General features: G+C 39.0%; 5 protein-coding genes and 1 non-coding gene across 16 annotated transcripts; 3 read left to right on the forward strand and 3 right to left on the reverse strand.

Annotated features, from left to right (window-relative positions):
- Nucleotides 1-1,064: 1,064 nt before the first annotated feature.
- LOC136873790 (aprataxin) lies at nucleotides 1,065-90,141 on the reverse strand. Of its 2 annotated transcripts, XM_067147022.2 has the most exons (4): nucleotides 89,868-90,141; nucleotides 67,300-67,439; nucleotides 40,672-40,805; nucleotides 1,065-2,271 (listed from the first exon to the last, which is right to left on the reverse strand). In XM_067147022.2, exons 1-4 carry the CDS (start codon nucleotides 90,024-90,026, stop codon nucleotides 2,111-2,113), a joined length of 594 nt encoding a protein of 197 aa, XP_067003123.1. In that variant the 5' UTR covers nucleotides 90,027-90,141; the 3' UTR covers nucleotides 1,065-2,110. The 2 variants fall into 2 exon arrangements, with proteins under 2 accessions (XP_067003123.1, XP_067003124.2); XM_067147023.2 differs by lacking the exons at nucleotides 1,065-2,271; nucleotides 40,672-40,805 and adding an exon at nucleotides 54,197-54,506.
- Nucleotides 90,142-209,141: 119,000 nt separating this feature from the next.
- Nucleotides 209,142-437,512, forward strand: LOC136873791 (U3 small nucleolar RNA-associated protein 6 homolog). 2 transcript variants are annotated; one of them, XM_067147025.2, is made up of 12 exons: nucleotides 209,142-209,355; nucleotides 231,980-232,106; nucleotides 234,498-234,638; nucleotides 269,305-269,487; nucleotides 280,627-280,821; nucleotides 297,646-297,782; nucleotides 305,648-305,848; nucleotides 318,953-319,148; nucleotides 345,916-346,258; nucleotides 353,037-353,207; nucleotides 374,682-374,862; nucleotides 437,376-437,512. In XM_067147025.2, exons 1-11 carry the CDS (start codon nucleotides 209,264-209,266, stop codon nucleotides 374,852-374,854), a joined length of 1,959 nt encoding a protein of 652 aa, XP_067003126.1. In that variant the 5' UTR covers nucleotides 209,142-209,263; the 3' UTR covers nucleotides 374,855-374,862; nucleotides 437,376-437,512. The 2 variants fall into 2 exon arrangements, with proteins under 2 accessions (XP_067003126.1, XP_067003125.1); XM_067147024.2 differs by lacking the exon at nucleotides 437,376-437,512 and adding an exon at nucleotides 384,760-387,328.
- A 1,112-nt stretch (nucleotides 437,513-438,624) lies between these two features.
- On the reverse strand, nucleotides 438,625-712,058 carry LOC136873792 (kelch-like protein diablo). Of its 4 annotated transcripts, XM_067147027.2 has the most exons (12): nucleotides 711,661-712,058; nucleotides 698,955-699,077; nucleotides 691,566-691,867; nucleotides 645,516-645,687; nucleotides 606,561-606,758; nucleotides 576,006-576,118; nucleotides 563,612-563,766; nucleotides 556,221-556,397; nucleotides 530,578-530,724; nucleotides 518,928-519,035; nucleotides 487,748-487,908; nucleotides 438,625-438,754 (listed from the first exon to the last, which is right to left on the reverse strand). In XM_067147027.2, exons 1-12 carry the CDS (start codon nucleotides 711,844-711,846, stop codon nucleotides 438,722-438,724), a joined length of 1,875 nt encoding a protein of 624 aa, XP_067003128.1. In that variant the 5' UTR covers nucleotides 711,847-712,058; the 3' UTR covers nucleotides 438,625-438,721. The 4 variants fall into 4 exon arrangements, 3 of the variants coding, with proteins under 3 accessions (XP_067003128.1, XP_067003127.1, XP_067003129.1); XM_067147026.2 differs by lacking the exon at nucleotides 438,625-438,754 and having other exon boundaries at nucleotides 487,572-487,908; XM_067147028.2 differs by lacking the exons at nucleotides 438,625-438,754; nucleotides 556,221-556,397 and having other exon boundaries at nucleotides 487,572-487,908.
- A 6,664-nt stretch (nucleotides 712,059-718,722) lies between these two features.
- LOC136875186 (5S ribosomal RNA) lies at nucleotides 718,723-718,841 on the forward strand. Its single transcript, XR_011018351.1, has one exon. It is a non-coding gene; the product is annotated as a 5S ribosomal RNA (ribosomal RNA).
- Nucleotides 718,842-820,508: 101,667 nt separating this feature from the next.
- On the reverse strand, nucleotides 820,509-1,022,623 carry AlaRS-m (alanine--tRNA ligase, mitochondrial). Of its 6 annotated transcripts, XR_011018257.1 has the most exons (16): nucleotides 1,012,110-1,012,484; nucleotides 988,133-988,394; nucleotides 975,595-975,768; nucleotides 970,621-970,766; nucleotides 962,032-962,226; nucleotides 938,448-938,592; nucleotides 934,517-934,653; nucleotides 920,579-920,726; nucleotides 912,626-913,310; nucleotides 895,719-896,109; nucleotides 870,632-870,842; nucleotides 863,650-863,801; nucleotides 847,700-847,904; nucleotides 833,207-833,444; nucleotides 832,564-833,077; nucleotides 820,509-820,680 (listed from the first exon to the last, which is right to left on the reverse strand). XR_011018257.1 is itself a non-coding variant. In XM_067147031.2 (15 exons), the coding sequence occupies exons 2-14, from the start codon at nucleotides 988,361-988,363 to the stop codon at nucleotides 833,238-833,240; spliced, it is 3,027 nt and encodes a 1,008-aa protein (XP_067003132.2). In that variant the 5' UTR covers nucleotides 988,364-988,394; nucleotides 1,021,848-1,022,623; the 3' UTR covers nucleotides 820,509-820,680; nucleotides 833,207-833,237. The 6 variants fall into 6 exon arrangements, 5 of the variants coding, with proteins under 5 accessions (XP_067003132.2, XP_067003131.2, XP_067003130.2 ...); XM_067147031.2 differs by lacking the exons at nucleotides 832,564-833,077; nucleotides 1,012,110-1,012,484 and adding an exon at nucleotides 1,021,848-1,022,623; XM_067147030.2 differs by lacking the exons at nucleotides 832,564-833,077; nucleotides 1,012,110-1,012,484 and adding an exon at nucleotides 1,021,421-1,022,623.
- A 1,376-nt stretch (nucleotides 1,022,624-1,023,999) lies between these two features.
- Gip (hydroxypyruvate isomerase-like protein Gip) lies at nucleotides 1,024,000-1,072,436 on the forward strand. The gene is made up of 5 exons (XM_067147034.2): nucleotides 1,024,000-1,024,379; nucleotides 1,026,304-1,026,415; nucleotides 1,039,754-1,039,926; nucleotides 1,062,111-1,062,230; nucleotides 1,070,457-1,072,436. Exons 1-5 carry the CDS (start codon nucleotides 1,024,184-1,024,186, stop codon nucleotides 1,070,642-1,070,644), a joined length of 789 nt encoding a protein of 262 aa, XP_067003135.1. The 5' UTR covers nucleotides 1,024,000-1,024,183; the 3' UTR covers nucleotides 1,070,645-1,072,436.
- The last annotated feature ends 80,997 nt before the right edge of the window (nucleotides 1,072,437-1,153,433 follow it).

Raw genomic sequence — 1,153,433 nt, forward strand, 5'->3', positions numbered from 1 at the left:
GGTCATCTTTCTCCGATGTTGCTCTTCTCGGGCCTGATCCTGGTCTCCTTGCAAAGCCTCCAGTTCCCCTTCGTACGGTTCTGGAAATTGTAGAAGGTGTAGTACTCAACACTTCTGCAACGTAATGCATGCTGCGACCATCTTCCACCAAAGCAATAACTTTCGCAACTTGTTCAAGGCTTAACGGCATGTTTACTCCAGAAAGCTGATTAAGAGAATCGCAGAAAGATCCTACAAACACGTGTGGTTGAAAGGGGAACAATTAAAGGTACAACAATAAGTGCTACAACAGCGGGAAAACACAATTGAGGCTAGTGCAATAAGCAATCAACATTTCATTGTTTACTCGTAAAGCAACGCCAATAGCATATCCCGTCTAAAAACAATGGTTGAAGTGCTTCACTTCGATTAAATAGATAATTACACATCATTTATTGGTGTTGCGTTTTTTGTGCCGCTCAGTGTATTTTATGATGGATTTGAAATATAATTATTTAAAATATTAACAGTTCCTTTTGCCTGTTGGAATTTAACATATTTCAGATAACTTATTTGTGAAAAACGTATTAACACAAAATTATTATTTATTGATCAAATAAATGAAAATTAACATAAAGTAATTCCTTTTTTCCTCATGATGAAGAAAGTTGATATAAGTTTTCTCCACTTAGAATACAACGCACACAGGTCACAGGACAATGCTTCTTGGACAAATTAATCATAATTCAAGAAAAAAGTTACTTAGTTCCTTTCTCCACCTACCAATTCAATTACAGCACAGTCCCAGCATTTTTTCTGGTGCGAAAATGGTAAACCATCTTCAGGGCTGTCGACAGTGGGGTTCGAACCACTATTTCCTGAATACAAGCTGATAGTTAAGAGACCCAAACCGCGCAGCCACTTGGTCGGTTTCCAGGAATGTAAAAGCATTACTATATTTAGGTTGTGGCGAGTAGATTTTCCTTTTCATGAAGGTTTTCTTTGCTAATATTAACTTATATTTTACACCCTGCTTGCTTCTTGCAATTACTAGTTATCTTACTTCCTAGGTAGCAAAAATCCTGTACTTCCTTAATGATTTATTTTCCTAGACATACATTACAGATTACTACATTCCATCATTTTTGCTTTGGATTTGTTTATTTTCATTCGGCACTCTGTTTTCAAAACTATATCCATTCCATTCAATATTCATGGTAAAAAATAAGCAGTGATGAGGAAAGTAATTGGGATGAATCACAATTACCTAAGAAATATTTGACTCAATTACAAAAAAATTACAATTACTGGTATTTCAAAGAATGCCAGTCATAAGGGAATCACCAATATCCCTGTTTTTTTCTTTTTTGCACGGGGCTGGAATGATACAAAAGCGTGCAAGGGGAAAAAAAAAATTTTTTTTTGCATTGAGACAGTAAGTGGTTACCAGCGACTTTTTGCATTTCACGAAATTTTCCATTTACTTCACAAAATAACTAGTTCTTAAAATTCTCATTACAAAACTCAACCTCTTGGAGTTAAGTACACCTTTGTATTTGCTGTAAAGACACTACACAGACACTTAAGAAATACAGTATCTCATTTTAAGAACATCCCCAGCAGTGATGGATATTGTAGGATAAATTTGATGTCTTTGGAAATGATGGAGAGAAAAGCACTAGTGAAGCTACTCGTTCTGCTGTAGTATAACTGAAAATGTTACCATCAGCGTCAGTCTCTTCCCGTTTCTGCTTCCATGCAACGTATATAGATTACTAGAATGTAACTATTACAATTTTATCTCAAGAAGTAAATTACAAATAAAAATTATTTTGTAAAAATAAAAAATAATGATTACATATAAAAGATGACTAAAAATTATTCATTACTAGTAAATTGATTACTTCCCAACTCTGCAAATATGTAAGTATAATACTTGTTCTCAATCTAGAGTATATCCCTCAGAAATGCAATGGGAATGGACATGGTTCAGGTAAAGTAAAAGGCTCACAAAATGGCTTCTTTTTATTTACATTAGGCTCCACACAAATGATAATTTCACTCAGTGTGCCATAGGAGTCAAGCCTGATGTAAGGAGAACCAGTCCCCAGTGATTGAGGAACAACAGTCTTCATTTCTTGTAATGAGTTTGTATATGAAGCTTCAACTTTGGCATGTTTGGGGGCTGGAAATCACATTTATGACATTTTAAAGGAGTATCTAACAATTTCTTGGCTGCTTCACTTGTGATCTGGAACACCCTTCCTGTTTTTTCAACTTCAGCTATTATATCTGAAATCAAAAGTATGCAAATCTAGTTTAAAAAAAAAAATACAGTAAAATCTCCATTACAAGGTTAGGGTTGCTACAAACGTGAAAGTCAGGGGTCTTAAAAAAAAGGCAGAAAGTCAGGGAAATTAAAGAAAATTGATCAAAAGTCAGGGAAAATGTGTGTGTGCCAATACATTTTACAAATGAAGATACACAGTTCAAAAAAATTAGGGGAACATGTTTTGTTCAGTCTGGTATGTGAACGTTAATTTGGTAGATGGGGTTCCAATGGTCATACAGCATACCTTGAGACCTTAGCTACTCAGGGTATGTCAAATCAAAGTTATACTCCATCTGTAGGCATAGCCATTCATTAAACTGTCAGGTGACCCCTCAAAACAAAGTGAATAGTGGTGCGTTCGTGTGTCGTGAGGTACACCGACTACTGTGGTCATCTGAGCATGTTTTACAAAAACCAGCACATCCCATGAGACATCTTAATGAGGCTCAAGTCACAAGAGCCATCACTTTGATCCAGGAAGGATGGACTTTTCGTTGTGTTGCTGTGGCTCTCAATGTCTCTCCATCAGTTATTCAACGCTTGTGGAACGGCTACAATGAGACAGGCCAGTTCACAAGGAGGGTTGGACAAAGTCGAGGACGCATGACAATCTGACAGGATGGCGAAACATGTCTCATGTGGAAATGAAGATAAATTCCTAATTGTTTAAAAATTTTAATGTATTGAATAGGTGATGATATAAACTAATTAGCATCCTACACAAGACCTATCTGTTGGTGCAACGGAAAACAAATATAGATAACTGTAGACCCTCTGAGCTGTGGTCGTTTATGGGCTTAACAAGCATGAATAGCCATGAAGCCTTAGATTTCCTTTTGATAGCATTTTAGCTTTCTCTCCGTTTTGTTCTGCTCTTAGTATGTTTCTTTTCTCTTCAGTGAATAATTATACAAATGATCTTTTTTGTTTGTGATATTTATGAAATGTTTTGCTAAGGACAAACTTCTGAAACATTAATTCAATGGCATGAAAAATTCATATTTTTAATGAGCAATGGCTAAACCCTTCTATTTCTGATTTTTCTGGATGGCTAGGAAGGGACCTGAACAAAACTGATGCATACCCCATCTGTGTAAAGATATTTAGACTTCCCAACGTGGGTTGTCAATCAGTAGTCTGTTATGCAAAGGGGAAAGGCCATACGAATTTAGTTGGATGAAAATCTACTCAAACTTAAAATGAAGTGGTTGTTAGGTTCAAATACTGCTGCAACTGGACCATCAAGTCAAGAACCAAAGCCCTCTTTATCGGCTTCTGTTTCTAACTCTGTACTTACCACAATTCCTCCCAGTACAACCATATCCTCTTCTTCAGCACGCGAAGTTACCAAAGCAGAAATACCCTGACCGGCAAAATTAATGGATCACTTGAATTTTCAAAGGAAAAAGCATGTTAAATTGTGACACATTTGTTTTATTATTTACACTGATTATTTTCATGAAAAAATTATCTAAGTAATGTTACTTGATATTTTTTTGTAAAATATTTTGATGTAAACAAAAATGGAGTTCACCCCCTGTATTATAACAGTACATTTTTAGGAAAAGCATCCTGCAGGTGTCAATTGGATGGGCTGAATGAAAGTCTTAGCTTTATGAGGAAACTTGAAGAAGAAATACACAATCTGGTAAAAAAAAAAGGACCACTTCGTATTTTAACAATATGTATTTATTTATCTGAAAACTTGCTTTTCAAATGATTACACAACACACTGCATTGAGTGTGCCCTGTGCACATTATTTTCTTTTTACAATATTTTATGATAGTTTTAAAAAAGTTGCAAAGGTTTGCAATTTCACTGAATAAAATTAAAGGAACATTGGCTTATCTTAATTCACGATCTTGCAATCTAACATTCTCTTGCTGTTACTGACCACCTTCCTCACTCTAATATTGTGCTTTTCTACCCCTGGCGATGATAAACTCTATATGCTGCAAGAGGCTACTGACAAGGTTCTGGATCGTTTCCTAGGGGATGTGCACCCACTTCCCCAATATTGCTTGGTCTTACTTCATTCAGGGTGTCAAAATTTCAATGTTGGATATTCTGCCCAAGCATATCCCGTAGATGTTCATGTTCTGTTACCACCTCTTCAATGTATCGGTGTGCATTCCAACCACCGCCATCAATAACAGGCTCAGTTTGAGCCTCAAAGCTGATACCATCCCCCAAACGATAACGGAGGCACCTCAAATAACGCCCACTTGGAGATATTGTAGGGTGAATATCGCTCCCCAGTACTTCTCCATACTCTTTCCCTACTGGCAAGTAACTGAAGACAATACTGTAACTCATCTGTGAAGAGCACCATTGATGACTCGTCCACAGTCCAGTTCAAGTACTGATCCGCAAATTCTAATCGTACACAGTGCTAAGAAGTATGTTGAACATCAGCGGTGGGTCTTTTTGACTTCAGGTTGGCTTCCAGAAGTTTTCGCATTACAAACCTAACAGCAATGTTTCTTATTGCTTTGATAAGATTTCTGGTGTGGACCACAACTCGCCGTTAGGCAGCATGAAACATTTTCCTGCCCCTGGTCTAAATGAAAGCACGTTAGCTTCCCATCCAGAGGACTTTGATTTGATTTCTTATTGTGGCAATCTCTCAAGACCTAAGTCATCCCTAGCAGTTGTATACTTCCAGTGGCCTGATTCACATTGTGTCTAATAGGTACCGAATTCACAGAATCTTCTCGGAGCACAATGAATACTTCCAAATGATGTTCCATTCAGATTAGTGGCATATTGAATGCTTTGCCCATCCTTGGTTAACGTGACAGCTCTCACAGAGTCTTTTTGGCTAAGACACATCTTTACTCAATAAATGTGAGGGAAAAACTGAAGAAATTTTGTTATTTGTGACAAAAATTACTGGTAGATTTGGTAATAATGAATATCATATTTGAAATACCTAATAGAAGAATTTTTATTATGGTATCAGATATTAAATAGATTATATTCTTGAAGACAAGGTACAGGAATCAGGTGACGTCATGTCAAAACTACCCTAGTTTGGTCATTGATAGGGATCATAGGGTGATGATGCTTGTTGTTTAAAGGTGCCTAACATTAGGTCATCAGCCCCTAGAGTGGGGGATCACATTCCACTTTTAGTAAAATGTTGAATCATGCAAGAGATTGAGAAAGTCGAGAGGAAATAAGTGGAATTTAGGAAAATTAAACAATCCAACAACACAACATTTTCCACAATGATAACAATTAGACTGGGACACCATGAAATCTTCTGTTAAAGCAGCAGTGGATGAAGCACTTGGAAAAAAGATGCTAGAACTTCAAAAACAGTGGATGACAGAAGATATATTCTCATTCAGGAAAGAAATAAACAGCACAGTACAAATACTCTAAAAGGACAAACAAACTACAAGAAACTAAAAAATCTAGTCACAGAGAAATGTAGAAAGGAAAAAGAAAAATGGATGAATGATGTAAGCTAAAAGCGTATAGAATGATATGAAAATTAGGAATGCTTAACAATCAAGTAAGAAGATTACAATTCAAGGATAGAACAAAATCCTGTCAAATAAAAGATAAAGATGATGATGATGCTGATGATGCTTGTTGTTTAAAGGGGCCTAACATCTAGGTCAAACCCACCAACCTGGGCCCAATGTTTGGGAAGCCAGGCTCTGCCTGTCACAAGTCAGGACAAAGGGCGAGTGATAGAGGAGTAACACCTCTTTAAAAAACCTTGGTCCAGCTGACCCGGCTGGTAGTCCCATGTAAGGGTCCCTTGCCAGGGTCATGGTGAAGACCTCAACGGCAGTGAAGGCGGAGAAGATGGACTTTGGAATGGTGGAACTGACGGACGAGGCAACCCTCCTATTCGGGGAAAATAGAACAGGAACTGCTGCCTTGTAGTCAGAAGTGGGAACTTCAAAGGCTAAGGGAAGAAACCCCGACAGAAAATCAGTAGGCCTGGCTACTTAGAAGGCAGCCCCTTCACCAGGCTTTGGGTGCTGAAGGCCAATAACCTACACGCCCGAGATTAACCTGTTACAGAAACATCAATGAATAGAAGCCGGATGGATAAAATGGATTTGACTTTTAGCATGAAATCGGACACGAGAAGTGGAATGTGGAATGTACAGACAATGTGGCAGGCAGGAAGATTGGCTGAAGTATCTAGGGAGATGAAGCGATACAGGTTGGACATACTAGGCTTGAGTGAGACGAGACGGACTGGGTTCAGTGAGATAAAGACCCAGGAAGGGGACACGCTGCTGTACTCAGGAAGAGAAGAACATAGAGGGGGTGTTGGATTACTGATCACTCAAAAGACAAGGAAGAGTTTGACAGAATGGTACCCAGTCTCAGAAAGGATTGTAGTAGCTCGATTTGCATCAAGAGTAAGACCAATTACAGTGGTGCAGTGCTATGCACCAACAGAGGCAGGAGAAGAAGAAGAAAAAGCAGTTTTATGGTCAGCTACATCGAACCCTGTTAAAGGCAATGAAAAGGGATATTATGGTCATGATGGGAGACCTGAATGCGAAAAATGGCAATGATAACCAAGGAGTAAAAAATATAATGGGAAAACATGGTATAGGTAATAGAAATGAGAATGGTGAAAGACTTATTGAATTTTGTAGTAACCACAGGTTGATGATAAGAGGCACTATCTTCCCTCATAAGAATTGCCATAAAGTGACGTGGGTTTCCCCTGACCATAGAACGGAGAATCAGATCGACCATTTCACTATCAGCAAGACATGGCGAACCTCCCTTTTGGATGTGAGGAACAAGAGGGGGGCAGATGTGGGAAGTGACCATCACTTAGTAGTAGCTATGCTCTGACTGAAGATTGCAAGTACTAGGCACATTCATCAGAAGAGGAGGATAAAGTATAACTGGGATAAACTAAAGGATAAGGAGGCCCAACAATATTTTTCACTAGAATTGGGTAACTGATTCCAACAGCTAAGAGAGGAAGGACAGGATATTGAACATAATTGGAAGAGCATAGAGAGTACCTACATTAATACCTGTAAAAAGGTCTTAGGCAAAAGGGAGAGAGGAAGAGAGGAATGGATTACTTCTGAGACATGGGAAGCCGTGAATCAAAGGAAGGAATGTAAGAAAAGACTCAATACCGCAAGAACACAAGAAGAGAAGGCACGAGCTAGAACTGACTTTAATGAACTTAACAAAATAGTGAAGAGGAGATTTCGACGTGACAAAAGAGCATTTATCAATAATCTTGCAACACAAGCTGAGACGGCAGCACAAAACAATGATAGTAAGACCCTTTACACATTACCAAGAGATTAACAGGAAAGTTTTCTAGGTCTGACAGGCCGGTGAAAGCCAAAGATGGGAGATTATTGTCCACACAAAAAGAACAGCTAGAAAGATGGAGAGAACACATTCTGGAGATCTTGAATTGCAAAACAATCGAGGAAGAGGAGACAGAGGAGATGACCGTAGAAGAGCAGGAAGATGTTGCTATCAGTACAGAACCGCCATCAAGACCAGAGATACAAAGGGCCATTAAACAACTAAAGAATGGCAAAGAGGCAGGTATGGACAATATCACACCGGAGGCCTTGAAAGTGGATGTGGGTACTTCAGTCGAGATTCTGTTCCCACTTTTCAAGAAGGTTTGGGAAGAAGAGAAGATCCCTACAGATTGGAAGAAAGGATTGTTGATTAAGCTTCCGAAGAAAGGAGATTTATTAGAATGCGATAACTGGAGATGGATTACCCTCCTTTCGATACCAAGTAAGGTACTCTCATGAATAATTTTAGAAAGGATCAAAAAGCGAGTTAACTCAGGGATGAGGAAAGTACAAGCAGGATTTAGAGAAGATTACTCTTGTACAGACCAGATCAACACACTGTGCATAATTATAGAACAATCCACGGAGCTGCAGTCGTCTTTGTATCTACTATTTGTAGACTTTGAAAAGGCATTTGATAGTGTAATGAGGAAGAAGATGTGGAAAGCCATGAAAGAGTTTGGGATTCCAAAGAAAATTATAAAGATAACCCAAAAAATGTATGAGAACTACACATGCCAAGTTTTACATCAGGGGATGTTGTCTGAGCCCATCCCAGTAAACACAAGAGTTAAGCAAGGATGTTTGCTGTCACCTATACTATTTCTGATGGTGCTGGATCTTATGATGAAGAAGGCAATGAATCGCCGAAGAGGAATTCAATGGGGACTGACAGACAGGTTGGAGGTCTTGGACTTTGCGGATGAGTCTAGTGTCAGACCTAAGACGAAATACTGGTTAATAGAGCAAACGCCTGAAAAGCCTTACATCTGATATGTTTTTGACATGCTCTATTGGTGAAAAATATCTAATTCCCTCCATGGGAATTTAGAATTTTCCATTCGGAATTGCTAGGCGGGCAATAATTCTATGGTGGAGATTTATCTCCCGTATGCAGTTATTAGACTGTGCCTCTTATAAGGGCTTCTGATAAGTTCACCTGCATACACCCCAGCATCAGTGGGTGGGGTCTGACACATCCCACTCTGATGAGTCTAGTGTCAGACCTAAGATGAAATGCTGGTTAATAGAGCAAATGCCTGAAAAGCCTTGCATCTGATATGTTTTTGACTTGTGTTTGCTAGCCAACGGTTTTAAGGATATGTAAGCAAAGCTGAATGATTTAAAAACCGAAGCATCAGAGGTGGGATTGAAGATAAATGGAAAAAAACCCAAGGAGATGCGCTATAATAACCGAAACAAGACACTATTATTTTTAGGAAACCAAGAGATCGAACAAGTCAACCAGTTTTGCTACCTGGGAAGTATAGTCACCCCTGAGGGAGGAACTATAGAGGATATAGGAAACAGAATAAATAAGGCTAAAGGAGCATTTGCAATGCTGAGACCAATCTGGAAATCAAGGGAACTTAACACCTATACCAGACTACGCATCTTCAATACAAATGTCAAGTCAGTACTGCTCTATGGGTGTGAAACATGGAAGACTAATAAACAACTGATTAGCAGACTTCAAACATTTGTGAACAGAAGTTTGAGGAATATCCTGAGGATATGGTGGCCACAAGTAATCTCCAATGAAGAACTGTGGAAAAAAACCCATCAAACACCCATTGATATTGAGATGCGTCGTAGGAAATGGAAGTGGATCGGGCATACATTATGGTGAGATAAAGACAACATAGCAAGACAAGCCCTGGAATGGAACCCACAAGGTAGCAGGAGAAGAGGCAGACCAAGAAACACATGGAGGAGTGTAATAGCAGAAGGGATGGAGAAAGGAGGGAAGACCTGGACAGAGATCAGGACGATGGCGCAGAACAGAGTCCGGTGGCTGAAGTTCATTGATGCCCTATGCTCCACGTAGGAGATACAGGAAATAAGACAAGTAAGTGAACATCTACGTCATCGGCCCCTAATGGTACGAAATGAGATGAAATGCAATGACAATTTAAAAATCCAAAATTCATCCACTGATTAAAATTTTAAATGTGATGATTAAGAATGAAAGGATAAATATGAATTTAAAATAATCAGCGGAGCCAACGCACAATACTGAAAGTTAAAAATAATTCCAAAATCGATCCACTGGCTAGAATTCAAACATGATGATCAACAAGGATTATCAACTTAAAATAGTATTTGATTATGGTATCAGATATTAAGTAGATCATATTCTTTATTTCTTGTGCTTGCAAAGCACAATTCTGAATTGATGATTCTTGTTGCCCAAAGGGGTCCAAAATCCAAGTCAATGGACTCTCATAATGGTACTTATCACTAGTAAAGTAGAACCATGGTATTTTTCAAGTTGCGGTATTAATCAAGACTAGCGAACACTCACGGTGTTCCAAACATTATGGTACTACTCACAAGTATTGTACGTTGCACAAGTAATGCCGACCTATGGTGTTTCTCAGATAATGGTGCCACTCGCAGGCAACGCAAACCCACGGTGTCGCTCATATAGTGCTACTAATCACAGGCAACGTAAGCCGATGGTGTTCCACATATAGTGGTATTAATCACGGGTACTGTAAACCCATAGTGAGCCACCCACTACTGCTACTAATCACAAAACTATTGAGTACCTAACATAAGGCAACCCATGGTATTCCCCGTGTGATGGCTAATCGCAAGTAGTTTCATGGTTCTGATTTGATCAACCCTCGGTCGCCCATTTTAATCGCCTCTTATGACAGGCAGGGGATACCGTGGGTGTAATTTACATCTGTGTCCCCCACTCACGGGGAGGGAGGTAGACAGAGAGAAAAAAGAAGGGATTCGTCACTTCGAAAAATGAAGTAACGGACGAAGAAAGATATGGGCCATGAAGGGTGTGAAAATGAAAGGCTCCATAGGCCTCGAATGCTCTAATACCATCAGGGATGGAAAAGAACAAGAGTTGACCAAGGGAGGTCGAACAAGATAAGATGAAAGTGAGGAGCCTGGCACAAGTGGAAGCAATGCCAGGGCTCACCTAAGGGCCCCATGGTCGTCAACCTACGCTCCCAAGTTGAGCTCATGGGGCCCCTTTTAGTCATCTCTTGTGACAGTGGGTGTATTCTTCATTTGCATCCCCCACCCACAAGGGAGTAAAAGATAAAGAAGGAAATCTATTAATGGAAGATGAGCAGGTAGTAAAGAGATGAAAAGAATATTTCGAGGAACTGCGGAGATCAATAATAATAATAATAATAATAATAATAATAATAATAATAATAATAATAATAATAATAGAATTTGCTTTACGTCACACTAACTACTTTTACGGTTTTTGGAGATGTCGATGAGCCAAAATTTAGTCTCGCTGGAGTTCTTTTATGTGCAAGTAAATGTACTGACATGAGACTGGCATATTTGAGCACCTTCAAATATCACCAGACTGAGCCAGGATCGAACCTGCCAAGTTGAGGTTAGAATGCCAGCGTCTCAATCGTCTGAGCCATTCAGTCTGGCCTGCGGAGATTACTAACGTGTCTGAGTATATAGAAAAATGTGAACTACCCCTAACAGATAAATTAGGTCCTCTTATCATGAGAAGTGAATCTTAAGCAGCATTGAAACAGCTGAGTAGCACAAAAAGCACCAGGACTCAACGAAATACTAGGTGAACTATGGAAAAACTTGAGAATGAAACTCAAGGATGAACTGTACAAGATCATAGAGCAATGCTAAATGTGAAACTGGAAATGTGCCAGACGATTTTGAAAAAGGCAAAGCAGTACTATAACACAAAAAAACGAGATGCATCAGAATGCTCAAATGATAGTATATTGTCTTATTTCACATGTATAATAAAATACAGAGGAGCCTCAGTGGCTCAGACAGCAGCGCATCGGCCTCTCACCGCTGGATACCATGGTTCAAATCCCGGTCACTCCATGTGAGATTTGTGCTGGACAAAGTGGAGGCGGGACAGGTTTTTCTCCGGGTACTCCGGTTTTCCCTGTCATCTTTCATTCCAGCAACGCTCTCCATTCTCATTTCATATCATTTATCAGTCATTAATATATCACTTTGGGAGTGGCGACCCCATCGTACTAATAGCCTATATCTGCTTCATTCATCACATCCCTGACCCGATCAATGACTGGAAAACAGGTTGTAGGTTTTCATTTTAATTTTCAATAAAAGATAGAATCAAGAGGAAAAGTGAGCAAAACTTGGAGGCTGACCAGTACGGCCCGCATGTTTATGATCTAAAAATGTTAGAAATATGCAAGCATTTATGACCTAAAAATGTAATAAAATATGACAATAAATACGACTTAAAAGTTTTTTGGTCACATTTTCAAAACCTTCAAAATTTTTCCACTGTTTAAATTAACATTCTACTGAAAATATACTTTTAAAGTCCAGAACATTCAATAATAATAAATAATAATACTATAATTTCAATTTATTTAATTACTCATTCCAGAGGTCTCTCTCGATTCTGCACAGAATAAAATAAATGTCACATTTTGATGGGCGATTAGAAAGAATTACAATAGCAAATTACATATATTTTGAAGTTTTCTAATGGGAATGATCTATTTTTCACGCAACATTGACTTGTAAAATGGGAAAAAGACCGCTCAACATCGCAGGATGTTATTGGGACATATTTGAAATATTGTAAATCATTAGAGTTCAATTGAGGCTCATCTTTCTGTCGCTTTGTATGCATCTGTCTCTTTCTATACAGTTTACCCTCCTAGTTCCCGTAAATATATATTTCTAAGAAATTACAGACAACAATCAGGAGATGTGAAAAATCCGTCTTTGAGATGAATGAATTCAGGTCAAACTAAGAAACAATGTTAGGTTTTGATCCACCCAATCAATACACATCACTTTACAAGTGAACTATTTAATTAAAATAATATTAAAAATATTTAGGGACAGTTTAGTCTCTGAGACTTTATCAGCCATAACATCACATGGTAGATTACAAAATGATCAACTCCATCATCTCCTTTTCATCTCCAAATGGAAGAACGTCCACTATAGCTTTTAAAACTCTCAACAAAGCATACACAGTTGTTAACTTCCATGCACCTACTAATGACACCAACAGGAAAGATATTGAAAATGTGGAAACCTTTTGGAGGGTACTCGAAGAGACAATGGACCGGATCCCAAAACACCACATAACTATTTTAATGGGAGACTTTAACGCCCAGATTGGCAAAGAGAGAAAATTCAAGAACATAGTTGGAGATTACCCAGCCCACAAGAGGACCAACAGGAATGGGGAAAGACTAATTGATCTGTGCAGAAATTACAACTTAGTCCTCAAATCTACAGCTTTCAAACGCCTTCCTAGGAAAGCCATGACTTGGAGATGTCCTAACCCAATGCTTGGGGAATTCCAGCTGGACCACGTAGCCATCAGTAGAAGCAACAGCAAAGAAGTGCTGAATGTCAAAGTATTGAGAAGCGCAAACATTGATTCAGACCACTATCTTTCTTTGATCAAAACAAATTTCATCCCTCTTAAAAGCAGCAGGGAAAACCACTGCATCAAGTCACGAATTCCAAGGTTCAATCCAGCCAGGCTGAAAGATAACAATAACTTCACAGAGACCCTGGCTAAAAACAAAGACAAAAAAGATTGGCCCCAACTACAGAAGGCACTAATAGATGCAGCGACAACCACCATCCCGGCAGTCAGAAAGAACAAACATCCATGGTGGAGAACTACTTGTGACAAAGCAATAGAAGAGAGAAAGCAAGCATGGCTAAAATGGAACCGTAACAAAAGTCTGGAAAACCATAAAAACTTCTTAGAAGTTAGGAAAACTGCAACTAAAATTATCAGGAACACCAAGAGGCAGTACAATAAAAATATCATTGAACAAGCAGAGAGGGATTTTGAAAGAAACAACACTAGAGACTTCTACCAAACTTTTAAATCTCAAATAACACCCTACTCAGCCCCTACACTTCACCTTCGGGGAGCTGACGGAAATCTGAAAATGAACAATGAAGAGTGCACCACAGTTCTAGCAGAGTATTTCAACAACCTTCTAAATTCAAGGGAACCCAAGGAGAAACTGCATTTCGAACCTCAGAATGTTACTAAGTCAGACTCTCTCCCACCAACAAAGGGGGAGATCAAGAAAGCCATTTCAGAATTGAAATGTAACAAAGCAGCGGGCGAGGATGGAATCATAGCAGAGCTCTGGAAATACGCTGATGAGGAGTCAATCCAAAGTATCCATGAAATCATATCAAACATCTGGGTGACAGAAGCGTTACCTAGCGACTGGACTTCAGCTATCATCCACCCGTTACACAAAAAAGGCGACAAATCATATCTCAACAACTACAGAGGGATTTCCCTTGTATCAGTGACGTATAAGATACTCTCCAAAGTATTACTCACAAGAGTAGAGGCTCAACTAGACTCCTGCATCGGAGAGTACCAGGCTGGGTTTCGCAAGTCAAGGTCATGCGCCGAACAAATCCTGAACCTCAAAACCATCATCACTTACAAAAACCTAAGCGCCTCACCCTACGTGGCAACATTTGTTGACTTTCAGAAGGCCTATGATTCAGTAGATAGAGAGTCACACTTCCAGGCACTCGCTGAACTGGGACTAGATAAGAAAACCTTGAATCTAGTGAAAGCAACTCTTACCAACACTACTGCCAGAATCAAATTCAGAGGGGAACTGTCCCAGAGATTTGAGATCAAAACAGGTGTTAGACAAGGGGATGGCCTATCTCCAATCCTCTTTAATTGCCTACTTGAAAAAGTCATTCGTGAGTGGACGAAAATGCTACAGGATGACTCTGGATTGAGAATTGGCTACAAGAAAGACAAGTTAACAGTCAACTGTTTAGCCTTCGCAGACGACCTTACACTCCTGGCATCCAGTGTGGAGGAAGCTATCCATCAACTATCCTCTCTCGACCACATAGCAGCTAAAGTAGGGCTGAAGATCGCCATCAACAAAACACAGTTTATCACCAACATCAAAGATGCACCCAAATCAATCCCACTGGGGGACAAAACAATACAAAGGACTAACTCCTTCAAATACCTAGGAGAATGGATAACCCCAAACATGAATGAAGATCAGGCCATGAACAGCAGATGCATCAAATTGGAAAATGCCTACCACCTATGTAAGAGTATGTACAAATCCAAATCCCTCTCCCTTAACCTCAAAATCGGGCATTACACTACTGTAGTGAGACCGTCAGTACTATATGCCTCAGAATGCCTAAACATGGTAAGAAAAGGGCAACTTAGAAAACTGGAGCTGAAGGAAAGGAAGATCCTGAGAAAAATCATGGGCCCCATTAAAGAAGAAGGCAAGTACAGAATCAGGCACAACAACGAACTGTACCAACAATTGGAGAGCATTACAACATCTATGAGGAAGAGGAGATTGAACTTCTACGGTCATGTCATGAGAATGGACAATCAGAGGCTCACCTCCAGAATCTTTCACACCATCTCTAGAGGGAAAGCGACTAATGCCAAGTGGGCAAGACTCGTCAGAAAAGACCTTCAAGAATTGGACATTGCTCCCAGTGAAATTTATGACAGGAATAGGTACAGAACGTTGATCAGAACATCAAACTCTCTCCAGTCACTAACAGAAAAAACAGTACGTCCGGGAGGAGGTGTGAAATGGACTCAGGAGCGAAAAGACATTCACAGTGCAAGAATGAAGGAGTACTGGTCAAAGAAGAAAGCTGCTAGAGATAAGAACCACGTGGTCCATAGCAGGCCCAAACGGAACTAAAAAAAAAAAAAAAAAAATAAATAAAAAATGGAAGAACCCAATGTCTTTTCAAGGACTATTTGGGAAATGCAAAATATATAAACATTATTTACACAAATTGACCTCACTTCTTGTAAAAACTTTTGTCTTCAATGTTAAAAAATGAAATTAACTTGAAATATTGACAAGCCTGCCACGTCGTCTCGTACGGAATCAATGTTCATTGTTGCTGTCCGTATTTGAAATGGAAGTTCCCTTTTTCCCAAATAGTCCTCAAAAAGACATTGGGTTCTTCCATTTTTTTTTCAGTTTCTGATTTGAGTTTTGTAATCTACCATGTGATTTTATGGCTGATGTCTCAAATAGGGACGAAACATGTCCCTAAATATTTTAAATATGTTTTTAATTAAATAGTTCACTTGTAAAGTGATGTGTACTGATTGGGTGGACCAAAACCTAACATTGTTTCTTAGTTTAAACTGTATTAATACGGATCTACACGATGAAGTTTGTAAATGTACTGAAAGCAGGTATGCGAAAATGGAATAAAAAGATGCGAGAAGTGTACGTGTACCCAGCGAGCAGCAAGGTGACAAGCTTCTAGAACAGTCGCAACCAATTACAAGGGACCTTCAACCAATGATCGTCTTCAGAAACGACATGTCCCCCCCCCCGAGCTAAAGCTATAAAACCTCGTGTTTGCATTAAATCCTTCTCTGTTCTGCTGCCCTGATCTCCGTGGATTCCTGATTATTCTGTGCTGTGCTACGGGACCATGTGGAAATAAATTCAGCCGTATAGACGGAAAGCTACTCTGATAACTTCCTAAAGTGATTTACGATAAAGCTTACGAAGTGTACTGCGAAATTAATGGATCTAAGTTAAGTTCATTTCTCCACGAGAATATTAAACATTCCGACTGGTGTGTGCAAATTTTAATATTTATTGTCTCAGTTGAAGCCTAACATTACTGGCACGTTACCAGTCATCACTTTCATTTTTAGTCCTATTGAAAATAGCGATCTCGCTTAATTTACAAAAGGTATACATTTTTTATTCAACCTATTCAATACATACAGTACAGTAAATTAAGCAAGATTACTGGCACGTGGCGAAGAATCAACCCATCAGATCGTCGTGGTGAACTTTGTAGAAGATGGATCCTTCCTCTACAAGATTCAAGCGTAATTTCATCGTGGGACGTCTACTGGTGTGTCTCCATGACTTACTAAACATGTAAGGCATTTCTGGCTGGAGAAGGTGACCGATGGGAAAATGCCGGAATGACAGACCTCAACCTGGAATCGAACTGCAGCTAACAATTGAGTACCATTCTTAATTATCTGATATCTTTCTCATCTATGTAAAACTAGATGATCTTTCTTCCCTAGATCATAGTTCTATTAGTTTTTGCAGTAGTTTGAGTTATTTCAATTTTCATTCTCAGTCGAGTTACATGGGTGTGACTAAAATTTGAGATCTATTAGACTAGTTGTAGTAGTAGTTCTTTGAATGAATTCTCAAATGTAGGATTTAGACATGTTAAAAATCACTGATCACGCATTAAACTTCTTTGGCTTACATGTGGTAGTTGAATTTTCATGATATGGAGTTGTACTTAATTTTGTGAAATAGTGTCGAATTGAGTGTCATCTAATTTCACTTGCAATTCTTTAGGATCGTGTCATCTAATTTCATGGTATATCAGAAGGACTGATAGACCTAATAATCACTAAAATATTAATAAACTAAAATAGAAGACCGGGTTAAAAATGTAATTAATGGTCGTGAGCTATAAATTGACTTAGAATATTCTTATATGATATTTGAAGTGTTCTGCTCATATTTGCGCCTGGAATATTGGTAATCCTGCGCGATATTATTTGAGTAATTTGTTGCTTGTGTCTTTGGAACAGTATGAATTATAATAAAGGTGGAGCACGTGTTGAATATATTTCATGAGTAGGGAATAATAATAAAAGTGATTTAGGCTCACGAATGCTAGACTTGTGATCTGTAACCCATGTGATGGTGATGATTATTGAATTCTATTAGAATCTTCCAGTTAATCTCTGAAATTTAAATGGATCTCCGTTGTTATTTAAAGATTATTTCAATCAAAGTGATTACACTAATTCAATCACTAACCACTAACTGAGTCGTTAATGTTACCGGACATGAGTTCATCTGCCGAATTTGATTGACGCGACCATGTAAAAATAATTGATTAATTCATTAAGGCAGGATTCATTATAAATATTGTACACATAAAATACGTGTTACCCTTGTGTGAATGTGATGTGTGTGATGTAGTTAAAAATATGTTCATGTTTCAAGTGTTCATTGTGTTTTAATCTGGTCGTGCGTTCATCGCAACGACACAGATTATCTCAGCGTTGATTTGCCGCCTTGATAATTTGTTTGGTGAAATTTAAGGAACAATTTGCTGACAATAACGTCAAGTAAGACTAGATTAGGATTTAATTTTTATTTAATACTGATTTAGATGAAAGATTGTCTAGTTCATTTTCAGCAAGGGTAAGCAATTTATTAATAAGTCCTCACTTATTCACACGTGGATATAATAAATTTTTCACTGCATTTATAATTAATTTTCTGAAAAATTTCTAACTGATTTCTAAACTTTAAAGTACTGTGCAAGTAAAGATTAAATGTCTACAAACGAGATAATTAATTTAAGCTAAGGAGGTAACGAGTAACAATGATAATAATTAAATAATTAATTAATTAATTTGACAAGTGTGTCATGATCAGAGTGAGAGTTATTTGATGGAATACAAGAGTTTGTGAACACGATCGGGTGATAATTGAAGTAAATGTTACCTAGATAATTTACTGAAAATTAACAATAATAATTAATTAATTAATTACGACTTTGGAGTTGACTCAGATTTAATAGTAGAGTTTCTACATGTCTTTAGCGAATGTTACCTACCTTAAGCAACGTAACTGATTATTAGCAAACAGTTACCACGTGTTGAACTTCTAATGAATCAAAAGGAAGACTTTAGTTTAATTTTTGTTTGTTCCTGAAATAATAGACAACTGCCAGCTGATTTCTTTTGTAAATGCAATTATAAAATATAGGAGGCTCAAGCTATACTTTCATTTAACAATTTTTAAAGGCAGTAAAGGCCTAATCCTTATCATATGACTTGATTTCAGAGCCCAACCATTGTGATTGGAAGGACGAAGATTAATTTTGTTGTTATAGGTAATTTAATACTGGAAGACAAGACAACATGAAAGAAATAATGTATTCAACACCAGCAAGGATATTTTGTTTGTTTAATGAATGCTTACGTTAATAAATATCAGAATGTAGTTTTAAATATTTTTTTGTCCGGTCGTCATCCCTATTACCTTAAATGCCTCTAGAAAACAGAAAGCCATGAACGAACGGTCCCCCTTGGGATCTCTTGCTCACTGGCTGGGCTAAGCTTGGCAATAAAGGGGGCAATAAGACCCGTGAAAATTGCATCATTTCAGTCACTGTAGATAAAAGCATGCTTAACTTGTATTTTCCATGGACATGTCATAAACATCTAGGCACTACTGATCAGTTTAGATTCAGGACAGGTGTAGAGACTAAAACCGTCATTGCACTGAAAACCATCTTGGAGAGGAGATCAGAGCTGAATCAAAATACCTAAATAGCTTTCGTTGACCTAGAAATAGCTTTTGTCAATGTCCAATGGAAAAAAACTCTTCAGAATGATGAAACATGTCAACTTGGACTGGAAAGACAGAAGAGCAATATTAAACCTCTATATTAACCAGAAGATAAACATAAAAAATAATGAAACAATTTCATCACCCTCCTCCTTTCCCCTTATCCAGCTCCTACCAGGTAGGGGCATTTATGGCACTTCTCCTCCTTCCTCTCTCTTCCAACATTCCTTTTCTAACATTTTGTCCCAGTCCTGGTTTTCTCTTCTTCTTCAACTCCTTTTTCTTGAATCAATGTGCTTTGTTCTAGGTCTCCCTCTCAGCTCTCTTTTCCTTAAACTTCATCTCCACCATCTGTTTTGGTATTCTATTCTCCTCCATCCTATACATTAAAGCTGCCATTAAAAGTGTTTAAGTCACAAACACCTGGAATAAAACTAAATGGAGCAACTATACATTTTAAAAATTCATAAATATATTTTATACAATTTGCATTACATCTCAGTGACACAGGTAGATCATATGGCAATGATGGAATAGGAAAGACCTAGGAAGAGGAAGGAAGCTACCATGGCCTTAATTAAGGTACACACCGGGCGAGTTGGCCGTGCGCGTAGAGGCGCGCGGCTGTGAGCTTGCATCCGGGAGATAGTAGGTTTGAATCCCACTATCAGCAGCCCTGAAAATGGTTTTCCGTGGTTTCCCATTTTCACACCAGGCAAATGCTGGGGCTGTACCTTAATTAAGGCCATGGCCGCTTCCTTCCAACTCCTAGGCCTTTCCTATCCCATCGTCGCCATAAGACCTATCTGTGTCGGTGCGACATAAAGCCCGTAGCAAAAAAAAATAATTAAGGTACAGCCCCAGCATTTGTCTGGCATAAAAGTGGAAAATGATGAAAGAATATGCAGATTATGCTGAATAAACTAACAACCATCTTAAAAATTTTAAACTGAATTTTAATGTGATAAAAATAAACACTAATGTTAGGGTTGTAAGTAAATTAAAAGAAAAGACAACAACACATCTCAAAATACAGCAAGTGCATAATTTATGCTACCTACAGTCAGTTATTATGGATAACAACAGATGTATTACAGAAATAACAAGAAGGATAGCATCATGTAAAAAAGACCTTTCAAGACACGAAACAGCTATTAGTGGATAAATTGTTAAGCAATGAATGAAAGAAAAAGTTCATTAAGACATTAAATTGGAGCGTCCTACTCTACGGCTGTAATCCACCAATAGCTTCTTGAAGGAAGATGATGAGAAACCGTTAAAGGTGGCGGAAAATGTGGCCAGATGGACCAACAGGAAAACCAATGGTGAAGTGTTTAAAGAAATAAAACATTCTGAGGTTTTTTCTGGCAACAGTAAAGAAGAGGAAAACATCGGTATTTGGTCATCTTCTTCGGCAAAATAAGTTCCTGCAGAACACATCTGAAGGCAATGTACTGGGTAAGAAGGGCACAGGAAAACCATGCACGAAGATCCCAGAAGGCGAAGCGGAGATCATGGAGTACCAAGGTTACGTACATATGAAATGAATTGCAGAGAAAAGAGATAAATGGTTGCAGCAATAAGGAAAATAATGATGAAGATTGATAATCCACCAATAGCTTCTGCTCTCGTATTGCAAAAGCTTTTAACTCTTAAGGTTTTATTGCCAGTGGATGCAATAAAATCAGTGCCTAGCACTTAGGATTGAAAAGTGGCTTATGGAGTCGCACTCACGATCTCTTATCTCTAAAACTGTTGAATCCATGTCTCTTAATTCAAAAATCACCCTCTGCCTCTGTTGGTGTTTGTTTCCAATTTTTTATTACAAAGTGATCTACTTTTCCTGCCATTCAGTATAATTTCCTTTGTCAAAATGTACCACTAAATATTGGAGCGTGGTGTTTACATGTTGTTCATGGTGCCATTAGGAATGGAATGTGGAATGGAAGCTACACCCTGGAATATGATAGATAATTAGAGACTGGATTTTAAAGGGAAGTTTTTTTTTCCATTTCATAAACATGAAATAATCAAGACCACTGGTAAACGTATGCTATTTCCAAATTAAAAAGTGAATTTAATTCCCTTTTCTGGCTTGTGTTTCATTTAATAGCTGGATTTTCCCTTGATAGACCATTATTAACAAACTTTTCAAAAAATAAAAAAAATACACAAATTTCCCATGCATAACATTACATTAAATATTAAAAAAATAGTTTGTACGTATTGCGCTCCACTCAGAGAAGTGTGTGCACACGGTTGGCTTATACAAATATGCGACTCCTCTCCCGATGACTTGAAACTTGGACTCATCCACCTGCTTGGCATACACAAGTAATGAACCTCCCACCCCGACTTGAATGTTTGAAACTTGGACTCATCCAGTGAGACTTGCGGGACATGTAATTATCACAGAGGTAGTCGCAACTTATCTAGTACAAAAGTAGGACGTCAAACATTTGAAATTCTGGTGTGAATTTCTTTAAGAGTTTAAATTTTGCTGTATGTGTCTGTGATTGGCAATACTTATTATCACCAGTATTAACAAAAATAGATATTTTTTTTACAAGTTGCTTTATGTCCCACCCACACACATAGGTCCTATGGCGACAATGGAACAGGAAAGGGTCAAGAGTGGGAAGGAAGCATCTGTGGCCTTTATTAAGGCAAAGCCCCAGTATTTGCCTGGTGTTAAAATGGGAAAGCACGGAGACCATCTTCAGGGCTGCCGACAGTGGGGTTCGAACCCACTATCTCCCGAATACTGGATACCACTATCAATATCATAGGTTAGAGAAAGGTCCACCAATTCAATACCATTAATACGAAGGTTGATCAAATATAAACAGGATTTTTATTCCTGAACATCAACAGTTGGTAGGACTGGCCCGCGCTTCTGCTATGCTTAGGTAGGACCATTAGGAGTGGGGAGAACGTGCTGTCACATAATTCCCGCCATTTCGTCAGTAACGCTCACCACGTCGGAACAACAGGTGCACCCCTCCCCTGCGCAACGCATAATTATATAATTTCTTCCTCATGAAGGAGTTACAGCGGCAGAAATTTGCCAGAGAGTGACTGCACAGTTCGGTGATCAAACATTGTCAAGGACGTGTGTGTGTAAGGAGTGGCGGAGGAAAGGGGAGGCAACACCCGTGAAAGCCAAGACTCGACTGTCAGCTGGCAAGGTTCTTGCAACTGTTTTTCTTCGATCGGCGTGGCATTTTGCCGATTGATTTTTTTGCATGAGCGATGTACAATCAATGCTGCTTACTACTGCGAGCTGTTGAACAGGGCCAGGGTTGCATATTACTGCAAAAGACGAGACCAACCGATTCGACAATGCACGGTCCCATACTGCAGCTCTGTCTCCAAGTTACAGAAAATGCACTGGACTCCACTTGATCATCCTCCTTACAGCCCGGACTTATCGCCCTGCGATTTCCATTTGTTTGGACCGCTTAAAGAAGCTCTAGGAGAACGATTTGAAGATGACGAGAGTGTGGAAAACTTCGTGCACAACTGGCTGGTGACAGGACCCTGTTCTTTTAACGATGAGGGCCTCAAAAAGCTGCCCAACGCTGGAACAAATGCATTTCCAAAGCAGGAAGCTATGTGGAAAAAGTAAATTGCAATTGCCCTGTGTTTTTCAATAAACAAATTGAAATAAAAAATAAAATCCCGTTTATATTTGATCCCCCCTCGTAACTTATGAGTACTGGATACTGACCACACTTAAACAACTGCAGCTATTGAGCTTGGTGACAAAAATAGGACAAACTTACTATGAACTTTTGGTATGTACCTTTTATGTAATTCAAACTTTGCTGTGTGCCTGTGACTGACAGTATTTAATATCAGTGTTGACAAAAATAGAACGTATATACTTTGAACATTTTAAGTAGTTCAAATTTCACTGTGTCTGTGACTGATAGTATTTAGTATCAGTGTTGATGAAAATAGAACGTACATACTTTGACTTTCATTGTGAATATTTTAAACAGTTTAAACTTTGTTATGTGTCTGTGATTAAAAGTATTTAAAATCAATGTTGATGAAATGGCAAAACCATGTTCTAGTAGCAAGCTACAGAATGCAGCGAGCAGTTTCAAGGAAGATTCCACTGAGACAGATGGTAAGATTATTTGCTGCTCCTTATGCAATGTTAATATTAAGGTAGATGAAAAAAAAATATCAGGAGGAAGCTTTGAAAACAGGCTTTCATTCAGGCATCCTTTCAAAAGGCAGGGAATAAAATGCCTTTTTTTAAACTGATATCACAATTACTTTTGCACAATGCAGTATCCCCTTTCATAAAGTAAACAATCCTGCAACAAAGAGTTTTTTTGGAAGAATACACACACACAGATCTATCCCGGACGAAAGCATGCGTAGAAAGAATTATTTGCAACCAGTTTGTTTCATTTTGGATTAAACATCAGACTCTCTTTCAAGGGCTGGTGTGAATATTCTTATGCTACCTTTGGCAGGAAATCCATCAAAATCAATGCTGTTTGCAATGTATGAATTGGAAAAAAGTCAACAGAAAAATCATCATGCAAAGCTTTAATGACTGTTACTGTAAACTCTGGTCTTTGGGGATTCAGTAGTATGGCAAGTTGTTACTAACCTGACACCATACATGATTTCAACATTTTCACAGCTGAAACCTATGTATTCTAATTTACATCACATAACCTGTGTCGCACATGCTTTGCACGAGGTATGCGAAGCAAGCAGAGTTGAATACTACATGGCAAATGACTTCATAGCTGAACTTAAGAAGACTCTGACAAAGGGTCCCAGTAGAATGTACTGTTACAAGGAGATCACAGGCTTACCGTTACCCAACCTCCCCGTTATAAGCACTTTCTTCCTTTTGAAAATAATTCTCCTTTTTGTCCTTTTTAATTAAAATTGTCCTCCTTTAAAATCTGGTCTTGAATGATAATTTACCTTCCGGACTTGAACTACACATTGCACGATACACCTGCTATAGAGCGTTCCAACCTTAAGTTGCAGTACAGCGACATAAAGATCACGCTCGAGTGTGACTCAAACAGGGCGTCACAGTTCCACATTTTTCGTTTGTAATTTTGTAATTTTAAGTTCATTCATTCATAAATTAATATTTGTAGGATAGTAAAATAAATACAATATACCTTAATCACTGGCGTTGCTCTCAGACCTTGAACGTACACCTTCTAACATTTCTGCAAGGCCTGATGTTCCCGCTTTGGATGAAACGGGTTCGGAGAGGATGATCCGGACGATGAAGAAAGTCATATTAAAAACTTTTCATCATCGACATCGTCCTGTAATTCGTCTGTTTTCCACAAAACTCTTTCATTTTTCTTTACTTCGTTCACATAATTTGCCTAAATGTCTTATGTTTGTATGGCGTAACAATTTTAGTTCAGCATTTGGAACAAAACCATGTTCATTACCCGCGTAGACAAAGGCAAATTACGGTCCTTGGCTTTTCGGTGGCCTAAGTCCCGAACTCACCCCTTCAAAAGCGGCCTGCCGTGCACTTTTCACTGTCGTATCCTTCCATTCTATTGTCACTGTCTGCCCAATATTTACCCACGATTCATCTGTGTAAATTATAGCTTTATTTTGTGCCCTCAAACGTTTTATCTCCCTGAGATACCTGTGCCTCCAATTAATAATTTCATCGGTTTCAGTGAAAGCTGCTTTATTACCCCGTCTTAAATAACAGAAGCCTATATCATGTAAGAAGCGATAGAACGTAGTTTTGGAAAATCGTGGCAAAGAATCTTCTCCATTTACACGACTCAAAATCACGTTCAATGTCGGTGGTATGTTAGCAAATAAAAGAGAGTGAACCACCCGACGCATCCACTTCTAACAATTTCATCATATTTAATTTTTCTGCCGTCCTCTTTTTTTTTTCTCGAGAGTTTGCAAAGGACCATGTGTGTGTTCCTTCCTTATAGCATAGATTGTTCTTTCGGAACAACTTGTAGCTTTAGCTGTTTCACTGATTGGGCTGCTCATATTCATAGTCTTTAAAAAATAATCCAGGACACTCATTATAATATTGCGTTCTTTTCCCCTGAGTTTACCTACAGAACGTTTCTTTTTAATTTGACGATCCATTATACATCCTTCTGCGCTTTTTCTTCGAATTAAGAACTATACATACGAGCACGAACTGACAACTACACAGACTACACAAACACAATCCACTTTTCCTCAAGAACTATACATTTATCACTGATCTTGTCCCGCTCCATGGCTAAATGGTTAGCGTGCTGGCCTTTGGTCCAGAGGGCCCGGGTTCAATTCCCGGCTGGGTCGGGGATTTTAACCTTCATTGGTTAATTCCAATGGCTCGGGGACTGGGTGTGTGTGTGTGCCGTCTTCAGCATTAGAATTCATCACAGGTAGAGGCCCCATTCTTAGACGCGCAGGTCGCCTATGCGGCGTCAACACTGGAAAGACCTGCACTCGGCCTCTTTGGAGGACACATGCCATTAAATATTTTATATATATATATATATATATATATCACTGATCTTCATTTAATCAATCTTATAATACTGATTAAATGAACACCACTGCACATATTTAAAAGCTCAGTCAGCCGAGTCAGCCGAGTCAGCCGAGTCACTCGTGAAACGTAAACAAACGAGACGTTCTCCCTGTCATAAATTAAGAGATAACGAGATAGGGACTTGAGGTATGATTTAGAAATAACTTCCATATTTGAAGAGCGTTTGCTTTGCTTTAACCACGCCATGATCCTTCTGCACATTTTCTTCGAAATTAGATCCCCACGCACGACCACGAACTACGCAAACGAAATACAGTTTCCTCAAGAATTGTACATATGTCACTGATATGTATTTAATCACTATTATACATACTACTGACGAAGTGAGCACTGCACTGCATGCGACTGTCTGAAAATGTTAAAAGCACATGTTTGGGAGATCACTACCGGTACTTCAGCCAGCCAGACAGCCGAGTCACGCGCGAAACCAAAATTCAAGGAGATATTCTTCCTGTCACAAATTAATAATTATGCCAGATAGGAACTTCGGGATTGTTTTAAAAATAACTTCCATATCTGAAGACCATTTGCCTCGCTTTGACCCCCCCATGCAAATTCGATAGGAAAGACGCTGGCCCGCGAGTGACTTTTTCGTGCCTACACATAAAATTCCCTGAACATGACTGAAAATAAACGCATATACTGCATTTTGTTATCATTTAAATTTAAAAATAAACTTATCTACATCGAGCTGAAATGTTTCTTTACCAGCAGTGAATATAAAATAGGAGTTATGTCATGATAAGTTCTATACAATGAAGATTTTGCATTTGGCGAAACTTTCCATTATATTACCATTTTCACACTAAATTATTTTTTTACATTTTTTTGTTAACAGCATCAAATGCGCCTTGAAATTCTGCACATAACACGATATTCACCCATTTTAATCGATAACATTTTGATTCACGGATATTTGGCAAATCCGCTGCATTAGAGTAGGACAGCGCTACCCGCAAAACATGGGAGAAGGAAAGAGACGGAACTATCCCATTACTGCTGTACTGCAATTTAAGGTTGGAACGCTCTATAGACGTGCAGAGTATACATCAACGTGTACAGGAAGTACACGTTTCCCACGGAAATACTGCTGTAGAAGATAGCTCGAAAGCGTTCAATGTATAGACAGGCCATTACATATATTGGATGACATAATAAAGTACAGCCAAACTAGTACATACCACTACCTCCACTTTAATTCATTCAGGCATCACTCATTCATTCAGACATCTTTTCAAAAGGTAGGGAATTAAATGCCTTTCTTACTGATATCACAATTACTTTTGCACAATGCAGTATCCCCCTTCATAAAGTAAACAATCCTGCAACAAAGAGTTTCTTGAAAAAAAAAAAAAAAACCCTCAGAGAGATCTATCCCAGATGAAAACATGGTTAGAAAGAATTATTTGCAACCAGTTTGTTTAATTTTGGATTAAACATGAGACTCTCTTTCAAGGGCTGTTCTGAATATTCTTGTGCTACGTTTGACAGGAAATCCATCAAAATCAATGTTGTTTGCAATGTATGAATTGGAAAAAAAGTCACCACAAATGTAAAAATCATTGCCCACAATGAGCAATAAACAGGTACTCCTTAAGAGTACCGTGTGTCATTGGTGGCACAAGCACAGAAATGCCATACGTTAAAAATATACTCGATATATCATCATTTGTTGGTTTAAAATTATCGGCAGGTACCCAGAAATTTCTTCTTTGAATGGAAACCTGGCTCTTACTTAATGCTTTAAACCACTGCATCATTTGATGACCCTAGCTCACAAAAGTCATTTGTGGCATATGAATAAAATGACTAGCTCAGCTCGCGGCAATGCACCTCTGTATATCAATACATGTAGGTCAGTTACTAACCCAGAAATGCCACATGCCAATTGCATGAATTCTGAGCTGAAGTTTAGACATGAAGCTCGGTTATTTCCTTTGCACACTTCTGGAAAAAGAGATAAAAGAACCTTTGTTCATATTATTTCGCTCACGTCAGTTGGTATCATGGCATCAAGCAGATGTGTTGGTGCTGATGAAGACGTAATACAAAAGCTAATAGTGTTCTAGAGTGTCATATTGAAGGCAGTGATGTATGTGAAAATGAATTAGACCCTGAAGGTCTTAGTTCGAGTTCTAATTATGCGTGTAATAGTGCTGACTGCAAGGAAAGTGATACAAACGATTAAGGTGGGCCAAATCTTTTGAAACCTGTTTGCACCTTGCCACAGACTAAGTTAACTGACTGGAACTGGACAAAAAGTGACAATAACCCAGTCGTATATATGTTTAGCAAATTCAGCGAAGTTAGTGGCAACTTGCTGAAAATGTTTGATACACAGCCGCTATCTGAACTCTCAGTTTTTTGTGAATACATGAACCCTTTGTTTGACAAAATATCTGACAAGACAAATGCGTATGCAGCAAGCCAGTTGAGCAATCATGACAGAAAAAAGGTGAGACAACGACAAATGGTTTGAAACTACACCTGACGAAATGAAGGCATATTTTGCATTAGTTGTACTAATATCACAAGTGCAAAAATCAAGAATTCAGTTACACTGGAATAAAAACAAGATGTATACACACTCCCATTTTTTATGAAACCATGGGCAGGAGAATATTCATTATAATTTCATGATTTTTATATTATGTTGACTATGAATGAATCGATAGTAGTGACAAACTAACCAAGACTAGACCTATAATACAACATTTCTGTCCCAAATTTTCTTAATTATATTTACCTTTACAAGACATTGCTTTAGATGAAAGTCTAATGAAGTTCAGAGGTCATCTTTCATATGTCCAGTGCAATAGGTCTAAGCGTTCAAGGTATGGAATAAAAATTTAGAAATTTTGTGAATCTAGTTCTGGCTACTATTTGTCCTTCACAATTAATGTGCAGGTGATGATGTAATGGATCAAAGTCTGCAAGCTAGGTCAAGGGCATACATTGTTTGTAGATAAATGGTATTCAGTGGCGTATTCTGAGGGCAAGGCTATCAGTGAAGCCCAAACCTCACCTGAGAATGAAACACATTGTAATGTAATCATCTGACACATTGTTCCATTTACAAAACTTGAAAGCAGTGAGAAAAAATGTCGAACGTATTTCTGCAAGCAAGGCTTCGGAGACTGATATCGCAGCCCAGGCTCTCGCCCCACGTGTCTAGCTGCTGTATATTGGATAGGAGTGGGGACTGGGATGATAGGTGTGGTAGGCTTCAGTCTATCAGATCGCCGCTGCTAACTATCAACCATGCGTTACTCATCGTATGTACTTCCTTACCTCATACTTCTGAATTAATGATATAGATAACAGAGTGCTGGTATTCCACTCCCGCTTACTTCTACATCCTTGTAGAAAGACACTGCAGGGCTGCTGTTATAGGAGCAATATAGTTTTCTTTTTATTGGTAGATCTGCTAAAATGAAATGTAATCTTTCAGGTTTAGTCTTCTTTTTGTTGATTATAATCGAACCCGTGATAATGGGTCGGACACCACCACTGATCTCCCGAGGAAGCTAAATAAGCAGTGAACGATGGGTACGACCGCTGTAAAAGCCAACATTTTAATTTAATAATAATAATAATAATAATAATAATAATAATAATAATAATAATAATAATGGTGGTGACCTAATAAGGATAAAATGAATGGCGAAGCCATCATAAACACCCAGTCCCCAAGCCAGGGGAATTAACAGTATGACAGGGTTGACAGGTTGATTCTGAAAATTTAACCGGGGCCATCGGACCAAAGGCAAGAATTCTACCCATTTAAACACAAAGCCGGACTTTAATTTGCTAAACATTAGGCTACTACTATGTCCACCGATCAGTAGCTTGTGAAGCAGCTTCGACAACACAACAGGCTTCTTCACTGGTTCTTCGCTGCAGCTCAAAACGCTGAAGGCTTGACGTTCACTAAACCAATCATCAAGAAGGGTAACCTAAGTCTAGTGGTAGCCTAGTCTTGATCCCAGAATACACCACTGCTGGTATTCCTCCCCAGATTTATTCAAAAGGCTACATGACATGCAGACAAATGTAACTGGAACTGTTAGACAGGACCACAAAGACATGCCTTGCAATATCAGTAAAACTAAACTAAAACGTGGAGAGTATGAGACATGGACTGCTATTTTTACCTTCTACAATACAATGAATGCATTTTCAATTCTCTCAAATTCGTCACAAGATTGCTGCTAACAGAAAGACGAGCTCCCATGACTTCAGAACTGGCATTGCACAGCAGCTACTAGACTGTTCAGTTGCCGGAGTACTCTGTTCGGGGTCGACCTTCAGCGAACACCACCTCTTATCAGATTACAAGCTAAATCATGGACCCATTTTCCCATGCATATTCCAGCTACAGAGAAAAAACCAAAAAAGTCACGAAAAGGTGTGTTGTGTGCCAAAGCCAGGGTAAAAGAAGTGAAAGCTGCTGGCAGTACAAGAAGAGTGGCATCGGTAAGCTTATTCTTTCATTATCATGCATGCAAATTTTCAGAAAGGAAACTTTACTGGTGGGTATTGTACGATTTTCTAAATAATATTGTGCTGACGACAGCTGTAGAGTGGCATTTAAATGTGATTTCTCAGTGAACTGCTACAGTATTTAAATGTGATGCGAATGGGTTGAGAATGTGAGCAGGCTGGGTGTGCTACCAATCCTGCTCTGGGATTGAATGGTCTTGCCATAGATAGGAATTCCATTACGGCTTACCACAACAGACTTTCTGAGAAAAGATTTGCAACATTGGACAAAGAAGGTTGATAATGAACAGCTTAAAAGAAGCATATTGTTTCCGGTTTTGAACTTCAGTCCTGTCTGTTTGTCCTGTGTGCGCAAGTTTCTACGACAAACAAATTAACAACTAAGCGTGAAAGAAAAGTGAGAAGTGTGTGCTTATAAAGAACAGTGTCCTTCGGTTAGTCAGCTGAACACTGAAAATCATTTTTCATTGTTGTGGGGGTAAAAACCATAAGCAGTGTTGGAGACATTCTAAGTGCAAAATGTAAGTGGACGGATGAAATGCCATCAATCAGCCAAGAATATCAGCCAAGTGTGAGAAGCTAGAAGCAGCTTTGATTATTTGGACATCCCAAGTAAATGAAAATAAAAAGCGACCAATGAAGTGATTAAGGAACAAGCTGAGTTTACTGGTGATAAATTAGGTGTTACGTACAGGTATACAGTAATGGTTGGCTATTTCATTTCAACAATATCATGGGCTGACACAGCATGTGAAGCATAGTGAGATAGCAGGAGCTGACCTGGCAGTTGAGAAGGAGGCTGCAAAAACCTTTCAGCAATAATTATGAATTACAATACAAGACATGTGTACAAAATGGATGAAACTGCTTTATTTTATTGCATGCAACCTGATAAAACAACCTCAAATGTCCCTCTAAGGAGATGCAAAAAAACAAAGAACAGTGACTAACCCTCAGAGTTTCAAAAATGTTGACTCATGAACAATAAAAAGGCCTGGATAAGCGTTGTTAAATTTGATGAATGGATGAGAACAAAGAGAATTTCTGTTATGCATCCTTGACAACATGCCTTGTCACTAAATTCCTTCGTCATCAACACACTGGATATTTTCAGCCTTTGGATGCAGGAATAATAAAAAGTTTTAAGGCACATTATAGGTGGCATCAAGTGAGAAAACTCATTCAACAGATCAACGATGTCAATTCTACTATCAGTTTGTTGTTAAAGGATGGCCCGTCCTACATCCGAGTTTCATGGGGAGAAATTTCAGCTACAACAAGGAACTGCTGGTCCCACACTGGAATGACTGGAGGGGTTGATGCATGTGAAGATCAAAGGTTTTCTCTAAAAATCAGACTGATTTATCTTCTTCCCAACATACCATATGGAGCAATTATCAGAGTTGAACAACTCGCAGCAATGGACCAAGAAGAGCCAGCGTTTTAGGAACTTTCCACTAACTTAGGTGAAATTACCAGAAAGTTCAAGAGACAGTGAAAATGAAATTTCTGAGCCAGAGAATTAACCTCTTAACCGGAGATTTCCACTGAGAAACAAACAATCGTAGTGGGGAATATATACATATATATATTTTGACAATGTTTTACGTCACACCAACAGAGATAGTCTTATGGTGACAATGGGATGGGAAAAGCCTAGGAGTGGGAAGGATTAATAATGGTACAGCCCCAACATTTGCCTGGTGTGAAAATGGAAAACCATCTTTTTTGACTGAAAAAGAGTTAATTTGTCACACCCATTACTCTTCCATGAATGACGAAAGAACTCATCCCGCACATTATGCGCTTCTGAGAATGACGAAGCAACTCGTCCCACCCATTATGCGTGCATGTCTCCACAGAAGACGAACTATCCAGTCCTACCCGTTTCGACATAAATATTATATCTTATGGCTGGTGGACATCTGAAAATTTGCGTTACGGAAGTTAGTGTCACAAAATGTGTAACAGTGTAACCCTAGCAAACGTGCAGGGCGTGGTGTAACACATGGATCGAGGGTCAGATAGTGTTACCTAGAACCGTGCAGGCTATGTCTTATGACTCGTAGTCATCTGAAATTAACAGCTATTGATGGATAGCCGTGACCGGCAGACATATTTATGTTCATTTGATTTTTGCAAAGGGAAAAGTGGTTTCTTTTGATTTGCATTTGGTAACTCAACACTGCATTAGACTTTTTGCAGCTACACTACAATACTACGTCTGATACTAAATAACAACCACCGAGCACAGATAACAACCGATAAAACAATGCCACTTTTCTAATGGAGTATTATTATTATTACAATATAGGAATTTGGCTTATATACCAATATAGCAAGAAAAGCAGTGAAATATAAAAGTATTGTACTGTGCATGATGTTACAAAAAAGAATTCTAAAGCGATCTTCAAAATCATTTTTCTTCAATGAGTCTATTTATAATGGTACAGAAGCAAGCTCACTGAGTTTCACCACTTATTATCCTCCCTATCCAAAGAGCTGTCCTGTAATTCGATTTTTGAATCAATGAGATGAAGAATAGTTTCATCATCCAAACGAACACGCTTAGCAATTATGTACAGAAGAAAATGCAATGAAATATTGGGGGGCCGTGTGGTGTAGCAAGTCTGGAACCTATTGACTTCTATAAAGCGATCATAGAACTACACTCAGCAACAAAGAGTGACGAGGTAACACGTCCCCAACAAGCAGATAACAGTGTTCGAAGGCTCTAGACGAGTTAACTCGTCATTACCCGAACGAGTAACAATTACTGGTAGACGAATTAACTCGTCGCAACTGGCTAACAGGTTAAAAGATCACTATTAAAGCAGCTGAAGTGTACGCAAACCACTTGCATGATTATTTTGAACTGTATATCAAATACTATATTCTGTTGAAATCATTTTCAAATTTGAATCAATGTACTTTACTGTGTGTATGGTAACTGAATAAAATTTGCATGAAGGTAACACCTGATAAAGAATTGAAAAAAGAAAAAAATGACAACCCAGTTTTAAATTAAATGTTGAATAATACAATTCCAGAAAATTCCTGTATGAAATATCACTATGCAGTTCCTTCAGTCATTCAAATTTAATTTTTTTTTAATATAGTGACCTGCCTCTGGGCTGATGACCTAACAGACAGACATAGTGACCTCGATTTAATGCCACCCTCTGTATTGTACTAACAGGTGCTCTAAACAATGGCATTATGGTGAGATGGAAAGGGATAACGGTATGTTAATATAAAGCAAAGCCCAGGCACAGCAAATCATATCAATCAATTTAAGAGTACAGAACAATTTTTTAATTTTTTAAAGTGTGAATTATTTTTCTTTAGAATAACAGCTTCAGAGTGCAAAACATTCTTGAGAAGATTTCAGAGTTCCTCACCTCTTGCTCTCTTCCTTTATTCCAGTTTAATAGAGTTGAAGGGGCTGATGACCTAGATGTTAGGCCCCTCTAAACAACAAGCATCACCATCATCATCATCATCATCATCATCATCATCATCATCATCATCAACAGAGTTGAAGAAATCAAAGACATGTTGTATGAATTATGAAGCTGCACAAACTGAGAGCAAGTTTATTTCTATTCATCTTTCAAAACCTGAGAACTTACTTGAACCAAAAGTCCACCTGGTAGCTATGGTGTCTTTATAGTCTGACACCACGGTTTGAATCCTGATGGTGGGAAGAAAAAAAATCACCATCAGAATGTTGGCCAAGAGGGTAGGGGAACTGGTGGTATATAATTTCCAGTTTCTAAATTGCATGCCAAATGTCTGGATTCAATTACAAATCTCTCTGCAGTGTTCATATGGAGTGAGGACATACGATGCTGTTGATGGCGATTCATCACTCAGATAGCGATGTTAAGCACTGGTGTTATTCGACACGAGTAGACTGTGCCAACACTGTGTTTCACCCTCTCCCTATCTTATCATGAATTTATTTATTACACATGCCTGTAATAGAGTTGTACTCCAGTTACAACAGTCATTACAAAGTGCATTATTTCAGTAAAAAACATGAGAAAAATGACAAAACTTTAAGGATAGATTTAGAAAAATGTTTGATATATTCAGATCAGGTTTAGATTCTACATAAGTTTACAATAATTGGATACTAATTCTGTAAGTGAGAAATATCAAAATATTTATGTGCAGCATAGGCATATAAGGTGCATGATTAATTGTATAAGAATAGAGTTCCAAAATTTACAGATAACTGATGTCCATTTGAATTGCTGTCCAAGAATTCCATTTCCTTTTACAAAATTTCTTTTTGTAAAGACTATGTACATTTGCTGAAGTAATTTAGTATGCATTTTTTTACTCTACAATTTTGATAGGGACTTTGAGAGATCTATGTCAGGGTTCTTGAATAAGTCATTAAACGCAGTGAATATCCTTAATATTGGAGTATTTTTGTGAAATGATGTGTTGGATAAGGGTTTGTGAAAGTATGTCTGAGTATGTAAGTTTGATTAGCTTATGTTAGGTGCCTCTGTAGATCAGTGGTAGTGTTGGCCTCCAGATCCCAAGAGAGTGGGTTCAAACCCGGCAGAGGTAGTCGGATTTTTGAAGGGTGGAAGAAAGTCCATTTGACACTCCATGCCGTATGTGGGCAAGTAAAAGATCTCTGGTGACAAATTTGGTGTTTACCCGACAAAAGTAATTAAATCTCAGCCATAGACACCCAAGAGAGTTTTGGTTTACTCGGTCTGCCATCTAGCAGGCCTACAAGGTAAAACAGAACGTCGAAATTGACGAGCAGACAGCCAGATGGCGTCAAATTGAAATGCCTGCACACAGTAGCTGAGGCCATACGATTATTATTATTATTTGCTTATGTTGAAATGTATTCTGATAAGCAAATCACTACTATCTATAAAGCTATTTATAATTTTGTGCAGGAATAGTTGTTGATATAATTCTCACAATCAAAGGTAGGGAAGGTCCACCTATTCAATACAATTAATTTGATGTTCATATATTTTATTAATATTGGTACTAGTTTTGACCTCTCTTACTTAGGTCATCTTCAGCCATATATACTAAAATGGAAACAATATGAAGGCAAAAACATTCACAAAAATATATAACTTAACCAAACTTGGCATGTCTTAAATTTGTTGTCAAAGAAACATGTTCAAAAGCACAGTAAGTCTTAACCAGGCTAATGTTGAACAACTAGTGAATACAAACTCTAATGGGACACAAATAATCACACAAGCCTCATTAACCGAGGGAAGTTAAAATCCCTGACCTGTCCGGGAATCGAACCTGGGATCCCTTGGACCAAAGGCCAACATACTAACCATTCAGCCATGGAGCCAGACTATAAAATCTATGATAACCAATCATGCCGAGACGGAAAGCGAACAGACATCGTAGCACACTGCATTCGAGAAAAGTGCATTTATCACTAACAATGAAACTGACCAATAAAAAGATTCTCGATTGTCACAGGAGAGGGAATGACAGAGGGAATAATCTTTAAATTCACTGCCCAGGTTCAAGTGTAAATTACTCGGTTGACACAGCAGTCAGTGAAAAAGCTGTTCATTACCCTACACAATTTCAAAATTCTTTAACTCCATCTGACTTGCCACCACACAAGCTGATTTTGAAAGTAGGGGTGCCTACACCCACTAAAGTTATGCAATAGGATGAGATTGGGGTGAAAACTTTGAAATACAGTTTGACTAAAGCTAATATTTTAACTGGCTATGACATAGGAGGAACTGTCTTAATAGTAACAATACCTATAATTCCTTCAGATTTGCCTTTTGATTTCAAATGAGTTCAATTCCCAGCAAGAGTTTGGTTTGGCATGACAATAAACAAAGCACAGGGTCAGACACTGAGTTTGGCTGGAGTTGATCTCAGTGGAGAACGTTTTTCTGCTGGTCCACTTTACGTGTCCCTCCCGTGTGTTACATCAAAACGAAATCTTTTCGTGTTCACCATCGGAAGAAAAACCACTAATGTCACATAAAAGGAAATATTATATGTCCCTGGTTAAAAGTAGTCTATCGCCTTAAATTCATAACTGCTCCCGTGTGCACGCACGCACACACACACACAATAAAACCTTTCTATAACGGACACCTCTGGGACTGAAATTGTCCGGTAGGAAGGGGTGTCCACCCGGGAGAGGTTATGAAACCGGTACCATTAAATGTAAGTTGGACCACAATAACCCATGTACTGTATGTGTTAAAATCTCACAAATACTATTGTACAATATACTGTACTCAAATGAGAAATTTGTAGATGCGCTGCTGCAGCTGCAATGTATCGAAGAGACAAAAACACTTCTATGGAGACCTCTGCTGAGCAAACTGTACATTATTACGCACACTACACTTCTCACGTTTATGATACGTCTATTATGCCTACCTTTTCTTTTACAGTTAAAAACTTTCTCTGAGCCATGTTAAAATACACCAACTTACTAATGTAAAACTGAACACGTCAAAAGCCCATGAATCAATTAAAGGTAACCTAACAGTGAAAATACGAATTCCAGCGCTGTTGAGCATGTCAGATCACACAACTTCTGGGAGTGACAGTATAGCTTAGTGTTGCCTTCCAAGAATGTGTACGACCTGCACCGCAAATTACGGTGTCTGTAATTCTTGTGCAAAAGTAAGCAAATACTGCGCAGGACACAAATATATATATTTTCTAAAGTCTGTCAGGAGAGGTTTAATTGGAGTTTCTAGTGGCTAGTCCATGATCGTAATAGAAGGTGCCCATATAAGAGGGGTAAGTTACTCAATTACAACATAATTATGGACCTAGAAAATCATCCGCTAAGAAGGGGTGTCTGCCAGTGAGAGGTGTCCATTAAGGCAGGTTATACTGTGTATATATATATTTTACAGATATGGACGAACAGTAAGGACCTTCAATTGCATCAGAAACTGGTCCTGTAAATGAAACACATCTGAACGTTCCTTAACAAACTATTTTACAATACAGAGGTAATATTTCTTTTAAATGGTGTTAGCTTTAGTAATTCATGACAGTTTTGATTTAAAATAGTATTACTGTATCATATCTTGAGAGCTAAAGTAATTTGGTTACAGATACCTTACAACCCCAAGGAGCAGTATCAAAAGCAGAAGTCTTACTTTATTCCTGGGAAAGATCAAATTGAAATGCTGACTTACCTAGAGGAAGGAAAAAATGAAGGCAACCAGAAAAGCACAAGTTTATTAGGAAGTACAAATGTAATCAGGGCAAAGAGTAGTTACCAATCACTGAAAAGGTGGTACAAAAACAAATACAGTAAATAACAGTGTACCTTTGATCTATGTGGTTGCCTGCTACAGTGTGCTTAACTTATTTCTGTAAGAAGACAGCAAACTTTTAATGGTTCCTACCAAATAAGCTGGCCTTTAAAAAATTAAATTTCTTAGTGGCCAAGTACATAGACTCCAGGAGGAGAATGGTGAAGATAAGGCAGAAAGCAAAAAATTTTTTCAGGGAACACTGACAATTTGTGATGGTATGTACTAATGTTCTTAAAATGAAACGAGCCAGAGGCAAACCAGAAAGTGACAAAAGAGGCAAACACACAACAAAACTAGACTTGCTGAGGAGACAAGAGAAAGTGACTTTATAAGTAAATTTCCAACTTACGAGAGTCACTATCACCATTGAGACAGTTCACAAAAATATTTATCCCCACAGATGAATTCGGGGGCAGCCTGTGTGGTAATGGCGGTGTGCCATGGCACCACTAATGTGTCAAGCCAGATGTCACTGGTTGGTAAGATTATGAAGCTCAGACAAACATACTTTCGCCATGTTATGCGGTCGGGTTCCTTGGAAAAAGCAGTCATGGTTGGGATGATCAGCAGAACAAGAAGACCAGGGCACCGTGGGGACACGTTGGATAAACACCATTAAAGCTGATGCCACCCTCACCCTGGGACAACTAAAGGAAGGAGTGTGCAAAAAAACAAGTTGGAGAACTGTAATTTATAGAATTGTCCGTCAGACTCCATTGAATGGAAACCACCACCACTCTAGACCACTCAATGAGCTTTCTATGGCACCTTGATGAACATTCATGATGCAACGGACGAGGCAGTGAAGTGAATTATTGATCTGGAGATCCGAAATTCAGTATTTGTACATACAGAACCTCCCAAAACAGATGGAGGGGAGAGGTGGAGGTGTTAATCATTGTTTTAAGAGGAAGTACAACTAGGCAACCATCCTCTACGTAACACCAATCCGAAAGAAAAAAATAGAAGGGATCCGACACTTTGAAAAATGAAGGTATCTGCCAAAGAAAGACAAGGGCCACGAAGGGCGTGAAAATGAAAGACTCCCTAGGCCTCAAGGGATCTAATACAGTTGGTGTCGGAAAAGAACAAGAGTTGACCAAGGGAGGTCGGATAGGATAGATGAAAGTGAGGAGCCTGACACAAGTATGTGGAAGCAATACCAGGATTCAGTTAAGGGCCTCATGGTCGCCAACCCACTCTCCTAAGTACAGAGTCCCTGGGGGCCTGTTTAGTCACCTCTTGCGACAGGCAAGGAATACCATGGGTGTTATTCTACTGCCTCCACCCATAGGGGGATGGAGGGGAGAGGCCAAAGGAGACACATGTTGGAGCGCCCAGAATTTCAAGAGGCCTGGAAGATTAAGGGATTGATTATATTATCAGAAGCCCAATCAAAGCACTCGCATATGGCATTTAGCCTAATATATCATTACAATCTCTCAATCTCTACTTGATAATTCTTGATTGTTTGCAGTCATCTTTGACAATTTAAACTGCCAGATCAGCTGTTTTGGTTCAGCCTTGATATAATTCTGTTTCTGTGGAAAGGTGACTTGTAATATTGTGACAGTCAATGCCACCAATATTGAATATATAATACTATATCAGTATGCAATTAGATGTGAATCCTGTCTTTTAAACCTGCAATGGGACAATGGAAAATATTCAGGATACCATATTCAGACTTATAAAATTAGTATTCAATATTAATATTCAGCAATAATTTTCATATCTCACTTGTTTGAATAATGAAATTGTATTTCTGATTAAAAAGCATCAATATGCACCTGTGCATGTCCAATCATATTCAGATACACCCTAAGTAAAGTGAAAAATAAAAAGAAAATACAATGATAGCGGCGGATTTACGGATGTTGTTGTCTTTCAGTTCCTATATTGTATATGGATTTGTTTCATACACCTTACTTTTCAAGTGTCCGCAAAGAAATCACAGTTTGTTAGATCCGGAGAATGTGGTGGCCACAAATTTTTGCTAACCATTCGTTCTTCAGAGATGATGACTTGCTGCAGAGATACATTTAATGTGTGGCACGTTGTCCATCTTACTGCTTTATCTTTCATCTTCAGTGACTTGATAAAAAAAAATCTATGAAAAATATCCACATAGACAACAGTGTTGAATGAAAAAATATGGTCCTATGACACGTGTTCCTAACACATCACACCGAACAACAATCTTTTCCAATATGGAGTGACGGCTAATATCAATGTTTGGGTTCTTCGTTGCCCAGTACCAAGTGTTCTGTAAAAGATGAAATCATGCCTCATCACTCATTATGAACTGGAAAGGGTCTAACAGACCTGCACTGATGCTATTTAGAAGGCAGGTGGAGTAATCTACAGTACATGACTGTGACTGTCAGCCACAATTGTGGCATATCTGCCATACAATATGGTTAAAAATCTAGGCTCTTTAATATACGTTGGCAAGTCCTTCTCCTTACACTTGTCTGTTGCGCCAACTCACTTCTTACGACTCTGAATAATCTTTTAGCGAATATCCTCAATAACTTCTGGTGTGCGAACTAAGGACTCTTTGTGTTTGGACACTGTGCACATATCCTGTAATATGCCATTTATTAACCAAAGCCTGTATTGCTCTTTGCTGGTTATCATCTACCCAGAAACTTGACCCTGAAAATCTTGTGGGTTTCCTGAACAATCTGTTCTCGCATATGCTTCCACAATTTCCACTCTTTCTTGTATCAAGCAAGTCATTTTGCAGAATGAGAACAGACACCTGTAATTTAACTGGTGAAATAAAATGAAACGCTGACAAGAAAAATGCCAACAATCTATTGCAGATTTAATTCAATAGGATATGATAATAGAATTTCAAGCAGTCGAAAAATCACATTTATATACAACTGAGAGGAGGGCTAATTTTTCATGCAACACCCTGTATTTCAGATGTGTTCTTGGTAACAGGCTATTTCTTTGGCCATCATATACTAAATGAAGAGTGTTTACTGTTCTACAAAAGAAGTTTTACCAGCATTCGAAATCCTCTACAGTACATACCTTCGGAAGGGATAAAGAATTTTGTTGTGAATGAATTCCAGTGCTTTTTGCTCTTGAGACAAGGGGAATCAAAATCCTGGCTGATCACATGAAGATGAAGGCGGGCCATGCTAGCCACAGCATGGTAGCCTAATCTGAAAGGAAACGCACACACTGTAACACAATAATAAAATATGTTACAAGGTAAAAATGTAAATTAAGTACATTATTAGGCAATCAGTACTTTAGACCGTAAAAAGAAGATAAAAAATTTAAAAAATAAGTTCCCAGACAGCAAACATAATTTAATTTGACGGAGGAAAGGAAAAGGTAGGAAAGGGAAATGTAGAACAGAGGATAGAAAAATACAGGTAGAACAGGGTCATGGGAGGGAGAAAAGGGAAGAGGAAGTAGCTTCTGCAGTAGTAAGGAAAGATAGTGCTGAGCAGGAGGGGAGGGGATCAACTGACGTGGGTAGGGTTGAGGCTCTGGTCATGGCAAATTCCATTGTTAGACATGTGGGGAAAGTGTGTGGAGAAAAGTGAACCAGGGTAGTGTTATCCAGGAATTAGGTCGAGGCAGATGTTGAGGAAAGTAGAAAAGAAGGATGAGAGAAAAGAGAAGGTGGTAGTGTTTCACGTTGGTACCAACAACGTAAGGCAAGCAGGTATAAGTACCAACATAGCTGGGGATGTGTGGGATCTGCTAAATCAGCAAGGGCAAAGTTTAAGGAAGCGGAGATTGTTATTAGTGGAATACTGTGTAGGAGGGATACTGACTGGAAGGTGACTGAGGATTGAAATGAGACTATGGAATGGGTATTTGGGAAACTGGGAGCGAGATTTCTAGATCATAATGCGAGGGTAGGAGATAGGGATCTGCGCTCAGATGGCCTTTACTTAAATTGCAGTGGTAAGTATAAGTTAGGAAATTTGTTTAGAAGGGTTATAGGGAGGTACATTCAGGGAAACGGGGTGGCCTAGGGAGCAGTGATAAGGGTACAGGGATCTGGAAGTCAAGTAGGGATGACATAAAAATGTTAGTGTTGAACTGCGGAAGTATTTTAAAGAAAGGAATAGATATATATTTACTAGAGCTGAATCATGGCTGAGAAATGATATAATGGATGCAGAAATATTCTCTTGGAACTGGAGGGTGTATCATAGAGATAGGATAGGAATGGTAGGAGGGGGAGTATTCATTCTGGTGAAAGAAGAATTTGTAAGCTATGAAAAAGTTAAAGATGACAAACATGAAATTCTAGGTATAAGGCTCATCTCTAAAGATGATAGGCAACTTGATGTCTTTGGAGTGTATAGACCAGGAAAGGGTAGTGCTGACACTGATACAGAATTATTTGATACGATAATCAGCTATGTGAGAAACTACACAGAAAGTAATGTGATTGTAGCGGGTGATCTCAATTTGATATAGATGTTGATTCCCATAGGGAATTTGTCCCGAATGAGTAAATTTATAATACCAGTATAAATTTATAATACCAATATAAATATATTCATTCGGGAAAAATATTTCAGATTTCCTACGGGAATCAACATCTATATCATCTGATGGCCAAGCACGCATCAATTTTCGGTAATGAGACAAAGTCTCAAGTGCATTGGCACTGCCGGTGGCTCCAAGTAGCCTACGCAGTGGCCTCTATGGTATGCACTACCCATGCGTCTTGGTAGGTGTGCTAGGTACCAACTGATGAGCCCAACCTAGCACATGGGGGCGAAACGCTGGCAACCAGGAATGAGTTAGCTGGAAAATTTATAATGTCCAATAACGGACCATTTATATTGGTATTATAAAGTTACTCATTCGGGACAAATATTTCAGATTCCCTACGGGAATAAACATCTATATCATCTGATGGCCAAGCACGCATCAATTTTCGGTAATGAGACAAAGTCTCAAGTGCATTGGCACTGCCGGTGGCTCCAAGTAGCCTACGCAGTGGCCTCAACGGTATGCACTTGGTAGGTGTGCTAGGTACCAACTGATGACCTCAACATAGCACACGGGAGCAAAACGCTGGCAACCAGGAATGAGTTAGCTGGAAAATTTATAATGTCCAATAACTGACCATTTTGTATTGGTATGATCTCAATTTACCAAATGTCAATTGGGAAGGTAAAGTGAACGACAGGAAGCATGACCAACAAATGGCAAATAAATAATCTGGGAACGACAGCTGATTCAGAAAGTGATGGAACCAACTAGAAGGAAGAATATTCTGGATGTGGTGCTGGTAAAACTGGATGAGCTCTATGGAGAATCCAAAGTAACAGATGGTATTAGTGATCACGAAGCTGTTTTTGTCATAGTTAAAAATAAATGTGATAGAACGGAAAGTCTTAAAAGTAGGACTATTAGGCAGTATCATATAGCTGATAAAACAGGCATGAGGGAGTTTTTAAAAAGTAACTATGATCGGTGGAAAACGGTAAATAAAAATGTAAACAGACTCTGGGATGGGTTTAAAGGAACTGTTGAGGAATGTGAAAACAGGTTTGTAGTACCTTTAAAGATGGTAAGGAATGGTATAGACGCACTATATTATAATAGAGAAGTAAAGAGACTAAGGAGGTGTAGGTTGGAAAGAAATAGTTAGAAATGGCTGTGGAAGTAAGGAGAAATTGAAGGAACTTGCTAGGATAATGAATCTAGCAAAGAAGTCAGCTAAGGATAACATGATGGCAAGCATAATTGGCAGTCATACAAATTTTAGTGAAAAATGGAAGGGTATGTATAGGTTCTTTAAGGCAGAAACAGGTTCCAAGGAGGACATTCCAGGAATCTTTAATGGACAAGGGGAGTGTGTATGCGAGGATCTTCAGAAGGCAAAAGTATTCAGTCAGCAGTATGTAAAGATTGTGGGTTACAAGGATAATGTCCAGATAGAGGAGGTGACTAATACTAAAGAAGTATTAAAATTTACCTATGATAACAATGACATTTACAGTAAGATACAAAAGTTGAAAACTAGAAAATGGTACAAGGCAGGAGTGAAAATAAGCAAAATAACAAGTTTTACGGCATCCTTCAGGTTGAATGTGTTAGAATATGTTGCGAGAAATGGATTGACCTATCTAAGGCATGTGATAGGGTAGATCATGGGAGACTACTGGCAAAAATGAGTGCAATTGGACTAGACAACAGTGACAGAATGGATGGCTATATTTCTAGAAAATTAATCTCAGAGAATTAGAGTAGGCGAAGCTTTATCTGACCCTGTAATAATTAAGAGGGGAATTCCTCAAGGCAGTAATACTGGACCTTTATGTTATATGTTTATATATGAATGATATGAGTAAAGTAGTGGCATCAGAGATAAGTTTTTTTTGCAGATGATGTTATTCTGTACAGAGTAATAAATAAGTTAAGATTGTGAGAAACTGGAAAATTACCTTGATAAATTTGTGAGATGGACAGTAGGCAATGGTGTGATGATAAAAAGGGTTAAAAGTCAGGCCAATCCAAAGGTTGTGCAGAAGCGTGGGTTTTACCATTAACTGAAATTATAAACTTACTGCCTGGTCACTTGAAAAAAAATTTTTGATTATTTTTTCCTCTGAAAATACCGTAGTCAAAAATTAGGTGGGGGCTGCATGTTATAGGCGAGTAAATAAGGTACGTTCAATATTGCTTTTACAACTGAAGCAGGAAGCAAAAACTGATCTGAGCGCCAGATGCTGTTGTAATGTTGCAACAGCAAGCAAAAGCTGGGTCAACACAAGTCTTTACGAAGAGCAAAATTCCCTTTAGCATATGTACACTTTTCTTATTAAGTTGAAATTAGTCCCTTTTAGGTTCTGATGGTAGAAGATTACCTACAGAACTGGTTTTAAGAGTGAAAATAGACACAAGTATAGGTGTATATTTTACAATGGACTGCAGCTCAATTGAAGTTACAGACAGCGCAATTAACACATTGGAGATGCCGCTCGTAGAAACTACGGGCATGCTAATTCATTGCTGCTGACGGAGCTCGGAGAATCTACAGGCACGATTTCACTGTAGCTAAAAAATTGTAGCTGCCGTTTCAGCGAGCTGTGACTTCAGTAGGATACTGCCGAATGCTTCTATAAGCATAAAATATACCAATTATGAGCGTAAGTCGAGAGCTCTTCTTTCAAGGCATTGAAAACACAGCCACGTCCCTACATAACCTAAGGCTGCGTCGTCGTTGACTCTCAGCTGTAAAATAGGCGGGAAAGTACGTAGGTACATATGGACAGGAAGAGTGTGTGTTCAAAAGGCAGGCTTGTTTGTGTAATTCTTGTGAATATTTAGCATGTCTAATTCAAGTGTACGAAATTTCGACAACGAATCCATAAAGGATGTGCTTATGGAAGACAAGACTTCTGAAAATGAGGATGCGGATAACAATTACACACTAAGTAAACATGATGATTCTGGCACTTCAGGCTAGTAAATGCAGAAAATGAGCTAATTTCAAATTGATGTGAAGTGTAACGTAGTTTTATATCGCTTCCTTGAAGTGGCTCCTGTAATATTGTCTTATACCGCTTCCTAAAAATGTGGGTGTTTCCCGTGTACCTGTAGCAACTCGATGCAACCCCGTAGTCAAACAAAGAACAGTGGGAATGAAAATTCCTGGTTGTAAACAAGGATACAGGTGCCAATTGACCAATTAGGTTAGAATCTGTATTAGTGTGTTTCAGTAGATGTGCCCACAAAGTCAAATTTCAAAATATTAACCGAAGTGGCATCCATAGCTGCATCAGTTTTTTTCTTGTTTGTAAAACATATTATATTCATAAATTTATATTTAAAAATTGCTGCACCATCATGATAATTAAAAATTAATTTCTGTGTAGAGGAAAGTGTGATCTTTCTATGCATTCCAAGAGCTGTTATAATCATGGCTTACCCTAGCATTGAAAATTTTTTAAAAACTATTAAAAATCCTGCGATTTCTGGAGGGTAGCACATTTAAATATGGCCGTTTCCAATGTGTTAATGTTCCAGATAGCATACAACAATAATGTTATTTGCTTTATGTCCCACTAACTACTTTTACGGTTTTCGGAGATGCCGAGGTGCCGGAATTTTGTCTTGTGGGAGTTCTTTTACGTGCCAGTAAATTTACTGACACGAGACTGACGTATTTGTGCACCTTCAAATACCACCAGACTGAGCCAGGATCGAACCTGCCAAATTGGGGTCAGAAGGCCAGTGCCTCAACTGTCAGAGCCACTCAGCCTGGCGATAGCATACAACAAGCTCTGGGTACAGTACTCAGCAGGGATGAATAATCCTGACAGGAGACCTAAATTGCCCAATAAGACAAGCATGAAAAATGAATTAGTATTCACCTACCTACTTGAAGAGGCACTGAGCCTACTGCATTAAACATGATGTTATTGACTACGTCCCACTAACTAAGTTTTTTTGCAGTTTTCGAAGACATTGAGGTGCCAGAATTTTGTCCCGCAGTAGTTCTTTTACATGCCAGTAAATCTATCGACACAAGGCTGAGTTATACGAGCACCTTCAAATACCACCAGACTGAGCCAGGATTTAACTTGCCGTATTGGGGTCAGAAAACCAGCGCCCCAAGCGTCTGAGCCACTCGGCCTGGCAGTGTGAAAACATATTTCTGCCGTATTAGAGGACGCACTTGAACTTCTGTTTGTGCAGAGGTTAGAAGTGAAAGAACAAACACTGCTTGTGAGAACAGAAAGTGCGCTGATGAAGACGCACAGGGCAGTCATTACAAACATGTGCTGTAAAAAACAATGGAGTGATAATGTCAAAATTATATGAAGGGATGGAAAGAAATCTAAGGCACTAATATACTACAGGAAAATCCAGAGAAGTTGTCAACACATGCTTCAGGAAATCAGAGTGTGGTGGTGATTATTGTTTTAAGAGGAAGTACAACTAGGCAACCATCCTCTATATAACAGTAACCAGAGAGAAAAAAATGGAAGGGATCCGACACTTTGAAAAATGAAGGTAACTGTCAAAGGAAGAAGGGCGTGTAAATGAAAGACTCCCTAGGCCTCGGAACCTACTAATATTGTCGGGGTCAGAAAAGAAAAAGTGTTGACCAAGGGAGGTCAGATAGGATACAGGAAAGTAAGGGGAAGCAATGCTAGGACTCAGCTCAGGGCCCTGTGTTCACCAACTCATGCTCCCAATATGAGAGCTCCTTTTCAGTCTCCTCTTTACAACAGGCAGGGGATACTGTGGGTGTTATTTTACCGCCCTCACGCACAGGGGGAAGGAAATCAGAGAAGGCAAAATTGATGAGGCATTGGTCCTCACAGAAGATTATATTTAAGAGAAGTGGCTATTATTATGTCTGGTAACCGTAGAGCTAAGGAGCTAAGACAGGCAACACTGAACAAATGACAAAAAGTCACGCAGAGAATGGACAGTACCAACCTTGTGGAGTATCAATCTGCAAGAAAAATTTCTTGAAGAAAAAGGGTTGAACACGTACAGACAAAATCAAGAGTTGATAGAGGAAGTTTGAAAGGACCTGCACTGGGCATTCTGTACCAACAACCATGATATTCAACAGAGATAGAGGAAAAGTACATGGAGAGGATATTATGCAAAATGGATACACGGCTAGCACCAGGTGTTGAAAAGGAAACTGCACCTTGTGCTATACTTACGCAGGAAGATGTGAAGAGGGCAACTGTAAGTACGAAATATCAAAGAGCAGCAGGGATGGACGGCATTTACAATCGACATCTGAAAACATCCTGTGCCTATCTGGAAAATGCGTGGACAACTAATAAATGGGAAAAATCCAAGGAAAATGGAGAAAGTCAGCCATCAAGATTCTCTACAAGGAAAGGGAGAAGTAAACAAACCCAAATCATACCGATAGATACCACTGGAATCAGTAGCCTTAACGCTACTCACAACACTGGTGACAAGAAGAATCAACGTGTTAGTGGGCCCATGCTCCCAGAAGGACAGTATGGCTTCAGAGCCAGGAGGTGTGATGGGATTCACAAAAGTTTAAGACATTTCTAGTACAACTGGTGAGAAACGCGACAAAATGTACGTAATTTTTGTTGACTAATAGGTCAAAGCTGCTCAGTAAATTGAAGGGGACTTGGTAGCCAAAAAACATGTGATATGAGACAACCTCAGGAGTCAAAAGTGGACATACCAAACTAATGGGGTATTAAAGGCGACCTAAGCCCTCTGCTGTTTAACATTTGCATGCACAACGTGACCAAAGAAATGGACAGACATACTCAAAAGGTGAATACATACATATATGCAGACAAGATTATGACTTTTGGACACTCCTCATTCATATAAAACTTGCCTTTGACTAGAGTTCTTAACTGGCACCAATTTTTGAAATCCTCTGCTTGTAGTATACTTTTGATAACATTTAAGGTTTTTATAGTTGGAATCTGAGACTGACTGCTGATGCCCAGTTCTTGAATACATATTTCTCTGTCTCTCTTCAGGTCATTAACTGCTTTTATGTATTCATTATTGATAATAATGTTATTTTTACATCCCACAAATTACTTTGACAGTCTTCGCAGATGCCACGGTGCCAGAATTTTGTCCTGCAGTTTTTAGGTGCCGGTAAATCTATCGACACGAGGCTGATGTATTAGCACCTTCAAATACCACCAGACTGAGCCAGGATTGAACCTACCAAGCTGGGGTAAAAAAGCCAGCACCTCAACCGTCTGAGCCACTCAGCCCGGCATTATTACTCATTATTTGATCTCTTGAGGATGTTACAAGCATTAAACTGCTGGTTCAATGATACCTGCAACACATTACACAAACCTTTAAATTGTTTGGATGTATATAACATGGCATCTGGTGTGTCAATTGGAAGCAGCAGAATTCTTTACAGGTGGGTTTTAACATTTTATCACAAAAGTTTTATGAATTTTAAGTTTTTTGGCATTTTAGAAATGGTAAACGAGTGATGGTAAGATAAACGGGTCAATCACAGAATGTTTGTTCAGCTTTTAGAAGAGGGCTGCCTGCATGTAGGTTCAAATTTTCTTTAGTTAACTGCCCATTTTTTTTCATCAAAGAGTAGGTTATCCCAAGGTAATGAAAACACTTCTTTGGGTGCATAAAATGAATATGGCTTTCGGGATGAAATAATTTCTCCTTTCTCTATATTTATCACAAGAGATTTACTGGTATTCAAAGACAGACCTAACTCTTGAAAGTGCTGCATTGCCATGTTCATAACAGATGGAGCACACACTCTGCTTTTTGCAAATATGACTATCACAAGCAAAACCTAATAACATTTGATAAGCCATTAAAAAATTGGGAACAAACTATGAACACCATTAGAGTGCTGTATTAGATTCTATGAAGCTTCAGTTAGGGTTATATATACGTTGACAGGTGGCAGTACTACTGTCCAAGTCAATGATCTGTGATTTTCCCGAATATCATTTTAGATTATCTCCGAAATGACTGCAATGTGATGTGCTAGATGCAAAGGTAATTTTGGACATTTTATGCAATGTTAGTGCTTTGTCATTAAAAATAACATGTTCTGCTCCATTTAACTGGTAATTTGTTTGGTTTTTACAACAAAAACATGAATAACAATCATTGCTTGATAGTTTGTTTTGTTTAAATGAAAATAGGGTCATTATTTTTAAAATTAAGAAAATAACCAGTGCAAGCTGTGTTCAACATTTATATAAAAATTAAAGCTCCCTCAGTAGATCAGTGATAGAGTGTTAGCCTCCAGTCCCAAGATAGCGGGTTCAAACCGAGGTAATTGGAGTTTTGAAGGGTGAAAATCATTACACACTCCATGTTCTACACTGTCGGCATGTACAATATGAGTGATTGGTACAGATTTCGAAAGACAGTTCTAGTAGGGGACTGGTTGAAAGGTGGTGGTGATTTTGTTCTAAGAGGAAGTACAAATGGGCTACCATCCTCTATTAACACTAATCAGAGAGAATGGAAGAGACCCGACACTTCAAAAAATGAAGGTATCAGCCAAAGAATGACAAGGGCCACAAAGGGCATGAAAATAAAAGATACCCTAGCCCTTGGAACTTAATGTCAGGGTCGGAAAAGAACAGAAGTTGACCAAGGGAGGTAGGATAGGATAGATGAAAGTGAGGAGCCTGGCACAAGTAAGTGGAAGCAATGCCAGAAATCAGCTAAGGGTACCGTGGTCGCCAATCCACGCTCCCAAGTTGAGAGCCCCTAAGGCCCCTTTTAGTCGCCTCTTATAACAGGCAGGGGATACCGTAGGTGTTATTCTACCATCCCCAACTGCAGGGCATGGACTGGTGAAATTCCTACATTTTTTATCTTCAGAAGTTTCTGACTTTCAGCTTGTTCAATATTAAAATATAACAGAACATGTTGATTAAATGTTAACACACGTGTTATGGTTCTCCTATCAGCATTTTGAAATTTTAAAATAAGTGAGTGTTATTTATATATAGATATATATATATCCTCCCTCACCTTCTAATATTTGGTAACGGAGAACTGGTTATTTATTTCTGTCTATTTCTTCATTCTAGTCAGGAGGAACGCAATTCTGCTGTTACCAGTAATAAAATAATTCTCTTGAAAGTGCAGAAACAATATAATTTTCATGAAAGTATTGTGTTTTTTAGTGTTTTATATATAAAGTTTTGTCTGCACACTGCTCAGAATTTAAAAAGAATGGTATTTCTGTATCAGTCATGTCCTCAGTAACAAAGAAATGCACTTTTTACTTTTCCGTAATTTCTGTCTGTCTGTATGTATGTATACACATCACGAGAAAACGGCTGAAGAGAATTCAATGAAAATCGGTATGTAAAGTCAATGGATGAGCCACTACAATCTAGGCTATAAATCATTTTATTCACGCTGAGTGAAATGGTAGTTTAGGGGAAGGCCTAAAATTTAATTTTCAAATACCTATGTTAAGTACTACAAAACAAAAGTTATAGAGAATACAATTGCCTATCATTTATGTTTTATTCAGGTCCACCGTACAGACTATGATACGAGTGGTATTTCAGAGTCAGAAGAAAACTAAATGTGAAGGTCTACAATATCGAAAGCGTACAACATTGATCAACAATAAAATACTGCACAAGTTATATAGAATTAAATTTCCAATCATTTATGTCGTACATATTTTTACCATACCGGTTATGATAACACAGATATTCATTAATTTTTTTTTTTTGTTGCCAAGTCCATATCAACGCGAGCCACGAGAAAATGGGTAAACAAAATTTAATGAAAGTCGGTATATAGAGTCGGTGAATAAGAAATTACAGTCTAAGCTATACACAATTTTATTCACCCTAGATAAAATTGTAGTTTAGGGGAAGGCGCCTAAAATTTAATTTTCAAATACCTATGTTAAGTACTACAAAACAAAAGTTATAGAGAATACAATTTCCAATCATTTATGTTTTATTCAGGTTCACCGTACCGACTATGATACGAGTGGTATTTCAGAGTCGAAAGAAAACTAAATGTGAAGGTCTACAATATCGAAAGCGTACAACATTGATCAACAATAACATTACACTGACTATTGTTTGTTGTGATGTTCTTTGCCTCTAGCTGCCACTCAACTCTGACAGAGGGGCTTACTGCTGCGTACCGAGTATAACAGCCTGACAGAATATTGGCGGGAAATAGGTGGGGAGTTAGAAAACTTTCCTCTTTAGCATGCCGTTTCTCTGGTTCATACATTTCCTGATACTGCTGGTACATAACACACTGGTTCATCATAGATTTCCATCCCTACTCTGACGCGCTGCTTTGAATGAGCAGTGTGCACACTTAGGCCTAAGGCAGAGGCTCACTTAGTAGTAGTATGACCTGGTCTAGAATTACAATTTAGACCTATTCCAAATTATAGCACCACAATTCAACAAATAACTCAAAATTCAACTCTGAAAAGAACCCTTTCTCGAGAAAAACTTCTTCCTGATTCACTTTCATTAAATTCTACATTAATTTTATTCCAAATTAGCAGTGAAGAGGGGGTTTCTCCTCTGGCTTGGAGGAAAAATTTGCCTCCAAGTCAAACAGATATTTCCGCCACCAGTGTAGTGAAGTGAGATTTTCTGACCCATCGGGTACTCCTAGGAAACAGATTAGTAAAAGGAGTAGTTTTTGCCCTGGGACTCTCCACTATTCGAACCCCCCCGCCGTAAAGAGACGAACAGTGTTCACGTATCACGGCTGTCTACTCTGCCCAGCTCTGGGACATTGGACTGTTAGATTGGCGGCGTAGTACTGTTTGTTAAAAGTGAGAAAATGAGTGGTTTTTCATTTGATCGAGTATTTCATTGTAATGACCTATGTTCATTTCACCGGGCGAGTTGGCCGTGCGCGTAGAGGCGCGCGGCTGTGAGCTTGCATCCGGGAGATAGTAGGTTCGAATCCCACTATCGGCAGCCCTGAAGATGGTTTTCAGTGGTTTCCCATTTTCACACCAGGCAAATGCTGGGGCTGTACCTTAATTAAGGCCACGGCCGCTTCCTTCCAACGCCTTTCCCATCCCATTGTCTCCATAAGACCTATCTGTGTCGGTGCGACGTAAAGCCCTTAGCAAAAAAAAAAATGTTCATTTCAGTTGGGAAACCTACTAAAACAGTCTTTCTGAAGATGTATAAAGGCAGGTGGAGAGTGAGTGTCTGCCATTATAATGGAAACTTCCCAACCTGATTGTGACTGATGGTAGGCAAGTGGGCCTAACTCAGTCTTCAAATGAGAAAAGACGTTTGGTGGCTTCCCCGTCGCTTTTCTAGGGTAATGTTAAGAGAGCTATGGAATTTAATACAAACTTACAATGTGTACACTACCTAACCTAGAATTCTGTATACAATGTAGAATTCCATAGCAAAGCATGGGTTCATCAGCTAGTGTACCATAAACATGTCTCTGAGAAAACCAAGTACAAGACTGGTAACACAGATAGAAGATAGAAAGTGATTCTATGTAGTCTGGTTTGAATTTTTTTATGTGAACAAATGCTTAAAAAATGCTCTTGTGAAGAATGCAGAGCAAAACTTGATTTATCCAAGAGTTAAATTTTCATAGCTAAAGCTTGTGGTGAAATGAAATCCCTTGTTTCATATATGTCAGAGACCAAGAAGTCAAACCTGCCAGGTAGTTCCATTGGATTAAACTGGAAAGGTATGCTGTGTTTAATAATGTATGATAATTCACCTTGCACAGCGTTGCTTGCAGTTCCTATGGATAGTGTGACTGTAGCAGTGAGTATTGTTTTAAAGGGAAGTACAACTAAGCATGCTTGAGGTACATTTTCTACTTTTTTTTTAAAACAAAATCTGGTACAAATGAAGCAAAGCTTCAATGAAATTCAGGCACAAAATATCAAATTTTGTTACATACAACAATGTTAACAGTCTTGCTGCAGATTTTAATATTTTAGTACTAAATTGTAGAAAAGTTAGCCTAATTATTGATCATCATCATCATCACAGAATCCCTCCGGCATGCTGGGTAGGGTGGTACTGAACGAGTCTTCACCAGAAATGCCCTCTCTCTCGCCACTGCTTCCCAATTCCCTCTTCTTCTCTCCACATCTTCTCTCACCTGGAGTAGCCATCTCTTCTTAGGTCTTCCCACTGGCCTTCTTCCTTCAACCCTTCTTTCTAGACATGCACGAGGTGTTCTTATGCCAGGTATTTGATTTACATGTCCATACCATGTTAATCTCGAAGTCCTTAGATTCTCTTCTATCGAGTCCACTTCCAGTTGCATTTTGATATCATCGTTCCTTAACATGTTTCTTGCAGGCTTTTTTGAGGCTTGTTCATAGAAACTTAATTTCACATGCTTGCAATTTACTAACATCTCTCTCTTTCAGTGTACATCTTTCCAGATCGTACGTGAGAATAGGCATGAAGTATGACTTGTACAGAGTTATCTTGGTTCTCATGGGCACTCTCTTGTCCTGAAAGTAGAGATCTTACGATGTTGCAGAAGTTGGAACTGCTAGCCACTCTGTTTACTATTTCTTTATCTGCATTACCTCTGCTGGAAATCATACTCCTGAGGTATTTGAATACCTGTACACAATGAATGTTTTCACCTTCAAGCTTGATGTGGGAGCCAGTATCTTACCTACTCATTTTCTGTGCAACAGTTTTTGTTGTGCTAACTCTCATATGAAACTGTTTGAACATTGCTAACCATTCATCCAGCCTAGTTTGTACCTCTACCTCTCCCCAGATGGCTACATCGTCAACAAACACCAAAGTATGTAGTTCTCTATCTCATTCTTTTTTCAGATTTTTAAGAATACTGTCCATGACAGTAATGAATAGCAATGCTGAGAGTATGCTCCCTTGTTGGACACTCTGTGTGGTATTAAACCATTCTGAATGGCCATGCCCAACATGCACATAACTGCTACAGTTGTGGTACAGCATCTGGATCTTGCCTATGAGATATTCAGGCACCCCCAGTTCTCTGAGGCACTTCCATATGACTGGTCTAGGCACCCTATCGGATGCCTTTTCTAAGAATATACTACACTTGGGTCTTTCCCTCTCTCCCACTACTGTTCCATTAACATTCTTAGAGTGAAGATCAAGTCTGTTGTTCTTCCATTGGTTCTAAATCCATGCTGTTTTTCTCCCAGGACACGTTCTATTACTGCTTGCAATCTGGTTTCAATAATTATTTTCAGATCATAGGAGAGAAGTGTGATACCCCTATAATTGGCACACTTTCTTCTGCATCCTTTTTTAAATAAAGGGAGAATAGTACCTTTCGTCCAGTCCTCTGGAACCCGATTTTCACACCATATTGCTTTTAAAGTTCTGTATAGCCACTGCACTCCAGGTATAACCCTTGAAGAAGAAAGAAAAATTCATGGTTTTACATAGATTGAAATAGTCGATTAACACCATCATAAATCGCCTATGACGTACGAGGATTGCGGCAAAAGTCATGGCAACTATTTTTTTTCTTGTAGATGTGAATGGATCACAAACGTACGTGTCGTGTGGAAGTTCTGCAGGCATAGTGTGTATGCAGAACAACAGATGGCTCTGCGATAGCTGGTAGTAGCGCAGCGAGGGTTGTGAAATCAGTTAGTTGGTGAGTGTCGTGCGAGATGGAAGTAACCTGTGTTGAGCAGCGCACTTACATCAAAATAGGTTTCTCCGAGGGACAAATGCGATGGAATGTCGCAGTGAATTACAGACATGGCCAAATTATTAGAATAAAGTTAAATTTCAGTCTAATGGTGCCTAAAATGGCTGAATATGTCCATAAGTAGATAAGTGGTGGATTAATTCTGATAGGCATAACGGTACTTGATATATTTTGTACCTCTGGGATACTTTTGCTCGACAACAGTTGGCAAGAATGAAGAACAAATGAATGATGAAGTGCACATGTTGTTCAGCTGAGATTTCCCGCCTTGTGACTACTGCCGAGTGTTCATAGCTTTTGTGTTTCTGTTGTTTTGCACTGTAATTTAATCATTGTTTTTGTGTAATACAGTTCAACTAAAAGGTATTTTGAAGTATTCAAAGTGTGTTCTAACCCTGATGAGTCAGTGGTGTTCCATTATTGTGTGAGTGAAATATTTTGAGGTTATGGGGAAAAAGTGTGACTTTTCCCCAAGAAAAATTGGCATAGTAAGGACTTTACTTGCTGAAAAGAGTTACACACAACAAGCAATAGTCCAGAAATTAGGTATTTCACAAACTTCAGTGAATAGAATTAAAAAACATGAAAATGGTGGACAAATATACGCTCAGGACCGAGCACTCAAGTGTGGACGGAGCAAGATTTTGAGCCCCAGAAGCACGAGAAAACTTAAGAATCTTGTGATTAGTTATCGCAAACTTACAAGTACTGAATGAGCAAGAAAATGGAGCAGTGTGGGGTTAATATATCCCCCAGATCTGTACGAAGAGAGTTGTTCAACTGCGGCTTGAAAGCAAAGAGACCACGAAAGAAGGCTAAGATTACACCTTCTATGGCTTTCCGGCGACTTCAATGGGCCAAGATTCATCAAAACTGCTCGGCGGATGACTGAAAGAAGGTACGTAGTATTTCAAAGGTTTTATAATCATTTTGTGAGCTAAAAGCTGCTAATATATTCAATTCACTTTTATGATTACATGGAATACAAAAGTACCTGCCATTGTTTGCTACATTTTACAACACCGTAATGGACCAGTTATTAGAGGAAGCTTTATTTCTTTCATCAGGTATGCTTCAGCGATGAAAGTATCTTCTCCATCGGAGAAGAGACCAGTCAATATGCGAGACGAAGGGAGGGAGAGGCGTTCAAGGTCGACTGTATACAGCAATAAATTATTAAAATTAAAAAACCACCTTTCCAATACACAAAATCCTTATAATTAGGATGAAACCATTTTGATTACAAATTGGACATGTTTCGCTCAATCTTAGTGAGCATCATCAGCAATAGGTAACATAAATCATTGGTGCGACAGGGCCCCTGATCCTGTCGTATATCACAAAAGAATGTTTAATATACATTGATAAAAATATATGAATTTAACACTTTTAAAAATAATCAATAAGATTATTTGTGTCTGTTAAAACAAAAATTGATCATTAAAACTGCTTGAAATGTAAAAATGGAATGGATGACTTGAAATGTTAAAAGTAATATATAGTAATTAGATGTTCTTAAAAATCGTTATCCACTGTATCTACGCTCGATTGTATTAGACTGTTTATGATAAAATCAGTTTTTCACATCAGGGTGAGCTCTTATTATAAACTATGATGCTGTTTTTTAAGAATAAACATGATGATAAACGTTGAAAATCACGTATGATGGTTGAAAAACGAAGTTCAGTGGTGGTAAAACATCGCCTAGATCGGCGTAAATTAGCCTTTATGGGATTCCTTGCGTTGTGTTTTAGTTATCATTTGTGCAGTAGAGTGTTGACATTGTTCTCCTAACGGAGAATTACTGATCTAGTATGTGAAATTTAAAACGAATGTATCCTGTAAAAGAAGAAATGGGGGAATAATATGAGTGTCAGGTATTGGAAATTTAAAGACTGTAGCACTGTAAAGAGATGATAACGGAACATGCTTACCCGTGTGTGGACTGGTCTCTTGGTTGTTTATTGAGGTTCGATGGTAAATGACTTACTGCTGCATGTGTTGTATGAATGCGGTCGTGGAGACGGGGAAGGTAGCGGTGAGGGGAAGGGAGGCGGGACATTGCGCGAGTTGTCGGCCAATAGGGAGGATGCAATGGTAGGAGGCGTTGTGGGTGTGGCTGCTGTTGCTATGGGAGGATTGAAAGCATGTTTATAATGGAAAATCTTCATGAAATTATTAGCATTAATTCCGAATTTAGCAATTAGTTTGGGGATTTGCTCAATTATGGGGCTGTTAATGTCCGAGACTTCATTTAAATTACTATTTTTATTAAAGTATTGGTCCAAGGAAATGTAAGCATTTTCATACCCGGTCATTAAACTGCTTTTATTTACGTATTTGATTATTTGCACATCTTGATCGATAGTACTGAAATTATGCCCTGTGTCCCTCATATGAATACTCATAGCGGAATGCTTTTTGTGTTTCAGGGCATTATAAAGTTCTAAATACCTTATTCTAAAACTGCGGCCAGTTTGGCCTATATAAGAAAAATTGCACTGTGTGCATTTAAGTCTATATATTCCCGAGTTTGAGAATTTGTCGTAAAATGTAGACGGAATTGGAATTAAAAAAGATGTTACGGTTGGTGTTAAAGGTTCGGTATGCAATGTTAATATTATGCTTATTTAATGGTTTAGTGACATTGTAAATAGCTGGGTTGGTGAAAGTAAAAATAGCAGAATTTGTTTTTTTGGTTTTTTCGGGAACTAGTGTAGTTGAACTCTTTAATCTAATTTTACCTATGATTCTGGTGATCATATCAGGTTTAAAACCATTCATCATGGCTAGTTCTTTGATGAAACATATTTCTTTTTCTCGATTAGCTTTAGAAAGGGATGCAATGTTAATATTATGCTTATTTAATGGTTTAGTGACATTGTAAATAGCTGGGTTGGTGAAAGTAAAAATAGCAGAATTTGTTTTTTTGGTTTTTTCGGGAACTAGTGTAGTTGAACTCTTTAATCTAATTTTACCTATGATTCTGGTGATCATATCAGGTTTAAAACCATTCATCATGGCTAGTTCTTTGATGAAACATATTTCTTTTTCTCGATTAGCTTTAGAAAGGGGGATGTTCATGGCCCTGTGAATCAAGCTGTAAAATGTAGCTTGCTTATGGGAGTGAGGGTGCAAAGATTCGTTTTTTATAGTTATAGGGGCGGCAGATAGTTTCCTGTAAATTTGGTAAGTGAACTTATCTTTATCTCTAGTAAAAATTAAATCTAAAAAGTTTAAGGAGTTGTTGATCTCGTCCTCTTTAGTAAACTGAATACTAGGGTTAAGGTTGTTAAGAAGCCTAAGTACGTTGTCACTATTATTCAATTGTGTATCTATGATTACAAATGTATCATCCACAAATCTCAGCCAGAGATTTACGCCGTTAATTTTATTAATTATTAATGTGGTTTCCATATCGTCCATAAAAATGTTGGCGAGAATGCCGGAAATTGGGTCGCCCATTGCTAATCCTTTTTCATGATATATTTTATTATTGAATGTGAAATAGTTATTGTTAAGTACAAATTTCAATAAATTAATGAAATCGTTTATTTCGTATCTGCTTAGAATGCTATGTTTCATAAGGTTAGATTTTGTAATGTTAATTGTGTCAAATACGGGTATGTTCGAATACATGTTAGTGATATCATAAGATACCATAACGTGATTATCTGCTAGTTTGAATGTGGACAATTTGTTACAGAAATCGACAGAATTCTTTATGTAGGCTTTATTGTTGAATTTATAATGCTTGTAGAGGAAACGATGCAAAAATTTTGAAACGTTATATGTGGGGCTATTTCTACAATTTATAATGGGGCGCATTGGAATCCCTTGTTTATGTATTTTTGGTAAAGCCCTGGCTGTGGGTAATTTAGGGTTCATTATGGTAAGTTTTTGTTGTTCGTACTCTTGTAAAAGAAAAGAAGATTCCTTTAACAAGTTCTTAAGGTCTCTTTGGATTTTTAATGTAGGGTCTTTTTCCACTATATTATAGGTTTCAGTGGAAAAGAAGTTTTCGGTTTTGCTAATGTATTCTTCTTTATTCATTAGTACTGTTGTGGGACCTTTGTCTGCTTTTGTGACTATGATATTGTTGTTATTAATTTTACACTTAAGTCCGGTTATCTGCTTGTTAAAGTTTGATATTGACTTGGAATTCAATTCTTTAACTAAAGAGGGGAGGTTCTTCTTTACTTCATATTTCACGTCATTTCGCTGTTCGATTGGGAGTTTTAAAATACTAGATTCAGCCTCGGCAATACTGGTAATGATGTCGTCAGACTTATTGGGATTGGGCCAGTTGAATTTCATGCCTTTATTCAAGAGGTCCATTTCACTGCTGGAGAGTGTGGTGTTAGATAGATTGACAGTGGGGGGAATGTTGTTTAACTGGGGCGCATGTGAATTATTCATTCTGTGAGAGTTGACGGATTTTATTTGTGAATCCTTGAGAAATTTTAGGAGAACAATGTCAACACTCTACTGCACAAATGATAACTGAAACACAACGCAAGGAATCCCATAAAGGCTAATTTACGCCGATCTAGACGATGTTTTACCACCACTGAACTTCGTTTTTCAACCATCATACGTGATTTTCAACGCTTATCATCATGTTTATTCTTAAAAAATAGCAACATAGTTTATAATAAGAGCTCACCCTGATGTGAAAAACTGATTTTATCATAAACAGTCTAATACAATCGAGCGTAGATACAGTGGATAACGATTTTTAAGAACATCTAATTACTATATATTACTTTTAACATTTCAAGTCATCCATTCCATTTTTACATTTCAAGCAGTTTTAATGATCAATTTTTGTTTTAACAGACACAAATAATCTTATTGATTATTTTTAAAAGTGTTAAATTCATATATTTTTATCAATGTATATTAAACATTCTTTTGTGATATACGACAGGATCAGGGGCCCTGACGCACCAATGATTTATGTTACCTATTGCTGATGATGCTCACTAAGATTGAGCGAAACATGTCCAATTTGTAATCAAAATGGTTTCATCCTAATTATAAGGATTTTGTGTATTGGAAAGGTGGTTTTTTAATTTTAATAATTTATTACTCTGAACTCCAATACGGTTGTAAAATGAGATTTATAACTTGTAATGTATACAGCAAACCGTGAAACATCCTACGGCAATTATGGTGTGGAGTGTCATGTCATGGCATAGTTGCGGGGAAATGTACATTGTTGAAGGGACAATGAAACACGACCAGTACATAAAAGTGCTGAAAAACAAGCTGATACCGCAAATGGACCAATGATATGGGGGAGAAGACTGCATCTTTATGCAGGATGGTGCCCCATGTCACAGAGCAAAAGAAGTCATGGATTTTTTTGAACAGAAGGGCATAGATTTACTGGATTGGCCTGGAAATAGCCCAGATATTAACCCCATTGAAAATCTATGGGCTATTGTCAAGAAAAAATTGAGAAAGACCAAAATAACAACAAGGGATGAGTTCATTGCTAAGGTCCAAGACATCTGGTTTAAGGACGATGACGTCAGAAATGCGTGCCAAACAATGATTAATGGGATGCCAAGGTGAATCAAGGCCCTCATTCAGTCTAAAGGGTGGCATACAAAGTAAAACAACAATCTCCTTAATTTGTCAATGTAACAAAAATTTATGTCAATAAATTCTGAAAATTCAATTTTATTCTAATAATTTGGCCACTTCTGTAGTGGATGCCCTTGGGAATAATGCCCTACCATATCGTACAGTAGCACGGTGGGTAGGAAAGTTTCAGCAAGGACGTATGTCAACCAGTGATGAGCACCGTTCGGGATGACCTGTTAGTGTGCAGACCGACGTGGCACGTGCCACTATCGAGCAGCTCCTGGATGAAGATAGACGATGGATGCTACTGGAGTTAGAGAGGGCAAGTGGCATCGAGAAACACATCATCCACAGGATATAGTGTAATGAGCTGCAACTGCACAAAATCGCATCGGGATGGGTACCGCGTGCACTGACGGAAGTTCAAAGGTGGGTGCGCTATGCAATATGCTCCGACCACCTTGCACGCTGGCAACAAGACTGTGATCAATTCTTGTCATGAATAATCGCCATCGATGAATTTTGGGCCAGGGCATACGAACCAGAACTGAAACGTCAGTCTGCGGAGTGGCGACATGCTGGATCACCAAGGATGCAGAAGGTCCGTCAGAATCCTTCCCTAGTCAAGTCACATTGATGGTGATCGTCGCGTATGACGTCAGGGGTGTCCTTGTTTGCCACTTTGTTCCAGATGGCAGAACAGTGATCGCACAGTACTACAGGGACTTCCTGGTGCGACAAGTATGACGTGGCGATCGGGAGAAACGTCCAGATCTTGTGGACAGTGCAATAATCCTGCACGACAATGCAAAACCACATAAAGCAGAGTGTATAGGGCAGCTACTGCGACGTTGGGGATGGGAAGAATTGGAGCACCCACCGTACTCTCCCGACATTTCGCCCTGTGACTTTGATCTCATTCAAAAGACTAAGGAACCACTACATGGTAGGCGGTTTGCAACACACGAGGACAATGCTAATGCTGCGCGCTAACAGGTGACCCGATTCACACATGGTGCGGCAAACGCTGAGGCAGATGGTATTCAGTGCCTCCCACATTGTTGCCAGCATGTGGTGTCAGTAGCAGATGACTACTTTGAGGGTCTTTACGCCCAGGTTTGTCATGTCAACTTTATGTGTACTGTGTTGTCATTCTTTTGCACCGGGAAGGCCATATTGCCCTGTATACTACCGTAATAAATTAGTGTTTTACGATATTTCAGTGCTATTCATTGTTCACACATGTAGTTAACACCTTGTCCTTTTGTCTATATATGTCACATTTTCCAACTGGACTGGTATCTTCAAGAGGAAAAAAAAAAGGTTGCCATGACTTTTGCCCCAACCCTCGTATTATGCACATGACGTAAAGATATCCTAAGGCACTGCGTCTGCATCAAGTACATAACCTGAGAACCTGGCTCAACAATGCAGCATGCTATTCGAGTAGCTATTGGCCATTGTTCACAACACTTTAGGTTTGATGCCAAGTATAAGAATGGAGGACAAACAAAAAAAAAGGAAGAATGGATCCCAACGAGTTAATATAACTTATGGACAGGAACACACAAGTGTCCAAGCAAGTCATGTATAGAGAGATAGGAACTTGACAAGGAACACACAATAGGATAAAAACGCATGGCAGATCAATGTGGGAAGGGGCACCTACAGAAAGAGGACTTTTTATGTTATTGCTTTTACATCTCACTAACTAACTACCTTTACGGTCTTTGGAGACACCAAAATTCTGTCCTGCAGTAGTTCTTTTACGTGCCAGTAAATCTACCGACATATTTGAGCACCATAATATAAGGGAAACTGAGAAGTTTCCACCTTATCAATACATTAATTTATTTACTCTTACTTACTTACTTACTTACTTACTGGTCGGCGCTACAGTCCTTGTAGGTCCTTGGCCTCCTTTATCACCTGCCTCCATTCATCTCGGTCCTCAGCTTTTCTTCTCCAACGTTTAACTCCTAACTTTCTAAGGTCATCCTCAACATCATCAATCCATCTTTTCCTGGGTCTTCCTCTCCTCCTCCTTCCATCAAGTTTCCCTATAAACACCTTTTTAACGGTGAAGGTTTCTGCCATTCTCTGAACATGACCGGCCAATCTAATTCTTCCTTGCTTAATTTTAGTAACAATATCTGGCTGGCCAAACAGTCCTTGCAGCTCTACATTTGTCCTCATTCTCCACCCATCCTGCTCTCTTACTGCACCGAATATCTTTCTCAATATCTTCCTTTCCCACCGTAACAGCCACTATTCTTCTCTGGAGGTCATCACCCAGCATTCTGATCCATACATAACTATTGGTCTTAGTACTGTTGTATATATTTTAATTTTTGTATTCCTGATGACATTCCTGGATTTAAACATATTTTGCAAGGCGTAAAAGCATCGGTTTCCACTTGTTATCCTCTCCTGTATTTCCACGGAGGTTTTATTGTCCTCTGTTATTATAGAGCCTAGATATTTGAAAGATGTGACTCTTTGATATTCCTTCCCATTTAATCTTACTGGGGTCCTTCCTCTTACTCCCTCTGTATCTCCCATCTTCATATATTTTGTTTTGTTTATATTCACTTCTAGTCCTAGGTTCCGTGCTTTCTCTTCTAATACTGAGTAGCTCTCTTCAAGAGCTCTTTCATTTCTTGCAATTATTGCTACATCATCAGCATATGCTATCACTTGTACTAATCTGTTCAAAATGGTTCCCCCTGGGTTGATGGGCAATTGACGGATTACTTTTTCCAATGCTAGGTTAAAAAGCAGTGTGGAAAGTACATCTCCCTGTCTTAGTCCTCTCTCCACTAAAAACTCCTCTGACAGATCTTGCTCCACTCTCACCTTGCATACTGTTGTTTTCAAAGTCATTTCTGTTAATCTAATCAATTTCCTTGGGATTCCAAATTCTTTCATAATCTTGTAAATTTTACTCCTATCTAGACTGTCATATGCCTGTTTAAAATCCACATACAGCTGATGTAGCTGTTTGTCATATTCATAAAATTTCTCTAGCACTTGTCGTAATATAAATATCTGATCCAGAGTAGAGCGATGTTTTCTAAAACCTGCTTGGTAATCCCCTAATATTCTTTCCATCCACAATTCCAATCTTAAGGCTAGTACCTTACTAAAAACCTTGTACGTTCCATCCAGCAAGGTGATCCCTCGATAATTTCCACATACTGCCTTGTCTCCCTTTTTATGTATTGGGTAAATTATACCCAATGTCCAATCCTTGGGTATTTCCTCCTTTGTCCAAACCTCCTTAATCAATTCATAAACAGCCTTTTCTATTCCCTCTCCCCCATATCTCAACAGCTCTGACTCCATTCCATCTTCACCTGGGGCTCTGTTATTCTTTAATGCATTAATTGCAGCTTTGATCTCTTCTAAGTCTGGCTGTTTTACTGATTCCTCTTCCAATTCTCTTTCTTCCCCATCAACATTTATATTTTCCTCCTCTCTATCATCTTCATTATTTCCATTGAGTAACTCGTAAGAATACTCCTGCCATCTTCCAAGCACTTTGCTTTTATCACCCAGAAGGTTTCCATCTTTATCCTTGAAGAAAACAGCTCTTAGTTGAAATCCTCTCTTAAGGTCTTTTGTTCTTTCATAGAACTTTTGTACCTCGTTTCTATCCTTCATTTCATCCAGTTCTTCGATTCTCTTTCTTTCAAAAGCTCTTTTCTTATATCTACATATCTCATCTGCTCTTCTTCGTTTCTCTCTATACTCTTCTACTGTTTGTCTTGTTCTCCTTTGAAGCATTCTGTTCCTAACATCATTCCTCTCTTGGATTAATGTTGAACATTCCTCATCAAACCATTCTGTCTCTTTACCAATTTCTTCTTTCCCAGGGTACTATCTGCAACTTCACTGATAGTTGTTTTCAGTATCTCCCATTTATCTTCCACTTCTCCTTTCTCCCAAAATTCCCTTTTTATTTCCAAAGATTCAGCCATTTTATTTTTGTATTTCTCTTGCAATTCCTCATTTTTTAGACCTTCAATATTGTGCTTTGCCTTTCTTGTTACTTTTTCCATTCTTGCCAAATCTATTTTTTGTCCGTACTTGACTCTAACAAGATAGTGGTCTGTATCTGCATCAGCACCTCTGCAGCTTCTAACATCCATAATATCTGATGCATGTCGACTGTCTATGATAACATGGTCTATTTGATTTCTTGTCACACCATCTGGTGAAATCCAGGTCTCCTTGTGAATGTTTTTCCTAGGATGCCAAGTACTTTTAATCATCATCTGCTTTCCACTCACAAAATCAATCAATCTCAATCCATTATCATTACTTACTTCATGCAGGCTTTCTTTCCCTACTAAGCGTTTGTACACCTCTTCTCTTCCAATTTTTGCATTTAAATCTCCAAGGATAATTTTCACATCATGCCTTTGAACTTTATTAATTTCTTCCTCCAATTTAGTATAGAATGCATCTTTCTTCTCATCTTCTGCCTCCTCAGTAGGGGCGTACACACAAAACACAGTTACGTTGAAGAATTTTGCCCTAATTCTCACAGAGCACATCCTATCATTGATTGGAGTAAAGTTGATCACGCTTTGCTTTACCGACTTATGTATGAGGAATCCTGTGCCATTACTGCCTGCTTTTTCTCCACTGTACATCAAGATATGTTGTCCAGACATCATCATCCCTTGCCCTTTCCATCTCAGTTCCTGTAGAGCTGCTATTTTCACTCCATACTTATCCATTTCATTCCTTAATTCTTTCAACTTGCCAGGTCTCTTCAATGTCTTAACATTCCACGTTGCTAATATAATATCCTTTTTCCTTCTCTTTAGCCGTTTTTCTTGCCGGTTCGTCACCAAGTTTTCCAGTCCTGCTTTATTCATTCTTAAGGTATCCGTAACAGTTGTTTTTTTACGAGGTAGGGGAGTTAACCCTATGCTCAACCCCCAACCTGGAGGACCAGGGTATCACTCTTAGTCTGGATCATCACCTTAGACCTGTCCGGCTTGGGTGGCCCTACCAGGAGCAGATGCTCCCGCCGGCATAGCTCTAAGGATCATTTGACCACGCAAGCCTCCAATAAACACCCGACAAAATATATTTTGCCTTCGTCAAGGTGGTGATACCTTTGGGAGGAATTTATTTACTCTAAAGTGGTAAAATCATTCAATACCGGTTTCGATCCCTATGGGATCATCCTCAGTTGACACACAATGAAATATTTATAAAAACATCACATGTAAAAGATTGTATCTGGTAAGACTAGTTCAATTAAATTAAATATGAAAGTTGTTAGGTTGTTAGTGAGAAAGTATTTGTATGTGTGTGGCACGTGACCACACTATGTCTAGGCTGATATACACTGAGGAGATCTAACATTTGTTCTCAATCATTGTTTAGGATGTTACATTCAGTATAGTTATTTCATATTGATTAAAACATTAAAAATTGCTTGTAAAAGAATGTGTCTATCTTTGGTTTGAATAGCACTGATTGGTTTGAACCTTAACGTCACATGACACATATTACAGAACATAAAGTAATTTTTTTATATTTTAATATACACATTATTAATTGCGAGTCTATTATGAAGTCTTAAAAATATTTTATTGCTTGAGGTATCTCACTTCATTGTATCTGTTTTTATAAAATGTCAGTAGGACTGTTTGCACTTTTTAGATGTTTGAGGTATTTCACTTTTATAAATAAGTCCAATTGGAAACAAACATGAAAAAGCTTGTTAAAATGATACCTTTTTGACTAGAAACTTTACTTTATGTTCTGTAATATAGGTGTCATGTGACGTTAAGGTTCAAACCAATTAGTGCTATTCAAACCAAAGATAGACACATTCTTTTACAAGCAATTTTTAATGTTTTAATCAATATGAAACAACTATACTGAATGTAACATCCTAAACAATGATTGAGAACAAATGTAAGATCTCCTCAATGTATATCAGCCTAGACATAGTGTGGTCACGTGCAACACACATACAAATACTTTCTCACTAACAACCTAACAACTTTCACATTTAATTTAATTGAACTAGTCTTACCAGATATAATCTTTTACATGAGATGTTTTTATAAATATTTCATTGTGTGTCAACTGAGGATGATCCCATAGGGATCGAAACCGGTATTGAACGATTTTACCACTTTAGAGTAAATAAATTAATGTATTGATAAGGTGGAAACTTCTCAATTTCAAAAGAATGTGTCTATCTTTGGTTTGAATATTTCAATATTTCAATTATATTATAGTACCAATCAATACGGAAATGAAGATAACAGATTATGATATTTGAGCACCTTCAATTCCACTGGACTGAACCAGGATCGAACCTGCCAACTTGGACTGAAAGTCAGCACCTTAGCCATCTGAGGCCACTCAGTCTGGCGACACGAGGACAAACAAAACAGAAAAGGACAATCTCCAAATATTCATACACTGTTGTCTTCAAACAGATGGGCTCTCGCCCCTATCCGTCAGAGCTTTTCAAAAACCACATTTCTTCTCAGTCCCTGATGAACTTGCTTCTGCTTCACAGCTTAACCAGGGTGGGTATCAAAACTCATTCAACAGATATTTTAAGAAGGGGAAGTGTTGGATAAGAAGAAAGTCAGGTACACAGGAAAAGGGATGAGTCATAAGATAAAGATCAATACAGGTGGTAGAAGATTCGAAACATGTATAAGAAAGAACACACGATGAGGGAGCCCATCTATTTGATATTTTTTTTTTGGGTATAAAGATGTGGAGATTGTACTAGTCCTTTTGTGGTTTCATGTCCTACCTTTCCTCCTCTTTCTACATTGACCTGTCACTGTTTTTCCTGTTTTGTGTTCCTCTTTATATACTACACGAAAGGTAAGCTAACCACATTACCTCATCTCTGCTTCGGGATGTTTCTCTGCCATCTTCACACCAACATCGTGCATGTGCTGCAGAAGAGGAAGATGGCTCTTGGTCACTTTATTTAAGCTTGATATGTCTTCCTTGGGCAGCACAAGATAGTGATACTTGGCCTACAGAGAAAAGACAAAAGTGAAGATTACAGGAACTGGAAATCTGATCAAAAGTATCTGGACTTCTACTCAAAACTATGCTGTAAGTGTTTCTCGGATATACTGTCCAATGGGGTAGGGCCCCACCCTTGGCCTGTTACCTTGAACTCTGCAGGGGAGACTGTCTACTAGGTTTCAGAACTCTTCCAGGCTACTAGGTTTCAGAACTCTTCCAGGCAGTGAGGAAGGTCATTCTTCCTACAGTGCTGATTTACAATTGGCTTTATGTCACACAGAAACAAATAGGTCTTATGGTGAAAATGGAATAGGAAGGGCTAGGAGTTGGAAGTGGCCCCCGCCTTAATTAACGTACAGTCCCAACATTTGCCTGGTGTGAAAATGGGAAACCACGGAAAACCATCTTCAAGGCTGCCGACAGTGGTTTTCGAACCCACTATCTCATGAATGCAAGCTCACAGCTGCGCGCCCCTAACCGCAAGGCTAACTCCTTCGGTTTACAGTGTTGAAGCAGGCGTATTTAGTGATGTGGGTCATTAGGGTCTGGAGCAAAATCGCTATTCTAGTTCATTCCTGAGGCGTTTGATAGAACTGAAGTCGGGACTCTGTGCTAGGCAGTCCATTTCCGGAACCTTATTGTCTACAGATCATTTGTGAACAGATTTGCTTTATGACAGGGAGGATTATTATGCTGACACACAGTGATCTTCTCTGATTAGTCTTCAACTGTAACCCACATGCAGCTGATGGAAATGTTCTTATAGCCTTCTGCCTTTAAAGCTCTGTAGTATTACGAGAGGATTAAGTCCCTTCCATGAAACGCACTCCCAATACTATCACTCCACCTTTGGCAAATTTAAATGTGGGCACTGTACAAGCTAGCATGTATTGCTTACCTAGCATCTGCCACACCCAAACCTGCCCATCTGTCACATGGTATACATCACTTCAAATCACACATCTCAAGTCGTCTGCGGACCAGTTCTTTAAGCCACCAAATGTGGTGTTTAGCATTCATAGGTGAAATGTACGATTTATGGACAGGTGCCCGAGCAATGAACCTGAGGCTTCCGATCTCCATGTGCATAGTCATGGTGCTAGCTGCACAATTAGCAGCACTACAGAATTTACAAGTGATGGCATCTCATGATGTCATGCCTGATTGTCCCTTTGCCACTCATGTGGGCTATGTGACAGTAGTTTTGTTATGATTGTATCTTTCTATTTACACTTCAAAATCATGTCTTTGACATTTGAATCCAGTAGCTTGGGACAGGCAGAAATGGTCCCGACTAATTGCTTACTGATGTGGTAATGAATAACCATCCATCTTTGAAGTCACTAAGCTCCCTTGCTTCATCCATTCTGCAGGTATATCGTAGCACTGAACAACATTGAGTCTTCGGCAGCCTTTTAAAACAGCAGTGATCATAGTTACATCTAGGCTCTAGTTTTCATCGAAAGTGGGGTGTATGGACACTTTTGTTCAGATAATGTAGTTTGACTCACTATATTGCAGACGAAAAGAGCAACTGTTTTGCAAATAAATTGTTCCTGAAATGTTGCAGAATGTATCTAAAGTAATTTCAAAACCTCCAGAAATAAATAGGAAAGGGCAATGTACTAAACCTGGAACAGTAGCCTCTCTTCAAACCTGAGAATGGAAGATTTGAGTAAACTTTGTAGTATCCTCATCTAAGCAATGTGTAACTCGTTGGTTAATAGTTTGAATGCTGTGTGTTAAGTCTCAATTGAAGGCCTGTTCTGGTGTATTTGTAATTAATTTAGAAACTGGAATGCCAAGGAAGCGGTGACAGTAGCAGAAGGTTCATGGGCCTATATCTCAAATGTCCAAGTCAACTACAATAACACACAAATTTCAATGGTCTAAAGAAAAGATATTTTCTTTAATGCGCATTAGGATGTTTTTTCACAGGCTTGCCATGTCCAATGAAAAATATGCAGTTTCTGGCAGCTCGTAAGCCTTAAAATAATAGGAGCTTACTTCCGGTGCCGGACTTCCAACCCCCGGAGGCCTGATGTACAAATTATACACGAATAAGAAGCTCCAATTTAATTTAAACCATAATAACATCATGTTACAACTGGAAGATATTAGGTTAATGAGTCAGTATGAAACATAGTCCAATGACGAACAAACTGAAACATAAAAGGAAAAACCAACTTAGAATAAGAAATTTGTGGCAACTGGAAAAAACTGTGAATTCTGTATGCAATAGGTTTAAGCACAATGAAAGACCAAAGTAGTTGTCAAAAAACTCCTGAAGTACCTGCTGCCAGTGATGGAAACATCCAAAAGCAACTCAGGTATGGTATTATAATGGATGAAACCTCTATATACAAAGTAAAATCTGAAGAATATTAAGAAAAATACTCTCTATATTAGCAACTAATCAAAACTGCGGGGTCTGAAGATGTGATGACGGCAAAGGGAAGAACTTATCCACAAGGTAACAATTTTACAAGACAGTCGTACAAATAAAAGGTTTTTTCTTTTTGTCTCATTTTGTTGTCAACTTGGATTAGATATACTAAATTCAAATGTAGGTTTTTAATTTGGTGATTATGCTTGCTGTTTAAAGGGGCCTAACATCTAGGTCATCAGCCCCTAATGGTACGAAAGGTAATGGCAATTTAAAATTCAAAAATTCATCCGACCAGAATTCAGAACTTGATGATGAATATGAATGTAAAATAATCAGCAGATCCAACTCACAATAGGTTATTAAAAGTTAATGGTTTATACTGACCTAGAGGCTGCTTCCACAGTACAATTCTGAATCGATGATGCTTGTTGTCTAAAGGGGTCCAAAATCCAAATCAACGGCCCCTCATAATGGTACTAATCACAAGTAACGTAGCCTCACGGTGTTCCTCACATTGTAGAACCACTCGCAGGTAATGTACTATGCACAGGTACCGAAGACCTATGGTCCCACTCATCAGCAATGCAAACCCATGGGGATCCTCACAGACTGGTACTAATCGCAAGAAAAGTCAACTTATGGTGTTCCTCGCATGATGGTACTAATCACAGGTAATCTCATGGTTCAAAATTCAGCATCCCTTGGTTGCTCCTTTCAGTTGTCTCTTACGACAGGCAGGGGATACCGTGAGTGTATTCTTCATCTGCGCCCCCCATCCACAGGGAGTTGTGTGTTTAGTCCGTGAGAGATAGTTTATTTCGCTCAAAGTCGGCTGGAAAGTTGGTTAGGACCCCCCATCCGCCACCTGGGACGTACCACGCGGGAGTATCACCTCTCCCCCTGCTGCGACAGTGTAGTAGGTTTGTAGTTAGTTTAATTTTTGTCCACCTGTTACATCAAGGGAAAATGGCTCAACAGAATTTCTCTAACCTCTGTATTTTTTGTTCCTTTCCACTGCTTGTATTGACCCATTGGGTTCCTCTTCTTCTCGTATGTTTGTACTATGTTTCTAGTCTTACCATCTATATCACTGGATTTTTAAATTAAAAAAAAAATTTTTTTTTCACACCACCCCCCTGGTGGCCATTTCATTATCATTAAAGCGTTAAGTCTATAGGGTCTGATACTGTGGTTAGCTGCTCTAAGTCCAATCTTGATGGTGATTTGCCTGTCGGATGGAGACATTAAGCCTTGAGCGACTCCTTTGTGCTATTTGACAGCAGTAGACTATGTGCAGGCATCTGGTTTCACCTTGTCCGTTGCTACTATCACACAACACATCATTCATTTCATCTCATTAACTCCTCTGATGAGGTTGACTTCAGGAAGGGCATCCAGTCATAAAAACTTACTACCTACAAAGATACATCTCACTTCATACCTTACACCAAAGAAAAACATAAGAAGGGGTGGACATACATTCATCTTTGTTTTTCTGTGTTTGTCTGGCTTTCTTCTTATCCACACTTCCAACATCGAGACTGAAGATGTGTCACAACTGCCCTTCAATGAGTGTTGAAGTCAGCTAGTCTGTTGAAAGCTACAAAAACTGAAATTCTCAAACCAGGGAAAGAACCAAAGGACCCAAAAAGCTACAGTCCCATTTCCTTGCTGTGTCCCCTATACAAGATCTATAATGGACGATCCTCAGCAGAGTCATCTCATGGATTCTTTTCTCATTGCAGAGCAAGATGGTTTCCAAAGTGGGAAAAATTCCACATCAATGATTATATATTTGGCACAATAAATTGAAGACTGTTATGATAACCAGAAAATCACAGGAGTGGCCTTCATTGAATTAACTGTGGTATATGGCATGGTTAACCACTGTATGCTGTTAGTTAAACTCGCTAACATAAGAAAGGCTGTAAGATAATTCAAAATTGTAAGTAGTCTTCAAAATCATAGTTTCAATTCCAAGGCCAGTGTAGTCCCTGGAAGAAATAAAAGAATAACCTATCTTGAGGCAGTGCTCTTAACCTGATTCTCTTCAATATTTATACAAAGGATCAGCCTCTACCAGATGGTACAAGAAGCTTTAACTTTTATATGCAGATGATTGAGCCATTGCAACTCGGGTACTTTTGAATTGATAGAAGAAAAATTCTCAGAAACACTAGCTAAACTTGCACACTACTACCTACAGAGAATATCAGTTGAAGCCTAATATTTTGAAAGCTCAAGAGTGTGCCTCCCACCTGAAAAAGAGGCAGACTTCAAAGAAATTGAAAGTAATTTAGGAGCAATTTGACTGCTACCCATCACTTAATACTTCAGTGTAACGTTGGATCATTTTTTCACTTTTGAAAGGCGTTGTACGTACAACAAACAGAAGGAATTGGCTAGAAATAATGTACTTCATAAACTGTCTGGAAACAACCAAAGATGCTGTGAACTACTGCCTTGGTTCCATGCTACTCTGCTTGTGAGAATGCTCACTCTTTTTGGAACAAACTGAGCCATGCCAAACAAGACTACATTTCTCTCAATGAAACATGACGATTTATCACTGGCTGTTTGAGAACACCATTACGCGATAAAGCTAGTGTAACTGTCTAGTGGGTATCCCTACACCTGATATCAGAAGAGAACTAGCGACCAGGAACAAGAGATTCAAAGCAGTTGTTTCAGATGTGCACCCATTATATGGATATCAACTTGCCTATAAACAGCTGAAGTTGAGGATGAGTTTCCTTCACAGAACCGAAAAACCTAAATGAATCACCTCTGGTAGCAAGTTTAAGATTACAGAGGACAAGAAACACTCATAATGTAAGTAGGATGTTACCACTGAACAACTCTATTTTATATACTTAGTTTCAGGGCTAGGAATGTCCAATGGCATGTTAAAGAACATTGGATTACCTGGAAATCTGGCAGATCCAGAACAAGTATGATAAAGTGGGGCTTTCCTAATTCACCCAAACTTTGTGAACGTGTAGAAGCCTTGAGCAGACTTCTTTGTGCTATTTGACAGCAGTAGACTATGTGCCGGCACCTGGTTTCACCTTGTCCGTTGCTACTATCACATAACACATCATTAATTTCATCTCATTAACTCCTCTGATGAGGTTGACTTCAGGAAGGGCATCCAGTCATAAAAACTTACTACCTACAAACCAGTCCATTTCAAGAATTGCAACAAGCATCCGTTAATGTATGTGATGGAAGACTTGATGGCTGCGACACCTAATGCTTGTGATTTGGTGAAATTCTATGCAGACTCCCATCTGATGTTCTATGCTTGTTTAGTATTCATTAGTTGTTAAATTAAGTACTATTATGTTACACACCAGTAATTTAAAAAAACTTTATTATAGTGTTTGCTCCCAATACGAATGATACAGCGGCTATGCTGTTAGAATAATTTATCAAGCGGTGCCCAAGAAATTGTCACCTAGAGATGATCAAGAAAGAGATGGTGTGTTACTGCGATAGTGTTAGTTTCCTGCCGTTTTCTACGGCTGAATTGCCTTGACACAATTTCACCCTAACACTGATGGCACCAACTGCTGCTGTTGTGTGAAACGCCTCTCCAGTAAATCTCGTTAATTAGCAAGATTAACAGCCAACAAGTGCCATTTGTGACTTTCTCAGTGTAACTAAACTGTCATTGACCTGAAGCATCTTTCAGTATGTCCGCAAAAGAAGCTATTCGCCGTGCAGCGTCTATTGAAGATGTTATGAAAGACTTCCAAGGCCGCTTGGAACACGTCGCAAGCTGCACCTGCCGCGCGGATGAGCTGCAGCGGCTAAAGGCTCAGTTCTCCCAGTTCCAAGTAAAGGTATCTAGTGAGCTGAAAGACATAACAAAAAAAAAAAAAAAAAAAAAAAAGGAATTTACTGAACAGCGCCTCGAACAACAGGCCGAACTGCTTGATGAAGCTGAACAGTACAGCCGGCGGAACTGCTTAGTGCTGCATGGTATTCCAGAGGAGCCGGCAGAGAACGTTTACGATAAAGTTTTCAACACGATGAAGGGCAAGTTAAATGTAGATATAACTATGTCTGATATAGATCGTTGCCATCGTTTAGGGGTGTTAAAACGAACCACAGCTCAGGTTGTTGCTACGGGTAAGCGCCCTATAATTATAAAGTTTGTGCGTTATCATGACCGGGACAGAGTTTGGAAGGCCAAGCGGCTGTTAAAAGGAACTGGCCTTCTACTGACAGAATCCCTGACAGGTATCAGAAAAACTATTCTAAACAGGGCACGTGATCACTTCGGACTCTGACGGGTGTGGACACAGGACGGCCGCATTGTTGTTTTGAAAGACAATGGACAGAAAATGTTTGTTAGCAGCATGGCACAATTAATAAGCCTTATGTGAGCAACGAGATTGACTAGGAAAAACAATGAGTGATATAATAGCGTATAATGTTTGTGTATGTGAATGTGATAGTGTGTGCGAGAGTGATTGTGTAAATATTTCTGGAGGTGCTTATGAAACAACTAGGGTGAGTAGTTTGAATTTTTCTGTTGACAATGGCTAACGTAAACGAGTCAATTATTTATACCGAACAGTATGTCCGTGATGTCATTGACCCTAACCCTCTTCATTGTCGTCCGCCTTCACCCTTACCTTCCCCTTCACCAGCTGTGGCAGGAGACATTCTTAAGGAAAGGTTAGCTCCCCACCAACAATATTTTCAGTGTTGTCATATCAATGCACAATTGCTTCTTTGTCACTTTGACGAAGTACAGGCTCTATTTAGTAACAGTAACTTCCATTGTATTTGTGTAACAGAGACATGGTTACAACAGTCACTCAAATCTGATCTCGTAAAGCTGAATAACATGACGTTACATCGTCTAGATCGTTTAAATCATGTACGGGGTGGTTGCGCTATATATTGCTGTAGCGACTTAAAAAGTAAAATAATTATGACCTCAGATCCTAAGACTCCATTTCGACCTGAATTCATGTTTGTTGAACTCTTGGTTAATAATCAAAAACTACTGATCGGAGTGGTATACAAGGCGCCGGACATACAACATATATCTGACCTAGAAGTGGCATTATTGAAGTTAACTCCGCTGTACGAAAACATAATCATTCTTGGTGACTTCAATACTAATCTCCTAGTTACAAGTAACGAATCAACATACTTACAAAACTTATTCCATGGCATGGATTACAATATACTGACACTAGACGCGACTAACCATGTTCACAGAATAAACCACACGTCTCACACACTGATTGACCTTATTATAACAAACAATCCGCAGAAAGTGGTAAAACATGGACAGCTTGCTGTACCAGGTATTTCGACCCATGATACGTTACTCTCTCAAGGCACCAAAGTACAAAACCAGGTACATAATGTGAAGAGACTTCAAGCATTTTAATACTGAGATAATACGAAATGAAGCATATCAAATGCCGTGGAATGACATTCTACTGACTAATGACATTGATGATAAGGTTGACAGACTGAACTCTTTAATATTAGGACTGTATGACAAACAGGCTCCGAAGAAGCAAATTCGAGTTTCTCACCCTTCGTCTCCTTGGCTAACAAATGAAATTAAGTCGGTCATGGCAAATCGTGATGCATGGCATGGGCGATTTAGGCGAACTGAAAGCACTAGCGATTTCGAAAATTACCGTATTCTTCGAAATCAAGTTAAGAAATTAATTCGTAACAGCAAGTATAAATATATTCAAGAGATAACAAACAGACGAAATTCAGCACTAATATGGAAACATTTGCATCAGATGGGTATAGGTCGCAGCCTGACCATGCAGACACCCAGTATACCACTTGATGATCTAAATTCTCATTTTACGAAAGCAGCATACACTAATAATGATATTACTGACAATAATGACTATGATGCTAACTATCCTAATAATGATAATAATAATCATCATCAACCAGTTGATGACCTAACTGATGATGATATTAACGCCATAAATGCTCATTCCCAAGTAAATCAAGTAAAATTCACTTTCAAAAAAGTTGGTGCGAACGATGTGAAGCGCGTAATTTACTCCCTCAAGTCTGATGCTCCGGGTAATGACAACATACCATTATCTTTCATAAAAAATATTATTGGTGCCACATTACCTATTCTGACGCATATATTTAATCATTGCCTTGTACAGGGAGTATTCCCAACTGTGTGGAAGCACGGTATCGTCATTCCTATTCCTAAGAAGAATTCTCCTAGTTTACCATCAGATTATCGCCTTATATCCATTCTCCCACCCCTTTCCAAAGTACTAGAACGCTTGGTACATGAACAAGTCCTCACTTACTTGACTAACTTCTCACTGCTTGACCCTTACCAATCTGGTTTCAAGAAAGGACACAGCACAACGACTGCCCTACTGAAAGTAACTGATGATATCCGACAGGCAATGGACACTCGACAAGTGACTGTACTGGTTCTACTTGATTTTTCTAGTGCTTTTGATACTGTTGTTCCTCAACTGCTACTTTCAAAATTGGATTTATTAAATTTCAGCAAGACGGCAATAAACTTTTTCAGTTCGTACCTCAAAAATCGCTGTCAGTGTGTCAAAGTATATAATAGCAGATCTGAGTGGCTTAACAAACCCCTCGGTGTCCCCCAAGGGTCTGTACTTGGACCATTGCTGTTTGCAATTTACTTACACGATGTTGCCAAATCGATTACACATTGCAAGCATAATTTATGCTGATGATCTGCAGATCTACTACCACTCAAGAACTGATAAAATTCAGAGTGCTGTAGAAAAAGTTAATGCTGATTTAAGTCTCATAAGTAATTTTCCATTGAGTAACAATCTCAAAATGAATCTTCTTAAAACGCAAGCAATAATCATTGGTACTTCAAAAAACTTACACGTCTTAAAACAATACAAAATTCCTCCTGTAGCACTAAACAATACCATTATTCCATTTTGTGAAACAGTTATGAATCTTGGTGTGGCTATAAGCGAAACATTGAACTGGTCGCAACATGTGATGAAAGTGTGCCAAAAGGTATATCAAAGCCTGCATCCTCTGAAGCGGTTTAAAAATATATTTCCTTGGTCCTTGAAAATAAAGCTCATTCAATCACTCTTGTTTCCAATTCTCGAATACTGTGATACAGTTTTTATTGATATCAATAACGAGCAAAGCATGAGACTGCAACGTGCCCAAAATGCATGCATCAGGTATATGCATTCGACATACAACCATACGCCCATGTATCTCCGTTCTATACACAATTATCTTGGTTACGACTGAATGGCAGATGTAGACTCCACGCAACTACTTTGGTGTATCAAGTGCTTTCTGAAAACACTCCTCCTTACCTATCCACCAGATTTCGCTACCTTAGTTCCCTGCACCTGTTCAATACCCGGTCAGGCTGTACGCTAGAAATTCCTGTGCATCGAACCGCAACCTACAACAGATCGTTCACGATCACCGCCACGAGCTGGTGGAATGAACTCCCCAATGACATCAGGGAAGCTAAATCTAAGACAAAATTTAAAATCCTTTGCCAGCGTCATCTTTTAAACACTCGCAGTCTTTCTTGAGTGTGAATGGGATGCATGAATGAGAGTGAATATGGTTGTTTATTGCAATGTGTTCCTGTATATAATTTAGTTATACTTTACTCACCTTAGTTTAGTTAGTGATACTTTAGTTTCTTTAGTTATACTTTAGGTTGTAAAGATTTCATATGTTTAAATTTTATGTAAAATATACATTGTATATACATGAAGTGGTTAAGTGTAAGAAAGGGCCGGGAGCCCTAACTTCGCCACAATAAAGACGTAATAATAATAATAATAATAATAATAATAATGTAAAATTGTGGCAGTAAAAAGAAATCACATATACTTCTGAGGTATGGGAATTAACGACATAATGCTTTTCAAACAGCTGAAATACTCTGCTATGAAGCACTCTACTTCATTTATCATTTACCTTCAAAAGCTAAAAATGTCTTAAAAGTAGTCACAATTTGACCTTCATTTACCAGTAAAGAAAGATATGAACATGAAAAGGAACACGCAACAGGATTCCATAAAGAATGAATAAGAGTGCAAGTGTAGGTACTGTGGGTGTGGCGAGGCATTTAGGGGTATGAGGGAGGAGTTGGCGAGTTTGAGAGAGATAATTAGGATTCTCACAGAAGACAGGAAGGAATATAGGACTCCCTCAAATGATATACAGGTTACAGTATGTGTACAAGAGGGAGGGGAAGGAAAGGGGGGAACTGTAGAAGACAGGTGGTCTAATGTTCTAAGGGGAAGGAGATTGCAGGCTAAGGGCTCTATTCAGGATCAGAATTCAGGACAGGTGTCTGTGAGAAATCGGTACGAGCCACTCCAGGTAGGGCAACAGAGGGAAGATGAGGAACAAGGGACTGTTGCTGAGATGTGTGGAAGTAGGAGGAAGGGAAAAGGTAGGAAAGGAAAATGTAGAGTGGGGGATGGGAAGGGACAGGTGGAACAGGGTCATGGGAGGGAGAAAAAGGAGGAGGAGTAGCTTCTGCAGCTATCAGGAAAGATAGGGGTGACCAGGAGGGGAGGGGATCAAAGGAGGTGGCTGGGGTTGAGGCTCTGGTCATGGGGAATTCCATCGTTGGGCACATGGGGAGGGTGTGTAGGGGGAGAACCAGGGTAGAGTGTTGTCCAGGAGTTGGGTTGAGGCGGACGCTGAGGAAAGTAGAAGAGAAGGAGGAGGGGAAGGTGGTGGTTTTTCACGTTGGTACCAACAACGTAAGGCAAGCTAATATAAGTACCAACATAGTTGGGGATGTGTGGGATCTGGTAAATGCAGCACGGGTGAGGTTTAAGAAAGTGGAGATTGTTATCAGTAGAATGCTGTGTAGGAGGAATGCTGACTGAAGGGTGATTGGGGATGTGGACGAGACTGTGGAGTGGGTATGTGGGAAACTGGGAGTGAGATTTCTAGATCCTGGTGGGTGGATGGGAGATAGGGATCTGCGCTCAGATGGCCTTCACTTGAATCACAGTGGTATGCATAAGTTAGGAAATTTGTTTAGAAGGGTAATAGGGGAGTACATTCAGGGAAACGGTGTTGTCTAGGAAGTGGTGATTAGGGTACAGAGACCTGGAAGTCAAGTAGGGATGACATTAAAATGTTAGTGTTGAACTGTAGAAGTATTGTAAAGAAAGGAATAGAATTAAGTAACTTAATAGATATATATTTACCAGATATTGTAATAGGAGTTGAATCATGGCTGAAAAATGATATAATGGATGCAGAAATTTTCTCACGGAACTGGAGTGTGTATTGTAGAGATAGGAATGGTGGGAGGGGGAGTATTCATTCTGGTGAAGGAAGAATTTGTAAGCTACAAAAAAGTTAAAGATGAGAAACATGAAATTTGAGGTGTAAGGCTCATTTCTAAAGATAATAGGCAACTTGATGTCTTTGGAGTGTACAGACCAGGAAAGGGTAGTGCTGACACGGATTCAGAATTATTTGATAAGATAATCAGCTATGTGGGAAATGACATGGAAAGGAATGTGATTGTAGCAGGAGGTCTTTATTTTCCAAATGTCAATTGATAAGGAAATGCGAACGACAGGAAGCATTGCCAACAAATGGCAAACAAATAATATGGGAAGGACAGCGGATTCAGAAAGTGACGGAACCGACTAGAGGGAAAAATATCCTGGACGTCGTGCTGCTAAAACTAGATGAGCTCTATAGAGAAACCGAAGTAATAGATGGTATTAGTGATCACGAAGCTGTTTTTGTCGTAGTTAAAAATAAATGTGACAGAAAGGAAGGTTTTAAAAGTAGGACTATTAGGCAGTACCATATGGCTGATAAAGCACGCATGAGGCAGTTTTTAAAAAGTAATTATGATCGGTGGAAAACAGTAAATAATAATGTCAACAGACGCTGGGATGGGTTTAAAGAAATTGTTGAGGAATGTGAATACAGGTTTGTATTAAAGGTGGTAAGAAATGGTAAAAACCCACCTTATTATAATAGAGATTGTTGATGGCCATGGAATAACGTGTTATAAGAGCAGTGAAGGAATTTCAACGAAAAACTTCGAATTAAATAAGATATAAAGTATACTTTATATAATAATACTAAAAGTATAGTGTCTAGAAATCATCACAACTGTAAACCCCTAGTGTACAGGTAATTTAGCTTGAATTTCGCATCTTATCAAATACGCATTTCGGGAATAGATCACGATCTATAGGAGCCGCCATCTTACCAAAGGTACAGCAGGCAGCATGGCGAGTATACAAGAGGTTCGGTTAGATACTACTGCTCCATGCGGAGAATGTGGGAAATCGACCATGGAAGCGGATGTAGCTGTCGAATGTGATGGCAGCTGTAAAAGATGGTATCACAAAGAATGTGCAGGTATCAGTGCAGGTGAGTTCGCTGTTATTAAGAAAGCAAAATGTTCGCTCATTTGGTTATGCAAAGAGTGTAAAGATGACTTTGCCATGATGAAGAATGGGAAAGAAGAGCTGAAGGCAATTTGGGAAGAAATCCGTAACATGAAAGATATTATAAAACAGACAGTCTCAGAGGAAATTAGGAACGTTTTACCGCAATTAAAGCAGAGAGATATGAGTGAAATTTCGAGCCACTCAAAGGTTCCAGCATACAATGACAGACAAAAGGAAAGTCTGACCAAGAAGAAAACTGCGCCTAAACCACCTGCTCTACAGCTCAATAATCAAACATCAAATGACCTTGAGTCAAGGTTTGATGCCTCATCTGTCAAGCCGGATCACTCCCAGGCATCCGATACCAACATCCAGTTCACTGCTCCGTTAATCAATGACGGGGAAGATGACGAAAAGAAAGATAAGGAGTGTGAAGTTTGGTCGGAGGTAGTTAAACGCAATCGTACGAGTATACCATTTATTAGAGGATCTAAACAAACTCAAGGTAACAAACTTCAAGCGGCAGCCAGGGTTGCTTGGTTATATGTTGGTAGTTTACATCCAGAGACAGAGTCAGAGGACCTCATGAATTATCTACAAGACAATGGGATTAACTGTAACATATCTTGTTCTCAACTGAACACCAAAGGGGCAAACAAAGCTTTTCGTGTTGGATTAGATTTTAACTTCTTAGACACGGTTAACTGTTCAAATTTCTGGCCTAAAGATGTGCTGGTTAGGCGATTTTCTTTTCGCTCCATTAGGAAAACCAGTACGCATTTCGATACACGCAATTAAGCGACAGGATGACCCCTCCCCTCAAGAAATTAAGCTGCTATCTTGGAACACTGAAGGACTACTAGGTATAGCTTATTCAATTCGAGCAATGCTGCAGACGTGTGATGTTGCAATATTTGTGGAAACTTTTTTAACATCGGAATGGAATGTTAATAGTCACTACTCAGCGCATGTTCTAGCTGACAAAGGACCTACCGGAAGACCTAAAGGAGGAATTTCTTGTTTTTTCTCAGATAAATTCTCGCCTTTCGTTGTACAGCGAAAGTCCAAGAATGCTCTTGTAGTGCGCACTAGACTCTGTGTTCTCATTGGTGTTTATTTTCAACCTTACGCCAGTTCAACGGATATTATTGATGAAATTAGCCGCTGTTTGCAAGTGACAAAAAGAGAGGATACAGTAGTCCTGGCGGGAGATCTTAACTGCCGTATAGACATTCCACTTCAGAAAACAAAAGAGGTCAGTAGTTACTTAGAGGAGGAGGGTTTTCATCTACTCAATAATAAGGATCAGAGGACATATATTTGCTACAATGGCATGAGTACGATAGACCTTGTATTCATTAACTCAAAATTAACTCTAATCAGTCAAGTAGTCAGAGCAGAAACAGAGAAAAAACATTTACCAGTTGAGACGAGATTGAAACTAGTTAACTTTTACTCGTGCCCAGAAGTACTACCAACTCAAGTGAGCAGGCGGATTGATTTGTCCTTAATTGGTGACTCAGAAAATAGGATAATTATTGAAGAACTACAAAGTGGCACTCTGTCAGAGGCAGCAACAAAATTAGAAAAGATCATTAAAAAGGCTGTCATCTCCAACGACATTCGCCAAAGAAAAGCGAAGCCTTGGTTTACTATGGCGTGTTTCAATGCAAGGAAAATTGCTTTACAAGCCTTACAGGATGCAAAAGTGCAACGGACAAAGGAACGGTTAGCAGTTTACGCTAGGTTAAGAAGAGATTATAAAGTCATTGTCGCAGAAGCTAAGAAACAGTTCAGAGAGAAGGAAGAGAGACTACTAATTGAGGAAGCGAAACAGAATCCATATAAAGCCCTTCGCCCAAGGCAACCATCATTCCCAAAGAATATACCGATGAGTGTATGGGAGACACATCTAACTGCAATCCTACAGGAGAGAGATACGCGGCCGGTTAACTTTCATTTAGCCCACACGGAGGCTAGCGTCCATTACGAGGAATTCACACTTGATGAAATATCAGATACCATCTATAACCTGAAAGACAAGAAAGCATGTGGCCCTGATCTCTTATTCAACGAACATTTGAAAGCTACTTTCCCAGTATTACAGAACTCGATATCACTACTACTAAACGAATGTATGCGTCAAGGTAGAGTACCAGAAAGTTGGAAACGATCGACAATTAAGATGTTATATAAAGGGAAAGGTGATACAGCAGATCCCAATTCTTATAGAGGTATCGCACTGGAGTGTATTCTCTTAAAGACCTTGACTGCTTTAGTTCATAAACGCATTACAGAGTTCATTGCGGACAAACTCCCAGATTCTCAATTTGGTTTCAGGAGTGGTAGGTCAACACTTCAGGCAGTTCAGTGCCTTCAACGGGACATAGAGGAAGCCTTGGATCAACCTAGAGGAAAACTTCATGCCATCTTCATTGATTATTCAAAGGCTTTTGACACGATTGACAGAACTATTCTATTAGAGAAGTTACAAAATATCACCGACCATAGTTTCTATCTTCTTCCACTAATCAAAGATCTGCTCACCAGCAATTGGATAGAAATCAGTGATGGCATTACCAAATCAGGTCCCATTTTACAAACTATTGGTGTACTCCAAGGTGACCCGTTGAGCCCTTTGCTCTTCATTATTGCAACGGCAGACATTACAAAATCGATAACGTCTAGTAATGTCAAATTACTCATGTATGCAGATGACATGGCCTTAACGTCCATCTCAGAGTCTGACCTGCAAAGTAATTTTAACAAAGTGAGTAAATGGGCAGAAGATACTAAGCTGAGACTGAATGAGGATAAGACCGTCTCGATGACTTTTAGGAGAGGAGGCAAGAATGGAACATTTTACTACGGAGACCGGCAGTTAAGATCAGTATCAAGTTTCCGGTACTTGGGAATAACATTTCAATCGGCTGGAAAACAATTTTCCCTTCATGTCAAAGAAAGACTAAACGCGGCCATTAAAGCAATGGGTGACATCAAACTTCTCAGCAGCTTGTCACTGACGACGGCCATAGAGTTGTTTCATCTCAAAGTCAGTCCAGTTGCGTCCTACGGAATAGAAAACATATGGGTGCATCTTACCAAGGCACAATTGCAAAGTTTAGAGAGTGTAAAATCAGCATTTCTTAAAAGAGTACTTTGTCTATCCAAGTACACTCCTTCGCGCCTCGTTTACGTACTGACAAGAGAACTGTTCTATGTAGAAGAGCTGCGTCTGAAGTTCCTGCTTCCCACCACCGCGGCGTATAAGGCACTACTGCAGGAACTTCCTCAAAAGAGGAACAACATATCGGACGATTTTTACCTCAGTGACGCAATGATTAATTTAGAGTGGATGCAAGGAGGTTATAAATTAAGACATATATCAACAAGGCTCGCCGTGCATGGATTTCACCATAAACTGTGTGAATCCATGCAATTTCATGACCCCTGCCATGACTGTAAGTGCAGAAGATGTGGTGAACTCTGTGAGAGATACCATGTACTAAGGTGCAAATTGAGAACAGAATCTCTGAGACACTTTTGTGAATCAGTGTAATACTTGTATTCATGCACATTGTGCGCAATTAAATATTTATTATAATAGAGAAATAAAGAGACTAAGGAGGAGGTGCAGATTGGAAAGAAATAGAGTTAGAAATGGCTGTGGAAGTAAGGAGAAATTGAAGGAACTTACTAGGAAATTGAATCTAGCAAAGAAGGCAGCTAAGGATAACATGATGGCAAGCATAATTGGCAGTCATACAAATTTTAGTGAAAAATGGAAGGGTATGTATAGGTATTTTAAGGCAGAAACAGGTTCCAAGAAGGACATTCCAGGAATAATTAATGAACAAGAAGAGTGTGTATGTGAGAATCTTCAAAAGGCAGAAGTATTCAGTCAGCAGTATGTAAAGATTGTTGATTACAAGGAAAATGTCCAGATAGAGGTGGTGACTATATAATGCTAAAGAAGTATTAAAATTTACATAAGATAACAATGATATTTACAATAAAATACAAAAGTTGAAAACTAGAAAAGCAGCTGGAATTGATAAGATTTCTAGGGATATACTCAAGACAATGGGTTGGGATATAGTACCATATCTGAAGTACTTATTTGATTATTGTTTGGTTGAAGAAGCTATACCAAAAGAATGGAGAGTTGCTATAGTAGCTCTTGTATATAAAGGAAAGGGTGATAGACATAAAGCTGAAAATTACAGGCCAGTAAGTTTGACGTGCATTGCATGTAAGCTTTGGGAAGGCATTCTTTCTGATTACATTACACATATTTGCAAAATTAATAACTGGTTCGATAGAAGGCAATTCGGTTTTAGGAAACGTTATTCCACTGAAGCTCAACTTGTAGGATTCCAGCAAGATATAGCAGATATTTTGGATTCAGGAGGTCAAATGGACTGTATCGCGATTGACCTGTCTAAAGCATTTGATAGGGTGATCATAGGAGACTACTGGCAAAACTGAGTGCAATTGGACCAGACAAAAGAGTGACTGAATAGGTTGCTATATTTGAAAATAGATCTCAGAGAATTAGAGTAGGCAAAGCTTTATCTGACCCTGTAATAATTAAGAGGGGAATTTCTCAAGGCAGTATTATTTTCTTATATACATAAATGATACGAGTAAAGGAGTGGAATCAGAGGTAAGGCTTTTTTCGGATGATGTTATTCTGTATAGAGTAATAAACAAGTTACAAGATTGTGAGCAACTGCAAAATGACCTTGATAATGTTGTGAGATGGACAGTAGGCAATGGTATGATGATAAACAGGGTTAAAAGTCAGGTTGTGAGTTTCACAAATACGAAAAGTCCTCTGAGTTTTAATTACTGCGTTGATGGGGTGAAAGTCCTTTTTGGGGATCATTATAAGTATCTGGGCATTAATATAAGGAAAGATCTTCATTGGGGTAATCACATAAATGGGATTGTAAATAAAGGATACAGATCTCTGCACATGGTTATGAGGGTGTTTAGGGGTTGTAATAAGGATGTAAAGGAGAGGGCTTACAAGTCTCTGGTAAGACCCCAACTAGAGTATGGTTCCAGTGTATAGGACCCTCACCAGGATTTCTTGATTCAAGAACTGGAAAAAAACAAAACAAAGAAAAGCAGCTCGATTTGTCTGGGTGATTTCCGACAAAAGAGTAGCGTTACAAAAAATTGTTGCAAAGTTTGGGCTGGGAAGACTTGGGAGAAAGGAGACTAGCTGCTCGACTGAGTGATATGTGATATAGATGTTGATTCCCATAGGGAATCTGACATATTTGTCCCGAATGAGTAAATTTATAATACCAATATAAATGGTCCGTTACTGGACATAAATTTTCCAGCTAACTCATTCCTCGTTGCCAGCGTTTCGCCCTCGTGTACTAGGTTGGGCTCATCAGTTGGTACCTAGCACACCTACCAAGACTCTGGCTAGTCAATCTATTGTCATCTGATAGCCAAGCAGGCATCAATTTTTGGTAAAGAGACAAAGCACACGAGGGCGAAACGCTGGCAACCAGGAATGAGTGAAATGGAAAATTTATAATGTCCAATAACGGACCATTTATATTGGTATTGAGAGGTATGTTCCGAGCTGTCAGTGGAGAAATGTTGTGGAATGACATTAGTAGAAGGATAAGTTTGAGTGGCGTCTTTAAAAGTAGGAAAGATCACAATATGAAAATAAAGTTGGAATACAAGAGGACAAATTGGGGCAAATATTCATTTATAGGAAGGGGAGTTAGGGATTGGAATAACTTACCAAGGGAGATGTTCAATAAATTTCCAATGTCATTGAAATCATTTAGGAAAAGGCTAGGAAAACAACAGATAGGGAATCTGCCACCCGGGCGACTGCCCTAAATGCAGATCAGTACCCAAGGAGCACGGAGAGGTCAAAGAAGACGGCAGCGAATTATAATAGGGTCTTTGGTTGAAGAAAAACGACTCCATTCAAGCAGGAGGAAGAACGGCATGGCTCTATGTCAGGAGACTAGCAAGACAAGTCACAACTGTAAAACTCCAAGCTACCTCTACAAAAAAGGAATAACAAATAATATAGAATGTGAAGAACTGATCACTTGAGGAAGGCCTTCAAGATAGGTTTCCCGATGGCACACCTCAGGGAAACTGAAAGAGCAGATTTCTGGCCTCAAGGAGTGGTAGTAAGACCTTTTCGTTTCTCACGCCGTTATTCAAACGGACAGAACAAGAATGTCAACCTGAACTCACATATGTAAAGAAAATACGCCAATGAACATAAAGAGAACAATTCATAAACGTAAAACGAATCTCCAAAAAGAGTCTGTGAGAATATTATTATGGAATTCTGAAGGAATTAGAAACGCCGTCCAACTCGTCCCACGAGACCTCCTAAAGACATACAACGTAGTGATACTAAATGAAACTTTCCTCACATCAGAATGGAGCCACGGAAAGTTTTATTCCGTACACTCTTTTGCGAAACAAGGCGATCAAGGAAGGCCAAAAGGTGGCATAACAACTAGCTCCCTTTAAAGTGATTCTAAGAACAGATAATATTTTAGCTGTAGAAACAAAATCATATAAAATTATAGGTGCATATTTTCAACCAGAATATAAAGAGGAGGATATAATAGATGAACTAGCAACCGCCTACTATATGTTATCCAGTACAAACACAGTCATACTAGCCAGAGATATGAACTGCAGAATCGATTTAGTGCAAATAAAATCAGAACCAGTAATAAATGATATAAATGCGGAAGGACTAACTTTAATTAATGAACGCAACGAAAAAACTTATATAGGAGTAAACGGCACCAGTACAATAGATCTGGTCTTTAGCAACGCAAGTATAGCTCAACAAAACATCATCACGAATGTAGGTGCGAGAAAACATCTGCCTGTGGATACTACTATAAATCTGCCAAGCATACAACAAGTAAATGTCCAAAAGGAAAAGACGAAACTCAGCAGAAGAATAGACACGGATGCAATTGCCCTCATCGACCCGCACTACATACAGCAGGAAATACGGATGGGGAAGTTGAACTCAGCAATAGCAAATGTGGAAAAGCTCATCAAATATAACACCGTTGACATTTCTCAACGAAAATGGATGAAAAATCCGTGGTTCAACAAAAAATGCACCCAAGCAAAGAAAGAGGCCTTAACAGCGCTACACAGAGCTATAAAACAACCCAATGCTATTCATTTACAGCATTACAACGATGCCAGGAAACAATACAGAGAAAACGTGAAAAGGGCAAAAGAAGAATTCAAAAAACGCGACGAACAGAAGATGATAGAAAAAGCAACAGAGAAGTGGTACAAGGCACTAAACACAAAACAGCCTCATTTCCCAAAAGATATACCAATGAATGTATGGGAAGACCATTTTAAAAAAGTACTTCAAGCATGTGAAACACGACCAAAAGTGACAAATGTTATGGAAGTGCAGTTTGAACCTTTCACTCGAACAGAAATAGATAAAGCAATTAAGAACATTCAGAACAATAAAGCATGTGGACCAGATGGAATTTACTATGAACATATCAGAAGCACGGCACCATACCGTACTTTTTAGACCTATGGAAGGACATCTTTAACGAATGCCTGAAACAAGGTACAGTGCCAAAAATCTGGCGGCAAGCCACGCTGAAGCTGTTGTATAAAGGTAAAGGAGATATTGAAGATCCGAATGCATACAGGGGCATAGCATTAGAATGTACAGCCTTCAAAAGCCTAACGAGTCTCCTGAATAACCACATATACAAGATGATAGAGAAATTCATCCCTGAAGAGCAGTTCGGTTTCACCAAATCGACTTTACACGCTGTGAAATGTCTTATGGACAAAATCGAGGAAGCCCTGAGGAATCCAAGAGGAAAGCTCCAGGTTACCTTCGTGGACTACACCAAGGCATTTGACCTCATAAGCAGATCCATGATAATAGAAAAGCTGGAAGGGTACATGGGGGAAAATTACATCACAAGAATTATTAGGAATATACTTGGGCATAACCTGGTACAGACAGACGACAGTGTTGACTGCTAGAACAGAAAAATGGTGTGCTACAAGGAGATCCACTTAGCCCATTATTGTTCAATATAGCCACATCAGATATCACCAAATGCATCAAAGCGGACGTCAAATTACTGGTCTATGCCGACGATATGGCTCTTATGTCACCCGAGATAACAAAACTTCAAGAAGCCTTTGACCAACTGGAAAAGTGGGGCACCAGAAATGAAATGCAACTTAACAAAAAGAAAACCATGACAATGACGTTCAGGAAAGGAGGCAGATCAGCAGCCAATGACAAGTTCACATACAAGAATGAGCGACTATCATTCGTCCCTCACTTTAAATACCTAGGGATCACCTTGCAGACATATGGAACTGTTTTCATGATACATGTCAAAGAAAGAATAACAGCCACAACCTTAGCCATGACTGGTATAAAAAAATCTACCAAAGATCTTGCTGAAAACTGCAATGGAAATATTCAAATTGAAAATTACCCCTGTAATAACATATGGCATGGCATTAATTTGGGAGTATCTTACCAAAAACAATCTAGCATATATATAAAAAGTGAAAGCCAAATTCTTAAAAAAAGTTTTATGTGTATCAAAGTACACCCGATTGCGCCTGGTATATGTGCTGGCAGTATAAGTCCAGGATCCGCCGGTGCTGGCAAGAGAAACTTTTTTCATAGAAGATCTCTGCCTACAACTTCAACTACTCTCTACACCGGCATACCAGAATTTGCTCATAGACCTTCAGAGAAAAAGGGAAGAAATATGGCTGGAGTTCTACTCTACAGACGCTATGTTAAACAGTGAATGGAAAACCCCCGGATATGAACTTGGACATGTAATGATGCGATTTGCTGTTTATGAATTTCACCACCGGATATGCAGCAGAGTCAACTGCCATGAACCAAACGAATTACAGTGTTTATGTAAATTGTGTGGGAAAAGCTGTGAGAGGTACCACGCAATGTCATGCTGGAAAAGATTAGTGTCACTGACTACATTCTGCCTTAATGAAAATGAGAACTAAAATTATTTTCTTTGCACATTGTGCGAATCTTTTCTAATAAATAAGTATTGATTGATTGATACACACAATGACAGGTGTGTGGAAATAAGGAGCAACAGAACGATGAAACAAAGACAATGCACGGTTCCTTATGCACTATGTCAAGAAACCTGATAGTGGCCTGGATCACTGAAAAATCTTTGGAATACCCACACCGCATACTTTCCCGAATTCAAGGACAGTTAGGATATAGTCTATGCAGTCTATTACACATATGGTACACACACCTTCCTGAAGAAGTTGAGAAGACGAAAGCGTCAGTTGGGGACTCAACAGAGGATGCATGTAAAATTATTTGTTTTGCTCTAAATCTTTCATCTATGTAGTTCCCGCTACGTCTGTGGTACAAATTACTTAAGGATTATACGAACATGGTAAAACGGTAGGACATAAGAAATTTTGTGAAAGGAAAGCATAGGCTAGCATACGTATGTTAATATTCGAAGTTGTTACCTGCCAGAATGCGATGAAAAAACCGTACAGCAGTTAATAACGAACCAACTTACCTTTGCATATTTATCTTTTATAACCACTACCTCTTCATCCTCTTCTATAATTAAATTGGGGTCTTTCATTGCCGATATAAGTCCTAAAGCCCAAAATCCTGTCGATTTTTTCGAGCTACTGTCCTTTCCCTCATCTTCATACTGCCTCTTAGTTCCCATTATAATCGTCAAGCTACAGGGACGATTTTCTTTTCTAGTTATGATCTGTTGACAATACAGTCAACGCTTCATACTTCCTTCGAAAGTTGTTCTTGTTCTTGTTGTTGTTCTTAAAGTTGATGTGGGCTCGTTATTTCACCCAGACACAATACTTTATTATATTTGCACTAGTTCGACACTCGCACACAATTCGATAAATAAGGACACCAATGCAGTTCGCAATATTCTCTGATTGAGAAGTACTTGAAGATTGAGTAAAGTAGATCGTGCAGTGGACGCACAAAATGGTTTCAAAGTACTTGAAATAGTTCATTAGAAGACGTAGCACATAGACAAATGAGAGTGATTAAATTATGTACACAATACTACGACATATAGGAGAATCACAGGGACACAAGGTATACTAATCTTCACGCTAGAGTGGCCGATCTCAGCAACTTCTACACACCATACAACACCGGACCAACATATGAGGGATAAGTAGGAGAGGGCAGTGGAACCAAATACAGTAGAGACAATACACGACACTTACGGATTTCGCCTTGCTAAAATGGGAGACAATTCGACGGTGGCGCTCCTAGTGACTTGACCTGAACAAATCGCGCTAAATTCAAATATCAATGGAAATGTATAAACGGAAATGGATAAATAAATTACGTCTAGAAAGAAAGTGGTATTGAGATATTAACTTCGAAGTTGCTAAAGCAATTCTGGATAAATGAATGAAGAATTATTTAAAAGGTTATTATTCAAAGACTGAAATTAGACATATAAACAAGGTGTGAAATGGACTGCTGTGAAATGGCTTGATCTTTCATTTATGCATTACTTTTTTAGCTTTAGCATACCTGCCTGAAATCTTACGGTTGGATTTGTCTGTTTTCCTCATTTAAAAACAATGTATCATCATATTAAGACATTTGTCAATAAAAATATCGGAACATTCCTTACACATATGATGCAATGAATTAACATTTAATAGCTGGACAATTTTCCTCTTAACATGAAGCCTACTAACAGAAAGAAAATCTATAAAATCCCGGCTTTAATCTGAGAAGAGGGATAAAAGAAAGAAAAGTTTGAAAATGTTGTCGATAGTGATGCTTTGAGGAATATTTACGTACAATTAGAGTAAAAATGTAACATACCCTTGGCTGTACAGTCGAGGACTTTTAAAGTCGCTGGCCTGGAAATGATCTGAACAGATCTTATAATTCTTATACAAGCGTAACGTCCCTTCTTTCTTGTACACTTTATCCAAATCGCTTCTGTGACATTTCAAAACCCACAGATCACACCTACAACAACACATCGGTATTGAAGGTTAACTGCTGCACTATACAATAAAATATGCAGTGGCGGCCGGTCAGTACGTGCTACCGGGCTCCAGCACGTAGCTTGGAACTGTAAGGAATATTATTCATGTACAGTACAATTATCCTGGTGCCTTTTCGTTGTTTTGAGTACGATATGAATTTGTGTTTTGTGCAAATCAGGACGAGATCTGTCGAACACCTAGCGCCGTTCTCCCGGGGAACGAGGCTCGTGCTCATGTGAAGTGAGCCCTTGCCTGTAGCCTGAAGGAAGCAATACGCAGGCGCAGCCAAGCTTGCAACACTCCCCCTAGCCGGCGGAGTATACCATAAACCGGGATCAACTTTCACTGATCCCGTCTATAGTTACTTCCTCTCCCGCAAGGGGGTAGAAGTACTCGATGCCTCCTGCTACCCGGAGCGCAGCGAGGGATCCAGTCGGCCGTGCTTATATTGAACGTGGTAAGCGAATCTGCCACTAGAGAGTAGCATCGTCTGGGTTCGAAAGTAAAGCGTAAGTGGAGGCAATCCATCTCACACATGCTTATTAAAATATCCATCTTCCTTTTGTGTCAAAAATAAGGAATTCGTAGGTGAGTCAAAGAATCTTTGACTGACCCTAAATGTTATCCCGCATTACAATGTAATTTACTCTGGTGAAATGAAATAGCGTATGGCTTTTAGTGCCGGAAGTATCCGAGGACATGTTCGACTCGCCAGATGCAGATCTTTTGGTTTGACGCCCGTAGGCGACCTGAGAGTCGTGATGAGGATGAAATGATGATGACGACAACACGTACACGTGGTTAAAATTCCAGACCCTGCCGGGAATCGAACCCGGGATCCCTGTGACCAAAGGCCAGCGCGCTAACCATTTAGCCATGGAGCCGGACATTTACTCTGGTAATAGGGGAGGTCTCAATGAATCAGTTGGCAGCTCTTTCAGTTGCTTTGTGCGGTTTTTAATCTCGCAGTTATATTACTGGTGCGTGTTTTTTTCTGTCATTGTGTTAGTGCTAAAGTTTATACGAAGATTTATCAAATTATTTATCCACTGCAGTGTATATAAAGTGAAATTAAATTAGTGTTCTTAGTGGGGATCTATATTTCCACGATTCTATTTGCACTGATGTAAGTTGCGCCATTAGGTTAGTAAAAACAATATTTCTCCAATGAATTATTTATCTCGTAGACAGTTGTCGAAGAATTCATCTGCTTCCAAATTAATGTTGTTTTTGTTTGTTCTGAGTTATAAATTGTGAGAAAAGTTGTATTATTATTATTATTATTATTATTATTATTATTATTATTATTATTATTATTATTATTATTATTATTATTAGTAGTAGTAGTAGTAGTAGTAGTAGTATTACCAAGTTTGAAGTATGCGTTGTTCATCATGGCAATATGCAGATTTAAAACAGCGTATTTAGCTTGTTTTTTGTAGCACGTAGGATGATTTTTTCACGAGCCGCCACTGAAAATATGCGTATTATATTTTAAGCCCGTTAAAACATGGGTCGAGCAGGTCAGAAGATTATGAAGTACTATAAAAATCTCTGTCACTGGAAGAATATATATGCAAACACAATATTACTTACATGTTCTTGTCACGAGGGAACCTGAAGAACGAGCGCGCATTTTTCTCTACTTCGTAATTACTGCAGCCAAACACAGCACATACCTTTCCCCTCATGTTGACAGGAGATATCAAGGAATGGCACACGCTACTATTTAATTATGTCAACTCACTGAAAACGCATAATTAACACCAAAAACTTCACACAAAAATGCACGTGCTCTTATGACAGAATCAGTACCGTTCAGGTCTATCCGCTAGAGTGTGCTCCAATAGCTGTCCCTCGATATCTCGCTCAGTGTCGTGTATTGTCTCTACTGTATTTGGTGGAACTACGGAGGGGTGAATATATGTAAGAGTGTGGGACTTTGGACAGAGGGAAATTAATATCTGATCAACGTATTTTGGGGATTTAGAGAGCGGAAAATGTTATTGAGATCGTAAACAAAAAATTAAGAGGGGTGACATTGTGATGATATGTCGCCAATGAAAATGTACACGCGATCGGTGGAGGGGGACAGATGACAATATACCAAGGACCAAGGGGGAAGTTTTCATTCCCCTTCACGAAGGGAAGGGACGGGCCACCTAGAAGGTAACGCCTTCTCTCTGGCCAGGAGATTTGGCGGGGTTTAGGGATTTTGGTGGGATTTGATGATAGAAGGAGGGAGTTTTTATTTGGTGATGTGATGGTGGGGCCTCTTGGCTAAGGGTGCAGTTCTGCTCTTTGCTTTTTATTGATTTTAAGTACAGAGGTTACATACATTCATTACAATTATGGTTTACAAAACATTATGGGTTTACAATTTAAGTTATTGTTGAAGGTCAGGGAGAAGGAATTGGGTGATTTGATGATATAGGCTGGAGAAGTTGAGTAGTGATGTGAGTAGGACTTGAAGTAGGTAGGTTCTGTTTTGGAAGTTTAGATGGTGGGATTGGGGATTGGGAAGCCGGGCGCGGTTGTGAGATGTAGAAGGGCGCGCGGGGGGGGGGGGGGGGTTGCGGGGGAGATCGAGATGGCTCCACACGGTGTTGGCGGCCGAATAGTCTTATCCCCTGCTGTATCAGTCGTTGGGCTTCTTTTGCTGTCTGTAGTTGGAGCCTCAACATAAAGGTGGGTCCGGCTTCGTTGAATATTCTGGATACTCGGTGGAGGTGGATTCCGGCCTGTCGTAGTTCTTGGTTGATGAGGTGCTGTGGTATGCCTGTGTTTACTCCTTTCACGACGCAGCTGGGTTTGTACTCGGGCGGTGGTGGTGGCTGAGATGTTTCGTTGCATTCGGGCGCTGGTGGAGATGGTTGTCTGGTGGTTTCCATTGCTTCCTCTGGTTCCTCATCGGGTGGCCGGGCCGTAGTATTGGGTGGGGTGGCTGGAATGGGAGACATCATTATGGGGGAGGTGTGGGTCGAAACTGTGGTGGTTATGGGGGTCTTAGGTGAGGTAGGGGTAGAATACGTAGCGGTAGTGGTGGTGATAGTGGTGGTCGGAGTTGTGTAAGTGTAGGACGGGGGCTGTTGCGGTGGGATGTAATGAGGTGGCTGGGTGCATGGTTTCGGTGTCGGTGGGGGGGATATACTCAGGCTGCCGGGTACCCGGTTTCGGTTCAAAATCATTCTCCATGTGTTGAGGACATGGGTCTACGTAGAACTGTCGTCCGTGAATGAATATTCCAAATTTCAGTGCTTGCTGGACGTCGTGAGTTGTGGCCAGTTGGATCAAAAATTTATCCGTAGGGATATAGTTTTCTAGGATTCTGGAAGCATTTGTGGCTGGTACGCCGCTGTTTCGGAGTGAACGGAGGAGACCTCCGTCCGTCACAGAGAGATCAACGCCTTTAAGGACACAATTAGGCATGATTGGGGAGGCCGACTTCCTTCTTGGCGTCTGGCCTAATTATGCTAATTAGCACGGCAGGGTACAGAATTAAAGATGTGGTGTTCCCCTGCCGTAATAAAATACAGGCGTGATCGATTTCCGAGTTTGGAGGGACAATATACGGTAGCCATGTGGCTTGGTTTAAAAGCAGGCGGTAGGGACGACGTGAGATGGCTTGGTTTAAAAGCAGGCGGTAGGGACGACGTGAGTCAAATGAGAATATTATGAAATAAGTAAGTGATGTTAATGTATTGTGGTAATCAGGGATTATAGTTGTAAATTAGAGTGATCTAAGAACTGATTTAATATATTGATTATTGTGTGAGAGGGCTTGTATACCAGACATGCAATTGACGTGGGGAGGGGAAAATTGAAATGTATTAAGCTTGAGTACTAGTGGTGGGAAAAGAGCGGTTCGGTTCGGAGCAAGTACTGTGACGTCATTACTCGGTTAAACCGAGTACAGAACCGAGTACAAATTTATAGCGGTGAATTTAAAATTTATATTGACCTTCTAAGCTACAGTTTACATTCATAAAGAAGATTATCAATTATTATCAGTGGTACAATGCTCCGTACTATCTGTTATTGGTTATTTGCACAATTTTTATAATGTAATGTAAATTTAACAGATAACGTAACAAACAGTGTAATCAGTGGCGGCCGGTCAGTACGTGCTACCGGGCTCCAGCACGTAGCTTGGAACTGTAAGGAATATTATTTATGTACAGTACAATTATCCTGGTGCCTTTTCGTGTTTTGAGTACGATATGAATTTGTGTTTTATGCAAATCAGGACGAGATCTGTCGAACACCTAGCGCCGTTCTCCCGGGGAACAAGGCTCGTGCTCATGTGAAGTGAGCCCTTGCCTGTAGCCTGAAGGAAGCAATACGCAGGCGCAGCCAAGCTTGCAACACTCCCCCTAGCCGGCGGAGTATACCGTAAACCGGGATCAACTTTCACTGATCCCGTTTATAGTTACTTCCTCTCCCGCAAGGGGGTAGAATTACTCAATGTCTCCTGCTACCCGGAGCGCAGCGAGGGATCCAGTCGGCCGTGCTTATGTTGAATGTGGTAAGCGAATCTGCCACTAGAGAGTAGCATCGTCTGAGTTCGAAAGTAAAGCGTAAGTGGAGGCAATCTATCTCACACATGCTTATTAAAATATCCATCTTCCTTTTGTGTCAAAAATAAGGAATTCGTAGGTGAGTCAAAGAATCTTTGACTGACCCTAAATGTTATCCCGCATTACAATGTAATTTACTCTGGTGAAATGAAATAGCGTATGGCTTTTAGTGCCGGTAGTATCCGAGGACATGTTCGACTCGCCAGATGCAGATCTTTTGATTTGACGCCCGTAGGTGACATGCGAGTCGTGATGAGGATAAAATGATGATGACGACAACACGTACATCCAATTATGGTTAAAATTGCAGACCCTGCCGGGAATCGAACCCGGGATCCCTGTGACCAAAGGCCAGCGCGCTAACCATTTAGCCATGGAGCCGGACATTTACTCTGGTAATAGGGGAGGTCTCAATGAATCAGTTGGCAGCTCTTTCAGTTGCTTTGTGCGGTTTTTAATCTCGCAGTTATATTACTGGTGCGTGTTTTTTCTGTCATTGTGTTAGTGCTAAAGTTTATACGAAGATTTATCAAATTATTTATTAACTGCAGTGTATATAAAGTGAAATTAAATTAGTGTTCTTAGTGGGGATCTATATTCCCACGATTCTATTTGCACTGATGTAAGTTGCGCCATTAGGTTAGTAAAAACAATATTTCTCGAATGAATTATTTATCTCGTAGACAGTTGTCGAAGAATTCATCTGCTTCCAAATTAATGTTGTTTTTGTTTGTTCTGAGTTATAAATTGTGAGAAAAGTTGTATTATTATTATTATTATTATTATTAGTAGTAGTAGTAGTAGTATCAAGTTTGAAGTATGCGTTATTCATCATGGCAATATGCAGATTTAAAACAGCGTATTTAGCTTGTTTTTTTTTTGTAGCACGTAGGATGATTTTTTCACGAGCCGCCACTGAGTGTAATTACAACCCTGTGCTTAATATGAGGCATATCAAGTAGACATAAATAAAGAAATAAACATACAAATGAATAAATAAATACCGTACAATAAATATAAATACATATGGATAAACGTACCGTATTCCATAATGTGATAATTGAAGAAACGAAATCTAGTGCTTTGAAATGTGCCTAAACTCATATAGTGTCAAACATTTCATTTATAACTATGTGGTAAAGAGTTAAATGAAAAATCTGTTAAGATAACATCAATAATGGAAATAAGTAAAGTATACAAATTAACTCAATTCTTTATCTTGTGACAAGCATTAAAATCAAGACACGATACGTTGTACACAGACAGTATGGGAGGTAGGCCTACCGTTAGTGTTCTGTATTTCATGGAACATGTGTTATATAGGAGGAATTTCCATTAAGAAATATCAGAGTTTCAGCTCGTTCTGCAGAAAGCGACGACCTTCGGTCTGAACGAATTTGTCCAGCACATGCAAAACACCTCCAATGCGGGCACAGATGTAGCAGGTACGCTAAGGTAAGCAAGAGCAAGTTCACTTAAGGGTAAATGAATATTGAAATTTCACGACCGCATTGTAATCGAAATCGACTTTCAACCTATTAGGTCGTGTTGCATACATCTAGTGCGTGTCGAAGAGATGTTAAGTACAGGAAAAAATGGCCAATCGGACACCAGTGGGATCCGAACCTACAACCTCCCGAGTTCGCGTTGGTAGCTCTACCAATTGAGCTATGGTGGCCTCGTTCTTTTTTGCTCTGTTGAAAAGGATCTAAGATACAGGTCTGGCTCTATCCTCTACAACCCTCAGTGACTGCTTGTCTTCGCATACAAAAGTAGCCAAACTCCCATGCAACTTAATTTTTTTCCTGCACTGTCTCATCCATACGTAGGGATGGGATTACTTTCACGATGTGCAACTGTATTTGTACCATGTCCTTGCGATACGCCCGTTTTATCTGATTCCATAAATTTGACGTCCCTCCACATGTACAATAGATTTGATTGCAAATTTTAGAAGTAGCGGATTTTCTACCAGGACTGCTAGTAAAATACTGCCATGCTTGGGAGGACTGTCATGGCATTATTGCTTCTTTCTTATTACAAATATCGGTAGAAAATATAGCGCAACAACTTTAAACAAAGACATATGTAGTATAAGGAAACACAAATAGAACAGACGTCTCAGTCTGGAGTCTGAACAACAGCACAGTGGTGTTGCGAGTCTAGCCTGGCTGGAAGGTTTACTGAAACACCCGCAGCGCTATACGGAGTATTCGAGTTGAATCGGTGCTCCGCTGTGACGTCACGAAAACCTGAAGAACCGAGTTACTCTCCAGTTCTACTCGCTCCGTCCCCACCTCTATTGAGTACAGGCAGCGTCTAGAGGAGTCATACAACGGACACTGAAAACAGAGATGATTGATATCGGCAGCTACGGATCCACAATGACATAGGGGTTCATCATCATCATCATCATCATCATCATCATCATCATCATCATCATCATCATCATCATCATCATCTGTTTACCCTCCAGGTTCGGTTTTTCCCTCGGAGCGAGCGAGGGATCCCACCTCTACCGCCTCAAGGGCAGTGTCCTGTAGCTTCAGACTCTTGGTCGGGGGATACAACTGGGAAGTATGACCAGTACCTCGCCCAGGCGGCCTCACCTGCTATGCTGAACAGGGGCCTTGTGGAGGGATGGGAAGATTGGAAGGGATAGGCAAGGAACCGGGAAGGAAGCGGCCGTGGCCTTAAGTTAGGTACCATCCCGGCATTCGCCTGGAGGAGAAATGGGAAACCACGGAAAACCACTTCCAGGATGGCTGAGGTGGGAATCGAACCCACCTCTACTCAGTTGACCTCCCGAGGCTGAGTGGACCCCGTTCCAGCCCTCGTACCACTTTTCAAATTTCGTGGCAGAGCCGGGAATCGAACCCGGGCCTCCGGGGGTGGCAGCTAATCACGCTAACCACTACACCACAGAGGCGGACGACATATGGGATGCTGTTGTAAATTAAAGCGAAATTTATATAGAGGCGTAAGAGCATGATTAAAGCGAAGGCGTAAGATATTGATAATATGCCGACGAGTGTAGGTTGCGTGTTGATACCAGAAAGTAGTAATAGTGGTTGTAGACTATGATAGAAATTGCCCTTCTGACGTGCAGATGTTGTCCATATGTGTTGCCATGATTGTTTTTGTTGTGATTTTAAGAGAGATATGAAATCTGTGGCGGGAATAGAAAATGTAGCTGGGTTTATAGATAATAGTGAAGCCTCTTTCGCTAATCGATCAGCCTGTTCATTACCTGGTATGTTTTTATGTGCCGGTATCCAAATGAGTGTAACTTAGACACCTAATTTATTTAAAGTAAATAGGATGTGCTTTACGTTATATACATACCAATTCAGAGTAAACTTGGTAGATTTTAGTGTTTGGAGCACGGAGAGAGAGTAAATATATTAGCAGATTGTATGGATGAATTTTTTATGTACAGTAACGTTAGTCGTATTGCAAGGAGTTCGGCAGAAAGAATGGAAAAGTGTGACGATAAATGAAACAATTCAGCATACTGAGTTTGTTCGTAGTAAAAAGCAGCTCCAACGCCACAAGAATTTTTGGATCCATCGGTATAAAAGTTGGTACATGCATTAGTGGGTGAGACACGAACTTTTTTAGAATATAGAGGAAAATATGAAAGCCGGTAAGGGAGCATAGCAAAGGATGATTCTTTAGAATAAATAATAGTAGGAGTATATTGAATCACGTCATATGGCACAGAATAGTATGGTAACACCTGACTACGAATAATATTAGGTTTAAATGGGGAGGCAGACTCTAATGCCCAAATTAAGGCAGGGGCTTGGCATTTTTGTGTGAGAGGGGATGGAAATGATTGAGCGAGTAGTTGTAGTTTTGGGAGAAGGTTATTGGAGATCACTAGAAGTCTTTTGAGAAGATACTTAGATGCTAGAAATCTGCGTCGAAGGAGAAGAGGAGGGTCACCAGTTTCTACTAATAACGCATTAGTAGGAGTGGTAGATAATGCACCAAAACAAACTCGCAGCGCTTGATTTTGTGTCGTATTGAGGGATTGAAGGGAGGATGGTGAAGCAAGATCAATGATATGTGCATTGTAGTCGAAACGAGCACGGATGGTGGAGCAGTATACTAATTTTGCTGCAACAGGATCAGCTCCCCAGGAAGGACGTGTTATAGCTTTTAATAGGTTAATATATGTGGCAGTACTGTTTCGTAGGTGTTGTATATGGTGGGAGAAGTGTAATTTACGATCAAGCATAATGCCAAGATATTTATGGTGCGAACGTATGGGAATTTCATATCTATCGAGCAGTAAAGGCTCTGAATTATAAACACGCTTGGTAGTAAAAATTACCGCAGAGCATTTTCCAGGAGATAAGGATAACCCATGAGTGTGTAACCAAGACTGGACTTTAAGCAGGAGCTGTGTTATGCATTTGCGGGCAACATCTATATCTTTATGGGAAAAATAGAGAACTATGTCGTCAGCATACATAAGAATTCTGGCAGATTGGAGGGCAAGTTGCTCAAGGTCGGATAAATATAAAGCAAAGAGTATTCCACTGAATATATCACCTTGAGGGATGCCGACAGTAGCCTGACGAGGGGATTGTGTAGTGTGGGGAGGTTTGAAGATGAGAGTGCGATATATTAACAGATGACGTAGAAGAGTTATGAAAGTAGTCGGAATTCCTTTTTGTAATAACACATCCCATAATATATTCAGGGGGACTGAATCAGAGGCACCTTGTATGTCTAGGAAGACAGCAATAGTGTGCTGTTTCCTCGATTTAGCTAATAATATGTCAATAATAAGCATATTGATCGCATCATGAGCATTTCGACCTTTACAGTAAGCATACTGATACTTGGGAAGAAGGGAATAATACTCTAAGTACCACAGAAACCTTTGGAGCATGGTTTTGAGAAATAGTTTGCGTAGGCAAGATGGCAATATTATTCCCCTTATATTGTGAGGGGTGGTCATTGGACGACGAGGCTTTGGAACGGGGACTAGGAGAAAAGTATTCCATTCCGGAGGAGGAGTCGTAGCGGTTAATACAAAATTAAAGTATTGAACAAGCACTTGTAGGGCTTTGATCGGCAATTGTTGTAACATAGCATAAGAGATATAATCAGGACCTGGGGTGGACGATTTGCAGGAGTTAAGAATGGACGTGAGCTCTGGGAGAGTGATGGGACGAGAAAGGACTGAAGACCGACGAATGGAAGCAGTCATAGCTGGGGTATAAGGTGGAAGTACATAATCTGGAGTGAGGGACGTTAGAAATTGATTCAGAATGTTCGATGTGATTTGAGGGCGTGGGACATGAGTGGAAGCCCGAGTGAGAGCACAGATAGCATTCCATAACTGAGATGCAGAAATATGGGTATGGAAAGAGGATATAAAAGTTTTCCAGGCTTGTCGTCGTTTTTGATTGAATACACGTCTGATATGAGCAATATGATGTTTGAGATGAAAGTAGTGTGAAGGGGTTAAAGTTTTACGATATATTTTGAAGAGTCTCTTGCGTTTAAGGATTAATTGGTGACATTCAGTGTCCCACCACTTTAATTTAGAGGTACTAGTTGTTATGGAGTTTGATGGTGCTTTAAAAGGATGGTAGAGATCCAGATACTGTGTTATTATTTTGAGAATTGATTGATAGGATAATTCTGTTACAGGGAATGTCTCTAATTGGGTTACCATGAAGGACTTAAAGCATGAAGCATTGAAATGTTTCATGGAACGAATTTGAGCGGTATAATGGTGGTTAAGAGGGTTTTTAGTAATATACCCATGTCCATAAGTAGTGAGGATATGAATGTGATCACTTGTATGAGTGTCACTTAGTACTCGCCACGTAGTTATAGAGACGATAGTGTTGCGGCAAAGGGATAAATCTACTGCGCTAGGCAACGAACCAGAAGGAGTGAGCCTGGTAGGGGAACCATCATTAAGAATCAAGAGATTATGTTGAGTTACAGCATGTAAGAACTGTGTGCCTTGAGAGGTGTCGAGCGGGGCTCCCCACTGAGTATGATGTATATTGACATCTCCCAAAAAAAAGGAGTTGTGTATCAGATGGAAACTGATTAAAACATTTGAACCACTGGGCGAAGGAGATGTAATTATCAGGAGGATTATATAAGTTTATAACATATGTGTTATTATATATAAGGCCGAGGGAATAGCTATTTGGTATTATGTATTGTTAGATGTAATGGAGTGTACGATAACGAGTTATGTATCATAAGTGCGACACCATCAAATCCTGGTCCGTAATGGCGTTCAATAGAATAACTTGGAAAATAAATTTGGTTTTATGAGAAAACCAAGTTTCTTGCAGAGCGACCAAATGAGGAGATGTTTCGTGCATTAGAATTTTGAATTCGTATTGTTTATTTTGTAGGCTCCTAGCATTCCATTGAAGGATGCGTACTACCATTATTAAAGATAAGGTGTAAACTTTCTCGAAGTTGACTAATAACTGGTAAGATATTGGGGTGATCTCCAATTAGTCGAGTAAGCTGCATGAGAAGGTTGAGAACACACTGTTGATCATGTTCTCGCTGTGGGAGTGTAGCGGGAGTGTAGTAGCTGTTTGGTGATGTTGTGCGGGTTGCAGAGGGATTGACGGGCTCGATGTTGAGGGAGTTGTCAGACTGGGTTGAATGGGGTATTGATAACTCAGAGCTGGAGAGGGGCGAGAGGATGTAGTGGATTGCACTAGCTGGAGATATCCAGCTCTATCATATCCGGGAGAAGGCTTAGGTGGCAAATCCTTGACAATCACTTGTGTGAATTTGCGTTTGCGAGGGATTTCTGTATTGGAGAAGGATGTTGAGAGGGTAGGGGAGGAAATTGTTGAGTGTTATTATACTCAGAATAAGTAGGTGGAAATAGTCGAGTAGAAGCTTCTGAGAAGGAGATGTTATCAGTGCACATGAGTTTTTTGATTTCCACTTGTTTCTGATGAACAGCACAATCAGATGAGCCCGTTTCGTGTTCCCGATTGCAATGTACACATAATTTGACATTAGCAAGGCAGTCTGAGGTAGCATGATTCAAACCACAGTTGCGACAGCGAAAGTTAGTGGACTGGCAATTGCGTATGGTGTGACCATAACGCTGGCATTTGGAACAAATAATGGGGTAGAATATAAAGGGATTGACTTCTAACATTACGTGATAGATTGAAACATATTTGGGCGAAGTTTTAGAGCAAAAAACAATATTTACGCAGCCGGTAGGTAGATATACTGCCTGACCATCTTGGAGGGTTTTACGACGTAGGCGATGAACAGAATTAACTTTGACGTCACTCTTAAGTAAAGTAAGAATATCTGATTCAGTTAGATCTTTCTCAACACCGCGTATAATGCCTACTCGGAAGATATTGGAGTGAGGAATAAAGCCATGCAACTTGTGTGTATCAAGGAACTTATTCTGCAAAAAATCATTAGCATGATTAGGAGGGTGAAAGTTTACCTGAATTCTGTTACGGCCTTTATACTGGATGGATTTAACAGGAAAGTTTCTTTCATGGAATAAACGCCCAATAGCCATAGGCTGCAGGTTGCCAATGTTACTACCTTGTTTGGATGAAACAAAAACAACATATGGTCCTGGGTGGTTTAATGGGTATAAATTACATGCAATAGTATTAGGATGTTGAGCAGGAAGGGGAGGGTTATTATTGCATTGGGTCGAAGTTTGCAATGAAGGGGGTAGTAGGAGAACTATCAGTCACGATTGTATCCATTTTTACCTCTTCTTCCCGTTCAACATTACTATTTGACGCGGAATGAAAGTCCCGAGTAAATCCACTATCAGAACTCATGCCACCACTTCACAATCACACGCAAGCTAGCACTCGAATGCAGGAGCAAGTTCTAGAAACTACAGACACCGAACATGAAACCTCGAACACTACCAACCGTACAGTACGATGTCGCGGACGAGACTAATCCTTCGAAAGTTCTTCTTCTTTTACTTCATAATCTTCTTCCCCTTGAAAAGTTGTGTTGGGCTCCCTGTAATTTTCGGCCAGTCTTCTTCTTCTTCTTGTTGTACTGTTTTTTGGGCACCTTACGTAATAATTTTTGCCCAGTCAATATTCTTATGTAGTTAGCAAGAACTATATAAATAAATAAACTTGCTTAACACTAAACGAGACACACGACAGTAAACACAATATACACTTGAAAAAATCATATAGCGGGAACAATTACTCAAAGAAGGCCTAAATTTCATGTAGAGGGTAGTAAGCCAGGTTCTTCTTCTCTTGAACGATGTTGCAGCTCCGTATTTAAAATTTGTCGCTCAGACAATGTTCGCATGAAATTAGCAAAAAAGATAGAAAGAAATAAACATGCGTAGCACTGAATAAGACACATAACATCCAGCAAATATACAGCAAACCTTCAGTTCTTGTCATAGTAGTATAATACAGGGATTCGGCAGCCTCCTCCTCCTCCCGAGGGGAAATTTGAATTTTGGCGGGAAATTTGAATTCTGGCGGGAAATTTGAATTTTGGCGCGAGATTTGAATTTGTAAACAAAGCCACGTGCTTTTTGACAGCTGTCATCGACAACAACGCATCGCTAACCTCACTGCTGCCATCTTGACGGGCCTAAACATCAGTGGTACCAACTTAACGTAACTAGCGCGAGATTTGAATTTGTAAACAAAGCCACGTGTTTTCTTGACAGCCACGTGCTTTTTGACAGTCAACAAGGTATCGCTAACCTCTCTGATGCCATATAAACGGGCCTAATCCTCAGTGGTACCAACTTAATCTAACTAGCGCGAGATTTGAATCGGTAAACAAACCCAGGTGTTTTTTGACAGCCACGTGATTTTTGACAGACAACAACGCATCGCTAACCTCACTGCAGCCATCTTGACGGGCCTAAACCTCAGTGGTACCAACTTAACCTTACTAGCGCCAGATTTGAATTTGTAAACAAATCCACGTGTTTTTTGACAGCCACGTGCTTTTTGACAGACAACAACGCAACGCAAACCTCACTGCTGCCATCTTGACGGGCCTAAACCTCAGTGCTGCCAACTTAACCTCACTAGGGCGAGATTTGATTTTGTAAACAAATCCACGTGCTTTTTGGCAGCTGTCATCCGCCATCTTTCAACTACAGAGCACCGTGCTGCCCTCTTTATCGCAGTAGCTGCAAATTCGTTGCCTGTCATCCGCAGTGCTGCCATCTTGGCGGGCCTAAACCTCAGTGCTACCAACTTAACCTCACTAGCGTGAGATTTGAATCGGTAAACAAAGCCACGTGCTTTTTTTGACAGCTGTCATCCGCCATCTTTAATCAATCGAGCGCCGTGCTGCACTCTATGTGGTAGCGGCAAATTCGAAGTGCTTTACAAACTCACGTGCTTTTACTATTTACCATCTTTAATCCAGAGTGGACCGTGGTGCCCTCTTTGTGGCGGTGGCAAATTCCACGTGGTCTTGCTTGGAAACAAACCCACGTGCTTTTTTGACAGCTGTCATCCACCATCTTCAACCTATAGAGCAGAGTGCTGCCCTCTTTAGCTACTTACGTTTGAAATGTGGTGACGGATAATTTGAAAAATGCTTTTTAACAGCAGATATCTTTGAGCACCGTACTGCCCTCTTTAGCTAGATACCATTGAAATGTAGTGGCAGGCAATTCCACGTGACTGCAGCCATCTTTGAGCACAGTGCTGCCCACTTTGTGGTGGCGGCAAATTCCAAGTGCTCTTGTTTGGAAACAAACCTATGTGCTTTTCTCACAGCTACCATCCGCCATCTTTAATCAACAGAGCACCGTGCTGCACTCTATGTGATGGCGGCAAATTCCACGTGCTCTTGTTTGGAAACAAAGCCACATGCTTTTTGTCATCCGCCATTTTTAATCTACTGAGCACCCTGCTGCCCTCTTGCGTCAGCTGACATCCGCCATCTTTAAACTACAGAGCACTATGCAGCTCTCTGTAATACCGGGTAATTTGAAAAGTTCTGTCAGCTATCATCCGCCATCTTTAATCTAGAGAGCACCGTGCTGCCATCTTTTTGGTGGTGATAAATTCCACGTGCTCTTGTTTGGAAACAAACTCACGTGCTTTTTTTGACAGCTGTCATCCGCCATATTTAATCTACAGAGCTCCGCGCTGCTCTCTGTGGTGGCAGGCAATTTGAAAAGCTGCTAAGAGAGCATCGTGTTGGCATCATTATTCTTTGACATGTGGTGCCGGCCACGTGCTTTTTGTCATCCGGCATCTTTAATCTAGAGAGCACCGTGCTAACCTCTTGCGTCAGCTGACATCCGCCATCTTTAAACTACAGAGCACTATGCTGCTCTCTGTAGTAACGGGTAATTTGAAAAGTTCTGGCAGCTATCATCCGCCATCTTTAATCTAGGGAGCACCGTGCTGCCACCTTTGTGGTAATGGCGAATTCCACGTGATTTACAAACCCACGTGCTTTTTTGACAGCTGTCATCCACCATCTTTAATGAAAAGACCATCGTGCTGCTATCATGTGGGCAATTTGAAAAGCTGCCAAGAGAGCATCGTGTTGGCATCTTTATTCTTCGACATGTGGTGGCGGCAAATTCCACATCCGCCATCTGAGAGTACCGTGCTGCGCTCTTGATCGTAGTAGCGGACAATTTAAAAAGAAGCGATTAAGAATATAATCGAACACTGTACTCGATACAACATATGATCAGAACATCGATTTGTTCTAAGAGAAAACAAGACTACAGTTTTGAATAGCTTGCGTAAGATAGCGATTATTTGCTTAGCTTCAACATGTGATTAGAAAATTAAAACATAGCAATACTAGAATTGAACACTGCACTCGATATTGTTAACCCTAAGATGTGATCAGAACATTAATTGATGTGTTCAAAACACTAGATACGTGATCAAGACTAGAATAGAACACGATACGAGATGTTTGAGAATACCTTTATACATATCGCGTAACTGGAGTGATGCATGTTTAGACTTGAACACATACTGCTGTTTAAAACCTATTACCACTAGAATCGCGTACTATAGTTCGATGTTACAGAACACAGCATTGCGAGACTAGAATCAAGCACTGTTTAGAAAAACAAAAAATCTCTTCTCAACATACTTCCTAAGCTGCTCTTCCTGCTCAGTCAAGGTACATCTCTATCGAACGTGCATTGCAAAAGCAAGATTGTAAAACATAACAAGACTAGAATCGTACACTGCACTCGATGTTAACTTCAACATGTGATTAGAACATTAAATCAGGTTCAAACATAGCAAGACTAGAATCGAACTCTTCCTACTCTTTCAAGATACACCTCTATCGAACATGCATTGCAAAAAACAAGATTGTAAAACATAACAAGACTAGAATCAAACACTGCACTCGATGTTGTTAACTTCAACATGTGATTAGAACATGAAATGAGATTAAAACATAGCAAGACTAGAATCGGACACTGCACTCGATGTTGTTAACCTTAACATGTAATCAGAACATTAATTGATGTGCTCAAAACACTAGATAAGTGATCAAGACTAGATTCGAACACTGCACTCGATGTTGTTAACCTTAACATGTGATCAGAACATTAATTGATGTGTTCAAAACAATAGATGAGTGATCAAGACTAGATTCGAACACTGTACTCGATACAACATGTATTTAGAACATGTTAGGGGATACCTTTGTTCTAAGAAAATCAGATTGAAACATAACAAGACTAGAATCGAACACTGCACTCGATGTTGTTAACTTTAACATTTGATCAGAACATTAATTGATGTGTATAACTTCCTTTACCTTTACTTACTCTGCCAAGGTACATCTTTATCTAACACGCATTGCAAAAGCGAGAGTGTGCAAGTTTAGACTTGAACACATACTACCGTTCAAAGGAAAACATATATATATACATACTATAGTGCGATGTTGTAGTACACTGCATTGCAAGACTAGAATCAAGCACTGTTTAGAAAAAAATCTCTTCTCAACATACTTACTGTGCTAGACGGTGACATACTTACGAATTTAATCAACACCTTCTTTCTTGCTCTTATTCTTCTTCGAGAGGAAGGAGTAGGAGGAGAAGGTAATACCTAATCTAAAATAAAAGAATATGCCAATTCTAGAGTATTTATTTACATCTTGTATGTACTAGTTTTATCATGAATGATTTTACTTGTAGTGATGTTTGCGTACTTTTGCTTTCTCGATGTAATTCTTGTATGTACATGCTTTTACGCGTCAATAAAACTAATAACACAAGATTCGTTCTCTATCCCGCGATATACAGTTAAACCTGCTTTATACGTAACTCTGTTTTACGTAATTCGTATTTGTACGTAATTTCCTTTAGGTCCCGGCAAAATATAATTTAAAAGTGTGTTAATTAAATCTTATTTATACGTAATCCGTTTATACGTAATTCGCTGTTATACGTATTAAGTGCCAGTGAAATATAACTGAGTTTTGCGTAATTGCAATGAGAATGTGCTTTTTTAAAATAAACTACTGTATTTACGAAGTTCCCTCTTTGTCGGCGTAAGCGGAAATAGAGCGATCGGGTTTCGGTGCTGAAACAGAACCGAGAGTTTCGCCGAGTCACATTGTTGACCCTTTTTTACTGGCGGCTTAACAAAGACGATCCCCATTCGCTCCTTCTCTACCTTCGTCGTTTTTAACACGCCGCCAAAGATTAAGGTACATTGTAAGCAAAATGGGCGGTTTCGGTGCGTAAACAAAAGAAAACAGTATATTTGTTTGAGAATTTCTTTCGTGGGAACAACGGAGAATAAAATGTCCACGATGCCGGTATCTGGTGTTTACTGTTGAACAGTAGTTGCTTTTGATTTGCCATGGAGAACAGAAAAGGGAAAAGTTATACGAGAATTGGACGCTAATACACACAAAACGAAAACTGAAATCGCTTCAGACTTAGGCATTGCTTATACCACGCTATGTACAGTCATCAGTAAAAGAAACCCTATTTTGGATGAGTTCTTAAATCTGGGTTCGAAATCAGCAAAGCGCAGCCGTCAGCAAGAAGAATGGTACGTAGATTTGGAGAAAGCACTTTTCACATGGTTCCAGCAAAAGCGGGCTGCAGCTTTACTAATTAGTGCAGACATGCTGAAGGCAAAGGCGATAGATTTAGCTAAAATGATGAGTATCACTGCTGCTTTCAAGGCTTCATCGGGATGGTTGCAAGGATTTAAATATCGTCATGGAATTACAGGGAGAACAATTTGCGGTGATTCAAAATCTGCAGACGACGTCACGGTGCAACACTGGAAAGAGGAGGTTCTGCCGGGTATCGTAAGCGATTATCAGCCTCCAAACATCTACAACTGTGATGAGACCAGCCTATTCTACAATCTCCTTCCTAATAAGACATTAGCTGAAAAAGGTGATTCATGCCACGGAGGGAAGAAAAGTAAAATTCGTGTAACAGTACTTCTCGCCACCGATGCAGGTGGATCTGACAAACTTCTCCACTCGTGATAAGAAAATCGAAGAATCCGAGGTGTTTTAAGGGTGCGAAAACAAAACCTAAGGAAGTTCAATCCCACGGAACAGTGGTTGAAAAACTGGACATTAAAATGAAAAAGAAACCGAAGCAGATCCTTCATCTTATGGATCGATGTGCAGTACATCCACCTCAAATCGTTCTGGAGAATGTCCGAATGGAATTTTTCCCTCCTAACTGTACCAGCGTTCTACAACCGCTTGATTTGGGCATCATTGTAAATTTCAAAGTGCATTATAGAAAAATGCTGGTTCAACATTTTATAACACTGAGTGATGCAGGAAATGAACCTCTCTCCATTAATTTGCTACAAGCCATGAACTTTATTTCGGCTGCCTGGAAGCAGGTGTCATCCTCCACAATCAGCAACCGTTCCTGCAAAACTGGTGTCTTACGAGAAGAGGCTGCCTCTAATTATGATGTGATTATGAGGACGAAGTTTTGTCTGGTAATGAGCTAACGCTACCGGTGGGTGTATAAAAAATAGAATTCGATCCTTTTGTGCATTTCGATGACAATCTGGCTGTATGTGGAGAACTACCGGATGAAGACATTATTGCTGATGTCTGCCAACAACACGGCGGTGATGGACTAGCTACAGGCGATAGTGACATTGGAGATGGAGATAACGACTTGAATCTTAACACCTGAACTGAGTGAAGTGTTAAAGTGCAATCGAAGTGTGTAGGCGTTACATCAGTGCGAAAAGTTGAAGTGAAAATGCTTTGAATGCATTAGCAAGTTTGCTAAAGGAGGTTTATATTCTTAATGCAAGAAAAGTGAAACAAGCCAAACTATCTGATTTCTTTAAGGTCGAGCCAAGTTCAAAATAATATTTTCTGTCGTAATGTATTTATTATTTGCGAGGATTTACACATGTAGGTCTATTCCATTGGTTTTTCAGTAAATATGTGATGTATTGCTTAAGTCTGATTTCTAAGTAATTCTGAGTTACAAGTAGTTTTTTCTCTTCCCCTTGATATACGTATAACTCAGGTTCAACTGTATAATGAAAATAGAACGTTGCTTTAGTTCTTCTATTTCTAAATCAGCACGCTAAATCTATTAGCTAAAAAAACATGAAAGTCTTTGCAGACGCATAAAATCCTTTCTCCAAATTTCGTTTTTAATCTTCGTAGTGAAATTACTTTGAATTGCTCATTTAGCGGTAGACTTGTTAGCAGCTTGGTAGTTGGAGTTGAAATATGACCTAGCTGGTTAATCCTCTCCATGGTTTTTCTAAAAATAACAAATATATAAATGTATCTTTAGCACTTGCATCACACATAGTAATAATAGGATATAAGAGGGTAAGTGTGCTAGCCTAGAGTTACGACGTTCGGAAGAAACCAAGTTTCAACCTATAGATGTCAGACATTGCTGTATGTTTGAAATTATAAGATTAACCAGCATGAGGATTGAATAGAACAATTATTTATCATTAGACTAATGTTACGACGTTCGGAAGAAACCAAGTTTCAACCTATAGAGGTTAGACATTGCTGTAAGTTTGAAATTATGAGATTAACCTCTTCTATGGCATGTGGATTGAAGAGAGTAACTATTTATCAATAGACTAAAGTTACGATGTTCGGAAGAAACAAAGTTTCATCCTATAGAGGTCAGACATGGCTGTGAGTTCGAAATTATAAGATTAACCTCTTCTATAGCATGCGGATAGAAGAGGGAAACTATTTACCAATAGACTAAAGTTACGATGTTCGGAAGAAACGAAGGTTCAACCTATAGAGGTCAGACATGGCCGTAAGTTTGAAATTCTAAGAGTATCCTCTTCTATGGCATGCAAATTAAAGAAAATAACTATTTATCAATAGACTAAAGTTACGATGTTGGGAAGAAACCAAGTTTGAACCTGTACAGGTCAGACATTGCTGTAATTTTGAAATTATAAGATTAACATCGTCTATAGCATGCGGATAGAAGAGGGAAACTATTTACTAATAGACTAAAGTTACGATGTTCGGAAGAAACCAACTTTCAACCTATAGGGGTCAGACATAGCTGTGAGTTTGAAATTATAAGATTAACCTCTTCTATAGCATGAGGATTGAAGAGAACAACTATTTATCATTAGACTAATGTTACGACGTTCGGAAGAAACCAAGTTTCAACCTATAGAGGTTAGACATTGCTGTAAGTTTGAAATTATAAGATTAACCTCTTCTATGGCATGCAGATTAAAGAAAATAACTATTTACCAATAGACTAAAGTTACGATGTTCGGAAGAAACCAAGTTTGAACCTGTACAGGTCAGACATTGCTGTGAGTTTGAAATTATAAGATTAACATCTTCTATAGCATGTGGATTAAAGCGAACAACTATTTATCATTAGACTAAAGGTGCGATGTTCGGAAGAAACCAAGTTTGAACCTGTACAGGTCAGACATTGCTGTGAGTTTGAAATTATAAGATTAACATCTTCTATAGTATGTGGATTAAAGCGAACAACTATTTATCATTAGACTAAAGTTACGATGTTCAGAAGAAACCAATTTTCAACCTATAGAGGTGAGACATTTCTGTAAGTTTGAAATTATAAGATTAACATCTTCTATAGCATGCGGATAGAAGAGGGAAACTATTTACCAATAGACTAAATATACGATGTACGGAAGAAACCAAGTTTCAACCTATAGAGGTCAGACATGGCTGCAAATTTGAAATTATAAGATTAACCTCTTCTACAGAATGTGGATTGAAGAGAATAACTATTTATCAATAGACTGAAGTTATGATGTACGGAAGAAACCAAGTTTCAACCTATAGAGGTCGGACATGGCTGTGAGTTTGAAATTATAAGATTAACCTCTTCTATAGCATGAGGATTGAGGAGAATAACTATTTATCAATAGACTAAACTTATGATGTTCGGAAGAAACCACGTTTCAACCTGTACAGGTCAGACTGCTGTAAGTTTGAAATTATAAGATTAACATCTTCTATAGCATGAGGATTAAAGAGAGCAACCTGTTATCATTAGACTAATGTTACGACGTACGGAAGAAACCAAGTTTTTACCTATAGAGGTTAGACATTGCAGTAAATTTGAAATTATAGGATTAACCTCTTCTATAGCATGTGGATTGAAGAGAATAAATATTTATCAATAGCCTAAAGTTACGATGTTCGGAAGAAAGCAAGTTTCAATCTATAGAGGTCGGACATGGCTGTGAGTTTGAAATTATAAGATTAACCTCTTCTATAGCATGAGGATTGAAGAGAATAACTATTTATCAATAGACTAAAGTTATGATGTTCGGAAGAAACCAAGTTTCAACCTATAGAGGGCAGAGATGGCTGTAAGTTTGAAATTATAATTTATCCTCTTCTATGGCATGCAGATTAAAGAAAATAACTATTTATCATTAGACTAAAGTTACGATGTTCGGAAGAAACCATGTTTGAACCTGTACACGTCAGACATTGCTGTAAGTTTGAAATTATAAGATTAACATCTTCTATAGCATGCGGATAGAAGAGGGAAAGTATTTACTAATAGACTAAAGGTACGCTGTTCGGAAGAAACCAAGTTTTAACCTATAGAGGTCAGACATAGCTGTGAGTTTGAAATTATAAGATTAAACTCTTCTATAGCATGAGGAATGAAGAGAACAACTATTTACCAATAGACTAAAGTTACGATGTTCGGAAGAAACCAAGTTTCATCCTATAGAGTTCAGACATGGCTGTAAGTTTGAAATTATAATGTTAACATCTTCAACAGCATGTGGATTGAAGAAAATAACTATTTATCAATAGACTAAAGTTATGATGTTCGGAAGAAACCAAGTTTCAATCTATAGAGGTCGGACATGGCTGTGAGTTTGAAATTATAAGATTAACCTCTTCTATAGCATGAGGATTGAAGAGAATAACTATTTATCAATAGACTAAAATTATGATGTTCGGAAGAAACCAAGTTTTAACCTATAGAGGTCAGACATTGTTGTAAGTTTGAAATTATAAGATTAACATCTTCTATAGCATGCGGATAGAAGAGGGAAACTATTTACTGATAGACTAAAATTACGATATTCAGAAGAAACCAAGTTTCAACCTATAGAGGTCAGACATGGCTGCGAGTTTGAAATTATAAGATTAACCTCTTCTATAGCACGAGGATTGAAGAGAACAACTATTTATCATTAGACTAATGTTACGACGTTCGAAGAAACCAAGTTTCAACCTATAGAGGTTAGACATTGCTGTGAGTTTGAAATTATAAGATTAACATCTTCTATAGTATGTGGATTAAAGCGAACAACTATTTATCATTAGACTAAAGTTACGATGTTCAGAAGAAACCAAGTTTCAACCTATAGAGTTCAGACATTTCTGTAAGTTTGAAATTATAAGATTAACATCTTCTATAGCATGCGGATAGAAGAGGGAAACTATTTACCAATAGACTAAAGATACGATGTACGGAAGAGACCAAGTTTCAACCTATAGAGGTCAGACATGGCTGTAAGTTTGAAATTATAAGATTAACCTCTTCTATAGCATGAGGATTGAAGAGAACAACTATTTATCATTAGACTAATGTTACGACGTTCGAAGAAACCAAGTTTCAACCTATAGAGGTTAGACATTGCTGTAACTTTGAAATTATAAGATTATCCTCTTCTATGGCATGCATATTAAAGAAAATAACTATTTATCCATAGACTAAAGTTACGATGTTCGGAAGAAACCAAGTTTGAACCTGTACAGGTCAGACATTGCTGTAATTTTGAAATTATAAGATTAACATCTTCTATAGCATGTGGATTAAAGCGAAGAACTATTTATCATTAGACTAAAGTTACGATGTTCGGAAGAAACCAAGTTTAACCTGTACAAGTCAGACATTGCTGTGAGTTTGAAATTATAAGATTAACATCTTCTATAGCATGTGGATTAAAGCGAAGAACTATTTATCATTAGACTAAAATTACGATATTCGGAAGAAACCAAGTTTCAACCTATAGAGGTCAGACATTGCTGTAAGTTTGAAATTATAAGATTAATATTTTCTATAGCATGCGGATAGAAGGGGAACTATTTACCAATAGACTAAGGTTACGATGTTCGGAAGAAACCACGTTTCAACCTATAGAGGTCAGACATGGCTATAAGTTTGAAATTATAAGATTAAACTCTTCTACAGCATGTGGATAGAAGAGAATGACTATTTATCAATAGACTAAAGTTATGATATTCAGAAGAAACCAAGTTTCAACGTATAGAGGTCGGACATTGCTGTGAGTTTGAAATTATAAGATTAACCTCTTCCATAGCATGAGGATTGAGGAGAACAACTATTTATCAATAGACTAAAGTTGCTATGTTCGGAAGAAACCAAGTTTGATCCTTTAGAGGTCAGACATAGCTGTGAGTTTGAAATTATAAGATTAACATCTTCTACAGCATGTAGATTGAAGAGAACAACTATTTATCAATAGACTAAAGTTACGATGTTAGGAAGAAACCAACTAACAGTTCAGGCTTACCTTAAGTTGAAGGTTGAAGAATAATATTCGCAGCAGACAGTACTTAGACGGGGATGTGCACGCAATAAACACACACAAAGAACTGTGAGCGCTTCACGCAGACTGCAGCGAGTAAATATGCTCCTTGTTACGAAGCGGATATCAGAGTCGCTGACAACTGCAGTACAGTTGGAACTAAATTTTTATGCAAGAAGAGCTCTCCTGTGAGTCTTACGCTGAGTTCTGCAGGCTGACGTATTTAAGCCGGGATCTAACCTGCTGTTGATGCCGTGGTGTCAGAATTTAAGAGTTCTGCAGCGGATCGAGCCTTGGAAATTTAGCGCGCGATCCTCTACCTCTGGACTAAACGGGAGGGTACTAAGCTAAGCAAGAAGCCGACATCCGCGGTATTCCTCACCTGTAGGCACTTAAAGTATTGAGCTAAGACCGCATCCGGCTAGATCTTGTAATTATACGTTATGACTATCGCGCAGGTCCCTCGCCTAGCATTTGCTATTTTTCCGGCTTCCAACAGTAGTGGTTCGTACCCGCTATCTCCCGAAGTAGCGAGAATGATTGCGGGTACAAGAGTGTTGAGGGTGATTCATCTGTCGGATGGAGGCGATCCCACTGTTGCGTAATAAATTTTCAGGTAGTTTCGAATAACCAGAGGGCGTGCAAAAAGCCAGCATTAAGTAAGGGCATATAACGCTGTTGATAGGGAAGTTAAACCTTGTGCAGGCTCCTTCGAAAATGATTGTTAGTACAAGATGTTGATGGTGATTCATCTGTCGGATGGAGGCGATGAGCTATCTGCAGGCTTCTTCGGTAGGAGTAGGCTATGTGCCGGCACCGGCTTTTACCCTCTCCCTTCTGTTGTATATTACATTCTCAGGCAGTTTCGAATAACCAGAGGGTGTGCAAAAAGCCAGCATTTAGTAAGGGTATATAACACTGTTGATGGGGACGTTAAACCTTGTGCAGACTCCTTCGAAAATGATTGTGAGTACAAGATGTTGATGGTGATTCATCTGTCGGTTGGAGGCGATAAGCTGTGTGCAGGCTTCATCGGTAGGAGTAGGCTATGTACCGGCACCGGGTTTTACCCTCTCCCAACTATTGTATATTACATTCTTAGCCAGTTTCGAACAACCAGAGGGTGTGCAAAAAGCCAGCATTAAGTAAGGGTACATAACGCTGTTGATGGGGACGTTAAACCTTGTGCAGACTCGTTCGAAAATGATTGTGAGTACAAGATGTTGATGGTGATTTATCTGTCGGATGGAGGCGATAAGCTGTGTGCAGGCTTCATCGGTAGGAGTAGGCTATGTACCGGCACCGGGTTTTACCCTCTCCCTACTATTGTATATTACATTCTTAGGCAGTTTCGAATAACCAGAGCGTGTGCAAAAAGCCAGTATTAAGTAAGGGTATATAACGCTGTTGATGGGGACGTTAAACCTTGTGCAGTCTCCTTCGAAAATGATTGTGAGTACAAGATGTTGATGGTGATTCATCTGTCGTATGGAGGCGATAAGCTATGTGCAGGCTTCATCGGTAGGAGTAGGGTATGTACCGGCACCGGGTTTTACCCTCTCCCTACTGTTGTATATTACATTCTTAGGCAGTTTCGAATAACCAGAGGGTGTGCAAAAAGCCAGCATTAAGTAAGGGTAGATAACGCTATTGATGGGGACGTCAAACCTTGTAGAGGCTCCTTCAACAGGAGTAGCCTATATGCCGGTACCGTGCAGGCTCTTTCAATAGGAGTAGGCTATGTGCTAGCACAAGGTTATACCCTCTCCGTACAATCATAATATTTTATCTTAAGAACTTACACCAGAAGGAATTACTAACACGATTTAGAAAATGTTCCGTGAGTTACAAGTAGCTTATCATGCACTCACTGTCCTCGCTGAAGGTTGCTACAGCCGGAAGACTAGCGTACAATTTCAGTCAACGCATGCATTCCGCACCTCACTCTGACTGACTGCGCTGATACAACTTCAAAGACAGTGTTCTAAGCAGCGGAACAAAAATCGAACAACGAATGATGTAACCCGATGTGAGCACATAGCCTGTTCCTAAAGCTTAACACTGTAAATGTTAGGAGCTCATTTTACAGCTAGATGCGGTTCCTTACGTAACAGGACCGGGATTAAAAATCTATTTTACAGCCGAGTGCCCCCTCCTGACGCAAGATTTTAAATCGCAAGAATCTGTTTTACGGCTAGATGCCCTTCCTGGCGCTGAAAGACCAGGATTTAGCCAGTTACCCTTCCTGATGTAACAAGACTAGAATTTATTTTTAGGCTGCACTTGGCTAGAAATAGCCACACGAAATTCTTCTTCTTCTTCTTCTTCTTATATAGAAAGAGAATTGCCGGCTCCTACGGTTTTGTATAGTGTGCTTGCCTCTCACCCGGCAGTCTCGGGTCCGATTCTCTTAGAACGAAGGTGCACCCCAAACAAGTCAATCAATGTTCTGATCATATGTTGTATCGAGTACAGTGTTCGATTATACTCTTAATCACTTCTTTTGTAATATAATCTTCAAGTATTCGAAAAAGCTATACCTTAACAGAGCAGGGAAAAGGAGGTTATAACAATCGCTATCTTACGCAAGCCTTTCAGAACAGTAGTCGTTTCTTCTCCTAGAACAAAGGTATTCCTTGACATGTTCTTTTAAATTGTCCGCTACTACGATCAAGAGAACAGCACGGTGCTCTCAGATGGCGGATGTGGAATTTGCCGCCACCACATGTCGAAGAATAAAGATGCCAACACGATGCTCTCTTGGCAGCTTTTCAAATTGCCCGCATGATAGCAGCACGATGCTCTCTTGATTAAAGATGGTGGATGACAGCTGTCAAAAAAGCACGTGGGTTTGTAAAGCACGTGGAATTCGCCACCACCAAAAGATGGCAGCACGGTGCTCTCTAGATTAAAGATGGCGGATGATAGCTGACAGAACTTTTCAAATTACCCACTACTACAGAGGACAGCACGGTGCTCTGTAGTTTAAAGATGGCGGATGTCAGCTGACGCAAGAGGGCAGCGCGGTGCTCTCTGGATTAAAGATCAATCAATCAATACAATCAATACTGATCTGCATTTAGGGCAGTCGCCCAGGTGGCAGATTCCCTATCTGTTGCTTTCCTAGCCTTTTCCGAAATGATTTCAAAGAAATTGGAAATTTATTGAACATCTCCCTTGGTAAGTTATTCCAATCCCTAACTCCCCTTCCTATAAATGAATATTTGCCCCAGTTTGTCCTCTTGAATTCCAACTTTATCTTCATATTGTGATCTTTCCTACTTTTATAGACGCCATTCAAACCTATTCGTCTACTAATGTCATTCCACGCCATCTCTCCGCTGACAGCTCGGAACATACCACTTAGTCGAGCAGCTCTTCTTCTTTCTCTCAATTCTTCCCAACCCAAACATTGCAACATTGCTACTCTTTTGTCTTTTGTCGGAAATCTCCCAGAACAAATCGAGCTGCTTTTCTTTGGATTTTTTCCAGTTCTTGAATCAGATAATCCTGGAACCATACTCTATTTGGGGTCTTACCAGAGACTTATATGCACTCTCCTTTACATCCTTACTACAACCCCTAAACACCCTCATAACCATGTGCAGAGATCGGTACCCTTTATTTACAATCCCATTTATGTGATTACCCCAGTGAAGATCTTTCCTTATATTAACACCTAGATACTTACAATGATCCCCAAAAGGAACTTTCACCCCATCAACGCAGTAATTAAAACTGAGAGGACTTTTCCTATTTGTAAAACTCACAACCTGACTTTTAGCCCCGTTTATCAACATACCATTGCCTGCTGTCCATCTCACAATATTTTCGAGGTCACGTTGCAGTTGCGGGCCGCTACCACAAAGAGTGCGGGACTGCGCTCTCTTGATTAAAGATGGCGGATGACAGCTGTCAAAAAGCACGTAGCTTTGTTTCCAAACAAGAGAACGTGGAATTTGCCGCCACCACATTTCAAAGGTATCTAGCTAAAGATGGCAGCACGGCGCTCTCTGTATTAAAGATGGCGGAAGACAGCTGTCAGAAAAAAGCACGTGAGTTTGTTTCCAAACAAGAGCACGTGGAATTTGCCACCACCACAAAGAGGGCAGCACGGTTCTCTCTGGATTAAGGATGGCGGATGACAAAAGCACGTGAATTTGTAAAGCACTTCGAATTTGCCGCCACCACACAGAGTGCAGCACGGCGCTCTCTTGATTAAAGATGGCGGATGACAGCTGTCAAAATTTCACGTGTTTTTTTACAAATTCAAATCTCGCGCTAGTGAGGTTAAGTTGGTAGCACTAAGGTTTAGGCCCGTTAAGATAGGAGCACTGCGGATGACAGGTGACGAATTTGCAGCTACTGCGATAAAGAGGGCAGCACGGTGCTCTGTAGTTTAAAGATGGCGGATGACCGCTGTCAAAAGCACGTGGATTTGTTTACAAATTCAAATCTCGCGCTAGTGAGGTTAAGTTGTTACCACTAAAGTTTAGGTCCGTCAAGATGGCTGCACTGAGGTTTGCGATACGTTGTTGGTTGTCTGTCAAAAAGCACGTGGCTTTGTTTACAAATTCAAATCTCGCGCTAGTTAGGTTAAGTTTGTACCACTGAGGTTTAGGCCCGTCAAGATGGCAGCAGTGAGGTTAGCGATGCGTTGTTGTCTGTCAAAAAGCACGTGGCTTTGTTTACAAATTTAAATCTCGGGCCAAAATTCAAATCTCGCGCCCAAATTCAAATTTCCTGCCAAAATTCAAATTTCCCGCGGGAGGAGGAGGCCGCCGAATCCCTGTATTATACTACTTGTCATACTTTTAATGGACAAAGGTTTAACAGGTTATATTGTCCTCTGATTTACGGCAGGTTTATCAGCTGCTACGGAAACAGCCATTTTCTTCTTTGCCAGTCTCAGTTTGGCTTCTTGTTTTTTCGTAGCAATCTCTTCTGGAGTACACTGACGAGGTTGGGAACTGGAGATGCTTCCAGATTCAGAAGAATCCTCTTTAGGATATAAGTTGCCCCTGTCATTATAGAACGAGAACATAGAATGTACACTATCTTGCAACATGTGAAGAACATGAGATACCTGTTGATTATCACCCAATAACTGGAGTAATTGGGAAAGTTTACTACTAATATCCCGTTGTAAATGTAGACGTTACCGTTGGATATTATTTACTGACGGGGGCTGGGATACATTGCCTAACACTGATTGGTTACTGGAAGTGGCAGGTACCGATGAGACCGTGACATGGCGAGTAGAGACCTCAGAAAGGGGTTGGAAATCTGGTGCCGGGGGTGTACGAATAAGATTTAAGTAACCAGCGTGATCATATCCGGGTGCAGGTACCGGGCGAGGGTTATGAGTAATAATTTGGGTAAATTTTCGCTTTCTTGGAAGCGTAGGAGTCATAGGAGTTACAGGTTGTGTTAAAGGTGGAAATTGTTGCGGGTTCCGATCTGGAAATTAACTGAGAGGGTGAAGTTTAGACATGGCGTCATGAAAAGAGATGTTTACAGTGCTCATAAGTTTTTTGATCTGGATTTGATGCTGTTGTTCGGGGCATGAATCAGAACGAGTCAAATGGGGCCCACTACAATGAACACATTTGAGAATTTTTTTTTGACAGTCTGCAGTAGCATGATTCAGAGGGCATCGACCACATCTATTAGTATTTGCCCTGCAATTTTCATCTCGATGACCATATCTATGACATTTACGGCAAAGTATAGGAAGAAAAATAAACGGATCCACCTCCATATACACACTATAGAGTGAGGCAATGCCTGTCCTCGAAATGTTACTTTGACAGAACCTGTAGGTAAATAGTCCGTTTTATCTTGTTGTACGACACGTCGATTGAGACCTTTAACAGATTTGACTGGTACTGAAGATTTTAAGTTTTTGAGAATCTCCTCTTCCGTGATTGATTTGTCAACATCACGAATAATTCCCACACGCATAATGTTAGAACTGGGTATGAATGCCTTAATTTTTAAAGTATTAAGGAGAGGATTAGTTAAGAACTCATTTGCCTGTACTGCAGAGGAAAATTCAAGTTGAAGGCGGTTCCGCCCCTTACGCATGATAGACTTAACAGGAAGATTTGTGTCATGAAATTTGCGCCCCAAGGCCATTGGGTGCAAATGACTGAGGTTTTGCGAATTAATAGACTCCACAAACACAATATAGGGTCCATAATGAGTAGTAGAATATTTTTCGATGATAACAGACGAAGGAGAATCCGAATTGGGTGGGTTAGTCGACGCGTCCGTATTTTGAGAAGAATCACTATTCTGCAACGCAGAAAGAAGTATTGAATCATCTTCATCCATACGAATGACTACTTCACGTTCAACCGGTAACTTTAATGGATCGGGTGATTCATCACCCCCACTGAACTCTGCCATTTCACTCACACGGCAGTATGGCACTCACACTACACCACACGCGCCCGTATGTAACTCTCCAACCGGACACACTAAGCAAGACAACCGAACTGGTTCGCTGCAAGGCAGCAACTGTTCGGCCAGTCAATATTCTTTCTTTTCTTTCTTGAGGAGTTTGTTTGGGATTGAAGTGTTCTTTTCCCAGTCTCAGGCCTTACTTAGTATTTCACTCAATGATATTATTCAATTTGCTATGCACACGCATCATTATTAATTTTATTTGCACACGAATAACCAAGCGTGATATTAAATATTAGGAACCATTGCAGGACTATCAATATGAGATAAGATCCTAACTAAGCACTTAAAAGACCCTGTAGGAGTGTCATTTCCATGAACGTAGTGAACAAAAAATGAATGAAATATGATTACAACCGTAGTTGAGTAGAATCAAGAAATTAGTTAATAAGAGTGATTATATGTGGTGATGGTTCTAACAACAATACTGAAACACGTGTTGGCAGAGGTACGTGGAGACTTAATTTCTGAATTAGTAATAGTTGTTGGAAGGCATATTGTGGGCACTGGAAAAATAGGTGATCACTATCTGCATTTCTGTGACCACAAGTACAAGATGGATGATTAGAAATATGAAACCTATATTTGTAGGCTGGGGTTAAGGAGTGATTAAAACGTAAACGTATTATATTGATAATGTGCCGGCGCGTGTACGTACCTTTGAAAAAACATGGTTGTATCGGGATATTGGGTTGTAATTGATAATAGTATTTTCCCTTCGTACCTGCAGATAGTCGCCATAATGTTTGCCAAGCTTGATTAGCGTATTGCTTAATGCGAGAAAAGAGATTAGAAATCGGAATTTTGATTTGTAATGGGTTTATGCGTGACTTGCCTCCTTGGCTGCAGAATCGGCTTGATCATTACCGAAATGATTAGTATTCCCTTTTATCCAGATCAACGTAATATAGACGCCTGACTTCTCAAGTTGATAAAGCAAGTCTTTAACCTCGTATAAATACATATTGTGGGATTGTGAAAAGGACTGTAAAGCCTGGAGAAAACTTTGAGAATCTGTGAAGATATTTATCTTCCGGAAACCAAGACGTTGCTTGATAGATCGCATATAGTTCTGCTGTGAATATAGTCATAATATTCGGTAGAGGATATTTAATGTGTGCCTGAGAGTCAAAGGAAGCTGCTCCTACACCACTAGGGGATTTTGCCCCATCGGTAAATATATTATAATCTTGTGGGTTTAATGATCCTTTAAATTTTTTGTGAGTGAGCTTATTAGATTCTGTCCCTCGGGAAGATTGGGCTGATGGGAAGGAAGAAGGTATAATTATTGACGGTTTGAAAGTGAGAATATCATAATTGTATGAATACATAATTAAGCGAGGTGTTCGTAGAATCGAGTCTTGAAAATTCTGCATGTCAACATATGCCATGTATATCGCTGGGTATCGTCTATTTGTTGGGGGTTGCTGCTGGTAATATTCGTACAATAATTTCAGTTTAGGAATTATAATGGAATTCGATCGAGCTATATGTTTGAGAATACATTATTTTGCTAGTTTTAACCTACGAATGTGAAGAGGAGGTTCTGTGGCTTCAACTAACAGAGCATTGGTAGGTGTAGTTTCGAGAGCACCAGTACTTATACGACCGAGCTCGATAGCTGCAGTCGCTTAAGTGCGGCTAGTATCCAGTATTCGGGAGATAATGGGTTCGAACTCCACTGTCGGCAGCCCTGAAGATGGTTTTCCGTTGTTTCCCATTTTCACACCAGGCAAATGCTGGGGCTGTACCTTATTAAGGCCACGGCCGCTTCCTTCCCACTCCTAGCCCTTCCCTGTCCCATCGCCGCCATAAGACCTATCTGTGTCGATGCGACGTAAAGCAGCTAGCAAAAAAATGTTCTTATACGTAAGGCAGAATATTGTATTTTATCTAATTTTAAGAGAGTTTGTTTAGGTGCTAAGTCAATTATTTGCGCACTGTAATCCAGTGTAGATTGAATTGTAGCTCGATACAACTGTAAAACTGAGGAAGGGTCAGCACCCCAATTACGCCTAGTTACTGTTTTCAGGATGTAAATATAACCTTCTGACTTTCGATATAACCGCTGAAGCTGAAAATTCCAATTAAGATTTTGATCCATACAAATACCTAAATACGTGTGTTGGGGGGCAAAGGGGATACTATAGCCATCAAAATTGATAGGAATTTTATCAAACACGCGCTTGATAGTGAAAACCATTGCTGCACACTTAGGAAGTGAAAGGTGGAGGCCATGGGGAGTTAGCCACTGATAAACAAGACTCATGACTTGCGATATTGTTTTCCTACACGTCAATGTTAGTATGGGAAAAATAAATTACGTAGTCATCGGCAAAATCTAATATGTGTGCGTAAGGGGTTACAATAGATTCTAGATCTTTCATATATAAAGCGAATAATATTCCACTCAATATGGACCCTTGTGGTAAGCCATGTGATGTTTGACGACTGTCAATTTGGTATTGAGAACATTTTAGTGTTATTGTACGGTTTGTGAATAATTGATACAAAATAGATATATTAAGGGGAAATCCATGACTAGATAATTTTGCCCATAAAATATGCAGTAAGACTGAATCGTAAGCGCCTTTGATGTCCAAGAAAATGGCGATAGTAGTTTGCTTTCCCCATCGAGCTAATAAGATATCAAGGATCAATATTATAATAGGATGTTGTTTACTGCGTCCTCGCATAAAAGCAAATTGATACTTAGGAAACATGTTATAGTACTCCACCGTCTACACAAGTCTTCGAAGTAAAATTTTGCAAAATGTTTTGCGGATGCATGAACCTAAAACTATTCCACGAAAATTTTCTGGAACGTTTGGACGTTTATAGGGTTTTAATATTGGAGTTATAAAAAAGTATTCCATTGGGTTGGCACTTGAACGGAATTGAGGATATCATTATAATACTGCATAAATAAAACCTGAGCTTGAGAGGGGAGTAATTTAATCATGTTATACGTAATGGCATCCGGTTCTGGTGATGAACTATTTACATAGGATATTACTATTTGAATTTCATTATAGGTTATTGGTTGTAGCAATGTAGGAAATTGACGAGGATCATGGTCTGACGAGGGTATAAATGGGGTTAATGCCGAGGCCGGGGTGATCGACTGTAGAAATTCTTTTAATACCGTGCGAGGAAAAGAATATTGGGTTTGATATTGGAAAGTTCGTGTAATCATACGAATTGCGTTCCATAATTGTGCAGAAGGTAGGTGAGGGGTTAAACAGGAGAGAAATGTTTGCCATGCCTTACGTTTATTGGAATTAAAAATTAGTTTTGTTTTCGCGATATGCTAACGTAATTGCAGATAATTATATTGAGTCATGGTCTTACGATATAATTTGAATAACAGTTTGCGCCGAGATATAAGATCGTGACAGTCATTATCCCACCATTTGATTGCGGAAACTGGGGGAGATCTAAATGCCTTGATGGGTCTGCAAGGGTGAAAGGTATTTAAATAGTGGGTCAAAAAGGCAAATAAGGACGGAAAAGTTATGTTGTTACCACGCTCACGTTGCAGAACTTGATTAACGTATTCACGATAAGCTTTGGGATTACATTTTTTATATGAACGGACGTTACTTACTGTTGGCAATGATAATGATGTCGGGACACATTTACTAAGACCATACGTGATGATGATAGGGAAATGATCGCTAGTGTGAGTATCTGCCAAAGTATGCCATGTGGTAACTGGAACCATGTTCGTATGGCAAAGTGTTAGATCGACCGCGCTAGGTGGGGAACCGGGAGGTGAAATACGAGTTGGAGAGCCGTCATTTAGAATATAATAATCGTGTCTATTGGACATTAATAATAAATTAACACTTTTGTGTATCTGTTGAACTTCCCCATTTGGTATGATGACAACTGAAGTCTCCTACAACGAAGATGTGTTGAAATTGTTCAAATTGAGAAAAAACTTGCGCCCATTGTCCTTGGGTAATATATATTTGCGGAGGATAATATATATTTAGAAAACAAATATTATTATAAATAAGTCCAACTGCATAAGTGTGCGGTATCAGATATAGAACAGATAACGTAGTATAACTTAAAGAATTCTGAATGCACGTGCTACCACGTCATAACCGTCACCATCGTGTCTTTTTATCTGATAGCCGAATAATCGAAAACAAGTGTAAGGTTTAAACCACGTTTCTTGTAAAAATATGAGATTAGCCTGAGTCACGTGTATTAGTAATTGTAATTTATGTCGCTTAGAAATGACACTTCTATTGTTCCATTGAAATAGTCTGATCATGGACTGATAGTCATGATATGATCCCTTAATTTACAAAGTACATTACTAAGTTGGGGTTCGTGACCCAAGTGTTGTATTAACGTTACCAGGATGCGTTGTATTTCTTGGTGAAGGTATTCCTTCGTTGGAGAATAATTTTGGGCGTGAGAGGCTGAAATGTTTCTCTGCCCTCGGTGTTGGGGCGTAGGTTGAGTATGCAACACTGATTCAGCTGCCGCTGATGTAGTCGGTAGCGGAGTTAGTCGCTCTGAAGGTACATTTCCGTTGCGGAGAATGGCTAAATAACCCTGTTTGTCATAACATGGCTCAGCTGCTGAGGGCTGAGATTGCAGAACAACCTGAGTAAACTTTCGCTTCCGTGGATTTTCAATCGGAGGTGATCTATTTTCTTGCGATAATGGGGGAAACTGATTCGGTTTTTGGTCAGGGTAATAAACCGGAAGTGCTACCCGAGCTTTTGCCTCAGGAAATGAAAGGTATTCCGTACTCATGAGTTTTTTAATTCGAACTTGGTATTTATGCTCGGGACAGTCTAGTGATCCCGTGAGATGGTTTTTTTGCAATAGGCACATTGAATAAATTGTTCAGTACACTCGTTAGTTGCGTGTAACTGGGAACATTTACCACATCGGAAATTTTTTGCTTGACAATGCTTTTCGGTGTGGCCGTATCGTTGACACTTTCTGCAACGAATAGGTGAAAAGATGAAAGGTTCTACATCCATATATACTTTATACAAAGTCATCTGTTGAGGAAGCGTTTGTGAACGAAAAATAATCTTAACCGATCCGGTTGGAAGATACGCTGTTACACCATCCTGTACGACTTTGCGATTAAGCCGCTGAACGGACTTCACCGGTACTACAGTATCCAGATGGTTATGTATTTCCTCATGTGAAAAGTCCTTATCAACACCACGTATTATTCCCACTCGCAATACCTGTGATGAGGGAATACACGCCTTGATTTTTAATGTTTCTAAAATAGAGTTACGCAAAAACGCATCAGCTTGCATGGCAAGGTCACTTGGATCCTGTTCCTGCTCTTTCGTTGAATTGATTTGACGTTTAAGTCCTGTTCATAAAAACGGCGACCAAGGGCCATGGGGTGTAATCTACCGACATTCTTATCTACAGTGGATTCTACGAAAACTATATAGGGACCATGGTGGAATTTATTATAATACTCAGGTGCAGTAACGACTTGCTGTACTGTTGATTGTTGGTCGGGCTGGCATTCAGTAGAACGAAGTTGAGTTCCTATAGCTGGACTTCGTTGATCACTATTGATTGAATTGGGTAGCGGAGGTTGCTCAGAATCGGAAGATTTATCAGAGATGGAATCCCCGTCCATTAGAACTTCCATTTCACGCTCCACTAATATCTTATCACCCGACACTGGCGATGCCCCTCCACTGGAGGCAGCCATGGCGTACCGTCCACTCATTACACACACACACAAAAGGAAAATTAGTCACCAACGCCGTGCACGTATAAGACTCACTCACGAGCTATCGTACCGCACGGCGAACAAACACAAACTGTAGTCAATATTCTTATGAGAGTTATAAAACACCGTATAGATATGTGTATAAATATAAATAAAGAAACAAATGGGAGTACTGTATTATCACACGACAGAAAACACTGGGGGTTTGGAAAAAAGGGGTGCGCATTACAGACTTGATTAACTCATAGAGAAGTAGGGCCTAACGGTATCGTATGCAAGGGGTAAGCTTCATCAAATACAGTAGAGACAATGTGCGACACTCAGCGAGATATCGAGGGACAGCTATTAGGGCTCTCTCTGGCGGATTGACCTGAGAACTACTGATTCTGTCATAAGAGCACGTGTATTTGTCTGTGAAGTTTTTTGTGTTATTTATGCGTTTTCAGTGAGTTGACATAATTAAATAGTAGCGTGTGTCTTTCCTTGATATCTTCTCTCAACATGAGGGGAAAGGTATGTGCTGTGTTTGGCTGCAGTAACTATGAAGTAGAGAAGAATGCGCGGTCTTTCTTCAGTTTCCCTCGTGACAAGAAAATGTAAGTAATATTGTGTTTGCATATATATTCTTCCAGTGAAACGAGATTTTTATAGTACTTCATAATCTTCTGACCTGCTCGACCCATATTTTAACTAGCTTAGAATACAATACGCATATTTTATTGTATAGTGCAGCAGTTAACCATTAATATCGATGTGTTGTTGTAGGTGTGATCAGTGGGTTTGATTTAATTCCGGAAAATATATATGTATAGGAGTGTGGCTGGTTGTGTTCCAAGTTACCCCATTTGGAATGCCGTAATGCGTTGTCAAGCAATTAAGAAAATATGGGTGATTTAATAAATGTAGGTACATATATTGTTGAAACAATATAATGCAAATTTGCTTTACCCTAATGTAATGGCATTATTGCAAGTATTGCTTATAGGGAAAGTTTGAATGTTTTTGAGGCTCAATTTATAGATTTTCTTTCTCTTAGTAGGCTTCAAGTTAAAATGAAAATTGTCCAGTCCTTAAATGTAAATTCATTGAATCATGTGTGTAAGGAATGTGCCGATATTTTTGTTGACATGTATTTTAATATGATGAAACAATGCTTTTAAATGAGAAAAAAAGAAAAATTTAGCCGTGAACGTTCAGGCAGAAATTCTAAAGCTAAAAAAGTAATGCATAAATAAAAGATCAAGCGCTTTCACAGCAGTCCATTTCACATCTTGATTATATGTCTAATTTCAGTCTTTAAATAATAACCTGTTAAATAATTCTTCATTCATTTATCCAGAATTGCTTTAGCAATCGAAGGCTTCATACAGATGGTAGTAATAAGACCGACACCAATCCTCAGACTTTAATGCTACTCTCGATCGTTCAAAGATGGCGAATCGAGTAGCCGGAATTGTGGGAAATGTGGGTTTGTTGTTATCATATGTAATCGGTGTAATTTTATGAAAGGTGACGATAAATGTTAGTGTCCTTGTAGAATAAAAGTGTATGAGTGTATTTATATGAGTCAGCGGGCAGTAATGTGAGATTGTGCTTGTTTTGATCGTGTTTTTACCCATTAAAGAACATGAGTGTACTAGGTGGGCCAGGATTTAGTCTAACAACGACAATGCCTCTCATACAACTATTCTTAAGTTTCCTACGGAATACAGCATTAAGAGAGAAATGGATTAGGAATATACATCGTGATTATTTTGAAGTCCATGACGAAACTGTAGCGTGCATCCATCATTATGAGAATAAGTCCGAGGTTAGGGAGAACATTTATCTTTTTCCAAACTATTCGTGTCCCTCGAAAAATATTAATTTAGATAGAATATATTTGTTACTGTGATATTCCGTCAGTGTCTATGTGCTTCAAAGTGTCAAGTGATTTAGATGCAAGTGTATTTTACAATAATCTGCTCTTTGCCTGCGGAAATGTAGGCTCTATCTTGGAGTATAACAAAACTTATAAGTGTGGCAGATGGAGCAATCAGTATACTGTTACACAGAATAAATAGTGAGTTAGAGGGATTAGTTGGGTTTGTAACGTAGGGTTTTACACTACCAACACTTCCGATTCATGCTGTGGTTGCTTATTATCAAGCAGACCGCGCCGAACTGAAGCTCGCCCATGTGATTGTTTAGTCAATAGAGTTCTTGCACTCGTGTTCTTTAATGGGTAAAAATCCATTAGGTATATCTTTAGTCCCTGAACGTTTCATTACTAAGGTTACCATCATTGTGTGAAGTGCTGCTATGCCATATGTCAACATTATGTTAACATTACCAGGGCCGTTCATTGGGTTAACATAATCACTTCAGGTGTACTGGGGATGACTGGCTCAGACGGTTAAGACGCTGGCCTTCTGACCCCAAGTTGGCAGATTCGACCCTGGCTCAGTCCGGAGGTATTTGAAGGTGCTCAAATACGTCAGCCACGTGTCGATAGATTTACTAGCACGTAAAAGAACTATTGCAGGACTAAATTCCGGTACATCGACGTCTCCAAAAACCGTAAAAATGTAGTTAGTGGGACGTAAAGCCAATTACATTTTTATTACGGGTGTACTTCCCTTTCATTGGTTGCCGAATTTGAGAAATTATCCACCACTTCAAAACTAAGGCAACAAATTGTGTTTCATAGTTCTCACGAGAGCGAATAAATAGAGGAATTTCGCACCTAAATTTACTTTGAAACATTTAAAATCTTAGAAATATAATTTTAACAGTTTCATCGCGTATTTTCATCTACCCATCGAGATGAAATCTAAGAGAAAACGTTATTTGACGAATTGACATTTCTGAAAAATCAGCTTCTTGTTCTCTTTTCCAATAGAATATAATATGTGATTCTAGTTTATTACATGTGGTGCGTACTTGTTGGCGAAACGTTTTTATACGTGTAAAAGTTATTTTCCCTAAGATGTTACATGTATCATGTTAAATGACCGTCGTTTTATGTACGTGATATTTTTCGTGTTAGCCAATACCAGCAATCCGGCTACTTCGGCCGCCATGTTTTTCTTATATTACGGACTGAGGATTAGAGTTGGTCTTGGTAGTAAGCAGCTTCAGTAACAAAATAGAAGAGAAAACTGAGAATGAAGAAATAGTCACCACAAAAACAAACGCTCAGGTTATACACACAAAGGAAGCCTGGGACATAATAACAATGAAAGAATAATATGACATCAAGTTCTAAAGTGAGGTTGGAGTCACCAAGAAAAGTGGTAATTAGTGAAATTGCAGTGGGTGTCAGATTATAGAGTAAACAAGAAATACTGGTAGGCAATGAAAATTTTTGTGCTGGACATGGCGGTGTAAAAACGTCGGCGAGCTGAACGATATAAAGGACATTAGAAAAAGATATGATTAGCATCTCCGTCGGGGTAACCACATTTACAAAAGGGGTGATTTGTCAAATGAAATCGATATTTATAGAGCGGAGTAAGGATATGATTAAATCTTAGACGGATGATAGTAGTAATATGTCGTCTAGAACACTGGCCTGTTATGAACCACGGTTGTAGGGGTATAAGAGGTTGTATTTGGTTGTACGATCTACCTTTGTACTTGGCAGTATCATGCAATTCTGATTGCCGATCTGAGCGAGCCTTGTTTTTGACATGTATGAAATAATCAGTGGGTGGAATGGTTATAGTGGAGGCGGGAAGCGGAAGACGTGCTGCTTGCTTTATATAAGTATCGGCTCGTTCATTTCCATAAATTCCAATATGCGCTGGCACCCAGACGAAAGTTAGGTAGACGTTTGATTATTCGAGGGTATAAATAAGGATATAGGGGGATGTTTTCATTCCCCTTCCCGAAGGGAAGTGGAAGGCCACCTAGAGGGCGACGCCCTCTCTCTGGTCATGAGAGGTGACGGGGTTGTAATGGTTTGCTGGAGTTGGGGGATGGGTAAAGTGGAGATTTTGCAAGGGTGATATGGAGATGAGGCCTCTTGGCTAAGGGGAGTAGGTCTGCTCTTGTGCTTATTACTGGGAATTTTTACATACATATAGACAGTTTTTACAGAGACAGATATGCTTACATATATAGCGCTGGTACAATGCAAGTTCGGTGTGGTGGTTTAGTAGGGAGTACTAGGATAGGGTTGCGATGTGAGGAAGTGGAGGGTTGCTGTGATATTGGCAATGGAGGTGGCTAGGAGGCGAAGCAGGTCCAGTATCGAGAGGGGTGGTAGAAGAGGCTAGTTTGGGTAGCAGATAGGTAAACGGCTTGCGGGGGTGGGGTGGGTGGAGAGGTTGGCCGGGGGCGACCATGGGAATTGTTGGGAGGGGAGCGTACGGTATGGGTGGGGAGCGAGAATGCTCAACTCTGTAGTGCTAATTGTGGATACGGACGCCGGGTTTAACAAGGTGATGAACCTCGTCTGCGGTGTATAGAAGTGAAAGTGTATACACGAGCACTAGGCTAGGATGTTGAGACGATTATAGAATAAGATTACTGTATGTACATAATTGCAGTAAAAGGGAAATAAAACCAGGTGGGAAATTCTTAGCAGACAGACAATCTCATAACATATGTAACGGAATACAGTCATATGCGCTTTGAATATCAGGAAACGCAGCTATGGTACTGTGGCGACGTGCCTTGGCCAAAATGAGCTCGAGTACAAAGGTGTTTATAGCATCTTGAGTGCTGCGGCCCTTAAGAAACGCACATTGACTTTTTGGGACCAGGTTACCTTTGAAAGTTTGAAATGGAGAAACATATGTGTGTGTTTTAGTGTGCGTGTTTCGGGTTGGCCAAACTCTATACAAAAATATACTCATTTACATTCAAATTTCCCGTCACTTTACCCAAAATTACTCCATATGACCAGCGTTGCCAACTTCTTCGTGTGGGAATTGCAGCACGAAACGGTGTGTATAGGACGGCAAGTTCAGTCTAGGAAGGTCAAGACACGAATTTTACTTATGAAGCCGCCATGTTGATACTTTAAGTGAGCATAACTAAAGTCAAGTGTATTGGAATATACAGGATTTAGGTCCCATAAACTGGAATAAAAAATAAAAACAACTATTTTTCATGTCGAATTCAATTGGACATCTATTGTTCATGTATATATTCTGTATAACTCATAAATGACATTAATACATTCACAATTATCTGAGCAGGAAAATAATTAACAGAATCTAAGTTCAATGTTTAAGAGACCAGAATCAGCTGAGGTGCTCCTAGGTGACTACGATTTTGTAACTGTTTCTCTTCCTGTAAAGTATTAATTTACCTTTCTTTCTAGTCACCACAGTAGTGTGGGATTAGCCACTGTATCATCGGGCCACAAGCCCAAGTAGAGTTTTAAAACTTTGTTTTCAAGGGGCGCAATTGTACGCCTCCATACATTTTTGAATTTGGGCCAGTAATTTGATCTGTTCTTCCTTTTCACGAAGGCCCAGTAGTATGGGTACAAGATACCCCTGTATCAACTAAATTGTAAATTGTAGGTTGTGCCTAGAGAGGCCAGAGATTGTAAGGTTCTGTGTAAAGTTGCCTTGAGTAGGCTGTAAGAAATTGGGAGCCAGTCTCATTGGTTGAATTCGGAGAGCATGTAAGCACTTTTCTGGTAGTTGTATGATGTTGAGCGGTGCCTTTGGAAGGCCGTAAATTGTTACTGTTGGAGCCAAGTGCTCTTGAAGATTGTGTCTGAGGAGATATCTCTCCTTATCTAACTAAACGCAACATTTGCGACGTTGTAACCTTGTAAATTGGGAACTCGAAGCTCAAAAACTTGTAAATTACCTATCTTTGGGTTTTCTATTCTAGCATCAAAATTGTCATTATACCAGATACCTTGTTCTGTCACAAAGTGAAGAATTTTGTTTGTTAAAAATTTAATTTTCTGAAAAGAAATATAACCTTTTTTTCAAAGTTTTAAATGAATATTTGACTTTCGTGGATAGACTCATTCAGCCCGCACCTTCTTTCACCCCGCTGCGTTCCACAGATAACCCCGGAACATAATAATAATAATAATATTATTATTAATAATAATAATAATAATAATAATAATAATAATAATCATACTGTAATAATATTTACTACGTCCCACTAACTACTTTTTGAAGGATTTCGGAGACGCCGAGGTGCCGGAACTTTTTTCCGCAGGAGTTCTTTTACGTGCCAGTAAATATACCAACACGAATCTGACGTATTTGAGCACCTTCAAATACCACCGGACTGCAGGCTTTCCTAGAGTGTTTTAAAGACTTGGGTGGATTAGGAACATTTTCGGAATGGAATACCACTTGAGTGTTTCCGACCATCTAGGCATCTATCCTCTTCTGTTCAAACTGCGATTTATCAAAATGATATCAGAAGAAAATTTATAAAGGAACCAGTCGATACAAAAATCGTTCATATAAGTTAAGTGTATAATTCTTCAAGAATAATTTCATTGTAATAACTTATTAACTTCGAACAAGACGGAATTACAGTATATGCGAGTTGCCATCATCATGACCGCAATTTGGTACCGGACGCACTGAGCTCACCATTGCTTATCACTGGAAAGCGAAAAGCTCTAATCCCACCAGTTAACTTATTCTGACAATTTGGTGTAGCGCACTATCCCATTTTCCTTAAAAATGGCAACGTATTTCACATGATCACATCGGACTAGCCCACATAATAACGGTACTTAAGACTCAATACGGCCGTCTCCCCAAAGGATTGTGGTAGCCTGTCCAGACCATCCTAGATTGACCTTGCAGGATGGCTAAGATCGACGCGACATCTTGCACTTAAATTTGTTATTTTCAGCTGTGAAATGTCGGTAAGGGACGTGTTTTTGAACAGCTGTTTTCTAGCCGTGTACTTATAAAACTCACCATGATAAAGACGTGAAATTATATATTTCCATGCTTGATACAATGAAATTGTTCTAAATTATGTACGGTAATCAAATTGTTTAAAAATCGTATTCCGAACTCTTGGTCGTACAAAATATGTTTATACCTTCTTTTGAATTAGTGCAGATATTTTGTGCGAGGAGAGGAGATTAGGTTAAATGGGATATAACTAATGTTTCTTTCTTTTTACCAATAGAGTATTTAATAACATTTATTGAAATTGACATACTGTTTAGAAAAACGTCAATTTAGGCTATATGTACAGTGCCGATAATTAATGACTTTATTTAAAATAAGAACACTGTACAGAAACCCGTCCATGCAAGCTAGATATACAGTATTTAATAAGACGATTCATTGATATAAATAACTAAATCAATAAATAATAAATAAATTAAGAATAAATAAATGGTGTGTGGCCTCTGGACAGGCCTCCTGAATTTCCTTGGATTTGACGCCTAATAGGTTACCTGCACGTCTGTGCGAATGGGCCCTACCTATCATGAATTCGAATGCTCAAGACAGCACACACACCCAGACCCCGAACCATCAGATTTAACCAATGAAGGTTAAAAAATCCCATACCCGACCGGGAATCAAACCCGTGACATCTTGGGCCAAAGGTAAGTACGCTAACCATTTATCCATGTAGATGGTTATTCAGTGAAATCAGCACACTGCATAGAAACACGTCAATTTAAGCTAGATGTACAGTATTGAATACCATTTGTTGATATTACCACACTGTGCAGAAAATTCCCTGTGGTTGGGGGCGGTAGAATTAACACCCACAGTATCTCCTGCCTGTCGTAAGAGGCTACAAACGATGGCACTAGTGGCTTTTAACTTGAGAGCAAGGGTTGGCGACGACGGTCCCCTTAGCCGAATCCTCACATTGCTTCTATTCGCTTGTGACAGACTACATTGACAATTTCCTGTACGGTCTGGTGATTTCAATTAATGTGTTGATATCAGTGAATGTTATTAACTACTGCGCATATAGACTACAATGATGCCCGCCTGGTGGCCATGAAAGCTAAGGCGCTGAAATGTGAACAGTCTGACACCATAGTCAGAGTGTTGGCCGGTAGATTGCGTGCCAATAGCCCCGATTGAATTCCAAAATTCTCCGAAGTGCTCATATGGAGTGAGAGCGTTTGCCGCTCTTGATAGTAACTCGTCCGTCAGATGGAGACGTTAAGCCTTAAGTAGATCCCTTGATGCAATTCGACAGGAGAGGGCTATGTGCCAGCACTGAATTTCAATCTCTCCCTTCCTGCTATCTTATATCATGTCAATCATTTCAACTCATTAAATCCTCTGATGAGGTTGACGTCAGGAAGGGCATACGGTCATAAAAACCCGCCACGATAGATTCATCTCACCTCATACTCGACCCCGTAAGGGAAACGGGACAAGAGTTGGACTAACGGACATATAAACTACATTGAAAATTTCCTGTACACTTTGGTGATTGCAATTAATATACTGATTTCAATGAGCCTTATTAAGACTGTACATATACAGTGGCTTAGAGAAGTGTAAGGACACTTCCTTATAATTGTTGATGGTGATATGCCTTTATACTTTTCTAATATCAAATATTGTGATTAGTTTGGTGTTATTTGTATTAAAACTGAATTGTGTTGGTGAAAACTAGAACTCTCTAGGACTTAAAGATAAAAGTTATTGATTATTTTGTGTTTTACTGTGTGCATAAAATGAACAAAGTATTTTAATATAAAAAGTAAATAACTTGCCAACCAATGGGGATACCATTTTCGTTTTTGGTAAAAAAAATGAAGCTCTACCAGAAAGATTTCAGTATTAGAGGACAAGTATATTCTAGAACTAGTTCTACTTGACCCAGCTGGTTTGGAACTTCTCAGTTTGAAAGATAAAATTAAGCAAAACACATAAATTTGTCCACGGTCTTAAAATAATTGAAATTTCCCGCCTCTTTGACTTGCGAGTGCACAGCCCTATTCACAATGTTTCTTCGCGCCTACCCAACAGTTGGAAACAACTATGAACTTTCAATAGTCCGTCAGTGAGTCACTATTCCTGAAAGTGTGAAGAGGGTTATTATTAGCATGCATGAAGCTGGTCAGTCTCTTAAGAGCATAGGAAAGGAGTTAAATAGAGCAAAATTTGCGCGGAACGAATCGTAATGAAATTTAAAGCGACCGACAGTTGAAGCTAATGATCACAGTTCTGGAACGACCCAAGAGAACTTCACCACGGCAGGACAGAGCTTTGATACTCAAAAGCAAAACAAACCATACGGCTACTTTGCCTGAATTGTGTGCGGATATGAGAAGAGATTTTGGTGTGGTAATCAGCACTTTTACTGCATCAAACCGACTCCAAGAGGCTGGATTGTTGTTTTGTGCTGCTTTACGTAAAGAACTACTGAGCAACCTGTACAAGGAAAGGCGTCTGAAATGGTGTAGAGAACAAAAGAACTGGGTGACGTAGAGTTGTATTTTCCGATGAAAGTCGTTTTGAACTGTACCCGCTAGAGCGGAGAACAAAAACCGAGAAATTTCTGTCTGCTTGCCTAGCTCTTTCCGTTCACTATGGTGGCGAAGCTGTGATGATTTTGAGGCTGTATCACCAGTGAGGGCCCAGGAAAGGTTAGGTTTGTTGATGGAACCACGAATTCCACTCAATATTGTGATAATATGGAAGTGGTAGTGTTACCATCAGTTAATGGACTAATGCGTGAGAATTTCTTGTTCCAACAAGATAACGCATCATGTCACAAGTCCAAGGCTACGATGGCATGGTTCCAAAAACATAACGCCGAAGTTATACCCTGGCCTGCTAGGTTCCTCGACCTAAACCCGATGCAGAAATTGTGGAACTGCATGACAGCCAGATTTCAGAAAAAGAAGCCCAAGAACAAGGAGGATATGAAGCATCAACTTGTTGATATCTGGCGTATCATTTCTAGTGATCAATGCCGAGGCATGATTGACAGTATGCCACAACGTGTTGACGCTTGCAGGAAGGATCGTGGTGTTCACATTAACTACTGAGAGTATAGGGAAATCTATGTAACATTTTCGGGACTTTTTGTAATTTCTTTGTAATAACATTTCTATGTAATGTGAAAAAAGCCATTTTTGCTTTGTGTCCTTATACTTTTCTAAGCCCGCTGTACACTATAGTGGCAGTTTGCTGTACAGTGCGGTGATTTCAACTAATGTCTCGATTTCAATGAATATTAAGGTCGCCTGCAGAGACTACCTGCTGAGGACAGCTGACTGAATTGTTGAAGCATGAGTGAGTGCCTGCCTGAAGATTAGCCGTTTCTAAGAGTTTTTAATATTAGTTTTAATATTTAAACTTAATTAATAAATTAATATATTTAATATTTTAAAATTTACTTTCAATTCCATTAATTTATGTAGATTTTAAGTATCTCAGTATTTTATTTAACATTTTGATTACTATGTGGTTAGGTGTACGAGAGGGCCTCCAACCCTAACTTCGCCAATATAGAAAAGGCACTAATAAATAAATAAATAAATAAATAAATAAATAAATAAATAAATAAATAAATAAATAAATAAATAAATAAATAAATAAATAAATAAATAAATATAGAATGTAAAGGGATGGGTATAGATATTTTGTTAGTTTGTAAACAAAAATACACGTCACAACATATGCTAGGTAGGGTTTACCTTGTCCTATTAGTTTTTCCTCGCGATTAAGGCGGCGCAGCTGTGAGCTCGCATCCGGGAGATAGTGGATTCGAACACCACTGCCGGCAGCCCTGAAAATGGTTTTCAGTGGTTTCCCATTTTCACACCAAGCAAATGCTGGGACTGAAACACAATTAAGGCTACGGCCGCTTCCTTCCCACTCCTAGGCCTTTCCTATCCCACCATCGCCATAAGACCTATCTGTGTCGGTGCGACGTAAAGCAAATTTTGTTAACTATTTTCTCTCGCAAGTCTGGGAAACAGAATATAGTAGTATAAAGTTCCAGTTTTATAACGCAAATATTCGTACGTATAATTCTTATTAACGTGCCAGAAACCAACGACATACAGCTGTTGCCATTTCAACACTGTTTTAAGGGCCACCGACCGAAGCCGGGATTTGAACCTGCGAACTCGGACTCAGGACAGCGAATCAAACAACTGAGCTACATGAAAAGGAGGCGTTTGTGATTATAGTTATAAATAGATGAAGTTAGTATTTTTTACAAAGGTTTTATGAGGAGTATTTATTAAGGCGTACGTTTTCCAACTGTACTAAATACCCGAGACCAGACGGAAAAACTAGGTGGAAGCTAAGGAGCCTTGCAGGGATGTCACTTCCTTCTCTGATCACTTTTCCAAACCAAACTCCATGGCGTAACAGCCACAAAGGGCCATCGCCTACCAAGCGACTGCTGTTCATCCAGAAGGCCTGCAGATTACGAAGTGTCGTGTGGTCAGCACGACGAATCCTCTCCACCGTTATCCTTGGCCTTCTAGACGGGAGCCGCCATCTCACCGTCAGATAGCTCTCAGACGCGGCTTCATAATACGATCTGCAGAACTGCAGAACCACCACAATGAAAGATATGCAGTAATATATAGCGATTAGGGATCCCATCCTTCATATTGAGTGTTTATATCGAGCCAAAGACCGATACCCATACAGCTGCTGGTGATGTGGCAACCCTGTTTAGATCTGTGAACGACAGAACATTAGGAGAGCACATTTAACCACAGCTTTCTTCCGATAGGTGGCTAAGGGTCGCCCATAAGATTCTGTATGAACTGCACGTCTTGCAGTACGTCTGACCTATGCCCGTGACCATACAGTTAGTTTAATAATACACTAGACAGGGCCACCGTACGCGAGAGAATCGCTGCAGCGAGCGAGCATGTTAAAATCTCAGCTGTTTGCAAAAAGCACCCTCTATTGTACTCATCAGTGTAAATAGAGAACTTATAAAAGTGTGTTGATATTGATATGGTTTAAAATTCTTACATGTCAACATTCTCAGATACTACAGTATAGTTGTGATGCTGCTGTTCAGTTGAAAGGAAGCCCGAATAGCTTAAATACAGGATAAATGCGTGATAAAGGAGGATGGTTGTGATTAAGTAGCACAAAATCTATGTATTTTCCATGTTAAGACTTCAAACAACGTACCGTACATTACGATTAGGGTTATGTATATTTTTCTATCTTTGGTGTATATGACCAGGACTTCAGAAAAATTCTATCCAATGACCGAAAACATTCTCTCTCGTGTGAAGCGAATGAGCGAGTTCTTATGCCTACAAGTAATCATGATTATGTTTCCCCGTAATTGTAGTGATTTCTTCCGAGTTAGTTAGTCATGAAAATGAAAACGGAAATGCTAGTACCATCAGATGATGTTCCCACTCCATTAAGAAAGCCGGCTGCCAAAGATGTATGCAAGTCTCGGAACATTCGTAAATACGAATGTGCCGATAGGTCAACATTTTTTTCGATAAGCGGAAGAGGACTTTACTTTATGTAACTTTATATTGTTGTTTTTTGTACAAGTCAGTTTTATATTGTCGATTTCCCTAGAAATCGGGGTCCTATCAATTGAGATAAACGTCTACCTGTATTATTTCGGAACATTTTCGAGAACTTCACACTGATAGGACATGGAGAAATGCGTTTCCGCGGGGTTGGAGGACGGATTCACACGAGCTCAGCTGACACCTTCCGTATGCAATACGAATTTTGATTTGTCAATTACACTTACTGCAATGGACTGGGCGTCACAGAGCAGAACCACCAACATAATTCTGCACGAGCCGCCACTGGATAGCTCCTCAATTATAAGCACGTGGACTGAGTGTACCTCGAACCAGCCCTCAGATCCAGGTAAAAATCGCTGACCTGGCTGGGAACAGAACCCGTGGCCTACGGTAAGAGGCAGGCACGCTAGCCTTATACCGCTGGGCCGGCTGGTTACTTTTAGGTCTCCTTATTTTAGAATTTGACTTAAGGCATCCTGCATTCGATTCCCGGCAATGACAGAGTTAAAAAAGGCAATGGATGGGGAATATACAGTCTTGTTTGTGGGTGCAGTAGAGTTGGCCTTGAGTGTTACGTAATCGAAATATCTGCGACCTGGAAGATAGTCACCTTCACGGGGCGTAGTACCAAAGTGGTTCCTTTTTTAAGAGGACAAATGAAATGAAGATTCTTCTTCCTCACAAATTTCCAATTTGTTTGAAATCATTTAGGAAAAGGCTAGGAAAGCAACAGATAGGCAATCTGCCACCTGGGCGACTGCCCTAAATGCAGATCAGTATTCATTCATTCATTCATTCATTCATTCATTCATTCATTCATTCATTCAAACGAAGAACTATATATTATGAATTTTAAGAACAGCTTCTATAATTCAGCCGGCTTATGTTAAGAGTACAGTATCTATGATTGTACATGTTAACAATCAAAACCATCAATATCTACATAAGTTCCGACAATGCACTCGGTAGGACGGGCTTTCTTTTCATATCTACCGGGAAAGTTGGCCGAGCGGTTAAGGGCGCACAGCTGTGAGCTTGGATCCGGGAGATAGGGAGTTCGAACCCAACTGTCGGCAGCCATAAAGATGGTTTTCAGTGGTTTCCCATTTTCATACCAGGCCAATGCTGGGGCTGTACCTTAATTAAGGCCACGGCCATTTCCTTCTCACTCTAGCCCTTTCCTTTCCCATCGTCGCCATAAGACCTAGGTGTGACGTAAAGAAAATTCTATCTAAAAATAAAAAATTACAACCCCTTCCAAGGAAATTGTATCCACGCTACTGGCCTGGGCTTATACCCCACCCACTGAAAGTAATTACTTTGTTGGTACGCCACTGTATTCACTCACCATTTAAGGTACAATGTAAGACCGAAGAATGGTTGGATACTCAAAATACACCACCACCAATGATGCGGTTATGTTTCAAACGTACTAAAGAAAGTAAGGGACGAGATCTAGCGTTTTATGTAGACTCCGAATCAATAGAATGTGACTTCTCATTTTAAAAATGTTTCATTATCGACTGTGATTCAAGCCTCGGCTGTCTTAATGAGAAAACAGAACCATTGTAACTGAGTTATCACGCCCGCTAATTTCAAAATATTTACCCGCCATTTGAGGTTCCAATGAGGACCCGGGCATTTGAAAAATATATAGGCCTACCTATAGAACTTAGACAAGCATCCGCGACCTGTCTTGCTAGTGTTAGAATACAAATATTTTTTTATAACTTACCGAGGATGGACATAGTTTTGGCTTCTTACTTATATGGCACAAAATGAGGAACTAACGTGCAGCTCACAATCCTGTCGCAGTCTTCCCAACGCCGCAACTTAAACACAGCACGTCTCTCAACCACGCTACAACCTCAGGATAGCTAGGATATTGTTGTCTCCTGGAACCGATGTGCAAAAGCTGACATGACTTTATAAGCTTGCAACTGTTTTTGGCCGTGACCCCCGTTATCTTGGTGGTCACGTTCCGGCCCCCTACTGAGTAATCCCTTGCTAGTGCCCTTTGCACCATCTCTTGACATTTGTCAACAAATGGTTACACTCCCAATACCGTGGCCTCTACAGGGAAATATCCCCGTGCATCACAAACCTAAGTGTTTTCCTATCATTCAAGCAGTACTAATATGGAGAATTATGTGTGGGCCTACTGAGCCTTGCTAGTAGATTATTTGTCGCTACGTTAATTTAACATTTCGGCGTAAGTTTTTAAGTTGTTCGTACCGTACGTAAAACAACGGCTGATCCTCACTCTAGTTTCAGGAAACATTTCGGGAGGTGTCCGACCGTCCTGGTTTCTCCCGTTGGTTACGCCAGTGCTTCTCGTTACTATGCCTTCATCACTTTTACTTTCTTTCACCACAGTTCCTTTAAACTCAAGCTTCTCCCTTTAATCATCTTTCCTCTTACTTCTGCTTCCTCCCTCAAACCATTATTTTCCCTATGCGTGTGTCCACTTTCCATTTCTTGTGTTTTTCCGTCCACCGGGACTTCCTGCATCTTCATTTCTTTTCCCGCACTGCCCTCCAAACCCAGTTATTATCCTGCTTCTCTGATTCCTCCTAAAACCGCTTCTATAATGTCACTGTTACTCGGTGCTCCTCCATTTATATTATGCACGTCCTATCCGGCCCTAATTTACTCATTTCTTCCTGCTTAAGACTCTCTTCCAAAGCCTGAAGTTTCCTCACTGTCCAACCTCGAGTCCATTTCCCGTTGGTCACGACCAGTTTCTGGCCCCTAATATGCGCCATCAACACTTGCAGTCTCTATCTCACTAGATGTTTCTTTAAAATTTTGAAATTCTGATTTCCATCTCTTCCCATATCCCTCTTAATCCAATTTCTTCACTCTGCAGATTGCTGGTGTTTCTTGTCACTATGTCCGCCATCAATGTGGATAGCAGCGCCACTTTTATAGATCTGTGCCCTCTTTCCTTACCTACTCTTTCAGCATCATCTATATCGACCTCACTGACATTCATTTTCATTTTATTTTGAATGACATCTACCACTTTATTAATAATGTCCACTTTAGCTTTTGCCTTTACTTCCTGCACACCGCAAATAAATATGGATTTCTTCCTGCGTTCTTAACTGCTGACTTCTATTTCTTTCTGCAGATTCAACACCTCCTTTTCCATATTTTTTTTACATTTTCTCCCTTAGTACCTCAATTTCTCACTCACTGTTTTCCATTATAACCTTAGTTTCTTTCGTGTTTTCCTGAATCCACTACCTCGTCTTTTCGTGCTCCTTAACTTGCTCCTGTATAATATTTTTTAACTGTTCAAACGTCCGGCGCCATGGCTAGAAGGTTAGCGTCCTGGTCTTTGGTCACAGGGGTCCCGGGTTCGATTCCCGGCAGGTTCGGGAATTTTAAGCATCATTGGTTAATTTCGCTGGCATGGGGCTGGGTGTATGTGTCGTCTTCATCATCATTTCATCAACATCACGACGCGCATGTCGCCTACGGCAGTCAAATCAAAAGACGTGCACCTGGCGAGCCGAACATGTCCTCGGGCACTCCCGGCTCTAAGAGCCATACGCCATTTCATTTGCTGTTCAAACGGGCAAAACTCTTCCACTACCTCCTTCACCATCTTCCTTATGACTTCTACGTCCTATCAGCTCAGGTTGCCACTGTTCTGCGGGCTTGGATTTACTTCCACGCCACCAATAACCAGCCGCAGAGTGTCCACCGCTGCCACCAACAGCATCTCACGCTTCAATCCCATCTCCACTGTACCTTCCTTTCTTTTGGTAGTTCCTTCTTCATTCTTCCCTGCAATCTTCAGGCAACGACCCGATATTGCTCTATACGATCATCTTCCTCGTCACACTCCACTTGTCCCGTCCACTCCTCCCCTCTTACTCCACTCCACTCAACCGGCACACTCAACTCGGCAAGTCAGTTCCCGTTGCTTGCTTAGGATAGACTATTATTTTACTTGAAATTTGCCACTAAGGCCAATACCTCCATTTGCAAATAAAGCATCCACCTTGACTAATGAACTGATTTACTTTCTGTTGTCTAGAAACACTTTCAAACTTTTCAAGGTGTAAGGTTAATTATATTTTGGTAATCCGCCGAACCCCTTCTCCTGAAGAATGTTCACACCCAATGCTGCTGATGATCATCGACATTTCCCCCCTGAAAACGCTCCCTGGAGCCGCTCCTGGCATAAGCATGGTCCGGAATTCCCTCGCTGACTCATCGTTTCCGCTCTCCTTACCTCATAATCCACGTCCTCTGAGCTCACGCGGGAGCAGTAGCTTGCAGTTGACGGCTATGTTACGGACGGTTTTCCTTGGGGCACCACAGTCGAATTTCCGTGACGTTAAACAGTTCCACTTGTAGAGGTAATCCCTGAATATTCCATGGCAGTGTCTTCGTGTAAATTAGCCTTACGCGTCACAAATCCAATTCACTCATGCGCATTAAAATAAAAACCAGTTTCAGAATTTAGGTCCTCCGCAAGCGGGTCGACGTTTTTAAGCGAAGGGAGTTTGAAACCGGATGCACATCAAACAGTTCTGCAGTCGGTTTGCAATCGATCGATGTTCTCCGTCCGCACACGAACGCGACTGAATCTGGATCAGTCGACACTTTCGTTGTCATGTCTTTCCTGGAGTACCCAGAGAGAAAATAATTATAATGCACTTCACATTTTTCCACCTCTTCAAAGAATTTTATATTGCACGGCTGATCATTCATTTCAGATATCGACAAGCAGCACTTCCAAATGTTAAGAAAATAACCTATAACAACACTGCAATTACACGTCCTCAACAATCAAAAAATACAACCGTTCAACTGAAACAATTTCACGACTCTGCAAACACGCTTATACGTGACCAGTTGCAAACTGATTTTGAAACCGATTCCGTTACTGTCGACCTATGTTCCACTATTCAGTATCCTGCACGTGGCAGCAAATACTTTGCGAGATATCGCAAGACATTCATTGCCAGCGCACCTAGCGGGACGACCTTAAACTGAATGTAGTAGTTACACCAATCAGCTTAGGGAGTGTGAAATTTTGATCTTGGATTAGCCTTAAGAAGATGATTTCCGTGAAAAGTAATTTATCCGGTGACAAAAGTTTTAAAATTTTGTGCAGTTTTTGGCTGCAATATCACTGAACTTGTTCAGCTATAGAAATCTTTCTTCCGCTTTCCTCGAGACAAAACATGGTAAATAAGCCCGAATATTGTAAAATATTAGTGTGCACATCACATTAGGTTTAACATTTAGTTGTCAGGTATTACATGAATTCTATTAAAATAAATTACATAAAACAAAAATACTTCTTTTTATACCGCTTTCCACAGATCTGTGCGGTCACGGGTGCCAGCTGTGTAGATCATGTGGATTTGGCTCTATTTTACGGCCGGATGCCCTTCCTCACTCCGACGCTTTATGGAGTGAAGTAATCACTAGACCTCGGAATTTAGGGAAAAGCCTATTTTGTTCTTGAAGACAGAACTGAAAATGAAGTAGTATTTATACGTTTCATGCATTTATGATGTTAGAAACGGTAATTCTATAGTGCCTAAGAGTGCCTGAATTGAATTTTCCTATATTCCTATAGTTACTATTTTTATACCTAAATCGATAACATGCTTTTAATATATTTAGGAAAAATACAATATTTGCTGACTAGTTTTCTGTATCTTAAACAAAATTTTGAAATAGGAAATCTGTTAACCACACACCCCGCAAAACCTTAAGAATCTCTCGCAGTGAACATTTCCTTAGTTTGTCACGAGGCTGGAGAGAGTATCCATTGAAAATCTCCATTTAATTGTGTAAGAATATTTCGCGTTTGTTCAGTGTGCGAATTATGCCGAAAGTATCCGGTTCCAAGTCGCCTTTAATTAAAAAATTACATGAGTTTCACCATTTCACATTGGATGTTAAAATTATACTCCATGACGTTTGCAGCAAAGATGTGAAGAGGTGAGGGAAACTTGTTTTATATTCCTCCTCAACGAGTTATTATCAATTTAGCAAAATAAACATGGCATTTTTATTGACGCCTATTAAAATACGTAAAATTGAAGCTGACAAAAATATTTTAGAACCTACTTGACGGCTTATTTAGGCGCTAAATAACATTTAGCACCTAAAATTCCGAGGTCTAGTTATCATTATTGCATGTTTCTGTGGAGGTTATAAATGTAGTGTGTTGTTTGAATATGAAGAGAAATTGTTGAAACAAACAAAAATACCCAGTCCCCGAACCAGAAAAATTAATTAGACGCGATTAAATTCTCTGATCACGCCGGGAATCGAATCCTTGTTCTTCTGAATAGAAGGCCTCAACGCTGACCATTCACCCAAGAATTCGGACAAAACGAAACCATTATTGAGTTTAATTATTTCTGTCAGAATTAACATTTAACTTTCGTAGTAGAATAACGCAAACATGATTATTTCGTTTCATTATTTGTATCGGTTTGAACATGCACCTTACAATCTTACCACCTGATGTTTAAGGTCAGGCCGCCAGGTACGCCACTGTCAACATGTCTTGCAGTTTAGTATGGGGGAATGCGGAAGTATCCAGTATTGTCTACAGTGAATTTGGTGGAAGGCTACCAAACGGTTGTATGTGTAACCGGTTTCAAACTCGCGCTGAAAAACAGTCGATGCGTGTGCGGAGGGCCATTGTGTCCTCGTGTAAATTAGTGTTTTATGGTAAAAATCTAAAAAAAAACCCAGAGAAGAATCTATCGTTGACTATCGACATCAAACGATGGTCTTCGCTATCAATAAATACTAATGGCATTATCGATAGCTTTCCGTCTCTTCCTACTGCCCAGCCAAGACCGTTTCAAATTCTCAGACATTAATGCTACTCTCGATCGTCAGAGGTGGCGAATCGGGTAGCTGTACATGTTGGAAATGTGGATTTGTTTTGGTTTGTCCTTGTCGTATGTAGTCGGTGTAATTTCGTGGAAGTTGGCGATAAATGTTAGTTTATTTGTAGAATATAAGTGTGCAAAGTGTATTTATATGAGTCAGTGGACACTTAGGATCTGTAATTATACGCAGTGATGTGGGAATGTGTTTGTTTAAATTGTGTTGTGATCCAGATTTAAGTATAAGTATGGCAATGCCTCTCATACAACTATTCTTAAGTCTTCTACGGAATAAATCATTAAGGGAGAAATATATTAGGAATACACATCGTGATTATTTTGAAGTCGATGACAAAACTGTAGTGTGCATACATTATTTTGAGAATAATTGTGAGGTTAAGGACGACTTTTCTCTAATTTCAAACGGTGAAAAACCTATTCGTATTCCTCGAAAAATATTAATTTAGATATAATATAATTTATATTTTTATATTCCGTCAGTGTCTATGTGCTTCGAAGTGGCGAGTGATTTAGTTGCAAGTGTATTTTAAAATAATGTGTGCTGTCCGACTCGTTGGCTGAACGGTCAGCGTACTGGCCTTCGGTTCAGAAGGTCCCGGGTTCGATTCCCGGCCGGGTCGGGGATTTTAACCTTAATTGGTTAATTCCAATGGCACGGGGATGGGTGTATGTGTTGTCTTCATCATCATTTCATCCTCATCACGACGCGCAGGTCGCCTACGGGAGTCAAATAGAAAGACCTGCACCTGGCGAGCTGAACCCGTCCTGGGATATCCCGGCACTAAAAGCCATACGACATTTCATTTCATTTCATGTGTGCTTGTTTGCGGAAATGTTTGGCTAGATCTCGGAGTATAACAAAACTTATAAGAGTGACAGATGGAGCAATCTGTACATTGTCACACAGAAGAAATAGTGACTTGGAGGGATTAGCTGGGTTTGTAACACGTGGTTTTACACTACCATCACCTTCCGATTCATGCTGTGGTTATCTGTTATCAAGCAGACTACACCGAACTGAAGCTCGTCCACGTAGGTTAAATATCAATGTTGAGATTCAATAGAGTTTTTGCACTCATGTTCTTTATTGGGTAAAAACCTGTTACATTTTTAGTGTCTGAACGTTTCATTACTAATGTTACCATCATTGTGTGAAGTGCTGCTGTGCCACGTGATGTTAGCATAACCCTGACCGTTCATTGGGTTAACATAATCATTTCGGGTGAACTTGGCTGAGTGGCTGAGGCGGTTAAGGCGCTGGCCTTCTGACCTCCAAGTTGGCAGATTCGATCCAGGCTCAGTCCGGTGGTATTCGAAGGTGCTCAAATACATCATCCTCGTTTCGGTAGATTTATTGGCACGGAAAGGGTCTCATGCGGGACTAAATTCCGCCACTTCGATGTCTCCGAAAACCGTAAATTTGTAGTTTGGGGGACGTAAAGCCAATAGCATTATTATTTCGAGTGTACTTCCCTTTTATTGGGTGCTGACTATAAGAAATCGTCCACCACTTCAAAACTAAGGCAAGAAATGTTATTTTATAGTTCTCATGAGAGCGAATAATTGACGATTTTCGCACCTTAATTTCATTTGAAACTATCAAAATGATGTAATAAATATCATTTTAACAGTATTATAATGGATTTTTCAGCCATCCAGCGAAGTGAAATCTAAGAGAAAACGTTATTTGACTAATTGAAATTTGTAAATAATCAGCTTGTTGTTCTCTTTTCTAGTAGAATATACGTGATTCTACTTGATTATATGTGGCGCGTACTTGTTAGCAAAGTGTTTTCATACGTGAAAACGTGATTTTCGTCGTAATGTTGCATTTATCATGTTAAATTACCGCCGTTGGTAAAATATGTACGTGATATTTTCGTGTTAGCCAATACCAAGACCGACTCCAGTCCTCAGACCGTAATATAAAAAACATGGCGGCCGAAGTAGGCGGATTGCTGGTATTGGCTAACACGAAATTATCACGTACATATTATATAAACGGCGGTAAATTAACATGACAAATGTAACATCATAGGGAAAACCACTTTTACAGGTATAAAAACGTTTCGCCAACAAGATTCACATATATTCTACTAGAAAAGAGGCCAACAAGCTGATTATTTAGAAATTTCAATTCGTCAAATAACGCTTTTTCTTAGATTTCACTTCTCGGGATAGTTGAAAATACATAATGAAACTGTTAAAATGATACTACTAACATAATTTTGAATGTTTCAAAATAAATTAAGGTACGAAATTCCTCGATATATTCGCTCTCATGAGAAACGTGAAACACAATTCGTTGCCTTAGTTTTGAAATGGTGGATAATTTCTTAAATTCAGCACCCAACGAATAGGAAGTACACCAGAAATAATAATGTTATTGGCTTTACATTCCACTAACTACCTTTGTTACGGTTTTCGGAGACGTCGAAGTACCGAAACTTAGTCCTGCAGTAGTTCTTTTACATGCCAATAAATTTACCGACACGAGGCTGACGTATTTTAGCACCTTCAAATACCACCGGACTGAGCCAGGATCGAACCTGCCAAGTTGGTGTCAGAAGGCCAGCGCCTTAACCCTCTGAGTCACTCAGCCCAAGTACACCCGAAATGATTATGTTAACCCAATGAGCGGCCTTGGTAATGTTAACATATGGCAAAACAGCACTTCACACAATGATAGTAACTTTAGTAATGAAACGTTCAGACACTACAGATATAATAGGTTTTTACTCATTAAAGAACATGAGTGCAGAAACTCTATTGATTAAATATTGATATTTAACCACATGCACGATTTTCAGTTCGGCGCAGTCTCCTTGATAACAGATAACCACAGCATGAATCGGAATGTGTTGGTAGTTTAAAACCCTACGTTACAAACCCAGCTAATCCCCCTAAGTATCTACTTCTTCTGTGTAATAGTATACAAATTGCTCCAACTGTCACACTTATAAGTTTTGTTATACTCCAAGATCCAGCCAAACATTTCCTCAGGCAAAGTACAGATTAAAAAAAATACTTGCATATAAATCACTCGACACTTTGAAGCTCATAGGCACTGACGGAATAACACAATATCAATTATATTCTATCTAAATTTATATTTTTTCGAGGAACACGAATAGTTTGGAAAAAGAGAAATGTTCTCCCTAACCTCAGACTTATTCTCAAAATGATGTATGCACGCTACAGTTTTGTCATGGACTTCAACATAATCACGATGTATATTCCTAATCCATTTCATTCTTAATGTTGTATTCCGTAGGAAACTTAAGAATAGTTGTATGAGAGGCATTGCCATACTTAGCCTAAAACCTGGTCCACCTAGTATTCTTTAATGGGTAAGAACACGATCAAAACACACATATTCTCAAGTTACTGGGTATAATTACAGATCGTATGTGTCCACTGACTCATATACATACTCTCGCACCCTTATATTCTACAAAGAAACTAACATTTATCGTCAACTTTCATAAAATTACATAGACTTCATACGATAACAACAAACCAAAACAAACCCAGATTTCCAACAATTCCGGCTACTCGATTCGCAATCTTTGAACGATCGAGAGTAGCATTAAGGTCTGAGGATTGGAGTCGGTCTTGCCAATACCAGCAGTCCGTCTACCATGTTTTTAAAGTATTACGGTGTGAGGATTGGAGACGATCTTGGCCCAGCATCTAGGGATGGAGGGAATCTTTTAAATACCTATATAATGATATTGCGATATATTGGAAACCTATTTTCCAAGACCAACTACAATTACATCAGACCGTAATCCAGAAAAAAACATGGCGGACATCGGTAGATGATATGAGAGTTTCAGGGAATGTTATGCATGTTTATTCCGAGTCACCTAAAGAAAAGATCACAAGTCGAACGTCATGAAATTCAACTCACTAACTCAAAATATGAATGAATAAATAAATAAATACCAAAAGTAGCGTTATCGAGTATTGTTAGTCTAAAAATGTAATTTCAGAGGGTAAAATAACGAAGGGGAATTATTGTATCAACGTCAGGTTGAAACAGACACAGATTATAAAAATATTTCACATATAAAACTCCGGTCAGCAAATAAGATATATAGATGTCAAAAAAGAACATTATGAACCTTACATGAAACACTATGCAACGCCAACATTAACCACTGCCGGTTATGTAAAACACGCAAACAAAGTTCTATAACATAATTTCAATCCTCTAGAATCCACCTGTATTGTTGAGTAGGTACAAGCTATATTTGTATGTTACACTTGACCATCTAGAGCACTCGACACCTTAAAACTCACCAGGATCGATGGCACAATATTGTATTTTATGTAAAAAGAACGTAATCCTCATGTTCACTCACCGGAATTGGGGATAGGTTTAGTTTACGCACATTCATTGTAAGACGTTAAAAATTAATTACATTATCCTTGTACCGCCGTTTACTATTAAATTAGTCTCTAAATCAAAAATATTGGTCATAATTTTCCTCATCTTTGCGGGAATGAATTACTCTTAGTAGTAAGGTACGTTGGCTGATAGGGCAAATGCTAAGATATGCGTCATCAGTTGCAATTTCGGGAGTTTGCGCGGCACTCGAATTAGATTAGCACTTTGCATGGGTATATAATATCCTACTCAAAATCTCTTTATTTGCAAATGAGGTGTCTACCTGGTGGCAAATGGTACACTAAAATACATGATTGTCAAGCACTAAATATTAAATTAACAAGAGAAGGAAATTTTCCTATAATACGATATTATACAATTTACCCTAACAATTTTTCTATTAAACGCACAGATCATCCATAATAAATTTATATTGTTTACAAAATTCTATTTATAATATCTCCTGTATTTACAAACATGGTCAACTGATATACAGTATGTGGAATTACTTCAAATAATACTATACAACTGGTATAAGATTAAAATTTACATTGCATTTATTTACTTTTTTTACCCATTCAGGATCCTAAGTAGCATAACGACCTGCTGCGTCTTAACCAGAGCCCATTTTGCCACCACTTTTCAGAGTTCCTGAAGGGCCTTCACAGCTACCGAAGCGGTACCAGGTCCCTCGAAGTCCCCACTGTACTTCACCCTTACAGACAGTCCCCTACTTTTGCTGTCCAAACTTCTTAGACCAGGGGATGGAATTATTTTATTCACACAAATTTTTTATTTACATTAACCTGCACTGGTCGAATGCCCTCTAACATTTATTTGCTCTGTTGCTGTTTATTCTCTTCTTGAATATCTGTACAGATTTTGGAAAAGGATCAAACACTATCCCTGGTAAACTGTTCCACTCCTTCACACCCTTCCCAATGAATGAAAATTTACCCCAATCACTTCTGCTAAAATTCCTTCTAATTTATATTTGTGGTCAGTCCTGCCGATATAATTATTTTCCAATTGAAGCCTCTCACGGATATCTCCCCATGCTTCTTCTCCTGTATAGGCTCTATATAACCCTATAAGTCTAGTTTTCTCCCTTCTCTTACTTCAATTTTCCCACCCAAGTTCATTTAACATTTCTGATACACTACTCTTTCTCCTGAAATCCCCTGTTACAAATCTTGCTGCTTTCCTCTGCACACTATCTATTTCTTTTATTAGGTATTCTTGGTGAGGATCCCAAACACTGTTTGCATATTCCAATAATGGACGAACCATACTTAAGTAACTTTTCTCTTTTAATTCTTTGTTGCATCCTGTAAGTAGCCTCATTATGACATATCACGATCTGTATGCTTTCCCAACAATGTCATCAACATGACCCTTCCAGTGCAAATTACTTTACAATCTTACACCTAAGTATTTGCACTTGCCATCTTTAGGGATAACTACCTCATCCAAAGTATATTCAAATTCAGTTTTAAAGCTCCTGTTTGTAAATGTTGTAACAGTTGATTTGCTTCCAATAACCTTCATATTATTCTCTTCAACCCATTGTTGGATATCTCAAGGTCCCTTTGTAATTCTGAACAATCCTCAATGTTATTTATTTCCCTATAAACAATTATGTCATCTGCATAAATCTTATTTTCGATGTTATATTATTCCCTAAAAGAGCCTCCGTGGCACAGACGACAGCGCGTCGGCCTCTCACCGCTGGATACCGTGGTTCAAATTCCGGTCACTCCATGTGAGATTTGTGCTGGACAAAGCGGAGGCGGGACGGTTTTTCTCCGGATACTCCGGTTTTCCCTGTCATCTTTCATTCCAGCAACACTCTCCAATATCATTTCATAGCATGTATCACTCATTAATAAAATCACCTTGGGAGTGGCGACCCCATTGTAATAACAGCCTATACATGTTTCATTCATTCCATCCCTGACGCGGTCAATGACTGGAAAACAGGTTGTAGGTTTTCATTATTCCCTAAATCATTTACGTATATTAAGAAAAGTAACGGATCGATTATACTACCCAGTGCAATTCCCTTCCAAACTTTCTCTTCTTGCTATACATTATTTCCTACTTTGACTTTCTGAACCCTTGAATTTAGAAATGTTTTTATCCAACGTGTAACCCTTACGTCCAATCCTATTCTCTCCAATTTCTTTAATAATATTCCATGTTCCACTCTATCAAAGGCTTTGGAAAATCTATGGCTATGCAATCTAACTGGCTTCCTGATTCCAACCGATATGTCCTGCTGAAATCTCACCAGTTGTGCCTCACAAGAATTTTTTTTCTAAATCCATACTGGCCCATCATGAACCAATTTTTATCATCACATATCCCTCTGATGTACTTTGATATTAAACTCTCCAGTATTTTACAAACTATACTGATCAGGCTGATTGGTCTGTAATTCTCTGGTTTCCTTTTATCATCCTTTTCTTTATAAATTGGTATTATTATAGATTCCTTCCATTCCTTTGGTATTACACTATTATATATGACATAGTCAAAGAGAAATTTTAAATAAGACACTATGTACCACCCCATTGTCTTTAACACCTCCCCAGTAATTTGATCACTTGCTGCTGCTTTTCCTTGCTGAAGCAGTTGTATTTCTCTGAAAATATCTTCATTTGTGAATGAGGAGCTTCTTGTTTCCCTCTGTGTCTCTCCCGCTCTATCTTCTGTTTCGGTTTCCAACTCCTGACAATCATCTTCTGAATCTCTGAATTCCCTACTAGATAGGTTTGCTTTCTCAGTATCTGTTAAATAGTGTTCACCCCCTTCTCTCACCATTGTAGGAATTTGGATTTCTTTTCCTTTTTGATTCCTGATATATGAATACAGCTTTTTCCATTTCCCTTTGTGGTCATTACCCTTTTGAAGTATGCCATTCATATAATTCTCTTCTGCTTCCTTTTTCACTATATTCCGTTCCCTCATTAGTTGTTTTCGAGTTTCTCTACTCTCCCTACCGATTTTCCTGTTTACTATTGTACATTTTCTTTTTAATTTTCTTATTTCCCTTGTATAATAAAGAGGGTCTGAAGTCATTTTACCCTTCTTAACATGTACAAATCTCTTCTCTCCTTCCCAAATGATCCCTTTAAATTTGGCCCAAAGTGTATACACATTACTCCCTTCACTTATCCAACAACTGAATTGTGATTTAAGGTAAAGGCCGGTCTCCACTGATTAACAATTAACAACAACATGTTAAGTGTTAAAAGTGTTGAATGTTAACTGGTGAACCATCAACAAGTTAAATGTTGAATACTGTTTCATTTAACATGGTGTCCACACTTAATGAACATGTTGAACTTGAGTTTTCTTTGTTTATATATATGTAGTTCATCATATCAATTTGCGGTAATACATTTAGGTGGTGTCTAGTATTTTCAAACAAGGTAAATGGACTCAGATGAAGAGGATTAGGCCTTTGTTATTACCACTGTTGCTTCTTGTTATGATTTAGAAATGCAGTTATTAGATACATTTCCTCCCCTCATCCTGCTCATTGCTTCAAAAGCAATCCTTTTTGAAGTATAAACTTCGTCCGCTCCCGCCCCCCGACTTCCGAATTTTTCTGATTTTTTTGCAGTACTCGACTCTACTGGGAGCGGAGGGACGCTAGTTTTTTATGCACTCGCACGAATAAGTATAGATAATTTGGAGTTCCTGGAAACTGTTGGCTTTGTTCGCTTTATCTCTGTATTCCTTTGATGAGACATCCCACAAACAAGCCCTTTCTATTATGTCTTTAATTAAGTCCAAAGTAATATTGCTCCACTTCATTTCTGACTATAAATTTTAGGATAGTGCAGAGAGAACGACACACGTGCGCGTACCGTTACCGGTACTGTATTTGTAGCTTGTAACAAAGAGAAAGTGTGTTGCGGAGTGTTGTAACTATAATCCTACTTCACGAGAAGCACGTCGTTTGCGTCGTTTGGCAATATGTTGACATGGAAAAGGCAAGGAAGTTGCCGAAGCTGTGCCAACATCTCAAGGACAACGAATTGACTTGACATGTTTCCACTTGGAGCGGAAAACACGCCAACATGTTAAAAGTGTTAACCTCAACATTCTGAGTTAACATGCAAAGTCAATTGGAAGACACAATCACAATATACATGTCAATTGTAACATGTTAAATTTAACATGTTGGTGTTAAATGTTAATCCGTGGAGACCGGCCTTAAGTCCCAAATTCATCAACTTTAATTTTTCTGTACAATTTCTTGTCTTGTATGACCCTCTTATTAAGCCTTTTTTGTACCAGTCCTACATCCATTACTACAGCCTTATGGTCACCTCTTCCTTCAATTACCTCAGTTTTATCAACAATTTCCTATGGTTTAACCAAGAATACAATTGAGACGAGTCGGTTCTTGTACTACTTGTGTAACGCCTCCCTCTCAAAGTAACTTATTTGCCAGTTTCTGTTCATGGGCTTCACTTGCAGCTCCATTCCATTAAACTTCGGGCAAGTTTAGATCTCCCAGTTATTACCATATCATTATTATTGTTTTTATGAGTATAATGCACCATCCTGCGGGGAATCGTTTTCTTGCATCATCGTGGGCTACCTATCAAATGCTCCGACTATTTTCCCCTCCTCTGACTATCATCTCTTCGGATCAACTGAATGGATCAATGCATTTAATAAAACGATGCTAAGTGTCGGTAGCAATTCTTGCTTCTGCTAATCAGTCAATAAATAACTCGCTGCCCGAAAAATAAGTTTCAAATAACGCAGCTCTCTCCATTCCACGTGTTACATTTCCCGTCGAAATACCCTCCAAATTGCCACACGACACCTCTCAGGAATATCTAACATGCATCTGTAAAGATAATTTTTTAACGTGAGTTCAACGGTGAACCCGCATTTCCTTCGCATAATTTACCAGCAATATCATTCATCCATAGGAACCGATGCTAAGTCATCATCCACATCCATACATTCAAAAGAAGGAAGAAAAAATATATTTTTATATCTCAAGATAAACTTATCTGCTATACTTACGCAAATTAATTCAAAAAAATGCTATGTTAATTATATAAATCCCCACTTTTATTCATGATTCATGAGTCATAAAAATATATATTATAACACTCATTGATATCAATCGTCTTTCTTTTCTTTCTTTTGAAAATATAAACCAAAACTATTTATGATTTGACTCAATTAGTCTTCTTGTCAAATAATTATGTTATCCGCAACATAAAAGCAAAGAAAAATTCTCATAACTTCATAAGACGTAGTGCCCCCTTCTTATCGGGCTGCTCAGCCGGAGAGCGAGAGTCTCAGACGTAGACCGTTCGCTTTCAGGCTATGCAAATATTTTTAAGGACAGGGATAGCTTAAGAACTAGCGACAAATGAAAGGAACACTAAAATAGGTTTTAACATTTATTACAACTAGCACTCTCCACAAACAAATTATATTTTTACAAAATCTTGGTATTCTCTGATTATTTTCTTCTCCGCTAGTTTTCATTAATCAAGATTTTCTTCTCAATAACTGCAGATATGCGACTCTGCAAATACATAGACAGAAATTAGCCTACATTTAACTTGGTAAAATAATCAACGTGGTTTTGAGAACACCTTTCTCTAATGAAAGTTTTTAAATTAATTTAAAACTGCATTAATTTCTTCTGTATCTCATTTGTGACTAATAATTGAATTATCACTTTCTCTCTTTAAGGGAAAAATTAAATAAAAATTCCACTGATGAAGTTATCCTCAAATTATCTTTCACAGATTTTAAATTTTTCAACTGGAATATTTCTACAATTATTCTTTTAAAGTTCTCCTCAATAATTGCATAAATTGACACCGCGTCAAATCTCAATAATACTCATTGACTCAGAATTAATAGTTTTGCAAGGTTTACGATAATCCTTCTGTGATTCATATCCACGGACATGGCCCTTACTTATTCATTTTTTCTAAAGACATAAAATCATATTCTACCTTATTTTGCCATAAAATTTACTAAAGGTTCACATTTGAATAAATCATGGCCACAACAAAATGACATTAAATCGACCCAAGATACGCGTGCAGCGGAAAGAAGATATCGACGAATGTCGACAAGAAAAATATCACAACCCACAAAATATTACTACAACACACACCACACTCACACTAGGATCCAGGGCGATATTAAAAAAATATTTACAACGAATACTAGTCCTTGATTTTTTAATTTAAGTCAAAATCGTGGAAAATTTTCTGATGACGGTATCGGCTAAAATTATTATTGCGACAGATCGAAAGGTGATGGTGTCAGGATTATCACTTTAATGATGAAATTAAGTTCACAACGATGTCCAAGGGAATATTAGTGATAGATATAATCCAAAAAATATCCTACGAAAAGGCCATAACGCAGGTCAAGATTAAACATACGCGCTTACGGTCCATGAGTTGCGACACTATTATTATTCTCCTAATATTATGGCTCTCAATATGCACTTCACACTAGACTCAATTAATGGATTCACAAAACAATCGCCTAATAATAGATCCATTTCCAAAATCCAAAATTATATTACAAAGCAGTAAATGTAATGAATGATCCGTCAAGATACAGCCATGTTCCAGGCTCACATTTACCTAATCTGAGCACATATTAATCTCATACAAGAACAAATAACATTTACACTCATGACCTTATTTATACTTTTAACCCGTAATAAGGTGGAATTACTTTTATTCATCTCTGAAGAGGCGTACTACCTCACTCCTCATTTCCCTAGTACGCCTCTTCAGTGATGCCTAGGCCATTTATGACAACTGATGGCGGAGCTGTTGAGGATCCAACCAGCCTTCGGGCTGAGGACTAAACATACATACATATTATTATTATCAAACGTACGTGGTCACATCCGCGTGGATTGCAGTACGATAAAATTACAGATGACTCTAACACATCTTAAATCCATCAAAATATCGCAATATCACTGAGGGAAAATCTAACGTAATGAAATGCGCCAATATTCAGTCCCATCTGACTTCAATTAAATTATAATATCATTTTAAATCAAATCTAGATTATCGGAGAGGTCAAATTGATCTGAATATTCCTATTATGCTGGATTGGGACATTCAGAGTACATCTCGAAGACATCCACTCCAACTAACTAACTAATAGAATCCAATACACATTCATACAACATCACTAACTACCTTGCACCACAGAAAGAAGGAATGAAAAGTCTAACTACTGAAAATGAATAAGAAAATACAATGTTTACAATAAGTTTACAAAGATTGATAGATAATAAAATGATCATGTGGTACTCAAGTGAATGTTGAAACTGGATTTTTGGCGGATGATCAGGACATGGGTTGAATCACCCACCATCGGACTACGTCCCCTTCCATGTCTGAAGATGCCTCACATGCTTAGAAATTCATTGAAGCAGCGAGGACGGACAAGGAATAGCAGTGGACTACAGCTTGCTGGTGTATGGGCATCTTGAAATATTTTCGCACTCCAGGTGGTCTTCCTCTTCTGTTTTTCCAATAAAATAAGCTGAAACTAACAAAAAAGCCTTAAAATGTGTCCCATACACACACACGATGGTTACTATTTTGGGTGAAATACGTATCTTTTCAATAATTCTCCGTAATTTTGTAGACTGATTTTATAATAATTCTGAACTGCCGAATGCTCAGTATTCAGGGAGGTTTGCGAAATAAAATTCCCCAGCGAAGTCAAAATGCAGCTGTCAGAAGAAGCAGCCAGAATAAAAATGAAGAGTTCCTTCGGAAATACCGTTATCTCATTGTCTTGAGACAGAGGTGTGTCGTCTTAATCGATCTTGATTGGTTGATCGCTTGCGCTCCGGCAGGTGTTATACTTTTATTGGCTGATACATTTAGACGTACAGCGGCCTTGAGTTTATCGATCGGCCAGATTGATTCTCACCTCATGTCACGCGGTACGCAGCTGACTGAAGGACACATGGAAAAGAAATTCCCAGCTCTCTCCTCTTGCTCGCTCGACCGGGAAAATCCAGCCCCAATGATGAAATTCCCGTCCTGGCTGTTGAAATACACTGACTGACAGAGCAAATGCAACACCAAGAAGGAGTGGTTCGAAAGGGATGAAAGTTGGGGAAAAAACAGAGACGGCACGGACGAATAATTGATGTTTATTTCAAACCGATATGCCGGTTACACAATGCGCACGGCATCGACTCAGTAGGATGTAGGACCACCGCGAGCGGCGATGCACACAGAAACACGTCGAGGTACAGAGTCAATAAGAGTGCGGATGGTGTCCTGAGGGATGGTTCTCCATTCTCTGTCAACCATTTGCCACAGTTGGTCGTCCGTACGAGGCTGGGGCAGAGTTTGCAAACGGCGTCCAATGAGATCCCACACGTGTTCGATTGGTGAGAGATCCGGAGAGTACGCTGGCCACGGAAGCATCTGTACACCTCGTAGAGCCTGTTGGGAGATGCGAGCAGTGTGTGGGCGGGCATTATCCTGCTGAAACAGAGCATTGGGCAGCCCCTGAAGGTACGGGAGTGCCACCGGCCGCAGCACATGCTGCACGTAGCGGTGGGCATTTAACCTGCATTGAATACGCACTAGAGGTGACGTGGAATCATACGTAATAGCGCCCCAAACCATGATGCCGCGTTGTCTAGCGGTAGGGCGCTCCACAGTTACTGCCGGATTTGACCTTTCTCCACGCCGACGCCACACTCGTCTGCGGTGACTATCACTGACAGAACAGAAGCGTGACTCATCGGAGAACACGACGATCCGCCATTCCCTCATCCAAGTCGCTCTAGCCCGGCACCATGCCAGGCGTGCACGTCTATGCTGTGGAGTCAATGGTAGTCTTCTGAGCGGACGCCGGGAGTGCAGGCCTCCTTCAACCAATCGACGGGAAATTGTTCTGGTCGATATTGGAATAACCAGGGTCTCTTGCACATGCTGAAGAATGGCGGTTGACGTGGCGTGCGGGGCTGCCACCGCTTGGCGGCGGATGCGCCGATCGTCGCGTGCTGACGTCACTCGGGCTGCGCCTGGACCCCTCGCACGTGCCACATGTCCCTGCGCCAACCATCTTCGCCACAGGCGCTGCACCGTGGACACATCCCTATGGGTATCGGCTGCGATTTGACGAAGCGACCAACCTGCCCTTCTCAGCCCGATCACCATACCCCTCGTAAAGTCGTCTGTCTGCTGGAAATGCCTCCTGGCATTCTTAGCTATACACGTGTCCTGTGGCACACGACAACACGTTCTACAATGACTGTCGGCTGAGAAATCACGGTACGAAGTGGGCCATTCGCCAACGCCGTGTCCCATTTATCGTTTGCTACGTGCGCATCACAGCGGCGCATTTCACATCATGAGCATACCTCAGTGACGTCAGTCTACCCTGCAATTGGCATAAAGTTCTGACCACTCCTTCTTGGTGTTGCATTTGCTCTGTCAGTCAGTGTACTATCCTAGCTCACTGACAATAATAAAATATTCTTTCTGAATAAAATATAGCAAAATTTGAAGGGCACAGTAGATATCAGTCACATTTGATAAAGATCTTGTCAGATATTCGTTGAAATTAAGTATCACATTAGTTGAAATGATAACAAGTTAATAAGCAAATAAATTAACATTTGTTAAAAAATCAAAGTCCCTAAACCTTAGGAAATGTAAAGTAAATGTGCTTAATTAATGTCCCTTGGCTTTTGTTAATAAAAATGCTTATTTTCCAAAATTGTAACGTCAGCAGTGCAAGTGAAGCTCCAAATATAATATCTCTAATTGGCTACTTTGAATATATTTTGATCGTTCAAATAAAAATATCGATCATTTTCACCAAGTCATTTGATAAATATAACCACATTACATCCTAAAAAGAATGTAGGTATCGTCTAATGATCAGTTATTATCATTATTCTATCAGGAATTATATTTATCGTGATTAGTGATTGCATCTATGTTCGTTCAAATACCATAAAATTCTTAGGAATATATTTGGTGATACTATTTATTTAATTATGGCAGAGATTTAAATTGAGAAGTCGTTTTTATGCATCAAAATATGGCTTTGAGACCAAACATCAAACAATACTCATTACAATGTTGGAAATTCTCCAAGACGATATGAAGTTTACCCTTATTTATTCCTCATTTGGGGATTTTAATCTGAAGACTGTATACGGCTACCAATCTACGAATTCTGTGACGCATTTCACTTTATAAATGAATGATTAACCCAACATATCTCATATTGCTATTTAAAAATCATGCCGCACACGTCAAATAACATTAATGGTTAGTAACACATCGTATTTACTACAAATAATTCATATGTATATCTATCTCTCTATATTCCAATATTAAACGTTATAATATAGCGTCATTCATAACCATAAATATATCTCAACGAATATTTATACATATAATCTCATCAACATGTCGTTCAAATCCTTACTTTCCTACATAAATATTAATCACTTCCACCTACGCGGAAGATCATGTCAACATTTCATTAACAAACTACAACGGTGCTCTTTTGGTTTAAATTTCACTCGTAATATACATGATCACATTATTCTGAAAAAGGAAACACATGTATAAGCAAAATAAGTTCATATTTACTCCCATGTAGTCGTAGTTTAGCGGTAACCAAGTCTTAATAATTCAGAAAAAAATATCTTCTTTCTGCATTGCAGCTGGATTATATTATATTAAGTACGTCGTTTTACTTTGATAATCGTTGGAAACATCATCTCACCATAATTAACTTTAAGCATTTATACGTCATCGCATTGATTTACATATTTGAAGATTACCTACTTCCGTGTTTATAAATCAACTAGAATAATCTCATTGCGAAGATACTACCAATTGTAATTTAATCATGAAGACCTTTGTAACAACCCTCACACAGAAATTTTATCGCTAATATTTATGTACTACATCTAAAATTCATAAATACCGTGAATATAAAATAAGTCTTGGAACGTGACTTGCAACTGTTGATGTTACTGGACTGGGCTAGGCTTCGGTGTGGTCATCTATGGTCTGCTGGCTGGCCTCCAAGCATCTGCTGCGTCATCCATAGGCAGTAGTATCCAGATATGGGCTAGCAGAATCAGCTGATCGGTTTCCATCGGATGACAGCCCCATGTCCGACTTAGTCTCTCATGTTGTAGCGGTTGATTACATGTGAAAGAAACATTTCCAGCATCGTCATTAGTATCACGAACATGGCCTTCAAAATATACTATACTGTATCTAAATTATGGTTCTGTGGCAGGTTATTCTAGCAGAGATTCAATGCTAATTCTTCGTAACAGACTTATAAATAAATAATCTAGCTAGCTCTTAGTTTTTCGTTCAAATATTCCACGTATGGGATGTCTTATTTCATTTTACGTTTCGCGACGACTTTCATTTTGTGCTTCGGCTACTGACCAAATATTTTCAATTTCTTTTGCTTATCCGCCTCGATATTAGGTTGGATATAGGCGTAATCTTTAAAATTCCTCGATGTACTGAATCTTCAGCTCTTGCTCCGTATATAACTCCTTTCTTTATCTCTTGACGACTTCTAATTAGTGGATAATCTTGCTTCGATGTTTAGCGTAAAATTGTTATTGTTCACTTGCCCTTCTTAACAATTTAGAGACTTTCTACTTTTTTATCACGGCCGCATGGATCCTACATGCCTGTATGTGTAACTTCGTGACCAAGGCTTATTTGATTCGCCAAATTAGTATCCTTACCGACATATACATAGCTTCTTTGACTTTATGCGTCTGTATTTTTATTATTATGAAATCACGGCCTATTTAACTCGATATATCCGTATCTTTTTCGGATGTATGGCTCAATTATATAATCTCTGTAATCTCATTACCGTGCATGGCAAATATAAATATTGTAATACCTCGTTTTTCTCGTGATCGGGTCAATGGAACGGTACAATAATCTATTATTTTCTCAAATATTTCGATGTCTCTTTCCTCTCTTCCATGCCTGTATGTTCCTATAATTCCCACCTCCTTGATATTATCACAAACCAATTTTATCCCTAATATTTCATCCCTTTCATCGGTAAACTATTCATGTGAACAATAAGTTTCCTTCGCCCGATTAAATACCCCCTCCCTTTTCCCTCTGTCACTACGATAGACTGTATACCCTTCGGGAAATATTTCTCCATCACCCACCCCTTCTCTCAACCACAATTCCACTCCCATCACCACATCAGTCTCATAAGATTCCATCAATGTACCGAATTTTAATTGTTTATTTACTACACTCTGACAGTTTAACAAGAACAATCTCAGACCCCCTTCCTCCCTATAACTTGACTGTTTTAATTGGGTAACTTGAAATTCCTTACTTTCCTGAGATTCATTTTCTAGTTGACTGAGCCAGCTTTAAGTACAGCTGGCTTTTTCTACTAATTTTCCTGGTCAGTATTATAACTGAAGGGAGTTGCCTTTTTACGGCACATATCTTAATAAAATCTAGAACAATATTTGCTATCTTTCGTTTACATGAATTGTTTAGATGAAGGCCATGCTTTGTGTAACAGTGTCTCTCGAAACTCCTGCTATCAATTACCTGTGTATTACGAAAATGTTTACAAATTTTAACCATATCTGTATTAACTTTGTCCACTTCAATGTTCACACACGGGTCTCTAATCAAATCATGCCTGTGGGGCACGTTCACTACAAAGGTGTTAGTGTGAGTCAGCTTACCTAGTGTTCATTTAAGTTGAGAAATAACATTCTTAGCGTCATTGTGAGCTACGTCGTTCGTCCCGCCGATGATCACTACTCCATCACGACTTCCGATATTTCTTGCTGCCTGCTCCATGTTTTCCAATACCTTCTTGATTGGGGCCCCAGGATAGATGACGGCCGATGCTGCAATATCTTCATTGTTCATTTTCTTCGCAATTCCCCTCGCCTGGCTCTCACCAAATATAAGAATAATCGACACTTTCGCCGGTGCACTGTGTGGGATTTTAGGCCTAACTTTGCCGCTTCTCGTAACGGATTTTGGGCTATACGTATGACTGCTTCCCATACGGAATATTCCTTGCGTATCGCTTACTTCCCTCAGGGCTGAAAATCTAACAATACATTTGATTTCAAAAAAAAAATTGTTTAATGCGCACAACATTATTAGGCCTATCATTCGGTTCTAAGTTTTCCTTACGAATACTCTTAACCCAATTTTGCCTTAACACTAGGTCTTTTGGAAACGGGCAAACTGAAGATTGTGCCGCATCGCTTCCTTACATACAAGCGCACAGCATATTAAACTATAAACACATTGCTTAGGCAACTAGAAATAAAGAAAATTCTTTCAGAGAAGAACACGAGAATCAAGATTATCCTAATCGCCACCGATATTGTTGGAATAAATAAGCTCTTTGAGAACAAACAGCTTCCTACGGCACTGGAAAATGATCTATAACCTTCTTAAGACTGTAAATAAATATAATGTACGATTAATAATATTCAAATTTCCGTCAATATTTCGTAACAACACGACTTACACAAATCAAAACATACGCATTCTAGCACTCAGCTGCCGGCATTATGGACCGTTTCGATAGGTCGGTTATGGTCTGAGGTATTGTAGTTGTCTTGTATTTTAGGTAATCGATACACATTGCACGTAATATGTCGGAATATTCAAACGATATCGATATATCGCTAAAGATAAAGATAAGCCAGGACCAAGACCAACTACAATATCATCAGACCTAAATGCATAAATCGGTACGTGACAGAATGACCACCATATTGGGCGAATGGCTATGTTAACATTCAGTTTGTTTGATTCATTCTACCTACGCACGGTCTGGTTGGTTGAGTTCATCTTGCTACTGGAATTCGTGGTTTAATTATTCATCGAATATTAGTATATGTATTTTGAGTTTTTCAAACATTTGGGCCATCTTGGGTATAAAAGCTTCGTCGAAATGGTTAGAAATCATCCTTGTTGTACTGCATACAAGAAAGGCTAAATCCAGAAGCTCACCATGGTTAAACATGTATTAAATATTTAAGTGCTATGGTATTCTTTCTCAGATTTATGCAGCCTATTATTTTAGGAAGTGTAAATAAATAAAACATAGCCTTTCAATGTTCTTTTATTGGATATGTAGTTACTGTATTGTTGATGTGTTATAATAATAATAATAATAATAATAATAATAATAATAATAATAATAATAATAATAATAATAATAATAATAATAATAATAATAATAATAATAATAATAATAGTAATTGTACCGGTTGGTTCACCTCTACGCCGCACCTTTGAATTTTCCGCCTTAAAGTACTCCCCTACCGCAGAAACTCTGAACTTTAAAAACTGAATTATCTCAACAATTTCTCAGAAGATGTCACTGTGTTAATTTCGAACTGCTTTTGTTTACTAATGATCAAGAAGTGTGGACATTCTCTGATAGATGTCTCTACAAAACTATGACCATGCACCATGGTGCGAAGTGGTAGAACTTTATTGGAAGAAATTTTGTATTCCTAAGTTTATTCTTTACTAAATTTCCTTCTTTCATTTGTGGGTTGGGAATATAAATCTTTTCTTTCCGCCAGTTTTGAAGTTAGCCAATCAATAATTTCTGTCATTAATTTTCAGCCAATCGTGTCTTTCTTCTCCAATTTTGATGTGTAAATTTTAGTCAGCCAATAAACGCCTGTGGGTGTGTCTTAATTATTCATGAAAATTATCGAATCTTGTACGAGGGGATAAAACTGATGATTTTCACGGCTCTTCGCCACCTAAACAGCATCTAGCTTAGTGTATGGAAGTATAGCATGGGGCGTGTAGGGCCTCTTCCTGTGGGCAGCAGCTCTTCAACAATGGTAATGGCCGTTTAACATCTTTATTTCTTGCTAGCTCAGCAGTTTAACCCTCAGGGAAAGTCCGAAACCTTTTCAATGTAATGTCTAAAAATGTAACTTAGTGCCGGCTTATGTAAAATTTTCTTATTACTTTAACTGTAAATCGGGGATAGAGTGTGCTTTACACTCTCGAGCTCCCCTTCATTTTTGATTTGAGGTGACTACGTTTTCATAACCGATTTTCTTCTCTTAATGTGTTAATTTTTTTCTTATACGAGACACCCCCGTAGTTTGGGAATAGCCCCTGTGTCATCGGCCTAGTGCCCCTTTGGTTTTATAAGGTTTCATGTAGGAGTGCAAGCAACGCCTCGATTCATCTTGGTATTTTGGGCCATTTACTTAATCTGTTCTTTTCCACTGAGGCCCAGTAGGTTTTGTTCGAGATACCCCCGTTTCCTTTGATGTAAGCGGTGCCTTGATGGCAATTTAGTGTAATAGTCTGTTATTGCATTCAATAGGCTAGAAAAATTGAGAGCGGCTCAGCTTTTTCTTGTGTTTGAAAAGTGCCTCTGGGAGGCTGGAGGTTAAAAGGTGGGAGCAAGTGCTCCATGCAGTAAAGGGATTTTTGCCCTTTGGTAATATGTGGTCCTGAGCTGAGAGCTCAGGAATTGTAAAAGGTGGGGCTCGAAGCCCAGATCGTTAAAATATCTCTAAATATTGGCTTTCCTGGTCTTGTACCTGATTTGTTAACTTGTTGTTATTTGCTGTATGTTCAAATTCCATATCAAATCTGTTAAGTTTGGCTGTGTTGAAAATATAACTTTTAATGAAATTTTAATTCGTTTCTCGGTTTTGTAGTTAGACCCATTCCAGCCCGCACCTTCTTTCACCTCTGCTGTTCCACGGGTAACCCCGTAATAATAATAATAATAATAATAATAATAATAATAATAATAATAATAATAATAATAATAATAATAATAATAATAATAATAATAATAATAATAATAATAATAATAATAATAATAATAATAATAATAATAATAATAATAATAATAATAATTGTACTGGGAGGTACACCTCTACTCCGCACATTCAGAAGAAGCGCCTTAATGAAGTCTATCTATCCAACAAAACGTGAAACTGCTTCTGCAGGAAGCTGGGACTGTAATCAGAAGATGTAACTACTGAATAATTGAGAAGTTTGTCATTTCTACGTTTCCTAAATTGATTGGATTTATTTTGTTTTGTTTTGGTGTACTTCAAGAAGTTTAAACTTTCCTCCATAGATGTCATTACAAAAAAACTCTGGTTATGCACTCTGGTGCAAGGTAGAAGATTTTGTAATTTAAAGAAGTTTTGTGTTTCTAGGGTTTCATTACTGAATCAATGTTCATTTATTTTTGGGTTGGCAACACTTCTTTTTCATTCCGCCAGTTTTGAATCTGACCAATTAGAAATTTCTGTAAATATTTTTCAGCCTATCATAGGCTTCTTGTCGCTTTTTGTATTGTTCAATAAATATGGAGTGGATGTGTCTGGATTTGTCCAGAATCCTCTCGAATCTTCCCTTCGGGTAGCTGCGGATCTTCTGGCTACGTTGTCTATTGATCGTCGTCTTTCTGAGTGTGTGTGTTAAGGCAGGAGGCGGGGCGCCTCATTTTTCGCAAGGCAGACTAGCAGCCATTATAATGTCCACCAGACTTATTTTTCTGTAGCTACATCCGCAGACTTACACGAGGGGAAGTTCCTAATTTCTAACCTGTAACCAACATTTTCTAAAATGTAAATTTTTTCAGCCAATGTAAAATTTCATAAAGTCCTTAACTGTAGATCGGGGATAGAGAGTGCGTTAACGTCTCGAGGTCCCCTTCAACTTAGTATGAGGTGACTACGATTTAGTAACCGCTTTTTTCTTTCCTGTAATGTATTAAATTAACCTTCATTCGAGTCACCTCAGTAGCTTGGGATTAGCCCCTGTATCATCGGGTCGAGAGCCCAGTTAGGATTTTATTCTTCACTATCTAGAAGAGCATGTGTACGCGTCAATTCATTCTGTCATGTTGCTATATTCACTCAGTGAAAAAAATTTGTTAAGTTTGCAATTCTGAAAATAAAATAACATTTGTTAAAGTTTTAAATCAATTTCTGATATCGTAGTTAGACCCATTCAACGCCCGCATCTTCTTTCACCTCTTTCTTCTCCACGGATAACCCCGGAATAATAATAATAATAATAATAATAATAATGATAATAATCGTTTAAGGAAAGTAGGTTATTTCGAAGAGTTCTGGACCAGCGCTGCCTGAGAAGAGTTCTGGACCAGCCGCAGCCACTGCGCATGCCCGTGCGCTTCCCTCCCTGTAGGGGCCTCTTACTTGCTAAGGCACGTGCGGAGGGCGCCTCTCGCTGTCAAGGCTACACACAAGTGTGGAATGTCGCTCCTTGCGGTAGCTATATACTGCTATGCCTCGGTGGGTGGGCGTGATAGATAACATCGTTTGTTATAGTGCGTAATTGAGTATCTTTTACTGAAAGGTATTGTGAGAGCAAAACAAGTTCACTATTAACCTTACTCTCCTAGTAGAGATTTAAAAAGGACCTCTTTTGAGTTTAATTAACTGCTTAGTTCAAATACCAAAAAAAAAAAAATCTACCCTACTTGCCTATGTGATTAGCTCTTAAATTGTTTATGTTGGTGACAGGAAGGACATTTAGACATAAATCATCATGTTAGAAATAATCACATTGTTTACTAAATTTATATTTTTTTGCAGAGGTCTTTTAATTGCTAGGGCGCATGTAGGAAATGTTAACTACACTTACCTTGAGGTCTTTATCTAAGAGGTAAATATTTCTTGAAAGGTGTTGGGGCAAGGTCCTGTGAGTAGATTTGCTTCTAAAAGTTACTTGCTGGAGTTCCTCTCACTGCTCAAGGTTACTTGCTGGCGAAAGATGAAAAGGACGTGAGTTTTTGTAAAAAAGAATCGCCCCTCTCCCCCCTACTGTGAGTAAGTGGAAAAAAACACTTAGGTGTGTTTCTAGTGTGGTTGTTGCTACGCAAGATTTGCTTTGCTGTCTGTTGAAGGTTACCTCTCTCATGAAAGTTGAAACAGGATGTTCATGCCAGGTTGTAATTTTAAGTGAAGGTCACTAACGACTCTAGCCAACTGGTGAGCAGTGAATGTCGAGACAAAAAGTTCCTCGACTACTTAACTTTAATTATTTATTAATTTTTAATTAATTATTTTTCGACAGGAAACACATCTAGCTGTAAAATCTTGACGTTAGATACACGCACTGTTTACTAACCTTACATCAATAAATGTTATCTATGAAATATCACTGTACTAGTTAAAAACTAATTTAAAAAAACCTCGGATAAAGTCTGAAATCAGAGGTTGATTAACCCACGAGGACTGGCGCATGGGTGTTTCTGACTCGAGACTTAAATATTAGCCTATAATTCTGATTGGGTTACCCCTCGTTTCCTGTTCCCTTCAATACCTTCCTTCCTGACCTTGAACTAAATCCTGATGAAGTTCACATGTTATAACTTTGTCATCACCCGAGTTATTAGTGTGTTACTCTCTGGCGGGTCAGATTTACCCAAGGCGCCAGTCCTCGCGTGACTTTTCGGTCAAATCAATGCTTATCTTGATAGCTGCGTTGATGGATTGGAATAAGGAACAAGAACGTTTAAAACCAGTAATTGACGAAGTATTTAAAGAATATGAAGAGGAAGAAGGAATCGGTGGACTGGCAAGTGAAGATGAAGATGACTTTGTTTAAGATAGTGTGCTTAGCTTGCTGAACAATCATCGGTTTACTTTAGTCGGAACGATACATAAGAATAAAAAGAAATTCCTCCTAGTTTTTTACATCACAAAAACAGACCACAGTATTCAAGTAAATTTGTATTTGATAATCAAGTGACTTTGGTATCATACGTTCCGAGGAAAGGAACGACCGTGCTGCTCCTATCAACAATGCACCATGACGCAACCATTGATGGAGAAACTGGTGACAAATATAAGCTGGAGATTAACACATTTTACAACTGCACAATATCTGGCGTTGATGTTGTTGACGAGCTTTGTGCAACATACATTGGACGTGTGAGTAACTGCTGGCCACTAACGGTATTTTATGCCAATCTGAATGTAGCTGGCATAAACACTCTCATTGCCTACCAATCAAAGAGACATCATAAGATAGTTACACGAGCTTTCCTCAAGCAACTGTCTCAGGAAATGGTCCACGAACATGAAAGCCCAGCCGTAATGGAGAACCTTCTTTGTTCACTGAGGTCGAACATAGCTGGATATGTAGGCATTGGAACTTAGATGATTGGACCTCCAGCTAAGACAAGTCGAACAAGATTTGGGTATTGCCCTTCCAGTGCTGACAGGAAGACGAAACCTCAGTGCAACAATCATTGTGGAATAATGATTTGTGGTCAACGCACCACTCCCATGCGTCTCCAGTGTACGGGTATCACTACTAGCCAGCCTGAACAAAAGGGCACATTTTGGACAGCCATAAACTCTTGAGGAATACCGGTAACGATTTGAGAGTGATTGAAAACGTTTATTGAGACTTGTGCTATATATTAATGTAACTATTTCTTTGAATTGTTGATCCCAAGTGACTGAAATTTAAGATAATTACTTCCCTGCCGATATTAAGGCCTATTTTACTATTAATGAAATTATTGTAATTATTTTCCATGTTATATTGAATACATTTTTTAAAATCACGTTAAACTATATAGAATGGTCCATCAACACATTGCGGACCGGTCCCGAGAAAACTCGTGTTTGCCTAGCCGAGCGTTGCGGACCGGTCCCGAGTTATCTCGTGTTAGCAGCAGACTCAGCAGACTGAACTTTAGTGCTATCTTTTGAGATGTACGGGAACTATTTGGAGGTCAAGGGTGATAGAACTCTGTTACGTATGGTTCTACACAATCGATAGTCGCATTTGATTTCGAGTATTCTTCATATCGTAGAGTTTCTTTGCATTTCTTGACAACATGTTTACAAAGTTCGAAGAGCCATGCAAGATGGCAGCGCCTAGCGATCGCACGTGTTTACACAAAGATGAAATTATTCGCGAATTATGTGCTGATACAGGCTCCGAATATTAAGTGATGCTGAGTATTTAGAGTTCGACGATGAAATATCTTCTAACGGAAATGTTTCAAGTGATGACGAGGCAAGGTGTGGAACTCACGTAGCGCAGAACGAGTCGTAAGTTATATTTGTGTTACGGGTGTAAATATTCTAAATATGGTAAATAATGCAGTGTTTTATGACGACTGGGTTATGGACAACAGTGAACCTAGGTTAGAGGATTTTGTAGGTGCTCCTGGTATAAAGTTATGGCCTAATGAATCTGGAAACATACGACAAGTAGCAGGACTTATGTTTGGTGAGGAATTTTTTCAGTATGTAGCTGAAAAGACAAACTTACACTATGAGCAGAAATCACATTCTCATAACTTATCCCCTAAAACACTAAAGTGGACTAATGTCACTAGCAGGGAAATTAAAATATTAATCCTCTGTGTATATTGATACGGCAGGTGAAGAAATCATGTCTGAAAGATTACTGGCCAACCGATCCCCTAATAAAAAGACCAATATTTCCGAAAACTATGAGCCGAAATAGATTTCAAGAAATACCCTGCATTTCAACAATTATTCAGGAAGGCCAATAGAAAAATACACAATAGTCCTTCAAAAGCTATTGAAGTTCTGATAGTTTATTTGTATGCATGCACTCCAGCTTAGATGTAGTTAGAAAGTGGCCGGGAACAGGGCTGTGCATGGGGAGAACGGCACCCGGTCCGCAATGTGTTAAGGCCTATTTTACTATTAATGAAATTATTGTAATTATTTTCCATGTTATATTGAATACATTTTTTAAAATCACGTTAAACTATATAGAATGGTCCATCAAAATAGTCCAGATGCAAATTCATTTCGTTCGTAGTGCATGATGGCTAAAAGTAGATTTTTAAAATCCGGGTCAAATACACGCATACGCCAGTTTTCGCGCTATATTTCTTCGCGCCAGTCCTCAAGGGTTAAGAAATTCCGTTGTTACGAACGCGATAGTATTAATTTTTACATACGGAATAAAACAAAAACAGCTTGCCATTTTTGTTGGATACGTCGTCAACTGTTTGTACTCTTCGAGGTCAAACAGCCCATACATGAGAGTGTCATGTCTGTGATTTCTTATTATCCTTGTCCAAGATGGCTAACACAAATATTTTTTTGTTTAAAAAATGCATTATGATCTCTGAACTAATAAATTAGTTAGGCTAACACATGATGTGCTATCTCATCAAAAATTATATCGAATATATATGTTTAGCACGGAAGATGAAATAATAAATCGTCTAATGAATCAGTTAAGGGCACGTGAATTCACCGCAAAGAACAACAGCAAAGAACTTCAGTGAACAAAGACATCAAACACGACAGTGTTTTAACAAAACAAAAGAACGTGCTGTCACGTAGCCGAAATATTGGTTGAAAAAAACTGTAAAGCATTGTTTCTTTTAAAATAAAATATTACGTATTATTTCTTAATCAACCTCTGAATTGAGACAGTGTGTGAGTGAAAGCTATAATTTGTCACACCTACACAGGTTGGTGATTTGATGATCGAAAAATAAAATCTGGTAAAGGATTCAAGGTTATAGCATTTGGTTAGTGTAAAAACAAAAAAAGATATGTGTATGCATATATAGGTTAGGATGAATTATTCAAGCAACTCGAATAATAAGTGGAACATCACACTGTTTTATTTACCTGTTAGTTCAAAATACATGATTAAATTCTTTCTTGCATGCCTCACAGTCCTTAATCATTGGATTAGGGCTGTCAAAATCGTCGACTTCATCTTGTCCTCTGTAACAATAATGTCTGACACATCGCCTGCACACCGCGATTTCCAGTTTCGATCTTGTATAGAAGGGAAGTCTCTCCCATGCTTCATCTAAATCTTTAGCAGCATATATTGAGAGAAACCCAGATGGTAAATAGTGAATTAGATGTTGTGGCATTCGAAGTAAACTGCCATGTGTATAGTATGATGTAATAGCCTCACTTACTAGTGAGAAATATATTGTACGTAAAGGATCAGGTTTAATATTTGGTGTACAAAGTTCACATTTACACAGGATGTTACTGTTACGGTTTCTCTTCTCACCAAACTCATTCTTTACTTGTTGCTCCATGATTGATGACACGCACACACTGTTGCCAACAAAGACAATACCTTAATATTTATTCACACACTTTTTTAAATAGTGTGCTACAGTTAACATTACGTCACACTGGCATAGCGTATAGTCCAGTCAGCTTTAAGGTACACTTCCCTTAGCAGTTGCCTAGTGTGAAAATAGTGAACTAGAGATAATTATTTTATAATTGCCAACGAGGAGGATCGAACTTGCACTCTTCTAGCTAGCTAACTAAAAATGTGAGCGAATTCACTTGTTTTATATAAAAATTTTAATGCTAGGTGTAAGATAATCTCACATTATATTACCAGACGCGACTTTATTGTGTGTAATATTATTATTTTGTAGACATGTTTGAAGCATAACGTTGCTTTGTAGTGAATATCTACCCCGGATGTTTCATGCAAGCAGTTTTCGCATAAACCGGTTAACGGCTTACTTCTTTCGCGGTCATTTCTGGTCATGGCCGTGCTTGGACCACGGTTTCGTCCCCTCAGGCTACAAAAAAGGATGCGTAAACTGAAGTCCGGGACGCCACGCAGCTTACTAGCAGATGTATCCAAGCAGGTTTTTTGAAATTAGTTTTTTTTCAAATTACATGTCGCGTTAGAACGGGTATATATACTGCGAATCGCTTGCTGTAGGTACGTTAAAGTTTCGAAATGTCTGCAGTACAACGTAGCCTTTTTGAAAAAATAGTAGCGCTGCGGGATATAATTAGACTAAAAGAAGAATGTGAATCAAATAATATTGTGGAAGTAGAGGGTGCATTTGAACGCGCTGTCGGGAATAGAATGAGGGAGTTCATTGACGAAGAGTTTCAGCACTTTATTAGGGTGTACTCCAACATTATATCACGGCGCCATAGCCATTATTTCCACCTATTTTTAATTCACAAATTTAATTACTTTCTCTGCTGCGCATTATTAGCTGAGCTAAGAGCGATGATAGATGAAAGTAACGATGATGATATTGGTGAGTTTCAACTTTTTTTTAATTTTAAGAAATTTGTTTATTGTAGGATCGCGAAAGATTTTAATTTTACATTATCCTTTTCTTTTTAAATATAGTAGAAGAACAAGAAGTAGGAGAGCCTGTAAGAGAAGAAGAATTTAATTTATTTGAACCGATATAGGTGAGTGTAAAAAAATATTTTTCTTGCTTTCTTTTTTTTCCTCTTAGGAAGATAAACTTATTAAAGAGAATGTTTTTTACGTCACAAAACACAGATACGTAAAGGAGTAGGAAGAAAAGAAGAACCGTAGCTATATGTATATATTTAGGAAAGAAAGAAGGGAGTCTATTCTTTAGGAAGAAAAAAGAGGTTATCTTTAGTTAAATTTTGTTTAATATAATTTATTAAGATACATGTCACATAAATGTTTCGAATTAATTATGCAGAGTTGAGGAGAAAATATCTTCTTGCTTGAGGTAATGTCCAACGTTGTCATCATCTAAACAAACAGCACCGTTTCTTCAGCAAGGGAAGTCTGCAACAATAGAGAGAGGACACTATAAGATAGTAAATCTATTAGACATTAGAGTAAAAAATTAAAAATTATATATATTATACTAGCGTACTTACTATCGATTTTTTAGAATACATATTCCTTCGGAATCCATGAATTATGCGTAGCGTCGAAACCTTGCCATGATACGAAAACCTTGTCATTCTTTCTACGTAAAATTTTATCAATTAGGTATATTTTAGGATGTTTTGTCTTCTGCAGTTCTTGTTCATAGAACGCCCCATATATTGGTTTATTTTGATAGTCGTGAAGCAAGTAAGTTCTCTTTTACTTTTCATTACTCCAATTGGGAGTATACCCCTTTGTAAAATATCGCTTAATTTTACTTATTCGTACTGTGTCGCCTACTTTAAATTTTGGTGGATAAGGAGACTTCTTTTTATTCATTTCCTGTAATTTGTACACAGTTGCAAGTTGATGTGCATTATTTGTAACGTCTATAGGTTTCATACCAATCGTACGATGTTTTCGATTATTATATTCATCTAATAGTTTTGGTAGCATACGAAGCCAGTTGTATGATCCACATGCTGAGAATTTCCTCCACATCCACTGCTTCAGTGTTCGATTGAAGCGTTCAACTACGCTTGCCTTCAAGCTGCTCCCTGTCGAATAGTGTTTAATTTTTCTTTTTTGTAATCCACTGTTGAAAAATCTTATTATAAATTTCTTTTCCCCTGTCAGTTTGAAGATGTTTTCGATAGCGTTTACATTTTGAATTGATGCGTTCCATATTCTCCACTACTTCGTTTCCTGTTGTTGTTTTAAGTGGAACTGCCCAGCCATACTTTGAATAAACATCAATAACAGTTAACATGTATTTATATCCACTATTAACTTTCGAAAACAGTGACGTATCAACAAGATCAGCTTGATGTAAATCATCTCTCCCCCGGCTAATAACGCTCCGTCTTTCAAAATTCTTTCGCACTGGAGCGTGGAGTTCTTTCGCTATTTCTTCTCTGATTTTGTTCATAAAGTATGGGTAAAAGAATTCGTTCTGTGCCGTCTATTCGTTTCTTGAATCTGATTCGATCTATAGCTAGTTGTTGCCAGATTACTGAAATATCCTTTGAGAATCTAACCGCTTTAAATATATTTGCGAACGGAAGTTCGTCCCACCCCGCAGTGTTCATTTATTCCATAAACTTCGATTTTCGAAGTTCTTCTTCGATTGACAAGATTTCGTTTTCGTGTGACGAATGACCAGCACTTCTAGATGCTATTAACTTTTTCAGTCTCTCCACTAGATTGTTTGGATCATTCCAATGAACTAATTCGATCATTTTTCTTTGTTCATTTTCCACTTAGCTACTTTTGATCCTCTTCCTGTACGTTTGTATTTGAGCGCACTCACGAATTTTGGTGTGTTCCTTCCTTTTTCACTTTTGCATCTTCTACTAATGCCTTGATAATTTTTTGTAATTTGAGCGATTTTGTGCCCCTCATTTGCTTGCTAGCGTCATACTGTTTCCTGTGCACGTTAGTGTAATTTAATATATGACTGTAAGCTGACAGATCCTTATCATCATACAGCTGTGCGTCCGGATCTTTCTGAAATATTAATTCAAGGATACCTTCAGTTAAAGGATAGTTAATATTGTCAATTATAAGGTTGTTATCTCGAAACAGTACTTTTTTACTCCCTAAATAGTGTTCTCCATGAACTACTCGAACCCCAAATATTCTATCAACTTTTTTGTCTCAATTGTGGGTTAAGATAATTTTGCAGGAGAGTCGTAACCTTTCTGTCCAGAGCTTCTTCTTCTTCTTCTTCTTCTTCTTCACTTATATAACTATTAAATTTTCGATTTTTCTTTGCATTTAATCCATTCGAGTTAACTGTAAACTGCTGTAGTTTATTTAATGGTACAGTTGTTGGTTTAAATGTTTCTTCTAACTTTAGTTGGTTTAAAGCCATATCTGCTTTAAGAGAGTTATATTTTTTTACATCTTTTCTTAATTTTGCTAGTTTATCCTTTACACGACTTTTTTCCACTATGTTCGCCTGCATTTTTTAAACTGAAGTGTAACGTCTATTGTTTTGGTCATATATAGTATATTCAAAGAGTATATAGAGCGGAAGATCGTTAGTATTCCATTGTTCTGGATTTTTTAGGCGGAATTGAATTTCATCACTTTCCTTTACAGCAATTGGTCTACCTACTTCTAATTCTAATTCGATTGGATTGTCCACGTGATTAATCATCGCATATACCAGAGAACCACGTGAAACTGTTAACGGTGTAAGTGTACACGTGTAGGGAAGCTAATACATAAGTCGACAATTTTGTAGCATATATATTGGTGACTGATTTGACGGTAGACTGTTAATTTGAAAAAGAGCTTTTCTTGGTTTATTGTGCAGTTCCTTTTTCATCACTTCAAACTCTTCTTTTGCAGTAGCAAACGTTTCTAAATACTGTTTGTTAACAGCATCTTGCTCGTGGATAGGTGAATCAACATTTGTAATTCGTTTGTTCTTCATATTTAATTCTCCGTTAGAATCTACTGGTAGATAATGTTTCTGAAGTTTAGATATGACAAGTTTTAACTCGTCAGATTCTCTCCGCGCAGCTGCATACTGTTCTACAAAGATTTCATTTGCAAAATCTTTCTCATTTAACGGATTATGTACGTTAATAATTCGCTTATTTTCCATACTCAACGTACCACCCACATCAACGCTTAGTTTCTGTTGATTGCTTATTTCATTCTTCAGTTTTTCGTGTTCTTCACGCGCTGCTGAATGTTTTTCTAGGTATGCTTTATTAATCGCATCCGTAGAATGAATAGGTTTGCCGATGTTTGTTACTCGTTTATTTTGCATATCTATCGATCCATCGTCATTCAGTTGTAGTAGTCTACCTTTTGTATGCTTTTCTAAAAATTAAAGCGAAATTGCATCTTGTTCCTCTTCAGGATCTGCCACACCTGATATTCTCTTGTTGTTCATGTTGAGGTTATTGTTAGTTAAAGGTAGGTGATCATCCACAATATCACGTAAAAGAGAATCAACATATTCTATGCGTGCAGAAACGTCGTTGACTCGTTTCTCCAAATTTCTCTGCACATGGTTAGTGTGCGTACGCATTGTGTCAAGCGAAACTGCTTCGTTTCCATTCATCGCTGGAACTATTCCTTTCAGCCTATTGTTCTTAAAATCAACTGCATCCTCTTCTAGTTCACATATGTCATGTATTTCATTTTGAAGATCTAAAATGTCACGTTGTATTTCTTCTTTATTAATACTGTCCTTAACGGTTTTTAACACATAATTTTTATTACAAGCATCCTCCATGTTTATAGGATTGCCGACGTTCTTTAAACGTTTACCATGAATACTTAAGTTTCCGTCAGATGTTGATGTTACCTAATTTGTATTAACCAACATTTTCCATCTACATATGATTTAGTAGCAATATCATGTGATGATGGTCGCGTTACATACATGTTACTGGTTCTGTTGTTTGATGCCATCGTGATGTTCTTTCTATACTCAACAATTCGAAAATGAGTTCGTTAATGTATACACTGTCGTATTTATATCGCATAAAATATATCGAATTCATTTCGATATCGACCTTTGCTTATTTCGCTATCCTTATCGATAACGAGAAAGCTGAATTTCGACTGCGACCAACAACGATAACATAAATCAGTGAACTGGTTGTAACTCATATAGGTGTTCACGTGATCGTCGTAGACATGACGAAGATTTCTTGCATCTTGTTTAAACAGAATAATGAAATTAGCGTTGTCTCTAATAAGTTGTTTGGGAATGCAGGAATAGTTCTGACATTAGTAAAAAACATCCACGATATGGTGTCGACCTCTACTAAAGTAGTCTTTCATGTGCTGCTGTTTGTCGCTTGCTACATCGTCAAAAATAAAAACGGAATTTCTTTGAGCTTTTTCTGGCTGTATTACTTGCTCACGATCAGAGTAAAACTCGCATTTTATTTCTTTAACAGATTTTAAAAGCCTCTCTAGCTCAATATATTTCTTCTGCGACAATGATTTTGAGTAAACATACACATTCGTAAATCGTAACCCGTTCGGTTGCAATAACAAATTAATCATTACATTAGTCTTCCCTGCATTCGATGGACCGCATATGATACCGCGTATTGTGTCCGGCAACAGTTTACTATGTTTATTTTTCTTTCTTACTAAACGTTTTGTGTCGTTCAGATTTGCAACAGGTAAAGATAACGATTGTTTTATTTCCTTTACCATCACTTTCTTTTGATGATAATAATTTTCAACGATCGAGTGCACAGGAGCAACACGTACAGTGGATTTCTTTTTCTCAAAGTTATTGTTGATTATTAAATAAACATGAACTTTTTTTACCTTCTGTTTTACTTATCTAGTTCCAAAATGGTTCGTGCATCACACTACACGTAGTATTAAGAAGTGCTGGAAGAGCTGTTCTGTTATAGTGATCTAATTATATGTTGCCAACTTCACAACCCCTCATATACCAACAAGAATGTGACCATTTTCTGTGTTCTGTTAACGGATCATCATCTTTTTCCCACGAAAATAATTCGATTCCGCAAAAAATACATTTAAATGCGTCTACGTATCCCGTGTAGTAAAATCCAGCTTTAGCTAAACTTACGGGGTCTGTCCACGGTACACACCATCTAGCGAAAGTCCTTAACCGATCTACCTTAGATTTTAAATTTAACGGACGAGGAATGTACGCCATGTCGTTGTAAAATGAGGAGAGCAGAAAAATATCTCTCTTATTTATATAAATATCTTCCTACCTTCAAAAAATAATAAAAATAAACTTACACACCTTTTAGTACTCAACAGTTGCACATCGTGTACAAATGTACTTCGTATATAATAACACGCTTGCTAGCAGGAGCTCTTATTTGAGTATGCTGCGTCGAAGACGCAACGTTGTAGCAGCTCCATGTAAACGAGTAGGGAAAGGAGGAATAATAGGCAAAGTTCTTAATAAAGCTATAGATAATTTACCAGTAGAATTGCACATACCAGGTTATGAATTTTGTGGACCTGGGATAAAGTTAGAAAAACGACTTAAGTGTGATGATCAAGGAATAAATCTATTAGATAAGGCATGTAAAGAACACAATATCGCTTATGCTACATACAAAGACCAGAACAGAAGGAAAGAAGCAGATGAAATCTTAGCCTCTAAGGCTTGGTCTCGTGTAAACTCTCAGGACGCATCATTAGGAGAAAGAGCAGCTGCACTAGCAGTTACGGGTATTATGAAAGCGAAATCTGAAGTAGGTGGGGGTAGACGAAGAAGAAAATAAAATCAACGAAGAGAACGTGTAAAACCAAAAAAGACAGCATGCTGTAAAAAAAGAAAGCTGGTTTTCTTCCACTCCTTCCGATATTTGCAGCCTTGCCGGGCTTGGGCGGTCTAGCAAGTGGAGCTGCGGGCATAGCATCGGCTATAAACAAGGCGAAAGCCGCACAGGAAGAATTAAAAGAAATGAAACGCCACAATCGAATGCTAGAAGCGATGCGTGGGAAAGGGCTTTCTACTCGAAACAAAGGAAAGGGCATTTACTTAAATCCTCCATCATACAAAAGATAATGGAAGGCCTGCCGAATAGAGCATTATCTAACATAGATCTATATCGTTACGCATTTCGTTTAAAAATTCCCTACTTTAGAGGTGTGTTTATGCGAGATACGTTGCCGAAAATTTCTCGTAAAAATGAGAGTTGTATATTGAATTTAGATCCGATAAGTAAATCTGGTTCACACTGGGTTGCGTTCAGTAAACGAGGTGCGTATGTGTACTACTTCGATACTTTTGGTAATTTACGCCCCCCTAAAGAGGTATTAGAATATTTAAAAGACTGTTACATTCGGTATAATTTTCATTGTTAACAAACTTTTAATTCATCAATTTGTGGTTATCTGTGTTTACTATTTTTATACCGTATAAATACAGCACGACCTTAGTATTTGTGTTCAGTGTGCACGATGCCATATGAAAGACCGATTACACTCGAGGGTAGAGGCTCGAAATTGATGTCTTATTAGAAACCCCGATTTATTTGAATAAAGCTTCCTTCTATGAAATAGGACTTGCCGCACTGTTTACATCTAATAGTACTCGAAATGTCACTAGTAATAATAATAAGTTTGCTATATATTTGAATGGTAAAAAATTATTTTGAGTGTGGCAGAAGGTATTTATGAATTCGAAGATCTCGTGGCAATAATAGAAAGTTTGCTAACTAATAAAAATGTAAAACTATTTCTGCAGGAGTACACTCCAAAACTTAGTTTTATTTTCTCGACTATTAACAACAAACCTACTATGCATTTTCCGTTTGACATTGATTTCAATGTATCGAACAGTGTTGGTAGTAGCTTAGGTTATCTGTTAAATGTATATGAGAAATATGCTAACCATGAATCGCAGCTGAATTAAATAGGTAACGTGAGCGTTAATAGCACAAATAACCAGACTGGTATTAAAATGAAGGGAGACAAAACAACTGTACTCACATTACCGGAAGGTAGTTACACATTTTCAGAAATAGGAGCTCTAGTTCAAGAAGCAATAATTAACAACTTTCCTATTCTCGAAGAGGAGAATGACCCTCTAGATGGAGATAGTAAACTTATTACTATTACTTATGAAAAGACTTATCTTCGCTGTAAAATGTCTTCAAACCTAGACGTAGACTTTGATGTTTCCGACTCAATTGCTGATTTGTTAGGATTTTCACGACAAAAATATGAAGATAATAAATTACATATTTCAGGGGAGATTATTAAAATTAATAACGTGAACTCGATTCGCGTATGTTGTAATCTCGTGTTAGGTTCCGGTTCCTACCTCAACGGTAAACAAACACATTCGTTATACAATTTTAAACCGCTTGTTCCAGCAGGCTATCCTATCGTAGTTCAACCGTCAACTATAAGCTTCTTACCGGTAAACACTAGTGTTATTCAACATATATCCGTCGTACTCGAAGATCAGTTCGAAAACCCAATCGACTTACAAAATGAGGATGTAACAGTCGAGATAATTATTCGTCCAGTAAAAATACAGTAATCATATAAAACATAAAGCGTACTCTTATGTACTGTCATTCGAGTAAGGAACAGTTGAACAACAACATCATGGTGGTAATTTACAACAACCAGTCAAAAAACCGAGGATTAAAAGAGGAAGCAGCTAGAGTAGTAAAATATAGAGTAAAGCTAAAAAAACAATCTCATCGTGTACGCGACAAGAACAAATTGACCGCAAAAAATAAAGACTTTTTACAATCGCTAGGCTACCGACTACTATAAGTTCTATTTCTCCTACGGAAACTACTTTACTCTCTTTTCGTGTGTAATCAAGGTAACATTACTCTCTTTTCGTGTGTAATTACTTTACAATGCTACCGACTGCCACAGGATAAAGCATATAAATTCTAATTCTCTACCAAAAGCTACTTTAGTCTCTTTTAGTGTACAATCACGCTAACATCAAGGAGAAATATGTTCAACGTAACGGACAAAGTTATATTTGACAACAGAGTTGCCAGGCGGGAAGTAAGGAGCTATCATCCATATGCAGGCACGAAATATGAAAACAACGACGAAATTCGAGTTCCTGTACACAAACAGGAACATATCTTTTTACCCTCTGAATCTGATGTTCACATCGAAGGTGAACCAGTTAGATCAAGCGCAGATAATACACCTTCACCAACGGCCGCTCCCGATTAAAACTTTGCAGCAAATCTCTTCGATGAAATTCGTGTTGAATTGAATGGGAAAGAGATTGAAAGAACTCGACGTGTAGGTACGACTAGTGCTATAAAAACTTTCGCCTCTTATTCTAAAAATGAAATGCTAGCGCTGCAAAATGCCGGCTATTTTCTATCAATTTCTACACCACCAAACGAAGCTAATATTGCCCAAACAACTACAAAGCTGTTCCATGCAATTATCCCACTGCTTGTTCTTTGCGGATTATTTGAAAACTACAGGAAACCATTCATAAACTGTAAACTTGAATTTATCGTCGCCATAAGACCTATCTGTGTCGGTGCGACGTAAAGCAACTAGCAAAAAAACTTGACTTTATCTTTATTCTTTCTAGAGATGACAAATGTGCACTGTTTTTAGCCAACGCGGAAGATACAGCTAAGGTCAAAGTACGAAAAATGTATATAAAGCTACCAACTCTAATACCGTCCGACGAGGAAGAAGTTAAACGCATAAAGTTAATCCAAAAAAATCCTTCTATTCCTGTAGCATTTCGATCGTGGAGTTATCACGAGTTACCTACTATTCCAAATTCAACGAAAATTAATTGGACTGTTATGACTACGTCACAAATAGAAAAACCGAGAGTTTTTATGCTTGCTTTCCAAACCGATCGTAAGAAAATTAATGCTTCTTCTTCTCTGTTCGATCACTGTAATATGCGACCCGTTGCCGTATTCTTAAATTCAAACGTTTATCCCTATGAAAAGGCTGTAGCTAATTTTAACAATGGCGACTGCAGTGAATTGTATGATATGTTCATCAAGTTACGTAATGCGTACTATCAGCTTGATGATAATCTTTCCGAACCGAATATATCACGAAGTTATTTTCAATCGCATTGTCCTATTATTGTTATTAATTGCATGGAACAGGTAGAATCGATAAAATCTTCCTCTGTAGATGTTCGCGTTGAAATTGAAACAAACGAACCTATTCCAGCCAACACTACTCTGCATTGCATTATTATTCATGACCGCATAATAAATTATAAACCACTAAAGAATGAAGTATTTTTCTTCCAATAATGTTGCGCGAGTTCTTCTTCCTTTTTTCTAATAGTGTATATAAACGAGAGAGTGAGGATTCTCTGCTTCAGTTCTTCGATATCAAGCACACCATGAGTGCAAAACCCAGAGGAGTGATAGTTGACATTCAGAGGTTACCTACTGGAGGTTACGAGATAGCCTGTTGTGAGATAGATTCGTCTACAAATGTGTTATCTACTGCTCTGTTAGGTATGAGTGTACCTAATTTAGATTTTACGCTTACGTCGTTTTTCAATCTTCTTAGTGAACAACAATACCAATATCTGGTTGTGTGCAACTGTGTTAATGAGTTACGTCTATTAGCACTGCGAGAGTATCCTCGTACATGCATAATTGACTTGAAGACTATAGAAGGTGTACCGGATTTAAGAACAATGCGTAACGAGTGTTTTCCCCATTGACTGTCCGCGCCATTTACCACATGTTGCAAGACATTCAGGCAGCTGTGCTATGTTCAACGTTCACGCAGTTCATAGTTGGTTAGAATCGTCAGATGGTGTGATGAGAATAGTGTGTTCAGTGATAAACAAATTTAAGAAAGAAGGTGTGAGCAGATTGAATAAATTTGAGTGGGCTTTCTTCCCTGAAAACATATTATCTATTTACGAACAACATCAGTTAAGTGCGCTCTGGCAGTTTCTACCAGATCATCTGTGGCGAACTTTCACCATGCTTGTCAGGATTCAGGAGCTAACAACAACGACATCGTCCGAGCTTGATATCAGCTACTAATACATCAATTAGTAAGGTGAAGAAAACAAAATAGATATAATAGCATCCTTTTTTCCTTGCTTGCTTTTTCGGTTTTATTCAGCTACTAATTTATTTCATTCTCCTCTGCAGGTCTCTACTCATAGTGGCAACAACAACAACAACAACAACGTCCGAGCTTGATATTAGTTACTATTTCATCAATTATTAAGGTAAAGAAAAAAATATTAGTTTCCTTTTTCTTGCTTCTTTTTCTGTTTTATGCTGCTATCAACTAATTTTTCTTTCTTTTTTTCCGCCTCTGCAGGTCTCTCCTCTGGTGGCAGTCGAAGATTCAGTCTCTGCAGATCTCTCCTCGTGGTTGCAGTTATAAATTCAATCGAAATTTAATATTTTAGAAACCTCTGTAGTTTCCCATTCAATAAACTTGATTGTAAAAAAGAAATATATTCTCTTTTTTTCATTCTCCTACTCCTTAGTTAGAGTACAAGGAATAAAAGGAGAGGTTCTCCTACTCTTACTTTAGTTAGAGTACAAGGAATAAAAGGAGAGATAGCGCAGGATAGTTGAAAGAAAAACAACTTTTTCATCAACTAGTGTAGAGTTTTATCTTTTTCGAAAAAGAGAAAAGATTAAATAAAGGTTTACAATGCACTTTAATATATGATAGAAAGTTAACTTACAGTACAATAGTATACAATGTACTTTATAAGAGAAAGTATAAATACATTGCAATAAAAGAAACAGCGAGTGAAATTCTATAAGATTACATTTTTTCATAATTAATTAAACTGAATAGTATACAATGTACTTTAAAAGTATAAATACAGTACAATACATTGAATAAAAGAAACGGCGAGTGAAATGTTTTTTCTAGTTTGAAATTCTATAAGATCACATTTTTTCTTTAATTTAATACAGAAGAAACAAAAGTTTCTAAAATAAAATGATTAAAGTAATCACAGGAGCTTCTCCACTTATTACTTAATATTCACCTTCAGAGTAAATTACATTATTTTTCATACAGAAGGGTAAACTGATGACGAAGTGGAGGGGGTGCTCATAAAAAAAAGCAAACCTACTTTGCAAGATAGCTATACATTAGTTATACTTCTTTTCTATGCAAGACTGTAATGTCCAAATGGTAATGTATTAATTTTGTTATCTGTGATGTACCTTTTTTCATCATTAGCTGTGAGTGCTAGTTTGTATTGACGAACCGTGAACACAGAATGAGAATTGGAAGTAATGCACACTTGTAGTTTGGTCACTTGTTCACCTTCATACAGACAACGTCTATACTGATCAATTGTAAGGTGATCGACAACATTTTTTGACACCCTTAGCTTTACATGTAGGTTTCTCTTTTTCACACAACTTAATAGCATACATCTTTGGTCGCAAACTTACAAATTCTTCAACAATACTTCCACCGTTTTCATCCTTCATCAAACCTATTTCACCTGAATTTTTTCTTTCAATTTGGAAAGGATTAGTTTCAACATAATTTCCTGTATCAAACAAAACTGAATTTTCCTTCATAAACTCATATATATCAAATGAAAAATTGTATATCAAACTGTCGATGTCAGTGTATAGTAGTTGTGAATTTGAATCTGTGTTTCTCAAATAACGTTGTAGTGAAAATCGTTCATTTTCATTTTTGACAAATCTAAAATTGTAGCACCGAGGTAAACCGGTTGATTGTGAAGAATTTGAAGTTTCCTCATTTCGATAATCATACACTGTTCGTCTACTATAATACGACATTTGAAGTTTGCTCTTGAGATCAACGTACGTGCACCAGAACGACCCTCCCACTGTGTGACCCATCTGACGTCGCGCAGCTTCCTTACGTTCATTAATGAACGACCAAAAATTGCGTTATTCATTAATTTATAGAAACATTTCTCGAACTCATTTTTTGCTAACTTTCGTTTATCTGTGTTCAAATCAATGTAGCATTTTAACCATGCGCTCTGATTAAACTGAATCGCTCTGTAAATGCGAGCTACTTTCATACCTAATTCTACAGGCTGTTTTAATAGCCTATAAGGAAGAACATACCGTTCCTTGTTGTAAAGAGTGTTCACTAGTTTCGTAGATTTTTCAGGACACAATGGATAATCGGCATATTTATCATGAAGTTCTGGCGGGCAGATTAAATCAACTTCTACCCTAAACCCAACATCTGCTTCATCTCCTACATTCATAATGTCTAAATTCTCAACGTTTTCGACCCATTGAAAGCCGCCCGTTGGAAGAAACTGTTGCATAGCGAATCCATACAAATTGTTCACGTCAAAGTACATTATGTATGATTCCGGTTTGGACTCATGGTATGTTAACATGTACTTGTTATTTGCTACTACTGCATGCCGCGTAACGCATTGCACATTACCACCGCGTATAGAGCGTTCGAAAAACTGCAGCATGTCGACATCTTGAAGTTATTCTAGCTGGACAGCTGTTATTTTCTTCATAGCACTCCATGCCATAGACGGTACCGTGTAGAAATGAGCGGCATCAATACCATGTGTCTCTTTTCCACTCAATCTAAAGTTTTCAAATACATCGGCCAAGAGTAAAGTATCGATTTTCAAGTAAAGATCAAAATATTCACCCAACGATTTACAATTAAACTTATTCCAAATAAGGTGAGCAAACGCGTAGTTTTCTTCCGAAACAGTTTCACCCTTTAAAGAGCTAAAGAATGAACTCCTTGACGGTAAACTAGTGTCGTCTAACACCTCCATACTAGTAACATATTCGTTTGGAAATATCCCTTTCCGAGAAGCGAGTTTAAACTGTAAATCATCGGTGAAATACCGTCTCGTTACACGCTTTGACTCGTCACTAAGTAATAGGGACATTTTGTCCAGCGAAAAAGGAATAAAGTTGTAAGTGTCTATAAATCTTAGTTCAACACATTGTCTTTGGTTATAACGTATAAAGTTTGAAAATCCTTTGTATCGTTCCATTTTCACTGCTAATAGTTTAATGTTCGTTCTGAGATTTGTCACAACATTCCCTCCCTTCCTATGCAGTTCTCTAATTATGAAATGACCATCATAGGCTGTCAAATTACGGAATGCTACCGGCAAGATAGAAATTTTACGATACTGTAAGTTACACAATTTATGTGCTGATCCCCTGTAAACACCCGTTAAATGACAATGATCGCGAACTTTAATTTCATTATCTGCAATTTCCTTCTCACATATGTGACATAATGTAGACGAGAGAAATTCATTTTATTGCTCAACAGCTAATGGTAACATCGGTTTCGTTTCAAAATAATAGGGCGCAAGCGTGTCCACCAAGTTATACATCTCATCTACGAACCATTTAACACAATCACTACCTCGATAGAGTTTGAAAGAGCACAAATCTCTGTCAAAAATACAGTGTAAATAATATGCTACTCTGTATGGCACATCCTCGTGAATTGGAGTTGAATGTGACGTGTTATCATTTGGAAAACAAGTAGACACAGGTTTCAGTATGCATTCTGTGTCAGCATACACAATAAAAGGCACTGTCTCTTTAACCTTATACTCTGCAAAGTACACTAGCCGTTCCCTATCCGAAGGCATTATACTTTTGTCCACCGGAAATTGTATACAGTTATTAGTATGCAAAGCTAATTATTCCTTATTGTAAAAGTAAGACAAACACCGTCTGCAAATATAAATTCTATTATGGTTCTTCGTAAGAGATGAGTGCACAAGACGTGGAAGATTCTTAATCAAACAAAAATGATACTTCTCACTGTCGCCAATCTGAAGCATTAGAAGATCTACGATATTTTCACACGTTTTATGTGAAATGTACAAATGTACAAGAGTAAACTCTTTTTTGTCATCATTCTGTCCTATGCACACCCAGCTGTTCTCGTCATACTGCGCTCCGAATACATTCACGGAGATTTCGTTTTGTTCTTCAAATTTTCTCATGTATCTAATTTGCATCGGGGTTGGTATGTCTTTTAAATTTAAAATTGCATTATAATGTGGAAAAGAAGAAATGCGATCTACATGATGTTTACCTGGAACTAAGTCAGCAACTACACTCCACGCAAAGCAAGCATCTCGTGTGTTCTGCAGATTAATAACTGCTTTCTTGTTTCTAATTGCTGTAGGCAACGTTAGACTAGTTGGCGACTTGCCCACGTGAAAACCTACATTTTTATTAATGTTTATCCGCAATTCGCGAATTCGTAGCAGAGACCATCCCGAATCACGAGCCTCGAACTCTGATAATTTTTTCAGAATCGGTTTCGTTACATGTTCGTTGTACCATTCTCTTAAATTAGTACCTTCAGTAATTTCAGCGTTCCTTGAATGAAAATAATTGTTATCGATTTTATCGTGAAGGACATGTTGTGTGCAAAGAACGGTATTTACTTTTAATGCTTGTGTCTTAAGTGCTTCCTTCACGTATTTATTAAAACACACGTAAGATTTATCTAAGAACTCTTCGGGGAGTAAGAAATTATTGTTAACATTTACCACCGCTAGTGTGTACACTCTGCGCCGAAAAGCTTCCTCGATTTGTTTACACTGGAAAGCAGACAAATCTTCTATCTGAAAAGTTAGTCCATTAACAGCGCGAGCGTGAAAATAAATTTCTAACATCCGATTACGCATTTCCTCTACCCTCGTTAAGATTTTCAATCAGCTCGAACTGAGCTTCTTTTCGCTCCTCGCTAGGTTCGAACCGATATGAAATTAGTATTGATCCATTTACCTCCCTCATAAACTCGCGAATGCGTTCAAATGCTCTATCAAAATGAGCTTGCATTCTTCCGTCATCTTCATCTGTCTGTAAATTAATGTCTAGTTTTCTATGTTTGCTCGCAGGATACTCCATGACTACAAAAAAATTACGTTTTGGTGCTAAATTTTTCTGCGTTCTCAAGACAAGTCCAGCAGTTGCTGTAGCAACGACTTATAAAGAATGTATTATCCGTCATCATCCAGCATAACCAACGAGCTAGCTCACTCCCTGCTACATCTAGTGAACAGTGAACAGCTTCGCTTGGAAACTCGTCCTGAAGCTTCCCTAACAATGTATTCCGGTAATGGGAAATTTTATTCGATTCTTGTGAAGAAAAAGAAAATTCAATCTTGTATGTATTATGGCCTACAAATAGTAAAAAATGTTCATTACTTGAGAATTCACTTAAAATAAATCGCACTACAGCAGCTGTCACCTCCTGCTGGCTTTCATATGCTTTACACAGGTTCGTCACATGTACTGTAAAATGAAAAAGTGCACACCCTCTGTTCCATAGTTCAATACAATTAGCACTTGCTTCTTGTTGTTGTTGTGCGCTCAGTTGTCCCGCTTCATCTTCAACAGGCTGTGAAGTAGCGACCACTTCCTCTTCTCGATGTGATTGCAGACGCCGGCTCTGTATGCATGGATATGCTTGATGTTCAGTTCCTGGCTTAATCTCAACTTTATTCCACTTCATCATAGCAACATCTCGGACCTGAAAAGAAGCAGCACATACTACTTTCAATTAACAAAACAATTATACAAATACGGTGAAAAAAAAGTTACATTAAGAACGAAAATACACTCTGCATACTTACTTAGTTAAAATAGATATCGTAACTGTTGAAATTCTACTGTAGGAAGCACATTTGATGGTAGCCCCTCTCCATGCCTTTGTACATCATTTTCAAGTTGTTTTTTAAAGAATTTATTTCTTCTATTTCTTCTGCTGTAAATTTTGCGAATTGCGCAACACTCACAGTCTCCTCATCTTCTCCTTCTATATCAACGATTATTTTCCTCCCAAATCTTGTTTCTACCGCTCTCAGCACTTTAACCTTAAATGGATGGTTAAGTTCCAACTCGCTTAGTTTTCTATTATGAAATTGTGATGCCTTTGCAGTTTTGTTTAATTTCATTCACATATCCATTCTGTTGAAGCTGCTATATCTTTTTAAAATTAAAAAACTAAATAAACTTACACTTACTGAAGAGGAAAGAAAAGTAGTAGTAGTAGTAGTAGTAGTAGTAGTAGTAGTAGTAGTAGAGAACTCTTCCAACTAAATTATAGTTTTCATGTCGTGCTCTGTTCCTTAAATACTCCCTGCCACCACCTTCACTCCTCACCAGTGGGCTAGACTTGTCACTGGTTCACCTTCACTCGAAATTACAACCTACAATAAACATCCTGTTCGTGATGGAGATAAACTTCAACAAGTTAGAAAGCGGATCTTGCCTAGTAACAGCTGCACTGTAGCACTCCTTAGTGTTTCCCCCTCACCCACAGTAAGAGAGGAGGGAGGGATCATTTTTTTTACATAAACTAACATCCTGTTTAGCTTTCACCAGCAAGTGACCTATTAAAGCAAATCCTGTACCTTGCCCCACAACAGTAACCTTTTGAGAAAATTAATTACCTCTGACATAATGACCTCTGAGTGTAGTGTTCTCATTCCACATGTAGTTGACCCCCTTAGCCAGTGAAAGCCACTTCAGCAAGTTACCTTTTAAAGCAAATCCAGTCACAGCACCTTGCCCCACACCTTTCAAGAATTAATTACCTCTTACATAAAGACCTCCGAGTATGTGTAGTTAACATTCCACACACGCCTTAGCAAGTAAGAGGCCCCTTCAGGGAGGGAAGCGCACGCGCATGCGCAGTGGCTGCGGCTGGTCCAGAACTCTTCTCAGGCAGCGCTGGTCCAGAACTCTTCGAAATAACGTACTAAGGAACCTAAAGATAATAAAGCACCAGGGGAAGGTAATATATTTGCTGAATTGTGGAAATAATCTAGTGATGATACGATACCATGTTTAACAGATATCTTCGTAGAAATCCGGACAATGGGCACTTTACCAGCAGGATGGACATCAGCATTAATACATCCGCTACATAAAGATGGACATAAATCAGTCCCGAACAACTATAAGGGAATTTCCGTTTTAGTAATTACCGGTACATATATTATTTTGTCCAAGGCACTCTTAAAAAGAGCTGAAGAAATAGTAGACCCACAATTAGGAGAGTATCAAGCAGGACTTAGAGAAGAAAGGTCATGTTCAGAACAGATTTTAAACCTAAAGAACATAATAGCTGTGGGGAATATCAGAAACTCTAAATTTGTAATCAATTTTCTAGACTTTAAAAAGGTCTATGATTCATTTGATAGAAATAGTCTATTTGATGTTTTAAAGGTATTTGACCTAGGTAATAAAATAATTGAAACAATTAAAGTAACATTAACAAACACAACATCCAAAGTAAGTTTTTTGGAGAACTCTCAATACCATTTGTAATATGATCAGGTATACGACAGGGAGATCGTTTGTCAACTCTACTCTTCAATTGTGCTTTAGATAAAGTATTTCGTGAATGGAGGAAAGCCATCAATACTAAAGGTGTTCGACTAGGAATAAATCCAATAAAATCATTATAGATTGTTTAGCTTTCGCAGATGACACGTCGTTAATTACAGACTTATTAGATAATGCTCAAGAAAAATACGATAATTACAGAAACAAGCGGCCATAATAGGACTGCAAATATCATTTGAAAACCAAAGTTCATGACAAACATTATTAATGCCCCTCAAAACGTCACAATTAGCAATAGCATAATATCTCGGACAGATACCTTTAAATACCTGGGAGATTGTATAACAAACAACACAAAAGAAAAGGTAGCTATAGGTATAAGAGTAAACAAGATAGAAAGGATGTTTCATATGACAACAAATATCTGCAATAAGACATCTATATCCTGGAACTTGAAATTAAGACATTATCAAACAGTGGCCCGGCCAGAAATTTTATATGCAGCAGAAACTCTTAAACTTACAAGAATTGGGGATCTTGAAAGATTAGAACAATTGATAGAAGAATTTTGAGAAAGATATTGGGACCTATAACAAACAGCAATGCCGAATTTAGACTACGATCAAACAGAGAGCTATATTTAAAAGTTGAAAAACTGACAACTCTAATGAGGAAAGGAATACTTCAGATTTTTGATACATTAATAGAACGAATAAGAATAGGCTAACTAAACAAATCTTCAACTTATTAAACAGTTACAAATCCAAGCCAACGTGGTTCATTGAAGATGAAAGGGATATAAAAACGCTGGAATTAAAATAGATACGATAGAAAACAGAACACGTTTCAGAGAAGTAACACGAAAGGCAGGATTTCAGGAGAGAAAGAAATTAACTGGAAGAAAATGGACTCAAGAGGAAAATGAACAACATTCTCAGAAAATGAAGGAAGTTTGGAAACGAAGAAAGTTAAATTCAAAGAAAAGTAACTAAAGTTGAATTATCGTACCCTCAAAAGGTTTATGCGAATCGTATTGCCTCTGCCACCGCGTGCAGACTTGCTTGCTTGCTTGCTGATGCTTATGGGCTGTGTCTACGACATTTCACCCAGTCAATACTCGCTTACTCATGTAAACACACTAGTATAAATGAAAACCTCAGTTCAATAATTGATGCTTGAGCTTGCAAGTAGAAAAACACAAAACACTGAAATTCACTATATCACATAACAACCATATTTTGCTAGAATAGACTGTTGTCATACGGGAAACTTCCAATCTTGCAATCACACTGCGTCTAAAGCTTCACCCACACGAAGAATCCAAAATAGCACTCACAAGTAATACACTGATGATATGAGGAATCACTCAAATAGAACCTTCAAAAGCATGATCAATTCTCACCCTATATTACAGACAGAATTATAACACGATATTGGCTTCATCTAGAAACAAATTTAGCACTCGAATAATCTCGACTGTAGGATTACAGAGCAAACAAGAAACACTGGTAGGAAAAACCTGCTTGAGTCGCGTAAGTTTACTCATACGTTTTTTACGAGGGTTAGCATATAAAGAACATTCAAATAAAATGTGGTTGGAATCGCCATTACGGATATTTGTACCACACAAACAGTTTGTATCCTGCGTTAAATAGAATCGGGATCGATATTGTGGTGTAAGGGCATGATTAAACCGTAACCGAATGATGTTAATAATATGTCGTCTAGTATAAGATCCTCGTATAAACCAAGGTTTAACTAAAAGTGTTGGTTGTAAATGATAATAGAAGTTACCTTTGACTTGTGCAGTCTGGCGGTAGAAATTCTGCCAGTCTTGAAGCCCCTCCTGTCGGATAACAACTACATAATCAGAAGCTGGAACAATATTGTTAGTATTCGGAACAGGAAGACGAGAAGCTTGTTTTGCAAAACAATCTGCTTTTTCATTACCGTCGATACCCACATGACCTGGTACCCATACTAAAGTTATGGAAATACCGACGTTGTCCAGCATATAAAGGAGACTCTTGACATTGTATATATACCAATTATAGGATAACTCATACGAAACCAAAGATTGTAATGCACTCAGCGAATTCGTATAGATTGTAGCTCGCGTATATCCCTGTCGCTAAACAAAAAGTAAAGCTTGCTGTATGGCGAATAGCTCCGCCGTAAAAATCGAACAGTCACTAGGCAAACCATATTGTTCTTTAACATTTAGAGAAGGTATATAATAAGCGGAACCAACTCCATTAATGTTCTTTGCCCCATCTGTAAAAATGTTTATGCTTCGTGGAATATGAGAAAATTTCACTCTTTTAACAGGACATATCTCGGTCCCCTGCAGACAAGGAACGTTAGTAGAGCCATTACGCATAGGCCAAATTATTTGAGGCTTAAAATAAGAAACCTGATAGGGTAAGGTATAGGGTAGTAAAGTAACACTGTGTATTAAGGTACACTGTTTCGACTTCAATGTATTAAAAGCATGAAACAGTACAGGCAATCTGCGTAAACCCTGGCGCCGAACGGAATAATACTCCGAGAGTAACTGTAACTTCGGAATTAAAGGATGACTTGTTAAAGAAAACTTTTTAAGTAAATATTTCGTCGCAAGTATTTTTCTACGTACTTGTAAGGGAGCTTCGCAGGCTTCAACTAAAAGTGCATTGGTAGGTGTGGACTTTAAAGCTCCAATACAGGAGCGGATTGCTTTATATTGACAAGTGTTAAGAATATTCAAGTTAGTAGAAGATGCTACGTCAAAAATATGTGATCCGTAGTCCAATATCGTCCTAATAGTGGTTTTGTACAAAGATAGCACTACAACGGGATCTGCCCCCCATTGCCTACGGGTTACGGCCTGTATTACCTGAATATACCGTTCACTCTTCGAACGCAAATATAAAAAATGATGTTTCCATGTAAGTTTTTGATCGATAAATAACCCAAGATATTTATGGTGACTAACCACTGGTATTTCATACTGATCAAAAGCAAGTGGCGATCGGTCATAGGTTCGGTGATGTGTAAATATCATTGCTCGACATTTCGCTATGGAAAGATTTAACCCATGGGCCTCTAACCATGTTCTAGCTTCATGAAGCGTGAAACTAATATGTTGTCTACAGAGCTGTAAATCTTCATGTGTACAATAAAGCAAAAAATCGTCAGCATACGCCTGTAGTCGAGCATGACGTAAAATGACCGCTTCAAAATCTTTCATAAAAAGAGCGAAAAGAATACCACTCAGAATATCGCCCTGTGGCAACCCATTACTTACCTGCCGGGGCTGGATTGTACAAGGTGTCGATTTAAATCGGAGTGTTCGATAAGTCAGAAGTTGTCTGAGAATGCTAATAAATCCCTCAGGAATCTTAAGAGTTGCAAGTTTTTCCCATAATATGTTCAAAGGTACGGAATCATAAGCCCGTTGAATATCAAGAAAAACCGCTATGGTACTATGTTTTCTATGACGAGCTAATAGTAAATCGATAACAAAACTATTAAATGCATCAGATGTACTGCGTCCCTTAAAAAAGGAATATTGATAACGAGGCGTCAAGCTATAGTATTCTAATACCCATAGGATTCTTCGAAGTAAGATCTTTAGAAAGACTTTACGGAGGCACGAACCGAGGACTATACCGCGATAATTACTTACCTCAGTGGGTAACTGCTTATTTTTAAGAATGGGAATTAGGAAAAATTCATTCCAACTAACCGGTGTACTGTGATTGCGAAAAATATCATTATACCTATTTAGTAATGCCTTCTTTGCTCTAATAGGTAATAATTGGAGCATTTGATATGATACATTATCTGGACCTGGGGAAGAATTTGAGCATGATTGGAGTACTGCCTCTAATTCCTGATAATCGCAGGGTTGTAGCAATACGGAAAAACGTGCGTCTAGTGGGTCTTGGGAATGAACATACTGTGGCACAACAAAATCTGGCGTCTCTCTAACAAGAAAATCTGATAATACTTGACCTGGGATGGTCTTGGCAGGGGAGTGCTGCGTAACTCTTGTGATTGCCCTGATGGCATTCCACAAGTCTGCAATTGGAACCTGACGCGTGAAGGACGATATAAACTCCCTCCAAGCGACACGACGTTTTTGATGGAAAATTCGGCGGGTTTGTGCCATGTGTCGTTTGAGCCGGAAGTAATTTTCATGTGTTGCGTGCAGCCTATATTGTCGAAAAAGTACTTTACGGGTTTGAATCAGCAAATGACATTCGTCATCCCACCACTTAACATGCACAGGTTTCCTAGAAGATAAAGGGGGTGAAGCGCTGATGGGGTGGTGAAGGTTAATATAAGCTGTTAAAATCTGCAGTAAAGTTTGATATGAAAAAGTATTTTCCGGTATTTTTTGTAACGCATCCTCAATGTAAGCGGTATATATTTGTGGTTTAAATCTCCTCAAAGTTCGAATCATGTTATGTTGAAATGTGTGGTGCGGTGGAGAAAAGGGTCTGCCTACACCATAAGAAATAACAATAGGGAAATGATCACTGGAATAAGTATCACTCAAAGTATGCCATGTAGTGGTAGACACCATATTTCGCTTACACAATGTTAAATCTACTGCGCGAGGAGGGGCAGAAGGCGCAGTCAAACGCGTAGGAGAGCCATCATTCAAAATAGCAAAAGCATGGTTATTTACTTCATTAAGGAACTGTGTACCTTGAAGTGTATCCAAATTTCCTCCCCACAGTGTGTGATGAAGATTAAAGTCCCCAAAGATAAAAACATATGGTTCGGTAGTAAATTGTTGAAAGAATTGGTTCCATTGTCTCTCAGTAATGGAAAATTCAGGAGGACAGTAGATATTCACAAGTAAAAAGTGCATATAATATAATCCTATAACATATGTATGTGGTATGGCCTGAATATTCGAATGAATGCGATATGTCACGGACGAGTGGACCAAAAAGGCAACCACACCGTAACCGGGTCCGTCATTACGTAAAACTTTGTATTTAGGATACTTAATGCGAGTCTCTAGATTAAACCAAGTTTCTTGTATAGCTAAAAAGTGAGGTACTGTTTCCTGTATTAATTTAAATAGCTCATGACGCTTGTTCATGAGACTTCTAGCGTTCCATTGAGTGATTCTAATCATAGAATTGAATAAAACTACAAATCCTGTCCCTTAACTGGAATACATTGTGAGCTAACGCGGGGTGATCACCCAATAATTGTACCAATTGCTGAATAGATTGATAAATACCACTTTGAAGATATTCTCTTTGCCTATGAAATGACGAAAGCGGTTGCGCCATTGAGGCGCTACTCGTGGCAACAGGTTCGTCCAAAGGTGCCTCCATCCGACGGCTTGCGCCTTCGTAAACAGGTGTAACTCTTGAAGCTGCCATCTCCATGCGGGGAATCTCTCGAACCAAATTTTGATAACCTTCCTTATCATATCCTGGGGCTGGTACTGGCCTCGGTGATTTTAAAATTACTTGTGTGAATTTTCTCTTACGGGGATTCGACTGTGTAGGAGTCTGCCCCTCCCCTGTTAAAGGGGGAAAATTTTGGGAATTGTCCACTAGATTATATTCACTAGGTTGGACTTTTCGTACAGCGTCCTTGAAAGATAAGTTCTGATGGCTCATGATCTTTTTAATGTGGACTTGCTGTTGGTGAGTTGGACAGTCAACATCGCCAGTTGAATGGGTGCTCCGACAATGCACGCATTGCAGGAAAGTTTCCGTACAGTTCGCCGTAGTATGGTGCAATGCACATTTCCCACACCTGGGACTTGTTGCTCTGCAATGCTTATCAACGTGACCGTACCGTTGGCATTTTTTACAGATGATGGGAGCAAAAACATATGGCTCCACCTCTAAATGCACCTGATATAATGACACGTACTATGGAAGTTTCTGCGCACGAAAAACCACTTTTATAGATCCAGTAGGTACATACTGTGTGCCTTCTTCGTTAACAATTCTACGGTTCAAACGCTTTACAGATTTTATAGTAGCAGGAGACTTTAAGTGCTTTAATATAGCATCCTCTGTCAAGGTCTTCTCTACTCCCCTGATAACTCCTACCCGCAATACATTAGAGCTAGGTATGTATGCCCGTAACTTAAGCTCAACTAATATAGGGTGTTTCAAAAATGAATTTGCCTGTACGGCATATACAAATTCTATTTGTACCCTATTTCGTCCCTTGCGGGCTACTGATTTTATGCCTGGAATATTTTTCTCATAGAAAATTCTTCCCAGGGTCATAGGATGCATGTTACCGACATTGCCTGTTGCTGTGGACTCCACAAAAATAATGAAAGGTCCATAATGAGTACTAGGATAAAGTTCCTGCGACTCCGTCTTCGAAATCGAAGCATCAGTCTCTTTATTCACCACCTCATTGGGTGTAATCGATGTACTCACTGTACTACTATGCTCACTTAGACTATCATCCTCATCCTGGTCCATTTGAACTGTCTCTTCCCGAGCAACTGTGAGGGTTGAAGGATCAGGAGACTCCTCACCACCACTTTGCTCCCCCATAACGTACGGATTACACTCGTAGAATCACTACTCTATACCGTCCACGCTACCTCGTCACAGCGACTGTCAACTCAACTGCACACGAGCACTGCTAAGAGGGAACTGAGAGTGCCGCGTGCAGACGTTTGAATTTGAAGTCATCTATCTGTCTGCTCGTTGATTTCCACATTCAGTTTTACTATAGACTTTCTAGATGGCAGAGTAAACCCAAATACAGTAGAGATAATATGCGACACTTACGGATTTATCCATGTTAAAGTGGGAGACAAGTCGCAAGTGGCTCTCCTAGTGGCGTGACTTAAAATTAGCGCTAAATTCAAGTATCAATGGAGATATATATACGGAATTGGATAAATATATTACGTCTAAATAGGAAATGTTACTAAGATATTAACTTCAAAGTTGCTAAAGTAATTCTGGATAAAGGAATGAAGAATTATTTAACATGTTATTATTTAAAGACTGAAATTAGACATATAATCAAGATGTGAAATGGACTGCTGTGAAAGGGCTTGTTCTTTCATTTATGCATTACATTTTTAGCTTTAGAATTCCTGCCTGAACGTTCACGGTTAAATTTTTCTTTTTTCTCATTTAAAAGTATTGTTTCATCATATTAAAATACATGTCAACAAAAATATGGCACATTCCTTACACACATGATTCAATAAATTTACGTTTAAGGGATGGACAATTTTCGTTTTAACTTGAAGTCTACTAAGAGAAAGAAAATCTATAAATCGAGCCTCAAAAACATTCAAACTTTCCCTATAAGCAGTACTTGCCATAATGCCATTACATTAGGGTGAAGCAAATTTGCATCATATTGTTTCAATAATATATGTACCTACATATCTTAAATCACCCATATTTCCTTCAGTGCTTGACAACGCATTGCGGCATTCCAAACGGGGTAACTTGGAATACAACCAGCCACACTCATATGCATATGTATTTTCCTGAATTAAATCAAACCCACAGATCATACTTACAACACATCTGTATTGAACGTAAACTGCTGCACTATACAATAAAATAAGCTTATTATATTTTAAGCCAGTTAAAATGTCGGTCGCACATTTCAGAAGTTTAGCAAGTACTATAAAAATCTCTTTGTAACTGGAAGAATATATATGCAAACACAATACTTACTTACATTTTCTTGTCACGAGGGAAACGGATGAGAGAGACCGCGAATCCTTCTGCACTTCATAGTTATTGCAGCCAAACACAGCACATATCTTTCCACTCATAATGAGAGGAGATATAAAGGAATTGCACACGCTAGTATTTACTTATGTCAACTTAATGCAAGCGCATAAATAACGCCAAAAATTTCACTAACAAATACACGTGCTCTTAGGACAGAATCAGTAACTCTCAGGGCACTCTGCTAGAGAAAGCTCTAATCTCTGTCCTTCGATATCTTGCAGAGTGTCGCGTATTGCCTCTACTGTATTTGGTAACTCGAATCACTCTTGGGCGTCTACTGCTGACTCTTAATTAATTTTGTCGGGAAACACCAAATATGTCACCAGAGATTTCTTACGTGCGGACATCGTAAGACATGGAATGAGTGTCACAATGACTTTCTTCAGCCCTTCAGACAACCGACTACCTCTGCTGGATTTGAATCCACTACCTAGGATCCAGATGTTGACACTAGATCCACAGTGTCTCAGAGTGTAACAATGCTTTAAACATGTCACATTCATCGAAGATACAACACATTTTATATCAAGATTTGACACAAAATACTTGATCATTATACTTGATTCTCTTAATTATCTTTCTTTTCTTGGAACTGCCGTGATCCCAGTTTCACAGAACCGTAAAATGGGGTGAATAGGGACAGTTTCTTCGGTTTTTGTTTAGTAACTTTTGATGGAATTAGTTAACTTTAATGGGGTATTTTTTCTATTAAAAAGGTACTCGCGTGTTTTTATTTTATACATAAAGAAAATTCTCCTGTAGTTGTAGAACTGTATATATTATTTTGAAAGGTTGTCCCTATTCACCACAGTGATGGGGTCAATAGGGACACTCGGTATTTTTAAATGGATTTCCCTATTCTAACCGGTGTTTGGGACATAATGTATGCTTCTAAATTGCTTTTAATTTACTTATTGTGGGTGCAGAATTTACATGTTTGCCACGACAAACAAACAGAAATCTTTACAATTCACTGAAAATATATCTTCCCATTCTTACAACCGATGGCTTCAGAATGTTGTCACCTGTGTCTGCTCAAACTCAAACTCATCAGTTACATTTGGGAACAGATAAATAGCAGACACTTTCGTAGACTGTCTGACAAATGTTCCTAGGTAATTTCGTCCTGGGTTTATCACTTTCAGTACCTTTCCTACAAAGACCTTTTCCACGCCTCGATCGTATAAAAACTTCACTTTCACCCAGCTTCCTTCCCGTATTCCTTGTTCTACAACATGTCAGAATACACTCTACCAATTCCTCCTCGAAATCATGTGATAAAATCGTTTGCCCACCTTTCTTCTTCATGGACACTACGGCTCCATCTGTGTTAGCAACATATCATTGTAAAGTAGATTTTGAAATGCCGTATTTCTCCCGGCTGAACGTATTAACATGCCACTTTTCACCTTCAAAACAGCTTTTTCGACTATTTCAGCATCCACAGGTGAATGATTTTTGAATTGATTTTTCTTCCTATTGACCGTCTTCAGCCCACTTTCAAGTTATACGGTACAAGTCTCTAAAAAAGATTAAATAATGCACAGTTTAGTCACAGGAATCTTCTAGAAACTTCAGAAGTAGTTCAAAGAATATCACCGAATGTAATTATAATCCTAACACACTGTTTCAGCCTCTGAAATTAGCTCACCGACTAATGTTTTCCTGAACCAAAAATTGGCGCCAAAACATCAGCTGCCTTACAGGCTGGCAACCCTGACAAAAATTTGTTTTCGTATAAATCCTTAGACTTTCTGAAAAGGTAAAAGAATGAAGAACACTTCAATTTCCCTTAAATGAAAATAATATCTTTAGTTGGCATTTTGAAGAATAAAATTTTTTTTCCTTTTTGTCCATATTCACCCCATTTTACGGAACTTCAATATAATTCCAAATCCTTGTATTTTGGAAAAAATATTTGATATTGATAATCACCATTTCTGGTCCATTTTCTTTGTCTTCCAATAGCTTCTATTCATCTTTACACTGTCCACTAACTGATACCTCTTCAGTCTCCCTTGTATCTTCCTTCCAATGCTTCGGTTATTAAACAATTTCGTCGCATGCAGTGGCCTAACCAATTTTTCTTTCGTCTTTGAATGCATTCCAATATCTTTCTCCTTCCTTCACCCACTCTTTTTAATACTTCCTCATTCTTTACTTTTTCCTGTCAGCTGATTTTCTTCATCTTCCACCAGATCCACATTTCAAATGCTTCTAGTCTTGCTTCTTCCTGTTTTCTCAATGTCCAAGTCTCAGCCCCATAAATCGCCACACTCCACACAAAGCACTTCACTAACCTCTTCTTAAGGTCCCTATTTAGTGGCCCACTCATCAGTGTTTTTGTTTCAAAAATGCTTCCTTGGCATATATATTTTTTGTTTTAATAAGCTCGTCATGTCTGCTACTTTAATTAAGTATCGATATTGAATGAAATATCGATATATGTGAACGTCCCTAGGTGCTGCATATTCCACTGTTTGTATTCGAATTGTAGCTTAGCCTATCAGAGACTCAGCGCAAGGTATTGATTAGATTGGATATTTCCAGGTTGCAAATCCACCTTCACTAGCACCATCTCTCACATAATTATCGGATTTCTCTAGGGCGGATGTTGTTAATGATAATAATAACAAATACAGTAGAGACAATACGCGACACTTACGGATTTAGCCTTGTTAAAATGGGAGACAATTCCACAGTGGTGCCTCTAGTGACTTGACCTGAAAAGTCGCGCTAAATTCAAATATCAATGGAAATGCATATAAGAAAATGGATAGATAAATTACGTCTAGAAAGAAAGTATTATTGAGATATTAACTTCGAAGTTGCTGAAGCAATTCTGGATACATGAATGAAGAATTATTTAAAAGGTTTTTATTTTAAGACTGAAATTAGACGTATAAACAAGATGTGAAATGGACTGCTATGAAATGGCTTGATATTTCGTTTATGTATTACTTTTTTTTGCTTTAGCATTCCTGTCTGCACTTTTACGGTTAGATTTGTCTTTTTTCTCATTTAAAAGCATTGTATCATCACATTAAGACATTTGTCAATAAAAGTAACGGCACTTTCCTTGCACACATGATGCAATGAATTAACATTTAAAAGCTGGACAATTTTCCTCTTAACATGAAGCCTACTGACAGAAAGAAAGTCTATAAAATCCCGGCTTTAATCTGAGAATAAAAGAAATGAAAGTATGCAAATGTTGTCGATAGTGATGCTTTGAGGAATATTTACGCACAGTTAGAGTAAAAATGTAACATACCCTTGGCTGTATAGTCGAGGATTTCTAAAGTCGCTGGCCTGGAAATGATCTGAACAGATCTTATAATTCTCATATATATGTGTAACGTCCCTTCTTTCTTGTACACCTTATCGAAATCACTTCTGTGACATTTTAAAACCCACAGATCCCATCTACAATAACAAATCGGTATTGAAGGTTAACTGCTGCACTATACAATAAAATATGCGTATTATATTTTAAGCCAGTTAAAATATGGGTCGAGCAGGTCAGAGGATTATGAAGTGCTATACAATTCTCTTTGTCACTGGAGGAATATATATGCGAACACAATATTACTTACATTTTCTTGTCACGAGGCAAACGGAAGTAAGACCGCGCATTCCTCTGTAATTCATACTTACTGCAGCCAAACACAGCACATACCTTTCCCCTCATGTTGAGAGGAGATATCAAGGAATGGCACACGCTACTATTTAATTATGTCAACTCACTGAAAACGCATACGTAACACCAAAAACTTCACACATAAATACACGTGCTCTTATGACAGAATCAGTAGTTCTCATGTCAACCCGCTAGAGAGAGCTCTAATTGTTGTCCCTCGATATATCGCCGAGTGTCACGTATTGTTTCTACTGTATTTGATAGTAATTCACAGAAAAACTATACACTTATGGAGAAACGATCTATTATGCGATAAATCATCGCCCTCTACTATGACTGCGCTAATACGCCTTCTCATTCGACCAGTCACACATGTAAATGAGCGAACACGGCGTAGTTACCAGTTCAGGCGCTTGGAGCTCTGAGAAGCTGGCATTAGTCTGCTTGACGAGACACACTCGGTGATCATTGCTGGGAGTGCCAGTGTAAATTGAGCCTGTGTTTACCTTATTTGGATTGTTTCTTTAGTCGTGAACCGTCTTAATGTGTATGTACATAATATTGTTTACTGCTGTGTACCTTAATGCAACATGAAAAGCAGATCAAGAAGTGGGATTTAGTTTCATGAATTCCCTCTCAACAAGCAACATCATAACTGGCTAAATGTTATTTCAAGAGAGGATTTCTCACCGAATTTCAGTTCGAGGTCATCAAAACGATATGTTTGCCACACCTAATAAATCCACACTTTCACGCTACGTAGGAGATATAAACTGCGAGACTGGAATAACACTGTTAGTAAAGGAGCGCCTCTTAGCAGAAAGTTAGTACCGGTACCTAAATGAAGCAGAGAGATTGTGACTGTTGGCAATCCATCGAACAGGAGATGTTATATGACAAGAAACTCGACACCTTCTTTCATCAGAGAGACGCTTCATTTCAGGTTGAGCGAATAAAATCTACTCAAGATGACTGTCATGCAAACGAAAGTAGAAATCGAATTACCCTTGTCAATAACATTTTCTGTTTTATAGTTTCTTCTGTGACTAAAAAATAAAGGTTACAGCAGCATTTTTCTTCTTAAGAGGCTTTTAGGTACAGAGCTACATACTTTAACACTCAAGACAATAAAGGAAGTCGAAACTTGCTGTTTTTCGTGTTGCGCACTGTGAGTGATAATCATAAGACTATTGTTAGCGGGATAAGAAGGATGTCTTCTTCAAAACCCCTTAAACCGAAGATCTGTCATCCTGTTGATAATGAAATGCCTCTTCTTGCTTTCGACAAATGGCATATTCTGAAAAGTAATAAACTATTTACTCAAAAATCTATGTTTTATGATTACAAGTATATAAAAGGTGATTTTATCAAGAAACTGTATCAGATGCAATCAAATGGAACTGTGAAACCGGTTCATTTTTCTTACATGCAAAAACATTGTGCCGTCTAAATTTTAGAAAATGAATGTGCGGCGCCCGAAAGATATTTTCGCAACTGAAGTAATAACAGCCCTAGAATATTTAAAAGACCACTCGTATACAGATATGCACGATTTTTTAATGCAGGTACCACTGTCTAATATAATTATATTATCGATAAAAATTTGATTCGACATACGTGTCAGTAGCACAAATGTAGCAACATTGCAGCCGGACAAGATGCTTGATTCTTTTGACAAGGCCAAGGTGTTCAACAGTGTTAATGGACATGATTTATAAAGGAGATAAAAACAGCAGGCTGCAGTACCCATCTGATTTGCCACTGCGGATTTTGAAAGTTATTTATGATTTTGTATTGAAAGCACAACCATTTTTGCATGAAAATCCTGTTGCGTCTATGAGTGACTATTTAGTGCCTGTGTTGCGTGATTTTCCTCACTTCAGTTGTCCTGAAATGGGATATTCATAGTTATTGAGTGAAGTTATTTGCGAGTGTGCTGTTCCTTTATTCTTAAATAATATAGCCACATAAATAACATAGATCTTTGAAAGATTTGAGTGCGAGAATGTGAAACTCTTAAACACAAATATGTGTGAAATTATTTATTTTCTACAGTACCATATTTACTACCGCTACCTACCGTTAACATTATTTTGTACGGTTTTTTGCTGCAGTGTTATGTTCTTCACTGAATATCTTTATTAAGGTGCAAGATGTGATTTAAATATGTTTATTGAGTGATTGACTATATATTTGAGCAGAAATATTCAAAACTCTTAACGTGTGCTGTAATGAACAATCCTTTTTCAATGCCAGCGAAGCAGCACTCGGTCAGGACGAATAGAAATGAATAGTGTGACGACTCCCTCTGAATCACATGTTAACAGACACGGTGTACATGTTCTCCGCCACCTGCAGCGCTGCTGTCGATAAAAGGTCCAAGTACGCGCGCTTTTCGTCGTCTTACTGTGGAAGTGTGCAAACAGTTTGTGGTCTTTTCAGTAGTTTTATACATCCTCCAGTTGTATAAGTGCAAAATAGCTGGCATTAACTTTTCATGAACTGAAAAGTGAAAAAGATTATGCATTTGAGAAGTAGGACGTATACTTTGACATATGCTTCAATTTACTACCGCATGTGGATATGCCAACTTGCAATGTCCCGGATTGTAATTCGGGTTACAATAAACATTCGAATTATAAGCGTCATTTTTGTTTCACCCCCAAAAGATCCCACTCTGTTCTCAAAGTGGTCGACCGGGCGAGTTGGCCGTGCGCGTAGAGGCGCGCGGCTGTAAACTTGCATCCGGGAGATAGTAGGTTCGAATCCCACTATCGGCAGCCCTGAAGATGGTTTTCCGTGGTTTCCCATTTTCACACCAGGCAAATGCTGGGGCTGTACCTTAATTAAGGCCACGGCCGCTTCCTTCCAACTCCTAGGCCTTTCCCATCCCATCGTCGCCATAAGACCTATCTGTGTCGGTGCGACGTAAAGCCGATAGCAAAGTGGTCGAAGGCTATCCCACGTCAACATCTGCTTTTAAAGTGATAGTACCCTTAACATAATTTTTCAGTCAGATTAGAGCCATGGCAAAAGCTGTTGTCAAAGAGAATGCCAAAATCACAAATACAGCTCAGGAAAAAAATTGCAACACGCTTACCTTTGATCAGCCACAATTATCTTTTTTCATTTTTTGCTAGTTGCTTTACGTCACACCGATACAGGTAGGTCTTATAGGAACGATAGGATAGGAAAGGCCTAGGAGTTGGAAGGAAGCGACCGTGGCCTTAATTAAGGTACAGCCCCAGAATTTGCCTGGTGGGAAAATGGGAAACTATGGAAAACCATCTTCAGGGCTGCCGACAGTGGGATTCGAACCCACTATCTCCCGGATGCAAGCTCACAGCCGCGTGCCCCTAACCGCACGGCCAACTAGCTCGGTCCACCATTATCAAGTTGGGAAGATGAACAAATAGCTCCTTTCACCAGTTCAAAAATTAATGTCATTCATCAGTTCTGTGGGTGTATTGTTAAACATGCAAGCGAAGTGATAGGCTGTACAGCATGTATTGGTTCTATGCAAAACAATACAGAGGAGGACCTAAAGTCTAGAAGAATATTTTAACGCATCCAACTATCTTATTTATCCATCGAGTTTTAATGTGTTTATATTACGCAGCATGTACACTAACAGTCGAACATGTGTTTTTTAAAGGTTATAGCTGATAATTGCAACTGAACTTGATTTTGTGGTGAATTAATGAAATAGGTCTATACACACATACCCGTTTGACATATTCGTTAAGACACCGACGAACCAATTTCAGAAGTAATGTCATTAAATCATTACTAAATGTAAAATATTTCCTATGAATTTGTCACATATTACTTTCAAAACAAGGAACACTATAATCTTAATTTGCACGAAATACAGATCGCACATAAACACAGTCAACGGTCAGTAAAGAGAATGCACACTCCTGAAACATAACAATAATAAACACACGGTTTTAAATAATTTATTTAAAAGATAAATTCCGAATTAAGTCACATCAGATCTCATTTAAAATCACATGTTCAGGGACAGCTGATCCCTGTTTACCTACACCAGCGCCGCGTAGTGTAGGAACATATCAAACAGCAGAAGTCGTCACACTATGTACTTCTATTCGTCCTGACTCGGTGGTAAAAATGGGATTAGGCCCATATCGCTCACCGCCGTCTCGATTCTCCTATACTGCCTGCTCTATGCGAGCCATTTTGCGACTACGCTGCGACGTAATTTCTCCGCTAGATGGCATACATAGACGCACAATGTTCTAATCTTATTCTAATGACGACAGCCTACAAAACACTATGCAGTATGGTCATATGTTCACTGAAGCTCGTAAATTATATCAGTAATATTAAATATCGGTAAAATTACCTGTATGAAGTCGCAGTTGGCCTCTTCATGCACAATTTAAAGATTTTCCTGGACGAAGGCTTGGAGTGGTACCGTACTTTTTGTGTTCTTGCCAACGCAATATAAAAAAAATAGATGTCTAACGAACTTGGTTAGAATAATATCACTAACAGTTTGCTGATGTTCTTTGACCTCACACTGTAACAAAACGCATCCTGAAAGGTTTTCTTTTCTTGCTGGTTGTTTTACGTCGCATCGACACAGATAGGTCTTATGGCGGCGATGGGATAGGAAAGGCCTACGAATGGGAAGGAAGCGGCCGTGGCCTTAATTAAGGTACAGCCTCAGAATGTGCCTGGTGTGAAAATGGGAAACCACGGAAAACCATCTTCAGGGCTGCCGACAGTGGGATTCGAACCCACTATCTCCCGGACGAAGGCTCACAGCTGCGCGTTCCTAACTGCACTGCCAACTCGCCCGGTATTCTAAAAGCGAAGACGTCGCAAGTCCTCGTATTACGCGCGTACGTTTGAAGGACGTCGACAATAGGGCACAGCAGCTTAAGCGAACTCCTGCAGATGCTTCACCAGAGCAACAAAACTAGGTTTTGGCTATCGAACTCCTCCTCTGCTCTGATGCATAATGAGTTCCATTTAGCGTTGTCGAAGGTCTAGGCAGTGAGATGTTGCTGACACAAATGTCACAGTCCATCCTCTCTTCAACAACACGAACCTAGTACCCGCGAATTAGGATTTGATTTCCTGTTTCTAGTTTGACTGGAATATTACCGACTGGATATCTGAGGTTGTCCAAAATGTCTAAACATGAAGACGTTTCTTTTGTGATTGTCCGTCACAGTTCTTATCACAAGGAATCCACTATCTTCACGGCTTTATTCACCTTCTGAATCCGCAGCCTGTTTCCAGTCATTCGACCGGGTCAGGAATGGAATGAATAAAGCCCGCACCTAGCAGCGAAGATAGGAATTGTTCCGGCTGCCGAAGCCTGTCGCACTCCTCCGGGGCAATGATTAATGAATGGCAGATGAAATGAAATGATATTCGAAAGTGGTGCTGGAATGAAATATGTCAGGGAAAACCAGAGTATCCGGAGAAAAACCTGCCCCACCTCCGCTTTGTCCAGCACAAATCTCACATGGACTGACCGGGATTTGAACCACTGAACTCAGCGGTGAGTTGCCGGCGCACTGCCGCCTAAGCCGCGGAGGCTCCGTCACCTTCTGAAATATGGTGTAAAGGCACAGATGCGAGAGTAATCTGAGTATATCTAATTTCTTCCTTTATTAGGTCCTTGCCTAGATAAAGCCGACAGCCGTTTTTCTCTTAATTCCCTTCTAGACTGTATTTCATGGTGTCGTATCTTTTCTGGCTGCGAACCACCTTGCCGATATTGGCAAAATGGTACACAAGAGTTGAATATTTTGGGGAGAGAATCTAAAGTTTCAGTTCTACGAAAAATATATCTTACACAAACGGAAAGAAACAAGTACCAACACCTTAAAATCACCTTTGAAATATCTATAAGCATAACATGATTAATTCATTTCACAGTTCTATTCAAAATATCTCTTGTACGAACGAAAGTGACCAGACACGATTACTCATTGTACGAAATAACTCAGGTTTTCACACACATTCATACACGAATAACACAGTGCTACACCCACTGACAGCGAAGATTGTGCTTCTACTGCTGCACTCTTACGGTTACTTGGAGAAATGTCGGTAGTCGCGCCTTCCTGTGTTAAACTAGTGGTATAGAGCAGGCTGTATAGGAGGATCGAGACGGCGGTGATATCGCTCATGTTGCTGTATTGGGAAGGCGTATTGGCGCAGTCGTAGTAGAGGGCGATGGTAAAATTGAATCAAAAATTTGGTATCGATATATCGATAAATCGAAAGGATCGTTCCCATCCCTACCACACCAGCATCTGGTCGGTGTTTGGTCGGTTTGGTTGTGGAAGAGTGGTGTTGTGTGTGTTACTGTGTTTGTGTTGTACATAGTAATTGCATTTTGGTTTATAATAAATTTGTTGAACTGTTAACACCATGGCTGAATTTGTTGAATTTCGGAGTGAGGAGATGATTCCTGAATTGGAACAGATGGAAAGAATCCGTCTGTTCGACAAGGGTGATATTCGGTGAGTAAGACTTGCAGTTTGAATGTTGCAAGATGTCGTTACCATTCTCTTGTCACTGACAGGTCTCATTGATAATGTTGACAGTTATTTCTTTTCTAAACAATAGTTATTCATAGCACACGAATATCATTCAATGCACTTCATATATTTTCCCCTGTGTTTTGATGCGAGTCCTTCGGATACGGTAGCCTATCTTTTTATTACATACGATTGTCAAAATTCGATTACAAGCATACGAATAACATAGAATGTACTTCACCACGTATTTTCTCGTGTGATTTGATGCGAGCTCTCTGGATAGGTTGTTCTCTATACCTACCTACCGAGCTGCTATCTCCTTCAGGGACACTTCATTTCTTTCCTTGGTAGAAATTCAGTAAGGGTTACATTACATTTATAGCATTCTAAGGATGCAATATGTTGGAAATGTTAAGTAGAATACCTTGTGGAGGAGCGATGTGTTCACTGCGACAGTTAAGAACCCACCCACCGTCCCCCAGAAGTAGTTTTGCTTTTATAACCTAATAGAAGTTATCACGCGCCATTGTACATCGCCTAACTACGTACCAGCATTTCCATTGGGTGAGACACTGTGGGATATGACGTCACGCCTAGCAATGAAGTAAGTGAATTCCGTTACCAACCCGCGCACAAGAAATACACAACTGCACAATAAATACACAGGTGAATGCAATCTGTAAAGAAAGAATTCTATTTAACTCACCTTAATGTAGGGGAGGGTACAGCACGCTTGCAGCTTTAAAAAACTCGTGCACCCTCGTCTCAGCAGGGAAGTTCGTCTTAAACAAGAACTCTGCCAAGTAGCCGGCAAAGTGCGCTTTCCTTCTCCCGAAGCCAGGAATGGAGTACGACCCGTGCTTGAGGTGCCTCCACCTGTTCTCGATATTTTGCGTGTGTACCGGCGGTCTATTCCTTGGCATCACCCTCCTATTACCCCTGTTCACATGACCACTTCTCCTGCTATCAATGAATTGAATTGAATGGTTGACACGAAGGTGCACGAATCCTTCGTGTTCCAGACAGTCGTAGGACTTCCAACAGTCCGAAATTATTATAGTATCTGGCAACACCCACTCTTTAATTACTGCGAGTAATGTCTCCTTATCCCTTCTCTCGACAGGAGCAACGAAAAAGTTTTTGTGGTTCTCTCTCTCTACACCTCCAAATAACCACTGTCCTTCCGTACGCCTTCCTCTATTGTACTTCGATTTCCCGAATTTGCTTTCGTCTATCTCTATTACAACGTCAGGACCACCAATTTTTTTTTTTATTAGCGTCCACCCACGCCACACAAACTTCTCTACAAAAGTTACACCAATCTACGAAAGTAGCTTGGGAAAAACCTAACTCCAACTTGATAGTCGGGCCCAGAGGTTTAGGCAGTATGCACCACAGAACACAGAAGTAACCTATTTCAAACAGGGATAACTTCGACTCAGAAAAGTACGTATTTTTACGCGCACTCACGTGCCAAGGGCACTTGGCACCCTCTTCGTTCTTCCGACGACAGCTGAAAACTATCTGATTGTTTCTCTTAAGTACAGACAATTTAACGTCACAACCACACTTCTCACACACTCTCTCCCTAGAAAGCAAGTCGTGCTGCTGATAAAATTCGAGTAAATCACTAAATTTCTTGTAATAATTGCACGCAAAAGCACGAATACTAACGACACATCCACCGCACGAAGCCATAACAATAACAACGGAGTTAGTGACAAAATAATCGACAGTCATTGGCGGGCTGACGTCACCATTGGCTTTGTCACTGACCAATGGCCTAACCAATCCAGACCAATGGCTTTGTCACGCGGGATACTAGAGGCCTAGGGCCGCTTCGCGGCTTCTAACCTGGGGGCTTACGCCCCCAGACCCCCTTTGCTTGATCCAGACCAATGGTCTAACCAGTCCAGACCAATGGCTTTGTCACTGACCAATGGTCTAACCAATCCAGACCAATGGCTTTGTCACTGACCAATGGTCTAACCTATCCAAACCAATAGCTTTGTCACGCGGGATACTAGAGGCCTAGGGCCGCTTCGCGGCTTCTAACCTGGGAGCTTACGCCCCCAGACCCCCTTTGCTTAATCCAGACCAATGGTCTAACCAGTCCAGACCAATGGCTTTGTCACTGACCAATGGTCTAACCAATCCAGACCAATGGCTTTGTCACGTGGGATACTAGAGGCCTAGGGCCGCTTCGCGGCTTCTAACCTGGGGGCTTGATCCAGCCCAATGGCCTAACCAATCCAGACCAATGGCTTCGAGGTTCGTAAATTCAAACGTAGCGCCGCTCCACTAGGACTAGTTCTATATATGAACAGTTGGCAGCACTGTCCACCGCACGATCAAGTCCTTCGCGAGAAGCGAGCGAGAGACAAACAAATGACAGTGCAATCGCACCTGAGTGCGTAGCGCTAGAAAATGTAACCTGTTCTGAACTTTTGCCCTTTCCTTCTGTGCAAATTCCATGCAAATGATCATGTTACATTTCCTAAAACATCTAAACAAATGCCATTTAAACCCAAAACTGGAATACCCAAATGCTATTTTGCCCGAGGGTGGGTGCTCTAGAATGATATGCACAGTATCCCCTGCCTGTTGTAGAAGTTGAGTGAAAGGTGCCCCAGGGGCTCTTAATTTGGGAGCGTGGTTTGACGACCACGGGGCCCGTAACGGAGTCCTGGTCTGCTTAGTTGTGCCAGGCTCCTCACGTTCTTCTATCCTATTTGAACTTCCTCGGTCAATTCTTGATCTTTTCCGACAGTAGAAATACTATCCGCACCCACCAACCTTAGCAGCATTATTAGGAAGTAGAATTTAAGCAGATCTTACTTGAAATTCCTTTCAGAGGAAAGACTTGTTGATTGCGCTGTCCTGGAACCCACTCACCTCAAAAACTATATTTACTTTTATAACCCAAGGAAGAGGAGCACTCGCAATTGTTCATTGCTAAACTACAAACTTGCATTCCAATTGGCCACCATAAAGTCACATGACGTCATTCACGTCAATCATAATAACTAGATTGTATTACGAACCCCGGCAGAATAAAAACGCAAAGAAACAGGACATATAAAGGAAACAATGCTGAATACAGGATAGAAATGATTTTATATCAAACTTACCTTAATGCAGAGGAGTGTAAAGTGCTGCAGCGGCAGTAAGGAATTTGTGCACTTTATTCCAGAGGGAAGGAGCTCTTGTAAAGGGAACTAGAGGCATAGCCTGGGGGCTTACGCCCGCAGACCCCCTTTGCTTCTCCTCAAATCGGTCTTGTCCATCCCTTCCCTAGCCTATCCAGACCAATGGTTTTGTCTACCCCTACCCTAACCAATCCAGAACAATGATCATGTCCAGGCCAATGGTGCTTTCCTAAAACATTTAGACAATTGCCATTTAAACCTAAAACAGGATACCTAAATGGTATTTCGCCTAAAGGTGGGAGCTGTATAATAATATCCACGGTATCCCCTGCCTGTTGAAAAAGGCTACTGAAAGGAACCCCAGGGGCTGTTAATGCCACAGGTGCTTTGCAGCAGCTCTAACCTGGAGGCTTACGCCCCCAGACCCCCTTTGCTAGTCCCCAAATTACTTGTTTTTTCCACCCCTACCCTAACCTATCCAGACCACTGATCTTGTCCATGCCAGTGGTGTTTACATGGGAAACTGGAGTCCTAATGCTGTTTTGCAGCGGCGTTAACCTGGGGGCTTACGCCCCCAGAACCCCTTTGTAGTTCTTAACTAGAGAGGTTCGCCCTGACCACGTCTTCTGCAAGAAAGCAGTGAGACGTAAACAAAAGACGATCACTGCAGATGGAGCCGAGGCACTAATATTGGTGAGCACGGATGGTAGTATTGATTTTTCGACTCTGACTGTATTAGGTGTGGAAGTCTTGACTTTCATTTTCACACCCTTCGTCTTTCTTTGACCGATACCTTCATTTTTGAAAGTGTCTCGACACCTTCAATTTTTGTTTGGTAAAAATGTACACCATGTACCTCAAGCTTTGTAGCATTATTAGGAAGTAGAATTTATGCAAATCATACTTGGAATTCCTTTTAGAGAAGATTGCGATGTCCAGGAACCCACCATCCCATCCTCAGAAGTATATTTACTTTTATAACCATTGCTGAAGTAGCTACGTGTATTTCTATTGGCCATCTCAAAGTCGGATGTGATTTAATTCCCGTCGGTCAAAATAATTAGATTCTATTACTAACCCGGGCAGAATAAAAGCACAAAGAAATAGAACATATAAGGGAAAGAATATGAAATACAGGATAGGAATAATTTTATTTGGAACTTACCTTAATGTTTTGGACGGTACAGCGCTGCAGCAGCATTAAAAAATTCGTGCATCTAAGGGGAAGGAGCTCATAAACGGGGATTCGCCTAGATATCCCACGAAGTGGTGTTTCCTCCTGCCGTATCCTGGAACGGAGTCGCTGCCGTGCTTAAAATGTCGCCACCTGTTTTCTATATTCTGCGTGTGCATGGCAGGGTGATCGTGGGCATTGTAATTCAACTTTTCACCACTAGCCCATATAGAATGTGCTGCTATGCCTACCCTAACCAGTGCGGGCCAATGCTGTTTGGACAGGGGAAACTAGAGGCCTAAGGCCGCTTTGCATTTCTAACCTGGTATTCTTACGCCCCCAGACGCCCTTTGCTTGTCCCCATATCACTGGTCTTGTCCAGCTCTACCGTGCTCCCCCTGTGGATGGGGGCGGTAGAATAACACACACTGTATCCTCGGCCTGTTGTAAGAGGCGACTAAAAGAGGCCCCAGGGGGTCTGAACTTGGGAGCGTGGGTTGGTGGCCACGGTGCCCTTAGCTGAGTCCTGACATTGCTTCCACTTGCTTATGCAGGCTCCTCACTTTCATCTATCCTATCCAACCTCTCTTGGTCAACTCTTGTTATTTTCCGACCCTGACGCTATTAGGTTTGCTAGGGCTAGGGAGTCTTTCATTTTAACGCCCTTCATGGCCCTTGTCTTCCTTTGACCGATACCTTCATTTTTCAAAGTGTCAGTCCCTTCCATTTTTTCTCTCTGATTAGTGTTATGTAGAGGTTGGTTGCCTAGTTGTACTTCCTCTTAAAACAATAATCACCACCACCACTACCCTACCCTGCCCTAATCTGTCCAGACCAATGGTCTTGTCCAGCCTGTACCGTAAGCATTCCAGACCAATGGTCTTGTCCAGGCCCTACCCTACCAGTCCAAACCAATGGTGGCCTAAGGTTGCTTCTCTGCTCTACCCTGGGGGCTCATGTCCGCAGCCTCCTCATTTTAGTTCGTAATTAAAGACCACGTCCTCTGCTAGAAGTAAGCAAAAGACAGTCATTCCGCACGTAGATGTCAGTGATATAAGACATGACTCAAGGTGTTAATGTTGGGGCACGCAGTATAAAGTATAAATTACTTTTCCCGTCTGATTAGTGTTCATAGAGGATGGTTGCCCAATTGTCCTTCCTCGTCAAACAGTAACAACCTTCACCACCACCACCACCACCACCACCACCGCACCACCTTGATCTTTTCCATCCCCGAGCCCCAGGGGCTTGTACTATGTGAGCATAAGTTGGCGACCATGGGGCCCTTAGCAGAGTTCTGGCATTGCTTCCGCGTACTTGTGCAATGCTTCTCACTTTCATTTATCCTATCCGACCTCCCGTGATGAACTCTCGTTCTTTCACTACCCTGATAGTATTAGGTTGCGATACCTCGGGACTCTTTCATTTCCACACCATTCTTGGCCCTTCTCTTTCTTTGGCTGATATACAGTAGGCCTATTCATTTTTCGAAGTGTCCGACCTCTTCCATTTCTTCTCTTCGATTAGTGTTATATAAAGTATGGTTGCCTAGTTGTACTTACTCTGAAAAGGGAGGTGGATAGATTAAAGTTAGATTTAGTTGGTATAAGTGAAGTACATTGGCAGGAAGAGCAAGGATTTTTGGTTGGGCGACTACAGAATTATCAACACAAAATCAAACGGGAAATGCAGGCGTTGGTTTAATAATGGATAAGAAAATAGGACAGCGGATGATGAAGAAATCAAAAGAATATATGAAGAGATAGAAGATTTAATATACTATGGAAATGGTGACGAGAATCTAATTGTGATGGGAGGATGTAATGCAGTGGTAGGCCAAGGAAGAGAATGTAAAACAGTAGATTTCTGATTGGGACAAAAGAATGAAAGAGGAAGTTGGCTGGTTGAATTCTGCACCAATCATAATTTAGTCCTTGGTAATACTCAAACACCACAAACGACAGCTGTATATGTGGATGAGTCCTGGATATACTGGAAGGTAGACCTATCAAATAGACTTCATTATGATTAGGCAGAGTAAGCCTCCATGGCTCAGATGGCAGCGCGTCGGCCTCTCACCGATAGATACCGTGGTTCAAAAACCGGTCATTCCATGTGAGATTTGTGCTGGACAAAGCGGAGGCGGGACAGGTTTTTCTCCGGGTACTCCGGTTTTCCCTGTCATCTTTCATTCCAGCAACACTCTCCATTCTCATTTCGTAGCATCTATCATTCATTAATATATCACTTTGGGAGTGGCGACCCCATCGTAATAACAGCCTATATAAGATTCATTCATTACATCCCTGACCCAGTCACTGACTGGAAAACAGGTTGTAGGTTTTCATTTTCATATGATTAGGCAGAGATTCAGAAACGTGTTTTTGTGTAAGACTTTCCCTGGAGCAGACGTGGACTCTGACCACTTGTTAAGAAGATGTACAATATTATAGGGAAGGATCCACCTTTCAATACTCCGTAGTAAAAAGTAGTTACAACCTGTTTATTGGGACCGGTTTCAACACATTTCAAGTGTCATCATCAGCCAATTAGCGAAGATCTTAAAACAACTAATATATTGAACACAGGCAAAATATTAACATTGTATCATATCGTAGCAATTCAGTTAATGTTCAAAACACAATGATCACAGTCAAGAGAGTAAACAGAACATCACTATCTTGCGCCGAAAACAAATATATTTGAAGTTCATAAGCAGATCAAGTATGCACTTATGTAAAGTCGTTGCTAGGCAGGTCTTGTAGGCATTTGTTTCTCCGGCCGAAGAGTAAAAGGTGACGTGAATGAAGTCTTAGGAAAACAGTATAGGATTTAATTTCGTCAAAATCAAAGTGGATATATAGGTTTTAAAATAATTTAAAACGTTAAAAAAGAATAAAGCCAAATAAAAATATATTAAAAACTGGGAAGAAATAATGAAAGAAATACGAGGTTCAACTCGAAACAACTTGCCGTAGTAATTGATAAAGAAATGATAAATAGAGAAAGGGGGTGGGGAACGTTTATTAGAGGGTGGTGATGGTGGTTATTGTTATTAGAGGAAATACAATTGGGCAACAATCCTTTATATAACACTAATTCGAGGAAAAAAGAGGAAGAGAACCGACACTTCGAAAAATGAAGATATCGGTTAAAGGAAGACAAGGGCCACGAAGGGCGTGAAAATGAAAGACTCCCTAGCCCTCGCAAACCTAATAGCATCGGGGTCGGAAAAGAACAAGAGTTGACCAAGGGAGGTCGGACAGGATAGATGAAAGTGAGGAGCCTGGCACAAGTAAGTGGAAGCAATGCCAGGACTCAGCTAAGGGCCCCGTGGTCGCCAACCCACGCTCCGAAGTTCAGAGCCCCTGGGGGATGGAGGGTGGGAAGGAAAGAAAAATGGAAGGGATCCGATACTTCGAAAAATGTCGGTTCTCTTCCTCTTTTTTCCTCGAATTAGTGTTATATAAAGGATTGTTGCCCAATTGTATTTCCTCTAATAACAATAACCACCATCACCACCCTCTAATAAACGTTCCCCACCCCCTTTCTCTATTTATCATTTCTTTATCAATTACTACGGCAAGTTGTTTCGAGTTGAACCTCGTATTTCTTTCATTATTTCTTCCCAGTTTTTAATATATTTTTATTTGGCTTTATTCTTTTTTAACGTTTTAAATTATTTTAAAACCTATATATCCACTTTGATTTTGACGAAATTAAATCCTACACTGTTTTCCTAAGACTTCATTCACGTCACCTTTTACTCTTCGGCCGGAGAAACAAATGCCTACAAGACCTGCCTAGCAACGACTTTACATAAGTGCATACTTGATCTGCTTATGAACTTCAAATATATTTGTTTTCGGCGCAAGATAGTGATGTTCTGTTTACTCTCTTGACTGTGATCATTGTGTTTTGAACATTAACTGAATTGCTACGATATGATACAATGTTAATATTTTGCCTGTGTTCAATATATTAGTTGTTTTAAGATCTTCGCTAATTGGCTGATGATGACACTTGAAATGTGTTGAAACCGGTCCCAATAAACAGGTTGTAACTACTTTTTACTACGGAGTATTGAAAGGTGGATCCTTCCCTATAATATTGTACATCTTCTTATTTCTCTATTCAATACGGAACAATCATTAAGTTTTTAACTTTAAATCACAACTTGTTAGTCATGGAGTGCCACCTGAAGTTGAAGAAATTGAAGAAAGGAAGGAATGCAAGAAGATGGGTTGTAGACAAGTTCAAAGAAAAGTGTGTGAAGGATTGTTTCATGTAACGTGTTGCAGAAGGACTAAATGAAAAGGCTGAAGGAAACACATTAGAGGAAGAATGGACAGTTATGAAAGATGAGGTCACTAGGGCTGCTGAAGAAATGTTAGGAAGAAACGAAAGAGCAATTAAGAATCAATAGATAACTCGGGACATACTAGACCTGATTGATGAACGACGGAAGTACAAGAAAACAAAATATTAGGAGAGCAGAAAAGAGTACAGGCGGTTAAAGAATAAAGTAGATAGAAAGCGCAGGACAGCTGAGGAAGAATGGCTGAAAGAGAAGTGCAAGAATGTTGAAGGTTATATGGTTGTTGGAAAGATAGATGCTACATACAGGAAATTCAAGGAAAACTAGGTGTATGAATAGACATGATATAGGCTTTTGGGCTTATGCCGTGTTGAGAAAATAAGATGAAATTCTTTACGTTTCACAGAGAACTTTGCTCTGTGTCTTCAGAAGAATATCTCGACTATTCATGAGAAAGGCTCCTCAAGGAATGAGGTGTAAATTTAGATGTTATAATAGAAGTGGAAGTGGTACATTCATTCGTCGCCAGATGGCTCACCGGACGCAGTACAGCGCTAGCGTTCGAAGCGAAAGCTGAGGGAACCATCAGAATCAGTCTGAGAGGGAGTCACATAACATAACAGGAGTACACACATATGAAAGTATGACGTAGACACAAGTTGGGAATGAAACATCTGGTGATGAGGAACATATGAATTTGGAAAACATCAAAACGAAATTACAGTAGTGAAGGGACAGGGAATGGAACTACCTACGTAAATCCTTAATGGCTGGCAACCACGTATTACTTAATTGATAGCCAGAGATCCTGTTGAAATTGTTAGGATTTCTACGTATTTCCACAGCTTTGTCCAATATCATGTATAATTTATTAAAAACCACCTATTCAGTACATTGTAAAGTTCTTATAATTAAGATTTGGGCCGATGACCTTCGATGTTAGGCCCCTTAAAACAACAAGCATCATCATCATAATTACGATTTTCATCTTGTCATAATATCATTACATGTAATTTCCACAGCTTTCCTTATAATCCTGGACCTGTAGTGTCTAGTGTGGGTAAGAGCTCGAGCATCTTGGTGGACACACTCTGTCACGTTCAAGGATAATGGTTACAGCGATTTGCAGATTCTTAGAGTCCTGCATCCCAGAGAACGACCAAGCAAAGCTCACAGAAGGAAGAAGTGAAGGGAACTGTCTACCTGCCTTACATTCACAATACCACAGATCGAATTGCCAAGGTCCTCTGCAGAACACAATATAAAAACAGTGTTTGGCACTGTCATTAAAATTGCTCACAGTCTGGGTAAAACCAAGGACAAATTGTCCCCAATGTTACATCCTGGGGTATATGAAATCCCTGTACTTGCGACAAGGTATTCATTAGTATACAATAATAAAGTTTTATTATGAATCCACCTGTTCAATACATTATAATGTTGTTACATTAAAATAACTTCATTAGTTAAAAAGTTATATATGGGACATGTTTCGCTCCCTTATAGAGCATCATCAGCCAAATCCGAATCTCAAACAATTGTTATTTACGTAACAAAGACTTAAGAACCATTAGAACACTTTTGACAAACTTAAAACTTATTCTATTCAAAAATCATAAAATATAAAATCCTTGTATACATGGCTCAATTACATGTGCTTAATAGGAACATACATTAAAATTATGGAAGAGAGAGAACTAAAATATAAAATAAATAATATATATATCATGTCCAAAATCCTAGAAAGATGTGAAGATCAATCTTAGGAGCCAATTTGTGGATCTTCTTAGTAATGAGATCTGGTAAAAAAGTTATTTATCCCTTGTGGATAAGAGTCTATAAAGATTCAAAATTTATCGTCAAATTTGATGATTGAACTTATAACAGGATAAATGTTGGTCTTCAAGAAATTTAAATGCTTGTCATGTGACCTCGGCGAATGCTGTTGGAAAGATATGTTCTTATAGTTGTCAATGACCGTTCGTTGAACTAATGGATTTTATAAAGATGATTGAAAGGGACGTAAATCAACGTTTGTATTGAAAGCTGCTGCTTGGTTTATCTTGTTGAATGTCTGTAACAAGAAAAGGAATCTTGTAAGTAATCGGAATTTGTGTTGCTAGTTAAGAGTGTGTTTCTAGAAACTTCACTTAGACATTAGACACTAGACACTAAGACATTACAAATTTAACAACGAATCAACAATCAAAAATTCAATAGAATTTTGTAATAAACTAAGAAAATTCAATTTACAACCACAACATAAAATGGTTTCATTCGACGTAACCAACATGTATCCAAACATACCGGTTAAAGAAACCATCAATATCATCAAACACAATCTTCTTACATACAGCAAATTAAGTAGATGTGAAATAGACGAATTCGTAAACCTACTGAAATTTGTATTAAACAATAATTACTTCACATTTAATAAAAAGATTTATCACCAAACATGCCTAGCAATGGGAGACCCCACGTCGGGCATACTGGCAGACATATATATGGATCATTTGGAGCAAAACAAAATAAACACAAAAATAAATGGACTTTGCCTTTGGATCAGGTATGTAGACGACACCTTTGTCATAATAGATAGCCAAAAAAATGATAGTGAAAAAATCCTAAGTTTCTTAAATAATATTGACCAAAATATAAAATTCACGAAAGAAGATGAAACTAACAACTCAATAAACTTCCTGGATATTAATGTAACACGAATAAGAGATAGTTTTGAATTTCAAATATTTAGAAAACCATCATATGCCCCTCTAACGATAAAAAATGATTCTCTTCACCCAAAATCACATAAACAGGCGGCTTTTTACAGTTTAGTTTATAGAGCTTTCAAAATCCCCCTTTCAGAGAGTAACTTAAAAAAGGAACTCAATTTTATAAAAGATCTGGCCTCAATTAATGGATATAAAATAAATACAGTCAATCGGATCATCAATAAAGTAAAACAAAAGTTAGTAACTAATCTTACTCCCGAAAAAACTAAGCAGTCCAAATTCGCAACATTTACATTCACCAATCCAGCCATTTTTCAAATAACTAATCCTATCAAAAAACGAGATGTAAATGTAGCATTCAAAACACAAAATACAAACAGAAACATTTTTTTCAACCACAATAGTATAAATTCCAACAAGAACCCTTATCTAAGCTCTGGCATCTATAGATTAACATGTGTAGAATGTAAATGTTCATATGTTGGCCAAACTGGCCGTAACTTTCTCACAAGATACTTAGAACACGTTAATGCTACAAAGCACAACAAACATTCTGCGATGAGTGCTCACATGAGAGAGTCAGGCCACCAATTTACAACCATAGAGAAAGACCTAAAAATTATAAAGAAGATAGAAAAAGGTAAACTAATGACAGAATTAGAAAATATTTATATCCACTTAGACCAGTATTTCAATAAGGAAAAAAATTTAAATGACGAAATTGAAATAAGAAATCCGTTGCACGAACAATTACCGAAACTCTTAAAGACGCTTAATCTAGAAAAAAGTAATTTTGCCAAAGTTTTCATTCCCAAAATAACTAATAAAAATCCAACATTAAAAAACTCAACCCCTCCCTGCGCTCCTACTAGACATTCCCCTTCCAAAACCACACCCACAAACATTTCTCCTCCTACCCCTACTCCCTCCCCTCAACCCCCACCACCTCACTCTTACAACACAAGGAGTAGACACAGAACAGACAGTCACCACATAACCTCGGACAACACCAAACCGACAAACAGCAATTGGAGGGGTAAGTGAAGTTTCTAGAAACACACTCTTAACTAGCAACACAAATTCCGATTACTTACAAGATTCCTTTTCTTGTTACAGACATTCAACAAGATAAACCAAGCAGCAGCTTTCAATACAAACGTTGATTTACGTCCCTTTCAATCATCTTTATAAAATCCATTAGTTCAACGAACGGTCATTGACAACTATAAGAACATATCTTTCCAACAGCATTCGCCGAGGTCACATGACAAGCATTTAAATTTCTTGAAGACCAACATTTATCCTGTTATAAGTTCAATCATCAAATTTGACGATAAATTTTGAATCTTTATAGACTCTTATCCACAAGGGATAAATAACTTTTTTACCAGATCTCATTACTAAGAAGATCCACAAATTGGCTCCTAAGATTGATCTTCACATCTTTCTAGGATTTTGGACATGATATATATATTATTTATTTTATATTTTAGTTCTCTCTCTTCCATAATTTTAATGTATGTACCTATTAAGCACATGTAATTGAGCCATGTATACAAGGATTTTATATTTTATGATTTTTGAATAGAATAAGTTTTAAGTTTGTCAAAAGTGTTCTAATGGTTCTTAAGTCTTTGTTACGTAAATAACAATTGTTTGAGATTCGGATTTGGCTGATGATGCTCTATAAGGGAGCGAAACATGTCCCATATATAACTTTTTAACTAATGAAGTTATTTTAATGTAACAACATTATAATGTATTGAACAGGTGGATTCATAATAAAACTTTATTATTGTATACTAACAGATTTCAATACGGATTAAAACATGAGATTAGTCACTTGCAAGGTATTCATTGGTCAAACATACCGGTCCATTGGTACTCGTATCAAGGAACATGAACGAAATGTTCTTCTCAACCAGCGAGACAAATCGGCAATAGCTGAGCATGTTCTATCATCTGGTCATGATACCGTGTTCCAAGATGCTCGAGCTCTTACCCACACTAAACACTACAGGTCCAGGATTGTACGGGAAGCTGTGGAAATATGTAGAAATCCTAACAATTTCAACAGGGACACTGGCTATCAATTAATACGTGGTTGTCAGCCATTAAGGATTTACATAGGTAGTTCCATTCCCTGTCCCTTCACTATTGTTATTTCATTTTGGTGTTTTCCAAATTCGTACGTTCCTCATCGTCAGATGTTTCATTCCAGACTTGTGTCTGTCATAATTTCATGTGTGTGTACTCCTGTTACGTTATGTGACTCCTTAGACTGATTCTGATGGTTCCATCAGTTTCTGCCTCGAACGCTAGCGCTGTACCACGTCCGGTGAACCATCTGGTGATGAATGAACGTACCACTTCCTCTTCTATTACGTCTAAATTCAAACCTCATTCTTTGAGAAGCCTTTCTCGTGAACAGTGTCCGGCTCCATGGCTAAATGGTTAGCGTGCTGGCCTTTGGTAATGGGGTCCCGGGTTCGATTCCTGGCAGGGTCGGGAATTTTAACCATCATTGGTTAATTTCTCTGTCATGGAAGGAATGATTCAAGGTAAAAGAGGAAGAGGAAGACCTAGACTGCAATATTCAAGACAGATCAGAGATGACGTAGGAACAGGCTCATGTGGAAATGAAGAGATTAGCAGATTACAGAGAAGAGTGGAAAAGACGAATTGCTGCCACCCAATCTTAGGATTGAGAATTGAGAAGAGGGAGAGAGAGAAGACGACGTGCAGGTCGCCTTCCGGCGTCAAGTCAAAAGACCTGCACCTGGCAAGCCGAACTTGTCCTCGGACACTCCCGGCACTGAAAGCCATACACCATTTCATTTTTTTTTTTTGGTACTCGTGAACAGTCAAGATTTTCTTCTGAAGACGCAGAGCAAAGTCCTCTGCGAAACGTAAAGAATTTCACCTTATTTTCTTCACATGGCATAGGTCCAAAAGCCCACATCATGTCTATAGTTACGGGCCATGAAAGCATCAATGGCAACATAGGTGTGTGAATATTAAGAGCTCACGTGAATAGCCACTTCTAGGGAAAGAAGACAAGGCAGAAATTGGAATGAATGTATCCAACAGATGTATCAAGGTAAAGAAATACATGATAGGGTTCTGGAACAAGAAGAAGCTGTTGATACTGATGCAATGGGAGACCCAATTTTGAGGTGAGACAGAGCTTTGAGAGACCTAAATAGGAGCAAGGCACCTGCAATTAACTATTGTATGAGAAACCAGCATGGTGAGATTATTCTGTTTAGTGTGTAAGATGTACGGTACAGGAGAAGTTCCATCCGATTTTCGGCAGAATGTTGTACCTATTCCCAAGAAAGCCGGTGCTGACAACTGTGAAAACTGCCACACCCTTAGTTTAATATCTTATGCCTGCAAATTTAGCACACATTATTTACATAAGAATGGAAAGGCAAGTTGAAACTGAGTTAGAAATGTAGGAACATGTTTACCAATCTTGACTTAACGTTTGATATTAGAGGACCGACTTAAGAAGGACAAGCCCCCGTATATGACGTTCACAGATCTAGAAAATGCTTTCAGTAATGTTGATTGTACCAAGCTGTTTGAGATTTTGAAGGTGATCGAGATCAGATACCGAGAAAGAAGAATTATCTACAATGTGTATAAAAATCAGTCTGCAGTGATAATAATGTACGGCTGTGAAAATGAAGTAGCAATCCAGAAAAGAGTGAGGTAAGGCTGCAGTTTATCCCCTCCCCCTCCTTTTCAGTGTTGATATAGAACATGCGGTTCGCGAAATCAAAGAGGAATTTGGAAAGGGAATCACAATCCAAGGAGAGAAAAACAAAACGCTGAAATTTGCCAATGATATTGTGATTTTCTCTGAGTCTGGAGAAATTGCTGAATGGTATGGACGGAGTCTTGGGGAAGGAGTACAAGATGAAAATAAATAAGTCCAAAACAAAAGTAATGGAGTGCAGTCGAACGAAGGCAGGTGATGCAGGAAGTATTAGATTAAGGAATGAAGTAGAGGAATATTGTTACTTGGGTAGTAAAATAACTGAGGATGGCAGAAAATAAGGAGGACATAAAATGCAGACTAGGACAAGCAAGGAAGGTCTTTCTTAAGAAAAGACATTTTCTCAATTCAAACATTGATATAGGAATTAGAAAGATGTTTTTGAAGACTTTCGTCTGGACCATGGCATTGTACGGTGGTGAAACATGGACGATAACTAGCTTAGAAAGAGAATAGAAGCTTTTGAAATGTTGTGTTATAGAAGGATGCTGAAGCGAGATGGGTAGATCAAATAACAAATGAAGAGATACTAAAACAAATTGGTGAGAGGAGATCGATTTGGATAAACTTGCAAGTGACAACTCTCATGATTGGTCCATATTAACGCTGACTATAAGCAAAATTATCATATAAATAATTTATTTATTATCACCACCCATTCAATATGTGTCACTTGTTACGTGGTTGAAATTTACATAATACTATATAAACTTCTCAGGGACATGTTTTGCCCGTTCTTAAGGACATCATCAGCCTGCAAGCAACCTTAAGGTCAACTGTCTGAAACCTTATCTATCCAATGAAAGGTCCATTACACATTAATTGCCTCTTAAATTTAATATGATACAATTATACTATAGTAAGATGCCACATTACACTGTATGAGTGTCAAGAATTAATGGTATCTTACATTACATGTAACAAGCTTTAACACCTTCGTTTCTAATAATAATAATAATAATAATCCTGGATTGTCTATATATCAAATAGTGAATTTTTAAGATAAACTTAAATATTAAAACAAGTGTCCGCCTATTCAATACAATTTATAATTTATTTTATTAGTACATGTTTCGTCCCCTAAGGGATATCATCAGCAATAATGAAATGGAAATGGCGTATGGCTTTTAGTGCCGGGAGTGTCCGAGGACAAGTTCGGCTTACCAGGTGCAGGTTTTTTGATTTGACGCCCGAAGGCGACCTGCATGTCGTCTTCTCTCTCTCTCTCTCTTCTCAATTCTCAATCCTAAGATTGGTTGGCAGCAGTTCGTCTTTTCCACTCTTCTCTGTGATCTGCTAATCTCTTCATTTCCACATACGAGTCTGTTCCTACGTCATCTCTGATCTGTCTTGAATATTGCAGTCTAGGTCTTCCTCTTCCTCTTTTACCTTGAATCATTCCTTCCATGACATTAACTATGAAACCATTGTGCCTATAGAGATGGCCAATTAATTGGTCTCTTCTCTTTCTTATTGTTGCTAAAAAGGATCTTTTTTCACCTATTCGTCTAAGAACTTCTTCATTGGTGAGTTTTGCTGTCCATGAGATCTTTTTCATCCTCCTCCAGCACCACATCTCAAATGCTTCCAGACATTTCTTATCACCTGCACTAATAGTCCACGTTTCTAAATCATACAACGCCACACTCCAGACAAAGCAGTTAATAAATCTCTTCTTGGTCTCCACATTTAAATTCCTTGATGTAAGTAGTATCCTTTTCTTGTAAAAAGCAATCTTTGCTTGGGAAATTCTGCTCTTTATGTTGACTGAACTTTTGCCATCTGGAGTGATTTTACTTCCTAAGTAGGTAAAGACATTTACTTGCCTTAGTTACATATAATTAATTCTGATGTCGACTGCAATATGCTGGCGTTTTCATACCATAATTTCGGTCTTTTTTGTATTAATTTTCATGTTATACTTATCTCTCAATATCTTATTCATTCTTATTAATGCATTTTGTAGTTTCTCTTTGTTCTGAGGATGAAATGATGATGAAGACGACACATTCACCCAGCCCCCGTGCCGGCAAAATTAACCAATTATGGTTGAAATTCGCGACCCTGCTGGGAATCGAACCCAGGACTTCTGTGACCAAAGGCCAGCACTCTAACCATTTAGCTACCTAGCTGGACATAAACTATAACAAATTAATATTAATATATCAGAATACAAAATAAATATTATTAAAATTGGTAAGACACATTATAAAACATTGATGTATGGTAAGACATTCAAAATACAATCTTAGCAAATTTTGTCAAAATTATAAGTCATATGATCGATAAAAACAGTTGAATTGTCCATTAAACTCTTGATAATGTTCTTGGGAATAACAGTTGTGCTTTATCAAATCTTAAATGATCACTGTTGTGAATAGCACTCTTGATTTAAAGTATTTCTTGATGAAAGATTGTTAGGCCTTTGATATGCATTTCTTAAATAGTATATACATTGAATGCTTCAGAATTTAAAGTCAACTTGGGGCCGTAGTGGTAAAGCTCTTCGTAGTAATCAATGTTATTTTGTTCCTCATTTTTGGCCCTGATGTGCAGAGGACGACTTCTACTGAGGTAAGTGTAATACACGGTATGTAATGCACACTCCTGTTTGGGGTGCGGTCACTAAGGTAACCGCTAAGACTGGAGGGTTCATTATTCCACCACATTAATGTCATCAAGGGAACCCTGTAGAGCACCATGGATGTGAAACGGCATGTGTGTACGATAGTTCATACCAAAGTTGTGATAAGTTTGTCACCGGTATATATAAGTTTGTAAGGGATATCCACTCCACCCTAGATGATTACACACAAAAGTAATTTAACAACATTATTCATAAACACACAAACACCAGAGAAATGATATTACATTTTATGCTTGCATTCTTGTAGGTAAAGGTAACTTTGTTGCCAATGTACTTTAATGAAACAGAGCAAAATTCCCATATTGTTACATTACAAAGAGAGAAAAATTTCTGTCACTAACATGAGGAACAAAAATTTGCTAGGTGTCTGTTTTAATACGAGAGAAATGAAGTATATCTTCTTGTTAAAAGATGTTTAATAAATTGTCAGGCACAGTGACAAAATCACTATATTGGTAATGCTGGGTGTTATCCACATTGTGCATGCTGTATGCTGTGCTCTAGTGGTTGAAATACAAAGCAGTTTTGACTTATGCTTGTTTATATGCTTCACTCTGCTGGATGAAATTTAAGTGTTGCATCACACGGTCATTGGCACTCCGTTAGTCCTTAACACATTCAACCCCAAGCTAGCAAACAGTCTTTTGTACAGTGTCTTATACTTGGAAGCAGTACCCGTGATATCTAGCGCTGACACTATCACGCACTGCCAGAGTGCATGCCAGTTTGCATACTCATTCATATGAAGGCAGAGTAATATGTGCATACAATTTCTTGACATTTAAATTTAATATGTAGGCAAGTCAATAAGTATCTGCAATTTTGCTCTAATTGTCTTTAGATTGGCTCTGACATTGTGTGCTCACCAGCCACTAGATGGCACCGTTGTCTACGTCTGTGGTAGGTTTCAGCGTTATCAGATCAGTACAGCTTGCGCTGTTGCGACATAAAGAGGGCCGCGCCACTCTCTGTTTGCACCCATGAAGAACAGCGTTCCATGATCATTTTTTTGTGGTCTAAGGATGTGCCAGGAGGGGAAATTCATAGAAGACTTTCAGCACAGTACGGGGACAGTGTTTTGCCACAGCAAAGTGTTTACCAGTGGACTGAACAGTTCAAAAGGGGTCGCATGAGCGTGAAGGATGAGGGAAGATCTGGGCGTCTATCTGCAACCATAACTGATGCCAATATTGAACAAGTGCATGATAATGTATGATCCTGAATAACAGACAAGTGACTGTTGATGACGTGGCAAACCATATGCACATTAGGCATGGTTCTGCACATGAAATCATGCATCACAGGCTTAACTTTCAAAGTCTGTTCGAGGTGGGTTCGAAAACAACTCAGTGAGGAGCAGAAGTGCAATCGTGTGAGAATCTGTCAGCACTTACTGGACCGTTATGCTAATGAAGGTGAAACATTTCTGAAACGGATCATCACTGGAGATGAAACATGGGTTCACCACTTAGAACCAGAGAGCAAACTTCAGAGCATGGAATGGAAGTATTCCGGATCCCCAGTCAAGAAGAAATTCAAGAGGGAACCTCCTGCAGGAAAAGTGATGCTCACAGTGTTTTGGGATTCTCAAGGGCCAGTGCTAGAACATTACCAGGGAAAGGGGGAAACGGTAAACATTAGTGACATGCTGGTAAACAAGCTGAAACCTGCAATTCACAACAAACGCAGAGGTCGATTGTTGGAAGTTCTTTTGTTGCATGCACGTCCACATACCGCCGCCCCCACCGCTCAAACTCTTCAGATGTTGCGTTTCGAGGTGTTGGAGCATCCTGCCTACAGTCCTGATCTCACCCAGTTGGATTACCATTTGTTTGGTCCATTTAAAAGTGCTCTACGAGGCTGTCATTTCAGCTCCGATCAACAGGTAAAGGAAGCGGTGCATACGTGGCTTGCTGCGCAACCAGAAACCTTTTTTGCAGATGGTATCAGGAAGCTTGTGAAACGGTGGACCATGTGCATTGAAAAGCAGGGTGACTATGTTGAAAAATGATATCAATAAAAATGTGTACTCTTTTTGTAATAAATTATAAAAATTGATTACAGATATTCTCGACTTGCCCTCGTATAAACTGTTCATTGAGAGGAAAAAATCTCCTATTCTTTCTTTATTACATTGGTAGTGCCGTGGTACACTGGCATTACCTCATGAGCCACCCCTACCTGAACTTACGAGCACATTTTTAAACACTTCCTCCAAAATTGTACTTAAAATCTGATTTTAAAAAATGTAATGCGTTTACTTAGAAGTATTTCATTTAATTGTCTATCATTTATTAGATTGCCATTATGACAAAGCATAATGTACAAGTCACCGAGCTCGATAGCTGCAGTCGCTTAAGTGCGGCCAGTATTCGGGAGATAGTAGGTTTGAACCCCGCTGTCAGCAGCCATGAAAATGGTTTTCCGTGGTTTCCCATTTTCACACCAGGCAAACGCTGGGGCTGTACCTTAATTAAGGCCACGGCCGCTTCCTTCCCACTCCTGGCCCTTCCCTGTCCCATCGTCGCCATAAGACCTCTCTGTATCGGTGCGACGTAAAGCAAGTAGCAAAAAAAAAAAAAAAAAAAAAAAAAAAAAAAAAAAAAAAAAAAAAGTACAAGTCTTTGCATCTGTAGTATTATACATAAATTTACCTATTAAAAAAATTGACATCCACTTCAAAATTGATCCATGAACAATCTAAATTAATGGGGATTGTTTTTATGATATGCTGAAAGGCATAAGTCTAGAACGAAGGTGTGTGTGAGTGTATTAATGATATCGTAGAATATGAAGGGAGGTTTTTAGAGTCAATGAGGCAACCTCCTGACTTATTTCTTCAGTATATAATAACAAATTTCAACTTGTACATTTGGGAAGTGGTGGAAAGGTGGAACTTCCCAAACGTACAAGTTGGAATTTATGTATAATAACTCCACCTCAGATCAAGATGAAATTTATTACCGGTACTTGTAATAATTTCTTCAGACCAAAATTTCCACAAAAGTCACAGAATATTTTTGGAATGTGCCTCTACAGTTCTACACCCTACCAGCAGCTCTATAACCATTACATTGTTGAGATCATAGAAGGTCTTTCTGTCAATTGACTGTCATTGGCTGATCTCTGTCAGATTCAAACCGTATGGTGGAATCAATAATAAATCCTGATCTAGGTTCCTATTGATTGTTATATGAAACTATGGAGAAGCGATTATCAGACTTTGATTACTTGCTGAAAAGATAATTAAAGAAAATCTTGCAGAAACTTTTTGTTAGTACCAATATGTACATTTCTCTGTTTGGAAAACAACTTATGTTCTTAATGTAGTAAGCATTAAATTCGCTGTGTTTGTTGCAAATAGTTGTTATAGAAATATGATATCATTTACAGAAGCTTGCAGGTTGAATATTGAACAGCCTGTCTGAATTCGTGTGTATTGTTGAAGTTAACCTTTCACTCTCTTAACTGTATTTTGTCTATAATATTGTTCTTTCCTAGCTGGGGGCTAGTTACATTTGAGTACTTTGACTTGCATTAGTGTCAGTATTGAGTAGTTAAAAAAAGTAGAAAGACTGGATTTTACATACATTATATTAGAATTTTTGTACATTCATCCACCAGAATTTGGTTACTATTTGAGATATGAGGCCTGTTCAAAAAGAACTTAAAAAAAAAAAACTCTTCAGAGGGTTTATCTGCAGCCTTGTGTCCTTCAAAGTACTGTACTCTTCTGTTGATACAACACTCCCAGTGCCATTTCCACTTATGGAAGCAGTCCTGGTAGGCAGTATGAAGGATTGTGCAACAGTTTTATCTGCAATTTCAGTCTGATCTCTTCAGTTAACTGTTGTCCTTTCAGCATGAATTTCGGTTTGGAGAATAGAAAAAAGCCAGCCAGTCTTTGTGTTCGTCAAAAATTTATGAATCGACAGTGGTGCGTGTTGTCATGGTAGAGGCTCTTCACAAGCATGTTTTTCCCCCTCCTGTTATTTTCTACCAATCCTCTCAAGACTTCAATATAATACCAGTGGTTCACTGTTTGATCCTCAGATGGGAACTCCTGGTGTACAACACTGTTCATGTAAAAAAAAAAAAAAAAAAACCTGGACAACACTTCTCGTTCGACCTGACCTGCTGCACTTTGATCTCGGTATATTGCCATAAACTGTCCTCATTTTGTACATGTTTGTAAATGTTTCCCAGAAACAAATGTGGCATGCTGCCTGTAATATTCAGACGTCTTGACTTTTGCAACACATACTCGACATAGTCTCAAACTAACGGGAGCAGAGTGATAACTAATTGTTTCAGAAATGCATGGGAAATGGATAGTTACCAAGGAAGGATAACACTATACACCACCACTAAGTTTAAAACCACTAACACATTGCATTTATGCAGTATTTTCAAAGTTTTTTTTTTAACAGGCCTTATACTTCAAGGGAAGGTGGTCAGTTGAAGTCAACTTTTCTTGCCGAGAATGTTTTGTTCTTCCCTACAGGTGGTCAGTTGAAGTCAACTTTTCTTGCCGAGAATGTTTTGTTCTTCCCTACAGGTGGTCAGTTGAAGTCAACTTTTCTTGCCGAGAATGTTTTGTTCTTCCCTACAAGCTGTATGATTGATTAGGGTTGCAAGAAAGAAAAATGGTACCCTATTGGAAATCTACATATCTCTTACTATGAGATTCTAAGAGTTTTCACCAAGACTTCTTAGAGTGTGTTCACAATTATTTATGAACCATTTTTATAAATGGTGTTTTCCTGACGTCAGATGTTAATATCATGTCTATTCACTTTCAGTTTGATAGCCAAAAGAAGAAAAGAGTTTGAATATAAAATACAGCGCAGAACTAAGTGTAAAGAAGATTATTTGAGATACATCCAGTATGAAATGGATCTCTTGAAACTTATTCGAGTAAAGAGGGAGGTATGTACACTTCACTGTTTCTTCATAAACTGTGCGATTGCATTGTTGCTACATATCTACATCACATGTAACTGTTTATGCAATGTTGGAGATTCCTCTCTGACTACACACATTGCTTTTCTGTTGATAATACTGCTTCATCCATTTTTACTGTGATATCTGTGTAAGATTATAATTTTTTCAGATTTCTTTCTCATACCTTGGTTTTTGGTTTGGGTATACTAAGTCTTAAAGTTCATTTCAATTTGTGTGTGCAACATGACATTACTGCTGAAGGGATTATGAAGCCATGTTTTCTGCAATTATCACATCTGATCTGTATAAGGTATAAGAGCAGCCAGTTTTGTATATTTTATGCATCTGGAATGTTCTGTCCTTATCTTCAATTAGAGACATGTTATTTTTCAAAGATCCCTGGTTTCTCTTGTTGAGAAAACAGAGTGCAAGTCTTGAGTCTAGCGCATCACATGCAGCTCCTCTCTTACCCTACCACCCCTTCCAGCAGTCTACTGCAGATTCTGGACTGCTCAGAACTGTCCACAGAAGAGTCTGTGGGGCGATCGCCATGAAATACTGTATTTTTTAAAAATAATGGTCGGCATGTATTATATGTAATAAAAAATAGGCATATACAATGAAATAAGTATAACAATGTCCAAAATCCAGACTAAAATGTTCTTGTTACTAATCCAGTTCTTCAGTCTCGCTCATCTCTGTCTCATAAGTCTTGCGTAGACTCATCACTGTTACTGTCGCCATTTACTCTGAAACATAAGACACCAAGTTTCTGGCTCCAGTAATCCTTCACATAGTGTGAATTCCTGCTCAATTTGTTTTAGATGTTGACACACTGGACCCCATTCTGCTTTACCTATTTAGAAAAATTTCTGTTCACAAAGCTGCCACACTTCTTTATGCTGGAAAGTGATTAGGTTACACTTGGCATCCCCTATGTTTAACGTCATCCCAAAGTCTTTTCTTTGGCATTGAGATCTGGTTAATAAGCTGGTAAACAAAGTACAGTGTGACCATACTTGTTTGAAATCCTGTCTTAACATGCACTTCTTAATCTTCAGTTTGTGAAGCTTTATTAGCTCATAAGGTTAATGTTTATAAATTTCATTTGTAAAAGGAATGTTATTTTGCAGCAACCAATCCTGCATTTCTGATATCTTGTTGCTGGATGTTTTAGACTGTGATAAGATCTTTAATGAAGACTATTGGGGAGGGGGGCAAAATTAGTAGGAACAACCTTTTTCCTTTCCAACGCTGGTTGCTCGAAGAGTTCATCTTGCTGTGATATTCTCCTGCTTTTATACTGGATTTAAAGATCAGAAGTGCGTTTGGAATGAAACCGGTCCCATTTCCAGCGTGTACAATGATCAGACGTTCCTTAGAAACAGGACTTATGAGGCTTTCGCTGCTGTCATCAGCCCATGCTATTGTTGTGGTATGTCAGCTATGTTTCATCAGTGTACGCAGCTGATCTACCCTCTTGCCTAAATATTGTGATAGCAATGAAGTAAGGAATCCTTGAGTTTTTGATGTAATTTCTCTCAGCATGCGTCTTATGTTTCCAGTCATCTTCCACTGAAATACAACTTTCTTAAAAACGTCAGGCTAGATTGTGATCCTTTGTTCTAGATTATTTCATGCTGTTGAGGAAGTACATTTTTTACTGTTGACATGTTCTTCCCCTTAATATAAAATTCAGTTATTGTTCTCCTTATCACACTCATGTTGAAGTGATCAAAGTCTGTACATGGTCTATGCTTAAATTTTGTTTTTATTGGTATTCTGAAACTCTTTGAAGTTCAGTTCAGCATATCTCTCCCTTTTTTTTTACTTTAATTATGGGCACAGAAACATCACATGCAGCAGAGGAGCATTCCTACTTTTTTTTTTTGACAGGAATAGTAAAGCCATATTATCCTTGCCTTCTTTTTCATATATGTTAAAACCTTGACAGTAACTTCCTTTGTTTGTCCTTGGATAATGGTGCTATAAAGGTTTGATTATGCAGGAGCCATCTCCTTCCAGAAAACAATTCAAACAACCTACTTGGTATACTGACTGCGAAATTAATGGATCACTTGAATTTTCAAAGGAAAAAGCGTATTAAATTGATTGGTTTGAAATGCACAGGTGAGGTAAGCTGACAGACTAAGGGCTGAGCATCTCGCTTCATGCAACACTACCCCTTCCCTTATCCTCCATTTTCCTAGGTTCATGCACTTTCTTGGAGGTGTTACGGAATTAATTTACCTCTACTCGCAAGCCAGGTGTACTATTTTTAGCTTCTATTTTGTTATATTCTGTGTGTGTTGTGCTTCTGCTAAACTATAGCTTTAAAATTATAAAATGATTCTTCTTCTTCTTTTTTGTGTGCAGAAATTAGGCCTGATACAAAAGAAGGCTGAGATTGACTACTCCATCGCCAATAGAGTAAACAAGTTGTTTAAACAGGCAGTGTTTCGTTTTCAAGATGATGTTAGAATCTGGCTGGCCTATTATAGGTTTTGCAAACAAGTGGTGAGTATTAGAATCTATGTGAATCCTGTAGAACTTGTTTATGAAGAACAGGCTTTGGATAATTATGTTCTTGAAAATGCTAAAATATGCATGCAAATTTGCAGTAAAAAGTGTCAACATATGCAGTAAAAATTTTGAAAAATGCATTTAAAAGAAACATATAGCCTATCTGATATCAATGAGCATTTTATATTATAAGAAATGAATGTTACACTTTAAACTTTGCCAAAATAAAAAAGAATTACATACCGTACCACAGTAAAATGCTTCAAATTCAAATGTCTTGATTACACTTTATCACTGCATGATGTAATAGGTTTTGAAACATAAACTTGCACCTATGTTCGCTTGAAATGACTTTGTACTTCGAGAACACACTCTCCACATCACATGCCACAATTTGAGCATACTCCAACTTGACAAAATCTGAGATTTCTAATATCGATGTACCATTAAATTTATCTTTGTTTTAAAGTTTGAGGAGACCTGAGTTCTTTGAAACTACACTATGCAATTTTTCATAGAAAACTTGATTAGTTAGGTTCATTAGGGATCGTTCGACTTCTTTAAAAATTCCATTACTAATGTGAAGAGGCAGTCCTTTTTCTTCCTATTTCTTGATGGCTGAAGGTATGCAATGCAAATTAGAACAAATAAATATAAGTTGCTCACGAACACCATCTTTGCTCAAGACTTATTGAGCTTTGTTAATAGAAGCAGCTTCTTCAGAATCAAGATCTTCACCTCCCTTTTTTACTACCTCAAACTAATCGGCATAATAAAATAACAGCCACGAGAACATGATTGTAAAGAATGCCTGATGGCCACAAACAAGAAAATGCATCATTGAAAAATGTAGCAACTGTTGAGTGATTCACCTTAGGTAACACAGCATACACAAGCGTCAGTAAGTTTGGACTTACCTACGAAAATAAATAATTTTCTTAAATAATTGTTTTCTGTGTGATGATAAGTGGTACTTTAGTTCTGTTATGTATGGATGCTTTCAGCACTTTCATAAAGCTATTTCAGTGCATATTGCAAGATATTACTTTATCTTTTCAAAGAAGTTGACAGACTTGTGGTCCCCAGCTCTTACTGCCTGCTTCTACCTGGATAACTTCCGGCTCTTTACCAGGTAATAAACATGCCTCTCTCATGTGATTACTTGTCCTTCTTGTTTCCTCGCTGTCTCGGAAGTCGACAGTTAGCCTTCAGAAGTTAATCAGAGCAGTTGTATGTTACCGGGCGAGTTGGCCATGCAGTTAGAGGCGCGCGGCTGTGAGCTTGTATCCGGGAGATAGTGGGTTCGAATCCCACGGTCGCAGCCCTGAAGATGGTTTTCCGTGGTTCCCATTTTCATACCAGGCAAATGCTGGGGCTGTACCTTAATTAAGGCCACGCCCGCTTCCTTCCAACTTCTAGGCCTTTCCTTTTTGCCATACGACCTATCTGTGTGAGTGCGACATAAAACCACTAGAAAAAAATGTTGTATGTTTATCTCCGTACCAGATTGTTTATTTTCTACATTGTTGTTATCTGGGCATAACTACAGTAACAACACACATCAAACAATCAAATATGAGGAAGAAGGCTAATATAACTCAAGAAAACAGAGGCAAGGCTTGTACTTATAAAGAAATTGGGTGGTCGAACCGAAAAATTGCAGAAAAATTGAAAATTTCAGAGTGCACCGTTCACAGAGCAGTGGTAGTCATGAGGATCGACCACGCAGTGGACATCCAAGGAAGACTTCTAACATTGAAGATAACCGTATTTTAATCCTCAGCAAGCGTGAGGGAAGGTGTACAGCGATAGATATTTGCTCAGAGATAAATAAAACAAGAGAACAGCCTGTGTCTGTGACAACAGTGAAAAACTGTGTGCTTGAGGCGGGATATATTTGGTCGCGTAGCAGCACAGAAACCATTGTCGAAAACTGTACACAAGCAGAATAGGCTACAGTGGGCCAAAATGCACGCTAACTGTACCGCTGAACAGTGGAAAAGGGTGCTTTGGACGAATTAATCTAAATTTGAAAAATTCGGTTCCAATCCTCGCCAATACGTTCGTTGCCGCCCTGGCAAAGGGTTATTTAATTGTGCATAATTCCATCTGTGAAGCATGGAGAAGGAAATGTGATGGTGTGGGGATGTCTTGGAAATAATCAGGTTGGTGATTTGGTGAAAGTAGAGGGAATACTGGTAAAGAAACAATATCACCGTATCCTTTCGCGCAATGCCGTGCCATCTGGAATGAAGTTGATTGGTGAAGGATTTGTTCTGCAGCAGGACAATGATCATAAACACACCTCTCATTCGTGCAAGCACTATCTGGAAAGGAAACAAGCTGAAGGAAAATTGGAATTAATTGTCTGGCCTCCTCAATCACCTGATCTGTCACCTATTAAACTTTTGTGGGAAGAACTTGACAGGAAAGTGAAAGAAAAGGCGCCAGGCAGTGTGGATGGGTTGTGGCAATGTCTGTTAGAAACCTGGGGACGTATAAATATCGAGACTTTGGAAAAATTAACAGCTAGACTGCCACGCATCTGTAAAGCTGTAATCAAAGCAAAGGGTGGACACATTGATGAACAGGCAGTGTGATTGCTTAAGATGATGTGATTGTGTTTCTAGCTCCCTGTGACTGATCAGTGTAAAGGAAAATCTAGTGAAATGTGTAATAAAACTAGTTAGTTCTAAAAACACAAGCATTTCCATGTTGATTTACAACAAATAGCCCCTAACTTTTGTGGTAAGTGAAAATTCATGGGTGAGTTTAAACTTTCTGACACTAATGTATTTAGTAGATATGACGTTTCGCTCTCTTCTTCCTCCCCTAAAATTCCAAACACAAAGTTAGCTACATATCTTTGATCCAAGTCCATTGTTTCGTCTAGTGAGACCCAAATATATTTTTCCATCAGCTTTTTCCTTAGTTTACCTATCATTACTTTATAAAGTTCAGGAACTTAATTATTCGTAATTGTTGATTCATCTGGGACTGGTTGTTTCGTATACTCCTGCAGAAACTGAACTGACTTCTTATTGTTTAGCTTAGCCGATGGGATGTTTATCGAGACAGATGCTTCATAAAGATCTTCATTGAATTTACTTTGTGTTGGTCCAGGTTTAATTAAAGCAGTGGTTACAAGAGGCTTGTATTTTGTTTCAAGCTTACCTCTTTCAATTTACTCTCTGTCGTTGTTTGAAGATGTTGAATTTGATACTTTTAGTTGCAGTTATGACTGTGCTACATTATTTGCAAAACAACACACTTCCGTCAGTTGAAAAGTCTTGAAACTCGCATATATATGCTTTCAATACTTCAGTAACAGTTCTCTTCTGCCCATTATAAATTAAGTAGCAAGAATACAGCTATTTAATGTACAGTACTATAAACCACAATCTGTTTCAACTCAACCAGAGTAAGGCTGACAAGATCTATTTGTGCATGAAAGATAACTATTTGCGAAATGAGGAAAAGACAGCCCTGCTATAAGGGAAATTCCAAAAATCAGTACCCACCTAATTGCATTGCAGGTAGACAAAAGCCATGGCCAGATGTTGAGCTGGTATTGTTAAATTTAACGCTTCAATTATCTCAAATACATGTCAAATTTTCCATTAGTGTCCTGCAGAAGCTGATAACTACACTCAAGATGAAAAATACTTTTGAAATATGTCATAACTGGAAGAAAATCCAAAAATATGCACTGTTAAGATAAAACTGCTCCTAATATGAAGTTGTAAATGCAATATGCAAAAGCATAACTATTAGAAAAGTGACAGAACAAAATTTAATTACGCTTATTTTAAATTGTGCATATTTACTTGTAAGCCTGACTTATAAGTGCAGAATTGAAGTTCGTATAACTTAAATTCATAAAAGAGTTTTAGATTGTACAATTAAACATACAACTACAGTACTTGCTGAAGTTCTTTTAGAAATAATAATGAGAAATGTTAGTCTTCTCCTGCTCGCCCAATGCACACTTTATAATTTATGTTCATAATTTGTCATGATTTCATTGCACATTGCCCTAGTTTTGTAGAACATATTGTAACAGGAAAAAAAAAAGTCTTTGGCCGCAGATACTAGCTTTAAGAGCATGGAATGTTTCTAAGGGGGTGGTACGTAAACATTGGAGTTGGTACTGAGAGGGGTATTAGTTCATTGAATTTATATTCTTTTGAAAATCTGGTTTTATTGTTCATTTGAAACAATGGAGGATGTAGAAGTTCTCAAATTTCTAAGTGCACATGTTGCAGGGTTCGATCTCACACGAGAATACTGAGAGGCGAGGCATGACGAGCACACAAGTCTCCCGTATGGTATTCAACTCACTTGTATCACTGTCAAATAAATTAATTTTTGCTTTAAACACTGCATCGATTCATTATAAGTGGGATATGTCAAATGTTAATGAAATAGACACTTGATTCTTTGACTCAAACACCTTGTTGAATCACAAAGGTTCATGAAATTAACACTTGAAAAACATTTGAACTGAGTAACTGATCACATGTTGCATGTCAGCTGAATTGATACCTAGGAAAATTATGTAGAAATCGACAAGGTCAAGTTCGCGACGTAAGTCCGCTGATATTGGCACGACAGTCTAAAATATTCTGTTAGATCGCTAACATGTATTATCACTGTTCCTAACTGACTGGCTTCGTCAATTTTGTGATTGGAACACAACGTTGGATGGAATATTTACAGTTCGTGGAGTTCAGGACATATTAGCATGTTTGTTATAAATTAACAAGTTGAATGGCACCTGGAGAATGTTCTACTTTGTCTGTAAATAATTAATGCACTCAAAGACTGTTTAACACTGTCTGTGAATAATTATTACGAAGTAGAATCTATAAATTTAAATGTGGCACTGAAAAATTCTATGTTCTCTCGGAACTTCACGAGAAGAAAACACAAGTTCAAATATGGCATTAATATTCTGTTCCCACAGTTTGTTACAAAAACACAAGTTCAATATGACACTAGGAAAAATTGTAACACTTGGAAAAAAATTCTATGTTCCTTTGGAACGGCACTGTTTGTAAAGAAAACACGTCCTAATATGGCACTTGAAGAAAACTACCATGTTCCACTTCCACTGGAACCGAGCACTAGAGAGTCAGAGTATCGTCCCACCGAAATACAGAATCCTGACTGGACATAGGTTCGGTCTGCCGCACTTGAAAGCTCTACCCATCGCTCGTATCGCTGAGACGGTGGAGTATTACTGTCCTAATAGCCTAGATCGCCTTGCTTTTATACCTGGAGCCGATGAAGCATCTCGAAACATGGACATTATCCACCTGTATAACGCCTAAAGTACATAGTAGATTTGCTCAAGAATTTGATAGTTTGCAGATGTTATTATGGCCTCAACGTTGGCGGTGCAAAAATAATTTTAACTCCAAATAGACTTTTAGACTTTACAGATGGGTCAGAACATCACCAAATATGGTCATGCTCGCCGCGTGGAGCCGGCCCGAGGCGGCCACGTCACTGCAGTGTACGTCAGCCGAGTTCGGCAGGCTTGCCTATCCTTCACCTCGCGCGAAGTTTAACTCTCATAGTTCGAACTTGCTTTCACGTAGCGGTGTTTCTGGTAAAATATTCACAAATTGTTTGGATGTCTAGTACTAATCAGACCAAATTGACAGCACACGTCAGCCTTCTTGCTTCAATTTTCAATTTCACGTATCACTAACATTTTCTTCCAAAGTTAAAACTTCTCTTTTTTGAGGCCATTCTAAACCAGTTTGTAGCCAGATAAGTTTTTAGTACATGGACTGAAGATTTATACATAGAAATGTTGAATGTGGACTCTTACTCATCTAAATATGAACTGAAATTGTTTTATTCTTTTAGGTCCTATGAAAACACACGAGTCGAACCCACTAAGAACTTGCTTGGTTTTGAGGTTATGAGACTAGCCAGAAATTTTGACAGGCAACACCTTTTTACACATGTACTTTGTATATAGTTATAAGTGAGCATTTTCACGTGAATAGTGGTTATTGTTCCCTTTCATAAGGAGAATATTTTGTTTGCAGAACATGTAACTAAATCATATAACCAACACTAGAGTTCAGATTCGCTCATGGTAAGTTGTAAAACAAGTATCAGAAAGAATAAACTCACACCTTGCACATGCTTTCATTGTTTTATTACCACAAATTTCACCATCTCAAGGATTGTGACACTAAAGCAAAATTTCAGCAACTCTTTACTGAAAGGCTACCAGATAAATATCCTGAAAGGTCTGAATGTCACTGGACAACACTTAAGACTACAATATTGTCAGCTGGTGAAGAATCAGTTGGATACTACAAGATCTAATATCAAAACTGGTTTGTAAAAAATTACCAAGACATTCAGACTTGGTAAACAGAAAGATAAAGGCATGTAGGGAACTACATACTATTCTTTGACTCTTGATATATTTTCCGGGAAACCTTCCGTTGTTATTATTAACCAAGAAGGCTGTGATGGTTTTGAATGAACAAGTGATGGTGCTTGTATTAAATTGATGCTACATTTCAGTTAAAAATAAAAATAAAATGTATTTTGGATAGTACGTTTCATGTAGGCTAAGTCGTTGAAGACCTACAATTGGTGACCCCAAAGCACTACGATAATATGTCTTATCCTTACATGCTTGTCATCTGCACCAAAATGACGAGTGAAAATATTGACGATGCCAAACAATCAATTGAAATGGTGAGCGTAAAATTATCTCCTGGGTTGAAAAACCAGAAATATGGTTTTCGCAAGTAGAAGCACATTTTAACCTTATCGGAATCACAAATGAAAACACAAAATTTAACTATCTTTTGGCTCAACTCGATCTTAAATTTGTTGAAAACATTTGGGACTTGGTGTCATCAAACAAGAAGAATAAATACACAATCGCTAAGGAACGACTTTTGACGATTTACCGTGGAAGTAAAGAAAGACAAATCAGAAAGTTAGTGATATTGAACTTGGTAACTTAAAACCAAGCCAATTACTTCAAAAAATGAAGGTCTCGATGGTACCGACATTTTGGATAAACTTTTGAAAACATCGTGGCTTGACAAATTACCTCAGGAAATTTGCAGTGTATTAGTGATTGCTGACGGTGATGTTAATAAACTTGCAGATGTTGGTGATAAGATACGGGAAATTAAGTCTCCTGAAGTTAGGTCAGTAACCTCGACCGCTAACCCCACTTCTGGTTTCTCTCTTCATGAAATCATGGAGAAAATATGTGAGTTAGAACGGCAACTTAAGCGTCGTAATAATTCTCGTCCCAGGTCGCGAAGCCGTAGCCGCAGCAGGCCAAGATATAGACCTGAAGGAAAATATTGTTACTACCATTTCAGGTTTGGTTCCAAGTGCAAGCCTGAAAAAATGTGTATCACCATGTCAGTGGAATGATCAGGGAAACTCGAGGCAGCAACCACTGTAGCGGTTGCGTGTGTTGCTAATGATTCATTGAAAGGCCGCTCACATAACTCCAGTCTGTTCGTCAAAGATCTTCATTCAGGACGCTTTCTGGTGGAGCTGATGTTTACGTTATACCAGTAATGAAATTGACGGGAAGTAAACCATCAGATTTCAAGCTTTTTGTAGCCAATGGGACTCGGATACAAACTTTTGGTTTGAAATTAATATATATTGATTTAGGACTAAAGAGAAAGCTCGAATGGCCCTTTATTATTGCTCAAACATCCAAGGGTATTTTAGGAGCTGATTTTATTCACCAATTCGGTTTTTAATTGATTTAAAAAACAAACTATTTATAGAAATACGAAGTTGGCTGTTTCAGCTGACCTTCGCCTCACGGAGCACTCGGGGGCAGCCGCATGTGTACGGGCGATCGTGGCGAGCAGTTTGACCTGAGGACCAGGATCAAAAAGTCGATCTGGAAGGGGTACTCCCCAAACCCCACAGATCGCTCCCGTGATCCAAGTCATCCAGTCTGAACTCTCAAGTGCTTTATTTCGATAAATTACATAAATGGAGGGTGGTCCGAAGACCTACAATACAAGTCAATAACGAGAGTACCATTTGCTAAAGAATAACAGAGCGGCATAAGCAAACATGAACAAACAAATACATACAATTATACCACAAGAACGCTGAGAGTCCGATGGCGAAAGCGAAGTCCGCCGGGCGGCTGGCAATTCCTGGGAACCTCCGCTAAGTTGTCCCTCCTGATGGCACACCATGGATCCCGCATGCGCCGCGGCCCCTGCGGCGGTTGACCGCGGGTACCCGGGTGGGGGTCTGAAACTGGAATCCCGGTGGGAGATTCACAAGGTCATCTGCTGTAGCATTAGCGACTTGGACGGCCATACTCCGTCCCTTGGTAGGAGCATAATACAGGATGGAAGAATCAATGTTGAGCGTGATCCATGTGGGGCCAGGTGGATAGTGCCCACAGAATCGTCTGGGTCTCGTGCTGATCCCGGCCGATAGGGATAGCCGGAACAAGCAGCTTGAGCGCCTCTGCCAGACGATAGGCCCGTTCAGGTTCTGGAAATGTAAGGCCTGATGGATATGATGGTGGTGCCAAGCTCCGCCAGGGTTGCTATGCAGAGTTGTCGTAGTCTTGAAGGTCTTCGTCCTCATTGTCAGGAAGATGGTCGGGCGGCTGGGGGCCGGGAACCGTTCCTGACCGGGGTGCCGGTTGCGTATCTGCTGCTCCAAACATTGCACGGTCCGTATGAGGGCCTCCCGATCTAAGTTGGCTGGAGATAGAGCCGGAGCTTTGGATGAGTCAGTCTGTTCGTTAACTTCTTGGAAGTCCGTATGAGACCATGTGAGCCGCCCTGCGGGGGTGCCTGCTGCTGCATTCTTGCATGAAGGATCCATCTTCTGTTCTCGAAAGTACTGGGTAACACTCATTGTATCTGACTTCGTGACTTTAACTAGTTAACTAGCTGTTTCAGCTGACCTAGCAACTGTATCGGAGACTGATTCAGTTAGTACATTGATAGCTAACTGCCAATTTTTTGAGCTCCTAATGAAATTTCCTGTTATAACGAAACCTGCCATTACACCTGGAGAAGTCAAGCATGATATTCAACATTTCATTACGACATCTAGTGGCCCACCGGTTTCTGCAAACCTCGTAGACTGGATCCTCAGAAGCTTAGCTTGGTAAAACAAGAATTCCAATTTATGTTGAACTATAACATTATCCAACCATCGAAGTCTCAATGGGCTAGTCCCCTGCACCTTGTTTCCAAGAAGAACAGACAATGGAGAGAGTGTGGTAGTTATCGTCGACTTAACGATTGCACCATTCCAGAACGCTATCCCATTCCAAGTATCGATGATGTTAGCCAGATCTTAACTATCAAATGCATATTTTCTAAGCTAGATCTCCTACAGGCGTATTATCAAATGCCCGTAGCTGAACAATTTCATGCCATTCGGGTTACGGAATGCCCCGAGTACCTTCCAAAGATTCATCAACGAAGTGTAGGAGACTAGACTTCTGTTTCGCCTACCTCGATGACATTCTAGTTGCTTCTAAATCCACAGAAGAGCATGCTGAACATCAGGGCTTAATTTTTGAGAGACTAAACCATTTTGGCCTGCGCTTTAACGTCAGCAAGTCCATATTTGGAGCAATAGAGAGAGTATTTCTTGGTTCCCTAATCAGCGATGATAGAACACAACCAGACCCCGAAAGAGTAACTGGTATAAAGAACCATAAGCGATCTGAGACTGTCAGAGAACTTGAGCATTTCTTGGTTTAATCAATTTCTATTACCGACACATAAAGAATGCTGCTGAAAATCAAGGCCTTCGGAATGACTACCTCAAAAACTCTACGAAGAATGACAATCGCCAAATAGAGTGGACTGAAGAGACAAATACACAATTCGACAAATGCAAAGAAGATTTATGCAATGCGGCTCTCTTAACATGCCACAGCGCGGACTATGAACTCGCACTGTTTGTGGATGCTTCCAATTTTGCGGCTGATGCTGCCATCCAACAAAGAAAAGAAGATGAAGAATGAAAACCCATTGGATTTTATTCTAAGAAGTTCTCTGCTGCCCAGAGAAAATATTCAACTTATGACCATGAACTGCTCAGTATTTATCTAACAGTCAAGTGCTTCAAGTACCTTCTAGGGGGCAGAGTTTTCTCAATCTACACAGATCATAAGCCCCTGATTCTTGCCTTCTAGCAAAACAATGAGAAAGCTTCTCCAAGACAACTTCGACATCTCTAGTACATTTCACAATTCACAACTGACTTGCGCCATGTATCAGGAAAAGAAAATACAGTTGCAGATCATCTTTCCAGAACAGAACCGTTTTCCACCTACTATGATGATGTCGCTAAAGCACAAATGAAAGATGACGAGCTTAACTTCTTGCGTTCAACTCCTCAAACTTCACTGAAAACATACTATGGTGTGATGTATCTACAGGCAATGTCCATCCATATATTACAGAAAAGTTTCGTTTAGCTGTGTTTCAACATTGCCAAAATATGTCTCATCCAGGCATCAAAGCAACTGTGAAACTGATTTCTTCCAGATTCATCTGGAAAAACATGGAGAAAGACGTAGCATTGTGGACAAGGTGTTGCCTTGTCCTGTCAGAAAAGCAAGATATCGAGGCACACAAAATCTCCCATTTCAGAATTTCCAATGGTCAATCAGTGATTCAGTGTAGTGCACATAGACCTTGTAGGACCACTACCACCACCCGATGGCTTTATTTACTGCCTAACATGTGTGGATAAATTCTCAAACTGGGTCAGAGTTATTCCTCTCCAAAACATTACAGCGGAGACAGTGGCACAAGCTTTCTACAACAGCTGGATAACCCGGTTTCCATCACCTAATCAAATAATTACAGATCAAGGAAGAAGACAGTTTCAATCAGAACTCCTCTGTGCACTGGCCAAAGTATGTGGATGCAAACTGTCAAGAACCACCAGTTACCATCTTCAGAGCAATGGCAAAATCGAGAGATTTCCACGCACTCTTAAAACAGCAATAAGAGCGTACTCAACTGACAAATGGACCGAAGTATTACCATCCATTCTCTTAGGACTCCGTTGTACAGTCCGAGAAGACACCAGTTCCTCTGTAGCTGAAATAGTGTATAGCACACCTTTCAGAATCCCTGGTGATTTCTTTACTGAACCATATTCTAAGCCACGCATGGACCTGCCAACTGTTATTAACCAACTTCGCCTCAGAATGAACAATTTAAAATTGGTGGAACAGCTTCAAAAGAATAAGACAACGGTATCCATCCACAAGAATCTGTACAAAAACCTCTCACGTCTTTGTTCGAGTTGATCGAGTTAAGTCATCCCTCGAAAGGCCGTATGATGGTCCATATTCAGTTATTAACCGGATTGAGAAGTATTTCACTTTGAGCAAGGGAAAAGAGGTGAATATTTCAATCGACCGACTTAAACCTGCCTACCTCCTGGCTGATCTTGACCAAAAGGCTGATCACCCAAGACCGTTCAGATCATCAAGATCACCCACCATTCTGGTATTAATGATTCTGACAGACCTGATTGAACTTATGTAACAGCAGCCATGGCGAGAAACTCTGACTCGCAGTGGAAGAATGGTTCGTTTTCCAGCTAGATTCGTAGACGTATGCTGAGGGGGAAGTGGTGTAGGGAACCACATACTATCCTTTGACTCTTGATATAGTTTCCGAGAAACCTTCCGCTATTATTAACCAAGAAGGCTGTGATGGTTTGGGATGAACAAGTGATAGTGTTTGTATTAAATTGATGCTGCATTTAATTTAAAATAAAAATGAAATGTATTTTGGTTATTTCGTTACGTGTAGGCTAACTCGTTGAAGACCTACAGACATACCAAATTTGGCAGACCAATCCTGGCTCACCTTCCAAGAAATGAGAATATCAAGATGCGTAAGCCAATATACAGAGAAAAACTTGAGATCTCAAAAACAGAGGGTAGACGAAGCCTCAAGAAATGAAACATCTAGCAGAAACTAACAACTCTCGGGCTTTCTTCAGCATGACATACTGTATACGGCCTATCAGTTTGAGACATAAACGCACTTAAATCTAGGGATAGCTACTCTTCTAAAAGATAGCGCTTCCATTATCTCCTGATGGAAGTAACCATTTCCAAGAACAAAAAAGGATTCATAGACCGATGAAGCAGCATTTTCAAAACTTTCAAACAAACCTAAAAACCTATTAAACAACTTAGCTGTTGGATCAGATGGAATTTGTGCTGAATTTTTCAAAGGAGTTGGCCAAATCCTGCTGAACATACGCTAATGCTCATTGTCAAAATATGAAACTTGAAATAATTCCTCATCTCAGAGATGTACTTCTAGTTATCTTTGAAAAATTGGTCAGAACTGTAGAAACTACTGTGGAATAACCCTTCTCTCTGTTGCTGGAAAAATACTTGCTCTGATTTTATCCAACTGCCTAATGACTTTTGCTGAAAATTGTTTAACTGAAACAAATTGTGGGTTTCTGCCAAATCACAGTACTACAGATATGATTTCTATGTTAAACAAATACAAGAGAAGTGCAAAGAATAACACCATTCTTTATACATGGCATTTATAGATCCTGTCAAAGCCTTTGACTCATTTAAGAGATGCCCTCTGGAAGATCTAGCTAAGATAGGCTGCCCTCCAAAATACAACATTCATAGATTGTTGCAGGATAATATGAATGCTTAGTTCTTGTGAACAATATTCTTCGAGATAATTTTGAAATTGCAACAGGTGTGAAGCAGTGCTGTGTGATAGCTTCCACTTTGTTCTCAATATTGGTTGGGACCATACTTCTTGTTGATGGAAAGCTATCAAAGGACATAGAAATGAAGGTTTTTTCGGTCTTGGTAGACCGCAAACCAAAACCGAAGTATCCACAACTTCTGTTATTGAACTCCAATATGCAAATGACAATGTTGTTCTTGCCAACTTAGAAACAGATTTACAAGCAATCTTAAATGCGTTTGATGAAATATACACGAGCATTGGTCTAAGCCTTAATATCCAGAAGAGACAGATCTGTCACCAACCTGCACCCCAACTCCATTACCATGTGCCCTGCAATCACAGTCCAAGGAGAAGTTCTATGGAATGTTGAACACTTGCTGTACCTTGGTAGCCATCTGTCAGCAAATGCAAATATTGATGCCGAAATCCAACACCGCTTCATGGCTTTTGGTCACCTTTGGATAAGGGTCTTAAATAATCATATCAGTACTCAGGCCAAGCTTTATGGTTACCAAATATTGTTATACCATCCCTTACATTACGGGTGTAAAGCAGGGGTTACCTACAGAAGGCACATATAATGTTTTAAAATATATCACCTGTACTGCCTGAGAAGAATCCTGAGAGTTAAATGGCAAGATTTGTGCACTAACATTAGTGTTCTGGAAGAAGGAAACTCTGCTAGTATTTGAGGTCATGATCATCAAGCACCAAATCCGTTGGACAGGCCACATTGTTCGTATGCCTGAATTCCATCTGCCAAAACGAATTCTGTATTCCCAGCTAAAGGATGCTTGTAGATGACGTGGTGGACCACAGATGTGGTACAAAGATGCACTAAAAACCTACATGATGAAGAGTGTAATTAAAACTGACAACTGGGAAGCTACTGCACTTGACCGTTCAGTATGGTGCTGTAATATCTTGGAAGGAACTCAGGGCTCGAGCATCAATGTCGGAAAAAAGAAGCTGACAAGCGCAGTGCTAGGAAATAATGGACCAGGCGAGATGGCCATGCGGTTAGGGGCGCGCGGCTGTGAGCGTACATCTTGGAGATAGTGGGTTCGAATCCTATTGTCGGTATCCCTGAAGATGGTTTTCTGTGGTTTCCCATTTTCACACCAGGCAAATGCTGGGGCTGAACCTTAATTAAGGCCATGGCTGCTTCCTTCCTACTCCTAGGCCTTTCCTATCTCATTGTCGCCATAAGACCTATCTGTGTCGGTGCGACGTAAAGACACTAGCAAAAAAACAAGGAAATAACGGGAAGTTCTGAAGAAAAACAACACTACACAGCCAGCTCCCATCAGACCAGATACATATCAACAATGTAGAAGAATCTGCGGTTCCAAGATTGGCCTCTACAGCCATCGAACCCACAAAAGCTGAGCTTTGAACAAGACAATCATACTTGTCCGTGAGTGATAGCCTATAATCACCACCACAAATTTGAATCCACACCTGTGTTGTTTATTTATTAGGAAATTACTATGGTGTTCTTTTCTCTGGTTCTCGTTTGTAACTTGAAATTATAGAATTCGGCCTCATCCCTTGGGAGCTGGTCCTCTTTTGTACAGAATTGCCATCGTACCTTTTTGGTAGTAGTACAGGTGATTTAGAGAAATTATGTAGCTGTGGCAGATAATCCAGGCATTATTCTTGTATAAATCGAAAAACCAGTACAGAATATGCATCCAGACAAGTATCAAAGTAATCTACAGGGTGGGAACAAGTCATAAAATAACTTTTATCAGTATTACATAAGATAAATGAAGAGGCTGCAGGCATGGCTGCCTCTAGTCATGGCCTGGCCCACACTATGTAGTAATATGCAGAGGGAGTTGGTTGCTCTCCTTTATCTAGACACAGCTGGGAATAAAATTACAACCCCTGTTGCTTGTATTTTAAAACTGTGATGAATGATTGTTGTCCTACATCACTGTCAACATTGTCTTGTAAGCTTTCTTATTTATAACATACCGTATTAGTTTGCCTAATGATGATGGCTAGGGACCGGATTTCTTGAAAATGCTTGTGCAGATGCATATTTTGTGGATTTATTGCATATTCTAAACATAACTGCATATTTCAGCATATATATTTCAATTTATAATAAAACATCTCGAACAAAATTTGTTTTGCCAGGATGTTGGACATCCCGTTTAAGCGCCTTTCTGAGTAACAGCTAACAAGATATCGGTATTTTACGCTAGCATGCTGCCTGTCTATTTCAAAAAAGGGATGGGTGTGGGACGTTCCTTTCTCGTAGCCAGTAGCCTAGGGTTATTGTGAGGAGTTTCTTCAGTTAATGTGTTACTTTATTCTTAGTCTGCATATCCTTCACTCAAAATGCCTAAAGAGAAGCGCAGCAGAAAGTATTTATTAAATCAGTGGGTGTCGTGTAGTAGTGATTACTCATCTCATGGCATTGTTGTTTATTATCAAGTATGCTCGAAGGAAGTGAAACGTGAAAAGAAATTTCAACTTGAACAACTGCAAAAAATGATTGTGCATAGTAAGGCAAAGGAGGGAAAGAAGAACAACACTCTACAATTACTTTTTACGCATGTAAAATCGAAGCCTCCATTTAATATATTTTCACCTGATTTTTGTAAGGCTTTAAGTCATCATCATCATTTCCCACTTTCTAGCTGTAGCCAGGTAGGGGCAAATATGGATCCTCGATGCAGCAATATTAAACAATCCAGTTCTACCGTCATTCCTGAAGAAATATTGTGTAACACAAAATATCCCTGATGAGTCGACTCTTAGAACGAATTATCTACCTCCTCTGTACGAATCCACTCTGGACTCGATCACTTCTGTTGTTGGAGGATATTGTATCTGGATATTGGTGGATGAAACAACCAAAAAATGTGGCCGGTATACAGCTAATTTCATACCGTATTTTCTTGTGTAATTAACACACTTTTTTGACGAAAAAATACAGCCAAAATTTTAGGATGCGTAAATTATTCAAGGAATTTAGATGTAATTTCCATTTATTTTGGATAGACCTCCTGTATTTACAGGCTGCCGCTAAGAACAAGGTAAAACATATAAATTTTCTGTAAATATCTATTAATTAAAGAAAATTAAAAATTAGATGTAGAGGTGGTGCCTCAGGATCTTGATGGAGCCTCGGAGGACGAGGGTCACGATTTCGGGGATGAGCTTCATTGGGAGTTGAAAGCGCTTCCGTGTGGCGACGAAGTGATGAGGTATGGTACCGTGAGCTCCGACCATTCTCTCTATTATTTCTGTTCCGAGGTATCTGTGGAACAGCAGAGGTGAAAGAAGGTGCATGGTGGAATAGGTCTCAACTTACGAAATTAAAGTTAATTTAAAACTTTAACAAAGGTTATATTTTCTTTTCAAGATAAATAAATAACAGAATATAACAGGTACCAAGTAGCAGATCAACAAATTAAGAAAGTACAATTTCAGTTTGTTACTGGATTTGGGCTTCGAGCCCCAGACTCACAATCCTTGAGCTATAAGCCCAACTTTACTTATATACAAGGTACAACAAAGGGGCAGAAAACCCCAATCATGCCAAGGAGCACTTGCTCCCAATTACCCAGTAAAGCCTCCTCGAGGCACACAGAAAATCCACTTTTAAGAAAGAGCAAACCCGCTCTCAAAGATCAAGCCTATTCAAAGGCCACACCAAACTCCACCTTCAATCTGCCCTCCGGGCACACAAGAACAGGGGTAATAATACCCAATCTAAGTAAAGAAACAGGTCAATTACATGGCCCAAAATTCTGAGTTGAATGGAGGCGTAACTTGCACTCCTAATACATTTTTAAAACCTATTTGGCACTAGGCCGCTTATGCAAGGGCTAATCCCATACTATAGAGGTAACACGATAGGAAAACTTACTTACATTACGAAGGGAGGAAAAATGGAAATGAAAACGTAGTCACCTCAGAACAATATGAATGAGAGCTCGAGAGGGTTAGGCACTCTCTATCCCAATTTATAGTTAAAAAGCCAAACTTTTACCAAATGTCTATTACATTTTAAGGATAGGTTACATGAGAAAAGTTTCGAACCTGCCCCGAGCGTTAAACTTCTGAGCTAGCAAGAAATGAATTTATTAAACGGCCATTACCTTATGGATGAACTGCTGCCCGAAGAAAGAGGCGCTTCCCGCCCCCTACTACATAATCACACTAGGAGAGATGTTACTGAAGTGGCCCCGAGACCTAAAAATCAGCAGTTTATATACCTTCGTGGAAAATCCGAGACGTTTCATGAATGATTACAACCCGCCCACAAAATTTTATTGGGTAACAGCAAAAACTAATACACCAGACGAAGAAGAAACACCTTATTGGTGGAAAATTAATTACAGAAATTCCTCATTGGTCAAATTCAAAACTGGCGGAAAGAGAAGGGTTATACTGCCAACCCAAACAATGACTGAAAGAAATATAACAAAGAACAAACTTATGAATACCAAATTTCTTCAAAAAAATGTTCCTTCACTTCGCACTAGGGTGCACAATTGTAGTTCTTAAGTAGTGCCATCTAGAAGAGAATGTTCACACTTCTTACTACAGAGAAAACAAAAACAAATCGAAATCGACATAGTTCAGCTTTCTCCAGTAGAGGAGTTTCAACTGGCGCAATATTTGAATTAGCGGCGTGGAGGTGTACCGCCCGGTACAGACCTCCCCCCCCCCCCCCAAAAGTCCTTCCAAGCGGTGACACAGAAGAACACCAAATTTTGTTTTAAAACAAGATTCAAGTTTTTCTGTTAATATAGAAATTAATTGCAGAAGGATTCACAAAAGGGACATACATTTTTCCGTATCCTAAGTTTTCTTAAATTGGTTTGATCCAGTTTCAAAATTCTTTGTAGTAGCTCTTGATGAAATGTCTTTATGCTTGTAGTAGTTGAATTCAGAAAGAAAAACTTTTAATTCTTGAAAGGGAAAAAAAAAAAAATTTCTAAGTCCACCAGATGTTGCAGTTGAATCCAAAAATGTAGTAATTGTGGATATGGAATGTCCATGTAGCTGGATAAGTACATTAGTTGCCTATTACTTTGACGACTAGACCAGCCGCAGCTGCTTGTGTCCAGAGGAGGCCGCTCGGTCCCCTCAAGTACCCTGAGATACCGCTCTCCCGCACTATGAGAGGGGTAGTGGTGGTGGAGCACGCCGCACACGCGACGATTGTTTACAGACCGCGGGCAGTTTGCAGGTGGTGCGCCGCACATCAGCCTTGGCCGGGAGGAGGGCTCCGGCTCGCCGTACACTGGTTGACCTCACTGGAGTAGGTCGGGCCCGTGCTCCACTACAGTAGCGGTACGGCGCCGCACGGCTGCGGGGGCACTGAAACATAAGATCTCGGCGGCAGAATTTTGTTGGACCATAACGATTGTAGGGTACAGTCTTTGTGGTGGGGCTGAGGGGCCATCTGCGTGGAGGTTTTTATTTCATTTTAATTAGCCACTGGTGTGTTTGAGCAGGAGACGGGAGCATGGTAATGGCCATGGCGAGGACAGGATAGCAGTTTAACTGGTCGAGGTAGGTTGTACAATGAATATTTAAATACAAAGGACATGATTCAAAGGGCAGAAGGCCTCAAAATGAAACCAAAAATATAACCTTCAGATTTCTTTCAGAATTACACGGAGCAAGTTAGCACTGAAATTACAAAGGTTTCACCTGCGACAGGTGAACCCTAAATATCCTCTCGGTGGCTGGATTGCTTAGTAATAAGGTAACGTGTGTTGTAAGGAAATCAAGAATAATACACGGCCCATGAAATCTGGGGGCAAACTTGCCCGCGGGAACAAAATTCTTGACCATAACGTGGTCGCCTACCTTCAAATGGGTGGGTCTCCGTCCACGATCATATCTTTCCATAACCTTTTCATGAGACACTTTAAGATTGGCCTTAGCCTTCTTCCAAAGATCTTTAATGTTATCAGGATCTATTGTCTCAGGTAGAACGTCACTCAGAGACCAAAGGTTGGAGAGCGGCGTGTTGGGAACAAACTTGAACATCAAGGCAGCTGGAGTAAACTTATGGGATTCATGAACCGCTGAATTCTAAGCGAAAGCTAACCAATGCAGGGACGTGTCCCAACTAGAATGATCTTCACGATGATCTGCAATCAGCGCCGACCTCAAATTACGATTGACCCGTTCAGCCAGAGATGGTTGAGGATAGTAAGCAGAAGTTGTTACATGCGAGATGGCTAGATCTAAACAGAATTTACGGAAAAGATTGGAAGTGAAAGCTTTAGCATTGTCGGACACAATATATTGACAAGGACCAAAAGAAGCAAAAATGGAATTCAAACAAGAAATGGTGGACTGAGCGGTAGCCAGCTTAGTCGGAAATAACCACGAAAATCTAGTAAAACCATCTACACACACAAGGATGAATTTATTGGCATTCCCCTTTGACTGGGGGAAGGGTCCAACGTCGTCAATATACAGGCGTTCCATTGGGCACAGATTGTAACACCACCTTCGGATTGAGAGCCCTATAATCAATCACAGGCCTGAAGCTACCTTGGGGTTTCGGGACTAGAAAAATAGGCGAAGAATACGCCGACTTAGAGGGCCGAATGATACCATCCTTAAGCATCTGATCGATGATTTCCTTCAAGGCTTTCATTTTAGGAGGAGACAGCCTATAAGGTGGAAAACGGACCGGAATCGAATCAGTAACCTCAATCTTGTATTCAATAAGGTCAGTAACACCAAGAGTATCAGAGAACACCTCTGGAAACGACTGACACAACTTACGAATACTGTCAGCCTGCTCCTCAGGTAGATGTCTAAGGTCTAACAACATCTCATCCTGGGTAGGCGAAATAGATGAACATGATACAGAACTACACTTTAACAAAGGGATTTTACAATTAGAAGCAAATTTGAATGTGCACGACCTGCTCTGGATGTCGAGCACTAGACCAGTAGAAGACATGAAATCCGCTCCCAATATAATGGGGCAAGACAAGTGATTAGCCACAAACAATTTTATTTTGCAAGTGAATTTAGAAATACGAATTTTGGCATATAAAAAACCTAAAATTTCTAATGGAGAAGAATTAGCCGAAACATATTGAACCGAAGATGAGCAATAGTCAGGAAGTTTACAAACAGTTTTCAATTTGGAGTACCATTCAGCCGAAATAATAGAACACACGCTGCCCAAATCTAGTAAAGCTGTTACAGGTTCATTATTCACTTCAATTTTGAGAAAAGGAACAGGTGCGGGGGTATCCGCCGCAATCCTAAGACATTCTTTAGGGCCTTCAAAAGCTAAATTCGAAAACTGAGTTTTCCTTGGGGCTGAGCCTCGGAATGAAGAGTTGGTCGACTCAGCCGAAGCCACTAGTCATTTTTTATTGTTGTTGGAAGTTGCACCAGAAGTTGAGCAGGAGTGAGTGCTGTTCGAATTTGGACAATTCTTGGTGATATGGGAAAACGCGCCGCATTTAAAACAACCTTGAGATGACCGCGCTCCATTCCTTGTCCCACTAGACTTAATCAATGGACATGTATTGCGAAGATGGTCAGGCGACCCGCAAGCGTAACATTTACGGGATGTGACGGGTCGGCGAGGTGGAGGCCGAAAACTACTAGAGGATGGAGGGGGTACTCTCGCGACACGCAAGGTATCGGCATATCTAACTCCTTCGGCTGAGACAGCCATAGCCTCTAACTCGGCAAAAGTTTGCGGACGTGACGCGAAACACAAGTATGATCGGTATGATGGAGAAATACCTTCCACTGTGGCCTGAACGATTTGATCTTCGGGAAAATGAAGGGCAAATACCCTAGTATAGAATTTGATGTCTTGTATGAAGTCTGCCAGGTTTTCATCAAGTCGCTGCACTCTATAATAATACTTCTGAATTAGAGATGACCTAGCTCGAGCTGGAATAAAATTAGCAAGAAGGTGTGCATGAAAGTCTTCAATCGATGACTGTTCAGCTATTGCCCTAACAATCTTGTCCGAGAGGATACCTATGGCATACGCATATATATATATAATTTGGAGAATTTGCAAAGCAGAGAGGGAAAACACTAGAGCATGATCTTGGAACTCAACTAAAAACCTTAAGAAGGCAATGACATCAGTTGTGGAGTTAACAGAAAACTTTGAAATCCCTCTGAGTAACATAGCTAATGGATGGGGTAAACTGCTGAAACTAGGTGACATAGTAGAAAGGGGTCTAAGTGGTGGAGAAGCCGATTCCGAAAGTGCCCTATTTAACACAAAGGGTGGAATGGACGTGCGACGATCGGACTCGGTTTCTAATGGGGCAGATGTTCGTTGGGTAGTCGCCTCAGTACTACTTCCTTCCTCTTTAGAGGAATCCTCCACATTTACGATATTTACGACCATAGGCTGGTCGACTTTAGGAATAGCAGATCCAGATAACAAATGGCTAACTTTACTAGACATTTTAGACAAGTTTTAGGCAAGGACGCTAGCTTCTTTACCCTGAACGTTATTTAACTTCAGAGACAATAGATCACACACCCTATTATAAAAGTGGTACAACCTGGCCTGTACTCTTTTGAGTTGATTGGGAGATGGATCACTTACTTCAAAAAAACTAACTACAGATGCTAGCTCAGTAGTATTATCATTGATCGTGGAGAGAGCGTCGTCAATCTCTTTTTCTCCCAAAGTCGGGATGGTAATAGGCAAATCAAGGGAATCTTTTAGCTTATTAGTGTTTATCGCAACCGTGCCTCCAGATTGAACATTTCTAATGGTTAATTCATAGATTAATTCCTCCTTGCGCAAATAGCCGGGGCGGAGGACTTCGCGAGAGCCGGACATGATGACAAAAAATTAACAGTTTTGAAAAATGAAAAGAAAAGTCCAGCGACAGAGAAAATTGTTAGAGTTCGAAAGCAAAGCAATGTTTAGCCGTCAAAAGGGGCTAAAGTGAGACCCATTCAACCATGCTCTGCTACCACTTGTTCCGAGGTATCTGTGGAACAGCAGAGGTGAAAGAAGGTGCATGGTGGAATAGGTCTCAACTTACGAAATTAAAGTTAATTTAAAAATTTAACAAAGGTTATATTTTCTTTTCAAGATAAATAAATAACAGAATATAACAGGTACCAAGTAGCAGATCAACAAATTAAGAAAGTACAATTTCAGTTTGTTACTGGATTTGGGCTTCGAGCCCCAGACTCACAATCCTTGAGCTATAAGCCCAACTTTACTTATATACAAGGTACAACAAAGGGGCAGAAAACCCCAATCATGCCAAGGAGCACTTGCTCCCAATTACCCAGTAAAGCCTCCTCGAGGCACACAGAAAATCCACTTTTAAGAAAGAGCAAACCCGCTCTCAAAGATCAAGCCTATTCAAAGGCCACACCAAACTCCACCTTCAATCTGCCCTCCGGGCACACAAGAACAGGGGTAATAATACCCAATCTAAATAAAGAAACAGGTCAATTACATGGCCCAAAATTCTGAGTTGAATGGAGGCGTAACTTGCACTCCTAATACATTTTTAAAACCTATTTGGCACTAGGCCGCTTATGCAAGGGCTAATCCCATACTACAGAGGTGACACGATAGGAAAACTTATTTACATTACGAAGGGAGGAAAAAATGGAAATGAAAACGTAGTCACCTCAGAACAATATGAATGGGAGCTCGAGAGGGTTAGGCACTCTCTATCCCAATTTATAGTTAAAAAGCCAAACTTTTACCAAATGTCTATTACATTTTAAGGATAGGTTACATGAGAAAAGTTTCGAATCTGCCCCGAGCGTTAAACTTCTGAGCTAGCAAGAAATGAATTTATTAAACGGCCATTACCTTATGGATGAACTGCTGCCCGAAGAAAGAGGCGCTTCCCGCCCCCTACTACATAATCATACTAGGAGAGATGTTACTGAAGTGGCCCCGAGACCTAAAAATCAGCAGTTTATATACCTTCGTGGAAAATCCGAGACGTTTCATGAATGATTACAACCCGCCCACAAAATTTTATTGGGTAACAGCAAAAACTAATACACCAGACGAAGAAGAAACACCTTATTGGTGGAAAATTAATTACAGAAATTCCTCATTGGTCAAATTCAAAACCTGCGGAAAGAGAAGGGTTATACTGCCAACCCAAAAAATGTTCCTTCACTTCGCACTAGGGTGCACAATTGTAGTTCTTAAGTAGTGCCATCTAGAAGAGAATGTTCACACTTCTTACTACAGAGAAAACAAAAACAAATCGAAATCGACATAGTTCAGAACACTTCAAAATTTACAGTAGAGACATCTTCTGAGAAACCTTAGAATTAATGTGGTTGTTAAAGTTCAGGCTTTCTCCAGTAGAGGAGTTTCAACTGGCGCAATGTTTGAATTAGCGGCGTGGAGGTGTACCGCCCGGTACAATTTCAATTTCCTCAAGGTGGTATTTAGATTTGTAGTAAGGGATAGTGGGTTTGTATTTGTTAATCTTTTCTAGATTAACCTCCTCTGGCTGACCGCTATGGTGCTCGAACCTGACAGTTGGATCTAATATGATTCCTTGAGAGCTGTGGTCTTTAAAAGCTATGATGTCAATTCTCTGCGAACTACCATTTAAGGCCAGTCCGTGTACCTCCTCATGTACATTGAATCCTTTATTTCTCAGTTCTTCAGCAATGAAGGATCTGATCTTGTGGTGTCGCATGTTTCTTAGGAGCTCCCCGCGTGTGCAGAATCTCAGGACATGACCAAGAGTTTCTTTCTCTCCGTGGCAGTGCCGACAGAGGTTGTTGTCCAGGGATCTGCCTGGCACCGAGCGCACCGCAGAAACATCAATCATCTTTATAGCCTCTCTCCACTCGTTACAAGACAGTCCGGTATGATCTCTCACCCAAGATTTTGCTGGTATATACTCTTTGTAAAGTTGTACTCAGACTCCTTTCTGCGGTAGTGAACACCAGGAGGTGAATTCACGTTCTCGTAGCTCTTGACCGGTCTTCTTAGTATCGAACAGGCCGTTCTTGGCGGTTATTTTCTGGGTATCAGCATTTGTTAGTTTTAGGCGTTCTATACATTCCCGACTTTCCGCGTTAGAATCCCTCGAAGCGACACCAAGTGGATGTTTAGTCTTCACCAAGATATTGCATGCATTAATGCATTGTAGGTAAACTTCCCACGAGGTTTTAAACAGAGCGAGTCCTTTATATTTCTTTTCGGTGTACATCGTGCCATCTGGGGTATCCGTCGGCAACTGCAATATCTCCTTTGTTGCACTTTTAATCATTTTATCGCTATCGGATAAGAATTTCTGTGCAATTTTCTTGAAACTGCATGTCAGGAAAGGGTATATCAGCGTGGGACAGATTGAGAAATTTAGTACTGTGAGCTTTTGGTCTTCTTTAAGCAGTGGCGATGATGTTAGAAGTTGGAGCTTATTGTGAATGTCTTTCATTACAGCAGTCTCGTCAAACACTAGAGTATCCCTGAAGGTAGTTCCAAGGTAACGAATTTGTTTGCCGTCTCCGATTAAGTCAATGCTACAGTCTTCCTCCACGGATAGCGACCCTTGTTTCAACTCGCCTCGGATTACACATATCCCTATACATTTCTGTGGACTGATATCAAGACCAATTTCTTCGAACCTCCTGCGGGCTAGTCGGGTAAGATCTAAGGCGGCTTCTTTGTTCCTCCCGATGACGACGGTGTCATCGGCAAAGCCCATTACGGTTATAGGGGGTAGTTCGTGTGACAGAGATGCCCCGTAATGCCGTGAGAGACTATCCTCGCTTAGCTCGTCTAAGATATGATCTACGGTTAGGTTATAGAGGGCTGGTGATAATGGAGATCCCTGCATCACACCTCTCTTTATGAGGATAGGTTTTCTTCTACCCTTCTGTATATTGAAATTTGTATCCACCTCATTCAATACCAAAAATGTTGGTAAGATGAAATTGCAACATGTATATTTACTTTATCAGCTACAATTTATTAAAATTCGTATCCACCTTATTCAATACCAAAAATGTTGTTAAGATGGAATTACAACATGTATATTTATTTTATCAGTTACAATTTATTAAAATTCGTAATTTCATCTTAACAACATTTTTGGTATTGAATAAGGTGGATACGAATTTTAATACATTGTAATCTTGGTTCAATACGGACGAATAATGAAATTTATATACTTAACTACCCTTCTGCGTTTCGATTTCAGTGACGTTCCCGGTCTGAAGGTTGGAAATTACGTCTCTGAGTTTTGAAGGTATTCCTTCGGACTGTAGAGTTTTTAGAAGGTGGCCGTGACCGATATCGTCAAATGCCTTTCGAATGTCCAAGAAAATTACTGTGATGTCTTCTTTCCTCTGTTTAGCAGATTTTAACAATGCGCCGAGAATGGAAGTATTTAAAATGGTGCCTGGAGTTGAACAGAATCTTCGCTGGTGTTCATTATAGTGGATGTACTCACGTAGGCGACTGTCAAGTTCTCTTTCTATTACCCTCCTAATGACTGAACAGATGGGTTGCCATTTTGACACGGCGTTCGGATCGCCTTTCTTATATAGCAAAATTGTTCGTGCTTTCCGCAGACATTCGGGAATTTCGCCAGTTTGTAGCATTCTGGTTGCTATTTTTGCGATTATAGCCTGTACGTCGTCGTCTTTAAGGGCTCTCATCAAAACTCGATCTGGGCCCGGTGCAGTATCCACTGCGATATGATGGACGGCAGCAGTAATTTCCTCCTTTGACACGGTGGGCACGAATGTTTCATTAATTTCCACATGCTCCGCTTCAGTGATTTTTGAAGGGTAAGTTTCCCTTTTGTGTAAATTTTCATGGGAAAATGTATCGGAAAAAGAGCTATGGATGTTTCCAAGGTCGATTTTACACACCTCGGACTTGTTTTCCAACACCCGTCTCACTGCCTTCCGTCTGATTGTAGAACTGGTATTGTGTCAGTTCGTAGTTATATTTGTTTCGCCTTTTTTCGCGGGCACATTTGTCTGCACGCTGTGGATTTGACGAGTGACTGTGGTGTTTTTCGTCAAGAGCTAGATGGCGTTTCTTCCTAGCCTCATAAAATTTGATTGCTGGGTGTTTGGGGTCAGGCAGGAGGTTAATTGATGTGAAGAGGAATGGTGCGAAATCTTGAACCAATTTATTATAGCCATGATCGTCGTTGAATTGTTCAAATTTTGATTTCCATATGCGAATTTCTTGTTTGTACTTTAGAGATGAATTATCTGATCTACCCCCGTCGTCGCTAAGATTGGGATCTTCGCTAGGGACTGGACCGGATGTATTCATTTACATGAAAAAGATACATCAGATATAATATACACACAATTGATTCAACTCATTTGTGGTTGTCATCAATTGGCATAAAATTCCGGCGTGAGATTTTTTCGGAGAAGTCATTTAGTTAGACACGTGGGTTTGAAATACCGACACTGGAAAACATTCTTCCCATTACGAGCTGACAATACGACCTGATGTGAAATAAACATCAACCGATAAAAGTACAATTCATGTAAGTACATAATAATGACATACCGGCAAAAAAGAAAACTGTCCAACACGAGAAGGCTGGGCATCGAAGGAGGGACCCTGCTAGATTTCCCCAAACCATTCGTATCCAATACGAGGGACATGTCCATCCACCCTTTTTCTTGGATACGATCATGATTCCCTTGCGGAAATTTTACTTTAGGCATTGTTCTTCATTTTAGAACAACGTATGATGCAAGCTTTCTACCATCACCTGTTACAACAAGCATTGCAATACATTGTCGTTTTCGCTTCCAGTAGTGTGTACGATAACACTTGCTGTCCCTTTCTTATCGATTGTTCGACTTTATGGCATATGGAAACTGATTGGTTTGCTGATTGGCGTCTGACCTGTGGTTCCTATTCACAATCGCAAATATTCCTTTACGCTTCTCAATCCCAAAGCGATGAAAATCAATTACGTTTTGGTTGAAATCATTTGGCATTTTTTGGCATAATGTTGTTCTTCATCAAAGAGAAAGTCGATTCCTCTTAATCATCCAGCCTCAGCTAACCTTCAAATCCGAGACACTGATTCCGTGTGCAGCAGCTATTTCTCGTCCTTTAAAATACAACATTTCATGAGAAGCGGCATATTCACCGTTGCATAGCAAAATCATATATTTTAATAGATCCTCCTCTCCTTTCATCAACTTGCCGCTTTTTGGCATGCAAAATGCCCTGCGAGACTTGTTGTTCGCTTGGGGTGTACTTCTCTGTTACCTCGGCAGCGCACGTTGCATTCGGACACTGAATACTTGCGGCCCGCTGCCCTATCCCTGTATGTTTCGGTGTAACTGTTCACCGCGACTTTATGTGATGTAATATTACTTGAATACTTGCTCATTGTGGACTAACAAACAATTTTAAGATCACAGAAAACCCATGTCCTGTCCTCAAAACACTCATAAAATATGTTTGTCCCAGACTGGAATAGAGCGTCACTAGTCACTTCTGCGCTGGTTCTCTCACTGAACTGATAACCGGCTGATAACAGCATGTTGACCATTATTTGTAATGTCCGGTTTCGGACCTGAGTAGTTGACATCTTTATTTCAAAATGCATTCAGAGCTGCGTGATGGATGTCCGAAGAAGTGTGTGCGTCAAATATGTGAACATTTCTTTTTCTCCACTTTGGACCCAAAAATATTGGGATGTGTAAATTATGCAAAGGCGTTAATTATGCTAGAAAATATGGTAGTTGGTAAGCTACATCCAGATGAACCCAGAAAACCTCATCTTCTTCCATGCAAAGTGCTGGAAAAAACTAACAATAGTACAATAGTAAGATTGATGATGATGATGATGATGATGATGATGATGATGATGATGATGATGATGATGCTTGTTGTTTAAAGGGGCCTAACATCGAAAGTCATCGGCCCCTAAATAGTAAGATTTATAAATGATTCTGTGCGAATATGGTTCCCAATTGAAATTTAAAATAATTGTTGCAAAATGCTTGTAATGGTCACAGATGCAGCTGCTTATGCGTTGAAGGTACCAAATGCCCTACAAGTATTTTATCCAAACCTTATACACATTTCCTGCTTAGCACACGGATTGCAGTATATTGCCAAAGAAATACACAAATATTTCCAGCTGTTAATTTGCAAGTGGTTAAAAGGTGTTTCTAAAATCAGCAGCCGTGTCCAGGGGTCTGTTTCACGAACGAACTTTGCAACTTTTCAACTTTGCACTTTTCAATTCTTGCAAAGTGCAAAGTCTTTCTGTTGCACCATGAACTAGGTTGTACTTTACAATTTCTTCGCAAAGTGAAAAGTATTTACGAATGAGTGATCCGATCGAGTTTATTCCATAAGCAAACTGTATAGGCCTAATACTCTATGATTTTAATGCTTTACTTTTCGCGGCGAACTTGGTGCTATAATTGTCGTACTGTTAAAATTTTTATCATGGGAAAGAATGGTTATTACAAGAAGCTGCTTGTGCTGGAAGTTGTCAAGGAGAAACGTGATATCCTTTTTTGACAACTTTAAAGATAACCTCTCCAATGATGACACACATCAATGTTAACGAGAGTAGCCTACCGTCAACACATCCACACACAGAAGGAAATTCACCCTTCATTAGAAATCCTGTCGCTGTATTAAGTGGATTATCAGGCCAACGTACTGTTAGGAAATATTGCATTTACTAAAACATCTACGACTTTGATAACAGTTCTGCAAATAATTGATTTTGATGTCCCATGCATTGCTGCTACACCGTGCAGCTGGGCACCATTTACTAACCAATATATATTTAATAATAATATAGCAACCAAATGGTATATAATCAATGTATATAAGCATATAAGAATTTGTTATTTTTTGGAAAGGAATTGACTTCTTTTTGTTGCATGTTTCAATAAATGACCAATCATTTCAAGAATATAGTCAGCCTGTGTTGGGGTAATACGAAATCACTAACGAAATTATGTCGAAGTGAGGTTATAAAAATTAATCCTGTCTTTGTACGTTCTCTTATTGGATTCTTCATCACTGTCTGCACTTGATGCAAACAAAAGCTCACTTCGTAACGTGTTTATATCACTAAACCAAATTCTGCGCTGAGAAACTAGTGTACATACTTGTTAATTAACACATGAAAAGGGAATCGTCTCTTTGCAAGACTTATGAAAACTTTTCACTTCATTTCTTTGCACTTTGCATTTCTGTACCAATGGAGTGACATAACAGGCTGGAAAAGTGAAAAGATTCCTAACTGTAGTTTCATTTTATCAGGAGAATTTTCATTGAGTAAAAGAAGTCATTACAAAACTTGAATATAATAGTGCATGTGTCTGTGAAGCAAAAGTGGTATATGAAAGTGATTCTGTGAACCAAGATTTGAATTTCATCCATGTGCATTTTTTTTAACTTCAGAAAGCCATTGAGAGCTTAAAATCTACTGGTGCAATACATGACTCTTGATCTTGTTCAGAAAGCAACTTCTTCAATGAATTCTGTTCCAGGTTAAATTGGAAAGAAAATTAAATGTAAGTTAGAGGAGGTGAAACTCGAACCCAGGACTAAGGAAGATTCAACCTATTGGTCAGTACTTGAGTGGAAGCAGGGTGTCATTGCCAAGTGAATGTTCGGAACTTTCGGTGCCAATATATATATTTTGTCCCATCACTTCCGTTGATGTAGAAAGGTCATTCTCGGCCTATAAACTTAGCTTGGTAGACAATAGACGTAATTTGTTTTCAGGAAAGTTGAAAAACTTGCAATTATCTATGGTGATGCTTCTTTCTGCAGTGAATGATACATAAAGTGAGCAAATAAAATTGGCTTATTCTTAAATGCACATTTTTCAATTTTTATTGCATATTTTGTAAATTTTTCTGCATAATTGCATGCATATTTTAATCGTTTTTAGTGCATAAAGAACCAGTTCCTAATGATGACACTATCTGTAATATCCTTTTGTTTTTACGCTTGTCTAAGAATTATTTCCTAGATAACTTTTCTAAATACGTGCACAATGTTGTAAAGAACAAAAGTTTTTATGATACAGTTTTCAGTTTGAAAGGAGTAACTACTTCCTGAATCTTTTGTAATTTCATGAAACATTACCCTATTCTTGTCAGTTATGACTGATATTTTCAATCTACTTAAATGTATTGCTCATAAAGGGCCCTTTACACGCTCAGACATTTACACAGATCTGTCTGTACAGACCGTGTTTGTGCAGACAAGTCGTTGCGTGTAAATGAATCGCCGACCGTAATTTTGGTCTGTACTGCGGTGTGTGTTCGGCCTGTGCAAAGTCTGCCGGAGTTTGAATTAACACAGACCACGCGCAGACGAGTCTGAGCGTGTAAAGCTTACGCAGATAACGCTGCAGACAGATGGCACAGTCCTTCGTCTGGGAGCGTGTATGTAGTGTTGTATTGTAGCGTAGTGTTTGCTCTCAATATAGGAACAGCTATGAGTGAGTTTACTCAAGATTCGCGTAATTGTACCCGTACATTTATGATTGAATTCATAGAACTCTATAAATCATTGCCAAGTGTTAGGAAGATCAAGAGCAAAGAATACAGTGTCCGCAATGAAGAAAAAGCGGCATATGATGTATTAGTTTCTAAACTAATATTTCCTTATCACAACTTGTCCATCTATCACAACATTAAACATTAAAATTAAGCCTACTAACTAGTTACACCCAATCTTGAAATTGTATTTTAATTAATGAATTCATTCATTGATTCATTCATTCATTTTGTCCTAGATGTTAACAGTGTTATATAATCTAGGACAACATGCAGGCCTATCTTAACACTTCGTGAGTTCAGTTAGTGCTTCATGTCACAATTCTGTACTTGATCCAGTTATACTACAATTACAACACACATTCTGAATGACTGCATGAATAGATAAATGAATGAATGACTGCACGATTGAATTGTATTCATGCATATTTGCATGACCCAATAAATACCGCTACTGTTCTCTCCCTGTCACAGATAACCACCAGATGAAAAGAGAATGGATGAATAAATGAATGAACGAATTAATGCACTCAACTTACAGCTACGGAACTCCAGTAGCTGAGGAAGGAACACGCAATCTACTTTACCTAAGCAAAATAATGCCTTTGAATGCTCACCTTTAAATATACCTCCCTTAGAACGTCATATATAGCACGGCATGTTTCCGGAATGATGTGGCTTAAAGATGGAGACACTATAGCAGAAAATTTAAGGTCCGCGTAGCTTTTTCCCATTGCCAGAAACCTCAGTGTTACTACAAGTCTTTCTAAAGTGCTTATCGATTCTCTCATTACACTGTCTTCTCTCCTTATATACAGTGTGACTTACTGCAACAGCACTAAGAATTTCTTTTCGTCCATTCTCAAGTAGTTAAACCAGTCATCTTGTTTCAATTTTAACTCCTTCAAAAGATCAACGTGCGAAAGCGAAACGTGTTGTAGAGGCCAGTCTTTTGTCCACCTTCTACGTTGTGATTTCTTTCTCTTTTTAACTTCCGAAATAACAACACTAGACAGAAGTACCACTTTGTATGTTAATTGACTTAATGTGGCCATGGTCAGGAAATACTACCTGCGCTCGTCTCGATTAGAAATTCGGGACTGTGCGAAAGCTGTACAAATGGTCAGAACGTGTAAACGCAGCGTGAACAGTGCAGACCAGATGTGCAGACGGTCGTTGCAAACGTGGTCTGTGCAGACAAGTCTGAACGTGTAAAGGGCCCTTAAGACACCTTTACATATTGTAGCTAAATCTGAACCTGTAAGTTGTTTAACTCTTATCTCTTTGAAATGACCGAAGGCAGAAAGAACTAAAAATGTTGGTTATTTCCGGCAACCTCAAGCAATCCTCCATTTATAATCTATAGTTTCTTTTACGTCTGTTTCATCAATTTGAAGATTTATGACTTTCTCACTATCTGAAAGTGGAACATCATGCTTAAGGAAATGTGTATTCCTTTTGTCTGAAGAAGGTGATTGTTCAAAAGAAGCAAATGATTTTCTCAAATATCGGGGTCGCAGAAATGACCAAATATGACTCAACTTTAAGACATCATAACACTTACCACTCTGCATATAAATGAAATATGAACCCATAATTGTTGAAAAACCACATTTCACTTTTTTTCTTAATATAGGACCAAACTGATTATGTAAAATGACTTGTCATTTTTTAGGCAACCATAATCACAGTTCAACATAACTAACACAAAAATCTTTGAGAGATGAAAGCTGACTCCCCTCTGTTACTAAAGAACCTCTACAGATGGTCAAGTTTGAAAATTTATCTAGTAAAATCTTCCTTCAATAGGTATCCGCAATTCACATGCACCTAAAAACTAAAATATCTGTTTACTCTAATTTGCACTAAACAGGGTGATTGCCTTTATGGAAACACGTCTTGCCACCCTTACGTCAAGTGACTTTCCTTCCTACGTCAGGGAGATGTAAAGTATTTGTATATACATGTGGGAAGAATAAGGAATACTCAAATTATGTTGCTAAGAATGAGCAAAAACATATGTTAGGCTTGCTACATTTCCTCCAAACTATGTAAGTTGAGCAACGTTAATTTTTGTGCAGATGTTCATATGGGGAATTGGTTTGTAAAACCAAACCTCTTACAGATTGCATACTCCGACTCTCAAACATGGTGAGACAGACTGTATATATGAGGTACACACATCTAAGCTGAAAAACGCTTTCCTCATCAAGAATATGATGGTACTATGGAATACTTGATGCTGTATATGAGATATTGCTATAATACAGTTCTACTGTATTATCAAACCGTTGAGTATATATTGATTCATACCTTACTTTAGCTTTTTAGCTTTACTGTTAAAATTACTCAAGATTGTTGGTCAAATTCTCTGTTTGGAAATGTGGTGATTCATGAAAGTTTCGAGAATTACAATAAAATTGTAATATTATTGATGTTTTTGTTATTTTCCTAAAATGGTGGTGGTTTTGTTAGGAATATGTCTTTATAACATTGCAGTATGATGTTGGCTGTTTGGTCTCTTTGAACGATTGTAAGGATAGACATGCCAAATGCCATGCTTGCATTTCTCAATTTTTAAATTTATATACCACTTCCTAATTAAACATTTACTCGGAGGCAATCTTTAAAGAAATATTGGCAGACTATGCTGGGATCAAAATTAACTGGAAAAATCGACAACAACATCAGATATGCAGATGATACTTTTGTCATAGCTGATGACATGCCTGCCCTTCAGTGCATGATAAACTCCTTAGTTCAGCACAGTGAAGAGTTTGGATTATATGTTAACCCCTCAAAAACGAAACTGATGGTTTTCTCAAAGAAGACAATTTGGACAAATCTCACAATTAAAGATAAAATAGTTGAGCAAGTGTCCTCTCTCAGATATCTGGGTACCATCTTGGATGACCAATGTAACTCCAAACGGGAGATAATATCTAGAATTGAGCAGGCCAGGAAACAATTCATAACAACAAAGAAATTCTTTGTGAGGTCAGATCTCAGTCTCCAACTACGAATTCGTATGATCCGCTGCTATATATATTCTGTTCTCCTGTATGGATGTGAAAGCTGGACTCTGGATCCAATCATAGAAAAACGTATTGATGCCTTCGAAATGTTCCTGTATCGCCGTCTCTTGCGGATATCCTGGGTAATGAAAATCCCCAATGCCGAGGTCCTTCGTTGGATAAAAAAGCAAAAAGAACTACTGCTCACAATAAAACAGAGGAAAACACAATACCTAGGACATAACATGAGAGGTGAGAGGTATCAGTTATTACAGCTTATAATCGAAGGAAAGATACAGGGGAAGAGATCTGTTGGGAGAAGAAGGAATTCATGGCTGAAAGACCTTCGAAGATGGCTTCCTAGTTGTACTCCCTCTTAAAACAATCACTTGGCAGGTTTGATCCTGGCTCAGTCCGGTGGTATTTGAAGGTGCTCCAATACGACAGCCTCGTCTCGGTAGATTTACTGGCACGTAAAAGAACTCATGTGGGACTAAATTCCGGCACCTCGGCGTCTCCGAAGACCGTAATAGTAGTTAGTGGGACGTAAAGCAAATAACATTATTATTACAAAACAATAATCACCACCACCACCACCATCACCACCACTGACCCCAGATATTTGAAATGGTTCTCTTGATGACCACCATTCATTGGCATATTTTCTCCATCTTCTCCAACATGACGATATTCTATCTTCATCCTGTGGATCTTTAATCCCCTCTCTTCCAGTGCCAAGGCCCACTGTTCTTGTTTTCTAAGAACTCCTCCTTTAATCTCCGAACACAGTACACCATGCACCATGGTGCCACTTCCATCACCTTCAGTGTCATCATATCCATGGCAATATTGAATAGGAATGAACTCAAAGCAGATTCTTGGTCACAAATCACTGTCATATTAAAAAATTCACATATAATAATAATAATAATAATAATAATAATAATAATAATAATAATAATAATAATAATAATAATAATAATAATAATAATAATAATGTAATATGTAATTACTTGCATAGATATATACCAGTTTGACCCAGAATGTCATCAGGTTTCATGTTTATTATCAGAGACTTAAGTGTATATTTTTCCTGTTCTTCTGTGATATTTTGTGGGGTCTTCCACACATTTTTAAGACTTTCCTTTCAGTTCTATTGGTTCATTCTATGATTGCAGTTGTGTGAATGACACATCTTGAAAATGAAACAAAATATTGTTTATATCCAAGTTATTGTAACCTGTCCCTACTTAAAAGCCGTCAGTCTATTTGATCTAGATCTCATCGGTATTACTTTCCCTGCAACCTTTTAGAAATACTATACCTTGTTTGTTTAATACAATCCTGTATGTAATTGTTTTTCCTTAGCGGTTCTACAGCACTGTCAGTCGTATGCTGGTACGCATGCTTCAAGTCCACAGTGATAAACCCCTCTTGTGGAAACTTGCTGCACAGTGGGAGTTTGAAGACTGCCATTCTGTGGAGAATGCTCGCCAATTCTTGTTGAGAGGCTTACGTTTCCACCCTGACTCTAAGGTCTTGTACACCGAGGTAAGCCAGAGCCACAATTGTTTAGTGTTGTGTAAACAGCAAATGTACCATATCTTTTCTTAACTCTCATTTGTAATACTGGATGAGAGAGAATGGGTTAAATTCGCAACCTAACCAAAGGTATGATAGATACACCCTTAATGTATAGATTAATCTGTGTGTTTTACTTTACTATCATTGTTGCAATAAATCATAATAACTTTCTGATGTTTATTTTCTAACATGATACACTTTCTGCCTGTTTGACAAGTATGTGTGTATGTATGTTCAGTCTTCAGCCCTAAGGCTGGTTGGATCCTCAACAGCTCTGCCATCAGCTGTCATAGATGGCCTAGGCATCACTGAAGAGGCGTACTAGGGAAATGAGGAGTGAGGTAGTTTCCCATTGCTTTCCTCACTGAGCCAGAAGTTGTTATTACATATCAGTCTGCCAAGCCCACTGAAATTGCATGAAACCCAATGAGCAACTTTTTCTTACCATTCATAGCAGGGACTGGCTGTACAAGGAATGGCATTACTAGCATCCTCATACCTCAGTCACTTTCATATTGTGAAAGCCAAGGATAAGACAGAGATCAATGAAAGTAACAAAATTACTCTAGGCCATACCAGAAGACATAGTGCACTGTAAACACTAGGTCCTGCGCCAGCAAAGGCGAGTTTGACAAGCAGACTCTATGGCTAAATGGCCGTTGGTCCAAGTGGTCCCAGGTTTTATTCCTGGCCAGGTTGGAATTTGAACTTTCATTAGTTAATTCCACTGGCTCGCGGGGTGGGTGTTTGTGCCATCTTCAACATAAGAATTAATCTTAGGTAGGACACCATCCTCACAGATGTGCAGGTCCTGTAAATGGTGTCAGCTCAAAAGAACTGCACCAGGTCACTCCGAAGGCCATGCACCAGCACCATTATTATTATTATTATTATTATTATTATTATTATTATTATTATTATTATTATTATTATTATTATTATTATTATTATTATTATTATAGAAATGGAAGTAACATAATCTAGTACTCGGAATGAAGGAAACCAAGATTTAGTTGAACACAGGGACAGATCGTGTCGCCCACCAACAAAGGTACCCGCTCCATGGAGGAGAAATCACCTATCCATTTGCATTTCTTGTTAATTTTATAACTGTGAGGTTCTTCAGTCTGTGTCAAAACTAATTTTTATATAGTTATACGAATAATTAAAGTAGGATGTCCATTGAGTGGGTTGCCAAAAATTAATTCGGTTTAAATAAAGGTCTAATATTTCTTTGTTAATTTCTTGTTTCTCTGTGAATACAAATCTTATTTAAGATTTCATTTTATCCATAAATTTTGTGATTGAGGGTTTGATATTTTACGATAATGTGATTGGTTTTTCTTCATGGGGATGTATTTTGGAAGGATATTTAATTCTAACCATTTCTTATTAAATGCAATGTATTTGTCGATTTTCATGATTTCAATTTTGAGTAATTTGAGTCTTTTTGCTTTGTAGTTTGCATGACTGAATATTTGCTTTCAGAGTGTTGTGTGTTTAACAAATTTTTGTGGGATCTTGCCGTAGAGATATGATTTTTTTTTTTGGATTAAAGAGGATGCATTCTCCTCACAGTTGGATGGAGGGGTTTTATCAAACATGTCCATTAAATTTATCTAGCATTTTTTCCCCCTTAGTTTTGGGGAATGTAATTTGGATCATTGTGAACCAGAATACAAAGAACGATCCATGGAATGGCAATACAGAACTTCCATATCATGAAAAATATAAATTCCACACTGCTTGAAATGTACAAAATATGGATGGGGACAGTCCTGCTGGGTTTTTGCTAATCTGACTATGGATGAAATGAACGACATTTTTTGGCTGTTATATTATTGATATTTATTGCGAACGTAATTCAGGTGGGTAATTCAGGTGAACTCATAATAGATCCCAGGGAATCACTGGACAGGTGGAGGGAATATTTCGAAAATCTTCTCAACGTAAAAGGAAATCTTCCTGGGGGTGTCGCGAACAACCAAGCTCATGGTGAGGAAGAAAATTATGTTAGTGAAATTACGCCGGACGAAGTGGAAAGGATGGTAAATAAACTCCATTCTCATAAAGCAGCAGGAATAGATGAAATTAGACCTGAAATGTTGAAGTATGGAGGGAAGACAGGGATGAAATGGCTTCATAGAGTAGTAAAATTAGCATGGAGTGTTGGTAAGGTACCTTCAGATTGGACAAAAGCAGTAATTGCACCTATCCACAAGCAAGGGAACAGGAAGGATTGCAATAACTATTGAGGTATCTCATTGATTAGTATACCAGGCAAAGTATTCACTGGCATCTTGGAAGGGAGGGTGCGATCAGTGGTTGAGGGGAAGGTGGATGAAAACCAGTGTGGTTTCAGGATCAGATTTTCAGTATTCGTCAGGTAATTGAAAAATGTTACGTGAGGAATAGATAGTTGTGTTTATATTTTGTAGATCTAGAGAAAGCATATGACAGGGTACCGAGGGAAAAGACATTCGCCATACTGGGGGACTATGGAATTAAGTGTAGATTATTAAATTCAATCAAAGGCATTTATGTTGGCAATTGGGCTGCAGTGAGAATTGATGGTAGAATGAGTTCTTGGTTCAGGGTACTTACAGGGGTTAGACAAGGCTGTAATTTTTCACCTTTGCTGCTCATAGTTTACATGGATCATCTGCTGAAAGGTATAAAGTGGCAGGGAGGGATTCAGTTAGGTGGAAATGTATTAAGCAGTCTGGCCTGTGCTGACAACTTGGTCTTAATGGCAGATTGTGTCGAAAGCCTGCAGTCTAATATTTTGGAACTTGAAAATAGGTGCAATGAGTATGGTATGAAAATTAGCCTCTCAAAGACTAAATTGATGTCAGTGGGTAGGAAAGTCAACAGAATTGAATGTCAGATTGGTGATACAAAGCTGGAATAGGTACATAATTTTAAGTATTTAGGTTGTGTGTTCTCCCAGGATGGTAATATAGTAAGTGAGACTGAATCAAGGTGTAGTAAAGCTAATGCAGTGAGCTCGCAGTTGCAATCAACAGTATTCTGTAAGAAGGCAGTCAGCTCCCGGACGAAACTATCTTTACATCGGTCTTTTTTCAGACCAACTTTGCTTTACGGGAGTGAAAGCTGGGTGGAGTCAGAATATCTTATTCATAAGTTAGAAGTAACAGGCATGAAAGTAGTGAGAATGATTGCTGGTACAAACAGGTGGGAACAATGGCAGGAGGGTACTCGGAATGAGGAGTTAAGGGCTAAGGTAGGAATGAACTGTACGTATAAACCGGCTTCGGTGGTAGGGTCGTGTGAGACAGATGGAGGAGGTTAGGTTACCCAGGAGAATAATGGACTCTGTTATGGAGTACAGGGAGACCAAGCGATGATGGGTAGACTCAGTTGCTAACGATTTAAAGATAAGAGGTATAGAAGTAAATGAGGCCACAGCACTACTTGCAAGTAGAGGATTGTGGCGATGTTTTGTAAATTGACAGAGGCTTGCAGACTGAACGCTGAAAGGCATAATGGTCTATAATGATAATGTATGCATGTATTGCGAACATGGCTGCGCATCTAGCGACATGGATGGCTAAATAGCCCAAGCACACGCGAAACGTATCATTCCGTACCAGTTGACACGTGCTTATGTATGTCATATGATTCTGTATGGTTATAATTTGTGAAGTTGAAGTCTGTGAAGGGTTATGATGACAATTCAGTTCTTATTCAGATTCATCTTTCAATTAATTCCAAATGTTGTAATGTTCTAAACATTTGGTAATTTCTGAAATATTGTATGCTATGTTACTTCTGCTCTGATTATCTTTAGTGTACTGTAATGGTACTGTTATATTGGGGGTAAGATTCTCTATCCAGTGTTACACGTCATGTTTCAGAACTTATATTCAAAAGTCAATATCAGTTAAATGAAGACATTCTCACATTTTCGGCCCCTGTGTAGCTTTGTTGATATTTAGGACAGTTTTTCAAGAAATTTTCTAACTTGAAATTTTGGCCTCTCCCCTTGTTACGATCTTTTTGTATGCAGATAATTTTGTTATGGGAATGTAAAGCATCAAGTGCTTTTCGAAAACAGTTTTGAACTAGGTCTAAAGTTCTGGGAACATGGTGCCATGACTCGATCTAATGCATTGCTTATCAGAAGAAAATAAAATAGTATAAATTAATTTGTTTAAAAAAAATTATTTGAAGACTCAAAGGTTATTATAACAATGCATGGTACTGCGCGAATTCCTAGGACAAGTATTTTACACATCATAATTACACATGTATAAGCCGCACTTTTAATACTAAAATGAAATAGTGGCCAGGCTGAGTGGCTCAGGTGATTGAGGCGTTGGCCTTCTGTCTCCAGCTTGGCAGGTTCGATTCTGGCTCAATCCGGTGGTATTTGAAGGTACTCAATTAAGTCAGCCATGCGTCGGTAGATTTACTGGCACGTAAAATAATTCCTGTGGGACTAAATTCCAGCACTTCATTGTCCCAAAAACCGTAAAATGCAGTTAATGGGATGTAAAGCAAATAACAATATTATTAATAAGTATCTAAAAATGGGGTTCGGCTTGTACTCTGAATTTTTAATCAATACCCTTTAGTTTAAAACACTACATACCTACATACCTTACAGCCTAATGCATCCAAACGTGATTAAAATAGTTTAAGGAACCTATTCATCGTGAGCTCCCGTTGCTCAGGCAGCAGCGCGCTGGCCTCTCACCGCTGGGTTCTGTGGTTCAAATCCCGCTCACTCCATGTGAGACTTGTGCTGGACAAAGCAGAGGCGGGACAAGTTTTTCTTCGGGTACTCTGGTTTTCCCTGTCATAATTTCATTCCAGCAACAATCTTCAGTATTTCATTTCATCTGTTCATTCATTAATCATTGTCCCAGAGGAGTGCGACAGGCTGTGGCAGCCGGCGCAATTCCTATCCTTGCCGGTAGATAGGGGCTTCATTCATTCCATCCCTGACCTGGTTGAATGACTGGAAACAGGCTGTGGATTTTAATTTTCATAAAATTATTATCATTTGATACTTATCACCATCATTGTTGCTGTCAGATAGTGTGCCCCTCACTGCATAGTCTTTGCTCCCATCTGTTGCGTTTGAAATTGATGTGGTTTTGAAGCTCTTGGCTACCATCTCTGCATCCAGGTTCCATTACCACATTTGAGAAATTGAAGGCTTCGTGAGTCTTCCGCTCGGTGTCATTTCCTTAGAATTTGACCTCCATTCACAGTAGAAATGCCACAAATATGCTTTAAAAGGCCAGTTGATGGAGACTTCTGGGGTTACACCATTCCTGTCATTCCACCAGTTGTGGCGCATTATGTGCAACATAAGTTATTTTGGCATAGTATATTCACATCGGCGCTGTTTGAATAACAAGATGATTCCAAAGCAATATGTCACCAATTCTCCTAACAAGGTTGATGAGACCAAGATTCTGCGTAAAACAAACAGTAACGAGCAGAGTGATGGGAAGCAACACTGGGGCGGGGATAGTAGAGGTTTTCCGTGGTATGCACCAGAAATGAGAAAAGGACCATCATTCGACAATTCGGATAATGGAATATATTAGACAATTGACCTTGTAAATTACATACACAGATTAACATGGGATTTGAAAAAAGTCCAAGAGACAACATAGATGAAGTCCAGTAATGCGTTTTCCCACATTCATTTAAAGACCACAGAGTTCGAAACAATCAAAACAAAGGAAGGAATTGCTACCCAAAATCTTCTCACAAACTTAAGAACGATTTACACATACCGTAAACTCATAACATTCCTTTTTAGGATAACAAGGGTAAACTTTTCATAAAGCAACATTTTAGCATGACAACCATAATTTTTGGCCACGATTAAAAAAAAAACTAACACCCCCAGGGTGTTTTGCAAAACTCTAATAATGCAAGCAAAGGAGGGACGGGAGGGAAAGGAGGAAGATGAAAAATAATAAGTATGAAAGAAAAATAGGAATCCGACTGCGCAATACTTAGAGAGAGTTCTTTCGCCGGCTACTGTGCTATTTAAATGGTTTGAACATATGTCGACGGTGGTCAATCTTAGTCCCAGTTAAAGATTTTCATCATTTTATGTCGTGAAAATTTTAAGTCCAGAAAACATCGAAACAGATTAGGCACAAAATAAGGCCTGCAATAAGCAGAAGTGTCTGAAAGGGCGAATTGTGTCTTTGGAAAATTAGAAGTGAAGTGTTAGCTCACCCAGTGTCCCGACGATACGAAGTTTCCAGTTAGACAGAAAAGACTTGCGCTTGAATACAGCAAGCCGCACAAGGACAGTGGCCCCCTCCACACACACACACTGTATACAATTCGATGCCAGGCTGGTGAGACGAGCACGGCAGTGCATTATATATACGCCAAGAAAGGAAGCCCAGTAACTTTGAGAAGTTTTGGGTGACGTAGCAGATGACGTAGACCGTAGAATGTAAACACAGAATGGCAGTCAGTATGTAGTGAGACACGGGAGAGAGGAGACGGGTGAGCACCAAATACGATTAAACCATTAATATATAGATAATGACAGTAGAAAACATATAGTCCAGTAGAAATGTAGATATTGCAGAATATATGGAGACGTAGATGCGACGATGTTTCGAGAAGCTTGTAGAACGTAGATCGAAGGGTTATGGCAGGAGTATGTTACACAGTAACCACAACCATGTCAGATTGCTGGTTAATCATCATCTTTTTCTGTCAAGTGACTACAGAAGATGTCAGTCACTGGCATGCCCGACGTAACAGAGCACCAGGACGATGAAACCACAGTGTGTTTAACCAACCAGTTCATGTACAAATCTTCATTCATCCATCCACCCCTTTCCCTGCACTCTCACTTGAATCGTGAGAGCAGCTTTTCCATTGGCATTGTTTTCACTTAAAACTTGCAAAAGACTGTAGTTTGTCCTCATCGGCAGTGATACACAACACTACAATACAGCACTTTTTTTTTTTTTGCCCCTGCAGTTCAAACTTGATTGTTCTTTTTGCCTGCTTTGTTGACCGTAGTTCCCTCAGGCATTTCAAAAAATGCAATTCTAATTGCTCCCATGCTGTAATCATAAGTCTACCTTAAATTTAAGACTGTCACTGAAATGCGAGCAGTTTCTCCTGGTGCATTTTGGGTAGCTGCCGAGTCTTTGACGTTCTTCTGTGAAACACCAACTCATCTAATGGTTTCGTAAGAAAAATATTTTCCACCTAATCAATACCTTATTTTATTTTGCCTTGGGCAATTTATATCATTAAAAATAACAGTACATGTTTCGATCGCTTTGCGATCATCATCAGCTGCATACACAAAAGCATAGATAAAAAAGCATTAAAGCAAACACTTAATTAAACCTTTGTTGATTTTAAAACTACTGCTAGTACAGGACATATGGGTTGGAGGGGAGGGGGTGGTGTTGCAACGGGTAAGGGACTATTGTTCCAAGAGAGTTAATTTAAAATAAGTTAAAAACTTCTATCTTATTGAGATAAAATGTCTTTAGTATGTATTTAAGTCCCAAAGGCGTAATTAAAATCACTTGTTATTTTAATACTAGAAGTTGGTGTTGGGATCTTGAAGAAAAGTTTTTAAGTAGAATGTGCTTCTTCTTCTTCTTCTTCTTCTTCTTCTTCTTCTTCTTCTTCTTCTTCTTCTTCTTCTTCTTCTTCTTCCTCTTCTTCTTCTTCTTCTTCTTCTTCCATTGACATTTTATCTTCTCCCTAGTTGCTTTGTACTGTGCTGGAAAAATATATAGAAAAGGTTGATCTACTTGTTTGTCCTTTTCTAAGTTCAAAAGGTGGATTCACTGTTTTGCTTGCATTGTACTTGAAACAGGGGCTAATTTTGTCCAAGGCCTTAACTGCTTCATGATTCCCCAGTTTGATGTGTAGCGGTGGCAAAATAATTTTTTGTGGGTCAACTAATGAAGCATTTGTAACATTTGTAACATTTTTCACACCAAGTGTCAAAACTTGTCTCTTGGTCCAGGAAGGTGTAGACATCTAGCTCTGCTGTCCCATTCACATAAATAACAAGGCAATTTAGTGTAGCCTGCTTGTTGTCCTAATACAATACCACACACCTTCAAGTCACTACACACATCCCACCAGTGCTCATGATACTTGATTTTATCTAAAACAGTTTTCATTGTGACATATTGTAATTTTCTTTTAGTGAAACCGAACGTGCCACAGGAATCGAAGCTAGAATGTTTCGGTTATGAAGTAGTACAGCCTTTAAGCTCCTCTTGCAGGAATCCATAAACAGCAGATTCGCTGTTATCACAAACCAGCACTGTGCTGCAATGACACATTTTCAGGCAGTAAATGGCAAATAACACAAAAACTAGATGTGATAGAATAGAACCAAGGACATTTCTGAAATCAGGAGACCTTATTTAGTTAAAATCACGTATCAGATGCTTTGCCACAAAAATCATGCTGGGTAGTGTAGTCGTTGGAGGCAACTTTTCACTTTTGTCGTTGTTACACAACAGAATTGTTAGGCATTGTTTGTTTTCTTTCCTGCTGTAACAGTTTTCCCCTTTGAATGCCATTGTGTGACCGGGCATTAAATTTAAAAAGAGGCCTGTCTCGTCCGCATTGAAAATTTCCTTAAGAGCAAATAGAGATGTACGTTCTTTCAAATGGTTTTCTTTCCAATTTTACATTGTCTTTAGTTCGTCACTTTTGTTTTCCCCGCACAGATAGTGACTGCCGATACCAGGCTTAACCTTACATAGACATCATAATATCAAAGAGAACCCATTGAAAATATGCCGGCAATACCTGTTTTACTTGTCTTTACAATACGACGATCCATCATCAAAAGTATTCTTGTTGTCTGTAAAACTGTTAATTTTACTAAGTGTCAGGCACAGTATACATGTTATAACTCTGTCACGGAGTAGCCTGGGTCTTTCTAAGAATTTCAAAGCTTGCATGTTTTGATCCCATTCTGCCGATTTGAGAAACGTTTTTGTAGAGGCTAATGTAGGGACGTTTTAAATCTGTTCAGGGTATTGTCGCTCATCAGTCACCCACGCTGTAAGCCTGTCTCCTGCCAAGTAGAATATCATTCTCTCTTCGTTATTTCCCGAGAACCGTTGACATTACGCAGAGGCACTGGACAACTGATTGCCCCGGCTAGTAATGTAGCCTATAGATCTAATAAAGACGCGGGCGTTGAAGGTCGAGTTCTGTGCACGCGCGGGGGGGGGGGGGTGAAGGGAAGCAGTGTGGTTGCTATAGTAGCTGCCACTAGTGTTCATTACTGTCAGATTGTGAACGCAAGACGACCCTTGATTGTTTACATGAGATTTTGAGAAAAAACCGTTATCTTGGATTCAGAGAAATACCGCATGTGTGTTCCTTTTGTTATCCTCTCTCTCTCTCTCAGACTTGATTTGACGCTTGTTTGTTCCTTTTCTATACTTAAGGTATATAGGTATAGAGATTTATAGGATAATCCCATGGCATCTTTTAACTAGGAAAGTGGAAATTAAGAGCGAAAAAAGAAAAGGTTAAACTTGGTTCCTGCCACAGGAAAAAAGATTTGAAAAGGGAAACGAGGGCCCACACTCTTTCTTCCTTTAGGGATGCTACTTTTGTTTCTCAAAATCACTAGAAAACCCACATAATACAGAACTAATTAAGTTAACAGAATACCTACATTAAAACAAATCATAACACTGCTGCCATAAACTTAACTTTTTAAAGTTGCACTGTTATCTCCCTTGGCCACTCAATATTTCTAGAGTCACCTGCTTACAAAGTAGCCTACCTTATTGATTGCCCCAGTGCGCAAGTCGCCTTGAGCGAGGTTGTACATTAGCCGATGATCAGAACGAGACAAGACAATCCAAGTAGGCAACTGCGAACCCCTTTCATAATAGTGGACTGGCCTTTGGCTGGGTGCTGAGAAAACAATAGATGCAACACTAACCAGAGAAATTACAGGAGGTGCCAACTCCTAACCATTAAAATTCTTCCTTAAAAGCAAAGTTCCAACACAGGTTCCTAGGTGGCGACTCTAAACAGGAAAGTGATAAGTATAGGTAGGCTACAGAACTGCTAACTAGATAAGAGTCCAGCATTTGCCACTAGGTAAAACTAGTGCCAGATGATTAAAGTGTTGCCTAACGTAAGGGAGTTACAGTTTTGTATTGTATCTATTAATAACTCTTGAGTAGAACTTGAATAGTTTGGCAGGGTGGTTGTTGTTGTTGTTGTTTGCCTTAGTTTGGTTATTGATTAGGTTGTGGATTTTGTTATCAATTACTGTTTGTTCTTTGATTGCTTCACATCACAAATTGCTTTTCATCACAAATTGCAAGATCCCAAAACTAAGAACCCTTCCCGAAATACACAAACACAGGTTTCATCAGACCGTTAGTAAATTTGAAAAACACAGTTACAATGTAAAAGAACTATTCAACGAATTTGCTTTTTAAAAAATGCAAAATCTTGATATTTGTGCAGACATATGCACTAGATTTGCATCATAACAAAATATTATTTTATATGATGCAGTATTACTTGCATACTGGTATTTGCTCATTGCAGTTTTAATAACTTACAGTTATGGGGGCACAGAAGACACTTAAAGCTCTTGCATGGAATAAACAGACAGCATAGAACATTATTATGCCAGATCAGTACTGACACACTGGACTAGTTGAGCGCTGCAATTTGGAAATGCTAGTTTTTGACATAGAAAGGCTACTGCTTGCTACCTATGTTTTGGAATACTCACAGAACTGTACAGTAAATGTTAGAGAAAATGGTTGTGTCAGACAAAATAAATTCCCTATTTTGATCTAAAAAATCAGGGTGCGTACATTATGCAGTGACGAGAATTACGTGACTAAATGTGGTATATTGTGTGGACACGTATTCATTTTGCATCATGATAAAATACTCTTTGCCTTTAATAATGGAATGTAATCTAGATATTTGTACATTTTAACTTCATGCTATTACTCTTACAAAGCTTGTGTTGTAATGATGATGTGCTTAATGCTTTCGCTTGTATTGATTTTTCAGTTTTTTTCAATTGTAACTTCCAAAAAATTTTGTGATATTACTTAGGCTTTTCGGCTGGAACTGCAATATGCAGCTCTGAAGAGAAAGCAGCGTGAGGAAAAGGAAGCGGCTGAGGCCGCGGCGCAGGCGGCAGCAACAGCAGCAGACTCGTCGGGCACTCCTGCCCAGACTTCAGAGTCATCCAGCGTGTCACTGGCTCCAGCAACCCAATCCAGGAGTGGTGATGAGATCACAGACCAGGTAACTCTTTCCGCTACATCTCATGCTATGGTCACTGACCATGGTCAAACTGTAATAAACTTAGAGAAACATGTCATCTGTGCAAATGTTCTCAATTTTTTAAGCATTTTAATTCATTTACATATCTATGTACACAACATCCGGTTTTGTGGCTAATAATTGGCTAGCGTGGTGGCCTTTGTTGCAACAGGTCCCTGGTTCGATCCCTGGCGGGGCCATGGATGTTAATCCTAATTGTTATTTCTTCTGGCTTGGGAACTGGATGTTTGTAATGTCTTCAACATTAGATTTCATCGTAGGTAGGGCCACATACTCATAGATGTATGTGTTGACGATGGGTGTGTACTTGGAAGACCTGCACCTGGGCCTCCCTTGAGACAACCTATTTTTTTAAAAAAATATTATAATTATTATTATTCTACGACTTTGATTCTCATTTTAACTGGTGTTATAAATGCTCAGATAAGGAAGCTAATGGGTGGGGTCTTGCATCTTGCAATCTTTACACTGGGTCTCATCCTGAGTGAACTATAGCACTGGTTTGTCTGGTCAGAAAACAGATAACTCAGTGGCAACACGGTTCACAGGTATAGTAACCTGGGGAGATGAAGGCAGCTGGGTTTGTTGTTGTTGTTGTTGTTGTTGTTGCTGCAGGAGGCAGTTTTGCTCCTGAAGCTTGCTTAATGGACTCAAATGTCAAGAAGCAAACTACAGTGCCCCCCCCCCACACACACAGGCCCAACAAAACTAAATTTCTATACTAGATTCAAAGAACACAAATATGCTATTTGATAAAATTGGCATTCTGCCTTCGGCAGGCATGTACATGACAATAATAGTAATGACAATAACTGGAATAATAAAAATACAAATATAGTTCCATGGAAAGTGTTCACCCACACAAGTATGAAGGATGAGTTCTCCACCTAATCAATACTTTATTTTACATTGATTAGGTGGAGAAATCATCCCTCATAATTGTGTGCTTGAACTATCAATACGGACTATGAAGCTTATTATAAACGTTCACCCAGTCAAAAATGACATAACGGAAGAATTAAAGGAAAACGCATTAAATGGACAGAAGAAAATAAAACAACACCGAGAAAGGATAAGGAAGTCTAGGAAGGCATGAAGAAGAAAACTGATTCATCAGTCCTAAGATGGCCTAATTGAATGAATGAATAATAACACTACAAATACTAGCCAAAGATGTCCACTCAGGTCTAGAAGTTACACATTGAAAATGAAAGCAAATACATAGGCATTAAGAAATTAAAAAAATATTAAGTAACTACCTTTATGAAAATAATAATAAACTGCAAGTACAGTTCCAAAAGGGTTGACTTCAGCAGAAAATGACCTAACAAAAATTACCTATATAATAGGCATCCCATTAAATGCTCGTTAGAAACCCATACATAGTTTACAAAACAATTTTAATATAATAATAATAATAATAATAATAATAATAATAATAATATGGGGAGCACTAAGAGTAAATAAAATCTAAAAGTATACTGTTCAGCATGTCATTGACCTAGCCAGAGTAGGTGTTGTGGCGTGGCAAAGGGTTAACGGACTAATTAACCAGCTGGACTCACACCAACAACAGAGTAGTGGTATTAATATGGATAAGAAAGAAATTCCACCTTATCAATACTGTTTATTGTAAATATAGACTTACATCAGTACCAGTTTCAACCCTATTTGGTCATCACTATTGGATCAGTCAATGACATGTTTTTATTATAAGCATACATGAAGACATCCTTCAGTCAAATAGTACATTCTCAAGAACCTATACCACTGTTTACGAGCACAAAATCAACCGACGTAAATATATGCTCACAAGACTCACAAGACATGAAAGTGTGAAGAAGGAATACGTAAGACATGAACTTTTAAATTCATCAAGTGTTTTATACACATGTTTTTAGCATATTTAATGTGTTTAATGTGTACGTACAATTAGTTTTTAAGCTTAGGTTAAGTTTTCACAACCATATTTAGAGAGTGGGGCAGTTTCATACAGATTCTACCTGTTCACACTTAAGAAGATTTAGTGGCTGTATTTCATAATCTAAATGGCTAAAAACAAGTGTTACACAAACATTGTTATATTAGAAACAAGTTGGACTTACATTATTATTCATTTAGTTAATTCGTATAAAACAGTTTAAAAATATTTATGAACACGTAATTTGTATGAAAGTACCCCAACATGGGGCAGTACCATACAATGCTGGGGCACTTTCATACATGTTCTACAATATTGACAAAACATGCTTTTATACATACAAAAACACCACTAGCCTATCGTAAATTGAATTCAGTCAGATCTACAGAAAAAGTTAAGGAGGACATTGCTCGAGCTGTTCCTCCAACTATGGTAGGCTGTGGAAATTTAGTGTGAACATCAGCCCGAGAAATTTCACTGACATCTTTCTTTTCAGGAAAACAAATTTCTTTTGTAATTTGTATGTAAAAAGTTTGAGAAGCTGTGAATGATTCATTTTCTCATCAACTTGACAAGGTATTTCTTTGTTCTTTTTGTTGCAAACTCAACCAGAATGAAGTCATTAAGCTCAATATCACTGCTGTTATCCAGCAGCGGTAAGTCAACATCTTGGTCACCAAACTCCAGAAGTAACTTTCACCACTTGTTGCAGCAACACTTTCTTCATTGCTTGAAGAATTGAGGCCTACAGATTCCTTGCCAGATTTAAATAATTTTCATCTAGGGAGATTCGATAATGTCTTCTTGTTTGGCTTTTTTTTTTTTTTTTGTTTCATTCTTCAGCTTCATCATTTCCTCCAATCTTTCTTTTTCAAGAGTGGTAGTCAGAATTCTTGACTTTCCTTTAGCTCTTCCAGTGTCTTTAAGTGTTATAGGCCTTGCTTTGGGGTAATTGTAGGTTTTTGAGGGTTGCCTTGGAATTGGGTGTTGGTATAGAAGTGGGAGAAGCTGAAGTGGGTATGTTGCTGGATGGTTCTTGGACATGACTTTCTTGCACTGAAGGTGCAGATGATCCCATTAAATCTTCCTCATGATGGACAGGATCTGAAGATGTAGAAAGTTTTGTGCAATCCTGTGGGGGGAGGGGCATGGGTGATCTGTTGTCAAAGATGCAGCAAAGTCTTAGCCCTCTGTCACACAGGGCATCGAACGATCAAGAGCGACCAACTGGCATCGAGTACTAACGACTAAATTCATTTACCTTGTCACACTGCTCATCGATCGAGAGGGATCGACTGCACGGAAACAGCTGATACACCCGCCCAGTACCGTACAGGCTACAGACGTATTCATATTCACGAGAGAAAAAGAATGTGTTGTGAAAGCGATAATTCGGGTGGAAATATGATTCTAACCTATGAATATATCAGGAGAAAGGAAAGAACCAGACGATCGCAGTGGACAAGTTAAAGCGCCATGGAGAATTCCACCAAAGTGTGCCTTCGTTGTGGAATGACGAAGAAAAATTCAGGAAATAGTACCGAATGCCCATCAATAATTATGGTATAAGGAATTAGAGGAAGAATGAAGTCACTAATAAACATCAGGCAAACAAATTACAGGAAAAGTGTAAGTTCTGAGGAAAGGCTGATACTATCGTTAAATTCAATATTCACAACGATTTTTTTAGGTTTAAAGTCAGAAGTGATGTTCACCTCCGAAACAACTACTGTATGTCCATGGCAAAATATATCAAATAAAAGATTAGTGGCTGGTACATTTCTCTGCATTCTACGGGATTCTAATAAAGTATTGATAAAAAGGACTGAAAACTGTTATGTACATCAATTTGAATTCATAATTTGAAGGTGCTACAATCAACAGTGGAAATATATTTATTTAGGCCTACAGGTTTCTGGACATTGGTGACTCATACAGATTTAGGATTGCTCACAATACATCAGTGGATTTGTTCCTATTATATGTGATGCCATTCATAGATCACTACAGCCAGAATTCTTGACAGGGTGAAAATTCCAACAAAAGCCTCAACAGTGGCTCATTGTAGCTTACTTCAAATATAAGACTAATACCATTTATGCTTATTTGTTTTAATGATGCTGGATCTTGGGTCATAATTACTGTCTTTTAAAATGATATTTTGAGGTGTTTGTTACATGGAGGTTAACAGCTTTTTTTTTTTTTTTTTCTTTTTTCCATACCTCTTGGTGAGATCCCACCTGCCAAAATAATAGACATATCAAGAAATGCTTCCAGTCAAAATTTACATTACCTAATGTAGAAATAGTGTGTCAAGTTTCATTACAATCCTGTAAATAATTTTAAAAGAAAGAAAAATGCACATATGTTCTGAATATTGTGAAGAGGATAAAAGGAATGGAGTTCCTTAAACTGTTTCTCTCCCTCATGATCCTCTGCAAATCTCTTGTTGCCTCTCCTCTTCTTTGTTATTGTGCCATGTTCAGAATAGTATCATATTGCTTTCATGACAAGCATGTTGCTGAATTTCTGTAGGCCTACTGTGTTTTGTGCAAAGAATCCAGGTCCATATCCAAACTTTGCAAGAATGACAATCCTGTCTTAATTTATATCATTGAAGACTACAGCAGCTTCAAAAGCAGCTAATTTTACCAAATGGCTGTGAAGAAAGGTTGTCTATGGACATCTCTTCCAAAGTAAATTCTCTTTAGGGTTCTGTGTATTTACATATGTGTACATTTTTTGAGGAGTTCAGGTGAGGCTAGTGCTCTGTACACTAGCTTAATAACTATAGGAACAGCTCTTGGAATATTGTTCTAATAAGTAAGTTGGCAGTGTAATAGACTGATACTTGTCACAACTACATGTAAATTATACACAAGGTCTTGTTTATTACCCTCATCACCCCCAAACTTTGCACTGGCAAGCTGATCTAATTGCTCACTTGGCAACAATAAACCAATTAATATAAATCCTGCACTTCCATCCAAGTTACTGGTAAACTCCTTGGTACAGAGTAACAACTTTTTCTGCAAAGGTCTGATAGGACTCTTTCTTACCTCAATGTTGATTTTGCCTTTCTGTGTATTGTTCATATGTAACTTCTTTACTGATATGAACACTACCAAGCCTATCTATCCATCCTGAAATACTTTCCTAATGAATCAGTTCAAGGAAAATGAAAACTTTGCCTTCAATTTCACCAAAAATGAGAACCAGACACTGCAAAAAATAATAGGTGCTAATAACAAGCACCTTGCCTTCTATTTTTAGAAGTGAAGAGTATGCCTTTCTAACAAGTAAATACTATTGCTGTCTACAGTAAAATGTTATTTAGGCCTATTGCTCAGGTGGTAAATGATTTAATTTTGCTATATCTTACATTGCCTGTCAAAACTGTTTGTAAATACCGATTATATAAATGAATGTTTGACAGAGTAGGGTGTATGGGTCTTGTAAGATCTTGGGTTGACTTACAGGGTAATTAATCTACTCAACCTGTTATTACAAGCATGTAACTGTCATACGAATATATTGTTTTATAAATATGTACATGTTCTGCCATCATATCCCCTTAATATCACATCATACAAAATACAGTTTTTTATGTTGCAGATTAAAATCTACAAAACTTTGGTAGAAACACCTGTCAAAATAGTTACAAATGAATTTTTCATCTTTGTCTTTCATTGTTTATATGGATCTACAGCACAAAAAAAATAAAATAATCGGTCTACCTTGATGCCCTCTGTAGGCCTATATGTTATTAATAAATTATAAGTGTTACGGAGTTTCGTGGATTTGCAGAGGTGAAAGAAGGTGCGGGGGTGAACAGGTCTCAAAATACGAAATTAAAGTTAAGATAAAATTTAGCAAGGTTATATTTTCTAAGATTAAGAAATAACAAGAATGGCAGGTACAGAGTAGCGAAGCAACCAATCGAGAATGTACAATTACAGTTACAGGATTTGGGCTCAGAGAGCCAGACACATAATTCTTGAGCAATAAGCCCAACCTTACGCTATACAAGATTCAACAAAGGGGCAGAAGACCCCAATCATGCCCAGGAGCTCTTACTCCCAATTACACAGTAAAGCCTCCTCGAGGCACGCATAAACAAATTTTAAGAAAGAGCGACCCGCTCTTAAGTTCAAGCCTATCAAAGGCCACACCAAATTCCACCTTCAAGCTGTCCCCCAAGGACACATACACAGGGGTAAAAATACCCAACCTACTGAGGCCTATTCAGAGAAGAAACAGAAATATTACATGGCCTCTAAAATACCAACTTGAGCGGAGGCGATCTTGCACTCCTAATATACTTTATTTAAAACCTACTTGGCACTAGGCCTCAAATGCAAGGGCTAATCCCATACTAAAGAGGTGACTTATAGAAGGAGACAATTTACATTACGTTAAGGAAGAAACGGTTGAGAAAATAAGTTCACCTCAATGCAATATGAGTGGGAGCTCGAGAGGGTTAAGCGCTCTCTATCCCAATATGGAGTTTAACAAGATAGAATTGATACCAGGTGTCTTTACATTATAGGGAAAAGTTACATGGTAAAACGCTTCGGACCTGCCCCGAGAGTTAAACTGCTGAGCTAGCAAGAAAATAAGTTATTAAACGGCCATTACCTGGTGGTTGAACTGCTGCCCGACGAAAGAGGCGCTTCCCGCCCCCTGCTATGTACTTTACACACTGAAAGATGTTACTGAAGTAGCGCGGAGACCCGAAAATCAGCAATTTATATACTCTCGCGGAAAGTTCAAGGCGTTTCAAGAATGATAACACCCTCCCACAAGAATTTTATTGGCTAACCAAGAAAACCCCTACACAAGATGAAGAAGAAACACATTATTGGTGAAAAATTAATTCGAGAAATTCGGGATTGGTAAATTCAAAACAAGGGGAAAGAAAGGGTTAATATTGCCAACTTAAACAATGACTGAAAGAAATTTAACAAAGAACAAACTTATGAATTCAAAATTTCTCCAAAAACATAGTTCTTTCACTTCGCACTAGGGTGCACAATTGTAGTTCTTCAGTAGTGTCATCTGGAAGAGAATGTCCACACTTCTTACTACAGGCAAAACAAAAATACATCGAAAACGACCCAATTCAGAAACTTCAAAATTTCCAAGTAGTGACATCTTCTGAGAAACTTGAAAATTAACACAGTAGATAAAGTTCAGGCTTCCTCCAGTAGGGGCGTTTCAACTGGCGCAAAGTTTGAGTTAGCGACGTGGAGGTGTACCACCCGGTACAATAAGTATGGTAACAGACATGAAAATAGTGATTGCTGGTGCAGACAGGTGCCAATTTCAGGAGAGTACTTGGAATGAGGAGATAAAGGCTACCCAAGTTACAAAGGTATAAGCTGGCAGGGAGGGATTCTGTCAGGTATAACTGTAGTAAGAATTTTGTCCTATACGAACGACTTGGTCTATTGAAACTGTGCAATCTAATATCTTGCAACTTCAAAAAGGATGCAATGAATATGACATGAAAATTAGTCGTTTCAAGACTAAAGTGATGGCAGTAGGGAAGACACCTAAAATGGAACTGAATGTCAGGTTGAGAATACAAAACTGGAACAGGTAGATAATTTCAAATAGATATTTAGGATGTGTATTCTCCCAGGATGGCAGTATAGTAAGCAACATTGAATACAGATGCAGTAAACCCAATGCAGTGAGCTTGCAGGTGTGATCAACGGTATTTTGTAAGAAGGCAGTCAGCTCCTGGACAAAACTACTCATGTCTTTACACTGGTCTGGTTTCAGACCACCTGTACTGTACAAACCTAGTGCAATGAGTTTGCAGTTGCGATCAACAGTATACTGTAAGAAGGAAGTCAGCTCTTGGACAGAACTATCAATACGCCAGTCTGGTTTCAGACCACCTGTGCTGTACAACTGCTTACTACATACACACAGAAAGGACCTACTACATGTATTTCAAAATACTCCTTTCCTTGTAAACCATACATGTTCTTCCACATAAAATATACAAATTAAGTTGTTGTAATAATGCTAATAATTAATAAAAATTGGAGTTAAGGTTCTTTCCCGTCAGGTGTTAATACACATAACTCACTGAGGATTCCAATAAATATTGATAGATAAGTATAACAAAAACTGATTCAATTTAAAAAGTAGAACATTTCTCAAGAACATAAATTTTATTAGATTCTTTCTTGGTCTAACAGTGTATACAACAGTTCCTGAATTTTAACTTTGAAAACCCTTCGACCTAGTACACTCATTCTTTCCATGTCATCATGAAGACACTAAAAATAACATTGATTATGATTACCTACATTTTCTTTTCAATTTTCAGTATCTTTTCTAAATATTCACTTAACACATCACTGTCACATTTCTGTCTCTTTTATTTTTAACTGCTAGCAGAGCTGTTTGTAGAAGCAAAAGCCACTGGACCGAAAGTTGAAGTCCCTTCAGTAATTTCTGAACTGTAGGAGTTAGACCCCTCCAACACAAATTATTTCTGCTTCCTCCTCCTCTATTTCAGCTTGGTGAAAAGGCTCTCATACACCAGGTGCCACTTCCATAGATGTTTGTTATAGAACTGAAAAAAAATGAACAACATATTAATGCAATTCTTCTAAATTGGAGCTACATTTTAGTCTGGACACAAGACTTCTGTTTAAGAAATTGTTACTTTCAATAATTATTTTAGTAAGATGATTGTTAGGTTAGATTATATTATATTACTTTCAGTTATATCTGATAAATTGATGAACAGATAGGTGGAACTTATGGCCTACAGACTGAATCTTCCCCTCACTCTTTAACAACTAGAACAGTGGTCTGTAGTGTAGGCCTACTTTTAAAAATAAATATTACTGAATTGTACCTTCTTCCAGCAATGAAGAGTTCCAGAAAGTTGAGGGCATTGAAGTAGACCCATTTTATGTTTTCTGTACAGCAGAACCTGGGAGGAGAGGGAGGATGTTATCTCTCCAAGTTCGATATCCAGCCCTCAGAATTTTCCTTGTTTTGGTACAACTTTTTCCTGAAACAATGAATCAGAATATTGTGACAAAGAAAATATACATGTAGTAGGCCTACTTATGGCATAGGCCTACACTTATTTGTCATTAAAGCGAACAGTGGTATTCATTTCATTAGGTACGAGATTGAGGTTAGGAAAGCACTGCTTATGTTCTCCAAACATTTCTTCAATTAAGTTACAAGAATGATAATTAGTACTTCTCCTAGTGTAACTTCTTTTACCAATCTATTCCGTATAATATATTTTATCAATAAATAACCTAAGATAACACTATTCATAAGATAATCGTAATCAATCTAATAATTACTTACCAGTTTTTGTCCGAATTCTCAACGCTATAGAATGCCATACAAAATTCACGGTCTCCCTATTACTATATCCAGGGAGTCTAGGATTATACACCACTTTGTTTTCATACACTAAGCAAATTAATGTTTCGATTTCATCAACAGATGACTATGTTGCGTCCGCCATCATCGAACGACTGCGACTGAAAAACGGACACGTTTGTTTTCACAAACCAGTCGATCTTCATCGCTCGTAGTTGATCGCTGACGATCGATGCTGTGTGACTGGTGCCACTGCCCTCTGTAGGTTTGTTTTCTTAGTCGGTTGATCGCAGTCGTTCGATCGAGCCTGTGTGACAGTCCCCTTAGTCAGTAAAGACAAAACGATTTGGGGGCCAAAGTCCGGTCTTCCTGATTGTAGACACAATGTCGCTCTTGGAGAATGACTGACTGAATGGTACATTTGTCAGTTCTGGTATGTTATAAATTGATATGGCCCTTCCTGGATTTTCATAGATCCATGTATTAAATGTTTGCCTGCGTCTGGTCTTAAATGGACCGAAGATCCCTATGTCTAGTGGCTGGAGTCTATGAGTGCATTGAGGCGGAAATGTTAAAAAGACCATATCATTTTCACAACCAGACATTATAGTTTCTAAGGAACAGTGGCTTTCATGATCATTGAACAAGACAAGTACGGGATCATCCTTAGAAGACTTGCGTATCTTTTGGAGATGCTCGACGATTTCAAGAAAGGATGTTCCTGTAATCCAGCCACTAGGGTTTGCAAGGCCTAGGAGCCCCAGTGAGAAAATGATCTTGGAATTTTACACGGGGAAATATGTAGGCCTATGTATCTTGTAATTGTGCACCATAACTGCAAAGAGATATAACATAATTATTTATTAGAAGTTGATAGGACTACTTTTAATGCTACTTTAGCTTTACAGTATTTGGGTATGAACTATTTAAAAAATATTTGCAATGAAAATTATTAGTGCCTGCTGTAGGCCTAATGCACTTAATTTAACCATTAGGCCTAAGTTATTAGGCTAAGCCTACTTGTGTTTTACTGATATGTGGCTAGAATGCAATTAATAATTAGAAAACATTTAAATTATATGCTTTTTGCTTTAAAAAATAGATATAAATGGGTGTATGAAAGTGCCCCATAGGCAGTTATTTTACTAATCTTGCCATGTGGATTTTTGTATAAGTTATGGAGACTACTGTATAAGTTGCAGTGAAGAGTGTAATGTGAAACTTATTTCAGAATCAAACACAATGAATCAAAAGACTTACCTAACTATTTCACAGCATGAAGATTAAAAAAAAAATTCACCAAAATTAAACTTTTCAGCACAGCTTCTCATCAACAGATGCTATGATGCTACAACTTGCACAGAAAGTAGATGAAGTCAAAAGGAGTTAATAAAAAAATGGCACTCTCTACCCTTAAAGGTGGGAAATTTAAAACTGTATGAAACTGCCCCACTCTCCCGTAAACCTCAGAAACAATTTTAATTTCACGGATTTACAAATGAAATGACAACATACATCCAACTCATATCCCCATTAGACATGCGGATGTGCTAATGGATGACATCTTTTTAGATGTAATATCATGATTTGTCAGCTGATGATGACAAAATAGGGTCGAAACAGGTACTGATGTAAGTCTATATTTACAATAAACAGTATTGATAAGGTGGAATTTCTTTCTTATCCATATACGTGTAATCAGTCAAAACGGACATTGAAACTCATAAATAACGAAGAGTACCGGTATTACGCCAACTTGCGTTCTGTGTTGGAGAAGTGAGAACTTTATTTAGTTTCATACCGAAAATTTTTAGGGATTTGAACAGAATTTAAACATAAATGTTGTTTATACAAAACTACATATATTTGGGTGTGATTTGATAGAATCTGATGTTCTTTCAAGAACGAAACATGTCATTCTATTTTAATTACATTTTTTCGTTTTTAGGTATAATACTGTTACCATTATGTTTTCATTTTCAGGCAACTTATAAATGTACTTATTCAAAATTGATTTTGGCAGACTGAAGAACCTAACAGTTATTAATTTACCAAGTCAAAACTGAAAATAGAGGGCTTCGGATGTAAAAATCAAAAACACAACAATTTGCATCACACTCTTATGCTAGGAAGATGACAAACAGTGTTTAGGGCAAATTGTAGTTAATGTTGTTGTTTCGAAAGCATAAAATACTCTCTTTCATTGACAAAGTCTGAGTGTCAAACCAAATAATGTATAGAAAGAAAGAAATTTAACTTACTGCTGTAGCTTTGATGCTTGGTATTCTACTTACTCTCTAACTGCAGACTAACAACTTCCTCCAATTTAAGCAGGAGACTTGCGATTTTTCATTCTTTCTTCCACTCTCCTCATCCCTGAGACTCATCTGATTTTGAGAGCAGGATTAGTATATTAATAAGTTAAAAAAACTTGTACATGTTCCCTTATTCTGTCATTAACTGGAGTTCATTGATGTTCATTGGGCATGGATAGGACAAATGCAATCAGGTGATGGCAGTCTTGGAGGTGATGTTTGTTATTTGGTCGTTCCACAAAGTACGGTGTAATTTTTAGCTCTTTTACACGGGCAAAGTCAACTGATCGGAGTAGCTATGGAGCCAAGCTCTGCATTTGGGAGATGAGTTTGAATCCTAATGTTGGCTTGTCCTGAGAATGGTTTTGTGGTTTACCATTTTCACTTTAAGGCAAATGCTGCGCTGTTTATATTCACAGGCGACAGCCAATTCCTTCCACCTCCTTACCTAATTTCATTTGCCAGCATTTTTTCATCTGCATTAGTTCCTCAACTGAGGTTGGTGCCAGAAATTCATCTGGCCAGTAAAACATTCCATATAAGTTCATCTCACCTCATCCCCCAAACCTGTATCAGAAAATGAGAATGAGGTGTTGTAGGCGTACGTACAAAGACAAAGACACCGCTCAGATCAGTGTTCTCAGGAAACTTCAGAATAACTTTTAATCTTAAATGTGTTCAGCAAGGCAAGTGCTTTAAGCAAAATATTCAGTTTGTCATTCAGCTACAGTGAAGCCGTTCAATGTTCAGCAAATTAAAGGATGAGGTGCCATGTGTTCTGAAGTTTAGATATGTGCAGTATTTTCATATTTTAAAATAAATTAGGATATATATGTAATAATGTACTGTACCAGTAAAATAGCCCAACTTTATGAACTAATTTTAAAGTTAGCATGAAGTAGGTCTCGGGGGCAATTCTAGGTGGTTTCTAGCTAGGGCTTGGTACAGGAGGCAGGGTCCTATCTACAAGAAAATTTTTAAATCCATCCATTATCTAAAGGCTAAGCCTTGTCGCTGCAGCCACATCCCATGGTCTTCAGCAGTCCTTTTCATCGTGACTTAGGAAGCAAAACCCAGCTGATTAATTATGTTCCTAAGGTATGAGAGACGTGGTCTTCATCTCGACTTCTTCCCTAGGACCTTTCCTTCGAAGACATTATGGAGAAAGGTGTCATGTCGTGGGATGTGTCCAAGAAATTTAGCTTTCCTTTGCTCTATTGAATAAATTAAGGTCCGTTTCTCATTAACTTAATTCAAGATTTGGACATTAGTCTTTTTTTTTCTGTTCAACTCATCCCTGTCAGTCTTCTCCAGAACCACATTCCAGCAGCTTCTAGTGTTGATTGTGAATGTTTTCCCAAAGTCCAGGTCTCACAACCGTAAGTTAGCACACTCCAAATGAAGGTTTTAACAAATTTCTTCCTGGTTTCAATTCCTATGTGCTTATTTAACAGTAGGTTTTTCCTGTTTTGAAACACTTGTTTTGCCATAGCAATTCTTTTGACTTCTGTCAGGCACTGATTATCATTGGTAATAACACTACCCAGATAACAAAATTCTTTAACCTGATCTATTTTTTCACAGCCTAATTTAATGTTTGTTTTCAATTCAGTCTTCTTCTTTTGAACAACCATCATTTTCGTTTTTGTGTTTATTTTTAGCCTGAAATTCTCTAACGTGTTGTTTAGTATACCGAGTATCCTAGTCACTTTGTGCTCTGAATCAGCAATCAATGCAATATCATCTGCAAAGCGAATACTATGAATTTTTTTACCATTAAAATTTATCCCTTTTGGTTTTTTCTTTTACTGAATAATAGTTTTTTATTCAGAAAATGCATTTCAAAGTGCACATCACCTTACTGTTGATAGTCGCTATCTTCAACATCGTCTTACCGAGCTCGATAGCTGCAGTCGCTTAAGTGCGGCCAGTATCCAGTAATCGGGAGATAGTGGGTTCGAGCCCCACTGTCGGTGGCCCTGAAGATGGTTTTACGTGGTTTCCCATTTTCACACCAGGCAAATGCCGGGGCTATACCTTAATTAAGGCCACGGCCGCTTCTTTCCAAATCCTAGGCCTTTCCTCTCCCATCGTCGCTGTAAGACATATCGGTGTCGGTGCGACGTTAAGCAAAATAGCAATAGCAACAACATCGTCTTTTGATGACCCGTGCTCCCAGTTCACCAGGCTGAACTGGGCTGGAACACGTTCTGGAAGTTGCCAATATTTCGCTGAGATAAGGCCGGAACACCCAGGTTGGTTTGATATGGGTTTGAGTCTCGAACTTTAGACATTCTGGACGGTCTCCGACGATCTCCGACGATGTTGCGGGGAAATCACTTGTCGCATAACTTATACGAGTGTCCAGAATTACACAGTCCCCCGACACTTTGGTTTAACAGCACTGTTTCATTTCATGTGGTTGTGATATGCAGTGGAATTCACTCTTTATCTTGTAGACAGAATTTATAAGTTCAATAAAGATGTAGATGCGAGTAGCATTGAGATTGGAAGAAAATAAAGCACAGTTCATGAATAGAAATAATGAAACTGAAAATTGTTCACGCACTTGCCATAGTTCGTGGTGATTTTCCACTAAAGTAGCACTTGACGTTGAAAGAAATGTATGACTGCTCTAGAGTTAATCAAAGACACTGCTGTTAGTCATGAAATAATACTAAACACTTTGACGAAGGAATAAGGTTGAAATGAAAAGCACAGTCTGTTGTTAGGCGCACTTGACATTAAATAAAATAGGTGACTCTTCGAGAGTTTATCAAAGACACTGCCGTCAGTCACACACAAATAATTTACACACTGTTCAGAAGAAATAATACACAATTTTTGTTTGAATTGGAGAAAGAACACAGTTTGAGTTCAGAGTGAAACACTGGTGTCGTAGCACACGATTATAAACACCCTTGTTTATTAACGAAATTATGCTGACTGAGATTTAACAGAAATTTCACAGTTCATAGTATAATGTAGTTGTGTCACACTGAAATTGACATGTGTTCAGAGATTAAGTTCTGCTGACTGAGACTTAAAAAGAAATATCACAGTTCCCTGTATATCGCAGTAGTGTCACATTGTAATTAATAATGTTTGTTCAGAGACTAAGTTTCACACAGGTAATGTGGTAATAAACTCGGTTCCACAAGAACGAAAGTAAGTTATATTGAGAAGTTTCTACATGCGCACAGAATATAATTTTGACTTGACTGTTGTCACCTAAGTCCAGTACATGACTTGTCATAATCAGAGTTCAAACACGCGCACAGATGATAAGTTCAACTTGACGGATACAATCCAAGTCTACTACAAAGACTTTGAATAATTTGATGTTCAATACGTGCAAAATATTCTATGTTCAACTTCGACTAATAGCCTCAATCTCCATCATGAAAACTTTGTTACTTTTTGTATTTTAACACGCGCACAAATTATAAGTTCAACACGCCTGTCAGAGTGTAAGTCCCACGTGAAGACTTGGAATATTCGAAGTTAGACTCTGTCGGCACTTCGACGAACACTGCAGCATGGAGAGTCAGGTTGGACACCCAGCTACGACTGTCCGATCGGGTCTAGTGAGCTCAGCTTATATTCAGTTTGGGGCTCCTACGTCATCAGATAATGTGATCCCTTTCAAGCAGATTATCTTGTGAATCCCTCGACAGATTTTCTTGACAGCTTATAAATCTCATATTTATTCCGTATTGGCTCAGCACAACTAAGGTTAAGTCATGAGTAGGTTCCCACCTTCCAATACTTATCAATTTCTATATAATAGGTTTATTAATTACATATATATATAAATATAAATATATATATATATATATATATATATATATATATATATTATATATATTATATAATATTTAATTTTCTTGAGATTCACAATTTGAGACATTTATGTCACCCTCTTCAAAATGACATATTGCTCAAGTCGATGCGATTGTTATTAGAGAAGCTTTGAAATTTTTACACATCGAATGTTCGTGAAGGGGTGACGTTCATATCCAGAATTTACCAGGCCATGTAGGCTACACCTGGCATCAGGTGGGTAGCCTATCTTGTCCCTGCAGCTATGTCACACACACAGCTGTCACTGGCTCGCCTGCTCGCTCCTCCGAACGTAAACAAACCAAGTTCGCTCTGAACGTCTTGCGTGATGATGAAGTACAATTAATAGTAAAAAAATACGCCATGTACAGGTCGTAACCGGTACAGTACTCATCGTTGTCATTTTCCCTTGTCCAGCTCCTGCCATATGGGGGTGTTGATGGCCATTCTCCACCGTTGCCTCTCTTTCCAACACTTGTGTTTAGTCATTATATTCCAGTCCAATCTTCTTTTTCTTATACTGTTCTTTGCCTCCCTTTTGCCCTCTTTCCTTCTATCTTAGCCTTCAACATTTGCTTTTTTTTTTTTTTCCGTTCACTCCTCCATCCTCATGATATGCCCAAACCATCTCAATTTAATCTTCTCCATCCTATCACTCAGCCTTTCTACCCCTATCTCTTTTCTGACCTCAACATTTCTTAATCTGTCTCTCCTTGCCTTCCCTGCCATACTCCTCAGGAATTTCATCTCACCGGCTTGAATTTTACTCCCATTTCTTGCTGTCAGAGTCCAAATCTCCGATGCATACGTTAAAATAGGGGTATAGTACATCTTGTACATTATCTCTTTACGTTTCATCGGAACGTCTCTGTTCCATACCAGGTTCCTTACATTCTGGTAGAATGTATTTCTCGCTTGCACCGTTCTGCTGATCTCTTTATCCAACCTTGTATCTTGCATTATTTCACTTTCAAATACTTGAAGTATTCAACAATCTCAAGGTACTATAAGTGTTGTGTACTATAATGTGTTAAATATTCTTGAATTGATACAAGTTACATCTTCAATGATGCATTGAAATGCCATGGTATGTCATAAAATATCTCCTGATTTTTTACTTTTAGATAGTTGACATAGTTTTGCTAGTGTTTCTTCGAAGGAAATGGGAGATATAAAGCATTTTGACATCTATTAAGAAAATGCCATTTAATAAAATCATGGTTGATGAAAGAGTATACATGAATAGATGTATCAGTCTTGGCTTGGTACAAGTCTTTGTGCAGCTGGGATTGAGAGATCATGAATTTAAACATTGACTCCATTATTTTTTTTTTACAGGTAATTGAGGGCCGTTTAGCAGAAGTTATTTATGAAACAGCTTCAAAGAAGGTCAGCGACGTTGCCTTCCTCATCAGTCTCCTCTCGATAGCCAAGGACTACAGCTTCACGGAGAAATTACAGGCTAAGATTGTCAAGTAAGTAATGGTACTATTGCAAGATTGGGTCATATTTAAAGATTACACTGGTAGACATAATTTGTACTTCTTTTTTTTTCTTTTACAAGGGAAATAATAGGTGTTTCTGACATACTTTTTTGTGCGTATTTTAAATCCTTTTACATAACTTTTCGATCATCCAGGGTTTTCAAGTAATAACATAAAAGCCATTTTTGGTGTCTATACACTATAGTATTATGATATTTTAGTTGAAATTATATTTACTCACCTAAAATGTTTGTAAATTGGAGTTTCTACTGTATTTTACTTGAGGAACACCTCTTATCAGTGTCCAACAGTAGTCTGCCAGCATGTTTGGGGACCATTTACCCTGGTAGCGCCTTTCCATTTCCATGATGCCCTTGTGGAAACTATCCCCGTGTTTGTCGCTCACAGCCCCTAGGTTTCAGGGAAGAAATCGAGATAGGAGTGCAGGAAGTGTATTTTTAGAGACATATTACATCTCGTTATCGTGTAGTTGTCAATCATCTCATCTCACTGACAAGTTCTCTGTAGTTATCAGACTTGAAGTTTCCTAGAAAGTTTTTTTACAACTTTTTTGAAAGATTGCCATGCAGCTGCTTCTTGCATTATTTAAGCGGTTTTCAAATTGCATATCTTTCATCAGTTCTCTTATCTGAGGGCCAACAAATATTTCTTCTTTAATTTCAGCATTGCTGATCCTTGGGAACTTATTTCTTAGGAAGAGAAATGCACTGCCATCACGATTCAGAGCTTTCACAAAATTCTTAATCAAGCCTAGTTTGATATGCAGTGGAGGCAATGAGATTTTTTCAGGTTGTACAAGTGGCAAGTGAAGAACATTAAGTGGATTAAGTGATTCTCTTTTTGGCCAGTTACTTTGAATATAATGATTAACTTTATCTCTGCTATTCCACTTGCACAAGAAGCAGCAAAATTTGGTATAGCCAAGCTGTAACCCTAGTAATATGACTATAACTTTCAAATCCTCACATATCTGCCAAGAGAATTGGTCATACTTGATAGCAAAAAGTAAGAGCTTCATATTATCATAATTTTCCTTCAAACCAACTGCATGGTTTAAAGTAATGGATGGATATATGTTTCCATTATGTAGTAATACTCCTTTCAAACTTGTTTTCGAGGAGTGTATGAACAAACACAAATCCCCAACTTTATGCTCAACACTGAGTGACTGGAATAAATTCTCAACATCATTGCAGAAAACTAGCTCCTCTTCTTTAGAAAACAAATGCTCCAATTCCTTTTGGCGTTTGCGGAAAAAACTTACTTTGGCGCCACCCTGCTGTAGCTTCCTTCCTTTCAATCTTGAGGCGAGTAATTCTGTCTTGCTTTCACTTAAACCGAGATCATTAACCAAATCATTTAAATCCTCCTGTGTTACAAAGTGAGGTTCATTTATAGTATCATCTTCTGCAAAATTCTGGATCCTTCTGTAAATCATCCCAATGTTCGAAAAATTCTGCACTCTTGTCATCTGGTGGAGTTGGTGTGGGAAGTTCTGCCCATGAGGCACCAGTTGAATTGCTGCATCCAAAGATGGATATTTAACAGTATGTCTGGACTTAAACTTACTCCTGATACATTTGTCAAGCAGAAGTAGCAGTCTGTCACACGATCCTTAGGTTTGCGCCATATCATAGGTATTGCAAAAGGCATATGGCGGGATCCTTTCAACCAGGCAGTCAATAGTGTTCCACATTTCGTACAACATATTTCTGGGGCCCATGTCTTGTTCTGGTCTATTTTGTTGTAAAATAAAAGTGATAACTCTTTCTTATGAGAGGAGTAAACTTCTGTCTCTGCACATTGAAAGTCATCTCACGCACACATATTGGAAGTTGTTTTTATCATTTCTGCACTTTCGAGACATATTTCTTATACACACTACACACACATTACACTTTACACTACTCCTTATAATGCACTACTATGGTTTGTATTACACACTTCTCAAGAAGTTAGTAAAATAACCACCTAATCGATAATTTATTATTGCCTCAGGCAAAATTGAATATAAATTAGCACTAACAGGACATGTTTCGACCACTTAGTGGTCCTCTTCAGCTGTATAAAGAAAGAACTGAGAAGGAAAAACATTAGGACAATAAGTACAAATAATAAAAGTTCTTTGGAGACTCCTTTGTTAAAAAATGGAGGTCATCAGAACAGGACATCTTGCCTCTCGTTCTTGTTTGGAAAAGATGTTTATTGTGCGCTGTCTGGAGGGTTTGTCTTTGAGAGCGACCTGGTGAAGTAACGATGTGACAGTCTGACAGTTCATGCAAACGAGAGGCAAGATGTCCTGTTCTGATGACCTCCATTTTTTAACAAAGGAGTCTCCAAAGAACTTTTATTATTTGTGCTTATTGTCCTAATGTTTTTCTTCTCAATTCTTTCTTTATACAGCTGAAGAGGACCACTAAGTGGTCGAAACATGTCCTGAAAGTGCTAATTTATATTCAGTTTTGCCTGAGGCAATAATAAAGTATCGATTAGGTGGTTATTTTACTAACTTCTTGATTATATTCATCAATACGGTCATGAAATGGACAACTTGTAATATTACACACTTCTATCACAATCCAATTGACAACGGAAGAGAGCACAGAATTAGCTTCTTTTTAAGAAAGCTCCAACTCACAGTGTGACCTGTAGCAAAAGTCACTACAGGTTCTCTGAAATTCCGCTATGCTCCGCCATGCAGTGTCGAAAGATAAATTCTAACAAGCTTTCTTCCAGTTTGCAGAAATGTTGGAAATACAATTGTGAATTTTACTATTTTCCAACAAGTTTAGTCGATTCTTCTTCGAAGTGGTCTTGTTTTCAATTTGTGGACAACATGAAAAAACTTTTCAAGTACTTATTCTGCTCCTTGTTTCCTGTCGTTCACTGTAAGTCGTCTGAAATTAATGAGGCTAGATAGAACTAACCTACCTCTTGTTGTACTATACCCATTTAGAATACGCTAGGTAGCAATTTAAAGTAAATTGCAACAACACATTCCGCTACAGTTGGGCACACTGACTCATCTGCAAACTTTACCTTAAAATCATTGTTTTGTAGGAGAATATAATTGTTGTAAGTCATGAATTCAAGGCAGCAATCACCAAATTTTATAATTCCGTTGTTAACAAAATGAAATTAAATTTAAAAGTAAAATACTCTTCCTAATCAGCAACCTATATACCTCCAATGCTAATAAACAGGAAAAAAAAATTATTTTCAAAATTACAAAAAATGGTGGGTGATGGACAATTTCTAACTTCATTTTTGAAATCAGCAGATGAAAATACATAAGAAACACCTGAATTTCTTTCTGTAACAAATTAATTGTCGACCAGTGTTATTGATGTGAAAGGGCTTATTGTATAAGTATACAGTATATAATATATGTTCGTAAAAAATAAATTGTTCCCTGGTAAAATTTCTGGCAATTTTCACCTCCTCCTTCCCAAGGAAGTGCTTAGCAGGTCATTAACAATCCATGTATTTATACAGGATCTAAATGAATGAAGCAATTTCTTTTGTATTTATGTGAGTAGCAGTCCATATTGAACATATCTGTATGTAAATCTTCAATCTGTGAACTAAAAAATAATTTGGGTTTAAATTTGCTACACTAACCCATGCTGCCAAATAGCACACTCTTCGACACTAAATGGCAACTTGGACACCCATGCAACACAAGTGAGAAGTAAGGAAGTCACATTCATTGCGACGTTCACAGTCTTAACACACAGTAAGTCATGATTAGACAACAGATTTATATGCTGTATAAATCACCAATATAACCATGCAACTAGTGAACCATGCAACAAGTAGTGAAATATGCACTATTGTTATGGCATTAAACACTTTTATGAAATGCAGACGTAAGATTCCTTTACAAGACTCTCACAGTTCACCCACACCAATATATAAAATCATGATCACGAATAAACAGCTCATTAAAGGAAGAAAATCACATTCTACTTACAGTTGCTGCTGTTCCAATAGTATAAACAATCCGTGTATAGTTTGCGGGACCTCAGTCTATTACTGTTCGCTGCTGTAACATATGCATACGTCTTCTAGATAAGACATGGTGTGGTAATCAAATACTGATGATAAAAATCATAATTAGTAAGGTTGTGCCAGGCTGAGTAGCTCAGACGATAGAGCGCTGGCCTTGTGACCCCAACTTCGCAGGTTCGATTCTGGCTCGCTCCTGTGCTATTTGAAGGTGCTCAGATTTGTCAGCCTCATATCCCTCATGTCTGTAATTTTACTGGGACGTAAAAAGAACTCTTGAGAGATAAAATTCCAGGTCCTGGGCATCTCCAAAAAGTGTAGTAGTTTGTGGGATGTAAAAATATTATTATTATTATTATTATTATTATTATTATTATTATTATTATTATTATTATTATTATTATTATTATTATTATTATTATTATTAAAGCTGTATTATTATTATTATTATTATTATTATTATTATTATTATTAAAAAAGCTGTAAGAAAACAGTGTAAAGATAAATAAATAAAATAATACAATTGTGAGGAAAAACACTTAAATACACATAACTCTTTCATTTTACACTACACACCCTACTGTTTCTGTTCATAATTTGCTTTACAGTGCACCACAACAATCTTCTAGTTTTCTGGTGTAAATGTGTTGTTTGTCTGTTAAGAGTAGCTTCAAAGTGGAGAATGATCTCTCTATATGTATGTGACAGGACAGTACTTCAATTTGGGAGTGAGTGTAGGTGTTAAACAGTCTGGTAGATCCACATTATTTGTAGCAGCCAAATACAGTATAACCCCGATTTTGCGTGACCTCAGTTTAACGTAAACCCGCATTTAATGGAAGAAATTTCCAGCCCCGAAAATTAAATTATCCATATGAGCAATGCTATATTCGATTTAACATAATTCACAATAGGAAAAAACCCGCATTTACTGTTAGGAAATATTGAAATTCTCAAATATTTATTTCTATTCGTTTTGGTTATGGTACATTAAGAACCTATGAAAAAGACGTCATAAGCTTGCTAAGGATGATTCATGGCAGAAGAGGAATTAAAGTGCGGGCACTTGGGGCTAAAGTGAGATGTCGGACTCAGGTGCACATCTGATTGTGGCCGCTGTAGCAAAAGAGAACCCCCGTTTTAATGACAGTGTTGTTATAACCTTTGAAAATTCTTATATTAATTGGTGCAATACCCTTGGGTTACAATGAGAACCCTTTTACTGATTCATCTGTTATTACGGACAAATTCGGGTGTGTTACGGTAGTTTTTATCCATTATCAATATTCATACACATTACCAAATACAGTATATGATTCTACTCCAGCGTTTATATTAAATGCAATTGATAATCTTCCGTATCGATTCCTTGCTTCCTGAGAGCAAGTTGATCTTGAGCATCCTGAGGTCTCACAACTCCGACTCGTGTAAACGAGCATTTGGATACATTTTTTCACAATAAAGTGCAATGCCAGCAGTTGTTAACTTCTTAGAAATAAAGGCTGAAGTAAACGGTTGCTTAATTTTAATACTATGTACTGAAATAACATAAGAACGAGATACTTCTCAAGACACAGCGGTGTGCATAACTAATTTCAGAGGTTAGGTTATGTACTCTTGCGTCTTGTTAATTTTTTTTTTTTTTGCTTAGTGGTTTTACATCGCGCTGACACAGATAGGTCTTATGGCGGCTATGGGATAGGAAAGGCCTAGGAGTTGGAAGGAAGCGGCCGTGGTCTTAATTAAGGTACAGCCCCAGCATTTGCCTGGTGTGAGAATGGGAAACCACGGAAAACCATTTTCAGGGCTGCCGACAGTGGGATTCGAACCCACTATCTCCTGGATGCAAGCTCACAGCCGTTGTTAAATTTCTTGTGTAAATTTATAGTGAAAATGTACCTAGAGCTTGAAGTATATTTTCATAATACGTACGTAAACGTAGGTTAGGTGACACCGTTTGAAGTAAGAAAATGGAAATGTTTGCCACAAGCCTCTGGAGTGATGCTATTACAGTTTTTATGAATGAAACTAAATATGCGTCCTCAGACTATTAGAATTAGAAAATACATGCTAATGAGTGAGCCGCTGCTTGGAGAACATCTGCAAAAATGTTTAAACAAACCAATTGCTGTTTCATACCGATTTTAATGTGTTTTTGTGCGAGTTTGGTATCTTTCCCAACTTTTATGGAAAATCATGTATACCGTTATGAGAACAACCTTATACCGAAGCGGACTTGAATTCACCGTCAAAAATATGTCAAAATGAAGCACAAACCGTAACTACAGTACAGTGTGTAGGGTAGATATCTCCTTGTTTTATTACTGTCACTGTGATGTATGACGTTACAATTTACGTTAATACAGGCAAAGATCTATGGAAAAGGTGTGCTTTCTACTGAAACCTCGATTTAAGGCAAATCCCCATTTAAGGTTAAAAAAATCAGGTCCCTGTAAAAACGTTAAATAGGGGTTCTACTGTATATGCTTATAGCTGCGTTATGTACAGTGTCTAGCATTCGTTGGTAAGGTGCATCTTTGTTTCATAGTAATTCTGTATTCTCTGACGGAATACACCCCCAAGTTATATCTTCTTGCTGATTTCCGTATTAAGCCTTGACTTCTCTGAAATTGTGTAAAAAAGCCTGCATATATCCTTTATTGTCCTTGATCTAACTTAACCACAAGATGCCTGTGTTCTTCTTCATGAATGTGACCCATTCTTGTCTGTTTGTCAGTGTTGAAATGGTGACTGTTACCAATGTAATTATGTCCATCTTGTTTATTTGACTATAAGATTGCCATTCCCAAAGCTATTTGTAGTACATATACGATACAGATCTAAATTGTCAAATCAGATCATATATAGAAAGATAGGAACATGAATAGGAATACGTAATTGGATAAACATGATAAGAGGTCAGCATTGGAAGAGGGAGCAATAGCAAGAGTTGAACAGACAGGAAAACAGAAGGACAAGGGCAATCTCCACATCTTCTTACATTGCTGTTTTCTCGTTGATCCCAGTTCTTCATCCTTCTCAGATCCTTGTGAAAACTCGTTTCTGCTTCCCAGCTTCATCAGGAGGTCAGACTTAAACACTCTTTTGGGCCCCGTCTTGACATATGTTCGGTCTTGATGTGGTACATGCAAGATAAGAAAGGCATCTCCCTGTCACTGAACATGAGCCCTCTGTGCTGCTATTTAACTATGTAACTATGTAAATCTTCTCTGTTTCCCAGAGAACTTGAGACATAGTAAGATGAGAAGGAGGGGTTGAGGGTTGATTACCACTAAAATACATACCCTTTCATTGGGTCTGAATATCTATAGCTTAATTTGAATGTAGTTGGAGTGCAAATAATGTATTTGAGCATTATTTTTTACTTTTATTAATGGTGATCATGTTATATTTATTTAAACAAATTTATGTTCGTGAAGAAATTTGTTGCAGTAACTGGGAAACTACAGAACATGTGGGTGGTATTATTGAGCTAGAGCAGTCATTATGCATGTGGTGTCCTATTCACACTTTTCCTCATAAGTGGCTTTCTTGTGGAACTAATAAAGCTGGTGTTACAAAGTATATTTCTGTTAGGTATTTTCAATGGATTCATGTAGTATAGTTTAATGTTGTGTTAGTTTGCAGGGTGAGTAATGAATGTTTTCTCAAAAGTCTTATATCCACGTGGTTAGGTTGTGTATGTTGAATTTAGAGTTTTCTGAGACAGAGTAGAATGGTAATGGACTATAACGGAACTAACAAGAAGACTACGGATAAATTCAGGCAGTATAAATGGCTTATTGTGTTGTTTCTCTTCATCCTAGTGATCTCCTGTCACGGTTTCCTGATGATGAATTGACGTGGGATGCTATGGCTCGCAGAGAGTTGGAAGGCCTCTCGTATTCGGCAGATCCACCTGTCAGCGATGCCCTCTCTCCTAACAATGAGGCCAGCATGGAGATTGTGGAAGAAGGTGCATCTAATAACAAACCTGCTATCAAGAATCCCCTTAAGGAGAGGATAAGGTGAGTGTTAACTGTACTCCTAGTCTTGGTTCCTTGCCAGAACATAATGCTGTGCAGGGATCCTACGAGTGACATTTTGGCACAATTCGTAACAGGGACTTGCTGCATAAGGAATTCCTTTACTAACGTCGCCTCTTACCTGTCACTTTACTGTCAAAAGCCAAGGTTGAGACTGAAACAAGTCAATAAAAGTTTGAAGTTTGTTCTAGCTTATACCAGAAGACATAGTGCACTCGGTCTTGCCAGGAAAGGCTAGTGAAGAGTGCTTGTGGTGCTGATAATTAAAATTGGGGTGACAGCTCGTTGTCCGAAAGTGATAGCAATGTTATGGTTGATTTAGCACAGCCATAAATAAAATGTATGAGAAGAGATGAAGGTATTTGGTTATGGATGGCAGAGAAAGGCAGTCTCATTTTTCAATCGTTCACGAGAAACTAAGTGCCTGAAACACTTCAGAATAAGGACCAGCATTGTTTTCCGTTGGATCTTTTGGTATAATTAAATTGTATGGGCACTCTCTTTTCAGTTACTGCATGTGAAAGTAGTGATTGCACTAGGAAACAGTTGTCTTGTTATGATAGGAAAACTGGCTAAATGATTTCAAGTGGTGTGATACTAATGAGGATGATATAAAAGCTTATTTTGCTCTCTGCACTCTAATATCGCTTGTTTGAAAGTAATGTATTCAATTGCACTGTAACAACTCATATCCCAGATTATTTTGAAGTTTATCACACCAAACCCTCATTCTGAAGCATCTTTACTGGTGACTTGCTAAATTACAAAACAGCATGAAAATATTCTTAGTGTTTGATGATATGTGACAAGTTTTGTTTTGATATGCATTGTAGGGGAGTGTAGAGTTTTAAACTTGAGTTACAAAGGATTTAAATTATGTTTCTCTGTAAACTCAGTGGCGTTTCAGGTACAGGGCAAGTGGGTTAATAAGCCACAGTTGTTGCTTAAGCACAGTGAGTTGCACAGTAGCGCTACCATATTTGGCTTTACTGAGTTGAGCCTGTCCATATAACTGAAAGGTTGGTGATGCTTACACATGTGCAATAATTCAATCATCAAACATTTACACTGTCAACAAGTAGAAATCCAAGCTAGTTCACTTGCATCTAGCCTAAACCAAAGTTGCCAACTACACAGTTAAAAGAAAATATTAGGGGATCATGTTTTGTAACGTCTGGTATGTGAACATTAATTTGGTAGATGGGGTTCCAATGGTCAAGAAAGGAAAAAGGAAAGAATTTTCAATCTCTTTCAGCTACTCAGGGTATGTCAAATCAAAGTTATACTCCATCTGTAGGCATAGCCATGCATTAAACTGTCAGGTGACCCCTCGAAACAAAGTGAATAGCGGTGTGACCGTGTGTCGTCGTGAGGTACACAGACAACTGCGGTCATTTGAGCACATTGTACATCAACCAGCACATCCCATGAGACATCTTAACGAGGTTCAAATCGCAAGGGCAGTCGCTTTGATCCGGGAAGGATGGACTTTCGTCGTGTTGCTGTGGATCTCAATGTCTCTCTGTCAGTTATTTGCCGCTTGTGGAATTGCTACAATGATACTGGCCAGTTCACAAGGAGGGTTGGATAAGTTCGTGGAAGAATGACGACCCCACAGGATGACCAATAGCTGACCATCTGTGTTTTGCGGTGTCGTTCAGCAACTGCCAGAGAACTTCTACAAGACCTCAGGAGGGTCACTGGAGTCATGGTGTCTGACCAGACAGTAAAGAACAGATTAAGAGAAGTGTCCTTATCACCCAGACGTCGTTTTCGATAGCCCCGTTTAACGCAGCAACATTGCGCAGCTCGCCTTCTGTTTGCCCGTACCCACGTCAACTGTCAACTTCGCCAATGGAGACCTGTGTTGTTCACAGACGAGTCCAGATTTCCCCTGACACAGCGTGATAGACATCGAGTGTGGAGGCTCCGTGGTGAGCACTACATGCCAAATGTTGTCCAGGAAGGCGACCGATTCGGACCAGGTTCTGTGATGGTGTGGGGTTGCATCAGTATTGATGGCCATGCAGATCTTGTCGTCGTCCGTGGTAATCTTACCACTGTGGGGTACATCAAGCAGATACTGCTACAGCATGTGTTGGTTGCTGCACACGGTGTTGGCCCTGAATTCAAACTTGTGCACTACAATGCATGTAGCGCACATCACCAAAGCTGCCTTGCAAGAACTAGACATTCAAGAGATGGAATGGCCAGCAGATAGTCCTGGCCTTAATCTCATGGAGCATGTGTGGGATAGGCTTGACAGAAGTGTTCGTGGGTGTCCTGTTCCACCACAGACTCTCCAAGACCTTAAACAGGCTCTCATTGAAGAATGGGATTTGATACCGCAACATGACCTCCATCGACTTATACGGAGCATGCCACGTAGGTGCCAAGCTGTGATAAATGCTCATGGAGGACATACACCATACTGAAGCTCTCCAATTGTGATAAAAATCCACCCTGGAGGACTGTTATCACTTTGTTTTCATCCCTATTTGGACATTTCCGTTTGTGTTCTGAAAATGAACGCAAATCCATCAATGTTCTTTTGTATATTTCAACAGAAAAGAATAAAGGTTTAGTTGGTAATATACCTGGGTGTGAGGTATTGTTTTGTGGAGCATGGCATACATTCAAAATCATATTCCCCTAATTTTTTTGAACTGTGTAATATGGGAAAATATTAGGAAAAGCAACATTATCACGATAAAAGAAAAAAGGAAAGAATGTTAAATCGCTTTGAGCATTACTGCTCAACCCTCCTTATTTCAATGCTTATGAGTTGACAACTATACATTATTCGATCGTCAAATTTCTTTTGCTACCTGTGAGCGATCATTGTAAAATTCATTGCGAATGAAGGAGCTCAACTATGCGCTTATCCATTGTATGCGTGCGTGCGTGATGTTTTAGTGCTTCACAATTCTAATTACTGTATTAAAGTAATAGATTCTAGAAGAAATGATTGGCTGCGTAAAATGAAGCGGAGCAATTGTCATATTGGGTCTACTTCTAAGAAGATAGCAGTGCCATCATTACAAATATATAGACTGTTACTCAGAATGGCCATGCCTATTTGCTTCACGTGTTAGTGGAAAACAGACCTCGATAGCAGCATCGCTTAAGTGCGGCCAGTATCCAGTATTACAAGTTTGTAAATAGTGGGTTTCCCATTTTCATGCATGGAAAATTCTGGAGCTGTACTTTAATTAAGGCCATGGACACTTCCTTGCATCTCCTAGCCCTTTCCTGTCCCATCATCGCGATGAGACCTATCTGTGTTGGTGCAACGTAAATTGACGTGTACAATACTGTTAGTGAAAACCACGTGTTTTGCAGCGTGTTCTTGTGATTTTTCTGTGGCTCACAGTGGACGAGATGATGTCAAAAGATGCATCGTATCCAAGAAACATGTTTCATATTGTGATTCAAAATTACGAAGCATATTATTTCATCATTCTTTGTAAAAATGAAAGAAACTGTAGTGATAAATGCAGAGTGCTATTCACATCACTTTTTTGGAGTATAATATTCCATTACCTATTTCAGATCACGCAGGAAATTGTTTAGAGCATTGTGCCCTCATATATTCAACCTGATGACAGACCGCATGGCGCGAACCAATCAGAGGTCGTGTGCTCAGAGACCCAACCAAACGTCCGACTGCTCGGCGCGACCCAATCGGAGGTCGTGCTTTCAGATATTCAATCAGACGTCAGATTGCACGGCGCGAACTAATTGGAGGCCGCACACTCGCGTATAAATATAGCTGCTTCCCAAACAACCAACGTAGTCGCCAGCGGGATACAGGAAAGTGGAAGGACAGAACGGAGTGGAGGAGGCTTATTAACCATACCTGGGCGATTGGAGTGGAACAGATTGATACATGACATGACAAAGCTGTACACTGTACTCTGCAGTGGTAGTAACATGAGGCACCACTAGGTGGTGCAAATGAGTTGACGGCCATTTGTGTAATACAGTATTTTCTCGCATAATTTACGCATCCCAATATTTTTGGGCCCAAAGTGGAGAAAAAGAAATGTTAATGTATTTGATGCACCCACTTCTTCAAATGTCCATCACGCAGCTCCGGATGTGTTTTGAAATAAAGATCTCAACTACTCAGGTAGCGGCCTTCCTGTTGCGAAATCGGGCATTCCATAGTGTTATCAGCCAGTAGGAAATACCACTGCACTAGTTCACTGGGAGAATCCGCGCTGAAGTGACTGGTGGTGTGCTATTCCAATCTAGTACAAACGTCTTTTGCGAGCGTTTTGGGAACGGGACATGCATTTTTTGTTATGTCAAAATTGTTTGTTTGTCCACAGTGAGCAAGAATTTGAGCAATACTGCATGATATAAACTCGTGATCATGCGGCCACATGCATTCAGTGTCCGAATGCAGCATGCGCTACCGCGGAAACAGGGAGGTGCACTTCAAGCGGCCAACAAATCTCGCAAAGCATTTTGCAGACCAAAAGATGGCATGTTTCAGAAAGTAGAGGAGGATCTGCTTAAATATATTATTTTGTTTGATATGCCATTTCTCATGAAATGCTGTATTTTAAAGGACGAGAAATAGCTGTTGCACATAGTATCTCGGATTGAAGGTTAGCCGAGGCTTTACTGTTGGCTGCCGTATCTCTCTGATGATGCCAATAACAAATCATACATGGTTGCACTTCACATTTACGACCCGCCACTCTCCCTCCATTTTCTGCCACATTCAGATTGAAGGATGCCGTAAAACTTGTTCTGTTGCTCATTTTCACTCCTCCTTTTGTACTGGATTCTTCCTAAATACATGCTACGACTATACGTTGTTGCGTGGGATGTGAAGTTTGGAAGCTGGAAGAATATTGAGAAATCTAGGGTAGGGGAGGGAGTAGCCAAGGCCAATGCACACAGGTGGAAAGCATGTGTTTTTCCGTTATCTGAAATGTTGCACCTGTTGCTTGATCATTTGAAAGACTTCTTACGATTTTTAAATTCCTTTTTTTTTTTTTTTTCTCCCCTTCTTTTTTGTTGTTGATGATGATATAGTCGAAAATTATGGAGAAGTGTTACAGGTGAGTGGTGTTACATATAAATAAGTATGGCATCACCTCAAGGACATTGAAGTTGAGTCTGAGCAGGGAACAAGATTGCATTTTGCTTGTAGGCTCCTGCAACAAACTCTGAATCAACAAAGATGTCATCCAGGCCATTGCTTTCACAGCATTGCAGTCAGGATATTGAGACATCATCCACCAATAAGATTTTTTTAAACTCAGTAACAGCAATGATTCACAAAATCATCCAACTTCTAAATATGGAAAGATACTTTGAAAAATTTTAAACAAATTTTGGTGTGTTCTAATACTTGGATACCAGTTTTTTGGCTGTGGTGATGGGAAAATTTGCAACCTTCATTTGCTTGTGTGCATCCTGTTTGTTCAGAATGCTTTCAGTCGTACCACATCTTCCTGTGCATCTTTACAGACTACAGTAGAACCTCGATGCATCATTCCCAGAACTGTAGTTTTCCTGCATTCATCATTCCATTTATTCGGTTCCGAAACTGTTCCATGTAAACCAATGTTAAATTTCCCCACATCTGTTGTTTCTCGAACTGTCATTTTATCGCATCGATTGTCAAAGAAATATTTGTCCTCGGCCACAATTTTTTCGCACTGATCGATCGTACATAAGAAAAATATATGCAAGAGTTTTTTGAATTTAAAGAGACAGCTCAATACTCTAGCATATAATAGTGGCAGCGTGTTATGCGAGAATGTACGAGCGATTCAGAGTTGCTAGTTTTGAGCAAGGATCTTGTTGGCTGGAGTGCTGTGCACAGTTTACAGTAAAACCTTGTTAATTTGAAGTCATTGGGATGCAAAAGTCGGTCTTCGAATTATCGCCAACTCGTAATTTGGAAGTGCCAACCCTTGCCGCATCACAGAATATTCTAAAATGCGTTACTGCGTGCAATTAACCTTGATTCACTATTTAAATATTTCAAATGACATGGAAAATACTATTTCCAAAATGTGTCCAACGACGTGTATTTACAGTATTCAAATAATGCGCTTGGATAACGCAGGAGATAGTGGGTTCGAATTCCACTGTCGGCGGCCCTGAAGATGGTTTTTCTGTGGTTTCCCATTTTCTCACCAGGCTGTACCTTAATTAAGGCTACGACCGCTTCCTTCCAACTCCTAGGCCTTTCCTATCCCATCGTCGCCATAAGACCTATCTGTGTCAGTGCGACGTAAAGCCACTAGCAAAAAACAAAAAACAAACATAACCGCACGCAAGGAAAAAAAATAGGCAGATTCAAAGATGAGAAGAAATCTATGCTGGCTTCCCTGTGCAAGTCCTCCATTTGTTGGATTACTCTACTGTCTTCATTTTAGATGTCCTCTACTTGTACGGAAAGTACCAGATGCCCTTAAAACATCATGGCTAATCGAACTTTCCGATGACGAGGGGAGAAAGTCCCTCGCTTCCGTCTGCATTACGGCACAGTACAGTGGCTATTCTTGTACGATTTCTCGCCATGGCACTTCTCTTGTAATTCAGAAATGCCAACCCTAAGACCCATTAATGCATGCAATTGCCTCGTACAAGTATAATGAACATTTTAGACTAGATTTTGCAAAATTACTTTTCTGTTGCATCAAATAGAGGGTGTATTATAGCACTCTACCAACAGAACTCATGCTCTAACACCCCAAAACAACTGCAAATAACATTGCATTGCCTTGGAGGAGGAGCATATCACATGCGTGGTGTTTCTAAGGCTACTGTTTGTAGAACGATCAGAAACTTTCTGCGAACCGTTAACACGCATATCCTACCTGATCTCGTGCACTGGCCTGTTGATGTTCGTAAAGTAGTCAATCAGTTTAATCAGTTAGCAGGCATGCCTATTATTTGTGGGGCTGTGGTTGGAACCCTAATTAATATGGATGCGCCAAGAAATTTTGAACCTGTCTATGCTATTACAAGTATCTAAGATGAATTTCTAAAAGAATTTGATTGTGTAAAGTCCACCTGTTCAGTACACGTTTGTTATTTAATAATAAATGGTATGTTTAAAAAGCTATTTAGTTGTTTAAGAAGCTATATAGGGCACGTTTCGACCTAGCCTAGAGGTCGTCATTTACTGGGCGAGTTGGCCGTGCGCGTAGAGGCGCGCGGCTGTGAGCTTGCATCCGGGAGATAGTAGGTTCGAATCCCACTATCGGCAGCCCTGAAGATGGTTTTCCGTGGTTTCCCATTTTCACACCAGGCAAATGCTGGGGCTGTACCTTAATTAAGGCCATGGCCGCTTCCTTCCAACTCCTAGGCCTTTCCTATCCCATCGTCTCCATAAGACCTATCTGTGTCGGTGCGACGTAAAGCCCCTTGTAAAGAAGAAACACATTTAACAAAAAGTGATACATAAAAATTTGAGATAAAATACAATCAACAAATGCAATGGAAAACTGTGCTAAAAATGTACATAGATTCAAACTTGGATGTACAGTATTTAGTTAAGTGTGGGTCCAACTGTATTTAATACAATATGCTGACAGACACTGAAATAATTCCATAAATGTGATGCTTGTTTCTGGTGCCTACCTCAAATTTTATTATGCCTACGCAAGTTCACCAGGTAGTGCAAGCAATGCCAACATTTTGACCTAACAGTGGACTTTTCCTCAGGGTGGAAGAAAGTTGGCGACCATTTCGAGGAGCGGTCCTTATAGGTAACTCGATTTATTCTCTCAAACCTTGGTTAATATCACCCATAATGTCCATCTCTGTAGTGTAACGGTTAGCACTATTGGCTGCCATCCTCGGAGGCTCTAGTTTGATTCCTGGTACTGCCAGAAATTTAAGAATGGCAGGAGGGCTGGTATGTAGTTGAAATGGTACATGGAGCTCACCTCCATTGGGGGTGTGCCTAAAAAGAGCTGCACCACCTTGGGGTGAGGACACTAGTTTACTTTACCGCCCATAATTAGAGAAGAAGGCAACCAGGCTCAAAGAACATTTCTACGAGGAGAGTTGTGGAGTGTGCAATCGGTTCCTTAAAAGAGAAATTTCCTTGCTTGAATCATTTCAGGCTTGAACCTGATTATGTATGCAATGTAGTTTTATGCTGTGTTGCTCTCTGTAATGTATCTAAGGATGAGAACCTCGTCTACAATTTAGGGGATGAAGAAGATGCAGGGTGACACACATTTTACAAGTGGTTCATTTTAGCAGCAATTGTATGAGTCCTATCATTTATTTATGAAACCAATTTAGGAACGTTACTGAAATAAGTTTTATAACTTTTAAATTTAAATTTGAAGTTTCTAACATTAGTAATGGAAGTAGTGAAATCAAACCTGAAATTCACAACAGACTAAGTAAAGGTACAACATTTTATCACCAAGTCAGAGAGCTTTCATGGGATGACAAAGTACCCAAGAGAACGAAATTAACATTATATATATTTATTGAACGAATCAACGACTTCCTGGAATTACGGGTTGCCACAATGGACAAAGTAAAGCATATCAGGGTAGATAACGTTTTTATCACATAGAAATATAGTGATGATACGGATTTTTTAGGTTATGGAGTTCCAAACAGGTGAAATTTCAGGATGTGTACAGATCCATGTAAGGTGGTGGTAACTATTCTTTCAATGCTGTTCATAGGCAGGTCGAACTTCTTCCAGAATTCTACGAACGAGGGAGGTATTGTGCCACGAGCACCAATCATTAGGCCGATAATCTCTACTTCATTCAGCTGGTACTTATTTTTGTTGAATGGAATGGTGGGCGCGTAAATGTTCTGCTTTTCAAGATGAACTTCAGTAGACTGGCCGCCATGGTGCTTGAATCGGATGGTCGGATCGATAATGAAGCCTTTCTTGTCGTTATCTTTAAAGGCAAGTATGTCAATGTGTCTTGTACTCCCTGTCGTAGACAAACCGTGGACTTCTTCATATACACAGAAGTTTTTGCTACGGAGTTCTTCTGCAATCAGTGATCTTATCTTGTGGTGACGTGAGTTGCTCAGTACTTCGCCGTAGGGGCAAGAACCCAGAACGTGAGCCAGTGTTTTTTTCTTTCTGACGCATCTGCGTCAGAGGTTTCCGTCCTGAGTTCTGCCTGGGATAGTTCGTACTGCAGAAACATTTGATGTCATCTTGATTGCTGCTCGCCATTTGCTACAAGAAAGTCCCTGGTGATGCCTAATCCAATTATTGGCCGGAGTGTATTCTTTATACAACTCTGCACCGATCCCCTTCTGAGGCAAAGAGCACCAAGTTGCCATTTCACGACTTCTTAGTCCTTGGCGGATTTTTCTTGGATTTGGAAGGTCACTGCCTTTATTGGAGAATCGGTTAATATCTGTGATGTTGAGGGCCTGTAGACAATGCGTTGTTTCGGATGTCAGATAACGCATCTTTAAAACATAGCTATTGCTGGCTCGGCAAAGAGCGTTGCATGCGCTTATTTGTTGCAGATGTACTTCCCAGCTTGCTTTGAAAAGTCCGAGGCCTTTGAATCTTAAATCAGAATACGGAGCACTATTTGGTGTATCCGTGGGTAATTGCAAAATTTCCTTTAGGGAGCTCTTTACCATTTTGTCGGCAGTTTTCAGGAAGCTAAGTGGTACTTGTCTAATTTCAGCGGTCTGAAAAGCATATACGAGAGTAGGGCTGACTGCTTTGTTCAAAACAATGAACTTTTGATCAGCCGTTAACAAAGGTGAGGCTGTAAGCACTTCTAACTTCTTGTGCAAGGTTTTTAAAGAAGTGTTCGCATCAAAGGTGTTTCGTTAAGAGTGACGCCAAGATATCAAATTTCTTCTCTTTAATAGTACCGATCCTAAAATTGTCGTGAATATCGAGCACTCCGTCTAAGAGTTTCCCCTTTTCAATACATATGCCCGCACATTTGTTGGCATTTATCTGTAGACCGATTTCCAGGAACAACGTGATACCGATGTATGTCAACACAAGAGCTGCTTCTTTATTTCTGTCAACAATGACTGTGTCATCGGCGAAACCAATAATACTAAGAGGGAGCAATGCAGAAACTGATTTGCCATATGCTTGTAGTAGGTTTTCTTCTGTTATCTCATCAAAATTGAAATCTGTGGCTAGGTTATACAATGCTGGCGATAATGGTGATCCCTGCATAGGTCCTCTCAACAAGCAAATTGGCTTCATTTTACCCTTAGTGGTTTTGATCTGTGTTGTATTGTTAGTCTGTAGATTGATGATTAGTTCCTTCAGTTTAGATGGAAGTGGCTCGGGAGCTAGTGTTAGATTTAGGCGCTGGTGTCCAATGTTGTCGAAGGCTTTTGATATGTCTAAAAAAATCACGGTAACATCTTGCTTATCTGTCTTTGCTGTCTTGAGGAGTCCTCTGAGAATAGAAGTATTTATAAGGCATCCTGGCTGGTCGTTAAAGCCTCTTTGGTGTTCACTGAAAGTTACAAAGGAGTGCAAATGCTGATCTAATACCCTTTCAATAACACGTCTAATTACCGAACAGATCGTTGCCGGTCGCCAGTTTGACAGACATTCAACATCGCCTTTCTTATGTATCAACACAGTTCTAGCACTCTTTAGACACTGGGGTATTTTGCCTGTTGAAAGCATTCGAGTCACAATGATTGCAGTTAAAATTGAAATAATAAATAAAGAGGTTCAACCTATTCAATACAAAAGAATAAGAAATGCAGTGATTACATTGTTATTTAATAATAAGTAGAAGTGGTACCAGTTTCGACCCTAGTCCAAGTCGTCATAAAAAACAATGGATAGGAAAAAGAAAATAAAAGATCAAGTTCAATCCGGATCAGTAGAAGAGGCAATATAAAAATGACGGGGTAGACACTGTAAAATTCAGAAGAAGTAAAATGTAAGTCACTTAAAAGAAACAGTGCGTAATTTTCTGAACGGCAGTATGGCACACGCAGTGTTAGGCAAAGTCTTATAATGTTTATGAAAAGCGGAGAACGGTTAAATGAGCTAGCTTGTATACACTGTCAGGCACAGTCATAACACAATCGAACACTTTTCAGTACGGAACAATGAAATTTTTATCTAAATCGCAATGATTGCTATGATTTCGCATACCGTATCATCCCTTATGACACGGTCAAGACCAGGAGCGGGATCTACTGCAATTCGACGTGTTGCTGCGGAGATTTCTTCTTTTGTGATTCTGGGGATGTACATTTCATCTGGCTCTACACGGTCTACGTCACTGATTTTGGAGCAGTAATCGTGCCTTATATTGGAATTTTCAATGGAAAATAAATCGGAGTAAGTGGCAAATATTTTGGAAATATCGACGTTGCAAGATTCAGATTTTGGATTCAGTACCCTCCTCACAGCTTTCCTTCGCCGATTGTAGAACTGAAACTGAGTGAGCTGATAGTCATATTTACGTTTTCTTTCTTGGCATTCTCTCTTGGTCGCACGTTGTGGATTCCAGGACTTACTATATGTTTTACCTTGATGTCCGAGACGTTGTTGTCTCCTGGCTTTGTAATATTTCGTAGCAGGGTGTTTTGGACCAGGTAGGAGATAGATAGAGTTACTCAGAAATTCTGACAACTCCCACACGAGTATGTCGAACTCAGAATATTGTTTTCACTGGAGAACCGGTTGTAACATACTGGCTAGAAACAATGGTAACTAATAAGAGACAAGATAGTAAGATCCAAGCAGTAGAAATAAAATTTTTAAGGACATCGGTTAAAAAGATAAGAGATAGAATTCAAAAGATTAAAATCGGGGAAGAGCTAAATATAGAACCGTTAGTACAGAAGATACAGAAAGCAAGACTGAGATGGTTCGGACATGTAAAAAGAATGGGAAAGGAACGGGTAGCAAGAGGGAATTGGAAAGAGAAGTTAAAGGAAAGAGACCAGTTGGAAGACCGAGAAGAAGGTGGATGCATCAGATTTGGAAGGTCATTAGAGAAGCTGGATTGGATGTGGCCGAATTACTGGAGCAGGAAAAGTGGAAGGACAGAAAGGAGTGGAGGAGGCTTGTTAACCACACCCGGGTGACTGGAGTGGGACATTGATGATGATGATGATGATCTTTATGAAATAAAAATCTTACAATAGAAGCTATTATTATGATCAAGTGTCTTATATATGTTTAACATTTATGAAATAGATCCCTGGTCTTGTAACTAGTTCCTAACTTGGCAACCTCGGATAGCCCGGCGTGACATTATCTGAGACGCGGTGTGTTGAATTTCGAACTTCTGTGACATTGTCCGAGCTGTGCCGTTTTGGATCTCGAACCTATCACTTGCAAAGGGTTTGCGGAATCTTTACCAAAATACAGGTTACTGTCATAATATCCACTTATATAATTAATTTGCAATAAAAAAACTGACCTTAAAGGTTTTCAGTTAATACGAGATGTAAAGAAAAGTGAAACGAAATGGCGTAAAAGTCATGCTTTTTATTTTCATTGCATATATTATGGTTGCAATATTTTGATACCGTAATGTATAGTATAAGCATGTCTAGCTCCATGGCTAAATGGTCAGTGAATTTTGGTACTTGGTTCAGGGGGTCTCAATCGGATCGGGGATTTTAATTTTCCTTGGTTAATTCCGACGGTTTTTGGGCTGTATGTGTGCCGCCTTAACCCTTAGAATTCATCTTAGATATGGCTGCATTTTCATAGGCGCGCACTTCGCCTATCACGCAGCAACTTGAAAGACTTCACCCGGCTCCGGAGGCCACACGCCATTTTTGTTATTTGCATGGCGAAAAATTTCCAAATACAGTACTGTATTTTATTATTTTGTTTTCCCCCTATTTTTAATGTTACCCGCATTTATCGTTTCCCGCATCCATCGCCATTTTCCTCCTTCCCCTTGAAAAATGATGCATCGAGGTTTTACTGTACATCATTTGTTTTATAAATGATACTCTATGTTATGCTATGTTATCCTTTGAAAACTGTCAATCAGAACTAAAATATTTTAATGTGAGCTGAAAGATGCCATTGAAAAAGTGGTGTACAGTGTGATGTTTCTCTTTTTGAAAATGGTTCTTCTTTTCTCCATTAAGGCGCTGCTGCGCTGTTTACACTGCTGCTGTCAAACAACTGCCCACAGAGCGCATGTGGACTCTGTACTTAGATACTCTATTTGAACTGAATCAAGATCTTTCGCATCTGCCAACTTTCAAGAAGAAACTCCTGCGGGCCGCTTTCCAGGGTGCTCACTCAGCAGGGCTAATGATTGAGAAATATTACCTGCACTGGGTAAGTTATGAAGTAGAGTAGATCCCTTCTATTTGTAAATTTGTTATGACAGAGGCCGTGGATTTTATTGTCTACTTAATTGTGAGGCCACAAGTGTGGATTACAGATTCTCCATTCTAACTTCGGGAGGTTGATGTATGTCAGAAATAAAGATAGGAGGAAGTGGGTTTGTGCCATCAGCCCTTGTTTAATGAGAAACGAACCTTTAAATTTCGTTACGTGCAAACCTGTTGGCAATTTGCGTGTGAGAGTCTGTAGCACTGCTGATCTACTGTTAAGTTTACCTGACTTTTCTCACAGGAGTATGGGGTTAATAGTTTGTCAGCTCCTTTGTTCTTTTGTGTGCATTTGGACTAGGAAAGAGTAGTAATAATCATAGTCATCCATTTCACTTGTCCAGCTTGCACTGGTTTGGGATTTGGTCTAGGAAATGTGCAAGTATAACCTTTATCATATACTCATTTAGTATCATCGCGTGGCTCTCGTGGATCATGGCGTGACAAATCTCACTGTTTCTTTTATTTTATAACCATTGATGCAGTTGTAATACAATCTCTATTGACTGTTTACATGTACAAACTGCTCAAATTTTACCTTTTTTGTTCATTACACTAGCCTGCGAATGTAAACTTTCTGATCATTGCATAAAGGTCAAATAGAAATCTTTTATATTTCAGGCATGCTGAATCTGGAACTGAAGTCAGTTTTCCTGTTTCATATCAGGTTTCTTTGCAAAATTGAAATGAATATGCAAGACTCTCATGCATATACCAGGTTAATATGCTCTATTACCACATGTAAGAAATACATTGGAACCTCGATTCTCCGTTTTTGGAGGGACCACCGTAAAAAAAGTGTACAACACGGGAAAACGGAAAATCCGGGAATGAATGAACCATGAACAATTTTGGCTAAACATCACAAAAAAAGTTATGTATAATTAAAATCTTACATACACCCCTAAACCAAACCAAACTACACCCCTAATGGGCCTCCTGCCTACCAAGCGACCGCTGCTCGGTCCGAACGCCTGCAGATTACAAGGGGACGCTTGGTCAGTGTGACGAATCCTCTCGGCCGTTATTCCTGGCTCTCTAGACCAGGGTCGCCATCTCACCATTAAATAGTGCCTCAATTAAAGGTAATCGTAAAATGAGTGAACCTGGAACCAGCCCTCATATCCAGGTAAAAATGCCTGACCTGGCCAGGAATCGAACCTCGGTCCTCCGTGTGAGAGGCAGGCAAGTTCGACCGCGGGGCTGGCTTCAAACATTAATTACCGGTAAGCTGCCTCTGTGGATCGGTGGTAGAGTGTCGGCCTCCGGATCCCAAGATAGCGGGTTCAAACCCGGCAGAGGTAGTCGGATTTTTGAAGGGCGGAAAAAAGTCCATTCGACACTCCATGTCGTACGATGTCGGCATGTAAAAGAACTCTGGTGATACATTTGGTATTTACCCGACAAAATTAATTAAATCTCAGCCATAGACGCCCGAGAGAGATCCGGTTTACTCTAGGTCCGCTAGATGGCAGACAGAGTAAACCGGAACGTCGAAATTGACGAGCAGACAGCCAGATGGCGTCAAATCGAAATGTCTGCAAACGGTAGCTGAGGCCATACGATTATTATTATTATTATTAATTACCGGTATGCGACTTAAAAGTCTCGCAACTTTACATTCAGTTTAACAGGGGAAACTTCGTTGGTTTCCTCTGAAAACTTATTTCAGTTCAGCAACTTTGATCAGTCAAACTGTTCGAAAACCTAATACCGGTAACATCAAGGCAAACAATTGACCACAAGTATTTTTTAATACTCTAATCTAATAAAATAAAGCACATTGGATACAAAAGCGCCCAACATGATGGCGAAATCCCTTTTTCTTTAAATCTTCCATTGTAATTTGATCACCGGTATACTGTTCGTAGTCAGTTTGTGGAAATCTTGTACCGCGCAAATTAGGCCTACGGCCTAACATCGACTTTTTAAGGTTATGTTAAACTCGAGAATATTGTTTCGAATGCAAGTATAGATTTTCAATTTTTCGAATGCATTATATTCAGTTATGTCTGTCACTCATCACAAATAATCACGATTAAATTGGAAAGAGAAAAAGTATCATCAAAACTTCCGAATTAATGGTTATTCACGACCTTAAGCTCAGCTGGAAAACGTGCTCTGTTGCCCAAGTCGGTATGAGTGCGAAATGATGCAAAGGTTTTTACATGTAATGTACGCAAATAAAACAACTGCGGTTGTAACATTTTAACACAATAACATGAAATTCCTAGTCTTAGATTCGGACCAAAACAGTAATAGGCAATCCCAAAACCTCCCATGGCTTTATGTATGTAAGGTGCAACATCTGTTCTGGTCTCGATAACGTAATCGTATATGATAATATTAAAATATTTAATTTGTGTCACTTAAGGAGGAGCAGTTTAGATTCCTGCCTGAAAACTCAGTGACTATACAGTGCCCGAGGGAAGTGCCGAAATCCTGTTCGGCGATACACTCGCGCAAAAAAAAAAAAAGAAAAAAAAAAGAGTAAACATCTAACTCTGGACATAATGTAGGCGCTTTGCAAGTACGAACATTTGATGAAACTCGTTCCGTCTTCAAGTAGAGCTGTCAAACTCATTTCCTTCCAATTGTTGTGGACACTTTCTGCTTTACGATTTCAATTCTCTAAAGAATACCACGCGAATGCGATGCTAAGATGGTCCCTTATGCAAGTTCACCGTCGATTGCTTTCCTGCTTCCTCATATTACCGCAGTGACTGGACGTTAACACCAAGATCCGCAGATATGCCTTATCCGTCCTTTCGTGAGATACAGTTTCTTGAAAAATGCGTGACTGAGGATTTAGCGTTGATGGGACTGAAATTTCTGAACAGTTGATACAGGAAATCGTTTCTTCGAGGATCGGATTATGCGAGATTTATACAACGTGATTTTATTACGATGCTCGCGGGACTACGTAATTTGAACGGATAATACAGGAAAATGTAGTTTCTGGGAACGTATAAGCGAGGTTCTACTGTACTGTTTCTCTTGTTATTTTTATTCATCTGAACACGTGTACTACACTGTTATATTTATGAGCATAACAATTGTAAACATGGAGCCAAATGGCTTGAAATTTATCATTCATAAGCCTGGTAACGTGTAGAATTGCAAGTCCATGGTTTTAATTGTATATCTTAACTTATTTTTTTAGGAAACTTTGTTTTGTTGCTTTTCTTTTGTGAGGTGTGGTTGGATTCATTAACCAGCAGTAATCTGCCAGCATGTTTTGGTTTCATTTCCTTTGATACCTGCATCCATTTTCCTGTAGATTCTGGTGGAATCTTTCTCTTTGCTATTCGCTCAGCATTCTTAGGTTCTCATGGAAATAGTCCAGATATGAATGTGACATGTGCACCTTAAAGCTCATTAAAGCTTGAAGAAAGAAACAAGCATTCTGTCCAACCATTTGTTTTAAGTCTGGAGCCTTTGTATTGCTACTAAAGTTTTTGACTACATCCCGGAATGCTTTCCGTGCTGAACGCTCTGCTACACACATAGTCTTCAAAATCAGAATCAGAAAGTAGTTTTGATATCTGGACCTGTGAAGATATCCTTGTTGATTTTGGCATTGCTAATGTCTGGAAATCAATGACAGAGATACTGGAATTGTTTATAGCCTTAACAAATTGCTTCATAAGTTCTAGTTTGATATGGAGCGTAGGTAACAGTATGTTGGCCTTGTCAACAAGACATTCTTGTTTTATGTTTTTCATGCCAACAATACACTGTCTACGTGGCTGCAATTCCTTTTGAATCCAGTGTCGTGACCTTGCTTGACTGCCCCGTTCACACTGAAAATAGAGACGTTTTGTGGAACCTGCTTGTAGATCTGTCAGAATACCATTTGCCATTTGTGTTCCTGATACTTTACATCTCATCATATCAAGATATTTGTATGATTCTTGCATAATAATGGAATGAGCAATGGGAACTGATGCAAGTTAATTTTCATTGTGAAGAAGAATACACTTCAAACTATGCTTGGGGCATCACTAAAAAGTTTCCGGTGAGTTGGCTCATAATGTGGTACTCCTGGTTTCTACATAACTTCCAGAACATTGTTACAGTAAACCAAAGATTTCTCATTAGAAAGGAAGGGTATAAAAAGTCTTCTTTGCATTATCTGTACCAATAGAATATTGTCCCTGGTGCCAACATGTTCCTTTCACAGGGTCTAGACCCAAGTACCTCTGTTGATTTCCCTTAAGACCAAGATCTCGAACTAAGTCATTTAACGCACTTTGCTTGAAAAGTTTGGGTTCTCTTCCGGCAACTTCTGGTGAGAAATCGCAGTCAAAGTTAGCACCGACCATTTCTGCCTCATCTTCAGGAGAGGAGCCATCATTTAATTGTTCCAGACATTGCGATACTGGTACATTCAGGGCCATGAGGAACAGGCACAATTGCGGATGAAATATTGCTTGGATACACAATCTTACCTTTGTTTTTGCTGTTAAAACCATTCACATTCACTGACAAGAAGTAGCAGTGAAAGCTATGATCTGTAAGTTGTCGCCACACCACTGGTATTCTGAATGGCAACACTGTTCACTCACTGTTCACCCACTGTCAAATTGCTCTGCACAGATCCTATAAACTTTAGGAGGTGCCCACAGCTTGTCTTGGTCTTCCAGTTTGATGCCAAAATACGCACAGCAGACCTTTGTGACGAACCCTTATTATATTGTGCCACTGTTTTATTGGCACAAAACCTCCACACATATAGCAGAGTATATCTGAACTGTTCATGCAGCCACATGACATGACAGGTTGATGCAAGTTCAGTATAAAGATTAACACAGTATGTCACTCGCGTACAAGACGCTACCTACTCTCATTAGCAAGTGAAGTACGACCTGGAATGAAGTGCGGAAAGCACTGCAACAGAACGGCTCTAATCAGCAAAACCTGCTGTGTTGTACAGTGTTGTCAACTCTAAGCTATGTGATTATGCAGGGTTGCCAGATGGCTGCAGGCATTCGCATTAATAAATTCGGAAAACTTATTCGAGGCAACACTTCTTCTAACAAAGTAACATATGCATTTGGTTATATGCATAAAAGAAGAAATATTGGACTTCTAAAGAAGTAATATTGGATTTTTAAAGAAATATGTTGATGTAGGAAAAATAATGCCGGGTCTTGTTTCAGGATGCAGAAGCTTTCCTAGAAAACTATACGGTGCGATGTAAAGCACTTGCAAAAAAAAAGAAAAAGAGAAATACAGGATAGCGGTAATGAAACCATCACAGGGTAGTGTTATTGTTCAAAAGGTTACCAGAGAGTAGGGGGAAAATTACAGATGACGAGCAGTTCTCCAACATAGGACGGTGGTAAATACGTTTGTTATTATACAGCTTGTATTTTATCATGAGAGGTGAATGATATCAATTTTTTGAACTCATCATCGAGGAGAAAATTGATGGTCAACTATCTGTGAGGAGTTGGAGAAATTCCTGGCTTAAAGATTTGAGCTGCTGGGTTTTACAAACATCTAGCACTATTAGTTTCCTAGGAGAATACAATAAGCAGTCAAGTGTATCAACAGGAAATTGGTGAATGTCCTTAAAGGAACTTCTGATTAATTTATCGACAATCTGGAGGAATTTCTGCAGAATCTTTATCAAGCTAGTGTTCTGTAGTGGGTAGGAACGTGTGGGCCAGATAAACTAATTAATAACTAGGAATTTCTGGTCATTTTTTAGAAGAGGGCTATTCATCAGAGCATCGAGTTTCTGTTAAGTCATTCTATACGTTATGTTTGTCTAAAATTAACATATCAGCAAAATCGACACCTAGGTATCAGATCTTCTCATTCTTATCTATAAAGCAAATAATGAAACTGTAATTTATAGTCGTTGGTGAACTATGGACTTTCCTTTCACAATGTTGATGTCTTTGGAATTTGAAGGATTGAGTTGGGGCCCTATTTCATTAAATAATTCAACAGCTGTACTTGTCAATATTGCAGTGTGATATTGGCTGCTGCCAACAATGACTGTATCAAGGGGTGTGTCTTCCCGCATCACGCTCACTCGTTTCTCTCCCTGGCCGCCTTCTGCGTGATGTCATGTGATATTAGGACAGAACTTGCCCGCCCGGCTGAGTCGTATTACCACAACAGTCTAAAATGGGCATAACTTCTGAACCATTCATGCAAATGATGTCCTGATAAGGTTATTGTAATCCTTATAAAATACTGGAGGAGGTCAAACAATTTATTTCGATGGGGAATTCAAGGATAATATCGAAATATTTATTTAATGTTAAGGAGTTATATTTTTTACCACTGACTGTAGCATAAAATCGCTTCTAGAGGGCAACTGGTTGGAAATAAGTATATACCATCGCGGACTTTTTTGTAGAGGTTTCTATGCTGTACAATTCGTACGCTTACACTTGGGGTCTATCATTGATGGTTCACGCAACGTAAGCCATTTTTGTTTCTTTCTACGTATTTACTGTATATCGGATCTTGGATACTGTATTATTTCACGAGCCTCGAAATACAGTATATTCAGACATATAAGTTATCACATAATAATGCTAATGTTATTGGTTTTACATCCCACTAACTATGAATTTGAGCACCTTCATCACAGGACTGAGACAGGACCGAACCTGCCTAGTTGGGCTAAGAAGGCCACCGCTCTACTATCTGAGTTGCTACTCAGCCCGGCTTTTAGCACGTGAACAGTTTTCATGTTGTCAGTATCTGAAGTAGAACCACTGTACTGATTGAAATGCAGTCAACATAGTATGGAAACATGTGTGGTGCCATAAATTGTCGGCACGTAAAAGAACTCCCGTGGGACAAAATTACGGCACCTTGAGTCTCAGAAAACCGTAAATGTTGTTAGCGAGACGTAACACAAATAACATTATTATTATTTTGCATTTTTTAAAGACAATAAGGACAACAACCATCATAGCCAGTTAGTTTACTACTGTGATAACATAACAATACTTCCTCGTCAGCAGTGCTTGGTTGTTGATACACTTTGTAATAAACTCTTGAATATCTCCATTATTACAGCTCGTACAGTAGTAAGGTGTGAGATATAAATGACTGAATGAAAATCATATTTTCTATAATTATTGTTATGTGCTAATAGCCGGGCTGAGTAGCAACTCAAATGGTAGAATGCTGGCCTTCTTAGCCTACTTGGCAGGTTCGATCCTGTCTCAGTCCGGTGGTGAAGATGCTCAAATACATAGTGGGACGTAAAATCCAATAGCATTAACATTATTATGTGCTAATAAGTTATATATCTGAATATGTTTCGAAGCTCGTGAAATAATACAGTACCTGTGATCCGATATAGAGTAAATACAGAGAAAGGGACAAAAATGTCGTGCGAGAAGTGACCTGTTACTGGATCTCGGTTATTTCAAAAGGGGGGCCTCACACATCCCAGTCATGAGTGGTTAAAAAACATAGCCCAGTTCAAAATTACATTTGGTGTGTTTCACGGTAAGACTGTATTCAGAAACAAAAACGTAATGAAAACTCTTATTTCTATTATTAAGTCAAAATTTCCAGTATTCCATAGCAAAGTAATTTGTTTCTACGTAAGGACCAGGACATTTATTAGAATACGGCATTTAAATGTAAAGAGTAAGGAGCTAGCACTGAGAAAATATGCCAATACGAAAGCTAAGCTTTGGGCTGGTTCATCAACTAAGTCTCCTGATTCGTATGTTTTAATACTTTAATATAATTTCATACAGATGTCGATATGATGCATATTTCTATGCCATTTGATCTAAATATTTACTTTATCAGGAAATAAATAAATTATTTCGAGTTGCATGGCAATATTTTATTTCTTATCGTATTATATGTCATGTATTTGATAGTTGATGTTCTACCTGTTCAGCATGTGACGTAATTTAAGGCATTTTCACGTTTTAAAATCTATTGGAAATACCGTTACTTATCAAATCGGACTAAACCAGACTATTATTTGATGAAAGATTGGGAAGATGTTTCATAGACACGAGAATTGACAGGCTTGCTGTACTGCAACTGTGTACCTTACTCGCTATCGTTCATATCGCGTGACGTCATAGCGCTCCAACCAACGGGAGCTTCAACCTCCGGAGTAGCCTACCTAGTAGTCTAGTTACCTTGGACTGTAGCATCAGCCAAACCCATGCATGTTAATTTTGGAAGGTCAGGAACGAGCATATCCATACTTACAGGATACTGTTTCTTCGGCAGTTCTTCTAGGACGAAATCTGTTGCCAGGTTGTATAAGCAGGCAAGAGGGGTGCCCCTGCATCACTCTATAGTGAATTTTGACTGGCCTTATCTTCTGCCCGTTAGTCGATAACTGTCGAATTTCCTTTCTGTAATTGCAATACGACTGATTTCAGTTTTGATGGTAAATTTCTAAACTGTAGTGGGTTTTTTAGCTGGGCTGAGTGGCTCAGACGGTTAAGGCGCTGGCCTTCTAACCCCCACTTGGCAGGTTCGATCCTGGCTCAGTCTGGTAGTATTTGAAGGTGCTCAAATACGACAGCCTCGTATCGGTAGATTTACTGGCACGTAAAAGAACTCCTGCAGGACTAAATTCCGGCACCTTGGCGTCTCCGAAGACCGTAAAAGTAGTTAGTGGGACGTAAAGCAAATAACATTATTATTAGTGTTTTTTTTTTCTTTTCCTATATTTTTTGATTGTATCATATGCTTTGAAAACATACAGAAAAACTTCTGTGACATTGTCCTTGTACTGTTCACCTGAATGTAGAACACTATACAAGATCACTACATTATTGTAAGTTCCAGGAATAGAAGAAAATCCTCATTGATTTTTGTTAAAACTAATGTAATTCCGGAGTCTTGCATCTAATATTCTCAAGAAAATCCTTCTCAGAACAGATCAGATTGATGGCCTCCAGTTTTCAGTGTTTTCTCATCTCCCTTGTGAAGTAAGATTGTATGGGCTATTTTGAAGCAAGGAGGAACATATGAATTAAGAGACATGAAAGTGTAAATGTGGTATAGAATGTAATATACTTGAATGTTTTTTACTGGTGGTAGTGGTGGTGATTATTATTGTTTTTTTTTTTTTTTTTTTTTTTTGCTAGGGGCTTTACGTCGCACCGACACAGATAGGTCTTATGGCGACGATGGGATAGGAAAGGCCTAGGAGTTGGAAGGAAGCGGCCGTGGCCTTAATTAAGGTACAACCCCCCCAGCATTTGCCTTGTGTGAAAATGGGAAACCACGGAAAACCATTTTCAGGGCTGCCGATAGTGGGATACTATTATTGTTTTAAGAGGAAGTACAACTGGCCAACTATCCTCCATTAACACTAATCAGGGGGAAAAATTGGAAGGGATCCAACACTTCAGAAAATGAAGGTATCGGCCAAAGAAAGACAAGGGCCACAAAGGGCTTGAAAATGAAAGACTCCTTAGGCTTTGCAATCTAATATCGTTAGGTTTGGAAAAGAACAAGAGTTGACTAGAGGAGGTCAGATAGGATAGATGAAAGTGAGGAGCCTGGCGCAAGTGGAAGCAATGCCAGGACTCAGCCGAGGGACCTGTTGTCGCCAACCCACGCTTCCACGTTAAGAGCCTTTGGGTCCTCTTTTAGTCGCCTCTTATGGCAGGTAGTAATATACCATGGGTGTTATTCTACTGCCACCGGCCACAGTGGGTATTTTTTTTTTTTTTACAACCCTCATGATAACTCGATCAAGCCCGGGAGCTGAATCAATCTTAATTTTCTACTTTTTCCTCGCTTGTGCGTGGGTTATAGTTACTGTCTGCCTCTTTTGCTTCTTCGCTAGTAATATTAATCGGGTAATCTGTGCGTACTGCACTGTTCCCCTTTAAGAATCTAGTGGAAATTCTTTTGTGTAGTTGGTCTTTCTAGACTGTACACTGTTTGGAGTTTCCACCTTGCTACGCAGTACAAACTGCTTTATGACTCTAATTGTAAAAATCATACTGTATTTTTTCATATGCCTATCTTTCCACACATTTTCTCTTCCATTCTCTTAAAAGCCCTAGCGGGATTACTGCATTTATTAGCCTGAATATTTTGTTTAGCTACTAAATGTTGTTTCTTAGCTTGATAATATTTTGATGCTGGATGTTTCGGATCAGGAGGAAGTTCGATTCAGTGGCACAAGAATGTATACTAAAATTTTCAACTCCTCTTCTGAACTGGTCAGGATCATCACAAGATGAATTTATGTTATGCCATGATTCTAGCTCAGTATTTAGTCTCAATATTTCTTCAGTATTTTTGTCATTTTTTTTTGAACTGGTTCTAGTTACTTCAAGAGTTTTTCATCCTTTAATGACAAATCGGAATAACAAGCAACAGGTGTTGTCTGTCTCTGTTTGGTTGGCCACTTCACTATAAAAATTCAACAAATTCACAAAAATATTTTCCAAAAATATCTTCCAAATTGTAAACTTCAGACCATATCGGGCATATCAGTTCACATTATATTAAGATATAAGAATGTCATTCAGAAACCGTCATCATGTAACTGAGTAAAGCACTGGAAAATGAAAGATTAGAAAATCGAATATATAGAGCAATTAAAAAATAAGATTAAAATACAAATTGAAGTTACTTTTTTTAAATGGATACGAAAAGCAGTTGCAAGAATTTTACTTCTGCTGAAAAGGAGATTTTCAAGGGTATTTCTTTGAAACATTCTCAAATCATCTATATAATAATAATAATAATAATAATAATAATAATAATGATAATAATAATAATAATAATCGTATGGCCTCAGCTACCATGTGCAGACATTTCGATTTGACGCCATCTGGCTGTCTGCTCGTCAATTTCGACGTTCCGTTTTACTCTAGGTCCACTAGATTGCAGACAGAGTAAACCAGATCTCTCTTGGGCGTCTATGGCTGAGATTTAATTAATTTTGTCGGGTAAATACCAAATGTATCACCAGAGATCTTTTACATGCCGACATCGTACGGCATGGAGTGTCGAATGGACTTTTTTCCGCCCTTCAAAAATCCGACTACCTCTGCCGGATTTAAACCCGCTATCTTGGGATCCGGAGGCCGACACTCTACCATGGATCCACAGAGGCAGCTATCATCTATATAGATAAAAGCAAGTCAGTTTGGAGCGATCTATAAATATATGTATAAAGGTATACAAATGAAAATAGACATTAATTAATGGGGCACTTCCAGGCATCTCAGAAACGTACGACTTGGTACCAGAGAAGCTGATGACCTCAGGATCGCTTTATAGAAAATTCTTAAAATTCCCTGAGGGGGGCACACTGGGACTTCAAATTTTGGGCTCAGCATAAGAACGCAGTAGTATATATTTATCCAAAGCCATAACCTGTAGGTTTCGTGGGCTTAGAAACTTTCAGGAAAATCCTAATTTTCATCCCCTTCCCCCCACATCAAGATAGTGGCACAATCTGCCAGACGAGCTAGAAAATTGAAATTTGATGAAATTATAGCTTTTAGCCTGTAAGCATCGGAAAAATCCAAGATGATGAATTTTTTCACTTTTAACCCCCCAAAAATATCGAAATTTGGAGGCAATTTTAATGACGGTGGAGACCTTCCTTTCGAGGTATTTGGTGGCTAAATGATATGTCGTATCACAAAACAAATGGCACATCTTCGTTCAGTTTGGAGTGATCTACAACTTTGGTCCTGTGACTTTTTGTTGTATCTCTCTCTCTTGTACGTCAGATTTGGCTGTATTTCCTGAAGGTACGTAAATTTTGTTATTTTTTTTACACATATATTTTCATAGTTTGACACACTTATAGGAAGGATGGAGTCATCGAATTTGGCCATATGCGAGCCAGATTTTATGATTCTAGCTTTCACATACCGAGCTCGATAGCTGCAGTCGCTTAAGTGCGGCCAGTATCCAGTATTCGGGAGATAGTAGGTTCGAACCCCACTGTCGGCAGCCCTGAAAATGGTTTTCCGTGGTTTCCCCATTTTCACACCAGGCAAATGCTGGGGCTGTACCTTAATTAAGGCCACGGCCACTTCCTTCCCACTCCTTACCCTTCCCTGTCCCATCGTCGCCACAAGACCTAGCAAAAAAAAAAAAAAAAAAAAAAAAAAAAAAACTTTCACATAAGTATGCGAAAAATAATATAAAGTGTTAAAAATTGTACCCAAATTTCACCCCATTCAAATTTCTAACTCAATTGAACCCATATATATGGGAGATACAAGAAAATGTTTTAGGACCAAACTTGCAGAATGATAAAAGGGGCGTCTGACGGCGCAAACCGTTTGTCGATATTATGAACCGTTTATGAGCAGTAAATCTTGGAATGAAGGTCTCCACTTACAAACGTGCCCATGCTTATCTGTCATCTATATAAAAACAAGTTGGTTTGGAGCAATCTTAATACTTTACAAATTGATAGTGACTGCCAGCAGGAGGGAGTCTCCTGTTGTAATAAATTCTCCCTACATCTCCTTTGAATGTCGGTAGGAATGAGGTCCTTCTTCAACTCCTGTGTAACTGGCATTAGTAAGGAGTGCCTACCATTTTAATGAATAATTCCCTTCTCGGTTTGATTAGCAGAAGGCAAGGGAACGTGCAATTTTGTAAAATACCCCTACATGATTGTGTCTGGCAGTGGGCAGGAGTGCCCGCCATTATAAACAAATTTACCCATTTAAAATATGACTGGCATTAGGCAAAGTGGCCTGGTATTATAATCGAATCTCACCAACTCGAGTGTGACTGGCAGTAAACTGACTGGCATTAAGAAGAGGGGCCTATCATTATAATAACAGCATAATTCAATTTTTACTGGCAGTGGGGCAGGTGCCTGCCATTATAATGAAAGCTCCTCAACTGGAATGTGTCCAGAAGTAGGAAAGGAGGCCTGCCATTGTAACGAAAACTCCCCAAATCTATAGTGACCAGTAGTGGGCAAGGCGGCCTGCCATTATAATGAAACTTCCCAACTCGATTGTGAATGGCAGTAGGCAAGTGAGCCTGCCGTTATCATCATAACTCGCACCTTATATGGAAAAGAACATTTGGGGTCCTCCCATGGCGTTTCTTCGATAACGCTAAGAGACATGGTATTTAATAAAATCTCGCTCACCGCGTGTACAGTAATTTACGTAGAAATCCGTATACAATGTAGAATACTGTAGCGAAGCACAGGTACATTTGCTAGTAGAGAATACGAAGACGGACGTGGTATCTTCCAATCAAAAGGAAGAGGCTTGCTTAAGTATTGCTGAAGAATTAATTTTCTCAATACATACTGTAGAATATTTAAGTAATGTTCTTAAAATGATAAAAATACTATTAGAGAAGTGAAGATTATATAAGTATTAATATACCTAGCACTACTTTAACTGAATATATGTTTGTAGAACTATCTGTTGATAAGACTAAAGTACTGATTGGAGTTGTTTACAAACCACCAAAAGCAGGAAATTTCACCGACTTTGAAGAAAATTTACTAAGACTCGTACCTACCTATGAACATGTATTCATATTTGGTGACTTTAACACAAACCTGTTAATAGACTCCGTTGAAGCAAATCGTTTACAGAACATATCTACCTCTTGTAACATGTCAGTATTGCCACTTAACCCCACTCACCACGTGCACACGACTAATGGATCCTCACACACTCTAATAGATTTACTTATCACAAACAATCCTCAGAAAATACTAAAACACGGGCAAACTTCTGTACCTGGTATATCATACCACAATCTCATATATTTAGCTTATTCTTTGAAAGTTCCCAAAACAAAGCTGAAGTGGATAACCTATAGAGACAACAAGACAAAGACATTGAATACCACTGAGGATTGGACAACACCGGAAGGCACCGTGCAAAAGGTGGACAAATTCAAGTACCTAGGAGAATTTATAACAGGAAGGAATAGGAGTAATGAGGGAATAACAGAGAGGATAAAGAAGATGCGATCAGCCTTCTGTATGACCAGAGATATTTACAATAAAAAGAATATATCTACAGACGCAAAGATCAGACATTACAAGGCAACGGTGAGAAATGCTGTATTATATGCTGCTGAGACAATAGCACTAGGAAGAAATGGTGCGGAACAACTAGAGAAAGAAGAGAGAAAAATATTGAGGAAAATACTAGGCCCTAAGAGAGGAGGTGAGAGATGGATGAGGAGACCCAGGGAAGAACTATACCGGAACATGAGGACAATCTCAGAAGAAATCAGACTGAAAAGAGCACGGTTTGCGGAACATGTAATCAGGATGAATATGGATAGAATGACGAAAAGAGTATGGGAAACAACAGCGAGGACACGAGGAAAGACAGGAACCAAGTGGGTAGTTGAACTCCGGAAAGATTGGTCAGAATTGGGGATCAAGGTGGAAGAAAAGGAAAATTGGAAAAGCAAGTACATACCGACTAATATGCCAGAGATCAATGATAGGGATGGATACAGGAAAAGGATTTAGAGTCACCAGTGGAGTAGACAAGAGAAGAGGATACTGAATATCTCGGAAGAAGAGCGGGAGAGAAGAAGAGAAAGGATGAAGAGGTTCTGGGAGGAGAAGAAGAAAATGCAATCCATGAAGGAGCTGTCCGTGGTCCTACAGAGGCCGTAACGCAAGAAGAAGAATAGAGACATGAAAAAGTTAAATTCTCAACAATTAATACAAGATGCTAATCTCTGCCCGTGGGACGAAATACTGCACTTGACTGACAATGACGAAAAAGTAAAGAGGTTTAACACATTATTGTTGGGATTGTATATCAAACACGTACCTAAACGTACTGCTAGGGTGACTCGCAAAGCTGCTCCTTGGTTATCGAATGACTTAAGTCCGCAATGGCTGAACGAGATGCACTACACAGATGTTACAAGCAGACATTATCAACTGAAGATTTTGAAAAGTACCGTGTGCTTAGAAATTAAGTTAAACAAATAATCAGAAACAAAAAATATGCGTTCTTCCAACAATTAGCCAGTAATTTCAACACAAAAAGTACCTGGAAACAACTCAGATCCGTAGGTATTGGGAGGCAAACTACAAACTCCAATACGCATGACATAAATCCAGATGAATTAAATGCCCACTTTACTAGAGAAATAGTTAATACCCACCCTCATATTATACAAACAACAATTAATTCTCTTCAATCTACTCCGTTACTACAACGGCCTTTGTTCAAATTTCGTAAAGTAAATGAAAACGATGTAAGAAGAAAACTAACATCAATCAAATCGCAAGCAATCGGAGTGGACGACATCCCGATATCCTTCGTCGTTACCTTGATAGATGTAGTACTGCCAATTTTAACCCACATATGTAACTCATGTCTTTCGGAAGGCTACTTCCCAACTGTTTGGAAGGATGCTTTAATTTTCCCAGTACCAAAAAAATCTCTAGCAAATTCTCCATCTGACTATCGACCTGTCTGTATACTTTCTTCACTTTCGAAAGTCTTAGAAAAACTCATGCATGAACAACTGCTCCAATATTTGATGCACCATTCGTTACTTGATCACTTGCAATCTGGATTTAAAAAAGGACATAGTACATCTACTGCTCTTCTAAAAATTACGGATGACGTAAGAAAAGCTATGGACGAACGTAAAGTGACCATACTCATTCTGCTAGACTTCAGCAGTGCTTTTGACACTATCAGTATGGGCATATTAATAGCAAAATTGCATTCCTTCCATCTTAGCCACGCTGCTTTCAAATTGTTACCTTCCTACCTCCATAACCGACGACAGTGTGTTGTCATGAATGATAAGAGAACGGAGTGGAAGTACAAAGTTAATGGTGTGCCACAAGGTTCTATACTCGGCCCCCTGTTATTTATTTTATATTTGAATGACATCTCTTCTAAGTTGAAAAACTGCAACTACCATCTCTATGCCGACGACCTTCAAATTTACTGCCACACAAAAGTGAATGACATAAATGCAGCTATTGAAAATATGAACCGAAACTTAGAGCAGATCAGCTGTTATGCAGCTGAGAATTCTCTCTCCATCAACCCAAGGAAAACACAAGCTATCATACTAGGGCAGAGAAAACTGCTTGCCCATTTACACAGTCTTCAAACTCCAGTCATTCAACTAAATGGCGTTGCTATCCCATTCTGTAAATCAGTAAAAAGCCTTGGAGTCACTATAAATGAAACTTTAAAGTGGGATGAGCATGTCACTAACGTATGCAGGAAAGTTCATTCATCACTTCATCCCCTCAAGATTCACCAGACCGTATTACCTCTCAACTTAAAAATAAAACTGGTTCAAACATTGATACTTCCAATTTTTAACTATTGTGATGTTGTGTTGCTGGATGCTACCAGTGAACAAAAATAGGAAATTGCAGAGAGCTTTAAACTCCTGCATTAGATTTATTTTTCATTGAATTTTGCCTCGCATGTATCCCCTTTTTATGCACAACTTTCTTGGTTAAAAGTAGAGCAGCAGAGAAATCACCATGTATTAACCCTTGACTGAAAATATACCTGAATATCTCTCCAGTAATTTCCGTTTTCTATCCTCCTTTCATGACCGTGACACGCAATCTGGGTCAACAATTGCAATACCTCCACATCATACATCTGCCTTCAGTAATTCTTTCCTTGTGTCGGGCACTAGAATATGGAATGCTTTACCCCCTGAAATTAGAAATTGTTCCTCATTAATTACCTTCAAAAGACAGTCTAAAGATTTCCTCTTGAATACGTAGGCTATATCGTGTAGTTATGTGTGAATGTCTGGAGTAAATAGTTCCCAAAAGTTTACATAAATTACTGTTATATTATATGAATTCCATCTAGAGTAGTTAATATTGAATTTATTTTTCTAATTTTAGACTTAGGATGTAATCTTTTAGTTTTAGTCTATATTAAGTTATATTATTATATTATATACACTGTGTTAAGTTTGAATATTAACTTTGTATTCAGTATTAAGCCGCATAATGTGGTTAAGTGTAAGAGAGGGCCAAGTGCCCTAACTTCGCCACAAATAAAGACATCAATAAATAAATAAATAAATAAATAAATAAATAAATTCAGTTATAATTAATTTTAGCGAGATGCCAAACAATTGCGGAAGCTATGGGCAAATATGAAATGCCATCACAGGGATTTATTAATAAAAGCACGTCAGTCAACAAAAAGAGAGTCCTTGATACAACATAGCAAAAGAGAAATGCAGCAATCAGATACAACATTGGAAATGAAACATTTTATTATTAGAGCAACTTATACGCTTATGGTATTTTCATGAAGGTAACACGTACATTATTGTTAAAGCCAAATAATTAACTATATGACAAAGAGTACATTTTTCACAAGATAATTAGTTTATGTTTGGTTCACATTACTGTACTTTACTCAGAAAAAGTAGGAGGTGCACCTCCACAACAGTTCATTATGAGGGCTTATCTACCGTATGTACTAGGCCATATTGAATCTCAGCAGAAGTACTGACATCAACTCCAACAACCACAAACACACGAGCAGTGTCGACCACAAGAATAGCAACAACAGCAACAACAAATAATACAACCACAATAATGAGGAAGTGCACTTGTGAAAATCTGAAAGAACAAAATGATCAGCTGTTCGCTTTAAAATTAAAGAAAGCAAAATTAGAAGTAGAAGTTGCAGAAATGACGTTACATGTAGCAAAAAAGAAATAAAAACTGGTAGATATTGAATTAGAAAAATATAAAACACCATAATGTGAAAAATTGTCCATAAAGTTTCTGTAGCCTAACACCACACTATGGTGCAATTAGTTATTTCTTTTCTTTTTTATTCTGTACGGTATCTGCGTATTGATGTATGGTATTTTCAAACTTTCCTTATCTTGTTTCTGTTTTTCTCTGTACTTCTTTACACTTACATAGCTTGTTTTTCTTTCATTGATTGCCCCATATCTATCTTCCATGTAAGTTAGTATCTCCAAATTAATCTAGATTAAGGTAAAACAAGCAATAATCCGAGGCAGTAAGCGTCCATTGTTTAACATCTTAACAGTGTATGTCTATACAAGTTGTCCTTCACTCCATTGACTAATAGTTGTTTTTTTTTTTTAACTTACAGCATTCCAAAAGATTAATATAAATCTGTATTCTAAGAAAATATGGAAAAGTGTGCCCTTGGATTATTAAAGAAGCAAATAATCAGAAAGCCCTCGCTCAAACATGAATATTAAGCTTTCAGTCAGTCAATCAGTCAGTCAATCAATAAGCACTGATGTGCATTTAGGGGAGTCACCAGGTGGCAGATTCTCTATCTGTTGTTTACCAAGCCTTTTTGTAAATAATTGCAAATAATTTTGGAAATGTATTGAACATCTCCTTTTGTAAACTATTCCAATCCCTAACTCCTCTTCCTATAGGGTCTAAACAAATATTAGCCCAAATTTGTCTTTGTGAATTCCAACTTTATCTCCATATTGTAATTTTATATAAATGTCTTTGTTATCTGTTGCGATCTCTCCTCTACATATTCTTTATTCCTACCTTCGGCTCCCACATTTGCTATCTAGCACCAGTGGAGAGAGAGATCCTCACTTGGACTATGTGTAAGTAGGGTAGCATCCTGCTTCATGAATTTACCGAGCTTAGAACATTTTAAGCAAGCCTCGGACCTATGGGAGTAACTGAGTCCCACTCCCATTTGACAGGCGAGGGACTCCTTGGAAAAAATTTGGCGAACGAAATGGAATTCGATGGGGCGCTATCAATATTAATGGGACTCATGGAAGAAAGAAAGTAGAACTGGCTGAGTCAGCAAAGAGGATGCATCTGGATGTGCTAGGAGTAAGTGATATTCGGGTAAGGGGAGATAACGAGGAAGAGATAGAAGATTATAAACTGTACTTGACGGGTGTTACAAAGGGAAGGGCAGAGTCTGGGGTAGGGCTCTTTATCAGGAATACCATTGCACGCAACATAGTTTCTGTTAGGCACGTAAATGACCGAATGATGTGGGTAGATTTGGCAGTTGAAGGAATTAGGACTAGAATTGTCTCAGAGTATTCACCATGTGAGGGTGCAGATGAAAATGTTGACAAGTTTTATGAAGCATTGAGTGACATCGTGGTCAGGGTCAATAGCAAGGATAGAATAGTGCTAATAGGCGATTTCAATGTGAGAGTTGGAAATAGAACTGAAGGATATGAAAGGGTGATTGGTATAAAGGTGGGGAAGATATGGAAGCTATTGGGAATGGGAAGCATTTGCTGGACTTCTGTGCTAGTATGGGTTTAGCAGTTACGAATACATTCTTCAAGCATAAGGCTATTCACCGCTACACAGGGGAGGCTAGGGGTACTAGATCCATAATAGACTATATCTTAACAGACTTTGAATTCAGGAAATCTGTTAGGAATGTAGGAGTTTTCTGGGGATTTTTCGATGATACAGACCACTATCTGATCTGTAGTGAACCAAGTATCTCTGGGCGTAGGGTAGAGAAAGTGAAATCTATCTGCAAACGAATAAGGGTAGAAAATCTCCAGGACGAGGAAATTAGACAGAAGTACATGGATATGATTAGTGAGAAATTTCGAACAGCAGACAGTAAGCAGGTTCAGGATATAGAAAGAGAATGGGTGGTATACAGGGATGCTGTAGTAGAAGCAGCAAGGGAATGCCTACGAACAACTGTGTGTAAGGATGGGGAAAAGCGAATATCTTGGTGGAATGATGAAGTGAGAGCAGCTTGTAAACGTAAAAAGAAGGCTTATCAGAAATAGTCAAACAAAGGCCAAGGCACACAGGGATTTGTACGTAGATGAAAGAAACAGAGCAAAACAAATAGTTGTTGATTCCAAAAAGAAGTCGTGGGAAGATTTTGGGAATGACTTGGAAAGGCTCGGTCAAGCAACAACGAAACCTTTCTGGACAGTAATAAAGAATTTTACGAAGGGAGGGGAAAAAGGAAATGAACAGTGTTTTGAGTAATTCGGGTGAAATTCCATTGTCATAAAGCAGTAGGAATAGATGAAATTCGACCTGAAATGGTGAAGTATAGTGGGAAGGCAGGGATGGAATGGCTTCATAGAGTAGTAAAATTAGCATGGGGTATTGGTAAGGTACCTTCAGATTGGACAAAAGCAGTAATTGCACCTATCTATAAGCAAGGGAACAGGAAGGATTGCAACAACTATCGAGGTATCTCATTGATTAGTATACCAGGCAGAGTATTCACTGGCATCTTGGAAGGGAGGGTGCGATCAGTTGTAGAGAGGAAGTTGGATGAAAACCAGTGTGGTTTCAGACCACAGAGAGGCTGTCAGGATCAGATTTCAGTATGCGCCAGGTAATTGAAAAATGCTACGAGAGGAATAGGCAGTTGTGTTAATGTTTCATAGATCTAGAGAAAGCATACGACAGGGTATCGAGGGAAAAGATGTTCGCCATACTGGGGGACTATGGAATTAATGAGACTACTTAAAGGATGCAACAAAGAATTAAAAGAGAAAAGTTACTTAAGTATGGTTCGTCCATTATTGGAATATGCAAACAGTGTTTGGGATCCTCACCAAGAATACCTAATAAAAGAACTAGATGGTGTGCAGAGGAAAGCAGCAAGGTTTGTAACAGGGGATTTCAGGAGAAAGAGTAGTGTATCAGAAATGTTAAAGGAACTTGGGTGGGAAACTTTAAGTAAGAGAAGGGAGAAAACTAGACTTAAAGGATTATATAGAGCCTATACAGGAGAAGAAGCATGGGGAGATATCCGTGAGAGGCTTCGGTTGGAAAATAATTATATTGGTAGAACTGACCACAAGTACAAAATTAGAAGGAATTTTAGCAGAAGCGATTGGGGTAAATTTTCTTTCATTGGGAAGGGCGTGAAGGAGTGGAACAGTTTACCAGGGGTAGTGTTTGATCCTTTTCCAAAATCTGTACAGATATTCCAAAATGGGTAAAATATAAATATGTAAATAAATTCAGTGTTAATTTTCAGGATATTCTTTGTTTCATATACCAAGTGCTGAACTTCTCAGCATTACTGGGATATCATCTTTTTCTGAAATTATTTGGGGGAGATAGGTTGGTTTGTATTGAGGTGTAGTCCAATAGGCTTATTGGTTCAGGGGTGGTTTCAATTTCGAATGGGCTACTTAATGCTTTTAAAATATTTCTGCTAGTGGTTATAGGTGTTTCTTGGCTTTTTAGTTGTTAATTGTGTCTTATTCTGGGTATCCAATTTGCTTTTTGTGTTGCTTCCGTTTTAACCACGATTATTGCAGCTTCTTTTAATATTTTTCTTTGTATTGGTTGGTTATTTGTATATAGCTGTAGTGCTGTGATTGGTGTTGTTTTAACTGCTCCTGATATTATTCTTAAGGCATTTGATTGGAAAGTCTGCACATGTGCGTGCACATGCCCACATGCAACAACTTCACAAAATACCACAGGTGATTACACAGACTGAGGGAATGCAGAAATTTCTGTTGTCTTCCCACAGCATTCTCAAGTTTTTCAGCAAGCAGCCATGAAGATAGTAAGGTGTCTGCAGAAAAATGCACAAGTAAGAGGAGAAGCGGCAGCGCAGGACCAAGTAGACACAACGTGCTATAATATTTAACAATGGAACATGGTCAAATATTATATGTTAATTAGATGGGGAGAGAATTTGTAAAAACATTTATATAACCTAGATGCATATTGCAAGGTTAAAATTATTATGAAGTCCAACATATTTTTCACATGACCAATAATTGAATGTTGATAGTGCATTTTCTTTAAATAAGGCACATAACATATTCTTGAATAGCGATTGAATTTACAATTTACAATTTAACAGCCTGTAGGGGTGAAGTACAGTGGGGACTTCGAGGGCAAATGCATGTTTTTAAATAAGCTGGTTAGTGTTCTCAAACATTGTAAATATTCGTTTTATGGCTTAACGATTCCAAATAACCGTTCTTTTTCCCTACATGTTTTAGGAGAAAATTCATGCATAATGCATATTTTGAAGGTTTTGGATTTAATAGAGACTATTTTGACGTTTAATATTGCATACTGTATCTTATACCAGTTGTATAGTATTATTAGAAGTAATTTCACATACCGTACTGTATATGAGTTGACTATGTTTGTAAGATATTATAAGTAGAATTTTGTAAACAATATAAATTTATTAAGGATGATGTGTGTGTTTAATAGAAAAAAATATTAGCGTAAATTGTATAATATTGTATTCTAGGAAAATTTTCTTCGTCTCCTGTTAATTTAAAATTTAGTGCTTGACAATAATGTATTTTAGTGTACCATTTGCCACCGAGGTAGACACCTCATTTGCAAATAAAGAGATTTTGATTTGATTTGATTTGATTTGAAATCCGGGCTCTATTCATTACATATCATAGGTAAATTCAATTACTTTGTTATTATTATCACCTCCTCTATGTGGAAATTTTCCTTGTAACCAACAGTCTCTACATATCGCTGACTGAATACTTCTGCCTTCTGTAAGTCCTCACATGCACACTTCCTTTGTTCATTAATAATCCCTGGAATGTCTTTCTTGGAAACTATTTCTACCTTTGTTTCAGATGTAAATGAAGATTTGGTGAAAACAATTTAACAATCTGCATGTTTTTTAAGATTTGGAAAATGTGTTATGGATGGGACAAGATGTTAAAATAGAATAAATTTCTTCTTTAACCCATTACCAACAAGCATTGGGGATAACACGAGGAGCAGTAATTAACCAACACCACACATCTACACAGACATGAAACAGTCATATTAATGGAGGAGGAGGTTAAGGGAAATGCCATGTCGTAGATAAATCGACAAAATCATCTGATATGAGGTATAATTGGAAACCGCCGTAGCCACATGGTGTGAATGAAAGTCAGTCTTACCTTATTTTATTATGTTACAAATCATATTGTAGATATTTATTACAATTTCGGCACAAATCTCTCAAATTATATGAGTAGAATTTTCCCATGGGAAAAATCTTGTGAACTACGACTGGTTATTTAACATGTGTAAACGTATTGGGTTATGATGTGTTACTTGAATAGCAGGCATTATAAAGAGATGTGAGAATTATATGCGTTTGTTATTTAAGGAAGAATTCCTGCAGCCAAGCTGTATTTAATACTAGCTTGGACGTGGTCAAAGTAAGATATTATTGATTTATTTGTTGATCGAGGGAGGTGACACGAACTAGAACTGGTTTGAGACACTCTGGAGGAGGGGGAAGAGTTTTGTTTTTCTCTGGCTTGTTGAATAGCGAGTGATTTATGTCTATTTCTGATGTCTGATCTTGTTACCGGTAGTGAATTTTTACTGATTTACACATTATCACCAAGTCTTGTGAAGACTCTAATTATCACTTCTCTCGTGAAAGCCAAACCTCCTGGTTGCTGTAGAGGTGGTGCAATGAGTACAGGCTCGTAAAGGGGAACAGCCACATCCGAATCCTCTTCTGGTAAGTCGTCATTTATTTTGAAGTTCAAATTGTGAAGCACTGCACAGGCAACAATGATATTTTGGATATTCTCCAGCTTGTTTCTCAAGGCAATCGCGAGACAAGGAAACTGCTTCTTCCATACCCCAAACGGTCTCTTCACCATATTTCTTGCTCTTTTGTGGGCCCTGTTGTACCTATAGAATGAAAAGCATTGTAATAGTTTTGTATAAATAATAGAATGTTATCCAACCTTGCATAAAAATGTAATTAACTTAAAACACTACCTGTGTTCAGCTGGAGTGACAGGATTCAATTAAGAAGTAAGCATAATTCTCTGGCAGGCATATCCTGAGTCCCCTAGCAGACAACCTGTGAATTCTCCTTGAATATAACGGGTATAGAGCCACGTGTTCTGAAATATTCTGCTGTCATGCTCACTTCGAGCCCAGCTTGACACAATATCCAGAAATTCACCTTTGGGTCCAGAAACAGCGTAAATAATAAAAAAATAGAAAAAATATTTGTTGGTCAGTGCTTTAAAGGTGATCAAATAACATATAGCTCAGAAGATAGCTGTATGTTCAAGGAAAAGTATCCTTTTCGGCTTTGGAATGTTTCTGCGTGGGCCCAAAATTTCATGTGGCAAAGACTGAATTGGGTGCAGTCAATAACACACTCCACTCAAGGAATGTTGGGATTGTGACCTGTGGCTATTTCCTCAAGTAAGCGGTTCACTGCTTTCTCTTGCTGTGTGCTTGGCATCTTTGTGGTGGCCCATGTGTCATGCAAGAATCCATGATATTTCGGCCACCACCCTTGATACTGTATGTTGTGAAAGTGAGCACAGGTCCCCAACAATTAGCTATAAATAATACATAGATAAACATAGATTAGGTGAATATTCCTTCATTTTGAAAATATACTGTATTTCCTTCAAAGAGCAGCAATAGGCTTTTATTGTACATTCGTTTTAAGTATTGGTCTGAATTAAATGTAAGCTACGAGAAATATGATACTTCCATATTAAGCAACCATAACCTTACCAAGTAATATCCTATTATATTAAATTTAACTGCAATTTTTCATCGTATGGAACTTACATGAAAGCTCCCTGTGGCATAAAATTGCAGGTAAACAAGAAGCTGCAATATTGGAGGAACAGGCAAGCCTCATTGGTTTCTTTTCACCAGAACTGGTCCTGCCTTTGGGAGTATGAATTCCAAAACTGTGCTTTTATGGAAGGGGAACCTCCTTTTGAATTCCATTTCACTGTAGAATTCAAATGGGTCTATAACATTTCGTATCGCTTTGGAGCATGTTTTCCTCCATCCCTGTCTCAAAATAGTCATTCATTTTATAGGTTAAGATGCGAAATAAGTCAAGGGTCCCCTTGACTTGACGAAGTTCAACTTATTTCATCACGTAAGTAGCACTTAAATGACTATGAATTCCAATAAGTTCAGCTTCATGAAGTTAGACTTTATGAAGTATATCACCGTTAAGTAGGACTTATTTATGCTGGAATCTGGAATAAATTCGAGATTGAAGTTCAACTGCAGCACAAGTATTATTATAGCTGTTATTTATAGCTATAGCTAATTTATAGCTATAGCTATAAATGAATATCGGCCTATAAATCATATTTTATAGGGCAAGATAGGTGGCTTCTATTTCTCCATCAAACTTATATCTGCCTACTGGAGCATATTGCGAGAATAATTGGCTTAAAACTCCAGCGTCTGCTCCTCTGTCATCTATTTGTGAGGCGTCTGTGAAGACTCTTAATTACTGATCTTCAGGATATTCTTTGTTTCATATACCAAGTGCTGAGCTTCTCAGCATTACTGGGATATCATCTTTTTCTGAAATTATTTGGGGGAGATAGGTTGGTTTGTATTGAGGTGTAGTCCAATAGGCTTATTGGTTCAGGGGTGGTTTCAATTTCGAATGGGCTACTTAATGCTTTTAAAATATTTCTGCTAGTGGTTATAGGTGTTTCTTGGCTTTTTAGTTGTTAATTGTGTCTTATTCTGGGTATCCAATTTGCTTTTTGTGTTGCTTCCGTTTTAACCACGATTATTGCAGCTTCTTTTAATATTTTTCTTTGTATTGGTTGGTTATTTGTATATAGCTGTAGTGCTGTGATTGGTGTTGTTTTAACTGCTCCTGATATTATTCTTAAGGCATTTGATTGGAAAGTCTGCACACATGTGCGTGCACATGCCCACATGCAACAACTTCACAAAATACCACAGGTGATTACACAGACTGAGGGAGTGCAGAAATTTCTGTTGTCTTCCCACAGCATTCTCAAGTTTTTCAGCAAGCAGCCATGAAGATAGTAAGGTGTCTGCAGAAAAATGCACAAGTAAGAGGAGAAGCGGCAGCGCAGGACCAAGTAGACACAACTTGCTATAATATTTAACAATGGAACATGGTCAAATATTATATGTTAATTAGATGGGGAGAGAATTTGTAAAAACATTTATATAACCTAGATGCATATTGCAAGGTTAAAATTATTATGAAGTCCAACGTATTCTTCACATGACCAATAATTGAATGTTGATAGTGCATTTTCTTTAAATAAGGCACATGACATATTCTTGAATAGCGATTGAATTTACAATTTAACAGTATCAGACATGCCATTTTTAGAGCTGCGCAACTATAAGCTTGCATGCGGGAGATCGCGGCATCAAAACTCCACTGTCAGCAACCCTGAAGATGGTTTTCCTTGGTTTCCCATTTTCACACCAGGCAAATGCCGGGGTTGTACCTTAATTAAGGCCATGGCCACTTCCTTCTCATTCCTAGGCCTTTCCTGTCCCATCGTCACCATAAGACCTATCTGTGTCGGTGCGACGTAAAGCAACTAGCAAAAAATAAATAATACAGTCTAGTGCTAGACACGTATTCACTATTTTTGGCAATCATACTGACAATTGATTTTAAACTGGACTGCTCCTTTAAAGAAAACAGTATATAACAAAGAGTACATACAATATTAAAACAAGTATGCGTAAGTTAATATTTTCACCCTCTTCCCACACTGACCAGTCCTTGTGTTTGTCCTATTATTTGTTTTTTGGTGTTCCTAACTTCCTGTAGATATCTTAACTGTGTTACAGTGAACTTACAGGAAATATCAGAAACATGCCAGCCAATGTAAAAGTTGTCTGTGCAGAAGTTTTAGAAAAAGAGCGGCATAAATGTACCAGTGTTGACATGAGCTTAAGTCTTGGGCTCTTAATTATGACAGCAAATTTCTCTCCATAGGTTGATATACTTGAGAAGTCTAAGAAGTATAAGAAGTTGGGTGCTGTTCTCCGGGTTGCTACCGAGCGCATACCTAGCAGCGTGGAGCTGTGGCAGGTGCGACTTCGTTTTCATCTGTCCAAGAACGAAGAACGTGCAGGGATCGACGTGTTTCAAGCTGCCATAGCTCGGCTTGGCAGCGAGAATGCTGCCACTCTTCCCTTGTGGAAGATGTTACTACTTTATTGCCAGACGAAGTCTAGCCACAAGGTGGAGCAAGTCTTCAGGGATGGTCTGCAGCAAGGGCCTGCTGTGTCTGCACCTCTCAAGCCCATGTTCTTAGAATGGCTTGTTATAATGAAAGGTTTGTACTGTCACTTTATTCTGGAGCTTTACACATGTTTCCATCTTTTAAAGTCTTGTAAGCATACTTACTTAAGGCCATTCAGTTTTTGTCACCATCTTTTAACTATTTTTATTTGTGGCATATGGAGCAGATAAGCAAGTTGACTTATCGAATATGGTAAATGGTGAAGTCCAAGAAGCCAAATGTTGTCTGGACTCTGTGTGATTATTATCCTCAGTTATTAATGTATAGTTCTTAACTGTGGATGCATGAGCCCCCTAATAAATTAAGCAAAGAACTGATGTCTTGCATACTAAAGTCTGTTTACCTTTGTTTAAAGTAAGGTATTCATAATTATTCATACTGTTGCTAATATTATTTCACCTCATAATTTCTGACACATTTATCTGTAAGAATTTTAAGCCAAAGCGTCGTGTACTCTGTACACTTTGTTTCACAAGCAATAAAGCCTGTTGCGTGGAAAGATACAACGGGCCCTAGGGAAAATTGTTCTTGGTAATTTGTTTTAACTGTAAACCAAAAATGCGAGATTGGTTATAGGTCTTCATAAAGCTGAAAGAGGTACGAATTCCCTTTTGAGCTAGTCCGTTCCATTTTTAAAAATAATTTAAATGACTCTTTTAACCTAATTGGCACTTTATTATTTCTTAGCTCTTTAAACTGAAAAGATTCCAGATCACATCCTCCTAAGCAAAGCTCAAATCATACTGACTGAATAATGCTTCCAATAACTGTTGTTACTTCGCAGTCACATGTCACATTACAAATATATCATACTAGTAGTTTCCTGCGGCCTCCGCCTGTGATGTATCATGTTATTCATTAGTGTCCCCTAGCATGTATATGCTTTCAAAGTTTCGAGTTAATAAAATAATACACCATTTTGTGAAATAAATGAAAGTTTTTAAGATGTCCACAACATAACTAGCTAATAATTCCACTGTTTCCCCATTAAAATCATGAAAACAGATTACTTTGCACTGAACACCTTTGGTAGGAAGGAAATAGCTAACTAGAATCAGCACTAATTTTGAGCTTTTGTGGTTTGATACATCAACCATCGCAGACATACACTTAGCATCTTCAAGTTCTGATTGCACTTCATACATTGCATATGGCAATAAAATGTTCACTAAAATAGACTCTCGCTTTGTACTGGAACATGTGAATTTCTTCTCAAATAGTTTTCTGATAACTATGCAGTCCGTTAATTAAAAGAATGGTTATATTTTGCAGTATGAAATGCAAACAGCCCTTCTTCAGCTGCAATATGTTTATCTTCCGTCCCTTCGTACTTACAAAGGAAGTTACGCTACTGGAAGTTCTTTGCAGGTTATAAATTTCATTTTCTTTGTCCGTATTGAAGATCTACTTGTGATACAAATTCTTATAATTTTGTTAATTACCACCTATTCAATTGTATTGTATTGAATAGGTGGTAATTAACAAAATTATAAGAATTTGTATCACTGGAAGTTCTTGCGGAAACTCCCTTCATGTGTTTCTTCTTAACTCCCTTGCTGTCTGCCCAAGAACATACTCGGGTTCCCCATTACTGCTGTATGGTGGCAGCCAGAATACGTATTCGGGTTTGTGCAGTTTTGCCTTAATTGCTTTGATTGTAGCTGAAAATAAATGCAAACGCCATCTGTTGCACATTATTGGAATCTGAAGATATTCTCTTAGCAATGGTGCTGCTTTAAGTATTTATCCTCCTTGCAAGGCTGATCTAGAGACAAAAAAATGACGCTAGCTGCCATTTGGCTTCCTCATCACGCATTGTTTCATGTTGTTAAATGATGATATTGAAAGAAAATTGTACCATGATAATGATTTATTTAGTGTGAGTTCAGGTGAACCCTAAGGATGATGAAAATATTGCTTGTGACGAAGACAGCAGTGGTATTCTTGATATTGTTTTACTGGCAGCAGTTGGTGGTGACGGGACTTCACACTACCATAAATTGCACGAAATTTGTAGATTCTGTGTGTATCCCCAATAAACTACAATTTACTAGGCAAGCAGGTTTCAGAATATATATTCCTGACTTTTTCAAATTCATTTTTTCGAATGCGTTTTATAATTTTTAAGAAAATAAATTTTCTACCTATGTATTTCTTGTTTATGTGCATGAGTTTTTAGAACACTGTGTAAAAGCAAGGCAGTCTTACTAAGACAGTAAAGAGTTAATGAGCTGTGTTATGTCAGCACATCCTCCATGTTCAGTGGATAAAAACTGAATGACATAAAGTACATTCCACCTTCGTAGATGTCTTTTCGTTCAAGAAAGGAAACACTTCTTTCACGATTTTGGAGAAAGTGCACCTTCTTTTCCCCATATTAATACGCACGTGTATCTCGAACAAAGCAAACAAATGACAATTGAGCTCAGGGAGCAAGCTCGCCACACCAAGTGTTAAAGCCGTTCACTGGCAACAGCTACTTGAAATGTGAGCTAGTGGAAACCAGAGATAATTTATTTTGTTTCCCGTCCCGAGTCCCGTCTAATCCTTTTTTTTTTAGTAAGAAAGTATAAAAAGCGAATAAGACCAAAATGACACAAGAACAAATAAAACACAAAATGAAGCAAAGAAAAAAAGAGATCAGTTTATTGTCAAATACGGAAAAATGGGACATTTAGCGATTCGCCAAAAAAATTGGCGGCACAATGAAAATATGGGATGTTGGTCACCCTGACTTCCGTATGAGACTCCACAGAAGGTCAAAAATACGAGGACTGTTTCTTCAACCTCCGACGGGGCATAAAATAAAGACAAGTGTGGATCACAAAATTGTTTATTACCAGGAGTCAAGTACAATCAAAAGTTACTTTTCCACATAGTCACAGTGAAGAATGAGAATGTCATACCAGTGGTGGGCCAAGTTTTGCAATATCCTCTTCATAGAAGGTTGCCACCAGCATGTTGAGATAAGCTAGCGCGGCATGTTGAATTTCTTCCTTGGTGTGGAAGCGTCATCCTCCCAGAGCTTTCGTCAGCTGTCAAAAAAAAAAACGTGAAAGTCACTTGGCACTAAGCCTAGGCTGTCCGCCGGTTGATCGAGCTCTTCCCAATGAAATTGAGCTGTGTGGGGTCTTGTATTGTCATGAATCTAAATAATTCCAGAAGACAGCCTGGCTTGTTTTGTTCTGATTGTTCTCTGCAAGCGACGTAATGTCTGACGAGACTCACATGCACTGATAGTAGTCCCTGGCTCTATAAACTATACGAGGAACACACCTTTCTGATCCCAGAGAACTTTAGTCATGGTCTTCCTGTTGCTGAACCTTTGTTAGAACTTTTTTTCTGCAGGGAGCGTATGCGCATCCATTGTTTGGATTGTCCTTCTGATTGTGGATTGTCATTTTTTTTAAAACACACGTCTTATCCCTTGTCACAATTGATTTCAAAAGCCCTTACCCCACATCAGTGTAATGTGTGAGAAAGATTAAGAATTCTGCCATGCACCTTGCTTTGTGCTTCCCGGACAGCTGTTCGGGAACGCATTGTGCACAAAGTTTTTGGTAGTCTAGGTGTTCCGTTACGACTATGTACAGAGCTGACATTGAAATGTCTGGAAATTCCACAGACAATTCACTAATGGTGAACCATCTCGTCTTTTGAACCACTTGATCAACTTGCTGGGCAAGGTCTTCACTAGCGACAGACATGTGTCCTTGTCCACCTTAATCGTGAACATCATTTTGGCCTTCTTTAAATTTCCTACACTATTCGTGCACAACACCATCACTCATTAAGTTTGCACCATAAACGTGACTCATTCTGTGACAAATTTCTGCTCTGTTTCTCCCTTCTGCCTGTAGAAGTAGAATGACTGTGCAACTTGCACTTGGCAGGAGATACAACAATGCTGGCCATGTTTTAGTGCCTACGGCTCAGCAACTGATGTGTTGAACTCGGCAGTGGGATACGTTAGTTGGGCAACTGTGCAGTAATACAATGTGCAGACCCACCCCCTTCCGCTTGTCTGGTCACGTAGCAGTGCGATCGGAGGTTAAAAAAAAAATTACCCTCGTACCGTATGTTCACTCGGAATTCTCATATACATATCTACATAGACGGAAACAAATGTATCACAACTTCAGTTAAACATCAGCTGTTTCATTCTAGATTCTCTAACATGTAACTTTCCACTGTTAGAATTTGTGGCAGACTGTTTTAATATGGCAATGACTTTCCTGCTTTGTTGAACCCCATTTTTGTCAATATTCTTGCATTCATGCTGGGCAACTCCCAACATTGCATACACGCAACATTGATATTGTATAATGTAATGCTGGAGGTGTAATAATATTAAATGAAAGCAGTTTTGTATCAAATATAAAGTTATACAGTTCAATAAATGCCAGGAATAATGTTATACTTTGAATATATACATTAATATGCACTGCCGAAACACATTGAAAATGGACACATTGGGTAAATTGTGAAATGTGACCATGCAAATACAGAGGTAAGGGACATTCCGTAGTATGTATATGATGAATATGACAATATATTCTTTAGGTCTTTTTTTTTTTTTGTGATTGGGTAGGGAGTAAAGTAGTTGTTGCTTTGAAGCAATGTTGGGAAGAAATGGGTTAGGTATGAGGGTTGTATGATTGCTTTGGTGTTGCAGTCTGTTGGCCACATTTACAGATGGTTGGTTTCTTTGTATCTGCCAACGTTGCTGTGTATGGGTGTGAGCGTGCCTCCTACCCGGAGGCACTGGGTTTGATTCCCAGCCAGGTCAGGGATTTTTACTTGGGTCTGAGGGTTCGTTCAACTTACATGAGAACAATTGAAGATCGTATCTTGACGGTGAGATAGCAGCCAAGAATATCAGCCTAGAGGATTTTTTTGCTCTGAGCATGCGTTACCTCGTAATTTGCAAGGCCTTTGGGCCAAGCAGTGGTCGATTGGTAGACCCTTCAGGGAGGAAGTGCTATGAATTAAAAGAAAAAAATTCTTTGTATATGTTTAGACAGTGGTTGAATAAATGCATGTATCTTCTGTTTCTTGGGTGGAAACACCAACACACTGTTGTGTTCATGGCTTTCTCATTCAAGTGTTGTGTGTTTCATGAGAAAATTCTTATGTTTGTGAAAGAGATTAATTTGCACATATGATGCAAGTGATGTTAGGAATTTGGGGGAAAGGTTGGAAAGTGATAAGAGCTCTTTCTTTGGCATTTTTGCATTAGTAGTGTGCAGACATCAGATGTGGTATGATGATGATCAGCGTGTTATTTAACCCCTTGACACTGACCCCCATATGTTTTATAGACTTCTTTTTCTTTACATGCTGCCAACCTCCATACATGGTATAGACTCCTGTGGGCCTAAATTAATTTTAGCCGGGCTGAGTGGCTCAGACGGTTGAGGCGCTGGCCTTCTGACCCCAACTTGGCAGGTTCGATCCTGGCTCAGGTGCTCAAATACGTCAGCCTCGTGTCGGTAGATTTACTGGTACGTGAAAGAACTCCTGCGGGACTAAATTTAGGCACCTCGGCGTCTCCAAAAACCATAAAAGAGTAGTTAGTGGGACGTAAAGCAAATAGCATTATTATAAATTAATTTTATTCTAGCTTGTAATGTTTTAAAGTTGTCGAGATGGAAATGCTATATCCCTGTCTTCCTTGTATGTATGAATCAGCCCAAATCAGAGTTTTTTTCTCTCTCTTTCTAAAGTGTCTGAGATAGTCTGACCTCTTCCCTCTTGAAAGCATATAGGCTTAAATTTCTACTGCATTCTAGCAGATGTATGTTTCATTACAGGATGTTTCCTTATGTAGATTGATAGTCTAAAATCACCATCTCTTCACTGATATGAATATTGACATCATCTGGTGAGAACTCCTATAATTCAATGCCTTGGAACCTCTTATGACTTGTAATGACTTTACTCGCTGCCAGTTTGAAATACGATATTGCGTGGCGTAGAAGCATGGCATGGTGCAGTTTGAATGAAAGAGAAGTAATTAAGTTGTAATAAATCAGATAACCAGCACTACACCAGACTGAACTGAGCAAAGCAAGTGGACAGATAACATAAGGAATGGGAGGGCATGATTTGCACGGCCAAGTAATGGACGACAAAACATACCAAAGTATATGCCCTCTTTCACATGAACTAATCGTCCCATTAACCTGGGATTTGTGCTATATAAATCTTTGAACTATTGTTCTCGGTTCTTCTGCTCAAAGTTCCGGAGGCAACAATTAGCCCAGTTTTCATTGCATTGTGAAACAACCCATGCAAATACAAGAACGTCACTTTCATTCCGTACAAAATGTGAAGGGTCTCTTCTCTCTTATTACACTATAAGGTAAATATAAAGTTAGTGAATGTAAACTACATTCTTTTGAGTTTCTACTCTAAACATTTAAAAATAATCTGAGCTAAACTGTTGTAACTTTTTTTTTTTTAAGAGATCGCTGCATTTTCTTAGTGCTCACATCTAAATCACCTCTGTCAGCTGGGTAAAGCTGCACTCAGATGTTCCCATTTCACTGTGATGTTAAAGAAAAAAACTTGCACAACCCACCTATATAAAAAGTGATCATATCTGTGAAAAGTGCACATGGTGAAACTCATTTGTGGGGACCTCTTATAAGTGCAAATATATTATTTTATTAGACTGTCACTTCAGTTGGTCGGCTTGGGTTCACTTGATGAAATTATTCTCATCATATTACTGTACATTCTAGGAGTCATAAACAGCTTCAAGCAGCACTGTTATTTACAGTAATGTATCTTGTTTATTTTTCTGCAGGAATCGTTGCTGCTCGCAAGGTGTATGAGACTCTAAGCATTCAGCCACCGTACTGTCTAGAACTTCACAACAAAATGGCTGCTCTCGAATGCATGCAGCCTGATATCAATGTGAAACAGATTCGCAAATGCTATGAGGTGGCTTGTGAGCAATTTGGGAAGAATAACACAGGTAACTTGCTTATTACAGAAATGTATTTACTTGAATTATTGTCCCCTTTTTCATCCGTTTCATCTATATATATAAAATAAGAGTTTTGTCTGTACATTGCTCAGAATTTAAAAAGAATGTATTTCTGTATCGGTCATGTCCACAGTAACAAGGAAATGCATTTTTTACTTTTCCGTAATGAATGTATGTATGTATGTATGTATGTACACGTATCACGAGAAAACGGCTGAAGAGAATTGAATGAAAATCGGTATGTGAAGTCGGAGGATGAGCCACTACAATCTAGGCTACAAATCATTTTATTCACGTTGAGTGAAATGATAGTTTAGGGGAAGGCCTAAAATTTAATTCTCAAATATTGATAATATTAGTGGTCCTATCGATAAATACTGCATAACTAAAGTTATATAGAATTAAATTTCTGATCATTTATATCAAACATTGTTCCGTACAGGCTACACAGATATTAATGAATTTGTATTCTTTTTGTAAGTCCAAATCAACGCCGAGTCACGAGAAAATGGGTGAACAAAATTTAATGAAAATTGGTATATAGAGTTGGGGAATAAGAAACTACAGTCTAAATTATAAACAATTTTATTCACCCTGGTACGTAACACACTGGTTCATAGTTATACCAGCTATTCGATCCCTACTCTTACACGCTGTTTTGAATAAGCAGTCTGCACATTTAAGGCAGAGGCTCAGTAGAAGTAGTATGACCTGGTCTAGAATTACAATTTAGGCCTATTCCAAATTATACCACCACAATTCAGTAAATAACTCAAAATTCAACCCTGAAAAGAGCCGTTTCTTAAGAAGAGCTTCTTCTGCTTCACTGTTATTGAATCTACATTCATTTTATTCTAAATTAGCAGTGAAGAGGGGCTTTCTTCTCTGGCTTGGAGGAAGAATTTGCCTCCAAGTGAGATAGATTTTTCCGCCGCCAGTGTAGTGAATTGAGATTTTCCGACTCATCGGGTACTCCTAGGAAACAGATTAGTAAAAGGGCATAGTGTATGCCCTGGGACTTTCCACCATTCGGACCACCTCCCCCTCCCAAGAAAGGATGAAGAGTGTTCACGGCTGTTTGCGGTCTGGTCATTCCAGCTCTGGAACTTTGGACTGTTAGATCGGCAGCGTAGTACTGTTCGTTAAAAGAAAATGTGTGGTTTTTCATTTGATCGAGTATTTCATACGAAAGCATTGCTTTTACTCGCGCCATTCCTACTGACGTCATTGTAATGACCTATGTTAATTTCAGTTGGGATAACCACTAAGACAGTCTTTCTGAGGATGTAAATAGGCAGGTGGAGAGTGAGTGTCTGCCATTATGAAATTCTCCAACCTGATGTGACTGACGGTAGGCAAGCGGGCCTACCATTACAATGAAAATTCCCTAACCCACTCTTCACATGAGAAAAGACATTTGGTGATTTCCCCATCGCATTTCTAGAGTAACGTTAAGAGCTATGCAATTTAATACAGACTTGCTCACAATGTGTACACTACCTAACCTAGAATTCTGCATACAATGTAGAACTCCGTAGCGAAGCACAGGTACATCAGCTAGTCTAAAATATATGGTAAGGAGATAAATGTGTGATATTTTCTAATACGAGCAAAAATTTATGATGATAGTTTAAAGGAGAATATGTAAAGTACAGTAGAAGTCCGTTATGGGGAGAATTCATAATAGCAAAAAAAAAATACTTGTAGTGGATTGTCGTTATATCTGATTTTTCATAATAAAAGTGGGGGAGGAACCTGTACACATTAAAATTGGTATGAAATGGCAATCATTTTGCTCAAAACTTGTGTTTTCGAGGATGATATCCACACTACGGCTTGTTTGTTATTTTTCAAAATCCGAATCCGATACTACGTGAAAGTTTATGTTCGGTTTCAGTCTGAAAATATTGTACTGTCATTCCAGAGGCCTCTGCGGCAACCGTATGTATTCTTCTTCAAACAACTTGAACTTTCACTTGATGAAATTATTCTCGCCGTATTACTGTATATTCTAGGAGTCATAAACAACCTTTCCAAAATTTAACCCGACGCGAGAAAATATAAACTAACCTCTGTGAAATCAATGATGCACTCCGCTATATCTTGAGGTGTATCCCATTCTTACTTAACTGCAGTATTTAGCATTCAAATTAAGCGATCGTTTTCTTCAGCCTTTATTTTTAATGAGCCAACAACTGCTGTCGGACACGTTATTCACGCACTTATATTACGAAAACATGTCCTCTTTCATTTTCACTTTTCTTTACGGAACAGCAGTCGACGGGTATTACCAATAGACTCCGACATCGCCTTCGAATGCCAACGAGAGAGCTTGCTAGTGGGCATAGTGAGGAAACTATACCGAAGATGATTGACCACATGCAATATAGCAGCTGGGTGCATAAATATTAGTACCGGAAAAAATCGTGCACGCTTAATCGCTCGTAATAATGGATTTGTCATTGTTGAGGCTCTCGCTGTAACCGAAGGATAATGCACAATTTAATATAGGAATTTTGAAGGGACAGAAAATATCTGATGTTATAATGGGGTTCTCATTATAGCGGACTTCTACTGTAATGAGAACCAAAATATATAAATCAATATTTATTATTATTGATGGTGATGATGGTGATGGTGGTGATAAGGGTAAAAGAACCACTGTGGGTTGAAGGGCTGAATTTGCCTGCTGTAAGGGTTTGCTCTAGAAGGCTTCTAAATAGGAAGATATAAGTAACAGAAAGAGACAAACAACTTTTTGTTCCTTTCCATTTCTTATACTGACCCGTGGGGGTTCCTTTTATCTTTTTGTGTTCTGTGTTTCTAGTCTTTTACCCCCTGTATTATTTTTCTTTTTCTCTCTTCCCCTTTCCTGTGCTCACCCCACTTTCTTCTAACTGAAACATAACTCTGTTTTCAGTCGATGGAGTACAGTCAACTCCCTGTTGTTGCCACCCGATATACCGCTGGCCACCACCCTCGGTCTTGCCTGTGACTAGCAACAAACAGATATTGCTGATGAAAGTGGCATAGTAACAATGGCGATATAATACCACCCCCATGTACCGCCATCCGCCATTGCTAGTACAGGTACAGACGTGTTGTACAGTTTTAAATGTGTACTCGATATACTGCCATATGTTGATTTAAAATTATTGGCAGGAACCCAAACACTTTATCTTCAAATGGAAACATGACTCTAACCTAATCCGTTAGGAATGGGAATAGGCTGTTTGCTACAGACTCTCATCAGTAGTCATTATCTCGAGTGGTGGAGCGCAGGGGATTTACTGGACCTGCGCAGGAAGAATGATCATGAGGTACAATGGAAATTTCCTTACAAATTATCACTGTGAACTGTTTCTGAGAATAGCTTTGGAACCCTGGACAAAATAGTTTGACTTTAAACACTAAAAAGCATAGCATAAGCTCACCTTCACCTTTTGCGAACTTCAGTCCTGTCTCTATTATCTGCCCTGTGCGCGCAAGTCTCTATAATGAATAAACAAATAACATTAAGTGTATGAGAGAAACAAGAGGTGTGAGCTTATAAAGAAAAGTATCCTGCTAGTCAACAGAACACTGCAAGCCATTTTTCATTGTTGTGTGGTGAAATCATAAGGAGATGAAGTATTTCGAGACATTCTAATTAAAAAAGTAAGTGGATGGATGAAACATCTGTCAGCCAGAAACTGAAAACCTGCTAAATGTGAGAAACTAGAACAAGTTTTGGTTATTTGGATATCCCAATTCAACGCAAAAAAGCGATCTACAACCATTGAGGTCGTTAAGGAACAAGCAGAGCTTATTGGTGACAAATTGGGTTGTGTAGACACAGCATACAGCAATGTACGTCGTATTTCATTTTAAAAAATGCAATGGGCTAACGCAGAGTATAGAGCATGGTGAGGTGGCAGAAGATGACCTGGCGGTTGTACAGAGGGCTGCGAAAACCTTTCAGCAATCATTAAAAATGACGATGTCAGTGATTCGTATAATATGGATGAAACTGCTTTATATTATTGCATGCAACCTGATAAAACAATATCAAAATGCTACTGTAAGGAGTTGTTACTGAGCTCGATAGCTGCAGTCGCTTAAGTGCGTCCAGTATCCAGTAATTGGGAGATAGTGGCTTTGAGCCCCACTGTCGGCAGCCCTGAAGATGGTTTTATGTGGTTTCCCATTTTCACACCAGGCAAATGCCAGGGCTGTACCTTAATTCAGGCCACGGCTGCTTCCTTCCAATTCCTAGGCCTTTGCAAGAAATCAAGGACAGAATAACAGTTTTTGTACCATTTCAGCCTTTGGACATGGGAATAACAAAATGTTCCAATGCAAATTATAGGTGGTATCAAGTAAAAAACAAGCTAATGATGGGGATTCAGTTGTCAGTGTGTCAAAGTATGCTCTGTTGTATATCACAGTTGCATGGGGAGGAGTTTCAGCTACAACAGGAAGGAATATTATTATTATTATTATTATTATTATTATTATTATTATTATTATTATTATTATTATTATTATTATTATTATTATTATTATTATTATTATTATTATTATTATTATTATTATTATTATTATTATTATTATTATTATTATTATTATTATTATTATTATTATTATTATTATTATTATTATTATTATTATTATTATTATTATTATTATTATTATTATTATTATTATTATTATTATTCCTCAAAAGACTGAGGTTGCCAAACTGACGGATATCATACAACATAAATTTAGTCCCTAATCTAATTATAGTACAGAGTAAAAACCAGTAATTCTATTGATGATGTAGAGAAAACAAAGAAGCATTACTTTAATTGATTTAATTAAGTGGGTGGAGTGTAGAGGTGATGCCTCGAGATCGATATTGAGGCTTTCAATGTTTGTATGCCCCAGCTCACAATAGTCTCACTCAGCACGCCAAAGAGTTGTAAGTAGTTTAGGAATGGTGCTCCCTGCACCCAGCATGAGCCCTATGATCTCGATGTCCTCAAGATTGTACTTATTGAGTTAATATGGAATGGTTGATGAATGTATTCTCTTTTTTTCTTCATCTACTTCAGTGGGCTGTTGTGCATCTACTTCAAATCTGACTGTCATTTCGAGAATGAAACCTTTTTGGCTCCCGGGTTTGAAGGAGATCATGGTGATTCGTCTTGTTCCACTGTCAACTGTGAGGCCATAGACCTCTTCATGTACTAGATACCCTTGACCATGTAGAGTATTGGCCAAGGAAGACTGGCTGTGATGGTGTCTGGTGTTCCGTAGGCATTCGCTGAATGGGCAGGATCCTAAGGCGTGTGCCCAAGTTTCAATCTCACTGCATCATCTTCAGTTGCTGTCTTTGGATCTGCTTGGTATGGTGCTCATAGGAGCTACATTCGCTGTCATTTTGAGAGCATCTTTCCGCTCGGTGCTTGTGATTCCGTCCTGTTTTCTTATCCACCGTTGGCTGGAGTAAACTCTTGAGATAGACATATGCCTTTGCATTTCTGGTTTAATAGGAATCCTTTTTTATATTCCTTGTCTCTTGAACATTTTCCCACTGGAACAACTCACAGGATGTTACAGCTATTGATCTGTTCTAGAGCTGCTTCCCACCTTGCAGGTGAAAGACCCAGAGCTTCAACTGCTTTGGCAGAATAGATCATTGGATCTGGTGTGTCAGCTGGAAGTGATAAAATCTCCTTGAGAATACTCTTAATCATTTTGTTGGCATCATCTAAAAATTGTTTGGAAATTTTTTTCCAGTGGGGTGGAAAGGAACTGATATATCAATGTGGGACACAAGGATGAATTTAAGATGTTAAACTTTTGATGAGGATGTAGCCCAGGAGAAGTTGCCAGGGCGTTTAGTTTCTTTTGCATTAGTGTGATAGATTGCTTAGGATCAAATACAATAGTGTCACCAAAGTTAATTCCCGGGTATTTAATGCATTCAGATCCAAAAATGCACCATATAGTTGTTCTGTTTGATATTCATAGGTTCCCACTGCTGATTTTTCCTTTATTAATGTTGATAGCTATGATTTGTTTGCATTTATTTTCAACCCTGATTCCTGAAATCTTTCAATTGTTAAGTTAGCGATTTGGAGAGCTGATTGCTTGGTTTTTTTTTTCAATTATTACAGTATCATCAGCAAAGCGCAAAATTGTCAGTGGAGTTAACCCATCACCCATAGTGTCATTAGATACATTGTTTTCACTGAATTCTCTAAATATGTGGTCAGTAGTGATATTGTATAAGATAGGTGATAACAGGGACCCTTGCATTACACCACAATGCAAAATGATAGGTTTAGTCCTTCTCAGATTGACCTAGATACAGGTGGAATTATTTTTTTGCAGATTGCAAATTATTTTTGTTAATTGAGAGGGGCATTCGAAAGAAGTGGCCGACATTGTCAAAGGCTTTACTTATGTTGAGGAAAATGAGACAATCGGGTGATGTACTGAAACCTCTCTGATGCTCTGATGCTCACTGAATTGCACAAAAAGCTTAAACCTGGTCTTAACAACCCTTTCAATAATATGTCGTAATACGGAACATATAGTTATAAGTCTCCAGTATGACGGATTAGCTCGTCTCCTCCTCTGAAAAGCAAGATTGTACAAGCCTGATGGAAAAGTGTTGGAACGAACCCAGTATTTAACATTGTCATCGTGATTTTTGCGATTGTGTTAGATACTAGGTTGTCCTTGACTGCTCGGTCTATAAGATTGTCTGGACTGGGGGGCTGTATCAACTGCCATTTTACTTGTCGCATGAATTACCTCTTCTTTGCTTATCATATCTCATAAGATTCGTCAAGTGATATCCGCTGCGCTTCATTAATGCAATCTGGATACTCCTCCCGTATGTAATTATTAGGATTAGAAAAGATGGAAGAGAAATGGTCATCAATATTTTGAACACTTAAATTTCAAGTTGGCATTTGTTGGTTGAGAACTTTTCTTATGGCTTTTCTCCTTTGGTTGTAATAGAGAAACTGCATTTCTTCATATTTGTATTTATTGTGCTTCTTCTCTTGGCCCCTTTTGGTTGCGCATTATAGGCTAGATTGATTTCTGTAAGATTTGTTAATTAGAGCATCACATTTAGCCTTCCTAGCTTCAAAGTGTCTTGTGGCAGGGTGTTTTGGACCTGGGAGAAGGTTTATTGATTTGGGCAAGAATTCGGCAAATCCATTTCCGGCTGTGTCAAAATCAAGTGTAATTCCATTATAAAAGCATTCCATTGTGTAAGGTCTTTTTTATACTGGTATATGGGACTTAGTTCATTCATTGGGTCTTCATCTTGCAGTTCTGTGTCTGGTATCTGCTCACATTCTATACTTCCGGTGGATGGTTGCAGAACGTGACTGCTGTCTGTCTGCCTGGATGCAATACTTTGTCTATACGCCTCTGGATGAGCCCGACTTATATCTGTATTGACCCTGAGATGTAGCTTTTCGCAATGGGGACAAGGAGATCGGTTGTCAGTACATACTATGTAATAGGCCTACCAGTGTCGCTGATCCTCGTGGACCCTACGGTAGTTTGTGTTGAGAATTGGGCCATGTTGGTTATAGCCGGTTATGGTGCCTAGTATTGAATGATAAAAAATAATACGGTTAGTCTTCTTATAAAACTGGATATACTTAACATTAATACAGACTAAACAAGATTCCGAAGGTCTCTAAATTAATTCAGTGGTAGCAGTTTATGACTAAACTAAATGATTAAAATGACATTAAGATGAAGGAACTGCACAGCATAGGTTGAATATGTAAGCTCTAGACATTGCACATATATGTAGAAAAAGGAAACAGGCTGAAATGTCATAGTTAATGCGAGCGCCGCCGAGGTGTCGTTGTTTGACACACATTTTTTCTCTTTGGTGACCACCAAATGGAAAAGGTACAGTATAGTCAATAGCTAACAATACGAAAACAAAATGGCCGGCACATAAGGCACAATATAAACTTCAACTACAATGCAAGAATCTCAAACACAAGATCATGGGCCCTGGAGGTAACACCATCCAACTTAAAAAACACAATAACAAATCAGAAAATCACTCCACAAACCTCTAAATATTTGTTATTTGGAAGATCTCAAGGTGAATGCTCTGTCAGGAATGCAAAGGATAACCTTTACAACCAAAGCCACAAGCATTAGAGGAAACTCTTGAACATTTTCCCACTGGAACAACTCACAGCAGAACTCAGAAGAGCCATTGTTTCAGAAACTTCCCACTGATGAGATGATTGACTTAGTGAAACCACCAGAAAGTTGAAGAAACAGTAAAAATGAAAGTGAAATACCTGAGTTGGTGCATCAAAAGATCACTACTAGAGAAGCTGAAGAGTGTGTAGAACATTTGCATGGTTATTTTGAACAGAATTCTTTTTCACTGGGAACGTATGATCACCTCATTGCCCCATTTATTCAACTATTTCAGCTTGCAGTGAGATCCGTAATGTTCAATCCAAAATAGATTCATTTTTCAGAAGGGTTTAATGTGTAGGTACAGTGCTGTGTGTATATCAGATATGTACCTTATACTCCATTGAAATTATTTTTCATACTTTGTTAAATGTACTTCACTGTGCTTATGATAACTATAAAATCTGCTTGTAACATCTGTCACGGTATTGTAGGAATACAAAGTACCTAGATAAATTAAATGTTGAATTAACATGTTGAAGACAATGTCGCTGCTTGTGGGCTAACGGACGTTCATACAAAATATCGTATGTTACCCCTCATGGAGTGACATGGTACTGTGTCCAGGCCTTTAGGCTGTTGTGCGAAACTAGCGCTACCATTCGCTGTTGTATTACTTTGCTTGTTCACGTAAGGTGTTCATAGAGTGCAGTGCGGTGCCCATTTCTTTCTCAGCACGCATTGCACAACAGACAGTTGAATTTCACTTACCATCAGAATTTAATTATTAACCCTCCAAGTGCTGATCGTTTCACTCTTAAGTACTGAGTATTCTTAAGGCAGTGTGCAGACACATTAAAAAAAATTTATAATGAATATAAATTTGTAACTACATATGGCATATTATATATCAATTTGTTCAGGAAGAATTAGAAAATAAGATAATAGTAGGATGTTATACTTACAGGTATCCAGTAAAACAGTAAAAGTATAATGGATGATTGGTCATATTAAAAAAAAAAAAAAAAAAAAAAAAAAAAAAAAAAAAAAAAAAAAAAAAAAAATCTAAAATATATTCCAATTTTTGAGGTTGATCACATGCACTACATTATCTGAAATTAAATAAATTAAATTCCAAGATATACAAAATGTGCCAGATTTCATTACAAGCACAATATTGCACTATATTAGAAACTTCAATGAATAATAAAAACATTCACAGGTAAAAAGACTCGGAGAGAGTCTGTTGTGGTGGGTCATTAGGTCTAGATGTGCCTGGTAGGGTTAGTATGTTTGGATTGTTTACATCACTACTTGACGCACCACTATAGTCATGGGTGTCTAAATTAGGGTCATATTCTTCGCTACTTCCAGAAGAAAAGTTGTCTAATGATAAATCATCAGAAAAATCTTCTACATTACCGATGTCATCTTCACTTTCATCACTCCCAAGCTCCTCCAATGCTTCTCTAATTGCACTTGAAACCACTTAGTTCACTTATGTTTATATTATAATAATCACTAAACTAAAATAAACCAATCAAAATAGAGTAAATCAGGCACACAATTATCACAAATTGACTAGCAAACAATAACCTTCAAATGTTCGAAGCATCTGGACCGTTTGAGTAGACCTAAACAAAGACCAGTTCACAGCTGACAAGATTGCCGCTTACTGCTTTCCTTCCCCAACCAAAGACCCACTTGCACTGCCTACCAGATAGAGAATTTCATTTTGCAGCAAGAATATTCGTAAAATCGATTGTTATACCGATTTTACAAGTTATATCGATTTTACAAATCGTCTCACTGCAAGACGATAGCACTTGAGCTAGGATCCGAATCATGTCATAGCGAGACGACAGCACTTGGAGGGTTAATGACAATGAAAATAATGTGGATTGGAGTCTGTTATTGATTTATTCTTGCATACTATTGTTTCATAACTTCAGAAATGATTATTAATAGACCTACAATGCTCCATTGTTCTAAGGAAAGTTAAAATTACAAAAGAAAATAATACAGGTGATGATATATCATGCTGGTCATTGGACTTAGGACATAGTATAAATGATATGAAAAGATAACAGTTTTTGCAAGATACACATCACTTCTGTACAAACTCATAGTGAGGTACACATAAGAATGCTTTGTCTAGGCAAGATTTACAGAATGTTGTTACTTTCTTCGCTTTCCTTGAAGCCTTTCGACCTCCAGTTTCCGTAGCCTCTTTGTAGCATACGCTGCATATTTTTTTCTCTTCCATGTGGAATTTCCAGCCTTTTCAGTTTCTTCCTTCTCCACAAGGAGATGGATACCACGATTGTGACAAGGTGTTTCTACTGCATCTGACAAACACATCAGTTCAAGAACACATTAATTTCTCCTGCAAGGTAGCGATAGCCATTTTCTGCAGCTTTGGCACTGTTTTTGATAGTTTCTGAATAGAGTCCACAAATTCACCAAGCTTGTTCCAATTAGTAGTTCCGTCGCTACCTTGTGATACCATCCGACAGTTTTCCGAACAGATGTATTATAGGACAATAGCTGATCAGATACATCAGCGCCAGGCTTTGCTTTGTTGTAGTCAATAACTAAAGATGGTTTAAAAATGTCCATGTTATTCTTGTCAAGTTTTCCTGAAGGAGCCCAACTCGTTTCTTCCGCAAGGTACCAATCAGATGAGTGCGTCTAGGTAGGAGTTTATTCACCAGATCAACTGGCATGTAGAAATTGTCCATGAACAAAGTTGAACTGCTGTCTAAATAAGGATCCATAAGTTCCATCACAACAGCTATAGCATGTGGTAGTCCAGGGTTAGCAATTGTCCCTTTGCTGCAGTACACTTTTGTGGTGTAGATATGGCCGCCTGTATTACATAGTTTGAATACCTTCACTCCATATTTATGAGCCTTGTTTGGAATGAATTGGCGAAATATTAGCCTTCCCCTGAAAGGGATCATAGATTCATCAATGACTAGTGTTTCTTGTAGCTCATTCAGGTCTTTGAAATTCTTATTGAGCTTAAGAATAAGAGGTGCAGTTTTATACAACCTGTCTTGAGCTTGGTTCGCTTCACTGTTGAAATGCCAGAAACACAAAATCAGTAAGAATTTGTCCCCCTTCATTACATGACCCCAAACATAGTTTTTATACAGTCTGTTCTTTCTTGACCGATAATTATGTAGTTTGGGAAACAGTGCTAAGCCCATCTACATCAATAAGTCTAAGAACTCTTTCATGTCAGCACAGCTGATATCTGTCCACTGAGTGAATCTATTCTGCCTACTCATATATTTCCCTTGCAACACATTCCTTGCATTTTCATTGGTCTCATGCACCATCACATTGATATCGTCAGTAACTATCGCATGATAGAAATCAACTGGTTGAGATTTAGCACTCGGAGGAAATTTTAAACCGGGGCTACATGTGAATAAAAAGTTTTTTCTGCAAATCTGAGAATGTTCCCAAGTAATTGTCACTGCCTGGTGATATGGTTGAATTGTTGCACGATACAGCACCAGATACTTCGCTAGTGTCCTCACTACACAAACTAGTATCCAATTCTGACTCTGGAAAAGTGGCCTCACATTGCAGATCTGAAGTGTCAACATCACTTGATTCGGCACTCGACCCCTTTTCAAGTTCTTCTATCTCTCTGTCGGTAATAATGGCTTACTCGACAGAGAAACACATATATCATGAATTACATTCTTGTCAAAAAACTGTAAATTACAAGGAATTTGTTGAAAGGCACGTAAACCAACAGCTCACAACACAGAGCACAGTGTTCCACAACAACAAAGGAAGAAATGCTGTCACCCCTACAGGGTGTGTTGCATTGCCAACCTAATAACCAAATGTCACCCCAATAGGGGGACACAAGAATTACATTGAACATAAATTATGTCTTTGATTATCATCTACAAATGAAATTGCACACATTCGTAGCCTAATACAACCTGAAATATGTATATTGCATTTCCGTAGTTTACCACGGTAAAAAGAATACACGCCGACGTTAACATGTTAATACTATTCCAGAAAATCTCTGCACAGTATATTGCTATGCAGCACAAGTCAATCAAATTCACATTTTAAAACGTGACCTTTATTTAATACCACCTTCTTTATTGCGCCAAATGCACTCTGAATCTATAAACTTGACTATATAGTAGTCTGTATTGACTATTTAAGAGTGACAATTCTACCTACACTCTGAACAATTGATGGAATAATAGTGAGGAGAGAGAACTGTACTTCCAAGGTATTTGAAATGCTGAACGATTTCAATTTTGTGCTGCCCAACTCTTGGCTTGACTGCTTCACTTGTTAATAGCTAATATTTCTAAGATATTTATAATGACCATTTACTTAGCTATGTTATCATCATCATCATCATCATCATCATCATCATCATCATCTCGAAACAGTTCCAGTTTCCCGGGTGCGGTGAATGAAAGCTCTCCCCTTTTTTCTGTCCATGTCAGTGTTCTCTTCCATGCCCTGCTGCAATACCTTGCCCAGCTAGATAATTTTTAATCTGATCAATCCATCTCTTCCTTGGCCGACCTGTTAAGAGTTCCTTCTCGTGCCACACACTAGCTGTTCTTTGTGGGTCTATTTTTTTAGATGACTAAATGATTTCAGACTGGCTTTGACACAGATCTCACTAAGGGTAAGTTTATGCTGCAGTTTTGTTGCTAGCACATTGTCAGGCCTTGCTACTTGATATTAGGTGATGATGAAACAAACCAATGGATCTCAATTGGAGCTTTCTCTGGAGCCCAGCTTCTCACTACGCTGCTGGCTGCTGTCCTCACCACATTGATGGTCTCAAAAGAGTTTGTTTTCATAGCCTGGCACGTCAGCGGCTTTCCTGTAATTTGGACTGTGTTTAGTTTTTACAAGGTCACCCACTCTCCCACTTTTTCTCTCTGTGCACTTCACGCAGATGTTCTGTGATCAGTGTTCACTACCTATCTGAACCTGATTTGGTCTTGTGTTGTGCTGTTTAGTTTCTGTTATGAGTGACGATTTGAAACAAATGCTAATGCTGATATCATCTGTCTTTGAATGAAATATGATTAGGAACCAGCGGTATGCAGATCATCATAACATGTTCAAACTGGATAAACTAAGGAATCACGAGAAGATGAGCACTCAGTAGACGTTGTCATACGGTTTATGAGGGGTAGTGGCCTGTTTTATTGTGTTTTAAATTGAAGTTTCTCTTTGTTTTTAATTCATATTTTATTGTCAATGCTTTCATTCTATTGGCTATGTTTTTATTGATCTTTGTGTTTTTAGCTTTTAATTCAAAATAGATAAATGATTTTAAAGGTTTCAAATGGTGAACTCCATGTTTTATTCTCTTCCTTTTTGTTACGTACCACATTTGCCACTGATGAAACGGAACTATCACTCTCAGAATATGAGAACATTTTCACAAGATGATTTTTTCACTACAGCTGAGAGCTTCCAGCATCATGAACTTGGGTCCTTGGCGAGCAGCCTGGCTATAGCCAACAGCGAGGTGCTAGGATGAACATCTATGTGCCAGCAGTGAAGCTGCAGCATAAACGTACCCTAAGGGGTTGTTTAACTTGGACAAAATGGCATATGTCATTGTTCCCTATTTTGTCTCTCCTTGTATTCTGAATCATAAGTCTTAAGAACATTTCCTCTGCTTGTAGTTTGCTGATAATTCTGTTGGTTGAGTGCAAGTTTCTAGATTAAGTGGTAACTGGCAAAAAGAAGTTTCTGTAGAGTATTAATTTTAATCTTAATGGGACTTGCTTACACCAAAGAAGTTTTCTCACTAGAGAATAAAACTGTGCTCCATTTTGCACTCTACTAGTGATTTTTGAAGATGACAGACTATCTGCATATAGTGGAACTGATGTTCTTTTACCAACTTGGATCCATCTAGAGTGGTTAGTACAGATGTTCTCTCGACTAACAGGCAACACTACTGTTTCGAACTTGGTTATCTTAAGACCAAATTGCTTGCATATAGCATTCCAGTCTTTTCTTGTACTTCGGCCTCATTATCATCCCTTATCACATCATCTGCAAAGGCAAGAACTTAACTCTTTTCATTATTTCATCCATTATACTGACATATAAAAGTGGCGATAATGACTTGTGCACCCTGCCTAGTCTCAAACTACTTCAAAGATCCATTGCCTATTTGGACACTACTCCGGCAACTTCATACACCATTTTGACTTCATGAATGAAAGCACATGGTATAGATCTATTCTCAAGGCATTTCCAGATTTCTCTTTGACTCTGTACACTGTCGACGTTTTTTTCCTTTTTCTCAGTGCTTCTCCATGATTATTCTACAGAAAATATTAGATCTGTTGTTGCCTTATTCTTTCTGAAACCATGCTGGTTCTTAACCTCTCTTCTATGATTCGTTCCATTATTTTGTGTCCGTGAGATAGAAGAGTGATACTCCTGTAGTTGCTGGTTTTCCGTCTGTTTCCTTTCTTAAGTAGAGGGACGATGACTCTTGAAGTCCAGTCGTCAGGTAGTTTTTCTTCTTTTCAAACTGTGTTTAGGATTCTTAAACAGCCAATGCAATCCTTGCACTCCAGCAGCCTTGATCATGTCAGCGCTTACTTCATCTGTGCCTGTTTCCTTGGCTTTACTCGTGTTCTTTAGGGCATTGTCATTCCAAATGATGATTTCATCTTTTTTCCAAGACCTTTATTCCTTCGTAGTTGTTTTTATTACTTCTCACCACTAGATATAACAGTTTCTTGTTGTTCTTGCTGCCTTCTTCTAGTTTTTGTGCAAATTCAGCCCAGGTTTTCTCTTTCTCATTAGGAATCTTTTCACTTTGAGCTTCAGGTCTCTGTAAAGCTGAGTTCTTCTAACTTCTCTTCATTCCTTGCCACACCTTTCTGACATTCTTTCTGTCTGTTTCCTCATTTCATTTCTCACCTTTATTGCTGTTTGGACAGTTTCATTCCACCATGGGGTTTCTCTCTCTCTTACTCTGCTACTTGTTTTGCTAACAATATTGACTGCAGTGTCTACCAGGATTTTCTTAAATCCAAACCATTCTTCTTAAATTGTTCATACTTCATATTTGGGCAGTATGTCTCTAATTTTCATCTGTTATTCAGACCTCTTTTCTGGTTTTTCAAATTCCCAAACTTTTTATTGATCCTACTTCATATTTGGGCAGTTTGTCTCTAATTTTCATCTGGTATTCAGACCTCTTTTCTGGTTTTTCAAATTCCCAAATTTTATCTTTAGTTTATGCCTGGTATTTTTTTTTTTCCTTTCCTCGCCGTGATGTTTCCTAAGGTGGCTACTAGTAACCTGTGGTCACTACCTAGACTTTCTCCTGGCGGTACTTTCACATCTCTATTAAATGTTCCAGCCTCTTTATCTGCAATGACAGTCAATAAGAGATTTTTGTCCTCCATTCTAGCTGTACCTTGTGATCTTATAACTGTGCTGCTTTTTGAACTAGGTGTTCTTGATTACTAGGTTGTTTCATATTTTTAAAGTCAAGGAGACATTCACCCTTGTGGTTCGTATTTCCATATCCACGAGGACAAATCACTGCCTCATATCCTGTCCTTATAGTTCCCAACAACTGAGCATTCAGGTATCCCATAACAAGATTATCATCTTGTTCGATGTGGTCCTCTAATTCTTGAAGAAAATTATGTTTCTCTTCTTCGCTACACCCAGTCTCTGGAGCATAAACTTGAACAATGGTCCCGCGAACCTACTACGTTGGTGTAGCAGGGGGAGAGGTGATACTCCCACGTGGCGCGTCTCAGGTGGTGGATAGGGGGGTCCTAACTGGCTTGCCGGCAGACTTGAGGGAAATAAAATACCTCTCGCGGACCACACACACATTCCCCTGTGGGTGGGGGACGCAGACAGAGAATTCACTCACGGTATCCCCTGCCTGTCGTAAGAGGCGACTACAAGGGATGGTCCAATTATAACCATGAGACTATTTGTAATTAGTACCATCACGCAGGGAACACCATGGGTCGCATTTACTTGCGGGTACTACCACTATGTTAGGTACTCAATAGGTTTGTGATTAGTAGCGACAGTGTGTGAATCAGGAGGTGGGTCCTACAGTACCTGTGATTCATACCTCTGTATGAGTGACACCATGGGATTAGCGGCACCATGGTTCTGCCTTACCTATACTTAGTTCCCACTATGTGAGGAATTCCACAGGATAGTACGAGTCCCGGTGGTTAGTCCACTTACGTGAGGAATGCCATAGGTTTGCGTTGCCTGTAAAGAGCGCCGCAATGTGCGAAACACCATAGGTCTTTGTTACATGTGCACATTACATTACCTGTGAATAGTACTTGATGCGTGCAATACCATGAGTCTCTGCTACTTTTGATTAGTACCGCAATATCACATAGCATGGCTCTACTTTCCTAGTGAGAAATACCATTATGAGGGGCCGATGACCTGGATTTTGGACCCGATTCAACTATAAGCATAATCGATTCAGCATCGTGCTATAGAAGCAGTCCCTTGGTCAATAATACTATTGTTTTGTGCCAGCCTCTTTGCACGTGAGGCACTGTGGGTCTGATCCACTGATCGATTTAAATTCACCGTCCAACCATTCATCCTTCGTCCTCATGTTTTGAATTGTGGTCAGTTGAGGATTTTGGACTTTTAAGTTGTCACTTCATTTCATCTCATTTCGTACCATTAGGGGCCAATGACCTCTATGTTAGGCCCCTTTAAACAACAAACATCAACATCAATCGAACAAGGGTCAGGGTGTTTGTGTTGATTTTCTGATGTAGCTTAATAATTTGTTCATTAACATATTCAGTATTAGCCATAACATCGATGTTCTTGTTGATTATGAATGCCACACCATTCCTTGTTTCTTATTTCCATGCCAGTAAAGTATGTAACCTTTTAGCATCAATTTACTCCCTTTCTTTATCCATTTAGTTTTGCTCAGTCCTAAGGACCTCAGTCTTTCTCCTTTCCATGTGATCTGCAAGTTCCTCACATTTAGTAGTCAGGGTATTTATGTTGCTATTTTGAATTTGTTTTTCTGTTCCCTTTAAGTTTGGGCTTATCACAGTCATCCTTACTAGAAATATATACAGGAGGAGGTCTCTGTCTTGGTTTCTGTTCACATCCAAGGCTCATTTTACTGTTGAAAGCAATTTGACAATTTTCTCCCCTTGCTGGTTTTGCTGGGCCTAACACAAGGCGAGGTTTTTCTGTCTGGGATAACTCCCTGAGCCTTGGATTGTCCCCTAATAAAACAATAATCGTATGACCTCAGCTACTGTGTGCAAGCCTTTTAATTTGTCGCCATCTGACTGCTTGCTCATCAGTTTTGACATTCCGTTTTACTCGAGGCCTACCAGGTGGCAGGCTAATTTTTAATGAATTTTGTCTGGTAAACACCAGTTGTCTTTTGCAGGCCGATATCGACAATGAGTTGATATAGATGTTGATTCCCATATTTGTCCCGAATTAGTAAATTTATAATACCAATATAAATGGTCCGTTATTGGACATTATAAATTTGGTCTTGGTGGGTGTGCTAGGTACCAACTGATGAGCCCAACTTAGAACACGAGGGTGAAATGCTGGCAACCAGGGATGAGTTGGCTGGAAAATTTATAATGTCCAGTAACGGACCATTTATATTGGTATTATCGACATTGAGTGTTGAATGGACTTTCTTTTGCCCTTCAAAAGTCGACTACCTATCCTGGATTTGAACCAATTATCTTGGGATCTGGAGGCTGACACTCTACCACTGATCCACAGAGAGAGCTGAGAGTCCCCTATCCAATCTGAAAGGCAGCAGTGTTGTGATCAATTTTTGTGCCATTTTCTACACACAGGTTTCATCAAACCTGCTAAGGAAAGACTCCTCCACCTGCAGCCGCTGGTTCTCCCCTAGTGTGCAGGTTTGGTACTGGCCGCCAGACCCTCGGCCAACGTGCTACCATCTACTGTTGCAAGTTATGAATCTCATTCCGTATTGACGGTTATCACTTTACAAAAGAAAATATTTATAAAATCCTCCTATCAATACAAGTCAAGTCATCTGTTAGATGATGCAAAGTCTATACATGTTTCAGCCTAATCTCAAGGCCATCTTCAGTAGTAAAACAATGATTACATAATATACAAACAAATTAAAAATCGTAATGATGTGAAGTGACAGTGATCATGATTGGTGAGTTAAAAACACATTGATGTACAAAGTCCTCTCGTCTAATAGATCTTGCTGACTGTTAAATAAAAACACTATGCTGAGGAGTGTAGTGAGACCGTCAATACTACGAATAAAACATGTATAACATCTGTAATGAGCAAAAAAGGAATATATGAGTGGATGAAGAACAAGTTAAAATGATGTACGAAAAGAAAACTCGTATGACTTACTTGTAACTAAAGTTGTCGTCTCGAATGGAGATGACCTCACAATTAAGTATTTATTTGTTTTCCACCTAGTCGATACAATGATTGCTTAAGGCAATTTTTAATGGTCAAAAGTGGTACATGTTTCGTATATTATCAACATCTTCAGCCACATAACACTGTTTAGATGAAAAATATATAAAATTGACAAAGTAATGCTTTAGAGGAAGTGTCCTTAAAATTAACATAAGATTGACAAGATTAAAACAAACAAATAACTCAAGAGAAAATATATAAATTATTTCTACAATAGAAAGCAGTCGTCTCAAGTCACATTGACAACTAAGCCTGTGTGTGGCTGACTGTGTATCTGTGTTGATGTGGTCGATCTTTCGATCAGAAACATACCGGTTCTGGCAAACCCATAAAGAACAAGTCACCAACATACGCAATCTCAAAAAGAAAATTAAAGATAACGATTTAATAGTAACTAAAACAGATAAAAGGTAATGCTACTGTAGTTATGGAGAAAAGTGACTACGTAAATAAAGCACAATTCTTTTTTACTAACAATAACTTTAATGCAGTAAAAAAGACCCTACTAATAGAATACAAAGAGAGCTGAAAGCTTTAATTAAGAACTTTTTATTTTTGTTTAATGACGTAGAAAAATCAAAACTGATCATCATGAATCCCAAGTTACCTACGGCGAAAGTGTTACCGAAGATTCACAAGGCGGATGTCCCCATAAGGCCCGTTATTAACTTCAGAAGTAGTCCGACGTACAAAATATCCCAATTTATTCACAATTTTCTTAAAACACATTATTCCTTTCAAGCTAACACGTCAGTTAAAAATTCCCTGGAATTCTGCAGTAGAATAAAAAATCTCACGTTACCGAAACATTGCACCCTTCACTCCTTTGACATAGTAAATATGTACGCGAATGTACCCGTCAATAAAACCGTCGAAATAGTAAAAAACAATCTTTCCAAATTCAGTAAATTGACTATAGGGGAGATAGAAGAGTTTATTCAGATTCTCAAGTTTACATTAAATAATGGCTTCTGTACTTTTAATAACATCATATACCAACAGAAGGGGCTTCCTATGGGGTCACCAGCCTCGGGAATCCTCGCTGATATTTACGTAGATTTCCTCAAATACACTCACATTATAGGTAAAATTAATGGGATCAAACATTGGACTCGGTACGTGGATGATACTTTTATTATTCTGGATTCTCACATTACTGACAGCAACACCGTTCTTGAATTACTTAATAACCTGGATCCACACATAAAGTTTACGATAGAATCCGAGAACAGCAATTCCCTTAATTATCTCGATTTAACTATTACTCGCAATCAGAATAAAACCATTTCTTTTAATATTTACAGGAAGCCCACTCACACAATAAACACAATCCACCAAACTTCTCTACACCCAGGGACACAGAAGAAGACAGCTTACAATAGTATGATTTTCAGAGCTCTTAATGTTCCTTTATCCCATAAGAATTTTAGAAAGGAAATCAACACCATTTATGCAATAGCCGAAGGTAATGGTTTCAGTAAAGCTTTTATGAATAAAATTCTCAATAAATTTAGAAATAAACCCTAGACCACCTTAGAAAAACAATCTTCCCATAAAGAGAAGTTCACCACATTTACCTTTAATAATAATAATAATATATATCCTATTTCAAACATCTTTAAAAAGCACAAGTTAAAAGTAGCTTTCAAGACCGTTCACAGCAATACAAAAATGTTTTTTAATTCTCATACTGTCAACAGCAAAAAATTTTCTAACTCTGGAATATACAAATTAAAATGCCAATCATGTCTTTCAACATATATTAGGCAAACAGGCCGCAGTTTCAATGTAAGATACTCCGGACATCTTAATGCCCTAAAGTATAATCGCTACTCAGCCATGAGCGAACATTGTAGAGAGAAAAATCATAAATACACAACAATTGATCAAGACTTAAAGATCCTGCATTACGAACAGTAAGGTCCCTTACTTAATATACTAGAGAATATATATATATAGATATCGACCAATATAACAATCCCGTCTATAACTTAAATGAAATCAACGAAAAGAAAAATATTTTATTGGAAACCTTTGTCCCGCTCATCTGCGAACAGTTCATTAATAAAAAAGAGTTTCACTACCGACATTCTAGAACAAGACCCGTCCTTCCATCAACACCCTCCTTCCGCGAATCACAACGTCCTTCCCTCCCTGCCCCTCCCCCTCCACCTCCATTACCCCTCCCAACCACATCGACACAGATACACAGTAAGCCACACACAGGCTTAGTTGTCAATGTGACTTGAGACCGACAAGGTCATCTCCATTCGAGACGACAACTTTAGTTACAAGTAAGTCAAATTAGTTTTCTTTTCGTACATCATTTTAACTTGTTCTTCATCCACTCATATATTCCTTTTTTTTCTCATTACAGATGTTATACACGTTTTATTCGTAGTATTGACGGTCTCACTACACTCCTCAGCATAGTGTTTTTATTTAACAGTCAGCAAGATCTATTAGACGAGAGGACTTTGTACCTCAATGTGTTTTTAACTCGCCAATCATGATCACTGTCACTTCACATCATTACGATTTTTATTTTGTTTGTATATTTGTTTTACTACTGAAGATGGCCTTGAGATTAGGCTGAAACATGTATAGACTTTGCATCATCATCTAACAGATGACTTGACTTGTATTGATAGGAGGATTTTATAAATATTTTCTTTTGTAAAGTGCTACCATCTACTGTCATATGGTTGCAGGATGATACTTACTTAACCTGTTCTTCTCAACCATGTATCAAATTATATTACTTAAATTTGTGTGATTTTCTTTTTTAAAATGTAGATGTATGGATGGAGTATGTCAAGTTTGAACAGAAGAGAGGTGACCCTAAGAACGTGAGTGAGATCTATTGGCGAGCTCTCAAGAACTTGGACCCAATGCACACAGACATATTTGTGAGCGAATTCAGTCTTGTGAAGACGGGACTTACAGCTCCTCAGGGAGCCACGACATAAAGTGAGAGGTAAGACTTTGTCAATTCCCTTTTTTCTCCTCCAGCCAGGTTGGGATGTTAATGGCACCTTTCCTTCTTCTTCTTCTATCCAGTCACCATGTTCCTTAATACAGTATTAAGTTATTCTTGATTGAGTCCAACCATCTTAGTCTTATTCTACTTCCTTCAATCTTAGCCCCCATCATCTGCTTCAGTATCCTTTACTTTTTCCTCTTAACCCTTCTTAAGCAGATGCTTTTGTAGTTCTGATTAGAATATTTTTTTTCAAAATTTTAAAATATATACCTTTGTTCCATATTACGCTTACCTGTTGATACTGGAAGGTCAGACAGCATCTGTTGGTTGTAAAGTTGAAGTTTGTTGTGTATGTCCTTGCATTTAGTGCATTGCTGGCACAAGTCACCACACTTTACACTCCACATCAGAGGTGCTCAGCTGGGCACCCATTGAGGGTAGCCCAGAGCGGCCGGGCAGGCGTGGCGTAGATGCGGGCAGGTTACGTAACAAGCATACATCACAGTAAAGTGAGAGAGCGGACACACTTTTCCGGGAAGCGAGGGAGCATCGACGTTTGATTGTGATTACAAAGCTCTTCTCCACTACTCACCGAAGTGCTGATTGGGGGGCATTATTTAAAATAAAGCTGTTGATTTATACTGCAGTTGATATAAACAATACTTCTTTTTCTTACATTTATTAATTCAAAGAAAACTGACATGTTATAATGTTTGTGTTACCATGTACAGAGGTACACGGTTTAAGCACACAAGCTACAATTTACAATTCCTTGCATGGGAATGACAGTATTTTCATAATAAAAAAAATAAAATGGGAATGACAGTATTTTCATAATAAAAATAAAATAAAAAAAACAAAAGAAGAAGTTCCTGTTATTCATTAAGCAAAAGTTATTAAAATTATATAATGTAGTAGTTATTTGGCACAGTGTTGTAATGTTGTGTGACTTTCCCTGTTCACTGAATTTCTGAAAATAGTATTTAAAATCTAACAGGCGCCCAATGATAATAGCTAGCCTGTATGTGGCGACAGGGAGTTTCGTCATGTGTGAGGACATAGATATGTACTATCCAAGATTAAAGAACGACGACGTAAGTATATGTACCGGGTAGATATACAATATGCCTTCAAATGAAATGAAAAATTATAATCTGTTTTCCAGTCAGTGACCAGGTCAGGAATGGAATGAATGAAGCCCCCATCTTTCGTCGAGGATAGGAATTGTGCCGGCTGCCGAGGCCTGTCGCACTCCTCTGGGGCAATGATTAATGACTGACAGATGAAATGAAATGATAGTGGAGAGTGTTGCTGGAATGAAAGATGACAGGGAAAACTGGAGTGCCCAGAGAAAAACCTGCCCGCCTGCGCTTTGTCCAGCACTAATCTCACGTGGAGTGACCGGGATTTGAACCACGGAACCCAGCGGTGAGAGACCGGCTCGCTGCCGCCTGAGCCACGGAGGCTCCTATGCCTTCAAATAAATAACCTAATTGATGTTATTCCTGGTAAGTATGGTTACATTGTTGATTAGATAATTTAAACCCAAATAATGGTTTACCCCAAGGGTCAGTTTTATCTCCCATTCTATTCAATCTTTACATCCATGACCTGCTAAGAACAACTTCAAAGAAGATACAGTTTGCAGATGATCTAGCTTTAATTACTCAGAGTACGGATTTGGCACACTGTGAGGATGTACTTACAGAGGACCTAGCTACCATGTGCGACTATTTTCACAAATGGAGACTCCAACCAAATCCTAGTAAAATGGAAGTAACAGCATTCCACTTGCATAACATGGAAGCTAATCAGAAACTACATGTGCTTTTTAACGGAACAGAAGTCTCCCACAACTTCTTCCCAAAATATCTGGGTGTCACACTGGATCGGTCCTTGTCGTTCAAACAGCATTGCTCGAATCTGTCAAAGAAGCTGAGTACAAGAGTAAATCTACTGCATAAACTAGCGGGCAGCAACTGAGGTGCAGATGCAAACACTCTTTGCACTGCTTCACTTTCTCTAGTATACTCGGCTGGTGAGTACTGCGCTCCTGTGTGGGAAAACAGCGTACATTCGAGCAAGATTGACGTACAGCTCAATGAAACCATGAGAGTTGTTACTGGTACAGTGAGGTCCACTCCTACTCAGTGGCTGCCTGTTTTAGCAAACATTGCTCCTCCAGATCTGAGGAGAAAAACAGCAAAAGTACAGTTGCTCAAGAAGACCTTTGCACACAGGAACTCACTTTTGTTCAATGCCTTGCGACATCCACCTGTGATGAGGTTAAAATCCAGGAATCCACTCTGGACTTATCTACACTCCTATGAAAAATTCAGTGTAACAGCAGAATGGAGACAGCGATGGGAACAATTCCACCCACCGACGCCTTTCTGGTTATAGACCCAACGAAGAAAGTGCCAGGTTTTGATCTTCCTCGACATGAGTGGTCAAAACTCAACCGTTTCAGAACAGGCCACAGCAGGTGCCGATATATGATGAAAAAGTGGGGATATTGTGAAAGTGCTGCGTGTGAGTGTGGTGCTGAGAAGCAGACCTTGCTTCATGTTGTTGAGAGCTGTCCACTGTCAGCATTTAAGGACGGTTTACGGACTGTGCATGAATTGACACCAAGTGCAGTGGACTGGTTGTCGAAGCTGGACATTCTAGTTTAATTACCTCTATATTTTAATTTGTATGTTAATTTGTATATTTTTACAGATTATGCTTGTAAATGCCATACGATAATAATAATAATAATAATAATAATAATAATAATAATAATAATAATAATAATAATAATAATAATAATAATAATAACCCGAACAACCACACGCAACAGCTTACCCACCTTACCTTCCTATTTCTAAAGCACCTCTTAAAATGTAATAGTGAAAATTGTAATTCATTACGTACATTATAAAAATATTTGAGGTTGTAGGCGTCACTCTTTATTGTATCTGGTCAAAATACATAAACTACAGTGAACATAAATAAAGTTTTTCTTATAATGTAAACTGAAAGTTGAAGTGAATTCTGCCCTCTTTCCCTGGTATCACCGTAGTGATCAAGAGTGACTGGGAGAACCTTCACGGCCTCTGACATACCCACAACGTCACTGTGGTTGAATAGCGTACGCTGCGCTCATCGCCTACCAGCCTGCCTACTTACAGTGCTGGGCACCCGCGGGACTGAATGCCTGGTGTGAGCACCTCTGCTCTACATGTTTCTACCAAAAATATGACACTTTCCTTCTTTTCACAAATGTCGTGAAGTGTGGTAAAGCTCAAAGCATGTATCGGGATGCGGAACATTTCTTTCTCCCTGTTTGGAACACCCCTCTTTTCTTGCTTAGAGGTCACCCTTTCACGAGTGACTCAAGTTGTTCCCTGAACTTTCTGTAAGAAATTGGTTTGGAGGTGCAGATTTTCTGGACCGTGACATAAAACAGATATGTGTTAACAATGCTTATTTTAAGGAGCCAAAAGAACATTTTTCTATAGTACCACTTTATGGTCCTATGCCTGAAGTGGTAAGAGGCTATGTAATGATCACTATGATCCACACCACCCATGTCATATCAGGCTTGTTTGTCCCTTTATGGCTAGTGCTCAACATGAAATCTGTCCTTTTATCCTTCCATACACAAGTAAGTTTAAAATCTTTATGAAAATAAATTGTGTCCCCTTGTTTCATTTTTTTTTTTACATGTTTCTTTTGGAGCTGATGTGGCATGTCTTTGCAGGATGGCAGGATTGTACATACAAGCACAGAAATGGTGTCCCGACGTAAACAATCAACACTGCCCCACTCCAGTACCGAAAAGGAGGGGAGGGCATGAATGGGTAGTGCTGGAGGCACACTGGGGGTGTGTGTGTTTTTTTTTTGCTCTGCTGTCACCACTGTGGCCATTTCAATCACTACAGTCTTAAAGCAGGCTGTCTACCTGCAGCAATGCGTTAAGTGTTGAGGTGGGAGTATACCATGCTTTGTTTATACTGGGACACCATTTCTGTGTTCATGTGTACCTGTTACAATATTCATGGATAGGAGCTGGTCAGCTAATTCTGGTGATGTATAATACCTGTCAATATATATGTGATGGCCAGAAAGAGGGTTGTGGGGATCTTTGGTGAGAGAAGTAACAGTTTGAGTTGTTTTTTAGAAGGTTTGAACTTGTTTCTTCTTTACCATTTTAAGGCTTGAAGGAGTACACATATCTCTTACTAGCATCAGACAGAACAAACCTTTTGAGTCCAAATTTTGTCGGCTTCATTGGGTTGTAAACCTTAAATGAAACTCTCCCATCATCAATAGAAATCTTTTCACTGGAGGTATAATGAAATATACACTTTTCTCTGATTTTATTGATGACTGGCTCTAAATATTGAATTTTTCTGAGACAATCTTGATTTTGGGGAAGGTGTGCAAAATGTAGATTCCAAAATAGGAGCAAAAATTCACAAAGGGGAAATACTTCGTTAAAGAATGGCACCATACTTACCCATGCCTTAGAGAAATACTTGGTTATATCTGTAAGGGGATGCCTTTGCTCGCAGGATGTAGTGTTTACAGTGCACTATGTCTTCTGGTATGGGCTAGAATAAATTTGTTACTTTCATTGACCTGTCTCAGTCTCATCCATGGCTTTGGCAATATGAAAGTGACCGAGGTATGAGCGATTCTAGTAATACCGTTCCTTATGCAGCCAGTCCCTGTTATGAATGGTGTGAAAATATCGCTCATAGGGTCGGTTGGTGCATGCATTTCAGTGGGCTTGGCAGAGTGATATGTAATAGCAACATCTGGCTCGGTGAGGAAAGCAACGGGAAACTATCTCACTCCTCATTTTCCTAGTATACCTCTTCAATGACCCCTAGGTTATCTATGACAGCTGTTGGTGGAGCTGTAGAGGATCAAAACAGCCTTCGGGCTGAATACCCAACATACATACGTACATACATCTGTAAGGGGGGAGGGAGTGAAGCTCCATGTTTATCCGACTCCTACTAGTTGTTTTCAGTACGAGTTGACAGGATGATTCCACTGTACAAAGGTGAAAAATGAGAGTATCCTCCTAATTCAATACAATAAATATTCCGTCATTAGACGGAGTAAACAAATTCAAACATGTTTCGGCTCGTTTGAGCCATCTTCAGTGAAAAATGAGGGGAGATTTGAAATAATTTACATAATATAAGTTGAACAAATGCTAAAAAACATAATGAAGTAGCAAATGAAAAAACAAACAAAAGAGAGCCTAGACAGAAACAAAATTAGCACAAATATACAATATTTACATCAATATGCAGAGCAAAAAACAACTCACTGTGACAAAATTCAGTGAAAAGGTGTTAATTTAAAATAATAATTGAAACTAAAAACTGTGTTAACCTAAGAAAACAAAAGAATGAAAAAAACAAATGATGCAGACTGAAATGAACAATAGTAGCACATGGTGAGGTTGTGGACCTCATAGTTTACAAAATATTGTTTAGTAACAATAACAAACAGGTCGAAATCACTGTCAAAAATCATCCTTGTAGAAACCCATCACATTAAATTGGTCAGGAGGGGAGCGGGAGCAAATATTCTTGAGAAACCAAGCCTGATATGACGTGCAGGCGAAAAGCCTGTGACAAGGAAAAAACACCAATGAAATTTAAAGCTTTAGAAACAACAGCATTCTCAAAATCTTCTCAATCTAGCGGTCCCTTTCTTGATTATTGTTTCATAATGTTGGCTGGTGTCTTGCCTTATTATAAAGGGTCGGAAGGGCCGCGATATAAAATTGAGAAGCTGTGTTAGGCAGAAGACAGATGCATAGTAAACTGTAAGTGATCTAGCGGAAACCGTCAATGAAGCTCTAATCTGTAATGGAAAAATGAGGTTGTGTGAGAAACGTGGGGTGATAAGTAAAACGTGTAGAATGGGTGTGAAGAAAGCTGAAACTTACGGTGTTTAGCAGGTGGCTCATCTCTCAAATGGCCTGGCCTCTCAAAGTAACGGTCTCGTTCGCGTGATCGAGTCTATTGTTGGTTCGACTGTGTTTGCTAGGATGGAAGGAGTGGAGGGGGAAGGGGTGGTTCATGGCTGGTGTGAGGAGGGGGGAGTGGTGGTGAGTTGGAGAAATGGAGGTGGGGTTTGTTTGTGTTATGGAAATTCTGACAAATATATGGAATGAATGTTTCAAGTAGAATGTTCTTTTTCTCGTTGACTTCATTTAAATTGTGAGAGGGGTTCATAAACAGATCTAAATCGATGTGGATGCTCTCGAGAACGTTGAGCAAGGTGCCTTTTTGCTCGTAATGCAAGATCTTGAGGTGTTTATCTATTGAAGTGTATTCGTGGCTGGATGCTTTATGATGTTCACTCATAGCTGAGAAACGATTATATTTGAGAGCGTTGCGTTGTTCGGCGTATCTTATGACAAAATTGCGGCCTGTTTGTCAAATATAGCTGGAATTACAGGATTGGCATTTTAATTTGTAAACTCCGGAGTTCAAATATTTGTTGTTAATGTTGTTATAGTTATTGTTGACAGTGTGTGGATTGAAAATGAGTTTGGAGTTGGTGTGGGAGGTTCTATAAGCTATTTTGATGTGTTTCTTAAAAATATTAGAAATTTGGTAAATGTTACTATTATTGAAAGTGAATGTGGAAAACTTTTCTTTAGGAGTGGAATCTTTTTCTAGGGTAGTCTTGGGTCTGCTTTTATATCTGTTGATGATTCTGCTGACGAAGATTCTACTGAAACCATTGTGTTCTGCAATATTGTAAACGGTATTAATTTCTTTTTTTGTAATTCTTGCGAGATAAAGGGACATTTAATGCTCTGAGAACCATGCTATTGTAAGCTGCTTTTTTATGTATGTCTGGGTGCACAGAGGTCTGATGTATGGTATGGGTGGGTTTTCTATATATATTGAAGGATAAAATGTTGCTGCTGTTGCGCAAAATGGTTAAGTCCAGGTAATTAAGGGTTTTATTGTTTTCTGACTCTATGGTGAATTTTATATGTGGGTCAATGGAGTTGAGAAATCCAAGTACTGTGTTGCTGTTAGTGACGTGGGAGTCTAAAATAACAAACGTGTCATCAAGAAAGCGTGTTCAGTGTTGAATGCCATTGATCTTGCCAATGATGTGAGAATGCTCTAAATGATCAATGTAGATATCTGCAAGGATTCCTGAAGCTGGTGACCCCATGGGAAGACCTATCTGTTGGTAAATGACATTATTGAAAGTGAAGAAATTGTTGTTCAAAGTAAATTCCAGAATCCGAATAAATTCATCTATTTCGCCTATACTTAAATTGCTGAATTTGGAGAGATTATTCTTGATCAATTGTACGGTGCTGTTATCGGGAACATTAGCATACATGTTAGTAATATCAAAAGAATGAAGAGTGTGGACCACCCCTACCCCCTCCGCTCCTTCCATCCTAGCAAACACAGTCGAACCAACAATAGACTCGATCACGCGAACGAGACCGTTACTTTGAGAGACCAGGCCATTTGAGAGGACAGCCACCTGCTAAACACCGTAAGTTTCAGCTTTCTTCACACCCATTCTACACGTTTTACTTATCACCCCACGTTTCTCACACAACCTCATTTTTCCATTACAGATTAGAGCTTCATTGACGGTTTCCGCTAGATCACTTACAGTTTACTATGCATCTGTCTTCTGCCTAACACAGCTTCTCAATTTTATATCGCGGCCCTTCCGACCCTTTATAATAAGGCAAGACACCAGCCAACATTATGAAACAATAATCAAGAAAGGGACCGCTAGATTGAGAAGATTTTGAGAATGCTGTTGTTTCTAAAGCTTTAAATTTCATTGGTGTTTTTTCCTTGTCACAGGCTTTTCGCCTGCACGTCATATCAGGCTTGGTTTCTCAAGAATATTTGCTCCCGTTCCCCTCCTGACCAATTTAATGTGATGGGTTTCTACAAGGATGATTTTTGACAGTGATTTCGACCTGTTTGTTATTGTTACTAAACAATATTTTGTAAACTATGAGGTCCACAACCTCACCATGTGCTACTATTGTTCATTTCAGTCTGCATCATTTGTTTTTTCATTCTTTTGTTTTCTTAGGTTAACACAGTTTTTAGTTTCAATTATTATTTTAAATTAACACCTTTTCACTGAATTTTGTCGCAGTGAGTTGTTTTTTGCTCTGCATATTGATGTAAATATTGTATATTTGTGCTAATTTTGTTTCTGTCTAGACTCTCTTTTGTTTGTTTTTTCATTTGCTCCTTCATTATGTTTTATAGCATTTTTTCAACTTATATTATGTAAATTATTTCAAATCTCCCCTCATTTTTCACTGAAGATGGCTCAAACGAGCCGAAACATGTTTGAATTTGTTTACTCCGTCTAATGACAGAATATTTATTGTATTGAATTAGGAGGATACTCTCATTTTTCACCTTTGTAAAGTGAAAACCGTCAATACGGAATGATTCTAATATCTTGTAAAGGATGATTCCATTCGTTTAGCCTTGACTTCTGGGCGAGGGCAATGTTTTTTTATTTTTTATGTCACTGTAGACAGGTTTCTTCTCAAATCCTATTTACCAGTTCATCATAGAGAAATGGTTCAAAATACTCTATAGGCTCCTTATTGCTATCAAAACCAGAAGGAAGAACTGGACCAGGAATGACTAGGCTGTGAATCCCTATCTGACATATCTCTAGTCTGAGTTACTGCTGCTGTCAAAATGTCACTTCCACTTATTCCACTGTCACTGTCAGAAATACTAATATTAGAAATATGATCAGCACCTACATCCAAAACAGATACTATTTCCTCATCAGTCCATGGTCTTTTCCACACCAGAAATACAAACTCACTCGAACAACTATGCAACATCACATGCGTGCACCTAAATCAGCAGCTTCCTGTGAATATTTGTGAAACCACAGAGGTCTCTAGCGGTGATATCTTAACTATCAAACCTGTGTATGCATAGTGCTACCATCTACTGAGGCTAGCGTTAACTATTACAATGAAAATCACCGGCAGTTTTGAATAAGCTCTATATCCGGATGTATCCATTCTCCGCCCATGGATGAAAGACCGTCTCTCGATATATCCGTTTTGCGCTTAGGACGGGTTAACATGTCCAAACTATCTTGGCTCAATTTTCTCCATTCCATTTAAAAGCTTTTCTACTCTGATTTCTAACCCTGTCTTGTCATTTTTTCTTAAATTTTAATCTGAATTTTAATCTGGATTGCCTCCGCTACATTTGTCGCTATGGGGCAGTAATATGTCTTATAAGTCACTGTTTCACTTCCTTCTTTCAGATCAAGTTCCTCACACTCTAGTTAAATGCATTTCCCTGTTGTATCATTTCTCTGATCTCCATGTCAGATCCTACATCAGTTCACTTCCCACAATTTCAAGGTTTTGTCCCCCTTTTTTTTTACAGTACCCTTCTTTTCTCTTTTCCTCTAACCAGCATCTTTATTTTGCTTTTCTCCAAGCCTACTTTTATTCCATAATTGCCAATATACAGTACTTACTCAACATGTCATTTTGCTCTCCATACCACACAAACATCACCAACTTCAGTTCCCTGTCCCCATATTCTTCCTTTGTCTCCTTCACAATTTCATCCGTTACCATTATGAACAACAGTGGCATCAGCACATTTCTAGTTCAGATACATTCAAAAACCATTCTGTCCTACCCACAAGGGTCTGGACATGCTGCAGTGATTGTGAAAAGATTTGTTTAGGTTTTGGAATGGAGTATTGTCAGAAATATGTTTGAATTGCTCTTGCAGTTTGATGGTATTTGTAACAAATTTGCATTTCCCTTAGCGTTAGAAAGTATTATTCATTTACTGAGATTTATCTACCCTTTTGTTTCAGCTGATGACAGAGAATGGTTGGTGTACTCGTGTGAAAAAGCTGAAATCACAACATTCGAGAGTTTGTAATATAATGTTCTAATGCAAGGCTGCCTGAACTAGCTGGAGGCTACCCAGGCTTTCTCTGTAATCTGCCTGAACTGAAGTTATTTTTCTATTATTTATTTTGGTGGAGTCTCTTAACAGTTCATATGCAAGACCTTACTTCTCTAGAAATTTGCAGAGTTCCTTTTTTTTTTCACGGCGGAACTATCGAGATGGTCATATCAAAACAGACAAAATGAAATTCTGCAGGGAGGATGAGGGGAGCATAAGAGAGCAATGTACAAAATATTAGCTGCCATTTTGCGCTGCTATGTCCTGAAATTGATACAAAAATGTATAACAAGATTGCACACGTTAACATATAGCGAGACATGGACAGCCCTGGAGACCAGCTGAAGCAAATACGTTACCTTCAGTTTTCTGTGCAAGGCAGTTAACACGCATGTCTGAGAGAGCAGTCATGAATTCGGTTAATGTTCTACAGTATGCATTACGTTATTTCCATGAAAATAGTTTTTCTTCTTCCAATGAAATAACTTCGGAAGAAAGGGAGGTGGGTCGACATGTGATCAGACTTAATTGAAAATCATCCCATGGGTGCCAGCATTGTCTCATAGTTGTGTCTGGAGAGAAATAATGGTAGCGAAAGTGATAGTGGAAGCAGCAACACTTCATCTGCATTATCTGAAAGAGAAGGAACGAGAGGTGTTACGGATTAGAGTTTGAGCCCCGAGTCTGATTCCCGTCAATCAGTGAGCGACACTGCAGTCATCAGACAAATATACCAGTTCAAGCTACGCTTCCAGTCCACAGAAGAAAGTGAAACATGGTGTAGATCTTGCATATATTTGTGGTTAACAAAAATTGTCATGTAGGGCGTCACTGCAACAACTGTACATGTGGAAGAACCAATTAGAATCTACATCAGTAAGTCTCGTTGAACAAAGGAAAATGACATATAAAAAATTATTTTATTGCTTTGCAGAAGCAAGAAGGTTGAAGCGGAATATTTGCGATGAAGTCCTGCAACTATGGGCCTTCAAACTTTCAATGGGACAAAGTAATTTCAGTGCATGTACTGGTTGGTTGAATTGCTTCAAGATAAAGTATGGAATAAAAAGTTGAAAAATCATGAAATTTGTATCCCGTAAATATCTGCAAAGAGGAAGAAGTTACAGTTGTGAAGAAATTTGTGGGAGCAGCTACAGAGCAATTCCTCAGTATACAATACAGATCAGTTTTATGCGCGAAATAAAAGTAGAAAGGCTCTATCGTTATTTGGTGAGAAATATACAGAAACAGTTCAGTCAGTTAGTATGCCCAGCACTCTTTTCCCGAAATTATTCATTGTACTACAGGAGGCAACGGAAACTTTCAGTCTGTGAGTTTCCAAAGAAGTGTTTCATGCCAAAAATATAAATGTAACAGCCACAAAATCAGGGAAAATGAGAAAAAGGTATTAAAACTATTGACTTAAAGAGGCTTTCTTCCCATTAAGCTGTCTTGGAAGACATTCCTCCAGGTAACAGAACAGAAATTCTTCCAATTCCTCCCGGCACGGCAGGGAAAATATAGCCTTTGGATAAGTTTTTCTTCCTGCAATCAAAGGCTCTGTATTGCCATTTAACAGACATCATGCCAACTTGTGAAGACTTTCAGTTCGATGGTTATCAGAGAAACAAGCATACTTAAAATGCAGTCCTTCATTCAGTTTCAATTTTCTTCCCCACAGTTTAAGGACATCATTAAATGGTTGTGATTTGCAATGAATTGTACAACTGAGAGTCCTCTGGATTTCAAAGTGCCTGCAAAATATTGCCTTCAAACAAGTAAGGAAAACTGTGAGCAACAATGTGGCCTTAAAGTGCATATTTATTGTGTGCAGTGCCAAAAATAACACGATTAACACACCTCATTTAAGTTTCACATTCGTTCCCTAACAATAAAGGGACACTGGCGCATGGTAACCTGCCATTTCGTTTGCTCTCTCTCCAACACAACTGCAACTCTACTCTGCTGTGTGCCGTGCCAGCCAACAAGATGTGAGAGTTGTCCAGTAGCTGCGTTGTCAAACGGATTTTGAATAAAGATTTCAACACCTTCCAGACCGAAATGGCAGCTAAATCTTTGTACATCGCTATTTTGTGGTCTCCTCATCCTCTCAGTGAAAGTGCACTGTTTGTTTCGATAGGACCATATCAACAGTTCCCTAGTCAGAGCAAAAATTCAAGCTCCAAGCTTTACAAAACTGGTTAATACTCCTTATAAATTCATTTAAAGGCATTGGCTAAAACGATCTTTGTCATTTAATAAATTTAATAAATTCCTATATTTTATATAACTTTGTTAAATTGGACATGTGCCCCACGACCAGTTGCTCTGGATAATTACTGCTCCTCCATGTAAAAGAGTTTGGGTGGTCCTGGTGTAATGGCTTGTTGTCTTGTATAGTTATGTACATTTTGGACATGTTGACTCGTAATTTATAAGGTACTGTTAGAAATTAAAAAAAAGAAAAAGTTAAATTGTCCACTTTTTTGGAACTTCACTTTACACCACTCATTCCTAAAAGTTAAGCATCTCTAAGCATCATTAATTGCAGTGATGTACGGGGTAAGTTGGAAATGTGGCTACCTGTTTGTTGACAGTATAATGGTTGCAGGAAATGAGAGGGTAGATAGCCTAAATGTTAGGCCACTTTAAACAACAAGCATCATCATCATCATCATCATCATCATCATCATCATCATCATCATCATCAGAAAATGAAACATTATCATTGGAAAGACAATTCTTCAAATTAAAGAACAATATATAGCAGAATCCTGCTCTGAGCTAACTGAGTAGGCCAGCAGCCTTGAAGTTTCCCTTTCAGCTCAGCTCATGCCATCACGTTTTCTGCCTTGACCCTTATTAGCTTGCATGCCTGCTGTGGGCTGGTTTGGGATGTAACTGTACTGCATGTGCAAATTGGCCTCTGTGGTTCAAGACTGACCCATCGTGCATGTGACAAACATGCACTGTGCAGACTTTAAAGTTACTGTGCATAGGTAGAAAATAAGACGTTTCACGAGGCAGGTCAGGATCTTCTGGGAAAGCGCAGACACTTGGTAAAGAAAGTGATTTGCTACACGGGGAGTACTGTATTTTCTCGAATAATTTTGCATATTTTACACATCCCAATATTTTTGGGTCCTAAGTGGAGAAAAAGAAATGTTCCTGTATTTGACGCACCCGCTTTTTCGAACATCCATCACCCGGCTCTGGATGCATTCCGAAATAAAGATGTCAACTACTTTAGTAGCAGCCTTCCTATTGCAAAACTGGGCATTCTAAATACTGGGCAACGTGCTGTTGTCAGTTGGTAGGAAATACCACTGCACTAGTTCAGTGAGTGAATCAGTGCAGAAGTGGCTAGTGACACTCTATTCCAGTCTGGTACAAACATATTTTACGAGTGTTTCGGGTGCGGTACATGTGCTTTCTGTGATCTAAAAACTATGTATTAATCTACATTGGGCAAGTGTTTGAGTAATACGGCATCATATAAACTCGCCGTGATCAGTTACGCCGAAACATACGGGAATAGGGCAGCAGGCCGTAAGTTTTCAGTATCCGAATGCAGCATGCACTATTGGTGGAAACAGATAATTGCACTTCAAGTGACCAACAAGTCTTGCAAAGCATTTCGCGGACCAAGAAGTGGCAAATTTCCACAAGATAGCCTTCTCCGACATCAAATTTGAATATCTGTACCATTATCTTGACAATGTCGTATTTCCTGAAACCTTTGAAGAACACTTAAATCATCTTAAGGAAGTTCTAAATCACCTTCGTAAGGCTGGGTTGACCGTTAAGTTATCTAAGGTGGCTTTTGCTAAGCCTTCTATGTCTTTCTTAGGGCATATTGTGTCGTCCGATGGTGTTTCTATCGACCATTCCAGAACGCAGGCTATTTATCGCTTAAGCCTCCTAAGGACGTCAAAGTGCCAAAGTTCATAGTCATGGTGAATAGGGATACTTCTCTGCATTGGTTATCTTTTGCTGTAAATTCAGCTGTTCATGAGTCACACAAATTTACTCCTGCATCTCTCATGTTTAAGTTTGTTCCCAACATGCCGTTGTCTAATGTGTGGCCCATCAATGAGATATTGCCACAGACAATAAATCCTGTAAATATTAGGGATCTGTGGAAGAAGGCTAAAAGTAACCTTAAGGCATCTCGTGAGAAAGTCAAGGGGAGAGATGATCGTGGATGGAGGCCCACTAATTTAAAGGTCGGAGATCAACGGATACTCGGCCATGAGTGATCACATGACAGACTCCATTCACATGTTTCCAAACACAGACAATGACCTTAAAATCTTGAAACCTATAAATAAAGGCCATTTATTGAACATATACGAGGAAATTTACATTTACCTGGACCAAAGGAACAATCAAACGGGTAATATTAACAATCTTTCTGAGAAGTATAACATCTTGTATGAAGAATTAATTTAAGCGGAAGTTAGAAAGAAATGTCAAACTTTAACGTGTCGCACTCGGTGACACTCAGGTCGTTCCCCCTAGGACACTCCCTCCCACTTCCCCTCCACATTTCCTGCTCAACGTAGCAAACTACCAGTACTTGTTTTGAATCAGGTACACACTTACCCCAGCAGAAGGGAGTCCTTTTCCGCACATCGGGGTCAATAACAAGGAAGTAAGTAACATGATTTAAATCATATTATATTATTTCACCTTCCAGCTCTCTTTACTTACACTTGGTTTTTTCTTTTAATTTCAGACAGAATAGTATTCAGTTCTACAAATAATTTTACTGCTTCGGCCCCATGTTGACTTTAAATCCTGAAGCATTCAATCTTATATAAAAATTAAGGAATGTCCATCAAAGATCTTATAGATCATTCATCAAGAAATATTTTAAATCAAGAGTTCTTATTCACAATAACGATCATGTTAAGATGTTATGAATACAACTGTTAGTTCCCATGGATTTTATCATCAAGAGTTTAATGAACAATTCAACCAGTTTTATTGATTGTATGACTTGCAACTTCAACAAATTTTGCCAATATTTTATTTTAAATGTCCTATCATACATAGTGCTGAAAGGAAAACCAGGAATCAGAGTGGGAAAAGGAAGACACACACCTACATGCTTTGGTACAGGATTCATAATAGACAAGAGGTATGAGGATGGCATAATTGAAATGAAGAGTAGGTCTGAAAGGATATCCACGTTATCAATTCGAGCAGGGAACAAAAAATATACCATAGTAAATGGACATGCGCCTACCAATGACAAGAACAGAAAAGACAAGAAAACTGTAGACAGTTTCTGGGAAGAACTGGATGATACACTGAAAAGCATACCACACAGACAAGTAAAGATACTTGTAGGTGATTATAATGCACAGGTAGGGAGGGAGAAGCAACATAAGGGGATAGTAGGAGAGTACCCAGCACACAAGAGGACGAACAAAAACGGAGAAAGGTTAATTGAACTATGTCGAGAACACAGAATGAGACTTATGACAACTCACTTCAGGGCCAAACCGAATAAGAAAAAGACATGGGCAAACCCATGCACCCACATTGGGAATTCCAGATTGACCATGTGGCAATTAATCGGACAAACACTAAAGAGATTATAAACACAAAGGTCAGAAAGAACACAAGAATAGAATCAGATCACTATCTTACAGAAATCAAGTGCCTTTGGATTCCGCACAGGGGTAGACTGCCACAGACAAGTAGACCAACTGGAAAAATAAATATAGACAGAGACAAATTACGGCACAATCGATCCAAATACGAGGAAGTAATAGAAACTGGCAATGGATGGGATGACATGAAGCTGAATATGAGGAAACAGGCTGAAATATGGGGAAAGGAAGAAAAGAAAAAGAAACACTGGTGGTGGAATACGGACTGTGAGGAAGCAGTTGAGAATCGCAGGAAAGCCTGGAGAGACTGGAGCATTAAGAAGAACCTAGAAAAATGGGAAGTTTTCCTACGAGTAAGGAAGGAAACAGCCAGAACCATAAGATGGACCAAAAGACAGAGGATGAAGCAGGAATTGGATGAAATTGAAAACAACTTCAGGAAAAACAATAGTAGAGACTTTTTTGGGGAAATTCAAAAAGAGCCTGAGTGGATATAAAGGCAGAGAACTCTTTATAAGAGATAAGAATGGGGATCTGGCAGTTAGTGCGAAGGAGAACTGTAGGATACTTGCAGAATACTTTCATGACCTGTTAAACTGTGAACCACCTGAAGAAGAGCTGGAGCTGGGGACAAACACAGAAGAGAGAGAGTCATGTCCTCCAACTAGAGATGAGGTCGCACAGGCCATAAGCGATCTAAAGAATAACAAAGCAACCGGAGAAGATGGAATATCAGCTGAGATGATTAAGTGGGGAGGAGACAAGGCAGTAGACATGACCAACATCATCGGCCAGATTTGGAGAACAAAGAAGTTACCAGAAGGATGGAAGAATGCGATCATAATACCAATACATAAGAAGGGAGACAAGAGGGATGCAAACAACTATAGAGGAATTTCGCTACTAGAGATTGGCTATAAGGTGTTGTCGAAAGTCCTGCTCAATAGACTGGAAGAACAGTTAGAAAGTACAATTGGAGACTACCAAGCAGGATTTAGGAAGGGAAGAGGATGCATAGAATAGATATTTATACTGAAACAACTGATAGAACATAGGGCCTCAAAGAACAAAAAAACGGTGGTAACCTTTGTAGATTTCACTAAGGCATATGACTCCATCGACAGACAAACCCTTGGAAGAATCCTGAAGAACAGAGGATTAGATGGCACTACACATGAACTCATAATGGAAATTCTATCAGACACAAAGGCAAGGGTGAGATTCAGAGGAGTACTCTCTGAAGAATTTGATATCAACACTGGTGTCAAACAAGGAGATGGATTATCACCAATGTTGTTCAACATAGCTCTGGATGAAGTCATCAGGCAGTGGAGAACAATGAATGAGACAATGGGAATACCAAAGACGCATGTTGGGGACAAAAAGGACAATAGGGCCCAAGTAGATTGTCTAGTCTTTGCGGACGACATAGCTATAGTAAGTGAGACTGAAGAAGATGCAAAGACACAACTCAACAACTTAAGCAATATAGCCGGAAGGGTAGGACTGAGGATCGCCTACAACAAGACAAAGACATTGAATACCACTGAGGATTGGACAACACCGGAAGGCACCGTGCAAAAGGTGAACAAATTCAAGTACCTAGGAGAATTTATAACAGGAAGGAATAGGAGCAATGAGGGAATAACAGAGAGGATAAAGAAGATGCGATCAGCCTTCTGTATGACCAGAGATATATACAATAAAAATAATATATCTACAGACACACAGATTAGACATTACAAGGCAATGGTGAGAAATGCTGTATTATATGCTGCTGAGACAATAGCACTAGGAAGAAATGGTGCGGAACAACTAGAGAAAGAGAGAAAAATATTGAGGAAAATACTAGGCCCTAAGAGAGGAGGTGAGAGATGGTTGAGGAGACCCAGGGAAGAACTATACCGGAACATGAGGACAATCTCAGAAGAAATCAGACTGAAAAGAGCAAGGTTTGCGGGACATGTAATCAGGATGAATATGGATAGAATGACGAAAATAGTATGGGAAACAACAGCGAGGACACGAGGAAAGACAGGAACCAAGTGGGTAGTTGAACTCCGGAAAGATTGGTCGGAATTGGGGATCAAGGTGGAAGAAAAGGAAAATTGGAGAAGCAAGTACATACCGACTAATATGCCAGAGATCAATGATAGGGATGGATACAGGAATAGGATTGAGAGTCACCAGTGGAGTAGACAAGAGAAAAGGATACTGAATATCTCGGAAGAAGAGCGGGAGAGAAGAAGAGAAAGGATAAAGAGGTTCTGGGAGGAGAAGAAGAAAATGCAATCCATGAAGGAGCTGTCCGTAACGCAAGAAGAAGAAGAAGAAGAATGTTTTTAATGTTTCTTTCCAATTTAATATTGTAATTTTGGTATTCTTATATATTATTGTAGTTTATTATAGCTGATGATTTCCCTTAGGGGACGAAACATGTACTAAATGTAATAAATTTATATATGTATTGCATAGTTAAAATTGAAATAATAAATAAAGAGGTTCAACCTATTCAATACAAAAGAATAAGAAATGCAGTGATTACATTCTTATTTAATAATAAGTAGAAGTGGTACCGGTTTCGACCCTAGTCCAGGTCATCATCAGCCGATTAAAACATGAAAAACAATGCGTAGGAAAAAGAAAATAAAAGATCAAGTTCACTTCGGATCAGTAAAAGAGGTGATATAAAAATGACGGGGGTAGACACTGTAAAATTCAGAAGAAGTAAAATGTAAGTCACGTGAAAGAAACAGTGCGTAATTTTCTGAACGGCGGTATGGCACGCGCAGTGTTAGGCAAAGTCTTATAATGTTTATGAAAAGCGGAGAACGGTTAAATGAGCTAGCTTGTATACACTGTCAGGCACAAAGTCATAACACAATCGAACACATATGAAGAGTATAGATAAGAAATGTGTTTTTCCACCATTCAATACAAAATTTATTTTAATAGATTAAGCTAGTACCGGTTTCGGCTCTTTAACGGCCATCATCAGCTAGTACATGTTTTGTTTTAGCCATTAGACTATACACAAGTTGTTATTGTATTAGGCATCCGGATGTCTAATGGGGGATGGAATAATAGCATATAATTAAAATATCAGTGGTCAGGTTAAAAAGTTATAAATAGAGCATGAGTATGTAAAACACATTAAAAACACACAGGTCACAATATATAACATTTAAAAAGTTTCAACACATTAAAATTGTACGTATAGGTAGACACTTGTTAAAATTTTCAATTTATGTTATATGGATTCCATTCTTCTGTCTTCTGTGCAGATCCTTCTAAGTCATGTTGATTTTAGTTGCGTAGGGTAATCTTCGAGGACATTTTGAAACTAGTGTACGTCTTATTGATGTGGGCCTTCGTCATGATGAAATTTCGTTATGTTATATATCCCAACTTGTGATATACTATGACAAGTTACAATACAGTAAACAGCAGGTCTCGAGCATGTATTTAGAAATAGTCGGTGGTAACACTTCTCTCGTCTATGTTTGTTCTTGTAGTCTGTAAAGATAAAGTGATATAAGTATGCCGGTAGTGTGTGCATGAAGGAATGCCTAGTGTGTGTATAGAAAGAGTACTTACTATAGTTGTTGTGGAAGTCTTGTGCTGATGTGTTTGAAGGCTTGTTGTGTTCTACTGCGAGTGAGTCTGGGGCTCATATTAGCTGTGGAGGGGAATGTAGGTGGAGGGGAAGAAGGAGTGGCCGTTGGAGAAGTAGGGGCGGGGTCAGGCTTGTGATTCGTTAGTTTGTTAGAGCGTGTGTTTACTATTTTGAGATAATCATTCTTTAATATCGGAATGGCTTTGTCAAAAATAATGCTGGTTTTTTCATTAATATCATTAATGTTATGATTGGGGTTGGCGTATTGGTCTAAAGAAATGTAGAAATCTTCGGTTATGTTGAGCAGGGGGCCCTTGGAGTTTATATTTAGTATTGTCATGTCGTTATTGATGTTTGTGAAACTATGCTTGGATTCTTCTACATGTTGGCCTATTGATGAGAAATGGTTATGTTTTACTGCATTTATATGTTCATTGTAGCGGATGGTGAAGTTTCTGCCTGTACGTCCTATGTAACTTATGTCACAGTTGTTACATTTGATACGGTAGACACCTGATTGGTTGTATTTATTGTTATTATTGACTGTTTTAGTGTTATGTATAATGTTGGTACTATTGTGTGTAGTTTTGAATACTGTTTTTATGTTGTGCTTCTTGAAAATATTAGTTATAGTATATATGTGGGTGTTGTTGAAGGTAAATAGAGCATAGTCTTTTTTGGGTTTGGCTGTTTTTGCTAATTTAGTTTTAGGTTGTGATTTTATTTTGTGAATGATTTTGTTGACCATTTCTTTGCTGTATCCGTTGTGTTTAGCTATGTCGTGGATTAACTTCAATTCATTATTTTGGTCTTCTGTTGTCATCGGGATGTTAAAAGCTCTATAAATCATACTATAATAGGCTGCTCTTTTATGTGTATTGGGATGAATGGAGTCATTTTTTATGGTATTTGAGGTGTGTGTGGGTTTCCTGTAGATCTTGTAAGATAAGTGGTTGTCGTGTCTGGTTATTGTTAAGTCTAGGTAATTTAGTGCACGGTTATTTTCGGTTTTTTTGGTGAATTTAATTTGGGAATCTAGAGTGTTAAGCTTATCTAGTATAGTTTGTGCGTCAGTGGATCTATTATCTAAAACTACGAAGACATCGTCAACAAATCTGCACCAAAAATGTATATTCTCTATTTCTTTGATTGACGTGTATTCTAGGTTATCTATGTATATTTCTGCTAATATTCCGGAGGCAGGAGACCCCATAGGTAGGCCTTGTTGCTGATAAATGGTATCGTGAAATCTGAAATAGTTATTGTTTATGGCGAATTCAAGTAAGTTTATGAATTCGTTTATTTCTAAGGTGCTCAAGTTGCTATTGTTTTTTAGGTTAGATTCTATTATTTTGATTGTTTGTTTAACAGGAATGTTAGGGTACATATTTATTATGTCAAATGAAGCAAGGGTATGGTGTTGTTCGATCTTTAGCTCTTTGGTTCTGTTGCAAAAATCTATTGAGTTTAGTATTGTTTTGTTTGCTAAAAATGTATAGTGCTTTTTTAAAAATTTTTTGGATGAATTGCGATAATTTGTAGGTTGGACTGGCTCTATAGTTTATAATAGGTCTCATAGGTACGTCTTCTTTATGTATTTTTGGGTAGGCTTTCGCGGTCGGTAATTGGGGGTTCATTGTTATGAGTTTAGCAGATTCAGTTTCGGTGAGAAGAAAATGTGTGTTTTTAAGTAAAATTTTTAAATTCCTTTGTATGTTATTGGTTGGATCTCGGCGTTTAATAGAAAAAGTATTGTCTTGGAAACATTTTTTAGTCTTTGTTATGTATTCATTTTTATCCATAATGACCGTAGTGTTGCCTTTGTCGGCCTTCGTTACTAGTAGATTGTTCTGTTTTATTTTATTTTTAAGTTTGTTTAAGTTCGATCTATTGGTGGTATTCATGTTTGGGTTATTATTGTGGACGCTATTGATGTATTGCGGGATCTTTCTACTGATTTCGTGTCTTGCTTCGTCTCGTATGTCATATGGGATCTTTTGTAAAGCAAGTTCTGTTTCGGTAATGGTAGTTATAATATTCTGGTAGGATGATGCATTACCCCAGTTGTGTTTGGGTCCCCTGTTCAATATATCCGTTTCTACGTCGTTAAAAACGGTTTGCGTAAGATTTTTTATAGGCGGATGGAATTTATGTTGGGAATTCTTGTTAGGAAGAGAGGGATCTTTGTTTTGGATTATGGTTAGTGGCTTTGGTTTACTTTGTTGTTGTTTCAGTGTTTCCAGTTTTTTGTTTAGTGTGTTTTGTTTCTTTATGGCTAAGTCTTCTATTTTTTCTCTGGAAATTCGTTGAAAGTAATTCCAATAGCTGTGTGGGAGTTCATGGGATGCTTTCAGGTGTGTTGAGTAAAGTTCATTATTAAGGTGTTGTTTCTTCCGATATAGGAATTTTATTTCTTCTTTTAACCAAATTTCATTAGTCCTGTTTTGTGTTTTGCGTGTCTGAGCGGTTCGTCTGTGTTTATTATTGTATTTCTGGAGAAATTTCGGTGTTAAGTTGTTTGAAAGGCATTCCTTCAAAAAGGCAATGCTTTTGGTTGTGTTCATTAGTTTAATTTTCAAGTTCTGATATTTAAATGCTTTACGTTTTGCCTGGTTGGCTTCCGTATTATTATTTATAAATTTCATTTTCCGTATTGACAGACTCAAAGTATAGATAAGAAATGTGTTTTTCCACCATTCAATACAAAATTTATTTTAATAGATTAAGCTAGTACCGGTTTCGGCTCTTTAACGGCCATCATCAGCTAGTACATGTTTTGTTTTAGCCATTAGACTATACACAAGTTGTTATTGTATTAGGCATCCGGATGTCTAATGGGGGATGGAATAATAGCATATAATTAAAATATCAGTGGTCAGGTTAAAAAGTTATAAACTATACTAGATAAGCTTAACACTCTAGATTCCCAAATTAAATTCACCAAAGAAACCGAAAATAACCGTGCACTAAATTACCTAGACTTAACAATAACCAGACACGACAACCACTTATCTTACAAGATCTACAGGAAACCCACACACACCTCAAATACCATAAAAAATGACTCCATTCATCCCAATACACATAAAAGAGCAGCCTATTATAGTATGATTTATAGAGCTTTTAACATCCCGATGACAACAGAAGACCAAAATAATGAATTGAAGTTAATCCACGACATAGCTAAACACAACGGATACAGCAAAGAAATGGTCAACAAAATCATTCACAAAATAAAATCACAACCTAAAACTAAATTAGCAAAAACAGCCAAACCCAAAAAAGACTATGCTCTATTTACCTTCAACAACACCCACATATATACTATAACTAATATTTTCAAGAAGCACAACATAAAAACAGTATTCAAAACTACACACAATAATACCAACATTATACATAACACTAAAACAGTCAATAATAACAATAAATACAACCAATCAGGTGTCTACCGTATCAAATGTAACAACTGTGACATAAGTTACATAGGACGTACAGGCAGAAACTTCACCATCCGCTACAATGAACATATAAATGCAGTAAAACATAACCATTTCTCATCAATAGGCCAACATGTAGAAGAATCCAAGCATAGTTTCACAAACATCAATAACGACATGACAATACTAAATATAAACTCCAAGGGCCCCCTGCTCAACATAACCGAAGATTTCTACATTTCTTTAGACCAATACGCCAACCCCAATCATAACATTAATGATATTAATGAAAAAACCAGCATTATTTTTGACAAAGCCATTCCGATATTAAAGAATGATTATCTCAAAATAGTAAACACACGCTCTAACAAACTAACGAATCACAAGCCTGACCCCGCCCCTACTTCTCCAACGGCCACTCCTTCTTCCCCTCCACCTACATTCCCCTCCACAGCTAATATGAGCCCCAGACTCATTCGCAGTAGAACACAACAAGCCTTCAAACACATCAGCACAAGACTTCCACAACAACTATAGTAAGTACTCTTTCTATACACACACTAGGCATTCCTTCATGCACACACTACCGGCATACTTATATCACTTTATCTTTACAGACTACAAGAACAAACATAGACGAGAGAAGTGTTACCACCGACTACTTCTAAATACATGCTCGAGACCTGCTGTTTACTGTATTGTAACTTGCCATAGTATATCACAAGTTGGGATATATAACATAACGAAATTTCATCATGACGAAGGCCCACATCAATAAGACGTACACTAGTTTCAAAATGTCCTCGAAGATTACCCTACGCAACTAAAATCAACATGACTTAGAAGGATCTGCACAGAAGACAGAAGAATGGAATCCATATAACATAAATTGAAAATTTTAACAAGTGTCTACCTATACGTACAATTTTAAGTGTTGAAACTTTTTAAATGTTATATATTGTGACCTGTGTGTTTTTAATGTGTTTTACATACTCATGCTCTATTTATAACTTTTTAACCTGACCACTGATATTTTAATTATATGCTATTATTCCATCCCCCATTAGACATCCGGATGCCTAATACAATAACAACTTGTGTATAGTCTAATGGCTAAAACAAAACATGTACTAGCTGATGATGGCCGTTAAAGAGCCGAAACCGGTACTAGCTTAATCTATTAAAATAAATTTTGTATTGAATGGTGGAAAAACACATTTCTTATCTATACTTTGAGTCTGTCAATACGGAAAATGAAATTTATAAATAATAACACATATGAAGATCCATAATCGGGCTGAAGCTGAAGATGAGTAGATCAATTGAAGTAACTTGCCAGCTCCCGGTGATCAGCGCAATATATTCAACATCAGGCACTGTGGTTTCAAACGCCAACGTAAAATGAAGAATAGCTTAATGATCCAGTATTTGCTTCGGTTGGAGGAATGTAAGTATATATAGATACATATAATATAATTCAATATAATTGAATAAGTAATTGTGATCCTGTAGAATTTTTGGAACAGTTGATGTGAAAAAAACAATTGTGAAGAGAAAAAATATAGTAAAAAGCGCAATACCGGAAACAAGTGAAAACATATGCACAGTGCGCTATTTTTTAAAATGTAAAAAATTCAGGTTGTGATTGAAGTAGTCAAAGTCGGTGCAAGGCAAAAGTTAAATTTGAATGAGAAGAACCGAAATGAGTTAAACACCGTTTAACTTCAACCTCTTTTATTCTTCTGTTATTCCACTTTTCCTCTTCCTCTATTAATTTATCCTATCTTTTCTTTTCACCTCAAAAAAAAAAAAAAAAAGTAGTGCTTAGGTAAAATTTATAATTAGGAAGCTTCAAGCTCATATTGTTAATTTATTGTTATCTGATAAAATGAAATGGCGTATGGCTTTTAGTGCCGGGAGCGTCCAAGGACATGTTCGGCTCGCCAGGTGCAGGTCTTTTGATTTGATGCCCGTAGGTGACCTGCGCGTTGTGATGAGGATGAAATGATGATGAAGACGACACATACACCCAGTCCCTGTGCCAGCGAAATTAACCAATGATGGTTAAAATTCCGACCCTGCCGGGAATTGAACCCGGGACCCCTGTGACCAAAGGCCAGCGTGCTAACCATTTAGCCATGGAGCCGGACTGTTATCTGATTACTCTTGACTCTGTAAATTGTTCCTCTAGCTAACGAGCTAGTTCTGTACCTGAATTGTTATTTGTTTAGCAAAGTGTGAAATTTAAAATTTGAGAAGAAAAAAAGGAGAGAAAGAAATATACTTCAATTTTAAAAGTTTTAAATTAATCTTCTGACTCGTTTATATCCACTCATTCATGCCCGCACATTCTTTCACCTCTGCGTTCCACAGAATCCCCAACAGAAATAAATGTAAAAAAAAAAAAAAAAAAAGCTAGATGTCTCAGCTAACTGTGTTAACTTACGTTCAGATGCCCACTTGACCGCCATGCGTCTGCTAATTGCAGAATTTCCCTCTCGAGTGCCGTGTCCTTACAGGGGTGAAGTGTGGGTAGTGCTATTGGAAGGATGTGGTGTGGAGGGGGAGGGTGTGAAGTTGTGTGCTGTGGGCAGACTTTATTCTAATTGTGATTTTGTTCACAGATAATTGGAATAATCGTTCCCCACAGTTCTTACATTGGTCGATAAATCAGATCAGTAACTTAGACTCTTTTATAAAATTTATATTAGAAAGCAAGAATAATAATAATAAGCTAAACTTTTTAGATTTGACCATTGAAAAAAAGAGGAAAACTTATCCTTGTCAATACTGTATTTCAAAAACCAACTCAGACTTCAAATACAATACGAAAAGATTCGCATCACCCTGAGACCCAATAACTAATTTTTAATCACCACAGTATTGCTAGTAGCAACAGATTTTTGAACTCAGGTATTTACAAACTTAAATGCACAGAATGTGACATATCCTATGTTGGACAGACAGGAAGAAACTAAAATATAATCACAGCTTTACCACAATACTTACTATTTTGTGAATTTTGAAAAAAGGTAAATTGATGAATATTTTGGAAAACTTTTACATTGAGATCAATCAGAACCCTAGCCAGGATATAAATGAGATAACTGATAGCATCAACATTTTACTACAAGTTACTAATTTGGATTCACATCGGAAGGGCACCAAAAAGAATCTGGTAAAACGTTTTGTCCGTCTCGCCCCCCCCTATTATTTCCACTTCTAACGTTATACCTGTCACTACCCTCCCATCTCTCCTCCTCTCCTTCCTCCTTCAGATCAACCTAACAACATGTGCAGTCAGTCAGCTGACAGCACGTGGGAAGGGGGAATATAATGAGGCCGGGCGGGAGGTAAGCATTTGATTGTTTTTCACGCAGCACTGCCACTTATTCATGAGGTTCTTTACTCCCTTCTAATACTTTTTATTTCCTTTCATTACAGACTCCCACCAATATCTCTATATTTCTAACCAGGAATTATAATCAACTAAGGTTCTGATCTTAAGGTGTTACCTCCGGTTGTTATAGTTAAAAATTCAAAATTCAGTACATATTACAAATTAATGGAATGCACATTGTATAATATCAACAACATTTTTATATTTAGAAGAAAGAAGAACCTCTTCCCCTTTAAAGACTAATGCCACAACAAACTATTTTATCAATACGAGCAATGACATTTTAGTGTTTTAATTCTGTACACGGAAGAGCATTTTAACTTCATTATCACCGTTAGTGTTCTCATTATTTTATATGTGACAATATTTGTACTTAATGTTTTTTTTTAAATGCACAGAATGTGACATATCCTGCTGAAGATGTTCCTAAATGGAATGAAACGTGTTCTTGTTATGTTTAGCTAGAATTTAAGCTGACATGTTTGTATACGCATAAAAACTAGCTATAAAAATAAAGTAAGTATTGAAAGGTGGGAAGAATCCTTTGACCTTAGTTGTTAAAGCCAATATGGGATTTTAAAAAATGAAATTTATATGCTGTTTAGATCTGGTTGTATGGTTTTATTAGGCAGGAATACATAATTCGTTATTCTTCTTATGATGCCGTCTCCGTCTGAAGGTTGGCGATCCAATTGATTATGATTACAAGTGAAACGGCAGCACAGGAGATTTCTATCGACGTATGTCCATACCGCCGCTGCAAGTCTTTCAGCCAGGAATTTCTCCGTCTTCCCACAGATCTTTTCCCATCAGTCTTCCCTTGAATGATCAGTCGGAGAAGTTCATATCGTTCACCTCTTGTGATGTGCCCGAGGTAGCTGAGCTTACACTCCTTAATGGTTATGAGAAGCTCTTTCTTCTTGTTCAAGATGTTGAGGACATATTCATTTGTCTTCTTTTCTACCCAAGATATTCGGCGTATTCTTCTGTATAAGTATATTTCAAAAGATTCAATCCACTTCTCCAATAAAGGGCTGAGCGTCCACCCTTCGAAACCATACAGAAGGACAGGAAAGATATAACAACGTAGCATTCTAACTCTGAGCTGGAGGTTGAGTTCTCAGCTGGTGAATAAAGTCCTCATGGTATTGAACATATTCTTTGCTTGTCCAATCCTGGATAAGATTTCACATTTTGAATCACAATGCTGGTTCAATAGAGTTCCAAGATATTTGATGGAAGATACTTGTTGGACAATGTTGTTGTTGATGTAAAGGGAGGCCTGTTTTGGTGTTTTCGAGAATACAATTAGCGTGGTCTTGTTAATATTCAAGGATAAACCCTAGGTTTCACTGGTCCTCACGATGTTATTTATAATGATTTGAAGATCACTAGGGTTGCTGGCTAACACAGTCATGTCATCAGCAAATCGGATGTTATTAATGACATAGCCATTGATCTTTATACCTAGATTAACATCTTCCATAGACTCTCTGAACACAGCTTCAGAGTAGATGTCAAAAAGAAGTGGGGACAAGACGCATCCCTGGCCGACACCTCTTCGTATAGCTATGTCCTCAATTGTAGTTTCTTCTATTTTGACCTCTGCCGTGTGATTCCAGTACAAATTGGTAACGGTACGAAGATCACCACCAACATCTACACCAGTAGATTTTAAAATCTCAACAAGTTTTGCATGAGGTACGCAATTGAAAGCTTTTCAGTAGTCAATGGAGCAAGCGTGCACATCTACATTCATATCTAGGCATCTCTGGGTCAAAACATTGAAGGAAAAAAGAGCCTCGCGAGTACCCAGTCCATTCCTAAAGCCAAACTGAGTATGTCCAACTTGGCTTTTGCATTTGAGCTAGATTCAAGTGTGGAGGATATGCAGAAATACCTTTAGCACATGGGACATTAGGCTGATCATACGATAATATCATCACAGTGATGCATTAGCCTTTGTGGGTATGGTGACAAAAGTAGATCTTAGCCAGTCAGATGGAAGTCAACCAGATTTATATATTGCATTGAATAATGTAGTTAGCAGCTTTAGTCCTCTGCCATGGCCTTCAGCAATGAGTTTGAGAGTTTCTGCATGAATCTTGTCCGGACCGACAGCTTTTCCATTCTTCTGGAGTTTGATTGCATATTGTACTTCCTCTTGGGTTATATTTGGACTTGTTTCACTGCCTTCGCCAATAAAAGGTGGTTTGTCTGGCCTTACATCGCTAAATAGGTTTTCAACATATTCTTTCCAACACTTCTACTTGTCTTCGACTCCTACCAAAATGGTGTCATTGGCATCCCTCAGTATAGCTTTACATGGCCTGTGATATTTCCCTACAAGTTCCTTGATCTTCTTGTGGAGATTAAACAAGTCATGTTTCTCTTAATCTCTCCACGAGCCATAGTTCTTTTGCTTCCCTACACTTCCTCCTCACTGTCCTGTTTAGTTCTTGGTATTGGACTTCATTTACATTTTTCACTTTCTGTCTTTGGTCCATATGCTGTAGAATATCTTCTGTCATCCATGGCTGATTTCTTTTTTTTTTTTTGCTAGTTGCTTTACGTCGCACCGACACAGATAGGTCTTATGGCGACGATGCTGATTTCTTGAACTGATCAAATGCCCTATGTCATTCTCTTGAGTATCAGTGAGTATGTTCTTTAGTGTAGTCCATTGTGATTCAATATCCTGTTTCCAAGTTGTTTATTGTACTCATACGTTCTTCGAGCTTCAAGACTGTTTGAGCTCGAAATACGGGGTTGTCAAGGCTCTTTGTATCGATGCGCTTAGGTCTGTCAGAGCGTATGTTCTTGACGAAGCGATGAAGTGTTAAGTCCATGACAACGGGATTATAGTCACCGTTAACATCCGCCCCAGGGTAGGTTTTGACAGCTTTCACGTATCTTTTCAGATGACTTTTGATGAGAATGAAGTCTGTCTGATTCCTGACAATATGACCTTCACAATCTGCAGGAGACGTCCATATATACAAGCGCCGGGGATGTAGCTTGGAAAAGGTATTAATAACAGAGAGCTGTTGTTCTGAACAAAACTGAACTAGACAATCACCTGTGGTATTTCTCTCAGCAAGGCCATATTGTCCAACAATTTCATCCTCTGCACCTAGACCTATCTTAGCATTGAAATCACCAAGGACAAGAGTTACATCCCCTTTCTTTGTAAGGGACATTGCCTCCTCTAGAATGGAATAGAATTCTTCGACTAATTTGTCTTCCTTATCGCCGGTTGGAGCATAGGCCTGGATAATATTCATGGGACGATGGGAAGTTTGCAGTTTAAGAAACATGACACGCTCTCCAAAGGGAATGAAATCGATGACAGACTTCACCAGATCAGACGAGAGGAGCACAGCCATTCCATATTGATGTTGAGGATCGTTACCACCAGAGTAATACAGAACCCCATGATTAGTTTGTTGTGTTCCTGACCCAGGCCATCAAACTTCACTAAGGCCCAAAATCTTGATTTCCAAGCATTGCATTTCTGATTCAACATTTGCAAGTTTCCCAGCCATATATAGACTTCGCACATTCCATGTGGCGATTCTTATTTTTTTGTTATAAATTTGAAACTTATCACTACTTGACCTCGGGGAGATTCTTAGCACCCTCTCCCCACTTAAGGGATGCCCCGGACTGAGGGCCGTTTCTTTAGTATCTGTAACCATAATCATATTGAAGATTTGGAAAGATAGCTCAGTAAGACTTCCGTTTCCTTTCTGTGCCGCAGTGTGAGAACCGTGGAGGCTGTTACAGCTGCGCTTCTCACATCCAGTGTAGTACCACTAATGAAGTCCTTTATGTGCTACTACATGATACTATTGGAGCTGCTGCCCTCCAACAGGAGATGTCCATTTAGCCCTGGACAATTAGGTTGCCTCTTCTGTCATCTATGCTGTACCGAAGGCTATCTTCTCCACCATAGCTGCCGTTGAGGTTTTCATCATATTCAAATTAAATTAATAGATAAAACATACTTGTGGGATCAAAAACTTTCAATTCACATTTTTAATTGTGTTAATAATAAATGTCAAACACCTTTCAGTACTCTGCTGTACTACTGTGACTCATATTTTTAGCACTTTCTGAGTTAGAGGCTTTGTTATGAAATTCTTTACGAAATCGGGAGTGTGCATGTATTCAGCTGTAGCCATCTTAAATGTGTGTTATTTCTCATTCTCTTTCATTTGTTTAAATTATAATTATAGATGCCACATAGTTGACCTGTGTAGAAACCATAATTTAATCTCAAAATCTACATGTTTTAAGAGGAAACCTCAAAAACTCAAAACATGGAAACACCCTGACTACACTAAAGGAGAATGGCAACTGGACCACGTCTGCATGGACAAATACCACCACAAAGAGATCTATAACGTCAAAGTCCTCCGAGGAATAGACACAGGTTCAGATCACTACGTAGTTAAAATTAAAATTAAACTCACTCCCCAGAGGAGACAACAAAAGCAAGCCCTTAAAACTAAAAGAAAAATAGATCCTACCCAGCTAATCAACAACAAAAATTACCAGAAAGCAACTGAAAAAATAAAAATCACAGACAAACTTGAAGACTTAGTACACAACCTTAAACAAATTGCAGAAGACCTAGCTCCAATTAAACCACGTAAAAAACACCAATGGTGGAACAGTGAATGTGATGAAACAGTGGAGAAAAGACATCAGGCATGGCTATTACATCAGTCCCAAAAGACAGAAATATCCTATCAAAAGCTAGTAAAACAGAGAAAAGAAACTACCCAAGTCTTAAGAAGAATAAAAAGACAACATCATAAGGACACCCTGCAGTTAATTGAAGAACAGTTCAGTAAAACTAAATCAAGGGACTACTACAAAACCTTCAGAAAGCAGCTCCAAAAATATGAACCCCCGACCCTACTGATGAAGGATGAAGATGGTAAGCTGGCCCATAACAATAAAGACAATGCAGAAATTCTGGCTAAACATTTCAACAAGCTTTTAAATTGTGAGGAACCTACAGAACTCCTTCATTTGGACACCAACACCCCGATAAAAACATCACCAGAAAACATCAATCCCCCCACAATAAAGGAAGTCTACCAAGCTCTGAATAAATTAAAAAACTACAAAGCACCAGGAGAAGATCAGACCTTTGCGGAAATCTGGAAATATGCAGGAACCTCAGCAAAAGTTGCCCTCCATCAACAACTTGTCTCTATCTGGATTAAAGAAGAACTACCAGAACACTGGACAACAGCCCTCATTCATCCTCTGCACAAAAAAGGGGACAAAACCGACCCTAATAACTACAGGGGAATCTCTCTCCTAGACATAACATACAAAATATTTTCAATAATCATCCTTAATAGAATAAGTTTACAACTTGAGAAAGAACTAGGAGAATATCAAGGAGGTTTCAGACCCTGGAGGAGCTGTCCTGATCAGATCATGAGTCTTAAGTTGATAATGGACTATAACAGGAGAAGAAACAGAGATATGGTGATAACATTTGTAGATTTCAAGAAAGCTTATGATTGCATCCATAGAGAATTTCTGTTTAAAATTTTAAGACACCTTGGACTACACCCCAAATTAATAAACATGATAAAATTGACTCTCACCAATACCAAGTCAAAAGTGAAGTTTAGGGGTGAAACATCAGAGACATTTGAAATTAAAACTGGACTACGGCAGGGAGATGGGCTCTCACCACTATTATTTAACTGTGCTCTAGAAATGGTAATGAGGGAATGGTTTAGAAAATGTCCCCCCAAAATAAAGATTGGCCGAAAAATCAAAACAAATTGCCTGGGTTTTGCTGACGATTTAGCATTACTAGCAGTGCACATAAAAGAAGCAAAAACCCAGATATCAGAACTTCAAAACATTGCAAATAAAATTGGCCTCAAAATATCATTTGAAAAAACAGAAATTATGCCCCAAAAACCAACACAGCTAAAAGAAGTCACCATAAATGGTAATAAAATCAAAATAGTAACTCAGTTTAAATATCTTGGAGAAGTAATAACACATAACTTAAATGAAAAAATCTCAATCCAAGTAAGAACAAATAGATTAGCTAAAGCACAAAAATTAACATGGGATATCTACAAAAAGAAATGTCTATCAATAAATACAAAAATAAAACACTACAACACAGTTATAAAACCGGAAGCTACATATGCAGCAGAAACACTCTTTTACCTGAATAAACAATCAAAGACTGACAGACTTCAGAAAATTGAAAGGAGGATTGGAAGAACCTGTATCAACAAAAAATATCAGAAAGATGGACAGTGGCGGTTAATACCTGACAAAGTCGTGTACAAAGAGCTAGAACCCATTACAGATACTATGCGTAAGAGGAGACTGGGATTCTTTGGACATATCATGAGGATGCAGGACTCGAGACTTCTGAAACAACTAGTACAACACAATCTCGTCTCAAAAAATACCACAACAGGATGTAAATGGATCAGAGAAGTAAGAGAGGATCTGAAGGAAATAGGCCTTACAACAGAAGACACCAAAAATAAGATAAAATTGAATACAAAACTCAAGAATACAAACCTCCGCTTTACCCTTACACAAAACAAACCAACAACACGCACATTTTCAACTGAGGAAAGGGCACGAAGATCGGAGCGTCTGAAGAAGTACTGGGAGGACCGCAAAGCCCGAACAATCCCTTCAAAGAGACCTGAACGACGGACTGACTAAAGTGATCCTATGTGGTCATAAAAGAAGAAGAAGAAGAAGAAGAAGAAGAAGAAGATGCCACATTTTGCAAAAGAGATACAACTATTTACAGTGCAAAAAAAAATCTTTCGCAGTATTTTTGCAGGTAAAAGCAGAATACTTATAAAATTTTCAAACCTATTCGTGGACCGCAGGATAGGGTGTTAAAAACCGGAGTATCCTGTAAAAAGCGAATTTTTCAACTCCTACATCTGGTCACCCTAGTTGCAGACAACTGTTTTCGCACTGTTGATGAATGGGACAGACACAGTCTGTTAATTTAAAACCTTTTGGCCAAATTATAGACTATATTGATTTTAATGACTAAGAATATGGAACATAATTATGGACAATATACATTTGCATTTTTCAACTCCACGTGTACTGATTTGTAAAGATAATACAAAATGTAATTAAATTTAGTTTCCTAAATAGACATGTATTTACATAGAAATCTATTCCCTAATCATAACTCTTGCTATTGGAGTGCAGAAAGTCCTTGTGGTGTCTGTGGAATTCCTTTTATGATAGGAAGGTTGGTGTTTGGTGTGGCGTTAATGCAACAAGGAGAACTGGGCGTATCTTTTTACGAGACAACAGTAAATGCACAGAGGTACCAAAATAACATTTGGACACTGTTCTTTCATCAGTTGACAGAAGAAGAAAAACCGCTTGGATGGTTTCAACAAAATTCAGCCACTGCATATACAAGGGAAGAATCCCTTCTTAAAATCTTCGGAGTGTTTGCAGACAGAATGATCAGTGTTGGTCTCTTCCCCCTCACTCATCAGATCTGAAAGTGTGTGGGGTAGACTGAAAGAAAAGCTTTATCAGACAAACCTCACACATTGGAGGAACTCACTAATGTCAGTCAGAATGTGCTTTCCAGACGATGCCTGTATAACTGAGGAAGGACGACACTTCCTGCATCTGTTACAAGGTACGATTATATTGTATTGTATACACAGTATTTGAAGCAGGGAGTCCAAGAGTGTGCGTTGCATGCACACTTGGTGGCGGAGAGGTGAATACATCGGTCAGGTGTTAAAAAATAAAACCCTGTATATAGCCTAGTGCTCCTTGGTTATCCCCCAACTTAAGTACTGAGTTTCAGGCATTTCTTTTCAGCTGTTTTCCTATTTTGAACTATTGTTCACCTAATTTGAGGTAAAAATGAAGAATGTGGCATAAACTTCTTCAAGTACCAGGCGAGTTACCTGTGCGGTTAGGAGTGCGAAGCTGTGAGCTTGCATCCGGGAGATAGTGGGTTCGAATCCCACTGTCGACAGCTCTGAAGATGGTTTCTGTGATTTCCCATTTTCACACCAGGCAAATGCTGGGGCTGTACCTTAATTAAGGCCATGGCCGCTTACTTCCAACTCCTAGCCCTATCCCTATCCCATCCCATCGTCGCCATAAGACCTATCTGTGTCGGTGCAACGTAAAGCCACTAGCAAAACTTCAAGTGTACAGACAAAATTATAATTTCATTCATGTAGACTGGAACACGAAAGGGAACACACAATGGACACAATGACAGGTCAGTGTGGGAAGACAAGACAAGTACAATCATGAAAACACAAAATCAAATAAAAAAAAAAATCAAAATCTCTTTATTTGCAAATGAGGTGTCTACCTCGGTGGCAAATGGTACACTAAAATACATTATTGTCAAGCACTAGATATTAAATTAACAAGAGAAGAAAATTTTCCTATAATACAATATTATCCAATTTACGCTAACAGTGTTTTCTATTAAACACACAGCTCATCCTTAATAAATTTATATTGTTTACAAAATTCTACTTATAATATCTCCCGTACTACTTACAAATATAGTCAACTGATATACAGTATGTGGAATTACTTCAAATGATACTATACAACTGGTATAAGATTAATATTTACATTGCATTTATTTATTTACTATTTTTTTTTTTTTTTTACCCGTTCTGGATCCTAAGTAGCATAACGACCTGCTGCGTCTTAACCAGAGCCCCTTTTGCCACCACTTTTCAGAGTTCCTGAAGGGCCTTCACAGCTACCGTAGCAGTCCCAGGGCCCTCGAAGTCCCCACTGTACTTCACCCCTACAGGCAGTCCCCTACTTTGGCTGTCCAAACTCCTTAGACCAGGGGATGGAATTAATTTATTCACACACATTTTTTTATTTACAATAACCTGCACTGGTCGAATGCCTTCTAACACTTCATTTATTTTCTCTGTTGCTGTTTATTCTCTTCTTGAATATCTGAACAGATTTTGGAAAAGGATCAAACACTAACCCTGGTAAACTGTTCCACTCCTTCACACCCTTCCCAATGAATGAAAATTTACCCCAATCGCTTCTGCTAAAATTCTTTCTAATTTTATATTTGTGGTCAGTCCTGCCGATATAATTATTTTCCAACTGAAGCCTCTCATGGATATCTCCCCATGCTTCTTCTCATGTATAGGCTCTATATAATCCTATAAGTCTAGTTTTCTCCCTTCTCTTACTTAAAGTTTCCCACCCAAGTTCCTTTAACATTTCTGATACACTACTCTTTCTCCTGAAATCCCCTGTTACAAATCTTGCTGCTTTCCTCTGTACACTATCTATTTCTTTTATTAGGTATTCTTAGTGAGGATCCCAAACACTGTTTGCATATTCCAATAATGGACGAACCATACTCAAGTAACTTTTTTCTTTTAATTCTTTGTTGCATCCTTTAAGTAGCCTCATTATGACATGTAATGATCTGTATGCTTTCCCAACAATGTCATCAACATGACCCTTCCAGTGCAAATTACTTTCAAATCTCACACCTAAGTATTTGCACTTGCCATCTTTTGGGATAACTACCTCATCCAAAGTATATTCAAATTCAGTTTTAAAGCTCCTGTTTGTAAAATTTGTAACAGTTGATTTGCCTCCATTAACCTTCATATTATTTTCTTCAACCCATTGTTGGATACTTTCAAGGTCCCTTTGTAATTCCGAACAATCCTCAATGTTGTTTATTTCCCTATAAACAATTATGTCATCTGCATACAATCTTATTTTTGATGTTATATTGTTCCCTAAATCATTTGCGTATATTAAGAAAAGTAACGGACCGATTATACTACCCTGTGCAATTCCCTTCCAAACTTTCTCTTCCTGAGATACATTATTTCCTACTTTGACTTTCTGAACCCTTGAATTTAGAAATGTTTTTATCCAACGTGTAACCCTTACGTCCAATCCTATTCCCTCCAATTTCTTTAATAATATTCCATGTTCCACTCTATCAAAGGCTTTGGAAAGATCTATGGCTATGCAATCTAACTGACCTCCTGAATCCAACTGGTCTGATATGTCCTGCTGAAATCCCACCAGTTGTGCCTCACAAGAAAATTTCTTTCTAAATCCATACTGGCTCCTCATGAACCAATTTTTATCATCACATATCCCTCTGATGTACTTTGCTATTAAACTCTCCAGTATTTTACAAACTATACTGGTCAGGCTGATTGGTCTGTAGTTCTCTGGTTTCCTTTTATCACCCTTTCCTTTATAAATTGGTATTATTATAGATTCTTTCCATTCCTTTGGTATTACACTATTATTTATGACATAGTCAAAGAGAAATTTTAAATAAGGCACTATGTACCACCCCATTGTCTTTAATACCTCCCCTGTAATTTGATCACTTCCTGCTGCTTTTCCTGGCTGAAGCAGTTGGATTTCTCTGAAAATATCTTCGTTTGTGAATGAGAAGCTTCTTGTTTCCCTCTGTCTCTCTCCCTCTCTATCTTCTGTTTCAGTTTCCAACTCTTGACAATCATCTACTGAATCTCTAAATTCCCTACTAAATAGGTTTGCTTTCTCAGGACAAGGACAGTCTCCAAATCTTCATGTTGAATTCCTATCAAGTTCATTCTATGTTCCTAGTCTTTATCTTTTGCCTCTTCCCTTTTCCTGTGATGTAGTATTCCCGAATATATCATTATTCCTTGTGTGGTAAGAACATGTCTCTTCCCTCTTCTTGTGTTTATCTGGTTTCTTCTTATCCTACTGTACACTTCCCACATCAAGACTGAAGATCTGTCTGGTTCGTCGGTCAATGAGAGTCTAAGCTGGGAAGCCCAAACAACCTTGTCAGGAACTGAAGAAAATAATGTAGAAGAACTGAGACGATAAGGTGACGAGCCAGTCAATCTGACAACTGGCAGTGTATGAGGATATCCTTTTAAGTTTTCGTGTTTGTCCTTTTCTGTTGTTCCCTCTTCTCACACTGACTTATATGTGCCCATCCAATAAGATGGCTCGTCAATGAATGTTAATACCCACCCTCCTGATGAAGTAGGGAACCAGAAACTAGCTCTTTGAGGTCTAAAAAGAAAAGGAGTTGTTGAGGAGAGAGCCAGTCTGTCTGAAGTGTACGAAGATATGTAGATACAGAGATTGTCCTTTATACTTTGTTTTGCTATAGAAACCTATAATAACGTGATTATTACTTACAGTTCAGTAAGATCAATGAAAAAAAAAAAACTTTTCCTTCTATTTCTCCCTCTTCCCACACAGCTCTGTCATTGTATTTTTCCTATTATGTGTTCCTTCCAATGTTCCTATAAGTTTCCCTAAATATGTATATAATAGTTACCCACACCAGTTTCACATGGGAGCAGTTATGAATTTAAGGTGATAGGCTACTTTTAACAGAGGACTTGTAGATTTCCTTGTATACAACATGAATAGTTTTTCCTCTAGTAATGAGCACTACCGGGCGAGTTGGCCGTGCGCGTAGAGGCGCGCGGCTGTGAGCTTGCATCCGGGAGATAGTAGGTTCGAATCCCACTATCGGCAGCCCTGAAGATGGTTTTCCGTGGTTTCCCATTTTCACACCAGGCAAATGCTGGGGCTGTACCTTAATTAAGGCCACGGCCGCTTCCTTCCAACTCCTAGGCCTTTCCTATCCCATCGTCGCCATAAGACCTATCTGTGTCGGTGCGACGTAAAGCCCCTAGAAAAAAAAGTAATGAGCACTGAGATCAACTCCGGACACGCTAAGTGTCTGAACCTGTGCTTTGTTTATTGTCATGTCCAAGCAGACTCTTACCAGGAACTGGACTCATTTGAAATCAAAAGGCAAATCTGAAGGAATCATAGGGATTATTGCCATTAAGAATGTTACTACTGTGCCACAGCCAGTTAACCTTTAGAATGCCAAGTACGACCTGATTGTATTTCGGAAAAATGGCCAAAATTGCCAGATACAATCTAATCGTTCGGATTGCTTACCTTAGCGATCTACCTAGGAGGAGATGAGATTGTACCTGTGTCACGACCAACTAGATAATTCAAGCTAATTTTTCTTTCACCATATCGGTCGTTCCGAAGGCCATGGATATAAGCAAATGAATACTCTTTGACTGTCTGTGCACATCGAATGTAAACAAACAATGGCATGCACAAGTACTGAACGTGACAAAGAAATTCTGGTTATTTGCTGGAATCTGATGAAGAAAATGATAGTGAGCTCTCAGAATTGAATGGTAGTGAGTCTGATGAGTATCCAATTGAAAATAGTGATACTGACGACAATAGTGATTAGTGTATTTAGTCCTTACTTATTATGCTCAAAATAATTGTGAGAAGACAACTTGAAAATTTAGGATTTTGTGAAAAGGATTTCAGTTTCTTAAATGTTCAAAGGCACATACTTTCAGTAGAACAAACCTCCTGCTTAAAAAAAAAAAAAAAAAAAAAAAAAACAGGCAGATACATCAAGTATATCTCAATGTATTTAGGAAAGACGCTGCATTTTCAGGCAAAATAGATTGGCAATTACCGAGCACGATAGCTGCAGTCGCTTAAGTGCGGCCAGTATCCAGTAATCGGGAGATAGTGGGTTCGAGCCCCACTGTCGGCAGCCCTGAAGATGGTTTTCCGTGGTTTCCCATTTTCACACCAGGCAAATGCCGGGGCTGTACCTTAATTAAGGCCACGGCCGCTTCCTTCCACTTCCTAGGCCGTTCCTCTCCCATCGTTGCCATGACATATTTGTGTCGGTGTGACGTAAAACAAAATAGCAAAAAAAAAAAAAAAGATTGGCAATTTATGTATGGCAATCTACTAGAGAGCCTGGTGCTCTAAGGGTTAAATTAGTAGTTTCAATCAAACAGTTTTTCAAAATTGTCACTACCAATCGCATCCCATTGCTTAACTTCGGCGGATGTAGGTTACGTAACAATATAATTTGTACCCCCACTTTCAAAATAATCTTGTGTGGTGGCAAGCTGGAAGGATGTAAAGAATTAAGAAATTCTTTGCTATCGACCGCTGTGTATACCGAGTAATATCCTTGAACCTGGGCAGTGAATTTGGAGAAAGATGACTCCCTTTGTCTTTGTGAAGTGATTTTTCTCTATCTTGTAACATTTGAGAATCTCTTTTGGTCAGTTCCATTGTTAAGTGATAAAAGCACTTTTTTGAATGCAATGTACTATGACCTATATTTCTTTTCTGTCTCGGCATGTTGGGTTATCATAGATCTTATATAGAAAACGAAACATCACTGGAAGTATAGATGAACATATCATTCTGTAAACTACACTTTAATCTACATTAGTTACTTGAGGGGAATAAACAATTTATTTTGGTAAGGATAAACTAATTAATTTAAAAAGTTGTTTTTAAATCTTATGTTCTTTACTGGAAAGTGTAACATAAAAACAGTTGTAGTAGGTTATGTACTAAAGATGGATATAATTATGCTGTTTTTTGTTAAAATGTTGATGCTTGTTGTTTAAAGGGGCCCTAACATCTAGGTCATTAGCCCCTAATGGTACAAGAAGAGACTAAATTAATGACAATTAAAATTCCAAAATTCATCCACTGACCAGTATTCAAAACATGTTGATGAAGAATGAGTGAATGAATTTAAAATAATCAGTGGATTCAACTCACAATATTGAAAGTTAAAATAATTCCAAGATCCATCCACTGACTAGAATTAAAAACGATGATGAACAATGATTATGAACTTAAAACAATCAGTGGATCCAACCTGCAATGCCCCACCGTCCCATAAAATCACTTAAAACAATGGTATAAACTGAACAAGGGACTGCTTCCGAAGCAAAATCTTAAATCTATGATACTTGTTGTTTAAAGGGGTCCAAAATCCAGGTCACCAGCCTCTCATAATGGTACTAATCGCTGGTAAAGTAGAACTTTGGAGTTCCTCGTGTAGCGGTACTAATCACAAATAACGTAGACTCACAGTGTTTCTCAGATAGTGGTACTAATCACGGGTAACGCAGACGTATGGTGTTCCTCACTTAATGGCACCACTTATAAGCAACGCAGACCCATGGTGTTCCCCATGTAGTGGTACTAATCACAGGAGCTGCCCAGAACTGCGGTGTTCCTCATATAGTGGTGCTAATCATAGGCAACTTAGATCCAGGATGTCACTCGTATAGTGGTACTAATCACAGACAATGTAGACTCACAGTGTTGCACATATAGTGGTACTAGTCTCAGGCAACGCCCAGTACCGTGATGTTTCTCACATAGTGGTACTAATCACAGGCAACGTAAACCCATGGTATTCCACATATAGTGGTACTGATGACAGGTACTGTAAACCCATATTGATCCACCCACGATGATACTGATCAGACTCATGGTGTTCCTTACATATTGGTACTAATCGCCAGTAAAGTCGACACATGGTGTTCCTTTCGTGATTGTACTAACCACAGGTAATCATATAGTTCAAAATCCATCATCCCTTGGTTGCTCCTTTTAGTCACCTCTTACAACAAGCAAGGTATACCTTGGGTGTATTATTCATCTGTGTTCCCCCCCCCCCCCCACACACACAGGGGTTTGTATAAATTTTGCTGAACAGTTCTTATCCTCGTAGTATACATGTATCTTTAACGGTTTAGCCAGTGTAAGCTAAAGAAAGGTGCACGGACGACAGGTTTTTCTTCGACTTGCTTCACTTAAATCTTTACTTTTAACATAAAAAGACTTATAGTGGGCTATGTGATAAAGGTAGACTGTTGCAGACTTTTTTTTTTGTAGAACTTTTTATGCTGAACAAATCTTACCCTCATAGCATAGATGTACCTTTAACAATTTAGCCAGCGTAAGCTAAATGGGCATTACAGACTGTAAATTTCATTTACTGACGGTTCAACTCTGACAATAATGTATGTATTATTATCCTCTTCAGTACATTATTTCATCTTGGACCCTAGTACACACAAGAAGGTTGCCTACAATAGTATGGTAGATAGAGCTCTAAAAATACCATTATCCTGGAAAAATTTCAGAAAAGAAATAAAAACGATCCAAATGATAGCTAAGAATAATGGATTCAGCAGAATGTTTATAAATACATTTATTACTGAACATAGAAACAAACGCAACTACACTAAAGAAAGAACCCAATACTAAAGAAAGGTCACTACATTTACGTTTAATAACGTTTAATATCAGGTCACTAATTAAAAAAAACAATATAAAAAAAGCATATAAGACTAATTCAAAATTATTCTTTAAGCCTCACGCCATTAATAATAATAATAAACATACTAAATCCAGTATATATAAATTGGAGTGTCAGGGATGTAAATCTGCATACACTGGACAAACAGGTAGAAATATTATAACAAGATATACAGAATCAGAACATCTTAGTGCCATTAAATATATATAAAATGTGTGTCTTTCTCTGCCTTGAGTAACCATTATACACCATGGTATAGTAATAGCCACGTAACGAAATACCCCAGAAAGTAAATATCGCCGCCCGATGCTCTTCTTTTCTCTATTTTGTAATGGCTGATCACTGCTGCCAACCTGCCTGGTTACATATTAAAATCACCAGACATAACCAAACAAACTAACCTCAATGTAAACACCGATAATAAATGTTTCCCTACCCTAGTAAATGATAAAAGTTAAGATGAAATAAATCAAGATATTCATAATTAAGTCGGTTTCCACGCTCAATGAGAAATTTAGGAAATAAACACCCTTTCTCACTCAAATTAATGTTACATATATCTGTCTTTATTTTGATATGCAGTAGGCGTACTATAACCATATTCTTGAAAATAGGGGCGTGTTAAACGATGCAATTTGTTTAATAAGTCTTTGCAGTGTGATTTTCGAAAGTCCAATGACTTCCCTTTCTTTTGCGCGAACATTTCCTTCTCTCTTCAATACCGGTAACCCGTAGCCTAAGGAGAGAGATTGGGCATATTTTCAGCCTGCAGGCTGGTTATATCTTCACGGTTATCAGGAAACATATAGGAATACTAATGTGCCAAGCTACGTGAACGGAAATTAGGTCAGCTTCAAGCTCACTGCACAATTGAATATTAGTTCTACTATCTACTTCTATCGTTTTCACATACACCGAGGTGCCAGTATTTCGTCCCGCAAGAGTTCTTTATGTACCAGTAGATCTAGACATGAGGCTGGAGTATTTGAGCACTTTCAAATACCGCCGAACTCGAATCCGCCAACATGAGCTAGTCATACATTCTCTCCTTCACTCGCTTAAAATAATGTTAAACATTTCCTGCCTTTATTCTGATGTATGCATTACTATAACTGCATTCTTAAAGAAAGGGGGGAGGGAATATAGATTGAATAATTCATTGCGGTTTCTGCAAGTTCAAGGACTTACCACATAAGACATATGTCCTTCCTTTTAATAATAATGCTAACAGCTTTACATCCCACTAAGAACTTTTACGGTTTTCGGCATTTGGCATTTTAAACATATTTTCAGCTTACAAGTTGGTGTATCTCAAGCTTACAACATTACCAGATTTTTACATATATATTGGCTTAAATCACATGAAGACAGGTTGTGATGCAAGAATTGGATAGGAAAGAGGGCTAGGATTTAAGATGTAAATAAGCGTACAGACACAGCACTAGCCTGAAATGAAAATGACGGGCAAAAAAAAACTTCAGACCTGCCAACTGTGGGGTTCGAATACATCACCATCTCCTGAAACCAAGCTAACAGCAATGTGATCAAACTGCACAGCCAGTTCACTCAGTTTCCTATGACGCGTAATAGGCCTACCACATGGGCGACCCACTTACCTGTATATGGATCTTCAATTCTTCAATTATACATGTATGCAAAAACATTATGCACCTTAGTAAGAGGTACTTCCCTAGTTGGTTCTCTGATTGGTGCACGTATAACAAATATGTTTGGGAAGAAATACTTTTATTTTATATTTATTTATATCATAAAGAAGTCATGTTGTCATAGCAAAACGAATACGCAACGAAGAAATGAATCCGAAGAGATAAGCATTATTTACTGCATTAAATATTAGTTTATTTACATGTTAAGCGATATGTAGTAGTAATAACAATAACAACAACAAACGTGTGCAATAAGGAAAAAGGAAATAAATACAAGTAAATATAAATATAATTTACAACATTTAGAGCCATTCCATGGTCACTGAATTACAAAGCAGGGGTATGAATAAACAAACATAATAAACATGAATACTAATATTTAAAAAGCAAAAAGCAAAGTCATCTCCGTACAAACCATGAAAGCCATTGGAAAGGGGGAAGGTGAAGGCTTCCACTATCCATGACGTTGGCACTTGGTGGGGTGGGGTGGAGTGGTTAGCTCAACGCATGACCGCCTTTGCCCCCAATAGTTAACTGGTACTCATTTATCATACGCAAAACATTCCTTCCAAATTACGTTAAACCTCTGTCACTCATTATTATTATTATTATTATTAATAAATTGCAAATGGGAAATACCCCGGTGGCAACGGTCACTTACAGTAATGTGATAATAAAGTTAACATAATTACCCAACTACAACAAAGAAACAAACAAACAAACAAACAACAAGAGTACAAGAAGCAGATATATGGAAGGAAAATATAACAAGAATTACTGCTAGTTTAATATTCTAAATCGAGCAACATCATATACAAATTCACACACAACTTAAGTATTTACAGTGCTTAACAATTTGGCTTACAATATTATAGGTTGACCTTACTACTAGCTTAACATTATAAGTGATAATAAAGTGAAGTTAAACCGTAATTACCCTACAACAACAACAACAACAACAACATTACAACAAGCAAGAAATACTACTAATTAAACTTTCTAAATCCAGTGTCATTATATACATATTCACACACAACTTAAGTATTTCCAGTACTTAACACTACAAATTACAATACTATAGATTGAACTTACTACTAGCTTAACACTACAAGTGATAATAAAGTTAAATCATACTACCCAACAACTACAACAACTCAAGTACAAAAAGGAATTCCATGGAAAAAAATATTACAAGAAATACTACTAGTCATTCTAAATCCAGCATCATGTACAGTTTCATACACAATTTAATTATTTCCAATACATCCGTATGCTGGTTTCTGGCCCTAATTTTATGCTTATGATAATTTCTCGATAAGTATGAGGGAGGTTAGATAGATAGATAGATAAAGAATGGGTGAACCCTGCCTTCGCAGGGCTCCACACGTAGGTCTGTGAAGACCCTTTGTGTCCCTTAAACGGGTTTGCCTAGTCCAGACCTAGTGCTCCTATAAAGGATACCAGTGCCCGGATGTTGGCATTCCTGATGTCTTCCAGGCTCACGAAATGTGAGCCAAGGTATCGATGTCTAGTGCTTGCAAGAGCCTCACACTGACATAACACATGCGCGGAGGTCTCCTCCTCCCTACCGCATCTTCTACACATCGGATCCTGACTGATTTTCATGATGTGTAGGTGTCTCTGTAAGGTATTGTGGCCTGTCAACAGTCCAACTACCATTCGCATTCTGGTCCTATTCAAATTTATCAGGACCTTTTTATAACTTTGGCTAGGCCCTTTGATAAGTTCACGTGCCTGCCTTGCTATAGTTAACCTCTTCCAAATGTCTTAAGTGAGACTGGTTTGTCCACTGGGATATTACCAGTTTCACGCTTCGGAGTGACACTCCCAGGAAGGGCTCTGGTCCTATAAAAGGACCTTTTGAGCCTTGTTTCGCTAGTTTGTCAGCTTCTTCATTTCCACTGATACCTGTGTGCCCAGGGACCCGTAATAGGGTAACTGAGCTAAATTCACACAGCTGATCTAACATCCTTTGGCATTCCCATACCATTTTTGATGTTGTTTTAACTGCACATAGTGCTTTTAACGCTTCCTGGCTATCGCTGCAAATAGTGATACAATGAGGGAGGTTATAACCTATTCCTAATACAACTCCAAGCAGCCCTTCCCGTATAGCTCTTATAAAGACCACACAGGCGAGCTCTAGTTCTTCTAGATTCAAGACTTTCCCAATTAATGGTATTCCTTCTATTCCCAGTTACGAAACGCATCGCTCTTCTTTGAACTTTCTCTAGGGAATTTATTAAACCAACATGCAGATCCATATTCGAGAATGGGTCTTACAACGTATTTATAAGGTTTATTTAAACCTACTAGGGTGGTGAGCACATAAATAAGAATTCAATGAAAGTATTTTCCTTCTGGACCTTCATGCCAGACAGATTTTTTTTTTTTAAACAAATTTTTTTTCACTATAATATGATTTATCTATAGAGCAAAACCGCTATGCAGTGTGCGTATCATAGCAATCGAGATGGAATTGGTAATGTACTATGTATCTGTAGAGCCTATATACGACTTTTTACAATTACTTCTAAAGTGAATTTCAGCTGTGTGACAACGCTGAAAAGACTATGGACTTAGAGATTGGCATTCCTGAAGAGGGTTTTCTACACTTTCCCATTTTCACACATTGATTCAAGAGTCTGTATTGACTTGTGACAAAACCACTGTATTCTTCCAAAAACCACTGATAGGGACAGGTTTGGTTGTGATCCACCGAAAACAAATTATAATGACCGGTTAGGTAGTGATCCATCGAAAACCACTGATTGTCGCAGGGTTAGGTTAGGTTTGACAGGATTTGTAATTGAGCGACTGTTGTCATTGAAAAAACTGTCGTGACGACTGAAGGCAATAAACATAAAACTGAATCCATTGGTCTACAAAGTTTTCATTCAGTAGATACGCTAGGAACTGGCGAACCAAAACCGTACATACAAAGTTTACAGGAATCAACAAAACAGGATATTAATTCGTGGTACTCATTGTTCTTTAAAGAGAAGAAATATCCTGTCAACAATAGCTGCAGTGAACATGCTTTTTCACTATTATTGTCTGGCCCCATGGCTAAATGGTTAGCGTGCTGGCCTTTGGTCACAGGGTGTGGGTTTGATTCTCGACAGGGTGGGGAATTTGAACCACCGTTGGTTAATTTCTCTGGCACGGGGGCTGGGTGTATGTCGTCTTCATCAACATTTCACTATTATTGTGTAAAATAGAAACTTACTAGTTTTGACAAGTACAGTATGTTCAACAGCGACTCCTGAATGATGACGCGCAGGATGTCCAACCTCACTAATCTATGTTCCAGACTATTTCTACTTAAAAAATTGTATTTGTCCTTTAATGTGATTTTGCAATTTTTGCTGAATATTTATGTGGCTGAAATGAAAGTGGATAAGCTACATGGTCTCCTTTATATAGGAAGAATGTATCGTGGAAATTAACTCAATTTCGGTTTCATGTACATTACAGTTTCTCTAAGATATATTGATAGTAATTCAGTCATGTACGACGACGATGTATTTCATGGTAAAGACAGCTGCCTCTGTGGATCAGTGGTAGAGTGACGGCCTCCGAATCCCAATATAGCGGGTTCAAACCCGGCAGAGGTAGTCGGATTTTTGAAGGGCAGAAAAAAGTCCATTCGACACTTCATGTCGTACGATGTCGGCATGTAAAAGATCTCTGGTGACGCATTTGGTGTTTACCCGACAAAATTCATTAAATCTCAGCCACAGACGCCCAAGAGAGTTTCGGTTTACTCGGTCTGCCATCTAGTGGGCCTAGAGTATAACGGAACGTCAAAATTGACGAGCAGACAGCCAGATGGCGTCAACTTGAAATGTCTGCACATGGTAGCTGAGTCCATACGATTATTATTATTATTATTATTATTGTTATTATGGTAAAGACAAATTACTTTGCAATGCTATCTATCTTAATGGTAATGTACTATGTACCTCTACTAGTGTAGGCTACTGAGTGCTTGATTCGAAGCAGTGTATCGATTCATTCAGTGTCCGAGTGAATCGATTCACAGGAACGGCAAGCTCATGGCACACAAATCATGCACAATCACGGCTCAGTGAGCCACACGACACACACGGCTCCTTATAGGCACACTGGACACTGGCGGGGAGTCGAGCTTTCGCTGCAGTGAGCCACAGTGAATCATGGCACACTGAAAGAATCGTACGCAGTCATGGATCAGTGAGACACAACACACACATGGTTCATTATCGGTACACTGGACATTGGCGGGGAGCCGAACTTCCTCTGAAGCAATACATACAGAGTCATGGTACACTGAAAAAATCGTATGCTATAATGGACTCTCGAGCTCAGCTCATTTGAAAATAATACCTATTCGCATCCACTGTCCTCTTCTTACAGGGAGTTTTAAACAATACATGGATTTATTTGCAGTGTTAAAAAGATAGAACACAATTCCAAAGTACCTAGGTTGTAAGTAGGTAGTCAATTAGGTTATTCTAATTACTGTATTAGTTTAATCAATCAGTATCTTTATAAGTAGTTGACGTTCGACAATTACTTAAACTCAGCTCTCTAGCCTCCACACCTGGCTGAGTGGCTCAAACGGTCGAGGCGCTGGCCTTCTGAACCCAACTTGGCAGGGCCGAGCTCAGTGCGGTGGTATTTGAAGGTGCTCAGCCTCATGTCAGTAGATTTACTGACACATAAAAGAGCTCCTGCAGGACTAAATTCCAGCACCTCGACGTCTCAAAAAAAACCTAAAAGTTGATAGTGGGACATAAAGCCAATAACATTATTATTTAGCCTACCCTATGACTATGAGTCATGCTCATGACCACTCGAAATTGTCTGTTTTATATTTGGAAGAACCACTCGGTATTCTCTTAGTTTGTATGTCGCATCATTGCACAATACTTCAATAATCGAATCACGAGGTTACCGATGTACGTGGACAGTGAGTATGTAAGTAGACTGATGCAATAGATTAAATAAATGATGTTTAATCAGAAAACCAGTGGGCTACTGTACATCTCCTGTAGCCTATACAAAATATGACGATTTTAAAAAAGCCTCTGCTGATAGAAAAAGACATTTTCAAAGATGACCGAGTTAGCTGGCCGTGCGTTTAGGGTCGCGTAGCTATGAGCTTGCATTCGGGGAATGGTGGGTTCAAATCCTACCGTCGGCAGCCGTTAAAATGGTTTTCGGTGGTTTCCCATTTTCACACCAGACACATGCTTGTGCTGTACCTTAATTAAGACCACGGCCGCTTCCTTCCCACTTCTAGCCCTTTCCTATCTCTTCTATCCTCTTTGTCGCCATAAGACCTATCTGTGTTGGTGCGACATAAAGCAAATTGATTTATATTTAATATGTGGGCTACTTATTGTGTACACAGGTATTTTTATATGTAATTCTCTCTATATATATACAGTATACGTGAGTTGTGACTTTCAGAGAACTGTGGAAAACCATTAGATAGTGTATAAAATTTAAGTTATGTCAGTATTTTAACAGGCGTACAATGTTTACATCGTGTATTGGTGACAGAGTGCTGTCTCCCTCTCTCTCTCCCCCCCTTGCCCGCTCCTCATCACATTGCGCCACAGCAGTTCTAGATAATTCCACTCCGATTGGACACTGATCCCCACCTGCACATCTATACCGCCCTGTAACTTGTAGATACACAATTCCCACAATTTTGAAATGTAACTTCGTTATATCAGAAAGGACGGGGCAATCAGAAATGTATTATTTCCCAGCAAAGTTATAACATTCTTAATCTCATGGAATGGCTCTTACAACGGTACAGCTAACTCCTCGGCTTCTCTTCTTTCTTCTTCTTCTTCTTCATCTTCTTCATCTTCCTCCTCCGATTCACTGCTTCCATGATGAATGACTAGTTCCTCCACTTCAGGAAGACCTCTCACCTCATTATTGTAGAACTCGACAATCTTCTTCTCAGTGTGTTTTACTTCATTTCTCCACATCTCTGCTGTCGCCTATAGGATATATTGAAGTATCACAACCTGACAAGTATATTATAAACTCCACTTGCATATATCCAATAAATAACATTTCCACTTGGCCTACCTGATCAAGAGATTCTTTCCACACAGCTGTAGCTCTGTCCAATCCGTGACCAGGTCTTGAAGCCACTGTTTTGTTATAATACTGTTTTGCCACAGACCATACAAATTCGATGGCATTGAAAAATGAGTGGTATGGAGGAAGTCGTAAGACAGTATGGCCTTCACTGTGCAGCATCTCGTCAACAATGTACCTGGTTTTAAAGAAACAGAGAAATATTGTTATGCATACATGAAAGTCAAATACACGAGTGTAAACAACATTATCTAAACTTATGTTTACGTGCTTCTGTACCTCTTTAAGTGACTTCGATTCATATTACACAACCTTTGCAGCTCATCTTTTGTGGCATTTTCTGGTGGAGAAACTCCATTCTGCCTTAACCATGACTGTAAATTAAAGGAAAAATAAAAATTAATTTCTGTAACATCATTAAACATCATTCAGTAGAAGGAAATATTCAATTAAGTATAATTACCACTAATTGATCCTTCCTCCATTTCGTTGTTGGTTGATGCTCAACAAGCTTACAGTGATATGGTGCATTATCCATTACAATAACACAGGGTCCTATATTTCTTAATCCTACGATTAATTGCGTCTTCACCCACATCTGAAATTTCTCGCTGTTCATAGCACCATGGTAATCCTGATTTCTCTTCAAGTTTGTAGCAAATATCAAATCAGCACCTGTAAGAATTTTAAGTTTTAGTATGAAGTTATTTGTTCTAAAAAAAGTATAGGCCTATTAATAAAAAATGTGATTTCTGTTGAATGATACAAAAAGCTGTCTGATTTTAAGTAAAACCAACTACTGTGTAGCAAAGTCACCTGATGATGAAGTCAATTAATTACTACTTACACTACTTTATCGTAACATCTCTCATGAATGTATCTCCATTAGTAGGCCTATATCTGGATTAGAAGTCCACGATCACTTGCATAAAAGATATAAGTATAAACACCCATTTCAATACCTTAGAACAAATGTAATTGCTGCGAACACTGAACCTATATCAGGCAGTAAGAAATAAGAAGCTTGGAAGGTGTTCAACAGTCAGGTATCAAGCACTGATTCAGGTGGAGATTGCCGAATGCAGAATAAACATAATAAATAGGCCTACAATACAAGTAATTTACTGATACAAATATCCAGTAATATTATATGAAAATACACTGAGTAAGTTTTGATTGGAATACCTCTCTAAGGTTAATCATTGGCCTAAAGTGAATACCTGCAAGTCTTTTTAATAACAGTGGAGAAGTCAAAATCAAAAACCACGTACAGAGCTCAATGAGCGGTAAGTTATAATGCCACTTCCGACCTAGTGCCAGTCAATTTCAATCAATCAGTCACCACTGATCTGCACTTAGGACAGAAGATGTAGTTTCAGGGATAGGCCTAGTATTTTCTTCAATAATTGCAAAGAATTTGGAAATTTATGAACATCTCCCTTGGTAAATTATTCCAATCCCTAACTCCCTTCTTAAAAAAAAACAAATATTTGCCCCACTTTTCATCAACTTTAGCACTGTACTGTGATCTTGCCTACTTTTAAAATACCACTGAAACGTATTCGTCTACCAATGTCATTCCACACCACCTATCCACCGACAGCTCGGAATATACCACTTAGTCCAGCAACTTGTCTCCTTTCACCCAAGTCTTCCCAGCCCAAACCCGACAAAATTTTTGTAACGCTACTCTTTTGTCAGAAATCACCCACAACAAATTGTGCTTCTGTCTTTTGAACTTTTCCAATTCTCAAACCAAGTAATCCCAGTGAGGGTCTCATACACAGGAACTGTACTTAAGTTGGGGTCTTATCAGAGACTTATGTGCCCCCCCCTGCATCCGTACTACAAACCCTAAATACCCTCATAACTATGTAAAGAGAGATCACCTCACTACAATAAAATGAAGTAAAATAAATTAAGAACATACCAGGTACAAAGCCATCCTTCGTTCCAGCATGAACAATAACCAGTCTTCCTCCCTCAGACACAGGTCGACGAATTACTCCTTGAACATCATGTCCAGATTTGTGTGGTTTATTCCAGGAGTATGTGGGTGACCCTGAAAGACAAATGCACAATTGAAACCAAAGACACCTGATGAAGATAAATTATTCCAAGATTTTTTAAATATAAAATGTAATATATAACATATATATTCACCATTCATAAAAATCCAAGTCTCATCCAAGAAAACAACAGGTTTTGGTTTCTCACTGTCCTTATTACGCATGTATTCCCTCAGAAAACAGGATCTCTTAAAACAAATGTCTTCATTTTCTCTAACATACGCATAGGGATCACCTTTACTCCACACAAACCCCATGGCCTTCAAAATTCTTCTTAATGATGTTTCGGAGCCCTTGTACAAATAAGTGTCATAATTTGCTTTCATGTGGTCGAAAACCTTTCTTACAGTTACGACTTCTCCTGTGGGAAGAAAAAAGAGAGTTACAAGGGACTCAAAAGAGCTGTATGACAATACATGCACAAAACATTTCTGGGAGCTTATCTCACCTGCGTGCCAATTTCTATAAATAATGTTGCAATAGATTCCTTATGAAGTCACCTTACCTTTATGTAATTTATCATAAATAAACCTTGCTATCGCTTCCTTAGAAAAACTGTCTATGCCGGTCACTGGATGTTCACGCTTTCGGCGTTTACCTGGTGTAGAAAATTCAACTCCCTTCTTGAAATTTCCTATTACTTTTCGGACTAAACCGAAACTACACTGTAAGAATACACACACAGAAATATATTACATACACATATACCATAAGTCAACATGAATACACAAAGGTTAAGTCTACGAACCGTATCGAAGTCGACACAAGACATGGTACCGGTATAGGCCTAGGCCTACATGATCAGGTTAGGTTAGGTTAGGTTCAGAATGAAATACTGCTCCTTTTCAACTGATTGTCATTATGCCAGAAACTTATCATAGAAACAAGATAAAAACGAACACTTACCCCAGTTAATAATGAAACTCTTGCCATTAGCTTCGTATCACTACGACTGATACCTTCTTCGTCGTCTTCCTGTTTCAATTGCTCGTAGCAATGTACAAGCATTTCTTGACCTGAAGCTTGTAAAGGACGTAACCTTGGTTTCCTTTTCGGAGGAGTTTTTGCAGATTTTTCTTCCTTCTTAGACATCCCAATCGAATTCTGTTCGTATAAGTATGGGACGAAATAGGAACGTAATTAATAAAATGATGTGCTCATCATTTCACACAAACTATGTTATTAAATGCATTATCCGAACATGCCACAATTCTACTTACCTGGTATTAGCCAAATAGATTTACAATCCCACAGAAAAAGAAAATATGCTTTAAATATTCTCGCAAATGTATCGCTAGTGACTTTAGAGGCAATGCGGTGGCAACACACAATTCACGCTAGAACAGTGACTGAACGTTGCCAACGTGCCAGATTAACGGTAACAGTAAGACGTCGTATCGGCAAGTAGGGTCCCTAAACTGTATGGTTACCGACACTGAAAAAGACCCAACATCAAGAAAAGTCACTATAAACCAATACCTTAATATTACAGGGGAGAAAGGGTAAGGTTGCACCCTTAGTGTACGTCCTTACACGGAGAGGACTATAGATTCCTATGTAATGAACAAAAGGGCCCTTTACTCAATATTTTAGAGAGCAGCTATATTAACGTTGACCAGTGCAAGAATCCCTTATATAATTTAAATGAATTAAATGAAAAAAGAAATATACAAATTTAAACTTTCACACCAATCATTTGCAAACGGTACTTCAACAAAAATAAGTCCCACCCCAAAAAATACAAGAACCCCACCCTCTCCTATACTCACACAATACACTCCGCCCCTTCCTGCAACATCTCCCTCCTCCTGTAACAGCAGTAACCATATTACACTGACAGGAACGCAGCACTTGAGAGGTAGACTCCAAAAACAACAGATCCAGGACAGTTTAGTTGGCAAAAATGTAAGTTAATACCGTACAATCTACATAGTTACATCTTGGCTTTCGTTTCCGACATGCGTAATTATCTATTTTTTCATTTCCATTACAGATGATAACTATTTGACGGTTACACTCATTAGAAGGAAAAATATTACAACATAAAGTTGCCCAATACGTACTCCAATATTAATTAATATAGGTCACTGAAGATGACTCTTAAGTGGTCAAAACATGTCTGAATAAACTTCATACTTCATCTTAAGAAATTAAATAATGTATTGAATAGGAGGATAATAAATACATGCTTTATTGTGAGATCTTAGACTTGCTTCACTGAAATCAATACTGCTTGGCTTCCTTTAGTCATAGAGGAAGGTTTCTATACATAAACCTCGAGAAAATCTTAATAGAATAGGGAAAATCGCATTAAAATACATCCAGTGGTTCTTGAGATTAGCCCTCACAGACAAGATCAAGGACTGTATTGTATAGTAAGCAGAGGTGACTTGATTTGTCACTTGTCTATTACAGTAGTAGGTAATATTTATTAAGCAGCAAACATATGAAACTAATGTCTTATTTTGAGTGTTGCTGCAGAGCTAATTATGCAGACTTGCATTTACTCTGCAGTAAGAAAATTGAACACTGTTGACATCTCAGTATGTAATACCTTTTTCTATGATAAAGAAAATTGTTGAGCACTCTTCAGAAATGGTGAGGGTAAGGATCATCATATCCTCATGTTCTGATGAACTTGACCTGAGTGGGAAAGGAGGTTTAATGAGACACAGGTTATACTTTCAAAAACAGAATATAATAATGTGAAATTTCTTACAGTTCAACAGGATCAATGTACAAATATTTTTACAGTGCTTTTCCAGTCTTACTCAATTTTACCAGTAAAAGTATTCCTTTGAAGGACTGTATCAAGAACAGAATTCAATTCTCTGAACTGGTATGTTTAGTTAATTCAAATAAGGCCAGTCCATGTAACAAAAATGATTTCATAAACATGATTTTAATAAGATTTACAACATAGTGGATAATGAGTAAATATAAAAAGTAACCACTTCCAAACATTTCTTTGAATAGGAACAAACCGAAAACGATTCTCAACTGATGCAAAAGTCACTCTACTATAGCAACGTACATTTCAAATCTGGAGCAAAATGTGAGATTTTATTTGTAAATTCTAACATGGTTTGTTGAGTGACTTATTACTGCAAATGCCACATGACATTGTTACAGCAGCCATCTGAACCTGCTGCGGAAATTCACTGTATCATGCGTTCAATTGGCCAGTTTCACAGTCTAGAGGTAGTGAGTCTGTCTTTTATCCGGAGGTCCCGGGTTCAATTGCTGGCCAGGTCAGAGATTTTTTACCTGGATCTGAGGAATGGTTTGAGGTCATCTCAGCTTGTGTGAGAACAATTGAGCACCTATTTGATGAGGAGATAGCGGCCTCAGTCTAGAAAGCAACAAATAACAGCTAAGAGGATTTGTTGCTCCGAACATGCATCACCTCATAATCTACAGCCCTCTGAACTGAGCAGTGGGCACTTGGTAGCCTATTAGGGCTGTTAGTTTCATGGGGGTGGAGGTTATGCATTCAAGAGCAGTGTGATGCAAATTAGGATCACCCCCACAATACAAAAGACTTATATTGGGGTAAACATCAGCCGAACAGATGGACTGGCTGAAATGACACAACTGAAATCCCTGAGCATCAACACCAAAGGATGATCTTTACAGGAACATATGTTTCTGAGTAAATGAAAAAGAAATGGACCTAAATGCCAAATTATTTGTGAGGTCTGCAATTTTATAGGTTTGAGTCATTAACTGCCCCAGTTGCAGTAACTCAAAAGATACTGTATCCACAGTCTTTCTTGTAGCTGTAAAACTTATATAGCAGAGGTGTGCGGATGGTGTATTATTGGCAGTGGGCACGCTGCATGGTAAAGGTCTGTGATGTTACACTCCACTGAGACATGCTATACTTCAGCAGCATTATGAAATGCCATATGGCTTTTAGTGTTGGGAGTGCCCGTGGAAAAGTTCAGCTTGTCAGATGCAGGTCTTTTGATTTGATGCCCGTATGCGACCTGCGCATTATGACGAGGATGAAAACAACACATACACCCAGCCCCCATGCCAGTGGAATTAATCAATTATGGTTAAAATTCCCGACCCTGCTGGGAATCAAACCCAGGACCCGTGCGACCAAAGGCCAGCATGCTAACCATTTAGCCATGGAGCAGTGTTTTCAGCTGTTTACTAATGTTTGTGTTACTATAGCAGCAGCATTATAATCAGTATACATGATGGAGCATACTGTGAGTGGTTAAAAAAAATGGAGGCCATCAGCTCTGCTGTCATTCTGAAGTGAACGAGAAGCTTTGCATCTATTTACTGAAGCTGACAGATTGGCAGAATGCTTAATTTGTTATAAAACCTGGAATCAGTTGAAAGGATTCAAACTAAAAAAAGACACTATACGATTTATCACAGTTAGGATTATGAACACGTCTAGCAGTAGAAGCAATCTACCAGATCTGATTCTCAAATGTGCTCTCAGAATACATTCAGCCCAAAATACAATGCCAAGCATTGAAAAGCTTGTTATAATCAATAAAAATATTCAAGCTCTTTATGCCGTTCTGACCCCAGTGTAGCAGTGTCTTCAGCTGTTGATTAATGTTTGTGTTACTATAGCACAGTTTATTTGATTAATGTGTTTGCCTTTTCAAAATTAAACTGATAAAACTAATAAATTCATAATACAATTTACAGCAGAAGTAGAAGAATGTAATGTATACCAGAATACCACTCGAATGCGAGATCTCCTGTCCCAGTGTGCAGCTCTTTCCCTAATGTACTGACAGTGGCTGGCTGCCTGTGGATTATTCCAGCAAGCAAAGCCTCCACATGCCTGACATAAGAGTGTAATGTAAACACGCATTTGTCATTAATAAGACATGCGAAGTTACAATGGTATAGGACACAAGTTACCATGAAAAACTGTTAGCATTCAATGTCTAAAAATATGAGAAAAGTATGAGGCAATCCTTCAGAAGAATATTTTTTGGTATGCAATCTCTCAGGTATCTCAAATTATATCACAATTTTGAAAGTAAAATTTTTAAACAACATAATATTTTCTTGAATCTTCTATCAATTAAAGAGTATGTTTTGAGTTATGCTTTTATAGCCCGAATTACTGGACATGGTAATTTTGTGGTTTATGCCATATGAAATGAGTCAAACAGCACTTGTGGTTCTCGTCTCAGAAAATGGAGCAAGTTCCTCAATGTTCATTTTGTCTCACATCATGTTGCATAAGTTGGGGATTAGTAAATGAGAATGTCTTACTTTTTGCAGAGGAGACATGCCTCAGAAGCCTTTCGATAAGGCTGTGGATTGCGACCTTTTGCTCATAATTATCTAATGTAACATTTTTAGCACTCACTGAGGGCTACAAGAGACAGTCATGTGCCTGGGAGTATTGGATGGAAGTCCCAAAAAATAAAGTGCTATACAATATTTGTTCCCTGTTCTAAAAGCAAAAATAAGTTTGGCATGATTTGCCATTTGAAGAGCCATGAGACATTTCAAGGCAGTCAAGCATCAGCTAGTAGTTCATCTACTTTGCAGGATGCATTTTTGTAACTTAAAATACATTCTGTTCTACTCCATTCCTCTTTTGCAAATAAGTAGTTTTAGTTCTACATATTATAAAAAAACAGAAGAAAGCCTAATTCAAAATCATAACAATACTTCATTTTTATTTAATTGTAAATAATATTCTGTTTGTTTTTGATGAGTTCCTAAACTGCATTTTGTTCTATTTCATATTTTTCGCAAATGAGCAGCTTGTTAATATAAACAAAGATGATACAAAACACAGAATTCTGAAGGAATGGGATTCTTAAAAGATGTTCTGTATGTGTTACGGCAGATTAACTAAAATTGTGATCCATTAAAACAGCTTCATTTCCATGCTTTGAGAGCACACTATGATTTGCACTCTCATGCAAAGGTGTTAGACTTGAAAAGTGTTATGAGATTCTCGAGATTTTGACTGCTGGCCTCTAGACTCTCCAGGGAAAAGAATCCCATCCCTATCAATCCCACAAGACTACTAATCTAACAATGATACAAGGATATATGTCTGAATGTTCTTTAGTTTCTGATACATTACTTTGCATTAAATGGTATCAGAAACATATCCAAAGGGTATCCTGATTACTTCTAAACATACATCGTTTCAGAAGTATCCAAGCTGCTTGAAAATGTGCGTGTATATAGAAAGGGACTATTTGATGGTTCCTGCTTTGTGAGATAATGGCAAGAACAGTTGAGATTTAAACACAGTACTGTCACCCTAACTACTAACTGTTTCAGCATCTACATCAAATGTATCATATCAGAATGGTGTCCGTCTCCGTAGCATAATGGTTAGCGTTATTAGCTGCCGTCCTCGGGGGCCCGGGTTCGATTCCTGGTACTGCCAGAAATTTAAGAATGGCAGAAGGGCTGGTATGTGATTGAAATGGTTCATGCAGCTCACCTCCAATGGGGGTGTGCCTGAAAAAAGCTGCACCACCTCAGGATGAGGACAGGAGTTTACTTTATATCAGAATTTTAGTTTACCTAGAACATTTATTTATATAGTTTGCTCTTTTTACTTCAAATCATTACATTTTACTCAAGTGTTTGTCACAAATAACTTTACATCAGTAAACGGCTACTGCAGGAAAACACATTTTACCAGTGTGAGGAACTTGAACTGGAAGAAAGAAGTCCAAACAGGTGATATATAAGACATATTATTGCCCCATAGTGGCATGCACCAGAGACCTGGAAATGCCGAAGAGAGAGGAGAGTAAAATTCAGTCCAGGTAGGTGAATTTTGTTTTTTTAAGATGATTAGGAAATACTACGAAGGTCAAAGTATGAAATAAACCGAGTTGTTTTGGACAGTTAGAGGATAGAGGAGGAAAGGATAGTGAAGAGGATGATGCAGGTTAAGGAAGAAGAAAAAGAACAAATTGGTTGGATTTGATCAAGGATAGCATAATAAGGAACCTGGATTGGAACACAGTTGAAGGGTCGGGGGAAAAAACCAGGTAAGTCACTTTTTTCTCGAAATTGAGATATTGTTACAGTCCGCTTCAGAGTGATCATGCGCATCTATTGAGAGGTCGGAAATGGAAAAAAAGCAGGCAAGTTAAGAGAAATAAGCGCTCAAAGTTTTCGCTGTAAGGGGAAAGAACTAGGGAAGTCAAGCGCAAAGAGGAAAGAAGCAGGCAAGTCAATGATGCCTCAGCTGGCCACGAGAGGGCAGAGCAAATATCGCGGCGCTATCTGTCTTGACTTTGTTCTCTGTGCTTCCCTCCATTTACTTGATGTGTTGTTTTTGTTCATCCACGAGGTTATGGTTGTATTGTGAGCTGTGTGTCGCGAGTGTGTGTTAGCGGTTATGGCTTCCAGTGCTGATGAACTTGTAAAACATGAAGGAAAAAAAACGAAAGATTACTGGATGGATGTCAGAGGTGAACAAGAAACTGAAACTTTTTACCCACGAACCTGGCCCCCCTTGTCATTGTAAACGATTTGACTGTTACAACATCACGAGTGAAGCGGACAAGGAGAGAAATATTACGCCAGTTGAACAGTCTACAGTCTCACAATGAACAAAATAGGTATTTGGGAGGGTTGATTACGGTTATGCCCGTGGCGCAAAGAAGGCCGCGGAAGGATGAAGAAGTTGTTCAGTTTCGCGAAGCTAGCTATGCTTACAGACTGCGTATTGGTCGAGAGGCGCTGGCAGTTCAGGACGTTCAGGTATGTGCGAAAGCATTTTGTGCAATTCATGGCATAAGCAAAAATAAGCTCCACTATCTGCAGAACGGTCTGAAATCACATGGATTTGCACCAGTGGATAAAAGGGGTAAGCATTCTACAAAACACAGACAACTAGATAAGGCAATTGCGACTATGATTGAGAATCACATTAAAAGTTTCAGAGGCCGTCAGAGTCACTACAGCCTCAAGGACTCCAAGAAAACATACTTGCCGGAAGATAACATTAAGAAAATGTTCAATCTTTTTAAAGAACTTCATCCTACCACGGCTGTGTCTTATGACATATATTGAATGATTTTCAACAGGAAATTTAATATTTCGTTTGGCCATCCTCGAACAGACACTTGTGCAGAGTGCGACGAATTCACTGCAAAAGTCAAAACTCTGAAGACGGCGAATGATCAAACACAGATTGATCGTTTAACGAAGATGAACATTCTTCATAAGAAAAAGGCTCAAGCATTTTACGACCGCAAAAGGAAAAGTAAGCTCTCGGCAAGGAAAAATAAAAAGAAGGTGGCTATCTGCATAGACTTTGCTAAAAAAGTATCCCTGCCACATATAGCAACCAATGACGTTTATTATAAACGACAACTGTATGTATTCGTTCAATATCCATGTTCTTGCAACAGGCCAAATCAATTTTTTATATCTATCCAGAATGTATTGCAAAAAAAGGCCCAAATGAAGTGACCTCATTCTTGTTTCACTTCATCACACATATCATGGATGAAGGCACTGAAGAACTCTCAATTTTCTGCCATTCCGCAGGTGGTCAGAATAAAAACTATACTGTCTTCCGCTTCATTCATTATGTAACACACAATCAAATTGCTGGCCTGAAGGACATCTAACTTACATTCCCCGTGCGTGGCCATTCGTACTTGGAGTGCGATAAAAATGTCGGCTTATGGAATCTAAAAGCGTTGATGGAAACACCTGAGGATTTCAAAGAAATTGTGAAAGCGTCCAGATGTAAACCATCCCATTTCACTGTGGTCAGCGTTACCCAACAAATGGTGCTAGACTGGAAGACGATGTTGGACTCAAAATATGCTACAAAATGCGCTTTCAAAATTCAGCCTATTAAGGTAATAGCTTCTGCATCCAGCCACAGCCGTATGCTGCAGTATCGCACGACTTACTACGGAGGAATGCAAACGGGGATTATAAGGGGACCATGACAAGGTCTACCATTGAAGGATGGGCTGTTTGAACTTCCCATTCCAGCTTATAATGGTAAGTTTAACTTTTAAAAAATCACTTGTCTCCTAAAACATCAATTTGTCGCAGTCTACTGAGATATTTCCGTTCTTTATTCTAGGTCTTCTCCCGATTTCCAAAGAAAAATTCAAAGATATACAAAGTCTGATGAAGTTTTGCAGTCCTCATGCTTGCAAGTTCTTCAGTCAGCTTCCTCACAACTAGATGATGCGAGTCTGTTCCACTTGACTTACCTGTTTTTTTCCACTTCAAACGTGTACTTTGATAGAGTTTTGTGGAATTACACCATTGTCGGGACAAACACAATGCCTAGAGCTCTGATTCCATATTTTCTGAACCCTAGTTGTTTTTTTCTGGAAATTAAAATAACTTAATGTGCTGATACACTGATGTCACAACAATTTGAACATTAAAATTGCTTTTTCTCAAGTTTAAAAAATTTTGACTCCCCTGCTTTTTTCCCCTGACCCTTCAGTTGACGAATAGTAATAGTGGTTGATGAGAAGAAGACAGAAAGGTATCATTAACAGACGTACCAGCTTTCAAAAGTAAAAATTCAGCAAATGTCTTTTTGCGGCATATCCCAATGTGTAACGACACATCATTGATGGCATAACTTTGAAGAATATCCAACACATCATACTACTCAATTATGTAATTTCTCTTATTAATTAATTACTAAATAAATACCAGTAATGAAATATTGCATGTATCTAAGCTTTAGAACACACGACTCTTTATTTGTAACTGCCTTAGGCCTCTTCATAAATTTCTGAACTAGATTTATGTTCACAGCATTGGCCTGTGTGTTTCAAGGTTTAACTTTTTTCCAGAATTCTTTTTCAAGAAGCTTTGATCTGAATTGAGTTTTTGTCCTTGTAAATATACTAAAAAAAAAAAAAGTCCCAAAGTCGGCATTACCATGTGGAAATGATAAAATAAAAAGCATTATGTTAGAGATTCTGTCATATTTAAGAACATCACCAGCTGATTGCAACTGTCTTGCCAGTGCCCACTGAACATCAATTCTTTCCAGCTTCTTAAAGAATGAGGAAAGACCTGGGATTTTCAAAAAATACAGGAATACTAAATCTGTTCTCAAAATCGGGAGATAGGTCTCTGTGATCGGGAGGAGGGACCAAAAATAGGGAGTCTCCCACTTTAATCGGGGGAGTTGTTACGTCGGTATTAACGCCTCAGCTTTGCTGGAGCTGGATAAGGGAAATTGATGGTGATAAATTTAACTCATGTCCTCATCCTGATGTGTTGTAGTTCTTTTCAGGCACACCCCTGATAGAGGTGAGCTGCACATACCTTTTTAATTAGATACCAGCCCCCCCCCCGGCATCCTTAAATCTCTGGCAGGCCGGGAATGGAACCTGGGCCTGTGAGGACGACAGCTAATACCAGTAACAGTTAAATAATGATGGATGTAAAACTGACTTTTTCACATTAAGAAGGTTCTTACTAGTTTTAGTTCTATATGAAACCTTTGTTTTGATAATTGTTTCTTCAAATAATTCAATACTCAACAAGCAGTACCTTCTATGTACATAAACACATTTTCACAGGTTCATTATACCATTCATCAGAACAAAGACTCTGTGCCTGAAACACTTAGGCTAAGGAGAACCAAGCGACATTAAGCATTATTTTATTATTTGCAAAGTGTTGTGTGTACAAGACAAGCAAACCACCTTTGTATGACAGCCGTACAATAGATTCATACTGTAAGTAAATAAATTGTGTGAAAATATCAAAGTTAAGTTGGTTAATATATTATTGACTTTTTTTTTTTGCTAGTTGCTTTACGTCGCACCGACACAGATAGGTCTTATTGCGACGATGGGACAGGGAAGGGCTAGGAGTGGGAAGGAAGTGGCCGTGGCCTTAATTAAGGTACAGCCCCAGCATTTGCCTGGTGTGAAAATGGGAAACCACGGAAAACCATCTTCAGGGCTGCCGACAGTGGGATTCGACCTACTGTCTCCCAAATACTGGATACTGGCCGCACCCAAGTGACTGCAGCTATCGAGCTCGGTATTAATGACCTTTAAGTTCAGTATTTTACAGTCAGCTTTTTATGCAATACAAGAACATTAATTGTACAACATTTCAGTGAAAATAATGTAGATTAAAACGTTCACACTCACTGTTATTGTAAGAGTTACATACTGCTATTGTACTTCTATCAATGCAAAGAATAATATAAGTGTTAAAATAAAAGAACAGTCCATAGCATTAACAAATTACGTTTTTATATCATTGAACAATATACACCAAATTTTCTTTTGTCATTAAAATTAAGGTTAATCTGCATTAGTGTAGTTGTCACCTTCGTCTGCAATTTCTTCCTTCTGATGTTTTTCAGGTCTTCAAAAATTTGGTGATGCACTGATGGGACAAATTTCAGTAGAATTTTGGGGTCCTTCAGTTTTTATGGATTGATACTACACCCCAGGCTCTCAAGAGAACCGGATTCACCATCCATGAAGAGATCCTTGGTTTGGCAGAGAATGGAAGCACTCGAAGGATCAATATAATTGCCTACAAAGACAATATAGGATATATAATCAATCCAACCGTCCGCTTCAAATCCTCCGCAGTTAGCCTAGCGATGTTGATCGTGAGAAGAAGGGAATATAAGAGCCCACAATTCCGTTCTACAAGGAAGCATACAACCTAAAAAGGATCAAAGTCATAGGCTTGCTAATCGGGAGTAGGGGCATGATACCTCAAAAATTCATTTGATTATTAACATTGCACTTTCTGCCTTGAAATCATCAGTAAGTATTTTAAAAAAAACCATCTTTGATTTTCTTTAACATTCAACAGACTTTCTCCATTACACAATATTAATTGGTATTAAGTATACTTTTGTCTTTTAGACAACCACTGAAGAGTAAGTGTTACTATGTAATAAATATTATTCTCTTTAGAATGTGAAGCATGATCCTACCAACTTTATGCCAAAACATTCTTTTGTTCAGCAAAATTTATAATACAAATACAGCATGGTTCTTCCTGGCATAAGAAGGAGCACGTTTAAAACTTTCATTCAATGTCATTAACTGCATTTTTAAAATTTTAAATATCACTTGGTTCACCTTACCATAAAATCATCCATCCTTTGGTGATCCTGGTGAGTTAAGAAGTTTTTCTAGTACGTAAGATTGATAACTTTGAAAGAAAGGGAAGAATATGTTATGACATAAAAGAATATGTTTAGGTTTCAATATTTCAAATTCTGTACCTCTAATTATATAAGTTTTTTAAAACATAAATTACAGAGAACGTACCAAAATGTTACAAGGAACTATGTAACATAGTAGTTATAACTTTGTAATAAAAAGAAAAATGATGGTTACGACTGAAACCAAGTTATAACATTTACACCCAAAAGTTCTTCTCATCCTATTATTGTCTGACACTGACTGACACGAAGATCAACAGTTTCTGAAACATTCAACACAAACAAAAGAGTGAATCAACTGCTATACTTTTACACAGTAGTAGCGGAAGTTACAAAGTCCACGAGTCAGTCTCCACAGGTTACAACTACTTCAAATATAGTACTAAATTATTTTCTCCAAAATATAACTTGATTTCAGCATACAAACATTAAAACACTGTAGTGGCAGTGAGGTGATAGACTCAAACTAGAGTCCAGATCAGTTTCAGCAAACAGGGTTGGAGTATCTTCTTCGATGATGTATGTCAAGATTCTTCCTTAGTTGACTGTTTCTTCACCTACAAACAAGGAAATAACACCAGATTTTAATTACTATCAGGTGAAAGTGAGAATTGTAGGGATATTATTCGTGAAGCCTCAGACAGAAGCTGCTTAATTTTAGAGAAAATTTCAACAGTTCTAAGGCAATTTATTACTTTTTTTTTTGCTTTACATCGCACTGACACAGTTAGGTCTTATGGTGACGATGGGACAGGAAAGGGCTAGAAGTGGGAAGGAAGCAGCCGTGGCCTTATTTAAAGTACAGCCCCAGCATTTGCCTGGTGTGAAAATGGGAAACCATGGAAAACCATCTTCAGGGCTGCCGACAGTGGGGCTCGAACCCACTATCTCCCAAATACAGGATACTGGCCGCACTTAAGCGACTGCAGCTATTGAGCTCGGTCAATTTATTACAAGAATGAACGTTAATCCATTCGCCTCGTATTCAAAAGGCCACTGAGTTTACTCAGAAACTGTCTTTATATCCCATGTCCCATGAGTTGAAAGCTCTGTTCTGCAGTGCCGTGCACATAGAAACACAACTTTTCACAAAGTGGGGATAATTTCCACCCTGTTTTCTAATTTGTCATGCAGAGCATTTCTATCAATAATAATGCTTCAGAACGATTATTTGGTGTGATAAACTTCAAAACATGGGATATAAGAAGGCTCTTTATCTCTGCTGCAGTATGATTGAATGTGGGGCTTTTGAATCTGTGACATTAGAATGCAGAGTGTGATGTAAACATTATCTTATCCTGGTTAGTGTCAAACCACCTAACATCATGTAACTGCTTTTTCTATTGGAGTTGGACAACTGTTTCCTTGAGTTATCATTAGTTTCAGTTTTTAACATTAAATATGTCTTTAAAAGAAATTTTAATTGGTCCACCTTTTCTATAAATTAGACTATCCACTTAATTATATATGGAAATCATAGTCATATTTTACTAGTACATGTCTCGAACCACACTGGATCATCTTCAACTAATGATAATTGTGGTAGACATCTTAAACATTTTAAAATAGTTGCTCACATAAAGACATGATAAAAATGAGATGAAAAACAATAAACACACTTAAAATCAGTATTCATGACATAGTCTTATGTGTAACATATGCTTGTTATATGAGGAGAAGTGTGCCAGGGGAATACATTTTATGTATTGTGATTGAATCTTCTTTGTTATACAAAAGCATAATATAATACCAATATAAATGGTCCATTATTGGACATTATAAATCTTCCAGCTAACTCATTCCGGCTGCCTGTGTGCTAAGTTGGGCTCATCAGTTGGCATCATCTAACTGTTGATTCCCATAGGGAACCTGAAATATTTGTCCTGAATGAGTAAATTTATAATACCAATATACAAAAGCATGTCAAAGCAAAATGTTGAATATATTATTTGGCAGTAGCAAAATTAATGTTCAATTTCTTCTGACACTTGAAATGAAAGAAAAAAAAAAGTATGCTAAAGAAATGAAGAAGATATTGAATAAGCAAGAAAGAAAACAATTGGGATGTATGATAAAACAAATACTCACTCCCATTTTTGGCCTTGTCGAATGGACTCTGTCATTACAAGAAATTAGACTGAGTGTTAGCAGACGGTTGTCAAGAGCTGATGCTATTAGAGGAGGCGATAGTGAAGGAGAAGTGAGGACAGCTGGAGGGGAGAAAATAGCTTGTATGTTTCATATTTTGATTAATTTATTAGTTTGTTGTTCTGAATTTATTTTGATTATTCTGTCAAAAAAATGTTTACTTTATCTGAAATTTTGTTAAGATTAAATGAGGATTGTTCCTTTGGCCAAGATGTATATGGATGTTTTCATATATAATAAGTAAAGCTGTCCAACGCTTGGTCTGTGGAAGAAATTGAGTGGCCGTAATTGGTCATATGATTATTCCAAGCAGAGAATCCATTATATTTTCTGGCACTTACATGTTCTTTGTATCGGGTTAAAAAACTCCATGTAATTACCATCATATTGGAAGCACTTTAATTTGTAAACACCAGAGTTCAAATACTTATTATTATTATTATTATTATTATTATTATTATTATTATTATTATTATTATTATTATTATTATTAAATTCATGCATAGTATAGAGCTTTAAATTAGTATTGCTTGTTCTAAATGCAATGTTAAAGTTCTGCTTTTTATTTGTAATCTAGTCCTAGTTCGTGAACCATGGGCAACGGCTGAGTGGCCTAGTAAGTGGTCCTGAGAGTTGAAGCGGATTGTTTAGTCTTAGCCGCCTGAGCACAAAGAGGGCCATGACTCAGAATATGTCGGAGATGCCCATACCCATTTCATAGCAAATGGTATCCCAACTCTCAGGACCACTTACTAGGTCGCTCAGCCGTTGCCTGTGGTTCACAAACTAGGATGTGACTACAGTAACCCACACCATGAACCAAGATTGAAGGTAAAATTATTCTTATCATCATTCATATATCTGTCACAGTCTCAGCTACCGAGCTGCTGACGACTTGGTCTTAATGGCAGATTGCGCCGAAAGCCTGCAGTCTAATATCTTGGACTTGAAAATAGTTGCATTGTCTATGGTATGAAAATCAGCCTTTTGAAGACTAAATTGATGTCAGTAGGTAAGAAATCCAAGAGAACTGAATGTCAGATTGGTGATACAAAGCTGGAACAGGTAGATAATTTCCGATGGTGGGGTTGTGAGGTGAGTGGAGGAGGATAGGTTACCTAGGAGATTAATGTACTTTGTTATAGAGGGTAAGAGAAGTAGACAGAGACCAAGACGACGATGGTTAGACTCTGTTTCTGACGATTTAAGAGGTATAGAACTAAATGAGGACATAGCACTAGTTGCAAACAGAACATTGTGGCGATGTTTAATAAATTTACAGAGGTTTGCAGATTGAACGCTGAAAGGCATAACAGTCTATAATGATGATATATCTGTGGCTTGGTTCTAAAAGGGCCAATGTCAAAAAACCTGTTTTTGAGCTATGAGCCTTTGAAGTTTTGCTTATAGTTTTCCAATTATTTTTTTCAACAACTAACTATAAATAACTCTATACTTTCTTTGTGGAAGTCATCTTATTAAACGCTAATCTTTTCTATCATATTCTTAAAAAATTGCCAGGTCTCTAATCTTTATTGGTAATCTAACATTATTGGCAAGGGCTTATTTAATTAAACGTTAAGTGTTCGTTTAGTACTTAACAGAGACATTGGTCCTTTTAACATGTTGCGAGCCATGATAACGCGTTTGTATCAGTTAATATCTCAGTTTCGATAAAAAAAATGACATTGGCCCTTTTAGAACCAAGCCACAGGTTACTACTATTGTAAGTGAAAGCGACAACTACTTTTTTCTTTGATTTCTTTCAAGCCGACTCTGAATGTGGTACTCCAAGCTACTGTGAAACGAAACGTATGGGAAGAAAATATTGCATACATTGCTGCTAATTCTAAGACTTAGCGTAAACAAACGATAACAGTACAGTACGATGATAGGACAGCCAGATTCCTTAGAACATTAAACATCAGAGGTACTTTAGGGGGCGAGGCCTGTCATCATTATTGATGGCCATGGAAGTTGCGGCGGGTAAGTCTTAGCATTCAAGGTAAATGGAATAAACACCATACTTATTGTGATGACAATAATTCCATCTCTTTTACCCCTCCAACAAATATATATATCTTGAAAAAAATATGTATATACTGTAACCGTAAAAGTTTGTTTTGATAGCTAGCTCAAACATAAGACTCGGCCCAGGTGGTGACCGGTCACTATCTGAATGGTTACAGAGGAGAGGGAAGTCAGATAAGTATAATGGAACACTGATTATTTACAAAAAAGTTTATTCATGAAAATAAAGTCAGATTCCAACATCACCTCAGTGTAGCAGTTATAATGAGTACTTCTCCTTGGGGTGGAATTGGCCTTGATGCATTGCAGGTCACAATGTCTGCTTAGGATGCCACCATCTTCCGAGTCGATCTGGAAGATCTCGAATATCTTGGAGGTCTGGATGGTCTAGGAGCAACTGTAGTCGTGGCACTGGGCATGAAATAGATCCTAAGTAACTGGTCTGCACAAAGGAGATAATAGTTAGTAGTAGTTTGCACTCAACTGACTTCACGGTGGGATTCACAAATAAACACAGTCATTCCCGATGGCTTGGGTGTACTCAAAATCACATCCGTTAAGTATCAGCCACAGAAGATAATAAGTCACTTCATCAAAATTAAATATGAGAATTTTGGCTGAATAGTGACATAAAAATAAATATTCCACTTCCAAACTTTACACAGTTCAAGTTCGAAAATAAACGAAACCAAGGAATTTGGTCCGGGATGAATCTAGTTCCATTCACGATTAAATAAAGAAAACACTGTCTTTCCAAGAACCGTCCTGGGTTCGACACAAGAAATGTTAACTGCACCAGCTTACTTAACCACAGTTCTAAGGCTATGTTCTATCGTGAATATGGTCACTTGGAAAATAAATCCTAAGTTCAATAACACTGTTAAATTCAACTACTTGTGTCAGCAGCTTGTAACAAACGCATAGTTTGTCGAAATGTTCTAACACCTTGGTAGAGTAACACTGTCAAAAAATTCAATCACCTGTACAGTTTGAAATACTGAATTACGTCTCGCTATTAGCATAGGTTTATCACTTGTTAGAGTTAAATGCAAGATTATGCACAGTTTGAAGTTTCATGAATGACAAAGTTGTCTCACTCAATGTTAAATCACTTTGTGAAGTTTAAACACTGTCATTCAAATTCTATCATCTCTTGTAATTTAAATATAATTACGTCTGAGCACTTGGTAACATAGTATCGTATTAGTTCGAATCACACTGTTCTTGTAAATAGTTAAACACCTTAAATGTTCACGTCTCAACTCATACACAACTTTTATTACCACACGTAAACGATACTGTAATATTTCTAAGTCTTGTAGATGCGCCTGTAGAATCAGAGTTCAACAGAACACGAACTTGGACTTCCATCGGAGAGTCGAACTGGCGACTAACATCACGGCAACAGCATGACCAACAGCCGACCGACCGCCCTCGACTGTGACACAAGGTAGACTGATCTGACAAGTGGAATGCTTGCCTATTTATTCAGTATTCCCTGGGAACAGTAATTGCTAATATCTTTTGTACATTTTAACGGATTTCCATGAAACTTGGGGATTGCAACTATAAAAAATTAGGCTACGCAGTAATGTTCGTTTTTTCATATCATTAATCCATCTGAAAGAAATTAACGATGGAAAAAATGGAACATTCCATCTGACGTAACACAACCTTGGTCATGTTACTCAGTCGTGACGTTTCACTTCCCCGCTACTCGCAGCTAACATGGTCTCAGGGGAGCGTGTTCGGCGGGTAGCATAACTCCGCATACATCGGGACTTTGATTGAGAACCGTGTTACGGGTATAATATGAGTAGTTTAACCACCTTATCAATACACAATATTATAATCTAAAAAGATTATTTATGGAACAAAAGCGGACATGTTTCATCTCTTGGAAGCATCACCAGCAAACAGATAAGATTAAAAGTACTGTAGATGTAGGAAATGATCTTAACACAAATACATTTGAAAGAAAGATCATGAATGCAATATTGGTATCTGAGAAAATTCAAAACAAAATATTGTGTACTGATTAGGTGGTTAAACTATATGAATTTTTTTTCCTCTCAAGTTATATAGTCAATACAGACTAAAATGAGCATGATTACTTGTAAAAATATATTTCTTTTCCTTCCTGAAGAGACTTTACAAGATAATCTGGCAACTTCAGTACTCCAGCTCCTTAGCTGAATGGTCACCGCGAAGGCCCCACTCACAGGTGAATGTCATAAAGGAGGTAAGGCGTTCTCAACAGCTGAGGAAAATTTTGCGCCTGAGGATTATTGACGGAGTTCTAGGCTGATCAGGTCTTCTTGTCATCACGAATTGCATGTACATTCTCCCCCACTTCCAAAAAATTAAAAATTTTATTTTAAAATTTACCTTGAATTTATATCTGTTAATAACATCAAGTTTCAGTACTCTTTTGTTAGTTGCTATAAATATGTGTAACTGTTTATGCATAAAAAAATAACTTCAGATGTAGCTGAAGAAGCAGCAGTGAGTGCTTCATATTAACAACTGTAACCATTGTATCCTCAATTATTTGTTCTATCTACTGCCATTTCTGTCTCTTGGCACACAAGGTCCCAGTCCCATCTATGGCTGTGACAATATGGAAGCTGCTGGGGTACGGGTAGTGCTGAATACTAACATCTGGAGCACAACCAGTTAATAATGTTATTAATTGGCTGTTATGAAACATGTTGCTCATGGGGTCCATCGTACGCCTCATTTTGGCACCACCATCAGTTTTTGTGGTTTCTCTTTAACTGCATAACCTTTGATGGTGCTATTTGAGGATGCAACCGGCTTCTGGTTTGATGACTTAACAGACAGAAAATTGGGTGTACAAGGTTAAGTAAGCTATACAGGTTATATAAATAATTGATCAAGGGAATGTACCGATTTCCATTCTAAATTTTTTCATTAAATCATCTTACTTCTCTAGGGAGGTAAGTTAACCAACCTCCTGTCATCAGTAACAATCAAAAATAAATGGGAAAACTGACTTAATTTCCTGGAAACAATATAATAATACAGTGCCTTCAGCTATTCTCTCCACAGAACAGGGAATGCTTGTAAGGTCTATGCAGCCTGTTTGAAAGCTTTTTGTTCCGATAGAGCAGTCCCCCACATTACCTGCTAGGATGTGGATTACAGCCACAGTGTATTTTTACTACAGTTTGCTGTTGTGCGGACAGCTCCTAAGTGGAATATGTGTTTCAAGAATGGGACAAATACAGTAAACCAATTAAAAAATTGTCTCAAGAGAACAACGATTTGGCTTTTAGTAGCCATCTAGACTGCGCAGCTGCCAATGTCTCGATCAGTACAGATCCATCACGAAGCTTACACATTTCGTCAACTTCACCACAAACAATTCCTTAGACTGAATTACTGATTAAGAAAGGGTTTTCATACAGAAAACTTTTTCCATCGACCCTGGAAGCAATCAGGAATCGAGGTAGACGTTTGTCACTTTCATAATCCACAAGTACTGGAGTGTATCTCTTGTGCTTCTTGATTACAGAGGATGCTATTTTAAAGGTGCAACCCTGAGAAAAAAGAAAGAGATGGTTCCGTTTTTGGTCCCATGAGTAGCTCGGAAAATAAACAGTCAATCTTTGGCTGAATTCCGTATGCCGAGGTAACGCTACATACTCCAGAGCTCAGCCGGTATCTGGAGGTGGGCTATTAGTGACTACTCTCCCCAATAGGTACACATCACCTCGCCACGACCCAAAACTTGTGATTAGGGGAGGATGAAATCTCCACACGCATGCACTCATTCAGAAAACAAACTTTCTACCAGAGGCAGAGAGGCTGGCTAGACAGTCAGAGAAAATAAAATTAATCTACGAATTCTTTTGTGATTTCCGTGCCCACTTTGTTGTTGTTGTTGAGGACGTAGATTTACTGGTTCTGAAGGGTTCACTACAGATTTTAATAAATCATACACTTCATATTAATAGATTATGTAATGCACACTGTAAATATTTCAGCAATAATAATCATGTACTTTCAAGCTGTCATAATGGCAATTCATAAATTGCAAATAAATTAACATTTCAAAATATACATAAGATACTGTTAAACAGTTTTATTTCTAACTGGCTACAGAACAAATGATCACAAATTTGAAACACTAATACCTGAAGTACCCCACCTGGTGGCCATGATTGTCTGACACTGTGCTTAGCCAGTTTGAATCCTGTTGGGAAAAAATTTCACCATCAGAATGTTAGGCAGGATGGGGTAGGAGAGGCAGTGCCAAAAGCTTGGGTTCATTTCCAAACCTCTTCGTAGTGCTCATATTATGGAGTGAGGTCATAGTGATTTGTCCATCAAATGGGGACATTAAGCCTTGAGTAGACCCCTTGGTGTTATATGACAGGAATAAGATATGCAGTGACACCAGGTTTCAACGTCTTCCTACCTCATATCATCACCATGCACTGCATAACACATAACATGCAGTCATTATACTGGACACAAGAACACATACTCTCACATAATGATCTTTGCCTCTGATGCAAGGAGTAACCAACTCTTTGATCAAAGATGGTGTGCACAAATAAAAAGAAGATCACAACTTGCCCATCACTGCAGGTAATAGACTCATATCGAAGTGCCTGGGCGTTAGAAAAAGGAAAACACACATATTACTTGAAGCATTTGTGGAAAAATCGACAAATTTGACCATTATCAGTCCTTAATTGGCCCGTATTGGCTCGTAACAGTAATGTACAATGGGTGATTGTTTAGTCCGCCCTGTCAATATATTATCAATATTTTATTTTTATGATGTTTTACACGTACATGTTTCGGGATCCTTAACTCCCTTCACCAGGGCTTTCTACATCAATATCAATCGTCCCAAATCTCAAGATCTAACATTCCTCTGTTTTACATTAAACATTGCCATCTAAGATATTAACTCTAACCCATATATTACAGTGTTCATTTCTTGTTAATGTCTGTTGTAATGTAACACATTCACACATACTAGGCCTAGACACTTTTAAAACACTCATGAGAAGTTCAAATATTCCTCCTATATTGTACAATTCTTACAAATATGTACCATAACATTAGATGGATTTACTGGCCTAGTCGACCACAGATAAACTGTTTGTTGTCACTATTTGAATTGTTGTTGCCATTTAAGCGTAGGCCCATTAAAAAATCAACTATCTTATCGCCAAATTTAAATCTTGTTGAGGTTAAAATCATTTCTAGGAAGCAATGATTTATTATTAAATTATAAAACACATTAGGATTTAGTTGTGTATTATTGCTATCAAGCCAGATGAAGTCGTGCTTTACTGTTGTTGGACTGGATTTTTTTAACAGAATAGAACAAACCTCCCGTTATGTCCTTGAATTTGTTCTTCTAGTACTCAGGTGAGAACAGAACATCTTGGTCCAAGGTAAGTCTACTATTTTCAAAGCACCTTGCAGCGTTGAAGTTTCCGTTAGTTTTATTGTCATATGGCACTGGATTTGGACCAAAATACTGGGCCTCAATATTGCTGATATCCTCTTCATCAATATCTTCTACAAGCTGATTGTCATCTGTCCTACGCAAAGACAAGCAACCATCAGAATGTTTGGCATGGGGTGGAGAGGTGCTAGGAGAATTCAATCCAGACCGTGAACGAGGCCAGTAGTAATGGTATAGTTTGTAGCAAACCAAGCTACCCGCCCCAAGAAGTAAAATAACTCAACTTGTCTTTACAATGGCGGAAAATGAGAGTATCCTCCTATTCCTTTCATTTTTCGCCATTGTAAAGTGAAAACCGTCAATACGGAATGATTCTAATATCTTGTAATCAACTTGTCTTGACCAAAAATTTGACATCGCATTCTAAATAGAATGAACATTCCCATGATCTATCTACTGTAGATGCCTTCCAAACTGGACAACTATAACCCACTCGTCACACACCTGATCTGCACAACACAGGGTCATAGCATGCTCATTTAGATTTCTTACAAACTTCCATGCGAGAAGACTCAATACAAGCGGACTTCTCAAACAATATCAAAGATTGATATTGATGTAGGAAGCGCTCCCAAAACATGTACGTGTAAAACATTGTAAAAATTCAAACACTGATAATATATTGACAGGGTGGACTAAAGAATCACCCATTGCACATTATTTGTGGCAATGCTAAAGCTAGAAAACATTGAAAATTCTACAAGATATAGAAGTCCAGTGAACACTAACCATAAAGTAGAAATGTCTGTAGTGCAGTTACTCTTTAAATGGAGATGACAACTTTACCTTAGACATAAACCGAGACATTTCACTGAGATCGTTTTTTCTTTGCACTGTGTCTTGGCGCCTTTGCACATCTCTTTAGGGTAGGAGGTATCTAGAAAACAAATACTGGATACAGAGGTTAGGAAGGATCTTACATGAAGCTCAGGTTGTATGGAAAGCAACCCAGCAAGTTTATTGCTGCTTTCCATCACCCGCTGCTTTGTATCACAAATCATCTAGCGGAACTTTCCAAAATTTACAACTGCAGTGAAGATACTGAAAAACAGAACATTACTAGATTTTAATAGAATTCTGTGAAATTACAAACAGTTGGAAGGAAAACAAGAAAGAAAGAAAGAAAGAAAGAAAGAAAGAAAGAAAGAAAGAGTTACAAATAAAGAATAGGTATGTACTGTACAAGAATAAAGGGCAAAGAGAGAAAGATGATGAGAACCCTTGTTTGTGTGTGGAGAAACAATGGAAGAGGCACATATGTTGAGAGTCTGTAAGGAGCCAGATTCACTTATAGTCAAGTATCCTGTTAGTGAATCTAAACCTAAAATATGACAGAATTCTACGCATTTCTCAAAGTATTAAACAAAGATTGGATCACACTGAAAAGACAGCAAAATTATTTTGTGTTGTAAAAAATATGTGGGAAAACAAAAGAATGTAAGCACTAATGTACAGTCACTCAAAAAGGAAGGAATGAGAGCATGGTATTGTATAAGTTTGTCGTGGCTATCCACAAGGTTAATATCTACATGGGAGGGGAATTCATCCTCCTCTTCCTTTCCCCTTATCCAGCTCCTGCCGGGTCGGGGCATTTAGGCACTTCTCCGCCTTCTTGTCTCCTTTCAACATTCCTCTTCCATTATTCTGTCCCAGTCCAGCTTTCTTCTTCTTCTTCTTCTTCTTCTTCTTCTTCTTCTTCTTCTTCTTCTTCTTCTTCTTCTTCTTCTTCTTCTTCTTCTTCTTCTTCTTGCACTCCTCTTTATTGAACCAATCCACCTTGTTCTAGGCCTCCTTCCTCTTGCTCCCTTTCCCTCAAACTTCAATATTTTTATAATCATTAAAACTAAGTATGATAACATATTAAATGCAAGGAACATACAATATCATGTGCTCATTCTTTATTTGAGCAACTATACATAATGAAACGTAGGGTAGATGTCTGTCCTAGATTATATAACATGGTTTAATATCTATGACAAAAACTATGGATAATTTGTAAACTGAATATAAAACACTTCTTAGATCTAATTAACGTATTTTCCAGGGTATAAGACACTTCTTTGCATAAAACACACCCCAAAATTTAAAAATAAAAACAGTGCAATAACTTTTCAACAGTGTACTGACCTTTCAGAAACCTGCACAATCAATGTCGCTGCCATCTGAAACTTCTCCCAGTTATCGTTACCATCAACCACCTGTTTCTTCCTCTTCATCATTGTTCATATGGTACAAAAAATGATCCTTACTTCCATCAAGGGCATTATGATGCCACACTTAAATTATTTAATGACAATTTGTTCATTCACTTGTGACTATAGAGTTAAGTAAAATATCCGCTGCAGATGCGTGTGAAGTTAAGCAAGTGCACTGTTTGGCAAAAGCTGGACTGTTAAGCACTGTGACTACTGAAGTTTTCTGACAAACTGAAGTATGTACTTCTCTTAATGAAAATGCCAGTCTCTATGGCTGCACAGAGGTTCATAAAGGGCAATGGTGTATAATTTCACAGGTATGTTTAATTTAAATTAATTTTCGTGTGTATAATATAATATTTTGCCTGGCACTTATCGTCATGTGGATAGGCCAACTTGCGCTGACTTTGCGGTTTCTTTTCCTGTTGGCGTGAATGAGATTCTTTGGACTTTATCCTGAAGACTGCAATTAATGTTTTAGGAAATATATAAGGGAAGACATTTGTCTTTCACTGAATGGCCATGCCTTTGAACAGTCAAAGATAAGGGTAGGATTTCACTGTAAATCTCGTTTCAATACGGACCAATAATGAAATTTTTGACGTTAAATATGCCTTTGAAAGCAAATATCCAGAAAATCCAGTGTATAGTCCTACGTATACATTGTATTGACAGGTCATACATGCATGATTCTAATGGTAGAAGTAGGTTAGCAAAAACAAACATTTTGTTTCAAAACCAGTAGGTTGTTACTCTTCATTATAATCAGAAGTTAATGTTGACTTCTCGACATATTTCTTACAGTACTGATTATACTGAGGGATATGATTGGCATCTCATGGCCACGATTACTCAGTGTTTAAAGATTAACCTGATGGATTTCTTTTACTTTCTTGCAATGCCATTGATGTGCATGATACAGAGTGAGTGGCTGCGGGTTTTGGGTCACACAGCTGTGAGCTTGCATTTAGGAGACAGTGGATTCGAACCCCACTGTCGGTAGCCCTGAAGATGGTTTTCTCTGGTTTCCAATTTTTACACCAGGCAAATGCTGGGGTTGCACCTTAATTAAGGTCATGGTCGCTTCCTTCCCACTCCTAGCCCTTTCCTATACCATCATCGCCATAAGACTTATCTGTGTCAATACAACATAAAGTAAATTGAAAATAAACAAAATTTCCATTAAAGGAAGTAATTTTATAACTTAAAATCTTAAAGCAAATTAAATATTTCACGAAAAGCTAAATTAAAAAACTCCATAATAGACTGGAACCAAAACGTCATATTTCCACTAGCAATCATGCTTAGAAAACAGTGATGAAAATGATGAGGATGATGTTATTGGCTTTACGTTCCACTAATTACTTTTACGGGTTTTGGAGACGCCGAAGTACCAAAAGTTTGTCTCACGAGAGTTCTTTTACATGCCGACAAGTCTACCGACACAAGGCTGACATATTTGAGCCCCTTCAAATATCACCGGACTGAGCCAGGGTTGATGCAGCCGACTTGAGCTCAGAAAGCCAGCGCCTTAACCGGTGATTATCATGTTTTTCCTACTTTGCCCTAAAATCTTGTCAACATTCTTAGGCCTAAAATGTCACTCATTTGGTTAGTACGAGAGAATGTTTTTGGTCATTAGGCAGAATTATCACTTTACAAAGCAAAATGTAATATGTCCTCCTATTCAGTTTTGATATTCTTCCAAGACTTCCCAACTGACGCCGTCTCTGCTTCACTGTTTAATGCCATGTTATCCTTGGTCTCCTTCTTCTTCTAGCCCCTTGTGGATTCCATTCAAGAGCCTGTTTTAGAATGCTGTCAGGACCTATCCATTTCCATTTACGTTCTTTTATCTGGATTTCAGTCTTATGTTGTTGGGTACACTTCCACAATTCCTGATTTGATATAATATCTGGCCATTGCACTCCTAGGATGGTTCTTAAACATCTGTTAATGAAAGTCTGGACCTTGCGAGTTATACCTCTAGTCATCTTTCACATCTCACACCCGTAGAAGAGCAATGATTTCACATTTATCTCAAAGATCCTCAATTTGGTCTTTGTTCTCAATTCTCCACTTCTAGAAATAATACTTCCTAGGTAACAGAAGTTGTCAATTCGCTCTATCTCGTTCTCTAATACCAGTGGGTTCGTGTTTCTGGCATTGATCCTTAGCTCCTTTGTCTTGTCAATGTTTATTTTGAGTCCCACCTTTTGTATTTCTATTTCAATGTCTTTCATTTTCTCAGTCATATGTCTAAATGAGGGTGTTAAAACCTATAAAGAAAAGAATGAAAACAAACGAGATAAGATGGAAACGAACAATAAGTGTTTATAGTGAGGTTGTGGACCTCTTAGTCTAAACATTTTGCAGTGTGATATAATTAAAAACAGGATGAAATCACATTGTTAAAAATTCAGAATAGACAGCCTGTCTTTGTAGAGTCACCATCACCATGAATAGTTAAGAGGGGAGCAGAAAACTTGAGAATCTAAGTTTGAGAAGAAACACGTGCCAGGTGAAATGTGACACGTGATGGAAAACCGCCAATTAATTTCAAATTTTAGAATACTAGCACTCTCGAAAGGCCTGATCTTCTCAATTTTAGAGGTCCTTGTTCTCAATGATTGTTTCCAATGTTGGTTAGGTGTGTTTGCCTTATGTTAAACAGTCAGGAGGGCAGCAAAAAAATTGAGAAGCTGTGTTAGAGAAGATAACAGATGCATGGTAAACTGTATGTGACCATAGTGGAAACCATCAATGAAGTTCTGATTTATTAACGGCCTGACCTTCTCAAAGTTAACGGTCCTGTTCTCATGATCATGCCTATTCTTAGCTCAGGTGTGTTTGAGAGGATGGGAGGAGTATCAAAACATGTTTGACTTTTATTACTCCATCTGATGATGGAGTTATGTTATGTTATGTTATGTTATGTTATGTTATGTTATGTATCGAATAGGAGGGCATATTACATTTTCTTTTGTAAAGTGAAAACCGTCAATACGGAATGATTCTAATATCTTGTAAAGGCAGAATTAGGTCAAAGTCCTGGTCATTTACACAAAAGATTCTAAAAGTATGTTGTTAAAAGACTTAGCGTGAACAATAAATTGATTGTTTACTTTGAACACCGTCCTCCTTTGTCACACATTTCTCCTGTATTTATGCTTTTTGGGCTTTCTTTCTACTAGACAGAAGCATCGCAAATATACTGTAGTCTCTGATAATATTTAAAACCATATCAATATCCACATAGTTTTAAAAGTCCCCTATTTACACTGATGAGTACAGTGGAGTGAGCTTTTTGCCAAACAGCTGAGATTTCAACAGCTACAGGTGTTGTTTTCTTGTAGACGGTGGTGCCGCTGCTACCTCTAGTGTATTACCAACTCTATGCTTGCGACCATGATGCTTTCACCAACTTTCATACCTGTGTGATATAAGGCTGTTTCAGAGCCCCTTTCGGTGTCATCTGATAAACACTAGTATCCATCATCCATTTGTTCCATTCTTCTCTCATGAACACTTGAAAAGGTTTGTTTAATGAAACAAAGTCCTCCTGAGGTAACACCCAATTCAATATTGCACTATTGGAATTTTTGATTGATGGACTCCATCAAGTGTGATCGAAACTGATCAAGCACAACAAGAGCTTTCTTTTTTAGTAGCGTACCTTTCTTCTTTCTCCACGCTTTATCAATTCATACTTTAATTCCATTTGCATCCATCCAAACCTTTTCATGCACCTGCATAACCACACCTGCCGTTATATTTTCCTTAGGCTGAGTCTTTCACTTGAAGATTATCGTCGGCAGCACAACATTAAAGTACAATAGTGTAGTGTGTTTCTTCATGTCCACTCATTTTCATTTTAATGCTTTCTTCACATTTCTCAGCCAACAATCCTATTGAGGGTACATCAAACATGAGCGGTTTCATCCATATTTGCTCTGTATCATTTCAAAATTGAAATTGTAAGGCTTAAAAAAAAAAAAAAGCACAACAAATCTGTACCTTTGTTGTAAAAGAAGCAACCCATTTTATGGCCTATTTTAAGGGTAAAAAAAGTACCTCTTATACACTGGGAAGTACGGTATAATGTTTAATGTGGCAATAGGTAAAAACTATAATAAAAATTATTTCAATGCATTTATAAAAAACAATTTGGATTACAATAAACAAATACCCTCCCCTAAGATTCAGGTGAACTAGAACCAGGGAACACTGTGAGGTGCAAGTCATCTATAAGTTTCTTTCTGAGAGCAGTGGAGTACAGTCACTGCAAAAGTAAATGTTTTACTCAATAAAGCATGAGATATCATCCCTATCCTAACCCGTCAGTGGTGAGGTGGTGGCTCTGAGTATCCAAGCCACTTAAAAAAAAAAAAAAAAAAAGAGAACCAGCGCTAGATGGATGTGTGGAGGGTCTGATGCTTCCAAATACCTCTCAATAAGTCAGTTGCTCTGTGAATGTTGCAGCTGTCGCATTGCCTGATCTGAGTAATGTGTGGTTATTGCTATTTTTCTGGGTAATGAGGTCTTATGAATCCTCATATCATAACTATTTACCCAGAACCATATCTCGGGGATCAACTTCTTGTAAAATGCCAGAGCAATGGGAGACAATTAAAAATATGCTCAATGGGAAGCAACTGCTAGACCGAAGTCCTCTGTGCTCACTACAGGGTGCCTGTCTGTGCACAGTGCAAGATTTGCATTTGCAAAAATTTCTCTAAATGAGGCTTTGTGAAAAATGATTTAAAGTTTGATGGTGGTGGCGGTGGTGGTGGTGGTTATTGCTTTAAGAGGAAGTACAACTGATCACCCATCCTCTATTTAAAGTTTTCTTGCTATTTTCAAGTTAATTTATCTTTTTTAACTAAATGTTAAAGCTTAAGATACAACAATACAAGTAACACATTGTATACTACTAAATATTAATGTATACAGTACAATTTTTTAGTGATTCCTGCCGATTTCAAATATATTATTGTTCCATTGTTTATTACAATTTCTGTTTCCTGAATTTCCTTTCAATCCTAGTTAAAATCAAGATTACATAATTAAAACTGCAGTTTTTGTTATCTGACCCCTCCCCCTCCAAAAAAAAAATAACAATAAGTTCCTAAGTTGGGATAAGTGTAATCCCCACATCACCAGCTGTGACTAGAAAAATACATTACCAGATATGGGTTGACATGCTTTATCACATTACAAGCTACAGTAGAACAGAGGCTGGTAGAGGTTGCAGCTACAACAAAGAGCTTTGCAGAGCGAGCTGTGGAGTTGTACTACTGCAAACACGCACCGGCATAGTGTAGAAGTACAAGGGAGAACCACGACAGTATTACGACAATGAAGGCTGAGAGTGAGGAGAACCAGTGGAGGCAAGAAAAACAACAGCCCCAGTGATTAAGTGAAGCGCGGGAAAGGAAATTTGAAAAGTTCCTTTGAAGATGCTGGAAGCAGACTAACAATGGACAGGCAGCAGGAAACTGCAAGATCCACCATCGAGAATCTTCTGCTTGCATATAAAAAAAAGAACTAAGCTGGGGGAGGGTTAGTTACGAGATGATCACGAGTCGGTCACAAGTCATTGGGCAGTGCATCAGCAATGAACGAGTCAACCAGATGGTCTTGACCGTGCAAAATTCAGCACAGCATGCAATTCAAGTTCTTGTGCTTGTGATCTGCTTTGAGGATGACATACATAGTGCTGAGAGGGACCCTGTTGGAGAACAAGGCCATCTGTTCGACCAAGTTCGTGGATACAAAATGAGTGAAGTAGTACAACTGAACTCCAGTGAACTTGTAAATAGTAATTTAATACATTTTGTCTATAGTAAAACATGTTTCTTCTCTGAAGGATCATTTTAGTTTTAAAGGAACCTGGCAACTTATACAGTCAATGAACTGCACTGAACTGAACTATCACTTTCATATCCAGGTTGCTGTCGAGCACTCAGCCCAAAGGCTGGTTTGATACTTAATTACTCCACTACCAGCTGTCATAAGATGCCTAGGCGTCACTGAAGAGAAAATGAGGATTTAGGTAGTTTTCTGTTGCTTTCCTCATCAAACCAGAAGTTTGTTATGTATCAGTCTGCCAAGCCCGCGGAAATGCATGCATCAACCAACCCTATGAGTAGCATTTCCACACGTTCCATAATAGGGACTGGTTGCATAAGCATACCTGCCAACTTTTGAAAATAAAAAATACGAAGATTTTTTTTAGTTTGGATTTCATCACATATATTGCGCCATGGTCTAGGTGAAAAAAGGACAGGATAGAAAGCATACATATCTACAGTTACAATGCGAACTGACCATTAAATTTAAAATTTTAAACTAAGAAAACATAAAAATGGTTACAAGAAAATGTACCTAATCATTCTCATTTATGATACATATATACGAATAATAATATTTACATCACACCGATACACGCAACAAATGCATAATAGTTCCTTTTATTGGCATTAGAATGTAAAATGAATGGAACTATAATTTTATAGTTATCTCTGAACACTTGAAGATAATGTTAATGTTTTTTGGCCATAATATGAAGAGAAAATATCAGAAACTGTCACCGACACAACTACAAGGATGGGATTGAGATAGGTCAATGAAATTAACAAATTTGTTCTAGCCCAAACCAGATATCAATCAATCAATCAATCATACATAACAAATCTTGCGATTTTACTTTGGGTCTTTACCAGTTCTCGTATCAAGCAATCCTGGTGAGGATCCCATACCCTGGATGTATACTCTAACTGGGGACTTACCAAGAGATTTATGTGCCCTCTCTTTTAAATCCTTCCTACAACCCCCTAAATACCCTCATAACCATATGAAGTCACCTGCAATTTTTATTTTCAACCTCATAAATGAGATTACCTCAATTTCCTTATATTAACTCCTTATTACATACATTGATCCCGATGATATACTTTCACCCATCAATTAAAACTGAGAGGACTTTTCCTCTTGGTGAAACAACCTGACTTTTCATCCCATGTATCATCGTACTATCATCGTCTGCTGTTCATCTCACAACACTGTCAAGGTTTTTTGCAGTTGCTCACAATCCTGTACTACTCTATACAGATTCACATTATTTGAAAAAAGCCTTCTCTGTGATTCCAGTTCTTTATTTATATAATTTATGTACACAAGAAATCATAAAGCTCCAATAATACAGGGCGTGTTTTTAAGGGCCGTTTTGTTGTAGACACTAGCAGTTAGCATGCGCATTGCAACAATGGTGCTCAGTTGCAGCTCTGTGGCTAACCTGTATGGTTCTGTTCTGTGCTTGTTCAAATGTTCAAGATTATAGACTCGCTCGCTCCGTGCGAGGTTCAGTCAGTGGTACGGTTTTTGTCGGCAAGGAACCTGTCTGCTGCAGACATTCACCGACAGATTTGCAAAGTGTACGGTGCTAATGGTATGAGTGAAGGTAAAGTGCATAAGTGGGTATGAGACTTCAAAGATGTCTATGACAACGTCCATGATGAGGCCCGCTCCGGTCGCCCATCTCTGATCAAAGACGATTTGGTGGCATCAGTAGAAGCGAAGATTCGTGAGGACAGATGCTTCACAATAACAGCTCTCTAAAACGCCTTTCCTGACGGCCGTGAACTCTTGGTTATCAGAGCAGGTGGCAAGTTTCTAAGAAGAGGGTATTCAAAATTTAGTTGTAAGGAATGGTAAGTGTTTAAACAAACTTGGCAGCTATGTTGAAAAATAAAGTATGTAGAATCTTCAAATAAAGGTGGGGTTTGAAAATTGTCTTTCGTTGTGTAGTTATTTTCAAACGGCCCTTACTTAAAAAACACGCCTCGTACTAACTTGTGGCCCCCCGCCCCCTCCTCCTTCTTAATAGTTACAGCTCCAATTCTCTGAGTTCTGTTTTCTAAAGATTTGGCAACCCACTCAATCACACTTTTGTCCAGTCCAATATCCCTTATTTTCGTCACAAATGTAAGGAATAAACAGTCCATATGACCTCCTCAATCAAAAATATCTGCTATATCTTGCTGGAATCCTGTAAGTTGAACTGGAATAACCTTCCCGAAACCTGAACTGGCTTCTATCAAGCCAGTTAGCAATTTGCTTACATGCAATACAAGTCAAGATGACTGACCTGTAATTAGCGGCTTGATCCTTTTCAGACCGTGTACGCACAATTGTGCGGGGTTGTGTTTTATTTATGTCTGAGCTTATTTGATGTTTTTTTGGTGCTAGACCGGACTGCAGTGCTTGTGCGGGACACATAGCATGTACTTCAGCTGTTTTTATTCAGTACTTGACCACCAGGGGGCAGGAAGAAGAGTTTAAAAATACATTTCATTAGCAAGATGGCGGGAAGCAGTAATGCCTAAAGTAAGTATTTATTTATTTATTGCATTCATATTAATCTAGAAGCTTTACTGAATATCAGAATATACTCAATGAAGTGTGTAAATTGTGTAGCAAACATAAATTGTAAACTTACAACATCGTACATAATACCATGAGGTTTTCAATTTTGATACGCACATATGTGCGGGATAGGTTTCCTTACAGGCAATGCATGCAGGAGTGCTGGGTGCTGTCACAAAAAGGACTGTGAAAGCAAAACTCGTACTCTACATGAGAAATGTAATGTATAAGATTTTAATTGTTTAAAATCGTTCCACACTGTAAAATAGAACATATTCACATGTACTAGTTGAATTTTTTAATTTTTTGCAAGTAGAGAATGAAGTCCTGACACGCACAATTATGTGGGTTCTGTTTTTCAGCCGATAGTTCTTATTTTGTAAAATAAACTGTAAAATCATGTATTTGACAGCATTTGAGTAAGTTTTGACGTTTTGACACCTCCAGATTTCTTTCAGGTCTGACGACAAGTTGCTGCTGCCAAAAGGGCAGTAAAAGCAAAACTCTTCCTCAATGTAGAAAATGTAACATTTACTTGTGTTTGAATGAAGATTTAATTGTTTTAAATTATTCCCCACTGTAAAATAGAACATTTGATCATGTACATATGTATATTCACATGCATTGAGGTAATTTTTCATTTTTGTAAGTAGTGAATAAAGTTCTGACACGCACAACTGTGCGGGTGCTTTTTTTCAGATGTTAATTTTTATTTTGTAGAATAAACTAAAAATATATGTATTTAAGAGCATTTTAGTCAGTTTTTGACGTACAAACAAAAATTCATACCGCCAGTTTTCTTTCAGGTCTGAAAGGGTTGTCACCCTTTCTTTTCTTCACTGGGGCTACTATAGAAACTTTCCATTCATTTGGTATAGTTACTTTGAACAAATAGTAATCAAATAAATATTTTAGATACGGCACTATATCCCAACCCATTGCCTTTAGTATATCCTCTAAAATCTTATCAATCCCAGTTGCTCTTCTAGCTTTCAAATTTTGTATCTTTTTTCTAAATGCCTATATTCCCATAGGTAAATTTCTGTACCTTGCCAGTATTAGTCACCTCCTCTACCAGGAAATTATCCTTATATCCAACTATCTTTACATATTGCTGACTGAATACTTCTGCCTTCTGTAAGTCCTCTCATATACACTCCTCTTGTTCATTAATGATCCCTGGAATATCCTACCTGGAACCTGTTTCTGCCTAAAAGTACTTACACACTCCTTTCCACAACCATTTCTAACTCTATTTGTTTCTTACCTGCACACCCTTCAGAATCTCTTTATTTCTCTGTAATAATATAGTGGATCTTTTCCATTCATTACCACCTTTAAAGATACATACCTATTTTCACACTCCTCAACAAATGCTTTAAGCCCATCCCAAAGGCTGTTTACATTTTTATTTACCATTTTCCTCTGATTGTAATTGTTGTAACGATGCTCCACAGTGGGTTGCGAAAAAGCGGTAGGGTCGTAGGGCTGAACGAATGAAATAATGAAAATCACATGGAGTCAAAAATAATATATTTAGTTTCTTAGATTTAGATCTTTTGTTTTCTTTTTTTTTTTCCCTCTTTTTTTTTTTATTCTTCTAGGTTTTCAACCAAAATAACTGAGTTACAATATCAAGCAATTGATCACTCTGAATAATAATTTCATAAATAATTTGTAAAGACCAACTTTTATAAAAAGCATAAGAATTTCTCAACAGGCAGAGTGTCCTCTCAGAGCCAAATTAATCATAAGGAACAATTTGGATTCCCATTTTCCAAAGGTGAAATGAGGCCTTGATGCCTTCAGGAACACAGTAAACACAGCCAAAACACTCGCCCTTTTAGCAGTAAAAGAAAGGCAACAACAACAACTCAACATTCAAAGGGGGAGAATCCCGAAGTCAAACAGGAGCAAAGCTCATACTACTGACAGGTCATGACATATTTAAATTTAAAAAGGGACAAAAATAGATTTAGGAAAACAGCCAGCACAAAAATAGAAGAGGGATACCGAAACATACACTACGATCGCCAAACTTAACATTTTAACAAGACCTAAAGGAATTTGACACTCAGGGACGCAGCGGATAAGCCTATGCTACTTGTGACTACAAACAAGAGGAAACTACAGACAAAAATGGAAAATAGAAGGTTAAATTTAGAAAAGTTCTAGTCACAAAAGGGAAGTAGAAAAACGGAAAAGAGGGTCCACACTCACGCTTCCTTTAAAATATTACAGCCATCATTGGCATGTACATTCATTCTTGAAGGAACTGGAAAAGCTCTACATAATTCTAGAATAAATAAATTCACAATTACGTACATAAAAATAGGCAAGGTGACAGTACTGCCCAAACTTTACATGCTAAGATACCAAGGTATCTCCATCGGCCACTCGATGTTCTAAAGTTACATGGTGTTTAAGACTTGGTAGTCTACCTTATAATTGCCCCAGTGGCCAGCAGCCTTTAATGAGGTCCATGCCCCAGCAAGTGATCAGAAGATGGTGCCTTGCAGGCAGCTGTGAATTCCTTTTATTATGGCTGGCTGGTCGCTGATTGTTGCAGAGAAAACAGGTAGTGGCAACATTAAGGAAGAGAAAATTTAAGGGGTGCCATTTCCTTACCAACACAATTCTTTCTACAAAGTTCCAAGATGGGCTCCTAGGTGTAAACTGTAAACATAAAGCGATACCCACAGGTAGGCTAAAGTAATGAAATCTTGCGAGAGTCCAAATATCTTACCACTTAATAACATTAATACAACATGATTAACCCTTTCACTCTGGTGAGCGAGTAAGGAAGCATGGCCATCTGGACGCGAGCAGCGGGTGGCTCACCGAGCCCCCTGTATGGGATACTTGATCGCTCCACTCTCCTGCCAGCAGCTGGCTCGCGATGTTAAGAGAGGACATGCAGAGTTTTATTTTTAATGCATATTTAGCCATCATATTTATAGCACCTTTTATTCAGTCAAAACTTCCCATCCTCCTTTTAGATCCATGGCTTTGGACATGACAATGTTGGAGTAAAAGCTTCTTTTGTTTGTTATTGTTATTAACTTCAAATTGCAATTTGTTTACCTACATTGATTTGCATACATCATTTAACAATAATTTTAGAAGTTCTGGCAGAGTTAAAAACTTCTTTCGTTTCTTATTGTAAATGTTATCTTCGGTTACCTTTATTTCACTTTTGTTAAATACATATTATAATTTAACATAAACATTCATTTCAAATTATAAATTGTATACCTGTATTTGCAAGTCATAGGCTAACAATTCTTTTAGAATTCTTCTGTGCTTTGCAGACAATACAAGTTCTGTACATACTCCACGCATCAGGAAGATGAGATCCTGCTGTCAGACTCGAGGGAAGATGGGACCTTTCAAAGTTTCAATGCAACTGAAAGCGAAGCACACAGGACCAATGAGGCGTGAAGTGAGTAAGCCTAGCATAGCAGACACGTTCCTTTCATCTTCGAATTGGTTACTCCTGTCATCTGTTGACCATAGCTGTAACTATAGACTCCAAAGACAGCCACGAGAGACCTCCAAGGTGAACTTCCCCAGCAGTCTATCATAGTGAAATGGAAAACAGCTGAAAGACATGCGACTTCTGCAGCAGTCAACCGGCTATGAGGCACAGCTTCCTCCTGACTGCTACAGCAGTCAACTGGAGTGAAAATGTTAAAGTGTTGTCAAACTCTAGGGTAGGAGGGAGGGACTTATCGTCACGTTACAGTAATTGAAGACACTTTTACAAAAACAGCCATAGTCCAAAAATTAGATTTTTTAATGGAGACCACCACTCTGTACTTTGCAACATGCTGCACCAATGGACATTCAAATACTTCACAAAAACATCCATAGTTCCATTATAAATGCATGTTAAGATTTGCCCTGTTTTACAAAAACAACCATTGACCTTTGACTTTGTTACAAAAAGTGAAAATGTCCAGAAAAATCTTGATGACATATCGTTATCAAGTAGGCAGTGACTTCAAAATGGCTGACATAGATAGTGATTGTGTGTATACTGATCCTGCAAATTCAACAAACTGGAAGCATAAAAGGGCTAAACAGGAGAAAAAGGAAGATGTAATTAAAAAGAAGAAAGTATCTGGTGAAACACACATTAATCACCAAGGCAAAGAGGTTGCTGTGCGAACAACTGGACTAGATTGCAGGTAAACATACCCGTACTTTACACATAGTAACAATGATGTGCATCATACAGCTAGCATAACAAATATGTAGTGTATAGTCAATACTAAATATTAATTATTTATATTTATTTACATAAGTCTAGTACATGTTTCAAGAATCTTAATACATTCCCTTCATCAGCTAGTCAAATTAAAATTCCTGTACGGATCCAATACCGGCCACTATGGTCAAGATTATTAACAGCTAGCATTACATGTTATTTATCTGTTTATTTGTAGGTGTTCAAGATTGCAATGCTTCGTTAAAGTCAAGGCCAAAGAAAGGGACAATATTTTAACTCTGTTCAACAAACTAGCAAATAAAGACGAATAAGATTCTCATCTAAGTGGTCTGATATCATTTCATGCTCCATACAGTAGGAGATCTCGAAAATCTGATCACACGGATAGTGGAGGTTATGCAGAAAAGGTGAGAAAAACAAACATTGTGCAAGCTTCTGCTATAAAGTTCGAGCATCAGACAAAGAGATTCCTGTTTATGTTAGGGCGTTTGCCTCTATTTTTGGAATCACACGTGGACGGTGCGAAGGATTCAACAGTCGCTGGTTAATACAGGTTGTTCACCCAAGGATAAGAGAGGAAGGCATGATAACCGTTTTAGAAAGACTCCTCCACTAGTTATTGACCTGATTATTAATCACAGCCAGTCTTTTAAAGTACAGCAATCTCATTATTCTAGGAGAAGAAATCCTAACAGAATGTATCTTTCTGAAACTCTGACTGTGAGAGCAATGCACAAACTCTTCTTGAAATCCCATAGACTGAACGTGCCATATCTCATTTACCTAAAAGTATTTAAAGATAAATTCAATATTTCATTTGGCCTACCAACAAGTGATACATGTTCAACATGCGATTCACTGCACCTGCAGATTGATTCAGCTAAAACTGAAGATGAGATCAACAGGTACAAAGTTGAAAAGCAAGTCCACCTATGTAAAGCTGATAGGTTTTTCTGAACCGAGGAGAAAGTTCAAACGTTTGGCTCAGAGGAACAAGGTTACTCACATCTCTTTTGATTTCATACAAAACCTTCCTCTACCTCATATTAATAGTTGTGAGGTTATTTATGCCCACCAACTGTGGTACTATGTATTTGGGATTCATGACATGGGAACAAAGATGGTCAACATGAATGTATATGATGAAATGACTGCCAAAAAAGGCCAGAATGGTGCAACTTCAATGCTACTTAAGCATTTCAATATATATGGCACCGGGAACTGAAACATTGGTACTTATTAGCGACGGATGTTCAGGCTAGAACAAGAATCAAGTTATGATCCGATTCCTCTATGCTCTGGTTCACTTTTTCAAGGAGTTCAAAACTAAAGTACATATTCCCCATTAGAGGTCATAGCTATCTCCCAAATGGCCAATATTTCAGTCTCATTGAGACTAAAAAGAAGAAGCATACTTCAGAAATCCAAAGTGATTGGGACAAATTGATCAAATCTGCTAGAGTGAACCCTTCGCCGTTTAATTTAGTGAATATTAAAGAAGATGATATTTCTGACATGGCATCTTCTCTGTCTCCATATTTTTATAAGCAGTGTAAACCACCTATAAGCTTAGAAGTGTGAGAATGGTCAAAATATCTACAGATATATCAGATGTTCTGGTACGTTACCCCTACAATGGGCTATGGGAACACGTTGTACGCAATGATCAAACCCACCCCACAACACTGAATGTTGTACCCAACTACCATGGACCACTAGCACTGAAATCAGCCAAGTTGCAGGACATACGAAGACTGGCTTTGTTGCTTACAAAACCTCAGAACAGAGAATATCATATGAGTCTTGAAGCCGAAGTTAGTGTAGAAAATGTTGAAATGTTATATGGCACTGATCCTGATGATAATAGCAGTGGTGATGAAGCACTACAATAAATCAGTGGACTGCAAAGCATTATTTTCATGTTTGAATTTGCACAAAAACAACCAATGTTTCAATTTTCAATTTCAGTTTTATGTTTTTCAAATTCGATACAATTTATAAATTTAATGTAAAGTGTACTGAGAAGGTAAATCAATGCTATAGTTGATATAAAATTACGTATGCAATCATTTAATGGAAAGAAGAGACTGGACCCAGTTTTTTTTTACTCTATAGAAAAACTCAATTTTTGGACAATGGCTGTTTTTGTAAAAAATGATTATGTACCATTGCGGTTCAAGTGAAGTCCACAAGATCACAGATTCCTATCTCCTGCCCACCCGTTAAGATCTACAAATCATCGTCATCATCGATTGATGATTGATGATTGTTGTTTAAAGGGGCCTAACATCTAGGTCATCGGCCCCTAATGGTACGAAATGAGACGAAATGGAATGATATATTAAAAATCTAAAATTCTCCACTGACCAGAATTCAAAAACGTGAGAACGAAGAATGAATGGATGGACATGAATTTAAAACAATCAGTGGTTGCGACCCGCAATGACTCACATTCACATAAACAGACGTGACAATATCGTATTACTGACCAAGGGACTACTGCTATAGCATAACACGGAATCGATTATGCGTGCAGTCAAATGGGGGACCTAAATCGCAGTTATCCGCCCCTCATAACCGTACTGATCGCTATCAAAATAGAACCATGGTATTTGTTCTGTTGCGGTACTAATCAAAAGTAGCAGAGACTTGCGGCATTCCACACAATATTGTACTACTCAGAGCTTATGAAATTCGACATAATACAGACCTATGCTTTCTCACTTTGTGGCGCCATTTACAGGCAACGCAAACCTATGGTGTTCATCACAGAAGAGTACTAACCACTGGGACCTCTCCCTATCCCGTGGTGTTCCTCATTTAGTGGGTACTAATCATAGGCAAGGCAGAACCATGGTAGCTATCATCCCATGGTCCCGCTCATATGGTGGTACTAATCACAGGTACTGCAAAAGCCGACCGCGCGGTGCTCCTGTGTGCTACTGATCACAAACCAATTTCGTACCTAATGTAGTGGTACAACGCACAAGTAAAAGCAACCCTTGGTGTTCTCCGCGTGGTGGTACTAATCACAAGTAATTTTATGGTTCTAATACAATCAACCCTTGGTCGCCCCTTTTAGTCGCCTCTCACGACAGGCAGGGGATACGGTGGGTGTATTATTCGTCAGTCTCCCCCACCCACAGGGGGTGTGTGTTTGGTCCGCGAGAGGTATTTTATTTCCCTCAAGTCCGCCGGCAAGCCGGTTAGGACCCCCCTATCCGCCACCTGGGACGCGCCACGTGGAAGTATCACCTCTCCCCCTGCTACGCCTGCGTAGCAGGTTCGTGGCATCGTCATCATCATCATCATCATCTGCAGTTTCCAGCTGTTGGCCGGGTCTGCTTGGAGCATAAGCCTCTCCATCTCCTCTTGTCTTCCCACCATTTCTCCCTAGTCACTCTTGCCCAGTCCTCTCCTCTTCTCTGTACACACTCTTCCACTCCTTTTATCCACCTGTCTCTTGGTCTTCCTCTTGGTCGTTTACCTGTTATTTCCATTTCATGCATCCTCCTCGGTATCCTTTCCTCTGTCATTCTCTTCATGTGTCCATACCATCTTCTAGATGCATCTATCCTATTCTGTAGTGGCTCTTCTTTTACTATATCTCGAACATTCTCATTTCTCATCTTATCCCACCTTGTCACTCCTATCCTGCTTCTCAGAAATTTCATTTCACTTGCCTGTATTCTATTCACGGCTCTCTGCCTCATTGCCCAAGTCTCAGCTGCATATGTCAGAATAGGTATATAGTACATCCTGCATATCACCCTTTTGCTTCTCTGAGGGGCATCCTTGCTCCAAAACCAGGCTACTGACACTTTTCAGGAATACTCCTGCTTGTCTTCCATGCTCGATTTTTTCCTTATTTCTTCCACTTTCATATATGATACTTCCTAAGTACTTGTAACTCTCTACCTTTCTAAGCTGTCCCCCTCCAAACATTATCCCTCTCGTAGGTCTCTCCTTCTTTCTAGTTGTGGTCACTATCTTGCTCTTTTGGGCATTAAATTTTATTCCATATTGTTCCACCTCATCTACCCAAGCATCTAACTGTCCCTGGATATCCTCTTCCTTTTCTCAGACTAACAGGTCATCTGCAAACATCATCACTTTCATTTTTCCTTCTCCAATTTTCCTTGCCATTTTTGTCATTATCTTGTCCACTGTTACTACGAAGAGCAAAGGTGACAGAGCACTTCCTTGTTTTAATCCACCTTTTTGCTCAAACCAGCCTGTTCTCTCTCCACCTATTTTCACACAACTGACACGCCCATTGTACATCTCCTTCACTCTTTTTACGGTCTGTTCCTCGACACCTTTTCTCTGTAAGGCTTCCCATACCTTGTTTCTACACACGCTCATAAGTCCACGAAGGTCATCACAAGATCTTTACCCCATTCATAATGACGCTCTTGTAGTTGTTTTACTGCGAATATAAGGTCTACAAATCTCGCTACCAATTTTCTATATACACACCCCATAGACGCATTTAAATTACCTATCACCCTCCAGTCAGTATCCCTCCTACACGGTATCCCACTGATAACAATGTCTGCTTCCTTAAATGGCACCCGTGCTGTCATAACCAGGTCCTATACATCTCAAACTATGTTAGTACCTATTCTTGCTTTTTTATTTTTTTATTTATTTATTTATTTATTTATTTATTTATTTATTTATTTATTTATTTATTTATTTATTTATTTATTCAGGATCAGCAACAGCATAACGCCAAATTACAACGATCTGAGTTATGTACAATAGATATGAATCTAAATTGAAAGATATATAAATACAAAGGACACGAATATACACAATAAAAACGGTACAATCTTATATAATACATATTTACATAAACAACGTTATTAACAAAGAAAAATACATTTACAGTAAATACAGGAGCAGAACGGTAAAGAACAAGAAGGAAAATTAAGTTATATGATAAATATCATGACAGAAGGAAGGAAATGTTACGAAGAGATCTAGGTTGTTGTTGATAAATAATGTATTAAACATTGCTGGAATACGTACCGAAAGGGACCTTTGGGTGAGAGAAAGCCGGGAGTAAGGAGTATGGAATAGGGTCTTCATTCTGGTATTACGGGATGGGACGTGGAGGGGGAATAAGGAAGCTAAATCTGGAGACCTAAACAGATCATTAACTGCTTTGTACAGCAGCTTCAGGTCGGCTACTCTCCTCCAAGCAGAAAGAGTCTTGAGGTTCAGTTTCCCAAGCACTTGGATAGTGCTTAGATTGCGACATGCAGGGACCCTGGCTCTGACGATAGCACAGAAAAAAGATTGCACACGGTCAAGGTGGCTGAGGTTTGAAGAAACAGAAATGGACCAGACTGGAGAAGCGTATTCAACAATAGGTAAGATACAGGAGACGTAGAATGCTCTGAGGGCATTTACATCTGTGATGTCAGAAAACCTGTACAGTAAACCAAGGAGTGACATAGGACGTGAGATAACCCTGTTTATGTGCGAGACAAACAACAATTTACTGTCAAAATGCACCCCTAGGTCTTTTTGATTGTCAACAAGAGCAATCGGTTGGTTCAGGGTAATTTTGAAATGATCCTTGGCTGTGATTCCATGCAATTCCACAGAGTGGTAGGACGGTGCTTAGTAACGCATGTCTGCAATGTGGCAGTATTGTTGCCTGAGTGGTGATAGAACATGGATGTTCTTGTAGAACGGGGGATTTACAAAGTGTGAACGAAATGGTGGAACACTTGGAGGGATGAGGTTTAAGGCGCCATGTAGTACACCAACCTGATAGTGAATCATGTGCATTTTGCAATTGGATTGTATCTGTAGGAGAATCGATCTGTTTGAAAATTTTACAATCATCAGCAAAGAGCAGTATTTCACATGAATGGTGGGAAACAGTATCGATAAGGTCATCAATAAACAGGGCAAAAAGAAGTGGACCAAGGACACTACCCTGCGGGACACCAAAGAGGGTGGTGGTGAGAGAAGAACTGCATCCATCAAGAACAACATTTTCTCCTTATCCTCGTCCTTCCCCTCAACATGTGCCTTAACCTAATTCCTGAACAACACTCTACCTTGGTTCCCTTTCCTCCACACTTTCTCCACATGCCTAACAACAAAGTCCTCCATGATCACAGTCTCAGCCCCACCCACCTCATTAGATCTCCTTCTCTTCTGGTCTTCCTTCCCTGATACCTGCAGAACCTACTTTCAGTTACTCATATCGATTCCTCACGGATGTCTCTCCTAAACTCACTCCCTGATGAGAAATGTTAGTCCTAATTTTCCTTCCCCATAAAACATTAGCCCACCTGTGTTCTGCAACTTGTTTTTCTTCCCCTCCCTGTTGCCTACCTATCATATCCTGTACATTGATCGAGGGAGTGTACTATAAAACACAAGGCCTTGCCAACAAAGGCATATATATCTGTGTGGGAATACTTATTCTTTGACTTGTAGCATCTGCATGCAATGTCAATGAATATGATAAACATGAGGGAAGAGATTGGCGAATGCTAGTGCACCAATTAAAATATAATTATTACGTGAGCCTGAGAAATGTTCAGAAGGGGGGGGGGGGAAGCACCTGGCAAAAGCATGCGAGTCCAGTTGATGATTATCAATCTTTACTCTCCACCTTGCAATCAGTCTGCAGAGGTTGTTGCTGAGCAGGAAGTGTGGTTGCTAAAAAATATGAGGTCTCAGATCATGGAACATACTGACCATTGTGCATGAACTATACCATGTAAAATAGCTAAGGAAGTAAGTACAACCTTCACCCAGAAAGTTTTAAGACTGGGGCTCTAACTATTATGAGATGAGAATTAACTAGAGATACTTTGTCAGCAAGTGGTATAATACCCTGTAATTTTGAAATGATCCTTGGCTGTGATTCCATGCAATTCCACACAGTGGTAGGACGGTGCTTAGTAACGCATGTCTGCAATGTGGCAGTATTGTTGCCTGAGTGGTGATAGAACATGGATGTGAAAATAATGTAGCCTGTGAGCATAAAATTCTGCATGAAGTTAGGAAAGACAGCCACAGAAACTTCGAATCTTAACCAGCACTCCTGACATTCACAAAACTTGTGCACCACCGAAACACTTGTGTTCTTCATAATGACTGCTAACCATAAGACTGCTGGATAAGGTTCCAGACAACAATACAGGACCTAAACACTGACTACAGTCATCAATACCAAAATTCCAGAGCATTTACCAAGAAAGTATCTACTTTTCTCAAGCTGGAGCTGCCTTGTGATCTATAAAGTTATGATTGCTAGCAGTTTTAAGGCCCATTGTGAATCAATTAGATACACTGATACTTATATGGAACAAGCACGCGACCGAGCAAGTTAGCCATGTATTTAGGACCGTGCAGTTGTGAGCTTGCATTTGGGAGATAGTGGGTTCGAATTTCATCGCTAGTAGCCCTCAAGATGATTTTCTGTGCTTTCCCATTTTCACAACAGGCAAATGTTCTTTAATTAAGGCGAAGGCTGTTACCTTCCCAATCAAGCAAGCTGGTTACGTGATTTGGGTCATGTAGCTGTGAGCATGTATTTGGGAAGTGAGGCTGAAGCCCTGTCTTGGCTGTCCTGACTATAATTTTCCATGGTTTCCCCATTTTCAAATTAAGCCAATGCTGAAGCTTAATTAAAGTCACAGTCGCTTCCTTTCTGGTCCTGGTCCTCTTTGCGCCACAGTGTCAATATCTGCTGATATATCAAAACTAACTTTTTAAAAACATGGAACTACACTGTTTTCTTCTGCCAGTGGTTTAACATTGGAAACATACCAAAATGAGGATGGGAAAATGCTGTAGGATTGGGAAGGTAGTGACCATGTCATTCATTAATTTACAGCCCCAGCAGGAAATGTTGAACATATTTCCTTCTGCCCTTCAAAAATCAAACTACCTCTGCTGGGTCTGAACCTGAGATCTTGGGATCCAGAGGCTGATACTCTACCACTGATCATTGTTTGGAAAGTAAGAGATCTCTGGCATTTCACATTTGGTGTTTACCTGACAAAATTAATTAAAACTCAGCCTCAAATCCTGTTCACTCCATGTGAGATTGTACCGCGATTGGCCAAGCAGGCATCAATTTTGGGTAGTGAGACAAAGTCTCTCATAGTGCATTGACACTGCCAGTGGCTTCAAGTAGCCTATGCAGTGGCCTCCACAGTATGCTCTAGTCATGCGTCTTGGTAGGTGTGCTAGGTACCAACTGACGAGTCCAACCTAGCACACGGGGGCAAAACGCTGGCAACCAGGAACAAGTTAGCTGGAAAATTTATAAGTCCAATAACGGACCATTTATATTGGTATTATAGGATGCTGTGCGTCGTGACCGTGGCCAATGCGGAGCAAGCTACAGTAACTGCTGACACATCCAATAGGAAGGTTGGTGTAGTATCTCGTCGTGTTGCGTGTGCAGAATGGGCTAGGCTCAATGGCGTATCAACTGGATGTTCACTCCAAATCAGATTTCTATGGGCTAAATGACTCAACTGCATGGACATTCATCATGAAATCACTGCTGTATATGGTGAGCATGCAATTTCTCACCTAGGTACTGTAAAATGGTGTAAGCAATTTGATGCCGGACGTACGGAGTTCATGGATGAATATTGTGAAGGCAGGCCCACAACGCCCAGTACCGTTGCAAATGTGTACCGTGTGGATGGGAACATTAGAGAGAATCGGTGCATAACACTGCAGGAAATTGCCAGCATGCTGAACATTTCGTATGGCAGTGTGTTCTCCATTGTTCATCAGCACCTTGGATTTCGTAAACTGTGTCAAAGATGGGTCCAACATCTGCTTACCAATGTTCACATGGGATAACGTTTCGAATCACTAGCATTTTTGCAGTAGTATTCAGTGGAGGGCGACGAGTTTCTGCGGTGAATTATCACTGGGGATGAAATGTGGGTCCACCACTTCACCACCGAAACAAAGAGAACATTGATAGAATGGGTGCACACCACATCACCACCACGAAAGAAGGCCAAGGTCCAACCTTCAGCAGGAAAGGTAATGGTGTCATTGTTCTTTGATATGGAGGGTGTAGTGCACATGGAATTTATGCTGTAAGGCACGACAATCAACTCGGCTCCGTATGATCAAACGTTGAACCAGTTGTGCAAGGCAATTAAAGAAAAGTGGCGGGGAAAATTGAGCACCAGTGTGATTTTGTTGCACGATAACGCAACACCTCTCATGGCCCGCCAAACATCCCAACTGCTACAGCGATTCAAGTGAGGGTATGGCAACATCCTCCATACAGTCCAGACTTACTGCCATGCAATTTTCATGTGTTCGGTAAGCTGAGGAAGGATCTCGGTGGATGGATCTCATGGACGAATATCGTGAAGGCAAGCCCACAATGCCCAGTACCATTGTAAATGTTCACCGTGTGGATGGGAAGGTCAACGCAGTGGTCTCCAGGTGGTTACACAGCGCTGGAGGTGATTTCTACGCAACCAGAATAAAAAAGTTTGTTTACCGTTCCAAGAAATGTTTGCAGTCTCTTGGGGTCTATGTGGAAAAGTGAATTTACATTGACATGTTGTCACAGCCATGTTGCCTATGTGTAGGTAGTTTAATAAATGGTCATAACTTGGAAGTGTAACTTACTTTTTGATTCGCCTTCGTACCATGTTCAGTGGTTGACAATTTTTTGTAGTGGAAAGAAACAAGCAAGTGACAAATAAGAACATGAATAAGACATGAAGTCAGTGGACATTGTCCTTTAATTTTTATGCTTGTTCTTGTCTTCTCTTTCTGTTCCAACTTCATGCATTCCTTATTTATGTTCCTATCTTTTGACATATCAGTTGTTTATTCCTTTCCATTACTTAAACTAACCCATTCCTTTTGAGTAACTGACAAACATTTCCCCTGATTACTTTTATGTTTATCCTGTGTTTCTATAGTTTGTGTCAAATGAGAAACCATTTTCATTGCAGTCAGTTTTATGAAGTAAACCTATTTTGGGCTGGCACAATTGTTATTTAATGCAGTGAAATTTTCTGCAGAGTGCAACGCATGTAGTGGGTGGGATAATGCAACAACATAGCAGCTGTTTGGTTGGACAATTCTGGGTAAACACTTGCAGCCAAAACACTTCACATTTGACACAGGCTATATAGTCTTTTGCTGCCTGTTTTCATCCTTATCCTTTTGTCTCTTCCCTTCTCCTGTATTTATCCAGCTTTCTTCTTATTCTATACATCCCAAATCAAGATTGAAGATTGCTCAAGATGGCCATTCCATGAGTGTTGAAGCATGCTCTCCTGATTAATCTGGGAAAGAGAAATGAATTCCTCGGGGTATGAGAAGAAATGGACATAGAGAAACCAAGTAAGATCAGGGAAGATCCTATCTATTTCAAGATGGTAATTTACAAAGACCTGGAGAGTGTCATTGCACTTTTGTGGTTTTATGTTTGTTCTTGTATCACCTTTCAGCTGCTTCCCTCTTCCGACACTGACCTGTCTTTGTGTTTATCCTAGTATGTTCCTACCATACACTGTAGGACTTGAACCCTGCAATGTTAGAAATAATTGGTATCTGTAGACAACCACCTGAACTGCTTTAACAGAAGCTTCAAATTAGTAGATTAAGTTCCTTCATTTAAAGTGCAAGGTTAAGGTGAATTCCAACTTTCTGACAATGAGGTGTTTGAACTAGTAGCCTTCCTCTGATTTACAGATACACCTATGTCTGGAGAACGTAGTCTAGAATTTCAAACACATGAAATGAGTTTGGAAAAACACAAGCTAAAAGAGTTGTAAGCTAGATTTATAACATCAACTAGCTCCTCCGAATTAGCAATAGTTTAGGAAGTAGTTGTGGTGGTGAAAATGTGCTCAATTCATTCAGAAGGACATGAATTCAATTCCATGTTAGAAAGTTGAGAAATCACTTCCTAGAGAGTGACACAGTTCAATTAGCTTACAACAGAAGTGAGTAGTAGTTCAATTCAAGGTGGCCAAACGTAGATCTAACCACTCTATCCCAAGTTCTGCTGAAGTTACAATTATTTGGAATCTTTTATGCATTATACCGACATCAGTTGACCAATTTTTTGTTTTGTTTTTGGATATGTGTTGATATCTCATCAATATTCTCCTTGTCCAATTTGATCTTTCATTGGGTTGTGCATCATTGCTCTCCATCTCTGCCTTTATACCACTCTTTACGAAGGATGTCTTGAAAGTCTGCCGCTCTCTTCCTTACATCTTGTTCAATTTGATTTGTTCTCTTCGTCGTTGGTCTTTTCACTCAAACTCCATTTCAAGCATCAACTTCGGAGTCCTCGTTCCCTCCTTTCTTTCCAAGTGCCCATACCTCGGTAACTTGTATTTTGCATACACCTACTGTTTCTCATATTATCATATTTCTTATTCGGTCCTGTCTTCTCTTGGCCAGTCTTGTCTCTTCCCTAGATTTTACATCCCTCTAATTTGGTTGTTACCCAAGTTTCAGCTCCATATGTCAAGACTGATAGAAAGTAGTTCTTGTTCCTAGCATCGTACTGGCACTTCCTTACTTGATATATATGTATGTACAATACAAAGAGAACCATTTATCAAGTTAATTTCGTGCCAATAACTACATACAGTATGTCCCTGAAATCTGTACAATCAATAGTAGAGATAGTAGCAGACTTCAAGCCGTAGAAATGAAATTCCTGAGGTCAATGCTACAGAAAACAAGAAGGGATAAGATACAGAATGAAGAGATATGTCATAATACACAAATAGTGTTATTGGCTTTACATCCCGCTAACTACTTTTTCGTTTTTCGGAGACACCGAGGTGCCGGAATTTTGTCCCGCAGGAGTTCTTTTATGTGCCAGTAAATCTACTGACATCAGGATGATGTATTTGAGCACCTTCAAATACCACCGGACTGAGCCAGGATCGAACCTGCCAAGTTGGGGTCAGAAGGCCAGCGTCTCAACCGTCTGAGCCACTTAGACCGGCATAGTACACAAATAAAGCAGTCGCTAATGTAAGAAATGTAAGAACATCAAGACTCAAATAGCACGGCCATGCAAAAACGATAGATCATATGAAAACAGCAAGAAAATGGCTAGAAAAGGGACTAGAAGGTAAAAGACCTAGAGGCAGACCCAAGGAAATGGTGGATCAATTAAGTAAAGCAGAACCTGGAAGGAAGAGAAGAGGAATGGCACCAAGTTGAGAACAAAGAAATGTACCTGGATAGACAAAGGTGGGGAGCACTCTTGTACTGCACCTGGGCGACTGGAGACGGTTAAAGGACGACGACAACAATGATGATGATAATACAAAATAAGTCCCCAGTAGGTATGTGTGTGTGTAGATTGTGTGGGTTAATTTTTGGATCTTGATACAGTTTTCACTGCTGTATAAGGAATTTATCAAGGAAGGTTTAACTGTATGAAACATTAAGCTATGACAAAAGGGAGCCGAATACTGGCGATTTTACAGAAGTCACAGAAAATATGGCCATCCCAAACTTTTAAAAGTCAAATGTGGACCCCAATTATATGTAGAAGAAGTTGACCATAACAAGATCTACAAAAAAGTCTGCAATGGTATAAACCGATCTGTAAAAGGCAGCTCTCAATAACCATTTTTATGTTCTAGTTTGCATTAAAAAATTAACCTTAAGAGTTAAAAAATGTATTTCAAGATTAATCACATAATGCTTATCAAAATAATTGTTTATTCACTTCAATAATCTTTACAGTATATTTGCATGAATGTTTTCTTTTAATTTGCTTCATGTCGCACCGACAGAAAGGTCAGAGAGGTCTTATGGCGACGATGGGACAGGAAAGGACTAGGAGTGGGAGGGAAGCAGCTGTGGTCTTAATTAAGGTACAGCCCCAGTATTTGTCTGGTGTGAAGATGGGAAACCACAGAAAAATATCTTCAAGGCTGCTGACAGAGGGGCTCGAACCCACTATCCCCCGGATGCAAGCTCACAGCTGCATGCCTCTAACTACCTGGCCAACTTTCCCGGTCTCGAATGGTTTAGGAGTTATCATTTAAGTGAAAGTACAGGAAGAATAGTTTAAATGCCGCATGAGATGAAAGGAGGGAGCTAACAGGCAAGCGGATGGAAGGTCCTAAGAAAACTGTTGCAGTATAGAATTGTCTTAGTTTCAAGATAACCCCACAAATTTCTCTCCTGAACAGACCTGATTCAGGTCCGGTCATTTTGTTAGTTACACACCAAGAAGAAGCAGAAAGGGTTCATAGTGAAATGCAAAAGGAGATGCGTCATGCAAGTGAGGAGTTGGATTTAGCAGTTATGTCCTTTGATATGCAAAGAACTCTACCTCTACCAATGTTGTGTTTTATAAGCATCTGTTATGGTTTTACAAGTGTGGAATCCATGATGGTGCCTCAAATAAAGTATTCACTTATTTATGGGTGGAAGGTCAGGCAGGTCGTGGTACACACGAAGTAAGCTTAACATTAAGCTGCTTGTTATGTTGAAAACCATATTAAAATCACATCCAACTTCAGAAACAATAAAAATAAAACTTCTTGTTCCTGATCATAGTTTTCTGCCAAATGACGATTTTAGAGGCACTGAATGTGCATTAAAGCTACAGTCATGAGTATGGAATGAGCACAAATAAAAAGAAAACAAAATTCATGATACCTGGATGCAAAGGCTAAAATGCAACAATCAAAATAGAGAGAGAAACTATTGAGCAGGTGAATAAGTTTAAATACCTGGGAAATATTATAACTAAAGACCTCCACTCTACAACAGATATAAAATCCTGAATTGCTGCAGCTAAGGAAAGCTGTAACAAGAAGAAAACCCTGTCTTGTGGCCTGCTGGAGAAAGATCTGAGGAAGAGACTAGTACAGTGTTATGTATGGAGTATAGCTCTATACGGTGCAGAAACATGGACGCTGAGGAAGGAAGGACAGAGAAGATTAGAGGCATTCGTGATGTGGATTTGGAGGAGAATAGAAGGAGTGAGCTGGGAAGATAGCATAATGAATGCAGAGTGCTGAAGAGACTGGGAGGAGAGAGAAGCATACTAGCTGGAATTTGAAAAAGAAAGCAAAATTTGATAGGACATACGAAGTGTGTTCAAAAAAAGGCCGAACTTTGTAAATTGCGCGCAAACCGCAACATTGAGCAAGTTGTGACTGTGGCGGCGCCTATCGGCAACTTCTGACAACAGACCGCTGCTTTCCGCATTCCATTGCCTGCATTATCAGTTGAGTTAGAGCCTCTGAAGTGATTGCGTGTGTCACATGTTCGTCGAATTCTATAATGAAACAGCTTGAGGAACAACGCGTGTGCGTGAAGTTCTGCTTCAAAGTTGGGAAAACGTTTGTGGAAACATTTGAAATGTTGAAGCTAGCATACGGGGAGGAATGCATGAGTCGTACACAATGCTACGAGTGGTTTAAACGTTTCAAAGACGGTAGAATGTCTGTCACTGAAGACGAATGAGTCGTTCAAACATCAAGGTGATGCTGATTGTGTTTTTTGATTGGAAAGGCATTGTCCATCACGAGTTTGTACCCCGAGGCCAGACAGTGAACAAAGAACTGCACCAGAATGTTTTAACGCATTTGAGAGATGCTGTGCGCAGGAAGAGGCCTGAACTGTGGGAAAACAAATCCTGGATGTTGCACCATGACAATGCGCTAGCACATGCCTCTCTCTCAGTCCGCAGTTATCTGGCAAAACACCAAATTCCTGTTGTGCCCCATCCGCCCTATTCTCCCGACTTGGCTCCAGCAGACTTTTTCTTATTCCCCAAATTGAAAACCACCTTGAAAGGACATCGTTTCCAAGACATTGAAGAGATCAAGGAGAATGCGACGAGGCAACTTCGCGCCATCAAAGAAAGTGCATTCCAGGAAGCATTCCAAAAGTGGAAGAAACGTTGGCAACATGCTGTTGATAGTGCAGGGGACTATTTTGAAGGGGACAGTCTGTGAAATGATGTAAGCTACATAATAAAGTTTTTCTAGCCACAGTTCGGTCTTTTTTTTTAACACACCTCGTATTTCTTTATTATGAGTAGTGGTGGAAGGGATGGTAAAAGGGAAACTAGGAAGGAGGAGGAGGAGGAGTTGTTAGACAACATCAGAAAAGGAAGGATATGTAGAGGTAAAAGAAAGGGCACAAGACAGAGAGATACAGAGGTCACAGACACCAGTCGTCTTTGAGACAGTAAGGAGTGTGGATGTGCTGAGTAGTGCGCGGAGCAGCGGAACAATGGGAAACACGTTGACTCAGTACAGGATAGTGATTGGGAGATGGAACGGCATAAAGGGAAGCAAAATGGAGACAAGAATGGAGCTGAAAGGTGAAAAAAGAAGGGTGGTGGCTACTCTACTGGTGGTAGCGGTGGTGATGGTGCTATTGATAATAGGAGGGGTGAAAATTAATCCTGGCCCAGGACCAGTGAGTTCCATTGGATGGGAAGAATTTGAGCAATAAGAGAGATGATAAGAGAGGCTTGTCAGACAGAACAAATAAAGGAAATGTTTAGAGAGCTATCCAAGGACTTTATGGACCTAAAGTCGAGTATTAAGGAAGACGTAAATAAGATATTAGAAGAGGAAGGATGTAATAAAGATGAGTTGGACGTGTTGAAACAGAAAGCAAGAAGTTTGGAGCAGGACCTGAGAGAAACTAAGAGACTAGTAGAGAGGGGTGTGCAAGATAGTGTGAGAAAGAATATTTTTATATGTGGTGTCCAAGACGAAGAAAAAGAAACAAAAGTGGAACTAGTATATAAAGTGGTTGAAGTGATCCAGAATAGAATGAAAATCAATTTTAGTGAAGTAGATATAGACGATGTGCATTGTGTGGGGAAAATGAAGGGAAGAAGGCCAATCAGAGTGAAATTATTACCCACCCTGATGGCTGACATTGTGTTAAGAAATTCGAGCAATCTAAAAGGAGAGAAAGTGTGGATACAAAGGGAGATGAACAGAGAAAACATCGAGAAGAACAGGATCCTAAACAGACACTTAAAAGATGCAAAAAAACAAGGCCTCAAAGCATATATCAGAGGACAACAACTGGTGGTTGGAGACGGAAGATGGAATCGTATATGGGGAGTAAACCAGCTAAAAAAACTTGATGAGGAACACCAACAACAACAACAGAAGGAGTTCGTGACGGCAGAGGGAGCAGCAAGGAAGGGCACAAGGAGAAGTGGTAGTGACGTAGTGGAGAGTGATATTACGGAAGTGAGCGAAGTCCACACCATATCAGGTGCAGAAAGTAGAGAACTGCTGATCAGCAGAGCCAGCAAACAGATGGTCGAGACTGCAGAGACCTTGAAGAGTCAGCGCAGCGTAGAGATGGAGGAAGCAAGTAATGTGTCACAAGTGGTACAGAACGAAATGAAAAGTGCAATTGAAGACAACAGGAGACAGGATAAGGATTCAAAGATCATTAAGTTTGAAGGATTTATGGGGAAAGAGAAAAGGCGTAGGCACGGAGAATGGGAAAGAGGATGAGAGGAATGAAGGAGGGGATAGAGATGGAGAAGACTTGCAAGAAAGAGTGACAAGGAGTAGGGGTGGAAGTGGAGAAGTACAGAAGCAGAGAGGGGGAGGGAAAAAATAACTAGAGATGACAATAGGGTTGTGGAATATTGAGGGGTTGATGGGGAAACTAGGAAATAAAGAAATAGAGAAATTAGTCAAAGAGTTTGAGATCATTGCCCTAGTAGAGACTTGGTTAGGGAAAGGGATAGAAATCGAATGGGATGGGTATAGAGTAGTCAACGTCACAAGGGGAAAAAATAGGGAGGATGGGCAGGAATCCGGGAGGGATAACAGTCTTAATAAAAAATGAGATAGTAGGGAGAGTAGAGAGAATACAGAATGAGGTAGAAGGGGTGGTGTGGTTTAGAGTTAAAATGGGAAGAGAAGAGAAGTAGGCAATTTGTATAGCTCTCTTGTACAACCATCCTAAGGATTCAGTTTATGCGAATAAAAATTTTTTTTTGAAGATCTGATTGAAGAAATAAATAAAATTAAAGGTACATATGTGGAAGATGGAATGATACTAATAGGAGATTGGAATGCAAGAGTGAGCAATAGGGTACCGAAGTATGGGAGGGAGGATACTGAAATGAGAGGGTACAGAAGAAACAGTAAAGACAAAGAGATAAATAGTAACGGTGTAAAGTTGCTGGAGCTATGTGCTATAGAAAAATTATATATTTTAAATGGATGGATGAAGGGAGACAGTACGGGAGAATTGACATTCATCACATCGAAGGGAGGGAGTGTGGTAGATATAGGAGTAAGCTTGGAAACAGCTTTAAGGAAAATAGTAAATTTTGAGGTGGTAGAATGTGGGTCAACAGATCACATGCCCATTAGGATAAAATTAAGAGAGGAAAATGGTGAAGTAAAGAGAGGGTTAGGAAATAGGATGAGGCATAAAGGGAGATGGAAGTATATTTGGAATGAAACTACGATTGAGAAATTGAGATTGGAGTTAAGTGAGAGGGGAGATAGTATAAGAGTAGAAGCTGAAAGAGTGCTGGAAGAAGAGGACATAGATAAAGCTTTAAAAATAATAGAGCGCCCTGTATGGGAGGTGGGAAAGAAAGTAAAGATAAGAGAAGAGGGAGACAAAAACAGAGCCACGGGATGGTTTGATGAAGATTGTAAGAGGGAACGTGAGATAGTTATGTCAGCACCAGCAGAGTTTAAGAAAGGAGGGAAACAAGAAAAAAGAGAGGAATATTGTAAATTAAGAAGAGAATACAAGAAGCTACTGAATGAGAAAAAGAAATGCTGGAGAGTGACGGAAGCAGAAAGAGTGAACAGATATTGCAAAGAGAAAAGATTTGAGAGGATATGGGAAACCATAAACAAACTTAAGAGAACTAGGCCTACGGGGAAGGGAACAAGCATAGAAGAAAACAAGTGGGTAGGATATTTTGCAGGTCTTTTGAGTGGGAGAGGAGACTGGCATGGGGGAAAAAGTAGGACATTTATCCAAAGAGATTTGCAAGTAGGAGTACAGTTACCATATGGGGAAATAACAATCCAACAAGTAATTAGAGTGTTAAGTAAAATAAAAACGAAAGTAGCGGGTGGGACGAATGGTATTACCAACAGAGTATGGAAGGAAGTAGGGACAAACGAATCGATGTTGAAGGTGATGGTTAAATTTTTAACAAGATATGGGAATCGGCAAAATTTCCTAGTGAATGGAGGAAAGGAGTATTATGTCCTATATACAAGAATAAAGGGAGTCGAAGTGATCCTAATAACTACAGAGGAATAACACTCCTTGACTCGTTATCGAAGGTATATACAGGAATTTTAGCCAATAGGATTTTAAATTGGGCAGAGAAGTATGGAAGGATTTCGGAGTATCAAAATGGGTTTAGAAAAAAGAGAAATTTTGTGGATAATATATGGATTTTGGATACCTTAATTACGAAATATGTCAAGATAGCAGGGATGAGATTATATGTAGCAGCAATAGATTTGGAGAAAGCGTTCGATACAGTGAATAGGGAGGCGTTGTTTACTAGGTTAAGGGATACTGGGCTATCAAAGAAAATGAGATTGGCAATAGAAGGAATATACGAGGAAGTAATGGTGGTGATTAAATTACAAGGGGGTGAATTGAGTAAGTGTATTGAATCCAAGAGGGGTGTAAGACAAGGCTGTAAACTGTCACTGATATTATTTTTATTGTTTATAAACAATATATTAGACAGTCATGGAGGCGAGGGCTGGCAATGTCCTTAGATAAACAAGCGGGAAATACCGGGACTGCTATTTGCGGATGATTTATTGATTTTGGCACTAACAGCAAGGGGGTTGAGAAAAGGGCTAGAAGAGGTGGTGGAATATACAAAAAGATGAGCACCTAGAATAAATCTACAGAAGACACAGATAATGGTATGCAGGAAAAGGAAAGACAAGAAAGAAAAGAAATTTTGGATAGCAAAACAAGAAGAAATCAGACCAGGAAAAAAAATTGAGTATTTAGGAGTGATAATTAGTAGCAACGGAACATGGAAGGATCAGACCAAAACAGCTAAATTAAAAGGGAGAGAAGCACTGGCTATAGTGGGGGTATTGGAGAATAAATTCCCGGATATTAAATACAAAATTCAGAGAATGGTGTTCCAATCAATGGTTAAAGGAAAAATGTTATATGGCGTAGAAGTGTGGGGATTGGAGGAGAATAGAAATGAATTAAACCGGGTGGTAGCAAAATTTAGTAAGATTATGATGGGGGTTCCTAACTGTACTGCTAATGTGAGAACTAGATTAGTTTGTAAAGAATCGATAGAAATTACTATAGCAAAGAGGATAATGAAATATTGGATGAGATTGGAAGAAGGAAAAGGAGGAGATTTATTACAAGAGGTGTATAGGTTCAAGAAAAGTATGGAGAACGAAGAGTACTGGGTGAATAAATGCAAATACAAATTACGAAGGATAGGATTAGAAGAATGGTGGGAAAGATGGGGAGAGAGGAAAGGTTGGTTATTGAGAAAGGTAGAAAGGAGAGTGGCTGATACAGAAAGACAGAATTTAATAATGGAATGTAGGGAAAGAGACTCATTATCAGTATTAAACAAATTAGTAGAAATTACGAACCCAAGAACCGAATTTGAGGGTAGAAGGGGTAAAAGAGGATTATGCTGGTGGGTTATGGGAATTCCAAAAAATTTAGGATGGATAGGTCGAGAAAATAAGAATAGATGTATCTTATGTGCAGAGGGATGGTCGGATATGCATATATTTTCTAAATGTAGTGAATTAGAAGAGATAAAAATGAAAGTGTTGAATAAGAAGGAGATAGAAAAGGTAGAAAAGGGTCATAAGATGACGGCATGGCTATGCAGAGAATGGGAAAGAGGAACAAATATATCAAAATATTTAAATTTGGTTAGAGCTAGGTTTGTAAAGAAATTAAGTGAACAATAGGAAGGTGTTATGTTCCAGATAATGAGTGCCAAAAGAAAAGGATTGTACTATAGTGTTGGAAATAGGGAGGATGTACAAATTGTGAATGATATTTAGGCTAAGTGATGCAAATTTAAAAAAAAAAATTGTGATTAATAATTCTAGGACAAAGGGTTGAAAATAAGAAAGAAGTGTGCTAACTAAAATGGGTATGTATAGAAATGTGTAATAGTGAGTGGTATTTTAGACTAAGTGATGCAAATAGGAGGAAAGAACTTAGATGAGTAAGAGAACTATTGATATGTGGCCAAGTTCGGTGAAAAAAAAAAAAGTGAAATAGATTAACATTAGATCATAGTGGATAGAAAAAATTAAGCAGGGTAAACAGGTGTATTGAAATTGGTAATTTAAAGAAATGTGTAATTAATTAATGGGTTAAAAAATCTAAGAGATATAAATAAGATGAAAGATTGGTGAGGAATAAGGAAACTGTTGACAGTCCATTGTTTTATATATATATAAAATAAATAAAAAACTCTAAGACATAGTGTTGACAATATAGTGGATAAGTTATTATAAGGTAAATGAATAGGTGTAAGTGAAGAAGAGAGTCTGAAAGATGTGAAAAAGAGAGGGAGGGGGGAATATAAGGGGAAGGATGGGGTGTGAAAGACCCATCCCAAGGTGTGATAAACAAACATGTCCGCACATAGAGAAAATGGAGGTTCAAGATAAGAGTAGGCAATGTGTAACAAGACGACTCAGATTAGTAGGCGGGACAATAGATAAGAGCATGACGAATCGCTGGATTGTCTGGTTTCCGCCTCGGCGATTCGCCACGCAAAGAATGGGAGGGAAACACATTGTCATAGAGGTTTAGGTGGGGATGACATCTGACCCAGGGTGTGGCTGAGAGCGGTATCATGGCGGGAAGGGGTTCCCTCATTACCAGGGGATACCGCGATCAGTCAGGTGTGTCTTTTTTCTTTTGTTAGTTAGTTGTAGGGAGTAGAATTTTTAGTTTTAGTGAAGGGTGGTGCAGCTTATGGTCCAGCTATCCGCCTCTGCAGCACCACCAAATTAGTTTAAGTTGTTTTATAGAGTTAAGTAGTTTTAAGAGAAATATAGTAGATTTTGATAGTTTAGGGTAGGGTGGCGCAGCCCATGGTATGGGGATCCGCCTGGGCTATGCCACCAAATTAGTTAGGGTATGTAGTTAGTAGTTTTAAGAGACATAGATTAGATATTGTTTGCTTAAAGTTTTGTTTTGTTTCTGTGTGTTTTGTTGTCTTTATTGCCTGTAAGCCGATGGTGGATACTAGGGTGGGCAATAAAGAGATGTTCATATTCGGGAAAAAAAAAAGTCACAGACACGACGGGACCTGCCAAAGGCAGAATGACCTATGATAATGATTCCAAACACCCTAAAAACTTAAAACTTGGTACCATAGAACCTCACAGCCAGAAAATTCATAGAAAAATTGAACATTTGAAACTCTCCAAAAGGGGTCAAACTGGGGGGAGTGGTCTTAAAAATTGAGGCCCAGAAGCAAAACTGCATAAATAGGCAAGTGTAAGAATTCTTGCACCCAAAAGGAAACTTTTTTCCTAAAGTGATGATTTACTCGTACATATAGATTTCATCATCTTTAAAGTTTTCTTAAAGTTCAAATTACATTTTAACCTCATACTCCCAGAAGTATTGTGAACATTTTTTGAGATATTAAGAATATAAAGATATCGATAAAACAATTTATTTTGTCCCTTTAATTTCAAGAACACAATGGACCTGCTTCACTTGTTTATTAGTACTTTATAGATTATATAACACCATAAAGTCCACTGGTAGTATGAAATTACTGTTCCGGTCTCTTCAGAATCATCTCGATTTCTGCGAGCAGCGAAGCACATGGCTGCTAGCAAGGAAATAAAGCAGATGTGAATGACTACAGAGGCATATCCCTTCACGAGCTCAGAAAGTCAGCACCTTAAACTGTCTGAGTCACTCAGCCTGGCTTCCTGAATTCACCTGAGTACAATAGCTTTATAGAGATTTCCAATTACACCAATGATCATTTAGTGTACTTTTCCTGAATCCTAAATCACTGACAATCAATATAAATATTCTTAAGTACAAAATTTGAGCTGGATTCTTAAAACAATCCATTTTCCTTTCCCAGGATCACTTTACAATCACTAAAATACTGTAGTACAGCTGCCAACTGCTCTGAATAAATAAACAAAGTTACTAAAAACAGTATACACTACCATCCGCTTAGCAATATAAAACAAGTACTGTACATAGGTATACACGATCTACATCTGTACACCGGTATGGACTGACTTCATTGCGTATATGCATTCTGAGAATCATGTCCTAGTACTGCTATTGTGTAAATGTGATAGATATGAATCTTGAATACATCGGTATGCCATCTCTTACGAAGCCTCGGAACAAGTTAGAATATCTCTGAATTATTACTTTGTGTGTCAGACTAACGGAACACTGTTTACTTCAGTGTCATTATAGTCGATCATTTGAGGGCTGGCTGTAGTAGTAGCAGCAGCAGTTCATGTTTCATAAAGTGGGCAAGTGATGTCACCTAGGATGACATAAATGAAGTATTTACCAGAACAAAGTTTGACAAAGAGTACTGAAAATTGTTGTATGGAAGATTTGAGTGATGATTTTTTTTTTTTTTAATGCTATTCGTTTGGGGCGTCGACCCATGTGGATCTTTTGCCCCTACTGGCACCATATTGTATGAACCTGCATGTAATTGGAATGGCGGTATTGTGGAATGTTGTGAGGAAAGGAAGTCCCCAGGTCAGGGATATTAATCATTATAATTAAAAACCCGACCCCGCCGAGCATCGAACCCGGGGCCGCCGGGTGACAGGCGGATGCATTGCCCCCTACACTGCGGGGCTGGACGAGTGATGATGTTAGTGTTGTGAAACATGTTAAAGATGAAGTTGGGGCATGGAAGAAACAAAGATGTGTTTCCAAGTTTTTTTTTTTTTTTTTTTTTAGTGAAACTACATTTGTGCATAATGCACATGTATTTGATTATTCAGGGTACAAAAATGGCACCTCCCAATGCAACAATCTAGGTAAGTCATTTCTTCACTTCCTAACCCAGTCTACATGGAATGAATCATGGTTGCTTAACATATTACTTGAAATGTTAAGAGGGCGTCTACTGTATGGGAGTATCTGTTCCATTATTTTGGCACACTGTTTTGGAGTATAAGGGGATTAATATGAGAGGATCAGGTGACCAGAAGATCTTCCAATATGGCTCATTACCTATGCCATCACTATAAACCAAGAAAAGAGTTTTCTCGTCTCACTACTAGTTACATCTGTTCACTTAAAGTTCTTAGGGAATATTTGGTGTGACGAAGCAGTTTACTAGTGATACCAGTTCACCTCCTTTGCCACAAGTTCCAAGAAATCACAAAAGTAAGGCCTACTACATGCTAAATGTTTACAGGTTCTTCAAGTCTTACCGTTGTCACTGTTAACTCCTGGGAAATCTTCTACTATTATCTACCCAAGCTCATTAGAAGAAAAGATTGTGAAGGGTGAAATTATTAATTAATTAATTAATTAGTTTACTTACACTCACAGTCCCTTTCAGCCTCACTCTCGATCACTGTAACTTCTTGTTTTGAAGGACGTATATCTTGATAATCACTACACACACTTTCGTCAGAAGAGTTTTCAATATCGAGCTCAAGTTTTTCAACATAACTTGGACATTTCAAGTACTTATTTGCATACAATCTATTAAAAATTTTGTCTGCACCTAAACATGCAGTCAGCTTGGTATCTTACCTATCATATGGCACTTTAAGCCATGTAAACATGAAGTTGGAAAACAAAACAAATGTAGCATAAAACAGAAGACCAAAAAAAGATATAGTAGCAGTGATATTCAATCAACCTTGACTGCTAGTTAGTTCTAGAGTAATTATCATCGTAACAATTTCGACGACAAAGGATCTTCCCTCTCGCTCTCCCCTCACTCAGCCGTTCTCCACCCAGAACACTTAACTGACTGTGGTTTTACATGCCTACCAATAAAATAAATGCATAGTGCACCAACCGTAGTGTGGACAAATATTATTGTTAGTCATAACACCTCCACAGAGGCCATATGACCTCTTAATGATCTCCAATGATTATACAGGATGTTTGTCAGTTATACTTCCTCTTAAAACCACCACCACCACCACCACCACCACCACCACCACCACCACCACCACAGACAGTTACTGCGAACAGGAATAACCTCAAATCCTCTCCTCTGTTTCTGTTGACTAGAAAGCACTGTTAGTAACAGGTTAGGCTGAAGTTCGGAACAGTTACGTTTAATTCTTATTACTGACAGTGTATTAAAATTACTGATAGGAATGGTTAGGTTACTGTTAGTGACAAAATTACTGATAGTGAGAGTTAACTTACTGCTTGTGACAAAATTAGTAATAGTGACTGGTTAGATTCTAGTTTAAAGGAAAGCACTATTAGTGATAGGGTTAGATTAGAGTTTGGTTTGGAGCAACCTATGACTTGGATCACTGCCTTGTTGGCAGCACTGATAGTGCTCTGTACTATAGGATAGAGGAGTGGAGGGAGCGTGTGACATCTATGTTGTTACTGCATCAATTACCATTCCAGAAAATCCAATAGATGTATCAGAATGTACTTGTAAACACGAGTTAAATTGTGACCTGTCAGCAATGTTCAGCAAGTCAAACACAAGTATATTCGGGTCATATTCCAACCCACTCTTTGGTACTGTGTCCTACTCGGGAGTGGGACTCGAGGTGGGGAGAGAGAACATAACTGAAGAGTGAAGGAAAACTCTCATCAACGATCAACAAGAAATTCAACTTCCTTTATTTTCCACAACAGTGAAACAAGAGGCAACCAAACTACAGCAGTCAGTGACATAGAAAATTTACAGGCCCAACTCATGCAACTATCACCACAAGGTATCCCCACATGCTTTAGCAGGGATCTCTCTCGGAGAGGTGCTACATGTTACCTGTAGTGGCACACAACTCAACCACGACCTCGATGTGGGCATGTCACCCGTCAGCTGCCACGAGTCTGTCTCGGGAGAGTAGCACTCGATGGTGTCATGGTAACGATCCCAGCCTTCCTCACCGCCCAGCACGTAAATGCGATTATTAATGACTGCCACACCTGGAAGAAAAAAATTAATTCACCATTTTTACAACCCACTTATGAATTTTAAGCCCATCACACGCACTAAAATGTTTGCTCAAATAATTTGAAAAATTCAGATCTGTCAAAGTGGCTACCGAATGAGTGCTGAAGCCTGCCCTCCTAATGAAGCCGGGAAGCAGAAACAAGCTTCTTGGGGGCTGAAATGATCTGGGATTGATCAGGAAAGTAACTATTTATTTGAAGATGACAGTGTGTGTGGAGATTGTTCTTGTGCTTTTGTGTTCTCAGGTTTTCCCTGATCTCCTTCTGTGTTGCTCCCTCTTCTGATACTGATTTGTAATTGTGTTTATCCTGGGGTATTTTCTTTCTTTTTACACCATATTTTCAGAAAACCTTCATAGCAATGCCATAGTGCAGTGATGTGATTTAACTTTCAAAAGCCTCACATATAAGCAGAAACTATTACAGTTAAATGTGTCCAGGTACCGTCTTGTCAATACAATTCAGAATGTATCATATATCCAAACTATCATTATACACACACAAGTACATACATTACATTACATTATCATTATAGACTGTTATGCCTTTCAGCGTTCAGTCTGCAAGCCTCTGAGAATTTACTAAACGTCGCCACAATCCTCGATTTGCAACTAGTGTTGTGGCCTCATTTAGTTCTTTACCTCTTATCTTTAAATCGTTAGAAACAGAGTCTAACCATCGTCGTCTTGGTCTCCCTCTACTTCTCTTACCCTCCATAACAGAGTCCATTATTCTCCTAGGTAACCTATCCTCCTCCATTCACTTCACATGACCCCACCACCGAAGCCGGTTTATGCGTACAGCTTCATCCATCAAGTTCATTCCTAAATTAGCCTTTATCTCCTCATTCTGAGTGCAAAGTTGGTCTGAAAACAGACCGATGTAAAGATAGTTTCGTCTGGGAGCTGACTTCCTTCTTACAGAATACTGCTGATCGCAACTGCGAGCTCACTGCATTAGCTTTACTACACCTTGATTCAATCTCGCTTACTATATTACCATCCTGGGAAAAAACACAACCTAAATACTTGAAATTATCGACCTGTTCTAGCTTTGTATCACCAATCTGACATTCAATTCTGTTGAATTTTTCACCTACTGACATCAATTTAGTCTTCGAGAGGCTAATTTTCATACCATACTCATTGCACCTATTTTCAAGTTCCAAGATGTTAGACTGCAGGCTTTCGGCACAGTCTGCCATTAAGACCAAGTCGTCAGCATAGGCCAAACTATTTACTACATTTCCACCTAACTGAATCCCTCCCTGCCATTTTATAGCTTTCAGCATATGATCCATGTAAACTACAAACAGCAAAGGTGAAAGATTACAGCCTTGTCTAACTCCTGTACGTAACCTGAACCAAGAACTCATTTTACCATCAATTCTCACTGAAGCCCAATTGTCAACATAAATGCCTTTGATTGATTTTAATAATCTGCCTTTAATTCCATAGTCCCCCCAGTATAGCGAACATCTTTTCCCTCGGTACCCTGTCATATGCTTTCTCTAGATCTACGAAACATAAACACAACTGCCTATTCCTCTCGTAGCATTTTTCAATTACCTGGCGCATACTGAAAATCTGATCCTGACAGCACACTGGTTTTCATCCAACTTCCTCTCAACGACTGATCGCACCCTCCCTTCCAAAATGCCTGTGAATACTTTGCCTGGTATACTAATCAATGAGATACCTCGATAGTTATTGCAATCCTTCCTGTTCCCTTGCTTATAGATAGGTGCAATTACTGCTTTTGTCCAATCTGAAGGTACCTTGCCAACACTCCACGCTAATTTTACTACTCTATGAAGCCATTTCATCCCTGCCTTCCCACTATACTTCACCATTTCAGGTCTAATTTCATCTATTCCTGCTGCCTTATGACAATGGAGTTTATTTACTATCCTTTCCACTTCCTCAAGCATAATTTCACCAACATCATTTTCCTCCTCCCCATGAGCTTGGCTGTTTGCAACACCACCATGATGATTTCCTTTTACATTGACAAGATGTTCAAAATATTCCCTCCACCTCTCCAGTGATTCCCTGGGATCTATTATGAGTTCACCTGAATTACTCAAAACACTGTTCATTTCCTTTCCTCCCTTCCTAAGATTCTTTATTACTGTCCAGAAAGGTTTCCCTGCTGCTTGACCTAGCCTTTCCAGGTTATTACCAAAATCTTCCCATGACTTCTTTTTGGATTCAACAACTATTTGTTTCGCTCTGTTTCTTTCATCTACGTACAAATTCCTGTCTGCCTCGGCCCTTGTTTGGAGCCATTTCTGATAAGCCTTCTTTTTACGTTTACAGGCTGCTCTCAGTTCATCATTCCACCAAGATGTTCGCCTTTTCCCATCTTTACACACAGTTGTTCCTAGGGATTCCCTTGCTATTTCTACTACAGCATCCCTGTATGCCACCCATTCACTTTCTATATCCTGAACCTGCTTACTGTCTACTGTTCGAAACTTCTCACTAATCATATCCATGTACTTCTGTCTAATTTCCTCGTCCTGGAGATTTTCTACCCTTATTCGTTTGCAGACAGATTTCACTTTCTCTACCCTAGGCCTAGAGATACTTAGTTCACTACAGATCAGATAGTGGTCTGTATCATCGAAAAATCCCCGAAAAACTCGTATTCCTAAAATATTTCCTGAATTCAAAGTCTGTTAAGATATAGTCTATTATGGATCTGGTACCCCTAGCCTCCCATGTGTAGCGGTGAATAGCCTTATGCTTGAAGAATGTATTCGTAACAGCTAAACCCATACTAGCACAGAAGTCCAGCAAACGCTTCCCATTCCCATTAGCTTCCATATTTTCCCCACATTTATCAATCACCCTTTCGTATCCTTCAGTTCTATTCCCAACTCTCGCATTGAAATCGCCCATTAGCACTATTCTATCCTTGCTGTTGACCCTGACCACAATGTCACTCAATGCTTCATAAAACTTGTCAACTTCATCCTCATCTGCACCCTCACATGGTGAATACACGGACACAATTCTTGTCCTAATTCCTCTCACTGACAAATCTACCCACATCATTCGCTCATTTACGTGCCTAACAGAAACTATGTTGCGTGCAATGGTATTCCTGATAAAGAGCCCTACCTCAGACTCTGCCCTTCCCTTTCTAACACCTGTCAAGTACACTTTATAATCTCCTATCTCTTCCTCCTTATCTCCCCTTACCCGAATATCACTTACTCCTAGCATATCCAGATGCATCCTCTTTGCTGACTCAGCCAGTTCTACCTTCTTTCTTCCATAAGCCCCATTAATATTGATAGCTCCCCATCGAATTCCATTTCGTTCGCCAAGTTGTTTCCAAGGAGTCCCTCGCCTGTCAAATGGGAGTGGGGCTCCATTACTCCCATAGGTCCGAGGTTTGCTTAAAGTGTTCTGAGCTCGGTAAATTCATGAAGCAGGATGCTGCCCTACTTGCACATAGTCCAAGTGAGGATCTCTCCTCTAACGGGTTATGGACCACCGGTGAATTGTATAGTCCTAGCCGCCTGAGCACAAGGAGGGCCACAACTCAGAATATGTCCGAGATGTCCACTCCCATTCCATAGCAACTGGTATCCCGACTCTCAGGACCACTTACTAGGCCACTCAGCCGTTGCCCATGGTTCACGAACTAGGACGTGACTACAGTAATTGAGAAAATTAAATTCTCTTCTTCAGCTTGTGGATAAAATCATATGCATCAAAGACCTTATTTAAAATGAATTATGTGCTAACACATTGCAGATAAAATGACAAAACAACAATATTGAAAATTCAAACATGAAAATCTTTCATTTTATGTCCCAATTCTATAAAGTATATGTATGTGATTTATTAAAATACAGCTGGTTGACCATTGATCCATTGTATTTAAATGTGGCATTATTAATAGTCTTTCGTGGTCCCACCACTTGGTGTCGAGACCGTCTGCTTATCCATTACAATATCTTAATGGAAAGTAACTCTTATTATTTTAGATCAAGCCTGCGAAGTTAAATTGGATTTGTCCATTTAGATGCTGAGGTCTTGCGGGTGTGTGGGCACTATGAGCTCAATCGGCAGACTGACCAAGCATTTTTGAAATGAGAAGCTTATAGAAATAACAAGAAACTCTATTACTGTTAAGTAATGAACTGCATTCCTATTATAAATGAAATAAATCTACCAATTAAAACACACAAAATAAGAGGCTAATTATATACTATAACTACAGTTATTCTTTCACTTGAATTAAAAATTTGCCTTCCTGTTTTTCATTGATGCAAACTTCTCAGTCACCTGTTGATTGAAATCTGTGATCTCTATCACCAGATCTCTTTCAATAGAATGCAGTGCCAAAGCCGACAATCTTTCCTGGGTTACAGAGTTCCTTAAGAAATTTTAAATCTCTACAAAGTAGAAAAACATCTTTCTGATTTGACAGATGTCATATGAATTATAAGGGAATTAACTTCAACAGTTTCAAGCACTCAGTGAACGTCCTCTCTAGGTTGTGAGTTATTATAAACTCTGCTAGACTAACAACACCCAACAATGATCTGAATTCTTGTGCTAAATAAATGGAAGATAGTTCAAGGCATATTGTCAGTTTGTCCAAAAACATATACACTGAACATGCTGTCTGTAAGATATCTTCATGGTATGGTACTTAGAACAGTACAAGAGGAACTTCTCTGGAAGAACAATAATGAAACTACAAGGTGACCTGAGAAACTCAATTTCTAGCCTGGGAAATTATCACATTGCATGCTTCCTTTGCTTCTCTTTTCCACTCAGTCTTGTTCACTTTCTTTTTCTTCAATGAGCAATCTGTAGGTTCATTACCACTCATGAGGTCAATTTCTTCTTGGATCTTGGTGATATTTACTTCAAAATCTGAAACGGCTTCATGTGCAGGACACATCAGTGTCTCTGGTTGTAGCTGACCAAAGAGAACTTTAACTAATGGCATAATTTTACAGAAGAATTCCAGCCAATAATTAAAACTACAACTGGAAAGAACTTTTTTATGACCAACTTTCTTTTACGGCCTGACAAATTGTAGTTTTACTAATTACAGGCATCTTCCAATATCTGGCTCATACACTCAATAATGTCTTCCTCACAATCATAAACTGTGTTTACACATCATGATTGAAATTCCACCTAGTAGAACATGCCTGTGGCAAACGTTTCCTCACTACCTCATCAAGTATCGTGGTCTGGTGTGGGCTGTTTGAGAAGAATGCACAAATTCCTTGCAAACTTGAAAAAAATATTTTCCCATTACTGCTGATTGATGCTACGTTGTTCATTACAAGATTAACATAATGGCCATAGCAATGCACATATTGTGTGTTGAGATAGGATTTTTTTAAAATAGCTTGTACCCCACCAGAGGAACCAGCTAAAACAGATGGCCCGTCATATGTTTGTGCAATTAATTTTTGGGGAGTTTCCTATACTTTGTGCTTCTTTAATTCTTCCAATAAACATGAAGCACATGTCTGTGTGTCATGGTTTTCAGGAGACAGGAAACTCCAGAACCTTTTATTGGTTTGCCTCATACTACATAACGGTACACAACAGCCATCTGAAATATATTTGAAATGTCACTGGTTTCATCTGCTATAATAGCAAAAAATTCTGACTCTCTTATTTGCTTTGATATTTCTTCTTGGCATACCTCCACCATAATTTGCAAAATTTCAATTTGGATTATTTTGGATGTTCCTTTGAAAATGAATGCCTTTTCCAAACGACGTTTTAGCACACCATCCAATTCAGCATTAAAATTAATTACTCCTCTGAAAACACCAGAGTTTGTTGATTCAGTTTCATGATGCCCCCTTAAGGCCCGTTCAAAAGAACCACAGAAATGAATACAGCTTATTGAAATATTTAACACATACCTGTTATGCCAAAGTTCTTCGTTATACTCCCACTATTTTCATTCTATTCCTTCTAAACACACTATCCAGTTGTGCAGCTACGTTGATAGTTCCAAACAGTGTTAATTTAAACAGTTTTGTATGTGAACAGCTGAAGATTCACGTTTCTTTATTTTGATACTTAAGTGGTTTAAATCCATAACACCTATTTTGGTCCACACGGGTTCCCCACCAAACAACAGGCACAGTAAGCAGAATAATGCACTTTTAACTTCGCAGACACATAACCTATCACTACTTTTATAAATATTGCTTTTAAACACCCTCTTAAACTGATATTTCCAGTATTAATACTTTGTACAATATTTAAGTGATGTATGTGAGTGCTAATGCTGTGAAATGACACCAACAAATAGTCAAATCGGCAGCTTTGTGACGAACTCATACTCACAATCCATCAGAAATAACTATCTAGAACCGAAACACTCAATCACCTCAAAATGCACTAAGACCTACATGTAATAAATGTAAACATAATGTCTACAGTAACACCAACACCACCATGTCGTAAAAGTCCAGCCATTTACCCACGTATGTTTTTAATACATTTTAGAAAATTGTGTTAGGTTTATTAAACTACAAAATGGGAAGGAAAGACAACAAATGAAGTGTGAAATCATTAGGAGTTGTGCAACACTGCAACAATACCACACACTATCCTTGGCACACCCTATGTGGAAAACCAAAGCAAAGAAACTATGAAAAGGCAAAGCAGTATGCCAATGAAAATTCAGAATTCACTTTTCTTTTTTGAACAGCATATCGTCGTTGCTGGAACAAAACCTCCTATGTGATAATATTTTTGGAGGTATACTAACCCTCAGCACATACATTATGAAGAGCGAGAATGCCTTGACAATATTCACAGAATATTGCACCTTAGATGACAGAACCTTACCGGCCAAAGTTCTAAGCCAAAATATTTCACACAGGAGGTTATGTCCCAGCAGCGACGATATACTATGCTTTGTTTTATGTTGGCACTAAGCTCGTTTTACGGTTGACAAAAGTATAACATGGAAGTTATACTGATGAGAAAATGTTTACTTCGAAAGAATATCCTCAGAACAAAGTTGGGAATGAACCAAAATTATTATGATTGACGATGAAATACCAATGTTGGTAACATTGTGGGTGGTGCTGTATAGAGTACCCTAGTGGTGTGGAAAAGAAATTACCACTGTGGGAGGAGAGAAAGCAAGGATGAAGTCATTTCTGCAGAGTGGAGCAATCTAACAGGGACATTTGGAACTGTTTCTCAATAGGGGAATGGATGGTCTCGTGCAACTCCCTAAAGGTGCAGCCACACAAAGCGCTACGTACGAGATGCGCGCTATGTATGCAGCGGTCGCTATGTGAATAGAAAAATAGCTTCCTATCTTGACAATGTGACTGGCCACACAAAGTTCCATATGCTACGTTCGTTCTGTTTGCTACGTCGCGGAGTGTATGATTCTCGGCTATATTTGAAAAAGTCACGCTAAAGGGGCATGTGCACTGGACTCTATAGCTGCGAGGTGTCATTGCGCACCTATTCCTCGTCACTCATTTCCCACTCTACTTGCAACTCATGTTATTATCTCTCAATCAGCATAGTATTCGCTTATTTAAAAATTACACTTGAGCAACTAATTGAAGAAGTAAGGAAGTATCCATGCTTGTGGAAAGTAAACTCTAGAAGAATACCGCAAATGTGGGGAAAATCCCTGGGACATAATTTCTAGAAAATTGGATAAGCGAGGTAATTTTCACATAGTGTCACTTCATGGAGAACATGCAAATTTTTTTTTTCTAGGGGCTTTACGTCGCACCGACACAGATAGGTCTTATGGCGACGATGGGATAGGAAAGGCCTAGGAGTTGGAAGGAAGCGGCTGTGGCCTTAATTAAGGTACAGCCCCAGCATTTGCCTGGTGTGAAAATGGGAAACCACGGAAAACCATTTTCAGGGCTGCCGATAGTGGGATTTGAACCTACTATCTCCCGGATTCAAGCTCACAGCCGCGCGCCTCTACACGCACGGCCAACTCGCCCGGTAACATGCAAATTATGTGAACATATTTCCACCAATTCTATTCAAGAGAGTATCATTCAAAATGAAAATTGACTTTCATGTTTTAATTACAAGGTTGCAACTGTTGTTATAAATTTTAGAGTACTGTAAAGCAGAGGAAAATCGGATACAGAGGTTATTTCAGACAAGAATACTACTATTCATATTTCAAGTCGGCAGTGCCATATCCCAGCGACCATTTCTTACGTGCTATTTTCCATTTTCCATCTACTTTTTAAACATTAGCCCACAGTTTTTAACATACACTGTCATCTTCTGCACATCCTGGTGTTGTGTAGCAGTGTTTCCTGCTTCACCACTCGAATGTTCTGAGTACGTATATGACCGAGTGAGAACATCAAAAGACCGTGCTGAAGGCAGTCACGCGATGGTGAAATCTTATTTTATGGGGTTATATTGGACACTTAAATTTAGCAATTATGGACCTTTCCAACAATATCTAAAAATTAAAATTTGTATTTTAACTACTAAGGAAATTTTTGACAGTGTCACATTTACAGGATGATAAATTTTGTTGTATTCAATCAGCTGTATTCAGTAATTTAAAAATCCGACTGATATTACCCCATTCTACGACATCTTAATGTTATGTTTAGCTTAGCAAAATAAATACATACATATTTAAAATAAATTTTGCATAATTTGGTCATATTCATATGCCTCTGGTGAGCATCAATTCCTTCAGGCTAGTAAATTACACGATTTACTATTCTCTGCTGCCATTCATCTCAACCTTCATCAGAGATGAAGTATACTGTGAATAAATTTCGGACTTGTAGTGCTTCTAACTGTGAAATTTGTTGCAGTGGTAGCTCCCAAATGAAAGAAATAGATTGCATGTATGCTTCCTTCACCATCTGCAACTGCAGCAATGTTGGCCGGGATTGATTCTTTTCGTATAAAATTCTGCAAGATAATGGTAGCTAGGATTGCCTCGTCAGCAAGCTCAACATGACATTCCAACGGGTGATGATATTCAGGGAAACGGTGTTGTCTAGGGAGCAGTGATGAGGGTACAGTGATCCGGAAGTCAAGTAGGGATGATATTAAAATATTAGTGTTGAACTGTAGAACTATTGTAAAGAAAGGAATAGAATTACGTAACTTAATAGATATATATTTACCAGATATTGTAATAGGAGTTGAATCATGGCTGAGAAATGATATAATGGATGCAGAAATTTTCTCACGGAACTGGAGTGTGTATCGTAGATATAGGATAGGAATTGTGGGAGGGGGAGTATTCATTCTGGTGAAGGAAGGATTAGTAAACTACGAAAAAGTTAAAGATGAGAAATATAAAATACTAGATGTACGGCTCATTTCTAAAGATAATAGGCAACTTGATGTCTTTGGAGAGTACAGACCGGGAAAGGGTAGCGCCGACACGGATTCAGAATTATTTGATAATATAATCAGCTATGTGGGAAACGACATGGAAAGGAATGTGATTGTAGCGGGATATCTTTATTTACCAAATGTCAATTGGGAAGGAAATGCGAACAACAGGAAGCATGACCAACAAATGGTAAATAAGCTAAATATGGGAAGGACAGCTGATTCAGAAAATGATGGAACCAACTAGAGGGAAATATATCCTGGACGTGGTGCTGATAAAACCAGATGAGCTCTATAGAGAAACCTAAGTAATAGATGGTATTAGTGATCACGAAGCTGTTTTTGTCGTAGTTAAAAATAAATGTGATAGAAAGGCAGGTTTTAAAAGTAGGACTATTAGACAGTGCCATATGGCTGATGTAGGCATGAGGCAGTTTTTAAAAAGTAATTATGACCGGTGGAAAATGGTAAATAAGAATGTAAACAGACTCTGGGATGGGTTTAAAGCAATTGTTGAGGAATGTGAAAATAGGTTTGTACCTTTAAAGGTGGTAAGGAGTGGTAAAGACCCACCTTATTATAACAGAGAAATAAAGAAACTAAGAAGGAGATGCAGACTGGTAAGAAATATGAGTTAGAAATGGTTATGGAAGTAAGGAGAAATTGAAGGAACTTACTAGGAAATTAAATCTAACAAAGAAGGCAGCTAAGGATAACATGATTGCACGCATAATTGGCAGTCATACAAATTTTAGTGAAAAATGGAAGGGTATGTATAGGTATTTTAAGGCAGAAACAGGTTCCAAGAAGGACATTCCAGGAATAATTAATGAACAAGGAGAGTGTGAATGTGAGGATCTTCAAAAAGCAGAAGTAATCAGTCAGCAGTATGTAACGATTGTCGGTTACAAGGAAAATGTTCAGACAGAGGTGGTGACTAATGCTAAAGAAGAATTAAAATTTACATATGATAACAATGATATTTACAATAAGATACAAAAGTTGAAAACTAGAAAAGCAGCTGGAATTAATAAGATTTCTGGGGATATACCAAAGACAATGGGTTGGGATATAGTACCATATCTGAAGTACTTATTTGATTATTGTTTGGTTGAAGGAGCTATACTAAATGAATGGAGAGTTGCTATAGTAGCCCCTGTATATAAAGGAAAGGGTGATAGACATAAAGCTGAAAATTACAGGCCAGTAAGTTTGACATGCGTTGCATGTAAGCTTTGGGAAGGCAACCTTTCTGATTACAGTAGACATGTTTGCGAAATTAATAACTGGTTCGATAGAAGGCAATTCGGTTTTAGGAAAGGTTATTAAACTGAAGCTCAGCTTGTAGGATTCCAGCAAGATATAGCAACTATTTCGGATTCTGGAGATCAAATGGGCTGTATTGCGATTGACCTGTCTAAAGCATTTGATAGGGCGGATCATGGGAGACTACTGGCAAAAATGAGTGCAATTGGACTAGACAAAAGAGTGACTGAATGGGTTGCTATATTTCTAGAAAATAGGTCTCAGAGAATTAGATTAGGCAAAGCCTAATCTGACCCTGTAATAATTAAGAGGGGAATTCCACATGGCAATATTATTGGACCTTTATGTTTCCTTATATATATATATATAAATAAATGATATGAGTAAAGGAGTGGAATCAGAGGTAAGGCTTTTTGCGGATGATGTTATTCTCTACAGAGTAATAAGTAAGTTACAAGATTGTGAGCAACTGCAAAATGACCTCGATAATGTTGTCAGATGGACAGTAGGCAATGGTATGATGATAAACAAGGTTAAAAGTCAGGTTGTGAGTCTCACAAATAGGAAAAGTCCTCTGAGTTTTAATTACTGTGTTGATGGGTTGAAAGTTCCTTTTGGGGATCATTGTAAGTATCTGGGTGTTAATATAAGGAAAGATCTTCATTGGGGTAATCACATAAATGGGATTGTAAATAAAGGATACAGATCTCTGCACATGGTTATGAGGGTGTTTAGGGGTTGTAGTAAGGATGTAAAGGAGAGGGCTTGTAAGTCTCTGGTTAAAACCCCAACTAGAGTATGTTTCCAGTCTATGGGACCTTCACCAGGATTACTTGATTCAAGAACTGGAAAAAATCCAAAGAAAAGCAGCTCGATTTGTTCTGGGTGGCTTCCGACAAAAGAGTAGCATTACAAAAATGTTGCAAAATTTGGGCTGGGAAGAATTGGGAGAAAGGAGATGAGCTGCTCGACTGAGTGGTATGTTCTGAGCTGTCAGCGGAGAAATGGCGTGGAATGACATTAGTTTGAGTGGTGTCTTTAAAAGTAGGAAAGATCACGATCTCTATATATAAAATAAGAGTTTTATCTGGACATTGCTCAGAATTTAAAAAAGGAGTGCATTTATGTATCAATCATGTCAACAGTAACAAGAAAATGCATTTTTTAATTTTCCATAATTTCTGTCTGTCTGTTTGTCTGTCTGTCTGTCTGTATGTATGTACATATGTACACGCATCACGAGAAAATGGCTGAAGAGAATTTAATGAAACTTGGTATGCGAAGTTGGGGAATAAGCCGCTACAATCTAGGCCATAAATAATTGTATTCACCCTGTGCAAAATGGTAGTTTAGGGGAAGGCCTAAAATTTAATTCTCAAATATTTATATTATTAGTGGTCGCATTTTAATGAAAGTCGGTATGCAAAGTCCGGGAATAAGTTGCTACAATCTAGGATATACATAATTGTATTCAAGCTGAGAAAAATTACATTTTAGGGGAAGTCCTAAAATTTAATTCTCAAATATTTCTGTTATTAGTGGTCCTATCTTAATGGAAACCGGTATGCAAAGTCGGGGAATAAATCGCTATAATCTAGGCTATAAATAATTTTATTCACGCTGAGTGAAATGGTAGTTTAGGGGAAGGCCTAAAATTTAATTTTCAAATATTTGTTATTAGAGGTCGTACTGATAAATACTACATAACTAAAGTTATATAGTATTAAATTTCCGATCATCTATATATATATATGAAATAAGAGTTTTGTCTGTACATTGCTCAGAATTTTAAAAGGATGGCATTTATGTATCAGTCATGTCAACAGTAACAAGGAAATGCATTTTTAATTTTCCATAATTTCTGTCTGTTTGTATGTATGTATGTATGTATGTATGTATGTATGTATGTATGTATGTATGTATGTATGTACACGCATCCCGAGAAAACGGCCTGTGTGAAATGGTAGTTTAAGAGAAGGTCTATGTAAAGTCTATGAATAAGGAACTACAGTCTACGCTATAAATAATTTTACAAATCACAGAGTCGAAAGAAAACTAAATGTGAAGACCTACAATATAGAAAGCTCATAACAACGATCAACATTACATTGACCATTGTTTGTTGTGATGTGCTTTGTGTCTTCTGTTGCTACTCTTCTCCGGTAGACAGGATTGCTGCTGCGTACCGAGTATATTTTTAATTTGCTTTACGCCGCACCGACACAGATATGTCTTATGGCAAAGATGGGATAGGAAAGGGCTGGGAGTGTGAAGGAAGCAGCCTCGGCCTTATATAATGTACAGTCCCAGCATTTTCCTGGTGTGAAAGTGATAAACCACGGAATACCATCTTTAGCGCTGCCGACATTGGTGTTCGAATCCACTATCTCCCAGATGCAAGCTCACAGCTGCGCACCCCTAACCACACGGCCAACTCGCCCGGTCGTACAGAGTGTAACAGCCCGCCTGAATATTGACGGGGAGTAGGTGGGGAGTTAGATACATTGTTTTTTTTAGCATGACATTCCTCTGGTTCATAAATTTTCTGATACTACTGGTACGTAACACACCGTTTCATCATAGCATTTGAGTTATTCAGTCCCTACTCTGAGGCATGAATGAAATGAGCAGTGTGCATATTTAACAGAGTAATGGCAGAGGAGTGTTCACGGCTGTCTGTGGCCTGGTCATTCCAACTCTGGAACTTTGGACTGTTAGATCAGCACCGTAGTACTGTTTATCACAAATATTATAATAATAATATTTGTGATATACGTCATCTGCAATATGGAACCAAAATGAGAATAGTTACTTGTAACCATAGTCCTGTTCGTTAAGTGATAAAATGTGCAGTTTTGCATTTGTTTGAGTATTTTATATGATAACATTGCTTTTAATTGCTACATTCTTACGGACGTTTTTGTAATGACCTATGTTGACTTCAGTTAGGAAAACCACAAAGTCAGTCTTCCTGAGAATCCTGTAGCAAAGCACAGGTACATCAGCTAGTATGAAGATAAAGTTTTAATACGAGAGGACAAATTGGCGCAAATATTAATTTATAGGAAGGGGAGTTAGGGACTGGAATAACTTACCAAGGAAGATGTTCAATAAATTTCCAATGTCATTGAAATCATTTAAGAAAAGGTTAGGAAAACAACAGATAGGGAATCTGCCACCTGGGACAGGAAAATGCTAGGAGTGGGAAGGAAACCATGGAAAACCATTTTCAGGGATGCCGACAGTGGGGCTCGAACCCAACATCTCCCAGATGCAAGCTTACAGCTGCGCGGCCCTAACCACACGGCCAACTCACCCAGTAAAACTAAACAAGGAAACAGTACTACTTGTAGTATTATCTTCTTAGTCACATAGCCCAAATTCAAAGAGGTTTTGTACTCAGAATTATTCATGCGTACCGCACAATATCCACGGAAGCAGACCTTGTTGTGGCGGGAATCCCACCTGATAGGATATTAACGGTCACTCCTGAACTGCAAGCTAATGCATTGACAGCAGGTCACCCAAGTCAATTTTCCAATAATCTTGTGCAAGAAGTGTGCAACACACAACATCATTACAATATTTATACGGATGGATCCTGGATTAGCAAAGAAAAATATGGCTGGCTTCTAGGATGTGCTTTTGTAGTGCTACAGAATAACAGTGAGGTGCATGCTGAAAAATTTAGACTATCTCCCTCATGTTCAGTCTTTCAAGCCAAATTGTGCGCTATACAACAGGCAGTTATGTGGATTAAAAAACACAGTTGTGCTGCGCAAATATTGAGTGACTCTCAGGCAGCTTTGAGAGCAATCCAAGAAAAATATAACTTTCATCTGGCAACTGTTAATATAAGATCACACATATTAGGCTACAGTAACCATATCTGCATGAAATGGGTCCGAGGTCATGACGGAGTAGAAGGAAATGAGAGAGCTGATGAACTTGCCAAAGCAGCTACTACTTCTTCTGACGCCTTGTTGATATATGAAAAGTCCCCTATGTCTCATGTACAAAAGGAACTGAGGGAGTATACACAAGATATGTGGAACAACCAATGGATCACCAGCACTAATGGCCGGCTAACAAGGGAGTTGTTCTTTCCAAATATTCAAGACAGACTACAAAGTAGGTGTTTGCAACATGAACATATTATAATTTTTGACAGGACATGGAAAGTTTGGATCATACTTTGAGAGGTTTGGAATCAGTATTCAGAAGCCCTACAGCTGTACCGGGTGAAATGCAACAAACTGTTCCTCATCTTTTATTTGAGTGTCCGATTCTTAACAGGAGTAGATATGAATTATTAATGCATTTAAAAATGTGTAATATAGAATACCAAACACCTTTCACTATGGTATTTCAGAGAAGATGCTGTTATAAAGTGTTTGTTAAATTTCTCCATCTCATTTATAAGTCATCTCTATTTTAATTCAATTGTCATGTATTAACTTAGTCTCACTATCTATAGCCCTAATATACTACTTGTAAAATAGGGTTTGTAATGGGAAATTCAATAATAATAATAATAATAATAATAATAATAATAATAATAATAATAATAATAATAATAATAATAATAATAATAATAGTATAATATCTGTAGATTTTCATACGTAATGCACATCACCAACTGCCTCTTTTGTCAGAATCTTAATTTCTGTCCTCCTTCCCTAGGATTGAATGAAGAATTGTTTTCCTGTCTCCACTCTCACAATCTGTTGGAATATCTGAACCAATTTCAATATTAAGTGTTCATTTCTACCCTGCAACCTGTTGCATTAATCAACCGTTGTGTTGCTTCCATGCTGTCAGAAATATCAGATTCTATTTTGAGATGTCTACAACTCTCAGGAAACCCAGCTTTCAGAATGCTGTTACGAATTGTTGAAGCTGTAATGTTTTTCCATGCATTGGTTATCCATGAAATTGCTTAGAGACCATTCAGTCCATCTATCAGTGTTTGAAGGGATACTTCACTCCTGTTAAGTTCTGATACATTGTGCTTCATCAATAACTGTCTGTACACAACCTTGAAGTTCTGCATCACTCCTTGGTCAAGCGGTTGAGAAACTGATGCTACATTTGGTGCTGTGCTCTATTTAGCTTGATGTTGCCATTGATGCTTTCACGGCCCGTACTTATAGACATGATATAGGCTTTTGGGCTTATGCCGTGTCAAGAAAATAAGGTGAAATTCTTTACGTTTTGTAGAGAACTTTGCTCTGAAGTCCAAAAGCCTATATCACGTCTATAACTTGATTTTGTTAGTTATAATTAACTATTCCTTGCCTACTACTGATTATTACTGAATATAAGTTGTGTTATGTGTAAGAAAATCTCTTGGTTCTTATTATAATATAATTCTGATTCTTTTCATACAACTGAAAATGGCTAATATTTTTTACTTTAAGTTAAAAATAAAAGTTCTGTCATGCTTGGAAATTTGAAGTATTAATCTTTAACACACATTTTATCGTTCAGAGTACAGAATGCACCTTTCTGCAGCAGAACCATGCGCACAAAAGAACATATTTACAAAATGAGTGCAGGAAATTTACCTGATTCTGTCACTACGCAACATCATTCTCTCACACTGTTTTAACTCATACTATGGTGAAAGTCAACTCAAAAGTATCCTTCAGCGTGTGAGCACTTCCCGTCCCGGTTTCCTGATCCGCCGCAACTGGCTTATTATTAACGTCGAACCTCCATCTGACAAACAATTCATTTTCAAATAGTGTAGCATCAAAAGATATTACTTCTTTCACATCGTTGTAATCTGATTATGTACCATACCTATTTATTCCTTTACTGGTCATGTACAACCTACAGATTACTGATGAATACCAAGACAAGAGAAGTAAGGTTTATTTTTTATTTCAAAATGCAATTTGTGTGAGGCATATAGGGACTTATAATAAAAAGCATGACGACATAGGTATACGATTCCGCTCTCTTGCAATGACTGTCAGTGGCAGTTTCTTACAGTTCAACAAGCTGAAAACCTACCAGTGAGTGGGAATGCAATATACAGTGTTTCCAGGAATGTTGTAAATATTTTATCTCATCATTCAGAAGGTAAAAATGTTGTCATGACAACATTTCTGCAGGTAGAGGACAGTTATGAATATAAAGTACAAATTATTTATTATTATTATTATTATTATTATTATTATTATTATTATTATTATTATTATTTCAAGTACACTAATGATTCTAAACATATACCGTGTTAAGGTCCTGCCAGATTTACTTACGGAGAGTGGCTAGTTCAAACTGAGCTGGCACATAGGCCTCCTATGAACAGCCAAATGAACAAACATTTTCTGTCACACAAATCTGGCATGTAGCTAAGTTGAGTTACGTCTTGTTTCACTTTCCTTATCACCTTGATTGCTTTCTTACAACTAAAACTAAATTTTCAGCGATTTTAGGGAGATGTGCCGTCAGAAACACTCACGAGATATATAAACAACCGCAGGGCAGCACATACGAATATAGTACCACAAGAAAACATACAAATTCCTTTAAATTCTGCACGAGCCATGCAAACACTGTACGTAGAAACACCAGCCAGCTGCACATTTTCTTCATCACTTCTTTCACAGTCCAAAGCAGATTTCATCTCGTAGGGCTACTGTAAACATTCAGAACAATTTGTTTAGACTTCTTACTTAATTTTCCCCCAATTTTATTACCTTTAAGGTATTTCAGTGGTGACTCAAGTATCACAGCATCACCCACGTGTTTCTCACAGCTGGCAGCCATTATGAATACTGAGCATGCTATTACAGCCAGTATTGCCAACAGTTTTCTTGGTTCCATCTTAATGTCATAAAAATTATGCGAACAAAACAGGTATGGAACAAACTCAAACAAAGCTTAGTAAGTACACAGTGCAATAAGATATCAAGCTCATTTTAAATAAATATATATTTTGCTCCAAATACCACCGAGAACAATAACTATTCACAGCCATCTGGGTATGAAAGATAAAGAGTTGATAACGAACCCGCATAACATACAACTTGTGAAATATTTTCCATATTTTTACACAGCAAGCATTTGTAATTGGTCAACTCAGTTCACCAGAATATCTAACCAAACTCAGGGAAGCTCCTGACTTCAGAAACAAGCCACAAACTTAGGAACTATTTACCACTGCGGAAGCCTCTTCACTGACCAGAAGTCTCGCTAACATCAAAGGGACCACTTAGGTCTTGAGTTAACTCTCCGTATAATATGAACGAATAATCAGCAAGAAACTCAAGTAGTCACATTATCAATCAATCAATCAATCAATCAATCAATCAATCAATCAATCAATCAATCAATCAATCAATCAATCAATCAATCAAGATCTGCATTTAGGGCAGTCGCCCAGGTGGCAGATTCCCTGTCTGTTGTTTTCCTAGCCTTTTCTTAAATGATTTCAAAGAAATTGGAAATTTATTGAACATCTCCCTTGGTAAGTTATTCCAATCCCTAACTCCCCTTCCTATAAAAGATTATTTGCCCCAATTCGTCCTCTTGAATTCCAACTTTATCTTCATATTGTGATCTTTACTAGTTTTAAAGATGCCACTCAAACTTATTTGTCTACTAATGTCATTCCACGCCATCTCTCCGCTGACAGCTCTGAACATACCACTTATGTACGATGCTAAATAGTTTATTATATCACCTATTCAATACATTTAGGAATTTATCATTATTTCCATATGAGACATGTTTCGCTCTTCTTTGAAGGCATCATCAGTCATAGTACTACCTCAAGGCATAAATCAGGTACCTGATTTGTAATTAAATTGTAAATACTAAGATATAAAATTGACATATTACAGTGGGAAAGTCAAGAGAAAAACAATGTTCAATGATGATATAGATAACAATATATCAGCCGTTGGCTGTAAATTATCAGTTGTGAAGGATAACAGCATCAAAATGTTAGGGTATGTTCTACAAAGCATGACTTAACATACTGACATGGGGCCGTTTAAGGGAAAGATAAGTGAATTGCACTAAAAGGTAAGACCACAGGGTACTTGACAGTGTCCAGCAGCAGTGGTCCATGTGAACTGTCACTAAAATTTCATTAAGAAACAGTGTTCTTTGAGAAAAAAATGTTCATTAATAAATGGAGTTTAAAGGGGTTATATTAACTTATTTATAGACACAGTAGTCGGCACCAATGCGTAAAACCACAGGGTATTTTAGCATTAGCCAGCAGAGGTGGTCCAAAGAATCATTGACATTACTCTATTAGAAAATCTTAGGAAATTATAAAGTTTATATATATATTTACATGGAAGCAGTTTGGGGAGAAAGGGTACAAAGTGTCTGGCACCAATGTTCATACACTAATTACTGCCGTTGGTTGACGATCACAGTTTGACAGGGCAACTACACAGTAATATTTACATTATTCTATTGAACAGTTGGGAAATTACAAGCTTATAAATCCATATTTACAAAGGAGCAGTTTGGGGAGAAAGGATACAAAATGTCTGGCACCAATGTGTATCACATTATTTCTGCCGTTGATTGATGATTGCAGTATTAACAAGGCAACTGCACAGTAATATGCAGTGTGGTCTGACCTCAGTTCACAATTATCGGAATGCTAGGAAAAATATTCCAACGATTTTTAGATTGCCAAACGAGATTCTATTAGGCGATAGTCATACTGAAAGTTGTCCGGTTGAAGTCCTGGGTTCGTAAATATGGCTCCATAAGCAATGGTGAATTTGGCTGGCGTAGAAGGAAACATGTTTGGGTGTCATAATGTTTAGGCATAATTTCAGAGTAGTCGAAACGAAAGGCCGTTGAGTACACGGTGCATTGTGAATGGGAACAATGACCTGATAATTGTATGTATTGAATAGGTGACATAATAAACTATTTAGCATCTTACATATAGTATCTTTAATACGGATCAATAATGATATTTATCACTTTCAACATATCACTTAGTCAAGCAGCTTCTCTTATTCACACTCAGCTGTGGCAACATTGTTGCACAACCTACAAACAAGGTCAGTTCATTATTTACTAATACAAGTGGCACTTTTAGAGGAAAGGCAGTAATTTGTTGCAAAATGCAACTATGGGCATATATGAGTTACCTGAAAACCAATCTCAGAGAAAAGGATCTTATGGCCATCTGAGTTCAGTTGCTGCCTGCTTATTTTTGGCTAATATATAACAATGTTGTCTGCAAACTCCAGGACAGTACTTATCAAGATCCTCCAACAGATAAAAATCAAACTCTTCTGCTATTGAAAATGTTGAAATTTCATCAAGTATGTGATTTTGTTTTCGTGTTTTAAGGTTGCACTGACATATTGAAGGATTTTGGTAATGGGAGGATGGTAAAGGACCAGGATATGGAAGGTAGCAGCCATGTCCTTAATTAAGGTGCAGCCCCAGCATCTGTCTGGTGTGAAAATGGGAAACCATGGAAAACCATCTTCAGGGATGCCGACAGTGGGGCTTGAACCCAACATCCCCCTAATGCAAGCTCACAGTAACGTGACTCTAACCGCGCGGCTAACTCGCTCGGTCAAGTATGTGATCTACTGACAGGATGAGAAGAGAAGGTGATAGGGGAGCACCCTGTATTACTCCTCATTTGAATTCTATTCTCTTTGTCTTATTTATACCTACATTAATTGGTATGGAACTTCCTACCAGGAGATTGATGATTTTTTCAGTTTTGAAGAAAAAGCAGTTGTCTGAATTGCTGATACAATGTGATTGTGGCCAACAGTGTCAAATGCCTTATTAATGTCATCTAAGAATACCATATTTTGCATTCTGCCTTCAGTGATATCTCGCTTAATAATGACACATTTGTACTGGTGTCAACTGTGAATCTAAATGACCTCTGATTTGGATTAAAATCCACATACTGCCTCAGGATTTGGTCCAAACACCTTGCAGATAGTAACTAGCTTATAATAAAATTAGCATTATTCCGGTTACCACTGTTATGCATTAATACTGTACATGTAAGGTGGAAACACTGCAGTTTCCAACCATTCAGTGTACTAACATTTTGCTTGCAGTAAGAGCGAGTATTTTAGTGCCTTTCCTGCATTTAATGACTTGTTTAAAAATCTTGCCAGGGCCTAGTAACATGTCTTGGGCTATACCCTGAATAGTTATTATTTTTCAAAACTAAAATCGTTGAGCAGTGCTTCAACACCAGAGCACTTCATAGGATAATATTCACGCTTGCAGGTGGTGTTACTTTCAAAGCATTCTTTAAATAGTTCTTTAACATCTTCGACATTCAGAAGAATATTACATGTCATACTGTGCCATTTTCCCATGGTGTAGATCAGCAAGAACCATGATTAAAATGGTAAGAATACATGCGCGAGGAATCGAGCTCGGCCAAGTTCTTCAAACATGGCGCTGGGCTACTCTACCACAGTTATATGTGACAGAATCAATATATATGGTACAATTGAGAAACCGTTACAGTGAGGTGACATTATAATAATCTCATTACGTGTATATTAGTTATTTAGTATTAATTTGTGTATTCTATACGCTGTAATTTACTACATCAGACGAAACCAAAGAAAAATAGGTAATGAATGTCATAGAATGTCATCTAAGTCGCGATAGTATGATGGTGGCGTCATGTATGCCATAACTATCAAAACTATACTATTTAAAGATATATTAGAAGGCACATTTACTAGAAGATTCTTTACTCTATTCTAATGGTTTTGAAAAACAGAAAATCAAGTAATTATTGCAGAATCCAGATTGAAACTAAGCAGAAGGCTTAAGGACAACCGACAGCAATAAGTCGCTGATTACGAAAGTAATAACGTACTAAAAGATTGTTTCAGGCTCATTCTATGAGAGGAACGTTCATGTTGAGTTGTAACCTGGTCCAGATTAACGGGATGGAGTGCTAAAATGCTACAGTGAGCTCCAATCTTCGCAAATCCTGTGAACATGAAGAAGATAAAAAGCCATGTGCAACCTGGACCCTGGCTTCCAAGTCAGTAACTGGTAAATTCCAAACTAGTAAAATTATGTTCTTTTCATATATTTCTTTTATTTTAGTAGATATTGTTACGGAGCTTTCCGTGGTAGGTAGAGGTGAAAGAAGGTGCGGGTGTGAACGGGTCTCATGATAATACTTGAAGATCATAGGTACAAGAACAGCTGGAACGACAACTTTCATCATCTTATCATGCCTCGAGGGGCAACATAGAACACCATTCCTCAGAACATAAGGGACGACATGTTCCCCAGAAGAAAGGGTTTCCATTATCGGAGCCAGCGTCGGATCTTCACGTTGGTATTTCTCGATATCTCTAAAGAGCATGGGAACATCTGTTAAGATGGCATTAACATCAGATAGTATGGACTCGGAAGGTGATGAACTATCGACCGGTTCATGGGTCTCGACGTCGTTGGAAAACATACGGCTGAGTCCATCAGCAACAATATTTTCGGTACCTCTGATATGCCTGACATCGAATTGGAAGGCAGAAATACGGATGGCCCAACGGGCTATACGACCAGTACGACGCGGCCTACCTAAGAGCCAGCTTAAGGCTTGATTATCTGTCTCCAGGTCAAATTTGACGTGTTCCAGATAGAGACGGAACTTCTCTAAGGCGAATAAGACTGCCAAACCTTCGAGCTCATAGATGGAATACTTGGCTTCTTGAGCCGATAGAGTCCTAGATGCATAGGCGATGGGTCGCCTCCCTAGTTCAGTCTCTTGAAGAAGGACTGCAGCCACTGCTGACGACGACGCGTCGGTTTGGACGATGAATTTCTTCGAGAAATCAGGCATAGCAAGTACAGGGGCATTACAGAGAGCTAATTTAAGATCTTCAAAAGCGGCTTGTTGAGAAGGTCCCCACTCGAATTTGATGCCTTTCCTACGAAGAAGGTTTAAGGGCGCCGCTCTATTAGCGAAGTTAGGAATAAACTTCCTGAAGAAATTCACCATACCAATGAACCTGGCGATACCTTTAATGTCCTTGGGAGGTTTAAAATCACGGATGGCCTGTGTTCTAGAATGATCGACTGCTACACCATCAGGTGATACAATATGCCCTAGGAATGACATAGAGGGCTTAGCAAAGGCAACCTTGGACAACTTAACAGTTAACCCAGCCTTACGAAGGCGATTGAGAACTTCTCGCAGATGATCTAGATGTTCTTCAAAAGTCTCTGAAAATACGACGACATCATCCAAGTAGTGATATAAGTACTCAAATTTGATGTCGGAGAAGACCCTATCTAGTAGCCTAGTGAGTACAGCTGCTCCCGTGGGGAGCCCGAAAGGCACGCGGTTGTATTCGTATAAGTTCCAGTCCGTGGCAAACGCTGTGAGGTGTTTAGACTCTTCGGCAAGGGGAATTTGATTATAGGCCTGATTCAGGTCCAAGATAGTAAAGAACTTGGCCTTACGGAACCATGAAAAACAAGAATGAAGGTCGGGAAGGGGCACAGATTGTAACACCACCTTCCGATTGAGAGCCCTATAATCAATGACAGGCCTGAAGCCTCCTTGAGGTTTCGGGACTAGAAAAATAGGCGAAGAATACGCCGACTTAGAGGGCCTAATAATACCATCCTTCAACATTTGATCGATGATTTCTTTCAATGCCTTCATTTTAGGTGGAGATAGCCTATATGGTGGAAAACGGACAGGAATCGAATCCGTGACCTCAATTTTGTATTCAATAAGGTCAGTAACACCAAGAGTATCAGAGAACACCTCTGGAAATGACTGACATAATTTACGAATACTATCAGCCTGCTCCTCAGGTAGATGTCTAAGGTCTAACAACATCTCATCCTGGGTAGGCGAAATAGATGAACATGACACAGAATTACACTTTAACAAGGGAATTTTACATTTGGACGCAAATTTGAATGTGCACGACTTACTCTGAAGATCGAGCACAAGACCCGTGTGAGAAATGAAGTCCGCTCCCAGTATGATGGGGCAAGACAAGTGCTTAGCCACAAACAGTTTGGTTTTCCATGTAAATTTAAAAATACGAATTTTGACCAGTAAGGAACCTAGAATTTCTAATGGGGATGAATTAGCCGAAACATATTGAACAGGAGAGGAGACATAGTCAGGTAGTTTACAAACAGACTTAAATTTTGAATACCATTGGTCCGAAATAATTGAACAAACACTACCTGAATCTAATAGAGCGGTTATAGGCTCGTTATTTAACTCAATCTTAAGAAAAGGAATAGGTGCGGGGGTATCCGCCGCAATCCTAAGACATTCTTTAGGGCATTCAAAAGATGAATTTGAAGACTGCTCGTTCCCTGAATTTACAACCTGTTTACCAGGGGCTGAGTCCCGGGAAGATGGATTAGTCGACTCAGCCGAAGCCACTAGTCACTTTTTATTATTGGCATAGGTGGAATTTGCACCAGAAGTTGAGCAGGAGGGGGTGCTATTTGAGTTTGGGCAATTCTTGGCGATATGTGAGAAAGCCCCACATTTAAAACAGCCTTGTGATGAACCAGCCCCATTCCTTGTCCCACTCGACTTGATCAGTGGACACTTATTGCGCAGGTGGTCAGGCGACCCACAAGCATAACATTTACGAGGGGTGACTGATCGGCGAGGTGGAGGCCGAGTATTACTAAAGGAAGGCGGGGGTTCTTTCGCTACACGCAAAGAATCGGCGTATCTAACTCCTTCTGCTGAGACGGCCAATGCTTCAAGTTCAGAAAAAGTTTGCGGGCACGCCGCGAAACACAAACATGACCTATAGGGAGGTGAAATTCCCTCTACAATAGCCTGTACAATCTGATCCTTTGGAAAGTGAAGAGCAAACACCCTAGTATAGAATTTAATATCTTGGATGAAGTCAGCCAGGTTTTCATCCAAACGCTGTACACGATAATAGTACTTCTGAATCAGAGATGACCTTGCGCGGGCGGGAATAAAATTTGCAAGCAGATGTGCATGAAAATCTTCAATAGATGACTGTTCGGCTATGGCTCTTACTATTTTGTCAGAGAGAATACCAATTGCATAAGGATAGATAATTTGCAAAATTTGACATGGAGAAAGAGAAAACACAAGGGCATGATCCTGAAATTCAACTAGAAATCTTAAAAATGAAATTACTTCACTGGTGGTATTAACGGAAAACTTAGAGATACCTCTGAGCAACATTGCCAATGGATGAGGCAAGCTGCTAAACCCGGGTGACATAGTCGGTAAAGGTTTAAGTGGCAAAGAAGTTAATTCAGAACGTACATTAGTCAATGAGTTACGACGTTCAGACTCGTTGTCTAATGGGGCAGAGATAGTTTGAGCAGCAACGGTTATCCTTTTGACTTCTCCCTTAGGGGGCTCTTCCTCGCTCCCAGCATTCATCGTGGCGGGTTGATCAGTTTTGGGAGGAACTTCCCCAGTTAACAATTGAGTGACCTTGCTAGATAATTCAGACATATTTTCAAGCAGCGTACTAGCTTCCTTCTTCTGAACGTCATTCAACTTTAGAGACAACAGATCGTTAACTCTATTTGAAAAATGAAACAGCCTAGCTTGCACACGCTTAATTTGATTAGGAGAAGGATCATTTTCATCAAAAAAACTAACTACAGAAGCTAGCCCAGTAATATTCTCCGTGATCGTGGAAAGAGAGTCGTCAATTTCTTTCTCTCCCAAATTGGGGATGGAAATGGGCAAATCTAGGGACTCTCTAAGCTTGTTTGTGTCTACTGCAACCGTGCCTCCAGATTGTACATTTCTGATAGTTAACTCATAGATCAACTCCTCCTTGCGCAAATAGTTAAGATGGAGAACATCGCGAGGGCCGGGCATGGTGACAGATCAATTTTGAAAATCTCAAAAAATTCCAGCAACTGAGAAAATGGTTAGAGTTCGGAACAGAACAATATTTAGCCGTCAAAAGGGGCTAAAATGAGACCCATTCAACCACGCTCTGCTACCACTTGTTACGGAGCTTTCCGTGGTAGGTAAAGGTGAAAGAAGGTGCGGGTGTGAACGGGTCTCAAGCTACGAAAGTAAAATTAATTTAAAATTTAACAAGGTTATATTTTCTTTTCAAAATAAGGAAATAACAAGCATGGCAGGTACAAAGTAGCAAGTCAAAAGGGTAGTTACAATATTTACAGGATTTGGGCTTCGCGCCCTGACTTCACAATGCTTGGGCAATCAGCTCAGTTTTACCCCAAACACAAGTTTCAACAGAGGGGCAGAAAACCCCATTCATGGCTAGGAGCCCTTGCTCCAAATTACACTGAAAAGCCTCCACGAGGCATACAACACTCAATTTTCAAAAAGAGCCACTCGCTCTCAACTTTAAGCCTCTCAAAGGCCACACCAAACTCCACCTTCGAGTTGTCCTCACTGGACATAGACACAGGGGTAAAATACCCAACCTACTGAGGTCTATTAAATGAAAAGAAGGTTGATTACATGACCTCCAAAATAACAATTTAAGAGGAGGCGATCGGCACTCCTAATACACTTTGTTTTTAAAACCTAATTTGGCTCTTAGGCCACTGATGCAAGGGCTAATCCCATACTACGGAGGTGACTTTAGAAAAGAAACGAATTTACATAATGTTAAGGAAGAATAGGTTGAGAAAAAAAAGTTCACCTCAAAACAATATGAGTGGGAGATCGAGAGGGTTAAGCACTCTCTATCCCAATACGTAGTTTAAAAGGTAAAATAGATACCAGATTCTTTACATTTTTAAGGAAGGTTACATAACGGAAAAACTTCGGACCCGCCCCGAGAGTTAAACTGCTGAGCTAGCAAAGAAAGAAGTTATTAATTGGCCATTACCTTGTTGTTGACCGCTGCCGAAGAAAGAGGCGCTTCCCGCCCCCTGCTATGTACTTTACACACTGAAAGATGGAACAGAAGTGGCGCAGAGACCCTAAAATCAGCAGTTTATATACTCTCGCGGAAGGTTCTAGGCGTTAGGGGAATGAGAACACCCGCCCACAATCACTTTATTGGAGAATAAAGAGAAACCCCTACACAAGATGAAGAAGAAACACATTATTGGTGGAAAATTAAGTTAAGAAATTCGGGATTGGTTGAATACAAAACAAGGAGAAAGAGAGGGGTATACAGCCAACTTAAACCATAACAGAAGGAAATTTAACAAGAAACAAACTTTTGAAATAAAAATTTCTCCAAAGAACTGTTCTTTTTCTTCGCACCAGGGTGCACTATTGTAGTTCTTCAGTAGTGTCCTCTAGAAGAGAAAGTTCACACTTCTTACTTCAAGCAAAACAAAAACACATCAAAAATGACACAGTTCTAAAACTCCGAAATTTACAGGTAGTGACATCTTCTGAGAAAGTAGAAAATTAATACCGTCAATAAAGTTCAGGTTTCCTCCAGCAGAGGAGTTTCAACTGGCGCACCTTTGAATTAGCGGCGTGGAGGTGTACCGCCCGGTACAGATATAAGATGTGATATACATTAACTTTAGTTGTCCTGAAGTAGTCTGAGCAATGAGGGAAGCAAACACATAAAATATTATTACGAGTGACATAATTATGATATTATGGCGTATATTTATCCAAGTTTGGTCTTCTAAATTTTGTCATTTCAATTAGCGTGTGTGTGATTATTTTATGGTGATATCTCGACCTTGATAGTCTGTGTGGTGGATAATGTCATTGAATTATTGGTGAAATGTGCGGTGATATCCGTGTGTGGAGTACATCGATTTGTTAATTACTTGTGTAGGCTTAATTTGGGACGTGGTAATGACATAGGAGGTGTTGTCTATACGCTTGATGGTACGTGTTGTTTCATATAGATTTTAAGGGATTGGAATATTAAACATATCAGTCTAATATTATTCAGGTTATGGTTAAACATGTTATAATTACTTTTTACTTTACAAAGGAAAAAAATTAAATGTATCCTCCTAATTCAATACAAAACATAATTCCATCATTAGGAATAAAATTCTAACATGTTTTGACTCATTTGAGCCATCTTCAGTGAAATAAGGGCAAGGGGTTAAAGTAATCTACATAATACAAGCTAGAAATGTGCTAAAAACATAATGAAGGAACAAATGAAAAGCAAAGGAGACACGACAAAAATAAAAACAATAACAATATACAATATTTACACCACTAGAAGGAACAATAAATAACTCGCTGAGACAAATTCAGTGAGAAAAGGTTAATATAAAATATAATTGAGTCCAAAAAGTGTGCTAGCCTAAGAAGAAAAGAAAAGAAAACAAATGGTACAGGCGGAAACGAACAATAAGTGCTTGTAGTGAGGTTGCGGACCTCTTAGTCTAAAATATTTTAGTTTGGTAACAATTAAAAAACAGGATGAAACCACTGTGTTGAAAATTCAGGCTGACAGTCTGTATTTGTAAAAACACCATCACCGCCATCACCATCACCGTCGATACGGAATGATTCTAATATCTTGTAATGTTATAATTACATCGTGTGTTTCGTGTGTATGGTCTTATGTTATATTGGTAAGTCATATGTGAAGTGTTGAATTTATAATTGGTGCTTGGCATATACATACTGTAGATATTTGTTGGTCTTCATCTGAACGATATGTTGAACGTGGTAATGTGTTGATAAATGCTGGTAGCGATGTGTTCTTTGAGACCTATCACAGGTATATATATTATAATTGAATATGAATATGTCCATTCAGTGATGAGACGTGGTTTACGAGAGATGTTCTTGAATTAATGACATGTTTTAGTTAATTCTGAATAGTTGATATTCCTAATTTGAATCCTTGTTTTACATGACACGTATATGCATCATATTGGAAGGAGTTATCCCGTATGTTACTGTACATTCATATTCCACTCGATGGAGGCCACACACGTATAATTTCTATACATGCCAAATAGTTTACTGAGGGAATCGAGGTCATGATCATCATCTATAAGCTACCATCAATCCAAATATAGGGCCATTTATTTATTAATCCCATATCTTTATGTGGATGACACACTATTTGATCACCACCATTAAATATGAATTATAATATTTTATATTGAGATGAGGTTTGAATGATACCAGCATTAGTTAATGACTTAGCGCATGTAACTACGATGACATCTGCTATTTATTTAATTATAGCTTCATTGTATTCATTTTGAATTAAGTCGTAGAATGAATATGAGATATGTTTGTTTTGTTATTTATTTATTTCATTCATTGAATATGATTTTATTTTCTTGTTCTTATCTCATGTTGTTTGAATTATCATTTCATTTACTTGTTTTATTAGGGAGATGATTCCTCACAGATATGTGCGTATTTTGTGTGTTTGGTCTTTCATGGGTATGGACGTCCTCAGGGCGAATGTTTATTTAGAATAGGCTAGATTAGATTCGGTTTCATTTGATTTCCACAGCATGAAGAACATTATTAGATAGGATCTTGTCAAGGAAGCAAACCTGAATAACGAAAATTTATGCGATTCAATAAATAAGATATATAAGCGAATAATTACAATCTCGAGAAGCTCACATTCATATGACGAGATAATTATAATCAAATTCATGAATTTTAATGGAAATTATACGAAGCATTGATAGTAACTGAAAGAAAATGTAAACTAAAAATTGATGTAAACTAGTGTTCGTATAAAGAAACAATTGATGCTCGATAAACAATGCATTTGATTTTCCACTGCATTACGTTGTGATAGACTTATGTTAATAATCATCAATCCCAATTTTCTGGGAGCAATTCAAATATTAATTTCAATTACGGATTTGAGTACTGTCATAATAATTAATTTCTAATTTAACATTTTATTTCCTAATTTTCAATTTATCTTCATTCTTTGGTTTCGTCGAAGTAATAGCGCAAGGACTTTTACTGAATAAAATATGACCAACCAGAATATCTCCGTTGTTTTCAGTGTAAAATAGATATATCAAACAATCCATGATCATATATAATGATATGATATCTAATAAACATATCTTTAATACAGGGCCTCTCAAATGCCCAAAATCTCACATGTGCAAATTGAGGCGCAGAGTTCCTGTGCACAGTGCATCGGTCCAACTCGGCTTGGCTCGGACCAACACTTCGTCTCTGGGCTACTCGGCTAAGCTCGGCTCAACTCGGGTCGGATTTGGAGTGCTATGGAGCAAGTGAGGAAGAGGGAGACAGGCAAAGCAAGCAAGACAGGCGTGGGCAAAGAGAGAGACAGCGCTATTGCTCCAAATTGAGGAGTGGGGGTCTGCACTCCGGTCAACCAAGCCAAGTAGTCTTTTGCACCATGCGCAGTGCATGCACCCTGAGAGGCCCTTGCAAATTGGGAATGACGATCATGATTAGATACAATCACCCAGTACATCAAATAATATAATATAAAGTTCAGAACAAGGCATCACATGTGAACTCATTAGAATTATTCAAATGAATTAAATTCATGATGTTCGACATTGGTCACCCAATAGGATTCCTAATATCATCAAGTTTACATGATATTTTTGAGTGCCAATCAACTTGGCGATATGCGAAACCCCATTTAATCCACCTCGTGACATCTTTAGCTGGCTGTGGTGTTTTAACAACTTCAAAATGAACTTGTTGATAAAAGGACCTGTGGAAGACCCTGAGTGTGAAGATCCATGCCACCGACTGTACGGATGCAGTACAGCCTTTCTTCTCTGGTTGTAAAATAAATACAGAGTTCTCTGGTAGTTGTAATTCTCTTTCTATCAATCCCAATCATGCTTCAGTGCCTTTTGGGGATTGGATAACTCCGAATATCCGTGAGGATTTAAAAAAATACATTTTCTTTTCTTCTTTTCTTTGCCCTATTATACTGTGCTGATGGCATTCTACTCCTTGCTGGGATCAGTCTTCTTGTACTTCTAAAAGTTGTTGAACTTACTTTCACCTGAAATCTCTGGCTTCAGTTCATAAGTCAGACATGTTAATTTCTGGAATCTTTGTTTGATTCTCTTCTTGACTAATCTGATGTCTGAGCTGATGTTGTTCTTGTATTTGGCAGGGTGTGCCTTGGCTAAATGTTGATTCAGTCCCTTGTAATTTTTCCCACAGCACAGCCTTGAACTACAGATGTGCATGTAAAGGTCTCTATTCTTAAGAATTTTATTACTCAACGCACAGGGGACTAAATAAAAAAATATACTATTAATTTTATTATTATTATTAATATTATTAATAATAATAATACTGCAAAGGTGCATGAAAAATAAAAATAAACATGCATGAATTTAAAATACAAAGTATGAAGTGTCAGAAAAACTTCCTGTTTGCAGAATATCAAGCTGTCAATTTCAAGCATTATTTAAACTGGTACATACCAGGTCGATATCGTCGCTCGATCATTGACGCCTTGAACTCCCAGGTATTGGTCTGGACATCGTAACGTTCCACTTTGTTTGTATTTTCGGTAGAAGCGTGCCAACCTCCTGTGAAAATTGTTGAAACATGTTCAAGCCAGAAAGATCAGCCTTTATTCCCAATCAGCACCATGCATACTATCTGGTAATACTTAAAAAAAAAAAAAAAAAAAAAAAAAAAAAAAAAAAAAAAAAAAAAAAAGTAAGTTCAAGAGGATGTTTTCCCAATCTTGACACACACACACACACACACACACACACACGAAGATTATGCCTTTCAGCATTCAGTCTGCAAGCTCTGTGATTTAACCATGTACCTTCACAGCCCTCTGTTTGCAACTAGCTCTGTGACCTTGTTTAGTTCGACATCTCGTATCTTCAAATAATTAAAAATTGAGTCAACCTTCGTCACATTGCTCTCTCTCGTCGCCACAAACCATTGAGTACAGGTTGCTTTGATTTTGGTTATGACCTTGAGTTGCCATGTTGTGTGTACCTGTAACACTACACCACAGATAGCGGAGTCAGAATAAATCGGGTGGTTTGTGTGGGGGTTTAAAACAAGTCTCGCTTCTGACAGTGGCAGTTCATAGATGAACAAGTTAGAGGGCATTCTAGGTACTGATTCTCGAGTCACAACGTCCCCAACCTCTAGTATCGTGGTGTTGGATATGACAACAAGACTGGCCTATTAGTTACTTAAGGAACTCTGAATGCCCACCAGTAATGTCATGATTGGTAAACCTTTCACGATTAGGATACCAAATAGCATGTTCCAATAAGATGAGCCCTTACTGCAAACAGTAGTGACATCTTAAGGGATGCGTGGATCCCAGACTGGCTTGCCTGCTCTCCTAGTTTGCCTCTCATAGAGCATTCCTTTTCAAGTGGTTTTCGTAGATCATAAGAAAGCATTTGATTCGATAGAGATGTGGACAGTGCTTTAAGCAATGGACAAAGCACATATTGATTCCAGGTATTCTAATCTCATCACATACATACCCTCTTGAGACCCTAAGTACACAAATGTAAACTTCCACTTCTTATTTACTTTGTCATAAGCTGCCAATGATGTGTGCATTGTGAATAATACAAATTTGTAAACCCCTAAATTTATTACAACTACTCAAGTAGCAGCTTACACCAGAACAAGACTATACTGGAGAGAAATGTTCAGTTACATTAAGATGGTGGATAGACACAAGATGTCTTTGGGTGAGTTAACATTTTCAATGCTTTCTGGTTGTTGTGAGCTTCAAGTATTTTTCTCATATCTTCCTACTTGATGACTGCATTCATTACACATTTTTTCTTGCAGTAATACTTTCCAAAATAATGTATTGTATTTCACTGCCAATAGGTAGGGGTGCTCCTATATGAAAATGTATCACAAGCGTCCTTGAAATGAATACCCTTTCTAAACAGTAGTAGCAACTGGTAATTAGAAGTGGGGGAGGGGCAAAAAGAATTTACAGACAACAAAAAGTACTCAGGTTTGTCAATAATAAAATAAAATAAAAGAACACATTAGCTGATAAGACAACAGGGCTTGTAGAAATTGCTTTTTTAATTTTTTTTTTTTAATAATTCCTAGTTTCAGGTAGCTGAAATTGAATAAAAATGTAATGTTTTCTCCACAAAGTGGGAGGGGGGGGGGGGGGGCAACTGCCCCTTGACCCCCACTCCCCAATTGCCACCACTGTTTCTAAAGCTAAATCTGAGTTCATTAGGCCATTATGTGTGAGAAAGACAATAACTGAATTTTAGTTGCACTTCATTTGTTCTTGGGTCTGAAAGAGGATGCACAAACATACCACTCTTCATGTTAAAATTGAAGAAAACTGGGCCACTGATAAAATTCACAAGATTGGTGTAAAGTGATACCGTTTCATCTACGCTATTCACCTTCACATTGGAAAACATATTCAAGAGACTGCTGTGGGCTCAAAGGGCATCAGCATTGATGGTACCTACCTGAGCCAACTTTCTTCACTGATATCTTTTTTACCAGTAGAAGTACTGAGGAACTGGAAGTGATGCTGCATGAACTCCAGGAAGTCTTGCAAGCTGTAGGTCTGAGGATTAACCTCAGTTAAACAAAGATTATGAGCCCAAACAACATGCATTCTGGACAATCAAGTACTTGAAACTGTTGAGAAGTACCTGGGACACATTAAATTAGGAAGAGATCACCGGATGAATCGGCCTCACCTAGGCAGTTTTTGACAGGCTCAGCTACATTCTGAAAAATTTGCAGGTGCCAATGAAACTCAAGAGGAAAGTGTATGACACAGGCATTCTACTAGCCACAGCATATAGGCTTGAAACATTTACTTTCAGCATGAACAGCAATGGCCATGATCGTTAAGGCGCTGAAGTCTAAAAACGGTCTAACACCGAGTCCCGTTGGTCGAAAAAATTTTCACCATCAAAATGTTGGCCGGCAGGGTAGGGGAGGTGGTGGTATACAATTTCTAATCACTAGATTGCATGCCAAAAGCCTGGATTAAATTCCAAACCTCTCCGCAGTGCTCATATGGAGTGAGGGCATATGACGCTGTTGATGGTGATTCGTCCGTCGGATGGGGACATTAAGCCTTGAGCAGACCCCTTGGTGCTATTCGACAGGAGTAGGCTATGTGCCGGCACCGGGTTTCACCCTCTCCCTACTATCATATATCACGTCATTCATTTCATCTCTCATTAACTCCTCTGATGAGGTTGACGTCAGGAAGGGCATCCGGTCATAAAAAATCGCCACGACAAATTCATCTCACCTCATACCCGACCCCGTAGGGAAACGGGACAAGGGTTGGACAAACATGAACAGCAATGATCACCTCAGAGTCTGTCAGAGAGAGATTGGCGATCAGCCTGAGAGAACAGATCCGAAATGAGACCAGGAGGAAGACTAAAACTGCCAACGTGGTAGAGAAAGTAGAGGTGGGCAAGCCATGTAGCAAGGAAGACTTCAAAATGGATGAAACTGTTAAGAAGGGTGTCAGCACAGATGATGTATCTCGTCATACCATCATCCAATCAGAAATTTCCAGCAACTCGCACAGCATGTGATACAGGCATTGCAACAAGTCCATTAAGATATCTGGGGACTTTCTGATTCTATGCCATCATGAATAGGCAAGTGTATCCATGCCCATAGGGCCCCACCTTACTTTTTCCTGCCACAATACTTTCAAGGTGTAAATTTCTTCCCAGGTCAGGTTAGATATCAGCAACTGAGTGATCCTTAATAAACACAAATTATCCTGTCTGATCTTCTCAACAGATTTGATAAGACTGTAACAAACTCCAAATTTCCACTTTCCTTATTATCTCTGCTACCAGTATCCTATTCGGGATTGTAGGCTCTCTCAGTGGCTTCTCTGTGAGGTTGACTACCATGTATTCAAAACCTACACATAATTTACAACCAGGACAAAGAATATATTAGTACAAATGATTGTTGCTTCAATCAGCTGTCCAATGTTGACTGAGGAACGGGAAGAAGAAAAGTGTCCTAGAGTTATCATAACCTACTATACATTCCCAGTGACTGCCTAATCCCTATAGTTCTGTTTCAAACCTGGGAGGACTTAGTCTGGTGATGATAGATGTATCAACATTTAAATCAACAAGGCTATTAACATTCTTTATGTAAATCATCAGAGGAAAAGAAAGAATTCTGTACTTTGGAAAAGACATCGTCATTATAGAATTTTATGCCTTTCAGCATTTCAGTCTGCAAGTCTCTGTGAATTAACTAAGCACCTCCACAATCCTCTGTTTGCAATTAGCTCTATGACCTCCTTTAGTTCTACACTTATCTTTAAATCATTAGGAACTGAACCTATTCATCGTCTTCTTGGTCTCCCTCTGTTTATTTTTTTTACCCTCCAAAACCAAGCCTATTATTTTCGTAGGTAACCTATCCCCTTCCACTGGCCTCGCAAGATCTCACACCGAAGACAATAACTTACCTCTTAATATTAATAAATGTAAAACAATTAGACAAAACATTAGTATCAACTATCAATATGAAATAGAGGGCAAACCACTATGTGTACTTTGTGAAATACATGATATAGAAGTTACATTTATCTATGACCTGAATTTTAAAATTCATGTAAAAGATATTGTCAGCAAATCTCACAAATGTATGGCATTTGTTATCAGGGATTCATTTAGTTTTTCTTACAGGAAAGACTTATCTAATATTGTATAATGTTCTCGTAACATCAAAACTAAAATATGCCTTGATTATATGGAATCTGTACACTGTAGAAATACTGTATGTTGATCTATTTCAGAAGTGTCAAAGAACATTTCTCAAGTATGTTTAATATATGAGATTTGGTTATTACCCGTACTATGAATTGCGTGCTCTAATATTCAAAGCTGTTGATGCCAGGGAACTGTCACACAGAAGAAATTGTCAGTCTATATTTCCTTCATAAAGTAATAAATAACAACAAATAAAAAAGATATTTGTGACCAGAGTTGGGACAGCTGTAGGGAAGTCATCAAAATCTCTTCATTGTATTTTGAAAAACTCATCCATTGCTCTAAAAGAAATTGATTATGCTGTATACTTATTGTCACAGGTGAACAATATAGTGGAAGTGTTTTTGAAGACTTTATTTGTAAAGTATGATATAATGTTTTATTTGTAATGACCTAACCTGTACTGTGTAATATTTGTAACATATGTATTTGTAAATAGCAGATTTCAATTCTGTACTTACTGGAAGTATTTAGAAAATTGTTGAGCAGGGTGTGTGCCTTTTGTGGGTTATGTTTTCTAGAAGGAATTTTCTAACTATTCTGGAAATGGAAGATTCGCGAACGTGTGTATTCGAGAATGTTAGTTAAAGTTCGCGACGGGAGTAGGAATTGTGATTGGTGAACCTAGGAGGGGATGGGCGGACTCATGCATTCTGATTGGCTACTCCAAGACCGGGGTTTTCTATATATAGTGAGCGAGGCAGCGTTCGTGACAATTTCGGTCTTGTCTTGGCCTGATCTGCCTTTAGTTTGTGTTGGTCTGCGTCGTGTGCGACGCCCTACTTCCGGGATGGCGCACCTTCGGGTAAGCACTCTTACTTTCCGTTCCGGTTAAAATTTCCGTAATGTTTGGTTGCTATTTTGTATAGGAGTCTGCCCTAGCCTAACCCAGATTCGCCAAATTAATTATTTACGACGCCTTAGCTTTTCTGCTGGGGTTCCCGGTTTGTTTTCGAGGCATTCCCATTTCTTATTTCACTAAATATGTAGATTGTAATTTCATACATTTACCTCGGGGGTTTGCCTCTGGTAGTTCAGTGTCTCTTGATGTACGCTAGATTTTAGGAGAGTACATTCGCTTCACTGTAAATTGTAATTGCTTTTACGTTGCTTTTGACCTACTAAATTGCATTGTACAACTGCTTTGGTAACTAGATGTATAGATATTTGAAATTTTGAATTTACAGAAAAGCATTATCAAAGAACCTTTAAGTTATGTATATCACAGAACTTATAGTTCGTATGTTGCAAGTTTGGTGGATTTCTTTTCGGAATGTATTTGTAAAATTTTCACTTGTAAATAATATTTTTCAAATTTAAGGATCACGGCGAATTATTTCGGAATCTGCAACCTAAGCCATGTCCATGCCCTCAGTAGGTCGTACTTCCTTCCATTTTCCTGGTTCATTGTCCACTAGTTGATCCTACTGATATTTCGTATTATGTTGTTGTTGGCAGAGATCCACGTAGGCCAGCTGATGTTTCTCTGAGTGTATAGTGTTTTCTGATAGTGTGTAGTTGCTCTTACTTCCCTCCTTTATTGTGTTTAGTACTTGTTTTGTGTAACCACCGTAGTAAAGGTTACACTTATTGCTTTAAAAAATCAATCTATGGTGTCAAAAAATTGATTATTTTATTGTTTTGGAAGAAAAAATTATTATTGGAACTCTTAAAAAACATTTATATTGAAAAACTTCTTTCCTGGTGCAAAATTGTTATTATTATTATTATTATTATGTGAAAATTTTGTTGTAACTGGTATTTGCAAGCGTTAATGTTTTACTTGTGAAAGAGTGTGTACCTACACGTGTCGTTTTTAGAAGGATTTTTCTAGTTGCTTCCTCTTACGCCAGAATTAGATCGTCAAGAATGAAGAGACCTCATTGGTCAGATTAACAAGGATTTTAATTGGTGAATGTGAATGTCAGGAGTAAATTTTATTGCCTTATTGGCTACCTGGTGGTTACATAATTTTCCAGTTTGTCGCTCCTTTGTGAGAGCAAAGTTTGTTTCCGTGTCTTTTAACTTCTGACCAGCCTAGAGGGCGGACGCCTGTCCCACTATCTTCCTATTCTTTTTTGACTTAATTTAAATGTAAATGTTTCTTTTGCGTAGGAGTTTACCCTTGATACTAACAATCGCCAGTTAATCATCGATATGACTTAATTTTTGGGACAATTCCCTTTTCTTTCGTTGAAACTCTGTTATGTTCATGTAATATAATTTCCTCTGGGATTGCCTCCCGTAGATCTGCGTCCCTCAATTTAAGCAAATTAATCCTATGCTCCATACTGGAAGCGTTCCTAGTATGGGAGCAAGTTAATTATGCCTCTGTGTTGAGCGTTTCTGTTTTTTTCTTAGTTTGGTAATGTAGTATGCAAATCTGCAAGCCCCATTAACTTCCATCTTATAATTTTATTTCACTTTGTACTTTCTATTGTCCCTTTTAAAAAAAGTATTTCTGCAAATGGCATGCGGCGTATACTATTCTTCCTGTATTTTAGGAAATTTGTAAGTTACGTGCTATGTAGCGTATTTTATTTACAGGCACAGTCAGTTTTTTTAATATTTTCATTCAGAACATGTCTTGTTTGTTTTGTATGTAGATTTCGCTTTGTACTGTACCTTTATCTTCCTTTTGTTAGTTATTAAATTAGGAGTTTGAAGGTGATTATCATGTACCTCTTCTTTCCCCACAATTCCCATCGGCCTCGTAGGGTGTCCATGCCGCTTCCCACATCCTTTCATAACTGTCACGTTGGTCTACCTGTTGCTTGTATTTTACACCTTCTCGAGTATATGCTTAAAAATTCATGTAATTTTTAAGATTCATTAATATCATGTGTTCATTATGTTGTGTAACCTATGTGAGGTTACATTTGGTAGCAGAGCATGTGTTATGAATGAAGGATTGGTACATGGTAATTGACCCCCCGAGCTAACCTCAAAATGAAGTAAGATGGTAAGTTTCATTTATATTCTAATCTTGTAAAATTTTTCTCACTACCTTTCATGATGTCTCAAGTCGTTCTGCTCACATTGCGGTAAATGTGAAAAGTGTAATGTAATTGATGTTATTTTTCCTTATAGAATATGTAATTACTGTTTGTACATTCCTAAAGCCTGTTTATTTGTGTTTTCATCATGGTTGCTCGCGCTCAATATTCACGTCCCGAGGGAGTTGCCTAGTATCTCCATATAAGGCATCTGAATGTGTTTGGCATTCTGTCTGCGATGTGAAATCTGTGTTTTGCTGTTTTTAACCTGTAATTGCTTGAACGTTGGAGGAAATGCTAAGTCACTGTCCATAATATTTTATTTCAGTTTCACTGTCCATTTTGTTTAAAAGTTTTGTCTGTGGTAAGCCTTCTGCTAACCGAGTGAATATTTTAAAGCTATATCATCACACTGCGTGTGCCGTTTTCAGGTTCTGGAAGTCTTCTGTGATAAATTTCAATATGTGTTCATTAATTTAAAGTGTTCTTGATCCATGTGTTTCAATTGTAACATCTGCGTGATCACTGTTGCTTTAGGCTATGTCGTTAAATTGTGCTAAGTACTGTACTTCCTGTGTGGCCTCACACTTATCTTTCAAACAGCTGATGTACGTATCTGTTGAAGACAACTGACTGCTTGACCTACTTCGAGTTTGCGCGCACACTTTACACCTTAAAAATTAACTCATGTCATGTTCTTGTTCTTGTTCTTCTTCCAGATTTCGTAATTTCAAATTTGATTGTCATACTGGTTATCATGTAAATGTTAACAAGTCTTCAGTATGGAGTCTCAATGGATTTTTTTAAACATCTAATTTAGTAAAGTTTGAGCAACAATTTTAGGTTAATCTTCGTAATTCTTCCGATTTTTTAAAATGTTTATGTTGTTTGGCAAATCTGGTGTTTCAGCAAATTATTTTGCAAATTTCATTTCTAGTCACCTGCTGTGTTTTATTTGGTATTATTGTTTGTATGAGTTCATTTATCATTTTCTGTTACATCGTGTTTTGGCTCAGTGTTATATCTAAATTTCTTGTCATCAACCTTGTAACATTTCAGGTGTTTTATTGCATTTCAGTCTTCTACTGTACTTGGGTATGATTCTGAGTAAGTATGGGATTACTTCGGGTGTTCCTAGTCAGTTGCTACATTATTAAACCAGATAGAAGATTATGGGGTCTCTGAATCTGTTTGAAAATTTTCCTACATCATCTGTTGAGCTTTTCAATCGTGCAATTTTCTATTTCCTTGTCCTTTATTTTTATTATCCCGCGTATTCCTGTATTTACTAGGGAGGGTTCTATGAGGACTTGGATAGTCTCATAGGATGACACGATGTTCACCAAATCTTTAGACCAGGTTATGCTGAGGCCGTTATGGCAAATTTGACAGGTTATGGTTGTGCACATGTGCCTCGACATATTTGAAGTCTGGCGTTCATCTGATATGAAATTCTTTTGTAATCTTTTTTTTTTTTTTTTTTTTTTTTTTTTTTTTTTTTTTTTTTTTTTTTTTTTGTATTAGATGGTTAGATGTAGGATATTGTCCATTAATTATTGTGAACTATGTGCTGGGAGGATTTTCTTCAAACGTTTGGTTTCCGTATAATTACCCTGAGCTACTTATTTAATATACATCGCAGGGCGGTAAGAGTCGTTCGTCAGTTATTCTAAATTCATCATAAATTTTTGTGGTAAATTTGATTGCCATAATTGGAGATATATATTCTCTTGGCACAGGCCAGAGTAAAGTGTAGCTTCCACCGAAGTCCCAGTCTCATCCATGGCTGTGACAATATGGAAGCAGCTGGGGTATGGGTGGTGCTGAGTAATGACATTCAGAGCACAACTAGTGCATCTGAGTGTTATGAAAGGTGTTGCTCATAGGGTCAGTCGTGCTGCAATAGCACTTTCTGACCAAGTGAGGAAAGCAATGGCAAACTACCTTACTCCTCGTCTTGCCTAGTACGCCTCATTTTGGTGCTGCCATTGGTTTTTGCAGTTTCCTTATAACCGCATAACCTTTGGTGGTGCTATTTGAGGATCCAACCAGCCTCTGGGCTGATGACCTAACAGACAGACAAGGTTCAGTAAAGATCTTTAATAAATAATCCTAAATTACTTTATCCTTATTTAAATTTGTACTGTCTTTCTTTTCATCAGTTTCAGAATCACTGTGTCTTCTAAATTAAATGACTCAGTTTGCTCAATTATGGGGTGCTGTGGGCTGAGGAAGATTTCTAAATTTGGTGTCGAGCCTTGTCATATCTGTCCATCCATATTTGTAAATATTCAAAATATGGTGATGTAATTTTTGTTTGTCTTGGGTGCATTGGTAAGGCAAATGGATTGAGACGTAGGACTTAAGGTGCTGAGGGTTTATCGCCCTCCTGGGAGTACGATACTGGTCCTAAGGCAGTCTCACGTAGTGTGATGAAAACAAGTAGTATTGAAGGTTATGTTTTGACTTTTTCTTCTCTTGGTACTTTTTGATTTGAGGTCATCGCACTGGTATGTTTGTGTGTATTGTATCCCTGTATTGTTGTTTGTTGGAGGATAGATATTCATGGTAATCGTGGTGTGTCATGCTGTGATCTGATATTTCCTGGTATGAAAGTGTTACTTGTGCCTTTTTATTTTCTATATCAGTTAGTCGGATTCTGGTATGTGCTCTCTTGAACTATTTTCATTTTCATTTGGATACTCCTCTTACCTGTAAATTTAATGTGATCTTCAATTCGGTATTCAAGTTAAATTGAATTTTCCTTCTTCCCACTCTGACCTGTGATTGTGTTTGCCCTATTATGTCTTCCCTTTGAAGTTCCTATCTTTGTATATATGACATGATTTACACTTATTTGTTGCTTTCCATTAGCTGTCACTATAACAGTCTTTTCCAATGAACCAGAATTTAACCTGTCACTAACAGTAAGCATCGTGTGCCATTGGCAGCCATGTAAAACTATCATCCACCAGTGTGCTGGGCACAGAACAGCACAGTTAGGAGAGAGATGAGGGGGGAAAATGGTGTGAAGTCAATGGTACAATGACAACTACCAAGATAGGATATGGCTAGGACAGGGAAGAAATGGGCCATAGCCTTAAGGTGCAGCCCCAGCATTTACCTGGTGTAAAAATGGAAAACCACAGAAACCCATCTTCAGGGCTGCCAACAGGGGCATTCAAAACCATTTCTTGAATGAAGGTTCACAACTTCGTCACCCGAACTGCACAGCCAACTCGCTCGGTGTAATTTACTTACTAGCCCCTCCACTTCCTTGCATATAATTTTGTTTCCACTATTCTTGTTCTCCCCATGAACTTGGTTGTTTGAAATTTCAGCAATTCCTTTTGCAATGAGAAGATTTTTGAAATATTTCTTCAATCTGTCTAGTAGCTCCTTGAGCATTAAAACATTCAGTCTTTATGGTCTGACACCATGGTTAGCTGGCTTGAGTACCGTTGGCAGAATAAAATTTCATCATCAGAATGTTGGCCCAGCAGGGTAGGAGAGATTATGGTATACAATTTTTAATCACCAGATTCTGTGTCAAATGCCTGGGTTTTAATTCCAAACATCTCCAGTATTCATATGGAGAGAGGGCATACGACACTGTTGATGGTGATCCATCTGTTGGAAGTAGACCTTCTTGGTGGTATTCTACAAGAATAGGCTATACGCCGATACCAGATTTCATCCTCTCATGACCATTACCACCACCCCCAGATGTACAGGTCACCTATAGGCATCAACTGGAAGCACCTGCACCAGTCCTTTCTGGAGGCTACATGACATCACATTTGTCCAGTGATTCCCTTGGATCTACTAGAGCTGGGAAAATGAGGAAGTGAACATGAATTGACCAATGGACTTATCATGCTTGAAATGAACTATACAAAGGGGTGTACACACAGCTCTGTAAGATGATTCTTACAACAAGCAAGGACTCTAGGGATAAACCTGCTCCCATTCTCATCCGGGACAATCATTTGTACGAAGTCCGACTCGTTGGCTGAACGGTCAGTATACTGGCCTTCGGTTCAGAGGGTCCCGGATTCTATTCCCGGCCGGGTCAGGGATATTAACCTTAATTGGTTAATTCCTACGGCACGGAGGCTCGGTGTAAATGTTGTCTTCATTATCATTTCATCCTCATCACGATGTGCAGGTCACCTACGGGCGTGAAATAGAAAGACCTACACCTGGCGAACCGAACCCGTCCTGGGATATCCCGGCACTAAAAGCCAAACGACATTTCAATTTCATTATACGAAGGAAATTTCTTATGTAAGGAGCATGAGCACTGTCAAATGGGTATACAGCCCTCAACTTACCAACAACATAGATATAACCATCAAGGACACACGCAGCTGAACCACTGCGAGGGATAAGCATTGGTGCCAGGTTCATCCATGTGTTGGTCCTTGGATCATATCTCTCGACCAGCTCTATACCATCACCATCCTCGAGGATAGCACCACCTGTAGGCAACACAAGTCATATAGATATAGTCTTCAAACACAGGAGTACTTTCCTTCAAACAACATTGGCAATTTACATTGGTAAATGAAATTGTGAAAGATGTTCCCTCACATACTAAACAAATTAACATTTCAAAATTATCAATAGAGCTTAAAGCAATTTTACTGTTAAATACACATAGAGACCAAAGACTATAAATTTTCAGGTAGTGAAGGACATATTTTAAGATTGTAAACATAAGGAGACTATAATTATATGATATTTATAAACAAGTTTTATAAATACGTCAAATGGACCAAATTTTAATTTTTTGTACTTAATAGAGGTTCAGATGTATTCAGGTATATCAGTGTACAATAAAGTTCACAGTGAACCTGAGCAGTCAAATTAAAATTTTCCACAAAGATCAACATGAACTATAAACCGAATGAAAGATTGTTACATTGTAATGTAAATAGAGTTTTATAAACAAGTCATATAGACTGGTTTATTTATATCATATACACAGGTGAAGTAATATATATATATATTTCTTTTTTTACAAGTTGCTTTACATCGCACCGGCACAGATAGGTCTTATGGCGACAATGGGATAGGAAAGGGCCAGGAGTGGGAAGGAAGCATCCGTGGCCTTAATTAAGGTACAGCACCAGCATTTGCCTGGAGTGAAAATGGGAAACCACAGAAAACCATCTTCAGGGCTGTCGACAGTGGGATTCGAACCCACTATCTCCCGAATACTGGATACTGGCCGCACTTAAGCAACTACAGCTATCGTGCTCAGTAATATATATATTAATAAATTGGTTCATGGTGTGGGTTACTGTAGTCATGTCCTAGTTCATGAACCATGGGCAATGGCTGAGTGGCCTAGTAAGTGGTCCTGAGAGTTGGATACTAGTTGCTACGGAATGGGAGTGGGCATCTCAGGCATATTCTGAGTCATGGCCTTCCTTGTGCTCAGGCGGCTAAGGCTATACAATCCACCAGTGGAGAGAGAGATCCTCACTTGGACTATGTGTAAGTAGGGTAGCATCCTGCTTCATGAATTTACCAAGCTCGGAACATTTTAAGCAAACCTCGGATCTATGGGAGTAATGGAGTCCCACTCCCACCTGACAGGCGAGGGACTACTTGGTAACAACTTGGCAAACAAAATGGATTTCGATGGGGAGCATTACATTACATTTTCGATGGGATTGATATTGGGTGAATTGTCTGGCCAAGGGAGCACTTCAAGGAATTTGTTCACTATTTTTAATGTGACACATGGTGCAAGATATTGTTTAAAAACATTATGAAAAAGAGAGAGAGAGAGAGAGAGAGAGAGAGAGAGAGAGAGAGACTGACTCTACTCTGCTTTGAAGGATCTGTAGGTTCATCATACCCTTAACAGAGTATCAGATTACAAGAAAAATCCTTGGTAAATATGCCCAGAACATCACTTTTGGAGGAGTATCACTTTTAATCTCACCCACCCCAAAATTTATGGATTCAGCCCCTAATATCGGTCATTTTTTATTTTTTTTACATGTCACTCCCTCCCTGCTTCACCCCTAGGGGTGCTAGATGTGTCTTACTCCCAACAGTATTTATCTCCAGAGAATGAGAATGATTAAAGTGATACTGTATGCGACAAGTTTGGTCTTGATTGAAATAATAACATTAAGTTATTTATTAGACCACCTGATCAATACAAAAATTACATGTAAAGTTTGGTCTTTCCGGCTCGCAACCAATCCATTAAGACAAGAATAATTTTATCTTGCTCGCATGTTGTCAATATCAATGAAGGTCAAGGTCCTGTTTTGTTTTTTAAGTATTTGACAAGCAGCTATATCAAACCAAAGAAAGATCGAGGAGGACCATGAAGTAAGAGCTCCCAATAAATAACGTTTTCCGATGCATCAATCTAGAATTTTATGCAGATACAGACTCTTTTAGCAAATTTTTCATTATATGTTTTGTACTGTTAACGATAATCTAAGATTTGAATTGATATTTGTATTTTATAAGGTGATACATTTAATGTTTTAAAATCATTTAACAAAAACATTTCAACTGTTATTAAAGATGTTTAAAATTATGTTAATGTGTCAAGTTAAGAATTTGGGATTACAATGATGTAATTAACCCTCTACTCGAAAGACCTCTCTAAATAACACTTAGAGTAAGATCGGTCTCGGAGACTGGGCTTATTTAACTACTGACACCACGTAAAATCCAGGTATGTTTAGTTGATGATAATATATTACAAACCATAAAAAACACATTTTACAATAAATTAGTACACTTTAAGGGTATTAACAGGTAGAGAAAATGGTCACATTGCTCATGACTACTGGTAAAGTACAGTGTTATTTTACAAATTATTTTTATGGTGATATTATCCTTTCACTCCAATACAATTAGCACTGTAACTGACAACAGTTACCTAGATCTTATGAACAAGATCAGCAGATTTTTGAAGGAACATTCCAAACATTTTGCTTTTGCACATCTAATGCACTTGTATGCCGTTTTCCTCTTCTTCTGGTATCGACACGTGCTGTAAGTCTTGGGCCATCTTCGAGGTTAAGGACTTCTTGAATATTGTTCCTCAATTTAAGTAGGAAGTTTGGTATGGAAACTCATTCGGCAAGACGAGGTTTCACCATTTCCATCCCAAGTTCATGAACAAAGTCAAACCTCTCCACAATTTTGTTCCCTGAGTAACACAAGCATAGAATATAGTTATCGACCATAGCTATATTGAACAAAGAAAAGAATACTGCCGTGGGCCATCGTCAGGTTCTTCTATTCGATGAATAATTTGCGCACTTCATGTAAAGTGTATCCGCACCAGATTTAGTTGCATTGTAGTAACTGTTGATTTCTTGCATTCCATTTTCATCTTCACATCTGCTGTGATGCATTAGTGAAATAAAGATTACAGCTCTATTCTTCTTTGGAACAATAGACAACAGTGTCAAGTCCTTAGTAAATCCATACATAGCGGAATTAACCTTTCTTGAAGGTGATGGCTGGAGTTCCTTAGGAATCTCTCTTTCGTTTTTCCTCACAATTCCCACGTATGATAATCCCCAATTTTTTAAAACGTTTGCCAATTCCACAAATGAAAACCAATTGTTTCCTGTTATATTGCGATTGCTTTTCTGCACAACCTTTGTAACTCTCAAGACGGACTGCGTTGGCTTTCCTAATTTACGTTCTTCACCTGTAAGACCTATCCCATCAGAATCTTTACCTGTATAAATATAGGCATTATACAGGTACGAACACTTAGCATCTGTTAAGCACACTACCTTTATTCCTTATTTTCCTGGTTTCTTTGGCATGTATACTTTAAATGGCTATCTACCCCTGAATGGTATAAGCATCTCGTCGACACAAACATTTTCTCCCAGGACGAACAACTTTTGGCAGTTGCCCAAAACTTTCTTGAAGAACGTAGAGATTGGAGCCACGTGATCTGTCTTCCTCCTGCTTTCTCTGTCTCTAAGAGTCGTCAAAATGCAGAGCGAGTAGAAGGATCTCAAACCTCTTCACTGACATTGTACACCGAAAAATTGGATGTCCTGATGGTCCAGTAGTAAACAAAGAGTTCATAATTTTGCGGCCTGACTTGAAAATGGAATATGATGCCAGTAGTCCAAGAAGAGCTTTAATTTCAACAGAATTGGTATCCCTGTAATTAGAAAGATTTGGTGGATTTTGAATTTTACCCCATACATTTGACAGTTTTTGGTTTGTCCATAGAACAATTTCATTAATCATATAATCATCCAAAAGAAGGTTGCAGATATCAGTAGGAGCTGCTTTACTACCCGAGGCTTTAGCAGAGGCAGTAAGACCAGGCAGACCTCGAATAATATTGTGTGCAGGTGTTTTTCTAGATGAGTTTGCGGCTGGCTGTACCAAACAAATTTATTTTTACCTAGATATACATTATTGGTGTTAGCAGTGTCAGGTGAAGCGGGTGTGGTTGTTATATTTTCATCTTCACGGCTGGCTTCGTCAGAGTTCAGCATTTCTTCTTCTAACACCTCGGTGTCTGAATCAGATGTTACACTCTCACCTGTATTGCTGATGATGAAATGTGGATCTTGGTCAGAATCATCAATCTCCGAATCTTCCACCTCATCGTTATCGTCTTCCAACTATTCTCCCAATCTTGCGCGAAAATCAACATCTGTTGGCCTCGTTGCCACTGCAATACAGCGAGAGACATTTCCCATGTCTGTGAAATATAATAAGTACAATTACCTAAGAGAAATCTCCCTCAAATAGAACTTACAGCTATGTTGTATTTGATAAATACTATGCTATACGACATACCGGTCTGTAAGACTGACAAGTTTAGCACGGAACAATGACACACTTGACAAATAACCCCGATAACAATGCACTAAACAGTTTTGAGACAACAAACACGCTGTAGCTTATTAGACGAAAGGTCAAAGAACACATAGCTTGAAGGACAATGTAAAACGCTTACCATTGCTGCCAATATCGTAGAAATAAAATTATCTAGCAGCCTGACAGACCGATCTTTCGAGTTGAGGGTTAACAAGTCCAAGAAGGATGTTTGGTAATTTTACACCGCTGAAGAAGAGAACTGTTTAAGTTTCTTGAAACATGTACAGCTGTTAATAATAACAAACTGTTAATAGTATTGATAAGGTGGAACGAGGTCTTTAAATAAATGAATGTATGATTAATCGTGTTCAATTTGCTAAGTACAGAATGTATTGTAGGCTAGGGGCAAACCATTGCCTGGAGTGGTCATTTAATAATTTGATTTTAGGATTACTCGAAGTTGACTGAACTAAAAGACCTACCAGTGCCTGATGATTCACTGGCAGGTAATTCCGGAGAAAATAAAATAAAAATGAAAAAAATCGGTCCAGTACAACGGATGGACGGATTGGGTAAAGCTGTTTTTAGTACATTCTTTTCTTCTTCTTCTTCTTCTTCTTTTTCTTCCGCTTTTTCACACAGTCGTGGAGTTGTGTAGAACATGTGCATTTGACCCTATTCTACGGCCGGATGCCCTTCCTTTCTTAACCCATTAACGCCTGGTGTTACCATATGGTAACACATGTAACACATTATTAAAGCTGTTACTGTACTTTCAACAGTTGTGCTGGAGGATTGGTACCACTGCTTATCGCTCTGTAAGGGAACCGCGCTTACGACAATAGGGCAGTTCCTCTCCGGCTTTACTCGTGACAACTTGGTGCTTGAGGTCCGTCTTGGATCGAGATATTTCTAGAATCTCAAATCCTTTGAACGTAATGTTTTTCAAGAAATCCAGTCCACCAGTCTACTATTATCAAGCCTATCCATAATTAAGGACACTACAATCAAACTATAGACTATAAACGCACATTAATATTATTTAACGCCATTGTATTCACAAAGAATCATCCTTTAACTTCCCATTTTACCAAGGCAGAGCAAACCCTTTTCATAGTTCGCTAACATTCATTTTACGAGGAACTGTTTTTCACTAAAGACCTTTGCTACAACGGACCTCCATACCAAACATAAAAATGTTTAATGTTTCAAAATGACATCAGCCGAATTTATTTTAATGTATGTCAATAACTAAATTGTATAATTGGCCAAGAAACACTGAATACCCTTAATGTCTAAAGAAGCTGTAATTTTTAAGAGATAGATTTTACCAAAGACTTGTACTGCAATGAATCTCCATACCAAGCACAAATATGTTTAATGTTTCAAATAAGACATTAGGCGAATTTATTTTAATGTATGTTAGTAACTAGAATGTATAATTGGCCAAGAAAAATACTGTATGCCCTTAAGGTCTAAGCAGCTGTAAAAAAAATTTTTTTAAATTAAGAGATTGTTTTTAACTAAACTAGATGCTTAATCAGCATTTTGCAACAACTACAAGGATTTGACAACATTTTAACTATTTTTATCCACAAGATTGTACAGAATTAACAAATTATAATATATCGCATAAGAAATATGGTAGTAATTTCAATAAAAAAGTTTTATAGTGTACACCTAATACACAAATTAGTTTAAGAGTACGGTGCAATTTGTATATGCATATATTTTAAAATTTTGTTAATATACATTTGTATAAAGCTTTGATAACAATTTTCCTTTGGCTGATGATGGCAGGTACAAGTGCCAAAACCGGTCCCTATGTTGAAATCTAATAAATATGTAATCTATTAATGATGTCACACTGTTGTGGTATTGAATAGGTGGAAACAATCCTCACTCCTTAATGTATGACAATGTAGCGCTCATTGACGTGTTTGTTACAATAATAACATATAGACAGTTCAAAAATTGCTATCGCTGAATGTGCAGCAAAAATTGACATCCGCTTCGAGTAAGTGCATTTTTATAAGCTTATAATTATTACATGGATTATTTTTGGTATTATACTTATTTGTATAGTGTAATATACATTCTATGACTGTTACAAATGATTTTACTAAAAACATGTGGAAGTTGTGGCTTCCGAATTTCAAGTTTACCATATGGTAACGCTAGGCGTTTATACTCAGTAAGACGTATATTTTGCTTTATTGTTTTAAGAGTGAGTTTTCACTTGCTGAAGCACTGGACATCATTTAGATGATGATATTGATGGTGATGTGTTTATTGAACCACCAATACCAAATATAGACACAGATGAGGATTCTCGAAATGAGGATGAAGGTGGATGAGCTGACAACCTGATGTCTCGTCGATTACTGGCTAACGCTGAAATAAAGTTATCCAACACAGAAAGAATAGGTGTGGACGAAAATGAGTACAGCCCATCAGTACAGCCACCCACACTAAAGGCAGCTTCACCTGAAATTATATCTACCCCAATATCTGAAAATGTTATCAAATGGATCGCTGAGAGGGAAACATCTGACACGCGATGGGAGAAAGGAGCTGATTTTGACACTGATAAACCTACTGCATTCCCCATTCCAGATTATTGAAGATATGAACACTTCTCAGTAATTTAAATTTTTGAATTGTTTATAGATGAAGAATTCATAGAACATTTAGTGGAGGAAAACAGACGCTAAGCATTATTTTTGAATTATCAGGACCCAAAGATAACAGCAGAAGAAATACGCTGCTTCATTGCCATTGCCAATGGCTACAATAACATGCCTTCTAAAAGGCACTTCTGGAATTCGAATGACGACTTGAAGAACATGGCAGTTTCTCGGTCAATGAGAAGAGACCGATTTCTTCAAATCTGTAGTTTTCTGCACTTTGCAGACAACTCTAGAATTGACCCTAATGATAAGACATGGAAAATAAGGCCTATAATGGAAAAGTTAAAGAAGAGATGTATTGATACTTTCATACCCGAGGAACACCTATCATCTGATGAATGTATGGTGAAATATTTTGGCTGCCATGGGTGCAAACAATTAATTCGTGGTAAGCCCATTAGATTTGGGTACAAGATCTGGAGCCTGAACACCAAGGATGGATATTTAGTGAATTCTGAGTTGTACCAGGGTAAAGGACCAAAATCTAATGCTGACTATGGCAGGTTATTTGGTACGGCTGCAAGTCCCCTACTTGTTCTGCTTGAGGAAGTTCCAGATGAGAAAAGGGAACTAAGCTACACAGATGAGGATTCCTAAAGGATGTCCTCTGGAAAACAAGCAAATATTTTCCAAAAAAGATCGTGGGACTTATGAGACAGCATTAGAGAAGAATGATGGACTGCTTTATGTCCGGTGGATGGATAACTCCGTGGTCACAATGATCTCTTTTTCATGTGGTGCACAAGAAGTCGGTCAAGTGAAGAGATACTCACAGCAGCAGAAGCAAAATGTAATGATTCCAAGGCCAAGGCTGGTCGCCAAATACAACACCTTTATGGGAGGCACTGACCAGATGGATCAGAATGTTGCCTGCTATCGCACCGGGATACGAGGCAAAAAATGGTACTGGCCTTTGTTCACATGGATGCTAGATGTAACTGTTCAAAACAGCTGGATTTTATACAATAAAGGGAGAAAACAAAAAATTGCTCAGCTGGATTTCAAAAGAGAAATAGCTACAATCTATCTCCAGAGATACCAGAATGTACCAAAAATAGCTGGAAGACCAGCAGCTTCATGGACATCTCTTAGCGGCCGCATATCAGATTCTGTAAGACTTGATAAAACTGACCACCTTATCCAGCACACTGAAGGAAAGAAGAGGAAAAGGTGCGCTAATGAAAACTGTAAATCCAGTGTGAGGACAATGTGCTTGAAGTGTGAAGTGGGATTGTGCATCGACTGTTTTGTTCCTTTTCATACTGGCTAGACCGTGTGGTTTTACAAACACAGAAAGAAATGATGCGTGTAATATTTCAAATGTAAAGTTCTAATTGTTATTGTGTTTTAGTAGTATTACGTTAAATAATAACAATGTAGAATAGTAGCCTGCTAATGATTCAGAGTGCAAATTTTTAATCAAAGTGATACCCAATTTAAGTAGGTAGTAGAAGCGCCTAGCATTGCCATATGGTAACGGCAAATATTTTCAAAACTGAGTGATGAATAACATCTTAAATATTTTTCAGTGGGTTTGTATTACTTAGAGTCATAATAATGTAAAAAACAAATAAAAATTTAGAAAAAAATTCAGGCATTAATGGGTTAATATACAGATATAAAATTAGTGGAGTTAATTTATTCTGTTGTTGCTTAATGTCTTGAATTGCCAGTAGTAATGGAACATGCTTGCCTTTGCAAACATGAAACATGATCGGCAGAATGGAACTCAGCTGGCGACTGAATGATGCAGACGTTTCCTTTTAAAATGAGAGTATTCTAATAATATAAGCATAATCAAATCTATTTTTGTTTTGTGCTGTAACAGTTTAAGAATTGTAATTGTAACATTCCTCTTTCTGCCCTACAACATAATAATAATAATAATAATAATAATAATAATAATAATAATAACTGGATTATCTTGGATGACATCAGAAATGTTTGAAAAGTGGTTGCGTAACTGTGATTCTCAGCAGAAATCAAAGAAATAAAAAATTATTTTCCTGTTCAATTACTGACCCGCATCCAGTAGTAATCTGAAGTTCATAAAACTTGTGTTTTTATTTCCAAATGTTGTGTCAGTTACACAACCCATGGAACAGGGAGTTATAAAATTTCTTAAGACACAGTACAGGAAAGTTCAAGTGATGAACATGGTACAAAAAATTGAAGAAGGTGAAGAAACAGTTTTCAACGTTGTTGATGCAATTTTAACGGTATCGGAAGTGTAGCGAAATGTCATTCAAACAATCATACCAACTGTGTTAAACATGAAGGTTTCAAAGATCTTTCTTCACCATCCCACAGTGAGGGCGACATGTTTTCAGCAACAGCTGATAGTGCTGATGATGAAGAGGATGACATTCCTTTAGTGCGATTAATGGAAGAACTTGGTCCTTTTTTGTTAACTTGTAAAATAGAGGACTTTGGTGAGGTAGACAACAATCTTGCCACGTGTGCCTCAGCAAGTGAAGAAGAATTTGTAGCTGATATCCAAAACCAACACATGATTGATTAGAGTGAAAATGAACAAGAACAACAGTTTGCTGCCATCATTTAATCCAGCTCTCAGTACAGTGAAAACTTCACAAAAATGTCTTATTTTCAAAGAAGAGAGTAATGAAGTATTAAAAGAATGCATCATCAAATGCAAAATGCGTACACACATCTCAAGTGCAAAAAAGCAAACAAGGATAACGGATACGGATATAAGATGAAATTCTTAAATTTAAATTACCTTAAGTATTCGAGTATCCTGTAGTGCATGTGACAAATGACTCTTTATGCCAATTATTTTCTTTTAATTGTCACCCCCGAAGAGCCTCCATGGCTCAGGCGGCAGCATGCCGGCCTCTCACCGCTGGGTTCTGTGGTTCAAATTCCGGTCACTCCATGTGAGATTTGTGCTGGACAAAGCGGAGGCGGGACAGGTTTTCCTTCGGCTACTCCGGTTTTCCATGTCATATTTCATTCCAGCAACACTCTCCAGTATCATTTTATTTCATCTTTCATTCATTAATCATTGCTCCAGAGGAGTGAGACAGGCTTCGGCAGCCGACACAATTCCTATCCTTGCCGCTAGATGGGGGCTTCATTCATTCCATTCCTGACCTGGTCAAATGACTGAAAACAGGTTGTGGATTTTCATTTTCAATTGTCACCCCCTTGTAGGTGGGCGACACAGACGAAGAATACACCCACAGTATCCCCTGCCTGCCGTAAGTGGTGAATAAAAGGGACGACCAAGGGATGATTGAATTAGAACCATGAAACTATTTCTGATTTGTACCACCATGCGCGGAACACCATGGGTCGCCTTTAATTGCGAGTAGTACCACTATGTTAGATACACAATATGTAGTGATTGTATAATATTTATTTGGACTTGGAGGATATAGTGATTCTTGTATGTTCATGTATTTATTTGTTGCTTTGCTTTTTTTATATACTTCTTAAAAAATATTTGGGTATTATGAAATAGTTATTAGGTCTTAGGAACGTTAAAGGTAAGATGAAAAACTTGTGAGACATACTGTGCCGCACGTGTCAGATCAGGTACGATACCTCGAGGAGTTTCCGGTTGCATCGGTTTGGGAAATTTCTCGATGCTATATGCTTTATTTTGTCAGCAATTTTTTGTTGGGCCCTCATTGGCCATAATAAGACTATTTCCTATTGGCGAACGCGAGAAATGCGGGGCGCTCATTGGTCGTTTCGCAATTTCACCATTTCCGGCAGCAGCCCTCTTGGCAAAAGCCAAGCGGATCCAAACCGTCTTGATTGTTTGACCATTGATGGGAGAGGTTGCCTCCTCCAGGTGACGGGTCTCTTGGCCCCCCTATAAGGTAAGCACTTGGCTCTTTCTTTTTTCTGGTAGTGATCTTCAAATGTAGTGTTCAGTTTAATTTTTCTCTAACGCTGGAGCTTACCCACTTTCCGTTGCCAGGTTTAATTTACCAATAAATTGTTTTTGCGTTGATAATGCTTCAAGTCTTCTAGCTCATTCACGGCTGCCGTTGTCGCAATTTCCGCATTTTTCTTATCTTTCCTCAAAGTGTCTAGTTTGTTCTTGAGGTCATCATATTTTTCGGAAAGAAAGGTTGCTAATTTCTGTAATTCTTTGTTTTCTTCCATTAGTACTTTGAGGGACTCTTCAAGTTGTTTGGAAAAGTTTGCCATAATCTCATTTATGTTGGGTTGTGCAATGCAGTCTTCACGTTTACACGACCATTGGAATTATTCTTCCTTACGGAAATTTTGGAGAGTTTCCTTGTTCATTTTTACACGTTACATGGAACCAACGTTCGCATTTACCATCACAGCCTACAGCCTGTTGATTGTTTTTTATTTTCTTGCCACACAGGGGAGCACATGAACACCTTAATGTTGTTTATCTTATTTATTTAGTTGTAGCTGATTGAGTGCTAATTCGATTTTGTTTTAATAGTTCCCTGAGTTATTAATGTTACTGATCTGCAGTATATTCCTGAAGAATTGTGGATATTACTCACATAACTTTGTTTTTTTCGTCACTTCACTTAATATATCACACACTCACTGCCGCCATCACTTTGTGTTCATTGTTTTCAATTTCTCTTTCGTAATGGTAACATGGGATTGCCCACTATTTCATAATGAAGAGGGTTCTTCAAATAGGTCTTTCTACATAAGTTTAATGCTTTGAGTGTTAAATGTTGTCTCACTCCACTTCCACAGGGTAGAAATTTTCAAGATGTTTTATTTGTTTAAAAACTCTTTTGAACTGTTTGATATATTTATCTCTTGAGGTTATGTTTCTTTGATTGCAGTAATTTCCATGTGCAAAGGTAAACATAAAATTCTTTGCCATTTTTATATAATTTTGTAATTTATATTATGTGTAAACAAATAGGTCTCTTAATCTAAATTACCATTTAGTTCAAGATCAGTCCATAAAAGTTCTTCCTTACATGCCTCGTAAGGACACTTCAGCTTTCCACATCCTTTATCTTTAGTTGCCGTTGTGCTTTTACCTCGTTTTATCATTGAATTTAACTTGTACAAAATACCTTTCCATGTTTAAATTATATTTATTTTATTTTTATTTTATTTTTTTATTTTTATCTGTTATTAACCCAGTCAAAGTTACAGTATGCATTACTGTATTGCATATTAAATCAACTGGCTAACAAATCTAAACAACACTGCCTAAGCTTGTATTGTATTATGTTTTCACGACTGTCAAGTTAAGAAATCATTTAATCAGCTTTTAGGTGTTTTGTGGTTATGTATGTTGGAGTTTTCTGATTTGTAATTTTCATTTTTGTACTGTAATACAGTAACTGAAACGAGGCTGTGTCATTCACGGTTATTATACTATACAGAGCATGAATTAAGTTTAAAACATGCTCAATATTTTAGCTCATTTATTAACCAAGACAATTTAAATTATTGTTACTTCTTTCCACAGCCAGTATAGGTTTTTGAATTTTGTTGGCATATCATTGCTATATGTACTGTGTAAACATTAGAAGAAAAATTCCTCTCAGTCCCACTTCACAAATACTGTATTGTAAATTCAGTGCCTATTTCAGTTAAATCTTCTGAAGTTTTGACTTTCTTCTGTTAATTAACCATGTAAGTGTGCAGCCTGAAATTTACATATATGAAATTTTTAGAAGGAAAAAAGTTTGTGAGACTATAATGACCGTTTAATTGGTGATCCCTTCATAGTCGTTAAAACCAGTTTCAACTATAATTTCAACAAGGACACTGGCTATCAATTAACATGTTGGGTGCTATGTGCCGCCATATGGCGTCACGCTGATCTTCAAATTTGAGATGGCGTTATGCTATATGGCGGCACACCGTTCTTGAAATCAGAGTTGGCATGGCGCCATATGGCGGCACAGTAGAGTTTCAGGCGATGCGTCGTAGCAAATGAGCTGTGACATCTATGCGTGTAAAATTGGTACTACTTGAAGAGCGAACTTCAGGATCTATTTCAGCTATGTATTTCTACTGTGTGCCACCATACAGCGTCACATGTATTCTTCCGAAGTCACTGACTGTCCACTGGTCATTGTCACAAGTGAAAGCATGCCAGGCACTGTTTATTCCTCGTTTATGTACGAATTATCACTCAGTTTGTATAGTTGTGCAAAAATATAAAAAATGGAAGATATTGGTAATAATCTTGGTAGAAATGGTAAGAGACTTGCAAACAAGAGAATTAGTGAAGTGGATATTTGTGAATTACTGATGGATTCTGATAGAGAAGATGATGTAAGTGAATATAACGCTAGTGATGATAAGTGCAGTGACAGTGACAGCATGATGGATGTATCGAGTGATGCTGAAGACAATCAAGTAAACAATGATGCCTGGGGTCCTTGTGTAGGCGCACAGAAACATATTCCATTTATAAGTCAGGAGCATCTAAATCTTCAAATTGATACTTCTACAGCCACACCATATGAGTTTTACCGACTGTTCCTAACAGATGAAGTTCTTGATTTGATGGTACTACAAACTAATCTCAATGAAAATCAAACACTAGCGTCTATGCACATTAAGCAGTCTAGTCGTCTGAAGGAGTGGGTAGATACTACGAAGGAGGAAATGAAAGTTTTTATAGGTTTGAGATTGTGGATGGGTCTTGTAAGAATGCCTTCATTGTCAAATTATTGGAGCCAGTTTTATGTATATGGAAATAGTGTAGCTGGTAAGGTAATGCCAAGAAATTGTTTTCAGTTACTACTTCGAATCTGGCGCTTTGCTCCCAATGATGCTTTAGCTGGAAAGTTGCACAAGATTCAGTCACTGTTAGATATAATGCATATTAACTTCAAGAGTGTCAAAACTCCAGGTGAAAACCTTGTAGTTGATGAATCAATGATTCCGTGGAGAGGTCGTTTATCATTCCGGCAATTTATGCCTGGTAAGGAACACAGGTAGGGTGTTAAACAATTAAAGTTGTGCGACGACACGGGCTACACCTACAAAACTAAAGTATACGCTGGTAAACATACCTTGAATGCTCAGAATACACTGAGCATGGCTACTCAAGTTGTAATGCAACTTACGGACCCGTATCTGGACAGTGGTCGCTTTCTCTGCACCAACAGTCATTACTCATCAATTGAGTTAGCTGAGGTGCTACTGGATAGTAAGACACATTTTATTGCCACACTTAGGGAAAATCGAAAAGGTTTACCAAAGGATGTTATAAATGCAAACCTTAAGGGAAAACTCATTGCAATGGAGAATGGAAATGGACTGACAGTGATGAAGTGAAGAGATCAGAGGGACGTGTTGATTATGTCAACCAAATGTTCTAACGATGTAATTGCTATGAGAAAAAAGATCAAGAAACACGAAGATGTGGTTAAACCAAAAATGGAAATCACGTACAATAAAATGAAAGGAAGAATAAATATTGCGGACACACTTTCTTTGTATCACACTGCAATGAGGAAAACCATCCGATGGTAGCACAAAGTTGCAGATGACATTCTTTTGGGTACTGCTGTTGTAAAGGCACTGCTGCTGTACAATAAGACGCGGGCTATTGAACACCAAGAAATGTCTCTTGCAGAGTTTCAAAGGAACGTGGTCAGTACTCTGCTTTGTCTAACGATCCTGTTAGGTGTACTCTGAAGAGACAGAACCACTACCTTGGGGAACCCAATGAGACGGAAGGACAAAAAGTACCGGTCAAGTTTTATCAAGTTCAACATTATTGCATTTCTGAAGGATCTTAATACTAATTATAAATTTAATTTTTATTTCTTGCTTTCAATATTGCAGGAAAGCTTGAGGTCAGTGTCAAAGCTGCTATCAGCAACTATGCAAGGTCATGGGCAGAACAGCTGCTGCTTCTGTCACAAAAAGGGTGTCAACTGTCTGCACAACCTGTCCTGACACACTTTTCCTTTGTCTGAAGTGCTTTGAATCATTTCTCAACAAAGAGTGACTGAAGGTTAATTGTTGTTGAAAATCTAATGCTTATGTTGCAATGCGGGTATCACTGCCTGTCAATCGTGCCGAGACTCTTATTTTCATTGTTTTGATTTATCAGAAAACTGTTCACAACAACAAGTAATGTAATATAAGAACTTGTTTTGCATTTTACTAGGTTTTTATAAATATTGTAATATGTGATGAGACAAAGAACTACTACTATGGGAAATATAATTTTAAAGTTTTTTATTTAACGTGTCTGAAGGATTTCATTTTTGTTCGTAACTTCAAGATGTATTGAACTGGAAATGTACATTGCAAGATACGAGAATTGTTTTGAAGTGATTTTTTTTTGTATGTAAATTTTATGTAATTGATAATTTAATGTCAGCAAGCATGAGGAAAAGACACTTGGGACGTTTTAACTTGAAGAATTTCTTGAAGAATTATTTGAAAATTTTTGTAATTCTGTATGTCAGAATTGTAATCTGATGATAATGTAAAGGTGCTTTAGTTGTGAAACATCCTATACCGCATATGAGGTTATCGCTGTCGAAATAGGTGTCGCAATAGGAAATCTCGAGAAGTTGCTAACTATCTTAATATGACCATATATGGTCATGCAATTTCATTCGCTAGAATAACGAGATTTCCTATTGGCGAAAAGATAGGGAACCTAGTGGAAATTGTTACTTATTGGTTAATTTGATCGCGCTATTTCCGGTCTTCTGCCAGCTTCAGAAATATGATGTGCGTGCTCTGCGTCATTTACATCCGACCGCCCTAGCGAGCGCGTGCGCTAGGGGCCTCCCCTTGGAAACTACAGTTTTTATTGGTAAGTGTTATTTTAATGTTATTCTTAATGTTTTCTGGTTTCGTTTGATTTAATTTAATTACTTCGGTATTCCGGTATTTCCTTGCTTAATGTCATTTTCAAAGTTATTGTTCCTTCAACTTCATTGTAGTATATATCTTCCCTACTCCGATTCCCCAACATTTTTTTTTTTTTTTCTGCTCACTTTTCTTTTCATCTTCATCTCTATTATATTCTTTTGTCCTTGGGGTCTTTCTTTGCACATATTTTTTTAAATTTCTTGTACTATAATCCTCCCCCATTGTCTTTGATCAGTCTGATGAACTTGCTGTCTATTTTGCAACACATAGACATACTGAATAGGAAACATCTTACTTTGAGCTAAGATGGCACCATCACTTCCTACTCAGAAGACTAGCACACAGTGGTGACAAATGAAAATACCACTGACAATGGAACAAAGCCAGTAACAATATTATTATTGTTTTTGAAGAGAGTGGCATTAAGTATTTTCAAATTAAAATCGTCATTGTCAGAGAAGTTTGCATCGCAGATGTGTTTTTCTTCTGAAGATACAGAGCAAAGTATCGCCAAGGTACATTTTTTTTCAAATTTTGCTTTAACGTTGTGCCGGCACAGATAGGTCTCTTGGTGACGATGGGACAGGAAAGGCCTAGGAGTAGGACGGAAGTGACCTTAATTAAGGTACAGCCCCAGCATTTGCCTGGTGTGAAAATGGGAAACCACGGAATACCATCTCTAGGTCTGCCGACAGCTGCGTGCCTCTAACTGCATGGCCAACTAGTCCGGTGTAAAGAATTTCTCTGTTTTCTTTGACATGGCAAATTCCCAAAAGATTATCATGTCTATCAATAAGGCCATGAAAGCATGAATCTACACAAAAAATGTGACTTGTTTGCAATTCTGAGTTGTACGAAGTTAAAATTCAGCTATGCAAAAACCTGCTACAAATGTATCAGTAATTGTCACTCAGAGGTTAAGATTACTTAGAAACTGATGATGATGCTTGTTGTTAAGGGGCCTAACATCTAAGGTCATTGGCCCCTACTTAGAAACTGTCAGCATTGCTGTTCTTTAGCACACCAATAAGATGTTCCAATAGAGGAGTTGAAGAACGCAGGTATTGGTTAGAAAGAAAGTTTATAGCAATATGCGACTCTCTTCATAAACAACAATAATATTGTTAATGGCTTTGTTCCATTAACTACTTTTACAGTCTTTGGAGATGCTGACATGCCAGAATTTTGTGCTCACAAGCTTTAACAAGGAGGAACAAATTTTCTTAAAATAAAATCAGTGTTTTTTTTTACTAAAAATACAAATTTGAACCTGAGAAAAAGGATGCTTGAGTGCTGCATTTGGCCAGTGTTGTTATATGGGTATTTTCTTTGGTATTTGCAGATGATGTGGTGATTTGGTGAAAGGGAGAAAAGGAAGTAGAGGAGACTGGGCATTTGGAATGAAAATCTGAAGGAGTTTGGAATGGTAATTAGTAAAAAGAAAACTGTAGTCAGGCAATGTAGAAAAGAGAAAAAGAGAAGCCAAGTGAACATAGGCAGAGAACAGTTAGAGAATTTATAACACTTTACAAATCTGGGTAGCATTATTAGTGGAAGTAATAAAATCAACCCTGAAATTAATAACAGACAAAGGTACATCATTTTATCATCAAGTCAGAGAGCTTTTATGGAATGACAAAGTACCCAAGAGAACAAAATTAACATTATATAAACAGTATTTCATACCAATTGTAAAATACGGACTAGAAACGCTGGTAACTAATAAGAGACAAGATAGTAAGATCCAAGCAGTAGAAATGAAACTTTTAAAAACATTGGTTAAAAAGACAAGAGATAGAATCCAAAATATTAAAATCAGAAGAGCTAAATATAGAACCGTTAGTACAGAACATACAGAAAACAAGACTGAGATGATTCGGACATGTAAAAAGAATGGGAAAGGAACAGGTAGCAAGACGGGAATTAGAAAGAGAAGTTAAGGGAAAGATACCAGTTGGAAGACTGAGAAGAAGGTGGATGGACCAGATTTGGGAGGACATTACAGAAGCTGGATTGGATGTGGCGGAAGTAATGGAGCAGGAAAAGTCGAAGGACAGAAAGCAATGGAGGAGGCTTGTTAACCACACCCGGGTGACTGGAGTGGGACATGGATGATGGTGATGTTATATGGGTGTAAAGTCTTTACATTAAAAGCAAAGACAATCAGCTGAATAGAAGCAGCATCTAAAATGTGGCTTCACAGGAGAATGCTTCATATTCCATAGATAGCTTGAAAATCCAGTAAAGAAGTGCTTATGAGAGCTAATGTTCAATGAGAACTTCTACAAACTGTAAAATGTAGGAAACTGGCAATCCTAGGACAACTTCTGAAGATAATCCTGCAAGAGAAGGGAGAGAGAGTTATAGAGGTGCTGGAAGAAGATTATCATTTTGACAGGAAAACATTTAAGATTGAATGGATACATGTAACCCTCAGAAGCTTTCCGCCTTTCAGAAAACAGAGACGAATACACCAGACTGACAGTCAACGTCAGAGAAACTTGATAAGACACACTCAGGACTGAATTCTATTATACACCAGTAAGAATACTGACATGAGGCTGACATAATGAGCACCTTCAAATACCAGTGAACTAAGTCAGGATCGAACCTGCCAACTCGAGTTCAGAAGGCCAGAATAATACCATCTGAGCTACTCAGCCCAGCCTGCTTATACACCACAGCAAGAACACTTTTAGATAGTACCACCTATTTCATTTGCACAAAATGGAATTCAAGGAATATCTGTCCTTACAAGAAGGAGCAATAATATCTCTGAGCTAACACTCCATATAAAGGAGGCAATAATTGTGACAGCTGGGAAACGATTTATATTACATACATACATACATACATACATACATACATACATACATACATACATACATACATACATACATACATACATTATCATTATAGACTGTTATGCCTTTCAGCGTTCAGTCTGCAAGCCTCTGAGAATTTACTAAATGTTGCCACAATCCTCGATTTGCAACTAGTGTTGTGGCCTCATTTAGTTCTATACCTCTTATCTTTAAATCATTAGAAAACGAGTCTAACCATCGTCGTCTTGGTCTACCTCTACTTCTCTTACCCTCAATAGCAGAGTCCATTATTCTCCTAGGTAACCTATCCTCCTCCATTCGCCTCACATGACCCCACCACCGAAGCCGTTTTATGCGTACAGCTTCATCCATCGAGTTCATTCCTAAATTAGCCTTTATCTCCTCATTCCGAGTACCATCCTGCCATTGTTCCCACCTGTTTGTACCAGCAATCATTCTTGCTACTTTCATGTCTGTTACTTCTAACTTATGAATAAGATATCCTGAGTCCACCCAGCTTTCACTCCCGTAAAGCAATGTTGGTCTGAAAACAGACCTCTGCTATGGGCTTTACGTCGCACCGACACAGATAGGTCTTATGGCGACGATGGGATAGGAAAGGCCTAGGAGTTGGAAGGAAGCGGCCGTGGCCTTAATTAAGGTACAGCCCCAGCATTTGCCTGGTGTGAAAATGGGAAACCACGGAAAACCATCTTCAGGGCTGCCGATAGTGGGATTCGAACCTACTATCTCCCGGATGCAAGCTCACAGCCGCGCGCCTCTACGCGCACGGCCAACTCGCCCGGTGAAAACAGACCAATGTAAAGATGGTTTCGTCTGGGAGCTGACTTCCTTCTTACAGAATACTGTTGATTGCAACTGCGAGCTCACTGCATTAGCTTTACTACACCTTGATTCAATCTCACTTACTATATTACCATCCTGGGAGAACACACAACCAAAATAATTGAAATTATCAACCTGTTCTAGCTTTGTATCACCAATCTGACATTCAATTCTGTTGAATTTCTTACCTACTGACATCAATTTAGTCTTCGAGAGGCTAATTTTCATACCATACTCATTGCACCTGTTTTCAAGTTTCAAGATATTAGACTGCAGGCTTTCGGCACAGTCTGCCATTAAGACCAAGTCGTCAGCATAGGCCAAACTGCTTACTACATTTCCACCTAACTGAATCCCTCCCTGCCATTTTATACCTTTCAGCAGATGATCCATGTAAACTATGAACAGCAAAAGTGAAAGATTACAGCCTTGTCTAACCCCTGTAAGTACCCTGAACCAAGAACTCATTCCACCATCAATTCTCACTGAAGCCCAATTGTCAACATAAATTCCTTTGATTGATTTTAATAATCTACCTTTAATTCCATAGTCCCCCAGTATAGTGAACATCTTTTCCCTTGATACCCTGTCGTATGCTTTCTCTAGATCTACGAAACATAAACACAACTGCTTATTCCTCTCGTAGCATTTTTCAATTACCTGGCGCATACTGAAAATCTGATCCTGACAGCCTCTCTGTGGTCTGAAACCACACTGGTTTCCATCCAACTTCCTCTCAACGACTGATCGCACCCTCCCTTCCAAGATGCCAGTGAATACTTTGCCTGGTATACTAATCAATGAGATACCTTGATAGTTATTGCAATCCTTCCTGTTCCCTTGCTTATAGATAGGTGCAATTACTGATTTTGTCCAATCTGAAGGTACCTTACCAACACTCCATGCTTATTTTACTACTCTATGAAGCCATTTCATCCCTGCCTTCCCACTATACTTCACCATTTCAGGTCTAATTTCATCTATTCCTGCTGCCTTATGACAATGGAGTTTTCTTACCATCCTTTCCACTTCCTCAAGCATAATTTCACCAACATCATTTCCCTCCTCCCCATGAGCTTGGCTGTTTGCAACACCACCAAGTTGATTTCCTTTTACATTGAGAAGATGTTCAAAATATTCCCTCCATCTCTCCAGTGATTCCCTGCGATCTATTACGAGTTGACCTGAATTACTCAAAACACTATTCATTTCCTTTTTCCCTCCCTTCCTAAGATTCTTTATTACTGTCCAGGAAGGTTTCCCTGCTGCTTGACCTAGCCTTTCCAGGTTATTACCAAAATCTTCCCATGACTTCTTTTTGGATTCAACAACTATTTGTTTTGCTCTGTTTCTCTCATCTACGTACAAATCCCTGTCTGCCCCGGCCCTTGTTTGGAGCCATTTCTGATAAGCCTTCTTTTTACGTTTACAGGCTGCTCTCACTTCATCATTCCACCAAGATGTTCGCCTTTTCCCATCTTTACACACAGTTGTTCCTAGGCATTCTCTTGCTGTTTCTACTACAGCATCCTTGTATGCCATCCATTCACTTTCTATATCCTGAATCTGCTTACTGTCTACTGTTCGAAACTTCTCATTAATCATATCCATGTACTTCTGTCTAATTTCCTCGTCCTGGAGATTTTCTACCCTTATTCGTTTGCAGACAGATTTCACTTTCTCTACCCTAGGCCTAGAGATACTTAGTTCACTACAGATCAGATAGTGGTCTGTATCATCGAAAAATCCCTGGAAAACTCGTACATTCCAAACAGATTTCCTGAATTCGAAGTCTGTTAAGATATAGTCTATTATGGATCTGGTACCCCTAGCTTCCCATGTGTAGCGGTGAATAGCCTTATGCTTGAAGAATGTATTCGTAACAGCTAAACCCATACTAGCACAGAAGTCCAGCAAACGCTTCCCATTCCCATTAGTTTCCATATCTTCTCCACATTTACCAATCACCCTTTCGTATCCTTCAGTTCTATTCCCAATTCTCGCATTGAAATCGCCCATTAGCACTACTCTATCCTTGCTGTTGACCCTGACCAAATGTCACTCAATGCTTCATAAAACTTGTCAACTTCATCCTCATCTGCACCCTCACATGGTGAATACACGGACACAATTCTTGTCCTAATTCCTCCAACTGACAAATCTACCCACATCATTCGCTCATTTACGTGCCTAACAGAAACTATGTTGCGTGCAATGGTATTCCTGATAAAGAGCTCTACCCCAGACTCTGTCCTTCCCTTTCTAATATCCGTCAAGTACACTTTATAATCTCCTATCTCTTCCTCGTTATCTCCCCTTACCCGAATATCACTTACTCCTAGCACATCCAGATGCATCCTCTTTGCTGACTCATCCAGTTCTACCTTCTTTCTTCCATAAGCCCCATTAATATTGATAGCTCCCCATCGAATTCCATTTCGTTCGCCAAGTTGTTTCCAAGGAGTCCCTCGCCTGTCAAATGGGAGTGGGGCTCCATTACTCCCATAGGTCCGAGGTTTGCTTAAAGTGTTCTGAGCTCGGTAAATTCATGAAGCAGGATGCTGCCCTACTTGCACATAGTCCAAGTGAGGATCTCTCCTCTAACGGGTTATGGACCACCAGTGAATTGTATACTCCTAGCCGCCTGAGCACAAGGAGGGCCACGACTCGGAATATGTCCGAGATGCCCACTCCGATTCCATAGCAACTGGTATCCCAACTCTCAGGACCACTTACTAGCCCACTCAGCCGTTGCCCATGGTTCACGAACTAGGACGTGACTACAGTAACCCACAAACATGAACCATATATTAAATTATAAAATTCTGATTATTTATTAATTTAAATTTTCATCATAAAGATTTTTTTGTAGAAACATTTTGAGTACACCCTGGTACACACGTTGGTATGTTGCATCCGTTTGCATCAGATCAGGACTTTCCTAGAAACTCATGAATTAAATTGACATCATCTAATTGGTTAGATTAAAAGTAAATATTATTGGTTAATAGTTTTCTGTGAAGTAAATCCCATACAATTATTGGCTATTCAATCTTGCTAAGCTAAGTTCCTATATCCCGACTGTCTCACATGACCACTAAGGACACATGCTTCGGATTTGGTTCTCTCGGAGAGCATATGTGGTCCAGGATCACTCCCACTCACGCGGGGAGTGCGAGCATTCCTTGGGTAAACACTTGCTTCTTTTCGGTCAAGTGTCTTAAATTATTATAATGTAACTTTAACTACATGTACAGGCACTTTCTCTGCTGAAGCCTATAGACCAAGGCTTTTAATTAATGCTTCAGAATGGAGTAATTTTTCAATTACTGCCATTCTCGCTTCGTGTTGAGACAAGCTTTTTAAAAACAGTTTTTGAACCTTATATGTAACTTTTGCCTTCTGGCTTGGCCTTAGTAACTCTGCTCACCTTAAATATATTAACTGCAAAGTGTTTTCCCTTTGCCTTCTGACTTTTTCTGCTTTCATATTTTTTAAGATGTAAACTTTAATCATAATTTTATAATTGAAATTTAGATATGGGACTAGCCCACTGATTAATTAAGAAAGAAGATTCTGTAGCACAATGCGTCTCCAATCTATCCTGCATAGTAGAAAGTCAACCTTTCTTTACTTGACTGTAACTGTTCTGATTTTCCCGTACCGAGCTCGATAGCTGCAGTCGCTTAAGTGCGGCCGGTATCCAGTATTCGGGAGACAGTAGGTTCGAACCCCACTGTCGGCAGTCCTGAAGATGGTTTTCCGTGGTTTCCCATTTTTACACCAGGCAAATGCTGGGGCTGTACCTTAATTAAGGCCACGGCCGCTTCCTTCCCATTCCTAGGCCTTTCCTGTCCTATCGTCGCCATAAGACCTATCTGTGTCGGCGTGACGTAAAGCAACTAGCAAAAAAAAAAAAAAAGATTTTCCCGTAATTGTTCTTAGTTTACGTTGTTCCTAGTTAACATAAGTTTTACTTTTATTAATAACAACTTTCTTTTAAATTTGCTTTACATTGCCCCAACAAGATAGGTCTCATGGCGATGACCGGACAGGACAGGGCTAGGAGTGGGAAGGAAGCGACCGTGGCCTTAGTTAAGGTACCTGGTGTGAAAATGGAAAACCACGGAAAACCATCTTCAGGGCTGCCGATGGTGGGGTTCGAACCAACTATCTCCTGAATGCAAGCTCAGAGCTGCGCGATCCTAAGTGCACGGCCACTTACTCTGTAATAATAACTGCCATATGGCCATATACTCGTATATATACTTTTATTGTTTGATCTTTGAAATCTTGACCTTATTATAATAAATTATTCTCTTAGATAAATGATCTTTTCTTGAAGTTCAGTCCATGAAAGTTCTTCCTTCCATGCCTCGTAGGGCCCCTTCTGCTTTTCCCAAACTTTGATTTTAGTTGTCGTTTGTCTTACCTGGTTTTATCTTGTTTTATGGTTGTTTTCAACTTTTTGAAAATTCAATAACTTTCCATGTTCTAAATGTTAGTGTTTTATTTGCTGTTAACCCATTCAAGGTTTCAATAAGAATAATTTACGGCAGTCACAGACATGAGAATCTATGATTAAACAATGCTGAAACAGATCATACATAAATCTTTATTACAGTGTTATGCCTTTCAATGTTGGGTCTGCAAGTCTCCGTGAATAAACTAAGCACCAACACAACCCTATATTTCCAACCAATGCTCAGGCACTGCTCAGCTCTATATCTCTTATAATTAAATCATTAAAAACTGAGTAAACAATTTTGCCTTGGTCTCTCTCTGCTGTTCTTACCCTCTGTGGCTGAGCACATTATTCACCAAGATAATCTAATCTCCATTTACCTCACAAGACCCCACCACCAGAACTGTTTTATACTCACAGCTTCAACCACTGAGTTTATTCCTAACACAGCCTTTATCTCTTCATTCTAAGTATCCTCCTGCCAATGTTCCCACCTGTTTGTATCAGCAGTTATTCTCGCTACTTCCAACTTGTAAGTTATCCTGAGTCCACCCAGGTTTCAATCCTGTACAAAGTTGGTCTGAAAACAGACCAATGTAAAGATAATTTTGTCCAAGAGCCTACGTATTTCTTACAGATTATCATTGATTGTAACTGCAAGCTCACTGAAATAGTTTTGCTGGTTTACAATTTACTGGGTAGTTTGCATTTTTAGGAAGGTTCAAATTGTACAAAAATGATGTGAAATGATACTTAAAGGAGATGAGAGGAGAGATCCTTCCTTTATGCTTGCCAGGGACCCACCAAACTACCCCCAGAAGTATCCTTACTTATACAGAAAAATTAAGACTGAAATTATGTCATTACCTGAGATGCAGCCATTTCCTGCATTCCTATTGGCTTCAGGGCAGTTACTATTTTCTCTATTAGAGCTCACATTATGTGTGGCTCATTGCTACCACATTCTGCAAAAATAATGAAGCCAGACGGAAAGTGGTGTATCTTGGCATCATATCACTAGCCAATACTGTCACAGGGGATAATAAAGGTCTGCGGGCTGCTTAGCAGCTCTAACCTGGGGGCTCACTTTGCTTGCCTCTAGCCCAATGTTCTTGTCACTAGCGAGACCTACCTGCCCAATGGTCTTGTCACTTGCCAGACCTATGTTCATAAGCTGGCAGCCTTGTGTTGCACATTCTGACACTGTATGAGCTGCACCATGCTGGATTCTTAACCTCTCTTTTGCAAACCAGTTAGTAAAGTTTTACCATTTTGCTGCAGCTTGATTCATTTTCACTTAGTAGGTACTATACTATCATCCTGGGAGAATACACATCCTAAATATTTTAAAGGATCTACCTGTTCTAGCTTTTTTATTCCCAACTTGACAATCAATCCTCTTAGGTTCCTTCCCTACTGACATCACTGAAACAGAAGAGGCTATTTTTAACAGGACTGACAGTTAATCTTACCAGTCACGTAGAGCATCCCATCGTGAGCAACGACAGCGGGACTGGTGACTGCCATCCTCATGGGAGGGATGAGATGCCAAGAGTTGGTCTCCGGGTCATAGCGCTCCACCGAATCGAGTCGAAACGTCCCCTCCCAGCCACCCACAGCATACACACAGCCATCCAGCATGGCAAGACCTGAAAATTGAATAATAATAATAATAATAATAATAATAATAATAATAATAATAATAATAATAATAATAATAATAATAATAATAATAATGTTATTGTTTTTACGTCCCACTAACTACTTTTGATGGTTTTCGGAGACACCAAGTTGCCACACTTTTGTCCTGCAGAAGTTCTTTTATGTGCCAGTAAATCTACCGACACGATGCTGACGTATTTGAGCACCTTCAAATACCACCAGACTGAGCCAGGTTCGAACCTGCCAAGGTGGGGTCAGAAGGTCAGGGCCTCAACAGCCCGAGTAACTCAGCCCGGTGAAAAATAATGTTTTAATCTCTCTCAAAACATAATAAATATTCCCAAAGACTGTTTCAACAGTTCATACAGGAAAAGTTGAATCAGTGTTGAGCACTGAATATTCTAACAGTATAGTGATAGCGAGTACTACAACATCTGAGAACTTCCAGATATTCATAGAATGTCCATATTCGTTGTGAGAGTCCACTGGAAGATTGTGATGGACATGGTATGGGAGATTGTTAACAACACTGGAATGGATATTAGCCACAGTAAATTGGACACTGGATGATGATATGGAAGGCTAAAATGAAGTGGTCATCTGACCTAACCTGAAGATGATTTGAAGAAAAAGCAGACAAGTACATTTAATCTAATAATTTTTTGTTAATGTAACACTACGAAGTTCACAGAAGATAGTAAAATGTAAGGTAAATAATTAGATTAATTTATTTCTAAAGTGAGTAAGTAAACTCATGTCTTCGGCCTGAGGTGGTGTAGTTCTTTTTAAAGCACAACCCCCAAACGGGGGAGAGCTACATATACCATTTTAACTGCATAAATTCTTATGCAATTCTTAAATCTCTGGTAGTACCAGGAATCAAATTCAAGCCCCCAAGGATGGCAACTCATAGCACTAACTGTTACGCTATGGAAGTGTGCATTTCTGAAGTGAACAATTACGTTAATGGAAACGTGAAAATCAGTTAGCCAAGTAAGCATATCACTGTGATTTGAGTTCGGTCAAATGCCTCGTATAGACTAGGGACTTTTGTGTGCAAATTTTGAGGTCAAGTCAGAGTAATCAGATTTTCATTCAAATTAGTTTAATTGAGAGGTCTATCTCAGCCTTGTATGTACGTGGTACGTCGTCGGGTGGTTATATGGTGTTGAAAAGCTATCAGTATTCCAAGTTGCAGCCTGTAATTCCAGTACATTCTATAAAATGAAACCTTAAGTGTCGACTTTGTCAATGTTTCATGTCGCCACCGAGAATCGTGAATTATCACGGCAGGTTTTGTTGTAGATTTCTTGTTAACAATCTATCTATATACATATAAAAGTCATTGTATGTATGTGGCTGGGTGGGTGGGTTTGTACCACATCTCCCAAACCATTGGAGCAAATTCAACCAAATTTGATACACTTATAACTTAGTATCAGGAGACAAACCGCATGGGGGTAAGACACCCCAAACACCCATAGGAGCGGGGGGGGGGCCGAGGGGGGTCATATATAAAAATAAATGAAAATAGTGCCGAATCCATACTTTTCGAGGTCACTGAGATGAATAGTGACACTCCAATATTTTTGAAGTCCAAGTTCAGCCCCCTTTGGGGGTCGGGAGCAAGGGAGTAGTGGTATATGCAAATAATCGAAAATAGTGTCAATACATAGTTTCCTGGGTCACCAATGTGAATAGCGATACTCCAGATTTTTAGAATCAGGAGACAAACCAGGTGGGGGTAAGACACTCCAGGAACCCTTAGTAAGGGGGGGGGGGGAGGGGGTCATTTATAAAAATAAACGACAATAATGTCGAATCCTTACTTTTCAGGGTCGCTGAGATGAATAATGACACTCCGGATCTTTTAAAGTCCAAATTTAGCTCCCTTTGGGGTGGGGGCAAGAGGGGAGTGATATATACAAATAATCGAAAATAGTGCCGAATCCATACTTTCGGGGTCGCTTGGATGAATAGGTGACACCCCAGAATTTTTTAAAGTCCAAGTTCAGCCCCCTTTGTGGTGGGTAGCAAGGGGGGTGAGATATAAAAATAATCGTAATTAGTGTCGAATATATAGTTTTCGGGGTTGCCGAGGTGAATAGTGACAATCCGGATTTTTAGTAACAGGAGACAAACCACGTGGCGGCAGGACACCCCAGGAACACTTAGGGGCGGGGGGTGAGGGGGGTGACATATAAAAATCATTGAAAGTAGTGTCGAATCCCTACTTCTCGGGGTTGCTGAGATGAATAGTGAGACTCCGGATTTTTTATAAGTCTAATTTCTTTTTGCCGGAGCTTACCCGTTTTTCCTTCAGTTGCCAAATTTTTCTTAAAATGACCTAGCCTTTCCGGCAAGTCACATCATATTTGTTAAGAGACAGTTCCCTTTTCTTTTGTTTTCTTAAATTGTGTTAAATGTAAAATGTTCAACTCCTTTCGGTAGTAAATGTAAAGCGTAATTTTCCCCTTGGGGCTGTCTCGTAGGTCTGCTTCATCTTAGCGTATTCACATTTAAAGACGGCCACCTTTTCTCAGAAGTGTTTTTGAGGAGGCTGCCTCCTAAATGAGCTCTGCACTAAGATAATGATTTTAAATGTTGTGTTTTCCTTTCTTCCGTGTATATTCTTTCTGACAGTATAATGTTACTTAAATTTTAATCTTTCTGACAGTATAATGTGATTTAAATATTATGCCATGAAACTTGAACATTCTGTGAGAAGTTCCTTCTTAAAGTTATGTAAGGTACCATCACTGAATTTGAACATTCTGGGTAATTTTTTGTAATTACTGTTAGAATTATTTCACTTTTTAAAAGTATAATTTTGTTTGATCACATATGCATGTTATTTCCATCCAAGTAATTAAGTAAACTGTATGGTTCATGTTTGTGGGTTACTGTAGTCACGTCCTAGTTCGTGAACCATGGGCAACGGCTGAGTGGCCTAGTAAGTGGTCCTGAGAGTCGGGATACCAGTTGCTATGGAATGGGAGTGGGCATCTCGGACATATTTTGAGTCGTGGCCCTCCTTGTGCTCAGGCGGCTAGGACTACACAATTCACCGGTGGTCCATAACCCGTTAGAGGAGAGATCCTCACTTGGACTATGTGCAAGTAGGGCAGCATCCTGCTTCATGAATTTACCGAGCTCAGAACACTTTAAGCAAGCCTCGGACCTATGGGAGTAATGGAGTCCCACTCCCATTTGACAGGCGAGGGACTCCTTGGAAACAACTTGGCGAACGAAATGGAATTCGATGGGGAGCTATCAATATTAATGGGGCTTATGGAAGAAAGAAGGTAGAACTTGCTGAGTCAGCAAAGAGGATGCATCTGGATGTGCTAGGAGTAAGTGATATTCGGGTAAGGGGAGATAAGGAGGAAGAGATAGGAGATTATAAATTGTACTTCACGGGTGTTAGAAAGGGAAGGGCAGAGTCTGGGGTAGGGCTCTTTATCAGGAATACCATTGCACGCAACATAGTTTCTGTTAGGCACGTAAGTGAGCGAATGATGTGGGTAGATTTGTCAGTGGGAGGAATTAGGACAAGAATTGTGTCCGTGTATTCACCATGTGAGGGTGCAGATGAGGATGAAGTTGACAAGTTTTATGAAGCATTGAGTGACATCGTGGTCAGGGTCAACAGCAAGGATAGAATAGTGCTAATGGGCGATTTCAATGCGAGAGTTGGGAATAGAACTGAAGGATACGAAAGGATGATTGGTAAATGTGGGGAAGATATGGAAGCTAATGGGAATGGGAAGCGTTTGCTGGACTTCTGTGCTAGTATGGGTTTAGCTGTTACGAATACATTCTTCAAGCATAAGGCTATTCACCGCTACACATGGGAGGCTAGGGGTACCAGATCCATAATAGACTATATTTTAACAGACTTTGAATTCAGGAAATCTTTTAGGAATGTACGAGTTTTTCGGGGTTTTTTCGATGATACAGACCATTATCTGATCTGTAGTGAACTAAGTATTTCTAGGCCTAGGGTAGAGAAAGTGAAATCTGTCTGCAAACGAATAAGGGTAGAAAATCTCCAGGACGAGGAAATTAGACAGAAGTACGTGGATATGATTAGTGAGAAGTTTCGAACAGTAGACAGTAAGCAGGTTCAGGATATAGAGAGTGAATGGGTGGCATACAGGGATGCTGTAGTAGAAACAGCAAGGGAATGCCTAGGAACAACTGTGTGTAAAGATGGGAAAGGGCGAACATCTTGGTGGAATGAGGAAGTGAGAGCAGCCTGTAAACGTAAAAAGAAGGCTTATCAGAAATGGCTCCAAACAAGGGCCGAGGCAGACAGGGATTTGTACGTAGATGAAAGAAACAGAGCGAAACAAATAGTTGTTGAATCCAAAAAGAAGTCATGGGAAGATTTTGGTAATAACCTGGAAAGGCTAGGTCAAGCAGCAGGGAAACCTTTCTGGACAGTAATAAAGAATCTTAGGAAGGGAGGGAAAAAGGAAATGAACAGTGTTTTGAGTAATTCAGGTGAACTCATAACAGATCCCAGGGAATCACTGGAGAGGTGGAGGGAATATTTTGAACATCTTCTCAATGTAAAAGGAAATCATCATGGTGGTGTTGCAAACAGTCAAGCTCATGGGGAGGAGGAAAATGATGTTGGTGAAATTATGCTTGAGGAAGTGGAAAGGATAGTAAATAAACTCCATTGTCATAAGGCAGCAGGAATAGATGAAATTAGACCTGAAATGGTGAAGTATAGTGGGAAGGCAGGGATGAAATGGCTTTATAGAGTAGTGAAATTAGCGTGGAGTGTTGGTAAGGTACCTTCAGATTGGACAAAAGCAGTAATTGCACCTATCTATAAGCAAGGGAACAGGAAGGATTGCAACAACTATCGAGGTATCTCATTGATTAGTATACCAGGCAAAGTATTCACAGGCATCTTGGAAGGGAGGGTGCGATCAGTCGTTGAGAGGAAGTTGGTTGAAAACCAGTGTGGTTTCAGACCACAGAGAGGCTGTCAGGATCAGATTTTCAGTATGCGCCAGGTAATTGAAAAATGCTACGAGAGGAATAGGCAGTTGTGTTTATGTTTCGTAGATCTAGAGAAAGCATATGACAGGGTACCGAGGGAAAAGATGTTCGCTATACTGGGGGACTATGGAATTAAAGGTAGATTATTAAATTCAATCAAAGGCATTTATGTTGACAATTGGGCTTCATTGAGAATTGATGGTAGAATGAGTTCTTGGTTCAGGGTACTTACAGGAGTTAGACAAGGCTGTAATCTTTCACCTTTGCTGTTTGTAGTTTACATGGATCATATGCTGAAAGGTATAAAATGGCACGGAGGGATTCAGTTAGGTGGAAATGTAGTAAGCAGCCTGGCCTATGCTGACGACTTGGTCTTAATGGCAGACTGTGCCGAAAGCCTGCAGTCTAACATCTGGGAACTTGAAAATAGGTGCAATGAGTATGGTATGAAAATTAGCCTCTCGAAGACTAAATTGATGTCAGTAGGTAAGAAATCCAACAGAATTGAATGTCAGATTGGTGATACAAAGCTAGAACAGGTCGATAATTTCAAGTATTTAGGTTGTGTGTTTTCCCAGGATGGTAATATAGTAAGTGAGATTGAATCAAGGTGTAGTAAAGCTAATGCAGTGAGCTCGCAGTTGCGATCAGCAGTATTCTGTAAGAAGGAAGTCAGCTCCCAGACGAAACTATCTTTACATCGGTCTGTTTTCAGACCAACTTTGCTTTATGGGAGCGAAAGCTGGGTGGACTCAGGATATCTTATTCATAAGTTAGAAGTAACAGACATGAAAGTAGCAAGAATGATTGCTGGTACAAACAGGTGGGAACAATGGCAGGAGGGAACTCGGAATGAGGAGATAAAGGCTAATTTAGGAATGAACTCGATGGATGAAGCTGTACGCATAAACCGGCTTCGGTGGTGGGGTCATGTGAAGCGAATGGAGGAGGATAGTTTACCCAGGATAATAATGGACTCTGCTATGGAGGGTAAGAGAAGTAGAGGGAGACCAAGACGACGATGGTTAGACTCTGTTTCTAACGATTTAAAGATAAGAGGTATAGAACTAAATGAGGCGACAACACTAGTTGCAAATCGAGGATTGTGGCGATGTTTAGTAAATTCTCAGGGGCTTGCAGACTGAACGCTGAAAGGCAAAGCAGTCTATAATGATAATGTATGTATGTATGTAATGTATACTGAAAATGAATCACCATTGATTTCGCTTCATCAGCACTGCCAATACTTTCCAACGCCTGGATATGGTCCCACCGCTTTCCACTATCCTTTCCTTAGCCGCCATGTTGCTTAACCTGATCATTACTGTTTGTTGTTTTCTTGTGCAAACGTGCGTTTGTTTTCAATATCTTTGATTGCGTCTAAACATTTTTAGCCTGCCTTAATTATTATTATTATTATTATTATTATTATTATTATTATTATTATTATTATTATTATTATTATTATTATCATCATCATCATCATTATCATGTATCATTTCGTTTATTTGTGTTTGTGTGTAATGAGGAGGTTACATGGATCACTGATTATTGATGAAGAAGCCATAGTTAGCTTCTTCTAGGAGTTTCCTTATCTTATCATGAGCCTCAACTACTGCTGGCACACTCACACTGTTGCTACTTTGCCAATAGTGGCACCATTTGCCGGCTCCACACACTCTTGGACTTCATTATCACAATATATAGTTTTTCCTTCTTTCTAGAAAACTAGAAGTTATAGTAAATAAATCCCAATAATCCAGCTTCTCCAGTAATCTGGTATCCTTCTGGCCACAGAATGGCGGGATTACCAAGACTATACCGTACTGAGATATATACACCGCCTTACCCCATGCAATTTCTTCATGACCGCACTTCATCCAACATCTTCTACCAGCTTCAAAGCACACTTAGCCCAGCTTTCTGCACAGGCTTAACTACGTACCAACACAAGCACCTTAGAGGCACTAAAAGATAATCATATATTTTTATATATCTCTAGCCCTGGCCATTTTCTCCTAGACAAGTACATTTACTTTCAGGCAGATGTATGTAGTATATGGCAGATTTAAGTATCATGTAACAGCACTGGCAAGACCTAAAGGAATAAGGATAGCAGGAGAGCAGGCTGGTTCAATTAAGTATGGACAAGTGGTGGATAACAGTTACTAGAGGAATCCCATACCAAGTTCTGAACGGGGAACCAGCATTGGAGCCATCTCTTGCCACACATCCAGCACTGGGTCGTACCTCCACACAGAACGCGAAGCACTTCCATCGGGAAACTCTCCCCCTGCCAGGTACAGCGTGTTCTTCCCAGAAGCTACCAGACCATGCTTACTACAACAAAACAAGATGGTTACCATGTTAAACATACCTGGACTCAAAAAAAGAATAAAATAACATATTTTAAAATATGTTTTCATTTCTTTGAACAGAGTAAGCTTTCCTGAATTGAAAAATGTATAATATGTGGATGTTCCTGCAGCAAAAAAAAAAAAAAAAGTATTTTAAATGGCTACTGAAATATGGCAGCACCACTGCCACTCCTTCTCAGCTGTCATCTCACATTACATTTCTGAAAGTGGCATTTTAAAACTCTTTTGGTACACTTTTCTCAGGAACCAAAAGAGCCAGAGCAATCACACTTAGCATACTTCTTTAATTTATTGCCTAAAACCTGTAAGGAGTAAAGAGTATATTATTTCCCTAAAATATAACAGTATGGCACTTATCAACCCCAAACTTTTGACAGCCTATTTTAATACGGTAAAATATGTTTTGGACAAACTTTCAAGTATTACTAACTTGCACAAGACATAATATTATCTTCCGTGAAAACCGTACTTAAAGTAGCAGCAGAAATTTGAATTTTTAAACATGGTTTGTTGCTATTTGCATCTCTGATGATGAACTGAGGGAGATAATGATATGCACATATTTTGCCTTGTTGATGTTGAAACATAAGCAAGCTTTCATAGCCTTGAAACAAATAGTTTCTTACATACAAACCTACAAACAAGCCTTAAATCTTCAGGGTTCTCTGTTGGATTCTGTCAGAAATTGCTAATAAGTAGTTCCAGTTCTCATAAATTTGTAGAAAAACAGCAGACAAGCTTCACCTCATACGTAACATAATTATTCCTCAGTACAGTGCTGACATCTACGGTTTATTTAGTTCATTTTTTACATGCTACCACTGGAAATACCATCTCCTTCTATAGAGTAATGTTTACATTCTGCAGCAACAAGGTGTCCACTAGCTATGGCATGCATGGCAATGATATTTATGAGCAGTTATGTGATACTAGTGATTCTCATTTGTCTCAACATGAAGTTACACATCACTGATGCCCGAGAGGACAAGAAAACTAAGGATTATGCCACACATTCAGAAAGGAAAGTGAAGGATGTTAGAAGGAAGGAGACATTTTTCTGTGAAATTTGTGCAAGAAAACCAGAACTCCATACAAACAAGTGCTTCCAAAAGAACTACAACATGAAAAAACATTATGAGTGTTGTTGATTAATAGACAATTTAAACATCTGTACACGTTAATCATACAAAATAAATATCTGTGTGGTTTTTTCCCACATTCACCAGATATTATATTGGACCTTGAGAAGATGCAAGTGGAAATAAATATTGGACTCCAAATGGTTAAAAGATGTAGGTTTTACGTACAGGTGTCCTTAAGGTAGACAGACAATGGGCCATACGACAAGCATTTCCACAGCAATCTATCACATCTTACAAACTTCAATAAAAGAGGAGTGTTCTTTTGGGGGAAATCAACAATCTAACATCACTAAGGGATTATGGGATTAGGGGAAGGTAAATACATGCAATTAAAGACATTTCTGTAGACAATCAGGCCACAGAGAAAATGGGTTTTTTGCTAAAACCGGTAACAGGGCTCAGACAAGGCTGTAATATTTCAACTTTGTTATTTGTACCATATCAGAATATTCACTGCAAGGCATAAAATGGCATGGAAGGATTCTGTTGGGTGGAAATGTAAATAGTTTGGCCTATGCCAACAACTTTGTCTTGATGGCAAACTGTGATGAAAGCTCAAAATTAATATCTTGGAGCTTGAAAAGAGATGCAGCAAGTATGACATGAAGATTAGCATTTCCAAGACATACGGTATATGGTCAGTACAGAAGAAACCTAAGAGGACTGAATGTTAGATCTGAAATACAAAACTGGAAGAGGTGGATCATTTCAAGTACTTAGGATGTGTATTCTGCCCAGGATGTTAGCGTACCAAGTGAAATTGAATCAAGGTGCAGTAAAGCTAACACAGCGAGTTCTCAGTTACGATCAACAGTATTCTGTAAGAAAGTGATCCTCGGAAGAATTTAACTTTATGTCAGTCTGCTTTCAGACTGACTGTGATACTGGAGTAAAAATCTGGGTTGACTCAGTATATCATATTCATGAATTTGATGTAAAGGATATGAAAGTAGCGAGAATGACTCCTAGTACAAACAGGTGGGAAAAATGACAGGAGGGTACTCAGAATGAGGAAATAAAGACCACGTTAGGAAGAAACTAGATAGATGAAGCTGTATGCTAAATAATTTTTGGTAGTGGAGACATATGAGCTAAATGGAGGACAATTAGGTTACCTAGGAGAATAATGGTCCCAATCATGGAGGGTAAAAAAAGTAGAGGGAGACAAGGCACGTTACACTGTTTTTTATTGATTTAATGATAAGCTTTGTGGATCTGAATGGAGCCACAGAGCTAGTTTCAAGCAGAAGATTGTGGGCATGGTTAGTGAATTCACAGAGGCCTGCATAGTGAATGCTGAAAGGCTGTGAAGAACATGTATGTTGTTATTTACTGCCTGTGGTTCAGTTCGTGAATGTTCACGAAATGTTCACAGAAAACATTTCCAAAACGTACCTCTGTGCTCAACTGTTCACCTCATGGCGGTAGTAAGTTGGTATTAAAGTCTCTCATCCAAGAAATGTAATTCAACAAAGCAGATTTCTGCTTTGTGTGATGCGCATACGGAAATATTTTCCTTGTACCTATGACAGCCAACAGAGCTAAACCGAGGGACTGTGGCTGATCAGAGCTCTCCATGTGGCCATTGCCTCTCCATGTTTCCACTCATCTGCTATAGGTCATATGATTTAATTTGTATAAATTGAATCATGTAGAACTACAAAGACTTCACCTCACAGAGTTAGGGTGGCCAACTGTCTGGATTTTTCCTAGATATTTGGCATATATTGTACACGAGTCTGTCAGAAGAAATTTTAACTTCTCTCTGGACTGTATACTGTTCGGAATCATCTGTATTAAATGGAACAATTTAAAATTAAATTCTATTAATCAAGTTTGTTATTAAAATACTTTTTAGTAAATTCCGCTGCAATCAACAAAGCATAATAATTATCAACAAGGGGAACTGGATAATATTACATAAAAACTTCTACATTAACTCATTTTCCACTGACATGTTAGGTTACAACTTTTATTTCTTCCACTTTAAATCAGTAGAGGTTTTGCCATACAGGCACAAGGTTAGCTGGCTTCAGAAAACAATAATGGGGTTAAGAATTATTGCAGTCCAGGAACACATTCAAAGTAATAAACTTCACGGTTAGGTTCCGCATTGAGTTACGACTATACTTAAAATAGATATACATTTTTTAATGTTCCACCTTCTCAATACTAAAAATCATTTGATGTTTACAAAAACATTACAATGATATTAACAGGTACTAGTTTCGGTCCACTGTGGACCATCATCAGCCTAGCCGAAGTACAAAAGCAAAAGACAGTCATAAAATAGAATGAAGTAATGTCGAGAAATGAGAAAGGATCTAAAAGGATGGGATGGTGGTAGAACGACATACAAAAGTGAAAAACCGTATACATGAATTATGATAAATGTTGCAAAGATGCGTTAACATTGACAAATAAAATCTTTGTGATGTCACATAAAATCTTCTGATGAGAAAGTCTTTGGTTGACGGTACTCCTGTGTTGCACAATTAAAGTTATATTTGGTATATACCAAGTTCTATGTTTCTGGAAAGTTCTGGATGCGAGTTCCACATTAGCGTAGAGGGAAAATTGTCCGATGAGACAACATAAAATTAAAAGTTGACAGAGTTGGGCACGTTCTATGGTGGAATGAAAACTTGCTGTGTTAAACAGAAGTAGTCTCAATTCAATCGGAACCCAACGAACCTGAAGAAAAGAAGTTGGAATTAACGCGAGGAATCAAATAAAGAACGAGCAAGGGAAAGAAACAAAATAACGATGACTCACCTTGCGCTATGTAGAACAAACTTGCTGTATTGAATGCAACTGGCGGAGTGAGCGTCACGCGGAGTACATCAGCAAGAGAAACATAGGACTTCATATATACCAAATATAACTTTAATTGTGCAACACAGGAGTACCGTCAACCAAAGACTTTCTCATCAGAAGATTTTATGTGACATCACAAAGATATTATTTGTCAATGATAACGCATCTTTGCAACATTTATCATAATTCATGTATACGGTTTTTCACTTTTGTATGTCATTCCACCCCCATCCCATCCTTTTAGATCCTTTCTCATTTCTCCACATTACCTCATTCTATTTTATGACTATGTCTTTTGCTTTTGTACTTCGGCTAGGCTGATGATGGTCCACAGTGGACCAAAACTAGTACCTGTTAATATCATTGAAATGTCCAGGAACACACAAAAGAATTTGAAGATATTTCTGTTCATTTTAAATTATGTAAATTATAAGAGCAAATTTTATGAACATAAAAGCTATTACTGTAGTGTATAAAGTGTTCATATCTAAGCACTGGTATGGATGGATATCCATTTCACTGCATAAGCTTGGTCAAGTCATCCATCTTACATGCTACGCTGGCAAAGGCTCGCTAACATGCCTAAAGATGGAGCATCTCGGGCTGCAGCTTATTTGGATTTCTTGAAAATTATTCATTCGAAATACTTTATAAATAAAAGGCTGTTTCATCAATATTTACTTACCGACGGGACAGGTTATTTTAATAAAGTGTTCCAGGTTTTTGCAATAATTGTGTAAAAACTGTTCTGTACATGGTAACAATGGAAACAATTCATTCATATACTAAAGGGAGGGCCTTATCGCTGCAACCACATTTGTTTCTTCTCTGATGAGCATTTCAGGTTACTATATTTTTTTCAAATTCAGCCTGTCCATCGCGGAATCCAGATAGCCTACTTCTTCCTCAGCCTTCCCCTTCCCTTCTTACCTAGAACTTTTCCTTCCAGCATAGTAGTGACGAATGTGTTATGTCGAAGTGTGTGGCCAAGGAATTTGGTTTTCCTCTTTTCTACAGTGTTGATCAATTCCCTTGATCCATCTATTTCCTTAAGGACCCTATTGTTTGACTTTTTCTCTGTACAATTTATTTTCAGCATCCTCCTCCATATCCACATTTTCATTGCTTCCAGGTGTTTTATATCCTGTTAGCTAAGACCCATGTTTTGCAACCATAGAACAAAAACACTCCATACAAACATTCTGGCAAATTCTCTCCTAATTTTAATGTTAATGTTCCTGCTTGTCAGAAGCTGTTTCTCGTTACCGAAGGCTTGTTTACCTAGAGAAATCGTCCTCCTGATTTCTGTGATGCACCTGTTGTCCTGAGTGATGCTTCCCAAGCAGCAAAACTGACTTACTTGTTGTACAGTTTCATCACTTATCTTAATGTTTATTGGTATCTCCTCAGTTGATTTCTTGACAACTAATACTTTTGTTTTTGAGGTGTTCAGTTTCAATTTTGATTCTTGTAGTGTTGATGTTAAAAATCGTAGCATTTTACTTATTTCACTCTCTGAATCTGCAATTAATGCAATGTCATTGGCAAACCTTATACAGTGGATTTCTTATCCTTTCTTATCCATTAATTTTAATTCCTTTGGTTTTTTGCTTGTTTTGATATGGCTTCCTCAATGAAAATGTTGAATAAAAAAGGGAGATAGCGCACAACCTTGTCTCACTCCCCTTCTAATGGATGTTGTCTTAACATTACCACCGATTTCTATTATTGTACTTTGATATTTGTACAGAAGTAAAATCAGTCTTCTGTACCTCCAGTCCAGTCCTATAGTTTTCATGTTCCTAAAGAGATGTTTCCAGTTTATTTTGTCAAAGGCTTTCTCTATATCCACATGTATGCAATGTATGGAAACAATAAAATAATTAAAACACTTATTGTGAGCTAGTTAAAATCTAAAAATAATTTTTTCACATTGTTTGGGAATACCAGAACTTTCAATAGCCAAGGTCAAGCGTATTCTGTCGACTTGCTCTAATTTTTTTTAATGCAAGGTGACTCATAAGTTATCTTTATGGTATACAGCCTACTATTTAAGTTCAGAATAGATCAAAACATAATCCAATTTAATTGAAATATTTCAAGCAGTTTGTGTGTTACGGCAGTACGAACCCACCAATATACATTGCTCCCACTTAAAAAAAAAAAAACACCCAAAAAAAACACCCATGGCACTACAGCCCTCATGGGCCTCGATCTACGAAGGAACTGCTGGTCAGTTCAAAGGCCTGAAGATTGCGAGGTGTGGTCAGGGCGATAATTCCTCTCGGTCGTTATTCTTCACTTTCTATACATGAGCTGCCACCTCACCATGTTAGCACCTCAATTGTTCTCATGTAGGCTAAGTAAACCTTGAATCTGCCCTCAAATTCCAGTAAAAATCCCTGACCCAGCCGGTAATTGAACCCAGCGTCTCCGGGTAATAGGCTCCCACTTACAGTTTTATTATACTTTGGCAGGTTGTCACTACTCAAAGTAGTAGTGTGTTTTAATGTTCACTAAATCTAGAACTACTATTTACAGTTATTTACAAGTTCACTGGTGTTTGGGTTTTCCGTTTGACACAGTTATTGCTCACAGACTGTAATCAAATTCACAGCGCTCTGGCATGCAAAACTCCTGCTTCTCACTGCACAATGCTATGCCGTTCACTTCACAACCAATTAGCCTCATTGAACTCTACATAACTGTACGACGGACTCCCTCGATTCCTTATCTCGTAACTGCTTGCACTCACTGGAGACAGATTCCATGCTCCAACAGCTGTGCTGTATATGCTATAGGCAGAACATTCCTGTAATTTCCATTTCCAGATCATTCTGGGCACCTGCTCCATTGTAAACCAACTTTTTCTGAGGAGCTTCCTTATCACAAGTCCCAACAATTTGCCAGTGGTATTGTTTTGTTCACTGCTGGCCCTCGCCACACTGTTGTCAGTGCGCTGGCATTGTCACTTCTTGTGATCTGCTGCACTCGTAGCTTTCAATCCCATAATATGTGTAAGAAGTTGAGTTGTTGTTGTTGTTGTTGTTGTTGCAGTATTATCATTCAATAACAATTTTTTCAAGAATGAATTTCCAGTAGAATTTTACGAATCTAAAGCAATATTATAAAATTATTTTGATGGTTTCCACAATATGCTTTACTGAAATACTGAGCCCCTCAGTTCCAAAACCCCAGGCTTTTTAGGGCTATTTTTGATCACTATGTACACAATATTTGTGAACATATTAAAAAACCATTACTATATTCTGAAAGAATGAGGATCATGAATATTTTATAAGGTAAGAATTAGGTTTCAATACAATATTTATATTTGCTAAATTTTACTGAAAAATGTCAAAATATGAAATAGAAAAGTATAATTGGAATTATCGATCAATTTCTTTTATGGTATCCTCAGTTTCATTTCATATCTCATAGTATCATGGCATATTTATAAATAAATACAGGTAAATAACATGAGACAATGTCAAAAGCAGTTGCTTCAACCTCTATCAAGATGGCACGAGATCCTATTTCATTAGTACAATTTACAAACTTCATTGTATAGACCCATATTGATACAGTTAAAACTAAGAAACAATGTTAGGTTTTGGTCCACCCAATCAATGTACATAAGCGGACTATTTAATTAAAAAACATATTTAATATATTTAGGGACATGTTTCGCCTTTATTTGAGACTTCATCAGCCATAAAATCATGTGGTAGATAACAAAACACAAAATTCAGAAATTGAAAAAATGGAAGAACCCAATGCCTTTTTAAGGACTATTTGAGAAACGCAAAAGATATAAATATATATACATTATTTACACAATTTGACCTCACTTCTTTGCAAAAAAGTTTTTTTTGTCTTCAATGTTAAAAAATGAAATATAACTTGAAATATAACAAACATGCCATAACATCTTGTACGGAATCAATGTCCATTGTTGCTGTCCGTATTTAAAACGGAAGTTCTTTTTGAACTGTTGAGAAAATATTGGAGAAAAAATATACACATATTTAATGAGGTAGTTTAACACTTCTTGCAAACAATCTTTCTGCGAAGTTAAATATGAACGATCTTACTTGAAAAACGTTGCAAGCACTGTTGGAATCTGGTAGTTTCAGTGTGTTTTCTCACCAGCTCAAAAGGAACTATCGTTTTAAATATGGACAGCAACAATGGACATTGATTCTGTATGAGACGTTATGGCAGACTTGTCATATTTCAAGTTATATTTCATTTTTTAACATTGAAGACAACAGAAGTCTTTGCAAGAAGTGACGTCAATTTGTGTAAATAATGTATACATATTTATATCTTCTGCGTTTCTCAAATAGCCCTTAAAAAGGCATTGGGTTCTTCCATTTTTTTCAATTTCTGGATTTTGAGTTTTGTAATCTACCACATGATTTTATGGCTGATGAAGTCTCAAATAGAGACAAAACATGTCCCTAAATATATTTAATATGTTTTTTAATTAACCTGCCGTTGGGCGAGCGCCACGCTCACCCCGAAATTAATTTTGCTGTAAAAGATCGAAAGCCGCAGGTAGTGACGTAGTAGTAGCTGTTCGTTGTAATATATAGAGTGAGGGGGATCAGTCACTACCTAACTGAATCATCTTCAGTGACTTCAGTGCCAGTGAACTGTACACTACTATGTGCCAGTGAGCGGAATGCTCAACCTCGACCATCCGTGTTATACATTTTTATTGATATTGTTTGATTCTCGATTTTCGTTTTTTGTGTTTAGCTTGCTAAATTCTTATGATTAATTGCCGAGTTCTAATTATTTTTCCATTTTTATGTGTAGTTTATTTTTTTACATTATGAATGATGAATATCAAATGGCCAATTGGCTTGAAGAGGAACCAGACCATGAAGAGAATATGTTTCAGAATGGTAATAGTTCTTCTGATAATTTTCCAAGGTAGATGGGCTTGGAAATACTGACCACAATATACTGAAGAAGATGAAGAGGAAGGAATAGCCGTTGGTTTTGGGCCTTATTACACTGACCATGACAAGACAACACAGTGGATAATCTACGTACCCAATCCGTGCAGATGCAGATCAAAGGGGAGCATCGTAATTCACCTTCCAGGAGTGACAGGGAAGGCCAGGAATTCAGAGAAAATTACTGAAGTATAGAACCTCTTTTTTCCAGTGTTGATTCTTGAAGAAATAACCTACCATACAAATGATGATGATGATGATGATGATGATGATGTTGTTGTTGTTGTTTAAAGGGCCTAACATCTAAGGTCATCGGCCCCCTACCATACGAATGTACGGATGAGAAAATTAGCACTTGACATGGGGCATCCTCTATGGGAAACTACCAATCAAGTAATTTATCTATCATGTCATGGCTACTACTTTTCTTTCTTCTCCCCTGCCCCTTTCTGTCATAGGGGATCTTTAAATGTTGGGACAGCATACATTTCTCTGTAGTGCATCTTCTTCAGGAAGGCCTAACTGTTTCACATTCCTATGGACAATCATCAGCCAGGTAGTTCCAGGCCCGCCTCATTCTTCTTTGATACAGATGTTGATTCCCATAGGGAATCTGAAATATTTGTCCCGAATGAGTAAATTTATAATACCAATATAAATGGTCCATTTTTGGACTTTATAAATTTTCCAGCTAACTCATTCCTGGTTGCCAGCGTTTTGCCCCCGTGTGCTAGGGACAAATATTTCAGATTCCCTATGGGATTCAACATCTGTATCATCTGATGGCCAAGCATGCATCAATTTTGTTAATGAGAAAGTCTCTCATAGTGCATCGGCACTGCCGGTGGCTCCAAGTAGCCTATGCAGTGGCCTCCACGTTATGCACTGGCCATGCTTCTTGGTAGGTGTGCTAAACACCAACTGATGAGCCCAACCTACTACACGGGGGCAAAACGCTGGCAACCAGGAATGAGTTAGCTGGAAAATTTATAATGTCCAATGGTAGACCATTTATATTGGTATCACTTTCATGTTGTCAAAGTCAAGGATGAGACTGAGATAGGTCAATGAAAGCAACAAAGTAGTGCCACTATGACCTTGCAAAGCAAGTTTACTTTAAATACACGCTGTACACTTCATGAGCATTAGTCATCTGGTGTCGATGTTGTGAGCTTTGGTATGAGTCAAACATCCCTTTAGGAGACAAAGAAGGTAATACTGCAGAAAGATTTTGCAGGGTGCAACCACACTGCATCGGTGTTGGCAACAACGGTCATGGGACGGCACTGTTGTAAGAAGACTGGGGTCCGGCCACACACGGGCCACTATGGAGAGGGAAGACCGCCGTATTCACTGCAAGGCTCTGCTGGCTCATACTGCATTTGCAGCAGACATTAGAGCTTCAACTGGCACCAGAGTAATGCAGCAAACTGAAACAAATAGATTACTTGAGGGATAGCCCCAATCTAGACATCCTGTAGTGTTCATGCCACTAACTCAGAATCATTGCCATATGCGACTTGAGTGGTGTCAAGCTAGAGCTAAATGGAGCGCAGAGTGGAGATCTGTTGTGTTCTCAGATGAGAGCCGTTTCTGTCTTGGTGTCAATGATGGCTGTATGTTGGCAAGGAGGAGGCCAGTGAGTGCTTGGGAACCAAGCTGTCTACGGCACCGACACACTGGACCTACACCAGGAGTTATGGTCTGGAGAGCAAATTCCTTTGACAGCACGAGCACACTCTCATTATCCCAAGAACCTTGAGAGCAGATTTGTACGTCGGACAGGTGACTGAACCGGTTGAGCGTTTCCAACAGGATAATGCTCGGCCTCATACCGCTGCTATCACCCAGGATGCTCTCCAGAGTTTCGCCCAGTTGCCTTGGCCTGCAAGATCACCAGACCTTTCATCCACTGAGCACGTATGAGACGACAAATCCAGTGGCATCCAATACTGGCATTAACTGTTGCTGATTTGACTGACCAAGTGAAACAGGTGTGGAACTCCACCCCACAAAACGACATATGGTACCTGTATGACACAATTCATGCAAGTTTGCATGCCTGCATTAAGAATCACAGCCAACTACAGCGGTTATTAATGTACATGAACTGGTGACCTGGAAACTTTAAACAAATAAATATGTTACCTAGACATTTGCCTAACCCAAATTGCATTCCTCTAAACTAATGTCTTCTAGGTGTTGAGATTTCATTTTCTGCCAGTGTATGTGCCTACAGTGTATGACTCAGGGTTGGCTCTTCTGATCCGTAGAGAGTATTCGTTTGACTCCTGTATCTGGGCAACAGGAATGTCCTTCCTCAAGGTGGTTTCAGCTATAGTGCAGCATCAACTTTTTATCCATGCATCTCTTTCTTACTGGCCACACTTCACTACTACACGAAACGACAGGTCTCATGACTGCTTTGCCAATTTTGCCTGTTGTTCTGGCAGGTATACTTGTGTCAAATGAGACTCTGGTTAGTGAGCACCATTTGCTCCAGGCTGTTGTTGTTCTATGTATAAAGTCAGCATCCACCTTCCCATCATCTGAGATAACAAATCCGAGGCATCTGAAATTGTTTATTCTAGGTAGTCTGATACCATCAAGCATGCTATATTAATTCTGTTTGCAGCGTTTAGTAGGATCAATGTTACAAACCACAATATATTTGGTTTTGGTTCTAATAATATGTAAAGCATTGTACTCAAGGGACTTTCTCCACTGCTCAAAAATAACCTTGCATGCCACGACTGTTATCAATAATATATAAAAATGAAATGATGTGTGTGTGTGTGTGTGTGTGTGTGTTGCTCAATCACGCAAGAACCACAGGTCCGATTTACATGAAATTTTGCATGAATATAGCTTATTTACATGGTTAATATATGGGCTACTTTTGATTTCGATATTTTGCACTATTTAAAGATGGCGACCATTTCAGTGACGTCACTACACCCTTTGGTTTCAAACGTTCATAATTCCATTTAAAATAAAAAAAGAACGCTAAGAAATACCAAACTTTTGATGGCATATACGAGGTTTAAAATTTAATTTCCTATACGAAAGGTCCTTATCACTTTTTGTGTATCTCCAACGTTTAGCGAGTAAAACCTAAATTTGTGCTATAAAACAAGGCCTCCACGTGTACCTGCCGACCGTGCATAATTTATTTATGTCCCGTCGCAAAGCAAGGCTACTTCAGCGAGTACTATATATTCTTAATAGAAGAACAGAATTAGGATACATGCAGATTATTTTGATTTCATACACACCTAATAGCAAATGGAAGGCACGCGAGAGTGCGCCAATTATGAGATAAAGGGTCATAGCATTCCACAGAGCGAAGTACAACTTTATCATCTTCTCCACCCACTGCCACAATAACCTGAAACAATGAATGAATATAAAATTGCCTTTCTGTCTGTACTGTTTTGATATGAACCTGCTGTCTGCAAAATGATAGAAAAGAAGACAGTACAGACAAGTAAGAGCACCTAACAGGGCAAACATAATGCAGCAGGTTACCAGGGTCCTTAAAACTAAAATCATAACAAGTAGTGTGTTTTTCTATTGGCTAAATCTATTACATTACCATTTACAGATATTTATGAGTTCACCTTTACTCAAGTTTTCCATTCATGAGAGTTTGTACTCATGGATGTAGCATGAGTTTCTGCATTCTTAGGCAGCTTCCAGCTCCTTCTAGAGAGCTTCCTTATCAGAAGCCTCAATAATTCTTTGGCACTACTGTTTTACATGTTGCTGGCCTGTAGCATTGTTGCCTCTTCCTGGCCCCCTGTGCAATCTTGGCTTTATCACATTACCAACAGGTCAGCATAGGAAGAGGGAGCAACAAAAGAGGAGACTAGCACAAACATGAAAATATAAAAGACAGTTTCCACATCTTCATTAACTGCCATCTTCAAACAGACAGGCTCTCTCCCTATTGATTCCAGTTCATCTACATCCATTTCTTCCTATCCCCCGACAAGCTTGATTCTGCTTCCTAGCTTCATCAAGAGGACGGGCTTTAACACTTACTGAGCGGCCATTTTGACAGATCTTAAGTACTGATGTGAAAAAGGTTGGGTGCTGAGAAGAAACGGATGTGGAAGACTTATTATTTTATCACTGGTTTTACGTCACACCGACACAAATAGGTCTTATGGCGATGATGGGATACGAAAGGCCTAGGAGTGGGAAGGAAGCGGCTGTGGCCTTAAAAAAGGCCACAGCCCCAGCATTTGCCTGGTGTGAAAATGGGAAACCACGGAAAACCATCTTCAGGGCTACCGACAGTGGGGCTCGGAACCCACTATCTCCCGGATGCAAGCTCACAGCTGCGAAACTCTAACTGCACGGCCAACTCACCCAGTTTTTTTTTTTAATTTGCTTTATGTTGCTCTGACACGGACAAGTCTTATGGCAACATTGGGATAGGAAAAGGCTAGGAGTAGGAAGGAAGCGATCATGGCCATAATTTAGGTACAGCCTCAGCATTTGTCTGCTGTGAAAATGGGAAACCACAGGAAACCATCTTCAGGGCTGCCGGCAGTGGGGTTCGACGTACTATTTCACAAATGCAAGTTGACAGCTATGTGACTCAAGCCGCGAGACCACATGCTGGATTGATGCAGAAGAGCTGGAATTGATGAGGAAAGAGCCATTCTATTTGAAGACAGAAGTGTATAAAGAAGTGGAGATTACTGGTATCCTTGTCCTTTTGCGTTTTCCCTCTATTTCTCCCTTTTTCTACACTGACCTGTTACTGTGTTTGTCCTATTATGTGTTCCTTTTAATGTTCTTATCATTCTTTTGTATATACAGCTACCTGCAGCCTTAGTAATACACATTATTTTGATTCGACTAATATTAAGAAATTAGTGTAATATTTCTGTTCCAGCCTACCTCTCAACACCCACTTACCTCTAATGCAAACCACAAAATGAGTAGCTGAGATCTTAATTATCATTATGCATAACTTTAATACCAAGTCTCATGAAATTCAACGGTCAGGTCAGGAAATGGATTTGTCAGATCAGGAACATCCTGCTACCATATGTGACAGTAGACAGAACTATCAGAAACTGTCTGGCCGAGGGTTGGGCGCCAATATCAAACTTGAAAAATTAAGGCAGAAACAACAGCTACAGGTATAAGAGTTCCCTCTTAGGAAGTTGAAGCTTAAATGGAGGAAATACCACAAAAATTCATCAGAAATTTGCTGCCTTGCAGGTGTGGCAGGGGACTGCTAGAGGATAAGGGAGAAAAAACCTTGATTACAATAGGCCCAGCAGGTTAGTAAGAGATTTTTGTAAATTCATTTTCTATTCAAATAAGTGCTTTGCAATGCAAGATACTCAGTTAAAAAGGCAGCATGAGCTGAACTATCGCAGATATGATGACAGGGACCAACCTCGCAGGAGAGAGAACACCAATTGGGACCATTAATATATTCAGCGTAACAGGAATGTGCAAAGAGTGAAGAACTAGTAGACCTCATGGAACGAAGAATAAGAACCTTGAATCTGAGTGAGACCAAGTGGAAAGGTAAAGGAACTAAGAAGTTAACCCTCTTGCACTCAGAGGTTATGGCGAGAACACTTACTGCGTTGAAACATCGGTTCTCTCTTCTTTAGGGATTTTGGTAATTTGTGTGGCTGTTAAATGGTTTTGTGACAAAGCAATGCATTTGCATTTTACTCAACAGATAGATCCACCAGCCCTACGAAATATTTTTATTTTCTAAAAATTAAATGAAATCTGCTGACCATGAATGTTTATGTTGTGGTCGTTCAAAGTTGTTATTGCATTGATTTGCTTTTGGTTGGCTTCTGAATACAACAATTTTATCTTGCTAGCAGTTAGAGTTTACTTCATTTCTTTTGTATATCGTGCGTTCATTGTACTTCCCGAAGCATTACTATACATCTTCTCATTACTCCTTTGTTACATGCAGTTGCATGATCTTTTTTCGTAATAGCTGTCATGTTCAAGACCGAAGACTCTGATACCCTTGAATTTTCAGATGATTTAGACAGTAATATTGACCTTTTTTGTCGAAAGTGATTCCCAATATGTGGGAAGTGTCAATTTTACTCCTGAAGATTTCTCCACAGTTACAGCTGCTCACTGTGCATTGGACTGTTACGAAACTGACATCGATGACAGTTCCATGTGCAGTGAACTTCGTTATACTTCATCAGTGAATTGCAGCACAAAAATCATACTGATATAAAATTATTCAGAATTAAATAATCTTTCAGGTATAAGAGTAAAGAAGAAAAACAAAATAATGTCTGATATTTCTGTTATTGAAAACCATTTTTTATTTTTCAAAAATTATTTTTCAAGTCAGTTTTTTTCCCTGTTTTACTAATAATAAGTTCAAGGTACATTCATTTATGAAATGCTTATTAGTTTCCTATATTAGTGTGATTTATTTGATTTTAATACGTGTTAAACAGTTTATGAGTGTTGATGTTTTGTAATTTTGTTGCAAAATCGCAAAAATGTAGTTTGAACTGCTCCGAGCAAACCCCTGCCCATAAGTTATGTGCAAGAGGGTTAAGGAAACAATATACCCTACTCCGGCAGGGTAACAACCAAAAGATCAGGAATGGAGTTGGAATCATCATGAAAAATAACCTGCAAAGGATCAATAACATCCAGTATGTCAATGAAAGAATACTAAAGGCGACTCTGGATCTTAATACAGGTGTTTGCACCACAGACCGGGTGCAACCAGGATGATAAAAACTAATTTTTAAAGGATCTAGAAAAGGCCACCCATGGAGATAAATCCATCATCATAGGAGACCTGAATACACAGACTGAGGCAGACATGACTGGGTATAAGGTGATGGAACCATATGATAAGGTGGAAGGAACATAGAAGGGTGACATCTCCTCTACTTCTGCATGAGGAATCGCTTGGCAGTGAAAAACAAGAAAGGAGTCAGTCACAAGGTCATGAGTTCCAGCTAGGATTAACAACATAAGACTGCAAGAGATTATGTAAGCACAGATGATGAATGGAGTAGGCACAAGAACCTCATTTATCCGGCCCTCATTAATCCAGATCTCCGGTTTATCCAGATCGAAAATAATACACATTTATTTTTACTTGCACCGTATTTCTTTTACGGGTCGATTCTTCTTGAATGTTTTTTTTCGCCAAGGATAGTTAAGGACAGGAATTGGATGTAAGTCGACCTGGGTTTATCAAAGGTACCATCCCAGCATTCGCCTGGAATTGAGAATGGGAAACCGTGGACTCTTCTGTGTTCCTTGACACATTCGCACGCATTCCCGGATGCTCGGATGCATATGTGAACGACATAAATGGCTGGTTGAAAAAATTACTAATTCAGGCTACGGCATAATGACAGATGAATAAATAATTATTGCCTCTTGTTACTTGGCAGGTAATGACGAGAGTGATGGTGAATTCGAAAATGAAACCGGCCCTCCATCAGAAGAAACAATGACTCATGGAGATGCAACAATGCAGCTGGACAAACTGATGGCCTATTTAGAATCCCAGATTGAAACCACACCGGCAGAACTAGTGTTAGTAACGTCCTTGTGATCGTGCTGCATGAAAAACGCTATACAAATGTAAAAAAGAAAAAGCTCGCACATTATTTTAGTGCATAAAACAAAGTCGTAAATGTAAGAAAAGTGTTCTTATATTTTTTGTACAATTGAAAAAGGTATTACTGTACAACTTATATTAATATTATATCACATGTACTGTATTTGTTTTTTAGTTCTGGATTATCCAGATTTTCGATTATCTGAATCAGTTTCCAGTCCCACTTAATCCGGATAAACGAGATTCTTGTGTAGTACATAATACCTAACGAGAGCCTTGACGGTGACCACTGATTTAGTAACAGATTTGAAAGACTTTCACATACTGATTACCAATCAGGAAGATGTCAAAGATCAAGGTGTACGAACTTCAGAAAACAAGCAAGCAGCCAAGTATCAGGACGAGATAAGCAGTCAGTTGCCAAGAGACAAAGTGATGGAGATTAAGAATGGACCAGACTGAAAAATATATTGGTAAAAGAAGCAACTGAAGTCTGTGGTGATCAAATCAATCAATCAATCAATCAATCAATCCTGATCTGCATTTGGGGCAGTCGCCCAAGTGGCAGATTAGCTATCTGTTGTTTCCCAGCCTTTTCTTAAATGATTTCAAAGAAATAGGAAAATTATTGAACAACTCCCTTGGTAAGTTATTCCAATCCCTAAATCCCCTTAATATGAACGAATATTTGCCCCAATTTGTCCTCTTGAATTCCAACTTTAACTTCATATTGTGATCTTTACTACTTATAAAGACACCACTCAAACTTATTCATCTACCAATGTCATTCCACGCCATCTCTCCGCTACAGCTCGGAACATACCACTTAATATAATATATTTATAATGTCCAATAACGGACCTACTACATTGGTATTACAAATTTACTACTTTGGGACAAATATTTCAGGTTCCTTACGGGAATCAACATCTACATCACATACCACTTAGTCGAGCAGCTTGTCTTCTTTCTCCCAAGTCTTCCCAGCCCAAACTTTGCAACATTTTTGTAACGCTACTCTTTTGCCAGAAATCACCCAGAACAAATCGAGCTGCTTTTCTTTGGATTTTTTCCAGTTCATGAATCAAGTAATCCTGGTGAGGGTGCATACACTGGAACCATACTCTAGCTGCGGTCTTACCAGAGACTTATATGCCCTGTCCTTTACATCCTTACTACAACCCCTAAACACCCTCATAACCATGTGCAGAGATCTGTACCCTTTATTTACAATATGTGATTACTCCAATGAAGATCTTTCCTTACCTTAACACCTAGATATTTACAATTATCCCCTAAACTAACTTTCACCCCATCAACACAGTAATTAAAACAGAGGAGACAAATATGAAAGTGAGAGGAACGGGAACATCATGGGTGTAACGGAAGAGTGAGAGCAGCTATAAGAGAAAAGAATGCATCCTGGAAAGAGACCAAGAGAAAATAAAATCACAACTCATAAGGGATGAGGCGAAGATCAAAGACCTTACCAAGTATACTGAGATAAGAAGCTGAATCTCAAAGACAGTTCAATCCAAAAAAATAAAGAGTTGGGAGACTTCCAAACAGAAAAAGGATGAAGATAGCAGAGGCAATCAGAAGTTAACTATACAAATATAGATAAGAATCTGTTCATAAAAAATCCACGACACAAAAATCCACTCACATTCACAAGAAAGAAACTCGCAATATGAAAATTTTCAACACCAGAAAGGGCACAAAGTTTGGTACACACAAAAAAAAGTAATGGGAGGACCACAAGGCCTGAACAGTCCCTAAGAAGAGACTTGGATAATGGACTGATGAAATGACATGGTGTATGGCTTTTAGTGCCGGGAGATCCCAGGACGGGTTTGGCTTGCCAGGTGCAGGTCTTTTGATTTGACTCCCGTAGGCGACTTGCGCGTCGTGATGAGGATGAAATGATGATGAAGACAACACGTACACCCAGGCCCCCGTGCCAGGGAAATTAACCAATGATGGTTAAAATTTACGACCCTGCCAGGAATCGAACCCGGGGCTCCTGTGACCAAAGACCAGCACACTAACCATTTAGCCATGGAGCCAGACATTGGACTGATTAAAGTGATCCAATGCAGTCATAAAATTGAAGGAAGAGGAATAGGAACAAGAAAAGGAACATATAGCATGAAAAACATAATGGCAAATTAGTGTAGGAAGAGGAAGCAACAGAAAGAGAAGAGAAGGATGAACATGAAAACACAAAAGGAGGATATCACCATACACTTGCGTCTTCTAATGGAGAACGTGCAGTAACTACTAGCTCTAAAGGTGGCGGAACAGTGAGGTGGCATGCAGGCTATGATGGTTTAACTAATGCACGTCTGTGGTATTGATTGATGGAAAGATTTGTTATTTGTCAGTATAATAGTATATTGTAACACATAACTTACATATAGAGGCAATATGGAACGTCCTATTCACGCTAAACAACACAAAAACGACATTTGTGTCGTGAGCTGCCATAATTCAGAATGTTATAGCAATCCTAGTGTAAAGATTTTTACATCCAATATGAAAAAGAAAGAAGACAAAAATGGATATTGGCAGTGAACCAAATGAAGTATTATGAAATGATACCAGAAGTATAATTGTCACCTTGAGAATGACAGTAATGTAAGTCATTATTAACCCTTGGATACTCGCGCGGGCTACAGGTGTAGCCCAGTCATATTTTGTTGTAGTACAGAGTATATTTGTTGCTAGGAATGTTGATACTCTCTATAGATGCCTGTCAATATTGCAATTAACTGGCAAGAGTGTTTCTAACTTGACCAGGCATCCTTTTTTTTTTTTTTGCTAGCTGCTTTACGTCGCACCGACACAGATAGGTCTTATGGCGACGATGGGACAGGGAAGGGCTAGAAGTGGGAAGGAAGCAGCCGTGGCCTTAATTAAGGTACAGCCCCAGCATTTGCCTGGTGTGAAAATGGGAAACCATACAGGCATCAAGACTGATTAAAGTGGTCTGGGCTACAACAGTAACCCGTGCAAGCATTGCTGTTTCAGTGCTGACAATGACCGAGCAAAGGAGAAGTCGCTGTGCAGTCAGTGGTTAGATGAAAGTAGTGATAGTATTGTTAGTGGTGATAGTGACGATAGTGCAGAGGATATACTTACACATGAAATACACCAAACTGAATCTCAAGAAGGTATAAGCATTGAGGAAGATACCCCACCTGAGTCTCTAGTGACAAATGACGATACAGGTACCAGCAGCAATAATTCCAAATGATTCATTGCTGAGGACATTTCAAGTGGCTATGGGATCATCCACGAACTAATGTGCGTACAAGAGCCCATAATATTATCATACACTTTCCTGGCCCTAAGGGAATTGCTCGTACTATGAAAACTGAACTTGAATGCTTAGAACGTTTTTATAGATAGCAATATAATAGAAATGATAACCACAGCAACAAATATTTATATAGGTGAATTAAGAGACAAGTTTGAACATGGTTGTGATGCAAAATTTACGGATACTACAGATATACACGCTTTGATAGGCATTCTCTACCTAAGTGGGTGTCTAGGCAGAAATAGGAAGAACAGTAAGCAAGTGTGGGATAACTCCAAAGGATCAGGTGTGGAAGCTTGCTATCTAGAAATGAGTGAGAATAGATACCACTTCCTAATGGGATGTCTTAGGTTGGACGACATTTGAGACTGCCAAGATAGGAGAGGCATTGATAAATTAGCTCCTATTAGGAAACTATTTTGTCCGGCTCCATGGCTAAATGGTTAGCGTGCTGCCCTTTGGTCACAGGGGTTCCGGGTTCGATTCCCGTCTGGGTCGTGAATTTTAACCATCATCAGTTAAATTTGCAGGGACAGGGGCTGGGTGTATGTGTCGTCTTCATCATCATTTCATCCTCATCACGACGCGCAGATCGCCTATGGGTGTCAAGTCAAAAGACCAGCACCTGGCGAGCCGAACATGTCCTCGGACACTAACGGCACTAAAAGCCATACGCCATTTCATTTCATTTCAGGGAACTATTTCAATTTTTTGTGCAGAATTTCCAGCATTTTTAAGCACCAAGTGAATATCGTACAATAGATGAGTAATTGTTGGCATTCTGTGGAAAGTGTCTTTTCAGAGTACACATAACTAAGAAGCCTGCGAAAAACGGAATCAAGATTTTTGCTTTAGTATGTGTTAAAACTGGTTACACCATAAATCTCGAGGTTTACACAGGGACACAACCAGTTGGCCCTACAAACTGTCCTAATGCTTCATAGGATGTAGTGATGAGAATGGTTGAACCTATACAAGGAACAAACCAGAACCTAACAGGGGACAATTGGTTCACATCCATATCACTGACACAGAAGTTACTAGAAGAGAAGAAACTAACTTATGTGGGAACAATCAGGCAAAATAAGCGTGAAATTCCGCAGGAGTTTAGGCCTAATAAAAATAGAGAACTAAACAGCTCTCTTTGGATTTCATGGGCCTATGATGCTAGTTTCTTACTGTCCAAAGGAAAAGAAGACTGTTCTCTTGCATTCATCTATGTATCATGACAGTGCTATTGATACTGACATAGGTGACTTGAAGAAACCTTTTACTGGAACATTTTATAACAGAACCAAAGGTGGAGTGGATACTGTTGATCAGTTGTGCACTAAATATGATACTGCGCCTAACACCAAATGCTGGCCAATGGTAATTCTTTTTGATTTGTTAACATCAGTGTCATAAATGCTTTGTGTATTTTCTCGGCCAATGATAAATTAAGAAAGTATACAGGCGTTTGTTTCTTGAAGCAGTCACATGGGGCTTGATAAAGCCACAAATATCTCGGAGGTCAGAAGTAAAATGATTTCCAGTTTTCTGCGAAAATGTGCCAAGTTTCTTCTAGGAACTGATATTCCTGTTGTTCGTCCTTTAGCTGACCAACAAAATCAAGTAGGAAGATGCTACTTGTGTGGATGACTGAGGGATAAATCAACAAGAGCTGCGGAAAGTGCTACAGAAAGGTCTGTCCAAATCATTCTACGTGCATTTGCACAGAGTGCTTCAAAGAAGATGAAGTGTGATCATGCTTATTGAGTTTTCAGTCAAGATATATAGGGTACAAAGGCAAAACTCGAAAAATTGGAGATATTTTTAAAGTGCTAAAATTCCTTAAAATGCTTACAGAAACTTTAAGACAGTTTTTAACCTGATATTGTTTTTTTTTTTATTTACCATGCAAATATGTTCTAATGTAGGTAGTTGGGTATATATACAAATACTTTTTCTTTTTTTTTTTTTTTTTTTTTTTTTTTTTTGCTAGTGGTTTTCCCTTAGTGTGAGATGCAATCAAATTTTTCTTCAAGGGTTTTTATTTCCTCGCCTCAACAAAAGAAAAACCTACATATGGTCTTCAAATTTTGTTTAGAATATTTATACATACTATTTAAGATATTATTACCAAAGAAACCTAAAAACAGCATGTACAAGTCATTCAGATTGAATTTCAGTTTGGGCTACATATGCAGCCTGCACGTCTATTCCTAGTGCAAGTGTCCAAGGGTTAAAGCAGACATTAATGTCTCATAAGTTCCTTGTCCTTATTCATTATATTATTTAATCCGTTTACCATCTAGGGTTGGTTTTCACTCGGACTCAGCACGGGATCCCACCTCAACTGCCTCAAGGGCAGTGTCCTGAAGCATAAGACATTTGGTCGGGGATAAAACTGAGACGGAGGACCAGTACCTTGCCCAGGTGGCCTCACTTACTATGCTGAACAGAGGCCTTGTGGGGGGGGGGATGGGAACATTGAAAAGGATAGACCAGCAAGAGGGAAGGAAGTGGCTGTGGCCTTAAGTTAGGTACCATCCTGGCATTTGCCCAGAGAAGAATTGGGAAACCATGAAAAACGACTTCGAGGATGGCTGAGGTTGGAATCGAACCCTTTCTACTCAGCTGACCTCCCAAGCCTGAGTGGACCCTGTTCCAGTCCTCGTACCACTTAACAAATTTTGTAGCAGAGCCGGGAATTGAATCCAGGCCTCCGGGGATGGCTGCTAATCACACTAACCACTACACCACAGAGGTGGACTATCCTTTACTATTACAACACTAAATTCATACAATCTTATAATTAAATTTGTGCCAATTCCAGATTCCAATCTTCCTGTAAATAAATGTGAATTCTTTCCTGCAAAACATGTTAATGGAAGTTATGACTGAAGTTTGAAAGTAGTTCAGTTTTGATTCTATTTTACCAAATGTAAGTTTCAAATTTAGTTACAAATAAACACACATTTTACCAAATTAGAGATATCTACATGTAATGGTTCAAACATTTTTTAAATGTTCTTCCACAGTGCTAGCAAGATACCTGTGCTCTGCTATGGTTTTAAATTGAAAGTTTTTTGAATTGAAAGTTATATTTCAAATTTTTAAATTTCAGAAAATTCACCTTCAGCTAGCCTACAAAATACATCCTTAGTTCATACATCGAACGGTTTTGGAGGAACGATTATTTATTTTCGGATCTAATACTCATTTGAATACCATCTAAATGGAATGTTTTAAAAACCTATGGTATTTAATATCTAGGGAGTAGATGCGACCAACCTGTGAAATTTTGACTTTGTATGTCGAACAGTAATGGAGGAATGAATGCTTTGTTTTCGGACAACCAACCTTCATGTAAAACTTTTATGTTCACGTGTGAAAGGTTTTCGGAAAAATAAATAGCGCTGATGTATTTGAGCACCTTTAAATACCACCGGACTCAGCCAGGATCGAACCTGCCAAGTTGGGGTCAGAAGGCCAGCGCCTCGAGCATCAGAGTCACTCAGCGTGGCTTTAAAATGTTTCTTCCCTAAGGAGTTTAGATGGAGGTTGACAATCACAATATTCATTTTTCTTTAGGGATGGAATGTTTTAAAATATTTCCTCTTTTATGCCTAGGATTTAAAAATATACACTGCCATTTGGAATTTTGTCTTCACACGTTAAACAGTTTCGGGAGGAATGATTTGGGTTTTTTCCCGGGTCTTAACCCCCATTTAACACACTTACTGATAAATGTTTTTCCACACCAGGTAAATGCTGACTGGAGCTTTACCGTAATTGAGGCCACGGTTGCTTCCTTCCTGATCCTGGTCCTTTCCTATCCCATTATCGCCATAATACCTACCCGCGCTGGTGCAACGTAAAGCAAACTGTAAAAAAATTATTCAAAAATTAAAAATCAAATGTTCTGTAATTTAGCACCTATGATATCATTTCTAATAGTGTGCTCTTTTGTGGTATTATATGATTCAATTTTGGGTATAAAATTCATGGCATTAAATCCATCATAAATGAAAATATCCCTCGATGAGTGCTCCTAGCTCACTATTTACATTAGCAACTCGCAGCGTCAGCCTGCATGGTAACTCAGGGAAGTTCGCTAGAGCACTCTGAACCTCGTGACTTGCACGTTTCCCACAGATAGGCTCTCTCTTCCCCTCAATCCCATCTGTCAAGATGGCCTCTCAGTGAGCGTGGATGCCCACCCTCTTGGTGAAGGTAGGAAACAGAAATAAGGGCTGAGAAGAGATGGATGTAGAACTGGGATAGATGTATGAGTTTAAGCAGCATCAGAAAAAACAAGTACTTTCTAGGAGTACAGCAGTAGTTATTAGTTTGCAAACTTTTAAAGCATTTACTAACATTGCCCACATGCCCACAATCTGCTGCAGATAGTCATAGCAATCATATTTGCATACTCCTGCTCCTGCCTTCCCGTTTATTTATTACTGTTGCTCTCTGACTGACCCATGTGCTGGTCTATTATTTTAAGAACTTTCATCAAGTGTTGATGATGGCAGACAAGAAAACAATCTTGACAGAGATTTACTCATTAATTTAACATCCAAAAACCTTATTACAGAAAATCTAAATTACCTGCAACAATCAAAGTAAACAAAAATAAATGCTAGGGAGAAAAAAAAGTTACAGAATTATTCCATCACAAATGGCATACATGAGACTATCTACTAAATCTCAATTTTCTTCCCCAAAGAAAGAGTAACACTACGTGTCTCATAGTTTTCTGGTAAGAACAAAGCACATAAGAAATCAGCACTTTGAGTTTCAATCAATCAATCAATCAATCAATCAATCAATCAATCAATCAATCAATCAATAAATAAATAAATAAATAAATAAATAAATAAATAAATAAATAAATAAATAAATAAATAAATAAATAAATAAATAAATAAATAAATAAATAAATAAATAAATAAATAAATAAATAAATAAATAAATAAATAAATAAATAAATAAATAAATAAATAAATAAATAAATAAATAAATAAATAAATAAATAAATAAATAAATAAATAAATAAATAAATAAATAAATAAATAAATAAATAAATAAATAAATAAATAAATAAATAAATAAATAAATAAATAAATAAATAAATAAATAAATAAATAAATAAATAAATAAATAAATAAATAAATAAATAAATAAATAAATAAATAAATAAATAAATAAATAAATAAATAAATAAATAAATAAATAAATAAATAAATAAATAAATAAATAAATAAATAAATAAATAAATAAATAAATAAATAAATAAATAAATAAATAAATAAATAAATAAATAAATAAATAAATAAATAAATAAATAAATAAATAAATAAATAAATAAATAAATAAATAAATAAATAATGTTTTATGTCCCACTAACTACTTCTGGCAATTTTTGGAGAATTTACCCCGCAGGAATTATTTTACGGGTCAGTAAATCTACCAATACAAGGCTGACGTATCTGAGCACCTTCAAATACCACCAAACTGAGCCTGGATTGAACCTGCCAAGTTGGGGTCAGAAGGCCAGCACCTCAGCCATCTAAGCCACTCAGCCCGGTTTTCAAATCTTAAGTGTTTATCTTGACAGGTTCATCTCACTCTGCAGAGGATACAATTTTAGTTTGCAAACATTTATGAACGTAGTATTGGCTGCAACTAAGTAAAAAAGCAAGTAGGTCTCCACTAGAGTTAAAAATATTCAAGCAATTACTACCTTGAAGTAGCAATTTCTAGTTTTTATTCAATGTACTTTAAGTAACTACTGTTCATCCAGGGAAACTTCAAGCACCTGCTATACATACTAAAGGCATAAGCAAGAAAATTCCTATACATAGGCTAGTGTTAGCAAATGCTACTTTCTATGCACTTCAACCAGTATACTCAAAGCCAAAACAATGTGTCACCGCAGTGTTGATTAAATGGAGGTCAACTCTGACTGGAACACACGCTAACATCAAGAGCAACTCTTAGTTGTTATGTAGGTGTACCTCAATTTACTGAATATCTTAAGAATTTCTTCATTAAAAAATGAGCTTGTACTACATTTAGCATTAACAAATATATTGGTTGAGGTAAATTGCAAATTTTCTTTCAAACACGTTGACTTTTGTTTACCATTCACTCCTTCTATTACAGTAATTCTCATCTCTCTCAGCTCCATCTAACCTCCTGCCTGGTAACTTATTGCCCACACTGCCAGTTCACCTCAATTCTATGGGCCCTGATAGATGCCATTCCTTCAGAATACTTCCAGGTAAATGTATCATCTTTTCTTCTTCTTCTTCTTCTTTGATTGCCAGTTGGCGACAGCAATATGTTGTTGTAGATACTGGACTCCGGGCAATATGTACAACACATTTACAATCCTTGCAGCGGGTAGCTAAGACCTTGGCATTGCTCATGTTAAGATGGTGGCTCTTCAGATCTTCCTTGACGTTCTTGAGACAAGTTTTATTTGAGGCCATTTGTTATCTTTTCTAGGGTTGATCATTCTCCCCAGAGGAGGTGGTGTACTAGCTGAGGGGCATAAGTTCAAAAAACATGACTGAATCACTGCAATGCCACTTATGAAGGAATTCTTTAACAAGTACCTTGATGGTCACACTTTTTACGAATGAATTTACTTCGAACATAGAAATCCCCAGTATCTGACGTAAGCTCTGGCGCAGCAAATACGGTGAGTTCAACAATTTGAATTCATGTTTCAGACCCATACACAAAGGAACATAACTGTCCAAAAGAGGTGGATTTTATTCTTGAGTGTAAGAATAATGTTCTCTGTGGATATCCGCTGAGGACGTCACTTTTGTTTCTTGGACCAGCAACCCAAGATACTAGAATCCTGTCACCCAATCTATATGGCCTTCTAGCAGGTACACATCCATGCAGTGCTCTGGTCTTCTCCATGCTAATTTTGAGGCCATAGGACTTGCGCAGTATGGGCAATTTAGCAGAAGCTGTCGGTGCCTTAAGCATCAGTATCAGTGAATACTCTGGAATCTTCAGTGAATATGAGATTCGTCACAAATTTAGTAAATTCACACAAGCTACAATTTGCTGAATATTTTATTTTTGAATATTATTATTCAATCCATTTGGGTCATCTATGGACCACATTCAGTTAAAGCTTTTCTGTTTCTTGTCTCTTCTGTTTCCACAACCTCTTCATATTCTATCTTCTGGCCTTCCTCTGTCAGTCTGTCAGGGTCTGCTGCCATTTTTTAGGCTTCTGGAACTTCCAGTGTGTGTCAACCATCTTTCTGAATGTGTTTCTGTTCAGCATATATTTAGTATTTAGACCTAGTTCAGAAAGGTCTTTATTTACTCCTTTCATCCAGGTCGTGGTGATCTTGCATATTTTAGTATAATTCCCGATCCTCTTAGCTAATCGTCTGACAGATGTGCCTAGCAAACTTCAGATGTCTTTTTCTCACTTTGTCAGTTCATTAATCTATGTGTATACAATTCTTCATTATTCTCTTTCTTCCACATGCCATCTGTCTTTCTAAGGACTAATATCTTTCTTAGAATTCTCCACTCTATCTTTCTCATATTTTCAGGTTCTGTTTACCTGGTATATGTTAGACATTTGAATGAGTACTATGCTCCTGGCTTATCACTGTGCTGTAGTGTCTTAAATTTGTCCTGATGGATAGTGACTTTTTTACAAAGAATGTATCTAAATTATACCAATAAAAAATCAGGGATGCTCGTTGTGTTACATAAAGAACGACGGCACAGTTGGATTGGCAGAGAAAATGTTTTCTTTTGAGAAAATGAGGTTACTTTGCTACTTCCAGGCGTGCGATTCAAATTGACGAACTCACCATATTTGCTGTGCCAGAGCTTAAATCGCTGCCTGCTTCTGTGCTTCAGGGGAAGGTTGGGAAGGGAAGGGAGGGTGAGGTGGATGTTGGACTGAGGCAGAATGAGCGCGAATTCACAAATTTCCTTGTTTGACTCGCACAGGATTGTCCTTGTCTCTTACAGGCAATATCAACAGTTTATTAAGCAGCCATAACACACACACTGTACAAAAACACACAGTAATTACGATACATTTTTCAGTCAAGGAATGCACCAAATCGCTTCTCCTCTCGTCTGTTGGTCTGAAAAAATGTCTTTATTGCATGAAGATGCAACGCTGCCAGCCCGCGATCATGTGTTCCTTTACTCAAATTGTAAAGGGAATAAATACTGAACGAAAGAAACTATACGCCCAATGATTTGATTGCAGTAAATGTTCAATATGCACCCACTTTTACTTTGATGCACATTTCACAACAGTGCCGTAGTGACCTTTGGACTCTGTTCAGGATGTGTGGTATGTCATGAACGTCCTGGAAAGCTGCCTGGATCTTAAGGATAAGTTGATGTGAAGTGGCTACACCACCATCTTGACTGACGATGACTTGGCTATGAACACGGGCACTCTCATGGTTTTCGATTTGGACAGTTATTAGTAGGCTGTGCACCTGATTTTGTTATCTTTTTGTTATGTTTGTTATATTTCATTATGAAAATTTACATTTGTTAATCAGTCTGTTGACAGTACAAGTGAAATGCACCTAGTGTAGTTGTATCTTGTGCTTTGTGAATGAATAAAAAATAAGTTCATCTTCTCTTTCTACAGGTTTCACATACACTAAAGTTTTCATGTAACCCCCCAAGAAAATATCCATGGGAGTTAAATCAGCCAACCATGGATGCCTACTCATCTCCCTGGATAATGTACCGATCACAACACTAAACCGATGATAAAATGTTTTCTTTTTCGCTAGTGGTTTAACATCGCTCCAACTCATTTAAGGTTTTCAGTGACAGAAGGATGGGAAAGGGGTAGGATTGGGAAGGTAGCAGCTGTTTGCCTCGTGTGAAAATGGGAAACCATGGAACACCGTCTTCTGCTAGAATGTGCTTAATACTGTCACATGAAAGTTTTCTTCCGCCCCAAAAATGGAGATTTCTGGAGTTTGCCATGCATTCTCTCATAAATGTAGCTTCATCCATGAAAAGAAGCAATGACACAAAGTGTGGAACACTCCTGCAGTTGTTTAAGAACCACCTTGCAAAGATTAGGTCTTGTGGATAATCCCAGTGGTGTTACTTCCTGCACCGATTGATATCAAGATTGCAACAATTGGTGGTCCTTCCGTATCTTCCACACCGTCATATGACAAGCGCCAACATTCCTCGCAGCAGACCACGTACTGGTTGATGGATCATTTACTTCTTCTAAAGCAGCCTCCTCAAAACTCTGGGTTCCGCATCAATGGCGCTGTGACAGTGTCAAGGATGTGAGGCACACAGTCACCTGACAATGAAAACCTAGGTAAAATGAAGACGCTGGTGGCAATTAGGCTGCTGGATGCCATAAATCCATGTGGCTTCTCTCCCGTTGTTATTTGCTGCCCCATGGGCTAGGTGCATGTCAGCCATTTTATCGCTGGTGTACCGAAAGGGAGACATTCTCACCAATTTCTGTTTAACGTATCCAAAAAAGACGCACATGAGATGCTGTCAGTTGGTACAATTATTTAATCGCATCTCTTTACAAATTAACACAAACATAACCTTAATCAACGTACCACAAACAAAACACTTCACTCCGAGAACATCAACAAAGCCGCCATTTTGACAAAAGCCAATCACTGCACATGGAGATTACAACCTTGAGACACAGTTGAAAGAGATGATGACTACCTCGGCATATCAGTTAAGACATGTTCACCAGTGAAACTCTTACTACACCATAACTCTATCCAATAACTCTCTTGTCACCGTCAAGATCGTCTCCTTATATATGTCCTGGCCGTGTTTCCAGAAAGATACGTTACAAAAAAAATACCTTCATGAAAATTCTAGAGTGCCTAATACAGAGATTATAATGTAAAGAATATTCTCAATCGTTCTAGTGCCTATTATCATTCTGGAAGTTACATCGTGTTTCACAATTATGGATTACAAATTATATATACAGGTGAGAATAAATTATATAATATTAATTTAAAGGTATTTACATTAACTGAACTCACATGAACATTTATGTACAGCACATATTTCATGAAATAACCTCACAAACAGTGTGATCATATCGTATGTACATATGATGTAGTAACAACAACAACAACAACAACAACAACAACAATAATAATAATAATAATAATAATAATAATAATAATAATAATAATAATAATTCGAGCTCGTTCTTGCATTATTTACCCATGGGTGAGTGAATATCGCTTTCAAGTTATATCTGTTTATCGCACTTGCGTAATGTTGTAAACTTAGTAGCCAATGTGTGCAGAAAAAAAAAGGGCTGCCTACTGGGGCTGGGAAGTGAATGCATGAAACAAACGAGAAACTGTGCATTTGCACCTACCCCACTTTCCCTCCTCTGAAGCAAAGCAGTGGACAGCAACTTGCGCTCTGGCATAAAAAATACAGCGAGTTCGTCAATTTGAATCGTGCGGCCAGAAGTAACAAAGAAACCTCATTTTCTATGAACAAAAAATTTTCTCCACCAATCCAAGTGCACCATCGTCCTTAACATAACACAAAGAGCATCCCTGAATTTTTTATCAGTACAATTAAGTTATACCCTGTAAATGTTCTGCATGACTAATTCCATTTTCCTAATCCTATTTTATTAGCCCCTTTGTCTCGACTGCTGGGTTGTATCCATTCATACAGGTACTTAAATTTGTCTAACTTCTTATCTCATGTTCCATTTTACAATCTGCCATTGTATTCATTAGTGTTTCCATATAATATTTTCAGAATTGCTTTCAATGCTATTTCATCATCCTTGTGCAGCATCATCTTGCCTTGTTCTTCTGTGTCACCTAGAACCACTATTTCATCAACAACAACAAACCAGTCTATGTTCAAGTATTGGAAAGGAGCAAGCAAGTGTAAAATACAGAGAGAGATAGGAACATGAAGAGAGATGCGTAACAGGACAAACAATGGCAGGTCAGTGTGTAAAGAGGGAGCAACAGAAATAGGAGACAAGGAGAAACATGAAAATGTAACAGGATAAGTACAATCTCCACATTTTCATACACCGCTGTCTTCGAACAGGTAGGCTCTATTCTTATCAATCCCAGTTCTACAACTTTCTTTTCTCAGCTCTCGATGAGCTCCTTTCTGCATCCCAGTTTCAACACTCACTCTTGACAGATCTTCAAATGCAAGAAGTGTAGGATAAGAAGAAAGCTGGATAAATACAGGAAAAGTTAAGAAACATAAGATAAAAACAAATGCAGGTGGTAAAAGATTCAGAACAAAGGACAAACACAAAAGGAAAAAAGGATCCCAAACGACAATGTAAGTATTGGAAAGGAACAACCAGTTGTTGTTGTTGTTATTTCTTCTTCTCCTTCTTCTTCTTCTAGTGCCGTATCTGTTACAGAGGATGGTTATTCTGGCTATCAAGAGTTTTTATTGTTGGTTGCAAGGAATAGCGAAATGGTTGTTTATTCAAACCTGTGTCTCATGTTCTCCAGCCAAGACGTGTGTAATCTTCCAGAACCCCTCTTCCTCTTGATCTTCCCTTGTATGATGATTTGGAGGAGTCTGTAAGTTTCTGGGTGCCTCATGATATGACTGGAGAGCTATTTTCTTTATACATCCTGGTCAATACCTCCTCAATATAAAGCATGTGAAAGTAGATCCCAATTTCAAATATTTATAATCTTCTCATGGTGGCTTTTGTCACAATCCAGGACTCAACTCTATACAACATGATGGAAAACACAGAGAACTGTGCAATCCTAACCTCAAGCTGCAATGGCAGTTCTCTGCTACAGAACACTTGATGGAAGCTTCTAAATGCTGCCCTGGCCTTTTCAATGCGGCACTTTATTTCTTGGGAATATCTCTATGTCTATATAACTCAATCTCTGTTCAAGTTGTCCTTCATGTAACCTAGCCTTATGCCAGTCATGCCCTGTTGTTGGAATTCTGCTCTCCATACTCTAATGAATTTTTCCAGAACTATGTTAAATGATATCGGGTAGAGGCCATCGCCCCGTCCAATTCTTGTTCTAATCTTGAATGGTTCTGATACTTCTCCCTGGAACCTATTTTAGCTTACGTGTTTGTGAGCATTCTAGTACCAAAGGTCTGGTCTTGAGATCTATGCAAAAATCAATCAGCCAAAAACAGAAATGCAAAGACTGAAGATGGAAAATTTGTCATTAAAGAAATAATTTATGGCCCTGGAAAAGTCCCAAGTTATAAAATATGCTGTACCTTTTACAAAATGATCTTCACACAATTCAAAACAAGAAGCACATAGTGAACTGAAGCGTGTCTGGTCAAGTTTCTCTCCAGGCCAAATTCAATCCCCTCTGAGCAAAAAACATGAGAGTGAAGTGGAGCCTCCAGGATATTGCAAATGCCCTTACCTTAAGAGCTTTCTCTAATAATGTTCCTGGCCTTACGTCCCACCAACTACATTTTTACGCTTTTCAGAGACACCGAGGTGCCGGAATTTTGTCCCGCAAGAGCTCTTTTACGTGCCAGTAAATCTACTGACACAAGGCTGACATATCTGAGCACCTTCAAATACCACCGGACTGAACCAAGATCAAAACTGCCAAGTTGGGGTCAGACGGCCAGCGTCTCAACCGTCCGAGATACTCAGTCCCGCAAGAGCTCTCTCTTCTTACACATGTGTTTGTTTTCAATAACAGAGCTATCCTCTACCTTGTCGCTCAACCTTTCAAAATTGGATCAAGCATTTAAGTGTAAACCTGAATTCTGACAGAGGTTCTTGATCTCATTAAGGTTAAAGGCAGAAACAATGAAAAACTTACAGAAGGTAGCACTTATCAACTTTGACTAAATGAATATAGATGGTCATGTGTTACGATTCATCTGATGACGTAATTTTAGGTCCACATAATTCTCTGAAATTCACAACAAAATAATATCGCTGCATGTGAGAACAAAAACATTCATTAAGATTAGACGAACCAGAAAAGATATATGGACTTTTTTTCTTTTTTTAGAATTTGTTTTACGTCGCTACGACACAGATAGGTCTTATAGCGAGGATGGGAAAGGAAAAGGCTAGGAGTGGGAAGGAAGAGGCTGTGGCCTTATTAAGCTTCAGCCCCAGCATTTGCCTGGTGTGGAAATGGGACACCACAGAAAACCATATTCAGGGCTGCCGATAGTGGGGTTTGAACCCACCATCTCCTGGATACAAGCTCACAGCTGCGCGCCCCTAACTGCACAGCCAACTCGCCTGGTGATATATGGATGTTTTACGAAAGAATGCTGTGAAGAAGAATCGTTTCTAGTTAGCATTATCATTTAAGACGAGTTAATATCTAATCTCCAAAACAACATAAATCTAAATGTATACGAAAATATTCTTAATCCTTCCTGGCCCTTAGTGCCCGAAGGTGCCCGGCCACATTATCTACTCACACCTGCGATCTATGCAATAGTTTTGTATTGTTTTCAGAAGTGAAATGTTTATAAGGCATTTATGAACACGATCTATAATCTACAAGGCTTAGGAAATAAAAGAAGAGCGATAATCTGTCTTGAATTTCAGCACTCGCGGGTCAGCTGTTTCGTTCGTAAACATGGCAGGATTGAATGCTGCGGACATTGAAAGCGAGCTGAATTTAGGCAAAGAAAGTGACACAGAATCATTGAGTAGTGGTGGAAGTGAATTTTTAGTACGTGAAGAAGATATCAATGAAGATAATTTTAGTGACATCAGTGATTTAAGTGAAAACAGATATCCAGAAATCGGAACTCATGGCGATGCGCCGGCAATTCAGGTACACAAACATTTCGTTTCGTTACTCCGAATGATTATTTGGGTGATGTTGGACCTGTCCATAATTTGGAAAGTGGATCGTGAGAAGTAGATTATTTTTACATACATTTTTTACATATGAAACTGAAAAGGGGAGAAAGTAAAATAGTTCAAGTGGGTGATGTGACAGCTTTGGTTTGGCATGACAACAGGGACATCTGTGCTGTTTCCTCAAACTGTAATCCAAACGTCACAGTTGAAGTAAAATGGAAAAGTGGGAATGGAACTTAACAAGTTACTGTTCCATGCCCTTTAACAATTCATAGATACACAAAATACATGGGGGGTGTAGATAGATCAGATCAAAGAAGGTCGTACTATAGTTTGGGAAGGAAGACTGTGAAATGGTTGAGGTATATTTTTGGATTTGCACTGAACACTGCAATAGTGAACAGTGAATTATTGTTAGTTATTATGTCATTAATGAGAGTAGATAGAAAACAAAAGACACTAAACCACAAACTAACTTGTTTACAAGAAGCCAAACCCAAAGCCGTCAACTAGAACAGGAACACCAGGTTTTCTACCCCTTCGTTGACGAACATTCCCACTACAATTAACTTATCTGACACAGTTTTCTCAGATAATAAAATGAATCTCCTCAATAAAGGCATAAAATACAACAGGCCTAATCCACAAAAGGTCGAAGATGTAATCACCGCTATCGCAGAGACCGAATCTAATATTAACAAACAGATTCCCATAGAGAAACAAAACGATGTTAAATACGAAATAAAAAAGAAAATACCTACTCTCATTAATGACATAATAACTAAAAATAATTCTAACCTTTCAAAACAAAACCTAAAACTAAAATTAACAACAATAACGTCATAGTAACAAAGGCTGATAAGGGCAATACAACAGTTTTAATGAATAAACATGACTACATCAAAAAAACAGAAGAGTTCTTCTCCTTTAAAACCTACACATTAATCAATAAAGACCCCATAGTAAAAACACAACGCAATCTAAAAACACTTCTTAAAAATTCAACATTCCTACTAAATGAACAAGACTACCAAAACATGATCACTATGAATCCAAAATTGCCTACAGCAAGATCATTACCTAAAATACACAAAAAAGACATCCCCATCAGACCAATAATCAATAGCAGAAACAGTCCCACTTACGAAACTTCTCAGTTCCTCCACAAGTTCTTAAAAAACATTTTAAATTTCACAATGCAAATCCCATCAAAAATTCTATCGAACTTGGCGAAACTTTAAACAAATTCAATTTACAACCAAATCACGTCTTATGTTCCTCTGATATCACAAATATGTACTCAAATATACCCATCAACGAAACTGTCACCATAATAAAAAACAACCTCTCCAAACACAGCGCATTAAGCAAAATTGAAATAGACGAATTCATAAAGTTACTAAGTTTTGTTTTACACAATAATTACTTTACTTTCAACAACAAAATATATAAGCAAGAAGGCTTAGCTATGGGAGACCCAATCTCCGGCATTTTAGCGGACATCTACACGGACAATCTAGAACACAATAATATAGTAAAAAACATTAACGGACTCAGTTTATGGCTCCGTTATGTCGACGACACATTTGCAATTATTGATAAACAACTTAACAATAGTGATAACATCGTAACGTTTCTAAATGATTTAGACAATAATATAAAATTCACAAAGGAAAAGGAAAACAATAATTCAATCAATTTTCTAGACATCAAAATCACGCGAGTTATGAACAAATTTGACTTCCAAATTTACCGCAAACCTTCATTTTCTCCAATAACTATAAAAAAACGAATCTTTGCACCCAAATTCTCATAAACAAGCCACTTATTACAGTTTAGTATACAGAGCATTAAAAATCCCTCTTTCACCAAATAATCTAAAAAATGAATTAGATTTCATAAAAGAAACAGACACATTTAACGGGTTCAATCTAGATATGATCAACAAAATCATTAATAAAGTCAGACTAAAATTAAGCACAAACCTTTCTCCAATAAAACCCAACAAACCAAAATTTGCAAAATTCACACATACCAACCCAAAAATCCATCAAATCACTAATCCTTTAAGAAAACATGAGGTAAAATTCGCTTACACAACGCAGAATACAAATCGAAATTTATTTTTTAATCATAACTCAGTCAATTCAACCAATAATAAATATTCAAGCTCAGGAATATATAGACTCAAATGCTCAGTATGTAATTTTTCTTATGTTGGTCAAACTGGCTGCTGTTTTTCAACTAGATATGCAGAACATTAAAACGCCCAAAAACATAATAAGTTCTCTGCGATGAGTAACCACATGAAAGAAACAGGTCACAAATTTACTACAATAGATCAGGATTTACAAATTTTAAAAAGAATTGAAAAAGGTAAGTTAATGACAGAATACGAAAACTTATACATCTTCTTAGATCAACAGTTTAACAAAGACAAGAACTTAAATGATGTAGTAGACAACAAAAGTCCTCTTTATGAACAGATTTCAATTCTATTACAAAAACCATTCCTTCTGAATAATAAGTTTTACAAAATATTTAGCACCAAATCAGTAAACACGCCCACCAATCCAACACACACACCACCCCCTCCCCTCCTCCCACTGCCGACAACTCCTCCTCACGCGCAGCAAATGGGCCCTCAGCCACGCCTTCTCAAGCTCAACCCCCTCCACCAAGACTTCACAAATACAACACGTGTAGTAAGAGCTCGGCGACTGCCAGTTACTCTAAAACTCTCAACGTAAGCTAACATCTCAGCGGTCGAAGGGGTAAGTGTCAACACTCTTCATTTAATTTCAACTATTCAGCCCCTTAATTCCAATTATGGTTATTCATTAAATTTTCAAATTAACTCTTTAATGACAGAACTCATCATACCTTTGGCTAATCACCGAATGACAACAACGTTCCCTTCCAACTAATACGGTCACCTCAACATGCCCAACAGCAAAGAGCCGTACCCTTCACAAACTCTTAGCACATCAAAGAAGATGGTCTAATGATGCCTACAAAGACTTCAATATAGCCTATGGCACCAACATTTCCAACTAATATTATCTCAAAAAGAACCAGGCCATATGAAAATTCTTCAAAATCTATAAGCAAATACATGAAAATCAATATTTATTAACTTCAAGAACCAACGACCATCACCATTGCTCAACTTTCCATAAGTTTTTAACAATACGCCATGTGACAAGTAAATGGAATGTGTTTTCTGATTTTTATCTTTATTGTAATATCTTTTAATATGTCATAATCCTCAACTAATTGTCATGTTTTTAGACTCCAATATTATCACAAAAATTGTCAAGTAACAGCATACTACATTTTATATTGTAATAGTTGTTTAACAATCTCCAATACATTTTAAATGACATAGTTTTTAACAGCATTCATAAATTATTTCCAATCAGGTACCTGATCTATCCTAAGGTGAAAAATATGGCTGATGATGCCTACTATTGATAGGCGAAACATGTACCATCTAATATATTAATTTCATGTCAACAATTTTGATAAGGACAATGTCCTAATTTTTAAAATTGTATTGTATTGAGTAGGTGGATGAATAATAAAACATACAAGTTATTTAATGCACTAGCCATGCGTCTTGGTAGATGTGCTAGGTACCAACTGATGAGCCCAACCTAGCACACGGGGGTGAAACGCTGGCAACCAGGAATGAGTTAGCTGGAAAATTTATAATGTCCAATAATGGACCATATATACTGGTATTATAAATTTACTCATTCAGGACAAATATTTCAGATTCCCTATGGGAATCAACATCTATATCATCAGATGGCCAAGCAGGCATCAATCTTTGGTAATGAGACAAAGTCTCATAGTGCAATGGCACTGCCAGTGACTCCAAGTGGCCTACCCAGTAGCCTCCACGTTATGCACTAGCCATGCGTCTTCGTAGGTGTGCTAGGTACCAACTGATGAGCCCAACATAGCACATGGGGGCGAAACGCTGGCAACCAGGAATGGGTTAGGTAGAAAATTTATTATGTCCAATAACGGATCATTTATATTGGTATTATGAATTTAGTCACTCAAATAGATGCATATATAAAAGTTAACCTCACACAATTTTACTATGAGTAACAACCTTCATTACACAAGAAAGGAAGCTGAGAACTAGGAACACTTTCAATCCTTTTGAACAAAGGCCATTCTCACAGATAAAAAGTCATAAAAATAAGTAGATACAACAAAATAAATACATATATCCAGTGCTTTTTTTCTGGAAAATCTTCAACCAGTACTCACTCGACCCATCCAAAACACAGAATATTTTAGTCACAGGCTACAGTTTCTATGGTGTCATATAATCACTCTGTACTACTACTACTACTACTACTACTGGTAGCCAGTTGTAGTAAATTAGTTAAAAATTACTTTAAAACACATAATGTGCCCTTGTGTCTAACCCAATTTATAGTGCAAAACACATCTTAACCTAATCTTTACATCAACTTTCAGACTTCAACGTAGGTAACTATTATTTTAGTAAAGACGACATGACATTAGTACCTTTTCCATTACAGTAACTTTGAAATTGGACCCGTGTGTTTGTGCTGCCATTTCCACATGAAAATTTTTTGCTCTTTGTGTCGGTCACAAGATATCTTCCTTTCGATTTGACATATGGTGGAAGTTGAAACTCTTGTAGAGGATGACCTACCAGTTCGATAAATATACTATGTGATCAAAAGAACAGGACACCTGGCTGAACATGACGTACAAGTTCGTGGCGCCCTCCATCGGTAATGCTGGAATTCAATATGGTGTTGGCCCACCCTTAGCCTTGATGACAGCTTCCAGTCTCGCAGGCATACGTTCAATTAGGTGCTGGAAGGTTTCTTGAGGAATGGCAGCCCATTCTTCATGGAGCGCTGCACTGAGGAGAGGTAGCGACGTCGGTCGGTAAGGCCTGGCACGAAGTCAGCATTCCAAAACATCCCAAAGGTGTTCTAAAGGATTCAGGTCGGGACTCTGTGTAGGCCAGTCCATTACAGGGATGTTACTGTCGTGTAACCACTCCGTTGCAGGCATTATGTACAGGTGCTCGATTGTGTTGAAAGATGCAATCGCCATCCCCGAAGTGCTCTTCAACAGCGGGAAGCAAGAAGGTGCTTAAAACATCAATGTAGGCCTGTGCTGTGACAGTGCCACGCAAAACAACAAGAGGTGCAAGCCCCCTCCATGAAAAGCATGACCACACCATAACACCACCACCTCGGAATTTTACTGTTGGTACCACACACGCTGGCAGATGACGTTCACCGGGCATTCGCCATACCCACACCCTGCCATCGGATCGCCACATTGTGTATCGTGATTTGTCACTCCAACAACGTTTTTCCACTGATCAATCGTCCAATGTTTATGCTCCTTACACCAAGCGAGGCGTCGTTTGGCATTGACCTGCGTGATGTGTGGCTTATGGGCAGCCGCTCGACCATGAAATCCAAGTTTTCTCATCTCCCCCCGAACTGTCATAGTACTTGGAGTGGATCCTGATGCAGTTTGGAATTCTTGTGTGATGGTCTGGATAGATGCCTGCCTATTACACTTTACGACCCTCTTCAACTGCCGGCGGTCTCTGTCAGTCAACAGATGAGGTCGGCCTGTACGCTTTCATGCTGTATGTTTCCCTTCACTATCACATCAGAAACAGTGGACCTAGGGATGTTTAGGAGTGTGGAAATCTTGTGTACAGACTTCTGACACAAGTGACACCCAATCACCTGACCATGTTTGAAGTCCGTGAGTTCCGCGGAGTGCCCCATTCTGCTCTCTCACAATGTCGAATGACTACTGAGGTTGCTGCTATGGAGTACCTGGCAGTAGGTGGCAGCACAATGCACCTAAATTGAAAAACGTATGTTTTTGGGGGTGTCCGGATACTTTTGATCACATAGTGCATCAATAAACTCACAGTTGTCAAGTGCTAATATTAAGTTCATTTGCAAGAAACCACATTCACATTCAGAGGTAAAAATGGGAATGCCATTGATGTGTTTACAAGTGGCAGTAATGACGCTGGCATTTCCTTCTCGATAAGGAACTCAAGATAACCTCTTAGAACATGCCTGTGTTGAATCCTTAATTGCATACACAAATTTTGTACTTCAACTTTACCAAAAGTGACATTTTCCTGTCCATTATCTGTGCAATATTCAGGATATAGTACCTTTGGCTGTTCTGGTATTTGTTTGTCTTCTATTGTTAACAGATGATTTTTCATCCATCGACTTAAGCTGTCATAGAGAATTTCAGGATCAAGAGAGATTTTTGCGTTGGCAGCTCGACTTTTACTTATGCTCTTCTCCAGTGTAACTCCCTTGAATTTCAAATTCTCGGGTGCATTTTGAGCTTCACAATAATAAGACCTACTATTACATTTCTTATCTTCAAACAGAAGAATCTGCCTGAATATTACTTTATGAGTGTTATAAAGAGTCATATTGCGTGCTTGTAGTTCAACACTCAGTTCTGACAACTCTTGAAGAGCATCACACACAAGACCAGAAGCAACCCAATGAGTATTTAGAATTCTTCCAATGTGGTACAGTTGCTGGTCCAGATCATCAGAAATATTCTCTGGCATTTTTAGGTTACTACTGATATAATGTATAAAGTTTGTTAAGAAATCACTTAAAATGATTAATATGTGAACAGAAGTCCTTCATAACTACATCTCCAACAGAGAGTTCAAGTCTGTGGTTTACGTAGTGCCAAAACAAGACGTGGATATTGCTCCTTAATCGCAATCATTACGCCTTTCTTTTACTTAACATTAGAGCGGCTCCATCACATGTTACTGCAATAAGGTTTTCTTTCAAGAAATTCTTAAGAGAAACCCTGTTCATCCAAAACATTAATCAGATATTGAAAAATACCTTGGGCGAACACATCTTGCAACTCAACAAAATCAATAAATAGATTTGTAAATTCGTCCATATCAGGAAGCATTGTCCATGCATATATTATTAAAGATGATAATTGGCTAATAATAGTGCTCTCATCAATTAGCAATAACATCTTGCAATTAGATTCAATTATTTTCATCAGGGTTTTCTTTATTTCAGTTTCAATATGCTTAACTATGTTGACACAAGCACTGATCTAATGAAGAATTTGTCCCATGTCGCTACCATTCACTTCTTGGAGATCAATTTCAGATTCAAAATCACTGACTGCCTGATTTTCTTGAAAATTTTGTAGGCTGTTCTGAGGATTTTGGAGGTTATCCCTTTGTCATGTTCAAAAGCTTGAGTAAAAGAAACCTCAAGCGTTTTTATTTTGAAGCATTTATCTTAGTGGGAGCCTTATGAGCAGAACAAATTTCATGATCATGGATCTTTTTTTCATAGTGAAGTCATTTGATTTTGTTTTTAATTTTCACCAAAAGAAGTAATATGAATATTTCCCCATGGCTTAGAAATGTTCATATCCTGTATGTTCCTGTCCAGCCCATGTGCTACCATTCACTCCCTGCAGATCAATTTCAGATTCAAAATCATTGAATACCTGACATATTTTACAGCCAAGCATTTTATTTTTCTCATTTAACCAGTCATTTATTTTGCAGAAATTAGCTTTTTCCTGTGGAGTTCAACACTCAGGAAGATTTTCACTCACAACCGTATGTTCGGTAGCCACAAGATGCTCAGCTTTTACAGATTCGATCGCAGCATTTTCCCCAAATTTGTTTTCAGCACACTACATTCACTCTATTCACTCTCAGAAAATTTCAATTTCTTACCTGCCGGAATGGAAGAGAAGAACCGAGTGATTTTGGAGTTCATTGCATTTGTTAAAGACCATAGGAAACAAACCAATTCACGTACGGAATGCACAACACACGCAAACACAGCACACAAAGCAAAAAAACTGATCACAGTCACATGAAGGAAGTTAAGCAGCAAGCACATACAGTCAAAAGAGTAGTGCTATCGAACCGGATCGATATCAAATGCTTCATGATACGGTCAGCAGTAACTATGGATGAGAGTTAATCTATCGAAACTTCCTGATGCCATAATTCAACATCAAACAATGATGGCAGCACCTGTACGGAGGCAAATTTTAAACAATAAATTCAAATCTTCATCACAGTTTTACAATTTGAAGTTTTTTTTTTACAACTTGATTTACGTCGCACCGACACAGATAGGTCTTACGGCGAAGAAGGGACAGAAAAGGCCTAGGAGAGGGAAGGAAGAGGCTGTGGCCTTAATTAAGGTACATCCCCAGCATTTGCCTGGTATGAAAATAAGAAACTACGGAAAACAATCTTCAGGGCTGCTGACAGTGGGGATCGTTCCACGGTCTCCCAAATACTGGATACTGGACACACTTAAGCAACTGCAGCTATCGAGCTCGGTAATCCAAAGTTTACCAGTATGCGTATTGGAGTAATAAAAGTCTTGCATATATCTAAAGGAGCAATCCTTATCCATCATTTGGTCAAATCCAAAGTCACCTTTAATGAAACGAGGCTAGGACTTAGAAAGAAACAGCCATAATCCAACCCAGCATTGTACCAATTTTTAAATTGCAGTCCACTGGAAAGGAATAGTCAATAATTATTGCTGACTATTATTCTTTTCTTTCTCCTTTAAAAAAAAAAAAAAATGCTCTCTGTTCAGGGCGTCGACCTAGAAAGATCTTTTGCCCCTTAGCTATTACTTTGATTTAAACGTGTATCTGAGAATACAAAGGAGCAATTGACTGGGGCTTGGGCCATTATGTACAAAGTACCATAATTGGTCTCTAGCCCATGAGGCGTTGATCAACAGAACAATGCAATGGTGTCAATGAGAAGGAACTGAAATATAGTAGGATCTATACTCCTTATTGTATGGGTAGATATAATTATATACAATAAAATCATATTTGAGGGTAGTGATGCAAATAATATTAGACTGCAATTTAAAGCCTAAATTAGATACACAGCAAGGAAATAACAGCAGAACATGAATATGTATGGAACAAAATGTCTCACAAACATAAAAAAATGTCTGAAAGTTAGTTACCGTTACTGTGCCTGCATTGTTGCGATGCTTAGTGCGAGGAGTCTGGAGTTCTGCTCGACGATCTGGAAGCAGGTGGTACATCTTGGCCTCTTCCACTAGGTGACGACATTCTGGAGACTGTCTTACGATAGCCAAGCTCTCCACACAGTCATGTAAGAAATATGGACTCAATAAGGGAAGGCGAACATGTTCTAAAACCTGTAAGGTAAAGCAAAACTCTTATGAAGAAGGATACATGAATGAGGTTAAATTATTTCATTAACACTTTAGCTGCCTCTGTGGATATGGTAGAGTGTCGGCCTCCAGATACCAAGATATCTGTTAGGTCATCAGCCCAGAGGCTGGTTGGATCCTCAAATAGCACCACCAGAGGTTATGCGGTTATAAGGAAACCGCAAAAACCAATGGCAGCACCAAAATGAGGCATACTAGGCAAGACGAGGAGTGAGGTAATTTGCCATTGCTTTCCTCACTGGGTCAGAAAGTGCTACTGCAGCACGACTGACTCTATGAGCAACACCTTTCATAACACTCAGATGCACTAGTCGTGCTCCGAATGTCATTACTCAGCACCACCCATACCCCAGCAGCTTCCATATTGTCACAGTCATGGATGACACTGGGACTTCGGTGGAAGCTACACTTTACTCTGGCCTGTGCTAAGAGATGGATACAAAAGTACTGTATCCATCAAGAAATGGCAGCAGGCAACAAGATAGCGGGTGGCAGAGGTAGTTTGATTCTTGAAGGGCAGAAAGAAAAAAAAAGTCCATTCGACACTCCAAGTCATACAATGTCAGCATGTAAAAGAACCTGGTGACACATTGGTGTTTACCCAACAAAATTCATTCAAACTCAGCCATAGATGCCCAAGGGAAACTACTTACGTCTGTCATCTAGTAGACCTAGAGTAAAACGAAACATCAAAATTGACAAGCAGGCAGGCAGATAGCATCAAATTAAAATGACTGCACACAGTAGCCATATTATTATTATTATTATTATTATTATTATTATTATTATTATTATTATTATTATTATTATTATTAACAGTCAGGTCAGGTACATCCTGCTACCATATGTGACAGTAGACGGTACAACCTGCGACTGTCTGGTCGAGGGTTGGGCGGCTGTTACCGAACCTGAAAAACTAAGGGAGAACCAATGGCTATGGGCAGAGAACTTCACCCTTAGGGGGCTTGTTGAGGCCATAGTGTAGGAAATGACACATAAATTCAACTGGAAGCTGCTGCCTTGCAGATGTGGCAGGGAACTGCTAAAGGCTAAGGGAAATATCCCTGACAGAAAATTTTCTCTAACGTTAAGCCTAGCAAGTCAGTTGGAGAGTAACTGCAATCGCTTTCAACACTCATACGAGCCTCGGATGAAAACAAGGAACTCAGAGTACACAACAACACCCGCAGACAAATGCCAGGTATGATGGCTTACAGCCTGATGATAGGCCCGGAAAAGACAAAACACTTGAATAGGAACAATCAATGTACTGAGTTTGACTGGGAAATGTGAAGAGTTAGTACATATCATGGAGAGAAGGAAAATATTAATCCTAGGATTGAGTGAAACTAAATGGAAAGGTAAAGGGAAGAAAGAGTTGAGGAAAAACTATACCCTCTACGGGAATGGTAACAACAGAGAGATGAGAAATGGAGTAGGATTGATGGTGTCTAAAGAGTTAGATGGTATTACAGGCATCCAGTACATCAATGAGAGGATTATCAAGGCAACAGTTCACCTTGGGAAAGAGAAGCCGACACTGGTGCAAGTGTATGCCCCTCATACGGGTTGCAGTCAAAATGAAAAGAACAAGTTTGTAGAAGACCTAAATAAAGGGCGAAACATGTCCCTATAATTTAAATCACTTTTTATGTACTGAATAGGTGGAATAAATAAACATTAATATTTCTTTGACCTAGAAGAGACCATCAGTGAAGAGAGGGCAATCATCATCGGGGACCGCAACGCACAGCTCGGGACAAACAGGAATGGCTATGAGAAAGTGATGGGACCACATGGCTATGGGAGAAGGAATTCAGAAGGCAAACATCACCTAGACTTCTGCATAAGAAACTGTTTGGAAATAAAAAACAGTTAAATAAAAGAGTCAGTCATAAGATTACCCGTTACAGCTGGGATGGAAAGAGCAAGACGGTCATTGACTATGTCATTACAGATAAAGAAAAACGTAAACTTGTGATGGATGTCAAGGATATTCCAAGTAAGAACCTCAATAACGACCACCGGTCATTGGTAGCAGATCTGAAAGACATTAATATACCAAAGATAACAACCAGGAAATTACTTAAGATTACTGAAGATTGCAAAAGGACCGACTATCAGGACCGTATAAGAGGACAACTGCCTACAGGAGAAGTGGAGAATAGTGAGGTAGAGTGGACAAGATTTAAAAACACCTTGATAAAATAAGCAATAGAGGTTTGCAGGAAGACAAGTGCGAGACTAAGGGAAAAAGAGGCACCCTAGTGGAATGAAAGAATAAGATCTTCAATAAAGGAAGGGAACATGGCAGAACAAGAATGAGATGGAGAGAAATTCAAGCCAGAACAAGTAAGGGAAGAGGGCAAGATCAGAGACCTTGAGCAAGTATACTGGGATAAGAAGTTTAGAATTAAAAGAGTAGTAGAAGAGGAGAAGATAAAGTGCTGGGAGAAATTTACTCAAAAAGTGAAGGAAGACAGCAGAGGCAATATGAAACTACTGTTCAGAGTGATTAAAAACAAAAGGAATTCAGTTGAAACCATCAAAGCAATTGAGGATCCTAATGAAAACCTGGCCAGGAAAGAAGAGGACATCAGAGGGGTTCTGAGGAATCATTTTGATCACCTACTGAACAGGACAGAAGCAGATCAGAGAACAAAAGAACCAGCTGTTGAAACCTGCACAGAGGAACCTCCCATTACATGGGCAGAAACAGAAGCAGCCCTTAAGAAGACGCCGCAAGGGAAATCCCCAGGAATCAATGAAGTCAGTAGTACGGACATGATTAAAGCAGCAGGAGTCCAGGGTTTACAGTGGCTACACAGAGTGGTCAATTCTGTTTGGAAAGATGGCAAGATACCTACTGACTGGAGCAAGGGTGTCATTATTCCCCTGTTTAAGAAAGGAAATCCCCAAAAATGCTCCATCTACCAGGGAATAACACTCCTTTCCCATGGGCTTAAGATTCTTGAGAAAATCTTAGAGAGCAGATTGCGAGTCATCTTAGAGATACAGTTTGAAGAGGAACAGTATGGCTTCAGGTCTAACAGGTCCACAACAGACCTAATCTTCAATGTCCGTATGTTAATGCAAAAATATTGGGAAAAAGGCAAAGATATTTTTATGGTTTTCCTTGTCATTGGAAGGCATATGACAGCATTGCAAGAGAGAAGATATGGGAATGCCTGAGAAAAAGGAATGAGCCAGAGAGACTGGTGAGGAAAGTTCACATGCTGTACGAGAACTGTACCAGCTGTGTGTGATTGAGTGACAGACATTCATCTTGGTTCAAGACTGAAAGTGGAGTCCAGCAGGGCAGTGCACTATCCCCATTATTGTTTATCACCATCATGGATGACATAATGAAGAACATCAACATCAAGAAAACCTCTGGTGAACTACATGCAATGAACTTTGCTGATGATGTTATGATCTGGGAAGAAACTAAGGAACAAGTACAGTCGAGACTCAATGAGTGGAAGGTTAAGTTCCAGGAGTTCAATCTCAAGATAAGCGAACTCAAAACAGTAGTGATGGCAATAAACAGAGAGGGATGACCAGCGAACATCATGTTAGGAAACCATCCACTAGAAAGCGTGGAAAGCTTTACATATCATAGCAGTATAATATCTCGAGATACACTCGCCACAAAGGAGGTGGCAAATTGAGTGCAGAAGAGCTCTCACTTTTACCAGCAATACAAATACTCCTCTGGGATCCCAAAGTACCAACAAAATCAAAGCTGGCGATGTTTAATCAGGACTTCATACCAATCTTAACCTATGGTATTGAAACCTGCACCCCTAACTAAAAAAGACTCATCAAGGTTGCAGGCATCCGAGATGAAGTTCCTTAGGTCCACAATTCAAAAAACCAAACTGGACAAGTTGAGGAATGATGTGGTTGGGAAGGAAGCTGGGATTGTTACATCATTGTTAAATCAGGTCAGCATGTCCAGACTGAGGTGGTTTGGGCATGTAATGAGGATGGAGCCAACAAGGACAGCATATGTTAACTTGGAGACATGTGGCAGGGAAACGGATGGTGGGAAGACCAAGAACCCACTGGATGGACATCGTAAAGATGGACATTGCAGATCAGGGAAGGACACTGGATGGACATCGTAAAGATGGACATTGCAGATCAGGGAAGGACACTGGAGGACGTCATTAACAACAGAATGTATCTCAATAAGACAGAATGGAAAAGGCTTGCCAACAGTACCCGGGAAACTGGAACTGTACAATGATGATGATGATGATGATGATGATGACGACGATCTTCACCTCCTCATGATCATCATCATCATCATCATCATCATCATCATCATTTTACAATTCCAGTTTCCCGGGTACTGTTAATGAGCCTCTTCCACTTCTTCCTGTCCATATACAACTTGTCATGGAGAACATCATCCTCTGGTAACTAGATCAACCTTAATCATGTCCATCCATTGCGTTTTAGGTCTTGCTGCAGGTCTTTTCCCCTCCACCTGTCTTTCCAAATTTATTCTGGCTGTTCTTGTAGGCTCCATCCTTAACACATGCCCGTACCACCGTAGTCTGGATGTGCCGATTCGGTCTAATACAGATGTCTTTATTCCAGCTTCTTTCTTCACCTCCTCATTTCTTGGTCTTCTGGATGGTGGATCTAAGAAATTTCATCTCTGATGCTTGCAGTCTTGATGAATCTCTTTTTGTGAGGGTGCACACTTCAATACCATAGGTCAATACTGGTATGAAATAGCTGTTAAACATCATCAGTTTGGCCGGTTTTGGAATCATGTCATCCCATAAAAGTGTTCTTACTTGTTGGTAGAATTCTGATCCCTTTTGCACTCTGTTTGTAAATTCCTTTCTGACCAAATTATCACTGGAAATTACACTTCCAAAGTAAGAATAACTATCCACACACTCTAGTTGGTGGTCTCCTCTGTTGACTGCCATCACCACTGTCTTGGTCTCGCTGAGGTTATATTCCTGGACCTGGGATTTCCATATGTTGAGTCTGGTTTGTACTTCCTTCTCTGATTTTCTGTTTAACCTCAAATCACGATATCAACAAAGACCACTGCATTCAGTTTACCTAACTTTTCCTTGACGTTCTTCATTATATTGTCCATAACAGTAGTGGGGACAGTGCACTTCCCTGCTGAACTCCACTCTTGGTCTCAAACCATGATGATCGACCTTCCGAAATTTATACACAGTTAGAACAGTCTTTGTACAACATCTGAATTTTCCTTACCAGTCCTTCAGGCACATTTCTTTTCCTCAGGCACTCCCAGATCTTATCTCTTGTAACACTATCATAGGCCCCTTTTATATCCAGGAATACAATGATCAGGTTCTTGCCTTTCTCCCAATACCTTTCCATCAGCGTGCGGGTGCTAGAAATTAGATCCATTGTTGATCTGTTACTTCTGAATCCATATTGCTCCTTTTGTAACTGTGGTTCAATGATGGTTCTCAATCTCCTTTCTATGATCTTCTCTAGAATTTTCAGCCCATGAGACAGCAGTGTTCTTCCTCTATAGTTTGTGGGTTTCCGTCTGCCCTTGCTCAAATCTGCGGGTATTTTGTTGTCTAACCATACGGCATTTAGTACTCTGTGCAGCCACTGTATACCCTGGAAGCCTGCTGCCTTTATCATGTCCGCATCCACTTCATCTGCACCTGAAAATTTTCCTTTAGGCATAGATTTTAAGGCCGTCTCAGTTTCTGTCCAAGTGATGGAAAGTTCTTCATTGTAGGCTTGGATTTCTGGTTCTGTAATTTGTTCTTGAACTGGTCTATTCAGTAGGTGGTCGAAATGGTTCTTCAGGACTTCTCTCATGTCACTTTCTGTCCTAATCAGATTTCCATTTTCATCTTCAAGTGCCTTTATGGTATTCATTGGTTTCCTTTTTACCTCTGATAACGCTATTCAGTAGTTTCTTATTGCCCCTGCTGTCTAACTCCAGTTTCTTGCCTTGGTCTTTTCTTCTGTAACTATCCTTTTAATGTCCAGTTTCTTGTTTCGATATAATTGTTCGAGGTTTCTGATCTTTGCCTCGTCTCTAGTAGGATCCAGTTTATTTTTCTCCCAATCCTTTTCTTTCCGTAAGAGATTTCTTTCCCTGATTGCTGCTTTCACTCTTTTATTCCACCAAGTTGTTTCCTTCTCCATTGTTTTCATACTTGTTTTTCCACAAACTTCAGTTGCTTCCTTAACTAATGTGTCCCTTAGTCTGGTCCATTCTGCATCTCCATTCTTCCTTCATCTCTTGGTAACAGGGTTTTTATCCGGTTCTGATACTCAGTTCTCTTATCTGTTTTCTGGAGTTCTCACACTTTGATTTTTGGCATTTTCCTGTTCTGTACTTTTGGCACATAGGTCCGCTACTAATAAACGGTGGTCACTGTCAAGACTCTCGCTGGGTATTACTCTGACATCTGTTACCATTCTGCTCCTTTCTTCATCTGAGATGACATAATCATTTAATTACAGTCTTTTGTAGTCCATCTGAACTGTATTGTGTTATCTTATAGCCTTGTCTCTTCATGAACCAACTATTTTTCACCTCCAACCCATTCCTCATAGAGAAGTCAAGGAGATGTTCACCTTCTATGTTTCGTCCACCATATCCATGAGGTCCCATTACGTTCTCATATCCTGTTCTATCTGTCCCAATCTGTGCATTCAGATCTCCTATAATGATTACTCTCTCTTTACTAATAACTTTTTCCAAATCATCAAAAACTGGTTCTTATCCTCTTGCCAACATCCAGTTCGAGGTGCATAAACCTGTACCATAGTTAGTTTTTCTTTCCCTAAATGCACAGTCACCTTTATTATTCTCGCACTAACATACTGAATGTCAGCGACTTCTTCTAGATCTTTACTCATGATGAAACCAACAACATTCCTCATCTCTTTGTCATTTCCATGCCAATACAGTGTATACTGTTTTGTTAATTTTTTCATTCCTTTCCCTCTCCATCTGGTTTCACTCAGCCCCCATTAATTTCCCCTTTTCCATGAGGTCCACTAGTTCTTCACATTTTCCATTGAGACTGAGTAAGTTGATGGTCCCAATCCGTGTTAGTCTCCTCCGGGATTTTTGCATTATTGCAAGACCCTGTCTATCATCAGGCCATAAACCATCATCCCTGACATGAGTCTGCTCATGCTGGCATCTTAATTTAGTTGATAAATGCGTTCCGAAGCTCTTATGTGATTTGAAAGCAACTACAAATAAGCTCTCTTACTGGCTTGCTAGGCCTAAAGTAATTGAGGATTTTCTTTTGGGGTTTACTCCCTTAGCCTTTGAGGATCCCTCCTCATCCCACAAGGCAGGGTGTTCCATCTGTAACTACCCCCAGAGGAATGGGTTGTCTCCTCTGCCAGCTGCACCGTACCGAATCATATTCTCTGCTTTTGCTGCCGTTGAGGTCTTCACTCGTTACCCTGAGCTGGGACCCTTTACCAGATGTTACACACCGGGTCAGTGTGCTCTGGGACTCACATAGGCAGGGGCGCCACTCCCTGGGCAGGGCTGCCTCTAAGAGGGTCCCTACCCGTTACCTGTATGATTACCATTATTATTAACATATTCACTGCTAGTAACACTTATAAGCATGCTCGGTCACTTGTTGCACAACACTTATTATTCAGTCTAAGTTGGCAGCTATCTGTGTATTTGTACTCACACTTAACGAAAGCCTTAAGGAACATTTCATGGCAGTAGTTCCATTTTCCTTTTTAGACATGAAATGAATGTGTAATTAGGGTCAAGGTTCCCTGGCCAAAAAAGTTTGATGTGATGCTTTTAATGTAATGCAAAATGTTATTATAGCTCAAAAAGTATTATGTATACGGGAATGTTACATATGTTATTTTAAAGTAGAAAGATAATGCACATAAAGTGACCATGGTAGCTGATGTAATACCCATGCCATCACAAGATGGTAACACAGTGAGGGTATGTTTTTGGTGGTTGAAAGCCAATTACCACATGGTGACTGGCTTTTACTACGTGGTGAAGTCCGGCCCCATGGCTAAATAGTTAGCGTGCTGGCCTTTGGTTACAGGTGTCCCGGGTTCGATTTCAATTTTAATTTTAACCATAACTGGCATGGGGGCTGGGTGTATGTCGTCTTCATCATCCTTTCATCCTCATCATGATGTGCAGGCCGCCTACGGGCGTCAAATCTAGCGAGCCGAACTTGTCCTCGGACACTCCTGGCACTAAAAGCCATACACCATTTCATTTCATTCACCACGTGGTAAAACCAGGCATGTAGATGTTGCACAGGGACAAAGGGGAGTAATTCGTTTCAATGTGAAGAGATCTTTCAAAGAACACCAGAATTGTTAAAATGTGACAACCTTTTTAACCAAAAGTTTTGCAACTGAAAAGTGAAGAATTTTAGCATTTTTACAAAAATGTTCAAATATATGATTAATAGTTGGATAAAATCAGAGGCATCTAGACTCAATACGGGATCAAATACGATGAAAACAACATTTGCAGATCAAATGCTAGTTGCTTACGTCGCACCGACACAGATAGGTCTTATGGCGACGATGGGACAGGGAAGGGCTAAGAGTGGGAGGGAAGCGGCCATGGCCTTAATTAAGGTACAGCCCCAGCATTTGCCTGGTGTGAAAATGGGAAACCACGGAAAACCATCTTCAGGGCTGCCGACAGTGGGGTTTGAATCTACTATCTCCCGAATACTGGATACCGGCCGCACTTAAGCGACTGCAGCTATTCAGCTTGGTGCAGATAAAATGAGATGGCTAGACTTTTGCTCGAGATCAGTGGCTTGTATGAGTGGGTGGATCTTGTTGAAAAGGCACGGTGTTTTGGAAAGTAATAAGATCAATACGGTTTATACAGGGTCTCTCTTATAATAATAATAATAATAATAATAATAATAATAATAATAATAATAATAATAATGTTATTTGTTTTACGTCCCACTAACTACTATTTAAGGTCTTCGGAGACGCTGAGGTGCCGGAATTTAGTCCCGCAGGAGTTCTTTAACGTGCCAGTAAATCTACCGACACGGGGCTGTCGTATTTGAGCACCTTCAAATACCACCGGACTGAGCCAGGATCGAACCTGCCAAGTTGGGGTTAGAAGGCCAGTGCCTTAACCGTCTGAGCCACTCAGCCCGGCGGTCTCTCTTATAAACCCAGATCGAGCGCACGGTGTTTGTTCTCTGCACTGCAGCAGCTGCCTCAGTCCAACTCACGTGGCGCACAGCTGCCCTGCTTTAAGCGTGTATACAATCACATGAAATCTTACCTTATAAAAGATTCTGAAAGTGTCATCCTGCATAATGTGGGACTTCATAAAGACTATTAGGATTTTCTGCACACCAATATCGAGAGTTACGACTGTTCATACGACCATTAAGATGAAACCAGCCATCATCCGAAAAGAACACAAGCTGTGGGTCGAATAAACATTCATTCAATGATGCAAGTTACCACTCACAATATCTCACTCTTGTGGCTGGATCAGCAGGTTTTAAAAGGTCCATAACCTGTAAGGTTTGATGTGTAACAGCTCTGTAGCTCTGTGTGCAGAAGAAACCGGAACCCCAACTTGTTGTGCTAATTTTGTGAGTGATTTATTCAGTGATTATTCAAGATTCACACCAATGTCATCTAGCATTTCCTCCGTTAAAAGTGTTTGTGCGCGCATATTTTTTATTGAGCACTGAGGCAGTAGTTTCAAATTTATTTACAATTACGTGAATCTGTACTCATGAAGGTGGCACTTCGCCAGGAAATTGCTGGACAAATGCATCGCGTACCCATCGAGCCGACTCGTACTTAAAATAACTTTTACATACGAAAATACGGTGTTGCAATGATAACTGTTTCACCATGTTAACAGCTGTGATTCAGACTGGCTATTGATGCTAGGTCAAACATGTGCACACTCCTTGCAAGGTCATGAACTATGCGCATGTACAGCTGCTTAGGTCTCAGAGTAGAAACGCCCCGGGACAGTCTGGGTTTATAAGAGACCCTGTATTAGAATGACACCATTTATTACAAACGTACATCACAGATGAATACAGTGAAACAATACACATGGAGAATTGGAGAATAATTGTGACGTGTCAGAATGGAAGAGAAAACATAGTGTGTATGTGGTGCTACTTGATGATGCTCCGCCAAAGTCATATGAATATCGTTAATATTCTGAACATCCCCTCTCGAGGGCTGAACCATCTTCAACATTTCAGAGTGTGGGTTAGAGTGAGTGTTACAGTGAGCTGAGGCGTTGGTTGATATCTGAACTTGTCAGAATAGACTTGAGTGAGAGGGTAGTCGGTCTTGTCTTGTGATAAGTGAATAACTTTTTTTTTTACTAGTTGCTTTACGTCGCACCGACACAGATAGGTCTTATGGCAATGATGGGACAGGGAAGGGCTAGGAGTGGGAAGGAAGCGGCCGTGGCCTTAATTAAGGTACAGCCCCAGCATTTGCCTGGTGTGAAAATGGGAAACCACGGAAAACCATTTTCAGGGCTGCCGACAGTGGGGTTCGAACCTACTATCTCCCAAATACTGGATACTGGCCGCATTTAAGCGACTGCAGCTATCGAGCTCGGTAAGTGAATAACCAGTGTGTGGACTGTTGATATCTGTACTTTTCAGAATCGACTGTGTGATGGTGAAGTGTGAGAACTTGTTGATATCTGTACTTGACAGAATCAATAGTAAATTGCTTCAGTGTGTTTCCTTTAATAGTGTAGTCATCATCATGGTCAACGATGATGTGTTTCCTTTAACTCTTTCATGCTCTGTGGGATACCTACTTCCCACTAATTTTTTTGTGAGATTAAACCCACTGGGATGTATAATTCCCACAAACAGTATGTGCTGTCATCTAGCGAAGAGTCCAGGAAACGTGAAAAAAATTATAGCAATGAAGTTCTTTGACTCGTGTGTCTGTCAAACATGGATATCTGACCAAGAAGGCTGTGAATTGATGTAAACAGAGCTGAAAGAGCGCAAAATCGAAGATATTTCATCCTTACTTCTGAAATCCGTGTACAGGTATGTTTTATTCAATTTTTAGGTATTGATAGTTTATCTTTAAATGTGCTACCATCATATTAGATCATAAATAATGAATATCTATAGAATTATAGCCCATTTAGTTAGTGGGAAATATATTACCATTAGTCTGCTCATATGCCATGAGCACGTGTTACCCGATTTTTATTACAATCATATATACGTTTTAATTTTTATAAAAGGTCATATATTTATCTCTAAAGCATATATACTTAGTCACCTCAAGTATCAAACTATGTGGATCATTTACTATTATCCCAATATATTTTCCTTTATCATAACCTTTGTATGACAAATGTGAAATATTTTCAGATGGCTCGGAAAGGGTTGCCAGATCTACTATTACTGGAGACTTTGTATTCTCTTCCTGATGGTGATAACGATGCTGAGGAGGAACAAGATGAAGGTGCAGTGGCAAAGATGGCTAATCTGTTTGAATTCAACTTGATGGTACTTGAGGAATGCATTGATGAGTCCACAGCCGGTTATGGAGGGGAGACTCAACTAACTTGGAGTCACTGATCAACTGACATTTAGGAAAGGATTGGCTCTAAAGCTAATTGATGGCTGCATTCAAGAAAGCGGAGAGGTATAGTGGCATTCTAGGTACCAAAGTGAGGTGTTACTGGAGTACCTGATGATATTCGTCTGTCATAAGTAGGTATTCATATGCCAGCACAGGGAAAAGACTGGTGTAGATGTAGGCAATGTACAAAAATTGAGGAGAAACGCTCAAGATTATCTGTTTGGCTTGTCGAGTACCACTTTGTGCAGTGCCTTGTTTTTGCTCAATTTCATGAGTAGTAATCTACCTACTAAGCCAAAACATTCGGACTATCAGTATGCAGCACTATAAACATTACAGTGATGGTTGAAAATTGATTACGATCTGTGTGTCAAGTTGTTACTCTTCTTTTTTGGAAATGTATTGTTTTTATGTTTGAGAATACATGTACATATATTACTGTGTTATTATTGTTTATTTCTGAGCATCTCAATACCATAATTATCAATTTGAAATGCTAATGTAATCACAGCATTATAGCACGGAGGAGACCACTGGGACATATATTTCCCACTAATTTTTTTTCAGAAATGACTCATGGAAAAAATATAGACAATGTCCTGCTCCATTATATGGTTCCATTTATTGATGTTTAGCAGCAAATTTCGCTAAAAACATTAACAGAAATAATTTAGTCACGAAAGGGTTAATAGTGTAGTGCTGTGCATAATTGTGTATAACTGTGTGTTGTTAAGAAATAGATGTAGCAACAATAAAGTGGTTTTAAGCAAGGAAGTTAACGCCTTGTATGATATTTATTTACACCAAAATAAAATCGCATTGAGAATGATACTATATTTTTACGATAACAACAAAGTGATACGGATCCTACTTTTTCGTCTTAATCCATTTTGCTTGTGGGCTTTCTGTAATTCTTGTACTTATATTTTCGTTCAGCAGTCATACAGTTTTGCATCACGTTTCAGACACTGCTCCTTGCGTCACTTTCTTCAACAATTTTTATGCGTAATAACCCGAGCTTTGGAAGTTCGTCAGAAGATTCTATCACGCAATGAAAGTATTTGAAACTGACTGGCAAGCTATAAAGAAGTAATATGGATAACGAATCATCATTGATTGCCATGTCCATACCATTCAGCTTCACCACAAAGTCAAAAAATGATCGCGTATGTCCCCATCTACACCCATTCTTTGAAGTAGAATCTGGTGAAATAATGCTGCCTTCCATGCTGGCCCCTTCAATTGGTAAATCGACTCTAGTTTTAGCCACAGTTCATGCAAACTGACACAAGCTTTTACCTGTTTCAATTGTGAGGGCTGAATTGCCAAGATGATATTTGACATTGCTTCACTGTCACATTCTTCTCATTCTGGAATAGCGGCCTTGTTCTCGGCGGCCAGTTCAAGCTTAACCTTTGTCCCAGCTACGCACGTCCACATACGATTTTTTACTAACACAGCATTCATGTGAATTTTCCATGGGTCAAAGTTGTCCTCTGATGTCTCCATGTGCACCATACTTGAAGTGTTCATCTTCACACATTATTTCTTCGCAGAAGACACTTGACTAAAGGTTTAACTCAACCTCGTCAACCGTGTGCAACACAATATTTCCATGCATCTATTTTTTCAGTGTATTTTATCACTACACATTTAAACACTTTCCAAAAATTGTACAAGGAAAATTCAAGTCCATACATGTAATAAAACTGTACAGATTGGTTTCCTTTTCTGTCAATATGTGTGCTTCTCTGTCGGTTCTGCCGTAACTCTTGAATGGCTTGACTGATTTTGATAAGTTAGTACATGCAAACATAGGTTCAATGCATCCAAGATATACTACAATATCCAGTCTCGATCTTTTAAGGGGGCATTGCAGTGAAAGATAAAGTGAAGCAAGTCAGAGGAAAATGAAGTGAATGTGCTGTCTGCAGGGTTAGTTCTATTAAAAAACAGAGTTCAACAAGGGCACTTAAAATTAAATTTCCTAGCAAAAAGGTTACATAAATTTTGTTCCTAATTCTTAAGTTTTCAAGGGAAAATGCATTCCTGTGTTTTGATGCAATATTTATCGAATGAAAACCAAAATAACAGGTAAACTGCTAGTCTTAGAAACAAAAGCAGCATACATACAGCATTTAGATTTACATTTCCTGTACAAAAGCTCATCCAGTTTTGATCACGCTAAGATATAACTCTCATACAAATGATTAACTCTAATTAGTCATGCACAGTCTTTCACACTGCATGTTGTGTATCTTTCCATGCATTCATTGTTGGTAACTTGAGTTTTTACTTTCAATTAGAGAATGTAATGGTGATGATGATGATGATATTTGTTGTTTAAAGAGCCCTAACAGCTAGGTCATCAGCCCCTAATGGTACGAGGTGCAATGAAATGAAAATGAAAACTTCAAAATGTGTCCACTGACTATAATATAAAACGAATGGTGATGAAAAAATAACATGAAACAAAAAGAATTAGTGTATCTAATTCACAATGTCTTAATTACTGGGATGATACGTATTATCTAAAGGAGTCCAAATTCTAGGTCACCAGCCCCTCATAATAGTACTAACCACTGGTAAAGTAGAACCATGGTGTGCCTCCTATAGCGGTACTAATCACAGGTAATGTAGACTCATGGTGTTTCTCACATGGTAGTACTAATCACAGGCAACGTACACCCATGGGGTTTCTCATAAAGTGGTACTACTCATAGGTAACACAGACCCATTCTGAACACAGTGGAACTGACCAGTGAAATACACACGATCATTATCACAAACAACACCCAGACTCGTAGTGTTTCACACATAATGGTACAGCTCCTATGTAACGTAGACCCATGGTTTTTCCCGCAAGGTGGTACTAGTCGCAAGTAACGTTGATCCATGGTGTTCCGCATGTAATGGTACTAATCACAAGTATTCTCTTGGTTCTAATGTCATCATCTCTTGGTCGCCTATTATGACAGGTGGGGGATACCATGGGTGTATTCTTCGTTTGTGTCCCCCACCCACAGGGGGTATTATTAGAGAATGTTTTTGGTAGCAAAGGAAGGAAGGTAGGTAGGTAGGTAGGTAGGTAGGTAGGTAGGTAGGTAGGTAGGTGTGTGTGTTTTTTGTAATACCCGTGTGCAACTAGTTGTGGCTGCCGAATTTTCTGTCATTATCGTTGCAATTCGGCTGTGGTGTTTTTTTTTCTAACATCTTGATGCAAGTATTAGATCTCGTAGTCGGTATGTTTCCTACTGCCTGATGTTCAAATTCAAGAGCTACATTCGAAAGCTTCCCTTCACAACTGAAAGTGCAATTCCAGCAGCTTGCTGGCATTCCCGACAGGCAAAAATAATGACAAAGCCACAGGTGAACCTGAAAGATGAAGTTTCTGTATATGGCGGCAGAACAGGAAGACGAATGCTATGTGTGCCATCTGTCGAAAGTACATCTGAAAGGAGCATACAACAATGTACTGTAAAGTGTGCACTTCCGACAATGGTAATGTAACAGATGAGTACAACAGCATCGTATGACTTCACTTTATATACACATTGAGGAGAGGTTAGGAACTGAATCTAGGCTTTTAAAATGCAATACCCTCTAAGCAAACATTCTGGGGTCTAGTGTTAACACGACATGATAATGCATTTAGGACGGAGGACGCTCAGACGGACCGAAGGACAGAGGCTACAGATAATAAAAACGAGTCAATCTGAACAAGTGATTTTTCCATATTAGACAATCTACCATATAAGCTCTGTTTAAGAGTCCACCACAGATGAAACAAGAGGAGTTCCCATAATAAACTTAACATGCTAGTAAGAGTGTAACAAGATGATTCAAGTTTTACATATTGTACAACACAGTGTGTATTTAGCATTAAGACTCACAACAAGTGGACATTTCTAAATCGTCATGCTATATTTTAATGAACTTTTATTTTTCACAACACAGCACACCATCTCTTACATACCACATTTTCTAGTAATGTTTTAGAATGTCTCTTGTTAATCTGTTCGCCAGCTGAAGGAAGCCCACAGGGAACCGTGACATATTCTGGTGTTATAAAAAATGTCTTTTCATTATTTATTAACAGTGCAAAGCCTTACTTAACAGTGTATTGAAAGGTGGAAATTTTTTCTAATGCAATCATCCTTTCATAGTCAATAGTTACTGGAGTATACCTCTTACATTTCTTAGTCTTCTTTGATGCTGTTTTGAGGGTGCCACCCTCAACAGAGAAAGTAAGGGTTCTGTTTTTGGTCCCACAAGCAGCTAGGGAAATAAAAAATCAACCTTCGGCAGAGCTCTGCATGCCTAAGTAAAGCTGCATACTTCAGAGATAGCTCGGTATCTGGAGGTGGGCCGCTAGCGACTACTCTCCCAAGTAGCCACGCATGCTCCTTTCAGATGTACTTTCGACTGAAAGTGCAATTCCAGCAGCTTGCTGGCATTTCCGACAGGCAAAAATCATCAAAACCACAAGTGTACCTAAAAGATGCATTTTCTGTACCTGGCAACAGAACAGTAAGATGAACGTGTGCAATCTGTCAAAACTAGGAAGAAAGCTCCACACACATACATTGAATCATAAAATGAACACACTATCTGAGGCAGAGAGCCTGGCTGGACAGTCAGAGAGATGAAAATTATGGAGATTAAGACAGGAAAAAAAGAGATAGAAATGAAGAAAATAAAGCATAGGCCCCTCTCAGGCAACACGGGGGACACCTTGTTGGTCTGGCCCTACTCCGAGGCCAATCCAGCTGGGTAACCCTGAGCTGGCATAGCCCTTGGGATCAATGAGCCTCCACACCGACATCAAGGTCCTGCTGTCCCTATAGGCGGCAACGTATCACAGTCAGTCATGTCACTGGAATAGTTTAAGCAGTGACACATTATTTCTGGCCTGTCACACTGTGATTATAAATTTGTTCTTGCCGATCTTCAGACTTCAAAATTCATACTAGCTGTATCTTACTCCAGTATAAATACTAAGTGTTGTTAGGTAGTACAGAAAAAGGTCATTCTCCCTGTAACATGGGATTTACTCAGCATCAACCTGAACAGCATTGCAGACAAATTTCTTTCATCAAAGGGTTTTATTCAAATTCGGCTGTCTATCTTAATCCTTCATGCAATGTCTGAATACTGCTCTAGGAGCAATTGGTAGAACTTGGTTCAGGGATGTCTTGGAATATTATTTATTCAAATTAGATTTTTTAAATCATAAAATTACTTTGCAGATCACTCTGAGAAAGTGAAAATGGCACTGAACTTCTATTCTAAACCTACTATTAGTATTATGTATGTTTGCTCAATTCTCGTCAGTCTTCCAAGGAAGTACATACTATGCCCATCATGTCTGTGCCTTAGTTCCAATACCAATAATTAGTACGGGACGTTATATTCAAATAATTGTACCCGATGTACTTTGGAAATTTGTATTTTAGGCTATTTACCTTGATATTTACTTTTAATGACTACAGTTCTCTTATGGTTGGGAAAGAACTTTGTAATAATTTTTATAAAATTTGTTTTAAATTAAGTTTACTAAAGTTTTCTTCCTTTTGAAATTTAAGAAACTATATATCAGATTGTACCCTTCTGGTTTTAATATCAGAATAACTCACTCCTGCTTTATATTTAATGTTCATTGGTATGCAATACATAATTTATTTCAATCTTGTAACAGGAAAAGACTTTTTCATGTTTTTCATTGTGCTTAGATTATGGAAAATTAAACTCTTCCACTGAATACTCCACTTTATTCTTGAAAATTGTGCGAGTTTTGAGAGTACTTTAATTATACATTTTGTGATGTGTTTAGATTATTCTTCATTTTTCTCTCTTTTTTCATTTTTCATGTGCATTTTATATTAGTTCAAAACAGACATAATTCCTTTGAAAGAAATTTAATGATTTATCTATATAAACTACTAGCTGTAGTACCCGTCCTTGATGGGGCAATTACTTAATATGAGCATGATTATATTTTTGTTCACCCCTTCATACTGTTCCCCAGATTCTGAGGTACTTAAGTGGCCATGCCTCTTCCTGTCCGCAGCTTGTCATGATGAACTCCATTCCTTGCTCTCTGTGGCCCTTTGCAGTTTCCTATTGTTTTGTTTTGTATTCTTGCTGATCTTTATTTGATCTTTCCCTCCTGATATAAAAGAAAGCCAAGTATCAAGTTAATTTTAAAAAAGACAGACACATGTACAACGCTTTTAAAACATTGCCAGAACAATTTCTACAGCAAATCTCTTTACAATCTATACAATTAGTTACTGACTCTTATCTTAACCTTTCACATGACTGCCACTATTTTTTGAGCTATTTTTTTTTATGAAACCAATCGTAGGTGTGATACATCGATTTTCATGCTTTTGCCCGAATTTTTTTTAACAACTTATAGCTAAGATCAGGCTCAACCTTATTCTAAACTGAAATACCAAGTTTCATTAAAATCCACCCATCCATTTTTCCACGATGCTGTAACAGACACAGACAAATACTGTATTAAACTGAACTCGATATAGGTCATCACAATGATGTCAATATTCATGTCAGAATACAATATTAACAAATTGGAATGTACAATATTAACAGATTGGAATGTTGCATATAAAAGCAATGCTATCATAGGGAATGTTCATCAAATGAAAAACGGCATAGTTTCTCACTTTTCAGGAATAGTACTACACTGACGCAGGAATAGTACTACACTGACGTTTGAACCATGCCAAATTCCAGAGATGGAATGATCTGACCACAGATACTGGTGAACATTGCTTTACCATTTTCCATTAAGGGTGTACACTACCCATTCCTATAAGAGCCTCATAGCAGGGAACGAATAGGTTGAATACTATGGTGAACCAGTGTGTCATGTACCAGTAGTTATCAGAACATGTACAAACCAGAGGAATGGCATGCTAAAATAGAAAGTTATTTAACTTCCCAGATTCTATAAACACCACTTTGCATTTACTGTTTTAGGTAACATGTTCTAGAATGATAATCTATGGTTTCAATTTTATGATACTTCGACTTAAATAAGTTTTCTTTGTGCTGCTTTTCGTTGTGAGCCATAGTTGGAGTTTCTCTCTTCAGTAACCAGCATAATCTGCCAGCATATTCTTGTTTCATTTCCTTTAGATCCTTATGGAATCTTTATCCTTGCTCTTTGCTTAGCGTTCCTAGGTTCTGAGGGAATCATTTGGGAAGAAGAGAAGAGATGTGAACCTGTTAAGAAGGGTAAAATGACCTCAGACCCTGTTTATTATACAAGGGAAATAAGAAAATTAAAAAGAAAATGTAGAATAGTAAACAGGAAAATCAAAGAGTGTAGGGAGAGTAGAGAAACTAGAAAACAGCTAATGAGGGAACTGAATAGAGTGAAAAAGGAAGCAAAAGAGAATTATATGAATGGCATACTTCAAGAGGGTAATGACCACAAAGGGAAATGGAAGAAAACTGTATTCATATATCAGGAATCAAAAAGGAAAAGGAATCCAAATTCCTACAATGGTGGGAGAAGGGGGTGAACACTATTTAACAGATACTGAGAAAGCAAACCTATTTAGTAGGGAATTCAGAGATTCAGTATATGATTGTCAGGAGTTGGAAACCGAAACAGAAGATAGAGAGGGGGAGAGACAGAGGGAAACAAGAAGCTTCTCATTCACAAATGAAGATATTTTCAGAGAAATCCAACTGCTTCAGCAAGGAAAAGCAGCAGGAAGTGATCAAATTACTGGGGAGGTATTAAAGACAATGGGGTGGTACATAGTGCCTTATTTAAAATTTCTCTTTGACTATGTCATAAATAATAGTGTAATACCAAAGGAATGGAAGGAATCTATAATAATACCAATTTATAAAGGAAAGGGTGATAAAAGGAAACCAGAGAACTACAGACCAATCAGCCGGACCAGTATAGTTTGTAAAACACTGGAGAGTTTAATATCAAAGTACATCAGAGGGATATGTGATAATAAAAATTGGTTCATGAGGAGCCAGTATGGCTTTAGAAAGAAATTTTCTTGTGAGGCACAACTGGTGGGATTTCAGCAGGAGATATCAGATCAATTGGATTCAAGAGGCCAGTTAGATTGCATAGCCATAGATCTTTCCAAAACCTTTGATAGAGTGGAACATGGAATTTTATTTGTACCAGGTGGTACACCTCCACGCCGCTAATTCAAACTTTGCGCCAGTTGAAACTCCTCTACTGGAGGAAGCCTGAACTTTATCTACTGTGTTAATTCTCAAGTTTCTCAGAAGATGTCCCTACTTGTAAATTTTGAAGTTTCTGAATTGGGTCGTTTTCGATGTATTTTTGTTTTGCCTGTAGTAAGAAGTGTGGACATTCTCTTCTAGATGGCACTACTGAAGGACTACAATTATGCACCCTAGTGCGAAGTGAAAGAACTGTGTTTTTGGAGAAATTTTGGGTTCATAAGTTTGTTCTTTGTTAAATTTCTTTCAGTCATTGTTTAAGTGGGCAATATTAACCCTTTCTTTCCGCCAGTTTTGAATTTGACCAATAAGGAATTTCTGTAATTAATAAGGTGTTTCTTCTTCGTCTAGTGTAGTAGTTTTTGCCATTACCCAATAAAAGGCTTGTGGGCGGGTGTTCTCATTCCTGAAACGCCTCGAACTTTCCACGAGGGTATAGAAACTGCTGATTTTCGGGTCTCCGGGCCACTTCAGTAACATCTATTTTTGTGTAAATTATGTAGCAGGGGGCGGGAAGCCACCAGGTAATGGCCTTTTAATAACTTATTTTCTTGCTAGCTCAGCAGTTTAACTCTCGGGGCAGGTCCGAAGCCTTTGACCATGTAACTTTCCTCTAAAATGTAAAGACACTTGGTATCAATTCTATCTTTTTAAACTACAAATTGGGATAGAGAGTGCTTAACCCTCTCGAGCTCCCACTCATATTGCTTTGAGGTGAACTTATTTTCACAACCGTTTCTTCCCTTCTAATGTAATGTAAATCGTTTTCTTATATAAGTCACCTCTTTAGTATGGGATTAGCCCTTGCATTAGCGGCCTAGTGCCAAGTAGGTTATAGTAAAGTATATTAGGAGTGCAGTTTCGCCTCCTCTCAAGTTGGTATTTTGGAGGCCACGTAATTGTCCTGTTTCTTCACTGAATAGGCCTCAGTAGGTTGGGTATTTTTACCCCTGTGTTATTTGTGTTTGGAGGTCAACTTGAAAGTGGAGTTTGGTGTGGCCTTTGATAGGCTTGAACTTAAGAGCGAGTCGCTCTTTCTTAAAATTTGTTTCTGCGTGCCTCGAGGAGGCTTTACTGTGTAATTGGGAGCAAGAGCTCCTGGGCATGATTGGGGTCTTCTGCCCCTTTGTTGAATCTTGTATATAGTAAAGTTGGGCTCACTGCTCAAGAATTGTGTGTCTGGCTCTCGGAGCCCAAATCCTGTAACACTGTAATTGTACATTCTCGATTGGTTGCTTTGCTACTCTGTACCTGCCACTCTTGTTATTTCTTGATTTTGCAAAGAAAATATAACCTTGTTAAATTAACTTTAATTTCGTATTTTGAGACCTGTTCACCCCAGCACCTTCTTTCACCTCTGCACATCCACAACATTCCGTAACACTATTAAAGAAATTGGAGGGAATAGGATTGGACGTAAGGGTTACACATTGGATAAAAACATTTCTAAATTCAAGGGTTCAGAAAGTCAAAGTAGGAAATAATGTATCACGGGAAGAGAAAGTGTGGAAGGGAATTGCACAGGGTAGTATAATCGGTCCGTTACTTTTCTTAATATACGTAAATGATTTAGGGAACAATATAACATCAAAAATAAGATTGTACGCAGATGACATAATTGTTTATAGGGAAATAAATAATATTGAGGATTGTTCAGAATTACAAAGGGACCTTGACAGTCTCCAACAATGGGCTGAATAGAATAATATGAAGATTAATGGAGGCAAATCAATTGTCACAACATTTACAAACAGGAGCTTAAAAACTGAATTTAAATATACTTTGAATGAGGTAATTGTCCCAAAAGATGGCAAGCACAAATACTTAGGTGTGAGATTTGAAAGTAATTTGCACTGGAAGGGTCACATTGATGACATTGTTGGGAAAGCATACAGATCATTACATGTCATAATGAGGCTACTTAAAGGATGCAACAAAGAATTAAAAGAGAAGTTACTTAGGTATGGTTCGTCCATTATTGGAATATGCAAACAGTGTTTGGGATCCTCACCAAGAATACCTAATAAAAGAAATAGATAGTGTGCAGAGGAAAGCAGCAAGACTTGTAACAGGGGATTTCAGGAGAAAGAGTAGTGTATCAGAAATGTTAAAGGAACTTGGGTGGGAAACTTTAAGTAAGAGAAGGGAGAAAACTAGACTTATAGGATTATATAGAGCCTATACAGGAGAAGAAGCATGGGGAGATTTCCGTGAGAGGCTTAAGTTGGAAAATAATTATATCGGCAGGACTGACCACAAATATAAAATTAGAAGGAATTTTGGCAAAAGCGATTGGGGTAAATTTTCATTCATTGGGAAGGGTGTGAAGGAGTGGAACAGTTTACCAGGGGTAGTATTTGATCCTTTTCCAAAATCTGTACAGATATTCAAGAAGAGAATAAACTGCAACAGAGAAAATAAATGAAATGTTAGAGGGCATTCCACCAGTGCAGGTTAATGTTAATAAAAAATGTGTGTGAATAAATTAATTCCATCCCCTGGTCTAAGGAGTTTGGACAGCCAAAGTAGGGGACTGCCTGTAGTGGTGAAGTACAGTGGGGACTTCGAAGGCCCTGGGACCGCTACGGTAGCTGTGAAGGCCCTTCAGGAACTCTGAAAAGTGGTGGCAAAAGGGGCTCTGGTTAAGACACAGCAGGTTGTTATGCTACTTAGGTTCCAGAATGGGTAAAAAAAAAAAAAAAAAAATAAGTAAACAAATGCAATGTAAATTTTAATGTTATACCAGTTGTATAGTATCATTTGAAGTAATTCCACATACTGTAAATCAGTTGACTATATTTGTAAGTAGTACAGGAGATATTATAAGTAGAATTTTGTAAACAATATAATTTTATTACGGATGAGCCGTGTGTTTAATAGAAAAAATTGTTAGCATAAATTGTATAATATTGTATTTTGGGAAAATATTATTCTCTTGTTAATTTAATATCTAGTGCTTGACAATAATGTATTTTAGTGTACCATTTGCCACCGAGGTAGACACCTCATTTGCAAATAAAGAGATTTTGATTTTTGATTTGATTTGAATAGTCCAGATGTCAATGTACTCATACTGTAGTATAAATCTTGGAAAGAAACAAGTATTCCTTCCACCATTTGTTTGCATTCTGGATCCTTTATGTTATCAAGAAATTTTTTAAATACATCCCGAAATACTTTCGATGCCGACTGTTCTGCTGCACACTTAACATCTTCAAAATTAGCATCAGAAAGAAGTTTTTGATATCTGAACCTGTGAAGATACCCTCTTTGATTTTGGCATTACTGATTCCTGGGAATCACTGACACTGGTACTGAAAGCATTCATCTTTATTGTTTATAGCTGTAACGATTTTCTTCATATGCGCTAGTTTGATATGGACGTAACAGTAAGTTAGTGTATAGGACACTTATAAAGACAAAAATCTCTTTTCACTAGCAAGCAAAGTAAGACTCAGACTGCGGTGCACAAAACACTGCAACAGAACAGGGTCACTCATCAAACCCTGTCGTTGTTGCCTCCATATTATGAGCATGATTATACAGGGTACTTACAAGGGTTAGACAAGACTGTAATCTTTCACCTTTGTTGTTCATTACATGGATCATCTGCTGAAAGGTAATAAGTGGCAGGGAGGGATTCAGTTAGGTGGAAATGTAGTAAGTAGTCTGGCATATGCTGATGACTTGGTCTAAATGGCAGATTGTGCCGAAAGCCTGCAGTCTAATATCTTGAAACTTGAAAATAGGTGCAATGAGTATGGTATGAAAATTAGCCTTTCAAAAACTAAATTGATGTCATTTGGTAAGAAATTCAACAGAACTGAATGTCAGATTGCTGACACAAAACTGGAACAGGTAGATAATTTCAAGTATTTGGGATGTGTGTTCTCCCAGGGTGGTAATATATTAAGTGAGACTGAATCAAGGTGTAGTAAAGCTAATGCAGTGAGTTCGCAGTTGCGATGAACGGTATTCTGTAACAACGAAGTCAACTGCCAGATGAAACAGTCTTTACATCGGTCTGTTTTCAGACCAACTTTCCTGTATGGGAGCGAAAGCTGGGTGAACTAAGGATATCATTCATTAGTTGGAAGTAACAGACATGAAAGTAGCAAGAATGATTGCTGGTACAAACAGGTGGGAAAAATGGCAGGAGGGTACTCAGAATAAGGAAATAAAGGCGAAGTTAGGAATGAACTCAATGGATGAAGCTGTACGCATAAACTGGCTTCAGTGGTGGGGTCATGTGATGATAGGTTACCTAGGAGAATAATGGACTCTGTTATGGAAGGTACGAGAAGTAGAGGGATACCAAGACAACGATGGTTAGACTCAGTTTCTAACGATTTAAATATACTGAACGCTGAAAAGCATAACGGTCTATAATGATGATGTATGTATTATGTATGTTATACACAGGACACTAGGAAAGTTTTGCAATACGCAAAAATGGTTGGCTGGACAACCCTGTTATGGTGAGGGATGAAAAGAGGGGTGAAAACCGATCTAAAAGACAGCAAGGCGCAACCTTCACACCAGTTGCTACCAAGCAGTGGGACTGAAAGCAAGTTAAGATGTCATTGTGGTCTAAAGGTGAACATCGCGCAATTATCCGCTACAATTTTGCTCGTGGATTAACTGTTGACCAGTGCCTGGAAGAAATTACTCCTGTGCTGGGGAAAGACTGTCCACATCGAACAACAATTTTTCGCTGATACGTAGGTGGATCAAAAGGTTAGTTGCACTACGCGCCCCAGCAGTGCGCTGTGTATCGCAAACGTGGGCACAGCGGAGAAAGGGACAGAAACAGCCCACACGTCTGTTAGGCAGGTCGCTGTGGTGTCTCGTACAGTATTGTGTGAATAGTGGCCAAATGCAATGGCGCGACAACTGGACGTTCACTCCAAATATGAGATGCATGCAACAATCTGATTCCTATGGGTCAAAAGGAAGAATTGGACGGACATTCATCGTGAAATTAGTGCTGTGTATGGGGAGCGGGCCATTTCCCGGCAAGGTATCAAAAAGTGGTGTCAGCAATTCGAAGCTGGACGCACGGATATCACGGACAACCATCGTGAAGGCAAGCCTGCAACGTCCAGGACCCGTGCAAAGGCCAACAGTGTGAATGCAATCATCAGACAGAACTGGCGCATTAAACTGAGAGAAATCGCGACACAGCTGAACATGTCATATGGCAGTATGTTCACCATTGTTCACAAGGACCTTGGATATCGCAAGCTGTGTTAAAGATGGGTCCCACGTCTTCCCACCGATGAGCACAAGGGACAACATTTCCAATCCTTGCTGGCATTTTTGCAACGCTATGCCGCAGACGGCAACGGATTTCTGCGGCGAATCGCCACAGGTGACGAAACTTGGGTCCACCACTTCACTCCAGAAATGAAGCGAACACCAATGGAATGGGTGCATACCTCATCACCACAACGAAAGAAGGCCAAGGTTCAACCTTCAGCCGGTAAGGTTATGGCGACAGTGCTCTTTGACGCGGAGGGTTTGCTGCACGTGGAATTCATGCCGAAAGGAACGACGATCAATGCGGCGTCGTACTGTCAAATGTTGCACCGGTTGCGTAAAGCGATTAAAGAGAAGCGCCGGGGTGAAATGTGCGCCGGTGTGATTTTGTTGCACGATAATGCAACACCTCACAAGGTCCGCCAAACGAGAGAACTGTTGCAGCGTTTCAAGTGGGAGGTCTGGCAACATCCACCCTACAGTCCCGACCTAGCACCATGTGACTTTCATCTGTTCGGTAAGCTTAAAGTGGAGCTCGGTGGTCGACGTTTCCAGACCAATGTGGTTGCAGACCGCTGGAGGAAATTTCTATGCATCCGGCATCGACAAGTTGGTTGTGCGTTCGCAGAAATGTTTGGAGTCTCTTGGAAACTATGTGGAAAAGTGACGTTACAGTGTATGTCGTAATAGTCGTGTTGCTGTTGTATAGGTGGTTATTTTCTGATCTGCCCTCGTACAAAGAGTTCCAGAGGGGAAATTTTGGGGTTGAAGACGATCCTCGTTCTGGACGACCATCTGAATCAGTGACTGAGGAAAACATTGAAGCTATGAGGAAAATGTTGCAGCAAGAGAGGCGGATGACATATCGGCAGGTAGAAGAGACCCTCCACATCCCTGCACTAGCTATTCATTCAATTCTACACGACCATCTCTATGTTAGAGAGGTTTGTTCCCTTTGGGTGCCCTATTCACTTTCAGAGGAACAAAGGGCACATCGAATGAAATGGTGCCGAGAAGTGCTAAAACAGCTTGAAAATGGGACTTCGCATAACGTCAATAGCATCGTTACAGGTGACGAAACTTGGCTTTATTATTATGATATCCCAACAAAAACCCAGAACAAGATGTGGCTGTTTGGAGATGGGAGTACTCCTGTGACTGTGAAAAAGTCAAGGTCAGTGAAGAAAAGGATGATTGCAGTATTCTTCACTAAACGGGGCATCCTGACTCGGGTTGTGCTAGAAACACAAAGGACAGTTACTGCAAAGTGGTACAGTGAGACCTGTCTGCCTCAGGTCATCCAGGCTCTCAAGGAGCTCCGTCCAAAGTCAGGGTTCAACACTTCGCTCTTGCATCACGACAATGCTCCCGCACATTGTGCTAATGTATCAATGGATTTTCTTGCCAGATCAGGTTTGACTGTGCTTGATCACCCTCCATACAGTCCTGATCTTGCCCCATGTGACTTCGCACTCTTCCCAGAAGTGAAGATGAAGCTGAAAGGGCGGCGTTTTGCATTCGAAGAGGAGCTTCTGGCAGCATGGGATCAAGAGTGTGAAAATGTAACCGAAGAAAAGTGGCAGAGTTGGTTCAGTGACTGGTTTCAACATATGGAGAAGTGTATTGAGTGTGGTGGAAATTATTTTGAAAAAGTCTAAAGCGTTCACACACACTGCAAAACTTCCCAAGTGCTCTTTGTACAGGGTTGACAGGTGGCTGCACAAGATCACATTATTAAATGAATCCAGAAATCTTATTTAAAGGAACACTTCTACTAACACCGAGCTCGATAGCTGCAGTCGCTTAAGTGCGGCCAGTATCCAGTATTCGGGAGATAGTAGGTTCGAACCCCACTGTCGGCAGCCCTGAAAATGGTTTTCCATTTCACACCAGGCAAATGCTGGGGCTGTACCTTAATTAAGGCCACGGCTGCTTCCTTCCCACTTCTAGACCTTTCCTGTCCCATCATCGCCATAAGACCCTATCTGTGTCGGTGAGACGTAAAGCAACTATCAAAAAAAAAAAAAAAAAATTCTACTGAGGTAATGAGAGCATTAGTGCATGTGCATAAAAAATGTAAAAACATGATATCAGATTTTACAGAAATTTAATGTGATGTGGGAAAATTAATGTCAGATTCTGATTCAGGATACAGAATACAGTACAGTACAGGATGGTGGCAATGAAACCATCATAGGTCAGTGTTCTGTTAAGAAAAGTAAGTGAGTTTCATGTTTCTGAGAGTGATAATGACAGTTCTAGTGAAGTGAATGTAGATGAAATCGAGAATGAAGGTGATGAAAATGGCAGTGAATCAGACAATGGTGGGAGAGTTTATTGCCCAGCTAACCCGGACTTCATAAAGAAACTACACAATTTGATTAATGGTTTTTCACCTCCTACAGATAAGAAACCATCTATTCCCACTCATTTTTTGACACTATTGTTACAACAATGCCACCTATGATACAAGGCCGCTACACTAACGAGAACACAGCTGCTGACGCCACACCTTTGCGGTCTAGCCGAGTGATAGTATCCATGTTGTTTGGAGGTGTCTGAATGTAATCTTCGTACCGAAACACGTGGGTTTGGTACTGTTACGATGGATATATTTATCAGTTTAAGGAAATAGAATTATGCCTTGTAAATGTTGAGTCCCACCACGTAAGGGCAATTATTCAGCTGTACCAAAAGTGAATGTTTTTCTCTTTCAGAGTCATGAACATTTCAAAGAGAAATGGATTAACCCGACGAGTGCTACGCCTGCCTATAGACAGGCTGACACGGCTGGTCCAGCACTGCTATGCCCATCTATAGACGCTGCACAAGAACTTTAATTCTTTTTAGTTTCCTGGTTCACTCTCGAGTGCCAATTCGATCTCTGGCATATTCTGCCATCTTTTGGGCATTATGTAGCACTAACTGATCATGGCTTATAGCTTCGAGAAGTATCTCACAGAGCTTTTTGTAGACGTCTGTAGAGTTCATCTGTGATGTATACAAGTACGGCGAAACAACAAGCTAGTTGCTCTCGCAGCGATGTTATTTCAGATCAAAGAATCACATGTAACATCACATGTAAGATCAAAGAATCATTCGGTTATTAACCACAACGGAAAGTGATGATGAAGATGATGATTTTAATGAATTGCTAAGTGACCTTGAAAGTGAAAATGATACAGAACATGCTGAAAATACTGTAAGTGAGAAAGAAACAGAGCCTTTCTAAACAAAAGAAGAAAAACACGGTGAGCTCAAAAGCTATTTAATCGCTATTTTTGTTGCGGATGGTTGACTTATCTCCACCAGACTTTCAAGTAACTGTGACAGACTCTGGGAACCAAGTAGTGTTTGATGACAACCCCAAAATCATTGATTTTTTTAAAAACTTTTGTGCCAGTGGAGTTAGTGCAGCTGGTTGTTGATGAAACAAATCAGTATCACAAACAACTGGTGGAAAACATTGAGCTGTCACCACATTCCAGGTTTATAAATTATTTTAAAATATCCACTTATGTACTCATAAGGAGTTACATGTATTAGCTGCCTACAGATTTTAGGAAATTATTTTTATTTTGGGCTCTTTATATAGTATAAAGATGATGTACGCGTGGGCACAAAAAGTGTCATTTTGTTTTCTCTCAAAATAATACTGAACATAAGTGTAGGATTTTCCATTTGCATTTATATTTATAAAGAACCAACATTTACAAATATAATCCCAAAAATAAGGTTTCCTATTTTTTTATAAATACATAGACCTGTTTAATTCTACAATGGTTTGCATCATTTTACAGCTTGAACATAATCACCATTTTGGTGGATGCATTTTTGTAGACGCTGAGACAATTTTTGTATGCCAATGTCATACCAGCTCGCCGCCATGCTGTTCAGGAAGTTGTGAACCTCATCTTTCACCTCGTCGTCGGTGCTGGCACCCATCTTGCGCACACCTTCCGGTATTTCAAGTTTTCCATTAAAATTCTGTGAGCAGCGCTTCGGGAAACCTCAGGAACCAAAATGTAGAGATCATCCAGGGTGATCCGCCGATCTTCACGCATGATTTGCTCAACCTTCACAACTGTCTTGATGGAAATTGACGGTCTCCCGCTCCTTTGTTCGTCGTGAATTTCAGTCCAACTGGCTGCAAACTCTCTACACCACTTACGAACATTTTTGACATCCATGCACTTATAATGTAGAGTTTGAGGGATGTTCCATCATTCAACACATTGCAACAATTTATTCAATTATAAGAAGACCGGTTTCAACTCCCATGGAGTCATCATCAGTTCTTGGTAAAAATTAAATTAAGGGAAAATCTGATAACAATCATCATAACGAAAAATCCTTGTACCTATAGGTGGTTGCATGGAAATACATCATTGGGTTGGGAGTCGAAACCGGTCTTCTTATAATTGAATAAATTGTTGCAATGTGTTGAATGGTGGAACATCCCTCAAACTCTACATTATTGGTTAAACGTCAACACGGAAATGAAGATAGTAAATTACGATCCATGCACTTGGCAGTAACATCCAATGGGAGCTCCATTCTCAACGGCTGCCAAACGAAGACTGAGTGCCTCAGTCAGCGAGCACATGTTTATATGCGAGCGCAGGAAACACTCTTCACAATATTGTGACCATGAACAGAGTTCTGAATTTATAATAAAATACGAGACCTTATTCTTGGGATTACCCTCGTATAAACATTTTAAGCTAATCACCCCACTGATAAGTTAAAAACTGAGGCTTCTACAAAAAAAAAAAAAAAAAAAAAAAAAAAGTTAACATATGAATGGAAAAACTCAGCACCGAGGTACCAAACAGTCAACTGGTAACTCAGCACTTAAAAAGGTTAAAACTATCCACCAGGATGAATTTGTGCTGTCCAAACAATCTGTGGTGAGTTTAAGATTTCCTGGTTTAATTTTCTGAGTGTTATTTGAGTTATTTTACTCCCTGTTGTTAATATATACAATACAATAAATTACCAAATGATTAGGCATAGAACTATCTACAGCTCCTAACTTCACCGGCTTGAAATTATCAATAGGTTATTACGATGTGCATTATCCTATGTTACTTGACTTAGTAAATATGATATATTGCTAATATAGTGTGCAGAATATGGAAATACTTCCTGCTTTTCAGGTCTGTGAACTAAATTTCCAGGCCACTGATATTGAGAGAACTACTTCAATGCATGGCACTAAGAATGGAAGATTATTAACATCACTTCTAGGATGAAACCTCGACTCAAGAAAGAGGGGTTGTATGTTCTACAGTACATGTGATTATAGTTAAATACCTATGATAATACCAGGATTTTCACTATCGTAGGCCAAAGTGTTGTACATAAAACAACAGCTTATTACTGATATTATTTCACAAGCAGTTCCAACACAGCAGCCTGGATATCCCTCATATATTTCCAGACCTTCAACATCAAGAGAAGATCATAAGAACTGCAGTGAACGACTGGAAGATACATTTATGAAGTCCAGTATCAAGGAAAGCCTTATTGTTCTGGAAGAATGCATTAAAAGAATTTCTTTTTAGTAACCTAAACATACTTCTCGCAAAGATTAAATTACAGCCTGAGTGGGTGATGGTGAAAAAAGATTATCATGTGTCTTATGTTGATACGTGATTTTCCAAAGACCAAGATTTTGTGTTATATTGTTATCAATGAAGAATTATTTTTACCAGTGTTTACTGAAGGTGCACCGATGAATCAGGTAGGCAGTACAAAACTTCCAGTAATTGTAACTGACACTAACCAATTACATTCTATATTTGAAGATGGGATCATTAATTTGAGGAGTTTTCAAATTTAATATGCAAGATATTCACACTATGTAGGACATGTTGAGTAGTTTACTTAATTGTAGGCCTGATAAAGCAGAGGGGGATCAATTTTTGATGGAACAGCTGTGTTTTCTCAAGTGTACTAAAATCCAATTTAAGGTACTCATGGAAATCTCTTGTGTACTAGTCTCTTGTGCAGTCAATAACACCTCATGGTCATTGATACTCAAGAAGTTTATCTGGTATGATACTTCCTCGTAAGAACATACTGAGTAGAGTTAGTAGTAACTTTCTACCTCCCTAATTAACGAATTGAGGTCACCTAACCTTTTTGAGTTATCTTGCTAGAAAAGTTGAATTTTTAGATGATAAAGAGGTTCTTTTAATGGATGAAATTCACTTAAAATCTCAATTTGATTCAGGGTGAAAATATTGTAGGTTATGCAGAAGGTACTTTTCAGTGTGCTGTTAGTGCCTATGTTTTCATGGTCCATAGTTTAGATTCGAAGTATTTAGATGTAGCCCATATTCTGCCAGTAAAAAAACTTTAAGGCTTGCACTTGCACACATTCACTAAGATAGTGATCTTAAGGTTAGAGGAGATAGGACTTCAGGTATTTCGTATGACTTCTGATAATAATTCAATCAATAAGAGGACTATCGCCTTCTTTACTGATTCTTCTGAAATGAAAATTAGATATGACCATCCCAAACAAAGTGTGACTGAGAGACATCTGTGTTTTATATTTGACAGTGTGCATGTTTTAAATGTAATGGAATAATTGGCTCAATCAGAAGGGACAAGTAATGACATTTCATCAGTTCAGTGATAATGTTACAGAACAAGTAAATCTTTGGAATCCTTGAAATCACTTCATGCTTTACAACAAGATATGCAACAGGCTCTCGATGTTATTGGGGATGGTGACACGGATGACCTGAATAAAAAAGTACTTCTTGTATTATTCCAAAAGGGGGGGGTTACAGTTCTTATAGATTTATTAGATAATTTAAGCGCACCTATTAAGGTATTTGTATCTGCTGCTGATCAAATTCATGATGATAGAATTTATGAATATGATAGAAATAGCTTCATCAGTCAGGCAAGTAGAAGTAGCTCATATGTTCCAAGTCCAGATGTAGTAACATGTGTATCCTATGTGTTTGCTGTAACACAAATAAATCCCAGATGACAAAGAAGAGTTGTCCTTGAATAAAACAAGTCGGCAAACATGTTGTACCAGATTTCACTTCCAAATATACTGGTGATATTATCTATGATGTAGATTCCATTGTATATACATCTGTAAATATTTTGTTAAATAATTACAAAAGAAATGCAATGACTGTGCAAAGGAAAGATCTACCATCTATTAGAAGATTTAAGTGTTCCTACAATTGTGTATGTAGTTTCCTTTTTAGAACCACTAATGTTTATCAGAATAGTCATTTCCTCCTCTCACCTCCCTGCTTTTATTTCTTCCTTCATTAGCAGCCCTATATTTCCAATATAATTACGCCAATGATAGTGATAAAAGACCACTGATTAACTCTCAAATAATGATAAAATAGTCCAGAAGGTTGTTGATCCATACGGTGGTGTGTTGTATGTTATGACTTATCATCTTTTTGAGAAAAGGGAATGTATATCACTTGTTAAAGTATAATTCGGAAAATGAGTATCTGTTTTCAATGTTCATGGGAGTTCAACAGTGTACTAAATGCTACATGACGTCGTACTCCTCAATACTCGGTAGGCCGTACAGTAATGACTTAACATTTTGAGTGTAGCGGCCTTGTATCCTAGATGGTACTGGTTACAACAAATTGCTGATGAGACTAACCACTATGCCAGAGAAAGAATACAAACGAACATACCACTGAGGGTGAGGAGCATCTGGGCTACTGGGATTGATACGACACTTGCAGAAATGAGGACTTTTCTTGGTGCAATACTAAACATGGCCATGAATCCTAAACCAGATAATATGTACGCTTATTTTGATGTAGAAGATTATTTGGAAGGGAAGTTCAAACAGTATTATGTTCCAGGGCGTAAATTCTATAGATGAAAGCACAGTGGGCTTCAAAGTGTTACAATCCCCTACTAACAAGGGAACATACACAAAGGTGAAGTCGCCGATCGCGATGAAACTTAGCAAACACATTGAGGTACATGTAAAAACAAAGCCAGCATCAATTTTAGGCGCCAACATTCATTAGCGCGTTAACTAAGGGACCTAAAAGTTGCGACATTTCAAGTTCCGCGCGATCAGCGATGAATACCTGCTGGCCAATGCTAAGCTGGCACACACACACCCTCTGCACCGCCTTTTACCCTCCAAGTGGTTCTCCCCGGCACGTTCCCCTCCCTTCTCCTCGCGCTGGCCGGCTGCTTGGCTGTGGAACGAGACCGGCGCTATATTTTGCTTCTTTACGTACTATAATTATTGAAATCCTTTAAATCACGTTCCGTTTCACACATAATGATAATAAATAACCTAAACGTATTTACTAATATTTTATGCAAATGTTATATTTTCATTCCTGCTAATTCCGGTGAGTTGCCAATTCGTGGGTACAACCCCAAGTTAAGCACTATCGGGCGTGGACAAACGTGGTATAAGGTACCGCGTCCGACCTAGGCTTAAATTATTATTTACGTCTGAAACACCTTGAAGCTGTCGGTAGTGTCATTTAGAGTGGACATACATATGAAATTTATTAAAATAAATCACCCACCTTGAAACAACATTACATATCCTTTTATTTAAAGAAATTACGTGCCCGGGTAGAGGATCGCAATGAATGTAATGAGATGTTTTACCTCGGCATATCAAAATATGGTTACAGGTCCAGACCTTCTTTTCATGTCCACTCCCCTACCCCCATTTTGTGTACGCTATCAGTTGTGTCATAACGAAACGAAATCGCGAACAACAGCAATTATAAACTCCGAGTTAGAAACTGCTGGCATTTCCCGTATTACGTACTCTGGTATAAGGAATCTAGATAGAATGTTTTTATTTGTGCTTGTATTGAACGATGTATTTATGTTTTGCAGTGGAAGGCACAACACATTTCAATTGAAGCCATGGTTGTCGAACATAAATCAATTAAATACATAGACAACTTTGATATGAGTATGACATGGAATGATTGACGTAATAAGCAACGTCTTTAAAAAGAACTAAAGATGTGCATTTATATATGACCGAGCTCGATAGCTGCAGTCGCCTAAGTGCGGTCAGTATCCAGTAATCGGGAGATGGTGGGTTCGAGCCCCACTGTCGGCAGCCCTGAAGATGGTTTTCCGTGGTTTCCCATTTTCACACCAGGCAAATGCCGGGGCTGTACCTTAATTAAGGCCACGGCCGCTTCCTTCCAATTCCTAGGCCTTTCCTATCCCATCGTCGCCATAAGACATATCTGTGTCGGTGCGACGTAAAGCAAAATCGCATTTATATATGCAGTAGATATACCATAATCACAGGCAGAGCTGTAGTCCTACTTACTCGTACTTTTGCGCTATAGCTGACAGAGGTCTATGTATTCAACAAGTAGGCATATTAAAGTATCACACTACAGTCTTCTGGGTAAAATGGCAGTTACATACGTAAAAGTGTACATGGCTATTGTACGAACTGGTACAACAACAAAAAATTACAAGGCACCACAATAAATGACTCCATATACATTACATCGGGCAAACTCCTCGTCAATAATAGTAAGCAAAAACAATTTATGGTCTATTCGACACATTACAAAATAGTGAAAAGACGACTGAAACAAAACACAATTAACAACAGGCACCATACTTTTCTCAAGGGACGTATGCTTTACAATAGTGGTGTTCCTCGTAGAAGTGTGCGACGCACAAGTCCTATGTACACCACGCACATTTGACAAAACCAGTATTCGGGCACAAAGAACATACCAAGCCAACACTGTCAAAGGAATACACTACCGGGTGTTCGAATTGTCCAGGATGATCATCAAGGTACCCACTGCGGTACCACGAGTACTTCCACATGTTTATGAATCGAGGAGATGTCAGCTGGAAATGTAACAGTGATTGCAACTTTAAGATGGTGTTACGGTGATGCAGCACGATGCCGGTATTCATAAGTCGCAGCCCGGAATACATTCGTCTGGTGTATGTTTTCCAAATCCGAAACCCATACACGTCAAATGGCTGACAAACGGCTGTAGCGCCGGCTGGAATCTTCATAACTTCAACTTCCGTGCCATGAACAAGCGCATTGTGGCCAGAGAAAGAATCTAACAATAAAATATTTTGTCCATCGGGTAAACTTGGTTTCAAGATGTCATTATACCAGGTCTGAATTTCTGCTTTGCCCATCTTTCCAGACGTGGTGCACACGACATGAATATTTTCGTGTGAAAATATTCGTTTCTTAACAAGGGAACCAAAAACACCATTTCTTTCCTTTAAAACGATTAGCAACGGGGAGAGTAGCTCACCTTCTGCTGACATGGTAGGCATAATCGTGTAGCTGTGCGTAGTAGAGGGAATTGATTGGACCACCGTGCTAATCGACTTTTCTCCTCGGCGCGCTAATGTTCTGCCGGTGTACATTTCCAAATTAAAGCCGCTTTGGTCGCTGTTAAAAACATGTGATGGGCTGTATAACTGTATTTTTTCTTTTACGTTTTCCACAAACATTTGGGCTTCCGCCATAACGTCACTTTCCTTATCAAGTTTTCTCGTTGTTGTCACGACAGTAATTTTTCGGGATGTGATCCCAAATTTCTTTTTGAAGTCGTACACCCAGCGTGAGGACGCTTTAAAGTCATGGAGCCCGCGAGAGCGGGCACTTTGCATTGCCCAGTGTTTGATTGTGGCGTCATAGATGGTAGACGTACGGTACTCCGCGTCAAGGTTTTTCTTGCAATCCATCGCAATAAGACCAAATTTGTCTCGGAGAGAGCCTCCTTCATCCAAAACTTTTTTCCAGGCGGAGAGCTGTGACACACTATGTAAACGACGGAAGTGCTTTTGCACAGTTGTAAATTTAAGATTTTTCCGTTTTCCACTCCTCCAGTAGTTGATTGCTCTTGTTTTATACTGTAAGTCTACGGTGTCCGCCGAACTGGCACTGTCTTGGCTTCGTCCCGGTTCTGGCTCGCTATATTCAATATCCTTTTCGGTTTCCTCCGACTGATCAGACTTGTACGTCAAACTTGTAACGTCCTCCAAATAGAGACTGTCACCTTCAAGACAGCAACTTATAAGCTCTGAAAAAAAATTAAACACATAACTAAAATACATGTTGTTATGTGTATATGTATTGACAGGAACAACGGAGAACACAACTGTTCGTTTAAAAACAACGAGAGTGTTATCGGTAATGAAATGAAATGTCGTATGGCTTTTAGTGCCGGGATATCCCAGGACGGGTTCGGCTCGCCAAGTGCAGGTCTTTCTATTTGACACCCGTAGGCGACCTGCGCGTCGTGATGAGGATGAAATGATGATGAAGGCAACACATACACCCAGCCCCCGTGCCGTAGGATTCAACCAATTAAGGTTACAATCCCCGACCCGGCCGGGAATCGAACCCGGGGCCCTCTGAACCGAAGGCCAGTACGCTCACCGTTCAGCCAGCGAGTCGGACAGAGTTATCGGTATCAACATATCATAAACCTACAATTTCACATGCAGCGCAAAAGACCACGCTTCAAGCTACGTTATTACGGCCTATGTCTGCAGTGTGACATCTCCCCGTGAGCGTCAAAACCTATTTGACAATAGTTGACTGCTTAACACTCACCCTCAATCGCGTCATAAAGCTGCAGCTCCCGAAAGTTCAGCGGACCGTCTTCACCGTGACTTCCGTGCTTTGCTTGAAGATGAAAAATAATTTTTGACACGCTCAGTGACATTGCCCTTAAGGACTCGTCGCAAACGTTTTCATAAATATTTCATAAAATGTACACTGCCCATACAATGTGGAAATTCCAAGGGAGAGCTATGAGGACGGCTGATAGCGTACGCAGTGTAGCACAGGTTCTGTTCGACAGCTAAGCAGACGGCAGCGCGGGGAGAGGGAAACGAGTGGTGCTGAACCAGGCCGTGCGGTGGGGAGGAGGAGCAGAGGTGTGGCACAAAGCAGTGTTCCGGCTAAGCATTGGTCAGGAGGAATTCATCGCTGTTTGCGCGGAACTTGAAATGTCGCAACTTTTAGGCCCCTTAGTTAACGCGTTAATGAATGTTGGCGCCTAAAATTGATGCTGGCTTTGTTTTTACATGTACCTCAATGTGTTTGCTAAGTTTCATCGCGATCGGCGACTTCACCTTTGTGTATGTTCCCTTGTAAGTGGAGACTGAGCATATTTGCAGCTGCAGACTCATTCCTTTGTACTATGATTCTACCAAAACAAATGCACTAACACAGCCAAATCATCCATAACAAGAACTCTTCAGTTATGCTAACAAATGCTTCAGAAAATGAATGAATGTCTTTCAGAGTTGGACATCTACAGGCAGTCAGGACCTCAGCCAATCACCAATCCCTAAGTTATAAGAGGTATGTTGCAAACACAGGAACATTAAAAAATGGTGCCAGTTCAGAATTCATGGCAAGCATGTAGTCCTATACAAAAAATATCCATTGGCTAACAGATGGCTCAAATCTGGTGAAGGACTGAGTAGTGCACACTTTCGGTCTGAAGAAACATGCAAGTTAGGATGGTGCCTCATTGGCTCTCAAAATTCTACAAAATCATTTATACAATCCCTATTAATCTAAATTAGCTGTGAATCAGTCTTGATGTGAATGCCATCATATTGCAGGATAATGTAGCAACTCTGAGAGCTCTTCGTGGAAGGAGTCAGGACGGCAACCGTTGCAGACAGTGTAACGAAACAAACATGTCCTTGGCTCTTGTCAACATGGTGAACTCTTGTGGAATACAAGACACCACCTGATAAGGAGCAAGATAGTGGCAGCCCTGGCTGCGAAGAACTACGAAGTGAATGAGGAAGTCTACTGTATTACAGAAAATCAAGGTACACACAGTACTGATATCCTAGCAATTGACAGGAAAGAACTAGATCAGGATTTATTATTGATCCCACTGTACGGTTTGAGTCTGACGAACATCAACTGACGGCATTCGATCAAGAGAAGGAGGTTATCTATTAGCTAAGAGCAAACTATATTTTCAAACCTTCTATGACCTCAACAATGTCACAATAACAGGTCTGCTGATAGGGTGTAGAGGCACCATTCCAAAACAGACAGTTAATTCAGGAAGTTGCCTTAAAGGCTCTCAAACGCACTCTTCAAATCCTATAAAATTATTTATACAATCTCTATTAATTTAAATTAGCTGTGAATCGATCTTGTGAATGTCAATTTGTCATTTTCTTTAATAGCCAAATTTATGTATAAAAATACGGACACACAGACTTATACGGTATGCTTTTGTCATAATATAAATAAATTATGTAGGAAAACATAAGGTCATAGAGGTGTTGGGAAGAAGACGAGCATCCTGGTATGGAAATTGGGAAACAGTCAAAACTGGATGGGTATATGAAACCCTCAGAAGCTACTCCCCCTTGCAGAACACAAAGACAAATACTTCAGACAGATACCCAACACCAGAAGAAAAAACAACAAAGTGTGTACTGTATGTAATTGTTGTGTTCTTATTAATTTGCATGCCACTGTAGTTATGGCCAAGGGGAGAAATTGCACTGTTCCAGCTGTTCACCTTATGGTTAATTCTCACAATAAAATCATCAAGGACTTACTTTGTGAAAATCTGCTCTCCGTTGTTCTGGGTTGTGGTTAAACCAACGTATGACAGCTTGAAAAACAGTCTCCTCTCGTTCAACCTGAAGTTCATCACTGCTGATGAACTCGACCAGCTTCGCAGGAGACAGGCCCAGGAATTCTTCCCCGTGACCGACTTCCCAGAAATTTCTAGAATAATCAATGTTTATCAGGTCCAGATAAGAACAAACTGTCATCTACACAAAGTTTATATAGTTCTCAGTTCTTCCTACACAACCCATAACAAAAACATACTCATCATACTAATATTTTATGGAAATCCTTAATAGAATCATCATACACAGAAAGATAACAACATGAAAGGAACATAAAATACAATAAACATAATGACAGGTCATTGTGCAAGGAGAGAGCAACAAAAAGAGGAGATGAGGACAACCATAAAAACGCTAGTATTTTCTTCACACTTGCAACTTCTGACAGATTTGGTTCTCTCATCAGTACTAGTTCTTCTACATCTATTTCTTCTTAGCCCTGACAAGCTTGTTTCTACTCCCCTGCTTCATAAGGAGAGTAGGCTTCAACATTCACTCTATTTTCTAGTTTGACCGTGTCTCCTCCTTCTACTGCTACCTCTTCTCACAAAAACCCACAATTCTGTTTACTCTATTATTTGTTCTTATTCATGTACCTATGTTACTATATATGACTTGATTTGTCATTTCTGTTACTCATGTTGATCTGATGGGTTCTTTCTTGTGTTTGTCCTGTGTTCCTTGTCTTTCATCTTTTTGTCACTTCCTTGTTCCTGTGTTTATGACTTTCTTCCTATCTACACTTCCCACATCAAGACTCAAGATCTGTTAAGATGGCCTCCCAGCGGGTACAGAGGGCACTAGGAAAGTTTTACAATATGTTAAAATGGTTGGCTGGTTACCCCTGTTATGGTGAGGGATGAAAAGAGGGGTGAAAACCGGTCTAGAAGACAACAAGGCGTGACCTTCACACCAGTTGTTACCAAGCAGTGGGATTGAAAGCAAGTTAAGATGTCAGTGTGCTCTAAAGGTGAATATCGCGCAATTATCTGCTACAGTTTTGCTCGTGGATTAACTGTTGACCAGTGCCTGGAAGAAACGACTCCTGTGCTGGGGAAAGACTGTCCACATCGGACAACAATTTTCCACTGGTACAAAGAGTTCCAGAAGGGAAATTTTGGGGTTAAGACGATCCTCATTCTGGGCAACCGTCTGAATCAGTGACTGAGGAGAACATTGAAGCTGTGAGGAAAATGTTGCAGCAAGAGAGGCGGTTGAAATATCAGCAGGTAGAAGAGACCCTCCACCAGCTATTCATTCAGTTCTACACGACCATCTCTATGTTAGAAAGGTTTGTTCCCTTTGGGTGCCCCATTCACTTTCAGAGGAACAAAGGGCACATCGAGTGAAATGGTGCCGAGAAATGCTAAAACAGTTTGAAAATGGGACTTGGCGTAACGTCAACAGCATCATTACAAGTGACGAAACTTGGCTTTATTACTACGATGTCCCAACAAAATCCCAGAACAAGGTGTGGCTGTTTGAAGATGAGGGTACTCCTGTGACTGTGCGAAAATCAAGGTCAGTGAAGAAAAGGATGATTGCAGTATTCTTCACTAAATGGGGCATCCTGACTTGGGTTGTGCTAGAAACACATCCTGATCTTGCCCCATGTGACTTCGCACTCTTCCCAGAAGTGAAGATGAAGCTGAAAGGGCGGCGTTTTGCATCTGACGAGGAGCTTTTGGCCGCATGGGATCAAGAGTGTGAAAATGTAACCAAAGAAAAGTGGCACAGTTGGTTCAGTGAATGGTTTCGATGTATGGAGAAGTGTATTGAGTGTGGCGGAAATTATTTTGAAAAAGTCTAAAGCGTTTGCTCCTCTCTAAAGAACCAGAGAAACAAGGAAATGCCATTTGGTCCTTGTTTCAATGACGGTGAAATCCTGACATTCACCTCCCCGCGCTAGAGAGGGGTCAACGACTGCATATAAAAATAATATTTTATATCAGGCGGCTAACGAATGAAGGGACCAATTATCTCCCGGTATAAGGAGATCCCTATACCAAGTGCCAACAGTCTCTTTGAGAGTGGATGAGCGGGTATGGATAAGGGCACTCTATTGTCCTGGGGACAAGAAATTGTTCCCAAAGGTGGAGGAACCAGTTCGGTCAACGGCATTAGGATGCAGAAGGCAACGGGAAACTACTGCATTAAAGATCCTGAGAGATATTCCAATAAATCCACATGGCATGGCTGCAACGTCAAGATCGGAGCTGGCCGTGTGGATCGTCTACCTCCGTTTGGAGACGGCGGCTTAAGAAGAAGAAAGCGTTCACTCACATTGCAAAACTTTCCTAGTGCCCTTTGTATTACACACCATCTTCCTGACGAAGCTAGGTAGCAGGGTCAGAGAAGAAATGGATGTAAAAGAACTGGGAGTTCATCTATTTGAAGACGGCAGTGCACGAACATGGGAAGATTGTATTCCCCTTTTGTCTTTTCACGTTCATCCACGTCTATCTTTTCCGTTACTCCCTGTTCTGATGATGCGCAGTCACTGTGATTATCCTATGCCAATATATGACTTATAATGAATCCTTTCTTGTACATATTAAATTAAATTCACCAAACTATATTCACACTAACTGAGAAGAACAAAAGTTCTGAAGAAGAGAGATATACAAGGTTTGGTAACTGTGTTAGATCGTCTGAGAAACCTGACGTATGGAAAATTCAAGATGTGTGTTGGAAGGCCATGGCAATGTGCATCTCAGTACTAGCATCAAACGGGCTTGAAACAGAGCAGCCAACAGCATGGGAGTGGGGCAAATGATTTACACACAAAAAAATGCAGATTTGTTGTACTTATCAATTATCATGGCCAGACTAAACAAACAGATATCATTCGAAATGTCACCCAGAACATCAACACATCGCTACCAACAATGGGGAATGCATTTAATACCACTTTGGTTGCAACAAAGTGTACCACCTGCCGCCAAGGCTTCTTCAGGTTTGGAACGACATCAAAGTTGTATAGACTGAGATTCTGGTAAATAGGGAGGATGTTCTAAAATTTCCCGTCCCAACTGCTGTAAAAGGTCTTTGACGAGAGCTGCAGTGTGGATTGCAGAGTTATTATGAAGGAGTATGATGTTGTCCAGCAATGCAAGATGTTTCTGCTAAAGTTTACAATGCATATAGCCCTGCAGAAATGTGTGGTAATACTGAACAATGATAGTGTGGCTCTTACAGACAGGATGATACTCAAGAATACCTTGGCTGTCATACATAAAATTAACACGACCTTCGTGGGCAATGGATTCTACTGCACCTTTTGTCGCCATGATGATGCTGGATAACACAATTCAGCCAAGTGATGCTTCAGTTCTGGTTCATATGTTTGCACCAGATCTTGTCAATTGCTATAATGCAATTGAGCATATCATTCCCTTCGCACTGAAATACAGCAGGTCTCGTATCACATCCATTTCTCCATCTCCATTAACTGATGTGGCAACTACTTTGAACAATTCTTGCACACCTTCTTGTTCTGTCATAAAATGCAGAACAATGCTGACCCAAACATACCTGTATGTGTTGATAATTCATGCACAGTCCAATGTTGGTCTTCTGTTAAATACTGCTCAATGGCCTCAATGTCCACTGCACACCTGGTCTTCAGTTGCTATCTGTCCATACTGGAACATTTTGGTATGTTCAATATGGCACTGCTGTATCACTCCCAGATTCTTGTAGCTCTGCATGACATTGACTTGCATTTCTACCACAGAGAACTGCAATTTTCACATATGACTGCTGTTCTACTCTATTTATATCCATCTTAGAGCATAGCCAGATGCATACTGACTGTATCGAGTGCTAGTATCTAGCTACCATGCCCACAAATCAGTGGCATATACTAAGTCCAAGATGTGGGCTACCACCACTAGACTTACGCTACCCCTTTTCGATGGTTGGTTTCGTGAATGGCAAGCATTTTAAGAGTTTTGAGCTGCAGCCAATAGCCAACGGAATAGCCTGCTGTTGTCAAGGCTGATTCACAAGCTACTGCCATGGCCTCTGCTACTGTCAATACTTAACACCTGATCAGTGGAGATGGTAGCCTAAGGTTTAGCAAAAAGTCTGACTTTGTGGCTAAATGGATAGAATACTTGTCTTTAGTCCAATGGCCCCGGTTCAGTTCTCAGAATCAACCCCCTCGTACTGTTAATTCCCCTAGCTAGGGGACCGGGTGTTATGACGTCTTCGCCATTCGTTTCACCCTCATTAGGTCACCACTAAACCTATACAGATACCATGCCACCATTATTATTATTAATATTAAATACAAAATTTGAATTGTACAGCATTACCAGAGGTCATATGCATCGTTCACTGGATTTTTAGCTTCCTCTGGAGATCAGTGGTGGTGACCGAACCATGATCACGGGTTTGATTCCAACCAACAAAAGAGAACACTAAATCTTAAATTTTGCATTTCATTTTAGCAGATATACCTATAAAAAGAAAACTATATTACTCCTTTAACAAAGATGTAGAAGTAACGGGAGTGAAATATCAGCACTCCGTTATCTACGAGTATGAGGTGAGGACGTATATACGATGAGAAACGCATGGCTGTTAGTAAACAGTGGCGATCTGATGGACCGAAGCCTAGTACACCTATCCCCCTCTGGTCCCCTCGCCTATCGGACATACATCGGCAAGCCACGAGAGGTGAGTTGAGGGGAGAGGAACGTGCCGCCTGGGCTGCAATGCCGGTCTCCAATGCCTTGCTCTCAGAAATACGTGCAATATTTTTTCTCATTACTTTGAAGTTTTGTAAATGGAACAATCTGTCACATGCTTACATTATAATGTGCTTTAGATTTCCATCGTTCTCATCTGAGTTTTGGGCTTCACCGATAACCTTGGTAGCTCTCAGTATATGCCACTGCCACAAATGCTATCTTTTGGTGGCCTCCAGTGTAATACCAGCCTTACCATGCTGTCAAATGTATAGACAATATAAAATTATTGCTGTGACTTATGAAATGACCAATGTATAAATATGAATGAAGGAAGACACAGATTTGTATGTGTTTTGTGCTGAAAAGGAAGAACCTGTAGATGGAAAATGTCCAAAACTGAAGTAAGTTACCAAGTAACCAAATCTGTACGCTGTCTAAGGGATCTTCCTATGCAAAGCCAGTTATGTCGGTAACAACAACAGCTGGACCATATCATTGCACTACATTATTCTTAGGCAATGCTGACAAAAAGAGTTTGGGAAAACATAATAAGCCATTGGCATGGTGTGTTGGTGTGGTAGTAAAAGGAGTGTGCAGCAGTTGACCATGTTCTTCGAACAGGTGATAAATTGAAAGGAATCATACAACTGAAGTTTCAGGAGTGTTTTCCAAATCTACAATGTCCACATTGTTCTATGGTTCGTGACCTGGTTACAAATTTCCGTGATGTCAGAGGTGTTATTTATTGTCAAGAATTTCATTTTTGGTCCGTATTGAATCAAAATTTACAGTTGTAGATAAGGAAAAAGGTTTCCACCTGCTCAATACAATAAAATAGTGAAATTATTAAAATATCACATGTTTATTATCTGTCATTTTGGGACCGGTTTCGGCACCTTCCTGTGCCATCATCAGCCTAGGAAATTGTTGCAAGGTTTTTTTAAATAGTTACATGAAATACTTGTACTAGTGTAAGAACATATATATTTAAAGCTCTTTGTGTTATCTATTTGTTGTAACTATTTTAAAACTAATTATAACACCCGGTTTTGATAAAATCTTTCTTGTAGGGCAAAATTCATGCAGCTATAAAGTATGTACGAGTACAATTAGCCTTAAAGAGTAATAAAAGCATTCCTTTAAAAATGTATGTCCTTAGGCACTTTCCAAAATGCTAAACTAACAGCTTATTTCTAGAATAGTGTTGTTTACGTGGGTAAAATAACTTATAGTCCATTTTTTAACATGGAACAGTTCCTCATAATATGTAATCTTAGAACCATCTATAATGGCTGATGTAATGTTTAGAGGCCCCAATTAAAACAATGTGGAAATTATTGCAACTGACCACTGCGTCTTCGTGGACAGCACATAAGGCAATAGCAAGAAATCTCCACTTTCACACACAGTTGCAATTCAGAACTGAAGATGTTATGGTGAATTTTAGTTATTATTTAAAGTCAAAGTTGGCAACAGTACATCCATACCCTTTTGTTTTCTTTCTTTCCTTCTTTTCTTTATAGTGTGCTAACAGCTGAATATGCATGATGGCTGCAGACATGGTGCAGGTGAAAAAAAAACGATTTTATGTTAATTAAAGCTAAGTTGAATTGTCTGAACATGACTGTGTTTCATTTTAATCAAAACTGATATGCCAGTGAGCATATGTAAGAAAACATTAGTAGTGACCATGACAGGATCTTGATGGGACACCTAATTCAATTTTCAGTACCATACCAACATAACTAAAAAGTCAACACACGTGGATCATAGAAAATTGCAAACGTGAATAAGATTGCACAATCAAATTAAGAAAAGGGAAGATAAATGCGTTCACATGAGAGTTAAACATTAACAAGAATGAAATTGTCAAAAAGAATGTCAGAGCCATAGAATTCAACAAAATGAGAAGGAAAGTCCAAGTTTCCTTTTCGTTATTACAAAAGAACAAAAAACTACGACAACTTGATGGTAAGATGTTAAGTTTGAAGATAAAAGCTGGCCATGCATATGTAGATGAAGAGGCTATAATGGATGATAAGTACCAGATCCAGTGTTAGAAATAGAAGTGAATGTCAATGAAATGTTAACCTCAAAAATGTCCCACTGAATACCAGTAATGCTGGGAAGAGTGTGGACATCGTACAGAAGTAGAAGTTCAACCTCCCAAAGTCAGAACTTTGGAAGATTTCTGGTGATGTGCACCAATGGAATTTTGGGGTCAGTCTGAGAAGATTGATCCAGACATTGTATCAGAGGATAAATTTCATACTTACAACTGAAGGTCGCATACTGGGGAATCACAGATCTTATGCAAATTTTGCACACATGTTAAATGAACCAAGAATAAAACAACAGCCAAAACATTTGTTTAAGAAATGGACTCGTGCAACTTCCAGAACGTGTTAAAGTTTGCATTTTGAATTAGTGTGCTTAGCTATACAAGACTATGGGATGTGCTGGGTTCACTCGTCGAGGGACCACGCCACTGATCTTCTATTTTATTATGTTAATAATTGCGTAGCACATCACAAAAATGATGTACAGGCATTAGGAGAAATAACTTAATTCCTGCATTAATTGTGGGTCAATAAAGGCAATAGAATACAACTGTTATGGGAAAAATAAAGGCTCATCAGTATAAAAAGGACCACTACATATGAAAGCAAGTTACTCCTTATAGTTTCAGTAACTATGATGCTCATGGTAGAAATTATGAAAGCGTAAAGCTGTTCTATACCAACCACTCCTAATGAAGCAAGGATAAAGGCAGGGGGAACGTTTTAAGCCACCACTGTCAAAACTATATTGTGCAGCATACTCAAAGGCTCCCGGGTTTTTGCACAAGTACTGGCTTCGGTACCAGGCGTATTGCCACATGGGATGGAAATGGGGAGACGACAGTTGGTGGTGTTTTCTGTGTCAAAACGATATCCAAATTCAATAATCGAACAATGTCAGATAATCCAAGTACAAAGCCTTTCCATACTATTTGTTCACTTGTATAGATCCCATTTTTCCACATTTTGTGCAACCAACACAAATATTTTCACACGAAAATATGATCTATTTCACAGTCTTCCCAAGCACACATTTCGACTCTCTTAAAGTGGTGCATAAAGCCCCCACAAGTACGCCACTTGTAACCGTTGGCATTACGGTGTAACTGTGTGTGGTGGACAACAGATTGCACTGCGGCGGTAACTAAATTTCTCCCTTTTAAAGTCAACGTCCTTCCTGTACATATATCCTGGCTAAACCCACTCTTAATTACTGTTACACACGTTTTTGGGGACTCTATAAAAGATTTAACTACTTCTACGAATATTTCTGCTGCTGCCAAGGTTTCTATTTATTTGTTGGCCTTCATTCTCACTGTTAAAGATGTTATTTTCTGCTACACAATAACATTGCACTTCTTAAAGTTACATAGCTACGTGTGTCATGCTTTAAACCCTGCAAATTGTTCTTCATTAGCAAATTTCATAGCCCACTGCTGGTTGGTCACATCACAAATTATTTCACTGTTTCATTATTTTGACAGACAAAATCAATTTTTCTTTTTCTGACAGTATGTTCTATAGCCCTCAATTTGTCACAAGGCATCTCACTGTTTTTTATGTGCTTTTCCCAAATGTATAAATATTTTTTGCTTTTGGCATGATAGAACTTTTGTTTCACAAATGAAAGTAAAATTAAACCATGCTTACCACTTATCTGAACAACCTTTCCTTTTATAAGTTTGTCTTTAGTATTCCCTGGTTGACTATTATCTTCTACCAAATATTCATCATTGGAATTGTTTGCTTCAGGATCATGTGACATGTCATTTGAGGCAAAAGTGAGACAAGACATGCTGTCCAACTTATCATTTTCGAAAATGACAGTACATAAAAAGTTAAACACAAGCTTTGAAACAGATGCAAACCAACAAATAAACAGACCCATCGGCATACCACCAATAGCGTCCAGCACATAAAAGTTCTTCAATGTTAAGAGGCTTAATATCACATGTTCCATTTTTTTTTTTTTTTTTTTTTTCGTATGTTGATTGCCATTATACAAACAACCACTTGTTCCATATGACTATAAATGTATGTCAGCGTCATCTCAAATGAGCTTTTGAGCGGTGTAAGTTGCGGGTAGGGTATGGAGTAGCAACCTCTGGACAAGTGAACCCAGCATGAGGCCCAATCCGGCATAACCCAGCAAGCCATTTCAAACGTGAACTTTTAAACGCTTTCTGTAGGTCGCACAGTTTAATTTCTGAAATAAATATTTTGGCTGTTGTGTTATTCTTGGCTCATTTAACGTGCATGCAAAATTTACGTAAGATCGGCGATTCTCCGGTACACGACCTTCCCTTGTTAGTATAAGCTACTGTGAAAGGTTACCGTTCCAAAGAAGTCATTGAAAGTTTCCACCAGCTGGCAAAAATTATACCAAGGCAATTGAGTGTTTAAAGGCTAGGTTTGGCAGAGAGTACCTTTTAGTAGAAGTCTATGTGAGGGAATTGTTACCATTAGTGTTGAAAAATGGCTCCACTACAAGTAACCCATATTCAATGTGTAATCTATCTCCAATTTATTGCTCCTTAAATTAGGGTGCATGTCATATTCAAGCCTTTCATATTGTGGTCTCATAATACACTGTTCTGAAGATGCATCAACAGCGGTTTCATGTCACGCAACTTGCAATAGCTGAAATCTCACCCCATCGCTCACTTCCGCATTACCAGAAACACATGGTGTTCCAGTTGATTAATACTTTGCGTTCTGAGTCAAGAAGCATCAGTGGTAACAAGTAATGAATTAGAAAAAACATTTGCAGTCATTTACTGTGAGAAACTAAGTTGTAACGAAAGCTGAAACTATAGGAAATTGTGCCGCTGGCAGAAAAGATGATATTGATGAACCATGCATTTGTGATTGGAGAAAGGAGAAGAAAATGTTATTAAAAAGAAAAGGTGACTGTAGACCTTTCAGAGGGCAGAGCGCACAGTTTCCTGAAATTGAAGAACAGCTTTATAAAAACGTGACTGAAAGACATGAACTATGTTATGATGTATCGACTGAAATGTGTCAACTAAAATCATTAGAGATCACAAAAGAACTTAGAAAGGAGAGTTTTACTGCAAGCTGTGGGTGGATAAGGAACTTTTATCAAAGAAACAGGTTGTGATGTGAAGACATACATCTATTTCACAACGTCTCCCTGTTGCCCACGAAGATAAATTGACGGCCTTTCATCGCCATGTTATTCATTCGCAGAAGCAGAACTACTATTTGCTTTTTCAAACTGGGAATGCTGATCAGACGCCCGTTTATTTTGAAATGCCACTAAATAATACGGTTCACATTAAGGGTTCTAAATGCATTACTATACGGACAGGTGCTAACAAAAAGCAATGCTGCACAGTAATGTTATGCATGTTAGTTGACGGAACCAAACCTCCTCCGTATGTGGTTCTCGACAGAAAAATACTTCCAAAAGGAAATTTACATCCGATATTTTCGTTCAAACCCAAGAATCCGGCTGGATGGTCAGTGAGCTAATTGAGGATTGGGTGAAGTGTGTGTTGGCAATATTACTCAAGAGTTTTATTGCTGAAGAAGAGTCTGTTTGTGCTTGACAGTTATTGCGGGCATACTACAAACGCCATACAGGAATTGATAAGTAAAGGAAAAACTGATCTGGCAATAATTCCATCTCTATCCTACAGTCATAGTACGTTTGTGTGAACCGGCCTTTCAATGCCGCATTGAAACAGTTCTACATCGAGTGGATGGTGTCTGCCAGCAATCTCGCACTGACATGAACTGGATGAGTGAAATGACTCGAAGTGGTATTTTTATGCAAACGGATAAAGACTGCACGGGATTGTATCTCCAACGACTTGGTGAGGAAAAGTTTCAAAAAATGTGGAATTTTAAATTCCAGTTATCAAACATCCAATGGTGGTAGTTCTGATGATGTTAAACGATGACTGATTTGTACAATGAACTAGTTTTATTTCTCACTGTGGTGTTTCTAGTATTTTTATTACTTGCAGAGTGTTTTAAATTAGAAATTTTGTGATACATTTATAGAAATTTAAAAAATTTGTAAGTAAACGTGATTTTTTTTTCAAATTTTGTTGTCAGAAATTCAGGTCTTATTCGGTGGTATTTAGGATTATATGGTAATTCCAAAGACAGATTAGAAAACCTAATGAAGTTTCTGAAAAGTGAGGTGGAAGCTGAGGAAAGGGTTAACTTAGTAGTTTCAGGTTATGGTCTTAATGACACCCCCAAAAGTCATATTCATAACTGTGCTGGGTGTTAAGTGTGTTTACAGTTTTAATCATCTCATTGTTCAGGAACAAATTGACTGGTTAAAGGCACATTGGAAGGTAAACCCTGCACTCCTATTGGTCACAGTTATGCTGGTCTATTTCCAGTTTCCCAATAATCGCCAGCTCCTTGACAGGAGCGTGTGAAGGTGTGTTTTTTCTGCTTGACCAGCCTAGTGGTTGAACGAGTGACCCGAGAGCTCCACTCACATGGAGAGCTCCAGCTCTTCTTGAAGGTAAGCACTCTAGTACTTACTAATTTTTGGTTGTAACTTCCTTTAATCTAATGCAACTTGTTTTCCAAAATGCACGAGTTTAACCTCTGATTTTACTTTAACCTCCAATTTTGTAAAGTTAGATTTCTTCAAATTTATTGGAGGCAATCCTTTTTCAAACTGTTTAGTTAACATTAGTTTTTAATCATCATCAGGATTGACCTCATGTTATGCATCAACAAAAAATATATTTTCTCATAAAATGTCATTTGCAAGTTATTACCCTTCACAATTTCAAGTGTTTCATTCTAAGCTGCTTTTTTCTCTCTTACTATAACTCTTCCTAATAGCTTGGATTAGAATGGGAATAGTCCCCTGTAAAAATGGATGTGAAATATGCAAGTAGGATCTTAAATTATATGCAATAAGCATGAGTTTTATATTGATCCACTTGAGACAGTGGAACTAGTAACTGATTGACTGATTGATTGATTGATTGATTGATTGATGATGATTGATGTTTGTTGTTTAAAGGGGCCTAACATCGAGGTCATCGGCCCCTAATGGTACGAAATGAGATGAAATGAAATGACAACTTAAAAGTTCAAAATCCTCCACTGACCAGAATTAAAAGCGTGAGGACGGTGGGTGGGTGGGTGGGTGGGTGGGTGGATGGATGGATGGATGGATGGATGGATGGATGGATGGATGGATGGATGGATGGATGGATGGATGGATGGATGGATGGATGGATGGATGGATGGATGGATGGATGGATGGATGGATGGATGGATGGATGGATGGATGGATGGATGGATGGATGGATGGATGGATGGATGGATGGATGGATGGATGGATGGATGGATGGATGGATGGATGGATGGATGGATGGATGGATGGATGGATGGATGGATGGATGGATGGATGGATGGATGGATGGATGGATGGATGGATGGATGGATGGATGGATGGATGGATGGATGGATGGATGGATGGATGGATGGATGGATGGATGGATGGATGGATGGATGGATGGATGGATGGATGGATGGATGGATGGATGGATGGATGGATGGATGGATGGATGGATGGATGGATGGATGGATGGATGGATGGATGGATGGATGGATGGATGGATGGATGGATGGATGGATGGATGGATGGATGGATGGATGGATGGATGGATGGATGGATGGATGGATGGATGGATGGATGGATGGATGGATGGATGGATGGATGGATGGATGGATGGATGGATGGATGGATGGATGGATGGATGGATGGATGGATGGATGGATGGATGGATGGATGGATGGATGGATGGATGGATGGATGGATGGATGGATGGATGGATGGATGGATGGATGGATGGATGGATGGATGGATGGATGGATGGATGGATGGATGGATGGATGGATGGATGGATGGATGGATGGATGGATGGATGGATGGATGGATGGATGGATGGATGGATGGATGGATGGATGGATGGATGGATGGATGGATGGATGGATGGATGGATGGATGGATGGATGGATGGATGGATGGATGGATGGATGGATGGATGGATGGATGGATGGATGGATGGATGGATGGATGGATGGATGGATGGATGGATGGATGGATGGATGGATGGATGGATGGATGGATGGATGGATGGATGGATGGATGGATGGATGGATGGATGGATGGATGGATGGATGGATGGATGGATGGATGGATGGATGGATGGATGGATGGATGGATGGATGGATGGATGGATGGATGGATGGATGGATGGATGGATGGATGGATGGATGGATGGATGGATGGATGGATGGATGGATGGATGGATGGATGGATGGATGGATGGATGGATGGATGGATGGATGGATGGATGGATGGATGGATGGATGGATGGATGGATGGATGGATGGATGGATGGATGGATGGATGGATGGATGGATGGATGGATGGATGGATGGATGGATGGATGGATGGATGGATGGATGGATGGATGGATGGATGGATGGATGGATGGATGGATGGATGGATGGATGGATGGATGGATGGATGGATGGATGGATGGATGGATGGATGGATGGATGGATGGATGGATGGATGGATGGATGGATGGATGGATGGATGGATGGATGGATGGATGGATGGATGGATGGATGGATGGATGGATGGATGGATGGATGGATGGATGGATGGATGGATGGATGGATGGATGGATGGATGGATGGATGGATGGATGGATGGATGGATGGATGGATGGATGGATGGATGGATGGATGGATGGATGGATGGATGGATGGATGGATGGATGGATGGATGGATGGATGGATGGATGGATGGATGGATGGATGGATGGATGGATGGATGGATGGATGGATGGATGGATGGATGGATGGATGGATGGATGGATGGATGGATGGATGGATGGATGGATGGATGGATGGATGGATGGATGGATGGATGGATGGATGGATGGATGGATGGATGGATGGATGGATGGATGGATGGATGGATGGATGGATGGATGGATGGATGGATGGATGGATGGATGGATGGATGGATGGATGGATGGATGGATGGATGGATGGATGGATGGATGGATGGATGGATGGATGGATGGATGGATGGATGGATGGATGGATGGATGTCAATTTAAAACAATCAGTGGATCCGACCCACAGTGCCTCACATGTACAGAGACTCGCGATATTCCACACATTATGGTACTATTCACAGGTAGTGTAATGCACACATGTAAAACAGACCTATGGTGTTTCGCACATTGAGGCGCTATTTACAGGCAACGCAAACCTATGGCGTTCCTCACATAAGTGGACTAACCACAGGGACTCGTACTATCCCGTGGAATTCCTCACATAGTGGAAACTGAGCATAGGTAAGGCAGAACCATGGTATCGCTCATATAGGGGTATGAATCACAGGTACTGTAGGACGCACCTTCTGATTCACACACACTGTCGCTACTAATTACAAACCTATTGCGTACCTAACATAGTGGTACTACGCGCAAGTAAATGAGACCCATAGTGTTCCCTGTGTGATGGTACTAATTACAGATAGTCTCATGGTTCTTGTACTGGTTGGTAGACCTATACGCCGCACATTTGAATTTTCCGCCTTAAAGTACTCCTCTGCAGCTGAAACTCTGAACTTTAAAACTGAATTAATTCAACTGTTTATCAGAAGATGTCACTGAGTTAATTTCGAATTGTTTTCGTTTACAATTATCAAGAAGTGTGGACATTCTCCCACAGATGTCTCTACCAAAAACTATGATCATGAACCCTGGCGCGAAGTGAAGGAACTTTTCTTGAAGATATTTTGTATTCATAAGTTTGTTCTTTACTAAATGTTGTTCTTTCATTTGTGGGTTGGCAATATAAATCTTTCTTTGCGCCAGTTTTGAAATTAGCCAATCGTAAATTTCTGTAATTAATTTTCAGCCAATGGCGTCTTTCTTTACCAATGTCGAGGTGTAACTGTAAGCTACCCAATAAACGACTGTGGGTGTGTCTTAATCATTCATGAAAGGTCTCGAATCTTCCCCGAGAGTATAAAAACTGCTGATTTTCCTGGCTCTCCGCCACTCATACAACATCTAGCTTCGTGTATGGAAGAATAGCAGGAGGCAGGAAGCGCCTCTTTCATCAGTCAGCAGCCCTTCAAAAAGGTAATGGCCGTGTAACATCTTTATTTTCTTGCTAGCTCAGCAGTTTAATCCTCGGGGAAGGTCCGAAACCGTTTTTGATGTAACCTATACCATTTCGATGTAAAATTTTCATGTTACTTTAACTGTAAATCGGGGATAGAGAGTGCTTTACCCTCTCGAGCTACGTCTTCATAACCGATTTTCTTCTCATTCCTAATGTATTAAAATTTTCTTATACGAGTCACCTCCCTAGTGTGGGAATAGCCCCTCTTGAATTGGCCTAGCGCCACTTAGGTTTTAACTAGTTTCATGTAGGAGTGCAAGTTCTCGCCTCCATTCCTTTTGTATTTAGGGCCATTTAAATTAACCTTTTTTTTTTTTAATTTAAGGTCCAGTAGAATGGGTACAAGGTACCCCTGTTCATTTGTAAGTGTGCCTTGAGGGGCAAGCAACCCGAAAGTTGTTGTGGCCTTTAATAGGCTTGAAAGATTGAGAGCGGTCAGCTCTTTATGATGTTTTGAAAGGTGCCTCTAGGAGGCTTGACATTACTAGATGGGTGCAAGTGCTCCATGTAATGAGGGGTTTTCTGCCCTTTGGTAATTTATGGTTGTGAGCTGAGAGCTCAGAGATTGTAAAAGGTGGGGCTTGAAGCCCAGATCATTAATTTGTCTCTAAATCCTTGCTTTTCTGGTCTTGTACCTGATTATTGGATAGCTGTTGACTTGTTGTACTCGTTAAGTTTTCAAATTCTATGTAAAAATTTGTTAAATTTTGTTGTCTATTGAAAATATAACCTTTATTTAAATTTTTAATTCATCTTTCGGACTTGTAGTTAGACCCATTCCAGCCTGCACCTTCTTTCACATCTGCTGTTCCACAGATACCTCGGAACAGTTCTAATTGGATCATCCCTTGGTCGCCCCTTACGACAGGCAGGGGATACCGTGGGTGTATTCTTCATCTGCGTCCCCCACCCACAGGGGGAGAACTGATAACTATCATAATTTTGTTTTAACTGTTTCCCTTTTTTCTTTTAATAATTATTTTAAGTTATGTCGTTTATATAAATTTGTTGATTGCTTTTCATTTTGTTTTGAAACTTGAGTACATGTTTAAACAAATCTGTATCATACAGAAAAATACCTTTCCTTGAAGTTGTTTTCCACAAAAGGCCCTTCCTCTTTTACATCCTTGTCATCAGTTGTTTGATTTTGCTTTAAAATGGTCAATTTTAACTTAACAAAATTTAATTACAATTTGTGGTTGTGAGCTGAGAGCTCAGAGATTGTAAAAGGTGGGGCTTGAAGCCCAGATCATTAATTTGTCTCTAAATCCTTGCTTTTCTATTTTGTTTTATTTGTTTTTAATTCACAGTATGGTTGCAATAATAATTTGTCAGGAAGGCAAGAGGCCAATACCGCCGATCTGTTAATGCCTAATGTGGGTAAGATGATAATGTTATTGCTTTTACATCCCACTAACTGCTTTACGGTTTGCGGAGACTCTGCGGTGTCATAATTTTGTCCTGCAAGAGTTCTTTGACATACCAGTAAATCTACTGACATGGGGCTGACATATTCAAGCACCTTCAAATACCACCAGACTGAGCCATGATTGAACCTGCCACCTTGGGCTCAGAAAGCCAGTGCCTTAACCATCTGAACCACTCAGCCTGACAGATGTGGATGGAAAAAAAAAAAGAGTTGTATCTTTTGCGAGGGCACCATGAGGCCTCAGATTGTTTTAAGACTCAAAAGATGATTTTAAACAGAAAACACAAGGTATTGTAAGAGAAACGTGGATGTTTCAAGTATTTTAAACAGGGTCACTTTTGTACAATGCATTATTTGTTGTAAGAGTCATAGCATTTTGATGTGTCCTGATTTGTCTGAGAATTAAAAAAACAGGACCCAAAACTACTGGTGAACACAAACAAGGACCTTGTCCCCCCCAACTCTCTCCCTCTCTGTAAGAGCACTAATTGACTCAGGGTCTCAAAGATCTTATATCAGAAAGGAAGTAGTCAATAAATCAGGTTACCATTGAGAATGGAAACTATAAAACAGCATCTCCCTGGTGGAGTGAAAACCAATCTGAATGAACAAACGTCATGAAAGCCTAGATTGAAAATATCGATGCAATTTTGAAGCCCTTGATCATTCCTTCTGCTGAGAAAGGGCGTTGGTTAGACAAGCTTAAGAGAACAGAGATTTCTTTAACCAATATTGGGTAAGGTTCTGGCCCAGTGGACTTGGTAATTGGGGCAAATGTAGCAGGTAGACTTATGACAGGAAAGTTGAAAGTCCTATCTTCTGGTTTGGTGGCAATAGAAACCATTTTGGGTTGGACTTTAATGGGGAAAATTCCTCATCAATCAACAAATAACCTAACAGTAGAAGTTACTAATGTATTAATTAATGAATTAAGTTAATAATCTCTGGAGTTTGGATACCATTGGTATCATAGTCTCAGCTGTCAGAAAACCCAAAGAAGATAGATATTAGGAGATAAGAGACGAGTTTCATACGAATGTGAAACTGAATGACGAAGGCCATTACGAGGTGGTGGCATTACTTTGGAATGGAGATCACCTGCCACTTCAAAACAACAGGGATTTGGCACTGAAGAGATTAAACCGAAAAACTGGATGATCGTGGTCACTACTTGCCACATCGAGCTGTCATCAAGGAGAATAGCAGCACTAGGGTGTGTTTGACGCTTCCACAAGAGAGAAAAATTGCTCATCAATAAATTAATGTTTTGAAGGTGGACCAAACATTATACAAGGTGTCACAGCTGACATAGAGAAGGCTTTTCTCCAAATTGGTATCTGTCAAGAAGATAGAAACTGGCTTAGATCAAGGTAGCCCCACTGAAAGCAATAACTATTTCTCAGTTGGAATTAATTGCTGCGATGGCTGGAGCCAGATTATGTCATTCTGTGCTAGAAGGAATGGACTACCAGAATATTAGTTTACACACTGTTGAGGAGCGATTAGTGGCATGTGTGTGGGTGCACGAATGACCCCTGACAGGACAAACAATCTGAGATAATGAGCTTATTTAGAGATTGCTTTGACAAGCCCCCACTTTGTAAAGCAACCCTGCTTGATTGGGAGAAACATGATTTTGCTTCAGGCAGTGTCATGGACAGGCTGCATAGTGGGCGTAAGAAAATGTGGGAAGAAACATGTGCTGCCGTCGCTCAATGAACAGTCACCAGTTAAATCCATTCACAAAAGTACTGCTGAACTTCAAGTACGGCAGTCAATAATTCATGACACCATTAAAAGGGAACTGAAAATGAAAGGATTTAGACCGATACTTGTAAATGAATTATCTGACAATGATATGGAGCAGGAAATTGCAGCCTGCCATGCTTTGTCGGCACAATTTCCAAATGCTGTGTCTTGCTCAAAAGCATTATTTTCTTATGAATGCATGATATGTTACAGATCACAAAGGAGGAATGTGGTGTTCTGGCCTAAGCAAAATCCCCATTATGTGCAAGAGTTGGAAAGGAACCCGCCTCATGTTATGGTATCGGCTAGGATGTCATCACGATACCTGTTCAGATCATATTATTTTGAAAGGAAATTCTTATATGCACATGTTGCAAACTTGGTTAATACCTTAGCTCCAAGACAAGGGAATCATGGATTATGTGAGGTTACAGCAGGACGGCGCTCCAGCATAATTTGCTATTCAGGTGCATAAGTTCCTTGATGAACAATTCGTGGCTGCTAGATTGGGTGTGGTTCAGCAACATCTGCAGCCCTATTGAAATGGCCACCATCAATCCCAGACCTTACCATGCCAGAGTAATCAAGTCCATGTGGCTCAATGTCGGTACAGGACTCGTGAAAAATTGCATGAAAGTGTGGACAAAGCCTTTCAAAGCATAACTCCCGAGATGGTCCATAAGATGTCCATGAGGACATGGAGACAGACATAACTCTGTATTAGGCACGATGGTACATATAGAGATCCACTGGATATACAGTTTTTATAATTATGTAGGTACTCCGCTTCACAATATATTGTTTTGAATTAGGGGCTTCTCAGACACCCTGTACATTGCTCAGAATTTAAAAAAGAATGTTATTTCTGTATCGGTTCTAACCACAGCAAGAAGAAAATGCCATTTTAAATTTTCAGTCATCTCTCGTCTGTTTGTATGTATGCATGCATGCATGCTGCATGCACGCATATGCATCATGAGGAAATGGCTGAACAGGACTGAATTAAAATTAGTAAGTAAAGTCAGGGAATAAGGCACTACACTTTAGGCTAAAAATGATTTTATTCACGCTGAGTAAAATGGTAGTTTAAGGGAAGGCCTAAAATTTAATTCTCAAATATGTATGTTATTAGTAGTCCTATCGAAAAATACTCCCGGCCAGGTTGGGGATTTTAACCTTCATTGGTTAATTCCAATGGTGCAGGGGCTGGGTGTTTGTGCTGTCTCCAACATCCCTGCAACTCACACACCACACATAACACTTTCCTCTACCACAATAACACGCAGTTACCTACACATGGCAGATGCCACCCACCCTCATCGGAGAGTCTGCCTTACAAGGGCTGCACTCAGCTAGAAATAGCCACACGAAATTATTATTATTATTATTATTATTATTATTATTATTATTATTATTATTATTATTATTATTATTATTTGTCATGATTCAGCTGATGTTGGCTATGGCCCTGTTGCACTTAACAACTATCTTGTGGTCCACAAGCAGGATATTTTAATCCGTCAGGACACGTGCACTGGGTAAATTTTGCCCGACCAGTTTATCAGTGTAAAACTGTGTGAAAGTAGGTCTACTTCCTCTTGAATGGGATAAGAAAAATGTCATGTCTATTTTTAGCTTTAAGAATCTAATAATAGGGTACATCATTGGCAGAAAGTTATATTAAACGTTAATGTGAAACATAAGTCTTAGTACTGTATGTCAACCATGTAAGAACGAAGAATCAGTCTGTCTTCATTTTTATGAGTAATTTGCATTTATTAACAAAATAGTCTGTTACACAACTACACCTAGCGTACTTACACTATCTGCTATAGGCCTAATATAATTGCTATTGATGAAACAATTATAAATGCAAACAAATGTTTAGGGTGATATTATATAGACAGAACATAAAAATAGAATTATGAAGTCTACACTTCACAGCGATAAATCTACACGTTTATAAATATCAAGTCTCACAGCTAACGGAATATAGTCCTAATCAGCTTCATTGAATGCAAAACCTTGTTGCCTGACACAGCTAACCTGCTCAGTATCACTTCTATGATCACATTCATAAACGAAGTCTATATCACACGTCACTTCCACTAGTAACTTCATGATATTTTTCGTCACCAGGTAATTATTGCTTTGCTAACAGTCAATGAAAAAATTAGAATTCTCTATACACTTACGTTAGCAAGTGCACTGGGTAGAAAAGTACAAATGCAACAATGGTTTGAATAGCACATACCAAAGATCTGGCCTTTGGTCACAGGAGTCCCGGGTTTGATTCCCGGCAGGGTTGGGAATTTTTACTATAATTGGTTTATTTCGCTGGCACGAAGGCTGGGTTTATGTGTCGTCTTAATCATCATTTCATCCTCATCACAATGCGCAGGTCGCCTACGGGTGTCAAATCAAAAGACCTGCATATGGAGAGTCGAACTTGTCCTTGGACACTCCTGGCACCAAAAGCCATATGCCATGTCATTTCATTCCAGTTGGTTAATATTGTATTCTGAAAAGAATACTGATATCATTGTAATAATCCATGTCAGTTCAATGTTTGTCTGTCTGTCTATGTCTGTTACACCATCACAAGAAAATGGATGGGTGGATCTTAATGAAACTTGGTATTTCAGTTTAGAATAAGGTTGAACAGGATCTTAACTATACATTGTCCAAAAGATTTTACCATGAAGGGGTGCTTCAGAAGGGGCCTAAAACTATGTATTTCTCTAATGGTTGGTTTTACACGAAAATAGCTCAGGGCAAAAATTTTTTAAATATGTTTTCCAATACAGTGAAAAATAAGGGAAATATCAGTGGGAGTCATATGAAAGTGATCCCTGCACTGAGGTGCTGATAGGAAGTCCAAGAGCTGGTAACTATCCCTACACACTGTAAAGAGAGTTGTTATAGAGATAATTTTGGCAACGTATTAAAAGCTTTGTATAAATTTCAGTAATGTTTTTGTATATTAACCCAATAACAGATACTCTTTCATACAGGAAGGAATATACTGAATAAAGATCAGGAATAATGCATAAAATGTGAAACTGTAAAGTTTAACAGCAAGGAAACGAATATGTAATGACATGATATAGATGTTGATTCCCATAGGGAATCTGAAATATTTGTCCCGAAGGATTAAATTTATAATACCAAAATAAGTGGTCTGTTATTGGACATTATACATTATACATTTTCCAGCTAATTCATTCCTGGTTGCCATTCCTGGGGCAAAACACTGGCAACCAGGAATGAGTTACCTGAAAAATTTATAATGTCCAATAACGGACCAATTATATTGGTATTATGTCATGACAATCCACTGAGAGGGGAAGCATGCCAACTTACGTGCCTCAGAATCTGGGAAACAATATGAGGGGTGGACAAAAATTTCATTATGCACAGGTTAAGTGATTGCTCTGTCAATGACGGGTGCTACAGCTAGTTGTTAGCTATAATACAAACCAATTTCCCTCCTTTTTGAATATCTTTGTTGGTTTAGACTGTTTTCCAACAATGGCTTCTCTTCAGTACTGCTCCAATTTTTGCAGGACTGAGACTGACTGCAGAATGGGGGAAAAAGCTAGTATAAGTGAAGAAAAGCATGCTATGGCATATATCTACAAGACAGTTGATTGTTCAAACCAGCAGAGTGCTGGAAAATTAGGGATTTCTGAATTTGGTGTCCTAGAAGAACATCTGCTGCTGAAGATAAACACATAACAGGAGGCTTATAGCTGTGGACATCTGCACTGAAATCAATGGATCTACACTGTGTGAATGTGTATCTGATAAAAAGCCCCTTTAATACACAGACATAAATCTTAAGAGACTTGAGGGCCAGACAACAGAGAGATTGGACCACTGACCAATGGAAATATTCTATAGACTGATGAGTCCGCATTTGAGAAGTTTAGGTCAAATCCCTGTCCATATGTCCACTGTCGTCCAGGAAAAAGAAGGATAGAAGGCTGCCTAACATCAACTGTGAATCAAGGGGGTGATAACATTATGGTTTGGGGTCATTCTGGTAACAATAAAGTGGAAGACTTGGCAAAAGTGGAAGGTATACTGAGGAAGGAGCAGTAATACCACATTCTATCAAGCAATGCAGTACTATTTGGAATACAACTTATTGGAAGAAGATTTGTTCTGCAGAAGGACAACAACATGAAACACATGTCAAAGCTCTGTACAAAGTATGTAAGAAACAAAAAATCGTCAGGAGTTCTACAAGTAATGACCTGGCCCCCTCAGTCACCTGATTCATCATCCACCAAGTTGTGGTGGGATGAACTCAATCCCATGGAAAAACTATCTTCTGTCAACAGCTGTGAAAATCTCCAGCAATGCCTTTTTGTAAACATAGAGAATAATAACCAGAGATCTTTGAATAACTTACCAGAAGAATGCCACCTAATTGTCGAGCAGTAATCAGAACAAAACGGGGACACACAAATGTGCACAGAGTCTGAGTAAGAGGGTAGGCCTAAGGAACTCAACCACAAAAATTGATTCTAAAAAGGGCTGACCAAGTTGAAAAGCTTGGAAAACATTGGTTTAACTCTCTTTAGAAAAGGCGTTTTGACAAATTTAAACATGTACAAAAAATAAGAAACAATCAAACATTTAATAAAACCAATCCTTATAAAACATGACAGTTGACACTGCATTGGTATTCCTCTACCAAGCAATTCTTCATCATCATCATCATCATCATCAATTTCCTTTGTCCAGCTTCCACTGGGTTAGGATGTTTATGTACCTTTCCATTTTTCTCTATCCGATCATCATTGTTCCTCCGTAACTGTGTTCCAATCCAGGTTTCTTCTAATTATACTATTCTTGATCATTTTCAACCATGTTAGTCTGGGCCTCCCTCTTGCCCTTCCTGCTTCTATCTGGGTTTCCATCATTTGCTTTGGCATCTATTCTGTCGTAAAACTTTTCCACTTTGATTTCCTTCCTGACATCCTCATTTCTCACTCTGTCCTTTATTGCCTTTCCTATCATACTTCTTAAAAATTTAATTTCACTGGCCTGGATTTTATTCTCCTGTACTTTAGTCAGTAGTCAGGACTCCACTACATACAGTTTTTCAGCACCTTGCTACTTCCTTCCTGAACACCAGGTTTTTTCCACTTTGATAGAATGCATTTCCCTGTTGAATACTTTTACTGTTCTCCATGTCCACCCCTGCATCCTTCATCAATTCGCTTCCCAAGTACTTGAAGTTCTCCACAATTTCAATGTTTTGTCCCTTTATTTTTTCTTGCCCTTTCCTATCTCCTTTAATCAACATCACTGTCTTATTCTTTTCCATGCTGATTTTTTTTTCCATAATTTTTAACTACCATACAAGTAAATCTGATTTAGTCAATTTAACAGTAAAAGGTAAAATGGCCAATATGATTATTACTATGATCATATAAATATGTAATCTATACGGTGAGGCTTGTTGGGCAACGACTCTACGAGGAATAGGAAAAGAGCAGGGAGTGCCGCTTTGGCATTCATCTTTACAAGTAATGAAGATCATTTTTTCCGTATTGAAAGAATCTTAATTTATAATAATATTATAATAATATTTATAATAATATTTTAACTGTCACCCATTCAACCAAAAAAACTAAAACCCCATACTTCAACAACATAAACACACGGAGAAACTTAAAAACACTAGTCAATAGGGAAGATTTCATGACATTTCTACCGCCCTCATTCAAGCCATTATTTTTACTGTTTTCAACATGGTTCGTTTTGAATCAAATATCAACTGTTGTTAACATGCACTAGGCACTCCGTCTTCATAGAGAGTGCCCAACGGAGGTGATTAGCCCATGGATACTTCGACAAACTATTTTGTTTGAGTCTAAAATATAATTAGTCAACATAAACATCCAAGTTGAATAACGACGTAATGCAACATTTTTACATGAGCTGATCATAAATCACATACAAAATTTCACTTCTTGAAGCCATTTCTGATTAGACTGCACCAGGAGCTAATATTAAGGTCCAGAGTTAAAAAAAAAAAAAAATTCCCCATGGAAATTAATACAAATTTGGAATGTTTCTTCCACATTATTTTACAATGTAAAATACACGTACAGTAAATTGCAATTATATGTATTCTGCATTCATTCTCAACATTTCTACATAATTTTAAACTGTCTTCGAACTTGGCACCAAATAAGACTTTAACTACTATTATTGTCAATACTGTACATAGGACGGCCTTGTTTTGAGTGAAACTTCACCAATGTGTTCACTAGTGTAACATTTTTTAATTAATTTTTATATTTTGTTAATGATAAGATCTTGTAAATGTTTTTAATGTATTCACTCAGGTAACATATTTTTATAATTTCCAACCAGACGTCTGGTAGAATTTTGAGGTATTTGATATGACTGATGATGCTCCACAGAAGGGGGGAAAAATGTCTCAACGATTTTTAACGATGTTTAATTAATATGTCAACATCTTGTACTGTATTGAATAGGTTGAGGGCAACCCGGTGAAAGAGTGATGAAGAATGTGCCTCACTTGGGGACAGGCTTCATAGTCAGCAGCAAAATGATCAACTCCATCATCTCCTTTTCATCTCCAAATGGAAGAACGTCCACTATAGCTTTTAAAACTCTCAACAAAGCATACACAGTTGTTAACTTCCATGCACCTACTAATGACACCAACAGGGAAGATATTGAAAATGTGGAAACCTTTTGGAGGGTACTCGAAGAGACAATGGACCGGATCCCAAAACACCACATAACTATTTTAATGGGAGACTTTAACGCCCAGATTGGCAAAGAGAGAAAATTCAAGAACATAGTTGGAGATTACCCAGCCCACAAGAGGACCAACAGGAATGGAGAAAGGCTGATTGACCTGTGCAGAAATTACAACTTAGTCCTCAAATCTACAGCTTTCAAACGCCTTCCTAGGAAAGCCATGACTTGGAGATGTCCTAACCCAATGCTTGGGGAATTCCAGCTGGACCACGTAGCCATCAGTAGAAGCAACAGCAAAGAAGTGCTGAATGTCAAAGTATTGAGAAGCGCAAACATTGATTCAGACCACTATCTTTCTTTGATCAAAACAAATTTCATCCCTCTTAAAAGCAGCAGGGAAAACCACTGCATCAAGTCGCGAATTCCAAGGTTCAATCCAGCCAGGCTGAAAGATAACAATAACTTCACCGAGACCCTGGCTAAAAACAAAGACAAAAAAGATTGGCCCCAACTACAGAAGGCACTAATAGATGCAGCGACAACCACCATCCCGGCAGTCAGAAAGAACAAACATCCATGGTGGACAACTACTTGTGACAAAGCAATAGAAGAGAGAAAGCAAGCATGGCTAAAATGGAACCGTAACAAGTCTGGAAAACCATAAAAACTTCTTAGAAGTTAGGAAAACTGCTACTAAAATTATCAGGAACACCAAGAGGCAGTACAATAAAAATATCATTGAACAAGCAGAGAGGGATTTTCAAAGAAACAACACTAGAGACTTCTACCAAACTTTTAAATCTCAAATAACACCCTACTCAGCCCCTACACTTCACCTTCGGGGAGCTGACGGAAATCTGAAAATGAACAATGAAGAGTGCACCACAGTTCTAGCAGAGTATTTCAACAACCTTCTAAATTCAAGGGAACCCAAGGAGAAACTGCATTTCAAACCTCAGAATGTTACTAAGTCGGACTCTCTCCCACCAACAAAGGGGGAGATCAAGAAAGCCATTTCAGAATTGAAATGTAACAAAGCAGCGGGCGAGGATGGAATCATAGCAGAGCTCTGGAAATACGCTGATGAGGAGTCAATCCAAAGTATCCATGAAATCATATCAAACATCTGGGTGACAGAAGCGTTACCTAGCGACTGGACCTCAGCTATCATCCACCCGTTACACAAAAAAAGGTGACAAATCAGATCTCAACAACTACAGAGGGATTTCCCTTGTATCAGTGACGTATAAGATACTCTCCAAAGTATTACTCACAAGAGTAGAGGCTCAACTAGACTCCTGCATCGGAGAGTACCAGGCTGGGTTTCGCAAGTCAAGGTCATGCGCCGAACAAATCCTGAACCTCAAAACCATCATCACTTACAAAAACCTAAGCGCCTCACCCTACGTGGCAACATTTGTTGACTTTCAGAAGGCCTACGATTCAGTAGATAGAGAGTCACTCTTCCAGGCACTCGCTGAACTGGGACTAGATAAGAAAACCTTGAATCTAGTGAAAGCAACTCTTACCAACACTACTGCCAGAATCAAATTCAGAGGGGAACTGTCCCAGAGATTTGAGATCAGAACAGGTGTTAGACAAGGGGATGGCCTATCTCCAATCCTCTTTAACTGCCTACTTGAAAAAGTCATTCGTGAGTGGACGAAAATGCTACAGGATGACTCTGGATTGAGAATTGGCTACAGGAAAGACAAGTTAACAGTCAACTGTTTAGCCTTCGCAGACGACCTTACACTCCTGGCATCCAGTGTGGAGGAAGCTATCCATCAACTATCCTCTCTCGACCACATAGCAGCTAAAGTAGGGCTGAAGATCGCCATCAACAAAACACAGTTTATCACTAACATCAAAGATGCACTCAAATCAATCCCACTGGGGGACAAAACAGTACAAAGGACTAACTCCTTCAAATACCTAGGAGAATGGATAACCCCAAACATGAATGAAGATCAGGCCATGAACAGCAGATGCATCAAATTGGAAAATGCCTACCACCTATGTAAGAGTATGTACAAATCCAAATCCCTCTCTCTTAATCTCAAAATCAGGCATTACACTACTGTAGTGAGACCGTCAGTACTATACGCCTCAGAATGCCTAAACATGGTAAGAAAAGGGCAACTTAGAAAACTGGAGCTGAAGAAAAGGAAGATCCTGAGAAAAATCATGGGCCCCATTAAAGAAGAAGGCAAGTACAGAATCAGGCACAACAACGAACTGTACCAACAATTGGAGAGCATTACAACATCTATGAGGAAGAGGAGATTGAACTTCTACGGTCATGTCATGAGAATGGACAATCAGAGGCTCACCTCCAGAATCTTCCACACCATCTCTAGAGGGAAAGCGACTAATGCCAAGTGGGCAAGACTCGTCAGAAAAGACCTTCAAGAATTGGACATTGCTCCCAGTGAAATTTATGACAGGAATAGGTACAGAACGTTGATCAGAACATCAAACTCTCTCCAGTCACTAACAGAAAAATCAGTACGTCCGGGAGGAGGTGTGAAATGGACTCAGGAGCGAAAAGACATTCACAGTGCAAGAATGAAGGAGTACTGGTCAAAGAAGAAAGCTGCTAGAGATAAGAACCACGTGGTCCATAGCAGGCCCAAACGGAACTTAAAAAAAAAAAAATTGGCATTCATTTCCATAACAGTACCAACCCTTTGCTGGTCCACATGAACAAATAGAAAACAGATTAAAGAAGAAAGGGAGGAGAAAACATGGAAGGAAATATTAAGTACAATCATGTCATAAACTCAAGACGCCCTCATGGAAGTCAGGAACACATACCAGTAGACCAGGACTGCTACAGATATTCACATGGAAATTGCCAACAAGTGTGTAAGCAAATTTAAATGACTATTTTCTCATTAAATAAGGGAAAAGGCACAAACGCTTGGATATGTATTTTGTTTAGTTTTGCCATATATCAACCGCCTGAAGTTTGAACGAGATCAGTGACCCCACATAGCAGTAGCTTCCCCTTGTCAGCCGAGCCAATCCCAATTTTCTTTGCCACATGCCACATGTCCAACCCTTCATTCATGTTGTGGAAGATGGGCAACAGTACGAAGTAAGGGATTGGCTGTAGAGGCAAAGTACAGTGGGGATTATATGCCCCATGACTGCTGCAGAAGCTGTAAGGTGTTCAAGAACCCTGAAAAGTGATGGTTAATGGGTCTCTGGTGAAGAGGCCATGTTAGGTGTAGCTGGCCAATAGGGACGAAGCATGCTTTTAAGATAAATACGAGCCTCAGATCAAAGAACTCAGGACGACGAAGACAATAACAACAAGTTAGTTGCTGGGTTATATCAAACAAGTTAGTTCGATGAGTTGTGATTCAACCAGTTATGGTTGCTAGCTCTGTACTTGGGAGACAAGTGGGTTTGAATCCCCATTAATCATCCTCAAAATGGTTTTCCATGGTTTCCCCCATTTTTTAACTCCAGGCAAATGCTGCGATAGTACCTTTCTCAAGGCCATGGCCATGTTCTTTCCATTCTTAGACTGTACAATTACATCTACATCCACAGACAACACCCTCATGCAGTGGTATATGTAGCTCATCCCAATAGGGTGTACCCGGAAAAGCATCTACAGAATTGCCAAAGCGAACATGTTCTTGGACAGTCTATAACATTACCATTTTCTATATAAATTGTGTATGAAATTGCGCAAAACTTGTCTTGTGTGCTATTACCAAGCGAGGGAGTTCAGCCTAATATTCCAACTTCTGTCCAAATCATGTAAACTGCAAATGACCGTGATGGACTTATTTATTTGCTGCCACAAGGTAAGGGTTGAAAGGAGATTCTTAATACTTGCAATTGATTGTCTAATTAGTAGGTATCATCAACTTGGTTAAAGCTATGTGGGTACTGACCTTGATGGTTTGGAAATCCTAAAACTACGGGACTTGGCAATGGTGAACATAGGATACAAATTCTGTCTTAATATTTTTGGCAACTTGTGTTTCAAATAAAAGGACAAAACCTTGAAATTTAGAACTTACAGGTACTTTGGAAGCAAACTGACACGAGAAGGAGGGTTGGACATGGAGAGCAGTAAAAGGATTCGATAGGGAAGTAGAAGTGTTGCGACCTTAAGTTATGAACTTGTTTGATGACCCTTGCCTATGGGCCCTTTTCCTCATCACTAGAAACTGACAGTTGCATTTAACCTTACTGGTCTGTTTATCTCATCCATCAGACTGTGGAATGAAACTCATGGATACAGCCCCACTAAAATTTTCTATTCCCAGGGTTGAACCCCATGTGCTTTTAATCAAATCTAAATTTCTGAGCCAATTACTTACTAGAAAATTCTTTAAATATACTTCTCTTTTATATCTGACTACTAGCTGGTTATGTAAAACCAAAGAAAAAGGAAAAGAAAGATGGTCACTGAGTGACAAAACACCTTATCTCCTTTACTACTTTCCTGTTTTTTTTTCTTTTTTCCCTTACAATTTGCTTTATGTCACACTGACACAGATCGGTCCTATGGCGAAGATGGGATAGGAAAGGGCTAGGAGTGGGAAGGAAGTGGCCGTGGCCTTAATTAAGGTACAGCTCCAGCATTTGCCTTTTGTAAAAATAGAATACCAGGGAAAACCATGTTCAGGGCTGCCAACAGAGGAGTTCGAACCCATTATCTCCCAAATGCAAGCTCACAGCTGCACGACCCTAACCGCATGCCCAACTCACTAGGATTTTAATAAAGTGTGATAGTGCTTAATTGTGATACTGATTGAGGCATCCAAGAATTTTTAGAAGTTAGTTATTTAGGACTGGCTTAGTGAGGATTGTTTACTCCAAAACATCACTTTATTAAAAATATTTCAGTGTAAACTGTAAAAATGTGTGATGCTATTAATATCCCAAGAAATGTGAAAATTGAATATGATGGATGAAATGAGTCCTTGGCTAAAATACTTGTATCTTCCCTTTGTAGAAAACAAGATGTAAATACAGGGACATTCTTTATCTATGCAGGGGATTGTCACTCGCCCGGTCGCCAGCGTTGTGAGCTTGTCTGCCGCCAAGCACTATGACATAATGCACCTCTCGGCGCCACAAGTTCCCCTTCTTTGCAGTCTGCTGAGAGCTTTGTCAGTGTGTTTAGTGCTCAGTATGTTGTTCCAATGCTATTTTTATTACATGAGCGTGTGTATATATAATACCTTCATAAAGTACAGGAAATCTTGTGCGAAAACACTATGACTCAGTGCTGGGCGAGCGCTGGCCTCATTACGGCGAAGTGCTTGGCGAGAGATACGCTCACAGTGCAGGCGACCATGCGAGTGACAATCCCCCACATGGATAAAAGAATGACCCTGTAATTGGCATAATTTTTCCAAACAATGTAATATAGAGATAAGCTTGTAAAATCGCAACTTGAACTAGTCGCTGAATTTCTTCATTGCAACCTCTAAATTTATCAATGACCATATGGCAAATCCATGTATTCTTTTTCTAAAATAAGTATTCATTCCTCTTCTCTCTCTTCTGCCTTGTTATCCCAGAAAACTCCTCTACTTAGCCCACCCACTGTGTACTTTGACATTCCTGCCTCAGTTCAGCTGTTCCTTTCCCCATTATTTTGTGCGGTCAGTCCAAATGGGAAACTGCATTTCTACTTCATCACTGAAAAACGTTATGGTAATTTGTATACCACTATGAATTGAATCGTATTTGTGTAGAATTTGTAAGGTACTTGATTCACCTCTTTCATTCTGACTATAAAATTTCAAACATCACTACACTTATGATATTCACTGCCCTAAAAGCAGTGAAAGAATGTGACAAGTCCCAGCACTAAAAGCTATACACTAAAAACTAAATTAAATGGTTGCTATACTGGAATCTTGAATGTTCTAACACTGACAAGTAAAACTGAAGAGAGAACTGATATAATGAAAAGGAGGAAAATTCTCATCATGGGGATGAGTGAAAATAAATGGAAGAAAACAGGAATAGGACACTTCCAACTCGGGTATAAACTATATTGGTCTGGAAATCTTTGAGTCAAGAAATGAAGTGGGTTTTATACTTCATAAAGATATAGAGTTTCTAGCCAGATTAATAATAATAATAATAATAATAATAATAATAATAATTTAACGCCCCTCATCCCATGCCTAGGAGCTGGCATGTTGTCCCACAGGAGTTCTTTTATATGCCAGTAAAACTACCAACACAAGACTGACATATCAGCACTTTCAAATACCACTGAACTGAGCCAGGATTGAATTTGTCAGTGATAAAATAATTAGAGTGCCAATAAATTGGAAAAAAGACAAAGATTGTGTAACCCACGTTGAATAATGTGGTTTCAAGCAAGATGTTCAAATTATGAACAAGAAGACTTTCTGATTTAACTTAGAGGAGCATATGGACTGTGAAAACATGATACTAATGGGTAGAGGTGTTAGAAAGTGTTTTTATATTTTTAATGATTTGTTGATTTAAAATTCAAAAGGGGGTGTTTGGTGTTTTTATTATTTTTTCGGGAAAAATGTTAAAATTCGGAAAGCGATCAGGTTTGTGCTGTAAGCACTTAAACACTTATAAAATGAATAAAACATGAATTTAGAAAAACAAAAACGCACAGTTATACCATTAAAAGTACCTATGAAAGAATGAGAAAACCCTTATAAGGAAGGTGGACTTTTATTTTACATTCACATTCATGCAGCATCTCAAAAAACACATTTTCAACGAATACACGTTACCTTTTGCAGTTTTATCTGAATATTGCAGTGAAATCATTGAAAGTAGATCAGGGTCAGTGTTTCAGCATTTGCAGCTGTCAATTGTCTCCTCCTATCACTTACTATGAGACTATATTTTGAAAATGACCTTTCAGAATCCACATTTGAAGATGGATACCATACACATTTTAATGCGCAGTTGTATAGTCTCTGTGAGCAAGCTTTAATCCCATGAGGATCTCTGGAACATTCACATTATCTTGAAGCAGTTGATTCTTGATGGCAGGCAAGAAAATGCTGTGAGCTTCTAAAAATTGTTGAGACTCCATACCCTTAAGAAACGGGGCATTCTTCTTAAACTGGAGTAGTTCTGTAGGAGATACGAGGATAAAACAATGACCCGATGGCTTCTACAGTCTTCCTGGCTGGATCCATGTTCCTTAAAGTCCTGACTTTTACTAGAACAACACACATAAGCTTGGACTTAACCATTATCTGCATCTTTTGAGGAAGCTGTTTCAAGTTCTGGAGAACTGCCTGGTTGAATACTCCACGATCACCTAATAACTTGAGCTTTACCTCAAGGTCATCTAGCTTCCCAGCAAGTACATGAATTGTTTGCTACTTAGATCCCTCCAAGAAATTAAGCAAGTCCATAAGAGAGGCACCAACAACAGAAACATACACAGCTTGTAATTTTATAATTTGTATTGTTGAAGTCGATGCTTCTTGGAAAAATTTTACCCCAGAATTTGAATCTTCCAGTGTTTTACAAAATGCCTCCAGATGTTCCACATGTGTGGCCATATATATTGCAGCCTTAATTCCATCTTGTACACAGACACTGGGAAAGCTAGTATTTCATCCTCTACTTCTGTGTTTTCAAATTTCTTTCTTAGAAATGCAGTGTAGTACCTAATTTTTTTTTTTTTTTTCACATATTTAAAAAGGCGTTCTTTGCCTTTACTATACACATGTTCAGTTCGTCCAGCTCGTTTTCAAGTATGCAGCCGACAAGGTTGACTTTACGAGCCCAGTACTGGACATCACCCACTTCTTCAATCAGTCCTTGAAGAGCAATTACACATTTTCTCATGTAGCATGTAGAGTCCGTAATTACTACCACTAAATGCTTCCGTTCAATTTCATATGAAATCAAAGTATCTAATACAGCATTGGTGCAATTTGCACTACTGGCACTGATGGACGAGGTAGGATGTTAAAAACTCACCTGCCATTTTTGTCAGTTGTTTCATCACATAGCAGAAACACATCTTTGTTTTTTAGCTTTTCCTTAACTCTCTTGGTGCCAGGCGGTAGTGCGACCATCCACCCTTTAAATTGCCAGAGCCGATCTGGTCGGCCGTTAACAATCCAGTCGGAAGTTGCCAGAGCCGATTACATCGGCCGGCTTAAAATTCTGTGATATACGTAATTTTGAGGCAACCTATAGTGAAGTGCATACTTTTGTTACAACCTGTAGTAAAGGGGCTACACGTCATTGTGTGCCTGGCCTTGCTTTGGCAGTTCTAAGAGGGTGTTATACCTTTCACAAGAGTCGTTTCCTGTGTTTACAAATACCGCTAACCGGTCAGTAAGAGATTGCTCCTTGCAGTGAGTGGTTTTGTGACAGGAAAATGGCATGTTATTCACGTGATAATTTTTCAGCAGGTATTGATGACAATAAATTAATGCAGTATTTAGAACAGTGCGAAGTTAACGCTGATGATTTATCGGATAGCGATAGGGAATTTAGTTCAGAGAGTAGCGACGAAATTATACCGGACACGTCCGCGGAATCACCGCAGCTAAAGGAGAGACGTTTAATTATGTCTAACAGCACTAAAGCTGCTCTGAATATGGTGGTAGATGAAACTAGTGATAACGAATATGATGATGATGATGATGATGATGATGTCTCTGGAGAACATTTTGTGGAAATTTGTCTTAATGAATCGACAACATTCCTCAACCTCCTGTCTCCTTCAAGAAAGTTCTTGGACCTAAACATGCCCTACCGTCTGATTCTCCGCCCGTATCACACTTCTATTTACTTTTCACTTACTCTCTGCTAAACCTTATAGTCACATATAGTCCTCTATCATTACCTAAATGCCGGACTCCGCGGGCGAAGTGTAGCGTGCCTGCCTCTCACCCGGAGGTCATGGGTTCGATTCCCGCCCAGGTCAAGAATTTTCGCCTGGTCCTAAGGGTTGGCTCGAGGTTCACTCAATCTAAGTGACCCTAGGTGATTGCAATTGAGGAGATATCTGAGGGTAGGGGACCCCGGTCTGGAAAACCAAGAATAATTACTGAGAGGATCTGTCTCACTGACCATGATTCACCTCGTAAAGTGCAGGTACCGAACTGAGCAGCGGTCGCTTAGTAGTTCAAAGCAAATCACGGCTTTAGTGCCATACATTTCTTAATTTCGTAAATTCTGTTGTATTGTAAAATTATTTTTCTAATATATACTACAACCGAAAACGAGAAACTACTTTTTCTGAAAACAAAAAACTATAATATCAACTACTATTTTTTACTTATTTAATAATTCAGAATTATTTTAATACTGTGTTGTCCACACGTAGAAAATTTGTTGTCAGTATTTGCCAAACATCAATACATACACGCGAATTTTATCGGTGAGTAAAATTGTCTTGTTTTTATTAGTGACATATGTTTGAATTATTATTTTTTACGTTTTTATTTTTCTCGTTCAAATTAGTTATTCTATAGAATTGTATTTAGAAATACATTACACATAATTACGTATATTCTTTTGTATCGTAAATTAATTTTTCAAAGTAGATATTGAGAGAGAAAGTGCGAAAATATTTTTCTCATCCTAAAAATAAACGTTATCGACAACTATAAATCAACAATAAAACGTTTCTGACTCTTTATATCACTCCAAACCAGTTTCTTATTCTACGTAGTCGATATGTAGAAAATTTCCTGCCGGTATTTGCTATACACCGGTAGATATACGCGAATTTTAAAATACATGTATTTCCACTGAAAACGGCCTGGCACTTTACAGTAGTAGAGTGGAGGCGGAGCTCTGGCCTCTTCCAGCTGATGGGGAGCGGCCGACTAGATCGGCTCTTGGCTCCAAGAGGGTTAATTCCCTCCCTCCTCCTTTCAACGATCATGGGGATGTATTTCTGATGGATCTGATTTGCTGATGGTAAATCTCCACCTCCGCCTACGTACTTATCAAGCCAAGTACGAATAGCAGGATTGTCTACTTTTTCTACTGGTATGTTTAAACTCTTCTTTCAAATCCTTCAGGCAACTAGGATTTGATAATGTTTCTTTCAATGTAGTCACTCTAGGAACAATCTCTTCAAGACGTAAAGTTTCTCAGCATTTTGAATGCTTCTCCGATTTAGATTGTTTGTCTAAAGCATCTTTCCTGCGATAATCTAACAACAATCACAATATTTGCACATAAGAATGCCACAAGAAATTAGAAATCCTTCATTCTTATATTCTTTAAGTCTGTCTGCAGCAGAAACTCCTACCTTCGGCATTTTAAAACCCAATTCTGCGATGCCCAGTAACACTGTTATCACGTGGTTGATAGTAGTCACACGCCAGTATAAAGTCATAAGCACACGCAAAATTTATTTCTGAATTCCTTTCATAATATTTAAATTTCATCGCAAAAGGGGGTTAGCAGCCTTTCGGAAGTTGCAAGGGCGGCAGTCTAGATGATTGACAGACATGATCTTGTAATAATACTCAACATGGCTTAGCTGTGTTGATACTGCTAATACTGGGTTTTTAATTTTACATGATTTATATCCCTGACCTGGGGACGGGTGTTTGTGTCATCCTTAATGTTCCTTTCCTCATATTCAACACTTTACACTTCCGCAATTTCCACATACACGCAGGTTCATAACATACGGTGCAAAGTAGAAGCAAAAGATCATCTTAGGTCGGCGCCCCAAATAAGTACCATTAAAAAAAAAAAAAACCAGCCTAACTCACTCCTGAGGACATGCAGCTCTCTCTGTATGAATGATGCACTAATGGTGGCTTCCTCCCGGTAAAATATTCCGGAGGTAAACTAGTCCCCAATTCAGATCTCCGGGTGGGGACTAGGCGAAAGAGGGCGATCATCAGGAAGATGGATACTGACATTCTGCGAGTTGGAGCGTGGAATATAAGAAGTTTGAATCGTTGTGGTAGGTTAGAAAATCTGAAAAGGGAGATGGATAGACTAAAGTAAGATGTAGTTGGTGTAAGTGAAGTACGTTGGCAGGAAGAACAGCATTTTTGGTCAGGCTACTACGGAATTATCAACACAAAATCAAACAGGGGAAATACAGGACTTGATATAATAATGAATAAGAAAATAGGGCAGCGGGTAAGCTACTATGACCAGCATTGTGAAAATTACGGTCATCAAGATAGACACCAAACCAATGCCCACCACAATATGCCTACTAGTTCAGCGGATGATGAGGAAATCGAAAGAATATATGAAGAGACAGATGATTTAATACAATATGTAAAAGGTGACGAGAATCTAATTGTGATGAGAGACTGGAATGCAGTGGTATGCCAAGGAACAGCGGGTAATACAGTAGGAGAATTCGGATTGGGACAAAGGAACAAAAGAGGAAGTTGGCTGGTTGAACTCTGCACTGATCATAAATTAGTCCTTGCTAATACTTGGTTCAAACACCACAAACGATGGCTGTATATGTGGACGAGACCTGGAGACACTGGTAGGTATCAAACAGACTTCATTATGATTAGGCAGAGATTCAGAAACCAGATGTTGGATTGCAAAACTTTCCCAGGAGCAGACGTGGACTCTGACCACAACCTGCTGGTTATAAATTGCTATCTGAAGTTGAAGAAATTGAAGAAAGGAAGGAATACAAGGAGATGGGATCCAGACAAGTTGAGTGAAAAGAGTGTGAGGGACTGTTTCACGGAACATGTTGCACAAAAACTAAATGAAACGGCTGAAGGAAACACAACAGAAGAAGAATGGACAGTCATGAAGAATGAGGTCTTTAGGGCTGCTTAAGAAATGTTAGGAAGAAAGGAAAGATCAACTAAGAAGCAATGGATAACTCAGGAGATACTAGATCTGACTGATGAACAATGAAAGTTCAAGAATGCAAAAAAATGAAGAGGGCAGAAAGGAATACAGGCGATTAAAGAATGAAGTGGATAGGAAGTGCAGGACAGCTAAGGAAGAATGGCTGAAGGAGAAGTGCAAGGATGATGAAGATTGTATGGTCCTAGGAAAGGTAGATGCTGCATACAGGAAAATCAAGAAAACCTCTCAAAGCTCAGATGGAAAGCCACTTCTAGGGAATGAAGACAAGGCAAAAAGATGGCAGGAACATATCCAATAGTTATATCAAGGTAAAGACGTAGATGATATGGTTCTGGAACAAGAAGAGGCTGTTGATGCTGATGAAATGGGAGAACCAATTTTGAGGTCAGAATTTGACAGAGCTTTGAGAAACCTAATTAGGAACAAGGCAACTGGAATTGATGACATTTCCTCTGAATTACTGACTGCTTTAGGAGAAACCAGTGTGGCAAGGTTATTCCATTTAGTGTGTTAAAATGTATGAAACAGGAGAAGTGCCATCCGATTTTAGGCAGAATGTTGTTATACCTATTCCCAAGAAAGCCGGTGCTGACAACTGTGAAAACTACCACACCATTAGTTTAGTATCTCATGCCTGCAAAATTTTAACATGTATTATTTACAGAAGAATGGAAAGACAAATTAAAAATGAATTGGGAGATCAGTTTGGTTTCTGAAGAAATGTAGGAACACGTAAAGCAATCCTGATTTTACACCTGATCCTGGAGGATCAAATTAAGAAGGACAAGCGCACATACATCGCGTTTGTAGATCTTGAAAAGATATTTGATAATGTTGACTGGACCAAGCCATTTGAGGTTCTGAAGGTGATCGGCATCAGGTACCGAGAAAGAATTATCTACAATCTGTATAAAAATCGGTTTGCAGTGGTACGAATCGAGGGCTTTGAAAAAGAAGCAGCAATCCAGAAAGGAGTGCGGCTAGGCTGCAATCTGTCTGCCTTTTCAATGTTCACATAGAACAGGCAGTAAAGGAAATCAAAGAGGAATTTGGAAAGGGAATCACAATCCAAGAAGAGGAAATCAAAACCTTGAGATTTGCCAATGATATTGTTATATTATCTGAGACTGCAGAAGATCTTGAGAAGTTGCTGAATGTTATAGACGAAGTCTTGGGTAAGGAGTACAAGATGAAAATAAATAAGTCCAAAACAAAAGTAATGGAGTGCAGTTAAACGGAGGCAGGTATTGCAGGAAATATTAGATTAGGAAATGCAGTCTTAAAGGAAGTAGATGAATATTGATACTTGGGTAGTAAAATAACAAACAATGGCAGAAGTAAGGAGGACATAAAATACAGACTAGCACTAGCACAAGCACAGAAGATCTTTCTTAAGAAATTAAATTTGCTCTCTTCATACATTGATATAGGAATTAGGAAGATGTTTCTGAAGACTTTCACCTGGAGCATGGCATTGTATATAAGTGAAACATGGATGATAACCAGCTCAGAAAGAAAGAGAATACAGTGGAATCTCGCTTCTACATTTTTAGAGGGACCATGAAAATAAAACGTACAACACGGCAAAACGGAAAATCCGGGAATGAGTGAAAACCATCAATAATTTGGCTAAACATCACAAATCGTGTATAATTATAATCTTACAAACAGTCCTAAACCAAACCAAACTACAGCCCAAATGGGCCTTTGCCTGCCAAGCAACCGCTGCTCAGTCAGAAGGCCTGCAGATTATAAGTTGACACATGGTCACTTGTGACGAATCCTTTCGGCCGTTATTCCTGGCTCTCGAGACCAGGGTCCCCATCTCACCATTAGATAGCTCCTCAATTAAAGGTAATCACGTAGGCTGAGTGGACCTGGAACCAGCCCTTATATCCAGGTAAAAATGCCTGACCTGGCCAGGAATTGAAGCTCGGCCCTCCAGATGAGAGGCAGACAAGTTAGACCGTGAAACTGGCACCAAACATTAATTACCGGTACGCAAGTTCAAAATCTCAATACTTTATATACAAGGGAAACTCAGTCAGTTTCCCGTGAAAACTTCTTTCACTTCAGCAACTTTGATTAGCCAAACTCTTCGAAAAATCTAATAATGCCAAGCCAAATGACAATCGACCACAAGTAGTTTTTAATTCTCTCATCTAATAAAATAAAGCACATTAGATACAAAAGTGCCCAACATGATGGCAAAATCCCTTCTTTTCTTAATCTTCCATTGTTTTTGGTCTCTGGTATACTGTTCGTAATCAGTTTCTGGAAATCTTGTACCGCATAAATTAGGCCTACATCGACTTTTAAAGGTTATGTTGAACTCGAGAACATGGTTTCGAATGTAAGTATCGATTCTCAAAAGTTCTCTGGTACTCCCGTTTTCCCCGTCATATTTCATTCAAGCAACACTCTCCAATATCATTTCATCTGTTTTTCATTAATCATTGCCCCAGAGGAGTGTGACAGGCTTCGGCAGCCGGCACAATTCCTATCCTCGCCGCTAGATGGGGGCTTCATTCATTCCATCCCTGACCCGGTCAAATGACTGGAAACAGGCAGTGGATTTTCATTTTCACTAATCCAATCAAATTGGAAAGATAAAAAAATATCATCTAAACATCAGAAATTACGGTTATTCGTGACCTTGAGCTCAGCTGGGAAGTGCTCTTGCTGCACATGTCAGTACGAGTTGGAAACCATTTAAATGTAACGTGCGCAAATAAAACGACTGTGGTTTTTGACATTTTAACACGAAAATGTAAAATCCCAGTCTTATATTAGGACCAAAACAGTAATAGGCAATCCCAAGACCTCCCATGGCTTTTTGTATGTAAGGTGCAACATCTGTTCTGGTTTTGATAACATAATTGTATACGATAATTAAAATACGAGATTTGCGGTGAGAAGGAGCAGTTTCGATTCCTGTCTGAAAGCCCAGTGACTATACAGTGCCCTGAGGAAAGTGCCGGAAACCTGTTCGGCAATGCAGTCAAAAATAGTAAAAATTGTAAACACCTAACCCTGGACATAATGTGGACATTATATAAGTGCGAACATTTGACGAAACTCTTTCCATCTTCAAGTAGAGGTGTCGAAATGTGTTGTGTCCCCTTACAATTGTGGCCACCCTCTACTTTATAATTTCTGAGATTCTCTAAACAATACCACCCGAATGTGATGCTAAGCTGGTCCCTTGCGCAAGTTCACCGCCACGGGTAATACGGGATTTTTACAACGAGACTTAATTACGGCGTTCGTGGGACCACGTAATTTGAACGCATAATTTGGGAAAACGTAGTTTCCAGGAACGGATAATCAAGGTTCCACTGCAGAAGCTTTCGAAATGTGGTGTTACAGAAGAATGCTGAAGGTGAGATGAATAGATCAAATCACAAATGAAAGGATACTCAATCAAATTGGTAAGAAGAGATCGATTTGGCTAAATTTGATAAGAAGAGATAGAATGATAGGACATCTTAACACACCCAAGACTTGTTCAGTTGGTTTTTGAAGGAAGTGTAGGCAGTAAGAACGGTAGAGGTAGACCAAGGTATGAATATGTCCGGCCCCACGGTGTACGGGGCAATGCATCGGCCTGTCAGCGGCCCCAGGTTCGATCTCCGGCCGCGTCAGGGGTTTCTGATTGTAAATGATGAATATCCCTGGCCTGGGGACTGGGTGTTTGTGTTGTCCTTAATGTTCTTTTCCTCACATTCAACACTTTACACTTCCGCCATTTCCAAATACACGCAGATTCACAACATATGGTGCAAAGTAGGGGCAAAAAATCTTCTTACGTCGACACCCCGAATAAATAGCTTTTTTTTTTTTTTTTTTTTAAAGATACGAATATGACAAGCAGATTAGAGCAGATGTAGGATGCAATACTTACATAGAAATGAAAATGTTAGCAGAGGATAGGGTGGCATGGAGGGCTTGCATCAAACCAGTCTATGGACTGATGACTCAAACAACAACACGTCTCATCTTTGCTTACTGCTAAGTTCGGAACTACCACGACGAAAACGTGGTCGCCAAATGATTCCTGCAAATTACACACCAGCTTCGATAATGCACAATTTTTGCACTTTTTATTATATTATGGTACCGTATATAGAAATCTTTAGTACGAATTACACTCGTTACGGATCTAAAAGGAGGCAAACGTAGTTTCCTATTTGAACAACAATCATGTAACATTTTATAGTTCCGTTTTTATGAGTTTCGACTTGACAGTTAGCCGGAAGTCAGCCGGTGGTGCCAAATTGCCACGAATACAAACAGCTGATTTACGATACACATTCTTTGTAGCAACATACATGATTCACGTAAGATCAATAATACACAACACATTTAGGATAAGGCTACAAGATAAAAATATGTCAGTGCTCGAACAGATAAACCGTGAGAAAATTAAATTTTTACTCACCATCTAGAAGATCTCGCGTTGCTGTAAGATTCAGTTTCCCATAACGAAGGAAATAATCCTACAAAGCGAATATACCACTCATTTCTCAGTCACTATCGGACATTGTCATCGTCTGTTGAGGTTTCACTCTCGCCTGACCCCAAAGAGATAATAAAGTCTTCAACATAATCGTCTGAACTACTTTATGCCCGTTCCTTCTCGCTATCCACCACATAAACTGAGTACTGGGGCTTGTTTTGTTTCAAGAGATGCATAAGATTCCCCTTCCCCATATCATCGCGAACCGAAATATTGTTCTACTTCAACCACTTAATCAACTCATTCTTTCTAGCCGCCATTGTTGGTGCTTTGTCAAGAATGACTCTCTAACATCACAAACAATTTCCCGGGCCCCGCTCCTTAGTGGAGTACCGGATCCGAAGGGCATTCTTCTCTTGGGAGCTTCATCCTTAAACGTAGGCGTCGACATGACAGAACATCAAATTCACACACGGGCCTAAAATTCACCTACTATATAACTACCGAACGAAATGTTAAACTAAGCTACTATACAAAATAGATCACCTGTTACACACTATTTACTACAATATAACGCGCTATACTATTAAAATACTAAACATTACATTTATAAACTCTAAACTGCGAAATATAAACGAACAACAACCTAGCACAAAGACACACAAAGACCGCGAAAAGAACTGAGCACAATACAACACGCAGCTGATAGCACGTGGTTACAGTAAACAACAGATCGACAACACTGCTAACCGCAACTGGAGTCTAACGCGCTCTATCGGAGCGATCGGCTGTCTATGATTGGCTGTTGATTAATTCACTTACCCTCCGCCAAAAGGCAGCGCTCAAACGTCAAGTCGAAACTCATAATAACTGAACTATAGAGGTAGTTGGCCAAATGATTCATGCCACGAGATAACAGCTGTTCACCACCGGCCATACCGCTACCATTCAAGTCAGTTGCTGTATAACGAGACTATTGATAATATATCATAGTATCTATTGTCCCTCGAGAAACTATACAATCGACCATTCTCGTATTTATACTAAACAAATTTGAATATTGGCTTGTGGACAAGAATGTTTGGAGTGGTGTGAAAAAATATTTATAAAAATGAGTTTATTTCATAGATTGTGGTATTTGTGGTGTTATTCACAAAATTTGCATTATTTTGTGATTTAAATTCACTCCTGGACAACAAGAAATGTGTAAATACATGAAAATAAAACCATCCTAGCCCTTAAAACGATTTTTTGTTTTATCGCTAATTAACAAAAACTAACACCTCTAGTAATGGGAGATTAGAACGCGCAGGTTTGGACAAGACAGACTGGTTTATGAATCCTCCCTGGGTCCTCATGGAATGGGGAATAGGACTGAAGAGGAAAACAATTTTTAGATCTGTCTATGAGAAACATTATAGTTGTAAGTAACTCTTGAGTCACAAAAAAGGGACACACTCAAGATCACAAGATACTCCCCCCCCACTGCACTACAGCCCTTGAAGGGCCTTCGCCTACCAAGCGACCGCTGCTCAGCTCGAAGGCCTTCAGATTACGAGGTGTTGTGTGGTCAGCATGACGAATCCTCTGGGCCGTTATTCTTGGCTTTCTAGACCGGGGCTACTATCTCACCGTCAGATAGCTCCTCAATTTTAATCACGTAGGCTAAGTGGACCTCGAACCAGCCCTCAGGTCCAGGTAAAAATCCCTGACCTGGCCGGGAATCGAACCTGGGGCCTCCAGGTAAGAGGCAGCACATTAACCCCACACAACGAGGCCTGCATGATCACAAGATACAGTAAGGACAATAAATATGTAATTGTGATTTATTTTCTACATAATCACTTACCAAGAAGTGTCAAAAGTTGTAAGCAATGTCAAAGTAATCCCTAGTGAAAATCTAGATGAAGACTAGGGGCTGTTAGTTGCAGATATTACAAAGAGAAGACCACCTAAATTGCACAAGAAAAGAACACCAAAAATAAAAAGTTGAGAGACTAACTGAACAAAGGGGGCAGGAAATGTTTCAAGAGAATACTGTATTTGAAAGTGGTTGCCAAATGACGAGTTGAGATCTGCAAATGAGGAATAGGACAACCTGAAGAAAGCAATCATGAAGAAAGCAGAGAGAGAGAATATGGATGACACAGCCAAATAAGAAAACAGCGTGGTGGAATGATGATCTAAAAGCTGCTGTCAAAGCTAGACATGGCACAAGAGCTTTGTACTGAGCCACAGTGCAAAGAAACCAAAGTGAAATTCAAGACAAACTGTTATTTTACCAAGAAAAAAAAGATGACAGGTTAGTTGATATTGAAAAATGGAATGCAAAGAAAATCTTGCAAACAGAATGGGGCAAGACAAACACAAGAAGCTCCTGTATAGCACTGTCAAAAACAAAAAACATAATAACTATCAACACATAGAGCTTCCAAATGGAGAGCAAAGCAAAGTAATCTCCGTACAGGTCATGAAAGCCCTTGGAGGGGTGGAAGGTAAAGGCTTCCACTATCCGTAACCTCGGCACGTGGTGGGGTAGAGTGGTTAGATCTATGCCCGGCCGGCTTTGCCCCCAGGAATTAACCTGGTACTCACTTTTGGTGTAGGCTGAATGAACCTCAGGGCCATGTGCACCTCCGAAAGTAGAAATCTTGTTTCTCAAATTTTTCGACTTCCTGACTGGAGATCGAACCCACGTCCTTCCAGGTGAACCAAGCACGCCTTTACTGCCTCGGCCAGGTAGCCTCTTCCAAATGGACAGGTGATTTGAAATAAAAGTAAAATATTACAGGAGTTCAGCAGATATTTCAATCGCTTACTGAACTGTAATACAAATGATAACTAACCAGACGATGACCCTCCAAAACCTATAAACAATAATGAAAGAAGTTTGATCCAGATGGAATTGGAGACAACAAAATGTCTGCTCGATGAGCTCAGTGTAGAAATGATCAAAGCATTTGGAGAATCTGAAATACAATGGTTGTACACAGTACTAAATAAAATTTGGAAAGAAAATGAAATTTCCACAGACTGGAGGCAAGGTGTGATCATTCCACTAATTAAGACAGATGACCTAAAAAGGTGCAATAACAATCATATAGATTAAAGATACAAGAGTTCATCCTGATGACAAAAATCGGAAAATGTGTTGAACCTAAATTTAAGGAAAAACAACATGGATTTAGACTGTATATATCAATCCTAGGCCTCATTTTTTCATAAAAAAAACTCTCTGAAAAACGGTGGGATAAGAATAAAATTGATTTCTTAGATGCTATCAAGGTATATAATCAGGTAGTAAACTCGATGAGATAATAGCTCGAGTTAAACAACTGCGCCATGTAATAAACTTATATTTATATTCTTGAAAGAATTTTATGATTAAACAACTGTATCAAGAAACAAAGATCTGTGTGCAAATTCAAGGAGGCAGGTCAAGTTAGTTTGAAACCAAGAGTGGAGTCCAATAGGAAGTTGTCTATCACTACTTCTCTTTATTCTTATAATGGATGAGGTTATAAAAGCAGTAAAAAGAAAGGATCAGACAACAAATGCGCTTGTATTTGCTGATGATATTATGCCATGTGGTGAGAAAGAAATAAGTACCGGTACAAGCCAAAATAGATCTTAGGCAAGAAGGGTTTTAAAGAATGGGACTGATCATCAGCCAAACTAAAAGTTGGTATGGTGATTAGTCAAGTGTAAGAGCGTAGTTAAGTGTAAGAGAGGACTACGCGAGTCCTAATTTTACCACTACTAAAGATAGATAAATAAATAAATAAATAAATAAATACATACATACATACATACATACATACATACATACATACATACATACATACATACATACATACATACATACATACATACATACATACATACATACATACATACATACATACATACATACATACATACATACATACATAAATAAATAAATAAATAAATAAATAAATAAATAAATAAATAAATAAATAAATAAATAAATAAATAAATAAATAAATAAATAAATAAATAAATAAATAAATCTATCTTTGAGCTGTCCACCTGCACATAGAAAATGTAGAAGTAAATATTGATAACTTTGAATGAGAATATATTACAGAGCTTCATTTCTTCTAACAAACCTATAAAAGCCAATAAACAGACAATATAATACAAGCTGCATAAAAATTCTACCACTCCATTCATCAACTACCTTGGGATGACATTTTCTCAATCTTTCTAGATCACATTGTACAAAACGTATCTGGTACCAATTCTAACTGAGAACAGCTATTCTGACTGGATCTGCAATCGCTTACAAGCCACTGAAATGAAGCTCTTCCATTCTTGTCTCCAAAAGACAATGAGGGGAAAAATACAGAATGAGAATATACCCGTCAACAACTTGGATTTGGCGGGAGTCTACTGGAAACCTTAGAATTAAGCAGATTACATTGGTATGGACATATGAGAAGGATGGCTCCAAATAGGAACCCGACAGTATACTATGAATGGATTGTTGTTGGCAAGAGGCCCAGAGGGAGGCCTCATGATTGTTGGGGGAAAAACAATTTCAAAGACTTTGCAAAAGTAATGTAAATGGCAACAAAAAGTAGAACATCAACTGCAAATGGACAGGATGAATTGTAGGAGGCTTGTTAACACCCACACCCAGCTTGCTGGTGCAGAGAACTAACGACTATGACATTCCACGAAAAGGCAAAACTACTATAGCCCCCAACGATTCTGTAAAGTAGAGTTTGATAAATCACTTGCATATTAATAAGAACTTACTCTAGGGTAAACTGTCTTGCTTTCACTTGGAGTTCAGTACATGCATGGGTTTCAGCAAAACAATGGATCCCAACACAATTAGTAGTGTCCATGTGGCGTTCCAAGAAGAGACAGGCCGCGTCCCTCACTGGAAGGACCTGCAGGAGGTTGGCAGCAGACAGAAGAGATTGAACATTAGCACGTGTGATGACAGTAGTGCTAGTGTAAGCGTAGTCCAGGAGAAGAGACATCATAGGGGCTTCCACCCCATTTACCGCGACAACAGCCTGCCTTGACTCAGCCAGTTTACTGGTAAACATAGCCTAGAAAGAAAAGGAAAGAAAAATTAATACAATCAGACCAGCAGTTTGAGCCAGTCACAAAAATTTACTAATTCAACAGTATTTTACAACTGGTGCACTTCTTCTGCGATACTAGGCCACCCAGCAAGAATCACCTATTAGGTGATACTAGCCTTAAAAGCCTGTACTATTACATGATATGAAATTTAACACCAACATTTGCTGATGAATCCTTGAGATAACGAGTCCTCCTTCACTTCTCTTCTTTATGTACAAGAGGGACCCAGAGCCACAAACACAGTTCTCTCGCAAGTTTCACCAAAGACGTATTAAGAGGTTTAACCCCAATGCTGCCAAATAAAATTTGGAGTTTTACTGTGAAAATGCTCAATTAAGCAATGAAAAATGAATATTTAATTTTACCTCAAACAACATGATTTTCTTCTAAGTGTAACAAACTACCTAAAAGTAATATTTTGAGAATATTGACATTCTGCACAAGTACACTGTAAAAAAAAAAAAAAATTTACTTTTGTGGTTAATTAATAGTAACTGACTATTCTTGTTCACAGAATTACTCTAGAAAACTAGGAAGTACTAATGTAACAAATATCTGACATCAAGGAAAATACACTGAATATATACACTGCAAAAAGACAATACCAATTATCCAAAAAAAGTACCTCATAAGGTGGAAAGATTTCGGAAGAAAATTTAAAAAAATGCGGGAGTAGTGGTCAGCCAAAAACTGTCTCAAAAATAGGATTCGAGGGAGGGTTCGGGACACATTCCCATACCTATTTCTACAGCAATGAGCGCCTTGATATCCTCTGGTCGTACGTAGTCCATTTCCAGTAGTGGATGGGCGGAGAAAATCTCACAGTTGTATCAGTTTTCAATCAAAAATAATCATGTCTCTCGTGCGACATGTTCATAAATTTCTTCAGGGAACAATTTGGTAAAACACTCAAATGGTGAAAGCCCTTCAATATTTTTCACACCGGTAACCCCGCAAGAATTAGGTACGTTATTCAAAGCAATATCCGACCATTTCATCACGTCTCGGACTTCTTTCCATGCACCAGACACAACGAACCTAGGACTATATGTAGCCTCACCAGACTCACTGTTAGTCTCACTACTGCCGTCATCACTATCACCGATTTCCAACTCTGATCCACTATTCACGTCACAGAGAAAATCGGCATCATCTTCCTCCGTGTCAATGTCTGACATACTTTCGGAAAGCCACTTAGAAATGTCATCCTCGGGTATCCTTTTCTTCGGCTGTGCACTCATTATGTCCTGAAGTCATCTTGTGCAGTGTAAATTACGATTTTAAAACTTATATGTGATTAAAATACACCCACTTCCACACACAAACAATGTGATGTACGAACAATACACTAGCGGGCGGGAAGAACGGCGGGACCCGGCGACTCGCGCTATTTAAAACTGACCTCCTTTGGTCCGCCACTAGGCAGCAGCATGCCGTAGACCAGTGTAAATGCTATTTTCCCTCCTTTTCCACTCAAGTCGAACATGGCATCACATGGTAATAACATTCTTGAAGCCGTGGACTAAAGTATAATACGGCAGTGAGCGGAGTGCAATCGCCGTTCGACTAAAGTCGAACATAAGATAGGAATACGTTCTCAGTTCAACACGGACAAAAAATGAAATTCTTAGATTTAAATAAAAAGTCGAACATGGCAGCATGGCGGTTAACGTGGCTAGTAAAGTTCACTAAGACTACACCTTTCCCAATTGTATTTAAGATAGTATCAATTGTATTTCATATCGGCAAATTTACTTTCAACTGTATTTCAGAATTCCATTTGAGAACCTGACATTTGTACTTCAGACTATTGGTTTTCAGAAAGTATTAATTGTATTTATGATTTTATCAATTCCATTTGAGAAACTGCCAGTTGTATTTCAGACTAATCAATTAGTTCTCAGTATCGATTGTAATTCAGATTTATCGATTCTATTTCATAAACTGTCATTTGTATTTCAGAAGATGGCATTTGAATTTCAGAGAAGGGGTATGACAGACGGCAGTGGAAGACATTCATTTTATTGGCATGGTAACAATTTATTTATACTGAATTCTTGTAATTCACTACATACATTACCATAAAATGGAGTTAAACAGTAAAATGTGCTATTTGCTATTTATGTATGTTGCAAAAACCAGTAAAAAAAAAATACCATGCAGACATTTATTACATGAAAAGTGAGCTGAATCTCGAGCAGAAGTTGCTTCTGAAGATAGATCTGAAATTCAGGTACAAAAGTTTTAGACAAGTGATTAATGAGGACCAGGAAAGGATAGTTAGATGTGCAAATGAGGTAACTGTGTAGCTTTGAGTAGCCAGCAGAACATAAAATAAAAGCCTATCATCGGGTTTGATCTGGTGATGGTCTGGTGATTACAGACCATTAGAACGGCAGTAGGCAAAAAGATGTGATTATTGGATAGATAAAAGAACACTGTGGCCTTACCTTGACTCAAAAATGATGCAAAATATTGCATACTTTAAACCTACAAGTTTCTGTTCACTGTAGGTAACTACTTAGAACGACAGTTATTAACAATCAAGCTGATTCACAATGAGCCCATTACTATAAATTCTGCACCAAACAGAATCAAATGAGTCAAATATGTCCACAATCTGAACCACCTCATAGTGCAAAGGAACCAGATAGTCTGGACTGATGAAACAAATTTCAATTCGTTTTGTAGATAAACTCGAGGTTGTGCAAGACTGGTACTCGGGCGATACAATTTTGCCCTGAAAGCAAAGTCCTTAATACCCATCATATTGTTACAATTTCTGCAACAGGATTTCTTAATATTGAATACCAGAGAGGTTCTTTTACAAAATTGAACAGCAAACACATGTGTTGAGTCATTACTGAACCAATGGCATATCTTTCTGTTTGAAAGGTATACTTTCTTCCAGGGAAAATGGGTGGAAAAATCTTTATAAGTATGTTAGGAACAGAAAAGGACCCAGCCAAGATGTGTCAATGAATGTCCAGAGAAGGTGAGGTAATTACTAACAATTTACTAATAGCTAATGAATTAAATCATTGGTATGGGAACGTATTTAATGATCAGAATAGCCTGGCGATAGACCTTATCGATAACACTGATTGTTCTCTCTTCCAAATTAGCTGTAGAAAAATTCAGGAAAGAATTAAGAACGTAAGGAAAAATAAAGTCAACAGGGACTGATAATATTGCTGGGGAGGTTCTGAAACTGGGAGGTAGAGCTATTCTACGCTATTTTGAAATACTATTTACTGTGTCTCTCAAAAATACGCAAATTCCAGATGACTAGAAGAAAGCAACTGTAGTCCCCATGTTTAAAGGAGGCAACACACTGCTAATGGACAACTATAGACCCATTAACCTTACGTCCATTGTATGCAAACAAATGGAACACCTCAGTTCAGAATATCGAAGGGAGAAAAGATTCTTTCAAGATATTAGCAAGTCATTAGACGAAGGCTTGTAAGTTGATGCTATTTCAATTGATTTTGCTGAAGCAATTGATGTAGTACTGCATGACATTCTGATCTGAAAATTGGTGGAAATAAAAACTAATATAAGAGTGGTTCTGTGAAACCGGGAATTTTTGACAGACAGCACACAGTGGGTAAAGGTGGAAAGTAAATACTCGGATGAAGTTTCTATAACGTTGGGAGTAGTACAGGGTAGTGTTATAAGGCTACTCCTATTTACGGAGTTTATCAACGATCTGCTGAACAAAATTCAAAGTGAATGCAGATTGTTTGTAGACGACTGCATAATATACAGAAAAAGACAGAATGCTGGCGATAACAGGTTATTACACGCCGATCTAAATATACTACAAAAGTGAGTATTTAATAACAAAATGAAAATAAATTCTCAAAAATGCAGTCTCATAAGAATGGGAAAGAAACAAAGGCAAGGGGACTTACAATTCAATCCTAGAAGTAGTATAATGAGTACGATAGTAAAACTTGGGTGGGAGAGACTGTCTAGAAGGAAACTAACACAGTTATGTGCCATGTATAATGCCTACACAAAAAAGCCAGCTTGGGGAGAGTTGAACAGTTGACTACAAAAGCCCAGTTACATAAGTAGGACAGATCATCTGCATAAAGTAAAAGGTAGATTGCAGAAAACTAACTATAGTAAATATTCATTTGTAAATTGGGGAGCTGATGATTGGAATGCATTACCAAAAATGTAAGATGCTTCAATTTCTTGCAATATTTTCTTTCCATGGAATTGCTTGTTGTACTCTTCTTGCTGTTGTTGCTGAGTAATTATGTGTTTACTTTATTATCACACTACTGTAATGATAATTACCACTGTGATATTTCCCAATTGCGATGTACTTGTTTATTATAATAAAAATAATAATATTGGTAATCAGTTGGTTGACCTGGTGATTGTTGCCGATAATGCACCTTGTCGTTCAGGTTGGGAGAATGTTCTTAATGAAACTCCAGCAATATTGTTACAGTTGGCTCTTTAGCCTCTAATGTTAAACCCAACAGAGATCTGGTGCAGAAGACCTATGTAAAAAGCCATTTTGGAATTCCAGACATGGCTCCACAGATCATAGAACAAAGGCTGATTTACTTAGTATAACTGATGAAGCAACAAACGCAACTGTTGGTAGCAATTGTGCTCGTTCAGTACAACAAGTACAATTCACAATTCATCATATTGCAGCTTTAGCTGTGTACACCATGCCTGTTTGGATGATAAAATGCAATCCAATTGAAGCTTTCTGAAGTACATCTGTTATACCCAGAAATGGAAGTTACTAAATTTAAATACAACTGTTATTTCCTGAAATAAAAGTTACTAATCTGAAATGCATTTGTTATTTTCTGAAATATAAGTTAATAATCTGAAATCATTTGTCATTTTCTGAATTAAATGTTATTAAACTGAAATGCATTTGATAATTTCTGAGGGCTGATGACCTGGATGTCTGCCTCCTTTAAACAACAAGCATCATAATCATAATTTCTGAAATAAATTATCTTCTTCTGAAATACCACTGGAAAATGTGAAGTCCCTCAAAATCATGTAACTGGGAGTGAGCAAGCACCTAAGTTATACAATTCACCAAAGTTATAGTTTGCAAATTGTAACAATTTGATATCACCAACAGTTTTAAAATTAAAGTTTATGATGAAAAAGCCAGTGGCAGCCTCTTTTTATGCGCTAATGTGCTGTAGCACACTGGTAATTAGTATAATTAACACCACAATTCTTTAGATAATGAGTCCTGCACTTTTCTTTTTTTATGATATAAAAGACACCTACAGCCATAAACACAGTTCTCTCGTAAGTTTCACCACAGAGGTGTTAAGAGGCTTAACAGGGCTTAACAGGCTTCCAACATATAGAGAAACTTTGACTGTAACTGGAGCTTTCAGTTTTATATAAATGACTATAATACCAAAAGAGCAGTACCACTAATTCAGTTCTTCTTGACCAGCTACTTAAGAGAGACAATCTTTCAAATTGTCACACTGTTGAGAATATTAGTCACAAAATCCTCAACAGAATCATACCTTTCTCCGAAACACCAGGTCACAACAGCAGTTTAGAGCCCTTGCTATCCTCTTAATTTAGAAGAATATGGCTGCTAAAATCAAGGGGGTTCAGCTCTTAAGTCATCGACAACTTCTGCAGCAGAAGACAGCCTCTTGTTCTCCTTGTTCTATGCACCATTTTATAAAAGAAACTGATTGAAATCTCTGAAGTACTGGTTTAGCTTGCGCTCACAAGGAAGTAAGCATATTGCACGATTACAAACACTGTGCATAAAAATGCTAAGTGCAGATACATTGAGGTAAATCAAATATTGCACTACAAGACTTGCAGCCAATATATCGCTGGTTGCTTACTCAACCCTGCTCAATAAATATGATTTCTCATAGAAGCAGCAAAACAACTGGATTCTCCTAAATTTAAGGAATATTTTCCTGAACGAGGTAATGTTCCTGTCCTAGCTTACAGCATGCTAGAAAAACTTAGACTGAAACCAAAAGCTTTCAGTTTTATATCAAAGAAATAATACACCTGTTATAAAAGGAGTCCATTTTTCTTGTTTTCTCCAATGGTTATTTAATTAATTAATTAATTAATACACACTAAGACATTCCAAAATCATCCTCCTGTAAAACAAGTTTTCCCTGTACACAAAAGCAGATAGACTATAACCAAATTCCAATTTCAACAAAACTGGTTTATGTTAGCTCCAGGCATGAGCAACAACCAACTCAGTGGAAGCTGAACTGCAGCAGATGCACAGTAGCCAGAATGCACTAAGATGAAGTCAGAAAACATTTTTACACTTATTAAGGTGTTGAACAGAGAATTTTAACATTAGAGGGTGAAGATGATCAAGTGTTAGAATCTGGACTTAAAGAGAAATTGTTTGGGTGGTATTCCTTCATCTTTTAAGCAGAAAGACTTAGAACTGTAAATCCGAACCAGTGACTTCTTTTGCCGATGACCGACTCTAGCAATGACAGTGACCGTGACAAACATCCACAAACTGCCAGTGAAAATTCATCTCAAGGACGTATGCCTAATAATGACTTTCATAATAATGGTGCTGATGATGATGATGATGATACAGGTGGCAGTGGTAATACTTCTCTCCTGTGAAGGAGGCAGATGTAAAACGGCACGGTGACTCTGAAATTCCGGTTTACATGTTGACGTGCTTCAAGAAGTATCGCACATTGGTCAGATACAGGCCATAAGTACTAAGAAACATTCTGGGTAACAAATGGTTTCAGCTTCATAAATAAAATTATTTTTCCCTGTAGAATAATTACAGTGGTCTAGTTAGTAATTCTTGCCTAAATAAATCAGCGTGGAATGCTTAAGAACTAGGAATTTAAACTAGAGTGCAAACAGTTAATTCCTCATGCAGTGACCAGGTTTCAAACTGTGATCGCTTTGGTGAAAAGCCAGTGATCATGTCACTTGGCTATCAAGCCTCCTTAAATTGATATCAATGAACAAAGAGAATGATCACCTGGCAATCAAATATCATAAAATTTGAACTTCACTCACCTTAAAATATGGACTAAAGGAAGCCAAAACATTTCGATGCGCAGGAAATTTAACTCCATCAACAGATAAGGTAACATCACAGAAATGGCCCTCTTTTCGTAATTCATTTAAGCCGAGCAGAACCTACAGACATGTGTAAGTTAAATAAATATTATATAATGAAAAGGTCTACAATTTACAGAAAATAGCTCTCATACAAATTAAAGTTGAGGGTAAAACTTGCTTATATGCACTGCAGCATAAATTACATTATTTTGAAAAGTAAATCATATAAATCTTACTTGATGAATTCAATGCCAAGGCTAGAGACCCACCAACCCGCCCCAAGAAATACATTTATAACCTAACATCATATCATAAACTCCATGGGAACTGGATGAGAGAAATGGATGATGATCATAATCATCAAATTCTGTGACATTTTTCACATGGTTTGCATGAAGAGCCACTGCCATTAGCTGAATTTTATAAAATATGGTATCTCTTCCAGAATTCAACACAGATGTGATCATCAACTGCAGCACAATAAAAACTCCAAGGCACTTGTTCAAACAACACCCCCTCAACTGCAAGGGGAGACTCTTTACTATGCAACCCTGACGATTTAGACCAATGGAGTGTCACATCACTGCAAACCACATTTGTGCAGACCAATCCAGTGTCACTTAGACACATTTCATCAAACGCTGGTATTACTTATTTTTAAAAAAACATTACACTTGAGTGAAGAGGTGCTAGTGTTTTGTCTATCGCAAATGGTGGAAGATGGCAGGCCAAACAGGGGACTGAGTACAGCCATCGCGTACGTCCCCCATTATTGATAAGAAAAGATGAATTTTAGAGGAAAAATTGTGACTGCTTCAAATTCAGAATGGAAAGTGTGTTGTTCATTGAAAGGCTAGAGACTTTTTTTTTATCAAAATTGGAACAGTAAATAAATATCATTACGGATAATAGTAGCAACAAAAGTGCATTGAGGTTTGAGGAGTGTGCAGCAGAGCAGCTAGGAACTTGTCTGCAAGGCGTATAAACAAGTTCTACTAAATTCAGAACCAAAAAGTAAAAACTGATAAGGTTACGTCTTGAGTACTTACATAATACCAAAAAACTACTAGATACCATTTTGAGAGCTGGAGTCTGACAACAATAATAAAAGGGTAACTAAATGACTAAAATGTAAGAAATATTGGGAATCTTCTACAGCAGAAAGTAGAACAGAACACTATTCACACTTGATAGTACATGGATATCCAGCATTATTTTTTGAATTTTCAGTCCATTTCTAAGTTTCCTTGGCTAAATATATTGCCGTGATTAATCAAATATAATCCAGTTGATAAAGAGCTTACCTAACCTAACCTAACCCCATGGCACGACAGCTCTGAAGAGCCATTGCCTACCAAGCGACCGCTGCTCAGCCCGAAGGCCTGCAGATTATGAGGTGTCTTGTGGTCAGCATGGCGAATTCTCTCTGCCGTTATTCTTGGCTTTCTAGACCGAGGCCGCTATCTCACCGTCAGATTTTAGTCAATTTTAATTACGTAGGCTGAATGGACCGCGAAACAGCCCTCAGATCCACGTAAAAATCCCTGACCTGGCAGGGAATTGATCCCGGAGCCTCCAGGTAAGAGGCAGGGATACTACCCCTACACCACGGGGCCGGCAATAAGCAGCTTACCTTACCTACTGTAATTAAAACCTATTTTTAAAATAAGATACAGTGGAACGTTGGATAACGAGCATAATTCGTCCCGGCAACATGCTTGTAATCCAAAGCGCTCGTATATCAAAACAAGTTTTCCCATAAGAAACAATTGAAACGTGGATGATTCGTCCACAACACAAAAATATTTATTCGCATACCATTTCTGAAACAAAATAGAACGTAAAACAAATTAAAGTGAACTTTTCCTTACAATAGAATCATTCCTGGTGTGAGGGAGATGAGAAATGACATGAGAAGAGTTAATGTGTAGGACGAATTTCACAAACGGAATCACTGCTATCTGTTGGCTCACTGGAATTGTTTTTTTTTTTTTTTTTCGTGCAACTTTAACGAGGAACCGGTCCAATGATTGTTGCTTTTGCCTCTTTTTGAGGATTTCATGAAAATGTGACATTGCATTGTCATTGAACTGATTCATCGCTCTCACTGCTACAGCCTTATTCGGGTGGCGATTTTCTACAAAATTTTGCACCGTTTCCCACATTTTTCACTTTTCCCGAATCTCAGTTGAAGTGAGAGATTCCATTTACTTTTCCTCCTCCTCTTTCCCGGACGAGATCTCCATAACCTCCTGTTGTTCACGATGCAGGTCCATCAGTTCGTTTGTGGTCAGTTCCTGGCTATGTTCTTCCACCAGCTCTCGAATGTCCACGTCATTCACCTCCAGCCCCATAATCTTCCCTAAGGACACAATTTCATCGACAATCGGCGGACCATTGTCACCAACAATCACCTCAAAGTCATGTCCAAGAACAGTCAGGCCATAGCTTTCCCCAAGCGGAAGTGAGAGTTCTCTTGGTGACTCCATCCCAGGCTTTATCGATGATCTTCAGGAAGTTCACGATGGGGAAATGATTTCTCCCAAACTCTCGGAGGGTAAGGTTTGTTCCTTCGGTCACTTCGAAGCATCGCTGAAATAGTGCTTTGGTGTATAGCTTCTTGAAGTTCGAAATGACTTGCTGAACCATAGGCTGGAGAAGTGGAGTAGTGTTGGGAGGAAGCAACTTAACCTTAACAAACTTGAATTCCTCCAGTAAGACGTCCTCAAGGCCTCAAGGCCAGGAGGATGAGCAGGAGCATTGTCCATAACACCAAGACTTTGAGCAGCAGATTATTTTGTGAAAGTTATTTCTTCACTACAGGAGCAAATATCTCGTTCATCCATTCAACAAAGGCATCGGGGAGGGGAAAAAGTAGGCGCACGTGACGCTCGTATTGCGGAACCTCACTCGCTTATCAAGTTACAATTTATTTTAAATGTTTGCTCGTCTTGCAAAACACTCGCAGACCGAGTTACTCGCATTCCGAGGTTTCACTGTACTCCAAATTTTGTGATTTTGTATCATATTTAGGGAATCTTACCCCTATGCAACATAAATCCCCTTTAACTTTCTTAGTAGATGGCAGATTCAAATAAGTTTTATTGCGAGGTGTGTAAGGTATTTGAGAACATGAAATTGTGCGCCTACAGTTATGTGCAAATTAACTGCTGTACGTTTATTATTTCAGAGCATTCAGAAACACAAGAAATGGAAAGGTACTTTGTCCTATGAAGCCAACCACAAAAAGTAGTTACAGTGTTTGGATAGCAAGAGGACACCACAGTTTGTACAGCAAGTGCAGAACGTGATCAATGAGAACCCCAGAATGACATTACCAGAGATCTCTTAGTATCCGGACGAGCAATCTGCACTGCGATGCATAAGGATATTCGATACAAGTCTTATGTCATGAGGGAAAGGCAAACACAAGAACAATGGCAGCTCCAACCAAGAAGATTACTGAACAGTTTGAAACATCCAGAAAACCTGCCTTCTCCAGATATTTTCTGATAAAAAAAATTAAAGGGAGAAATGACAGGTGGTTTTATACAGATCCTCCTGATGTCATCCATGTTATGCACACTAACTTTACCACAACTGTGATGGTTTTAAGGGTAGCAAGCAGCAAAGGACAAGTAATGACACCCCACTTTTCCCGGACCTTTGGATGAATGCTGCTGGAGACAGTTTAGTCGTGGATAGAGAGCGTGTGCAATTGAAGGCTACATGTGATTCAGCATGACTCTGAACCTGCGTACAAAGCTGTGACAACACAAGATTGGATGGCAGTTAATCTGCATGACAATATCACATCAAATATTTGGCCACCTAACTCATCTGACCTATATCTCCTAGATTATTACATGCTGGATGCTGTTGAACAGGGAGCTAATCAACATACCCACAATACAACTGAATCCCCAAAAGCCACCACTACTTGAGTAATCTCCAGCATCAATAACTACCATGTGATTTGTACATGACAATGATTCAGTCCGGCACTTTGGCCGTTGTCATGGCTAAAGTCAGTTACATTGAATAAACCTTTACTCCAACCATTGCTGCATTTGTGGATCAAACTCTGGAACAATACATTTTTTTATTCATCAGATATGGTTATTTTTCATAATGACTCTGTGTCCTCAAATATACTGATATTAATACCTTGCACATCCTGTACACAGACTACACATTGGGTTTTAGATTTTGAAGGTCTACTGGAATATATGGGGAGGGAATATTTTGATGACATACAAGACATAGTCAGCCCTTTCCTGGATGATGTATACAACTTAAAGGAGAAAAAAGGAAAAAGTAAAAGTAAGAGAAGGGAGAAAACTAGACTTATAGGATTATATAGAGCCTATACAAGAGAAGAAGCATGGGGAGATATCCGTGAGAGGCTTCAGTTGGAAAATAATTATATCGGCAGGACTGACCACAAATATAAAATTAGAAGGAATTTTAGCAGAAGCGATTGGGGTAAATTTTCATTCATTGGGAAGGGTGTGAAGGAGTGGAACAGTTTACCAGGGGTAGTGTTTGATCCTTTTCCAAAATCTGTACAGATATTCAAGAAGAGAATAAACAGCAACAGAGAAAATAAATGAAGTGTTAGAGGGCATTCGACCAGTGCAGGTTATTGTAAATTTTAAAAAATGTGTGTGAATAAATTAATTCCATCCCCTGGTCTAAGGAGTTTGGACAGCCAACGTAGGGGACTGCCTGTAGGGGTGAAGTACAGTGGGAACTTCGAGGGCCCTGGGACCGCTACGGTAGCTGTGAAGGCCCTTCAGGAACTCTGAAAAGTGGTGGCAAAAGGGGCTCTGGTTAAGACGCAGCAGGTCCTTATGCTACTTAGGATCCAGAACGGGTAAAAATAAAGTAAATAAATAAATGCAATGTAAATATTATTCTCATACCAGTCGTATAGTATCATTTGAAGTAATTCCACATACTGTATATCAGTTGACTATATTTGTAAGTAGTACAGGAGATATTATAAGTAGAATTTTGTAAACAATATAAATTTATTAAGGATGAGCTGTGTGTTTAATAGAAAACATTGTTAGCGTAAATTGTATAATATTGTATATTATAGGAAAATTTTCTTCTCTTCTTAATTTAATATTTAGTGCTTGACAATAATGTATTTTAGTGTACCATTTGCCACCGAGGTAGACACCTCATTTGCAAATAAAGAGATTTTGATTTGATTTTTGATGTCAGAGAAAGTATAGTCACAAGAGTGGTGGTGGTGACAATCATAGTTTTAATGGGAGATAACAACTAGACAACCACCCGTAATCACACACAACCATGTGTTGGAGACCGTTTTTGCACTTTTCAATTGGCTTTACGTTGCACCTACAAGATAGGTCTTATGGCGATGATAGGACAGGAAAGGGCTAGGAGTGGGAAGAAAGCGGTCATGGCCTTAATTAAGGTACAGCCCCAGCATTGCCTGGTGTGAAAATGGGAAACCACAGAAAACCATCATCAGGGCTACCAACAGTGGGGTTCAAACCCAGTATTGTTTTAAGAGAAGGTATAACTAGATAGCTATACCCTCATCACACACAGCCACAAGAGTGGTGATGGTGATTATAGTTTTAAAAGTACAACTAGGCAACCATCCTCAATATAACACTAATCATAGAGAAAAAAAAAAAAAAAAAAAAAAAAAGGGATCCAATACTTAGAAAAATTAATATATTGGCCAAAAAAAGACAAGGGCCATGAAAGGCGTGAAAATGAAAGACACCCTAGGCTTCCATATGTATTACCGGTGGGGTCAGAAGAGAACAAGAGTTGACCAAGGGAAGTCATATGAAAGTGAGGAACCTGGTACAACTAAGTGGAAAGAATGTCAGGACTCCCTACGCTCCCAAGTTACGAGCCCCTGGAGCCGCTTCTAGTCACCTCTTACAACAGGCAGGGGATACCATGGGTGTTATTCTACCATCCCCACCCACAAGGTGATAGTGATGATTAGAGGAGGTACAACTAAATAACCATCTCCTCATCACAGTCACAAGAGGATACAGTACTGGTGAGAGCAAGAAGTACAAAAAAATAAAGAGCCCTGTGCTCATTCTCATTGTCAAAGGCCAGTGTTATTTTTTTTCAATAATTTTGAACATTTCTCAAAAAGTTGCAGAGTTTTGCATTTCCACTAAATTTCATTGAAGAGCAATAATGGGATAATGACTTACCATAATTCACGATCTTGCTACTGAACATTCTCTTGCTGCCACTAACCACTTGACATCTATTACTTTCATGTTTTTACTACATTCCTTTTGTTTTCTGTATAGACAACATATTTCATTTCACTTTTTCCAATTGTCAATTTCCAAACTTTCCTACAGGATGATAATTTTGATGCTAATACATATCAAGACTTAAGAATAAGTCATCATCATCGTTGACCATCTCCAATTGCCCGAGTGTAGTGTATGAGCCCCCTCCATCTTTGTCCATGAACAACTGTTCTCTTGTAATCTTCACCGAATCTTATCCTCTCTCCTCAACATCTTTCTTCATCAGATCCATTTTCCTCTGGGTCTGCCAGCTGGTCTTTTTTCCTTTTACTTCTCTTTCATAATCTCTTCTTGCAGTCCTGCTTGCACTCGTCCTTCTTACACGGCCAAACGACTTCAGTCTTGCTTTCTGGATCCTCTGTAGTAAGGAGTCTCCAGTTCCCACCTCCTCTCGGACTCTTCATTCCTGAACTTGTCCTTCCTGGTCTTCTGTATCATAGATGCTTATATATATTCTTCTTTATGATTTTTATGGTAATTTTCCTTTTTTATGTTCTGACAAGTTATAACATTTCAAGATTAATTATTTCATACAAACTTTTAGTGTGGTGTTTTTTCTAGAGTATTCTATAAACTTTACATTTCTTTTTCAAGGCTGAAGAAACATTTAATGTGTTTTTATTGAACATTTAATGAACTTACCAAGGTGGACTAATTACATATTTCTTTACTGAAAAATCAATAAGGGACAAATATGAGATTCATAAAATGTAATCACTTTCCTCACACTAGTGAGGTGAGTTTCTACCCCTGGCAACGATGCCGTGACCTGCTACTCACAAGAACCTGGACAGCTTTCTGGAGGATGCAGATCCATTCTTCCAATAGTTCTGGTGTCATTTCATTCACAGTGTCAAAATTTTGATGTTGGGCATTTTGCCCAAGCATATCCTATAGGTGCTCAACGGAAATGAAGCCTGAGGTCTGGCCTATATGTCAACTAGTTCAGGGTTTGTATCCCGACATCACGAAGGAATTCTAACACACAACGAGCAACAATGGGAGGCGTTGTTGTGCATCAGCACTAAGCTTTCACCAACAAATATAGCAAAGGGGATTACATGCTCCGTTAAAGTAGCCTACTCAGGCTGTACCTTAAATAAGGCCATGGTTGATTCCTTGCCCTTTCCTATCCTATCATTACCATTACACCCATCAGCATCAGTGTGACATAAAACAGTATTTTTTTGAAAGGTCTGCTAACACCCCCCTCAATGTATTGGTGCACATTCAGAGCACTTCCATCAATGATGACAAGCTCTGTTCACACCTCAAACAGCATCCTCTCAAGATACTGTGGGGTGAATATCACTCCCCAGTCCTTCACCAACCTCTCTACCACCAGGTGACAACAGACAAAATTGCAACTTGTTTGTGAAGAACATCACTGATCACTTGTCTACAGTCCAGTTCCAGTATTTCTAATCACGTAGTTTCATGATGAGGTGTAATTTCCACATCAGCGGCGGGTCTTCTAGACTTCAAATTGGCTTCCAGAAGTCTTTGCTTTACAGTCCTCTCGTTTACAGCAACGTTTCTTACTGCCATGAGACAATTTTTGGCCTGGACCGCAGTAGTGTTGTAATCTCACACAAGACCTGAAGGACCAGAAACCTTTCATACCCCCGACGACCTCATCCACGTTGTCTCTGATAGAGTTCACAGAATTGTCTCAGAGCAGGTGACACTTCCAAATAAAGCACCAATCATATTAGAAGCATAACTAATGCTCCATCATCCGCAATTCAAGAAATAGTCCTCACTGCGTCTTCTTAGCCAAGAGGCATTTTTACTCAACAAATGCGAAAGAAACACTGAGGAAATTTTGTTACTTGTGACAAAAAAATATCCATCAATAGCTTCCACTCCGGTATCACAAAATGTTTTAAAGCTTAAAAGGTTTTATTGCTTACAGGTGCAATAAAATCAGCGTCTACTTCTCAGGGTTGAAAAGCAGCTCGTGGAATAGCCTTTATGATCTCTTATCTCTATCTTTGAAATGGTTGAATACTTTTTCATAAAACCTTCCTAAATGTACCTGAATGTCATTGTTTGTTTCCACTTTGATTTTTGCAAAGAGCTCCACAATTTTTGCCAGTCAGGTGATGGTGATTATTGTTTTAATAACCAACATATCGACGGTTCATAGAGAAATTAAGAACAAAGAAGAGAGACGTATGGAGCGAATTTTACTCGATGGACGGAATGATTTACAAAGACTGGGAAGGAAGAGATATAAACTCAGACACTTAATTACACGCTTTACAATATATGGATTTCATTTTAAGTTATGTAAAACTAAGAAATTCCATCAACCAGACATGGACTGTGTATGTGAACGATGTGGTAATAGCTGTGAACGTTATCATGCTATGATTTGTACTTCTCGGCACAAATCGCTAACAGCCTTCTGCAAAGATGACCAATGTTGTGTTATTAATGTAAATTTCTTTTGGCCATTGGCTGCAATAAAATATGAAGGCTCCACGGGAAAAACGGGGTAAGTCACATTTTGTAAATTTTTCACGAGAGCAAATTTAAACTTTCAACATTAAAAAGAAATACAACACCCCAATTGAGTTTAAGCAATAGTAGTTTTACCAAATTTACTTCTTATAAAGAAAGTACATTATGAAAAAAACTACCAAAGTGAAATTATGAAAACAGTAAGAATTCAAAGGAAGTACACCTCTGTCACTGAAAGAACATGACGAGTCCATCAATGTCCGACTATTAATGTACCTTAATACAATAAGCCTTGAGCGAGGAGTACTAAAAAATAAGGTACTCACGACAAATCAGGATTACAAATAATAATAATAATAATAATAATAATAATAATAATAATAATAATAATAATAATAAATAATAATGTATTAAATCAACTTTTGAACGTAAACATCTAATATGTTCACATTGTTTTGTTCAAGGTATTCCACTTTTTGGTAGGTTTTTCTGTCTTTGTGTTTTTGTAGTTTGGTTTGGTTGGTTTTGGGTTCCTTATGAGGTAGATTGGAATAGAAATCCTATGCTTCCTTGCCACAAAAATGTTGAAGTACTTGAAGCTCTGCATATTTCTCATAAGATATTGGCAGGAGCTCTGAAAATATACCACTAGACTTAGTTATTTGCATAACATTAATTTTCGTTTGCCCTATAAAAATTAGTCTCATATTACAGATCACTTACCATTATATGCTCGCTGAGGCCATAAGAATTCTTTAGGTCCATGTGGTTGATGCTCAGCTACCATGTCCACTTGTAAATAACCAGAACATTCCAAATCTACAAATTCAAAGGCTCCGTTGAAACTAGTCCTGTATTTGAAGAGCTTATCTTCCTTCACAACCAGAGCTTCTCTGAGCGGTTGTGTCTTGAAAAAGCACTTCGGTTTGTAATGACATTTCAAAAAGGTCGTCCAATAACGTATAATCTCCTGTTCAATAGGAATGACTTTAAAAGGCCTTGGATTGACTCTTGCGGTTTGGCATGCATTAACCCAGACATCTGGTACCTCTGCAACAGTTTTCTCTTCTGTCAAACCAAAATTCTTATCGCACTCCATATACGAATGTCCTCTTATCGGAAATACAATTTTGACACTATTTAATCTCTTAATTGTGTGAACAACATAGGAAGATAAAAAAAACATTGCGTAGTTCTTATTCTGTCCCGAGCAGGAATCACAGAATATTACAAGAACCCTGACTTTTGTATCAAGGACCTCACTCGCATAACTATGCAGAAAACTAATAATTTTATTCGCTCTTTTATTCCCTACATCTTCAGTATAAGTATAAAATACTGCATCACGGTCGGACAGTCGAATGTTGAAACTGTAGGAGGACAGTTGACGCTTGTAATAGAAATCATTAGTACTGATGTTAGGCGGGGTAAGTTCTTTTGATAGTCCATGCAAACTGCTTCCATTCCAGCTGTCTTTTTACTTTGTTTCCTTGCTATTCGCTTTCTCGTATAAAACGGAATAGCTCTTAACTGTTGAACCTGACTTTCAATAGTAAGTAATTTAATTGTATCTGTAATCTCTTGTTTTTCTTGTTCAGTGACATTTTGTGAAAGTTTTGCATTCAAAGTCTTTAATTCTGCTTGAAATTTGTCACATGTTGAACAGGTATCGGTACATGGGTACCCAAATGACAAGTTAAATTTGCTGTTAAATACCTTTCTGTAGGTCTCATATGAAACTAGAAGTTCAGGGTATGCTTCTTTATATAATTCATAGCATTTTTTTATCGATAGTTGTTCTGGAAGGTAAATTCTTTCTGTCTTTCCCTTGCCATAGTGGCTCTTCCTTCTCTTAAATGAACCTGTGTGGTTTATAACAGCTTCCTCCTTTTCTTTGGATATTTTCCATGGCCGATTACCGTGTGTGCCTCTTTTATCCTTAGGAGATTTTCCTGTTTCCTTCATACTCAACTGCATTGTCGCCAATCTGCGCTTTGTTATTCCATGCAAAGCAATGAAGGCCTTTTTGACAAACGGAATTTCCTTCACGGAGCCATTTCATTTAATTCTTACTATGTAGCGGAAAGAGCAATCTCTTGCACTGGAATCATCTCGCCTAGGTCTTCTACAAGCAATTAATGTCACAGAAATTAAGCTGGTTAATAAGAAAATTGATCGTTCCAGTTACATAGCAAATGAAAGTTCCTGATAGGTTCTGCTTTTTCGTGGGGTTTGATTATCTTGAAACACTCAAACAAAGAACATTTGCAGTCACTCCCTAACACATGAGATATTGCCCTCAAGTCCCTACAAACTGTACTCAATTCTACCATAACTTTTTCTCTTTTTAGCTGCTTGCTGAACAGATGGCTTCTCACCATCTTCCGAAGATCCACTCATTTTAGACATCCCACACCACACTCAAATTTAACAGTAAACACTATTATAAGACAGAACACAGAATAACTTTAACCACAACTTATCACGTGCGCGCTCACAACTCAAATGACCAAACTGCTGTAAGCAGCTGTGGAACAAAACGCGCCTGGACTTGCCCCATTCTTTCTGTGAGGACGACGACTCGGGACGTTCTTTCTCTTTCCACTAAAATTATAAACCTCTGTCTCTCAGTGACTTGCCGAGTTATTTGAAATTAATTTCAACAGATCTGTAGTGATGATGGCTGGCCACCAGAATGTGCCATAAACTCATGGACTTACCCTGTTCTTTCCATGGGGTCTTCATATATTAAGAGGAAGTAAAACTAGGCAACCACAGTTAAGAAAATAAGTAATGGAAAGGAACAAACAAGAGCAAATCAAGCCATACATAGAAAGTCAAGAACACAATGACAAGTCGATGTGGGAAAAGGGAGAAACAGAAAGACAAAACAGAAGTACACAGTCAATCTCCAGACACTGCTGTTTTCAAATAGATGGGCTCTCTCATCTCAATACTAATTCTTCTAAATCCATTTCATCCCAGCACCCCTTAAGATTTATCAAGATAATCCCTCAATGAGTGTTGATGCCTTCCACCCTCGTGATGAAGCTGGGAAGCAGAAACAAACTTGACCAGAGCTGAGGGGAAATGGATGTAGACCTGGAGATTGTCCTAGTCCTTTTTTGTTTTATTTCTATTTATCTCTCTTCCCACACTAACCAGTTGTCGTGATGATCCTATTATTTATTCCTATCTTTCTACATTTGGAAAATAAATGGATTTGGTTTCACTTCACTTGATACACACAAAGTGACAGTACTTAAACTCTTATCAATACCATATTTCTTTTCTGTGTACAATGCTTTAAAGCACTGCTGTGTAAATAAATTATAGCAATCAATGAAAAGCAGTCTGAGTAAGTAGCCTACCCTGTCTACAAAATGAACTAGGGTTTTTTTTAATTGGTTTACAATGAGTAGTAGTCCTACCTCAATATTTTTCACCTGATCTTACTGACTCCAGCTCTCGTAGTTAAGACATAAGTTACGACTAACTGGAAATGGGTACCGGTATGCAAATTTCTGAAAATTACAATTACTACGCCTATTATCTTATCAGATGTCAGGTATGATTTACTTCAGAATTCTACAAGTTCATCAATACATATGATATGGACTGTGAACAGAGAATACCAACAATCGCATGCATCAATACATATGATACGGACTGTGAACAGAGAATACCAACAATCGCATGCAAAAAATTAAATCAGTAATGAGATAGTTGTGTTGAGGGCTGGATCGTCACCTAGGTTGGGCTTGTTATGAAAAGAGGTTAAAACCACTACTGCAGATGTCATCAATTAGAAATGTTACCACTACGACAGGACAACTGATAGCAATAAGTTAAGTGTATTAATAAGATACCTCTTGAGAATGTGAAGTTTCAATGAATCTGTACTCATCAGAACCTGGCCCTTCTGAATTTTCTCCTGCCGAGCTACTGTCACTGTCTATACTGGGTTTTCTCTGTCTAGAATTGTATGGCAATCGATTTGTAGGAGCATTATTGTCACCCCCCAAGATAGATTGGCCAATAGGTGCTAGCAGCATTATTCACCCTCCCCTTTGATAGATCAAGATATTTCGTTCATCCTTGCAAATGAAATATCAACTTGTTAGTGCTCAATCATTTTTCTAATTAAGAAAGGGAGTTAATGTACATTACATCTAGCACTTCATAACATAAACCGATACTGTGCACCGATTCACATTTTCAAAAGATTTGATTTACGCCCTCAACCATACAAAAAAAAAAAAGTACAACTACAGACCGCCGTCAAAAACAGTTCAAACCTACGACTACGATGCGGATTTCAACCTTCAATTATCTCCAACACCATTGGTGAAAAGTCAGACAGCTGTCATGCCACAAATGGTACTATATATACTCCTTGGTACAAAATAAGATTCAAAGCGACATCTCGTGACTGAAGGATAAAGAACTACCAAACCGGCCTTCATGGCTGTAATTTCAGATGAAGCAAAAAATAAATTAACTTTTTTTCTAAATTTGACTACTACTTGTTTTTGGGCAACAAATTTATAAAAAGAGAATTTAACGCCACCAGAGATGTCCGAATTAAGCCTTGTTTTCCTTTTTTTCAATCAATCAATACCGTACTGATCTGCATTTACGGCAGTCGCCCAGGTCGCAGATTCCCTATCTGTTGCTTTCCTAGCCTTTTCCTAAATGATTTCAAAGAAATTGGAAATTTATTGAACATTTCCCTTGGTAAGTTATTCCAATCCCTAACTCCCCTTCCTATAAAAATGAATGTTTGCCCCAGTTTGTCCTCTTGAATTCCAACTTTATCTTCATATTGTGATCTTTCCTACATTAATAAACGCCACTCGAACTTATTCGTCTACTAATGTCATTCCACGCCCTCTCTCCGCTGAAAGCTCGGAACATACCACTTAGTCGAGCAGCTATTCTTCTTTCTCTCAATTCTTCCCAGCCCAAACTTTGCAACATTTGTGTAACGTTACTCTTTTGTCGGAAATCACACAGAACAAACCGAGCTGCTTTTCTTTGGATTTTTCCAGTTCATGTATCAGGTAATCCTGGTGAGGGTCCCATACACTGGAACCATACTCTAGTTGGGGTCTTACTAGAGACTTATATGCCCTCTCCTTTACATCCTTACTACACCCCTAAATACCCCCATAACCATGTGCGGAGATCTGTACCCTTTATTAACAATCATATTTATGTGATTACCCCAATGAAGGTCTTTTCTTATATTAACACCTAGGTACGTACAATGATCCCCAAAAGGAACTTTCACCCCATCAACGCAGTAATTAAAACAGGGAGGACTTTTCCTATTTGTGAAACTCACAACCTGACTTTTAACTCCGTTTATCAATATACCGGTACCATTGCCTGCTATCCATCTCACAACATTATCGAGGTCACGTTGCAGTTGCTCACAATCTTGTAATTTATTACTCTATAGAGAATAACATCATACGCAAAAAGGCATGTCTCTGATTCCACTTCTTTATTCATATCATTGATATATATAAGAAAACATAAAGGTCCGATAATACTGCCTTGAGGAATTCGCCTCTTAATTATTACAGGGTCACCTACTCTAATTCTCTAAGATCTATTTTCTAGAAATATAGCAACCCATTCAGTCACTCTTTTATCTAGTCCAATTGCACTCATTTTTTGCCAGTAGCCTCCCATGATCCACCCTGTCAAATGCTTTAGACAGGTCAATCGCGATACAGTCCATTTGTCCTCCTGAATCCAAGATATCTGCTATATCTTGCTGGAATCCTACAAGCTGAGCTTCAGTGGAATAACCTTTCTTAAAACCGAACTGCCTTCTATCGAACCAGTTATTAATTTCACAAACATGTCTAATATAATCAGAAAGAATGCTTTCCCAAAGCTTACATACAATGCATGTCAAACTTACTGGCCTGTAATTTTCAGCTTTATGTCTATCACCCTTTCCTTTATACACAGGGGCTACTATAGCAACTCTCCATTCATCTGGTATAGCTCCTCCGACCAAGCAATAATCAAATAAGTACTTCAGATATGGTACTATATCCCAACCCATTTTCTTTAGTATATCTCCAGAAATCTTATCAATTCCAGCCGCTTTTCTAGTTTTCAACGTTTGTATCTTATTGTAAATGTCATTGTTATCATATGTAAATTTTAATACTTCTTTAGCCGTAGTCTCCTCCTCTATCTGGACATTATCCTTGTAACCAACAATCTTTACATACTGCTGACTGAATACTTCTGCATTTTGAAGATCCTCACATACACACTCCCCTTCTTCATTAATTATTCCTGGAATGTCCTTCTTGGAACCTGATTCTGTCTTAAAATACCTATTTATACCATTCCAGTTTTCACTAAAATTTGTATTACTGCCAATTATGCTTGCCATCATGTTATCCTTAGCTGCCTTCTTTGCTAGATTCAATTTTTTTGTAAGTTCCTTCAATTTCTCCTTACTTCCACAGCCATTTGTAAATCTCCTTCTTTCCAGTCTGCACCTCCTTCTTAGTCTCTTTATTTCTCTATTATAATAAGGTGGGCCTTTACCATTCCTTACCACCCTTAAAGGTACAAACCTTGAGTCCTTCAGTTTACACCCACACCGCCTCTTTAAAAGAAAAAGCACGAAACATCTCCTTCAGGTCTGCCTGTTGTGGGTTTGTATATGCGTGGATGCCATAAAATTCCTGGCGATCAATTTCTTATAGTTAAGACGTTTCGTTAGCCACCAGTATATCTCTTCCTGGAACCGCCCCGTGACGTATACCGTAGTATAAGGTTTCTGAGATCTGGGCTTTTGCACAATTCGCTCTGTTTGCGAAGCGAAAGCCCAATCTCCTCCCCAGTACTTTTTTGGGCCAGAATTTGTCGTCTGACATTGTATTTAGATATTGGAAGGGGATTCCTAACCCGGCCTTATTTTGTCCTCGTGTTCTAAGTTCATTCCGATCTATTTGCCATTCTCGTCCAGTCTTGACAACGAAGTTCTTCACATTTTCTATCGTGTCGGTTGTTTTGACTTTCCCTATAAACAGCAAAGACATCTTGTCTGCTGTTAAAAGTAATTCTCTTCATCTCTGATGCAGTCGTCGTCAACGAGCTAGAATAATATTAAGGGGCTGTTTGCCTGAGATCAGCGCGCATTGCGGAGGAAAGTTCATAAAGGGCAGCCATGTTTCGAGTTGTCAAAACAAGGCGAATTGGCGCGAGGACATTATGATGAGATGACTTGGAGATTGTGCGTGGCGATTGAATATTATGAGTTTAAAGAAGGGAAAAGTTAGATTCTCGCCTTCAAGAATGCCAGCCAGCCATATATTCAGTGAACGGCTGCACTAAACAGAGTAAGGACAATAAAAATATCCCCCATTTTCAGACTTAAATAAGTGATAATTTCTCGATACCTGTTTATCTTTGCCATTGAAAGTACACTTTTGCTGCCATTTGGTGTTGATGTATGATTCACTGAAGTTTGATAATAAGATTATTTTTCTTCTCACCATAATAGTCCTGAAAACATGTTCTATGCTTGGGCATTGATTGATGTAGGCCTATTTCAGTCAAACGTACATTAAGCATGGTAAACACAGTAATTTACTGGTACCGTATTCGTGAAATTGATGACGTGTTCGGGGCACACACCTGCGAGCTTGCATTCGGTAAATAGAGGGTTCGAACCCCACTGTCGGCAGACCTGAAGATGGTTTTCCGTGGATTTTCATTTTCACACCAGGCAAAAATGCCGCGGCTGCTACCTTCCCAACCCTAGCCGTTTCCCATTCCTCCGTTCCTGAAAACCTCCATATGTTCGTGCGTCGTGAAACAAGTAGAAAAGATAAATAAATAAATAAATAAATAAATAAATAAATAAATAAATAATAAATAAATAAATAAATAAATAAATAAATAAATAAATACATAAATAAATAAATAAAAAATACATATATAAAATAATTATAGTGGTACTCATGGGGATGCAAAATGTTTAAAGATACGATGGGAATGGGATTTAAGCACTTCCTTCATAAATACTCAATTATGTGCACGATTTTTTTGTAAATATACGCATAACTACAACAACCAAGCAGGATAACGCTCGTATTCCGATTTTATGGGCTGTTCGTATGCCACTGCATAGCGATTCTCCTTATATCCTTTTCGAACTACTCTACAATCAGGTGATCGTGGTGTTCGCCTCGCGTCACAACGTGGATGAAGTGGCAGATTTCCCACTCTATGATAATTAATACTCTAAGCTTTGGGCAAACTGTCTTTAATTTTGTACTAGCGATTCTATAATGCGTATTTTTAGTACTTTTCGTCATGCGGCACCCACGCCCCCATGCTTATGTGATCACCGAAAACACGGCGGACGTTCGTTCAATTAGCTTTGGCCTGGCAGCGCCTCCAACTCTCTGTGTTATTCTAGCTCCTTGTATGTCTGCCTATTTACAATTATGTATGTGAATGGCCAAAAACAAAATTAAGGCATACGGTATACAGATGTAATTGTAATATGGTGGAATGGAAAAGATAATGGTTATTTTAATTATTTATGTTTATGCATTGATTCTGAACAATTTTATATTACTTGTACCCGATAATTCACTATAAAATGGCAGGCAAATCAAAATCTCCACCTCCCTCTTCGATGTTTCGAAATTCAACCCCTAAAATCCTCAAAGATAATCGTGAATAGGGTTATATATGAATGAATGAAACAATTTATTGCAGCCAATGGCAATTATGAATAATGAATAATACACAATATTATAATTCCAATATAGCACAGCAAAACACAATATTATTAAATTACACAATCTAACTGTCGTCAGAGCAGAATTTCTTCCAAAATCCATTCCGGAGTTTGCAGTATATTCCGTGGTATCGTTCACAAAGATTTCCACAGCGATCACATACACAATTCAGTCCTGGCTCATGGAACCGTTTTCTTTCACAAAGGTTATAATGAAAACCATGGACGGCGAACCTGGTGACTATATGCCTTAAATCGTACACATCGCGAATCCAGTCTTTTTAAACCATTGCATCACTGGAACTAAAACTCTCTCTATATGTTTTAGTTGTATTTCTTGCAATAGTTGTTCGTATCCTGGAGTGGACTGTAGAGACAATAGGGTACGAAATTCCTCAATGTAATATAGCTCCCTTGTCAGTTCATAAGGCACTCGTAAAAGAGTGTGCTTTGAAACACACAAAACCTTCTTCAAAAAAGTCGCTTTAACTTTTTCTAGTAGCGCTACGTGTTTATTCTTCAGATTTGGCCAGACGCCCAGTCGAGCAGACAGCAGAGGCAGCGGATATACTGAGTGGCTAGAGTCGAGACATGGTCATTTCAGTGGGACAATATTTAACGGTATTTGAAGAGAAAAGTGAAAAAGAGAAGGGAGAGTAAAGGTGATATAGAAAGTACGAGGGGAGTGGCACTGGTGGCAGCAGTGGTGGCAGTTCTATTAATAATTCGGAGCGAGGAAATGAACCTAGACCTTGATCCAGGTGGTGCCACCGGTTGTGTTGAAGTCGAAACGATTAAGGAAGTGGTTAAAGGGGCTTGCCAAATGGACAAAGTTAAGGAAATGCTAAGGGAACAGTTCGAAGGAGATAAGTGATATGAAGAGGTGGATATAAGAAAAATCGGAGAGACGACGTCGAATGTGGAAAGTAATACGGAAGAACAAGTGCTATTGAAAAAGAAGGTGAAAAATATAGAGGAGGAGTTGTGTAAGGTGAAGGAGATGAAGCAAATAGTAGTCAAGAATATACGAGGAAATGCATCTTTATTTATGGTGTTAAGAGAGAGCGAACGAGAATAAAGTATATTTAGTGTATAAGGTGGTGAAGGTGATCGAAAATAAAAATGAAGATTAACTTCAGTGAAGTGGACATTGACCACGTAGAAAGAGTAGGCAAAGTGGCCAGTGAAGGACAGGTTATTATACACATTTACAGTCGATATTGTGTTGAGAAATGCAGGGAATTTACAAGGTGAGAAAGTGTGGGTGAAAACAGAATGAAGAGTAAAGGAAGTAAAATATTAGATTTTTAAGGAAGCACCTAGAGATAGCCAGGAGTCAAGGACTGAGAGCATACCATCAGGGGCCAACAACTGGTGATGGGGAATGGAAGATTGACTAGAACGTGGTCAGTGGCTAAGTTATAGGAAATAGATGAAATCCAAAAACAGGAAGGGTGTCGGGTGACGAGCCAAGGAGAAAGAAAGGTGGCAGTGTGGACGTATGGCCATGACGGGACAGAAAGCGGCAGCACGAAAGAGGATAAAGTCCAGGACAGTGCAAGTACGTATACGAGAGGTCAACAGTCACAAGTTATAGGAGAAAGTGCCCAGTCGGCGAGAGATGTCGGCAGCGTGCAGGTTCATGGAAGAGAGAGAGAAGGAGAAGAAAGAAAAAGAAGCGAGTTACTAGGTAGGGAAAGAAGTTTGAGTTTAAAATATCTGTGGGGGAAGGAAAAGGTCAGGAGGAAAAGACGGATAAACTGTGTCCTAAAATGTCTAAAAAAAATATGGAATGGAAGTGGAAAAAGAGAGTGCGATAATAACAAGAAATATATCATGCAGTGTGGGAGAGGGGAGTAAAAATAAGGGAGGAAGGTGAGAGGCAGGTGACGGAACCATATAACCAGATTGGAAGATAGGTTTTGTAAAAATTGAAGGCTTGTTAAGTAAGATGGGGAACGAGGAAGGGATAAAATTAGTAGAGAGTTTCCATATTGTGGCCCTGTTAGAGACGTTGTTAGCAATGGGAAAGTGTTAACGTGGAGGGGGTTTGTGGTTAAGAATAAAACAAAAACGAAAAAGAGTATGAAGGGTAGGAACCAGGGGTTATAGTTGTTTTAATAAAGGGAGGAATTAGTGAATTAATAACGGCCATACCATGTTGAATACACCGGTTCTCGACCGATCACCGCAGTTAAGCAACATTGGGCGTGGTCAGTAATTGGATGGGTGACCGCTAGGGAAAACCACGTGCCGTTGATTCAATTACCTTGTTGGGGCTCCCTGGCCGAGGCGGTAAAGGCGTATTCGGTTCGCCGGAAAGGATGTGGGTTCGAATCTTCGTCAGGAGGTCGTAAAATTTAAGAAACGAGATTGCCCATTCCGGAGGAGGACATTGCCCTGAGGCACACAGCCTACGCCTAAAATGAATGCCAGGATAATTCCTGGGAGCAAAGATGGCCAGGCGTAGAGCTAACTACTCTATCCCACTAAGTGTCGAGGTTACGGATAGTGGAATCCTTACCTTCCACCCCTCCAAGGGCCTTCATGACCTGTGAGGAGATGACTAATGACATTGAAAATAAAATTGATGAGGTGGTTTGGATCAGGTTTAATATGGGGAGGGATAAAGAGATAGAGAAGAAGGTATGCTTGGATTTCCTATATAATCATCCTACGCTCATTAATTTTTGAGGTGTTATTATTGAAAATAAGTGAAAGGAGATTATTAAGGAGGATTTAAGGCACAAGGGTGGTAGAGTGAAACTGCAGATTACGACCAAATAAGGAGATATACAAAAGAACAGAAGACCTGGATACAACAATAAGGAAAAGACGGCTGCGATTCTATGGGCACATGGTCAGAATGGATCCAGCAAGGTTAAATAAACAAATTTTTAATAAAATATACTACTTGAAGAGCCAGGGGGAATATGCCAAGCAGATGAAGGAAGAACTCATGAGGTTAGAAATTGCAAGTGAAGAATGTCGTGATAGAGACCAATTCAGGAAAAAACTTTCCAACATAAAAGTTCTTGTTGAAGAAAAGAAAGAGCGCAGAGGGGGAAGATGGACTAAAGAGAGAAGAGCGCAACATTCTGAAAGAATGAAAGCACTGCGGAGAAAGAGAAAGGAAGAATGGATGATAAGAAAGAAGTGAAGTGGTATTGAAGTTGTCCTAAATTTGGTCGGTTCGCGAGAAAGGAAGAAAGATAACAAGTGTTATTGTGGGAAATACGAAGAGGACTGGATAATTTTGTTAGGTGACCGGAATGCTAGAATAGGCGACCTACGCCCAATATATAGCAAGGAGGGTAGGATTATGATGAGGGGAGTGAGGCGTAGTGAAGATAAAGAAAATAATAGTTATGAGTTAAAATTGCTTGAATTATGAGCGGCAGGTAACCAAGATATTTTGAATGGATGGTGGTACTGGGATAGGGAAGGGAAACTAACCTACATTAAACCTCAGGGGGGTGTTACAGACTTGGTAGTTAGTTCGGGGGACATTCTAGACAGAACAAGGATGTTCGAAATAGGGGACTCGATTCATTCCCATCATGACCCGTTATATATTAAGCTGGGAAGAAGAGAGAGAGAGACGAAGAAGAAAGAGATGGAAGGAGGAGCATACGGAAGGATATGAGCTATACTAATTATAAATCATCAGAGGAAATAAAATTGGAATTAGACAGTCTCATAAAAAAGACTTACAAATTATTAAGTCAGGATGGGAGGAGCTTTAAGTGAGGATAACATGGAAAGGGTGGTGGAGTTAATTGAAGATCAAACAAATAGGATAGGATAGAGATTACTAGAATTAAGGAAAGAAGGTAGGAGAAGACGGGTGGTATAATAAAGAGTGCAAGAATTTGAGGAAAGGTGTCATGAGGGCTATAAAAGATTATAGAAAGCACGGAGAGAGTGAAAAAGAGAAAATTTTGTAGACTAAGGAAAGAGTATAAGGATAAAATTGCAGAGAAAAAGAAATTATGGCTGAGGGAGCAACCAGAGGCGATAAATTGGAAGTGTAGAATGAAGCAACCTGAAAGGGTGTGGGAGAGAGAGAATAAAATCTTCAAGCGGCTGAAGAGTTATGACAAATCGAAAATTGACAATGATTCATAGGTGTAGTACTTTCGCAAATTATTAGGAGGGAGGCACAGGTGGTGAGAAACAAGGGGGAGGGGAGAAGGTTATACAGATGAGAGTATATGTGCGGATTCATGCGTTAGATAAAGAGATACTAGGAGAAGAGGTAATGGAAGTGATAGGGTTACTGAGGACCAGGTCAGCAGGAGGAAGAAATAGAATTAATAATAATTTTTGAAAGAAATATTGAAATATAGTCAGATGATGGAGGGTATAGGGTATAGTAAAATTCTTCAACAAGATTATCTAGAGTGATAGTTTTCCAAAAGAGTGATAAATTGGGATTATTACGTATATGTTCAATCTATTAGAAGAAAAGGCAGAGGAATCTTCCGAGTAATTAGAGAGGAATAACTTTACTAGACTCTTTGAGCAAGATATATACAGATGTATTAGCAAATACAGTAGAGACAATACGCGACACTCTGCGAGATATCGAGGGGCAGTGATTAGAGCTCTGTCTAGCGGAGTGACCGGAAATTACGGATTCTGTCATAAGAGCACGTGTATTTGTTTGTGAAGTTTATGGCGATATTTATGCGTTTGCATTAAGTTGAAATAAGTAAATAGTAGCGTGTGTCATTCCTTTATATCTCCTGTCAATATGAGAGGAAAGATATGTGCTGCATTCGGCTGCAATAACTATGAAGTGCAGAAGGATTCGCGGTCTTTCTTCCGTTTCCGTTGTGACAAGAAAATGTAAGTAAATATTGTGTTTGCATATATAATCTTCCAGTTACAAAGAGATTTTCATATAAACATCTGATCTGCGCGACCCACATTTTAACTGGCTTAAAATATAAAAATCGTATTTTATTGTACTAGTGTAGCAGTTCACCTTCAATACCGATGTGTTGTAGGTATGATCTGTGGGTTTGAATTTAATTCAGGAAAATGCATATGCATATGTGCGTAGCTGGTTGTGTTCCAAGTTACCCCATTTGGAATGCCGTAATGCGTTGTCAAGCACTGAAAAAATATGGGTGATTTAACAAATGTACATATTTTGTTAAAACAATATGATGATGCAAATTTGCTTTAACGTAATGTAACGGAAAGTATTGCTTATAGGGAAATTTTGAATGTTTTTGCGGCTAAATGTATAGATTTCCCTCCTGTTACCAGGCTCCAAGTTAAAAGGAAAATTGTCCAGCTCTTAAATGTAAATTCATTGAATCGTGTGTGTAAGGAATGTGGCGATATTTTTATGGACAAGTGTCCTAATGTGATGATACAATGCTTTTAAGTGAGAAAAAAGAAAATCTAGCTGTGGAAGTACATGCAGGTATGCTAAAGCAAAAAGTAATGCATAAATTAAAGATCATGCCCTTTCACAACAGTCCATTTCACATCTTGATTATATGTGTAATTTCAGTCTATAAATTATAACCTGTTAAATAAGTCTTCATTCATTTATCCAGAATTGCTTCAGCAACTTTGAAGTTAACATTTTAGTAACACTTTCTTTCTAGACGTAATTTATTTATCCATTTCCGTACATACATTTCCATTGATATTTGAATTAGCGCGAATTTCCAGGTCAGGCCACTAGGAGCGCCACTTGCGAATTATCTCCCAATTTTAACAAGGCTAAATCCGGAAGTGTCGCGTATTGTCTCTACTGTACTTGATAATCTCGAGCAGACTGAGGAACTGGATTGAAGAGTGGTCGATACTGTCAATTTTCCAGGGTGGTTTTAGAAGCAGCATAAGGAATTCAGATAATATATTCATAGTTAAGATGATCTTGGAGAAATACCTGAACAAGGAAGGAGGTAAAATATACATAGCTGACATTGATTTCGGAAAATCTTTCACACAGTGAATAGAAACGAGTTAGTTGCAAAATTAGGAAGGTCTGGGGATTCAGGAAAGATGATACGTGCGACTGAGGAATTATATGATAAAGTTTACTGCTGTATTAAATTGGAGGAATGTATAGTAAGCGACCTGATTGTCTGTAAGATTGGCTTGAAACAGCGTTGTAAACCATCTAACTATAATTATAAACATTATTTTTCATCGACATGGGGGATAAATGAGTCTTCCCGGTTTTAGGGTATCAAGAGTTCCGAGGATTAATTTTTTCTGACAATGTGTTACTAATTACTTTAAGAGGGTGGATTTTACAAAGAAGTTTAAATGCGGTGTCAGAGTATGCAAACAAGTGGTCGTTGAAAATATACTCTAATAAGACGAAGGCGATGGTAAGTCAAAAACAGATCGAGAAAGAAAAGGAGGAAATGCATGATAGAGGAGACAGAAAAGTTGGAATATCTGGGATTTCTCATAAACAAAGATGTGGAATGGGAAGATCAGATTAAGAGGGCCAAAAGGAAGGGGTTAGCTGCTATTTCAGTTGTTAATATTTTGGAGAAGAAAAACGCGGGACTAAATTATATTATACAAAGAATGGTGTACAAAACATTGGTTCTAAGCAGAGTACTATATGGTGCTGAATTGTGGGGGAAGGAGAAAAAAGGAGATACTCTAAATCAGATAACTAGAAACTTTAGTAAGACGTTGATGCGGGTCCGGAGTGCACAAATAACGCTGGGGCCATAGAGTTAGTAAATAATACACTAGAGATAGCATTGACGCTGCAGTCGCGTGCGAAGTTGAATGAGCGCGCTGTTTGGCAAAACCTGGATTGTTTGGCACTATCACTACTGGAGTTTACCGATAAATTGAAGTATATACTTCTTTGAAGGTAAATGCCACTCTCCTGTGCATTTTATGGCTGCATAGAGAGGTTCACAAAGGGCCATGGCATATCATTTCACAGGTATTTTACTTGAAATTCACTTTCGTGCGTGTAAAATAATACTTTGCGGGACATTTATTGCCATGTGAATTGGCCTACTTGGGCTGACTTCGCGACTGATTCCCTGTTGGCGGGAATGAGATAATTTGGATCTTACCTTGAAGATTGAAATTAATGTTTGACGAAATATAAGGGATGCCATTTTCCTTTCACTGAATTGCCATGCCTTTGAACGCGAATACGCAGAAAAATTATGTGCATGTTACCGAGCAAGAGGCTGCAGGTTTTAGGTCACATAGCTGTCAGCTTGCATTCAGGAGATAGTAACTTCACAGTCGGCAGCCCTGAAGATGGGTTTCCAAATTTTACCAAATACAGTAGAGGCAATACGCGACACTCTGCGAGATATCGAGGGAGAGCGATTAGAGCTCTATCTAGCCGAGTGACCTGAGAGTTACTGATTGTGTCATAAGAGCACGTGTGTTTGTTTGTGAAGTTTTTGGGGTTATTTATGCGTTTGCAGTAAGTTGACAACAGTAAATAGTAGCGTGTGTCATTCCTTTATATCTCCTGTCATATGAGTGGAAAGATATGTGCTGCGTTTGGCTGCAATAACTATGAAGTGCAGAAGAATTCGCGGTCTTTCTTCCGTTTCCTCGTTACAATAAAATGTAAGTAAATATTGTGTTGGCGTATATATCCTTACATTTACAAAGATATTTGTATAGAAGGCCTACTTCCTAAACTTCTGACCTACGCGACCCGTATTTTAACTGGCTTAAAATATACTAAAATATAATAAGCTTATTTTATTGTATTAGTGCTGCAGTTAAACTTCAATATCGATGTGTTGTTGTAAGTGTGATCTGTGGTTTGATTTAATTCAGGAAAATGCATATGCATATGTGTGTGGCTGATTGTGTCCCAAGTTACCCATTTGGAATGCCGTAATGCATTGTCAAGTACTGAAGAAAATATGAGTGATTTAAGAAATGTGATGATGATGAAAATTTGCTTTACCCTAATGTAGTGGTAAGTATTGCTTGTAGGGAAATTTTGAATGTTTTTTCTACTAAATTTATAGATTTTCTTTCTGTTAGAAGGCTTCATGTTAAACGGAAAATTGTCCAGCTTCTAAATGCAAATTCATTGAATCGTGTGTTAGGAATGTGACAATACTTTTATTGACAGGTGTCCTAATGTGATGTACAATGCCTTTAAATGAGAAAAAATAAAATCTAGCCGTGAAAGTTCAGACAGGTATTAAAACCTAAAAAAGTAATGCATAAATGAAAGATCAAGCCCTTTCACAGCAGTCCATTTCAAATCTTGATTATATGTCTAATTTCAGTCTTTAAATAATAACCTGTTAAATAATTCTTCATTCATGTATCCAGAATTGCTTTAGCAACATTGAAGTTAATATGTTGGCAACACTTTCTTTCTAGACATAATTTATTTATCCATTTCCGTATATACATTTCCATTGATATTTGAATTTAGTGCGATTTTCAGGTCACGCCACTAGGAGCGCTACTTGCGAATTGTCTCCCATTTTAGCGAGGCTAAATCAGGAAGTGTCGCGTATTGTCTCTACTGTATTTGCTTTTACACCAGGCAAATGATGGGGCTGTACCTTAATTAAGGCCAGAGTCGTTTCCTTCCCACTCCTAGCCCTTTCCTGTCCCATAGTCATCGTAAGAAATACGGTATGTGTATCGGTGATCGGTGCGACGTAAAGCCAATTGGCACTAAAAAGAAATTAGAAATGATGTGCATGATTGCCTGGAATTGTGGTCCGTTTTTCACTTTCTGTGTGTATTTCTAGTAGGCCTATTAAAAGCTATTGAATATATTTGCTGTATATAGAATTTGTTGCTTTCCCTTCGTACAATACGTGTAGCAGTCACCATTCGTACCTTACCACATTTTACAATTTAGAGATTAGATGTGCAACACTGTGTGAATGTCTGAGTCCTTTACTTTCATTCCTTTAAATGTCACATAGAACTAGATACAAGCATAATGAATTACTGACCAAGCGAGTTGGCCGTGTGGTTAGGGCCACGCAGCTGTAAGCTTGCTTTCGGGAAATAGTGGGTTCAAACCCCACTGTCGGCAGCCCCGAAGGTGGTTTTCCGTGGTTTCCCATTTTAATACCAGGCTAATGCTGGGGCTGTACCTTAATTAAGCCCACGGGCGCTTCCTTCCCACTCCTAGTCCTGTCCTATCCCATCATCGCCATAAGGCCTATCTGTGTGGGTGCAATGTGAAGCAAATTGTAAGAAATAGCGTAAGTATTTTTCAATCCTTTTAAATCATATAATTTACCACTCTCCCTTTCCATTAACGCATATCATTTTACAAAGTAAAATCTTAAAGCTAATTATACATTTCAGGAAAAGCTAAATAAAAACTCCATAAAAGGCTGAAACCACAACTGAGAATCATATTTCCACTTGTAATCACGTTTAGAAAACATCAATAATAATAATAATAATAATAATAATAATAATAATAATAATAATAATAATAATAATAATAATAATAATAATAATAATAATAATAATAATAATAATGGCTTTACGTGTCACTAAGTAAATGCACGGTTTTTCGGAGATGCTGAATTGTTGGATTTTTCCCACGAGAATTCTTTCATGTGCCGCTAAATCTATCTACAAGAGGCTGACTTATTTGATCATCTTCAAGAATCACCGGACTGAGCTAGGCTCGAACCTGTCAACTTGGGCTCAGAAAGCTAGGGTCTAAACCGGCGACAATAATATTTTGTTTACTTTACCCCAAAATCTCGCCAACGTTTGTAGGCCTAAAAACTCACTCATACGCTTCGTACGAGAGAGGACATTTTCGGTCGTTGGACACAATTATACTAAATTTCGGGTCATTTACACAAAAAATAGCGAAATATACGAGCCCTCCTTCTAAACGTATGTTGTTAGTAGACTTAATATGAACAGTAAATTGATTTTGTCTTAATTAATTTCACCTGAACACCACGCCCTTTAATTGCGAATTTAGTCCTATAATTATGCTTTTTGTGATTTTTTTTACTGGAGAGTAGCATCGAAGTATACTGTAGTATCTGAGAATATTTACATGTAAGAGTTTTAAACTTTATATTTATCCACATAGTTTTAAAAGGCCCCTATTTACATTAATGAGTACAGCGGGGTGAGCTTTTTGCCAAACAGCTGCGATTTCAACATGCTTCTCTCGCTACATTGATTCTCTCATAGACGGTGGCTCTAATGCTACCCCTAGTGTATCATTTACTAACTCTATAGCTGGGGCGACAGTTATTTGTGGGAAATATATGGAAGTGGAAATTGTGAAGAGAGTACTGAGTTACTGGATGAGATTAAAGGGAGGAGAAGGGGCCTACTTCTACAAGCTGCTTATCAGCACCAGCTCAAGAGTTTGTATGGGGAGAGTTTCTCGGTGAAGGTTAAAATGAACATGGAAAGTTTGGGACTAGAGTACCTGTGGTACGAGAATTGGAGTAAAAGGGGAAGAGGGTTTTGGACAATCATTATAAAGAGGGTAGTGCAAAGTCAAATGGAGGAATGTGGGAGGAGAATGTCCCTAAGTATATTTAATAGGATAAGCCAAATGACGAGGGTAGGTGTTAGTAATGTACAGGGATCATTGAGAAGGGGTTGATTATAGTGGATGTTGGGTTATACAAGAACAAGGGTTGAATCCGGAGAAAGGACACAACGCTATGTATTCTGTGTGTTGATGTGAGGGAAAATCTGCATTTGCTATCAATGTGTAAAGAGACGCAAAGTGTCAGAGTGAAATTATTGAGTGAGAGACTGCGGGAATTGTTAAAACAGCTTGACAATGAACAGAATATTATTCGATGGGTTGAGAATAGAAAATGGTAGGTAGTTTAAGTTTGTATCTAAGTGCAGTGAAGAAATTCTATATAAAGAAAACAAAGGAATTGGATATTGAAGTGATTAATGTGCAAAGAGTAACTTGGACTCAGAGGGAAGTTATCGCGTGTGAGAATTTTGCTTTAGTGCTATTATGAAATTATGTATAATGGTAATGTATGTAGGGTTTTTGTCATGTTTCTTTCTGTGTTGTTAGATATTTTGGGTTCGAAATCAAATAAGTGAATATTGATCTGCATTTAGGGCTGTCGACCAGGTAGCAGATCGCCTATCTGTTGTTTCGTAATATTTTCTTAAATGATTTCAAAGAAATTGGAAATGTATTGAACACACCATTTAGTAAATTATTCCAATCCTTAAATCCCCTTCACATAAACGAATATTTGCCCCAATTTGTCCTCTTGAATTCCAACTTTATCTTCATATTGTGATCTTTCCTACTTTTAAAGGCACCACCGAATTCAGTGCTCGTTGAAGTATAAGTGTGTTTTTTCTCGTCATGTCAAATAAAACAACGTCACAATAATCATGATTAGGAGAATGAGTTAACGTAGCCACACAGTCGCACACGAGATGCTGTCAGTTGTTACAATACTTTAATTTACAGAAATTCACAAATTAATACACCCATAACCTTAATAACCGTACCACAATACAAAAACACTTCACTTGTAGGATATTAACAACGCCGCCATCTTTAAACAGTTGACAACTGACACCGAATACCACAGAGGTTACATTTTGAAACTCCGTTGAAAACAGATGACCATCAATCAGTTCAAAATGGAGAATGCCTGGCTTGGCATGTCAGCCAATAACTCTCTTTCTATAACTTCCTAACCACAACTAACTAACAACCAACTTCACCGTCAAGTTCGTCCCTTTATATATATCCTGGCCAGGTTTCCAGAAAGATATGTACACAAAATCTACCTTCTTGAATATTCTCGAATGCGCAATACATAGGTCATAATGTACAGATTATTCTCAATTGTTCTAGCGCCTGTACCATTCTGGAAGATACAGTGTGTTTCACAATATTATGGATTACAATTTATATATACAGGTTAAGAATAAATTATAATATTAATTTACAGGTATTTACATTAACGAAACTGATGTTAGTGTCTATGTACAACACATGGTTCATAACCTCACACACAACGCGATTATATCGTAATAGTAAAACAAATACTAACATGATATAACACTTCACAGCCATACATACAAATAATAATAATAATAATAATAATAATAATAATAATAATAATAATAATAATAATAATAATAATATACTTCTTCGAGCTCGATATTTGTGTTAGTTACCCATGGGTGAGAGAATATTGTTTTCAAGTTACACTTGACATCGCACTTGCATCAATATCCCCCCTATAACTTGAAAAAATTTCCACACTTGGTCACACTCGTCGACATTGCCTTGGACGTAGATCGTATCTTCTTTCTTCCTCTATGTCGCTGATGTGCTATCCTCCATCTCTACAACAGCATGTACCGTTTCGTGGGTCGGGGTTGCCTCGCTGCCAGCCTCTTCCTCGATAGTCGATGTGTTCTCCTCACGATGAACAGAAGGTGCTGTGTCATAAGTAGCCTCTCCTCTAGGCTTATTCTGTATGCGCAGCGATTGGGTGACTCGCCGCAACTCGGGTGCGTGGAATTTGACAGGAGGGTTGGTCTTCAGTAAGTAGACCCCATGGCCCAGCTATTTATCCACCTCCATAGGGCCAACCCCCTTAGGTGCGAGACTTGCGTGAAACACTCCAATCTTATCACTGATTAGGTGGTTACGTTGCAGTGCTTGTTGGCCTGGTAGGAAGCTGCATCTCTTCGACATCTTGTGCCTTGGCCTACGTAAGGGATCTTTTCTCGGCCAAAGCTTGCTTCTCCTTCTTCTGCTTCTTGATGTTCTGCTGCTGCTGCCACTCTGCCAGGGAAACAGTTGCATCATCTTGACCCGAAGTGGATGATGGACGAATCTTCCTATCCCCAGTGTCGTACTGCTGTCGACCAAGAAACAGCTCTGCTGGGGAATAGCCGGTAACATGGTTGATGCGTCGTCGCAGGGCAAAGAGTGACTGCAGTATCTGACGGTCCCACAGGCAAAGTTCCTTGTCTATCAGGTGAACTCGTAGCATCCTTTTCAGCTCCTGGTTCCGTCGTTCCGTTGAATTTTCCTTTGGGTTGTAGATAGGAGTGGTCCAGTGCTCCACATCCCATCATTTGCTGCCACTTCTTCTACGTGAACTTACTCCCTTTGTCTGACAGAATGCACCGTGGATAACCGTAGCGGCAGAACACGTCGCCTTGTAGCAGAGTGGTGATTCGTCTCGTCATCGCTTCAGGTATCGGAAAGGCCTCAATCCACCTTGTGAAGAGGTCGGTGATTACTAGGAGTCCTGTTTCTCCCCATGGTGTTCTAGGGTAAGGACTCATCAAGTTCAGGGCTATGACATCACACGGGCGTTGTGCCGTCTTCCTCGTTAGCTGGAATATGCCTTCCTGTTCCTCGCCTTGGTGCAGGCACAGATGTAGCACCCCTTCACGTAGTCCTGTATGTCTTTCTGCATGTTGACCCATGGGAATCATCGTCGGATCGACTGATATGTCTCTTCGCCTCCTGGATGTTCTGCTTCCGTGCTGCCGTGGATCTTCTCCAGGATATCCGTTGTGTGCTGTCTGGGGATCACCACTACTGCAAGCGTGTCGTAGAGGTGCGACCTGTACATCAAGAGTCCTCCGTCAACACGCTAGTTCTTGTAGCTCATCTTGAATTCCCTCGGAACAAGTCGACTATCGGTGTTCTGTCTCCTAATCTACTTCGTCATGGCCGTACAGGGTTTGTCTTTTGCCTGCCACTGATCGCTTCCAGATCAAGTTCCTTTTTGATGGTCATAAAGACAGATTCGTTAGGTTCACTCTCGAAATTTTATGGGAAATCCTTCTCGACCATGGTGCTCCTAGTTTCAGGCTCCATCGCCGGGTGCCTAGATAAGCTGTATGCTCCTATGTTCGTTGGTCCTGGGACGTGATACACATCGAAATCAAATACTGTGATTAACAGGGCCCATCGCGTCAATTTAAATTTTGAGCCCGAGACGGAGTTCAACCATTTAAGAGCGGCGTTATCGGTGTAGAGCTGGAACTTCCTTGTCTCCAAGTAGCCTCTGAATTTTCCCGTGGCCCACACCACGGGTAAGGCTTCCTTCTCGGCAGTGCAGTAGCGTTGTTCGGTGGGAGATAGCTTCCTGCTGGCATACTCGATGGTGCACCTTCTGCCGTCAATCCTCTCCCGGAACAACACTGCCCGTAAGCCGGAGTCGCTGGCGTCCTTCTGCAGGCACATCTTCCGTTGAGAGTTGGGATGGGCTGGACCGGGAGCGTTGCATATCGCAGCCTTAATGCCTTGGAATGCTGAATCTTACCTGTTGGTCCATCGGAACTGGCAGTTGTTATGGAACAGATCGATGAGTTGGGTCGCTTTCTCTTCAATGTGTAGCAAAAAGCTGCTATACCATCCACACCAGCGAAGGAACTGACGTATTTGTGGCCCTTGTCCGATGGCACTCAGCTTCGTCGGTAGCTCATTCCTTCTCCGGTTACCTTTCTAAGCCTTCAGAAGTTAGGACATAGCCAAGATCTTCTACGCGGGATTGGGCGAAGTGGCACTTCTCCCGTTAGCAAGTCAGTCCATGAATCTTGAGTCGTTCCAGCACTCTCCTCAGATGTACAAGGTGTTCCTGAAAGTTCTTGCTGTGATTTAGAATTTCGTAGAGATACACTTGGCAAAAATCTCAAACATATCCTGACAATACCTTATCATCAGTCGCATGAAGCTTACAGGAAGATTCTTCAAATCAAAGGGCATTACTGCAAACATGTACAATCCTCTAGGTGTCCTTAAAGCGGTTCGTGGTCTAGAAATTTCCTCGGCCTCCACTTGCCAGTATCCGGAGTTGAGATCCAGCGTGCTGAAAATCCTAGACCCACTTACATGTTTCAGTGTGTCTTTCAGGTCAGGCATGGGGTAGGCATCACTAACGGTCTTCTCGTTCAGCCTTGCGGAAGTCCGCACATAGTCGACACTCTCCATTCTTCTTCTTCGGTAGGACGACAGGTGAAGTCCAACAGGATGTAGAGGGTTCGATGAAACCTTGCCCTTTCATCTCTTGAATCTTCTGGATGACGTAGTTGCGTTTATCCGGGTTGATTGGATATGCACGTTATTTGAAAAGTGAGGAAGAGCTACATCCAATACTGTGCGTTACCATGGAAATCTGTCCTATTTTACTGGTGATAACTTCCGGAAAGTCCTTCAAGGTGTGTCTCAGCTCCTCTTCTTCACTCGGCCGAAGATGTGTTGACCGGATATCTCCCAGGTTTACGTCAATTTCCGTATCCTGGTGAGTCCGGAGATTTCCATCGTGCTGGCGACCCTCTCCCGAAAAGACTTAATGAGCTGCATAGCCTAGGATCACCGTGTATTCCACCAGAATGTCATGACCTAATATGATGCCCAGTATCAGGTTCTGAATCACTGCAGCATCATTTCTGATAGGCATGTTCAAGCATTTAGCGGTTAGGTTAGTCTGACCTTGGATGGAATAGCTTACCCCTTCCGCTGCTTCCACTACCCTTCCGAGGTGGTGAGACTTCAGAAGCGGCAGTAGTCTGGCGACAGTCCCGTTGATAAATGAATGGCTTGCTTGGCTCTCGAGTATGGCTGAAAATTCTCGTTGCCAATCCTTAAGATGATAGGTGGGCGGGGTTGGCCTATTCTACTCATTATCTGACCAATCCCTCTCTTACTTGACTAGGGTTGCTTACCTGTCAGTTCTTGAGGAGCATTCCCCTTCCCGGTCCCAACCCCCTCAATCCAGAATGGGCCGGACCTATTTTTCCGACGTCAAGGCTAGGCACTTGTTCTTCAGGTGTCCTGCTCTTCCACACTGGTAGCACTTCCTAACTGCCCTGGGCTCTTCCGTAGATTTGCTCTTATGTTCCTCCTCCAGATGGGCGATTATTCTGCGTAGACCATCAAAGGATCTCGGTTGTAATACTTTCAATAAGAGCCGAAAATTATCGTGGAGTAGCACTGTGATATATGTAAGATCTCGTTTTCGCTCCCTTCAGGATGCAGACGCTTGAAGAATTGGTACTTCTGTAGGACGAAGGTGCCAGATCTCATCCAGTGAGTTGTGACTTAGTCAATAGCTTCCTTTTCACGGAGCTCTTCAGCCCTTCGGAAATAAACGTAGCGAGGAATTCCTTCTTGAAGTCCGTCCAGTTTAGATTTATTTCCATTAAGTTGTTTCACCAAGTGGCGGCTTGCCCGTTTAATGGCGGTGTGATGATTTGCACGAAGGCGTTCTCTGGTAAATTGGTCCTACCTAATAGGTTGACCGATCCCTCGACGAAGCTAGTCGGGTTCTCATCCAGTTGCCCGTTAAATTCCGGAAGGCTTTCTATAATCACCTTTGGGTCTATGTGTCCTGTACTGCCGGTTAGGTTTGGGGAGGTTAGAGGTGTGGCGGTATGTCCTGTTTGAGACAGTCTATTTTCTACTGCGTGTAGGATACTCTCCCTTGTATTCTGCACGTCTCCTTTAATGATCGAAATCCGGTTTTCAAATTTCCTACAACAGCAGAAATACGGCTCCCAAGATTTCTCTCGACGGCTGATATACGGATTTCAAATTTTCCATCGATGTTAGAAATCCTCTCTTCAACCTGTTTTTATGCCAGAACCTGGATTTCCACCCCGTCCTTGAGGTCCAAGATATCCCCTTCCAGCTGGCTTATTTCAGTATCAATATGGTCAACCTGTTTCAGTTTGTATCTGATGTCCGATATCTGCTGCGTTAATCGATCGTTGACGTCGCTAATTTACGATTAAATTTTGTAATTTTCGGTTGTAATGTTGTCGTTTCAACATCCATTCCATCAATCAATTCTGATCTGCATTTAGTGCAGTCGCCCAGGTGGATGATTCCCTATCTGTTGTTTTCCTAGCCTTTTCTTGAATGATTTCAAAAAAATTGGAAATTTATTTAACATCTCCCTTGGTAAGTTATTCTACTCCCTAACTCCCCTTCCTATAAAAGAATATTTGCCCCAGTTTGTCCTCTTGAATTCTAACTTTATCTTCATATTGTGATCTTTCTTGCTTTTATAAACGCAACTCAAACTTATTCGTCTACTAATGTCATTCCACGCAATCTCTCCGCTGACAGCTCGGAACATACCACTTAGTCGAGCAGCTCTTCTTCTTTCTCCCAATTCTTCCCAGCCCAAACTTAATGAATTAATTAAGGCCACGGTCGCATCCTTCCTAATCCTAGCCCTTTCCTATCCCATCGTCGCGAAATGACCTATCTGTTTCGGTGCGACGTAAAGCTACTAGCAAAAAATATTTTGTCATTTACGTCTGAAGTTTTGTCAGCGAGTTTGTTATTCTGTTCGTTGAGTGCCTGGATCATAGCCATTATGTTAGAACACATTTCGGCTATATTTAACTCATCTTCCGAGTCGACGGCATCTTCGTTGACTTCGACGCAAAATCTTCCTGGATCCTGTCCCTTCCCCACGAGATCTTCCCATAGTCATGCCTGTAGCGATTTCTACTTCCGGTTCGTCGGGGGATTCCTCTTGGTAAGTTCGTCTTTGAGCTGTTTGTGTGTCATATTCTCAAAAACGACTTGCATTTTGAACTACTACATTCGTATTCACTCGTAAATTTTTACGCCCATGTCACGGTCGCCAGTTAACGTAGCCACACAGATGCACACGAGAATCTGTCAGTTGGTACAATACTTTTATTTACATATATTCACAAATTAATACACCCATAACCTAAATAACCGTACCACAATAAAAACACTTCACTTGTAGGATATCAACAAAGCCGCCATCTTTAAACAGTTGTCAACTGACATCGAATACCACAGAGGGTACATTTTGAAACACCTTTGAAAACAGATGACTACCGATTAATTCAACATGGAGAATGCCTGGCTCGGCATGTCAGCCACGTGCTACTAAACAATAACTCTCTTCCAATAACTTACAAACCACAACTAAATAAAAACTACCTTCACTGTCAAGATTGTCCCATTTTACATATCCTGGCCAGGTTTCCAGAAAGATACGTTACAAAAAACTACCTTCTTGAATATTCTCGAATGCGTAATACCTAGGTCATAATGTACAGGATAATCTCAATTGTTCTAGCGCCTATACCATTCCGGAAGGTACTGTGTTTTTCACAATTATGGATTACAATTTATATATACAGGTTAAGAATAAATTATAATATGAATTTACCGGTATTCACATTAACGAAACTGACATGGAAACTGACATCAATGCCTATGTACAACACATGTTTCATAACTTCACACATAACGCGATCATATAGTAATAGTAATATAAATACTAATATGATGTAACTTTTCAAGACCATACATACAAGTAATAATAATAATAATAATAATAATAATAATAATAATAATAATAATAATAATAATAATAATAATAATAATACTTATTCCAGCTCGATATTTGTGTTAGTTTCCCGTGGGTGAGATAATATTTTCTTCAAGTTATACCTGATATCGCACTTGCGTCAAAGTGTCTGTATTACTTTGGCCTTTAGCTCAAATGGAAATACATCCCTCTGCCGTTTAAGAGGGTGAAGCACTCCAAAAATCTTTTTACGTATTTCTTTCGCGTGATCAAACCAATCAAGTGTTTCATTCGTAATTACGCCGAGATTTTCAACCGTGTTACCATTCAGTAGGATAGGCGGGATTGCAATTTTTTTTGCTAGTGGCTTTAGGTCGCACCGACACAGATATGTTTCATGGCGACGATGCGATATTGTTTGAGCAGCTCAGTAATGTTCGTAAACTGTCAGTTGGTACAATACTTTTATTTACATATATTCACAAATTAATGCACCCATAACCTAAAGAACCGCACCACAATAAAAACCCTTCACTTGTAGGATATCAACAAAGCCGCCATCTTTAAACAGTTGTCAAATGACATCGAATACCACAGAGGTTACCAGAGATTTTGTGGAGTTTAGTATAAGAGATTTTCGTTGTTCATATATACTGAGTCGTCGGAGGTCATTGTTAATACCTTGTTTTGCAGTGGCGATATATTTGAAGATCATCAGCATAGAGGTGGTGTGTGTTATTTCCTGTCACAGATGGTATATGATTGATATAAATATAGGAAAGTAAGGGCTTTAGAATACTGCCCTGTGGGGCACCACTAAGTTTCATTTTCTATTTAGAGGCCTTGCCGTTTACTGTTACACGCTATCGACGGTTACTCAGATAAGAACTAAAAAAACTTAAGCGCAGACAGATCGAAATTTAAGAGTTCCATTTTCTGTATCATAGTCTGAATATCTATAGTGTCAAAGGAGCTACTGAAGTCAAGAAGGATAAGTAGAGTGAGCAGTCGTTTGTCCATAACGTTTCTAATGTCTTCATTAACCTTCAAATGTGTGGTTGCGGTACTGTGACCCTTCTTAAATCCAGATTGCAAAGGTTTCAAAAGAAAATGTTTATTTAGGTATTCCAGAACTTGCTCATATACTAAACATTCATAGACTTTGGAATGCGCAGGGATTATGGACACAGGGAGATAGTCGGGTGATTGTGCATCTAAACTCTTAGGTACCGGTTTAATATTGGCTGTTTTCGAGACAGTAGGGAAATTTCCGTTTAGTAAACAGTAGTTCAGTATGTGCGTCAGTATAGGCAGGACAGCACCCAAAATGTAATGTATAAAAGTAATAGGAATATCATCTACACCTGCAGCCTTTGATTTAATCGAAAACAAAGCTTTTTAAACCCAATTTTCTGTGACACTGTGAAATGTGGATGGTGGATTGGCTGGAGGGGAGGCGAGGTTTTGGTGCAGTTATTTGAGGTTGGTTGAATACTTATTCTACTAAATGAATCGTTCAGTTCGTCAAGTGAAATGTCAGGAGTTGTCTGTATGTGTGAATGTTTTCCTACTCTCAGAGCTCTATGTTGGTCCCAAGCGCGATTAGGATTTAAATTGTTAGCTAAATTCCGGAAATATGTACATATCTTATTTCTGATTAACTGCTTTTTGCGATTTCTTAAGATGCAGTAAGATTTGAAGACTGTGTCGTCTAGGATTTGTTAATAATGTCAATATAAATAATCACGGTGGGCCATCATTGTCTTGGTTTCATCATCAAGCCATGGACAAGAAGGGAGAGAAAACTTTATTGGACGTGTGTGTGTGTGCATTTCTTTGCCACATTATTTATTAAAATATCACTTCCTTATAACTTATTACATTACCATCTATATATATATATATATATATATATATATATATATATATATATATATATATATATATATATATAAATATATATAAAATAAGAGTTTTGTCTGTACATTGCTCAGAATTTGAAAAGAATGATATTTCTGTATCGGTCATATTCATAGTAACAAAGAAATGCACTGTAATTGCTGTATCTATGTATGTATGTATGTATGTATGTATGTATGTATGTATGTATGTATGTATGTATGTACACGCATCACGAGAAAAAGGCTGAAGAGAATTTAATGAAAATCGGTATGTGAAGTCGGAGGACAAGCCACTACAATCTAGGATATAAATAATTTTTCTCACTCTGAGTGAAATGGTAGTTTAGGGGAAGGACTAAAATTTAATTGTCAAATATTTTTATTATTAGTGGTCCAATCTATCGATAAATACTACATCACTAAATTTATATAGAATTAAATTTCCGACCATTTATGTCATACATTGTTACCGTACCAGATTTTATGACACAGATATTCATGCATTTATATTTTTGTTGCCAAGTCAGTATCAACGCCGAGCCACAAGAAAATGGATTAACAGAATTTAATAAAAGTCGTTATATAATGTCGGGGAATAAGAAACTACAGTCTAAGTTATAAACAATTTTATTCACCCTCGATTAAATTGTAGTTTAAGGGAAGGCGCCTAAATTTAATTTTAATTACATATGTTATCGGTCCTATCGAAAAGTACTACATAACAAAAGTTATAGAGAATAAATTTTCCGACCATTTGTGTTTTATTCAGTTTTACCAGGATGAATAGAAATGAATAGTGTGACGACTCCCTCTGTATCACATGTTAACAGATACGGTGCACATGTTCTCTGTCAACTGTAGCGCTGCCGTCGATAAAAATCCAAGTACGCGCGCTTTTTTGGCTTAATGTGGAAGTGTGTTAACAGATTGTAGTCTTTTTCCGGTAGTTGTATACGTTCTTAAGTTTTTACGTGCAAAATATATGGTGTTAACTTTTCGTGAACTGAAAAGAAAAAGATTAAGCATTTGAGAAGTAGGACGTATACTTTGGCATATACATCAATTTAGTAATGCATGTGAATTTGCCTACAACTTGCTATGTCCCTGGTTGCAAGTCGGGTTACGATAAACATTCGAATGAAAAACGGCCTTTTTTTCACACCTCAAAGATCCCACTCTATTCTCAAAGTGATCGAAGGCTATGTCACATCAAGATCTGCCTTTAAGTGATAGTCCCCTTAACATTATATTTCAGTCAGATTAGGGCCATAGCACAAGCTTTGTCAAAGAGAATGCCAAAATCATAATAACTGCTCAGGAAAAAGTTACAGCAAACTTGCATTTGATCAGTCACTATTATCATGTTGGGAAGATGAAAAAATAGTTCTTTTCACCATTTCAAAAATGAATGTTATTCGTCATTTCGGTGTGGACATTGTTAAACATGCAAACAAAGTGAGAGGTTTTACAGCATGTATTGGTTATCTGCAAAACAATATAGAGGAGTCCGGATCCATGGCTAAATTGTTAGCGTGCTGGCTTTGGTCACAGGGCTCCCGAGTTAGATTCCCGGCAGGGAATTTAGCAGAATTGTTTTTTTCGCTGGAACGGGGCTGGGTGTATGCGCCGTCTTTTCATCCTCATCACGACTAGAAGGTCGCCTACGGGGTCAAATCATAGTACCTGTATCTGGCGAGCCAACTTCTCCTCGGACACTCCCAGCAATAAAAGACATTCGCAATTTTATTTAATACAGAGGAGGCAAAAGGCAGTCCGTTTTCAGTCCTAACATGTCTACCAGAATATGCGTAGTAACTCACCCAACTATCCCATTTACCCATCGAGTTAATTATTTGTTTTCTCGTGTAGAAAAAGTTGTGAGAAATTTTAGTGTACAAGAAGCACTATGGGGAGAAATATTTAAGGAATGCATGGATAGTTTATCTCCAATAACTGTTTATCATGGACTTAGGTGCTGTACTGAACATTTCTCAGGACTTGGTACCAAAATTAGTTTTCCATTACAATAGGATGCCGATTTTATTTCCGAATAAAAGAAGTAAGGAAAGAAATGCAAGCCCATACGAAAGCAAAAGTTCCTCGGAAAATGTGAAAAGTGTCCAGTTAACTGACTGATGGGGTGAAGTGCTGGCAAGATTCATTAGGCTAAGCATGTTAATATATATTTTTAAGTAGTTACGGTATATAGGAATTAAATGTGTATGCCATACCGGTACGTAACAATTATGTGGGTGCCTGCAGTGTTATAATATGTTTATATTACGTAGCATGAACATTAACAGTTGAACATGGGTTTTTAAAGTTATAATTGATAATTGCAACCGAGTTTGATTTCGGGGTCAATTAATGAATGATCACATAGCTTTGTAGACACATACACCTTTGAGAGATTCGTTAAGATACTGACGAACAAATTTCAGAAGACATGAAATCATTACTAAATGCAAAATATTTCTTACGTGTTTTTCACTTAATACTTTCAGAACAAGGACGACTGTATCTTAATTTGAACGAAACACAGATCGCACATAAACACAGTCATCGGTCAGTAAACAGAATACACAGTCCTGAAACATTACAATATTTAACACACGGTTTTAAATCATTTGTTTAAACGATAAATTCCGAATTATGTTACATCAGATCTCATTTAGAATCACATGTTCGGAGACAGCTGATCACCTTCTATCTACACCAGCGCCGCGTAGTGTAGGAACAAATCAACCAGCAGAAGTCGTCACACTATGAATTTCTATTCGTCCTGGCTTTACCGTACCGGCAATGATAAGAGTGGTATTTGAGAATCGGAAGAAAACTAAATGTGAAGGCCTACAATATTGAAAACGCATAACATTGATCAACAATAACATTACATTGACCATTGTTTGTTGTGCTGTTCTTTGTCTCTTTTGCTGCCACACAACTCAGATGGATGGGATAATTCCTGCGTACCGAGTATAACAGCCTGACTGAATATTGGCGGGAAATAGCTGGGGAGTTAGAAAACTTTCTTCTCTAGCATGTCATTCCCCTGGTTCATACATTTTCTGATACTGCCGGTAGGTAACAGCATGGTTCATCATAGTATTTCAGCTATTCGATCCCTAGTCTGTAGCGCTGTTTTGAATTAGCAGTGTGCACACTTAAGGTAGAGGCTTACTTAATAGTAGTAGTAGTAGTAATGAGACATTCGATTCATTTTACTGAATCGATTCATTTGATTCCGTTCATGTTACTGAATCGATACCGTGATCCGATTCACGGCATATTAGTCACCGCTCCTACTGCATCTGTGTAGTATGTGCTGGTAAGACAGCAGCAACAGCATACAGTGCTCGCAGCTGCCATCTGGTCTTCATACCATGAACTCCTATCTTGGAAAAAAATGCTAGTCACTCTAATACATCGAAGGTTTCCGGCGATGCAGGGTGGGAAAGATTAGGATTAGGAAGGTAGCAGCCATGGCCTGAATTAAGGTACAGTCCCAGTATTTCCTGGTGTGAAAATGAGGAAACTACGGAAAACCACCTTAACGGCTGCCGACGGTGGGATTCGAACCCACCATCCCCCGAACGCAAGCGCAAAGCTACGCGATACTAACCGCACGATAACTCGCTCAGTCATTTTTGAAAATATGTATTTTTCTATTAGCTGAGGATTTTTTAAATCGTCATATTTTGTATAGGCTACCCGAGATGTACAGTAGCCCGTTGGTTTTCTGTTTCAACATACTCAGGACGAATAGAAGTACATAGTGTGACGACTTCTGCTGTTTGATATGTTCCTACACTACGCGGCGCTGGTGTAGGTAAAGAGGGATCAGCTGTCAATGAACATGTGATTTTAAATGAGATCTGATGTGACTTAATTCGGAATTTATCTTTTAAATAAATTATTTAAAACCGTGGGTTTATTATTGTTATGTTTCAGGAATGTGCATTCTCTTTGCTGATCGATGACTGTGTTTATGTGCGATCTGTGTTTCGTGCAAATTAAGATATAGAGTTCCTTGTTTTGAAAGTAATATGTGACAAATTCGGAGGAAATATTTTACATTTAGTAATGATTTAATGACATTACTTCTGAAATTGGTTCGTCAGTGTCTTAACGAATATCTCAAACGGGTATGTGTGCACAGAGCTAAGTCATATTTCATGAATTCACCACGAAATCAAACTCAGTTGCAATTATTAATTATAACCTTAAAAATACACATGTTCAACTGTTAGTGTACATGCTACGTAATATAAGCATATTAAAACTCTGCAGGCACCCAAATGATGTTACGTACCGTTATGTCATATATATATATGTAATTCCTACATAACTATTTAAGTTAAATTATATATTAACATGCTCAGATGAATGAATCTTACCAGCACTTCACCACATCAGTCAGTTAACTGGACACCTTGGACATTTTCCGGGTATGTTTTGCGGTCGTACAAGCTTGCATTTCTTTCCGTACTTCTTTTATACGGAAATAAAATCGGCATCGTATGTAATGAAAAATTAATTTTGGTACCAAGTCCTGAGCATGTTCAGTACAGCACCCAAGTCTATGAGAAACAGTAATTGAAGGTAAACTATCCAGGCATTCTTGAAATATTTCGCCCCATAATGCTTCTTGTACACTAATATTTCTCACAACAACTTCCTCTACACGAGAAAACATTAATAATAATTCACTTGATGGGTAAATGAGATAGTTGGATGAGTTACAATATTCCTGTAGACTTGTTAAAGCTGAAAACGGGCTACTCTTTGCCTCCTCGGTATTGTTTTGCAGAGACCCAATACATGCTGTACAGTCTGTCACTTTGCTTGCATGTTTAACAATATACCCACAGAGGTGATGAATAACATTCATTTTTGAACTGGTGAAAGGAACTATTTGTTCATCTTCCCAACTTGATAAGGATGGCTGATCAAAGGTAAGCTTGCTGTAAATTTTCTCCTGAGCTGTACTTATGATTTTGGCATTGTCTTTGGCAACAGCTTTTGCCATGGCTCTAATCTGATTGAAAAATGATGTTAAGGGTACTTCAACTTCAGACTGGCAATTACCTCCTTTAGGTATAGCATTGCTTAGTGGGACATACACTGATTGTAACATGTGCAGATGCAAAAAGTCCACTGTAGAAGGGTGATCATCACAGCTTATGGATCGTAGGATACCAAAGTGCCTTTCCAAGGGATCTTGGTTGAATTTGCCTGTAAGCACATAAGAAAAACCGCGGCTCCACAAATACTGTGTAAGTTCTATTGTGCTTTTAAGTGTCACACGCATGGACTCAAGAGTTCTCTCAGAAGCGAATGTATTGTTTGGTGCTTTTAAGATCTCACTCATTTCACACAAACGATAAAATTTCTCACAATCAGGAAATAATGCTTCGTCAGGAGTTTTGGCATTCAATGCATCAAAAACATCATTGAGGTCCCTTGTTAGAATTTCTGTGGCTTCACTTCCTTCAAAACCATTGGTGTGACTGTCTCTAAAAAAAATGAATTGCATTTGCCATAGTCCTGCTGAATAACTGGAACGCCAAACGAGCATTCATTTTCTGAAAACCGTTAGGGTTGATATGTGATGAGGTTATTTTTGGACATACTCGCAAACCTGCAGAATCCTGGAGGGTGTCATTTTCATAAACTAGCCTGTAATAGTTGAAGCTAATATTGTGACCTTTATAGGTAGAATTTTCTTTGGCAAGAAAATAGTTTCTAATGCATTTCAGGATATGAACAGCATCTGAAAATGCCCAAATCTTTCTGGAGGAGCTCACAGGATTGGGAATACTTACATTTAAGTTATTTAGTTTACCACTGATATCAAGATTTTGCCAAGCTTTCTTGTTTGTCTGACTCCCATCGCACACAAATCCAACAATGTGAATCCCAGCATTTTCCAGTTGAATAATAACTTGGATTATTATTTTTGACAGTATGTCACCAGGTGTGGAATTGCGACTTGCATATATTGCAATAGGTTGCACCCAGTACTTTAAGAGTGGAACAAACATAAATACTAGGGCATGATTTGCAATATTTGCTTGTTGATCTTCTGGTGTGAGATCATCAAAGTCCACGTACCCATCTATTTTTAAAGAAGTGCCATTAAACTGTATTTCTTCTTTTAGTTTAACTTCATCGAATATTAATATTCCTAACCTAGTGTTGTCATCATCATCATAAGTGTTAAAGGCTTGAGAAATGGCACTGACTGAATGATGATTGATACCGTATGAACACTTCAGGCCTTTCAACAGACTGCGAAGATGTGATGGTGATGGCAGTGGCAGAAGGTCATGCTGTCTACAATGCCTGTAACCTTTTGGGGACTTAATTTTCAACAGGAGTGCTTCCAGTAGAAGTTCCTGATCATAACGCATGCCTTTTGAACTTCTGGTATTGCTCTTCTTCAGTATGGTATCAATTATTATCTTCTGTTTCCCACTTAGTCTTTCATTAGGGGTATTTACCTGTTTTTTGGGTGATTTAATTTCTTCAAGCTCCCTTTCTAGTTCAGCATTCTTTTTCTTTTCTTCTTTTAATCTTCTGCTAAAAAAAAGTAACTTTCCTCTGGAGATGTTTAATTCTCTTTTTTAAGATAAATACCCTCTTGTTATCAGCACTAACCTGTGATTTATTACCAGCATTAGAGCATACAGAGCTAGGGGAGGCTAGTGTGGAATAATCACCTGTGGAAGGAACATCTAATTTGGTAGACTGGCGTTGATATGGAGATCTTCTTACTGTGATGTTTCGTGATAAATATTTCGGAAGATTAGGAAAAATATGTGGGACTGCTGTAGGATCCAGTTTCCATTTCTGTCTTGGAATTTCCACTTTTTCACCATTAATAATGAAACTGTCACATTTCTGGATAAGTTCGGCCGCAAAATGCAGATCACAGACACGACTTTTATCACTTAAAGGCAGATCTTGACGTGGGATAGCTTTCGACCACTTCGAGAACAGAGTGGGATCTTTTGGGGGTGAAAAAAAATGCCGTTTTTCATTCGATTTTTTATCGTAACCCGACTTGCAACCCGGGACATGGCAAGTTGTAGGCATATTCAGATGCGGAAGTAAATTGAATATTATGCCCAAGTATACGTCCTACTTCTCAAATGCGTAAATATTTTTAACTTTTTAGTTCACGAAAAGTTAACCCCAGATATTTTGCACGTATAAAACTGGAAAACGTATAAAACTACCGAAAAAGACCACAAACTGTTTACACACATCTACATAAAGACGACAAAAAGCGCGCGTACTTGGCCCTTTTAACGACAGCAGCGCTGCAGGTGGCGGGGAACATGTACACCGTGTCTGTTAACATGTGATTCAGAGGGAGTCGTCACACTATTCATTTCTATTCGTCCTGACATACTGTTGGTTAAGTTATTGCGTCTGTCCATATGATTGAAGTCTTGTGCAACGATGTGACATATGAACTGAGAGAATACTGAGCCGTACTTCCCAATATAAAACAGGCACTTTTGAGTGGTCATGAGCATGACTCATAGTGATAGGGCAGGCTAGAGTAGAGTTTAATTGTCAAATGTCAACTAAGTTATAATACTAAGATTCATTAAACTAATAAATAGTATAACCTAATAGCCTACCTACTTACTAGCTACTTCAGAATTATGTTTTGACTACCTTTTTAACACTGCATATAAAACCATCTATTATTTAAACCACCCTGTAAGAAGAGGACAGTGAATGCAAATTGGTATTATTTTCAAATGAGCTGAGCTCGAGAATCCATTATAGCATACGATTCTTTCAGTGTACTGTACCATGGCTCACTGCATGTCTCGCTGCAGCGGAAGCTCGGCTCTCCGCCAGTGTCCAACTGTCCAGTGTGCCGATAAGGAGCCGTGTATCTTGTGTCTGACTAAGCCGTGCTCGTTCACGATTCTTTCGGTGTGCTATGGCTCAGTGTATGTCTCGCTGCAGCGGAAGCTCGGCTCTCCACGCGTCCAGTGAGCCGATAAGGAGCCGTGTGTATCTTGTGTCTCACTGAGCCGCGTTCGTTCACGATTCTTTCGATATGTCATGATTCACTGTCTCGCTGCAGCGGAAGCTTGGCTCCCCGTCAACGTCCAGTGAGTGCGCCGCTCAGCACTGTCCGCTGGGAGTAAGCTGAATCGTGTGCTGTGAGCTCGCCGTTCCTGTGAATCGATTCACTCGGACACTTGAATGAATCGATACACTGCTTCGAATCATGCATTCAGTATCCAACACTAATTAGTAGTAGTACCTGATCTAGAATTACAATTTAGGCCTATTCCAGATTATAAAACCACTATTCACTTACTCAAAATTCAACCCTGAAAGAGTCTTTTCCTTATTAAATGTTCAATAGTGAATATTGAACATTTAATGAAAGTGAAGAGGAAGAAGCAGTGAAGAGGGGGTGTTTCCTCTGGCTTGGAGGAAAAATATGGATCCAAGTCAGATTTTTCCGCCATATGCGCAGTGAACTGAGATTTTTCCACACATCGGGTACTCTTAGAGAACACACTGGTCTCCACTATTCGACAACCCCACCCGGCCGAAATAAGACGAAGTGAGTTCACTGATTACGGCTGCCTGCGGCTTGGTCATTCCAGCTCTGGAACTTTGGACTGTTAGATCGGCAGCGTTGTACTGTTCGTTAAAAATGAGAAAAAATGTGGTTTTTCATTTGATCGAGTATTTCATATGAAAGCATTGATTTTAGTCGCGCTATTCGTACTGTCGTCATTGTAATCACATATGTTCATTTCAGTTGGGAGAACTACTAAGGCAGTCGTTCTGAGGATATAACAAGGCAGGTGAAGAGTGAGTGTCTGCCATTATAATGAAAACTCCCCAACCTGACTGTGACTGATGGTAGGCCAGGGGGTGAATTCCCCCTCGCTTTTCTAGCGTAACGTGAAGTGCTGCGCAATTTAATACAATCTTTCACACAACGTGTACACTACATAACCTATCTGTATACAATGTAGAATTCCGTAACGAAGCACGGGCACATCAGCTAGTTATAATAAAATTGCCGTATATATTCTAAACCACAATAGTGCATCTTTCCTCAGTCCGTTTATTCTTGCATTCATTTCACTTGTACTCGGAATATATGCAATGCTGCAGTTATATTGGGAGGGGAGTAACAGAGGTTGTCTTGGTGGGGGGCGGGTTTGTCGACCAAAGAGTCCAGACACCCCAGGCGTTTTAACGAATGTACTTTTAATAAACATTTTGTAAACAATGTGTATTACTATTAGCTTCCGGCTTCCGAGTCATTGGTTGAATGATCAGTGTTGAGGTCTTCGGTTCAGAGGGTCCCAAGTTCGATTCCCGGCCAGGTCGGCGATTGTAATCGGGTCTGATTGATTCTTCTGGTTCGGGGACTGGGTGTTTGTCCGAACATTTTCCTCTTCATATTCAGACAATATAGTACACTACCAACCACCAAAAGCCACACAACATTGATTACATCCCTCCATATAGGGTTGGAGGTGGGAAGGGCATCGGTCCGTAAAACAGGGCCAAATCCACACGAGCGACACAGTTCGCACCCGCGACCCCACAGACGTGGGAAAAGGTAAGGAATAATAATAATAAGATCACTTATTAGCTTCCGCAATCCGCACGAATCCACCACTCTTACTTGGATCCAAAGACACTCACTTCCTTTTTAGGTACACTATTCCACCTAAACTCTGGAAGATTGGACACCTATCAAAATAAATTTCTGGGTGAAGAACTACCTTCTACCTTAATGCCCCTCCCCCAAGCTGAAATCCTGGCTACGCTAGTGATTATTACTAAGTAAAAATGGAAATAAAAATTCCAATTAGGTCTTAAGTTAGAAAATCACGATATAGAGAAGTCATCTTCAAGTTACAAAAGAAAATTGTAACGGTAGGTACACCTCTACGCTGCACATTTAAATCTTGCGCCAATAAAACATCCTCTACTGGAGGAACAGTGAACTTGGAACTAGACCTCCTTAAACTTTTACTCAGAAGATGTCACTACCTTCATTTTGTGATTGTGAAGTCTCCAGGACTGTGTAAATTTCAACGTGTTTTGGTTACCATTTATCAAGAAGTTTGGACTTTCTACAACAGATGTCACTACAAAAACTATGATCATGCACCCTGGTGCGAAGTGACAAAGAACTTTTCTCTACTAAATTTCTCTACTAAATTTCGTTCATTCATTTGTGGGTTGGCAATATTTATCTTTTCATTCTGCCAGTTTTGAATCCAGCCAATCGCTACTTTTTGTAATTAATTTCCGACCAATCCTGAATTTTTTCTTCGACTTTGAGTGTAAATTTTGTATGGTCCAAAACAATTTAGACGGTGTGGCTTGATTATTCATGAAAGGTCTCGAACCTTCCCCGAGGGTTTATAAACTGCAGATTTCCACGTCTCTTGGCCATTTGATAAACATCTAACTAAGTGTGTGTATGTGAAGCAGGAGGCGGGAGGAGCCTCTTTCAGCAGGCAGCAGTTCTTCAGCAAGGTAGCGGCCGTTTAACATCTTTATTTCCTGCTAGCTCCGCAGTTTAAACCGAGGGATAGGTCCAAAACTTTAATATGTAACCAACTTCTCTAAAATGTAAATTCTGCTGGCTAATGTGAACATTTCATAAAAATCTGTAACTGTAATTCGGGAATAGAGAGTGATTTACCTTCTCGAGTTCCCCTTCATTTTGATTTGAGGTGACTACGTTTTGTAACTGGTTTTCTTCCTTTCCGTAATGTATTAATTTATTCTTATACGAGTCACTCCCATAGTTTGGGAATAGCCCCTGTTTCATCGGTCTAGTGCCTTTTAGGTTTTAAGAATGCATATTTAGGAGTGCAAGTACACGCCTCCATTCAATTTGGTGTTTCGGGTCATTTACTTAACGTGTTCTTTTCTGCTAAGGCCCAGTAGGTTGGGTATAAGATACCCCTGTTCCTTTTTGTAAGTTGTGCCTTGATGGCAAGTAATTGTAAGTTTCTGGTATTGCCTTAAATAGGCTTGAAAAACTGAGAGCGTGTCAGCTCTTTTCTAGTGTGGTAACTGTGCCTCTGGGAGGCTTGATATTTGAAGTTGGGAGCAAGTGCTCCAGGGATTAAGGGCTTTCTGCCCTTTGAACAATTTGTGCTCGCCTGTAAAAGTTGAGCTAGGACCTCAAAATTATAACACTAGGGCTTGTAGCCCAAGAGTGTTAAAATTCTGAAATCTTGGATCTTTCTAAGTCTTGTTTCCAAATTGTTGTTTCACCAAGAGAAATGTTGTTATAATTTTGTTGTTTCTTCTGAAAATATAACCGTTGTTAAAATTTTAAATTAACTTTGACTTTGTAGTTAGACCCATTCATCCCGGCACCTTCTTTCACCTCTGCTGGTCCACCAAACCACGGTAACAAAAATAATTAGAGGAATGGCCGGTGTAGGCAGGAGGACATGCTGCAAGAAATATTTTAAACTTTATTCTATTTTACAATTGCGTAGCCTTTAGTGCGTAGCCTTTATATCTTCCAAACACTTGTATATATTAAAGAGAATGTCGGTAGTCAGTTTCGCCATAAACTCGGGTGTACATAGGTATAATACTAGAAATAAACACAGTCTGCACCTTGTATCAGATATTATATACTTAGATGCTTCATATCGTTCAATGATTTTATTGCTGCACTGATACTGTCTTTCATGTGTAGTTTGTAGGCTATACAGGGTGTTAGGTGTATACGTGCAGATATTTATTGTAGCAATAGAGAACGATGTGACGAACCACTATATATCAAACTTTTAGTAATCCTCGGAAGTTATTTTCGAGAGCAAAGGGGTACGATGTTTTTAGAATAGGTAGTATGCCTTGTTCTTGCGAATGAATAGCTTTCCTTTGATAACAGGCAAGTCACGCGCCATCCCTGCCAAACTGGTTTCTGTTCTGTTTATGTTTAAGAGCAAATGGACTACTGTGGCAGCTGAGCGCTCCCTATTCAATGCCACGAGATGTTACGTAATATACTTGCCAAACTGGTTTTATGTTTACGAGCAACTGACCTACGGTAACAGCTGAAGGCTACCAGTCTACAACATGTTACGTTACATTATCGCCAGACTGGTTTGATGTTGTTAGTATTTTGTTTCCGTCTTAGGGGTTTCAGACAACACTAGTTATTGGTTTCGGACCCTGGAGATGTATTGAATTCTCAGCGTTAATACTGGTTCATTTGCTGTTACGTCCTTTAGGGGATAGGGATATCTGTGGTCGTCAGCCCTGTGGTCTAGTGAGTATGGAAATGACCTGAAAACCTGTGTCGGTGCGCGACCTGTACGAGCGTCTGATATAATTATTGGTTGGGATTCGCACGCCGGGACGTGAAATGCGGTACGATCCCCGTTGTGCATTGCGTAAAGGTAGAAGAAGGAAGACAGTTCCTTGCGCCAACGAACAAATGCATGGCATAGGATATCCATATGAGTAGAATCAGAATTGAATTATCGAAGCACATCGAACGTTTTGTTTCAAACGAAAAATGGACATATTATACAACTAAGTAAATTAAACGTACTTACATTTCGTGCTTCCTGCCTGGTTGAGTGGCTAAAACGGTTGAGGTGCCAGCCTTTTTGACTCCAACTTCGCATGTTCGAACCTGGCCCCGTGCAGTGGTATTTGAAGGTGCTCAAATACGTCAGCCTCGTGTCGGTATATTTACTGGTACACCGAGCTCGATAGCTGCAGTCGCTTAAGTGCTACCAGTATCCAGTATTCGGGAGATAGTGGGTTCGTACCCCACTGTCGGTAGCCCTGAAGATGGTTTTCCGTGGTTTCCCATTTTCACACGAGGCAAATGCTGGGGCTGTACCTTAATTAAGGCCATGGTTGCTTCCTTCCCACTCCTAACCCTTACCTGCCCCGTCATCGCTATAATACCTATCTGTGTCGGTGTGACGTAAAGCAACTTGTCATTCGAGCCAAGACACCACTGTGGTTCAGAATATCCTCTGGTGCTTAAACATACGTTCACGGAGGTCATCCGAAGTGGTTACCTCAGTTCGGTATACTTTGTTTCTCATGTCCCCCCAGGCATAACAATCCACTGGAATAAGGGCTGGCCAATTGATAGTTCCACATCGTCCTGTCTACCGTTGAGGAAATGTCTGCACCATCGTGTAAAATCCACGTGGTTCGGCGTAGTCGAAGCGACACGTCCTCTGAAAGCTCCAGTAACGTACTGTATCTACTGTACAGGAGCAAGATAACATTAATAAAAAGATGTAACCGACCTCCAACTACACCCATCCTGATATTAATTAGAACCGGTGCTGGAAAGTGCCTTGTCCTATTGAATGGGGATATTCCACAGCTCATGAGTGGGATATAGTGAGTTCCAACCCCTCTGTCGGCAGCCCTAAAGGTGGTTTACCGCGGTTTTCCATATTCACACCAGGCAAATGCTGGGGCTGTAACGTCATGAATGCCACGATCGCTTCCTTTCCGATACTAGCCCTTTCCCGTCCCATCGTCACCATAAGGAAAGCTACATCGATCAAATTTATGCAAGTAAGGTGATTGGTACCGGTCTGAGTGTCTGAGACCGTTGAGGTCCTTATCTTCCGACCTCCAACTTGGCAGGTTCAATCTTGGCTCAGTCTGATGATATTTGATGGGGCACACATACGTCAGTCTCGTGTCGTAGAAATACTGGCACGTAAATGAACTCCTGCGATATGAAATTTCGTCACCTCAGCGTCTCAGAAAACGGTATAAATAGTATATGGGACGTAAAGCAAAATGACGCTAATAAAAAGACGATTGGTCAAAGAGACAGACTTCCCACTGCATCCACCCAGATATTAATTGAGAGCCGGTGCTAGAGGTTGCCTTGGTATACTAAATATTAAACACTGCTTCTATAAAAATTGCCTCATGTGTCACTAATACACTTGACAGAAATTCTGGATTGAGTACTTGATCAATTAACCAGCGGCAGAAATCCACTCTTAAATCATCACCGAGCTTGATAGTAGCAGTCGCTAAAGTTCGAACAGTGTCCAATATTCGGGATGTACTGGCTTCGAATCCCTCTGTCGGCAGCTTTAAAGATGATTTTCCGTGGATTTTCATGTTCACACCAGGCAAATGCTAGGGCTGTACCTTAATTAACACCACGGTTGCTTCCTTCCCGATCCTAGTCCTTAGTTATATCTGTCGCCATGTGACGCACCGATACAGATAGGTCTTATAGGACGATGGGATAGCAAAGGCCTAGGAGTTGGAAGGAGGCGGCCGCGGCCTTAATTAAGGTACAGCCCTAGCATTTGCCTGGTGTGAACATGAAAAACCACGGAAAACCATCTTCTGGGCTGCCGACAGTGGGATTCAAACCCATTATCTCCGGGATGCAAGCTCTCAGCCATGCGTCTCTAACCGTACGGCCAACTCGCCCGGTAATAATAATAATAATAATAATAATAATAATAATAATAATAATAATAATATTTTTTGCTGCCGGGCAGAGTGGCTCAGACGGTTGAGGCGCTGGCCTTCTGACCCCAACTTGGCAGGCTCGATCTTGGCTCAGTCCGATGGTATTCGAAGATGCTCAAATAAGTCAGCCTCGTGTCGGTAGATTTACTGGCGCGTAAAAAGAACTCCTGCGAGACTAAATTACAGCACCTCAGCGCCTCCAGAAACAGTAAGAGTAGTTAGTGGGACGTAAAGCAAATAACATTACCGGTATTATTATTATCAGGTCATTAGGAGCTGAAAGGCAGGGAAGAAAATAGTAAAATATGCGTGGTGTAGGAGGAAACAAGATGAAATGTACTTCACCCGTGCCTACATCGCTCGCAGTAGTTTACTACAGGATAGTATGCGTAAGACCAGAACCAGGTCTCTTTGCGATGAGTCAGGTGTATCTTCGTATTGTGGTTAGCACTAGAGGACAAAGTGTGACAAACAGGTTTTGTGTATAAACATCAAACATGCACATCAACAGACACACACACGCAATGTACCCAAACCAGTACAGTGTAGAATGAAGAACTGCCATGCTGTGTTCAAGGTCAATATCTAGCGTTTTAACAAGCACGTCTTCCGTGTGTTGTGTTCAGCTTGCGCCACGTACAAGGCAATCGCGAACTGAAACTCTAGATTTATAATTTTTGTTACCGGTACTTCAATTTTTCTGCTCGGATTTATGAGAATATCGAACTATCGAGACTCAAAATACTACATCGATTGAGAACTGAACTCCCAACTCAATACGCTGCAGAAATGGTGTAACATCTGACATACCAATGTGAAACACGTAGCAATTGTTCAAGTGATCTCCCTGGACTACTCTGCAGGCTTCACTTCTCCGTACCCGGCGAGTTGGCCATGCGGTTAGGAGCGCACAGCTGTGAGCTCGCATCCGGGAGATTGGGGCTTCGAACCCCAATGTCGGCAGCCCTGGAGATGGTTTTCCGTGGTTTCCCAAGTTCACACCAGGCATTGCGGGGGTTGAACCTTCATTAAGGCCACGACCACTTTCTTAACATTCCTAGGCCTTTCTTGTCCGATTGTCGCCATAAGACCTCTCTGTTGGTGCGACGTAAAGCAACTAACAAAAGAAAATCACTTCTCCGAATCCAGTCTTCCGTAATATCCATTGGAGATCTGGCGGGTAATTTGATGGGTCCATGTCGTCCTATTCGCCATAGACCAAAGGACTGATCCAAATGATCACGCAGTAAGCGGCTTATATCAGGTGGTGGACCATCGTGTAAAAACCACATGTTTCGGCGTAGTCGAAACGGAGCGTCCTCTGAAAGCTCTAATAACGTACCTATGAAAAACTCCAGGTAAGATACCCCTATGAACTGTGCAGGTAAGATGATGATAATAATGTCATTGGCTTTACGTCCCACTAACTACTTTTCACGGTTTTCGGAGACGCGGATTTGCAGGAATTTAGTACCATAGGAGTTCTTCACGTACCAGTAAATCTACTGACACAAGGCTGACGTATTTGAGCACCTTGTCAAGACTGGACTCAGAAGGCCAGTGCCTCAACCGTCTGAGCCACTCAGCCCGGCAAGATGATTGGTGCAGCACTGCGTAAAGTGCTGGCCTTCTGAACCCAATTTGGGAGGCTTGGTCTTGGCTCAGTCCGGTGGTATTTGAAGGTGCTCAAATACGTCAGTCTCGTGTCTGTAGATTTATTTGCATTAAAAAATACTGCGATAAAAAAATTCTGGCATTTCAGCGTCTCCGAAAACCGTGAAAATTAGTTAGTGGGACGTAAATATATTATTATTATTATTATTATTATTATTATTATTAGTAGTAGTAGTAGTAGTAGTAGTAGTAGTAGTAGTAGTAGTAGTAGTAGTAGTAGTAGTATTAGTAGTAGTAGTAGTAATAATAATATTATTTTTACGGAAGTTCTAATTAAACGGGTCCATTACAGTCATCATTTTACCTATCGGTACTTACTGTTCAGTAATAAGCCTTCCGTCCGCCTCTGTGGTGCAGTGGTTAGTGTGATTAGCTGCCACCCCCGAAGCTCGGGTTCGATTTCCAGCTCTGACAAGAAATTTGAAAAGTGGTACGAGGGCTGGAACGGGGTCCACTTAGCCCCGGGAGGTCAAATGAGTAGAGGTGGTCCGATTCCCACCTCAGCCATCCTGAAAGTTGTTTCCCGTAGTTCCCCCCTTCTCCAGGCAAATGCCGGGATGGTACCTAACTTAAGGCCACGGCCGCTTCCTTCCCTCTTCCTTGTCTATCCTTTCCAATCTTCCCATACCCCCGCAAGGCCCCTGTTCAGCATAACAGGTGAGGCCGCCTGGGTGAGGTACTGGTCATTCTCCCCAGTTGTATCCCCGATCCAATGTCTCACGCTCCAGGACACTACCCTTGAGGCGGTAGAGGTGGGATCCCTTGATGAGTCCCATGAAAAGCCAACCCTGGAGGGTAAACAGATTAGGAAAAAGAAGAATAAGACTTCTATTAGAAATGCCCGGCGGCAATTCCAAAGTAGGTCTTTTTCCTTCGAGCAATGTTCACGATGGATGCAACTACGGTTTTTGAAATTTGTCTCATTAATAACAATTTCACTGAATACTTATAGCCTTTTCTTTCAGTGTCCACCGTCCTTTCAATGACCTAAAAAGTTTGTGAATAAGCATAGACAACCCGCATTGTCTATTGTCAGAAATTCATCGTAGACTGTCGCAATAACAGCACAGAAATGTTGCGCCCATATTTCATTTACTTATTAACCATTTCCTTTCATTTTGTCAGCTTGGATCACTGAGTAATGCCATTGACGTCTTAAAAATCGCACACAAATACACAACACTTGATTTGCACGTATGTGCTTGTACGGATCTTCGACGTCACTGTAAGGATTCTGTGTACTTTTCACACAGAGTACCCTACACCGGTTTTCGAGTACAGCAAGTGACCTGGCACGTGAGTCATCCTCTTCTACTTGCCAAGCCTTTAGGGGAAGTGCACAACAACATGTGTTGGCCTGCGATAAGAAACAGGTTCAACAAGCCCTATACTCGGCTACTGTACTTCCGCTACGCGTGGACAGAATGACATCACCGGCGTATCCTGCTACGGCCGTTCAAAACACATTACGTCCTGAAATATTTGGCTCAGTTATGGGCAAACTAATAGGACAAGGTAAAAAGTACATAGCATATGTTATGAGATGTATTTTTCTTAGCCGACTAGCTTAATATCTGCACGTATACACCTAACACCCTGTATAATTGTTTGTAAGGTCACAACCAGATATTTGAAATATGACACTGTAAGTTTCCGTATTGATCCTGTCTTATGAAAGAATATAACTTGTGTTCCTCCTCATCTAAAGGTCAGTAACACTGTACTTTCCTCGTTAATATAACAGTCGTTCATTTCTTTCTCTCCAATCTGTCAATTGATTGAAAATGGCCTGTGCCGGTAGTATATTCTGTGATGTAGAACTAGTTATGCAATTGAGTAAAATTATATACTTTCTCTGGAAAGAATGAGCACTTGAATTTTAATATCTTCCTTGTTAGTATTTTTAGTTAACCTCCAGCAACCTTACGGAGGACCGTTCCGAGTGGTAAAGAGGCAGGACAAGTATTTCACCATCAGTATCAAGGGCAAAGATGTAAATGTCTCCATTGATAGACTCAAACCTGCTTATATACTAGCGGATAAAGAAACAGAACGAGATACAGTGAGGAATCCTAATTTACCTCCTATAACACCCCTGTTTCCGAAAAATACCATGCCAACCAGAAACAGGAAAATACCTTCCAGAACAGTGAACGAGTCAAGACTACACGTAGTGGTAGTGTGATAAGATTTCCTACCATATATCGGGACAGAATTCAGTTGATGACTTCTTAGGTTAGGTCAGCTTAGGTTAGACATCATGTACAGTTCATAAAAATTTTCATCTTCTGTTAACGTAACTTAGTTACTGGCAGGAGAGTGATGTAGCAGATTTTAGAAGGCAGTGAAAGACAAGAGACAAAATAAATAACAGAAAAAAAGAAAGGAGAAAAAATGGATATCGCGAATTCATTATGATGTATAGTATGCGCACTTTTTAATGATAGATTTTTGTACTCGTTGGAGAAGTAAGAAGGGATCCGTTAATACTGCCAACTGAATGGAAATGAAATCTGAATTGAATCGATAATATGATCGATATGAATTTTATAAACCTTTATTATTTTAAGCAAACAACTGTATCACACACACAATATATAATACTATATAACATTTCCCGTTGCGAAACGTGTTCCTAGCATGAATTCTATAGTTTGGCTTTGCTGTGTAAACAACAACAGTACGAGTACTTAAAGTGTACGCCAGATGGCGCTCAGCGATGATAAGCGATTCTTAGTTTGTGTTTCAAAGGTTGCCAATACGAATCTTGAAGATAACCTAAGTCGACCACTTCAGCACTAGGGTGTAAATCTATCACTAAAAAGTGCGCAGATAGTATTTTTGCTTGTAAAACCTTATTGTTGTACAGCAGAGTAAATAAATGCATTAAATACTGATTAGTGACCAAGAGTTATAAGCAGTAACAAGTTCAATTTTGTAGTCATTTGGTTCGGTATATGATTCAATGAAGTTTGATATTCAGGTACTTGTTTTTTCCCTCTCCATAATGGTTCTGAAAACTTGTTTGATATAAGCCTATTTCAGTTAATAGTAAAGCAAGCATGGTGAATACAGAATTTTACTGGTGTTCGTGAAATTTATGAAGTATTTGTACACCGAGCGAGTTGGACATAAGGCTAGGGTGCGCAGCTGTGCGATTGCATTCGGGAGGTAGAGCGTTCGATCCTCACTATTGTCAGCCGTGAAGATGATTTTCCCTGGTGTCCCCAATTTTCGCATCAGGCAAATGCTGAGTCTGTACCGTAATTAAGGCCACGGCCGCTTCCTTCCTACAACAAGCCCTTTCCTATTCTATCGTCGCCATAAGAACTATCTATGTCGATGCGAAGTAAGTATCTAAAAAAAGAAGGACTATTTATGTAGACAACAGTCACATTAATATTTAAAATTCGTCAACACATCATAATGGACCATTTTCAATGTTACCTACCAGCTAGTAATCCCTGTATGACACGGTAAAAGAAAACAATGTCCCTACAGTATAATAAATAGTTTTACCGAACGAGTTGGCCGTACGGTTATTGTGAGGTTAAATCCGGGAGACAGTTGGTTCGAATGCCACCGTCGGCAGCCCTAAAGATGGTTTTCCACGGTTACCCTTTTACACACCAAGAAAATGATGAAGCTGTACCTTAATTAAGACTAAGTCGCTACCTGCCCTCCGCCATCTTTCCGTCACCGAAACCTTCCATATATTCGTGCGACGTTAAACAAGTAGAAAAAATAAATAAGTACATACAAAATTACAATAAACAATTATAGTGGTACTCATGGGGATCCAATACGTTTAAAAATATGATCAGAATGAGGTTGTAACCTATCTTAGGTCCCTTACCTTTTAAGGACTTACTTCATAAATACTCATGTATGTCCTCGGATTTATTGTAACTTACGCCTAATCAGAACAGCCAAGCAGAATAACGCTTGTGTTCCTATTTCGTGGCCGGTTCGTATGTCACAGTAGGATAAATCTCCTTGTGTCATTTTCGAAATCCTCTACAATCAGCTGATCATGGTGGTGGCTTCGAGCCGCAACATGGAATAAGTGGCGCTATTTGCACTCTATGTTTGCTATTTCTAAGCTTTCGGCTGGTGGTCTTTAATTTTGCACCAGTATTTTATAATCCGTATTTTCAATAGTTTTCGTTATTTGACAGCCACGCCTCCTTGCTTATGTGACCACCGAAAACATGGCGGACGTTCGTTCAATTAGGTTCAGGCAGGCAGCGCTTCCGTCTCTGTATGCTACTGTAGTTCATTGAGTCGTCGTACTTCCTCCACCCATTACTACTAGAGTAGATTTTGAGCCCTGCTCTCGTCTGTTAATACGGGCCACATGTGTCCATGTAGTTGTGATTCCTTCCACCTTCTGTGTAGTTGGGTTTTCTACTATTTCGACTCTTGACTCCGTGCATATAAGCTGTCGTTGTGTTTCTTGGTTAATCCTATCGGTTGTACGTTTGTGGATGTGATTAGGTTACCTGATTATGGCCGTTCGTATAATTCTGGTTTAGCTGTCTGATATATTCTCCTCTGTCAAAGTACGTACCCTATTTGTAAAGAAATCCGTTACCTATATGATCTACATGTTTTTCTCTATATTTTCGTTATATACGACATTCTTCTGGTTACATATCCTCAGAGTTCTTACTTAATTGACTGTGGCTTCACAATCATCGCAGAACAAACACAGTTTTTTTACTTTTCCTCTTAAAAATATAAAAGCCCCCCTGAGCCCATCGATAAAGCAAGCATGGAGGCATTATTATTTTTGCTAATAAATTAATCATTCTGCCTTCCCTATAGTTGGTTGGATATTTCCGTTATTGAAAACGCTTCCAAAAGTGTTAAATTATGTTATAAAGTGGTATTTACAAAATTAGCAATTCCTTAACATAATATAGCTGGAGATATAAACTGTCGAATTGTTCACACGAGACAGAACACAAAGTTGGCACTGGAAATACTGGCAGAGGGAGTTTTACCCTAGTGAATAGGAAAGAGTATAAAAAGCACTTTGCTAACAACGGCTCGAGTACAAACGATCTAGTTTCTTATAAAGGAAATGGGATCACCATACAGAAGCTGAATGAATTCTGGACCTCAAATGCAGTAACGATCAAGAAACACATGCCAATGGCAACTTATAACCTTATCGTGCTAATCCAAACAACATTCAGCTCAAAGTACTCAGACAGAAGAAGAAAATTTTCTCGAAGACTAGACCTAGCCATACTCCAGAAAAATGAAAGAATTACAAAATTCTATCTACTTATACACGAAGGACTAATAAATTAAGCAACTAGAACGGTCCGGTTATGGATTTGTTAACCGAAGCGATCAATCCAGTCAGAGAGAAAATCCCAACTATGGTTTGATAGAGAGCTACCTGTAAAGAAAAAAGTTGTCGCTACATAAGGCGAGGACGCTGGGCTGGGACGCCAAACACAGAAGAGTGTACAAAATACTTTATGAGTTGAAGAAATTACAACGTACCACAGAATAGTAAGCAAGAAGCCTGGCAGACTCTGCAAATACACTTCCAGGCACTCAGAAAGAAAATAATTCCAATATCGAAGAAAAGCACTAATGGATAGCTGGGAGAAACACTTAAAAGCGATTCTAAACCAAGAGGACAAGAAATGTGTTTTAGAATAGCTCACAGCTGCGTGACCCTAACCGCACGCCCAACTCACTCGGTGAAGATATACAGTACCGCACCAGTCGTTCACCCACTGATACTGTATGTGTTGGAACGTTGAATTGTAACAAAGATACAAAGGCAGATCCTGCATTTAACGGAGATTTACATGGACGCCGGGAGTCATACGGCTAGACCTTACTAGAAAGAAGAAGTCGGCACATTCTTAGGGTTGTCCCTATTTCCGAAAAAATGAGAGAAGGAAGACTGAGGGGATTTCGTCACGTGGCCGGAGCTGACGCAGAATATATTGCGAAGCGAACACTTACACTTTGCCCAGAGGGACAACGACGTCGAGGCTTAATGTCAGGAAGAAGAATCAGTCAGTCGAACGATCGATCAAGCAAGCAAGCAAGCAAGGGATTTCAGCGTTGGTGTTTGCAAAACCCACCGGAAAATAACATTCCCGGAAGAGCAGTTAGAGTAGTATAATTGGATGGTTCGGGCGCCACCACCGCCACCGGGCTCCCAGAGGCCTCCTCTACCACCACCGCACTGGGAGGCCTTCCAGGGGCCTCCTCCACCGCCACCGCACTGGCGGCCCTCCCAGGGGCCTCCTCCAGCGCCACCGCACTGGTAGGCCTCCCAGGAGCCCGCTCCACCTCCCGCGGGAAATTTGAATTGGTAAACAAAGCCACGTGCTTTTTTGACAGCCACGTGCTTTTTGACAGACAACAACGCATCGCTCACCTCACTGCTGCCATCTTGACGGGCCTAAACCTCAGTGCTACCAACTTAACCTAACTAGCGCGAGATTTGAATCGGTAAACAAATCCTGTGCTTTTTGAGAGCTATTATCGAAAACAACGCATCGCTAACTTCAGCGCTACCATCTTGACGGGCCTAAACGTTAGTGATGCCAACTTAACATCACTAGCGCGAGATTTGAATCGGTAAACAAATCCACGTGCTCTTTTGACAGCTGTCATCCTCCATCTTTAATCAACAGAGCACCGTGCTACCCTCTTTAAATGAAATGTGGTGGCGGATAATTTGAAAAATGCTTTTTGATAGCAGCCATCTTTAATCGACAGTGCACCGTGCTGCACTCTTTAGTTGAAATGTGGTGGCAGGCAATTCCACGTGACAGCAGCCATCTTTAATCAAGAGAGCATAGTGCTGCACTCTTTAGTTGAAATGTGGTGGTGGAAATTTGAAAACTTCTACGTGCTCTCGGTTGGAAACAAAGCCACGTGCTTTTTTGACAGCTACCATCCGCCATCTTTAATCAAGGGAGCACGGTGCTGCACTCTTTAGTTGAAATGTGGTGGCGGCAATTTGAAAAATTCTACTCGCTCTTGTTTGGAAACAAACCCACGTGCTTTTTTGACAGCTGTTTTCCGCCATCTTTAATCAACAGAGCACCGTGCTGCCCTCCTTACCTACAAACATTTAACATGTGGTGACGGACAAATTGAAAAGCAGCCATATTTAATCAACAGAGCACCGTGCTGCTATCTTTATCGTAGTAGTAGACAATTTCTACGGCACAGCTGTCATCCGCCATCTTGCATCGCTAGCCTCAATGCTGCACTCTTTAGCTACTACCTTTGAAATACGGTCGTGGATAATTTAAAAATCTACAACAACCATCTCTGGACTCTAATTGCACACGATGGTGGCTATACATGACTCCTTAAGGGTGCTTACGCAAGATGGCTGCTATACATAGGTTCTTATGATACGCCCTTGGGATGCTTGCGCAAGATGGCGGCTATACATAGCTCCTTATGAGACGGCTTTAGAGGGCTTGTACAAGATGACTGCTGCTCTTATGAGACGCCCTAGGGGTGCTTGCGCAAGATAGCAGCGACAAGATGGTGACTATACATAGCTTCTTATGAGACTGCCTAGGGGTGCTCGCACAAGATGGCGGCTACTCTTATGAAGAAAGGTAGCTTAGAGGCTACTGCGCAAGATGGCGGCTGCTGTTATGTATGCGGTGGAGGGCGATTTGTGACAGCTCTCATCTTTAATCCACAGAGCATCGTGCTGCTATCTTTAGCTACTACCTTTGAAATGGGGTGGTGGGTAATTAAAACAATTCTTCGTGCTTTTTGACAGCTAACAGCGGTCATCTTTAAACAATAGCAGTTATACGTAAGCTGTTAAGACCTCTTCTTATGTCAAGGCATTGCTCTATCGAACAAGTTTAAACCTGCATCGCGAAGGCAAGAGTGTGCAGCGATAACGTCATCGTGCATGTTTAGACTTGCGAAACGTAACAAGACTAGAATCGATGTCGTTAACCTCAACATGTGATCAGAATATTGATTGACGTGTTCACAACACTACATAAGTGATTAAGACTAGAATCGAACACTACTCGATACAACATGCGTTTAGAACATATTAGGGGATACCTTTGTTCTAAGAAGATTAGATTGAAACATAACAAGACTAGAATCGTTGCTGTTAACTTTAACATGTAATCAGAACATTGTTTGATGTGTTCAGAGCAAAAGTACAACTTCAATTATTTTCCTAGCGTAAAAATCGAAAACACACTGTGTACATATTGCGTAGCTGACTCGCTCAGTAAACGATATTGCAAAAGTACAACTTCAATGATTTGCCTAGTGTAAAAATAAAAAAACACACTGTGTACATATCGCGTAGCTAACTCGCACAGTAAACTATATTGCAAAAGTACAACTTCAATGATCTGCCTAGTGTAAAAATAAAAAAAACACACATTGTGCACATACTGCGTAGTCAACTTGCTCGGTAAACGATATAGCAAAAAACAACTTATGATATTCGTCTTGTGCGAAAATAAAAAACTACAGAAAAAAATATACTGCGTAGCCAAATCGCTCGGTAAACAATAATCTGATTTAGTTACAATAGAAAAAACATAGATTTAAACCCAGTTCTATTATCGCAAACACGGAGGGTAAAAATTAAACAGAACGATCAAATCAAATCAAAATCTTTTTATTTGCAAATGAGATGTCTACCTCGGTGGCAAATGGTACACTAAAATACATTATTGTCAAGCGCTAAATATTAAATTAACAAGAGAAGAAAATTTTCATATAATACAATATTATACAATTTACGCTAACAATTGAGTACCTCCGTGGAATAACGTTGGATGTGACATTTTGGTCTGAAGTGAGGTTCCAGTGAAATAACGATGGTTGTTACTCCCTCCATAAGATAGTAAGTAGTCTAAGAGAAATTTCCTTTTAAAACACACTTTATTTTGATGGCAAAAGTTGGCTTCCCTGGAGAAACGTTGGATGTTATGCAAGATGGCGGATGCATCCTGTCGTAAGCTGTCGCCATCAGCTCTTGAAAACATGAATAACTCAAGAAAACGTAAGCTGAATTTCAATAAATGGAAAGACAATGCTGGGAAGATTGCAAGGAACAGTGGGAAAGAGTACTCCAATCGGAAAGGAAAGGTTGTCCATGAGAAAAGGCCTTCATTTGAGGTAAATGGAAAAACGTTGGATGTTACTGTTGTTGAATTTTATATGAATATATTGCAGGTATATTGGCTATAACCAATTTTTGTATATTTAGCCACTTCATTTCTTATTTCTGTTGGTTTCTAAATTATTTAAAGAAAAATTTAGTAGAAATAGACTAATTTTGAGGTCAAATCAGTCTTGTAACTGGGTCAAATACAGCATTAATAAGTAACATGAAAATATTTTACTGACAAGTAATATTTTAAACTTTCAAGAATGGTAGGGTTTATTAGTTATTCACTTTCTCCTATCCTTGTAGGATCAAGTTTGCTCCAATAAGTGCTCCAGACCTGGATGCAAATTTATGGATGTTGATAAGAAGATGCAAGAGTTCGACAACTTCTACAATAAAGATTACAATGACCAGACTGTATCCTGAGTGACCATATGAGTATAAGTGAACCCAGTAGGAGGAGACCTGGGAAGTCAGATGCAACATCAAACCGTAAGGCGTCGTTTTCTTGTTACGTAAAAGTGGGCGGTGAGTTAATGCAAGTGTGCCAAAAGAAATTTGTGACACTTATCAGATATATTTTAGAAGGGTACAAATTTTGCAAGGTAAATTGAAAAATGCAGACAGAATACTAGAGGACCAACATGGCCGTCATCATAATAGACCACATGAAACACCAAACACAACAAGAGATAAAATTAGGGAATTTATTAACAGACTTCCACGCCAGCTTAGTCATTACAGCTCAAAGAAAACTGCAACTGAATACTTAGATCCCAAGCTGAATGTTTAAAAATTAGCAGAAATGTTTAAAGAGGTGTTCCCTGATATAGATGCTGGTAAGCACATATTCAAAGATATTTTTCGTTCTGAATTTAACCTCAAGTTTGGACTACCGAGAAGCGACACATGCAGAGTATGTGACGAACTTTTTGTTAAGCTTCAAGCAGCAGAAAATAAAAAAGCGAGGCACGAGATACAAGTTGAAAGTAACCTCCACCATGCAAGGGCAGATAGTGCATATGCGTACCTCAAATCTGACATTGCAAAATCAAAGACAAACCCCAGTTATTTTGTGTTACGTAAGAATATGCAGCAAGTGATTTTTGTCCAGATCTTAGGCACAGCAATGTTTTTATCTGCGGCAACTCTCCTGTTATCACCTTGCTATTCATGACATGGGAAGAAACCAAGCAACAATGCGTCTTTGGCATGAGGAGAGGAGAGGTTCTATAGAAGACGCCTCATGTATGTATCATTACATTACAAATAATTTCTCAAAACTACCACTTTCTGAAGAAAGAAGTCTTATTGTATGGTCTGATCGGTGTGTTGGGAAAAATAATAATTGGAAATCAATAGGCCTATATCAGTTTTTGGTTAATTCAGGATTCTTTTCTAGATTTGAACAAAAGTTTTTATGTTCTGGCCATAGTTTACTTCCCTGTGATACCGATGTTGCCCTGATTGAGAGGGCAAAGAAAGCATCTAGTGTTATGGTCCCAGAGGAATGGAAATACGTTATTGCACATGCTGGTGTTACTAGATCTTTTGAAGTCGTAGAAAGGGAACAGAATGATTTTAAAGATTTTTCGTCTACTGATAGAAACATAGAAAGGGATCCGAACCTTAAAATTACCCAGAATACGTGGCTTCAGATCTCCAGTGATGACCCACACACCATCAGGGTTAGAAAGAGCCACAATGTTCTTCAACCATGGTCACAGTATGTGATAGCCAAGTTTGGAAAGGGAAAGAAGTTACCACCTCTCGAAGAAAACTTTCTGCCAATCTAAAAACTTCCTGCCAATCTATAAAGCTCCTCTTCCTATTACTTCTTACAAAAAGCGTGACCTTGTGAACATGTGTCCCATTTTGGAACCGAAATACAGAGACTTTTATTAATCCTTGCCTGCATCAGACGCACCAAAACAGAGTCAACCAGAAGAAGGCATATGCGAATGAGAAGACAAACATTATTGTAACGGATACTCATTTGTTGCTACATTCCGTACATTGTATATGTTCCATTATTATGTTTTAATAAATTTAGTAAGACAGTGTGAAAATGAGTGGTTGAGGAATGCTTAAAATGCATGTTATGCAACATCCAACGTTCTTCCACACTCAAATTTTTACAGGCTATAATAGGACGGTTTATCACATCCAACTTTCTTCCACTGTAAAGCTGGAAAAATAGCATTTATTCAATACATAAAAATGGTGAAAATATAATGTGACATGGAAGTATTTTGTCTGGCTTGCAGTTAACATTGTCTTAATATTTTTATCAACATATTTTATGTTTTCGTACCATAAAATTGTTTTTTTCGTCTCCTGAAAAGTTGTCCAAGTGTTACATCCAACGTTATTCCACGGAGGTACTCATTTTTTTCTATTAAACACACAGCTCATGATTAATAAAATTATATTGTTTACAAAATTCTACTTATAATATATCCTGTACTCAGTGATGGCCGCTAGCTGCTAGTCGCGCGCGAACTTTCTCTCGCAAAAATTGTAAATTGCAGGTGATATAGTGCTTGAAGTGATAAAGAATTACATTCGTGCTGAAGTTCAACGTGCTTGAAGCGATAAAGACGTTATTACATTCGTGCTGAAGTTCAACGTGTGCAGCTAACTACAGTAAACTATCAGTGTTATACTACTAAGTTGTCATAATGGCTCCTAAGAAGCTTCCCCAAGCCAGCCCGCCGCATGGCGCCAGCATACAAGAACTCGTTAAGCAGGCCGTAGCCGTAGCCGTAGCCGAACAGTTACAGCCCCTAATGTTGCAGCTCCAGGAACTAAGAGCGGAATACAAGGAAAGTGTCAAACTATTACAAGATCAGCTTCAGGCTAAGGACAAGGAACTTGTAAAAATTAAAAGCGACTTTAAAAACAAGCAAGATGAACTGGAGCAATACCAGCGCCGGCAAAGTATTCGTATTTTCGGCATTCCGGAAAAGGAAGGAGAAGATCCCGATGTCATCGCAATAAGCATCGCAAGAGATCTTGGTGTCGACCTTGACCTTCGGGACATTGACAGGAGCCATCGCATTGGAAGACGACTGGGTGCGAAGCCACGACCTCTGATAGTGAAATTCGTTTCCTACCGTAAGCGGAGTGAAATCTTCCACAAGAAAAGAGGCCTTAAGGGAACGGCGGTCACAATAAGAGAGGATCTGACTGCAACAAGACTCGCAGTCCTCAAGGAGGCAATTTCGAGGTTCGGTGTACGCCAGGTATGGAGCATTGATGGAGTAATCAATATAAAAATAGGATCAAATAAGTTTAAAGTGTGCACTATGGAACAGTTAAATGAACTAAAGTGATATGCGGGAGAAATGATCACAACATTTTGTTACTTTCTATTGTAGTTTAATTTTAGAGTTAACCTTGTAGTATACCGTAATTTTTAACTTTAACTCTCTATTAGAACGTAATTAGTAATATAGCTTACTTTTGCTTGCCGTAGTGGTAGATTGGTGTTAGTAGCGGTAGACTGGGTTCAGTGCCTAATTTTTGTCGTGTTTATTTCCACTTACATTATTGACACATTGCCATTATCGCATTGATCGCTGTAAATTGTTATTTCCATTTCATTCCCATTATTGTCATATTCATCTCCAACATAACGGAGAACAACGTAATTTACAGTCCCCCTGATAACGAACTTGAGACAAACGAACAGGCTCCCCTCTTCCTTGCAAACATTCCTCAAAACCTTTCACTTACTCCACCCTCCCCCAATGTCGCTGGAACCAGCTGTGCAGGCAACATACACCTATTGTAATCTGAGCTTTCTTGCCATTCCCAGTCGACAAGGGACATCATTAACCACCAGCTTTCTCCGTACAGTAATGCTTTAAAAATTTGCCATATAAACGCTCAAAGCCTCCTTGCGGAGGAGCGAATGGACGAAATAAAAGCCCTATTTATGCCTCCCAGTTTCCACGCAATATTAATCTCTGAATCTTGGTTAAAACCACATCACGCAATAGAAAGACTGCAGCTGGCGGGTTATACATTTCTTAGATCCGACAGATTAAATAAGCCCTCCGGGGGTACCGCTGCGTATGTTATGACCAGCTTACGTCCTAAAATAATCTGTAGGTCTCCAGGTCCGTACGAGCGAAAACCTGAGTTCATGTTCCTGGAAATAACTGTGAGTGAAGTTAAATGTCTTCTGGGTGTAGTATATAAGCCACCGAAAGCGGGTTTTTTATGCGATCTAGAGACTCAAATACAAGATTTAGTCACTGATTACTCAAATATAATTATAATGGGCGACTTTAACATAAACCTTCTTGAACCAAACTCTCCTCAGACAACCCAACTTTTAACATCATTTAAAGCTTGCAATTTAACGTTTCTCCCTCTCAACGCTACACATCACACAGACACATCACACACCTTAATTGATCTCATTGCCACTAACCAACCTGAATTAGTTCTTCATCACGGTCAAATTAGTGTCCCGGGTATATCGCGACATGATGCTATATTTATGGCCTATTCTATTAAAAGTCCCAAGTTCAAATCGAAAATAATTTCATATAGAGATCTACGAAGAATTGATAAGATTAAACCTTTACAAGACGCAGTTGCAGTGCCATGGCATGACATATTTAAACTTAAAGACATAAATGACAAAGTAACTCTCTTCAATCAACATATGACTGAACTGTATGATAGACACGCCCCTGAAAAGAAGGCTCGAGTTACGCGGAAGCCAGCTCCCTGGCTCTCAGATGAGATTAGAGCACTAATGGCTGAACGCGATGCTACTTATAGACGAGTTAAGAAACATTGCACTCCTGACAATCTACTGAACTATAAGAGGCTGAGAAACGCTACGACCCAACAGATTAGAAATGCGAAACTACGACACGCCCACAGTTTAATTCAACCAAATGTTTCAACAGCTGTGTTGTGGAAATCCATAAAGAGCTTTGGAATTACCAAAGGACGAGACGATGACGAAATAAATATACCCTTGGAAAAACTGAACGATCATTTTTCATCTAACTGCACATTAAATGCAGCGCTGAAACAGGAAGTTCTAGACGGGAATTATGCAAAGACGCGAACAGATAGAGAAAACTTCTACTTCCGTCCAGCAACCCACTCACAAGTCAGGTTTGCTATAAATCGGATAACATCAACGGCAAAAGGAAATGACAGGATAGGAATAGATATGATAAAAATTATTCTGGATGTGATATTACCTGCACTAATTAACATATTTAACTCTTCCCTTGTAGACAGCACATTTCCCGAAATATGGAAAGCGGGCATTATACGTCCTCTAAAAAAAGTAGCTTCCCCTTCTGAACCATCTGACTACAGAGCCATCTGCATACTTTCTGCTTTATCGAAAGCGCTAGAGTTCATCGCTCATAGACAAATAACAGACTACATGACGACTTACAACTTATTTGACCCACTACAATCTGGTTTTCGTCAAGCACACAGTACTACAACGGCACTACTGAAGGTCACAGAAGACATCCGAGAAGCTATGGACAACAAGGAAGTGACAGTTTTAATACTCTTAGATTTGAGCAAAGCTTTTGACTCTGTTGACATTGACATCTTGCTCTCGAAATTGTATTCCCTCCATTTCTCGGACAGCGCCCTCCTTTGGTTGCATTCCTACCTGCATGGCCGTCGGCAGTGTGTTACAGATAGAATAAACAAATCAACTTGGCGGTCTGTGCAGTGTGGTGTGCCCCAAGGGTCAGTGTTAGGACCCCTTCTTTTTTCCATTTACATTAATGATGTCTCCCAAAACCTAACGCATTGCAAATACCATATTTATGCTGATGATGTACAAATGTACCTCCATACATCTCCAAATCTAATACTTTCCGCCATAGACAAAATCAATCAGGATCTAACATCATTTTCTTCTTGGTCTTTGAGATGTGGGCTTAGGTTAAACCCAGCTAAAACGCAAGCCATCATCCTTGGATACCCAAAACTACTCACGAAGGTCAATCGACCAGAGATTCCATCTATAAGGTTGTGTAATACTAACATACCATTCACGTCATCAGTAAAAGTCCTAGGCATTACTTTCGATGATGACATGTCATGGAAAACGCATATCACGAACATCACCCAGAAAATATTCTCTGCATTGCACATGCTGCGCGGGTATAAATACTTATTTCCTGAAAAACTAAAAAAAATGTTGGTAGAAAGTCTGGTTTTCCCTCATTTCGACTATTGTGACGCGATTTATAGAGACGCTCGAGGCAAGTTATTGAGCAGATTACAACGTGGTCAAAATGCTTGTGTGAGATACGTCTGTAACCTACGGTATTATGACCACGTAACTCCTTCATATAACCATCTATCTTGGCCCCGACTAGAGATCCGTCGCACTGTGCATTCCCTATGCCATCTCCATAAAATCCTTCATTCTTCACAACCATTTTACCTTACTTCATATTTCAAATACTTATCCTCTTATCACAGTCTTAACACCAGATCCACTAATAATTCCATCCTTGCTTTACCTACCCACAGAACTGCCATCTATGATAAATCATTCACAGTAATTGCCTGCCGTGAGTGGAACCTCCTTCCCGAAAATATCAGGGGGTTAAGCGCTATTCACACTTTCAAGGAAGCACTTTGGAGACATTTTATGCACCAGTAAGGATCATCTGTACACTTGATGCTGCTACTTACAACCATTCTATTGTTATGGATGTCCTGGTAGAGAGTCTAAAATTTTTATCCGATTTGTCTTTAAAATCAAATGTTATGTACTGCCTTTTTTTTTATGTAGGATATTAGTTTTAAGAATTTATCCCTTTTTATGTCTGATTTATTTAATCTTAATTTAATCTTAACTTAATCTTAATTTATTAATTTAATCTTAATTCATTTCATCTTAATGTAATCTCACCATTCTTGTATTATTATTAATTTAATTTGTATTAGACGTAGTTATTGTAATACAATGCAACATATGTATATTTCAGTTCCTGGTTAGATGGAAGAGAAGGCCTGAAGGCCTTAATCTTGCCAGGTAAAATAAAACATTACTACTACTACTACTACAAATATAGGCAACTGATTTACAGTATGTGGAATTACTTCAAATGATACTGCACAACTGGTATAAGATTAATATTTACATTGCATTTATTTACTTTTTCTTCTTTACCCATTCTGGAACCTAAGTAGCATAACGACCTGCTGAGCCTTAACGAGAGCCCCTTTTGCCACCACTTTTCAGAGTTCCTGAAGGGCTTTTACAGCTACCGTAGCGGACCCAGGGCCCTCGAAGTCCCCACTGTACCTCACCCCTACATGCAGTCCGCTACATTGGCTGTCCAACTCCTTAGACCAGGGGAAGGAATTAATTTATTCACACACATTTTTTATTTAAATTAACCTGCACTGGTCGAATGCACTCTAACATTTCATTTATTTTCTCTGTTGCTGTTTATTCTTTACTCTAATATCTGTACAGATTTTGGAAAAGGATCAAACACTACCCCTGGTAAACTGTTCCACTCCTTCACACCCTTCCCAATTAATGAAAATTTACCCCAATCGCTTCTGCTAAAATTCCTTCTAATTTTATATTTGTGGTCAGTCCTGCCGATATAATTATTTCCCAACTGAAGCCTCTCACGGATATCTCCCCATGCTGCTTCTCCTGTATAGGCTTTATATAATCCTATAAGTCTAGTTTTCTCCCTTCTCTTACTTAAAGTTCCCCACCCTAGTTCCTTTAACATTTCTGATACACTACTCTTTCTCCTGAAATCCCCTGTTACAAATCTTGCTGCTTTCCTCTGCACACTACCTATTTCTTTTTTAGGTATTCTTGGTGAGGATCCCAAACACTGTTTGCATATTCCAATAATGGACGAACCATACTTAGGTAACTTTTCTCTTTTAATTCTTTGTTGCATCCTTTAAGTAGCCTCATTATGACATGTAATGATCTGTATGCTTTCCCAACAATGTCATCCACATGACCCTTCCAGTGCAAATTACTTTCAAATCTCACACCTAAGTATTTGCGCTTGCCATCTTTTGGGATAACTACCCCATCCAAAGTATATTCAAATTCAGTTTTTAAGCTCATGTTTGTAAATGTTGTAACAGTTGATTTGCCTCCATTAACCTTCATATTATTCTCTTCAACCCATTGTTGGATGCTCTCAAGATCCCTTTGTAATTCTGAACAATCCTCAATGGTATTTATTTCCCTATAAACAATTATGTCAACTGCATACAATCTTTAAGACAATGAGTGACATTAAGGTGAAATTCCTACATTCCGGAGGTAAAATAGCCCCACAATCGGATCTCCGGGTGGGTGCTAATTTGATGTTCCGTGAAAGAGAAACAACCACAGGAAAAATCCAAACCTACCAGCTCTGCACGTACAACTGTCGTTCTCTATTAAGCAATGACAGATTAGAAGAGCTCGAAGATGAACTTGGAAAGATCAACTGGAGCGTAATCGGTCTATCTGAAGTACGCCGTAAAGGAGAAGGGTGTTATCTTTTGAATTCTGGTAATTTATTCTATTACTTTGGTGAACCAGAAGGAGGGCTTAATGGAGTAGGATTCCTAATCAACCGACATCTCGCAAACAAGGTCTCTGTATTAGAAGGTACTTCAAGTAGAATTGCGCGATTAGTTCTAAAACTCTCTAAGAGACACGAAATGCACATTGTGCAAGCGTATGCGCCCACATCAAGCCACTCAGACGAGGAGTTAGAATTCTTTTATGAGAGTCTACATGAAACCTGTGAGAAGGGGAGTGACTGTCACTTTCAAATAGTAATGGGTGACTTCAATGCGAAGGTTGGAACCTGTAAGACTGGTGAAACTGTTATTGGAAACTATGGGATAGACGAGAGAAATGAGAGAGGGGAGAGATTGGTCCAGTTTGCCGTGTACACCAACATGCGTATAATGAACACATCCTTTAAGAAACACCCAGGGCGTAAATGGACATGGAGAAGTCCCAATTTTGAATTCACCAATGAGATCGATTTTGTTCTCTGTAACATCCCTCAAATTATTAAAGATGTATCAGTCCTCAACAGATTCAATACTGGTAGTGACCACCGACTAGTAAGGGCTAGAGCTGAGTTAAACATTAGGGAACATCGACTTAAACTAGTGCGGGAGAAAAGAAACAAATAAATCTTAAACATCTAGAAGAAAATAAAGAGAAATTCCATCAAGCCCTTCAACAAAGCCTACATGACACAACTGGTGAAAATCTGGCAAAAATGCTAACGGATACGGCTGAAGTAATTGGAGGGTTGAAAAAGATAACACTCGTGATAAGAAACTCGGTGACGATACCAGGAACCTGCTAAAGAGGAGGAGAGAAATGAAAATTCAGTCTGACTGTGACAAAATACAGTACTCTGAGCTGTGCAAAACCATAAGAAAGAGAATTAAAGCCGACTTAAAGAAATTCAACAAAGATACTCTGAGAACTTGCTTATCTGAAAAAACAAGTTTTAAGACTGCTAAAAGGAAGCTACAGATCGGGAAGAAGCAATTAATTGCATTAGATGGGGACAACGGACGAATTACTGGTAGGGAAGAACTTCTTGAGTTCATCAGGAACTTTTATAGCAAGTTGTACGAGAAGACTGATGATAACCTGTCCTTGCCTGACTTATCCAACATTTCCCAAGTCCCGGAAGTTCTCCCATCTGAGATCAGACATGCTATAAACAGTATGAAAAAAGAATCAGTCGCAAGTAGCGATAACCTTTCAGTTAGCGTTCTCAAACTTGCTGGTGATGAAACTTTAAGCCACTTGGCAAAAATATTCACGTCTTGTCTACACAATGCATTCATCCCTCCATCTTGGAACAGAGCAATGATAATTCTCCTGCACAAAAAAGGGAACATACATGACATCAGAAACTATAGTGCTATTAGCTTGCATTCTGTCCTTTACAAGGTTTTCACCAAGGTACTGACAAATAGAATCAGTTCAACGCTTGATTTTGCCCAACCAATTGAACAAGCAGGTTTCCGCCGAGGTTTTGGAACAATCGACCATATACTCACCCTTCGTGAAGTTATCAGCAGAAGTAATGAATATCAAATGCCGCTCTGTCTAGCCTTTGTGGACCTTGAAAAGGCTTTTGACTCGGTGAGCCACGCTGCTGTTATGCAAGGCTTAGCTGAACACGGCGTCGATGCTGCCTACATAAGAGTTCTCCAGCATATCTACGAAACCTCTTCAGCCTTCGTGAACATCAATGTGCCAACCACGGATTTTCCCATTCAAAGAGGTGTTAAGCAAGGCGACCCCATATCTCCCAAGCTGTTCTCAGCCGTATTAGAAATGGCCATGTCAAAAATCAACTGGCAAAGCACAGGAATCATAATCAATGGGAAAAGGCTGAACAATTTAAGGTTTGCAGACGACATTACACTTTTGGCCAACGACATTGATGAACTACAAACTCTAATACAAGATCTTGTCTCAGCCTGTCAAAAAGTGGGACTATCCATGAACCTTTCTAAAACCAAAGTAATGCTTAACAAATGGGCCCCAGCAAGAAAGCTGCATGTGGGAAACACCACATTACAACAGGTCAATGAATTTGTCTATCTTGAGCAACTTGTAAACATGAAAGGGGACTTAAGACCGGAAATCTTCCGACGTATCAAACTAGGATGGCAAGCCTACGGAAGAATTTCTTCAATCTTCAAATCAAACATGCCACCCCACCTAAAGAAGATAGTCTTTGACGAGAGTGTTCTTCCTGTACTGACTTACGGTTGTGAAACCTGGACATTGAGCGAGTTTGTTAAGCAAAAACTCAGAACAACCCAAAGAGCTATGGAACGGTTCATGCTAGGCTTGACGAAGAATGACAGGAAGAGAGCAGATTACATCAGGTCAGTCACAAAGGTCAGTGACATTTTAGAAAGGGTATTTACCCTAAAATGGCAGTGGGCAGGCCATGTTGCTCGGAGAACTGATGGTAGGTGGACAAAGCTTGTGCTTGAGTGGTGTCCGAAAGATCATCTCAGACCAAGGGGAAGACCACCGGACAGATGGGATAAAGACATCCGGAAGATTACTAGGATCAATTGCAGAACATCGCTCAAGACCGTCCCAGATGGAGAGACCTCATGAAAACCTACCTTGCTTCGGACTTAAAGAGGCCACATCGTAAAAACGATTGAATATGGCTGATAGTGATAGTGATTATTCCCTAAATCATTTACGTATATTAAGAAAAGTAACGGACCGATTATACTACCCTGTGCAATTCCCTTCCAAACTTTCTCTTCCTGCGATACGTTATTTCCTACCTTGACTTTCTGAACCCTTGAATTTAGAAATGTTTTTACCCAACGTGTAACCCTTACGTCCAATCCTATTCCCTCCAATTTCTTTAATAATATTCCATGTTCCACTCTATCAAAGGCTTTGGAAAGATCTATGGCTATGCAATCTAACTGGCCTCCTGAATCCAATTGGTCTGATATGCCCTGCTGAAATCCCACCAGTTGTGCCTCACAAGAAAATTTCTTTCTAAATCCATACTGGCTCCTCATGAACCAATTTTTATCATCACATATCCCTCTGATGTACTTTGATATCAAACTCTCGAGTATTTAACAAACTATACTGGTCAGGCTGATTGGTCTGTAGTTCTCTGGTTTCCTTTTATCACCTTTCCTTTATAAATTGGTATTATTATAGGTTCCTTTGGTATTACACTCTTATTTATGACATAGTCAAAGAGAAATTTTAAATAAGGCACTATGTACCATCCCATTGCCTTTAACACCTCCCCAGTACTTTTATCACTTCCTGATGCTTTTCCTTGCTGGAGCAGTTGGATTTCTCTGAAAATATCTTCATTTGTGAATGAGAAGCTTCTTGTTTACCTCTGTGTCTCTCCCTCTCTAAATTCTGTTTCGGTTTCCAACTCCTGACAATCATCTACTGAATCTTTGAATTCCCTACTAAAGAGGTTTGCTTTCTCAGTATCTGTTAAATACTGTTCACCCCTTCTCCCACCATTGTAGGAATTTGGATTCTTTTTCCTTTTTGATTCCTGATATATGAATACAGATTTTTCCAATTCCCTTTGTGGTCATTATGGTCTTGAAGAATGCCATTCATATAATTCTCTTTTGCTTCCTTTTTCGCTCTATTCAGTTCCCTCATTAGCTGTTTTCTACTTTCTCTACTCTCCCTACATTCTTTGATTTTCCTGTTTACTATTCTACATTTTCTTTTTAATTTTCTTATTTCCCTTGTATAATAAACAGGGTCTGAGGACATTTTACCCTTCTTAACAGGTACAAATCTCTTCTCTCCTTCCCAACTGATTCCTTTGAATTTAGCCCAAAGTGTATCCACATTACTCCCTTCACTTATCCAACAACTGAATTGTGATTTAAGGTAAGTCCCAAATTCATCAACTTTAGTTTTTCTGTACAATTTCTTGTCTTGTGTGACCCTCTTATTAAGCCTTTTTGGTATCAGTCCCACATCCATTATTACAGCCTTATGGTCACCTATTCCTTCAATTACCTCAGTTTTATCAACAATTTCCCATGGTTTAACCAAGAATACATCTAGTAAGTTATTGAGACGAGTTGGTTCTTGTACTACTTGTGTAAATTCTCCCTCCCAAATTAACTTATTTGCCAGTTTCTGTTCATGGGCTTCACTTGCAGCTCCATTCCATTCAACTTCAGGCAAGTTTAGATCTCCCCCAATTATTACCACATCATTATTATTGTTTTTATGAGTATAATCTATTATTTTCTCAAATATGTCCATGTCTCTTTCCTCTCTTCCAGGCCTGTATGTTCCTATAATTCCAACCTCCTTCATTTTATCACAAATTAATTTTACCCCTAATATTTCATCCCTTTCATCGGCAAATCATTCATGTGAACAATAAGTTTCCTTCACCAGAATAAACACCCCCCCTCCCTTTTTATCTTCTCGGTCTCTACGATAGACTGTGTACCCTTCTGGAAATACTTCTCTATTACCCACCCCTTCTCTCAACCACGATTCCACTCCTATCACCACATTAGTCACATAAGATTCCATCGTACCGAATTTTAATTGTTTTTACTACACTCTGACAGTTTACCAAGAGCAATCTCAGACCCCCTTCCTCCCTAAAACTTGACTGTTGCAATTGGGTAACTTGAAATTCCTTACTTTCCTGAGTTTCATTTTCTAGTTGGCTGAGCCAGCTTGAAGTACAGCCGGCTCTTTCTACTAGTTTTCCTGGTCAGTATTATAACTCAAGGGAGTTGCCTTTTTTACAGTACATACCTTATGATTAATAAAATCTAGAACAATATTTGCTATCTTTCGTTTACCTGAATTGTTTAGATGAAGGCCATGCTTTGTGTAACAGTGTCTCTCGAAACTGCTGCTATCAATTGCCTGTGTATTACGAAAATGTTTACAAATTTTAACCATATCTGTATTAACTTTGTCCACTTCAATGTTCACACACGAGTCTCTAATCAAATCATGCCTGTGGGGCACGTTCACTACAAGGATGTTAGGGTGAGTCAGCTTACCTAGTGTACATTTAAGTTCAGAAATGACATTCCTAGCGTCGTTGTGAGCTACGTCGTTCGTCCCGCCGATGATCATTACTGCATCACGACTTCCGAGATTTCTTGCCGCCTGTTCCGTGTTTTCCAATACCTTCTTCATTGGGGCCCCAGGATAGACGACAGCCGATGCGGCAATATCTTTATTGTTCATTTTCTCCGCAATTCCCCTCGCCTGGATATCACCAAATATAAGAATGTTCGACACTTTCGCCGGTGAACTGTGTGGGATTTTAGGCCTAACTTTGCCGCTTCTCGTAACGGATTTTGCGCTATACGTTTGACTGCTTCCTGTACGGATACCTTGCGTATCACTTACTTCCCTCAGGGCTGAAAAACTATTTTTGGTGTCAATTACAAAATTGTCCTTATTTAAGTGTACACTTTTCCTCCTAGAATCTGAAGCAATTTGACACCACGTACTAGAATTCACAGAGCCACCTGTTTTCTGAGTTTTTACTGGTACCGGTACTTTCGATTCCAGTAAACGTACCTTCTCTTTTAAATTTCATTCTCCGCTTTTAATGCTTGTAAATCCTGTTGCAATAAAGAGAGAATTACAAGTACATTATCATTACCTCCATCCTCTAAGGAATGAGACGCCAGCGATTCGTTGTCTGTTGTAGGCCTAGATTTGTTACTGCTATTCATATTGCTCTCGCCACAGCTAACACAGGTCCAAGTATCTTCATTTTTAGCAAAACCAGCACTACATATACACTCGAAATGGTACCACATTAAACACTTTTCACACTGGATACGATTCTTCACTCGGTTCTTGTTTACACCACACTTATTCCCGATTATTTCGCAAGAGAACCGTGAGCAATCTTCACCTAAATCCTTCCCTGACGCCATCTTTCCCACACCATTGGTGCTATAAGAAATACATTGGTTACATATAAGTCCCTAGCAGTCGAACAAGTTATCGCATAAACATGTAACATGAAATGTCAGGCAATCTGTTGGCATAGACTACAAGCATGTAGCTCATGCGGAACGATACATCTTGCTGTCATCTTGACGGACCCTAACCTCATTTTGAAGGACAATAGAGCATCGCTAACCTCACTGTTGCTATCTTTAGAGCGCTAAACCTCAAGGCTGCCACCTTATGCATGTTGTAGCGCGGAATTTAAAATCCAACAACAGAACATCGCTAACATCACTGCTGTCATCTTTGCTGCGCTAAACCTCAAGGCTGCCAACTTATATATCTCGTAGCGCGGATTTTAAAATGCAATGACAGAACATCGCTAACGTCACTGCTGCCTTCTTGAAAAGTTCAGTGTTCCAAATACTTAAAACAATCAAACAGATACTGTTTTCTGTTAGAAAAACGCAACTCATCGCACCTCGGGGATTCTATTAGGTAATTCTGATAAGACGTGACCCCTAGGTTCCATTCCTTGTTCTGAACATGAAACCATTTACCAATAAAGATTAATTTTCTACACTTAACAAAGTAGAAGCGTTCTTGCGGATAGCGATCGATGAGGGCGTTAATAAAGTACCAACTTCAGCTAACTCCTTCCGGAAGGAGGAAGGCGTAGTAAGGTAGTGGAGGAGGCCTTTTGCCCTTTAGCCCATTAGCCCTTTAGCCCTTAAACCCATTAGCCCTTTAGCCAGAGGAGGAGTAGGAGGAGGACGCAGTCAAGATGAGGAGGAGGTGGAGGAAAAGTCCTTTTGTTCTGAACACATAAATCAATGTTCTAATCACATGTTGAAGTTAACGACATCGAGTACAGTGTTCAATTCTAGTCTTAATCACTTCTTTTGTAATCTGATCTTCTTAGAACAAAAGAATCCCGTAATATGTTCTAAACACATGTTGTATCGAGTACAGTGTTCTATTCAAGTCTTGATCACTTATTTAGTGTTCTGAACACATCAAGCAATGTTCTAAACACATGTTGTATCGTTCCGCATGAGCTACATGCTTGTAACCTATGCCAACAGATTGACTGATATTACATGTTACATGTTTATGTGATAACTTGTTCGACTGCTAGGGACTTAAATGTTACCAATGCATTTCTTATAGCACAAATCGTTCTGTTTAATTTTTACTCTCCGTGTTTGCGATAATAGAACTGGGTTTGAATCTATGTTTTTTCTATTGTAACTAAATCAGATTATTATTTACAGAGCGAGTTGGCTACGCAATATAGTTTTTCTGTAGTTTTATATTTTCGTACAAGACGAATATGATAAGTTGTTCTTTTGCTATATCGTTTACCGAGCCAGTTCGCTACGCAGTATGTGCACAGTGTGTTTTTTATTTTTACACTAGGCAAATCATTGAAGTTGTACTTTTGAAGTATCGTTTACTGTGCGAGTTAGCTACGCGATATGTACACAGTGTGATTTTTGGATTTTTACACTAGGCAAATCATTGAAGATGTACTTTTGCAATATCGTTTACTGAGCGAGTTAGCTACGCAATATGTAAACAGTGTGTTTTCAATTTTTACACTAGGCAAATAATTGAAGTTGTACTTTTGCTCTGAACACATGAAACAATGTTCTGATTACATGTTAAAGTTAACAGCAACGATTCTAGTCTTGTTATGTTTCAATCTAATCTTCTTAGAACAAAGGTATCCCCTAACATGTTCCAAACGCATGTTGTATCGAGTAGTGTTCGATTCTAGTCTTAATCACTTATGTAGTGTTCTTGACACGTCAATCAATATTCTGATCACATGTTGAGGTTAACGGCATCGATTCTAGTCTTGTATGTTCCGCAAGTCTAAACATGCACGATGAAGTTATCGCTGCACAATCTTGCCTTCGCGATGCAGGTTTAAACTTGTTCGATAGGGCAATGCGTTGACATAGGAAGAGACCTTAACAGCTTACGTATAACCGCTATTGTTTAAAGATGACCGCTGTTAGCTGTCAAAAAAGCACGAAGAATTTTTTTAATTACCCACCACCCCATTTCAAAGGTAGTAGCTAAAGATAGCATCACGATGCTCTGTAGATTAAAGATGAGAGCTGTCACAAACTGCCCTCTACCGCATGCATAACAGCAGCCGCCATCTTGCGCAGTAGCCTCTAAGCTAGGTTTCTTCATAAGAGTAGCCGCCATCTTGTGCGAGCACACCTAGGCAGTCTCATAAGGAGCTATGTATAGTCACCATCTTATCGCTGCTATCTTGCGCAAGCACCCCTAGGGAGTCTCATAAGAGCAGCAGCCATCTTGTACAAGCGCTCTTAAGCCGTCGCATAAGGAGCTATGTATAGCCGCCATCTTGTTTCCGTCATCTTGCGCAAGCATCCCTAGGGAGTCTCAAGCCATCTTGTGCGAGCATCCTTAAACTGTCTCATAAGAGCAGCCGCCATCTTATAGAATTAGATAGCCGTTAATGCCAAAGGGCCTAAGTAGGAACCGAACCGTTGATCTCATCATTAAACTATGTTTTTCTTATGCAATCATATTCCTGATACTGCGAACCTACGTATTAGGCAGAAAAATTTTGTCCGTCTTGCTCTACGAAGTACCGTTTTGAAGATATTTAACATTTTCCATTTAAGCCCCCAATTTAATGAATCGAACCAGCATAGCACGTTATACTGTCTACCATAGCTAGACCTGATCATGTTACAAAAACTTGCTTCAATACAAGCTAAAACAGAGTAAATGCCAAAGAGCCTAAGTAGGAACCGAACCGTTGATCTCATCATTGGACTATATATTTCTTATGCTATCATGTTCCTCATACTGCGAAACTGGGTATTGGGCAGAAAATTGTTGTCCGTTTTGCTCTACGATACACCGTTTGCGAGATATTTAACATTTTGCATTTAAGCCCCAAATTTAATGATTCGAACCAGCACGGCACGTTAGCCTCTAAGCTAGCTTTCTTGATAAGAGCAGCAGCCATCTTGCGCAAGCACCCTTAAGGAGTCTTATAAGGAGTCGTGTATAGCCGCCATCTTGTGTTCGCCATCTTGCGCAAGCATCCTTAGGGCGTCTCAAACCATCTTGTGCAAGGACCCTTAAGCCTTTTCATAAGAGCAGCCGCCATCTTGCGCAAGCATCCCTAGGGCGTCCCATAAGGAGCCATGTATAACCGCCATCTTGCGCAAGCATCCCAAGGGCGTATCATAACAACCTGTGTATAGCAGCCATCTTGCGTAAGCACCCTTAAGGTGTCATGTATAGCCACCATCTTGTGCAATTAGATTCGAGAGATGGATGCTGTAGAATTTTCAAATTATCCACCACCATATTTCAAAGGTAGTAGCTAAAGAGTACAGCATTGAGGTTTGCGAGGCAAGATGGCGGATGACAGCTGTGACGTAGAAATTGTCTACTCCTGCGATAAAGATAGCAGCACGGTGCTCTGTTGATTAAAGATGGCGGATGACAGCTGTCAAAAAGCACGTGGGTTTGTTTCCAAACAAAAGCGAGTAGAATTTTTCAAATTGCCGCCACCACATTTCAACTAAAGAGTGCAGCACGGTGCTCCCTTGATTAAAGATGGAGGATAACAGCTGTCAAAAAAGCACGTGAGCTTATAAAGCACTTCGAATTTGCCGCCACCACATTTCAAGTAAAGAGTGCAGCACGGTGCTCTCTTGATTAAAGATGGCGGATGGTAGCTGTCAAAAAAGCATGTGGCATTGTTTCCAAACAAAAGCACGTGGAATTTTTCAAATTGCCGCCACCACATTTCAACTAAAGAGTGCAGCACGGTGCTCCCTTGATTAAAGATGGCGGATGGTAGCTGTCAGAAAAGCACGTGGCTTTGTTTCTAAACGGGAGCACGTAGAAGTTTTCAAATTGCCGCCACCACATTTCAACTAAAGTGTGCAGCACTGTGCTCTCTTGATTAAAGATGGCTGCTGTCACGTGGAATTGCCTGTCACCACATTTCAACTAAAGAGTGCAGCACGGTGCTCTGTCGACTAAAGATGGCTGCTATCAAAGAGCATTTTTCAAATTATCCGCCATCACATTTCAATTAAAGAGGGCAGCACAGTGCTCTGTTGATAAAGATGGCGGATGACAGCTGCCAAGAAGCACGTGGATTTGTTTACGATTCAAATCTCGCGCTAGTGAGGTTGAGTTGGCACCACTAACGTTTAGGCCCGTCAAGATGGTAGCGCTGAAGTTAGCGATGCGTTGTTGTCGATAATAGCTGTCAAAAAGCACGTGGTTGTCAAAAAAGCACGTGGATTTGTTTACCGATTCAAATCTCGCGCTAGTTATGTTAAGTTGGTAGCACTGAGTTTTAGGACCGTCAAGATGGCAGCAGTGAGGTTAGCGGTGCGTTGTTGGCTGTCAAAAAAAGCACGTGGCTTTATTTACCAATTCAAATTTCCCGCGGGATGTGGAGCGGGCCCCTGGGGGGCCTCCCAGTGCGGTGGCGGTGGAGGAGGCCCCTGGGAGGGCTCCCAGTGCGGTGGCAGTGGAGGAGGCCTCTGGGAGGCCTCCCAGTGCGGTGGCGGTGGAGGAGGCCTCTGGGAGCCCGGTGGCGGTGGTGGCGCCCGTACCATCCAATTTTACTACTAGTTAGGAGCAATACTTCCAAGCCTGTACCGTACATGGCGTGAAACTCGTAGGTCCTTTTCACCAGCAGTAGCATTTTATAGTCTTACTGACACTAGAAAGTGTTATGCTGAGTTGAACTTCATTATTTTATTTTCATGTTTCAAGTTTATTATAAACTGATGCAGCCGCTCTTTAAGCAATAAGAATCTCGGATAGCAATATTAATAGTTCTAATAGGCAATTTCGTAATGGAGCAATTGCTGCTGGAGTTCGTATAACGCCGCGACGCGCGTTATTTTCTAGAAGAGAAAATATAAGTGGACGGGGAACGGGGAAAAACACGTCAATTAGGAAATATATTTTTATGGGGTCTTTTAACTCCCGCACCTTTCCGACCATTATAGATGCCCTATCAGATACAATGGCAATGAAGATACTTTAAAATTTGGGATAATTCATGCTCATTCATAGATATGATGAACTATCCAGTTTCCCGACACAAATAGGTTATACGGTGACGATGGGCTAGGAGTAGGAAGGAAATGACTATGTCCTTAATGAATGTACAGCATTTTAACAGATCAAAGTTAATGGGAAAATTAGACGGTATGATTGGAACAGACAATGAACTGAAGATTGTAATAAATAACCTTCTAGCCTACAATAGTGTAAGAATAGATGATGGGGTATCACTCTCTTCCCCATCACTTAAACAAACGGTGTGTTACAAGGAGATCCCATTAGCCCTACGCTTTTTAACGTAGCTACAACTGACATCACAAGAATAACAGATAATCTATCGACAGTGCTTTATGCCTACGCAGATGACATGATAATAGGATCGAGAAACAGAGAAGACCTTCAGATCGCGGTAGATAGATTACAGGAATGGGCCGAAACAAGCGACTTCCAGGTTAAAAAGGACAAGACGGTCTGTATGGTTTTCAGAAAAGTAGGAAGAATAGCAGCGACAGATAAAATTTCATATGCAGGGTAGACTTGACTACAGTAAATAAGTTTCGTTACCTCGGCATCACTCTAGACTATAAACGTCAGGATCCTCGTTCATAATACATGTGAGGGAAAGAGCAGCAGCAGCAGCAGCAATAAGAGGAATTTACTCGAACTTTTTCATGCAAAGATACTACCCATTCTGACAAATGGCATAGATTTAATCTGGGACAAATTATCAGCATAGGTCCATCTAGACTAGCTTATGAATTAGCTCAGGAGTATTTCATTATCGAGGACCTTCTATATCTTTCTGTACCATCGACACCTCAAGCCATTGCTCACCTAAATCTGAGGTTAAGCAAAAGAGAACAAATCTGGCCGGAGTTTTACGTGACGGATGCTATGACAAGCAGAGACTGGATAGGCCCAAATAAGAACATGCGCAGTGCTATCAACAGGCTGGCTGCAAACGGATTTCATCATAAGCTATGTGCAAAAGAGGTATATCACGAACCAAGCGACGAATGCTTGTGCAAATTATGTGGGAAAATATGTGAACGATACCACTTCAATAAGTGTAGCAAAAGAGAAAAGACCTTACATGAATATAGTAAAGAGTAGTATCAATTTTTAATGGCCATAGGCTGCAATAAAACTTTATTATTAAAATGGCAAACCACGGAAAAGCCATTTCAGGGCTGCCGAAAGTGGGCTTCGAACGCACTAGCACTCGAATGCAAGCTGATAGGTATGTGACCCAAATTGCATGTCTACTAGCTCGGTCTTACATAAAGAATAGAGTAGTTTGAACGTACACTTACCTAATTATGGACTAATTGAAATGCCTAATATATTCGCAATTTTCTATGTGGGTATTCAGCGGCATAATGGAGCTATAAAAATGCACAATCGCCACACAACCAGTCGTACATTCATGGCGAAACTAAGTTCAACCATTAACTTTCAGTATAATGCCGAAAAAGCCATACGGCTCGTAGAAATTAATCTGCCCGTCTCCACAATGTGAAATTCTAGTCTAGATTTTATAGTCAAGCTGTGTTAACATTTTATGTAGTCAATTCTCGTAACGTAGCCAGCAAAGAAAAGCAAATTGCCGAAAGCCACAACGACAAGAGAGAGTGAGTTGTGCACATATCGACTTATATTGCTTCGTATCTGACCAATGTGTATATATATTATGTATAGTACGCTCCATAGAGCTGCATGGGAAATTAAGCTCAAGAAAAGGTTCGCGTACTATACGAGTAATTTATTGAACATTTTTTAAAATGTACGATGTATCTATATTACGTTCGCTATAGGTCACTTAGAAGTATTAGTAATTAATCATTGGTTCGTGCATGTTCGACCAGAATGTTCCATCGTTCGCCTTCGGAGATGATCGCAACCTTGACATTTTCCAACCAACCCCAGCACGTGTCAACTTCCCTCGTGAGCATTCGAGCACTGTGCTGAAAGAAACTGGCTTCTGCTCGCTATACAGATTGATTTTCCATTCCTTTACTTGCAGTAGAGAATAAATAAATATATACAGATTACAAAAATACATTAATTTGCGATCCTGATACACATTATCCCTACAATTAACACATGTCCATTAATGACGGGGACAATGCGTACGTATGTACATACATACTCACATGCATACATATATACGTACTGAAACCTTAAAGGTATTCACTAAGCGGCACCGAGTGGCGCTGTTTTTCAAAATTTTGATTGTCGTGGTAAACACGAGTTCTGTGAGATCGCCCGCTATATCCTTTGTTCAACATGTGCTGCTGGGGAGGGGGAAGTTCGGAGCCTATTTGACTCCGAGTCAATCTGAGACAGGTTGTCAAAATGCAAGTTGCGCGAATGCGGCATTCCTTACCGCTAGCGTGTAACAACTGGCTGGAATTGGCGTTGTGGAATATGTATTTAACTTTACTTTACCTTTGTTGTTTCTTTCTATGCTTCTATCATTATTATCGATGTCAGCAAATAGCCTGCACGTTTGCATTCTGTTTACAGGTCCCGACAAGTCTGTCAACCACACGAGATTAAGAGGTTGCTCCGAGAACTTGATGAGCGAGAAGGGTCGCTGGAGGAAGAGAATGTATTCGATTTTTCTGACGAAAGTGAAGGAAATTTTTACGCTAGATGCTTTACGTCGCACCGACACAGATAGGTCTTATGGCGACGATGGGACAGGAAAGGGCTAGGAGTAGGAAGGAAGCGGCCGTGGCCTTAATTAAGGTGCAGCCTCAGCATTTGCCTGGTGTGAAAATGGGAAACCACGGAAAACCATTTTCAGGGCTGCCGACAGTGGGGTTCGAACCTACTATCTCCCGAATACTGGATACTTGCCGCACTTAAGCGACTGCAGCTATCGAGCTCGGTAAAGTGAGGGAAAGGACGAAAGATTAATTCAATTCAAGATCATAACTCTAGTAACAGCGAACTGTCAGGTTGGAACAATCAGTCTCCTGTACGTATTTTCCTTCTTAACTGGTCGTCATACGGTAGTTTTCTTCTTCCACGTCTTCTCTATTGCAGCGAGGTTTTCTTCCGGGTCTTCTGATGACCTCCTCATGAGAAAGCTATGTTGGGCCCATGTCACGAATGTGGAAAGCACAGAAACAATAAAAGAACTGCACGCTATACACAGTGTATGCGATTTGTTTGCTAAAATCATTCCAAGTGTACAAGAATTTGCAACAGTTGCAGCGTTGAAACAAACGATGACGATGACAAGTGATTTCGATTTCTTCACTAGTGTAAGATGTTTTGCTTTAGAGTCCCATGCCTTCACTGTTCCTCTTTTATTATTATATTTGTTTTCAATTGAGTGCAATTAGTTTTGTATGCTAAACTATAAGTACGGTACATTTGATCAAATGAAAGATAATAATTTTTATTCTGTATCTCAACGTTTTACTAACCCTTTATTCTAATCAGTTTTTAGTCTAGTGCAGAGTTAGTTTGTATATTTAGGTATATTATTTCGTACTGTAAATTAGAAGAAATTGCCCTTTTCGAAGCCAAGGATCTAAGTGTATACATGATTCTGACAATCAGTTTTTATTTTACTCTAGCGTTTTTCTTGAGCTTGTGTAGCATCAGGTACAATGCCTTGAAGTATGAGCGTGAAAAAGGCCAATCTCAATCCAATCATTCTCAATATCTCTTTTGTGCGTGAAATTTTTCTTCGTTGTCCAATAAATGTTTATAAGAAGTTTTAATTTCATTAATTATGAATAGTAAATATGTCCTTATCCCATCCATCCCAATTATATATTTTATTAATAAGAATTTCATACATACTACTGATACGATTTTTTCCATGTATTCTCATATGTTCTGTATAATTCTCCATACAAATACATTTTAGCCGTTTTGCAAGTCACTAAATGATGAAAAAGAATGGAAAAACATATTGCGGCACGGAATGCCGCTAGCATGTACGAATGTTATTGAAAGGAATGCGTGTAGCTGAGGGTTAATACTGCAAGATGTGTTTCATAGGATTGCTCAACAATTTCTAAGCCCAGACAAGGAGATGCCAATTCAACAGGCAAGTCCAATGGAGGTATGGGGGTGATACCAGAAGGGAATTCCCCTTAGGCGGCTCGACTAGTTATTACCAGTTTCACAGTAGAGGAAGAGAGCTTAGAAATATCCTTAGCCACGCCTCCCAGTGTTACCAAATCAGGAGGAGCAAACTTTTTAATAGTCCAGACATGAATATTATTTCGTGAATCTAACATCTAATCAATGGCGGCGCGTGAACTTAATCAACGTGTTAGCACACTAATTTGTAGAAATATGGATAAAAGCAATTGATGGGTATTAAAGCTTAAATAGAAGAGTGCATTTTTTAAAACTTTCACAAATCAAAACTCTCTGTACATCTGCATATATTACTTCTTGTAACACAGCTCTATCCGCTTATTTTTGGCAGCAATGATGATAATATGATACTAATAATCTATATATATAATAAGACTTTTGTCTGTACATTGCTTAGACCTACTACCAAAATGTTTTCATTCCTCCCCTGAATGGGGAGGCGGGCCTCTTATACGATGACGCCGTCTCTCAGGCCAGAAGATTTGTTGCGGTGAAGGAGATGCATGGAGCATGTGAGGAGGTTGGCGGCCGTGGCCTATACTAGGAACTGCCCCGCATTCGCCTTAGTGTAGGAGAATGGAAAACAACGGAAAACCATTCTCAGGATCGCCGACGGTTGGGGCCAGCCGTTAGGTCCAGCCCTGTTCCGTCACCCGAATGCAGAATCGTAGAGCCACGTTAGAGCCCTCCTCTATTCGGTTGGCCGATCAGAGTGCAGAGCTGTTGGACCACGGACAAACCGTGGCAACTTGTCGACCGAGAGCCACTCTGCATCTACCGACCATTGCTCAGAAAGTATATAAAAAGAATTGTATTTCTGCATCGGACGTGTCCACAGTGAAGGTGTGTTCACACCAAGATATTTTTGTTAACTCTGTTAAAAAATAATGTTCATGTACATGTTTGTATGTCAATAAATAAAATAGCGTGTCCATTAACTTTTAAAGAGTGTTGATAAACAACATATCTTTAACTTTTGGAATGAAACTTTTCTTTAACTTTTCGCCTTTTCGTAAACATTTCGGTTTGCACATGTGAAAAGACGCAATTAGAGCAAATACAGTAGAAACAATACGCGACACTTATGGATTTAGCCTTGTTAAAATGGGAGACAATTCGACGGTGGCGCTCCTAGTAACTTGACCTGAAAAGTCGCGCTAAATTCAAATATCAATGGAAATGCATATACGAAAATGGATAAATAAATTACGTCTAGAAAGAATGTATTATTGAGATATTAACTTCGAAGTTGCTAAAGCAATTCTGGATAAATGAATGAAGAATTATTTAAAAGGTTATAATTTAAAGACTGAAATTAGACATATAAACAAGATGTGAAATGGACTGCTGTGAAATGGCTTGATCTTTCATTTATGCATTAGTTGTTTTTTTTTTTTTTTTGCTTTAGCATTTCTGTCTGAACTTTTACGGTTAGATTTGTCTTTTTTTCTCATTAGAAAACATTGTATCATCACATTAAGACACTTGTCAATAAAAATATCGGCACATTACTTACACACATGATGCAATGAATTAACATTTAAAATCGGGACAATTTTACTCTTAACATGAAGTCTACTAACAGAAAGAAAATCTGTAAAATCCCGGCTTTAATCTGAAAAGAGAGATAAAATAAAGAAAAATATGAAAATGTTGTCGATAGTAATGCTTTGAGGAATATTTACGTACAATTAGAGTAAAAATGTAACATACCCTTGGCGGTATAGTCGAGGAATTTTAAAGTCGCTGGCCTGGAAATGATCTGAACAGATCTTATCATTCTTATGTAAGCGTAACGGCCCTTCTTTCTTGTACACCTTATCCAAATCACTTCTGTGAAATTTCAAAACCTACAGATCACACCAACAACAACACATCGGTATTGAAGGTTAACTGCTGCACTATACAATAAAATATGCGTATTATATTTTAAGCCAGTTAAAATATGGGTCGAGCAGGTCAGATTATGAAGTACTATAAACATCTCTTTGTCACTAGAAGAATATATATGCAAACACAATATTACTTAAACTTTTTGTCACGAGGGTAGCGAAAGAAAGACCGCGCATTCTTCCCTACTTCATAGTTACTGCAGCCAAACACAGCACATACCTTTCACCTCATGTTCAGAGGAGATATCAAGGAATGACACCAAGGGCGCCCACAGCTAGGGGCAAGGTGGGGCCGTACCCCCCCCCCCCCACCACCACCTCCACCTAGCTCTCAGGGAAAGGCAAAAATCTAGTCTAGTCAGGTGTTTTCCTTTCCAGAAAATGATGGAAAAGTCAGTATTACGTAGATGCGGTAGTACCGTTCCCCACCAACAGGCAGTGTACACAGTGAGTTATTCCACCCCAGAATACAAGTCGCCATTTATCTTCCAAAATATTAAAAATACTACGTACCGCCCCCCTCCTACAAACTGTCATATGGGCGCTGATGAATGACACACCCTACTATTTGATTATGTCAACTCACTGCAAACGCATAAATAACACTAAAAACTTCACACACAAATACACGTGCTCTTATGACAGAATCAGTAGTTCTCAGGTCTACCCGCTAGAGAGCTCTAATAGCTGTACCTCGATATCTCACCGAGTGTCGCGTATTGTTTCTACTGTATTTGATTAGAGCATGCAAATTCGTAGCGCGGAATAGGATGTTTTTTAATTTCTCGAAATCAACTATCGAATCGCAAGCGACTCGTATTGTGCGCGGAATTACGAAATACCAGTCAATATTTTGTTGAAATGGAGCGGTCAAATGAAAGGGTCTTGGCGCTAATTGAATCCTACCAGATTTGTCCCGCTTTGTGGGACAGTCTTCATCCAAACTTCAAGGACATGAATGCTCGAAAGGAATAATTACTCGGAACTGGCCTGTGAGTTTAATTGCACTCAACATGATATTGAGCATAAAATTAGCAAACTCAGAGCTTAGTTCCGCAGAGAATTTTTGAAAGTGAAGAAGAGCAAAAAGGTGCAAGCAGTCCGTATTGTGTTAACACACCAAAATGGCTTGCTTATAAGAGCATGCTAGCGTTTATGGTAAGGGAGAAAGATAGTGAGACCACAGTAAGCAATTTACATGTAGAGGTAAGTAGGCCTAAACGTATAGGCTATGTATTTTTTTACACATACAGACATGGACAAAAGTATTCATACCCAAACCCATCCAAAACAAAATGCTTTATTGCTGGGCCGATACGGAGTACAGGTCAAAATTACGAACTCAAACGTATACTTTGTACAGTAGTGTACATTAAAAAGCATAAAATAAACTGGAAGTAAATAACAGTACATAACAAAGCAACAAATTCGTACTCCATGACACTACTTGTCTGGACATAAGAATTCATACCGTATCCCAGAAGAGTTCACAACTCAATGAAGAAACACACATTTCCAACTCGATCAGTAGCGCGTTTTTTTACCTTTCCTGTATATTATTTCTTTTAACCTGCTGGGCATTGAGAACACCAGTTTCCGTGTTGTTTCAGATGAAATGTTCCCCCATTCTTGTTGTAGTAACTGTTTGAAGTGTTCTTTACTTGTTATGTGGTGTTTTCTTAGTCTGGACTCCAATTCACTCCATAGATATTCGATGGGTTAGGTATCCGGCGATTGAGGAGGTGTTTTAATGTGTGCGCGGTGTTATAGAGTACACACAAACGAACAATTTCTGCCGTATGTTTGGGGTCATTGTCGTGTTGGAAGTAACTCATTAGCAATCCCAAGCTTTTCGGCGATTTGCGAGCGTTTTCTTTCAGGATGTTCAAATATTGAAATCTGTCCATAGTCCCCTCGATAAATACCAACTCCCCGACACCTGAAGCGGCCTTTGAGCCCCACACCATAACCCCACCGCCGCCGTGCTTCACAGTGGTAACGAGGTTCTGCTCATCGAGCTCTGTGTTAGGGCGTCTCCACACTAAAATGCGTCCATCACTTCGGAAGATATTAAATTTACTCTCATCTGTAAACATCACTGTCTACCAAAACGCATTATCTTTCGCCACATATTCTTTTACAAATTGTAGTCTCTTCCGTCCATTCACTTTCGTTATGTGCGGTTTCTTTCTTGGGACCCTAGATCGATACCCAGCACGATGAAGGACCCTCCTTACTGTTTTGTGTGACACTGCATGATGGAAATATTCTGCCAGCTGCGATGCTATTGCCGAAGATGTAGTGTGTGGTTCTTTTTTAATTGTGGTTACTATGAACCTTTCTTCTCGTGCGGTCAGTTTCTTCGGACGTCCATTTCTTTTCTTGCTTATAAGAACATCCTGTCCTTTTAACCTTTGTATGATGCTTTGCACAGTTGATTTACTTCTTCCAATTATGTTTCCGATCTCGGAATACGATTTTCCTTGGTGGTGAAGGCGTAGAATAATTCGCCTCTCTTCAACAGACCTTTCCCTAGTTTTCCTCCCCATTGGATTAGCATCGTCTCTGACCAGCTGATCAGTCCGTCTCTGTCTGCATCTACTACGCAACTAATGCCACGGAACAACACAGGTCTCTGTTTACTCGTTCAAACTCCATTTTTACACGTAAGGTATGAATACTTATGTCCAGACAAGTAGTATCACGGAATACGCATTTGTTGCTTTGTTATATACTGTCATTTACTTCCAGTTCATTTTGTGCTTTGTAATGACCACTGCTGTAAAAGGTATACGTTTGGGTTTGTAATTTTGACCTGTACTCCGTATTGTAACAGTAAATGTGGTACTTTGGCGAGCACGAGGATCGCAGGGCGTGTACCAATTTGTTGATGTGCATACAGAGGGAGAGAGGGTGTTTAGAAGAAAATCTCTCAAATATTTTTCTGAATTTATTAATAAATTCAAGACCATGTCACCTCTGTACAGCAGATATAGTAGAAGTATTCCCCGTCCTAGGGCTGGCGACGTCCTTGGATTCCGGCAGCTCCTCTCCCTTCCATACCAGTGGACCACCGTTTGTCCCTCAATGGAAGTTCTAGAAGATCCATTCGACGCCTAGAAGATTCATACGGTGCTGATGAAGGGCGTTGAGACCGACCACGTAAATGACTAACGTGAATGAACACCGTTACGCCTTGGGGCGAGTTAATGCAAAAAAAACTGCTTCTGCACAGATGATAGAAAGGTTTATCACCGGTTTTAACAAGGTTCGTGACAAGTAAGAATGTATGTTTGAAGGTCTCTCACACGGTAGAAATCTATCCCGTGTTAAATCCTCAATCATTTGAAATGAAAAAGGTCATTAAACTTGAATGGGTATATAAGTTTAACATTCATAAAATGTAAGTCTACTCGAAACTTATCGTCGAATTTCAAAATAGTCACTTTAAGTTTGTGGCACTTGGCATAATGTGAAGTTATGCCACACGACTTAGATGTTAGTTTGAAGCACCATTCAATATAATCAATTGCACTGAAAAAAATAAGGATGTTTCACTCGTGAATTCAGACTTGTTCACGCATTGGTAATGACATTAAAAAAAATAAAACGAAATTAATCATGCATCAATCGTCCTCGGTTCGACTGTTCATAGAGTCGAAACGCACAGCTGAATGTTCGTAGAATTGAAATGTACAGTTCTTAGTAGAATTGAAATGCACAGTTCACACACGCAGTCTACAGTTCATTACCTACAAATATTTACACAATTCATGAAATGGTAAATTATTGACATAGTCATGCTTGCAATTCGAGTAATACTGAATTAAAGCACAGTCTCGTTAACGTGAAGTATTCAGTACTTTGTAAGGAGCAAATTGTTCCAAATCCTGTCCACAACATTAAACTTTAAATTACGAGTACTTGAAAAATATTCACAAGTCTTAGACACTCGTGTAGAATAAACAGTCACTTGCTGATGTTCAGATGAAGCACAATTTATATCACGCCCCGTTGGAGCAAAAGTTTATCACTCACAGTTGAAAGAAACTCGTACAAGTTCATACTCGTCCACGGACTCGAAGTATGACGGCCGCTTCACGCTATATCGCGGTCCTCGCCAACCGACTGCACGAATTCCACTGCCATGTGTGCACATACACACGCTGGTCACACACTGCTCTGTTAAGCGAAACAGTACTCTATTTATATCCGATCCGTGCCTTCACATCTCGTTCCATAACTTCGTTGTCTCATGTCGGATTTACGTGAAGCTTTGCAGGAACGTAGATAAAGGATCTGGCTGCACGATGATATGGTTAAATTTGTCTAATTATTATTATGGGGAAAGTTATTATCCATAGAAGCTCGAGGAACATTCCACACCAGTCTAGGCTCTGTTTGTTGCGGTGTGGCAGGCGAGTGACGCCACTCGGTTTACGTCACACGCACACAGCTGTTGCTCGCTGATCAGTCAGTCTTTCGCTGCCAGGCCGGAGCGTAACGCGTAAGTTTTAAATTTTCATTACGGGGACTTAGTTTCGTACCGCCGTTACCGGTACAGTATTGGTCCAGCAATAAAGCATTTTGTATTGCATGGGTAGGTGTATGAATACTTTTGTCCATGTCTGTATATAATTCTTAACAACATTGAGATTTTTGTTCGAGTCATCAGTCCATAGACTGGTTTGACGCCGTTCTCCACGCCAGCCCATCCTGTGCTAAGTTTTTTATTTCTACGTAACTGCTGCATCCTAACATCTGCTCTAATCTGCTTGTCATAATCATACCTAGGTCTACCCCTACCATTCTTACCGCCAACACTTCCATCAAAAACCAACCGAACAATTCCTGGGTGTCTTAAGATGTGTACTATCATTATATCTCTTCTTCTCATCAAATTTACCCAAATCGATCTCCTTTCACCGATTCAGTATATCTTCATTCATGATTCGATCTATCCATCTCACCTTTAGCGTTCTTCTGTAACACCATATTTCGAAAGATTCTATTCTCTTTCTTTCTGAGCTACGGTAGTTATCGTCCATGATTCACTTCCATACACTACCACACTCCAGACGAAGGTCGTCAGAATAATCCTAATGTTCGAAGTGAGCAAATTTCTTTTCTTAAGAAAGACCTTCCTTGCCTGTGCTAGTCTGCATTTTATCTCCTCCTTACTTCTGTCATCGTCAGTTATTTTACTACCAAAGTAGCAATATTCATCCACTACTTCCTTTAAAGACTTCATTTCCTAATCTAATATTACCTGCATCACCTGCCTTCGTTCGACCGCACTCCATTACTTTTGTTTTGAAGTTATTTATTTTCATCTTGTACTCCTTACCTAAGACTTCGTCCATACCATTCAACAATTCCTCTAGTACTTGAGCAGTCTCAGATAAAATAACAATACGATATCATCGACAAATCTCAGGGTTTTGATTTCCTCTCCTTGGATTGTGATTATCTATAGGATGTACATTACTGTCAGGGGATTCAATATGTAGGTGACCTCTTGGTTTGAAAGAGTTAACAACATAGTAGCATACTATTTTTTCTGTTAGCATGTAAGAGTCAAAACAAAATTGACGTATTATAAGAATAGTATTGTGATTACATTATTATACTACTGAGGTATGTAAACAAATATACTATAGAAGAATAACAATCCCATTGCAATCTTATAAAACAGATTTGTGCACATTTATCTTCCCATTGCACACTTCCTTCCTCACTCAAAAATTAATTTGTAAATTCAAGGCGCACATTCTTAGCATCTTGTGCTGGCCTACTATGTACTTCCTGTATAGGTCGCAGTTCAAATTCATCCAGTGTCCATAATCCTGGAGTGACTGTTCCATTTTCAGTACCTTCAATAGCAAATGAACCTGGAGGAGTGTATGTATTTCTTGCAGCTTTATTTCTAGGCAAAAAGTTGTGAAGTACAATTCATGCAATTACAATAGCTTCAGCTGGAACAAGCATTATTGGATTTCTGAAAACTCTGAATTTTGCTGACATTATTCCAAACAAATTTTCAACTACTCACCGATTCCTGTTAAGCCGCTAGTTGTCGATCCTTTCACGCGATCCCTTTTCAAAACTAACACGGAGTAGTTTCATGATATTCGTGCACAATGGAAATGCTTCATCGGCTACAAATACATATCATAATACTATTTGCTTTACGTCCCACTAACTACTTTTTCGGTCTTCGGGGACGCCGAGGTGCCGGAATTTAGTCCCGCAGGAGTTCTTTTACGTGCCAGTAAATCTACCGACACGAGGCTGACGTATTTGAGCACCTTCAAATACCACCGGACTGAGCCAGGGTCGAACCTGCCAAGTTGGGGTCAGAGGGCCAGCGCCTCAACCGTCTGAGCCACTCAGCCCGGCGTATGGAGTATCAATCTCTCTCCCAGGAATTGGGCTGGGTTTCGGAATATCTAACAGGTGATTCGTAATTGCTGGATATAGACTAGAAATGACATACACTCCACCATCTAATAGTCTCCCATTAGATCCCACATCAAAATAACTAAACATGTAATGTGCATCTACTGCAGCCCAAAAAAAAGGCGATGCTATGGGTACCTTTGTAGGTATAATAGTGGCTACCACTATTTGGAGGGGATAATAGTACTACAGTGACTGAAATTTCATATTCCAGAAAAGCCTCTCTCTATTCTTGACCAGTCTGTATCAACTTGTGGAACTTGAAATAAGCAAACAAATAAAGGTTTCATAGTACCTTAAATTACACTAAAAGCTATAGTTGAGTGCCCTTTTAATAATTTAGGTCTAATTTAAGATCAAAGAAAATATTTCGCCTATGAAAATATCAAGAACCGATCATGTTTCAGCATTTCTTATACCAAAACTTGTAACTTTTCAGACTGATGATACACAAGGGTACCGGTACTTCTACCCTGACGATATCTGCAGTGTGAGCACTGAAAGTCAGCTTCCTCCAGTGATGGAAATGGATGGAAATACTCAAGGAAGCAGTAACTCCTCACAATAAATTCAATCCAGAAGAAAAAGTACTTGTAAAATCACTGATGAACTAATATCAAGAGTCATACAGTGTTTTCCGGCAAGCGGCACAAGCACCAGTGACACCAGAGTATGTTTTCATGTGAATGGGCATTTCATTGGCAATGAACTGCGCCAGTATAAAAACAATCCTCATCTCCTGGCAACAGTGAAGTTTGAAATAAATAATATCATATTTAACGCTTCAGTGGAACCGTTTTCTAGTGAAGGTGGTGAAACTATAGTGTTAGCATTTCAAATTCCAAATTCGTGAACAAACTCGTCCCCACTCACTCACTCACTCACACGAGTGTGGGATTGCAAGCACGAGTTTGGAAGTGTATGTACGGGTGTAATGTAAATTTTAATGTAAAGTATTCTTAATTTTGTATTCTTTTAGCTACCGGTATGTTCTAAGATAGTTTTATTTCTGTATTGTAATTCTTTTAGGAATGTTGTAATGTATTTTTTATATTTGGTGAATGGAACTTATTTTAATGTGGATTGTGGTAAAAATAATGAAGTAATTTCTAGGTTTGCTCCTCAATGAATAACCTAACCTTCCATAACCACTTGTATATCATCAGAATAATACTAGCCTAAATAGATTATATAAATATTAGCTTTGTTTCTTGCCTTTACCAATTCCTTGGGATTGTTGTATAAGGCTTCACACACCCCAGGCACAATAAAGTGAAATTGCTTGTTTTGTTACTCTAGACAAATACACAAGTGAAGTGTAGTAATCACCAGTTGCTAGGAATCTTAGTTATACCTAGCCTATCATTAATGGAGATGGCATTCCAACAATGTGTATCATTTCTTGCAATTTCAGGCCCAATTACTGTCAACAAGAACTGAAAGTCATGTGGGGACATTCTCAGAAAATTTTGAAAGCCTGCTGCATCATGAATTAAAAGTTCTGACATAAGTTTCCTCTCCAAACTTAATTCTAATAGCTTTTCTAATATTTTTCTTCTTCAAACTTCGCACCTGCGCTTTTCTCTAATTGCACTCATTAAGATAATGAAGGCTGCAGCTGTATTTTGTTCTTTTTGACCCTATCCATTATAATAATAAGTGAAATGCGCACAAATGTGCAGAGTTTAATAGTTGTCTTTACTGTATTCATTGATTGATCTTGTTCTTTTTTTGCACTTAAGTATGTGGTAGCGATCACACACTTCCTCACATAGAGAGCACACACACTCGTCGTTCACCTCATGGAATCGCTTAGTCGCACATAGCTTATGGTGGAAGCCATGGACTGCCATTCTTGTAACTACATGTCGCTGTTCGTAGTTCGCTTCTGACCATTTTCGCTCCAGCATGGCGTCGGTGGGATAGAATTCGAGCTCGATTTAGGCTCGTTTCATTCTTCTCCCTTCAATTATCTTTGCACTTTGTCTTGTGAATGGCAGAACTAGATTGATTCTTATATCCTCGATATAGAAAGGTTCTTTACAATGTTCGTACACTAACCTGGACTATGTGTTCGTAGGCACACCTAATACTCGCTTTAGAAATCTGGCTTTTAGTTTCTCTAGAGCCCTAAGGTCAGCCAAAGATAACTTTCCCAAATAATTTCAATGCCATAAGTGGCAATTGGGCTTATTGCAGCATGAAATAACTCTAGTGGTGTTTTTAAAGAAATTTTTTGGAGGTCTTTAATTCTATATATCGCTTTGATGGCTGTTGTCCTTTCATTTACGTGCATTCTGTAGCAGTTGATAGTCGTTTGTAAGATTATTCCAAGGTATTTGAAGGAATTCGTTATGTTTAGGTCTCTGTTCTGAATTTTAATTTTGTTCTTTGTTGTAGCTCTTCTTCCTTTTCTGAAGATCATCATTACTGTCTTAGATTCATTTATCTGCAGATCATTCTTTTCTGCCCATGTTTCCAGCCTGTTCACTGCTTCCTGAAGGTCTTCCAAGTTGGATGACCCAATTACCATGTCGTCAGCGTATATGTGTTGTGATATTGTTTCACTGAATTCTACTATTTTCGATACGTCTGACCCTATCCATTATGACATCACAGATAATTTGGTGTGGACACAATGTTAAAGAAGTTTGTTAACAAAAGTTTATTAATATGTTGAGAAATGTTTTCATTAACATTGTTTATTAACTTTGATTTTTTAATATTGTTTATTAACTTCAGTGTGGACTAACCTTAACAAGGAAATGCACTTTTTAATTTTCCATAAATTCTGTCTATCTGTATGTACGCGCATCACGAGAAAATGGCTGAAGGGAATTGAATGAAAATCGGTATGTGAAGTCAGGGAATGAGCCACTATAATCTAGGCTATAATTAATTGTATTCATGCTGACTGAAATTGTAGTTTAGGGGAAGGCCTAAAATTTAATTCTCAAATATTCATGTTTTTAGTTGTCCTATTGATAAATATTACATAACTATAGTTATATAGAATTAAATTTTCAATCATTTATGCATTATACATTTTACCGTACCGCTTGCGATAACAAAGATATACATGAATTTGTATTTTTGTTCCTAACTCCATATCAACGCCGAGCCACGGGAAAATGGGTAAACAGAATTTAATGAAAATCAGTATGTTGAGTCGGGGAATGAGAAAAGCAATGGCAAACTACCTCACTCCTCATCTTGCCTAGTACGCCCCATTTTGGTGCTGCCATTGGTTTTTGCGGTTTCTCTATAACTGCATATCCTTTTGTGGTGCTATTTCAGGATCCAACCAGCCTCTGGGCTGATGACCTAACAGACAGACAGTCGGGGAATAAGAAACTACAGTCTAGGCTATAAATAATTTCAACCGCCATAGAAGAAATGGTAGTTTAGAGGAAGGGGCCTAAACTGTAATTTTTAAATATATATGTTATTGGTCCTATCGAAGAGCATCTGTGGCTCAGGCGGCAGCGCGCCGGCCTCTCACCACTGAGTTCCATGGTTCAAATGGTGGTCACTCCATGTGAGATTTGTGCTGGACAAAGTGGAGGCTCTCCCATATAATTTCATTTCATCTGTCAGTCATTAATCATTGGCCCAGAGGAGTGTAACAGGCTTCGGCAGCCGGCTCAATTCCCATTCTTGCCTCTAGATGGAGCTTCATGCATTCCATCCCTGATCTGATCGAATGACTGGAAACAGGTTGATGATTTTCATTTTCACTGGTCCTACCAAAAAGTACTAGGCGTACATAACAAAAGTTATAGAGAATACCATTTCCGATCATTTATGTTTTATTTAGTTTAATCGTGCCGACTATGATAAGAGTGCTATTTCAGAGTCGGAAGAAAAGTAAATGTGAAGATCTACAATATAGAAAGCTCATAACATTTATCAACAATAACAATACATTGATCATTGTTGTGATGTTCTCTGTCTCTTCTGCTGCAAGTCATCTCCGAGAGGTGGGATTACTATATATAACAACTTGCCTGAATATTGGCGGGAAATAGCTTTCTTCTTCAGCATACCATTCCTCTGGTTCATACATTTTCTGATACTGCTGGTATGTAACACACATGTTCGTCATAGTATTCTAGTTATTTGATTCCTACTCTGAGGCGCTGATTGGAATGAGCAGTGTGCACACTTAAGGGAATAATGGCAGAGGGGTGTTCACGCCTGTCTGCGGCCTGATAATACCAGCTCTGGAACTTTGGACAGTTAAAGTATTTCATATGATTGCATTGCTTTTAATCGCAACATTCCTACTGACATCATTGTAATGACCTGTGTTGATTTCAATTGGTGTAACCACTAAGACAGTCTTTCTGATGATATAAAAAGGAAGGTGGAGAGTGAGTGTCTGCCATTATAATAAAACGTCCGTAACCCAGTCTTCACCTGAGAAAAGACGTATGGTGACTTCCCCGTTGCGTTTCTGGGGTAACGTTAAGAGCTAACCAATTTAATTAAATCTTGCTTACAACGTGTACACTACCTAATGTAGAATTCCACAGCGAAGCATGGGAACATCAGCTAGTAATAATAATAATAATAATAATAATAATATAAATAGGATAGAGGATCACTGTCGCACAACGAGCTCATCTCATGGAGATATTTTTGATACCCGCTTTTAAATCTTCCGTGGTCTGATATCCCTCTGACCTCCTGTGGAAGGAAGTTCCATTCATGGCTGGCCACGACAGTGAAGGAATTGTTGTAGGTCGAGAATTTATGCTTGGGAATAGCGAGCAATGTCGTGTTCAGTGCTCTGGTGTTTTTATCATGGTGTTCAGAAAGGCTATGATATTGTTCATACAGGTAAGATGGGAATTGTAAGGTAAGGATTTAGTGCAATGAATTCAGGGTATGCAGTGTGCGTCTGTACTCGAGGCGTAGCCATCCAAGGTCGACGTAAGACTGGGTAACATCTGAAAATTTCAAATTGCATATAAATCTTATACAGGCATTCTGTGCACGTTGTAGCTGATCACGAAGTTCGGGTTTCGCATCTTTGTAAACTATGTCACAATAATCGAATATTGGAAGAACGAGGGTTTCGACTAGTTCCTTCTTTAAACTAAACAGGAACGTAAATTTAACATGTTTAAAGGGTGCAATATGGCAAAAACTAGTATACTTACAGATATTGTCTGATTCGACCACGAGAGGTGCTGGTCAATGATTACTCCCAAGTTTTTATGCCCTTGCAAAAGGGCAAAGCTTGGTTTAGAAGTTGTATGTCAGGGATGGACATGTGGTAGTTGCTGGAAATAAGTCTTGGGTGGGCAATTGCTATGGTTTGGGATTTCCTATGGAAAGGAAATTTATGTATGTCACCGGTACTCACGAAGGTAACAACTGGTGTGGTATCATCTATGGCCAATTTGTGATCGTTAAAAAGATAGTAAGATATAAGGAATGATGGCTTTGAAGAAAGTGAGATTGAACGATTTCGAAGTTGCTGATCTGAAGTGCGAGCTGGAAGAACACAATGAAAATATTTCTGGAACCAGTAAGGATGGACAACCTCGAAGGTGGGAGATACGCTGCTGAAATTGTGATAAGCTTGGCCATGTCAGAAGCCGCTGCCATAAAGATTTGAAGTATCAGGAAGTCTAAACAGGGTCGGTGCTAATGGGCGAACACTGCGGGTAAGCCCTGCTGCCCCAAGAAATATGGTACATGTAACTTCACTCATGCGTCAGTTAGACAGTATCTTTGTCGACGGATCGGTGAATGGTTTGGTTCGCTCTATGCTTCTGGACACCGGGACCACCACCAGTGTGAAGGAGACCTGGAACAATGAACATTTTATTGAAAACTGTGAGCCAGTGAACACCTGAGGCGAGACAAAGGCAACATCGGCCTGGGGAGCAAGTTGATAAAACATCAAGTAATAGTGGCTGATGTCACACAAGACGCCATTCTTGCGATAGACGTAATGATTCACTTTAAACCTGAAACGAGAATGCTTGAAATTCGCAAACGAAGTCATTCTTCATGGACACAGCAGTCCAACCATTTGAATAGTTTAAAGTACTGACGAGGTATTGTTCCCAGAAGCATTAATGCTATTGACGGTCATAAATCTTAGATCCATCATCCAGAAGACCAAGATGGACAAGTTAAGAAATGAGTAAGTGAGGAAAGAAGCCTGAATAAATACATCCCTATTAGACCGAATCGGCACATCCGGACTACGGTGGTATGGGCACGTGATGAGACTGGAGCCTAAAGAACAGCCAGAATAAATTTGGAAAGACAGGTGAAGGGGAAAAGATCTGCAGGAAGACCTAAAACCCGTTGGATGGACATGATCAAGGTTTATCTAATTACCAAAGGACGGACAGTGGATGATATTCTCCATGACAAGTTGTACATGGACAGGAAGAAGCGGAAAAGGCTCATCAACAGTACCCGGGAAACTGGAACTGTACAATGATGACGATGATGGATAACACAGAGCGAGAAGTGACGGGAATTGGCTATCCTATAGCCAAAGCAAAAGTCTTTACAGGAGTATTGGTGGGAAGAGCTGTTGTTAATACTAAGGCCCACTCCAATCTGAATGATGAATCTAAATTATTTCCCAGTACCATTGAAGAGGAGCATTCAGGTGGCCTGTTGTAATCCGGTATCAACCATTGTTTATGGGGAGACCGTGAAGGATACCCAGGATGTGGTCACCTTTCAAAATTAACCAAGATATTGCAGCTTGGATATACTAAGCTGATCCAGGATCAAAATGCCAAAGTCGATGAAATGTTAGCCAAATATCAAGATGTCTTCACAATCAAGAAGTGTCCATATGGCAAGACCAGTGTCATGAATCATAAACACCGGAAGTACACATCCGATCAGATGGCGCCTATGAAACTTGCTACTACCAAGAAGAGCGGAGGCTTAGAGAATCATTTGTGACATGTATAAGCAGGGTGTTATTGGACCATCTACTAGTCCCTGGGCATCATCAGTGGTTTTAGTGAAGAAAAAAGACAGGCCGGCCAGATTTTGTGTGAACTACCGACAGCTGAACAGCAAGACAGCAAAAGATACTTATCCCCTACCCAGGATAGATGACAGTCGGGATACATTTTCTGGATTTTACATGCTTTCCACTCTGGATATTTGCAAGTAGAAATGGATGCTGAAGATAGAAGACAGTGTTCTCAACTGTTACAGGACTTTCGCACTTTACGGTTATGTCTCTTGGAGTGTGCAACACAGCAGCTACGTTTGAAGGACTGAACGATCTAATATGTTGACAATTTATTTCAAGAAAATGCGGTCATGACAATTCAATATTCATTGACCTGGCCCACAACAGACAACTCTACATTGTGATGGTAATAGTGCCAGACCTGTAGAGTGAAGGAAGAATTCAAAAAGAATAATTTGGACGTTGAAGATTCTTGAGGTTTGTATACTCCTATGTATATCACTCCTTATGAAGTTCTGATAGTTGCGCTGCGATCTGTTGGACGTATTGCAGGTAAGGTCCCATTGGTGATCAAATTTTCAGATTATGTTTAAAAATGCATACATCAATGCAGATAGCTGTTGTTGAAGGATAACAAAGATTCTTGAGAAATGTAAAAAGATGGTAAATAGAAGTCATTCAAAGAGATTAAAATCCTTAAAAAAATGAAAGTGAAAGTAGCGCTTGAAAGTAAAAAAAGTTTAAAATGGTGGAGAAGATTCCCAGTTCAATGCGGAAATAAGAATAAAGTTGTAAGTAGTCATCAAATCCAAATTAGTGAAATGATAATGGAAAAATAGAAAGAAAATTATAAAGAAAATATGTAATATGTGACTCACCTTGCATTGCTAAGTGTTGGACGTAATGGATAATTTATGACAGGAAGCAAGATAAAGGAAGAAAAGAAAAGGAGGGGAAATTTTGGAGAGAAATGTGGAATGGAATGGGAAAAAGAAGAGGGCTTAATTTAAAGGGAATGGAAATGGGGAAGAAAACGAATAAAAAAGATAATAGTATGTAATAGATGAATCAATTTGCAGTGCGAAGTATTGGACGTACTGTATAATATATGTGAAAGGCAACAAGATTAAGGAAGGTAAGGAAAGAGAAAATAGGTAGGATAGTTTTGAGATAATTGGGGAAGGGGGTGGAAAAAATGTGAGAGGCGGGCTAATTAAGGTGGGGCTGAGGGATGACGGAATTGGAGTAAACGCTGAGGAAAGGAGCCATGAATAGAATGGAAAATTGATTTTAGATTAAATTAATTAAACAAAAATTATCAGGTCAAATAGAATGTTGGTTTTCTCAGAAATGTCGTTTAGGTTATAGTTTGAATTGAAATATTGATCTAAATGTACCGTATGAAACAGTTTTCTGTTATATTGTTTAATGTTTTAAGGATTTCAACATCTTGCTTTAATGTTGTAAAATTATGGTTGTAGTCTTGCATGTGTTGACATACTGCTGAGAATTTGTTGTATCTTAGGGCATTAATATGTTCTGAATATCTTGTGGTGAAACTCCTTCCAGTTTGTCCAATATATGAAAAATTGCAATTATTACACTTGATTCTATAAACTGATTTTGAGAAACTATCAATTTTGTTAACAGAAGTGGAGTTGTATATCCGCATTTTTATTACACATTTTAAAGGCTACTTTAACATTGTATTTCTTAAAAATGTTAATGATTTTGTAGATGTCTTTATTAAAAATGAAAGTGGACATTAAGGGGATGTTGGTTTTTTTTAAATGATTGAGGAGCGATGTCTGTATATGTTAATTATTCTTGCAATGAAAACATTATTGTAACCATTGGATTTTGCGATGTATCGAATGGTGTTTGATTAGTATTTTTTAGATATTTTTAGACATGGGTGCAGTGAAGGCTCTGTGAACTAAGCTGTTGTAAGTTGCCCGTCTGTGAATGTGTTGTACTATGACGGATTGTGGAAGCAGTTTGAGTGGGTTTTATGAAGATTTTGTCATTTATAAAAGTTGGATGATTGATGACGGTTAGACCTAAATAGTTTATTTTTTGTTCTTGTTCGGATTCTAGTGTGAATTTAATATGTGGATCAATGTTATTAAGATTGAGAAGAGTGGTAGTAACGTTGACTGTTTTTCATCTAAAATAATTAAGATATCATCTACATATCTGGCCCAAAAGAGAAATATCCACATCAAAACTAATAAAATTTGGCTAAGAGGAGAAATTAAATTCTTATACAAGAAGAAGTTCTCCTTAAATCATAGGTTATATGAGACTCACCTTGAAGCCACTAAGTTGTTATTAGGTGCTCAATAGAGTATTTTCCAATCCCAAATTAATAGTAAATTTAATGAGCTAGCCAAAAAACAGCAAATCTTAGAAAGGAAATTAAATTCACTAAAAAACAACAACAGCCAGTTTAAAACAACCAGAATAACCAAAAACATAACTGAGCACTTTCATCCACCAGTCATTAATTTTGTAGCCGCTATCGAGTATATTAGCGCATACACGAACTAACAATAATAATAATAACATGAATTTGAATAAGAAATATCTGAATTAATAATAAAATTAAGGCAAATAGGGTAGTTGCGATTTCGCTTCTAAGCTTGGAAACGTGACGGTTAATTTCTCAATACGCAAAATCAAACCATATGCATGGGAAACAACTTACAGGCGTAATAAACGATAAGGAAGGATTGTGGAACGTGTTGGAGCCCTATTGAGGTCCATGGGAAGGTATGCCGTTATGGGGAAGAAAAGGTACACGATCTACCACCCTTAACCAAATATAATTAAACTGAACAAATGATAAATTACAAGAAACAAAATTAATAAATGCCAGAGCAGCTGGTACTTAACTCACAAACCAAGGATGTTTAAATAGATTTTAACAAAAGATACAAATCCACTAAATCAAAACGAAGACATAATCGTGATACTTAAGTAAATTTGTAAAACAAAAGGTTTAACATCAAATTGAAATTTAGTGATTACGGGAATCTAGGGCGAACTCTGACACGTTGAATTTAAAACATAGAAAGTTGCTTTAAACGAGAAAATACCGAAACACTAGAAGGAATTAAATAAAATCAACATGATAGAAACAGCACTTACCAAGAAGGGAAGTGTTACCGGAGGGGAAGCCCTCGAGCGCGAAGCGCTCACGAGAGCGGTCGGATGGAAATGACGCGGCTGAATCGCATCACGCACGCGAAACAGGCACAAGGTCGGAAATGGCCCGATCACAAATAATCAATAGGACACCGAATTCCTCTACATTCCCATTTTTCGCCAATTGCAAAAGTCGTTATTCCGACCAATCCTATTACATGACCATATATGGTCTCATTTCCTAACTTGCTGAAGCAAAAGGAATTGCATCACCTAAACTCTCCACGTGCAGTACCTACAGTCCCAAAAGTTATGTACCGCAAGCGTCTAAAGCACAATTTTACAATTTTGACATATAACACAACTACATAAAATTTAAATACAAAAATCGCTTCAAAAATAATTCTCGCATCTTGCAATTTTCATTTATAATTCCAAATAATATCTTGATCTGTCCCCAAAAATTGGTAAAACAACGTATTAAGAAATACTATAATCAATGATTTTCAAAAATTCGTTTAAGTTCAAATTCTATTACTGAGGTTTCTTAAAATAAAAGGTACCGTAAATAGTTCACATTTCCGAACTCAATAATATAACTTCACGAAACACAATGCTTATTTCCAGTTCTCCATCCCACCACAGACGACAAATTTATCAAAAGTACATTTAAATGAAAATTCAATTTTAGCTAAAGGCCCTCAACATAATTGGCCTAACCTTAATGCACTTAACACAGCTACTACCTTGATAACATAATCTGAACTAGCCATTAACAAAATGGTAATAGATAAACAAAATTAATTACGAATAGAAATAAAAAAGAAACTGAACCACATTTCCCCCCCCCCAAAAAATTTGAACAACCCCTTTAATTATAACAAATATTTATCCACCAAACAAAAACAATTATACGCAGTTAAAAAGAAAATCAGTGACAATAATCTTATAGTCACCAAAGCCAACAAAGGTAATACTACTGTCGTAATGGATAAAACTGAATACATTGGTAAAACAAAGGATTTCATTTCAGACAGTTCATTTTCTACAGTCAAAGAGGACCCCACCCAGAGAATTCAACGATTACTCAAACAAACCCTAAAGAACACCCCATACCTACTTACAGACCAAGAAAAAACATAATTAATTATGAATCCAAATCTTCCTACTGCAAAAGCCCTTCCAAAAATACACAAAACTGGTGTACCTATTCGCCCAACCATCAACTTTAGACCAAGCCCTTTATATAAAATATCTCGATTTATCCAAACATTTTTGAGGAAAAATTATCAATTTATGTCTAAAAAATTCATCACAAACACTTCAGATCTAATTAATAAATTAAATAACTCCAATATCCAACCCCATCACTCACTTCATTCCTTCAATATCATTAATATATATCCCATTATATAAATATCAAAACTTTACCCTATTATTGAAAATAATTAAAATAAATACAGTCATTTGAGTAAATTAGAAATCCTTGATTTCATGTCTATTTTAAAATTAGTTGTAAATAACAATTTCTTCACTTTTGATAATGTAATCTATCAGTAGGAAGGTCAAGCAATAGGCTCGACTGCCTCAGGTATCCTAGCTGAAATATACCCAGATTTTGTAGAACATAATAAGATTGACAACAACCAAAACTTTAACAATATTCTCTTTTGGGCCAGATATGTAGACGATATCTTAGTTATTTTAGATGAAAAAAACAGTCAACGTTACTACCACTCTTCTCAATCTTAATAACATTGATCCACATATTAAAATCACACTAGAATCCAAACAAGACCAGAAAATAAACTATTTAGATATAACCATCACCAGACACCCAAGTGTTTAAAATTACAAAATCTTAAAAAAAAAAAAAACACACTCAAACCGCTTCCACAATCCGTCATGATTCAACACATCCACAGACTCATAAACAGGCAACTTACAACAGCTTAGTTCACAGAGCCTTCACTGCACCCATGTCTAAAATAATATCTAAGAAACTAATTAAACACCATTCGATACATCGCAAAATCCAATGGTTACAATAATTCTTTCATTGCAAGAATAATTAACAAATAGAGACATGGCCCCTCACCCACTTTAAGAAAAGAAAAACCCAACATACCCTTAATTTCCACTTCCACTAAGCTGCTGTAAGTTGCCTGTTTATGAGTCTGTGGATGTGTTGAATCATGACGGATTGTGGAAGCGGTTTGAGTGGGATTTTTTGAAGATTTTGTAATTTTAAACACTTGGGTGTCTGGTAAAATTAACATTTTTAAGAAATACAATGTAAAAATAGCCTTTAAAATGTTTAATAAAAATGCAGATATACAACTCCACTTCTGTTAACAGAAATGATAGTTTCTCAAAATCAGTTTATAGAATCAAGTGTAATAAGTGCAATTTTTCATATATTGGACAAACTGGAAGGAGTTTCACCACAAGATATTCAGAACATATTAATGCCCTAAGACATAACAAATTCTCAGCAGTAGGTCAACACATGCAAGACTACAACTATAATTTACCAACATAAAGCAATATATGGAAATCCTTCAAACCTTAATCAAAGGCCCTGTACTTGATATAAAAGAAAACTGTTTTATACATTTAGATCAATATTTCAACTCAAACTATAACCTAAACAACATTTCTGAGAAAACCAACGTTCTATTTGACCTCCTGATTTTTATTTTTAAAACTTTAACTAATCTAAAATCAATTTTCCATTCTATTCATGGCTCCTTTCCTCAGCGTTTACTCCTATTCTGTCATCCCTCAGCCCCACCCTAATTAATCCCTCCTCTCTCATTTCTTTCACCTCCCTTCCCCAATTATCTCCGAACTATCCTACCTATTTTCTCTTTCCTTACCATCCTTATTCTTGCTTCCTTTCACATAAATTATACAATACGTCCAGCACTTCGCACCACAAATTGATTCACATATTACAAATTTTATTACCTTTTCTATTTGTTTCCTTCCCCCATTTCCATTCCCTTTAAATTAACCCCTCATCTTTCCCCCCTCCATATCCCACCCTTTCTTTTTCTTCCTTTATATTGCTTCCCGTCACATAAGTTATCCAATACGTCCAACACTTAGCAACACAAGGTGAGTCACATATTACATATTTTCTTTATACATTTTTTTCATTTTCCTCTTTTTCCATTTCCATTTCACTGATTTGGCTTTTATGACTACTTACAACTTTATTCATTGCATTTATTTCTGTATGGAACTGCGAATCTTCTCCACCATTTTTTAATTTTTAAACTTAACAAGCACTACTTTCACTTTCAGTTTTTTAAGGACTTTAATCTCTTTGAATGACTTCTATTTTCTTTTTACATTGTTCACTGCGTGTGCATGCATTGAGCACTACTACTACCGTTGATGATTTGCAGCTTTTATAACTCTGCATCGTGTGATACGTAATTTTCAAGAATCTCAATGCATTGATGTATGCATTTTTAAATATAATCTGAAATTTTGGTCACCAATGAGACCTTACCTGCAATACGTCCAACACATCGCAGAGCAACTATCAGAACTTCATACAAACCTCAAGAATTTTCAACGCCCAAATTATTCTTCTTGAATTCTTCCTTCAAGAGCTAAGTCCAACAATCTATGCATTTTATGCATTATCCGAAACTTTTACAAAATTTTCCTCATGATATTGATAATGATATGTAAATTGGCCAGGAGATCAGTAAGATTGTTTGGTCGCCAGAAGGCTGTTGCTTGCTTAGCAGCACCAAGGGGCATGTGTAGGGTATCTTTGGGTTAAACCTATGGACGTGAGCAACACTGGTCCCCCTAACTACTGATTTATGCATTCTTGAAGAACACTTCTGAAAATGGAGGCTGAAGCCAAACCCAAACAAAACTACAGTGACATGTTTCCACTTATGCAATAAGCTAGCTAATCACGAACTAGAAGTGTACCTGGGTAAAAATTGTTTGACCTACACCCCTGAATCAAACTATCTGGGGATCACATTAGATAGAACCCTCTCCTTCAAGAAACACCTGAAGAAAATAATTGAAAAACTGAATTCTAGAAACAACATTCTTCAAAACCTGTGTGACACTACATGGGTTCGTCAGCCGACACTTTACGCACCACCGCTTTCAGTTTGGTCTACTCAACAACTGAGTACTGTTCTCCAGTGTGGCTCAATAGCAGCTATACCAGACTTGTTGATGCGCAATTGAATCAGGCAATGAGAATTGTATCTGACACAGTAAAATCAACATGTACATTCTGGTTACCAGCACAAGTCACATTCCACCAGCGGAATTCAAATGCAAACATGCCTTACTATGGGAGTATAAGAAGATAACTGCAAACGATCAGCTACCAATACACCAGGACATCAATGCTGTTGAAGCCAGACGTCTACGTTCGCGGAACCCCTCCATCCAGACAACGAGACACCTGGTGAACAAAAATTTCAACCTTTTGTAAACCTGGAAGGAAGAATTGGTGAAAAACATTCCATGTCAAATGCAAAACATCACAAGGACCAAGTGGCTTTCACCTACCCAGGAAAACGTGGTCAACGCTATACAGGATAAGAACAAACCATGGCAGATGTGCAGATCTTCTCTACAAGTGGGGACATGTATCTTCGCCAGAATGCAGTGTGGTGCTCCCAGGCAGACCATACGGCACATAGTGAATGACTGCTCGACGCAATCCTATAGTGGCAACTTCAGTGACTTTGTGCAAGCAGGTCCAGCTATAATAAACTTTATTAACAACTTGAAAGTCAAACTGGAAATAATGTAAATACGTAATTTATTTTTGATTAATGTTGATATGTACAGCCAAATGCTAAATAATAATAACAACAATTTTGATTTTTTTTTTTTTTTCACATCTATAGTGTCAAACCACTGTATTTTCATGGCTTTTTACAATTTCTATGAACTATGAGATACATTGTGCAACTCGTGATTTGGCTGATGATGGATGACCTTAAAAAATTGGTTGAAACTAGTTCCAATAAATGTTTCTTCCGTAATGTAACCCACATTACTTGATTTTGTACTGAAAAGGTGGAAATATTTTACTCTTAATTTTTAATTTAATTGTAGAACTGTGCATGCAAGAAACAGTCATCTCGCATGTCAAAAAAAAAATACATGTTTATTTTTAAATGAGATTCCAAACACCATTTTTCACATCTGTAACATGTACATTTTTTGAGATATACTGTAAATACACTCATTTTAAAAATTCACCCAGTTTTTCAATTCTTTTCATCTCCTTAAATGGATTTTCCGAAAACAAAAAAATACAAACCTTTTATTTTTAAAGGAGATTCCAAATACTAATTTTCACGTCTGTAACATCTTCAGTTTTTGAGATATAAGTATGCTCATAAATAGAATTCAACTGCTCCTTCACTTATTTTCACCTTCCCCATAAGTCGATTTTCCGAAAACAAAAAATCTGCGTTTTCTTATTTTTAAAGGAAATTCCAAAAGAACAATTTTCATGTCTGTAACATGTTAAATTTAAGAGATATACTCATTTTAAAAGTTCAACCACTTTTTCAATTTTTTTCACCCCCATAAGTGGATTTTCCATAAACAAAAAATATGTATTTCTTTATTTTCCAAGGAGATTTCAAGTACCAATTTTCACATCTGTAACATCTTCAGTTTCTGAATTATATGTATCCTCATAAAAATAATCCAAACTCCTTCAATTCTCTTCCCAACTCTTCCCCATTAAGTGGACTTTCCGAAAACAAAAATACGTGTTTCTTTATTTTTAAAGGAGATTCCAGATTCCAATTTTCAAATCTGTAACACCTTCAGTTTTTAAGATATAAGTATTCTCATAAAAATAATTGAACTTCTTCTTCACTTCTTTCCAATCACCCCTACCCATTAAGTGGTTTTCTGGACACAAAAGTATACAGGCTTCTTTATTTTAAAAGGAGATTCCAAATTTCTTTATTTTAAAAATTCATCCTCTTCACTTCTTTTCACATGTGGATTTTCCAAAATTAAAAAAATATGTGTTTCTTTATTTTTAAAGGGTTCAACCCCTATTTCACTTATTATTACTGCCTGTAAGAGGATTTTCTGAAGACAAAAAAAAAATGTGTTTCTTTTATTTTTAAAGGATATACCAAATACCAATTTTTATGTCTCTAAACTGTTAAGTTTTTGAGATATATATGTACTTATTTTAAAAATTCACCCCTCTTTTCACAGTCTTAGGGATGGGATATCCAAAAATATTTCCTTCGTGAGCACCTACACTGTAATATACATGTATCCCCAAAATTTCATTTCTTTATGTTCACAAGTTTCGGCTCGGCGATGATGAGCGAGTCAGTCAGTCAGGCAGGCAGGAGATGTTATTTTATATATACTGTATATAGATTACACAAGTATTTCACAGTAACACTAAAGCAAGTAGATACTATCTACTAAAATAAGAACCAGGACAGTACAATTCTAAACTGCACTTGGGTGAATCCAAATTACAACAGTTTAACTGAACAATAGAAATGTCGTTAACACTAAATACTTTAATACCCAGATTTTTTCCTACTACGTGCTAACAGAAATTTAAATTTGTCCCAATGAATTAATAAAATTACTACACTACAGTTGAGGCTATCAGCACGATAATGGCCTATCTTCACACACAATGACCATTTATACTCAACCATCACGTCCTACATTGGCCATAAATGTACTGTATTTGGATAACATGCACAATGTGACAGCATAGGATATTAATATGCTTAACAGTATTGTGAAAAGTTCATAATATGTGTGTATGTGTGCATGCGTACATGTGTGCACGCTAAAGAATGAAATGTGCAGTAGCTCTGGTGACAATGCTGAAGCTGCATTGCAAGGTAAGAATGGTGTTATGTTCCCTTGCTCGACTAATAGCTCCTTAATACTAAGTGATGTCAACAATTGTGCAGATAAGTACCAGTCTAAAACATTACCATTTCATAAATTTTTGGATCTGAAACTAATACCGATGGCTCAGAAGTGGAAAGTATACCTTGCCCACCTAGCCAGCGTACAAGTATTACATTTGGACGAGTAACGTATCACGTTACCAGAGCCCAATCTATTTTCATTTATTTATTGTCTTGTTTTATATGGCGGGACTCAGGCTATGAAGCCTGCTATTCGGACCGACCATACATATACCTACATGAAGAGTTAAATATACACTAAATGATCTACAATTTAATATCTTAAGGTATCAGTTAAATGTTGTAATCCTACTATGTGATGAATAACAATAATTATTTATTAACCAGGTTTGACAGAGTTTCTTAAAGCAGAGGTGGTTTGATACGCTCCTAATTTCAGCAGGTAGGGAATTCCAAATTTGGCTGGCGGCGATTACAAATGATCTACTGTAGCCAGTTGAGCGGTGAATGGGAATGCTTAGTACTGAGGTGGATGATGATCTGGTAGGAATACTAGAAGGTGATGTTAGGTAACGGAATTGTATAGCAAGGTATTCGGGAGTGTCAAGGTTCAGTATAAGATGTAACAGGAAAACAGTGTGTAAATTTCGTCGCTTTCTTACGCATAGCCATGAAAGTCTACCAAATGCGGGAGAAATATGGCTAAACCTTGGTATATCTGAAATAAATCAAACACATGCGTTATGTGTCTTTTGGAGCTTGATGGAAAGTGAGGCGTTCAGTTTACTGTATACTACGTCACAGTAGTCGAATAATGGCATTACCATACTTTGGATAAGCAGTTTTACATTTTGGGGGAGTAAATCTCTGAGTTTTTTAAGGGAATGTAAGGAATAAAACACTCCCTGACATATACCTATTACATGATTGTTCCAACTAAGATTTTTACCCATTATCATCCCTAAGTTTTTAACTGTATGTTTGAATTGTAAGTGAGTGCCTCTTAATGTTACTGAGGGGGTACGCACGTCTGTAAGGCATGTGTGGGCTTTTTGGCTAGCTAAAAGAATACACTGCGATTTTCGGGCATTGATTTTTAGTGCATGATCATCTGTCCACTTACATATTCTTTCTAGGTCGCCATTCATATTATTTATTGCAGTCGGTAAGTCACGAGGATGTGCATGTGTATATATTTGTATGTCGTCTGCGTACACATGATATTGACAATGTATAATTACTTGTGTTAGTCCTGAAATGAAGATCGAAAATAGGAGTAGCGCTAGCACTGACCCCTGTTGTATTCCAGTCTCTACAGATTGCCACAAAGAGAAATTTTCACCTGTTGATACACACTGCCGGCGATCAGAGAAATAGGAATACATCCAGGATAGTGTGCTTTATGAGAAATTAAGAGCACGTAATTTTGCTATTAGTATGTCCGTGTCAATGCAGTCGAAGGTCTAGAAGAGTTAAAACAGTAACTTCCCCTTATCCATAGCTACTCCTATGTCATTTGTAACTTTAAGTAGTGCAGTAGGTGTGCTATGATTGCTTCTAAAACCAGACTGGTATTTGTCAAGAAGTATATTGTTATTTAAATATGCGATTATTTGTCTGTGAACTATTTTCTCCAAAATTTTGGAAAGAAATCGTAAAACGCAAATGGATCGAAAGTCTTTGGGTTCCACGGGATTGTTGGTCTTTGGGAGTGGGCGAACAATTGCACATTTCCAAAGGGAAGGGAATATGCTGGTTATCAGTGAGGTATTAATGATGTGGGTTAGAGTTGGTAGGATTACGTCTAGAGTTTTTAACAGTAACTGTGGAAGAATCTCATCACATCCTGTCACAGTTGTCTTTATTGATCGTGCAATTTGTCTCACTACTGGAGGAGTAACGAGTGAAAAATATAACTGTTCTCCTCCATTGTTAGTATTGCCATTGTGTAGAATTTTGTTAATCGTCTGTTCTTTTGTTGTCTCGTCAATGTTAACGGGTCTTGTAGTAAAGTATTGGTTTAAATCATCCAGTGGTAGTTTAATGTCAGCAGTATGTATTTTATTTCCACCTATACCCATTTTTTCAACGGTTTTCCAGATTGTTGTCGTGTTCCGGGTTAGCAAAATGTTCTGTGAGTGTCTTATTTTAGCATTCCTTACGGCTTGTGTGGTCCTGTTACGAAGGGTCTTGTACAGGTCAAAATCGTTTGGTACTTGACTAGTTTTAAATTTTCTGAAAGCTTTGTCTCTCTTTGTCATTAAGTCTTGTACTTCCTGAGTTATCCATGGAGCCGCAGGGCGTCTTACGCGAGCAGTGCGTTTTGGCGCGTGTTTACTGAGAAGAGCTAGCAGTTGCGTGTTTAAGAATTACACTTTATCATCTATATTATCTAAATTATGGACATTATGCCAAGGTATACTTGCAGCGTCTTCTAATAGGGCTTTGTTATTTATACTTTTTAGGTCACGAAATGTAATTAATTGAGGTCTGTACTTGGGGCATTTAAGTGAATAAGCTAAATAAATTAAGTCGTGATTGGATAGTCCGCAAGCAGACATTTACCATGGGTCAGTACCCTGTCAGGGTTATTTGTCACAATTAAGTCCAGTAATGTATGTGATGTGACTGTGTGATGTGTTGCATTAAGTGGCAAAATCGTCACGTTACAAGATTTAAATATGTCGATTAGTTGTTTAGTCTCAGTCATTTTGTCGTTAAGGATGTCAGTATTGAGGTCTTCTAGTAATAAAACATGCTCATACCTGGGTAAGAGGTCTAGTAGAATGTCCTCAAGGTCGGTGATGTATCCAATCTTTGGTGGGCAATACACTACACACAGTAAGCACTTTTCACCTAAAGCTTCAATTTCTATGAACACGAACTCAGGCCTTGCGCAGTATTCACTAATTGTTTTGTAGATTATTTTATATTTTAGGTCGTTCCTAATATACATAGCTACTCCGCCACCGGCTTTACCTGTGCGATCATTTCGGATCGAAGTATATAATTTTCGAGGTGGACAAGAGAATCTGACAACCAAGGTTTCATCCAGGTTTCCCCGTTCATGACTATGTGAGGACTGACATTAACAATTATGTTGCGGAGTTCATGGAAGTGAGGAATTAGACTTTGACCATTGGCATGTACTACCTGTAAGGAATTTGGGAAGTTGTTAAAAGCATTTCTAAGGGGATTAGTGTCAAGGGACTGGGTAGGTATGGGAGCGGAGATTCCGCTCAGCTGACCACTAGTAACCTTGCCGAAAATAGACGCATGTTCAGCACTCTCACTTTGAGTTGCCAACCTGTACTCTATCTTGCCTAGTTATTATATGTAAATCTAATGAAGATATAATCTAAAAGTAATAGTTGGAATAATAATTATAGTTAGTAATTAAAGTCTAGTGTCTAAGTTAGTTAAAACTGTAAAATGTGTAATGCCATGTTAGTTTCGGCCTGTCGGTTTATTTAATCCTGTCCAATTCCGCTCGGCTCGACACGATATTTCACACCATCGTGTTTCACAATAATTGTACCGTCTATTGTTCAACAATTGGACACAGAAAATCTAGTGATCGCTTCTTGTAACAGTTTCATCCTGAATGAGGTGAGGTCTTCTCTGATTGTTTTGCTCGTTCCTTTCAGTTTCTTTTTAGATTTGAATAGTTCGTTCCGTTTGTAGTACGACAAGAACTTTACTATTATCGGACGTGACTTATCTGTACTCATCCTGCCTACCCTGTGACTTCTGTCTATGTCCTCGTGCGTTAAATATACTCCAATATTGTCAGATAGCTCGATGACAATTTTGTTCGTGTCCTCGCCACTCTATTCCCGCACCCCGAACACACGCAGTGATTGCAGCCGCTGATATTGCTCGAGAGCACCAGTCTTAGTTTCGAGCTGTTCCCTGAGGTCTGATATTGTCTTGTCTCTGACCTCGAGTGCTTCCCTCGTCTCCTCAATTACATTGGTATTGAAATCTATCATAGCTTTAAGCTGCTCTATAATGGCCCTGGCTACCTGGTCTTGTATGATGTTTGCTAGCATGGCGAGTGTTTCCTTGTCTCTCAGAGCTTCCTGTAGTGCGCGCTTCACTGGGCTGTCTGTTGTTGCTACCTTTCCTTTCCCTGACATGGATGTTTACAAGAAGGATTATGTTGTTAATTACTTGTGATACACTTTGAACTGGCTATCCGTAGCACGGTGGTTTTACTTATCACTTATTTGAAAGTTCCACATGTAAACGCCGATCTTACACCTTCAAATCACTGATAAACCTGGAGACTGAAACACACGCTACTAAGCACTGGTCACCATCTATCTGGTACATGTAATGATACCATATCAACTACACTAACCACAGATGCCTCAGAGGGAGATCGTAGTACTGCTAATATAAATGAACCTCAGCAAGGAAGAAACTGGGTCCGGAATGAAAAACATTCAATGGAACATTCAAAAAGAAAAGCGATCGAAAGGGGAAGAATATATAAACGTTAAAGGATAGTTCCAAACAAATGTCTCACCTTCGGAGCATGCCCGTGTAAGAATGAATGTTTTCAACACTTTTCACCTGAACACAAGCAACTTCTATTTGACACCTTCTACGCATCAGGTAGCTTTGACCTGCAGCATATATTTTTGCTATGGTGAGGGTTGTTCCTACGGTATGCGCATATGACTGTTACAACTGGCATGATGAAGAACAACACGAATATACCATTTTCATAATGAAGAGGTACTTGAAGTTAAGGTGTGTTAAGTGTTCTTTAAGAATATTTTGCAGATACCAGACGGCAGGATTATAAGGGTTCTTTTGCAAAAAGTTATGCAACAGACCCCACCTGTGGATAAAAGAGGCATATGCCCTGATAAAAACAAAACACAAATGGAAAAGACAGTTGAAGTAGAGAACTTCTTTTGCTAGGGGCTTTACGTCGCACCGACACAGATAGGTCTTATGGCGATGAATAGAGAACTTCATAAAACATCTTCCAGCATGTCAGAGCCATTGTGCATGTATTAATAAAAGTGTGGATCGGAGCTATTAGTCACCGTACCTTAGTCTGGGGAAGTTAAATATTTATATCGAGCTGAGCATAGTGGCCTGGACTCCTACTACATTGTTGGTCATATTTTTAATACATGATTTAATCTGTCATTTCATCTCGCTGTAAGTGATTTTTGTCTAAATCTATAAAATCAAACTTGATGCAACCAACACCACGGAAGAGAAGGCTAAACAGTGATATGAAAGTGAGTTACATCAATGACAGGACAAAAGCGCGCGGATGGAAACTCATCAGGATTAAGAAGAAGGGATGCATCCAGACAGTGATGCTTGATTTGATGAAGACTTTATCGACATCGGTACTTGGGACAGGTATCTATTACTACAAGAGGTAATTGTGGGTGTACTACCTTGGAATACATGACTTATGCACCAACAAAGCTACCATGTATGTATGTATGTATGTATGGAGTGATGTGAAGCATCCCGAGGACCACAAGAAACTGGATCATGCCTCCTAGATTACACTAAATATAATGTCAAAACAAAGAGACTGATGATTAGGTACTCGGATGAATATTGTACCCAAAATCGTAATATAAAACTGGCCTTATTGTGTCAGTTCATGGTTCTTTGTCCAGACTTCACACCAGAAGAAATCCTCCATAAATTCTTGGTCATGGGCATTCATACCTAACGTGTGACCAGGACTTTCATATCATCGCAAAAAACAACAAATTTCACCCTAATATATACATGCTCTCTGACTGGATGAATGCATGATAAAAGAACCTACTCACTGCCGTAGCTATGAGAAGAAATGACATCATGTCCACATTATGTTTAGAAAAAAATATAAGTAACAGAAAAGTGTCTATTAAAAATTCCAGGGTTCAATGGCTGAATATACATTATAAGTACTCCAACAAGCTAGATATTCTGTTTGCTGAGGTAAGTTTAACAAAACATGGGTCAAAAGTAATTGAGACTCTGGACTTACTATACCCCAATGGACAAACTATTAGCGAGTTGAAAAATAAATACTTAATGATGTTGCTGCAATTTGTACCCCCTGTTTACAATGTTTATTATCATAACTTGAAGACATCTGCCATATGTGTACTGTATGTTGTCAAATGTTTAAATAAAGTTTGTATTGCAATAACAGTCTATTCCACAGGTTTCATTATTATAGCCAAGTGCACTGAAACAATTGTGGCCTAACCCACACCAAAACAGCCAATAATACACAATCAATATTAACTACACGTATGTCCAACCACCGTACACCATATCACATTATTTATACAACAGTCATGTCTATGCACAAAAAACATTACCTTACACGCCAGATTTTCAAACATCCATATCTTCCAGTTGCCATTCCCACAAATCAGAGTACTGAGGGTTAGGCCACTATTGTGCTGATAGCCTCTATTGTACTTACAAGGGAATTAGCACAACTTGCGATCGCAATTGCAAAAACTTCCTGGTTTGTATTTAAGTGTTTTACATGTACATTACAAATATGTGCACAATATTTGCCACCAAAAATTACACTGCACTTTACAATCATCCGCATGTTCAGGCACCGAGTTCAAAATATGGGTTGTTGGTAGCTCTTGGCAAAAGATTACGAGGATGAGCATGTCCACAGAGTATAAAGTGCCGAAAACAGAGTTGCTTATCACAGTACGAACATTTCATGAATGCTTGTAATAAGCAGTCTTCCGAATCACACGGTTTAGAACATCAAAAATACGTTCGGGTGGTGATTGAAACCTCTCTGGTCTGAAGTCATCATATCCAGCTACAGTCCAGAAGTACCGAACAAAGTCAGCAAAGACTAGAGAACAGAACTGATTGTGTAGAATGCACATCAGCAACAAAATGGAATCCCTCGACGATGGTGTGAACTGATAGTCGTTGAGGATAATGTGATCTTCAATCCGCTTCAGCACTGCCTTGAACTGTCGGAAGAATAGCACATCAAGTGGCTGAATGTCAGGTGTGCACCATATTTTGAGGTCGGATAGCATCAATATGCGTTCTGTCACGATATGTCCCGAGGGAATCAACCAGAAGAAGAGACTCCTGTGCTGCATATGGGAAGTAGACATCTTGAAATAATTGTGTCATGATTTGTTTCATGATTAGGCCGGACTTTGAAGCAACTTGAATCAGATTTTGTAGTTTCAGCATGTGTTGCACTACTCGCACTCCAAACTGACCATTAGGTTCCTGGTAAATAACCAGCAACGTTGGAAACACGTATCCACTTGCCGAAGTAACGGGTTGGATGGTGTAAGAATGAGTTGTTACGAGATCACTCTGCACCAAACTTCTTACCGACTTCTCTTCCTTGTAATGCAGAGTTCGCGATGAGTGAAGTTCTTTTTGTATACCACTCTGATCGGTATTATAAATCTGTATACGTTCCATGGTATTCATTAAGGATATTACCTCTTTGCAAAACTCGTAACATTGTTCCTTCATATCACCATCTGTATTCCAGGCTTTAGTGGTTACACATTTTGTTATTGCCTGTGAACCAAGATGGTGCCTCTGTTTAAACCGTGCAACCCATCCATGGATAGATCCAGTGAATCGAGTCAGTCCTACTTCTCGGACCTTTTCTAAACCCCAAGCACGAATATCCCTGTTGTGAACATTAGCGCCTAGAACAGTTCTCGCCACCCTGAATTTTTCCGCTACATAATCGTCAAGCAGGGCGCTGGCCTAGCTACCCTTTTTCTATTATGTGACGTAAATATCGTACATGATGTACATCTTGCACCATACAATATCTTTTCTGTACTGTATTGAAGCTTAATTGTTTGGTTTTCCCAGAATCTTGGAATGAAATTATCTCCTTTGCCTTTTCAAAAGATACAGCACCCCACCTCTTCCTCTCTGGTGGGCTTGGCAGGTATGCAGACGACTTGGCTTCCATTACTTTTTATTAACGACTCTTCCTCACAGTCAGGTTCTAGATCGTCCATCATGTTTTTACAATCAGATAAGTATTCCTCTGCGTATTGATATTCTTCAGTATAGTCTATTGTATTTTCTTGATGTATATTATTACCATTGTTTGCCACTGGTTCGTCTATCATATTGATTATGAATGCAGCTGCATTTCTCTCACGTACTGTAATTTCTCTGGATCTTCATTTGTGTTTGTAATGGCGAACAATTATACTCACTATATTGGCAGGATTCATTATCACACGACTACGGTGACAGTGACTCGCTACGAAATTGGAAACACCACAAACAGAAGGAACTTACTGAGCGGTCGAAGCAGATACAACACAGACGGAGGTCCCTATTATACTAGCTTCCTTGCTCTTATGCGGAATGTCTGTCTGGTTCTTCTAGATGTCGCATTGGCAACTGTATCGGGTGACCTTGGACACGGCGCAGCGTGTGTTGGCTATAGCATACAAGTAAAATAACTAAGGTAGCTAGAGAAAACGTTTATGGTGTCTAAAGTTACTAAAGCCATGATATCATGTTAGATATGGTCTAGTTTGAGCAGAATAGTGAATCTTCGTAACTTACAGTGTACTTGGCGATGGCACTTAATTTATACAGTGTTGTAATCAGCACCTCAAACACATTCACACAAACCACAAATCACCTGCAATTGTGATCACAAGTTGTGCTAACTCCCTTGTTGGCACTATAAAGGTACGCAATTACTACCACTTCACTTCACTGCATTGTCAATCCACAAGCTGGTAGAGATCAGCACATGCAGGATAGGATTAGATGAGATACTCTGAAAATATTAGCTAGTGACTTACTTCTGCAAAAGATATCATTGGAATATGAAAGAAGTTAATAAACTATAAGGTATTCTATGCAAAATCTTTCAATATATAACATTAAAATCTTTATCTCCTCAACCTTACATGGCTGGTGGGCAGCATTGTCATCCTCACGACAGAGGTATTCTTGCCAGTGCTAACTTCTTTACTGTTGCGTGTCATCCAATTTTGATGTCCGTCATAAATTCTAATATTAATGATAGTATTTAACTGAGCATTATGAAACCAATATGGTGGCACAACAATTAGCGATGCCACAAGGACAAGGAAGAAGAGGACATGGAGGAGATAGGTGGAAGAGAAGAGTCGACAGTTGGGTTATGGCAGGAGAGATTTGAAACATATTACTCAGCAGAGAAAGGAATTTAAAACAATAAGCAAGCAAAAAAAAAAAAAAAGTATCAACCATCATAATATTTATACACATACGTATTTATAACAGTTCAAGTAGTCTGCCAATCATGATAAACTATATTAACCATAATCACACTACTACAGTTCACTTCACAGCACTTGTATGTCACAGTATCCCAATTTCATCTTGATTAAGGTAGCCTATAATCTTGGAAGAAGTATACTAGTTTCCTAAAAAATAAAAACAGAAATGATTTACATTTATACAAAACATCAGTCCATTACAATGTGCACTTTTTCTGATAGCTATAACATGATTATTTAATAACTTTGGTTTGAATTAACGTGGAAAAGAATTATTACTTATTTCACTATTACAGTATATTATCATCATTTCCCCACCAACTGAAACTATGGTATTCAAATCCTCCTAATACTAACAGCAGCAAGATACGGATACATTTATCTGTGCCTAGGTGATTTGTGTTAAGAGACTTTTCACAGGCTGTGGTGGGTGTTAACAGCCATTATCGCCAGTTGGTCTCCAGTCGTTGTCTTTTACATACACATGATGTAAGAGCTAAAGTTCAATGGGGCTTTTGCCTTAGATTCGACCCGTCTGGGTCTGTTTTCTTCATCATTTCTATGGGCCTGGTTTTCTAAATTTTAGGTATATTTTACTTTTTATGAAGTTATAAGTTTACAACCGTTTGCCGTTTTAAATCCCTGTTGGTTTGTAAGATGGATCTCTTACTTCATAACACTTTTACTTTCAATTTAATTTGACGTACCACCTTTCACTTACGTGGATCGTTACTCAAAAATGTTTAAAACTATTTTATTTTGGTTTAATGACCTTGAGATCAACATCATATTACTTTTGAGTTGAGAAGTTCTTGCTCCCCATCCTTGCTTTATTACCCATATTAAGTAATTCTGCAATTATTGTAGTATTTAATTTCAACTTCCAATTATGAACTTTAAAAGCTATTATTATTAATATCATCATCATCATCATCAAAGATTAGCTTCTTGGACAGCCACAGAAACCTTGTTTTTAATAATAATAATAATAATAATGTTATTTTGCTTTATGTCCTACTAACTACTTTTTCAGTCTTCGGAGATGCCGAGGTGCCGGAATTTAGTCCCGCGGGAGTTCTTTTACGTGCCAGTAAATCTACTGACACAAGGCTGTCGTATTTGAACACCTTCACATACCACCGGACTGAACCACGCTCAAACCTGCCAAGTTGGGGTCAGAAGGCCAGCGCCTCAACCGTCTGAGCCACTCAGCCGGGCAAACCTTATTTTTAGAAAGAACTACATATTATGTCAGGTCAGTCACAAAGGTCAGTGACAATTTAGAAAGGGTGTTTACCCTAAAATGGCAGTGGGCAGGCCATGTTGCTCGGAGAACTGATGGTAGGTGGCCAAAGCTTGTGCTTGAGTGGAGTCCGAAAGATCATCTGAGACCTAGGGCAAGACCCACCAGACAGATGGGATAAAGACATCCGTAAGATTACTGGGATCAATTGGTGGAACATCGCTCAAAACCGTCCCAGATGGAGAGACCTCATGAAAACCTACCTTGCTTCGGACTTAAAGGGGCCACATCGTAAAAACGATTGAATATGGCTGATAGTGATATATCTTTGTAATTATAATAAGATCAACGAGCATAACCAATCTTGTAACGAAAATTATATTACTATGTGAACAGTTAATTCTTAATTCCCCCTTGTCCTGTGATCTTTCAGATGTTACCCTGGTATTATTGTTTGTTTGGGGTCAATCCTAGTAACCTTTATTGGGATAGTTGAATGTTTTTATTGAATATTTGGACATTAACTCATTGGTCCTTGAACTGTCTGGACATGTTATGAAACGTGATGTTAATATTTTTTTTTGCTAGGGGCTTTACGTCGCACCGACACAGATAGGTCTTATGGCGACGATGGGATAGGAAAGGCCTAGGAGTTGGATGGAAGCGGCCGTGGCCTTAATTAAGGTACAGCCCCAGCATTTGCCTGGAGTGAAAATGGGAAACCACGGAAAACCATTTTCAGGGCTGCCGATAGTGGGATTCGAACCTACTATCTCCCGGATGCAAGCTCACACCCGCGCGCCTCTACGCGCACGGCCAACTCGCCCGGTCGTGATGTTAATTATTGCTCTTAACCCATATATGCCTAGTGTTGAATTTCTGAAAAATAATACACTGCTCACTTTCTTTGAGATCTGTTATTAGAGTACAGGCACAATACTGGAAGCACTGCTTTTGAATTGTCACTTAACAATCAACAAATCGTGTGGTGCCACAATAATGTGTTTCTTTCTTCTGTACTACCATTAAATTGTTGGCAGTTTTTGGAATTCTGTTGATATTGCTATTAGATGGATGAGTCATGGTAGACGAGAGGTAGATATTCATTCTTGTTGATCTAATGCAATCACTTTATAGTTAATACAGTGTAATAGTAACGAGAGTTATACATTGGATAATGTGGTACATAATACTACGAAACTTTTGATGTTGCATTTCTGCAACACTGAGCACATATGAAATCATTTTGCAATAACAAATTTGAGTTAATTTGCTGCAGGTGTCTTCTTGTTAACTCCAATTTGCTTATTTTACAACAGCTATAAATGGATGAAAGGACAGTTTTTCAGAATTCAAATGCTATAGACACTTTTATAACACCCCTAGCATCCTAAAAAGATACAGATGACGATAGTGCTGAAGAGGATACTGGAGGCATCTTCAGCAATCTGAATGTCCATCAGTTATCTTCATATGCAGTGTGTTCTACAGGCTTAGGATAAGTAGCATATAAGTTGCTGATTATACGTATTTACATCTCATATAAGAACTTCCCCCCCAGTGCAACCTTGCAATCTAGTCCCGATTAGAAATAACATTTCTGACTACCAGATAAGTCATATGGCATGAAAGTGAGAGAGAAAACAAATATGCACCAGACAGAACTGAAACAAAAAAATTGATAGCAAAGTTCTATTATATTTTCAGCCACAGTTCACAGATCACCTTTTATCTCCATTTCAGTTCAAATTGTGTTTTGCTGATGAATTTTGATTAAGTTTATAATCAAGAAAAGTGTTACCTATGCAATGCAAAAGAACAAACTGCTATTTCAACCATTACCGGAAGAAGTAAAACCTTTCCTTGCCATCCTTATCGTTGGTGGGTATGTACCACTTCCTAGGTGCCGAATGTTTTGTGGGGGGAAATCCCCAACACTCATAATGATGCTGTGTGAAACACCATGTGGTGCAATCTGTTCAAAAATATCCTGCGTTTCCTACATTCAATGACAACATGATGCTTGATATGGATGACAAGTTATCAAAAGTATGGCCTTACATAACCCATTTCAAAGAAGTCTGCCATGAATATGCTGTTTGGGAGATGCATGGACTTTGTCTACTATTCTGTACTGCTATTGTGCTATACTCTTAAAAATATAATACAACAAACTCAAATATGGAATTAATAACAACTGAATTACAGTGCTCTAAAACAAATAACTTTTAGTTATCCTAGTAACTATTCTGATGCCCCTGTGGTTAATATTCAAGCAGAACTGAATCATCATTATTTTCATTTCCCCTTGTCCAGCTCCTGCCAGGTCGGATTGTTGAGGGCACTTACGTAGGTGGTTTGAAAAGTTCTCGGAATGTACTAGAATGAAGTATCCTACCTCGGTGGAACTGCTTTTATTTTTCAACATAGTCTTCCTGTAGACTAATGCATTTGGTCCAGCAATGTTCCAATGCCTTGATCTCATCTCGAAAATGAGATTCCTCCAGGCCTGCAAAATACCTCTCCAATTCGGCTGTCAGTTCTTCCCTTGTAGAAAATCTCCATCCACCGAGGAAAATTTTCAGCTTGGGGAATAGATGAAAGTCTGAAGGTGCCAAATCAGGTGAATAAGGTGGATGTGGCAACAATTCGTACCCCAGTTCATGAAGTTTTGCCATGGTGATAACACTTGTGTGCGGCGGAGCGTTGTTCTGATGAAAGACGACCTTTTTCCTTGTTAACCCAGGCGTATCTTTTCCTGTAGTTGGTCTAGGAGGTTTGCATAGTATTGCCCCGTAATTGTTTGGCCAGTAGGAAGATAATCTATGAGCAGAATGCCTTTTGCATCCCAGAAAACTGAGGCCATGACCTTTCCGGCCGAACGCACTGCCTTTGCTTTCTTTGGTGGTGGTGAATCAGCATGTTTACACTGCTTTGACTGCTGTTTTGTCTCTGGGGTATAGTAGTGGACCCAAGTTTCATCTGTAGTCACAAACCGGCGCAAAAAATCTTGTTGGTTGCACTGAAAACGGGCCAGACTTTGTTCGGACATTTCCAATCTCGTGCGTTTATTGTCCAATGTCAAGAGCCATCTTGCGGATAATTTTTTCATACCCAATTCTTCGGTTAAAATATAATATACCCATTCAGAAGACATCCCTACAGCTTCAGCAATCTCCCGCACTTTCAGTCGACGATCCTCCATGACCATTTTATGCACTTTTGCGATAAATTCTGGGGTCATAACACTTTTTGACCGTCCACTACGCGGATCATCATCCAAGCTCTCCCGACCAAATTTAAACTCGCTGGTCCACTTGGCAACAGTTGAAAATGAAGGAGCAGAGTCCCCCAGTGTGTTCTGAAAGTCGGCATGAATTTCCTTTGCTTTCATACCTTTCTTTACAAAGTATTTAATCACTGCTCGAATCTCAGTTTTTTTCCATTGTCACAAATCACTACGCGGGAACAACAACAAAGAGTCGTCACTACCACACTCCTGCAGCTAGAGCACTGATGCGCCACGTGTTCACTCACAAAGGACATGTGATTATTGCATAGGAACCTCGTTGCTCTAGCACTGACATCTAGCGGTGATTCTGAGAACTTTTCAAACCGTTCTCGTACTTACCACCACTCATTTTAGGCTATAGTTACAATGGGATCGCCACTCCCAAAGACATTTTATAGCTACTGCCAGCAATTATTCAGGCTGTCCCTTACATGGGGAACAGACACCTTTGCAGCCACCCCTAATATGAGAAACAAATGCTGCTGATGAATAGTGTACTCGTACTATTCCCCGAGTACTGGGCTGCCTCTTCTGCAATCTCCAACATTCCGAAGTCTATTTTCTCCACTGTACATTCTGTTGAAGTCTTTGCTCATAACCCTGACCTGGGACCCTTACTAGATGCTACACACCGGAATATGATACCATATATGCTCAGTGTTGCGTTTTTGCAACAAGCTTTATTTGGAAAATAGTAAACGTGATTTCCCAAATTTCCACTTTTATATTACTTTTACTTTGCCTTGAGTGAGTTCTATTAGTTTCATGAAAATATTACACAAAATGTTTTGGGCATATATGGGTTTTTATCAGCTGTACGTGTTGTTCCTCAAAATTAATGTCATATGATATTCACCCGGCTTAACTCAGTATCAGTATTATTCTGCATTCTACTAAAGGGGATTCAGTGGTTTCTGTACTTAATCTGTAATTATTCTAGGGTCATTACGTGAATTAAGCGTGCACATTTATTGCAAGTGATAACATATCTGAATATCTATTGCCCGTTGACTTATCTGGATTTGGTCAAACCAATCTGAATTTCTTCCTTTGGGCTATTTAATTTTTCTCTAGTATTTATTTGTGTTCATGGACTTATTCACTGTTCTTTCCCTTAATTAAAATTTTATTATATTTATTTGAGAATTGTTCTCTTAATTATTTAACCGAAACATAAACGGTTTATCAGGCTAATACATTGTCACGTGCCAGCACTGTGGTAGCCCCTTTTGGTACTTCCAGGAAGGGGCTAGTGACTGACCTGGGATCTCGCAGCCAGCTTGTGGGGTGGGGCCGGCCTTTCCATGTATTGTTCTTGTCAGTCAACTTATCTATGAGTTTCTTGGAGATTCAACGGGAATGTTCTGCCTCTAGCCACCTCGCGAAAATTCTGGCTCAAATCACCTGAGCTATAAAAAAGAAAGACCAGCCGCAGACAGTCAGTTAGAGTTGGGCTCTGTGCTGAAGTCAGAGTTGGTGCTGGACTCGGAGTGAGTGTTGGGCTCCGTGGTAGAGTCAGCGTGAGATTCAGTGTGTTGGGGTTTGGTGGCTGGGCTGAGGGCGGCAGGAGGAGACAGAAGATGGCCATAAGATGATGGAAGACAGCCGAAAGGAGACTGAAGATGATCAGAGTAAAATGGAGAAAGGCCAGATGAAGTTGGAAGACCACCAGGTGACGACAGAAGATGGAAGACAAATTTAAAAAAATAAAATGAATACAGGCGACGACCAGACAAAGACGGAAGATGGCCAGAAAGAGGAGATAGCCAACCAAAAGATGCTGGAAGACATCTGAAAGAAGACTGAAGACGACTAGAATAAGGAGGAGATAAAACATGTCCTGCAGGTTGACACTCTGTCCCGTAGATCTTCCCCAGAAGACGGCAAGTTCTGTTGCAGGAGGGAGGCCTAGCACAAAGTTTCCTGCCGAGTAATCACCGTAGGGTTTGAAGGAAACTGGAGCCGTCACGCCTGGATGGATACGCAGTGGGACGGGGATCATCACCTTCCCCCTGGCTTACCAGTCCGTAGTACACAAGGCGACGGCATCTAGTCCAGTGAGGACGCCGCCTGAAAGAGAGCTACGCCTTCTGGTGGATTTAGGGTTCGACCAGCCTGAGAACCATCCTACTCTGACCGATAGGAACTACCTGGATCTGAGAGCGAGACCGGACGATGTGGGCACCGCTATCAAGAAGAGTTTGAGCATAGAGAGCGACCAGGTGAAGTTGTGGCACAACCACCAAGTGGACACCTCGGTAAATCACGAGGGCGATCTAGGATGGCTATATAATCCCATAAGGAAGAAATGTTTGTCTTTCAAGCTCCAGAGGATGTAGAAAAGCCCTTACTACATCCTGAGAGGAATAACTGATGTCAGCTAACAAGTACAATGGAGGCCGAGGCGCTAGATGAAGGTGGGACATCTAGACCGATGGGCGTCATACCAAAGAACAGCTGAGAAGGTAAGTAATCGGGATGATAAGCTCTCAAAGGGGGGCAACATTACATGCCAGTCCTGTGGTAGCCCTTTCGGTACTTCCAGAAAGGAGCTAGTGACTCAGATGACATGGGATCTCCCAGCTGGCTTGTGGGGTGGGGCCGGCCTTTTCGTGTATTGTTCTCATTAGCCGGCTTACCTTCGAGTTTCTTGGAGATTCAACGAGAATGTTCTGCCTCTAGCCACCACGCGAAAATTCTGGCTCAAATCACCCGTTCTACAAACAAGGGAGGCTAGTCGTGGACAGTCAAGTAGAGTTGGGCTCCGTGGTGGAGTCAGAGTTGGTGCTGGACTTGGGGCCAGTTTTGGAGTCCGTGGTGAAGTCAATGTGAGACTCAGTGTGTTGGAGCTCGGTGGCTGGGCTGAGGGCAAAGAGGTGTTGGCTGTAGCTAGTGTCCCACCAAGATCTGAACAAGGAGCAGTTGTGGTAGTGTCGGAGAATCCAGTGAGTAGGTGGGCTAGAGATGATGGAACGGAAGACTTGTACTACCTGAGAGTACTCTCTGTGTGTGTGTATTTCTGTGGACTAAAGAACACCATGAGTCAGCAGGAGAACCCGCTATCGTGAGTGTGAGAGTAAGTGGACGTCTGTTAATGTTCGATGTTGTATCGTCCTGCTGTTGAATACTGTTGAGTTGTTTACTGTATGTAACTGTGTGAATTGCTGGACTGTCTGTGGAGTCAAAAACCAATAAACAGTCATTGTGTGTCGAGTGGTCCGTAGCCCTGTGTTCAAATCCAGCGTTTTACACATAGCTGTTCTATGAGGTGACTCGACTTCGGGAAGTGAAAGTATGGATTCAGTGTCCCCAGGCATAGCAAGAGAGAGAGAGAGAGAGAGAGTGTGTTTTACTGGATCATCCTGGAATAAATTAAGAGTAATGAAACTGACAGAGTTTTATTCATAACAATATTCTCATTTCCCTATCAGCTAATAGTCTCTGTTTTCTGCAAGTCCTTGATTTTATACTAAAAAATTAAAACCTCAGTAAATTTGAAATAGATTATTTCATGAACATTTTAGTCTTTGTACTTTCCAACAATTATTTCTCAATTACGACATTATTTATAAAAAATGGGTACTCCAATGGAAATTCCGGCTTTGGGGGTCTTGGAAAAATTTTACAGAGACAACCTTGAGAAGTCGAAACTCCTTAACAACATCAAAGGAATCATGCTATGAGTCAGATATGCAGATGGTATTTTTGCTCTAATTGATCAACAAATTAACAGTTGTTCTGCAGTTTTGGATCAAATCAACTTCTTAGATCCCTACATGAAGTTCACACTGGCAAATGAAACAAACAACTCATTTAATTTTCCCGACATCACAATGATTTCTCCTTCATAATTTTCAGAAAACCCACTCAAACTATTAATACCATCAGACAAGACTCTCTTCATCCTGGAATCCATAAGAGAGCACCTTTCCTCAGTTTAGCCTACAGAGCTCACAATATTCCCCAGTCACATGCAGAATTCAAAAAAGAAATTAAGACCATCCACATATTAATTTTTACAATTGACTGCAGTGCAATACACAGATGGATCTTATGGTGATGATGGGACATGAAATGGCTAGGAGTGGGGAAGAAGCAGCCGTGGCCTTAATAAGGTACAGTCACAGCATTTGGCTGGTGTGAAAATGGGAAACCATGGAAAACCATCTTCAGGGCTGCCAACAGTGCTCCTGAATGCAAGCTCACAGCTGCGCGACCCTAACTGCATGGCCAACTCACTGCACTTGGTAAGAATGAATGTACAGTAAAAGTCCGTTATAGCACAAATTCATAATGGTGAAAAATTTACTCGCTATAACGGATCATCGTTACATCAGATTTTTTGTAAAAGTCGGCAAAACCCTCATACACATTAAAAGCGGTATGAAATGGCAGTCGGTTTGTGCAAAAACTTGTGTTTTTGCGGATGATATCCACACTATGGCTTGCTAGTTTGTTATTTTTCAAAATCCGATACTACGTGAAAGTGTGTGTTTAATTTCATTCTGAAAAAATTATAGTATCATCCAGAGGCCTCTGTGGCAAACTTCCAGTTTTCTTCTTCAAACAGTGTCACCTAACCTAACTGTATATGTATAATGAAAACGTATTTCAAGCGAATGTAGAGAAATGATAACCTCCTCGTTACAAAATTACATGGGAACTGCCTTTCCGTAATTTAACTAGATGTGAGAAAATATAAACTATCCTCTGAATCAGTGATGTACTCTGTCATATCTTGAGATGTGTCACATTCTTACTTAATTTCAGTACATAACGTTAAACATTAAGAGATCATTTACTTCAGCCTTAATTTCTAACGAGTTAACAACTGCTATCGGCCACGTTATTTATGCATTTATTATGAAAACATGTTTTCCTCTTTCGTTTTATATATCTTTTTAGAGAACAGTCAACAGGCATTACTAATTGACTTCAAAATCGTCTTCAAATGTCGAGGAGAGAGCTCACAAGTGTACATTGCGAGAAAACGATACGGTACTGAAGATGACCAATTTGTAGCAAATGTTCCGGTTTTCTTTCTCTGACAGCGTCGCCTAACTTAACTATACTATATGTATCATGAAAGCATATTCCAAGCATCAGTAGAGAAATGATAACATTCTCACTATAAATTTACATGGGGATGCCTCTCCAAAATTTAAGCAAATGCGAGCAAATATAAACTAACCTCTGTAATCAGTGATGCGCTCTGCCATATCTTGAGGTGTATCGCATTCTTACTTGATTTCAGTGTAAAGAATTAAAATTAAGTGATCGTTTACTTAGCCTTTATTTCTAACGAGTTAACAACAGCTATTAACCAAGTTATTTACGTATTTGTTATGAAAACATGTTATCTGCTTTCATTTCTAAATTTCTTTACAGAACAGCAGTTGACGGGTATTACTAACTGACTCCGATCGACTCTGACATTGCCTTCGAATGTCAACAGGAGAGCTCGCAAGTGCACAAAGCAAGAATATGATACTGCAGGTCGCATTTTGTGGCAAACGCTTCAGTTTTCTTATTCAAACAGCTTTACCTAACCTAAATTAAAACATATATCAAGTGAAGGTAGAAAAGTGATAACCTCCTTGCTGTAAATTTAGATGGGAATAGCCTTACCGAAATTTAACCAGATGCGAGAAAATATATTCGAACCTCAGAAATTAGTGATGCACTCTGCCATATCTTGAAGTGTATTGATCTTACTTAATTTCTTAAGTTATCGTTTACTTAGCCTTTATTTCTAACAAGTCAACAACTGCTATCAACCAAGTTATTTATGCACATATTACGGAAACATATTCTCCTCTTTCATTTCTGATTTTCTTTATGGAACAGCAGTTGAGGGGTATTACTAATCGACTCTAACATCGCCTTCGACTGCCGATAAGAGAGTTCGTAACTGCACATAGCGAGAAAAAGATACCATGCCGAAGATAATCGCTTGCATTTTGTGGCAAACGTTTCAGTCTTCTTATTCAATCAGCGTCACATAACTTAACTTAACAATACTATATACATCATGAAAACATATTTCAAGCGCCAATAGAGAAATGATAACCTTCTTGCTGTAATTTTACATGATAATAGCCTTTCTGAAATTTAACCAAACGCGAGAAAATATAGAACTAACCTCTGAAATCAAAGATGCACTCTGCCACATCTTGAGGTGTACCCCATTCTTGATTAATTGCAGTATTTAGCATTAAAATTAAGCGATCGTTTACTTCAGCGTTTATTTTTTAAGAGTTAACAACTGTTATCGGACACGTTATTTACACATTTATTATGAAAACATGTTCCTCTCTTTCATTTCCATTTTTCTTTATGGAACACCAATCGACGGGTATTACTAATCAACTGCGATATCGCACTCGAATGCTGACGAGAGAGCTTGCTAGTGGACACAGCGAGGAAACGATACCGAAGATGATCGATCGCATGCAATATAATCACTGAGTGCTTAAATGTCGGTAACGGAAAAAAATCGTGCATGTTTAATCACTCGTAATAACGGATGCATCAGACATACGGCTCTTGCTGTAACCGAAGGATAATACATAGTTTAATATAGGAACTTTGAAGGGACACACAAAACCTGTCATTACAACGGAGTTCTCATTATATGTCGTACTCGTTATAGTGGACTTCTACTGTAGTATAAATTTTGTATCTAAGTCAAGAGCAAACCTACATCTACTCTCATTAGGGATACATAGAAAAACAAAGATTTTGATACTTTCCCTTTCACCAACATCATTTTCCAAATGAATAATCTTTTCAAGAAACATAAATTTAATATTTCATTTAAAACCAAAAACAGCAATAGCAAATTATTCTATAATCATCATAGCATCATCAATAATAAGAAAGGATTTTTGATTCAGGATTATACTGTACAAGCTCAAATTCACACAATGTTAAACTTCATATGTAGGTCAAACAGGAAGATTTTTAATCCGCTATCAAGAACATGTGAATGCCAGAAGACAATACATTTGGCAATGAGCTCTCACATGACTGATTTTAACCACCATTTTTCTACAACAGATCAGGACCTCACTGCTTTACATGTAGCTAATAAAGGCACTCTGAGGAATATATATATTAGAACATTTTCATCTCACAATTATAAGAACGAGTTATATTTACATTAAATACATCATGAGCTTGCTTCAGGGGATAGTGGGTTCGAACCCCACTGTTGGCAGCCCTGAACATGGTTTTCCATGTTTTCCGATTTTCACACCAGGAAATGCCTAGGAATGAGAAGGAAGCAGCCGTGGCCTTAATTAAGGTACAACCCCAGCATTTGCCTGGTGTGAAATTGAGAAACCACAGAAAACCATCTTCAGGGCTGCCGACAGTGGGAAGTGTAGCATAAGAAGCGGGTTAAATGACGAAAAAGGAAACAGGCAAAAAGATAAAGATGAATACAGGATGTAAAATTCTAGAAACACAGGACAAACACAAGTACAAATCTTACCTGAGTTCTCATCTTGCTCTTCTGGAGATGTTCACTGGAGAGCGACTTGAGCCAACTGAGGCTGTACCTCAATTAAGGCGATGGCTGCTTCCTGCCCACTCTTAGGACTTTCCTATCCCATTGTCACCATAAGACTATCTGTATCAGTGCAATGTAAAGCAACTTGTAAAAAAGAAAAGCATACAGACTCTACATTCTAATTACACTAATAAAATAAACAAAGCCATCTATCTCTCTTGCGATTCAGCTTTCTAGGCACCCTGTATTAGAGAAAATGCTTTTCACACATAGCAAAAACCTGCTCTTTACTGAGAGGACTGCTCACTCAGGAAGCTTTCATAACTAGCTGGCTATGATTTTTTTTTACATTGCACCGGCACAGAGATGTCTTATGGTGATGGTGGCATAGGAAATGCCTAGGAATGAGAAGGAAGCAGCCATGGCCTTAATTAAGGTACAACCCCAGCATTTGCCTGGTGTGAAATTGAGAAACCACAGAAAACCACCTTCAGGGCTACCGACAGTGGGAAGTGTAGCATAAGAAGCGGGTTAAATGACGAAAAAGGAAACAGGCAAAAAGATAAAGATGAATACAGGATGTAAAAGTCTAGAAACACAGGATAAACACAAGTACAAACCTTACCTGAGTTCTCATCTTGTTCTTCTGGAGATGTTCACTGGAGAGCGACTTGAGCCAACTCTGATGCAGCCTTCACAGCACTTTTAACCAATGCTTGTAGCTCAGTTTCTTTCACCTTTTTACCCTTCATATTGAACACGAGACGCTCGTCCTGACCACGAGGTGTGAAGCCTTGCACCTTGAATGTGTCGAGAACTGGCCTGAGCCACAGCTTTGCGTTGAAGTTGTCTGATGCCATTTCCTGAAATCAAATCCACACGCATTCTCTAAACTGGGAAATTGATTTACTGTAACTCAGAATACATAATGCTATTAAATGACTGTAAAATTCCTGTTTAGCACACACAACTCAACTCCACATCCATCGATTACTTTTTATTATTATTATTATTTAATGTCTGCCTCTGTGGTTTAGTGGTTAGTGTGATTAGCTGTCCACCCCTGGAGGCCCGGTTTGATTATCAGCTCTGCCGCGAAATTTGAAAAGTAGTACGAGGGCTGGAACAGGGTCCACTCAGCCTTGGGAGGTTAACTGAGTAGAGGGGGTTCGATTCCCATCTCAGCCATCCTCGAAGTGGTCTTCTGTGGTTTCCCTACTTCTCCTCCCGGCAAATGCCACGATGGTACCTAACTTAAGGCCACGGCCGCTTCCTTCCTCTTCCTTGTCTATCCGCTCCAATCTCCCCCCCAACAAGGCCCCTGTTCAGCATAGCAGGCGAGGCTGCCTGGGCGAGGTTCTGGTCCTCCTTCGCAGTTGTATCACCCCGACCCAAAGTCTCACGCTCCAGGGGACTGCTCTTGAGGCGGAAGAGGGGGCATCCCTTGCTGAGTCTGAGGGAAAACCAACCCTGAAGGGTAAACAGATTGAGAAAGAAAGATTATTTAATTTTTTAATTTTTTGCCTGATAACACACCCCATTTTAGCGACTTTCTCAATTTATTACTTACTAGCTGATGTACCCGTGCTTCGCCATGGAATTCTACATTGCATCCAGAATTCTAGGTTAGGTAGTGTACACATTGTGAGCAAGATTGTATTAAATTGCATAGCTCATAACATTACCCTAGAAACATGACGAGGAAGTCACCAAACGTCTTTTCTCATATGAAGACTGGGTTAGGGATATTTCATTGTAATGGTAGGCCTGCTTACCTACTATCAGTCACAATCAGGTTGGGGAGTTTTCATTATAATGGCAGACACTCACTCTCCACCTGCCTTTTTACATCCTCAGAAAGACTCTTAGTAGTTTCCCCAACTGAAATGAACATACGTCATTACAATGACGTCAGTAGGAATGGCGCAATTAAAAGCAATGGTTTCATATGAAAAACTGAATCAAATGAGAATCCACACATTTTCTTACTTTTAATGAACAGTACTATGCTATAAGTCAGGTTCAATACGGACCATCCATGAGAACTGTCTCTTGCAATCTTGCAGTACTATGCTGCCGATCTAACAGTCCAAAGTTCCAGAGGTGGAATGACCAAGCCACAGACAGCTGTGATCCGTGAACACTTTATCTTTTCTCGGCGGGGATGGGGGTGTGGGTGTGGAGGTTGAAAAGTGGAGAAACCCAGGGTAAAAACTATACCCTTTTACTAACCTGTTTCCTAAAAGTACCCGATGAGTCGGAACGTTTCAATTCACTACACTGGCGGCGGAAACATCTAACTGACTTGGACGCAAATTTTTCCTCCAAGCCAGAGTAGAAACCCCCTCTTCACTGCTAATTTGGAATAAAATGTATGCAGAATTTAATCAAAGTGAAGAGGTAGAAGCTTTTCTTAACCTCTTAAGTGCTGAGTTACCAGTTGACTGTTTGGTACCTCAGTGCTGAGTTTTTTCATTTGTATGTAAAAACATTTGTAGAAGTGGGATGATTAGCTTAAAAATGTTTATAAATGTTGGTTGATTATAAATCTAAATGCAAATGGGAAATCCTACACTTATGTTCAATATTATTTTGAGAGAAAACAAAATTACACTTATGTGCCTCTGTGGGCATTATCTTTATACAATGTAAAGAGCCCAAAATAACAAAATTTCCTAAACTCTGAAGGCAGCTAATACATGTAACTTCTTAGAAGTATATAGGTTGATATTGTAAAATACTTTCCAAACCTGGAATAAGGTAATAGTTAAATGTTTTCTACTGGTTTTTTGTGATGCCGATTTGTTCAACTATCTGCACCAACTCCACTGGTAAAAAAAGTTTCTAAAAATCAATGATTTTCGGGTCGTCATCAAACACTACTTGGCCCTCAGAGCCTGTCACAGTTACTTGAAACTCTGGTGAAGAAAAGTAAATCCTTCTGCCACGAAAATAGTGATAAAATAGCTTTTGTACTCACCATGTTTTTCTTCTTTTGTTTATAAGGATGCTCTGTTTCTCTCTTACATACAATATTTTCGGCACACACTCTATCACTCTCACTTTCAAAATCGCTTAACAATTCCTTAAAATGATCATCTCCATAATCACTTTCCGCTGTGGTTAATAACTGAAAGATTTTGTGATCGGAAATAACATCGCTACAAGAGCAAATAGATTGTTGATACGACATGGTTGTTTGCATCACAGATGAACTCCACAGACATCTACAAAAAGCTCTGCAAGTTGCTTCCCGAAGCTATAATCTCTGATCAATTAGTTCTACGAAATGCCCAACAGATGGCAGAACATGTCAGAGATCAAATTCGCACTCGAAAGTGAACCGGGAAACTAAAAAAAAATTAAAAATTCTCGTGCACCGTCTATAGACAGGCGTAGCACTGGTGGACCGGCCGCGTCAGCCCGTCTATAGTCGGGCGTAGCACTCATTGGGTTAAGAAACGGCTCTTTTCAGGGTTGAAGTTTCAGTTATTTAGTGAATTGTTATACTATAATTTGGAATAGGCCTAAATTGTAATTCGAGACCAGGTCATACTACTACTACTAATGCTCACTACTACTAAGTGAGCCTCTGCCTTAAGTGTTCACACTGCTCATTTTTTTTTTTGCTATGGGCTTTACGTCGCACCGACACAGATAGGTCTTATGGCGACGATGGGATAGGAAAGACCTAGGAGTTGGAAGGAAGCGCCCGTGGCCTTAATTAAGGTACAGCCCCAGCATTTGCCTGGTGTGAAAATGGGAAACCACGGAAAACCATTTTCCACTGATCATTTAAAACAGCACGTCAGAGTAGGGATCGAATAACTGGAATACTATGACGAACCAGTCTGTTACGTACCAGCAGTATCAGGAAACGTATGAACCAGAGGAATGGCATACTAAAGAAGAAAGTTTTCTAACTCCCTAGCTATTTCCCGCCAACATTCAGTCAGGCTGTTATACTCGGTATGCAGCAGCAATTCAATCTATCGGAGTTGAGTGGCAGCATAAGAGAAAAAGAACATCACAACAGACAATGGTCACTGTAATGTTATTGTTGATCAATGTTATGTGCTTTTGATATTGTAGGCCTTCACATTTAGTTTTCTTCCGACTCTGAAATACAATTCTTATCACAGTCGGTACGGTAAAACTGAATAAAAGATAAATGATCGGAAATTGTATTCTCTATAACTTTTGATAACTTTTGTTATGTAGTACTTTTCGATAGGACAAATAACATAGGTATTTAAAAATTAAATTTTAGGTGCCTTCCCCTAAACTACAATTTCACCTAGGGTGAATAAAATTGTTTATAGCTTAGACTGTAGTTTCTTATTCCTCGACTCTATATGCCAATTTTCATTGAATTCTGTTAACCCATTTTCTCGTGGCTTGGTGTTGATATGGACTTAGCAACAAAAATACAAATTCATGAACATATGTGTCATCATAGCGGGTACGGTAAAAATGTATAAGACATAAATGATCGGAAATGTAATTAGATATAACTTTTGTCATGTAGTATTTATCGATGGGACTACTAATAATATAAATATTTGAGAATTACATTTCAGGCCTTTATCTAAACTACCATTTCACTTCATTCTTGAAGTAGTTTCCAAGGAGTCCCTCGCCTGTCAAATGGCAGCGTTACTCCGTTACTCCCATAGGTCCGAGTCTTGCTAAAACGTCCTGTGTGTGCTCGGTGAAAATTCTGTGAAGCAAGATGCTACCCTTAGTAATACATAGTCCTAGTGAGGATCTCTCCCCTAACAGGTTAGGGATCAGTGGTGGATTGTATAGTCCTACCGGTCTAGAAAGCCACGATAACAGCCGAGAGGATTCATCGTGCTGACCACACAACACCATGTAATCTGCAGGCCTTCGGGCTGAGCAATGGTCGCTTCGTAGGCCAAGGCCCTTCAAGGGCTGTAGTGCCATGGGGTTTGGTTTGGATTTTTGTATAGTCCTAGCCGTCTGAGCACTAGGAGAGCCTTGACTCACAATAAGTCGAAGATGCTCACTACTACTCCATAGCAACTGGTATCCCATCTCTCAGGACCACTTACTAGGCCACTCAGCCGTTGTCCATGGTTCATGAACTAGGACGTGATTACAGTAATCCACACCATGAACAATTCTTTAAGTTCATCTTGGCTAAATTTCAGTTCACTCTTAATTTGACTGTTAAGTTCACAGAGCTTCTTGAGAAAAGCCTGGATGTTTCTGGCAATGGACTCAGATGAAGAAGATTTGGCCTTTGTTAGTGCCACTGTTGCTTCTTGTTATGATTTAGAAATGCAGTTTTATTTAGGCACATTTCCTACTCTCATCCTGCTTATTACTTCAAAAGCAAACCACTTTGAAATATAACCTTCGTCGGCTCCCGCCCCTGACTTCCGACTTTTCTGAACTTTTTGCAATTCTCGACTGTACTGGGAGCAGAGGGACGCTAGTTTTTCTCGATGCACTTGCGGGAACAATTATAGATAATTTCGAATTCCTGGAAACTGTCGGCTTTCTTCGCTTTATCTGTGTATTCCTTTGATGAGACATCCCACAAACAAGGCCTTTCTTTTATATCACTAAGTCCAGAGTAATTCCTTGCTCCACTCCATATCTGACTGTAAATTTTAGTATAGTGCAGAGAGAACGACACATGTGCGTGTACTGTATTTGTAGCTTATAACAAAGAGAATGAGTGTTGCGGAGTGTTGAAACTATAATCCTACTTCACGAGAAGCACGTCGTTTGCGTCGTTTAGGCTAGTTGTTGGCATGAAAACAGCACAGAAGTTGCTGAAGCTGTGCCGACCTCTCACGAACAACGAATTGACTTGACATGTTTTCCACTTGGAGCGGAAAACACGCCAATATGTTAAAAGTGTTAACCTCAACATTCTGAGTTAACATGCAAAGTCAATTGGAAGACACAATCACCAGTGTTGCCAACTTTAAATACTACTAAAAATCCGCTAAAATTCCACCAAGAAATCCGATCTCAAATAAAACGAGCAGTAATAATAAATAATAATAATGAAAGTAAATGTCTGTACTCGCCTGATCTGTGAGTTTCACTGGGATTAACCCCTGCCTGCGAGCCGGCGGCTAACACTTGTAGGCGTTTTAGTGCCGGGTACTAACTAGGTGAATCCCCTACCTCAAGGGCCACACACAGAACAGGCCAGCTCATTAAACGGTTTTCCTTCATAGCAAAAAAATAAATGCTACTCTCTCAGAATTTCATTATCTGTCATCATTCGTCAACTAAGAGATAAGTAACCTTTCCACATCCGCGAATGCATTGAAAATATTTAACTACCGTACAGTATAGTACTCCCAAGGTATTGAGAAGACTAGATCTATTAACATAATACAATAGGCCTCATATCAGGTACCAGAACCCCTACAGTCACAGGTTTATGAGGGATTTTCTCTTGCGACAACTAGCGACATATTGACCTTCGTTCCCTCCTTCCATTAATTGTGGGCAGGAACCAGTTAGGCTTAGGTCAGATTTACGGCTTTATGGTCTCAAGTCTCTTTATATATCACTATTCTCCCACATCAATGTCAAGGGTTGCCTAACTGCAAACAAAAATAAGAGGATGCTTGAGTGAAAATCAATAAAATTCATTATTTAGAAATTATCAGCAAAATTAAACGCACTGCCATACAGTTTGCATCCGCCAAGACACTAACTTCGTGGATATCTGCAGAAATAGAAATACAGAATAGCTCGGAGACAGACTGGAGTACAAATTTTTTTAAAAACGTAAATTGGATAAAACACTAAATTCCACTATAATAAATCTAGAATTCTGCCAAAAGATCCGCTGACCGCTAAATAATATATTTCTCTGCCGATAATTTTCTAATTCCGCCAAATTTAGAGGAAAATCTGCTAAGTTGGCAACACTGACAATCACAATATACATGTCAATTGTAACATGTTAAATTTAACATGTTGGTGTTAAATGTTACTCAATGGAGACCGACCTTCAATGCAACAAGAGTACACCCTGTGGCATGCACGCATGCATGCACACACATGGTTAAAAGTCTAACACTCTCCCCTTGTTTGGATGAAAGGCAAGTGGGTATTTATAGTATTGCAAGATATCTGGGCTTTGGTATTCTCTAGCCTATGAAACTGGGTGAAATGTCACACTATTGGATTGTCCACAATTTCAGTATAATACAAAATGTGCTAGACGTTTGATCGAGTGCAGTGTATGTTCTTCTTAATAATAGGGAACATGCATGATCCGAGGTTTTAATTAAAAGTATGCTAATCTGATACAAAATTACATGCAGAATTCAAAAATGTGATCAGAATGTACAAATAATAACTCCAAACATGATAAAAATCTACAAAAATGTCATGTCACGCAAGTACGCGATCTCATTGGCCTGACGTCATCGTACAGGTTGACTGAATTAGCAGACGAAATAACACGTAGTGTGCTGTGAGAAGCAGGATACACTTCGCGTATTTCTACTTTACGTTAGTGTCTAGTATGGTTAAATTCGAGGTCTATACATTGGATAATAATCTGAGTGGTATATTTTAGACTTAAAATGAATCCTGCGCAGACAGTGAGGCAGAAAACTTATAAATGGTGTAGAGTTCCGATGTGCAATAGCACATCGCATACCATCCCAAACAAATTGTTTATAAACGTTCCAAAGACGCTAAAACTAGGGAGAAATGGATTTTGGCGAGCTGGAGAAATGCTGGTGATATATCGGAAAAGTCTACAGTTTATTTTTTTGAAGATTTTAACGTAAAATGAATTTGTTTGAATTTTCAAATAACTTTTCCATGTCAGCTGTTCTAGTGGTAAAACTTTAAATTTTAATGTATGATGCTTTATTTAAATGCTTCAATTACATCTTGGAATATGAAAGTAATAAATGGTGCATTAAATAATGCTGATTATTAAAGTATTCTCCAAACCTAACCTATGTTTTGGGTGATCCATGTCAAGATAATAAATCAAAGGGGTTATGAACCATTTTGACAGCTCTAATTCTACCAATATATCTTGGCATGGGACAGTTATGTATGTCTTTATTGAAGAGCTTAATTGGTAAAAACAAAGGGTAAAAATACCGCGCGAGTTGGCCGTGCGGTTAGGAGCGCGCAGCTGCGAGCTCGCATCCGGGAGATAGTGGGTTTTGAACCCCACTGCCGGCAGCCCTGAAGATGGTTTTTCCGTGGTTTCCCCATTTTCACACCAGGCAAATGCTGAGGCTGTACCTAAGGCCACGGCCGCTTTGTTCCCATTCCTAGGCCTTTCCTGTCCCATCGTCGCCATTATGTGACGGTGTGACGTAAAGAAAACATAAAAAAATTAAAGTCACAGCACCCAAAGACATTCCTGTATTGAGCGACTAAAATGTCACCAGGACACTTTTCTTTCCTGATATGCTCAGCTTGTTAAAAGCCAAATGTAATTAATGTTACTGGCTTCACGCCCCGCTAACTACTTCTACGATTTTCGGAGACGCCGATGTGCAGGAATTTAGTCCTGCGGGAGTTATTTTTACGTGCCAGTAAATCTACCGACACGAGGCTGACGTATTTGAGCACCTTCAACTACCACCGGACTGAACCAGGATCGAACCTGCCAACTTGGGGTCAGAAGGCCAGCACCTCAACAGTCTGAACCACTCAGCCCGACTTGTGAAAACTAGATGAAGTCATATTTACCTTTATCATGTTTAACTTTTTCCCTCCACAAAGATATTTAATTCTCTTTCATGGGCCCCGGTAGTGGGTAGGCCAGTTGTCCCAACCATAAATATATATTTTTTGGGGAATGATAGATTATAGCCCTATAGTACTATGATCTTTCTTTCTTTCCTTCTTTCTTTCTTTCTTAATCAGTTTATCCTTCAGGGTTGGTTTTCTCTCGGACTCAGCGAGGGATTTCACCTCTACCACTTCAAGGGCAGTGTCCTGGAACGTGAGACTTTGAGTATGGTGATGAAACTGGTGAGGAGGGCCATTACCTCGCCCAGGAGGCCTCACCTGTTATGCTCAACAGGGGCCTTGTTGGAGGATGGGAGGATCGGAAGGGATAGACAAGGAAGAGGGAAGGAAACGGCCGTGGCCTTAGGTGCCTGGAGGAGAAGTAGGAAAATACGAAAAACCACTTCGAGGATGGCTGAGGTGGGATTTGAAACCCTTCTACTCAGTTGACTTCTCGAGGCTGAGTAGACCCCGTTCCAGCCCTCGTACTATTTGTTTTCAACTTTCATGGCAGAGCCGGGAATCAAAACCGGGCCTCCGGGAGTGGCACACATTAACCACTACACCACAGAAGCGGACTAGTACTACAATGCTACCTATATGTTTATGTTAGTGCTGAAATCCGATTTCTTACTTTACTAATGCTGAAAGCCCGAAAATGTAATGTTATTCTTTAATAGGGGAATCAGTCTAGAAGGAAATGTTGAAAGTGATGTGATATCTATCCAGGTTCAGTTGTTATCCTAATACTGTGGGTTACAGTACATTGCACGTATATAAAAGATGCCACTTACAAACTTGTTTTTTATCCGCGAAATTCTGCGGCCACAAAAGTAACTATTTTTTAAGAATGACGACGTCTACACATGATAGATTGTCTGATTGTGCTGTTTTGAACCTTCTTTCTGTCATTTTGAAGTTATTCGCGATCATGAATAATAAACAATCGGCTTTTAGCAACGGCTGATGCATAACGGCTGGTTGAGCTCCATGCGGTACTGGATCGTGACGTCACAGCGCGCCGCTTACGTCAGAGGCCGTTTCACTCGCCTTGCGGAAAGGCACTATTAAATATTTTTTTAATGGTAGAAAACAAGGCAACATACCACAATGTAATACGTTTACATACTATTTCATTGGTGTACTTTTCAAAAAAAATATTTTTGAAAATGATGCATGTTCCCAATTCGATCATCAGTGTGACTTAAGTTTGTTGGTGAGTCACGGAAAACTGTTCAAGTTTTATGGCATGTTTCGAACTTTGAATAATTGAATTCATAGATGAATACCATAATTGCACTGTGGGCTGAGGAAGGGCAGGAGTGTGTATTGTACCCGTCTAAATGATGCCTGATTGAATTTGGGGAAGCTGGAGTAATTTTTGTTACGGAACATTGGGTTACAAGCAAGCATACATCAGCTGTTACCGTCCCGTGCCGCTGCAGGCGGACGTGTTATGTCGCCACGTCACGCATTACGTCACTTAGCGAGCCGACCGCCGAGAGGGGAAGGATATTCTGGATAAATCTGCTTGCCGGTGTGAAGGACGAATTACGTCACAAGGAAGTCAACAGCCAATGAACATCGAGGAAGGTGCTGGAAGGTCTTGAGATTATTCTAGAAAGAATTCGAGGAGAAGTCTCTAAGGAAAAGCTGAAGAGAACAGTATAGTTTCTACGAGAGAATCGAATGGAAGAGTCTTTGAGGAGCAGTTAAGTAAGACAGTCTTCAGGAAGAACGTCGTATAATTTCAACCATCTAGCAAGAAGATGAACGTTCGTAGATATGGTTACTTTCTGCCTATTTCTTGTATGGCACAGCCACTATGTAATTTGAGTGCTAATTCAACTTTTCATCAGCCTACTTCGGTATAGAGCGAAGTGTTACAGCCGCACATTTCACCGGGTGGAACTTGAGAAACCACAGACAGTTTGTGCGCTCGCTTAAGCCGAGTGTTGCAGTAGAAATTCATGGAGTGTCTCTTTGGATGTTGTAAGGGAATTGAGCTATCTAAAGCGAATATTCGAAAGGAAACCTAGCCTATAGAACGTCGAAATACTAGTAATAATGTTCCGTCAGCTTCAAGACTCACTGTAATCTTGTGAATGTGCTCGGAATTTGAAGCTTGGGGTACAACTGAACCTGATTGTACATCATTGTGCCAGTTAAGTGTCGTAAATAATTTAATAGAATACAACTAGTGTGGAACGACTTTTCTTATACAAAATTTTAGTTTCAGCTACCATTGTGAAGAGGAACCGACAGCATGCAACGAACAAGAGGAAAATCCTGGAATTTTCTGGAACATTGTGGGAGTGATAGAACGCTGCTGTTCATAGCCATAGTCATCATGGGTTAAGCCAAAGTGTGCACGCCAGCGCGATGACCTTGTACATCTATGAGCCTCCGAAGAGGAAGAAGAGGACGCCGACGCCCATAGTTGCATTCCGACGCCAAGGATTTCCATCGGAACCTTAAGTACCATTGTAAAATTTCTTCTCTATCAGTAGATGAATAGTAGATTGTATTCTTGCTTAGAGCAGTGTAGTTTCTTTTGGAAATGTTGTATTTAAATGGTGATGGTGGAGTACTCATGCATTCTTTAATTTATGGTTTCTACATTTTCTATCTTTGCATTTTCTTAGAACACTGTTCGTGTCTTTGATTCGAAGATAAGTAATCCCAGTTGCTAATGAGTTACATGAGGTCATGTACAATTAAGATCCTCAAAAGGAATTATGGGGGATTAAGACCTAAAAACAAGAATAATAAATAAGATTAAAATGTGGTCATAATAATCACGACGAGGAGGATGAAATTAAATATAAGAGTAAATACCAGTAAATCGAAGTCTTAATGAACTATTAGTTTATGTGATATAATTGATATCGGAAGGGATGGTAATTGAAGTGTACTAGGAGCAGCTCATCGAGAAGACGTTTCTAGGAGCCATAATAGGAGGAATAAAAATAATTCATTATAATAATAATGAAAGTCGGGTATTTGACTGGTTGTTGAGAATAAAAATGTACGGCGTTATGATGGTAGATTTTACGATGAAATTGACTATATGGGACCACTAGGGTGCATGTCAGTCATAATGATTATGGTGAATTATAGTGATGATAGTGATTTATAGTGATTTGAAAATATTTAGGGACTAATAATAGTTCTTTCCTTCGCTCAACAACTGATATTGTATAACGTACGACTTGCTTATTATTAGTCTTTCCTGGGGCTCACAGACGCATCCTTCTGATGATGGTGGTGATAATTATTTCTTCGAGATCAATTTAGTCATCCTATGTCGTCTTGTAACAACAGTCTTAGTGAATTCTTATTATGATCGATTCATGCTATAAGGGTCTTCAATAAAATTTGAGAGGAGAATATAATAATAAATGATGATAATAATAAAATATGATAATTTCAGCTGTATGATAAATTTTCCTATAAACAGTTGGTGTGATTGAGTTATTCGTGAATATTATTCATGTCTTTTCAGGAATGCTTATTCTTTTCATATTATTTTGTGATTTATTGGTCAACGATGTTGTTGCTGTTGATTACGCGTGGTGTTACGTGATGCTCTATCCATCCATAGAATACTAGTCAGATAGAAATTGTTGATATAATTTATAAAGGAATACAATCGAGCAAAGTCTGCGAGAGGGGAGAAATGCGCCAAAGAATTTTTCAAAGAATTTTTCAAAGAATTTCTCAAAGGAATCTCTCAAAATTGTATAAATTTTCTCAAATTGTAAAATATTTCACAAAAATAATTTGAATAGAATTCCTCGAGAATAAGTTGTAAAGAATTTCTCAGTGGTGTGGAAAAAAAAAATGAGTTAGGAAGGATTTTTCAAAAATGTCAAAGTAATTTCTCAAGAGAATTTTCTCCAAGTATGCCAATACAATTTAAATAGAAAATTTGTCACAGATGTGTTAAAGTAAAAATTATTTAATGAGAATTTATGAAGATTAAAACAGTAATGAGAAATAGTTATTTTCATGTTCAATGTGGCATTGTTTCGTTCATGTTAGTACAACGGTATCACTAATTGCATGATCAATCAATGTTACAGATAATTGTTTCGGTTGGTGTTCATTGGAGATATTACTGAATCCCGTGAAGTGACAAAGCATGTCAAGGACTTATAGTTATTTGTAAATGAGAAGATCAAGCAATTGATTATGTTGAAAAGATGTTAAAACAAAATTATTTTTTTGGTGCTTTGTCCAGACTGAGTTTTGCTTTTATATTTTAATAAATGATGTGGTCATTTTGTTCTGATTTTTATTTCACATTATGTCTCCTATCCAGTCACCAATGGCCCTGTAAATAGAAATTTTTCTGTAGGTCGGTCCCATAATAGCAAATCGGCCCTGCGAACAGTCCACCCTTTTGGGACTCTCGCTCCGCCGACTGAGCGACCCCGGAGAAGGGACAATATTCCATCGAGAATTGAAATCCATTTACTTTTATACACTGTAAATATAAATAACTGAACTTAATATAATGCAACATATTATATAAAATATGACAATTATTTATTACTTGTACTTTTTTAAAGTTCATTAGTTTTAATCAAGTTCAATTTCCTTAATTCTCGCAGAGATCTCGCACTTCAATTATTTACTCTACTTTTTGGGAAAAAGTACGATATATCTGTGAGTAAATATGATATGTGATATCCATTTTGCAGTTCATCTTGAATTTTTCCAAAATCTGAACTAGCTGTTGCAATTTTTTGTGAATGTGGCATTCCATGATTTTGATTTTGGTTTTCATTGACACAGCTAATCCAACTGAGTTGTTTGACATCAAGAACAGCTTCCTAGCACAAGAAGAGCCAAAGCTGTACTAATTAATTCGGCGAGGCGAGTGCTCATTTCAACATGTTATATGATCATGCTATCAAGGCAGGATGAAGCCACAGGAAAGCGGGAGTGGTCTCAAATGAAAGAACATGTCCTAACAAAAGAAACAATGTGCAAGGTGCATGCGTGCGATACATAACAATGAAGTTATTAGTATTTAAAATCTTTTGTGAAATTGTGATAGGCATTTTCCTATGGGGACAAACCAGGTGAGCGGGATTCTATATTAAAAACAGCCGGCAAGTGCTTTCTTGGATGATACTACCTAAACTATCAAAGATAGACCCAAGTACATGTGGAAGAATTGCAGAACATAAAAAGCTCTGCAAAAAAAAAAAAAAAATAATAATAATATTTATGTTTTTAATGTCCCAATAACTACTTTTGATGGTTTTCGGAGATGCTGAGATGCCAGAATTTCGTCCCACAGGAGTTCTTTTATGTGCCAGTAAATCTACCAGTACAAGGCTGATGTATTTGAGCATCTTCAAATAATGCTGGACTGAGGTCTACAAAAAAAGACTCAGTGGCCTGTATGTAAAAGATAGCCCTCAATAAGCATTTTTATGTTATAGTTTGCAGTAAATAATAAACTTTAAAATATATAAACCTTATTTTGAGATTAATCACATACCCCTTAACAATATATATATTTTTTTGCAATGGGTTTAACTCTGTGTTGACACAGACAGGCATTATGGCGACGATTGGATAGGCTAGGGGTTAGGACTGGGAAGCAAGTGACCGTGGCCTTAATTAAGGTACACTCCGGCATTCGCCTGGTGTGAAAATGGGAAGCCACCTTCAGAGCTGCCGACAGTGAGGTTAGAACCCACCATCTCTTAAATGCAACCTCACAGCTATATGACCTAAACACAACCAACTCGTTCAGTTTTAAACAGTTTATTCACCTCAGTCCTATTATGATGAAAATAGTACAGTACACAAATTGTATGTACGGTTTATGAGTTGATTTCATGAAAGTGTAGGATTTTTTTTTTTTTTTTTTACAAGTTGATTTACGTCGCACCAATACAGATAGGTCTTATGGTGATGATGAGACAGAAAAGGGCTAGGAGTGGGAAGGAAGCGGCCGTGGCTTTAATAAGGTACAGCCCCAACATTTGTCTGGAGTGAAAATGGGAAACCACGGATAAACCATCTTCAGGGCTACCAACAGTGGGGTTCGAACCCACTATCTCCCGAATACTGGACACTGGCCGCACTTAAGAGACTGCAGCTATTGAGCTCAGCGGAATGGTTTATAATACTGCATGAGAAAGAAGCAAACTAACAGGCAAGTGACCATAAAGGCCTTGAGAAAATGTCACAGAGTTACGTACCAACATAGGGAAAAAACAACTAATGTGATCAACAAGGTAATCTAATAAGGTCTATTGCCATAATTTCAAAACTGCTTCTGTGTGAAGCCTAGCGAGTTGCTAGTTAATGGTATAAAGAAACACATCCTTACCTCGGGAACACAACATCTTGCCTTCACCATCCCTTTATCCAGAGCAAGGAGAAGAACAGGGAGATCGGAGCAAAGTTTTGTTGCTTTCTGAAGAGGAACAGCGTCCACAGATGATGAAGATTGTAGAAAATGAACGATAAATGGCTGCTTTCCTTCCTTTCTGACTTTTTGAATAACTTCCTGCATCTCACTTTCAAAGGATTTTCTGAAACAAGCAGCAGGATAAAAATTGTGTCATTCTCCATATGAATACTAGAAATAAGACAAAATCCCAGTGTTGCCAACTGCAGCAGAATTCTGCAGTGCATAGCAGAAAGGAGGTTTCAGAACGGAGGACAGACTGTTCAATCTTTCTTCATTACATTCTCGAGAGTAGATGTTCCTTTTAGTTTGACTGAACATTTCTTAACAATTCAGTTTTGAAGGAAAGGAAAGGGTTGGATTCTCAACTGAGTCAGTGAATTATTTCTCGAGCTGAAACTATTCCTGCAATCTATATGCTACACTTTTGCCTTTCATATTCCAAAAGTTGTCCTGTTCTGTGAGTACAGCCTACTGTAGGTTTTATCCCTATATTGCACGAATGAATGAGAGAACATGGTAAACGGCTGAATGACAGCAATTCAGTGAAGACATGTGATTATTCTACTACTATAGCATTTAAAGTCATACTGTATGCAGAAAGGTTGACTTAACCCAGAAACGCCGTGCGGTACTGTATAGTACCAGTGCTTACTTCAGATTTTCTCATATTGAACGTTACCTGCGTCATAAATCTGGCAACTCTGCTTTATATTCTTAAGGAGACATGCCCTACAATGCCTGAAATCAACAGAGCATTTTATATGAGTGTTTGTTTGTGGCAATAACTGCTTGGGATTTGAGAACATCAGATCAAAAATTAGATGTATGGCTTTTCAGCCGTTTGCTCTATTAACCAGCATTTCGTCTTAGGTCTGACACTAGACTCGTCAGAGTGGGATGTGTCAGACCCTACCCACTGATGCTGGGGTGTATGCAGGTGAACTTATCAGAAGCCTATTTATGAGGCACAGTCTGATAACTGCATACGGGAGATAAAACTCCACAATGGAATTAATGCCCGCCTAGCAATTCCAAATGGAAATTCTAAATTCCCATGGAGGGAATTAGATATTTTTCCACCAATAGAGCATATCAAAAATCAGATCTGATCTGATATACCCCAGCATCAGTGGGTAGGGTCTGACAATCCCACTCTGACGAGTCTAGCGTCAGACCTAAGACGAAATGCTGGTTAATAAAGCAAACGCCTGAAAAGCCATACATCTAATTTTTGATCTGATTTTTGATATGCTCTATTGGTGGAAAAATATCTAATTCCCTCCATGGGAATTTAGAATTTCCATTTGAGAACATGTCGAGAGGAATAAAAATGACTATCTGTCTAAGGTAAGCTGCTTTATGTTGTTTATAAATTTGGTAACATTTTGTATCACAAGGTTCATTTTCTTGAAATATCAGTCCATGACTTGAAATAACAAGCAGTTGGTCAGCATTCCTGTGTTAGCTGTTATGACACCAATTATTTTGTTGGTAAAGTATGGTACTGCACGGCGCTTACCATAACTTTCTGCCTTTTTTTCCCCACCACTCTTTCCACATCTATGGCGTCGCAGATATGGATTTCCCTGTTTTACGGCCGGATGCCCTTCCTGACGTCAACTCTATATGGAGGGATGTAATCACTATTGTGTGTTTCTGTGGTGGTTTGTAGTGTAGTATGTTGTCGGAATATGAAGAGGAAAGTGTTGGGACAAACACAAACATCCAGTCCCCAGGCCAGAAGAATTAACCACATGCGATTAAAATCCCCGACCCGACCAGGAATCGAACCTGGGACCCTCCGAACTGAAGGCCTCAACGCTGACCATTTAGCCTATGAATCGGACTCTAAGGGTGATTCTACAGAAACAATTCATACTGTAGTCAAAAATAACGATTTATATGTACCATTCAATTCTATAATTATAGATTTTACTAAAAATCCACATTATAACACACATGGAGAGGGTGATGTATTGAGTCTAATGATGTGTGAACTTCATTTGAGTGGCTTTTGCTTGAAAAGGTTCTACATGTTATTGAAGAAGAGGATACTGATGCTGAAGCCATATACATTGAACCACCAGAACATAGTGTATTATCTGATGAAGATTCGGCTTGATAACCTTATGGGACGTCAACTCCGTGCACCGGATGAAGTAGTGCTGAAGCAGCAAATTCCGCACAGGAGTAGAGAATCCATGTCCAACAATGATCCACGGCCCGCGAAGAGAGTGCAATCATCACCACGTCTACCAGCTATCTGGATGGCGGATGACCCACAATAGTCCACTAAAGTCCCACCCCGGAGAAATGAAAGTATTCTTCAGCATTTTACTTCTAAGTGGCTATGTGCAAGCGCCAACATCAGAATAAGGTCGGTGGAAAATATTTACTACGATATATATACTCATATTTGGGAAGTATTTTGAAGAGAAATAAATACAGTTGTTCTCACTTATTTTTTTTCTTTAGAGTATCTGACATCTTGAGATTCAACGGCCTACATCACTACATCGCTCCAATGCCGGCGCTGTGCGGCTGCCGAATGTGAATCTCAAGTCTGTACAGAATGTGTCATGTGTAGTGTGGGCGTCTGTGTAAACTACTTTTTGCCATTCTAAACTAGTAAAAAGTGGAAATAGGTGACTAAATAAAGAAACTGAAGTCTATATTAGTATTATTCCAATTTCTTAAAGGTATTATTATTATTATTATTATTATTATTATTATTATTATTATTATTATTATTATTATTATTATTTACTGTTTAATTAGCAAAATTTAATAATTATTTTCTTGTGAATGATGGAGAGGTATGCTTTATTATTTCAATATTTTGTTATACCTAAGATGTGCTACTATTGTTAAACTTTATTGGCCACATTGGACCACTTGAGTCATTCCATGTTCACTTGCATTTTAAAGCCTGCACTGTTTGGGTCTTGTGAGCTGGCCAGTACTTTTTCATTTCTTCCTATCATAATTTTCTTGATTTGTCTGAAATCACTATAGCTCTTCTCTGTCATTTCTGTTAAAAATTTGTCAGTCTTAAGAAGGGTATATGTGCTATTAATATACCAAGTATCAATAAAATCAGTGACATTTGAGGGTCTTCTTGTAAGAGTAAGACAGTACTGTTGACTAGAGGAAAGTGAGTCGATAGAGATATAATTAACATACATGGAAAACCACTGGAGGTCTTACAAAACTTTAAATAGCTGGGAAGTGTGTTTTGAGAAGGTGTAAATATGAACAAGGAAACTGATGCAATAGGGCAAGCAAAGGGATTTTACCAGCATATTAAAGATATAGTGCGGTACATAGAATTGCCAATGAAATGCAAAGGTATATTGTGCAAACAATATTATGCACCAATCCTGACATATGGACATTTACATAATGACAGAAGAGCAAGATCTAGGCTGCATAAAGGAGGTTTCTCAGAAGTACGATGAGTACTGTAAAACCAAGAAAGAGAGAATTCAGAATGATAAGTTACTATGATTATCACAAGAAGTCTCTTGAGACTGGGGGGTTGTTTCCTAAGTGGCAAACACAGTGCTAGTTGTTGTGTATTATTATTAAATGTTTAATTACACCTCATTTCCTACTAGTCAGGTCAGGTACATCCTGCTACCGCATGCAACAGTAGACGGTACTACCTGCGACTGTCTGGTCGAGGGTTGGGCGTCCATCGCCAAACCTGACAAACTGAGGGAGAACCAATGGCTATGGGAAGAGTAGTTCACCCTTAGGGTGCTTGTTGAAGCCTGTGTGTAGGAAATGACACATAAATTCAACAGGAAGCTGCTGCCTTGCAGATGTGGCAGGGGACTGGTAAAGGCTAAGGGAGATAACCCTGACAGAAAATCTTCTCTAACGATATGTCTAGCAAGTCAGTTGCAGAGTAAGTGTAATTGCTTTCAACATTTGCACGAGCCTCAGATGCAAACCAAGAACTCTGATAGACAACAGCACCTGCAGACCCATGCCAGGTGTGATGGCTTACAGCCTGATGATAGACCAGGCCTTGTGATTTTGCAACAACCCCGGAGAAGACAACAGACTTGCGTAGCAACAATCAATGTACTGAGTGGCTGGGAAATGTGAAGAGTTAGTGGATATCATGGAGAGAAGGAACATATCAATCCTAGGACGGAGTGAAATGAAATGGAAAAGTAAAGGGAATAAAGAGTTGAGGAAGAACTATACCCTCTACTGGAATGGTAACAACAGAGAGATGAGAAATGGAGTAGGATTGATATTGGCAAAAGAGTTAGATGGTATTACAGAGATCCAATACATCAATGAGAGGATTATAAAGCCAGCAGTTCACCTTGAGAGAGAGAAGCTGACACTGGTGCAAGTGTATGTCCTTCATACGGGTTGCAGTCAAGAGGAAAAGAACAAATTTCTGGAAGACCTACAAGAGACCATCAGTGAAGACAGGGCAATCACCTTGGGACAGACGGCGATGGCTATGAGAAGGTGATAGGATCACATGGCCATGGGAGAAGAAATTCAGAAGGGGAACATCTCCTAGACTTCTGCATAAGAAACTGTTTGGTTGGTTCAACAAAAGAGTCAGTCACAAGATTACCGAATACAACTGGGATGGACAGAGCAGGACAGTTATTGACTATGTCATTACAGATAAAGAAAGAAGTAGACTTGTGACTGATGTCAAGGTGATCCAAAGTGAGAACCTCAATAGTGACCACCATATATTAGTAGCAAAGATGACAACCAGGAAATTACCTAAGATTAAAGTGTGGGAACTACAAGATATTGGAAAGAGGACTGACTATCAGGACCATATAAGAGGACAAGGGTGGTGAGGTAGAGCAGACAAAATTTAAAAACGTTTTGATAAAAGAAGCAACAGAGGTCTGTGGGAAAACAAGTGTGAAAGTAAGCAAAAAAGAGACACCCTGGTGGAAAGAAAGAGTAAGACCCTCAATAAACGAAAGGAAAATAGCACAAAAGGAACGAGATAGAGAAAAATCCAGGTAAGAACAGGTAAGGGATGAGGGGAAGATCAGAGACCTCAAGCAAGTTTACCAGGAGAAGAAACTGAGAGTTAAAAAGAGTAGTAGAAGAGGAGAAGATAAAGTGCTGGGAGAAATTTACTCAAAAACTGGAAGAAGACAGCAGAGGCAATATGAAACTATTGTTCAGAGTGATCAAAAACATAAAGGCCAGGCTGAGTAGCTCAGACAGTTAAGGGGCTGGCTTTCTGAGCCCAAGTTGGCAGGTTTGATCCTGGCTCAGTCCAGTGGTATTTGAATGTGTTCAAATCTCAGCCCCGTGTTGGCAGTTTCAATGGCACGTAAAAGAACTCTTGCGGGACAAAATTCCATCACTTTGGCGTCTCAAATAACTGTAAAAGTAGTTAGTGGGATATTAAAGCGATAATATTAAAAACAAAAAGAATTCAGTCGAAAGGATCCCAATGGAAACTTGGCCACGAAATAAGAGGACGTCAGAGAGGTTCTGAGTAATCATTTTGATCACCTAATGACCAGGACAGAAGCGGATTCAGAGAACAAAAGAAGCAGCTGTTGAAACCTACACAGAGGAACCTCCCATTACATGGGCAGAAAGAGAAGCAGCCCTTAAGAAGATGCTGCAAGGGAATGAAGTCAGCATGGACGTGATTAAAGCAGCAGGAGTCCAGAGTTTGCATTGGCCACACGGTGTGCTCAGTGCAGTTTGGAAAGATGACAAGATACCAACTGGTTGGAGCAAGGGTGTACTTAACCTCACGTTTAAAAAAGGCAATCATCGAAAATGCTCCAAGTACTAGGGAATAACACTGCTTTCTCATGGACTTAAGATCCTTGGGAAGATCTTAGAGAGCAGTTTACGAGTCATCTTAGAGCCACAGTTAGAAGTCATCGGGCGAGTTGGCGGTACGGTTAAGAGCGCACAGCTGTGAGCTCGCATCCGGGAGATAGTGGGTTCGAACCCCAATGTCGGCAGCCCTGAAGATGGTTTCCCGTGGTTTCCCATTTTCACACCAGGCAAATGCTGGGGCTATACCTTAATTAAGGCCACGGCTGCTTCCTTCCCATTTCTAGGCCTTTCCTGTCACATCGTCGCCATAAGACCTATCTGTGTCGGTGCAACATAAAGCAACCACCAAAAAAAAAAAAAAAGAGGAAGAGTATAGCTTTAGGCCTAATAGGTCCATAACAGACCTAATTTTCAGTGTCTGTATGTTAATGCTTAAATATTGGGAAAAAGGCAAAGATCTGTTTATGGCTTTCTTGATATTGAGAAGGCATATGACAGCATTGCAAGAGAGAAGATATGGGAATGTGTGAGAAAAAGGAATATGCCAGAGGGGCTGGCGAGGAAAGTTCAAATGCTGTATAAGCACTGTACTAGCTGTGTGCGATTGGGTGATGGACATTTATCCTAGTTCCAGACCAAAAGTGGAGTCCAGCAAGGCATTATTCTTTATCACCATCGTGGATGATTTAATGAAGAACATCAAGAAAACTTTTGGTGAACTAAATCCAATGGCTTTTGCTGATGACGTTATGATCTGGGGAGAAACTGAGGAACAAGTACAGTTGAGACTCAATGAATGGAAGATTAAGTTCCAGAAATTCACTCTCAAGATAAGCGAATCCAAAACTGTACTGATGGCAATGAACAGAGAGGGATGACCAGCAAACATCATGATAGGAAACCATCCACTGGAAAGTGTGGAAAACTTTACATACCTCAGCAGTGTAGTATCTTGAGATGCACTAGCCACAAAGGAGGTGGCAAATAAAGTGCAGAAGAGCTCTCACTTTTACCACCAAGTACCAACACTCCTCTGGGATCCCAAAGTATCCACAATATCAAACCTTGTGATGTTCAGTCAGTACTTCATACCAATATTAACCTATGGTATTGAAACCTGCACCCTCACTAAGAAGGACTCATCAAGGTTGCAGGCATCTGAGATAAAGTTCCTGAGGTCCACAATTCAAAAAACAAAACTGGACAAGTAATAATAATAATAATGATGTGTCACCTCCAAAGTGGCCTGGTGCAGGTCTTTTGAGTTGGCGCCGTACAGGCGACCTGCGTGTCTGTGAGGATGGGGCCCTACCTGTGATGAATTCTAATGATGCAGACAGCACACACTACCAGCCCTCAAGCCATTAGAATCAACCAATGAAGGTTAAAATCCCCAACCCTGCCAGAAATTGAACCCAGGACCCCTGGACCAAAGGCCAGAATGCTAACCATTTATCCATGGAGCTGGACATTGGACAAGTTAAGGAATGATATAGTTAGAGAGGAAGCTGGGATTGAGGCATCATTGTTGGATCAGGTCAGCATGTCCAGGTTGAGGTGGTTTGGGTATGCAATGAGGATGGAACCAACAAGGACAGCTTATGTTAACTTAGAGAGACATGTGGCGGGAAAACGGATGATGGGAAGACGAAGAAGCCAATGGATGGACATCACAAAGATGGACAATGCAGATCGGGGAAGTACACTGGAGGACGTCATCGTCGACAGAATGCATCTCCTATGGTCAATTTGTCAATTGTTGACAGTTTTTCACTGCCCTCTTGACTGTTTAAAAATAAGGCAAACACAGCTGAGCCAACTTTAGACACAATAGATGAGAACGGGACTGCTAAATTTGAGAAGGTCAGGCCGTTCGAGAAGGCAACTATTTAATAAATTTGAACTTCATTGGCGGTTTCCACTGTGTGTGACTCAACGAAGACAGACTGTCATTTTAAACTTTGATGATGATGATGATGATGTTTGTTGTTTAAAGCGGCCTAACATCTAGGTCATCGGCCCCATTTTAAAACTTTAGCACAGTGAATTTGTCTTTGTTTTTTAACTGTAACACACTGCGCGTTTTAGACTAAGAGGTTCACAACCTTGCCATAATCACTTATTGACTGGGTGAGTTGGCTGTGCGGTTACGGGTGCGCAGCTGTGAGCTTGCATCCGGGAGATAGTGGATTCGAATCCCACTGTTGGCAGCCCTGAAGATGGTTTTCTGTGGTTTCCCATTTTCACACCAGGCTATACCATAACTAAGGCCACGGCGCTTCCTTCCCATTCCTAGGCCTTTCCTATCCCATCGTCGCCATAAGACTTATCTGTGTCGGTGCGACGTAAAGCAAATAGCAAAATATAATTACTTACTGTTTTAATTATGTCATGTCTCATTTGTTTCATACTTTTCTTCACTATGTTTTAACATTTTTTATCAGCAATTATGTAAAAAAACTAAAACTAACTTTTTTTTCACTGAAGATGTCTCAAATGAGTTGAAACATGTATGACTTTTATTACTCCATCTAATGATGGAAATGTGTATGTACTGAATAGGACATATTAAATTTCCTTTGTAAAGTGAAAACCGTCAATACGGAATTATTTTAATATCTTCTAATGTGCTGGGAAAAATATCTGAAATCCCATTTAGTCCCAAAATACACACAGCAACATTGAGAGTCGATTTTACAGAGTCAGATCAAGAGGTTCTGCATCACTCACAAACAACCTCTCTGTTCTGCAAGCATTCCATCACCACATAATCCTTAGAACCACCCTTCTTTCTCTCCTGGTTGACCTCCATAGGATTGTAATTTGTCTCCTCAGTTGGCCACTCCACAGTCAGTCTTCTAAGCCTCGCAGGACTTTCCCACCATTTTGTTTCAACAGCTGAAGGAAAATTAGCAGGATTGAACTCTCCAGGTGTGTTGCCAATCCTCGGTGCAGCTTAATTTTTTGATTTCAGCTACACTATTCCAGACAAACACACTCCAGTTTTCTTCTCTTTGTATCCAAGATAAAAGTGTGGTAGAATCACTCCAGTAATAAACAGGTACTGAATCTCACTTAAACACCTCCAGTACTGAGGCTGTCAAACGAGCTCCCACCATAGCAGCTAAGAGCTCTAGACATGGAATGGTTCTTTTTCGAAGGTGCAACTCTAGATTCTGGAGCCATCAATTGTACTGCCATTCCACTGTCAGGATGATTGCTAGTGTCAATGAAGATATGAACACTACATTGTTCACTATTGCTAGAGCTAAAGTCTATTCACTGGGGAATCTTGACATTCTGGAATGCACGCAATTCTTCATATCATCTCAAAAACTCATTCCTCATTCTCCTGTTGACTTCTAAATCCCAGGCAATCTTGGAACTCCAAGCCCCTTGTAGAAGTAGTTTAGGACACAATAGTACAGGGCTAGCAAAATCAATAGGATCAAAAATCCATTGTGCAACTGAAAGAATTGTCTGTTTTGTTATACATGATAAATCAATTTGCTGTAAACACTCAATACTCATGCTTAAAACATCTGCCTGAGGATTCCACAGCAATCTTAACACACTGGACAGTTCACAAAAGATTTTACTTGATGAACCTCCATAAAATTCCCATGCTGTGAGGTAGAAACCCCCCCCCTCAGTCATCAGACGACACCAATCTTCAGTGAAAACTTGTAGTTCTTGTTTAGTACACTACGCTAGTGGCAACATTGTCTTCATAAAAATTTGTCTGAAGCTGCTCAATCACTTTGGGGCAGGCGGATCCATGTCTTAACGATTCTTGAAGATGAAAGTCATTTACAGCTGCCATCAAGAATGGACTGCTTTTCACGCCTAACACAACTTCGGCATGACAGAATTTTGCTATTTCTTTCTTTTCGATGTTGCTATACCACTTTTTAAGAAAGTATTCCTCCTGAGGAAATACAGATCTGTAAAAATGCCTTTCTTATATCAGCAACAACTCACTAATGTCTTTCTCTAAATTGTAGAATCATTGATGGAATAAACTCTATTCAATTGGGCCCATTCTCGAGGCAATTGTTTACAGAAAGTGCTCCCTTTTCTTTAGCTGATGTGTCAAAGACAGTTTGAATATGGGTAGTTGTGTTTCTGTTCTTCAAAACTGCATGATGTGACAGGAAATGTACATTGTCATTTTCAGGTACTGCCTGCACTATTCCCTCTGCTTGCCATTCTAGAAGGATGTCGTCATAATCTTGAAGCATACCCTGTACCTGTAGCCTCCTAGTTACAGAAGATAACCTTCTCTCAGCCATAAACCTACTGTTAGGCACAGGAGGTTGTCCATCAACCCATGGCAAGTGAACTTCATATCGCCCATCATTACTGACAGTAACAGTCTCTAGAAAATACCTTTGCCAGATCCTTTTCTTCATTTGACCTTTGCTCACAATGTTCTAAAATTCCTATTGTGTCCAATAAACGAAACAGTGACACATCTGCCTCTTAAACAAAGTCACCATAATGGCCAAGATGGAGCTGACTGACCATTCAGGTATCTTCCCCATTAAAGTCCAACCTAGAAGTTCGACAGCAACCAGCCCAGAAGACAACTACACTTTGTGCACTGTGAACAACTTCCCTCCTACAACAGCACCAAACAAAATGCTGATAGGACCAGGTTGTTCTTTCAAGTCTGTCAAAACAAATGTCCTGCTTAAATACCTCCTTCAGCCAAAGTCCAGACATTACTTGAGAAACATCACCCCACTTCAAAATTACACCTATAAGAATCATCCAAGCTGGTAAGATAAATTTGATACGGCTTATATTTATGTCCTTGATTTTGAGATCCAGAATCAAATACTGCACGTACACTCATTTTGCTTTCCGATTCCTTTATTCTAACCATAGCAGTTTGTAGAAACAAATGTGGGCAGCTTGCTAGACTAGCTAAGACATTATCCTGTTGTTTAATTAATAATGTCATCTGCTTTATGTCCCACTAACTACTTTTATGGTTCCCGGAGATGCCAAGGTGCCAGAATTTTGTCCTGCAGGAGTTCTTTTACGTGCCAGTAAATCTACCAAAATGAGGCTGACGTATTGAGCACCTTCAAATACCAACGGACTGAGCGAGCCACGATCGAACCTGCCAAGTTGGGGTAAGAAGGTCAGCGCCTCAACCGTCTGAGCCACTAAGCCTGGCGGTTGTTCAATTATGCTCTCTTCCAGTGCTCTTGAAGACAACATACCTTTAGCTTAACTGTTTACTGTCAATTCAGGACACATAGGAACCAAGTATTTTCTGCCACATAAAGCACATTTTGCACTGGTTTTACACTTATTAGTGATGACCTGGCTTTAAACAAGAATAACAATTCTTGCTGGCCAAAATCTTACATTTGTCAAACAATGTCACCTTTTGGGCTGCGAAAGAGTCTGAGCTGTAGTGTTCCTTGTCACAAAAGAAGTATACCAACATGTTAGGACAGTTACTTGTCGATATTAAACTAGCTGCAGTTGGCAACTCTTCATGTGAATGCTGAACATACCCCACCTTTCTTCCTCTTCTAATCCTCTCTTCATCTTCTACCTCTGAAAGCATGAACTTCATTACGTTGTACCGTTTTCATCGTCCTGATAATGGAATAAAGGTTGTCATACGACATTAAAAGTTTGCCATGCACGGTAATGAGATCGCGAAGATTACGTAATTGGGCCATACATCTAAAAAGAACGCATATATTAAGTGAAATAGGCCGTGATTTCAGAATATATATATAATACGAACGTATAAAATCAAGGAGGCCATGCACGTGACGGCAAAGATGTTCATTTGGCGAATTAAGTATGCCTAGGTCACGGAGTGAGACGGAAAGTTATAAAGAATCCATGCGGCCGTGATAAAAAAAAATAATAGAAGGATTTTAAAATTGTTAAAAAAGAAGAAGTAGGTGAACAATAAAAAAAATCTTGTACGCAAAACTACTACGTAAATTTATCCACGAGAAAAAAATAATCCTCGCAGAAAGAAGAAGGAAGATATTTCAGTTATTAAGAGCTGAAGAACCTGCATAGTGAAGAAATATTTGAATTACACCTATATCTGAACAAATATCGTGACGGAAAATCAGAGCAAGTTGAATAATATCCGGACAGTAGTTGGAGTATAGACCGAAGGCCATTACGAGATATCAAGTCAAATTTAACGCATTATAGGTTGATTAGCTGGATAAAAAAAATTTTTAAAGCTAATTTGATGATTTTTACCTGTTAAAATCTGTCACAAGGAATTAACATTGAATTACTGGTTTAATAACCTGAGACAAAGATATAATCTAGATTCTCATTCTCAAGGATATGGACGTGATATTAATTGCCATTTTGGAAATGTTTCTTTCACATATGACTAACGGCTACAACATGAGAGGCTAAATCGGAGATGGAGCCGACTTTCCGACGTAGACTGCCCAGCTGTTTCTACTATCCCGGGTCCCAAAACTACAACCTGATGGTGACGTAATGGATGTTGGAGACGATCTACGCAGTCCTATGATGACAACATCGAAGCCTAACCCGGTCATCTAACGTCAGCAGCCGCAAGCTAAGTTCCAAAGAATTACTTTATTATCTTGAAATTAATGTGTCGTAGATATAGTATTCATATATTTGTAGTGAACATTGATATGTTGTTTCTTACGTAGTTCTTCGTGATGAAATCTCAGTCGATGTTATCTTTGCAATGAGATTATCCTAGTTGATTTATCATTATGGGAGTAGGTATTTTTTCCAGAGTTTAGAATCAATGTCATAATATAGGAATGTTTATAATTGAACAAGGAGAGATTTAGAGTGTGATTTTCAACCATTATGGGATTGAAACAACGTATATAAAGAGACGTATCCCAAATTTAATATTTTTTAAAGAAGATAGTTGATTTCTGAGTAACTAATATCTGGTTGATGTTACGACGCGATGACATGTGAGTAAATATTAACTTGTTTAGTTTATATATGTGTTTCATTTTCAGGATAACGTGTTTATGTGTATTACATATGAAATCTAACCCAAAAGTGTACCGTTGCATAACATTAATGATATGTTAAGATGATTTGCCGCCTTGTTGGAAATGATAAATGTTTACGTAGGGAAGTTATGATTTGAGTGGCATGTTGATGTGTATATTTCGTATGTGGGTTACCGTAAACTGTCTTCAGATTAAATATCCAAATAAGAAATAAAAGAAGGGAAACTTGTTGTCTTCATAGAGAATATATCAACGTTGTACGGAATATTATTTGAAGTTTGGTGTCGAGAATGTATTTAATTCATAGAACAATTTCATAATTTAAATCTCTACCACAATTAATTAAAATAGGTTACCAAATGCATTCCTACGGAATTTTTGATATCTGATTGGATATTGGTAAAACCATAAATCATGTTAGGTATAATTTTTATTTGAACTACGATAATAATTGATCTTTACACGATACCTACATTTAATTTTAAGATGTTATTTGAATATTTTAACCAAATGACATGGTCAAGGTGACCAATATTTCTCATTTAATGAACGATATATATTTGAAATAGCCATTTTGAGCTGATATATATTTGGAACTTACTTGCGATTGCTAACGTTATAACATCGGAAGAAACGCGTGTGTTAATGACAGAATATCAATTTGATAATGATGAAAATAAGCACTTTTTTAAAGAAAGAAACAATAACTGATGGACTCAGATTAAGCATATTTAGTATGAAGTTTACTAAGGCTTAGGGACTTAACGATTTATTTTTTAACCCAAAAATGTTATACTACGTTTTCAACAGATAGAATATGTACTTTCGATTTATGTAATTCAGAGAATTTATCCTTTATTTCTGTGATGCGCATAATTAATGCAAGAGGAATAGTTGAATCAGATCGAAGATAGATTAAAATTTAAATTAAATTTTTTTTTTTTTATAGAGAGGAGGAAGATAATTGATGTCAATACATATTATCAGATTTTCTTTTATGATTCTAGAATCATGAAATAAATTATAGATTATCCAATTTAGATGTTTTATTTTAGGAGATAGGCTAATATCATTATGATATAAATGATTTTGAATTAATTCATTTTAAAAAATGTTTTATTTATTTTCTTTTCTTTTCTTCGAATGATTGGACTTGGAAAACTTGATATTGATTCTGGAGGACGAATGGTATCGATGGTAATTTATTAAAAAGGAAATGTGGTGTCCCAGTTGACCTCACGTAAAAATTATACGGTTCACAGATGCAATTTAATTATCCCTGAGAGGTGTCGCGTGGCAATTTAAGGATTATCATATCAATAAATGTGATAAGAAAAATGAAGATTACGATATCGCTTAAATTTTATGATGCGGTAACTGTTTATACAATGAATATTAGAAGCGAGCATAGCTACCGACACTTAGCATCATTTTTATTAAATGCATTGATCCATTTTATGATCTGTAGAAGTGATGGATGGTTGAGGGGAAAATAGCCGGAGCAATTGATAGGTCGCCCGATATGGTGCAAGGAAGAAAACCCCCCTCAGGATGGTGCAACGTTATCCTGACAATCTTTTGGGGTCTCCCAAGAATGGTGTGAGCTGCATTGCCAAGCCCCCAATAAAACTTCTGGCATGCACGAATCTACAAGTGGATACAGCATAGCAGCACATTTGTTTGTTGTTACGCCTAATGTTTCTAGTGCCTGCGAATGTGACTCATGCTTATCATACAAGGACTGCAAAGAAACATTGCCTCCGTTGTGTATTGTGTTTTTCACTACTTGCTTCAATAGTTCTGAAATACAGACTTCAAACAGAAGGTCTTCTCTTCCAAAACGAGCCTTGATACTGTCAATAACTTTTCCATGATTATCCCTAGTGCAAGGAAAACTTCCAACTAGTTCCCGAGCGTGAGTACCATGTACAGTGGCCTGTAGTAGGTATTAAAATTTATCCTCAGCTACTATGTCACTGTCCTCATGGATTTTACTGAACTGGCTTCAGAATGGCAGTCATTCTTTCAAATCACCACTAAATTTTTTTAATTCTCTTTGTGGAAGTTTGAATTTCCTCCGTACTTCGTTATTTTTTTTGTTTTGCTAGTGGCTTTACGTTGCACCGACACAGATAGGTCTTATGGCGACGATGGGACAGGAAAGGTCTAGGAGTTGGAAGGAAGCAGCCGTGGCCTTAATTAAGGTACAGCCCCATCATTTGCCTGGTGTGAAAATGGGAAACCACAGAAAACCATCTTCAGGGCTGCCGACAATGGGATTCGAACCCACTATCTCCCAGATGCAAGCTCACAGCCGCGCGCCCCTAACCGCACAGCCAACTTGCCCGGTGAACTTCGTTATTAACCAAACTTACAGCATCATTATCTCTCGGTTGATTATGTGCCATTACAATTAATCTTGTTTGAGTGAATTTACTCATGTATTTATCGGCCGTCATATACTCTGAATCGAAGTCCTCATCTGTAGCACCTGCGTCCACCAAGAGATCCACAATTTCTCAGTCGGCTATGCGACGTTTTGCAGCTTTTTGCTCTAGTATCTCGAAGGCAGTTTGGACTTCCAATTAATCCTTTTGACCGATCCTTAACAACTCGCCAAGATGATTAAAACATCTCGTAAATACATGTTGCAATACATTATAATTCTTCCTTACTTTATCCATAGTCCTGTCATGGTCACCAAACGTTACGAAGAATGTAAAACAAGCAACATGCACTTTACTTTCGATGCTGTTCAATCAATATTCTATGATGAGGCGCACTGCAATGCATAAGACCACAGTCTAAAAACAAACAAAACATTCAACAAGGCAGCACGAGGGAGATTTCCTTTTCTAAATCGCCTTTAATGCCAGGTAGGTTTCTTGTCTCTTAATTTTACCCAGAAATAGCTTTTTATGGTCGTTGTTTGACACTGAGTAATGCCCAGATACGAGGTGCATTTTACCGGCCAGCAAAAGAGTGCTCAAGCGACAACTTGCCGCAGCCTGAGTGGTGCAGCTACATAGTTACACAATCAAAACCTTGTGCCTTACTCACCTCAGAATACTTCTGACTTCATCCTTTAAAGATTTGCTCAGGGTCTCAAGATTATCCAAACAATGGGAACGACATGAGTAGGGCAACAGAAGCTGGCTGTTGTTTGTCAGCTCCTGTTTAAGCGATTGTACTTTTGCCTCCAAAGCCTCCACCTGAGAAAAAAAAAAAAAACTTATTTATTTCCTCAAACAATTTACAAATATAAAATATATAAAATATATAAAATATATAAAATAAACCTACTGAAAATTTTGAACAAGGCAAGGCTACCCAGCATGTTAATAATTTGAATTTTAATTCTTTATATTTAAATCTTTTCCAGCTGTATTTCAAGAAAAAGCTCAGAAATCATACATTTTCCTACAGATTAATAATGTTATCAGATTTCAGAAAACATTAAATGTATTTCCGGAGAATTTTTGAAAGAATTTTAGCATCCAACAGGCATATTTTCCTATGCTAAGGCTGTACGATGATGAACTGTACTATGTTGTAATAAAGGATGGGAACATGTAGAGAACAAGAATAAAAAACTCACAAGGAAACTGAGAAAGAGCAGAGGGCCCAGAGTGAGAGAGAGAGAGAGAGAGAGAGAGAGAAGAGGGGGGAGGGGGAGGGGCAAAGCCAGAACATGAAGAGATTTTAGGAGCAAAAGACAGAGGAAGCAGAAAAGTATAAGCTAAATGTAATGCTCTCCAGGAAACCATACCTTTAGTCGCATGACAAAATTTAAGCTGCAAAGAAAAAAGGCAGGAAAGGTAAGAAATATTGATTTTTACATTTGTACGCCATCTGTTAGCCTGATCCTAGAACTACGTGGTGAGAGGAGGGACAGTGATGTCACCATACGGAAAAGCCTTTAAAATAATCTTGAAAATAGGCTGTACAGTTCAACAAAAACCATACCTTAAGTCGAAATGGGAATTTAACATTGGTGACTTAAGGTATAGTATTTTTTTAAAAGTTCCTGGATCATCGTCTTGTACCAAAATATGAAATAACCAGCATGTGCATCAAGATACTGTATGATAACAATTATAGACATTTACTGGACTCCATATTTTATAACTGGCAATTTTAACTAAGGAACCTGGTCAGAGTGCTGTGATTTGTTTCTTCATGCTGACAGGTGCATCACACAAAATAAAAATAATATCATCATGTGGAGAGTTATGTCAGGTTTACATGAAGAAATAACAACTTATTTTCTGCCAGTGGGTTGTGTGAAATATTTTTTGAGACTGAACTTTTGGTCTCGTGAAAAGGAAGTACTGCATGACACACACTTCTTCTCTGATAGGTATTGTTTTGGTCATTGAAGAGAGCACCCCTCAGTCAAAACTTAACAAAGCTGTCATCATCAGGAAAGAAACTGGCGAGCTGTTAGTAAATATGTACGACTGGCAACATGGTTGGAAAAAAGTTCCATGGATCACATCTTTCAGTCATTTTAGTGTGAAAAAGAATATGCCCGGGGACTTTACACGTGAACAAAATTGTATGGTCCAACTGATGATTTGCGAGGCAGATAATCTTCCTCAAAACCTACCTAAAAATTTGGAACTAAAAGGCATGACTCCCAGCCAAAGGGGGAGCAATCCAGCTCAACTCTGTGCTGGTCCCAAGCCCAGGAAAATTGTGAGGGTGAATGGCTGGTTATTGAGTCCCAGTGGAGGTGCCTGTGCCAAGCAGGTGCCTCTGGAAAATACTGGGAAATGCTCTACTTGGCAGGTTTACCTGCCTACACAACCAGCAAATCCTACCCGGTATGGGGATGGGTAAAGGTGAATGCCTGGCACCTTAAAACGGGGCCTTCTTGGCTTAGGTATGGTAACCCTAATAGAAGGTTCCCTGGTCCTCCAGGTTGGGGGTTGGGAGTGGGGTTAACAGCCCCACCCTGGAAAAAAGAAACTGTTACGAATCCTCAACAAACAGAAGCAGGACGGATAGAATATAGACGACCCTGCAAGGATAAAACGCTACGATTTGGAACATGGAATGTACGATCAAAATCTTGTGAGTAATATACAAGAATACAATAGAGATATACCAGCCTTACAAGAGATATGGTGGCTTGGGAATGGCATTATGGAAAAGAAGGAATACAACATGTATTATAGCTGTCATGATAAAACACACCAGTTTGGTACTGGATTCATTGTGAACAAAAGTATGAAGCACCTAGTCATCGATTTTCAAGCTATCACACCAAGATTATGCAAAATGCATATCACAGGAAGGTTTAGAAACTATACTTTAATCAGTGCTCATGCACCAACAGAAGAAAAAATGAAGAGGAAAAGGATTCCTTCTATGAACTCCTAGAAAGAGAATATGGAAAGTGCTCCAGGCATGATATTGTACTGATGCTGGGGAATTTTAATGCCCAAGTGGATCAAGAGGAACATCTAGCTTCTATAATTGGTAAGTATAGTCTTCATAGAATAAAAATGGCATGAGACTAGTTGATTTTGCAGCCTCAACTGACATGGTAATAAGAAGTACAATGTTCCACACAAAAACATTCATAAAGGAATGTGGACTTCCCCTGATGGAAACACAGTTAATCAGAATGACCACATTCTTGTTGATAGACACCACATGACTGACCTGGAAGGTGTACGAACCTTTAGAGGAGCTAATGTGGACTCGGATCATTTCTTATTTATTGTCAAATTGAGAAGTAAAATTAATAGCAACTATAAACACCAGAAACAAAACAAATTAAAGAAATATGATGTGGAAAAACTAAAAGACCCAGAAACTAAAATCCTCTATCAGGAGCAGATAAAGGAATATTTTGCAATGGTTGAAACAGCTGCTAAAGCCAATGAGGTAAGTTGGATGGATTGTAAGCAAGTGATAAAAGATACTGCACAGGAAATAATTGGTGAAGGAAGCAGAAATAAAAGGAGTACATGGTTTGATAGTGTGTGCGGAAATAACTGAAAGGAAGAATATAGCCTACAAAGCAATGATCAATAAACGTACCAGAAATACTGTTGAAACATACAGAGGGCTAAGAAGAAGTGAAAAGCAGGTACACAAAAAGAAGAAAAGGGAGTATCATGAGGCAAGGCTCAAGGAAATAGAAGAGATGCATACCCAGAATGATTTGAGAAAGTACTGTTGCTTGATTAACTCTTTCCGGTCTAACTGCGAGCATAGCTCGCAGCAGCCGAAATTACGTTCAGGACAAGCTGCGGGCATAGCCCGTAGTAAGGTTTGACAATTCGTTAAAAATTGAGAACGAGCTATGCACGCATGTGGTTACATCCTGTTTCCTAATGTATTAGTTACGAGAATATTTAAGCAGATGGCAGTATTATATGTCCAAGTCAGAGAATTTACGATATATTTGAACAGCATGCATCAGTAGATGTTGTCACACAGTGAGCTCTAAGACATGGCTTCTCGCGGCAAACATGTGCTTGACGAAAGTGATATTTTTTATATTTTATGATATATTATAAGTTTATGTGCAAATGAACATATTATTGACATATGAATTCGAAACAACTTCTTGCTTTTCATTATGATTGGAGTTCGTTTTACGGCCTAGCTCATGTTCCAGCGTATTTCATATTTGCGTGAATACGTAAGATTGTCTACACATTAGTAAAGTTGTCTATTTAGAAGACTGTATTTTCTCTTTCTCAGAAGTCTTTTGTGGTAAATGGAACAATATTTTTACATTTGAGTAACTTTTAACAAAATTTATCAATTAAAATAAAATTTCGTAAGAGCACCCAGTTTCATTATTGTAATTTTTACTATTATTATTATTATTATTATTATTATTATTATTATTATTGAAAAATTATTATTTTTATATCGTATTTATTATCGTTGTTGTTTTGTAATTGCAATGCACATTTTATATTAGCGAAATAGGGTAAATATTACTGTATTTCAGAAAAATGTACTTGCTTTGTTATCCGTCAGACCTTTCCTCCATTCGCAAAACATGGTATAATATATAAACAATTTTAAAATCTCAAGTAATAGTTGACACGATACAAAGAGCGCTTTTGAAAATTAGATGCTCAAACAAGCACAAAGAAAAAAGAATCATGCCAATATCTCCTACAGGTACAGAGATATCATGTCTTACAAAGATCCTTAAAAATGCCCAGTCCAGAATGTTTGTTAGGGATATTAAGGCCCAGACTGGAATGGGGTAACAATATGAGAACAGGATTTACACCAAGAACATTAAACTGCAGAAAAACTAATGGAGAATTGACGGGCAACATAGAGAAGGGCTTAGAGAGATAGAATCAACATTTCCAGGAACAGCTTGAGGGAGTAGAGAATTGTGCTCACGGTAATAAACAAGTAATGCTGGAAATCAGATCCCCACAAATAGACAATGGAGAAATGAATCTGCCTACTATAGAAGAGGTAGAAATTGTCATCGATAGATTGAAGAACAAAAAAGCACCTGGGCCTGATGATATAAATGCAGAGCTCATTAAAATGGCAAAACCAATATTCTTGCAAAGGCTTCACATCGTCATCTGTGAAAAATGGAAAAATGAACGCTTACCTAGAGAACGGGAAGAAGGGTTGATCTGCCCAATACATAAGAAAGGAGATCCATTGGACTACTCAAATTACAGGGGTATCATATTGCTGAACATAGGATATAAAATATTCTCCAATATATTGTATATGAGACTACTGAAGCATGTAGAAGAGACAATAGGAAACTATCAATGTGGTTTCAGAAAAGGGAAGTCGACCCCAATCAGATACATGCATTAAGACAGATCCTACAAAAGACCCGAGAGTACAAGATCACCATACACCACCTGTTTATTGATTTCAAATCAGCATATGACAGTATAAAATGTGATAAACTACTTAGTGCAATGCAAGAACTTGGTATCCCAGAAAAGCTTGTAGCCTTAACAAGAACATCTCTCAGTACAGTCCGATGTAGAGTTAAACTACAAGGAAGCCTCCCAGAACCATTTTGCACACAAAAGGGTCTCAGACAGGAAGATGCATTAGCATGTTTGCTGTTTCATATTGCACTGGAAAAGGTCATGTGAGACTCTGGAATTGAGAGGAGGGATACAATATTTCATAAATCAGTACAAGTATTAGCATATGCTAACGATATTGACACTATTGGAAGAACAGAAAGGGATCTCAAAGAAGCATTTACTAGGTTAAATGCTGAATCAAAACAGATGGGACTCATGGTAAATGAGAAAAAGACAAAATATATGGTGGTGTCAGAGAATCCGTCAAGACAGAAATGCCTTGAGATCGATGGCTATAAATTTGAAAAGGTGACTGAATTTGAGTACTTGGGTCGCTGATGACATCAGACAACAAAGTCAGTGCAGAAATACACCACAGAATACTAATAGTAAATAGATGTTACCACAGACTAAAGATAAACCTAATGTCATGCTACACAAGCTGTAGCTCTAGGGTTAAAATGTATAAGACCCTAATAAGACCAGTTCTATTGTATGGCTCTGAAACTTGGGCTTTTGGGACAATTGGCATGAGCAGATTGACCATATTTGAGAGGAAGATCTTATGGAAAATTTACGGAGCAGTCAATTATCATGAATGCTGGCGTGCAAGGTACAACCATGAACTATACCTTCTGTTCAAGGAACGTGATATTGTAAGTGAAATCAAAGTAAGAAGAGTGAGATGGCTTGGGCATGTGTATAGAAAGAACGAAAATGATCCTTGTAGGAAGGTGACATTTACAGAACCTTATGGCACCAGAAGAGTGGGACGACCCCCAACTGAGATGGCTGGAAAGGATCTAAGGGGAGATGGAGTCAGAGGATGAAGGATGAAATCAGAGGATCGGGACACCTGGAGGCATGTTGTTGAGGCGGTCAAGGCTGGAACCCGGCTGTAGAACCAAATAATAATAATAAGAAAAGGCATGACTGCAGAAAGGACGAAATATCTGTTCAACAATATTTGCGATTATTGCACAGCAGAAATAAGGGATCTGTTGTGCTCATGACCAGGTGACATTAACCCGCTGAACGTGGGCCAAGTGGCGAGATGGATTGTGTGCACAAAAGGAAAAGGCATAAGTAATTAAGAACATTCCAGAAAAATGAGCAAAAAATCAGTTTTGTTACTACAGGATACAAGATAGATTAGTAATGTAAATCCTTAAATGGATAATGACTGTGCGTAGTTTCAGAACCATTTTTTAAAATATCCAACATTATTATTATTATTATTATTATTATTATTATTATTATTATTAACATCATTACTACTATTATTATAATTATTGTATCCTTACATTGTTTCTACATCTCAAGACAGAACTTCTGTGTATATGAATGTTGCAAAACTAAAACTTTCTTCTTAACTTATTTCAAATTTTGAACATGTTTACACATTTAATTTCTGGAGAATAAAACTAAATATTTATGGAAATTATTTTAATATGCAAAGCTGATATTCCTTTATCCAGTGAAACAGTTAGATTTTCTTAAATCCTTAATATATTATCGGAGTACTATATCCCATTTTCCAACCGATTTTTTCAAAATTCAATAAATTCTGACTTACAATTTCAAAGTCACAAAAGTGATCAGTTTTAAGTGAGAGATTTCTGGTTTTCATGAAAATGATCACAAATTTATCTACTATCAAAATATAAAATAAAACCAAAAATGTGATTTTCCAACTTAAGGTATGGTTTCCTTGAGAGAGTCACAAGTATGGTCCATAAAAGAAGAATAAGAAGAAGAAGAAGAAGAATGCAAGGGGCTGGTAAGGATACAATGCTGGACAGTGTCAATTTATGATGTTGTAGATGTTGTTTCCCATATTCACACCAGGAAAATGCTGAGACTACTTTAATTAAGGCTCCAATCACTTACTTCCTGTTCCTTGCCTTGTCCTAACCCACTGTTGCCATAAGACCTCTGTGTGTTGGAGTGACATAAAACATATAGCAAAATATAAAAATAAATAATACTACCTGTTCAAGGTTTCGAGCAGTTGTGTGAACTTCTTGGACCAGCTGAGCCACTCTCTGGACCATCCATTCTCCCAAGCGAGCAGCCTCTTTAGCCTTAGTACCAGTCACTGCCTTCACACTGCGAATTCCAGCACTTGGAGCTCTGACGTTTGTAATATAGAAAGATTCCAAGTCCCTAGTATTTAGAACGTGAGTTCCACAGCAGGCTTCCCTGAAATAATGTACAGAGAACTACCTTACTACTTCAAGAACCAATGGCGATCTCACAGATGGGAGAAAGTATCTATTATTATTTTTCTACAAGTTGCTTTACATCGCACCAACACAGACTGATCTTATGGTGACTATAGGGTAAGATAGGGCATGACTAAGAAGGGAGAGACTGTGGTCTTAACTGAGGAACAGCCTCAGCATCTCCTGAATACAAGTTAACAGCTACATGATCCAAACCACATAGCCATGTTCCTCGGTAAATCCAGTATAATAGGCCCAAAAATCTTTGTCTTCCGCCATAGAAAAATGTTGGCAATATGCTGTAAACAACTGTGTAAGTGGCTTGTCCAAGGTCTTTTCCTGTAAGAAAATGAAAATCCACAGCCTGTTTCCAGTCATTTGACTGAGTCAAGGATGGAATGAATGAAGCCCCCATCTAGCAGTGAGGATAGGAATTGTGCCGGCTGCCGAAGCCTGTCGCACTCCTCTGGGGCAATGACTAATGACTGACAGATGAAATGAAATGATATTGGAGAGAGTTGCTGGAATGAAAGATGACAGGGAAAACCGGAGTACCCAGAGAAAAACCTGTCCCGCCTCCGCTTTGTCCAGCACAAATCTCACAGGAAGTGACCGGGATTTGAACCACGGAACCCAGCGGTGAGAGGCCGGCGTGCTGCCGCCTGAACCACGGAGGATCTTCTTTTTCTGTATATCAATTCTTTTCTTTTGTATTGGTAAAAATTATAATAGCAACTGTTGCTGCTCTGCCCCACATTTTGCAGTCGATGACAAAGTTTCAGGAGAGACAAATATATGTGATGGCACTTGTGATGGCTTTTCAGGACCTGATATTTTAATACCATGTACATTATCAGCACTACAGGAACTGGAAGAATTAAAAAAAAAATTCTATTATTATTATTGGGTACCTTCTTTCAATGCATTTCTCAAATTAGAAATCGTTTCCTTGCAATGCAATTTTTGTCCACATAAAGGGTATCGGGTGTTTTGCTCATTGTCCACAATACAGCGTGAAACACGAGATGCAAAGTGAGATGACCACGCGGAACTGTTTTGAGGAACTACGCTTCTCTATGTACTGGAAAATGGAAAATTCTAGGCGGGCAATAATTCCATTGTGGAGATTTATCTCCCGTATGCAGTTATAAGACTGTGCCTCTTATAAGGGCTTCTGATAAGTTCACCTGCATACACCCCAGCGTCAGTGGGTAGGGTCTGACACATCCCACTCTGATGAGTCTAGTGTCAGACCTAAGATGAAACGCTGGTTAATAGAGTAAATGCCTGAAAAGCCTTACATCTGATATGTTTTTGACATTTTTTTTCTCTACGTACTGCCAGTAAGCCTAATACAAAGCACTTTAAATAACTAAAAATATCTCCAACCGGTCTGTAAGTAATAGAGTAGGAATGCCAGTACAGCCTGTGAACTGTTACAAAATTGTTTGCGCACCCATGCAGGAGAGCGTGCTTAAAGCGAGCTGCTTTACTTCTTAATATCCCTTCCCTTGGTTTTAGGGTCTCCAATGGAACATATTCCTGAAACAGCTTACTATGATGGAATAGGATACATTATCATGTTACGATATATAACTCGTATCTCTTCTTCATGTGGGTTTGCATGGTTTATGTTGTGCCAGAATCTTATGCCTCCAATGAAAATGTATGCAGCAAGATGGAGCTACACCACACACCATGGGGGAGTCACTTACCCTTCTGCAACGATGCTTTGGAGATCGTCTAATTTCTTATGGAACTCCATTTCCGTGCCCTTCATGCTCCCTGATCTCACGGCTTCAGATGCCTACTTATAGAACATATTGAAAGAATAAGTTTTCGAGAACAACCTCCGTGGCTCAGACGGCAGTGCGTCGGCCTCTCACCGCTGGATACCGTGGTTCAAATGCCGGTCACTCCATGTGAGATTTGTGCTGGACAAAGCGGAGGCGGGACAGGTTTTTCTCCGGGTACTCCGGTTTTCCCTGTCATCTTTCATTCCAGCAACACTCTCCATTCTCATTTCATAGCATCTGTGTCATTAAAAAAAATCACTTTGGGAGTGGCGACCCCATCGTACTAATAGCCTATATATGATTCATTCATTCCATTCCTGACCCGGTCAATGACTGGAAAACAGGTTGTAGGTTTTCATTTTCAGTTTTCAAGACAGATGGCCCACCTACAAATATATATATTTTTTTACAATTTCCTTTACGTCGCACTGACACAAATAGGTCTTATGCCGACAGTGGGGTTCGAACCCACTATCTCCCGGTGAATGAAGATCTTCCAACCTGTTAGGGAGAGAACACTACGTTCAGAACTGCATGCAATGAACCTCACAAAAGGCCATTGCTCAAACACGCACATAAAAATGCACGTCTTCAATGGACGTGGACTGTAGCTGACTGTTGAAATGTAATGTGATCTGACAAATCATGTTTTTGCCTGTATTCCAATGACACAGATGTATTGTTGTAGGTACGACATCGTAATTGGGGTAAAACCTTCAATTTAATGTTTAATATATTTTAATTATAGTTTATTTAATGCTAAATTATCTTTTATTAAGTGTTAAACATGACTCCTCTGTAGATATGTAGTATAAAATTGTATAACCTCAAAAACGTATTGTTTAACCTCAAAATCTATATGGTCGAAAGCGGTAGAAAATTCCATAATGTTCGTATGTTAGACTTATTGTACTATAATTTGATGTATATGAAGGGTTCTGGAAACTTACTGTAAGGTTTTATTATCCAGATACATATAGACACATTACGAATGTTGTAGATATTTCCATGTACATTTTTCAATATTGAAAGAACATTCGAGTACCCATTCGACTAGCTGGTCAATCGATGTTTTGAGTGTGTTACATTAGAGGACTCTTCCAGAAGTCGATCATTCTAGATGATTGATCGAATGGTATAAATATCGAGCTGTCAGTCAGTGAGGGCAGTTCTCAGTTCTAAGTTCGCAGATCTTGGTTCTTGGGACTCAGGCAAGTGATGGACTGGGAGTGACTGTTGGGCTTCGAGGTGGAGTCTGAGTACTGGACTCAAGTGAGTCGGGCGGTGAATTCAAGAGAGAGTATGTTATAGTGCGCGCGTCAGTGTTGTTGATATCTGTACTTGTCAGAATCGACTTCAGAGTACTCCGCTATTGAGTGTTGTATATAGTGTCATTTGCTACTGTGTAAAATTGCGTGTTGTGACGTACAGTGTAAATAAAGTAATTTATAAAAGGAAGTGAACGTGTTCTCGTGTGATATTTATTTACGTCAAATAAAATCGCAACGTAGAACGATAAATTGACGACCGTGACAGGACACTTCAAGACTCAGCAATGAAGATTGAACAAATGAGCTTGGTGCTGTTACGGAAAGCGCTGACATCCCGAGGTTTACCGACGGCTGGAAGCAAAGCAAACTTACAAGAGATGCTGCGCCAGGATTTGATAGACAACGGAGAGGACCTAGACAGTTTCGACTTCGAAGTCACCTCGGAGGAAGAAACCAACGACCGGGTAAACATTGTGTTCGCACAACTAACTGCTTGGATTCAGGTGGAAACCAAAAAAATCCAGGCCCAGACTCAAGAAATAAAGGCACAGACCCAAGGAAAAAAGGCCCAGAGGCAATGAATAAAGGACCAAATCAAGTTGTTGGACAACGAAGTACGAGCCTCGGTGGAGTCCGTAGTTCAAGGCCCAGCGGAAACAGCGAGTGCGCTGTGTGAAAACATGACAGCTCTGGAGACACAGGTGAAGCCTACAAGCAGTGATGGCGGCTCCGGCGTCGAGCAGGTGGCAACTCCACGGGACGATGGGATCATTGCAGTGATGGTGGAGTCCGTGGTTCAAGGCCCAGCGGAAACAGCGAGTGCGCTGTGTGAAAGCACGACAGCTCTGGAGACACAGGTGAAGCCTGCAAGCAGTGATGGCAGCTCCGGCATCGTGCAGATGGCAACTCCACGGGACAACGGGATCATTGTAACGACGGTGGAGTCCGTAGTCCAACGCCCAGTGGAAAAGCCGAGTGCCCTGTGTGAAAGCACGACAGCTCTGGAGACACAGGTGAGGCCCGCAAGCAGTGATGGCAGCTCCGGCGTTGTGAAGATGACAACTCCACACGATGACAGGATCATTGTGGTGACGGCAACTGACAAACGAGGTTGCCACGTAACCAGGACACTAGTCCCGGCACAAAATCATATGCCGGTAGGAACGTTGAATTCAGCACCCCGGAAAAAGCGGAGACTCAACGGGACCAAGACCACGACGTGCGAGCCTCTCTCGTGCATCACACCAGTGGACTACGAAAACGCGTGGGCCCTGGCAGAACATAAAGGCACGACCAAGGGGAAAGTCAGTGGAGTGTCGACTGCCTCGCAAGGACCTGCGGATCATTGCTACGGAGAACAGGGACACAGTCAGCCAGACCCAGCGGATCCCCCATGGGAAGGTGGTGGCCATCGATTGAACCGTCTAGCTGCGATATGAGGACTTCAACAATGGCAACGAGAAGACAGTGTGATTGAGGTAGCCTAAGTGTAATTGAATAGTGAGGACTAAGGAAGTCGAAGAAATAGATATAAGGACATCTAGATATAATTTAAGACCTAGAGTAAGGAATGTACACGGTAGATATTGAAGGTTTTAGGGGGGATAATTGTCGTAGGTACAACATCGTAATTGGTGTAAAACCTTCAATTATTATGTTTAATATATTTTAATTATAGTTTATTTAATGCTAAATTATCTTTTATTAAGTGTTAAACATGACTACTCTGTAGATATGCAGTATAAAATTGTATAACCTCAAAAACGTATTGTTTAACCTCAAAATCTATATGGTCGAAAGCGGTAGAAAATTCCATAATGTTCATATGTTAGACTTATTGTACTATAATTTGGTGTATATGAAGGGTTCTGGAAACTTACTGTAAGATTTTATTATCCAGATACATGTAGACACATTACGAATGTTGTAGATATTTCCATGTACATTTTTCAATATTGAAAGAACATTCGAGTACCCATTCGACTAGCTGGTCGATCGATGTTTCGAGTATGTTTCATTAGAGTGTCATAAGGACTCTTCCAGGAGTTGATCATTCTAGATGGTTGATCGAATGGTATAAATATCGAGCTGTCAGTCAGTGAGGGCAGTTCTCAGTTCTAAGTTCGCAGATCTTGGTTCTTGGGACTCAGGCAAGTGATGGACTGGGAGTGACTGTTGGGCTCCGAGGTGGAGTCTGAGTACTGGACTCAAGTGAGTCGGGTGGTGAATTCAAAAGAGAGTATGTTATAATGCGCGCGTCAGTGTTGTTGATATCTGTACTTGTCAGAATCGACTTCAGGGTTCTCCGCTATTGAGTGTTGTATATAGTGTCATTTGCTACTGTGTAAAATTGCGTGTTATGATGTATAGTGTAAATAAAGTAATTTATAAAAGGAAGTGAATGTGTTCTCGTGTGATATTTATTTACGTCAAATAAAATCGCAACGTAGAACGATAGTATGCAAGGTCAGGTTCAAGCCGGAGGTGGGTTCGTGATGTTTTGGGGGTACTTTTCTTATCATGGATTAGGCCTGCTCACCGAGGTGACCAATAACATGAACAAGCATGTTTATTTAAACATTTTGGATGATCAGGTGTTGCCCTTCAATCAACATCTGCATGTTGAGCATGCTACTGATACCCCGATTTTTCAAGATGACAACAGCAAAGTTCATTTGGCTGGACACACATGTGACTGGTTTTATGAACACTTATCCATCCTATTGCATCTCGATTGGCCTGCAAATTCAACTGACTTGAACCCCCTTGAAAATCTGTGGGACACGTTGGTACAGCGAGTAAAATGCCGACATCAGCATCCCCGCAATTTGGTGGAATTGTGCGATCAAATCCTCAGCGAGTGGTTTAACCTGGATGCGACGTACCTGCACAACCTTCAGCACTCATTTCCTAATCGAATCCATACGATTATTAAGTCCAGAGGTGGAGTTACATAGTAATAAGTGATGCTTGTTATGATTTCTTCACGGGTGACTAATTTTTTGTCCAATGAGCTTACATACGTACGTACATACATATATCAAAAGGAAAATAATTAATATAGTCTACAAAAACATTTTAAGCAGCCTATCACCATAATTTCACGTTTTAGATGGGTTGTTGGTTACTCATCATCATCATCTTGAACCAGGTCCAGTTTTCTAGGTGCGGTGAATGATGCTCTCTGCTTATTTCTTTCCATATAGGTGCCTTCTACCATAACCTGCTGAAAATCCAGAAGACCTCACCCAGCTAGATAATTTTTGATGTGATCGATCCATTTCTTCCTTGGCTGACCTCTCGATCTTTTGCCTTTGAGTTCCTTCTCGAACCACACTCTAGCTGTTCTTTGTGGGTCCATTCTTTTGAGATGACCTAACCATTTCAGCCTGGCTTTGACACAGATCTCACTAAGATGTTTTACTTGGAAAAAAATGGCGTACCTCATCACTTCTTATTCTGTCCCTCCTTGTTTCCTGAACCATAGTTCTTGTGAACTTCATTTCCACTGCTTGTAGTTTGCTGTTTGGATGCAGGCCTCTAGACTGTATGTACTAACTGGTACTAAGAAGCTCCTCTAGAGTATTAATTTTGATCTTAATGGAACTTGCTTTTCACAAGAAGATAAAACTGTACTCCATTCTGTATTCTACTAGTGGCTTCTGAAGATGATCAGCTATCTGATGTTTCTACACTGCCAAGATAGCAGAATTTTGATTTATATGAAATGATGTTAGTACAGATGATCTTTCAACTATCAGGCAATATCACTATTTTGGACTCGCGTATCTTGAGACCAAATTGCTTGAATATAGCATTTCAGTCTTTAAGCTTCTGTTGCACTTCAATCTCACTATCACATCATCATCATCACCTGCAAAGGCAAGACCTTTAAACTCAGAGTTGTTAACTCTTGTTAACTCTTTTCATTATTTCATCCATTACAGTAATGAATAATAGTGGCAGTACTGTGCTGCCTTGTTGTACACTGTGCGTAGTCTCAAACCACTCTGAATATCCATACCTATCTGGCAATGTTCATAGAGAATTTTGACTTTATATATTACAGCACACGGTATAGATCTATTCTCAAGGAATTCCCAGATTATTGTCTCTGTACACTGTCATAATCCTTCTCAATATCAAGGAAAATGAAGATGACATATTTTAATTTTTCCCAGAGCTTCTTCATGAACATCCCCACAGAAAATAACAGATCTCTTGTTGCCCTATTTCTTATAAAACCATAGTGCCCCTTTTCAAGCTGTGTTTCAATGACGATTTGTAATCTCTTTTCTATGATTCATTCCATTATTTTGAGTCCAGGAGATAGAAGAGTGATGCTCCTGTAGTTGCTAGGTTTTTGTCTGTTTCCTTTCTTAAGTAGAAGGACGGTGACTCATTTAGTCTAGTTGTTGGGTAGCTTATCTTCTTTCCAAATACCTAGAGTTTGGGACTCGGAACAACCACTGCAATCCTCGCACTCCAGCAGCCTTAATCACGTCAGCGCTTACCTCATCTATGCTTGTTGTCTTGGCTTTATTCATGTTCTAAAAAGGGTATTTTCCACTTCCATCTATATTATGGGGGCTCCACATTTTGAATATTTTCTTTTGCCATGATCTCCTGTTGTTTGATATTTAAATTTTCGCCATTATATAATTTTCAAAATACTATCTCATCTCATCTCTTCTCCTTTTGTAATTCCAAGTGATGTTTTCATCTTTCACCAGCGCCTTTATTCCTTCGTAGCTATTTTTCTTACTTTTTGCCACTTGATATAACAGTTTCTTATTGTTCTTGCTGCCAGCAATTTTTGTCACTTTGGTTCTTTACATCTCCATGATACTTGGTCGGTGTCCCTTCTAGAAATACCTGTCCACCGAACAACCACAAACCACTGATCATTCACTATCACCGCTTCGGTATGGTGGAATGCTCTCCCCACAGACATCAGGGATGCTGCATCAAAAAGTATATTAAAACCTTTCACCAGCAGTTCCTCGTTAAGTGCTTCCAGCAAGGTACCTGTATGAGTGGAACGAGTGATTGTGTGTGAAAATGATGTTATGAGATTCATTCATACATTCATTATTTATTTACCATAAACCTTTACAGTATCTATGGAAGACCAGAGGAAAAGTACAAGCCCCCCTACACATAGTGCCCCCTGACCTTTGAAATAATTACCTAAATCCTAAACTAAAACAGTCGTGTACACTATTTACAGATAAAGTAACAAAATATAGCCTAATGTATACATATTTCTCATTTATACAACCTTTCATTCCTTCGTTCATTCTTCCACATATTCACATGCATTTTCTCACCGTATGTGCTTCCTAACATAACATTTTAAACTATATTTACATTTCTACATTTAATGTTGGCGAGCAGAACGTTCCAAAGCTGCGCCGAATGAGCAAAAAAGCCTAGTTCGTACGACTCAGTTCGCGCAAAGGTGGGTAAAAGACACACCCCTTTGCCTCTGCGGACGGAGCTGTACAATAAGGAGAGTCGAGGGAATGGTGAAAGGTGAATGGCCCCTGTGAGTGACTTATGAAAGAAGGTGACGTCGTTTTGTTTATACAAGGAGCTGATTGACGGGAGGGAAAGCAGGCAGCTGTTCCTGTTAATTAGTCGTTCAGTGCGACTTTGGATTCCTTCTAGCTTGTGAAGGTTAGCTGCTGTGGTAGGGTACCAGGCAGGTAGACCATACGTTAGTATAGGTCTCACTAATGTCAGGTAAGCTGTCTGTATAGCATTCGACTTGCAGCCACGGAGGCTTCTGTGCATAAAACCGAGCACCCTGGCAGCTTTGCATCTCACTTCCTCCGTTTGTGTGTTCCATTTTAGTTGTTCAGAAATGGTTATTCCTAACAAATGCATGGTTTTAACTTGCTCAATATGTACATTATTAAAGATATATATATATTCTACTGGGTATCGAGACCTACTTAACCTAACGTATTTACATTTGCCAGCATTAATGTTGAGACCGTTGACATAACACCACACCGCTATAGTGTCCAAGTCTGACTGTAACTTCAGACAATCATCAGCACATTGTATATCCCTGCACATTACAGTGTCATCAGCGTACTGGGCTATGGTCGAGGTCACACATTTAGGTAAATCAGAGACAAATACATTAAATTATAAAGGTCCCAAAACGGTGACTTGACATATTCCTGAGGTTACTTTAACGGTCGAAGACTGAACTCCATCAAACACAACACGTTGAGTTCAACCCTTGAGAAATGAGCGCAAACCATGCCAATACACTTCCCCTAAAATTCATCTGTCTTAATTTTAACAAAAGTTGTTCATGAGGGATTTGGTCAAAAGCTTTAGCCCAGTCCAAAGCCATGCAGTCTATCTGAACAATTTTAGATTTCTCCAGGGGGAACTGCCACTCATCAATAACCGTTGTTAATACACTTAGCAGGTTACCTTTCTGGAAGTATTCCCGTATATTAGAGGCTACCAGTCGCTCGATACATTTAGATACAAGGGATGTGAGAGACACTGGCCGATAGTTGTCAATGAGGTCTTTGTCCCCTTTCTTGAAAATCGGAACTACATCAGCACACTTCCAATCTTGATGCAGTGATCCACAGTGAAGCGACAGGTTGAATAGTTCACAGAGAGATGGTGCCACTTACTCAGCACAGTCACGGAGTATACGGCTGGGTATTTCATCAGGGCCACTCACCGCATGGGGTCAAATCCTCTTCAAACTTACTAGTACCTCAAGTTCCGACAAGTAGAGGCTGGTGAGAGGGAGGGACGGTACGGGTGTGTTGGTTATATACATGTCCCCAGATGATTGTGCCTGGGAGAAATTCTCTTTAAAATTTTCACTGAAGGCTGAAGCAATGTGTGTGGGCGTGGAGATGGATTTCCCGTTAGCTTGAAAGGAGCTTGGTGCAACGCTGCCACATTAAGTGCCTTCCATAGCTTTTTGATTTCTGAGCAACCCCTGTGAATATACTGATCGTAAGTCTCCCTGATCCTATTCTTAGTGTCTTTCCGTGCGGATTTGTACTTTACCCACGCTTGTTCTGTTTGGCACTGTTTCCACTTTTTGTATAGATTGTTCAGTTTTGTTATTAACTTCAAAAGTTCTTTCTTAATCCATGGAGCTTTCTTCTCTCCCTTTTTAAAGTGTATTTCAGTACAGCTTGGTCAACGCACCAGAAAAATGTATTTTTTCAGGCAAGCCACAAAGAGTCTATGTCACAGGTTGATATAGAGGTTGGAGTGGATAGGTGATTCAGTAGTAAGGTGGAGAGGAATTTCCAGTCAGCTTTCCTGAAGTTATATTGAGGCCTGGATTTGTGTTTGACCAGTTTTCTGCAATCTAGGGTAGCTAGAGTCGCTTGAATGGCGTGGTGATCACTGAAGCCGGGTATGACTTCAACTTAGGACACTGAGGAGGGATGATAGGTGAGAAATATATCTAACATAGAACGGGAGTTTTGGTGATACGTGTTGCTTCTAAAACAAGCTGTTCCAGAAAGAGATTGTAGAATGCTTTTAGGAATGTGTCTGCCAATGGACTTTCAGGGATGGGCGTGGAATCACGGGTCCATATTATGTTACATGTAACCAATCTCATGATTGGACCCATATTGAAATTTGCCATAAATGCTTACAATATAGTAATTATTTTAATCCACCTATTCAATACAAATTGGTTTTGTGTTGGTAGTTCACAATACTACAACACGAATTTACAGGGACATGTTTTGCTTTATTTACAAGCATCTTCAGCCTACATAATTGTCTCAAGGTTAAGACCTGTCATATTTGGATTGTTTTTACAAATTTTTTTGCTTGAATATAAATTCATGTTTAGTAATAATATGTAAAAAACATAGGAATTATGTACACATTAAAAGTATGACAATATGAATTACAATGTTGAATTGAAGTAACCCTTAATTCTAAAATATATTGATGTCCAAAACATCATCATCATCTTCTTCTTCTTCTTCTTCTTCTTCTTCTTCTTCAAGTGCCATATCCGGTTGCCCAGACGTCGGCGATTACTCCGGAGAAAGTTTTTCTGTCTTCTGCTAGTCGGAAGAGTCTCTCAGTTGTCTCAATACCGGTCCACTGCTTGATGTTGTGTAACCATGTTATCTCTGGTCTGCCAACTCACCGTTTGCCCTCTATTTTAGCTTGGAGAATAAGTTTTATGAGGCCATATTTGTTTCCTCTTAATATGTGGCCTAGATAAACTGTTTTGCGAACTTTTATAGTTGTTATTAGTTCTTGCTTTGTCCTAGCTCTCCTTAGGACTTCATCGTTTGTTATCATATCTGTCCAGGGTATTCTAAGCATTCTTCTGTGCAACCACATTTCAAAGGCGGCAAGTCGTTTGATACTTGCAGCTGTTAAGGTCCATGTTTTTGCTCCATATAATAGTACTGACCAGATGTAGCACTTCATGAATCTCTGTCTGAGCTTCAGATTTAGATGATTATTACAGAACAAAGAGCTCATCCTGCGAAATGCAGCTCTAGTGTTCTCAATTTTGCATCTGATTTCCTTATCTGGATCCATACTCTCTGTTATTATGCTGCCGAGGTACTTGAACTGGTGGGCTTGTTCTATTTTACGGTTGTTTAATGACAAGGTGACATTTGCATTACTATTTCCACTAAATACCATTAACTAAACATAACAACTACAATTTAAAAATTTTTGGTTAAAATTGTTTTTACAATTACAATGTTGAATTGGAGTAACCCTTAATTCTAAAATACATTGACGTCTAAAACATAGTAACTACAATTTAAAAATTTTGGCTAAAATTGTTTTCATAATGTTGTGGTCGATTGAATTAACTGTAATATGGCTTTAAATTTGAGTCATAAATATAAACTGAAGGTTAAAATATAGGAGCCATTTTTTCTAAAATCCATTGATTTCTGAAACAGTAACTTCCAATATTAAAAATTTTGGTTAATAATTGACTGTCACATAATTGCTTATGCAGATGATGCCCTTCTCTTACTTAAAAGTGATGATGTTTCAAATTTGACTTTTCGAGCTAATACAGCGCTGAATATAATTTACAACTGGGGATTTGCAAATAAATTGGAGTTCAACCCTCAAAAAACGAGCGGCATGTTCATTACGAGGAAGAGGAAAGCCTGTAGTACACATGAATGGACAAGTTATAAAATTGGTGGACCAAATGTCATACTTAGGTGTTGTTTTAGATAGAAAACTAACATTTAGAGGTCATTTCAATGCTCTGTCTACCAAAGCTAGCAAATTACTGTCTGGCTTTACTATTGCTACCGGACTGACATGGGGTCTCAAGCCAGAACTATGAAAGACAATGTATCATGGAGCAGTGGAACCATTATTATTGTATGGTTCATCTGCTTACCGTAATGTATTGAAAAGGTAGTGGGTTCAAGCCAAACTAGCCCAAATTAAAAGAGATTTTGTACTCAGAATTATTCGTGCGTACCGCACAATATCCACGGAAGCAGCCCTTGTTGTGGCGGGAATCCCACCTCTGTATTTAACAGCCATTGCCAAAGCTGAGCTCACATTAACAAAAAAAGGTGTTTTGTATCCTGAAAGGATATTAACGGTCACTTCTGAACTACAAGCTAATGCATTGATAGCAGGTCACCCAAGTCAATTTGCCAATAATCTTGTGCAAGAAGTGTGCAACACACAACATCATTACAATATTTATATGGATGGATCCCAGATTAGCAAAGAAAAAGATGGCTGGCTTGTAGGATGTGCTTTTGTAGTGCTACAGAATAACAGTGAGGTGCATGCTGAAAAATTTAGACTATCTCCCTCATGTTCAGTCTTTCAAGCCAAATTGTGCGCTATACAACAGGCAGTTATGTGTATTAAAAAACACAGTTGTGCTGCACAAATATTGAGTGACTCTCAGGCAGCTTTGAGAGCAATCCCAAAAAAAATATAACTTTCATCCAGTAGCTGTTAATATAAGATCACACATATTAGGCTACAGTAAACACATCTGCATGAAATGGGTCCGAGGTCATGACGGAGTAGAAGGAAATGAGAGAGCTGATGAACTTGCCAAAGCAGCTACTACTTCTTCTGATGCCTTGTTGATATACGAAAAGTCCCCTATGTCTCATGTAAAAAAGGAACTGAGGGAGTATACACAAGATATGTGGAACAACCAATGGATCACCAGCAATAATGGCCGGCTAACAAGAGAGTTGTTCTTTCCAAATATTCAAGACAGATTACAAAGTAGGTTTTTGCAACATGAACATATTATAACTCAGTTTTTGACAGGACATGGAAAGTTTGGATCATACTTCGAGAGGTTTGGAATCAGTGTTCAGAAGCCCTACAGCTGTACCTGTGAAATGCAACAAACTGTTCCTCATCTCTTACTTGAGTGTCTGAATTTTTAACAGGAGTAGATATGAATTATTAATGCATTTAAACATGTGTAATATAGAACACCAAGCACCTCTCACTATGGTATTTCAGAGAAGATGTTGTTATAAAGTGTTCGTTAAATTTCTCCATCTAATTTATAAGTCATCTCTATTTTAATTGAATTGTCATGTATTAAGTCTCACTATCTATAGCCCTAATATACTACTTGTAAAATAGGGTTTGTAATGGGAAATTCAATAATAATAATAATAATAATAATAATAATAATAATAATAATAATTGAACCGTGTGTTTGGTCTCCTCCCGCCTTAAAGGACTTGGTACCTGTGCTGTGCTCCTAGCGAGTTCATTGAAAATTTACTACCATCATTGTGCGTATCTCTGAATGTCCTAGGCATTGATTGTGTAATAAATGTGTCTCTCCCTGTTCCTCACTTATGGCTCCATGGACAAGGAATTCTTTCCGTCCTGGGGCGTCCCTCCGTATTTGCATTTCTTTCGTATGTCGATCGTCTGCCATGCTCCCTCGCGTGTACTTACCCCCTCCCGGCTTCTCCGAGAGAGGGGCGTGATGACGTTGGTATCGGGACCTACCCCTCCCGGCGAGCCGGTGTGCCTCGCCGGGCGGTGGTCCGTCTCACTTACCTGCTGCTCTTGGTGGAGAGCACTACTCTTGGGTCGAACCAAGCACCGTGAGAGGGGCATGGGAGGTAAGATCTACTGGCTTGCTATGTGTTGGTAGGATGATGGGAGGAACTAGGAACTTGTACAGATATGTAACGCCATGTATCTGGTTGTAATTGATAAGGAACGGCTTGGTGCCGAGATATTTTGTGAAAGTAACGTAAAGTAACTTAAAGTGTTGTACGTTTCTTGTAACATGAAAGAAAGGTTCCAGAATGTTCTGGACGTGGAGTTAGGAAGTATGCGTGTCATTGTGAGTTCACTGATAGAAGAGTTTTCCTTACCTTGTAACTGGGGAGCTGAATATACGTTGTAGCGCTGTAGTGATTAGTAAGACATTTATTTGGTACCAAGGTGCGCAGCTTACGTTATGTTAAACCTTTTATTAGAAGAGTGGAATTCCTCTTATATTTTACAAGGATGAGAAATGGAAACGGGTTAAAACCCTTCTTTAATTATGTTATGTTGATTTTCGTGCGCTTCCGAATTGGTTTGTTTTACTTTGTCTTTGAATAAAGTTGTTGTCAAGCTGTTTGAATTGGGACTTGACATTATCCTCTGGGTTGGACCTTACTTTTATATCCAGATCCCTGGCCCGCTCTCCTTGGGTCATCCTGCCGGGGGTACGGCACAGTGGTGGCAGCCAGGAGCGTGGTTCGCTCTGGATTTCCTTTTTTTTTCATTTACTTGCGAAATTTGAGCTCCCAGAGCTCTCTCGTCTCGGTGCTTGTAATTTTGCCTTGTGTGTTGTATCATTTACACGATGTCTGCTCGCGACATTATTTATCCGGGAGCTTTGCGGAAGGAGGAATTGCTGTATGAGTTAGCAATACGTAATTTGGAATCGAAAGGGACAGTTAAGGCCGATGAACTCTTGTTGAGGAACAATTTACATCGGAATGTCTCAGCGCCCTGTTATACCGAAAGCGAGGTCACGAGATCGGTATCCCTTATTGAGACTAACCTCTCTGATATCGCCTCAGTGATGGATTTTCTGGAGAGCGACGTCGCTTCGCCCCATCAACTTAAGAGAGTACAGGGTCGTTTGATGCATTATGTTCATCGTGTGGGTGATTTGCTGTCATTAGCATTAAAGGAGGAGGTGTTAAATCAGGTTCAGGATTTACAGGTCAAATCTTCTACGCTTTTAGAGAAAGTTGAGACTTGGCTAGCTGACCCGTCCATCAAGACTAAGCCAGTGTTACCTTCCACTGCGGCGGTGGTAGGCGAGTTAAACCAACCCACTCCTGACCTTGGGCCTGACGGGCAGCGAACTTCCCTCGAGCCGCATTTCTCATCTTTAGAGCGTTCTTCAAAACAGACTACGAGGCAACAGCCACCTTTGTCGCCGCAGGTTTCACCATTTTCGAGTATTCCTCACCCATTGAATAACATGCTGAAGGACAGCCCGCGCTACTCAGTGAATTCGGCGAGTGATGTGGTTGCATTTCTTCGTTTTCTTGTCGAATTCTTGGATCACGCTCAAGTATTTGGGTTGACGCATGCACAAATTTTACAGATGATCTATCCGCATACTGTTGGAGTTCTTTCTGATAAGATTGTTAATGCTATATCGGAACAATTATCGTTGCATCAGTTTCATGCCCATATACTAACTCACTTTATCCCCGCTAGGGCTCTTAATTCTTTGGTGCAACAATTCTACTTTCGTGTGCAACGTTTAAATGAGACCTTATCAGAATTTATTTCTGACATTAAATTTTATGCCAGGGTATTCGCACTTGATTATACGGAGGAGCAGGTGGTTTCGACTATCGTGGAAGGGATTACTCCGTCGTATCGTTCTTGCTTGTGTTTTGTGTCTCAGCCTCGTAACTTTGCCGAGTTGGAAGCTATGGTCGTCTCGGCGGAGGGCATTCGACATGCCGACTCGCTTCGCGATCCTGGTCTTTCTTCTGGCCGGGGTGTATCTGAGCGTGCTGTTACTCGTAAACCCGCCCCGTTAAAAATGTGTTTTGGCTGCGGCGCGTCTGATCATCTCCGTAATAAGTGCCCTTCTCGATCTCTTCAGGCACAAGGGCCTAGCCGTGGTTCGAGTACCGAGGGACCGCCTAGGGTTTCGAAGGTTGTATGTTTTCGCTGTGGGACCCCGGGTCATGTAGCGAGGGATTGCACGAAAGGGCCGAAAGGTATCTGACTAGACCGGCAAAAGGCCAGGGACAGGCTCATTAATTCGCCGTCGCCTAGTCAAAATCATCGTACGACTCCAGGTGAACGTTTGTCATCCTGTCCTGCCGAATGTTTGCAGATAACGACCGAGAATAAGGGGGTAGCTCCATTTGTCAAGGCCGAGATTAATAATGAGCCAGTGACGGCACTCTTAGATACTGGAAGTGTTGTTTCCTTTGTAAGCGAGAAGTGGTTTGATCTGCATAAATCTGTGTGTAAATTTCCCGTCGTCCACCCGGTTTCCTTTTCCTGTGTGGCTGCTAATTCTTCTAGAGTTGAAGTCTTGGGAGTTGTGAAGTGTAAGATTCGTGTTGCTAATTTTTCGTGGAAATTTCCGTTGTATGTGGCCAAAGATTTACCGTGTCCTGTAATCTTTGGATCTGATTTTTTCGCTTACTCAGGCTTGGTTTTGGATATACAGGAAGGGTCCTGCTGGTTCAAATTTTGTCGTGATGTTCGGATTCCTGTATTGCGGTCTAACTCGAGTTCTTCTTTTGCCGTGGTGCCCTCTGAGGACGAAAAGGGCTCCGATCTTAGCCATTTGCCCGAGGATCAGGCCAAGAGCATTAGGGAGTTGTGTGATGCCTTTCCCGAGGTTCTGACGGAAAAATTGGGGATGACTAACTTGTTGGAGTACAAGATAGAGGTCTCAGATTCTATTCCTGTTAGGAGTCCGCCCTATCGTCTTTCTCCCCCAAAAATGCGAGCATTGAAGGAGATCATCGATAACATGTTGCAGGAGGGAATAATTCGGCCTTCCACGTCCGCTTACTCCTCACCCATATTTCTCGTGCCTAAGCCTCAGGGAGGTTACCGTCCAGTTTTGGATTATAGGTCGTTGAATAAGAAGGTGATATTGCAATCTGTTCCGCTCCCAGACTTGCATTCCTGTTTTTCGTGGTTCAGAAAGGCTAGGTATTTTACCGTCCTGGATTTAAACCAGGCATATTATCAAATCCCTTTGGCAGAGGAGTCCCGTCATTTGACAGCCTTCGCAACCGACTGGAACCTCTACGAATTTTGTCGTTTGCCCTTTGGCATTTCCACTGGCGCTGCGGTGCTTAGTAGGCTTCTAGATCAGTTGTTTTCGGATATTAAATTCAGTTATCTTTATCATTACCTCGACGATGTCGTCATCTATTCGGAAACCTTTGAGGAGCACCTTGACCACCTGCGCGAAGTGTTGTCTAGACTGCGTAACGCTGGCCTGACGGTTAAATTGTCGAAGGTTTCCTTTGCAAAGCCGCAGATGTCCTTTTTAGGCCATATAGTGTCATCTAATGGAGTTTCAGTCGACCAGTCTCGCACCCGGGCCATTGATGAGTTCAGACCCCCACAGGACGTTAAAGGCGTCGCCCGCTTCATCGGGATGGTAAACTTCTTCCGTAAGTTTATCCCTAACCTTGCTAAGCGTGCTGGGCCTCTTAACGCCCTCCGGCGTAAAGGGGTGAAGTTTGAATGGGGTACTTCACAACAAGCAGCCTTCGAGGATCTGAAGTTGGCTATAACTAATGCTCCCATACTTGCGATGCCCGATTTTTCCAAAACCTTCATTGTTCAGACCGATGCTTCAGCCTCGGCGGTTGCAGCTGTCTTAATGCAGGAATCCGACCTGGGCCGACGACCTGTTGCTTACGCTTCCAGGACCTTGACTCCTCTTGAAAGTAAATATTCAGTCTATGAGTTAGAGGGTTTGGCTGTGTTGTTTGCCCTAGAGAGGTTTCGAATGTATTTAGAACATGTAAAATTCGAGCTTGAAACCGATAACCAAGCGTTGAGCTGGGTCCTGGGTAAACCTAGGAAAACGGGCCGTCTAGCTCGGTGGGCCATAAGAATATCGGCGTTTCAGTTCGATGTACGGCACATTCGAGGCTCGGACAATGTTGTGGCCGATTCGCTTAGCCGCATGTTCACTGGTCAGCCTATTCAGGATGATGACTCTTCTGACCATGAGGTCATAACTTCTTTACCCCTGGCTGGAGCGATCTTGACTGATGCCCCGTTGTTATACCATGATCTTGCTAAATTCCAAGTGGAAGATCCTATCTTAGGGCCTATTGTCCAGCAGTTGAAAGAAGGCAAGATTGTTAACCCATATGTGTTAAGAAATGGTGTCCTTTGCTGTCCCTCCCGCTCTGATCACAAGATGAAAGTTGTTGTTCCATCGGTATTAGTACCTATGATATTTAAATATTTCCATGAAACTCCTTTGGCTGGTCATCTGGGAGTGTTTAAGACCAGGGAGAAAATTCGCGAAACCTTTATTTGGAAGGGGCTGGATGCTGAAGTCCGTGAGATGGTCAAAGCGTGTAAGATTTGTAGGATGAGCAAGCCTGCCCTTAATACTCGGGTCGGCCTGTTGTCTTCTACCCAGGCTACGCGACCCATGCAACGTCTATTTATAGATTATGTGGGACCCCTCCCCAAGTCAAGGACGGATGGCAATAGATTTATATTTGTTTGTGTCGACGGCTTCACTCGTTTTTCTTGGTTTTTTCCGACGAGGTTAGCCACGGCAGAGTCCACCATAAGGTGTTTAAAAACCATATTTTCTTCTTTTGGTCCGAGCCAGTACTTGGTGTCCGATAATGCGAGGGCGTTCACGTCGAATTTGTTCAGAAAGTTTTGCTTTAGCCTGTCCATTACGCATGTGACAACGTCCCCGTACCACCCCCAACCCTCTTATGCAGAGAGAGTCAACCGCAATTTGCGGGCCGCTCTCATCGCCTTCCATCATGACGATGTTTTGAGATGGGACACTTCGTTGCCATGGCTGGCTTTCGCATTTAATTCTGCTGTACATGAAGCGCATCAGTTTTCTCCTGTGTCTCTTATGTTCTCCTTCGTTCCCAACTCTCCACTCAGTAATCTCTGGAACATTGATGAACTGTTACCAGAGAGGATTGACCCCCTTAACATCAGGGCAATTTGGAAAAAGGCTAAGGAAAACCTCAAGGTGTCCTATGAGAAGAAGAGAGAACGTTACAATGAGGGGCGCCGACCGACCGATCTCGCTGTAGGAGATAATGTTTTTGTTAAGAATTTCGTGCCTTCCGGGAAGCTCGCTCCTAGATTCCGAGGACCGTATGAAATTATTGATTTCTTAACGCCGGTCACCTTGTTGGTAAAGGACCCGGAGACGGAGAGAGTCTTCCGAGTTCATCTTTCGCAAGTAAAGCCTGCTTAGCGTTTCAGCTACGGGTACCTTGGTTTCATGTGGTATGAAGCTTTAACTTGGTTATCTGGAGAGTTTTGACTCATTTCCATTCTTGTCGGAGATATGCTCTTCCCTTAGTTAGTTTAAGTTTGTTCTTTCCTTTTTAAGAAAAACAAATCTGGATGTATTATTTATTTATTATGAATGATTTAATGTGAGTCCTCCCGGAGTCCTATCGCACCCGTACTGCTCCCATGGCCCCGGTCCGGTCCCCTACACTGCATTGGCCCCCTGTACCCTGTACCGGTGGATGGATATCTTTCGACATCTTTGCTGGCCTTCTGCTTTATTTTACAGTGGACTGGAGTATCCACCTACGCCCACTGCTCCATGAGAAGGGCCCCTCGTGGCTGCGATTCCTGGCGATCATTGACTCCAGCCGCCGTGTCTAACGGCTACCGAGTTCAGAAGGATGGGGATTTCCAGCGTCTGAGTTGCCTAAGGAGGCTCCGAGACGGTCAGCTACTGTGGCCGTTGTCCTGCATGCATGCCGCTCAAGGTTTGGTTGGGTTGTATCCCAGCTATGATGGTTGCCGGCCCTGATGGCCCACCTTTCCCCTGGCGATTGCTGGGGACATCTTCATTGAACTGAATGTTGCCATATCCAGGGATATACTGTCAAAGACTCGCTACTTCATTGTGGTGTACAGTAAGAAACTAATTTTTGATACAGCAAGAATGTAAAGTCAGGGATAGGCTTGGCAAAGTCTCGCTACTTCATTATGGTGTATAGTAAGAAAGTAATTTCAGTGCTAATCTTGGCAAGAACTCGCTATTTCATTTAATGTACAGCAAGAATGTAATTCAGAGATAATCTTGGACTCACTACGTCATTTTGGTGAACAGCAAGAGTATTAATTTTATATATTATCTGGGCAAAGACTTGTTTCTTCATTTTTATGTGCAGCAAGATGTTACTTTTGTATATAGTTATTTATTGTAAAGCAAGAACACTATTGTATATCCAGCAAGTATTCAAGATAATGAACTTTATGCGGCTGATCTTTATGGAAGGAAAACACTTTGGTCAACCCTGGGTTGGTGTTTTGGGGGGGAGGTCTGAACCGTGTGTTTGGTCTCCTCCCGCCTTAAAGGACTTGGTACCTGTGCTGTGCTCCTAGCGAGTTCATTGAAAATTTACTACCATCATTGTGCGTATCTCTGAATGTCCTAGGCATTGATTGTGTAATAAATGTGTCTCTCCCTGTTCCTCACTTATGGCTCCATGGACAAGGAATTCTTTCCGTCCTGGGGCGTCCCTCCGTATTTGCATTTCTTTCGTATGTCGATCGTCTGCCATGCTCCCTCGCGTGTACTTACCCCCTCCCGGCTTCTCCGAGAGAGGGGCGTGATGACGTTGGTATCGGGACCTACCCCTCCCGGCGAGCCGGTGTGCCTCGCCGGGCGGTGGTCCGTCTCACTTACCTGCTGCTCTTGGTGGAGAGCACTACTCTTGGGTCGAACCAAGCACCGTGAGAGGGGCATGGGAGGTAAGATCTACTGGCTTGCTATGTGTTGGTAGGATGATGGGAGGAACTAGGAACTTGTACAGATATGTAACGCCATGTATCTGGTTGTAATTGATAAGGAACGGCTTGGTGCCGAGATATTTTGTGAAAGTAACGTAAAGTAACTTAAAGTGTTGTACGTTTCTTGTAACATGAAAGAAAGGTTCCAGAATGTTCTGGACGTGGAGTTAGGAAGTATGCGTGTCATTGTGAGTTCACTGATAGAAGAGTTTTCCTTACCTTGTAACTGGGGAGCTGAATATACGTTGTAGCGCTGTAGTGATTAGTAAGACATTTATTTGGTACCAAGGTGCGCAGCTTACGTTATGTTAAACCTTTTATTAGAAGAGTGGAATTCCTCTTATATTTTACAAGGATGAGAAATGGAAACGGGTTAAAACCCTTCTTTAATTATGTTATGTTGATTTTCGTGCGCTTCCGAATTGGTTTGTTTTACTTTGTCTTTGAATAAAGTTGTTGTCAAGCTGTTTGAATTGGGACTTGACATTATCCTCTGGGTTGGACCTTACTTTTATATCCAGATCCCTGGCCCGCTCTCCTTGGGTCATCCTGCCGGGGGTACGGCACAATAATAATAATAATAATCTGTTTTTCCCAAACATCACGAGGTCTTCCTCTTGGTCTCTTCCCAGGAACATTGTGGTCAAAGTATGTTCGAGGAGTCCTGTGAGAGTTCATACTTTTCATGTGAGCATACCATTGCAATCTCTTCACTTCTAGAGTCTCCAGCAAGCTTCTTTCCAATCCAAGCTGTTGTCATATATCCACATTCCTTATTTTATCCATTTTTGTCTTTTGTAGACAAGAACAGAGGAACTTCATTTCTGTTGCCTAAAGTATTTGATGTACAGCATGATAGAATTTGGAAGCTTCCTGTATTCTGTTATTAATCTCTTGATATATGGTATTGTCTGATGACAGAACACTACCTAAATACTGGGAGTTGTCTACAATATCCATCTCCTCATCTCCAATTCTTAGATGAACAGTTGGAGAGTTTCTACTCATCACCAAGCCAACTGTCTTTGTTTTGCTGATTTTGAGACCTAAGGTTGTAAATGCTTCATGCCAGAGATCTAGTCTAGTTTGTACTTCTGCTTCTGTCTCATCCCATACCATTACATCATCAGCAAAAACCAGGGTATTAGTTGTTGGATCCTTTCTCTCAATCGCTTTTAAAACTTCATCCTTTATGATTATGAAGAGAAGTGGTGAAAGACAACTTCCTTGCTGGACTCCACTCTTTGTTTCAAACCAACCTGACCTTTCATCCTGGACCTCGACACAACACTTGGTTTCATCATATAATCGTTGTACTCGTGCTATGATGTCATCGGGCACTTTCTTATGTGTCAAACATTCCCATATATGTCTGTGTGGTACATGGTCATATGCTTTCTCGATGTCAAGAAAAACAGTTATAAGTGTTTTACCTTTCTCCCAATACTTCTCATAGAGCATTCTGCTGGCAAAAATGAGGTCTATAGTTGATCTATTATCTATGATCCATGTTGTTCCACCTCAAGTGTAGGTTCAACATATTTTCTAATCCTGCTCTCAAGGATGGATTCGTAGATTTTGAGGCCATGTGACAGCAGAGTTATACCTCTGTAGTTGGTACATTTCTTTCTATCACCTTTTTTCAACAATGGGATGATGACTCCTTGCTTCCAGTCATTGGGTATTACATTCTCTTTCCAGATTCTATTTAGTACCCTGTACATTCACTGTTGTCCTACCTCTCGCAGTGCTTTGAACATCTCAACACTTAATTCATCTGATCCAGTTGATGTATGGTTTCTCAGCTTAGATATTGCTGTCTCTACTTCCAACCATATCAGACAAGTGGTATTTGTGCTGCCAAAATCATAAGGTTCGTCGTCTAATGGAGTGAAATTTTCATAATAGTTCAGCAAATTTCAAAGTGCCTTTGGAACTCCTGTAATATTTTGGTCTTATCCCTAGTCACCTCACCATTAGGAAGTTCTACAGGTTGGACAGATTCATTTTGAGTTCTTCTATTCTTAACAATACTGTATAACAGTTTTTTATTTCCATCCTGCGTTATTTTGGTAGCCAGATCTTCCTTGCATTTCTGCTTTTCAGCTACAACCAACAGTTTGACCTGTAATTTTTTCTTTCTAAAGTTTCATGTTGATCTCCCCATGTTCTTGCTTGATATAAGAATCTTCTTGCACGGTTTCTGTCATTGATAGCCTTCTTAATATCATCATTCCACCAGGCAGTTTCTTTAGGCTTTCTTATTTGACCCTGTCGTCCACATACTTTTTCTGCTGTACCAACCACAACCTTCTTTAGAGTATCCCATTCTTCATCTACCAATTTCAGTTCTTCCCTCGGCAACAACCTGAGGACACCTTCCCCGAATTCTTCCTTTACACTTGGCTTGGTTAGTCGCCAAGTTTTTATTTTTGGAACTCTCTTGTTACAGAGTTTGCGAGGTCTTTCCTCTGCAATAACTGCAACTAACAGTCTATGGTCCCACCAAGGTCTTCACTTGGAATGACCTTAACATCAATGACTTTTTTCCATACATTTTGATCTATCAGAATCTATTACTGTACCTATTTTATCATCCCAGTATATCTTGTGATTTTATAGGAGTCCCTTTTCTTGAACCAAGTGTTACTCACTATCAGATTGTTTCTCATGCATAGATCTAGCATATATTCTCCCTCTTCATTTCTGTTTCGCATTCCATGAGGGACCAATATGGATTCATATCCTGTTCGTCGTTAGCCAACTTGTGAATTAAAATCACCCATTACAATTAGATTGTCATACTCAGTGTGTTCTTCGAAGTTATTAAGGAAGTTGGCCTTTTCCTCTGTTGAGCATCTGACCTGTGAAGCATAGACTTGGATCACATTGTACTTTTTCCCTCCTAAGTTCACAGATAACAATTATCCTTTCACTAACAAACTCAACTTCACTACAAGCATCTATGTCTTTATGTATTAAAAATCCTACTCCATTCTTAGACTCTACTTCGTTTCCAGACCAGTAGAGACTATAGTCCAATCTGATATTCATTTTCCCAGTTTTCTTCCACTTTGTTTCTCTCAGGCCCATGATCAGAAGTTTCCTCCTTTCCATGAGGTCGACCAGCTCTTCAGTTTTGTTTGTCAATGTCAGGATATTTAAAGTTCCCACTCTGATACTTTGTCTTTGTTTGGTTTGGGTACCTGGTGTAACATCAGGCTGTAAACAGAGATTTTCTTTCAGGGTTTTCTCCCTTAGCCTTTGCTGTCCAGTCACCTCAACCTACAAGGCAGCAGGTTGTACTCATATTAATCCCTGAATACAGGGCTGCCTCTTCCACCATCTCCACTGTACCGAAGTCCACCTTCTCCGCTGTAGAAGTCGTTGAGGTCTTCACTTGTAACCCCGAACTGGGACCCTTACCACATGTTGCACACCAGGTCAGTGTGCTCTGGGACTCGCATAGGCAGGGGCGCCACTCCCTGGGTAGGACTACCTCCGAAAAGGGTCCCTACCTGCCACGTACTCGCTTATTACTGATAAACACAGATGTGTATGGAGTTTGCCTGGTTTGGTACTGGCCGGCAGACCCTTAGCTAGACAGTCGCAGGTAGTACCGTCTACTGTCACATATGTTAGCAGGATGATCCTGACATGACCACTCGTCACTCGTTGCTGATAAACACATATGTGTCTGGAGCCGGTCTTAGTGATAAAGTGAAGAAGACATACAATACCAACCTCGAAGTAAGCAGATCGGGCACCTCTATCTCTATCAAGTGGACATCATCCTGAGGATAGACTTCCCCAGGAACCACAGTCACGTTGCCCTCGGAGTTGAGGTTGTGAGCAGGAACCGTTCTACGACAAACGGGAGCTGCAGCGGCTATACACCTCTGGACAGTGCCTTCCACAGTTACAACATCTTCAGCAGAGAAACTTTCTCCATATACAGCAAAGTCAAATGTAAGGTGAGAGTCCGTGACATGACTAGATTTCTGGCAGGTGACAGTCAGTTGTTGATGGAGAGCAGCATTAAGAAGGTGTGTAGCGGTGTGATTGCGCATGTTACCAAGCCGACGCTCAGGGTTCACCTCTAGAGTCACAGTATCACCAACTCGTAATCCACAGCCTGGAAAAGACAATGGATTATATGAATAAAAATAAAATGCACCTATGAGACAGATCTCAAGGGAGGTGTAAGACTGAAGTCACTTATGAGAGAGATCTCACCATGCAGATGAATAAAGTTTGCTTTCCACTAAAGAAATGGATCTCCTTCGCTTGAGATGTATCCCATACACTGGCCCTGGTATCTGTCTCCTGACACCACAGTTGTATAAACAAATACCATCCAGTAAGGAAAGGATTTTAAATATCTAATGATGCAGCCCTGTCTCAATTTTTTCTTGATTTTGCTTATTTCAGAACAACAGAGATAGAGGCAGAAATTGTGGAGATTTAGGATCATTCAATCGAGATTACGTATAATGAACTTAATAGTAAAAATCTATATTGACAGTGGACTCTGTTTAATTCAAAATTGGATAATTTGGAAATTGGATAATTCAAATAAAAGTTTATTCCCCTTGAAATTCCTATTCTAAGCAATGCAAAAAATCATATTTAATTTGAATTTTTGAAGCTTAAATTTGGATGATTCGAAGTCAGGATTTTATTGCAAGTTACTTGTGTAACAGTTCCACAAATTGAAGTCTTCAAATAATTTGCAAAAATTCTCTATTATACTGTAGCTTCCTAGTTATGGTCAGGTAGTCGCTACTGTTAACAGATTTACAGACTATGAATCTCATGTTAAATCCGTATTGACGGTTGAACTTCTTACAAAATTGTACAAAAACTATTTTAATCCTCCTAGTCAATACTATATATTTTAAGTCCAATTAAGATGAAACTTCACACATAGAGAGACATGTTTCGACCTGGCATTGGGTCATAATCAGTAAGACATGTATGATGAATTAAAAACGTAGCATATAGTTAGCATATAGTTGACTAATTTAATAGATATCCATGTTATGATTTGAAAATTTCTATTTTAAAGTCTGTAATAAATTGACATAGTAAGTAAGTAAAGTTGAAACACAAAGAAATATTTTAACAATTTCAAGATTTTTATATATAATTGTTGTGTTGATAAGTATATCTGTTACAATGTACCAAGTCCAAAGATTATTGATGTTTTGGCACCGCTGAGGAAGAGAGTAATTGGCTCTCGAAACATGTATGGGAATTAGGTATAATAAAATATAGTACTGGCAAGGTGGGAAAGAATGTTTTATGGAAATTTGACAGAACAGAGACATCGTGTCCAACCGATACCAGTCTACGAGGTTCTTCATCCATACAGTTCGTCGTCTACCAGGACTCCTACGTTCTTCATCCATAGAGTTCGTCGTCTACCAGGACTCCTACTTCCTTCTATTCTTCCTTGTATAACAAGCTACAGGATTCTGTACTTATCATTCTGCATTATATGGCCGAAGTATTCCAGCTTCCGCCTTTTAATGATCAGCATGACTTCAGTCTTCTTTCCAAGTCGATCCAACAACACCTCCGAATTCCGGATTCTGTCTGTCCACGAAACGCGAAGCATCCGTCTGTACACCCACATTTCAAATGCTTCCAGTCTTTTACAGAGGGCTTGAGTAAGTGTCCAGCCTTCTATTCCATAAAGTAACGTGAGAAAGATGTAGGCACGGACCAGACGGAGCCTTAGGTTTAGTTGTAGGTTGTGGTTGTTGAGCAGTTTCTTCATCTGTAATGGGTTCCTTGTCGAGAGTGAGCTGCACGTGGACATCTTGCCGTTTACTGACAACCATGAACTCGGTTTTCTTAATGTTTATCTTCAGTCCTCTATTGTTGCAGGCAACATTCACTGTGTCTAATGTAAAATAACTAGGCAAGAGTTCTTTTACGTGCCAGTAAACCTACCAACATGAGGCTGATGTATTTGAGCTCTTTCTACAGGGTGGCGCACAAATAGCTGACACATTTAAAAAGCAAATATAAAATGCAACTTACGTACTATGTTCTTAAAATTTCTCGCACACCTTCCCTGTTTCATGGAAATATCTGTACAGGTGACACTGCTGCTTTGTCTCAAAATGCCTGCATTCCAGTGAGCTTTCTGCCATGGCCGACCACGGCCGACTCTCCGTTCAGCAGCGCTCCAAAACAGTTATCTTTTATTGCGAATCAAAAAATGTTACAAAGGAAATTTCGAGCTGTATTTCACATTAGGTGCACATCAGCAAGGAACACCATCCTTCGCTTATACAGAGAGTTTGAAGAACAAAGCAGGGTGAAGGATGTAACACGACCACATGCACCAGCAGTTCAGTCTCCTGTGGGTCGCCGTGCAGCGCAGCCCACACAAGTCAACACGGGGAGCTTCAAGAGGAAGTGAAATATTGTGTCATTCAGTTCAAAGAATGTTACACGATGATCTTCAGTTGTACCCGTACAGAATTACTGTACTACACAAGCTCACAGATCTTCACAGGCAGAAGAGATTGCAGTGCGCCTTATGGACTCAAGGTAAAGATGAAGTGCTGTTTAACACTTGGTTCTCTGATGAAGCCTATTTTCATCTCAACGGAGCAGTTAATAAACAAAATGTGCGGTTTTGGGCTACAGAAAAACTAGAAATTATTCACGAAAAAACGCGTATGGAGAAAAAGTGAGTCTGTGGGTAGCTCTGTCAAATCATGGGTTAATTGGACCATTTTTCTTCAGTCAGACATGCTGGGGAATTAATTCATGCCTCAAATTCTCGCTATCCCTATTCATACACAGTGGTTTATGCAAGATGTTGCAACACCTCACACAGCTGACAATGTTCTTGATATTTTGAGGGGAGTATTTGGTGATCGTGTAATGTCTCTTCGTTACCTACAGTACAACAATAATGACGGATTCTCATGACCTCCTTAAAGCCCTGATTTAAATCCTTATGATTTATTTTTATGGGGCTATCTGAAAGAAAAACTCTTCGCTTTAAGACCTCAAAACCGCATGGAAATGCGTGCTCTGATTGTGCAGCTCTGTAGTGAAATTCATGAAGACCTGTGCCGCAAAGTCGTAAGAAACATGCATACTCGTCTCGAAGAGGTTATCCGCCGCAGTGGAGGCCACGTTGAACCTGTGATATAGTGAAATGTATTTCCAGGGTCCAAGTTGCCTGTGTCTAAAATTTCATTAGTGTTTTGTGAAAAGTAAAGTTGTTATTCTAAAATTAAATGTGTCAACAATTCATGCGCCACCCCGTAGAATAATTACGAAGAGAATGAATGGCCAAATCAGCCATATGGACACTATGGTAGAATATCTATTATATTTCTTAACATTAATATGTTCTTGATAATGGGTAACAAAACTCCTTCCAGTGTCCTAAAAGCTATGATAGAATTCTGTTTCTTTAATAAATGAGTAATTTAGAACATTATGTCATTATTATACTGTACGTGAAAGTGAAAAAAATGTTTCTTTTCCTTTGTTTGAGATTCCTTGACATGAGTGGTGGCTGGTTTATTTTTTATTTTATTACAAATTCTGTCTACAAAACTTCTTTTGTAGCTGTTATTAGTTGCTATTAAATAAACGGTATTAATTTCCTTTTAATTTTTTTAGATAAGGGGATATTAAAAGCTCTAGAGACCAAACTGAAAAAAGTAGCACTTTTCTGAACTCCTGTATGAAAGGAATCCAGTTTAATACTATTTAGTGTTAGAGTCGGCTTCCTGAAAATGTTGAATGAAAGATTGTTCTTGTTTCTTGAGATTGTAAGATCAAGGTTAGTGACCTATTGGCTTCAGATTCCAACGTGAATTTGATAAATGGGTATAAGAAATTGAGGGGCTCTGCTGGTCAATTGTGGCAAATATATCAACGTATCTAACCCAATGATAAATCCCTTTAAGAATGTTAATGGTTTTAGTCCTCTCGAAATTATCAACATAAATTTCAGCTAGAATTTCAGAAGCTGGTGCACCCATTGCCAGCCCCACGGTGTAAGGGTAGCGTGCCTGCATCTTACCCGGAGGCCCCGGTTTTTATTCCCAGCCAGGTCAGGGATTTTTACCTGAACCTGAGGGTTGGTTCGAGGTCCTCTCAGCCTACATTTTTTTTTTTTTTTTTTGCTAGGGGCTTTACGTCGCACCGACACAGATAGGTCTTATGGCGACGATGGGATAGGAAAGGCCTAGGAGTTGGAAGGAAGCGGCCGTGGCCTTAATTAAGGTACAGCCCCAGCATTTGCCTGGTGTGAAAATGGGAAACCACGGAAAACCATTTTCAGGGCTGCCGATAGTGGGATTCGAACCTACTATCTCCCGGATGCAAGTTCACAGCCGCGCGCCTCTACGCGCACGGCCAACTCGCCCGGTATCAGCCTACATGATTAGAATTGAAGAGCTGCCTGATGGCAAGATAGTGGCCCCGGTCTAGAAAGCCAAGAATAACGGCTGAGAGGATTCATCGTGTTGACCACACGACATCTCGTAATCTGCAGGCATTCGGGCTCAACAGCGGTCGCTTGGTAGGCCAAGGCCCTTCAAGGGCTGTAGTGCCATGGGGTTTGGTTTGGTTTGGTGAACCCACTGGAAGACCTTGTAACATACTCCTACTGTATTATGAACATCTGCTTCTCTACCTGGTTATCTGCTCCGTTCGCCTACTCATCTGCTGTCTCCTGCTACGTATACTTTACTACAAACACCGTTTTGTTGCTCACCAACCTGCATTCTACTCCATTCACTGTGTATGCTTGTTGTATACTGTACTCTTGCTTGCTCCAAATGCCTGTCCACGCTACGTCACTTACTACGTCACAGAAACTTCTCAATCTGCCCTGGGTATGTTTCTATTCTGCTATATAAGGGCGACTTTGGCCACAGATCATTAGTCTGGCATTGACACTTGAACTCTGAGTGTGGAGGGAGCACTGACCTTGTTGCGGCTGGTCCGCATATACTTTGCTAAATTTCCGTCCAACAGGAAACAATTTGACAGCATGTGGTCTGGGTGAGGAAAGCCTTGCGTTACATCTATGTCAGCAAAAACTTTATTTTGCATCTGAAAATTTTTATTGGAACTAAATTATTCTTGGTTTTTGCCCTTCAGGCACTATTACTAATAAATCTTTAATGGCCTATAGCCAGCTTCTAGTGTGCACTTTCACTTTATGAGTACTTTTTTCTTATTAGTGTGGAGTTGCATTCTACGAACTCTGTGTGTGGATAAGAACCGTGAATTCAGTCATGAGTACATAAAAGAAACATTGATGCACCTTTTTATTGGTGAAAGAAACTTTTCAACTAAGCAGTCGGACTTTTCCTTGTTTCTTCCCTCCCCTCATCCCAAAATTTTCTCTCCCCACCCCCCTTCGACTTCTGTCTTTTCATTCTTTTGGTGTCATTCAAGAAAAGTTCTAGGAACATCCTGGTGGTGATTGTGGGCTAATGTTGTATTATGATGTGAAAATAATGCTGCGTTTGTTGCTCATAGCAATAATTCTATGTACCTGTTTTGTATAAAATTCTAGTCAAGTATCTCTTATAAGGAAAAAGAAAAGCTGAAATGTGAAAGACAAACCAAGGTCTTGTAAAATTTTTTTTTTTTAATTGTAAGCCTGTTCGGTATTTGTTCTTTTGCCAAGTTACTGAATATAATCTGTTGATATTTCTTGTTCTGAAAAGGGGCGTTTATTCACATACTTCTGTGTTCCTTTCACTTCCTCACCTATTCTTTCTTTTGTACTTACTACAGATAACCTTGGCCTATCCCATCACTCTGCTCGTCACTTATTTACTTGTATAGTTCATAATTTCTAAATTATGAGTGTTCGTGGTGTATGGATTTCGCAAAAAAATGTCCCCTATGGCTGGATATCGAATCGTTCTGGGGTAATCATCTACAATACTGTGATAATGAACCTTATAATTGAATTAACTATTCACCCTTGGTTCAGTGTCATGTCCTATCATTATCATTATCCCTGATTTTCTTAAGCGATTTGTGCTTATAGATGGTTTCAGTAATTTATACCAAATTAAGGTGACTGGACTATATCTTGACTCTCGTACGTGAACAGTTTTAAATGGATAACATATTGTTCTCCAGCTCCCTTGCTATTATTTCGTTACCCAGTCACGAGTTATCTTGAACTCGTTCAAGAACACACGCACACCAAGAGAAAGATCATATGTTCAATATATATTTAAAATGTAACAACCTTTTGTTGATAGATGACATTATTGAAAGAAAATTATTAGAAAGAACGAATTCCAGAATGATCATAAATTCTTGTATTTGTTGTTTACTTCACTACTGTAATTATTTAGATTATCCTTAATTAAATTTATAGTATCTGCTGTAGGAACACTAGAAAACACGTTGGTATTTTCAAATGAGTGTACAGGGCAGCAAGGGGGAATAGTGCCACTTTTAAGGATAACTGACCCATCTCATCTTAAGCATTCTTCAGTAACACCAAATTTTGAAGGCCTCTTTATCTTTCTTTCTGTAGCAGTGCTCCCACATAGTGCCATGTTCCAGACAAGTACTTTCAGAATTGACAGTCTGAAAGGTATATTTAAGTTTATGATGAGTAGACTTTTCTTCTTCATGAAGGCTCTCTTTGATAATGTTAACCTAGATTTTATGTCCTACTTGATATGTTTTTTTGCATCACATGAACACAGACAGGTCTTACGGCGAAGATGGGATAGGAAAGGGCTAGGAAGCAATGTGAAAATGGGAAACACAGAAAACCATCTTCTGGATTACCGACAGCAAGGTTCAAACCTACCACTTCCTGAATGCAAGCTCACAGCTACATGATCCAAGCTGTATTGGCCACCTTGCTAGGTATGTCCTACTCTCTTCTTCCATTATTGTTTATTTTACTTCCTACACATGAAAGGATTCCTTTATTTCCAAAATCATGGGTGCAGTAAAGAGCCTACCCGGAGACTGGAGGGGGGGAGGTGGGGAAAGCCATCAGTTTAATAAGAGCCTTGGCCAATTCATTTGTCACAGTTCTATCTGTATTGAATTCTGGGAGCAGCGCTATTCTGTTATAAAATTCAGCCAATAACAGTGACTGTGGATGAAAGTGGAATGAAAAATATCACAAATTTTATAATATTTTTCTACAAAAGTAAATATATTTCTGGGGGCAGGTTGGTGGGTCCCTAACCTTCACAATAAACTACACTCTCCTAAAAGGAGGTCAGATTTATATCATTTACCTTACAAAATAATGAAAATTACCATATCATACAGTGAAAATTGTTCATAAAATTAGTAATTTTGGGTTCGGGACTATCTCCTCTCGTGATGACGAACCTTAGTTCATCCATGGTCCAATACATGATAGTACAGGCCATGCATGTACACTGCCTTCCAGTTATGCATGAATGAATGAATCAAGCAAGCATTTACGGCAGACTCCCAAGTGTCAGATTCCTTATTAGTTATTTACCTAGTTTTTTCTTTAAAATTTAAAAGAATATGGAAATTTATTGAACACCTCCCTTGGTAAATTATTCCAATCCCCAACTCCTCTTCTTATAAAAGAATATTTGCCCCAATTTGTAATTTTGTGATCTTTCTTACTTTTAAAAACACCTCTCAAACTTATTCATCTGCTAATGTCATTCCCTGCCTGCTGTCATTTCTTGATGGATACAGTACTTTTGCATCCATCTCTTGGCACAGGCCAAAGTAAAGTGTAGCTTCCACCGAAGTCCCAGTCAACATCCATGGCTGTGACAATATGGAAGTTGCTGGGGTATGGGTAGTGCTGAGCAAGGACATTCGGAGCATGACTAGTGCATCTAAGTGTTATGAAAGGTGCTGCTCATAGGGTCAATCGTGCTGCAATAGTACTTTCTGACCCAGTGAGGAAAGGAATGGCAAACTACCTCACTCCTCATCTTGCCTAGTACGCCTCATTGTGGTGCTGCCATTGGTTTTTGGGATTTCCTTATAACCGCATAACGTTTGGTGGTGCTATTTGAGGATCCAACCAGCCTCTGGGCTGATGACCTAACAGACAGACAATGTCATTCCACGCCATCTCTCCACTGACAGATCACAACATACTGCTTAGTCGAACAGCTCATCTCCTTTCTCCCAAAGTCTTCTCAGCCCAAACTTTGTAACAGTTTTGTAACACAACACTTTTGTCACAAATCACCTAGAACAAAACAAGCTGCTTTTCTTTGGATTTTTCCTAGTTCTTGAATCAAGTAATCCTGGTGAGTGACTCATATGCCAGAACCATACTCTAGTTGGAGTCTTACAAGAGACTTATATGCCCTCTCTTTTACATCCCTACTACAAGCCCTATATACCCTTGTAAGCATATGAAGAGATCTTTCCTTACAATTCCAACTATGTGATTACCCCTATGAAAATCTTTCCTTATGTTATTACCTAGGTACTTACAATGATCTTCATGAGGAACTTTCACCCAATGAATGCTGTAATTAAAACTGAGAGGACTTTTCCCTTTTTTAAAAACTTGCAACCTGACTGTTCATCCCGTTAACCAGCGTATCGTTACCTGCTGTCCTTCTCACAACACTGTCGAGGTCTTTTTGTAGTTGCTCACAATCTTGCATCTTATTTATTACTCTATACTCTATAGTAGAACATCATCTGCCAAAAGCCTTGTCTCTGATTTCAGTTCTTTACACATATCATTTACATATAAGAAAACATAACAGTCCAGTTAATACTGCCTTGAGAAACTCCTCTCTTAATAATTACAGGATCAGACAATGCTTCACCTACTCTCATTCTTAGAGTTCTACTTTCTAGAAATATAGCCACCTCCATCCCGTCACTCTTCTGTCTAGTCCAACTGTAATCATTTTGGTCAGTAGTCTCCCATGATCTACCGTATCAAATGCCTTGGATAGGTCAATTGCAATACAGTCAATTTGACCTCCTGATATATATATATATTTTTTTGCATTTTGCTTTACGTCGCACCGACACATATAAGTCTTACGGCGACAATGGGACAGGAAAGGGCTAAGAATAGGAAGGAAACAGCCATGGACTTGTACAGCCCCAGCATTTGCCTGGTTTGATAATGGGAAACCATAGAAAACCATCTTCAGGGCTGCCGACAGTGGGGTTCGAACCCACTATCTCCTGAATACTGGATACTGGCCACACTTAAGCGACTGCAGCTATCGAGCTCGGTGATCTCCTGAATCTAAAATATCTGCTATATCTTGCTGGAATCCTATAAGTTGAGCTTCACTGGAATAAGTTTTCCTATCAAACTAGTTAGTAATTTTGCAAACATGTCAAATCTAATCAGAAATAATGCTTTTCCAAAGCTTACATGCAACACATGTCAAGCTGACTGGCCTGTAATTATCAGCTTTATGTTTCTCACCCATTCCTTTATACACGGGGACTACTATCGCAACTTTCCATTCATTTGGTATAATTCCTTCATGCGAACAGTAATCAAATAAGTACTTCAGATATGGTACTACTGTATATCACAACCCACTGCTGTTAGTATATACCCAGAAATCTTATCAATTCCAGATTCTTTTCTAGTTTTCTAGCTTTCAAATTTTGCAGCTTATTATAAAAATCTTTGTTATTGTAGGTAAATTTTGATACTTTACTGGTATTAGTCACCTCCTCTACCTGGACATTATCCTTGTAACCAATGAACTTTACATACCTCTACCTTCTGTAGATCCTCATGGTTAATGAGTGAACAGAAGGTGTAAACAGTGTTGGTTTAAGCAGAAACAAAGGATATAGCCCGGACTCAGGAAAGTTTTGATATTCTTTTTGATATGTGGTAGGCTCCCTGTCAGCAGACAGTATATAAATATCCAATTTGAAACCAATTTTGCAGAGAAAACAACCAAGTGCCGAACAGGACCAGTCACCAGGATACATTGCAACTGTGGCTCTCAAAGTCTCTCTAAATCTATTAGAACAACTTCCTATGAGTAGGGTATCTCTTTGTTTGATTCATAGAATACTGCAGTCTGACTTTTCCCAATATATTGACAACAGCTTACAAACTGACAGCATGTGACAAAGAAAAGCGAGTGCAGTTTGCTGTTTGGGCTATTCCAGAAAGTGATGCTGTAGTGCACTGATGAAGTGTATGTTTACCAAAACAGTGCTACTGAACCATCTGATGGTTTTCCTTACTGCAGTGTGATACGAAGAAAATGTGTCTGCAATGTGGCGCAATGGAGTTTGATTTGGTTTTTATGAATATTTAACCAGAATGTAGAGGGGGGGAACCTATTTTAAATTTGTACATAAGAAACAATATTTTGATAAACAATACATTCTTAAAAAACTAGGATACTCATAATATTACTAGATATAGTTGGGATGGAAAATCAAAGTCAGTTACTGATTGTGTGATAACAGATAAATTAATTGGATAAAAATTGAGAGATACGAGATTTATCCAAAGTGAAATTATTTCAATGATCAGAATCCACTGAGCATGGCTACTCAAATTATAATGCAAATTATGGACCCCTATCTGGACAGTGCTCGCTTTCTCTGCACCGACAATTACTACTCATCGATTGAGTTAGCTAACATGCTCGTAAAAAACATTTTATTGGCACGCTTAGGAAAATCAGGAAGGTTTACCAAAGGATGACATAAATGTGAAGCTTAAGAAGGGAGAAGTCATTGCAATCGAGAATGGAAATGGATTAACAGTGATGAAGTGGAGAGATCAGAGGGACGTGCTGATTATGTCAACCAAACGTTCTAACGATGTAATTGTTATGGGCAAAAAGAAGGGGAAACATGGGGATGTGGTTAACCAAGAATGATAATAACATAAATAAAATGAAAGGAGGAATAGATATTGCAGACATATTTTCTTCGTATCACACTGCAGTAAGGAAAACCATCAGATGGTACCGCAAAGTTGTAAATGACATTCTTTTTGGTACTGCTGTTGTAAATGCTCTCCTTTTGTACAATAAGACGGGGGCTACTGGACATCGAAAACTGTCTCTTGTGGAGTTTCGAAGGAACGTGGTCAGCACTCTGATTGGTCCAACTAACGATCCTGTTAAACGTACTCTGAAGAGTGAGAACCACTACCTTGGGAACCCAACAAGACACAAGGACAAAAAAGCACCAGGTAAATATTATCAAGTGCAACATTACTGTACTTCTGAAGGATGTTACTACTAATTATAAAATGATGTATTATTTCTTTCTTTCAATATTGCAGGAAAGTTCGACGTCGGTGTTGAAGCTGCTATCAACAACTGTGGAAGGTCATGGGCAGAACGGCTGCTGCTTCTGCTGCAAAAAGGGTGTCAACTGTCTGCACAACCTGTCCTGACACACCTTTGCTTTGCCTGAAGTGCTTTGAATCATTTCACAAGAAAGAGTGACTGAAAGTTAATTGTTGAAAGTCTAATGCTTATGTTGCAATGCGGGAGTCACTGTCTGTCAATCATGCCGAGACTCCATTGTTCTGATTTATCTGAAAATTGTTCACAACAATATGTAATGTAGTATACAAAGCGTGTCTTTTAAGTAAGGTCCAAGACACTAGTAGTTTGCGCGCATACCACAATGAGCGTGTGCATCGTGTACCAGCATGCCTCGGGAACAATTGTGCTCAGTTTCAGCTCTGTAATTAACCTGCACGGTTCTGTTCTGTGCTTTCAAAATGTTTAAGACTATCAACTCACCCGCTGCGTGTGAGGTTCGGTCAGTGATATGGTTTTTGTCAGCAAGGAACCTGTCTGCTGCAGAAATTCATCGACAGATTTGCGGAGTGTACGGTGATACTGTTATGAATGAAAGCAAAGTGCGTAAGTGGGTACGACAATTCAAAGATGGCCGTGACAACGTTCACAATGAGGACCGCTCCGGTCGCCCTTCTTTGATTCCAGATGATTTGGTGGCTTCAGTTGAAGCGAAGATTCGTGAGAACAGGCGCTTCACAATAACAATTCCCTCAAACGAATTTCCTGACGTGTCGAGATCAGTGCTGTACAACATTGTTTCTGAACACCTAAAGTTTAGGAAACTGCGCTCCCGTTGGGTCCCGAAACTCCTAAAAGAGGACCACAAAAACCAAAGATTTGAGTGCGCGAAGAAGTTCTTGACTCGTTATGACGAAGAAGGTGACTGCTTCTTGAGTCAGATCGTAACTGGAGACGAAACATGGGTTTCGCATATCACGCCCGAACCGAAGCAACAGAGCATGGAATGGAGACACGCACACTTGCCTGTAAAGGTGAAGGCCAAACAGACTCTGTCCCAGCGCAAAATCATGGCGTCGGTGTTTTGAGATAGGCACGGTGTTTTGTTGGTCAACTTCATGCAACGAGGAACCACTATCAATGCAGAAGCATACTGCCAAACCCTGAGAAAGCTACGCAGAGTGATTCAAAACAAAAGATGCAGCATGCTGACAAAGGGAATTGTCCTTCTCCATGACAATGCAAGACCTCACACTGCAGGTCAAACCCACGATTTATTGGACAGTTTTGGCTGGGAAGTTTTAGACCACCCACCCTACAGTCCTGATCTTGCGCCGAGCAATTACCATCTGTTCCTCCACCTCAAACTTCACCTCAGTGGCAACCATTACAATGATGACGACGATGACGTGAAAATGGCAGTGAACTCTTGGTTAACGGAGCAGGCGGCAAGTTTCTATGAAGAGGGCATTTTAAAATTGGTTACGAGGTATGATAAGTGTTTAAACAAACTTGGCAACTATGTTGAAAAATAGAGTGAAGTACCTATGTACTTTCTGAAAATTACTTTTTTGAAATAACCTTTCGTTGTGTACTTATTTTCAAATGGACCTTACTTAAAAAACACACCTTGTAAGTACTAGTCTGCATTTCAGTATGTTTTCATAAATATTGTGTTAGTTTGAATTAGCATATAAATTTTACATATTTGAAATCTGTGTTGTACATTCCATACAACACATTTAAAAATATTATGTGACACCATATGGTGTCACACAGGACCTTGGTATGATGAGACAGTTTACTTAGTACATCATATAAATGAGGCGTCTAGTATCAAAACCGGCCAAGTCACTGAAGGCATATTTTTCAGTATAGATGAAAAACCTGGAGAGACAAAGCAATGACAGCCACAAAAGATTTTTTATCATAGTTATATACTTAATGGAAAATTACTTCAGTTCTGCTGTTTTGAGAAATCTGACTTATAATGAACCCATCTTTTTTGTTAATATAAATTTTGACTTGGCCATTTTTGTTGCAATTTTGTATAATTTTAGGCTTTTTTCTGAAACTGTATTCAATTTAAAATCCAAACCTTTGTGAAAAAAGGCGATTTAATGAAAATAAATTAACATTGTAATTACTTTCTTTACTGAGCGATGTAATGCTGAGAGGTCATGATTGGGACAAGTTGGTGGAGGAAGAATGGTACAAGGACAGGATGAGATGGAGGAGGCTCATATACCACACCCGGGAAACTGGAGATGGTTTAGGATGATGATGATGATGATGATGATTGCAATTTAAAAAAAAAAAAAAGCATTTCAGCACACATGGGGTAATAATATATATAGGACGAAGATCAGAAACCTAAGGAGAATACAAAATAGGATTTCTCTCGCTAAAAGTTTGTAGTTCACTTAGATCTTGAACACAGTAAAAGAAAATGATCAGCAATAATAGTCACTTATATTAATATAATCATCATTAAGATGTGTACTGGTCACACATACCAAGTAATATTCTTGTTTTAAGCCTTCAGTTTGCTCTTATTTATAATACAATGTCAGGCACTTCACGTGGACTACTGATGCAGACTTCAGAGACGGTGTTGGAACTCTCATGACCAGTGAAAGCTGTTTCACTTGCTAATATTATAGTTTTATAAAACTGCAGTGATGGATGATCTTGCCATGTTAGGCCAAAGTAGTTCTGCAAGGGATTTTTTATGTCTTTTGTTTTAGATACAGGAGAGTAATGCCTTTGATCACTGTGTGAGGTGTCATTTGACCCAGCGATTTTCCTCTTTTACACAGACTTCGGTACTTCCCAAGATCATTATTGTAAAATACCTCACCTTTTACACGAACAGAATTTTGTGCGAGAAACTTTGATAATCTGTAGTATAATAAAATGAAATACTATTCTTGCCACTCTCGCTTTCGTTGTTGTGATTTCCAATGTGATGTATCTCTTGTTCTCTTTCTTGCACTTGATCTGGGGAGTTTCATCTGTTGATGTTTCCATTATGTAGGACAAGATATGAAAATAAATTTTTCAGTTCACCACTCAGAAAAATATACACGTTATACTACACAATAATGACAAAATACGACACACAGGAAATAGAATTGTTTTTGCGCAAATGACGTTAGAAGCCTGCGAATACATAAATCAGTGTTGCAATAGAACAAAATACGAAATATTATGACTTCAAAGAATACACTGTATAATATAAGGAATGATTTTGCCTACTGATATTATCACATTGTTGCATAATATAACAACACAAGATTCCAGAGAATAATGGTGTAACATGACATGGCCGGTTTTGAATTCACTGCCTATATGACTTGGCCCATTCTTCAGTGCTCTGTAACTTGAAGACATGGACGATTTCAAAGCACATTCTTGTTTCACCTGATAGTACTATACTTCTACTTCACGTTAATAACCTTAACTCATTTTCGTAGATTTTGTGACTTGGCAGGTTTTGATACTAGACGCCTCAAATATATCCTGAGATTATATAAACAGCGTACAACACGTACAATTGCCTTGGCACCATGCTACAATTGGCTCAGCACTCAATGTGTTATTTGCATACGATTTTTATTTTTGTTTTCCACCTATTCAATACATAATTGTTTTTTGTCGCTAGAAAATCACTTTACTACAATATTACATTAACAGGGACATGTATCGCTCGACTCCCTGTTAATGTAATATTGTAGTAAAATTATTTTCTAGCGACAAAAAACAATTATGTATTGAATAGGTGGAAAACAAAAATAAAAATCGTATGCAAATTACAGCAAGTTTCAATACGGGTCTAAACATGAGAATAGTTACATGCAACTCAATGTGTTAACATAAAACATGTAATTACCAAGTTTTATTATTAAAAATATGCACTTGCATATATTTCTCAATACAGCATTACTTAATACTTGGTGCGTGCCACTTAATTCATTTTTGTAGGTTGGTCACACTTGGTGGACACTAAACGGGGTTCTCACAGGTTACAAGTAACTATTCTCATTTTGGTTCCGTATTGAAGTTGACGTATATCTCAAATATTATTATAATATTTATAGATCCACCTGTTCAGTACAATACAATATAATCCACTATTTCATGTGGTTAAAATTTATACATAATACATAAAAGTCATAGGTACATGTTTCACCCTTTTTTTTACAGGCATCATCAGCCTATATCAATCTTAAAAATTAATGGATATGGAATCTTTCTAATCTTATAAACTATAGAGTAATATGCTGGACAATGATTTCATAAAATATTATACTATAACATCTAAAATAACGATATTGCACAGAAAGTATGTTAAAAATACTGTGAATTAACAGTTTTTGAAATGTGGTAAATCATGAATATTTGAGCGTTTAAAACCAAAACGGATCCTCTTCTTATACATCATTACCGCACCAACATAATTACTGACATCAGCTAGCTTTGACACAACATTTTATCATTAGCAACGTCTCCACAAGTCGTCCCATTTTCTTTTTTTTCGACTTTCAGATATATCAACCGTACATATTTTAACATATTTGATACGTTCACACTTCTGTTTTAAATAACTGACAGTGATTTTACTCATCTTGAACTCATGCTATGGGAATGGAACAAACATCCCCCTTTGATGATTGTGCTTACACTCAAGGCCATCACAGTCTTAATGATGTATAAGAAGAGGATCAATTTTGGTTTTAAACACTCAAATATTCAAGATTAACCACGTTTTAATCTTCAAAAACTGTTAATTCACAGTATTTTTAACATACTTTCTGTGCAATATTGTTATTTTAGATGTTATAGTATAATATTTTATGAAATCATTGTCCAACATTTTACTCTATAGTTTATAAGATTAGAAAGATTTCATATCCATTAATTTTTAAGATTGATATAGGCTGATGATGCCTGTAAAAAAAAGGGTGAAACATGTACCTATGACTTTTATGTATTATGTATAAATTTTAACCACATGAAATAGTGGATTATATTGTATTGTATTGAACAGGTTCTCACAGGTGTCACTAAATCCAAGGCTGCTCTGAAGAAATACAGCAGTCATCAACACCATCTACTGAACAGTGTGGTGTGGAACAGACTACAGATCACCTGTTCCAGTGTACACTTTCTCCAACCCAGTGCTCACTACTGGGAGGATGTGTTTGATATTCATTATGCTACAGTCTAGTCACCAATTTTTTTCTGCATATTTATATTTATTGTAAACATTGTAGTTAGTACAAGCAGTTTGTACATCTTCCTTATGATACCCTTCACTCTGCTAATAAATAACCTGGTATATAGTACAATTACCCTAAAAAAGTAACTTGAAGTACATACCAGTGTCTCCTTCCAGACTGCCCTGATGGATAAGGAAGCCTTGCACATTAACGATGTCCTTTACTAACATCTTAGTTCCACCACTGAGATGTATGAGACCAGTGTCTCCAGCCTGTCCACCTGACTCGTGATACAAATTAGTCCGATCTAGAACAACTCCACACACTGTTCCAGGATCTGTTTCAAATACAGAGCGTCCTTCCACGATGATCGCACACACCTGGCACTTGACACTTGGGAACACGTAATCGGGCTGCTTGTGATACACATACTTGAGACTGTCATCAGTAGGAATCACACCCGCACAGGTTAACTCATTTATAACACTCAGATCTTTGGTCATGTCTAAGACATGACTGTCCCTGCTGCGAATTCTCGTCCTGCTTAATAACAGTCGAAAGCCAGTGGTGTCCACCTGCATGCCAAAAGCTGCAGCCAACTGACAGACAACCTCTTCACCCAATCCAAAGGTGTCGTACAACTTGAATGCCAACTCAGCAGATACCAAAGGAGGATTCAACCGAGAAACTGCCTCCACTTCATAGTACCCCATCAACAAGCCAGGAAATTCTGTAATATCAAGCCCCTGAAGACCAGGATTCATAGCAACCACATCCTGCCAGGCTGCAATGTCTCTTCCACCAGATGAGAATAACTCCTCTTCATGCTTGATAATTAGTTGTGTCTGGAAAAAATTAAAATAATCTCCATTATTCAAGAATCATATAGAGAATAAAACACCTACGCCCAATAAGGTGAAACATTGACAATCTGATGTGCACTTTCAGGAATCTGTACAAGGACTGTTCAAAACATAACCAAACTTTGAAAATAACTCTTAGAGGGCTTACCTACAGCCTAATTAGCTTTGTTTCCTTCAAAGTACCCAAATTTGAGTAATTTGTGTTAATAACTACATCTAAAATTTATCATAAATATAAATCCCAAAATGTGACAAACAGTGACTCAGTTTTCAAAAACAAGGACTGATGATCACAAGCAATAAAGGAGCAGTACTTCATCTGAATATGTAGAATATCTAGTACACAAAAGTTTGAACTTCTTTCACCTTGATAGAAAGGCAATGACTTCATTCTTGTAAAAAGAACTTCATGCTATATAATGCAGTGCATACGTACAGTATCCAAAATTTTAACATACTTCTGACATATTACACAGAAGAGAAGACGTGGCTGATGATGATATATTTCTTACAAATCCTGGATCAAGTTATATAGAGAAAGACAGGAACATGAAGACAGCAGTGTATGAAGTTGAAGAGACTGTCCTTGTCTCCTCTTTCTGTTGCTCCTTATTCTCGCACCAACCAGCCATTTACATTTATCTTATTATGTGTTCCATTTCTTACCCTGTTCTCCACCTGTTACCTTAACTTGTATTATTTCTAATGAATTTAATGAATGTGCCCCTGAGCTTTGAAATCCGTGGTATCATAAGTAGCAGAACTCAACGACAAAGCAATAAAATGTGATTTGATTTAGAGTAAATTAGCGATTAAATCTGCCACTGACTCGTTAGTTTTTCTATAGCTGAGATGGGCAATGCTTACCCAGAGGCATTCAAACAGTTCAGCAAAGGTTTGATCACCCGGGCTCTCGCTGGTCCAGCAGAGGGTGATTTATGATGGCAGTGGGCTTTGAAACGGAAGGTCTCATTCCCCAACAGAAATCCTTACAGCTCTGTTGCCAATGCACCTCTTATTAAATAGACATCAGTCTCTTATTTCAGCTCAGACAATTCACATGTGCATTTTTGCTGTTTGAAAGTCTTGGATTATTTGTTTGCCTGATGAGTTAATATTTGTAAAGTGTATTGTTTTTCACTTAGTTTCAACCAATAATGTAGAGGCTGTGGGAATCAAAACTCAAACCTGGAAATTAACTCATCAGAAGAACCTGAATTTAATCTGCCAGGGCATGCAAATGCCGTGGTGGTGGTGGTGGTGGTGGTGGTGGTGGTGGTGGCGGCAGTGCAAAGAAAAGAAAGGCAACTAAAATTTTAAGTAGGCAAAGTCAACGGCTGGTATGTAAAGCATACGTTACGAAGAACAAGGGTTATATTTCGGAGAAAGCTACAATGTTAAAACTTAGGAAAACTATTAGTAAAATCATTAAAAAGGGGTCCTACAACTCAGAAAAGTGTGGTAATAATAGTGTTATTTTTAATAAAATTGATGATTTTTACTGTGACTTGGTGATAGGCGAGGTATATACATTCTTTACTAAAGGTAAATCACCAACCATACAGGAACTGTTAAAACATTTGAAAATTGTGTGTGGCTTTCATTAAGAAAAAACTATTGTACAACAGCAGTTAATAAAACTTGGGTTTTGTTTCTGTATTCTGAGGAAAAAACAAACTGTAATAGAATCTGCTAGAATAGTAGCCTGCCAAAGTAGTGTTTCAAGGGGTGCAGAGTTACCTATCTAGATGGCATTGTGAGGAAAGGGTGAGATGATGAAGCATACTGAAAGCACCAACATCGCAAGTCAAACTTATTATGGTATTGCATGCTGGAGGCAGTGAGGGCTGGGTTGAGAATTGCCTTTGTTGGCTAAAATCATTGGAGATTGCAAAGCTGGTAGCCATGATGAAATGACAGCTCAAGTTTTCGAAAACTTGCTTAGGCCCCATCTTCTAGAGAACCTACGACATGACTGAAAATATATAATCGTGATGAACAATGTGAGTTATCATTCGAGGCAGCAGATTCAATTTCCTTCCATCAATAGCAATATTAAGGACATTATTAAGTTCATGAAATACAATAACATTCCCATGCCAAAACCTATACCCACCAAGGCAGTTATGTTGCAGGAAATCCACTCAAGCAATATCATTGATAGGTACTCTGTAGAGGAGATCGCAACCTCATGCAGACATGAAGAGTTGAGACTCCCTCCATATCACTGTCTTTTAAACCCCATAGAAATGATCAGTTATGAAACACAACACAGACAGCAATCAGGATAGAACAGAGGTGAGGTAAATATTGCATTTTATTTTTAAAAATACCTAAGGTTGTTGGCTATTTTATGTCCGAACTACATACTCCGATGTTTATTATTATCACTACTATTGTGACGTCCAGCTCCATGGGTAAATAGTCAGCGTGTTAACCTCCAGGCCAAGCTGAATTATTTAAAAGGGACGAAAAATGCATGGCATTATTATAATGTTGTTGTTGTTGTTGTTATTATTATTATTATTATTATTATTATTATTATTATTATTATTATTATTATTATTATTACAATCATCATCCGAGTCCCTAGTTCGTGATTTCACTCTTCCTTTCTTTACTGAAAGTGAAACACTAATATTAGCAGCATAAAAGTAATATTTTAATAGGCCTAATTTGATATGAATTTAAATTTGGTATTTTGGGAAACCTATTTGAAAGCACAAATAGATCATGGCGATCATTTATGGCTATTTGAAAGTTCTTTATCAAGTTTATTTGCCAATTCCTTTTGTCTGTTTTTCTTTCTTTCTTCCAAGATCTGCGACCACTGCACAGTTTATGCACGAAACAAAATATTGTGCGAGATTGGTTTGTGCTGTGGTTCATAATCAGGTTTTTATATTTTGTCTTAAGAATAAATTAAATGCTAACATGTTTAAATAATCAACACAAAATATGACAACCATGCTCTTGACAGCACTCATTTGCCTTTTAAATGACACGTGCCCCTTCTGTCCAGAGGAAAACCAACTGACAACCCTCATTGTCACTAGGGCAGGCCAAGTTTTGGGATCAGAAGCTGCCATCTGGGTATATGTTCACCATCAGAAGTATACATTTGCAACAGTAAAACCACTTAGTTTAGATAAGTGACACTGGAGAAACAAAGCACATCTCAATTAACAAGTCAGTGTAACGTTATGTTGACCCACAGGGACCCAAAAAAGTCTGCATTCTCCAGGCATTTTTCCTATCAGCACCTGCCAGTGAAATTTTGACTTTTCCTGACCATGTCCTATTAGAACATCTAAAGCTCAGGTAGTCCATAATTTTTCTCCCCGTCCATGATCTTTCCTCTCTCATTCTTACAGTAACTCCTTCAATTTTTTCCTTCTCATTTCACTACACATCTTCATTATCTTTCTGATACATGCATGTTAATGATCACAAGGCTTTACACCTTATAAAACAATGATGAATGCCATCACCACCAAGTTACCGTGAAGCTTGTACAACATTTTCACATCAGCGATACTCATGCTGATGGACTTTAACAAAAATCTAAATTCATTAATATCTCCATTATCACCCCGCAGAAGGGGGGGGGGGGGGGGGGGGAGAAGGAAAAAAATACTTACATATATCTTCCTCAGTGTTCAGTCTGCAAGCCTCTGTGAATTTACTAAATACCACCACAGTCTTCTATTTGTAATTAGTTCTGTGGCCTTGTTTAGTTCTATACCTCTTATCTTTAAATTGTTAGAAACTGAGTCTAACCATTGTCAACTTCATCTCCCTCTACTTCTCTTACCCTCCATAACAGAGTCCATTATTCTCTTAGGTAACCTATCCTCCTCCATTTGCCTCACATGAAACCACCACCAAAGCCGATTTATGCATACAGCTTCATCCAGAGAGTTCATTCCTAACTTAGCCTTTATCTTCTCATTCCAAGTACCCTCTTGTCATTGTTTCCAGCTGTTTGTACAGTTATTATTAATGGGAAAATTATACACTTCCTGTTTTGTCTCTTTAAGGATACTACACCACTGTATATTGTTGCACGTTGTCAGGGTCCTCACAATTAAAATGACTACCCAGAGAAGTAACATTTTTACAACAGGCTAACTTTACTGAAGCTACTATATTAGTCATTTTCAAGTGCATCAGAGTCTGAGTTTCTCACTTCTCGCAGTTTGTGCTCACTGACTTGGTTGACTACACAGCACCCTGGCGTATTGAGCTCCTGCTCTCTAACAGGACCCCTCATAGCGTTGTGTCATCCCAGAGTGTTCCACTCCACAACATGCATGAACACATCTGACTTAAGTACTGGGTTTGAGAAACTGTTCAACTGTTTTCTTGCGATGTAACTAACAAATAAAAAAAAAAAGAAACCAGGCAGATTTTTAATATTTGTTACACCACATTCAAGATAAAGTACGAGGTAACAATCAAGTGTACAAACAAAGTTATAATTTTATTTATTTACACTCTAAGACAAAAATAAAAATAGCATCCAGAATGAGTGGTCAAAATGGATTCAAGCCAGGTGGATAAGTTCTAAATCGCTGTACATGCCAATGATTCATATTTCATCATTCACACCCAAACTCGCATACTTTGCCACCACAACGTGTATGTATTTCAGCTGCTTGCTGGCTATATAAGGATGTCCGCTGCTGCTGACTTGCTGCTATCAATCATGTATCAGCTGTGGCTGTGAACTTGATTGTGCCTCAGAAGAAGTTTCGCAGGCAGTATGAGTGGGTGAATGAGTAGTCTCATTATACTGAAAATCAGAATTTTAGTAGGAGTCTGCCTTGTGTATACAGTAGTACTGACAAAGGAGACTCCTATTAAACTCCTGATTTTTAGTGTAATGAGATTAATGGTAAAAGTCAATATGACCAAATGAGACTGTAAAAATGGTCAAATTAATAAATTCAGGTGGATGAGTTCGAAAGGGGCCACATTATGGGCATCCATGAGGCTAATTGACAATTTCGACATACTGATCAGCACAGTAATCATCTAAATGTTACTGCAGCACAATGTTCGAACCAGTGGGTACAAGAAGACATTTGCCGTAAGCAGGAATATTCTGGAAGACTAACAAAAAGCATGATGAGAGAGAATCAAATGATTCTCTGGCAGGTTATGATTGAGTCAGCTTCTGCACATCCAGCAACTCGTGGCATCCTCCATAACTAATCCCGTGTTTTCTCGTATCATTCCCAGATGACTGCGTGACAAAGGACTATGTTCACATTGATTTTTATGACCACTCTCATTAACACACTGTTGTCCGGGCGCGTGCTACTCCATTCTTTCCTGTGGACTGGCAACGGAAGCACACCTAGCTTGAGAAGTAGGATGAAATATAAATACATGTAACTTTTAAATGACATGAAATAAATTATTGAAACCTGGTGAGAGCACTTGTGCAAAGGAACTTAACAAAGTGAGCAGATGTACCTTGTGTCTTTGCATTTCTTGTGTGCAGCGCATACTCTGCAGGGCTTCTGAGGGTACTTTTTCCTTCCACCACATTTATATTTTTCCATTTCTTTGATTTGGGGGAGGTTTTATACCTCCCAGAATTTTGTTCATAATAGAGATTTGAGTGTTTCACAAGAAGCTAAAGCAAGTCACTGCCTAGGGAACGATCTACTACCGCCGGGATATTGGCGGAATTACTGGCCATATAAGTGAGGCCTGTAAAATATATAAATGGTTCTAGGACTCTGTTTTCATCCTTATTTGTCCATCCATCAACCTCATTATCACTGGCATCTTCACTCGTATTATTGTCACCATCGACAGACTCGTCTGAACTGAATGTTGCACTTTCACTTCCGCGCGTATATTTTGATGTTGACGGACACACATCTTACAGTAGAACAATAAAAGTTTGATTTCCACCTATTCAATACTTTACAAGCAATTGCTTTAATTTCAATATGGAAAAATGAGGATAATATCATGCGACACACATCTTCACAATCACTAATACGTACATTTTTGCAATCAATAGGGACATCAGATAAACTATCACCAAGCAATACTTCAAATATTATATCATCGTTCAAGCTGTCTTTGCTCCGGCGCACCATGCTGACACCTGACAATACACTCGGTCGCGGGGTACTGAGTGTTATGAAACAACACTTCCTGTGCCAAAAGCATAGTCAAGGAAAAAAAATACCTATCTACATTCTGATCAACAAAGACTTTAGTTTGTAAACAACACAAAATATTTCGATTAATAAACGGCAGAGAGGATAAAATCACACAAGAATGAAGCAATGTGAGGAAACGTTAATTTACATAGCCGGTCGCCCGCACACCAATATGAAACAACGTTAATTAACGTAGCCCATCATTAATGTGTTAACACTGTATCATCATTGACAAAGACTGGAATGGTGTTGTGCTAAGGAGGCTTAGACACACACTGAGTCCTGGAGTGGTCGCGAGTTGTCTTCAGTGACGAGTCCTACTTCTATCTTGGTGGAGATAACCAGCAAATCCATGTATGGAGACAAACTGCCCACTGCCAAGACTGGTCGTTTCTTGTCAAGTGTCGCACCACTAGAAGGTCCGATGTCATGGAGTAGGATACATTTGTCTACAACACCATACTACATCTAGTATTAATCACAGGCAATTTAATTGCCCAGCGATATGCCAACAAGGTCATTACCCCACCTTTCTTGAACTCTCTGCTGGATGCAATTTTCCAACAGGATTAGGTTGAACCACACACCGCTGTCATATAGAGAATCCATCTTCAAGTTGAAGACGCCATTCCTTCATCTCTCTCTGAGATTATGCTGGATGAGATGGGACACACGATCAACAACACACCATTAGTGTGAAACAAACAGGAACTGCGTGTGATGATTTATGCTGCACAGGATGAATTATTTCAGAACACGATCAGATACATTTACAAGTCCATGCCAAGATGCAATGCATGCCGTGTGAGCAACAGAGGAGGTAACACTCCATACCAAGAGATACTACTTACTGGTAAATAACTAAACAAGTTATGGTCAACGCACAATTAGACCATGATAATTTATTGCCAATGATACCATCTAACTTCATCCCACAGTTCAATTCATGAAAATGTTTTATTTTTGACTTAGAGGGTAGATGGTAACTTCATGTTCTCCCTCCTCCCTAATGATACAAATCCTGTACAAACAGTTCAACAGAAACTAAAAATGCAGCTCATGTACCTGTTTAAGTCTTGCTCCAATCTCAGGGTAAGTGTCGGCCAGAGATTCTGCTACATAATTTGTTAACTCCAGAAGAAGACCTTTCTCTTGGTTAAATGTTTTCTTTGCCACATGCAATGCTCTCCGCAGCACTCGGCGAAGCTTGGGGCTGCAAAACATCATCTTATAACACATACTGGATAGAGTATGTAACAATGCATTACTCAGAAAATTTGCTACATACAAATCAATGAAAAAATCAGCTTTAAAAGTCATATTTACTGGGTCTTCAGTACAGAATAACTGGACAGCATTTATCAGAAAGGAATCAAGCATCACTGAATACATCTGAGGAAACTAAAATCAAAATTAAACCAAGTAAGCAAACAGGTGTTCAAGTATTAGGATGTGTAAGATGGTAGTATACTAAGTGAAACTGAATGAAAGTGTAGTGAAACCAATGCAGTGAGCTTGCAGTTGTGATTAATGGGATTTTGTAAGAAAGAACTCTCTTGGATGGGACTATGGTATATTTTCATCAGTCTGTTTTCAGATTGTCTTTGCCGTACAAGAGTGAAAGCTGGATGGATTCAAGGATATGTTATTCATAAGTTGAAAGTAATAGACATGAAAGTAGCAAGAATGATTGCTGGTACAAACAGGTCAGGAGAGCATCCTGAATTAGACGATAAAGGCCAAGTTAGGAACGAATTTGATGGACAAAGATGTATACAAAAACCTGCTTTAGTGATAAATAAATAAATAAATAAATAAATAAATAAATAAATAAATAAATAAATAAATAAATAAACAAATCAATCAATCAATCAATCAATCAACTAACCAATCAATACTGATCTGCATTTAGGGCAGTCACCCAGGTGGCAGATTCTCTATCTGTTGTTTACAGAGTTTTTTCTCAAATAATTGCGAAGAATTTGGAAATTTACTGAACATCTCCTGTGTATATTATTCCAATCCCTAATTCCTCTTGCTATACATGAATATTCACCCAAATTTGTCCTCTTGAATTTCGACTTTATCTTCATGTTGTGATCTTTCCTACTTTTAAAAGCACCACGCAAACTTATTACATGTAACAAGCTTTAACAGCTTCATTTTAGATAAAAACCTGTTTTGACTATAAAATCAAGTAGCGAATATTCAATAATAACTCAAATCTTATATTTAAGTGGTCCGCCTATTCAGTACAAACATAATTTATTACATCTAGTACATGTTTCGTCCCCTAAGAGATGTCATCAACTAGAATTAATTACAATATCAGAATACAAAAATTGCATTATTAGATTGGAAAGACAAATTAAAAACACTTTTATATGCAAGGACATTTAAAATAAATTACTAGCAAATTTGTTAAAGTTGCAAGTCATATAGTCAATAAAAACTGGTTGAATTGTTCATTAAACTCTTGGGAATTAACAGTTGTATTCATAAAATTGTAATGTTTGTTGTTGTGAATAAGAACATTTGATTTAAAATAATTCTTGATAAAAGATCCTTAAGATCTTTGATATGAAAATGAAAAACCACAGCCTGTTTCCAGTCATTTGACCAGGTCAGGAATGAAATAAATGAAACCTCCATCTAGCGGTGAGGACAGGAATCGTGCTGGCTGCCGGATGACGAGAATAATGGTTTGTAATGTTGAAGCCTGTCACACTCATCTGGGGCAATGATTAATGACTGACAGATGAAATGAATTTTATTTATTTTATGAAATACTTCCTCTCATGCAGAGGCTGTCTTGCAACAAAGTATACTGGAGAGTGTTGCTGGAATGAAAGATGACGGGGAAAATCAGAGTACCTGGAGAAAAACCTGTCCCGCCTCCACTTTGTCCAGCACAAATCTCACATGGAGTGACCGGGATTTGAACCACGTAACCCAGCGGTGAGAGGCCGGCGCGCTGCTGCCTGAGCCACAGAGAATGCAAGATCTTTGATAAACATTCCTTAATTTGTATTTAAGATTGAACGCTTCAGGATTTCAAGTCAACACCGGGCTGAATCAGTAAAGTTACTTGTTGAACTGTAGAAGTGAATAATTTTCTATCTGAAATTAAAAGAAAAACTACATGTAAAGGGAGATGGAAGATGAAATAATATATGATTTCTAGATGACACCTTTGTAATATCAGATGAAAGAATAACTACCGGTCAAACTTTTTTAAACCATCTTAACTCTCTGGATCCATATGTTACGTTCCCACTCGATACTCAAGTAGATTACATACTATCCACTTCATTCCGTATCGATATTGTAATCAAGTTAACTAGTGAAAAAGGTTCCACCTGATCGATACTTTCCTTTTTTAATTTTTTTTTTATTTAGCCTTCGGCTACTTTTTGTCATTAAAACTTACAGTACATGTTTCGATTGCTTAGCAATCATCATCAGCTGTTTCATATAATGCTTAGGTAAAAAATAGCATAAAACAATTCCATAATTAAGATTAAAAGTTATGTTAGTAAGGAACAATTAGGTGTTGGGGAGGGGGGAATATGTGAAAGGGGGGGGGGGGGGCAGTTGTCAGTTATAGATTAAAAACTTATATAAATTAAAAAACTATTTTTTGAATTAAAAAGTCTTTGGTTTCATTCTATGTCACTGCACTGGTTATTTATTAAATTCGACGGTTTTTAGCACGATGCTCCTGCAAACTTGTCTTGGTTGTATAATGTTCCTTCTTTTGCTGAACCTTTCTTGTTTGTAACTCGTTACTGTCCGGTGGAGAAGATTATGTTTATTGTTGGTCGAATTATTCAGATTTCGTTAAGTTGGATAGTTTGGAGTACGACCTGTAACCGGCAAAAAAATGCGTCTGTTAATTAAAAATTACCTGGGGATGTGTTGTTAGCATTTTAAATAAATTGTAACTGTAAAAAATTTTAAAACTTACCCCTATCCAATTGTTCGGTTATACAAATTCTATTCGGAAATCGTTAAGTTCGGATGATTGGTGTACGACCTGTAACTAGCAGAAAGGATGCGTTTGTTAATTGAGAATATCTGGGGATGTGTTGTCTAAAGGAGTTGTTTGTACTGTAAAAACTTTTAAACTTACCCCTGTCCAAATTGTTCTTATTCCGATGTTTACGAGTTTGTATCTATCTCTGTCGTCCTCGACCTTGTGTAGTAGCGGTGTGATGAGGACGTTGTGCTAGCTTGGTTTGGAGAGGGAAGGAGAAGGGGAAGTGAAGGCGTGTCATCATTTGTTGTTATGTGCAGGGGGGTGGCTTCTAGTTGTGACGTAGCTGCTTTGTAGTTGCTTCCTACCTTTATTGGGTGTATTTGATTGCCTCCTAATAATTCCATGTATCTCAATACATGTTCAAACAAGGGATTTCTTTGTTCGTTCGTTTCATTTAAATTTTTATCCTTATTAAGCAACTTATCTAGAAATATATGTATACTTTCCAAACTATTCATTAGTCTTCTTTTATTTAGTCTATTGATGATTGCAAGGTCCTGATTGATATTTGTGAATTTGTGGCCTGTCTCTTTCACATGTTCACCCATTGCGGAAAAACTTCTGTGTTTTTCAGCATTAACATGTTCTTGGTATCTTATTGCGAAGTTGCGCCCGGATTGCCTGATATATGTGGCCTGGCACTGATTACATGTTAACTTGTAAATTCCTGAAATTTGAAACCTACCTTCATTGTTCTTGTACCGGGCGGTACACCTCCACGCCGCTAATTCAAATATTGCGCCAATGGAAACTTCTCTACTGGAGAAACTTGGAACTTTAATTACTGAACTAATTCCACGGTTATTCAGAAGATGTCACTGAGTGTTTTTTATTTGCCTTTTGTTTTCCAACGATTAAGAGGTGTGGACAATCTCTAACAGATGTCGCTACCCAAAACTATGGTAACACACTCTGGTGCAATGGAATGAACTTTCTTGAAGAAATATTGTATTCCTAAGTTTTATTTTTACTAAATTTTGTTCTGTGGTTTGTGGGTTGGCAATATTAACCCTTTCTTTCTGCCCGTTTTGAATGTAACCAATCGGGAATTTACGTAATTAATTTTCCACTAATAAGGTGTTTCTTCCTCGTCTTGTGTATTAGTTTTTGCTGTTATCCAATAAAAACGAAAGGGTGTGTCTACTCATTCCTGAAAGGTCTCGAATGTTCCACGAGGGTATATAAACTGCTGATTTTCTTGTCTCGGTGCCACTTCAGTAACATCTCTCTTACCGTGTGAATACGTAGCAGGGGGCGGGAAGCGCCTCTTTCTTCAAGCAGCAGTTCTTCTACAAGGTAATGGCCTGTTAACATTTTCATTTCTTGCTAGCTCAGCAGTTTAACTCTCGGGGAGGGTTCGAAACCTTTAGTATGTAACCTACCTTTTTAAAATGTAAATTCTTTTCTGTCTATGTAAAATCTATAAATTATAAATATGTAAAGCGGGGATGGAGAGTGCTTCACCCTCTCGAACTCCCCTTCATTTTTGAAAAGGAGGTGACTACGTTTTCATAACCATTCTTCATTCTTTCATGTAGTAAAGTTTTCTCATACGTGTCACCGCCCTAGCTTGGGATTAGCCCCTGTATGATCGGCCTAGCGCCACATAGGTTTTAGACAAAAACTTGGTGTAGGAGTGCAAGTTATCGCCTCCATTGATTTTGTATTTTGGGCCATTTACTCAACCCGTTTTGTTTTCCTTCCTGCGAAGGCCCAGTAGATTGGGTACTAGTTACCCCTGTTTCTTTGTGTGCCTTAAGGGCAGATAGAAATGAAGTTTATTGTAGCCTTTGATAGGCTTGTAAAATTGAGAGCAGGTCTGCTCTTTTTCTTAACATTGTAATTAGGAGCAAGTGCTCTTCGTACTTAGGGGTTTTCTACCCTTTAGCAATTGTGGTTGTGAGCTGAGAGCTCAGGAATTAAACTTGGGGCTCGAAGCCCAAATCTTGTAACGAACTGTAATTTGTTAATTTGTTGATCTGCTACCTGGTACCTGTTATACTCTGTTAATTGTTGATTTTGAAAAGAAAATATAACCTTTGTTCAAGTTTTAAATTAACTTTAATTTTGTAGTTGAGACCTATTCCCGCCCGCACCTTCTTTCACCTCTAACTACCACGGATATCTCCGTAACAGTTCTCATTGACCCTGCTATGACTGAAATTTTTTTTTACAGTTACAATTTATTTAAAATGCTAACAACACACCCCCAGGTAATTTTTAATTAACAGGCGCATTTTTTCTGCCGGTTACAGGTCGTACTCCAAACTATCCAACTTAACGAAACCTGAATAATTCGACCAACAATAAACATAATCTTCTCCACCGGAGAGTAACGAGGTACAAACAAGAAAGGTCTAGCAAAAGAAGGAACATTATACAACCAAGACAAGTTTGCAAGAGCATCATGCTAAAAACCGTAGAATTTAATAAATAACCAGTGCAGTGACATAGAATGAAACCAAAGACTTTTTAATTCAAAAAATAGTTTTTTAATTTGTATAAGTTTTTAAACTATAACTAACAACTGCTCCCCCAACCCCAGCCTTCATGTATTTCCTCCCCCTCTCCCCCTAGGCCTAATTGTTCCTTACTAACATAATTTTTAATCTTAATTATGGAATTGTTTTATGCTATTTTTTACCTAAGCATTATGTGAAACAGCTGATGATGATTGCTAAGCAATCGAAACATGTACTGTAAGTTTTAATGATAAAAATTTAGCCAAAGGCTAAATAATAAAAAAGGAAAGTATCGATCAGGTGGAACCTTTTTCATTAGTTAACTCAAGTAGATAACACCTTAAATTATTTAAACTTGCAAGTTACTAGAAATAATAAAAACCTATTTAATATTTTAAGGAAACCAACGCAGACCGCAGACTATTAACGTGATTAAAAATGATTCTATGCACCCAGGAGCTCATAAGAGAGCCGGTTTCTTTAGTATGATTTACAGAACATTGAATACTCCTCTTTCAGCTACAGATCTAAAATTTTAAAAAACCTATATAGCATATAATGGCTATAATAAAGAATTTGTAAACAGGATTATAAATAAAATAACAAATAAATCTGTGACTATTTTAGTAAAAACGAAAAGAAGAGAATAAGAAATTGGCCGTATTCACATATAATAACAGTAAAGTAGTCCTCTACTTCAACAGTTGCAAAGATGGTGACTAACAGTGAAAAACTGTATGTTGTTCTGGAATTTCATTCCAATTAATCTGCGATAAACTGTACTCCCTTGCAGGAATAGCCCCTCCTGAGATCCGATGCAAAGTAGCTGCAAATGTGCAAGGGCTTCTACCAGCTCAGCCCACCCCCTACATGGACACAAACTACCACCAACTCGATTGAAGTCCAGGAACAGTTTTATGCACTTCTCATCCCCTGCTAATGCAGATGCAAGGAAGATCAGATTTCTACTCTGGTATCAGAAGATCCCTTTTCATCCAGAACGCTTAAAATTGGAGGAACTGTTTAATTTTATGTAATATTGTAATTTCATATATTTTATCTAATTTGCAATCTGTTATCTATATTGTGCTACTGACACGAATAAATAACCCCTTGCGACTTCTTCGTATGGGGTTATGTGAAAGACGCAGTTTTTATGCCACCATTACTGGCTGATCTAACAGAACCGCGGGCCCGCATCATCAACGCCTTTGGTCAAATTGACAGCGACATGTTACATCGGGTGTGGGACGAACTTGACTATAGAGTTGATATGTGTAGAGTCACTCATGGAGCATATATCGAGCACTTGTAGGCTCCTAAAAGAACTTTGTGAGTTTTTCTGTCTGTCTATATAATTTTGTGCCGGCCCCGTGGTGTAGGGGTAGCGTGCCTGCCTCTTACCCGGAGGCCCTGGCTTCGATTCCCGGCCAGGTCGGGGATTTTTACCTGGACCTGAGGGCTGGTTCGAGGTCCACTCAGCCTACGTGATTAGAATTGAGGAGCTATCTGACGGTGAGATAGCAGCCCCGGTCTAGAAAGCCAAGAATAACGGCCGAGAGGATTCGTCGTGCTGACCACACGACACCTCATAATCTGCAGGCCTTCGGGCTGAGCAGCAGTCGCTTGGTAGGCCAAGGCCCTTCAAGGGCTGTAGTGCCATGGGGGAGGGGTTTATATAATTTTGTAATGTTACAACAAATAATAAACAAACAGGAAATTTTTGAAACCGCTCCAATCATTTGTGCGCACCCTGTATATAGGACAACGAAGTTATTCAAGAGACATAATTTAAGAAACGCTTTTAGGACCAACAACACAAACTCAAAATTATTTTATAACATCCATATTGTTAATAATAATAATAAATTCCAAAATTTGGGTGTATACAAATTGAAATGTACGAACTGTTTAAGTACATATATCGGACAAACTGGAAGGAACTTTGTTACAAGATAATGCCAGGGCCAAGAAATACAACAGACACTTGGCCATGGGTGATCACATGACAGACTTCAATCACATGTTTACAAACATAGAAAATGACCTTAAAATCTTGAAAACTATAAATAAAGGCCATTTATTGAACATATACGGGGAAATTTACATTTATCTGGACCAGAGGAACAATCGAAAGGGTAATATGAACGATCTTTCTGAGAAATAACATCTTGTATAAGGAATTGATTAAAGCTAAAGTTAGAAAGGAACATCAAACTTTAATGTGTCACATGCTCGGGTGACTATCAGGTCATTCCTCCGCCCAGAACATGCCCTTCCACTTCCCCTCCACACTCCCTGCTCAACGTAGCAACTACTGGTACTTGTTTTGAATTCAGATAGACACTTACCTCAGCAGAAGAGAGTCCTTTTCCACGCATCAGGGCCAATAACAAGGAAGTAAGTAACACAATTTAAATCATATATTATATTAATTCATCTTCCCTCTCTCTTTACTTAGTTTTTCTTTTAATTTCAGACAGAATATTATTCAGTATTACAAATAACTTTACTGCTTCGGCCCCGTGTTGCCTTGAAATCCTGATGCGGTCAATCTTAAATACAAATTAAGGAATGTCTATCAAAGATCAAAAGGATCTTTTATCAAGAATTATTTTAAATCAAAGGTTCTTATTCACAACAACGATCATTACGATTTTATGAATACAATTAATTCGCACAAACTTTATCATCAAGTGTTTATTGAACAATTCAACCAATTTTTTTTGACTATACAACTTGCAACTTTAACAAAGTTTGCTAATAATTTATTTTAAATGTCCTTGCATATAAAAGTGTTTTATTTTTGTCTTTCCAATCTAATAATATCATTTTGGTATTCTGATTTATTATTGTAATTTATTCTAGCTGATGATGTCCCTTAGGGGATGTTATTAATGTTATTTGTATTACGTCCTACTAACTACTCTTTTACAGTTTTCGGAGATGCTGAGGTGCCGGAATTTAGTTCTGCAGGAGTACTTTTACGTGCCATTAAAATCTACAGACATGAGGTTGATGTATTTGAGCATCTTCAAATACTCAGCCCAGCCCTTAGGGGATGAAACATGTACTAGATGTAATAAATTATGTAGGTATTGAATAGGCGGACCACTTAAATATATTTGAGTTATTCTTGAACATTCACTACTTGACCACTCAAACTTATTTGTCTACTAATGTCATTCCATGCTATCTCTCCACTGACAGCTCAGAACATACCACTTAGTCGAGCAGTTCATCTTCTTTCACAGAAGTCTTCCCAGCCTAAACTTTGCAACATTTTCGTAATGCTACTCTTCTATTGGAAATCACCCAGAAAAAATCAAGCTGCTTTCCTTGGGATTTTTTCGAGTTCTCCAAATCAAGTAATCCTGGTGAGGGTCCCATATACTGGAACCATTCTCTAGTTGGGTCTTACTAGAGTCTTATATGCCCTCTCCTTTACATCTTAGGCATATGGAGGAGGATAGGTTACCTAGATGAACAGTGGACTTGGCCATGAAGCGTAAGTGAAGTAGAGGCAGGACAAACTGACAGTGGCTGGATTAGGTTTTAAATTATTTAATGAAGAGATGTGTGAAACTAAATGTGGGTGCTCAGCTAGTTGAAAGTAGAGGATTGTGGAGACAATTAATTCATAGAGGCTTGCAGGCTGAATGCTGGAAGGGATAACAGTCATTAATGATGTAAACTCTGGCTCAGATGACCTCAGCCATACCCTTTTCTAACAAGGGAACTATCGATAGTCATATTGAAACCAACAATGCAATTTCGCAGAGAGTATGAGAGGACCATAAGAAAGCAATGCACAAAAATTTAGCTGCCATTTCGAGCTGCTAGATCCTGAAATCTATATGAAAATATATAGTCAGATTGCATGCGTTAGCATATAGCTAGACATGGACAGCCCTGGTGACCAGCTGAAGCAAGCATGTTATCTTGAGCTATCTGTGCCAGGCAGTTAACACATGTTCCTTTGAGAAAGCAGTCATGAATCAGGCTAATGTTCTAGAGTATGCATTACTTTATTTCTGTGAAGAAGGTTTCTCTTCTTCCGGTGAAATAACATTGGAAGAAAGGGAGATGGGTTGAGATATGATTGAACTAATTGAAAATCATCCTATGGACGCCAGCACTGTCTTGGAGTTGTGTCTGCAGAGATACTGTGGAAGGAGCAACACCTCATCTGTATTATCTGGACGAGAAGGCAGCACACCACTGCCAGGTATGAGAGGTGTTACGGATCCGAGTTTGAGGCCTGATTCTGACACCTCCCTAACTCTTGACTACACATGTCACACACACCACCAGAGGTCCTACCTTGAACTGAGAACACCTTCTAGCACCCTGGGGCAAATACGGTGTCCGCCTCATTTTCACATTAAAAAATATAAAATTATAAATCCACAGTAGACCAACTCACGCCATAGCTTTGTTAAGGGTTATTTTTAGTTAGAGAAGACCTGCATTTTACCATGAAAAACAGAGCTTGAAGAATTTCACGTTCTTTCCAGATTTAAAACTTGTTACGTCTTTTTAAAATACATTAATTTATTTTAAGAAAGAGCATCACACACAATTTTAATGACCAGTATTTCAATCAGTGCTTTAAAAATATTTTTTTCACTGAAGCTCCAACATTTTTATCCTACATTTCAAGACTCTGTGAACTTTCATCAAGAGGACTTTCACTTCATATAAGACCTTACTTATTAAAAAAGGGAATGGTGCTATATTGTCAGAAAAAGAGAACTTTTAAGCTAGTGTTATAACTTATTGTTCCCGGCTCAAGTTTTAAATCATATCAATTTCTACCAATTATCCATAAGATTAGTGTAAATATTTATTACACATTGTTTTTGTAACCTTAAGTTGTTATTGTCTGTTTTCAAGTTTATGGCTGAAGATGATGCATACACGCATCAAAATCAGTCTCATTAATTAATAAAATGTTGTAATTCATCTTATAACTTTGTGTTGTATTGAATAGATGGACCCCACTATTTTGTTCCCATTATATTCTCGGTTCAATATGGATTTAATATGAAGTTCTTAAACTTGAACAGAAATGAACTAGTCTAAATTACATGTAACAACAATATTCATCAAATGTGATTTTTGTGATAGCTTGTCAAATCCTGTCTAACTTGGACCCCCAATGAGCCTGCTCCACTCGGGCTGGTCATCCTCCAAGAGCTGCTGGTGGTCAAAGATGGTCTTCAAGAGTTCCTCAGCGACTGCTTTGTCATCTACAACTGACTAGGCTGGACTGTATGTTTCACTGTGCCAATGCCTCAAATGTCTCACACTGCCAGTCCTCTCCAGCATGTTCTGCTACCAATTTCTAGAGCTTACTCGATTCCTCAGATTTCCCTTTCACTTCCTGAATATGTTTACAGTAGCTTCTGATCCATTTAGACCAAAATATATTCAGACATTTTACAAGTACAGTAAAACCTTCCTTCAACAGACCTCTGATTAAATGGAAACTTGTCTTAAACAGAAATATTTGACGGTCCCGTGAATTAAGGGGTGAAAACGTGCTACATTCCCTTCATTAAATGGAAAATGTGTTACGCGGACAACGGATATTTAGCATTATGAATTCTTTAACTCGATAGTGTTTAAACCTCTGTCGAGGTTTACAGAAAATTTCCAAATTCCAGAATGCAGTGTTTAAAAAATTTTCAGGCACCCTGTGAAAGTCTACCTTGTCTGCTGTAACAGTTGATTCTGTAGCTAATAAAGAATAGAGAAATAGGTCTTCATTCTTTCATTCTCCAACTCACACGTTAAAGTGTATGGCTAAGCTAATTGCCTGCTTACTTTCGTCCAAGGCTTTCTCGGTTTTTGCTTTAATAAGCTGTCAGTCAACAAATAGCTGTCTTTATCTTAGCCCTTGTCAATCAGCTTAGAATTCAGCTTTTGACCGAGCACTTCTAAACTTACATTATTGAGATAGTCCGGCAATAGTCATTATGACTTCGAAAGCAAGAGTTGTGCTTGATCTTAACACGAGAGTACAAGTGATTCATGTTAGCGAATGAGATAAATTGAGTGTAATACAGATCATGAAGATGTTCAACATAGGTAAAACTCAAGTGTACGACATTTTAAAGAAGAAAATTGAAATTTTGAAGTGTTGAAACGGTGGGAAATCTGTGCTAATGGAAAAATGAAGAGAGAATGTAAGAAAACTGAAAATCAAGACATTAATGGGAGTGGTTTGTTAATGTCAGGGCAAAAAATCATTGCATTTTGGGTCCTATGTTACAGGAATATGCTAGAAAAGGTGGCTGAATAACTAGGTAAGGTTAAATTCAAAGCATCTAATGAATGGTTGGAGAGTTTCTGCAAAAGACATCAGATACTTGTTAACGATCTTTGTGGTGAATCAACTGACACCCATCGCTGAATGGATTTCTAAAGTACCTTCCATAATCTAAGTATACAAATCTGAAAACATAGCAAACTGCGACATGATTATTTTTCTGCGCGTTACTGAATAAATCATTGTGTTTGAAAGGCGAGAAGTGTTCGGGAGGAAAACTGTCCAAGGAAAAACTGACTGTTTTTAATATGGTTTTATGTCAGGTAAAATGGAGAAACTCTTAGTGATCAGTACGGCTGCTAAGCCATGATGCTTCAAAAACACTAACCTAAGGAACCTACACGTTGATTGGAGATTCAACAAAAAGGCGTGGATGATGTCACAGATCATGGAAGAATGGTTAATGGCATTTAATGGAAGAATAAAAATGTAAAACAGGCTTGTTTTGCTTTTTTTTCTTCTTTGATAATGCAACATGTGACCCCCACATTGAACTTTCCAACATACAACTCGCTACGTTCCCTCTAAACACTCAACCAACCACTCAACAACCATTCAGAATGTTAAAATGCATTATTGTAAACTGTTAATGTGATCTTTGCTCGCCAACATGAATTCTACGCCATCCGCCTCTGAACTAGCTGAAACCATCCCTGTGCTAGAAGCAGCATTGTGGATAAGCCAAAGTATAAATAAGTTGTCACTAGAAACAGTGACAAAGTGTTCCAAAGAAGCAGGGTTTCCAACAAGAAAAGTTATTGATAATGAGGAAAATGAGGATGAACAACTAGAATGACAAAACAACTTTAAGGAAGGTGCTTTCAATTACAATGCCAAGAACTACGTAAAGATAGACAGTGATGTGCAAACCAAAAAAGACAATGGATATAGATGGCTTAATTTCAGAATTTTACGGAAAATCAGAAAGAAGAACAAGAGGCAGAAACAGAAGCAGCAGAGGAAGAAGAAGAAGAAAAGGAAGAAGACATTGAGGTGGAAGAAGAGTGCAGATTAAAGACTAATGAAGATGCTGTCAAGGGTTTAAATGAACTACAGCAGTTTGCCCTTTGGTGCAATGATTCTGCTATGTTTGATGTGTTTTCTCAAGACTAAAGTGTTTGTGGAAAATTGAGCAGCTAAGCAGCAATATGTGCAGAAAACTCTCCTTGACTGTTGGAAAAAATAAATGAATCATGTGTACAGTGATTTATTTTCCGTTCATTCTCAGTTTTGCTTGTACTGTACTAATTCGTAGCAGAAATATGTAAATACAATACGGGATAAGGTATGTACACCATTTTATTTTTGTTCTCAGTATGTCTATTATACATATTTTCATGATTTAATTATTTTAGCAAAGGCCTACCTCTGTTAACCGGAAACCCATCTTTAACAGGAAAAGGTTACGTTCGATTCTGCTGAAGACAGATTTTACTGTATATCACAATTTTCGATTTTTCAAGTGATCTGCTAAAGAAGTTATGGTGACCAATGGTAAAGTTCTACTTTACATTGTACCAACACACATGGGCCTTAAGACGATGATGGGATAGGAGTGGGAAGGAAGTGACCGTGGCCTTAATTAAGGTAAAAACCCAGCAGTTGCCTAGTGTGAAAACGGGAAACTATGAAAAACCATCTTCAGGGCTGCTAACAGTGGGGTTCGTAACCACTATCTCCTGAATGCAAACTGTTAGCAACGTGACCCAAACTGTGCAGCCACTTGCTTGGTTGAGACAAGTGTAATAATACCACTAGCAACACTAGCACCACAGAATAATGAGTTATGAGTTATACTAGTTTTACTGCATTATGTTGATTTCCATTTCAACATTAAGTGTTGGACTCCCCACCACTTGCCATAGCATCAATGATTATTGAAAATTTCAAATAATATTTTCATTCTTCACCTTTTTAATCATTTAGATATTATTTTCATTTGCAAAGTTATAAAACTGAACTTGCTATATGCATGATGCCTCATATGTGGGGTAAACACAGTACATGACTGGGATGAAAGATGTAGCCTATTCTATGTTTAAAAAAAAAAGAGACAACATGGTGGTAATTGAGCTGCATTCATTCTCATCTTCAGAAGTTAAGATATACAGGAACCTTACCCACAGATATCCTTACACCAGAAAGGGGAATGGTTTTTACTTACTCACTTTTGATCTGGAAACATGCCATCCGAGATGGCCACAGTAACCATGCGGGCATGATCTGCCAGTGTTCTGTATGCTGTGTCGAGACCTCCACAGTCATCACTACCAAACGTACCACGATATGGAGATGATTTTGCAATCTATCATAATAGGAAATATTAACAGAGTATGTTACTTACAATTCTAGAATCTCTCAATAGAATACCAAACTGACAGAAACATAATACATGAGCAGTAACCTACAAGGTTGCTTGTTTTAGCTGTTCAAGAATTAATGGTTAAATCTTGGTACAATCGCTTGACATTAAAGAGTCATATACAGAAAGATTTAACTTGAAAAGGAATATAGAATAGAATAACTTCAATGACAGATCAGTGCTAAAAGAAGGAACAACAGGAAGAAGAGGTAAGTACAAACATGAAAATATAAAAGGACGAGGACAATCTCCACATCTTCATACACTGCTGTCTTCAAATAGATGGGCTCTCTACTCCAGTAGTGATGACTGGGAATCGGAAGCAGAGGGGGAGGGGGGAAGGGGCAAAAAAATATACAGACAACAGAATGTACCCAGCTTTGTGGGATATAGCAGTGAGGGGGAAGGAGGGGTATACAACAAAACTGAAAAGAAAAAGAGCTACAGAATGGTAAGTTTTTTTATGCTCTCTGAATGAATTTGACAGAGAGGTAAAGATTGACATTTTACCAATTTAATTGCGGTAATAACAGTTTTCTGAGATTTTGATTCAATACTATACAATAAAACTTTCAAGGAACAATATTACACATGTATTACAATTAAATAGAAATACAGCGTGGTTATACAAAATAAAAATAATTTAGTATTTGACTACACAATAAGAAACTAACAAACCCTAAAGAGACTGCCAGACTGACGAATGCGCACGGCAAGTCGGTGTATCATACCTCAGTGTCCATGACCTTGGCAAAAGATATACCCCTGCTGCTCTTCCTCACAGCACATGCAAAGTGTCCACTACTTGCAGTGGCTCCATACAAATCGGTTAGTCGCGACGAGCAACATTTTTTTTTGCATATTTCCGCTAATATTTTTTTAATAATTAAAGAAAATAAAGGAAATAATTAGGTGATAAGACAACAGGGCTTGTACAAATTCCTTGCTTTTATAATTCCTTGTTTCAGCCAGCTGAAATCATGTAAAAATGTAATGTTGTCTCCACAAAGTGGTGGGGGGTTAGGGGGGCAACTGCCACCCTCTCGCTCCCCCCCCCCCCCCCCCAATTGCCACTACTGCTCCTCACTAATCATAGTCCTTCTACATCCATTTATTTATCACCCCTTGACGAGTTTGTTTCTGCTTCCCAGCTTCATCAGCAAGTGAACTTTAACATTCATTGAGGGGCCATCTTGGCTGATTTTCAGACTTAATGTGGGAAGTGTAGGATAAGAAGTAGGGTAAAGAGGGAAGAGACAAAAATACAATGATGAATATATGGGATAAAAGACAGAATGAAAACAGAAGGACAAAAGGATCCCATATTTGTCCTTGTCTCCTCTTTCTATCGCTCCCTCTAAGCCAGAGGTGCTCAGCTGGGCGCCCGTTCAGGCTAGCCCAGTACGGCCAGGCTAGCCTGACGTAAATGTGGGCAAGCATACGTCACGGTGAAGCAGTGACGTTTGATTGTGACTACGAAAGTCTTCTCCATTACTCGGAGAAATGTTGATTTGGATAAAGCCTTTTTTTTTTTTTAAAGACGCTATAATCGCAAGAAAACTGACCTTTTCAACATATTTCAGTCTGATTTATACTGCGCCCAATATAAACAGTCAGTTTCATTTTCTTATATTTATACATTCAAAGAAAACTGACACACTACCATTTTTATGTTACAATGTACAAAGATACAAGGTTAAGCGTACAAGCTATGATTTACAATTCCTTGGATGGGAATGACAGTATTTCCATAAGTAAAATTTGTTATTCATTCAGCAAAACATAATATATTTACATAACTGAATACATTTTCTGCTAGATTTTACACAGTGTTGTAGTTTTATGTGGTGACTTTCCCTGTTCACTGAATTTCTGAAAATAGTATTTAAAACTTATCAGGCGTCCAAATATAATAGCTAGCCTCCAAATAGCAAGGGTGTTACATCATGAGTAAGGACATGCCTTCAAACAAATAACCTAACTGATGTTATTCCCATTAAACATGATTGGATTGCCATTGAGTAAGTTTAGGATAGGAATCCATGTCTGGAAATGTACACATAAAGCACATTTTTCAAATGTCACTTCACTTGCAGACAAGACTTCATGCGGCAAAAGCAGTTGGAATGTATTAATAGTAGGTAATATTTGTTCATCTCGTATGTTTGTCTTATTTGATGATGGATAAATACAAATTGAAGAATACACTTTAGTCCAAACAGTAGACTTTTCTACCGTAGTAGGCTGGCTCAAGAGATCAGGAGAAGAACAGCAATTGCCTGAAAGAAATACTGGTCTATTAGCTTAATTCTCAAGAATAATTATTCACTTTATACTCTAAATGTGCTTTATGTGTACGTTTCCAGACATGAGTTCCTACCCTAAACTTTATCAACTCAGTCCTTTCTACATGCCCTAGGAGTTCATAACAGGAATTTCTGAACACCCTGTGCACATTAGAAAAAATATAAATATGAAACAAACAAACAAACAAACAAACAAATAAACAAACAAACAAACAAAAACAAACCCCATGGTAACAGGCCTTGGCCTACCAAGCGACCACTCCTCAGCCAGAAGGCCTGCAGATTATGAGGTAAAGCATGGTCGGTGCGACGAATCCTCTCCGCCGATATTCTTGGTTTTCTAGACTGGGGTTGAGATCTAACTGTCAGATAGCTCCTCAACTGTAAACACGTAGGCTGAGTCAACACAAAGGTGACAGGCCCCAAGAATTCTCACAGTTTCTCGGATGACCGTACGTGATGGACTATGAGAATTCTAGTTTTTATGGACTTCCTGTTTCCTTGATCGCTGCTACAATCTGGTGGCAAAATTATAAGTTTTAAAAGTGTAGTCATGGAATAAATAGTATAAGGCAACTATTACTGCATCATCTTCTTTTCCTTAAATGTCACTTCATAACAGTATAATATCGGAAATGTCGAGCTATTTCTTGGAGCTTCAGTTTAGCTGTCAACATGGCGTGGCGCATGCAGTTGCTAACAGATTTGGATATTTGTGATGAATTATGTGCAGACCGGTTATTAGATGTACCTAGAGACGGTGAATTAGATATTTCTAATTACGGTATGTGAATTTTTCTGACAGTGATTTTGGTACTTGTATGTCAAATTGTGTACAAGAATCTTGTGTGTTGGAATACAGCAGTGACTCAGATTCACACAAGTCGAGTACAGATAGCACTTGTAGCATATACTGTAGTAGGTATAGATACAGTCAGCGGCTTCTCAAAAGATAATCCAGTTCGTAATTTAAAAGTTTGAGGTTGATATCTAGAATCGCTTTTGCGTTACATGAGTTTGAGTGCAGCAGTGTAAATTTGTTCTTGCAGGCTTGAACTATTCGGTCAACAGGGGGGTAGTAACCTCCGTTCAGACCCAGTCACCAATATGTTAACCTCGAACTAATCCTCAGGTCCAGGTAAGAATCTCTGACCTGGCTGGGAATCGAAGCCGGGGCCTCCATGTGAAAGGCAGGCATGCTACCCCTAGACAGCGGGGCCAGCTATGAAATAAACACCTTGATAAGAACAATCAATTTTCATTGAAAGACATGATTATTTTTTTGGTCATGCATTTCGAGACAAATGTTGTCTCTGAAGAAAGAGGTGTCTGGGAATCAGATGGAGTATTTATAAAAAGAGCCAGAACCATGTCTGCATGAACTACCTCCCTATATTCACAAGTATAACATCAGAAGTATGAGATACTGACCTTCTGAATGGCAGAAAACAGAGGCTGGAAGAGATCTGTAGAATAATTAGACTGCTTCCCCTGCAGCACCGCAACTAGTCGCTCCAGTCCCATTCCTGTATCCACATGGCACTGGGGTAGATCCTTCAGGCTCCCATCGGGCATTCTACAAAGATCATATGAACAAGAGCATTACAGAGAGGAAAAGTACTAACATTCACACACCTTAAGACTGGCAAGTTGTTCCTCTCCTCAATGACTGCATAGTTCATTGGTTAGGAACTCACCTTTTGTGCTTGTGGTTGTATGATCCTTGGCACTTATAAGAGAGTTATATTGATGAATATAAAGGCAGTTGAACCCATTGCCCAACAATTATGAGTAATTCTCTCTCTCTCTCTTTTTTTTTTTTTTTTTTTTTTTTTTTTTTTTTGCAAGTTGCTTTACACCACACCAACACTTCTTCTTCTTTCTTCTTTTCTAGCCTATTTCAATCCACTGCTGGATATAAGCCTCTTCCATATGCTTCCATTGTCTTCGGTCTTGAGCCACTTGGAACCAGCGTGTTCCAGCAAACAGCTTTATGTCATTGAGCCATCGAGCCAATGCCTCTCTTGTGTTCCCATGGTCTCCAGTGAACAATCCTAGACATCCACCTGTTGTAGTCTTGTCGAGCTACGTGTCCTACCCATTGCCATTTTAGTCTTGCTACTCTCTCTAGGATGTCTGTTACATTTGTTCTGCTCCTAATGTCCTCTGAACGGATCTTATCCCTAAGGCTGATCGCTAGCATCTGTCGCTCCATGGCTCGTTGTGTTCGCTGAAGCTTGTGAGCACTTTCCTTCGTCAGAGTTTCCAGACCGTAAGTACAGTAGTAACTGGTACCACGCACTTATTATAAAACTTGGTCTTCACATTAACTGGAACATCCTTGTTGGTCAGGATGAATCTTAGTTTTCGGAATGCTATCCAATGCATGAATATTCTGCAAGGAATTTCTGCACGTTGGTTGTCTTTTCCAAGTTTTATCTTGTGTCCAAGATAGATGTACTCAACTATAGCTTCTATATATTGGTTTCCCATTTTAAGTGGTTGGCTGTCTGGGCTTAGTATCTTTGTTTTATTAATGTTCATTTCCAAACCAATCTTAGCAGAGGCAGTTTTTAATTCTTGGATCATGCTTTCTAGCTCATCTAGATTTTAACTTATGAGCACAATGTCATCGGCAAAATGCAGGTGGTTCAAATACAACCCGTTAATTTTTATTCCTTTATTATCCCAATAAAGGGTTTTGAATACATCTTCCAAGGCAAGGTCTTATGGTGATGGTGGAATAGGAAAGGTCTAGGAGTGAGAAGGAAGCGGCCGTAGCCTTAATTAAGGTACAGCCCCAGCATTTGCCAGGTGTGAAAATTGGAAACCATGGAAAACCACCTTTAGGGCTGCTGACAGTGTGGTTCGAACCCACTAGCCTCCAAATACTGGCCGCACTGAAGCGACTGGAGCTATCAATCAATGAATATTCAAGATCTTATTTTAAATGTCAAAAATTTTAAGGTGTCTTTCCAATTTTAATATTTATTTCTGATATATTAATGTTAATTTATTATTAGCTGATGATGTCCCTCAGGGGACGAAACATGTACTAGATATAATAAATTATATATTGTATTGAATAGGCGGACCGCTTAATTATAATATTTAAGTTTATCTTGAATATTCATTGATTGATTATAGTCAATACGGATTAGTATTACTTGAAATGAAGCTGTTAAAGCTTATCACTTGTAATGGAGCTATCAAGCTCGGTTATTATGAGTACAACTGTCATGAGTTGCAACCTCAATTCGTATGCAATGACAGGTTAAAATATATTACGTATTCAAGTTATTTCTGTGTTTCTGAAGGGTCACTTCCACCATCTACTGGTAAGAAAGTAGGTAACTCAGCCACCATGTAAAAGGTTACTCTCCCGTGAAATGCAGTAAATTTTTTAATAAGAACCTGAAGGGTTGAGGAAAAGAATTTGAATTAACCACAAATTTGAATTCAGCAATACTGAACACCATACTTACATGCATCTCAAATACAAAAAGAACCCTACATTTTCAGTGGTTAAGTTGCAATAACAACAGAGTAAATAAAAGCAGTGTACATTCCCTACTTAGTTTTGGGTCAGTAGCATAGCCTAGCCGTGATCACTTAATTCATCTACAATTAACAATGGATATTTTACTAAAATTCCTTCAAACGTACAGTAGCCAGTTGAATGTCTCATTTCAGTGATACTTCCACATGGTCCATCTACTGTATCTTTTCATTCCATATCCTATCTACGCACATTTTTTCCCATCACCCTCCTCAACATCCTCATTTTGCCACATTTAGCCTTTTCTGGCAGACTTTCTTCACTGGCTATGTTTCACTCCCTTCGTCTTTTCCCCAATCCTCCAGTCACATAGCATGTCTGTCATCATCTTCCAATTTTTCCATCCAGCCTGAATCCTGTGACTGATTTCTATGTACAATCCCCCATTCTCCATGTCCATGATGTACGAGCCAAGCTACTTAAACTATCTGGTTAGTGATAACCTGTCCCTTAGTATTCTTACATTTCCATCCCTATCTTTTCATCCAAACCATATGCATTCAGTCTTCACTTTGCTAATCTTACGTTCTCCTTCTTGTTCTTATCTACCAGCACAATATCAGCAGGAAAGAACACAGACCAGGTGTTGAATCTCTTATATCTTCGGTCAGTACATCTATTACAAGGTTGAATACGTTAAGGGCTGAACCTTGGAGCAGGCCTACCATCATAGGGAAGCTTCTTATGGGTCCTACCATTTGTTCTTATTTATGATTTGGCTTCATCATACATGTTCACCACTACTTTCACGTACTTCTCTGGTTCACCTTTCCGTCTCATGAATCTCTGCAGCTCTATTAGTGATGATGATGATGATGATGATGATGATGATGATGATGATGATGATGTTGTTGATGATGATGATGTTGATGATGCTTGCCATTGATGCTTTCATGGCCCATACTTATAGACATGATATAGGTTTTTGGGCTTATGCCGTGTCAAGAAAGGAAGGTGAAAAATAAGGTCAAACTCAGAGTTTGAGAAGCCTTTATAGTGGTCAGTCGAGATTTTCTTCTGATGGCGCAGAGCGAAGTTCTCTGCGAAACGTAAAGAATTTCACATTATTTTCTTGACATGGCATAAGCCCAAAAGCCTATATCATTTCTATGATGATGCTTGTTGTTTAAAGGGACCTAACATCCAGGTCATCGGCCCCCTAACGGAACGAAATAAGACACAATGTAATGATAATTTAAGTCCAAAATCATCCACTGACCAGAATTCAAAATGTGATGATGAAGAATGCATGGATGAATATGAATTTAAGACAATCAGTGGATATCAATCAAGAAATTTTCTGAAGAATCAAATTAGGATGGCAGGCATTTGGATGATATTCAACCGTCTTCAAATCCAACATGTCAGTAAACCTAAAGAAGCAAGTTCATGACCAATGCATTCTCCCTGTCATGACCTACGGCTGTGAGACCTAGACAATGAATGAATTCACTAAACGGAAACTAAGAAATGCCTAGAGAGGAATGGAGAGGTCTATGCTTGGGTTTACCAGAAGAAATAGAAAGAAGCCCCATGACATAAGAGCAGTCACAAATGTTGTTGACATCATAACGAGAATTTCAACCTTGAAGTGGCAACGGGCAGGGCATGTGGCCCGAAGAAGGGATGACAGATGGACCAAGGTTGTTCTCGAATGGAGCCCAAGAGATAAATTGAGACAGCGAGGAAGGCCGCTGGACTGCTGGGACAAAGACAATGCCAGAGTTAATTGGCAAAACATCGCTCAAGATCGCTGGAAGTGGAAACAAGTCCTAAATACTTCTAAACTCCTAAAGACTTCAAGAGGCCACATCAATTATTAATAGAACTGGCTGATTGTGAGATTGTGAGTGGATACAACCCACAATGCCCCACCTTCTCAAAAACTATCTGAAAACTGACCAACAGACTGCTTCTAAAGCACATTCTTGAAACGATGATGCTTGATGTCTAAAGGGGTCCAAAATTCAGGTAAATGGCCCCTCATAATGCTACTTATTGCTAGTAAAGTAGAACCATAGTATTTGTCATATTGCAGTACTAATCCAAAGTAGCGTAGACTTGCGGTATTCCACACATTATGGTACTACTCACAAGTATCGTATGTCGCACAGATAATGCAGACCTATGATGTTCCTCACATAATGGCGCCACTCATAAGCAACACAAACCCATGGCGTTCCTCACATAGGTGTACTAATCACAGGCGCCGGCATTCCCGCGGTGTTCCTCACATAGTGGGTACTAATCACAGGCAATGCAGACTCACAGTTTTGCTCATATAGTGGTACTAATCACAGGTACTGTAAACCCACAGTGAAGCCACTCTCTGCTGCTACTAATCACAAACCTATCGTGTACCTATGGTATTATTTACAAGTACTGTAATAAATCTCATTGTAGACCATATTGGACATCAGATTATGAACATTAAAATAAGAATAATAGTTTACACCACCTTTCCAATACTTATCTTTCCTTATATTTAGGATATAAACATTACAACAGGTGTTGTAAGTTGGGACATGTTTCGCTTAATTGTCGTAAGCATCATCAGCCGAAATAAATCTTAGCCTAAAGTTAGGTCAGGCCCCCAAACCTAGTGTCCTTAAAATATATGGTACCCTAAGATTCAACATTTACATTAAAGAAAATCAAATAGGCTTAAAACTCGTGTGAAAAACATAGAATGTTCATCATGGCTAAGAGGGAAAAAACACACAATCGTGTTGATAGAGGTTAAAAACATAAAGTACAATACAGAGCTGGTAGTGAAATAATTAAAATCATATAGGATATCATTGCTACCAGTCAGTCAATCAGAATGTTCATACTTAAAACTATTGTGAAAACATATAAGAATGTTCATCATGACTAAGAGAAAAACACGCAATCGTGTTGCCAGAGGTTAAAAACATAAGGTACACCATACAGCTGGTAGTGAAGTGATTAAAATCATGGCTACCAGTCGGTTAATAAGAATCTTCATACATAACAAAAAATGATTATTATATTCTTTTGAATGAAGAAGGTAATTAGAATTGTTAACTAATTAAATCTCATTCTTGCATAGACACGTGAGTCGGGTATGAGAAATCACATACTGTAGTTGACATGGAGTAGTAACACTTCAAATAGGATTGATCATGCCTGAAGCTGCTTATAGGTAGAGGCCAATATCCTGTTCCTTTAAAACAATGGTTAAAGCCGAAAACAGGTGTCTTCTCTTTTACTGGGAGTTCAAGATCAAAAACGTAGAAAATAAGATGCAATGTGCATTAAACTGAAGTCTGAAAAATGGAAAAAGGAAAAAGATGTACTCAATGCCTTGAAAATAGGGTGTTCAAAATGAGAGTCTAAGATCGCTTACCTGTTATGTTGGAAGAACGTTGACTGGTCACATTAGCCGCTCGAGGGGGTCTGGTAAACGTCTGCCCGTTGCTTCGTGTGTTGTATCGGTGTGCTTGCTTGGGTGGGGAGCAAGTCGGGAGGGGAGGGGTAGGCACAACAATGAGAGCGTACGAAGTAGGCGGTGGAGTTATATTATGGGCAGGGGGTAAGGTGGAATCTGTTATTACGACCGGAGGGATATTTAAAGGTTTATAATTTAAGATTTTTGTGAAAATGTTATGATTTATATTAAAAGTAGTGAGTAACTTGGGGACTTGTTCAATTAACGGGCTGTTGTTCTTGGGGACATCATTCAAATTATTATTATTATTATTATTATTATTATTATTATTATTATTATTATTATTATTATTATTATTATTATTATTATTATTATTTTGGATGCGCTTGAGAACGGTTGACTGTTGAGAGAGCTCTTGCATTATTGTAGTGATTAAGTAGTGAAAACCTATTGAAATAGCTAAATTTTGTGTATATCTGATTCATTTAGTGCTGTTTATATAGTGGTGTTTACTGCTTGTTGGTAGACATTGGGAGTAGTGATATTTATTCAAATTTTGTAACACGTAATTCAGTTGGTCTTCAGTAAATTACGTTTTCTAGGTTAAGTACGCTAGCTAGGTGTACCTTGTTTCGAATTTAGGTTTAGGAAATACTTTAGGTAATAATATTAACTTTAAAAATATTTGTAAATATCTGTAGGTTCGTTGGTTATACTTACAAAGGCAGATTATCCTAAGGAATAGTACCGTAACTTCTGCACAACTTCTCCGGTATTTCGTATAGATATCCGTTCAAACTATCGCGAAGGTAATAATTTACTACATTAAAAAACACGATACGCCTGTAAACTTCCGTTTAAAAAGAAGTGAAAGAGATTACACGGTAATAGTTAACAGTCGTATTGTTATTGATTATTGTCGCTCCTCATATTCAAATATTGCATTGTTGGCTACAGTCGTGAACAAAGGGTGTTGTGTAGTCAAGTAAATATAAATAAAAATCAGCTGACCTTGTATTCCATTCATTTGTACTTCTGAGTAGGTAGTTAAAGCATCCGCAATTTATATTTCGCTCCCTCGATCTTTCAGTATTTATGAGCGGTTAGCTAATAATAATAAAGTTCATATATCCCAGTAATTGCAATTCAAGTCCCTGGAGTAGTAGTAGTAGTAGTTTTAATAGAAATATTTGAGAAATTATTGTAGAAAACCTCGTTCAGTAGGCCTAATTAAGGACACTTTTATTCTCCGTCCCATGGAGTAGGGAAAATAATAGTAATCCACCAGCTCTAAAAATCACATAACCACATTTCAGTAGAATTGTAGTGACGATAAGGTATAATATATTAGATAGTATCTTGCCAGTTATATTCGTGTTTTTCTTCGTGTACGGCAATCCTTTCGATACTTAAGCATTTAACCAAACGCAGTGTAGTGTAGTGTAGTGTAGTGTAGATACATTGTAGTATAGATACAGTACATTTAGATAGTGCCGTATCTTGCCTACTATATTCGTGTGTTATTTTTAGTGTGTATCTATTAGACCGTAATACTAATAATAATTTGTCTAAGCATTTAGCTTCGTTGGTAATCTTTGAGTACAGTAGTTCTTGCAAATTTCATTTCTGTTGTGCTTAGTTTAGTGACCGGTACGGTACCGGTATCGTAATTAGGATACGTCTGAAAGTAGTTTAAAATTACTGTAGTGTACTGTACAGTAGTATACGAGTAATATCCTATTAGAATTTAGTGTGATTATTTTATTATTGTAAAATATTTGTGTAGTACTGGTGTAGTAGAGGTATCCATAGAAACTCTTACTAAAATATTGTTGAAATTAGGATAGGCTTAATTGCAGTTTGGAACTGTGTAGCTCTTGTGTAGGCTATTACTTTCGATATTCAGTAATTAACAGCAGTTTTTATCCTGTCAGGGGTTGTAGGATATAAAAAAAATAGAGCACGACAAAGTAGTATTGTACTGTAGTCGTATATTAATTACCTTATTGTTGTGTACTATCCCAGACAATATATCCCTCCGTTCATTTACTTTTTGCAAATAAGTTATTTTATTTTTAATTTAATTTCCCCCCCCCCCCGTAAAGAATGGCTAAGGAGCGCGAGTGTACTTACTGTCGGTGTGGCGAGGCATTGAGGGGTATGAGGGAGGAGTTGGAAAGTTTGAGGGAGATAATTAGGATTCTCACAGAAGACAGGAAGGAAGATAGGACTCCCTCAAACAATGTACAGGTTACAGTAGGTGTACAAGAGGGAGGAGAAGGAAATGGAGGAGTTGTAGAAGACAGGTGGTCTAATGTTCTAAGGGGAAGGAGATTGCAGGCTAAGGGCTCTATTCAGGATCAGAATTCAGGACAGGTGTCTGTGCAAAATCGGTACGAGTCACCCCAGGTAGAACAACAGAGGGAAGATGAGGGACAGGGAACTGTTGCTGAGATGTGTGGAAGTAGGAGGAAGGGAAAAGGTAGGAAAGGAAAATGTAGTTTAGAGGATAGGAAAAGACAGGTGGAACAGGGTCATGGGAAGGAGAAAAGGGAGGAGGAAGTAGCTTCTGCAGCTATCAGGAAAGATAGGGCTGACCAGGAGGGGAGGGGGTCAAATGAGGAGGGTAGGGTTGACGCTCTGGTCATGGGGGATTCCATCGTTAGACACGTGGGGAAAGTGTGTGGAGGAAAGGGTACCAGGGTAGAGTGTTATCCAGGAATTAGGTTGAGGCAGATGTTGAGGAAAGTAGAAGAGAGGGAGGAGGGGAAGGTGAAGGTGGTAGTGTTTCACGTTGGTACCAACAACGTAAGGCAAGCTGATATAAGTACCAACATAGTTGGAGATGTGTGGGATCTGGTAAATGCAGCACGGGTGAAGTTTAAGAAAGCGGAGATTGTTATTAGTGGAATACTGTGTAGAAGGGATACTGACTGGAGGGTGATTGGGGATTTAAATGAGACTATGGAGTGGGTATGTGGGAAACTGGGAGTGAAATTTCTAGATCCTAATGGGTGGGTAGGAGATAGGGATCTGCGCTCAGATGGCCTTCATTTAAACCGCAGTGGTACGTATAAGTTAGGAAATTTGTTTGGAAGGGTAATAGGGAGGTACATTCAGGGAAACGGGATGGCCTAGGGAGCGGTGATAAGGGAACAGGGAACTGGAAATCAAGTAGGGATGACATAAAATTGTTAGTGTTGAACTGTAGAAGTATTGTAAGGAAAGGAATAGAATTAAGTAATTTAATAGATATATATTTACCAGATATTGTAATGGGAGTTGAATCATGGCTAAGAAATGATATAATGGATGCAGAAATTTTCTCACGGCACTGGAGTGTGTATCGTAGAGATAGGATTGGAAGGGTGGGAGGGGGAGTGTTCATTCTGGTGAAAGAAGAATTTGTAAGCTACGAAAAAGTTAAAGATGAGACACATGACATTCTAGGTGTAAGGCTCATTTCTAAAGATAATAGGCAACTTGATATATTTGGAGTGTACAGATCGGGAAAGGGTAGCACTGACGCGGATTCGGAATTATTTGATAGGATAGTCAGCCATGTGGGAAACGACATGGAAAGAAATGTGATTGTAGCGGGAGATATGAATTTGCCAGATGTCAATTGGGAAGGAAATGTGAACGACAAGAAGCATGACCAACAAATGGCAAATAAGTTAATATGGGAAAGACAGCTGATTCAGAAAGTGATGGAACCAACCAGAGGGAAAAATATCCTGGATGTCGTGCTGATAAAACCAGATGAGCTCTATACGGAAACTGAAGTAATAGATGGTATTAGTGATCATGAAGCTGTTTTTGTGGTAGTTAAAAATAAATGTGATAGAAAGGAAGGTCTTAAAAGTAGGACTGTTAGCCAGTACCATATGGCTGATAAAGCAGGCATGAGGCAGTTTCTAAAAAGTAACTATGATCGATGAAAAACGGTAAATAAAAATGTAAACAGACTCTGGGATGGGTTTAAAGAAATTGTTGAGGAATGTGAAAACAGGTTTGTACCTTTAAGGGTGGTAAGGAATGGTAAAGACCCACCTTATTATAATAGAGAAATAAAGAGACTAAGAAGGAGGTGCAGACTGGAAAGAAATAGAGTTAGAAATGGCTGTGGAAGTAAGGAGAAATTGAAGGAACTTACTAGAAAATTGAATCTAGCAAAGAAGGCAGCTAAGGATAACATGATGGCAAGCATAATTGGCAGTCATACGAATTTTAGTGAAAAATGGAAGGGTATGTATAGGTATTTTAAGGCAGAAACAGGTTCCAAGAAGGACATTCCAGGAATAATTAATGAACAAGGGGAGTGTGTATGTGAGGATCTTCAAAAGGCAGAAGTATTCAGTCAGCAGTATGTAAAGATTGTTGGTTACAAGGATAATGTCAAGATAGAGGAGGAGACTAAGGCCAAAGAAGTAATAAAATTTACATATGATAACAATGACATTTACAATAAGATACAAAAGTTGAAAACTAGAAAAGCGGCTGGAATTGATGAGATTTCTGGGGATATACTAAAGACAATGGGTTGGGATATAGTACCATATCTGAAGTACTTATCTGATTATTGTTTGGTCGGAGGAGCTATACCAGATGAATGGAGAGTTGCTATAGTAGCTCCTGTGTATAAAGGAAAGGGTGATAGACATAAAGCTGAAAATTACAGGCCAGTAAGTTTGACATGCATTGTATGTAAGCTTTGGGAAGGCATTCTTTCTGATTATATTAGACATGTTTGTGAAATTAATAACTGGTTCGATAGAAGGCAATTCGGTTTTAGAAAAGGTTATTCCACTGAAGCTCAACTTGTAGGATTCCAGCAAGATATAGCAGATGTCTTGGATTCTGGAGGTCAAATGGACTGTATCGCGATTGACCTGTCTAAAGCATTTGATAGGGTGGATCATGGGAGACTACTGGCAAAAATGAGTGCAATTGGACTAGACAAAAGAGTGACCGAATGGGTTGCTATATTTCTAGAAAATAGATCTCAGAGAATTAGAGTAGGTGAAGCTTTATCTGACCCTGTAATAATTAAGAGGGGAATTCCTCAAGGCAGTATTATCGGACCTTTATGTTTTCTTATATATATAAATGATATGAGTAAAGGAGTGGAATCGGAGGTAAGGCTTTTTGCGGATGATGTTATTCTCTATAGAGTGATAAATAAGTTACAAGATTGTGAGCAACTGCAACGTGACCTCGAAAATGTTGTGAGATGGACAGCAGGCAATGGTATGTTGATAAACGGGGTTAAAAGTCAGGTTGTGAGTTTCACAAATAGGAAAAGTCCTCTCAGTTTGAATTACTGCGTTGATGGGGTGAAAGTTCCTTTTGGGGATCATTGTAAGTATCTAGGTGTTAATATAAGGAAAGATCTTCATTGGGGTAATCACATAAATGGGATTGTAAATAAAGGGTACAGATCTCTGCACATGGTTATGAAGGTGTTTAGGGGTTGTAGTAAGGATGTAAAGGAGAGGGCATATAAGTCTCTGGTAAGACCCCAACTAGAGTATGGTTCCAGTGTATGGGACCCTCACCAGGATTACCTGATTCAAGAACTGGAAAAAATCCAAAAGCAGCTCGATTTGTTCTGGGTGATTTCCGACAAAAGAGTAGCGTTACAAAAATGTTGCAATGTTTGGGTTGGGAAGAATTGAAAGAAAGAAGAAGAGCTGCTCGACTAAGTGGTATGTTCCGAGCTGTCAGCGGAGAGATGGCGTGGAATGACATTAGTAGACGAATAAGTTTGAATGGCGTTTATAAAAGTAGGAAAGATCACAATATGAAGATAAAGTTGGAATTCAAGAGGACAAACTGGGGCAAATATTCATTTATAGGAAGGGGAGTTAGGGATTGGAATAACTTACCAAGGGAGATGTTCAATAAATTTCCAATTTCTTTGAAATCATTTAGGAAAAGGCTAGGAAAGCAACAGATAGGGAATCTGCCACCTGGGCGACTGCCCTAAATGCAGATCGGTATTGATTGATTGATTGATTATTATTATTTAGTTTTCTTTGGAAGATAGCTAGATTGGTTCTGATCAGTAAAGGGAAAACTGGAGGTTACAGACCTCTATGTATGCTGGACACTGCCGGGAAAGGTTTAGAGAAGCTAATACAGCCGAGAATAATAGCAGCAGTCCGATTAGCTGGCGACCTATCTGACCAGCAACATGGATTTTGCAGAGGTCACTCAATGCTAGATGCTGTGAAGGAAGTGGTGAAGACAGCACAACGAGCTCAAATGGGTAATCATTACTCTAGAAAGCTGACGCTTCTTGTGACTCTAGATGTTAAAAATGCTTTCAACTCGGCAGATGGAGTGATATTTTGGGAGCTCTACAAGAAACTTTCAAGCTACCAGAATATCTCATGTATATACTGCAAGACTATTTGAAAGACCGTACATTGTTATACGACACGGAAGATGGTCAGAGAAGAAAACAGCTCACAGCTGGTGCAGCGCAAGGCTCAATTCTTGGATCACACCTTTCAAATATCATGTATGAAGGTTTGTTACGGCTGGAGATGCCAGAAGATGTAAACTTGTGGGTTATGCTGATGATGTGGCTGCTCTGATAGTAACCTGTAACCTAGAGCTGGCTCAATTTAACTGAATCAGGTGATGCGACGTGTTAAAGAATGGATGATAAATAACAAGTTAGAACTCGCAGATCAGAAAACAGAAATTGTCCTCCTGATGAGGAAAAGGATTAATACTGTTGTACCGATGCAGATTGGGCAGATAGCCATATAAACAACTAGGAGCACAAAATATCTTGGTGTAATGCTTGATACTAAGCTTACATATTGGGACCACATCCAACGGGTAACAGAAAAGGCAGCGAAAACCATGACTGCACTGAGTAGACTCATGGGAAATATCAAAGGGCCGAAATCTAGTAAAAGGCGGCTTCTCATGTCAACTGTCCAATCGATACTGCTATACAGTTCAGAAATCTGGGCAGAATCGTTAAAAATTGCAAAATATCGGACAAGAATTGCGGCTGTACAACGGAGAACAGCTTTACGAATTGCTTACACATATCGTACAGTATCAGAACCTGCGATTCTAGTAGTAGCAGCAGTAGCTCCTATTAACTTGTTGGCTTTCGAAAGACAAGAAATTTGGCTCACACAAGAAGAGCTAGGAAGGAAGAGGGCAAAAGCTTTGCCTCTTAGTCGCAGAAAGCAACGATGGCAAACAAGATGGGAAGATGATTCTAGAGCTAAATGGACAAAAAGACTGATACCTTCTCTGGGCATATGGGTTGACCGAAATCATGGTGAAGTGAACTACTATCTCACACAGTTCTTGACCGGTCATGGATACTTCCGAAAATGTCTTCATAGACTAGGGCTAGCAACTAGTCCGGTGTGCATATACTGCGGTGATATCGATGACGTGTTACATACTTTTTTTGTGTGTGTTCATTGGCTGCCACAAAGAAGATGCTTAGAAGTTATGCAGGAAGAACTGACGCCAGAAGGGATCATGTCAGTAATGCTACGAAGTCAAGAATCTTGGGACCAGGTGGCAGTCTACGTAGAAAATATTCTGCGTCAGAAGAAGAAGGACCTGGATGATTATGACAGGACAGAAAGAAAAGCAGAAGAAGGAAGATGAAGCACAAGATGCATTAAGCATGACATCCGTCCTGAAGTAATGCGAGAGCGGTTTCCAGGGCGGAGATAAACGTCGTGGGAAAAGGGAGTGTGGTTTTTAATGGGTAAGAATCTCCACACACTTGTTGAGTGCGGACCCTCACAAGCGTATTATGAAAGATTTTCCACACTCCCTTGCAAAAAAAAATTATTATTATTATTATTATTATTATTATTATTATTATTATTATTATTATTATTATTAAAATATTGATCAAAAAAATTTAAGTATTTTCCAATCCAGTCATTAAGCTGCTTTTATTTACATATTTAATAATGTGGAGGTCCTGATCAATTGTAGAATAATTGTGGCCAGAATCCCTCATGTGGTTGCTTATAGCAAAGTATTTTTTATGCTTTAAGGCATTATAATGTTCCAAGTATCTAGTTCTAAAACTATGGCCAGTTTGCCCGATATAAGAAAATTCACACTGCGGGTATTTAAGTCTGTAAATACCAGAGTTCGAAAATTGGTCCTGAAAAGTATTTACCGAGTTGGAATTAAAGAATATGTTCCGATTAGTGTTGCGGGTTCGGTAGGCAATTCTGATATTATGCTTCTTAAACGGGTTAGTAATGCTGTATATTGCCAGGTTAGTGAAATGAAGATGGCAATGTTTATTCTTTTGGGCTTATCTGGACTTAAATCTGTAGCATTTTTTGATTTGATTTTACCAATAATCTTATTGATCAGGTTAAGTTTATAGCCGTTAAGTTTTGCTAGTTCTTTTATGTACAGTAGAAGTCTGCAATAGCGTGTACGGCATATAACGAGAACTCCGTTATAGCGACAATATCTTTCTGTCCCTTCAAAATTCCTATATTAAACTGTGTGTCGTCCTTCGGTTACAACGAGTGACCGAACACTGATGCATCCGTTATTACGAGCGATTAAACGCAGGCGATTTTTTCCGTTCCAGATATCATGCACCCCAGCGATTATATTGCACGCGATCGATTACCTTCGGTATCGTATCCTCCTTATGTCCCCTAGCAAGTTTTTTCGTTGACATTCGAAGGCAATTTCGGAGTCGATTAGAAATACCCGTCGACTGCTGTTCCGTGAAGAAAATTCGAAATGAAAGAGGACAATTTCACAATAAATGCGTAAATAACGTTAACTCGTTGAAAGTACAGGCTGACTAAATGACCGCTTAATTTTAAGGCTAAATACCGCAATTTAGTAAGAATTGGATACACCTCGAGGTATGGTAGAGTGCATAATTGATTTCAGAGGTTAGTTTGTATTTTCTCACGTCTGGATAAATTACGGAAAAGCTATTATGAACATTTATAGCGAGAAGGTTATAATTTCTCTACTGGCGCTTGAAGTGTGTTTTCATCATACGTATAATATGGATAAGTTAGGATAGGTGATGCTGTTTGAATAAGAAAACTGAAACGTTTGCTACAAAATGCGATCCATCATCTTCGGAACAGTATAGAGCGTATAGTCAAATACAGTAGAGACAATACGCGACACTTACGGATTTAGCCTTGTTAAAATGGGAGACAATTGGACGGTGGCGCTCCTAGTGTCTTGACCTGAAAAGTCGCGCTAAATTCAAATATCAATGGAAATGCAAATACGAAAATGGATAAATAAATTACGTCTAGAAAGAAAGTTTTATTGAGATATTAACTTCGAAGTTGCTAAAGCAATTCGGGATAAATGAAATGAAGAATTATTTAAAAGGTTATTATTTAAAGACTGAAATTAGACATATAAACAAGATGTGAAATGGACTGCTGTGAAATGGCTTGATCTTTCATTTATGCATTACTTTTTAGGCTTTAGCATTCCTGCCTGAACTATTACGATTAGATTTGTCTTTTTTCTCATTAAAAAAGCACTGTATCATCACATTAAGACACTTGTCAAAAATATCAGCACATTCCTTACACACATGATGCATTGAATTAACATTTAAAAGCTGGACAATTTTCCTCTTAACATGAAGCCTCCTAACAGAAAGAAAATCTATAAAATCCTGTCTTTAATCTGGGAAGAGGGATAAAAGAAAGGAAAGTATGAAAATGTTGTCGATAGTAATGCTTTGAGGAATATTTTCGTACAATTAGAGTAAAAATGTAACATACCCTTGGCTGTATAGTCGAGGATTTTTAAAGTCGCTGACTTGGAAATGATCTGAACAGATCTTATAATTCTTATATAAGCGTAACGTCCCTTCTTTCTTGTACACTTTATCCAAATCACTTTTGTGACATTTCAAAACCCACAGATCACACCTACACCAACACATCGGTATTGACGGTTAACTGCTGCACTATACAATAAAATACGCATATCATATTTTAAGCCAGTTAAAATATGGGTCGAGCAGGTCAGAAGATTATGAAGTACTATAAAAATATCTTTGTCCCTGGAGGAATATATATGCGAACACAATATTACTTACATTTTCTTGTCACGAGGCAAACGGAAGAAAGACCGCGCATTCCTCTCTAACTCATAGTTACTGCAGCCAAACACAGCACATACCTTTCCCCTCATGTTGAGAGGAGATATCAAGGAATGACACACGCTACTATTTAATTACGTCAACTCACTGAAAACACATAAATAACACCAAAAACTTCACACACAAATACACCTGCTCTTATGACAGAATCAGTAGTTCTCAGGTCTACCCGCTAGAGAGAGCTCTAATAGCTGTCCCTCGATATCTCGCTGAGTGTCGCGCATTGTCTCCACTGTATTTGATATAGTTTTCTCACTGTGTGCATTAGCGAGCTCTCTTGTTGACATTCGAAGGCAATGTTGGAGTCGATTAGTAATACCTGTCGACCACTATTCTAAAAAAAAAAAAAAAAGAGGGTAACACTTTTTCGTAATAAATGCGTAAATAACGAGGCCGATAGCAGTTGTTAACTCGTTAAAATTAAGAATGAGGTAAACGATATCTTAATTTTAATGTTACGTACGGAAATTAAGTAAGAACGTGATACATCTCAAGATATGACAGAGTACGTCACTGATTTCAGAGGATAGTTCATATCTTCTCGCGTCTAGTTAAATTTTGGAAAAGCTATTTACATGTAAATTTATAGCGAGGAGGTTATCATTTCTCTACGTGTGTTTCAACTATGTTTTCATGATACATATACGGTTACGTTAGGTGACGCCGTTTGAAGAAGAAAACGGAAGTGTTTGCCACAGAAACCTCTGGAGTGATACCGAATCTCTCCTAATCCAAGACGACGTTTTTTCTCTCTCAGAATCTCATGCGAGAACTCAAGGGTTGCCTTGCATTCGTGGCCTAACAGTAAGTTAATGGATACCACTGGCACCTACCGCGGTAACTACACTGCTTCTTTTCACCCCCGCACGTGCACGCATACACAAAACTCGTTGATAATAAACGACCGCCTCTCAACAACATAGGGCCGATTGCAGAAACGATGACTAATTTTAAGCCTTAGTCATCGTCTACCTAAACAACATCTAAATCGTTCACGATCTTCCATTGCATAAACAATGTTCAGTCGATGTTTAACTAGACATCCCTTAAAGTTTCAATTTTGGTTTGAAAATGGAGACTGAAGTATCTCATGCAACTCTTTGCTTGTCGCAACCAATGAAATTCGTCGGTGCGCGCGCCGAACGCCAGTCAGCTGTTTGTCTTCCTACACATTACTCAAATATGGCTGAGCATAACTTGCCCACAGATAAGAGTATCGCTTTCGGTGGAAATTAAATCTCATAATATTATTGACACTAAAGCGACACGCCACCGTACGGGGAAGTGTAGCTTTCATTATAGCGTTGTTACAGTGAGTGTAATCTACTCATAAATACGGTAGCTTCGACGAAGGGAAAATAAGCAATAGTAATGTGTAACCGAGTGTGTTGTACGGGCCATATAGATGTAGCTTGCATTCTGGAGATCGTAGGTTCGAAACGCATCATCGACAGCCGTGAAGATTGTTTTCCGTAGTTTCCCTATTTTTACACTAGGCACATCTACTTGGGCTGTTATTATGGCCACGGCTCTTCTTCCCCAGTCCTCTGTAAACGATAATCACAACCACTTGCCTTTTCCTATCTGATAGTTGCCGAAAACTTATACTAATATATATTTATTATATATGAATCCCATACAACCTAATTTTAGTTTTCACTGTTATGTGTGTTTACTTGGCAGTAAATATATGTGAATCCCTCCCGGTTGATGTATGTGACAGCCCTCAGACGATCGGGACACGTAATTCTGTTATGTATGTAGTCGAAGTGACCTATAATTCCATGGAAATTACCCCATGTACATAATAAAATATATCGGTTGTATTCAAGTTGACAGTTACCGGACTGTCACTTTGTCAGTCTCAAGAAACTAGTCTTTCGTAAAGCGAAACCTTATTTTATGATTATCTCCCCGTGCATGTCAAACGAATAGCTGCGAATTAGCAGCGGGCGACCCGCAGAGAGGCCGTCGGACTAACTTTTCTTCCTGGAATCGTCACAACATGATAATAAAAATTACATATTTCATGGTACATAACCTCTGATTGTGATTCACTCCTCTCATATGAGGTTAAACAGTGCTCTCGGCAGTGTTTAAATATGACCGGTTGAACATCGGTTTTAGACAGTGTCTAAGTGATAAATAACGTCTCTGCAATGCGGCAGCCATGCTTAGACATTGTTTAACCGTAGACATTGTCTAAATACCGTTTCTGCAATCGGCCCATAGATTCTAACATTAAATTCACCCTCGAATCAGAACACAACCAAACTCTTAAATTTCTAGACTTAACTATCACTAGACATCCTTCTTCTTTATCTTACAAAATATTCAGAAAACCAACCCAAACAGCAACCACAATACCACAAGATTCTTCGCACCTTCAAGCACATAAACGCGCTACTTATAACAGCTTAATTTTTCGTGCCTTCAACACCCCTACGTCTAAAAAAGATTTAAATAATGAATTGAACACCATCCGTAACATCGCTAAATTCAATGGCTTTAACAACTCCTTCATAAACCGTATCATCAATAAATTCAAACACCGTCCTAAAACCACGTTATCTAAAGACATAACAAAACCAACTACATTTTCCACTTTCACTTTCACTCAAGATGCTTATAAAATAACTAATGTTTTAAAAAACACAACATGAAAATTTCTTTTAGAACTAACAATAGAAATTTTGATATTTTACACAACTCTAAATCACTAAATAAATCTAATGCTTTTTCTAAATCTGGAGTATACAGATTCAAATGTAACAACTGCAGCTCCTCCTACATCGGACAAACCGGCCGCAACTTCAATATCAGATACTCTGAACATATCAACGCCATTAAATACAACAGATTTTCCGCCATAGGACAACACATACAAGACTCCAAGCATAATTTCACCAATATTGAAAAAGACATGAAAATACTTAAAATCATTAACAAAGGCCCCCTCTTAAACACTACTGAAAATTGCTCTATTCACCTTGACCAATACTTCAACCCTAATTTCAATTTAAACGACATTTCTGAAAAACCCAACATCCTTTTCGACTTCCTAATTCTTCTTCTCAAAAATTCTAAATTTCAAAACTCCAATTCTATTTTCCATGCCTTACAAAGTTCCTACCCACATTTTCTACCTCCAATAACCGACCCTCCTAACCGACCCTAACCAACCCCTCCTTCATTCCCCTATCTTACCCTTCTTCAACCCCGTTTAACTTCAATCTCTTTTATTCTTCTCGTATTCCACTATTCCTCTTCCTCTATTAATTTATTCTATCTTTTCTGTTCACTTAAAAAAAAAAAAAAAAAAAACAACTACAATGCCACCTTCATTTCGATTCTTCTCATTCAAGTTTAACTCTTGCCTTGCGCTGACTTTGACTACTTCAATCACGACCTGAATTTTTTACATTTTAAAAAATAGCGCACTGTGCATATATGTTTTCATTTGTTTCTGGTATTGCGCTTTTTACTATATTTTTTTCACGTCAACTGTTCCAAAAATTCTACAGGATCATAATTACTTATTCAATTATATTGAATTATATTATATGTATCTATATATACTTACATTCCTGCGACTGAAGCAAATACTGGATCATTAAGCTATTCTTCATTTTACGTTGGCGTTTGAAACCACAGTGCCTGATATTGATTATATCGCGCTGATCACCGGGAGCTGGCAAGTTATTTCAATTGATCTACTCATCTTCAGCTTCAGCACGTTTATGCATCTTCATATGTGTTCGATTGTGTAATGACTGTGCCTGAGTGTATACAAGCTAGCTCATTTAACCATTCTCCGTTTTTCATAAACATTATAAGACTTTGCCTAACACTGCGTGTGCCATACTGCTGTTCAGAAAATTATGCACTGTTTCTTTTAAGTGACTTACATTTTACTTCTTCTGAATTTTACAGTGTCTACCCCCGTCATTTTTATATTGCCTCTTCTACTGATCCGGAGTGAACTTGATCTTTTATTAACGTTTTTCCTATGCATTGTTTTTCATGTTTTAATCGGCTGATGATGACCTGAACTAGGTTCGAAACCGGTACCACTTCTACTTATTATTAAATAAGAATGTAATCACTGCATTTCTTATTCTTTTGTATTGAATAGGTTGAACCTCTTTATTTATTATTTCAATTTTAACTGTCTTTAATATACACCGCTAGCCACGACAACCGATTGTACAGTGCCTGTGAGTAACGTCACTGGATCTCGGGAAATAGTGAAGAGAGAAAGAATGACGTTCTATTAGCCTCTACAAAAACATTTCTCAAATCTGCAGAATGGTATCAAAACATGCAAGCCTTCGAATTCTTAGACAGGCCGACTACTCAGTGGAAGAGTTATAACGCGTCTATTGTTCTTGACGCTTAGTAAAATAAAGTTTTATAGACAGCAGGAATATTTTCGTGATGGATAGTCGTATTGTAAAGATACGTGGAAAAGGTATTGCCGGCAAATTTTCAACGGGTTCTCGTCGATGTTATGATGCCAATTTTAAGTTAATGGTTATTAAACTTTGGAAAATGTAAAGTAATTGTGCAGACGCAAGAAAATACGGCATAGGCCTAACTAAAGCCAATATTTGGCGTTAGCGTGAAGACAAAGAGCTAAAAGAAATGTGTACTGTACAACAAATGCATTCAGTGATCCGCAACAAGGACGCTTTGAAGAAGTCGAAAATGAAATTGTGAGGAATGTGCAGGAAAATCGCAAGGGCGGAATGGGCATACCGTGGCACAATAAACTCGTTCGTTGACTTTCAACGTCCGCGATTAGGCCTGTACATCGCTAGGCGGCAAGCAAGTTGTGCGTGTAGTGGTAGCCGGTTATATCTGATGCTGAGTAAAAGTAACAGTTTTATAAACAGCAAGAATAATTTCCTGATGGATCGTCGTGTTGTAGAGCCGCATGGAATAGGTATTGCCGGCAAATTTTCAACGGGTTCCCTTCGGTATTATTATGCCAATTATAAGTTAATGGCCGTTAAACCCATGGAAATAAAGAATAATTGTGCAGCCGTAAAAAAAATTACGGCATGACAGAAGCCAATGTTCAGCGTCTAAAAATAGTCTGAAATGCGTAGGCCTACTGTACAACAAAGGCATTCATATGATTCTACAAAATACCTTTTGAGCCCGATTTAAATTTTTTGAAGGAAAAAGTGGGGATTGTCTTGGATTCAGAGAAGTACAGTACTATATTTTTTTCGGAATGAAATTAAACATACACTTTCACGTAGTATCAGATTTCAAAAAATAACAAGTAAGCCATAATGTGGATATCATCAGCGGAAACGCAAGTTTTGAACAAACTGATTGGCGTTTCATACCGAATTTTAATGTGTATGGGTTTTTTCCGACTTTTATACAAAAATCGGATATAATGACAATCCGCTATAGCGAGTAAATTTTTCGCTGTTGTGAATTCTCGCTATAACGGACTTCTACTGTATTCAAACTCAATGCCCGATAAACTAAACTGTAAAAAGTTGCTTGTTTATGAGATTGAGGGTGTAAAGATTCATTCTTTATTGTCAAAGGAGCAGCGGAGGGCTTTCTGTAAATTTGGAAAATAAAATTATCATTGGCTCTGGTCAAGGTTAAGTCCAAGAAGTTTAAAGACTTGTTGATTTCGTCTTCTTTAGTAAACCTGATATTGTAGTCAACGTCATTTAGGGTCTTTAAAATGTTATCACTATTATTGCAGTGTGTGTCGATGATGGCAAATGTGTCATCGACGTATCTTAGCCAAAGCTGTAAACCATTGATTTTATTTATTATCTTGTTAGTCTCAAGGTGATCCATAAATATGTTTGCATGGATTCCAGATAATACCAATATAATGGTCTGTTATTGGACATTATAAATTTTCCAGCTAACTCATTCTTGGTTGCCTGCATTTCGCCCTCGTGGACTGTTGAAGAGTATTTACCATGCACTAATTGAAAGCCACCTGAATTACGTGATTCATATCTGGGCATGTTGCAGTACAGAACAATTTGGAAAGATCAGTATCTTACAGAAAACAGCACTGAAAATACTCTTCAACTTACCCACCTTAACACCAACCATGAAGGTCTACCAGTATTGTAATGTGCTATCACTAGATGGTCTTCGTAAAAAAAGCTTCAGCTATTATGTTGTATAAATTGAAAAATGGACAAACTCATTCAAGCACACTTTGCAACGTGAATTCTGATATACAATCATATAGTACAAGAGGATCTACCAAAATTCACTGTAAATCATCAAAGTCTACTGAGTATGGCACTAATTCTTTATGGCATTTCTCCGCAAAGTTTTTCAATAGCCTTCCTGAGCATATTCGAGAAGCCGCTAACTTACCCATCTTTAAAACTAAGCTTGTGAATTTTCTAAAAGTAAAAATGCCAAGCCTATACAGTACTGATTTAATATACTATATCACTGCTGTTCATATTTGGTTTCTATCACTAGGGTACCTTAATATTATTATTATTATTATTTTTATTATTATTCATTGTACAGTATATTATATTTCTGTCCTAGAAGCTGATGTTCTCAAATCTCACCTTTGTTGCCAAATGTAATTAATATTATTACTGTATTTTTGCGAATAATCCCTGCACCCTAACTTGAGGAAGGCTGATTTTGAAAAAAAATGCCAAGATTGAGTCAAATAAAACTTGCACCCCAATTTCGTATCTCAATTTTTTTTAAAAAAATATGCAGGTATTATTCACGTAAATACGGTATTATTCACTGTACAGTATATTATATTTTTGTCCTAGAAGATGATGTTCTCAAATCTCATCTTTGTTGCCAAATGTAATTAATTGTACTGCACCATTATGAGCCTTGGCTCAGGTGCCTCTTTTGAATTTTTTTTTTTAAGTTGGGCTCATCAGTTGGTACTTAGCACACCTACCAAGATGCAAGGCTAGTGCATACCGTGGAGGCCACTGCATAGGCTACTTGAAGCCACCAGCAGTGCCAATGCATTATGAGACACTATGTCTCATTTCCAAAAATTGATGCCTGCCTGGCCATCAGATGATATAGATGTTGATTCCCACGGAAAACCATCTTCAGGGCTGCCAACCACAGGGTTCGAATACATTATCCTCCGGAATGCAAGCTCACAGCTGCACACCTCTAACCGCACGACCAACTCACTCGCTAGCAAGAGAAAGAGAAGACAAGGACAACGATGAAAACACGAATGGACAAGAACAAACTCTGCATCCTGACACACTGCCGTCTTCAAATAAAGGGTCTCTCTTTATACCAATTCCAGTTGTTCTACATTCTTCTCAGCATCAGACCAAAACAGCTATAACAGAATCAATATATTGGTGCACCAAGTGCAAGAGGGTTAATAAAAGCTTTTACAATTCGTATTAGACTCTATTGGCAGCTCAGGACACTTGTAGACATAATCACACAAATGGTGCAACATACAGTATAGACATTATACTACCAATTTTAGTATGGACACAGTTATGTGGATAGGTTACCTAGGAGAATAATGGACTCTGTTATGGAGGGTAAGAGAAGTAGAGGTAGACAAAGACGATGATGGTTAGACTCAGTCTAACGATTTAAAGATAACAGGTATAGAACTAAATGAGGCCACAACACTAGTTGCAAATCGAAGATTGTGGTGACATTTAGTAAATTCACAGCAGCTTGCAGACTGAACGCTGAAAGGCATAACAGTCTTACAATGATAATGTATGTATGTATGTATGTATGTATGTATGTATGTACAGTTATGTATATTTTGGTGTCCAGTAGGTTAAATGGCTAGAGATTTTTTGTGGATAACATCACGAATCTCACAAAATTAGATAAAATCAAATCATACCTATTGTACTGTATGAAGACAAGATTCCAGATCTCAGTCAGATCATCATGGCCTTGGTTCACCCTGGATGCTGCTCCACAACGTCCTTCAATGTGATCAAAGTGAATCTCGGTGCAAGGGCCACATGGTCCACTAGAACCCATTTCCCATAAGTTGTCAGAACAGCCAAAAGGAAGGATGTGGTCTGGTGATACCCTGCGAAATTCAATAGCACAAGAGTTAGAGCACCAAAAACGTCCTCAAAAGTACGAAGTCATATGCAAGGTAATTCAGCTAAGAAGCATTTTGAAATAACAAATCTATTTTACCAGTCACTACTGAAGATTTTAAAAATACAGTATTACCCCACTTTTACATTTTTCAAGGAACCCAAGGAATACTGGTGTGAACGGGGAGGGGGGAGTGTAAATTGTGGGGGAAAACTTATATATGTAAAAGCGCTCTGGAAAATGACGTAAATGGTCCACAAATGCATATTAATTTATAGTGTATTTTAATCTTAGTCCTATTACAGTACTTACCTCAAATAAAGGTCCAATGTAAATAACTGTTGACACTACACTGCCTTTGTAATTCTGCTCATCCAATGACTACGAGAAGGGTACCAGCAGGTAGTTAAAATATTGTGTAATACTGTTTTAATCTGGTTATCTTTCTTAGAATGGCTATAGAATTATCAAACACACAATAAATTTTCTTTCTCTGTTAATGATATAATATAAAAAAATTAATTTGCTGGGTAGGCAACCCATCATGCATTTTGCATAAATTTGTTGGGTAGGCAACCCACTCATCAGAGTTTGTCATGCGGTTTGTGTAGCTTCCTCTGATATTTGTAACCCGCTAGTTTTCTCTATGTGTTACATAAAATCAGCTTCATGGTCCGTATCGCACTTCAATAGATTCACAATTAAGTACACTGACTGACAGAGCAAATGCAACACCAAGAAGGAGTGGTCAGACCTTTATGCCAATTGCAGGGTAGACTGACGTCACTGAGGTATGCTCATGATGTGAAATGCGCCGCTGTGCTGCGCACGTAGCGAACGATAAATGGGACACGGCGTTGGCGAATGGCCCACTTCGTACCGTGATTTCTCAGCCGACAGTCATTGTAGAACGTGTTGTCGTGTGCCACAGGACACGTGTATAGCTAAGAATGCCAGGCCGCCGTCAACGGAGGCATTTCCAGCAGACAGACGACTTTACGAGGGGTATGGTGATCGGGCTGAGAAGGGCAGGTAGGTCGCTTCGTCAAATCGCAGCCGATACCCATAGGGATGTGTCCACGGTGCAGCGCCTGTGGCGAAGATGGTTGGCGCAGGGACATGTGGCACGTGCGAGGGGTCCAGGCGCAGCCCGAGTGACGTCAGCACGCGAGGATCGGCGCATCCGCCGCCAAGCGGTGGCAGCCCCGCACGCCACGTCAACCGCCATTCTTCAGCATGTGCAAGACACCCTGGCTGTTCCAATATCGACCAGAACAATTTCCCGTCGATTGGTTGAAGGAGGCCTGCACTCCCGGCGTCCACTCAGAAGACTACCATTGACTCCACAGCATAGACGTGCACGCCTGGCATGGCGCCGGGCTAGAGCGACTTGGATGAGGGAATGGCGGAACGTCGTGTTCTCCGATGAGTCACGCTTCTGTTCTGTCAGTGATAGTCACCGCAGACAAGTGTGGCGTCGGCGTGGAGAAAGGTCAAATCCGGCAGTAACTGTCGAGCGCCCTACCGCTAGACAACGCGGCATCATGGTTTGGGGCGTTATTGCGTATGATTCCACGTCACCTCTAGTGCGTATTCAAGGCACGTTAAATGCCCACCGCTACGTGCAGCATGTGCTGCGGCCGGTGGCACTCCCGTACCTTCAGGGGCTGCCCAATGCTCTGTTTCAGCAGGATAATGCCCGCCCACACACTGCTCACATCTCCCAACAGGCTCTACGAGGTGTACAGATGCTTCCGTGGCCAGCGTACTCTCCGGATCTCTCACCAATCGAACACGTGTGGGATCTCATTGGACGCCGTTTGCAAACTCTGCCCCAGCCTCGTACGGACGACCAACTGTGGCAAATGGTTGACAGAGAATGGAGAACCATCCCTCAGGACACCATCCGCACTCTTATTGACTCTGTACCTCGACGTGTTTCTGCGTGCATCGCCGCTCGCGGTGGTCCTACATCCTACTGAGTCGATGCTGTGCGCATTGTGTAACCTTCATATCGGTTTGAAATAAACAATTATTCGTCCGTGCCGTCTCTGTTTTTTCCCCAACTTTCATCCCTTTCGAACCGCTCCTTCTTGGTGTTGCATTTGCTCTGTCAGTCAGTGTATTTATTTATTTTCCACCTAGTCGATTAATTTTAATTAATTTTAAGGACACTTCCTCTAAAGCATTACTTTGTCAATTTATATATTTTTCATCTAAACAGTGTTATGTGGCTGAAGATGTTGATAATATACGAAACATGTACCACTTTTGACCATTAAAAATTGCCTTAAGCAATCATTGTATCGACTAGGTGGAAAATAAATAAATACTTAATTGTGAATTCTCTATGTGTTGTCGTAAAGTGTGTGCTGTCCAGTTACTCGAAGCGTTATAGGTTAGTTGCGATGCCATTTTATTTTTCCTAATTTTTTTTTCCATCTCGAGCAGTAATTTTTTTTTTGCTAGTGGCTTTACGTCGCACCGACACAGATAGGTCTTATGGCGACGATAGGATAGGCCCTAATTACAGTACAGCCCCAGCATTTGCCTGGTGTGAAAACGGGGAAACCACAGAAAACCATCTTCAGGGCTGCCGACAGTAGAATTTGAATCCACTATTTCCCAGATGCAAGCTCACAGCCGCGCGCCTCTAACCGTATGGCCAACTCACCTGGTCGAGCAGTAAAAGGCAGGAAGCATAACATTTCTCAAATGTAATACAATGTGAGCATAGAGAATCTGAGGGAACCAACAAAAATTGCAAGAGATGTGCATCGTTTCGGAATGCTCCTTAACTCATTATCCTGATCCACTCTGATGGTTCATATAGGCTGTTGTTACAGTGAGCTTACTACACCCAAAGGTATTTTATACTTAACTGTCAGGTTTCAATGAGATCATCCCAACCAAAGGACAGTGAGATACTGTGTAGGAGGGAAACGGACTGGAGGGTGATTGGGGACTTAAATGACTCTATGGCGTAAGTATGTGGAAAATAGGGAGTGAGATTTGTACATCCTAATGGGTGAGCAGCAGATATGGATCTATGCTCAGTTGGCCTTCACTTGAACAGCAATTGTACATATAAGTTGGTTTAGAAAGGTAATACAGTAGAGAGGTACCTTCAGGGAAATGGGATGGACTAGGGAGTGGTGATGAGAGTAAAGGGAGCTGAAAGTCAAGTAAGGATGAGATAAAATTGTTATAGTGTTAAACTGTAGAAGTACTGTAAAGAGAAGAATAAAATAGAATTAAAGAATTTAATAGATTCTAGCTGTAGTACCCATATTTGGTGGGACAACCACTTAGATGTGAATGAATACGCTTTTGTCCACACTTCATATTTTCCCCACCATATTTTGAGGTACATTAGGGGATATGCGCCTCACCGTCAGCGGCTTGTGGTGACATAGTTCCTTCCTTACTCTCCGTGGCACGTTGCAGTTTCGTACTCTTTTTTATTATTGCTTATCTTGACTTGATCTCTTCCTTCCTGTATAAAAAGAAGCCAATAATTGGGTTAAAATTCACAGAATAGTGACAGATGTACAAACAGCAACTGCCTTTATAGTCTAGAGAGTTAGTTGCCAGCTCTTGAACTTAAAATTTCACTCGACTGCCACTGATATTCTCCTTATTTTTGGTAGTATCGGAAAAAGGTATAGAACAAAAAATTGCATTAGCTATTTTCATATGAAACCAAATATAAGAGAAATAAATAGAGTTTCATGCTTTAAGCCGCTTCAGAAGCACTCCCTCCTGGTGAAATTTTTTAACAACTTATAGCTAACATCATACTCGACCTTATTCTAAACTGAAATGCCAAGTTTAATTAAACTCCTCCCATCTATCTTCCTGTAAAACACACAAACATTAAACTGAACTGAGGCATCAGTCATAATCATCATTTTCATTTCCCCTTGTCCAGTCCTGCCAGGTCGAGGTGTTGATGGCTCTTCTCCACCATTGCCTCTCCTTCTATCACTCCTCTTCAGTAATTGTATTCCAGTCTATTCTTTGTTTTCTTATAATGTTCTTGACAGAGTCCATCCATCTTGCTCTGCCTCTCTTTCCTCCCATCTTGGCCTCCAACATTTGTTTTGGTATCCTTCCCTCCTGCATTCTCATACCATGTCCAAACCATCTCAATTTATTCTTCTCCATCCTATCACTCAGTTTTTCTACCCCTATCTCTGTTCTGACCTCAACATTTCGTACTCTGTCTCCCCTTGTCTTCCCTAACATACTCCTCAGGAACTTCATCTCACTGGCCTGAATTTTATTCTCATTTCTTGCTATCAAAGTCCAAGTCTCTGATACATACGTTAATATAGGACAGTTTGTACATTACCTATTTACATTTCATAGGAACTTCTTTATTCCACACCAGGTTCCTTACATTCTAGTAGAACGTATTTCCCACTTGTACTCTTCTAGTGATCTCCTTATCCAACCTGGCATCTTGCATTATTTCACTTCCCAAATATTTGAAGTATCCATCAACCTCAAGGTTTTCCTTCTCTTTCTTCTCTTGTCATCACCACTGTTTTGCTCTTCTCACTAACATCAACATTCTTGTCAAAATATAATAGTAACCATATGGAATGATGCATTTAATAGCAATGCTACCAAATGAAATGCTCTATCAAATGAGAAATCGCACAGTTTCTCACTTTTCATGAACAGTACTCTGCTGAATTTATTAAATTAACCATTGTGGTTTAATTTGTTTTGGTCTGTATTGACTTCAATCTATTCACCACTGAAAACCACGGTTATTTATATCTAAATCATCCCTGTCAATACTATTAAATTTTTAAAATTACAGTATTTACAGTATTTCATGGCTAAACACTGTACATGTTTTGAGAATACAAAAGAACTTAATGGCCAGTCATTTGTCTCTGTCAGTTCAGCAGTAGACCTAGCACACAGTAAACCTGATCACTGCTTTCATTTGAATTACCGCCTTGCACCACCCACTTCCCTGCCTTGCTACCGGCGTGTCGGCATTGTAAGCGACGTCATCTTCACTGCTATCTCTCGTGTCAGCCATGCTTCACTCTCTTTGAGCCATGTACTGCAATCAGGAGCATACGAGGTCGCATCTTTACGAACCTTTTAAAAATAATTTTGTTCCCGACTATAGAGTCTAAACAGTGTAACTCTATTCCCAGATGGCCTCTGATATTCCCAGTTGGTGTATATGTAGCAGAAGCCACTCCTTCCAAATAAAGAAGAGCTGTAGAAGGCATGCTAAACCATCAGCTGATAACTAGTGTATGTTAAGAGTTGTACTTCCGAATGTAATACATAGTAACTGGAAACATTCTTTTGATAACTGTGGCTATTGAAACACAGACCCTTATTTTTAAGTACATTTCATGCTTGTTCTCTACATTTATCACATCAGGATTTGTGTAAACAGCTGTTCATGATATAAGACAGACCACATTGTTTAGGTTAGGTATGTTATCGCCCTGATAGTGCCGTGCCACAGACGATAGTGCCAAAAGTTTGAGGGAAAAAATTAAAATACGTAACAGGAAAATATACCGCTTTTATAGATATCTACAGGTGTGGCGGTAATGCATTTTATTATCATAATGTTTAATTTCGTACTTTCGTTGTCTCTTTTTTTATTAACGCATACCCCAGTATGTTTTATTTGGCATCTCCGAAAATTGTTTAAAGTACGTGGGGACATAAAATAATAATTATTATTATTTGTTAGGTACGTTGGCGAGTAAAACAATTGTTTTAATTGGATAGCTTTTATCACGTTTTAAACTTATTTCTCTCCAAATATATTCCGGTATCTATACTGGCCCGAGTTACGAGATATTAAACGACCACTTTGTTAATGATCTCGCCTGCTGTATAAATAGCAACAACCGTGAATATTTCTCAACTAAGGTAAACTCATTTCCTCATCCTGAGGTGGTGAAGCTCTTTTTAGACCCACCCCAGTGCAGGGGAGTTACATGTACCGCTTTTACCGCATGTCAACCTTCCTGCCATTTGTAAATCTCTGGCAGTACGGTACCAGGAATCAAAGTCAGACCCCCAAAATCAGCAACTAATTGTGCTAACCATTACGCCGGCGGACATTAACTACAAAACACAGACATAGCATGACTGATGCATGCTTGCAATGCGCGAGTTGGACACGAAGCTAGGTCTATTCATCTATTTGTGCGACGTAATCAGAACTGCAGTCTGATCTGTGTTTACTCAAACACTTTTAAAACATACAGTCATATAGCACTCTAGTTAGCTGAATGAATGAGCTGCAGCGTCGCTGCATTTAGCACAACCCAGCCATGCTGCAATTTTATAATATCCAGCCCATGTGTGTTCAGTCCAATCTTGATGGATGAAGCTGTATGTATAAACCAGCTTCAGTGGGGGTAATTTGAGGTGAATGAAGGAAGATTCGTTACCTAGGTGGATAATGGACTTAAGTCATGGAGAGTAGGAGAAATAGAAGGAGACCAAGAAACAAGTTACCTTGTGCCGTGAAAATAATAACAACATATCAAGATAATAGCCGAAATTTAAACGTTACTCAGGGAACGCGCTCGAAGGGCAATATGTTTTGACCAGCTTACTTGCACATCATCAATACAAAAGGAGAGTGTAATTAACTTCAGGTCTTCAAACTGAAACTACAATTCTGACATCAAATTTGTAGACAGTTTGAAAATCTTCTACAAAATGTGCACACTGTGTTCCTGCATCAGTTGGTTTAATAATAATGTTATTGGATTTTACATATCACTAACTATTTTTACAGTTTCTGGAGATGCCAATGTGCTGGAATTTAGTCCTGCAGGAGTTCTTTTACATGCCAGTAAATCTACTGACACACATCAGCTGGTTTGTATGTGCCTAGTCTGCAATTGTAAATTACACTCGTCTTTTGTTGTGATGACGTATAAGTAAACTGGTCAAAACGTATGGTTCTTGGAGCATGTTCCCACAGTAACATTTTAAGTTTCAACTATTATCTCAGCATTCAGTGCAGTTGTTATTGTTTTAATGGCACATGTTAACTTGTTTCAAATAATTGGACTGAACACATATGCTGAATATTATAAAAATTTCAATAAATATTTCCACAGTACACCTTTGCTGGCAAGACCTAGTGTTTACACTGCACTATGTCTTCTGGTGTGGGCTAGAACAAATTTGTTACTTTCATTCACCTGTTGGTCGCCTCTTACAATTTACAAAAGACTTGTGATAGTGCACCCAGAGAAAAGGTATGGAAAGTTATGCTACAGAAAGGATCTGGTAAACAAATGATGCAATAAGTGTTATTAATGCACAAAAAATTTTGTTGCAGAAGTGTCCAGGCACATGTGGGGAGGAGAGAGTGGTCTTGGACTACGACAAGGAAGTGTGCTGTCACCAATTGTTATTCATACTGGTTATGGATGATGCTGTGGCTGTTTGCGGATGATATTGTAGGGTGGGGAACAAACAGAGATTAAGGACAACTCAGCATGTTGAGTGACATTATTAAAAATTATGAATTGAAAATCAATATGGAAAAGAGTAAGGCAATGGTATGACTACAGGGGAGAAAGGGAAGGGAACAGATTTATGAAAATAAAGGGACAAAACCTTCAAATATCACAGAGCTTCAAGTAGCTGAAAAGTGAACTGATACAGGATGCACGACTGGACATAGAGATCACTGAATGGATTCAACAGGGAAAAGCAATATACCAGAGTGTGAGAAACCTGGTGTGGGGGAAGGAAGTGGAAAGAGGTGATGAATAAGATGTACTACTGCCTAATACTGACATATGCAGTGGAGACTTGGTCACTTACAAAAAGACAGGAGATAAAATATAGGCTAGTCAAATTAAATTCTTAAGTAATATGATACAATTGACAAAAAAATACAGAGTAAGAAATAAGGAAGTCAGGAAAGAAATCAGAGTGGAAAAGCTTTACAACAGAATGAAGAGGGGTAAACTTAGATGGTTTAGACACGTTAAAAGGATGGAAGAGGAAAGATGCCAAAGCAGATGAGGGAGATGCAGATAGGAGGAAAGGCAAGAGGGAGACTGAGACTAAGATGGTTGAAACCAATAAAGAATAGTACAATTAGAAGAAGCCTGGATTGGAGTACATGAAGGAACAATGGTGATAGGATAAAGGAAGATGGAAAGGTGCCAAAAACATCTCAACCCAGCATGAGAAAATGGATGATGATGATGATGATGATGATGATGATGATGATGATGATGAAGAACAGGAGTGGTATCTAATTATCTTATCCTAATGGCAGGCAGTATAAAAAGTCTGTTCTAAACCACAAAATCAACAAACTTCAAATGACAAACTTAAGTGATATAACACAAACCCAATTGCTCTCCATATGTCCCTGGTTTCCAGATCAGGTTTTAGGTTAAGCACTTCATCCCCACCAAAATAGGTGACATACAGGCGCTGAGGATCTAGTCTGTAAGGGCCAGTCAGAAGATTCCACGCCAACCTGCACGCCTCTTCCTAAAACAAAGATAAAACAACTGAAGAAAAAGAAGAAAGATAATTAACTGGTTAAATGGTACACACATATAATTTGAATTAGAATGAATAGAAATGAACAAACAAGTTTCAAATCAAGTCATATAGACATATAAGTGGAATAAGAGTATGCAAAAAGGAGACAAGGACAAAGATGAAAACACAAAAGGACAAGAACGATCACCATATCTTAACACACTACTTCTTCCATCGCTTTTCCCACGTGGGGGGCCGCGGGTGTGAACGGTGAATTCTGGCCCTGTTTTACGGCCGGATGTCCTTCCTGACGCCAACCCTATGTGGAGGGATGTAATTACTATCATGTGTTTCTGTGGTGGGTGGTGGTGTGGTGTGTTGTCTGAATTTGAAGAGGAGAGCTTCCATGGCTTAGGCGGCAGTGCGTCGACCTCTCACAACTGGGTTCGAATCCCGGTCACTCCATGTGAGATTTGTGCTGGACAAAGCAGAGGCAGGACAGGTTTTTCTCCAAGTACTGCAGTTTTCCCTGTCATATTTCATTCCAGCAACACTCTCCAATATCATTTTATTTCATCTGTCATTCATTAATCATTGCCCCAGAGGAGTGCGACAGGCTTCGGCAACCGGCACAGTTCCTATCCTCGCCGCTAGATGGGGGCTTCATTCACTCCATTCCTGACAAGAGATGGAATTCAAACCTAGCTATTAAACCACAATGACAGCTGTATAGAGTAGCTGGTTAAGGTGCTCGTCTTTAATGCTGAAGATTGTACAGTCCCATATGAATTAACAGGAACAAGGTTCCTTTCTGATAATTTTTCTGATTCCTCATTTTCTATGAGCGCTACTAAATTTTGTGTCATGGGCTAAATATATTAAATTATTCAGTGACAAACTGGCTCTTATTCACCCAAGAAAAAGGGAAACTGTGCCAGGAAAAAAAAAAAGCTAACTGATAACTGTTTTTCCTCACCGAAATGGCTTTTGAAATGGAAGAACAACACTAGATCCCATCTTTAGTATAGAGCAGTTAATGGATAAAAGTTGGAAATATGGAAGAGATATGGTGACAACATTCTTTGATTTAGAAAAGGCTTATGATAGTGTACCCAGAGTAGAGATATGGAAAGTAACGCAATGGAAAGGATCAGAAAAACAAGTGATAGAAAGTGAAGTGAAAGCAATGTACAAAAATTGTTGCAGCAGTGTCCAGACACATCTGGGGAGAAGAGAGTGGTTTTCGAATGGAACTGTACTACAACAAGGAAGTGCGCTGTCACCACTGTTATTCGTAATAGTTATGGATGAAATTGTGAAGGAGAAAAAAGTAAAATATGGGGACAGGGAGCTAAAGGCAATGCTGTTTGCCAATGATATTGTAGTGTGTGAAGCAAACAGACAGGAAATACAAGGGCTACTCGACAATGAGTGAGATGATTGAAAACGATGGAATGAAAATCAGCGTGGAAAAGGGTAAGAAGATTGTTTTCACTAGAGAAGAAAGGGAAGGGAATTATAGGAATAAAGGGACAAAACCTCAAGATTCTGGACAGCTTCTAAAGTACTTGGAAAGCAAACTGATGTAGGATGCAAGGCTAGACACGGAGATCAGTAAAAGGATTCAACAGTGAAATGCATTTTATCAGTGTGAGAAACCTTGTGCGGAGGAGGGAAGTGCCAATGAGTGTAAAGAGGTGATGTATAAGATGTACGACCGCCCAATACTGACATATGCAGTGGAGACCTCGACACTGACAAAAAGACAGGAGAATAAAATCCAGGCCAGTGAAATGAAATTTTTAAGAAGTATGTTAGGAAAGACCAAAAAGGACAGAGTGAGAAATGAGGATGTCAGGAAGGAAATCGGCATGGAAAAGCTTTTCGACAGAATGGAGAGAGATAATCTTAGATGGTTTGGATGGTTAAGAGGATGGATGAGAGAAGAATGCTGAAGCAGATGATGAAACTCAGATAGGAGGAGAGTGAGCAAGAGGGAGACCCAGACTAAGGTGGCTGAAATCAATCGAGAATAGTATAATTGGAAGATGTCTGTATTGGAACACAGTTAAGGAGGAAAAATTGTGGTCAAATGGAGGAAGATGGAAAGGTGCTAAAAACTTCCCAACCGGCGAGAGGGAGCTGGACGAGGGAAATGGATGATAACATTTAAAACAGGAAGGTCTAGGTCTCTTAATGCCAGTTGATGGCATGATGTAAAGTGACCAGCACATTAAAATAATGCAAAGAAGAGTTCTCTGTGAATTGCAGAAAAGGTTTCCAAATGGTGATGGAATTTTCCAGCAATACTTAGCTCCTTATCACAATGCAAAGAAAGTGAAAAAATTATTCAGTGATAACAATATGTGTGTGCTAGGTTGGCCAGGAAACTCCTCTGACATTAATACCAAGGAAAACATGAGAACTACTGTATTTGCAAAAGGAGACTTACAAAACTTGACTGTTTCATAAAAATGCAGCATGATAAACTGATCTGCTGAAAAATTAGAATAAAAATACCACAATACAACCCTAAAGGACTATACAATTTTCACAGAACAGCTCGTGTGAAAAAAAAAAGAAAAAAAAAAGAAAAAAGAAAAAAAAAAAAAAAAAAAGGACATTGCAAATTCTGCAGCATTTTGGAGGTCTTAATGACTTTTGCAGCAGTACATTCACTGGTGATCATGGGGTGTAAGTATGTGGCATAATTACAGAGGGGTCCAGAAAAATGTAGATACTCTCTGATAGTCAATATTAATGGAAGAAAATGACATAGCATTACAATTCTTGCACTGGGGGGAAGGTTATTTTGTGTATTCAAAGTGACCCCTACTGACAGTCAAACAACATCGATTCTGGTGAACTGCTGACCAAACTACGGCTGTCAGTGTTGCCGGTGTGATAGCCTCACAGGACGCCTCGATGGTTTCTTGTACCTCATTCAGTGTAGCTGGCTTCTGTTGATAAACTTCATTTTTCAAGGTCCCCTGTAGGTAGAAGTCAAGAGATGTAAGGTCTGGAGACCATGGTGGGTACTCAACAACTCCTCTTCGACCTATCCATCGTCCAGGTAGATTTTCATCCAAGTAGGCTCTGACATCTCTGTGGTAGTGAAGCGGAGTGCCATCTTGTTGTAGGTAAAAAATCTTTCATTCCCAAACTTCTCTTGGCAAGTAGAATCGATGTTTGCGGCATATGAAGATACATCTCACCAGTTACGGTACCTTCAAAGAAGAATGGACCAATCAAACCGCGCGATGACAAACTATACCACACCATTAACACCAGGTAGATTAACATGTTTGTCCATGTGAATGTGATGATTTTCAGGAGCCCAGTACACGCAGATGTGGCGGTTTACAGTACCGTTCAGTTTTAATTGCGCCTTGTCAGACCAGATAACCATCCCTGCAAACCGTTCATCCGCCTTCAAACCACTCGCAGTACTCCATCCTTCGATCCGGGATGTCCTCGTTCATAGCATACAGTGATCTTGGAATGTTCACTTTCCACTTTGCAGCCTTCAGAATTCGTCGTACGGTTGATCGGCTAACCCCGCTTTCACGTGCACTCTGGTTCACAGATTTTTGAGGTCACCTAGTAAACTGTTACAACACAGCAGCGCTGCAAGCTGGACTTGTTGATGCTTTTGGTCGGCCCGATCTTTTCTTATGCACATCTTGAACAGTACCGTTGGCTTCAAATTTATCCCGAATACGATAAATTATTGTACGTATTGGTGGCTGAGTTCTGTACACATTATGCCATTGCCGTTGTACCACCATCATGTTTACGTACTTCCAGCACCACTTCAATATATAGCCTTGCGTTGCTCAAATGACAATCTTACTTCATTCATTGCTGCACGGTCAACTGCCAAGATTATCGCACCATTCACGTGACCTTCATCATCGGTTGAGAAAACAATGGACTACGCTACCATGCAAGAATTGCAACGATATGTCATTTTGTTCTAATGATATTAACTATCAAAGAGTGTCTACATTTTTCTGAACCCCTCTGTATATTCAAATAAAATCTTCATTTAGCAAAAAGAGATTGTATTTAATGTTAAAGTGTAATACATATAAGAAATAATAAACCAAAATTTAAACAAAAAAAAGAGAGAGATGATGATAATAATAATAATGAAGAAGAAATGAACATTGTTTAGACAAACATATCAATATATTCTTTTTTTTTTTTTTTGCTATTTCTTTTACGTCACACCGACACAGATAGGTCTTATGGCGATGATGGGATAGGAAAGGCCTAGGAATGGGAAGGAAGCGGCCGTGGCCTTAATTAAGGTACAGCCCCAGCATTTGCCTGGTGTGAAAATGGGAAACCACAGAAAACCATCTTCAGGGCAACATAACTGTCTTGTAGATAGCGTTCAGTTTCATCAGTTCCAGTTAAACAACTAAACCGAAATTTTCTTCCCAACATATCCCCACTGTCTGAATCATGAAATTCAAATGTTTCATAACAGGGAATAAACACATTCTGCACCAGTTTATATTTCCATCAGATGATGCAGCTTGTATATAAGAGGCAGCCGTAACTCAAAAATGGTCGACAAACATGACGAGTTCTGCAACTGGACAACTCAGCTAAGAAAGAAGAGGCAGAAGAGAAGAATAAAGGCATCCACCAATTAATTCACACAGGGGTGCAGGATCAAAACTTGTTGGAACAAAGCTAAGTATTACAGATTAGTGTCCATAGAATACACCAGTACTTCAACAGAATCTGATTTCAGGATAAAATTATGGCACTTTGGTATCACCGAAAATTGATAGCCAATGAACACAGCCAAGATAGTACTCACCTTAAAATAATCTCCAAAAGACCAGCTCCCCAACATTTCAAAAAACGTGTGATGGTAGCCGTCTGTCCCCACAACATCTAAATCATTATGCTTTCCACCAACACGAATACACTTCTGGCTGTTGGCTGCACGACTACAGGGTGGCCTCCGATGTCCAAGAAATATGTCCTTAAACTAGAAGGCAAGATATAACAGATCTCAAACCACATCACATAAAATGTTTTTTGAATGATGTTCATCTATTTTGCTAGGGGCTTTACGTCGCACCGACACAGATAGGTCTTGTGGCGACGATGGGATAGGAAAGGCCTAGGAGTTGGAAGGAAGCGGCCGTGGCCTTAATTAAGTTACAGCCCCAGCATTTGCCTGGTGTGAAAATGGGAAACCACGGAAAACCATCTTCAGGGCTGCCGACAGTGGGATTCGAACCTACTATCTCCCGGATGCAAGCTCACAGCCGCGCGCCTCTACGCGCACGGCCAACTCGCCCGGTGTTCATCTATTTCCTTTCACTTTTAACCTCTATACAGTATCAAAATAGAGAAAATTATTATTATTATGATTATTATTATTAAAACAACACCAACAAATATAATACAACCACAAAAACAAATGAACAGAAGACAGACTAACAGAGAGAGAATAAGGAAGTTTGGGACAGAGCTAGATGACACTGCACAGGGTTAAAAAAGGAGTAGTACATTACATGTCACAGTGGAAACATATTTTGAACACAGAATACAAGCAAAAGGGTCATCAGAAAATTCTTTCTAATGATGAGAAACTTTCCACAATTGAAGAGCATTTTAACCATCAAAATTATAAGTGTCTATGCTCCAGATGCAATTACAGCTTGTCAGGTAGCTCTGAAAATCTAGAGAGGTCATAATCATCCAGCATTACTGGCGATTTGGTGAGGAGTTTCTTATGAAGGCATTTTGGAAATTCACTTTCACGAGAACAGTGTCAAAACAGCCACTAAAGTGTACTAACAGTGCTATGTTTCTGTTGCAAAGCCCTAAACTTTGTTCATGGGACAGAACTGGAGTTTTCAACAGGACTCTGCTCCAGCATACAAGGCCAAGACCACTCAGCAATGGTAGCAAGGGAATGTTTCTGACTTCATTTCCATTGTAGACTGTCCATCTGGCAGTCAGGATCACAATCTTCTGCATTACAAGTTGTGGTAAGTGCTTGAGGAAAAACTCTGCAAGAAGAGATATCCTAGAAAGAGTCTTGAAGACTGGCAGAGCCAATTTTTCTATGACCATCATGCTTTACGCAATCAATGAATGGTGAGTCTTTCCAGAATATATCTCAAATTATTGTTACAAATACATGTTCTTTCATACCGATAGAATGTGTTCCTCTTTTCTAATCAGTGTTCTATATACCCTAATTTAACATGTAACAGTAATTGCAGCCCGACTAGGTCAAATGTAAAAACGTGCCAACATACAGTCGAACCTTGATATCTCGAACCTCCTCGGGAGCTAAATTTTATTTAGAGTTAATGAAATTTCAAGATATAGAGAATTCCCATTTTTGACCATGTACTGCACATAACTGAAATATATGTACCTATAAGTTGGTACTGTATACATCAAAATTATCAAGCCGCATAATAATGTTACTGTTTTTACGTCCCACTAACTACTTTTACAGTTTTCAGAGACACTGAAGTGCCAGAATATTGTCCCACAGGAGTTCTTTTACATGCTGGTAAATCTACCAACATGGAGCTGGCACATTTGAGCACCTTCAAATACCACCGGGCTGAGTCAGAATCGAACCTGCCAACTTGGGCTCAGGCAGTCAGCGCCTTAACCATCTGAGCCACTCAGCCCAGCCATCAATCCACATATTATGAAACTATTTAGAATCAAAACATTAACCTTTGGAAAATACCATCTTAAAATTCATTCACTGTTCTAATTTTATTGTAAAAAGTATAACTGATCTGATAGCAACGAATTCCAATTCATTACTCTCTCTCTTCAAACACCATTATCCTAATTTTATAAACTTTTCCTTAAATTACAGCAAACTTTTAATTATCTGGGTTCGGATTATCCTATTTCCGAATTATCCATACATAGTACAGCGATTTTAAAAAAGATACCTGAAGTACTGTATTCTGTTATAATTAGAACTAATGTTTTTATCCTGTTATAATTAGAACTAATGTTTTCATTTAAAATGCACTATTGTGTATTTGACTCAAGTTTTACCACCAGAAGACGCTACAGACACCATTCCCACCATCGGTTGTTCCCGAAATATTTTCCATTGTCTCCCATTTTATCTTCATGTGCATGCTGTGACTAACCTTGTAACATGTCCGCAACCAATTTCCTGTCTACATTTTTGCCAAACCATTTCCCTAGGAGCTAATTGAAGATTATCTCCAACACCCCTAAAACCAAAAATAAAAGAAAAATATTAAAGTTTTCTTCTGGGATGGTTGTCTTCAGAATTCTTGCTTTTTTTTTGATACGTAAAAGCATGCTCTTAAACATCGCCAGGAGGAATGCATTGTTTATCATACTTTTCTAGCCACAGAAGACAGAGCTCAATAATAGCCTCTAAAATGAATTATTGACAATGAGTGTTATCCTGTATCACATTTATGCTGTGAATGAAAAACAGAAACAGAAGAAATTGGAAGATTATTTCTTGAAAGTGAACTGAAAACATGTTATACGAAAAACTTTGTGGTTTTAAATGTAATTTTGTAAATAAATTTTCAGTTTCTGGCGAGTTACACATAAGTAATAAAGTGGGCTTTCAAACATGATTTGTAGCATGTTTTGTAAACACAATAAATGCGCAGTTACCGGTAAGAACGTGTGTATTTTGGATTTTCCGTTATCCGTGCAGTCTCGGGTCTGCATTAACCCGGATTATTGTAGATAAATGAGGTAATCCACCTAAACAAATGCAATATATACAACCGAGCTTGATAGCTGCAATCGCTTAAGTGCGGCCAGTATCCAGTATTTGGGAGATAGTGGGTTCGAACCCCACTGTTGGCAACCCTAACGATGGTCTTCTGTGGTTTCCCATTTTCACACCAGGCAAATGCTGGGGCTGTACCTTAATTAAGGCCACGGCCAAGAATGCCTTATTCTAATATAATACTACTGTTAGGATATATACATATGGTACAATTATAGGGCTTTGATTTGTAGGAGTTCCATTCAAAAATCTATACTGTTGCCAACTGTTGTGTGTGTCCTCCGCCGCCTGCAAGCTCCGCAACCCGCCCAGCATCGACGCTTGTAGATACCACGAGGTGTAGACTGCTGCGCGCTGACGTAATCGTGTGTGACGTCAGTCAGCGGATATAAATTGGGCGACGTCTTCTCCACTGCAAGCACTCCCACAGTGTCCAGCGATCAGACTACACCGTATGTCAGACATGGAGGTACCCTCTTAAAAAAGTGTTCTGAACAGGTGGACTAATTCTGGTCGGGAGGTCTCACCTCAGGACATCTCTGCCTCAAGTATCCTGCCTCCCATATCACCGACATGCATCCTGTCCTAGCATTCTGCTCCTCATGAACTTTACCACAAGTTTCCTGCAAGTTCTCCAACTTAGGCCTAGCATTCTGCTACCACGAACTTTAATCCAAGTTCCCTGTATAATTCGACAAACTACAGATAGTCATCAGCTATCACGGACATTCGTTCCTTCAAGCGTCCTATCTTATCAAGATAGACAGCATTGTAATATAAATATTAATATATATGATTGTACATATTTCTCAGACCATCAGTCTACCAGTTTATGTCATTATTTAACGTGTGTAGCGCTTCAAACATCAAGTCAGTTTTCGTTCGTTTTTTGTATATACTGTGTAAAGATTTACAAATAATAAACTTTTATGTTGTGCTTTGTACATCGAGTTCCTTGTATACAACACCAACATTACGTCAAACAAGATACATATGGCACAATGAAGGGCTTTGGCATGCTGGAGTCCCTTGAATGCCACATATTCCAAAAATTGTATAGCTGAGGTTGAAAATATATAAAATATAGCTGATGATGACCTATTTACGGGTCGAAACCAGTACTGTTTTAATGTAGATAATTTTAAACATTTTGTAAATAAAGTATTGATTAGGTGGAAAATTCATCCTTCATACTTGTGAATTTAATCACTACAAAATATAATTGTATTAAATAGGTGGACACAGTAATTTTATTCAAGAAAGAATTTTACTTACACATAGGTCTTACGGCGACAATGGGACAGGAAAGGGCTAGGAGTGGGAAGGAAGCAGCCATGGCCTTATTTAATGTACAGCCCCTGGTGTGAAAATGGGAAATCACGGAAAACCATCTTCGGGGCTGGCGACAATAGGGTTTGAACTCACTATCTCCCGAATACTGGACGCACTTAAGCGACTGCAGCTACCAAGCTCAGTACAACTCTTTCCTGTTTCACATCAACCCATGATTTGTTCAACAATGTGACTGACTCTAGCAGACTGATATCTGTTAAAGACTTCTTGAATACAACTCTTCTAAGGATTCCCTGAATACCTCTCTTCTCATGGCAGTGCTCCAAGATTTTGATCACCCACCAGTCCATGGGCTGTAGCTTGGAATGAGCCTAACCTTCAGGTGAGCAGGGTGGCTATCTATGAAAAGGAGGATTTTCCACCCTTCACATTGAAATTTCTTGTCAATGCCATGTAGCCGAGATATGTAAATGGAGCTTGTCATACACTACTTTCTGCTGCTTTCATACACTACTGGTATTGCCTTCACAACTGAAAAGCAGCAAGGAGTTGCAGATTTTATGATCATTAGAAGTTTTAGTTTTTTTATTTCCCATCATATTACCTTCCAGCATAATTGTAATCCTTCCTTTAGGCTACTTCTTTTACCCCCGAATAATTTTCACTTTTAAATAGCAATGCCTTTCCAGGCAAGCATTGACAAAAATGTATTTACAGCTGATCTGCATTAATGGCTGTCGCCCACATAGTAGATTCCTATCAACTGTTTGCCTAGTCTTTTCTTAAATAATTTCAAAGAAGTTTGAAATTTATGGAACATGTCCCTACGTAAATTATTCAAATCCCTAATACCTTCAAATGAACGAATACTTGCACTAATTAATCCTCTTAGATTCCAACTTTATCTTCCTACTTTTTAAAACTCCACTCAATGTTGTTGTTTTCTTTAAATGCCATTCCTCATCATCTCTACACTGATAACCCAGGACATTACAAGTAATGAAAATCATTTTATTTTCCGTATTGAAAGAATCTCAATAATAATATAAGAGAATTTATTGGACTCCAACCTATTCAATACATTACAGGATGTTAACATTTTTAGTTAAACATCGTTAAAATGGAGACATGTTTCGCCCTCCATGTGGGGCATCATCAGTCATATCAAAGCACCTCAAAATTAAACCAGACGTCTGGTTGGAAATTATGAACATAATATGTAAGAAAGAATACATTAAAAAACACGTACAAGGTCCTATCCTAAACGAAATAACAATAGACTAGTTACACATAGTAAAATACGCTAGTAATACAAATAGACAAATTGGAATGTTTTACCTCATCAATTTTAACAATTATAAATAAGTGTACAGTAATTATAAATTGTATTTTATTTTGCCAACATTTGTATATACTACATAGAACTACCATCGAACTCAATATCATATAGACTTGGATTACTTTCATTGTTATACTGTACATATGATGGCCTCATTTTAATATTAAGAAACCATTAGCGTATTTTACTATGTGTAACTAGTCTATTGTTATTTCGTTTAGGATAGGACCTTGTAAGTGTTTTTTAATGTATTCTTTCTTACATATTATGTTCATAATTTCCAACCAGACGTCTGGTTTAATTTTGAGGTGCTTTGATATGACTGATGATGCCCCACATGGAGGGCGAAACATGTCTCCATTTTAACGATGTTTAACTAAAAATGTTAACATTGTAATATATTGAATAGGTTGGAGTCCAATAAATTCTCTTATATTATTATTGAACCCACGACATACCGCTTAGTTGAGCAGCTCATCTTCTTACTCCCAAAGATAACATTTTCATATCACTACCCATTTGTCTCAAATCACTCGGAACAAATCGTGTCACTTTCCTTTGGATCTTTTCCAGTTCTCGAATCAAATAATCCTGTTGAAGACCCCATATACTGGAACCATACTCTTCTTGTGATGTTACTGGTGACTTACAAACCCTCTGCTTTATATCCTTACTACAACCCTCAAAACCATGCAAGGTGCAAGGCAACAAACATCCTGGGGTGCTATGTATGAATTTAAGAGGCTTCGGTCCATAAGCAATAAGGTCAGCTTAAATTTGCATGATTTGGCCCGTACTGACGTATGGTCTAGCTGCTTGGCATCCCACAACAGTGGAGAACATGAGCAAGCTGCAGAGAGTACAATGCCATACCGAAAGGTTAATTAACTTCAACTCCCCCTCCCATCCAATAAGGTTACCTTCCATTGAGACAATAGGCAGACATACTGACCTGATCTTTCTCCAAAAATCTGTCTCTGCCTCTATAGAAATGAATTCCTTCCAATGTCTATTACTTGTTTATTGCTCAGCTCAGAGGGGCGAAGGAGTGATCCTGTGTCCACCTTTCATGCATAACACTGCCTTTCAGAAGGGTTTTTATTGGGTTTGTAAAGCTATGGAACTTGCTGTTAGGGGATGTCAAGAACTTGCCTCTTCCAAAATTTCGGTTGTATGTACAGAAAAATGTAATTTAATGGAACTGTTGCATATGCCTGAGAGTGTGTGGTTGAATGAGTGACTGACAAGACTGGTAGAGTGAAAGGAAATATGTGAGCTCATGAATGAGTGAATGAATGGGTGATTAACTGTTGGTAGAGAGAATGAACGAGCAATAAGAAATTGAGTATACACGTATATCTTGCACAGTACTATTTTGTAATCTATGTAAATTTTGTAAATAACATCTCATCTTAAGATAGGTATAGAGAACATTTTATATGTACATGGGGGCTCACCCTTTTTCACTAGACCTTCCTTATTTCTGCACAGAATACTTCCCTAAACAAGATAAACTTTTCTATCAGATGCAGATAAAATATTAAAGAGTGGAACTAAAGAATGATTACAACTACCAGCAGACATTTTGGATCACATGGTGTACACCGAAAGGAAGTATAAAGGCCTCGGTTTGTTTCGCGCCACTTGGGAAGCTAAACTACAGCATATTAACATCTGCAATAAATTATCGCTTGCAAATAAGGCTACATTAATGCAACTAGGAACTGGAGCAAGAACGTACAATTTGTCTGCAAGATCTAGGCATAGAAATGAACGATCAAGTTATGTCCAAAAGCAGCCATCTTCCCAATGTAAAAAAGTTCCGACAGATACTACGAGACAGAGAAGTTCAGTCATAGACGAAGCTGCTGCGAGGAAAGGGCGTTCGACTCTTCCACGAATACACGCCAGGGAACAAATGGATAAGAGATCACTGAGGCTTATCCTGTGCGGAATAGAGAGAGGCCATCAAGATGACAGCGAATGTGTGCGTTGTTCACTCCGTGCCGGGAAGGTCCCACCAAGACAACACCCTCTGTCGACGTTGCCACAGAGAGCACGAAACTCTTGCCCATGTCCTGGGTGCCCGTCCCCACGGGGAGTATTGAGAAATTCTGCCATCATACAATACGACACATGATGGCGACCTCACTGAGGGATCACGGTTTCACAGTGCACGAAGAGGTCTCTGGCATAGCTACCAGCTAGAGTAACAGGCGTATTGACATGATAGCCTTTCAACCAGCTAGCAAGCAAGGACTAGTTTTAGATCCCACAATACGCTTCAAGTCGCACGTTGGCCAGGCCGAAGAGGTGAACGCGGAAAAGAAGTCGATTTACCAGCCAATCGTAAACTACTATAAAGATAAATATCACCAAGACAATATTTCTGTCCATGGACTCATGATCGGAGGACAAGGCACAATCCCTAAATTTCTTGTACAGCTATGGGATTCTTTCGGTCTCAACCGGACAAGACTTCATGTCATTGCTATCGCCGCTGTAAGAGGTTCAGTAACCATATTCCGCAATCATCTATATAACATTTGAAGAACCATACATCATGCCATATCCCAAATTAATTGCAAATTTATTCCTGAGCCTTGTGGTGGTTATTTCTCTCTGGCATACTAGCAAACTCACTAGTAACTTAGAAGACAAAATACTGTGTAGTCGACATACTTTGTCCTCGTGGCAGCCTCCTCATGGGGGAAGTTGTATTTTTTAAAAAAAATTAATAAAAAAGAATACTAACATCTAAATTGAACCCTAAATTATCAAGTGCAAGAGCACTTCCTAAGATATACCCACCAGACCTATTATTAAATTCAGCAATGTCTTACTTACAGAACTTCTCAGTTCATTCAGATATTATTAAATAAATATTATTCTTTTGCAGCTAAGACCAGTCAAAAATTCAGATGATCTTTGTAATAGAAAAAAAATATTAAATTACAGTCTAATTTTTTTCATTCATTCCTACAGCATCAATAACATATATTCTAATACAGGGTCTCTCTCATAATGCCAGATTAAGCACATGGTGTTTGTACCCTGCGCTACAGCAGCTGCCTCAGTCCAACTTACGTTGCGCGGCCGCCCTGCTTAATGCGTGTATACAATCTAACATAAAATCTTACTTTATAAAAAATACTGGAATTGTCATGCTTCATAATGAGGGACTTCATAGACACCATTAGGATTTTCTGCACACCAATAGCGACCGTTATGACTGTTCAAACGACCATTAAGATGAAACCAGCCCTCATCCAAAATGAACACAAGCTGTGGGTCGAATAAACAATCATGCATTGATGTAAGATACCACTCACAATATCTCACTCTTGTGGCTGGATCAGCAGGTTTTAAACAATGGGCCCATATGGTTTGATGTGTAACAGCTTTGTAGCTCTGTGTGCAGAAGAAACCAAAACCCCTACTTGTGCTAATTTTGTGAGTGATTTATTTGGTGACAGTTCAAGATTCACACCAATGTCATTTAGCCTTTCCTCTGTTAAAACTGTTTGTGTGTGTACATGTTCTTTATTGAGCACAGAGCCAGTAGTTTCAAATTTATTTACAATTACGTGCATCTGTGCCCATGAAGGTGACACTTCACCAGGAAATCGCTGAACAAATGCATCACGTACCCGTTGAGCCGAATTGCACTTAAAATAACTTTTACACACAAAAATACAGTGTTGCAATGATAACTGTCCTACCATGTTAACAGCTGAGATTGAGACTGGCTATTGAAGCTAGGTTGAACACGTGCATGCTCCTTGCAAGGTCAAGAACTATGAGTGCGCCTCCCGTACAGCTGCTTAGGTCTCGGAGAGTAGAAACGCCGCAGGACGGTATGGGTTTATAAATGAGACACTGTATACCAGTAGCTGAAACCATTTGACTTATTGAGAAAAATCTTAACACTTACAGTAAATTCAGTAAAATGGAAATAAACTGTTCCAAAACAAAGAACACTGTGACCTGAAAGAGGATGAATGTTCATTTACATTTGGACTGCACAACGTTTTCTTTGTTTGGAACAAGGGTTTGCGATCCAGCCAACCACATGAAGTTGCGTAAGTTAATGCCCACAAAACTCATACTTGCCAAAAATTTCTCAATTTCATAACAGAAAAGAAAAATGCTTGCATACATGGAATCAAACACTCAATGAACTTTAGCTGCTTGTCTGTGCAGTCAGGAAAACTACTGGTGAAGAAGTATTTCATAATCATACACACTTTGGGATTGTAGAAATATATCCTTGAAGAGGGTTCAGATCTATCTTCTCAAGCTGGAAGTACTGTAAAGGAAAACGTTCTCACCTAAATGCGAGAAATGTCTGATATAATAATTTAAAGTCAGCCTTGAGCTCTTAGAATTCTTGAAACTCCTATGAAAACAAACCGTCTAATGGGCTAGCAAGGTGACTGTGCTGCTGTCACATGGTCAAACTGCTAACTTTTCCCTCCTCCTCTTCCCTCGACATTCAATCAATCAATCAATCAATCAATCAATCAATCAATCAATCAATCAATCAATCAATCAATCAATCAATCAATCAATCAATCACTACTGATCTGCATTTAGGGCAGTCGCCCAGGTGGCAGATTCCCTATCTGTTGTTTTCCTAGCCTTTTCTTAAATGATCGCAAAGAAATTGGAAAATTATTGAATATTTCCCTTGGTAAGTTATTCCAATCCCTAACTCCCCTTCCTATAAACAAATATTTGCCCCAATTTGTCTTCTTGAATTCCAACTTTATCTTCATATTGTGATCTTTCCTACTTTTAAAGACACCACTCAAACTTACTTGTCTACTGATGTCCTCCCACGCCATCTCTCCTCTGACAGCTCGGAACATACCATTTAAATGGAAATTCTAAGTTCCCATGGAGGGAATTAGATATTTTTCCACCAATAGAGCATATAAAAAATCTGATAAAAAATTAGATGTTGGCTTTTCAGGCGTTTGCTCTATTAACCAGCGTTTCGTCTTAGGTCGAAAGCCAACATCTAATTTTTAGATCAGACATACCATTTAATCGAGCAGCTCATCTCTTTTCTCCAAAATCTTCCCAGCCCAAACTTTGCGACATTTTTGTAACGCTACTCTTTTGTTGGAAATGACCCAGAACAAATCAAGCTGCTTTTCTTTGGATTTTTTCCAGTTCTTGAATCAAATAATCCTGGTGAGGGTCCCATACACTGGAACCATACTCTAGTTGGGGTCTTACCAGAGACTTATATGCCCTCTCCTTTACATCCTTACTGCAACCCCTAAATACACTCATAACCATGTACAGAGATCTGTACCCTTTATTAACAATCATATTTATGTGATTACCCCAGTGAAGGTCTTTTCTTATATTAACACCTAGGTACTTACAATGATCCCCTGAAAATGGTTTTCCGTGGTTTCCCATTTTCACACCAGGCAAATGCTGAGGCTGTACCTTAATTAAGGCCACGGCCGCTTTCTTCCAACTCCTAGGCCTTTCCTATCCCATCGTCGCCATAAGACCTATCTGTGTCGGCGCGACGTAAAGCCCCTAGCAACAAAAAAAAAAAAAAAAATGATCCCCAAAAGGAACTTTCACCCCATCAGCGCAGTAATTAAAACCGAGAGGACTTTTCCTATTTGTGAAACTCACAACCCGACTTTTAACCCCGTTTATCATCATACCATTGTCCACCGTCCATCTCAGAACACTATCGAGGTCACCCTGCAGCTGCTCACAGTCTTGTAACTTATTTACTACTCTGTACAGAATAACATCCTCTGCAAACAGCCTTATCTCTGATTCCACTTCTTTACACATATCATTGATACATATAAGAAAACATAATGGTCCAATAATACTGCCTTGAGGAATTCCCCTCTTAATTATTACAGGGTCAGATAAAGCTTTGCCTACTCCTGAGTTCTATTTTCTAGAAATATAGCCACCCATTCAGTCACTCTTTTTTCTAGTCCAATTGCATTCATTTTTGCCAGTAGTCTTCCATGATCAACCCTATCAAATGCCTTAGATAGGTCAATCACAATACAGTCCATTTGGCCTCCTGAATCCAGGATATCTGCTATATCTTGCTGAAATCCTACATGCTGAGCTTCAGTCGAATAACCTTTCCTAAACTCAAACTGCCTTCTATCAAACCATTTATTAATTTTGCAAACATGTCTAATATAATCAGAAAGAATGCCTTCCCAAAGCTTACATACAATACATGTCAAACTGACTGGCCTGTAATTTTCACCTTTATGTCTATCACCTTTTCCCTTATGCACAGGGGCTACTATAGCAACTCTCCATTCATCTGGTATAGCTCCTTCAACCAAACAATAATCAAATAAGTATTTCAGATATGGTACTATATCCCAACCCATTGCCTTTAGTGTATCCCCAGAAATCTTATCAATTCCAGCTGTTTTTCTAGTTTTCAACTTTACTGTAAATGTCATTGTTATCATAGGTAAATTTTAATACTTCTTTAATATTACTCACATCCCCTATCTGGACATTATCCTTGTAACCAACAATCTCTACATACTGCTCACTGAATACTTCTGCCTTTTGAAGATCCTCGCATACACACTCCCCTTGTTCATTAATGATTCCTGGAATATCCTTCTTTGAACCTGTTTCTGCCTTAAAATACCTATACATACTCTTCCATTTTTCACTAAAATTTGTATGACCACCAATTATGCTTGCCATCATGTTATCCTTAGCTGACTTCTTTGCTAGATTCAATTTTAAGTTCCTTCAATTTCTCCTTGGGCCGCCCATGCGTTTGGCACTCATTGGCAGAAGCATGGCCAGAGTACTGTTTGGCCAGCTCTGCTTTAAAGCATGAATGAATGAATAAATGATGAATGAATAAATAGTTCCTGTGATTTATGAATTAACCTATGTAATAAGGCTTGAGATACTTACCTGGTTCATACCAGCATTGACAAAAGGAACAGTTGGGTCACATAAGGGCACCACAGGGCTCGAACGAATAAATTTGTGTTCATGTTCTTTCACGAAGTAGTCAATAAACATTTGCCTCGTAGCCCTACTGCTCAAAGCTCGAGTCTGAAGACGAATGCCAAGCAATCTCAAGATACACATCTTTTTGAGGCACCTTGTACTTGTTGTTGGGAGGGCCATTCTTATGTGCATCAGCTAGTCTTTCAGGGCTTCAACATGTTTCCTGAAACATACAAACCAAAGCTATCCAAAGTTCTACTACAGAAAAAAAAATTCCTAGGCATTAAAACTGCAAAACTATAAAACATTACAGTATATAATTCTGGCCAAAATATACTACTGAAAATACGCTCTTCAGTCATATAGATGGAGTAGACTGTGTAGCCAGCAACTAAACATTGACTGTTGGGTGGCGGAAAATACCTCAACTATCTACTAAAGGAACTACAGCTTCAAGCCCCATCAATTGGGAGTTGGTCCTCCAGTGGAGAAAATACCACTGAAATTCAGCAGGCAATGTTTGTTCTCCACGTTAGGGGCAGCTGCAAAAGATTTCTGTTCTCCAGGTATAAATTGCCTTTGGGTGTGGCAAGCCCACAGTAATAACAACCTAAAATAACAGTAGATCAGGGTAAGGAGTGGGCGAAATGGAAGTCAATGATCCACAGACTAACCCGAGAGTTTCCTGGATAAGAGTGATGGAAGAAGAAGAACTGAAACGGGTACACCGTGGAACCAAGAAGATCCTAGGAAATAGAAAGAAGTTCTGTATTCAACCTATTAAGTAATGATATTAATATATCGTCCCCACTCTGGCAAACTAGCGAAAGTGACAAACTAGGGAATCTCTACTTCTGAAGTTTTGGTGTAGATTTTATTGGTTATATATTGTCTACCTTCTGACAAAGTCTCACATCTGCAACTCGTTCTGTATGCCTAACACATAAAACCAATCATTAAATATAAAAATTGATTTGACATGAGTAATCACAACTTCTTTCAGCTCCTCTAACCTTTTGACAATTTGCAGATTCGCTAGTTTGCCAGAGTAGGGACGATATGCAGCAGGTACATGGACAACAACAAAATGAGATGAGAGTAGGGTTCAGGCAGCCAATATTAAATTCCTTAGAGGTATTTTAGGGAAGTCAAGAGAAGATTAGAAAGAGGATTGGAGTTTCAAAACCACAGGACAGGACAGAAACAAGCAAGCTGAAATGGTATGGACACATGATGAGAATGGGAGAAGACCGAGTTCCAAAGAAAGCATTTGTGGAGAAGCTAACTAGAAAGAGATCGCAAGGAAGGCCTAAAAAGAGGTGGAATCAATAGAGTGGAGGAGGATGTAGAGGATACTGGAAGCAGGAAAAAAGTATTGCAGGAACAGGAAGCAAAGAGATCCTTGATTCTCAACCCGATCCACGGAAGAATTGGAAATGGGAACTGAAGTAGAAAAATATAACACAGAAATAAACAAAAGTTATCAGTATAAATTTGTTTTGGTGTGTATGCATATTAAGGTTTCAAGGTTCAATTGTTTTATTTTCCTCACTTAGTGTATGTTGTGCCATAATATCCAATATTTGTGTTGAATTCTGGGAGTGAAGCTATATTTTATAAATTTCAGACAATGACAGATTATGTTGATGCGAGTGGTATGGGAAACATCACACAATTCATGATACTTCATTAAATACATTTCTAGAGGTGGGTTGGTGGGACCCTAAGCTCAGACAGTGATGACACTTTTCCTTACAAGATTTTTATTTTATTTTTACATTGCACTGATACATAGAGGTCCTATTGCGACGATGGGATAGGAAAGGCCTGGGAGTGGGAAGTAAGCGGCCAAGGTCTTAATTAAGGTCCAGCCCCAGCATTTGCCTGGTATGAAAATGGGAAACCATGAAAAACAACCTTCAAGGCTACCGACAGTGAGATTCGAACCCACTATCTCCCGGATGCAAGCTCAGAGCTGAGCGCCCCTAACCGCATGGCCAACTCGCCCAGTCCTTACAAGTAATACGAGGTGAGATTTATATAATTTACGCTGAGGGATCTATATCAAAGCTTTACCACTTTCATTAGCTGATGCCAGATATATTTAGATAATGAAGGAAAGAAGTTCCAGCATATTGTGTAACACAGGTGAATACATGTTTTATAAGTGATTCTGGTAATATCGTTAGCCAGTGACTCCAGTACTGATGTAGTTTGATAAAGCGCAGACTCGTGTTGCCATCTAGCCCAGCCCATGCTGTTCCCACCATATGCATAGGACACTCACAATCTGGTCACCCTGTATTATACATTTTCAGGTAAAAAATGTAAACTCGTGTCCTCGTCCCAAGGTGGTGCAGCTCTTTTCAGGTACACCCCCAATGAAGATGAGTTGCATGTACCATTTTAAACACATACCAGCTGTCCTGCCATTCTTAAATCTCAAAGTACTGGGAATCAAACCTGGGCCTCTGAGGATGGCAACTAATAGTGCTAACCATTACGCTATGAATGCAGTCAATTTTCAGCCAACGGCCGTAGCCGTGTTGAAACACCGGATCCCGTGAATCTCCGAAGTTAAGCAACATTGGGCGTGGTCAGGAGTTGGATGGGTTGCCACGCGCTGTTGGTGGGGGGTAAGGGAATGGAGGAGCGGAAAGGAACTGGCTACCCTACCGCACGTAAACACCGGCTCAGGAACACCTCTGCGGAGGTTCGGACCTGCCTTCGGGCAGAATAACTCTTACCTTACCTTACCTTCAGGCAAAACTTTACTAGCAGGTGTGTGTGGCAAATCAGAGGTTAGGAATCCAACATGGTGCACATCTCCGATGCTGTAACACACTACACAAAGCTGCCAACTTAGATGCGGCTAGGGGTCTGCTTTGGTTAGATTATTGGCTAGTGACAAGATCAATGGTCATGATTGGTTAGACCATTGACTAGTGACAAGACCATGGGTCTAGGCAGATCAGACCAATGGCTAGTGACAAGAATGAGATCAGCGCATTTTACGTTTGACAGAAGGCAAAACTTCAATTAATGAACACTGACTTACTCACTATGACAGAGGATACAATGTGCTCGCAGTTAGTAGAAATGTGATTGAGGCCTGTTTCCCAGTAATCAGTAGGATACAAATATATAATACTGTATTTACAGGGAAGAGATTCCTCTCCAAAAATGTAGTCTTCTTGGCCAAGCACTTGAACTTGCAGGCATATTTCTGACACACGAAAATGATTCCCCACACTTTAACTTCCAGATCTCTGCCATAAACTCCACAATGATTTAATCACTTAATTAATCCATGACTTAACTAAAAGTACTGGTGAATTTCACTCACAGTGTAGGCTACTTAATGTATTAATGTAGTAGATACTGCAGTTGCATCTGACTTATCGGTCTTCTTAACAAGCTGAGTTATGTAAATGTAACCTTTACTACAGTGGTTACACAAAAAGCACTAAACACAATAAAGGGGGAAGTAAGAGCAACTACACAATATCAGAAAACACTACACAGTCAGTGAAACATCAGCTGGACTACGCGGATCTCCGCCAACAACATAATACGTAAATATCAGTAGGGCCAACTAGTGGACAATAAACCAGGAAAGTGGAAGGAGCTAGGACTTTACCGAGGGCATGGACATGGCTTAGATTGCAGACTCCGAAATGATCAACCGTGATCCTTAAATTTAAAAATATTATTTACCAAAGGATTTTACAAATGCATTCTGAACAAAATCTGCCAACTTGCAACTTACGAACTATTTGCTCTGTGGTACACATAACTTAGAGGTTCTTTGATAATACTTTGATAATGCAAGTTCAAAATTTGAAACCAACTATACATCTAGTTACAAATCCAGTTGTACAATGCAATTTACAGTGAAGTAAACGTACTCTCCAAAACTCTAGCATACATCAAGTGACACTGAACTACCAGAGGCAAACCCCAAGGTAAATATATTAAATTACAATCTACATATTTAGTGAAACAAGAAATGGGAATGCCTCGAAAACAAACAGGCAAGCCCAGCTGAAAAGCTAAGGTATCATAAATAATTAATTTGACGAATCTATGTTAGGCTAGGGCAGACTCCTGTATGAAAAAGCAAAAGGTACATTACGAAAATTTTAGCTGGAATGAAATTCAAGAGTGCTTACCCGAAGGTGGGCCATCCCGGTAGCGAAGCGTCGCACATGACATTAAACTTCAGACAGACAAACAGACCGAATAATCACGAACACAGCTTCGCTCTCTCTATATATATAGGTAAACCCTGGCCTTGGAGTAGCCAATCAGAATGCATGAGTCCACCCATCCCCACCTAGTTTCACCAATCACAATTCCTACTTTCAGTCGCGAACTTTAACTAAACTTTTCGAATACGCACGTTCGCAAATCTTCCATTTCCAGAATAGTTAGAAAATGCCTTCTAGAACACATAACCAACAAAAGGCAACACACCCTGTTCAAAAATTTCTGGATACTTCCAATTAAGTACAGAACTGAAATGTACTATTTACACATACCGTATGTTACAAATATTACACAGTACAGGTTAGGTCATTTCAAATAAAACATTACCACACTTCACAAATAAAGGCTTCAATAAACATTTTCCACTTCCACTACATTGTTCACCTGTGACAGTAATAGTTTGAGTCTTTGCCACTCAATGTCATCAAAACACTGTACAACTGGTAAGAAAATTAATGAAAGCTGTAATTGCGTGTGTCTCAAAACACAGTTGTTTTTTTGTAACAACAGTCAATAAGTATTCTGAAGAACTGCACCTAAAAACATAAACTCTTTTTTTTAAATGTTCAATATCTTATGCTAATTTTAGAACCACAAAGATCTCAAAATGAAAAATCCTACTTTAAAGTCTCTTTCTATGCAAAAGGTCACATGTGTTATTTTTCATCTAGTGTAAATTATAATTTAAAACAGGCTGAATATCAGCAATGAGATTAAGTGTAAACAAAAAATTCTACAAATAGCCTATAAAAAATAATTCAGGCCAATTTCCAGAGATGGGAAAAGTACAAGGAATACAGTTACCTGAGAAATATTTTATTTTAAACTGTAATTAAGTTTATCACATGAAATTATACCAAAGATTGAAAAGAAAAGGATTTACTGTAGTTCAATTATTTATTTTTTTAATCATAGAGACATTAAGTGACTGTCATCACTAAGTTGGACTAAACCTGATTCATACCTTGGTAGTTTTGAGATGATTTCTTCCCCTAAACAATATTTCTCCTATGAGAGATCACTTATAATATGTCACCAATTTCCAAAAATGTCAACTCTCTACTGCGCAAGTGGCTATGCGGTATGAGTGACGTCGCTATAAGTTTGCATTCGGGAGATAGTGGGTTCGAACCCCACAGTCGGCAGTTCTGAAGATGGTTTTCCATAGTATCCCATTTTCACACCAGGCAAATGGTGGGGGTGTACCTTAATTAAGACCACAGTCGCTTTCTTTCCACTTCTAGTCCTTTGTATAAAATGAAAGAAAAAAATATATAAACTCTCTACCATGTCCAACTACTGTGGAATCCTGTCTTTCTCACCTGAATAACCTTATCAAGTTCTGTATCCTTCATTATTTTTAACTTCTAAAATGGTTCTAACAATGTCTAAAATGAAGCTTACAATACTTCAAGCCTCTCTGCTTCCTTCTCCCACACATATCAAATCATAACTTCTTCGATTTTACAATGATTTGTTTTGTTCTGTTTCTTTCATCTACTTACAGTTCACACGAAAGATCAACTAAGAAACAATGGATGACTCAAGAGATACTAGACCTGATTGCCAAACAATGAAAGTACAAGAATGCAAAAAATGAGGAGGGCAGAAAAGAATACAGGAGAATAAAGAATGAAGTAGATACAAAGTGCAGGACAGCTAAGGAAGAATAGCTGAAAGAGAAGAGCAAGGATGTTGAAGGTTGTATGGTCCTAGGAAAGGTAGATTTTGCATACAGAAAAATCAACGAAACCTTTGGAGAAAGGAAAACTAGGTGTATGAATATTAAAAGCTCAGATGGAAAACCACTTCTAGGGAAAGAAGACAAGTCAGAAAGATGGCAGGAACATATCCAACAGTTGTACCAAGGTAAAGAAGTAGATGATAGGGTTCTGGAACAAGAAGAGGCTGTTGAGGCTGATGACATGGGAGACCCAATTTTGAGGTCAGAATTTGACAGAGCTTTGAGAGACCTAAAGGCACCAGGAATGTATGACATACCCTCAGAATTACGACTGCCTTAGGAGAAATCAGCACGTTGAGAGATTATTCTGTTTAGTGTGCAAGATGGACGATACAGGAAAAGTGTAATCCGATTTTCGGCAGAATGTTGTTGTACCTATTCCCAAGAAAGCCAGCGCTGACAAATGTGAAAACTACCGCACCATTAGTTTAGAATATCACGCCAGCAAAATTTTAACACATATTATTTACAGAAGAATGGAAAGACAAGTTGAAACTGAGTTGGAAGAAGATAAATTTCGCTTCAAAAGAAATGTGGGAACACGTGAAGTAATGCTGACTTTACGTCTGATCTTAGAGGATCCACTAAATAGGGACAAGCCGACGTACATGGCGTTCGTAGATCTAGAAAAGGCATTCGATAATGGTGATTGGAACAAGCTATTTGAGATTCTGAACTTGATCGGAATCAGATATGGAGAACGAAGAATTATCTGCAATCTGTATAAAAATTAGCCTGCAGTGATAAGAATAATGGGCTTTGAAAAATAAGCAACAATCCAGAAAGGAGTGAGGCAAGGCTGCAGTTTCTCCCCCTTTTTTTAATGTTTATATAGAACAGGCAGTAAAGGAAATCAAAAACAAATTTGGAAAGGGAATCAAAATCCAAGGAGAGTAAATCAAAACCCTGAGATTTGCCTATGATATTATTTTATCTGAGACTGCAGAAGATCGTGAGAAGTTGCTGAAAGTTATGGATGGAGTCTTGGGTAAGGAGTACAAGATGAAAATAAGTCCAAAACAAAAGTAATGGAGTGCAGTCGAACGAAGTCATGTGATGCAGGAAATATTAGGTAGGAAATGAAGTCGTAAAGGAAGTAGATGTATATTGTTACTTGGGTAGTAAAATAACTAATGATGGCAGAAGTAAGAAAGACATAAAATGCAGACTAACACAAGCAAAGAAGACCTTTCATAAGAAAAATAATTTGCTCACTTCAAACATTGATATAGGAATTAGAAAGATGTTTCTGAAGACTTTTGGCTGGAGCGTGGCATTGTATGGAAGTGAAACATGAATAGAAGCTTATGAAATGTGGTGTTACAGAAGAATGCTGAAGGTAAGATGGGTAGATAGAATCATGAATGAAGAGATACTGAATCAAATTGTTGAGAGGAGATCGATTTGGCTAAGTTTGACCAGAAGAAGAGATATAATGATAGGGCACATCTTAAGACACCCAGGACTTGTACAGTTGGTTTTTGAGGGAAGTGTAGGTGGTAAGAACAGTAGGAGGTAGACCAAGATACAAATATGGAAAGCAGATTAGAGCATATGTAGGATATAGTAGTTATGTAGAAATGAAAAGTTCTTTTTAATATAATGGTGTTAGGCCTTGGAAGACCATGTGGCCAGCATTTACAGAGTGAGCATACATTTATGGCACATACATCTCGTGGTTGAAAACAAAAAGCCATATCTTATAAATTAATATTACAGTCAGATAAATGTTGGCAAATGAACTTGAAGCACATGATTGTGGAGTAAATGTCTGATAACAGGATGGCAAGTGAAGTTGGCAATGGGATGTTTAACTTCACCAAAGGAGAGTGCAGATGGTTCTGTTGTTGGGAGTACTTCTTACAGAACAGTATGATGTGATTCAAGTCGGCTATTTCTCCAGGGTCTTCTGGGCATTGAGGGTTGTTGAAGACCTTGATCCTGTGTAGATGACTTGGATAGCATCCATGGCCCAGACATATTCTAATAAAAGATGAAAGGTGTCTGCGAGTTAGTTTCAATTTCTTGAACCATATTTGTATTGGTATGGTGGGCTGAATTTTAGCATAGTGCTTTCCTCTTGTAAGCTGTGACATTTTCCAGTACTCAGACCATTCCCTGTAGACCTTTTGTTGGATTACGGGCAGAAAATCAGAATATGGTAACTGTTTGTAAAGGCGGAGTTCACAAGTTGTGGCTTCTTTCGCAGCTGGTCTACTATTTCGTTCATCATTATACCAGCGTGGCCTTTAATCCATAGGAAATGCACTTCCTGAGTTGTTTTGTGTGTGGTATAGATTAAGTTCAAAATGTCTAATATATACTGATGTGTAGACAGGTCCCAACAAGAATTTTGTAGCTTTTGAAGGGCACATTGTGAGTCAGAAAGTATTAGAATTTTGCAGAAGTGATGATAGCTAATGGCTGAGTGGATAGCTAAACTTTCTGCAGTAACAATAGGTGCCTCGTGAGGTAAGGAGTACTTCTTTGACACCTGAGATGCAACACAGAAGAATGCATAACTCATGCCTGTTGTGGTCTTGGGTCAGTCAGTATAATATGAACAAAATTGGGCCAGGTGGTACTGAGAAATGCTGATAAACTTTCATTGATGGAAACACTGTTAGTAATGAAGCATGGTAAGAAGAATATGGAACGTGTAAATATAAGAAGTTCGTACTTTTGTTGAAATACAGGGAGTCTTCCAGACTGAAGTATGAGGGGAATCAAGTGCTGGAAATTCTTGAAGTTTCATATAATAATGTAGTCCGGTTTTTCTGGCCGATGTTATTTCTGTTGATTGCCATTTGTAGTAGTCTTCATTTGCTTATCAGTTTATTGGTCCCCAGTGTTGACTGGCGAATAAAGAAAGTATTCGCCGGATATTGTTTTCTTATTGTCAGAGGCATCTCCTTGGCTTCCACTACAAGTGCGTTTGTAGGAGTAGAATTCATTGCCCCTAGACATATGCAGATAGCGCAATAATGTATTATATCAATTTTTTTAAGAACGCATTGTGGTGCATTTCCATAAAAAATGCTGCTGCAGTCTTATATGGGCCTATTAATGCTCGATACAGTACTAACAATGTTGTAGTATCTGCACCCCACCAGACTCTAGAAACAGCTCGTAAGACATTCAAACCTCGATCGACTTTTGTTACTAGGTGTTTGACGTGACTTCTCCAGGTAAGTCCTAATAGTTTTGCTGATGATTTTAGTGGGAACGAGTAAAATGAAAAGGTTAGCACAGGATAGGATGGCAAGGAGAGCTGTATCAAACCAGTCTATGGACTGATGACTCAAACAGAAACATCTGCATCCAATCTTATTTGGAACTATTTGTGATATGCCTTCCTTTTAAGTTTATACCACTTCATCATTCCACCAAGATGTTTGTTTTTTCCCATCTTTACACAAAGTTGTTCCTAGGCACTGCCTTGCTATTTCTATAACAGCTGCCTTTATACCATCCATTCTCTTCTTATATCCAGAAACTACCGGGCGAGTTGGCCGTGCGCGTAGAGGCGCGTGGCTGTGAGCTTGCATCCGGGAGATAGTAGGTTCAAATCCCACTATCGGCAGCCCTGAAAATGGTTTTCCGTGGTTTCCCATTTTCACACCAGGCAAATGCTGGGGCTGTACCTTAATTAAGGCCACGGCCGCTTCCTTCCAACTCCTAGGCCTTTCCTATCCCATCGTCGCCATAAGACCTATCTGTGTCGGTGCGACGTAAAACCCCTAGCAAAAAAAAGTATCCAGAAACTGATGACTGTCTGCCTCCCATAAGTCCAACCCCTCGTCCACGTCGTGGGAGGTGGGCAACAGCATGAAGTAAGGGATTGCCTGCAGGGGTGATGTACAGCGGGGACTGTGTGTGCCCCATGACCGCTACGGTAGCTGTGAAGGTCCTACAGAAACCCTGAAAAGTGACGGCTAACAGGGCTCTGGTGAAGTCCTCAATGGCAGATGCAGCGGCAAAAGATACTTTTGGAACAGCAAATCTGGCAGACGAGGCAACCCTCTTCCCGGGGGTTTAGAGAAACATGGGGAATCACTGCCTTGTGGTGAAGAGGGATCTTCAAAGGCTAAGGGAGACAACCCCTACAGAAAACGGCAGGCTTGGAGGCTTAGGTGGCAATCCCACCACCAAGCTTGGGTTGCTGTGTGCTAATAACTCACACAGCCTTAAATATAAACTATTAAAGAAACCAAAGTGAAACACAACCAGATGGATAATAAGTTGGCGACTTTTGGCATGAAACGGAAAACGAGAATAGGTTTTTGGAATGTCAGAACCCTGAGAGAGCGCAGTAAAATGAAGCAAGTGGCTAAAGTGATGGAGGAATACAGGCTGGATATCCTCGGATTAAGTGAAGTACGGTGGCCAGACTTCGGAGAAATACAGACTCTTAATAGGTGCACATTCCTGTATTCTGGGCAAATGGGGGAGGATGCAGAACATAGAGAAGGTGTAGGATTGCTATTGAATGAAACTGCAAAGAGGAGCCTCTTTGATTGGAAACCCATCTCAGAAAGACTGATGACAGCTTGATTCAAGACCCGGGTTCGCAATGTGACTGTGATCCAGTGTTACGCTCCCACAGAAATGTCAGAGATTGGAAAAAAGGAAGAATTCTACTGCCAGCTAAATGAGACTATTAAGAAAGTTGGAAAGAGAGATATTATTATTGTGTTGGGGGATTTAAATGCAAAGGTTGGTTCTAACAATGAGGGACTGGAACAAATTATGGGAGTGCATGGAGTTGGTGACTGTAATGAAAATGGGGAGCTTTTCATTGATTTCTGTGCTAGCCATGATTTGGTAGTGGGTGGCACTTTATTCCCTCATAAACAATGCCATAAGATTACATGGGTGTCGCCAGATCAGTTTACAGAAAACCAGATAGACGACATCGCCATAAGTAGAAAGTTTAGAAGATCATTGACTGATGTTAGAAACAAAAGAGGGGCAGATATTGGAAGTGATCATCACCTGGTAGTTGCAGAGTTTAAAATGAAAATTGTGGCAAGTGGAAGGAAATTTGAAAGGCAAAACAAGAAATTTGATTCAGGTAAATTGCAAGATGAAAGAAAAAGAAAGAATTCCAGATAGAATTAAGAAACCGCTTTGAAGCTCTTGCTGTTGAACCAGAACTTATGATGGATGTTGAATTATCATGGAAGAAAGTCAAGGACATATATTTAGACGTTAGTGAGAAGGTGCTTGGATTTTACAATTATCTCAAGAAGGAATGGATGTCTGATGATACTTGGAAAAAAATAGAGGCTAGAAAGCTAGTTAAGGCAAAGATTAATATGTGTAAAACAAGACAACAGAAAGTTTTTTTTTTGCTAGGGGCTACGTCGCACCGACACAGATAGGTCTTATGGCGACGATGGGATAGGAAAGGCCTAGGAGTTGGAAGGAAGCGGCCGTGGCCTTAATTAAGGTACAGCCCCAGCATTTGCCTGGTGTGAAAATGGTAAACCACGGAAAACCATCTTCAGGGCTGCCGATAGTGGGATTCGAACCTACTATCTCCCGGATGCAAGCTCACAGCCGCGCACCTCTACGCGTACGGCCAACTCGCCCAGTAGACAACAGAAAGCCGCAGCACAAAAGGAATATGTGGAAGCTGATAAGAGTGTGAAGAAAAGTGTAAGAAAAGATCATATATACAGTGGGTAGATGAACAAGCACGAATGGCAGAAGAGGCATCAGCAGGGGGAGATGCTAAGAAATTGTATAGTATCACAGAATAACTGTCAAGGTGAGGATTTATCGGGAATAAACCCAAAACAAGAGAGGTGAACTACTGACCACCCGGGAAGAACAGCTACAGAGATGGAAGGAACATTTCCGAGTTGCTCAATAGAGATACAGAACAGAATGATAACCAACAAATAGAACCAGCAGATAGTGACCCAAGAATAAATGTACATCCTCCAACCTGTTCAGAAATAGAGAAAGCCTTGAAACAGATAAGAACTGGAAAAGCACCTGGTATGGATAATATCACGCCAGAAATACTTAAAGCAGATATTGAGACCTCAGCAAAATTATTGCACCCCCTGTTGGAAAGGATCTGGAATGAAGAAAAGCTACCAGCTGAATGGAAGAAAGGCCTGATTGTTAAGATACCAAAGAAAGGGGATATTACTAAGTGTGATAATTGGAGAGGAATTACATTGTTGTCGGTACCAAGGAAGGTGATTTCAAGGATCATTTTAGAGCAGGTGAAGGATGTTGCGGAATTGCGCCTTAGAAGGGAACAGGCTGGTTTTCGTAAACACCGTAGCTGTGTCGATCTCATAAACACTTTGAGATTCATCTTGGAACAAAGTACAGATTGGCAGAACACCCTCTACTTGACTTTCATTGATTTTGAGAAGGCCTTCGACTCTGTAAATAGAAGAGTTATGTGGCAAACACTTGAAGAATATGGTATACCACAAAAGATTCTGAATATTATAAAGGATATGTACGAGGGTTATAAATGTCAGGTTCTGCATATGGGAGATCTTACTGAACCAGTAGATGTGACCTCGAGAGTTCGACAGGGCTGTATTCTTTCTCTGACGCTTTTCCTACTTGTGTTGGATAGTGTGCTCAGGAGAGTGTATCGAGGTTGGAAAAGGGGGATCCAGTGGGGCTTTCAAGATAGGTTAGAAGACCTTATTTTTGCAGATGACATCTGCCTACTGGCTCAACGGTTCAGAGATTTGGAGGAGAAGATTAAGCGGTTGAAGGAGGAGGCAGAGGATGCTGGACTTAAAATAAATATTAAGAAGACCAAAGAGATGAGGGTCAATTCCAAGATTGATGATAAATTGTCTATAGATGATAAAGAGGTAGAACAAGTAGACTCCTTCATATACCTTGGGAGGTTGGTTACTACAACTGGAGGAGCAGAAGGCGACATTAAGAGTTGTATCAGGAAAGCAAATGGTGCTTTTGTTCAATTGTATCCTATATGGAAAAACAAGAACATTTCTAGATAAATTCTGCTAAGCTAAGACTTTTAACACAAATGTTAAGTCCGTTCTGCTTTACAGCTGTGAAACGTGGAAAGTTACCCAGAAGACGACTAAACAGCTGCAAGTCTTTGTGAATCGCTGTCTAAGACGTATCATCAACAGAAGATGACCGGATGTTATTTCAAATGAAGATCTATGGGAAGAAACTAACCAGCAGCCAATTGAAATGCAGATAAGGGAGAGAAAATGGCGTTGGATAGGACATACTTTAAGGAAGCCTGCTGGAGCCATTGAAAAGACAGCGCTCAACTGGAACCCCCAAGGCACTAGAAAGCGCGGACGTCCGAAGAAGACCTGGAAAAGGACGATCAAAGAGGAATGTCTAACAGTGGTAAAAACTTGGAATGAAGTGAAGAGGTTAGCCAACAATAGGAACAGGTGGAAGTGTTTCACAGAAGCCCTATGCTCCAGGAGGAGCAACAGGAAATAAGTCAAGTCAAGTAAGTCAAGATGACTGTCTATTCTTTGAAACTTTTCATTAATCTCACTAACCATATCCGTGTAGTTCCATCTAATTTCCTGGTTTCTCTACCCTTTCTATCCTAGGCCTAGAGTTAATTAGTTCACTGGAGATCATATAAGCAGTCTGTATCACTGGAAAGCCCTTGGAATACGTGCACATTCCTAACATATTTCCTGAATTCAAAGTCGGTTATGATATAGTCTACCACTGATTTGGAGCACCTACCCTCCCACGTGTAACAGTGAATAGCCTTATACTTGAAGAATGTGTTCATAACAGGCTAATCCCATACTAGCACAGAAGTCCAGTAAACATTTCCATTCCTATTAGCTTCCATATCTTCCTCAGATTTACCAATCACCATCTCATACCTTCACTTCTATTTCCAATTCTTGCATTGAAATTGCCCATTATCACCATCATATCCCTACTGTTGACCCTGACTACTGTATGTCACTCAGTCCTTCATCAAACTTGTCAGCTTTATCGTCATCTGCACCTTCACATTGTGAATACGAGACAATTCTCATCCTAATTCCTCCAAACTCCTAATCTACCCACATCATTCACTCATTTACACGCATAACAGAAACTGTGTTGCATGCTATGGTGTTCTTGATGAAGAGTCCTACCCCACGCTTTGCCCTTCACTTTTCAATACCTGTTAAGAACACCTTATAATCTTTTACTCGTTATCTCCCCTTACCCAAATATCATTAACTTCTAAAAATAATGCTAGCCTATTTGCTTTACGGCCCACTAACTGCTTTTACGGTCTTCGGAGACGCCGAGGTGCCGGAATTTAGTCCCGCAGGAGTTCTTTTACGTGCCAGTAAATCTATCGACACGAGGCTGTCGTATTTGAGCATCTTCAAATACCACCGGACTGAGCCAGGATCGAACCTGCCAAGTTGGGGTTAGAAGGCCAGCGCCTTAACCGTCTGAGCCACTCAGCCCGGCTCATTAACTTCTAATATATGCAGATGCATCCTCTTTGCTGACTCAGTCAGTTCTACTTTCTTTCTTCCATAAGTCCCATTAATACTGATAGCTTCCTCTTGAATTCCATTTTGTTTGCCCCAAGTTGTTTCCAAGGTATTGTTTTAAGAGAAAGTATATAACTTAATAAATTAAACGCTAAAAATAAATAAAAACACATGCCTTTGCTGGCAAGATGTAGTGTTTACAGTGCACTATGTCTTCTGGTATGGGCTAGAATAAAACTGTTACTTTCATTGACCTGTCTCAGTCTTGTACTTGGCTTTGACAATATGAAAGTGGCTGAGGTATGAGTGACGCTAGTAATGCCATTCCTTATGCAGCCAGTCCCTGCTATGAATGGTGTGAAAATGTCACTCATAGGGTCGGTTGGTGCACGCATTTCAGTGGGCTTGGCAGACTGATGTGCAATAACAACTTCTGGCTCAGTAAAGAAAGCAACGGGAAACTACCTCCCTCCTCATTTCCCTAGTACGCCTCTTCAGTGACACCTAGGCCATCTATGACAGCGAATGGTGGACCTGTTGAGGATCCAACCAGCCTTCAGGCTGAATACCCAACATACAACAAATAAAAACACAATAGTAGATAAAAAACATACCAGTAGTTAAAAGACTAATTTCACTGTTAAAAATGATAAGAAAGGACCACTATCCCTCATAAAATCGATGACACCCACCATCTCTATAGAATGAGGGATATGGTGCTTTGAAGTTTTAGATTATAGCCCAGATCAACCAGTTCCCCACACTCCGTAAGGGAATGCGCTATGGTCGGATGGACACCGTAAGTACATACCATGGAGGAGTTCTTCTATCTTCAGTAAGAAGGAGTGGTCGCTATACCATGGCCGATTCGAAGACAGCACAATACCACTGCTTCCCTCAGGGACACCTGAAGGGAACTCTTTGATACCTTTGTTGTCCCTTTAACTGTTTTCAGCTTATTGGAAAGAGAGATGACCTACAACTCCTCCTCCCAGTGAGTCATTGCTAAATGTCTCAGCTGAGAAAATGTATCATTAGTTGGAACCTTGTAAGATAAAGGGGCAGTGTGCACAAGGTAATACTGACATCCATTGGATAGCATATACTGCAGAGCCTCCATGATGATACAGAGCTTTGCTGTGTATACAATGCAGGTTTCAGGAAGATAAAAGAGGAACCAATCATCGTCCGCAATGAACGGACAGCCCACCTTTCCTGGATATTACCTTACAGCTCTCCCAAAAGCTTCCAACAAATGGAAGTGTCCTTGTTCACTTTTAGGTCAGTGTGCAGACCCAGGATGATGTCTGGCCAACACAACGTACACAGAGGCACCTTACTAGGCATTCTGACAAGAAAAGAAACCGAAGGTATATCTAACATTCTGTAAATGCAGGCATATTCCAAACAGGCTGTGATTTTCATAGAAAAGCAGCATACAGCCAGGATTCTAGTTATGGAACATACAAGGATAGCTCAGATAAAGTGGCATCTGATACAAGCAGCATACAATAACAGTACTTGCATTGCAAAAATGGTACACAGGATTCAGTGAGCAGTCTGACTATGGGACTGTTATGGAGAGCTTCCACTGTCTACCTAACTCTGCTGCAGTGGATGCTGTTACGTTTATTTAAAACAAATTACATGCTGATCCATAAGCTGCACTACAGTAGTCTAATCTCGATAAAATATGCGCCCTATAGAAACATATAAGCACTGTTTGAATTCAAAATGCCAAGTTTCTTAATGCATTTTGTTTACAACTGATGCACGTACAGCTCCCATGACAAATTACTATTGAAAATGAGCTCAAGGGATCTATACGAGTCCACTACTGGAATAGCGACGTTCCCCAGATAAAGCTCAGAATGGGGATGGGGTCTGTGCTTCCAGCAGAAATGGACAACAAATTTATTGTAACAGTGCGGTAGTGTGGACTCTTTTTGTATGTGTTAAGGCCGGTCTCAACTGATTAACATTTAACAACAACATGTTAAATGTTAACTGGTGACACAATCAACATGTTAAATGTTAAATACTGTTTCATTTAACATTGTATCCACACTTAATAAACATGTTAAACTTGAATTCCTTTGTTTATATACAGGTAGTTCATCATATCAATTTGTGGTAATACATTGAGGTGGTGTCTAGTATTCTAAAACAAGGACAATAGACTCAGATAAAGAGGATTTGGCCTTTGTTAATGCCACTGTTGCTTCTTGTTATGATTTAGAAAAGCAGTTTTATTAGGCACATTTCCTCCCCTCATCCTGCTCATTGCTTCAAAAGCAAACCACTCTGAAGTATAAACTTTATCCGCTCTCGCCCCCGGCTTCCGACTTTTCTGAACATTTTGCAATTCCCGACTGTACTGGGAGCAGAGGGACGCTAGTTATTTTTTTATACACCCGTGGGAACAATTATAGATAATTTTGAGTTCCTGGAAATTGTCGTCTTTCTTTGCTTTATCTCTGTATTCCTTTGATGAGACATCCCACAAACAAGGACTTTCTATTATATCATTAATTAAGTCCAGAGTAATCTCCCCTGCTCCACTCTATTTCTGACTATAAATTTTAGTATAGTGCACAAAGAGAATGAGTGTTGCGGAGTGTTGTAACTATAATCCTACTTCACGAGAAGCACATCGTTTGCGTCGTTTAGGCTATCTGTTGGCATGGAAACAGCACAGAAGTTGCCAAAACTGTGCCGACATCTCAAGAACAACGAAATGACTTGACATATTTTCCACTTGGAACGGAAAACACGCCAACATGTTAAAAGTCTTAACTTCAACATAGTGAGTTAACATGCAAAGTCAACTGGAAGACACAATCACAATATACATGTTAATTGTAACATGTTAAATTTAACATGTTGGTGTTAAATGTTAATCAGACCGGCCTTAAGGTTTCAAGTGGCAAGACGTTTTTTTCTAACCTAAACACTGTTTCTGTCTCCATCTGAGAATGGAAGAGAACCCTCAACCTCCAGCACCTTGTCACCTGATAGAGGTTTCTGGAAGGCATCTGAGACACATTTCGGTGGTGGGGGTATCTCCTATGAGGAGAGCACATTGGTTTTGCAGCAAGTACTCTAGCTGGCACTGACACATACTGGAAGGCATGGTTTCTCCTTAACAGAAAGATTAGAGAGTGCCTAAGAATGGTCCCTTCTTCCCCACCTTCTGTTTTAGTTTAGAAGGGCTGGAAGGGAGATTCCCAGTCCTGCTCAATGATGCCATCTCTGCTTGCTTGGATGCAGTCTTTGCCAACCCCATAGGAGAGGGAGACTTAGCCTTCGTCCCCAGCCTTAGTTGCCGACCCAGGCTTCTTTATGGCCGAAGGTGTGTTTGACTTCACCTTCGGGCTTTTACACTTTGCAGCATTGCTCAATGGAGTGACAACCCCTTTATCTGCAGCAATTCTGGACAAGGCTGGAACAAATGAGAAACCTGACAAGCTTTGAGTTATAAAGCCTTGTAGAGATGGAGTCATTTCTTGCGCCATAACTGGCGCAATCTGTTATTACTATTTTTTTATTGTACAATGCACTGGTATGACTTCTGCAGGCAGCACATGAACACATAACGCCTTAACACATTCACTCCCATAGGCGGCATAAGGTGTTTAAGAGCAGCCTATGTGCAGGACCGTATCTGAGTTAAGGCATTTAAGGTCGCGCAATGTAAACGTCATTTTGAATTAAGCTCTAAATTTGTACGAAGTCGTAGTTTGTGCTCAAAACCATAAATGGCATATAAATGAACAGTCCCTCACCCTGACTACCTGAACAGAGGGTATATTCTAATGCTTTCTTCTTTTCTTTGAGTAAACATGGAACTAATCCAGTCATGGTATTCTTGTGAGGGTGTGTAGTGAAGTGAGTTATTGTGTCGCGATAAGATGATGAGTTAGAAACACAGTATACGAAGTGAAGAAATAGAGGACATACTACTGAACGATGATTCTGGTGATAAAATCATCCCTGATTTCAGTGACAGCAAAAGCAATTCCAATGATGATATATCAGACTCTGGGCAAAGTGAAATTCAGCACATTCAAAGAACCGATACGCATCCATCTTATTGACTGCCTGCAATCAATTTCACTGGCCGGGTAGGATTAAATGTTGACATCGAAAATAGCAACGAAATTATGTCTTTCATCAATTTATTTATAAATGATGTTTTCCTTCAATATGTATGCCATCAGACAAACCTTTAGGCTGAACAAGTTTATTAGTGCAGCACCACGTCCATTCAATAAATATTCTATTTTTCAGACGTGGAAACTGGCCGATGTAAATGAGATGAAAAGTTTTTAGGACTAATGTTTGTAACCAGAATAATTCAAAAACCAGATCTGAAAATTTACTGGACAGAGGATACTATTTTCGGCTCGCCGATTTTTTCTAAAACCATGACACGAACCCGATTCAAAAACATTTTCGTTCTTGCACTTTGGTGACAGCAGTCATTATGAGGGGAATTCTGATAGACCGATTCGCAAAAGGCTCAGCGACCAGTTTTCAGTTGCGTACACTCCAAATCCGAAAATAGCCCTTGATGAAGGAATGTTAGCTTGGAGGGGCCGCTTGCGTTTCCGAGTTTGAAATCCAGGAAAAATTACTAAGTAAGGGATTTTGGTAAGGATGGTGTGTGAATCCCCTGTAGGGTACATATGTAAGTTGAAAATCTATGATGCAAGTGGCATGGACATCTGAGACACTATATTTGACTTACTAGATCCCTGCCTTGGCTGGAGGTATACAGTGTACATTGACAAATTTTACAATAGTGTAGGCTTAGCTAAGGAACTGAAAAATAACTTTCCTGACATTCATGCAGATAATATGCAGAAACTTCTTACAAGACAGTGAACGTAAGGAACCATCAGAAGCCGCAAATATTTCTGTGTCGCCGGTCCCATCTCAATCTTCAGCAGGCTCATCAGCATCTATGTGTAATCCAACGGTGCAACCCTTAAGCAGACCTTGGCTAATGATCCACCATTTTTGATGGGAAAATAAAAGAGCATGTGCTTCATAAATTCCCAGGCATGGAATCGGACAATTTCCCAACTAGACGGTGCAGAGTGAGCGTGAAAAGCAACGTCCGGCATCATACCAGGTGGCTCTGTGGAAAGTATGGTGTGCCTCTCCATCCAAGAAAATGTCAAACCTGGTAGCATAACCTCAAGCACTACTAGTAATCATCCTCAAGGTATGTTGAAATTTTCAATATTGTAACTACAATCATTTTCATACAGTAACATTGAATGTAAAATAGTGCACTATAGAGATGATGGAATTTAAAAAGGAGGTTTAAATCACCTGCTGAGGAACTGGTAGTCAATGTGTTAAATGGTACAAATTCTGTCAGGAAAATGGCTGATAGTGAAATTAATGCAATGGTAGTCGCTGTAGAAGTGATTGTTTCTGGGATTATTTTGCAATGCTGTTGGAGAAGAAAATTACGGTGGTTGAATAGATGATAGTGGACAAAAGTGGACATGAATTACATAGTCTCTTGAGCGATGAACTGAGGTCAGAAAATGATTCCTTAGATATCTCTCCTAGTACGCCGGTACTGCATTTGTACTTTTTACAGGATAGCTTGCAGTGGCATCTTCATGTTAGCCACCCAGTGTCTTGGAAAAGTGCGGTTTCCAACTGATGAGCCCAAGCAACACTGGGGCGAGACGATGGTACTTTAATGACTGAATTTTCTGAAGTATTAAATACCTAAGTCTTTTACTTTCAAAAACATAATAAACCACTGTATTTTGCAATATCGAAAAGTTTTGACATAATTATATATAAGCTGACATGCATACAATTTTGTAATTTAGCGGTCATGAAAGTCTACATTTTGAGATGGAACGATTTTGTTTCCATCACTATGTCATCAGAATCTGGCAGCAAAGTCACGTCTGCATTACACGTTCCTCATCTTGGCATAACTTGTTCTGTTCAAAAATAAAGCTTTTCAAAATACCTAATTGTGGGCTTAAGTATTTGCCCTGAACCTGCTCCACTCTTCTTTGACTGTTTTATCTTATTCAGGTCAGCCACAAATGAGGTACGTAAATTTTTATTTTTGTCATAATGTCGCTGGCAGTTGAAAGATCTAACATTATTCAATGCATATGCAATTCTTTCCAGAGCTTTTTATTTTTTTATTTTTTTTTCTGATATGCTTATTACAGTAATTTGGTGACATGGTATTATATAAACACATCTCTTTCTTATAGGGATTGATTTAACATTCTACTGCTAATTGGTTCCACTCCATTTTATTGCACATAAACACTGGTAGCACTACTTCAATAACCTGCCCACAACTACAATGGCTAGGAAACCGGCACAATATCTGGCATCATTTGTTGGCATGCAATCTACATGCAAGTTCATTGCTTGCCATGAGATTGCAACAGTAATGTTCACATGAGAACATTGCGTTCTTGCACCAGTTCTGGCACAAGGAATGTCTCTACCTATACAGGGCTTTGCGCTATAATCTAACTGATTTGCAGTGGAGCATTAATGGACATGAACATAAGAAATGCTTTTTAGTATAAAAGACCATTCAAGAGAAATATTCTAGCGCTTTTAACATCGCACTAACACATCAAAGGTTTTCAGCTACGTAAGGATGGGAAAGGGCTAGGATTGGGACGGTAGCGGACGTGGCCTTATTTAAGGTAAAGTCCCAGCATTTGCCAGATGTAAAACTGGGAAACCATTGAAAATCATCTTCAGAGCAGCCAAGTGGGATTCAGACTCACCATTTCCCGAATGCGAGTACACAGCTACGCGGCTAACTCACTAGGTCCAGAGATTTTATCTCCTGGATGTTCTTCTCATTAAGACAGACAGGTCAATTTCTATCTTGAGAAGAATGAAGACCAGGGCAGTTAGTGCACATGTTTGGAGGTGCACACTGGTTCTGCGCCATTAACTTCCTTTCCACAAATTGCACAGATGAATGAGATACCATGTGCCTGAAACTCTAGTAAATATAGCACAGTATCAGAGGCAGAATGTACAATTCCATATCACAACGACTGCAGACTGCACGCCGGGCGCCCCACCAGCTGGCTTATATAGCCGTGGCTGGAGCGTGTGTACTGTCCGATGTTGAAGCATCGGCAGCACTGGCGGCAGCCGCGCGGCGACCGGGGAGCAGAAGCGAGAGGCGCACTCGGAGGATCTCATCTGCAGGTGCTGACTGATGACCCTCCAGGGGCGAGCCTCGTATTTATAGAGGTCCGAGGCTTGCGGTGTACTGAAGACAGCACATCCTGGGAAGGTGCGTCCGCCAGATTGTCGGCTGATGCAATGGGGTGCCACGAGAGGCAAATGCCTCTCTGTGCAACTTTATTAATAATCTGAGTGTATAAGGCAATCACAAATGAGTTATCATGGAGGACAGCTCCGCGCCCGCACTGAAGGGTGCAGCAATATGATCATAAGGTAACAAGTCCAATTCTTGAAGCAGGTGGTGAACTCCGACGATAGCCGTCACAGTCTCGGCGACACTGATGCGGTAGGCACGCTCGAATGCCTGCGCCCAGGCGATGTTGAGGGCAGGACACACTGCAGCGATAGACCTAGGCGTGGCGTCAGTGAAGAGGCTGACGGTTGAGAGTCCGGGAGACATCCGACGCGGCATGGCAACGAAGGCGGGGGTAAGCAATCTTCGAACCCAGAAGAATTCGCCTGCGACAATATGCCGGGACAGGAAGCTAGGCCATCCCATGACCCAACCTAGCCTTGAAAGAAAGCCTGCCACCTGTTGGAGTTGATAAGAGGAAAGGTCGGGCAGCGTGTGCACAAGGGAGAGGGCGCGCTGCTGAGTAGCATAATGCATAGTGACTTCCTGACTCGGGATATCGATGGTAACGCCGAGGTAGGCGAGTATGTGAGTCGGGTGCAGCACCAACTTGGCGTAATTGGTAGTAGTTATGCCGAGGACATGAGTCAGGAAGGTGTCGATCTGCAGCATGAGAGCTGATGTTAGATCGGGACTGTGGATGAGCCAATCGTCCAAATAGGGAAACATTTGGACGCCGAACTCTTGGGTCAGAAGCTGCTGCACAGCTGTGCCCCAGCGTTGCATGATGGATGGGGCTAGGCTGTACCCCATCTGCAGGCGGGTCCAACGATACTGTCGCCCCCCGGTATAAGATACCTTAGAGGTGACGGGCGTCATGGGAAATGGGAATGTGAAAGAAGCCTGATTTAAGATCAAGCTAAATGATGAGCCGGAATGGAGGTAAGAGCCTGTGCTGGGCCGCGGAGAAAGGACAGATGATCGATGTGGTTTAACGTTCCACTAACACATCGGAGGTTTGGTGACGTAAGAGTGGGAAAAGGCTAGGATTGGGAAGGTAGCGGCCATGGTCTTAATTAAAGTAAAGCCTCAGCAATTGCTTGGTGTGAAAATGGGAAACCATGGGCAGCTGAGGGTGGGATTTAAACCCAGCATCTACTGTACTATATAGCTCAAAGCTATGCGATCCTAACTGCAAGCTCAGAAATTATGTCCTCCTCTATGTTTCCATACAGAACTAACAAAACACCTTGACTTCCTCTGGTAACAATGACATCGGTTACAGTACACAAGCCGACCATCGCCAGTTCACTCACAGGCGCCGTGAAATGCTATTACATATGTTCATTAGGGAACAAAGAAGGAGTAGAGGTGCAAAAATACTAGGTTTTTGTACTATTACCTGACGTATAGAACAATGAAGCGTACACTATATAGTACTGGCCGTACTGGCAGAGCACATGGCGACCATGTTTACTTGGTGAAGATGTTAGAGAGAGAGAGAGAGAGATAGGGAATTCATACGTGAGGTCATATTCTCTTTGCGTGAGGTAAAATGCTCATTTTCTGCTGTAACCCATGGGGTGTTTCCTAATTCAAGCCATGCCTTTCACTTTATTTTTTAAAAATCAGAGAATGTATTCTTCAAATGTAAATACATATATTGATACATTACGTTCGTCTCTCAAACCCCTTTGGCTCCTAGAAATACTTGTCTTATCTCGAGTACAAGAATGAACACTTTTAATGTCTAAATCAGAACCTAACCTACAATTTGTACCCTACTGAACAGCGAATCACACTGTACTGTCGACGACAGTAATCGTAAAGGCAAATAAATTCGCCGTGGTGTAAACAAGCTCTAACCTAACAAATAATATCATAGTATACTATATTATAGCTATAACATACTCGGTCCTTCACATATCTGGATGATCAAAACATCGAATGTGCCAATTCAGTATGCAAATTTCAATCCACAAAGCACAAACCGTCGTGACTTTGGAGCAAAACAACCCACACTTCAAGAAGAGAAATAAATAACTAAAGAACCATCCCTCCTACTCCTGTCTATAATGAAAGACTAGTACTTACGGTTTTCGCACTCTTCCAGTATTTCTGTAACGATCCAGCAACGACAGTCGGCATTAAGTTTGTTAATAAAAAAGTAGCAACATCACACTTGCGAACGAAGACTAGAATAGAATAGAAAGTATGGTAAGTGTATTTACACACATTCACTTGAACGATCTGCTATACGGCTGGTAACAGTTCAGAATGGACTAAATATAACTATTCCTAACCCTGTTACCAGCGTAGTGACGTACAGTTCAGAGGGTCCTTAGTTTGATTCTCGACTGGGCCGAGGGCAAGGTAGGAGCCGAGGAGTTGAGCCGACGCCGAGTCTGGTTATAATTCTTATAGTTCTGACAAGGGACCATCAACAATGTTAAGAAAACTTGAAACCGATTTATACACAATCCGAAAGAGCACCCCGAAATATGTAAAACCACGTGTAAAACCCTCCAATATTACTGTATATCCTATCGTGCATGTACTGTATATCATTGAGTAGTAGTAGTAGTAGTAGTAGTAGTAGTAGTAGCAGCCGTCTCATTAGATCAGGCGGGGCCTGCTCCGTGAGGATTGTAGCCCATCAGCCTATTGAGTGCTGTTTCTGGAATTATTGTTTTACTATACTGGACTGTTTTGGGATAATGATGGCCGAGTTGAATTAGCTATTGACTGGTCAGAATATGACCTAGTGATCATTGAGATTAGCGCTGTGAAGAGGAGGCGGACCTCCTGTTGATTGAATCGGATAATACGATTACAGCGCTCCTCCGGAGACCTCCGGTAGTCCTCCGATTGAATTCACTGGCGGAAAATTCAAATGCTTTGATGTGGGCAATGTTGCAACGGTGATCTTAGGAGGAATTACAATTTAGATTTCAGTACTAATTCCACAGATGCATGTGTTCCCCTACGTTTGTCATTCAAATGATGTAGTCGTTTCAAGATCGCCGCATTATTTGTTACGTTATGAATAACAGATTTTGATCTGCTGACGTTCAGTTTGCAATAGGTGCAGGTGGATAGAATACTGTAGATTGAATATTGGCATATATTATACTGTTGCAAATGCGTTAACAATATTATTAATACTGGTAGTAAAATAGTTTAAGTGGTAATTATATTCCATTGCATGTAAACATGTATTATATACGATGTTCTTACATTAATTATACTCGTAGCTCATTTATTACGGAACAGTACATCCGGCTCCATGGCTAAATGGTTAGCGTGCTGGCCTTTGGTCACAGGGGTCCCGGGTTCGATTCCCGGCAGGTTCGGGAATTTTGACCTTAATTGGCTAATTTCGCTGGCGCTGGAACTGGGTGTATGTGTCGTCTTCATCATCATTTCATCCACATCACAACGCGCAGATCGCCTAAAGACATCAAATCAAAGGACCTGCATCTAGTGAGCCGAACTTGTCCTCAGACACTCTCGGCACTAAAAGTCATACGCCATTTCAATTTTTACTGAAGAGTACGAACTGACTGAAACAGGGCCGGGAGATAGTAGGTTCGAATCCCACTATCGGCAGCCCTGAAAATGGTTTTCCGTGGTTTCCCATTTTCACACCAGGCAAATGCTGGGGCTGTACCTTACTTAAGGCCACGGCCGCTTCCTTCCAACTCCTAGTCCTTTCCTATCCCATCGTCGCCATAAGACCTATCTGTGTCGGTGCGACGTAAAGCCCCTAGCAGAAGAAGAAGAAGAAACAGGGCCGGATTAAGAGGGGGGCTAAAGGGGCTGCAGCTCCGGGCCCCGCGAGCCAAGGGGCCCCGGCCTTTGGCCAAACCTAAAATTGTATAAAAAGGCCTTCTGCTCCACCTCCGTGCATGTATATGAATATTTACGCTCGCAAAGTATCGAACACGCACTCATCCTTCCTTCTTATCAGTTGTCCGCGTTAGTATTTCATTACTGCTAGAATCAATTACCGTCCAGAGACACGAATCCTCGCTACTTACGCGCTGTAATTATTGTAAAGGTTATTGTTGACAAAAATTTAAATCTGGTAGCTTGCGAGTACGGGCAGAGGGGGAAGGGGGTGAAGAGGTCTAGGAAGTGAGCTGGAGGAGACAGGGGAAGCACGGTGGAATGTGCATGTATACTATATCTTTGCATCAGGAAGAGAACTTCCAGTTCACCTCTGATTATTGAACCATTCGTAAGTTACAAATGTAATATTTTTGTAAAATTGATAGAAAATATCCTAGTGGTGCCAAAAAACGTAAGTTCTATTTTGTATGTCGATTTGATAGTGATGATGAGACAAATGTGAAATATCTTTTGGCATTATGAAATATTAACGTGAAAAATAGAGAAAAATTGTAGTCTATTTCAATACTTCCCTATTCATCAATTTAAGTGCAAGTAGTTCTATAACGACTTCAGTATGCTAGTCGTACGTGATGTTACGAAGAAGGGGCCCCACATTTTTAAATAGCCCAGGGCCTCCAAACTCCTTAATCCAGCACTGGATTGAAACTGGTTATATGCTGTACCGGGCTGAGTAGTTCAGACGGTAGAGCGCTGGCCTTCTGACCTCAAGCTTGCGGTTTCAATTCCGACTTTGCTCGGCGGTACCTGAAGGTGGTCAGGTGTACCGGCAGTAGCGGCGATTGGGAATTAGAAGTAGGGGGGAAATGTAAAAACATATAGCGGGGGGGGGGGTATATACGTTACACATTAAAACTGAAAAAACCGCTACTAAATTGAATTTCGACAGAGAGGTAAAGATTCTCAGCCTACCAACTTATCTGTGTTGATAATATTTATTTGAGATTTTGATTCAATACTATACAATAAAACTTTCACGAGAGGAACAATATTACACATGTATTACAATTAAATAGACGTACGGCGTGATTATATAATTAAAATCATTTAGTATTTGACTACAAACTAAAAAAAAAAAAAAACTAACTGACACTAAATAGACTGCCAGACTAACGAATGCACGCGTACCCTTCCTCACAGCACATACAAAGTCTCCACTACAATACTCGCTGTGGCGCTATACAAATCGGTTAACCGCGTGAACGACTTTGTTGCGAATTTCCGCTAATAATTTCGTTATTAATTAAAGCAAATAATTAGCTGATAAGACAACAAGGCTTGTACAAATTGCTTGTTTTAATAATTCCTATAATACCTTGTTTCATCCAGCTAAAATGGAATACAAATGTAAAGTTTTCTCCACAAAGTAGGGGGGCGACTGTCCCCTCTCGCCCCCCCCCCCCCTAATCGCCGCTACTGTACCGGTACATGAAAGAACTCCTGTGGGACAAAATGTCGGCACCTTAACGTCACAGAAAACCACAGAAGTGGTTATGGGAGTACAATAATAATAATAATAATAATAATAATAATAATAATAATAATAATAATAATCCTTCCATCAATTTACCCTCCAGGGTTGGGTGTTCCCTCGGATGCAGAGAGGGATCCCACCTATACCGCCTCAAGGACAGTGTCCTGGAGCGTGAGACTTTGGGTTTTGTTTTATGTCGCACCGACACAGATAAGTCTTATGGCGACGATGGGATAGGGAAGGTTTGGGAGTGGAAACGAAGCGGCCGTGGCCTTCAGTTAGGTACCATCCCGGCATTTTCCTGGAGGAGAAGTGGGAAACCACGGAAAACCATCTTCAAGGCTGCCGACAGTGGGATTCGATCCCACTATCTTCCGGATGAAAGTGGGTTCGAACCCCACTGTCGGCAGCTCTGAAGATGGTTTTACGTCGTTTTCCATTTTCACGCCTAGAAATTACTCTCCTTAGCCGTTCCTATCACATCGTCGTCATAAGACGGCATGACGTAAAGCAAATTTTTACAAAAGTAATCGACAAATGAAACACGAACGATAAATGAGAATGTATATATTTCCTATATTCTCTTTCGTCATACTTATAAAGCAGTATTTACTATGTCGCTAGCACATCCGTTGCGCACCACGGATGGAACGGCAAGCGAGGCACACATTCAGTACTGTTGCTCCGTCCTCCGCTCGCGTGCCGAAGCACCGATTGGTTTCCCAGCAACTGTTTACTACCGGAGAATACCGGAGGGAGCGCTCACTCGCACTACCGATTGCAATCATAGGAGCAACTGCTCCATTCCCAGCTCTATTCGCAACAGTAGCTCCGAGTGTAAGGACTTAGTGGGCTGTAATTTCAAACTTACGTCCATGAATGTAGGCGCCCTATAAAAATCGTTACCTACATAAACCAAAAATTGATCTATATCACCGATATTCCATACAATACCCCTTAACAAAGAACGTATAGTCATTCAGAATAATTAATGCATCCTTTCATTTGTTATCAAGAAAATGCAATTAAATCGACATATAATACATACCCCATATACCTGTAGGTATAAACCCTGTAGATACAACAAACAATATATCTTAATAGGTTCAGTTGTTCTTCAGAAAAGTACAGGCCCTACCTGTGCAGAACTTACACAGTGGTTCGTTCATTATTATTATCATTATTATGGAAATATTCCCATTATATTGGCGCTAGAATACAGTAATTTCAAGTTAAATTTGAATTCGTTTTTAATTTCTGGACATATGTAAAACACGTGAAAGACGTGGCAGAAGTAAGGGATGATTATTTACGAGCGGAGGGAGGAGTTCAAGCGGTTCAAATCTGTAAATGCTGCTCTGTAAAACATGGCACAAATGACTCCTAACCACTGGTCTTGCGGTGTAGGTGGCAACGCGTCCGCCTGTCACTCGGCGGCCCGGGGTTCGATTCCCGGCCAGATCAGCTTTTTAATTGTAAATTATTAATATCCCTGGCCTGGGGACTGGGTGTTTGTGTCATCCTTAACGTTCCTTTCCTCGCATTCAACACTTTACCCTACCGCCATTTACATAATACACGCAGGTTTCCTCATATATGGTGCAAATAGGGGCAAAGGATCTTCATAGGTCGACGCCCCGAACAAATAGCATTAAAAAAAGTTAAAGAAGGAGTGTAGTTTCGCGCAAAAACAGCGACAAGTCATAAATTCCTGTGAAAATGCTCGTTCATTCCTCCCGTATGAAGTTCACACTACGCGCTTCTCATTCAATGTTTTTTTTTCTTTGCTAGTTGTTTTACGTCGCACCAACACGGATAGGTCTTATGCGACGATGGGATAGGAAAGGTCTAGGAAGTGGAAGGAAGCGGCCGTGGCTTTAATTAAGGTACAGTCCCGGCATTTGCCTGGAGTGAAAATGAGAAACCACGGAGAACCATCGTCAGGGCTGCCGACAGTGGGGCTCGAACCCATCATCTCCCGAATACCATCTTCAGGGTTGCCGGCAATGGGGTTCGAATCCACTATCTCCCGGATGCAATCTCACAGCTGCGCGCCCCTAACCACACGGCCAACTCGCTTGGTCGTACCGACTGTAACAGCCTGCCTGTATATTGGTGGGAAGTAGCTGGGGTGTAAGATAACTTTCTTCTTTAGCATGCCATTCCTCTGGTTCATACATTTTCTGATATATCTGGTACGTAACACACTGGTTTATCATTGTATTCGAGCTATAAAATCCCTACTCTGAGCCACTGATTGGAATGAGTAGTGTGCACATTTAACGAAATAATGACAGAGGAGTGGTCACGGCAGTCTGCGACCTGGTTATTCCAGTTCTGGAACTTTGGACTCTTAGATCGGCACCGTAGTACTGTTCGTTGAAACTGAGAAAGTGTGCGGTTTTTCATTTGATCGAGTATTTTATATTACAACATTGCTTTCAATCGCTACATTCCTACTGACGTTTTTGTAATGACCTATGTTGAATTCAGTTAGGAAAACCACCAAGTCAGTCTTTCTGAGAATCCCGTAGCGAAGCACGGGTACATCAGCTAATAATAATAATAATAATAATAATAATAATAATAATAATAATAATAATAATAATAATATTGGCTTTACGTCCCACTAACTACTTATAAGGTTTTCGGGGACGCCGTGATGCCAGAATTTGGTTACGCAGGAGTTCTTTTACGTGTAATTAAATCTACCAACACGAGGCAGACGAATTTGAGCATCTTCAAATATCACCGGACTGAGCCAGAATCGAACCTGCGAAGTTGGGGTCAGAAAGCCAATGCCTCAAACGTCCGAGCCACTCAGCCCGGCATGCAATGATAATAGTATTAATAATTTCATAGCGAAGTAATTTACAGTCACGGACAAGGCCTAAATTATAACATGTTTATATTTAAGAAAATACATAATTATGTTTGTACGTAAGAATGCTATGTGTAATATCGATAAATAGTTAAGGTATTAACTGAGGGGCCTAGTTTCGCACAATAGTAGCGACAAGTTTTAAATTCCTGAGAAAATGCTCTTCCATTTCTCCCGTACCAAGTTCACACTAAGTTTACGCGCTTGTCATTCAATCGGAGGTTCTGTTACATAATTATTATGTCTGTACGTAAGAATGCTAGGCCTATTTGTAATATCGCCAAATAACTGAAGTATTAACCGAGGGGCGTAGTTTTTCACATTAATAGCGACAAGTTATAAATTCCTGTACAAATGTTCGTTCATTTCTCCCGTGCCAAGTTCAAACTACGCGCTTGCAATTCAATCGGAGGTTCTCCGGAGGCAAACGATTGAAAGCGCCCGGAGCCTCCGCTCCGTAAACAACCGCTCCGTTAACAGCGCTAATTGAGATCATTGATTTTTTTTTTTTTTTTCTTCGGGGGGGCCCCCGAAGCCCGCTCCCCCCGCGTGACCAACGACTCAATCTACATGGCCTCCGACATGCTATTATTTCTAAGAAGAAGAAAGAGATAGCAGGGAAGAGTGGGAAGTGATACAAGGAGTATCTGCCGGTTTCCGAGTCAGACTCGCTACCACGGCAAAGTTTGTGTTGGTTGGATAGTGTTAAGGTATGGTATTGAAGGGTCAGGGAAAAACCACATAGGCAGAAAGAAGAAAGAGCCTACATGTAAAACCTGACATCTTGTGATAGCACATGCAAGGATGTGGGCTGGAAAAAGACCAGAGGTTGTGTTAGTTAGGAACAGGTAACATGCACAAAACATAAACCAATTCCTCGCCATTCCATCGCCTGGGGATCAGTCCGTCTGGGCACTGCTGGGACTAGCGCGGTCCTTGCCGGCTGCGGAGCCATGCGTCAAGTACCACTAGGGCCTGTCGCACGACTCCACCTCCTTGGGGTACCTCGTACCCAGTCTCCGATCCCGGAGAATGAGGCCAAGCCCGCCGAGGCGGGGGCCTCCTGGAATGGGGTGGGTCATGGCGCCGGGCCTCCCTCCTCTCTGCCCGCGCCATGGCCCTGTAGACTGGGCAACTGCGGTGGGAGGCCGGGTGGCCCCCCGCGCAGTTGGCGCACACCGGCGCCTCCTTAAGTGTTGCGCAGGCCGTGTAGTGGTGATCACCACCACAGCGGTTGCACTTCACTTGGAGTCCACAGCTAACTTGACGGTGGCCCCACCTCAGACAGCGGAAACACTGCAAGAGCTGCTGAGGGGGACGTTTGACTCTCACCTGACTGCCGCTTCCCGCTGAGGTCCTCTCCTGATTGGCTCCTCGGTTGACTGCTGTCCTGGGAGCAGTCCTGGGTTGCGGCTTGGCGGTCCTCTCCTGGTGAGCCAGCGACGCCTTCTGCTTCCTGGTGCGGCGGCGTCTTCTTCTTCTTCTTCCCGGGGGTTGCTTCTCGGCGGGGGAAGAGGCCTCGTCCTGGTGGCCCTCCTTCCGGCCTGGTGACCCCAGGGTAGCTGATGGTTCCGCTGCGTCGCCGTCTTCTTCCTTCTCCTGGCTGGCGGCGGCGGCGTCGGTCGCTGCTAACGCTTGACTGCGTTCCCTGTCCTGTGGGGCGCACATCGAGGTCTGCAGCTCGACAGACGTGCTGTCAGGCTGGGCCTGGACAGCAATCTCAGAACGCCAGGGGGGCGTCCTCCTCCACAGAAGTCGCACAGTCGCGACGCCAGGGGGCGTCATGCCCCACCTCCGTGGTGGAGTCGCTGGTCGCCGGCTGGGTGGCCAGGACTAGGTCGGTATTAACCGCCCTATTCCTTAGCCTCCTCGGCGTCTCCCTGGTCTCCGTCGCGGCCCTGACTGCGCCGGTGTTCATCCCTGGCACTCCGTCCCTCCCTGGTAGACGGATGACCTGGAACAGAGAAGAAAGCTCCCTCTCTGCGTCGCGCATCCGCTCCTGGTCGTGATGCCTGATGATGAGGCCTCCTGGTAGGAAGCTCTCGACGGCCATGGTTGTCGAGATGATCCTGCCTCCTCGGCGAGGGCGCCGCATTCTGTCCAGGACGAGGCCCCGTTCAGAAGTTACAGGGCGCCCCGGCCTGTAGTACACGAGCAGCGCTTCGTGCGCCGGGTCGGTGTAGCCTTCGGAGAAGAAGAAGCCGTTAGGGGGGTCACACCCGTCCCTGTAAGGCTCCGTCTCCACCTCGATCTCTGGGTCCTCCTGTGGCAGCTCCGGCTCGGGTGCCGGGGTCTCCGGCACAGGTTCCAGCGTCTGCGGCTCCGTGTTGCTCTCCGGTGTCGGTGTCATGCCGGTGAAGAGATCTCGGAGCAAGTGCCCGATCGCCACCGCCCGTTCCTGGGTCGTCATCGTATCCGCCTGGTTGTCCATCCTGGTCCTCCTGTAACAAACTCTGAAAGAGAAAGAGAGCGAGCACTGAGAAGTGCTCAGCTCAGACAATGCTCTTTCGAAGATGTACTAACAAGTACAGCTGCCTGACTAGTACTGGGAAAGTACAGAGCGCCTGGCAAGGAGAGAGAGAGCGAGCGGGAGGAACACGTCCTTCCACTACGGCTGTCGAACTCGTCCTAACGTCGAGATCATTGACATTTGATGCAAAGAGGATAGAATGGTTTGATGTATATTATATACGAGCTACAGGGCGGTAAAGATGAGCGGGTGGGGGTCGTCAGTGTCCAATCGGAGTGAAGTTATTTTGAACTGTTGGCGAAGCGGGCGAGTGGGGAGGGAGAGAGAGAGAGAGAGTGAGCGAGCGGGCGAGTGCTTGGGGGTGAAGAGGTTGTAGAGAGGGAGACATCACTGTGGTCGTGGTGTGGTGTGATGTGAGAGAGTGAGTGGAGTGAGAGTTGATGAGAGTGAAGGCATCGTGTACGGGTCTTTCCGAAGTAAGCTTCTACCTATCAAAATGAACCCTCTTAACGTAGCGAATGCGTTATATAATCACTTTAAAGAAAAGAATTTCCAGCTCTCCGTTTTAACCGAAGAAGATAAGACAATGTTTCAGTATTTAGTAGATATATTAGAGTCTGATGCAGAAATAATATACACGCAGACTTTAGATCCTATTAAACACGAACCAGTATCTGAAACAGTGTCTGTGCCCGACGAATACGAATCTCCATCAGAAGAATCTACTTCATCTTCATCAAAACAGGAATTAACATCAGAAGGTTCACAGAGCCCGGAAAAACATAGAGTAGAATGGTCACTGGAAGAAAAAAGAAAGGTTATAAACACATGGTTGAGTGCAAAGAAGCGGAAGCCAAAGCAAACATTTCCTCACTTATCATGGAACTCGATGAAAAACAGATATCCTCGATTGAAGCACGAGACGCAGTTGTACCGTTTTAAGGAAGATATTGCAAAAGCGGATTATAAATATAAGCAATTGTAGGAGTTGGTGTTCACTACATTTATGGAAGCTCGCGCAAACAACTTGATAGTGCACGATATGAACTTATAAAAAAGACCTTTTCCGTATATTTCTGGAGCTGACAATTTTACCTCGCACTGGTCCATAACCTCCGTGGCTCAGGCGGCAGCGCGTCGGCCTCACCGCTGGGTTCCGTGGTTCAAATCCCGGTCACTCCATGTGAGATTTGTGCTGGACAAAGCGGAGGGGGGCAGGGTTTCCTCCGGGTACTCCGGTTTTCCCCGTCATCTTCCATTCCACTCATTTCATTGCCCCAGAGGAGTGCGACAGGCTTCGGCAGCCGGCACATTTCCTCCTATCCTTGCCGCAAGATCGGGGCTTCATTCGTTCCATCCCTAACAGGTTTTTCATTTCACTGGTCCATCGAACTGTTTACTGTTGGATTCCTTTCATTAAATAACTATGAAATTGAGATGTTAAAAGTGCAAATCATTCCAACAAAAACAACTTTTTTCCGAATGTTCAAAACAATGGACTGACATCTCTGTGATTCCGGTGTGTTCAATAATATCGATGTGAACTTGCAACAGCGTATTATTATCAAACGCATTAAGAAACAATTAATAATGTTCACCGCGCTTCCGTTGTCACACAGACATGGGTGGAAATTAGAGGGCCTAATTAGCACAAGTGAAACTTTTGAAAATAGCACAGACTATTGTATTAGAAAAGGAACTGGTGCAGTACTTGCGAATTCCTTATGAAGGACAATAATAAAAGTGATCAGCTGTCTTTACTCAAGTGTTGCTGGAGCAAGAAGCTATTGTGTTTCGAACATTTATTTATTAATTTTCATTATCATTCACAAGAGACTGAATATCTTGAAGGGGATTAAACACGACTGCCACATTATTGGTGAGTACATTAATCAGTACCTACCGGCACACCAGTGTTTAAATGCTGACCTTGAATATTTTTATCCCTCATGCGATTACAACACAACCGCAGGTTAGTAGTACTGTATTTAATTGTGTCTTTAAAAGATGCATAAATTAATTCCAAGTTTTGTGATTACTGCGTTACGTTTTAAAATAAATGAATTAACAGGTGTACAACGTTCACACGGTTCATTGCAGTCACAGTGCTGTCTAACTCCCCCCCTCTTCTCACTCTCACTGACCGGGCAAGTTGGCCGTGCGGTCAGGGGCGCGTAGTTGTGAGCTCGCATCCGGGAGATAGTGGGTTCGAACCCCACTGTCGGCAGCCCTGAAGATGGTTTTCCGTGGTTTCCCATTTTCACTCCAGGCAAATGCGGGGGCTGTACTTTAATTAAGGCCACGGCCGCTTCCTTCCCATTCCTGTCCCATCGTCGCCATAAGACCTATCTGTGTCGGTGCGAAGTTAAGCAAAATAGCAAAAAAAAAATTATCTCTTACATCGTGCCAGCAGTTCGCTCCGATTGACACTGACAACCTCCACCCGAAAATCTTTACTACCCTGTAACTCGTATTTAGAGTGGCGGTGTATAAATCGGTTTCAAGTTTTCTTAGCATTGATGGTCGCTTGTGAGACTTAAGACTGGATGATTGTGTTCGTTCAACGCAGTTATCTTCATTTACACATTCTGAATTGCTTGCCACCACAGCCCTCAACATAGGGTTGGTGCGAGGGAGGGCATCCGGCCATAAAACTGCCAGATTTATGCGATATGGTGTGGAAATAGCGGCAGAAGAAATATTGCCGATTAATGTTTTTTATTTTTTATTTTATGTATGAAAACGCGCTAGATCTGTTAACTCTTACTAGATTGATTTTTCCACCTGTAGGTCTACTCGGCTATATGAAACAACATTTATTCAAAGAAGATGGATCAAAGAGGACGTATCATGGTTACGGTACACAAGCCGGCTATCGCCAGTTCACTCGTAGGCGCCGTCATATGCTGTTAAATATGTTCATTATGGTACAAGGAAGGAGTAGAGGTGCGAAAATACTAGGTTTTTGTATTATTACCTGCAGTAGTGAACTGACAAAGTCGAGTTTACCGTTTGCCAGTACCGGGTTTCGAACCTCTGGACTACAGGCTAGACAGTATATATTCGAAGCTTTAGATTACGCATTAAATCTATAGTTTAACTAACTACCGTACTTGGAAATAGTGAGATTATAAGAGAACCCCTTCATGATGTGATTAATATAATCGTCCAGGTTGGTCCTTCATAGCAAACTTTTTTACAAGAGGCGAGGTTAATTCTTCAGTCCAAGTTCAGTCTTACATTAATGGTTGACCTTGAGAGCTGTTCTACGGAGCCGTGCTGCACGTTCGGCGTTCGGCAATCAGCTGACGAGCAAACAAATCACGAACCCTCCAATGCGTCACTTGAATACTACTTGTTGGATGGCTGATAAGATAACATAAGAAACTGAAGTTGTTAGGTAACAGTATTAGCAACAGCAATTTTCCAAAATGCCGCTTAAATTTTGTGCCAATTTATCGTTTATGTTTCAAGAAACAAAATGCCTGCTCGAGCGGTATGACCTCGCGAAAAGAGCAGGTTTCCGTGCTGTAGAATGTGCATTTCCTTATGATTATTCTGTAGAAGATGTAAAAACCACCAAAGAGAAGGCTGGTGTTGAACAGATTTTGATCAACGTGTTTGTAGGTAAGTAATATATGAACAAAATATGTATTTTGAATTAGATTTTTCAGCAGTTAATTTCTAATCTTCTTCTTCTTCTCCTCTTATTATTATTAGAGGGCGGATGTTGATGACCAAAAATCCTAAAAATGATCAATAATATGCCCTTAAATTTATGAAAAAATGCTATGAAATAACTCAAAAAATCTTAAAATTACTTGACCAAACTGAACTATAGTGACTGTTTAACAACGGTTTCACAAGTAATATATCCCTATTCTACTGTATTCACTGCACATTTCTTCTGTAATTATCTCCTAATTTGATAAATATGGACATAATGACTTGCTGGATGTAGTGCTAGCGTTACTAACCTGGGAACAGTTGTTATTTGCACTCATTACAGCTTTCAGATGTTTTTCTTGTTTAATGTGCTGTTGTACGGTACAGGAACTTCCTTTCTGCACTCAGTTTAACACTGTATGCGTACAATTTATTAAAACATGCCTGTTTGTTGTAAACATGTCTTTTACAAATTCATTCACTAGCTGAATTAAAAATGCACTTTATGATGGTTTCACTTTTGGCATTTTTCTTGCACAGAACTACTTTGGAGAATAATTCTGTACTGAAGCTGAAAGTTGTGTCCAATCCCTTCTCGTTTCTATTTGTTCTTGGCCTTGAGGCTTGAGGTACATAAGGGTGAATGACTGATGGTTGGGGTGAGTGTGGAAAAGGATGGTGCTTGAGACACATTAGGAAATATTTTCTCCTAATTTGTCAGAGTTCGGTATTATTGTGTTCCTGCACGTGTCTTGGAAACACAAGACTCACAGGTATAAATCCTTTCCTTACCCTTTTTCGGTCACCAACAATTGTGGGCAAGTTTGCTTGGTCATGAAAGATATTTAGCAAATTAAACCATATGTAAGAAAAATATATAATTCTTATGTTGTTACTCAAGGACTTTTATCAGTCTGACAATAAATAATACATTAATACATTTACAAAAACATTTTAAAATGATCTAAAAATTCTTAAAAATGCTAGGCTCTGTATTGACCTAAAACAGTTTTCATAGTTGAAATTGCCAATATTTGCAAAATAATGCAAAATAAAAATGTGTTATTATAGTGTGTTATATCGCCGATTGAATATCTATACTACTGAGCAATGTCTTAATGCAAAGGGGAAAAAAATGACATTTCAACAACATTTACCCCCTATTATTATGTATATCCATTAATGAATGTTGACGACCACATGTTGGATTTCTGTCTGATCAGTTGCTCTAAGTACAGTAGGCCTATATAGCAGACTGCCGGCAGTGAGTAGCCTTGCCTATTGCTGTATGTTGTGTAGCCACGATATTCTTCTTCGTCCCCTTTGTCTTTTGCGTTCTAACTTCTGTATCAGCTGTAGAAGGTAATATTTGGAATTTTACAAGATATGTCCCAGGCATAAAATTGTTCTCCTTTTAATCTCTAAATGGCAGTTCTTGATCTCTATTTGTATGTTTTACAACTACTTCATTAGTTTTGCTGTCCACAATATTTTGAGAAACCCAGGGTAAGTCCACATTTCAAAGGTCTCGATCTTCTTTATTGCAGCCATTTTTAGTGTCCATCCCTTAATATCGTACAGAATTGTAGACCTGAAGAAACAGATCTTACCCTAAAATTGATGTCCCCATCAGTTTGGAAATAGAATTGGAGATTGTCCTTGTCATTTTTGTGTTGCTCCTTTTTTCCACACTGGTCTATCATTATGTTTATTCTATTTTGACTTGAATTGTCACTTGATTATTCCTTCTCAGTAATTATTTAATGGTCTTCAAAATTTGCTAACACCATGTTTTCTGGGTGTTCCATTTAGCAAATGTTCTCTCTTAGATAGAAAACATGGTTGAACCTTTATAATAAAATTGGAAATTTTTCAAACATTCCAGGTGACGTAACCAAAGGGGAATTGGGATTTGCTGCTGTTCCTGGGAAGGAGGCCGAGTTTAAGAAGAGTCTGAATCTTGCAGTAGCGTATGCAAAAGCTCTCAACTGCTCAAGGTAGTATAGTGTTATGAATGTAATGAAACTTAATTATTAATATAGAAGTCTGAGGTTCAGTACCCTGCCACTTTTTGTCCTTGGCAATCGGAGGCCTTCTTAGACCTTTCTTTCATTTATTTTGTAACTCTATATAGATTGTTTTGCATTCTTTCTTCAGATGTCTGTTTAACTCATTCAGATCATCTCTGTCTAATTTCTCCACATTATCCATCAACTATTTTTCCTGTATTCTTTCCATAAATTCTCATTTCTCACCCTGACTATTGTTTTAAGAAGTAGAACTAGGCAAATATCCCCTCTTAACATTAATTAGAAGTGACAAACAGAGTAATGTACTGTACTCCTAAGAACAAGAGTAGCTTCAAATCGAAGGTAAGGGCCATTTTCTGTAATGGTGTGTGGTCTCCAGAATTGCCTGGTGCATGTCTTTTGAGCTGACCCATTACAGACTAATCATGTGCAAATGAAAGACTCTCCCAGCCTTGTAAATCTAATACAATCGACAGAGGTCGACCAAAGGAGGTTGCGTTGGAAAGATGAAAGCAAGAAGCCAAGCACAAGTAAGTGGAAACAATGCCAGACTCAGTTAAGGGTTTTGTGGTCACCCATCCATGCTCCAAATTTGAGAAACCCTGGTGCCACTTTTAGTCACTTTTACAACAAGCAAAGGATTCTGTTTTTGAATCCCCCCACCCACTGGCGTAAGTAAGCTATCAGTCCAAGCAATTTCCGCCCTTCTCAAGTTGCCCAAGTCAACTGTAACTATGGAGTGGAAACGAGAAAACAAAAAGACTGAGTAGGCCATGTGTGTTGACCGACAGGAACCATCAAACATTGAGGAAGGTGGTACAGGAAAATCAAACATCTTTCTATATCATCCCCTGTGAATTTCACTGTGAAACTAACAGAGCAGCACCCAAAATGACTTAACAGGGAAATACAAAGACAGGGGTTCAAGTTTCATGAACTCACCAATAAACCATCCATTTCATCAATGAATGCTAAGGACTGTACTTGGTGGTGTAAAGAGTACTGCCAGTGGTCCATGGACAACTAAAGACTTGTGATTTGAAGTGATGAATCATGCTGTACCATATGGAGTTTGGGTGTGGCAAATACATGTCAAAAGAAATATGCCGGCCTTGGCCTTTACAGTGCCCACAGTGAAATTTAGTGGAGGTGGATTGATGGTAAGGAAGGTGTTTTCTTTTATAATAAATGTTATTTGCTTTACATCCCACTAACTACTTTTATAGCTTTCAGAGACACCGAGGTGCCGGAATTTAGTACCGCAGGAGTTCTTTTATGTGCCAAAAAACTACCGACATGAGGCTGACGTATTTAAGCATCTTCAAATACCACCGGACTGAGCCAGCATCGAACCTGCCAAGTTGGAATCAGAAGGCCTGCGCCTCAACCGTCTGAGCCACTCAGCCTGGCTAAGGTGTTTTTTATGGAAGGGACTTTGTTCTCTCATAATACTACAGAACATGTTAAAGGCAGAAGGATATAACAACATTTTGACCAGATTTGTGTTGTCTACAGCTTAAGACCAATTTAGAGGTCATCACTGTGTGTATCCACTTTATAATGCTCCATGCCACAAAGTGGGCTCTGTTCTTGTGGCTTGTGGACAGTAAGGGTTGGGAGATTGAATGGCCAGCCCAGAGCCCCATCTTCAGTCCTATCAAACACGTTTGGGACGAGGTACAGGGAGTGTAATTTATGACTTCACACTTCTGGTCACCGGCCGCTGGAATCCCCAAGCTAGCGCCATATGACTTGTGTCATGCTTGGCCTGATATGAAGTGTTGACAGCTGACGCAGCAGATACTTAGCTCTCTCGCTCAGTTCACTAGTAAATGTTGAATATTTTAAGGTGTGTTATAAGGTTATATTCGTGATGGTAAAGTACACTGTAGCGCAGAGAATTGTTTTGGTTCAGTATCATTTGCACAAGAAGAAAAAACCAGTTAAAAGGTGCCTTCAAAATTTCAGTCCACAAACTGCCGTGACTTTGAAGCAAAACAATCCACACTTCAAGAAGAGAAACGAATAACTAAGACTCATCCCTCCTATAGAAGGCCAGCACACTAACAATTTAGCCATAGAGCTGGACTCCATGAATGAGTTAGCTGGAAAATTTATCATGTCCAATAATGGACCATTTTTATTCGATTTGTGAATTACCAAGAGCTTGATGTGGTGGCCAGGGATCTTGCCTATCTCGTCTTCTAGCATCTACCAGAAGATTTGTGTATTCTCAGAGTTCTTTTTATTATCCTCATTAATAGGAGTACGACATGTGCATTTACAAGGGAATATCCTTTGTTTCCACATCTGAAGGACAGCATGGAGTGGCGTTCGCTAGTTGAAGTGAAATTGATGATGGAGTTCACTAAATCTCGTCTTACCAAGAAAGCCATTCCAAAGACACTGGAGCCATGTGTGTTTTTAGACACTGGCTTCCCCTTAATTATTTTGTAACCTTCTGATTCAAAAGCCTCATCATCAGTAAATCTGGTTTCATGGACTGCTGCTATCAAAATTTTGTGCTTATGTAAGTCATCTGTTAGTTGCTTAAGTTTTCCGGTCTTGCAGAGGGTTTGGATGTTAATACTCCCAAAGTTTATGATGGTTTTAGGTTTTAATTTTGAGTTAGAATTCGTAAGGAACTCTTGACTTTTCCCACATGATGTGTTCAGGCTTCCTAGAATCCGAAGTCCTGAATGCACCACTACTGGTAGTGGGAGATTGAATACTCCCTGGGGTAGTGACATCTGTATCATTGTTTATCATCTCATAAGAGCTAGTAGAGGGATTTACTAAGGATGGAGGCAGAGGGTCTTCAAGGTCGGCCACTCCGAATCTTATTCAGGAGTGTTGATGATTCTTGCAGGGCGATTGCTAGTTGCTCCACCCCTCCTCCTTTATCTGGGTTGGGACTGGCTATAGCACTACTAAGCTATTCAATGCAGCCAGTAGTACTATAGCCATTATAACTAAAATTGACAGTACACTTAAAATTAACACCATAAACTATGGGTTGTATTATAAATTTACAGAATAAAAATGTGATTTACTCAGTCTGAGAATTTATTGATTCTAAAGTCCACTTGCTAATCTTACGTCAAATGTCACATAACTATTTTTGCACTAAAGAAATAATTTAGGATTAATCAGTCTTATGTTAAAAGCAACATATACACATAAAATTGTCTTAAAATTGGGTGTATGAACTATTGTGTTGGCCGCCAGAGATAAAATGCTATCTTGATAGACTTAGCTGATGAGAAAGTTTATTGCAGTTGGCAACAATATTTATCTTACAAGGCTTACGTCAAGTATGACCTGGCTTGGGTTTCAACAGATGTTCACATTATTGATTAAGATGGTGACAAATATGTTTGGCTGAAGGGACCTTGCAGGACAGGAGATCTTAGATCAAAGATATTTCAATGATGGACAGTATGGATCATATTGGGCATGGTACTTCCCTTCAAGTTGTGCCCTGTGTGGTTGGGGGATGCAGACAAAGAATACACCCATGGTATCCCCTGCTGGTCAAAAAAGGCAACTGAAAGGGGTGACCAAGGAATGATGAAATTAGAACCATGAGACTACTTGTGATTATGGGAGGAACACCATGGGTTGACATTACTTGCGATTAGTACCACCCTGTGAGGAACACTATGAATCTATGTTACCTAGGAGTAGTACCCTTATGTGAGGAACATCACAGATCTGGGTGTTGTCTGTGACTAGTACCATCATGTGTATCCCACCAAGGCGGGGGGGGCTCTTCGCTGCGCGGACTAATACTTATCCCTTATGTGAGGAACATCACAGATCTGGGCGTTGTCTTTGGCTAGTAACATCGTGTGTATCTTGCCAAGGTGGGGGGCACTTGGCTACACGGACTAATACTTATCCCTAATGTGAGGAACATCAAAGATCTGGACGTTGTCTTTGGCTAGTACCATCGTGTGTATCTCGCCACTTGGCTGCATGGAAAAGGTTGCGAGAAAAGGTGCCGCACGCTGCGCTGGAATGTGTCGGTTCTCCTGTGTTCAGGATGGGTCTGCGTTACCTATGATTAGTACCGCTAGATGAAGAACACCACGGGTCTATGTTGCCTCTGATTAGTACCACTATGTGAGGAACACCACAGGTTTGGCTGTTGCCCGTGATTAGTACCACTATGTGAGGAACACCTTAGATCTTAGATCCAAATGAATGATGATGAAAAAATGACAATGAAACCAAAACAATCAGTAGATCCAGTTTGCAATGCTTTCTTTTCTGAGATGATGCTTGTTATAAAAAGGGATCCAGAATACAGAGAGTAGTACCATTATGTGAGGAACACCATGGGTCTATGTTGCCTGTGGGTGGTACCATAATGCGTGATATGCCGTGGGTTTGCATTGCCTATGATTAGTACCACAGGTGAGCGGCACCAAGAGTATACATGGCCTGGGATTAGTTTCGTTATGTGAGGAACACCACGGGTTTGGCTGTTGCCTTTGATTAGTCTGGCTATGTGACGAACACCATGGGTTTGCATTGCCTGTGATTAGTACCACCATGCGAGGTACACCGTGGTGTCTACGTTACCTGTGATTAGTATCACTATATCCAGCTCTATACCTAAATGGTTAGCATGGGTCCCGGGTTTGATCCCGGCAAGGACAGGAATTTTAACCATCATTGGTTAATTCCGCTGGCACGGGGACTGGGTGTATGTGTCGTCTTCATCATCATTTTATCCTCATCACGACGCGCAGGTCGCCTACGGGTGTCAGATCGAAAGATCTGCACCTGGTGAGCCGAACATGTCTTCGGACACTCCAGGCACTAAAAGCCATATGCCATTTCATTTTTTTCAGTTCCACTGCAGGAGGAACTCCATGGTTCTGCTTTACCAGTAATTAGTACTATTATGAGGGGCCGGTGACTGGATTTTGGACCCATTTTTATAGCAAGCATTATCTCAGAAGAGAAGGCATTGTGAATTGGATCCACTGATCGTTTCGGTTTCATTGTCATTTTTCCATCGTCATTAGTTTTATATTTTAGTCAAAGGATAAATTTTGAAGTTTTAATTATTGTTTCATTTCGTTGCACTTCGTACCATTAGGGGCCAACGACCTAGCTATTAGGCCTTTGTAAACAACAAACATCATTATCACTTTCAAGTTGTGTTCTCAAAGTTAGCATTCATGCCCAAGATCTTGTAGGACGTAACTACGCGACATAAAGCTAAAGTAGAAATATCACGAGATGTATCTTGGGAATGAGTGCTCCCTTTGGCAATACAACTGGAAGGGAAGTACCATGCCCAATATGATCAATATTGACAAATAACTAATCCATCATTGAAAAATTTTGGATCTAAGATGTCATGTCCTACAAGGTTCTTTCAGCCACATTCATCTTAAGCACATCAATTATCTGAACATAAATATTGTTGCCAACTGCAATAGGCTTTCATCAGCTAAGTCTGTCAAGATCGCATTTTATCTCTGGCTGCCAACACAGTAGTTCATACATTCAATTTTTAAACTTTTTTAAGAGTATATGAGTAATTTACTAGAATGCAAGAGGGAGCTAATCCACTCAGTCATGGACTGAGATATTTTGAGTTTTGCATTTCTCTTTATTGCATGAAATTGACGACATTAACAGTCACATTTTTGGTTTGTAAGCAATAATTTTTAGTCCAAAAATAAAAATTAAAATAATTTTCATATACTCATAATTTATCTGTAAAATATCAGCTCCAAATTGCCAAATCTGAAAAATGAAATTTTAAAAATTGGTTTCTTTTACAACAGTAGAATTTTCACAAATTACGTGTTTGAAAATGCAGTTAGGTTCAACATGAATTTCTTGTTATATTTAAAGTTTACTAATAGTGTCTGGGGTTTAAGTCACACCGACACTAAGCAGCCATCTGTCACTGTCAGCCATGATGCCAACACTAAAACATATGACAGCAAACGCTTGTGCAATTGGCTACCACTAGCTGATGTAATGTTACTGCATGGCTTAGCTCGCTCTCGCACTGCAAGATTGCTATTCAGAGATATACCAAAATCTTTCTTTTGTACAGTGGGTGAGTAAAAGTGGATAATGATTATTCATATATTGTGGGATAATAAATATATAATAGTAATATCCAAATACAGGAGAGTCTCATTAATCCAAACTAATTGGGACCGGAGTCTATTCGGATGACGAAATTTTTGGATTAACCGGAGAACATCTTCTAATAATATTGTTTTACGTCCCACTAGCTACTTTTACAGTTTCCGAAGACGCCTAGGTGCCAGGATTTTCTCCCACAGGATTTCTTTTAAGTTTCCAGTAAATCTCTTACACGAGGCTGACGTATTTGAATACCTTCACATACCACCAGACTGAGCCAGGATCGAACCTGCCAAGTTGGGGTCAGAAGGCCAGCGCCTCAACCGTGTGAGGAAAATAGTTTCTACAATATAGTACATACTGTAATTTTAAATGTCCATTCTTTAGCAGTTACATTAATAAAACACGGTAAAAATTACAGTAGGGTAGTTAAGAACCAATAGAGGAGAAAATGACTAAAACTAGGTTATAGCTTGTCTCCTTACATAACATTAAGTTATTCTAGTAAAATATGACTAATAAAATGCAAGTAAATTTTCATTCTATAATAAGTTCTTTCATTTCAATAAGGAGAATTTTTTTTAAAATTGAATATTTTAGTTCGGATTAACCGGACTTTCGGATTAACGGGGTTCGGATTAACGAGACTCTAGTGTATGTCAATAACTCATTTTTTAACAATTTGTGGGTTAGCTCCCTCTTGCATTTTAGCACACATATGTGTATGTGTGCTTTTAACATAAGACTGATTAATCTTAAATTATTTGTTTATTGCAAAAATAGTTATGTCACACTCTTATGTAAGCTTAGCAAGTGGACTTTTGAATCAACAAATTCTAGTAGTTAAGGCTGAGTAAATCACATTTTTATTCTGTAAATTTATAATACAGTCCATAGTTTTTGAAGTGTACATTTTAAGCATACAGGTAATTTACCTGTTACAGGTCCTACTAGTATATAAATTGTTAATTTTAGTTATAATGGCTGAGGATTACCCTTAAAAGATCGAACAAAACTGGTCCCTTGATGTATTTAATGTAAATGTGACTCACATCAAATATTAATATGTATTGAATAGGTGAACCTTCCTTTAATTCTTATAATTGTTCCATTACACTATCACACCGCACCCCTCCAATATCTGCACCTTAAGTCCCACCACCAACAATGCTGACTCTGACGTATCACATTTCTAAATCACCTGCGTTGTGATCAGAGGAAATGCATATGTCGGCAACATTATATTAACTTTGTTATGTAAAAATAAACTGCATTTAATGAGTATTAATACATATAACACTGAATTATGTATAAATGGGTTACATACAAATGAGGTTTTATTAACATATTTTAGAGTTATGTTTTACAGAAATGTACATATAAAACAGAATTATGCAGAACTAAGTTATGTATAAACCAGTTTCAACTGTAATAATAATAATAATAATAATAATAATTAATAAATAAATAAATAAATAAATAATAATAATAATCATATAGTGGCTGCAGCTACCATGTATGGAGCATTATAATTTGGTGCAATTTAGACTGCCAGCATGTCAATATTGATGTTTCATTTTACTCTACCAGATGACAGAGTAAACCAGATCCTTCTTTTTTTTTAATTGTTTTATGTCGCACCAACACAGATAGTTCTTTTTGGCGGCGATGGGATAAGAAAGAGCTAGGAGTGGGAAAGAAGCGACCGTGGCCTTAATTAAGGTACAGCCCTAGCATTTTCTTGGTGTGAAAATGGAAAACTACGGAAAACCATCTTCAGGGCTGTGCCTCTAACCGCATGGACAACTCACCTGATTAAACAAATTCTCTCTTGGGTGATCTGCAGATGATATTCAATTACTTTTGTCGGGCAAATACCAAATGTGTCACCATAGATCTTTTACATGGCCAACATTGTACGATATGGAGGGTCAAAAGGACACACTACCACTGATTCACAGAGGGAACTAGGGTATTGCCAAAAGAAAAGGAACCGGGCGAGCGCGCAGCTGTGAGCTCGCATCCGGGAGATGGTGGTTTCGAACCACACTCTCGGCAGCCCTGAAGATGGTTTTCTGTGGTTTCCCATTTTCACACCAGGCAAATGCTGGGGTCCCATCGTCGCCATAAGATCTATCTGTGTCGATGTGACGTAAAACAAAAAAAAGAGAGAGAGAAAAGAAAGGGTAGGAGCACAAAGAGTGTAAAAATTATGGAAGACAGGCTAGGAGCTTGGCACAAGATAATAGAAACAATGTCAGACTCGGCTAAGGCCCTATAGCTGCCAACCTATGCTCTCAAAATGAAACCCTCTGATTTCTCCTGTTGGTCATCTCTTATGACAGGCATGTACTGTATTCTGCTGCCTCAAACAACATGGAGCCTGTTCAGTTTCTTTATTTCTATTGAAATTGTTGGTATGTTTGAAAATTTCTGTGGCTTCTTGTTTTAGCCAAGCATGATAATACCACTACCACTAACAGCTGGGAGAAATTTTGACGAACCTGTAACCACTAACCCCTCAGCATAGCAAAAACTGGACTGAGCAGAGAATAATATACCTCTGTCATACACTGTGCTGGGTTATCAGGATCCTGTAAATTATAGTCTCTACTCAAAGTGGCGTGAGTTTTAATATCTACTAAATTTATTTAACTACTATTTACATTAATTACAAGAGCATCGTGCTTCATATTCTAGTCAATACAGATTTTACTAACACATTCTCAAACACCCAGCCCGATGGTGTGTCAAACTCCTGTTCTCCAAACGGCCTCAGCATACAGTGAGAAGTCGTTCTAGAACAGCTCACATTACAACTAACACGTCTCGCTGAATTCCACATTGCCGTCTGACAGACTCACTCCTCCTCCTCCTCCTCATCATCATCATCATCATCATCATCAGTGTCCCACTCCAATCGCCTGGGCGTGGTTTGACAGACTCACTCCCAGTGAGTAACACGTCACTTCTGACTGCCTCATAACTGCATTCACTCAGGACTGTCTCACTCAAAACTGACTGACCTTTACTGGGTTCGCTCTTTATATAGGCCCACTGAAGATTCTTGTAGTTTCTACTTCCCGATCATTCTGGACGCATGCTCCAGTGTTATCAGCCTCCAGCTTCTTGTACAAGCTTTCTTGTCGCGACCCTCTACAATTCATCAGTGCTTTTCTTTTGCTCACTGTTATCCCACTCATATTTTCACCATTCCACTGGGGTTCTCACCTCTTGCCCCCCCCCCCCCGCTATCTTTGTCTTCGTTGTCACACAGATAACAGTACACCGCAACTGAGCAGATAGCGGCATCTTCAGTCCATTACTGACCCTCTGAGAAAGTGGACCTTTGGAAATGCCAGACACAGTTTCTGGTGAAATGTTGGGAGTAAATAGCTATAGCTTCCATCCACTACTGACCTTTGGATAATACTATTGACCTTTAGTTAGTGGACCCCTTAGAAATGTCACACACAGTTTCCATTGAAATGTCGGTAGCTAGAAGCAAATTTCAAGGGTTATTGGCATTAGTGCATATTCTAAGCATTGTTTCAAGTTTTTCTTTGTCTCCTTTTCTGTTTTTTCATTACAAGATCAATGACTTAACTTGTTGGCTTCCACCTGACACACATGTGCGCCACGTTGTTCCCATACTACATGCCGTAGATGCACATGTGCGTCATAGTATAGGCCTATGTTCCACTTTTGCTTATCCTTTGCAGGTTATAAATTTCATGTTTTGTCCGTATTGAAGATCTACTTGTGATACAAATTCTTATAATTTTGTCAAATACCACCTATTCAATACAATATATTTCATATATAAAAATTTACATATATATTACATATATAAAAATATGTAAATTTTTATTACATTTTTATAGTATTGAATATATGTAATAAATATGTAAGTTTTTATGTTTTTATTGTATTGAGTAGGTGGTATTTAACAAAATTATAAGAATTTGCTTGTCCTACCGGGCGAGTTGGCCGTGCGGTTAGGGGCGCTCAGCTGTGAGCTTGCATCCGGGAGATAGTGGGTTCGAACCCCACTTCCTTCCCATTCCTAGGTCTTTCCTGTTTCATCGTCACCATAAGACCCATCCGTGTCGGTGCGACGTAAAGCAACTTGCAAAAAAAAAATTCTTGTGTTTACTGGTCTGCACTGTGGTTGGGCTTTGTTCTTCCATGATGGCACTCAGATTAAGGTTCAAGTTACGTGTTCGGATTAATGGAACATGAACTATTGCCTTCAAACATGGGGTAATCTATCTATATATATGTATATAAAATAAGAGTTTTGTCTGTACATTGCTCAGAATATAAAAATGTTTTTTCTGTGTCTGTCTGTATGTATGTATGTATCCACACTCATCACAAGAAAACGGCTGAAGAGAATTGAATGAAAATCAGTATGTAAAGTTGGGGAATAAGTCGCTACAATCTAGGCTATAAATAATTTTATTTACTCTACGGGAAATGGTAGTTTAAGGGAAGGCCAAAAATTTTAATTCTCAAATATTTGTTACTAGTGGTCCTATCGATAAATACTACATAACTAAAGTTATATAGAATTACATTTCTGATCATTTATGTCTGATAAATTTTTACTCTACCAGCTATAATAACAGAGATATTCATGAATTTGGATTTCTGTTACTAGGTCCATATCAATGCTGAGCCACGAGAAAATGGGTAAGCAGGATTTAATGAAAATCGGTATGTAAAACTGGGGAATAAGGAACTACAGTCCACGTTATAAATAATTTTATTCACCCTGGTTGAAATGGTAGTTTAGGGGAGACGCCTAAAATTTAATTTTTAATTGCTTATGTTATTGGTCCTATTGAAAAGTATTACATAACAAGACTGATAGAGAAATTTCTGATCATATATGTCTTATTCAGTTTTACCATACCACCGGTGGTGGTGGTGGTGGTGGTGGTGGTGGTGGTGATTATTGTTTTAAAAGGAAGTACAACTAGGCAAGCATCCTCTATATAACACTAATCAGAGAGGGGAAAAAAAATGGAAGGACCGAGCTTGATAGCTGCTGTCGCTTAAGTGCGACCAGTATCCAGTAATCGGGAGATAGTGAGTTCGAACTCCACTGTCAGCATCCCTAAAGATGGTTTTCTGTGGTTTCCCATTTTCACACCAGGAAAATGCTGGGGCTGTACCTTTTTTAAGGCCACGGCCGCTTCCTTCCCATTCCTAGGCCTTTCCTATCCCATCATCACCATAAGACCTATCTGTGTCGGTGCAATGTAAAGCAGATAGCAAAAAAAATGGAAGAAGTCCGACACTTTGAAAAATGAAGGTATCGACCAAATAAAGACAAAGGCCATGAAGGGCATAAAAATGAAAAACTCCCTAGGTCTCCATATGTAAGTTAATACTGTTGGAGGCAGAAGAGGACAAGGGAGGTCGGATAGTATAGATGGAAGTGAGGAGCCTGGCACAAGTAAGTGGAAGCAATGCCAGGACTCGGCTAAGGGTCACGTGGATGCCAACCCACCCTCCCAAGTTCACAACGTGTATACTACTTAACGTAGAATTCCGTATACCGTATAGAATTCCGTAGCGAGGCATGGGTACATCAGCTAGTAACATATAAAAGTGGCAGTAACAGTTCTACTGGTCTTTCAAATATCAAAAGAAATGCAAAAGGCAAGTCAGTGAAAGGATGATGTAAATTGTGCCACATAAAGGGGAAAAGAACCGACTCTATTTATTATTATCCTCGTTTCCTTAAAAATTCTTTGTACTTTACTTAGAGGCTTGGTTTAGGATTTACCACTAGTGCTGTACATGATGCAAATGACTACATTAATATATCACTACTGCATCAAAAAACAGTCACTGTACCGAAGGATATTTTTGATATGAACTATTATTTGAAGATAAAAATTTCATAATGTTCTGTATTGAACTTATTACAATTAAATTGAAATAACAAATAACGTAGTTCAACCTATTCAATACAAGTAAATAAGAAATGTGGTGTTACATTCCTATTTAATTACAAGCGGAAGCGGTACCAGTTTCGACCCAAACTTTGTGTGTGTTGTGCTACTATTCAGAAGATTGCGCCTTACTTCATATAAGTGACTGACCTTCTACTTCTTCTAGATTTTATGATTTAAAATCGCGCAGTGCCAATCCCCATTATCTTATATTGCTTCTTCAACTGTTTTTGAGAAAGACTCATTCTTTAATTTCTTATTTACATATGCATTGTTTTTGCATTTTATTCGGCTGATGATGACCCAGATTGGGGTTGAAACTGGTACCGCTTCTGCTTATAATTAAATAGGAATGTAACACTTCATTTCTTATTTACTTGTATTGAATAGGTTGAACTACGTTATTTGTTATTTCAATTTAATAATGAATGATTATTACATAACAATGTAACATCTTATGGGCATCATCGATGATTGTTCACGTGTATGTGTAAAATCTTCACTTGCGATGTTAAAAATATCAGCTCCTGGGCCAATTCATAGGTTTAATTAAGGCGGCAGTGAACATCTTAACCAGTTCAAGTCATGTACAGAAATAGGAACATCAAAAGGAACACAATAGGACTAAAACAACAGGTCAGTGTGTAAAAGAGGAAGAAACAGAGAAATTTGCGATTTGCTTTATATCACACCGACACAGGTAGGTCTTATGGCGATGATGGAAAAGGAAAGGCCTAGGAATAGGAAGGAAGCGGCCAAGGCCTTATTTAAGGTACAGCCCCAGAATTTGCCTCCTGGTGTGAAAATGAGAAACCATGGAAAACCATCTTCAGGGCTGCCGACAGTGGAGTTCGAACCCACTATCTCCCATATGCAAGCTCACAGCTGCGCGCCCAACCATACGGCCAACTTGCCCAATGAAGAAATAGAAAGAAAACACAATAAGGACAAGGACAACCTCTACAGTTTCATACATTGCCGTCTTCAAATAGATTGGCTCTTTCCTCATCAATCCCCATTCTTCTAAATTTTTTTTTTTTTTTTTTTTCCGGCTTTGACAAGCTCATTTTGCTTCCTAGCTTCATCAGAAGGGCAGGCTTCAATGCTCATTGAGGGGCCATCTGACAGATATTCCTATCTTTTTATATATTTATGACTTGATTTACTCTTCTCTGTTCCCATCCATTACTTACTGACTTAAACAATTGTTGTACTGCAGGATCCACATCATGTCAGGTCGAGTTGAGAATATTACCAGAGAATGCGACCAAGCCTATGAGAACAATATGAGGTATGCTGCTGATCTGTTGTCTAAAGAAAATATAGTTGGGCTGATAGAACCCATAAACCCATATTCTGTGCCCAAGTACTTCATGAACTCGTACGATAAGGGTAAGTGACTTTAATTTATCCATTAAAATGAAGTTCACCAAATGTGATTATTATCAGAGTATTCAAGTTCTTTGGGTTTTTTCAGTCATAAAACTTTGAAGCACATGCAGTGACTACACATGAAGTGAGATATATGCCTCCACTAGTGCAGTAGAACCTCATCAGTGCACTAGCTGCCAGTGTTGTGGAAAAGTGTGGCAAGCCGATTGTCAAGTCTGCTGAAAAAAGCCCAAAATAGCCTGAATACATTTATAGTTATGTCTATTTTCAGTCTTGGTAATAATAATAATAATAATTTCAAAGTGCTGGAAAAATTTAGTACAGGTAAAGAGACCTTAGCAATAATTCAGCAGACACTTGCAAACACAAGTTCCAAAATAAAGTTTCTTGGGGAATTCTCAGAACCTTTTGAAATCAAAACTGGGGTTATACAACGAGGTGGTCTTTCTTCAATACTTTGTAACTGTGTTTTGGAGAATGATCAGCGAATGGAAAATCTAACTCCAAGAAAAGAATATTCATGAAATCTGAATTGAATACAAAATATCTAGCATTAAATCAATCTGTTCAGTCATTGCAGATGATTTAGCTATTCTATCAGGCAATTCAAATACTGCAGAGGAATAAATCCATCTTTTGAAAGAGAAAGCAGAAAAATATGATGCAGATACTATAACCGTTTGAAAGAAAAAGTAGGGCTATAAATTTCTTTTGATAAGATGGAATTTATGACAAACATTAAAAGATGCTCCAAAATATCTTAACACAGAATATGAAAAAAAAAAAAGAAAGTAAACACTAAAGAGAACTAGCTTATCAATTAACTAAAGATAAGTTCACTGGACAAAAAATTAATCACCCCAGGAGAAATCATTTAATACTATGTAATTCCGCCTCTAGATTTGATAACTGCGTGGATTCAGGTAGGAAGTGAGTCCACAAAGTTGTGCAGGTACGTCACATCCAGGTTAAGCCAGTTGCTGAAGATTTGATTGCGTAATTCCATCAAATTGCGGGGATGCTGATGTCAGTGTTTTACCCGCTGTTCCAACATGTCCCACAGATTTTCAGTGGGGTTCACGTCAGGTGATTATCAGGCAAGTCGAGATGTAATAGGGTGGGCAGGTGTTCATGAAACCAGTCACGTGCATGTCCAGCCCAATGAACTTGAAAATTTAGGGTATCAGTTGCATACTCATCATGCAGATGTTAACGGAAAGGAAACAGCTGATTATCCAGAATGTTTAAATAAACATGCTGGTTCATATTAGTCGTCACCTCATTGAGCGGGCCCAATCCATGACACGAAAAACACCCCCAAAATATCACAGACCCACCTCCGGCTTGAGCCTGACCTTGCACACATCCAGGATGAAATGCTTCGTTGGGCTTAGGTGCACTCGACGACATGCGTCATTGCAATATAGGCAAAAACGCGATTCGTCAGACCACATCATGCTCCACCAGTCGGTTACTGTCCGTGTTCGATTATTTCTAGCCTGTTGAAGACACGCAGCTTTATGTGCCTGTGTGAGCAACGGTCTCTAGTGAGATGGCAGACTCCAAATGTTCATTGCATGCAGTTCCCGTCGCAATGTTCTCTCACTAACAGGTTGGGATGGACCTTCATTCACTGACTGCAGCAATTCCTTTCAGGTTTGGAAGCATTTTGTTTCACAAGCTGTAAAACGCATCTCTGGTTCCTCTCAGTTCCTCTATCTCTATATCACAATTCTGATGTCGTGTTTCTTGGCCTCGTGAAGTACATCACTGCTTTTAGACATGTTGAACAGTCCACTGCAAAACACCAAGAAATCCAGCAACTTCACACACGGTATGACCATGGGCACGGCCAAACACGATTGCCCCCCTTTGTCACTCTGTCACATCCTTACATCTACCCACGTTGACGTACACTGTCCGCTTGAAACATCGTCTCACTGATTGCTACTGCATTATCCTTGCGTAGAGGCAGTAAACGTGCGGTTGAGCATGGGCCTCTTTCGCTGCGCCATCTGTACAGGCTTAACGATCCATTTTGCGTGTGCAATAGGGTGATTCATTTTTGTTCGGTGAGCTTATTTACAAAAGTAAAAAGGCTAAGCTTCCTCATTTCAACACCATCATTAAACTGGATTGCCTGTATGCAGCTAAAAGTTTGGTTGTGAACAAAAAAAAAAAAAAGGAGATATTGATGAATTAGAAAAGAACTAAAGAATTTATGGCGCAAAGAAAAATAAAAATGAATTGAGGAAAGGGTACTACAGTGGAACCTCGATATCTCGAATAATCTTGGGAGCTAAATTTTTTTTCGAGTTATCAAAAGTTTGAGATGTAGAGAATACCGTTTTTGAGCATGTATGGCACATAATTGAGTCATGTATCTATGGACCTATACTGAATACATTATTTAAAAATATACAAACAAACTCTTAATGAATACTGAATTTTCACGACCACATTGTAATCAAAACCAACTTTCAACCTATTAGGTCGTGTTACGTTCATATAGTACGTGTTGAAGAGATGTTAAGTACAGAACAAGATGCGGTCGTGAAAATTCAATATTCATTGACTTGGCCTCCAGCGGGCAACTTACACGCACTCTACAGTGTGATGGTAGTAGTACCAGACCTGTAGCTTAGTTCCTTTCCAATAGAACAAAGATGGCCTAGGCCACCATAACTCAATTGGTAGAGCAACCGACGCAAAATTGGGAGGTTGTGGGTTCGGATCCCACTGGTGTCTGGTTGGCCATTTTTGTTCTGTACTTAACATCTCTTCAACACGTACTATATATACGTAATACAACCTAATAGGTTGAAAGTCGGGTTTCGATTACAATGCAGTCGTGAAAATTCAATATTCATTGACTTGGCCCTCAACGGGCAACTTAAACGCACTCTACAGTGTGATGATAGTAGTAGCAGACCTGTAGCTTAGATCCTTTCCAACAGAACAAAGATGGCCTAGGCCACCATAGCTTAATTGGTAGAGCAGCCGACGCAAAATCGGGAGGTTGTGGGTTCGGATTCCACTGGTGTCTGGTTGGCCATTGTTGTTCTGTACTTAACATCTCTTCAACACGTGCTATATGTACGTAACACGACCTAATAGGTTGAAAGTCGGTTTCGAAAACAAACTCTTAATTTACGGCTTTAATTATAACCCTTGTTATAGTAGCTTCTTCTTCTTGCTCAGCAATAGCGTTGACGGTATCCGTAGGAGGTTCGGCCACTATAACATCAGAGTCCACATTTATGTAAGCCTCAAAATCACCTTCACAGTTAATAAGCTGCTGATACTCCATCCATTCTTCAGTAATAGGAGTGAAGTTTCTAAGCCACCTTTCAAAAATCCTGCTTTGCAGAAGCAGTTTAATTGTTTCCTGTTTCACATCAGCCAACGATTTACTCAGCATTCTCATTGACTGTAATAGATTAATGTCTGTTAATGACTCCTCGGATTCAATTCCTATCATAATTCTCTGAACAGCGCTATTCCTATGGAAATGCTTCAAATTTTGAATCATCTCTTGGTCCATGGACTGTAATTTGGATGTTAATTTTGGTGGCAAGAAAATGACGCTCACTCCTGAGCGAGGATCTTGGGATGAGCAGGGTAGCTATCTATGAAAGGGACGTTGAAACGTCTCGTCAATCCACACAGCAAAAATTTCCTAAATGAAGCTAGTCATCCACGACTTTTGGAGTTACTTTCATACGTGACCGGTAATGAATTCACACATGAGAAACAGGGAGGCTTCGCGAATTTTCCGATCAGGAGAAGTTTTAGGTTTTCGGTTCCCGCCATATTAACTCCCAGTAACCCTGCCTTTACTTGTTAACTGTTCCTCACAAACCACAAATGCTGTATCGCACAGTTAATGTTGTACAGAGTATTTTTTGCTTCAAGGGAGGAAACTTTTGCTTCGAGAAATCCGTGTAACCGAATTTCGACTAATAGAGAGATGAATATACGTGATGAATAGGACAAACAGCTGGGAAAATGACGTTACAAGATACTGAAAATTCGAGTAATGGTGGTTCGAGATATTGAGATTCAAAGAATTTTATTTGAAAAATGAAAAGTTTTCAGATAATATCAGAAAAACTAGGATTACATTTTATGGCCATTTGGTTCAGGTGAATCCAGAGAGGGTAACGAAGAGTGATCATTTTAATAAAAATCTCAAACACAAGTCCGATGGTTCAGTGATGTTAAACAGGATATGGCTGAGCTGGATATCACAAGAAGTTGGATACTAGAAAGAGCCATTTTCAGAAAAAGGATTAGAAATTTTGAGGTGTTCCAGAAAAAAAGAAAAGAAGTAAAGGAAATCTGTCTGGATGGAGGAAAGAAGGAAGGAACATAGTAAAAGAATGAATAAATACTAGAAAAACAGGAAGGCAAGTAGAGGAAGAAAATCAGGAAGTTACTTCACATGGTCCTCAGCCAGTATCGAAAAAAAAAATTTAAAGTCATTTGTCTCGAATGACTAACACCAGAATATCTTGAAGAATTCTTAATCTTCTCATGTCCTGGAAATATACCACTACATGGACAATAGCAATGAAGGAGGATCTGACCACTTCTCTGAGACATTGGTTCAAGAAAGAAGTTCGGTACCTAATTTCGACTTAGATGCACAGGATACAGAATCTCGTGGAAAGAGTGAGATGACGACCTGGTGCAAAGTGGTCCAAAGAGTGAAGAACTGCATTCTCCATCAAGATGAAAGAGTGCTGGAAATCCAGAAAGGTTGACAACGGTGGTCTTAAGAGGCCTAAACAATATGTTAAAAAGTATGATAATATCCTTATGGCCTCAGCTACTGTGCAGCTATTTTTTTTCTGATCCAATCTAGGTTGCCTGCATGTCCATTTCAACGTTCTGCAGTTGCCAGAGAAACCGTTCTCTCTCTAGCTCTATATAGCTGAACTTTTGAAATGAATTTTGTTAAACACCAAATGTGTCGCCAAAGATCTTTAACATGCTGACATCAAATGCCATGTAGCGCCGAATGGAACTCATTTTGCCTTTAAAAAATCCAACTACCTCTGTTATATTTCAATCCATGATTGTGGGATCAGTACTTTTACCAAGGGCGATAATTGAACTTGCAGTCTTTTTCCAGGGTGTCAGTATCTCCTGAGTTAAGGGTAGCTATTTTTTTTTTTTTTTTTTTTTTTTTTTTTTTTTTTTTTTTTTTTAATGGGACTACACTGTTTACAACACCTAGCTTTAGAGATTTAGACACTGCACATTCAGGGGTGTAATTATTATCAAAATCTGCCGAGCACTTCTCAAGAATATGAAATATTTTCGAGTGTGCTTCATTTTACCAGTGGGCTGCCGTGTTTGAATAATGTTTTCTCTGCAAGAGCCTTCAATATCCATTTTCTTTTAAGTGTAACCTATGGCAACATTAAAGATTTTAAATCATATAGCCTATGGCTGGCAAACATAGCATATTTGAAGAGATTCCGTTTACAAAAATATCAGAACTGTGCTGGAGCCAGGATAGTAATTTGTTTTGGAAAGTACAGAAGAGGCATTTCAGATGGTGCAGCCACATCCTGAGAGCACTGACTGAGAACCATCGCTTACGATGCCTAAAATTTGATTATGAATGGTAAGCATCCCAGTGGAAGACCAAGACAACTTAAGCAAGACACACCAGTCATGGACATGAAGCTCGCTCGGCTTGAACTGAATGTTATGTATGACCACATCACGCAGCCTGAGAGAGCGGATGTTGCACCTGTGGGAAAATGTTCTTAAGTTACAGAAGGAGTTGTAGACATTATGATTACAGAAAAGCAGAATCTTTTAAATTGAGCTATTATCTTATTCTTCGGGTGCCATCTTCTCACAGAATTTGGCAACCATATGGAGTAATTTTTCCTCTTTTGTGTTTCCCATAGTAGAATTGCCGTATTTATGGATGTATTGCAAGAGCATTATTGGAGGTTTGGTGTCTAGGATAAGCTTCACCTACACCCACGTTACCTTCTGTGGCCATTGTATCAAGCTGTATTTATTGTTTTGGAAGATGTGACCAAATCAGGCTGCTTTCCATCATTTTGTAAAGGTTAAGACCACAAGATTTTCCAGCACGACGGAGTACTTTCTTGTTGGTGATGTGGTCTACTCTTAAGATCTTGAACATTCTGTGATATATCAGCATTTCAAATGCCTGCAGTCTCTTCATTAACGAAGCCGTTCATGTCCATTCTTTGCCACTGTAACACACAACCTTCACAACAAGCCAAGGAATTAATTATTTTAACCATAATAGTCAACTATTTAGGTCTTTATTGACTTCAGCTTAATCTTACATTTAATATATTAACGTACACTTTATTCCACCCTATCAATACTTCACAGTTTATTTTACTACCATCTGTACATGTTTTGAGAGCTCGAAATGCTCTCTTCTTTAGTGGTGCAAAACATCAAAATACTTGGACTAGTTCCATCTATACTATACTTAATCCTACTTCATTAACATCATTTAGACAGCCATAAGTAACACTATTAAAATATTGATCAGTTCTCTAAAACTGCAAAATGCATCTCCTTATGAGATCACAGTCAATCAGGTATGAAATCTATAAATAATCTATCTATATAAAATAAGAGTTTTCTTTGTACATTGCACAGAATGAAAAAAGAATGGTATTTATTTATCGGTCATGTCCACAGTAAGAAGAAAATGCATATTTTTATTTTCCATCATCTCTGTCCGTCTGTCTGTCTGTCTGTACGCACGTCATGAGAAAATGAATGAACAGAATTGAATGAAAATCAGTATACATATAAAGTAAGAGTTTAAGGCACTACAATCTAGGCTATAAATAAATTTAATCACTCTGGGTGAAATGGTGGTTTAGGGGAAACCTAACATGTAATTCTCAAACATCTATGATATTAGTGGTTCTATCAATAAATATTACATAACCAAAGTTACAGAAAATACAATTTCCGACATTTTTGTTCTATACAGTTTTGCCGTACTGGCTGTGATAACCAAGATATTCATGATTTACACTATTGTTGCATAGTCCATATAAACACAGCTACGAGGAAAAAGCTCGACAGAGTTTAATAGAAATCGGCATGAAAGTTGGGAATAAGGTACTACAGTTTAGACTATAAATGGGTGAAATAGTAGTTTAGGGGAAAGCCTAACATTTAATTCTCAGATGAACTTATATTTTTGTTGCTTAGTCCAAATCAACACTGAGCATCGCTAACATGGATATATTGCTCAGTAGTGTTAACTGGCAATGGTGGTGGTTTCTGTCATGATTGTCTTAAAGTGAAATGCCCACATCGATAAGAGCAATTGTGAAGATTACTATCGAAATGAGAAAAAGGTTGTGAAGGAATGATTGCGAGAAGAATAAGACAAGAGGAGGTCATGAAAGTAAGAAGGACTCCATTTATATTGGATGTCCTGATATCAGAAACTCGGAAGAAAACTAAATATGAAGGCCTACAGTATTGAATGCCCATAAAAATTGATCAACAATAATATTACATTGCTATTGTTGTTATGATATGCTTTCTCTTCTGCTGCTGCTCATGCCCGATAAACAGCATTACTGCTGCATACTGTGTGAGCTATGGGAGTTAGCTACCCGAGTAGAACAACCTGCCTAAATATTGAAGGGAAGTAATTGGGGAGTTGGGAAACTTTCTTTTTCTTAGCATGCCATTCCGCCATTCCTCTGTTTTTCAAAGATGTGAGCTTCATTTATGTTTCCGTATTGAATAGGTTGAACCTAACAGATATCTCATCTGTGATTCCTCTGTTTCACACATAGTCTGATAACTACTGGTATGCGACACACTGGTTCATCATAGTAATCCAGGTATTCTATCCAGGCTGTGTTATAGAAACGGGGAGGTTGCTAACGGACAGCGGCAGAGCAGTGTTCAGTGCTGTTTGTGGCTGGGTTATTCCAGCTGTGGAACTTGGCACGGTTTGAATGGCAGTACAGTATAGTACTTTTTGTGAAATGTGGGAAACTGTGCTGTTTTTAATTTGATAGAACATTTTGTATGAGAGCATTGCTTTTAACCGCGACATTCCAGTCAGTTAATATTATATTCTAACATTAATACTGATGTCATTATCTTATTTTAGTTGGAATTAGCCTTGGTGTGTTGTCTTCTTCGATTTTGTTGACTCTCTCATTATTATCTTTATTCCATTATATTGAAAAATGCCCAACTCAGTTGCGACTGGCAGTAGGTAAGAGGGCCTGCCATCATAATGAAAACTCCCCAACTCGATTGTGACTGGCAGTAGGTAAGAGGGCCTTCCAATACAATTAAAACTCTCTAATACGGTCTTCACATGAGAGGTGACGTATGACGACCTTCCCATCATGTTTCTCTGGTAACGCTATGAGCTACATAATTTAATAAAATCTTATTGACAACATGTACACTACTTCATTTAGAATTCTGTATACAGTGTAGAATTCCATAGTGAAGCACATGTACATCAGCTAGTAAATGATAAGAATAATAAGAATGAGAAATGATATCACAAAATGTAAAAAAAAAAAACTAACATCTTTCTTGTAAAAGAAATATTAAAAATCTAAAATGTTTGCAGTAAAATAATAATAATAATAATAATAATAATAATAATAATAATTCAAATATATATTATTTTGTCAGCTTTTTTTCCTCGAAACTTCTTTCCTCTATTCCTGCTCGATCTTTCTATATACGGTATGTACAGCTATAAAGAAAAAGACACGACATAATTTCATAGTCTACTATTGACATTATTTTAATATTTTATTAATTTTATTACAATGTTGTGAAATAACTTACTGGTATGGTTGTTTGTTCACTGTTACATAAACCAGAAATTTGATATTATTGATACGGACGACCATGTGAACCAAAACTGTCTTATTCCTTTAAAACAAGAATTTTGAAATTAGAGAAACATTCTACGGAAAACGAAAACTAGAAACTCAGATTAAATACCGGCAGTGACTATTATGCACTTATTGAGCTAATTGTAGCTGGAACACAATAACTTATCACGTGCACAATCACACTTGCTTAAGAGAAAAGCAAGCTAGTTACGGGAAAGTAATTGACCACTGATTACATAATAGGAGGGGATGGGTCAACGATGAAAACTACTTCATTCACTCTTTTCTTTTCTTTTCCCTTATATGATTATAAGCTTATTTAAACAAAGCATTTTTTTCGTTTACCAAGTCATTAAGATTTGTTTGTTATTGTTTTTGTGGTCTAAATAAATCCATATTTTCTCTAAAACATCCATGAACTTTTATTTCTTTACTGTGTGCAATATTTTCATGTCCTCTATTTCCGTAAATTGTTGATCGTATTTTTTCATATGCTCATCCATTGCTCATAATCTTCTATGCTTCTGCATTCACGTTTTTTTAATATCTAATTTCTAAACTGCTACCCGACTGGCCTACGTTCTGTTTTTCATAATTTTAGCATTCAATACAATACACTTCTGATTTATGGAATTTATTGGATTTGTTGACTTTATGTGAATTAAATACAGTTTAATTATTATTGGCTGTTTTATACACAATTGCAATACCGTGTCTGTTAAAATTTCTTTTTAGTCCATAAGAATGTCTATTGTGAAATGTCATCTCTACCATTCTCTTTTTCTCTTTTTGCTCTTTACTCAAAGTTGATTTGGGTTTATTTATCAGTTTGTTCTCTGTTTTATTTACATAATTCTTAGAATATCCATTCTTATCCACAATCTCATAAATTGTATTTTCTTTTTCAGAATTTTGTTTTTTAAAGAGATCTAAAGTGCCCTGCTAAGAAAACTGTAAAATGTTGACTTTTTATGTTGCCCCAGATGGTTGGAATTATTTCTAATAATACTGCTAGTGTATGCTTTCTTTCTGAAAATCTGGTATTCTAATTCTCTATTTGTTCTCGTTATTTTAACATCCAAATAGTTTAATGATCTGCCTTCTTCTGATTCCATTGTAAATTTAATATCCTTGTCCACTTCATTCACCAATCTTAATATTTTATCTGGATCTAATTTTTGTTCATCTGTAATAATAAACACATGATCTGCATATCTTATCCATTTGATTAATCCTTCTCTTTTCTCTATTATTTTATTTGATTCCAAGTAATCCATATATATATATATTCGCCACAATACCCGACTCTGGGGAACCCATTGCCAACCCGTTCTCTTGTTTATATACACTGCCTGACAAAAAATGTTAAGCACCTAGAAGGAGTGGTTGAAAGTGAATGAAACTACATATACTGAAAGACCATGCGCCTTTACTGAACTGATTACAACATGGAATGAAAGAGACAAGGCCGTTGGCATTTACATGTGGAATGTTGGCGCCAGATCAGTAGGTGTCGCACACCTCCCGTGGCCGCAATGCATGCCGTTATGTGGTTCGGAATGGTGTCATACAGCCTTTGGATCCTCTCCTGAGGCAAGTTCATCCACAGTTGTTGCAGCTGTCCCTCCAGATCTCGCAGGTTCGTACTGTGATGGAGTCCCCTTTCAATGTCATCCCACATGCGTTCAATGATGGAGAGGTCCGGGGATCTTGCTGGCCACGGGAAGACTTCAAAATAGGCAGTCCAGAGACATATGTGCTGTGTGGGGACGGGCATTATCTTGTTGGAACACTGTCACAGGGTGCTGTGCCATAAGGGGTAGGACATGCGAATGCAGAATGTCTGAGACGTATCACTGTGCTGTCAGAGTCTGCCGAAGCACTATTAGAGGTGAGCTGAATGCATATCCTATGGGTAGGATCTGCCCTCGACGCCACCAAACTCACACACTATGGTTATCGGAGGTTATGGAGAAGCGGGACTCATCACTGAACATGATGCAGTACCAGTCGTACTTTGTCCATGCCTCTTGGGCAAGGCACCACTCCAAGCGCAGGCGTTGGTGTTCTGGTGTCAATGGCAACTGACTCGTGGGGCAGTAGGACCCCAATCCAGCGGATGCAAGTTGTCAAGACACTGTGCGGGAACTCTCAAGATATTCTAGAGTCTCCAGTACGTGTTCACAGATGGTGGGTGCCGAAGTTAAGGGATCCCGCAATGCTTGGCGCACCATATGCCGTTCCTCCCTCGGGGTGGTGTTTCTTGGTCGACCCGAACCTGCACGACGTGATTGGGTGCCCTCATATACCCATTGAGTCCAACATCAGGCCACTGTGACATCTGAATAGCCCATATGCCTGGCAGTTGCACGATACGACCAACCATCCTCGTGCAGTCTCACAATGCGGCCTCTGTCAAATGCTGCCAGTAGGTGGATAGGCTGTCTAACGCGTCTGCAAGGCATCATGGGTGCGTCATGCTGTATGTAGTCCTCGCTGCACATCTTGCTTAACTGTCTGACTCACAGCAGTTGACTGGTAACAACTCATCAACAACAGGAATGTGCCATCACAAATGCATTCTGGTGCAATAGGAATACAGTGGCTTCATAGAGTAATTAATGCAATATGGAAGGATAGGAAAGTCCCAGATGATTGGAAAAAGGGAATAATAATACCTCTCTTCAAAAAAGGAAGCCGGAAGAAATGTAGCAATTATAGAGGGATCACTTTATTGTCTCATGGTTTGAAAATATTTGAGAAAATACTTGAAAAAAGGCTAAGGAAAATAATAGAACCACAACTACAGGAAAAACAATATGGATTCAGAGAACACCGATCAACTACCGATCTCATATTTGCACATAGAATACTGTTAGAAAAGCATTGGGAGAAGGGCAAAGACTTAACACTAGTGTTTTTGGATCTCGAAAAAGCATTTGATAGTGTTCCAAGGAAGACTATATGGGAATGTTTAAGAAAGAAGAATATACCCAAAGGGCTTATCCAGAAAGTTAAAATGCTTTACGAAGACTGCTGCAGTTGCGTACAGATAGGAAACGGTAATTCTGATTGGTTCCAAACCACTAAAGGAGTGCAACAAGGCAGTACCCTTTCACCATTACTTTTTATCACTGTCATGGATGAAGACATGAAAGAAATTAAGCAGAAGAACAATATGGACATCAATGCATTTGCATTTGCAGATGATGTAGTAATTTGGGGAAATACAGAGAAGGAAGTCCAAGAGAGGCTGAACACCTGGAATGAACATTTGAAAGCACACGGATTAACAATAAATAAATCGAAAACTGTTACTATGTCTGTCAACAGGCAGAAGAAGAAAGGAAAAATAATGCTGGAAGGTACACAACTGGAAACAGTAGACCAATATAAATATCTTGGGTGCATCATTTCAAGTGATAACAGAATACAGCATGAGATTAACAACCGCATTCAAAAATCAGCTCAGTTTTACCATCAAGTTCGGAACCTCCTCTGGAACGAACAAGTTCCCTTAAGATCAAAGCAGATTCTATTCCAATCATACTTCACACCCATAATAACATATGGCCTAGAAACCTGCACAACAACCCAACAAGTGGACAGCAAACTACAAGCCGCAGAAATGAAGTTCCTACGAACTATGGTGCAGAAGACAAAAAGGGACAGGGTAAGGAATGAAAGAATAAGGGAGCAAGCTGGTGTGTACCCATCCCTGAATGAAAAAGTGACAAGGGCCTGTTTGAAATGGTTTGGCCATGTCAAACAAATGGACGATGGAAGGACAGCAAAACAATGGCTACACACAGTCGTGGCCGGAAAACGACCGGTAGGAAGACCTAGGAAGAGGTGGCTGGACCAAGTGAAAGAGGACATAGGAACAAGAGGAATCAGCTGGGATGTAGTCTTGAGAGAAGAGTGGTACATGGACAGACAGAAGTGGAGAGTGCTCGTAAACCACACCCGGGCAACTGGAGTGGAAAACTGATGATGATGATGATGATTCTAAATATTACAAATCCTCGTCAATCTAATCATTTACTCACACATGCATGTGTACCGAAATGTATGTTTTAATATTTCTAATCTTGCACTTTGTGGTATGCCTTTTTTAATGGGGTTTTATTCCAAGGATTTAATCTTAGAAATTGTAAGATTATCTTATATAAATATGTTTAGTTTTTTAAAATATTTTTTTCTCTACAGGGTTGACTGTGTGTTATTCTTTACGGTTAGTATATTATTCAATAACAGGTGAATTTAATTCTACATCATTTCACCCTTTAAATGATGAGGGGTGAGTTATGTTAAAGAGAATGTTAGTGTTGGACCACTCCTTCTGGTGCTTAACTTTTTGTCAGGCAGTGTATTTTGTCATCAAAAGTAAAATCATTATTCTCTAATGTAAATGTTGACATTGTAATGAATTCTTCAATTTCTACCGTGCTTAGACTGCTATGTCCTGATAAATTCTTAATAATGATATTTATAGTTTCAGAGGTGGGTATATTAGAGCACATATCTTTGATGTCGAGACTGTGAATTGTGTAACTGCCTTCCACTGCAATATCCTTAGTTCTATTACAGAAATCGCTTGTATTGCTAATTATTGTTTCTGATGTAAACTTAAGATGTTTAAACATACATACATACATACATTATCATTATAGACTGTTATGCCTTTCAGCATTCAGTCTGCAAGCCTCTGAGAATTTACTAAACGTCGCCACAATCCTCGATTTGAAACTAGTGTTGTGGCCTCATTTAGTTCTATACCTCTTATCTTTAAATCGTTAGAAACCGAGTCTAACCATCGTCGTCTTGGTCTCCCTCTACTTCTCTTACCCTCCATAACAGAGTCCATTATTCTCCTAGGTAACCTATCCTCCTCCATTCACCTCATATGACCCCTCTACCGAAGCCGGTTTATGCGTACAGCTTCATCCATCGAGTTCATTCCTAAATTAGCCTTTATCTCCTCATTCCAAGTACCCTCCTGCCATTGTTCCCACCTGTTTGTACCAGCAATCATTCTCGCTACTTTCATGTCTGTTACTTCTAACTTATGAATAAGATATCCTGAGTCCACCCAGCTTTCGCTCGCGTAAAGCAAAGTTGGTCTGAAAACAGACCGATGTAAAGATAGTTTCGTCTGGGAGCTGACTTCCTTCTTACAGAATACTGCTGATCTCAACTGCGAGCTCACTGCATTAGCTTTACTACACCTTGATTCAATCTCACTTACTATATTACCATCCTGGGAGAACACACAACCTAAATACTTTAAATTATCGACCTGTTCTAGCTTTGTATCACGAATCTGACATTCGATTCTGTTGAATTTCTTACCTACTGACATCAATTTAGTCTTCGAGAAGCTAATTTTCATACCATACTCATTGCACCTATTTTCAAGTTCCAAGATATTAGACTGCAGGCTTTCGGCACAGTCTGCCATTAAGACCAAGTCGTCAGCATAGGCCAAACTGCTTACTACATTTCCACCTAACTGAATCCCTCCCTGCCATTTTATACCTTTCAGCAGATGATCCATGTAAACTACGAACAGCAAAGGTGAAAGATTACAGCCTTGTCTAACTTCTGTAAGTACCCTGAACCAAGAACTCATTCTACCATCAATTCTCACTGAAGCCCAATTGTCAACATAAACGCCTTTGATTGATTTTAATAATCTACCTTTAATTCCACAGTCCCCCAGTATGGCGAACATCTTTTCCCTCGGTACCCTGTCATATGCTTTCTCTAAATCTACGAAACATAAACACAACTGCCTATTCCTCTCGTAGCATTTTTCAATTACCTGGCGCATACTGAAAATCTGATCCTGACAGCCTCTCTGTGGTCTGAAACCACACTGGTTTTCATCCAACTTCCTCTCAACGACTGATCGCACCCTCCCTTCCAAGATGCCTGTGAATACTTTGCCTGGTATACTAATCAATGAGATACCTCGATAGTTGTTGCAATCCTTCCTGTTCCCTTGCTTATAGATAGGTGCAATTACTGCTTTTGTCCAATCTGAAGGTACCTTACCAACACTCCACGCTAATTTTACTACTCTATGAAGCCATTTCATCCCTGCCTTCCCACTATACTTCACCATTTCAGGTCTAATTTCATCTATTCCTGCTGCCTTATGACAATGGAGTTTATTTACTATCCTTTCCACTTCCTCAAGCATAATTTCACCATCATTCTTTTCCTCCTCCCCATGAGCTTGGCTGTTTGCAACACCACCATGATGATTTCCTTTTACATTGAGAAGATGTTCAAAATATTCCCTCCACCTCTCCAGTGATTCCCTGGGATCTATTATGAGTTCACCTGAATTACTCAAATCACTGTTCATTTCCTTTTTCCCTCCCTTCCTAAGATTCTTTATTACTGTCCAGAAAGGTTTCCCTGCTGCTTGACCTAGCCTTTCCAGGTTATTACCAAAATCTTCCCATGACTTCTTTTTGGATTCAACAACTATTTGTTTCGCTCTCTTTCTTTCATTTATGTACAAATCCCTGTCTGCCTTGGCCCTTGTCTGGAGCCATTTCTGATAAACCTTCTTTTTACGTTTACAAACTGCTCTCACTTTATCATTCCACCAAGATGTTCGCCTTTTCCCATCTTTACACACAGTTGTTCCTAGGCATTCCCTTGCTGTTTCTATTACAGCATCCCTGTATACCACCCATTCACTTTCTATATCCTGAACCTGCTTACTGTCTACTGTTTGAAACTTCTCACTAATCATATCCATGTACTTCTGTCTAATTTCCTCGTCCTGGAGATTTTCTGCCCTTATTCGTTTGCAGACAGATTTCACTTTCTCTACCCTAGGCCTAGAGATACTTAGTTCACTACAGATCAGATAGTGATCTGTATCATCGAAAAATCTGCAGAAAACTCGTACATTCTTAACAGATTTCCTGAATTCAAAATCTGTTAAGATATAGTCTATTATGGATTTGGTAACCCTAGCCTCCCATGTGTAGCGGTGAATAGCCTTATGCTTGAAGAATGTATTCGTAACAGCTAAACTCATACTAGGACAGAAGTCCAGCAAACGCTTCCCATTCCCATTAGCTTCCATATCTTCCCCACATTTACCAATCACCCTTTCGTATCCTTCAGTTCTATTCCCAACTCTCGCATTGAAATCGCCCATTAGCACTATTCTATCCTTGCTGTTGACCCTGACCACGATGTCACTCAATGCTTCATTAAACTTATCAACTTCATCCTCATCTGCACCTTTACATGGTGAATACACGGACACAATTCTAGTCCTAATTCCTCCAACTGACAGATCTACCCACATCATTCGCTCATTTACATGACTAACAGAAACTATGTTGCATGCAATAGTATTCCTGATAAAGAGCACTACCTCGGACTCTGCCCTTCCCTTTCTAACACCCGTCAAGTACACTTTATAATCTCCTCTCTCTTCCTCGTTATCTCCCCTTACCCGAATATCACTTACTCCTAGCACATCCAAATGCATCCTTTTTGCTGACTCAGCCAGTTCTACTTTCTTTCTTCCATAAGCCCCATTAATATTGATAGCTCCCCATCGAATTCCATTTCGTTCGCCAAGTTGTTTCCAAGGAGTCCCTCGCCTGTCAAATGGGAGTGGGACTCCGTTACTCCCATAGGTCCGAGGCTTGCTTAAACTGTTCTGAGCTCGGTAAATTCATGAAGCAGGATGCTGCCCTACTTGCACATATTCCAAGTGAGGATCTCTCCTCTAACGGGTTATGGACCACCGGTGAATTGTATAGTCCTAGCCGCCTGAGCACAAGGAGGGCCACGACTCAGAATATGTCCGAGATGCCCACTCCCATTCCATAGCAACTGGTATCCCGACTCTCAGAACCACTTACTAGGCCACTCAGCTGTTGCCCATGGTTCACAAACTAGGACGTGACTACAGTAACCCACAAACAAACTTACAGATTTTGTAAAAAAAAATCACATCATACCTATTTTGGAATCAAACTTGGAAACCAAAGTAAACCTTGGGCACCCCACAAAGTATGTTTGTCAATGGGTCAATGGCAAGCGACCGTCACTGTCTTTTGGAATACCTATGGTTTGGAGAGAGCAGACAAACCATAGTAATGACTGCTACTTTTGTTAGTGTGATGTGATGGGATATAAAAAATAAAAAGCAAATTGTGTATCCACTTGTTCGGTCAGCCATTTTACCTGTCCCCCATGGGCCTGATGTATGTACCAATCCCTGTGCGTCCAGAAAATCTTGGACAGTTTTCATCCGAGTCTGATGTAGAAGTGGTAGAAATTGAAACAAGTGACAGTGACTACCTACCAGGATCGTGTGCTGCAGAACATGCATCTTTTAACCAGAGTGAATTAAATGACCTGGTGAGGGATCTTGCCCTCTCTAAAGAGTTAGCTGAGTTGTTGGGTTCTTCTAGACTCCAAGAAAAAAATCTTCTCTATCCAAAAACATCATTCTGTTGGTACTGACATTGTGAAATACAATTTAAATCCTTTTCCTCCAAAGATGGCTACCTTGTATATTGCAATAATGTGAAAGAACTTATGCTAAAACACAAACTGTGATCCAAGTGAATGGTGACTGTTCATTGATGCTACCAAGCGGAGTTTAAAGGGTGTTCTTCTTCATAATGGAAACGTTATTGGTTCAGAGCTTGCTGCCTATTCAGTGATCCTCAAAGAATCATATGCAAATTTGCAACTGATGTTATTGCGACTGAACTACAGTGAACACAACTGACAAGTTTGTGGCGATTTTAAAGTTCTTCCTATGCTGCTGGGTCAACAATCTGGTTTTACCAAATTTCAACGCTTTCTTTGTCAGTGGGATAGCAGGGGAGGAGTTGATCACTGGACTAAGAAAGACTGGCCACCTCAAAAAAGTTTGGAAGTCGGTTCTAAGAATGTTTTGTACGCCAAAGCTTTGTGAGTCCTTCTAAAGTTTTGGTGCCACCTCTCCACATTAAGCTTGGCTTAATGAAACAATTCGTAAAGGCTTTAAATAAGGAAGGAGATTGGTTTAAGTACATACATACATATATTATCATTATAGACTGTTATGCCTTTCAGCGTTCAGTCTGCAAGCCTCTGACAATTTACTAAACGTCGCCACAATCCTCGATTTGCAACTAGTGTTGTGGCCTCATTTAGTTCTATATGTGAAAAATTTCCTATACTATCTGAAGCAAAATTAAAAGAATGTATATTTAATGGTCCTGATATGCTAGCAGACTATTGTTGGATGTGATATACCTGAAGATAAACGTAAAAGAAAAAGGAACAGGAGGACTTCCTCAAATAAGAAGCAATGAGTGTAAATTTTGTGTGAAACTTTCCAAAGTAAGCAAGACAGAATAAAGGAAAAACACTCTAGTGACATGTATTAACAACCATACACATTAATTTCAGCAAGTTGTGTTTATTAAATATTGTTTTTTCTTTAAAATAAAAAAGTTTTATGAAAACATTTGTGATGAAATTAGTGTAATTTATACAATACATGTAAAGTGATGTTCGCACGAAAACCGGATGTGATAGAAGTAAATATATTGAAAATTTGGATTCAGCACATAGAGTATATAAAATCACATTTTTTTCCTTTAGGCAATAAACAAAAAGTTTAAATTTGCAGGCTAGTGTTATAAAATATAAAATAAAGCCTATTTCTTTAACATCCTTTTTAAGTTCTTTTGAACAACATTCGTTGGATCTTTCTTAATTAATACAAACTTTCCATTCTTTAGAAAATTTGAAAGTAATTTGCACTGGAAGGGTCATGTTGATGACATTGTTGGGAAAGCATACAGATCGTTACATGTCATAATGAGGCTATTTAAAGGATCCAACAAGGAATTAAAAGAAAAAAGTTACTTAAGTATGGTTCATCCATTATTGGAATATGCAAACAGTGTTTGGGATCCTCACCAAGAATACCTAATAAAAGAAATAGATAGTGTGCAGAGGAAAGCAGCAAGATTTGTAACAGGGGATTTCAGGAGAAAAAGTAGTGTATCAGAAATGTTAGAGGAACTTGGGTGGGAAACTTTAAGTAAGAGAAGGGAGAAAACTATACGTATAGGATTAGATAGAGTCTATACGGGAGAAGAAGCATGGGGAGAAATCCGTGAGAGGCTTCAGTTGGAAAATAATTATATTGGCAGAACTGACCACAAGTATAAAATTAGAAGGAATTTTAGCAGGAGCGACTGGGGTAAATTTTCATTCATTGGGAAGGGCATGAAGGAGTGGAACAGTTTACCAGGGGTAGTGTTTGATCCTTTTCCAAAATCTGTACAGGTATTCAAGAAGAGAATAAACAGCAACAGGGAAAATAAATGAAATGTTAGAGGGCATTCGACCAGTGCAGGCTATTGTAAATTAAAAAAAATGTGTTAAAAAAAATTAATTCCATCCCCTGGTCCATGGAGTTTGGACAGCCAAAGTAGGGGACTGCCTGTAGGGGTGAAGTACAGTGGGGACTTCGAGGGCCCTGGGACCGCTACGGTAGCTGTGAAGGCCCTTCAGGAACTCTGAAAAGTGGTGGCAAAAGGGGGCTCTGGTTAAGACACAGCAGGTCGTTATGCTACTTAGGTTCCAAAATGGGTTTAAAAAAAAAAAAAGTAAATAAATGCAATGTAAATTTTAATCTTATACCAGTTGAATAGTATTATTTGAAGTAATTCCACATACTGTATGTGAGTTGACTATGTTTGTAAGTATAGGAGATATTATAAGTAGAATCTTGTAAACAATATAAATTTACTAAGGATGATCTGTTTGTTTAATAGAAAAAAAATTGTTAGCATAAATTGTATATTATTGTATTCTAGAAAAAAATTTTTTCTTCTCTTGTTAATTTAAAATTTAGTGCTTGACAATCATGTATTTTAGTGTACCATTTGCCACCAGGTAGACACCTCATTTGCAAATAAAGAGATTTTGATTTTGAAAATCCTTTGTTTTATCAATATACTCCTGTATATTCAGTAGAACTATCATATTACCTTTATCTGCCTTGGTCACAGGTTATATTTTTGCGTTCAATTTTTCCCTTCCAGTTCTTTAATTTTCCTATTTATTTTAACTGCTTATCTTCGTACTCTATTTTGGACAGATTTTTACACACTTCATACCTTGTTGCTTCCTGCTGTTCTACTTCTATCTTAGATATGACTTGTTCTATTCCTGCTATTATTTCTACTATATCTTTCTTATTATTGTTATAACCTTTTAGCCAATTATGTTTAGACCCTGCTTCTAAAATCACTAATTCCTCTAAATATGGTATGCATTAAATTCTTGACAGTAGGATAGAATTCACTTTCGTTATTATTCGGCTTCCTACGATCTCCCTTATTATTTAATTTCTCATCATTCTGTTTCTTACTCTTCAGAAATTCAAATGTCCTATCCAATGTTTCTCGCTTCTTTTTCAGAATAAACTACATTGAGTCTTCTATACTACTTTCTACATCGTCCCATTTAAAACCTGAAAACTCTTTAATGATCTGAAGATGTAGATCATTTAAGTTGTGGTTTAGATGGCTTTTGTTAATGTAAAGGAATTTAATTTTGCTTTTTAACCATGTCTGATTCATTTTCATCTGAGTTTTCCTCTCAGGGTTTTGCAAATTGCCCTTTCTCTCTACTGACTTCAAATGTTTTGGGAGTTATTTTGTTTATTAGACAATTTTTAAGAAAATTCAAGTCATCAGATATTTTGGCTATTTTGATTTTTATATTCTTAAATCTATTCATTAACATTCTAGCCTGGGTAACAAGTCAAAAGTATTTTGATGTTTTGCACCGCTGAAGAAGAGAACATTTGGAGCTCTCAAAAAATGTACAGATGGTAGTAAAATAAACTTTTAAGTATTGAAAGGGTGGAATAAACTGTTTATATATTGAATGTAAAATTAAGCCAAGGAGTTTCGAATCAGAGGTCACAGCTGCACACCAAGATGTTTCAATTTCAGAAACACACTTCTTGCAATGCCAGTTCCGTTGCAATGCCAGTTCCCTTTCATCATCATCATCAGGGCCTGATGAAACCCTTTTTTGGAGTAAATGCCTCCCCCGTCATCTCCAGGTTCTTCTGTTTTGGACATTTCTCATCCACAAAGTTCTCATTACGTTGGACCACCTAGACAATGGACACTTTTTTTTTTAGATACCACTCCTTTGCTGCCTTGGTCCATTTTTGCTTCATGCTCTGCCCAGTTTCACTTCCTGAAGCATTCCTCCTTCCATACATCCTTTGGTCCAGTAACAAAAACTGTCTCTGAGAGAAACACGTAAGTTTTCCCCCCAGTATTTGTTGACAGAATAGAAGTTGGTAGACCTGTTTTTTTGTTGTAAACTATGTCTCAGCACCATATGTGAGAATGAGCAGAACACAAAACTGCCCTTTACTTCCCCGACTAATTCCTATGAAATGAAATGGCGTATGGCTTTTAGTGCCGGGAGTGTCTGAGGACATGTTCAGATCGCCAGGTGCAGGTCTTTCGATTTGACACCCGTAGGCGACCTGCACGTCGTGATGAGAATGAAATGATGATGGAGACAACATACATATCCAGCCCACATGCCAACACATACACCCAGCTCACGTGCCAACACATACACCCAGCCCCCGTGCCAGCGAAATTAACCAGTTATGGTTAAAATTCCTGACCCTGCTGGAAATCGAACCCGGGACCTCTGTGACCAAAGGCCAGCACGCTATCCATTTAGCCTTGGAGCCAGACACTAATTCCTACTATAAGTTACTAGCATGCACTGCATCATGTTCATTAATATCTCCACAGATGTAGTGGCAAAGTTTCCAGGTAATGGAATAATACACATGATCAATTGTAGAACTAGAACAACTTCAATATTTTGCCTATTTTGTGGATTTTGTTTTGTTTTGAGCCCCCTTATAACATGGAGTTGAAATTTGAATTTGACAATATAACTACCTCTACAACCCGTTTCACTGCCTCGTGCCTTGGTGTATACATTTTGGTACTGATCAGCGGAGGTGTGTAGATTTATATAACGAATGAACAGACTTACTTTTGATATTATAGATAATAGATACTTTTGTGTAAAATGTGTGGAAATTCAGTAAATCAGTCATACAAAACAAACTAATGCACTTCCTGATGAGAATCTGCTCTGTTCTAGTATTCTTGCAAAGGTTGTCTGCTCTTCACTTTTAACACTCAAACAGAAATGATCATTTGTATTGTGTTTCAGGTCTGGAATTGGTGAAGAAAATCAACAGTCCTAATCTGAAACTGATGATGGACTTGTTTCATTTACAACATCTAAGAGGCAATCTTACCAACAACATAACAGATCTTCTTCCTTATGTTGGTAGGTTATTATTTTGACTAGTTATATTTTAACACAAAGTTTGCTAAACTCAATACAGTTCAAATGAAAATAACAGAAAGGTAAGTAAACAAAAGAATGTAGGTAAAATGGATATACAACAATAAGTTACAGAATACACTGTCAAAGATCTAGGTGCAAAAGTACCGGTAATATCTTGGGGTGATGACTTTTAGCGTTTTGAAATCACATTTGTACATTTAGCATTCTGTATACTTTATACATTTGTAATTTAGTGTTTTATAGCATTTTGAAGAAAAACACAGAATTTGAGGTAAATCCGATATAAATATAATGCCCTTTGATAATGTTAATGTGAACTTGAAATCACATTTGCATAGAACTAATAGTGAAATAAAAATGCATAAATAAAATTATGCATTTATTTTAAATTGATTATAGGCTAAAGCATGTATGTTCAGTCCTCAGCCCGAAGGCTGGTTGGATCCTCAACAGCTCCGCCATCAGCTGTCATAGATGGCCTAGGCATCGCTGAAGAGGCGTACAAGGGAAATGAGGCATGATGTAATTTCCCATTGCTTTCCTCACTGAGCCAGAAGTTGTTATTACATATCAGTCTGCCAAGCCCACATTACTAGCATCGCTCATACCTCAGCCACTTTCATATTGACAAAGCCAAGGATAAGACAGACACAGATCAGTGAAAGTAACAAAATTTCTGTAGCTTATACCAGAAGACTTAGTGCACTGTAAACACTAGGTCCTGCCAGCAAAGGCCATAGGCTAAAGCATAACAGGAAAAAAATCAAATTTATATTGATCAAAAATCAGAATAATGAAATATATAAAATTAACTTACAGCAATTCACGATCATAAATTAGTAACACTATAGAAGGAAATCATAACATACCTCAACATTTTGTTCTCTCTTTTATGTTTCCCTGTCGTTACAGTTAAATTGTACTTACTGACATTTCTTTCAGCATCTACACTGTCAGTCTAATGGTCAGTACACAAAGTCCTGGGTTTAAATTCCCAGAAGAAGAAGAATTTAAATGAATATGTACACGTTATTTCGAAACTCAACAGCAGGTGCCTGGCACAAGTGAGTGAAATTAATGCCAGGAGTCAGCTCAAGGCCCCGTATTGCCATCAGTATAAACTTGTAATGAAGTGGGGCTGTGATGGCAGTTCAGACCAAAGTCTCTATAAACAGAGATCATTAAGTGACGAGTCTCTGTTTTGCATTTCACTTGTGCCCCTTGAGCTTTTGTTTAGCCATCCAGACACCGGAAACCAGATTAAAATTTGGCATAATCCTAGACCTTCATTTTCTCGTTACTGCAGGTCTAAAGTTCCAGAAAGAAACAACTGACTTCATCCTGGACGAGGTGCAATGTATTAGTGCCCAGGAAGAGAAGTTGTTGCCTACTACAATAGTCCTGAATGATGAAAAAACAATAGTGGTTGAATATGAGCTACATTTATTTCACACCAAGCTCAATAGCTGCAGTCGCTTAAGTGCGGCCAGTATCCAGTAATCGGGAGATAGTGGGTTCGGGCCCCACTGTCGGCAGCCCTGAAGATGGTTTTCCTTGGTTTCCCATTTTCACACCAGGCAAATGCCAGGGCTGTACCTTAATTAAGGCCACGACCGCTTCCTTCCACTTCCTAGGCCTTTCCTATCCCATCGTCGCCATAAGACATATGTGTCGATGCAGCGTAAAGCAAATAGCAAAAAAAAAAATTTATTTTACTGTGGTGTATGGAAAAGTCTGCAGAGTATTGTCTTCCTATCAGTCTTCCCAAAGGTGTTATGTATGTGGCGCATCCCGTAAAGAGATTAACAACATTCCTGAAGTGATTGAGAGAATAATTAACCCAACAACACTTAAGTTTGGGTTATCACCAATTCATGCATGGATTTGATGTTTCGAATGCTTTTTATATATAGTGTAGACTTGACGTAAGAAAGTGGCAAATAACAAATGCCAAGGAGAAGAAACTGACTGAAGAAAGAAGAATATACATACAGGTTCAGTTCAGGGAGGAAACAGGTCTGTTGGTTGGTATACCGAAGCAAAGTGTAAAGTGGCATTTTGAACAGGACTTCAGTGCAGTAAGCATGTGTCGTGTGATACAGTGAAGCTCGGCAGTGCAATAAACTCCAGTGTCTGGAGAAAGTGTATATAATGTAATGTCTAAGAAAGTTAAAATTGGACACTAATGACTGTTTGGAATGACCAAAGTGAAAAAGAATGTAATCTCTATATGTAAATAATATTGTATAATCAATGTGAAAATGATATTGTCCGACTCGTTGGCTGAACGGTCAGCGTACTGGCCTTCGGTTCAGAGGGTCCCGGGTTCGATTCCCGGCCGGGTCGGGGATTTTAATCGCTTCTGATTAATTCTTCTGGCTTGGGGACTGGGTGTATATGTCCGTCCCAACACTCTCCTCATCATATTCAGACAACATACTACACTACCAACCACCACAAAAAACACGCAATAGTGCTTACATCCCTCCATAGAGGGTTGGCGTCAGGAAGGGCATCCGGCCGTAAAACAGGGCCAAATCCACATGTGCGACGCAGTTCGCACCCGCGACCCCACAGGTGTGGGAATAGCGGCAGGAAAAGAAGAAGAAGAAATGTGAAAATTATATTCTGTATATGTAAAAAAATTGTATTGATGAACATCCAGATGGATGAGACTAGGTATCTAATTAGGAAAGGGGATTTTATACATGTATCAAGAGTGTGTACCCGATTTCAGGTGATGTAAATATTTCATGAATCAATCAATTCATTTGATCGATTATTTCATGAGGGAGGCGTTCTGTAACCATACAACAGGGTTACAGACTTCATTCAGCATTCATTATAATTATTATCATTATTGACCCGATTCATTAGATTTTATATTCTGATTTGCCTAATTTAGATTGTAGTATCTAACTTGTAACTGTAGGTAGAAGAGCTGGCATGACATTGTACAACCAAAGCTATGTTTAACCGATGTTGCCTTAAGCAAGAAAGTTTCTGTTGACACGGACAGTTAGTAACCGTTCATATACGTAGGGGCTAGTAAGCCACATGACAAATTTTGTATCGCGCAAGGCCACGTGGCTTCGAGCTTGCTTCCATATTTGCTAGCTACCATGTATCAGTGTTGAAGGGATCACCCTGCAGAAGGGAGATGCGTGGACATGACGAGTGGTAATTTGTACTGATCTGATGTAGAAGTGGCAGCATCTAATTGTGAGGTAGAATGTCTGAATTCAAGTTTATTTCAGTATATTCACCAGAGGCTTGGGGCCATTTTCTGTAGATGTATAGGCAGTATATATCGACCTTAATAGATATATGCAGTTAACAGTCGCCAGTGTACTTCAAATTCTTAATTGAATTCTATTATGTAATTCGCGAACATTGTTCAAGAATTGGATCATACGTACTGTAGATGCATCTAACATAACATAGACCGGGCTCGATAGCTGCAGTCGCTTAAGTGCGGCCAGAATCCAGTAATCGAGGGATAGTGGGTTTGAACCCCACTGTCGGCAGCCCTGAAAATGGTTTTCTGTGGTTTCCCATTTTCACACCATGAAAATGCTGGGGCTGTACCTTAATTAAGGCCACGACCGCTTCCTTCCCATTCCTAGGCCTTTCCTATCCCATCATCGCCATAAGACATATCTGTGTCGGTGCAACGTAAAACAAATAGCAAAATAAAATAAAAAACAACATAGAACTGTTGTATTTATATCAACAGTCTCTATAGTAGCTATCAGGACGTGTGAAACTAGAGTAGGTAGCATTCCTGAATATTACAGGTTCTTCAGTAAAGTCTTCCAATTTCTGACCATGAATATGAATGGACGTGACCTGACGGAGGTCATTACACTTGAACAGGGAAAGTAGGTCAACATCAGGTACGCAAGAAGATGATGTAACAGACTAGAGTTTCCAGTTACAAACCCAGATGGGGTGGTTCCAGGAGTACGAAGTTCAACAGCGGTGGTTGCAGACATAAGGTAATTTCAGCATCGGACATGTTATGCATACATAACATGAAGAAGAAATTAATCAGCGGCAGTATAAAATTTAATTAATGTAAAATGCCAATGACTTCATAAATGGATACCAGATTTCTTTGTATGCAACAAAAAATGTCATGGGGTATTATATTATTCAATTGAAGTAATACAAGTTGATTGTGATGTAAAGTATAGTCATGAGTTCAGTTTTCTAATAATAATGGTAATTGATTCAATTTCCAAGTACAGTCCTCACCACAATCTACATCTGTCCTCATCCATGTTCGTGTATATTGCCAGGTGTGTGAGTTTATCACCTCATGCCTTGGGAATAACAAATATAAGAGGTATGCTCTCCGAATTTGTCACTTACTACAGCGACTGGCGCTCAACTAATTTAAAGAGTAATTGTGTGAATGTAATTAATAGTAACAGTAGTTGTAGGAAAATCACAAAACCTAGTGTAGTTTAGAACCAACCAAAGCACAGTTGATATATTCATCACTGCCAGTCAAATGCAAGAAAAATCTAAAGTACAAAAACGGCCTCTATATTTGGCATTTGTATATCTTGTGAAAGACTCAGATTTTGTAAACTGTGTCGATCTTTGGAGAGTCCTAACCTTAGATGGGTGTCCATCTAATTACATCAGAACACATTAACTGCTACATGAAAACAAAAAGTGCTTTAGTTCTTGGCAACAACAGACCTGGGGTGCCCTTTCGTATATTTATGGGGACTATACTGCATTTTATTGAGAGAAGACCTCTGAATGTGGAAATAGTGTATAGATTTGGTGGGAGATAGAGAATGAACAGCAAACCATTTTGACTGCATTTAACCAAGCGAACGCTTTAAAACTAAGTATTAACAAAGCACAAATTTTTACCAGTCAGCACCAGACTTCAACAAGACAGCTCCTTCCATCATGGTCAATGGTGACATCTTCCACTATGTCAAACCCTTTCCTTACCTTGGCAGCCACCATTCGGCAATGTCCCTGAAATACAGTATCACTGCAGATGCGCTAGTGCAGTCTTTGATTGTCTCCTTAAGAGGGTCTTCGACAATCATGACCTCAGTGTCTAGTATGTCTTCATATGGATAGACTTTTAAGTAGTGGCACATGTTGAGGATGGCTGGTGTGGTTCGTTGTAGGTTGTTCACAACTAAAGAAATGTTTCACATTATTGAAGAGGCAGAGCAAGTTTCTAATCATGCTGTGGGAAGAAAGGGGCCCTGGGACTGCTACGGTAGCTGTGAAGGCCCTTCAGGAACTCTGAAAAGCAGTGGCAAAAGGGGCTCTGGTTAAGACGTAGCGGGTCATTATATACATTAGGTACCAAAAGATTGGGGGGGGGGGGGGGGAGCAATGTACATTTAAATCTTATAGCAATATTGTATAGTATTTTTTGAAGTGATTCCACATACTGTAAATAATATTATTTATTAAGGATGAGCTGTGTGTTTAATAGAAAAAATGTCAATGTAAATTGTATAATACTGTATTTTAGCAAAAATGTCTTCTTTTTAACTTAAAATGTAGTTGTTGAGAATAATGTATTTTTGTGTATCATTTCCCACTGAAGTAGAGACCTCATTTGCAAAGAAAGTATTTTGATTTGATTTGATTTGATTTGATTTGATTTGATTTGATTTGATTTGATTTGATTTGATTTGATTTGAAGTACAATGTGGACAAGAGTTGCATATGCAACTGGAGGTAAAGTAAAACTGTCTCAAACAGACAAACTGTATCCATCGGGCGTTTAAGCTATAGCAGTAGCAGGAGAGTTTAAAATGAATGTTTGTAAGGCTAGCTACGGATGACTGACATGTGTTTTTGAATGAAACAACAGTGGTTTTCATAGGAAAACTAGCACTGTAAAATGCCTCCTGGTCAATTATGAAGAAAAGATTGTGAATTTCCACCAATTTATTATTGGTTTTCACCAGAGAAATTTGTATTTACTGTCGCAAGTTGGTAATACAGTTTAGATACCAGTACGGTATATTATGTAATACCACTGGACTATACTATAAACACGAGAAGGTGCTTCATAGTTTAATTTATTGTACTGTAGTTTTTATGGTTTTAGATATATTTATCAGAGCATTTCTTCCAAAATTTCTCTCTCTGAAATTAGGGTGTGAGAATCATTCAGTGGCAGGGGTTATTCGTGTATATACAGTAATTTTGTTTTTATGAATAGAACTACACTGTTTTCTATACCTAGTCTTAAACTCATGGAGAGTAAAAATTTAGCACTGTGATTACTTTGAAAATAGACAAGTACTTCTCGAGACAATGGAATGTATTGGAACGTCCTTCATTCAACAACCGTGGACTACCGTGTTGAATTGAATCGCAAACCAGGCAGTCAGAAGATGAAATACTTATGAAACAGAAGTTGTTAACATACAGAGTTCCTTCACCTTCTTCTGACAGCTAAGTATTTGCTCCACTGTAGCCCTAAATTATGATGAATTGTATGATTAACATCTTTAATATCATTTTAGGCAACAGGTAAAGAAAAAACGGATATACAACAGCTAGCTGTCAGAATATGAAGGAACTCTGTAAATCAACAGCTCATGTTTCATGTGTAGCTTTTAGCTGCCTTGTTCGAGATTCAGCTGAGTATGATGGTGCATGGCTGGCAAACAAAGGATATTTGAATACACTCCATTTTTTTGAGAAGCATTTCATTTACCACTGACCTTCATTTAGGGCTGTTGCCCAGGTGGAAGATTCCCTATCAGTTGTTTACTTAGTCTTTTCTTAAACGATTTCAAAGAAGTTGGAAATTTATCGAACAACTTCCTTGGTTGATTGTTGAAACCCCCAATTCCTCTTCCTATAAACAGATATTTGCCACAATTTGTCTTCTTGAATTCCAACTTTATCTTCGTATTTTTCTCCCTTCATAGTGTATTTGATTGATGAGTGTTGAATGGTTACCAGTATACAGGTTGTCCTTGAAAAAGGTTCCTATATTTACAGAAGAGGCAGCGTGCAATAAACTAAGGAAAGAAGGTCCCATAAGCACTGGTCGCAAACCCAATATCCTCGGAGTTATGATTCGCCCTATCGATCACATGATGTTCCATGGGGAACCAGTCCATTTTTATCATCGGGTTAGTTGACCACAACACGGGTCTACCTTGAGTGATAGATTGGTTGAAGAGGGGCAATACCTTCACCTGACCTTAAATCTTTAGATTTTTGGTTTTGGGAACATGTAAAGGTCATGGTTTATGCAGTCCTCATTAATGATGTGGATGAACCACAAAAATGAGTGTTCATTACCTGTGGTGCAATGCGGCACAACCAGGGTTGTTCCAACGAATGCATGATTCCATGCGACATAGGATGGAAGGCTGCACTGAAATGGATGGCGGTCACATCGAGCATATATTGTGATAAGTACATCAAAGACTTCTTCCTCCATTTGTTGCGCGCTGCCCCCTCAGTAAATATTGGAACTTTTTTTCAAGTACACCCCATAGAAACAGCAAAGGAAAATTTAGTTGCTCATTTTCAGTGTTCAGACACTTTACAAATTGTATTTGTATTCGCTTAGTTGTCTTAGTCAGCTATCTTTCCTACTTTTAAAAACTCCACTCAAGCTTATTTGTGTACTAATGTCATCCCACGCCAGCTCAAAATAATTATAGCTCTGAATTTGTAAAGTTCGTAAGTCGAAGGCTAGAAGTGGAAAATAGCGTAGTTCCATTAAAGAAAAGTGAAGTTCTGTTGTCTCAGTAAATATTGACACCCTGGAAACATTTGTGATATCTGAAGCCATCTCTTTGCAGTTTTGACTTAATTCATAACTGTTAGGTTCTTCAGTCTGCTGAAACTAATTTTGAATAAATAAATTTATAAATTATCTGGAAAAGAAAAAGAAAGAAAACATCCGTTAACAGAATTTTTCAGGTATAATTCTTTTACCATATGTTTTCTTTTGAGGTAGTTTATAAATTGTATTAAAAATTAGTTATGGCATACTGGAGAACCTAACAGTTATTAAAACAAAACCTGGAAAAGTACTCAGAGTTCAGTTATAAGCTCCTTAGTAGCAGGGTACTGAAAGTGAAGGGGTCTCACGAGTTATTTGTGGTGAACTTCTTAGCCAAATAACCCTGTATATGATTCAGCAATATTATTAATTAGGTTATTCTGTTCTGTTCTGTTCTGCAGGTCACATTCAGATTGCTCAAGTGCCTCATAGGAATGAACCCAACACACCTGGTGAAGTCAACTATCCGTACTTGTTCTCTGTGCTAGAGAAACTTGGCTATGATGGATGGATTGGACTGGAGTACAAGCCAGCATCTGATACTGTGACAGGACTGAAGTGGGTCGAGGAGTATGGTTATAAACTGTGATATCTTTTACTGTATCAAGATACCTAAATGAATAAATATTATATCTGGATCAAAGCCACCTTATATTAACGAGTCTTACAAAAAAACAAAAAAAACTATCTGCCAAGCTTCATTGCTTTCATCAGGGCAAAGCATGTGAAATTCTGCTGCTGACAGTGAGAAAGAAATTCTTCAAGGAACACATTATCCACAGCTCCCTAGTAACTGGACTTGGGGATCGTTGCGCTGTGCTGTGCTGGCTGGGAGGGAAGTTACTGGCTCACCGCCCTCTGCCAACAGTTTCTGGACTGCATGTACTAGTACAGACCATCGAACCCTCCTTGACCAGGCGAGGTTCATTGCGCCTGTAAAAGACTTCTATGCTTGACTTGTGAGGGAAGTCATAGAGATGAACTGCGCCCAAATGAAATTTCAAGTATTTCAAGTTATCAAATACTTGGAGACCTGTACTCAAGAAATACATGCGTAACACCACCATGGCACAGTGACTGTCGGCAGAGGTCGGTGAGTCAGTAACTTCCCTCCCAACCATCACAGCACAGCACGACAAACCCCGAGTCCAGTTACTAGGGAGTTGCGGATACTGTGGTCATAACTTCCTTGTTCCTGGAAGAATTTCTATGCTCACTGTCAGCAGATCTTCACATGCTTTGCCCTGATGAAAGCCAATGAAACTTAGCAGAAGGCTCGGCTTTTTTGTTACACTCGTTAATATAAACTGGCTTTAATCCAGATATAATATGTATTTTAATAAATGACAATGAGCCACGAAAACCCTTGTTCATTAATACCTAAATGGAGGTTTTATTTTTATTGTGGACAGTTTTAATCACCAGTCATTTCCAGTGCTTTTGTTGTGACAACAGCTCACTCTGTTGATGTGGTTGCACAGAAATTTGGCATTATGAAAATCAGTCTGTTTATCACAGGCTGTTTCTGGCAAACTACAAGTGACACATTTAGTATTCTGATATCGCTAGATAACTTGATGACTCAGCTAAATTCCATAACAGAATTTTACACAAGGATGCATCCTTTCCCCACAGAGGCTTCATGCTTTGAGCTCTCAATTACGTTCATTCAGTACACTTCGGAGATCCATAGCAAGTGAACACATCGACCAGCTTAAAAGATTTTGTTTCATTCTGTTAAAGAATAGACAGGCTTATCATAATTGGCGTTATGGCGAATACAAATACAGTTTGTGAATAAGTGTCTGTAAACATTAAAAATGTGCAACTAAATTTTCTTTTGCTGTTTCCATATCGGTAACCATTCAATACTCATTGGTCAAATTATACACTATGAAGGGAGTTTAGGAAGTCTTATACAAAGGTAAAAAGGGAACTCGTGTCCTCACCCCGAGGCGGTGCAGCTCTTTTCAGGCATACCCCCATTGGAAGTGAGCTGCACGTATAGTTTCAACCACAAACCAGCCCTCCTGCCATTCTTAAATTTCTGGCAGTACCAGGAATCGAATCTGGGCCCCTGAGGGCGGCAGCTAATAACATTGTTACACTGCGGAAGCGGACAATACAAAGGTGGAGGATGGAAATAGCAAAGGTGTCTCCATCCAAAGGGGAAGTTAGTAGTGGTGTGCTGGTCAATATCACGATGCCGTTGAGTCATTGTCACATTCAATGTCATGAGAGATGGCCACTGAGGCATAATGGGAGTATCTAATGCGCAAGGTGGATGTAGAAGGTTGACTAAATGCTGTTAACATTGTAAATAATGTTGTATAATAGAATTAATTTGCTGTAAGTAACAAATAAACACTTGGCATTGCGAATGGTGTGTCATTTCTTTTATTGCAGGTAGACTTTGTCATGTCCGAAACACCAGCAGTTATGTAGATGACACTGCCTACCCCATTACTTTTTGTTTTTTTTTTTCAGCTGGAACAGTCCAGAACGTGATCCAGTACTTTTAGAACTTTAGTGGTCCATAAACACAAATTAAGTATTTCAGTAGTAGGGCTGCCTCTAGTTTTAGTTCTCAGTTGTGGCCATTAACAATGTAAACCAAAAGTAGTCATACCAACAAGTTCTTTCACAAATGAAGATCATGAATATACACTGATGTTTATCAAGCTGGTTAGGCCTCCTCCATGTTTTTCAACACTTACTGTATGTCAGTTCCTGTTTCCTGAAAGGCAGCTATCCAGCAATAGACATGAAGAGTAAGCAGTGAATTTGCAAGGTGACAACACCAGTGTGATGAGCCAGTTTGGAAGCTATTGTGAAAATGAAGGCATTTAACACATTGACTACCAACTCCTCAGCAGGTGATGTAAACCTCCAGCCCAGCCTTTTTAAATTCTCTCATCTCTATAGTGCACTGTTTTACATTACATATTACTGTACGTAAACTGTCGCTGAGGAGCCTTTCAAGAATCGGCCTGATATTGTATAGCCTATCAGGATTCCCCTCATAACAACTGCTGTCGTTAAAGTGCAAGAATGACAATATGTTTTCAAACCGGGTTCGTGCCATGGTTTTTGAAAAGTTCGGCGAGCCTAAAATAGTGTCATCTTTCCAGTACATTTTCAGATCTGATTTTTTAATTCTTCCGGTTACAAACATTAGTCCTATAAACTTTTTCATCTCATTTGCGTCGACCGGTTTCCACGTTTGAAAAATAGAATAGGCCTATTTAGTGAATGGACGCAGTACTGCACTTATAACTTGTTCCACATAAATGTTTGTCTGATGCCGTACATATTCAAGGAAATCATCATTTACAAATAAATCGACGAAAGGCGTAATTTTGTTTCTATTTTCTATGTCAACATTTAATCCTATCTGGTCAGTGAACTTGATTGCAGGTGGGCAATAAGACGAATGCGTATCAGTTATTTGAATATGCTGAATGTCATTTTGCGCGGAGTCTGGTATATCATCATCGGAATTGCTTTCGCTATCACTGAAATGGGATGAGAGACAAACGCAGTGCCGAGTTATATGCGAGCAAATACAGTATACATTTGTAGTACAGTGCGTGTCTATGGCATCTTCACTTCATTACGGAAAATTGATAATAAAGTATTGTGAAATTTGTTGGAAGATGAAAGTGATGGATTGGTCTTTCAGGTTGTTGAGAATGAACCGACAGATTCAGAGTCAGTTTTGAAATGTTTATCAGCTATTTCTTTGCTTCAAATATTGGAAGGTGACAGTGATGATGAACCTCCCATAAAGCAACCTATGATTACGTGGTCTAAGGTCACGCCTCCAAATGATTGGATGTCAATACATTTTCCCTAATGTTTTCAAGAATATACCTCTCAGAGTGATGAAGCTTTGGCTAGTGCATTACAGATACATTATTGACAATTGTTATATCTCGCTTTGTTTGTCACATGTTCCAATTCTGTATCATATTATAATCAAAACATTTATGTCATTTCGTGTCACCATGACAATCCTCAGTATATTAGCTTTACGTAGATACAGCAAGACCTCATTAAGACATTTCTACAGGGGACAACAAGAAAGAATGGCAAGAAAACTTACTACTGAATATACTGTATGAATAGAAACTGTCCAACAGGGATATGAAAACATTAGATATAATTTTTTCCGACACGAGGAAATTTTACATTGTGTGTCCATGGGCGCACTGAAAACTATACCTGCCATTTCTAAAGATGAGAGAGAAGCATTAAAAGGTATAAAAGCCATGATAGAACAATACGAAAACATTTTCTCTGGGCCTTATAAAATAACACGTGCACTAAAAGGTGTGAAAAACACCAAACCATAAATATGGAAACATAAACAGGGCTAGTAAAAATATCAGAGTCTTCTTCTTCTTTGTCGTTTAGGCCTACTGAGGACCACGGGGCTCGTATCTACTCTTGGGTAAAGTTGTTGCTTTCTTCTTCTTCCAATACTCCTTCATTTGCTGACTATGAGCCAGCTTTCTCTCCTCGGTCCACTTAGTTCCTGTAGTCTTCTTACTTGTAAGGGACGTTGGGAAAACTCTGTGTCGGATGGCTTGACGGAACAGTAGTTGGTCATGAGTTTGTCCCGGTGGGATATCTAGTTGTTCCATATCTGACTTAACTGACGTGATCCATTTGTTCTTAGAAGCCTTGCCTCTTCCTGTTACTGTGAATATCCTTTTGGTGAGTCTTTCAGAATCCAGACGGGCCAAGTGTCCATAAAAGGTCAGGCGCCTTTTCCTTATAGACGTGACGATATCCTCCTGGTGTTCATACAGTTCATTATTATGGCGGATTCTGTAAGTGCCCCCTTCCTCTCTGATTGGTCCTAATATCCTCCTCAGGATCTTCCTCTCTTTTAACTCCAGCTTTCTGAGTGGGCCCTTCCTAGCCATTACAAGGCACTCAGAAGCATACAGAACAGATGGTTTGACTACCGAGTTGTAGTGTCTGAGCTTGAGGTTCTTGAAGGGGCACTTAGATGAATAGATACTACGACACGAGTGATAAGCCCTTTCAAACTTGGTACATCTGGCATCTATGGCTGGGTTCTCGCTCTGATTCGCATAGATCCATTCTCCCAAGTACTTAACCGCAGGTACTTTTCGTATGGTAGCGTCTGTGAGAGGAATTGTAGAAGGGGCCTCCTTGATATTGGTCATAAATTCAGTCTTCAAAAATATCAGAGTATTATTGCAGATCACACTATTTCTAAAACAAATGTTTGTAGAAGCCTTTTATTTTGGAGCAGTGGGTTATTAAACATTATTTTCTGGTCACACTCTTAGACAATGAAATGGAGGTTGCACACGACCACGTGCGACCAGGTGGCATGACTTTGGTCGCTATTTTGAACAAACTTCTACGAACTTGAGTGATCGAGTCGAAACTGGAAGGTTTAAGTTCAACATTCGCAATCTCTGCGCGCTCTAAGATGCGGACGCCAGTCCACATTCCAACAGATTTTAATTTTGTCTTCATTAGCAAGGAATTTTGTGACTTTTTCCATATCCATAACTAGGTTATCACTTGCATAACATAGAAGCTAATCGGAAGCTACATGTGCTTTTTAACGGAACAGAAGTCTCCCACAACTTCTTCCCAGAATATCTGGGTGTCACACTGGATCGGTCCTTGTTCAAACAGCATTGCTCGAATCTGTCAAAGAAGCTGAGTACAAGAGTAAATCTACTGCATAAACTAGCGGGCAGCAACTGTGGTGCAGATGCAAACACTCTTCGCACTGCTTCACTTTCTCTAGTATACTCGGCTGGTGAGTACTGCGCTCCTGTGTGGGAAAACAGCGTACATTCGAGCAAGATTGACGTACAGCTCAATGAAACCATGAGAGTTGTTACTGGTACAGTGAGGTCCACTCCTACTCATTGGCTGCCTGTTTTAGCAAACATTGCTCCTCCAGATCTGAGGAGAAAAGCAGCAAAAGTACAGTTGCTCAAGAAGACCTTTGCACACAGGAACACACTTTTGTTCAATGCCTTACGAGATCCACCTGTGATGAGGTTAAAATCCAGGAATCCACTCTGGACTGATCTACACTCCTATGAAAAATTCAGTGTAACAGCAGAATGGAGACAGCGATGGGAACAATGTCCACCCACCAACGCCTTTCTGATTAAAGACTCAACGAAGAAAGTGCCAGGTTTCGATCTTCCTCGACATGAGTGGTCAAAACTCAACCGTTTCAGAACAGGCCACGGCAGGTGCCGATATATGATGAAAAAGTGGGGATATTGTGAAAGTGCTGCGTGTGAGTGTGGTGCTGAGAAGCAGACATTGCTTCGTGTTGTTGAGAGCTGTCCACTGTCAGCATTTAAGGACGGTTTACGGACTCTGCATGAATTGACACCAAGTGCAGTGGACTTGTTGTCGAAGCTGGACATTCTAGTTTAATTACCTCTATATTTTAATTTGTATGTTAATTGTATATTTTTACAGATTATGCTTGTAAATGCCATACGATAATAATAATAATAACATGATAAATATGCACTACGCCAGTCAATTTCACATGATTATGTTTCTAATCAAGATATAGGCTACCATATCACATGACAAATATTTGATACACTTCACTGCACCACTCAACACAAAATAAATTTCTAACTTGTGAATGGAATGTGAAATACAAGCACAAATAGGCAAATTGTGTCATTCAGCAATCTTGCTGCTAACCGGCAAGCAAAACTGAGCATTCCTGAGGCTAATGGCTTGCTCCGAGTAGGTGCAACTGGGTGCAACTTATCCTGTGAAGTTCAGGAATTTAGTATAGATTTAATGTGATGAGAATCGAATTTACGACATAAGCCTGTCAATGAGGAGCACACTAATTTCTTATTAATGTGAATGTTTGTTAATATGGATCATGATGAAGTTTATATCGTAAGAGGTTTCATTGTACATAAAACTTTGCAGATTTATTTCGTATCGTGCAGATATTTTGTATTTTATTTAGACGAGTAAAAGCTGCCAAATATGGCTGCCATCACAAGATTTAACATTGCCAGTCTAGGATTAACATTGATCAGAAGGCCGAAAGTAATAGGGCTGTTCCATTCAAGAATGAAGGTATCAGTGAAGAAGAGGGAAGGGCCACTATGGACATAAAAATGAAAGCACCCTAGACCTCGCAAACCTGATACCATCGGGGTCGGAAGAGAACAAGAGTTGATCAAGGGTGGCCAGACATTAACTTTGTGATTTTACGCTTCGATGGACTACTCTTTTAAATAATACTGAGACTAACAAACTCTTCATTAAATTCATCAGTTTACTGGTGAGCTGGCCGTGCGGTTAGGGGTGCGCAGCTGTGAGCTTATATCCGGGAGATAGTGGGTTCGAATTCCACTGTCGGCAGCCTCCAAGATGGTTTTCCGTGGTTTCCCATTTTCACACCAGGCAAATGCTGGGGCTGTACCTTAATTAAGGCCATGGCCGCTTCCTTCCCACTCTTAGCCCTTTCCTATCCCATCGTCGTCATAATACCTCTCTGTGTCGATGCGACGTAAAGCCACTAGCAAAAAAAAATCAGTTTGTTCAATAATGTTCCCGTTATCTTGATCATTACCATTGCCAGTATAGTTTTGTTAAAAGTTACCTTGGATCATAACATCTACCATTAAAATAAGGATGAGGTGTTGTACTCCTACATTATACAGAGTCACTTAATACATTAGTCTTGTCATGGTTTTTGTAGCCTCAGGTTTATGTTGCATGTGACAAATTTTATATTTGCCTTCCGCATTGACTTACAATTAAATTTTAACATGATTTCTATAAAGAAATTATTTTAATAAGATCCGCCTCTTTAATACCCTTCCATTCTCAAACACATTACCAAGAACATATTAATCCAATTTAAAAAATAGAGAATTTTTTGCAATTAGTGAGGACATGATGAATTTCAATCATTCATACATACACTTCCATAGACAAAGATTTGATAATTTTACAAAAACCTCTATAAGAGGTCCTTTACTTAATATTTATGCTAATATCTGTATTCAGTTAGATCAAAGAAGCAATCCCAATTAAAATTTAAAAGAGATTTCTGGTAGATACTGTTTATATACTGTGTTATGGTTAATAAATATATTAACAAAGGCATATTTTCTTCTTCATGTTAAAGTAAATAAGCTGCCCCTTCCCCTCTACCTTTAACCCCTCCTCTGCTACCATCTCCTATCCCCATCAATGGTAACTCGCGTAGCGTTCAACCTTGTTATTCAGTCCGGTTTCAGTCGTGCACAGCTCAGCGTGCCAAATTCAATGTGAGATGGAAGGAAGTTATATGCTCTTATTCCATTAGCTTCTTATTTTCTTCTTTCTCCTTCTTCTGCCACTTTTCCCACACCTGTGGGGTCGCAGGTGCAAACTCTGTTGTACACATGGATTTGACCCTGTTTTACAACTGGTGCACTTCCTGACACCAGCCCTATATGGGGGAAGCTACCACTATTGCATGTTTCTGTGATGGTTGGTAGTGTGATATGTTGTCTGAATATGAACTGAAGAGTGTTGGGACAAACACAAACACCCAGTCCCTGAGCCACAAGTGTTAATCAGACACAACTAAAATCCCCCAACCTGGCTGGGAATCAAACCCAGGGCCTCTGAACCGAAGGCTTCAGTGCTGACCTTTCAGCCAAAGAGTCTGACTCTTATTTTCTTATTTAATAACTTATTTGATTTTGTCTTGTTTTTCTCTGATTATATTCCGTGGAACAACAAGTTGAAATGAAACTATGTCCACCCATTGTCCATTCCATTTTGCTATTTTACTCTGTCGGCTATAATATTTTTTAAAATTTTGAATTAAGCTTTTATTTTTAAATCTCCATTTTGTACTGAAGTATGTTGGCAGTTTTGCAAAATATGTATCTCTGACTGTAACTCACCTCATTTATAACCTGTTTTATTGGGAATTAATATTCCAGTTTTTTAGGACGTTATGGTGTTTTTTAATCATTTTCAAGAGTCTTAAAACGTGTTTTTATGACAGTTTCAAGAAATGAACAATGTTTTTATCACCCATATACTTTTCAGTTCAAGAACTGAACAGTATTTTATCATTCACATACATAATATTTTAATTGTTCATGTTATGTAGCTGAAGAAAGTCCAATCAGACTGAAACCTTTAAAAGAATAAATAGATAAATTGGAAGGCATTGAAAAGGTGGTTCTTATTAAAAGAATTTCTTTGTATGTTGTTGTATGTTGAGTATTCAGCCCGAAGTCTGGTTTTGCTTCGCCATCAGCTGTCATAGACGGCATAGGCGTCACAGAAGAGGCGTACTAGGGAAATGAGGAGTTGCTTTTCTCTTTGAGTCAGAAGTTGCTGTTACATATCAAACCTGCCAAGCCCACTGAAATGCCCGCACCAACCAATCCTATGAGCGACATTTTATACCATTCATAAACAGGGACTGGCTGCATTAGGAATAGCATTACTAGTATCACTCATACATCAGTCACTTTCATATTGTCAAAGCCAAGGATGAGACAGAGACAGATCAATGACAGTATTAAATTTGTTCTAGCCCGCACGTGAAGAAATAGTGCATTGTAAACACGAAGTCTCACCAGCAAAGGCAGGTATCTTTTCTTTATAGAAATTATATTACAATTCAGGTTTATGTCTTGCTGAAAAAATATTCCTTCACATGGATGAGACATAAGTTTATAAATGCCGTGCAAATAAGCCTGGAACTCTTCATGTGATAATTACAAATCTATGATTGGTCTAAGGCATTTCTTATTTCTGAAATGGGCTTTAGGTGTCTTTTCAACAGTAAACATTGGTCTCATCTTTGTTGGATGCTATAATTTCAATGGAGAAAATCATTACTTCCAACAAACCTGAAAACACATTCAGAAGGATCATCTTACACTAGGTGTAAAAATAGAAAAGCTGATAAAGTGTACTCACATATTTCATGCATTTCATTAGTCAGTGATTTTTTATAATCATAATACTTTGAAGTTATGTTTTTGCTTTCTCAAATGTATTGAACCCGAGTGACTTAGGCCCATAATCAATCATGATTTGATCGGTAAAATAATATGGTACATTTATTGAAATACAGAGGAGTGTATTTGAAAATATTTCGTTTAGGTAATGTCGAAATCAGAGCGAAGGAAGGACGACAGACTGGAGCCTGACGGATTAGCTCAACACGACAACTTTTAGCTACTTCACAGCAGGGAATATCATTAGTTGGCGTACAAGTAAATACAGAGTCCACAAATAAGTCTTGGTCAGAAAGAGGAAGGGGGAGAGTCATACAAAGAAAACCCACCACATGAGTAAGACCTTGGGATATTTTTGGTAGGACGGAAATTCCATGACCTCATGGAAAAGTACAGCGGCTGAGTGTACGTTCGCTAGCCTAAGTTCGAGCAGGTGGAGATTTAAATCACGTGACCGCTTGCCGGCCAATAGTAAAAATTTGATGGGAGACTCAGTGATACCATCTTAAGGAATGATGGATGAGATATTTTCGTAACTACAAAAGTATTCAGTAATAAATTAATATGAGTACGCGGATGGATGTAATGAATTTATTAGATGTCACGCATGGAAAAATAATCAATACTTATTGGCAAATTAATTAAATTGAAGGCTGGATTTCTTGGAAACCGGACAGCTTGAATCTCATTGGCTGAAAGAAGACCACGTTGTCAGGGACGCTTACAAAGGCGCGAAATGTGAGGAGCTAAATCCACCCATATCTCCTAAATCTGTGATCACCAGGAGTTCATATTTTATCCAGCAGATATGCTAGCGGAGTGGATTAATTTGATGTAAATTTTAACTTCCAATTCGGAGTGCAAGTACCGATATTAAAAATCCACCCCCTCCCTAAGGGGCATGACGTCAACAAATCCGCGGGAAAAAGGCTTCATCCATATATACGGAGCTGAACTGACGGTCGCCAGCCACTTGTCTTGAATCGTTGGAGCTGAATTGACGGTCGCCAGCACACGTGAATTGAATATCGGGAGTTGAATTGTTGGTCGCCGGTAACTTAGAATTCTACGGACGTACAGTCATTTAATGGCGCGAGCATCCGCCAGTGTTTGTAAAGTGTGATCGCGCTCAAGCAACATGTTAAATCTGGAAATAGTTAACGTAGGATAGTGTTTGTTATTTATGAATAATCAGTGACGTAAAGTAATTACCCTGCAAGAGAGTAGTATAAAATATATCACCATAAGTACGTACATAATAGACTGTGTGACGAACAGTACTTTAAGGAAGTAGTAGCCTGTACTTAGCTATACCGAACCGATGTAATGAACACGTCAAGAATGCCGTATAAATCGGGCGTATCGCGACGGGCGAAATAGTTGACACCTCGTCGTACGTGTCCAGGTCCATTGTGCGGTAGGTGGACGAAGATTAAATAGTGTAAATATATTAAATTCTTGGGTCTAGGATAGAAATTTGTTGTATCCAAATTAAAGTATACAGTGTTAACGTAGTAAATGGTGAAGGTTTGTGGTAATCAAGATATGAGTGTAAAATAATAATGTGCCAGGAAATCTTTTGTGAAACTACGCCATCAAGGATGGAGGAGTAAAACGCAGAGAGGGGCTGGATGAAGCCTCTCGTCTGCAAAGCCGCAATGGAATACCGATAACTAAGATGAGTACTAAACTGTAAAATATATTTGGGAAATGTTATCGTGATGGGAAAAATGGGAATAATTTGATTATACTTGGTTACCTTCTGTAACGAGATGGGTCGCTTAACGACCCCATCCTAAATTTGTAGCACGGACAGTAGTAAATCATAATAATGTAAATAATCGGGTCTTTTATGTATTCAGTTTGTTGGAGATGTAAATTTGTATATATAGTGTAGTACGTTAAGTCATGCATGCATTCATATTTTCTTCGTAGTCGATAATTTTCTTTACATTTGATTTTGATTATGCTAGTTAAATAAGACCCGATATGTGCTTTTATGTTTTGTCAATTTTAACGAGCCATTTAATGACATGGAAGGAAAATCCAGCTTCGCCATACCAAGAGTGTTTTGTTGAAATTAATATGGTCATATTTTCAAAGTGAAGTTGTTAAATTTGTGAGATGCGATTAATAAAATAATTTCCAAGTAAATCATATCTGGAGTGTTTAGTGCCAGAATAAATTGAATTTGTAAAAGGGGTTATGCGTTAAACATAATAAGAGTGGACTACCGTATTACAGGCGAAATTATTATTTTTTTTTAAATATTAATAATAATAATAAATAAATAATATAACTTTTTTTTTGTGAAGATATTTTTTTTAATACGATTTGGAGATAATAATAATTTAGGTGATCAAGTGTTGAGTTTATTGGGAATCATTTAATGACGGGAGGTCGTTTTAATTTGGATTTAAAGTGCGTGATAACTTAATTTGATCGATTAATAATATTCAAATGTAGATCGGTGTTAATAATCCGTACATGTTAATGAACGTGTGGTTTAAATTACGGTCCAATATTTTTTACGTATAAATGTCGCGTTTTGAAGTTGCGATTCATTAGCCGGAACATGTAGTGCTAATATTACGAGACCATGATTGTCAAATTTTGGTAAATATAATTTCAAGATGTTACGATTATTTGTGGAGAATGAACTAAGGCATAGATCCAAATGAGATAGAAAATGTGAAAGAATTTGCAGTCAGATAATAAAAGGTCGTACGATGTCCGAAATGAATAAATAAGTCAGTTGATAATTCTGTGAGGAATAAATAAATGAATCGAGGAATATTGAGATAGAGAGGAAAATAAATTCCGTACGAGAGACACTTAGGATATTGACATGAGTGTAAAATGTACGGGCAGTGTCACAGAGAAATACTGAGTTACGCAGCGGGTAGAATTCGAACCCGTGACAGCATGTACGAAATAAATAGACTGCACAGTTATTCGTTGAGATACAACGGATCTAAGGATAAGGAGAGTTCAGATTCCACAGAAATGGTCGTATATTGTATTCATTGTAATAACGAGTGAGGACAATCATGATGTCGTGATAATAATAATAATAAATATTGCAGATAAAGGATTGGACCGCCTTAATTAATTGAGCGTTGATAACGATGTTAAACGGGAATCTAATTGAGAATATGCAACCGATAATAATAACAATGTGGGACGATGTTAAATCATCGCGGTCAGATTAATAATAATTGTCATAATAATAACTGTAATGATGTCGTTGGTTGATCAGTGAATTAATTTGTAATTGCGACCGATATCTTAATATATAATTTGGCGGAAGTGACCGGTCCATTAATAATAATAACCTCTTAAGTGACGTGAATAACAATAATAATATCTTGAGTCACCTATTAATTAATAATAATAATAACCACGAGAGGGATATAATAATAATAATAACAGTAATAACCACTTGGTGTTTGCATCCCGCATAATAATGACGATATTAATCAACGTGACAGTGCCAGGAACCGTTGAGGAATAATAATAATAATAATAATAATGATAATAATAATAATAATAATAATAATAATTTCGAGGATGATAATTTCATGAAGATTGTGACGAGCGTGGATTAAATTATTTGGTGACGATATCCCTCTATTCGTATGTTTGAACAATGATAGTAATAATATTAGAATCATTTTGGTACCTCTTTATTGTACGGTCTCCGTATGGGACGATGTTACATACTTGCGTGTTTGTTTACTTCGCTCGCGATGCGAGGGGGGGCCATGGCCACGGTATTTCCCACCGCTTCTCGTTATCTCATCTGTGTCAGTAGTCTACTGAGGCTAACTGGTGACAATTCAGATCACATGTAAATAAAATGTAAATGCTAATTCATTGGTATGGTACCAGCTGGATATCGTAAGATAGGAACTGTCCGTGGAATCCAGTTTTCGCACTTCACGAGAAACATTACCCAGTCCGAGTACCGGTCTCGGAAAAATGTATATAGCCGGAGTACATCATCTTAGTTAAATCGGGAAGCCGACCGTAACATGGGTTATGCTCGGGCTCCCGATAGAAGGAAGCTATATCCTTGAGTAACGGTTCGATTCAAATGGAATCGATCCGTAAATTATACCTCCAAAATGTCATTTTATTTCAGAAGCAACGCAGCAAGATATTGATACCACTTGCGGTATGGCAAGTGATTTATATATGTAACATGTGTGTAAATTCAGATATTGTTGCCACGTGTATCAAAGTTTTATACGTCAAATGGCGTAATAAACCGCTCCTTCTGGCAAATTATTTCAAAGGAAACCACTCTCATAATCTTTTTATTGTAGTTAGATGATGCCCTTTTTAAAGTAACAGTCACTTCCTAGTCCTATCATGGAGTCCTTAAATTCAAGTTACAATCGAGCCTTCCCCCTTTTAATTTTAAGTTGCTCCGTTCATCCCCGTGTTCTATTATGCCGTTATATTTATATTTGATGATTTAAATAATGAACCGACACCCCTGAGATAAATGCTAGTCTGGGACTCGGGAGGTGGACGGGTGCAGTATATGCCTGTTATTTCTTTTTCTGTGGTTGTGCTGCAAATTGATCCAACCTTTGGATCTACATTGGACTATTCTTTTTGAAAATACATTAACTTATAAACTAAAATGTAGCCATTTGTTTCATTTGGAATAATATTTCATTCAGTTTTCAAGCCCACATAGATCTCTGTTTTAAATTCCTCATCTAACGTATGAAGAAAAATTTTCCATAGTATTTTAAGTATTTGTTGGATGAGAATGTTGTTATTGGTTGAATTTTCTTTGGTGAATTATCACCATGTGCCAAAGTACCCTGTGGAAAACTGCTGTAAGTGCATCATTCACATAGGGCTGGTGTCTGTAAAACTGGGTCAGGTCCACACGAAGTGCCCATCTCAAGAGTGGTGGTGATGATTATTGTTTCAAGAGGAAGTCTAACTGGGCAACCACCCTCTATTAACACTAATTGGAGGGAGAAAATGGAGGGGGTCCAGTGCATCGAAGGGTGCGAAAATGAGACTCCCTAAGCCTCGTGACCTAGTACCGTCAGGGTCAGAAAAGAACAAGAGTTGACCAAGAGAATTTGGACAGGGTAGACGAAAGGGAGGAGCCAGGCACAAGAAAGTGGAAGCAATGCTAGGACTCGATAGGGGTCCCGTGGTCACAACACATGCTCCCAAGTTAAGAGCTCTTTTAGTTACCGCTTACGACAGTCGGGAGATACTGTGGATATTATTCAACCACTCTCACCCACAGGGAGTCCAAACCCAAGAACTTAAGACGAGGTAAGGAAGGAGAACTGGGATATAAATACTGTATTTTGATTTCCATTGAATGTGAGCGATATATGCTATGTGGATAGTGCTGAAACATTTTGGTTGTCCTGAAAGCTTTGATGTCCTGGTTCCGCGATGGTATGTCTGGTCAGGTACTCCATCAGATAAACGTCGCTGATGCTTTTCCTATTACACGCGGATTGAAACAAGGGTGTGTACTTCTCCCAACACTCTGATCTGTACATGTCTGCTATGATTTGTGATACATCATCTACCAAAACCTCTTGGCATTAGCTCACCTGGTGGCCATGATTGTTGACGTGTCCATTCTATGTAGTCTGACACTATGGTTAGCCGATTCAAATCCCATTGATGGAAAAATGCAATTTCTAACAAGTTCGTAATGTTGAGTGTGTCTGTATACATGAATGCCCCTCTAATTCCAGAATGAATACCGTAAAACGGGGTAACTTCGGCCACTTTTTTGTATATTTTTAAAAATAAAATGTGAAATATTCCCTCTAATTTTCTGAAAAATGTAATATAAATTCTGTTATGTTTGTTCTTCATTTTTAAATATGAACATAATTCTCATCATAATTCAGTAATGAATAATGATTATCGAAAGACTGACCGGAGTTACCCCGTGTTTTGGAGTAACTTCGGCCGCTATAAAAATAACTCAAGAAACAAAGTTTCCTTCGATGTAGTGTTACTTCGGCTACCGTGAATGTTTTTTTTTAAAAACCTGCAAAACACCCCGTATCAACAATCACAAACAAATTAAAACGATTTATGCTGAAAAAGATGTATAGTGATCAAATTCACTTTTTGCCAAAAGAAGAAACTTTTATTTAGCCTAAGCATACTAGCATTGTATGATATTACAAAATACATGTTGCATTGTGTAAATATTTGTAATGGTACAAAATATAATAAATAAAAGGTACGGAAATCATAAAGCCCAATTGTATGGAGAGAAAAGGCAGTCGGAAAAGAAGCAATCTTGTAGACTGTTCTCATAATACACTGTCTTCTAAATTAAAAAATATCTGGGCCGGCGTCAAGTTCTTAAATGTGTATCGTCCATGTCAACTGATATCCGTCTATTTTATCATTGAAAAATGGAAACTGTCTTTCTCCTCCCTGTCGGGATAAACTTCCCTGTTTATTGTTATTAATCTCTTCTAAAGCATTATTGAAGTAAACAGATGAACAAGATGAAATCAGGTATGAAGTAAAAAGAAAACTCGAAAAAATCTTCCTTAACAATGACAATAACACTTCTCTTAATAATAATGTATGTATGTTTAGTCCTCAGCCCGAAGGCTGGTTGGATCCTCAACAGCTCTGCCATCAGCTGTCATAAATGGCCTAGGCATCACTGAAGAGGTGTACTAGGGAAATGAGGAGTGAGGTAGTTTCCCGTTGCTTTCCTCACTGAGCCAGAAGTTGCTATTACATATCAGTCTGCCAAGCCCACTGAAATGCATGCACCAACTGACCCTATGAGCAACATTTTTCACACCATTCATAGCAGGGACTGACTGCATAAGGAATGGCATTACTAGCATTACTCATACCTCAGTCACTTTCATCTTGTCAAAGCCAAGGATAAAGCTGAGACAGATCAATGAAAGTAACAATATTGCTCTAGCCCATACCGGAAGACATAGTGCACTGTAAACACTACGTCCTGCCAGCAAAGGTATTTTAATAATAATAATACTCAACTCATTTTGGACCTTAAAAATAAATCAATGACAATCTTATCATGTCATAATGGAAAAAACTGACTAATTAGATAAAACCAAAATTTTTTTCAGTGACTCTTCTATAATAAAAAAAATACCCAAACACAAAAATCCAACGCTTACTCAAACAAACTTTAAAAAACACTTCCTTTCTCCTCACAGATCAAGAAAAAACTAAATTAATAAACATGAACCCAGGCCTACCCACTGCCAAAGCCCTTCCAAAAATTCACAAAACTAACATTCCCATCCGTCCAATAATCAATTACAGACCCAGTCCCCTATACAATACTTCTAAATTCATCCAAACATTTTTACTAAAAAAACTATAGTTTTTTATCTAACAAATCTATCAAAAACACTTCGGATCTAATCAACAAATTAAAGAACTTTAATATCCAACCAAATTTTTCTCTCCATTCTTTTGACATTGTAAACATGTACCCTGGTATTCCAATTTCAAAATTATTCCCCATAATTAACAACAACCTAAACAAATTCAGTAACTTAAGTAAACTTGAAATTCAAGACTTAATGTCTATTTTAAAATTGGTTCTGAATAATAATTATTTTACCTTTGATAACACCATTTATCAACAAGATGGCTTGGCTATGGGCCCACCAGCTTCAGGCATTCTTGCTGAAATTTACCTTGACTTCTTAGAAAACACAAAAATCAATAATAATAATAATTTCTCCAACATCCTCTTTTGGGGCAAATATGTCGACGACACTTTAGTAATTTTAAATGAAGAATCAACCAACGCAGCCTCTACACTTATTCATCTCAACAACTTAGACCCTAACATTAAATTCACCCTTGAATCAGAACACAACCGAACTCTTAACTTTCTAGACTTAACTATCACTAGACATCCTTCTTCTTATCTTACAAAATATTCAGAAAACAAACCCAAACAGCAACCACAATACCACAAGATTCTTCGCACCCTGAAGCACATAAACGTGCTACCTATAACAGCTTAATTTTTCGCGCCTTCAACACCCCTATGTCTAAAAAATATTTAAATAATGAATTGAACACCATCCGTAACATTGCTAAACTCAATGGCTTTAATAACTCCTTCATAAACCGCATCATCAAGAAATTCAAACACCGTCCTAAAACCACTTTATCTAAAGACACAACAAAACCAACTGCATCTTTCACTTTCACTCAAGATGCTAATAAAAAAACTAATATTTTTTTAAAAACGCAATATGAAAATTTCTTTTAGAACTAACAATAGAAATTTGGATATTTTACACAACTCTAAATCACTAAATAAATCTAATGCTTTTCCTAATCCGGAGTGTACAGATTCAAATGCAACAACTGCAATTCCTCCTACATCGGACAAACCGGCCGCAACTTCAATATCAGATACTCCGAACATATCAACGCCATTAAATACAATAGATTCTCCGCCATAGGACAACACATAAAAGACTCCAAGCATAGTTTCACCAATATTGGAAAAGACATGAAAATACTTAAAATCATAAACAAAGGTCCCCTCATAAACACTACTGAAAATTGCTTTATCCACCTTGATCAGTACTTCAACTCAAATTTCAACTTAAACGACATTTCTGAAAAACCAAATATCCTTTTCGACTTCCTAATTCTTCTTCTCAAAAATTCTAAATTTCAAAACCCCAATTCTATTTTCCATGCCTTACAAAGTTCCTACCCACATTTTCTACCTCCAATAACCCACCCTAAACTACCCCTCCTTCATCTCCCTACCTTATGCTTCCTCAACACCATTTAATCTTCAATTTCTTTCACTCTTCTCTTTTTTCCACTATTCCTCTTCCTCTATTAATTTATTCTATCTTTTCTCAACAAAAAAAATCATTTCCACCTTCATTTCGATTTTTCTCATCCATACTCAACTCCTGCCTTACGCCGATTTCGATTACTTCAATCTAGACCTGAATTTTTTACGCTTTAAAAATTGCGCACTGTGCATAAACGTTTTCATTTGTTTCCGGTATTGCGCTTTTTACTATATTTTTGCTCTTCACAATTGTGTTTTCACGTCAACTGCTCTAAGAATTCTATAGGAGCACAATTACTTACTCAATTATATTGAATTGTATTATATTCATCTATATACTTACTTTCCCGCAACCAAGGAAAATAACTGGATCGTCAAGCTATTCTCTATTTTACTTTGGCGTTTGAAACCACAGTGCCTGATATTGAATGTGTCGCGCTGATCACCGGGAGCTGGCAAGTTGCTTCAATGAATCTGCTCGTCTTCAACTCCTACACGAATATGGACCTTCGTATGTGTTCGATTGTGATGTGACTTTATGCCTAACAGTGTTTAAATAACTTGCTTTGAACAGTTCTCCGTTATTCGTAATCATTGTGGGACTTTGCCTAGCGCTGCGTGTGCCTTGCTGCCGCTAAGAGAATTGCGCACTGTTTTTCTTTTGAATGACTTGTATTTTACTTCTTCTAAGTTTTACAGTGTCTAACCCCGTTCATTTCCTTTTCATATTGCCTCTTCTACTGATCCTATGCATTGTTTTCCATTTCTTAATCGCCTGATTATGACCTGGACCAGGGTCGAAACCGGTACCATTTCTAATTATTATTAAATGAGAATGCAATTCACTACATTTATTATTCTTTGGTATTGAATAGGTGGAATCTCCTTATCAATTATTTCAATTTTAATTGTAGTAGTTATTTTCTCAGCAGAAGTAGCGGTGTGAGTGAGTATCCGTGACTCCGTGAATCCGTAACTCCGTATTGTATCTCGAGGGTTGCTCCGCACTTGATAATATACCCGGGCTCTACCCACTCTTGATAATAGCTCAATACCAATTCTCTATATAACGAATCATCTGATTCGTAGATCGCATTATCATCTCCCTCTCGTCTTTCTTCTTGACAAGTCCAGTAGGCGTGGCGATGATGTAGTCTGCAAGCCTAGCCTTGCACGCTGGTAGCTGTGTACTGCCTTGCTCATGAGTTTAACCCAATGACTCATGTAATTTCCCCCCGCTATAAGAATAACCTTTTCCGTATACACAAGTATGAGATGGAATATAAACAACTATGTCTCAACATATTGACCATATTTACAGTACATAATGAATTCCAATCCTACCTAATATAATAGTTTAAATAATAAATGATGTTATAATTATATAATATGATTCCTTGTTTACAAATGATTGACGCAGAATAAATATGTTATTACAAATAATTGCCGATGGCAGATAAACTTGATATCGAGTGATATCGCGTAAAATGATAGTATATTAAATTAGTCTGGCTGGAGAAGCCTGGACGGTTACAATACCTCGGGATGTAATTGACCTATTGCGATGAAACAAACGCCATTACTTATGTGATTTTTCATATTAACGATTGTTTACGGAATAATACAGAGTGTCCATTTAGAAAAACGTAAGTTGATGTTGAAAATACTATTTTCCTACGTTTTAGACTGGCTCATAGTATTTACTTTAATCAGCCCCTTCCCTGCCTTCATGCCCGTGAAAGTCATTTTTCAATATAATCTTATCGTTCCAGATATATCTGCGGTGAAACGTTTAAGTGGGCCACCCCGTGTACAAGCTTCTCAATCTCTAATAGTAATGACTTCAAAGACTTGACGTGGTCGACTCTCAGTAGTGAGAATTCTAAGTCCAGACTCGGACCTTATTATTATTATTATTATTATTATTATTATTATTATTATTATTATTATTATTATTATTATTATTATTATTATTATCATCGAAGACCTGACTGACAGAGCTTCCGCTCGCCTCCCAGTAAAATCGTTCCAAAAAGCTCCCTTCAAGGTGTGTACCTTGGTTTTATACTCTCTCTGCGATACGCCCACCTTCTAGAAAGGAATCAAAGTTCTATTTCCTATGGTAACTGCTCACAGTCACCCAGAGTGAAAACGTCTCTTTTCGTTCACCTACTTTCCACCTTATCTGAAGAAATACTACGCATTTAGCAGGGTGCAGTTTCCTGCTTCATGACTTACCACAGCTCGACCAAGCCATTTCTTCTAATTGCACAACTTTTTGCTTTCTACATTTTGTATGCCTTCATACTTTAAGACCGAAATGGTTCTTATTTTACCTTAAATCTCTTCCCATTATTATTTATATTACCTTGGTCTCATTGCCACCACCATATTCCCCGTAATATCAACACGTCTCAGCGACACCATTCTTCCTACGTTCCTGGTCACAGGTTCGATTCTCGGAAGAGTGATAGTCCTGAGCTCGAACTGGGGCGGACACGACATCTCCCTCACATGGGGAAAAATGAATGCAATACCTTTAGCATTCATTTTACTTTTACATCCTGTTGAAGATACTAGGTTCCAGATCGTGGGTGCGCTGTGCCAAGTCATCCCTCACGTTTTTTCTGCCCGTGGTAGGGCTCTCATACAGCTCTAATCCCGGCAGCGTTCCTGAGTGGCTGGGGTCCCTTCCAGCTAGTCGAGGATGCTGAAAATGGACAGTGATGTCCTCATCAGAGATCTTACCTCTATGGTCATTAGTGATTACGTTTTGAAAAACACATAAGTTGGGACAGCACTCCCTGTTGTCTTCTATGCATCTAGTTAAAGATTTACACCTTCTACAGTAACCACAACAGTAACAACAATAGCAACAGACTAATATAAGCACTGCAAACAAAACACTACCAGTTACAATTTGATATACATTTGTATACTGTTGGGTCATTTACCTTTTAAATTATTCTTCTTTTTGCAACACAAGTGTTTCTACTTCCTCTGTCTTATGACTGGCTAACTTTATATCGCTTATATGGTTCAATAAGCTACCTACTGTGACCTTATTTAATTCAGGTACATCACCTAGTTTGATTTCACTGTCTAACTGTTCACAGCAATCATATATCAACATCACTTCTAATACTAAGTCCTTTCTTGTAGTAGTATTGACCGTACCTATACTTTGAATTTTACTTGTGGGACTATAAACTGTACATAAGTCTGTGAATTGCATTATTCCCACACCATTTAAACCTATATCACTAGTAATATCCTGACATACACTAGTCACTTTTCTTTCTTGAAGCGATACAAAAATAAACAAATTATCATCAATAGGTATCCATATCAGTTCATAAAACTGATATCACACTTTTCTTGCAGTCTTCTGTAATAACTGACACCAGTTAACAATTTTGACAATACGACTACCTTTTGATATTACATTATTAATGGGATAATTTTATTTATATAATCTCTGTCCATTGTCAGTCCACTTGCACTGTTTCACTTGTTCTTCACTTAATTCTACATATGTCTGTCTTTCTTGATCAATCAATACTTATTGCTTTTCATTAGATATATATGTACACAAAATGATTTGGATTACTTTTCATGGGAGTGGGGAAAGGTATACAATGGTACAAATTGTACTTTATTTTGTTAGTAAGAGGTGTTCGTAAAATATACACCGAAGTGTCTTGAGGTAAATACACACTCAGTGATGAAACTTTTAAAATCAAGTACCCATAAGTGACTTGCAAATCATATGGCAGATCATACCCTTTAGGAAAATCTCTCTGGGCTTTCTTATATGCCCTCACTAGATCATCGGGGCTTAGCACTTGAACACTTACCGTGCCTGTTTGTGAACTTACAATACTATATAACTCGTCGCCATAAGACCTATCTGTGTCGGTGCGACGTAAAGCCCCTAGCAAAAAAAAATACTATCTAACAAGATCTGATAATGCTCATGCAATTGCATTAAAAACCCTTGCAACTCAATTAAATTTTTATTTAATGTTATTTGCATTTCTGACTGTCTAAAAGCTTCATTTATACCTGTTGTTTCATTCTGAATGACATTTTTAAGTTGCTCAAAATTTCCACTTAGTTTAAGTTCGTTCGCTGTGATGTCGTACAGAGTACTGTTGACAGATTGTAAGGTTGATTTTACAACTAACATCTGACTTTTTGCTACTTGTATCATGGACAATTGTTCCTGTTCCAGTTCCTTAATTTTGCCTTCGTAATACATAGCATCACTTTCGTCCATTGTACCAAATAACGTCTTCGCGGTGGTACCGATTGCATTAATCAACCCGCGCTTGCTTTGTTTCCCGTTGCCTTCCGACGTACCGATCTTAGTAATTTTTGTACTCAAGTCCTTAATCCCTTGGATTCTTTGAAATTGATGTTCTACTAACATCGTTTCATGATTGCGCTTAATATGTAATTCCTTTTCTATTTGAATACACAGGTTTTTAGTCTTTTGTAAACTTCTACGGGCTACATTGAATAGATCTGCCAAACGTGTAAGTGCAGGACGAATAGAAGTACATAGTGTGACGACTTCTGCTGTTTGATATGTTCCTACACTACGCGGCGCTGGTGTAGGTAAACAGGGATCGGCTGTCCCTGAACATGTGTTTTTAAATGAGATCTGATGTGACTTAATTCGAAATGTATCGTTTAAATAAATTATTTAAAACCGTCTGTTTATTATTGTTATGTTTCAGGAATGTGCATTCTCTTTACTGACCGTTGACTGTGTTTATGTGCGATCTGTGTTCCGTGCAAATTAAGATTATAGTGTTCCTTGTTTTGAAAGTAATATGTGACAAATTCGCAGGAAATATTTTACATTTAGTAATGATTTAATGACATTACTTCTGAAATTGGTTCGTCAGTGTCTTAACGAATATGTCAAACGGGTATGTGTGTATAGAGCTATATCATTAATTCACTACAAAATCAAACTCAGTTGCAATTATCAGCTGTAACCTTTAAAAAACACGTGTTCAACTGCTAGTGTACATGCTGCGTAATATAAACACATTAAAACTCTGCAGGCACCCACATGATGTTACGTACCGGTATGTCATACATATGTAATTCCTACATAACTACTTAAGTTAAATTATATATTAACATACTCAGCACTCCACCCCATCAATCAGTTAACTGGACACCTTGGACATTTTCCGGGTATGTTTTGCGGTCGTACAAGCTTGCATTTCTTTCCGTACTTCTTTTGTTCGGAAATAAAATCGGCATCGTATGTAATGAAAAATTAATTTTGGTACCAAGTCCTGAGCATGTTCACTACAGCACCCAAGTGTATAAGAAACAGTAACTCAAGGTAAACTATCCAGGCATTTGTGATATACTTCACTCCATATGCTTCTTGTACACTAATATTTCTCACAACAACTTCCTCTACATGAGAAAACATCAATAATAATTTACTCGATGGATAAATAAGATAGTTGGATGCGTTAAAATATTCTTCTAGACTTGTTAGGCCCTCTGTATTGTTTTGCATAGAACCAATACATGCTGTACAGCCTATCACTTCGCTTGCATGTTTAACAATATACCCACAGAACTGATGAATGACATTAATTTTTGAACTGGTGAAAGGAGCTATTTGTTCATCTTCCCTACTTGATAATGGTGGACCGAGCTAGTTGGCCATGCGGTTAGGGGCACGCGGCTGTGAGCTTGCATCTGAGAGATAGTGGGTTCGAATCCCACTGTCGGTAGCCCTGAAGATGGTTTTCCGTGGTTTCCCATTTTCACACCAGGCAAATTCTGGGGCTGTACCTTAATTAAGGCCACGGCCGCTTCCTTCCAACTCCTAGGCCTTCCCTATCCTATCGTTGCTATAATACCTATCTGTGTCGGTGCGACGTAAAGCAACTAGCAAAAAAAAAAAAAAAAAAGAATGTGGCTGATCAAAGGTAAGCGTGCTGTAATTTTTACCTGAGCTGTACTTGTGATTTTGGCATTCTCTTTGACAACCAGCTTTTGCTATGGCTCTAATCTGACTGAAAAATTATGTTAAGGGTACTATCACTTTAAGGCAGATGTTTACGTGGGATAGCCTTCGACCACTTTGAGAACAGAGTGGGATCTTTTGGGGGTGAAACAAAATGATGCTTATCATTCGAATGTTTATTGTAACCCGAATTACAACCCGGGACATTGCAAGTTGTAGGCATATTCACATGCGGTAGTAAATTGAAGCATATGTCAAAGTATACGTCCTACTTCTCAAATGCATAATCTTTTTCACTTTTCAGTTCATGAAAAGTTAATGCCAGCTATTTTGCACTTATACAACTGGAGAATGTATAAAACTACTGAAAAAGACTACAAACTGTTTGCACACTTCCACAGTAAGCCGACGAAAAGCGCGCGTACTTGGCCCTTTTATCGACAGCAGCGCTGCAGGTGGCGGAGAACATGTACACCGTGTCTGTTAATATGTGATTCAGAGGGAGTCGTCACACTATTCATTTCTATTCGTCCTGGTAAGTGATTAACTTCCACTCTATAGTATACAATTGTGCTTCCCCTTGATGGTCAAAATATATACCCATCATCCCTTCCGTCCGGTTCGTTCACCTACCTGCAAGGTAAACAATGACCTTCACTTTCCCTTTCTCTCTACCTCACACACTATACTGTTAAGTGTTTGTGAACCCTTCTCTTCACTGATTGTCTGCACATAACTATGCTCTTAGTGTGACTCACTGCCTTACTGTAAATAACTGTCTTTCCGTAATTATGTTCTCTCCTAGCCTGCTAGTATTCTCTTATATTGTTCGCTACAACATACGAACTCGCTTCGTGTACTGATATATTTGTAAGGCTTCACTTTTTGGACAGCTATAACAAGATCTTGGAACTATCGTTGGCCCGTTCAAAAATTCCTCACTCTCCCTGTTTGACGTACCTGCGTCACTCCTCCTTGCCTCACGGACAGATGAAAAACATCATTAGCTCTCAGCTCTTTACTTGCCAATTGAAAGTGGCTGTACCTATAGCAAAATGCTAATAGTCAGTCTAGTGAAGTAACCTCATGAAGCTGTACCCCAATCTCGGAGTTATTACCAGCGGGATGGTTCCCATCATGGTGAGAACACCCCCTTCAGTGGACTCTGTTCCCACGAGAATCACACTGTTGTGGATAACCACCGGCCCAATGGTGATATATCCCAGGCAGAACCCGCCCTACTGGGTTCATGCCTCAGTTAGGGGCGCCTGTACCAGTGCATAAAGGACTAAATACAAGGCCATTCCCTAAGTGGATCCTTTAGTCGCCTCCTACGACAGACAGAATCGGTCATGGTGTTATTCTGAACGTGTACTTGCATGGGATGAAAATACCAGAGTTTAAGTGTTGTTTGCGTAAATCCCCGACACCATACGGGGTTATCCTCAAGATAACGTCCCTTATCCTGATGTCACCTGGATCATGTAAAATGTCCACCTGTGTGGAATTTCGTTGTACAAGGAATGAATTTCATCTCAGTGGAGCTTAGGCGTGAATACACTTCACCTCCTTATAGTAATTACAAGCAGATCTGATTTACTTCATTATTCAGTGCTACTTTACTTGCTTAATTTTCTAATGACAGTAAGAGAAGGCTTCCTTAAAATGTGCGGATTGTAACAGCAGACACCCTTAATCCTTATTTAAGAATGCGAACTCTCTCTCTATACTCAGTTCCGAACCCTGCGGTTCTCTTCTGACGAGTTGACGTCTGGACATACAGTCTCGTCACCTGTAGTCCCTCTGAAGGGTACTTAGGATGTACTCACAATGGTACTCCCGTACCAAAATTCTTAGCTTCCTCAATCACTCAGGTTGAAATTTCCATACTTTCCTGATTTAGCACGCGACCTGACCGAGTATTTCAATTAACTCTGTCAGCGGTACACGACAATTCATAATGCCGTTGGAGTGAGGGGAAAGTGTAACTCACTGCGGCCTAAATAGGAACCAATCTTCACGCTTCTTCCTTAATTAATAAACATTTTCAACCTGTTCTTATGGATCCTGATTTTCTTACCACGCTTATTTCCCTGTAACGTGCAATTCACTCCCGATACATTAGTTATTTTATATGGGCCTTGGTACGGTGGAGAATGTTTCCTCGAACGTCCCCTTCGTAGGGCATCGTTGCGTAACAACACAAGATCTACTTTGAATGAAACTTCATTTTTAGCTTTGTCATAATACTCTTTATCCCGTTCCTTGGTTTTTATTAACGTTTTCCTAGCTATCTCATGGCTCTCTTGCAGTTATCTGGTTAATTGCTCCAAGACATTCTGACACTCGTTATAATTCGGTTCTGGTTTCCTTTGGAGGACACCAGGAATGTTTGCTTTTCGCCCAAATATTAACTAAAATGGTGTATAACCTGTGCTAGTGTGTTTGGTCGTATTATACACAAACATTTCCATGGGAAGATAACTATCCCAGTCATCTTGTGAACTACACACATAATGTCTCAAATATTCTGCTAGCACTCTATGAGAACGCTCCAGACTACCGTTAGATTGTGGCCGGAATGCTGTCGTGTGGACTTTTTTGATTCGTAATATTCTGCATAATTTCTTAAAAACATCTAACATGAAATTTGCACCCTGATCGGTCAGTATGACATTTGGTATACCGAATACACTAATTACTCTATTAATCAGAGTTCGTGCTATAGTTTCGGCACTTTGGTCTGGCATAGCACTCGCAATTAAGTATTTGGACAGCTGATCTTGGCAAGTGAGTATATATTTGCTCCTTGCTTCGGTTACATTTAGAGGTCCCACTACGTCTAATGCTACTTTTTCAAAAATTGCTTTTGGAGTAGGTATCCGTAATTGTCATCGGTGCCCTTACTTCAGGTCCGGTAATCTTATTCTTTTGACGTGATGGGCATGAGCGGATATACATTTCTACGTCCTTTTGCATCCCTTCCCATTGAAAGTGGTCCTTCATCCGGGCATACGTTGTCGCTATGGCCTTATACTAGCGACTCATGACATTCCTTAATAATCTCTAATTTCTCTTGTTCCGTTAGCTCTGGGCTAGTGTTCCTAGCCTCTTCGGTTAAGTCCTCCCTATCATTAACTTCCTCATTCTCACTCTCAGGCTCTGTCACCTCTGCCGTGGCGCCCTCGGATTCAGAGCTGAGTCTCCGTGTTTGTGCAATATTACCTGTGCCAACGGATGTTCCTGGTGTCTCATTTGCATCACGCTCCTCATTTCCAGTCTCCTGGTCAGTATCACGAGACGTAACTACTCGCACTTCTTGTTCAGGTTGTTCGTTCCTACAGGGAATCCTACTTAAGGCATCCGCGTTGCAATTACGCTTGCATTCCTTGTACACTATCTCGAAGTCGTACTCGGCTTATTTCAACCGGCATTTAATCAATCTAGAAGATGGGTCTCGGACATTAAATACTCACTTCAAAGGTTTGTGGTCTGTTATTACCGTAACAGGTACGGCCTGAAATACTTCACACTCCAAACAATCGCTAATAATTCTTTCTCCGTCACTGAATAATTCTTTTCGGCCTTATGTAAAGTGCTACTAGCATAAGCTACTGGTAAATCATTTCCTATCTGTCCTTGTAACATTACTGATCCTAAGGCCTCATTACTAGCGTCCGTAGTCAATATAAAAGGTTTCTCAAAATCTGGGTATTACAATATCGGTTTTTCTGTTAGCTTGGTCTTTAAAATCTGGAAGGCGTGCTCTTGCCTCTCCGTCCACTCGTACGGTACTTCTTTCTTAAGCAGATCGTACAGTGGTTCCGCTATCTTACTGTAGTTTGGAATGAACCTACGATAATAGCCTGACAAGCCTAAAAATCCTTTCAGCTGCTTCGTGGTGGTAGGCTGAGGATTTTCCCTTACTGCCTGAACCTTCCGGTCATCGGGTTGAACACCGTCCTTAGTGATCATATGTCTAAGAATGCTACTTCCGCTCTTAGAAATTCACACTTATCTGGGCCTAATTTGAGATTTACTTCTCTCAATCTTTGGAAAACACCACGTAGTCTCTGGTTATGATCCTGTACGGAGCTAGCATACACAATCAGGTCAACTAAATACGCCAAGCACTTGATGCCTTCTAACCCTGTAAGTGCCGTTTTCATTAAACACGTAAAAGTCGCTGGCGCGTCTCGGAGCCCCATAGCCATTCTTTTGTACTGAAAATGCCTTCCTAGGGCAGAAAATGCTGTCTTTTCTCTATCCTCAGGCTTCAGTAGTACATGATGGTATCCACTGGCCAGATCCCTAGTGGAAAAACACTTCGGTTTCCCTAAGGCATCTAATATCTCAGAAATTAACGGAATAGGACGCGTAGTTCCTATGATAACATCATTGAGAAGTCTAAGGTCTATAAATACCCTCCACTTTTGTTTGCCAGAAGCGTCCATTTTCTTTGGAACCAATAGGATGGGACTAGACAATGGAGATGTTGAAGGAGTTATAATATCATCCTCTAACATTTTATTTATTTGGCGACCTATCTCTTCTTTCTGAGCCTTAACTAGCCTGTACTGTCTCACATGTATAGGAGGTTGATCTGCGGGTGTAGGAATAGCATGTTGCAGTAATATTTATATGTGTTGGCTTATCCCCTTCTAAGTGAATAATATACTGATAGGCTGTACAAATGGCATAAATTTTTTCTGTCTTGGGGGGCCAAATGATCTACCCTAAGCAGCTCCCGTATCCGTTGCGTTCGAGATTTGACATCCTGATGATAATTCTTGTTATTATTACTATTATTATTTTCATCCCTCTGCGCGATCGGGCTCTTGTCCTGATTACCGTCTTCTACTGTCACGGTCTCTTTAATTCTGCGTATATCTGCTGCAGGTTCGCTCTCTATATCCAATAACTTAACAACAGGTCTTCGCAATTGCCACTCCTTGTCAGTAGTGTTTAACATACTAACGAGCGCGACATAATCCTTGGCTCTCGTTAGACATTCAGCTAGATAGGGCTATACGCCTGGTTTTACCTCCTGTCGTTCTATCAACCCTTCGGCTGCCTGTTTGTCCACTTCTATTACCACGATCTTTTCCACTCTTGGTTCGAGCACTACCCACATATCTTTCTTCGCACCCACTGGGTATCTTTTTCCTGCTATCACAGCATAGCCTTCTTCATAATTTAAGACGCTATCTCTTACACGTCTTTCCCAATAATACCGTCTTGTTTCAGGTTGAAATCATCGTCCACTACATGAAAGTCCGGGCATCTACCACCAACGGGGTTTCGGACCTTTCCCTTAGTACGCTTCGAACCCTTAGTTATTCCCTTTAGTTCCAAAATTTCCTTCCGGTTAACCCATACACCGCTACCTGTATCGATTAAAAATCTTAGGGCATCTCTTCGTCCAGCTACCGCTACCAGTACGGTGCCTTCCTCATGCTGCCTGACCTTACTGGGACTGATAGTCTTCGGGGAGGACTCAAGCGTCCCTAACTTGCGACCCCTGACTAGTATAATCCTCTCTCCTTGTGTTGAACCAACACTCTCTGGCTGAGTGCGAGCATCTCTTACAAATTCTACACTGCGCCTTTCCGCGTGCCTTATCACGGGATTTATTATCATTACTACTACCACTCTGGATATCCCTGATTCGATCTCTGGGCGAGATCTCCGCCCAACTTCTGGGCTCGCTATCGTATCCGGTGCGACACTGCCACTGTAGATGGCCAACCTTACCGCAAGAATAACAACGCCTGGGCTCTGACTTCGAACCTCTTCGTGGACACTCTGCTTTCTTGTGCCCTCTTTCATCGCACTTAAAGCACTTCGGCCCCATACAATTCGCGCTATGTTGGTAACCAGAGGTGCGCACAATGTTCACCTCGTCACCTGTAGCCTTACTTCGGTTCTGGGCAGCTAGTTTCTTTTTACAGTGCCGTGCCCAACGGCCTGGCTTTCCGCAATAATTACATCTTGTTTCTCCCGTGGAGTTTCTCTTATTCCTCGGGCCTTCCTTCGCCTCTGAGCCCGGGTTTTTATGCCTACAATCCTTAGCCACATGCCCCTCCTTCTTACAACTGAAGCATATTAATAACACTTTATTATAACGGGGAGGTTTACTGGATTTTTTGTCCGCTGCGTGGCCTTGCCCTGCCACCGACTTCTCGTGTGGCTTATCGGTTGACCGTGCGAGCTTTCTCTTCGCGGAACTGAACTATTCCTAAGGAGTGCCTCTCTCTCCTGGGAATTAATTAGAGCCTCCTCCTGTCGAGCAAAGGCTACAGCTGCCTCAAAAGTTTGAGGACTACGATCTTGTAATTTACTTTGTATTCGCGCCGTGTGGATCCCTTGAATGAAACCCGCTATCGCGATGTTCATTAATATTTTACGCTTTCCTGTTCGATACTCTACCGGTTCGTTTTCTAGAATTGCATTTCGAAACATTACCGCTGTTTCCTCAATTCTATGCGCCCATTAGGCAACTGTTTCCTTCGGTCCTTGGCTTTTTTGGAACAACTGACACAAATACAAGTCAAACGTGCCCTGTTTACCATAATATTCCCAAAGAGAATCCTTAACTCTTTCCCAGTTAACTATATTACCTCGAGATAACCATTTTTCGCGAGCAGAACCCGTAATTTTTGTCAAGATATTGTACCGGGAACGCCGCTACGAGAGAAGTCCGAAGTATGTTTGTTGAACTTCGCGCGAGGTGGAAGGTAGGCAGCCCACCGAACGCAGTGACGTACCCAGCGAGTGACGTGGCCGCCGTAAGCCAGCTATACGAGACCATATATGGTAATGTTCCAGCTTACCCTCAAAAGTACATTTTGCGCTACTTTATCGCTATTTCGACACTGCCATCTTAAAAACCATTACAGTGGACGTAATCTGTCAAGATTTCAAGAAAATACACCGAGTATTATAGGAGTTATAAGGGTAGATAATGCCCGGGTTCTAGATACTTCCACGCGAACGGGTATAAAAGGAGGACCACCCGACCTACGAATTCAGTATCTGTCACTCCGCCGTCTCTGTGACACGGGTGACAGGAGGAGTATTGTGTATGTCGAACTTCTAGTTGACAGTCTTCGAAACCCAAGTATTCTAACTTCGGTATTTTCTCTAAGTGTCGTGTCCGGACTTTATCATATTCTTGAAGTGCCTGATTGGGACTTTGTTATTTTCTGCGAGCATCGTGTTGGAACTTTGTTATTTTTAGTGTGTCGTGATTGGACTTTGATATTTTCTTAAAGTGCCATATAGGAACTTCGTTATTTTTCTGAAGCGTCTCATTGGAACTTAGTTATTTTCGACAAGTGTCGCGGTAAGACTTTATTATTTTCTTAAGGTGACATACTGGAACATTGTCATCGGAACTTTATTTTCTTCGAGTGTCGTGTTGGGACTTTATTATTTTGACACATCGGAACTTTATTTTCTTCGAGTGCTGTGTTGGGACTTTAATATTTTGACACATCGGAACTTTATTTTCTTCGAGTGTCGTGTTGGGACTTTAATATTTTGACACATCGGAACTTTGTTTTTTCTACACATTGGAACTTCGTTATTTTTTTGAAGTGCCACATAGGGACTTAGTTATTCGACGACGATTGAAAGGACTTTGAATTTTCACGAGTGTTGTGTACCACATGGAACTTACGTTTCGAACTTATTCGAACTTGTATTTTGTGAATCAATTTCTGGAACATTGAAATTTTCTGAGCGTGTAGGATGAACTTGTGCCCTGCCAACATAAACTTTCGTGTGAACGATATGACTTGTTTTCCCAAGTGCCTCATTAAATTTACGTCTTGTAAAGACTGTGAAACTTAGGGGACGTTCAACATTACGTTTAATTGTGAAATATGCAATACTTTCCAAGTGCTGCACTGGGACTTGTGTTTTGATTCTTATCCTCATTAAAGACTGACAATTCAGAATACGAATTTCGCGTTCCCAGAAAGCCTAGAACTTTCCAGTAGTTTGAGTGAATCCATAATTTATGAAGTCAGACTTTTTCTTTCAAATATCATTTTCTTTAATGGCTATTCACTTCGCCTATTGACGGAACAAGAGAGTTTCCGAGTGTAGTATGGGCTGCAACTACTTCATTTTCATTCCCTGGTGCATATCATTTCCTCAGATTTACAAATGTGATGACTTTGCCTCACCCTGTGTACTTGAGGAAATTTTTGACTAAAATAGGTCCAAACTGTCCAGGCATTGGGCCTTCACTGAAAGCATTCTTGCAAGAAAAAGTAAAACTTCTTAAGGAACATGAAAAAATAGTAACAGTGATGTTGGATGAGATTTATGTAAATTCTAAGTTCTGGTACAAGGCAGGTAGGATTTATGGAGTGGCTGAAAACTGTTCGCAAGTAGACCCAGCAAGTACCATACAGGTTTTCATATACTCTTCCTTATCTTCTGATGTAAAGGATGTGATAGGTCTTTTCCCTGTGAAGAACATGAATGCTGATAACCTTTTAAATCTAACTAATGAAGTTATAAAAGTGATGCATGAAGTAGGACTTGATGTTGTTGGCTTAATTTGTGACAATCATAGGACCAACAGGAAAATGTTTGAACTTTTATGTGGTGGTTCCTTAAAACCGTATATAACTAATCCATTCGATTCATCAAAGAGCATATTTCTTTTGTTTGATAATGCACATTTACTAAAGTGTATTAGGAACAATTTGTTAAATAGACCTGATGAGACCTTTAACATCCCTAATGTTTAGGAAATATTTGATGCGATTGCTGGCATGTGGAATGTTACTGACGGAGCAGTTAACTGTGAATACACCACTGTTGCAGCCAAGTTTTCCGATTTAAAGGACTTATTTCATTCTGAGAAAAGTATGTTACTGAAGTTGGCACCAAATTTATGCAGGAAAGCCCTATATCCATCTTCCATAGAGAGGCAGAATGTTACACTAGCAGTTAATATTTTCAATCTAAAGAATATCGCTGCACTGGAAATGCTAAAAAATCAAGGGGTGGAGATTTCAATTGGGACTGTACAGTTTATGAAAGTCATTTGTAAGTGGTGGAATATTTGCAATGTGCAGCACCCAATAAAAGGGACATATACTCGAATTGATGATGCCCATCATATCAGTGGCCCTGATGATCCGAAGATTTCATTTCTAGAGAGTTTTAAACTTTTTCTTGATATCTGGCACATATCAGTCACCGATGGCAAACTGACCCAGGAAACTTATATTGCCTTGACCCATACGCTTGCAGCAATGGTTGGGTTGTGTAGGTACCTCTTCAGTAAATATGATTTTTCATACGTACTTACTGCCAAATTGCAAAATGATGGATTGGAAGGAAGGTTTAGTGCCTACAGATGTGGATGTACCTACAATGTATCAGTAGAGCAGATTTTTAGAATCTGAGAGGAAACTTAAATACTGGGTATACTGAAACTTAAGTCTGTACAACTTGGAGAGTTTTTTTTAAAGATTTCTCATTGGCCATTAATAAAGGTGCAAAGGTAGAAAACAACATTGAAAACTTAGAAACTTTGGAAACAGCCCTAGGAGATTTGGACAGTATTGTAATTACTCAAAAGATTTCTCATTGGCCATTAATAAAGGTGCAAAGGTAGAAAACAACATTGAAAACTTAGAAACTTTGGAAACAGCCCTAGGAGATTTGGACAGTATTGTAATTACTCCAGAGATATGCAACATATTGGTTTGTATTGCAAGCTTCACTACTTTTAAAGTTACTGAAAGCTTAGGTAGTAAATGTTCTGATTGTTTGCAAGCGTTGCAGTCAGAAGAAGAAATGAGTGAACTTTGTGATGAAGATTTATATTCCTACTTTACTCTGGTAAACCGTGGTGGACTGAAGTGCCCCTCACCCGTTCTTGTATTTCTATGTACTCAGATGTTCAGACTTTTCCAGGTTCTGATTAGTGAAGTTCATGAACTGGACTTTTTAAAATTAGACAGTCAGCAGCATGGTTTGTTAACCTTAGGCATGCAGCTAAGTGAATGCATAATTAGTAACTGGGATGATGTCTGCAAATGTGGTACCCCATTAAAATATCTTATTAAGAAGTGCATCAAAATTATCTCTAACATTTTTATAAACAATTATATTCAAGTCTTAGAAGAAAACAGTGCTTCTAAAGACATAGCCACGAAACTAGCAAGCCAAAAATCGAAAAGGAAAGTTGATGACCCTAATGGACTGAAACTGCAGATATGCAAACAGATGAAACTAAGCAGCAAGTAGTTGCATGCTCCAGTAATAAGGTAAATATTAAGTTATCTCTATTTTTCTGTGTTTATTATTATTATTATTATTATTATTATTATTATTATTATTATTATTATTATTATTGTTACGGAGTTTTGTGGATTTTCAGAGGTGAAAGAAGGTGCGGGCTGGAATAGGTCTCAACTACAGAAGCACGAAAGATGAATTAAAACTTTAACAAGGTTATATTTTCAAAACTTAACAATGGTAGCATAGAATTTTGAGTATACAACAAATAACAACAAGTTAAATCAGGTACACAATTTAGAGAATATTTAACCGGTTCCCACTAGGGGAAATGACAAAGGCAATCAGGTACACAGCCGCTGTACCACAAACCAGTTAAGTGATTTTTACATATACTGGGCTACGGCCCGAATTCATTAACTCTTGAGCTCTCAGCTCACAACCAGGGCAGAAAACCCCTAAGTACAAGGAGCACTTGCTCCTAATTACAATGTTAAAGAAAAGAGCAGAACCGCTCTCAATATTACAAGCCTAACAAAGGCTACAACCTTCACTTCAGACTGCCCTCAAGGCACACCAAGAAACAGGGTTTTTGATACCCAACCTACAGGGCCTTTACATGAGGAAAACACAACATCAGGTTAAGTTACTGGCCCATAATGCAAAATAGAATGGAGGCGATATCTTGCACTCCTACACCAAGTTTTTGTCAAAAAACCTATGTGGCGCTAGGACGATGATACAGGGGCTAATCCCAATCTATGGAGGTGACTAGTCGGCAAATAAGTTTAAGACTTTAAGAAGGAAAAGAAAAACGGTTACGAAAACATAGTCACCTCAAATTCAAAATGAAGGGGAGTTCGAGAGGGTGAAGCACTCTCTATCCCCGTTTTACAGATTTGTAATTTGTAGATAGACAGAAAAGAATTTACATTTTAAAAGGATAGGTTACATACTAAATGTTTCGAACCCTCCCCGAGAGTTAAACTGCTGAGCTAGCAAGAAATGAAGATATTAACAGGCCATTACCTTGTAGATGAACTGCTGCTTGGAGAAAGAGGCGCTTCCCGCCCCCTGCTACATATCCATACACTAAGAAAGATGTTACAGAAGTGGCCCGGAGACAAGAAAATCAGCAGTTTTTATACCCTCGTGGAAAATTCGAGACCTTTCAAGAATGAATAGACACACCCCTTCAACTTTATTGGTAGACTAGGAATTACACATGGAAACCTGAGGAAGAAAGCTATGATTGGAGGAAAATTAATTACAGAAATTACCGATTGGTTAAATTCAAAACTGTCGGAAAGGGAAGGGTTATACTGCCAACCCAAAAACTGAAAGAAAGAAATTTAACGAAGAACAAACTTATGAATACCAAATTTCTTCAAAAAACAGTTCCTTCACTTCGCACTAGGATGCATAATTATAGTTCTTAGGCAGTGACATCTAGAAGAGGACGTCCACACTTCTTGCTAGATAGTAAACAAAAACACGTCGGAATAGACACCGTTCAGAAAATTTCAAAATTATACCATTTATCGTAGTGACATCTTTTAAGAAATAGTAGAATTAGTTCAGTTTTCAAGGTCCCAAACTTCTCCTATAGAGGAGTTTAAATTGGCGCAATATATGAACTAGCGGCGTGGAGGTGTACCGCCCGGTACAGTTATTATTATTATTATTATTATTATTATTATTTAAATTTTGTATGAGAAATGCATTTGTTTGAATGTTTATTTTTTTACATAATGGGCTGTGGGTACTTGTGATGTTGCATGGTATGTGAGGTTAACAATGCTATTTGTTGACCTATTTATCTTATTTGAAGTCCGAAGTTTCATATGTGAAAATATTTTATGATGTGTCTGTTTCAATCTGACGTTTATAAAGTAATTCTCCCACTGAAATGACAATTGGATTTACAATAGAATTACGCGATAACGCTACTTTTGGTGTATAATTATTCATATTTTGAGTTAGTTACTTGCATTTCATGACGTTCGACTTGTGATGTTACCTTTAGTTAGCTAGGAATGAACACGCCTAACCTACTCCTCAACCTCTCACGTCGCCCACCGATGTCCGCCATGTTTTTTCTGTGTTACGGTCTGATGTAATAATTGTAGTTGGTCTTGATAGAATCAGTTGCGTCTGCTCTTGAACGTTTAAGCGATATTCGACCGTGTGCGCAAAATGAAAATGATTGAAACTGCATGATTTTACATGACGAAAAAATACTGGAGAAATTCACCCAAAGAGACAAAAAAATACGGGAGCCGGGAAGTCGTGAAAAAATAAGAGTCAAATACGGGAGATCCCTGGAAATACGGGAGAGTTGATCACCCTACACAGCGGATAGATAGATAGATAGATAGATAGATAGATAGATAGATAGATAGATAGATAGATAGATAGATAGATAGATAGATAGATAGATAGACTTATTAACCACCAACAGGCTATTCCCAATCACAGATGACGGATGGAATCACCGAATCACCATGGGTTGACCAACTGACTAGCTGGGCAGTCACAGATATATCGCGCTTCTTCGCCTATCGATAAAGTGGTTGAGAGAGCACCAGACGTAAACAAACAGTACCGGTAGTTCCTGTCAAGGTCTTGTGCAATCATATTTTGAACACTTTATACCTCACTACTCCAATAGAAGTTGTGGAAACAAAGTACCAGTATTATTAAATGCAATTGAGAAACTATACGAAACAAAATAATATCCTTGAAAGTAGTATAATAGGCGGATTCTGCCGCCACCTCCTCCTCCGGCTCTCGGGAGAGGCCTCCACCTCCCGCGGGAAATTTGATTTCTGGCGGGAAATTTGAATTTTGGCGCGAGATTTGAATTTGTTTACAAAGCCACGTGCTTTTTGACAGCTGTCATCGACAACAACGCATCGCTAACCTCACTGCTGCCATCTTGACGGGCCTAAACCTCAGTGGTAACAACTTAACCTAACTAGCGCGAGATTTGAATTTGTAAACAAATCCACGTGTTTTTGACAGCCACGTGCTTTTTGACAGACAACAACGCATCGCTAACCTCAGTACTGCCATCTTGACGGGCCTAAACCTCAGTGGTACCAACTTAACGTAACTAGCGCGAGATATGAATTTGTAAACAAATCCACGTGTTTTTGACAGCCACGTGATTTTTGGAGACAACAAGGCATCGCTAACCTCAGTACTGCCATCTTGACGGGCCTAAACCTCAGTGGTACCAACTTAACTTAACTAGCGCGAGATCTGAATTTGTAAACAAAGCCACGTGCTTTTTTGAAAGCCACGTGCTTTTTGACGGGACAACAACGCATCGCTAACCTCAGTGCTGCCATCTTGACGGGCCTAAACCTTAATGGCATCAACTTAACCTCACTAGCGCGAGATTTGAATCGGTAAACAAATCCACGTGCTTTTTGACAGCTGTCATCCGCCATCTTTAAACTACAGAGCACCGTGCTGCCCTCTTTATCGCAGTAGCTGCAAATTCGTCACCTGTCATCGGCAGTGCTGCCATCTTGGCGGATCTAAACCTTAGTCGTACCAACTTAACCTCACTAGTGCGAGATAAACAAATCCACGTGCATTTCTGACAGCTGTCATCCGACATCTTCAATCTATAGAGCACAGTGCTGCCCTCTTTAGCTACTTACCTTTGATATGTGGTAGCCGATAATTTGAAAAATGCTTTTTGACAGCAGCCATCTTTGAGCACCGAGCTGCCCTCTTTAGCTAGATACCTTTGAAATGTGGTGGCAGGCAATTGCACGTGACAGCAGCCATCTTTAATCCAGACAGCACCGTGCTGCCCTCTTTGTGGTGGCGGTAAATTCCACGTGATCTTGTTTGGAAACAAACTCACGTGCTTTTTTCTGACAGCTGTCATCCGCCATCTTTAATAAGAGAGCACAGTGCTGCCATCTTTAGCTATTTACCTTTGAAATGTGGTGGCGGCAAATTCCACGTTCTCTTGTTTGGAAACAAAGCTAGGTGCTTTTTCGACAGCTGTGATCCGCCATCTTTAATCTAGAGAGCACCGTGCTGCCCTCTTCAATCAAGAGAGCACAGTGCTGCACCCTTTAGCTAGATACCTTTGAAATGTGGTGGCGGCAATTTAAAATTGTATCCAGCAGCCATCTTTAATCAACAGATCACCGTGCTGCTATCTTTATCGTAGTAGCGGGAAAACAGCAGCCATCTTTAATCTACAGAGCACCGTGCTGCCCTCTTTAGCTACATACCTTTGAGGAGGGCAATTCGAACAATTCTATTTGACAAGCTGCCATCTTTAATCTACAGAGCATCGTGCTGCCCTCTTTACCTACTTACCTTTGAAATGTGGTGGAGGCAATTTTAAAAATTCTATTTGACAAGTTGTCATCTTTAATCAACAGAGCATCGTGCTGCACTCTTTAGGTACATACATTTAACATGTGGTAGTGGATAATTTGAAAAATTCCGTCAGCTGTTATCTGCCATCTTGCATCGCTTACCTCAGCGCTGCTATCTTTACGGTACTAAACCTTATCGTGGTGGCGGTGGTGGAAAAATTTAAAATCGACATGCTTCTTTGACAGCTGACATCCGCCATCTTTAATCATAAGAGAACCGTGCTGGTATCTTGCGGGTAAGTCCGTCTACTGTCATCTGACATCTTTAATCAACAAAGCATCATACTGCTATCTTTAGCTACATACATTTAACATGTGGTGGCGGATAATTTGGAAAAACTTCCGTTAGCTATCATCCGCCATCTTTATTCAACAGAGCATCGTGCTGTTATCTCTAGCTACATACATTTAACATGTGGTGGCGGCAATTTGAAATTCTATCTAGATGCCATCTTTAATCAACAGAGCACCGTGCTGCCATCCCTTTGAATTGTGGTGACGGATAATTTGAAATTCCGTTAGCTATCATCATTAAACATTAGTGCATTCGCTAACCTAACCTCTCATCTACTATCTTGAAGGAGACTATACGACACCTCCTCTACCTCCTGCTCTTCCTCCTCCTCCTCCCCTACCACCTCCGCCTCCACCTCCTCTGTCAAGGCATAGCTTTATCGAACACGCATCGCGAAGGCAAGAGTGTGCAGCGATAACATTATTATGCATGTTTAGACTTGCGGATTACGAAAGAAACATAACAAGACTTGAATCGAACACTGTACTCGATGTCGTTAACTTCAACATGTCATTAAAACATTGTCTGGTGTATTCAGAACACTACATAAGTGATCAAGACTAGAATCGAACGCTGTACTTAATACAACATGTTAGGGGATAACTTTGTTCTAGGAAGATCAGATTGAAACATAACATGACTAGAATTGAACACTGCACTCGATGTCGTTAACCTTAACATGTGATCAGAACACTACATAAGTGATTCAGAACATTGATTGATGTGTTCAGATCACTAAACAACTAGAATCGAACACTGTTCTCGATGTTGTTATCTTCGACATGTGATTAGAACATTGTCTGATGTGTTCAGACCACTAAACAACTAGAATTGAACACGGTACTCAATACAACACGTCAGGGGATAACTTTGTTCTAAGAAGATCAAATTGAAACATAACAAGACTAGAATCGAACACTGCACTCGATGTTGTTAACCTCAACATGTGATCAGAACATTAATTGATGTGTTCAGATCACTAAACAAGTAGAACCGAACACTGTACTCGATACAACATGTTAGGGGATACCTTTGTTCTAAGAAAATTAGATTGAAACATAACAAGACTAGAATCGAACACTGCACTCGATGTCGTTAACCTTAACATGTGATCAGAACATTGATTGATGTGTTCAGATCACTAAACAAGTATAATCGAACACTGTACTCGATACAACATGTCAGGGGATACCTTTGTTCTAAGAAAATTAGATTGAAACATAACAAGACTAGAATCGAACACTGCACTCGATGTCGTTAACCTTAACATGTGATCAGAACACTACATAAGTGATTAAGACTAGAATCGAACACTGTACTCGATACAACATGTTAGGGGCTACCTTTGTTCTGAGAACATTAGATTGAAACATAGCAAGACTAGAATCGAACACTGTACTCGATACATGTGATTAGAACATTGTTTGATGTGTTCAGAGCAAAAGTACAATTTCAATGATTTATCTAGTGTAAATAAATCAAAAACACACTGTGCACATATCGCGTAGCTATCTCGCTTAGTAAACGATACAACTGTAATGATTTGCCTAGTATGAAAATCAAAAACACACTGTGCACATATTGCATAGCTAACTCGGCAACACTTCAAATGATTTGCTTATTACGAAAATTAAAAAATCTATACCGCGTAGCTAACTCGTTCACCGCACTGCTAAGACGCTTAGTAATTGCAAATACACTGATATATGTCATGCGAAAATCAAGAAAGCACACTGCGTAGCCAAGTCGCTCGGTCACACTGCAAATACATCACGACATGTTACTCTTTTTTTCTCGAAACACACACACACGGATAAGAATGTTGCGAGATACTACATACTTACTTGTTTAAAAAAATAGGGGGGTGAAAAAATCATAAATTATATGTACACATGTTGTCTCCTCCAAGTTGTAAGACGAAACAGACGCAGTACTGCGAGTTTCCGCTATAGCTGGCGAACGGAAGTAGCATGATATCTCAGCAAAAAATACGCGTGAGCTTGCATACACGCAAGTCAGACACAATGATGGATACCGCGATTCAAATCCTAGCAACTTATGCCGTCAGGAAGGGCATCCGGCTAGATCATGTAATTACACGTTATGACGATCGCGGAGGTCCCTCGCCTAGCATTTGCTATTTTTATGGCTTCCGACAGTAGGGGTTCGGACCCACTATCTCCCGAAGTAGCGAGAATGATTGCGGGTACAAGACGTTGATGGTGATTCATCTGTCGGATGGAGGTAATAAGCCTTGTGCAGGCTTCATCGGTAGGAGTAGGCTATGTACCGGCACCGGGTTTTACCCTCTCCCTACTGTTGTATATTACATTCTTAGGCAGTTTCGTATAACCAGAGGGTGTGCAAAAAGCCAGCATTAAGTACGGGCTGTTGATGGGGACGTTAAACCTTATGCAGGCTTCCCCGAAACTGATTGCGGGTACAAGATGTTGATGGTGATTCATCTGTCGGATGGAGGCGATAAGCTGTGTGCAGGCATCATCGGTAGGAGTAGGCTACATACCGGCACCGGGGCATCTAGTTATAAAACCTGCTACAACATATTTGTCGCGTATACTGCGATTTAAAATCCTACTCCTTTAACGTCAGGAAGGGTAACCGGTCGTAAAACTATGGTGTATGATGTGTGAGGCTAGATACTAATAGTTTATGCGTCAAGAAGGGCATCTAGCTATTAAACAATAGTTTGTGGTGTGGGACACAAGATACTGCAGTTTAAAATCTTGTTTCTCTCATCAAAAATAACACCCGGCTGTAAAATTAGTTCTTGCGATTTAAAATCTTAGTTCTCGCGTTAAGAAGGGTATCTAGTAGTAAAACAGATTCTCGCGAGTTCAAATCTTAGTCCTCGCGTCAAGGAGAGTAAATAGCCGTAAAACTATGGTGTATGATGTAAGAGGCTAGATACTGTAATTTAAAATCTTATTTCTTGCATCTCGAAGAGTAACTAGTTTTAAAACAAATTCTTGCGATTTAAAATTTTAGTTCCTGCACCAAGAAAAGCATCTGGCTTAAAACCCCGATTCTCGTGTTAGAAAGGGTAACTAGTTGTAAAACAGATTCTTAATCCCAGTTCTTTGACGTCAGGAAGGGCAACCGGTCGAAAACAATAGTGTATGATGTAAGAGGCTAGATACTGCTAGTTTTGTGTCAGGAAGTGCAACCAGTCGTAAAACAATAGTTCGTGAAGTGTAACACTAGATACTGCGATTTAAAATCTAAGAAATGCATCTAGCTGTAAAACCCCGATTCACGTGTTAAAAAGAGCATCTAGTTGTAAAACAGATTCTTAATCCCAGTTCTTTGACGTCAGGAAGGGCAACCGACCGTAAAACAATAGTGTATGATGTAAGAGGCTAGATACAGTTATTTAAAATCCTAGAAGGGCATTCAGTTGTAAAACAGATTCTTGTGATATAAAATCTAGCGTCAGGAAGTGCAACCGGCCGTAAAACAGATTCTTGCGATTTAAAATCTCATGTTAGGAAGGGGCACTCGGCTGTAAAATATATTTTTAATTCCGGTCCCGTTACGTTAGGAACCGCATCTAGCTGTAAAAATGTGTTAAGCTTTAGGAACAGGCTAAGGGTTACATTTTTGTTCCACCGCTTAGAACACTATCTTTGAAGTTGCACCTGTGTAGTTAGAGCGAGGTGAGGAATGCATGCGTTGACTGATATTGTACACTCGTCTTCCGGCTGTACTAACCTTGAACGAGGACACTGCGTGCTGATAAGCTACTTGTAACTCACGGAACATTTTCTTAATCGTGTAGGTAATTCCTTCTAGTGTAAGTTCCTAACATAAAATATTATGATTGTGCGGAGAGGTTAAAACACAGTGCCAACACATAGCCTACTCCTATCGAAAGAGCTTACACGGCGCCGGCACATAGGCTACTCCTGTTGAAGGAGTCTGTACAAGGTTTAACAGCCCCATCAACAGCCCTTACTTAATGCTGGCTTTTTGCACACCCTCTGGTTATTCGAAACTGCCTAAGAATGTAATATACTACAGTAGGGAGAGGCTAAAACCCGGTGCCGGCACATAGCCTACTCCTTCCGATGAAGCCTGCACAAGGCTTATTACCTCCATCCGACAGATGAATCACCATCAACGTCTTGTACCCGCAATCAGTTTCGGGGAAGCCTGCACAAGGTTTAACGTCCCCATCAACAGCCCTTACTTAATGCTGGCTTTTTGCACACCCTCTGGTTATTCGAAACTGCCTAAGAATGTAATATACAACAGTAGGGATAGGGTAAAACCCGGTGCCGGTACATAGCCTACTCCTACCGAAAGAGCCTGCACAAGGCTTATCGCCTCCATCCGACAGATGAATCACCATCAACATCTTGTACCCGCAATCAGTTTCGGGGAAGCCTACATAAGATTTAACGTCCCCATCAACAGCCCGTACTTAATGCTGGCTTTTTGCACACCCTCTGGTTATTCGAAACTGCCTAAGAATGTAATATACAACAGTAGGGAGAGGGTAAAACCCGGTGCCGGTACATAGCCTACTCCTACCGATGAAGCCTGCACAAGGCTTATTACCTCCATCCGACAGATGAATCACCATCAACGTCTTGTACCCGCAATCATTCTCGCTACTTCGGGAGATAGTGGGTTCGAACCCCTACTGTCGGAAGCCGTAAAAATAGCAAATGCTAGGCGAGGGACCTGCGCGATCGTCATAACGTGTAATTACATGATCTAGCCGGATGCCCTTCCTGACGGCATAAGTTGCTAGGATTTGAATCGCGGTATCCATCATTGTGTCTAACTTGCGTGTATGCAAGCTCACGCGTATTTTTTGCTGAGATATCATGCTACTTCCGTTCGCCAGCTATAGCGGAAACTCGCAGTACTGCGTCTGTTTCGTCTTACAACTTGGAGGAGACAACATGTGTACATATAATTTATGATTTTTTCACCCCCCTATTGTTTTAAACAAGTAAGTATGTAGTATCTCGCAACATTCTTATCCGTGTGTGTGTGTTTCCAGAAAAAAAGAGTAACATGTCGTGATGTATTTGCAGTGTGACCGAGCGACTTGGCTACGCAGTGTGCTTTCTTGATTTTCGCATGACATATATCAGTGTATTTGCAATTACTAAGCGTCTTAGCAGTGCGGTGAACGAGTTAGCTACGCGGTATAGATTTTTTAATTTTCGTATTAAGCAAATCATTTGAAGTGTTGCCGAGTTAGCTATGCGATATGTGCACAGTGTGTTTTTGATTTTCATACTAGGCAAATCATTAAAGTTGTATCGTTTACTAAGCGAGATAGCTACGCGATATGTGCACAGTGTGGTTTTGATTTTTACACTAGGTAAATCATTGAAGTTGTACTTTTGCTCTGAACACATCAAACAATGTTCTAATCACATGTTGTATCGAGTACAGTGTTCGATTCTAGTCTTGCTATGTTTCAATCTAATGTTCTCAGAACAAAGGTAGCCCCTAACATGTTGTATCGAGTACAGTGTTCGATTCTAGTCTTAATCACTTATGTAGTGTTCTGATCACATGTTAAGGTTAACGACATCGAGTGTGGTGTTCGATTAGAGTCTTGTTATGTTTCAATCTAATTTTCTTAGAACAAAGTTATCCCCTGACATGTTGTATCGAGTACAGTGTTCGATTGTACTTGTTTAGTGATCTGAACACATCAATCAATGTTCTGATCACATGTTAAGGTTAACGACATCGAGTGCAGTGTTCGATTCTAGTCTTGTTATGTTTCAATCTAATTTTCTTAGAACAAAGGTATCCCCTAACATGTTGTATCGAGTACAGTGTTCGGTTCTACTTGTTTAGTGATCTGAACACATCAATTAATGTTCTGATCACATGTTGAGGTTAACAACATCGAGTGCAGTGTTCGATTCTAGTCTTGTTATGTTTCAATTTGATCTTCTTAGAACAAAGTTATCCCCTGACGTGTTGTATTGAGTACCGTGTTCAATTCTAGATGTTTAGTGATCTGAACACATCAGGCAATGTTCTAATCACATGTTGAAGTTAACAACATCGAGAACAGTGTTCGATTCTGGTTGTTTAGTGATCTGAACACATCAATCAATGTTCTGAATCACTTATGTAGTGTTCTGATCACATGTTAAGGTTAACGACATCGAGTGCAGTGTTCAATTCTAGTCATGTTATGTTTCAATCTGATCTTCCTAGAACAAAGGTATCCCCTAACATGTTGTATTAAGTACAGCGTTCGATTCTAGTCTTGATCACTTATGTAGTGTTCTGAACACACCAGACAATGTTTTAATCACATGTTGAAGTTAACGACATCGAGTACAGTGTTCGATTCAAGTCTTGTTATGTTTCTTTCGTAATCAGCAAGTCTAAACATGCATAATAATGTTATCGCTGCACACTCTTGCCTTCGCGATGCGTGTTCGATAAAGCTATGCCTTGACAGAGGAGGTGGAGGCGGAGGTGGTAGGGGAGGAGGAGGAGGAAGAGCAGGAGGTAGAGGAGGTGTCGTATAGTCTCCTTCAAGATAGTAGATGAGAGGTTAGGTTAGCGAATGCACTAATGTTTAATGATGATAGCTAACGGAATTTCAAATTATCCGTCACCACAATTCAAAGGGATAGCAGCACGGTGCTCTGTTGATTAAAGTAGGCATCTAGATAGAATTTCAAATTGCCGCCACCACATGTTAAATGTATGTAGCTAGAGATAGCAGCACGATGCTCTGTTGAATAAAGATGGCGGATGATAGCTAACGGAAGTTTTTTCAAATTATCCGCCACCACATGTTAAATGTATGTAGCTAAAGATAGCAGTACGATGCTTTGTTGATTAAAGATGTCAGACTACAGTAGACGGACTTACCCGCAAGATACCAGCACGGTTCTCTTATGATTAAAGATGGCGGATGTCAGCTGTCAAAGAAGCATGTCGATTTTAAATTTTTCCACCACCGCCACCACGATAAGGTTTAGTACCGTAAAGATAGCAGCGCTGAGGTAAGCGATGCAAGATGGCAGATAACAGCTGACGGAATTTTTCAAATTATCCACTACCACATGTTAAATGTATGTACCTAAAGAGTGCAGCACGATGCTCTGTTGATTAAAGATGACAACTTGTCAAATAGAATTTTTAAAATTGCCGCCACCACATTTCAAAGGTAAGTAGGTAAAGAGGGCAGCACGATGCTCTGTAGATTAAAGATGGCAGCTTGTCAAATAGAATTGTTCGAATTGCCCTCCTCAAAGGTATGTAGCTAAAGAGGGCAGCACGGTGCTCTGTAGATTAAAGATGGCTGCTGTTTTCCCGCTACTACGATAAAGATAGCAGCACGGTGATCTGTTGATTAAAGATGGCTGCTGGATACAATTTTAAATTGCCGCCACCACATTTCAAAGGTATCTAGCTAAAGGGTGCAGCACTGTGCTCTCTTGATTGAAGAGGGCAGCACGGTGCTCTCTAGATTAAAGATGGCGGATCACAGCTGTCAAGAAAGCACGTAGCTTTGTTTCCAAACAAGAGAACGTGGAATTTGCCGCCACCACATTTCAAAGGTAAATAGCTAAAGATGGCAGCACTGTGCTCTCTTATTAAAGATGGCGGATGACAGCTGTCAGAAAAAATCACGTGAGTTTGTTTCCAAACAAGAGCACGTGGAATTTCCCGCCACCATAAAGAGGTCAGCACGGTGCTCTCTGGATTAAAGATAGCTGCTGTCACGTGGAATTGCCTGCCACCACATTTCAAAGGTATCTAGCTAAAGAGGGCAGCTCGGTGCTCAAAGATGGCTGCTGTCAAAAGCATTTTCAAATTATCCGCCACCACATTTCAAAGGTAAGTAGCTAAAGAGGGCAGCACTGTGCTCTATAGATTGAAGATGGCGGATGACAGCTGTCAGAAAAGCACGTGGATTTGTTTATCTCGCGCTAGTTATGTTAAGTTGGTACGACTAAGGTTTAGATCCGCCAAGATGGCAGCACTGCCGATGACAGGTGACGAATTTGCAGCTACTGCGATAAAGAGGGCAGCACGGTGCTCTGTAGTTTAAAGATGGCGGATGACAGCTGTCAAAAAGCACGTGGATTTGTTTACCGATTCAAATCTCGCGCTAGTGAGGTTAAGTTGGTACCACTAAGATTGAGGCCCGTCAAGATGGCAGCACTGAGGTTAGCGATGCGTTGTTGTCTGTCAAAAAGCACGTGGCTTTGTTTACAAATTCAAATCTCGCGCTAGTTAGGTTAAGTTGGTACCACTGAGGTTTAGGCCCGTCAAGATGGCAGTACTGAGGTTAGCGATGCGTTGTTGTCTGTCAAAAAGCACGTGGTTGTCAAAAAACACGTGGATTTGTTTACAAATTCAAATCTCGCGCTAGTTAGTTTAAGTTGGTACCACTGAGGTTTAGGCCCGTCAAGATGGCAGTACTGAGGTTAGCGATGCGTTGTTGTCTGTCAAAAGGCACGTGGCTGTCAAAAAACACGTGGATTTGTTTACAAATTCAAATCTCGCGCTAGTTAGGTTAAGTTGGTACCACTGAGGTTTCGGCCCGTCAAGATGGCAGCAGTGAGGGAGCGATGCGTTGTTGTCGATGACAGCTGTCAAAAAGCACGTGGCTTTGTTTACAAATTCAAATCTCGCGCCAAAATTCAAATTTCCCGCGGGAGGTGGAGGCCTCCCCCGAGAGCCGGAGGAGGAGGTGGCGGCAGAATCCGCCTATTATACTACTCTTGAATCATAGATTATATATAATAATATGACCCACATCTTTTCAAATCACAGATATGATCTGAAGAACCTTTATTTCTCATACAAGTAATTCTCCACAAGTAATAGCCTTTGTTTTATCACTTCCAGCATAATTTGGATATCACCCCCAGGAGAAAATTCTCTACTAGAGATACTCAGGGTCAATGGTTAGTTTATTTAGGTGTCATTACTATAGTTTCTCCATTCAGTTATTCCGGAATGCTAACGCGATAAGCGAGGCACATGTTATGACGTACATATGAGGACGATTTGCGTGGCCATCTCCTCCCAGTAGGCGGTCACTGCGCTTTTTGCGCTTGTAGCGGTGGTAGTCTTTAGTAGTTAGCATGTTAATTGCCGTCAATGAAGGTTCGTATTCCCGGTCGCGTACGCGCCGTATGTGTGCCGCTACTACACGGTGGGCCAGGAACGGTGATATAATTGTAGAATCGGTAGTAAGCGGTCTTCTGGGAGGAGTGTGGTGCTCTCTTTGCTCTGTTGTGATCTCAACATTCCCCTTCGCATCAACTATTCTTCTTTTCCAGCCACAAGAATTGTAAGTTGTTACCTTTGATGAAACTTCATCCAGATTCATATACGAAACTACTATCAGAAAGACAGTGAAATGTCCTGGGTTGAACAACCTGCCCTTCTCCATCATTGAGGTTGCCTTAGTAATGATATATTACGAGAATGTTAGCAACTATGGTCATGCAATTGTTGTGCCAGGTGACGATCAGATATTTGACCGTGAAATGACGTTTTTCTCTTCATTTTATGTCTGATACGTGCCAGCTGAAGCCTCCGTGGCTCAGGCGGCAGCGCGTCGGCCTCTCACCACTGAGTTCCGTGGTTCAAATCCCGGTCACTTCATTTCATTTGTCAGTCATTAATCATTGCCCCAGAAGAGTGCGACAGGCTTCGGCAGTCGGCACAATTCCCATCCTCGCCGCAAGATGGGGGTTTCACTCATTCCATCCCTGACTCGGTCAATGACTGGAAAAGAGGTTGTAGTTTTTTCATTCATTCATTCATTCACGTGCAGTGCTGACTTTCTACTATGACGACGTTTATTTTCAATTTAATCAATCACTACTGATCTGCATTTAGGGCAGTAGGCCAGATGGCAGATTCCCTGTCTGTTGTTTCCCTAGCCTTTTCTTTACCCTTCTTTTCTTTACCCTTTTCAGGGTAATAATATCAAACGGCAAATGCTCGTGACCGAGCGAGTCGCTGGGATCTTTTGGGTCACGCAACTCTTAGCTTGCATTCAGGAGATAGTGGGTTCAATGTTGATGATGTTTGTTGTTTAAAGGGGCCTAACTGCTAGGTCATCGGCCCGATAGTGGGTTCAAACCACATGGTCAGCAACCCTGAAGATGGTTTTTAGTGATTTCCTATTTTCACACCAGACAAATGCTCGGGATCTAGGCCAACGACACTTCCTGCGTAATCCTAGCCATAACCGCTCCTTGCTTCACTGAACTTCGTCGATGTATTATTGTGACATTCCCAGCCGGCCTCGTGGCCATGATCGTTAAGGCGTCAATTCTATAATGATCTGACATCGGGGTTAGCCGGTTCGAGTTCCATTGGTCAAAAACGTTTTCACCATCAGAATGTTGGCCTGCAGGATAGGAGAGGTAGTGGTATACAATTCCTAATCAGTATATTGCGTGCCAAAACCTGCACTCACTTCCACATCTTTTTGCAGTGAGGGTATATGAAACTGTTGATGGTGATTCGTCCGTCGGATGGATACGTAAAGCATTGAACACACCGCTTGGTATTATTCGACAGGAGTAGGCTACATGCCGACACCACGTTTCATCCTTTCCCTCCCACATTATCATCGTCCTACATAGAGACCCGCATGTCGCCCACGGGAGTCAAATATAAAGGCCTGCACTAAGCGAGCCGAACATGTCTTCGGACACTCCCGGCACTTATACGATAAATAAATAAATAAATAAATAAATAAATAAATAAATAAATAAATAAATAAATAAATAAATAAATAAATAAATAAATGTGACTTTACCGTAACCGTACCGTTCCAATTTCGATCACAAGGTGTAGGGAGAGGCATCAAGCTTTAAATCTCCCGTTTAAATCTAAAATGAGTCACAGTGGTTTCTGCAACACTACCTATAACTAAACTAAATATATTTATTGTATCTATGTTTAGTTCTGAGTACCCGACATCGAGAGGGAAGAGATGTCACAATAATGTCTCGATAAAAGTATCCGTGAAGGAATAAGTTGGTGCTCCTGTACCACGAAGGCAAGTTTAGGAAGCAGAAAAAGTATGGAAGGATGAAATTATGCGATACCTTAAGTACCAGACAGGCGAGATATTTTCTTTATGCCTGCGAGAACTAAAACATATTATTACTTACGTAGAAGAATCACAAGCCGAGACTGAAAATCTGTGAAATGCAACCATTTCCTGTGTTGCTATTGGCCGACTGTGATGAAAATATGCGTGCAGTCACCGATAAAGCTCGCATCATGTCTGGCGGCAGGGCTGTCACATTCCGTGAAAATAAGAAAACCGCCGAGTTTGAAAGTAACTTGGCAAGTGTCAGATGGGACTGCTTTACCCTTGACCAGAGGGAGGGAGGTAGGTTGCATGCTCCCAGGGTATACTACAAGCCCGCTACAAGCCTGTACGCCGTATCGCGACAGCTGACCTGGATGTTTTGCTTGCGGTTCCATGTAGAAACACTCACGGTCATTTGTGTGTTACTGCCTATACCTAACCAGAGCAGACCAATGTTCTTGTAACTCGCCGAACCTAACCAAAGCAGAGCAATAGTCTTGTCCGCACAGTAGGAAATTAATTAATTCATGTTTTGTCCATTCTCTAACATAGGATGTGCTACTGTGCTGTGCAGTTTAGTGCACCGACGTTTGCAAGCCTTATGTAGTGCATGATGACGAGATCCAGGCTGTGCCATGTTGGAAGTCTAACCTATCTATTGCGTGAAAAGCACGGAAGATTTCCGAAGGATCGAAATCAAGATTTACTATCTTATGTGACCCGTCGACTAAACTGAAACTCAGCGGCTCGTACCCAGTAGGAGCTGCGATAATAAAGAACACATTTAAGCATTTTCAGTTATTCCCAACGTTGATTCAGTCTGGTGGGTTATGTTGCGAAGTGTAGTACAACGCTTTCTCGGGGAGCTCTCAGTCACTTCTGGTGCTGTCAAATTTTTGTGTAAGTTTCCAGAGCTGCTGGAATGCAAAGATGGATGTAAGCAAATTCTGTACGAGCCTTGTTACTAGAATTTGAAGGAGAGGTGATGATGGTGGTGCTGATTATCCTTTTAGGAGGAAGTAGAACAGGTCAACAATCCTCTCTAAACACTAATCAGAAGAGAAAATGGACGAAATCTGATCCCACAAAGAATAGAAGTCTTGGTAAGTGATAGGGAAGACCATCATGAAATTTGAGACTCTTTATGCCTTGTAAACGTAATACCATCGGGGTCGGAACGGAACAATATTTCCCAAGAGAGGTCGGATAGGAAAGATGAAAATTTGCCGCCTAGCGCAAGTAATTTGAAAGAATTCTGGACTCAGCTAGGGCACCGTAGTCACCGGCCCACACTCTCAATTTGCGAGTACTGTAAACCCTTTATCAGATACCTCTTATAGAAGGTAGGTGATTCCGTTGATGTATTCTACCGTACCTACCCACAGGGTGAAATATGAAAGAGAGGAAGGAACCAAAGCCACAGAGGAAGACATTAATATGATAAGATATTAACGATAATTACAGTCAATTACACCAACATTTGCAACCTATCTTTAAGGCGATGTTTTACAGTACCTCAATTCACAGACCGAAAGCAAAAATATTAGATAAACATTTACGGATTTTTAAACTCTATAAGATCTTATGTTCTGAGATAGTTCCTTATTCTGTTTTATTTTCATACGGGATACATTCTTTCAAAAAGAAAACGCATTAGTCACTTGTAACAATTCCTAAAAGTTCCTGCCAAACACTGATTTAAGTGAACACTGTTTCACTACTTTCCACCTTCCATTACGGATAAACCCTAAAAAATATTGCAGGGGTGTGTTCTAATAAGTATTATGAGTACAAATGTTAAAGGGGATTGCGCCAGATGTGAGTCATAGAATATAATTGAGTCTCTCACTTGACACTTGCTTGATTCAAAAATATTGGAGGTTCTTGCTACCTTCATTGTCTATCCTGCCGTTAATAATCCTATGGATTGCATTGAGTGTCCATCTCTATATCACAGCTTCATTGCCACACAATGTTATTCGATGCTCCAGAGTGTCCAGTTGACCATATGACTAACAGACATCATCTGATCAGGTCTTTTTAGCTTTTCGGTTGTAGGCACAATCTCATTTATGCACACATACATGGTAGTGCGCCATTCAGTTGGAAGCGTCCTCTTTCGAAAGTTCTGTATGTTCATCCAGTCCTTCTTTGAATGTTTCACCTATATGTACGAAGTAAATTAGTTCCTGTATTAAGAAAATATATAGCGCTTTGGATGTATCTACTGTGTGGGCAGTCGTTATATGGTTTATATTTTGTCGATTATAGCTAATTGTTTCTTGAAGAAGACTTGCCTTTTTAGAATTAGTCAATGAGAACATGTTGCTCGGAAGTTCATGTGTCAAATGGCTCACCTAGTGCTAGCTGAGCAAACCGAATAATTTTTGTCAGCAAGGCAGCACATTAATTTTCGATAGCTACAAGTTTCAGACCACCACGACATTATGGTGTATTTAGTTGATATCTTTGTATTATATAACGGTATCCGGACCATCAGAAGAATACAACTGCAATTTTCAACAACTGGCATATCACATGTGGTGCAGGAAGTATTTGAGCAATGTTCTATAATTTAGACAGGGCATGGGTATTATGTACTAAATTTTGTATATAAAGCTCAGTCTTCTCGATAAGTTTTCCTTCATTTGAAATCTCACAGCGTTCAAAATGGTTGTCCAGTTATAACGTGTAGTTCCCTTCATGTTAGGAAAGAAACTTATGCCCAGAATTTAGCAGTTGCCGGTAATTGGTATTCCTATCTTATGTGAATATTATGCGTCTGAACTGATGACCTAGATGCTGGGTACTTTTCAACAACAAACGTCATCTATTCCATGTATGCTGGTTCAGAGAATGGCATTATACTTGATTTGGAGAAGTTTAATCTTTTACGTAAAACATGGTAAAATGTATCCACGATTTGATTAACTTTTGCATACCGGTAGTCTTCTTTGCCGGTAATTAATACTGTTATATCATCTTCACATGCACAGATCATTACATTTACACCATGGATACTAAGACTTGTATGGTTTACATCGAAATATAGAATTAAAGGTTCAATGACCAAAACTTAGAGAACCATAGGCAAGGGACATCCCTGTCGGATAGATTTTCGTACGGGTATCTTATGGGATAAAAAAGTTATCAAAACTCTGAAGAAGGCAGTTTTGTACAGTCTTTGAATACACTCAACCAAAGGCAGCTCGGGGCTGTAAAGTATGGTGAAGAGCTATAACCCGTTCGGTTTCAAGTAACAGGTTTAGGAACTAGGTACGTGTTGTTTTTGATTATTTTGTTCTCGAAACTTGTACCTGTGACTGGCGGATGGTCCAGCACGTAACCAAAAATGTATACAGACCGGAGCGCTGTGTATTGTCACAGCGCGACAACCATGTGTCTGCCTTTCCTCTACAATGCAAAGTGGAGATAAGATCTGACCGGGAGACTAACAATTATGGAAGCGCGGCAACCTCGGGAAGAGCTGGACATTTTGTCGTGTTTTCATTTACGACGCACAGCTGTTTATTGACGCTAGAAACCGAAAAATAGTAGTAAAGCAAATATATATTTGCATTAATTGTTTTCTTAGTAATTGAACTCGCTTATTTTTTGTACATCAAGGTGATCCTCCGGTCCTTTAAAGCTGCAAACTTGTCGGTAATGTCTTCATAGTATGGTTGTTTGTTCATTAACTGCAGAAGTAGTTCTGTTTGAATATATTCCCCAAATAAGAAAGTCTCTCTTCTGAAATTGCATTTCTACGGTATGTTTTTATACGTTTTATGCAAGAAAAGCTTCTTTCCACTGACGCAGTAGTAGATGAGATGGACAGAATAAGGGAGAACAATTTATAAGCGTCCGTAAAAATGTCTTTATCTCCGTGAAGCATTTGCAACATCTTTTCAGTAGAAACATATCTGTACTTTCCATCGGCATTCAAAATAGAGAGTTCGTTTCTTAAGCGATGCATCTTGGGAAATACAGATCCAAAGAAATGTTGCACTTTTTCAAGAGCTCTAGAAGGAAAGCTCGTGTTGTATTCTTCAAATTTTGTGTTATCGGCTAAGCAAATAATTTTTTCACAATCGCGAAATCTCTCATCAGTTTCCATCAAAATGTTATCCAAAATTTCCAAATATAAAACTCGATACATCTGAACACATTCGTCCTGAGTAAGGGAACTATTCTGTCGGGTTTGGCGCAGATCCGTCATTTTGCTTGCCTTTTCAAATATAATTAGAAAATGCTCATCGGTCTTCTTGTTTCTTAGAAGATCACTTGTTTTTCTTATTTTTGATGTACAATAGTTCACATCCAATGACTTCTTCTGAAAAATATCATAAAGAATATCAGTAAAACAAAAGAATGTCATGAAACCCTACTGCCAGAAAAGTGAATTCAAAACTGTTCATGCCGTGAAGAAAGCCTCTGGCAAGTAGAATATATTTGTCACCGGACCGTTCACTGGTAACTATATTTTCTAAAACTTCCTTCAGCTTTTCCCAGTCATCCACAATTACACTCAATAATTTTGAGTTCGAGCTCCAGCGGACAGGAGACACGGTTGGAATGCGTGGCCCCGATACAGCAGAAACGGCGTAAGTTCTCTTCGCCGAGTGATGCAAAAAGGATGGTCTGACGGGCTGTATGGCTCAGATGGTTGAGGCGGTAGCCTTCTGACCCCAATTTGGCAGGTTCGATTCTGGGTCAGTCCGGAGGTATTTGAAGGTGCTCAATTACGTCAGCCTCGTGTCGGTAGATTTACTGGCACGTAAAAGAAGTCCTGCGGGACAAAATTCTGGCACCTCGGTGTCTCCGGAAACCGCAAAAGTAGTTAGTGGGACGTAAAGCAAATAACATTATTATTATAAGAGACTACCAGCCGGTTGAATGCGAGTGATAAAATTTAAATTGACAGATATGGAAATAGATGCTACAAGGAACTTTATTTTCAGATCAAACTATTTCAGCGGTAACAGTAAATTTCCTAATGTAATAAAGCTGGCAAGACTTGCACGTACATTACCACATGTGAATGCCGAATTTGAGAGAATATTTTCCATTGTGAACAATGCAAAAACTTGAAAGAGAAATAGGATTGGCCACGATGCTCTTAATGCAGCTGGAGTTGTAAGGTAAGTTTTCCAGGCGAAAGAGATTAGGTGCGGTTCATTCCGAGTCTGTAGTGCCCAGCTGTCTCTCCGCAACTCAGATGTTTTATACACTTGGTGGTGAGTTAATATTTATGTTAATATTATTGTTGTTGTTTTCATCGTTACCATAGCGAATAGAAAGAGGAAGTGGGAGCACTTCGACTCGTTACCATTACAGCAATAGACAAACTAGTGGCTACTGTGAAATTTGCCACTGCAGCGCAAAGATGGCTTTGGACGAACAGATGGCGTGTTTATTCTGGGTGCGCGCGTTTTTATATGTAGCGGGAGTCATTTTTTGTGTATAATATCTATAGTTCCGTTTTTATGAGTTTCGACTTGACAGTTAACCGGAAGTCAGACTGTGGTGCCAAACTGCTACGAATACAAACAGCTGATTTACGATACACAACACGAACGGAAATGTATATACTTGAAAATGTCCATAATCAATTATTCTTTGTAGCAACATACATAATTCACGTAAGATGAACAACAATACACAACACATTTATGATAAGACTACAAGATAAACATATATCAATGCTCGAAAAGATAAAACGTGAGAACATAAAATTAAATTTCTATTCACCATGTAGAAGAGCTCGCGTTGCTGTTAGATTTAATTTCCCCTAAGGAAGGAAATAATCCTACAAAGGGATTACACCGCTCATTTCTGCGTCGCTATCGGCATTGTCATCGTCTGTTGAGGTTTTACTCTCACCTGACCCTAAAGAGATAGTAAAGTCTTCAACATAATCGTCTGTGAGACTTTCTTTTTCCTAAGCTTTAATCATCTCGGATTTCGTGTGTCTCACAACATTGCTCCAGTCCTCCGCACTTATATGGCCTACGGCTTCGAAAATGTCTTTCAACTTCCGAAACTGTGAAGAGTCGGTTATTCTCAGCTACATAATCCTTCACTTGGGCCCAAATCAGTTCTATGACGTTAAAATGGCAATCGAAAACAATTTCCCGGACATAGCTCCTTAATGGAGTACCGCGTCCGAACAGCTTTCTTCTCTTGGAAGCTTCATCCTTAGACGTAGGCGTCGACATGACAGAATATGAAATTCACATACGGGCCTAAAATTAACCTATTATGTTATAACTACTGAACGAAATATTAAACGAAGCTACTATATAAACTAGCTCACTGTTGTACATTGTTACACACTATTCACTACAATAGAATGGGCTATACTATTAAAAATACTAAACAGTAAATCTATAAACTCTACACTACGAAATATAAACAAACAGCCTAACACAAAGACACACAAAGACCCGTAAAAGAACTGAGCACAATACAACACACAGCTGATAGCACGTGGTTACAGTAAACAACAGGTCGACAACACCGTTAACCGGAACTGGAATTTAACGCGCGCTCTCGGAGCGATCGACTGCCTATGATTGGCAGTTGATTAATTCACGTACCCTCCGCCGAAAGGCAGCGCTCAAACGTCAAGTCGAAACTCATAATTACTGAACTACAGTCTATATTTTGAATATAGTGAGTGTGAAAATGCCGTCGTGATTTGTGCCGGGGTTTCGATCTGGTTAAAGGTCAGGTGAAGGCAAACATTTCTTCTCACCACCTGAAAATAAGGAGCACTCCTTTGAGAGAGCTAGAGCAATCCCAAGAAAAGACATGCAGCTTACGCGTAAGTCTAGGATTTGTGTCATTTTTCAGATCTTATTATAAAGGTACGCTCGTTTATTACTAATGGGGAAAAAGTTCAAATTCAGAGAATAAGGTGGAACTTAAAGCCAGGAGCTGTCCTTCATACTTTTCGAAGCTTACATTCCTATTTAACCAAGTACCTGAAATTTCGAAAACGCCCATTGAAACGATATTTACTCAAAGAACATTGTGGCAATGACAATATTAATAGTAGTAGCTCAGAATGTAATGAAGTAAATTTTCCATCTACATCTAAAATAATAGTGACGATAATTTAAAAAAGAACCTGGTCTCAGTTTTCCCTGTAAAGTAGCACATAGTGACGTTGATGCTTCTAAAACGATTCTAAATTTGAGGAGACAAGTTAAAAACCTTGGTAGGAATTTAATTAGAACCAAAACGAAATTAGTTGCACGCAGAGCTCAATTAAAGCAGAGTGCAAATAAAGTCAATGTGTCAAGTGAAGGTGAAGACAATCTTAAGTTCCTTAAGAGGAAACAAACAATAATTGTGGACAGAATGCTCAAAAAGTGTAACACAGCCCCAAAGCAATGTGCCATTATAATGAATTTGTATTAGATTGCTTTTGAAAATCAAATCCCCTAAGTGTTTCGGACACTGTTTGAAGCATGAGTTATTTCTTCTATCTACCGAACTCTCTTGAGACGACTATGCAAAGGGTTCAAATGTAATTATGGTGTTAATGGAAATGCCATGAATGCAGTTCAAGATTTTTATTTAAACGCGCAAGGCGAAAAGAGTCGACTAGGAATAGTGATTTTTGATTATATATAATTGAGAGATGACATTAAATTTAATACAACTCCACTGACAGTTGACGGGTATGTTGATTTAGGGGATGAAACTCCTTACGATAAAAAGAACGCCCTTGCCAATCACGCACTTGTATTTATGTTTGTCCCTTTGTTGCACAGCTGGATCCAGCCTGTGGCTGTGTATGCTAGCAAGAATGCAACTCCTGGAGAGCTATTGTCAAAAATAGTAATTCAGGTCAATATTCAAATTGAACAAGATGAGGTGAAAGTAATTGGTTTTACGTGTGAGGGAAGACAGTGTAATAAAAGGGCGTGGATGAATTTGGGAATTTCAGGGAAGAATGATAAAATAAAACGCTGCATTGAAAACCCGGCAGATCAACAAAGGCGAGTGTGGGCATTTTCTGATTCCATGCAGATTTTGAAGTGCATACGTAATTATTTCCACGATAAAGTTCTTTGCAAGGAGGTGAATTACAACTTTTATAGACAGTTATATCAATTTAACACTTCTCCTGGGTTCGCTGGTCTTAGAAGTTGTCCTAAGATAACATTCTGTCACATAGACCCAACCTCATTTCTGACGAAGAACGCCAGGTTAGCTTTTCAGTTATTCAGTAATGGTGTAGCCGACGCTATTAAGCTGTTTAGAGAAATTAAGCCTAATGAATTCAGTAATAGTGAGCACACAGAAATTTTCACACGAGAAATCTATACTCATGCAGATGCCCTTAACTCCACATTGTCCGTAAAAGGGCTTTATAAAGGTTCTTCCTCTCAGAAAATATTGCTTGAATTTTTAGAAAACATCACATTTCAGAAAAACACATTTGCATCTTCAAGACCTTTGGAATAATGAAGAGTAACCTTGAAAAGGACTCTGGAAATGGCGGAAATATGTTCTGACGGCAAAATTTAATCAAGATCTTTTGGAGCGCCATTTCGGTACTTTGCGTTCCTTTAGTTGTGACGATCACCCTCCCACTGCGGGCCTTTAAAATTTACACTTGCTGCAGTCTGTGTGTATATATACCCAACTCGCCTTAAATTCGACCGCAAATTGCAGGTCAGTGATAGATTCCCCCTCACTTCATTTGTTAGTCATATCAGTGCAATTGCTAAATAAAGTGAACTTAAGAATAAAGAAATTAATGAATCCGCAGAGGTCAACATTAAAGAAAAAGTAGTACTCACGGAGTGGAAAAATGAAATAACTCTTCCTTACGAGGGAAACCTCACAAAAACAGAATTTAGTGTTTCACTTGGCGGGCTACATAGTAAGAACAATTGCGAAATATGTTGACAGCTTGGATTGTGCTCGCACCCTTCGTAGTGAACGGCCACCTGAGTTTCCACTGGCAACATTTACCCTCATTAAAGATTATGGCACGCGGAAAGGCTTGCGATACTTCGCATATCCATCACCATCTGTGTTTAGGTTGGTATTGCAAGTAGAAGGGGTCATCTCAGTAAAATTGCGATCAAAACATAATTTATGGGAAGATATATTATTTTGCATGTTTGGAAAGCGTAGACTCTATAGTTGTCCGAACCACAGACTTTGGATGCAGCAGTGATCACAGATATGACCTTGTGAAAAAATTAATGTTTTATTGCATTAAATGCCGATTCTTCTTCCGTACGAAAAATATAAGGAAAGAGCTGTTATCGTCCAAATAAGCGAAATCGTCCCGGAATTTCTCCAAGGTTTCGGACAATTAACGCTTTCGAGGGCGAGTTAAAACTTCCTTGTATATGTCTTAGATAATGTGAAATGCATAATAGTATCAACCATATCTCAGTACTTTGTAATTCATTTCAAAATTACTGATGATCAAATCTTTTCAGAGGATAACATTAAGCCATTAAATTAGTGTGTTTACCAGCTTTCTCTATTCAAATATTCCTGGATTGTACACACACGCTACATGAAATGGAATAATTCAAAGGTCATTCTGGCAACTGGAAGTCTTAGAGAATGTATTTCTTATACATTTTGTATATTGCCACGCCCGCTTATTGTATTAACGCGAGCAGCGCGTTCATCCATAGCTACGTTAGCGCAATCTGCCGCCATCGCATCTTACCTACGAGAGAGTACTCACTTTCTCTTTCCATACGCTAGCCGTTACTATTATAATTTTTATCATCAAGGAACTGTGGGGAAAATCCGGTAGATGAAGGAAATTTCAGCAAAGCAACGGGAATTTCTACTCTACGCTTTTGACTACACCGTGTAAGTTGGGATGGGTCCAGTTAGTCCATTTGCTTGAACTAGTTCATTCGATACCGTTCGTCGCCTTGAGTCGTTCAAATGAACTAGTTCAAATGAACGAGGTAGTTCATGAGATGATGTCATAGAAACAGTTCTCGCGGCACGTCGTTCAAATGAACCAGTTAGTTTATTATGAGCACGAGCAGAAAAAATTCCTACCGAATGCCACCGCCAGTGTAAGTAAAGAAATGGTATCTACGAGAGCCGGAGAGACAGATAAGCTTTCTAATTTTCTGTAACTCCCTCTCCTCCCCGCCCCCGTTGAGAAGTGTGTGAGGAGATGTGCTGTCATGTGACCATTAACACGACCACGCCTTTGGCCATTCGCGAGCGAGGTTATTTTTTCGTTCAAATGACCGAGATAGTTCATTTGTGGTGCCTTCATGGAAAGAGCCCTCGCGGCATTTCGTCCAAGAAGTCGTTCGAAAGAACGAGGTAGTTTATTATGAGCTATGTTAGCAACAAGCACTAGCGGCGTGAGCTAGTACGTAAATTTTACAGTAGATGGTGCTTGCTTAGGTCTTTGCCCTCCCTCAATATGAATGACAAACCATATAGCCTTCGACCGCACCCCACCTCCTACGCTGTTCAAACCTCAGCGGTTTGAGGGGTGTATGGACCAGCTGTTTGAGAGAGATGCCATTTACCGGTTTTATCCACGGGAAAGCATTTCTCAAAGATGATAATTGTCCTTTTTAGGTGTTAAAGGCTTGGGGAAGACGAACCCTGTGGAAAGATCATGTTAATAAGGAATGTTCCTGAATAGGTAACTAAAATTACAATGTTAGATATAATTCATGAATACTGAATTTTCATGACCGCATTGTAATCGAAACCAGCGCAGAAATGGACTTAGCAACAAAAATCCACATTCATGAATATCTCCGTTATCATAGCCGGTACAGTAAAAATGTATAACACATAAATGATCGGAAATTTAATAATATATAATTTAGGGTATATACTATTTGTCAAGAGAACCACTAATAACACAAATATTTGATTATTCAATCTTAGGAAACTGCTATGTTACTCAGCGTGAATAAAATTATGTATGGCCTATAATGTAGTGACTTATTCTCCGACTTTTCATACCGATTTTCATTAATATAGGACAAATAATAACGAATATTTGAGAATTACATTTTAGGCCTTCCCCTAAACTACCATTTTTCTCAGTGCGCATAAGATTATTTATGGCCTAGATTGTAGCGACTTATTTCCGCACTTTACATACCTATTTTCATTAAGATAGGACCACTACTAACATAAATATTTGAGAATTAAATGTTAGGCCTTCCCCTAAACTAACATTTCTCTCGGCGTGAAAAAGATCATTTATGGCCTAGGTTGTAGCGACGTATTCCCGGACTTTACGTACCGATTTTCATTAAATTCTCTTCAGCCGTTTTATCGTGATGCGTGTACAGACAGACAGACAGACAGACAGACAGACAGACAGACAGACAGACAGACAGACAGACAGACAGACAGACAGACAGACAGACAGACAGACATTACGGAAAAGTAAAAATTGCATTTCCTTGTTACTATGGACATGACAGATACAGAAATACCATTCTTTTCAAATTCTGAGCAATGTATATATAGATGACACAAGCTACTATTTACTTATGTCAACTTAATGCAAACGCATAAATAACGCCGAAAACTTCACAAATACACGTGCTCATATGTAAGAATCAAGAACTACAGGTCACTCCGCTAGACAGAACTCTAATCGCTGTCCCTCGATATCTCGCAGAGTGTCGCGTATTTCCTCTACTGCTTTTTTTTCTTTATACACAGCGTTAATATTTGCAGTTCGTCAAGTGTTAATATATATTAAACATTCAACTATTCAAAAAGCTCTCATATGTACCGATTCTCTGTGTTCTTAAAGCATTAGAAAATCCGACAAAGGCAGATAATTGGTATATAGAAAAGCTAAGGAAACTACTGTATGATTTAACTATCCTAAATCGTTCCGTCTTATTTACGTGGATTCCAGGACATTCTGGAATAGAAGGCAATAATATGGCCGATAAACTGGCAAACGAGGTAGCTGAAGGACAAGGCTTACGATACCATACTGCAATCCCACACAATGACGTATGGACACTGTGTAAGAAATTCATCCGAGAAAAGTGGAATGAACAATGGCGCCAATCAGTACAGTTCAAAGGTAAACATTCATACAATATCCCAAATACAATTGCTACTAAACATGGTTCGCAAAAAGTCAGTATACTAGACGTCATATAACTACAATAGTCAGACTTCGCTTGATTCATGTCTGTACACCGGAACATCTGTATCATTTAAAGAGTAAGGATAACAACTTGTGTCATTTTTGTAATTATGTCGGCACTATAAATCACATCTTGTTTCAATGTGATAAATATCCAAGATAGCAACAAGGTTTCATTTCCAACTTAATATCACTCGGCTTTCAACTTCCTCTAAATATTCCTTGTTTAGTATATCATCCGATAGTTCACTTAGCAGAGCTGCTGACTAACTTTTTCAAGAATGTAATATCGCGATTTAATATGGACGAACGTGACTCCCTTATTTGTGATCTGTCATGTTTTTTTATGGTTGTAAGACGCCGTGAAAATTCACACTGGCGTGAAGGTGTAGAACCCTGTGTCCCTGTGCTTCTTCTTCTTCTTCTTGGTTAGTTGTTGGACATCGTCGTAAGACGCTACGTCCAGTCACTGGTTTGCGGGTTAATTATTGTCTGGGAGACGTACCAATGTTAGAAGAAATTAGTACACTACGAAAGAGTAGGGTTAGCTATGTAATGAAGCTAATTACAGCAGGTAATGATGAAACTTAGGAAAATACCAATTTTATTTAGGCTAACCTATCAGGGCATAACACAAAAACACTGGGACACAAGGTTCTAATTCTTCACGCCTGTGTGGTCTATCACGACGTCTTACTACAAACAAACAAGACCGGACCACAAATAAGGGTTGGGATGTGAAAGTCCGTACCTAGAGGAAAGGAAAAGGTTACAGCTGGATGTTACAGGTAACTAAAAAATTGAGTATTAAGTCTACAACGCAAAAAGTCGGTTGGAACACTAAACACGAAACATTTAACGGCAGTTGGTAACGCGCGTTAAGAAGCTTAGCTATGAATTCGCGACGTTGATGTTCATATGTCTGACACTGAAAAAAGATGTGATTTACAGTACCGAGTGCTCGTCCACATGGACGTAAGTTACTTTCGATAAGGTTAAGGCGATAGAGATGTGCAGGCGTACAGACATGATTTAGACGGAACCGTATGATTGTAGTAATATGAGGCCGAATGTAGTTACCAAAAGGGAACAACGGTTTATTAGGAATGTCAGGCATAAGCGTGAATAAGTGCTTCCCTTTAACCTGTGATGTTCGGCGCTATTCTGCACTCCGCCGATCGTGGATGAACTGACGACAGTGTTCCCATAAGTTTGTGTGTGGAACTGCGATGTAGTAGTCTAATCCGGTACCCAGGGCTGCCTCTTTAACTAGGTTATCTGCTGTGATGTTGCCTTGTATTCCAGAATGGCCCGTAATCCACGCGAATAATACATTAACATTACGGAGGGTCAAGTCATAACATAATTTGCGTAAGTAGTACAATGGGAGAGTTCGGCGGCCACCACCGCCACCGGGCTCCCAGGGGCCACCTCCACCACCACCACAGCCAGAGACCTCCCAGATGCCTCCTCCACCACCACCACAGCCAGAGGCCTCCCAGATGCCTCCTACACCACCACCACAGCCAGAGGCCTCCCAGAGGCCTCCTCCACCACCCGCGGGAAATTTGAATTTGTAAACAAAGCCACGTGCTTTTTGACAGCTGTCATCGACAACAACGCATCGCTAACCTCAGTACTGCCATCTTGACGGGCCAAAACCTCAGTAGTACCAACTTAACCTAACTAGCGCGAGGTAAACAAAGCCGCGTGTTTTTTGACAGCCACGTGCTTTTTGACAGACAACAACGCATCGCTAACCCCAGTACTGCCATCTTGACGGGCCTAAACCTCAGTAGTACCAACTTAACCTAACTAGCGTGTGGTAAACAAAGCCACGTGCTTTTTGACAGCTGTCATCCGCCATCTTTAAACCACACAGCACTGTGCTGCCCTCTTTATCGTAGTAGATGTAAAATTCGTCACCTGTCATCGGCAGTGTTGCCATCATGGCGGGCCTAAACCTTAGTGCTACCAACTTAACCTCACTAGCGTGAGATAAACAAATCCACGTGCTTTTTTGACAGCTGTCATCCGCCATCTTTAATCTATAGAGCAAAGTGCTCTCCTCTTTAGCTACTTACCTTTGAAATGTGGTGGCGGATAATTTGAAAAATGCTTTTTGACAGCAGCCATCTTTAATCTAGAGAGCACCGTGCTGCCCTCTTTAGCTAGATACCTTTGAAATGTGGTGGCAGGCAATTCCAATGACAGCAGCCATCTTTAATCAAGAGAGCACCGTGCTGCCCTCTATGTGGTGGCGGCAAATTCTACATGCTCTTGTTTGGAAACAAACTCACGCGCTTTTTTGACAGCCGTCATCCGCCATCTTTAATCAACAGAGCATAGTGCTGCACTCTTTAGCTAGATACCTTTGAAATCTGGTGGCGGCAATTTGAAAAATTCTATGTGCTCTTGTTTGGAAACAAAGCCACGTGCTTTTTGACAGCTGTCATCCGCCATGTTTAATCAATAGAGCACTGTGCTGCTATCATGCGGACAATTTCATCAGCTGTCATCCGCCATCTTTAATCCACAGAACACCGTGCTGCCCTCTTTATGACATGTAGTAGCGGGCAATTTGAAAAGTTCTGTTAGCTGTCATCCGCCATCTTTAATCAAGAGTGCACCGTGCTGCCATCTTTAGCTAGATACCTTTGAAATGTGGTGGCGGCAAATTGAAAAATTCCACGTGCTCCTGTTTAGTAAACAAACTCACGCGCCTTTTTGTCAGCTGTTATCCGCCATCTTACATCGCAAACCTCAGTGCTACACTCTTTAGTTGAAATATGGTGGCGGATAATTTAAAAAAGAAAAATTCTACAGCAGCCATCTCTCGACGCTAATTGCACAAGATGGTGGCTATACATGACTCCTTAAAGGTGCTTATGCAAGATGGCTGCTATACATAGGTTCTTATGAGACTCCCTTGGGATGCTTGCGCAAGATGGCGGTTATACATGGCTCCTTATGAGATGCCCTAGGGATGCTTGCGCAAGATGGCGGTTGCTCTTATGAGGCGGCTTAAGGGTCCTTGCACAAGATGGCTAGAGACGCCCTAAGGATGCTTGCGCAAGATGGCGGACACAAGATGGCGGCTATACACGTCTCCTTATGAGACCCCTTAAGGGTGCTTGCGCAAGATGGCTGCTGCTCTTATGAAGAAAGCTAGCTTAGAGGCTAACGCGTCGTGCTAGTTCGATTCATTAAATTTGGGGCTTAAATGCAAAATGTTAAATATCTCGAAAGCGGTGCATCGTAGAGCAAAACGGACAAAAAAATTTCTGCCCAGTACCTCGGTTCGCAGTACGAGGAACAAGAAAAACATAGTCTAATGATGAGATCAACGGTTCGGTTCCTACTTAGGCCCTTTGGCATTCGCTCTGTTTTAGCTTGTATTGAAGCAAGTCTTCGTAACATGATCAGGTTTAGCTATGGTAGAGAGTATAACGTGCCGTGCAGGTTCGATTCATTAAATTTGGGGCTTAAATGCAAAATGTTAAATATCTCGAAAACGGTGCATCGTAGAGCAAAAAGGACAAAATTTTTCCGCCTAATACATAAGTTCGTAGTATCAGGAACAAGAAAAAACATAGTCCAATGATGAGATCAACGGTTCGATCCCTACTTAAGCCCTTTGGCATTTGCAGCTATCTATTTCTACAAGATGGTGGCTGCTCTTATGAGACACAAGATGGCTTGAGACGTCCTAGGGATGCTTACGCAAGATGGCGGACACAAAATGGTGACTATACATAGCTCCTTATGAGACAGCCTAGGGGTGCTCGCACAAGATGGCAGCTACTCTTATGAAGAAAGCTAGCTTAGAGGCTACTGCGCAAGATAACAGCTGCTGTTATGCATGCGGTGGAGGGCAATTTGAAATTCTATGTGCTTAATCAACAGAGCACCCTGCTGCCCTCTTTAGCTGAAATGTGGTGGTGGATAATTTGAAAAATTCTTTTGACAGCTATCATCTTTAAACAATGGCGACTATACATAGGCTGTTAAGGCCTTATCATTCTCCTCCTCCTCCTCCTCCTCCTCCTCCTCCTCCTTCTCTACCTCCTCCTCCGCCTCTTATGTCAAGGCATAGCTTTATATCGAACAAGTTTAAACCTGCATCGCGAAGGCAAGCGTGTGCAGCGATAACATTATTGTGCATGTTTAGACTTTCGAAACATAAGAAGAGTAGAATCAAACGCTGTACTCCATACGACATGTGATCAGAACATTGATTGATGCGTTCAGAAAACAAAATAAGTGATCAAGACTAGAATCGAACACTGTACTCAATACATCATGTGTTTAGAATATGTCAGGGGATACCCTTGTTCTAAGAAGAACAGATTGAAACATAACAAGACTAGAATAGAACACTGTCATCGATGTTGTTAACTTCAACATGTGATCAGAACATTGATTGATGTGTTCAGAACACAAAATAAGTGATCATGACTAGAATCGAACACTGTACTCGATACAACATGTGATCAGAACATTGATCGATGTGTTCAGAACACAAAATAAGTGATCAAGACTAGAATCGAACACTGTACTCAATACAACATGTGTTTAGAACATGTTAGGGGGTACCCTTGTTCTAAGAAGATCAGAATGAAACATAACAAGACTAGAATCGAACACTGTAATCGATGTTGTTAACCTCAACATATGATCAGAACATTGTTTGATGTGTTCAGAGCAAAAGTACAATTTTGATGATTTGCTTAGTGTAAAATCAAAAACTATGGAAACACACTGTGCACATATCGCGTAGCTAACTCGCTCAGTAAGCAATATTGCAAAACTACAACTTCAATGATTTGCCTAGTGTAAAAAATGAAAAACACACTGTACCCATACTGCGCAGCTAACTCGCTCGGTAAACGATATAGCCAAAGTATAACTTCAAATTATTTACCTTCCATCATTCGTCTTGTGTGAAAATCAGTCGAACAAGTTATCGCATAAACATGTAACATGAAATATCAGTCAATCTGTTGGCATGGGTTACAATCATGTAGCTTATGCGGGAAGTACAATTAAACAGAACGCTAGTGCTATAAGAAATACTCTGCTTACATTTAAGTCCCTAGCTGTTGAACAAGTTATTACATAAATATGTAACATGAAATATCGGTTCGGAAACATATTGTTTCAATCTGTTGGCATAGATTACAAGCATGTAGCTTATGCAGGCGAGGGCTACAATGCAAAATGCTAAGCCGAAAAAAAAATCGTGATAGGGTATGGAACCTAGGGGTTACATCTTATCAGAAGGGCAAAAAGGATGAAAGGACTCTTCCTCCTCCTTACCGCACATTCCTTGTAGGGCTAATTGGCTGAAGGGCTAATGGGCAAAAGGGCTAATGGGCTAAAGGGCTAATGGGCTAAAGGGCTAATGGGCAGAAGGGCTAATGGGCTAAAGGGCTAAAGGGCTAAAGGAGCAACAACCTCATCGATCGCTATCAGCAAGAACGCTTGTACTTTGTTAAGTGTAGAAAACTAATCTTTATTGGTAAATGGTTTTATGTTCAGAACAAGGAATGGAACCTAGGGGTTACGTCTTACCTAATAAAATCCCTGAGGTGCGATGAGTTACGTTTTTCGAACTAGTGTTTGGAACACTGAACTTTTCAAGATGGCAAGAGTGAGGTTAGCAATGTTCTGTTGTTGGATTTTAAATTCTACGCTATAATATGCATAAGGTGGCAGCCTTGAGGTTTACCGCCGTAAAGATGGCAAGAGTGAGGTTAGCAATGATCTGTTGTTGGATTTTAAATTCTCCGCTATAACATGCATAAGGTGGCAGCCTTGAGGTTTACCGCCGTAAAGATGGCAGCAGTGAGGTTAGCAACGCTCTATTGTCCTCCAAAGTGAGGTTAGGGTTCGTCAAGAAGACAGCTGTCAAAAAAGCACGTGGCTATGTTTACCAAACAAGAGCACGTGGCTGTGACGTCACGGTCACGTAGTATGCTGCTTCAGCATGCAAAATTCAATGTCTACACCTACGTAGTTAACACTCTGCTATGTTCACAAGATTTTTACACATAACTATTCTTTATGTTTTAAGTTCGTGCACATAGGTTATGTTAAGATAGCAGCACACGTACAAGCGATGGTCGCACGATCGCGTAGAAGTTGTTTAGTACGATAGTTGATGTATGCATTATCAAAAGGTGATATGTACACGCTTTTAAACCTTGCTATTCTTACTGCTACTATGTTCGCAAGATTTTTAAACATCGCTATTCTTTATGCTTTAAGTTCGTGCGCATAGGTCATGCTAAAGTAGCAGTGCTAACACATGTGAACGTTGTACATTCTAGCGGAATGTGCTTGGTATAATAGCTGATGCATGCAAAATCGATAGGTGATGTGTACACGCTTTGATACTTAACTATTCTTCGTGCTTTATGTTCGTACACATAGGTTATGCTATGATAGCAGCACACTCTAGCGGGAGAAGTTTTGTACTCCAGTTGATGCATGTATAATCGATAGGCAATGCGTACACGCTTTTAAAACATTGCTATTCTTACTGCTGCTGCTATGTTCACAAGATTTTTATACATCGCTATTCTTTAAGCTTTAAGTTCATGCGTATAAGTTATAATAAGTTAGCAGCATAGTTATAAGGTTGACGCACGCTCTAGTGGAAGAAGTTTAATACGAAAGTCGATGCATGCAAAATCGATAGGTGATGTGTACACGCTTTGAACTTGGCTATTCTTTGTGCTCTAAGTTCGTGCACATAGGTTATGTTAAGATTGCAGCACATACAAGCGATGATTGCACGCTGTTGTAGAAGGAGTTTAGTACGATAGTCGATGCATACATCATCGATAGGTGATGTGTACACGCTTTAGAACATAGCTCTTCCTTGTGCTTTAAATTCGTGCACATGGGTTAGGGATACACAAAAGCGATTGCTACATGCTCTAGCGGAAGAAGCCTAGTACGATAGTCAGCGCATGCATAATCGGTACGTGATGTGTACACGCTATTCTTTATGCTTTAAATTTATGCACATAGGTGGCAGCACACAATTGTGATCGTTGTACGCTCTAGCGGGAGAAGTTTAACTTTATACACATACGTTAGCAATACACATATGCGATCGTTATACGAAAGTCGATGCATGCAAAATCGATAGGTGATGTGTACACGCTTTGAACTTAGCTATTCTTTGTAGTTTAAGTTTATGCGTATAGGTTATGCTAAGATAGCAGCACAATCCAGCGGAAGGAGTTTAGTACGAGAGTCGATGCATGCAATATCGATAGGTAATGTGTACACGCTTTGAAACATGGCTATTCTTTGTACTTTTAAGTTCATGTGTATAAGTTATGCTAAGATACCAGCAAATCTAGCGGAAGAAGTTCAGTACGAGATTCGATTAATGCAAAATCAATAAGTAATGTGTACACGCTTTGAAACATGGCTATTCTTTGTACTTTAAGTTCATGTGTATAAGTTATGCTAAGATAGCAGCACAACCTAGCGGGAGAAGTTTAGTACGATATTTGTTGCATGCAAAGTCGATAGGTAATGTGTACACGCGTTGAAACACGACTATTCTTTGTACCTTAAGGTCATGCGTATAGGTTATGCTAAGATAGCAGCACAATCTAGCGGAAGAAGTTTAGTACGAGAGTCGATGTTTGCAAAATCGATAGGTAATGTGTACACGCTTTGAAACATGGCTATACATTGTACTTTAACTTTATGAGTATAGGTTATGCTAAGATAGCAGCACGATCTAGCGGATGAAGTTTAGTTCGATGGTCGATGCATGTAAAATCGATAGGTGATGTGTACACGCTTTGAAATATGGCTAATCATTGTACTTTAATTTTATGGGTATAGGTTATGCTAAGATAGCAGCACGATCTAGCGGATGAAGTTTAGTTCGATGGTCGATGCATGTAAAATCGATAGGTGATGTGTACACGCTTTGAAACATGGCAATTCATACTGCTGCTCTGTTCCCAAGACTTTTGAGCATAGCTAATCCTAATGCTGCTCTTAACGACGTCGAGCTAAGGACTGATTACGTGACCGTGACGTCACAGCCACGTGCTCTTGTTTAGTAAAAATAGCCACGTGCTTTTTTGACAGTTGTCTTCTTGACGAACCCTAACCTCACTTTGGAGGACAATAGAGCGTTGCTAACCTCACTGCTGCCATCTTTACGGCGGTAAACCTCAAGGCTGCCACCTTATGCATGTTATAGCGGGGAATTTAAAATCCAACAACAGAACATTGCTAACCTCACTCTTGCCATTTTTACGGCGGTAAACCTCAAGGCTGCCACCTTATGCATGTTATAGCGTAGAATTTAAAATCCAACAACAGAACATTGCTAACCTCACTCTTGCCATCTTGAAAAGTTCAGTGTTCCAAACACTAGTTCGAAAAACGTAACTCATCGCACCTCAGGGATTTTATTAGGTAAGACGTAACCCCTAGGTTCCATTCCTTGTTCTGAACATAAAACCATTTACCAATAAAGATTAGTTTTCTACACTTAACAAAGTACAAGCGTTCTTGCTGATAGCGATCGATGAGGTTGTTGCTCCTTTAGCCCTTTAGCCCTTTAGCCCTTCTGCCCATTAGCCCTTTAGCCCATTAGCCCTTTTGCCCATTAGCCCTTCAGCCAATTAGCCCTACAAGGAATGTGCGGTAAGGAGGAGGAAGAGTCCTTTCATCCTTTTTGCCCTTCTGATAAGATGTAACCCCTAGGTTCCATACCCTATCACGATTTTTTTTCGGCTTAGCATTTTGCATTGTAGCCCTCGCCTGCATAAGCTACATGCTTGTAATCTATGCCAACAGATTGAAACAATATGTTTCCGAACCGATATTTCATGTTACATATTTATGTAATAACTTGTTCAACAGCTAGGGACTTAAATGTAAGCAGAGTATTTCTTATAGCACTAGCGTTCTGTTTAATTGTACTTCCCGCATAAGCTACATGATTGTAACCCATGCCAACAGATTGACTGATATTTCATGTTACATGTTTATGCGATAACTTGTTCGACTGATTTTCACACAAGACGAATGATGGAAGGTAAATAATTTGAAGTTATACTTTGGCTATATCGTTTACCGAGCGAGTTAGCTGCGCAGTATGGGTACAGTGTGTTTTTCATTTTTTACACTAGGCAAATCATTGAAGTTGTAGTTTTGCAATATTGCTTACTGAGCGAGTTAGCTACGCGATATGTGCACAGTGTGTTTCCATAGTTTTTGATTTTACACTAAGCAAATCATCAAAATTGTACTTTTGCTCTGAACACATCAAACAATGTTCTGATCATATGTTGAGGTTAACAACATCGATTACAGTGTTCGATTCTAGTCTTGTTATGTTTCATTCTGATCTTCTTAGAACAAGGGTACCCCCTAACATGTTCTAAACACATGTTGTATTGAGTACAGTGTTCGATTCTAGTCTTGATCACTTATTTTGTGTTCTGAACACATCGATCAATGTTCTGATCACATGTTGTATCGAGTACAGTGTTCGATTCTAGTCATGATCACTTATTTTGTGTTCTGAACACATCAATCAATGTTCTGATCACATGTTGAAGTTAACAACATCGATGACAGTGTTCTATTCTAGTCTTGTTATGTTTCAATCTGATCTTCTTAGAACAAGGGTATCTCCTGACATATTCTAAACACATGATGTATTGAGTACAGTGTTCGATTCTAGTCTTGATCACTTATTTTGTTTTCTGAACGCATCAATCAATGTTCTGATCACATGTCGTATGGAGTACAGCGTTTGATTCTACTCTTCTTATGTTTCGAAAGTCTAAACATGCACAATAATGTTATCGCTGCACACGCTTGCCTTCGCGATGCAGGTTTAAACTTGTTCGATATAAAGCTATGCCTTGACATAAGAGGCGGAGGAGGAGGTAGAGAAGGAGGAGGAGGAGGAGGAGGAGGAGGAGGAGAATGATAAGGCCTTAACAGCCTATGTATAGTCGCCATTGTTTAAAGATGATAGCTGTCAAAAGAATTTTTCAAATTATCCACCACCACATTTCAGCTAAAGAGGGCAGCAGGGTGCTCTGTTGATTAAGCACATAGAATTTCAAATTGCCCTCCACCGCATGCATAACAGCAGCTGTTATCTTGCGCAGTAGCCTCTAAGCTAGCTTTCTTCATAAGAGTAGCTGCCATCTTGTGCGAGCACCCCTAGGCTGTCTCATAAGGAGCTATGTATAGTCACCATTTTGTGTCCGCCATCTTGCGTAAGCATCCCTAGGACGTCTCAAGCCATCTTGTGTCTCATAAGAGCAGCCACCATCTTGTAGAAATAGATAGCTGCAAATGCCAAAGGGCTTAAGTAGGGATCGAACCGTTGATCTCATCATTGGACTATGTTTTTTCTTGTTCCTGATACTACGAACCTATGTATTAGGCGGAAAAATTTTGTCCTTTTTGCTCTACGATGCACCGTTTTCGAGATATTTAACATTTTGCATTTAAGCCCCAAATTTAATGAATCGAACCTGCACGGCACGTTATACTCTCTACCATAGCTAAACCTGATCATGTTACGAAGACTTGCTTCAATTCAAGCTAAAACAGAGCGAATGCCAAAGGGCCTAAGTAGGAACCGAACCGTTGATCTCATCATTAGACTATGTTTTTCTTGTTCCTCGTACTGCGAACCGAGGTACTGGGCAGAAATTTTTTTGTCCGTTTTGCTCTACGATGCACCGCTTTCGAGATATTTAACATTTTGCATTTAAGCCCCAAATTTAATGAATCGAACTAGCACGACGCGTTAGCCTCTAAGCTAGCTTTCTTCATAAGAGCAGCAGCCATCTTGCGCAAGCACCCTTAAGGGGTCTCATAAGGAGACGTGTATAGCCGCCATCTTGTGTCCGCCATCTTGCGCAAGCATCCTTAGGGCGTCTCTAGCCATCTTGTGCAAGGACCCTTAAGCCGCCTCATAAGAGCAACCGCCATCTTGCGCAAGCATCCCTAGGGCATCTCATAAGGAGCCATGTATAACCGCCATCTTGCGCAAGCATCCCAAGGGAGTCTCATAAGAACCTATGTATAGCAGCCATCTTGCATAAGCACCTTTAAGGAGTCATGTATAGCCACCATCTTGTGCAATTAGCGTCGAGAGATGGCTGCTGTAGAATTTTTCTTTTTAAAATTATCCGCCACCATATTTCAACTAAAGAGTGTAGCACTGAGGTTTGCGATGTAAGATGGCGGATGACAGCTGACAAAAAGGCGCGTGAGTTTGTTTACTAAACAGGAGCACGTGGAATTTTTCAATTTGCCGCCACCACATTTCAAAGGTATCTAGCTAAAGATGGCAGCACGGTGCACTCTTGATTAAAGATGGCGGATGACAGCTAACAGAACTTTTCAAATTGCCCGCTACTACATGTCATAAAGAGGGCAGCACGGTGTTCTGTGGATTAAAGATGGCGGATGACAGCTGATGAAATTGTCCGCATGATAGCAGCACAGTGCTCTATTGATTAAACATGGCGGATGACAGCTGTCAAAAAGCACGTGGCTTTGTTTCCAAACAAGAGCACATAGAATTTTTCAAATTGCCGCCACCAGATTTCAAAGGTATCTAGCTAAAGAGTGCAGCACTGTGCTCTGTTGATTAAAGATGGCGGATGACGGCTGTCAAAAAAGCGCGTGAGTTTGTTTCCAAACAAGAGCATGTAGAATTTGCCGCCACCACATAGAAGGCAGCACAGCTGTCAAAAAGCACGTGGCTTTGTTTACCACACGCTAGTTAGGTTACGTTGGTACTACTGAGGTTTAGGCCCGTCAAGATGGCAGTACTGAGGTTAGCGATGCAATGTTCTCTGTCAAAAAGCACGTGGCTGTCAAAAAACACGTGGCTTTGTTTACCTCGCGCTAGTTAGGTTAAGTTGGTACTACTGAGGTTTAGGCCCGTCAAGATGGCAGTACTGAGGTTAGCGATGCGTTGTTGTCGATGACAGCTGTCAAAAAGCACGTGGCTTTGTTTACAAATTCAAATTTCCCGCGGGTGGTGGAGGAGGCCTCTGGGAGGCCTCTGGCTGTGGTGGTGGTGGAGGAGGCATCTGGGAGGCCTCTGGCTGTGGTGGTGGTGGTGGAGGAGGCATCTGGGAGGCCTCTGGCTGTGGTGGTGGTGGAGGTGGCCTCTGGGAGCCCGGTGGCGGTGGTGGCCGCCGAACTCTCCCATTATACTACTTGCGTAAATTTTGAATGTACCAATTATTTGTATGTTCGGGATTGTCTAAAGCCATCAAAGTACTTAAGGAGTCAGTACAAATTAGAGCTTTTAATATTCCGGAATATTTTATGTACACAGAGCCTGGCGTATTGCGCATATTTCAGCCGTGAAAGAAGAAGTTAGGTGTGGGAGAGTGTATTTTTTGTTCACAGCCAGTTGGGGTGAATAAAATGCAGCACCTACACCAGCTGGAGATAGTTTCTTCTAACCATCAGTGTAGAAAGTGATATATTGCTCGTGGTTAGGCCTACTTAACGCAAATTGAAATAGACTGTTCGTGACATGACTATTTGTTCGTAGTATTGGAGGACAATTTTCGAAGATAGTGTGAAGAATTTCGGGTTTAAATGTACTAGTTCGAAAAGGTACAGAGTATTTTGGGTGGTTTAATGTTTGTACCATGCTAGTACGAAAGTTACCGAATTGGTTAAATGCCCATAATAGAGCCGGTTGATGTTCTACATTAACATTCCAGTTTTGATAATATTCGTGTAACAGCTGCAGTTTCGGGAGGATTGGGTGCCGATATTTATTTAATTTGTTTAGAAGATATTTGCTGGCGAGTAGTCGTCGTCGAAACTTTAATGGCGGTTCCGATGCTTCAGCTAAACGTGAGTTCGTTGGGGAGGAAGACAAAGCCCCCATGATTAAGCGGAGTATTTTAAACTGAAAAGTATCAAGTTTGCGTAGGTGGCTAGTAGATGCTATATCACGAAAGTGGCAACCATATTCGAATACTGACCGGATGATATTTTTATATACCGTAAGAAGGACATATGGATCTGATCCCCAGGTGCGTTTAGTTATTTAATGATATGATATTTAGTTTCTAATTTGGAAAGATTATATTCGATATGTTCTTTCCAGAGTAATTTGTTATCAATTTGAATTCCTAAATATTTGATCAAAGTTTTGATACTAATTTCATGGGAGCCAGAGGTGATTGGCGTATGATCATAATTTCGTTTCCTCGTAAAAATCATTGCAGAAGATTTTTGATATTCTGTTTCTAAATTATGATGTAGAAGCCATCTATGGATGATCGTTAGTGTACGTTCAATGGTAGTACTGGTTTCAATTGCCGATTCTTTAATGGAATAAATAACTATATCGTCAGCATATTGTAGGATTCTAGCCTGTTGAGAAATCACCCGCTTTAAGTCAACGGTATATAACAGATATAAGATAGGGCTCAAAATGTCACCTTGTGGGAGACCTTTGGAAGTGTACCTAGAATCGAGACTCTTGGCCATTGTTCTTTATAAAAATGTGACGATTAGTGAATAATTGCCGTATGATATTAATAAACGGAATAGGAAATTGCCACGTATGTAATTTGGCAAGAAGTACTCCGATGTCCACATTATCATATGCTCCTTTCATATCGAGAAATATAGCCGTCAAAACGTCACCTCGACTTCGAGCGAGTAATAAGTCTGTAAAAAATATATTAAGAGCGTCTGCCGTACTTCCGTCTTTCGAAAACCCAACTGATACACTGGAAGTATATTATAATATTCTAAACACCATAGAAGACGGTGCAAGAGGTTTCGTTGGAAAGTTTTACGAAGGCAGGATCCCAAAGCAATCCTTCTATACACGTTGGCGTCTTGAGGATGTTTTAATAGTGGTATAATTTGAAAATCGTTCCAATCGACAGGAATTGCATGGCTATCGAGTATGGCGTTAAATTTATTTAGCAGTGTTTGCTTAGCGTGAGATGGTAGATATTTCAACATTTTATAAGTTATAGAATCTCTGCTCGGACTAGTATCTTTTCGATGTTCGAGTGCCATATCTAGTTCATGTAGGGAGATATTCTGTAATAGACTAGAAAATTTTGCGGAGGCATGTATAAAACTATATTCATAAGAAGGTTCCACGTAATCTGGTGTTAGTTGGTAGTGTAATATCCTATTTGGAGTCGGAAGGTTTCTCACTACTCAATGAACGGACCGAGAAAACATACTTTTGCCCCAGTGGAAGTAGCACGATCGACCTGATTTTCAGTAACATTATTGGACCAAGAATAATAAGACCCTCAGCATTAAGAGATGTGGCAATTAGGAAACACCTGCCTGTAGAAATTACTCTCTCAGGCTTCATCGACCCACCTATCATCATCGCCCCCCTGAAACCACCGGTGCGGAAACTGGATTTGTTCAAACTGGAGGCTTACTCTGATTCGGTGAAAGTGATTATGGAAATAATACATCTCGGCGACCTGAATGGATCCCTTCGAGCTATAGAAGATATCATCAAGGATTCTGTTATACCAAGAAGTTTGCAGGAAAGGAAAACTAAGCCCTGGTTTAACCGAACTTGCTACATTAAAAGGAAAGAAACGTTACGGGCCCTTCATCAAGTAATGGAAAGCCAAACTCAGGAAATACTCATAGAATATGCAGTAAGAAGAAAAGAATACAAAAGGGTAGTTAAAGAAGGAAAGAAACAGTTCCAGAAAATATCTGAGGAAAATCTACTAAAGAAAGCCGAAACAGAGCCTTTTTCAATTCTGAAGCAGAGGCAGCCGAAATTCACAAGACAGATCCCATTGGAAGTCTGGGAAGATCATTTCACCTCACTACTCCAAGCAAAAGAGACGCGAGACTTGATCGACGAAGACGGCAATGACAGAGCTCCAATCAAACTTTTTACGACAGATGAATTAGAAGACATCGTCCGGAACAGTAAAAACGGTAAAGCAGGGGGACCTGATAATATATTTTACGAACATATTAAAGACAGCTGGGCTGTACTAAGGACTCAATTACAGAACTCTTGAATCAATGTCTCAGACAAGGGAAAATTCCAGATAAGTGGAGAGAATCAACTATAAAGGTGATGTATAAAGGCAAAGGAGATGTGAACAACCCAGATGCATACCGAGGAATTGCTTTAGGGTGTACACTTTTGAAGATATTTACGAAGGCTCTAGCAAACCGTCTGAATGATGTACTAGATGACAAATTACCGGAAGATCAATTCGGGTTCAGAAGAGGTCGTTCAACGTTGCAAGCAGTACGTTGTTTGATGGAAGGCATTCAGGAGGCACTTAAAGTACAGAAAGGAAAATTGTATGCGGTGTTTGTTGACTTTCGCAAAGCATTCGATTCTACAAGTAGGAAATTGATCCTCCAGAAATTAAGAGAGATTTGCGGTGAAAACTGTTACATAAAATTGATAAAAAATATATTATCGGAAAAATATGTAAGAATTGATGATGACTTAACAACGTCTAAGCCAATCCTACAGACTGTAGGAGTTCTTCAAGGAGATCCTTTGAGTCCGCTACTCTTTAATGTCGCAACATATGACATAACGAAAGTCATCTTTACAGAGCAGACAAGTATCTATCTATACGCAGACGACATGGTAATTGTCGCGTCTTGTAGAGAAGAACTGCAAACAGCACTTGATAGACTGTCAAAATGGTGTGAAGAGGCCGGTTTGGAAGTTAACAAAGAGAAAACAGTAGTGATGGTTTTTAGAAGAGGAGGAAAACGAGCGGCTGCAGATACTTTCTATTTTGAAGATTCTCTTCTAAATTATGTGAACTCTCTCAAATACCTTGGAATAACTCTCCAAATGAACGGCAAAACATTCTCAGCTCACGTGAAAGAAATATCTCTTGCAGCAATAATAGCAATAAATGATATAGAGCCCATCGATCAATTATCAATTGAGACAGCAATGAAACTGTTTCATCTAAAGAGTACTCCAATTGCAACTTACGGTTTAAAACTAATATGGACCTTCTTGAAAAAGGAAGACCTAAAGGAATTAGAAAGGGTTAAAGCTACCTTCCTTAAACGAATTCTTTGTGTGTCCAAATACACGCCTTCGAGACTTGTTTACGAACTGACAAGAGAACTGTTTTTCATCGAAGACCTACGGTTTTCTATGACCCTGCAATCGACGACAGAATACCAAGACTTCCTGCGTAATTTGAAATTTAAAAAGACCGAAATATAGAGTGACTTCTACACAACCGACGCAATGACTACAACTGACTGGCAACAAAGTTGTTTTGAACTGAGACACGCGGTGACCCGTGCAGCGGTCCACGGATTTCACCACAAGGCTTGTGCTACTCTCCGCTTTCACGATCCGAATAGTGACTGTGTATGTCGATGGTGCAATAGACTTTGTGGCCGTCACCACGCTTTGGAGTGCCCAAAGAGAGCCTACTCTCTGAAAAGTCTCTGTAGTGAATAGTGCTATGTATTCTATTCTTTTATTTGACCATTGGTTGCAATAAAGATTTATAAATGTTTGATGGCTGCCCAGATATCTTTGATAGGAGTTTGTCGATTGAGAGATGTGACAAATACCTTCCACGCTGTTCGTCGTTTTTCATTAAAATAGTCTGTATAGAAGCGACTATTTTTTATATTGAATATATTGATCATAGGTGCCATATGTTCTATAAGCTTTTAAGGCAGCTTGTCTTTGACGAACTAAACAAGCACATTCGGAATCCCACGAACGAATGGAATTGTTGTGCGTTTTTTAAATGCTGCTTGTGTTCAATGGGGTAATAGGTATCTAAATAAGAATGAATAAAGGATAATAGTAGATCATAGTCAAGAATATATGGATCTGTAATTGTAGAGCGTATTTTATCTGCGAGAAAGTTCGTGAATAAAGTAGAATCAAATGAGCGGAGATTACGGGATGCAGTAAAGTGAGAGACATTCCTGTGAACCTGTGGGACTATATCTATTAGTACGGGGAAATGGTCGCTTTGATGGGTATCATAAATTACACTCCCATTTGTTTTGTGTGCCAAATCAACTGTGCAAACAGTGAGGTCTACTGCACTTTTATTAATGTTAGGAGCTGTTAGACGAGTAGGAGAGCCGTCATTGAGGATAACCAGTTCCTGTTTTACGGTGATTTTTTCAATATTCCTCCTTTTGTGGCAGCTAGATATGCTCCCCCAAAGAGGATTGTGGGCATTAAAATCGCCAGCTATGAGGGTGTTTTGGTTTGAAAATTGCGAAAAAAAAGATGTCCAATTGGGCATAATTACCTTTTATACACGGCGGGCAGTAAATGGAAACCGCGTACCAATTTTGAATTTTTACTGCAAGGGCTAGAGTTCCCGGTATAATATAGTTTAATGGGGCTTCCTGAAAGTAGATGTCTTGTTTAAGTAAAATGCACGTACCTCCAGAGATGGAGGCATCATGCCGTATGACCGTAAAACGTTTCATACGAAAATGAAAATGAACCAAGTTTCGCTCAATAAAATTACCTCAGGATCAAGAGAATTTAACAAACTCACTAATTCATGTTTCTCATTTAGAATGCTCCTATAATTCCATTGCAATAACCGCATGTTTTACTTGGAAGTAGTGGAATGTCCCAATAAAAGAAGAACCTCATCATGTAATGACTTTAACAGATGCTTCCATTGGTCGTTTTGTCCCATGTGTTCCATTAAATCTTCCAATTTCTTAGAAACGTTTCGACATTTTTCATTAGAAGTAACATTTGAATTACAATGTAAAGCCGTGACAGAGGGAGATGCTGATAGTTGTGCGTGGGGATCCGAAGGTTGCTCTTTGTGACTTGACTTCCATGAGGTAGATGCAGTCAGTTAGGAGGAGCAGGTATCAATCGCACTACTGGAGTGCCAGAATGTTCTGGAACCATCTTCGGATTACTTATCAAATTCAGATATGCAGTCCTGTCATAACCTGGTTTAACGGGTGGGTGGGGAGGGTTACTAACCACCATAGTAAATTTACGCTTTCGAGGTAGAGTTTCTCCCGAGTGGGAAGGTCTATTGGGTAAAGGAGGGAAATGTTGTGGCATCATAAGGGGGTTGGATCTGGACTCTAATGGGGCAAAATACTTCTTTATTTCTAAATAAGATTTGTTTTTAACACTTATCATTCGTTTGATTTCTTTCTGTTGTTTGTGGATTTCACAACGTTCAGCCCCCGCAGGATGCTTTTCTGCACAATTAGCGCATTTAACTAGTTGGTGAGTGCAATCTTAGGTAGTGTGATTAAGGGAACATTTTCCACATCTCGGCTTCCTTGAACGGCAATTAGTAGCGGTATGTCCATACCGCTGACATCGTTTGCATAATAAGGGAGAGAATATAAAGGCCTGAACCTCTAAAATGACCTTAAAAATGGACACACTTTTCGGAAGTTGTTGACTTTCAAATACAACCTTCACAGTAGCGGTAGGGATATATTCAGTTTTTCCCTCTTTGGATGATCGTCTATTTAGACGTTGTACTTTCACTACAGGATATGGCGATTCTAAATAGGTGAGAATGTCGGATTCGTAAATAGTAGTGTCTACTCCCCGTACGACCCCTACTCGTGAAGTACGATTATAGTTAGAATTACAACACTCGTTCTCCTTGTTATAAGCTACAAATACAATACGCGCACGAATGCCATTCACTCTGCACTATACCGGTACTAAAATTTATAGTCAGAAATGGAGTGGAGCAAGGAGATTACTCTGGACTTAATTAATGATATAATAGATAGGCCTTGTTTGTAGGATATCCATCAAAGGAATACAGAGATAAAGCGAAGAAAACCGACAGTTTCCAGGAACTCGAAATTATCTATGATTGTTCCCGCGAGTGCATCGAAAAAATCTAGCGTACCTCAGCCCTTAGTACATTCGCGAATTGTAAAAAGTTCAGAAAAGTTGGAATTCGTGGGCGGGAGTTGACGAAGTGTATACTTCAAAGTGGTTTGCTTTTGAAGCAATGAACAGAATGAGGGAAGGAAATATGCCAAATAAAACTGCATTTTAAAATCGTAACAAGAAGCAACAGTGACAAAAAACAAAGGCCAAATCCTCTTCATGTTTTTCTTTTTGCTACTAGCTTTACGTCGCACCGACACAGATACAATTTAACATATAACCCCAAATCCAGTATCTATTTTTTTCAATATAATAACACAGCAAAGAGTATGGTAATTTAACTTAACCAATTCAAACATGCGTCCCTCTGTGACGTAAACTGGGTTTGACTGGTATTACATCATTCATGGATCTTTCTAACTAACCGGGATTCTATGAAACATATGTTACACTACATCGCACTTTTAAATCGTATTCTTACTTCCTTGGATAAGATGATATAGTAAATACGTTACCAATCTGTCATGAGATATCGTCTTAAATATTTCACACTGCACTTTCTTGTATTCACTGCACACTTAATTATCTCACGTTTAGGCTATTCAGATATATTGCATATACTGGTAATACTCTACATAAGAAATTATACTACTTAATACTAATACTTAGCTCGCCATTCAATATCTCGGGCCTTAGTTGCTCTTCGGTCTGGTCACAGGCCTTGGATTGAGAACTGTGCAGGTTCTCAATCACTGGTATCTCGGGTAGAGTGACCTCCTCCACACGGGTCGGGTGGTTTTAGCTGCCAGGATGACATCTCCCTCCAGGTTGGTCTATGCCGATTTAGCAAGCCATTATCTGTTCAGGAACACAGTAGACAATATCCATCGATACTGGAAAATGTGAACTCATCATGGTTCTGCGAAGTATATATATATTTTTATAATGATTGCCTCTTTATTTAGGCTATCGTTGCTATTATTTCCACTTAATATAGCTCAATTTCAAGCTCTCGCGACTCAATCAACTTCTTGTTTCCGAACGATTTTGCGTCTAAGTATTTTGACGACCTTTTCGAAATTTCTGGATTTTATTTCTTCTTTACTGTATTTCAACGTTTATCTCTTCGTTTTCTTCAATATTACCGACCTCTGAGCTTAAACTTCACGTTAGATACTGCAAATCTTGCTTATTTTTTTAGAGCGATGTTCAGGAAGTCTTATCCTTACGAGGTCAATTTTTTAAGTCAGTTTTTATAATAATCCGATTGACCCTTCTTATTTTTTAAAAACAATTCTATCGATTCTACACCATTGTACACCGCCTTCATAGTGGTAGGTTTAAGTTAGTCATGGCCTTCTGACATATATAAGTATCGATACCCTACTACACA

Source organism: Anabrus simplex, chromosome 5 (assembly GCF_040414725.1).
Source record: "Anabrus simplex isolate iqAnaSimp1 chromosome 5, ASM4041472v1, whole genome shotgun sequence".
NCBI classification, from domain to species: Eukaryota; Metazoa; Arthropoda; class Insecta; order Orthoptera; family Tettigoniidae; genus Anabrus; species Anabrus simplex.

What these genes read in the sequence shown, in the direction of transcription:
- Gip (XM_067147034.2), top strand. Translation starts at nt 1,024,184, where the DNA reads ATGCCGCTTAAATTTTGTGCCAATTTATCGTTTATGTTTCAAGAAACA. An exon ending in TTTGATCAACGTGTTTGTAG is followed by an intron (nt 1,024,380 to 1,026,303) that starts GTAAGTAATATA and finishes CAAACATTCCAG; the next exon opens with GTGACGTAACCAAAGGGGAA. An exon ending in CATGAACTCGTACGATAAGG is followed by an intron (nt 1,039,927 to 1,062,110) that starts GTAAGTGACTTT and finishes ATTGTGTTTCAG; the next exon opens with GTCTGGAATTGGTGAAGAAA.
- LOC136873792 (XM_067147026.2), bottom strand. Translation starts at nt 711,846, where the DNA reads ATGCTGCTAGCACCTATTGGCCAATCTATCTTGGGGGGTGACAATAAT. An exon ending in AAACTTCACATTCTCAAGAG is followed by an intron (nt 699,078 to 711,660) that starts GTATCTTATTAA and finishes ACATGTCTGTAG; the next exon opens with GTTCTGCTCGGCTTAAATGA. An exon ending in TGGGATGCTCTACGTGACTG is followed by an intron (nt 530,725 to 556,220) that starts GTAAGATTAACT and finishes TGTTGCCTACAG; the next exon opens with GTGGTGCTATCCTCGAGGAT.
- AlaRS-m (XM_067147031.2), bottom strand. Translation starts at nt 988,363, where the DNA reads ATGCACATAAGAATGGCCCTCCCAACAACAAGTACAAGGTGCCTCAAA. An exon ending in GGCATGTTTCCAGATCAAAA is followed by an intron (nt 920,727 to 934,516) that starts GTGAGTAAGTAA and finishes GATGTTTTGCAG; the next exon opens with CCCCAAGCTTCGCCGAGTGC. An exon ending in CCCGATCTGCTTACTTCGAG is followed by an intron (nt 870,843 to 895,718) that starts GTTGGTATTGTA and finishes ACATTATTTCAG; the next exon opens with GGAAGCCTGCTGTGGAACTC.
- LOC136873791 (XM_067147025.2), top strand. Translation starts at nt 209,264, where the DNA reads ATGGCTGAATTTGTTGAATTTCGGAGTGAGGAGATGATTCCTGAATTG. An exon ending in ATGGCTTGTTATAATGAAAG is followed by an intron (nt 346,259 to 353,036) that starts GTTTGTACTGTC and finishes ATTTTTCTGCAG; the next exon opens with GAATCGTTGCTGCTCGCAAG. An exon ending in ATTTGGGAAGAATAACACAG is followed by an intron (nt 353,208 to 374,681) that starts GTAACTTGCTTA and finishes TTTAAAATGTAG; the next exon opens with ATGTATGGATGGAGTATGTC.
- LOC136873790 (XM_067147022.2), bottom strand. Translation starts at nt 90,026, where the DNA reads ATGGGAACTAAGAGGCAGTATGAAGATGAGGGAAAGGACAGTAGCTCG. An exon ending in CATCCCGAAGCAGAGATGAG is followed by an intron (nt 40,806 to 67,299) that starts GTAATGTGGTTA and finishes GTTTCCTTTCAG; the next exon opens with ATTAGGCTACCATGCTGTGG. An exon ending in ATTCTTTATCCCTTCCGAAG is followed by an intron (nt 2,272 to 40,671) that starts GTATGTACTGTA and finishes TTTTGATTTCAG; the next exon opens with ATATAATAGCTGAAGTTGAA.